General features: G+C 53.3%; 305 protein-coding genes across 305 annotated transcripts; 144 read left to right on the plus strand and 161 right to left on the minus strand.

The window, feature by feature from the left end:
- Nucleotides 1-12,935: 12,935 nt before the first annotated feature.
- AB675_320 (uncharacterized protein) lies at nt 12,936-13,739 on the minus strand (the record flags this gene model as incomplete). Its single annotated transcript, XM_018143241.1, has 2 exons — nt 12,936-13,032; nt 13,693-13,739. 2 exons carry the CDS (start codon nt 13,737-13,739, stop codon nt 12,936-12,938), a joined length of 144 nt encoding a protein of 47 aa, XP_018005687.1.
- A 5,454-nt stretch (nt 13,740-19,193) lies between these two features.
- AB675_322 (uncharacterized protein) lies at nt 19,194-20,040 on the minus strand (the record flags this gene model as incomplete). The annotated part of the gene is made up of 2 exons (XM_018143261.1): nt 19,194-19,691; nt 19,744-20,040. 2 exons carry the CDS (start codon nt 20,038-20,040, stop codon nt 19,194-19,196), a joined length of 795 nt encoding a protein of 264 aa, XP_018005876.1.
- A 1,488-nt stretch (nt 20,041-21,528) lies between these two features.
- Nucleotides 21,529-22,945, plus strand: AB675_323 (Alpha-galactosidase; the record flags this gene model as incomplete). Its single annotated transcript, XM_018143272.1, has 3 exons — nt 21,529-21,904; nt 21,950-22,171; nt 22,215-22,945. 3 exons carry the CDS (start codon nt 21,529-21,531, stop codon nt 22,943-22,945), a joined length of 1,329 nt encoding a protein of 442 aa, XP_018005972.1.
- Nucleotides 22,946-23,537: 592 nt separating this feature from the next.
- Nucleotides 23,538-24,368, minus strand: AB675_324 (Endo-1,4-beta-xylanase G; the record flags this gene model as incomplete). The annotated part of the gene is made up of 3 exons (XM_018143282.1): nt 23,538-23,943; nt 23,992-24,084; nt 24,172-24,368. The coding sequence occupies 3 exons, from the start codon at nt 24,366-24,368 to the stop codon at nt 23,538-23,540; spliced, it is 696 nt and encodes a 231-aa protein (XP_018006061.1).
- A 1,626-nt stretch (nt 24,369-25,994) lies between these two features.
- On the minus strand, nt 25,995-26,679 carry AB675_325 (Nuclear movement protein nudC; the record flags this gene model as incomplete). The annotated part of the gene is made up of 3 exons (XM_018143293.1): nt 25,995-26,158; nt 26,208-26,394; nt 26,443-26,679. 3 exons carry the CDS (start codon nt 26,677-26,679, stop codon nt 25,995-25,997), a joined length of 588 nt encoding a protein of 195 aa, XP_018005421.1.
- Nucleotides 26,680-27,184: 505 nt separating this feature from the next.
- Nucleotides 27,185-28,247, minus strand: AB675_326 (uncharacterized protein; the record flags this gene model as incomplete). The annotated part of the gene is made up of 3 exons (XM_018143304.1): nt 27,185-27,874; nt 27,922-28,128; nt 28,236-28,247. The coding sequence occupies 3 exons, from the start codon at nt 28,245-28,247 to the stop codon at nt 27,185-27,187; spliced, it is 909 nt and encodes a 302-aa protein (XP_018005476.1).
- A 768-nt stretch (nt 28,248-29,015) lies between these two features.
- On the plus strand, nt 29,016-29,972 carry AB675_327 (putative 37S ribosomal protein S26A, mitochondrial; the record flags this gene model as incomplete). The annotated part of the gene is made up of 1 exon (XM_018143315.1): nt 29,016-29,972. One exon carries the CDS (start codon nt 29,016-29,018, stop codon nt 29,970-29,972), a length of 957 nt encoding a protein of 318 aa, XP_018005703.1.
- A 184-nt stretch (nt 29,973-30,156) lies between these two features.
- Nucleotides 30,157-31,977, minus strand: AB675_328 (Pre-mRNA-processing factor 17; the record flags this gene model as incomplete). The annotated part of the gene is made up of 2 exons (XM_018143326.1): nt 30,157-31,809; nt 31,864-31,977. 2 exons carry the CDS (start codon nt 31,975-31,977, stop codon nt 30,157-30,159), a joined length of 1,767 nt encoding a protein of 588 aa, XP_018005780.1.
- Nucleotides 31,978-32,554: 577 nt separating this feature from the next.
- Nucleotides 32,555-33,119, minus strand: AB675_329 (ER-derived vesicles protein ERV14; the record flags this gene model as incomplete). Its single annotated transcript, XM_018143337.1, has 4 exons — nt 32,555-32,647; nt 32,697-32,763; nt 32,812-32,967; nt 33,019-33,119. The coding sequence occupies 4 exons, from the start codon at nt 33,117-33,119 to the stop codon at nt 32,555-32,557; spliced, it is 417 nt and encodes a 138-aa protein (XP_018005889.1).
- Nucleotides 33,120-36,452: 3,333 nt separating this feature from the next.
- Nucleotides 36,453-37,526, minus strand: AB675_330 (uncharacterized protein; the record flags this gene model as incomplete). Its single annotated transcript, XM_018143349.1, has 1 exon — nt 36,453-37,526. The coding sequence occupies one exon, from the start codon at nt 37,524-37,526 to the stop codon at nt 36,453-36,455; it is 1,074 nt and encodes a 357-aa protein (XP_018005932.1).
- Nucleotides 37,527-39,141: 1,615 nt separating this feature from the next.
- AB675_331 (uncharacterized protein) lies at nt 39,142-40,626 on the minus strand (the record flags this gene model as incomplete). The annotated part of the gene is made up of 1 exon (XM_018143360.1): nt 39,142-40,626. The coding sequence occupies one exon, from the start codon at nt 40,624-40,626 to the stop codon at nt 39,142-39,144; it is 1,485 nt and encodes a 494-aa protein (XP_018005834.1).
- A 695-nt stretch (nt 40,627-41,321) lies between these two features.
- On the minus strand, nt 41,322-42,356 carry AB675_332 (putative methyltransferase-like protein; the record flags this gene model as incomplete). The annotated part of the gene is made up of 1 exon (XM_018143371.1): nt 41,322-42,356. The coding sequence occupies one exon, from the start codon at nt 42,354-42,356 to the stop codon at nt 41,322-41,324; it is 1,035 nt and encodes a 344-aa protein (XP_018005748.1).
- Nucleotides 42,357-42,604: 248 nt separating this feature from the next.
- On the plus strand, nt 42,605-43,240 carry AB675_333 (putative THOC5 family protein; the record flags this gene model as incomplete). The annotated part of the gene is made up of 1 exon (XM_018143382.1): nt 42,605-43,240. One exon carries the CDS (start codon nt 42,605-42,607, stop codon nt 43,238-43,240), a length of 636 nt encoding a protein of 211 aa, XP_018005649.1.
- An 859-nt stretch (nt 43,241-44,099) lies between these two features.
- On the plus strand, nt 44,100-44,708 carry AB675_334 (uncharacterized protein; the record flags this gene model as incomplete). The annotated part of the gene is made up of 1 exon (XM_018143393.1): nt 44,100-44,708. The coding sequence occupies one exon, from the start codon at nt 44,100-44,102 to the stop codon at nt 44,706-44,708; it is 609 nt and encodes a 202-aa protein (XP_018005471.1).
- Nucleotides 44,709-46,207: 1,499 nt separating this feature from the next.
- Nucleotides 46,208-47,479, plus strand: AB675_335 (RNA exonuclease 3; the record flags this gene model as incomplete). The annotated part of the gene is made up of 4 exons (XM_018143404.1): nt 46,208-46,285; nt 46,389-46,518; nt 46,569-46,762; nt 46,817-47,479. The coding sequence occupies 4 exons, from the start codon at nt 46,208-46,210 to the stop codon at nt 47,477-47,479; spliced, it is 1,065 nt and encodes a 354-aa protein (XP_018005466.1).
- Nucleotides 47,480-47,987: 508 nt separating this feature from the next.
- On the minus strand, nt 47,988-49,694 carry AB675_336 (putative transporter; the record flags this gene model as incomplete). The annotated part of the gene is made up of 5 exons (XM_018143415.1): nt 47,988-48,074; nt 48,336-48,894; nt 48,986-49,410; nt 49,481-49,623; nt 49,676-49,694. The coding sequence occupies 5 exons, from the start codon at nt 49,692-49,694 to the stop codon at nt 47,988-47,990; spliced, it is 1,233 nt and encodes a 410-aa protein (XP_018006016.1).
- A 958-nt stretch (nt 49,695-50,652) lies between these two features.
- Nucleotides 50,653-51,411, minus strand: AB675_337 (uncharacterized protein; the record flags this gene model as incomplete). Its single annotated transcript, XM_018143426.1, has 1 exon — nt 50,653-51,411. One exon carries the CDS (start codon nt 51,409-51,411, stop codon nt 50,653-50,655), a length of 759 nt encoding a protein of 252 aa, XP_018005921.1.
- A 977-nt stretch (nt 51,412-52,388) lies between these two features.
- Nucleotides 52,389-54,995, plus strand: AB675_338 (uncharacterized protein; the record flags this gene model as incomplete). The annotated part of the gene is made up of 1 exon (XM_018143436.1): nt 52,389-54,995. One exon carries the CDS (start codon nt 52,389-52,391, stop codon nt 54,993-54,995), a length of 2,607 nt encoding a protein of 868 aa, XP_018005837.1.
- Nucleotides 54,996-56,271: 1,276 nt separating this feature from the next.
- On the minus strand, nt 56,272-56,876 carry AB675_339 (uncharacterized protein; the record flags this gene model as incomplete). Its single annotated transcript, XM_018143447.1, has 2 exons — nt 56,272-56,610; nt 56,715-56,876. 2 exons carry the CDS (start codon nt 56,874-56,876, stop codon nt 56,272-56,274), a joined length of 501 nt encoding a protein of 166 aa, XP_018005732.1.
- Nucleotides 56,877-57,716: 840 nt separating this feature from the next.
- AB675_340 (uncharacterized protein) lies at nt 57,717-59,310 on the minus strand (the record flags this gene model as incomplete). Its single annotated transcript, XM_018143459.1, has 3 exons — nt 57,717-58,748; nt 58,796-58,952; nt 59,000-59,310. The coding sequence occupies 3 exons, from the start codon at nt 59,308-59,310 to the stop codon at nt 57,717-57,719; spliced, it is 1,500 nt and encodes a 499-aa protein (XP_018005468.1).
- Nucleotides 59,311-60,938: 1,628 nt separating this feature from the next.
- On the minus strand, nt 60,939-62,000 carry AB675_341 (uncharacterized protein; the record flags this gene model as incomplete). The annotated part of the gene is made up of 1 exon (XM_018143469.1): nt 60,939-62,000. One exon carries the CDS (start codon nt 61,998-62,000, stop codon nt 60,939-60,941), a length of 1,062 nt encoding a protein of 353 aa, XP_018005562.1.
- A 1,051-nt stretch (nt 62,001-63,051) lies between these two features.
- Nucleotides 63,052-64,942, plus strand: AB675_342 (Bifunctional purine biosynthesis protein ADE17; the record flags this gene model as incomplete). The annotated part of the gene is made up of 4 exons (XM_018143479.1): nt 63,052-63,070; nt 63,121-63,247; nt 63,300-64,153; nt 64,224-64,942. The coding sequence occupies 4 exons, from the start codon at nt 63,052-63,054 to the stop codon at nt 64,940-64,942; spliced, it is 1,719 nt and encodes a 572-aa protein (XP_018005924.1).
- Nucleotides 64,943-66,015: 1,073 nt separating this feature from the next.
- On the plus strand, nt 66,016-68,121 carry AB675_343 (putative urea active transporter 1; the record flags this gene model as incomplete). The annotated part of the gene is made up of 4 exons (XM_018143490.1): nt 66,016-66,091; nt 66,152-67,231; nt 67,286-67,763; nt 67,818-68,121. The coding sequence occupies 4 exons, from the start codon at nt 66,016-66,018 to the stop codon at nt 68,119-68,121; spliced, it is 1,938 nt and encodes a 645-aa protein (XP_018006017.1).
- Nucleotides 68,122-68,462: 341 nt separating this feature from the next.
- AB675_344 (Protein farnesyltransferase/geranylgeranyltransferase type-1 subunit alpha) lies at nt 68,463-69,818 on the minus strand (the record flags this gene model as incomplete). The annotated part of the gene is made up of 2 exons (XM_018143500.1): nt 68,463-69,213; nt 69,340-69,818. 2 exons carry the CDS (start codon nt 69,816-69,818, stop codon nt 68,463-68,465), a joined length of 1,230 nt encoding a protein of 409 aa, XP_018005735.1.
- A 561-nt stretch (nt 69,819-70,379) lies between these two features.
- AB675_345 (Mevalonate kinase) lies at nt 70,380-71,795 on the minus strand (the record flags this gene model as incomplete). The annotated part of the gene is made up of 1 exon (XM_018143511.1): nt 70,380-71,795. The coding sequence occupies one exon, from the start codon at nt 71,793-71,795 to the stop codon at nt 70,380-70,382; it is 1,416 nt and encodes a 471-aa protein (XP_018005838.1).
- Nucleotides 71,796-72,501: 706 nt separating this feature from the next.
- Nucleotides 72,502-73,488, minus strand: AB675_346 (Upstream activation factor subunit spp27; the record flags this gene model as incomplete). The annotated part of the gene is made up of 3 exons (XM_018143521.1): nt 72,502-72,690; nt 72,738-73,241; nt 73,294-73,488. The coding sequence occupies 3 exons, from the start codon at nt 73,486-73,488 to the stop codon at nt 72,502-72,504; spliced, it is 888 nt and encodes a 295-aa protein (XP_018005548.1).
- Nucleotides 73,489-74,081: 593 nt separating this feature from the next.
- On the plus strand, nt 74,082-76,472 carry AB675_347 (Eukaryotic translation initiation factor 3 subunit B; the record flags this gene model as incomplete). The annotated part of the gene is made up of 4 exons (XM_018143532.1): nt 74,082-74,204; nt 74,257-74,402; nt 74,450-75,989; nt 76,041-76,472. 4 exons carry the CDS (start codon nt 74,082-74,084, stop codon nt 76,470-76,472), a joined length of 2,241 nt encoding a protein of 746 aa, XP_018005655.1.
- Nucleotides 76,473-76,939: 467 nt separating this feature from the next.
- AB675_348 (Presequence translocated-associated motor subunit pam17, mitochondrial) lies at nt 76,940-77,674 on the minus strand (the record flags this gene model as incomplete). The annotated part of the gene is made up of 1 exon (XM_018143543.1): nt 76,940-77,674. The coding sequence occupies one exon, from the start codon at nt 77,672-77,674 to the stop codon at nt 76,940-76,942; it is 735 nt and encodes a 244-aa protein (XP_018005461.1).
- An 824-nt stretch (nt 77,675-78,498) lies between these two features.
- On the plus strand, nt 78,499-81,240 carry AB675_349 (uncharacterized protein; the record flags this gene model as incomplete). Its single annotated transcript, XM_018143554.1, has 4 exons — nt 78,499-78,566; nt 78,620-78,646; nt 78,705-80,011; nt 80,057-81,240. 4 exons carry the CDS (start codon nt 78,499-78,501, stop codon nt 81,238-81,240), a joined length of 2,586 nt encoding a protein of 861 aa, XP_018005558.1.
- A 556-nt stretch (nt 81,241-81,796) lies between these two features.
- AB675_350 (uncharacterized protein) lies at nt 81,797-82,522 on the minus strand (the record flags this gene model as incomplete). The annotated part of the gene is made up of 1 exon (XM_018143566.1): nt 81,797-82,522. One exon carries the CDS (start codon nt 82,520-82,522, stop codon nt 81,797-81,799), a length of 726 nt encoding a protein of 241 aa, XP_018005525.1.
- Nucleotides 82,523-82,637: 115 nt separating this feature from the next.
- AB675_351 (uncharacterized protein) lies at nt 82,638-82,905 on the minus strand (the record flags this gene model as incomplete). Its single annotated transcript, XM_018143577.1, has 2 exons — nt 82,638-82,829; nt 82,876-82,905. The coding sequence occupies 2 exons, from the start codon at nt 82,903-82,905 to the stop codon at nt 82,638-82,640; spliced, it is 222 nt and encodes a 73-aa protein (XP_018005811.1).
- Nucleotides 82,906-84,255: 1,350 nt separating this feature from the next.
- On the plus strand, nt 84,256-86,676 carry AB675_352 (putative serine/threonine-protein kinase iksA; the record flags this gene model as incomplete). The annotated part of the gene is made up of 3 exons (XM_018143588.1): nt 84,256-84,335; nt 84,384-86,032; nt 86,093-86,676. 3 exons carry the CDS (start codon nt 84,256-84,258, stop codon nt 86,674-86,676), a joined length of 2,313 nt encoding a protein of 770 aa, XP_018005805.1.
- A 135-nt stretch (nt 86,677-86,811) lies between these two features.
- Nucleotides 86,812-88,812, minus strand: AB675_353 (putative MFS-type transporter; the record flags this gene model as incomplete). Its single annotated transcript, XM_018143599.1, has 7 exons — nt 86,812-87,034; nt 87,087-87,146; nt 87,209-87,488; nt 87,535-88,049; nt 88,198-88,589; nt 88,639-88,703; nt 88,749-88,812. 7 exons carry the CDS (start codon nt 88,810-88,812, stop codon nt 86,812-86,814), a joined length of 1,599 nt encoding a protein of 532 aa, XP_018005365.1.
- A 1,071-nt stretch (nt 88,813-89,883) lies between these two features.
- Nucleotides 89,884-91,407, plus strand: AB675_354 (uncharacterized protein; the record flags this gene model as incomplete). The annotated part of the gene is made up of 1 exon (XM_018143609.1): nt 89,884-91,407. The coding sequence occupies one exon, from the start codon at nt 89,884-89,886 to the stop codon at nt 91,405-91,407; it is 1,524 nt and encodes a 507-aa protein (XP_018005896.1).
- Nucleotides 91,408-91,658: 251 nt separating this feature from the next.
- On the minus strand, nt 91,659-92,249 carry AB675_355 (uncharacterized protein; the record flags this gene model as incomplete). Its single annotated transcript, XM_018143620.1, has 1 exon — nt 91,659-92,249. The coding sequence occupies one exon, from the start codon at nt 92,247-92,249 to the stop codon at nt 91,659-91,661; it is 591 nt and encodes a 196-aa protein (XP_018005440.1).
- Nucleotides 92,250-93,176: 927 nt separating this feature from the next.
- AB675_356 (uncharacterized protein) lies at nt 93,177-102,493 on the minus strand (the record flags this gene model as incomplete). The annotated part of the gene is made up of 4 exons (XM_018143631.1): nt 93,177-100,898; nt 100,964-102,238; nt 102,289-102,378; nt 102,425-102,493. The coding sequence occupies 4 exons, from the start codon at nt 102,491-102,493 to the stop codon at nt 93,177-93,179; spliced, it is 9,156 nt and encodes a 3,051-aa protein (XP_018005354.1).
- A 2,338-nt stretch (nt 102,494-104,831) lies between these two features.
- On the minus strand, nt 104,832-107,126 carry AB675_357 (uncharacterized protein; the record flags this gene model as incomplete). Its single annotated transcript, XM_018143642.1, has 2 exons — nt 104,832-105,261; nt 105,313-107,126. The coding sequence occupies 2 exons, from the start codon at nt 107,124-107,126 to the stop codon at nt 104,832-104,834; spliced, it is 2,244 nt and encodes a 747-aa protein (XP_018005616.1).
- Nucleotides 107,127-108,733: 1,607 nt separating this feature from the next.
- On the plus strand, nt 108,734-109,735 carry AB675_358 (uncharacterized protein; the record flags this gene model as incomplete). Its single annotated transcript, XM_018143653.1, has 1 exon — nt 108,734-109,735. One exon carries the CDS (start codon nt 108,734-108,736, stop codon nt 109,733-109,735), a length of 1,002 nt encoding a protein of 333 aa, XP_018005611.1.
- Nucleotides 109,736-112,840: 3,105 nt separating this feature from the next.
- Nucleotides 112,841-115,061, minus strand: AB675_359 (uncharacterized protein; the record flags this gene model as incomplete). The annotated part of the gene is made up of 3 exons (XM_018143664.1): nt 112,841-113,175; nt 113,296-113,461; nt 114,528-115,061. The coding sequence occupies 3 exons, from the start codon at nt 115,059-115,061 to the stop codon at nt 112,841-112,843; spliced, it is 1,035 nt and encodes a 344-aa protein (XP_018005851.1).
- Nucleotides 115,062-115,778: 717 nt separating this feature from the next.
- Nucleotides 115,779-117,020, plus strand: AB675_360 (UDP-glucose 4-epimerase; the record flags this gene model as incomplete). The annotated part of the gene is made up of 1 exon (XM_018143676.1): nt 115,779-117,020. One exon carries the CDS (start codon nt 115,779-115,781, stop codon nt 117,018-117,020), a length of 1,242 nt encoding a protein of 413 aa, XP_018005884.1.
- Nucleotides 117,021-118,184: 1,164 nt separating this feature from the next.
- Nucleotides 118,185-119,897, minus strand: AB675_361 (putative metabolite transport protein GIT1; the record flags this gene model as incomplete). Its single annotated transcript, XM_018143687.1, has 1 exon — nt 118,185-119,897. The coding sequence occupies one exon, from the start codon at nt 119,895-119,897 to the stop codon at nt 118,185-118,187; it is 1,713 nt and encodes a 570-aa protein (XP_018005983.1).
- Nucleotides 119,898-121,190: 1,293 nt separating this feature from the next.
- AB675_362 (putative nitronate monooxygenase) lies at nt 121,191-122,320 on the minus strand (the record flags this gene model as incomplete). Its single annotated transcript, XM_018143698.1, has 2 exons — nt 121,191-122,072; nt 122,108-122,320. 2 exons carry the CDS (start codon nt 122,318-122,320, stop codon nt 121,191-121,193), a joined length of 1,095 nt encoding a protein of 364 aa, XP_018006071.1.
- A 715-nt stretch (nt 122,321-123,035) lies between these two features.
- AB675_363 (Alpha-taxilin) lies at nt 123,036-124,558 on the minus strand (the record flags this gene model as incomplete). Its single annotated transcript, XM_018143708.1, has 3 exons — nt 123,036-123,569; nt 123,648-123,891; nt 123,939-124,558. 3 exons carry the CDS (start codon nt 124,556-124,558, stop codon nt 123,036-123,038), a joined length of 1,398 nt encoding a protein of 465 aa, XP_018005431.1.
- Nucleotides 124,559-125,143: 585 nt separating this feature from the next.
- AB675_364 (Mitochondrial presequence protease) lies at nt 125,144-128,260 on the plus strand (the record flags this gene model as incomplete). The annotated part of the gene is made up of 1 exon (XM_018143719.1): nt 125,144-128,260. One exon carries the CDS (start codon nt 125,144-125,146, stop codon nt 128,258-128,260), a length of 3,117 nt encoding a protein of 1,038 aa, XP_018005518.1.
- Nucleotides 128,261-142,288: 14,028 nt separating this feature from the next.
- AB675_365 (Zinc-type alcohol dehydrogenase-like protein) lies at nt 142,289-143,722 on the minus strand (the record flags this gene model as incomplete). The annotated part of the gene is made up of 5 exons (XM_018143730.1): nt 142,289-142,404; nt 142,466-142,535; nt 142,600-142,980; nt 143,055-143,643; nt 143,697-143,722. 5 exons carry the CDS (start codon nt 143,720-143,722, stop codon nt 142,289-142,291), a joined length of 1,182 nt encoding a protein of 393 aa, XP_018005606.1.
- A 1,101-nt stretch (nt 143,723-144,823) lies between these two features.
- Nucleotides 144,824-145,579, minus strand: AB675_366 (GTP-binding protein ypt5; the record flags this gene model as incomplete). Its single annotated transcript, XM_018143741.1, has 3 exons — nt 144,824-145,168; nt 145,218-145,436; nt 145,490-145,579. The coding sequence occupies 3 exons, from the start codon at nt 145,577-145,579 to the stop codon at nt 144,824-144,826; spliced, it is 654 nt and encodes a 217-aa protein (XP_018005701.1).
- Nucleotides 145,580-146,042: 463 nt separating this feature from the next.
- AB675_367 (Phosphoinositide phosphatase SAC1) lies at nt 146,043-148,160 on the plus strand (the record flags this gene model as incomplete). The annotated part of the gene is made up of 1 exon (XM_018143752.1): nt 146,043-148,160. One exon carries the CDS (start codon nt 146,043-146,045, stop codon nt 148,158-148,160), a length of 2,118 nt encoding a protein of 705 aa, XP_018005799.1.
- Nucleotides 148,161-148,845: 685 nt separating this feature from the next.
- AB675_368 (uncharacterized protein) lies at nt 148,846-149,508 on the plus strand (the record flags this gene model as incomplete). The annotated part of the gene is made up of 1 exon (XM_018143763.1): nt 148,846-149,508. The coding sequence occupies one exon, from the start codon at nt 148,846-148,848 to the stop codon at nt 149,506-149,508; it is 663 nt and encodes a 220-aa protein (XP_018005782.1).
- Nucleotides 149,509-149,657: 149 nt separating this feature from the next.
- Nucleotides 149,658-150,249, minus strand: AB675_369 (uncharacterized protein; the record flags this gene model as incomplete). The annotated part of the gene is made up of 2 exons (XM_018143774.1): nt 149,658-150,032; nt 150,088-150,249. The coding sequence occupies 2 exons, from the start codon at nt 150,247-150,249 to the stop codon at nt 149,658-149,660; spliced, it is 537 nt and encodes a 178-aa protein (XP_018005891.1).
- A 1,021-nt stretch (nt 150,250-151,270) lies between these two features.
- Nucleotides 151,271-153,241, plus strand: AB675_370 (uncharacterized protein; the record flags this gene model as incomplete). Its single annotated transcript, XM_018143785.1, has 1 exon — nt 151,271-153,241. One exon carries the CDS (start codon nt 151,271-151,273, stop codon nt 153,239-153,241), a length of 1,971 nt encoding a protein of 656 aa, XP_018006038.1.
- An 815-nt stretch (nt 153,242-154,056) lies between these two features.
- AB675_371 (uncharacterized protein) lies at nt 154,057-156,140 on the plus strand (the record flags this gene model as incomplete). Its single annotated transcript, XM_018143796.1, has 2 exons — nt 154,057-154,892; nt 154,982-156,140. The coding sequence occupies 2 exons, from the start codon at nt 154,057-154,059 to the stop codon at nt 156,138-156,140; spliced, it is 1,995 nt and encodes a 664-aa protein (XP_018005583.1).
- Nucleotides 156,141-156,302: 162 nt separating this feature from the next.
- Nucleotides 156,303-156,851, minus strand: AB675_372 (uncharacterized protein; the record flags this gene model as incomplete). Its single annotated transcript, XM_018143807.1, has 1 exon — nt 156,303-156,851. The coding sequence occupies one exon, from the start codon at nt 156,849-156,851 to the stop codon at nt 156,303-156,305; it is 549 nt and encodes a 182-aa protein (XP_018005859.1).
- Nucleotides 156,852-157,832: 981 nt separating this feature from the next.
- Nucleotides 157,833-158,807, plus strand: AB675_373 (uncharacterized protein; the record flags this gene model as incomplete). The annotated part of the gene is made up of 1 exon (XM_018143817.1): nt 157,833-158,807. One exon carries the CDS (start codon nt 157,833-157,835, stop codon nt 158,805-158,807), a length of 975 nt encoding a protein of 324 aa, XP_018005408.1.
- Nucleotides 158,808-158,951: 144 nt separating this feature from the next.
- Nucleotides 158,952-160,162, minus strand: AB675_374 (uncharacterized protein; the record flags this gene model as incomplete). The annotated part of the gene is made up of 2 exons (XM_018143828.1): nt 158,952-159,602; nt 159,713-160,162. 2 exons carry the CDS (start codon nt 160,160-160,162, stop codon nt 158,952-158,954), a joined length of 1,101 nt encoding a protein of 366 aa, XP_018005672.1.
- Nucleotides 160,163-161,092: 930 nt separating this feature from the next.
- On the plus strand, nt 161,093-163,872 carry AB675_375 (uncharacterized protein; the record flags this gene model as incomplete). The annotated part of the gene is made up of 2 exons (XM_018143838.1): nt 161,093-162,440; nt 162,494-163,872. 2 exons carry the CDS (start codon nt 161,093-161,095, stop codon nt 163,870-163,872), a joined length of 2,727 nt encoding a protein of 908 aa, XP_018005956.1.
- Nucleotides 163,873-164,722: 850 nt separating this feature from the next.
- AB675_376 (uncharacterized protein) lies at nt 164,723-165,268 on the minus strand (the record flags this gene model as incomplete). Its single annotated transcript, XM_018143849.1, has 1 exon — nt 164,723-165,268. The coding sequence occupies one exon, from the start codon at nt 165,266-165,268 to the stop codon at nt 164,723-164,725; it is 546 nt and encodes a 181-aa protein (XP_018005494.1).
- Nucleotides 165,269-166,408: 1,140 nt separating this feature from the next.
- On the plus strand, nt 166,409-167,119 carry AB675_377 (uncharacterized protein; the record flags this gene model as incomplete). The annotated part of the gene is made up of 1 exon (XM_018143860.1): nt 166,409-167,119. One exon carries the CDS (start codon nt 166,409-166,411, stop codon nt 167,117-167,119), a length of 711 nt encoding a protein of 236 aa, XP_018005769.1.
- An 8,331-nt stretch (nt 167,120-175,450) lies between these two features.
- AB675_378 (Maleamate amidohydrolase) lies at nt 175,451-176,320 on the minus strand (the record flags this gene model as incomplete). Its single annotated transcript, XM_018143871.1, has 4 exons — nt 175,451-175,588; nt 175,634-175,732; nt 175,802-175,951; nt 176,036-176,320. The coding sequence occupies 4 exons, from the start codon at nt 176,318-176,320 to the stop codon at nt 175,451-175,453; spliced, it is 672 nt and encodes a 223-aa protein (XP_018006023.1).
- An 843-nt stretch (nt 176,321-177,163) lies between these two features.
- Nucleotides 177,164-178,878, minus strand: AB675_379 (Alpha,alpha-trehalose-phosphate synthase [UDP-forming] 2; the record flags this gene model as incomplete). Its single annotated transcript, XM_018143882.1, has 3 exons — nt 177,164-177,938; nt 177,993-178,362; nt 178,416-178,878. The coding sequence occupies 3 exons, from the start codon at nt 178,876-178,878 to the stop codon at nt 177,164-177,166; spliced, it is 1,608 nt and encodes a 535-aa protein (XP_018005499.1).
- A 1,367-nt stretch (nt 178,879-180,245) lies between these two features.
- AB675_380 (uncharacterized protein) lies at nt 180,246-181,552 on the plus strand (the record flags this gene model as incomplete). Its single annotated transcript, XM_018143893.1, has 3 exons — nt 180,246-180,310; nt 180,369-181,038; nt 181,103-181,552. 3 exons carry the CDS (start codon nt 180,246-180,248, stop codon nt 181,550-181,552), a joined length of 1,185 nt encoding a protein of 394 aa, XP_018005894.1.
- Nucleotides 181,553-181,933: 381 nt separating this feature from the next.
- On the minus strand, nt 181,934-185,991 carry AB675_381 (S-adenosylmethionine mitochondrial carrier protein; the record flags this gene model as incomplete). The annotated part of the gene is made up of 4 exons (XM_018143904.1): nt 181,934-182,827; nt 183,596-185,585; nt 185,637-185,817; nt 185,892-185,991. The coding sequence occupies 4 exons, from the start codon at nt 185,989-185,991 to the stop codon at nt 181,934-181,936; spliced, it is 3,165 nt and encodes a 1,054-aa protein (XP_018005600.1).
- Nucleotides 185,992-186,802: 811 nt separating this feature from the next.
- Nucleotides 186,803-188,059, plus strand: AB675_382 (uncharacterized protein; the record flags this gene model as incomplete). The annotated part of the gene is made up of 1 exon (XM_018143915.1): nt 186,803-188,059. The coding sequence occupies one exon, from the start codon at nt 186,803-186,805 to the stop codon at nt 188,057-188,059; it is 1,257 nt and encodes a 418-aa protein (XP_018005709.1).
- Nucleotides 188,060-191,067: 3,008 nt separating this feature from the next.
- Nucleotides 191,068-192,646, plus strand: AB675_383 (uncharacterized protein; the record flags this gene model as incomplete). Its single annotated transcript, XM_018143926.1, has 5 exons — nt 191,068-191,168; nt 191,219-191,288; nt 191,337-191,585; nt 191,635-191,768; nt 191,971-192,646. 5 exons carry the CDS (start codon nt 191,068-191,070, stop codon nt 192,644-192,646), a joined length of 1,230 nt encoding a protein of 409 aa, XP_018005424.1.
- A 1,292-nt stretch (nt 192,647-193,938) lies between these two features.
- AB675_384 (uncharacterized protein) lies at nt 193,939-194,329 on the plus strand (the record flags this gene model as incomplete). Its single annotated transcript, XM_018143937.1, has 2 exons — nt 193,939-194,028; nt 194,093-194,329. The coding sequence occupies 2 exons, from the start codon at nt 193,939-193,941 to the stop codon at nt 194,327-194,329; spliced, it is 327 nt and encodes a 108-aa protein (XP_018005433.1).
- Nucleotides 194,330-195,289: 960 nt separating this feature from the next.
- AB675_385 (uncharacterized protein) lies at nt 195,290-196,108 on the plus strand (the record flags this gene model as incomplete). The annotated part of the gene is made up of 1 exon (XM_018143948.1): nt 195,290-196,108. The coding sequence occupies one exon, from the start codon at nt 195,290-195,292 to the stop codon at nt 196,106-196,108; it is 819 nt and encodes a 272-aa protein (XP_018005526.1).
- A 131-nt stretch (nt 196,109-196,239) lies between these two features.
- AB675_386 (uncharacterized protein) lies at nt 196,240-197,801 on the minus strand (the record flags this gene model as incomplete). The annotated part of the gene is made up of 2 exons (XM_018143959.1): nt 196,240-196,685; nt 196,736-197,801. 2 exons carry the CDS (start codon nt 197,799-197,801, stop codon nt 196,240-196,242), a joined length of 1,512 nt encoding a protein of 503 aa, XP_018005352.1.
- Nucleotides 197,802-198,342: 541 nt separating this feature from the next.
- Nucleotides 198,343-201,748, plus strand: AB675_387 (Kinesin-like protein bimC; the record flags this gene model as incomplete). The annotated part of the gene is made up of 2 exons (XM_018143970.1): nt 198,343-200,829; nt 200,876-201,748. The coding sequence occupies 2 exons, from the start codon at nt 198,343-198,345 to the stop codon at nt 201,746-201,748; spliced, it is 3,360 nt and encodes a 1,119-aa protein (XP_018005790.1).
- Nucleotides 201,749-202,371: 623 nt separating this feature from the next.
- Nucleotides 202,372-203,621, plus strand: AB675_388 (uncharacterized protein; the record flags this gene model as incomplete). Its single annotated transcript, XM_018143981.1, has 4 exons — nt 202,372-202,425; nt 202,522-202,938; nt 203,030-203,116; nt 203,325-203,621. The coding sequence occupies 4 exons, from the start codon at nt 202,372-202,374 to the stop codon at nt 203,619-203,621; spliced, it is 855 nt and encodes a 284-aa protein (XP_018005792.1).
- Nucleotides 203,622-204,379: 758 nt separating this feature from the next.
- AB675_389 (Mannosyl-oligosaccharide 1,2-alpha-mannosidase) lies at nt 204,380-206,869 on the plus strand (the record flags this gene model as incomplete). The annotated part of the gene is made up of 1 exon (XM_018143992.1): nt 204,380-206,869. The coding sequence occupies one exon, from the start codon at nt 204,380-204,382 to the stop codon at nt 206,867-206,869; it is 2,490 nt and encodes an 829-aa protein (XP_018005898.1).
- An 86-nt stretch (nt 206,870-206,955) lies between these two features.
- Nucleotides 206,956-210,132, minus strand: AB675_390 (Isoleucine--tRNA ligase; the record flags this gene model as incomplete). The annotated part of the gene is made up of 1 exon (XM_018144004.1): nt 206,956-210,132. The coding sequence occupies one exon, from the start codon at nt 210,130-210,132 to the stop codon at nt 206,956-206,958; it is 3,177 nt and encodes a 1,058-aa protein (XP_018006056.1).
- A 1,418-nt stretch (nt 210,133-211,550) lies between these two features.
- Nucleotides 211,551-212,654, plus strand: AB675_391 (uncharacterized protein; the record flags this gene model as incomplete). Its single annotated transcript, XM_018144015.1, has 2 exons — nt 211,551-212,453; nt 212,511-212,654. 2 exons carry the CDS (start codon nt 211,551-211,553, stop codon nt 212,652-212,654), a joined length of 1,047 nt encoding a protein of 348 aa, XP_018005953.1.
- A 735-nt stretch (nt 212,655-213,389) lies between these two features.
- Nucleotides 213,390-214,484, minus strand: AB675_392 (Opsin-1; the record flags this gene model as incomplete). Its single annotated transcript, XM_018144026.1, has 5 exons — nt 213,390-213,404; nt 213,459-213,516; nt 213,565-214,187; nt 214,241-214,307; nt 214,354-214,484. 5 exons carry the CDS (start codon nt 214,482-214,484, stop codon nt 213,390-213,392), a joined length of 894 nt encoding a protein of 297 aa, XP_018005506.1.
- A 3,560-nt stretch (nt 214,485-218,044) lies between these two features.
- AB675_393 (Tyrosine-protein phosphatase 1) lies at nt 218,045-219,845 on the plus strand (the record flags this gene model as incomplete). Its single annotated transcript, XM_018144037.1, has 2 exons — nt 218,045-218,240; nt 218,287-219,845. The coding sequence occupies 2 exons, from the start codon at nt 218,045-218,047 to the stop codon at nt 219,843-219,845; spliced, it is 1,755 nt and encodes a 584-aa protein (XP_018005402.1).
- Nucleotides 219,846-223,097: 3,252 nt separating this feature from the next.
- On the minus strand, nt 223,098-225,288 carry AB675_394 (MICOS complex subunit mic60; the record flags this gene model as incomplete). The annotated part of the gene is made up of 3 exons (XM_018144047.1): nt 223,098-223,793; nt 223,841-225,163; nt 225,211-225,288. 3 exons carry the CDS (start codon nt 225,286-225,288, stop codon nt 223,098-223,100), a joined length of 2,097 nt encoding a protein of 698 aa, XP_018005966.1.
- Nucleotides 225,289-225,601: 313 nt separating this feature from the next.
- AB675_395 (Pescadillo-like protein) lies at nt 225,602-227,719 on the minus strand (the record flags this gene model as incomplete). Its single annotated transcript, XM_018144058.1, has 1 exon — nt 225,602-227,719. The coding sequence occupies one exon, from the start codon at nt 227,717-227,719 to the stop codon at nt 225,602-225,604; it is 2,118 nt and encodes a 705-aa protein (XP_018005575.1).
- Nucleotides 227,720-227,859: 140 nt separating this feature from the next.
- AB675_396 (Phosphatidylinositol glycan anchor biosynthesis class U protein) lies at nt 227,860-229,129 on the plus strand (the record flags this gene model as incomplete). Its single annotated transcript, XM_018144069.1, has 2 exons — nt 227,860-228,841; nt 228,891-229,129. The coding sequence occupies 2 exons, from the start codon at nt 227,860-227,862 to the stop codon at nt 229,127-229,129; spliced, it is 1,221 nt and encodes a 406-aa protein (XP_018005771.1).
- A 49-nt stretch (nt 229,130-229,178) lies between these two features.
- On the minus strand, nt 229,179-229,838 carry AB675_397 (putative N-acetyltransferase; the record flags this gene model as incomplete). The annotated part of the gene is made up of 1 exon (XM_018144080.1): nt 229,179-229,838. One exon carries the CDS (start codon nt 229,836-229,838, stop codon nt 229,179-229,181), a length of 660 nt encoding a protein of 219 aa, XP_018006062.1.
- A 2,545-nt stretch (nt 229,839-232,383) lies between these two features.
- On the minus strand, nt 232,384-234,648 carry AB675_398 (uncharacterized protein; the record flags this gene model as incomplete). Its single annotated transcript, XM_018144091.1, has 1 exon — nt 232,384-234,648. One exon carries the CDS (start codon nt 234,646-234,648, stop codon nt 232,384-232,386), a length of 2,265 nt encoding a protein of 754 aa, XP_018005958.1.
- Nucleotides 234,649-235,553: 905 nt separating this feature from the next.
- AB675_399 (uncharacterized protein) lies at nt 235,554-238,184 on the minus strand (the record flags this gene model as incomplete). The annotated part of the gene is made up of 4 exons (XM_018144102.1): nt 235,554-236,745; nt 236,802-237,670; nt 237,721-238,032; nt 238,173-238,184. 4 exons carry the CDS (start codon nt 238,182-238,184, stop codon nt 235,554-235,556), a joined length of 2,385 nt encoding a protein of 794 aa, XP_018005509.1.
- An 838-nt stretch (nt 238,185-239,022) lies between these two features.
- On the plus strand, nt 239,023-240,821 carry AB675_400 (putative sterigmatocystin biosynthesis monooxygenase stcW; the record flags this gene model as incomplete). Its single annotated transcript, XM_018144115.1, has 3 exons — nt 239,023-239,239; nt 239,293-239,651; nt 239,712-240,821. The coding sequence occupies 3 exons, from the start codon at nt 239,023-239,025 to the stop codon at nt 240,819-240,821; spliced, it is 1,686 nt and encodes a 561-aa protein (XP_018005393.1).
- Nucleotides 240,822-241,428: 607 nt separating this feature from the next.
- On the minus strand, nt 241,429-242,564 carry AB675_401 (2-amino-3-carboxymuconate-6-semialdehyde decarboxylase; the record flags this gene model as incomplete). The annotated part of the gene is made up of 2 exons (XM_018144126.1): nt 241,429-241,592; nt 241,715-242,564. The coding sequence occupies 2 exons, from the start codon at nt 242,562-242,564 to the stop codon at nt 241,429-241,431; spliced, it is 1,014 nt and encodes a 337-aa protein (XP_018006021.1).
- A 512-nt stretch (nt 242,565-243,076) lies between these two features.
- Nucleotides 243,077-244,748, plus strand: AB675_402 (O-methylsterigmatocystin oxido; the record flags this gene model as incomplete). Its single annotated transcript, XM_018144137.1, has 3 exons — nt 243,077-243,310; nt 243,359-244,552; nt 244,614-244,748. The coding sequence occupies 3 exons, from the start codon at nt 243,077-243,079 to the stop codon at nt 244,746-244,748; spliced, it is 1,563 nt and encodes a 520-aa protein (XP_018005667.1).
- Nucleotides 244,749-245,535: 787 nt separating this feature from the next.
- AB675_403 (Phenol 2-monooxygenase) lies at nt 245,536-247,742 on the plus strand (the record flags this gene model as incomplete). Its single annotated transcript, XM_018144148.1, has 6 exons — nt 245,536-245,582; nt 245,637-245,823; nt 245,890-246,331; nt 246,393-246,628; nt 246,686-246,749; nt 246,856-247,742. The coding sequence occupies 6 exons, from the start codon at nt 245,536-245,538 to the stop codon at nt 247,740-247,742; spliced, it is 1,863 nt and encodes a 620-aa protein (XP_018005565.1).
- A 1,296-nt stretch (nt 247,743-249,038) lies between these two features.
- Nucleotides 249,039-249,632, minus strand: AB675_404 (Respiratory supercomplex factor 1, mitochondrial; the record flags this gene model as incomplete). Its single annotated transcript, XM_018144159.1, has 1 exon — nt 249,039-249,632. The coding sequence occupies one exon, from the start codon at nt 249,630-249,632 to the stop codon at nt 249,039-249,041; it is 594 nt and encodes a 197-aa protein (XP_018005759.1).
- A 725-nt stretch (nt 249,633-250,357) lies between these two features.
- Nucleotides 250,358-252,138, minus strand: AB675_405 (O-methylsterigmatocystin oxido; the record flags this gene model as incomplete). Its single annotated transcript, XM_018144170.1, has 3 exons — nt 250,358-250,850; nt 250,910-251,292; nt 251,341-252,138. 3 exons carry the CDS (start codon nt 252,136-252,138, stop codon nt 250,358-250,360), a joined length of 1,674 nt encoding a protein of 557 aa, XP_018005656.1.
- A 1,098-nt stretch (nt 252,139-253,236) lies between these two features.
- On the plus strand, nt 253,237-254,922 carry AB675_406 (Threonine dehydratase, mitochondrial; the record flags this gene model as incomplete). The annotated part of the gene is made up of 1 exon (XM_018144181.1): nt 253,237-254,922. The coding sequence occupies one exon, from the start codon at nt 253,237-253,239 to the stop codon at nt 254,920-254,922; it is 1,686 nt and encodes a 561-aa protein (XP_018005940.1).
- A 304-nt stretch (nt 254,923-255,226) lies between these two features.
- On the plus strand, nt 255,227-256,804 carry AB675_407 (uncharacterized protein; the record flags this gene model as incomplete). Its single annotated transcript, XM_018144192.1, has 1 exon — nt 255,227-256,804. The coding sequence occupies one exon, from the start codon at nt 255,227-255,229 to the stop codon at nt 256,802-256,804; it is 1,578 nt and encodes a 525-aa protein (XP_018005840.1).
- Nucleotides 256,805-257,560: 756 nt separating this feature from the next.
- AB675_408 (DNA mismatch repair protein msh6) lies at nt 257,561-261,320 on the minus strand (the record flags this gene model as incomplete). Its single annotated transcript, XM_018144203.1, has 3 exons — nt 257,561-258,026; nt 258,065-260,690; nt 260,738-261,320. 3 exons carry the CDS (start codon nt 261,318-261,320, stop codon nt 257,561-257,563), a joined length of 3,675 nt encoding a protein of 1,224 aa, XP_018005493.1.
- A 485-nt stretch (nt 261,321-261,805) lies between these two features.
- AB675_409 (Tyrosine--tRNA ligase, mitochondrial) lies at nt 261,806-263,775 on the minus strand (the record flags this gene model as incomplete). Its single annotated transcript, XM_018144214.1, has 3 exons — nt 261,806-262,738; nt 262,790-263,606; nt 263,663-263,775. 3 exons carry the CDS (start codon nt 263,773-263,775, stop codon nt 261,806-261,808), a joined length of 1,863 nt encoding a protein of 620 aa, XP_018005615.1.
- Nucleotides 263,776-264,426: 651 nt separating this feature from the next.
- AB675_410 (uncharacterized protein) lies at nt 264,427-266,783 on the plus strand (the record flags this gene model as incomplete). The annotated part of the gene is made up of 3 exons (XM_018144225.1): nt 264,427-264,490; nt 264,625-264,872; nt 264,933-266,783. 3 exons carry the CDS (start codon nt 264,427-264,429, stop codon nt 266,781-266,783), a joined length of 2,163 nt encoding a protein of 720 aa, XP_018006066.1.
- An 80-nt stretch (nt 266,784-266,863) lies between these two features.
- Nucleotides 266,864-268,069, minus strand: AB675_411 (uncharacterized protein; the record flags this gene model as incomplete). The annotated part of the gene is made up of 1 exon (XM_018144235.1): nt 266,864-268,069. The coding sequence occupies one exon, from the start codon at nt 268,067-268,069 to the stop codon at nt 266,864-266,866; it is 1,206 nt and encodes a 401-aa protein (XP_018005772.1).
- Nucleotides 268,070-268,313: 244 nt separating this feature from the next.
- On the plus strand, nt 268,314-269,450 carry AB675_412 (Glutaminyl-peptide cyclotransferase; the record flags this gene model as incomplete). Its single annotated transcript, XM_018144245.1, has 1 exon — nt 268,314-269,450. One exon carries the CDS (start codon nt 268,314-268,316, stop codon nt 269,448-269,450), a length of 1,137 nt encoding a protein of 378 aa, XP_018005777.1.
- Nucleotides 269,451-269,508: 58 nt separating this feature from the next.
- Nucleotides 269,509-271,671, minus strand: AB675_413 (putative MFS-type transporter YusP; the record flags this gene model as incomplete). The annotated part of the gene is made up of 3 exons (XM_018144256.1): nt 269,509-270,873; nt 270,920-271,317; nt 271,380-271,671. The coding sequence occupies 3 exons, from the start codon at nt 271,669-271,671 to the stop codon at nt 269,509-269,511; spliced, it is 2,055 nt and encodes a 684-aa protein (XP_018005503.1).
- A 564-nt stretch (nt 271,672-272,235) lies between these two features.
- AB675_414 (D-malate dehydrogenase [decarboxylating]) lies at nt 272,236-273,384 on the minus strand (the record flags this gene model as incomplete). The annotated part of the gene is made up of 1 exon (XM_018144266.1): nt 272,236-273,384. One exon carries the CDS (start codon nt 273,382-273,384, stop codon nt 272,236-272,238), a length of 1,149 nt encoding a protein of 382 aa, XP_018005590.1.
- Nucleotides 273,385-274,277: 893 nt separating this feature from the next.
- AB675_415 (DNA excision repair protein ckn1) lies at nt 274,278-275,306 on the plus strand (the record flags this gene model as incomplete). Its single annotated transcript, XM_018144277.1, has 1 exon — nt 274,278-275,306. One exon carries the CDS (start codon nt 274,278-274,280, stop codon nt 275,304-275,306), a length of 1,029 nt encoding a protein of 342 aa, XP_018006047.1.
- A 74-nt stretch (nt 275,307-275,380) lies between these two features.
- Nucleotides 275,381-277,482, minus strand: AB675_416 (Restriction of telomere capping protein 5; the record flags this gene model as incomplete). The annotated part of the gene is made up of 3 exons (XM_018144288.1): nt 275,381-276,665; nt 276,718-277,366; nt 277,413-277,482. The coding sequence occupies 3 exons, from the start codon at nt 277,480-277,482 to the stop codon at nt 275,381-275,383; spliced, it is 2,004 nt and encodes a 667-aa protein (XP_018005412.1).
- A 522-nt stretch (nt 277,483-278,004) lies between these two features.
- Nucleotides 278,005-278,888, minus strand: AB675_417 (26 kDa secreted antigen; the record flags this gene model as incomplete). Its single annotated transcript, XM_018144299.1, has 2 exons — nt 278,005-278,687; nt 278,732-278,888. 2 exons carry the CDS (start codon nt 278,886-278,888, stop codon nt 278,005-278,007), a joined length of 840 nt encoding a protein of 279 aa, XP_018005870.1.
- A 283-nt stretch (nt 278,889-279,171) lies between these two features.
- On the minus strand, nt 279,172-279,987 carry AB675_418 (Autophagy protein 5; the record flags this gene model as incomplete). The annotated part of the gene is made up of 1 exon (XM_018144310.1): nt 279,172-279,987. The coding sequence occupies one exon, from the start codon at nt 279,985-279,987 to the stop codon at nt 279,172-279,174; it is 816 nt and encodes a 271-aa protein (XP_018006068.1).
- Nucleotides 279,988-282,746: 2,759 nt separating this feature from the next.
- AB675_419 (uncharacterized protein) lies at nt 282,747-284,543 on the plus strand (the record flags this gene model as incomplete). Its single annotated transcript, XM_018144321.1, has 1 exon — nt 282,747-284,543. The coding sequence occupies one exon, from the start codon at nt 282,747-282,749 to the stop codon at nt 284,541-284,543; it is 1,797 nt and encodes a 598-aa protein (XP_018005774.1).
- Nucleotides 284,544-288,130: 3,587 nt separating this feature from the next.
- On the plus strand, nt 288,131-290,496 carry AB675_420 (uncharacterized protein; the record flags this gene model as incomplete). The annotated part of the gene is made up of 2 exons (XM_018144333.1): nt 288,131-289,728; nt 289,803-290,496. 2 exons carry the CDS (start codon nt 288,131-288,133, stop codon nt 290,494-290,496), a joined length of 2,292 nt encoding a protein of 763 aa, XP_018005902.1.
- Nucleotides 290,497-293,112: 2,616 nt separating this feature from the next.
- AB675_421 (uncharacterized protein) lies at nt 293,113-294,336 on the minus strand (the record flags this gene model as incomplete). Its single annotated transcript, XM_018144344.1, has 2 exons — nt 293,113-294,058; nt 294,149-294,336. The coding sequence occupies 2 exons, from the start codon at nt 294,334-294,336 to the stop codon at nt 293,113-293,115; spliced, it is 1,134 nt and encodes a 377-aa protein (XP_018005802.1).
- A 1,699-nt stretch (nt 294,337-296,035) lies between these two features.
- On the minus strand, nt 296,036-297,337 carry AB675_422 (Sterol-4-alpha-carboxylate 3-dehydrogenase, decarboxylating; the record flags this gene model as incomplete). Its single annotated transcript, XM_018144354.1, has 5 exons — nt 296,036-296,092; nt 296,140-296,343; nt 296,396-296,561; nt 296,620-296,798; nt 296,858-297,337. 5 exons carry the CDS (start codon nt 297,335-297,337, stop codon nt 296,036-296,038), a joined length of 1,086 nt encoding a protein of 361 aa, XP_018005717.1.
- A 2,971-nt stretch (nt 297,338-300,308) lies between these two features.
- On the plus strand, nt 300,309-301,034 carry AB675_423 (uncharacterized protein; the record flags this gene model as incomplete). Its single annotated transcript, XM_018144365.1, has 1 exon — nt 300,309-301,034. One exon carries the CDS (start codon nt 300,309-300,311, stop codon nt 301,032-301,034), a length of 726 nt encoding a protein of 241 aa, XP_018005609.1.
- A 4,728-nt stretch (nt 301,035-305,762) lies between these two features.
- AB675_424 (uncharacterized protein) lies at nt 305,763-306,597 on the plus strand (the record flags this gene model as incomplete). The annotated part of the gene is made up of 3 exons (XM_018144376.1): nt 305,763-305,861; nt 305,918-306,466; nt 306,526-306,597. The coding sequence occupies 3 exons, from the start codon at nt 305,763-305,765 to the stop codon at nt 306,595-306,597; spliced, it is 720 nt and encodes a 239-aa protein (XP_018005781.1).
- A 515-nt stretch (nt 306,598-307,112) lies between these two features.
- AB675_425 (Elongation factor G, mitochondrial) lies at nt 307,113-309,571 on the plus strand (the record flags this gene model as incomplete). The annotated part of the gene is made up of 2 exons (XM_018144387.1): nt 307,113-309,053; nt 309,143-309,571. 2 exons carry the CDS (start codon nt 307,113-307,115, stop codon nt 309,569-309,571), a joined length of 2,370 nt encoding a protein of 789 aa, XP_018005434.1.
- Nucleotides 309,572-310,997: 1,426 nt separating this feature from the next.
- On the plus strand, nt 310,998-313,691 carry AB675_426 (Beta-1,2-xylosyltransferase 1; the record flags this gene model as incomplete). Its single annotated transcript, XM_018144398.1, has 3 exons — nt 310,998-311,315; nt 311,365-311,817; nt 311,868-313,691. The coding sequence occupies 3 exons, from the start codon at nt 310,998-311,000 to the stop codon at nt 313,689-313,691; spliced, it is 2,595 nt and encodes an 864-aa protein (XP_018005363.1).
- Nucleotides 313,692-314,140: 449 nt separating this feature from the next.
- AB675_427 (uncharacterized protein) lies at nt 314,141-315,508 on the plus strand (the record flags this gene model as incomplete). Its single annotated transcript, XM_018144408.1, has 2 exons — nt 314,141-314,254; nt 314,312-315,508. The coding sequence occupies 2 exons, from the start codon at nt 314,141-314,143 to the stop codon at nt 315,506-315,508; spliced, it is 1,311 nt and encodes a 436-aa protein (XP_018005982.1).
- Nucleotides 315,509-317,496: 1,988 nt separating this feature from the next.
- On the minus strand, nt 317,497-320,882 carry AB675_428 (uncharacterized protein; the record flags this gene model as incomplete). Its single annotated transcript, XM_018144419.1, has 2 exons — nt 317,497-320,212; nt 320,293-320,882. 2 exons carry the CDS (start codon nt 320,880-320,882, stop codon nt 317,497-317,499), a joined length of 3,306 nt encoding a protein of 1,101 aa, XP_018005806.1.
- A 592-nt stretch (nt 320,883-321,474) lies between these two features.
- AB675_429 (uncharacterized protein) lies at nt 321,475-323,001 on the minus strand (the record flags this gene model as incomplete). The annotated part of the gene is made up of 1 exon (XM_018144430.1): nt 321,475-323,001. The coding sequence occupies one exon, from the start codon at nt 322,999-323,001 to the stop codon at nt 321,475-321,477; it is 1,527 nt and encodes a 508-aa protein (XP_018005707.1).
- Nucleotides 323,002-323,934: 933 nt separating this feature from the next.
- AB675_430 (uncharacterized protein) lies at nt 323,935-324,979 on the minus strand (the record flags this gene model as incomplete). Its single annotated transcript, XM_018144440.1, has 4 exons — nt 323,935-324,312; nt 324,369-324,646; nt 324,704-324,874; nt 324,934-324,979. 4 exons carry the CDS (start codon nt 324,977-324,979, stop codon nt 323,935-323,937), a joined length of 873 nt encoding a protein of 290 aa, XP_018005359.1.
- A 1,455-nt stretch (nt 324,980-326,434) lies between these two features.
- AB675_431 (uncharacterized protein) lies at nt 326,435-329,055 on the minus strand (the record flags this gene model as incomplete). Its single annotated transcript, XM_018144449.1, has 2 exons — nt 326,435-326,993; nt 327,032-329,055. 2 exons carry the CDS (start codon nt 329,053-329,055, stop codon nt 326,435-326,437), a joined length of 2,583 nt encoding a protein of 860 aa, XP_018005452.1.
- Nucleotides 329,056-329,759: 704 nt separating this feature from the next.
- Nucleotides 329,760-330,860, minus strand: AB675_432 (Mesaconyl-C(4)-CoA hydratase; the record flags this gene model as incomplete). Its single annotated transcript, XM_018144459.1, has 1 exon — nt 329,760-330,860. One exon carries the CDS (start codon nt 330,858-330,860, stop codon nt 329,760-329,762), a length of 1,101 nt encoding a protein of 366 aa, XP_018005925.1.
- Nucleotides 330,861-332,228: 1,368 nt separating this feature from the next.
- AB675_433 (G1/S-specific cyclin CCN1) lies at nt 332,229-333,431 on the minus strand (the record flags this gene model as incomplete). The annotated part of the gene is made up of 1 exon (XM_018144470.1): nt 332,229-333,431. One exon carries the CDS (start codon nt 333,429-333,431, stop codon nt 332,229-332,231), a length of 1,203 nt encoding a protein of 400 aa, XP_018005637.1.
- Nucleotides 333,432-339,248: 5,817 nt separating this feature from the next.
- AB675_434 (uncharacterized protein) lies at nt 339,249-340,211 on the minus strand (the record flags this gene model as incomplete). The annotated part of the gene is made up of 1 exon (XM_018144481.1): nt 339,249-340,211. The coding sequence occupies one exon, from the start codon at nt 340,209-340,211 to the stop codon at nt 339,249-339,251; it is 963 nt and encodes a 320-aa protein (XP_018005381.1).
- Nucleotides 340,212-343,002: 2,791 nt separating this feature from the next.
- Nucleotides 343,003-343,929, minus strand: AB675_435 (Mannose-P-dolichol utilization defect-like protein; the record flags this gene model as incomplete). The annotated part of the gene is made up of 1 exon (XM_018144492.1): nt 343,003-343,929. One exon carries the CDS (start codon nt 343,927-343,929, stop codon nt 343,003-343,005), a length of 927 nt encoding a protein of 308 aa, XP_018005824.1.
- Nucleotides 343,930-344,342: 413 nt separating this feature from the next.
- Nucleotides 344,343-346,387, minus strand: AB675_436 (Aspartate--tRNA ligase, mitochondrial; the record flags this gene model as incomplete). Its single annotated transcript, XM_018144502.1, has 2 exons — nt 344,343-344,847; nt 344,904-346,387. 2 exons carry the CDS (start codon nt 346,385-346,387, stop codon nt 344,343-344,345), a joined length of 1,989 nt encoding a protein of 662 aa, XP_018005551.1.
- An 842-nt stretch (nt 346,388-347,229) lies between these two features.
- AB675_437 (Capreomycidine synthase) lies at nt 347,230-348,450 on the minus strand (the record flags this gene model as incomplete). The annotated part of the gene is made up of 1 exon (XM_018144513.1): nt 347,230-348,450. The coding sequence occupies one exon, from the start codon at nt 348,448-348,450 to the stop codon at nt 347,230-347,232; it is 1,221 nt and encodes a 406-aa protein (XP_018006002.1).
- Nucleotides 348,451-349,073: 623 nt separating this feature from the next.
- AB675_438 (putative ATP-dependent permease) lies at nt 349,074-350,945 on the plus strand (the record flags this gene model as incomplete). The annotated part of the gene is made up of 1 exon (XM_018144524.1): nt 349,074-350,945. The coding sequence occupies one exon, from the start codon at nt 349,074-349,076 to the stop codon at nt 350,943-350,945; it is 1,872 nt and encodes a 623-aa protein (XP_018005643.1).
- A 20-nt stretch (nt 350,946-350,965) lies between these two features.
- On the plus strand, nt 350,966-352,415 carry AB675_439 (putative ATP-dependent permease; the record flags this gene model as incomplete). The annotated part of the gene is made up of 2 exons (XM_018144535.1): nt 350,966-352,123; nt 352,179-352,415. The coding sequence occupies 2 exons, from the start codon at nt 350,966-350,968 to the stop codon at nt 352,413-352,415; spliced, it is 1,395 nt and encodes a 464-aa protein (XP_018005373.1).
- Nucleotides 352,416-353,316: 901 nt separating this feature from the next.
- On the plus strand, nt 353,317-354,514 carry AB675_440 (uncharacterized protein; the record flags this gene model as incomplete). The annotated part of the gene is made up of 2 exons (XM_018144547.1): nt 353,317-354,024; nt 354,110-354,514. The coding sequence occupies 2 exons, from the start codon at nt 353,317-353,319 to the stop codon at nt 354,512-354,514; spliced, it is 1,113 nt and encodes a 370-aa protein (XP_018005617.1).
- A 1,740-nt stretch (nt 354,515-356,254) lies between these two features.
- Nucleotides 356,255-357,262, plus strand: AB675_441 (uncharacterized protein; the record flags this gene model as incomplete). The annotated part of the gene is made up of 1 exon (XM_018144558.1): nt 356,255-357,262. The coding sequence occupies one exon, from the start codon at nt 356,255-356,257 to the stop codon at nt 357,260-357,262; it is 1,008 nt and encodes a 335-aa protein (XP_018005914.1).
- Nucleotides 357,263-358,746: 1,484 nt separating this feature from the next.
- On the plus strand, nt 358,747-359,846 carry AB675_442 (Sphingoid long-chain base transporter RSB1; the record flags this gene model as incomplete). Its single annotated transcript, XM_018144568.1, has 4 exons — nt 358,747-359,141; nt 359,198-359,366; nt 359,422-359,666; nt 359,723-359,846. 4 exons carry the CDS (start codon nt 358,747-358,749, stop codon nt 359,844-359,846), a joined length of 933 nt encoding a protein of 310 aa, XP_018006003.1.
- A 539-nt stretch (nt 359,847-360,385) lies between these two features.
- Nucleotides 360,386-362,566, minus strand: AB675_443 (uncharacterized protein; the record flags this gene model as incomplete). Its single annotated transcript, XM_018144578.1, has 2 exons — nt 360,386-362,190; nt 362,419-362,566. The coding sequence occupies 2 exons, from the start codon at nt 362,564-362,566 to the stop codon at nt 360,386-360,388; spliced, it is 1,953 nt and encodes a 650-aa protein (XP_018005451.1).
- A 1,647-nt stretch (nt 362,567-364,213) lies between these two features.
- Nucleotides 364,214-364,834, minus strand: AB675_444 (uncharacterized protein; the record flags this gene model as incomplete). Its single annotated transcript, XM_018144589.1, has 1 exon — nt 364,214-364,834. The coding sequence occupies one exon, from the start codon at nt 364,832-364,834 to the stop codon at nt 364,214-364,216; it is 621 nt and encodes a 206-aa protein (XP_018005366.1).
- A 731-nt stretch (nt 364,835-365,565) lies between these two features.
- Nucleotides 365,566-366,972, plus strand: AB675_445 (uncharacterized protein; the record flags this gene model as incomplete). Its single annotated transcript, XM_018144600.1, has 2 exons — nt 365,566-365,637; nt 365,689-366,972. 2 exons carry the CDS (start codon nt 365,566-365,568, stop codon nt 366,970-366,972), a joined length of 1,356 nt encoding a protein of 451 aa, XP_018005635.1.
- Nucleotides 366,973-367,262: 290 nt separating this feature from the next.
- Nucleotides 367,263-369,124, plus strand: AB675_446 (Amidase; the record flags this gene model as incomplete). The annotated part of the gene is made up of 3 exons (XM_018144611.1): nt 367,263-367,294; nt 367,391-368,157; nt 368,202-369,124. The coding sequence occupies 3 exons, from the start codon at nt 367,263-367,265 to the stop codon at nt 369,122-369,124; spliced, it is 1,722 nt and encodes a 573-aa protein (XP_018005846.1).
- Nucleotides 369,125-370,578: 1,454 nt separating this feature from the next.
- AB675_447 (uncharacterized protein) lies at nt 370,579-372,657 on the plus strand (the record flags this gene model as incomplete). Its single annotated transcript, XM_018144622.1, has 1 exon — nt 370,579-372,657. The coding sequence occupies one exon, from the start codon at nt 370,579-370,581 to the stop codon at nt 372,655-372,657; it is 2,079 nt and encodes a 692-aa protein (XP_018005825.1).
- A 914-nt stretch (nt 372,658-373,571) lies between these two features.
- AB675_448 (Pdp3-interacting factor 1) lies at nt 373,572-374,618 on the minus strand (the record flags this gene model as incomplete). Its single annotated transcript, XM_018144630.1, has 2 exons — nt 373,572-374,458; nt 374,510-374,618. The coding sequence occupies 2 exons, from the start codon at nt 374,616-374,618 to the stop codon at nt 373,572-373,574; spliced, it is 996 nt and encodes a 331-aa protein (XP_018005625.1).
- A 2,156-nt stretch (nt 374,619-376,774) lies between these two features.
- On the plus strand, nt 376,775-377,266 carry AB675_449 (uncharacterized protein; the record flags this gene model as incomplete). The annotated part of the gene is made up of 2 exons (XM_018144640.1): nt 376,775-377,011; nt 377,069-377,266. 2 exons carry the CDS (start codon nt 376,775-376,777, stop codon nt 377,264-377,266), a joined length of 435 nt encoding a protein of 144 aa, XP_018005918.1.
- An 826-nt stretch (nt 377,267-378,092) lies between these two features.
- AB675_450 (uncharacterized protein) lies at nt 378,093-379,960 on the minus strand (the record flags this gene model as incomplete). Its single annotated transcript, XM_018144652.1, has 2 exons — nt 378,093-379,090; nt 379,714-379,960. 2 exons carry the CDS (start codon nt 379,958-379,960, stop codon nt 378,093-378,095), a joined length of 1,245 nt encoding a protein of 414 aa, XP_018005563.1.
- A 1,481-nt stretch (nt 379,961-381,441) lies between these two features.
- AB675_451 (putative transporter) lies at nt 381,442-383,214 on the plus strand (the record flags this gene model as incomplete). The annotated part of the gene is made up of 3 exons (XM_018144663.1): nt 381,442-381,706; nt 381,824-383,036; nt 383,094-383,214. The coding sequence occupies 3 exons, from the start codon at nt 381,442-381,444 to the stop codon at nt 383,212-383,214; spliced, it is 1,599 nt and encodes a 532-aa protein (XP_018005569.1).
- A 209-nt stretch (nt 383,215-383,423) lies between these two features.
- On the minus strand, nt 383,424-385,190 carry AB675_452 (Gamma-glutamyltranspeptidase 2; the record flags this gene model as incomplete). The annotated part of the gene is made up of 2 exons (XM_018144674.1): nt 383,424-384,950; nt 384,999-385,190. 2 exons carry the CDS (start codon nt 385,188-385,190, stop codon nt 383,424-383,426), a joined length of 1,719 nt encoding a protein of 572 aa, XP_018006046.1.
- A 1,031-nt stretch (nt 385,191-386,221) lies between these two features.
- Nucleotides 386,222-386,998, plus strand: AB675_453 (Acyl-protein thioesterase 1; the record flags this gene model as incomplete). Its single annotated transcript, XM_018144685.1, has 1 exon — nt 386,222-386,998. The coding sequence occupies one exon, from the start codon at nt 386,222-386,224 to the stop codon at nt 386,996-386,998; it is 777 nt and encodes a 258-aa protein (XP_018005676.1).
- A 940-nt stretch (nt 386,999-387,938) lies between these two features.
- On the minus strand, nt 387,939-388,907 carry AB675_454 (uncharacterized protein; the record flags this gene model as incomplete). Its single annotated transcript, XM_018144696.1, has 1 exon — nt 387,939-388,907. One exon carries the CDS (start codon nt 388,905-388,907, stop codon nt 387,939-387,941), a length of 969 nt encoding a protein of 322 aa, XP_018005934.1.
- Nucleotides 388,908-389,662: 755 nt separating this feature from the next.
- AB675_455 (uncharacterized protein) lies at nt 389,663-391,829 on the minus strand (the record flags this gene model as incomplete). Its single annotated transcript, XM_018144707.1, has 3 exons — nt 389,663-390,738; nt 390,788-391,073; nt 391,710-391,829. The coding sequence occupies 3 exons, from the start codon at nt 391,827-391,829 to the stop codon at nt 389,663-389,665; spliced, it is 1,482 nt and encodes a 493-aa protein (XP_018006031.1).
- Nucleotides 391,830-392,214: 385 nt separating this feature from the next.
- Nucleotides 392,215-393,038, plus strand: AB675_456 (Protein FMP32, mitochondrial; the record flags this gene model as incomplete). Its single annotated transcript, XM_018144717.1, has 2 exons — nt 392,215-392,386; nt 392,437-393,038. The coding sequence occupies 2 exons, from the start codon at nt 392,215-392,217 to the stop codon at nt 393,036-393,038; spliced, it is 774 nt and encodes a 257-aa protein (XP_018005750.1).
- A 391-nt stretch (nt 393,039-393,429) lies between these two features.
- On the plus strand, nt 393,430-394,452 carry AB675_457 (Reticulon-4-interacting protein 1, mitochondrial; the record flags this gene model as incomplete). The annotated part of the gene is made up of 1 exon (XM_018144728.1): nt 393,430-394,452. One exon carries the CDS (start codon nt 393,430-393,432, stop codon nt 394,450-394,452), a length of 1,023 nt encoding a protein of 340 aa, XP_018005852.1.
- Nucleotides 394,453-394,853: 401 nt separating this feature from the next.
- AB675_458 (putative mRNA-splicing protein ubp10) lies at nt 394,854-396,596 on the plus strand (the record flags this gene model as incomplete). Its single annotated transcript, XM_018144738.1, has 1 exon — nt 394,854-396,596. The coding sequence occupies one exon, from the start codon at nt 394,854-394,856 to the stop codon at nt 396,594-396,596; it is 1,743 nt and encodes a 580-aa protein (XP_018005473.1).
- Nucleotides 396,597-397,393: 797 nt separating this feature from the next.
- Nucleotides 397,394-398,656, plus strand: AB675_459 (putative exopolyphosphatase; the record flags this gene model as incomplete). Its single annotated transcript, XM_018144749.1, has 1 exon — nt 397,394-398,656. One exon carries the CDS (start codon nt 397,394-397,396, stop codon nt 398,654-398,656), a length of 1,263 nt encoding a protein of 420 aa, XP_018005567.1.
- Nucleotides 398,657-399,087: 431 nt separating this feature from the next.
- AB675_460 (Cytochrome c oxidase-assembly factor cox-23, mitochondrial) lies at nt 399,088-399,411 on the plus strand (the record flags this gene model as incomplete). The annotated part of the gene is made up of 1 exon (XM_018144761.1): nt 399,088-399,411. One exon carries the CDS (start codon nt 399,088-399,090, stop codon nt 399,409-399,411), a length of 324 nt encoding a protein of 107 aa, XP_018005407.1.
- Nucleotides 399,412-400,120: 709 nt separating this feature from the next.
- On the plus strand, nt 400,121-401,394 carry AB675_461 (uncharacterized protein; the record flags this gene model as incomplete). Its single annotated transcript, XM_018144772.1, has 2 exons — nt 400,121-400,574; nt 400,622-401,394. The coding sequence occupies 2 exons, from the start codon at nt 400,121-400,123 to the stop codon at nt 401,392-401,394; spliced, it is 1,227 nt and encodes a 408-aa protein (XP_018005685.1).
- An 876-nt stretch (nt 401,395-402,270) lies between these two features.
- On the plus strand, nt 402,271-403,065 carry AB675_462 (uncharacterized protein; the record flags this gene model as incomplete). Its single annotated transcript, XM_018144783.1, has 1 exon — nt 402,271-403,065. One exon carries the CDS (start codon nt 402,271-402,273, stop codon nt 403,063-403,065), a length of 795 nt encoding a protein of 264 aa, XP_018005955.1.
- A 627-nt stretch (nt 403,066-403,692) lies between these two features.
- Nucleotides 403,693-406,783, plus strand: AB675_463 (uncharacterized protein; the record flags this gene model as incomplete). Its single annotated transcript, XM_018144793.1, has 5 exons — nt 403,693-403,824; nt 403,878-404,156; nt 404,231-404,775; nt 404,823-406,137; nt 406,181-406,783. The coding sequence occupies 5 exons, from the start codon at nt 403,693-403,695 to the stop codon at nt 406,781-406,783; spliced, it is 2,874 nt and encodes a 957-aa protein (XP_018005511.1).
- A 1,965-nt stretch (nt 406,784-408,748) lies between these two features.
- Nucleotides 408,749-409,581, plus strand: AB675_464 (uncharacterized protein; the record flags this gene model as incomplete). The annotated part of the gene is made up of 3 exons (XM_018144804.1): nt 408,749-408,791; nt 408,860-408,944; nt 408,996-409,581. 3 exons carry the CDS (start codon nt 408,749-408,751, stop codon nt 409,579-409,581), a joined length of 714 nt encoding a protein of 237 aa, XP_018005678.1.
- A 1,424-nt stretch (nt 409,582-411,005) lies between these two features.
- Nucleotides 411,006-412,466, minus strand: AB675_465 (uncharacterized protein; the record flags this gene model as incomplete). Its single annotated transcript, XM_018144813.1, has 2 exons — nt 411,006-411,659; nt 411,747-412,466. 2 exons carry the CDS (start codon nt 412,464-412,466, stop codon nt 411,006-411,008), a joined length of 1,374 nt encoding a protein of 457 aa, XP_018006057.1.
- A 576-nt stretch (nt 412,467-413,042) lies between these two features.
- AB675_466 (uncharacterized protein) lies at nt 413,043-413,591 on the plus strand (the record flags this gene model as incomplete). The annotated part of the gene is made up of 1 exon (XM_018144824.1): nt 413,043-413,591. One exon carries the CDS (start codon nt 413,043-413,045, stop codon nt 413,589-413,591), a length of 549 nt encoding a protein of 182 aa, XP_018005500.1.
- Nucleotides 413,592-416,359: 2,768 nt separating this feature from the next.
- Nucleotides 416,360-418,183, plus strand: AB675_467 (Transcriptional regulator CRZ1; the record flags this gene model as incomplete). Its single annotated transcript, XM_018144835.1, has 1 exon — nt 416,360-418,183. One exon carries the CDS (start codon nt 416,360-416,362, stop codon nt 418,181-418,183), a length of 1,824 nt encoding a protein of 607 aa, XP_018005775.1.
- A 1,696-nt stretch (nt 418,184-419,879) lies between these two features.
- Nucleotides 419,880-422,594, minus strand: AB675_468 (Sensor histidine kinase RcsC; the record flags this gene model as incomplete). The annotated part of the gene is made up of 1 exon (XM_018144846.1): nt 419,880-422,594. The coding sequence occupies one exon, from the start codon at nt 422,592-422,594 to the stop codon at nt 419,880-419,882; it is 2,715 nt and encodes a 904-aa protein (XP_018006043.1).
- Nucleotides 422,595-424,700: 2,106 nt separating this feature from the next.
- AB675_469 (Calcium-transporting ATPase sarcoplasmic/endoplasmic reticulum type) lies at nt 424,701-427,817 on the minus strand (the record flags this gene model as incomplete). Its single annotated transcript, XM_018144857.1, has 2 exons — nt 424,701-427,648; nt 427,700-427,817. 2 exons carry the CDS (start codon nt 427,815-427,817, stop codon nt 424,701-424,703), a joined length of 3,066 nt encoding a protein of 1,021 aa, XP_018005587.1.
- Nucleotides 427,818-429,316: 1,499 nt separating this feature from the next.
- On the plus strand, nt 429,317-431,087 carry AB675_470 (uncharacterized protein; the record flags this gene model as incomplete). Its single annotated transcript, XM_018144869.1, has 2 exons — nt 429,317-429,373; nt 429,522-431,087. The coding sequence occupies 2 exons, from the start codon at nt 429,317-429,319 to the stop codon at nt 431,085-431,087; spliced, it is 1,623 nt and encodes a 540-aa protein (XP_018005544.1).
- Nucleotides 431,088-433,861: 2,774 nt separating this feature from the next.
- AB675_472 (uncharacterized protein) lies at nt 433,862-434,233 on the plus strand (the record flags this gene model as incomplete). The annotated part of the gene is made up of 1 exon (XM_018144888.1): nt 433,862-434,233. One exon carries the CDS (start codon nt 433,862-433,864, stop codon nt 434,231-434,233), a length of 372 nt encoding a protein of 123 aa, XP_018005728.1.
- Nucleotides 434,234-434,785: 552 nt separating this feature from the next.
- Nucleotides 434,786-436,493, plus strand: AB675_473 (putative MFS-type transporter; the record flags this gene model as incomplete). The annotated part of the gene is made up of 2 exons (XM_018144899.1): nt 434,786-434,962; nt 435,009-436,493. 2 exons carry the CDS (start codon nt 434,786-434,788, stop codon nt 436,491-436,493), a joined length of 1,662 nt encoding a protein of 553 aa, XP_018005442.1.
- A 947-nt stretch (nt 436,494-437,440) lies between these two features.
- AB675_474 (putative isochorismatase family protein) lies at nt 437,441-438,136 on the plus strand (the record flags this gene model as incomplete). Its single annotated transcript, XM_018144910.1, has 1 exon — nt 437,441-438,136. One exon carries the CDS (start codon nt 437,441-437,443, stop codon nt 438,134-438,136), a length of 696 nt encoding a protein of 231 aa, XP_018005917.1.
- Nucleotides 438,137-440,134: 1,998 nt separating this feature from the next.
- Nucleotides 440,135-442,412, plus strand: AB675_475 (uncharacterized protein; the record flags this gene model as incomplete). Its single annotated transcript, XM_018144920.1, has 2 exons — nt 440,135-440,690; nt 440,746-442,412. The coding sequence occupies 2 exons, from the start codon at nt 440,135-440,137 to the stop codon at nt 442,410-442,412; spliced, it is 2,223 nt and encodes a 740-aa protein (XP_018005622.1).
- Nucleotides 442,413-443,384: 972 nt separating this feature from the next.
- Nucleotides 443,385-444,632, minus strand: AB675_476 (Serine/threonine-protein kinase KIN28; the record flags this gene model as incomplete). The annotated part of the gene is made up of 1 exon (XM_018144931.1): nt 443,385-444,632. One exon carries the CDS (start codon nt 444,630-444,632, stop codon nt 443,385-443,387), a length of 1,248 nt encoding a protein of 415 aa, XP_018005456.1.
- Nucleotides 444,633-444,882: 250 nt separating this feature from the next.
- Nucleotides 444,883-445,867, plus strand: AB675_477 (uncharacterized protein; the record flags this gene model as incomplete). Its single annotated transcript, XM_018144942.1, has 2 exons — nt 444,883-444,981; nt 445,019-445,867. The coding sequence occupies 2 exons, from the start codon at nt 444,883-444,885 to the stop codon at nt 445,865-445,867; spliced, it is 948 nt and encodes a 315-aa protein (XP_018005908.1).
- An 856-nt stretch (nt 445,868-446,723) lies between these two features.
- AB675_478 (uncharacterized protein) lies at nt 446,724-447,161 on the minus strand (the record flags this gene model as incomplete). Its single annotated transcript, XM_018144953.1, has 1 exon — nt 446,724-447,161. One exon carries the CDS (start codon nt 447,159-447,161, stop codon nt 446,724-446,726), a length of 438 nt encoding a protein of 145 aa, XP_018005641.1.
- A 1,148-nt stretch (nt 447,162-448,309) lies between these two features.
- AB675_479 (uncharacterized protein) lies at nt 448,310-450,161 on the minus strand (the record flags this gene model as incomplete). The annotated part of the gene is made up of 4 exons (XM_018144964.1): nt 448,310-448,900; nt 448,948-449,433; nt 449,487-449,547; nt 449,596-450,161. The coding sequence occupies 4 exons, from the start codon at nt 450,159-450,161 to the stop codon at nt 448,310-448,312; spliced, it is 1,704 nt and encodes a 567-aa protein (XP_018005370.1).
- A 732-nt stretch (nt 450,162-450,893) lies between these two features.
- Nucleotides 450,894-454,742, minus strand: AB675_480 (GTPase-activating protein BEM3; the record flags this gene model as incomplete). The annotated part of the gene is made up of 1 exon (XM_018144974.1): nt 450,894-454,742. The coding sequence occupies one exon, from the start codon at nt 454,740-454,742 to the stop codon at nt 450,894-450,896; it is 3,849 nt and encodes a 1,282-aa protein (XP_018005915.1).
- An 824-nt stretch (nt 454,743-455,566) lies between these two features.
- On the minus strand, nt 455,567-456,265 carry AB675_481 (uncharacterized protein; the record flags this gene model as incomplete). Its single annotated transcript, XM_018144984.1, has 1 exon — nt 455,567-456,265. The coding sequence occupies one exon, from the start codon at nt 456,263-456,265 to the stop codon at nt 455,567-455,569; it is 699 nt and encodes a 232-aa protein (XP_018005813.1).
- Nucleotides 456,266-456,997: 732 nt separating this feature from the next.
- AB675_482 (Metal tolerance protein 9) lies at nt 456,998-458,410 on the plus strand (the record flags this gene model as incomplete). Its single annotated transcript, XM_018144992.1, has 3 exons — nt 456,998-458,144; nt 458,188-458,322; nt 458,370-458,410. The coding sequence occupies 3 exons, from the start codon at nt 456,998-457,000 to the stop codon at nt 458,408-458,410; spliced, it is 1,323 nt and encodes a 440-aa protein (XP_018005376.1).
- Nucleotides 458,411-458,873: 463 nt separating this feature from the next.
- Nucleotides 458,874-459,925, plus strand: AB675_483 (tRNA (guanine-N(7)-)-methyltransferase; the record flags this gene model as incomplete). The annotated part of the gene is made up of 2 exons (XM_018145002.1): nt 458,874-459,025; nt 459,076-459,925. 2 exons carry the CDS (start codon nt 458,874-458,876, stop codon nt 459,923-459,925), a joined length of 1,002 nt encoding a protein of 333 aa, XP_018005993.1.
- A 2,001-nt stretch (nt 459,926-461,926) lies between these two features.
- AB675_484 (Choline transport protein) lies at nt 461,927-463,951 on the minus strand (the record flags this gene model as incomplete). Its single annotated transcript, XM_018145013.1, has 6 exons — nt 461,927-462,250; nt 462,304-462,406; nt 462,453-462,643; nt 462,694-462,953; nt 463,085-463,721; nt 463,787-463,951. The coding sequence occupies 6 exons, from the start codon at nt 463,949-463,951 to the stop codon at nt 461,927-461,929; spliced, it is 1,680 nt and encodes a 559-aa protein (XP_018005540.1).
- A 1,853-nt stretch (nt 463,952-465,804) lies between these two features.
- Nucleotides 465,805-467,176, plus strand: AB675_485 (uncharacterized protein; the record flags this gene model as incomplete). Its single annotated transcript, XM_018145024.1, has 3 exons — nt 465,805-466,337; nt 466,434-466,606; nt 466,689-467,176. The coding sequence occupies 3 exons, from the start codon at nt 465,805-465,807 to the stop codon at nt 467,174-467,176; spliced, it is 1,194 nt and encodes a 397-aa protein (XP_018005441.1).
- A 346-nt stretch (nt 467,177-467,522) lies between these two features.
- Nucleotides 467,523-470,406, minus strand: AB675_486 (putative transcriptional regulatory protein; the record flags this gene model as incomplete). Its single annotated transcript, XM_018145035.1, has 3 exons — nt 467,523-469,564; nt 469,725-470,243; nt 470,295-470,406. The coding sequence occupies 3 exons, from the start codon at nt 470,404-470,406 to the stop codon at nt 467,523-467,525; spliced, it is 2,673 nt and encodes an 890-aa protein (XP_018005725.1).
- Nucleotides 470,407-472,120: 1,714 nt separating this feature from the next.
- On the minus strand, nt 472,121-473,645 carry AB675_487 (Amine oxidase [flavin-containing]; the record flags this gene model as incomplete). The annotated part of the gene is made up of 2 exons (XM_018145046.1): nt 472,121-473,215; nt 473,325-473,645. 2 exons carry the CDS (start codon nt 473,643-473,645, stop codon nt 472,121-472,123), a joined length of 1,416 nt encoding a protein of 471 aa, XP_018005618.1.
- Nucleotides 473,646-475,902: 2,257 nt separating this feature from the next.
- AB675_488 (Ras guanine nucleotide exchange factor A) lies at nt 475,903-479,217 on the plus strand (the record flags this gene model as incomplete). The annotated part of the gene is made up of 1 exon (XM_018145057.1): nt 475,903-479,217. One exon carries the CDS (start codon nt 475,903-475,905, stop codon nt 479,215-479,217), a length of 3,315 nt encoding a protein of 1,104 aa, XP_018005614.1.
- A 1,431-nt stretch (nt 479,218-480,648) lies between these two features.
- On the plus strand, nt 480,649-481,554 carry AB675_489 (Protein PRY2; the record flags this gene model as incomplete). The annotated part of the gene is made up of 1 exon (XM_018145068.1): nt 480,649-481,554. The coding sequence occupies one exon, from the start codon at nt 480,649-480,651 to the stop codon at nt 481,552-481,554; it is 906 nt and encodes a 301-aa protein (XP_018005911.1).
- A 463-nt stretch (nt 481,555-482,017) lies between these two features.
- Nucleotides 482,018-482,728, minus strand: AB675_490 (Phosphoribosylglycinamide formyltransferase; the record flags this gene model as incomplete). The annotated part of the gene is made up of 1 exon (XM_018145080.1): nt 482,018-482,728. One exon carries the CDS (start codon nt 482,726-482,728, stop codon nt 482,018-482,020), a length of 711 nt encoding a protein of 236 aa, XP_018005651.1.
- Nucleotides 482,729-483,548: 820 nt separating this feature from the next.
- AB675_491 (putative 4-coumarate--CoA ligase 1) lies at nt 483,549-485,294 on the minus strand (the record flags this gene model as incomplete). Its single annotated transcript, XM_018145091.1, has 1 exon — nt 483,549-485,294. One exon carries the CDS (start codon nt 485,292-485,294, stop codon nt 483,549-483,551), a length of 1,746 nt encoding a protein of 581 aa, XP_018005469.1.
- A 743-nt stretch (nt 485,295-486,037) lies between these two features.
- AB675_492 (Vegetative incompatibility protein HET-E-1) lies at nt 486,038-487,711 on the plus strand (the record flags this gene model as incomplete). The annotated part of the gene is made up of 1 exon (XM_018145102.1): nt 486,038-487,711. The coding sequence occupies one exon, from the start codon at nt 486,038-486,040 to the stop codon at nt 487,709-487,711; it is 1,674 nt and encodes a 557-aa protein (XP_018005564.1).
- Nucleotides 487,712-487,864: 153 nt separating this feature from the next.
- Nucleotides 487,865-492,034, minus strand: AB675_493 (Lactose permease; the record flags this gene model as incomplete). Its single annotated transcript, XM_018145113.1, has 8 exons — nt 487,865-488,318; nt 488,382-488,406; nt 489,816-490,124; nt 490,298-490,359; nt 490,405-490,775; nt 490,824-491,528; nt 491,780-491,793; nt 491,842-492,034. 8 exons carry the CDS (start codon nt 492,032-492,034, stop codon nt 487,865-487,867), a joined length of 2,133 nt encoding a protein of 710 aa, XP_018006014.1.
- A 3,783-nt stretch (nt 492,035-495,817) lies between these two features.
- On the plus strand, nt 495,818-496,462 carry AB675_494 (uncharacterized protein; the record flags this gene model as incomplete). Its single annotated transcript, XM_018145123.1, has 1 exon — nt 495,818-496,462. One exon carries the CDS (start codon nt 495,818-495,820, stop codon nt 496,460-496,462), a length of 645 nt encoding a protein of 214 aa, XP_018005388.1.
- Nucleotides 496,463-497,967: 1,505 nt separating this feature from the next.
- On the minus strand, nt 497,968-498,981 carry AB675_495 (uncharacterized protein; the record flags this gene model as incomplete). Its single annotated transcript, XM_018145134.1, has 2 exons — nt 497,968-498,158; nt 498,366-498,981. The coding sequence occupies 2 exons, from the start codon at nt 498,979-498,981 to the stop codon at nt 497,968-497,970; spliced, it is 807 nt and encodes a 268-aa protein (XP_018005836.1).
- A 1,068-nt stretch (nt 498,982-500,049) lies between these two features.
- Nucleotides 500,050-501,830, minus strand: AB675_496 (uncharacterized protein; the record flags this gene model as incomplete). Its single annotated transcript, XM_018145145.1, has 2 exons — nt 500,050-501,565; nt 501,628-501,830. 2 exons carry the CDS (start codon nt 501,828-501,830, stop codon nt 500,050-500,052), a joined length of 1,719 nt encoding a protein of 572 aa, XP_018005936.1.
- A 35-nt stretch (nt 501,831-501,865) lies between these two features.
- On the plus strand, nt 501,866-502,971 carry AB675_497 (putative proteasome subunit beta type-4; the record flags this gene model as incomplete). Its single annotated transcript, XM_018145156.1, has 3 exons — nt 501,866-501,885; nt 502,245-502,652; nt 502,770-502,971. The coding sequence occupies 3 exons, from the start codon at nt 501,866-501,868 to the stop codon at nt 502,969-502,971; spliced, it is 630 nt and encodes a 209-aa protein (XP_018005803.1).
- Nucleotides 502,972-503,798: 827 nt separating this feature from the next.
- On the minus strand, nt 503,799-505,025 carry AB675_498 (uncharacterized protein; the record flags this gene model as incomplete). The annotated part of the gene is made up of 2 exons (XM_018145167.1): nt 503,799-504,489; nt 504,823-505,025. The coding sequence occupies 2 exons, from the start codon at nt 505,023-505,025 to the stop codon at nt 503,799-503,801; spliced, it is 894 nt and encodes a 297-aa protein (XP_018005753.1).
- Nucleotides 505,026-505,731: 706 nt separating this feature from the next.
- AB675_499 (Pre-mRNA-splicing factor spp2) lies at nt 505,732-507,089 on the plus strand (the record flags this gene model as incomplete). Its single annotated transcript, XM_018145176.1, has 2 exons — nt 505,732-506,090; nt 506,162-507,089. 2 exons carry the CDS (start codon nt 505,732-505,734, stop codon nt 507,087-507,089), a joined length of 1,287 nt encoding a protein of 428 aa, XP_018005474.1.
- A 618-nt stretch (nt 507,090-507,707) lies between these two features.
- AB675_500 (putative U3 small nucleolar RNA-associated protein 13) lies at nt 507,708-510,470 on the minus strand (the record flags this gene model as incomplete). The annotated part of the gene is made up of 1 exon (XM_018145189.1): nt 507,708-510,470. The coding sequence occupies one exon, from the start codon at nt 510,468-510,470 to the stop codon at nt 507,708-507,710; it is 2,763 nt and encodes a 920-aa protein (XP_018005699.1).
- A 370-nt stretch (nt 510,471-510,840) lies between these two features.
- AB675_501 (uncharacterized protein) lies at nt 510,841-512,889 on the plus strand (the record flags this gene model as incomplete). The annotated part of the gene is made up of 3 exons (XM_018145200.1): nt 510,841-511,248; nt 511,294-511,544; nt 511,590-512,889. The coding sequence occupies 3 exons, from the start codon at nt 510,841-510,843 to the stop codon at nt 512,887-512,889; spliced, it is 1,959 nt and encodes a 652-aa protein (XP_018006054.1).
- Nucleotides 512,890-513,296: 407 nt separating this feature from the next.
- On the minus strand, nt 513,297-514,595 carry AB675_502 (putative carboxypeptidase; the record flags this gene model as incomplete). The annotated part of the gene is made up of 1 exon (XM_018145209.1): nt 513,297-514,595. One exon carries the CDS (start codon nt 514,593-514,595, stop codon nt 513,297-513,299), a length of 1,299 nt encoding a protein of 432 aa, XP_018005401.1.
- Nucleotides 514,596-514,907: 312 nt separating this feature from the next.
- Nucleotides 514,908-515,555, plus strand: AB675_503 (60S ribosomal protein L36; the record flags this gene model as incomplete). Its single annotated transcript, XM_018145220.1, has 3 exons — nt 514,908-514,964; nt 515,134-515,316; nt 515,475-515,555. The coding sequence occupies 3 exons, from the start codon at nt 514,908-514,910 to the stop codon at nt 515,553-515,555; spliced, it is 321 nt and encodes a 106-aa protein (XP_018005505.1).
- A 503-nt stretch (nt 515,556-516,058) lies between these two features.
- On the minus strand, nt 516,059-517,618 carry AB675_504 (Tether containing UBX domain for GLUT4; the record flags this gene model as incomplete). Its single annotated transcript, XM_018145231.1, has 1 exon — nt 516,059-517,618. One exon carries the CDS (start codon nt 517,616-517,618, stop codon nt 516,059-516,061), a length of 1,560 nt encoding a protein of 519 aa, XP_018005581.1.
- Nucleotides 517,619-518,088: 470 nt separating this feature from the next.
- Nucleotides 518,089-518,832, plus strand: AB675_505 (Proteasome subunit beta type-3; the record flags this gene model as incomplete). The annotated part of the gene is made up of 2 exons (XM_018145241.1): nt 518,089-518,631; nt 518,689-518,832. 2 exons carry the CDS (start codon nt 518,089-518,091, stop codon nt 518,830-518,832), a joined length of 687 nt encoding a protein of 228 aa, XP_018005681.1.
- Nucleotides 518,833-521,135: 2,303 nt separating this feature from the next.
- AB675_506 (Metal tolerance protein 7) lies at nt 521,136-522,980 on the minus strand (the record flags this gene model as incomplete). The annotated part of the gene is made up of 1 exon (XM_018145252.1): nt 521,136-522,980. One exon carries the CDS (start codon nt 522,978-522,980, stop codon nt 521,136-521,138), a length of 1,845 nt encoding a protein of 614 aa, XP_018005767.1.
- Nucleotides 522,981-525,115: 2,135 nt separating this feature from the next.
- Nucleotides 525,116-527,794, plus strand: AB675_507 (Nitrate [NADPH]; the record flags this gene model as incomplete). The annotated part of the gene is made up of 2 exons (XM_018145262.1): nt 525,116-525,847; nt 525,908-527,794. 2 exons carry the CDS (start codon nt 525,116-525,118, stop codon nt 527,792-527,794), a joined length of 2,619 nt encoding a protein of 872 aa, XP_018005874.1.
- A 1,228-nt stretch (nt 527,795-529,022) lies between these two features.
- Nucleotides 529,023-530,645, plus strand: AB675_508 (Nitrate transporter; the record flags this gene model as incomplete). The annotated part of the gene is made up of 3 exons (XM_018145273.1): nt 529,023-529,171; nt 529,226-530,030; nt 530,085-530,645. The coding sequence occupies 3 exons, from the start codon at nt 529,023-529,025 to the stop codon at nt 530,643-530,645; spliced, it is 1,515 nt and encodes a 504-aa protein (XP_018005865.1).
- Nucleotides 530,646-532,424: 1,779 nt separating this feature from the next.
- AB675_509 (Beta-glucuronidase) lies at nt 532,425-534,236 on the minus strand (the record flags this gene model as incomplete). Its single annotated transcript, XM_018145284.1, has 1 exon — nt 532,425-534,236. The coding sequence occupies one exon, from the start codon at nt 534,234-534,236 to the stop codon at nt 532,425-532,427; it is 1,812 nt and encodes a 603-aa protein (XP_018005960.1).
- Nucleotides 534,237-540,166: 5,930 nt separating this feature from the next.
- AB675_510 (uncharacterized protein) lies at nt 540,167-540,838 on the minus strand (the record flags this gene model as incomplete). The annotated part of the gene is made up of 1 exon (XM_018145296.1): nt 540,167-540,838. The coding sequence occupies one exon, from the start codon at nt 540,836-540,838 to the stop codon at nt 540,167-540,169; it is 672 nt and encodes a 223-aa protein (XP_018005589.1).
- A 1,214-nt stretch (nt 540,839-542,052) lies between these two features.
- Nucleotides 542,053-543,225, plus strand: AB675_511 (uncharacterized protein; the record flags this gene model as incomplete). Its single annotated transcript, XM_018145307.1, has 4 exons — nt 542,053-542,063; nt 542,115-542,402; nt 542,455-542,724; nt 542,784-543,225. 4 exons carry the CDS (start codon nt 542,053-542,055, stop codon nt 543,223-543,225), a joined length of 1,011 nt encoding a protein of 336 aa, XP_018005657.1.
- Nucleotides 543,226-543,659: 434 nt separating this feature from the next.
- On the minus strand, nt 543,660-545,525 carry AB675_512 (Acyl-CoA synthetase family member 3, mitochondrial; the record flags this gene model as incomplete). The annotated part of the gene is made up of 1 exon (XM_018145317.1): nt 543,660-545,525. One exon carries the CDS (start codon nt 545,523-545,525, stop codon nt 543,660-543,662), a length of 1,866 nt encoding a protein of 621 aa, XP_018005959.1.
- A 356-nt stretch (nt 545,526-545,881) lies between these two features.
- Nucleotides 545,882-546,211, plus strand: AB675_513 (UV-induced protein uvi31; the record flags this gene model as incomplete). The annotated part of the gene is made up of 1 exon (XM_018145328.1): nt 545,882-546,211. One exon carries the CDS (start codon nt 545,882-545,884, stop codon nt 546,209-546,211), a length of 330 nt encoding a protein of 109 aa, XP_018005478.1.
- A 4,545-nt stretch (nt 546,212-550,756) lies between these two features.
- AB675_515 (Nicotinate phosphoribosyltransferase) lies at nt 550,757-552,115 on the minus strand (the record flags this gene model as incomplete). Its single annotated transcript, XM_018145348.1, has 1 exon — nt 550,757-552,115. One exon carries the CDS (start codon nt 552,113-552,115, stop codon nt 550,757-550,759), a length of 1,359 nt encoding a protein of 452 aa, XP_018006024.1.
- Nucleotides 552,116-552,699: 584 nt separating this feature from the next.
- On the minus strand, nt 552,700-553,976 carry AB675_516 (putative glycosidase crf1; the record flags this gene model as incomplete). The annotated part of the gene is made up of 2 exons (XM_018145359.1): nt 552,700-553,120; nt 553,168-553,976. The coding sequence occupies 2 exons, from the start codon at nt 553,974-553,976 to the stop codon at nt 552,700-552,702; spliced, it is 1,230 nt and encodes a 409-aa protein (XP_018005554.1).
- A 1,548-nt stretch (nt 553,977-555,524) lies between these two features.
- Nucleotides 555,525-556,572, plus strand: AB675_517 (Zinc-binding alcohol dehydrogenase domain-containing protein cipB; the record flags this gene model as incomplete). The annotated part of the gene is made up of 2 exons (XM_018145370.1): nt 555,525-556,256; nt 556,315-556,572. 2 exons carry the CDS (start codon nt 555,525-555,527, stop codon nt 556,570-556,572), a joined length of 990 nt encoding a protein of 329 aa, XP_018005843.1.
- Nucleotides 556,573-556,920: 348 nt separating this feature from the next.
- Nucleotides 556,921-557,994, minus strand: AB675_518 (uncharacterized protein; the record flags this gene model as incomplete). The annotated part of the gene is made up of 1 exon (XM_018145381.1): nt 556,921-557,994. The coding sequence occupies one exon, from the start codon at nt 557,992-557,994 to the stop codon at nt 556,921-556,923; it is 1,074 nt and encodes a 357-aa protein (XP_018006011.1).
- A 963-nt stretch (nt 557,995-558,957) lies between these two features.
- On the minus strand, nt 558,958-560,084 carry AB675_519 (uncharacterized protein; the record flags this gene model as incomplete). Its single annotated transcript, XM_018145392.1, has 2 exons — nt 558,958-559,133; nt 559,229-560,084. 2 exons carry the CDS (start codon nt 560,082-560,084, stop codon nt 558,958-558,960), a joined length of 1,032 nt encoding a protein of 343 aa, XP_018005561.1.
- An 871-nt stretch (nt 560,085-560,955) lies between these two features.
- AB675_520 (37S ribosomal protein S23, mitochondrial) lies at nt 560,956-562,481 on the minus strand (the record flags this gene model as incomplete). Its single annotated transcript, XM_018145404.1, has 2 exons — nt 560,956-561,827; nt 561,878-562,481. The coding sequence occupies 2 exons, from the start codon at nt 562,479-562,481 to the stop codon at nt 560,956-560,958; spliced, it is 1,476 nt and encodes a 491-aa protein (XP_018005534.1).
- Nucleotides 562,482-562,828: 347 nt separating this feature from the next.
- AB675_521 (Ribosome biogenesis regulatory-like protein) lies at nt 562,829-563,497 on the plus strand (the record flags this gene model as incomplete). The annotated part of the gene is made up of 1 exon (XM_018145414.1): nt 562,829-563,497. The coding sequence occupies one exon, from the start codon at nt 562,829-562,831 to the stop codon at nt 563,495-563,497; it is 669 nt and encodes a 222-aa protein (XP_018005634.1).
- Nucleotides 563,498-564,505: 1,008 nt separating this feature from the next.
- AB675_522 (putative Rho-type GTPase-activating protein 2) lies at nt 564,506-566,734 on the minus strand (the record flags this gene model as incomplete). Its single annotated transcript, XM_018145425.1, has 2 exons — nt 564,506-565,532; nt 565,578-566,734. 2 exons carry the CDS (start codon nt 566,732-566,734, stop codon nt 564,506-564,508), a joined length of 2,184 nt encoding a protein of 727 aa, XP_018005991.1.
- A 1,827-nt stretch (nt 566,735-568,561) lies between these two features.
- AB675_523 (Geranylgeranyl transferase type-2 subunit beta) lies at nt 568,562-569,578 on the plus strand (the record flags this gene model as incomplete). Its single annotated transcript, XM_018145436.1, has 2 exons — nt 568,562-568,666; nt 568,724-569,578. The coding sequence occupies 2 exons, from the start codon at nt 568,562-568,564 to the stop codon at nt 569,576-569,578; spliced, it is 960 nt and encodes a 319-aa protein (XP_018005372.1).
- A 664-nt stretch (nt 569,579-570,242) lies between these two features.
- AB675_524 (uncharacterized protein) lies at nt 570,243-571,791 on the plus strand (the record flags this gene model as incomplete). The annotated part of the gene is made up of 3 exons (XM_018145447.1): nt 570,243-570,649; nt 570,697-571,151; nt 571,217-571,791. 3 exons carry the CDS (start codon nt 570,243-570,245, stop codon nt 571,789-571,791), a joined length of 1,437 nt encoding a protein of 478 aa, XP_018005810.1.
- Nucleotides 571,792-572,840: 1,049 nt separating this feature from the next.
- Nucleotides 572,841-575,409, minus strand: AB675_525 (DNA replication licensing factor mcm7; the record flags this gene model as incomplete). The annotated part of the gene is made up of 3 exons (XM_018145458.1): nt 572,841-572,918; nt 573,017-574,462; nt 574,507-575,409. The coding sequence occupies 3 exons, from the start codon at nt 575,407-575,409 to the stop codon at nt 572,841-572,843; spliced, it is 2,427 nt and encodes an 808-aa protein (XP_018005912.1).
- A 365-nt stretch (nt 575,410-575,774) lies between these two features.
- On the plus strand, nt 575,775-579,530 carry AB675_526 (Peroxisome biosynthesis protein PAS1; the record flags this gene model as incomplete). The annotated part of the gene is made up of 1 exon (XM_018145469.1): nt 575,775-579,530. The coding sequence occupies one exon, from the start codon at nt 575,775-575,777 to the stop codon at nt 579,528-579,530; it is 3,756 nt and encodes a 1,251-aa protein (XP_018005613.1).
- Nucleotides 579,531-579,790: 260 nt separating this feature from the next.
- Nucleotides 579,791-581,158, minus strand: AB675_527 (uncharacterized protein; the record flags this gene model as incomplete). The annotated part of the gene is made up of 1 exon (XM_018145480.1): nt 579,791-581,158. The coding sequence occupies one exon, from the start codon at nt 581,156-581,158 to the stop codon at nt 579,791-579,793; it is 1,368 nt and encodes a 455-aa protein (XP_018005723.1).
- A 606-nt stretch (nt 581,159-581,764) lies between these two features.
- AB675_528 (Serine-type carboxypeptidase F) lies at nt 581,765-583,548 on the plus strand (the record flags this gene model as incomplete). Its single annotated transcript, XM_018145491.1, has 3 exons — nt 581,765-581,933; nt 582,008-582,215; nt 582,309-583,548. 3 exons carry the CDS (start codon nt 581,765-581,767, stop codon nt 583,546-583,548), a joined length of 1,617 nt encoding a protein of 538 aa, XP_018005530.1.
- Nucleotides 583,549-584,165: 617 nt separating this feature from the next.
- On the minus strand, nt 584,166-588,401 carry AB675_529 (uncharacterized protein; the record flags this gene model as incomplete). The annotated part of the gene is made up of 1 exon (XM_018145502.1): nt 584,166-588,401. The coding sequence occupies one exon, from the start codon at nt 588,399-588,401 to the stop codon at nt 584,166-584,168; it is 4,236 nt and encodes a 1,411-aa protein (XP_018005627.1).
- Nucleotides 588,402-589,146: 745 nt separating this feature from the next.
- Nucleotides 589,147-589,894, minus strand: AB675_530 (uncharacterized protein; the record flags this gene model as incomplete). Its single annotated transcript, XM_018145514.1, has 3 exons — nt 589,147-589,545; nt 589,593-589,669; nt 589,720-589,894. The coding sequence occupies 3 exons, from the start codon at nt 589,892-589,894 to the stop codon at nt 589,147-589,149; spliced, it is 651 nt and encodes a 216-aa protein (XP_018005593.1).
- A 1,281-nt stretch (nt 589,895-591,175) lies between these two features.
- Nucleotides 591,176-591,886, plus strand: AB675_531 (uncharacterized protein; the record flags this gene model as incomplete). Its single annotated transcript, XM_018145525.1, has 1 exon — nt 591,176-591,886. The coding sequence occupies one exon, from the start codon at nt 591,176-591,178 to the stop codon at nt 591,884-591,886; it is 711 nt and encodes a 236-aa protein (XP_018005888.1).
- Nucleotides 591,887-592,803: 917 nt separating this feature from the next.
- On the minus strand, nt 592,804-596,508 carry AB675_532 (uncharacterized protein; the record flags this gene model as incomplete). Its single annotated transcript, XM_018145536.1, has 3 exons — nt 592,804-596,040; nt 596,114-596,239; nt 596,314-596,508. The coding sequence occupies 3 exons, from the start codon at nt 596,506-596,508 to the stop codon at nt 592,804-592,806; spliced, it is 3,558 nt and encodes a 1,185-aa protein (XP_018005882.1).
- A 444-nt stretch (nt 596,509-596,952) lies between these two features.
- Nucleotides 596,953-597,789, plus strand: AB675_533 (uncharacterized protein; the record flags this gene model as incomplete). The annotated part of the gene is made up of 1 exon (XM_018145546.1): nt 596,953-597,789. The coding sequence occupies one exon, from the start codon at nt 596,953-596,955 to the stop codon at nt 597,787-597,789; it is 837 nt and encodes a 278-aa protein (XP_018005430.1).
- Nucleotides 597,790-598,283: 494 nt separating this feature from the next.
- Nucleotides 598,284-599,803, minus strand: AB675_534 (uncharacterized protein; the record flags this gene model as incomplete). The annotated part of the gene is made up of 5 exons (XM_018145556.1): nt 598,284-599,018; nt 599,092-599,183; nt 599,312-599,421; nt 599,473-599,528; nt 599,582-599,803. The coding sequence occupies 5 exons, from the start codon at nt 599,801-599,803 to the stop codon at nt 598,284-598,286; spliced, it is 1,215 nt and encodes a 404-aa protein (XP_018005968.1).
- A 2,093-nt stretch (nt 599,804-601,896) lies between these two features.
- Nucleotides 601,897-603,262, plus strand: AB675_535 (uncharacterized protein; the record flags this gene model as incomplete). The annotated part of the gene is made up of 3 exons (XM_018145566.1): nt 601,897-602,108; nt 602,160-602,421; nt 602,513-603,262. 3 exons carry the CDS (start codon nt 601,897-601,899, stop codon nt 603,260-603,262), a joined length of 1,224 nt encoding a protein of 407 aa, XP_018005519.1.
- A 1,187-nt stretch (nt 603,263-604,449) lies between these two features.
- Nucleotides 604,450-605,472, plus strand: AB675_536 (uncharacterized protein; the record flags this gene model as incomplete). The annotated part of the gene is made up of 2 exons (XM_018145576.1): nt 604,450-604,908; nt 604,963-605,472. The coding sequence occupies 2 exons, from the start codon at nt 604,450-604,452 to the stop codon at nt 605,470-605,472; spliced, it is 969 nt and encodes a 322-aa protein (XP_018005414.1).
- A 722-nt stretch (nt 605,473-606,194) lies between these two features.
- Nucleotides 606,195-607,434, plus strand: AB675_537 (putative oxido; the record flags this gene model as incomplete). The annotated part of the gene is made up of 3 exons (XM_018145586.1): nt 606,195-606,583; nt 606,717-607,056; nt 607,138-607,434. 3 exons carry the CDS (start codon nt 606,195-606,197, stop codon nt 607,432-607,434), a joined length of 1,026 nt encoding a protein of 341 aa, XP_018005351.1.
- Nucleotides 607,435-607,940: 506 nt separating this feature from the next.
- AB675_538 (uncharacterized protein) lies at nt 607,941-608,835 on the plus strand (the record flags this gene model as incomplete). The annotated part of the gene is made up of 2 exons (XM_018145596.1): nt 607,941-608,477; nt 608,560-608,835. 2 exons carry the CDS (start codon nt 607,941-607,943, stop codon nt 608,833-608,835), a joined length of 813 nt encoding a protein of 270 aa, XP_018005696.1.
- A 473-nt stretch (nt 608,836-609,308) lies between these two features.
- On the plus strand, nt 609,309-610,214 carry AB675_539 (Eukaryotic translation initiation factor 2 subunit gamma; the record flags this gene model as incomplete). Its single annotated transcript, XM_018145607.1, has 2 exons — nt 609,309-609,838; nt 609,923-610,214. 2 exons carry the CDS (start codon nt 609,309-609,311, stop codon nt 610,212-610,214), a joined length of 822 nt encoding a protein of 273 aa, XP_018005978.1.
- A 26-nt stretch (nt 610,215-610,240) lies between these two features.
- AB675_540 (Eukaryotic translation initiation factor 2 subunit gamma) lies at nt 610,241-610,939 on the plus strand (the record flags this gene model as incomplete). The annotated part of the gene is made up of 1 exon (XM_018145619.1): nt 610,241-610,939. One exon carries the CDS (start codon nt 610,241-610,243, stop codon nt 610,937-610,939), a length of 699 nt encoding a protein of 232 aa, XP_018005760.1.
- Nucleotides 610,940-612,727: 1,788 nt separating this feature from the next.
- Nucleotides 612,728-615,371, minus strand: AB675_541 (uncharacterized protein; the record flags this gene model as incomplete). The annotated part of the gene is made up of 3 exons (XM_018145629.1): nt 612,728-613,378; nt 613,486-615,148; nt 615,196-615,371. The coding sequence occupies 3 exons, from the start codon at nt 615,369-615,371 to the stop codon at nt 612,728-612,730; spliced, it is 2,490 nt and encodes an 829-aa protein (XP_018005868.1).
- A 460-nt stretch (nt 615,372-615,831) lies between these two features.
- AB675_542 (uncharacterized protein) lies at nt 615,832-617,533 on the minus strand (the record flags this gene model as incomplete). Its single annotated transcript, XM_018145640.1, has 6 exons — nt 615,832-616,675; nt 616,722-616,844; nt 616,891-617,009; nt 617,054-617,224; nt 617,274-617,409; nt 617,463-617,533. The coding sequence occupies 6 exons, from the start codon at nt 617,531-617,533 to the stop codon at nt 615,832-615,834; spliced, it is 1,464 nt and encodes a 487-aa protein (XP_018005941.1).
- Nucleotides 617,534-617,961: 428 nt separating this feature from the next.
- On the minus strand, nt 617,962-619,821 carry AB675_543 (Peptidyl-prolyl cis-trans isomerase cyp15; the record flags this gene model as incomplete). Its single annotated transcript, XM_018145651.1, has 1 exon — nt 617,962-619,821. One exon carries the CDS (start codon nt 619,819-619,821, stop codon nt 617,962-617,964), a length of 1,860 nt encoding a protein of 619 aa, XP_018006045.1.
- Nucleotides 619,822-620,296: 475 nt separating this feature from the next.
- Nucleotides 620,297-621,877, plus strand: AB675_544 (putative T-complex protein 1 subunit beta; the record flags this gene model as incomplete). Its single annotated transcript, XM_018145661.1, has 1 exon — nt 620,297-621,877. One exon carries the CDS (start codon nt 620,297-620,299, stop codon nt 621,875-621,877), a length of 1,581 nt encoding a protein of 526 aa, XP_018005397.1.
- Nucleotides 621,878-622,494: 617 nt separating this feature from the next.
- On the minus strand, nt 622,495-624,227 carry AB675_545 (Versicolorin B desaturase; the record flags this gene model as incomplete). The annotated part of the gene is made up of 3 exons (XM_018145671.1): nt 622,495-622,669; nt 622,719-623,430; nt 623,561-624,227. The coding sequence occupies 3 exons, from the start codon at nt 624,225-624,227 to the stop codon at nt 622,495-622,497; spliced, it is 1,554 nt and encodes a 517-aa protein (XP_018005502.1).
- Nucleotides 624,228-625,296: 1,069 nt separating this feature from the next.
- On the plus strand, nt 625,297-627,324 carry AB675_546 (uncharacterized protein; the record flags this gene model as incomplete). The annotated part of the gene is made up of 1 exon (XM_018145682.1): nt 625,297-627,324. One exon carries the CDS (start codon nt 625,297-625,299, stop codon nt 627,322-627,324), a length of 2,028 nt encoding a protein of 675 aa, XP_018005671.1.
- A 610-nt stretch (nt 627,325-627,934) lies between these two features.
- Nucleotides 627,935-628,949, minus strand: AB675_547 (putative oxido; the record flags this gene model as incomplete). The annotated part of the gene is made up of 3 exons (XM_018145692.1): nt 627,935-628,359; nt 628,437-628,606; nt 628,696-628,949. 3 exons carry the CDS (start codon nt 628,947-628,949, stop codon nt 627,935-627,937), a joined length of 849 nt encoding a protein of 282 aa, XP_018005768.1.
- A 341-nt stretch (nt 628,950-629,290) lies between these two features.
- AB675_548 (Serine/threonine-protein kinase/endoribonuclease IRE1) lies at nt 629,291-633,169 on the minus strand (the record flags this gene model as incomplete). The annotated part of the gene is made up of 1 exon (XM_018145702.1): nt 629,291-633,169. One exon carries the CDS (start codon nt 633,167-633,169, stop codon nt 629,291-629,293), a length of 3,879 nt encoding a protein of 1,292 aa, XP_018005863.1.
- Nucleotides 633,170-633,726: 557 nt separating this feature from the next.
- AB675_549 (uncharacterized protein) lies at nt 633,727-635,467 on the minus strand (the record flags this gene model as incomplete). Its single annotated transcript, XM_018145713.1, has 3 exons — nt 633,727-635,217; nt 635,275-635,397; nt 635,447-635,467. The coding sequence occupies 3 exons, from the start codon at nt 635,465-635,467 to the stop codon at nt 633,727-633,729; spliced, it is 1,635 nt and encodes a 544-aa protein (XP_018005957.1).
- A 496-nt stretch (nt 635,468-635,963) lies between these two features.
- Nucleotides 635,964-636,605, plus strand: AB675_550 (uncharacterized protein; the record flags this gene model as incomplete). The annotated part of the gene is made up of 1 exon (XM_018145725.1): nt 635,964-636,605. The coding sequence occupies one exon, from the start codon at nt 635,964-635,966 to the stop codon at nt 636,603-636,605; it is 642 nt and encodes a 213-aa protein (XP_018005997.1).
- Nucleotides 636,606-636,848: 243 nt separating this feature from the next.
- AB675_551 (uncharacterized protein) lies at nt 636,849-637,707 on the minus strand (the record flags this gene model as incomplete). Its single annotated transcript, XM_018145736.1, has 2 exons — nt 636,849-636,902; nt 636,964-637,707. 2 exons carry the CDS (start codon nt 637,705-637,707, stop codon nt 636,849-636,851), a joined length of 798 nt encoding a protein of 265 aa, XP_018005903.1.
- Nucleotides 637,708-638,189: 482 nt separating this feature from the next.
- Nucleotides 638,190-638,657, plus strand: AB675_552 (uncharacterized protein; the record flags this gene model as incomplete). Its single annotated transcript, XM_018145747.1, has 1 exon — nt 638,190-638,657. One exon carries the CDS (start codon nt 638,190-638,192, stop codon nt 638,655-638,657), a length of 468 nt encoding a protein of 155 aa, XP_018005821.1.
- Nucleotides 638,658-638,772: 115 nt separating this feature from the next.
- AB675_553 (ABC transporter B family member 6) lies at nt 638,773-643,144 on the plus strand (the record flags this gene model as incomplete). The annotated part of the gene is made up of 6 exons (XM_018145758.1): nt 638,773-639,212; nt 639,262-639,668; nt 639,714-639,970; nt 640,021-640,663; nt 640,714-641,771; nt 641,822-643,144. 6 exons carry the CDS (start codon nt 638,773-638,775, stop codon nt 643,142-643,144), a joined length of 4,128 nt encoding a protein of 1,375 aa, XP_018005718.1.
- A 464-nt stretch (nt 643,145-643,608) lies between these two features.
- On the minus strand, nt 643,609-644,103 carry AB675_554 (uncharacterized protein; the record flags this gene model as incomplete). Its single annotated transcript, XM_018145769.1, has 2 exons — nt 643,609-643,953; nt 644,005-644,103. 2 exons carry the CDS (start codon nt 644,101-644,103, stop codon nt 643,609-643,611), a joined length of 444 nt encoding a protein of 147 aa, XP_018005537.1.
- A 978-nt stretch (nt 644,104-645,081) lies between these two features.
- Nucleotides 645,082-646,035, minus strand: AB675_555 (uncharacterized protein; the record flags this gene model as incomplete). Its single annotated transcript, XM_018145780.1, has 1 exon — nt 645,082-646,035. The coding sequence occupies one exon, from the start codon at nt 646,033-646,035 to the stop codon at nt 645,082-645,084; it is 954 nt and encodes a 317-aa protein (XP_018005814.1).
- Nucleotides 646,036-647,276: 1,241 nt separating this feature from the next.
- AB675_556 (Protein RTA1) lies at nt 647,277-648,374 on the minus strand (the record flags this gene model as incomplete). The annotated part of the gene is made up of 3 exons (XM_018145791.1): nt 647,277-647,644; nt 647,826-648,161; nt 648,212-648,374. The coding sequence occupies 3 exons, from the start codon at nt 648,372-648,374 to the stop codon at nt 647,277-647,279; spliced, it is 867 nt and encodes a 288-aa protein (XP_018005368.1).
- Nucleotides 648,375-649,701: 1,327 nt separating this feature from the next.
- Nucleotides 649,702-651,792, plus strand: AB675_557 (Ino eighty subunit 1; the record flags this gene model as incomplete). Its single annotated transcript, XM_018145802.1, has 1 exon — nt 649,702-651,792. One exon carries the CDS (start codon nt 649,702-649,704, stop codon nt 651,790-651,792), a length of 2,091 nt encoding a protein of 696 aa, XP_018005987.1.
- A 424-nt stretch (nt 651,793-652,216) lies between these two features.
- AB675_558 (uncharacterized protein) lies at nt 652,217-654,375 on the plus strand (the record flags this gene model as incomplete). Its single annotated transcript, XM_018145813.1, has 3 exons — nt 652,217-652,387; nt 652,543-652,639; nt 653,387-654,375. The coding sequence occupies 3 exons, from the start codon at nt 652,217-652,219 to the stop codon at nt 654,373-654,375; spliced, it is 1,257 nt and encodes a 418-aa protein (XP_018005906.1).
- A 1,604-nt stretch (nt 654,376-655,979) lies between these two features.
- On the minus strand, nt 655,980-656,699 carry AB675_559 (uncharacterized protein; the record flags this gene model as incomplete). Its single annotated transcript, XM_018145824.1, has 2 exons — nt 655,980-656,068; nt 656,117-656,699. 2 exons carry the CDS (start codon nt 656,697-656,699, stop codon nt 655,980-655,982), a joined length of 672 nt encoding a protein of 223 aa, XP_018005807.1.
- A 430-nt stretch (nt 656,700-657,129) lies between these two features.
- AB675_560 (uncharacterized protein) lies at nt 657,130-659,031 on the minus strand (the record flags this gene model as incomplete). Its single annotated transcript, XM_018145836.1, has 1 exon — nt 657,130-659,031. The coding sequence occupies one exon, from the start codon at nt 659,029-659,031 to the stop codon at nt 657,130-657,132; it is 1,902 nt and encodes a 633-aa protein (XP_018005423.1).
- Nucleotides 659,032-659,806: 775 nt separating this feature from the next.
- AB675_561 (uncharacterized protein) lies at nt 659,807-660,481 on the minus strand (the record flags this gene model as incomplete). Its single annotated transcript, XM_018145847.1, has 3 exons — nt 659,807-659,998; nt 660,083-660,233; nt 660,288-660,481. The coding sequence occupies 3 exons, from the start codon at nt 660,479-660,481 to the stop codon at nt 659,807-659,809; spliced, it is 537 nt and encodes a 178-aa protein (XP_018005776.1).
- A 288-nt stretch (nt 660,482-660,769) lies between these two features.
- On the minus strand, nt 660,770-661,915 carry AB675_562 (uncharacterized protein; the record flags this gene model as incomplete). The annotated part of the gene is made up of 1 exon (XM_018145858.1): nt 660,770-661,915. One exon carries the CDS (start codon nt 661,913-661,915, stop codon nt 660,770-660,772), a length of 1,146 nt encoding a protein of 381 aa, XP_018005886.1.
- A 740-nt stretch (nt 661,916-662,655) lies between these two features.
- Nucleotides 662,656-664,197, minus strand: AB675_563 (putative sterigmatocystin biosynthesis monooxygenase stcF; the record flags this gene model as incomplete). Its single annotated transcript, XM_018145869.1, has 2 exons — nt 662,656-664,074; nt 664,120-664,197. 2 exons carry the CDS (start codon nt 664,195-664,197, stop codon nt 662,656-662,658), a joined length of 1,497 nt encoding a protein of 498 aa, XP_018005591.1.
- A 2,453-nt stretch (nt 664,198-666,650) lies between these two features.
- Nucleotides 666,651-667,112, minus strand: AB675_564 (uncharacterized protein; the record flags this gene model as incomplete). The annotated part of the gene is made up of 1 exon (XM_018145880.1): nt 666,651-667,112. One exon carries the CDS (start codon nt 667,110-667,112, stop codon nt 666,651-666,653), a length of 462 nt encoding a protein of 153 aa, XP_018005789.1.
- Nucleotides 667,113-669,262: 2,150 nt separating this feature from the next.
- Nucleotides 669,263-678,241, minus strand: AB675_565 (Proteasome component ECM29; the record flags this gene model as incomplete). The annotated part of the gene is made up of 6 exons (XM_018145890.1): nt 669,263-670,183; nt 670,231-670,407; nt 670,455-670,975; nt 673,063-673,256; nt 673,330-677,372; nt 677,420-678,241. The coding sequence occupies 6 exons, from the start codon at nt 678,239-678,241 to the stop codon at nt 669,263-669,265; spliced, it is 6,678 nt and encodes a 2,225-aa protein (XP_018005513.1).
- A 1,191-nt stretch (nt 678,242-679,432) lies between these two features.
- AB675_566 (40S ribosomal protein S28) lies at nt 679,433-679,754 on the minus strand (the record flags this gene model as incomplete). Its single annotated transcript, XM_018145901.1, has 3 exons — nt 679,433-679,494; nt 679,550-679,633; nt 679,694-679,754. The coding sequence occupies 3 exons, from the start codon at nt 679,752-679,754 to the stop codon at nt 679,433-679,435; spliced, it is 207 nt and encodes a 68-aa protein (XP_018005645.1).
- Nucleotides 679,755-680,216: 462 nt separating this feature from the next.
- On the plus strand, nt 680,217-681,179 carry AB675_567 (ATP phosphoribosyltransferase; the record flags this gene model as incomplete). Its single annotated transcript, XM_018145912.1, has 1 exon — nt 680,217-681,179. One exon carries the CDS (start codon nt 680,217-680,219, stop codon nt 681,177-681,179), a length of 963 nt encoding a protein of 320 aa, XP_018006012.1.
- A 1,592-nt stretch (nt 681,180-682,771) lies between these two features.
- Nucleotides 682,772-683,119, plus strand: AB675_568 (uncharacterized protein; the record flags this gene model as incomplete). The annotated part of the gene is made up of 1 exon (XM_018145923.1): nt 682,772-683,119. The coding sequence occupies one exon, from the start codon at nt 682,772-682,774 to the stop codon at nt 683,117-683,119; it is 348 nt and encodes a 115-aa protein (XP_018005348.1).
- A 139-nt stretch (nt 683,120-683,258) lies between these two features.
- AB675_569 (rRNA-processing protein FCF1) lies at nt 683,259-683,896 on the minus strand (the record flags this gene model as incomplete). Its single annotated transcript, XM_018145934.1, has 2 exons — nt 683,259-683,703; nt 683,757-683,896. The coding sequence occupies 2 exons, from the start codon at nt 683,894-683,896 to the stop codon at nt 683,259-683,261; spliced, it is 585 nt and encodes a 194-aa protein (XP_018005779.1).
- A 481-nt stretch (nt 683,897-684,377) lies between these two features.
- AB675_570 (uncharacterized protein) lies at nt 684,378-684,884 on the plus strand (the record flags this gene model as incomplete). Its single annotated transcript, XM_018145946.1, has 1 exon — nt 684,378-684,884. One exon carries the CDS (start codon nt 684,378-684,380, stop codon nt 684,882-684,884), a length of 507 nt encoding a protein of 168 aa, XP_018005498.1.
- Nucleotides 684,885-685,857: 973 nt separating this feature from the next.
- On the plus strand, nt 685,858-686,102 carry AB675_571 (uncharacterized protein; the record flags this gene model as incomplete). Its single annotated transcript, XM_018145956.1, has 2 exons — nt 685,858-685,962; nt 686,016-686,102. 2 exons carry the CDS (start codon nt 685,858-685,860, stop codon nt 686,100-686,102), a joined length of 192 nt encoding a protein of 63 aa, XP_018005690.1.
- A 579-nt stretch (nt 686,103-686,681) lies between these two features.
- AB675_572 (Protein ATP11, mitochondrial) lies at nt 686,682-687,830 on the plus strand (the record flags this gene model as incomplete). Its single annotated transcript, XM_018145966.1, has 1 exon — nt 686,682-687,830. One exon carries the CDS (start codon nt 686,682-686,684, stop codon nt 687,828-687,830), a length of 1,149 nt encoding a protein of 382 aa, XP_018005677.1.
- A 23-nt stretch (nt 687,831-687,853) lies between these two features.
- On the minus strand, nt 687,854-688,822 carry AB675_573 (Protein bem46; the record flags this gene model as incomplete). The annotated part of the gene is made up of 1 exon (XM_018145977.1): nt 687,854-688,822. The coding sequence occupies one exon, from the start codon at nt 688,820-688,822 to the stop codon at nt 687,854-687,856; it is 969 nt and encodes a 322-aa protein (XP_018005668.1).
- A 499-nt stretch (nt 688,823-689,321) lies between these two features.
- On the plus strand, nt 689,322-690,063 carry AB675_574 (Proteasome subunit beta type-1; the record flags this gene model as incomplete). The annotated part of the gene is made up of 2 exons (XM_018145988.1): nt 689,322-689,695; nt 689,742-690,063. The coding sequence occupies 2 exons, from the start codon at nt 689,322-689,324 to the stop codon at nt 690,061-690,063; spliced, it is 696 nt and encodes a 231-aa protein (XP_018005952.1).
- Nucleotides 690,064-691,111: 1,048 nt separating this feature from the next.
- Nucleotides 691,112-692,518, plus strand: AB675_575 (PHO85 cyclin-6; the record flags this gene model as incomplete). Its single annotated transcript, XM_018145999.1, has 1 exon — nt 691,112-692,518. The coding sequence occupies one exon, from the start codon at nt 691,112-691,114 to the stop codon at nt 692,516-692,518; it is 1,407 nt and encodes a 468-aa protein (XP_018005857.1).
- Nucleotides 692,519-694,184: 1,666 nt separating this feature from the next.
- AB675_576 (uncharacterized protein) lies at nt 694,185-695,271 on the minus strand (the record flags this gene model as incomplete). Its single annotated transcript, XM_018146008.1, has 2 exons — nt 694,185-694,484; nt 694,546-695,271. The coding sequence occupies 2 exons, from the start codon at nt 695,269-695,271 to the stop codon at nt 694,185-694,187; spliced, it is 1,026 nt and encodes a 341-aa protein (XP_018005406.1).
- Nucleotides 695,272-696,292: 1,021 nt separating this feature from the next.
- Nucleotides 696,293-701,641, minus strand: AB675_577 (uncharacterized protein; the record flags this gene model as incomplete). The annotated part of the gene is made up of 4 exons (XM_018146018.1): nt 696,293-697,371; nt 697,423-697,477; nt 698,516-698,599; nt 698,669-701,641. 4 exons carry the CDS (start codon nt 701,639-701,641, stop codon nt 696,293-696,295), a joined length of 4,191 nt encoding a protein of 1,396 aa, XP_018006037.1.
- Nucleotides 701,642-702,837: 1,196 nt separating this feature from the next.
- AB675_578 (uncharacterized protein) lies at nt 702,838-703,546 on the minus strand (the record flags this gene model as incomplete). The annotated part of the gene is made up of 3 exons (XM_018146027.1): nt 702,838-703,088; nt 703,314-703,347; nt 703,406-703,546. The coding sequence occupies 3 exons, from the start codon at nt 703,544-703,546 to the stop codon at nt 702,838-702,840; spliced, it is 426 nt and encodes a 141-aa protein (XP_018005496.1).
- A 1,144-nt stretch (nt 703,547-704,690) lies between these two features.
- Nucleotides 704,691-705,780, plus strand: AB675_579 (Retinol dehydrogenase 12; the record flags this gene model as incomplete). The annotated part of the gene is made up of 2 exons (XM_018146036.1): nt 704,691-704,837; nt 704,884-705,780. The coding sequence occupies 2 exons, from the start codon at nt 704,691-704,693 to the stop codon at nt 705,778-705,780; spliced, it is 1,044 nt and encodes a 347-aa protein (XP_018005392.1).
- Nucleotides 705,781-706,574: 794 nt separating this feature from the next.
- On the minus strand, nt 706,575-708,414 carry AB675_580 (Baeyer-Villiger monooxygenase; the record flags this gene model as incomplete). Its single annotated transcript, XM_018146048.1, has 3 exons — nt 706,575-706,694; nt 706,755-707,415; nt 707,492-708,414. 3 exons carry the CDS (start codon nt 708,412-708,414, stop codon nt 706,575-706,577), a joined length of 1,704 nt encoding a protein of 567 aa, XP_018005652.1.
- A 1,097-nt stretch (nt 708,415-709,511) lies between these two features.
- On the plus strand, nt 709,512-711,199 carry AB675_581 (Caffeine resistance protein 5; the record flags this gene model as incomplete). Its single annotated transcript, XM_018146059.1, has 2 exons — nt 709,512-710,957; nt 711,047-711,199. 2 exons carry the CDS (start codon nt 709,512-709,514, stop codon nt 711,197-711,199), a joined length of 1,599 nt encoding a protein of 532 aa, XP_018005377.1.
- Nucleotides 711,200-711,695: 496 nt separating this feature from the next.
- On the minus strand, nt 711,696-712,712 carry AB675_582 (uncharacterized protein; the record flags this gene model as incomplete). Its single annotated transcript, XM_018146070.1, has 4 exons — nt 711,696-711,935; nt 711,988-712,275; nt 712,323-712,521; nt 712,567-712,712. The coding sequence occupies 4 exons, from the start codon at nt 712,710-712,712 to the stop codon at nt 711,696-711,698; spliced, it is 873 nt and encodes a 290-aa protein (XP_018005835.1).
- A 1,652-nt stretch (nt 712,713-714,364) lies between these two features.
- On the plus strand, nt 714,365-717,453 carry AB675_583 (uncharacterized protein; the record flags this gene model as incomplete). Its single annotated transcript, XM_018146081.1, has 2 exons — nt 714,365-717,075; nt 717,150-717,453. The coding sequence occupies 2 exons, from the start codon at nt 714,365-714,367 to the stop codon at nt 717,451-717,453; spliced, it is 3,015 nt and encodes a 1,004-aa protein (XP_018005543.1).
- An 898-nt stretch (nt 717,454-718,351) lies between these two features.
- On the plus strand, nt 718,352-719,946 carry AB675_584 (uncharacterized protein; the record flags this gene model as incomplete). Its single annotated transcript, XM_018146092.1, has 2 exons — nt 718,352-719,275; nt 719,311-719,946. The coding sequence occupies 2 exons, from the start codon at nt 718,352-718,354 to the stop codon at nt 719,944-719,946; spliced, it is 1,560 nt and encodes a 519-aa protein (XP_018006015.1).
- A 704-nt stretch (nt 719,947-720,650) lies between these two features.
- Nucleotides 720,651-721,654, minus strand: AB675_585 (Glucose-6-phosphate 1-epimerase; the record flags this gene model as incomplete). The annotated part of the gene is made up of 2 exons (XM_018146103.1): nt 720,651-721,031; nt 721,088-721,654. The coding sequence occupies 2 exons, from the start codon at nt 721,652-721,654 to the stop codon at nt 720,651-720,653; spliced, it is 948 nt and encodes a 315-aa protein (XP_018005733.1).
- A 450-nt stretch (nt 721,655-722,104) lies between these two features.
- AB675_586 (uncharacterized protein) lies at nt 722,105-722,761 on the plus strand (the record flags this gene model as incomplete). Its single annotated transcript, XM_018146114.1, has 1 exon — nt 722,105-722,761. One exon carries the CDS (start codon nt 722,105-722,107, stop codon nt 722,759-722,761), a length of 657 nt encoding a protein of 218 aa, XP_018005470.1.
- Nucleotides 722,762-722,988: 227 nt separating this feature from the next.
- Nucleotides 722,989-724,061, plus strand: AB675_587 (uncharacterized protein; the record flags this gene model as incomplete). Its single annotated transcript, XM_018146125.1, has 2 exons — nt 722,989-723,113; nt 723,167-724,061. The coding sequence occupies 2 exons, from the start codon at nt 722,989-722,991 to the stop codon at nt 724,059-724,061; spliced, it is 1,020 nt and encodes a 339-aa protein (XP_018005920.1).
- A 729-nt stretch (nt 724,062-724,790) lies between these two features.
- AB675_588 (Telomere length regulator protein rif1) lies at nt 724,791-728,510 on the minus strand (the record flags this gene model as incomplete). The annotated part of the gene is made up of 1 exon (XM_018146136.1): nt 724,791-728,510. One exon carries the CDS (start codon nt 728,508-728,510, stop codon nt 724,791-724,793), a length of 3,720 nt encoding a protein of 1,239 aa, XP_018005740.1.
- A 170-nt stretch (nt 728,511-728,680) lies between these two features.
- AB675_589 (uncharacterized protein) lies at nt 728,681-729,427 on the minus strand (the record flags this gene model as incomplete). The annotated part of the gene is made up of 1 exon (XM_018146147.1): nt 728,681-729,427. The coding sequence occupies one exon, from the start codon at nt 729,425-729,427 to the stop codon at nt 728,681-728,683; it is 747 nt and encodes a 248-aa protein (XP_018005458.1).
- Nucleotides 729,428-729,823: 396 nt separating this feature from the next.
- On the plus strand, nt 729,824-731,191 carry AB675_590 (Synembryn-like protein C3E7.04c; the record flags this gene model as incomplete). The annotated part of the gene is made up of 1 exon (XM_018146159.1): nt 729,824-731,191. One exon carries the CDS (start codon nt 729,824-729,826, stop codon nt 731,189-731,191), a length of 1,368 nt encoding a protein of 455 aa, XP_018005808.1.
- Nucleotides 731,192-732,233: 1,042 nt separating this feature from the next.
- On the plus strand, nt 732,234-734,279 carry AB675_591 (E3 ubiquitin-protein ligase hel2; the record flags this gene model as incomplete). The annotated part of the gene is made up of 1 exon (XM_018146169.1): nt 732,234-734,279. The coding sequence occupies one exon, from the start codon at nt 732,234-732,236 to the stop codon at nt 734,277-734,279; it is 2,046 nt and encodes a 681-aa protein (XP_018005708.1).
- A 509-nt stretch (nt 734,280-734,788) lies between these two features.
- Nucleotides 734,789-737,180, minus strand: AB675_592 (uncharacterized protein; the record flags this gene model as incomplete). Its single annotated transcript, XM_018146179.1, has 3 exons — nt 734,789-734,865; nt 735,002-736,706; nt 736,764-737,180. 3 exons carry the CDS (start codon nt 737,178-737,180, stop codon nt 734,789-734,791), a joined length of 2,199 nt encoding a protein of 732 aa, XP_018005612.1.
- Nucleotides 737,181-738,162: 982 nt separating this feature from the next.
- AB675_593 (putative transporter) lies at nt 738,163-740,380 on the plus strand (the record flags this gene model as incomplete). Its single annotated transcript, XM_018146190.1, has 8 exons — nt 738,163-738,680; nt 738,771-738,875; nt 739,033-739,311; nt 739,358-739,456; nt 739,586-739,635; nt 739,684-739,817; nt 739,966-740,055; nt 740,144-740,380. The coding sequence occupies 8 exons, from the start codon at nt 738,163-738,165 to the stop codon at nt 740,378-740,380; spliced, it is 1,512 nt and encodes a 503-aa protein (XP_018005758.1).
- Nucleotides 740,381-740,767: 387 nt separating this feature from the next.
- On the minus strand, nt 740,768-741,709 carry AB675_594 (uncharacterized protein; the record flags this gene model as incomplete). Its single annotated transcript, XM_018146201.1, has 1 exon — nt 740,768-741,709. One exon carries the CDS (start codon nt 741,707-741,709, stop codon nt 740,768-740,770), a length of 942 nt encoding a protein of 313 aa, XP_018005439.1.
- A 1,879-nt stretch (nt 741,710-743,588) lies between these two features.
- AB675_595 (uncharacterized protein) lies at nt 743,589-744,539 on the minus strand (the record flags this gene model as incomplete). The annotated part of the gene is made up of 1 exon (XM_018146212.1): nt 743,589-744,539. One exon carries the CDS (start codon nt 744,537-744,539, stop codon nt 743,589-743,591), a length of 951 nt encoding a protein of 316 aa, XP_018005353.1.
- A 179-nt stretch (nt 744,540-744,718) lies between these two features.
- On the minus strand, nt 744,719-745,249 carry AB675_596 (uncharacterized protein; the record flags this gene model as incomplete). Its single annotated transcript, XM_018146223.1, has 1 exon — nt 744,719-745,249. The coding sequence occupies one exon, from the start codon at nt 745,247-745,249 to the stop codon at nt 744,719-744,721; it is 531 nt and encodes a 176-aa protein (XP_018005990.1).
- A 1,005-nt stretch (nt 745,250-746,254) lies between these two features.
- Nucleotides 746,255-748,350, minus strand: AB675_597 (uncharacterized protein; the record flags this gene model as incomplete). The annotated part of the gene is made up of 2 exons (XM_018146234.1): nt 746,255-747,055; nt 747,106-748,350. The coding sequence occupies 2 exons, from the start codon at nt 748,348-748,350 to the stop codon at nt 746,255-746,257; spliced, it is 2,046 nt and encodes a 681-aa protein (XP_018005895.1).
- Nucleotides 748,351-751,366: 3,016 nt separating this feature from the next.
- Nucleotides 751,367-752,355, minus strand: AB675_598 (uncharacterized protein; the record flags this gene model as incomplete). The annotated part of the gene is made up of 3 exons (XM_018146245.1): nt 751,367-751,509; nt 751,562-752,211; nt 752,258-752,355. 3 exons carry the CDS (start codon nt 752,353-752,355, stop codon nt 751,367-751,369), a joined length of 891 nt encoding a protein of 296 aa, XP_018005809.1.
- A 263-nt stretch (nt 752,356-752,618) lies between these two features.
- Nucleotides 752,619-753,326, plus strand: AB675_599 (Ribosomal RNA-processing protein 17; the record flags this gene model as incomplete). Its single annotated transcript, XM_018146256.1, has 1 exon — nt 752,619-753,326. The coding sequence occupies one exon, from the start codon at nt 752,619-752,621 to the stop codon at nt 753,324-753,326; it is 708 nt and encodes a 235-aa protein (XP_018005965.1).
- Nucleotides 753,327-753,548: 222 nt separating this feature from the next.
- Nucleotides 753,549-754,098, minus strand: AB675_600 (Tropomyosin-2; the record flags this gene model as incomplete). Its single annotated transcript, XM_018146269.1, has 2 exons — nt 753,549-753,711; nt 753,761-754,098. The coding sequence occupies 2 exons, from the start codon at nt 754,096-754,098 to the stop codon at nt 753,549-753,551; spliced, it is 501 nt and encodes a 166-aa protein (XP_018005897.1).
- Nucleotides 754,099-755,112: 1,014 nt separating this feature from the next.
- Nucleotides 755,113-756,093, plus strand: AB675_601 (uncharacterized protein; the record flags this gene model as incomplete). The annotated part of the gene is made up of 1 exon (XM_018146280.1): nt 755,113-756,093. One exon carries the CDS (start codon nt 755,113-755,115, stop codon nt 756,091-756,093), a length of 981 nt encoding a protein of 326 aa, XP_018005795.1.
- Nucleotides 756,094-756,397: 304 nt separating this feature from the next.
- On the minus strand, nt 756,398-757,540 carry AB675_602 (putative branched-chain-amino-acid aminotransferase TOXF; the record flags this gene model as incomplete). Its single annotated transcript, XM_018146291.1, has 3 exons — nt 756,398-757,008; nt 757,040-757,280; nt 757,352-757,540. 3 exons carry the CDS (start codon nt 757,538-757,540, stop codon nt 756,398-756,400), a joined length of 1,041 nt encoding a protein of 346 aa, XP_018005710.1.
- A 1,027-nt stretch (nt 757,541-758,567) lies between these two features.
- Nucleotides 758,568-759,110, minus strand: AB675_603 (uncharacterized protein; the record flags this gene model as incomplete). Its single annotated transcript, XM_018146302.1, has 1 exon — nt 758,568-759,110. The coding sequence occupies one exon, from the start codon at nt 759,108-759,110 to the stop codon at nt 758,568-758,570; it is 543 nt and encodes a 180-aa protein (XP_018005603.1).
- Nucleotides 759,111-759,429: 319 nt separating this feature from the next.
- AB675_604 (FAD-linked sulfhydryl oxidase ERV2) lies at nt 759,430-760,074 on the plus strand (the record flags this gene model as incomplete). Its single annotated transcript, XM_018146313.1, has 1 exon — nt 759,430-760,074. One exon carries the CDS (start codon nt 759,430-759,432, stop codon nt 760,072-760,074), a length of 645 nt encoding a protein of 214 aa, XP_018005524.1.
- A 1,570-nt stretch (nt 760,075-761,644) lies between these two features.
- Nucleotides 761,645-763,090, plus strand: AB675_605 (5-methylthioadenosine/S-adenosylhomocysteine deaminase; the record flags this gene model as incomplete). The annotated part of the gene is made up of 1 exon (XM_018146323.1): nt 761,645-763,090. The coding sequence occupies one exon, from the start codon at nt 761,645-761,647 to the stop codon at nt 763,088-763,090; it is 1,446 nt and encodes a 481-aa protein (XP_018005432.1).
- A 1,112-nt stretch (nt 763,091-764,202) lies between these two features.
- Nucleotides 764,203-765,854, plus strand: AB675_606 (uncharacterized protein; the record flags this gene model as incomplete). The annotated part of the gene is made up of 4 exons (XM_018146333.1): nt 764,203-764,303; nt 764,744-765,275; nt 765,328-765,534; nt 765,591-765,854. The coding sequence occupies 4 exons, from the start codon at nt 764,203-764,205 to the stop codon at nt 765,852-765,854; spliced, it is 1,104 nt and encodes a 367-aa protein (XP_018005355.1).
- A 242-nt stretch (nt 765,855-766,096) lies between these two features.
- Nucleotides 766,097-766,675, minus strand: AB675_607 (uncharacterized protein; the record flags this gene model as incomplete). The annotated part of the gene is made up of 1 exon (XM_018146342.1): nt 766,097-766,675. The coding sequence occupies one exon, from the start codon at nt 766,673-766,675 to the stop codon at nt 766,097-766,099; it is 579 nt and encodes a 192-aa protein (XP_018005535.1).
- A 1,602-nt stretch (nt 766,676-768,277) lies between these two features.
- Nucleotides 768,278-769,665, minus strand: AB675_608 (Fumarylacetoacetase; the record flags this gene model as incomplete). Its single annotated transcript, XM_018146353.1, has 3 exons — nt 768,278-768,642; nt 768,694-769,195; nt 769,249-769,665. The coding sequence occupies 3 exons, from the start codon at nt 769,663-769,665 to the stop codon at nt 768,278-768,280; spliced, it is 1,284 nt and encodes a 427-aa protein (XP_018005988.1).
- Nucleotides 769,666-770,078: 413 nt separating this feature from the next.
- AB675_609 (putative MFS-type transporter) lies at nt 770,079-771,970 on the plus strand (the record flags this gene model as incomplete). Its single annotated transcript, XM_018146364.1, has 7 exons — nt 770,079-770,196; nt 770,249-770,319; nt 770,376-771,064; nt 771,117-771,303; nt 771,352-771,618; nt 771,688-771,810; nt 771,863-771,970. 7 exons carry the CDS (start codon nt 770,079-770,081, stop codon nt 771,968-771,970), a joined length of 1,563 nt encoding a protein of 520 aa, XP_018005893.1.
- Nucleotides 771,971-772,271: 301 nt separating this feature from the next.
- AB675_610 (uncharacterized protein) lies at nt 772,272-773,063 on the plus strand (the record flags this gene model as incomplete). The annotated part of the gene is made up of 1 exon (XM_018146374.1): nt 772,272-773,063. The coding sequence occupies one exon, from the start codon at nt 772,272-772,274 to the stop codon at nt 773,061-773,063; it is 792 nt and encodes a 263-aa protein (XP_018005730.1).
- Nucleotides 773,064-773,257: 194 nt separating this feature from the next.
- On the minus strand, nt 773,258-773,818 carry AB675_611 (uncharacterized protein; the record flags this gene model as incomplete). The annotated part of the gene is made up of 1 exon (XM_018146385.1): nt 773,258-773,818. One exon carries the CDS (start codon nt 773,816-773,818, stop codon nt 773,258-773,260), a length of 561 nt encoding a protein of 186 aa, XP_018005446.1.
- Nucleotides 773,819-774,653: 835 nt separating this feature from the next.
- Nucleotides 774,654-778,284, plus strand: AB675_612 (uncharacterized protein; the record flags this gene model as incomplete). The annotated part of the gene is made up of 5 exons (XM_018146396.1): nt 774,654-775,129; nt 775,176-775,380; nt 775,427-775,773; nt 776,602-776,943; nt 777,009-778,284. The coding sequence occupies 5 exons, from the start codon at nt 774,654-774,656 to the stop codon at nt 778,282-778,284; spliced, it is 2,646 nt and encodes an 881-aa protein (XP_018006007.1).
- Nucleotides 778,285-778,827: 543 nt separating this feature from the next.
- Nucleotides 778,828-780,026, plus strand: AB675_613 (uncharacterized protein; the record flags this gene model as incomplete). The annotated part of the gene is made up of 2 exons (XM_018146407.1): nt 778,828-779,728; nt 779,800-780,026. 2 exons carry the CDS (start codon nt 778,828-778,830, stop codon nt 780,024-780,026), a joined length of 1,128 nt encoding a protein of 375 aa, XP_018005629.1.
- Nucleotides 780,027-781,821: 1,795 nt separating this feature from the next.
- On the plus strand, nt 781,822-783,011 carry AB675_614 (uncharacterized protein; the record flags this gene model as incomplete). The annotated part of the gene is made up of 2 exons (XM_018146418.1): nt 781,822-782,000; nt 782,198-783,011. The coding sequence occupies 2 exons, from the start codon at nt 781,822-781,824 to the stop codon at nt 783,009-783,011; spliced, it is 993 nt and encodes a 330-aa protein (XP_018005462.1).
- Nucleotides 783,012-783,167: 156 nt separating this feature from the next.
- On the minus strand, nt 783,168-786,071 carry AB675_615 (uncharacterized protein; the record flags this gene model as incomplete). The annotated part of the gene is made up of 5 exons (XM_018146429.1): nt 783,168-784,853; nt 784,938-785,042; nt 785,090-785,130; nt 785,178-785,496; nt 785,541-786,071. The coding sequence occupies 5 exons, from the start codon at nt 786,069-786,071 to the stop codon at nt 783,168-783,170; spliced, it is 2,682 nt and encodes an 893-aa protein (XP_018005913.1).
- A 273-nt stretch (nt 786,072-786,344) lies between these two features.
- AB675_616 (Ribosome assembly protein 4) lies at nt 786,345-788,311 on the plus strand (the record flags this gene model as incomplete). The annotated part of the gene is made up of 2 exons (XM_018146440.1): nt 786,345-787,901; nt 787,976-788,311. 2 exons carry the CDS (start codon nt 786,345-786,347, stop codon nt 788,309-788,311), a joined length of 1,893 nt encoding a protein of 630 aa, XP_018005647.1.
- Nucleotides 788,312-789,063: 752 nt separating this feature from the next.
- On the minus strand, nt 789,064-790,442 carry AB675_617 (uncharacterized protein; the record flags this gene model as incomplete). Its single annotated transcript, XM_018146451.1, has 4 exons — nt 789,064-789,167; nt 789,290-789,823; nt 789,871-790,116; nt 790,166-790,442. 4 exons carry the CDS (start codon nt 790,440-790,442, stop codon nt 789,064-789,066), a joined length of 1,161 nt encoding a protein of 386 aa, XP_018005374.1.
- A 615-nt stretch (nt 790,443-791,057) lies between these two features.
- On the minus strand, nt 791,058-791,864 carry AB675_618 (uncharacterized protein; the record flags this gene model as incomplete). The annotated part of the gene is made up of 1 exon (XM_018146462.1): nt 791,058-791,864. One exon carries the CDS (start codon nt 791,862-791,864, stop codon nt 791,058-791,060), a length of 807 nt encoding a protein of 268 aa, XP_018005736.1.
- Nucleotides 791,865-792,532: 668 nt separating this feature from the next.
- Nucleotides 792,533-793,678, minus strand: AB675_619 (uncharacterized protein; the record flags this gene model as incomplete). The annotated part of the gene is made up of 1 exon (XM_018146473.1): nt 792,533-793,678. The coding sequence occupies one exon, from the start codon at nt 793,676-793,678 to the stop codon at nt 792,533-792,535; it is 1,146 nt and encodes a 381-aa protein (XP_018005450.1).
- A 989-nt stretch (nt 793,679-794,667) lies between these two features.
- AB675_620 (uncharacterized protein) lies at nt 794,668-798,344 on the plus strand (the record flags this gene model as incomplete). The annotated part of the gene is made up of 3 exons (XM_018146485.1): nt 794,668-797,096; nt 797,146-797,758; nt 797,805-798,344. The coding sequence occupies 3 exons, from the start codon at nt 794,668-794,670 to the stop codon at nt 798,342-798,344; spliced, it is 3,582 nt and encodes a 1,193-aa protein (XP_018005482.1).
- Nucleotides 798,345-800,434: 2,090 nt separating this feature from the next.
- On the minus strand, nt 800,435-801,798 carry AB675_621 (Fumarate hydratase, mitochondrial; the record flags this gene model as incomplete). Its single annotated transcript, XM_018146496.1, has 2 exons — nt 800,435-800,897; nt 800,951-801,798. The coding sequence occupies 2 exons, from the start codon at nt 801,796-801,798 to the stop codon at nt 800,435-800,437; spliced, it is 1,311 nt and encodes a 436-aa protein (XP_018005691.1).
- Nucleotides 801,799-803,605: 1,807 nt separating this feature from the next.
- Nucleotides 803,606-805,545, minus strand: AB675_622 (putative polyol transporter 6; the record flags this gene model as incomplete). Its single annotated transcript, XM_018146506.1, has 5 exons — nt 803,606-804,307; nt 804,366-804,392; nt 804,450-804,677; nt 804,726-805,299; nt 805,493-805,545. 5 exons carry the CDS (start codon nt 805,543-805,545, stop codon nt 803,606-803,608), a joined length of 1,584 nt encoding a protein of 527 aa, XP_018005660.1.
- A 1,119-nt stretch (nt 805,546-806,664) lies between these two features.
- AB675_623 (ATP-dependent DNA helicase srs2) lies at nt 806,665-809,736 on the plus strand (the record flags this gene model as incomplete). Its single annotated transcript, XM_018146517.1, has 1 exon — nt 806,665-809,736. The coding sequence occupies one exon, from the start codon at nt 806,665-806,667 to the stop codon at nt 809,734-809,736; it is 3,072 nt and encodes a 1,023-aa protein (XP_018005559.1).
- Nucleotides 809,737-811,257: 1,521 nt separating this feature from the next.
- Nucleotides 811,258-812,295, minus strand: AB675_624 (Acetate permease A; the record flags this gene model as incomplete). Its single annotated transcript, XM_018146528.1, has 3 exons — nt 811,258-811,584; nt 811,655-811,823; nt 811,880-812,295. 3 exons carry the CDS (start codon nt 812,293-812,295, stop codon nt 811,258-811,260), a joined length of 912 nt encoding a protein of 303 aa, XP_018005849.1.
- A 2,320-nt stretch (nt 812,296-814,615) lies between these two features.
- On the plus strand, nt 814,616-816,744 carry AB675_625 (uncharacterized protein; the record flags this gene model as incomplete). Its single annotated transcript, XM_018146537.1, has 2 exons — nt 814,616-815,350; nt 815,434-816,744. The coding sequence occupies 2 exons, from the start codon at nt 814,616-814,618 to the stop codon at nt 816,742-816,744; spliced, it is 2,046 nt and encodes a 681-aa protein (XP_018005747.1).
- Nucleotides 816,745-820,086: 3,342 nt separating this feature from the next.
- Nucleotides 820,087-821,445, plus strand: AB675_626 (Protein png1; the record flags this gene model as incomplete). The annotated part of the gene is made up of 2 exons (XM_018146548.1): nt 820,087-821,002; nt 821,057-821,445. 2 exons carry the CDS (start codon nt 820,087-820,089, stop codon nt 821,443-821,445), a joined length of 1,305 nt encoding a protein of 434 aa, XP_018006027.1.
- Nucleotides 821,446-823,371: 1,926 nt separating this feature from the next.
- AB675_627 (U3 small nucleolar RNA-associated protein 4) lies at nt 823,372-826,086 on the minus strand (the record flags this gene model as incomplete). The annotated part of the gene is made up of 1 exon (XM_018146559.1): nt 823,372-826,086. The coding sequence occupies one exon, from the start codon at nt 826,084-826,086 to the stop codon at nt 823,372-823,374; it is 2,715 nt and encodes a 904-aa protein (XP_018005931.1).
- Between the last annotated feature and the right edge of the window lie 1,792 nt (nt 826,087-827,878).

Genomic DNA, 827,878 nt, shown 5'->3' on the forward strand with positions numbered 1-827,878 from the left:
TCTATGTTAAGTAAAGACTTTGTCTATAAACATATAGGCCAGATTGACTGCCTTTACTGTTCTAAGGAATGATATAAAGTAAGCCTACTTTATTAGTTGTTTTATCACCACTATAATGCTATTGTATTCTATGCCTATGAGGGGATCTAGAGAATACAGTAGATCAGTAATAAAGTTAATCACTATTGACAACTATGATTTATCTGGTATTGCTGGGGATATAAGCAGTCTATAAGGTTTATGTCTAGAGTGCTTGGTTTTGGTGTATGTCTTGTAATCCTTGATATAGGCCTCTATATCCTTCCACAGTCCAGGCCAGGGGTTAAAGTCTCTAGTAATGAGTTTAATTGTTTTACTGATTCCCTAGTGTCCTGTAGTCTTTAAATCATGTTATTCCTAGATCACACTCTATTTTTATTTATCTATAAGGCTAATATCCATTAGCACAAGTATATTAGTCATTGGTTTCCAGTAGACTAGTAATCTATTATTAAGCTTGAGTATCAATACAGGTTCAGGCTTGCTCCTGGCCTTATAGTCTAGTCTTTAGCTTAAGGTATCCACATATCTGTTCTTAGTGCCTTGGACATGGGTTATCTTGAACTAGTAAGTTAAGAGTAGTTCAGATCACCTGACTTGCTATCAATTCAGCTCCTTCATAGTGGTCTAATAGAGTAAGTTCTTGTGATCCGTCAGGATCTAGATAGGGTACTTAGTCTCCTATAGATATACTCTCTATGTTTTCAAGGATTCCACTATTACCAGTAGCTCCTTATATGTTATAGTTGAGCTCTGGTCCTGTTATCTTGTGGGAGAAATATGTGATGGTCTGTGGCTTGCCTTAGTCATCCTTTTGTATTAAGCAGCCGCTAATTATATAGTTGAATATATCTGTCTCTAGCATTGCTTTGTGTTCTGGGTTGAATAGTGTGATAATAGGTGTGGTGGTTAGCTATTGAATAATGCTATTAAAGACTTCCTTGCACTTGTCAGTCCAGATGAACAGAACCTCTTTCTTGGTCAGGTTTGTTAATGGTGCTATGATCTTTGAAAATCCTTTGATGAACTGTCTATAGTAGTTGGTCAGGCCTAGGAAGGATTGTATATCCTTGATATTTGTTAGTGTGGGCCATTACTGTAGTAGCTTGATTTTCTTTAGGTCTGGTTCCAGTTCTTGATCAGAAATAATGTAGCCCAGGAACACTACTTATTGCTTATGAAATTTGCACTTGCTGAGTTTTATAGGGAGCTTCTTTTCCCTAAGCCGCTGAAGGACCTTTTTGATATGAACTGTATATTCCTTTATAGTTTTTGAGAAGATGATGATATTGTCAAGATATGCTATACAGAAAATATCAAGGTATTCTTTCAGGGTTTTGTTAATCAATGCTTGGAAGGTGGCAGGAGTGTTGGTTAACCTGAAGGGTATTACGAGGTACTTGTAAAGGCCCTAATATGTATTAAATGCTGTCTTCTATTCCTTACCTTTAGCTATCCTGTTTCTATTGAAGGTATCCCTTATATCTAGGGTGGTGTAGAACTTTATATTAAGTAGTTAATCCTGTGACTTATTAATATAAGGTAGAGGGTGTCTCTATTTAATGGTGATTGTATTGGTTGGTTAGAAATTGATATATAGCTGGGGTTTACTATCTTTCTTGATTGTAAAGACAACTCCATGTGTAATTAGTAATATGGATTTATGTATAAACCTCTTCTTAAGTTTCTTCTTTATATACTCCTGGAGGAAGGTCTCCTCTTCTTAGGTATATCTTCAGGGCTTAGTATAGTGCGTTAGCTTCTTACTCTCTTTAATAGGTATTGTATGGTCCTATGGTTAATATTTAAGTAGGGCAGCATCCTCTATAGATTCTTTAAATATATTCTTGAAATCTTTATATACTGAAGGTATATCTACTGAGGCTATTTCAGCTAGGACCCTATCTTGTGGTTACACCTATATTGCCTTTATAAAGGGTACCTTTAGAGATGATTAGTCTCCTATTGTCCTGTGACTGTAATTCAGGAATTTAAGCATTCATTTTGTTTAGTTGATTACTAGATTATGCTATATAAGCCATTCTATTTCTAGCACTATATCATATTTAAGTTTGACTATATTGAGTGATAGTAACTCTTTGTGATTGTTGATTTATAGTCATATATTGTGGAGTTCGTTATATATCTAGCTGTTATTGTAGTTAGCTGGCATTCTATCTACTATAGTTAGTGGATATGGCTATTCTTTAGGCTGTATTTAGTCTTTAAGTTTATTGGCCAAGATAGTTCTTGTATAGCTTCTATTGGCTTCTGAATCTAGTATCACCTTAATTAGAAGGTCATTCAACTTGGCTGTGAGGACTATATAAGTTGAATAGTGTTCTAATAGGATTATATCCAGATTTCTTGGTTGAGGTGTATGAGTAGGGTGGATATGCCTTATGTATTCACTCCCTATTTATTTTTTAAGAAGTGTATATGTGGGTATAGTGCCCATCTATATTTCTTATTAGTGTATGTATCTCCTTTCTAGATCATATTCTTGATGTATAAAGGTGTGATGTGTATATTTAGGTAGTGGGGGTTAATATTGTACAGATATTAATAGGATATGAGAAATAGAGGGTAGTTGTTATTACTGCATTAGAAGTATTTCAAAATATAGTTTTTCTTGTCTCTATAGTTAATAATGTTGTTAATAACACTATAGCCTTTAACTATTATACTGAGTAACTTCTCTTTATTTGTTAATAGAATAAGCCTCTACTTCCTTCTTTCTAGAAGCTGTCTTTAGAGTCTCTTGAGGAGTTAGAGTATTATGGGCTCCTTGGGTTCTTCTAATAGTGAGTAGTGGATATGAAGGTCCTCCTTAGCCATATATTCCTTATCCAGGCAGAGTTTCAATATAAAGTTTTATATGTCTCTCTTTTTATGTACCTTAGGGTTGAACACTATATAGATATGTTGTCTGTTGATTTCATAATGTCTATTGCACTGGAGTTGCTTCCAGTAGTTTATGACAACCTGAAGGCACTGTAGTGTTATCTTGATAACTATAAAGGGTGACTATTAGCTAACCCTGTTATATTCAAGGGCTTCAGGGATGTTATCTTCTTTATTACTTATATTAGTGCCTGATTTATCTTTATCTATAGTACTAGCTAAGGTCTTGGAGGCCTCTATTAGTATAGAGTTTGGTATTTCAATATTAGGTTCTTCAGTATTTATCATGTTTAGTGTGAAGGATTCCTGGGTCTTCTTATATTAAAGCTTAGGAGCTTTAGGGTACTATCCTGTGGTATCCTTGTTGGATTTGTGTATAAGGCACAAGTCTTTGTGGCATACTATCCATAATAATGTGTCGTGGTCTTCTTGAGCATTCTATCAGACAGCTAGTTTCCAGGCGATAGCCCAAAACTAATCTAGCTCATTCTTAGTGGTATCCTCTTTATGCCTGATATCCTTAAGTCCACATTGTAGTGTGTAGAGGCTCATTTCTATAAGCTCGGGTCTTCTAGCTTGGTGAGAGGTATACTTATCTCCCTGGATCTTGTTAGATCTCTTCTATACTGTATTCTTATTTCTCTAGGAACTAAGGTCACTCACTGACTCAGTGGCGCTTATAATAGTGTTGGCCTTTTTTCCTATTATACTGGCTGATTCATTGTTTATTATCTATAGCTCTTTAGTGGGGCCACTTTGGCACTCTCTTACCTAGTGTCTAGATTTTCTATAATTAAAGTATAGGTTATCTCTTTATTGTTTCTCCTGTTTATGTTTGCTTAATGGCTTGTCATAGCAGTGCCCCTTGAATGGTGGGCTGGTCTACATAGTGTTAAGGTCCATTAGAGTATAGCCCCTGTGGTCAGTATTTCCTTGTTGACTGCCTCGGAATCCTCCTCCTCTTGACACAAAACATCCTCTGCTACTTTCTATCTAGAGCTTATATAAACAGTTGTCTATCTTGATTACTATATTTATCATCCCTTGATAGTTCTTAGGAAGGGGAGGTATTATTTGAGAATGGACTTCTGCTTTCAGGCCCTGGTAGAATAAGTTGTGAAGGGTGTTATTAGTCTCACCCTTGTCCCAGCCTAGGTATGAGGCCACTTGCTAAAACAAGGAGTAGTACTGAGTTACTAATCTAGTCTATTTAAGCTGGTAGATCTATTGAGCTGCTGCATGTTTGTTATTGGATTCTTTGAATATAGTCTTGATTTCTTTCTTAAATTCAGAGAATGAGTTAATTAGTAGCTTGGTCTTGGCCTTAGTCTAACCACTATTAGTGAAATGGTCAGTGAGGTAAGGCTTAAACCATGTGAAAGCACTTCTCTTAAGGTGAGTTAATACAAAGATCACCTTAGCTTGGTTGTTAGGGAATTAGCTAACCTCTAGAGTGAAGGCTATATAGAGTTAGACTAGGAAGGCTTGGAGTTTAGCTTGATCTCCATGATAGAGATTAATTCTCTCCTTACTCTTAAGGTTTATTCTAAATAGACTATTGTGGGTGGTTGTTATACTAGATATACTTGGGGTAGGTCAGTGGGTTATAGTGCTTCTGATAGATCTAGTAGGAGATAAGGCTTGAACACTAGGTATAAGTGTTGTATACTGTTGCAAGGGTAGTCAAAGTGTTATGAACTGCTCTGAATGTCAGGTTTAACTGGGTTTAGTAGCTAAGGATGTAGGATAGGGTTATGTGCTAGGCTAGAGTAAACGATAGAATAGTAATTGGAACTATTTGTATACACTAAGAGTAGTATTATAGTGAGCTAGGTATACTTACTGGTTAATAAAGTTGACTACAAGAGTCCTATCTAAAGTTGGGATAGGACGTCTCTCTATATAGTGCTGTATAGCTATGGGTTCCATGTTACTATACTTCTATACTGAATGGTAGTAAGGTACTATAGTGCCAAGACTTCCTTTCCTGGAAGTTATGTGACACAGTGGTATCTTTGGAAAACCTTTTGGACTTGGAATTCCTTGTACCTGGGCGGCTGCTCTGCGGCCTGGATCGTAATAGTAAGCTGGTCCCGCAATCGACGCAGGTATCCATCTCGTTTGTGTGTCAGAGACGATGATGTGTCGAACGGGTGCATGCTAATCTCTAGGGATGGTGGGCGTGGTGAGGGAAGGGGAATAGGAAAGACAGAAGACGTGGAGCTGTGCGAGTAGTGCTTCAGATGGCCACGGGCGAGGAGGGCGCGGAGCTTAAGGAACAGAAAGTGGATGAGAAAAGAAGCATTGGGAGAATCAGGAACAAACAGAGCTGGGTGAGATGGTGGACGGGAACAGAACGGATAAGCCGAAGCCAGGCTCTGTCTTGCGATCGATCTTATGGACTGTGTGAGTCTGCTGGCTCGAATCTGAGCCTGGTGTCGTTTCAGGGCTTTTAGAGCAGGAAGGCTGCTATCTCAACAGCCAGACCAGGTCGCGTAGTTCTTTGTAGGGCAAGGACCAACTGGTGAAGGCATGTTTGATTTCGTGGCGAGGCAGCGTTGTTGACACTTGAGTGAGAGATGGCGAGACGGGCGGACATCAAGAAAACGCACAGAACCCATTGAAATTTCCGGGCACGACGAGAAAGATCTTGGGTAGAGGTTGTAGCTTGTAGCTTGTGACACCTCCACACGCACATAAATTGATCGGTTCCAGATCTGTGTTACGATCTAGCCGCAGAGTGGCCGCCCAGGTACAAGGAATTCCAAGTCCGGAAGGTTTTCCAAAGATACTACTGTGTCACGTGACTTCCAGGAAAGGAAGTCTTGGCACTATAGTACCTTGCTACCATTCAGCATAGAAGCATAGTAACATGGAACCCATAGCTATACAGCACTATATAGAGGGATGTCCCGTCCCGACTTTAGATAGGACTCTTATAGTCAACTTTGTTAACTAGTAAGTATACCTAGCTCACTACAATACTACTCTTAGTATATACAAATAGTTCCAATTGCTATTCTATTGTTTACTCTGGCCTAGTGTATAACCCTGTCCTGTATCCTTAGCTACTAAACCCAGTTAAATCTGATGTTCAGAGCGGTTTATAACACTTTGACTACCCTTGCAACAGTGTATAACACTTATATCTAGTGTTTAAGCTCTATCTCCTACTAGATCTACTAGGAGCACTGTAACCCACTAACCTACCCTAAGTATGTCTAGTATAATAACCACCTATAATAGTCCATTTAGAATAAATCTTGAGGGTAAGGAGAGGATTAATCTTTATTATAGAGATTAAGCTAAACTCCAAGCCTTCCTAGTCTAACTCTGTATAGCCTTTGCTCTAGGGGTTAGCTGATTCCCTAACAACCAAGCTAAGGTGATCTTTATATCAACTCACCTTAAGGGAAGTGCTTTTGTATAGTTTAAGCCTTATCTCACTAACTATTTCACTAATAGTGGTCAGGCTAAGGTTAAGACCAAGCTGCTAATTAACTCATTCTCTGAATTTAAGAAAGAAATCAAGACTATATTTAGAGAATCTAATGATGAATATATGGCAGCTTAACAGATCTATTAGCTTAAATAGACTGGATTAGTGACTCAGTACTACTTCTTATTCTAGTAAGTGGTCTCATACCTAGGCTGGGACAAGGGTGAGGCTAATGACACCCTTTGTGACTTATTCTACTAGGGCCTGAAAGCGGAAGTCTGTTCTTAAATGATGCCTCTTCTTCCTAAGAACTATTAAGGGATGGTGGATATAGTAATCAAGATAGACAACTGTTTGTATAAGCTCTGAATGGAAAGTAGTGGAGGATGTTTTGTGCCAAGAGGAGGAGGATTTCAAGGTGGTTAATAAGGAAATACTGACTATGGGAGCTATACTCTAATGGATCTTAACACTATATAGGTCAGCCCACTATTCAAGGGGCGCCACTGTGGCAAGCTATTGAGTAAACATAAACAGGAGAAATGATGAAGAGATAACCTGTGCTTCAATTGTGGAAAATTTAGACACTAGGCGAGAGAGTGCTAAAGTGGCCCTACTGAAGAGCTGTAGATGATGAACAATGAATCAGCTGGTATGATAGGAAAAAAGGTCAACACTATTATGAGTGCTACTGAGTCAGTGGGTGACCTTGGTTCCTAGGGGAACAAGGATACAGCATAGAAGGGATCTAACAAGATTCAGGGAGATAAGTATACCTCTCACTAAGCTGGAAGACCCGAGCTTGTGGAAATAAGCCTCTATACACTACAATATGGACTTGAGGATATTAGGCGCAAAGAGGATACTACTGAGGATAAGCTAGATTGGTTTTGGGTCATTGTCTGGGAACTAGCTGTCTAATGGAATGCTCAAGAAGACCACAATGTGTTATCATGGATAGCATGCCACGAAGACTTGTGCCTCACACACAAATCTAACAAGGATGCTATGGGATAGTACCCTAAAGCTCCTAAGCTTTAATATAAGAAGGCCTAGGAATTCTTTATACTGAATATAATGAATACTGAAGAATCTGATATTGAAATACTGAACTCTGTATCAATAGAGGTCTCTGAGACCTTAGCTGGTACTATGGATAAAGATGAATCAGGCACTGATATGAGTGATGAAGAAGATGATGTCCCTGAAGCCCTTGAATATAATGAGGTTAGCTAACAGTCACTCTTTATAGTTGTCAAGATGACACTATAGTGCCTTCAGGTTATTATAAACCGCTGGAAGTGACTCTAGTGTGATGGATGTTGTGGAATTAATAGACAACATGTCTATATAGTGTTTAACTCTAAGGCACATGAAAAGAGAGATATACAAAACTTTATATTGAAACTCTGTCTGGACAAGGAATATATGGTTAAGGAGGACCTTTATATTCACTGCTCGCTATTAGAAGAATCTGAGGAGCCCACAATACTCCAACTCCCTAAGGGACTTTAAAGATAGCTTCTAGAAAGAAGGGAGTAGGGGCTTATTCTGTTAATAAACAAAGAGAAGTCACTTAGTATGATGGTTGAAGGCTATGGTGTTATTGATAATGTTGTTGACTATAGGGGCGAGAAAAACTATATTTCGGAATACTTCTAATGTGGTAATAATGACTGCTCTCTGTTTCTTGCATCCTATTGATATCTATACAATGTTGATCCCCACTACCTGGATATACATATCACACTTTTATATATTAAGAATATAATCTAGGGAGGAGATATATACACTAATGAGAAATGTAGATGGGTGCCATACTTATATATACACTTCTTAAAAAATGAATAGGGAGTGGATACATGAGGTATGTCTACCCTGCTTATATGTCTTAACTAAGGAATCTGGATATGATCCTATTGGAACACTGTTTAACTTATATAGTTCTTACAGCCAAGTTGAATGACCTTCTAATTAAGGTGATACTGGATTTAGGAGTCAATAGAAGCTATACAGGAACTATCTTGGTTAATAAACTTAAAGACTAAATATGGCCTAAAGAATAGCTGTATTTACTAACTATAATAGATAGAATACCAGCTGACTATAATAATGGCTAGATATGTAATGAACTCCACAATATATGACTATAAATTAATGATTACGAAGAGTTACTATTGCTTGATATAGTTAAACTTAAATATGATATAGTGCTAGGAATAGAATGGCTTACATAGTATAATCTAGTAATTGACTGGATAAAATAAACGCTTGAATTCCTGAATTGTAGTTATAGGATGATAGGAGACTGATCATCTCTAAAGGTACCCTTTGCAAAGGTAATATAGGTGTGACCACGAGGTAGGGTCCTAGCTGAAATGGTCTCAGTGGATATACCTTTAGTATATAAAGATTTCGAGGATGTGTTTAAAGAATCTATAGGGGATGCTGCTCTATCTGAATATTAACTATAGGATTATATAATACCTATTGAAGAGAGCAAGAAGCTAATACACTATGCTAAGCCCTGAAGATATACCCAAGAAGAGGAGACCTTCCTCTAGGAGTATGTGAAGAAGGAACTTGAGAAGGGGTTTATACACAAATTCATGTCACTAATTGTGTATAGAGTTGTCTTTACAACTAAGAAAGATAGTAAACCCTGGTTATATATCGATTTCTGATCAACTAATGTAATCACTATTAAATAGAGACACCCTCTACCTTGTATTAATAAGTTGTAGGATTAACTACTTGGTATGAAGTTCTACATCACTCTAGATATAAGGGACATCTTTAATAGAAACAGGATAGCTAAAGGTGAGGAATGGAAGACAGTGTTTAATATATGTTAGGGCCTTTATGAGTACCTTGTAATGCTCTTTGGGTTAACTAATGCTCCTGCCACCTTTTAAGTATTGATTAACAAAACCCTGAAAGGATATCTTGATGTTTTCTGTATGGTATATCTTGACAATATTATTATCTTCTTGAAAACTATGAAGGAATATATGGTTCATGTTAAAAAGGTCCTTTAGTGGCTTAGGGAAAAGAAGCTCCCTATAAAACTCAGTAAGTGTGAATTTCATAAGCAATAAGTAGTGTTCCTGGGCTATATTGTTTCTGATTAAGGACTGGAACTAGACCTAAAGAAAATTAAGCCACTACAGCAATAGCTTATACTGACAAATGTCAAGGATATATAATCCTTCCTAGGCCTGGCTAACTACTATAGATGGTTTATTAAAGGATTTTTAAAGATCATGGCACTATTAACAAACCTGACTAAGAAAGAGGTTCTGTTTATCTAGACTGATAAGTGTAAGGAAGCCTTTAATGGCATTATTCAATGGCTAATCACTGTATCTATTATTACACTATTTGATCTAGAATGCGAAGTGACACTAGAGACAGATGTGTCTGACTATATAATTAGTGGCTGCTTAATATAAAAGGATGACTAAGGTAAGCTATAGACTGTTATATATTTCTCTCACAAGATGATAGGACTAGAGCTTAACTATAATATATATAATAAGGAGCTACTGGTGATAGTGGAATCCTTAAAAATATAGAGAGTATATCTATAGGGGACTAAGTACCCTATCTAGATTCTGATAGATCATAAGAACTTACTCTATTAGACCACTACAAAGGAGCTGAATTGATAGCAAGTCAGGTGGTCTGAACTACTCTTGACTTACTGGTTCAAGATAACTCATATCTAAGACACTAAGAACAGATATGTGAATACCTTAAGCTGAAGACTAGACTACAAGGCTAGGAGCAAGTCTAAACCTATATTGATACTCAAGCTTAATAATAGATCACTAGTCTACTAGAAACTGATGACTAATATGCTTGTGCTGATAGATATCAGCCTTATAGATAAACAAAAACAGAGTGTGATCTAGGAATGACATGATTTAAAGACTATAGGATACTAGGGGATTAGCAAAACAATTGAACTCATTACTAGAGACTTTAATCCCTGGCCTGGACTGTAGAAGGATGTAGAGGCCTATATCAAGGATTACAAGATATACGCCAAAATCAAGCACTCTAGATATAAACCTTATGGACTGCTTATATCCCTAGCAATACTAGATGAATCATAGTTGTTAATAGTGATTGACTTTATCACTGATCTATTATATTCTTTAGATCCCCTCACAGGTATAGAATATGATAGTATTATAGTGGTGATGGAATAACTAACAAAGTGGGCTTACTTTATACTGTTCCTTAGAATAGTAAAGGTAGTTGATCTAGTCTATATGTTTATAGACAAAGTCTTTGCTTGATATAGAATGCTCAAGGAAATCATCTTGGATAGAGATAAGCTATTTATATCAACCTTCTGGTAATCACTTATGGACCTATTAGGTATCAAGTATAAGCTATTAATAGCATTTCACCTATAGATAGATAGGTAGATAGAAAGAACCAACTAGGTGCTTGAATAATATCTATAATACTATTTGAATTACGAATAAACTAATTGGGTTAAGCTACTCCCTACAGTACAGTTTGTCTATAATAATAGCGCTACCTAGACTGGAATCTCTCCTTTCTTTGCAAACTATAGGAAACACTTAAACTTGGATTATAACCCTAAAGGTATTAAACTAGTAGCGGATAAAGCGCAAGTAATGATATCTTGTATAAAAGAACTATACTAAATCTTACAAAAACACTTAGAAGAAATAACTATGAAAACAATAAAGTACACAAACAAGAAAAGGACTGAGGGACCAGCCCTGAAAGAGGGAGGGATGGTTTACCTGCTAAGAAAAAACATCAAAATAAAACGACTCAGCGGCAAGCTAGATTACACAAAACTGGGACTCTACTAAATTAAGAAGAAATATAGGCTAGTCATGTTCAAACTGGAGCTCCCAAAGTATATGAGAATCCACAATACCTTTTATATCTCCCTCTTAGAGCTAGCCCTAAACAATACACAACAATCAGACAAACTTATCCTGATCACACTAGAAGCACAAGAAGTATAACACAACAAAATAGAAGTTAATCAGATTATTAGCTATAAATTTATTAACAATGTTCTCTACTACTTAGTACACTGGAAAGACAGTCAGTATAATAACAATATCTAGGAACTCTAGAGCAAGCTTATGACTGGCTTAATTAAGTTATATTATTAATATCACTAGTCCCTAAGGGATCTCTAGACCACTAGATAGAATCAGAATTATTAGTATAATAATAGGAGGCCAGTATAGTATTAATAGTAGGACTGTACACTAGCGGACTTCTTAGAGCTACTGAACTATCCTGGGGAAGCTCCTTAAACACTCCTAACACTATTATTTCTTGCTGAATTATTCTGCTAGATATATTTAATAGGTAGGTGAGCCACTCCTTTGTCTTTAGACCTTCCTCTTCTATCTCTACTAGTGTCTAGTGTATTTAGGTAATTGCCCGCTCCTTTTCTAGCAGAATAGTCTCTGCCTCTTTCTTTTATTCCCTGACTTTTTGAAACTCCTCTAAGGAAAAAGTCCTATCACAATCTCTCTAATACCACAGACACTTGGCATACTTCTTTGATTGCTCGCAATTATAATAACATAACAATCCTGTGTTTACACAACTTATATAGATAACTATTACTAGATTATTAGGATCCTCTAAAAGTGTGTTAGCAATACTGTTCAGACATTCATGTTCTGTTTAATATGTGGCTTAAGGAATGTGGTGTTTAGTGATACAAAAGGGTGTCTATATAGTGAGCTATAGGAAAGGAAGAAGAGAACTTGGCCCTTTAGGCTGGGAGATAACCTATCTTAAGTACTTGCATGGACACAAGAATAATAGGAGGGGGAAAGTGTTACAATCTAGGCTGTAGAGCAGCCGCCTAGGTACAAGGAATTCCAAGTCTAGAAGGTTTTCTAAAGATACCACTGTGTTATATAACTTCTAGGAAAGGAAGTCTTGGCACTATGGTACCTTGCTACCATTCAGTATGGAAGTATGGTAATATGGAACCCACAGCTATACAGCACTATATAGAGGGACATCCCGTCCCGACTTTAGATAGGACTCTTGTAGTCAACTTCGTTAACTAGTGAGTATACCCAGCTCGCTACAACACTGCTCTTAGTGTATACGAATAGTTCCAATTGCTATTCTATCGTTTACTCTGGCCTAGCGCATAACCCTGTCCTGCATCCTCAGCTGCTAAACCCAGTTGAACCCGACGTTCAGAGCGGTTCATAACAATCTGAAGGGCGGTCGAACGAGGGGACTCTGCTGAAGTCTACGGACAATGACGTGCCGACAGCGTAATGTGAAAGTGACGGTCATTACAGCAGCATGTAGGCCTCGAAACTTGTTTTGTGTGGAGTCGCGAGCTCCATTGTCATCCACTAGACCAAGGAATGCCCCATCGAAAGTTGTTGCCTGGTGCAACTTAACTTTGGCGCAAGCAGGCTTTCCTCAATGCAGCCCCAATGCCCCTTTCGCGCCATTCTAGCTCTGATGCGGCCCTTCCACGCGCGGACCCTGCCGCACGAAGTCTGCTGTCAAGCTTTCAATCTGGTTGGTAACCGCCACCATGCTGAACGTTTCCCGTCATGGTCTCTTCGTCGACGTCGTCGTCCTCTGCTGCAAGACCAACGACGACCTGCCTTCGGTGCCTCTGTCAACCATCAATGCCGTCGAGATTATACTAAAGGTGTTTATATCATCCTTGTGTAGAAATTTGTGTATCAATTCGACAACCCGATGTATTCTCCTTCACACATTTGACATTGTGGCTGATCGGCAAAGCGTGCTAACAAGCGGATACGAGTTCGAGTCTCGTTGATGTCCATCTTTTTTGCTTTTTGCTATCGACACCTGCTGATGATACTTGTGCTGGATGACTAGCGTCGCTCATCACGGCAAAGAGGCGAGGTTCAGTAGATAGATAGATGCATCTTCGTTACTCAAGTAGACGCTGCCTGAAGAGTGCCGTCCGACAGGGTAGCGGACATCGCATTTTTCGACGGCTGACCCTTTTCCGGGCACACTCTGCAATGGCGACGATCAGGTGTTCTGCTGCGTAGAAAACGTCCCTACTTGGTGTTTGGCTAGCTAATGTCACGTTGTTCACGACTCGTCTCGCACCAATCCTTGCCATTCTGCTGAGAGTCGACGAACAGATAGCGCCGGAACCACGACAGAGCGTTCTTCGACATGGAAGACCTGGCTGGCCGATAGTGAGGAAGGGTCTGTGTGCATACTGCATCGGGGATGTGACCGCCCTTGAGAGTCACAAAGCGATGGCGTCTAGAAAGGAAACGGACATGCTGTCACGCTGAGCAATAACGATATACAGCTTGAAGCCCGCCATGGCCAAGCGCATCTTTACACTCCACGCTAAGCGATTGATTTCAGGACTCGACACCTCTCCTGGTACTTGACTTTTGTCCTTGATTGCTGTCCGGGGTCTTGGGAGTTAAGCGCCGAACTCAAGTACAAAAGCTCAAAGCTAATAACCGTCTGTCCATAGCCCGAGATGACCAGAGGCATCCCACCCGTCCAGACACTCAAGCAACGCAGGGAAAGCTAGGAACAGGCAAGCAACGGCTTCACCAGCGCGGTGTTCAAATCATATTGAGGTTCTTCTCCCTGGGCGTGTCCATGCAGCCCATGACTTGGCTTTCACAGACCATTGAATGCAGCCCTCCTTCGTTCGTGGACTACACACTGCGTGTTCAAGCTCATGCTCCTCGATCTGCTCGTGTCTTTGATGAAAGGTCCATGCATGGAACTCGGTAGCCAAGCGATTCTGCTTGTCTCAGGCGCCTCTCGTGCGATGCTTGGGCCGCAACACCTAGGATAGAAGGACAAGCATATGTTGTGGCTGCCCATGCCTGCGGCTCCTCAGACAAACATCCTGGGAAGGTCGTCGGGGGGCCAGACCCCGTGGTCGCTGCACAAGACGCTCAGCTGGTGATCTAGCCCTGCCGCTCGTCTGCCGACGGTCGTCGTGTTCAACTCGACTACAAGAAGCCATGAAAAGGCTGGCCGGATTTGATGTAGGAAGTCACGTCCGTCTCTTGATGTTAGCCTGGCCGTCGTGTTATACGCCAGCAACCGACGCTAGAGCGGCCCGCCACCAAGCTTGTCCTTGGTGCAGCTCGAACTAATATCGCTGGGACCATACTGCGGGCCGAGAACACCACATTTGTGCTCGAGCGGGTCTGCTGACAGGATTCGAGACACTGTCGCGTGGTATTCAGAGGCAAACAGTTGATCAGCAGGCCTTGAGGGGTTTTGAGACGGCTCAGTCAATGGCGGCCTCGAAGCCGATCCTTGTGACTGCGGCGGCGGCGAGCTCAGATAACTCGAATTTAGGCAACAACCCGCCGTAAAGCAGGACAGTTGGCCAGATGATGATGCGCATGTAGCTACATCAGTCTGCGGCGGAGGGAGGCAAACCCAGGCTCAGCTAGCCGCAACTTCAAGTGTCCACTTCGATGTGATAGCTATCCGCAAATAGTAATTCTTCCCCACAATCTCGACCATTCATATGAAGCATGAGCGCCAGTTTCACAATGAAAATTCCACCTGCGGCTGATTCTGCACGCCAAGATACGTTCGAAAAGACTCCAGGTGATCTAGATATGATCAGAGCCGAGGACCCAGGTCAACATGTCCCTGAGGCGCAAAGATATTCGGTCAGGGCCGATGACTCGAAATTGATGAGAGACCGGGTACCAGCGTGAGACACAGGAGGGACGAGGCGACCTCTCTGACACGGCGACCATAGGGTCGTCGACGCGGTCTTGATCTTGCAGCAGCAGTAGCACCAAGGCTCTGCTGTAGTCTTTGGCAAAGCAAACTATGCGGTCGCCTCTTCTGTTGCAACTTGAAGACTGATGCCGTCGATTACGGATGGGCTGGTCAGAAATCCGAGCCTTTCCACTCACAGATGGAGGGAGCCATCTACGAACTCGGAAGCCGCTGCGAAGACGAAAAGCGAGAACGAACATCTTTCGGACCGAATACGAAGCTGGTGTGCCCTCAAGACAAGTGCACTGGCGAGAAGGACGAGTACGCGAAGCCTGAACCAGTTGCAAAGACAATCAGAGGAGAACAGGCATCCTCGGGCCTTGTATGCTCGCCGTCACCACCAGTCTGCTGGGCATAATCATCTCGTGATGAATCGATCTCGGCGGCATCAACGACCATCGCGGCGGCTGAGAACCGCGCTCAGTCAATATGCGGGAGGCAAACGCTCTTAAAACTTCGATCGCTGTGAAAAGACGCCGCTTTTGGCTTTGCGGACGTCACGAACTGACGAGTAGCCTAGGTCGTAAGACGGGCTGCCACCCATCGCCGTCCGCAAGCGCTGACCGTGCCATCAGTCCACAGAGACACCCGTTCCAGCCTCTGCTGGCTCTGCGTGCTGTGTGCGCGGCAAGAGACGTGTGAAGAGAGCTCAGAAAGGTTCCGTTATGTGTGACGCATGACGAAAGCGGACGATGACCAACGTGAACGCGACTTTTTGAAGGCTAACGCAGGCGAGGCCGGTTGGTAGTCAAGGTGGGACGAGACCGGTCGACGATGGAAGTCATAGGAGAGACTGGACTGAGCCGATACGTGGGCGATCAACGACATGCCTGTGCATGTTGTTCCTTCAGCCGTGCACCAGATCTTGCGACCGGTAGAGCCGTTGGTAGCATCCGGCGGCCTTCCCAACGCTCGAGACTAGCAGTCAATCCACGTCACGAATGCCTATACTCGCCTTTGCTCTAGACGCTATACTAGCACATCCGCTTGTCTTTAAGAGCTGCCCCGAGGTGATGCGATACTTGAAGACTGTGACCATCAGTTGAGGCAACTCTCATGATATGTTCTGCGAATATGACAGACCTCCAAATAGTCGTCCAAAAGAGCTGTTTTAGTGAAGAAGCTGTCCCCGCGGAGGTTGGGCCGCGCCGAAGCTGATAGCTAGATCGGGAAGTTCAGCAAGAAGCCTCCCGTAGAGCCCCCGGGTTTTGTGGTCGGGGAGGCAAGTGTAAAAAGATCGATTATAGTGCCTTCGAAGGAGCAATCAACCGGTCTGAGATCGGTCTGTGGCTTCATCAGCGAGTAAGTTCAGGCGAATGCACATGGCTTCCACATGAGCGCCCGGGCCGTTGTACCGTATTGATCATATCTGAGGCCTCCGTGGTAAATTGTCAGGTCGGTACAGCCAGTCAGGGGCAATGATAGGACGAGGAGCCAGAGATGAGCGGTTCCTCCAGCTCGTGACCCGAGTTTGGACAATCTCTACAGCGCCCTCCCTGGCCAGATTGTCTCGATATGTTTCTGCCAGTGTGTGAAGTTTAAGAGAAGCTCATCTCGAACCACAGACTTGAACGGCGAGAAAGGCCTTCAGCGCCCTCCCTACCTAGAAGTCTAGAATAGCAGCTCGGATACCGAAATGTAAAACTGCCATTTGTGTGCATAGCCTGGATGTCTGCCAGCGTAGTGGCACCAGAGAGCCTCTTGCTGATACTTCCTGTCCACATGACCCCTCCAGGGCTTGAGGCAACGATCTGCCGCTGGAGCAGCTCGCACCAATGCACTGGCACTGATACTATAACCTGCTTTGGCCTAAGTACCCAAGTAATTTTCTCAGGTCCGACCAGTTCAACCAGTCCCCACCACCTACAATCCCTCAAACGTATGCAGCGCAGCATAGGCCGTAGACGCCGCGCTCTGTGGATTCTGCCCGGTGATCAATCGATTCTCCTTCACGTGGTAGTCATCCCATACGCCTGCTCCTCGAACATCTGCGACGGTCAGTCAGCGCTCGGCCTCAGGAAGATGCACTCACACTTCGCTCCCAGCTGCTCAGCCCAGTCGTCGACCAGTGGACGATCCCAGGAGTTGAGGAATTTCATAACGTCCATCGTGTACTCCGCCTCACGTGTGAAGCCAGTGATGCTCTTCCCGTGAATGATAGACTTGCCAGTCTCCTTGTCAATGATGCCCGGGAAAATTGCTGGACCGTGGCAAACGGCAGCCACAACGCCTCCTCGATTCCACACGTCACTGGCGATCTTCTGTAGTCCTTTGGCAGATGGGAAATCGTAGAGCTAAGACAATCAGATAAGTTGGAACAGCGTGGGAGGATCTACCGCAGCGTGACCAGCACTGGCGAAGAACAGACCGTACTCGCTGGGGTCGAGAGTGTCCGGAGTTGGCATGTTGTCGAGCTTCTTGCGGAACTCGCTGTTCAAATCTTCGTATATCGCCTTGTCCTCGCCGTTGAGGAAGTCTTCCGTCAGACTGAGGGTGTCCGGTGTGTATTTGCCAGTCTCAGAGGAGAGATCGACCTCGAATCCAGCTTTTCGGAGGACTAGAAAGGGATGAAGGCCCTCAGTGATAAAGAAACCGGTCGGATCGCCATTGTGAAGGGGCTTGGTGGCTGCTGTGACAGCTATGAGGGCTTTGCGTGGGAGAGACATTGTCGTGGACTGAGTATCAGGAGCCTTGTTCGTTCGATGAGGGTGAGCTACCGCGTCAAAGGCCTTCTTCACTGTATGCATTTGGAGGCGTTCCTGGCTGGCACAGACACGGCTAACGCGATGTTTTGTAGCTAAAGAAGCGGTCGAAGACGCTCAGAGAACCTCAGTGAAGTCGTGTAGCATGATTAAGCAGTTTGACTCGGGTACACAATGCTAGCGCTATTAGGTATGTGTCGATCCTATTTGGGAAGGGTTCCTCGTCCTGAGAGTGGTCGAACGAAATAAGCATTGTTTGGCGAGTCTTGGTTCCAACGGCTTCGCTGCTCAAATGAGACTAGGCGCCAGTGAAGTAGCAAAGAATCGATCGGAGAGAACCGGCTTTGGGCCTCTTTGCGAGAATGACAAAGTAAATAGGTCCGCAGTGACGACTTAGCTTAGGATCGAAAGAGAACTTGCCACAAGGTCTAGGGAAAGCTCAAGTCTGCGCTATCATAGCGTGCCCGTGTTGGAAGTAACAAGGATTGCTGTGATACCGTTTAGTCAGCGAAGCTTTCTCCACCCGCTTGGGTCTAGTGGACAGGTCGCTTGATCCATGAATCAGGGGCGCTTAACTTCGCGACGTGGGACTCACCCACCGACGCCTCTAGTGGGGCCACGACGTGGCATTGCCTCCAGACAAAGAAGCAGACTGAAAAGGTTGGTTCGAGCAATCCCCACTGCGATGTTGTCTGATAGTTGCTGAGAACTTTCCACGTTCTCGGAAGCGTGAAGGACATCGGGCCTAGAGATCGCTACGTCGTGGCTGGCAACGGCCCCCCGAAGTGTGTGCATACACTGACTTCGCCTTCGGCTGATATAAAGACGCTGCCCTGCATCACTCGACCCGATCAGCGCTGGTTCGCGAGAGCCTTGCTGGTCATATACACGACCAACGCGCCGCTCCGGTGAACCCGTTGTGAGTGCCTCCGTTATTCCAGGGCCTCGGCCACCATAGCCCCAGGGGAGCAACAGCAACACCTGTCTCCGGGAGAGAAGTTCATTTGACGTCGATAGCTCTGTGAAAACTTCCTTTCTCCATGGCAAACGCGGACATGCTGTCAGAGACGCAGAAGCTGAGAAAGTTCTCTCATCCTGGTTGTCTGCCCTTCGGTGACGACATCCCTTCGCCCGAAAGCCGTCTACATCTAGTAGGGGAACGCCGGAGTGGATGAGCGTCGGACATTCAGGAGTTCGTACTTCACGGACTGGACCGGTGAACCATCTCTTGATCTCTTGAGCCACTGATTGACTAGAAGACCTGCTTGCCCCGCTGAGAAACGCAACTCCGAATCACCATGGCGCTTCTATTGCATTTCCTGTCGATATGGGCTCTGCGGCAACTCATATCTGTGGCGGCCTCCTGACTCCACGACCGATGTGGCAGCATCAGCAGACTTCAGGTACCCATTAGCGCCGCTTCCTAGCCCTGCCGATGTGTACTTCCGCTTCTTCCGTCTCATAAACAGGTAGACGATGCCCAGCAGGGGCGCAACGACAGCCATCGTGGCTCCTACCCCGATTCCGACACTTGCGCCGACAGAAAGTCCCGTCGATGTGGTGTCTGCAACGGCAGAAGTTGGTGTGGGAATTGCGGTAGACGTAGCAAGCATCGTAGGTACTGGCACAGTCGAGACGACTCCAGCGACTGAGATCGTTGCAGGCACGATTGAGGCTATCGGTCGCTCGACGACCAAGTTGTCGTCGTCGCTGGTATCGCAGCAGTCGTTCGTGCTCGAACTTTTGCGGCAGCAATAATTGCCGGTCTCGCTACAATAGCCCAGTTGTGCATTGCCCTCCCCATCCTGTGTAAACCATACGTTAGCCTCGGTGCAGCAGCATCATTATTCTACGCACGACGGAACACCCTCGCGCTTGAAAGTACCGTCTGAACGGTGCACACTCCTCGGCGGACCACGTCGGATCACTGCAGCTTTCGATCCAATATGTCTGGCCGTCGAGGCTCCCTACATCGTTGCCGAAGTTCGAGCACAGTCCATTGGGCAAGCACCAGTCAACACTCCTGTTCGGATTTTCCTCTATGTTGCGACAACACATGGAGGATGCGCTCGTGGGATCGCATGGCGTATAGGTCCGCAATTGGGCTAGGTGAGGGGCGCTGCCCTTATAGCAAACCTGCGTAAAGTTCGACATGATCGTGGGCGACGAGCAGTTGGCATGGGCGACGATGAATTGCTGCAGACTGTCCAAGATACATTACACTAGAATATAAGATCGACGGGGACATGCCATATCCCATACTGGACGATAGTATACGAGGATGGTTCTGGCAATTGGGCTCCCTCAGCTGATTCGCTCGCAAGGAACATTGGCAGGGATCTTCGAATTAGCAGCAAGGCGTTTCAGGGATAGCCCCGGGCCTCGAAATAGCCTGCGAGCCTGCATCAGGGACAGTCGGCTCTCTGGCTCTGATCTCTGTTCCAATGTATCGCATTGTCTGGACATAGAGTCGTCGAGCTTCTCGCGAAGAGAAAGCTTTGGAAGTCGTAAGATCTGAAGTCTGAGCGTGATGCAGATAGCTCAGCGCGTGCCTGCCAATGCTTCAATGACGTCTGCAGCAGCATCAGCGGCGCCGGCAGTCTGATTTGAAACTTGGGAAACCTACCGCTTTCATATTTGATCCCTGGGCTCAGTGACATACCATCTGTCGGTTCTCTGCCGTTGCGCCACCTTGGTCGTGGTCTGAATCATGCGTTTCGCAAGGTTGAGAAAGTCCGAATCCGTGTGAGACAAATACACGATGGCTCGACGAGCGACTTTGGTCATCATGTCTTGCGATCAGTCCTGAACAACGCAAGTTCAAGCATACTCTCAGGATGTTCGGAACCCGAAGGTACCTGTTCTCTTCCCGAATCCGCGAACAGGCGTTGTGTATGTTGATGCAGCTTTGGGGAACTCACAGCCCTCATCGCCACCATGCTCTGAATGGTGGACTCCATCAGTACGCTGACCAAATACGCCGCAGCCCGTTTTCGCCCTCAAGGCCGAAGAGCATAGTGAGGTCAGTCTAGCTCGTGCACGGCCTGGGTTGACTGCTCCGTTCACCGACTGTAGCGGCGATGAGCCTGAGATAGTCCTGGGCGACACTCATCGCCGACTTCCAAGCCCTCGACATCTGACTTTCTGCCCTGGAGTGCTCCTAGCCCGTGCCGCAAAACCGTGAGAATAAGTGCGATGGGACAGAAAACTGCTGAAGAAGCTAATGCGGCTGAAGCTGTACATTCAAGTTCGACGACTTGCATGTGGCGGCGAAGCGCGATCGGGGCGGTCCAGGTTCCGCCGTGGTCTACGGCCGGCTGCACGAGACTCGACTGGCTTTCGAACAGCCCTCTACAAAGTCAGTGTACAGGGAGTCTTCACCGTTGTACGCGTTCGTGACCATGGACTTCCGCTTGTGGGCGTTCAATACGCGTCATCGCGATTCTGAACTGCGGGGAAACTCCACTCCATTAACCTTTGAAGGCAGGTACCGGCACTGTGACCACCAGGAAGCCAATGCGACCACACAATGACATCGTCGAAAATTCTTCTGGTAAGCTTTCGATAAAATGCAATGGAGCGTGACCATGACTGCAACTCGTTGTGCTCAGACCGTCTCCGAGTCCTTGGATTTCCATCACCATGCTCAACATGCGGACTAATTCTGGCGTCCTCGCTTGTCTGACACTACCATTGATAGCTTCTTCACAGTCAATAACCCCGTCAATCTCATACAATGGCAACGCAAACACGCCTCAGATGGGCTGGGACACGTACAATGCTTACGGGTTGGACTATAACGAGACCATCGTTCGCACCAACGCACAGCGACTCACCAATCTCGGTTTTCGAGATCTAGGCTACCGGGTTGTCATTTTTGACGATGCCATGACTGAGAGGCAGCGTGCTGAGAACGGTAGTCTGGTCGCGAACGCGGAAAAGTTCCCATCAGGTCTAGCAACATTAGTGGACGAGCTTCACTCCGACGGACTGCTCTTCGGAGTCTACTCATCTGCAGGTAGGTCAGAGAGAGCTCGGCTGTGACGAGACTGACATCTGCCAGGGAAGTACACATGCGGGAAGTACCCGGGCAGTTTGGGCTACGAAAAGACCGACGCCGACTGGTGGTCGAGCCTAGGCGCGGACTACCTCAAGTACGACAATTGCTACAATGAAGGCCTGTCCGGCACGCCAAAGCTCAGCCAGGACCGCTACGCTGTCATGTCGAACGCCTTGAACACTTCAAACAGCAACTTCACCTACAGCCTGTGCAATTGGGGAGACGGTAAGCCACTGTCCTTCATATAACGCTCTGCTGATCGTCCTAGACAAACCCTGGGAATGGGCTTCCACCATCGCAAACTCCGCCCGCATCTCCGGTGACATCTACGACTCGTTCCTCGTTCCAAGCACGTCATGCCCCTGTGGGCCCGACGAATACTACTGCGAGCTGCCTGGCTACGGTTGCTCCGTCCTCAATATTCTTGGCAAAGCAAGCTACATCACCTCGAAGAATCAACCCGGCTACTGGAACGATCTGGACATGCTCGAGGTGGGCAACGGCGGGATGACTACAGCGGAGTATCGCACGCACATGACAATGTGGGCGGCGATCAAGAGTCCGCTGATCATGGGAAACAAGCTGGACCAATTGAGCGTCGCGGACTATCAGATCCTTACAAATCCGGCTATTTTGGCTCTGAGCCAGGACCCTGTTGGAAGCGCAGCACAGCGAAGGGTCGTCAAACAGGTAGAGCCGAAGGACGAGTATGGCTTCGGTGAGGTGCAGATCTGGAGCGGCCAATTGTACGGCGGCGACTACGTAGTCATCTTCCTGAACGCTGCAAACGACACGCAGGACGTCGAGGTACCACTATGGCAGGTCTTCGGCTTGATCACTGCAACACAAGCCGAAGAAGACTGGGCAACGTACGATTTGTGGGCCGAAAACGTAACCATCAGCGCAGGCGTGGCCAGCATGGTGCTGAATGGGACGATGGACCTCTCCAGCAGCTCCACGAATGGCACACTCCAGGCTACTACAACGCCACCGAGATGAGCTGGGAAGCTGGGATAATGGCCAATGATACCAGACTACTCGGATCATACGAAGGAATGGTGAGCGCAGGTGGTACAGTGCAGGCGTCTGTCGATGCCCATGATGTCAAAGCATGGAGGTTTAGGAGTATGGGAAAGGGCGCTTCGAGAAAGAGGGATGAGCTGTGAGGTCAGAGGCGAACCATGCGGTACCCCTCAGTCGTTCCTGCTGGCGGAGCTCGCACACGCCCCTGCCGGATAAAATGTCCAGCTGATCGCCCTGAATGCGTTAAACAAAAGCGAATGGCCCTGCTTGCCAAGCACAAGCGGAGGAAACTGCCAAGCAAGAGCGTAACGCTCTAGCACTTCCAGCTTTCGTCAAGGACTGGACGGCCAGCAGAGGGTGTTGAATAGACATTCATTCATGCGGGTAAAATGCAGCTGCTATGCTAAAAGGGAGTTTCGTGGTTGCCCAAACGAGTGGCGCCCGAAGGGCGTAATGGCCGAGGTCAGAAAGAAAATGTGGCGACCCCTTTTCCTTGCGTCCACACCATGACTTCGTCTGCTTCTTGACGAGTCCATCCAGACAGTCAACTTGACGGTACACTCTGCGCTTACCTCGTCTGCACGTAGATATCTGAGCTTCCACTGCTCTGATACCCCTCAGTCGCAACGATCTGATAGTAATGCGTCCCCAAATTCAACCCATTGCGGGCCCAAGCATTGAAGTGATTCTGCATAGTCACCGAACCACCAACACGCTTGCCCTGGCGAACGGACCAGTACTGCTGAAAGGTCCTAGTCCCGTCGATAGACGGCTGGTTGGTGCGGGTGGAAACATAGACGTTGTAAGTGCCACCGTCAGTGGTGAAGCTACCCTTGTACTGGGCGCCCTGGGACGGGTTGTATGTGCCGTAGGATTCAATGACATAGTATTCGACCAGAGGGTTGCGTGTCCAGCCGTAGATGGCGAGGTAGCCGTTTCCGGAGGGGTTGAAGGCGCCGCCATAGTTGATGGTGCTGGACGTGATGAGTGAGAGCTGTACCTGAGTTGGGACAGTGACTTACCGGCCATTGCCTGGGTTCCAGCCTTTGCCGCCGACGAAGTTACCGGTGTTGCGCCAGTTTACTGTATAGCGCGAGCCTTCGAGTAGGTTGAACCTGAGGCATTGTCAGCCGGTGGTACCATCTCAAGGGCTCCGAACGTGACGGCAAGCGCCGTCCGCCGGTCGATCTGGGGCGACTTACGTAGCAGAGCCACCACCATCAGTCCACCACGAGTAGAAGTAGCCGTTATGGGTACCGACCGAGTTGGCTGTTGACTGGCGCTTCTCGAGAGCCTCGGTGGAATTGCCCTCATCTCGCTCATGAAGGAAGTCGAATGGGTAAGCCATGACGCCAGTAAAGGCCGTCAAGGCGACGAGGAGGGACTTGAGAGAAACCATACTGGCTGTGTCTGGGACTGATTGAAGGCTGGACCTGTTGACTGAGGCGGCTGGTGAACAGAGTGACCGTCGAGCGTTCCGGTCGAGTCTTATGTAGTCGTGAGACCATCATGATTGAGCCTGAAAATCAGGACAACGACATGGGCAAGCATGAGCAATGGTGCAGTAAACGACCAGGCTATTATCTGGGCCAATCTGCCATCGATGCCAAGACCAAAGCATGTTGTCTCAGGGAAAGTCAGCGGAACCAACGCTTGGCATTCGAGGATTGCCGCCAAGGACACAGGCGAAGTCGGCAGCCCTGCAGGATGTCTGTGCTGTTGACCTCGCCAATCAGCCGGATAAAAGCAAAGACTGGACAGAATTGCGACTTGAAAGGTTCCTTGATTTTACCGACAAGGTCGCCTTGTCTTGGCATTAGTCCCTTCATTCACTCTGAAACACGAGGGTGGTCCAGGGTCGAACAGGCAATTGCATGTAATCCGAAGTAAACACCAGGTCACTCATACTGGACCATGATGGGATGCGCTCCGAGCCAGCATATCTGGACTCCGGACGGGAGAGCTCAGTCACGTCCTATGGGTGTGGATGCAGTGGTGGATTGGGAGGATATGAGCGATTCCATACTTAGTTACCAAGATCGAATGGTCAGCTGCTCAGGCCCGAACCGGTATCGACGCAAGCGATACATGGTCTGCCGTGTCAGTTGAATGAATACATTGATTTCGAGCAGCGCAGTCGTGTTCCTGCCTTGGCAGTGTGAAAAATTACCAATCGGCGCATTTCGCAAAACATGTCCCAGCCGGCACATGGAGGGCCCAATGGGAAACATTCATCGATCAGCTGAAAAGACCCATTGACCAGTGGTGGCCGGATCGCAAAGGGACGGGCAGTTGCGAGAGATTCTGATGGATCGCAGAAACTCTGACTGGGATGGCCTGGGCTTCTGGGGTGCATCGGCCCTGCAGCTGCAGGCAGGGGTTCATCATATCGGCTAAATTGAATATCAGGTATAAGTCTTCGGACTCGAAGTCTTCACCATGCTAAGCCCGCCGCCGAGAATGATTCCAGGACGAGTTCTGGACCGAATGCGAATCTGTCGTCAGCCAAGTTCGCAGCCCTGTGCTTACATAGTGTCCTCGTGCGTCCATACACCGACAAGTTTGAACAGCTCCGGATGATATTGGATGGCGCCATCTCATTGTTTGTTGCTTCACACCACCTCGGAAGACAACCTCGGTCAGTCGCGATATCAGCTTGTCGCAAAGTAGAAAGCCTCTCCAGATCGGCCGAATATTCGTATACGATGGTGTAGGACCATTCCTTGGCAGCGGATAAATTCTGCGATGGCGTGTCCGCCCATGTCGTCGACAGCTTTGGACTATTGCAGTACGAGAGTCTGGCCATGCTGACGGGTGCCTTATGTTCAGAATGTGGAATTGGACAGACCTCTGCAATTGCAGAGGAGCCTGCACGTGCACGTCGCCGTAGGCCGAGTTCGTGGTATCTGCGGTGTGCTGAGAGAGCCATTTCAAAGATCGATAGCAGAGCTTTTCGAGTCTCGTGGACTACTTCGCTTTGGTCAGGCTCAGAGCTTTAGCCGTTGTATTTCGTCCCCGCTTCCATTCAACCAATCTTAGCGTTCGAAAAGTCCATCTCCGGATGTTGCTGCATGAATTTCGACAACATGTCTTGCTTCTTCTGCTCGTCGCTGGTCGGCTTGCCTTGACGCTTCATCTCCTGATCGTACATCATCTTCTCCACCATGCCTCTGGTCTCACCATCGAGGTCTGGATCTCGTCAGTCGTGGCTGGCATGTCGGATGTTTGCCAGACTTACCACTCAGCTTCGAATTCTCTGGCGTGATCTTCGTAGTGTCGAGTTTGGGCGCGGAAGTCACAATATGTGCCCACCAATTCGATCCAGGTGCTTTCGCAAGGGTAATATTGATGTCTTTGGTATTATTTGGGCCAGAGATCAGAGTCCACGTGCTGTCGTCGACCAGTATTGAGTGCGGAAAGTCTCCCTATGTCGCCGTCAGTGTCTAGTACTCTCCGCGAGTGGGGATACATACATCGATGATGGAGTCTTGCCCTTTGATCGCAACCTTGATGTGTGTCTTCTTCAACTCGACGATCAAATCCCTTGACTTCAGGTTCCCGGGAATGGGCACGCTGACTTCAGCCTCGGTCAGTGTCTGAGTCCACTTGTACGGCAATGTGGCTTGTTCCTCCTCTTCACGTTTGCGGTCCTCGGCATCTTTCTTACGTCGCTCCTCCGCTGACGGCGATTGATCACGAGATTCTGACATGGCTGAGAAGCGTGTCTGTTCGTATCAATGAGCGCCTGCTAGGTATGTCAGTGTAGCGTGGCCGGCGTTGATAGTCTAGGAAAGCGCCGGTCACATTTGCAGGATCACAGGTGAAGTCGAGGAAATGGCGCGCCGGTCTTTGCTGGCCGCCCTACGGCGCCTCGTTGAGCAGCCACAGTCCTTTGAGGTGGTAGTCCTCGACGGGCAGTACTTCCGCCAGGCAGGGAGCCTATACATAAAAGAATTGATCACCATATGCTTCATTACTATCGATGCTGAACGTACAACGCTTGCTAAAGTCAATTGATGCAATTGAATATCCGCAACTACCGCTTCCCACTCCCTTTTCCCTTGTACTGCTCAGGGATCTTGGGCACAGGAAAGTGATTCCCCGAATCCGGAATACCACAATGCTCCATCAAAGCCGTGAAAGACGTATCCCTCTTGCTTGGATCAGGATCGTACCGCTGATGCGACGTTGTCGAGTGCTCAGGACCAGATCCTTCTAGTTCAGAAATAGCGAAACTAGTCCGACGAGACTGGTCGTAGATGGAGCTTGCAGGTCTTGTCGGCCTCGTCGAAGGCTCTGTGGGCGCTGGATTGTCGTAGCGCGGGACAACATCAGCCTCAGAGGTGATACGAATGGACTCGTCAATTGGCGATCATTGGCGGGCAGATTAGTTCGCAACGGTGAGACTGTCGCGCTGGGGTGTTGTCCGAAGTTCGGAGGCGAGTAGATGCGGATGCTCTCCATTGTCGCAGTCCGATCCTTGTCAGCTACCGGAGTTGGAGTCGCTGGCGTGATGGGTCGAACAGCGCCTCCGTGAGGCTCTGGCGGTGTTGGCATTTTCCAGTTGTTTGGCCCGTTCTCCTTGCTGTTGAACACCGAGTCAGGCACTCGGTTGAAGTCTGATCGCCCACCCCGGGCGTTGATGGGCTCCGAGATCATCGGTCGCTTCTCCGTACGCGGTGTACTCTGAGCGCTGCCACTCCCGCTCTTGATTCGACCAGTAGAAATCATCCATCCCACCACAATCAAGGCGCCTACAAAGAGACCAGGCGCAAAGCCCGCGAGGAACACGCTCGCCGGGAAAGGATTCGGCTTATCATCACTATCGGGTGTGGGCGTGGCTTTCGCAGGTGAATTTGTCGCAGTGGCAGTTCCCTTGGCTGTGCTAGTGCTGATGAAGTCGAGCTAGCAGTCGCAGAGGTAGTCCCTTGAGCACCGGGGAAGTCGCCAACAAATTTGGCCCTATCCTTCTGGATAGTACACGCGCCCTCGTTGTTGCCATCGCTCTTTTGCGAGCAGGTGTAGCCGAAAGGACAACATGTCGTACCGCAGTTGGGAAGATCCGCATCTGTCTTTGTGGTGAAGACTTCGGTGTCAGGATTCTTGGACGGGTCCTGCTTCTTCGCGTCACACTCGACCGTTCGTATTGTGGAGCAATCCTGTCCAGTCGGACAGCAAAGAGCGGATGTCGTGTTGTCGAGTGAAACGCAGGTTGAACTTGAAGAGCATTTCCAGTTGTCTGGAAGCCCGTTGTCGACGTCCTTACACACCGCGGCATCTCTGCGATCGAAGTAATGGTAAGACAAATCAAAAGGTGAGTCGGAGGGCCGCGCGAACGCCCGAAGTGCTAAAAGCGCGCACGTCAATAGTATCTGCTGTGGTCTCATCGGATGTGTATGTGTAGAGAGCTGTTAGCGAGGTGAGGATGAGGCACTTTTAATTGTTCGTTCGCGTTGTTGCGCGACGGTCTTGGTCGTCGAGTCAGAGCGTCGAGGGTTAAACAAAGAACAAAGACAGCTTGACTACCATCGCTTTGTTCGTGCGGCCAAAAATGGCACGCATCTGTCCGTCGACCATCAGAGCTCACCTTTGTTAAGCGCAGAGCACAACATGGCTCCAACGATGGGCAAGTCGCGCCGAAGGTAGCTTGCGAACCCATAGCCAGTCAATCGTAGAGATGGCAAGCTGATCGCCGCTGAAAGATGCGTATGTACCGTTACATCTGTTCGTCATCTGACGCAAAGCGATAGGCGTGTATGAGCCTCAAATGTAGGACAGGAAGACATTTTGGGATTGTGGCAGTGATCGTTTCATCGAGTAAGTGGCAGTCGTAGCTTGATTCGATGGTCGTTGATCCGGATCTTCAGCGGCAACAACGAGGCTGAACAAGGCTGCGGATTTTCATCTCCGAAAATGGACATCTGAGAATCATCCATGACCAGACCGACCTCCACGGCATCGCGAAACACCACTGCGCCCGCGATCTGATGGTTGTCCGGCTCAGTAAGCAGTCGCAGAGCCTTCTACGGGCCGTAAGTCGACCAACATGCGTACGTCATTCTCCAAGAAGTCCATGAACCTGCCCAGACTTACATCTTCACAGCTCGCTCGACATAGCAGAAATCGAGACCTGCACTCAGTGCCACCATTGGGGACCCCCAAAGACGCCATATTCACTCGCTACGGCGTCCCCGGCCTCTTCTCAAAAGAGACATACCAAGAAACATGGCAACAATACCAAACCCACCTCCTAAACTTCGTCAACAACGAAGTCCGGGGCACAACATCTGAAACCCTCAGCATGAAGACCCTCCACGAACACACCTCCCGAGATCGATCAAAAGCCGAACTCTACAACCACGCCGCCCAAGCACACCACAACCACTTTTTTTTCAGCGGCCTCTCCGCAGCCGCAAAGCCCGCGGAGCCGTCCACCACGCTCCGCGGCGAGATTGAACAATGGTTCGAGTCAGTCGATCACCTGGGCGACGAGATCTCCCACATGGCCATGTCGATGTTCGGAAACGGCTACGTCTGGGTCCTCTGCGCGAACGACGAGGAGAAGATGTGGCGCGTCATGTGCACCTACAATGCAGGCTCTCCATTACCCAACGCTCACACCAAACCGCATGTCGATTCAAGGCAGCTTTTCTCTCGCGGATTTACATCAGGGCGAATCGAGCAGGCAGAGTATCGAGCCGGGTCCTTCGGTAACTACTCGGGCCAGATAAACCGTCACTTCGATGCCTTCATCGGCACACCAGTATTGTGTCTGAAGGTCTGGGAGCATCAGTACATGCGAGACTATGGTCTGGCCGGCAAAGAACAGTATATCAGCAATTGGTGGAAGCGCGTGGACTGGAATGAAGTGCAAAATAGATTCAACGTAAGCTCCGACATTACGGTGGATTATAAGTCTGCGCCGCCACCGTCACGGAGCGCGCAGGTAGAAAAGATGAATGAAGGCATGCGAAATGCTTTCCGGAGAGCAGATGGGCCATGATGCTGGTGGTGTGTGGAAAATGCGGAGGAAAGCGACGGTAAGACTACCCCAGGGCTTTCTGTACAATAAAGCATCGACTGTTCATGTACACCACAAGTCTTGCATTGCGTCCCTTGTGACCTGAGCCGACTTTTGTTGCTGATCTGAACCTCACTACGGCAAGACATCGGTGGACAGTACTCGTTCAGTCCCAATACCTGACCAACCCATCTCTCCCACCAGTCGCGACCTTACTACTCTCCTGCTCATTCCACACAACACACGTAACCGGCTCTCCAACTCTCGCCTCATCACCACATTTCCCCTTGCCCGTCCCACCAAACTTCCCCTCCGTAGCCAAAAACTTATGCCACATCTTGCCCGTCTTCCAGTCCCAAAAGCACACATAACCACCACTATCGCCCGATGCTATCATCCCCCCATCCGGACTGATCGCCACATCCACCGCCAACCCAGCTGTATTCATGCCTCTGAACCCCTTCTTGCGGTTTTGCCTGAACTTGTCGCCCGCCGCATACACCACGATCTGGTTATCACCCGACTGGTACGCCACATACTTCCCGCTCGGATGTACGCATGCTCGTGTAAGCGCGAACATTTCTGGGTCGGCGATGAACTTTATCGGCACTGGAATGCCGAATTCCCAGGCGCGGAGGGATTTGTCGTCGGATGTGCTCATGAATCGCCTTCCCTCATCGACAAAGACAAGAGTGTTGATAGCACCCAAATGGTGATCGTACTCCTGCGTGAGCTCGCCAGACCGAATATCAAACGACACGATCTTCTTGTCCGACATGCCAGCAAGGAACTCGTTGCCTTCGGGGTGGAAGACGACGCAGTGCGGCGTCTTGCCTGTTGTGAAGCGGGATATGCATTTGCCGGTCTCGGTGTCCCAAAGCTTCATCTGACGGTCAAAACTAGCAGAGAGGAATGAAGTACCAGAGGGCGTGAAGTTGGCATCGGTGATAGCTTTGTTGTGTCCGTGGAAGGAGCGGAGGAGGCTGCGATCGTGGTATGCGTCCCAGAGGGCGAGCTTGTTGTCTGCTGAGGCAGACAGTAGGAGATGTGATGACTTCGGAATGAAGCGCAATGCTGTGATGGGTTTGGTGTGGTATTTGTAGGTGTGTATTAGTCGCTTCGGGTGATAGTTCTGGATTGAGCCTGGCTCTTTGCTCAGATCGATGTCGAGGTCTTGTGGGACGTGCATGTACGTCCGGCCTAGGTAGTCTCGTTCTGATGCGCCGTAGAACTCTGTGGTCTCGGTCATGGATGTGTCTGCACCGTAGCCGGTGGCTTCTTTCGCAGGTGCTGGCATCGGTGTGGGCACGATACCCTCCTCAGCCCATTCCTCGTCTGAGGCAAGCTCGCGATCGGCGTCCAGCTCTGCTTGCTCGTATGCGACATCATCACTTTGGTATCTCGCCCATGGCCCGATGTATGCACCTTCACCATCGACGATACTTGCGTCGCCTCGCTTCTGTCGCTTCGCCCTTAGCGCAGCATTCGCGGCTTTTGATGATCCCAGCTGGACCACATCCTTCCCGCCATATCTCGTGACCGCTGCCTGGTTGCCCACGAATGCGCCATTCTGTGATGGATCTTGCGTATAGCCTAGACTCTGGAATGTGCGATGCTGTGTCCGAAAAGTTGACTCTGACATGGCTGTCTCCTCTGCGTTGCCCGTGAGGACGTTCTTGCGCTTCAGCGCATTGCCGTTTGTGGTTTTGAAGGGATTGGCTGGGCCTTGTGTCGGTCTCGCCAAATTGTCGTACGACACATTGTAAGCCAGGGCATTACTCGTTGGGTTCGCCAACATCAATTCCATTTGTGAACTGGTCTGTGAACTGTTAGTATCGCGATTGACGTGTGCCTGGCTGATGAGGGACCAAACCTCTACTGAGATCTCCGGCGCTGTCTGTACTGACGAGACTGGCCCAGCTGGTGATGGCTGAGCGGCGCCCTCATCGTCGCTCGAGTCGTAGCTTGCGCCCAAGAGGGTCGCCATCGTCTGAGCTGCGCCGCGCGGGATTATGGAACGATTGTGTGAGGAGTGTACACTTTGGCAGGCCGCTACACAGAAATGGAAATTATTGCTCCGCGAAGGTTGAGATGGAGAAGCAGCCAATCAGAGCGCAGATGCCGCCAGATGGCCGGAAGCATGTGATGGAGGTTCTGGTGAAGTCTCAAACGATGTCTATGGTATACTTGGTACTAGTGGTACCCTCAACGACTCTATAGATCACTCACGTGCTATGCTAGCGTCCGCTCCCACTCCCGAGGTGTGTTGCTTACGTTGGCCGATACCTCTCTACATACATTTCTTCCCGAATCCGTGTCAGCACCACATGTGCCAACATGCTCTCTGCCAACCGCTGCGACTGAGAGTAGCTTCGCGCGATGCCTCTCTAGTCTAAGCCTCCGATCTACCAGATGGTTGCCAACGCTTCTGATTCTCCAGTCACCCAAGGTCCGCAACGTGATCAGTTGAAAGGAAGTCTTGATGGCCACCTTTTCAATCAAGCTTTCGCTCATAGTCATTGCCAGTTCTTTCTCTTGACGTTGATGGTCGCATGTTCGACTTCCTAGGTCGACTCATCGCGAATGAGTGCCACAATCATGCTGTACAGGTAAAAGAAGAACATGATCAGATGAAACCCAAGCTTGATGAATGATTCCTGTTCGTGTCAGCAAAGATGTCCCGCCCTGCGTCCTTGATAACCGCACCTTCTTATGCACGTTCAGCTTTCGGAAGATCTCGGTAGCGTCAAGTAAATGCTGGTTCTCTATAATTCTGGAATGTTGTTAGCGCGACCGCAATTCCCTATGATATTGCACTCACTTTTTGGCATTGAATGCTAGCAGCGGCAGGTTCAGAACAAGCGCGAGCCAGTATCCATTAATCAAGAACAAGAACGTCAGGAAAGCGTGTACAGCGGCTTCTGGGACAATGTATGTGTTGAGACGGTTGCAGAGGTCAATCGGGTTGATGTAGTCGCTACGTCATATTAGCAATTTGTTGATATGGCCTGCAGATGCGACGACTGACCATTCCAAGTCGCTGTACATGATGGTGAAGAAGACCTGGAGAAAGAGGTTGACAGCATTGATGAGTACCGCGAGCAGGTATAACCATGCTTCGCCCGACATCTTGAGATCTTGCTAGGCCACTTCCAGGCCGTTTGTTGTTGGGAGCTCTTGAGACAGCGAGTCGTATGGTTTCGATTGAGGACGTTGGGATAGGATGACGTTCTCGGGCCGCAAGTGTGCGCAGCACTGCTCTACCAAAAAGCGTTCAGCTAAGGAGTCGTCGGTGACTGGGTTGTTGAGTGAAGCAGGCGGAAATCTTGGCTAGGAAGATAGCGTGGTGGGAGGATGTGGGTAGGCAGGCTAGATTGGCTGGACCAGATCAGTGCGGTTGCAGATGAGTGTTGTTGTGCAGTGTGGTTCTGATCACTTCCGTCCAAGATTGCTCGTTAAGGAGAAAGCTGTCACAGTGCACAAGTCGCAGAATCGCATGAGGCAGGCCAGGCAAGCCCGCAAATTCGCAGCCGCGGTGGTGGGATTGATGTCGTTTCCCAATCGAGACGAGAGCTATATCCGGCAGGTGTGATTCGGATACTAGGTAGGGTTGGGCGAAAAGGTCCCTTGAGTCCCTTCAACGTCATGGCACGTCCTTCCGCAAAGTTGTTTCTATTCTCAAGCCAAGATCGATCGTCATCTTACACTTTCTTCAACGAAGTGCCGCATTCCGCGATTAGGGGATCGGAATGGTACGATGTACGATCTGCAATTGAGTGCGCGAAATACCAGATGCTTTTCGTTATTCTCTATCTCCCAATGCATAACTGTAAATGAAGGTCTAGATGCTACCTCGTGTCAACTTACCACCCTTCCAACTCCATGCTTGATGCTTTGTTTCAATCAATTTAGGTTCAAGACCGAGGCCAGAATCCGTCAGTGAACCGTACCGGTGCACCACAATCATGCGGCGCCGCCATCGTGAGGTGGTATTTCCGAGTGTCCGCGATGGATGTAAGTTGATTGCGCAGCACAGTGTTAGTGATCGCTGCGAGCCCATGCCGTTGAGCAACCATTGTTCTCAGAGCATCAGCGTGTATCTCAACCTCGTTTTCTTGGCCAAAGTCTGAGGTGTATGCCACCAATAAGAGTACTGCCTGAATGTTCGCATCAGACGATGCATGGCCCGGATCCCGCAAGCGATTCCAGAGTAGATTCGTTCCTCTGCCAAAGTAGCGCTGCGCGGATTGCAGAGCCTGCTCTGCAAATGCTCGCTGTCGAGTCCGGCTTGCGGACGTGGCGTAGACATAGGCTAGCAGCAGTTGAGTACATGCTTCATCGGTCCGGATAAAGGCTATGATGAGTTGCTGCATTGGATCGTTCAGGATGCCTTCACAAGTATTCTGCAGGTAATTTCGAATAGCGACCTCGTCCTCCGCTGAGACTTGTAAGTGAGGAGATAGCGATCGACTCCCTGGCGCCGACCATGCGGGGAGCTCTGTATTGATACCCGGACCAGTCTCTGACCCTTGCGTGGAACCAGTGGTGCCAATCGCAGGAGTCGAGCCACCTTCCCTTGTGGGCGAAGTACCTGGTGGTTCAGACACCGGTCGTCTGCCCCATTCAAGATAACGTGGCTGCGTGCCCCTTCTCAACGATCTCAGGCGGGCCTCCCGTCGCTGAGCTGCAGAGTGATATGCTGTGTGGCGTTGAATCGCACTTTTGATGTTCGGGTCTTGACTGTCAACGAACTCGATAATGTTGCCTGGCCCTTGCGGTCTCCGGGAGGACCCTGACCCCCTCGAAGATCCCCTACTCGACGTCCTCGATACCTGTCCGGACGTCGGGCTGCCCTCTCGTGACTTCTCGTCACCCGATGACATCGATCCAATCGTCGTGGTTCAATAGTCGTTGTTGGGTCATCTGAGCCCGCCCTGAGTAATGAGTGTTGGTGCCTCGCGAGCAGATGACCTGTGATACACGCAGCAGATTTCGGCGCCGTTAGATGCACAAGGTCGGTCTAATTAGTAGTAAGCAGATTCCCAAAACAGATGAAGAGGACTTGTGAGAGAATGCTCGAATGGATGTTCCGTCCCGGCTAGTCGTCACACTGCATGGCATATAAGTAGAAAGTACTAGTGCTAGCGAGACAATAGAATGCAACCACCAAGGGCATCGGATCGTCCAAGGCTTGTTATGATATGCATTGACAGCCATAATGCTTGGACTTAGTCATGAATGACCTCGCGACATATGTGTGAGTATGTCACCAAGAGATCTGCAAGGTGCGCATGCCTCGTGGCCTGGATGAGAGAAATAGTTCCCTAATCCACCGTGCTGGACGCGCATGCAGATCATGACCTGAGATGTCTTGGTGTCCAGACCTTGTAGTCAGACCGCGAGGCTGCCGAGGCAACAACATGGCTAGCTGAGTGCGTTTGAACCCTACAGATTGAGGCAGTAAGTAATCTGTTGTAATTGCGTGCGGATACGCGGCATGCCGCATGCATGTTCTAGACGACGAAGTGCTCGGCGTCGGGCCATAGGGGGCATGCTTGGCCCGGGTCGGTGGTAGGAATGGCACCTGGTGCACATCGAAGTTTGGATGGTATTTCCGATGCTACGAACGGCATAGGGTCGAGTGGACATTGATGGTGCGACCATGATAGTGGAAGCGCCATTAAGTTAACAGGTTACGTAGCGCAAAGGCCGAAGGGCATTCCGAATGCCGCTCGTCGGCCAGCGGAAAGGCCGTCCGGACCCTTGGTACCACTCCACCTATTAAACATCGAAGTTCTGGAAACAAGGCCAGGGTCCTGGAAGCGATTTCTAGAATCTCCTCAAACTGCAAGATGTTTACCACGATTAGCATAAGGTTCGAGAAGTGTAGATATCTACATGTAGCTATTCCAGTCTACATTAGCCAAGCCTGTCGCAAAGCCCTCCCTGCTGCACTGGCTAAGCGTGTCGACGTACCTATTCGATCCGTCCATTCCACTGGCCGAACCGTTGCGAGACAGACTCCAATGCATGACTCCCTGACTTGGTAATAGCAGACAAGGCCGTCGGCCGCAAGAATCTTTCGTAGATACTCAGATTCATTACCTATGGCAACTCGAAACGCGGGCGTTGTGCGATGCAAGCAGTCGTGCGAGGCGTGCCAGAACGATTGCGTGGAGCTAATCTTCCCGAAGACGATCCCCCGTGAGATTTCGGATGGAATCGCGCGCTTTGCAGCGGAAGATCGACAATCGCGTACATTTCGATCTGGACATTCGTACGTAGTACTCTGAAGCTTTCGTCATCTGTCTAATCAGCCGCTGAATGCAACAACCGCGGCATGAACTACTGCGATTGAGCTTCGATTATCAACGCAGAGTCCGCCCGGGCGTTCTCGGAGGACAGAAGACCATCACAATGTGCATGGCTGACGAACCCGAGAACTCGGTCTTGGCGCATGATTTATACTCTTATCGTTAATCCTACCGTAGCTGCTGGTTCTCGTAGCAAGTCAATGACCTTGCTACGATCACGACCGCTGACATGGCGCTTGCACAAGAAGGCAACAATTGCGCGGATCTCAGCGCTACATCTCTCAACGATCCACCACTGTCCAATACCATGCATCAGATGCAGCCAATGCACCAGTATGAGTAGCGCGGGTGTCTCGCGCTGCAGCAACAGCTCACGAAATGCGGGCGTAGTTCGGCCAACGAAAGCAATCATCTGATTGAAGTGCTCGGGACCAATAGGTCGAAAGGAACGACACCAGATCAGGGTCTCGACATTGGTGGAGTAGTCGTTGCTTCCGCCGGATGATGAACTCGTGATGCCGCACACTTCCGCCAATCTCACCTCGACAGAATCCAGAGGGTTGATGGGCAGGACTGCGCCGGACAACCAACCGTCCAGATCGACCTCGTCTTCCACGTCCACCCTTCGCATGATTGGCAGCCAGAAGCTCTCGTTCAACCAGGGTGCCATCGCCCCGATGAGGCCTTTAAATCCTGCCTCTATGCCCAGCCACTTGAGTGCATCCTCTCTCTCCGTCCGATCATCTCGCCATACGAAGGAGAGTCCTGCTGGATCTCCATCGGTGTGCTGGTAGTCGCGGTAGGAAAATTGATGCATACTGACCAGCATCAACGTCGATAGCAGCTGATCCATATTCTCGCGCGTAACATTGCTTCGTTTCGTTGCTATGAGACTGCATGATTTGTCAGAACCGGAAAGCTCTGCTCTGAAGCCGTCGAATGCTTGCGCCCAATAGTAGCACTCAGCTACCTTCAACCGACTCTTTGATGCAACAAGCTCTGGTGGCATAAGGTAGCGGAGGTGAGCTGCAGCAAGCCCGAGCAACGCGTTCATCAGGAAAGGAGTCTGTACAGCAGCAGTGACAACAGCAGACCCATGGACAGCCTGACTGGCCGGACTACCGCACGTCATCGCCGTAGTTGTGTAGAAATGATGCAGGATTGTCTCCGGACTGAAGTCGTGACATTCGGAGACCTTCCTTACCGGCAGAGTTGATGGCATGATACTGCGAGATTCAGAATTCAACGACCTGGTTGTGAAAGATGAAGGCGTTGAGACTTCGCTCACGACCAAAGCGCCGGAATCACCAGGCGTCACGCTGATCGCTCGAGCACTGATCGCGCCGCCGGAGACATTAAAATCGCATTGGATGCCGTGGTTCTTGCATTTCAGGCACCCTCCTGGCGTCTCATCGCAACGAACGTGCCTACCCTTACAGTTTCGACAACCAAAGCGCGACTTTGTGTGAGACCGTCGTGGTCGAAAGCTTTGCTCCTTACCGCCATCTGCCTCCCGCTTGACATGCTGCGTTCTCGCCGGTTTGGACTTCTTGGGTATTCTGAAAACATTCTGAAGGGCTTGCTGCTCTTCATGATGGTGCATAGCTCCGCCGGGATGCTCATTTGTAAGCGTTGCAGTCCGAGTCCAGGCGTTTTGCTGTGACAACGACCATTGTGCTTTTGTAAGTCATTGCAGACTGGGACTCGAACGCGCGACCAGAGTCCACCTTGACGGCCTGAGACGCAATCGTGAGTTTGTTGTCGTTGAAATGAACCATGTCATGACGCATGCCAAGACATAAACCTGGCGCCACAGTACAATTCTGTTTCCCTCTACTTCAAGACCTCAACTTAACAATCATTAGATATTGCTGGCTACCGATTTCTCTTCGCAATCGACCACAGGGTGTGGAGAACAAGCCTTCCCGTCCGCTCAGGCAATTTAAGCCACACGCCGAACGGTTAGTAGTTAAGTGGGTGACCATTAGCGAATTCCGTTTGTTGATTGTTTTTGAATTTTTTCGGAGGGGACAGATATCTGACTTGCTCTTGGCCTTACTACCGCAACTACCCAACAGGTCGGCGCTATGGTTGCCTCGAATATTAACGAAAGCTCAAGCTGTGAGGCGGTAGAATCGCATGACTGGGCTCCTGCCTGCTGTTGTGGCCGGTCTGGTCGCGGTTTCTAGAGAAGGCTCCAGACACAGCTCATGTGATGGCGTACTCCCCATCAGGCTCACTATTCCAGACCCGCGACATGCCTCGATCCTCGGCCGTGGCGTTACTCTCAAGCGCAATGTGCACAACTTCAGATTTCCAGACCGACGCGAATCAGATCTTCGGGCATTCGTACGGCCCGATCAATTGCGATCCCCGCATGGTGCCCTCCCGAGAGGACGACTCAAGCGCCACACCATGCATTGGAGCTTTCGAGAATCTGTAGACATGCCGCGGGTAACGTCGGCACGAGCGTCGTGTGCGTGATATACGGACGGTCCGTAGTGCTTGAACTTTGCTCCGGCTCATCTCATCCGAAAGATAAGGTTGCGGCTATCGCGGATGTGGTGAACAACGATCGTTGTTATAGATGGGTTGAATGGTCTTTACAGTCCGTTACATTTACATATGTAAGGTATGTAAGGTATGTGAGTAAGCTAGTGCAGTCCCGAACGCTCGGGGCGCCACTGCCGCATCCTGGGGCTTCGGCACAGGAGGGAGTCTCCTTTGCTGGCGTGAGGTGACGCACGATGTGTGAGCTCGGCGCGCTGACTCATGCCAATGCCATCTCGAATACGTTTTAGTGAATCGACTGAGCAAATCGGCCGTAGTCGTTGTATTCATCCCACGCAGCAGCCATCCTCCATCCTCCTCGCGAACGCGCCTTGAAAGAAGCTCTGCATAGCGTTGTAATGAAATAGTATTCCGCCAAGTACAGCGACATGCCATATGTTGTGACTCGTGCCAGCATAGTCGAACTTGCCCGGCCACCACTTCTCGGGTACCTGCGACGCATATATCAACGCTCCTGTCAGATACACCATGACGCTTTTCGTGATAGGTGCATAGAAGTAAAAAGTCCACTCCGGACCTCTGGTATAGTTGAGCTGGATGACGGGAGCAAAACCAGTCGCAGCAAGCGTGACATAGAAGAGCACTCGAAACCAGGCCATGTCGTTGCGGTTGAAGCTTTCCCTCCATGGTAGGATGGATCCGGCGATGCCCAGGACGATCGTCAAAGACATGTAGACGGCCCTAGACACGGGCTCGCAGTAGAAGGCTGTCCACTCTGTCGAGAGGATGGACGCTGCAACCAGAAGGGCAATGCCTGAGTAGTCAACACAGGCGAAACGCTCAAGGACACATTTATCCGCAATGCTGTTCATCGTGTGCCACATAGTGCTGCAAATGAGGCACTTGGAAGCGGCTATGAAGAAGCCTGCGGCGATGAGGATATCCCACTTCGTGGAGAGCGGGTATATCGCTGTTGAGGGGTAAAGGTAGAAGGCTATTCCCAGCACGACGAAGAAGCCGAGAAGGTGAGACCAGATATTGATGGTCTCGTTACTCGGTCGGAACATGCTCACTATGCAGTCGATCGACGTCTCGTTGAAGCGATAGCCCCGCAGGATGTGTGGATTGCCACGCCACGGTATCGGCAAGTCATCGTAGTGAATGAGCCGTGTTTGACGTGCTTGAGAGAGTGCGTGTGCTATCGAGTCCGCCAGAAGGTCACGGGCATGCTTCGCTTTGTCATAGCCTTCCTCGAAGATCTCCCTGGTTGCAGCAACGAATTGAAGTCCATTGCGGCCGGCGTGTGTCCGTGATTCCAGTTCTGATAGATATGACTCCATTGTCCGTACATATGCTTGTGCTTTCTGCTCGAACGTTTCCCTTGTCGGCATGAGTTCAGTGTATTTGGTCTCGAGCGTTTCCACCAAGATTCCTGCCCTGTGCTTCGCCACACCCCACAAGAGATCACTGGAAGGAAATAAAGCGCACGAATCTCGTACATCTCGCAGAGCATTATACCCTCGTTCAAGCTGAGCATCTAGCTGGAATCGACTGTCCAGGCTGTAGCGCTCCAACCGATCTAGTCTCTTCTTCAGCTCATTGAGAAATAGATCTACCCGAACATATATCGCATCCGCGTTGCATAGGCTGGTCGACCGAGGTCTAAATGTGTCGTAGGAGTGACGTCGCCTGGATTGAGGACGACTACGGTGCAGCAGCGCCGATCTTTCGCCAATCTCTCGCGATGTGCTCGATGCTCGGTTGGAAGAGGATGGCACCTCAAGGGAGGTCGTGGTCGTGGCGCAAGCCATGTTTCTACGGTCGGACTCGGCGCATGCGGCAGAAATGTTGGGAGCTTCGCCAGAGTTCGTTCGTGCGTAGTGTCGCAGTCGTGCCCAAGCCGCAAAGGTGTGTACTCTTGTCAAGTGATTCGCTCCTCAACTGCAGTTTGTCGTTGAAGTTCGTGAAGGCGAGGATGCTGATGTGAAAGACCGTGGGCGCGCTGGCAGAAAGTGACAAGGAACGACAACGAGGACGCAGAGCTGTTCGAATGCAGGGCGTTGTATTAGTTCATTAGTAAATGGCTATAAGTGGTGTTGGCGACTTCTTGGGAGGTGGAAGAGACGGCAATGAGCAATCAATCATCCTCAATAATCTGCGAGAAGGAAGCGAGGTTGGGGCGCCCCGAGGCTTAGCCCCTGCCAAACCACCGTCATCATCTTAATGACGATCTAATTTTGACTTCGCGACCTTTTCCCATCACCTCGTGATCAGCCTCGGACTCAGTATTGGATGTCAACGAAGAATGCGGCCGAAAGAATTGTTGTGATACCAGTGCTTTGCGCTTCGAGCGCATGTGCGCCGCAACCTGCAGATAAATGCATGTGCCCAGACACGTGCGATACGACTATTTAGATAGCCACAGACCTATCAGCTTGCCACGGGGTAGCGCATGGCGCAAGCAGGGATCTTCTCTGCGGCGGAATCACCCGCAAGCCACTACTCATCAATTCTCGGCTTTTTGAAAGCGCCCTTGTATCCAACACCGAAACATCTTGATCCTCCGCTGTCGATTGACAATCAGTCGACGGTCAACATCGAGGTCGAGAATTGCGAACGACTCGCCCCAAATGTCTTTCAACTGGTCCGTCTCAAAGAAATAGACCCGCGTACCATCTCCGCGCACGTAAAAGTTATCTTCCATCCATCGCCCGGCTTTGAAGCGGACCTGAGCAAGGTCTCCTCGGCCATAGTCTCTGAACAGCACGTACCCACCTGGCTTCAATACTCGAGCGACGTTCTGTACAGCCTTCTGCCATTGCTGAGGACTCAGTGCAGAGAAGATGAAGATCATGACCACCACATCGCAGCTTTCTTCCGTCAGACCTTCGGGAAGGCCGTCGCCTGCAACATCCCACACTTCCGCCCTGACCTTGCCCACTTTAGCCTGGATGACCTCTGCATTGCGCATCGTTTCTACTGCCTTCTTGCTGAAATCGGCTGCAACGACTTCGAGTTCGGAATTCTCATTGAGCCTCATGATTGGAAAGGCTGTGTTGCCTGCTCCGGCTCCCACCTCCAGCAGCACCTTCTTCCCAGCGTTGGCTCGAGTGATGTCGTTGAGCACGGGAAACTCCTGCACAAGCCACTTCCGGTCCTTGAAGAAAGTACTGGTCTTTTGCTTGTAGAATAAATCCCACCACTTCTCCGGCTGGGAGTTAAACCTGTCCTTGTCGTAGTCAGAGACTGGGGCGGCCTTCTGCTTAGCATATTGAGACTCGCAGTATTCATAGTGCTCGTCGTCGGGCGTCACATGGTCCCAGGCATTGTACTCGAAGATGTCGTCGGTCTCCTTCAAATACCTTTGTCCAAATTGAAACGGATCTGTTCGCTTTGCATTTGTGGCTGGATCGTGTGATAAGTGTGCCGGCACTGCTAGATCGCCTTCATGTGAAGGCGTGTCCTTGATACTCAGCGTCTCAATTTCAATGACTTTTCCATGGGCGCCAACTTCGCCGCCTCCTCCTCTGTCTGGTGCCATGATTTGGGTCGTATGCAGAAACAGAAGAGACTCTTGCAATGAAGACACATTTATTCTCCAAGCCCACAATGATTGGTGGGGATTGTGGGGAGACCGGATGACTGTAAATGTAATAGTCGACTGAGGCACTCCTGAGCTTACCGCCAACAATCCTCTTACCTCCTGTAGTAGCAGCGATCGGTTGCAATATTCCCTTCAACCCACTTTGAGACTCCGATAAACCAGTGGCGACCGTCCTACCGCCCGTCATGGCTGTCGATACCGTTGTTGTCGATCCATCTCTGCAACCACTTTTGAAAACCACCAACGCGGCACTGGCGCAGACACAAGCCATACTGGACTGGATTGAGGACAACGCCACCTCCTCCGAGCCGCTCGCCGATCTACAGCATGAGCTAGCGAAGAAGCAGAAGCTCCTTCACGTCTACCTGGCCAAGCTTCGTGGACTACACAGACAGTCGGTATTCGGCGTACGCACCACCAAACAACAGACCGCAGAAGCACGACAAGACCTTGATCGATTGCTGCTCCAGCTGCAAAATCTATACTACGAGCAAAAACATCTGCTGGGGGAGATTAGCGCCTGCGAGGACTATGATCACTCATACATGCGACTGCCGCTGATATCACACGATGAATACTTAGCGCTCTTTCCAGACCAAGCAGGACTGTCAGACGAGGAGCTGATGCCTCGGAGGATAGAGCACGAGAAGCAAGAGCGAGAGAAGATGGAGGAGGAGAGGCTAAGGCTAGTCAAGATCAAGGATGAGCTACTGAAGGAGAACACACGGAGGAAAGACGAGCTAAAGAAGATGGATGAGAAGCTGGAGGCCATGATCGATGGTATGCTGCCATTGCAAGAGGCTCTTGCGAAGGACCTCTAGATGGATGGTCCAAGTTCTGGGCAACTGTAACATGAACGATGCTGCCCAGACCTGTGGCTATCCGATCGCAATGACGAAATGCTTTCTCAGGGGCTGCGGCTTCGTCTACACGACTCCAGAACGCGGAGAGCTTCAGCCAGGTCAACGACGATTCATCGGGATGGACTCAACTCTGGGCTCCTTGGACGCCCGGCTGTTGACGGGGAACATTACCCTCAAGCAACCACTCCTCCAAGCCGTTCAGTGGCCGCACGGATGCGCTGACAGCAGAGCGCTGCTTCGATCATCGATCGGGCTTTGTTGAGACAGGTTGGACAAGCAGAGCCTGGGCTGGTGGTTGAGCAATAAGCGTGCAATCAGCTGCTTTGCACTATGAAACGAGAAGAAGTCACTTGCAGCTCCTCTACCCTGTCGCTACGGTGCTCGGGCTCCAGAAGTTGTCATTGGACACGTCCTCTCTCTCACCTGTAGCTGTAGCGTATAAACGAGAGGGGATGAATTGGCTCGCAGACCGTTGAACCCGTCCGTAAATGTTGGCATTGATCCAGCGACAGCATCTTCAATGACCGCGTCTGGGACCTCCCGAGGCTGAACCTTGAACCTCCGGGCCGACTGGGCGGCCATACGGCCCCGCGCTACCCCAGAAGCAGTTTAGTAGGGCATCATCTTGAAACGTGGATGCCTGGTACACAATCGTCAGTGTCCAACGACATCCCCTCTTCCATCTCTTTCGCAGAGAATCACGATCGTTTACCTGATCAGTCGCTGTCCTCGCTGGGATCTGGTGTGCATGTATCCCTCGGGTTAAACTTCGATGTAGCTGGGCACAACTGTCTTTGTCCTCATTTAGTCCAGCACAATGTTCTGCTGCGGCAGGTCGTCGCTCGCCGAGGTCAGGTCAGAAAAAGCACACGCAACACAAGAGGCTGAAGCCCGCCATGCACGTGTCGCATCAGTGCTCAGTCCGCCGCCACGAGCCTACGTGGCAGATCGACCTCTGTCGTGCGTCGAAGATCGAGAGGCTCCTCCGCCCTACTGTGCAGCACAGTCGCCACCCAATCCATACTCTAGCCCGTCCGGTATGAACTACCAGCAGAAAGACGAGAAGCAGGCGTTGGCCGCGGCTACTGAATCGACCACAACCCAAACTTCTAGTACAGCCCATCAGCTACTTTCACCTCGTGATAATTTTGCATTCTCGGATACTTCATCGATCATCTCGATACCTTCGACCCAAGTGACTGGTCTCGATTCTGTCTACACAGGTCGATATGTTCGCCGGCACAGCAACGATCGGATGAGTGACGACTACAGCACACGGCCTCCATCCTACTACGCGAGATCCATCGATAGACGCAGCTCGGTCTCTAGCACCGCCACGGCTGCCCGTTTTGTGCTCCATCCGGTGATGAGGGAGGAATGGCTGGATAGCCTAGACTCACAATCCCGGAACATGCATGACACTTGAAGCGTTCCTGATAGCATCCCTCCCGCCATAAACAACCTCGCTCGATGAGCATTGTGCATGGCGTGCCCAAGTCGGGCCATCCGTGTACGAAGATCATGCTGGGCCAAGAAGGCGATGCTCAACGGCCGACGGGCTCTTTGACCTTCACCAGACCACTACAAGAAGGCGGTTGTGCAGTAGGCCTTCAGCTTGGCTCGCACGTCATTGGAATATCAGGCACGATGAAGTGGGACTGTCGACGTAGGGTATAACAATCAACATCCAGACTCAACAGTACGGAGTGACACATCTCTGGGGAATGTCTTCAGCCTCGTCTTCCACATCTGGACTTCCTGCCTTGCAGAAGGCCTGGAGCAACAGGGGACTGACCTCCTATTGTGCACGTTGCACACCGGCTCAAGCATTCCCTCCGCAGCAGGCTATCATCATCTATCAGTGGTCCGGCTCTCCTCCTCTCGAGAACGGATCGCGCCCGCCCCGCCCGGACAGTGAAATCGACCTGTCGTGCATCGTGACAGACACAACGAGGGCGCTCGGCGAAATCTGCTCGAGCGATCGCTTTGCTGAAATTCCGATGTGTGAATTGTGCGAGTTACGGTCGGTGGGGACCAGGCTGTGGCCGTGTGGCAATGTCTATGGCACGCGCAGTATGCCCCGGCTTCGATGTCTGTATTCAAGCATGGAAATGGCCCTCCAAAAATTTCAGCCATTCAGCAACCGATGACCTGCCGTATGCTGTAGCGGAAGCTGTCATAGACCCAAAACCTCGAAGGAGGTCGCGCTCAGTGGGGTCGAGGTGCGCCAGCTATATTAATATTCGCGACGCCTGGGTGATTTCGGTGCAGTTGCATCAGTCAAGTTCTCATTTGGTGTGCCAACAAGATTCGCGAAGAGCTGTTCCTAAGACGTCCGTCGATTTGGATATAAACATATATAATTCATTTTCCGTCGCCTACTGCCATGCAGTCACGAGTCTTGCGTCCATCTCACGAAGTTATGCAATATCACCTGTATCTCTATGGTTGGTTTTGAACACAATATGCTCAGCAAATATGCTCAGCTGAATGGCGACGTCGGTCCTTGCAGCCGATTCTTAACCATGGCGCTCTTCCATTCTCTTCATTCTGATCAGACATGGGAAAGCGTCGCTGATCATCGAGCGATCCATGGTGCTTCCGCACCTGAGCAAATACCACGTCCCTACCGTGGAGCACCTGTGGGACGAGTGGCAGCGTCCAGTGGCGAGCCTGTACCTCGTCGTTGCTTACGCAGCCGAGGCACCCAAAATTATTCGCTCATGACTTCCAGAAAGACAGTCAATTGAGGAGCGTTGCCGGCGAGTTCACTTGTCTGCTTGCATTATCGATCGATATCATTACATCACAGTTATCCTGCTATCGCGAAGTTCACCTGCAGTGGTTGATGTTACGCAATGACTTCCATCGCTGCCCTCGCGGCATGTGAAGAGTGTCATGCATATACAGGTCAAGTCGACGACAATGCCTCCGAAAAGACGCAACAACCCTCGTCGGCGATCCTCTGCTCGCCCACCAACCAGAGTCTGTGAGGACCCATTCGTACGTACGGGTTGTTACAGTTCCTTCGCAAGTAGTCTTCCGTGTCAGTTGAACGAAGCTTCTTGCCCATGATGCGCCGCCCCCCTGGTCGTCTATTGCGCAGACTCCAGCCAACGTTGAGAAGCTCCGCCTGCTCTGCAACAGCGAGAAGGAGAGAAAGCAGGAAGGCTACATACTCAACAACCTCGATGACCGAGAGATGTCTTACAAATCCAGGTGCACGGCCTGCCACCGTGAGTGGGTCCGGGGACGATCACGGGTCTGAGAAGCTAAGCATACCTAGGCCGTCGTCAGAAGAACAGACGATCAACCAAGAAGAAGAAGAGCAAGTCAGGCTCGGGTCCCACACGCATCCCACTAAGCACAGAAGAGACCAGCCCACCAGCCCCTGAAGCTGGACAACCCGTCCCCGTCGCTGTTCCAGCTCCAGCACCCATTTGTCATTATCATGTCGGCAAAGTGCTGCCAAACACGAAGGTATGCATTCACACATCGTGCGTCATAGCGGGCCTACTGAGATGCCACCAACAGGTCTGGTCATGTTGCCACCAAGACGCCAGCACCAAAGGCTGCATCGCCAGAGAAGCGCACGATTATGAAAGCCAGCACGACCCAGCCCTGCGCGCGAATTGGCAGTACCACCGCACTCCGTTATCTTCAGCTCCGTTACCAAGCCACCGAGCAGCCATAGCCATCGACGCAGAAATGGGCACCGCGGTCAACGGCGACCTCGAGCTCATTCGCATCACACTGATCGACTTCTTCACCACCGACATCCTCCTCGATAGCCTCGTATTGCCCTCCGCCAAGCTGCAGAGCTACAACACTGTCTATTCTGGCATCACTGCAGAGGACATGGAGCAAGCAATTGCGGTTGGGAACTGCCTCTTCGGTCGAGATGCAGCACGGGAAGCCGTGTTCGAGTTCTTGAGTCCGGAGACTATCGTCGTGGCGCACGGCGGGAATTGTGATCTGAGTGCGTTGAGAATCATTCACGAGAACGTGATTGACACGTTGATTCTGGAGGGATACCATGGGGCGAAGAAGACGCTAGGGGGAAGAACGTTGAAGAATCTGGTGAAGTTGAGTAGGGGTATCGAGATTCAGTGTGGAGTGGGCCATGATAGTTTGGAAGATGCAATGGGGGCGAGGGAGTTGGTGAGCGTTTTCGTGGATATGATTCCGGATGAGTAGGAGCGAGCGTTGAGGTTAAGGGATGAGAGCTGTGGGGGATGGTGCTCTGCGCTGGTACGGAACGGAGAGGGAACGCTTGAAGTCAATCTACCCAGTATACATGGCCATGCTCAGAGCTGATCCGTTCTGGATCTCACAGGTTGCATAGAGCTGTACCTCACGAAACGCGCGTTGCTTTCAGCCAACCTGGGAGACCCTCACCGTGGGAATGGTTTATTGACGTGCAGGTGTGTCAATGTTCGTAGTCATTGACCTACGATCCTTAGTTCGATTTTTCGAGTACGTTTATGTCACTGACTCCTCGGACAGTGACGCACAACCTTTGTGCATAGAAGTTACCGGTCTGCTATTATTTCCGATGGACCTCCAATGCGCACCTTGCATGTATCCAGCGGTCACTCTTCCACTGTAGCTGTTTGAGAGCTTCCGCTCTCCATGATGCCGTTCTCGGCTAGTTGGACCTTGTCCTCGACCTGACAAGCTGCGAGTATCCAAGATCCTCCACTGCCTACAACATGTACCTGTAGTGTGGGCTCATGTCGCCCAGCTCCGTCTCTTCATACTGACCCATCCCAACGGTCTGAGTCTTCTCCCTCTGGCGGTTCTGCAACCAGCAGGACGCACCGTATGCAATGCAACTCGCAGCACTCAAGCAAATGAAAGCGATCGAAATGCTGTAGCCCATGTGGTAGGTTGGAGCGTCTTTGGCTTGGAAGGAGTACGTAGCGATGATTCCACCGATATTGCCAAATCCGATGATCCAGCCGCTGCCCACTGCGCGCCTGTGATGCCCTCCCAGATTCATGGTGAACCAGCAGACGATGATCGGCATAGCGGAGTAGGTGCCGGACGTGACCAGGAAGAGGGCGCCGTACATCGCGCTGCGGTCGTGGTGGATGTTGAGCAGCATCGCGAAGCCTGTGATTGAAATGATGATCGGGAAGATGGTGAATGCGAATCGATGCCGCAGAAAGTCAGAGCAGGTCGCGACCAGCATGCTGAAGACGAAAGCCACGGCCCAAGGCGGGACAGAGAAGAGCTGAGTCTGGATGGGGGAGTAGCCGTAACTACGGATGATGTTTGGCGAGAAGTATGCATAAGAATATGCAGGGACAATGAGGCCGAAGTACATCAAGCCACCAAGGAAGATCTTGTAATCCTTGAAGCAATTGAGCACATCTCGACCCGTGATGCGGCGCTCGATTGCGGACTTGCCCTGGTCCTGGGCGAGGCGATGTTTGATGAACGCACGCTCGTCATCGTTCAGCCACTTGGCGTCCTCCGGAAAGTCGGGAATGGCGAAGAACCATGCGAAGGATATAAGGCATGTCAGTACGCCCTCCAGGATAAAGATCCATCTCCAGCCGTTGTAGCCTCGAAGCCCATCCATCTTTCCGATTGCTGAAGCCAGTAGGCTATTGATCCTGTTAGCATGAACATGTATTGGGAGGATCCAGAGTGGAGTGATCAGTCTCTCCCCTGATCCAGAGTCATAAAAAAACGTACCCGCCAAAGGCTCCAGCCAACGTTGTCGAGGCGAAGAAGAAAGTATAACGCTTTTGTGCTTCTTTCCGGGTATACCACATCGATATCAGGTAAAAGCATCCGGGGAACATGCCAGCTTCGGTGACTCCCAGGAAGAACCTCGTGACAAGGAGACCTCCATAGTTGACGACCAGACCCTGGCAGATTGTGACGAGGCCGAACCCGAACATGCAAAGTGAGAGCCACACATGGGGCTTTAGCCGCTTCAAGATGATGTTCGAGGGGATCTCAAACAAAATATATGGCACGAAAAAAATTACAAGAGCTGTATTGTACTCCAGTCCTCCGAGCTTGAGGTCTTCACGCAGCTTGAAAATTGATGCGTTGCCGATGTTGGTGCGGTCCAAGAAGGCCATAAGATACAGCACGGACAGAACCGGAATCACCTGTGTACGTGTCAGTGTTTGCCACCGTTGGACTCGAGTTGACCACCAGGAATCAAGCTCTGCTACTTACACGAATGTCGATTTTGGTCATGAGCTTGCGCTCGTTGACGTTGGAAGGAACAGCTGTCTCAGCGTCCGTGAAGCTTGCAGGATGGGCCAGGTCTGGATCATAGACGTGGTTGTTTCCACCCTTCTCATGCTCCTGGTCTTTGCCTGCAGTCGTCGTAAGTTATGAAACCCATCCCGTTGACCTCACATTGCTTACCATCGATATTGAACCGCATGATGCTGTTGTGCCCAAAAGAACTGGGAGTGCGCCAATGGGACAGACACGAATGCGATAGGTCAGTGACTCCCAAAGTCGGCCGCAGTTGACCAGCTCTGATGACATAGAGTGAGGATTTCGATCATATTTACCGGCCAGTCGGCCGACGGCCGTGTGTGGTGGGCGGCAAGCATTGGCAATATTGAGTTGAGGTCCGCCCACTTGTCGCACAGGAGATCTTGCCTTTTCGGGCTTGAGTCGATTGCCCGTCCCGCACCTGCTCAGAGAAAACTTGTATGCCAAGGACCTCGGAGGAGGGTTAGCGGGAGGCAAACGTTTCTGAGCCAATGGCGGCGAAGTTCATCGTCTGGCTTGCCAGGATCAATCCGTAGATGAATGTGGGGAGATTTTGCCATTGCATCTGCAGGATCCGATTTCCCAATGTATGCAATACATGGGGTACTGGAATCTGACAGCAACCTGCGCACACCCGTGAACGGAGCCAGCGCTGCTGACGTAATTATAGTAGCACGGCTAAAAGCGAGCTCGAATGAAGTCCGTCACAGTCCGTGAATGAAAAAAGCGAAACGAACAGCACTTGCAGAGACTCGCGTGCAGAGCCTCAACATGGACGGAAAATACCAGGTGCACGAACAACTTGAAGGACTGAACTTACATCCAGAGGGGCCGCTGCAGGGATTGTCTGCGCCCAGAGTGTCGGCCCAAGCCTATGCATACGATCAAGTAAAAAAACAATGCTGTGCATAGGCCCGCAGCATCGAACCTACCCGGCTTATGACACCAGAGTGATGGCATAAGTACCCTGAAGACTCAGCAATGTCACAAGAGGACTTCGCCATGAACGGCCACGGCTTTCCGACAAGGTCTGAACTCCGGTCGAGAGCATCGTCTAGGTAGATGAATGACACATGCTGCAAGATGGTCTAGCGATTTGAGCTCGACCTCTCTGGGAAGCACTAGTCAAAGGTGAGACGCGCAATGCGACCTTTCTCACCCGAAGCCCAGCAGACGTCATTGGTTGGACATTCAATAGTGTCGTAGGACCCATTGTCGAAGTTCATCCAGGTCTTCCCACCATCTCGGGTAATATCCGATCCAGAAGGGCCAACAGCGATGGCAATATCACAGCGCCCTGGTCTCCAGGCTGCTCCTGATCTGTAACCACTCGGGAAGACAGTAGACGCCTGCCATGTCACTCCACCGTCTTTCGACCACGCTGCATTGCCCATAGTGCCGTTCGGCACCAGGTAATCACCCCCAACAGCGATCCCATGTTCAGCTTCTTGAGATACCACCGAGTACACGCCCGCCGATTGGCCTCCTGCCACCGGCGTGTCTGTCACATTCCAAGTTTCACCGTCATCAGAACTCCGAAAGACGCGGCCGGGGTCCACACCGCCAGATGCAGTATAATACTTCCCGCCAGGCGAGGAAGTAAGACACGTGCCGCTAGCAGCGAAGGCAAACTCGCTCGTGAGGGCAGTCGGCATGCCAGCCGGGTCGACAAGCGCCCAGTTCGTACCACCGTCCACGGTCTTGATCAGTCTAAACTTTCCTTCGACCGGGTCGCTGAGTGCGAGACCGACCAGACGCGACTCAAAGGCCATGCAGTCGTAGAAGGCCAGCTCGTCCTCATTCTGGAAGCCAAGCGTCCATGTTGCGCCGGCATCGGAGGTGACGTAGATTCTGGAGGCATTCCCGTTGCCGATCGACATGACAACAGCTTCAGACTCAGAGAACGCCGAGATGTCGCGGAGTTCGACGTCGGGCGCCAGACTGAAGACTGATGACCACGTTTGACCAGCATTGGTTGTCCTGAGAACGGTGCTATTGGTGCCAGCAACCCAGGCAACTGTGTCCGAGACTGCGGACAGACCACGGTAGCGTTGATCAGTCGAGCTGGGTAAAAGCGTCCAGGTTGGAAGAGTGCAGACGAGGCAGGTGAGGCCGCAGCAGCAATGGCGAGGCTACACGCAAGCAGGGCTGAGGGAAGGATGGAGTGCATGGTTCTAATAGTTCGTCGTCTAAATGCCATGTGTGGCATGCCATTCGTAGGCTGTAATGTCGTGCCCGTGGTATGATACCTACCATGCGAGGTAGAGTAGACTTGCAGCCGATGAGAAAGGGCGCATTGTGACTGCCATGGTTCAACAGCGGAGCTTTAATGACCGATGGCAGGCACGAACTGCGATATCGAGGGACGAGTTCTGCGGGATCCGTACGACCATACTGCTCAGACCCAGCAATTTCTCGGGTTGCGCGAGACGCGCACTGTAACTTAGCGAGAATTGGATGAACTACGCTGCAGGCTTGCACGAAAGGCAGGAAGATGTCTGCTACGGGGGCAGAGCCCACCCAGAGCCCATAGAAAGTTAAACCCGGCGTGCCCGGGCAGCTTGAGTGACTGCTAAGCGGGGCCTAGACCTGGCATCGGCGTAAGAGTGGAGATCTTGGCGTCCAGACTTCAACGTGACTTCACTTCATACTCGTTTGTTTGAGTACCTTTTGCTCGAAAGGCTTTCCCTCATGTAAATGACAGTTCATCGCACCTTCATTTATACCCGGCGCAACTTGATGAAGCGTTGATGTAGCTGTTACGGATCCCCGATTTCTGGGTTTGACGCTGGAAATTGAGCTCTCAGAGAGCCAGCTGTCCATCCCTGATTCTTGAACATTTATCAATACAGTCGTGATGTCTTCGCAAGCATCAAGCGAAGCCAGCCAGCCTCAACTTGCACACGGCGAATCCGTTGCTCTTCAGGTCAACAAACAGACTCCCGTGAGGGCGAATCATGCGACCTTTGAGAGCATGCTTACCGCACGTGTTCGAATAGCACCAGATTACGCCCCCTACAAAGGCCCCGCCATATCTACGCCCAGCAAAACGCCTGTGACTGTCAAAACATCTTCCACAACGCCCGTAGCGAAGAAGAGGCCGGCATCTAATGCACTCACCTTCGTATCAGTTGGAGTCGACACCAGCTCCCCCGGTAATCCCCCAAAGCGACTCAAGACTCAGGAGACGAGATTCTCACCCTCGACGACAAAGTACACGAATAAGAGAGCTGTCTTCAACCAAGCTCGCCCGCCCAAGAACGCCGACGAGATCAATCATGATATCTGGACGACCATTCTATCATTTTCTCATCCTAGATTTTTAATCCGTGCCAAGACGGTTAGCAAAGCCTGGTATAACATACTCGAGCGAGAGTCTATCTGGCGACATAGTCGACTCCTGCACTTTGACGAAAACGTCCCGGAATGTCCCGATGGTATTACAGAGCAGCAGTACGCAGACTTGTTGTGTGGTAGGGGTTGCCAAAGTGCTTCGTGTCCTCGCGAGAAGACAACTGCTGTATGTTGGGCACTTCTGGTCAGGCTTTGTCCGGATTGTCTTCAAGCAAAGACTATCAGGCTTCAAGACCTGCCACAGACTCGTCGTTACACGTGTGGACCTGCGGGAATTGGTGCGACCGTCTCGCAGCCTCTGGAAGATGCTTTGCCGATGCTCTTCAGCTCAACATCACACCGGACTGAGCTCCGAGAAGTCCGATCAAACAATGCCGGACAACTATCTTACGCTGATCTTTCACGGATAGGTACTTATCGCTTCTCGAGATCCGCCTACAATGCACTGGAAGCCGAGTATCTTGCAATGCAATCCCAGCTGAATGATCAGGGCATGTTGGACTGGTTCAAGAAGAAGCAAGAGCCGACCTTGAAGAACATGAGTGAAAGAGCAAAGATTGCAACTTGGGCACAACGTGCACCATCTCCTAACTCCGGTGTCCTCAGGCAACGTGCAGAGTTCTTCATTGCGAAGGCCGAGGAGCTCGACCCGCCAATGGCGGAAAGCACCTTAAAGTGCTTCACAGCATACAGGAATGCTTTGACGTCCCGCAATGCCCCTACTGATCGAGCATGGGAGATTCTACGGAGCAAGATCGAGCCATTGCGACCAAGAGCCGAAGCCCTTGACAAAGCAGCGAGGAAGACGCCTCCACCAGCTGATGCTGACACGCAATGGAATCTCTTGAAACGTCACAGAATTGGCTATCCTGATCCGAGGCCCCTGCCTGTAGTTCCAGAGCAGCAGGCAGTACTAAGTCTTGCGAGACCGATATTTCAACGACATATGCATATGAAGGTCGCAGATGCCGATTTGCTGCTCACCACCCTGAAAGCAGTCTATCACGAGTATCAGAAACTAGAGCAAAAGCCGAGGGGTACCAACTTCGACGGACGAGTTGGTGAGTATCGATTGAGTCTTGACGACGCGCGCATGATCGTGGACCACGTCATTGCTAGAGAGCTCTCTCCTCGCTCGAGTCGTGGTGTCGCTGTACTCGACAAACTTAGATGTGGAGCCTGCGTAAACAGCAAATCCCGTGACAAGCACTACAATTTTGAGAAGCTCTTCGAGCATTTGCTCGGCGTCCACGGCCAAACAGTCGGACCTGAGGAAGACGAGTCGCAGCAATTTTGGCGTTATGCGCTTGCCGATCGTCCGCATCACACGACCAGCTGGAACAGAGTCGGACAATTTCCGTGGTACACTGTGGAGTGGCCAGCAGCACTGCCCATTTTTGACGAGAATCCCAGGATCAATGACTTGCCACCATCGGGGTCTAGTGCACCGGTCCCGAAGTCTGCATTCGAAGGCCGAAAGGCGACGATGGACGGCGCTTCTACAGGTCTCACATTTGTCGACTTCTTCAAGTACGCTGCACAGAAGCTACATGGCCTTCGAATGCCAGGACCTGCTTTGACGAAGATAGCACTACAATTCGCAATCAATATGAGCGCTGAACGCCAACTTGAACTGCCCAATTTGAGAGCATTTCTGGAGGCAGTTCCGGAAATTCAAAGACTCAATCCGTCCATGGACTTCAAGTTCAACTGCGGTGCCTGCACAAGAACAAGCAACGGCAAGGGATCGTCCAGATACGTAGCTAACAAAATACCGTACGAGGCACTCGCTATTCATTGGTCTCGAAGACATGAGATCGCTTGGTCTCCAGTCCGTCGACGAAGAGGAGCCGAACAGAATTCGAGCCTTGACGGCGATCATGTTGACGGCCACGATGTTCGGCATTGGACTGAAGATTTCTGGCAGCTTCCATCAAATGTCCAGATAGCTGAGGAGATCGCAGCTTGTGATGCCAAGCTTGCAGAGAGGAAGCGGGACCTCGAGAACATCGGAAAGAATGCGAGAAGGATGTCGAAGCTCAAGTCGGGTGTTGTTCTTGCGACAAGACCAGCAAGCGAGGTATTCGATGAGCTCTTCGTCAAACTCTGATTCAGCGGCATAGCGATCTGTATGGGACCGTATCTGGCTATCATATGCATCCTTAAACTGCACGAGACCACATGAAGGGGGCTCTCGCAGTCGCAGAGCTGAATTTGCTACTATAAGAGCGACTCTGGTGGCGCAGACAAAATCACGAAGCTGGTGTGGTGGAGGCCTCAGACGAAGTTGGAAAGTGGTTGGCTGTTTCGTCTATTGGTAATGCAAAGCTCTCATAGACGGCTCAGATCCATCGGAATCGCCTTTGGCGAGCAGGCTCACCTGTCTCAAGTCCTTGGGGGACTTTGTGCTCAGTGCGCGCTTAAGGATTCTCTAAGATTCATGAAGTATGAGTATAATCAGCAACGACCGCAATGCATTTTTGTCATATCTTTCGTGAGATTGGTCGTGAAGCAATGCACTCTCGAACTGCCTTTGCCCAGCAGGAGAGGCTTACGGAATGTCCAAGATCGATGCTGGTGGACGATTCCTTCCAGATGCTGGACAACCTCGTCGAGACTCTTGAATCGTGAGCGGTATGGCCTAAGTTACGAACATACGTACGCACTGCATCAAGATGGCCTTCGACGTCAAGTTTGAGGTAGGCTGAATACTATTAATAGTGTATGTGAACGTTAAAACCATCTTTCTGCATTCATGGCTTGAACTCTGCTCACTTATTCAATGGTGTGCTACATGCGGAGCTGGCTGTCCAATTCGTAGAACGCCGCGTACCTCGAAACGACCCCCAGTCACCGTTGTCGTCATGATGTTCCTCGATATGCGTCTGCGTCGACGTTCGGCGCCACGCCCCAACAGCGTCCGTTTTGCAGACCCTGTTCAGCGGTGCGCGACTGCAGTCTGTCTGTAACGGCTCCATAGCGTCGATGCAGCGAATGCCGTGTGTGGACTAGAACCATGAGCCTGCGACATCAAGCTGTGCGCTCTGTAGAGGGTTGCATCGGAGTGTTTGCCTAATCCCGTATTGCTGACGCCTCAAAGGCTGAATGCGTCATCGGAAGGGCCGGATATGAGCCTGAGCGAGCTAGATCACAATGGGCGAAATGCCACATGATCCTCGGGTTTTGTGATCAATCGCGCTGGACGAATGTGTCGCACTTTGCCTTCCAGCTTCTCAGCGGTGCGTGCGAAGTTGCTGGTGACAAAGGCTCGAACGCCACGATACGCCATGTGATCGCGTTGGCTTCGGGCGTCTTAGGGGCGTTGATGTTCCTTTCTTGCGTGCTAACGTGTTCGCTTCTGTAGCCAGATTTCTGCATAGCTATGTTTAGTCCAGCCCGACAAAGTAGTCTCTCGACTTACAGAACGAAGCAATGGGTCCAGTCCGAGTCGTAGTCCTCCCAGCTCCATTGACAGGCTCAAGCATCTTCTTCACTTCGGCGCTGTTTCCCATCATCGAGAGATAGTCGAGCTCAGTGGTACCGAAGGACATACGTCGGAAAGTGGCGGACGGCATCTTCGCTAGTGAGTCAATAACGAACTGGTGAAACTTTTCTATGTTGAAGGGTGGGACGATGTTCTTCTTCTGGAGAGATGTTAAGGCAGCATCAATCCAGTAGTCGTGGGACGTGTCGAACGGCACCTCTCTGAGGGCTTGGTGATGTCTCTGAGGAGATTGGTGTGTTTTGTCGTGGCAATGTGAATCTTGAGGATTGACTGTCGCGTGTACGAGAAAATTGGGACAGGCTCCGCGTTCTCAGGCGTATATACCACAGAGTATGGTTTTCGGATGTTGACCCATTTGTTGACTGCCGACTCGACCTGTAGCGCCCAGTCATGATTTGCGAATGCGTTCTGGGAGTCGAAGCTGCAGTCGCTGCCTGCAGTTGTAGGCTCCTGCGACGAAAAGGCGAGAACAGAGATAGTACTCATGGTCAGTCGAATTGGCGACTCTCACAGTAGTTCGGGCAGAAAGCAGTCAACTTCGAGGTTTGCACAGGATACGGGATGGGGCATGGATTTCATATTGAGTGTGGCAGTCATGAGGTGTGGAGGCCTTTCAGCCTTCACCGTGGTCAGGTGTCATGTAAGCAATTCCTCCTTCCTCACCACAGCCGCATCTGAGACGTGTTGAATGTAGAGTCATCCCGCACAGCTCCGGTTGGATGAGAAACACATAGAGGCTGATGAAAGAGCCTGGAACCGCGTCAGACCGTGATGAAATAATGAGTAATGCGACGTGATTCCAGATTTTGACCGGAAGCATGGAAGAGAGCGGATGTGAACTCTGACGCATCGACTCGACTTCGTAGACGCACTCAGCCTCGTGTAGCCTCATCACGAACAGATCTTGATTGGTCGCTGCGGTCGCTGCCCTGCATGGCTTGCGAGGAGCTAAGAGGTGTTTCAGCTGCCGTTCCCCCGACGGTCTCATATCTACTCATCATGCTGCAGTCGAGCTTGTCGACAACTTTCCACGATGCAGACGACCAGATATCTAATTTCGTCAAACGATCTCACCAACAGAGCAGGCCAACGAACCCCGCGCTCAGCAAAGTTTCATCAGACCAGCACAGTTTCACTAAAAGTCGTCTGAGGAAATCAGGATCATGTCTTGATTGGCGATCATTTGATTCTGTGTGAGTACATAAGAATGCCGACTACACGCCAGGCCTCTGATGGAGGCTACTCAGTGGCAGCACGAAGAAAGGAAATCGTCGATATCGGACGATGTGGTCCACACGTCCTCAATTACAAACAGCCCATGCCCTTTCAATATGCCTGACCATGTTGTTGGTGCCTGTTGAAGCCCTCATACTGACCCGGAATGGCAACCTGTTCGTACACCTGTTCTCCTGGTGCGGCCTCTACGTGCTCGTTCCTCCGCTCTTGTGGCGGTGGAGAGACGGACACCGGAGGTGGTGATGCCGATGTCACAGGCTCAAACCCGTCCTGCTCGTGCTTTGGTGTTTGCTGACTCCTGGAAGGCGGTGCCTGCAGTTTGAAAGGCGTTGAAGGTGTCGGATTGTAGCTTGGATACTGCGTGGGTGAGTCATGATCCTCAACGTTCTTGTGTATCGAAGGGAAGCCTGGTGTTCTCGGCGTGTTGACATCCTGGAACTTCTCAGCCCGTGGCGTGTTGATGAAGCCAGGGGTGTTTGGTGCACTCTGGCTACGCAGTTGAGCGAGGTACAGATCAGTGCGTGCACGATCGCGGGCGTCCATGCTCTTTCGGAGCTTGTTCTTTGACCAGAAGCGGTAGAAGACGACCGCGTAGATGGCCACAACTATCACTTCGACGATGATCTCGATGATACAGCAGATCAGACTCCAGTCCTGCAGGCGGCAGACGAGCGCATAATGGACATCTTGTTCGAAAAGCTGTCGTCGCTTGTTGTCCTTGCACGACCATCCCCAGAGGTCTTGACCACCGCCGGACGATTTGGTACCTTGGAGAATGCCGGCGCCGACGATCCACATGACGATGCTGAAAACGAACCAACCAAGAGCAAACATCGTGTAATACACAGCCACCTTCTCGGCTCGCTTGTGGCCGCCTCTGCAGTAGGCGGCGATCACAACAATCGCGAAGAGCAGAGAGATGCAGGCGATCGTCAGCACAACGATCTGAGGCCAGATTGGTGTCTTTGGTGCCCACGCCGGAAGGTTGTTTCGTGGCGGCAGTGCTTTTGTCGCATGAAAGATGGTAAGTACTGTGCTGAGCATGGCGAGAACGATCAGTGAGCATGAGAAGTTGACACCTCGGAGAACCATCTTGGCCATTCGAACTCGAGTCTTGATTTTCTGGATAATTGTCAGCTATTGGAAGCACACTGGGGCGAATCGCTTACGAGATCTCTGGCTTGCTCCTTGTCGGTCTTCTCCTCTTGCTTCTCCAGATCCATCTCCTCCTTGAAGGTCGGACTCAATGGGTTCAGCAACCGTCCGCCAGTGCCGGGCGTCTTGAGCGCCGATTGAGTGGTTGGTTGCCATTGTTGTCTGATCGCACTGTCGCGAATTGCTCTCTTGGCTGACTCTCAGAAATATAGCCAAACCCAACATCAGAAGGTTTGGGCGCTTCGTCCGCCATGACGGGGTCAGCGAAAGGCGATCTGCCTTCGCCAGGCCCAGTGGCTGGTGAGAGAACGGATGTCGCTTCGGCAAATCGCGTTCTTCTTGGCGATTTCAGCGAAGCAGTCGACGAAGAGCTCGAATCAGTGCGAATCGAACGAGTAACGATTTTCTTGTCCTGTTTGTCGGCAGTTGGATGGAAGCCGACAGAGCGCGTCCTGCTTGGAGCGTCGGTGAGGTCGATGGGCGACACAGGTTCGTAGCCTGGTGAAAAATTTGGCGAAATGGGTGCCATCAAGTGCTTATGACCAGAATCTGTCGCGGGTGGGGGGCCTCGTTTCTGGGCTGATGAGCTGGTCGGCGATTCTTACGTGAGGGGTTGCTTGCAGTTAAGCGAGCACACCCATGTACCGGTTCGTGCAATGCTACACGGACCGATATGTCGTCGTTGACAGGTAACAGAGTCCAGCTCGTTCGTTATAATTGATGTATATGAAATAGCGATCTCGTTACACTACCAGCTGTTCGACGGTAAGCGTAGGAGCGTCGTCGGCGTTGACTTGGGTGGACTGCAGCAGTCTCGAGTCAGAAAGTGCACATCACGAGCCACGAAGTCGCTCGCCGAAGACTCACCCTTGAGTATATCGCTGGTCTTCTGTAGAGCCCAGAGACTATAGAAGGCGTAGCAAGAAGCGCCTTGGGGCCGCTGAAGCGGTCCGTTGACTTTCGGATTTCGAAAGTATACTTGGAGGAGCGGGACGAGGCGCAGAGAACTGAAGTGAGATCTCTGCGAAGCCTGCGCAAGTCTTCTCGTGATTATAGCAACGTTGAAGGGATCGAGGGACGTCTAAAGAGCACCAAGCATGAACGAAGTTGCAGAGTCATCGGAAGAGCACATTTGGCAGTATGTATGAACTTCTATCGCTATCTGATTCAGAAGCATATTGGATTTCCCCGTTGGAATTGCGGGCGCTTGAGGCGGCGGTCAGCAACCAGGCCTCTGTGGCGATTGGAGGCTATGCATAAGAAATGACCGGGGTTGGTGAGGTGGAGAGATGTGATTGAACCTCACTGGCCGTGGGGTCAGCATGTCAGATGGGCTTCTAGCGTCCATTGGCCACCGGCCATCGTCGAAGCGCCCAAGATAGCAGCTATTATGCATCACAAGCCCTGCAGATGGAAGATGATCAGGGCCTCTCGACTTTCCTCTGCATGTCGCCTGCAGCGGCTTCGTTATTGGTCGGACGGACTGATGGCGCGTCCAGCGAAATCGTGCTCGGAGGAGTCGAGGCCCTGGCTATCTTGTCAAGCGGCTCTCCCAAACGCCTGCGGAACGTGTGGTTCCCGTCGCGTTGGCATGGACGAGCTGGGACAGATTAGCATGGTCAAAGCCTCATCGCCGCGAAGACATGCTGAAACTTGAGTATATAATATGGTGATATGCTAAAGACTACGTACGCTGCGTGGAATGCTGAAATGTAGGGTGTGAGCGGGCAGCGCGGGACGATGGGCCGTAGCCGAAGCCTGGCGTTCCCCAAAGTGCAACCATGCGAGGCTTATTTTTAGGTGCGATCAGCAGCTGATGAGATGATCCGCATGAGTTTTCTGGAGTCTGCAGGGCCTTGCCGAGGTCAGGAAGACGGTAGCGTTCTGCACTTTGGCGATTTGCTGAGGCTCAGCGTCGTTGAGATCGCTGTACCTTGGTCACCATACTTCACGTGATGCCCAAACCAGCCTTTTCACCCACCATAGTAGCGATATCGTTTTTGCGATGCAAAAGCTGCATGTCCGGAAATAATCGGCAAAACATCATTAGCGGCAATAGACAACGAGCAGAACCCGTAGCTGGTGACGTGCCCAACGATGGCAGCCGGAGATTCTGAGTACCAGATGACTGTCCCTTGAACGATACATGCGCCCATCTCACTTCGCACATTGCACAAACGTGATCCCAACGGCTCTAAGATCAATTCGCTCGTACCCAGCCAATCCCTTCGTGCGATACGCTGCTTTCGAGGACACTACAGCGGGAGCACCCTTGGAATTGATCGGATGCCGCTTCGATCGAGCGGTGTCAAGCACTGGTTGTTTGATCACCAAGACCTTCTTCGCCTTTGGAATCTGGAGAGCTCTAATCTCCATTTCCTCGATTGCTTGCAGCGCCTCCCGAACATCCCTTTCTTCGCGACCCTCAGGGGTCATCATTTCGTTCTCTAGTCTGCGCGCAGCCAGCGCCAAACGTGTGTCGTTGAACATGTGATGCCGCAACGTGAGTCGCACTAGATGGAGGCCGTTGCCTTTCACAACCATCAGCGGTTGGGTCCAGTCCTCATTATTTCCGAGTGTGGTTGGCCAAGTCGCCAATCTGAGGTCAAGGTTCAGAGACTGAAGTCCAACGAGCGTCGTAGCTATCCGGGAGCATGTCCTTTGCCACTTGAGGTCTTTCTTGTCTTTCCAATGCTTGTTCTTCGTCAGTCTGGGCTCCCCATACCCCGCGAAGCTCAGACTTATGGATCTGATACACTTCAACCCAGCAGCCGCTGCGCCGTTGAGGAACTTGTTGATGGCTGCTAGGCTTTCGAAGCATGGCGTTGTTTTGGAGTAGAAGATCTTGGTCGCTTCTTCGGAGATTGCACGACATGACCTGATCAGTCCGAGCGGATCTGCTTCTTCATCATCTATTGAGAGTATTCTTCCGCTCAGTCGGTACCGCGATAGCTTTGCTGATGGATGTAGCTTGCGACGCTTGTGAAGATCTCGTTGCGGATGGTCGGCGATCACCAGAACATGACTGCTGGGAATGACCAGATCGTAGACTTTGTTTCGAAGCTCTCCGGGAATCGAGAGGAACGGGAAACCGAGAAGTGTGTCAGCTGGGCCGTCGTGACCAACGGGCGAAGTCGTGCGAGGACTCTGATGCCTGTCGGTGTACTTGATCGTTTGAGCTGGGGATCGAGACGACGAACCTCGTGAGTGCTCGCACATATTGTCGCCGTCATACGTTGTCTGACTCCAGGGTTCGTCTCGGAGCATGAACGACATCAATTTCAGATGGTGTACCAGACAAGTTCGCGTCCCACAAGGCCAGATGCCTGGACTATTGAAGCAGTGAATCAGGCCTGACGAGTATTATCAGATGGCTGAGTCGCTCACAGGAAGGCGGAAGAACGTCTCAGATCAAATCGAGTCCAGTGATTCGCAGGCGTCATTGACTAAGAAGAGCATTCCTGGCCGGTGCTCTCAAGCGTTACGAAAAGAACGAAATACGAGTCTTGAATCAGCGCAGTTGCTCAATCGCAGCCGACTCATGCAATAGGATTCATGGACATTGAGGATCAATTGATGGCTGGCGACGAAAAGAAGCGGTAGTCAATACTGAGGCTGTTTCCTCGGTCCAACTTACATGTACCTGACCTGTAACTGAGCGAGCCTTCCGAGTCCTCCAACATCCGCATCCGAACTTCGGCGCCAAGGCCCAGGTGATCGCAAAGCGAAGCCTCGATCAGTGAGTACTCAACTCGCACAAGTGGCATGCCTGCGCTATAGCTTATGGGCAGGTACCTAGGTATGTAGCTGCTTCGTTGTCAGCTTCCCCTGGATGGCATTGTTACCCCATTGCATTTTTGTAGACAGAAGATGTGTCGTGGCGGACGGTGCAAGATCAGCATCCCAGTCCAATGTTTTGTTGCGGACGACCTTTTGCATTCTGTGAGAACACCGTGCCAAGTTGTTCAGCTACAGGTAGTTACCTAGCAATTGATCCATCGATGAGATCTTCCAACCCTGGACGCGAAGAGCGACTATGCCACATTGTTGCTAGTGTCGGATTACATATCCGCTGCCGGTACTCGCTCGCACTTCGAACTTTTTGCGATCGATGAAGGTGGTGCGGGTGGTAGGAATTATTTCGGTGCTCTACCATTTCCTCACTAAATTTGCGACGACAGTAGCAGGTCTAGGACGAGCCTTTCGTCAACTTTTGAACCTCTCGAGCAAACAACGTCGCGGCTTTGGTGACTTCAACGGATCTGCCAATATGGCATCTCAGCGGACGGGTAAGTCTCTCATTGGCGATGAAGTTACACCTTGTGCTCATGTGATCAAGCGATATTGTCCGTATATGACAAGACAGGTCTGCTAGATCTTGCAAAAGGCCTCATCAAGCACGATGTACGGCTACTTGCATCTGGAGGCACTGCTAAGCTGATTAGAGAAGCTGGCTTCAAAGTCGAGTTAGTTGGAATTTTCCGAAGTCGAGCATGCGCAATACTGAAGTGTTTACAGAGATGTGTCGGCGATCACACACGCCCCAGAGATGCTCTCGGGTCGCGTGAAGACTCTACACCCTGCCGTCCACGCTGGAATCTTGGCACGGAACCTCGAATCGGACGAGAAAGACCTCGCTGATCAGAACATCAACAAGGTCGACTTTGTGGTTTGCAATCTCTATCCCTTCAAGGATACGGTGGCGAAGATCAATGTCACTGTACCCGAGGCTGTCGAGGAGATTGACATTGGAGGTGTGACTCTGCTCAGAGCTGCTGCCAAGAACCACGCGAGGGTTACAATTCTGAGCGACCCGAATGATTACCCAACCTTCCTTCAGCAACTCGAGAAGGGTGACATCACAGAGCAACAAAGGCAATCGTACTCCTTGAAGGCATTCGAGCACACAGCAGATTACGATGCGGCCATTTCTGACTTCTTTCGCAAGCAATACGCTGGGAACGGCAAGCAGTATATGTCACTACGATACGGTGCCAACCCACACCAAAAGCCTGCTGCCGCGTACACCAAGGAAAATGACCTGCCATACACCGTGCTTGGGGGATCTCCTGGCTACATTAATCTCCTGGACTGCCTTAACGCCTGGCCCCTTGTGAAAGAGCTCAAAGAGGCTCTCGGCTTGCCCGCTGCTGCATCATTCAAACATGTCTCACCAGCAGGCGCTGCTATAGCTGTGCCTCTGGATGACACCGAACGGAAGGTATTCATGGTAGACGATATCGCAGGCATCGCGGAGTCGCCTCTAGCTCAGGCGTACGCTCGTGCTCGAGGAGCAGATCGCATGTCAAGCTTCGGTGATGTGATCGCTCTATCTGACAAGGTGGATGTGCCGACGGCCAAAATCATCTCTCGTGAGGTATCGGATGGTGTCATTGCTCCCGACTATGAGCCGAAGCACTCGAGATATTGAAGAAAAAGAAGGGAGGGAAGTATCTGGTGCTGAAGATGGCCGAAGACTACGTTCCGGACGCCCAGGAGACACGCTCAGTCTATGGCGTTCAACTTACACAACGCCGGAACGATGTCAAGATCAGCCTAAGGAGACTTTTTCATCGGTCGTCGTGCCAAAAGACTCCAAAGCACTCTCTGCAGATGCTCAGCGTGATCTCACCGTGGCGACGATCGCTGTGAAATACACCCAATCCAACTCAGTCTGTTATGCGTTCAAGGGCCAGACCATCGGTATCGGGGCTGGACAGCAAAGTCGCATTCATTGCACCCGTCTCGCAGGAGATAAGGCCGACAACTGGTACATGAGATTCCATCCAAGAGCTCTAGACATCAAATGGAAGAAGGGCGTCAAACGACCAGAGAAGTCCAACGCGATCGATATGCTCTGTTCTGGCCAAGTGCCACCTCGATCCGAGTTCGAGAAGGAGGACTACGAGCGAAACTTCGACGACGTGCCTGCCCCCTTTACGGAAGATGAGCGACGGGAATGGTTGAGTGGTCTGCAGGGCGTTGCGGTCAGCAGCGATGCATTCTTCCCATTCGTCGACAATGTTTACAGGGCAGCCCGGTCGGGCGTCAGCTATATTGCGGCTCCCACTGGCAGCCAGAACGATGGTGCCGTGTTCGAGACGGCCGAGAAACTAGGGATCACTTTCGTGGAACAAAGCACTAGGCTGTTCCATCACTGAGGCTTACATCGCGCTTGGATCTTCTCGAAACTAGTTGCTCTGGCGAGCTCATGGTTGGCGACCGTCTCGTGTACAGTCGCTTCAAGTGCATATTCGCAAGATAAGCGTGCGCCGACTGTCGAGCGAGATGCAGTTGCCGGCAGGTCTAGATCTCACGAATGTCGACTTAAGCACATTCCAAGACGAGCTGAGCATGTCAATTAAGACTACAACAGGGCTGCAGGGTCGCGACAAGCCAAAAGGCATGCTTCGTGTCCCTGCTTATCGCGCACGAGATCTTGCACCATCGTGTCTTAACCACTGCTCGTCGGGCTTCGGCGCTGTACTCCGCGGGGGATTTCTTTAGGCTTTGATAAGGGTCATCTTGGCGCTCGGCTGCGAAGAAAATCACATGCTTGGCCTGCACGAACTTATCCGCCTTCTTTAATAATGTGCAACTACTTTCATGACACAGAGACATTGCTCTTGCATACCCTTATCTTCGCCAATGGTTAATGCATCAGTATTGGAGCCCTCCACAGCTCAAGCTGATCCCCAACCCCCGCCTCATGCGGCTCAAATGATCTGATTCGCTCTTGCCTGCATTGATAACGAACTGTACTGTGTACCTGTTGATCTCCCACGCAGCTAAGGTTGGTCCCGACCGCAGTTTCATAGTCGTGCGACACCAATGATGGGCTGGAGATAAGGCTGCTTCGAAGCTACCCTTGCTGTGCTTTTGTGGTCGACATGCCACTTCCGCAAACACGAGCCCATAGTTCAAGCGGGTGCCGATATCGTCACGCGAACGAAACACAATTGCCGTCCTCCGTGTGAACGAGGGTACATATACATGCCAGCGAGCTGATCCTCTAGGACTGCCAATTCTAGCGCGCTTCCACATACCCGGGACGTGACTTCGTTGATCATCGTTGCGAAAATTTCATTTGCTAACATACTGCGACGAAACAATGGCAGAAGTCTCAAGGTAGAGCCGCCTCTCTCTCAGGCCACAGGATATGGCCTCATTCTTGGCCTCGGCTTCGCCTTTGCGCTGGGCATGATAGGCACAACATGGGCTTTGAAGCGATACCATGGCGAAGTGCAGACGTCTGAGGCATTCTCGACGGCCAATCGCACGGTCAAATCAGGCTTGTGGCATCAGCCGTGGTCAGTTCTTGTTAGTATCACTTCCTTCAGCCCTCAGGCGCGTCTGACCGAAGGATATAGGGACGTGGGCGGCGACGTTGCTACAGTCGTCAGGCATTGCGTACAGATATGGAATCTCGGGTCCATTCTGGTACGCGTCAGGAGCTACCGTTCAGATCATTCTGTTCGCCACTCTTGCCATTGAGCTTAAGCGCAAAGCTCCCAACGCGCACACATTCCTGGAGGTTGTCAAGGCGCGATATGGAACGGTCACTCATATCGTATTCTTGATCTTCGGCCTGATGACCAACATCCTTGTGACTGCTATGCTTCTGACTGGAGGCTCTGCCGTGGTTGAATCTTTGACCGGCGTCCCTACCGTGGCCGGCAATTTCCTTCTACCCGTGGGCGTGGTCCTGTACACTATGTTCGGAGGCATCAAGGCCACCTTCTTGACAGATTATGTTCACACCGTGATCATCCTTGTGATCATCTTCATGTTCGCCTTCAGCGCATACGCAACCAACGAGAACCTTGGCTCCCCTGGGAAGGTATGGGAACTTCTCGTCCAAGCAGGAAAGGACCACCCTGTCGACGGCAACAAGGACGGAAGCTACCTGACCATGCAAAGCCGGGAAGGCGCGATCTTCTTTGTCATCAACATTGTGGGCAACTTTGGAACCGTGTTCCTCGACAACGGCTACTACAACAAAGCGATCGCAGCATCGCCAGTTGACGCCCTGCCCGGCTATATCATGGGCGGTCTCTCCTGGTTCGCGATCCCATGGCTCGCCGCAACGACTATGGGCATGGCGGCTCTCTCGCTGGAGAGCAACCCCGTGTTCCCAACATACCCAGGACGCATTCCTGACCATGAAGTATCTGCTGGTCTTGTGCTTCCACATGCCGCGACTGCACTGCTCGGCAAGGGTGGTGCTGCCGCGAGTGTGCTCCTCATTTTCATGGCCGTCACTTCTGCTTCGTCGGCGGAACTGATTGCAGTCTCGAGCATCTTCACCTACGACGTGTACAAGAACTACATCAATCCTGCTGCTACTGGACGATTCCTCATTCGCATGTCTCACGTGGCCTGCGTGTGCTACGCAGTCATCATGGCCGCCTTCGCCACAGGTCTCTTCTATGCAGGTATCGGAATGGGATGTGAGTACAAGACTTCATCTGAGCAACCTAGTAACAATAGCTAACCTGCGACAGACATCTACCTCATGATGGGCTGCATCATCTCCTCCGCTGTGATCCCCGCCACTCTGACACTCACCTGGTCCGGCCAAAACTGGATCGCAGCTGCTGGATCGCCCGTCCTTGGTCTCATCTGCGCCCTCATTGCATGGTTGGTGACAGCCAAGAGGGAATGCGGTGCCCTTGACGTTGCCTGCACCGGCTCCAACTACCCCATGTTGGCAGGCAATGTGACAGCACTACTCAGTCCATTGATCTTCATCCCAGTCCTCACCTTCGCCTTCGGACAGCAGAAATACGACTGGCTCTCAATGGCTGCCATCAACCAGGGCGACGACAGCGACATTGCAGCGAAGCTCGGCGTGGACGTCGAGCAAATTCGTGGCCAGGCGATTACGACCGAGGTTCTCCTTGACGAGACAGAGCAGAAGCATCTGAAGAGGTCGGCAATCATTGCCAGGAGCATGACTGTTTTCATGACACTTGCCTTGTTGTATGTTGGATCATCACCCCTGCCCCTTCTGACACAGACTAACCAAGCGTGCAGGGTTCTCTGGCCCATGCCAATGTACGGAAGCGGCTACATCTTCAGCAAGAAGTTCTTCACCGGCTGGGTCGTCGTCGGCATCATGTGGCTGTTCTTCAGCTCGTTCTGTGTCGGCCTGTTCCCTCTCTGGCAAGGTCGCAAGACCGCCGTGCACACCATCAAGTCCATCATCATGGACTTGACCGGCAAGAAGCGCCCCCAGCAGGCGCTACACGGCGAGAGCCAGACGCCCCCTGCAGAAGCCTCCGACTCTGAGAAGAGTGGCGGTGTCGAGGGCGTCAGTGAGATGCCTAAGAAGGAGTGATCTACACCTCGCGATCCGGACAGTCGTGCTCTCTTGAACGGGTACCTCGCCGGAGCATCCTGAGATCAGCGACAGCCTTCCGACCGGACACAGCGATAGAGAAGACTAAGTTTTGCCAGAGATGGGCATGGACCAGCCCCGGAGGTCAAGTTCGGACGGCTTGTGCTGGATGAACTAGACCTTTAGCTAGAAGAGGAGAGATGAGATATACCCCGAGTTGTTTGCAAGAGTCATCCACGCTTAGGACTCTCGAATCCTTAGGCGAAGCCTTTGAGCCGCATCAATTCCAATTTTGCTTCTGTCGCTGCCCAATGATGCGCATGCAGTAGCCAATCGATTCCCTAGATACTCTTCATCCGGTGATTCCAATAATTCTTCCTGATGATGTCCCACTTGTTCCCCAACGCCCTCAGACAAGCCCTCGCCTTCTCCTTTCCCTCTTCCGTTCCTTCCTCTGCGTAAATGATACTCAACCAATCAATAGCATGACTGCTCCTCACTCCATCACCTTCATAGTCCAGAGGACCCTCATCCTCGATTCTGTCCTCACCACCCCAAGTATCCACACCCGGATTCCGCTTCGGCCGCACGAAACTCTCACAGAACTCCCTCTCCGTCCCCGTCCCCCTCCCCGCCCGCTTCAACACCCCCCTCAAATAGTTCCACGGACTAGCATTCTGCGGCGCGGCCTCAATCCAGCCCCTCGTGAAACTCAATTCTCGCTGCAACACGACCTCATCCACCTCCCCCAGCATCTTGTGTTCCAACAACTCCTTCCGCACCCTACTCTTCGCCTCCCCTTCCGGCTTCTCCAACTCCGCTAATTCTTCATGTCCGAACACGACGAAGTATCGGTGGGACCAGGCGGAGTTGTTGCGGCAGTCTTCGTTGATGAGCGCTTCGAGGGAGAGAAGTTCGGGGGAGGGGTCGGTAAGGAGGGTGGTATGGTAGCGGCGACAGAGCCATTGGCGGTAGGTCCAGACGTGGTAGTTTTTTGCGTCGAAGGAGAGGATGTGGGTTAGGAAGGGGATTTCGGTTTCGGGGAGGGGGAGGTGGGTGGGGAGAAGGGTGAGGAGGGATTGCCGGTGGTGCCTGGCTTCTCGTCAGTGGACGATCTTCACATATGCTTGTGCACTTGATGTCGTGGTAGGAGCATATGGATTGCTGGTATACAGCAGACCAAGCTGACCCGAACAGAAAAGAAAATCCAAAACATACCAAATTTGATAGTTCTTCAAATTCCGCTCACTCCTCCTCTCCAGCCACTCCAACTCCCTATTGACACCCTCCACGACCTTCCCCTCATCCTCCGCCCCCTCAAACACCAACGTCGCCCCTTTCGCATCCACGCCCCATAGCTGCCTCAAGCACTTCATCCGGTACAGCCACACTGTATAATGTGCCGGGTTCTGCTCGATGATGTCCTCCGTCAGCGCCAGACAGCGTTCTGAGAATTCGTTGTCTGCCATCACGGCCCGGAGGTAGGACATGGCTTCGAGGTAGCGTTGGGAGTAGGCGATTGTGGCGAGGGCTGGTGCTGGTGGGGGAGGCTCAGGCTGTCCTGGTTCGAGCGGTGGTTGGGGGCCGCCTTCGATGAGCGGGATGGGTATGACATCGGCCCAATCGGCGGAAACGGCATAGAAGGGGTCTCGTGACTTGGCTTTGGGGCGGAGGTGGTCGTAGGTGTAGGGCGCCATGGTGGGCAGAGGTATTTCAAAGGTACTGCGCTCAGCGCAGAATGCGCGTGCCTGTGGGCCGGTGTTTGCTGTGTGATGAGCCGGGTAGGTGTGCTACTAGATGGAGTCCGTGGCCATTCGTGTTCTCGTGCTGTGCCTGAACACTAATGGTAGCGGAAGTGGGGTAGTGCAATGGCTTGGGCAGTCAGATCACGGCATGTATGAGGTACGTCGCTGCTGAGGTTTTCCTGGAGGACACCGGAGTTGTGATCGCAAAACTAGACGGTTTAACTTTTTGGAAAGGGTCGAAGGACATTGGTGGTCCGAGCGGATGAGTGAAGCATGGCGGACTCTGGACGGGAGGGCGGAAATCTTGGCGCGTCTATTATGAGCTTTTGATGATCAAAGTATCATCTAAATTGGCGAAGATGTGCGAACTATGATACATGACCAGTATATGGTACCTTACATAAAATGGCGATTGTACAAGCTTTTGAGAGCTTGCGCTCGCTGAACTCGACTCTAAAATGCAGCAACCCTTGACTCCAACGCTGAAACAGAGTACCGCTCCCACAATGCATTTCAAAGATGGAAGAACTTCCACTCGGACCGCTTCTCGCGAATGCCAACACCGACCAAAGTCTCGAGTGCCTCTTCGTCCTCTGCCATCAGGAACTTATGCTGGTCGATTTCTTCGCCACCTTTCTCGGTTGAGCCATTACGTAGAACAGCAGGATAGAGGATGCCAACTCCATCGCCTCCCAGCGTGGTCTTATATTGCTCAAATCCTGCCTTGGCGAACGATTCGTTTAGGCTGTCTAGCTGTGCTCGGCTCACGTCAGGCTTAAGCAGCGTGATGGCACAGCCGCCACCACCGGCACCCGTCAATTTTGTCCATCCAACATCAGCGTAGTCTACCAGTTCTCGAATGTGCTCCAGTTTGGGATGTGAGACTCCAAGTGATACCAAAAGCCCATGGTTGATCCTGAAAAGGTCTCCCAAATGTTCGATGTTGCTCTCGGACTTGTTGTCAAAGTCTTCGGATGTGATGAGGTTGTAGGCTGACATGGTCACTTTGTCGATGCTGTCAAGAGCTTGCTCCGCCACATCTGGGTATTTCTTCTTGAGGTGGCCGACTTTTGCCACCTCAGTCGCCGTTGATCTAGGTTGCTTGGTATTGATCAGGAGTAATGGTAGCTCCGGGAAGTCCTTCAAGGGTGTAGCTCTTGGTGGCTTGGTGTAGTCCACTCGCTTGAATAGAACGGCCTTGCCTCGCGTTGATACTGTGTTATCGACCCCGCTGGGGTTCCCGTGTATACACATCTCTCCGACAAATGCCCACTTGTTGATTCTGTCAAGCTGTGTGTCCACCTCTTCTTCCGGCTGGTCTTGATGAGGCCCTGCCAGGACATGTATCTGTTTCAACAGTGCCGCGCTGAAGCAGACACATATACTGGCGCTCGAACCGAGACCTGCGCCTATGGGTAGTGTGGATCGTAGCGTATAGATGCAAGCGTGTGATGATGGGCTTCCCAAGCACATGAACAGGTACAGAAATGCAGAGGCAGCTGCCTGTTGTACCTTGCGCTTCTCTTGAGACTCGGACGGGGAAACTTCGTCGATGAAGGGCTGTATGGCTTTCACGATTGACTCGTCCAGAGATGTCACCAAGTCATAGTATTTGGGCTTTCGCGCTTTTCCAGTCGTGAAGATGTCCCAGGGCAGCTCATCGATATCCCAGGTGTGATCGAGCCCAACGTCCGGGAACACCAGCTGCACTGTTCGATGCGATTTCGACCGACTCGTGACCAGTAGGTATGTCCTTAGGGAGACCGCAGCTGCCATCGCGGCCTTGCCATGGACGACTGCGTGCTCGCCGAACACAATGACCTTGCCCGGCGCTGAGACCATGAATGCGGGTGCCATGACGGACGATTCCTTGCGCGAGCTCCCGTTGAGGCCAGGACGGCCATTGGCATGTCCATTGACGCCATTCATGGTGGTGCGCGACACCATCTGTTGGCAGGGTCGGCAGAACGGAATGTTGAGGAGCTGGCACGGACAATGAAATTGAGTTGAGCCCGCGGGAGGGACGTCACCTGCACGGCGGTGCTATAAGCACCGTTCCTACCAGAAAAAAAGTTGCCCTCGTGGCTGCACTTTGTAAGAGGGCCAATCGACGCAGCCAAATCATTGCTTGTCACTGGACTACTGCAAGGGCAAGAAAGCGCCCCCATCGATCAACCATGCGATCGGGTACACCCTATCGCTATCCGAGTGGGCTCATTGCAAATCGTTGGAGGCTATCATTCCTGCTTACATGCCGTCTGCATCAGAAAGACACACGCTCGATATGCATACAAGAGCTTGAACAGCCGGGAAAGATCAATTGACCATGGTCATCTGTTAATTCATTTAGTTGAAGTATTGTCTTAGGTGTAAAGCCCTTAAATATTTCCTTGTTCCGCTCCCGGATAGATATACTTTGGCTGGGTCATTGATCTCAGCTCTTTCTGGACCGACTCAGAAATATAGCATTTCTCATAGAACTCGTTATGTGCTTCCCAGGCCAGTCGTGCTACAGCATGTAGTCCAGCGTTCTAGGTGACCAATTGCCACCTCTCCCAATCTATGCGCCTCGCTAAGCTCAACTTTTGTAGTGAAGTTCGACCAGATCGTGCGGGATCACGAGGCCTTTCCAGAATTACGATTCCTCGATGGCGTACATTTGCTCACTGGCCAATTTCGTCATGGTGAACATGTGAACTCGATCCTGTTTGAAAACGCTGCGCATCGGCTCATCACATTGAATGTACCGTTTGTCGGCAGGATCTTGGAGATTGTTGCCTTTGATATGTTTCCACAGTCTCTTGGTGACTTCAGGTCGAGAGAGCTACGAGTGTTAGCATGTTCCTTGTCTGGGCCTTGCGCATGGCTTACCTGGGAGTCACCGAGCAGTGCCGCAAGAGGCGCCGACAGATTCAACGGTTTGTGAAAGCCGGTGTTCTTCTTAGGCTTCTCCACGCCATCGACATCCGAGTCATCGCTGCCAACTGTCTTTGCTGACTTCTTCTTGGGAGTCCGCTTCTTCTTGCTTACAGCGGTCTTGCGACTGTTGCCGCCACGTGTAGGCCGTGCCATCTGGTCCTCTTCTGCTTGCAGTCTGGCGGCCAGAGTAGCATCGTCCTCGGGGCTGGCCTTCCTCTTCTTTTTGGGCGGCGCAGTGTCTACGACGTCCGAGAGGGACTCGCTCGTAGCGGCGCGCTTGATGGCGGAACTTGCGGACGTCGAGGGCGCTGCTGATTCCTCCTTGTACTTGTGAACACCATTGCCGTTGACAGCAGGTGCCGCATCGGTCTCGACTGAAGGTAGAGCTTCCTCGGCATCTTTGAGCTTGGCTGCGACCACTTCGAACCTTTCGCGGACGAGCTCAGCGATGGATGTCTAAACGTGTAAGCAAAGGTGCAGGCGTATTGTGGTGACACCATTCCCATACCTTGTGCGGAGTGATATCGTACTGAACTTTGGACTGTATGGCATGTCGGACTTGCTTGACTGAGACAGTATTCAAATCCGCGCCTTCGAGTGTCTCATCAATGATGGCAACATATTGCGTCCGTACTTCTGGTGGGACTGCCCGACGTAAGCTATTACACTTTGGAGCCTCGGGTCTGAAGCACTCACGAGACATCTTGACCTGCGCTATGGAAGGGTGTTCGGCATGCGGAAGCAAGTGAGGCGGCGGATAATTGCGTCTGCCGAGCGGAGGTTGCTAGGATTATCGCATTCCCTGGCGTGACGAGTCGCAGTGGTAATGGAAAGCGAAGTCGGGATGATAGGCGAAGGGCAAGGGCGTGCATACACAAACGTGTCACGCTCTTCAGTCAAGTATAGATGAGATATAAGTGAATGGAACCAGCATGCGGGCTAGCTTGACATGCGACTGACAGAAACAAAGGATTGGATGCAAGTCAGAAGCAAGCGCTCAGATTTCAGAGGAACCGTCTAGCATACCTCACAGGATAGGACAGGCCGAGCACGTACTCCCGGCGGGCTTTGGCGGCTCATGCTACTAGTGAAATGCATTTAGGCGATCGCGACCGTCCCGACCAAGTCGGAAATCTTGGCAGCCACAGTCACGTGTCTTCCCCACTGCAAGAGTTTCAACTCGAAGTTGACTCAACCATGATGGCGACAGGCCAGGTGTATTCTTTTCTTTTAGAACTCCTGTCTTTTAGTCACAAGCATAATACTACACGGTCGCATTGACAGCACGCCGCAAATATGGCTCCCAGTTTCGACCAACTATCAGACCACGATCTTCAAGAAGAGGAAGATGAGATCGATTTCAGCGATCTGCAACAACGATACGATGTGCGCCTTGAGGAGGGCCTCGAGACATTCATTGTACGTCTGCACCATCGACTTCCACTCGCACCAGAAGCGCTGACAAGCACAGGTCATTGACGGCCTCCCCGTGGTCAACAGCGAACAGAAGCCCAAACTCGTGAAATTCCTCATGAAAAGACTGGCCTCCGCCGGACGCATAAAAGATGGTGAAGAGTCGGTATATATGCCAATGAACGAACAAGGCGTCTCTGAAGGGTTCGTACTGCACCAGACATCAGCAACGCCACTGACAGATCCGACAGATTCGCGTTCGTCGAGTATCAAACCCCCGAGCAGGCAACCTCTGCTATCAAGCAACTTCACGGCACAGCGCTCGACAAGAAACACACTCTTTCCGTAAACAAGTTGACGGACATCGAAAAATACGGCCGCGAAGGCAAGATCGACGACGAGTATGTCGCGCCCGAAATTCCAGAGTTCACAGAACGAGAGCACCTTCGGTGGTGGCTTGCCGACCCAAATGCCCGAGACCAATTCGTCATGTTCCGCGGCGATAATGTCGGCGTCTACTGGAACAACAAGAAAGACAACCCCGAAACGATAGTAGACCGCAAGCACTGGACTCAGCTATTCGTCAGATGGTCGCCACAAGGCACATATCTCGCTTCGATGCATCAACAGGGCGTCCAGATCTGGGCAGGCCAGTCTTTCAGCAGAGTCCGCCAGTTCCCACATCCCTTCGTCAGCTTGATGGAGTTCTCGCCCAACGAGAATTACCTCACCACCTGGTCAAAAGATCCGATTGTTGTTGACCCGGAGGGCAAAGGTCCGTTGACCATCGATGAGGAAGGAAAGCACATCGTTATATGGGACGTCAAGACGGGTAAACCACTTCGATCATTCGTTGCATACGATCTGCCCGTGCCTCCTCCGCTCGGAGACGCTCCGCCCCTGAAGGCAAAGCCACAATGGCCTGCCTTCAAATGGTCGGCGGACGAGAAATACGTGGCACGTATGAAGCCCGGCGAGTCAATCTCGGTCTACGAACTCCCACGAATGAATTTATTAGACAAGACCTCCATCAAGATCGAAGGCATTCAAGAATTCGAGTGGGCGCCAGCCACCGTGCAGCGAGATGGTCCCAAAGTCTACGAGCAGCTGCTCTCATACTGGACTCCTGAACTCGGGTCAAATCCTGCTAAGGTCGGCCTGATGTCGATTCCCAGCAAAGAGATTGTCCGCACACGCAACTTGTTCAACGTCACAGAAGCCCGTCTACACTGGCAATCGGATGCTAAATTCATCTGCGTCAAGGTGGACCGACACTCCAAATCCAAGAAATCACTGGCCACGAATCTGGAAATCTTCCGCATCAAAGAGAAGGGCGTGCCTGTTGAGGTTGTTGACAGTCTCAAGGATACAGTCATCAACTTTGCATGGGAACCTAAAGGCGACCGCTTTGTTCTAATCACCGCTGGAGAAGCTGTACCAGGCTCAAACGTGCTTCCCAAGACTGCCGTTTCCTTCTTCGCCCCTGAGAAGACCAAAGGCAACATTACTGGCCCATTCAAACTCGTCAAGACATTCGACAAGAAGAACAGCAACGGTATCTACTGGTCTCCCAAAGGTCGATTCGTCGTTGTCGCCACCGTAAGCGTTCAACAACACTCCGATATCGACTTCTACGATCTCGACTACGAAGGTGATAAGCCTGATGACCAGAAAGACATGGCTTCGAATCTCATGCTCATCAACACCGAAGACCACTACGGCATGACCGACGTTGAGTGGGATCCCACCGGTCGCTATGTGGTCACCAGTGCCAGCATGTGGACACACCAGGTTCGTCTATCCTTCTGCTAACAACATGTAGCATGCTAACGTGAACTACAGATGGAGAACGGCTACCGCATGTGGACATTTTCTGGCACAATGCTCGCGGAGCAGCCCACCGAGAAATTCAAGCAGCTCCACTGGCGCCCACGCCCGCCCACCCTTCTGTCCAAAGACGAACAGCGTAACGTCCGCCGCAATCTACGCGAATACAGCCGTGAATTCGACGAGGTCGACCGAGAGATGGAGGAGAGCGCCGACCAGGCTGTCGTAGACGCAAGAAGACGTCTATACGCCGAATGGTTCAGCTACTTGCGATCAGCCCGGGAAGAGGTCGCAGAGGAGCGTGAGGATCTTGGCATTCCGGATCCGGAGCAAGAGCAGATGAAGCGGGTGAGAACGAAGAGCGGTGACGGGACTCAGGCGGATGAGCAGGTCATTGAGGAGGTTGTGGATGAAGTACTAGAGGAGACCGAGGAGGTTGTTGGCTAGTTTCCAGTGAAACGGATGATGCGACGAACGGCTGTCTGGTTTTCGACACCATGGAGAGTGTGATAAGTCCTCCTGCGTTAGGGGTCAGTGTCAAAAAGGTGCACGGTGAGGCGATTTCGAGGATATTGCAACGATTCACGATGTCTGGAGACGAGCCATATGCTCATGAGGTCGATCGTTAGAATTCAATGCAGACGTCTGATTGCATAACAAACCATGCTTCGTTTGCCTCGCGCCTGTGTGCACTTCCTTGTCACAGATTCTGACCTGGAAGAAAGCCTTGACCCTGCTGAAATTTTGTGGATTCATCTCCTTTTCCCAGTAGCAGTACGAGAGTCGTTCTGATTATACACTGTGCATTCGCTGCAAAATCTCGTGGTACATCGAAGCGGGGAGGTATCGGAGTCCTGTTCATCGTTGTTATCCTTCAGACCACTTCAATAGTGGCCCTGTCACGATGCTTCCGTTTAAGCACCGCCGAAACTCCCACTCCGCTTCCGATTGAATGCCCGCTGATCTTTCAACCACCTCCTGTACCCCTGCACACTCCCAATCTTTTCGCCGTAGAAGTCCGGCACAGGATTGTTGGTGCTGGCACCCGCTGGGTTCACTCTATGCCTCTTTATCCGCTCGAAGAAAGCCCTCTCTTTGCTTGTGAACTCTGCCAATCCCTTTCTGTGCATTATTCTCCACAAGCCATTGCCGAATATTGGACCCAACAGCCAACCCGTCAGCATGGCGGCAGTCATGGCGATGCCGGTGCTGATGATCGGATCCATGGGAATGAGCTTGACGACATAGTCGGACTGGTCAGGGTAGACTGTCAAGAAATAGAACGTGCCGGCCGTGGTCGATACGAGGCCAATGAGGGAGGATGTGAGTGAGTAGTAGCGTCGAGATGTGCGCAGTCTGAAGAATGTGTTCCAGTCTAGCGCTTGTGAGTGTGCTGCTGGTCTGTCTGTGTGTGATAAGATTGGACTGGCTGTGGTAGTGGCATGGCGCTTCTGTCGCGGTGTATTCTGCAGCGACTTCCTTGTGTTCAGCGACAGACTGTATGTGCTCTTGGACCGCGCTTGCGACAGCCTGACTGAGGCAGCCGGAGACCTTGAAATGGCAGTCGCAAACGACCGCGATGTGACTGCGGGTGCTGTGTGCTGGCAAGCGAGCCGTAAGCCGACCTGGGTCGGAACGGCTGTCAGCATGGCTTGGAGACAGAACGCGAAGAGGAAAAGGGAATGTTCTCCTCTCAAAGATCGATAATGGTCAAACGAAGTTATCTCGCATGTGGTCAAGCAAAGCACGGTTCGAGTTTGAGGTGTAGTCTCGCAGGGTACGCTGGAACTGCTGCCCCTAAACTGGTTCAGGCTTAGCTGGGGAGTCGCTTCTTTCTGGGATTCTGGAAGCCCTGGAAGGCAGCAGCAACGCCCGATACGAGAAAAGATGGGGGGCTAACAGTGCAGATCACAGACGAGTCAATATACTTTGATTAATCACTCGACCATCAGCACCTTTCGAGCTTAGAAACCTCCATTGAGTGAAGGAATCATGCCTGTAGTTCATTATGCGAAGCAGACTATCTCTCAAAGCAGCAGAAAAGTCAGTTGGACGGTGAGCTGACTGGCTGAAGGGTCGTGCTGACATTCGGGAAAATACCTTGAAGAGCGCGCGAGGATATCGAGAATAGCGCCTTTTTGAGCCCACCAGCTAACCCAAGCTGCAGCCGGCTAAGGGCCTAATGAATGAGCATCTCACCCCCATCCACCCCTCCCAGCCGTCCAATCGTACCCTCGACCTGCAGGGCTGTCAACTTGCGGTACTCATTTGGGTGGTCGAGACTCGCATCCCCTCAACTCGATTCCTCCAGCCGCAACTACCTGCAGCAGAGCGCTTTCTTTTCTGGCAAATGCCCTGACGTCTACACATATGACACAACAGTGATCTCACAGTACTTGGGACACCACAGCGACAGCATACATACTCTTTGCATCGATGCTGCTCCTTCTGCGGTAGCCCACTGGCCGTTTCGATGCCGCGCCCGAGGAAACCCGAGCTGGAGGGAAAAGAGGTGAAGAAACGGTCGCGAAATGGTTGCTGGTATGCGGAACACGCGGGAAGTCAGAGACATAGTAGCTAACAAAGGACTTCAGGCCGTGCAAGTCGCGCAAGGTGAAATGGTAAGTGTCTTGTCTCGTCGCATTCTTCTTCCGAGCGTTGCTGATCGACCGACTCAAGTGGGGAAGAGAAGCCGGCATGCATGAACTGCCAACGGCAAGGCGAAACATGCGACTACAGCATCAGACTCAATTGGGACGGTCGCACGAAAGCGAAGAAAGAGGACGGAAAGCCTGGCACCCAAATGATATCCTTCTCGCCTTCACCATCGGCCATGTCCAAACGAGGTCCTCCGAGTCCTGAACTGAATGGCCATATGGGCCTCGCGGGCTTGTCGCCCATGCCGTCAGCACACAGTCCTATGCCGGCCATGCTACAACCAGCACCTCTGCAAGAGTCTGCGATGCCTCCGATGCCATTGTATGCGAACAACCTCGTCCTACCGACTCCCGAATACCAGCCGCCCGTTCAGCCGAGTCCTCCGATCCTGAGGAACCCGTCGTGGGGCGAGAGTCGCAGTAATGGCACATTTCAGGCCACCGGCTCGATACAGCAGCAATTGAGGAACTCGCCCTATCCATCACCACAAGAGAGCGGCTTTGGCAGTCCCGGATTGAATGCAGCGATGTACAATCCCGCCTACTCGAGTCAGATGCCGCCGCCTATGACCTCGAATCCATACGCTCTCGGGGAGTCGGTAGGATCACCATTCAATCCTGCGAAGCGAGTTCGCTTGTCACCACAGACCGATGTCTTCGGCCCTAATCTTGGACCGCCACGACAGCATTTCGACAGTCTGAACGCGCCTTCCTTCTTCCCACCATCCTACAGCCTTAACAATCCTCTTACGCCTGCCGCATCATCGGCTTCAATCTCACAAGACAATGACGACCGCCGCATCTCCGTGAGCTCGCTACTTTCAGACGATCCTGGCCCGCCCAGCATGAGCAGCAAGCGGCCGTCGAACAGCACTGACCAGTCGAACCAGTCAGCACCAACTTCAGAACCCGCCGCCATCCCCAGGCGAGGATCGCTTCATCAGCGCATGATCTCGTACTCCGAGACCGAGACATATGGCCATGACAGAGGCGCTCCGGACTTCGACATACCTCGCAACAACGACACAAACGCCATCTCCGACAGCACTCCCTCAGAGCATAGCGAGTTCAGCTCGTGGTTGGAAACGGAGTTCGAAGAGCCCGGCTTTGGTTTCGGCACTGCAAGTAGAGAGACTGTGTTCGCCAGCGGCGGCTACTATGCCAATCCTGTGCCCATTAAGATACCACGAAAGCTGGAGCCTTTGCCGCAGACCTTGTCCGAGAACCCAATGAACTTGCTCTACTTCCACCACTTTCTCAACCACACCGCTAGGATATTGGTTCCTCATGACTGTCCGGAGAACCCATTCAAGACCATTCTACCCAAGAGTAAGTTGCTGCGCATCGTCCGGTGTCATTGCTAACCTCACCTAGTGGCTGTCGAAAATCCGAATCTGCTCAATCTCATGTTGGCCTATTCAGCATCACACCGAGCCAGACTGCTCAACCATCCAGAGCCAGCGAATAGAATCGCCATATGGGTCCACGACGTCTTCCCAGCACTTCGACACACCCTTGAAAATCCCACCAACGACGAAGTCGGCAATGCCAATCTGGCGACAGCGATTATGCTCGCCTCCCTCGAGATTATTTCACCATCCAGCTTCGGCGTCTCCATTCCTTGGCAGAAACACCTGGGCATAGCTCGCGATATCATCCGCGCCCGTGGCGGTCCTCACTCAGTCTCCCGCAAAGACCCCGTCATGTACTTCCTGACCCGCTGGTTAGCCTATCTCGACGTCCTCGGCTCCCTCTCCGGCCGCCGTAACGACGAGCCTTTATTCGCTGGCAACTACTGGTCCAGCTCACACGACGACGGCGCCTCCGCCAAGGAACTCTCCCTCGATGACGACGAAGAGGGCGATGACGAAGATGACTACACCATCGACTGCCTCCTAGGCTTCACGACCCGCTGCGTCTCTATCCTCGCCCAAATCGCGCTGCTTGCTCGCGAGTGTGAAGCCGACCGCATCGACCCACAGACAAGTAAAATCAACACCGAATGGCGGCCAGGGCCAGAGATTCTGAAGCGAGCGGATAAGTTACGCCGCGATTTGGACCACGCGCGCACGCACGAGCAGAAACAGTGCGCGCATCATAGTCCACAGCTGTCGAAAGCGCAGCTAAATAACTATGCTCTGAGCCATGCGCCGCCGGAGAGGAGGTACAGCTATGTGCACATGACGGACCAGGATGCGGAGGAGTCCTTAGCTACTAACTCAGCATTCCACTGGGCCGGTATGATCCATTTGTTGCGGAGAGTGCATAATCTGCCCAGGTCGGATCCGCAGGTTCAAGACGCGGTACACGAGATCGTCAAGGTACTATCACGAATAAGAGAGCGCGGCTCAGCAGAAGCATGTCTCCTCTTCCCAACGTTCACGGCAGGCGTGGAGGCGGAAAGCGAAGTCGATCGCGCGGAAGTACTGGCGCGGATCAAAGGTGCGGAAGGTCTGGGAATGTGTCAGGTCAATCGGGCGCGGAAGATCATGGAGCAGGTGTGGCGGAGTGGGGAGAGTTGGGAGATGTTTGCGCAAGCCGGGGAGTTCTTTGGCTGATCGGGATGAAAGGTCCGGACCTTTTCGAAGGCGCTGTGTGGCATGAGGTTTTAAAGCCGCAGCATGCTTATACGGCGAAATGTGTTCGAGACAAGAGATGGAGGCGAGGATGTTCGCTTCCGAGGGAAGCGCAAGGACAGGTTGATGGACGGGAGCCATTCTTCATTGGTCATCACGAGGCAGGATCTAGCGTTCATGGTTGCGATCTTCAAATGCCATTTCTGTGGCATGTGCGCGAGCCTGTGTCTACATCAACTACTTGCTGCAGTATCCCGCATCTTCTGCGGTAGGTGCTGTAGTCTCTTCGGGCTACGGTGGTACCATATTCTGGAGCCATTCATGCTATTGCTGATGTGTCGCCTTTTGCTCGGTCTTGTTGTGGTGGATGTCGAAGCGCGGAGTGTGGCACTCGTGCCTCTCAATGCACTCCTTGTGGGATCGGGTATGGATTGCCGCTCTGAGGTTGGCGCCAAGTGCGGCTCGGTTCTGGCTTAGTGCATGAACGATCATCGCCCATGGTTAATTCAGTTGTCATCTTTAGAGGAGGCCAGAACCGTCACTCCAGACCCTGCTTGTTCCATTCCAGAGACATGAACTGTTCGTTCGTGTAGTCGAGGAATCGCTGATCGAGCGGGACCTCCTCTGGATGACCAACGGCGCTGATGATGTCGTTGAAGTTCATCTTGGGGGAGATGTGGTCAGGGTAATTGCTCTCGAACTCGTAGTCTTCACGGAAGAGCCGTTCGAGGTTCTTCCTGGTCGAGAAAACGATGCGCTGAGAAATTCCTTCTTCTTGGATGCCCATGTCTGCTTCAGGCATGTAGCCTATGTCACTGTGCTTCGACCAGTTGCCGGCAGGGCGATAGAGGCCGATGATCGTGGGATAGGTGGCTACGCAGTTGAGGCCAAAGGTCCGGTCGGCGCAGGCGTAGTTCATGCCCCAGTCGACGGGATTGTTGAATGGTTGCAAGCTCATTCGGTACAATAGTTTGCGGGCACCTCTCTGAGAAATGGCGTAGGATCCGGTGCAGACGCCGGCCATGGCAGGGTATATCATGCGCGTGGAGTTGCCTAGTTCTGAGCCGTTCTCCTCCCATCGAGACATCTTCGGGTTGCCGATGTGTTCGCGGGTGCTAGGTGGCTCGACCATGGGGTCGTTGGAGATGACATATCGTCGGGTCGTCCAGGGAGCGGGTGCCGAGCGCAGTGGCCGATCCAGAGGAGGTCCCAGTCGTCGCCGTACGGTGAGTGAGTTCGAGCATTGGTCTCTCCCGTGCTCCATCTCGTCCCTTTAGCCAGCTCGATCATCTGAGCCCGTATGCCTACATCCCAATCGACATCGTCCTCGAAGACCAGGGTTGATGAGACGTCTCTTCTGATCATGTCCTGCCAGACGTTCAGGTGGGCTCGCCAGCAGCTAGAGTCTTCGGCTCCTGTTGCATGGTGTGCGGGAGAGCTTTGGCGGAAATTGTATCACCGACCACACCGTCTGTGATGTTGTAGTCGATCCCAGTAACGCTGGCCATCACCGCAAAGGCGTCTCGCTTATCAATGCGCTCGGGCATGGAGACCACTTGGATCTCCTGGTACTGAGCTGTTGTTAGTGAGTCCGTTGATCGTGAGATATGCACTCACCCCTAGAGTCGCGTTCAGTATGTCGACCATGTTGGGAGTCGCCAATGGTGCACCAAGGTGCGCTCCGTAGAGGCGCGATCTTTGAGCCGCGAGATGCCATGTCGTAGGCAGTATGGAAGGAGAATTCCATGCTATCGAATGTCCTAGCTGATGCGATGTCAAAAGCACAAGCACTATCGCGAAGACCGTCGCGGTGATCAGCACAGGCCACAAGCGCGCCATAGTTGATGGCCGCGATGTCGCGCTGTAATTATTGTCTGGCGCATCGAAGAACCTTGTGTTGTGCGCCTCTCAGATTCTTTTGGCAAGAGGGATCAAGTCGAGGTTGCCGACTCGGAGAACAAAGGAAATGTCTGGAATATAGGAAGGTGCTTTGTGCTGGACGTCTGTGTCATTTGACAAAGTCGGTCCAATGCTTTCCGGCAGTCCTGTCACTTTTCCATCTGCAGCTGTCGAGGTTCGAGACCTCCTGCACCGATCAGTGGCATTCCCTTGCTTCTCAGCAGGACTACCGAACGGTAGAATTGGCTCCTGGACGTGTTACGCATGAACCCACCAGGTTAACAAGAGAGACGTCGGCTTTGTCTCGCCCAAAGTTTATCTATTGTGGCGGTTGAGTTTAGATATCGGCTGTCAAATTTCTTGGGCTTGATTTACCCCTGAGCATCACTTGCTGACACCTCGTGTACAAGCACTGAGGACCTGCCATGGTCGCAAGTCATGCCTATAGTCATAGATAGGACGTCTCTTAGCAGTGTTCGACGCTGCTGTCAAGCTCCTGAATGCAAGGAAAACTCCGTCATTTGCATCGAAAACAAACAGGCCCAAGTACGGCTTCCCTTGCTTTTGCCCCAAATCTAGACTCGCTTTATCGTTGCTTCAACTTGGACTACATTGATGATTGTTTAGTGTCCGGTCATATAGGATGTACGCGACAAAGTACAACCACATTTCGTATCTGTATCTTGCACCTGGTGCACGAACAGAAATACTGAACTGGCATTCCTTCAGACCGGATGACAAACATCCTCGAAGGAGATATGGCCAATCAGACACCATGTGCGAAACTCCACTTCTCCGCCTTCTCCCACAAGGCAACCACGACCTTCACGCGTTTCTCTTGACTGCCGTACACGCCCTGTTCCAGTCCGGCTCAAGCCGCCGCGCATTCGACGTCCATCGCTCTTGCACGGCTTTCATGGGCCGGGTATGTCTCGTATCATGATGTCGATCTTCGCGCAATTTTTGCTACCAGTCCATCAATCGTTACGAGGACGCAAACACCGAATTTCGTAGGTGGATGAGTCGCGTTGGTGATCCTTTGGGTCCGAACTTCCTGTGTGCAGCGCTGGGCTCATATCAAGCGGATGACGCACCAACATGTCCGACTCCGAGCGGGAAGAAGTCTCTGGGTCTGGACTGTCGATAATTCCGTACGACAACAACAGAGACCTTGCTTTGTGAGTATTTGCCGTCAAAGCCAAGTATCAGATACTAACGGGCGACAGACGCCATGCTGACACGGTCGTATACTTTGATCCTCGTACAAATGTTCCAACCTTGTTCCGTGATCGAGGCACCCACGATCTTGAACGTCGCTCGAACAAGGACGACCATTGTCCTACCTGCAATCGTCCCTGGCACGAGGCTGGCAACCTCGCCGGATCAGCCGGGCCGCCGACAGCAGTGGATGAGCCCAATTTCATTACGAGCGACTATTTCCAGAGACTGGCGCTGAGTCTTCCGGGTTCTGCCGAGCCCTCTGCGCCACCCTCTCCCCGAAGACGACTAGCACAGCCCGTCATCAACGGTCCTCGGACCAGGTCGCGACTTGCATCTCCAGCCGCCGACCGGGCTGCCACCCCTCCACCAAATGCCGAGTTTGTGGGTAGCTCACCAGCGCCACCCAGTGCAGCAAATGGAATCTCAGAGGCAGCCTTCGCTCCTCAGTACTTTCAGAAGTTCTTCACCGTGGAGCGAGAACTTGGCAGAGGAGGGCGGGGCGTCGTACTCTTGGTCAAGCATATCCTTGACGGCGTTCACCTTGGTCGTTTTGCTTGCAAGCGTGTACCTATCGGTGATGATCACGGCTGGCTGGAGAAGGTGTTGGTCGAAGTCCAGGCCTTGACTCAGTTGTCTCATCAGAATCTGGTGTCGTACCGACATGTCTGGCTAGAGGACTTCAAAATCAACGCCTTCAGTCCATCGGTCCCATGTGCATTCATCTTGCAGCAATATTGCAACGGAGGTGATCTGCACAATTATGTCTGTAGCGATGCTCAGACGGTGCCCTCCACTCAACAGCTGAAAGAACGAATTCGTCGTCACTCACGTGGCGAAACCGACATGCCTCTAAACACAGCTACTGGACCGAAGAAGTTACACTTCGATGAAATATACTCATTCTTCCGGGACATTACTGCTGGCTTACGATTTCTGCATCACCATAGTTTCGTGCATCGAGATCTCAAGCCATCCAACTGCCTCCTTCACACTGTTGCCGATGAGACACGAGTCTTGGTGTCAGACTTCGGAGAGGTGCAATATGAAAATGCAGCCCGTAAGTCGACTGGGGCGACTGGCACTATCAGCTACTGTGCCCCGGAAGTGCTGCAGCGCGCGTCCCCAGATGGATCGTACGGCAACTTTACCTTCAAAAGCGATATCTTCAGTCTGGGAATGATCTTGCACTTCATGTGTTTTGCAGACCTGCCCTACGCATCTGCAGATGTACTTTTCGAGGAGAGAGAAGATGTCGACAAGCTTCGCGCCGAGATCTCAGCTTGGGCGGGGTTTGACGAGCGCAAGAAACAGCGGCCCGATCTGCCCGGAGAGCTCTATCCCTTCCTCAAACGCTTACTAAGTATTGATCCTCAGTTCAGACCTACGGCCGAAGAAGTCGATCGGGGCGTGAGCACCGGTAGGTTGAGCGATCTGATGCCAGAGCTGAGCCGGAGACGAGGCAGCGTGCCTATGGAGGAGCTGACACCGGGCAGACGTATCCAGAAGCTGGACACTCCGAAGGAGGGCAACTCGCCGCAGAGACCTCCCTCGGATGGGAAAGCTGGACCTGGCCTGCTCCTGCGCCCAAATCGGCCCCTGGCCACTAATCGCCCGCGGTCACAGGAGAGAACGAATCCCGCCTCTCGACTGTCTCGTGAGACAGCTATTGACGATGACGATGACGCTTATGATGACGATGACGCTGGCGCGGAAGAGCATAGAGGCAGGACACAGCGAGACGGGACAGCACGGCGATCACCCCGAGGCTTCCACGTGTCAAATGCCGCAAATCTCGACTCGTCACTCATACTACGTCCACGACAGCGTCAGACCACTGCTCAATCCATGCCGACATCTCCCGTCACAGAGCAACCTCCACCATCGCTACATAGTCCGGTGCTTGAGAGGAAACCTCAGCTCCTGCTTCCGCCCGCACCACGGCAGTCGTCAAGGAGGGATCGAATCGCGGCCTTCGCCACTCGACCCGTAGACACGCCACTCGTCCGCAGCTTGATTCTACTAGCCAAGGTCTTCAGTGTGCTACATCCCTGCCTGAGCATATCAGGCGGTGGTCTCAACACTGCTGCTATCTATCCATTGATCGTGCTCGCTGTGACCGAGTTCTCGCTTCCGTCACCACCAAGGGTGCACACGAGCATGCTATTTGCATTTGTGCATGGCGTTGCTCTGACGATGGCGCTACGGTGGGGTCTTCTATGCAGTCCTTCGTCCAGTATTTGGACCTGGAGCCGGAGAAATGGCGTGGACGAGCTGTGGAATGCTGGGCACGACGGCTAAAGAAAGCATGTACCAACAGCGAGTGGCCGAAAAGTGATTGTTTCCTCGACTATGAAAATCCAGGTGGATTCCCTGTCTGTAGCTCATACCAGCCTCACTACACACCATCCTTTCTCCTCATTTCCTGCATCATGCTCACAGAAATGTCCGACTAGTAGGCTGCCGCTCCGCCATCTCCTTATACTTCTCCGCAGTCCTCACCCGAAACGCCTTACCCCACTTTAACAGACCAAGTGGCAGCAAAAGCACAGCGAAGAGGATACACGCTGTCAAGATGTGCAGATTCTGAATCCCCATGCCGTTGACCCAGGGCGTCAGGACGAAGAGGACTATCACGCTGAAGACGTTGCGGCAGAAACTGTTGTGGTTGTCAGCGGTGAAGGGTTGTGCATTGGACGGAGGTGGCTCACATAATGCCCACAAGCGCATCTCCAACGATATCCTGGTAGCAGTCTGTGGTATAGGCAAGTCTATAGTCAAGTATCAGTCTCGGAAGCCGTGCACAACTCAGACTAGATATGGAAACACTTACGCGATATCCGTAGCAACCACGAACCCAAAGCCCCAAAGCGCATAGGCGATCGCAAGAATAATCCAGTGATCGCCCCGTGCGAGTCCGATTCCGAACATCAAGATGCCAGCCGGGATGAACAGCGCAGCGGGCAGAGCAAGCCAGAGACGCATCTCAGGCTCGAAGATACCCTTGTTGCGCTTCGAAAGCCATTTGGCAGAGTAGTCATTCAACCACCCACCGATGAAGAAGCCAAAAATCGAGCCGATGAATGGCGGCAAATTCATCAGCCCAACACCATCTGGTCCGAAGTTGTAAGGTGGCAGGACCAGGTATGTGGCTTGGACGGAGGTCATGATTGCGAAGGTCGCAAGGATGAGCGTATGTGAGTGCAGTATAGGTCACGGCTGGGAAGGTGAAGAGGACGATGATCGGTTGGTAGAAGTGGTGCAGGATTGGGCCTTCGGTTTTGGTCACGAGGGCGAGACGTTCCTTGTATGTTCTCATTGGGATCGTGGTGTCGATGAAGGAGACTGTGCGCTCGACTGAGCCAGATTCGGCCTCCTTGAGGTCTTGCGGCTGCTTGGAAGCGTCGGGTCCGTCTAACGAGGCGTTTCGAGCTCCCTGGGTGATCGGGACGTCGGTCGGGTGGCGGCCAACGAAGGTAGGCTTGTACTTGGTCTCCTCGTAGAAGCATATTACGGCGATGAGATTGAGACCGATGAATATGGTGCACCACCACCACATCCATCGCCATCCTTGGCTGTCTGCGACGTAGCCGCTGGCGACAGGGCCGAGGAATGCACCTGTTGTGGTGAAGACGAGGTACCAGCCGTTCATTGTGGCGTGCTGGTGGACGAAACTGCGAATCTGATTAGCCTTGTCTCGGGAAAAGGGCGTATGATAGAAGGCAGGATTGTAAGGTTGATGCGAGCAGCTTCTCTGTCAACCCGAGACATATGCTCGGGTAGTCTTCAATGCAACGCTCGTTTCCGGACACAAGTTCTTACAAGATATCGGCAATGGTGATCTGGACGATCGTCTCCGAAATGGCGCCACCTAGACCTGAAAGGATGTTGGCCCCGATCAGCGAGCCTCCTGCGACGTTCGTCGAGCCGTCAACCTTGGCCTGCCAGATGCAGCTGAAGAACTGCACGAGGACGCTGAAGATGTACAGAGGTCGACGGCCGTACTTGTGGACGAACGGGATGAAGAAGATGCAACCGATGGCCAGGCCGCCGTAGTTGACCGCAGCGGATGCGTTGAGGATATCGATGGAGAGGTTGTATTCCTCGATGATGGGACCCCATGCTGTGAAGCCGATGTCAAGTTGGACGAAGGTCCATAGGACGTAGTAGCAGACGAGGCCGTAGTTGACGATTTTTCTCTTCTTTGACCAGTTCTGGGCATTTCGTTAGTTGGGCATCGTTGTCGCGGTGTCGCGTACTCACAAGGGGGTCATTCGGATCGGACGACGGCGGTGGTTGGAGGACTAGCTGGTCCTTTGCCCGAGCCACTGTGTTTGTTAGCAGAAACTAGCGATGAGTCGTTGTGGACGCACAGTCTTCCAGAACCACCGTTCCTGGGGCGAACTGATAGCCGCTCTCATCTGTGTAAGTAGCCATTTTGTGAGATCAAACGTGCATTCACGTCTGTTGGGTCCGCGAAAGTGCAAGTTGGGCTTGAAACATTTGTGGAGATGGAAGCATATACATATACTACAGGCCGAGCACGGAGTCGATGAAGCGATCGCACCAACATCCTTGAGGCCGGCCGGAACATAAAGTGTACGTTGCTGCCGTCTTATCAGTGGTGAGGAGTCGCGAACCTTAGTAGGGAAGGAAAGAGTCGAGATCGTCCGGCTTAGCGCGGATTGGTCTAACAGCAGCTCTTTCCGCGAAGACCACGTTCTCGAGGCAGTAAGGTTCCGCCAAAAGCATTTTAATCTGGGGAAATGTGCATTTCAGAAGACGGCCTGCGGGATTGGAATATGAGTTGTACGAGCTCGTGAATAGATAAGAGGACTCATTCGAGGTCAACACGACCCGGCACGGTCGCCATGAGCCAAGCCCAATGTAGAGTGTATCAAGATCACCTCATGAGGAAGAGGCACCAGAATGCGCCGGTATGGTCCCTGTTCCGACGGCGATTTACGTTTGTAGCCGGCATGTTAAGCTCTCGGGTCGCTTTGTATGTCGTTGATAAGGACGATTAAGAGCGGCTCTGAAGGACTTGTCCGACTGCCATTGCTGCCCCTCGTCCTCCAATTTCGGGGCACCGCATTGACTTGCCCTTTTGGGTGCCCATACATCGACCACGCGTTTTGTTCTATGATTCAGTCATCTCAGCGTGTCCATGAATTCATCTGGTGGTGATCGGGCTTTCGGACTTTTCTGTGTCCTTTCTTTCAGGTAGGTCGACGGGCTCGTCAGGAGTGTGCGCTGTGGCGGGGCGCTTCGGGTCAAGTCAGCTAGGGGCGCCGTGCAGTGTACGACCCGTCACACGACTCCATCTGCGGTTTCTGTTCCGGTGCCTCAACACATAAGATGCACTCTGCCAGTCCGTTGGTCACTTGACGGTTATCCGGCATTTCATGCAACACGGTTCAAAGACAGATACATGATAGAACTGATACAGTGCTTTCCGCTCGGCACTTGCAGCAACTAACCTACAGGTACTCAGCAACAGCAACAAGCATGGAAGCAGTGCCACAGCCCATGATCAACGACTTACTCGGTCAGATCAGTGCCGATCCTCAGCTTCCACGTCCAAATCCAACATCAGCGTTCTGGCAACTGCCTCCACATCCTACCATCTCTCAAGTCCAATCAAGTTCACTACCCCAGTCGGCCGACTATGTAATCATCGGCAGTGGCATCACAGCCTGTAGTGTTGCTGCGCACCTCCTCACCAATCCCGACTTTCCCAAGTCCGCCCATGTTACAGTCCTTGAAGCTCGTACCCTGTGCTCTGGAGCCACAGGAAGGAACGGGGGCGCCTTGACCTCCTGGGTTCCACTCGCCTTCACCGACCTAATCGCCCAATATGGCCAGGAGGAAGCCATCAAGATCGGCAGATATGCATTCCGAACTCTTTCCAAGATGCATGACCTTGGAAATTCAAGACCAGAATTCAAGGATGCCAGTGAAGTGCGCCGGTTACGGGACGTGCTAGCATTCGTCGACGCGGAAGCGTTCGAGGGTGCCAAGCTCTCGTTCCAGAAGTACGAGGATCTCATCGGCAAGGAATACTCGCTGAACTCCGAGGTCTTGACCGCTCAAGAGACACACGAGCATTACAACATGACAAACGTTGCCGGAGCGCTGCTGGTAGACTGTGGCGCGTACTGGCCCTACCGATTGATCACAGCCCTCTGGGCCGACCTACTTAAGACCTACTCCAAACAACTGAGCATCGAAACCAACACCCCAGCACAATCTGTCACATTCGATCCCAACACTAGCACATATACAATTACCACTCCCAATGGCACCATCACCACACCCAATGTCATCCACGCCACAAACGGCTACACAGGCCATCTTCTCCCCGCCCTCCGCGGCAAGATTCATCCCCTTCGCGGCACCATGTCTACCCAACACCCACCCCTAGGCTTCGGCCACTACGGCACCGAGCGAGCGTGGTCCATTTCGCACGCGCCCCGCTATGATACGGAAACTAAGCAGTTCGAGGCAGGGCTATACTACGCGAACCAGAATCCAAAGTCGCAGGACGTGTTCATTGGCGGCGAGAAAGTCTTGCTCACGGAGATCTTCGTCACTGATGATACAGAGGTTCGAGAAGAAGCGAGGCGGAACATCGAAGGCATCCTACCGAGATATTTCGATAAGAAGGGATTGACGAAGGAGAAGCAGGAGCAGGAGCCGGAAATCCGGAAGGTGTGGTCCGGGATCATGGGCTTTACAAGCGATGGTATGCCGCTTGTTGGCAAAGTGCCTCATACAATCAGCCAACGGAAGCCCGACAGCGATGAGATAGGCAGTGGAGGCGAATGGATTGCGGCAGGCTTCAACGGGTACGGCATGCCGCAGTGTTGGTCGGTGGGCGAGGCAGTCGCGAAGATGATTCTCGGCAAGTACGAGACGGAGGTGAAGGATTGGCTGCCAGATGCTTGTTTGATTACAGAGAAGAGGTTGGCAAAGATGTCGGCTGAGGCGAGTCTAGCGCACTTAACTGGCATCAAGGTGAGGAGGTGTTGATTCAAAGAGATACGTCGATTTTGGAAAGTCATCATCATTCCATCTTTTGTTACTCGTCAGTGTATGATCTCAGTATTCCGGTCACCTGTGAACTGTTTCCGTCTGACTTCCAACGAGCCTGAGACCGCCAAATGTTCTACGGCCGTTGCTGTATGTTCTGGAGGAGCAACAAGCCAGCACGTTCAACCTGACTCCTTGTGCTTGACAGTCACGAGCCCTAACACGATCATCTGGCACGCCCCAATATCTTCTCAGATCTTCCCAATCTTCGGCGCAATAAACAGTGCCCTGCCCGTCGCCATAACCTTCGCTCCTTCCCCTTCCACGGTCCCACACACCCACGCTTTCCTCCCCTCAAGCTTCTCCAACCAGCCCCTCACAAGCACCACTCCCGGCGTATCAACCGGGGCCTTATAATCCACTGTCATGGTCGCCGTTGCCGGCGCCGTAGCACCGCTCTCTACGGCTGCCGTCCTTCCCAGCACATGGTCCAGCAGCAGGGCCGAGAAGCCGCCGTGTGCACGGCCGAGCTTTCCGTCTACGCCGCGGCCTAAGGAGACGAGCATGCATTGCTCGACAGGCTGAGTTGTTGGTGACGATATGGTCGCGCTAGACGATGATGTTGTTGGGTCGGCGATCGGGACAGGTCGCGTGAACATGAACTGGGCGCGGATCGCATCTGGGGAGTTTGCTGCGAGGGTTTCTGAGAACAGGGAGTTGGATACGCCTGGTGAGGGCTTCGATTGTGGGTGGCCAGGTGGGTTGGTAAGGGGACGCGTGTCGGGCTGTGAGAGGAGTTCTCGGATCCAGGAGACGTCGAAGTCGGGGTGGTTGTCTGCCATAATCGATACGTTCACCTGGATACCCTCCTTGACTGTGGTGAAAGGGCGTGCGGCGATGAAGATGCAGGCCCCAGGAGCTGACTGACGAGGAGAAAGGGAGAAAGGACGGCTCAAGATCGTCGATGACAGTGGCAGTGGTAAGATTTGCTACTCTCTGTGGCAGAGACAAATTTTGTGCTCCACGCCGTTGGACACAATATCGTAGCGGCCTGCTGATACTGTGTCTAAAAGGGTATCGTTAAGCCTGTGCAGTGTTGCTTGCACGGCGAGCGCGCTCAAGCCAGCTACAGCGTGAATTCACACTATGGTCAGGAGAGAGATGACGCCTGGCTCGGCCAACCCGCTGGACGAGTCCGTAAACGCTGACAGCGAGAGATGTCGGAGAATCGAGGATGACGGGAAGTGGTTCGATCTTGCCGAGGTTCGTGGGCCAGTCGCGCCCCCAAAATAAGGCGGCCAAACAAGGCAGCGTCTACAGACTCATGCACGATGCATGCAATCGTGGCAAGTACAACGTACACGTTGATGGCGTGCAGGTAGGAAGGTCGACATGTCAACCTGATCGGACGGGAGATACTGCGCATATACGTCTCGACTGCTCCAATTTTCTACAGTGATACCTCAGCACGAATATTTGTGTCAGCATCATATCAAGATTTCTGGGCGAAGAGCCCGCTAACTGCTCTATCGAGACCAAAATCTGCCTCCTATATAAGCCTGATCGATGAGATGGCTCTGCCGCCAGTGTCCCAATATGCCCATCATAAATCTCCTGCCGCGTCTGCTTTTACTATTAACCATATCCATGCATCATATCATGTCCCTTGAACGCCCCTTGAACCCCACGCTATGCACATTTCAGGTCCCTCAACAAAAGAATATGCAGTACAATGCTTGTCTCCCAGCAACGTCCTTCTGGTCGTTAAATCAGAAGTATTCACCACCTACTCCCCCCATGCTACCATTCCTCCCACCTTTCCCTAACGGACTCGGGGCACCAGGTAAAGGGCTGCGACTCCTCAGCCTCCCCTGTCGACTCCCTGCAGCCGGCGGCGGAGCCGCCAAACTCAGTGCACTAGCACTTCTCGAACCGGGCGTAATAGCGGTCGGACTCTCCGATCCGTCACCACCCAGCAGGAATGTATTTGCTGTCGGGCTCAAGCCAGGACTTTTCGGAGCGGCATATCCTGCTCCGCCCCAGCTGTTGGTCGTGGGACTGGCGTGGCCGCTACCGCCACTACTAGCACGAACATCTCTCAAACTCCAGCTGCCGCTGCCTTTACCGGGTCTTGGTCGACGACCGTGTCCTGGTTGGAAACTGTCACGGCTATGTGATCGGATACTTGCTGCTGGTGTGGAGCGATTGCTCGATAGATTTCGGTAATGCGAATCACGCTTGATATGGGCTGGCGCTTCTGCGTGCAGAATGGAGTTCGGATTTTCTAGCGCGGCAGCGACGTTCGGGTTGACGATGCTCACGTCGCTGTTCCGGTACCTGTGATTTGCGCGCTCGTAGGGAACGGAGAGGTCGTAGGCTGCCCCGCCCTGGTCTGCCGCACGGCTGTGCCGACCTGTCAGGGTTGCAGCATCGCTGTCGCCCATCGACGCCAGAGTGGCCAAAGTAGGATGCTGACTGAGGCTGGTCGAAGTGTGAGCCCTGGGTAGAGCAGTAATGTGCTGATCGACTATGTGTTTTCCGTTGCTCTTGCCGATGCTGCTCTTGTCAGAATGGCTGCGACCATTGCCCGGTCTTCCGGAAGGCAAGAACCGAGATGACATTTCGAGGTCTTCTGAAGTCGACGACATGTGCGATAGCTTGGAGCTTGGCCGTGTGGACATCTTCGATTCTCGTCCATTGTATATCGACGCGCTGATCAGGCCGCTGTCTTCCATCATCATGGTCGCGGGACTTCCGCCGAGCGATTGACGGTCTCCAGGTGTAAGATTCATGCTTGGTCGCGCTGATCGAGGAATGATATCGTCGTTGATAGGAGCATTGAGCTGCAGGGCAAGTGAGATATCTGCCGGGTCATCCGATATGGTCGCGGTCTCACGGACCTCTTGCATCCGGCGAGACTTGCCAATCCACAGCATCTGCTCGTGCTCGCGCAAGTACCGATCGCCGGAGAATGATTTCTGTACAATGTTCCGCGTCATCAGACCAAGCTTGCGGCGATTCTCCTTCTTCTCATACATGCGCGCTGTGATCCATTCAACGTCCTGCGGCGTGGGAGCAAATGGCATTTCCGTGACCTTGCCTGGCTCATCGTCGGCATACTTGCTCCACTCGTCGAGCATAGCAAGCATCTTGATCTGAGCTCGAGCCAGTGCACGAGCATCGTTAGGCGCAACGACTGCACTGTACCTCGAGAAGTCATCTGGGTCGCTGAGCACACGTAATGAGGCTCCAACGTCCGTGCATACGACTGGTGCACCTGTCAAGGCAGCTTCTCCGAGGGCGAGTGGTAGGCCTTCTGACAGTGAAGAGTTCAGGAACAGCCATGTCTGCTCCAGGACAGACATCGGATCAGCAGTTCCGGCAAGCTTGACTTGGCTGCGGAGACCCTTCGAGGCAAGCAGCTCCTGGCACTCATTCGAATAAATTGGTGCTTTCTCAATGCTGCCGTATACATCGAGCTGGTAGTCGCGGAAGCCCCATTCGTTCACGATGATGTCAGCTGCCAAGATAGCAGTCTTCAGATCCTTCGCAAACCACAAGTGTGACAACATGGTGACAGTCGGCTTCTGGGTCTTGATTTCCTTGACAGGCTTGAACTTCTCCGAGTCTGTGATGCCGTTGACGATAGGCGAGATCTTGCGCTTGAATGAATTGCGATGTTCGATGGTGCCTTGACACGTGCCGATCTCGACTTCCCATCCAGGGTTAAAGAAGTCGGCGCAAGGCAGAATGGTGTCGGCATTGTGCAGAATGAGTACACTCGTGAGTCTCATCAGACCAAGCAAGGAGTTGCGCACGAATGGAGGCAGTTTGCAAAGTGCCGAGGACAAGCACATATTGGTTTCTCGCCACGCAACGGCATGATCCCAGATCTGAAGCTGACACTTGCGCTTGATCTTGCAGACGATTCCATAGGCTGCGGAAACGGAGTGATGCGATGCTTGGAAGATCGCTGGAATCTTGTCTGGCACCTGAATGGAGAAGACGAAGAGGTATCTCAACCAGAGCTCCAGAGCAGTCTCGAAGTGACCAAGGGTAGGTAGCTCCGTTTCGAGTAGCTCGTCCATTCCACGAGCATTGGACATGTCTTCGAGCCACAGCGAGCGCCATGCGTCTTTGCTGACATCACTTTTCCATACATCACCCCAGTGACGCTTGTTCTCGAAGTAATCATGCAAATTGACCAAGGCGCGGGTCGCTTGTTGCAGATCGGCGTGGGACAAAGTCACCGCTCGAGCTCCGCGCACCAATGCTGACATGATGGGCACGAAGTTGAGCTTGATCTCTGCAGCAGTCGAGCTGGACTGGAGCATGTCGACTTGCGAGTCCAGTCGATTCTTGAAAAGGCCGTGGGTTGGGGTCAGGAAGTCAAGGCCCCACAGGGGAATGACCTTGAGCGACAGCACATTCTGCTCGGTCTGATGCTTGGGGATGCCGAAGTCAGTCGCACTCTCAGCTACCATGTGCCACTTGATGGTCTCCAGATTGTTGATCATGTCTCGTCGACAAGCTGAGACACCGCCGCCTTCGTTGGGCCATGTTCCGTTGTCGGCAGCAAGAACATGGAGTGTCTCATTGGTGTCCTTGCCGACGTCTTTAGCTGTCGTGTGCATGATCGTGTCGCCTCCAGATCCGAAGCTAATCAAATCGCCTAGCTTGTAAGCGATAGGAGTCCAGCCAGCGATGTCGTCGGCCATGTCGACGCTGGATCTGACCACATCGGCATTCTCAGCAAGGTATCTTTTGGCGTCGCGCAAGTTGCCTGCATCCCGAAGTCGCCAATACTTCTTCAACACCGGGTCTTTGCGGATAAGCTTTTCGTCGAGCCAACGGATGACAACGCCATCAAGATCCCGACCGTTCTTCCAGGCCTTCCAAAGACGACTCCGCGCCATAGAAGTCGATATGGGCACACGATGTGTTGCGAGCCCGAGCATCCTTGTGATCGCATTGGTGTTCCAAGCTGAAGTGTTGAGCAGAGGATCGTCATCTGCAAAGCGAGTATGCGACGGCTTCTTAAGCACACTAAGCCAGTCATGCTCTATGAGAGGTGGCGTTGGCACTCTCGAACCATTAAGATACGTTGTGATCGTGGGATGCATCTGATGGTCGTACTTCCAAGAACTTTCGAAGACATCAGGACCCTGAACAAAAGTCGCCTTGGTGACTTTGGTATTGGGAATCCAACGATTCTTCTTTTCCGAGCGCCTCGTGGGTGGTGCACACCACGAAACGTTGGCGCTGAGATGTGCGAGTACAAATTCGCCCATCAGGAGTTCGTCGAGCGTGGTCGCGCCTTTCCGATAGCGCAGTCGGAAATGTGTCAGGTTTTCGCCTGTCATGTAAGATCCCGATTCGACCAGGCCTTGGTTGTTGTAGACAACATTCTCAAGCTCACGCTTGCCGCGAACACAGCGACGTGACTCTGGGAGAGCCCGAAGCACGGCATTCCGCAATTTGCCTTTGGGCGCCTGTTCGTAGTCGTATTCAAAGAGATTGATGCTGCTACCATTCTCAAACTCCTCTCTCGATTGAAGCTTTCGTTGCTGAGAGTACGTGTTGATGGCGACAAGCAAGCCTTGGTTCGATGGTTCGGACTTCAGGTCACCCTTGTAGACGTGGAGCTTGAAACCTTTTTCGAAGGAGCGGCGGAAGCCGGTGAATATGCCCTTGGAGCTTTGGATCACGATTCTTGACCTTTTGTGCGAGACGGTCATACCTTTGGACTCTTTCATCAGTCGCTTGACATCAGGCCGATCGTGGTAAAGGAAGAAGGCAAGGCCAATGTCCTGCGCGAACTTCGAGTACCGCCATAGAGCTGTGAGGAGGAAGCCGACGACCATTTTGAAGATTCTGTTCTTGTTCCGCATGGCATGATCGAACTCTCGGTGCCATTCCATGTCCGCGACCAGTGCCAAGGTCATATACTTGATGGCGAGGCCAAGATGGTGATACAGATAGCTGAGCGGCTTCTTGACTTGTGACCAGATCGTATCCATCACAATCTCTGGCATTGGGACCATGCCGGCCTCTTGACCAGCGAAGATGACTGGGTGTGATTCGCGATCTAACTCGAGGAGAGTTGCCGCGGATTCAGCGCCAAGGTCGCATCGGGCTATGTGAGTCGGATAGGTGTTCTCCTCAGTGCAACCCAGTAAGTAACGCAGTTTTCGCTCCTCGGAGGTCGAGAGCTCGTAGGATCCGCCAACTGCTCGCGAGAGAAACCATTTCCGCACCGCATGTGGCAGCTTTTCCCATCGAAGATCACAATCAATGCCGAGACAGTATTGTCGAAGAACCTCTTTCCGAGCCCAAGTTATTACACGACTTCGGTCTTGCTCATCTGCGAGCATCATTCGCATTGTCAGGGGTACGCTAGAACTGACAAGCTGAGGGACAAGACAGGCGTGATGAGTCGGTATGTGAAAGTAGGAGTTTGCGACTTCCCACAGAAGAAGCTCTGCGATGACTTGGCAATTTCCTCGCATGTTAAAGGTGCCATCGTGAGCTCGCCGGACTCCGACGATGAGCTGCGTCCTCTCCGCATAGCGTGCAGTCACAGCTTGGATATCACCAGTCATTTTGTCGAGTGCTAAAAGATCAATTTCGATCTGGCCTGACTCGAAGGCTTGTATGGCAACGTCCAGCATCTCTTCGCAGTCCGGAAAGGCATTAGTCAAGTAGTCGGAAACTGGTGATGCAGATCTGAGCAGCGCAGTGACCTCATTGCCAGGGTATTGCATCGGTCGAATGCGATAGAGATCATCGGCTGGGAGCTGCTTGAGCTTCTCGAACATCGACAGTAGCTCAGGCTGTGACCAGTGTGGATCGTCCCAAGGCTTGATGTAGGCGAAGTAGAGCGCGTCTTCATGGATCTTTGGCAAAGGCTTCTCGGGCATACCGATCTTGGCGGACCAGAGGCAGAGAATGGCAGCGGTCCAAGTCGCTGTACCCAATGAAATGACGCCGCCATAGATAAAGTCACGGACAACGATCTTCAGTATTACTCCCACGACCAGTCCGACCGCAACGGAGATCAGTAGAGGCCGTAGCGCGTATTGTCCTGCGAAGATCTTGGTGTATTGGTACCATAGAAGCCCAGTGTAGGAGAAGACGTATGCTAAGAACATGACTGTTCCCTCCGTTGTGGCTTGCAACATGTACACGACGCTGGCAGTGAAAGCCAGAGCCCAGCAATGCCATGACAGGAAGCGAAAAAGAGTCCTTCTGTACATCCTTCGGCGAAGACGAATGTGATCTTTCTGCTGTTGTCGAAGCTCTGCGCTGTTGCGTACGCCTTTCGGCTCAGATATGTCGACGGCGCCATGGAGTTCTTGTGCTTTAACGTCAATGAGTACAGCACCAATAAGATAGTAGGCTAAAGAGAACCCGACGGAAACCCTGAGAGGTCCGTCCAGCCATCCAGGCAAAAAGCCGATGTTCCTCACACCAGTGACGAGTTCGACCCACTTGTCCATGAGCGCAACCAGGAAGTAGAGGATACCGCAACCAACTTCGTCACCTGCTTGCCGCCAGTGCATGAAAGCGTTGTGTAGTCTGATGCCCTTTTGCAGTTCGACCAAGGTATTCAGCGCGACCTTCACCTGAATGTTCCAGCCTGAGCTGAAAGGGATTGGCCGGGGAACATCGGCATATCTATTGTACCAGTCCAATAGAAAATTGGTTCGGACATGATCTCGAGCCAAGCCACAAACGAGGTCATCTTGCGTAGCTTTGGCGAAGAACGACTTATTTTGCTCCCGATGTACATCGATCAGAAGGGCTTCTCTACAGACCTTGAGTGCTGCAGGATCTGACATCGCATCGAGAACTGAGGAGTCGCCTCCAGCCTTCTGTTGGGTATACCATTTGCGGACCTCGGTATCGTTGGTCTGATTGATGCCTTGGTACCATGTGACCCATTGCGAGGACACCCGCCTGAGGGCCAGTGTGAGTGCGCCGATCAGCAGGTAGAACACCGCCAGATAAACGTAGATGTCGTTATGGCTCCAGGGAGTAATGATGGGCGACAGTAGTAGAATCGGTATACAAGCCAGTATGTATGCTCTGCCCGAGAGGAAAGATGATCCAGGCATTTGGAAACTGGCAATCGCGGCGAAGAGAATGAGGTACCCAGTGAAAGCGATCAGGTAGAGAAAGAATACAATCGCAGGACCTGGACCCTGTACACCAGCGATAATGACGAATCCGAGCAAGGCGCCAGCGACCGTAAATGCGATGCCAGCGATCAATCGCGTGAGCACAAACACATTCATTGCTGAGAACGCCATGCTGACCAGGTAGTAGGATCCTCCAACGGCGATCCACGTGCCTGTAGCTCCAGCCAACAGCAGAGATATCATAAGGGCGTTCGTTGCGCTCCGCATTTCGTCTTCTCCCATGAATGTCGAAAGATACAGTCCGCGTCCGATGGTGCTCAACAGCGCGATGTCGACAAGAGCAGGAACAGCGAACACACTCAGAAAGCCGAATCTCTGAAACTGTGGCAGCGGCTTCGGCTGTCCGTCAGGGTCGACGTCGATGCCTGCTCCACCGTAGGCGGTAGCAAATTCGGGGGCACCGTTGTTCCATTTGGGAGGCTGTTTCTCCTTGTATACTGTGCGGAAGCGGTCAGATAGCAACCGTCCGAAAGTGTTCGGCGAGACATCGAAGTAGACTTCGCACCTGGAGCCAAGCGCGAACGACTCGGCAAAAACAGCCGCTTGGTCGGATTGATCGTTAAGCAATGGGTTACGGTCCGTGACTTCAAGATACACTTCGTCAAATGCAGCCTTTCGTGCGGCGCAAAAGGTTGCGAGTCCGAGAATATCGGCTCTGGCATCAATTTCATCCGTCTTCAGGATGGTGTGCAGCGCTGTCGTGAACGCTTTGATGTCGGCATCTTTCCTTCTCCGAAGACTCGAAAGAAACCATTGCTGGAGCCTGACAAAGAACCTCGCCGCATCGAGCATGTCCGGGTGTGCTATTGCTTGCTTTTCATACTGATCAAATCGGGCCATCAAGAGCTGCGTTTCTGATACCTTGCCTTCCATGTATCCGACAGAATCAACCTCATTCAGCTGTTGGTGTGTTGGTGCATCCAGGAGCTGCTTGCGAACCCAATTTGCGAGGCGAGTCATTGTCTCATGAGACCGACCAGACGCCACGAGCTGTTGTAGCAGCAGTATCCGCTCTTCCGGCGTCAGCATATCGATGTCCTGCGCCATCCGTCGCGAAAGACCGCTTTCCTTGTGAGTGTCCTTGCACCAATCGGCAAACTTCAGCTCAATATCGAAGCAGGTCTCTCGAGGCAAGCCTTCGTTCGATAGAAAAGCATGAAGAACGGTGCTGGAAAGACCTTGAGCATCTCGTGAGATGAACATCTCGGTGCCATCAGCATCATCATGTATGACAGCCAGAAGCGTGCGCTTGACCCATATTGGAAGCCTGGGCTTAGACCCAGATGAATTCTGACAAGGCCAGCTGTGGCAGTTGTAGAAAGCTCCTTCACAGCGTCAATGACACCGGCCGGTACCTTCTCCAGCTGCGCTAGGTATTTGTCGTGGAACTTGCGATACAGCACGCCAAGATTAGTCACCTTCTGCTGATCGATCGGATGCAGTAGACCCAGATTGCGAAGCCGGAGCTGCTCCTGCAAGACTTCTGCATACGCCAATGGTGTGACATCGAATCCGAGGGGCACACATCCTAGATTGTCACCATCGAGAGACACAACTGATGCAGACCGAATACTCTCGGATCCGTCTGAGACATCAGACGCCTTCGGCTCCTCAACAGGCTCTTGGTACAGGAATGAACCACTTCGAGACGGAGCGGGAGTCGAATAGTCGATTGCAGACCTCAAGGAAGCTGCCTCAGGGACTGCCGCTGATATTGATCTCCATGCCTCTTCAATTGTCGTAGTTGAGGTACGTGTTACTGTATCGTTGGACCGCCATGCTGTGTGAGCATCGATAACGTTATCTTCTTTTAGCCATTCAAACGCGCCCATGGGCTCTACGTCGGGTCTTTCCACACTCGGGTCGGCCTCTGCAGAGGCACAACCAATCCAGGTGACCACGGAATAAAACCCACACCATTGTATCGCACGTTTGACGATCGCGTTTGAACAGACAACTCCATCATTGTAAGATTCCCACGCTAGCGCGCTGAAGTCACGAATACACGACTCTTTCACGATGGCTCTGATAGTTGGCTGCAGATGTGTCATGTCAAAGTAATCGCGGTGTTGGCCGTTCGGAAGAATTGCGGCATTTCGGATAACGATTCCAGAGATCTTGGCGTGCTGAAGGACGGTGACGTCTTCGAGGAATGTCGGCGGCTTTGCTTCCAGATATAATAGGAGCCCAGCAGATGCTACGAAGTCAGCGAGGGCGAAAAGATGTTTCCGAGGTAATTGAGTCTCCCAATTTGCCAGTAGCAAGCCGTGAAAAGAGGATGGACCAAAAATGCGCGCGACGACATCAGCCAGTGCTTCGACAACGGCGTCGGGATTTTGTTTGCCGGAAACGAGACTGTCCACGTCCAATCTGCCGATCCAGCAGTGCTTGCCGGGGAAAGTACGAATGAGACTGTCCGCTCCTCGGAAGGGATCGAGGATCGCGAGTTCCGAGCGATCCAGCAAAGCTGCTTGGGAAGGCGTGACCTTCGAGCCAGCGTGTCCCAGAAACACGTTGAAAGACGTGACTTTCGGGACAGCAATTAAAGATCGGGATGAGAGCTTCTCGGCGATGTTGTCGAGACGGTTCAGTGTCTTGCTGGAGACTTCCAGCGGTCGTGCCGAACGCTTCTATTCGCTGTCAGCGCCGATTCGGGATGCTAGAAACGAGTGGTAAGTACCTTCACCAACCTGAGCAGTCGCAATATTAGTGAGTATGTGACATATGAAATGCCGATTGCGACTGAACCAGCGACGATGCCGAGCAAAACCTTTCGAGCCGTTAGCCCTGCTCGAAGATCGTTCAACCTGACATACCCAGGAGTACCAATGGTCCTTCAATTGATCCCAGTGTAGGACGACCGGTTCAAGAATCCGGTCCTCCATACCGGCAGTGTTCTGAACGTTCCCCCGCACAGACTGTCTGGTTGTGGGAAAAGGTGGTGTCGTCCTCAAGTCCGTTGAGACATGTCAGTCTTGCACCGTCGGTATGGCCTAGTCCGATGTTCAAATCCAAGCAAGCTGTGAACACTTCATCCAAGCGTAGTGAGAAGGGAATAAGTACAGCTCCGACAATAAGGCACGGTCGCTGCAGGGGAGTGATCGGGGGTCAAAGATCTGCAGGGGCCTCCACAACAATCTGATATTCGTATACTCAGGCCGTGCTTTCAATATCTGCACCGAAAAGGGTAACGAATGGCTGGGGTTTGAACTGATGTATGAAACGGGAAGGAGAAGGCTCGACAATGAGCTGGTATAGAACTAATCAAAGGTACACGAACAACAGCAACGCTTCTGATGCAAAAGGACGGGATGCAGCACTGCACGGGAGCATCTCACGCCAAGTGTGAAGTATGCAGAGGTATGCACAGGCCGACTCGCTGGGCCGATGTAATTCCTAAGCAAGCAGAAGTGCTGCGGTAGCATCCTCCCAGGCGTCCACTGACTGATGCTGGAACATATTCGAGACAGTTCTATCGGGTGCGGGAGAACAGCCGCAAGCCCGAATTAGCATCTGCTCCTCATCTATGGGTCTATGGAAGCAAGAAATTTTCCAGTTAGCGCTATAGGGGCACAAGCGCTGAGAAGCAGTGGTACGGCACACAGAACTTGCTGCTGTGGAATAAGACAAGGGGTTACGAGGTGGACCGGGGAAGCTCTGGCACTACAGATGTCAACTCGGTAGACAAGGATGTGAGTGCCATGCCGCTCGTTACCCATTGGTGCTTTTCATTTGCCGCATGGCAGGGCTGCTGGCCGGCCGAAGACGCTCACAGCGCGAAACGAGGCGACGGAGTCGCTCATGAAAGCTACGTCGAAGGTGGAAACCATCTCGACCATTTGGAGGTGGAAACTTTTTGCCCGCCGAAGAAGTCAGATGAAAGTGCATCTTGGCAGAACAAGCGCTAATCGGGCTATTTGTAATGACGGTCAGACAGTCTCGGCCGTGTGTCCAGGAAATACCGAGTACGGCACTGACACCAGGGCTCCAGCGCAGCAAGATGGGGTTCAAGGCAGCCAAGCTGTGGCGCCTCCGCGTTAACCGACTTGGTCAGCGGGGATAGCCCCCGTCTGCCATGGCACATCACTGCTGTCAAACCGACCCATCAAAACTCGGACAACCCCTTCAGGCATGTCAAAGTGAGACAAATGCGTGCTTGCGATGTACCTAAGAATGCACCAGATTGCCACGTTGCTTAGCTCTTGGTGGGCGGATGCTTGCCAACAGTGTCACAAGCGAGAGGCGAAGCTAGTCCAGTTCGCACTATCACGACAAGGTGAGTCAGGAGAGGCGCTTGGATGTGTCACAAAAATGCCCTCATCGGTCGGTCTCGCAAAGTACAAACAAGAAGTAAAATTTTCACCCTATGGCCAACAAGAATTGTCCAAGATGTCTGGATGAATGTCTTCACAAGAAATCAGCCTCTCGTATTCCCTAAGCCTCCCGTGTGTGCTAGCGAGCAAAACTACCTTCCGAACGCAGATCCGGGTGCTGTACCTGACGATCCCCAGTTTTGGCTGTGTTGCGTTACGCGTTTTGCCGGATGACTGTACCGCGCAACAAAGTCCTTGTTGCCATATGTCTTGTTGCAATTTCTCTTGCGAAGCGGAGCGCTGCAACAGGCTCAACTTGACGCCGCCAAGGATCAGTCTATAGAGTGCTAACAGGCAAAAGGATTTTGCATGCGAGGCGCAGGCCCGGAGGATGCGTCCGGGTTGCCTGAAATTTTCTCATCAGCCACTCCCAATAGTGAGGTACTGCTTACATACGCGCACTTGCTCCAAGGAGCAAATAGGGTAATCGTTCTATACGAATGAGGTTATACGACACGCCCTGGCTTCCGAGCAGGTTTCTGATCAGGACGAGCAATAACAGTCACCGGCGCGCAATGAGCGCATTGACCGCAATCTTAGCACAGTACGGCCTCTAAGCGAGTCGAACTACTGCATTGCTGCGGCAGGATTGTGCGGAGAAATGACACCCAAGAGAACGCACTCCTGCGACGGGAATACACACCTGCACATCGTTAAGTACAGTCCATGAGAGAAGGAAAGTTGATATATTAGACACCCTGTTAGGAAGCAAATGGCTTTTGACTATGCAATGTACCCTGACTACCTGCGCTGTCAACTCTCCCCGGGCAAGGAGGAGCGAACAGCCTATGCATAAGAACCCTGACAAACTTGTTTTTCGTGCATCGTCACCTTGGCGCCCAATGTATGCTTAGACAGTAATGGGCGTAGTGAACGTGAAGGTCTGGGCCGAGCCCGAGAGCGTGACCCAGTAGGTCTGGGGATCAGATCCAACCTGTTCAAGGCGAGCGCTTGAGGCTCCCGACACGGGCGCTGGGACTGTGACCGGAATGGGGACCGAGCAGCTGTTGCTGGTCGCTGAGACTGTGAGACCAGTGATGGTAGATCCACTCTTGGCCCAGGTCAGCTTAGGGACACAGCCGTCGCGGGTTTGACGGTCAAGGAATGCCTGAGCGAGATCCGATTGCTTGACAGTAATCATTGGCCAGTTCACAAGACGAGTAAACTCTGCAACGACGATCTCAACCCACGCCTGGAAGATCGAGATCTGGCGAGAGACGCCGTTGACTGGGATGGCAGCAAGGCCTTGGGAGCGGAGGTTGGCTTGATGGAACATGTATCTGTATGATGCGTTAGTCACGTCTAGTAACAGCAGGCACAAGATCTCTTACCCCTCATGGTAGAGACCAAAGAGATGGCGCATGGTATCCTTGCGCTCCTGGTCGAGCAGAGCAGTGAAGTCACCAACGCCAGCAGAGGTCTCGATCCACTCTCGGGTAGTGCAATCAGCAGTATCGCAGTTGTAGTAGATGCGTGTAGCCCAGCGAGGGATGACATTGAATCCATCATATCCGTCAGCCGCGACGGTGGTCTTGTACGGCCACATAGGGTTCTGGGAGTTTCGAAGGAGGGGCCTGGTGTTGTCTCCAACACAGTTCGTCAGACCGGCATCCTTCCACGCCCTGAGTACGTCTCCGTTGTGAAGACCAGTGATTGCGGGAGGGATCAGACCGTTGGCTGAGAATCTGCCACCAGTGAGGCCAATCTGCTGCAGCCAAGCTTGGTTGAACTGGATTTCCTTAAGTGCATCACTGTAGGTAGCATTGTTGAGTTCGTAGTGAGTATATGTGTGAGACAGGTGCATGAACTTGTCACGATTGTTGGCATTACTGAACCATACCCAGAGAGCATCCTTTCTGTTACATGTGGTTGTGTAGGTATACGTCGTGGGAGTGTTGGGCCACGCGTTGGTGCCGCTGCCCAGTGGCTTCTGGAACTCAAGAGCAGTGTCGGCACGCTCCTCAGTGTAGACAGGTCCTGTGCCGCAATCGGTCAGAACTTCACCGCCCTGAGTAGCAGCATCAATGGCGCCGTTTCCATTGTACCCGATCTCTGGCAGATAGAAGGACCCAGCGTTCATCTTAGACTGGATAGTCGACACCCAATTCGCGACGTTCGTCATGTCGTTGCTGTTGACACGATAAGCAGGCGATGTTGGTTGGTTCAAACCGTTGTAGATGTCCGTTGCCAGCATCATGTCATCGATCTGGGTGTTGAGATTGACACGACGGAACCCTGTGTACAGGCCTCGGGTCATCCAAGTGATGTAGGCGTGCTGAACGAAGTTGCTGGTCGGGTTCCAATCTGTCGCTTGGGGCAGGAAGAAAACCATCTGCTGTCTTCCAGCGAAGTTGTTGATGACGCCAGCAGTTGAAACTTGGAAGCCGCCACCTGCGGCAAATTGCGCGATCTCAGTGGTTGTCGTCGTATCGGTGATCGTGGCAGGGTAGTGGTAGAGACCTGCAGTCGAGACACCGGCGCCAGTCTTGATGCCTGCTTGAGGGAACGCAGCGACGTTGGAGAACGAGAAGAGCTGCTCAGTCGATGCGTCGCAGCAGCCACCGAGGGCAGTGGCACCGTAAAGGGGACCAGGGTACACTCCATACTGAACCATGCGTACGCCATACATGGTCTGATAATCATACATTTGCTGCCACTGACCAGCAGTCAGGGCTGAGGAGAAATTGCCATTGCCGTAGTCGTAAGACACCTGTTCGGCCACGATGATGCCACCAAAGTTGCCACCAGCAGTGGTGTTCAGGGTAGGCAGAGCGACACCAGCCTGCGGAACCTGCAGGATCTGGAAGGGTATGCCATAGCCGTTCAAGCCAGATGAGGCAACTTGTGCGCCGTACGCGTCCCTGGCAATGACCAAGACCGTGGAGTCAACATTGCCGTTGAAAATAGCGGCATTGACAGAAGGAGTTGCAGAAGCGGACGATGTCGAAGAGCTCGAGCTAGCGACAGTGACCGTGGTGGTTGTCGTAGGACGAACAGTCGTCGTGGTCCGGACAGCGCTCGTGGTTCGGGTTGTAGTCGTCCGGGTGGTGGTGGTCCGGGTAGTGGTCGTGCGTGGGCGTTGAGCTTGGGCAGTTGCTATAACTCCCAGCACGCTGGTGATCCAGCCAAGAATTGGGCCGGGCATTTTGACGGGACCAAATTGGGTTTCTAAAGCGAGTGACTAGAATATGTGAATGATCTCGACTCGAGGTCGGTAACGAGTGACTGGAAAAACGAACGAATGAATGCAAACAGGTCAACGAATGACTGAGAAGGGGAAGTAACGAATGTAGACGACACGATGGTCGATGAGCTTGCCAGAGCAAAGGAAGGAAGGAAGAACAACCACCTTATGAAGACATGATGTCGCGAATGGTGAACTCCATTTCGGATCAGCCACGATGGCAGACCCGACTGATGCTGAGACAGGAGGCATTTCGGTCCTGGTCAGCATATTCGAGACCCAGTCTTTGCAGAAAATATTGGCATCTCGCACTTAGGTCACTCGAATATCGACCATCTCGACCAGGTCTTCAGGCCACATGAACAGAAAGCAATTTCCCATGCCGTAACAATACGGTGCCCCTTTTCCCTTTCAGAGGCGGTCGAGAAGGCGACGCGCAAGGAGAAGCCATCGAAGTCAGACAATAGGAACCCACAAGGCTGACCGAGTAGGTGGGTTTCGGACAGAGGCCAGGTTGATGCAATTAGAGGCTTAGATGAATCGTGTGAAAATTTGATTCGCGGGTAAAGAGCCGCTGGAGTGGTTGTTGGAGGTGACGGGGTGTCAAGAGCAGACTGAAGTGGGTTGACATCGGCTATGAATTAGTCAAACAATAGCAGCCAAGAGGAACAGTGGTCTATGATCGAGGCGCGAGGCGTCAACAAAATCTGGGAAACTTTAAATCATGAAAGCTTGGCGATACGTCTCGTCGTACACGCCGGTTGAATCCGTGTAACGCTGTAAAATTGAGGGCTATTCTGGGCGGCTGCCTTGAAGCCCCCTGTCCACGCTCTTTACGAGAGTCACGTTCAAGGCGGGACTCAGAATTCTACGCTCGGGTCTTCGATGCACTCAGCGGGCCTCCAGGAAGCACAGGCGGCAGACGTGCTCCCTGAATGACTCACAGAAACAACCTGTAGGCGGTTGAGTGTAAGCAGCAATCACCGAATGCGGATGCTCATCAATTCAGGAGCTTGCAGTCTGTCAACGTCAGGCTGCCACGCAGACAGCACATCTCTCTTGTTGTTGTCGTTGTTGTTGATTTACTGAGCAACAGTGCCTGTGCTTGAGATCTGGGCCTCCGTCGGAAGGCAGCGCGCCAGATTGGGAAGCTAAGCCATTTCCGCCGCGCACCTCGGTGCATGTTTCAGCACTTTGGCATCACCACAGCCACGACTTCGCCAGATCCGACCATATATTCATTGACTGCTCCAGTTCCCCTTGATCAAAGCGCTGTGAAGTTGTTGACAGATGTGAAACCGATCAACGCCCTGCATCTATACCAGATTCCAAGAAAACTCGGCGTGCAGCAATAGATTGTCCCCAGATTAAGGAGTTCGTGAGTACGTCGAGCCCCGCTTCGCAACGGCTTCTCACTCGCACTTCACAGTCCAGACAGCAAGGCTCCGTCTAGGCACGCAGCCAAAGCAAGTCGAGGCCGGTTTCAAGGACCCAGCCCCTTCCGTCAGTACATTCCGCATTCAAGTAGTGTTGCTGGGCTACGAAGTACCTCGAGTATTATATATACAATGGCGAGCGACGAAAAATCGATGTTGCCGTCACACTCGGCAGAGCCAAGTTCTCGCAAGGTGAAGCGAAGGAGAGTCATCATTGTCGGTTCAGTCATGGGAGTCATCGCCATCGCGCTGGCCGTTGGCCTTGGTGTTGGACTTACTGTAGGCAGGCCTACACACAGACGCCCTCCACCGGCACCCTCATCTACACCCACGACTATTGGCAGTGGCGGCTCTCAAGGCTCGGCCTCAATATGGAAACCAACCGCTGGGTTGAGCTGGGACTACGATATTCTTGGACCGGTCAAGTCGACTAACGCGAACGGGGTGGTGGTGCACGACATCGATCTTTGGGACAACGAAGCAAGCACTGTCATCGCACTCAAGTCTCAGAAGGTGGAGAATCAAGACGTCAAAGTCATATGCTACTTCTCTGCCGGCACAAGTGAGGATTGGCGGGACGACGACAATCAGTTCACCGACTCCGACAAAGGATCTTCATTGCCCGACTGGCCTGGAGAGCGATGGCTCAAGACAAGCAGTCCTACCGTACGCAAAGTCATGGAATCGAGGCTAGATCAGGCGGTGCAGAAGGGCTGCAACGCTGTGGATCCAGACAACGTCGACGGCTTTGATAACGACAATGGACTGGGCCTGACCAAAGAAGATGCCATCGATTATGTGACCTTCCTGGCAAATGCCGCACATAGCCGGAATCTCGCCGTTGGACTGAAGAATGCTGGATCTATCATCCCAGAGGTTCTCAACCTTGTCGACTTCAGCGTCAACGAGGAGTGCTTGCAATACGATGAATGCGAGAGCTTCGCGCCGTTCATTCAGCAGAACAAGCCAGTCTTCCACGTCGAGTACCCCAAAGGCGGCGACGTCAGCAACACCGTCAATGTGGCCAGCTCAGAGCTCAACGGCATCTGCGATGACAGCACTGCGAAAGGCTTCTCTACGATCGTCAAGAACATCAATCTCGATACCTTCCTTCAAGAGTGTCCGGCATCATGATCGCGTCACCTTGGCCATTTGGCAAATTTCTTCTCACACCAACTTCTGTGTCTTTGGTGTGACGGTCATCTCGATCCTACGTGATGGATGACTGTTTCAAAAGGGGGTGCGCTCGTAAGCGCTTACATAGCTCAAACAGCAATGAACAAATATTCTACCCCATACCTATAGCTACTCCGTCTTTTGATATCCATGTTGGTCGCTTCCGGGTTAATATTATGGCTCGGAAAGGCACTGCTGACCCAGACCGCACATGGCACCGAGAAACACGGAGAGTAAGTACATCACAGCCCGCCATAGTATCGAAACTGCCGTAGGTATGGCGGCGGACATGGCTGATGACAGCGTATGACCTATGCTGGAACGATCCCTCCGTGGCAACCACGACTGTGCTATTGCCCACTTGCATTGGGGCTTCTGTGCCTTGCCTGCGCAGGTGTGCAAGTGCAACGGACGACTTAGAGCTCTTTGCAATAGGATGTTGCAGGACAGTCTATTCTGCATTCCGAACTTCGCACGCACGCCAACCCAATACTTCGGGCCCTTCGGCATTCCTTGCAGCTGTGTCTGGGAAGTGTTCTCCTGGATAACCAAGGACAGCGATCGAAACCAAGTCCATATCTTCGTGCGTCCCGGGAGACTCCGATGGATCTGTATAGGAGATGCAGGAAAACATACGCAACGATGCATTACAAGAGATGGTGTATACTGGAACACTTGTGGACTTCGGTATGCTGCAGAGTTCCGGTAGAGTGCTTTGAGCTAACGTACCCTACAGCACCTAAACGAAATCCAGTACGCACGTCACGCTCGTGCATGACTCCCGCAGTAATGATTCAATGCAATAATTGCAGCGCACAGAGACGACAGAAAAACTTTTGGCAGGTAATGCAGCGGACCCGGCGACAATAATGATGTCGTCGACTGGCCGCGCAAATTCTTTTGGGCTGGAAAACAAGGCGTCAAGAAGATATCGTGGAGATTTCAAACTTTGTCGCGTAGAATTTTCGAAGTTCTCGCGTTCAAGAGAAAATCACGAAAAATACCCGCGCTGTACAAGCCACGTCAGGTCCGCAGGTCTGTAGGATCCAAAGTTATTGGCAGCGTTCCAGGCTAGGTACACGTATCTGGCCACAGTATTTATGGTAAAGTATGCCAGCACCCGTCTACATACTGGTTCACTTGCGGCCTGCGGCGGGTCACGGGCATCGTACAACGCCTACCACAGACCGTCCACGAGAACTGCTCTGCGTTTCACGGGTACTCCGAGTCGACTCCGATCTCCGGATCAGGTCAAAGACAGTGGAGATTACCACACGACGAAAACTCTCGGAGGACGTTCCTTGGGCATGGTTTTGACGTACAACACCATGATCCCCGTCGATCACGCAAGTTGCAAGGCGGGGCAGCTTCCTCTGTCTCACAGACAGCTGCCATCCTCCCACCAACGCCATGACTTCCGTCAAAGGTCTCATGCAGCCTTTGGCATATGCACGCCCACCGCCGTTATTGCGTTGCACAGAACCGGTCTGACAATTGACAGCTTTGCTCAATCAAGGCAATTAATCGAATGTCTCATCAGATCCGTTGAATTTATGCAAGCGAGATTCCAAGCCCGGCCCTACGACACGCTGTCGGGTGGATTATTGATCAGTCGATCGCCAGGTCTGAGAAGCCAGACCAGGTACTCCGCATAACCTGATTTGTGCACACCGGAACCGGCAATCACTTTGATCACTGCATCGTGCCTGCTAAATGATTGATCCCATAGGCGACGCAGGAAGCTGCTCCATCACGCCTCGAAAGGCTTTTTCACACCACTGAGTCAGACACGTGCACAACAATAGTACTTCACATCGAAAACTTCAATATTGCCGGCAGCTAGGCAAACAAGACTTTGATGATCAATACAGCATCGCTCCCGTCCATACGGTCTTCAAAGCCGAAGTCCACTTCTCCTTGTCAAAAGGTTTCATCGACAACCACCAGCCACACCGAGAGGCTACCCCATCCATTTGACGCGCAGGCGCCCAGAAGATTCCCCTGTTTCAAAATCACTAGGTACCTATAGGAACTCCGCGGCATCGAACATACAGGCGAAACCCTAAAGCCAATATTACGGTATGAGAAACTCTCCTGCGACGTCGCCGAGCCGGGCCTTTCCAAGGTTCCTCGTCAGATTCTCTCAGCCTTACAAAAAATACCAGGCTACCTGACTCAAGTGCTTGGGCTGCCCCAGATTGATGCCCGCGCCACACCTTAAAACCTGCACCTTTGTACGTACAGCGAAAATTCTGCCACAGCATGCCCACTACACTGCCAACACAACATGTCCAGGACTCCAGCTGAGATCGAGTTCCACGTACATCTAATCTGCGGATCTGTCCATCTCGACAAAAATCTTGTCATCAGTTCCACAAGAGCGGTGGAGGACATCATAATGCCAATTTTCGTCCAGCATGGCAAACATTTCGCCCCACCGAGCAAAATCCCCATAAGGCAATAAGGAAACAGTAAAGACTCCGTTGGAGTCAGCAGTAACGTACGAAACAGGCTCCAGGTATCAATGGTGTCCGGTCTGTACGCTCTGGGGCCTCTCCGAAACAACGATGATCGATGCTCCGACCGGTGTACAGTAAGCCAGGCGTAGCTTGCTTGCGAGGTAGGTGTTGCTTCTGACATGGTATTGCCACTCCTTGCGAGGAAAGCGCAAACGTGGCGGTACGACAACCTGCCGTCGCTTGCGAGTCTCGAGATTGCTTCTAGCATCCTTCCATAAGGAACAACATAGTCCAGGGACTAGGGCAAGATCTCAGCCAGATCGTTGTCTGCGAGAGGTGCCCCTTGGTTCAGCATAGACTCGCTGATGATGATGGGATTTCGATGCGAGATGCGGAAGTATCTCGCAACAACACGGAGAGTGCATGTTTGCTACCGAGATCGCTTCTTGCAATAACATATTTATGAGTCTAACTATAGTCCTAAGCTGACCCGACGCTACGGTCAGGAAAGAGCTGTAACGGAAAGAGAAGTCCCAGAAACAGACATTATTCCAGGCAGACATCGCCTCGCCAGGACCGACACAGGTCTTCCACCATTATACCATTACTCATCTGCATCATCATCTGCCACAGTGCCACTCCCAATAACGCCAGCCCATTCCCTCCAACCTCTTGAGAACGTCTCATAGAAGCCGCTCGACAGCTCGGTGATGAAGACTGTCCCAGCTACCTCGGTCGCGTTGCGAACGAGATCTCGTACCAGCTCTGCTCGGACTTCTTGGCTAGCAATTGTGGCATTGCTCCCAGGCACTAGTGGATGTTGTGCTGCTGTGAGGTTTGTGGCGGCGTCGATGTCAGGTAGGGGCACGGAGTGAATGACCACTGCGCGGCGGAGGCGTTCTTGTTTTGCTGCATCTGTGTCTGTGTCATTGCATTCATCTGCTTGCATTCGTTAGTCTCTTGGACAGCAAGGAGCATGTCCATGAGCGCAGACGACAATTTGGCCGCCCCTCCAAAGACACGTAAGGAAGGTAGGATGGAGCGTTTTCGCAAACTTACCTTCAGCCTCGTCGTTACCTGCTGAGGCAACAGTCCCATTCGGCAGCGCCAGGACCCCCTGAGCCAAGCGCTGCAAGAACACTGCATAGGTGTCCTCAAAGACCACAGTCAGGTCTGCCAGCTCTCGTATTGCCGGCGGAGGCATGCATCCTGGATTGTGTATGATCTGTTCATTTTCGGGTCAGTGTCCTTGCAGCAGGAATGCATTCAATCAATTTCAGCTCGCTTGGGAGAATGAACAGCATCAAGGTGGAAGTGAGGCAGATCCAGGAAGGGAGATTGAATGCAAGGCGGTATACGAGGCAAGCAAGGTCCGCATATGTGACTTCCTCCATCGACGCCTTTGGCAGTCCGAATGGCGTGATGTTCCTGACTGGGAGCGACCTCGGAGTAGGAATCATGAAGCAGTAGCCTGACAAGCCAACGGCCAAGTCATCGGCGTGTCGGGCACCGGTGAGGCATTGTCGTGATCCTGCCGTCCGAGCACGTTCTCTGTCATGTTGACAGTCAACCTGACAGGCGCATATGCATGCTCCTCATCACCCTTGTGGCTTGTCCATGCACGGCTGCCCAAAGCAGTCTTTGCAACGCTTGTCGCCCTTCTGAACAGGAAGCCGGTCGTCGTTCCAGAACGGGAGGGGGAAATTGTCGACAGCACCGTTCCTGAAGGAGCTCGTGTCTGCAAAGATGTGATAGTGTCGAAAACACGAGTCACGACGGAATAGTTCTTTACCGGCAGCGTTGTGCCGACGGCGGTTCCATGGATGTTTAGCGAAAGAGCCAGGAACAACAGGCGTTCCAATAATTCGGAGCGCTTGAGGTCGGGGCACCTTGCGGCTCGGTTGGCTGTATTGCTGTAGCGAATGGTTGCATTCGCCTTGCATGCCCGTTGAGAAGGATCCCGCCAACTTTTGCAAGAAGTTGGTCGGCGGCTCCCGATGACCAACTTGACGCTGTCAGGTAGATTTGCTGTGCTGTTGCTTCTGTCATCCGTACGGCGGTGAGATGCTCTCTCATAAGGTGGAGTGAATGAGCCGCAAGCTGACTGAGAGTCTGCCTGTTGGGATTTGGAGCGTTGCGATGCGACGAAAATGCATTGTTGGACGCCCCGGCAGTGGACATCGCTTCCGGGGCATTCATGCAAGGACCAGGGGCAACATAGCTCGATACCGTATACGAGCAATACAAACCAGACCGAAAAATTCAAAACCGAAAGAAAAATTGTAACTTACCAACGGGTATTTTTGACCAGGGGCAGCCGCCTTCTTCTTGGCGCCAAAATGGCTCTCGACCAGGGTCTTGAGCGTGCCAAGGAACTTCTTTTCGTGGTCTCCCGCATCAATAGGCGTTTCGTCCACAAACACTCCATCAATACCAATTGGCACTGAGACATTTTGATCCTGGTGCTGTGGCGCCTGCTTCGTGTCATGCTGAGTCTGGAGATTCATCTGATCATGATGATGATGATGCCAATGTTGCGGCCAGGCGGCATAGATCTCCACATCCTTGCAGACCTCGTCAAGATCGCGAGTCGCCCAAACCACGTTCACGTAGCCGTAGACGACGACATTTGGGTGAGACCGTAATTTCGGAATCTCACGACAATAGTTGCTGTCCGGAAGTGGTGTTGCGCCTGGGCCGTTGTGTGGATTGATGACCACTTGAAATTGTGTTGTAGGATTTGCTTCGATGACTTCGTAGAGTGGGTTCCAGGCGCCGAGGAGGGGGTAAATGTATAGCGGTACTAGTATTGCCGAGCTGGGCATGGCTGCTGGTGGTCGCAAGCTTGTGAAAGGCACAAGTGAGGGTGGTGGCTGGTTTCCTGGGGGAGTGCAAGCAAGCAGTTCGTTTGTGAGGAAGTGCTAGTCGCACAGCAGGCGTCCGAACCTTGACCGGGAGATCGCGACAGAGGACTAGAAAAGCAGGTCCAAGATCTGGTATATTCTTGGCGCTAATTCCGTAAAACGAGCGTAATGCAAAAGTCTCACAAACAATTGTTGCGCCCAGGCCTTGTCTTCCGTTCGGGTAACACCATGTGGTCATGGCGCCGTACTTGAAATAGTCAAAGTGTGGATCTCCTCATCAAACACTCCATCTTGTAGCATTGTAATACCCGGTGTCAAGGCGAGACCTGACGTCCGAAGCATTGAGGGTACTCTTACCCCCTAAGCATTGAGGCGCTGTCTTAGCATATTCATTCCTGCGCTGAAGCGCCTGAATCACACGAAATTGTTTTGCGGGCCTCGTCGTGCGCAAATTGTGCCATCCCGTTCGATGGCACAGGCCGTCACCTTTGTAATATTGTGTGTCTGGGTCCTTGACATAAACAACATCGCCGACCATCCCACTGGCTCGCTTGGGTATATAGGCATATGCTTTGCCTTGGTAGGTTCGTACTAGTCACTCGTTAATAGATCAACATCTTGTTTCCCAGCGCTTGCAGACAGCAACAAAGTTTCCTTGTGTTTGTTATGTCCTCAGCTATGTCCTCAACATACACGTCGAGAGCGGCCTCGCCATCAGCCTCATACCCAGGCACACCAGCCACAGAACGCTCAGTGCTCTTCGACAATGTCGACCTACCTCAGTACATTCTCGTCACAGGCGGCCTGGGCTTCATTGGATCACATACCGCGGCTGAGCTTCTCAAGTCCGGATACAATGTGTTGATTGTCGACAATTGCATGAACTCACATCGACGCGTCTTTGACCGGATAGTTCAGATCGCAGACAACCACTATGCCGACTCACCACAAAAAAGACCAGATGTCAAGCTGTTCGATATCAGCTACCAGGACATTCCGGCAATGCAGAACCTTCTGGACCAATACACCAGCTGGTCATTGTCCGGAGATCGGCAGAGCTCGATCATCGGCGTTATCCATTTTGCTGCCCTCAAGGCCGTAGAGGAGAGCATCCGCATGCCTCTGAAGTACTACCGCAACAACATCAACGGTCTGATCGACTTCCTCAGCCTGCTGGACGAGTACAACGTCAAGAAGTTCATCTTCTCGTCATCGGCCACCGTATACGGCACTGTTGCTGACCGAGGTCTGCCTGTCCGCGAAGAGAGCTGTGTACACAAGCCCACGTTGTACCAGGACAAGGACTCGGAGCAGTTGGCCGAGCAAGGTTGCACAGGCCTCACCAATCCTTACGGTCGCACAAAGTTCTTTGGCGAGGCTATCCTTGCCGATCTCGCAGCGTCAGATCCATCTTGGACAATCCTGGCCCTGCGGTACTTCAACCCTATCGGCTGTGACGAGTCTGGTCTCATTGGCGAGGATCCAAAAGGCGTCCCATCGAATCTTCTGCCGGTCGTGACGAAGGTCATGACTGGCGAGTATGCTGAGCTCAAGGTCTTCGGCGATGACTGGAACACGCCCGACGGCACAGCTATCAGAGACTTCATCCACGTCACTGATCTGGCACGAGGACACATCGCCGCCCTCTCAACGGCTCAGGGCGAGTGCCTGAAGGAGAACTTCCGCACGTTCAACCTCGGTACAGGCACTGGCTATTCTGTCGAGCAAGTCGCCTCAACCATGGAGACAGTCTCAGGCCGTCCAGTCAACCGACGAAAGGTCGAGCGTCGTGCGGGCGATGTCGGCACATGTGTCGCTGTCGCTGATCGTGCTCGGGTAGAGCTCGGTTGGGAAACTCAGAAGTCGCTGAACGATGCATGCCGCGACATCTGCAACTTCCTTGAGCTCAACAAATCGTGACGACCCCTTTGCAGCCATTCATCTCATTGTTAGGAGTTTCGGAGGAACAAGCGGCATAGCTTTCGGTGCTGGGGAAAAGAAAAGGTTCGATACCCAAGTCAGTATCGAACGACTCAGAACCAGTCTGAGATGATCCTATCCGGATCTGCATTCGATAGACTATTAATTGCTAATAAATTAAAGTCGATGCATATCAAAATCTGCGGAGTTTTGCTGTCGTGTTTTACACGTGTACGCCGTCGACTGAAGTTGTGTTGACAGCTGTCTGCTACCTCGTGTCGATTGCTGGGCACTTGGCGTCGCCGCCGCCAAGTCTTGAGGTTAAGGTAAAGTGCTGATTTTCTATTACAGCAGCCATGATCAGTGAGGAAAGGATAAAGAAGCCTTTCATTGGTTTGGCTTATCTCATGTTCGCATCCACCGCGATTTTGCACATGACTGACACCAACTTACCACGCCGTCGAGTTGCAGCACGAAGAAATCGACGTTGACTTAAGGTGCTGATCGTTCAGAGCAGCGACAGCCGCCGGCAACAACACGGACCCGGCGGCCTCCATGGTTTTTGGTTACCCCAAGGATCGAACCATTCGCGTCTTCCCACGCGATCGCGGAGCGGCGACGCGGGTTGGCCACTCTGATGGGTCGCCGCAGCCAAGTTTTGACGTCGATTCAAGGTGCTGATCATGCACATGGCGACCACGATCAGCGAACACGCCAGATCTCAAGATCTCGTATGGTTTTGTAACGTCTTGAGGGTCGGATCCCGCCCGCTTGCTCGCCGCACATTACGAAGGACGTCGTCAACTCAACACGTTATTGGCTCGTTGCGCCGAATATTGATGTTGAGATAAGGTGCTGATGATCGTGTCAAACGGCGACCACACGTCAAACCCATGCCAGATTTCATAACCTTGCATGAGCGCTTTGGGATGACATTGTTCGCATCTTGCTACGCGAGTGTAGGCATGATGAAGCGGAAGTGATGAAGTCACTCGACTAACTAGAAGGAATTCGGAGCTCAGCGAGCTGTACATAAAGGTCACGTGACTTATGGTCGCCTCGTAAGATTTCTGGGGGTTGAGGGAGCACATCAACCAGCACAATACAGCACGCAACTACGAATTGATCTACTTCCACACTTCTTGTTCCGCCCGCTGACAAACCTTACGTATCTCTCCGCTCGAACTGAAAGCCACCATCGCCAATACCCACAACATCGTCGACCCGCCCCTTCAGGTCGTCCTCTCCCATCAAGCCCTTCCACCCTTTCTCGATCAGATACCCCCTAAATCTCTCGTCCTCGATCGCCAAATCATCGCCCGTCAGATTCGGCACAAAGAACCACGTGACCACCATCCCTACGACGCCTACTATTGCAGCGATAATGAACGTCCACTTAAGCCCCAGATTATTCTGTATCGGCAGGAACACTTGTGTCCCAACAGCAGCCCCAGTCTTTCCCATCGCAGCGGATATGCCGTAGCAAGTTCCTCGCACTGCGGTGGCGTAGCTCTCGCTCGCGACCAGGCCGACCATGTTTCCCGGCCCGAAATTCCCCATCGTGAGCAACAACCCATACAGCACGACAAACAGCGGCGTGATCTTCGAGATCCGGTCGTATAGCAGACCAATGATCAGGCCGAAGACCAAGTAGCCGCCGAAGCCGATCAGCATAATCGTCTTGCGACTGAGGAGGCCGACGCAGAAGGCACCGATGATCACTCCCGGGAGACCGAGTGCGCCGAGTAAGAGCTGCCACTCCGCTGTTCCCTTGATGTCGCCCTTGGGAACAATATTCGCGATGATGCCCCCACTGAACACCGCGTTGGGTATTGTGACGAAGTCGAAGAGGAACCATGCGCCGCAGGTGCCGATTAGGCTTTTCCAGTAGTACCGCAACACGAGTGCGTACGGGGTGACTTGTTTCCGAATAGCGCCCCGGCGGTAGAGGGCCGAGTTGAGCATTTTGACGCGCCAGTAGAAGATGGAAACGGGAAAGATGATGCCAATGCCGAAGCAGACGCGCCAGATGGTGGAGGGGTGGGTGCTGCCGGCGGCGGACAAGACGATGAGGAAGATGGAGGAGGCGAGCGGGACGCCGAAGGTCAGGGGGAGGTTGGTCACGAGGATGAAGATCGTGCCGCGGGATTTGAGGGCATACGCGTTGGCAGATTCGGAGGCGGAGGTTGAGGAGGCGGGGTCTATGGTTGAAGAAGTGGTGTTAGTGGGGAGTATGGAAATGAGGTGTTTCTTGTTGGGAACAGGGAAGGACGGAGGTGTCATTGTGCGGCCGATCATGGATAGTGAAGACTTACATTCGCCGCCAGTCCCATAACCTGTCACACCGCGTCCAATGGTCAACATCCAAAACATGCCACCAATGGTCACACCGTGGGCGGCGGTGCAAATGATCAGTCCAACGATGATCATGCTGCTCGTGAGAATAATGGCAGTTTTCCGGCCAAGATAATCGCACGTGAGACCGATGGTGATCTGCCCGATGATCTCTCCGACCAACAGGGCATTCGACACCCTCGTGCTGACATCCGACGTGTACTCCCTGGCATATTCTTGCCGGAGAACCACATTGATCAGCGTCATAAGACTGTTTGCATAGCCGTCTGAGATCAGCGCACAGCCGGCGCATAGGATGGTAAACAGGTCGGACAGACGTTGGCGGCGTGAGGACACACGTCGAGAGGGAGCGGTAGGATCATCCTCCGGGATGTCGTTGCTGTCGCGAGTGTCAAGAACATGCTTGCCGTCAACGATCTCAAGTGAGTTGGCACCAAGGGCGTGGGTGTCTGCGGCGGTGGGCATGTCGGGTGGACTGTTATCAGAGGAGGCCCCAAGTAGAGGCTCGCTGGACTCTGACATGGTGGGCGACTCCAACGGCCCTGGGGTGCAGACATATATTTCGTCAGAGTGAGCGGCATCACACATGTGGTTCGAGGTTAGTACTCGACTCCGCGGTGTTGGTTCGCTGCACTGACGATCCCAAACTTTAAAGTAGAGTCTTGGACGTCATTTCTGTGCCGTCCTTCTGTTAGGGTTGTGATGGTTCCTTTACTGTACCTCATTGGCAGCAGTCTCTGAAGAGGGATAGAGGCAGGTTCTGTCTGGATCGTTGGACTGGCATGTTTGTTATCCTCGAAACGGTGCTTTGGTTGTTTCATTAGGTTTAGATCTGATCTCGCTGGGTCCGGGGAGACTTTTGCGTGCGAAGCTTTATGCCAGGATACGTTGTGGACGGTTGTCTGGAAAAGGCTCGTGTGCCTGCTTTACCCTTGGCATTGAGCATAGCTGGAGATGAACACTACGCTTTCAGTAAGAGTGCTTGGGATTGAGTATGACTGTCGATGGATGAACGTGACGTGTGACTTTCGATTTGGGGTCACGGAGAGACGTGAGTTGTCATCCGGCTTGGGTTACGGACCCGTCGTCAGTCTGATCAACCTGCCAGTCGTCTTGAAAATGTCATTTCGTGCTGTGAAGAAGGTCCTGATGAAGTGGGCATACTGCTTACGCTCTTGTCCAACTCTTCCAACGAAAGCCGACCTTCAGTCTGTCTTCCACCGGACCTACTACCCGAGACACGTACAACTGGCGATCATGTCAAGCGTGCTCTTTTCGACCTCTACTCGGCCCACACAGCGGCTTTGTGCAGACACTTTATGTCGCAGCCTCCCCTCAGTCAAAGCGCCAGGGACCCGGAGACCCTCATTGGGTGCGTGCAACGGACAACTCGTACTAGGAGCAGAGGCTTATGTCGGGTTAGGTAGGTCTGCGAGGTTTGAGAACGATGGATGGGGTAGACTTCAGGTGGAAAGATTTTGATGATGGTTGATGGTCATCTGATTTGATGGGTTGATGGTATGATGGATATAGGACCGAGTGCAGAAGCAATTGTTGCCTCGAGAAGAATAAATATTGCGGCGCCGCTCCTGCCTCCTCATCCAACGGAAGGTTGGAAGGCGCCAGACGCGTCGAATGACTCGTCACTGCCAGTATGTTCAGAGCCAGGTCTCTGGCAGGAGCGTCCTGCCTAGCGGCCACTCTTGCTTTCAGCACGCTTCGAATCAACATTTCGCCATTACGGCTATATCCACGCAGCCCACACTGTCCAGACACCCATATCGCACCCCTCTCCCTCCGTGCCCAGCTATTCACTCACAATCGACTCCGCCCTCCATCGAGTAGATATGACTGACCCAGCTTTATTTGTTGCACCGCCTCCTTCACCATCCCCTCAACGATGTCCTTCGCGGGCTTGATTTCCCCAATAACAGCCGCAACCTGCCCCATCAAAAACGGCATATCCACATCCTCAACATCATTCTCAATATCCGCCATCATAGGAACGACACCCTTATCCGTCAACTCTTTGATTTTCGCCGGCTGAGCCTCCCACTTCTTGATATAGTCATTTGCCTTGACCCGCAGCGGCCGCCCTGAGACGACGAGTGTTCGTAAAGTATCGGTGAAGTCAGCGCTCACAACGCCCTCCTTGTGCTGCTGCGAGCACCCGGCTTCAGTGCTCGCGACGAAGCGCGTGCCAACCCAGACGCCGACGGCGCCTTGCATCAGTGATGAGGCGAGGCTGCGGCCGTCGTTAATGCCGCCTGCTGCTACGACGAGGGCGGGCTCGCCTGTCAGGGGGGATTTGTATTTGCGGGCGACGTCGCACACGGCGGGGATGAGGATGCTGTTAGCGATGTCGCCTGTATGCCCTCCACCCTCACCGCCTTGGGCGCAGACGATGTCGACGCCGGCTTTCAGGGCTTTTTCGGCGTGTTTGGGCGCGCCGACCATGTTCATTACGTAGATGCCTGCTTCGTGGAGGCGCTTAATCACATGTGGAGGTGGGACGCCGACGGCGGAAATGAAGATTTTTGCGCCGGAGTTTATGGTCACGGTGATGAGGTCGTCGAGCTGGCCGTGGGTGTAGTCATGGTTTGTCTTGCGGGCGGAGCCGCCGACTTGCGGGAGGGCCAGGTCGACGCCGAAGGGGGCGTTCTTGTCGTCGAGGTTGGACTTGAGTTCGTCGATGATCTGTGGTCTGTATGTTAGCGGTCACGGCCACAGACGGCGCGGAGGGTGTGCGGAGATATGAGGCCATGTACTTCTTGTAGCTGCTTAGGTGTATATCCCAAACCTCCAATTGTGCCGATGCCGCCGGCGTTCGTGACTGCGGCAGCAAGGGGCCCGCCAGATGTTCGTGCCATGCCGGCCAGCATGATGGGGTATTTGATGCCGAGCAGCTTGCATAGTGGCGTGTTGAGGGCGGGTGGTGATGACATGGCTGCGGCTGTCTGGGAGTGTTCTATGTATGTGGTAGTAGGTGTTACGAGTCAAGATGCGCTGTGAGGACGGTACCAAGCGTAGGGAAGTACGTAGCAATGGGTTGTTGTTGTTCCAAACCTGTGGGGAAGATACTCGATTGTTTTATCTGACTGATTTGTTAACCGAGGCCAGATGCCTCGGTATCGCTACCCAAGCGATGTACTCAGGGTGGGAGTGCGCTGACTCGCCGGTGCAGCTATCATCGCGTGTCTTGTGTCATTGTACTGATGAGACATGCAATGGCAACGAACTCATCGACACATCGACAAAGGATGGTTAGTGTGAGGTCCGAGAGTTGAAGGACGATCAAGGAAAGAAGAGAGATTTTGGGTGGGGGGCTTCCCTGCCAAGACTCCGCTCGCGGTTCGACTGGGAAGGCGCATCGAGGGGAAGGAGCACCTGGCCATCTGTCGTTGGTGCAAAGCGTCGATCCAGATCGGGAGCGAGCACGATGGTATCGTGTGACGGGACATCTTCAGAGCGACAAAGCTCATCACCACGGAGCCTGCACTGCAGTGGTGGCGGCTGGCCAGCGGGTCACAAGCGTAAATATAATCATCTGATTCATCGGCATAGTTTGGCTCACAACGCAGTGACCGATCACGACAGGGACTCAAGCAGAGTCAAGAAAGTCTCGATTGTGGTATCATTTGATGTGTTTCGAGGACCGCGTCAATGCTTACTTCCAACACCATTGGTGATGTTGGGAGCGTTTGCCATCACTCCCTTCGAGGCAAGCTCGGGAGGAGGAACCGGCCCAAAGACTGGCGGTTCAGGTTGCTTAGCCTGCGTATTGCTCATGGACTGCTGTTGCTGCTGAGCCAGCAGCTCGGCCTCATGCGCAGCAAGCTCGTCTTCATCTTCATCATACTCCAGGTCATCATCCACATCATCCATGTACTCGCTTTCTGATTCCTCGTCATCGTCGTGTAGCTGTTGGGAGTCCGGCGGGAGCGAGCGGCCTTGCTCTTGCATACTCTTGATGATATTCCGCATTTTCATGTCTTGTCGGCGTAATTGTTGGATTTCTTCTTTGTCCTGGCCTCGTTCCTCCGCCATTTCGAGAATGTTTCGGTCTTTCTGGTCTTGCTTCCTGGTCAAAGTCTGATTTTCCTTCTCCAGTCGTTTGGTCTTCTTGGACATCTCCTCCATTTCTTTGCGGAAAGTGAGGAAGAGCTCGTTGCTGTTGTTGAGGGTGTCTTCGACCTGCTGTTGAGTGAGTAATCTATGCTTCAGCATGTATCTTCGAAAGTGGCGGGAGGAGAAAGGGAGGGGAAGGCTTACCTGTTTGAACTTTTCGACGTAGATGTTGAGCTGGGAGCGGAGCTCGGCCTCAGTGTGGGAGAAGGTGTTAACTTGGTTGGTGAGGGTCCGACAGCGGGCGGCCTCCGCGTCAGCTCTGCGGCGTTCGACCTCGAGTTTAGCGCCGACGTGGGAGATCTCGGCGTCTCGGTGGCGGAGAATTGTCTTGAAGTGCATCTCGCGGAGCTCGGCTTGGTCGAAGAGGACTTTGAGGCGGTTCTTGAGTCTGGGGGTTGTTAGTGGCTGAAGATGGGCCGCATAAGAGGGACGTACACTTGATCCACGGTCAGATGCAGATTCTCCGGATGCGTCGTGCCCTTTGAGTTCATCACCTCCTGTACATCGTAAAGCATCGAATCCAGCCGCTCGTTAATCGTCTCCCTCGCCGCCTTCTCGGATACCTCGAGCCGCTTGTTCTCGTCCTTCATCTTCTTGTTTTCCTTTGTGAGTTCCCGACACAACTTCTCCAGCTTGTCCTTCATGGTAGCAGTCTTGTTCCCCTCGGACTTTGACTTATCGAGCTCCTTCTGCTGCTGATCTGATTTCTTCTTGATCTTCGCAAACTCCCGCTCCGTCTTCTTCATATCGGCCAACAACTCTTCATACTTTTTCTGAACCATATCGCTCCTCTGCATGGGTTCCTTGACAGTATTCAGTAGTTCATTGAGATCTCGGGTGGCTTTCTTGACCTCGCGATCGACTTCGGCCTGCTGGGTCTTTTCTCCGGCTCGCTCCTGCTCCAGTTGGGAGAGTCGCGCTTGCACCAGCTTTGCATTTTCCTCCGCACTTGGCTCCTTCTTCTTGGCTTTGGCTTTTCGGGCGGCAGTGGCGGCCGGCGGAGGGAGGTCGTGTGAGTCTGAAGTTGGTATATTTTGGGCGGCGGCAGTCGCCATGTTGCTAGAGTGGTGGTGACACGACAGTCGCTATCCGCTTGTGCATGGCATGTATGACTCCAAGCTCCGGCTGTGTAGTTGCGGCCGTCGATATGCTGATTGTAGCTCTTTGCGGCTGAGGCAAGCGTCTTTTGTAATGGGCGAAATCTTCGTCGAACTTGTCGCGATTTGGCTGGGAAAGGAGTGCTTGTGTCCAATGTGTTGTCAAACGCTACGCAGGTCGATACCGAACGCTTTAGAATACTCTGCAGCGACGGTGTGGTGGAATAGCGAAGCAAGACAGGGCTAGATGTCGGGATCAAAGACGGCGTCAGAGAAGCACTCCGCGCCAAGGATCTATCTCGGCCGTTTTATCCATTTCGTCAACGCCTCTTCAGTCATCATCATTCTGGCCTTACATTGCAACTCATCAACTCGAACACAGACACGCAGCGGCTGTAGCATCTTTGGACGATCCTGGACGACACATACAGTGCTCTCTGCCATCAGCACAACATCCTGCCAGGTTGAATCGCAGTCGAAGTTACGCCATATCCAAATATACATTGCGCACGCGAGCTCGCCTTATAAGTCGCCGAGAAGGGCATGTTGAGGCATGGCGGGAGGCGGAGCTATCAAAAGACTCTATATGGACTCGCGACAGCGGATAGAGGGCGTACCGCGGCGTCCAGACGGCGGTATGCTTCGGTAGCAGAAGGCTTGAGGCCGGGCCAGCAGCTGCATGGCTTTACTCTACAAGATATCAAGCATGTGCCTGAGTTGCATCTGACGGCGTTCAAGCTTGAACATGACAAGACCGGTGCCCAATATCTACACGTCGACAGAGACGACAAGAACAATGTCTTCGCCGTCAACTTCAAGACAAACCCAATTGATAGGACCGGCCTGCCACACATCCTGGAGCACGTCACATTATGTGGCAGCGAGAAGTACCCTGTTCGAGATCCCTTCTTCAAGATGATGCCGCGCTCGCTCGCCAACTTCATGAATGCCTTCACGTCATCCGATTACACCTCATATCCTTTTGCCACCACAAATGCAAAGGACTACCGCAATCTGTCCGAAGTCTACCTGGACGCCACATTCCGCCCGTTACTTAAGCGTACCGATTTCCTCCAGGAAGGATGGCGACTTGGACCAGAGGATCCTCGTGCTAAGGCCACCGCAGACAACGTCATCTTCAAGGGCGTCGTGTACAACGAGATGAAGGGACAGATGTCCGACGCCAGCTACTTGTTCTACGTCCGCTTTCGAGAACACCTCTTCCCTTCTCTGGAAAACTCCGGCGGTGATCCAGAGAAGATGACCGATCTCAGCTACGAGAGTCTCGTCAAGTTCTCCCGACAGAACTATCATCCGAGTAATGCAAAGCTCTTCTCATACGGCAACTTCCCGCTAGCGCCGCGACTGGAGACCGCAGATGGCGTACTCTCAAAGTTCGACAAAAGGCAAGCCACCCAAGAGGTCAAGCCACCCATCGATCTGAGCCAAGGCCCTCTTCATTTCAAGACTGTCGGTCCGTTGGACTCTATGCAGCCTACCGATCGTCAAGTCAAAGCCTCGATCACGTGGCTTGGCTGTGAACCTGCCGACATCGTCGAGTCGTTCGCCATCAGCATCATGTCCTCACTGTTGATGAATGGCTATGGCTCGCCACTGTATCAAGGTCTGATCGAGTCTGGTCTGGGCACGAACTTCAGCCCAAATACTGGCTATGATTCGGCCGCCAAAGTTGGCACTCTGACTATCGGACTCGACGGTATGAGCGCAGAAGACGCCTCGAGCTTGAAGGATCGCATTCAGACGACACTCCGAGAAAAGGCTCATGAAGCCTTTGCGCCTCACAAGATCGAGGGCTATATGCATCAACTGGAGCTTGCTCTCAAACACAAAACCGCTGGCTTTGGCATGAGCTTGCTTGAGAAGACTGTCCCAAGTTGGTTCAACGGCGTCGACCCCTTCAAATCTTTGACCTGGAATGAAGTGGTCGACTCTTTTAAGCAGAGGCTACAGCAGGAAGGCTACCTGTATAGCCTCGTCGAGAAATACTTGTTAAATGACAAGTGTATGTCTTTCATGATGGCTCCGCAAGAAACATACAACGCAGATCTAATTGCCCGCGAAGAGCTTCGCAGGCAGAGCATTCTACAGGAACTGGTGTTTGATTCCAGTAATCCAGAAGCAGCATTGTTGAAACTTGGACAACAGGAGCTTAAGCTTCTGAACGAACAAGAGACTGCTCAATCCAGCAATATCGAGACACTGCCTACTTTGCGCGTTAGCGATATACCTCGCACCACCGAAAGCAAACCACGATATCACGCCAGTATAGGCAAGGTTGACACACTTTGGCGGGAGACATCCACAAACGGTATTACATACTTCTCGGCAAAGCATGTTCTCCGCAACGTAGCAGACGAGCTACGACTGCTGTTTCCACTCTTCAGCGAATCTCTGATGAGACTCGGTACAAAGCACAAATCGGTTGGAGACATCGAAGCGGAAATCCTGCTTCGCACAGGAGGCATCTCGATATCACCCTTCGCCAGTCCAGACCCCCACGAGGACGATCTGGTCCATGAAGGCTTCTCACTCGATGGCTATGCTCTCGATCACAATGTGCCTGCAATGTTCGACCTCATGCGAAGCGTGCTCCTGGAGGTGGACTTCGATAGCCCGACGGCCAAGAAAGCCATTCAGGAACTGCTGGAGTCCAAAACTTCGGGAGCGCTTGACGGCGTGGCCGAGTCTGGCAACTCCTTTGCCGTAACAAGTGCCGCATCAGCATTGTCACGGCGTGGCATCTTGCAAGATCAGCTCTCCGGTCTGACTCAGATCGAAGCCACTGCCCAAATGCTTGAGCAGTCACGAGCTGATCCGGCCTCACTTGAGACAGTTATCGACAAGCTCAAGAAGATCCAATCCATTGCCATATCGAACACGGCCGACCTCAGTCTACGCGTCGTTTGCGAACCAACAGCAGTGTCTGTGAATACTCGACACATCGAGAGCTTCCTATCTCAGCTGCCCTCGTCGCCTTTGCCGCTATCATCTATCGTCGGCTCGAACACATTCCTGTCGAGACGAGCATTCTTTGACCTTCCATTTCAAGTCTCATATGCTGGAACATGTCTCAAGACCGTCCCGTATTCATCACCAGATAAGGCGCCCCTCATGATACTTGGTCAGCTCTTGACGCACAACTTCATGCATCCAGAAATACGCGAGAAAGGCGGTGCCTACGGCGGCTCTGCTTCAGCAAGTCCCATCAGCTCACTCTTCACCATGTCCTCCTACCGCGACCCGAACCCTCGGAACACACTTAGTGTCTTCGAGCGTGCTGGCTCGTATGCTCGAGACAAGGCCTGGACATCTCGTGAGCTCGAAGAGAGCAAGCTGGGTCTCTTTCAACACATCGACGCACCCACGAGTGTGAGTGGTGATGGCAGCAAGGAGTTCGTGTTCGGCATCACTGAAGAAATGGAACAACGGACTCGAGAGCGGTTACTGGATACCACAAAGGACGATATACAGCGAGTTGCCCAACAGTATCTTGTGGATCTGCCAGCTGATCAACGCTCGATTTGTCTACTGGGCGAACAGAAGGAGTGGATCGGTCAAGATCCGAAGCCGTGGCAAGTTCGGCATCTGAGGATGGCTGCTGACGACGCTGACGACGCCGACGAGGGCGTCTCTGTTTGAGGCCTCGAGCGAGATCGGTTCCGGACCAGTGTTTCACCACCATTCCTCGTCACGATGAAAGTTGTATAACACCACCCAGCTTCAACATGATACCCACCATTGAATAGATTTGTCCTTCACCCAAAGTCTTGCCTTCCTCTTGCATTTTCATGCAGCACTTCCACTCCATTCCTTCCATTCACCACTACGATCAGCAAGCAACAGCGCGACTGGAACAGAACCACGTCTGAGATCTCACTGTCTTCCATAACCTCAGATCACAAGTCAACCCCGCGCAAGAACAAGCGGCTGTCGTGACTGCCCTGGTATCACAAACCTGGCTCTCTTTTGAGTGTGCAGTGTTCGTGGTGTCGGCGGGAACGACGAGCTGATGACTACACACCTATTTCAGACCTGCGGTGCATCCGAGATTGGTGGGATTGCGGGCTAGAGGTGTGCGTACATTTCCCGGATTCTCGTGAGCGCTGATAACTAATGAGGCGATGGGCGCTTACCACGATGCGAAAGCGGCCGTGGTCGAGGGAGGATATTAGGTGAGTGCAATGCCTTGCTTGAGCTCCTGCTGTCAAGTGTTCTCCGGTAGGTCCAATCTCGCGCTTCATCCCATCTGAACGCACCGTCTGCACCGCTCGCCTTTCCTGCCACTTCCCATACTCATTTCACGCCGCGGAACCTGATCCGCCGCTGCACGTCTTCAACTTCGGACAACGAAGGCCCGTCACAACTTCGAAGACCCTGAATTGTCCTTGCACTTCTCGCAGTTGCATCTACCGAAATCCTGCTGCCTAGTTTTCTTCGCCTTTTCCTTTGTCTCCCAGAGATCTAGACTCGCCGTCGTCCTGCACGTCTCGTCGTTGCCCTTCTTGGACCCTGAATCCGTCGTGCAGTCCTCGTCAGCGTCGAAATTTCTTTGTTTGGACCCTGCGATGGACAGGCCTGGCCGTTGGCGTGAGTCATTGAGGATAGTGGGGCGGACTGATCGGGCGGAGCGGAATGGGGTGGCGAAGAAGGATAAGTACGTGGCTTGCCCTCGCTCGTCAGGCTCAATCCTGGCCATCATCAATCACTTTCCTTTGTCGTCATGGGTATGGATCTTTGGTCTTCTACCTTGGTCATGGGTCATGGGTCATGGTATTGTGCTATGGTCCATGGGCTTTGGTCCTTTGCCATATGCTTTATGCCTTATGCCTTATAGCTCTTACCTTATGCCTTGGTCTCGGGCCTCTTGTATTCTTTCTGACTTACGAGTCTTCTTCATGCTCGCTCTATCCCATCGGGACGATGAAGGCTTTCTGACTCACGAGTCTTCTTCATGCTCGCTCTATCCCATCGGGACTATGAAGGTCAGCAGATAGGCACGCGGGTGTGGAAAAGTTTTCCACTTCTCTATCAATGCTTGCTAGCATACGTACGGGGCTGCCGTCTCTGGACTCCTCACTCCACCTCTCCGACGCGTCTGCTCCAAAATCTCCATGGATGCGTACAGGAGCCTTTTGAATCGTCGCCACAAGTCAGGGCATCAAGCTGTTCACGCTTGCTATTGTCGGGTGTGATGAGTAAGGGAACTATCACGCGCAACATCTGTCCTACTGCTGACGAGAGTAACCCACGTCGGTGCTCTTTGCGCCGCCCTATCCATACGACTTCTGCGCCTCCGACTTCTTCACCAAGGTCAGGAACCAGCTTCGCCGTCACGTTATGAGATATCTATCTTTGAAGGTCACAAACGGCTGCCTGGTCCTGGTCTACCAGACCCATGCACGGATACGATCATGGAGCATCTCTACGCCGGCTTCCGGCTTCGTCTGTTGCGCTTCTATTCATATCTTTCAATCCTCCTGTTCGATACGGCTGCCGCACTGTCTGGAGAAATGCGGCACGACTTGCTGCTGCGAAAGGCTTTTTTGCAGCCAATTCACGGTTTCCGTGTCCCGAAATCATCACCAGAATACGCACGTCGATGTTGCATTTGCAACGTTTGTCCGGTCGTGGTGGCGCCATGGGCTACAAACACCTCTTTCCGCACGGGCCTACTACGCTGCGTGATTTTTACGCAGGCTGCGGCGCTGTCTCCTGAGACTTCGGGAGCGAGGTACGCCAATGATCAGTTGAAGTACTTCACCGCTGGCTTGGTGCTTGGGTCGAAAGAATACAGACTACGCGAATCACACGTCCGGCGCCTCTTGTGTCGATTGTAAGGTCAATCCAGTTTGGGAGCAGCATACAGTGCTGTTAACGACCGGAACCGACTTCCATTCATGCATCCTACCAGGTAGCCAGCCCAAATCCGATCCTTCTACACGAATTGATGCAAGAACAACGACAAACTCTCTCACGGCTGGGTCACCTCTTTCTGGTATCGACGTGTCGCTACGGGTCTGGACATGTCACACAAGCAATACTTGGATCGACATGCATCTGGAGCAGAGCTGCTGAAGAGCTGCTTAGTTCATCGATACGCGGGCTGCCTGGCCTTCTCTCTACCACTTCTGGGCTGCGGCTATGCACGCTCTCACTCCATCGTCGGCTTGGTGCTTGGGCCGTCCGTACCTGAGATCCACGCCTCTTCCCGTCGACAACGTCTTCGCAACGATTACGCGTCTTGCTGCCTCGACTTATGCAGCTTCGTCAACCATAGAGCCGTCCCATACTCGTTCCTCTAAGGCTCTGGACATATCTGATGTGCATTATTTTTAGACAAGACGCTGGTGCGAAGCTGGTTACCAGTCATGGGTCAACACACGAGGCTGACTCACCTTGGAAAAAAGAGCATTACGTTCTGGTTGCCATATCGTGCGGAGTGCGAGGCACGACCTGCTGCGACAACAGATCAGCAGGCTACTTTGTATGTCAAGCGCTTCACTCGCGTCCTGTCTGCTCGTTCCGCTCTGAGTGACAACACTGCGAGCGCTTGTGTGAATACACTTCTGATGCGGACCTGCGCACGAAACGCAAGTTCGGGTACGCGGGCTGCGTCGCCTTGGTCGATGTATGCCCGCCATGGCTGTCTTTCTGTGCGGACTTGGCTGGCATTGGCCTTACTACGAGAACCATTCAGAAGCTTGCGTATGCGCCTGCGCCTTCGCTCCTCGTCCCGCTCCAGTCATCAGCATGTTCCACGAACATCATTCTGCTCAATGCACGCCTGGTGCGGAGCTGCGACTCGTTTCAAGTTTATCACGCGAGCTGCTTCGCATTGATAGAAGTGTACCCGTCATAGCTGGCAAACCTAGCGGAAAAGCTTGCACGACTTGCTGCGGCAACATGCGTAGTTCCACTATCCAGTACAGCGCACGCCTCCCGTCCGCTCGGGGTGCGGACATATGAGCATGGCTTGCATCTACCGGGGTCCATCAGTCTAGCATGGTTGACCGTCTCCCTTGCTCGGTGTCATCATACCTCTTCTCGTCACGTTGCGACGTCGACAATCAACTCTACTACCGGTGGTCTCTCGGTGTCGTCATGGCTGAGCCCTCAGCCAGCAAAGTGGAACTTACCTGGTTTGGAGCTTCAACATCGCATGTCAAGCCTGCGCGGGCTCTCTCACCGTGGTCGATTCGTACCAATCATGCTGCCTATACGTCTACAACGACATTTGCAACGACTTGCTGCGCCGACAGATCAGCTTTGGCGAAAACACCTCGTCCCTGGGCTCGTCGCTCTGCTCGGGTCCTGCATAGGCGGTAGACGCATGGACGTGATGACTGCACACCTGGTTCGGAGCTGCTCATCAGACCCAAGCAGTCCACGCGGGCTGCCTCGCCTGGTTCAGTCCTGGGCCGTCATGGCTGCCGGTGGAGATCACAAAGGTCGCACGATTTGCTGCGACAACGGACCAGCTTCGTTATGCGGCCCTCCTTTCGTTTCTTCGACACGCTCCGGGTCTGGACGTGTTGTACAAGCATCAATTCGACGACGATACACCTGAGCAGAAAATGGCTACCATGCAACAGCCCCACCTCACGCGGGCTGCTTCGGCTAATCCAATCATGGGCGGTCGCGGTTGCCGGTCCATCCTTACGAAGATGGGACGACTTGCTGCAGCAACAGGTCAGCTTGTACGTACGCTTTGTTGCTTGGCTTGGCGTGACGCTCGGTGCTGGACAAAGGTACAAGCATCATTTGCTTACATATACACCTGGTCTGAAGCTGGTCATCCAGAGTCAAGATCACGTCCCGCGGGCTGCTTCGCCCGAATCAATCTTGGTTAGTCACGGCTGGCGGTGCGTCCTGCACCGTGTGGCACGACTTGCTGCGACAACGGCCAGATTTCGTACGCTGTGCCGCTTGGCATCTCGTTCCGGCTCGGGCCTGAGTGTGGTGTACAAGCGCTGTTCGCGTTCCTGCTCATCTCGAGCGGAAGCATCTTTCAAATCAATGACACGAGGGATACCGCGCCTGGTTCAATTTTGATAATCGTAACTAACGACCGGCCCAGGATACGCGGCACGACTTGCTAGCTGTGAGTATACGCCCGTATCCTTACCGGGCTCCTCGTGCCCCTTCGGTTCTCAATATGCTGTACAAGCAATGCTTGCGAGCATGATCGATCCCGCACGGAGTCTACTCAAACAGCACTGGCCAGTAAGACAAGGTTCCTTCACATGCTTAGCACGCTCGAATTAGGCGAGAACGCATGTCAGATCTTGGAACGAGCTGCAATATACAGTCTACGGTTCGTTACCAGTTGTTCCGCCACAGAAATCTCCCGTTCCAAGATTGTTGACCCACGCCGGCTGCCGCGCCTGGTCCAAAATCAGCACCATCAAGACCGACGGTCCGGCCTGGATACGTGGCAGGACTTGCTGCGCCAACAGATCAACTAAATCTTCACCCCTTCCCGCTCCTCGCCGGTGGTGGCTCTGGCCATGCTGTACAAGCATTGATACCATCAGGATATGGCTGGTGCGGAGCTGCACAGTGTGGTTTTGGGCTTACGAGGGCTGCCGCTCGGGTTGGATTTCACGGGCACGGCTGCTGGTTCGTTCTGCTGGGCATGCAGGACTTGCTGCGACGTCAGTCAAGTCTTGGGGCTAAACGCCTCGCTTCTTGGCTCCTCATCCCGTTCTGGATCTACAAGCAGCAGATGCGTTACCCCTTGCCTGGCGGGGACTGTTGCTGAAAGGGTCATTGCGCCTCTCTCCTTCCGATCTTCACACTGTCGCCAATCACCTGTGCAGAGATCCACACGTCATACGTAACTGGCCAAACGTTCACCTCGATCTACCGAAAGAGCTGCCAATCTGTGTTCAGGTAGCGTGTCGTGCTTTAAATCAGGCCATTGGCATCAGTCCTCAGCTGCCCCGGGCCTTGACCAATGTCGACGCACTAGTCAAAATGCATAGCAGAGATACTCAGCTTTAAGCTGCTCGTCACTCTTCTTGTTCGTGTCACGCGGACTGCCGCGCCTAGCTCGATGAATGCCGATCGCTGGATGTCGTATCTTCCAAACTACGCACGACTTGCCGCGATAACAGACAAGTTCACAGGTGCGCTACGACTATTCCCTGCTCGTCACGCCCCGGGTCTGAACATGCTGCAGGAGCATCTTGGCCAACAGTCATACGTCCGGCGCGGAGCCTGGTGTCTGAAATTGTAACAGCTCACGAGGGCTACCTCGCCTGATTCCAGGTAAGGACATGCCTGCGCGTCCACCTTGGTCGCTTGGCATGACCTGCGGCAACAGCGGATTCGCTTGGAAATACGACGCAGCCCTTGGGCCCTCGTTGTACTCGGACTACGAGCATTGTTCGCATCTGTATTCAATCGTCGCAGAGCTTGACCGAAGTTGCAAACAGACCCACTCGGGCCGCTGCGGCCGGATGCATATGTTCCATGGCTCCAAATCCGTCGTGCCTTACACGGACGATTTGCTGCGGCAAGCTATCACTATAGGATCACGCCTTGTTCCTTCTCTACTCGTCCCGGTCTAGATCTGGGCTTGCTATATCAAAAGCTCTGACCCGGAGCTCGGCTCTCATAATCCACTCATGCGGGCTGCCTCGCTTGGGAAAACGTCATACCGGTCATGGTTGCCGGTCTGTTCTGCTGCATACGCGGCGAGACTTGCTGCGAAACCAGGTGCAATGGCTCACACGCCTCTTCGTCGCTTGGTTCTTGTTCCGCTCATGGTCTGGACTTGCTGCATAAGCATCGCTGCGAACTTTGCACATGGCGTGGGGTCTGCCACCAAATCGACATCTGTTTCCAACGACCTGCCGCGGCTTCGTCCGCCTGTCAATCAGGCCCATGCTGTACCCAATTGTACGAGCAATAATTGAATCTCTCACGATTCTATGCCCTCAAAGTATCCGGCCTGTAGATTTTAATGCTGGTCGCAGTACTCAGATCCCACCGACCGTTGTTCAGGGTATGACTTTCACCGCCTTCTTCCTCACTACCTGCGATCAAGAGGATGTTGATTGCCCTGCCCGATCTATCAGTAACGACATGGAAATGCAACTTTTGAAAACGCTACTACCGTTGTTCGAGAGGTCGCGTGGTGCTGCCTGGACGACCACAGCGCATTCAGCACTGGAGAGGATCTTCATCAAATACGTCGCTGGCGGATAATCTGCTTTCAGACTAATCCATGGCTACAGGTCCATCATACCATATGCATACGACCTGCTGCGTAACCCGGATCAGCTCGGTCATACGCCTTGTCTTGGCTCCGCGTTCCGCTCCGGCACTCGATACGCCATACGATCCCTACCTGTGTTGGTTTTCGCCTGGTGTGGGGCTTCGACGTCCAACTTCAATGGAAGTACACGGGCTGCCTCGCCTTCACCGAGGGTAGAGGCTGCGTACGGAGCACATGCACGCACTCACTCCATGACTGCCGTGGTGCCTGTGTCGACCTCCGTAAAGATGGTGAAGTACTGAGTGCCTCTTCCGGTCGGCGTTGAGGTTAACCCACGCTGAACGGCTCACGAGGGCTGCTTCGCCTTGACCAATGCTCAGATTTGGGTACGGGAGATATGCACGCACTCGCTCCATGATTGCCGTGGTGCTTGATTCAACGACTCACAATGGCATCTCTTACGGTCCGGGTCTGGACATGCCGTATAAGGCTCGCGTTCATCGAAGCCCGGTACGAGGGCTGCCTCGCCTGGGAGGTCCGACCTGTATCGCGACTACCTACTTGTCAGATTCATCGCGGAGGGCTACTGTGTGGCTGCTCGTCCCGTCTCATCTGCGGCGTCGTTGTGACAATCAAGGCCCAATCGTTACCGTCTCTTTCATGGGAAAGGGCATCCTAGCCCGTCGTTACGCGTGCGTCCTCAACCGGGTCAACTTGGCTCCTGGTGTGCTTATGCACGCACTCACTCCATTATTATGGTGGTGTTCGCTTTTAGGGACGCTTCACGACGATGCAGGAGTGCCCTCGAAGTACTCCCCACGATGACGGGGCCACTGTAAAGCGGTATAACAGTCGCGACTGGCTATGAACACATACGTTGCGTTCTCTCCGTGTCTACGGTGACACGAATGACTCTGAAAGAAATCGAAGTCGCTGACGTTAGATAATCAGATCGAGTTATCTCGTGCTGGGTAAGAACTTCCGCAGGAGACGCAAACGATACGTTCGGCGAGACATTCAATACTCTCGTCATCGTACGGATTCCCTGCTGGAGGACTCATTACTTCGATCCTGGGGAGCACTACAACTGTCCTACGGCCTTTGGCGTTCTAGCAACGTGCATACGAGCGGCTTCGCCTGAGACCCAAATCAGAAGCTGGCACGGGCCGTGTACACGTTCTCTCTCTATCGTTGGCGTGGTGTTTGGGGCGACGCTTCTTCTCTACTCATGAGGTATCATTACGTGTTCCCGACGACATTGAGGTTAATTTCACGGTGTTCACGTATCGCTCGAGCTCGCCTGTACAGCACTTTACGGTGGCGGGCTCTCCCACTGATCCTGTACCTCGATACGAGTCCGCCTGGGACCATTCACCAATCGAATTGCTGTGACGGCATATGCAGCGTTCTCAGGCCTCATACATGGAAAGACCTCTGAAGGAAGCTGGAACCGCTGTCGTAGAGGTATCAGACCTACGCAATCTCGCGCCAGTCGGAACTTCCGCAGTACACAGAAGTTTGTGTGCTGGTAGAATTTCGCGATCGACATCATACGGAGTCGTTATTGGAGAGACCATCACGCCGGTTCCTGTCTCTCGTCCCGCTCCAGATGACGGTGCTGACCTATTCCGCTGCCTCGGACTCATTTCATCTGTGTCAAAATGACCACGTCGGCCATGAACGAGGCTCGAATCCAACCGCACGAACAATTTCAGTGGGAATGTGTCAGAACATGTTCAATGTTTAACGCGAAGCTTGGAGCTATATCTCCCGCTCGGACTGAAGACAGCGCTAAACTATGCGCTCAATATTTCACGCGAGCTGCCTTGCCCTGGTCCATGCAAGAGATGTGCACACAGAGGCCTCACGCGGGCTGCCTTGCTATATGTCCTTGCAACCTATGGGGCCGTATACACAAATTGACTCCATGATCGCCGTGGTTCTGGGTCGACAATCCACAGTACCAATGCAGAGGTCTACGCCTGTCTTCCGCCCAACGACGAGCAGGACACATCTCGAAAGTCCCAACCGCAAAGTATCGCTGGCCACTTCACCCACAAGGGAAGGTAGCTCGACTCCTGCTATTCGCACCACTCGGTCCACGCAGGAATCAGAAAATTCTCCAGGTATCAACACGACGTTTGGGACGGCTGGGACAGCTGACAGAACAAGCGGAACGATCTGATAGAAAATATCAGCACGCTATGGCTCCGCATTAAGGAATGTGCTCCACCTTGAAAGCAGTATCACGTCGGTCCATGAAGAGCTTGTTGAGACCTCTGCTGGTAGTCACGAACAGACATTGCAAGCTCTAACAACCGTCGTTATGGCGAAAATTACGGCCCTTGACACCAAGAGCATCATGCTACAACGGCTGCGAAATATGCTCTGTTTGCATTTTGAAGAGCGTGTCTTCGCATTCTTTCAATGAAGAAGAAGTCGTCGCAGATATTCTTGAAGCTGGCCTATCTCATCACTACGCACAGCTTGCGCGAATTGTTAGACAATGCAGTACATCAAACGACACCCTATGCCTCCTTGGTGGTATCGAAGCGGCCGAGGCCGTCGGTCTCACTTATGGAGTCAAGACTTGACGAACACACTCGACGCTTCGTGTATGTACGGACGTACACGGTCAACCGGCGAGAATCTCAGCCAATCCGACCTGACTGCGCATCACAGTTGAGGAGGGGACATATGGGGCTTCGATCCACTGGTACAGTGACCTATGCTCGCCCCTCCCAGGGTCATCATGACCTCAGAATAACGAGGAGCGTCAAGAAGGTAGCTTTGACGCGGGCTGCCTGGCCTTGGTCAACGCACCGGGATGCTGTTGTGGCGGTCGCACGTGGGCTGCCTTGCGCTATGTCATGCGTTTTCAAGGGGCATATGCAGGCATCCATTGTGTGATCGTCTTAGTAATTGGGCGGGAAGGAACAAACCTAGAGGTTGTCCCCATTCTTCAAATGATCCTACGGACTCTTCGGGCTTGAGGCAACACGGCTACCGATTCCTAGACTGGTAGCGCGCTATTGCTGCGACACTCCTACTGGCAGATTCGTTGGCTCCTTACCCCAACCAGGCTAGTAGGCATCACAGTCATGCTACGGGCTTCGGGCTTCTAGCAGCACCATATGCGAGCTGCGTCAGCCTGGGCCATACACATCACGTCTGCGGGGCGCATGCACGTGCTCACTTCGAGGTCGCCGAAGTACTTAGTTCGACAGTTCACAACGGCTCGCCAAGCGCTCGAGGTGCATTCCTTACAGTCATGAGGCTGGTCCAACTCGACTGCACATTGAAACTTGCTGCAACGACGTATCCAGCATTCTGCGAGATAAAGTACGACAAGATGACTCTAAGGCAAGCTGGGATCGCTGTACTCGTCGACGAGATCAAACCTACACGACCTGTTTGCTGCTCGTACACGTCATCTGGTGCCTGCCGGCACCGAGCAAAGCTTCCGTGTTCGGTTGGAAGCTCGGTGAGACAATCGAAAAGCCGAACCAGCTCGGCTTCGAGAGCGAAACGGGAAGATCGCGAGATGCATGACGAAGAACGAGGTACCGCTGTGGCTGTGTACGATACACGACATTCACAGCCACTTCGCGGAACGCTGGCCGGGCGTAAGGCCTGTAACGGTACCACACCAGTATACCAAACCATCAGTAGCGTTTGAGTACGGGGTCGGAACTTTCGCAGTACACAAAAGTTCGTGGGGGGGAAGAACTTCACCATCAACACTACGGAAATGCCTATGGGAGGACGCTTCACGGCGATCTGTTGGTTTCTGCTCCACCCGGGGCTATGAGGAACCACGCTCAAGCATATACGAGTCTCCGTTTTTGTTCCAGCAACACCGCAAGGACTGGCCCCGGAAGTCTTACATCCACTTCATCAGGAGCTGCCACCGGTCAGATATACTCTTTACCATCCCAGTCTTTCACTGTACGCTCTTTTCACGCCTGGCTATGAAGAGCAGATTCCAAACCGACCTGTCACGTATGATGGCCTAGACTTGGACTGCTGACGAACCACACTGGTCTAACCACACGGTTCTGCCATGGTCCACGGTCGACTGGACGGGACTCTGCTCTCATACCGCCTATCACTAAGATGGTACGGGCAATTGGGGCCTGACGGCGGAAGAATACGCAGAATCTCTCCAATACGCCGGGCGCGAGTCCTTGCCGACCTCGCAGCCAGCGAGACTCGTCTTGCAACCTGCCATCTACTCACGGGTGAGTTGTTGGGTCCAGATAATCTCATTCTCGTCCACGACGAGAAGATGTTTACGGACGCGAACGGCTCGAAGCAGACGATGTATGCCCTATGCGGTGCTCGCTTCAAAAAGACCAGTTAGGCGAACTGCCTCGCCTTCTCCGGGAATCACACGCCAGAGAACTCGAACGGAGCTGCGATGCATCACGAAAATCCGCCGTACAGGACTTCCCTAGGCTGACATTCAAGGTGCCAAAGAAGACGCTAGCGCTAGAGCTATAAACGAGGCTTCGGCCGCTCTTGCGGCCAAGAGGGAGGACTTATGGCTCTGTGACGTCCTCTGGCTTCTCTGGACCCAAGTACTCAGTTCCTCACGCGCTGGCGAACCATTCAGTGATGCAGAAGGTACCGTTGTTGTTCATTTCAGACGGAGTCGCTCATCTGATGGAGGTACTTGCAAGCCTGTATGTACAGGCCCTTATGCGCGGGTTTGGTCTGTGGCCATGCTGTGGTCTGGCGTGTCAGCCGACGCAATTGGACAAGGATTGAGCGATGAGGCTGGAAGCTCAGAACGTGTCTGGTCCCGGCACGTGCTCAGACCAGAAATGGGACCCTCACGCTGGCCGCCTTGCCTTTGGATACAGCGTACTCGAAGGCGAGTATGCACGCTCTCACTCTGGGACCGTGGAGATGGTTGCACGGCTGGGCTGCGAGAAGCTGTAGTCCTTCAAGTCTGCTGCGCGCTACATTGCCACGTCCAGTAAGCAAGACTCGCGTTGGCGGCGAAGTTGATTCGGACGGCGAAGTGTATACCGCCGATTCAGGAGACGTCATCTGGTGGGAGGTCACAAGTGGTTGCCTGTGTGTCCGAACGCGCTTGACGCGCTCACGACTAGAACCTGCCACAATGTGTTCGTCTTCCTCAGCCGGTCCAGTGGCATGTTGTCTGCACGCTGGGACCGCTGGAGGAGTTGTGAGACGGGCTGTTGTCTAGTTGACCCAATAACACTTTTTCGCAGACAAGTCCCTATTGAAATCCTCCGAGATGCCGTCTTCTGGAAGGATCCCCGGCGTCGAGCGGCGACTGCGCCGCATTCAGACCAGATCACTCCCCAAACGACCGCCAACGTCATTCACTAGGCACTTTTGTGGTTTCGCTGCCCTCTTCGATACTGCAAAGACAGAAGTATTCGTCTTCATGCTCGGCACCTTCCGCAAAGCGGCAGAAACGTAAGCACAATGGCATCAGCAGGGCGCGTGCGGTCTTCGTGACGAGATGCACAGACTTCGTATCGCGAAACCGAATCATTGGTACCATAGGTCGTTGTTCGTGCTCAGCCAGATGACGTGGTGGCCTGCCACCATTACATTTCTCAACCGAGGCTGCTTCGAGAACTTTACGATGGGATACCATGTGTATATATACATTGTTGATCGACAACGTCTTGTCATTTTTGGGTCCAACGGAACAAGGCCACGACTAGGCCACAATGACGCTATGCTGGGCGAGCTGTGCCTTCAGGCAGGAATGGCATCCCCGGGACTCTGGAAGCTCGACATCAAAATCTCGCAACAGTATTCGGGCTCTATGCGCCGGGATAGCACGTTTACGGTGAAGGACTGCAGACCGATGACAGTACAGCTGCTCCGCTGCACACGCTCATGCACGGCCAAGACCTTCCGCACCTCGCGGTCCGCCGGTGACCGCGCTGTATGGGAGCTCGGCTCAGTCTCAATTCCTATGTCTCCTAGATCTCCGACCCCGAGCTCAAACCAATTTTTTGGCCACGCATGCTGGTGTGCTTCGGGTTTGGATGTCCCACGACTTTCACCTCGCCGCAGAGTACTTGAGGCCAATGACTTCAAGGAGATGCTACGGTCTGCGCTCTGCTTTGGTCTATCTTAAAGCTACGTTGGGTGGCGGCGTTGTGAAAGGGACGACTATGTCACCTGTCGACGGGATCAAACGACGGCTCTGAGTTGAGTTCCAAAAATAACCCACCCGCCAATGGCTGAGAGCACAGCTAGAGTCGGTGACCGCTGAACAGCTATTTGCTCCCTTCGGAGACTTGCGGGCACAACACAACGGCACAATTGATCAAGACATAGCAGCTCGATGGACCAGGAGGCTGATCCCGCCGCCAACGCAAGCAATTGCGGAAGCAACGAAGAAAAGGGCCCTACGTACCTCGCACAATGTGGTCTAACCATGTCGGTCTCCTTGCAATACCGACACCAGAGTTGGCATGACTTAGATAAATTCAATGGTTGCTGCTCGTATCAGCAGACTGTGGTGGAAAAGTTCAATGGTGGTAACGCTTGAGTATCACTACAGGAATTATCACGTGGGTTCGGTTAATCGACAACATCGAGCTACGGTGGCTGGTTCCCGAACAAGACGAAAAGAAATGAACTTTTGTGCTTCGTGTCCTTGTTTCCTGGCCTTTGAGGAAGCTATCTTAGGGGAATATGCGACGGAGACTGGGTCTCTGGTTTATACTGATGGTTCCCATGATCGTGGGGTCTGCTTGAAGCAGAATGAGTACCTCGACAAGTACTATTTCACCTGCCGTTCCGTGAGGCGTTTCGAAACGCAAGATCGGTCGGGCTGATATTGTTCGCGTCGAGCATGTTTCTGGTCCAGTCAACTACAAAGTCTCGTAACCCCGAGCATCACGTCGCTCCTCAAGAAGTCACGTTCCCGTCTCTGCTACGACAATACGAGACGCACTTCCAGTCAAAGACTCCGCGTTCCTCGGTTTATACACTTCCCACGGTAACTGGTTCCCTCTTGGGCGACGAAGTGTGTATATCCGATAGAGACGACAGTAAAGCGCCTTCCCTTGAGCCATGAGACCTCGCGAACAATCAGGGCTAAGCACGAGTGAGTAGTCTATTCATCGAATGAGTGAGAAATCAAGTATCTGAGGTCATGAGTTTCGTCTCTGGGGCTACTCGAGTACATGGGGCTGAGAAGGGCAAACGGCTGTTGTTCCCTTGTGATTAAGTGAGATCTACTCTTCTCTTCCCTCTCCCCTGGAAACTCTCCTTGACCAATCCGATCTTGTCAACAAACCAGGCTCGGTACCAAGTATTTGATGAATTCGGTTTTTGCGATGTTGAGATTGGTACAAGAGCTCCCCCTTTTCGGGAACAACGTATAGGACTAATGAACGCACCACAACACATAGCAAGGATGGAATCGACCATGACGGCCCCGTTACTCATAACGGCTGGTTCAACTCGCGGCCATAGGGCGTAACCATGATCGACTTCAATCCTCCTGGTACCTTTTGGTGGAACTGCATGTCAAACTCCTGTGGGATGTTCTCAAAGTCATCTAGAAGAAATGGCCATTAGCACCATCTAATCCCAGGTCGGATATGGAACATCCTGCTTACCGACGTTCGTGAACACGAATGAAGGATCATATTTCCCTTCCTTGACCAGATCCAAGAGGTACGGATAGTACTACAATGAATGATATCAGCTGACTGCGTCTTAGCATCAAGAGGGACATGACCGATATACATACCTTCTGCGCCATGAGCTGTCCACCACGCAGGGTAATCGTCTTCTCCATCAACATGCCAATAGGGAACATGTTTGTATGAAAGAAAAAGTCTCCGATCAACGCCACATTCCCACCTTTCCGTGTCGCCTTGATCACCTCGCTGATGGTGTCCGTACTATCCCCTTCCAGTCCAGTCGCCCGCATAAGCTTATGCGTGACCGAGTTCGTGGCGCGGAACCCGCTTGCTTCAATCCCGCGGTCTAGCCCGCGCGGCTCGACTGACAGGATGTACTCATCGGGCTTGACTTTCGACGCGTCTACAGGAATCATGCCGTGTGACTCGGCGATCTTCAAACGCTGGGGGTCCTTGTCCACCGCATAGACTTTCTTCGCGCCACGGACCTCTTTGGAGAGTTTTTGGATCGAGAGCCCGATGGGCCCGCAGCCCCAGACGCCGACGACGTCGCCGCACTCACCTCGGCGAGCTCGACACCGTGCCAGGCGGTGTCGGTGACGTCGGCGAGGGCGAGCGCTTTCTTGGCGGGCATGTCCTCGGGACAGTGGAGGAGTACGATGTCGGCGTTGGGGACGCGGCAGAACTCGGCCTGGTTGCCTGAATAGCCACCTGTGAGATGGGAGTAGCCAAAGATGCCGGATAGGCGGTGGCCGTACAGATCGCTCATGGCCTTTGACGGGTTGGTTGTGTCACACAGTGAGTACTGCTGGTTCTGGCAGTAAAAGCATTCACCGCATGCGATGACAGGCAGGATGATGGCGCGGTCACCAGCCTTAAAGTTCTGGACCTCGGGGCCAACTTCCTCGATGTACCCGATCGCCTCGTGGCCGAGGATGTCCCCTGGTTGCATCGCCATGTTCATCTCACCTCCGTACATATGCAGGTCAGAGCCGCAGATGCAACAATGCGTTATGCGGACAATGGCGTCTTTAGGGGCGGTGATGGTGGGTTTGGGAACCTCGTTGATCTTGACGGATTTGGTGCCTGTCCACTGAGCCGCTTTCATCTTCTCTGTTGGGTGTGGCTTGTACTCTGTCGTATAGACTGGACTGCGCTGCTATCAATACAGGGACGGGAGTGCGGAGCTAAGGGGGGATCTGACGCTGGGACCTTCGTTGAATCTGCCATTGTGGTGAGATGGGAATGATTTCGAGAGGCGGTTTGTCGTAAACTAGACTTGCGTTCTTGATTCTTGAGAGCTCAACGCTTCACACGAGTGTCGTGAGGAAGAGTAGCATGTTCGTGACATATGTAGTACAATTCATGGAATGCTTTTCCGGCAGCATCTTCCGTCACGATGATTCGACACAATTAAGGAATTGTAGTTCCCAAGTGATGAACATACCAGCTTCTGCATGTCGACGGCTGTAAAAACCGCGGAAGTAAGTCCCCGGCGGAGAGAGAAGCAGCTATGTCACAGTCTTTCAGGGTCGTAGACGGCAGGACGGGTTGAAATGGCATTCAGACTTCAAAGTCCTTGGCAGCCCATGTAGATAGGGCAAGCGGTCGATGCAGTGCATACACGAAACTCTGTGGATTAACCTTCGGAATTCGGCTCGTGGCTCAAGCACAGGACGGTGAGACGTGCATTAGGCGCCAAGATCCATGCACACGTCTAGCAGACTTCTGCTTGGTAGAAGGCTGTTCCATGTTCGGTGATTGTGCTATGCATGAGCTATAACATGTATCGCAGATCAAGTATAAGTTCATCTCACCTCTGCATGCCGGCTACGTAACACGAAACAGTCTGTACCACGACTGTCGGCCGAGCCAACCAAGCTTCGTGCGGCTCAAAACCCAAGACGCGTTCATGCCTTTGCGGGCTACTGCATCATGATTATGGCGGTGGGCAGCACGACCTAGCCGGCAGCCAACAATCAAAAGAGAGATAGTTGACGATCCAAGAGAAAATGGCCGATGTTCGACAGGTCAGTAGTCGGTATGGAGAATGTAAATGTCCGCTTTCAAGACTTCTAATCATTAATGCTTGTGAAGGCTATAGACCGTCAGTCTGTCTCCGCCCTCATCAGGACGATACCAGTGTTAGTAGATCCGAGACATGGAGCCGGCCACCGCCTCCTTCTTCGTCGCCGTTGCCAGCACATGACTCCCCTTCGATCACCAGCGACTCCAGGATATCCTGCCCCAAGTGACGCCTGCTGGAAATGATATGACATAGAAAGACGGTCCCGCAGAATGCTTCGATCTGCCGCGATACTTTCCCCGTACTCAGCATTGACAGCCACCAGCGCCTTGTTGAGTAGCCTCCGGCCGCAGATCGACACCTGGCCGGGTATTTGCCCGCAAATTCCGTGGTCCGGCTTGGTCAAGAGGCAATTTCTTTGCGATCGCCGTGAAGAGTTCCTTCACGTTAGTGGATGTCTTGGCGGAGGTTTCGAAGAACAGGAGTCCGGCTTCTTTGGCATACGCCTCGGCGTCGGCGGTCTGGATCGCGCGCTTATCGGGGTTGTCGTTGACCATATCGATCTTGTTGCCGGCCAGAGCGATGACGATGTTCTCGCTAGCCTGGCGCTGGAGTTCTTTGACCCATGACTTCGCCTTGTCTAGTGAGGACTGTGTATGTTAGTCGCCGAGTTCGTCGACCTGGAGTTGGGAACCTTACTGCTTGTGTGATATCGTAGACAACGACGGCGCAATTGGCGTTTCGGTAGTACATGGGGGCCAATGATTTATATCTCTCTTGCCCAGCTGTATCCCAGATTTCGAACTTGACGGTCGTGGTGTCATCGAGCGCGATCGTCTGGGTAAGGAAGGCAGCGCCGATTGTGGACTCCCGGTAGTCGTCGAATTGGTCCTTGACGAACCGTAAGACTAACGAGCTCTGCGGCAAGAATCAGCATGCAACAAAGAATCCAGCAGGAGAGAAGAGCGCACCTTTCCTACGGCCGATTCACCCAAGAGAACAAGCTTGAATTGTGCGAAGCGACCGCCTGGGCCCGCGCGACCTGCCGGACGAGCAGCCATACTGAGGACGGGATCGCGGATGCCTTGGAAAGTTTCGGGGGAGCGTGTTCGGTCTGCAGTAGTGGCGCTCTGTGTGGCCTTGGGTCTTTCGGAGGGCCGCCAAATGGAAGAATGATCAACTTGGGCTCAGCGACACGACTGATGATAGGGTTGGACAAGCTGGGTGGTGTCTGTGGTGAGCAGTGATAGATAGCGTGTAGTTGATGGAGGGTGGATGCATCGGGTCACGTTGAGACGCAATGCCAAGAAATGACGCAGCTGCTTCGCCGCAGCCAGGAAGACCACATGTGAGATAATCATGGAATCACTCTTTCACCATCTTCACCGAGTGCTTTCGTCTTTGTAGACTTCCTTGATGCAGAGGACACAGTAGCGGGTGTTCAGGCGTCATTCTAGATATCTGAGCCCTTTGCGGCATGGTTTGAGCATCACCAATCACTATCACTCACCAAGCACCGCCAGCATGGCTACTCTGCCCTTCCGGGACATCAATGTCCACGCCTCAGCGTCGCACTATGCTTTCACATCACCATCCACACCCTCAGCACCGACGCTGGTCATTGAGCGACCGTCAGGCGACATCAGACTCAACAATGGCGCTCTGCTCGGTAGCAAGCGAGTCTCCAGCATCGCAGGTATCTTGGGCATTATCAAGCTGAAACTCGACAAGTACATTATTGTCATCACCAAGGCGCAGACTATGGGGAGACTTCGAGGCCATATGCTGTACAAAGTTGTTGCCACAGAGTTCTTGTCACTCCGAGAACGACCAGTCCACGATCCAGACGAGGACAAGTACATTGCCTACCTGAAGACTCAGTTGACCGGACCGATGTTCTTCTCTTACTCACTCGATGTGACCAACAGCTTTCAGCGGCAGGCACAGTCAAATCTGTCAGACCCACTTTGGAAGCGCTGCGATGACCGATTCTTCTGGAACCGCTTTATTCAGACCGATCTCATCGACTTTCGGATGGGCGAGGGCGGCAGCATGAAGAGCGGTCCACACCTCGGAGTCGACCCATATATTCTGCCTGTCATGTTCGGAATGTTGCGCGTCACTCCAGCTAAAGTCAAGGGTACCCCGTTCACCTTTGCCCTTATCACAAGACGCTCTAGGTACAGAGGTGGTACCCGATACTTCTCGCGAGGCATCGACGCGGATGGCCATGTCTCCAACTTCAACGAGACAGAACAGATTGTCATCTTGAACGATCCGACAGGCGCACCTACCGGATACGCCAGCAGTCAAGCTGCGCAGAACGGCAAGATTGGCGTCGGATCTACCAACGAAACTCAGATCATGTCGTACGTGCAAACCAGAGGTAGTGTGCCGGTCTTCTGGGCGGAGATCAACGACCTGCATTACACACCAAAGTTACAGATCAGAGGAGTCGAATCTGCCGTAGAAGCAGCACGGAAACATTTCAACGAACAGGTTCGTCTATACGGCGAGAATTATCTTGTCAACCTGGTCAATCAGCGTGGTCGGGAAGAGCGTGTCAAGAAGGCATACGAGCAGATGGTTCGCATCCTTGTCAGCTCACCTGACGAAACTTCCGAGTCCGACAGTCGGACGAATGAGAAGATGACGAATATCGAGGGCTCTGGCAACCAGCGAATGGACCGCTTACACTATGTCTATTTTGACTTCCACAACGAGACGAAGGGTCTCAAATGGCACCGAGCCGAACTGCTGCTGGATGAGTTGATTGATGGTCTTCGAAAAGGACAGTACTTCAAGGGCGCTGAGATGCCTGGTGACAGCACAGGCGCCCTGGACACACGACTGAGCCAAAGCTCTGTTGTTCGGACAAATTGCATGGATTGTCTGGACCGAACGAACGTCGTTCAGTCTATGCTTGGACGATGGGCGATCAGCCAGCAACTTACAGATGCGGGCATTCTTAACCCTGGAGAGCGTGCTGGCGATGACCGTGAATTTGAAACATTGTTCCGGAACATGTGGGCGGACAATGCGGATGTGGTCTCAAACTCCTACTCCGGTACGGGTGCCCTGAAGACCGACTTCACACGAACAGGCAATCGAACACGAGCTGGTATGGCTCAAGACCTCAACAACTCCATCACAAGATATGTCAAAAACAACTTCCTGGACGGACCACGCCAAGATGGTTTTGACCTGTTTCTGGGCACCTACTTGCCATCAACATCTGGTGTTGGCTCATCGCTCACCTTCGCTGACCGCCGACCACTTCTGATTCAAGCAGTACCATATGTGCTCGCTGGATCACTCTTCTTCGTTTTCATATCCATGCTCACCCGACGAGCGCCAGAATCTACAGTTTGGCCCCTCCGACTGTTCATACTCATATGCGTTGTCATCGCAGGGTGGGCTCTGCAGTTCATTGTTGCGAACGGTATGCTATATGTCAACTGGCCGAAGCTCAACACACCTCAATTCGCAGCGGAAGGGTATTCGGACGCTTTAGCACGAGCGCACAAAGATAAGATCGTCGGCCAATTCATCACAAGTCCGAAAGATCACGATCGCAGAGCGAGGAAACTGAGCACAAGCAATGTAGGATTTATGGAGGAGGGCAAGAAGAGGATAGAATAAATCAGACAGCAGGCTACTTTGTGACTACTAGAGAATAGAATAATGACATCGATCCAACTCATCGTCAGCACTGCGAATGTTCACGGCAGGTAGCTTCATCCGTTGTTGCATTCATCAAATTTGACGCTGTAGCTGGTCTTGGCGCGTTGGACTTTGAACCTTGCGTGCTCCGATCATCATCATCATCAACTTTCACTTCCACATCACACAAGTCACCCTCGACTGAACACAATTCGTTTCTCGTTCATTGAATGTCCGTCTCAGAGACTTGTGCTTTTCATTTCATCCGTGTTCATGTATCAATAACACAGCTTGTTTACGCGTCACCGTCTCAGATATTTGTCTTTTTCATTCCATTTGTGGTCGTGTATCAATATTACAGCTTGTCTACGCATTATTTCATCGGCTCCACAATCTTTTGATCACTCATATCACCATGCTACGACGAATACCATGGCGCACGTTGCGTCATATTCAGCCTCGGCGATGTTGCAGGCTATTCAGTAGTGGACCATCTCGAGCGGAAGAGACGCACGACCTCTTTCCTGGAAGGTCGCTCGACGCCCGGGATCGCACATCGTCCGGCAAACCTACTCGGCGCCGCTACGCGCCTCGAGTTGAAAATTGGCGCGAGGAACCATGCTATGTCCTAACTCTACGCGTGTCCGACGGGCTCCAAGCTACAATGGACGCCTGGCGCAAGAAGTACTTCCCTGAGCATCTCAACAAGCTGCCCGCCCATCTCATGCTCTTTCACAGCCTACCTCAGGTCCATCTCTCAGGCAAGATCATCCCGTCCCTCAACGATGTTGCCAGCAACCAGGCGCCGTACAGTATAAGAACTGGATGGCCGTTCAAGTTGAAAACCACAGGAGTCGCTGTGAAATGTCACCACCATCCGCGAAGAACGGACTCGGATAGGACCGGTATGCGCTCGGCAACCGGAGATATCCATGAAAAGCTCAAGGCGGACTGGTTCGATTTCTTGAGTGATCAGGATCGGGGCAATATCCGACTGCACTGGACTGTCATAAACAAAGAGCCACGGCAGGAGGTTGTCGAGGAGGCACTCACGGAGCTGAAGAGATGGGACGCGGCACGAGAGGGCCGAAGCCATCTTGTTTCAAAGCGCCCGTTTGTACAAGAGAAAACTTTTCCGGACTTGCCGGACGGGAGAGGTACATATACTGGGACTGCTTTGGGTTTGACACTTTGGCGATACGTCCAGGGGAACTGGGTCGAGCCTAAGAATTTTGATTTCACCGGTGAGGACATACTGCCGGAGTCTGTCGACAAGGTCCGGAAAACTCCATTCAAGAGAGCCTTGGTGCGGAAGCTGCAATTGTAGAAAGCACCTGTTACTAGCTCCGGCGCCGTGGAAGGCTAAACACACAGCCTCCCGCTTCATCGACCCAACGCAACAATCCAGCCGTCCTGGACACAAAAAGGTTGCGGATGAAACAACTCAGCTGTCCATAAAATCGCCCGCAGTCCATCTTACGTTCTGCTGATCAAGAACAAACAGCCCTGGAACACGGCAGTTGATCCCGTGACCGCCACAAATACATTCAAACCTGTCTCAAGACCATAAAGTACGCCACAGACAACACCGACGACCATTGCAGCTGCCATGATGCATGCCATCATTGTGAAGCTTCCGCGATTGCTGAAGCTGGTGCTTATTGCGAGCATTCTCTCGGGCGGAGACTGGTTTGCGAACCGACACACGAACGGGTAGAGCTCTACGAACGGCTTTGATGCTAGACTGAGGTTCTGGTCGTGTAGAACGGCGGTCAGGAACGGATCCACGTCAAATCTCTGGAAGTAGACCGTCTGGAAAGCCGCCGAGGTCTCCAGATCAGGTGCGAATGTCTGCGATAGTCGTCAGATTATGGTCTTGGCTTCAGTCAAGAAGGTGCGAACTTACCGAAGCTGCGTCAACCGTGCCGACCACGACTTCTCGGCTTGTGAGGATCAAGCAGAGCTTAAAGAGGACGTTCCAGGCGAGCCGTTGGGGCAGATAAAGTTTCATCAGACGCGCAAGTAAGCATGGTGACGTCTCTGTCGACGCGACCTGGGTCGTGGCCATGTCGCCACTGAGGGTCCTGGTCCTGTTGAATATCACTCTGACGTTGGCTATATCGAGTGATTGCATGTTTGACGCAGGTGTCCGATGTTATCTGATGGCTGGTCTGCGGTTGAGAAGTGTTATGAGACTGCATTTTGCCTGACACGGTTCGCATGAGCTTTATATCACGCGCAAAGCTAGCGATGGAATCATCGGACTATACAAAGCGTGCCATACTTGCCAGCTCACGATCTTGTGTCGCATTATCCACATTTGTGTGTGTGTGTCTTCCTTACGCTGACTCGCTACTGCCAGGAAGACGGCCTACATCACAGCTGTCTGACGCCTCGAGGCTAACTTACAACTGTGAATTGCGGCGTGGAAGATAGCGACACACATGACGCAAGCGCGGTGGCTTTCGAAAGGGTCTAGGCTCGGTGTCAAGTATTTCCGATCCGACGAGGCAATTCTGGGACGTTGGGCTGGGTTATACACAACTGTGGATTACGCTGGAACGTCCACAGTGCCAGGCTTCCACGATAACCTCGTGACCTTTAAAGACCGCCAGAGACCGAGAGCTCCTCACATTTACTCTGAGGATGTATCCGACCGCGAACGACATCAGAGGGACTTCATCAGCGAGGATCCTCCCACTCCGTTTCAAATTGTCACCCAGAGATTCGAAGGAAGCTGGTAGAGCTTGTTCGTTGTAGCCGGAATATAATGCAGGGCTCTGAGGGAGACAGTCGATTGACAGGTCCGACAGCTGTCGCCAATCAGGCCAGGCTCGAGGCTGAGGGAGAAAAGCTGCCAACCTCGAACAGCGACAATGCTAAGCAATTTGTAACCATGCTGGACGAGTACAATGCGCTTCAAGAGCAGACCAAGTTGGAAAATATGGCAATGCAGAAGGTAACTTTACACCCTTTTCACCGTGCGAAGCCTACGCAAGGACTCTGGTCACACGGGAGACAGAACTTAGCTAATGACTGGGGGCCTTGTGATTGTGTAGGCTTCAGCGTTCTGGAATCCTTTGGAAACTATGTCTGTCGCCGGGCGCAAAGCCCAAAACAACGCTGCTCAGCGTGCGTTTCGTGAGCACAAAGAGCAGCACATCACGGACCTGGAGACAGAGATTGATGAGCTTAGGAAAGCAGGTGAAGCCGCAGGTCAGGACAATGCGTTGCTTAAGGATCAATTGGAACGTCAAGTGGAACGCTTGCGAGTTGAATTGGGGGGAGAACATCGAATGCGAGAATATCGGATGCGTTTAGCATCCACCAGTCAAGGGGAACACTTCGCCAGGGAAAGTGACAGCACACATAAGAGAGCTGCCAACTCTTCCGACGACTTCCAATCTGAGAAAGTCAGTCCACTTCCTCAAAGCAAAGCTGCAGCACGGTCCGTTGGTCAACTCCGCCCAAGCAGTGCCATACAGGCGCCCAATGTGGGAATCAAGCCTAGCTCTGGCCGAGCCAAGCGAGTTGGGCCACTGACGCAAGAAGAGCGCCGTATGGCAAACAAAGTTCGTGACATTGGGGCGTGCTTGCGATGCCAGCGTCTGAGGGAGAGGTGCACAGACTCGAGACCATGCTTGGGGTGTTACAATGCGAAAGAGAAGTGCATAGACAGGACGCTACCGAGGGTATACTGGGGCGCATCAGGCTTCACCCAGCTTGGTGGAGAATTGGACTCTACTTTATTGGACAACAATGCAGTTTTCAACGACGGTGCACAACTCGCCTGCCGGCCCAAATCTGCAGAAAATCGGGCTTCCTCTTCAGATGAATCTATCTCGTCGGAATGGACCCAGTACGATGGGTTGACAGATCCCACGGCTGCTCGAATAGCCTACGTGGCTGGCAAAGTCATCGCCTCCGCGTTTGCAAGCGTTGCCACCCGCTATGGCGCTCAACAAAGCCAGGCAACTGGCGGATCCTGCGCTTCGGGACAGCCCAGAGGTGGGAAGAAGCAGCCTCAGCCAGCTTCGAAAAGGAAGAGCACTCAGAGCCGCGATGATGATTCGGAGGCATCAAATGACGATGGGTCCCCCAAAAAGCGAAAGACAGACCAGAAACGGCGCCAAGAAAGCTCAGCGCCGCCCTTGTTGGCCTGCCCATTTCACAAATTTGACTGCAAGTACTTTGGACCTGATTCGGATGATGAGAAGTACCACGCCTGCGCCAAAGTCCGCTTTACGAACGTGGCTGGGCTCAAACAGCACATGCAGCGAAACCATTGCCTGCCCAAATACTACTGCGTCAACTGCTGTGAAGCCTTCCCTGCAGAGTCACAGTTACATGCGCATATCAGACCACCACGATGTGAGACTTTGGATCCACCACTTTATCCAGATCGAATCACAGCTCAGCTCAGCGAGGCCCTCAGACTCGATGAAAGAGAACCCAAGAACCAGGATTCAAGCCATTACTGGCGCCATGCCTACGATGTCCTCTTTCCGGGAGCTGCTGCGTTGGTGTCTGTGAGTCCGAACTATGAAGGCCCGGACAAAGAGCACACGCTACGCTTCATACGATTTGCTAAAGCCGCGAGGTCCATTATCTTGGCCCGAATAGTACAGGAAGAACAGCGCCTCAACCCGTACGACGGATTGCACACTTCAACGGACAGAATGTCGGAAGAGATCGACTCGATAGTTCTCGACTGGTACTGGAACCACGTGGCTCCCTCAGGCTTGGTTCTCGGTGAATGCATTGGAAGCCATCTCAATCTTATCACGACTGTTCAGGTTCCAGAGGAATACTGGCAAGCGCACTTTATTGGGAGTATCGATTGGGGTGACTTCGACAATGAGGTCAGGAACGAAGTGAGCACTGAGCTCATCAATCAAATTACCGATGAACTCGGCCATGGTTTTGCCGATGGACTCAGTGATGAACTCGACAATGAAGTCGGTGACGGTCCCTGCAATGCCGAATCACAGACAGTGCCTGATGTGGAAAGAAGGATTGTGTCCGATGCCGAGTCAGAAGGCTCTGGTCTTTTGGTGTAGGCGTGATGTGCCAGGCGAAGCGGGCCCACCGATTGATTCCTCTACTGAGTCTTGCAGTTCGCATCCGAGCACCCAGTGGGCGTCTTTGCTGAGGATTAGATGTCAAGCCATGGGAGCGTTCTGTTTTCGATGGTCGATGTTCAACAGGTAGTCAAAGCAAGCAACTGTGGATCCGAGTATGGCGGCTAACGCGTGCCAGTGTAGCTTCCCTATGGCCGATCAAGTACATTTGCCACCTCTGTACAGCTACCGTCAGTGCAGGCGCAACGAAATGGCTTGCACCGGACCAGTGCCTTCCTGAATTGTTGGAGCTGCCTGAGACTTTGGATGTGTTCGGTCAGCGCATTCAGGTCTCCTTCCCTCGACGTGTCCTACCAATATAGGTATTGCGTCGTCGATTTGAAAGCACTTGGTTATGACATGCAGCCACGAATCACGTTACGTGAGGTAGCTTGCAGTGGCAGAGCCTCCGGAACGCACTTCGTATTCTTTGCGTAGAAGAGCAAGCCACACTTGCCGCCACGTGATCTGATTGGCCTGACCCGGAGATCTGGATGAAGGTCTATGCATAAACCTGCAGCCGAGACCTTTATTCACCAGAGGCTAGACCGCGTCGCGGGACATTTGTAGACGAGGTCTCCCAGGTCATGTCGCTGTCCTCGACGATCACCATGGCCTGTGCGGCAAGGTCATCGCACGCACCGGGCGAGGTCGCGATGCTTGGCTTCTGCGGATTTTGACTGACCAACAAGTTCTGCTCTATCACCTGAAGCGATGTGCTGAGCATTTACGGTAGTTGTCGTGTCCTCGCCATCATGGACTCCAGACGAGGCTCAATAGCAATCCCATCGGGGTACAAACGCAGGAAGTCGTCTGCCGCCAACGCACGCTATGCCCGACAGGCTTCTTTGTCGTTGCAGCTTGAGCAGGGCCGACTAGCTGAGCGGTATCCGCGTATGACTGACGCCTCCTCGCCAACGCTGTTTGACAACTACGTGATAGGGCAGAAAATCGAGGGCGGTCCTCCTTTGAAAAGAGCAACGACCGATCTTGGCCCTCTGGAAGAGCACCACTCTGAGCATCGTCCTCAAAAGGTCAATTTGGGAAGCAATCATCCAGGTGACCGATGGAGCGCAAGACGTGCAACGGAGTCGCAAAACATCGTCCGCGTGCCAGGAGCATTTGAAAAGCCTTTTGAGGAGCCCGACCTTGACATGTTGAAGCCGGATCCAGAGCGACAACATTCCACCAAAGCGACAAAGCTTCTGGGGGGTCGCGATGCAGAGCTCGCTCAGATCGAGCTACAGCGAGTCGTGTCAGAAGCCAAGCAAAGTCAGAACGTCTTCACCAGGATATATCGACAACTTCTGGGCAAGGACGTGCTTCGTTATGGAGTTGCGAATGGACTAGGCTTTGCTGCAACTCTCCCGACTGCTCACGCAAGTGCAGTGCTACACCACGTCAATGGTCCGCCCGAAGAGTCTAGCCGATTGTATGTGCTTGAATACAGATACGAAAATCAGGTTCTGGCTAGTTCAACACTCAAGCCGTTCGATCGAGCAGGAAGTCTGAAAGCGTATCTGAATACCACGAAGGCTGCGTGCGACCTTCGAGTCATGTACTCCTGCAACAACGAAGAGGCCGTCAACATGTTGGTTCGAGACTTTGGAATCAACAGTGCGGGCGTTGAGAGCAATGAGAAAAGCTACTCAGCTGGATGCAAATGACCACAACGTCTAGACGGGCCGCTGGCAAGGCTGTCAAGTGGCGGCCCTCGTATGACGCAGGTAGAAACCTCATCTGCAGCGCGTTCGGGCTGGATTTCGGCAAAATACTCGCCGTGGCTCCTTCAGCACAGAACAAGCGCAGGCCAGCGGCCGGAGTCCAGCTCACCGAAAGCAGCCATCGTCAACGAGTGGCTGTGTATATGCAGAGAACGGCCACAACAGTCACTGCAGCAGGCGCGCGAGCATTTCGTTTGGCACCCACAGCAGCAGCTAATGACTCTCTGCCGGCCTTTGCATCATGTCCCACGATACTCATAGCAAGGTATTCCGGCACAAACACCAATGACGTGCTGAGCATGGCAGCTGCTCTATTGTCACTGGACAACATCAGCGCTCCGGATCTGTCCACCGCAATCATCAAAGTGACTCAGGATATCGTGCTGCAAATCACCGAAGGCATCCAACGCCTATGGCATCAACAGGTTCACCTCCTCCACGAACCTCATGCCGAATTAGAGGACCACATCTTCTCCCAGCCCTCAGATCCTAGCCGTGCTCGCGAGATTTGGGCGATGTCTCAACGCTTGCACGAGATCCTGAAACTCCTCAACCGCCACACTAGCCTGATCGAGGATGTGCAGGATGACTTCCGAACCTTCGCAGAGCGCTTCGACTCCGAAGATGATGACGACGAGTGGCTGGACCCGACCCTCGCTACCCTCACCGACCTTTCCGAAGCGATCGACGTTGACTACGTCCAGCCGATGGATCGCATGATGGACTTGATGTACAAATCCGTGACGATCCGAGACTCCCGCCAGTCGCTGGAGTTAAATGCTTCGCTATGGCGATTGAGCTGGATCACGTTCATCTTCCTACCTCTAACGGCACTGAGCGGGTTCTTCGGGATGAATGTCGATACGTTCAACAAAGGAGATCCTAGTATCAAGTGGTATTTTGTTGCCGCTGCACCGTTGTTGGTCCTGGTGGTGGCGTTCTGGTTCAGTGTGAGGACGTTCGCCCCGGCCAGTAAGAGGGCGGACATGGCGATGGAGATTGCGGCTGAGCAAAGTGAGAGGGTAGACGACGGCGCCGACGGTGCTTGGTCGAGCTTTGGCAGCTGGCGGTCGAAGGGAAGCATGCGTGGAGCAGACAGCGAAGGGGGTAGTTGATGACGCATTGGGATATGTACCCATACACGGATTACGAAACGGCTGCGCGAGCGCGAGGACGCATACACGACTTGAACGACTTCACGAGATAGAACAACGACCACATGGGTGAGATATCCACTGTCTGAACGCTCCTTGACATCTATAATTCCTTCTAGATCCTCAGTCCCCACCCTGCACCAAGGTCGTTGCCCTCCCCAAAACCTTGACCAAATGCTGCGTCGCCTCCCCGTCCAGAAACTCCCACACCCGCTCAATCTTGCCTCCGCCATCCTGTTCCGGGCTGCTGTCGAAGAAGAACGTGAAATGCCACTCGTTCCGAACATCTACTCTGCCAGCTTTGCTGTCCGCGTTCCTTCCACTTAGCAGTTGAGCACCTTCTTTGTCTTCTGCGAGTAGGGCTCTGGTCCGCTCACTCAACACGATCCCCCCATCGCAGCGCACGCTGACCATTGCTTTCCCATCCTGTGTCACGCTCTCGATGACTTCCAGCGGCTCCACAGGGAAGGAGGCGAGGATGCCGCTGGAGTACATCTCGCCCAGGCGGGAGACCTGCTGGTCGCGGGTCTGGGGTGGGAAGCCCAATGAGGTGGGGAACATGGTCCAGACACATTTCTCATGGAGGAGAACGACCAGCGTCTGGGAGTCGAGAGCGCGGAAGGTTGAGATTAGGGTGAGGGCTTTGGCGCGAGGTGTGTTTTGGGTTGCCATCTTTTTAAGCGAAGCTGGGAAACCTAGGGATGATCTGTTCTGATGAGTCTGGTTGTTGCGGTTGATCTGGTTGTTGTGCTTTCGATATGGGTCGCTGACTTGTGTGCGACTTCTGATGCGTTATGCTCAAAGACGGGGCGGTGACCATGTATCGAGATGTTTCGATGCCGTGAAGACATGGCTGGTTGATGGCAGACACGACCTACATATATATACGCGTACGAGGTGAGTACCCGGTGTCCATGCTACATCGCCACCTACCTTACCCTACACGTGCACGCGCACACACCTACCTCACTTGCTCAACTCATACTCGAGGTTGCGCACATCGAACATTACCTCATCCCTCAATCTGAACGATATCGAATCAGTCTTTCGGACACGAACCTAAAATTCCACGGCCTTTAGCCAAACCCCGCAGCCAGAGTAGACCCCTGGAACAACATCAATCCGGCGCAAAGTATGTACCTATGCACCTGTTGTACGACACCGATTCCGATAGTCCGGGGAATAGTTGTACCCTGCGGCGTCGGTCGTTGAGCGTGCGAGCCTCGCTGATCTGTCAATCTGAAAAATGAGCTGATGCGCGAAGGGGGACTGGAATAAGGTCTTTGGGTCGGCTTTAGCGGCGTACACTACCATTAGACGGTGTCTCGTTGATCCGGCCACGATCAGCAACGAATCTCGACATGTTGCAATGTGAACACAGACGAGGCATCATCTTGTGGTAATGACGGAGAAGATGAGCCTGAACCATGTGCGGGCAGGTCTCCTTCCTGATTGGGACTTCTATCTGTTTCACGCAACCCTGCGACCTGACGACAGGGCTGCATCGGAGCCTTGTCATCCCAGAAGAGCAACTGAAGCGAGGACTTTTCGACGACGACTGCAAGTGTCGAGCTTCATCCTTGAGCGTTCTACATGTCTGTTGCTGCACCTGCTAGACACGCGTCGTAATCTGTGGTCTTGCAGGCAGTCGCGATGGAGGCTCTACCTCACACCATCTGCCGCAGCTGCCGCACACGCCTCTCCCGCAGCACCACCACATCGACCTCTCGCAGCTTCTCCTCGACCACAACTAAACATGCCATACCCCCAGAGTCACCCAATTACATCGACGTTCCTCAATCCTTCCAACCAACATATATCCCTCCACAACGTCAGAAGGGCTTCATCCCTACTCCCCGCGACATCTTCCCACGAAACCGCCCCTCAAAGGGCTCCCCCGAATTCATCACCCGCCTCACGACTCCTCGCCAGCAAGATGTCTCACTCTCCGATGCATCCACATTACCTCCCACAGTATTATACAAACAGAAGATGGCCGACCTCCGCAAATCCCACCTCGCCACCTCTCTAACCTCACTTGCGCAACGCAAAGCCAGTGCTCTACGAAAAATGGACACCCGCGCCCAATACAAACAATCCCAATCCCAACGCCTACGCACCCAGCGCCCGCGCTCCGACGAACGCCTCACCAACCCTTCCGTCCCCTCCTCCCTCCTTGCGCCCATCCACCACCCCACCACAGCCGAAGCACTCGCTCTCCACGCCCAGAAAGCAGCTAATGTGGCTGAACATGCTCGAAAGCGTTTGAGCGCGCGGACTGATGCTTTGCACACGCTTTATATCAATAGTCGACACTTCATTACCAACGAAAACCAACTCCGCGACCTGGTAACCAAAGAATTCGAGCGCAAGGATTTCCAGGGCATCCCCGGGTTCCCGACGAAGAGCTACTGGGATGGGCTGGGTCCGCCGGATGGGATCAAAGAGATGGTGGACGGACAGTATGTGAATGTGCGGTCGGAAGGAAGTGGCATGGGAGATCTTATGAAAAAGATTACAGAGGGAAAGACTTCGGGAGGCTTGAGCGAGAAGGAGCGGAAGTATAGACGGGATCAGGAGAGGATGAAGCGGGTTGCCGAGAAACTCAGTGGTGGTGCTATGGGCTAGTTCGGGGGCGGAGGGAGTTTTGCACAGCAGTTCTGGTGGCTAGAGATCGGTGGGTTCTAGTTCAGTGAGAATATGTAGAAGAATTTGTATTGTATACTATCACAGTTTACCATGCCCAGGTTCATCCCCTAATTACTACCAGTCCTACCGCACAGCTCTTACACCCAGCCCAACACTCCCCGTCTCAAAAACCTCCACCATCCCAGCCCCCAACGCATCCTCCAGCACCCACTCGAATCTCACCCCACAGAACTTCTTCCACTTCTTCGTCCTTCCGGGCAGGATGTCGCTAAACACGCCTCTTGTGTTCCGGCCTTGAGTCCAGCTGCTAGCACCCTCGCTTGAGTCAATCGCGCCGTCCCAGCGCTCCTTTAGAAGCGACATTGGTGCTTCGCTGTACGGGGATTGAGATAGGAGACTAAGAAGGTGGGTGCGTGAAGAGTGCAGGAGGCGGATGTATGAGCCGATTCCTGGGAGGGAGAGCATCAACTGCGGTCCCATAGCAGGGGTGGAGGAAGTGGAGATGGAATCAGAACGGGCACCAGTCCCACCGAGGTTCTCGAACGCGGCTTCCCCTCCCACAGCGGAGAGGCTGCCAGAAGACGCGCGGGCGATGGCGGCTGTGGATACGATTGCGGAGCGCGTTATCTGGTTGGGGGAAGTGGAGGCGTTGAGATATGCGGATGCGGAGACCAGGAAGCCGGCCCGAGTGAGGACTGTGATGTGGCCTTGTGGAATGGATGCTGATGGAACAAAGAAAATCGCACGCGGAGTTGCTTGAAGGAGGGCGACGAACTGTTTGACCACATGTCGAGGAACGTCGGATGCGTGTAGGGCGGCCACAAGGGAGGAGGTCAGGATGAGGAAGTCGGAGATGCCGCTGATGTCGTTGCTCGGCCGAGGACTTTGATCTTGCGGATCGTGCCGGCGGTGATGAGGTCGTCGATCTGGCGTTCGATTTTAGATGACGCGGCGAGGAGAGAATGGACGTGGGCAAGAGAGACGATGGGCGGGGTGGCCTTTTGATAATTAAGGACTTCGGCGATGCGGGTGCTGTTCATCCCGGCCCGTTCGGGAATCGTGCTGAACATGGTAGTCGTCGCATGGTTGATGGCGCTGGGGACGTCGGTCACGGTGGGGTTGGGAATCACCGATTGCCTTGTACTAGTGGCCACGAGCCTTGGTTGGTCTGCCTTGTCTGAATCGTCATCCTTGAGCGCGTCCGCGAGGGATTTGGTACGCTGTATTGATGGCTTGGTTCGCTGGGAAGTGGAGAATGGGGTGGTCGAATGGCGGCGGAGAGGAGCTGCAGATCCTGGTTTCCGGATTCGTGATGATGCCAGGTACGAAGGCATGCGCTGTTCGGACTATGGTTTCACGACGGTATCTTGTGGCGTATGTGTTGTAGAAAAGAAGATGCAGCTTAGCGAGTCTGTTGATGTTCCCGACGTTGTGGTGGCGATGTTGCCTGATTTAACGCCCGACGCAGACGTCTAGGAAATAGGGAGCTTCGGAGCCCTTAAGGGCCAAACATGATCCGTTCTGGGCACTGCCGTAGGACGAACTTCAACCCCGAATTATTTTGATTTCCGGTTCACTTCCTTCCTATTTCTTGCCTCACAGACGCTGCCATGTGCAACATCAACCCAGCTCGGAAATGTCGTAGACGCTGGACGCGGAAAAGGTACCCGGATCCTGTTCTTGCCAGCTTTTCGACGATGACGGAAGCTCGGTACCAGACCTTGTCTCGGCCACAGGACAACATTACCTGCCACTCAGGAAGGAGCGCGATATCCGCATCCAACTATTCGTGTCCCGCGTCGCATACCTGTCAAGAGGTTTGCCCCTGTTTGCTATTGCCAATGTCCAACTTCCCAGGTCGGACTTATTCGTTACTCGCTCGCATGTCTCTTTCTTTCATCATTATGTCGTTAATGTATATAGCTTCAGCCGATCGGTCCCGATCCCCATGGTTCGATTCTAACCTCGATGGAGGTAACTCAGTGAAAATGACAACGCCACATGAACTGAAGTGGCAAGTTGAGGATGTCAAGGAAGACATCACGTGAAATGTGCCCAGTGACTGCCTTTTCTTGCAAGTGCAGGAACTCAACAAGGCAGGAGCGCCTGTTTGCCTTGTGCCTGCCATTCCTGCTACATTTGATGTGAACGCCTACAAATTCCGATGGAGGCCTCCCTGACCTCTCGATCATCAACAACTCCGCACTCTTTGTCTCATTCATCGACAACATAGCGTTCAAGCACTCCCCAGCACTACATACATCATGACGCTGTTCATTGTGTCGCTATTCTTACCCTACACCGTCAATTTCAGCTCCAAGTATGCCAGCGCGGCAGCTTCACAGCAGACCACACCACCAGAGTCGGACGTCACCACACCAGCCGTTGGCAGACATGATCCAGAAGACAACCCATTCAGCATCTGGCAGGCAGCTCGAAGCATGCCCAAGACTCCCGGTGCCACAACCAGTCTCGAGAATATCTTCCAGCCACACGTCGATCGGTCATTGAGCTCAAACTTGTCCTTCAAGCTGAGAAAGCTATCGTTATCGGCCAATACCTCTGCGTCGAACCTCTCTACCAAGTCAATGCTGCGAGACCCTCATCTGATGCCTCTGCACTCACCTGCAGACGTTAATGCATTGTACCGGAATCAACCCATGTCTAAAGCTCTAGCAGCTCCGCCTCACGACGTACGACATTACAACACCCAGGCAGCCAATGTCTTCAATACAGAATTAGCTAGAGCTCCGAGGCAGATCCAGTCCAGAGTTTCCAGCAACGAGAAGTACACTGAAGATAATTACACTATCGAGCATGCTGGTCAAGGCAACGGTGGACTCTATCACGTCATCGATGCTGTCAGTGACGCCGGTATTCTGGGCGACAAAAGCTGGATCGGTCTACTTGGCATGCCTACGGACTCTCTGGACGATAATCTCAAGTCAGTCATTGCAGAGAATTTGCAAGACGAGCATCATTGCCTGCCAGTCTATGTCCCAGATGGAGACTTCGATGGACACTACGAGCACTTCTGCAAGACCATTCTGTGGCCCATATTCCACTACCAGATTCCTGATCACCCGAAGAGCAAGGCATATCTCGATCATTCATGGATCTACTATGTCAAGGTCAACCAAGCTTTTGCGAGTCGAATCATCAAGAACTACAAGAAGGGAGACACCATCTGGATTCACGACTATCATCTGATGTTGCTGCCTCAGATGCTGAGAGACAAGCTACCCGATGCCAAGATCGGCTTCTTTATGCACACAGCCTTTCCTTCGTCAGAGGTGTTCCGTGTGTTGGCTACCCGAGTCGAGCTCTGCGAAGGCTTACTTGGCACCAACATGATTGGCTTCCAAATCGACGAATACGCTCAGCACTTCCTGCAGACATGCAGCCGCATTTTGAATGTCGAGGCCAATGCTGATGGCGTCTTCCTCGAGGATGGCCGTTTTGTTCACGTTGTCACAACACCCATCGGCATCAACCCAAAGAACCTGGACAAGATGCGAGCTTTGCCTGAAGTCACTGACTGGACCACTCAGATCGCCGAACGCTATGCGGGAAAGCGGATTATAGTCTCTAGGGACAAGCTCGAATCGATTCGTGCATACGCCAGAAAATGTTGTCATACGAGCTGTTCCTAAAACGCTATCCAGACTTCGCCAAAGACACTGTCCTGATCCAGATTGCTACCTCGGGTTGTGAGGACAACGACATCGCCGCCAAGGTCGCCGACGTCGTCACAAGAATCAACGGCACGTGGTCCACTTTGGCCCATCAACCAGTTGTCTACTTGCGACAAGACATCGATCACTCACAGTATCTTGCTCTGCTGGGAGTCGCCGAATGTTTGCTGGTGACTTGTCTGCGAGAAGGAATGAATCTGGCCGTTCACGAGTACATTTATTGTCAAGACGGCAGACTGACTAACAGAAAGTACAATTCTGTCGTGCTCAGCGAGTTCACCGGATCAGCTTCTTTGTTTGGCAAGAACGCTCTGCTGGTCAATCCCTGGCATCACCGAGCCTGTGCTGATGCTATCAAGCAGGCACTGACGATGTGCGATGCCGATAAAAAGACGCGCTGGGACAACATGTACGATGTTGTCATGAAACAAGACGGCACAAAATGGTTCAATGTCTCAATGCAGCAGCTTGACCATGCTTGGACTCATCACTCCGATCGTGATGTCGCCAAGGTTCCTCGGCTCTCCGTTCCCGACCTCGTCTTGCGATACGGCAACTCCAAGCGTCGTCTAATCATACTCGACTATGAGGGCACTTTGGTCTCGTCTACCACGCAGAAGATCATGTTTCCACCCCCAAAGCGGCTCACCGACATCCTCGACGATCTCATGGAAGACCCGAAGAATACAGTCTATGTCATGAGCTCACGCATGCCGGAAGAACTCGAGCAGCTGTTCAAGCTCGTGCCAGGCATCGGGCTTATCGCCGAGGACGGTGCTTTCATCCGGGAAGCTGGCGCAGCTGACGAATGGCTCGAGCTTGCCGATCTTGACCATGTGTCCAAGTGGAAGGAGGGCATCAGAGACATGCTCAAGTACTCAACCGACCGAGTTGAGGGCTCACTTATCCAAGAACGCCATTCATCCCTTGTGTTTGACTATACCGACGCGGACGACATGGTCTCTGCAGTCAAGCACGCCGCCGAATGTGCCAATCACATCAATGAAGCCTGCGCCAACCAACAGGTCCAAGCTCTTCCGATTGACAACGGCATTAGTGTGTCTGGTAGCGACCTGAACAAGTCGACTGCTGCTGCCATGATCGATGAGAATTTGCGCAAGCAGTCAGTCGACGAGGGCGAGCCCGACCTGGATTTCTTATTGGTCATCGGAGACTCTCGTGAAGATGAGTATGTGTTTGAGTGGGCTCAGGAACAGAAGAATCAGGGAATCGTCGAGAACGTGTTTACTGTGACGTTGGGGAGTCGAAATACGTCAGCGGGTGCTACGTTGACCCAGGGCGTGACTGGTGTGGTGAGTGCGCTGAAGAAGCTGGCTGCCACTGCTTGAGCATTCTTACTACAGGGGACCGCAAAGAGAGAGTGTCACGGTATGGGATCCGAGCGTTGCAGCGTCCTGGAGTCGCCACTATAGACTAGACGAGCAGTCCATAGCGTGATACTCCAGTAGAGAAAGACATCGTTATAGATCTGCAATCCCGGTTGCCTTGTTCTCCCGGAACAGTTTAGTGCCTTCTCCAGGTTTGCCTTTCGCTTCCAAGGTTTGCCGACTCCAATTTTGAGCTTGAGCGTTTGGAAGACGACACATGGCTTTGCATAGGTTCTATAATCATAGATAGCAGCATGACACAACTTCCTAGCTTCGCAGCTACACGCGATTGGCAAGCTCGACCGAGAAGACGAGTGGCAGTTAGGTGACACGCATGCTGCACGATGCGAATAGCTTTGCGAACTCACCCTCCCAGCAACTGTGCACGTATTCATCAAGAATGACTACTGATGCCGTCTGACAGCGCGGTCAACCGGGACATAGATCACGAGGAGAGGGTTTTTGGAAGCCGCTCGCGAGATTGCGAGATCTCGTTCGAGATGGTTTTGTCTATTTGTTCTTTGGTAGGTTTCGCTTGATGCTATGGTACCATTCGCCCTTGGTCGTCTTGCTCGAATCCATGGATGTCTGTGCAAAGTCTATTGCTTGTCTTCATGGTTGACACCGATGTTAGGTGCCGCTTGCATTTCGCTCCTTCATACACTTCTGCTCGTTATCGCTCAGCTGCCGTCACTGCCTCTGCTCGCGAGGTCTTCATCATGTCTAAGGAAACGATACTCTGGGTCGGTTAGTCTCGTTCCGACGTCGCACTGGAACATTAGAACTTACCGAGGACACATTCTTCGAGTATTCAGAAGGGGTACATGACGTGGTGCTTGCTCAGAAGGCCGATCGTTCTGATGTACTTGTCGTGCGCAGCTTCTGCCATGAAGTATAGCTCAACTTGGAAGCTGCATCTGGCGATGAGGTCGGCCATGATTCTGTCCTTCGGTAGGAGCGCGCTGACGACTTCACAGCAGATTTCGATGATTCTGTACATCTCCTTCTTGGCTTCTCGTGCTAGGCTGTTGATGAGCTTGATAAGTTGCATCGTCTTCGGAGAATCATGGATCGTCCGGTCGAATATGCGACTCATACTAGTGTCGTAGACTTGATTGGGGGCCCACGGTTTGAGGACACTGTGAGTCTCGAACAGGCGATTGACGTGCTTGTCCAGCTCCGATTCTGTCAGCGGAGTTGGCGGAGTGTAGTCCATGTCAGCGATCATCTGAGCGCGCACCATGTGGAGCGTCATCAGAGCTTCCTCTTTGGAGCAAGCATTTTCGAGGTTTCGGACAGCTGGTTCAATCTTGATGCGCTTTGCAGGAGGCGTCTCTGTGGTGCTGGGAGTAGGCATGAGGGCAGCTAGTGTACAAGGCTTTGGAGTGACAGAGGTACGGTGAGTTGAAAGGGTTTGAAAGGTGCAAAGAGTACTCAGAGGTGGTGAGTGATTTTCAACATGAAGGGACAAGCAAAGCGAACGTGCTCCACAATTTCACAAGGCAGCCACGACCAAACGACCAAACGTGACTGTAACAGTCTCATTTTGGAAGGTGAGCCCGGATTAATCCTGCACTTTCACAAAAGCAACACCACAAATCCGGCCTGGCCACTATTCTAGCAGTTCATGCTAAGGTCATTTTCTACGATTCATCCTTCCACACCTGCCCATTCCGATATCTATCCTCTCGCCGAGTCTCGCTCTGGTGACCGAAGACCAGACGAGACTTCTCACCAGAGCCTGGCGGAATGCTCTGAGTCTACGAGCAAGTCTACCTCGAGTCTCCACCCGGCGGTCCAATACTGACATGAGCTGTGCGCAGGCCTCAAGCATCAAAGCCGGCAGATGCATGTCTTGGAAAATATTCACAAGCACTACCAGAGCTATCTTGGAAGCCCACAAAGATCACAGTGAATCATCTCGGGTGCAACATTGAGACAGTCTCACACGACAGCCAACACCAAACAAAGAAAACTCTTGGCAGCGGTCCTACTGCCTTAGCTTTGTGGTGCCCGTCAGCACGATAAATCATAACTATTGGGCCAGAACCGTTCTTCTTCGGCAAGAAACACTTCTCAACTCTTCCAGCTCCTACAGTATTTGAACCACTTGACTAAACACCAAAGCCGAACCACCTCGTCAATTCTCACTACTCCTCGACAGCATCTTGCAGCCTCACCTACCACCAACTCGCCCAATATGCCACATCAAACCCTCGTCCAAGCTCTCAAGGTCGACCCTCCGAAACGACACGCATGCCTCGGACGACACGGCGAGGACTTGCGTGCAGCTTGTACTCGAGCAGTCCCTCTTCATGACCGAAGAACTGCGCAAGCCCTGCTCCAGCAAGCGTCCACACACCGACTTTCGAGAGGTATCACCACACAAGACTTGCGGGAACCGGCCAGACTACTACTCTGTGATAGACATCGCAATGGCCCTGGCAATCAGGTCGATGCTCTCATCGCTAGATTGCGCCGTCGTTTACCCATCAACATGCTTCCTCCTAACGACCCACTGCGTCAGCCTCAGTACATCAATGCCCGTCCGGTACCTGCGAACCAGGAGGTCCCGCCAGTCGCGCCGCCTCTGCAGCAAGGCCTGGATCATGCTGCCGTCGAGCCTGCTGGTGCTGAGAATGGCGGTCCTGATCCCGCTGTTGCCGAGCCTGCTGTCGCCGAGCCTACTATCGCCGAGCATGCTGACGGTGTGGATACTGACGACGAATTTTTCGTCGTAGAAGTGCAGCCGAACACTCACATCGAGGACGGACCAGACCTGCCTCATGAAGCATTGCCGATGGTAGTCGGTGCTGCAGAGCCACGACCAATCGCAACGGCCTCGATCACTTCATCAGCTATCGCTTGGGCTGCCGCGTACTTGCCTACGAGATTGAGGTCAACTGCAACAGCGATCCCATGGCTAGGAGCAGCAACCCCAGCAGCCGCGCAAGGAATTGCCGCGCAAGATGCTGCAGCGCAGCCACGCCCCATACATCCACCTCTCGTCCAAGGTCAACAAGAGTGTCCTATCTGCTACGAGGACATGTCACAGGCCAGAGATCATGTCCGGCGTTGGCCGCGATGCCACCATGAGTTCCATCGACGATGCATAGCCGAGTGGATGGATACACAGGAAATGGCAGGACAAGAGATGAGTTGTCCCTATTGCAGAACCAGATGGGAACTTGTCGCTGGCGATTTCTAGATGGAGCAAGAGAAATGCTGGGAAGGTGATGCCTGGCTGGACAGGCGTGAATGACTGTGGTAGAAGTTGTTCAGTGGTATGATCATGATCCGGAGGGTCATGCCTTAGGACGAGCAGTCTACCAGCAGAAGATGTGCAGGCCGACCCGCTACAAACAGAGCAAGGTGGAAGGCAGAAGAGGAGAGTACGAAGCTTTCCCAACCAATCCTATTGAACTCCCATCACTTCTCTTGTTTGGGTTTGCCCTTGCCGAAGTAAGACTCTGTATCATCGCTGGGTTGTATCCGACTCTGTACCGTACGTTGATGATGTTCCATGACCGACTCTCGAAGTCTAGAACCCCATTGGTGACCATATCGTTCAATGCCACGGCCAGAGCGGATCGTTGCCAAGTGATATAACATCGTAAGCCATGCCGGCGTAGAAAGAACTGTCGAAGCAGGAGACTCCGAGACCTTCCCGACCGGTTAGTTAGTCAATCAGCTAGGGAAGGTTCTGGTGCCTTACAAGAGAATGATGACGAGCGGGAACAGGACACCAACTTTGTCACCTCCGACAGCGCCTCCGCTAACCAGCCAGAAGACAGCGATTAGAAATTTCCGGCTCAGGAGTGACCAATCGTTGCGAAGGGGTCGATTAGCTCGCAGCCAAGTGAGAAATGTGAAGGACAAGCAACTCCAAACCGAGCCGGTCACCAGCAGCCTATACTGCCGGACATGAGAGTCTGTGACGGCTAAAGCCCACGCACAGAGAGTGGTCTCTACACCGGCGAGGAGCGCTCCTATCACGTAAATGATGAGGCTGATCGAATAGCGCATCTTGACAGAGTGGGAGTGGGGTCGCGAAAGTGGGTGTGGTAGGTGGTGTAAAAACCGTTCGCATGCCTTTTCCTGTGATCTGAAGAGGTCAAATTGCACGTTCTGTAAGTGTGCTGCACAGGTGGCCAAGCATTGTTCTATCACTTTACGTCGATTCCGTGGGATCCTTGCTTTTCATTCTCGTGAGAAACTCCGCCGGCAGACGATCGTCGACAGTCTGAGCGTGGCATTCGGGGTGGACGTCTCCCATCTGCCGTGAGCTTGTTGATCAACGTCGCCATACACACCATCGTGGTACACCATTCTGGGATGACCGTGTATCGTGAACCACCTCCGTACTATAATTTCCACGAAGCTGCCAAGACAGCTGCGTCAAACGGCTGAATGATCGTACCAGCTGAAAGAGTTGCCGGCTGCGGAGAATTGTTTTGCGCCAGACATTGCAACGGGCGTGAGGAAGAACCGACGTGGTTATGCCTATGCAGTCAAATGGTCCGAAATGCAACACCAGCAGAACACCTCTCGTGCGTTCCAGCAGACCCGAGAAGATGGATGTTGTGCCAATTCTGACTCCCGAATAGAAGTGTTGTCAAGAACCAGTCCTTAAAGTATTGCAGCACAGCGGGCTCGTCAAGGACCGTACTGATGACTCGAGGCCCGAGGGATCGTACAAGAGTAGGGAGAGGTAGGTCCATGCAGCAGAGTAGACCAGCAGCTCTGATTGCGTAGCCATCTGCTCTGGCTTCTTGAATGAGAGCTGCCATTCGATTCGAACTCCAAACTTTGTGATGTCTGGAACGAAATTGAGCGCCCTTCAAGGATCTTTTGCATCGTCAGCAGAGCCGCCGTGTACAGTCTTGTCGTCGTAGTCCCAGAGAACAGCATATACCTGTTCGGAAGGAGAAAACTTGATTGTAGAAGTCCCTCCGCTTCAGGCAGGCAGTGCCATTTTGGCTCCGTATGCGCGCCTCGTCTTTGCTTTGCGGTCGGATGCCATCTCCGTAAGCTGAGTTCCCAGGAAATCAACATTGCCATTGACTGTCGGTCGTGAGGATCGTCGTAGAACCGAAGTGACTTTCATATAAGGCCTAGCTACATATATTACAACCGCCGTGCGAGTCATCATTTTGCTTCATCTCATCAGCTGGGCGGATAATACTCCCAGCCTGACCGACTGCTGCGCAGCTGTAGATCGACTGACAATTGGTAAGTGGTGACCCCTAGGGACGCGGAAGGTAACTGAAATCTCTTGCTATTTGTACTTGTTGCTTTCGAGATGCTGCTCCGATGAAATCTCCCCGTGGACCGGCTTGTCTTTCTGAGCAGGTGCTTTGGTGTTGGATGGATGCCGACCCGAAGTCTCGCCGTAAGTCCTCCACATCATCTCGACGAGGTTGTAAAGCGAGAAACATGTAATTCGCAGATAACCATGGCCAATCTCCAGATAGAAGCAAGGTCCAACAACCCAAGGCGCTACGGCCACCAGTGCAGGCTCGAGGATGGCGTATGCTGGCATATCGATACTGCTCTTCCAGCGTCAGACAAGGAGTATCAAAGACGCGGACAAATTCATCAGGGATGATGGCACGCCATTGATATGAGTGGTGATCTCAACACGTATGTCTCCTACGTAGCCACGCGTATGTTCCTGCATACAGATAGCTTGCCGTGCACCAAGTTGTCTTTGATGGCCGCGCCATAACAAACGGCTTGCCTCACCAACTCCGTGGAGATAGGCATTGACCTTCTGAGTAGAATTCACGGCACCGGTACGCCTGATTCGAACTGCTCGGGTCGTGGCTTTCCAGGTTGGCCTCGAAGTCAGTGTTAAGCTGGGTGAGCAGTAGCTCGGCTGGTCTTCACTTGGTACCACGGGCTGATATGTCTGCCGTAAGATTGACAAAGGGTGTGTTGCCCTGTGTAGTCGAAAGGGCAGCACAGTATTGAAGTGATTCATCCATTAAAAGTCCTTTGAGTTTAGCCCAGTCGGCCTCGTCGTGACATTGCTTGTCGTTTCTGCCCAGATCGATTGAAGCTATGTAAGCAGATGTAGATCTGAGTTAAAAACCAATTGTCGTCAATATCGATACGATCAATTCGACTCTCAGCCATGTGCTTAGCCAGCGGTGTGGCAACATCGCTAGCAACAGCTGTCTCGAACTTGGCGTCTCTCTCACGTTTACGGGTTTCCTCTTCAGCATGTCTTTTCGGTCTCTAGGTTCGCCTGCTGCTTCTCATACTGCTCCACGAGAAAATTTTCGCGTAGTGATACAGTGTATCTGGGATCGAATTGCCGCCGCGAGTGAATTCATGCTCAAATATCAAGTAGAAGCATAGATCAACAAGCAGGGGAAACTCGCCAGAACCAGAAAGGACCGTAGGACTCCAGCAAGTCATTGCTCAGGCTGCATGGCTTCACTCACATGGAGGTCCCCTCGAAAGAACCCAATCGGTGCGTTTTCAGCTTTCAAAGAACCCTTGAGCGCGTAAAGATAGCCGAAGTCGTCTTCATCTGTCGAGACGTCCCATTCGGTCCCGCGCATACCGCTTGATCTCATGGTCCTTCCACCCAGGCCAGCTCCTATCTGAGTAGTCTTGCTGGAGGAAATCGTGTGGTGAAGCTGTGACCAGCCTGTGTCGCATTCAGTCTAGAGTTTGGGAGACACAAAATGCTCGGCGTACAGAACAATTGAGCCAAGGTTTAGCACCCTGAGCAATATGTCCTTCATCCAGGTATCCTTTGCGTAGATCTCCAGTCTCTGTAGTTCGCTCACATGCGGGAGGCGCGCGACGTCGCCCTACACACTGGCCTCGAGATCGTACATGCGCTCAAGTGCGAGCCTCCTCGGGGCATTCTTCGTATGTTGTATGTTCGAATCGCCAGAGCAAAGCCTGGTTCTTGTCCACGTCCACCGACGCAAGGACATAACCCACAGCTCGTGATCTTTCTACGATCGGGCGACTGTCGACATAACGGTGTCTCCGAAGCTCTCAGTGCCAGGCACGCAGCCTACGGCCGCAAGGCCGTACCAGCTTTGTAATGTGCCTTTCCCAAATGCCAGACGCGCTACGTGGACGTCGGAGAAATCGTTGATGGCCCGAGATACTTGTAGCATCGTCGAACATCGGACTCATGACCGTCGACTCTCGCTGGCATGAAACAACGGTTGCAAACAGCTGAACTGAAATGCAGACAGCCTGGCTTTGGCATTGGCGCCACTGCGTCGGTCGCTTACGACTGCAGACCGTCAATCGGCAGCCCGTGTGCTGGTTCCATTGGTACTTCCGGCCAGAGCTCAGCAGCAAAGCCAGAATGCACGGTAGAAGAGCCCTCCTGGTTCTCGCCGTCAGCAAAGTCCACGAATCCCATGCCGGTCGTTTTGTGCCATTTTGGAACCAAGACCCTCACGCGCTCTAGCTCAGGAGCCCGCAACATATCGTACAGTCTTGTTTTCGAAGCATAGCGATACGATATGCGATCTAGAGGGCAGAGTCAAGCTCAAGCTCACTCGGGACTCATGCAACATCCCGAGGGGATGAACTCGTGTCATTCTCATCAGAAGAGCACAGGCCACCGCGTGCTCAGCACCATCGGGTCTTCGAAGCCCAGGGCACTTTCGATGTCCCATGTATATGAGCTCGCGTAAAGCTATGGCGTCTGATAGCTGCTGTCGAGCTGAGTCCGGCAACAACGGCGGCTCGCAGTAGGACTTGGTGAGTTCTTGGCCCCGTGCGGCTGCCCTATTTTGAATATGTCGCGCTAGATAGCCTGGGTTGTGGTCCTGGACACCATTCTGTTTGTCACCCCGTTGGCCTTGAGATAGAAGGCCAGTTGTTGTTCCGTGAACATGTCGCTCGGATCGTTTCAGTACGGACCTGCTCAGAAGAACCAGCTGGCATCTGGAACCTCCCAAATACTTCCCAGCGTCGATTTCACTATTGACAAATCGCGTCAGTCGGTTCTCCGTGACAATTGCTGTGAACACGGCCCCTAATCCACAGCGTGAAAGGCTGTTGGGTTATAGCCGTCTTGGACGGTGCTATCAACGAGCAGCCAAGTGTAATGGCTCGGCAGATGGCCAGAACGGTACACTTGATGGAATCGAGCGGAAAGCGAACGGGCTCCGTAGCGTGTACATTTCGATCGCAGCAGCGGCAGCAGGAGCCTCAGGTTGACTTCAAGAGAGAGCCTGGTCCTCGCACTCTCTATCAATCTCCCATAGAAAGTCATCAAGCTCATTATCAGTGAGTTGCTGAGGTAAACTCCGTGCGGTCTCTTTCTTCAGTGCGAGCAGGTCAGAAGAATCGACTGACGTCGTCGTATTCGCATCGAGAGGAGCCAATGCTCTGCGCTTGTGTGGTGGTGAGCCTACAGATTGTTCACCTCGGTCGTAGCGAGGTGTGAGACGCATTGTTAGAAATCGTCTCAACCATAGTTGGCAGCACTGCGTGACGGGGATTTGAGGTTCTGGAAGATGTAAAGTAGCCAGGAGCTCGTGCCTGCCCATTCTGTCTAATACCCGCGTCAAATGTGTCCGTTTGAAGGCTTACTGGAGCCGTGATTCGTAGGAATTCGTGATGCACGATGTCGAGGACTGACAAGAGTGGCTTGGCGAGGTCCAGCGAGACTCTCGTAGCCCGCCTCGTGATGTAGTGTTCCTTGGACGATGTTGGTCTTGGTCCGGCTGCTCAAGCGAGATGAGGGCAGAGCGTAAACGGATTTCGTGATAGATATTCTTTTTCGCCACCGTGGAGTATAGCCACCGATGTGCTCACATCTTCTCCGAGCAGTTAGACATAACGTCACACCAGCGCCAATGCAAGCGTCAGATCTGCTTCAGACATACGGTTGAACAATCGGTTTGATGTTCCTCCTCAATGATTCGTTACAGAACGTAACATGGTGCTGAATGTGGGCGGAACAGCCCAGCGGTGACAGCCATGAACACGAACAGCAGCCCAGGGATCGCACCGACAGCCATGACGAAGAAACGGGTGCCACCGGGGTTCCATGTCGAGGTTTAGAATCGCCATGATGTTAACGAAAGCCCTTTGGCCGTCGCAATTATGTTTTGGCAGCAGCCAACGCATGAGCCTCTTCCACGACCGACGACCCAAACTTTCTCTGTAAGCAACATTCGTGCCCCAAGGTGTTTGACAAATAGATCCAGCAAAGAAACTATCACCTTCTCACTTCTCTTAGGGAGCCTGGTGTCCATGATTTGAACTCCGTTGACGTAGCTTGACTGTGGTTCGAATCTCATGGAACACCAGCGGGACTCCGCGCTGAGTGGTATGAGGTGTGCATCGAGATGATACCTCTTTGGCCAGCACGACCTTTAAGTCGTTCAGCCGCTATCCAGGAGATAAAGTCCCCAGGCGTAACGGAGACGGCCAGAATTGAGAGCCAGAGCGGACACCGTGGGAAGTGGCTTGCGTATCCCTGCTGCGAAAGTGTAGCGGAGACACCACTTACAAGTGCGGTAAGACCAATGGCGTCTGAAATAGCCCACGCGCGACGCGTGTGTATTGACCATGGGCTTGGCCTCTCCCACTTCGCCAATGAATGAACTAGAGGTGGAAACCCGGCGCTCGTCTCGAGTTTCGCTTCAGTCTCTCGCTCGATGTAGAGCGCACCGTCGGCGCTGTTCCAAGCACGAACTCTGCGCCATTACCACCGACGTTTCCTGACCACTGCAGGACTGCGAGTGCGTACCAGATTGAGAACAAGGTCCCGACTCGTGCCCCAGATGTGCCAACGAGATTACGTCAGCCGTCTCGCAGATAGAGGTGCTGTTTGAGCACAGGAGATGGACCAGGAACTCATTATAGCTAGAAGTCCCAGCACGGCCGTCGTCGCCAACACCACGGCGACCACCGACTCGTAGGATGCTCTTGATTGGCCTTGCGCAGAACCAACACAGGGGGGGCCAGCGTAAGTCTCGTCAATGCCGATGCGGAATCTGTGTTGGCTCGTAAGTATGACTCTATATTTGGTGTGGCAGCAGGTTTACATATTGACTCCACCTTCTGTCATGCCGACACCACGACCGCCAAGGCGTGAGTTGTTACACACACCAGGCAGCATAAGCCGTGCTGCTCAAAAATTCACGACTTGGCCTCGCACCCAGACCTGTGATAGCTCATAGGGACGGGTGAGACCTAGTGTAGAAGCAAACGCTGAATTTAACGTGCCACAGCGAGCTGATCTTGCTGACAGAACAGGACAAAAGACAAGCTCGGCAGGCGTACCCGGAGAATGAATGCGCCAACGCAGGGCTGGCCAGGTACAATGCCAGATCCACGTTGTGCGCAAGGCAGCCATGTCCCCACCATGGGAGACACGCCGTGGAGAACAGAGCAGAGCAGAAGAGCCTCTGCGTGCGTGGCCGTCGATAATGATCCCGCGAATTCCATGCGGAGGGGTCCTGAGTGGCCGTGATATCGAAGTATTCGTGAGCTTGTAAATTGCGGTGAGGTCTTGAGAAGCGGTCAAGCTATGTTCGTAGAGATCGTACCGTACGACCCCAGTTGTTGTGTTCCGAAGGACGCACAGCATGACCTTGATCGAGATGTCGACGACGGCACACACGACCGTAGGATAGATATATATAACATGTGAGAGGCATCAAAGATAGAAGACAAGCACCAAGCCTTGAGGGATGGAAGACAAGTATCAATTCTCGAAGACTATGGGCCAAGGCCCAATACCCATCAAAGGACTGGGTCGGTGGATGAGGAGGGAAACCTGTCCCGAGGCGGGAGCAAGCCACATACTTATCCTTCTTCTCCCCACTACTCCCCACCCGGCCAGGCCTCTGAAGGTGGGCGCAGCACAGCTTGACTGACAACGTTTGCAGCAGCTGGACCCTGAATATGGAGGTCAAGTCGGTTTGGTCATCACGAAAGTGCGATGATGATGCCTCCAGCATTGGGATCGACAGCACGCGAACAAAGAAATCGCTGTGAAGAAGGCGAAACGGCGTCGACAGGGTCCGATGAGTCATGCAGAGCACAAAGAAACTCAGCACTCGGTCGTGAGCACGAGCTAGGCAGCAGCCATAGAGCATGTGGATGGATGCCGGTGCACAGAGAGTCAGCACTGCAGCCTGCGAGTTCTCGATGACTTACCTGGAAGAATCTGGGTGAACAAATCTGGTGCAGTCACAGGAGTCTGTCAAAGGGCCGGGCTGGCGGAACTCGATAAAAGTGACCACACTGATGACCTTCACAGTTGTTTATCGATTCGAAGACCGCTGTGGAAGGAAGACCAGCTGGTGACGGTGGGGTCCATCGACCGACGAAGTGATGCCACGAGGTTGACACGGCTGTTGCCTAGAGACTCTGGTTGAGTCGCTTCGACGAATCATGGGTATAGAAGCAGGCATCAGGACCGTCAATTGCTGTTCGTCGAACTGCAATCGTTGCTCACTGACCGGCAGTTGGCCGCACCGTGGCAAACAACAGCTTCAGACAACCGTAGGCTGCTCTGGCGGAGTCAATAATGCCATCCTCATTTCGTGCCCCACCCAGCCCTCAGCTTCTCCACCGCCTCCTCTTCACTCACCGCATCACCGTTCTTCGCATTCATGTCAAACATATTCGCATCGTGAATCGCCGCCGTCCTGTCACCACACGCCGATCCCACAATCTGTCACGTAAGCAAAGCTTCCCGTTTCCCGGGATCTTGACTCACCATCGGTCTATACCCATGCTGCATGGCATCCAACACCGTTGCCCGAATGCACCCACTCGTACTCACGCCGCAGATTACAAGAGTGTCGACGCCCAGCACCTATTCACTGATCAGCACTCGCACCTCTCGAAGTGGCCCTCCCCCTTCTGCTTGGACGGGCGCACTCACAGTCAGATTTGTCCCCAATGTCGTCCCCCAGAATCCACTCGGATACTTCTTCGTCACCACCACCTCCCCATCCGCCGGCACCAACCCCTCAACCCACGCCTCCAGCCCTCTCTCATCCCCAACCTGCCACACACTCAACGCCTTTGCCTTCTACTACCGCTGTCAGAGACGACACGCACCAAAGAGGACCACAAGCGAGAACCGAATCCGGCTTCCGAGTAAAACAGCACCCACCTTATAAAACAACCCGGCATCACTCATATCCTTACTTGTGTACTCAACCCGCGTCCACAACACCGGCACTCCACCTTTCCGTGCCGCCGCAAGCAATTTCCGCATGCTCTCCGGCGAAGCATTGCCCGCTGGATTAGATGTGATATCTAAGGGGCTGCCGGGAGTCCAGTAAGCGGTGCAGACGTCGATCAATAAGAGGGCGGGACGGGAGCCCCAGCCTATCCGGTTGGAGAAGCCGGAGGAGTAGTAAGAGGCGTGGGATGGGTTGTCTTCTAAAGAGGCCATGGCGGTATCCTGGGCGGTGTTCTGCTAGAGTGCGGGATGTCGAGGGACGTCAAGCTAAAGACGTCTTCGTTTCCATCTACATCTTCGCTATCGCATTCAAAACGGCCTACCCTTCACAGAGAAGAGCGATCGGAGGGTGAGGTGGAGATAAAGCTTGTGGGGTATTTGTGGCCAACGGAGCTTCGAAGAACCTTAGGCTTGCCGGGCAGCTTGGCGCGAAGGTCACGGTGCTTGTGTCTGATCACGTGACAGAGCCTCAACTCCTCACATCGCCTTGGCTACCACTCCACGACTCACAACGACTTGCAATAGCCAGCTTCGCATCTAGGCTTGTGTTCGCCTTCACCCGACTAGCGCCGCTTTTGTCAGTCGTCATCGATGCCGCGTTCTCACTGCGCCTGATTCCCAAAGGTTTGAAAGCTCTAAAGATCGTTCAAGTGGTAGAATTCTGCCCCCGAGTGTTGAGTCAGCGCCGGGCCCGCGTGTCAATCTGAGAACTCCGATTCGAAGTCCCCTAGTGACATTGGACGTACCAAGTAGCTCACTACAATATGCACAATTGTCCCCGCACCATTGCCGCCGAATCTATGCAGCAACCAAAGATGCCCCTTCAGGAATCGAATCAAGGCCGTGCCCGCTTTCAGCTCCAGTACTACGTTCAACCCAAGGTTGTAGGTGCACAGCGACTCGATCGATCTCGTGCAAACAGCGACGCGTAAACTGCATGTTTCGACTCAGACGAAGCCATCTCCTTCAGATCAGCAACAAAGGAGCGTCCCCATGCCGCGCTGTCACAATCATATGGTCAGCCACTTTTCTCGCTGCGCGCTAGACAGATCGAACTCACCTGGTATTCTGCACCACAAATTTGCGATTCTGCTCATGTCTTGACGCTCTCTCAGACTCGCTCATCGTGAGTGCCTTGGTCAGAGCGTCGACCATATCATCCAGGCACCAAGGGTTGAACTGTACGCTGCCGGCAAGCTGCTCTGCGGCGCCGGCGAATTTTGAAAGCACCAGCACACCCTTGCGCTCGTGCTCCTGCTGTGAGGCGACGTATTCGGATGCCACGAGATTCATGCCGTCACGTGTCGATGCGACGAGACATATATCGGCAGCGTTGTATAAAGTCACGAGCTCGTTGAAGGGCACGTTCGAATGTAGTAATGTGACTGGCTGGTAACCATCGCTACCTGAGAAGATGATGTGAGTCAGCAAGTCGTGATACGTTGCCGAGACACTCTTACCGTACTGCCGATTGGCTTCGTCTGCAAGTCTATTCAGGGTACTGAAGAGCTCCTGATTTTCTCCAATGTCTTGACGACTCGGTACCACAACTTGTATCAGGACTAGCCTTCCGATCCACTCAGGTTGTTGGGACAGTAGCTGGGTGAGGGCTTCAATCTTCCTTGGCAGACCCTTGATATAGTCCAGCCGGTCAATACCAAGCAAAACCCTTTTGTCTTTGTATGTGTCTCGTAATGAATCGGACAGCCTCCGGAGCTCAGGTTTCGCGAGCTCTCTTGTGAAACTATCAGGGTCGATACCGATAGGGCTCACTTTGACATGAACGCTTCTTTTTCCGAGGAACACTTTGCTGTGACTGATCTTGTGACCCCTGTCCAGATATCAGTCAGCCGACTCGCTGTTGTGGACAACCTGAACTACTCACAAAATGCTCGTACATGTCGCCTTAAAGTTTTTGGCGTAACTTGCGGTATGGAAGCCAATCATGTCGCTCCCAAGAACTCCAGCTAGAAGTTCCTTGCATGTCGGAAGGATCTTAAAATGATCGCCGGCTGGGAATGGAGTGTGCAGGAAGAACCCGATGGTGATCTTTTTGTTGAACAAGAGGCCATGCTTGCGCAGCATTTCAGGCACCAACATGAGGTGGTAGTCGTGGACCCAGACGACATCTCCATCTACGCAGTCTGCTGCAAGTCGATCGGCGAAAATTTGGTTAACCCTTTGGTAGGCCTCCCAATCGCCGCGATTGTAACTAAAGCAGCCCTCGTAATGAAACAGTGGCCAGAGCGTCGAGTCTGGAGATTGAGGCGTTAGCTAAGGGCCAAAAGTTGTGGAACATCTTACATACTGCAAAATCCATTATAATGCAGGTCTGCTAAGTCATCATCCAGCGGAATAGCAACGGCATGGTGTTGCTCCTTCAGAACGCTTCTCAGGTCCTGGAGCTCCTCTTCTGGCACAGGGAGGCCAGGCCATCCGTACCAGCTGAAGGAGGCTCCTTTGTCGATGCCACTGAGTCCAGTCACAAGACCACCTGATGGCTTGTCGAGTCGGTAACTTCCCTCGGCAGTGCGCTTGACGCTGACGGGCATGCGATTGGAGACCACAAGAAGGCCTGGGTCTCTCACTAGCTGCTTTGGGTTTGCTGTTGGCTGTGGTGTCGGGGGAGGGGCAACTGTTCCGTGTAACTTCATGGTCTTCTGGTTGAACGGATTGGGTGGTAAGGTAATTCGGCCATGCTGGAAAGACAGTTGGTCCAAGCCATGCAAGTGGGATGCGACTGCTGGTTGTAGTATCGTCTGGGTGGTCATATTGAGTAAGTATGGTAGTAGAGGGTGAGGCAGGTTTGATCCGAGGTCAAAGATGAACGGTATGTGCAAGAACAAGCTTATAGGGTTTCTCGTGTCCCGATCTCACATGCCCATGACAGATTCCAACGGTCTTTGATCCGAACGAGGCCCGCCGATGGCTCACTTTTCCGCTGGATGAGATAATTGACATGTTGAGAGCGTTGTCCCTTAGCGTACAACTATACGGCGCTGATGTGTTATCAACCCACTAAGGTCGCCTGAACCCCGAGGACAAGCTACCACACCTGGTCCGCATGCAGGACAGGCATCGAACGATCCCGTGCAGGCTCGTGGTAGACAGTACACATCTCAGTGAGAGATTGCCAACCTTCGTGGCCTGCACGTGGTAAATAGATCCATTTCTGAGAGATTTCAGTCGGGCTTCCAAGGTTGTCAAAGAAGGACGCCTTGCAGTAGTTTCGAGAGCACACATTTGGCGAGTCTCACAGAAGCCCGCGGAGCCTACCTAGGCGTGAAGGACAAAGTCCTCGGACAAGGCTCGGCAGAACGGGAAATTCAGCGATGGGGAGGTAGTTGAGTATCCCGTTCGAATGAACATGCAGGAACGGGACGGAATAGAAGGCCCGCACGCGGGTTTGATGGCCGGAGCGCTAGCCCGCAAATCCGGGCGGAGTCTCTGGGATTCGAGGGTTGCGGATCTGCTGCGGGACATTGGCCGGGCAGGAGAGCGATTGTCAAGCCGTCCGAGGAGTGGATCCCAAGGTTCCGAGGGCTCGGACACACTCAGACGCGCAACATGTCCAGACATGAACGCAAGGACATGAGCATATCATCAACATGGAAGAGATCGTCCAATTGCATCATTGCTGTTCGTTAGATTGCCCATTCGAGGCGCAACTTTGCTTACAGCTTCTACAATATGCTTTCTACGATGCTCACTTTGTACAGTAAGAATTCTGGCGTGCATCAGCCGTGTTCGATATGCGGTACACTGACCAGGATATCCACCCCAAAGATGCGAGGCTTGGAGTCCCCTTTGTATCTGATCCGTGGATGGAAGAAGTGAGGGGATGTATGAGTATTGGGCCATAAAAAGGAGCATCTTCGTTGCTTTTGGGACACCCGTGATCGAAGCTCGACACCGGTCTGAGAACATCGAAACAACTATCACCCATTATTGTTATTCATAGCCATGGCCCGACACGAAAGTGACAGTCACGTAAGCAAGAGCGGCCGTGTCCCTGGAGCTTGCAATTACTGTCGATTGAGGAAGACAAAGGTAATTGCATGACCTCCAACCGAGTCATGCAGCCAGATGAGGCTGACCTTGACCCTACCTCTAGTGCGACAGACTGCATCCGTGTACTATGTGCACGCAGAATGGCGTCCAATGCACTGTTCGAGCCAAACGTTTGCCGCCACTTAAGCTGCAGTATGTCTACGCAAGCTAGTCGGTCTCCTTGAGGAAGCCGTTACTCACATGTTTCAAGGCAAACCAACGACACGCTTTCCAAGGCAGTCCACGCACTCTACGAGATGTACAAGCCCTGTACTGTTGGGAGTTATACCGACGTCACGACGGAAACCATCCTTCAGCGCCTAGGCTTGAGCGAGCAAACAAGTCCGGAAGGAGGGTTCGTGTCCACCCAGCAAGACATGGAATGCACCACCGGTCTAGAGACCTCCCTAGCGAGGGCTCCAGAACCGTCGACGAGCGACTTTGAGGTGGATGCGAATGGGATGCACGTCGATCTTACGCGTCCTTCGATGAGCTTGAGTAGCGGGACCTCCTCTTCACCATGTACAGACCAATACCGAAGCAGTTCTGCCATGACACCTACACGAATGTCTTTCAGCACGGAAAGCTCATGGGATTCTGTCGCCACAACATCCAGTGCAAACAATATCGAGGCATCTATGTCGTCACTTACCTGTCTGCAAAAGAGTCCTCTTCTGTACAGTCCTGGCTCTGTGAAGATCGACTCAGCCATACATAACGACTTCGACCTGTTCTTTGGGCCCGTGGCGGGACGAATACCTGCCGGGTCACTCACAGCGATCGAGGACGAGTTTGGTTTCGACCCACCAACTTGGCGTTCGGCGCCTGGAGCAGGAAGTCGGGTCACCTCAACAAGCGTCTGCGCCGACATGGGAAGCTACGTTGAGCCCCGCGACTTGCAGAGCTTTTGCGCAAGCCCGCCGCCATTGACAACGACGTCCACAGACTCCGCAGACTCTATGGACACCGCGATGTCGCCGTACAGAGAATCCGCAGGACGTTGCGCAAAATGCACAGCCCACCGCGCAGCCATCTCCACGAACTCTGCCCAATCCTCGACGCCGACCAGGCCGCCCGCGCAATGCCTCACGGCTAGACCGGGACAAACCTGCAAGCGAGGCTGATAAACGAGAGATTTTGTTGGAGAAGAACCGGCTAGCAGCGTCGAAGTGCCGCGAAAAGAAAAAGGCAGAGGTGGACGCACTGAAAGATGCATCGGCGGCTTCAAAGGAGGAGAATAGCCTCCTGAAGAAACAGGCGACGGAGCTGCGAGAAGAGATCCTGCATCTGCGTGAGGAACTTTTCGCGCATGTAGTCTGTGTCGAGTACTGTGAGCAAGAGAAGTGGCGAGTTGCCTTGGGGGCGACAGGCCGTGAAAGCATTTTGGCTAGTTAAGGTGTTGGGGGCAAACATGTGCACCTAGTTTGGCTGTTTGGGTGGATCATCCATGACGGTCTCTGGATTTTGGTGTTGGAGGTGTTTGCCGTAGCTGGGCCCGGTATCGCAGAGAAACCGATTGAGAAAGCCGTGTCGTGTACTGAGGGAATAATCCCCAAGGAAACCTCCTCTTGGCCTTGGAGGTCTTAGTACCTGATGTAAGTATTGAAAAGTCATGTACTTAAGTATTTCTAAGCTGATGTTTCGTGCAGGTGCTCGGATAAGGTTCGTGACCTCAACTCACGAATACCATGATGTTCCACAAACGCACGTCCTTCTGCATTGTTCCGGTACAAACGACCTGCTCTCTCGAGTCCGAGGTACGAGGCAGTTTCCCCATCAGCCGGCTAGGTAAGATCGAGCTCCTTCGTAGAAGCCCATGTAAAGTCCGTTACCGACAATCGTCAACACCGCCCGCACGAGACCACCGCGAAAGAGACCTGTCACGCCTTCATGCCTGAGAATCAATGCACCGGTCTCGAATCCACTTCTGCGACTCATTCCTCCCTTTCCAAAACTGTTAGTCTCTGGGGCATGGATGCTTGTTTCGTTTCCCGCGCCCGCTTCAAGCATCATCCTTGTCTTGACCACATCGAATGGTGTCGTAGCCCAAGCGGCGGCGCAGCCTGCAATACCGGCACTTACCGCCGATATCTGTGCTCGCTCAAGAGTAGCAGCACTGGCGGACCTGCCTTCGTCAAATCGAGAACGCCACGCTGTCAATCTCGCCTTGATCTGCTCGTACGCGGGAAATTGCAGTACTGCGAATGGAAGATCTCGAGCTGCGAGCGCGGTATAGCCCCTCCATAGTGCTGCAGGATGCTCCAGCAGCTGTCTCAACGCCCCCAAGGTCGGAGAAACTCCACTTGACCTCCGTGTCTCGTGCGCTAACATCTGCGCGTTCTGTTTGATGACCTCGGCGGGAGCCACGACGGCAGAGGTCAAGAGCTGGGCGACTCCACTGCTAGTCGCATGAACCACTGGCCCAGATAACCAGGTGTCGTTGAGAGCATATTTGAGGCCTTCATAGGTCGTGAAGAAGACGCCGGAGGATGGCACAGCTATGAGAGCAACTGTGCCGACGCCTTGATAGAGTCCACGAAAAAGAGACCTGTTCGAAATAGCTGCCGTGCTTCGGAAGACTTCGCGGTATGCCGGTGACTGTACTCTTGTCTTCAATGTGTCGAGGGGGAATACGAGCAAGTTGATGCTGAATCCGGCGAAGGCTCCTGCCTGTGTTCCAAATTAGTCTGAACCGCACGCGACGAGCATTTGCGAGTCTCGGGCCACAAACAAACCAGATATTCCGGCCGTCATTCGGGGACATTTGTCCTTGCCACCAGGTCGTGTGTCCAGCGAGTGGTCTCTGGTCGGTGTACAGGCGCCAGGCAAGGAAAGAATGTAGTATTCCGTTGACGGGATTGTGCCCGGAATGGCAGACCTTTAAGAGCACCATGACATCGGAGAAGAACCGACTGTCATCAGATGCTGTAGCGCTGCAAAATCACCGTAGCGAGGATGTCTGCTTACTGGCTCCGGCTTCCCTATCAAAAGGACTGGTCTTCCGGTCCTCCTTTCGTCAGAATTACATAACATGGTCAAATATTGGATCACCACAGTCTGAAATCAAGATTCGTCTCGTTCACCATGCGCTGCGCACAGGCACCGTTCCGCCGCTACAGGAGCGCAAGAGTAAAGAATTTTGATAATCCTTCGATCTCATCTTTGGCTATTCGATGAAAAATATGGTGTTTGGAAGATGATCACAGTATCATGGAGTTATACATGTGCTCATCGACTCTTAGCTTTCCACTGGACCTATTCTAATCTCGTACATTGGGTGCTCTATCTCAGGTCCATATCTCTCTTTATCGCCAGAACAGCCAAACTCCACAATTGGATGATATCACTTTCCGCAACGCCCGCAACACCAGGAGGAGCTGCCATGCTGCCCAGTGGCGTCTGTACATATTCCCCATTCCTGTATACCCAGCTCCATACCTCGTCTGTAAGGAAATCTTCGCTTTCTTCGAGCACATCCCACAGCCTATTGTATGCATCTCTAACGTTTCCGTACACGACCGAATCGTGACAAAAGTCTGGCTTGAGGTGCAAGTCGTCCTTCACAGAGCATCGACCTAATTGCCGTTCCAGGCCTCTCACCATCGCGACGAGCTGCCAACTCCACACAACGGTCCCGTGGTACGCGGAATTGGTGAAGTTCTGCCTCACAACCTCGTTTTCTGAGAACGCTGGGTTCGCGACGACGAGGCCCACCGACGTCATGAGGCCAGCGGGAAAAGGTCTCAATATCGACAGCGCGGTTGCGTTGAGGTAGTTGGTCAACCGTGCTTGATTTGTGCCGTTCAAGTAGAAGATGCGGCAGCATGCGTCGGTGTTCATCACTGGAACGACATCAAGACCGTTGTTGCCTTGTAGAGCGAGTGCATGATACGACACATCTGCATCAATGAGCTCGGCATGTGAAGGGCCGTCGTAGAAAGAACTGGTGCTGACGAACGTCTCCAACCGTTCGCGAGCGGTTGATTGCGGAACGACAACTTTGAAAAATTCCAAGGTCTTGTCCTCCCAGACTTGAGCATACTGTGCCGCGAGCATGGTCCATTCTCGCTCGTATTCGCCGAAGATTCTTGTACCGAATACCCTCGCCAGGGATTCGATAGAGCGTAAGGCTGAAGGAGCGAGTGCGACATTTACGTCGAAAGGTATTCGTCCCCCGCCAATACCGTAGACCGAGTCTCGCCACACACCGGTCTCGTGGCCATCTTTGAGGTGAATAAGATTCTCTCGCGTCTGACCGCCAGGAGCAGCGAAGGGAGCAGTCTCGCGCATTATTTTCGTGACGAGCAAGATGAACAAGTCGCCCCAACTGAGGCCTTTGTTATCTGGGTCGACGCTACCGGCAGGAGTGGCAAGCAGGGCTTCCAGACGTTCCATCCCAGCTCCTGATTCTACAAAGTAGGCGTGCATCAGGATCGGAACAAAGTAATCTGTGTCGACCATGCTGTAGTCGCATCGATACGCCGTAGAGGCATGACCATCTTGTAGATTCATATAAGTGGCATAGTCACCGATGGTTTCCTCGTGACACGCGCTGCCGTCGGCACGATTGATTCTTTCCAACACGGACCCAATGACTGCTTCGATAGCTTCGTTGGTCAAAGCCGGGAGCAGGATCAGCGTCGATATCATGTCGTCCCGTCCAAAGTAAGTGAGAAATCTCCACGCACCCGCCAAAATTTTCTCCGAGTACGACAGAAACGATAGTGCCTTGGCCTCGTGTGGGCGTTGCTCGACGAGATCCTTGTCTCTTAACACTTCTCCCAGATCCAGTTGATTGAGCTGCGGATAGTTGTAAAAAGCGGATAAGAGATATTCTCCTGCTTCGAGAACGATTTTGTTGGCGTCGACAAGTATACTGCCCGAGCCGTGCGGTCTCAATGTCGTGGTTGTTGTGGTACTGTTATCAAGCCAGAGTCGCGATATGGAGACCCCATCGTCCCCAAGCGTTTTAATTTGTATCCCTTCCTGTAGTACAGGGTGCAGTAAGCTTGGGCCTTCCGTGAAGTCGCGGATCGCCCGAATGGACCCCAATATTGATAGTGACACCACAGCCGTAGAGTTCAAATGAAGAACGCCTTCAATTCCTACGTAGGGGATATCGTCTCCCTCGATGTACACGGGACCAAGAGGAGACCCAATAGTGGAATTGACGAGCTTGATCGCCAAGGTTCCGTTGACTCCATTCTCTGGTTTGAAGAACAAACAGGCGCCACTATTTCCCGCTGGCCAAGCGACAATAACTCGTGGACCTATGACTTGAAGATCATTGCCTGCCGAGGGACTGGTGAGAATCATCTGAGCAGCAACATTGCAGTCCGAGTAGAAGTAGTTATCGTATGGCGCGCTGCTAAGATGGAGCTCGGTTGATTGTAGCTTTGATTTCTGTATTTGCTTCCCCGATGCATCGCTGTTCGCATGAGTAGGGGCATACAACAACTTCAGAAAGGTTGTGACCTACGTAAGGTTTCCTGTAATGGTCCATTGTTCTTCGCAAGCAAGCATTGATCCTTCGCTGCTAATAGACCCTCTCAAGCGATCAGTCTGAGTTGTGACCTTCCGGTAGGAGGCTTGCAACTGTATGACTGCGAATCCATGGTCTGACAGCCACAGTCGAATGCCAATGATGGCAAGCAGAGGAACTGCAATAACGAGCAGTAGATTCAGAGATCGAAGCATCGGTCTATGTCTATGTCACAAGAGGATCAACTCCTACCAGAGAAGTCTTGTGTGAGCCTAACATTGCTGTATTTGAATGTGACATGAAGATGTAATGTTGGATTGCGGAAAGGAGGTGTTTTCCGCCTGATTGACATAATCGTATGCCAATTGGGTTGGCCATACAAGCCGCACATATTGGTCATACTCAAATAATGAAGTCGTCAGGCTCGCGATATCATGATCGGCTACTATTCTGTCGTCGGAATATCAACAAGTGCTGCGGCCATGGAGAGTTTCGTCACATCGCAAACGCTGACATCTGCCAAGTCCTCTCCATGACCTCAGAACTAGCGTATACGAGGGCGAATTGTCATTGGATGACCAACCGAAAGGTCAATGATATAGGATGAACTCATTTAGCGCCACTGCTGGAGTAGCATGGGCCTCTACGTAGCCAATTGTTATACTAAGGTTCCCGCGACTAGTAGCTGACGGCCCACGTGTTCCAAGATTCCCGAGGAAGAACGTCCGCGGAAAGCTTCTCTTAATGCGCGCTGCAGAAGTGTCCTAGATCTCGCCCTCAAGCTCGCAAAGACCTAGGATGTCAGTTAGAGCCTCGGCCTTTTGCACCACTCGCGCGTACAGTGATCGTCTCCTCCCCGGCTATTCTGACAAGCAGCTGTGGGCCACAGTCGGGATATCGCTTCGGCGCAGCCAGGGTCGCGCGAGTGTTCCAGAGCAATCACATGAAGCCTCCGGGCACTTCTTCCGGGCATGAATCGACCATGACTGCTTACCGCCGCTCAAGTGAATGCTGAGGCCCGTGCAGAGTCGCAAAGCTCGGCAGTACAAAAGGATGACCACACGCTATTTTTCAGATACTGACCTTCTTCAGCGACATACCGACATTGAAAAGCACAACACCATCCGGAAATCGGTACAGCTAACCCAAAGGCACAATCAATCATGCGTATAGCAATAGTCGCACCTCTTTTCGAACTTGTTCCACCACGCCAGTATGGAGGAACTGAACGAGTGGTCTATTTCATGGTCGAAGAACTGGTTCGCCTTGGCCATACTGTCACACTGTATGCCGCACGTGGAAGTCAAACTTCTGGCCAATTGATAGAATGTTGGGACGGAACATTTAGGGAGCAAGGAATCGGCTGCTCTGTAGAAGAGACCCGAGAGCCGTACACGGCTCAGATCAAACTGGCCATGTCTGGTATTGTCAGCCACGATGTCGTACATATCCATCACGCCGTCGCTGATTATCATCCTCTGGTTCTGGAGTCACTTCGCGACATCCCAGTGGTATGGACTGATCACAACTCTGTGCACGATCAAGACAAGCCCAGAATCTTCGATTCACTTGCGAAGCTCGATATTGGCCTGACTGCTTTGTCAGCCTCGCATAGAGGCACAGTTCCTGATGCAAACTGGCTGGCAACAATTCACCATGGCCTTCCAAAAAGTTTGTTGACGCCCAAAGAGACGGCTCCCTCCTATCTCGCCTTCCTTGGCCGTATATCTCCCGAGAAGGGGATCACAGCCGCGGTTAGAATAGCGAAAGCAGCGGCCCTCGAACTCAAGGTTGCAGCCAAGCTTGACAAAGTCGATCAGTCATTCTACGACGAGGAGGTCCAGCCGCTCTTTGCTGCGTCTCGGGTAGACTGGATCGGCGAGATCTGCGACGGGGCGAAAGCTGATTTCCTCAGTGCTGCCATCGCTCTCATCTTTCCTATCCAGTGGTTGGAACCATTCGGCCTGGTCATGATTGAAGCCATGGCTTGTGGCTGTCCGGTCGTAGCTTTTGGGGTCGGATCTGTTCCAGAAGTTCTTGAAAATGGCGTGACAGGCTTTGTTGTGGACACGGAGGAAGAGGCAGTCCAAGCTCTGCGACGTATCAGGAGCCTCGACCGACAACGTATAAGGCAGAGCTTCGAGCAAAGGTTCACCTCCACCACGATGGCGAAGAAGTACGTGAAAGTCTATGAGCGTATCATCCAGGAAGCGAATACTCGTCGAATTGCACAGGAGACGACAACATCCAGCCATGCTCAAGCGGCCATGCTTCGCAAGCACTCTGAATATGCTGTCATGGACAGTCTGTACTCCGAGTTGCTGGACTCATTCCCTCTCCCACCAGTTCAACAAGCTCCAGCACCTCTGAAGGCTGCGTCAGTTTGGCCGCATATCTCAGCGATGCCAGTCAGTGCATGATCTGACGTTATCTCAGCGATGCCAGTCAGTGCATGATCTGACGTTAGGAGTCAGTCCTGCTGAATCTCGCCGATAGCTGAATGGTCACTGATTTTCCAATTGTTGTCTTAGCATGGTCCTAGTCACACATGATCAAGATGTGGTCAATATTGCCACCAGTCACTGACTGTACTCCTGTACGCTCTGTGAAGCTAGAACAGTGAATTTGCCGAGCAGACACATTCAAGCAACCCATTGCAGACCCCCCTGGCCCGCAGACGACTTTTGCCATGTGTGAGGATCACGGCACCGCGCAGCTGAGAGTGGCAATCAGTGAGCTATTGCAGCATCGGTAGCCTATGCTGCTCTACGACCCGATCGCGGCATTTGCTATTACACATGTGAAGCTAATCAAAGCCTTGCATTGCGCAGTGGTGGAGGCCGTTACCATTACTGGGTTCAAACCAGGGAGCAAGAAGTGCATCCACATGTACAGATTCGTGAACAGTGTGAACTGCACATACCGTAACATCCACCGTCGCGGAGAGCATTCCAAAAATGTAGAACCTGAACTTCCAGCTGAAAGTCAGTGGAGTGATGGGAGAGCTCCGGACCATATGTAGCAGGTTGTCCAAACACCCTTGGAACGGATCATCACATCCATGCTGATCCCAGCGCCTGGAACATCAATCGCTAGACCTTGGTGGGGACGCTGCAAGGTTCGCAACCCTTCAGGCGACGAGTTAGAGGCATTGGAGAAGACGCTCGTTACTTGACCGTATCGCTCGCCTGATAGGATGCTAGTCTTCCAGACGATCACCAAATCTCAGAACGATGCCCCCCTCTCATGTGATCCTCATGCAATGCGACTGGCTCCCGATTCCCATCAGCGTTATCATGGGAAGGTGAAGCGCTGAGTGATTAAGATTTCTTGTTCTGTCCTGCACAGTGTGTCCGGAGATGAGGCATCACGACTGGATTATCCAGTTCCCTGAAACCAGGTCAATTAGTTGACCCGAGTGTAGGGACGCATTTTGCTGGCCATCAAATGCGCTCTGAGGCTCGACTTGGGAGCATCGGCCGATCTCACCACGCGGTTTGGCAATATACTTCCAAGTTGTCATGGATTGCAAAGGTATGTCATCGACATGCATGCGTGCCAGTAAAGCTTATGCTGCAAGATACAAGACTCGGTCCCTCAGTGGCGAGGAGGCTCCGTGAAGGCGCTAGGCCATTTTGAGACTAGCTTAAACTGGTCCTGCAGATCAGTCACCGTAGTCGCTGCTCTACACGTGGTACCACCTCCATAGCCTACGATACAGCTTACAGCCCTACCATTACTGATCCATGGACAGCGAGGAGGCTCAGCCTCGTAAAAGAAACCTTTGTACCACAAAACTTTCACCAAAGTTCGCGGCAGCCCCCGCCCTGATGACAGCCAAAGCTTCGGACGCCTTTTTGCCAGTGCGAACCTCGAACCTGGTTCAGTACGGGCTTTAACTTCAACGGCGTACATCTTTCTTCTCGCCTTATACGACGAAGACGGGATCCGTGAACTCAGGATTGCGGATGCAACAGCCAAGGGCGGCACGCTGTGACTGTGTACGAGGCCGCCGGTACAGTCTTCCATTACCCTTCATTTGTCGCAGCTACCCTACCCTGATGGTAAGCGACATCTGTCTGCAGTGGGAATTCTCAGGCTCGCTCCTCGGACATGCTCAGTATCAGGGTCCGCCCTTTTAGTTACCTTCGCGACTTAATGATGGCCTCTGGGCAACCTGTGCATGGCCTCGAGGCAACTGATATTCATGGCTGTGATCTTCGCGATCTTGTGGTGGTCAGTCACACAATTGACGATCACGTATCACAACTTATTCAAATCAACATCGAACACTCATGAGCACAGTGAGCGCTAAACGACAGGCCGGCAGACCCTCGCAGACATGTGATACTTGCAAGTACAGACATCAAAAATGCAGCGGCACAAAACCTACATGTCAACACTGCGCTCTACGAGGCATCGCCTGCCACTATTCCGATACACCAGCGCGTAGGATCGACACAACCGCTCTTCAAAGAGACGCTGCCTCCAGCTTGCGAGCCAGTGCGACTCCGACTTCATCCGTTCCGGTGCAACACAGGGCCAACTCTCCTACGAGTCCTTCGACCGACTACAGCCTAGTGAATGAGATCCTGCTGGCAGGCCTGGTACTTACTTCATGTCTGTACTTGTGGTTCCGAGATTAATTTGTGACCCAGCGAGATCTGGGATTGCCATCTGCACAACAAAAGGATCTCAGCCACAGTCTTACTGATCGAATTATCACACGGTTGCACTCGTCGACACCCTTCCCTCCACAGCCGCAGGCACCGACACCGAGCCATGGAGCCGAACTCAAGTCTACGTCGGCGCAACATCTTGTGGAAGTCCTCGGTCAAATCTGGGCCATTGAGCCTGATGACGGATCAAGCTCCTTGCCAGGGGCTACGCGCCAAAGCACAGACGACAACCTTGCAATCCTGTCTCCCACAACCAGAAACACAGCATTGCTTGAAGAGAACGTCAAGACCCTGGTACCTTCACATGCGACGGCCGCTGCATGGATGTCGTACTTTCACTCAGGGCCGAATAAATTATTCCGAATCTGTTCGCCGACAGACAGTCTTCGTCTTTTGGAGTCACACTATAGTCCAGGACAGTCCGTCAGTCGGATAGATGAATGTCTGATTACGTGGCAGCTCACGTGCGGAGCATTGTTCTATCCCGATATCGACGAGAAACTCCACAAAGTGCTCTATAAGTCTGCGAGGATACAGACTGTAGCCTGCATCGAAAGTAATGGAGGCTCGCTGCTGTGGATTGTACTTACCCTGCTGATGGAGTGTGTATATCTCATCAATCCGAAGCCCCGAAATTGCTGGGTAATTCTCGGTAAGAAATTCGCAAATGTGCAGGACTTTCTCGTTCCTGGAGTTGCACCAAGGTCAACTGACATTTTCACGTAGGACAGGCAATCAGAATCGCTCAGATGCATCGTATTGATCTAGCAAAAGAGCAAGCCCCGCAACTGACCAATGACGAGTACTCCCGCTGGCGGGACGTCTGGAGGGCAATGATCTTCCTCGATACGTGAGTTCACCTCACAGTAACGACAGCAGTCCCTTGACTGACCATCTCAGCTGGCTTGCAATGATACTGGGCAGAACAACACAGATCACCACGGAAACTAGTCACGATCCTTGGATTACGGTATTAGCCTCTCTCATGAATGGCCCCTCGTGCTAACTTCTAAATCAGCACATTCGAAGTGAGCTTCGTCAGCCAGAGGAAGACATTGCTGTCAATATGGCTAGATTGGCCGTCGTTGTTGGCGACTACATACAAGAGGCTCAGCTTTCCTCAGCTGCAGGTTCTCCTGTATACGAACGTCATCTACAGGCCCTCGAGGAATGGTCCTCAGCGTTGCCGCAAAGTCTTCGTGTTTTCATCGAAGATATCGACAATGTGCAGCAATTAGACCTTCCTGACGACGACGAGTACTCATCGGTCAGTCGGAAACAGCTACAGGAAGTTCACCATATACTGATTAATCTAGCTTTACTTAGAGGCATTCTATTTCTCTTCGGTTCTGCTTGTAACCAGACCTCTCTTGGTCGAAATGGTAACGACATGGCGAGGACAGGACGACGCCTCGATTCCTCACAGGATTCGATTTTTGGCGCAGACTTGGTACGTCATATAACAAGCGAAGCTCATTGCAACCTGCTTACGCTTCCTGCCAATTTTCAGTGCAGATTCGGCAGTGCAGATCGCTCATTTGTCTGCCAAAATGGTGCGCCGAGGTTACATATGCCAGAAGTCATGGCTGATAACGTGAGGCCGTCAATCTTCCATGAAATCTCTATCATCATCCTAGCTGACATCTTAACAGTACGCTCAACCTTTATGCTTCTCTGACGCTTGCCTTGAACCTATCTGTCAGGCGCACTGAAGGTAGGTGGAGTTTGACCTATACGCAACAAGAAAGCCGCAGGCAGCTTGAAATTAATGCCCTGGACCTTTCGATGGGTGTTCTCGCATATTGTGCAGAGCAAGATGTCTTCTCTGCAGGACATCTCAGAACTGTAAACAAGTTCAGAACTGTACTCGAAACTCAACAAAGGTCTGAGCCAGCATTCGTGGGAACAACACTGCCCACATTGGGGTTCGACGCAACACCACCGACTTCGTTCTCAACAGGCGCATCCTACCACGAGTCAACAGGGTCTGATCAGATGTCAACTTCTTCGGTAGGGTTCGCAGCACAGCCATACTCCAACACGGTGATGCAACTGGATCTTCTTTCGCCGGTAGTTGCACAGTACTCGTCTTTGTACCATACTATATCGTCCACGGGCCGCAGCGACTCACAAAGCACAAACTACTCGAATCCGTCCGACTGGATGGCGGCAGGACCGTCATCGTCAGATGGCCAAAACGCGGCCTCAATGGTGGATTATTTTGCCAGCCCAACGCAGACTACAAAACAGCACTATCACCCTTTTCTTCAGGACTTTTATCATTACGAAGAGCTGTATTCGCAGGGACACGCTGTGCCGTACAACTAAAGGTCCAGATAGCATGGCCCTCTGCGGGCCGCTACATTCATTTGCATATTTACGTACCGTGCCCGTCGTTTTACAAAGGACTCAAGATCTGGTGTCAACCCCAAAAAGCAAAGCAGAGGACAGAAGGAAACCGCTTCACAGCAAGGGAACGGGAAGGAGAGGGGGACGACTCATCACCAACGACAGCCGCATAGGTAGATGGTTTTGCCGGCTTGCCAAAGTCCCGGATAATACTCAGATTCCCCGTCGACTATGTCAGAAATTTTAGTGAGCTGAAGTGTTCACGAAGTCGACCTTTGACCGCACTCGGCAATTCTCAAGTGTGGACCGTGCAGAGAGTGGCCTGAACCGGCAGCAAAGGAATGGAGTCCGACAGTCAGGTGTGCACCCTGCCCGCTGTGACTTTTGTCCTTTCGCAGGCAGGGTCTGTAAACCTTCAACGCAAATCCATCGAGGGATATAATGTACTCCAGCCCAACTTTCCATGTGTATTACTATAGTGAGGCGTAAATATGCCTCGCATCTGAGCTCCACTCGGCATCCTCGACGCATGTGACAAGACACACTTAAGTATTGAAGGTGGTTTGACAGGACGCTACTGTATGCCAGGAACACAACAAGCGAGCAATGCGCACCAAATTGGCATACTTAGTATACGAAATGATAACCGGGGCTTGCCGGCCACACGTGGATGTTTTCCGGCGGATCGGCGATGTCTCTTGGTCACTCACAAGCCAGACAGTCCCGCCGGAAGTGCATAAAGTACGCCTGGCTTCACGAGGGGTCGGACATGATCCGAATAAGTGTAGAAGAACGACAGCGAGTACGACCCAAGATTCTCGTGGCGCCAAGGCATAAACCAGTGAGGAGAGCAGGCACCCCTGTGCTCGAGCGTGCGGTGGTGGTGCCACCATCGCAGCATGCTACCGCGTCGTCGATCCAGATGTCTTCGTGGGCATGCCATCCCGTCGGGTCGCCAGAGCGCTCATTGTGCATCATCTGACGATTCAAGCAAAAGAACGCTTTCCGACCACGCCGCGCAGACGTTCCCCCACTATGCCTGATATGACATCAGATCGCGAGGGGAAATGACGAGCAATTGTCTCATGATACGGACCAGGGTCTGGGTCCCGTAACACTATGACAAACACCGTTGAAGACTACCGGAAAAGCGTTCCGTACATCGACAGACCTTCAAGTATGTTCGAGGACATGTCGGTCGCCGTAACTAAAGTGTTTTCTGGTGCAGATAGACCGTTCACCAGAGCAACGAAATTTTTACCCAACCCAACATGCCTCGTGGAGCAGAGTACGATGACGGAGTGCCCCGGTCCGACAATGCTATTGAAAATGGCGAGAACAAAGTACACGGCGCAGGAAAGGTAAATTGCAATACCCCGACACTCGTGAGTCCTCGAAAAGGCGTACTGACATATAATCTACTAGACCACGGATGAGGCCAGCATCGAACGCGCAAACAAGACTGCAGCTATGCCCGATCTGAGCGAGGTTAAGGATGGAGTCGCCAGCGGGGGAACAGCTCCAGGTCATCAAGATGGACATGGCCATGAGGCGCCGCGGACTTCTGGTGAGAAGAAAGGCACGTTCCCTAACAACAATTATGGAAAAGCAGGGCCGCATCCGGTAGATGAAGTGCAGAATATCCCTGCGGTTCGCAGATGAAGGGGTAGTCTGGATACGTAGCAGGGAATCGTCTATGTGCAGGGACAAAGCTACCTCTTGTTTGACAGCCGAGATGATCTCCCTGTATGGTACCTCGATATAGGTGGCAGGATTCTCTGTCGCTTGTATAGTCGCCTTACCACACTATCCGATCGCTGGTGTTGCACGTACACTTGTGGCCGTTGATTTCAGAAAGCGGATCTCCGATCGACGACCATGTTCTGCACTTTTGCGAATACGTTGCCAACGCTCTTCTGGAACAATCCAGTGTACTTGCTTCGTGACACCAGTCGAGGAGATATACCGTCAACCATCCGACCTGGGCACGACCCTGCCTGATGCCGTCCCTCATCTTCAGCGGTCGAGAATGGGCTCCCGGATACACTAACCGCGTTTCTACATGCTTATTTTGCACCACCAACCTCTGTGCAGGGTTGAACTCTAGGTCGGTCATGATGATGGCCTGCTAGACGAGAGGCCAGTAGACTCAGGAACGAGAGAAGCCGACGATTGCACCTTCTACTACGTCGTCTTTGATATGATTGTAACCATATCTGGTCTTCCTGCCAGAGCAAAGAGCGATCGGAGGGTCGAGGTGATTAGGCTCGTGGGGGCGATGTTCATTGCCGGCTTGGCGACGTCACAGTGGGGGAACTTTTGGTAGACCCGCTTTATTTTCTCGAAAATGACAAACTGCGTCGACCACACACGCTGTCGTGTATAGCCTATTCAACAATGCCCAGCTAGAGGACCAGTGCCTTGACGGCGTCTCAATCACTCTGAGATAGACTGATTCCGTCCCGCTAGGCTAAGGTCAACCGCCTGCGCTACCGGCCGCTCGTCCAGACTTCGCCCACATCCACCTCCCGTCACTTGCCTGAGACGCAACGATTCGTTCCCTTTCCCCTGAGCTCCCTCCTTTGAGTGCTCGGCCGGAGCCCAGTGCTCGCTCTGGTCGCCATGTCCCGCCCCGAAGACCTCCTCCCGCCCGACCTCTTCTACAACGACACCGAGTCCACAAAATACACGACCTCCTCTCGCATCCAGCGCATCCAGTCGGACATGACGCACCGCGCTCTCGAACTCCTCCACCTGGACCGCCCTTCACTCATTCTCGACGTTGGCTGTGGCTCCGGCCTCTCAGGAGAGATCCTGAGCGAGGAAGGTCATACCTGGATTGGCATGGACATCAGTCCCAGCATGCTAGCTGTTGCATTGGAGAGGGATGAAGTCAACGGCGATCTGCTGCTGGGCGATATGGGACAGGGCTTGCCTTTCCGCCCCGGCAGCTTCGACGCCGCCATCTCCATCTCAGCTATCCAATGGCTGTGTAACGCCGAGAGCAGCGACGACCGGCCCGAAGCGAGACTAAAGAGATTCTTTGATGGGTTGTATGCGTGTTTGAAGAGGGGTGGGAGGGCGGTGTGCCAGTTTTATCCGAAGAACGAGGTGCAGAGGAAGATGATAAGCGCCGCCGCTGTCAAAGCTGGCTTCGGCGCGGGCATACTAGAAGACGACGGCGGGACCAAAAACGTCAAGACCTACTTAGTACTCAGCGTTGGCGGAGGTGATATCACGCAAGCGGTTAACGGACTGGACGACGTTGACATCGAGGACGGACGGAATGTTCGGCAAGCGATGAACGGCAAGGGGATTGGCACGCCCAAGAAAGGCAGCAAGGAGTGGATCATGCAGAGGAAGGAGAAGATGAAGCACAAAGGCAAGGTCGTCAAGACCGACTCGAAGTACACTGGCAGGAAGAGGAGGGTGGCATTCTGAGCTCGGAGTCCGCAGAGGCTGCCATCCGCTGCATGTATGCAGAGGAACCCGATGGTATCATTGAAGCTGTTCAAAATATCGCCGAACTGCCGCATCTCGAACATCATCAAAGATTTATGACGACGAACTCATCAATACAAAGTGAGACAGCTCACGGCGTCATTCTTGAGGACTTCGAAGAGCATGCCCGGGAACCCGAACAATTCAGTCGTGTCGCTCACCATTTCCTGATCTCGAGGCTGGCCAGCGCTCGTCTGCTCCTTGCCTTCCTCCTCAAAGCCACCCAGGATCTCGATCGACGAATCAGGGCTCGAGTCGCCCCATCCGCGATTCAGCACCATGCCACGCTGCTGTTGCGCTTCTTCTTCCGCACTGCCATATGTGCTGTGCCATACACGTCGCAGTGTGGAAGATATGTCGGAGAATGGCGTCTCTGATGTTGGATCCTGGGGCTGCGAGTTTGGATTGGGCAGACGAATGGCCCATCTGAGGCGACGGTGGCGGTTGAAGTTGTAAGAGGAGGGAATGTTACCGTGGAGTATAATTTTTGTCACCACCAGGCTTGACGAGTCCATCGCTCCGGAGGATGGCATCTGCGCCACATCCGAGGTAGGGAAGGCAGGTGACTGATGCGCCGAGGGATAAGAAATGAGCGCATCGAAGCGTGGTGGAAGTAGTTGTAGAAGCATTCAGCCGTCCAAGCAGGCTGGGCATCGTCTTCATCGCGCCGAATTCCAGATATGCTCGAAGCGTCAGAGTCTCCGCTGTAGCTCCGGACTGATGAGCGGCTGGCGTTGTCGATTGGTTCGAGGTTCGGGGAAATGTTTGAGCTGCGACGGCGTCCGCTGTGTGGTTGAGCGGTGGCATGGATGGAGATCCTGCTGTCGTCCTTGCGGTAGATTGCGTCTGGTGGACCGAACTCTGCGACGAGATCTTGTGGGGTGGTTTCGTTGAGTTGGACGGTTGTGACGTGCCCGTTCAGACGCAGGAACTCTAGCTGGCCGCCGCCGCGGAGGTGGACGATTGAGATCTCTGGTGGGGACGTCTCTGTAGAGGAGTCGATGATCTGGGATGCCTCGACCAGTGATGTTGAGGCTCCGAAAAGCGATGATCGTGCCTCCGGCCAAGATGAGCCTTCGAAGATCGCCATTGACGTTGCTGGTCCAGTCGCGGACGACGATAGCATTGAAACAAAATCTGCTTTGTCCGACCATGATTTGTGGTCGATGGGAAACAAGAATGCCAGTCCTGGATATGACAGAGTGTATGTGCCGCGACGGTGACCAGTCTCGGGTGGCGTGTACTCGCCTTTGTAGGCTGGACCGAAGAGGCGGTTGTAGATATGCCTGAACGATGGCCGTGCCTGGGCTGGGTCTGGTGCTTGGCCGTCTTCCATGGGGCGCGCGTGTTTAACGAGGTCAGTGTTCTTATATGCTAGTGAGTTCTTTGAGAAGTCGAGGACTTCTACGAGTCGTAGTCGCTGGTCTGGTCCGTCGAATCTGAGTCGTAGTCCATTTGCTGGCAGAGTGAGGATGATTGGTTGTGTGGTGGGATGGGATGAAGAGTGGGACAGATCGATGTTGGGGTAGTCCTGTGGGTGGGATTTGATCTTCGAGATGACTGTATGTAGCGACAACCCAAGTGTCATCCATCCTAGGCCACGGCCTGGGACGATAGGCACAGCAGCCGCCATGGCGAGGTCTATGGTGTGCCTCACTCAGCCGATTCCGCGCACGTGAGTCAAGCTTATACTCCTGTGTGCGATCGACATCAGCAGCCCCAGGCGACTGCTCTCATGGCGTCTTTGGGATTGCGTTGACTGATCAATATATGCAACGGTTGCCTTGTCCATAGCAAACGCCAGGTGATCATGCCGCCGGATGACCGACTCGGACGCTGAAGCCTAGTCACATGACCATGTCGAAAGCGGAGTCATGCCCGTTGGCCGGGCAGCCGCGCCGGCCACCGCGATGTTTACTACCAAAACTTTCTTGGGCCGACCAGCAGCCGAAAGGCAACCCATGCCTACCCAGTCCTCGGATCAGGCGCATCCTTGCATATTGACGTTTCGACCGCACGTCTTATTTCTTCAGCGGCCCCTCACACATGCAGATGCTCGACAGCAACACTCATCAACATCACCCGGCAGGATGAGTAACAGATCAGGCGTCGCAGCGCGCCAAACAATGATGCGCAGTGGCAGTATGCGCCCTCCAGCAAGACCTGCCTCCGCGATGCAGCCCTCAAGGCGAGCTGCCTCGCCCGCCGACTCCAACACATCCGTACTGTCCGGCGCAAAACGGAAAGAACGCGACTTTGACCATGACGAAGGCGAGGAGACTAACATTCACGTCGTTGTCCGGTGTCGCGGTCGAAGCGACCGAGAGGTCAAGGAGAACAGCGGCGTCGTCGTGTCGACGAGTGGTGTCAAGGGCACGAATGTTGATCTGTCCATGGGTCCGAATGCCATCAGCAACAAGACATACCATTTCGATAAGGTCTTCTCACCAGCAGCGGACCAGACGATCGTCTTTGAAGACACTGTCGCGCCGATACTGAGCGAGATGATGGCTGGCTTCAACTGTACCATCTTTGCGTATGGACAGACTGGCACAGGCAAAACATACACCATGACGGGAGACATGACGGACACATTAGGTTTGCTATCTGATGAAGCCGGCATCATTCCTCGAACACTGTACTCGCTGTTCCGACGATTAGAGGCCGAAGAGATTGAATGCTCGGTCAAGTGTTCCTTCATTGAGCTGTACAACGAAGAATTACGAGATCTGCTCTCAGCCGACGACAGCGTCAAGCTCAAGATTTATGACGATGCGAACAAGAAAAGTCACAGCGCGACGATCGTACAAGGCATGGAGGAGTCTCATATTAAGAGTGCCTCTGCGGGCATCAAGCTCTTACAGAAGGGCAGCTATCGGCGACAAGTTGCGGCCACGAAATGCAACGATCTCAGCTCTCGAAGCCACACTGTCTTCACCATTACCACATACATCAAGAAAGTCAACGAAGTCGGCGAGGATTTCATCTGCTCGGGGAAGCTGAACCTGGTTGATCTGGCAGGAAGCGAAAATATACAGCGCAGCGGTGCGGAAAACAAGCGTGCTGCCGAAGCTGGCCTGATCAACAAAAGCTTGCTAACACTTGGCCGTGTAATTAATGCGCTGGTCGACAAAAGCTCACATATTCCATATCGAGAATCGAAGCTCACTCGATTACTGCAAGACTCGCTTGGTGGTCGGACGAAAACATGTATTATCGCAACTGTTTCGCCTGCGAAAAGCAATCTGGAAGAGACCATCTCGACGCTAGACTATGCTTTCCGAGCCAAGAATATCCGAAACAAGCCTCAGATTAACTCAATGATCTCGAAGAAGACCTTGCTGAAGGAGTTCACGGCCGAGATCGAGAAGCTGAAGAGTGAGCTGATTGCGACACGGCAACGAAATGGCGTCTACCTCTCCAATGAGCAGTACGAGGACATTACAGTCGAAAGCGAGTCGAGAAGAATCTTAAGCGAGGAGCAGAAGGCGCGAATCGAAACGATGGAGACAAGCTTGCGGAACAAAGTACAAGAGCTGTACAATTTGACAGAGTCCTTCACGCATCTGAAGCGGGACAACGAGACCACAAAATCCATACTCAACAGCACAAAAGATGTTCTCTTCAAGACAGAAGCCGTTGTGAGCAATACAAAGGAAAATCTGGAGGACGAGACAGCACTCCGGAAGGCACACCAAGAGACGGAGGGCCGACTAAAAAGTGTCGGCAATCAGCTTCTATCTGTGGTTAGCCGATCTGTTACTGATCTGGACGCGGTCCACTCCAAGCTACGACGAAGATCACAGCTGCATAACGAGAATCGACAGCTATGGCAAAGCTCGACAGAAAGTGTCACAGGCATGACATCTGCCATCGAGGACCGACTCGAAGTCTTCCAGAGCGAACATCAAGAGCTCGTCACGAAATCTACCAGCCGGTTACAGAAGTTTCTTGACGATGAACGCGCAAAGGTCGAGGCTTGCAAGGACATGGTCTCCACAAAGGTCGCAGACATGCAGAGAACCAAGTCAGCCGTCGAATCTCAGTCTGCGTCGTCCAAGGACGACATGCACAACGTGCTGGAGGAGATCAAGGTGCTACGAGATGAAGTGAAGGACCGCGTTGGCGAAGGACTGAAAGGCTTGAACAATGCTGCAGCTAAGATCTCCGGTGAAGTCATCGAGGAGCTGGAGCAGTTCCACACGCAGCTTCACACTTCGTACAGCTCGCTCGGCAAGGACTTCAAGACTCTCTTCGAAGACATGACTACTCGGCTTGCCAGTCAGCGTGAAGAGAATGATCGTTTACGCACGGCGTTGCAGGAAGCCCACCATCGCAACATCGAGTCACAACGAGCCGCGACTGCACAGCTTGAGGCTTCACTCGAAGAAGAACGCCGCGCATCCGAGCAGTCTAGACAAACATTGAAGGACCAGATTTGTGGTCTCATCGATGCATCAGCAGTGAGGCAAGATGAGCGGATAGCCAGCACTTTGAGTCGAACACAGCGGTCACTAGGCCAGGCTTCCAACACACTCGAGCTGGCTGAGAAGGAGTATGCTGAGGGAATGAACGAATGGCTGCAACGTGAGCAAGCTCTTCTCGACAAGGTGACTGGCTCGAGGGATGAACTGAAGGGCAGGATGAAGAAGGACTGGACTGTAAGTTGATCACCCATTTCTAACGACCACCACTGACGCTCCCCAGGCCATTGGCGCAAAGAACACAGCCATCCAAGTCTCAACTAAAGCCGTCCACGGCGAAGCAGTCAAGATCGTCGACGCGCAAATCGCCGAAATGACCGTGCAGATGTCCGCTCTCGACGAATTCGTCACACGGGCACGCACCCAAAACGAGCAATCCCACCAGCAACACCTCGACAGCATGCGGCAATATCACACCGAAGTCACACAACTCCAGTCCGATGTCACCTCCTCCATCGAACAACGTACTAGCGGCCTCCAAACATACCACGCCGAGACCATAGCCAACACCACCTCCCTCTCCGAAACAGTCACCACATTCAGCGCCGAAGCCGAGGAAGCCCTCAAAACCATGCGCACGCACGTCCAGGAAACCTCTTTGACCGACTACACACCCACGGGCCAGACACCTCAAAAACGCGACTGGTCCTACCCAAAAGAGCTTCCCTCAACCGCACCACACACCACCGTCATCGCCCGTTCGCGTGGACTCCCTGACCCCATCGTACCCGAGTCGAAAACACCTGGCCGGTCGCCTAGAAAGTCACCGCGCAAGGCATCGCCCACTAAGCTGACACGCAGCAGCCCTACAAAGGGCAAGGTCTACACTGACGCCGCAGATGGGGAGTTGACACGAGCGATAAGTTTGGAGAATATGACGGAGCCGATTGGTCTTAAGGAGATCAATATGAACATTGTCGCGGGAGTGGAAGAGGGAAGCAAGACGATCAGCTTCAGTAAGAGTATTGGGCCCGGAGGAGGGCAAGCTCCAGTGCTGAAGAAGGCGAAGATCACTAGGAGTCGGACTGCGGCGGAGAGGGGGAATCGTACGGTGGGTGTGACTGGGGGCGAGTGGTTGGGACGGTCGTATTCGTGAGCGCTACAAGAGTTGGCCTTGGTGTTGTAGAGATGTTCTCTAAAGCATGGCAAGACGTGCCATCGTAGAACATGGAGGCTGCGAAGAGCTTCTTGCATGAATCATGCTGATCTGATCTGGGACTTAGCATACTCAGCGAATGTACAGTTTTGGAATGCTGATCACGACTTCCGCTTGGCTCCCGATGCCTTGTACTCTCAAATGCATGATCGAACAGATTCCGCAACAGCGCTTTGCTAGACACGTACGCGCCATTGGCCTCCCTGCATGCGGCGCGGTTGTCGTTGTCTGGATGCATGTACTGATACCGATGCAAGTGAATCCTCGGTGCCGAGCGGCTGCCGAGGTTGCCTTTTTTTCTCGTTGCCTTCTTCCTCTTCCTTCCACTTCACTTGATTCATGTGCCCTCTGGATCACACTCGTTGTGTTGGTTTGAGCGGCTGAATGAGAACACTCTCCAAACATGATAAATACACAGAGCACCTCATCTTGAGGCTTAGCCCGGAGCTGACTACGTGGACAAGCATCGTGTGTTTGAACACCTCCAGCTTGCCGTCACAGTTATATTCCTCCAAGACACCATTGCTCAGCAAGCACAACACTAGCCCACAATCTCACCAAACATGCCGCCAAGAATAATAACTCTCCGCCACGCGCAGGGCGAGCACAATGTCGACGTAAGCCCGCTTGCACTCCATGACCTTCCACAATATCCTTACCTGCACCCAGTCGCCGTTAGGAGCGTTCAGCTAATGTCCGTCCACCGGTAACAGAACAAGTTCTGGATTCGCGATGCCAAACTCACCCCCACTGGCCTCTCCGAATGTGCAGAAGTAGCACGCACGTTCCCATTCCACGCAGATGTGGATCTGGTCGTGTCCAGCCCGCTTCGACGCACGATTCAGACAACTGTGCATTCGCTGTTCCCGATTCTACGGCGTCAGGGATCCGATGGGACGCGAAAGAAGGTTCCCTTCATCCTTCATCCTGCAGCACAGGAAGTCAGTGGTCGGGCGTGTAATTTGGGGAGTGAGAGGGCGCAGTTGGAGAGTGTGATGAGAGGGTGGTTTTCAGGTGCTGGCAAGGACGGAGACGAGACTGAGAATACAGAGCGGATTTGGAATCGATGTGGGTTGGGAGAGCCTGGGAGGGTTGATTTTGGGCTGGTTGGGGAGGGATGGTGTGATAAGGTGAGCTTTTTGACCTGCGACTACTGAGTGCGAGAGCATCCGGCTGTGCATCTGGTAGGGAAGATGCGCTAATTAGATGGTGTGTGAGCAGACAGGATTCTCCTCGCCAGACCCGAAAGCCGTGGAGGAGCGGGCTGCGAGTCTGAGGAGGTGGCTGTATCAGCGGCCGGAGAAGTTGGTGAGTTGTTCCTCTGACTACAGCTTTGACGACTGCCTGCCTGCCTGCCTGCCCTGGACCTGCTCATTTCGTGTCATTCCCGATCATTGTTTTCTACATAGTACTTGAGCTGCGGCGCAGGGGTCGCCCTCCTCTGTCTTCACAGCGCCACTGTCCCGATTCCCTCACTTCCCCTCAGTCCAACTGGTCACATCAATAACTATCTTAGATCGTCCTAGTAACGCACGGCGCCTTCCTGCACTACTTCACGCAATCCTGGGAAGGCATCAGTGCTGAACGAGGCAGTGCGTTCAAGAACTGTGAGTGGAGGGAGTACAACTTCTCGGATGATTCGAGCAGCGAAGCGGCACGAATTGTTGAGACGGATGCGTCACGAAAGAGGAGAGGGGTCACTGCGGATGGTCAACAAGAAGGTGATGGGTCGGGTGAGACGTCGAGGGAGATCGAAGGTGGAGTTGCTGTGAGGGAGAAAGGTGGCGTTTGGCGGGTTAGGAGCTCGCTTTGACCTAGCAGGCCTATGCGCAGGACGAGTCTTGAATGCATGAGATGGAGGAGAGCGTTGACATGGTGCATATGCCTGGAGCCATGGACGGCATGCATTTGCTGGCGCCGCAGATCACTTGCAGCCACAAGCGGTCGCACAGACACGAATAGAGCATAGACTGCTGGGAGCATGAGGATAGATCAAAATAGACATTCAGCCGGCCACATACGACACAGCAGGCTCACCCAGAGTAGGTAGTTGCGACTAAGGAATGCCGCTCTTCCGTTCTTGCTCATTCGCTCCTCGACATTCGAGGTCAGTCTCCCCTTGTCAGGAGCCTCACTGATGGGCGGAGTAACGCGGAATGCTGATCGTAGACAGCGCCACGAGTACGGCAGCGTATATCATAGCCGAAAGCAGACCTTCTATCTCTCCAGTGGCGTCGAATTGTTGATAAAGACGTAACGAAGTAGGAGGAGGTTCAGGAGGAAAAGCCTTGGCGTGGCGGAGACGATCCCCGGAATCGTGTTTGTCCGCTCCGACGTCGAGTCGCGTGCAGCAACGACGAGGTCATGACTCGTGTCGACAGTCTCTTGATCAGTGATTCAGAGACCACATACAGCTCACGTCGCTCGCACATGACCGTTCGAGCACCACATCTGTCGCCCGTCTCTAGGTAGACCACATTCCTCCGAAATTTCAAAGATGCGGACATAAGTCGCCAACAGGGAATCCTCCCCCCTGCAGTGCCATCCCAGGATGGTCTCGACCTCGCAACGATGTCCCACCGAACAAACGGGCACGCGAAGGGGTCGATGTCACATCGCATCACCAACATCCTGAGCGATGACTACGAGGAGCTACCCATGTATAAAGACAAACCACACTATCCTCCCTCGCGGCGGAAAAAGATGTACCAGCGTCGGGGTCCCCAGGTAGCAATCGCACTGCTCCTTCTCTCGTTCCTATACTACACCGGCTACCTCCCATCCGGCCGCTCGCCTCGGCCGCCGCATACACACCACCATTACCACCATGGCACGCCCTCGAAAGATCCTGCACTATGGGCCGCCCGAGCAGACGAGGTCCGCTCAGTCTTCAAGACCACATGGGCCGGCTACGAGAAATACGCGTGGGGTCTCGACGAATACCACCCAATCTCCAAGTCCGGCCGCAACATGGTCGAAGGCGGCATGGGCTGGATCATCGTCGACGCCCTTGACACCGCCATCCTTATGAACCTCACCACCGAGGTCAGCCGCGCACGCGAGTGGATCCGCACAAGTCTGCACTACACCGCCGACCACGACGTCAATACGTTCGAAACCACCATCCGCATGTTGGGTGGCTTATTGAGTGCGCACTGGCTGAGCACTACATACCCACACCTCGCGCCACAAACCGATGATGATGTGCTGCAGCCCGGCGAGGATCTGTACATCGAAAAAGCAACACACCTCGCCGACCGCCTACTCGGCGCCTTCGACACACCCAGCGGCATCCCTCTGGCTTCCATCAACCTCAACACCTCCCTCGGCATTCCTGCCGGCGACGGCCTCAGCTCCACCGCTGAAGCCGCCACTCTACAGCTGGAATTCAAGCACCTCAGCAAAATCACCGGCGAATCCGTCTACTGGGAGACGTCCGAGAAAGTCATCAAAGTCATCGACGATTTACAGCCTGAGGGCGGGCTGGTGCCTATTTTCATGAGTCCGCAGACGGGGACGTTTCGCGGGCAGAATATCCGGTTGGGGAGTCGAGGGGATTCGTACTATGAGTATTTGTTGAAGCAGTGGTTGCAGTTTCGGGGTTCGGAGCCGGTCTACCGTGAGATGTGGGACGAAGTCTTAGATGGGATCAAGCGGTATCTGGTGACGTGGACTAAGCACGGGAACATGACGATTATTGGGGAGCGCCAGAATGGGTTGAATCACGAGCTGACGCCCAAGATGGATCACCTGGTTGCTTTCATGCCCGGGACGATTGCACTGGGTTTGACTAATGGGACGACGGTGGAAGAAGCGAAGCAGAAAGGCATGTGGACGAGACATCAAGAAGCAGATCTGGCGTTCGCGAAAGAGCTGATGAAGAGCTTCTGGGCGATGTATAAGGGCACCGCCACCGGACTAGCCCCCGAAATCGCCTACTTCCACGTGGATAGCCCGCCGAGGCAATGGTCCTTCGAAGAAGGCTGGACATTACCTCAAAGTAACACCGATGACTTCGATGATGTCGCCGAAAGCACTTCTTCCAGCGCCACAACATCCACTTCGGCCCACGACCACGATCATGATCACGACACCAACTCTCACCCATGGAAGCAGGATCTCGACCTACACACCCAAGACCTACATAACCTCCTCCGCCCCGAAACAGTCGAATCCCTCTTCTACATGTACCACATCACCCAAGACCCCATCTACCGCGAGTGGGGCTACGAAATGTTCCAGTCCTTCGTCGAACACGCTGCCGTGCGCGACGATATCACAGGGGAAGTCTACGCCTACGCTTCGCTCGACACCGTCGATTCTCTGGACAGCAACGGTAAAATCAGAGACCGGGACAGGAGGGACAACATGGAGAGTTTCTGGCCTGCCGAGACGCTGAAATATTTCTTCCTGCTGTTCAGTGAACTTGGCGGTGAGGGCGTGGCGGCAGCTTCTTCTGGTTCAGTCGTTAGCGGAAAAGCGAGCAGCAGCAATGTAATGCCGTTCAGGCTAGAGGATGTGGTCTTCAACACGGAAGCACATCCCCTTCCCCGCTTCGACATCTCCACCAGCACAATATGGAAGACGGGGTGGCAGCGCAAACCACGCACAGCATCCCCAGCAGCAGCAGCTCCTGGCGCGACTGGCGAAGAGCAGGTCCCTGTAGGCCTCGGCGTGCCTTCCTCGCCGATCGACGCCGCTGTTGTCGCGGATGGGATCCGGAAGAAATTGGCTGATAGTAAGGACTCATTCGAGATCAAGCACGGCAAAATTGGGCTGGATGATAAGGTCCTGGACGAGCGTGCGGCGGCGTCGGAGGCGTTGGGGAGGCACCAGGAAGCCTTGGCGGCGACAGCGACTGTGGCAGCTACGATGGCAGCTGGGGACGCGGAGTGGGAGGATAAATCTTGGACTGATGGGAGAGATGTAGATCACCCAATGGGGACGCCTCATGAGGGCGAGCCAAAGAAGGTCGAGGTACAAAGGGGAGGCAAAACGGAACGAGGTGGTGGAACGGGGCAGAAGGAAGGTGAGAAGATCGCTGACCGCGACGCTATATAATCCGTCGCAACACATAGACACTGTACAATACTGTGGAGATGAGCTCTACTATACATGGCTGGCCCGGCCCCTCAAAGTCGGTGTCGTCAGCCCTCCCTGAAATGTTGTACAACGTCGACGCACCGTGCGCATAGCGGCACATCCTCCAGCAGGTCTCCTTGCCCCTCCGCACGAGTCACCCGCTCTCCACACTTGCCCTCAGGTTCAAGCTCAGGCGAGGAAACCAAATACCGCCAACACCTAGCACACTTCCCGGCCCCCGCCTCCTGCACAACCACCACAGCCTCAACTTCCGGAAAACACCCAATCTTCCGCGTCACCCTCCAGCCCACAGTCTTGCCTCCCTCGAGCTCAACCGATCTGCAACTACCATCCTCATCGTCCTCCTCTGCATCCTGCATCTCTTTTAGCCAGTTGTTCCAGGAGCTTGGATTCTTGTCGTCCTCCTGAAAGTCAGGACGGTCCGCTATGACGATCCGCACATCGCTCACAACTAGTAGTTCCCGCCACGCGTCTACAATGACTTCTTTGATCAATTCAGCGAAATCACATCTCTCAGGAGGTTTAACGTAGATGACCACATCAGACGCCAGGCTCTGCCCCAATTTCTTCTGATTCCTCGCAACCTCTTGCGCCGCTTTCGTCGTGGAATTTATCAGGTTGAGTGTTGACCACAGCTCCGCACTGCTAGCACCCGGCTTCCATTGCTCAAGCTTCGCCTCCAAATTTGAACGAGTGCGGCGGAGTGGGTGCCTTTCCGCATCGGCTTTGACCGCAGCCGAGGAGTGCTCCCATGTCTCCTCCACTAGGAGCGGCAACACCGGCGCGAGCAGCTCTTGTAAGGAGGCAAAGATGTCGTAGAGGGTAGTGACCGCGCTCTTCCGGCGTGGCGAGTTGACTGCGTCGCAATAGATGATGTCCTTGACGCTCTCGAGGTAGAGTCCGGATAAGTCGGTGGCGACGAATTTGTTGATGAGGGCGATGCCGCGGTGGAATTCGTATTTGTCGTATGCGGATCGAACTTGCTCAATGGTACTGAACAGGCGATGGTGCATTAGCTGGTCGAGTTGGGCGAGGTCCTTGAAGGGAAGAAGGCCGGCAGTTGGGTCGAAGTCGGGGCCAAGCATGCCGAGGAGGACTTTGAACGTAACGCGTAGCTTGTCTAGAGCAGAGTGGGTGGATTTGACGACTTTGTCGCTAATTGTGACATCTTTTGTGAAGTCAGTCGATGCGACCCATAGGCGGAGTGCGTCTGGACCAAGAGAGTGGTTCTCGCGGGATTTCTTCTTGGTTGATGGTGGGGACGGCGGGACCGCTGCGGATGTTGCAAGCCCAGTGATGATTTCGTCGGGTGAGACAACATTTCCAAGCGACTTCGACATCTTCTTGCCATGTGCATCGAGTGTAAAGCCGTGTGTAAGCAATGTTTCGAAAGGCGCCGACATTAGATCCGTGGTAATTCCGCTTGCTTTCTGGGCTGCGACAGCGGTGAGGAGACTAGATTGAAACCAGCCACGATGTTGATCAGTGCCTTCAAGATAAACGTCTGCGACAGGTTGCTGCTGACTACCAGCAGCGTCGCTGCCTGCCGTCATGAATTTCCAGCTTGTTCCGCTATCGAACCAGACGTCCATTGTATCGGTGCCACGGACGTAGTCAGAAGGCTCGAGACCTTCGGGCAGCCAGGCCGGCTCATCTGGACCATCGGCCCACCAAGCGTTGGTACCTCGCTCATCCATGACCCTGATAACATGATCCACGGTGCTGGCACTGAGAACGGCTTCGCCAGTCTCGCGATGGTAGAATGCTGGAATAGGTACGCCCCACGAGCGTTGTCTCGAAATGCACCATTCTGTCCGGCTTTCAACAAAGCTGCGTAGTCTCGACTTGCCACTCTCTGGAATGAAACGAACGTTTCCCAGTGCAGCAAGTGCATCGCTACGGATCGAGGACAGATCAGCGAACCATTGGGCGGTCGCCCGAATCATGATCGGCTCTTTCGTGCGCCAGTCAATTGGGTATTTGTGCTGATAGCTAGCGTGGTGAACCAGGGCGTTAGACTCCCGAAGCAGGTCGAGCACAGCCTTGTTACCCTCGGTAGAGGCCTGAAGGCCAGCGAGAAGGTCCGGCTTCTCCGGCGTAGCTGTAGCGTCGAACCGACCTAGATCACCGACAGGTGCTCTGACAACAACTCTTCCTGCCGAGATGTGGTCGGAAAGCGCGAGATAGTCATCCATACCATGACCTGGAGCGCAATGAACGAGACCTGTCCCACTGTCCGCCGAGACAAAATCGGCGTGGACGATGGGACGATTCAGTGAGAATGGTCGGAATGCTGAATGGCCGTGGTAGGAGCTTTCGAGCAACTCTGCTGGGTCGAACACTTTTTCGAAAGAGAGATCTTCACCGATTGCTTTCTCGACTGCTTCCTTCCGGGCTTCCGCAATAACAAGCCTTCCGTGCCTAGCTGATTTTACGACGCAATATGCCAGGTCCCTGTGAACCGCGATAGCCTGGTTGGCAGGTAACGTCCAGGGCGTGGTGGTCCAGATAAGTGCATGCAATGGGCCATCGCCAGGTTTTGAATTGTCCAGCTGAAACTTGACGTAGGCCGCCGTGCTGACGTGGTCCTCCTTGTACTCGAGTTCCGCCTCTGCCAGCGCGGTCCCCGAACTCGGGCTCCAATACACAGGCTTGTGCTTTCTGTAGATCAAACCCTTCTCGACCATGTCTCGAAACACCTGGAGCTGCCGCAATTCGAACGATTTGTCCATCGTCTTCCAATGGCCCTCCCAGTCCGCCATGACACCCCAAGCCTTGAAGCCCTTCATCTGCTTTTCGACCGCTTTCAATGCAAAGTTCCGTGCCGCCTTGCGGATGGCAACCGGGTCTTTACCTTCTCCACGCTGCCAGCCATGCTTCTCGAGCGCTTTCAGCTCTATAGGTAGACCGTGACAGTCCCATCCGGGCACGTAGTCTATCTTGTTCCCCTGGGACAGTTTTGTACGGCATATTATGTCCTTGAGGATCTTGTTTAGGGCATGGCCTACGTGGAGGTCACCGTTGGCGTACGGCGGCCCATCATGGAGTGTGAAGGTTGGTGAGGTAGTACGTGCCTGGCGCTGCCAGGCATACAGGTCATCTGTGCATCGTGGGAGGTACTTGGCGATGTCTTGCGGCGGAGCGCGCGCTGGGAATGTGGAGACCGGTAGGCGAAGTGTTGACTTCAGGAACTTTGCTGCCTGTTTTGCGGCCTCGGTCATGACCTGAGGGTCATCGGAGACAGCGCGAAGGCCTAGGAGGATTGAAAATCGTTAGAAAGCGGGAGTCGGAATGAGTACTCTCGTGTATGCCGGTCAACTTTCTTCGTGGTTGCTGGAAGGAACGACTCAAGCATTTCTCCAAGTTGACGTTTTTCGAATCAGTATGATAAGGCAATCACAAATTCAGGCAACCACGACCTTTGTTTCTGTTCAAGGTTGCAGCTTGTAGGTGCGTGGTACGCCGTGTGTTCAGCGATCGCTCGGAGCTGCCAGTCCGACAGCTTGATGTTCGTCCGATGTGAAGAAGGACGTCGGCTTTTGCGGAGAGCGGTCTCATAGAATGTTGTGAACCGTCATTCCGACCTCCACCGAACCTACTACTCGATCCCCTTCAACCTGCAGATCATGAAGCATGCTCTTTTCGACCTCTACTCGGCCCACACAGCGGCCTTTTGCAGACACTTTTCATGAACAGACACTCATACAGGTTGCATCAGGCGACGACTTATGACCACGAGAGGAGATATCATATTCGGAACATGTGTCGCAGCCTCCCCTCAGTCAGAGTATCAGGGACACAAAGACCATCGTCAGGTGCGTGCAGCGGACGGAAATACTGGGAGTAGAGGCTTATGTCGGATCAGGTAGGGACTGCGAGGTTTGAGAACGGTGGGTGGGTCGGCCTTCAGGTAGGAATGATGTCGTCTTATGGCGTGGTCCTGCTCTTGTGACACAGGTATGTTGTTGATTCTCGACGTTCGGCTACGAGGGAACTGGAGCTGGAGTGTTCGTCATTGTCTGGATCGTCTTCGTAGGTAGCTGAGGTGGACAGTCCTCTGGAGGTATGGAAACTCGTGGGAAGCCAGCCAGCGTCGGCTGTGAAGCAATAGCAAATACACACATACAGCACAGGAGATGGCTGGTGGCCACACGAACTAAGCCTGAGGAGAGTACTCGAATGATGAAGAGAACGATGCAGGACTACACGAAGCTACAGCAAAATTGGCAGTAAGAGAAGGAGCCATGGTGATGCGTAGAGAAGGTACATCAGCGGACTGAGAAGGAGCCATGGCACCTAGTGCGCAGAGAATTGGAAGGCGCGTCTCTGGACTAGGAAGGCACACAGCGTGGTACCCCGAAATTCGCACAGTCGCGGTTGCCTTATTTGACCTCAAATTTTGGCATTTCAACTGCAAGTCGTTCGTTTAATCTTCACATTCTATCCATCTCTGTGTTCCTGATCGAGGGCCCCTTCTCAATTGGTCTACCACGTCCTTTTTCATCGACAGACTCTCGCAATCCATCTCAACCAGCACTTGTGCATCGCTGTTGATTTGCATCACCGAGAATCGGGCAAAACTTTCCAACCTGAGCAAATTAGCCATCATCGCCGTCATCACTTCATCTCGTTGATCACCATGCATCGTCTCGACACCATCCCGGCGGAGATCCGTCGCAACATCTACGAGCAGTATCTAGCGTGTGGAGAGGTCAGCTATCATGTAGTGTTCTTGGACGCAGATTACAACAGAAACAGTCGACCTGACCCTCAGTTCACGGTAGGGGAGGGCTACAACAGATCGACGTGGGGCGCTGGGATCTTGGGCGTGTCTCGACTTATCCGCGAAGAGTTGATACCTGTCATATGCAGCGAGCGACCTCTGGAGCTCGGCCGTGAGCAGGTTCATATTGCTGGAATCGGAGTGATAGTAGAGTCTCCTCGGCAGATTCCAAAGCAGGCTCTACCACGGCTGTATGCCTGCGTCCCCAAAGATTGGCAGAAGCACATACAAGGGCTATCGATCGTCGATGATCGTATGCTACCCTCTCTGACACCAGAATTTCACAGCAGTCTGCCACAGCTCCAGTACTTTGATACAAACAAGACATTCGAACTTCCAGATGGCTTCAGAGAACTACCGTCTGCGCTGCTCGAGAACTTCACGGCATCTGCCTTCAATGCTGGAGACTATACCCCTTTGTTGGTGGATCGTTGTTTGGATGTGCTCCGGGAGTTCCTGCTTCAGACGCCAATCTACGCTACAAAGTCCAGGCCGGTGGAAATCAGAGCGGATATCCTGATCGGAACGTTTCACATCAGTCGACCCGAGCGAGACGATGCTGTAGCAAACGATGCTGGCGAAGGAGACTCTGACAGCGAAGGAGACTCTGACGGCGAAGTAGGTCGGATGGCGGCGATGCCTTTGACGGCTCAGGGAAACTTGGACGACGAAGAACATTCCGCAACTGAGCCAGAGAACCCATACGGCTGGCCATACCCACTGGCTGATCCCGGCGACGAACACTTGGGCAATATCTTGGTACGTTTGAGACTCCCCCAGCCCACCCCATGGTCCTCCACTGACCTCTATCATTAGCGTTGTCACATCACATTGCCTGCCCATGCCGAATTCGCTGCGCGTCACTGTAACATCTCTTGGGATGAGGAGTACCAGAAGGCCGAACGCTACTACCTGGCAGAGAAGGACAATGAGAAGCTCATCTGGAAGGTTGAAGGATGATGCTATTTGAGCGTAGTCACATGAGAGAAGAAGAACTCGAATGCCAGGCGCAGCCTGAGGACACCTGCCATATAATGTACCAGAGATGGTCAAAGAGACCGAAGTTCTGCGGAAGACATGCGAGACAGCATTTATATTCCGTCGCCAAGAGACGAGGAGGGTGCGCAGGCAACGATCTAGAGTCGTACCACGCACGTACGCGTAACAAGAGTACCACTCATTAGCTAAAGCAAAATAGGTTGAGAAAACCATGATAAGTAAAGAGAGAGGCATTCATGATTGCTATCCTGGCTGATTGACTATCTGATTTTACACAAAAACGCCACGTGCATGCGACTAAATACGAGGTGTCTAAGAACACCGGTTCGATGCACAGACTGCTGCCTTTCGGTTGTGTCTCTCTTCATTCATCTTGCAAAGTACCAGCTCAAAGTCAGGCCTTTTTATCCTTCAGCTCATCCAACTAATTACGTTCTTGGGGTCGTGAGGCTCGATGATCGTGTTGGGGTAGTTTGATGGTGTGGAGATAGTGTGATCGATATCGTTTGGGACGTTAGAGTTGGGTTGGGAGTATTGTTGGTGTTGTCCTCGTTGGCAGACTGCATTCTCGATCGAGGTGTTGTTCGTTCTCGTCCCCATGTTCATTACTTGGATTTGTGTTCCGACAATCGCGTAAAGCGCTTAGCACGGCAGGTTGGCAGATCTCGGACGATTGTCGTGGCGTCGAATCGTGATTTAGTCATCGCCAACCTGTGTGATTGTCAGTATGACGGAACGCGTTTATGCTTCATCGTCGTCACCCACCCGGAGGGTGCCCTGGCTACCGAAGCCGTTGGACCAGAAGCCTTCGAGCGATGGGGAGCTTCAGGTTGTTAGTGAATGTCCTTGTCAAGTCTGAGATTTTGCTTACGTGGATGACATGCTGTCGTGGGTGAACAGGAGCCAGAAGCCGAAGACTGGCTTGGCAAGGACATCGAGAACAGCATAGGAGATGATCTCAGCATCAAGACCGACCAGGCGGCCACCATCAGCGATACCCCAGATGATTGGGTAGACAGTCCAGAGGATCAAGGTGAACCCGGCAATTGCACCGTAGAAAGCCTTGGTCTTGCTGTCCTTGCTCGCAACAGTAGAGCGACCATTGACGGCAAGCTGGTAAACGACGACAAGGTAGGCAATGCAAGCCCACGCGTACCAGCCCCACTTCTGGCCATCACCCTTGCCGTAAGCAGCGAAGAGACCAGTGAGCACCATGATCACATCAGCAACGATGGCGACCAGAATGTTGGCGCCGCTGAGACCAGCCATAAGAGCGAGATCCATGAGCAGGAGTGGGGTGGTGACACTCCAGTCAACGTAACGTGCCCAGTAGACCTCACGGTAGATGATCTGCTCGGTATCTGGGACGTGCTTGTGGCTCTCAGTTATGACGGTCTTGTTGAGGCTGATGCCATCACCGCTGGCCATGGCAAAGTAGGACAGGAAGGCAAAGGTGGTGATGAAGGCGGTCAGGATGTGGAACAGGCGTTTTTGCTGGGACAGGAATTAGCTTTGGAAGGCTCGAGGAAGCTCCGGGAGCTACGTACCACTGGCTGACGGAAGGCCATGCCATAGAAGGCCAGCGATGACAGGGCCATGATGATGCAAACGGCCCTGAGAGAGTCAGTGAAGCTCGCTGAAGCTGTTCCGAGCTCCTTACCATAGTGTACGGTTACCAACATCACCAGCCGTCTGGTAGATGGGGTCGGCACCTGGGATGACAGTGGGAATGGGTGCTACCGTAGAGGTGGCCTTCTTGAGAGCCTCAACCATGCCTGGCTCGACAATCATGATTGCGGTATGGAGATATGTCTGGTTAAATTATGTTCAAGAGATATATGCACAACGACGAGAGTGAACGAGCAGTGGTAGAGAGGAGGAAGAGTACTCGAAATTCAAGGCAGCAGTATAACGAAAAGCTAGGTACCTGAGGCAGGAGCTCTTCTCAGACAGTGACGTTGCTGCGGAGAGAGGGGGGCCACAATTCTGGTAAGGTAAGCTGCGGGAAAGTCACAAGTCACTGCTCGTCTCACAAAATTTGGGCGCCAGCAAGCTCCTTGGTCAGCTATGTTGGCGCTAAACCAAGCTACAGATGAAGGCTCCTTTCTGTCAATCGCTGGCTTGTCATGCAGCACGTTGCTATGGTATTTCGGTGGAGTGTGGCTGATGTTGACCTTGAATTCATGCTCCCCGCAACTGGCGCGGCGGCATCATGACGAGATGGATTTTGCCTCCGACCAATCATCACGTCCAGTCTCATCCCGTTCTGTCTCCACTGGCATCCGGGCTGATTGATTTTTATCCATTATCCTCGATCGTTAGGCCATCGGACTGCACCACGGCCTGAAAGCCTGCACAGAATCAAGCAGGCCTCTAAAGGTCTAACCGACATGAGTTCAAGTGTGAAGTACCTGATACATTGGCACATGCTATCATGCAAGCTTGAGGTCGCCCGATGGAACAGAAGCAATGTGCGGTGACGGCGGTCCGGGAAAGTACCTGGTACCTGTCCAGAAGTGAGCTAAGTTCGTGGCATTGCAGAGCGATACAGCGCGGTCTCAACGGCGAAGAGCAGCATCAGTGTGTACATTCGAAGACTCCGATGCTAAGTCTTGAAGCAACAAGATCTTCGAACACGAGCTTACACACGAAGTCAGATGCCATTCTGCCTTGGGTGCTCGCTTCAAGCCGGGGCCATGCACATGCATACCCCGCAAAGCAGATCCCAAAATGTTCATACAGATCCTTGTCTTGGTGGTGCTTCTACTGAGATCTAAAAATGCATATCATCTCTAGACGAGGCTTTTGAGGACCTCATGACCAGCCGATCTAGACCTCGTTGCACGCTGATGTCCCCATCGAGGACTTTCGGGCGCACTCCGGGTTGAGCTCGTCGTACAATGACTCGAACCGCCATGTATGATCGGTCACTGTGAATCACGTCCAGGCTCAGAGAAGACAGCATTCGCATGGCGCTCATTACTATGCGATGAGCGTAAGACGAAATATAGGAGGACAATGGACGTCCTGACTCATCAACACGGCGGTCGAGTGAACACCGCTTTGAGACTGGGAGCATCAACAATATGAGCTAGGGTGAGATGCTGAGCGACAGTAAGTTGGATCTGTAACTGTGCCTGAATTCGTGTCTCGTCCAGCTCCCGCAGAGATCAATCTTCGGACGAAATGAGGGTCAAAACTCATGGGAGAGGTGGGTAATGGCCTAATCTGCGTCCGTGGTGTCACGGTGAGCATGAGGAGCCAGTCAAGGGCTAGAGCAGAGCGAAGTGTCGCTTATTGAACTTCATGTAGATGAAGAGGGCACTCCGTTTCAGGTTTGATATGTGACCTGACGTGGTCTCCATGACGGCTGTGAAGCTGCCCGGAGTCAGACGTGAATAGACAAACGATTTGTGTATGACTGCTGCTCGATCGCACAATGGCGTCGCTGCGGATGTCAATATTGTCTCTCACCACGTCTGTGGTTGCCGATGACGGCATTGAAGTGGCATCTTCAGCCATTTGAAGGTGAAGTGCGAATGGTCGTCTCGAACCCTCTTCTGCTCCACCATACAGCAAGGTTGAGGTATCCCAGAACAACCCAGTGCACCGCAAACAATTGCCTCAGGAAAGCCATGCTCAAGACCGATACGCTCATCTGAGCCTTTGCGTACTGACGGACGTCAACTCCAGGATGCATAGTTCCTCTTCGTAACGTCGTTCTTGTTCCTTCCACGCTTTCCAAAGAACTTCTTTCCAAGAACGACATGATGGCGAAGGAGCGCATCGAGATGACCAGCGGCAGTGACACGACTCAGACTGCTGCCAGGTTCTGGACGGAGAGCAGACCCACTGTTGAGGTCAGGAGTGCTATCGCATGGCCGAGAAGCTGGCACAGGTTGATCCTGTGAATGTCCGAGAACGTATCGGGCCGCGTTGTAGGCTCCTGTGGCCGAGTATCTGCTCATTTTTCCAGTCGACTGGCTCTCAACTGGTGGCTGAGATCAGCCATAACCGGCGCCCGCTTCCAAAATCGCAGCGAGCGAGCGGAAGGATATCTTTAAGCCGTAGGTGGGCCGTAGTCAGGGTTTCCCTCGCTGTGGCGCTTTTGGTTCCGGCTTGTGCCCGCTCTTCAGCTCTTCCCAGAAGAACTTGAAAAATCGGCCGACGCCTCCATTGCCCGCGAACTCCTCACCCTCGATCTGGGTGGGATTATGATATTCGGGGGCTTTACCATGCTGTAGCGTATGGACTCTCTTATGAACTTGCTGTACTGATCGTGTGAACACGGGCGATCTCAAGAGAGCGTCGATGAGCTTGCGCTGGATCTCGTCAGCGATGTCCACGAATTCTCGGGCAATTCAAGCCTACCTCAAAAATCGCGAACCAAGACATCGTATCAGCCGGTTCACGCGAGCGTCCTGAGTAATCAATGCTTCCTACCTGTGCTGCTTTGGCAGTCTAGACTCGTACTACCAAGTTATATGACATATAACTCGGTCCAGCATCACTCATAACGAGGACACTGGAATCACTACGTGGCCTTGACTAGAGATGCGGTGGCGTGGTTGAGGTCGGACTCGCCGGAGGATAGCCCGAGGCTGAATTTCAGCCTCGCCGGCCGTTCTCCGCCACGACTTATCAGGAACGCGAGGAGCAGCGACGACCATTAACGTCAACAAATAAAACATCGAAATCCGTGAGCCTTCGAACGATTTCTGTGCTCCTGCTTGTGTCAGAGAAAGACCGGGTGCAATCACGTTGGCAAACCTTGGCTCTCTTCTTCACTTTCTCGCTTTGGCTTATTTAAGCATCACTGATCTACCCACATCGGCAATACGGACATAGCTCGCTAAGTCTCTCATCACGCGAACGGCATTGACGATCGTTGCTCGAGTTCTCCACTACATCGAAGCCTCGTCTCCGCATACTAGAAGACCGCTTGCTGTTTCGAAAACGCATTGGCTAACATCCCGATACCCCTTCTTGGCTCCTACACCCCTCGGCCTGTTCCAAGACGACCGTCTCACGCTTCTTCTCTGACAGAGGCTCCGGCGCCGGGATCTCAGAGGTGATACTGGCACTCTGGTTTCATCAAAGTAGTACTCATCTGTAGATAGCAATCTGAAGATCCGCCTCGTCCACCACCACCAGCCCGCAAACCAACTATCTTCCAGCGGTTTCATATACATTCACACGGCAAGAAACAGAAGCCGAAACCACCAACGCTGCACATCGAGCGGCCAGTGACTTCATCATCATTGCCTGTGGTAGCTACCAGCAGTCGAGCGTCTAGCCAGACCAGGATAAAGACCAGCCATTCCACTGATGTAGCCGAGATCACTGCCAGCATGCCACAGAGCCTTGATCTGGGCTCAGATCTGAAGGAGAGAAAGCGGCCAAGGGACCACAGTAGAGACAGCAGAAGGGCCAGTGGGAAGTCCGGCACCGCAAAAGCCAACACGAACCACCAAGCACCGACTGTGGATGAAGCTGCAATGAGACGGTCACTTCGGATGCCTGCTTACTTGAGCAAGTCGAAATCAGGTGAGTGTAGTCCACAGCCATGGACACTGATCTGACCCTAGGTCAGAAATATCAGAGGCTTTCCTTGACCTGGAATGGAAGCAACGATATCGGGTCGCAGGTGCCTTACAAGATGCGGACTCACCTTTCAAGCTCGATAAATCTGCTAAGGTGACGCAGCGAAATCGCTATGGCAACATACAGCCCTGGGCAGACTCACGAATACAGCTACGAACGCCCATCGGAGGATCGGACTATATCAATGCCTCTCCAATCAGACTGCAGTCAATATCCCGACGTGCGATCAAGCAGCTGAAGCGGACATCATCGACAGCTAGCGCTTCTTCAATCAAAACAGGCGGCGAATACAGCTATATCGCCACGCAAGGTCCCAAAGACGGCCAGTTCTCCCACTTCTGGCACATGGTCATGCAGGAGAGCATCGGTGACACCGGAGTGATCATTATGCTTACGCCATGCTACGAAGGCAACAAAGAGAAATGTGCCCAATACTTTCCCTTTGACAAGGCTCGTCCGATCGTACTCGCCCCTGAGCAACGGAATGCAAGCAATAGTGATGTCGTGACTGCTATCCGAGAAGATGGTGACCTCTTCCTGAATTCTCCTTATCGCACAACTGGTTCTAACCTTTTTCGTTCAGACCCTCAAATCCCGACGGACGGTAACACGACGGAGACAAATCACGTCCCACTGCCCGACATGACCGAAGCAGGCACGGTCGAACTGCTGTCGTCTACCTACGATGCTGAGATAGGCTGCGTGGTACGAACGCTCAAGCTTACCATCGGCAGCCAAGAGAAGACTGTGATCCACTACCTCTACGAGCACTGGCCCGATTTCGGCAAGCCAGAAGCCGAAGAACGGGCAGCCCTCTTGCGTCTCATGAAGAAGAGTAAGGAGGACGCAGGCGAAAGTCCGCGAGTAGTGCACTGCAGCGCTGGCGTTGGCAGGACAGGCACGTTCGTGGCACTCGACTTCCTGACCGCCGAACTTAGCGCTGGACGACTCGCAAGCCGTACTGAAGATCCGACAGAAAGAGACGCCACCACCTCGGACTCCAAAGTAACCAATAACACGACGGCTGAGCAAGGCACCGGCAAGCCCAACGACCCGCCCACGGACAATACCACATACGGCAAATCCGGCATCGCCCGCTCCAAGATTACGACCCCTGAGCTCAAACAAGGAGAGGGAACAAGCATCACTGGAGACCTCATCCACGACACAGTCGACGCCCTCCGCCAGCAGCGCATGATGATGGTCATGAATGAAGTCCAGTACAGCCTGCTCTACGAAGTCGTCCGGGACGCATTCCTGGACATGTATGCTGAGAAGGCTACAGGCGCTGTTGTAGTGCCCGGGACAGACGATGGCGATAGGACTGCCAAAGCTGCTAAGAAGAGTGCTGGGAGTCAAGGAGATGGAGAAGAGATGGTGCTTTCGCCGTCGTCGCCTATACGGAGTCAGGACGGAGAGGTTGATTCGGATGCTGATACTGAGATCGCGGGGATGACGCCGCGTCCGGAGGACGTCAAGGGAGAGCATGATCCGTACGCCGAGGTGGCGCCGGAGAGGATCAGGCAGAATTTGGGTTTGAAGGGATGATGGCGACCATTGTTTGGTCTGCAGTTGTTTGATTTTAGGCATTGGGAGGGTCATATTTGAACTCAGCACGGCGTAGCTGGACGTCGTTTGGCATTTGCAGGGCATACGTTGGGTAGCGGCGGGGCGCAGGATCAATCTTCAGAGACGAAGCGTAGGAGCGCACGGCAATACTGCATGGTACTCCCGAAGCAACTCACGTATTGCCGTCTCTTTTGCAGGGTTTTGATTTCTGTTCTGTGGTCTACCACGGAGCTCATCCACCCTGTTCCTGAAGCTCTGCATCGTCCAAGCACGCGTGGCTTACCGCGGCAGTGCGTTCTGGCAAAAAACGCACGGTCGGGGATGTCTTTTCCGCCTCATCTGCGGCAGGTTCACATTGACTCCAGAAACTGGAAGCCTGTTGCCTGACCGGGACTTCTATCTGTTCCGCGACGAAAAACCAGACCATGGTCCAGAATCTGACGAAGCGCTTCGCCGACGAGGTTTCTAGCCATGCCAGTCAACATGTGCTGCACGATCTTCAGCCACTGTTTTCGAACACAAGCGGCGTGTCTGTTGCATCTCATGCTCCGAATGCAACGTGGTCAGAGGCTACGCGACCTTCCAAAGATGTGGTCCTGGTCGTGGCTTGGGGCATAGTCGTGGCTGTCTTGTTGCTTAGGCGAGGGTTGTACACAGACGCTCGTAAGGCTTTAGTAAAGCGAGATGAGATGGTCCTTCCCACAGAGCCCTTCCACCACGGGGCCTCCCGTGTACATACTATACATTTATTCAGATGGCTTCGGTACCTACCAAAAAAAAGAGACTGCCTTCTTTGCAGGTTTGGCGCATGGAGCAGTTCGATCCTTCATTCTTAGGCTGCTAGCACAGCACCCTTGCCTTCGAACCAGCCAGTCAGGCGGGCAGTGATGGTGTTCCGTAGTGGCAAGTTGGTGTAGAGGCCGTTGCATCCGACAGATTCGTTGTACCACGAGACGAGATCACCCAGATGGTGGTCAGCAATGTGCTCGTGGGCTGCTTGCTTGAATGCCCCAAACTTGACAACGGCTATGGCCCCGAGGCCAGAACGACATTGTAGCAGAGCGAGGCGCACTCCGATAGTTGCAGCGGGCATATAAAGGCGACGCGGCGAGCTTATATCCACTGATCAGATCTTCTTTGATGTGCTTGGCCATAGAGTTCTTGCGAACAAGCTCGACAATATCATCATCAGCAAGCCCGTCAATAGTACTACGTTAAGCATTCACATGTGAAAGGCAACCATTATCCACCTCGAAGGCGAAGCCAAAGCAGAGGCGATTAACGATATGAAGATCATCTGAGTCGTCTCTCCGATCGTCTGTCGTAGGGCCAAGCTTCAGTAGTCGAGGCTTGAAAGGATTCTGACAAGTTGGATAAGGCCATTCGATCTGGACGTGAGAGAGCTGTTTATGTGTAACTCAGTGGAGGAGCGCCGTAGAAGGACAATCTACTAAGACATGTCCACGTGGCCAAGATGACGATGGGAAACTGCCACGCGGACAGCGTATCAGCCGTCCAATTTCAAGGGGACGCGGAAGTAGTATTCGTTGTCGGCTAGGGGTTCGCCTTCGTCAGCCTGCACAAAAATCTTGCCGGACTGATTATGCGTGACTCTAGGCACTTGTCGTTCTGCGGTAGGAGTTGCTCACTTCTAGTAGCGAATAATCCGCGTGATAGAACCACGAAAAAAGCGTACGAGAACATTAAAAACGCTATGCTGGTAAGGTGAGCGCAGGTGCGATGCGTCACGAAGAGCTTGAGCATCTGTTGCGTCTTCATATCGGATATGGACCATCGCGAACTGATTTCGCCGAAATGGAGACCAGCGCGAGACCTCCCGTGTGCACTTCTCAGTGATGGGCCTCGGTCCTCTGCCCTGCGCAGATGGTGCTTGCCCGTCGGTTAGAATTTTCTCGATACCGTCAGATTCCATCTCGATCAGCAGGCTTTTGACGAGTTTCTGTCGGACAGCCTCCACTCCAGACGGTACTGCACCCATGAACAGGAAGCATAGCTTGGACGCGAACATGACCTCTTCGGAGAGTGTAAAACGCCGCAGCGGAGCGTGTCTTTTGGCCATCGGGGCAGTCATCGACATCAACAACCCGATGTGTGTCAGTTCGTGGCCTTTGGTAACAAGGAACTCGTTTCCATGAAGTCGTTGTGGCCACGAACATAGTCTTTACATTTGGGCCACCGGACCACCTCGGCGGAGAGCCTCATTCAATGCGCTATGACTTGGTCATATGCTTTGATGGCTCTGAGCAGATTTGTCCCTTCACCCCTGTCAACGACAACATGCGTTTTCCTGATCTTTGTCGAGACTGTGGATGCGCTCGTTTGTATAGCAGCAGAAGTTTATATCGTCGTAGTTGCATGATTTCATCGTCAACATCGCATTGCTTGCCACCAACCATATTTGTGGCTATGCACCAAGTGACCACGCGTGCCGAGGCCAAAGAGTTGTTTACAACAAAGCCCGAAAGACGGGCTTGTCGAACACAAATCTGAACAGCGCCTCCTGAAGAGCGCATTCATGACTTCGAGCCCGAGGGTCGCTCACTGCTCCGTCTCGTAGTGGTCCTCGTGGCTCATATTTTGGTAATGGTGATAGATGATAGAACGTATCAGATAGTGTGGAGTGGTCAAGGAGCTAAACATAATGTCTTCTCTGGCTCGCCGATCGCCTGCCTGCTCAAGAACAAGCGGTACATTGGTGTGATCGAAGGTGACTCTGTTCCTGCGGAGTTCATTCCACGACTGGTCGAGCTGCATCAGGAGGGGAAGTTTCCGGTGGAGAAGTTGTGGAAGGTGTTCCCCGTGGAGAGGATGGAGGAGGCATTGGGGGAGATGCATGAAGGGACGGCTATCAAGGCTGTGTTGCAGTGGTTCTGAAGTATGTGCGGAACTGAGGTCATCTCCCTGGCTTGGAGTTTCATGCCGTAGTGCAATGTCGTCCTAGATGATGTCGACCCCGGATACGGTAAAGGCGAGGAAGGGGCCCTTGAATAACAATGCAAGGTCAATTCGTCTATCTCGCTGAGCACTAATCTTCGCTCGAACACGAAAGTCCGGTGGCGTCGAGCCTCGGACCCTGCCACGAGGATCTGCTCCTTCACCTTGAGCTTTTGTTCCCAGGCTTCTCCGATCCCTTTGTATGTACGTACAATACATGAGAAGGCCTCACAGCCATTCTCAAGCTCCCCATGCCACACCGTGATAACAGCGCAACTACTCCACCCTCAGACACTGCAGCCGCGCCTCCGCCTCCACCACATCCAACGCTTGCCTGACTTCCAGCACCTTCCTCATATCCTGCAGCAAATCTTTACTGAGAACTTTACTCCACCCCTGCAACCCATTCAGCTCCCGCGCCGCCCCATCAATATTGCCCTCTTCCAACATACTCTCCGTCCTCGTGAGTATACTCTCCACATCATTGCCCTGCGGCTGGCCCCGTTTCTTGAACATGACATTACTCAGCAAAAAGCTCGCTGCATGGGACGCCAGCCCTGCATCCTCGGGAAGGAGGGCGGCTTTGCGCACTTCGGACGCGACGCGGCGGAAGCGGTCGATCAGTTGGGGCTGAGAGGGTATACCGCGTTGGTACGCGGACGGGTTGATGGAGGCGATAGCGGCGTCGACTAGGGCGTCGCCGTTTGCGACGAGTTTTAGGGCGGCCATTTCGCGGACGAACGGTTTGGGTGTGGATTCGCTATAGGAACTGGAGGCGAGGGCAGCGCGGACGCTGTCGACTGCGACTTGCAGTTTCTGGGTAGCGAGGTTCGAGTCGATGACCCCATTCCAGTCGGACGTCAGTTGCGTGAGGCTGTCGACGTTGGTGGAGAGGTCGGTGAGTTTGGAGAGGCGGCCGCCACGTTCCTGCTCGACGAGGGATTGAATTTCGGAGGCAAAGGCCTTTTTGAGCTCGATGGCTTGTTCGGCGAGGCGATTTTGGTTTGTTGCTCCGCGACGGCGGTGCTGCGCTCGACTTCGTTCTTGAGGCGGTCTTCGTAGAGTTGAGATATACGGGCGCGTTCGGATTCAAACTCTTCGCGGAATTTGGCTTCGTCTTCGCGTTGGGTGGTTTCGATGCGTTGGAGGAGTTGCTTGGCGCCTTCGTCAAATTCGGCGTGGGCTTGTTTGATGCGTTCTTCAGCGGCTTTTCGCTCGGCGTCGCGGAGTTCGGTAATTTTGGCAGCTACTGCTGTGAGAGACTCTTTGGCTTTGGTCATGGGGGCTGACAATTTGTTGGCTGTGTCCTTGGTGTCGGCGTTGACTACTGTGATGAGGTCGTTCAGGATCTTGACGAGATCTTGGACTACCGGCTCTTCGGCGTTGGGGACCTTCAGTGGGGAAATCTGCTCGACTGGAGCGAAAGCTGGTGGGCGAGGATCTGCCTTTGGCGATGGTGTGGCGGGACTAGGATGTGTAGCTTCTGTGCCGGCGGGCGCTGCTGTTGGCTTTTCTGCTGGCTTCTCGATTGTCTTTGCCTGGACTGGCTTTGGCTCGACCTTTGTGTCGCCTTTGGGAGCATTCAAGCTCTCCGTCGGCCTGGCTGTGTTCTTCTCCTTAGCTGCATCGGTTGCCTTCTTCACATCTCTGTGAGTAGCTGCATTTGGGTCTGGCGATGTGGGACCGTTCTTGTCCACAGCACTCATGTGTCGGCCTCGCTGACTGACGTCGGAAGTCTTGCTATCGTCCTCTTCGACAGTCTTCCATGACAGACCAGACCTATAGGGTATCTTCACCGTATCCTTGCTGTCGGTAGCTGTTGTCCGCCGGGACTTGGCGATTGCTGAGCTGGCATTTGGGAAACGTTTCTGGAAAGATCGCTCTTGGAAGAACAGGACTGCTTCTTCGCCAAATGGCACGTATTCGGTGAAGAAGTCGTGGAAGTTGTCGGATCGTAGTGCGTAGAATACTGCTCCGCCGTATCCTAGGGCGCTTAAGGCAATAAGCCAGAGGAGGAACCGTGTCCGGCGGAAGCGTTTCTTTGGTGCTGGTGGTGGAGGTGGAGGCGGTGTCGAGGAGGCAGGAGGCGGCGGAGGAGGACTTGTTGTGCCTGTCGAAGTAGGAGGCGCGGTCTGTATTTTCGAAACGTCGGCTTGAGCCGCTGGCAACTTGTTCTGTACCGGCACTGGCGTGGTCGAGGAAGGAGTTGCGGGTGTAGCTGGAAATGGGGCAGGATTTCCGGGTCCTCCTGGGCCAGTCGCGACTCCGACTGACGTCCTCTCGGCCTTGAAGTTTGGGTCTGAGCTCAGAAGTGTGTCGTTGCGCTCAGCAAAGTATCTCCGCTGTGCAAGGTCAGTCGGGCACGTGTAGGGAGGAAAAGGTGGCCTACCTGGGTCAGGCTTGGCCTCAACAGCTGTCTTCGAGCCGTATGGCGCGCAAGCCGTAAGGCCATATGTTGCGCGACCATCTCGAAGCTGCTACTTTGCCTCGTCAAGCTTAGAGGAACGCGAACGCAGTGCTGGCAGCTGTGCGAAATTCCGCTGCGCAAGAAGCTCAGATGTTGGAGCTCGTCGGATTTGTTTTCCGCGGCAGTCGGAACACTAAGACGAATTTGACGCAGTACAGGTCAACCGGCGAGACGAAGCACCCATATTTGAATCGAGCACACACAGAAAAGATAGGAGTAACGCTTCACGAGCAATGGTGGAAAGGTCGACTCGTAGTGAAAGAGCAAGCAGATCTCGATTAGTCTGGCTTTAAATTGTGACTGTCTAGCGGCTCTACTGGCTTCTCTCGAGCTTTCTCCTCTTCTTTCGCAAAGCAGCGGCCTCCGCGTCTTTCTTCTCGTTGCCAAACTGCATCTTTTCAAAGAGTTTCCGCTTCTTGTTACTCATCATCATCTTCCGTCGCTCAATCTCCTCGTCTTCCTTGGTCTGCTTCGATTGGCGCTCCTTCTTTGCTTTCTCCTTGCGCTCCTGCTCCGGATTGAGTTTCTTTGCATTGATCGCAAGTCCTGCCGCTTCAGCAGCCAACTCCCTCTGGTGCAAGGCCTCCTCATCGTCGATATCTTCGGCCTCGTCCTCGAAACCTTCGAAACCGTCCAGATCGTTGTACCCATCTTCCTCACCACCTGAGTCGGCTTCGTTATCACTTGCTGCCACGTCCATGTCGCCTGCGTCGACCTCACTGTCCTCCTCGCTATTGGCGGCCCCTTCAAGTTCTGCAGCAACCTGCTCCTCGACTTCCTCATCCTCGGCTTCGACCTCGGAGTCGTCGTCTGCTTCACCTTCGGCTTCCTGCTCCTCGAGTGTTGCGCGTGGGTCGTATTGGCCCTTGGTCGGCTTCACCCATGGACTTAAATGGGGAGGCAGAGTAGCACCAGGTGCGTAGGTATCGGTTCTCTGTAGCTCGCCTTCGTTGACACAGTCCCATACCCACTGTGGTTGCACGTAGATGCGACCTGGCATGATGTACCCAGGCTTCACTTTCTGGAGCTGCTCAGCATTCGTAGTAGCACCATTGTGTTGAGCTGGCAGCGGGTCTGCAAAGGCAGGGCGATCGACAATCTGATGTGTAATTCTCGGATCAGTTTCATCTTGTGTGAAGGCGCCGTCGCCGAGAACTGCGTCCCATCCGACTCGTTTGCACCCAAAAGCCCGCAGCAGGAATTCAATTGAATGGCGTGGTGCTTCACGTGAGATGTAGACTGTCAAGTTGGCGAATAACGATGCCGCTTGATTCCCGCTCAGGCTCGGCTGTGCCAGAACATCACCTTGGGGAGCGACGACCTCGAATTTATCAATCGCATCCGTCTCCGCAGTTTCTTGGGGCTCATCAGCAATAGATTCTTCCTCTGTGGGCGCGGCTTCTTGTGCGGCCGCAGCCAGTTCAATCTGTGCTTGAAGTGCTGCAGAATTGTCTTCGGTATGACCATTTGTTAGCTGCTTCTGGTCGGAATCGTTTGCGATCTCCTTCCCATTACTGCGACCTTGCAACGTGAAAGCAGCTAATTCGGCTCCTCGGTCGTCACTGGTGGTGTCAAACTTGGGAGGGTAGACCAAGCCTATTGTAGTGTACAGTCTGTAGTTGACAAATCCCAGGAGAGTGCAGTAGAACTCAACAAAAGTGCTCATTATCCGATAGTCGACCTCGGCGCTTGCCTGCTGTACAAAGCGGTATGGCACCACCCACATGATGTCCTGACCTTGTATTGTGACTTGGTAGTATATGCCTTTTATCGACAGAAACGACTTCCGTAGCGAATGAGAGGTGATTACGTAGTGCTCGAATTCGTGGCATAACCGTTGACAGCGCGCGATGACTCTGGGAGGTACGGTGCTTGTGGACGGCAGGTTAGCGAAGAGGAATAAGAGCGCCAACGCATCGTCGAGGTCTCGCAGTGCGTCGACGAATGTTGGATATCTCTCTCGGACAATGTGGTCGAGTTTGATCTTGGGCTTCTGTGTCTTCTCCAGTCGTGCTGCGTCTTGGACTTCATTGCGACCTAATGACTTTGCGATCTTCTTGGAGAGTGCTTTCTGGTCGCGGAATTTGGCTAAGAGGGGCTCGTGAAGCAGATATCGGATGTCTTTGGTGTAGTAGAATGTTGTTGAATGTGAAGCGGACTTGCTGGCTTTCTTGAGATTTCGTGGTTCTCGAGGATATATGCCCTTGAAAATGCACAACCGTCGGAAGTCAGGTAGGGAAATCTGCAGCTTGCGCACCGCCTGAGTGCGTGTGATGAAGTTCTTCGCCGCCCCGGCCTGCCCCTTCTTCTTGATCTTTGCCATTGTGATGGGCGAATGTTGGTGTATGGTGAAGTAGTTGAAGCAGTATGCGATGTTCTTCGATTTGGAGGCGGGCAACTTCTTCAACTTTTTTTGGAGCCCGGACGGCATGTGGAGCCGCCAAGATTTCGAGGTCAGATCCCGGCCTCGACTTCCCCTTGAACACTTCATGCCACGACAGTCACGGTCAGGACCGAATGTGAAGCGCGACAATGATCGACCGTATACACCAGTAGCTACTGGGTGAAACGATGCCGATGGAGCTCAATGCAAAAGTGCTCGGGTTCTTCGCGGGCGCCGCGGCTCTTCGACTGGGCGTCTTTCTCCTGTTCCCAGACTTAGCGGACGTTCTTAGCAGTCAGGTCGAGTTGTCCACGCCAGTATCGAGCTTCAAGACACTGAAAGAAGGGCTATTCTTGTACGATCGAGGTGTCTCCCCGTACGATGGAGGAGTCTTCCACCAGGCTCCCTTACTGCTACCGATCTTCAGCTTGTTCCCTTCTTCGCTTTTATTCACTATCCTGGATCTCTGGAGCGCTTTTCAACTCGGTCACTTGGCCCATGACTTGCAACTATCATCGCCGCGATTCAAGCGCCTAGATGGATCAGTCATTGCTGCGGCTTATCTTTTCAACCCGTTCACCGTCATGTCATGTCTTGGTCGATCTACCACCGTGCTTGGAAATGCTGCAATTGTACAGGCAGTGCTGAGCGCTCAGCAGGGTGACGCACTGCAGTCGATTTTTGCATTGGCACTCGCTGCGTATCAGACGATGTATCCAGCATTACTACTTCCGCCAATCGTCCTGTTCATGGCACATTCAACGGGCGGAAAATCTTTGTCGGTCACGCTGTGGGCAAACTGTGTCGGATGTTTCACAGCTGCGCTCCTCATCTTGATTATAAGCACGGTTTTCATTACTGGCAACATTTCGGAGTTCGTCAAGTCATGCTACGGCTTTCAATTGACTGTCCCTGATCTGACACCAAACATTGGACTCTGGTGGTATTTCTTCATCGAAATGTTCGACCCTTTCAGATCATTCTTCATCGGCGTCTTCTGGCTGCACATGGCATGCTACACTGGCGGCATGACCCTGCGACTACAGAAGGAACCACTCTTCGTCATCACCAGCCTGCTCGGGTTGTTTGCGATTTTCAAACCATACCCCAATATAGCCGATGTTGCTCTTTTCCTTGGCTTCTTGCCCATGTATCAACATATAATACCATGTGAGTCAATGCAATGCCCATCCTTGTGGCGGAGAACTGACGTCGGCAGTGACGCGCTATACTTTCATTGCCGGTGCGATCATTATGTACTCGGCATTGCTGGGACCTGCGTTTCACTATCTGTGGATCTATGCTGGATCTGGAAACGCAAATTTCTTCTATGCCATCACCCTTGTATGGAGCCTGGGTTTGACCATTTTGGTCGGAGATACACTTTTCGCTGTTCTGCGAGACGAGTGGGAGGTCGAAAGGCCTGAGATGAAAGGCAAGGTCGTGCGACGAATCTAGTAGCTGCTCAGACGAACCAGACGGAACACCCTCACGCTGCACTCCGGACTCAATCACCTTCAGCTTTAATGCGCTTCGAAAGGATGGTATAGGTCGGCTCCTTTAACACACCTCCGCGCAGTCGTCTCGCAGGCGGCGAGAACTCGTCCACAGAGTACTCAAGCTTGAGGTACCAGTCCGTCGCCCGAGCATTCGACTTGAACACAGTCAGCATGGCCTTCTCGAGGCCGACATTGGAACCTAATGCTGCGATCACCTCCATCAGCAGCCTGCCAAAGCCTTTGCCTTGAGACGCCGGCGCGAAGTGGATCTCATAGACGTAGACCACCTCATACCCATCCTCATATGTGATCATGAAGGACACGAAGCCCGCCAACTCGGAAGCCGGTAACGACTGGACTGCTCCAGGTGGCCCAAAAAGGAGTATATATCTCATCTCAGGCAACTTCATCTCCCGTCGCTTTTTCGACCTTGACCAGCCCGTCTCGGAGTTCCGGTAGTCTTCCGCACTAGTCAGCTCGACCAGATCGAGACATGCATTGAGCTGCTCCGCTGAAAGACTTTCGGCATCAGCAGTCGCGATTTCAAGATCCGCTGCTTGGGCCTTCTCGGAAAAAGCCTTCCACGCGGGCTCGGGACAGTACTGTTGGAAGAGGTCTCGAATATCGAGCTTGTTCGCTGCCTCGACGCGCTTCTCGGACTTCTTCATCGTCTGCAAGATCTTACGCGTTACGCGTCCCTCTCGAATAGCGCTTTCGGAAATTCGCAACACTCACAGACTTGCAAGAAGCTCAATGCTCGAAGTCGCGATGGAAGATCGCGTGTCCGATGGCTCCACCAACTGGCCTTGGCGAAACTCTAAATTTATTGGTCGGGGTGTCCTTTCACTGTCTGGCTAATTGTTCAAAGTCACTGCTACTAAGACATTGTACAGATGACAGTACAGACAGCACTCAGAGCGAAAGGAGACTTCTACGAACCGCCGTGTGCTGGAATACCGCGTACCACAAGGCAAGGACTGACTAGAGGGAAGAGAAATGCTAGATTGCGTTTTCTGGCTGACACTAGAGCACAACAACTGATGCGATTGCCCCGGCACATGTACCTTTTCTCTGACCATGCCTCTCCATACAACTTTGCTTCTTGTGGCCATGCAGAGACACACGCCCTAGCGCACCCGACCAGCCCACTCCCATCAGATGAAGTCTCAGACCTCTTATAAGCACTGATTCCCGCGGGGACCCCTACACTCACCACTCGTGAAGCTGTCTGGCAGCGGCTCTTCCATGCATCCCTGTCCCCCGCGCTCCTCTCGCGCGGTCTCCATCAGCATGTGTACATGTCGTAGGTAACTACCTGACTTGATCCGACCAGTCCACTCCCAAACACCGCAACACAGAGCAAGAAAAGAAAGGAGACTCACGCCATACCACTCCCACAAGACCCTGCTCAGGCTCTCCCCACAATTGACCACTCCGTTTGGACTCACGCCCTCCCACGCCATGACGCCTCCCTTCGAGCTCCTCTCCCCATTTCCTTGCCCATTGATTTCCTGTCCAGCTGCCCGAGGAGCACGCTTACAGCTCGGCAGACCCACGCAATCCTCTACAAAAGCATCAGTATACCCCAACGGACAACAGGCGTAGAAGACGTGGTTGGAGCATCGCTTGGAGGCATATGACATAAGGGTGTCGGTTGGGTTGCAGATGGTTCGTTGTCTTGTTCTGTAGTGGTCATGTGTATTGACAGTGGAGGTCTTGATGGCTATTGAGAGGAAGAGAAGGACAGGAATGAGCATCAAGAGGCCTGTTGAGACGATGAAAGGGATTGGGCGCATTGCTGTTGTCGTCGTCGGCCGTTCCTGCTGCTGTTGTCTCGCCCTTAGACTACGATTTCTGGCATCAAGCCAGGTTGTTATCTTTATATATCTGGGATTAAAGGCCACTGTGGTTGGAGCAAACGTTAGCAGTGATCGCTTGCTTTCCCTCATTCCCTTCCGAATCAATTCCATGACTTACAGAACATGCTTCGGTCGTCGACGACGATCAGCCAGCCTCGCTTCATTAGTGCATTACGCAAGCCTCTTGAATGCTCGACTATTGTTCAGAGGCAAAGGGCGCACGATAAGCAGAGGCCGTCGATGAATCGGAACGGAAGCATGAAATGGATTCGGCCTTTACTTGCTCAGTAGATGGAGCGGTTGTCGACGACCTGTCGAATGCTTGTCTTGACTGGCTGCCATGCTCGCTTACCTGGTTGACTTGGCCTGAGGCGGTGCAATGGGTGTTGCCCACAACGCGAGAACAACGGCGCGATGTTGTGAGAAGTCTGGACCCTGGTGTGTATGCTATACCAGTGACAGTTGGTCGTGGTCCCGTCGTGGTCCCATGCAACGGGCCAGTCTTCTGGTGCTGCAGCAAGACAACAAGGTTGTCAAGCCTGACGTCGATGGAGATGCATCGGTAACGTCCTGACGTCGGAAGCCTCTCCATTCGATAGCTTCCTTCCCATCCACAGACTTGCCTTCGTACTCTAATACACTTTGAAAGATGATCTGTGCTGGCATGTCTGGTTTCGTACAAACTCTCCGTTAGTCTGCCGGCAGGTTCGTTGGCATTGTGCAAGCACTGCGGGTCACGTATTCGAATTACGAAGCATCCGCGTCGTCTGCATTGCAGTCGTCTGCCAGGAGCCGCAGTCGTCGATCACCAATGTCCACTAGCGCGAGGCAGCATCTGGAAACTGTGCTTCTGCATCGAAGCCATGGAAGCTTCGATCGAGCCCCATACGTGAGCAGACGTACACCAAATCTCGGCCGATACAGAGGGCCAGACGTTTTTAGCACAACACGTCTCGCGCGAGACCTGTAAAGTACCATAGCAATGCCACAGACTACATCGAGAATAATGAGTGTTGAAGTCATCGCCAAGTCTCGCGTGTAGGACATACGAAGTCCCTGCTTTCCGGGCTTCGTGTTGAACCCCGGAATTTCGTTTTCTATGCCCTTTGGGGCAGATTCTTGAATAAGGGGCGCTAGACAAAGGGCCATGGAGAGTGTTATGATATCGGCTGTGAATACTTCTGGGATTCAGTAACATGAAGATCAATAGCGTTCAATCATCAGATTCGTTACGAAATCAGCGCCGATCAGGCGACGTGGCTTAGCATCAACACCAAGCTTCTAACTCGAGGAACTTCGACTCGACCAAGCAAACGCTGCATTCCTAGTGGAAATGAACTTCTCACCGAACTTCTCATTTCTCACTAATAGCACTTCCCATACTCACAACTTGCGACCTCCTCTTCGTAGTAGCAGGCCTGACCCGCTCGTTCCCAGCATCGCCGAAGGTCATGATCTGCGATCTCCGCTTCGTAGAAGTCGAGTTTGGACCTCCTGGCGAGCCAGGAACTGAGCCAGGAGATTGCGGGACTGCACTGCTGCTACTCGCATCATCGTGGTGCTCGACATCGACCAGACCGTACAGCACACTTCGGTGGCCGACTTTCGCGAGCAGATCGTCCATGTTGGCGAAGCTGACTGGGCTATGTATAGCAGGGCTGGGTGGATTTGACTGATTTGTTGATTGCACTGATATTGGCGCAGGTCGTGGCGCTCGCTTCTCCTGCGACGTACGTGGAACCGTGGGACTCGGAGCCGCCGTTAGAGAGGCGTCGGGTCTGGGTGAGCTGGCAGGCATGGTCGACAAAATTGGTGCGCCAAACGCTCCCGCGACCTCGATCGGGCCGAGTGAGACATCGCGACCCAGTGTACCGTATCGCCAGAACAGCGACGCGGTTGTGATGACACATAACAGAGTCATGCCAACCCCGAGACCCAGGAAAAGGAAGTGAGTCTGGAAGAAGGTGACGTCGCTGACCTGCATAGTGCCATCCATTGATCTGAAGTTTGTCGTACTGTTCGAAGCAACTCCTTGAATGATCAGTGGTTGACTTGTGTTGGAGACTTGATAGGTTTTGGGTTGTGGGACCAGGAAATTAGCAGTCGAGTTCGAGCCAGCAGTCGTTGGAAACGGCACCGATTCCTGATCGATCAAACCAGTCGCAGTCAAGAAAGCGAGTTGGTTGATACTGGCCACTATCGTGCTGAGCGAATCATCGCGGAAGGAGCAGTCGCAAGAACCCATGTTGGGCGGGCCATACATCATGGTCTGCGCGAGCACACCTGTCTGACTGAGCGACCACGCTTCCTTTCCTTGGTAAGAGATGGTCGCTGTGGAGGTCAACGCTATGTGGAGGGCGTTGGCTACGCCTCCAAGGTAAGTGATCCCGTTGAGCTTGCCGGTCTCGTCTGGATACAAGTAGGACAGAACCTCGAAACCTTCTGCTTGTTTCAGGTTGTATGAGTATGGCTGATTGTTCTGATTCGAGATCATGACGTCGTGTCCCCCTGGGGTTTCGGTCGCCAGGCTTCCCAAAGAGACACCGTTGGTGACGTGAGGATTGGTGAAATTGGTGATCATAAGAGGATATCGGACTAGGGCTGGCCTGAGCTTGCACTGAACAGTGGTGACGGTACCTTGACAGGTCTCACCACTTGGATTGAAGGGATCCTTGGACTGGAAGTACTGTAGGTCAAGGTTGATAACACTTTGATTGGAGTGAGTTCCGTCGGCAAAGTCCACGGTGAAGGAGGTATTGAAGATTGGGATATTCGACCAGGCGGTAGTATTGCCGCGACCGCCAGCAGCATTAAAGGCCTCAATCGGAGCGACAGCGATGTCTGTCACGTTGCGATCTTCAGTACAGTCAATTTCGAATCCGATGGCATCGATATATGCATAGCAGACACCATCACACTCCTGGAAGTATCGGTTGTAGCCCTGAAAGAAGCCATTGCTTGTCTGCCATGTATTGACGACCGATGTATACTCGTCGCCGATCATAAAGCATTCACATGTCGTCTGAGCTGCGAATCCCTCTGCCACGACATAGCCTGTCGATGGGAATGCCGTAGCCGCGACTCCCTGCATAGAGACTAGTTGTGGAGTGTCCTGACCAACGTACGTCGACGTCGCCCGCTGATAGAGTATACTGTCGACAACGGAGATCTTTGCGACCAGGACGGCGAGGCCGATTACATCCAGTCGGAACAAGTTCCTGAAGATTGGAAGGGTTGTGACCGAATAGCTCCAGGAGTTATGCAGCTGCGAGACCGTAGCCCCTTCCATTGCTTTTATCCACCAAGCTACTGGAATACCTCTGGACATGGCTGTCAATAGACAGATGTTGCCTATGGCGTTGAGAATGGAAACAGCCACATTCGGCGCCAATATCGACGGCCATCTTGCGCATGATCGGTTGTTGGAAAAGTAAAGAACCAGAGCACAACCGATCGCTGTGCAGACAACGCCCAAAAGACATGCGGCGCCAACGTAAGGAAATTGCTTAGCGTAGCCAGGTTGCCAGTGTAGATGATTGACTGTGTCGCCGGAGCCATTCTGGCCCTTCTCATCGACAGTCAACTCCTTGACTTCAGTCTTCTGCTGCGGTTTACCCATGATTGCGACAGGTAGAGGTTTGTCACAGCAGATTGAGGGTGAAGCATATGAAGTCAAGAAAGCAAGTTCTTGCTGAGGGTGGCTCGTGCGCAAAGGGCGGCAGCACGACTGCAGAGAGCCGCATTTTCGCTATCGCGGCTGCTTTCCATGTTACCTGCATGCGACAGCCAGCCACTGTTGGCCGACCAGAGCATCAAATGTACCAACATTGGCTGGATTGGTCAATCCAAACTCTCAACCGTATTAGCCAAGCCTAGAACGTGGTCGCCCCGAACCCTTGCCTCGGGACCAACCTATAGCGGCGCAGATAGTAATTCAGAAAGAAAACTCACAACTTTTCAGCTGAAGGCTGTGCCGTGTTGACCGCATGATACACATTCAGGCGAGGTTGTCAACTTCGTCTTTAGACGTACGAGCATGCGTGTAGCACGACTGCCGTACGATTTGGGACTGCAGTGGCTTTCGCGTGCCAGTGATGATCGCCCATTCCGTCCGGGGCGAAACTTTAATTTTCCCAATGGGTCCGCGCAGATCTCCAGGGAATGCTCAAAAGCTGGACTTGCACCGACTCAATCAGTCTGCCAATAATAATTAAGAAAGGATGATAACACAGCGCTGCTCGAGATGTCCCAATGACATCTGTCAAAGGATTCAGGGGTCGTGATGTTCATGTTCGGAGTTTCTCAGGAAGGTTATATCGCTTCATACACCAACAGCTCTGCGCCGGTTCCGAGTTTTCGGTTCAGAGAAGATCAGAGATGGTCCTCATAAAAGTGACCCTTCTGACTTGTCCACGTGCCGATTCCAGCAAAAAGAGCTGCTGAGCCTGACCACTCCTCAATGCCATATGAAACTCTCGTCGAGCGACTCTGCATCGAAGTCAAATGGTATTGTACTTAGCCAGCTCATGTCAATACCAAGCGAGTCGTCGAAGGATGTTGGGCCGCAGTACCAAAGTCGCCGTCTGTCGGAGCCGCTGGAGGAGGGCATTGGAATTCGTCCTGCTGATACATCTGCTGGGTATGAGATTGTGATACATCCCGCGGAGTGAAAGCAAATGCCGAGAAGCTAACATCGCCGCTGCGGCCGTAGACATTGCCGAATGAACCGAGACCCTGGATCGCTGGCGGTTGACTCAAGCGATCTACTCTGTTCGCTATGTTCGTGGTGTCGTTGAGTGAGGAGGGTCTGTCAACAGGCATAGACGGCCCGGTCTGCGTTTCTGGTCTCCAAGATGTCGTCGTTGCCTGTGGGCCGCCCATGCTGAGAAGCGGAAATGCCTGGCCAGACAACCGAAGTAGCAGCTTGATGCATCGGAGTGCCGTTCGGTTGCCATGCTGGAAAGACTGCAGTAGCTCTATACACTTCGACCATGCGGCTTCTGAGTCTGTCAGGCAAGAGAAAAGGTTTCGCTGAAGCAATAGGACCATGCCGCAATTATAGAGATAGAAAATGGTGTACCACGATTCTGGCAGTGCCTCGCTGTTAGTCCGTGCAGCCCACGCAAGCGTGGAAACCAGCTTGATGGCTGCATCTGTACACATTTTACATGTCTTCTGGATGATAGCGTCGTTCAGCCCGGAAGAGGTTGATAGCCAATCAGTTTGAGAAGTGTCTCGGTGCCGTGCAATGCTTGAGTAGTATAGTAGCAGCGGCCGATATGCGACGATTTGACTGTACAGGAACCGTGCACGTAGTACCACAGCCTGTCTATCCACAGAATGGGTCGCAGACGTCCCTTCTGTCGTCTGCATGTCCATAGCTGGCAGTGCTAAAGGCGGAGGCAGCCCTTTCTCCCATTGTCTTAAGGCAGCTCCGAAATCGATAAGCTTCTGGCAGAGACCCGAAGGTAGATCGACGTCCGACGAAAGCACTGCAGACTGGTCGGAGTCTGAAGTGCTTGTTGGAAAATCGGAGCTGTCGAGAAATTGAGTAAAGTCACTTAGGTGTTCGGCCAATTTCAAGGACTTCACCATGAACATTACGATGTGTCTATCATGAGACGGGTCGTCCGATAGTCTTTGCATGTACAGCTTCCGGAGGCCTTTACTGATGGGAGGAATAGAAGGTGGCCGTCCATAGATCAGCGACAAAGTGCTGTAGTAACAATTTAGCGACTAATTGATCTTCACATGGACGAGCTGGCGACTCACCGATCCATCACGACGCAGCCTGCCCAGGTCTGCGCACGAACAGAGAGCAATTTGAGACGTGCTGGATCCTGAGATTTGTTGGTGACGGCGCAATGGAGGCCCAAAGCTTGTGACATTCTGATAGCAATCGCACTCAGATTCCATGAGGCTGACGTCAATTCCTCGGTACTCTGCATGTAGACGCTCATGTAAAGCACAGCTTGGATGAAGCGCGTGCGAGGGCGGTTGAATATATCGAAGTCCCGTTCAAGCAGTTCCTTACAGCGTCTCCAGTAGAATTGAGCACGTTCCGCCTGTGTCGTAGTATGTTTCGACGTACCGGACAGGCAGCCCAGAGCGTACATGATGTTCAATAGGACGTGGAAGCGTCGGGACTCTGGTATGCCGTCTCCGTGTACACGAACTCGGTGTTGACCTGAGTCTTCACAGTAACCAGAGTCGCCATAATTAGCTGCAGCCATCGGAGCGCGGACATCGTTGTGCGAAGTGGGAGTCCAAAGTTCGCAGTATGATTCGTCGAAGTCACTGCGGTTCAAGAAGGGGTAGAGCGGGTATGTTCTTGTCCAAAAGCTTGCAAGCATCGACTCTGACTCGCCTCGTGTGGGAATTGCGTATTCTTCGATGAGCTTTGGGCCGTGAAGATCACGGTGGGAATCATGCCGACGTTTCGGCTTTGGTAGATCAGATGAGCGTGCGTCCTGCTGAACACCGGCGTCGGCCTCGGACAGGATTTGGTGAACCTGTTTGACAAAGTTCACCGTGCTGGAAGTTCCGAAGTAGATGGTCCGCTCTGTTTCGGGAGGACTGCCACACGATGGCGCAAGCCGCGTAATCGCGCCCAAGCCATCTATGTGATCGTCCACGATCGCCTGTTGATGTGTGTCAATGGTCCGCGAGCCAACAGTAGCAGTATACGCACCGATAGATTGTCCAAGGACGAGCCTACCCGGCGTCTAACATGGTCAGGCTCCGGTCTGGACCTGCCCATCTGGGGACTGTTCCCATTGTCGGCAGCGCCGGGATGTGCAATATCGGACATATCAGGAGAGATGTAAGCATGTCGCTCGTCAGACGGGGGACAAGGTGCCGGCAGAGAGCCATCAGCCCCTGGCGAGGGCTCGCCGGCTTGTGATGGCGATTCATCGCTGCCGACCGGACTGTTGATGGCCTCATCGTCCGACTCAGGATGTCGCCCCTCCAAAACAGCAAGCCTCTTCTCAAGCACTTCGATCTGTCTGCGAGGTGACAATTTCCAGTGTCAGTTATTGCCCGTAGAAATGTTGCAAAAACGAAGACATGGCAGGGCACTTGAGCAGGCACCACTGGCCGGCGACCCGCAGTGACCTCACCCAAGGTGGACCCCAGTCTCACATACTTGGACATCGCAGCTTTGCGCGAGGGTGTCTTCTTGTACACACACTCTGCGCGAGGTGTTCGCCTCGAACAGGTGCCGCAGATTGGTTTTGCACCATCGCACTTGCGCTTACTACCCCGGCAGCTCTCGCAAGCTTGCTGCCCTTTCTTCCTGCCTTGCAATTTGCTTGCCACGCGGCGTTCTGAGGGTTGCGACTGCTCCATACCATTGAAGCGTCGGTATCAACACGGTAGGGCAGAATTGTGCTGAGAAGATGTGCGGCCCGCCGTCGAGCCATACCGAGTCACATCTCGCTACTTGTATTCTCGCAGCGTCCCCTTCCCCGCCTGTCACTTTCACCTATCTCCACATTCGCCTCCGCAACTAGCATCAAAATGTTACCCCGTGGGGATAGTCGAGCAGCGCTACCGAGGAGGTTGACGAGCCACAAGCCAATGCGCCTATTTCGCTGACTATCTAAGTACGCATTCCCAGTAGTCGCGTTAAGACTCATTCGCGGCCTGCTTGAAACAGTGGAGAACAGGTTGAGATTCGATCCTAGATCGGTGCTTGGCGTTGCGGTATGCGGGCGAATTCATACCGCAGAGGTTGATAGCGGTTATGAACAGTCCGCACAGCGCTCACAGTTGTGCGAAACATGACGCTGTGTAGCACAGCACATCGCTATTGCCGCGAGTTGAAGGTCCGCCGTTCACCTAGGCGTCTCACAATACTACAGCATGCAGATGGGACCAGTAGACGAACACATGACCTCTCGGTCTGGGGATGAAAAGGGGCAGCATGGCCGGTTTGGAAGATCCACTCTGACAGCAGTCCTACGACCTGGCGAGGTTGCATATCAGCAAAATGACCGTGATGAACGGCACCGGGTCTCTCCCAGGAGCGCATGCCCTCGACAATGCGAGACCTCTCAAGGTCATTGTCATCGGCGCAGGCATATCGGGCATCTTGAACGGCATCAAACTTCCACGGGCAGTTCAGAACCTCGACCTTGTCATATACGACAAGAACGAAGGTCTTGGCGGCACTTGGCTGGAGAACAGATACCCAGGGGTAGCATGTGGTATGCATGGTACTGTGGTCATCGATGACTTGATGCTGAATCTTGAATCACAGACATACCCTCCCACGCATATCAACTTTCGTGGGACTTCAATCACGCGTGGTCGACATTCTACGCGTCAGGCTCTGAGATCCTTCGTTACTGGCAGCGTGTGGCAGAGAAATACAATGTGCTCAAGTACATGCGGTTCTCTCACAAGGTGCTCAAGGCGAGCTGGGACGATGCTACGGCCAAGTGGAGGGTCATTGTCCAGGATACAGACAACGGGGGTCAGAAGACGGACGAGGCGGATGTGTTGATCAGTGCGGTTGGCATACTGAATCAATGGGATTGGCCCTCAATCCCGGGTCTGCAGGATTTCAAGGGCAAATTGATGCATAGTGCAGCTTGGGACCCAAATTTTCAGATTGAGGTACGTTGACCACTGCTTTCGATGCCGCCACACCTGGACTGACCGAAGTCTTTCGATCAGGACAAAGTTGTTGCTGTCATTGGTGCTGGTTCCAGCGGCATCCAGATTGTCCCCAACATCAGACCAAAAGTGCGCCAGTTGCACCACTACGTTCGAGGTCGGACATGGATCGCGACGCCTATGGGCTTGGATCAGATTATCAAGCGAGGCGTCGAAGGAGAGAACTTTGACTACGAGGCTGATGAGATCAAAGGGTGGCAAGACAATCGGGAGTCCTACCTCGACTACAGGAAAGCCATTGAGAAGTCCGTTCAAAGTGGATCTCAAGTGGTGCTACGTGGATCAGAGGTTCAAGCCATGGCGAGGCAGATCTTCTCCGACCTCATGGCGAAACGACTGTCCAAGAAGCCGGAGCTGCTGCAACACTTCTTGCCTTCCTTCTCACCGCTGTGCAAGCGGATCACACCCGGCCCGGGATACCTTGAGGCGCTTACAGAGGACAATGTCGAGGTCATCGTTGACCCGATCGAGAGAGTCAATGAGACCGGCATCGTGACCAAATGTGGCAAGCAGCGTGATGTCGACGCCATCATCTGCGCCACCGGCTTCAACACCCATTTCGACTCTCTGCCAATCTACGGCCGCACTGGTGCACAGCTTTTCGCAGAGAACGCGGCTGGTCCGAGAACGGCGAACTACCTAGGCCTAGCGGTGAACGACTTTGCCAACATGTTCATGCTCTTAGGTCCCAACTCTGGCCTAGGACACGGAAACCTGCTCATAACCATAGAGCGGTTTGTGGACTATACAGCGCAAGCACTGCAGAAGATGCAGCTCGAAAATATCCGCACAATGCAGCCATCCGTCCGCTCAGTGAAGAACTTTACCGCCTTCTGCGATACGTATTTTCAACGTACCGTTTACAGCGAGGAGTGTTCCTCGTGGTACAAGACCGACGGCAGGATCACAGGCCTATGGCCTGGGTCGAGTTTGCATGCGGTGAAGGCGCTCGAGAAGCCGAGATGGGAAGACTGGGAGTACACTTATCATGATGACGATGAGATGGGCTGGTTGGGCGATGGATCGGCGAGAGCAGATTGGGATGCTGATGCGGATAAGGGCTATTACTTGACATCGCTTGAGGGTATTACTGACGATCGTCTGATGTGATCTGAGAAGCTCTTCGACGAGGAGATGTTAGGGATCTGTTGTTTCACAGCTGCTGGAGCCAGCGCCAGGAGAATGCCTAGGTACTGTGCTGTCTTGCTTTTCTTCTGACCAATTGCTAGCAATTGTCTTCGTACATGTACGTCCACGCATCAGAAACATCACCAATGGGACGGAACAGACTCTGACAAGAAGAATGATGCTCGATCCAATCAGCAGCGTCAGAACGCTTCTTCTCACACTAAATGATCCTTTATATCTGCTGTTGTTTACATATTTGAATGATCGCCATTGACATTTCGGACTGTGTGGGAATTTGAGGATCTCAACTTTGCAATGCCAGCCCCACCTGGTAGCAGTGGACGCTGACCTGGTATGGCAATGGCGTTTGACGGTGCTTTCCATTGAACTAAGAGGAGAGGAAGAGCCCAATGGCATGACACCTACTTATACCATTTCTGACAGCGTAAAGACCCGAGGGCAACCGAGGCGATCACTTCACTGTCTCAGACAGGCGGCATCACTATTCTTTGCACGTTTCGGAATCACTGGTTGCACTGCTGTCATTCACCTAAGCCTACGGCCACTGAACAGCATTGCGACGCTCTCGTCAAGCTGGTCCACTGTCCAGCTCAGGGAACTTCTTCGCGAGCCCAGGAAACAATTTGAACGCATTTCTCCATCCGATCTTCTCGCGGTCCTGATCAGTGAACCCATCATACTTAGCGAACCTCCCCTGAATCCACGGTACAAGCGGCCCAGGCACATAAGGATCTATAGAAGCAGCGTTAGTCTCGTGCAGGGCGATGGTATCATCTCGAGATGTGTTATGCAGAGAGCATCAGAGAGAAGGTCGGACAGGAGGAGAGCGATCAACAAATCAGACGAGGACTCACAATCCGATCCAGTCAACAATCGATCCGCACCAACAAATTCTTTCAGAGCGGCGAACTGTGGATTTCCCAATGTGACAGCTGTGTCGTAGTAGTATGTCTGAAGCTCGGCGTAAGACTCGTTGAAGTTTCTCCCTCCCTGGAACGGCAAAGTGGTCTGCACAGCTAGTCGGTCTGCGAGGAAAGGAAGAGCACCACCACCGTGCGAGAAAATCAAGTTGATATTTGGATACCGCCGACGGGTCTGCGTGAAGAGCAGGTTCGCTATGGCGCGTGTCGTGTCGAACGTATACTCGATCACAGGCAAAGACATTCCGGGAAGCGCAGGAGACTGTGGCGGACCAGCTGGGTGAACGAAGGCGGTCGCTCCACGGCGGTCGAGTTCTTCCATGATAGGATCGAGGCTGGGGTCTCCAAGGTAGGCGCCGTTGACGTTCGTGTAGAGACCGATTCCTTCAAAGTGAAGCTCGTCGAGGCAATATTTGATTTCTGCGAGTGAAGCCTCAGTGTCTGGCAGAGGGAGGATGCCAAAGGCGCCTAGCTGCTGAGGATACTCCTTCGCCCAGGTGCTCATCTGGTCGTTGAGCCGACGCGCCAGAGATGCTGCTTGATAATTGCCTTTCAGGAAGCTCACTCCCGGTGCTGTAATGCTGAGAATGGAGTAGTTGTAAGCGTCTGCGATGCGCTCTTGGAGGTAGGAATCGATTGTGAAGTTTGGTGTGCGAAACCCGTCCACGAATACGTCCCCGGTACTGGTTGCATTGTAACCTGCTGCAACAAGGGCTTCTTTGTAGAAGTCAGGAATGGGATGCGTGTGGACGTCCACTTGGAAGATGTTGCTGGCTTTCGTCATAGTGGTGAAAAGCACCGCGAGACAAAGGATCCTGAGGGCGGAGGAGGACTTCGACATGTTCACAAGCCTTTCCGCGTAGGAGCCACATAATTTAAGATGGTGATTAGACCTCGAGACCTGTATTATTAGTGCCACGGATTGATGTCGAGACGATGTCAACACCCAGTGTCGTGCATGCGGCTTGGTCAGCGTTGAGTGAGGTGTTCTCGTGTTTCCCCATGGTGCACCCCGACTTTGCGGGCCAGTCAGTCCTGCGGACCAAAACTTCCGCATCTCATGATTTCGAGCCTTCCGCAGCGGGCAACAGAACAACGCTCTGAGAATAGCCCGCAGATTTTCTATGCCTTCGGCTCCAACACAGTGGCTATGCGGTAGCTCACCTCATCGTTGTTGATGGACTCGCCACACACAAGTAGGAACCGCCATCTCAGAGCACGCCGCCAAGTGCCCTCCAGCAGCTCGTACCTTTCCTCATACTCTGTCCTCAGTGCTGCAGGTACCATAGAGCAACGATGACCAACATCTCGATTTCGTCAGCACTTCAGCCCGTCTTCCGAATGAGCTTTTCCGAGGCCGCTTTGATTCTCTTCCTGGGAGTCTTCTTTCTGTTCGTAGCCCTCTTTCGGCTACTACGACCAGTCGATCGAAGGCCTCCGCCAACAGGCAAGAAATGGAGACTTCCACCTGGTCCCCGTGGCTATCCACTGATTGGGAATTTGTTGCTGTATGGACAAGGGGAAGCAGCTGTATGCTAATCCACGAGGATGGGAGAACAGACACTGATATATCTGCAGGGACACCAGATCGCCAGATATGGAGAGATGACGACCACTCACCTTGGCTCGAAGCTGTGGGTGGTCTTGAACAGCAATCGACTGGTCTCAGAGCTGTATGGTCGTAAGGGCAGCGTCACGAATGGGAGACCACGATACCCGATGGTGAATGAGCTGATCAGTCAGGGACGAAGATCCGTACTGCTTCCAGCGGACGGATGGACTGAGCGCCGACGGGTGATGCACCAACTGCTCAGTGGATCAGCTCTCAACAAGTACCAGGAGTATCAGAATACCGAGAGCATCACACTGCTTGCATCGTATTCAGAAAGACCAAAAGATTGGTTCCTCCACAACCGGACATACTCAAACTCGGTTATTCACCGCATTACATTCGGAGAGCGGCCTGGAGCAGGAGCAGATGTCGACAAAGTGGCCGAAGCACAATTCTACTTCCTGATGAACGCCCCACCTTACAATTTCTGGGATTGTTTCCCTGACTTAGCGAAGCTGCCACTGGCCCTGCAATGGTGGCGTGGAAAGTACGATCAGATGGGAAAAGCAACCCACGAGGCATACAGTGCGTACTGGAAGCCTCTCAAGGAGAACATCGAGCTTGGGAAGGCGCCACAATCGTTTGCCAGAGATTTGGTTTTCAACGAAGGCAAATTCTCTGGAGGCGAAGATGACAAGATGTTCCTTGCTATGCAGCTGGTTGAAGCAGGCAGCGACACAACCAGATTGACAACGAACATTTTCATACTCGCTGCCGTCACAAATCCGGATAAGTTCCTGAAGGCAAGGCAGCAGCTCGATGAAGTCTGTGGGAGCCATGCCGAGCGCCTTCCTGAGTTCTCGGACGAGAAGAACTTACCATACATCAACGCTTTCGCCAAAGAAATGCTGCGCTGGCGTCGTATCTTTGACTGGACACCGGAGCACATGCTCACTGAAGACTTGGAATTTGAAGGGTACTTCTTCCCGAAGGGCACGAATTTCGTTATCAATCATGCCGCCATCGCCAACGATCCTGCTTCGTACGAAGACCCGAAGGAGTTCCAACCCGAGAGATGGCTAGATGGGCGGGAAGCGGAGATCTGGGAGGGCAGCTGGCAGTTTGGACATGGGCGACGACTGTGTGTAGGATATCGACTGGCACAAAAAAGTATTTTCATCAATCTTGCGCGGTTGATCTACTGTTTCGATTTCAAAGCGGTAAGTAAACCAGACATCATGACGCGTCAGAAGTATCTGGATTGTACTGACCGGTATGCAGAGGGAGCCTTTTGACGACCGCAACATCAATCACTTCACGTCGAATGAGCCTTTCCCCATCGAGGTCACTCTTAGGGGTGAGAAGTTCGGGAGCTTAATCCAGAGGGCAGCTCAGCAGCAGCCAGGGGAGGAGTAAACGCTCGGTGAAGGAGAAAATCTTTGGCTGCAATGTAGAAGGATCGACGCGACATTCGCCGCTATCTAAAGTCACGTAGTGAGGAAGCTGAAGTTGCCGCTGTGCGGTACACCAGGTTGGTCAAATGGTCTCAGGTTCAGGATTGTTTTGGACCTGAAGTCGAAGACGCGTTCTGGTCACGTGCAACAGTCAGTGCTTGGCAATGTCCTACGTCAGTTACCTGAGTTCCCTGCATCCCTCCTTTCTCTCTCGCGCTCCGCTTCCCATCCCTTAGCGAAGTAATGGCATGCGTTCATCCACATCAATTTCAATCATTTGGATGAGCCTCTGCAACAATGTCTTCCCTCGTAGCAATGTGGCGTAACAAGCTCCCAACAGTCATCCGTATAGTGACTCCGAGTAAGTCCAGGAGTCCGAGCTTTCTCGGGTGCGGTATGTGCTAAACCGCAACTCAAAGAGATGTATACCCGCGGCTGTGGATACCTCGCACGGCTTTTGTAGACGTCGGCGAGACTGCTACTGAGCTAATCACCCAGTGACTGATGGTCGGATCATGCGATGACTCTCGCGCTGCGGCCCCAGCAGTGTCTTCGGATCATGCGTCGACTCTCGGCGTGCGCTGATTACCCATTGTCTTTGGGTCCTGCGTCAAATCTTGGCCTGCGGCAGCCTTCATGGCTGGACGGACTTGGTGCTTGTGCTGAAATGGACGTTGTACCTCTAGATTGGCAGCAATCTGGCTCTACAGCGTTTCATTCTAGGTACAGACACAGCTCATACCGACGACATGCCACAGGATGTCGATCTTGTCATCGTCGGCGCAGGGCCAGCGGGGTAAGTCGAGTGATACCTGAACATCAGAAACACCGAATTGAACGTCCGACCTAGGCTAATGGCAGCCATGTGGGCAGCCGTCTACCAACTCAAGACCATCATCATCGACAAACGCGAGTCAAGAATCGTCAACGGTCACGCCGACGGCTTGCAGTCGCGCACGCTCGAGATCCTACACAGCTTCGGCTTTGGTGATCAGATCTACAAAGAAGCTAGTTTGATGCAAGAAGTCTGCTTTTGGGTATGTTTGGATAGTCAGGTCGTTAGGTCGTTTGCAGCGTGACAGCACTGACTCATGCTTCCCAAGAATCCCGATAGCTATGGGGTCATTCGACGCACTGACCGAATACCGGACACTATCCCTGGTACCAGTCGGTTTCAACAGAGCGTCCTTCATCAGGGCAGGATCGAGAACTATCTCTTTGACTTCATAGAGCGTACCAGCAGCGAAGTCTCGGTGATGCGACCTGCAAAGCCACTGACGATCGATGTCGATGAGTCTGCGATAGAATCCGAGGATGCTTACCCGATTTCCGTTCGCGTTGAGTGTCTTTCTCACAATCAGCCCAATGGTACCAGCTCTGCACAGGAAAACGCTGAGGTAGGGGAAAATGAGATCAGATGCAAGTACCTGATAGGTTGCGACGGAGCACACTCCTGGGTTGGCAGACAAATTGGTCTTGTTATGGAAGGCGAGCAGACTGCATCTATCTGGGGTGTAATGGACGTCGTTCCCATTACTGACTTTCGTAAGGCAGCATTCTCTTTCCATTGTGATGGTGGGACTTATGCTAACTCAGACCCCTCAAGCGGACATTAGGATGCGATGTGCTGTCCACAGTGCCAACTCTGGCTCAATTATGATCATTCCGCGTGAACGTGGCTTGGTCAGACTGTACATTCAGCTAACTGACATTCGTCCGGCACGAGGAGAGAGATTCGACAAGTCGATGGGAAGCCCATCACTCATCTTCGACGCGGCAAAGAAGATTCTCCAGCCGTACAGTCTTAGCTACGACTATCTTGAGTGGTGGACGATTTATCAGGTCAGTGCTGCCGTTTCTGCCTACGATGGGGCCTCTCCCGGCTGACCATCTACGCAGATTGGTCAGAGAGTAGGAAATACCTACGCCAAGTTTGATCGCATATTCTTAGCCGGAGATGCAGGTAAGGAATTATAAGCATTGCAACAAACACCATGGCGATAGAATCCTGGCCAGGGGACTACCCTCATGTCCCTGTTACTGTGGCTCTTACTAACACTTTGATGCAGTGCACACCCACTCACCCAAAGCCGGCCAAGGTATGAACGTGAGCATGCACGACACCTACAATATAGGCTGGAAATTGGGTGCTGTCTTGAACAAAACGGCCCAACGATCCATTCTGAAAACCTACGAATCAGAAAGAAGGCCAATTGCTCAGCAACTGATCGAGTTTGATACTAAGTTCTCCTACATGTTCTCCGGCCGACCAGCCAAAGACCTTGCGGATGAAGCGGGCATCTCGATGGAAGACTTCAAGGCGACTTTTCAAAAGGGCAACGATTTCACCTCCGGACTTTCCGTGCGGTATGGCGCCTGTAAGATTGTGGCCCAGGAGCATCACAAGTCCGCTTCTGCAGATCCAGCTATTCCGAAGAGTGTGCTGCAATTAGGATCGCGCTTACCATCCTTCCAGGTGGTATGTCAATGTGACGCCACACCGATACAGCTGGGAGACGTCCTGAAGTCCGACGGATCATGGCGACTACTAGTCTTCCCTGGAGATCTCAGACATGAAGCCTCAATGCAGCGATTGAAGAACTTAGGGGAAAGGCTTGATCGAAGCTCACCCTGCGGCTTTCCATTCTTGACCGAAAATTGTGTCCAGCCAATATTGATCCACGCATCACCTCGACGAGAGATCGAACTTTTTGACTTGCCAAAGGCATTCTACTGTGGTTCTGCAGCTGGAAATGGAGGCTTCGATTACTACCGCATCTTTGCGGATGATGAGAGCTATCATCAAGGTCATGGACATGCGTATGAGAATTATGGCGTTGATAAGGAACGCGGCTTGGTGGTGCTAGTCCGGCCTGACCAATATACTAGCTGGATGGGAGGTCTCGAGGACCTTGCTGAGGCGGAGAGGCTGCTTTCAGGGATCCTTAGAAGATGACGGGACGCCACTGCTCATAGCCAAATCCCTCGTTGTACCTTCACCTTGTTTGATAGCTACATAGACATGGTTATGTCACTTCCTCAATTCAGCTGCAGGTTCAAGCTATCTAGACCCTGATCTCCAGCTAGCGACAGCCTGGTTGACGTGATCTGCGTGGAGTGCCAGAGAGACCGGTTGACCAGAGTCTACCTCGATAAACATTGTTAGTGGTGCTGCGGGCGAGACCATACCCATGACATCGATTACCTAGGTGAGGGAAGGCCTAACACGTGTGCCAGATGGGCTGGTATTAGATGTTGATTGGTGCCCGACCCTTTTGAGAGCGTTCATTTGTAGCCAATTTCATGCCTAAGGTTGGGCTACTCCAGGGCAAGGCATGCCTAAAGCCTAAGTGCCTACGCAGCTGACTGGCTCACACGAGTGAGACCGGATGACGAGAGTGACATCTCGGGCCTTTCTTCGACGTCAAGTCTCGAATCCGGGGTTGGCCTCGATCTCGATCTCAAGATGTTACGTACCTAGTCCGCATCATTCACCATTACGCCTACTTCTTCAGACGCAAGGAGATCTGACCATTCGACTGACTGATTCCGGCTCATCACCTGCTTCATCTTCGCTCTCAAGCAGGCGACAGGTCGCTGGGCATCCTACAAGCAGGTCATCAGCGCATCACTACCCTGACTGTAACCCACGAAGGTTGCCACATGCACCCGGCGTGTGGGCGAACGACATTGAAGCTTCCTCTTGCACGAGTCTATCCGTCGCAGAGATCCAGGCGCGTCTTTAGTCTGCATCGCCAACTGAGCTCAGACTCAGCGCCAGCAACCACAGCCTCCCAGAAGCGTTCGCAGCCAAGGACTAGAGCGCCGCGTCTTTCCCTCGAACACTTTCTCATCCGTCAGCGCGTGATTGGCCTCTACCGAACGATCTTTCGAGCTCTACGTGCGCTCCCCAAGGGCTCGGGTCAGCGTACAGAGCTAGGTGCCTACGCAAGAGGCGAGTTCGAGAAGCATCGGGAGGTGACGGATGTGGGGAAGATCAGGTATCTGGTCAGTACTGGCAAGACCGAGTTCGATAGCATGAGGAGGTACTTGGACGAGATGGGAGGTCGATGACAGGGTCGTGGAGGCCATTTAAGACTACAAGGTCCGAGCACGGCGAGCATGTCTCATGCCTCGTCTGAGACTGGCGCTCGATAGAACTTTTGTACAAAATCTATCAACAACAAAGTAATCGGAACGCCTCAACCAACAACGGTCCTGACAGACCGCCAGACTCACGGTCAAGGATACCTCATGCTCTCCTCCACGCCCTGGCCGTCCTCTCAACCCATCCTTCCCTCCGCCACACCTCCCTCATACTCTTCGCAGGAGCCACCGGCGGCCCAACCGCCGCATCAACCTTCTTCCCCCTACTCTGCCTCTCAATCCGTTCCCTCCATTCCCGATCCTCCCGATCTCTAGCCTCCAACTCCGCCAACCACTTCTCCTTCTTCTCCAACTGCCGCTTCTCCTCCTCCACCCCCTCAAACTTCTTCCTTTGCATCCTCTCATCCTTGTAGAAGAAACTCCCCGCCACGATCGCCGCTAGCGTGAACCCCTGAGCGTATATTCTGGCCCGAAACATCTTGTTGGTGCGCGTTGGGTTGCCCACGCGGATGGATTTGGAGGCTTGGTAGAGGGCATAGCAGGTCGCGAGGCAGCCGAGGGGAATCAAGGGTTCTTGGCGGATCTTGCGGAAGAGTTTTTGGGAGCGGGATTCTTCGAAGAACTGATCGCCGAGTGAGGAGGGGAGGGAGCCGCCCGTTGTGAGAGGTGACTGGGGTGGTTCGACGGGCGTTGGAGGGGCGGAGGCCGGCGCAGCGGCGGATGCGGGTTGTTTCGACATGGCTGGGCTGTTGTCTAGGTCGTTTCGGTCGGGTACGTGCTCATGTGCGGGACAGCAGGTGTGTAGTTGTGCCTGGAAACAGTCCGCTCGGGTGGTATAACAAGGTCGCGAGTGGTGACGTTCTCGCACACGTGAAGAAGTTCTGATATGAATAGGGCCTCAGAACTGCTCGGGTTGAGTCTGTGTGAAGTTGGAAGGGGTGGCAGTGCTGCCTGTTGTCCGCGACAGCTCCAGATAAGTCTCCCGTTGAGCAGCAGTGTATTTCCGTCTGTGAGGAAGTTCGAGATGTCACCGCAAGCTTGTCTGCAATGGAGAATCAAAGTTGGAGTAACGATTCAGGCATACTCAAGACCGGATGACAAGGGTGGCACTTCACACAAAACGGAGGCAGCAGATCTCTCCTAACAGATAGTAAGTAGTAACAGGGCACACTATATAGCATTCGAAAGCTCTGCCACGGCACATCTCTGCTGTGCTACCGGACGTGTCCACTGTTGTTCGTGCCACGTTCGGAAGTACAACCAGGTCTGGGTAGGCTTACAGATTTGTAAGTAAATATACTGGTGGAAGCCGAAGACGACTTCGATTTGAAGCATGAGAGGAAGGTGCCGCTGTACGTTCATGCGCTCGTGGCACAGGGCAGGACTCCCTAGATATCAATCCAGACCTGCACTGGCAGTGACAATGCCCACGATGTCCGGTGTGCGAAGCCTAGACACAGCTCGTCAAACCTCACCCATCACAGCATCCTTGGTCGGCTCATACGTGGAGAACGCCATGCCCTCGGGCACCTTCTGCCACTGCCCGGTGCTTGGATCCAACAACGTCTCCTCACTTTCCTTCCAAGCCTGCCTGATCATCTCTTCCTTTTCCACGCTCCTCGGTCTGATAACGCAGTCGAACTTCTCAGGCAGCACGAACAAGCCTTGCGTAAGTCGCTCAACGTCCGGCGTGATCTCCTTGCCGGTGTCCGGGTCAATTGCTTTGCGGAAATTGAATGCCCAGAGGAGCCGTGAGATCGCGAGGAATAGAGAGCGTTCCGCAATGTGCATGCCCTGGCAGACACGGCGGCCGGAGCCGAATATAAAGGAGCGGGTGTGGAGGGTGCCGGGATCGGAGGACATGACGGACTCGAAGATCGTGAGCTTGTCGCTCAGGAATCTGGTTGGGTCGAACATGCGTGGATTAGGAAACTTCGCAGGGTTCATGTGGATTGTCCTGAAAATCCATGAGCGCCTGGTCGTCAGGGGCTGAGCAAGGGCAAGGCCGCGACTTACCAGACATTGGTGATGACTGTGCTGTCTTTGGGGATTCGATAGCCCATGTATTGGTCCTCTTGTATGTTGGAGTGAGGCACGCCGAGAATGTTTGTAGGCATCCATCTCAAAGTCTCTTTGACGCAACCCCGTACGAGTGGTAGATTCGCATAATCTTCCATGTCTGGCATACGGCTTGAGCCGACGACCCTATCAATCTCGTCTTGGACTTGCTTCTGCACATCTTGAAAGACTGTCATCGCCTGAATGAACGCGATGAGCTCCGATGCTGTGGTGTCGGACCCTGCCTCGAGAAGAGAGCCACTCGTGTAACCAGCCAAGTCATCAGAAAACCAATCTTTCTCCTTCTGCTGAGCATTGACCAAATCGACACAGAAGCATGGCTTTTGACCGTATGTCAGCACATGCATTTCTCGTGGGAGACCGCTTACCATTGTTGTACCAGCCTGAATGCCAGCCTTGGCCTTAAGCCAATGGCCGACGTATAATTCCTTCTCCTTCTTGTGCAATCGTTTGGCATATCGGTGATTAGGCACAAGAAAGTCAGGCAGACTCTGTAACACTGGGAAGAGATCCAAGAGCTGCGATGCTGCGTTGCCAGCCACCTCAGCCCAGTGCTCGAACCCTGTGAAAAGCTGCTGCAGTTTCGGATCATTTATGCTCAGTGTGCGAAATCCGAACACCATTTGAGTTGTCAAGGAATTGGTATAGCGTCGGATATGGTTTGCAAATTCTTTTGGCTGCTCCAACATACCCAGCAGCATGAACTTGTTCTCGAGGTCTTGATACGGAACATAGGTAACAGCAGCCTTGATATTGAGGATGTTGTGAATCATCTTGTGTATGAGTCGCCAGCGTCCAGAGTACGGCATCAAAAGCATTCTCAATCCACCACTAGCGATGTCCATACCGACGTACATATCGGGACGAGAGGAGTAAATGTTACTGCGCTTGTCGAGAAGGTCTTTCACGGCAGTATCAGAAGAGAGAACGATAAATGTCCTGGTCCCGAGCATCAAGGAGTAAATTGGACCATATTCTTGAGCCCACTTCGAGAACTGACGGTGGCCGTCCTTCGAAGGCATCAGATGCAAATTGCCAAGTATCGGGATCGTAGGTGGTCCTGGTGGGATTCCCGGCGGTCGTCTGCCAACCTGCAGAAGTCTGTAAAGCCCTACTATCGCGACCACAACGGCAGCAATGCCGACCGCGGATTGAGTCATAGCCATGGCGAGTGCGAGAAGAACTCCGACAACAGGCACGCTTTTCGTCCGAGCAGGAAGAATGTATATCGAAATCGCAGTAGTCGCACTGAAAACCAAGGCGAACAACAGGTCTTTGCTTTATAATACGCTGGTCTGAGGCTAGGACCAGGTTGCTGATCGAAAACGCTCATTTCGACACGGACTACCTTTCGGTATCAACGTGGACTTGCGCGTGTGGACGACTCCCCTGCCTGCACATCTTCACATCCAGGTCTCATTCGTCAGACGACTTAAACATACCATAGCAGATAGTAACGTTGGCCTTGATTTGAGTCGCTTAGTACATCTCTGCATACCGGTTAATGTCCATTCGCGGGGAAAATTTCGAGGCTGCAAGACAACATCAGGACTTTGATTTAATATCAAGCAGAAGTCGACCCTCTATCGCAGCATATAGCTGGAATGAGGCATCTCATAGCAGTAAGCTGATGAAGGCAACGGGCGTGGGAGTTCTCCACGACGCCACAACAGCTTCCTAAAGGGTTCTCACGCCGTCAGGCTTGACGCCTTGTTTCAGTGAGCACGGCGGAGGCAGCAAGAGCCTACCTAAGTGCGCTTAACATGCTGCATAAGCGAGAGGATGAGGGGCAAAACCCGGGTAGTACGAACCCACGCTCTTCATTCCCAATCAACTTGATCGTTATGGTGTCGAGCTGCGGGCAACGGACGTGATGGTAGCAATTCTGTGACCAGTTGATCCGAACGGCGCATACCTGGCACTCGCGTGAGGCTTGGATGTCCTGCCTGCCTCACAGACACGCGTTGATCTGTAGATCGCATACACCGAATCCAGCATTTCAGACAGCATGTACTCCGGCCAGCGTGCTGTTGGATGGGGCAATGCCTACGACCAGCCCTTAAGCAATGATTTCATGGATTTGATGATTGTGGAAGAAGACGGAGGTAGATTTGTTCTTTGCTAGTGATGTTTGCTTCAACGCGTCTGCGGGGAAATGCTTCTCCGATTTCCGGCCTCTCGTATCAAAAGTTCAACAAAGTCGACAACCGCAGATGCGGTGACAGCTCTTCCAGCGTCTTTCAGACAGCTTCTGAGCTTCCAGCATGGCGCAAGTCGAATCGCCGCGCGTCAATGGCGCTCACACACCCAAGCGATCGAGTTTAGTCCTCACCGAGTATGCCGCAACACCTACACCTCCACACGAGCGAACAGCCGTGCCAAAGTTCGATGTACCTCACGATCTGCTCCTGCCAACAGGCTACCCGGACTATCTGAGGCTCATCCTGAGCTCAAGAGTGTACGATGTCGTAGAAGAGACACCTCTGAGTCATGCAGTCAACCTCTCGAACCGTCTGGAGTGCAAAGTATGGCTGAAACGGGAAGATCTATTGCCTGTCTTCAGCTTCAAGTTGCGTGGCGCATACAACAGAATGGCACATCTGCCAAGAGAAGACGCATGGAAGGGCGTCATTGCTGTCTCGGCTGGCAATCATGCTCAGGGTGTCGCATACTCGGCTAGACATTTAAAGATGCCGGCGACCATTGTGATGCCCGAGGGCACGCCAGCGATCAAGCATAGGAACGTTAGCAGACTCGGTGGCAACGTGGTGCTGCATGGGCCCGACTTTGATTCAGCAAAAGCTCACGGAGCCGACCTGCAGAAGCAGCATGGACTCATCAATATCCCTCCGTTCGACGACCCGTATGTGATTGCTGGTCAAGGCACTATAGGAGCTGAACTGTTGAGGCAAGCGTCGCTACAGAACCTGAGAGCTATCTTCTGCTGTGTGGGTGGTGGAGGTCTCATAGCTGGCATCGGCGTCTATGTGAAGCGGATAGCACCACATATCAAGATCATCGGTGTCGAAGCAAGTGATGCAAATGCGATGGTGCAGAGTCTTGCAGCCGGCAAGCGAGTCATGCTCAAGGATGTGGGTCTGTTTGCCGACGGAGCTGCAGTGAAGTTCGTAGGAGAGGAGACATTCAGGATATGTCAGGAGGTGGTTGACGAAGTCATCCAGGTCAGCACAGACGAGATCTGTGCCGCTATCAAGGACGTCTTCGAGGATACGAGATCGATACTGGAACCCGCAGGAGCCTTATCCCTCGCAGGGCTGAAGAAGTGGGTTGTACAAAATCCCTCAGCAGACGTCAATCGAGAACTGGTCGCAATTGCCAGCGGTGCAAACATGAATTTTGACCGATTGAAGTTTGTTAGTGAACGAGCTAGTATCGGTGAGGGCAAAGAGGCTCTGCTATCGGTCGACATCCCCGAGAAGCCAGGCTCCTTCGTGAACCTGGTCGAGGCAGTTCTACCACAAGCTGTGACAGAATTCAACTACAGATATTCCACCTCCAGCCAAGCAAATGTGCTCATGGGTATCTCAGTCACCTCAGCAACCACCCGAGCTGAGGAGCTCGAGTCGCTGTTCACGAGACTGCAACGAGATGGTATGACTGCAGAAGACATCTCCAACAACGAATTGGCCAAGCAGCACATCCGATATTTCGTGGGAGGCAGATCTACAGCGACGGACGAGCGCGTGTTCATGTTCACATTCCCCGAGCGTCCCGGAGCTCTATTCAGATTTCTTCGTACTCTTCGGCCAGGACAGAACATCTCTGCTTTCCAGTATCGAAATGTGGGCGGCGACATTGGCAACATCCTGGTGGCAATACAGTGTCCTGACTCGGAAAGAGAAGAATTGAATTCCTTCTTGAAGGAGGTCGGATATCCTTACACCGAATGTACGGATGACAGGATGTACAAGAAGTTTCTCAGAGCGTGATGATATGATACCCACAAGGCGGCGTTCGAGTAAGCTAGACTGGGAGGACCTCAGGGTCGGGCTCAGACCGGCGAAGTGATAGACTAGATAGCACTTCGATCTTTTCGACTTCAATCTGTCACAAGTGGACATGCTTTTTGATGAATGGTTGCCCATGCGCGCTGCCTCGTGAGACAAGGCAACGCGGCCTTGGCATTTGTAGATGTAAACTCTTTCGTCAAACCCAACGACTTTGTCTGCACAGTAGCGGCGCCGGTTCGTAAGCAACTCTTCACATGATGCAAGTCGCTCCTCTGAAACAGCAATGTCGGCAACTCACTCGTTGGAGGACATCGATATTCCGAGCTCCCCACCACTCCCACGGGGTGAAAGCAGTCAGGCAAGGTTTCGACCTCGCTCACAGGATACATACGCGACACGAGTCAATCGATATCATGGTCCAGCCTCGACATGGCTGACATACACCAAAGAAGAACGCGCCATTGTCGAGTCACTAGATGACGAGCATGCACAGGACCTCAGTCTCCATCTGCTCAATGCTCATGGGCTCCAGCAGCGGGCAAGTGATCCCGACGGGGCCCAACAAACAACAAGGAAGGGCATGCAACCGGGTCAGGTAGGAGCAGACCCAGAGGACGATCATTCGGTCTGGCGACCTCACAGACGATGGACCGCGTGGCCACTGCCGCCCGAGCAAGTACCCCGAGACACCGAAATTTCTCAGAGCGGGTACGGCAGCGTTTCAGCCCCGGATCATCGTCCAAGCGCCTGGCTAGAGGAGCAGCTTTTTGCACATGTCACCAAAGTAGCTCGTCGACGATGGGAGGCACGCACATGGGCAGTCACCGCCGAGGCCGCTGGGAAGGGCGCGAACAGTGGAAAAAAGCGCGTTTCGCCGCCGAGGTCAACGTCACGATCAAACACCAATGCCGCAAGCGATCACAAGTCGACATCCAAGGCCACCACTCCAGCAGCCGCGACCGACGTTACGGAGACTTGGAGCTCTGACTCCGAGCTCGGCGAAGGCATGATCACATCACAAGTCTACCTAGCCGACTCAGATGAAGAGGCACCCAACACTAGCAAAGCTGGGGGCCATCACTCAGACGACAGCGAAGACGAGGACATGACTCCCGTCCCGATCGCAGACGACGAAGTCGCCAAAAAGCTACTGCTCCCCAGTATCCGACATACCATGAGCCGATTTGACGATCTACTACTCGCCTTGCACAAGGCACGAAAGAGCTACTCAACGGGCCTACCACGCCATAACGGCGACTACGACACAGAAGACGCCGAGACCACTGCCACGGACACATCGCGACCACGCAAGCGGCGGCGTACGCGGTCAAGATCGAGATCTCGCTTCCGCGATAGTGCGCCGCCAGCCAATCAAGCAAACCCAGCCGAGCCACCCAAGAGAGCCCTAGGACTCCGCGACTGGAGCGACATAGTCGGCATGGCCGCCATAATCGGCTGGGACACCGACGTCGTCGGCCGAGTCAGCGAAAAGTGTGCGAACCTGTTCAACGAGAACATGACTTTTCGCACATTCCACGAGCCAAACGAAACCAGCAAGGGACCCACATGGGAGGAGACGTTCGCATCCACAACTCTCGCCGGCACAGACCCAGCCCAAGAAGATGAAGGTCGATCACCCTACCAGCTACCGTCAAACGCATCCGGTACGGCGCATCTTGCAAACTCTGCCACGGAGACAAGACGAAATGTGAACCCGACCCCGATCCCAACTCGAACTCAACCTCCTGCCTTCGCTGCAAATCTCAATATGCAACCTGCTCGGGCATCGACATCCAGATCATCGGCCTTGAGTGTCCTCACGCACACTGCAAGCGCCATAGAAAGTCCTTCCAGAAATTGAGTCACCTACGCCGCCACATCCAGGAAGTACACAACACCAGAAAAATGTTCCTGCCAGAGTCGTCACCGCATTTTCCTTCGTCGGAGGGCGAGGGCTACACCACAGGGGGAAGTGGCGCAGGGGACTACTTCTGCCCCGTGAAGGACTGTCCACGACACCACGAAAAAGGGTTCAATAGAGGTACAAGGCTATATGAACATATTCGCGGGATGCACCCGGAGGTGGATGTCGAAGAGGTGAAGCGGTTGGAGACATTGAGGCGGGGAGAGAAGCGAGGGAGAGCGAGGTGGAAATCACAGCAAGGGACGGACAGGGGTGGTGAGGTTGTGGCGGGCACTGCAAAGCACAGCCTTGGCCGAAGCCGCACAACGGCATCGACGAGGGGCAGGACGGGTGACAGCAGCTCGAGCAGTGATAGCAGCGACAGTGAATACGAGTCAGAGGAAGAGGACGAGTCATAGTCGTCAAGCTGAACCGACGGGCTGGAATCTAGGATAGTACATCTGTTCCGGCCTCAATGTAATCCATCGGCCTCTCATCTGGCAGCTCGCCGCCATTCGCTTCGCTTCGCTTTGCTGCAACCCGACAGATATTGATACAGGAATCGAAACATATATTGTGCTTTTCCGTCACCCACACACCGTCTCGAAATCTGGCTCCCGCTTTTCGCCGTGGCGCGATCTTTTCGTCTGCGGTCCCCGCGCCGCGCACCTCGAGATGTCGCATGCCTCGACACACAGTCCTGGCTTGGGCAGCTCACAGCCGGTCAATAGCGCCCATCAACCCTTTCAGCAGACGCTCCTGCTCCTCAGCGTTCATAGCTCCCTCTTCATCATCGCCATCTCGCATGATAGCCGCCATGTCACTGACAACCCCCAACGGCACCTCACCAACGACCATCTTTTCTCCCACTGCTCCATCAGTATCGACCTTCACTTTCTTCCCCATCAGCTTCTGTCCCAACCGACTCGTCGTCTCCCACGCCTCCGCCGTCTCCTCCGCCCGCGCAATCACCCGTCTCGGGATCCCACACATACCCGCACAATGCATGCCAAAGCTGCCCTCACTGACCCCTTCCTCCAGCTTGTATAGAAATGTAACCCTCTTCTCCTCTTCATCCACCAAGATTTTCATCCGCTTCGTCACCACTTCCTTGCTGTATGCAAATTCGGCAGCTAGACTGTGATAATGCGTGGCGAAGAAACCCAAGCACCCAACTTGGCTGGCGAGGTGATGCAGCACGGCCTGCGCGACCGCGACGCGTCGTGCGAAGATGTGCCGCGGCCCAACTCGTCTAGAATCACGAGGCTGCGGGAGGTGGCTTCAGTAAGGATCTTTTTAGTCTCGGCGAGTTCAACGAAAAAGGTCGACTGATTGGCAAAGATGTGATCTTGGGCGCCCAAACGAGACATGATGCGGTCGACGGGTGTGAGGCGGGCTGAGGTGCAGGGGAGGTAGCAGCCGACTTGGGCCATGATGGTTGCGATGCAGGTCATGCGGAGGACAGTGGACTTGCCGGCTGCGTTGGCGCCCGTCAGCAGCGTCATGTTGGTAGTGTTGCCGCCGAGAACGATGTCGTTGGGGATGAAATCGTCGACATTATCGATGATGCAGGGGTGGCGGAGGTCGATAAGTTCCATGACCGAGCGTTCGTCCTCGACAAATTCAGGGCGGCAGGATGGCTGACCGAGACTTTGTGAAGCCTTTGCTAGCGAGATGAGGCAGTCGAGCTGAGCAATAATCCGAGTCGATGCAAGCCAGATCTCGTAGTGCTCGGCGAATCGTTCGCAGAAGCGGTCCTTGACCTGCCCAACGATCTGAGCGTGCGTTTCCTGAGCCTCCTGCAGCTTTCGAACAAGAACCTTAAGCTCAGGAAAATAGTAGCGCTTGACTGCCTGTGTGGCTGACATTTGGTCCCAGTGTTTCGGCACCTTGATCTTAACTGGTACCTCGAGTTGATAGATCTCCTTGCCTACATCTCTGTAGTGAATCGATTTGGAGCCAAGGTCCTTCCTCTGTTTCTCAAGTATGTTATTCAGCTTCTTCTGTATCTCTTCGATGTAGTCTTGAGACTCATCGAAATCTGGCTCGATGCCGCGCTCTGGCACCAAGACGCCGTGGTCTCGGGCCTTTTTGCGATCAAAGGCAGTCGACCAGTACTCGAGCCGAGGGCCGAGCTCTGGCATTGCAGAAATGAGTTGTTCAATGACGCCTTCACCATTCTTGCCACCGCCGGAGTCCTTCAGGAGTGACATCGTATGATCAATCTGCTCGAACCCGTCAAGCACTCGAACAAAATCCTCAGCGCTCAACTTTTTGGCATGTACCCTGGAGATCAAACGCTCTAGATCAGGCATCTTGGTCATCTGGGAGGTGAAGCGATCTGTGACCTTGGTGTCAGCATTGAGTGAATCGACCGCATCCAGTCGGGCATTGATCTTCGTGATGTCCATCAGTGGATGAGAAACCCATTGCTTGAGCATGCGCTTGCCGAAGGGTGTTATGCAACGGTTTAGCAGCTGAAACAAGGTACCGTCAACACCACCATCGAAAGTGTTGTTGAAGATCTCGAGATTGATGAGAGTCTGACCGTCGAGAACAAGGGTCGAAGCTTTCCTTATAGGATCGTAGCGGACGAAGTTACCAACAGTGATCTGATCCTTTTCGATCTTCAGAAGTCGCAGGTAGTGGATGAGTGCACCAAGTGAAGACATCAAAAGATCTTGGTCTTTCGCCTCCTCAAGAGCAGCTGGCCATGCGTCTGTGAAGTAGTCGTTGGCTTCGATTTCCTTGGCAGTGATGTGAGCTTCCCAGAATTCCTTGCCTGGCTTCAAGTAGTTCCAGATGGTAGTCGGTCCTGTGTTGTTCTTCAGGATTCGCATGGCCTTGACGGACACACAGCCTTTCTCCATAAGCAGCTCTTGAGGCCGTGTTTGAGCTATGAAGGTCTCAAACTTGGTCAGACTTGCGTCGTCGATCCATTGAGCAATGTGGAACTGGCTCGTCGAAGTGTCGACAAACGAGATGCCAAATGCTGGCAAGTCGTTGATCTCTGACTCTTTGATAGCCACACAGAACGTGGACATATCACTTTGAAGCATTGTGCCATCAACTAGCGTTCCGGCAGTCAAAACGCACGCGAGCTCACGCTTGATGACTTTGTCGGTCTTCTTCTGAACTTTCGGCTTAGGCTTCTCGTCGTCGCGCTCTCGCATCTCCTTACCTAATGCTGTCTCTTGCTGATCGACACGAGCAATTTTGTAGCCTTTTGCCACGAATTGAGCAGCCCAGTGGTCCAGACTCGACTCAGGCACGCCCACCATTCTCATGTTGACTCGATCAGTGAGCTTGAGATCGAAGAGTTGGTGACCGATGGTGGCGTCTTTCTCGTACAGCTCGTAGAACTTGCCCTTCTTGAAGAACACAATCGTGTCCCACCATTTCTGCTTGATCTCCCAGTATTGTGTCTCGAACGCAGAGAAGTCTCTCCAAGCGTTCGGTGGGATATACAGAGTCCTTGGGTCGTAGTCTGGAGAGCCAGGTTTGTTCCTATCGATATCCATGATGTCCGCGAGCCAAGCATGCCGTTTCTCAGGTTCAGAACGAGCCTTCTGCTTCCTATCCTGATCGGATTTCTTCGAGGGCAGATTGACCGGCCTTGCTCGGAGCGGCTGTGGATTGTCCGGGTCGTAGGCCCACTGAGCTGCCGTCGATGCCTCGAGGTCCATGTCAACATCCTCTTCGTCATCGCTTTTGATCTTAGGCACAGTGAGATGCGTTGATGAGCCCTCGGACTTTGCTCCTTTCCCAGACTTGCTGGCTTTCTTACGCTTGGCTGGTTTCACATCGTCGTCGGACTCGTCAGGAACAACGAAATCGTCGATATCTGCTCAAGATCAATACCTCGTCAATAGACCGTATCTTAGACCTTACCATCATCATCGTCCTCCGCAGCGTCATCTGCTTGCTCGTAGACATCCTCGTCCGCACTCTCGGACACCTTCCTCCGCTTCACAGGCGGCTGCTTCTCGTCTCGCGCTCTAGCTCTAGGTCTCGGTTTGAAAACGTCATCGTCACTATCGTCGCTCTCAACATAGTTGATCTTCTTCTTTGCCTTGCGGGAAGGTGTGATCTGCCCAAGGATCGCCTGCTCCGTGTCATTGGCTCCATTAGTCTGCGCCTCGTCAGCTGAGACTGGAGAGGGCAGGCCAACTTTGGCAACGGCGGAGCAGCTTGCCTGCACTGTGACGGACTCTTCGACTTCGTCTTCTTCAGGGACGACTGCGTCACTGCTTGGCTGAGGCGTGAGCTGAGATCCTCGTACAGGTGCGGCGTACTTGTTGCTGAGATTCTTGCGAGGTGAGCTGCGTTCTGGCAGACTCCTCTGAGTCGAGGGACCGGTAGACGGTGTTTTCGAAAAGAAGCCGAGCAGCGTCTTCTGTCCACTCCCAGAGGCACCTTTCTTCAAAGGTGGTGGCCCTGGAGTGCTGATTGCTGCAGCTTTCTTGGGCGGCATGGTGAACGCAACGACTGCTCCAATCAGCTCGCAGATGAGAAGAAAGTGAGGCGTGAAAAACGGTGGGCGTCAATATCGAGGTGCAACCTTCGAACTTTTGGATCCCCAAAACGCGTGACGCGGTCCAAAATGCAGGGCGCGTCCCTGCCGAAGGTGTTCCTTCCTTCCCCACACTCCTTGCGGCTCCGAGTCATCGGTGAGCCCTGGAGTCCTTCGGTGCGACTCGACAGTACTACCACATCTACGTTCACCTGGGCCTGCTACGGTGGTCTTGATTCAGTCCTGAGCATAGGATGCGGCTTCTATCCGAGGCACCTACTATATCCCTTGTCTATATGGTCCCACTAAGATCCAACCTCGCACTCGTCAAATGCTATTAGCTATACACTGTTGTGACACTATCTACACTCCCATTCGCCTGATCTTCTATGCATGTCACCCTTGTTGCGACCGGACCGGTCCCGCATGGCGACCTCCTCGAAAGATCACGCCCGATCGTCCTCTCCCGGGCTCCCCCAGCGCCTTGATCGCAGCTTCAGGCGTACTGGCAACTTGCCCGTGTCTCGCAAGAACTGTTCAACTTTTTGACGTTTCCTACCGCCTGTTCCTGGAGATCCGACACCAGTCCACCCTTCCTGGTCTGGTGTCCGCTCAATGCTGGTCAGATCTGTGCTGCGTCTGCGTTGATCATCTTTCGGATTCGCTGGAGATAGATGTGCCTGCTCGTCTTTAAGTGCTGCTGCTGTACCGTCGAATCCTGGGCATTTCAGGCCCCGTGCGATGAATTCGGCATCCGGTATGATCTCGATGACCTTGATCCGCCATTTGCCACTTCGCAGTACGAAGAGACGCTCGTCAATCACGAAATGCTTCCACGCGTCGTAGAGCGGGCTTGTGATCGGGACGTACGCCAGAGAGTCGCCAGGACCAGTCTCCTCACCTTTGGCTTCTTTGCGGCCTGCAATATATGCGCCTTTTGCATTGATCAAGCGCTGAGCCTCGCTCTTGGATTGAGCGAAACCTGCTGACCAAAGGACGTTCGACATTGGCCGGCCAATGACCGCAGACCGTGGGAGCACCATCTTTGTCCTTCCGTACTTCTCAATATCTTGAGGTGGCCCATTTGTGCTCACCGATGGGTGCGGCTCGATCTTCGCTTGTCTCTGCTCAGACTGCTCTACCAGCTGGGCCATCGTCATGTTCTTGTTGAATAAGTTTCGATGTTGACTTTCTGCAACCTGGGACGCTTCAAGACCATGGATCAACTCGACAAATTCCTTGGCAAGTTTGTGTTGTGCAACTCGTTTCGACTCGTTCTGCCGGTGTTCGACCATGACAGCTTCGATCTCTGGGATCGGCAGGAAGGTGAACATCTTCAGATACTTTTCGACGTCGGCGTCTGCTGTACGAAGCCAGAACTTTGGACATGTCAGCCATGATCATCTTGCACAGGAACATTCCACTCTCACCTGATAGAGGTCAAAATGACTCGTCATGTCTTCATTGAGCCAAACAGCGTTACCTGCGCTCTTGCCGAATTTCTCACCACTCGTTGTGGTCAACAGCGGCGTTGTAAATCCCATGGGCCACTCCGTCACGTCATCCTGATTGCGCTCTGGTTCCTCTTTGAACAGCTTATCCATCTTCTCCATCCAAGGGACATCTTTCTTCGCCGTCAATTTGACCGCTTCCGCGCCCTGAAGAATGTTGCCGAATTGATCTGCACCACCAATCTGGACCTGCGTACCGGTCTTGAACATCTGCCACCAGTCCCATCCTTGCATAAGTGGATAGGCAAATTCAGCAAAGCTCATGCCGTCACCGTGTTCGAGTCGGTTCTTGACACTATCCCGTCCAAGCATGGGACCTATGCGGACATACCGTCCCATTGTGATCAGCATCTCGCGCCAGGTCAACTTCTCGTACCAGCGCGAGTTATTGACCAGAGATCTTCGCCATGCCCACTCGTGCGTCCAACCCCTCCGCCCCGCATAGCGTTCCATCAGCTCCCCAAACCGCTTGAGCTGTGTGTGCATGATCGCAACATTTGCACTATGCTCGAGCTTCCCCATGGTGGGTCGAGCGCTAAGCCTACCTTCTGGGTCTCCGATCCTGCCAGTCGCGCCTCCGAGAAGAAAAGTTACGCTGTAGCCGTGGACATACATCCAGGAGAGTGCCATAAACGGGATCATGTGGCCGACATGTAGACTGGGGGCAGTCGGGTCGACACCGCAGTAGACACCCACCCGGCGGGAGTCGAGTAGCTTCTTCAGATCTTCACGCGTACTGCCGTAGATTAACTTCGATCACGGATAGAACGTACTGTAGGGATCAGAACTTACCCAACGATCTGATGCAAGAGTCCCCGTTCCTCCAAGACATCGACGACACTTTTCTTCAGGCCATTTTTGATATCCTTGCGACGCTTCTGCCAATCGGCCTCCGCTGCCTTCATATTCTGGAGGTGATTTCTGGTGATCCATCTCCGTTGCTGATGCACATTTGCGACGCCTGGCTGATCTCGCCTCCACCTGAGACGGCCAAATTCTGGTGTCCTGATCGTCGAACCCGATGCCACAGGGTCAGACGCAGACCTTCGAGACCGTTCAACACAACTCGGACAGATCCATGCCCCGGGTCGACTCCGAGCACTCCTGAACGCGGACTGCTGCAGCAACATCAAAAGACCAGAAAGTGATAAACGCGCAATACAGTACAAGAAACGAAATGAAGAGCTAGTGGGCCAAAAGAACGTGATGTACTATGACGATGCAGAGATTCAAGCAATGGAAAACAACTTTCGTCTGAACTTGAAGGTTCAGATAGATCCACTTTTGAATAGCTCAGCCTTGCGCCTCTCGACGAGGCTTCCTACTTGAAATCACCAATGCCCAAGTGTTCATCTCATCCATGCGAGTTTGTGCAGCCATTCTGATTCTTACCAAATAGTCGGTTTGCGCACTAAGCAGCATTGAATCGCTAAGACCGTGAGCCAGCGTTGCGCAAATTCCGACACTGCGCGTTGTGATGAACTCGCCTCGTTCTGGTTCTTGCTTTGCTTACGTACTAATCGCGCTCTTGCCACTGTTCAGTATTGAGTCCAGCCATGGCTCCTGCCGGAGATGATAGTCTCAAACCAATGCGAAGGGGCACGCGCTCATGTCGCGAATGTGAGTACTTTTCATTGCGTTTCGTGATCCTCATCATGACTTCTCAGGTCGCCGGCGGAAGATAAAGTGCACGTGGACCTCAGCATCGGCCACGATTTGCAACGAGTGCACGAAGTATACTCGGCAATGCATAGCGCAAGGCTACATCATAGACCCAGCAAGGGTTGCAAAGTCGGATTCGTTGTTGAAGGTCAAAGTCAAGCGAATTGAGTCAATGGTCGAAAGGCTAGCAAAGATTCAAAGCGAGCAAGCAATTATTGCCCAACGAGACGAGAATGGCTGTTCCTTTGAGCGCGTGCAAAACAGTCTCGTGGACGGCACGGAGCTTACAGAGCATGCGAGCACAGCCAGTCCGCTTTTCAGGTTGTTCAATAACGAGGTTGTAAGTCCAATATTCTGCGATGGGCGATGCTCTGGTGCAAGAAGAGCTAACAAGTACAAGATCACGCGAAGCGACATAGCGGACGGTCCACAAGTGGAGACTACTACGACGATACACTTTGCGGATAAGGACATGTCAGACCTCGATAAGTTGAAGTCGACTATTGCGCACGACCCTGATATTCTAGACGTCGTCGATGTAGCATGTGAATGGTGGATCTCATGGCGAGACCAGCAGTGGGTGCTTCGCGCTGGGGGAGTTGACCCAACAGTCCGATCCTTCGTTCAAGAGCGACTCGAATCGAGTGACCCTGTGGTATATGCGACGGGCTTGATCTGCATCGCGATGTCACTTCACCGGATACGTCCCGGTATCGATGATATCACCCTCACACTATCAGCCTCGCCACTACAATTATACGACAGGATCGTCACTGCGATCGATCAAGTCGTCCTCAGCCGTCAACACAAAGGACAGGCAGGCATACTCCTCGCTCTTCAACGCGCCAAAACACATGCCGAGGGTGACCAGCTTCGTAAGTCCTGGCTTCGGACTCGCCACGCCATCCTCCTGTCTCAACACCTGAACTTCGAGAACGAATCGACCGCCCCGACCGATGACTTGATCTACCGACAACGCTGGGTCGGTGGCATATATGAGCTTGATCACTTCATGTCCCTTATCCTCGGCTTCCCACACGCTCGTGACAAGTCCTTTACCGATATTCTCGCGAAGGAGACACTGTTCGATCCCGAAATGAACATCGACACCAAGATGCGCGCCCTCCGCCGCATCACAGCCGTCGCCGCAGGCAAAATCAACGAGCAGAACGCGCAAGGTCAGACCTCGGACCCCAGCTTCACCTGTGCCATGGCCACGGAAATGGCTTCCTGTGCGGCTGCGATGCCCAACGAATGGTGGGACGCCGACGAACACGTCAAAAGCCCTAGTCAACTAGCTCACGAGCACTTGATGGCCCAGATGTGGTTTTGGGAAATCCAAGCTTTCTTGCATCTCCCGCACATGCTACAAGCTGACAGCGAGTGGGAGTACCAGAGCTCTTCTCGAAACCTGTGTCTGCAGGGCTGTAGGGAGATGCTGAAGGTTTTCTGTCTGCTTCGTGGCACGCCTGGCCTGTCGGTATACATCTGCAGCTGCGAAGATTTTCAAGGCGTCGTCACGGCCGCAATGCTGCTCATCGGCATCCTGTTGGGGATCACGCATGGCGTATACCCAAGCATCGTATCACTGGACGAGGACTTCGCCGTCTTGGACAATGTCAAGGACATCTTTCGATACCGAAGCACCGGACAGGGAGGGAGCATCAGTCGCCAGGGTCTGAAGGTCGTGGAGACTTTAGAAAGTTTCCTGACCGATAGCGACCAGTCTGCCGAGCCACATCAGCAACCACAATCCCGTTCAATTATCCTACCATACTTTGGTCTCATCCGCATCGAGTCGAAGATACCACCACTGCCAAAGGCCAACCGACAAACAGATCTTAAGGCGCCCGAAGCCTATAAAGATGGCAGCGCTGTAGACGCCCAGTCCATCGACCTCTACCACTCGATCTTTCCCGACACGCAGTCCCACGAGCCCTCGCCACCCTCCACGAGCGAATTGTCTGCGTCAGCAGGCAGCCACAACTTCAGCGACGATACCCTCGTCGAACCTGTCATGCCTACGTTCACAGACGCAACAAAGCCGACGCCCAGTTGGGACAACGACAGTATGCTCCCACCCATCAACTTCTATGACGCGGACCCAAGTATCACAACTTTTAATGTGGCTGACGACGTCACGGATACGTGGGACCACTTTCTGTACGGTAGCGAGCTGAACCAGGACTGGGAGGTGCCTAATTGGCAAGATGTGTTCGAGGAGTGGAATGGGACGACTTTGGGGAGCTAGCTAGATATCGTGGATAGGTCACTCAGGTAGCATCACCATGATCGTGTCCTCCCAGTGCCACTGCAGCTCGCTCATCAACATCAGCTTCGCCATCTCCCCACCGCACTGACCTCAATGCCCGTCAGCCGCTTATACACCACTTCCCACAAACCCGGGATAGTGTCTCTTGCGGCTCTCCCAGCCGCTGTCTTGGGCCGCACGAAGAACTCTGTCAGGGAGGGCTTCCAGATTGAGGATTCTGACTTTAGACGCGGCGTCATGGGGATGGTGAAGTTGACGGGTCTGCTGAAGGCGTTACGAAGGTTTGTGATCCAGTTGGTGCGGCCAGTGGATGAAGCCGTGGGATTGGGCAATTTTGATGTGAGTGTGCGTGTGGCACTGGTTGCGCTTGGCCTGCTGGCCCCCAATACGGACCCAGAGGTAGCTGGTGCTGCAGCGGCAGCACCAGCGGGCCGAATCTCCGCCAACTTGACTTCCATAGAGCCTGGAATGCCCGTCCAGCGCAGAAAGCGCAGCTGCAGACTCGCGTCCTTGGGCAGATTACGAGCGTATGTCATGGCGGCCGTGGGGCTCCTTCGAGCCTTCTCACTCAAATTCAGGAAGATCTCCGTCACAATGCTTCTAGTCAGGTGGTTCAACATAAAGACCGGTACGGCAGAGATGACCCATATCAGCGGCAGCGTATACAGCGGCACCTGACTCGTAGAAGTCTCCGACGTGATATCGAGATAGTACGCGGGTATCCAGACCGCAGTGAAGAACAGAAAAACGCCTATGGACACAACGCGGCTGAAGATCATGAACCCGACCGTCGCTCGCGGCAAGTTGTAGATGAGCAGGTGGTTTTTGAATACTCGTTCTGCTTTGGGCTGCGGAGGGTGTCGTGTCAAGTGCTCAATGTGCAGGCGCTGCATAGGCGAGAGCTTCACGCCGGGAGCGATCTCCGCTTTCGGGAGCACTTTGGTTGGGATGGTCACCGCGGACCCAGTATCGAGAGATGTGCGGCGTGGATCGGCGGGCATGAGGTCCGTGGAGGTGCTTGTGCCCTCGGAGGAGCCGCTCGAGAAGGCATCGTCGCGGTGTGGCTGCTTGGCTGGTGAAACGAGCTGTGCCGGCGTGCTGAGCTTGGTTCTTGGGCTTGGTTTCGAGGTGCTCTTGTGCGGAGGAAGTCGTGCTAGCAAGGATGTTGTTGTGCTGTAGGGGCGTAAGCGTGTGGCAGCATGTTGGCGCGCGGAGCAGCGGAACGCGGCGCGGACTTCGAGGATCAGGAAGGTGGGTGGTGACATTGAGAGGCTGGCTGCTGCTGCCTTTTTACCCGCAACTCGTCTCATGGGCAGAGCAGAAGTCCAAAGATGCGATCGACGTCGCGTGGCCGATTCAGGAATGTTAGCCGACACCGCCGAGTCGAAGAGATGTCAATGTCCTGCCGATTTGAAACTGATCTATACTTGCAAGTGGTGTATGAGATCAGCATTTGCTGTCGTTTTGCTGGCGTATCGATGTCGAGACCACGGCTGAAATTTTCATAGCATGAGGTTGTCGCGGTATTGCACCGGCCTATGGCTGGCGTGCACCGCCCTGGCATACTCGACCCTCTCGGACGACACCCTCAAGAACGGCCTTCCCCACCCGCAAAAGAGCGACTTCGATATACACACCGGCTCTATTCTCGCGCCCATACTGATTCCTCGCGTGCCGGGCACCGAGGGCTCTCTCAAAGTTCTAAACCATTTTGTGCAGTACTTCCGGAAAGAGCTGCCAGACTGGACTATAACATTTCAGAATTCGACGTCCAAGACACCGGTACATGGGGACAAAGAGGTGCCTTTCGTCAACTTCATTGCCACGAGAGATCCACCGTGGACCAGGCCGGGCAATGTCGCCCGCTTGAACCTGGTGGCACACTACGACTCGCTGATCAAGCCGGAGGGCTTCATCGGTGCGATCGACTCGGCCGCACCATGTGCGATGATCATGCATGCCGTCAAGGCGATCGATGCTGCGCTGACCAAGAAATGGACTTCGATGCAAACAGACGACTTCGACTTGGATTTCGAGGAGCCCAGAGGAATTCAAGTCTTGTTCTTGGACGGTGAAGAGGCATTCCAGCGTTGGACAGACACAGACAGCATATACGGCGCGAGATCACTCGCTGCGGAGTGGGACACCAAGAGGCACCCTGCTATGAGCACCTTCAAGAGCTACCTAGACGACATCGAGCTCTTCGTCCTGCTCGATCTACTCGGCTCGGCAGAGAATCCCTCCATTCCCTCCTGGCAGCACACCTCGCACTGGTCCTACGTCCACATGGCCAAGCTGGAGCAAAAACTGCGAGGCCTGGGCTTGTTCAAAAGCACCACCGGCGCACCCTGGCTGCCGGACGCGGACAAGTCAGAGACCTCGAGCTTCAGGAGCTACGTCATGCAGGACGACCATATTCCATTCATCGCCAGAGGCGTGCATGTCCTGCACCTCATACCTGGCCAGTTTCCGAGAGTCTGGCATAAGATGGACGACAACGGCGACAACCTTGATATCCCGACGGTCGAAGATTGGGCGCTGTTGACAGCTGCGTTTGCAGCGGAATACATGGAGCTGGATGGCTTCTTCGACCCTGCTGCCCATGCGAAAAGAGACGATGTATTGACTAGCAAGACGGAGTTATGACAATGATAGCGCCTGGGAAGGCTCATGAATTCACTTTGGCGGCGGATCCTCTTCGTATCTATACACCGCCTCTATTTCCACGCGTCTTCTCCCTCTCAGCCAGCCTCCGCGGCTTCAGCGACTCAATCGAGCCTTCTTCATTATCAACTCGCACCCCCCTCCGTCGATAAGGCTCGTCTTCCGCCGGACCAGGCCTTCTCTCCTGCCTGACCCTACCCCGCGCGATGGCCCAAATATACACCCCGGCCAGCACATCCGGCAGACCATCACGTTCAATGACCGTCCTATGACGAGCCCCCTCAGCACGTTTCGAATCGCCGGCTTCGCTGAGCACCTTCCCGCCGTTTACGACACCGTCCTCAAATTCAGCGCCACCCTCCTCACGCCCTACCTCCCGCTCGAGTGAACTGCTGTTCCTTGCATTCTCCCTCTTACTGATCCAGACATTCCCCAGCCCCAAATTCGCCAGCAAACTCAACCCTAAGAACGGCAACACACTCACAAAAGCCCACATCACAGCGTCCGCCCCGGCTGCTCGGACCACCCTCTGCACCTCCTCGCTCTGCTCGTTCAGCGCGTCCAGCGAGGCCGTGTTGTGCATATCGAAGCCTCCGTCGCCTCCCACACTGTCAAAGACTTTAGCCATCTTGTTCTGAAACACCGCCCCCATGACAGTCAACGCCAGAGTTCCCCCGAAGGGATGCGCGAAGCGAGCAATGCTATACACCGGCGCCAGCCGATTCCTGAACATCCCCGCCAGGTGCAGCCCCTCCGGCATGAACCGACACCCCGTCCCGAATCCAGCCACCGCCATCATCCCATTGACCAGCGTCCGATCCGCGCGCTTGACGGCGTACGTCAGCGCCGCCATCCCGCTTGTTTCGATGACGGTGCCCACGATCAGCGGGAAGAATGTCTGGCGGGGGTAGACGTTGCAGGCGAACATCGCCCAGTATATGCCTAGGCCGAGGCCAGGGACGTAGTAGAGCAACTGCAGGCCGGCTTCGCCGCTGGGTTTGCCTTCGACGAGGGTGAAGTAGATCCCGATAAAGTAGAATGCGGCGTAGATGGCGGTGCCGGTGGCGGCGGCGAGGATGCAGATTAGGGTGATGTCTTTGTCTGTCAAAAGGTCGAAGGGGATCATGGGGACAGTGCGTGGCAAGGACTTGGAGAGGAGGCCGTTGGGCTCGAGGGCGCGTTCCCAGAGGACGAAGGCGATGCATAGAAGGAAGCCGATGACCAAGGGCGCGATGACGCCAGCGGAGGACCACGGATACGAGGAACCACCCCAAGCGGTGCCCAAGATGATCAGGCCAACGCCAGCGATAAAGAGGGTGGCACCGCCGATGTCGAGGGTTGCGCAGCCGGACGCGAGCGCAGAGAGATTTGGGACCAAGACTTGGTTTTGAGAGAGCGGTCGTGCCTGGCTTGAGATCGTAGCGGAGGAAGACAAACGAAATCATGGATACGCCGCCCATGCCAGCACACAACGCAAACACGTACCGCCAGTTGGCTTGCGTGAGGTATCCTCCAATGACGGGCCCGGTGGAGTAAGCGATGCCGTTGAGGAACTGGAAGATGCTGGTGATCTTGGCTTGTTCTTTCAGGGAAACCTGATCGGCGAGGATGATCATCGAGACGTTGCTCATGCCCGCGCACCCAACGCCTTGGAGGGCACGGCCAAGGAGAAGGATACCCCAGGCGGGCGCAGCTGCGCAGAGGATGCTGCCGATAGTGAGGGTGACCATTGAGAATTGCAGGGCGACATAGCGCCCGAAGATGTCGGCGAGTTGGCCGTAAATGGGGATGAAGGCGCAGGAGGTTAGGGTGAAGGCTGTGACGATCCAGTTCAGTTCGTTAAACTTGTCTGTGGAGTTGGTGGTCAGCAGTCGATCAAGCAAGGACCGATTATGCAAGATGGATGCATACTGAAATGTGAGGCTATGGCTGGGAGAGCAGTGGCCACCACGGTCAAGTCGAGGCTGGACACGAAAAAGCCCGGAAGGAGGAGGAGGAGCAGCTTCCATCTGTACTTCCGTGCGGCACTCTTCTCGGCGATGCAGATTTCGCATTTGCTGGTGGTGGTGGCTTCGGTCGCGGATCGGTGTGAACATGATCGTCCCTTGTGAGTTGACTTCTCACGCTGTTCAATGGGCTCTGACTTGTCCTTGTTGAGTTGTCTCTTGATGGCATGATAGGTCCATGTTACGGGACCTTGCATGTCGAAAGAAAACTTTCCGGTGGTAGATTCTGCCTATCGACGACCTTTTCTAGACGTTGCAGAAGGTCTACGTGATCCAGTCGTTCAATCAAGTGGGCGCCGATATCTGCGCGATGCAATGTATTGAAGAACCTCGAGAATGCAATGCCAACCCTTCCGCTGCATAGCGGGCAGGGAGGTCTTTGCATATATATATCTGGTACATCGTGAAAATTGCCGAAAGCGAAAACGGATCACATCATTGCTCAAGAAACTGGGTGGATTCGGCCTTGCGGTTTCGCGAAGTAACCACGGCGTAGGTATCGGCTGCTACCTACTTACCTGTGATATTCATGCCACATGCTAGGCTCGTGGTATAGATCCCTTTTCGGCAACCCCTTTCGAGCCCCCTTTTCGGACATATTCGCGAGTCACGTGAGTGGGTATGTCTCAAGTTTCTTGGTCCTGCTGTCACCAGGCAGACACGTGAAACAGAGCTTGAGTACAAAGACCAATGCCATTTCGCGGACGATAGCCTCAGGGCCATGTTCAACTCAACTTTGTGATACATAGGACATGCGCGCATTATGCCGTCGGTCTGTATAGTCCCATTCTCTCTTCTCGCCGAACCTTTTGATCACTTCTTCTCCCCGGCCTTGATGATCTCTTCCTCAATCGCCTCCCAAACCCCTCCGTCGTGCCTTTCCCGCCCATATCCGCCGTGAGCACCTGCTCATCCCCCTTAGCTAACACTCGCTCAATCGCCGTCAGCATCCCCTTCGCCGCATCTATAAAACCGAAATGCTCCAGCATCATCTGCCCAGCCCAGATCATCCCCACCGGATTAGCAATGCCCTGACCAGCAATATCCGGCGCTGAGCCGTGTACGGGCTCGAACAAGCTCGGGTGCTCGCCCGAAGGATTGATGTTTCCTGATGGCGCGATGCCGATTGTGCCCGTGCATGCAGGGCCTAGATCGGAGAGGATATCGCCGAAGAGGTTGCTGCCAACGATGACGTCGAATTTCTCGGGCTTCAGCACGAAGAGGGCGGTCAGGATGTCGATGTGGAACTTGTCGACGTTGACGTCGGAATATGAAGGAGCCATGGCAGCGACCCGCTCGTCCCAGTAGGGCATGGTGATGGAGATGCCATTGGACTTTGTGGCAGAGGTGAGATGCTTCTTGGGCCGGCGCTGGGCGAGGTCGAATGCATATTTCAGGACGCGGTCGATCCCAGTGCGGGTCATGACCGTCTCTTGGATTACGGTCTCGCGATCGGTGCCTTCGAAGATGCGCCCGCCAATGGACGAGTACTCTCCCTCAGTATTCTCGCGGACGACCCAGAAATCGATGTCGCCAGGCTGCTTGTTAGCGAGAGGGCATTTGACGCCAGGCATGAGACGGCATGGGCGGAGATTGATGTATTGGTCGAAAGACCGTCGGAATTTCAGGAGTGAGCCCCATAACGAGACGTGGTCAGGTACTAGCGAAGGCATGCCCACGGCACCGAAATAGATAGCATCGAATTTGGAAAGTGTCTCCTGCCAGTCGGGAGGCATCATATCGCCATGTTTCTGGTAGTAGTCGCAGGATGCGAAATCGAAATGTGTGAATTCGAGGGAGAGGTTGTAGACTCTGGCTGCTGCTTCCAGTGATCTAAGTCCCCATGGCATGACCTCTACGCCAATGCCATCTCCGGGTATGACTGCGATCTTGAGCACTTTGCCTGCCATTCTGATACTGCTAGATTATGGTAACGTGTCACAAGAATGCTGCTGTTAGTATCAGAAGAAGAAGAGAGATGAATATGCGAGAAGCGCTGTATATGGGTTTTCAAGATCGACTGTAAAACGTTCTACCGGACCTGTCCAGCAGCGAATGAGAATGCGTATGGACTTAGCTTGTTCCGAGGGGAAAGCGACTTCGGATCAGAGGGAGTGAAGACATGTTCTCGAAGTAAAAATAACGAGAGGAATGAGGGTTGTGAGCATAAGAAACAGCGACTATGTGTGTCGAGCGGGGCACTGGTCGATTTTAAGGCAAATACGCACATCTGACGTCACAGGCATCCCGTCTTGGTGCCTTCCTTCGTGCTGATTCTCTCTGGTGCTTCAGGTTTACTGGTCAAGGCAGTGTCTACTCAAGTCCCGGAGCACTATCGCGGCTGCCAGTCACTCGCTCCCGGAACAAGTCGTCTGCGATGCAGTCGCATGAACACATCCCACCTGCATCTCGGGCATAGGCTCGGTGCTGTTTCCTCTCCCGCCCTTCAGAGGTATACAACGAGTCTACGATTTATGATCTCCAACATGACGAGCGTACAACCTTCTCTCTGGCTCGTCTCGTTGGAGATGTTCCAGCCTCTGCGAATGTAGCACACAACAATGGTGTCAATGCTCTCGCCCTGCGAGCAGACATTCTCGCCACTGGCGGAGCGGACGCCTGCATTCGGCTATGGGATTTATCGAAGGGCAACCCGCCAACCTCACAGACCGCCACTTACCATCCGCTCGCTACGCTCACTCGTGGCTCGCACGGTCATGTAAACGCGCTGACGTCGGTCTCTATCTACCCTTTTGATCCGATACCTTCGACGCTTCTGAGCACGTCCTACGACAACAGCGTAATGCTCACGTCCATCACTCCGACATCCCTTCAGCCAGTCCACTCGTTCAATCTCGACCATGCCGTCCATACTCACGCGATCTCTCCCATACCCAGTACTTCCCCTCTCGTGGCCGCCGGCACTTCTCACCCGACGATCAGACTGCTGGATCTGCGCTCCGGCCTAGCGACCCACTCACTCGCGGGACACAACGGCGCCGTGTATGCTCTGGCCTGGTCGCCAATCGACGAACATATACTCGCTTCCGGCGCCACCGATGGCCGAGTCTTCTTCTTCGACATACGCCGCGCCAACGCCGTCTTTGCATCCCTTGACCTCGACGACGCCATCGGCGTATCCCTCAAGGACCGCAACCGCTTGGGCGGGAGGACAGGCGAGCTTCTCAATTTCTCAGCACAGGCTCATTCTGGACCTGTGACCAGTGTGCAATGGACGTCTCATCCACACGACAAGATCGTCACCGCAGGCCATGATCAACGAATCCGAGTCTGGGACGCGGCCAGTGGGAGAAACGAGCTCGTTCACTTTGGGCCGCGGCTGAAGAATGCGCGTATGGGCAATTTTGGGCCTCTGCTAGCTTCCGCTGGGTACTGTAGTAAGCCCGTCAATGAAGTCCTCCTTTGGGCAAATGATGATTCGAAAGGCGACATCAGCGTGTTTGGGCTAAGAGAAGGCGATGTGAGGGGCACGAAGCAGACGGGTGGCGTGCTCAAGGGTAGGGTTGCGAAAGAAAGTGAAGGAGATCGGTTGAGGGGTAGAGGAAGGATCAATGCTATGGTCTGGAGGGAGGGCGACGACAGTCAGGCGAAGAATGGGCTCGAGATGTTGTCGGCGCATGGTGATGGGACTGTGGGAGTTTGGCGAGTCCCGGAGCTTGATGGATCAGTAGACGTAGGTGTAGGTGTATTGAAGGCAGCCAACGGCGAGGAGGACGTGAATGCGGATGAGGAGGATGATGAGAGGCCGAAGAAGAAGCGAAAGAAGCAAGACTTCAATGCCCTGGTCGAAGGATTGACCAAAATGAAATGATGTGAGCGTTTGATGCCGACCGAAGCCACGATCGCGGGTCCCTCCTCCTCCATATCTGTCCTGCCTTACAGTGCTCACCCCATACTCCCACCACTCCTCCCCTGCCCACTCCCGTTGCCCACCAAACCCGCCATCTCCAGCAAATGCCTCGCTCCATCCTTATCACCACCGAAATTGATCGCTCTCCGCCTTTCTGCCTCTTTCTCCTCCCACTCCAGCCTCTTCCGCTGCTTCTCCACCTCGCTTTCTTTTACCCCGTCCTCATCATCTTCATTCCCAGAATCGAAAGTGACGCCCCAAACCTCGATCCCCTCAACCTCAAAGTCGATCCTTCGCGGCCACGGCGCTTTCGTCTCGCCGCCGCTGGCTGCCGACGACGAAGAAGCGCCCTGCGCCTCGACTAGACCGGGGTCACACACGAAGCCGCCGCCGGAGCCGTTCTCGAGGTCATGCACGAATGTGCCCTCGCTGAGATCAGTGTCGATGATGACGCTTGCGGCGCCGGGGATCGGTGGATTTGGCGCCCCGGTGCGTGGCTGCGGCGGGATGATGCATCCTAGCGCTATGCCCGTGCGAGCGTTGAAGTAGGAGTAGGGCTGTTGTGGGCGTAGGGTGGAGGGGAAGATGCTGTGGCGTGGTGATAGAAGAGTGAGCGTGGCTAGTGGTGGGGACTCGCCTGATGATTCTGAGGTGAGGATAGTGGGTGCGTCGTGCTTGTGCGTGCTGTCGATCCACGGGTGGGGGAGGTATGCGGTGAAGATGAGGGGCGTGGATTGTGGGAAGGATGAGGAGGTCGAGGTGCCAGAGATGACGATTAGAGTTGGTGCTGTCCATGACATGACGTAGCGGGAGAAGGAGGATAGTGAGGTGCCTTGAGATGAGGTGCTGAAGATCTGGTGGAAGCGGGCGTGTGAGCTGTAGATGTTCGTTGGACTGGACGAGGTGTTCTGGGCGAGGTGCATAGACATGGATAGCTGGGAAAGGCGGGTGTCTGTCAAAATCTGTGAGCTGGACTTGTCGTCTGGCGGCTGAATGGGTGAACGTCGTCTGTGAGACAGTAGATCTGCTGCAGCTGAGACAGCGCCTCTGTGTTTCGAGAGGTCGATGTTTCTGCTGAAGAGGAAGTGCTCGAACAGATGGTTTAGAGGCTCGAAGAGATCGGGCATTGTAGTGGAGAGCACTTTGACGAAGTTCGAGTATCGTATGCCTTTGAGTAAAGGGTCGGGATCGAAAGCTTCAATGATGGCGTTGGCAGCATCTTCGAGGGCTTCCACCTTCGTTCCATCTAGTCCATCACCATACTCGGAGAGATTGCTCTGTGCGCGAATGCCACCGAACAGAAGCAGGAGCATTAGCAACCTTTGCTAGATCAGTATACAGTACAGGGTCCGGAGCTGGAGCAGATGCATACCTCCGAAAATTATCAGTGGGAATGATAGCATGATTCATCTTCCGATCGATCGTCTTGATCTGATCTTGCTTGAACACCTCAATTGCATCGAGAGAGTCTAGTGCGGCCAGCGCTAGGTCGTCATCATCCTCTTCCTCTCCATCATTGGCCGGCTCATCAATCGCGAAGCCGGCCTGAGCGCGCTTCCCAGCAGCGGCTTCCTCTTCGAGCATCTCATCTGGCTTCTGTTCGTCGATTATAGCTTGCATATTCGGCTTCTCGGACGGTGATGCAACGCTGGCTCTACGATCGAACACGGCTAGACTCCGGAAGAGCAATTTCGCCTTGTCACGATTGCCCCTCTTCAGGATTCTCTTGTAGCGGCCTGTCATGATAGTAATGACCTTGATCATGGCTTCCCTGGTGAGGATACATGGTGCAAGCATCGGAAATGGGAACGCTCCAAGGTAGCTGCACATCTGAAAGATGACTGGGCTCGCCCGCAGTGGCTCCGGTAGAGCAAGAAAGCGAGCGAGGGTGTCCTCCTTCCAATACTCGACATCACCTTGATGCTCGGCCAATGATTTGAAGTTGTCCTTGTAGTGTGCAATCTCTAGGTGGCTGTAGCACCTCGTTGCGAATCGCAGAGCCAACTCATGGCTGAGCTGCTCTTCGGTTGCGTTAGTCGGACTATTAAGCAGGGACACAGGGCGTACCTATGGGCACTTGGCGGAGTGGCTCTGCTGGCTGACCTTGTCCCAGCGCATCGAAGATCTTTCTGAGCATAGCTTAGGATCGTATACTCAAGCGATATTGATCGTGGAAATTCGGGTCTTCATGATACCAGATGAATTGTGGACAATTGGGGAGTACATGTTGAACATCGTCAAGGATATAAATACGAGACACATGTGTCAGCTGCCAAGCCAAGCACAGATCTCAATGTATCGGAGGCGGTCTACATTCGCCGACTGGTGATATGCAACAGAACTCGCAGATATTCGGCAAGGGCGATCCAGAGGGCACCGCATGCTAGTGAGAATCTACGTGTCGTTGGCTGCTCTTCCCGTGTCCGCGCGATTGAACCCGGGACAGTGGATCTTAGCGTCGTTCTCTGGTCTACATCTTTGAGTTCCCTCCAGATAGCTGAGAACTCCTTGTGGGAATGGGTGTTCTTCTGTTCATGGACAGGTGACTCTTCAGTAAGAGTGCAGCTGTCATCAGGTCATTACTCTTGTCAGGTCGTGAGGGCTTAGTATTTTGAATTATGAAGATCTGAGTATGATTGAGTCTGCGACGCACGCCACCTCAAGCCATCCACATCCCCGCTCCAACAGCTGCAAGTGCCAGGCCTAACAAAAGGTCTCGCAAGCTGCCCTTGGTCAACGTGCTCGCTTCGCTTGCTGTTTCCGATGGTGCTGGAGCGGACTCAGTCGCTGAAGCTTCACCACCAGTAGTGGCGTCGCTGGGCGAATTGTTGCTGGCTGTGCTCGATGCCGAACCTGTCGTCGATGCGGTTACGGTAGGCGACTCGGTTGGGCCTACTCCGACAGTCCCGGTCATGGTCGCGGCGGATGAGGTCTCTGCTTCGGTGCCGTTGAGAACTCTTAAGTAGTTTCCGGCCAGCGGTTGACCAAGTCCAACGGCTGCCCCAAAGGCAGTCAGGTTGAACCCCACACGTGTCGAAAGGATTGAAGTGTACTCAGATGGGATGCTGAAATTGAGAGGCTGGTCGTAGAGAATGAAACTGTAGCGGTGAGGGCCCGACCCGCCGGGTGGTGTGGGAGGCCTATACTCGGCGCCTTGTATGGTCGAGTTGGCTGCTGTGAGGGTCGCATTACTCCCAGACCGTTGTAGCGACGGCTGGAGCCAGTGAAGTAGAGTCACAGTGGTCCCGTTGCGAGGCACATCCTGGTCAACCATGAACAACAGGTAGGTTCCATTTGAAGCCTCAGACTCAGGGAGGGTTACGGTCGGTGCCTCGAGGACATCTGTACAAATTAGGCCTGCTCTCTATACGGAGTGAATAGCAAACCATCTCTTGGAAGGAGTACTCCTGGAGGCGTGACCGCTGTGTTAGACGCCTCGTAGGTTACTGGCAAATTGTTCTGGACTTGGACTACAAATTGAGGAGCAGTCTGACTGACCACCAACGCCGGTAGCAGCGACAGTATGATGTAGCTGTGTTGCATTTTGCCAGTGTCTGTTGCGACGAAATGTACCACAGCGATCTTGGAAACAGATCTGTGTGACTGTGTTGAGAGAGACAAACAATAACTTGTAGAGGGTCTGAACGAAAAGTGAAGCAGCTAGGCGGACAGTCTTCAGACGTGAGCTGCTTCAGCTTGTCGATGACGATATCCGGTACTTGGCAGGCCTCGGCACTGAAGTGGTACAAGCCGCCCGCATTTTCTTGGCGCCGCATTTCCTCATTCGATCCTGATGGGATATCAATTCGTGTTGAGACCAGAAAAGTCAGCCGTTCACTGCAATGACGAGGTGTAACCATCCATCGGCGTAGCAAGCCCATCTAGCCAGCTCATCCAGGTTCGCGGTCAATGGCAAATGAGCACCATGAAGAATCGGCCTGGCAATCAACGGCGTGCGTCTTGATGGGAAAAGACTGGGTATGAGAGTGTGCAAGGCACTACCCAACGTTTGCGGCTGACCCTGGCCTGTGTTCCTGGCCTGTGCAACTGAAGTAATGGACTGTGTGGACGCCCATGGGGCAACTTGAGCCTGCAGGACTTTCATTTGAGCTGTCTCTTCGCCCTCTGTCGACGATGGTAAATAAATCCTCAAAGGAATGTTTCTCAAGTGCGTGCTTGATGGCATGAGGATTTGATACACCCTAGAGAAGGTAGCCAGATCATTGTCCTGCGTCGAAGACCAGAGTGCTCTGCTGTCGGCGGCTGATAGGCTCATAATCGGCTTCGCGGTTCCGGATCTTACAAAGTCCGCCTCTTTGACAGCATTGATGAAGAAGTCATGCATCCTAATTGGATCAGGGCTGATGGCGTTGACGGTGGCACTGGCCGCATCCGGCGTGTAGTGAAGTGTCAGTCTGAAAGGCGTTAGGGCGGCATCCGGATGGTCGGAATCTGTGTCACGCACAGACAACAGGTAAAGGTCGTACAGCAGGCCCAATGGTAGGTGCCACTTCAGAGGAACGCCGTCGTGTGTTAGGTAGCCAGAGTCTGCGGGAATGGATTCCGGATCCTCGATGAGATAGGGGGCAAAAAAGCATGCAATCTTGACAGCAGGAGCGGGATGTAAGAAACTCTCGGCCATGCTACCTTAGAAAAGACAGGCGTCAGATCCGAGACCTAAGCTGAGATGCTGAAGCACACTTACAAGGTACGGGTCTGCTTTATCGTAGATGCGACACTCTGCAGCTGCTAGTCGTATTTCCAGCGGCAGTCGTGCTGCCCAGACATGCTGTTGTATTGTGCTGAGGCTTTGGTCCATTGCTGGACGCTGTCGATCTAGAGGCGCCAATGGTGATCATGCTTTGATGGACCAGGCTTGTCACAGTTGCAATGCGCTCCAGGAATTCCCGCTTCGGAAGGGTGTGAAAATCCCGTTGTCAGGCCTCGACCGGAGCGACAGGCGGCCCGTGATGCACGAACAGTTTCGGCGTTTCTCGAGACACGGCCACAGAAAATGCTTTAGCGCTCAAGCGCACCGTGTATTGACCAGGCAGCCTAGTTGTTAGCATCAAGGAACACTGTGCCAGGATTACTAGTGCGATGTTATCGACCACTGCCATGAGGAGGAAAGAAGAAGGGACTGTGTCTTGGCGCCGATCTGCGATCGGGATCGGCTTGCCTGTTGGCAACTTCCGTTACACAAGCGAGAAGTACCGTTGAGCGTGGACCGTGCACGGAGCGCTCTAGTAGTTGGTGGCTGATTCAAGTATCGACCTTGTCTTCAGAGCTTACGATTCATTTGAGCACTTTTGCTTCGATACGACAAGGTCGCAGCTGATGATGCGTCTTGGTTTTCACCACGAGAAGCACAAGAAAGACTGGTGGTGTCGACCGACCCAAGCAACAGGCTCGATCCCTTACACTGCGGCCTGCAAGGCACGCATGTAATGTAGGACCCGCATGCCATTCAGTCTCATGGCGAACGGGATTTCTGCCGATTCGTTTCAATGTTGTTTTCGGGGGAATGACTGTACTCCATGAAAACGTGTCACTACAAAGTGCGTCGGGGCGGGTTCCATCTATCAATTCCAAGGTTTGCATATGCGTCGATGTTGTAGCATCGCAATGGCAACGAGCAGACTGCGTATAGAACCAAGGTGCAGCAGAGAAGAACATGGATTGCCCCTTGGCCCTTTGCACGTTAGGCCTGAATAGCGAAATAAAAGGGATATTCTAAAATGAAAACGAGGGTGTCTAGCCTGAGCGGCGACTCCGCTGGCTGTGCTATAAGGGACGGGATTGCGTCGAGCCGAGAAGTTCCTGGTATGACATGCTGATCGACTAGTCTTGTTAGAGAGAATCTGCAAGTCTCCGCATCTTTCTCAAACGCACTGCCAATTTGCTGCACATGCGTGGCGTTCGCGGCATAGGAAACTGGAGTTTGACAACCTCGCGGACAACTGACCCACATGTTCAACAACCAGGCCCTGTCGCTTGTCAACGTCCGACATCCCCGTTTCACCGTCGAGGAATAGCACAATGTTGACGATCCTCTGCGCTCATCTCGGCACCGCCGCGAATAAGTCAAGTAAGCTATCACTTTTCGTGAAGGAGTTGCCTTCTTCAGCCGTGACCCTAGCTTCAGGCGAGCTGCAGTACGACGAACGGGTCAGACTCGAACAACAAATCACGATCTTATAATTACCAGACTTCGCTGCATGCTTTGATCTCAGCGGCACGCGACGCGACCCTCTTCCGTGGACTCCACGCGGGGCCACTGTCCAGTGTAATTGAGGACTAGTGTCAGTCTATTCCCTCGAACAAGCCCCGTAGAACCACACCATCACTACCACCGGCACCTCGCGATAGGCACGGCTAGACCCGCCTTGGATAGCACGTCCGTCCGGTATGTCGTCAAAGAGCGATCCTTGATGACCGGCAAGGATGCTGCGCCAATCACTCCCTGGTCTTACCGCCTCGATCAGCCCGGCTTGCCTTGTAACATACTAGCTTTGCCGCCCAGGAAGACGAACAGGTCTAAATTCTTTGTACACAGAAGCTGTTCAGAGTTTACGGCACTCTAATAAACTCAAGGTCGATTAATTCTCAAACTGCTCGATCTACGCCTGGGCCTGCATCAGTGATTCATTGACTGTTCTCTATGCTTGTCGCGCTGAGTCTTGACCTGGCCTACCCAGCTGGCTTGCTGTACAAGCGAAACTATTCGTCTTTCGCACGCTGGTGCATGTGGCAGTGGATCCACTTCATTGTTCTGTTCTAGTCATCTGCAGCATCACTTATTCGGCCAGGCTCACTGTTTCCAGCTTTTTCTCACGCTTCTGAGTTCCAGCGACCATCTTTCATCGTTATTCCTTTGCATCAATTACGAGCGTTTGCTCGACGACAAGCAGCACGTTCAGTTTGACTACCGCATATCCAAACGTTCTACAGCGAGTCGCTCGTTAGCTTGCAGATCCGGAACGATCCCTGACGTCTGACATCCTTTGCGCTCCGCTCACCAACTCTAAGGAGCCATACATAGATGTCGTAGTCGTCCTTTTGCAGCAGCGTACCGCGCCGTCTGACAACTCACTTCCTTGGGCACGATTATTGAGCCGCTCAAATCCTGTCTTTAGCCCGAATGAAGTTCCTGGCCACGATCCACCGCATAACCTCAAAACCCACCACTAATCCACTGGACCAAAATTTCACTCTGCGACACTGGCAACTGTCAAATTGAACAGCATTCTAACCACATCGAATCGAACTGTTGGAACATTTTCCCGGATCTACTAAGCTCTCCGGCATTTTGGGTCGAGCTGCGCAATTATGGTCGCATAAAGCAGGGACGCTGTGCTTGTCCTTTGCCTGTGTAACCTTCATGGCCATCTCCAACTCAACATGATCAATTGGTCCAAGTTTGCTGATCCACATAACAACGAATCGGCTCACTTCAGCGACCTCATATATCCTCCTGATCAGACGAACGTCCGGGCCGTTGGCACTTTCGACCACGTTGGCCGTCTGTTGAATAGTGATTTGCTTGGCAACGCTGGGGATCGTCGCTTTGCCATCAGTCAGGACTCGGCAATCCGCCACTCTTACGACTTCTACACCAGTAAACTGGATCAAATACAGGGAGCAATCGATACGCTCGATCGGTACATTGAAGCGCATGGTCCTGTAGGGTGCGACGCTACCATGTCGGCACCTCCCACGGACTACATCAGGCGCGATGTAGTAGGCATGGGGCCTGTGCCAGCCGTCCTCGACAGGTTACCCGACTTTCGGATCTCGCCAGCACCAATACTTCGACCAGCTGCGATGCAGTCTCCAGCTTATACCAGTCTCGCCTCACCATCGACAGCAAGCACCGTCGGAAGCCAGAGGTCTAGTCATATTTCAAGAGCTTCAACGAGCTTGACCAGCATTAGCTCAACTCGTGTATCGATTGCAGATCTGTTGAACGCGCCGCCTGAGGCAAAAACGCCGGCAGAAGATGTCCTCTCTCCAGATCTTTCACACTCCTCAATGACCTCTCATCGGCCATCTCAAGCACTTGTTGATTCAACGCTGGACAACATCCGATCAGCTCGTGGCATCATACGCCCTCACTCTGGCGAATCACGCGAGAAGCGACTTTCTAGTCTGCCAGTAGTCAGTCACCACGACGCTGACCGCTCTCCAGTGCTCAAGGGTCGTTCTTTCAGAGCAGCGCGGATGCGCAGATATTCAAAAACACGCGAACGGAAGGAAGCTATGTCGGACCCGCTCCCTGTTGCTGTGCTTGATCGGGTTCCAAAGCCCTCAACACTGATACACACCCAAGTTGACGGGCGTAGCAATACAGATCTGGGCCAATGGTACGATGGCATGCCGAGACGACGATCACCCTCGCACGACGCAAACGCACCATCGAGATCTCAGCAGGCGCTGTTGATGGCTGGTCAGATTTCTGGAGCAGATGACCGTGACACGCAATCAGATGCCGGACCTGTTCGCGGACGGCGTCACTCACCAATGTCCTCCCGTGGGCTGACAATAGACGTCGACTTGAGCTCAGACCCCAGTGCAGATGCTTATGCATATAACCTCGAAAAGGGCGATGTCAACCCCTCGAGGCACACAGCGTATGGTTATATAGCCGGAGACGCACGTCCTAGTTTCACAAGCATCTATGGAACGGGTGCAGCTGCTGCGCGGCAAAAGCTCCGTGGACGACCGCGAGAGCGTAGCAAGGGTTCATCAGGGAAGAGCGGATCAAGACAAACGGCGCGAGATACTCGAAAGAATGCCGAGACAGATGACTCGTACTTGCCTTCAAGCAGTCCCGCAGACGATTCTGGTCCTTCGAAAGAGAGCGCCCTCGAACGCTCTGCAGGTGTCAAGCGCTCACGGTCAGTCGCATCGTCACCCGACCTCCGTGCGGACCGCAAGCTGCTTAGCGCAGAGCTCGTCAAGCGCTGGACTCAGACGACAGTGCCCGAATCCTCGGCAGACCATCCGTCACCACTAGACGAACTACTACGAGATCCTGAAAGCGATCACGCCTCTCGCCACAAGAGGAGGAAGGTCAACCCGAAATCTGGTCTGACCTCCAGTGCAGGCTTCGAGGATCTGGATGACAGGGAAAGGGCGGAGCTGGCTGCTGCCCAAGCATTAGTGGCCAAATGGCATACACCGTCCTCGTCCTCATGAACGACGTTATTTCGCCATCCATTTATGCTATGATTTGAATTACAGCGAGACCAAGGTTTGGATATATCTTTAATGCGAGCAAGCAGGCGGTTTAGCAGCGGAGCAAGGCAACTTTGCAACTTCACGAACTATGGAATGTATGTACTGAAAGGGAGGAAAAATCCAGAGGAGAACAACAGCATCCTTATGCATCTCAGACAACAGAGCGGTGAGATTAATTTCGGGCAAAATCTTTACTCTGGCATTTCGTGGCTGAGAAGGGCGACGAAGCCCGCCCGACTGTGCGGATACCCAGCGACTTCAGGAGACGCGATGGTATGGGCTGGTGACTGTTTCACCAGATACATAGCACTGGCGGGATCACCTCTCTACCCGCCAGGTACTCAGAATGTCTCAACTTCGCCCATGCAATTGTTTTCGACTAGTAGCTAGTTTCCGTAGAGCTTTGACGGGACGAAGCCACGTCTGAAGCCGAGACGCTCGTCTACGGCACTTCCCAGCACCACTAGCAGCTCGTTGACAGCTTGACAGCCTGCAGAAACCACGAGGCTATCCTTGCCAAACCTGTTCCTGCTGATGTTCAGAGATCTACGTCTTGGCGCAGGTCAAGTGCGAACTAATGGTCTTAGGAATGATGGGGATGCTGCCGTCGATCCCGAAGGGCCGTAGAATGCACGTCGGGTCAATCGTCCAAACTTCAACCACGTGAATGATGGTCAGCTTCTGCGTCAGTGTCTCGACGATCCCTTTACTGCTTATTTGGCTTTTCTTGCGAGGGGCTATCATTTGCGCCTTCATGCCTGTCGATGGCAGTACACTAGCAGTAAAGTCGACAGCCAACCGCCCTCTTCTTGCTGGCCCGTGGCTACCGAAGGTCATGAAGGATAGATGGCAATTGCTTCTGCAAAGATACTATGATTGTTCAAGGACCACGTCTGTACATGTTGCCGGTGCTCTGAGACAGGCGAGCTCCCGAAATCCCAATTTGGAAACCCCATACCAAAGACGTTCTCGCTTCTTTCAAGCCAGGGTAGGCATCAGCAACACGAGGTGTTCAACGCTTTTCGGTCCTGACGCTTCTGCCAGCGCGCCAGTATCAGTGATATTGCATTCGGCCGAACTCTCCGGTGCGAATGAAGATCAAAGTGAGAAGTGTCCGATTGTTCAGAACCTGCGTTAACGAGCATGCGCAGCGCCATTCTGGTAAGGGGCGAGACGGGTCATCACGATAACCAAGCGAACTTAGCGAAACGTATCGACGACTGAAGTCTGAAGTCGCATGCCTGTCATGAATCATGAAATGTTCTTGAAGCTACATATTCAACCTTGGAAGAATAATATCCGGCAATTAATCTTCACTCATCAGATCGTTCATTGTGATGCTGGTTGGCACTGAGCAACCATGCACAGGCCAGGATCCCCAGAGACCGCTCGGGCGCTTGCAGGGGACGTCAGACCAGATCTGCAGGGCTGGCGACTTCCGCGATGCCCCTGTAAGCCTTGTTTAGCCGAGAAGAGGGTGCAGATCGTCAGGACCACAGGCCAAGACACGGGCTCGACGGGTCGTAACTCCCCATGCCGCCTGCCGCCTGCGAGTGCTTAATGTTCCGGGGCTAGATCGTGATCAACTCAACATTAATCGCAACCACGTCTGCCCCTGAGCTGGCGTCTTACATATCTGCTCTTCTCGTTCAAAAGCTTTCAACACACGGAACAACGATACAAACATGCGCTGCGGGCCGCTACCACTACCTAGGTACCATTTGTAAACCCGCTCGCAATGTGACAGTGTCTTCGGCACGCCTTGACAGCAGCTTAGGCGTCTCGCTGTCTGAGTTCACATTTCGCGAGTCACAAGGCTATGAACTACTGGACCTGCCGTGCGTCTAACTAGACTCGTGCTACTGGGATAGCCCTAGAGCTGCTGCAAGTGCAATGGACGGCAAATTCGAAGCAAGTGCAATGCATACACCATGGCAAAGCTTACTTTAGCGAAAATCCGTAGCTATCAGCTCACCTGCCTACGAAATGTGTGAGTACTACTCCGGTGGTCAGTCTGATTCCAAAGAAGACTATCTCAAACTCAATCTCGCTGGTGTGACGATCGGGCCTGGCGCCAGATCCTTTTCGATGCGGCATCTGGTCACGACACAGCCTCAAGAACCGTCCAGGAGGCCTGTCGTTCGAGTCGTCAAGTCTGACGAATATAGACGGAAACTGAATTCCGGCCCAAGCTCTGGACTTCGGACAGATCTAACAGCCATCCTGCATGATCTTGGTGCGAGATCGATCTGACAGGCAAGCATCTCCCTAGGGCATTTGGTGGCGCCGTGCTAGCGTCCGCAGCTGGTCCATCGTTCACCGCCTGCAGACTATGCGCCGTTGCTGATGTTATTGATACGCTCGCAATGGTGGCAAGGGCATAAGCACCAACATGAACGTGCCGCAAATACAACTCCGTTGCCACAAGTTGCTTGAAGCCATGATACCCATCCATCGTCGGACTATAGCACCAAACGGTGGATAAATCAATCTTCCGACACTCACAAGACCGCCAGCCAGCAGGTACGAGATCTCAAAACACTTTCGGAACTTGACTAGTGTCGATTTAGATCGATGGTTCGTCCGGTACTGTGACGTGGCTACGAACTTGGACTGTGAATGTATTCGGTACCCGACTCATGCTGGATACGTTAGCGGTGCGGACAGCGCTGAAATGTCTCGGTGACCAAATAAGCCCGTGGGAGGGGCATCCGACTGGAATTGGCGGCTCAAGAAAGCACACTAGGAATCCTCTCCGCTGGTTTCGGGTGGGTGGTGTCGAATCGTGTCGAGTCGAGTCGAGCTGCCGTCTTCGTCTTCGTCGTCCTCCATCGCCGGAAGGCTTGTCTCCATGCGCATACCGGGATCTCACAAAGACGATCGTTGTGATGTCTTGCGACGAGCTTTCGAGACACTATCGACCTGGCCGCCGAGGAGCTTGTAATTGACCAGCATCAATGATGTTTAGGCTTCCGGTGCGCTTCCAGGACGATCATGCCGTCGACGGAAGTCTGATCTGACCATGTGCATCACGCGTCCAGCGCTTTGTAACTGGAAAGCATGGACTGTTGTAAGCATAAGCAGAGGTACTGACAACATCACTACGGTCAGGACCGCCAGTTTGAGCCGAGCCTGAGACCCTTCTCAGTGAGTACGAAGGGGTCAGTTGGCGCTACACTGGCGACGCTTCAGAGCACTATCATACGCAGTGACAATCCGAGAGCAGATTGATGTTGCCGTTGTGTCATCGCGCAATGGCGACCTGGCCTCGAGACTTCCGGTGGTCGCCTCTGGAGAGTCCCCCGTTTGCAACTGGACAGGACAGTTGTTGCCTCGTCAGGCAAATTCACTCCTAGAAGTCACTGTATGGCCCCACTTTCCACTCTTTGCTCGCACAGCATTGCGACTTCTCTCTGAAAGCTTTCTACCGTTTTTTGTTCAATCCTCCCACCCCCTGTCAAAGCTTCTTCGTCGTCAGGATCCTGTATTTCCTTCCAACACAATCTGATCGAGGCGTCGAAGGCTTCCCTGCAGCAACAAGCAAGATGGCCGCTGAGTTCGGTCACGCATATCTTGCGACGCTCCAAGCGGACCGGGACAAGCTTGTTCAGCGCGCTGACACACTACGCCAGTGGCTTGCCGACTCCATCGGCATCGATCACCTGGACAGTACACTTGCTAGCTCACTTGCTCGGATCGAGAGCGAGGTTCTGATTCTCGAAGACCGCATCCTCGCACACAGCACTGCCATCGCACACTTCGAGAATGAGACTTTCCTCGAGAGTCTTGAGCTCGAAGAAAGTCTCGCCGCACGAGATCATCGACTTGCAAGAATGACCAGCGAGGACCGTAATGACACCCGAGCTCTGACCGCAACCTTAGCCCTGGACACACACTTCGTCCAAGAATACCAGCACCATATGTATGGAGTCAGCGTTCCTCCCATCAACTATGCAGGCTCCGACTCCACCGCCGTCGAGCCGTCACAGGATGGCGGTCAACGATCAGACCGTGTCACAACATGGGTCACAGACGTCATCGAGCAGGATGACAATGTTGCTGAATCCGAGACCTCGGATGAATCCTGCGACATAAGCTGGCCGACAAGCGCTCGACCAGGTTGTCATCAGCCCGAACTGTCGGGACCGAAGTCAGAAGGAACGCACAAGTCAAAGCGCTGGCCTCCGTCGCCCTTCGTGGAAGATGAAGTGCTGGAAATGGCGAGGGAAGACCGCTCAGATGTCTGTGAGACACGATACAACGATGATCTTGCCACTGCGGAGAGTCGTGGGTCAGTCGATCAGTACCCTTTGATCCTGGATGTCAACGAGAAAGGCACCGAGCAAGAGCCAGGAAAGACGTCCACGGCGGATATGCCACGGAAACAAGTGCCCAGCGGCACAGACAAGTGCAATGGTCAGCATGATACCCGCTTCATAGTGAGGCTTGCCGGCGTAGTAATCCCATCGGCATGTGACCACGCAGGAGATGCAGCTTGCGTGTATTGCAAGCCCTCGCAGCCCTCAATCGTGGACAAGCTTTTGCGGATCGATTTAGCAGGTCAAGCACGGACGAAGAAGAACAGCTCCGCCAACGAGGACTACATCGAGGACCCGAACAGTCCAGAGACGTTGAAGAGCGAGCAAGATCGGGAAGATGGACAAGTCTGCGCAAGCTGCTATGATCCACGAGCAAGATACAGTCCGGTAAAGCTTCTATGCTCTCACTGGTATTGCGACGTGTGTATCAAGTACATTGTGCAAAATGCTCTTGAAGGCGGGCATCGAGCTCAGTGCTGTCGGCAGGAGATATCCGTCGAAAACATCAAGTCAATTCTTCCTGCCACATTGGTGAAGAAGTACAAGAATTGGCTAATGGAGGCCTCCTACACCCGTCCAGTCTTCTGCGCCGACTCTTGTGATGGTAGAGTCCTTGGCGAGCAATCGGAGCAGAAAAAGAATATGTTGTGTTCCACTTGTGGGAAAGGGACATGCATGCACTGTCGAAAGAGACAGCACGAAGGTATTTGCCAGATCGACGAGCCAGATGAAGACTTGAAAGCTGCGGCGGCTGCCAACGGTTGGAACACTTGCCCAGGTTGTTCTGCGCTGATCGAGCTTACCCATGGATGTTATCACATGACGTGAGTACTCCATCCTTGTGAAGATCATCAGCTAACGGGTACAGGTGCCGTTGTAGCACTGAGTTCTGCTACAGATGTGGCAACTTGTGGAAGACCTGCGAGTGTCCGATGTTCGACGAGGCAATGCTGTTAGATCGTACCCTGCGCGAAGTGGTCTGGCTCGAAGCGCAGGCACACCGCGTCCACAACCGTGAATTGACTGTTGAGGAGCAGCGAGAGCTCTTCGAAAGCGTGATGGAACGGCAGCGCGCTCGACTGCTGGACTGCACTCATCGTCGTCTCCGCAGAGACGATCACAGCCACTATCACATCGTCGAGACGACGGGAAGGCCACCTATGTGCGACTCCTGCGCCTACGATGCACCGAGGTATCTCATGCGCAACTGCGGCTGTGGACTCGAGGTTTGCCTCTGGTGCAGCTACGTCATCCTGAACAATCAAGGCTCTCTGACCGGTCTTCGCGGTCTTCGCAAGGAATTCTTCTCGAGGCAATACGTCAAGGATGCTCGCCCTGCCGAGCGGGAACGAATGTGGCGACGGACCAAAGAGAAGCGATATGAGCTTCGGCTCCAGAGAGCTCGAACCCTCGCTCAGAACAACCCTATTCAGGTGCAGTTGAGCAGCAACCTTACTCCTGTGCAAGTTCGAGTCATCCGTGAGCGCCTACAACAACAGCAAGCACTCCAGCACCAGTATCTCGCCCAAATGGACATGGATGCTGACCTCGTTGCCGAATGGACGAGACGGTTTGCCCAGCCTGCTACATGAACAATGGCGGCTGTGATGGCTATGCTACTAGATGTCACATCAACGATGCTATCCAACCTGGTCATCCGAGTCCTGGTGTCCAGGTCACTGGTGCGTGGAACCCGCTGCATAGATGATAGTTGTTCAAAGACGGAGGAGGGTCTGAGGGAATTTTTATCTGCTATGCAAGAACTCATGCACAAGGAATGATGCGTGCAAAGGAGTGGCGAGTGCAGGTGAGACAGCAACGGAGGTGAATGCATAGCTTGTCCGAAGACCGGCGGAATGGGAGGTTTCAGCATCGGAACATGTCCAATGTCCTTAGCATAGTCGAGAGGCTTGACATCATTGCAGGTCGACTCGAGCAAGGAGGCTTGCAAGCTCGATGAAGCAATTGATGGCTCATTTCTAACGCCAGGCAATTTCACGATACGGTGACTATGACTATGGATGTTTCAATGCACCGACGAGAGATCTCCTGGGCAGACTGCCTCGACTCCGCTTACCGTTGTGCTTTCAAGATTCATACGTCACGCAGTGGAATTCGTGGATAGGGCCCTGGTCGTGCCAGTTCTTTGTTCGGGCTTCCAGTATATTCCACTTATCTCAACGTCTGGACGTATCCTCCGCGAACCAGGCGACAGCTATATGAGTCACAGCCTCTGGGGCCAAAGGTTGTGTGACCGGTCGGTCCTGAGTCTTAAGAACGAATATCATTTAAGGGTGGCCCTATGTGGCACGAAGGCCAACTATACGAATGTAGGTGACTACCTCGACGAGGGCGTCCACCGTCAGCTCGATGTCCAAATGTATAAAGGCGACCGCCGTCGCACCTACTAATGCACAGACAGTAACATCGAAGCTTTGCAAAAACCGCAGCCATGGTGGGCGCAAACAAGGACGGGTCTGGCATCGTCCAAACACGCTGGTCATTCAGCAACGAAGAAGACCACTTCGAAGTCACCGACGCCGCTACCTGTTCCGCCATTCGGCGGCATAAAGGGCTCTGGCAACGCGCGTGAGCACTGTGAGGAGACTCTGCATGAGTTCACCTGAGCCAAGGATATCTGAATGCCATCGGGTAGGGGCAACGTGCCGCAATGGAGAGCTGTGAACGACTGCGTCGCGCGTTAGATGCGTTGCTCAGCGCCAGCTAGGTCGAATCCTGTTGAGGTGGTTCTACCTGCTGTAACGATCTTTACGACGTATTTATGGCTCTTGTCCTGGGTCCAGGCCATCGCGTTGCGTTAGTGCTGCAACCGACCACACAGAAGAGGAAGAGCCGGTAACGAACGGGTGCAGCCCGGATGACCCACGGCTGGCTCTACACAAGGCCGGTTGACTAGGACTCATGCGTCACCGGTTGACGCGGAGCTCCTGGTAACACCGGTTGACATCACTCTAGCTGACCAGCGCCCAATTTCAGAGGCTTGTACCGGTGTCTAGTCGCAGACTCATGGCCTCCCACAACGACAACACGTCTTCGAACATGCTCCGGGGCAGGCGGACCCATTGATACTGCCTCTGGACCATATGAAGTAAGTTTCGTCACAGCCTCATGTAATGAGACCGCTCACTTCGCTTCATCTGAGATGCGACATATTGCGTCACAAGCGAGTACGGTAAGCAAAGCCTAGATCTCTAAGTCCGCACTGAACAGACTACGATGCCATCGTGCTGGCGTACGACTATGTCATTGAGTATGGACCGGTAGTTGTTTTCATGCTATATGAGGTGTCCGAGTGAGAAGAGCGTAAGTACATCTATGGCTCCAGTCTTCGACATGCACACTGCTGCGGTAGGCCGGCGATGACGATCCTTGTATGGACCGGTAGCGGACCTTCAGCGATACACTCTTCAATATTCTGCCACAGCAGCGCTCGCGAAAAAGCTTTCTGGAGAGTGCTATTGACACTGCGTCTGGGCCTGGACCCCAAGAGTGAGGCGTCGAGGGGTCTCTCTCGAATGTGTGCCCAAGAGATCGTCATGTCCGAGATCTGCGATGCAGCTGTCAACTGGGCATCAAGACGCAGAGGATGAATATGGTGCGAGCATACACGCCGCGGTAAAGCGCGAATGGCTCTTGCCTTCGGCAGTTGCAGTCAAGGTCGGCAGGAGCGATCGGGGCAAGGAAATGGTAAATAGGCATGGAAGCAGAATGGTCCCAGTACTTCCGAGCTTCGCCAGATGGTAGAGCCAGCCGCTATAACTCTCGAAGCAGATGTGGATTCAGCGATGCGAAGACATGGAGTAGCCCACAGAGAGAAAAGTCATATTGACTGGGCAAGTGTTGGATGCAGAAACTGAATCCCAATCAGTATGGTCGGCGCTTCTAGAGCGCCACATCGTATGCTATGTACCTTATGCGATTTCGTCAGTGGGTATTATTTCGCTTCCTTCCATTATCTAAGCCCACGCTCCTCATTATGTCCGATTTGGACAATGCAGTTGTCTCCGATGCGCCCGCTGTATATGCTCCACGTCTATTAGTCCCTGGTCATGAACCTCATTATGTGTGCCTAGAATACTCGGGCGTCAGGCGCAGCATACTCGAGTCTGTTGTGTCCACAGAAAGATATCCCATCAAGACCGTGAGGTTGTGCGGTCGTCATTGATACTTTGATGGTCTCGAGTGTCCTATTGGAATCGAGCTCTTGCGCGTCTCTCCAGTATTATCGATTCAGTGTTGGTGTAAAGGCTATCCAGCTGCTCCATGGCCTGAGAGTCCATTAAGATCTTTGCAACCTGCGTACCCGAACTGACAAGCTGCAAGATGTATCTGTCGTCCTTCGGTGTTCTGTTCTGTTGGTCTCTGTTCTGCCTAGCGGCAATAGAGTTCTCTAGTGTGGTGACAAATTGCTTGATCTGGTTGTCGAACAAGACCCGCGCCGGAATCCGTCGTTTTGTCGCGAGTCGCTTCAAGAGATACGCCCACTCAGTCCACTCGCGGTCATTGGGCGCACGCACTCGTGGCTTGTCTCGCTCGAGAGGGATCGGAAATTGGTACTTTGCGACGAAGTGAAACGCACAATGCGACAGAATGTCATTGACGTGCTGCACGATCTCGTCCTGTTCCTGAGAGTTGAGGTTGACTGGAAGCGTGGGCAGGTCTTGTGATCGAGATACCTCGGACTGAGGAAGTGGAAGAGGAAGTAGTTGTGATGGACCGTCGAATTCGTCCTGATTGAATGGCCGCCGCCTAGTATGGAAGCGTGCAGCAGATCCTCGACTCATATCTGTGCTTCTGCGGTTCGCGTTGTCGTCGTAGTCGCCATAGCTCCCGTTGCCTGGGGAGTCGGACCGAGCGCCGTAGATCTCCTGACTCTGGCGGCGTAGTGAGTCATCAATGCTTGATCGAGGCATGTCGGCCTGTGCAAAGGCGGCAGGTTCATTCGAAAACATGCTCGAGGTGGAAGCGTATGACAGAGGGCGACGGCCGTCAGGAACTGAACGTGGTAGTCCGCGAGTGGCAGACTGAAGGTCGAATGGCATACGAGCCCGGAGACGCTCTTGGTGATCTGATGGTGACATGCGTCCTGTTGAAGAGGCGAAAGGATCATAAGAAGCGGGCCAGTTCGAGAATCTGTGCAAAACAAGCAACCGTGTCAGTCACACGATGCCCATTATTGCCAGGTTTCACGGCATGCATCAGCCGAGGAGTTGGGCATCATACCTGGGCGGACCTAACAAGGCTGGGCTTTCAGTGGATTGTGTTTGGGCTTCCATTTGGTGGGTTTGTCCATCGATTTGTGGCATTGCCGATTTTAGCTCGGCGAAATCGTAAGGATATGAGTATCTGGATTCGAATGGTAGAGAGTACTTGGACTGAATTCCGTTGGCGGTTGATGGAAGCATCAACATGGTTGCTAACCGCAGGAATGCTCTTCGTCGATGTGAATGGCGAGAACACTTCGTCGAAAGATGATGGGCGAACGAGGATTTAAGGCCAGTCGCCTGGCAATATCGGGGCCAGTTCTTGCCAGCAAAGCCGTGTTCTGTGACATGGTAGACCAAGAGACGACGGATCGAATCATCAGATATTGCAGGGATATCCACGTGGAAAAGCATGCCCGTTGCGTCGGTGCCTGCCAGACGTAGTTCTGGAAAGAAGTTTCACAATCCCCGGAACCCAGTACTAGCGTCTGACCGAGTCCCACTCATTGCAGGGGCTGAAACCGCCATCCTGCTTGTGGACCTGAATTTGCCGTGGATGACGAGTTGGACCGAAGACGAAAAGAGCGGTCCGCCGTCATGCCGAGTCAACTTCGACGTCTATACAAGAAGCGAGATGAGCATTCGACTTCCAGAAGGCAGCAGCCAAAGCACACGAGTCGCGCATATGGCAAGGAATCCCCGGCTATCTTAAGCGTCGAGAGGTCTTTGCGCGCAGGCGTTGAAGCCCAAAGACTGTTGTCGATCATTGAAGTCGACTCTGCTAAGTGCGCAGTATTGTATGGAAGGTACAATGCAGAGCATGCTGATCACGAGGTGTTTGGAGATGAGGCAATGCGCAATCATGGCTGCCCGACTTCGCTCCCAGTCCGTTTCGTGGATCTTTGAGATGGGACACTTTCCATCAAATAAGCTTGGACGTCCATTCTACACTGCCACAATGATGTCGTTGGGATTCGATTCGAGTCATCGCGTGTTGTGTGGAGGATGTCTGGAGCGACAGACACCGAATGTGGAAATGGAAGTAGTGAAGCAGAGTTAGCAGTGTCTCGCCTCACCTTTTCTCGAGATCCCACGCGACACTGCTCCACCAGGTTGAATACGCATCGTACGCCTGGCATCCTGGAGAAAGTCGACCCGACGTAAGCAGCGTAATTCTATAAGCAAGAACAGGCTAGAAATAAGCTTTGACAACGTCGTTGATTCCAATGGGTTTGCCCTGTCGTACCTGTCAAATCTTTCAGGTACACGATCAGCATTTCAGGTGGCTGCGCGCGGCGTCTTACACCACTGGCGCTGTCGACGAGTGATAAATAGCCCACTCAAGTCTAGCTTCAAGACATGACCCCGCTCGTGCCCAAAATGTGAACCATCGATCCTTGTTCGGGCATCATAACAAGCTCGGTGGCCCCAGAGCAGTGAAATTGAAGGCGGTTTGTAGTTAGTGCACCGTCAGCGTGCGCTTGCCAGAAACAAAAGTCCATTAAAAGGGGCTTTCTCGGAAACAGTTGCAGAACGATGAGTGTGCCACTAGAAGGACACTAGAACATCTGGCACATCACAAGAGGCGTGCTCATGCGAGCCAACACGCCAAGACGGGCTGCAGGGGAGCGCGCCAACAACGAAACATGCTCGAATCGACCTTTTGTTTGAAGATTGGAATGCTCTGAATGTTTCGAATGACAACACGTGCAATGCGCGAGATCAGGATCATAGTACAGCATGGAAAGCAATTTCCCTCAGCGCACTGCCTGCCTATCCGGATGTCATCGTCCATGGATCATCGTCAGTTCTGCAACAACTGCCGACACCAGATAGCCGATCTCGCCTGCTTCACGAGATCGATATGCTGGGGCATGCAGCGGTCGCTCTATGTTGTGCTCCCATTTCAGCGCTTCGCTGTCTCTTTAGCAGCAGCAGCAGATCTCAGACGATCCGCATACTCCTGAACATGACATCAGTAACACCCACTGAAGCCCGGCGAAGACTCACTTTACAACTCCGTTTGAGACCGTCTTCAAGACTCACCCTCGCTTCATAGCCAAGTATCCTCCTGGCTTTCTCCCCACTTGCATACCTTACCGCCGTGGCATCAAGTACGCTGCCTCGACTGATGGTTGTTGCGGTACCACTTAGCCACGTCCAAGCTTCAGAGAGCATGCCAACTATCATGCCGAGACTTGCAGGTATTTCCAGCTGTGGAACACGGATTCAGTGACCCCAAAGAGATAATTCGGAATTCATTTACCTCGAATGGTGGATAGTGATCAAATTCTTTCCAGACCGCCAGACTGAACTCGCGGAAGGTAGTGGGCTCGTTATTCTGGATGAAGAATGCTTCACCATGCGCGGATCTCGTCGTAAGTAGGTTCCTCACAGCAAGTGCATGGGCATACGCCACATTTCCAACGTACCTAGATTGCGATTCGTGTCAGTTGCGTACACGAGACAGAGCACCCCAGGGCGGCTTACACGGTGTCCCAAAGATTGTTGCCCTCACCCAGCCGAAAAGGCGTCTCGAACTTGGCAATGCAGGCATGGACAGATGGTACCAGTACATACTCGCCCTCCCCGAAGGTGACAGCTGGTCGAAGGATGCAAGTCGCCATCTCTGCCGAGTCCGCTGCGAAGACCAGCCGCTCTGCCTCGACCTAAGTTGCGACACGCGTCAGTCATTTACACATCACTGTCTCCTCCAGGGGAATCCTACCTTTGATTCACCATACATGAGACTTTTAGTCGAGACAGGATACTCCTCGTTGATGTTGGCATAGTAGCCGCGTAACGCGTCTGTGACAACACAGCAAGAGCTCGTGAAGACAAATGCTTCGCAACCAGCTTCTTTGGCGGCGGCCAGCATCACTTTCGTACCATCGATATTGACGTGGCGGAGGTGCTTCTCTATCCTCCGACTATATCGGTCATGAAGGAGCGTGGTAATGCCGGCTGTGTGGACAACGGCATGAGGCCGGATCAAGGCCAGTATTTTCTTGACCTCTTCTTCTGCAGTGATGTCGACAGCAAAGTACTCCTCGACGTCGTGTGATGGCGTCAATGGCGATTTCAGGTCAAGTACAAAAATTCGACAGTCATCGTACTGTTCGCGCAATGCAGCAATGATGTGGCCCCCATAAAACCCATTACCACCCGTGAGGACGATGCGAGGGCACTCCGCTTCCTTGGAAGGCATTGAGTCGCGAGAGGCATTCCTGTGATCACATAGTGTTCAATAGATATTGATGACACGACTACCTATAAAAGTGAAGATGTAATGAAGCGTCGTAATGTCAGCAGCTTTCTGTGATTGGCTGGGTTTCCCTGGAGCCGGACGCATGACTTTTGAAGCCATTGGTTCATCGGTGCCGTGTCCAGACTGGCAATGTTCGATTTTGCACCGCGTTGCAGTGACTGGTTTGTTGCAATGAGCTGACATTGTCTCCTGTTCAAACTCCTGCTATGCTATGCAATGCACGCTGTGTAGCCTCCGCTTTTGTACATGAATTATACAACCCCGGCCGTGGTATCAATATGCTCCTGACTATCGTACCCGACATAACAGCTGACCCCCGATTTTCCGCTCCACGCACTCCCGCGCTTCTAATATACCTTGGTCGGTGCTCACGTAGAGGCATTCCCCAGGCCGAGTCAGTCCTCGCACGTAACCGCTCGTTTTCCCTAGAACGAGCTTTTTTAACCCCTCGACGTCCATCCATATCCTTCTTGTAGGCTTGCTGATCATCTGCATCTTCTCCAGTACAGGCTCGCTGTTCCAGTATTTCATGCCCAGCCATAATCTTCGACTTGCGATATTTTCTGGTGTGACTTTTTGGGTCTCAAAGCCCTCGGTGTTCGATGATGGTATGCTTAGCAGATGGTGCGCAGGGGGCGGTCTTGGACCAGCCCGGACTACGGTTGAGATGAAGCCAGAGTTCTGCAATGCAAGCATGAGCTTTAGGTGTAGTTTCGAATCGGGTATTGAGGTGAGACCCAGTCGAGCTTTTGACACGTTCTGCAGGTGAGAGCAAACATGTGACAGGTTGACGAGAGACATATTAAGGGCGAGGCCGTCTGCTACCGAGCATCCATAGGATATAGCTTAGATGGTGTCGATTCCAGAATGGAGGTGAAGGAGACTCAGGGCGCGAGCTGCGCTACTGCTTCTCTCGAACTCGTGGCGTCGTAGGCCTCCGTGCTCAGCAGCTGTACGAGTCCGGTCCGATAGGCGACGAGACCTTCGAGGATGAGATGATGGTCAGGACAGTGAATGATCGTTCTCTATCTGCCTCCATTCGCCGCAACTGCTCGCGAAATATCTTTGGACTTCGACCCAAAAGTTTGAGCTCCACAGCCGGAGCCGGAGAAAGTTGGCACCCATATCAACCCTAACCCTTAACCAGTCGCGGTCGTGTGCTCCGAGTCTCTGCCTTTTGGAGCTTCTCGCCTCTCACTCATGGCACCCGGCAGTCCACTTCATATTGCAGCTAATCCAAGCTGAAGATCGAATCTAAGGTCAATAACACCTCAATTCTGGATCAGGAAACACAGTTCACAGGCCTAGTGCGACGGCACTTCAGCTGCTACAGCGTCTGTGATGGCGACGGATGACTGAAAAGCCCGTGCGTGCAAGCTAGTTCTTGAGAGATTGGCTACCTACAGTCTCCGTCGCATGGTTTCCAGCCATAGAGGTAGGGGAATCAATAGTCTGTCTACCTGAGGGCTCCTGGACTTGACCAAAGACCAGTCTGTCATCCTGAGACCCCCATCCCCAAAAGCCGTCTCAACAGGGAATGACCTGCTGCCCTACATAGGACTCAGTCCTGCCACTGCAACGCGTCGCCATCATCAGACTGCGGCGTGCACAGCCGGCGGCTTCAGCCAATCCTCTAACAACCCGAGCCACAGATCTGGTTATGTTTGGTGCTCAGTGTTTGGGGTAGACATATTGAGAGTTACAACTATGCTGCTGTAGAGTCCAGACTACAACCGTCCTGGCGGAACGTGTTCACTGAGCTGTTCCCCGTCGTTCTTGCAAGCACTTTCAATATGGCGTAACGCTGTTATCGAGAGGACGAGTCATTGACCAAGCCGGGTCTGTCCATTAATCTGGAACCACGTTACTGACTATCAGACCCCGGGCTCAGCACATTGCCAGTCTTCTATGATAATTGGCTGACGAGACCTTATGGGTCGTGTGGTATGTTACCGCGCGGCGACAGCAGTCGCATTTCGTGATCGAGTAGACCACTAGAGTTGCGTCATAGCAGCGTACTGCGAGTACACAGCGCTTCGGGCTGATTAGATCTGTTGCATACACAATGGAATGTCAAAACGACCTGCTGGTCAGCGGCAAAGAGCAGTACAAAAGAGTTCGAGGATCAGGCTCTCTCTTACGAGCAGAGCCTCTTCTCGAGCACGATCACGCCACTGACTCGTGTTGCTGCCCACATACTTTCTAGCAGCACACCCTCTACTACACATTTAAGCATCGCCCAATACGAAATACCCAAAGAAGAGCTGTATACCAATCGCCAAGCCTGGAAGCGATTCACCTACGCTGAGCTTTGTGGAGAGCAACATCGGTTTTCCTGCAACCTTTCCTCAACCCTGCTTGAAGCTTCGAGTCAGCCCGAGGGTACTTTGACAGCGTTGCTTACCCTGCGGCTCTTTGGACGCAGCGCAAGTCCTTGCAGGGGACGAATCACACTTCACGAGATCTTGCCAATCAGAACACGCCAAGGTAGTTTGGGCGTCTAAATTCCCCTTTCGCGCTGCTTTTACGTGGGTGGACCACCTCAGCTCGTCCATCCATACCAACTCTCCTGTCCGAGTCGGCCATTCAGAATCCCCCTCCACTCGACTTCTTTCACTTCTCTCTACGCGCCAAAGCCATCCATTCAACAGCTTCTGTAAAGCTACCTGTGTTTGTCATACCCGCCGCATTCTGAGCTGGCCTCAGAGCGAACAAGCATCTTCGTCGCTTACGCACCTTTGCGCTCACCAGAAATAGATCTGTCGCCCGACAATCTCACGCCCAGGATTCTCTTCTCTACGGCCTTGCTTCCTCGGACCACCGCCCATCTCCTCTCGCGGGCGCCGTCACTCTCTCCTCACCCAATCTAACGTCGGTGTTGTGGACGAGTCGTTCGTTTGTCGTCGACATCATGCCTGCCGCCGTTGGTACGAAGCCGGTCCTGCCACCGCTGCAAACACCGAAGACGGCCTCTTTTCCATCCGAGATCGTCGAGACACCGGTCTCAGCATGTATCTCTGCGCTCGTGAAGCAGGAGCAGAGCTTGCAGACTCCAATCACACCTCCTGCAGCATACACGGATTTCCTCAAGGCACTTACGCCCGTGCTGGCTAGCCCTCCACCAAGTGCGTTGTCCCGATCAGTATCAGATGAGTCTACATCAAGTCGGTGCAGCGTTACTTCAATGCCCACCAATACAATCCCAGAGCCTGTCGCTGCAGAAGACAGAAAGCCGCCGCGTAGTGCTGGCTCTCTACCACCTACCCCATTTCGAAGATCATCATCTGGACTCAGAAGACTCAAAATACCACAATCGCCAGCGTACTCTCCAAGTACGTGCGGGCCTTCTCCACGAACAGGAGTCAGTAGCATGCCACACGGAAGCGCCATCTTTTCACCTTTCTCGCCGGCTGACTGGAGTCTCGACAGCTCCTCCCGCAGATTCTGCGACACCCCGGCAAGTGCCTGCAGCAATCCGGTGAGTGTGCGCTCCGTTGTTACGAGAACCGTCACATATAAACGCTCCCCACCTTTGGACCCAGCACCCAGAGGCAAGCGAAGGAAAATATCGGAAGAGGCAGGCGAAATGCCACCGCCTTCCACTCCGACCGTGACAGCCCCTACTGTGGTTGTCTAAGCGCTCTATTACACCATTACGACCTTATGCTCACTACGATCTGCTTGATGCAGACTTCACAGCAACGACGCAAGCAGCTTTTCCACGTCTGTGACGTGTGCCCAAAAGTTTCATTCTTCAGAAACTCGAAAAGCTTGCTGGAATAATATTGAATGGAGGTCACCTTTGCGCGGCGCTTTGGTGTTTTTCAGGAAAGGACAGCTCCTTACTGTGTTCTGCCATGCGCAGAAGCGTACGTTGCGTCCTATGCGGTGGCACAATACAGAATCTAGCCACGTAACGACTCAGACTCTACAATTGATCAGGAATGCGTCGCTTCGGTCGGCGGCGGATGGCGGAAATGGGCTCCCATGAGTCCTCAGCCTAGGCGAGGCACGAGGGAGACTTCACCAGGGCCAGGATGGAGGTTAGGAGATTCAGATACCCTCTACCAATCGATAAATGTTCGCCAAATAAGCTGTGTCATGGTTGGTAGACTTTCTGCCGGATAGCCAACGACAGTCGTCCACGTCAGATGCACATGCATACTATGCAGATCACTTATGCACGCATGGTCTTGGCAAGCTATGAAAGCTGCCTGCCATCTGTGCTGGTTCAGCAAGACGTGGGCGGCTGCCCCTCTACCTTGTCAAACATACAGTCTAGTCAATGTGTCCTTCTACCTGTCCTGTGGGCATATAATCATCCATGGGCAGGCGCTTTGCGTGGGAACGATCCCATGCATAGCTCACTGCTTATAGCTCATCAATTCACGGTGTCACGATGGTGACAACCAGAACAACGGTCTCGGCGGCCTTTATTTGACCTCTTCAACTTCAGGCTTCAGTGAGAACTGGAGAGGCGGGAGCTGTCTGGTCCGTTGCATTGTTGCCCCTCCATGACTATAGGCGAGCAGCAGTTGTTCATTGGACGAATGTTGCTGCTTTTGCTGTTTGCAAAGCCGTTAACCGCCTCGAGCTAGCGCTGTAGAGCACCTGCACCAAGCAACGATCCGGCGTCCCAGATCTTTGGTAACCACGAGAAATCACGTTGATAATCCCAGTCTAGCGCTACGTAGGCGGACAAGAATGAGTTCCCGCAACGAATGACAAGTCCAGGCAGCGATCTGAGCTAACCGGTGTGGTTCGGCTTTCAAGAGCCGGGCGCTTAGAAGTGGCAGCGGCATTATCCAAAAGTCCCCAATTTCTGGAACGGATCTGGGACAATTTTCTTTGCGTCAGCTCAGGGTTTCTATTCATAGCGACAAGAATCTCAGCCAATTAAAGCCTCTGAAGATCTCTGCCCGGCGCTTAATGAGACGAACCAGAGGAGATCTGCTGCTCTCATACACAGTAGCATGATAGCGTCAGCCCCTCTGACCTCATTTCCCCAGCATTGCTCGTCATTGAATTGCCGAGTCGCAGATGCATCTGTCGCCTTCTTGATAAGTACGCACACGAAGATTACTTATACTCACACATTGCGATCAACGATCAGCAATTGGACTCCGAAAAGTCAAGACGCAGAGGACAGTGCCAAGCTACGCCCCCACAGCAAAGTCGTCGTGCCCGGGAAAACGAAATCGTCTGACAGCCTGTGAAGTCCTTTGCATTGCACTGCTATGGATGTAAATATGTCAATCATCCACACTGTGTAACGCAGACATCATACCTGCCGCGGCTCAAGCCAAGCGACCGCATCATCACTGGTTGTCGACCTCTCAGGCTGCTTGGTACGTCTATCGTGATGATAACCCACAGCCACGAACGAAGGCATGTAGAGCTGAGCTTGTATCTACCGGCTTGCCTCGCACTATCTCTGCTCTGCCAAAGTATCCCCAGCAAGTACTTCGCCATCAACCTTCCGGCAGGAGCATCGGCAGTGCCGGTACCAGACGTCATGTAGTCACTCGCACCTGCCGTGCATCGCAACTTCCCTGCAGCGCAAAGTCGATGGGCAGTTGCCTACGTTTTGTGTAAGCGTTCGACCCGCATGGTGCTGCGGTTCCTCAGCGCTGTGCGTTCCGTCTTGGTGTCGCTGCGGTGGTCCGACACGCATGTGCGTTGGCGGTTGGATCTGGTCGTCGTCCTTGAGTGTGCCACTCCTTGACGTTGTCTCCTGATCGGCGAGCATGCACACCGGGCGTCCAAGCTCAGCTTTCCAGGCACGGCAACGTCATTTCGGTTGTTCACAGATTTCCGGAGCTCGCCGCTCATCCAGTCACGGCCATCACTTGGAGGGCGAACATCAACCGTGTTACGACTTCCTGCCGAAGTGCGTGAAGATGACAAAGACGTCGGAATGGTCACGCGATTTCTCTTCGGACCTCCATGAGATGCTGTAACTCAGATGACCATAATCCAACAGTCGAGTAATAATTCCAGTCGCAAAGTTGCCGAAACTGGCGACTCTTCATCTCCGTTTGCCGTTCCGCTCGGCACAGCGCTCACAGTGAGGATATCTGACGTATGTCCACTCCGTCGAAAGGGTCTTGTCTGCATGTCCAGGTACGTTCCTCCGTTTCTCGCATGGACGATCCACCTCTCTCTGCGGATTTATCTTCTTGAGATTCGATGGCATGTGCTGCGATCTCAGGGGTGACTTGATGTCCCTCCACGCGCAAGATTCGCAGCCGTAATAAGTCAGATGTACTTCGCACATCTTGCTCTTCGAAGAGGCGGAAGAGCTTGTGGAACGGTTGTGTTGGAGTGTCGTACCCTGGGTTGACTACCGATCCGTCAGGAGTCATTGCAGCGCGGCATTTCTCTTTATACGCGGAGCACTTTAATAAGTCGCAAGTACTCAAGACTCGACCTCTGGGGCTCTTTCGACAGTACAACGGCCTCCATGCCACATCACAGTACACAAGTAACGTCGCATGGAGGCATTTCGGCGACCCGAGATTGCTTGCAGGGCACGAGCTCCGCCGGACAGGGGTGGTTCGAAATGGAGCCAGTCGCTACATTCTTGAAACATGCCAGGGTTGATAAGAAGTCTCACTGCCACGAGGTCATACTGCTGCAGCAATGTGTCAGCAGTCGCCATCATTGCTTGACTTATGCCTTGCGCACAAGGTCCAACACGTCTGCCGTCCTCAGCGACAACGCGCTGACCAGACAGGGCATACTCGGGCAACACTGGCCTCACAGCAACACAGACTGCAACCAATCTGCTGGATGACATTCGGCTACGAAGTGGAACCACGCAGAGTGATAGACGGCGTTGACATCATACTGGAAATTTGTTCTAGAAGGATGTGCAGGTTTCCACAAACGCTCGCCAAAGATCGAATGTCTCCTAACCACGTTACCACGAGGTTTATCCTAGATGCACGGCGCACCGTGCCCAGGACCGAATTTCAACCCTTTTCCTAGCAGGTCGAATTCGAGTTTCGACCGCCACTTTTGCAGCGTTTCGATGATGCCTAGAGGCTTTGCTCGAGACCAGCACTGCGAAGTTGCTCAGGACCGTTGAATGTCCACGCGCCTGGGACAAGGGACAAAATTTACGTTTTCTTCAATCCAAGGAAATTTTGTTGCAGCGTGGGGGCGGTCTCCATATTCAAAGTTCAGGACCATACCGCATTGTGTCGTGGTGCCGGCACTTTTTGAACTGAGCGACACCAAAAAGGAGTCCTGTTTCTATAACCAGAATTCTAGTCCTGAACGTGTTATTCTTTGGAGGGATACCTGGCTTGCAGTCCAGAGAAGCAAGCATGCTGCGACTGCTCGCATGGGCGACTTTTGAAGTCTGCCTGACTGGAAATCTAATTCCACGACACGTCACGAGGGGGCCCTCGAGCATTCACATCCTGAGTCAGTAAACGGCATCTGCAGAAATCAGCAATACTTTCGAAGTTTCGAGACTTTGGTACGCTTCGGGTCTGATCCCAGTCGTTGCATCATCGGCTGGCTAAATATACCATGCAAGGTAAGTCCGGGCCGACAAGCGAGCCAGCATTCTCTTCAAGCGAGTCGGAGATGAAATAGTCGTAAGTGCTCACTCTTGCTGATATCTGAACGACCGAACACGACACTGCTTTGTCCCTATAAGCGCTGCGCAGAGTTGCTGAAAGTACCATACCTGTACCGTTGGGGAGCGGGCATGCTAAGAACACCCACCGAGACAACAAGTTCTCGACAAGTGCCTGCCACATCACTCATCCATGGCTGCCATTCATCACCAGATCGCCAGCCGTGTGACCGTCTACGGAAACCATCACGGCGCTGGGCGAGACGAGCATGACAAATCCGCCCAGGGGGACTGTACATGGCTTGGTCAAAGGTCAATGCCCCTTTTCACCTACCAGAAACAGCCAGCTCATACGGGCAAATTATATCATGATGAACGTGCTTCATCGAGCAGTCAACGAAGCTATTCCTGATCATCTGAATCTTACATGGCGGCGCATTGGATTTGCTTTCTTCAATCTGCGCAGGAAGCCTTGTTCGCGCGACAGAGCTCGCCGTACTGACTCCTGCGCACTCAGTAGGTTGCAACGAGGTAAGCCGCAGAGATGCGCATGGGCATGGCGAACGTCAGGACGAACAACATGGCGCAGTGCGGGCCGAAGAACAGGTGGGTCATTATTCTCGACTTCACTGCAGGTCAGTGAATACATGCATGGCTGCCTCGAAAACGTGACCCAGTCGTCGACCATTCCGTGACTACAGCTGCATTGAGGCGTATCGTTAGATTCAACACCTCCAGCAACGTTTCTAGCACCCACAAGGCACATCGAAATCGAGTATGGAACAAGTGCGTCCCGAGGAGGGCGCCAAGGTTGAAGAAGCCAGAGTTCATGACTGCCGCGCAACGCTTCCTACACGCCTAAACTTATCGGCTAATGTCAGCCACGGCAAGGTCCTCCAGCATGAGCACAATGAAAGCTGACTAGCTAGCAGATCATCAATATAAGCACTTCGGACCATCAGGGTGGCCTCCCGAGCTCGATAGAGAGAGTCTTCAAGGCCGGCTTCGCTGCCTACATTTACAACAGCATCGCTCACCCGCGCGATCAGATTGCCTTGACGCTTACCTGTCGAGCCATAGCTCGGGCTATCGCAACAGACAAATCACTCACTCTCGCATCGGGCACAACACATGTCCACAACAACACCAGGCAATATGTCTATGGCAAAGAACATCTCCTGTATGACCTCAAGAAATGGCATCTCATACCGGGCGGTCTCCAGTTGTGCTCGGCCTGCTGGAAGTATCTACCGAGAGACCGCATCTGGAAGACTAAGGACGGGAAGCGGCAGCTGCGAGAGTTGCGAATGGTGGACTGGACGTGGGCCATAATGATGTGGAAGGAGGAGGTGAGGCATGTCAAGAATTGGACGAGGACTTGTCCGACGTGTGCTATTCCGGACGAGTGGTGGGCTAGTGACAATGGTGAAGACCACGGGGAGGATGATGGAGAGGCCAGGTTCTGTCAGGCTTGGGGAGAGGTGAGTGATTCTGTCTGGCAACGTCGAATGAGAGACAGTATTGACACTCGTCATTGTAGGGTGTTGCGGAAAGAGTCATGGTTGTGCAGAAGTACAAGAAGCGGAAGCGGGAGGCTGATGATGTAGAGTAGCGAATGAGTGCGATTAAACATGTCGAGGTAGTAGACACGTTGTGGTCACCATTCGGACGAGAGTCTCTGCATCAGATGCTGTCAAATAGGAGCAGACAAGGATATTCTTGTCATCCGGTCTTCGGAAGGGGCTCAGACGTCGTACCCGCGCAACTCAATATGTGCCCGGATCGAGACTCTACTCTTAGCGGTTCACCGAGAGCACTCGCTCCTCCTCCTCAAGTCCCTTGTATCCAGCTTTTCGCGTGCTTCCATCAGCTTTTAGTAGACCTGTGAAGTGTCCACCGGTCTGCCGAGAACGTCTGAGGCAGCACTACGGTGCTCAGGCGTACCCACAAATGCAGGTTGGCAATCCGCGGGAACTTTTTTTCGGAAGCGATGCTGCTCATGGCGAGAACGCGCGAAGTAGACCGACATCTTGCACTTGGCTTGAGTGCAGAGACTGGGAGGGAACGAGAGCTCCCGAAGTCTCCTTACATTCGTTTCGCGTTCTTTGCTTCGGCAAGTCCGACAACATGAGTGTTTCGTCGGCGCTCAGGTCGCCATCTTCTGTAGCCCTGAAGCGGACGGTCTTCACAGTGTCGACCGGTCGGAGCTCGCCCAATTCGCTGTGTGGAAGATGTGCCTCGACTTTTGCGATCGTGAACGGCGAGCAGACAGCTCAACGACGGAAACACATCGCCAATACAAGATCATCTAGCGTGCTGGACCGACGATGGCGCATTACAGCGCAGTTCGGCCGTCAACCACGGAGAGGTGCGGCCACAGCTGCAGCGGCTATCCTAGAAGAAGCTGCAGAGCCAGAAACGTTGACCAATGAATCCATCATTGACAACATGTCATCGGAAGAATGGCAGCGGCTGTCCAAAGTACGCAACATTGGCATCGCAGCACACATCGACTCCGGCAAGACGACTGCCACAGAACGCGTTCTCTTCTACACCGGTCGAATAAAATCGATACACGAGGTGCGAGGCAAAGACTCGGTCGGGGCAAAGATGGACTCCATGGAGTTGGAGCGAGAGAAGGGCATCACCATTCAGTCTGCAGCTACATTTTGCGATTGGGTGAAGAAGAATCCTGAAGGGCAAGACGAGAAATACCACATCAATCTGATTGATACTCCAGGCCATATCGATTTCACGATCGAGGTTGAAAGAGCATTGCGAGTGCTGGACGGCGCAGTCATGATCTTGTGTGCTGTCAGTGGTGTGCAGAGTCAGACAATCACCGTGGATCGGCAGATGAGACGGTACAACGTGCCGCGAGTGACTTTCATCAACAAGATGGACCGCATGGGTGCGAATCCTTGGAAGCCGATTGATCAGATCAATGCGAAATTGAAGATCGCCGCCGCCGCCATGCAGGTGCCGGTCGGAGTGGAGGAGAACTTCCATGGTGTCGTGGATCTGGTCACAATGAAGACTATGTACGCGGAAGGTGGCAGAGGAGAGATCATTGTCACCAAAGACGAGATCCCTGCGGAAGTGCAAGATCTGGTCAGGGAGAAGCGAGCGAAGCTCATCGAAACGGTCGCAGATGTGGATGATGAGATTGCCGAACTGTTCTTGGAAGAGAAGGAACCATCTGTCGAACAATTGAAAGCAGCAATTCGGCGAGCGACGTGCTCGTTGAAGTTCACGCCTGTCTTCATGGGTTCAGCACTGGCAGACAAATTCATTCAGCCTATGTTGGACGGCGTCTGTGACTACCTCCCCAATCCTTCAGAAGTATCGAACACAGCACTCGACCGACGGCAAGCCGAAGCACCTGTCAAGCTGGTTCCATACGGATCTTTGCCGTTTGTTGGTCTGGCTTTCAAGCTCGAAGAGTCCAACTTCGGTCAGCTCACATACATTCGTGTGTATCAGGGCAAGATCAAGAAGGGCAGCTATCTCTACAATGCCCGAAACGACAAGCGTGTCAAGATCCCCAGAATCGTGAGAATGCACTCGGATGAAATGGAGGAAGTCAACGAGGTCGGTGCTGGTGAGATCTGTGCCGTATTCGGCGTCGAGTGCGCTTCAGGAGACACCTTCACAGACGGTCAGCTTGGTTATACCATGACGAGTATGTTTGTGCCGGAGCCTGTCATTTCGCTTTCGATCAAACCCAAGAACAATAAGGAACTTCCGGCATTCTCCAAGGCCATCGCACGATTTCAGCGCGAAGACCCTACATTCCGAGTCCATTTCGATGGCGAGTCCGAGCAGACCATCATTTCTGGCATGGGCGAACTCCATCTCGAAGTTTATGTTGAGCGAATGCGAAGAGAATACCGTGTGGACTGCGAGACTGGTCAACCACAAGTCGCCTATCGGGAGACCATCACCAAACATGCTGACTTTGATCACCTGCTAAAGAAACAGACGGGCGGTGCTGGTGACTATGCTCGCGTGCAGGGATTCATGGAGCCCAAGGGTGATTTAGATGGCAACGTCTTCGAAGAGCAAGTCGTTGGGATGGCCATTGACGAGAAATTCCTCTTTGCCTGCGACAAAGGCTTCCAACTGTCCTGTGAAAAGGGTCCTCTGATCGGCACAAGGTCCTCGGCACATCAATGGTCATCAACGACGGCGCAACTCACATGACGGATTCCTCCGAAATGGCCTTCAAGATTGCCACTCAGCAAGCCTTCCGCAAAGCATTCATGGAAGCTGGACCAGTGGTTTTAGAGCCAATCATGAAGGTCGTGACCACAGCGCCGACGGAATTTCAGGGTAACGTGGTCGGACTGTTGCAGAAACGTAACGCGGTCATCACCGACTCGGAAACAGAAGTTGAGGATTTTACGTGCTATGCAGATGTCAGTCTGCATGGTATGTTTGGGTTCAGTAGCACTCTGAGAGCTGCGACCCAAGGCAAGGGCGAGTTCAGCATGGAATTCAGCCATTATGCGCAGGCGCTGCCGCAATTTCAGAAAGAGCTGGTTGCGAAATACCAGAAGGAGCGGTTGGCGAAACAGAAGAAATGAGTGGGAAGGAGGAGTGTGCCTTCCGCCAGATGCGTCGGTGATGCGGAAACTGCGATAGAGCATTGTACACAAGATCTTCTAATCATTAGACTATTAAGCAGCTTGTATCAGCAGAATGCAACAACTCTTTGTATACCACATCCATCGCACCTCCTTATCTGATCGCGGGGTGTGCGGTATGCCAGCCCCAAGAACCGGGCTGCCGGGCTCTCGCTCTCCAAATCGCACCAGTTTAGGGATGGTCGCACTCATGCTGCAGCAACTTGCCTACTAGTTTCGAGAGATTCAAAGTCAGTCCCGACATCATCAGCGAAGCCACAACTACGAGTCCCTCCATGTTACGGAGACGCGCAGCGGGGCGAGTTCGCGACAGTATTGTTCCTCGCGGCTTGAACACTCACATCCCTGGATTCGAGCTTGCAGCGCTGAGTCACAGTAGGATGATTACAGAGTTCTCCGGCTAGACCACGGCTGAAGACCCAAAAGCAACGCCTTACAGAAGACCTGCAAGGACTGACAATACTAATAACCAACAGCGTGTCAGCAACGAACAATCCAAGTCGCATTGTCAGACAATTGAAGGCTTGCGTGAACCAACAGCAAAGCATGTCCTACCTGAGCTGTGATGGTGCCCTACCTTACACAGGAGGGTGTCCTGCCTACCCGCGGTTCTGGAACGACAGCGATTTAAACTTCTCCGTAGGAATTTGTCTGTTCTCACAACCTCAGCTTGAGCGCGTTTTGATGGCGTTTCCCACGGCTGGACCTGATTACTGCTGGCTTAGCCGTCAGATGAATTGCGCCGCAGCGCAAGCTATTCTTGCGAGACATACCACGCTCTGTCCACTGAGAGGTGCGACTGTATCGACAAATTCGTATGCATCTCATGGGGCCGCAAGCTGCCGTCGGATACTAGCCACTCGGGACGCGGATGAGGTGTGCACCATAATGATTCGGACGAACAGGCACTCGCGAAACAGATGAACCCAGTTTGGAACTTCTCAGGTAAGACGAAACGGGCATTTGCATATGCATCCGGCTGCAAAGTTTCTGGCCCATGGTTCGGCCTTGGTCCCTGCGAGCATCTTGATCAGGTACCAGAGGAGAAATAACTCTGTTGGCCTTGCTAAAGTTCACTCATTCCAGCTGCATTGCGGGCACTCTCCTCTCAACTATCCCTTCTACCAGGCGTTGTGGCGACGCGGTCTTTTGCAGCTGCAGAAAGCGTATGCTGAGTCCGGCCAGCACACAATAAACGACAATTTCACTGACGCTTCTGACGAACAATCACCATCGATCAACATGTCCATGGTCTCATGAATCGACTGGAATAGCACCATTTCGAGCACGACGGCCCTAGCGGCACAGTGAGACCTGTCATTCATGTCGATAGTACCGTTCTTTTGACTCAAGGTCGAAACTTGTGATGCAGCTTACTCCAGTCGTTACCGCCACTGCTGGCGTTGTTGCTTTTGTGGGCGATTTCTATCTCAGTGACCGAACTGATCACAGCTTGAATCAGCGAAAGTGGGCGGAATGGAATGTCTGGGGCATCTTGTCGCTAGCATGTCTGCTACGAAGCCGCCGAAAACGAGCCGATGACGTCGACCTACTGGAAAAGGACATACAAGATAGTCCTGCCACGGTGTGGACAGAAGGCATATCGCTGGCTCTGGCAGCCTTCCTTGTCTGCCCACAGTACATACAGCTTTGGGTTGGAAGGTCAAGCGTACAATTCGCCTTCGTGAGTACCACGGCAAATGTATGTCTGGACAATGCTGACCGGTGAACAGCCACTAACAGCGCTCATATTATTACTGCTCAAAGTTCGGCAGAGTCGACCGTCGCAGCCACAACAACCGTGGCATGCACGCCTGATTGGCGTTTTCGACGATGTCCCCTCAGCTGCCCTCTTCCTCATAGGATGTGCCCTTACCACAGCGGGCTTCATATGGAAACAGGACTCCTGGCACACTGCGGAAGGTCTGGGTATCGCGTTTGTGCTGGCCCTTGCGAAAGCGTGCACATTGTTCGCCATCGATACCAAGTCCGGAACTAGTGAGGACTACCAGCTTCTATCTGCTACGCAGCATCTGAAGCTCGTCCAGTCAATCTCCACTAAGGCGTTCGTGCTTTCAACGATCTACCTTGCCCTTTTCACAGTCAGGATGCCTTACATGCTTGATGCGGTGGCAGTGGGATTGGTAGTGACGCGACTCCTCGAGGTGTGCACAATGTTCTGTCTGGTAGGTCGTTGCGATATCCGCCCGATGAGAATGATGCTAACGCTCTTTAGTGCTTCAATGGCGCGTCCCTCACCGCAGCAGCGATCGTGGCACCGGCAGCTGCCATTGCAAGCACCCTTATGGCCGCCGATCAACAGAGCCAGGACTTGTTTGTTCTTGTCACAACCCTTTCGATTGCCGCATTCGTCGCGACGATACCAAAATTATCCGTGCAGAGCCGATTATACTTCGTCCTGATCCCCATGCTGATGGGGGTCATAATGTATGCCTGGAACAGCCCTCTTCACGGAAACGCCCCTCTTCACGGAAACGCCGAAATCGCTGTTCCGAATTCGGTGCATCCAATCGTGCGGTTAGCGGCACACAACCAGAAAGAATTCGAGACACGTCTGGCTCACCAGTCGACGACCGTGGATATGGCGGCGGCCGAGTACAAACGCAGATATGGCCGAGCACCACCTGCGGGGTTCGACAGGTGGTTCGAGATCGCCAAGGACAACGATTTCGAATTCATCGACGAATTCGATGTCATTATGGAAACGCTGGAGCCGTTCTGGGGCATCAGTCCTACATCTCTTCGAACACGTGTGGACTCTGTCGAAATGAGAGAGGCTATGATAGATGTCGTCGTCAACAGCTCCGGTTTGACGTACAGTCCCGAGCATCACTACGCCGGGATGCTGCAGAGATGGGCGGATCCAGAGATCTGGGGAGATATTCTCCCGGACACGAAATTTGTGATGAGCGCATTCGACGAGCCTCGTGTTGTTGCACCCTACGATGCCGTCGACCGGGCTGTGGCATTAGCGCACGGGAAGACGATCACCGACAAGAATGGGGCAACCACCAAGTACTTGGAGACCAAGAATGACATATCGTGGGTCAATGTCAGATGGCAGGGCACTTTCGAGTCGATACTGTCTTCCTGTCACGTCAGTTCGCCGGCACGAAGCGACAGCCCGCAGAACGGCACAGATGACCAGCCGCTGCCGTTTGTGAGCAATGTGACGGCGGAAATGGACATCTGTGGGAGCACAAATCTTCTCTCCAGTCATGGCATGCTCCGAGCACCGGCCACGATGATCATCACCCACTCGCTGGCGCCGATTTTCAGCCAGTGCAAGGGAAGCGTGTTCAGCGATATTCTTTACCCAAGCCCGTACTACGGTGGTGACTCGCAGTACCATGATGAGGACGACATGGCGTGGGACGACAAACTCGACCGACTATACTGGGCTGGCTCGTCCACAGGCGGCTACCACACAGCTGAGAATTGGAAGGAACTTCATCGCACACGACTGGCAATTCTGACCGAGCCTGGATCCCGAGCGCCTGTTCAGTTACTGGAGCAGAACGATCAAGGCGACTGGCAGCCGCATGAGACAACGTATGCCGAGCTTGAGGACCTCTTTTACACGCGGATCACAAACGTGGTTCAGTGCGCCGATGACGCCTGCGAAGCAATGACAGAGCGCTTCGCCCCACGCGGCGAGCCCGGAGCTGCACCACTAGGCAGCAAGTACGCGTTGGACATCGATGGCAACGCGTACTCAGGCCGGTACTACAAGCTGCTCAAGTCGAACAGTGCGGTGATCAAGCACACGAGTTTCGTGGAGTGGCACGACAGGCGGCTGCAGCCGTGGGTGCACTATATCCCGCTGAGCGCTGGGGCGGAGGAGTTGGGGGAGATGATAAGATTCTTGGTGCACGATGAAGAGGGTAGGGAAATTGGGAGGAGGATTGCTCAACAAGGAAGGGATTGGGCGCGGAGGACGCTCAGGCCGAAGGATCTGGAGATTGTGTTTGTTCGGGTATTGTTGGAGTATGCGAGGATTATGAGTGATGAGAGGGATAGTTTGGGGTATAGTTTGTAGACAATCCTCGCTGCACGTCCCATAGAAAGAGACATGATTCTGCTGAAGATATGAAAGGACGATCTGGGCATGTGTCCTTCCCAAATTCGGCAAATTTTAGCTTCTATCTGTCCATCCTGAGCGCATGAAACATGAAATCGGCGTTCCCGGGCGCAATTTCGCTGCGCCAGCTGTTACGAGCAGTGCAATGTATTGGTTATGTGCCGGCCCCGCGATTTTGTTAGGGGCAACTTGGGGCAAGCCATGTGTATCGCAGGACAGTGAGGCGGTAAATTCGTGCACAATTGTGGCGACATTCTAGCATTTTGGCGGGATTCTCGAACCTCGGCTGCTGCGGATATGTTTTCCAGGGTCATATGCTGATTCAAAAACCGATGACACCCGCGTCACTTTGGCCTCTTCTCACTGTCGTCCCATTGAATAATTATTGCCCAAGCATACCCGCCGCCATGACCGACGCGCTCTGTGGGCCGTCAAATGCCCTACGCTCCTTCCAGAAACACACACAAGTTGATCGGACGTTACAGCAAGATCGCCTCGTTGGTCGGCAATCGCCTTCTCAGGTACGTACAGTCTTCGCATTCACGTCGTAACTGAATTGCTGAAGGGTCTGTCTGCAGGGCTTCCGCTCTCATGATCCTCGAACAGGCGCTATCGACGCCGATTTCCACGCCTTCGAACATGCGCCAACAAATCCATTCCAGTTCGAACAGCAGCCGTTGCAACCTGCCCCGCCACATTTCGCCCAGCCCAATCCTGTAGCAGCACCAGCATGGGCAGCAGACTTCCAACGTCTACAGATATCGAACTCGCCCAGTCCGATACCTGTCCAGCAGTTTCGCACTGAGGCACCGCTAGTCAGATCACAGGTCAATGGTGGGATCAATGGGTGGCATAATGAATTCATGCAGCATCATGGCAAGGGCAAACAGGTCGCGGTCCCCCAGCATTATAGCCAGGCCGAGCCAATGTACAGTCCACAGCCTATGTACTCGACAGGTATGCAACCATATAGCACGTTCCAGCAGCAGCCATTGTCAGATGTGGCAATGGCACCACCCGTGCAGAACGACCAGGCGATCACCGCTTCTTTCGACGCTGCATTTGAAGAAGCCATGCGGGAGATGGAGATCATTCAGCAAGAAGAGCATCAGCACGCACAACCTCAAGAGGGAGAAAACCAACCACAGGAGCAACAACAACAAATTCGAATAGGCTCTGACGCGATAGACTACACCGAACAGAAATCCCGCACGCCCGAACAAGCAAGTCAAGACGCCAACGACCTCGCTCGCACCGCCGGCGAGCTCTTGAACCTCGTCAGTCATGACACAAGCGACAAGTTTCGCAACAGCGCTTTCCTAGGTCTCATGCGACAGCTGCGCGATCGGGAAGTCGAGGTGCAAAACAACGACTTGCAGAATACGTCCACGGGTATGAGCTCAGCTGGAACGGCATTTACGCCAGTAGATACACCAATGTCGCAAGTCACCGCACACCCTCCGCCTGTGCAAGAGCACCAGACCAGCAATAAATTCGACTTTCCAGACCTCAACAACGTCTACGCACCCAGCCAAGCAGACCTCGACACACCCGACTTCCCACAGTCCTCCTGGCAGCCACAACCGCAGCCGCACCGTAACGCAAGCGATGCTGACGCCATGTACAGCGCTAGCTCTGATCCATATCCTTCTGGCATCAGCGGCGACCTGCACCCGGGCGGTAAATGGTACCCGGAGCAGAAGTCGCCACGTCAGGGCCGGGCAGAGCCAGTGGTCAGCTGGCTTCCTGGCACTGGTAGCCAAGGACAGGCGTGACTAGATGATCAGCATGATGATGGGAACTGGATGCGGGAGCATTGGATGGAGACTTTCAATGAGTTCTAGATCCAACCTTCCCCATCCTTGGATGGCATACGAAATGGTTGCAGCATCTACACAGCTAGTCCTGGAAACATGACAGCTGGACCTCGCAAGCCCAACAGACGAGCATACGCTGCTACGCACGATGTGAGCCAGTATTAGCCAGCGGCACCGATAGACCAAAAGAAATTGGCCAAAAGTTTGGCCATGACGCACACACAACCTTAGAAGAGTGAACATTACTTGCTCCGCAAGGAAGGCGCAATGAGCAGCGGGAAGCCGCGATGAACATACAAGAAGGCGCCACAGTGCCAGTAGAAGTCGCAAGGCACGACCGGTGAGCGAGGAAGGCACGGGAAATCAGTGAGGAAGGCACGATCAGTGGGAGTCGGAAGGCACGACCAGTTAGCGATGAAGGCACGACCAGTGATCAGGTTTTGCACGCGATTAAAGTGAGAAGGCATGACGATGATTTGGACAGCACGAGCATGGCAGTAGTTCTGGGAAGGCGCGACGATAGAATGAGAAAGCACGGTCGTGTATAGGTAAGGTATGGCCATGAGGAGGGAAGTCGCGACCATCGTCACGCCATCAGCCGCCTTCCCGGTCCATAGTCGTGCCTTCTCGAATCGTCGTCATCCTCCTCCTCCTCCACCTCCTCCTCCTCCTCCTCCTCATCATCATCATCACACCTTCCCGCTACGACTACACCGCTGCGACTTTCCATGCGTAGGTCCATCGCTCCTTCCCATGTCAACAGGCCGTTGCGCCTTCTGACGCGACTGTCGTGCCTTCCCGAACTGCTCTTACGTTCGTGCCTTCCACAGCACTAGTGTCAGGCGCCTTCCGTGAATGTTCTCACACAATCGCGCCTTCTCGACCGGATACATCCACATACCCGTCAACGGGGGCAGGCGCAAACATGGAGTGGGAAGGTGCGATGCTGAGAACAATTTAGGGAAGGTACGACCGTGCCGCCGACTTGGGGAAGTCGCGACGCTAAGAGTAATTGAGGGCAGGCACGACCGTGGGACTGACATGGGAAGGCGCGACGCTCAGGACGACTGACGGAAGGAACCACCGTGAGACTGGCTCGGGAAGGCACGATCGTGACGTGGGAAGGCGCGATGACGCTGGTTGGAAATGGTAGGCGCGATAGCGTAGGCGGAAGTGGGAAAACGCGAAGATGAGAAAGACTGTGGGAAGGCACGGTCGTGGAAATGATTCTGGGAAGGTGCGATGCGGCTGTTGCCACCGGAAGATGCTGACTTGAGAAGGAGCGATGAGGTTCGGGACATAGGAAGGCTGAGAAGGAGCGATGAGGTTCGGGACATAGGAAGGCGCTTTGGTGTTGACGTGGGGAAGGTGCGATGACAGGCGTCGATTAAGAAGCAGCGATAATGCTGGCGGGGTGGCCAGGCACGACTATTCAATGAGAAGGCGCGATGCTGCTGCGGAAGATGCGCCTCAATCGGAAGTCATGACCACACACAGGGAAGGCACGACATGAGCGTGATTTGGGAAGGCACAATGGAGATAGTGAAGGAAGGCGCGACCATGATCTGGGACAAGGCGACGGTATAGCCAACTTGGGAATGTTCGACTGTACAGTTGCCATCGGAAGGCGCGATGACGCTGATGAAGAGGAAAGGCACGACTGTGACGATTTAAGCAGTAGCCGGTCTGCTCAGAGCGAGTTGGTGACAACTTGTCAATCAGCCGCATATAAAAGTCGAGAAAGCCGTAGATGTCTAGTGCCAGCCAATCACTATTGAAAAGCCGGATTGTGACCTTCTCTGGTGACCTCCTGAAACCATACTCGGGAGTCCTCTGCGCGTCTGCATACGAAGGGCGGCGTATCCATCACCCTTGCCATGCACTCAGACTCACTCGCCTAAGGAGCTTCCAGGGCACTGCTCCTCCGAAGTAACGTCGCCTCGAAATTAGTCCTCGTCATCCCTCATCGTCCAGAAGACGAACGGGCCGCGGTCGAGGTCCTTGTTGTGGACTGCCGAGTCAGCAGCAACAGCCGCAGCAGCAAACCCGACGTCCTCCGCATCCTCGATGTAATCTCCAAGGACAGCCCCAGGTGTGGCAGGCGGTGTCGCAAAAGAGCTCTCGGTAGCGGCGTTGCTCGGTCCAGCACTTGCGACGCCAAAAGTAGCGGCGTGAGCAGAACCAGTATCAGCAGTACCCTCTCCTTGACCGCCTTGCTGCCAGTAATCGAAGCCCTTGCCGCGAGCCCGATCCATCCCATCAGGAACACCCGCACCAGCGAAGTCAACCTCCCCTCCAATACTATGTACTTCCTCACTCAGGCCGTCTGCACCTATGCGCCACCAGCGGCCCAGCATGACATTGCCACCGGGACAGATAGCGCCTTCATACGCATAAGCGTAGTCGATGTCTTCCCAGCTGATCTGTCCGTCGGGGTGGAGATTGAGCTCGAGGTATTCGAGAAGGCCAGGTGTCCAGACTTCGCTTGACGTGAGGGCAGTCAGAGATGAGCCCGAGACCGCTGCATCAGAACCGCTCCTTCCATTCGCAGCAGACGCAACCGACGCCTCTCTCTTCCTCCTGTTCGCCTCGTCCGCAGCAACAATTTCAGCCTCCTTCCTAGTCACCAGACCGTGGAGATGTTTGGTCAAAAGTTTGACGACTTTGTCGTTGATCTGAGAGTCATTGTCTGCTGCTGATTCTGGGGCACCTCCCGTGGCGGCATTGATTGTTGCAGCATTTGCGGCAGCATTCGCTGCAGCCACGTTGCCGTTCGCAAGCCCTGCCATGATCCCGGCCACTGCATCATTATCCATTTGCGCACTGATACTGACGCCAAAGGAATTGCCGTACTCTTCGAAGCAGTGCTCGAGCTGCTGCACGGCCTGAGCGAGCGACGGCATGTAGAAGACGAGAACGACACGATGGAATCCAGGTACCGGCATTGGTGGGACCATTCTCGATAATGGCTTAGATCTCTTCGTGGTCGAAACGAAAGGATCGTCCATTACACTGCCATCTCCTGTTGTTGCGGCTCCGTCAGGGTGCTGCCATGGGAGAGGATGAACGACTCCTCGTACACGCATGGATAGATATCGATGCTTAAGGGACAGAATGTCCTTGTCTTGGATTGATCCTGCCTTTCGATTGTCAGCGTCGCCGCCCTCGCGGGAGGCTTGGTCATTGTCGCCGCTTGGGAGACTGGAGCTAGAGATATTCGCGTTCGCTAAGGATGACATGACGGGACGAAGGCTTCCTCCAGGGGGACATTTTCCCGCCTTTCTACCCCGATCGTCTCCAACATCCGCCCCATTCGCCTTCCTGATCTCTGCGTTGATGTCCATAAAGGGAGCAATGCCCTTCACAAACCATGTCTTGCCGTAGCCCTGAGTTTCGAGTTCTTGGGCTTCCGCAGGTGATGGGACGGTATGCTTGAAGATCGGAATATCTGCGAATGTTTGGGGCCATAGAGTCGTTGCTTCGCCCTTCCGCTTAATACCTTTAATCGTTTTCTGCTGGTTTCCAATTCCAGGCTGCAAAAATTCTGCCGCGCGTTGATCAGTGCTCCCCCGATCAAGGTAGACGACCTCGGTATTGCTGGACGAGAAGCGAAGATCGAGCGTGAGCGGATCGATGTGCGACCAATTTGCAGCGTCAGTCTGCTCATCGACGAAGCCGGTGAGAGCAAGTTTGAGGTTGCTACTATTCGGCCATGGTCTCATCGTGCTGTAGAATCCACACCACTTTCTCTTTGGTGGCATTTCCCGGGCAATAAGAGTGGGTTCAGGCTGCCTGGACGTATCGATGTGGGATTTTGTACCCGAGAGTGCTCGGTAGGTCGCAGCTGGAGCAGGAAGTAACGACTTTGCCCATGCTTTCGGTATATGATCAAGATCCGCCAACTTCTGCACAGCGTGAGAGTATGTGTTCTCCTCGATATCGCCACGCAGCGGTTGAGCCATCATATCGGTAATCATGTGGCGATGCCAAAAGTTCCGGATATGTAGCAGCGTATGTGTATCTAGACGATACTTCCTAGTGGCCTTTGGGACCGGCAGATTGGGAAAGAGCTTGGAAGGCTTCGCAGCAGGCTCATCAGGTAAGCGGGCATACAACGTGCCAAAAGAAGCATTCCAATTGTAGACTCTGGAAATGTCGTAGTCGTCTCGGTAGAATGTGGTAACTTTGGCCATCTTGTATGCTGGTGACAAGAGCAAGTAGCTGAACGTAAGCTGAAGGGCATCGAAGACGCGGTGAGGATCGCCGAAAGGCTTCTGATTCGAGGGATGGCAGTTGTTGAATAATGCGGTAGACAGGAACTCGCGCATCCATCTTGAGTCCGCATTCTGGAGAAGAGCTAGATTCTTCGAGGTCGCAGGAGGCTTTTCCCATGGGTTGCGTGGATTGAATGCTTCGAGAACCATGTCAAGGAGGATCGTGAGTTGCGGCTCAAGTCGTGGGTCGGTGCCATCTTTGAAGTTGATGAAGCTCTCAAGAACAAGAGAGCGCTCTTTGTAAGCTGCGCAAAACTGATTCGTGTTGTCGATCAACGGGTGATCGAACTTGTTTAGGAATCGCGACGACCAGACAGACGAGTTCTGTGGATGAATAGTCTCGCTAAACCGATTGCTGGCTGCAGAGAGGTTGACGAGGTCCAGGTCACTTGGGAGGATGGCTGCTATGCGCTGTATCATCTGTCGGTAGCGTCAGCATGTATACTTCGTGGTGATAATGGCACTTACTTCGGCAGGAGCTTCTCAAAGGGCGAGCAGTCCAGGTCTTCCATCTTGACCACCTGCATGTTGGGATCGTGCTGAAGGACCAGTTTCTCGATGTCACCCTCAAGATCAGAATCCTCGTCCCATGGCTGAAATTCTAGCTTCCTACGCTTTCCGCCTCTGAAGACAGGAGTGGGCTGCTTGCGTTTACGACTCGACAAGGCAGGTATGAAGAATGGCGAGGCCGACTTGCGCTTTGTCCTATTCATCTTGATCGGACCATCGTCACTGTCATCGGCATCGGATTCTTGATAGGAGCTCATGATGCGCTTTGCAGATCGCAATGACGGTCCAGCAGGTGATGCAAGTCGTGTCCCGACCTTTCCTCTGCCTTCTGCGGTCTGCACAGTATCGTCATCACTCCCATTGGCGTCGGACTCCTGGTAGAACCCTTGCGTCCGCCTTGCAAGCCGTGAAGGTGTGACTCGACTAGTGAGACGTCCTGTGTTCGAGAACTCTTGCGAGGATGTGGCCATTGACGTGGATTTGGACCTGTCGCCATCGTAATTATCCATCGACGCGGCATCGCTCAATTCTGACTCGTCGTCGATCATATTGAGATGAGCGTCGGAACCATCGAAGGGTGTGGAACAGGCGACAATGGCATCGATCGGTAGGCTCAAAGCTTCGGAGAAGAAGTTTGTGATGGTGAGTGCAATGGAAAAGAACAGACGAGATGTTTTGTTCGATTTTAAGGTATGAAAGATGAGACGCAACGCTGAGTAGATGAATTCTGGAGATTTGCTGTCACGTAGGAAAGGGAAGCACAGGAATTCACTACTTGCCTCATCATTCACTGTTTGTTGCTGCTGCAGTAATTACCTTGGGCTCTCTCATTGTGCTTGCCAGAAGTGTGTCCTTTTGATCTACCGCAGCTGACGAGCAAGTGCATGCCTGCCTAGCATTAGTCCACGAAGACATGCGACATTCTCTCTGGCTGGATATCGTGTAGCGATTTTTTCGAGTGCTATGTTCCTCTTCTGCTGTAGCTGACGTGCTGATCTCTGTCATCAGCTCCTGCGTGGCGTGAACGATGTGGTGACTGGCTCAAATTCGCTCGAGGTAGGCGAGGCTGATGACCTTACTTTTCCATCTTTTAGCATATAGGATACGGCAATCCTGTAACCATGTTTACTGCCGAGCAGCCTATGCCAAAATCACCAGGACAAGAGGAACAGCCATCATCCACCATGTCGAGACACCGAACTGCCCACAACCGTTCCCACTGGGCGTCGACGAACTGCTACCACCACTCGAAGTCCCACTCGGACTTGAAGTCTGCGAGGCTGTCGACCCAGCCGGCGCGCCAGAGGCAGTCGGTCCACCATTGCCACCTTCCACCTTCTTGATCATGTAAATCTCACCCGTTGAGTCACTGCTCATGAAGATTCTTCCTTGGTGGTCAATCGCCAGTGCGACCGGGCGGAAACAGTTTGCATCGCACCTGGAGATGTCCTCGTTGAAGAAGACATCCTTCGCTGCAGTCGTGCTGGTCTCGCTATCCAATGGCATACCACCCTCGCTGAAGTCCACCAACGACAATTTATAGCCTACTGGATCAGGACTGTTCCAACTACCATGGAAGCTGATCCACCCCTGCTTGCCTGTATCATTGAACTTGAGGTCCAGCGGCGCCATGTGGCTCTCAAATACCAGTCGGCTTCGTGTCTGCTCAGCACAATATTCATCAGTCCTGTTCCCGCCAAGCGCAGTGCTGCTGTCGATGGCGAACTGCGTGCCAACAGTCAAATTGCCGTTCTGAGGCAGCTCACTGACGTCCCAAGCCGAGAAACACCACGGATACCCGAAGTTGCTCCCCTGCTCAAGCGTCTCGGTCCCGTTCAGGTATCCCAAGAAGTTCATCTCCTCTCCTGGGTTGTGGTCGTGCACGTCAACCCCATACCGACTCAATTGATCCGCAGAATTCTCAACGCCCCAGATACCACCAGAGTTCGGGTGCTCTGCGACCCCTACCTCATTCCGGAGACCCCAACCCAATAACGTGCCCGTACTCGGGTAGTCGTACGCCTGCGCGTTGTTGGTGTTGTTCCCGAGCTCGAAGGCCTTAACCGAGCTGCTTCCGCTGTCCTTCCTCGTTGCCACCTCATCCAGGTTTCCCATGCTGCCAAAGCTCACCACTAGGTGACCAGCCTGCCCCTCTTTCCTCGTCAACAACAACGTCCTGGTAGAATGCCCTCCACCACCCATCCCATCCACCACCGTCCGACTGTCCCCAGCCGCCGCGGTCCCCGCCTGCGCATCATACTGCCACGCCAGCACCTCCTGGTTCGTACTCGCATACAACACCCCGCCCTCTCGATCAATCTCGATGCCATGATTCAATGCCGGCCCCTGCTCAGTCACATACTCCCTCGACTGCTCGACCACACAGTCCCCATCCTCCCGATATGTATAAGCTCGCACCCGGCCAGCGCCTCGCTCGACCACGAGCAAGCGGCCTTCGGAGTCGAATGTGATGCCACGAGGGTCTTGTAGGCCCGAGGAGACGACTTGCCAGCTGTAACCGGGCGCGGTGGCGGGGCGAACGGAGCCGGAGGGTGCGGGACCGCAGGTGCCCGTTGAGGATTGGGCGAGTATGCTTGTAGGGAAGAAGAGGCTTGCTGCCAGAGAGAAGAGAAGACCTCTGGAGGCGGCAATGCTGTGTCGGCCCATTTTGGGTGGCAGCGGAGGTGCTGCTGGATCGTGCTGCATAACGTGAGACGATGTGGGCGGAGCGATAGCTGCTGTGGCCCGTCGGGATGTGCTGCTGTACACAGGTGGCGAGTAGCAGGTAGACAGATAATACACAGCGCTTGGATGTCCACTTCCTATTCTTCTGATAGCAGCACACACGCAACAAAACAGGAGCGGCAAATGGACGACTTTTGAGAAGCACAAGCAACAGCGATGATGAAATCAAATACCACGGAGAGAGCGACGACAAGAACACCAAGACGCGCTTGACACCTACAGTATGGACATTCGTGCCGCACCTGCCGCAGGAGACGCCATCTTGGAAGGGTCCGCGCTCGCCACCTGCCTCCGCCAGCGGTAGGAGCAAGTTGCCGGTTTGCTTGATTTTGGGGATCGTCGTTCTTGGAGAATGCTGAGAGCTACCGACTACGTCACCACTGAGATGCTGCTCGCGTCCTTACCGGACCGGTTGACAGGCTCCAGAGACGGGGTCACCATCCGTATCTCAGCAACAGGGTTCTGTTCCGCACAGTTGCCAGGACGAGTCTTGTATGCAGATGATGGTCTTGGTGCAGCAAGATCCTCAGACGGTCGAGGGTCGGACATGGCAAGGACTGCCAGGTTTGCCGGAGAGCATAATTCGACTCGCGCAACGTCGAATATAGTTGCTTCTGCCCTCCAAATGTGCTCTGTTACATATTGTACTTCCGATGACTGTGCACAGGAGAACGAGGTCAATGGTCAAAACACGGATCATCGTTACCAAGCTAAACTCATGTCAAATTACGTACGCCAGGTGCTGCTGTTCTCGGTCTGTTGGGGTATCAAGCAATCGATTCGGCATCAGGTGTGTCGCGTGTGCTCGCTCTTCTGCTCCAAACTTCCACTCTCGTCCAACATGGCTCTTGAGTCTCAGACTTTCTGGTCAGGAGCGACGCCATCGGCCTCGTGGTCAACAGCACCATTGCGACCACTGGTATGGCTGGTGGACTTGGTGACCTCGTCGTAGAAATTTGTGTGACCGTGACCATGACTACCATTTGCCCCAGCTCCGCTCGTACTGCTGCCACCAGCGACACTGCTGCTTGTGATCTCGTCCTCATCCGCCATACGACTCTGGATCGGGGCCAGGCCGTTTCCTCCCGCATAGCCAGAGTGAGCTCCTTGTGCGGCTTTGGTAGCTGCTGGATCGATTGCAGATGATCGGCGACGCTCGGTCGCTGCGCTTGCTACAGCTGCCGCACCGCCCTGATCGGACACAGATTGTCGGTTTCCACGCCCAGAGACAAGCTGTCGAGTGGTCAGCCACATTGAGCTCATTGCTCGCCCAGGAATTGATGACATACCTGGAAGGGATCACTGCTGAAGTTGACAGCACTCATCTTCCGCTCACGAACAGCGAAATCTTCCGCAGGCGTGTTGTAAGTCTCGCCAACACCGGCGGTGTGCACACCAGCCACCGACTTCCGACTGTAGTACGGATCATCTGATGGGTGGAACCCGGAGCTTGCGCTCTTGCCAAATTTTCGAATGTCTACACCGTTGACAGACATTTTGCGCTCGCGATTGTCGTATTCTTCTTCTGCGCTCAATCCGGTGTCGCCGACGCCTTCGAGATGGTGCTCTGTCACGTGAGTCAGCGTATATGATTCAGAGCGGCATAGACCGTGATGCTACTAACTGTCGACCGACTTGCGTCCATAGTACGGATCATCCGATGGGTGCCAGCCAGAACTCGACTTCTTGCCGAATTTGCGAATGTCTACTCCATCGACAGACATCTTGCGCTCGCGGTTGTCGTATTCCTCTTCCTTCGAAAGACCGGTGAGGCCGACATCGCGGATAAACTCATCTGTACGAAGCGCATCAGCGGACCAAGAGCTTGTGAGTGGCTGCGTTGTGATTGCTCACCAGGGACTGGCTTCCGGTTGTAGAACGGATCGTCTGCCTTCGGCATCGCGAGTGACGACTTGGTCCGAGGACCGTGCTATACAAGTTCTGAGCTGAGGGTTCTGCGCTGCTGAAATGACTAGATCCTATATCGCACGCTTTTCAGCACGAAAAGAAGAGACACTGCTATGTCAAGCGAACAGTCAGTAGGCGGAGCAGGGCTGCACAGGAAAGTGTATATATAGTCGTATCGTTTGCAGGTCATGAGCTGCTCACTCTTTAAGGATACGATAGCCCATCTCAAGCCCACAAGATCGGTTACTGGAGCTTACATATCTCCGCAGAACCGCCCAGAGTCATGACTTGACATGGAGGGGAGGGGCTGTCAGGTGTCGGTGGCTTTTAACTTCGATCAACCATTGACTGCAAGCATAGAACGCTAAGGAATTGTAGCGAGCGGTCCAGGTGGTCGGGAGCTTCGTATCGTGCTCCGCACAGCAAGCCCAGAACAGGCGAGCGACTCTTCGAACCCGAGAAGAGTCGTCAAGGTCACGCATTCCCTGCATGGTGAGCAAAGCTTTTCGCTTGTCGTTCGCCAGAGACCTACACGGCGCACGCAAATGCTTTTGAGGCGAGCGCTGGTCCCTGGCCTGTTGAAGCTCATTTCTAGGCCGTAGGCATTGCTAAGCAAGCTCTGTAATGCATCAAGAAGCTCTCTCAAGCTCAAAGATCGTCGCCTGGAGCTCCCTTCTCCATCTTTCCTCCCCCAGCTTTCAAAAATTGGCGACGAGGCTAGCCTCCTTCAGGCTTGCCTTTAGGCTCTAATGACGTCGGCGTACTTGGAGCGGAAGAACGCAAGATCGTTGATATCGAAGCTAATTTGGGAGTGGTCTTACAACGATTTCGGCGGTACCATCGTGTCGTTGAAGCTGCATCATGACAATCTCAGTCCGTTCGAGAGTGCACACTGCGCAAATTGGGCGATCAGTTTCGCCGAGTGTGCATTTCGGCTGGATGTTCTGTATAGGCACAGAGCACGCCCGCGCGGCCAAAGCCGAGGCGAAGATGGGGTGACCAATCGGGCCGACTGGGCTTCAAGATGAGATCGCTGGTGTTGAAATGCTATGATGAGTCGTGGCAATTTGAGGTTGTCGTGGCTTGATGATGTTTCAAGTATGCAAGTGTGCAGTTCGACTGATACAGGTGAAGATCGGTACGGTCTGCGTCGCGCCTCTGAATGACTGTAACAGAAGGACAATGTCTGCGACTTCCCTCTGTGATCGGGTCATGGACAGATTCTGGGCGGAGCATCAAGAACAGCCTGTCATCATCACAGGTCTCAATTATTATCTTTAGCGCTCTTCTCAGCGAAGTGGCGTCGCTTGGGGTATATGTACACAGCAAAGAAATTCCATCATCCATAAATTCCCACGTCTGGCCCTGTGCATCCAGATCTTACGCCATAAGTGCAACGAATATGAAGTATCCGACATGTCTTCGTAACCACCACATGGGCTTAACATCAGTGTCCATTCGAGCCCCCAACGACACCACTTCCAACGCCTAGGCCGACCAGGTGCCCGGGCCCCGGATCACCAGCACCACTCACCACGCCGGCTTCTTTCCCAACAACAGCTGCAAGACCACCATATCCTTCCCTTTGTAGCCTTTCAACCAACAACCTACCCTTCTCTTTTTTCTTAACTCTGATCTTCTCCTCCAAGTCCTCCACCTGGTCTCTGAGCATTTTCCTGCTGTCTTCTAGACCCAACTCAATAAAATCCTGTTCATACTTCTTCAAGTGGTTCGCTTGGAGCTCCAGTTCCTTGATCGAGGCATCCAGTATTGCTGTCGGCGACTTCGTGTCCGGGTGTATGGATTCTCTGAGAAGGGCTAGGGTTGAGGAATGCGGTGGCCCGCCTTGCGGTGACGGTAGTGGGAATGGTGTGTTGGGCATGGTGTTGACACCGTTTGCGGCAGCGTTGCTCATGCCATAGCTCGATTGACGCACCATTCCCATGCCGCCGTTGTTGATGATAGGTGGCAGAGTATTTGCACGATCACCCTGTGACTGACCAATGCTTGAGCCTAGCGAGCCAAGGCGAGGAGAGATGCTGACCCTCGAGCTGCGATCATCTGGTGGCTGATCATCATGCTGCCGTCGGCGATGCTCTTGACACCGGGTAACAGGGTTGGTCGAATTGCCGAGTATGTATCTATGCCTTCCAGATACTTGGCATGGCTAGACATGTCCGGCTCAGGCGTCGGCAGCTCCATTTTGCGCATCGGCGTTGCAGGACTGGTCATCGACGAAGATGCAACCAGAGGCCGCTTGCGTCCAGCTAGCTGACTGACTCCAGAAAGATGACCATTCTCGGAGTGATGCGACTCTCGCCTGCCTCGCTTCTGATCGAACACATTATCGGCAAAGCCGACGTTCTTGCCCCGCGGATCTGCAGCTTTGACCCTCCGCTTGCTGGCGGGCTTCTCGCTCTTCACATATGCAGTACCGAAATGACAACATCGACAATTGCACAGCTCCTTGCATTTCGGGCACGTCCATAGGCCGCTATGCCGGATCACATCTCCGGGGTTGATGTCGAAATGCCGAAACAGACCTCGGTAGCAGAAGAACGCTGTACATTTGTCGCAGCGTCGTCCCTTCCACTCGGGATGGTCTATCCGACACAGGTGGCACAAGCGTGACGTCTGCGACTGCCTTGCGAGCATAAGATCGTTTACCGCTGTACCCAGGGTTTTCTTGCCTGTCTCTTGAACATGCTCCTCGGGCTGGAAGCCCAGAATCTCTCGCGCTCGATTGAGGATTCTCGTACATTGCTCGGGAGGCACAATCTCCGCCCAAGCGTAAGCGTGCGATTGCTCACACGATCGGCCATTGAGATAGCACAAAAGACATAGATCAAAATCAGTGCACTGCGTGCATCTCACATGCCGGTTCCAAATAGCCGTGCTACAGAAATTGCAGGTCGCGATAACCGTGGGCTGTAGCGTAACTACGCTGATCGGTGTAGCCACTGGAGAGTCGATGTGTTCATCGTGCACCATCTGCTTAAATAATCTTGACAGCAATGGCAGGTCCGGAGGAAGAGCCAGTGCCTGTTCAGAACGCAGATTCTGGTCGTCCTGTAGAAGCGACATCATCGCGCACGCCAAACTCAGGTTCGTCCTGGCCAGATCTGGATGGCACAGCCTGTTAAAGCTAGGCTGGACATTCTGAAAGCCCACCTCGAGTGACAGCGGATGCAGGATGTTCCAAACCATTTTCGTGCACAAGGTGCTTGGATTCCAGATCTGGTGTGCTGTTGCAGGTGGGAACAAGACCAAGTCGCCCACCTTTTGGTTGTATGCATACAGTGGAAAGTCGACCTTGAGCATCTCGTCCGTACTCAAGTTGTACCAGTCCAGGTGTGGACTCACTCCTTTCGCCGAGAGAAAAGCGTCGTACTTCTTCTGAGAGTCGAAGTCTGTGCCTATGCAAACGACCGGCCTCTCATCGTCTGCCACCTCAACCAAAAGATTCAATGCCACGGTGCTTGAAAAGCATCTGTGGAAACCACTGCTGCTCCCCTCTGACCCAACATATGCCATCATCACCTCACTGCGCGCACATGGCGGCAGCCATTGGAAAAGATCCAGTCTTCCACTCCACTGCACCTCTGTCGGCAGCACCTCCTCGCACTGGTCCAGCCATTCTCTCGGACAAGGCAGATCCCTCGCATATAGATTTTGGAACTCCTGAAGATTCTGTCGCGCACTGTCCGCAAACTTCCTCAACGTGAACGACAAGTCCCTGCCCGTACTGCAATTCCGTATAGGTATATTCTTCTTTGTGCTCAACTCGATCAGCCTCTCGATCCCAAATCCTGGCTGCTGGCCATCACTAGGATTGCCCTTCGGCCACGAATCAAGCTTGTCAAAGTCGGAGATCACGAAAGGCTGCCCCGTCTGCAACCGGTTTTGCAGCCAGTGTGAGAAGGGGAGTGGGAGGCCCTCGACATCGACTTCGCGTTGGATATCGAGAATGCTGAATCTCGGAAACTGCACAAAAGGTTTGCCGAGGTGCAACAATAGCTCCGCAGAAGCGTCTGGCGCGACGGTGAGGGAAGGAGTGGGAGGGATCATGCTGACGAGGCAGCGGGTCTCCCTACATGGTTTGCAAGTCGCATCTCTTGCTGTGTGTGAGGTTGTGAGGTGCGTATGCGAATTGATGCGATTGCGAGATTGAAGAGTCTGCGGAAGTTGGGGCACCCGCGGTATGATGAAATGTGGATTAGTTCGCTGCTTGGCTTGGGCGGGGCCCCCAAATTCGATCTTTCAGGGCTTCGTCCAGGAAGCTCGGGATGCTCAACAAACCCCAACCTGAATCTCGCCGGTCAAGGGACTGGATTAGCTCTTTGTATCTAGCAGCGTTGCAGAAAGGACGCCGCCCCACTCCCAGCATCTACTCTTGATCCCGAGGAGGTCCCAGATGCCATGTAAGCAGCATCAGGAAAAGAGGCAACGGCTGCAAGATCTTTTGCCGAAGAAGAGCCAAAATAGATGCTAGTCTAGTGCTCGCATCGCATCGATCAATCGCGTAACCAGGAGACAAGCCTATAGGCGGACGGAGATGCCACCGCTCTCTCAATGTGGCCACCGGGCTCGTGAAAGGGGAGCAGGAGATAGAGAAGAGGGAGGCAATGCAACCCGTGTGAATCAGACGCAATCTCAACAATTGCGCAGAGTAGTGTTACAGCGCTGTGCACTGCTTGATTAGCAGGAGTTGCTGGCAAGCTTGTGCACAGGCACTAGAAATGCACACAAACAGATCTCATCTCTCGTCATCCTCATCCTTGCCAAGTGGATACAGTGCCCTTCATGCATTTGGTGCCGTCGTTAGACCGCACTTCAACCTGCGCATCAGTATGCTGGCCTAGAGTTCCGGCATCCAGTAGCACCCTGTATGGTTCCCCTGCGTAGACAGGACTGGTTGCGCGATAGTCAACCTTGCGGGGATATATGATCTCGTCTCTGGTCTTGCCTAATCCTTGCTTGACACTCTCGTCCCGCCACAAATCGAGCATGGCGATCAGGTTTAGTGGCCCGTGCACAACGATATTGCGATGCCCTTCAACTTCGGTCGCCCACGGCTTATCGTAGTGGATGCGGTGACCGTTGAATGTCAAGGCTGACATACGGAACAGCTGCAGCTCGTCCCGGTTATATTCTCGAACGATTTTACCCTGATCTCGTTCGTCAAGTTCTGCTTGAGAGAGTTCCGTTGGTTTCTTTGGGCTAGTCGCCGGTTTGGATGGATCCAATGCCTCTCGGAAGACCCAGTTGCGACGGTCGATTAGGCATAGATTGCCCTTGCTGTCGTGGTACTCCTTTTCAACTCCCACGACTAACATAGCGTTGCCATCCTTCATCACCTTGGGCACACAACTTAAGAGCTTGGTCGTTTCTGTGACAGTATCGCCGACCTGCAGGAAGTGGTTTTGTGCGCTGGCAGGATCCGCCCCTGGCCACTCCACGGACCCCCCAGCCCACATGCGCCGTAAATGGTGCATCCGGTTGAACGACGCATCCGTGCCATCTAACCCGAGAATGCCCGGGAGCTGTGCAGGTGTGAAATAAATCCAGTGATACGCAGGTGGAATTGGTGTTCCTTGAGCAGGTTCGGCTTCTTCGAGACTTTTAGCCAACAATGATGAACCCGGCCAGAGATGGGGTCGGTCCAGTGTCAAAGAAAACAGTCGAAGTTGATTTGCATCAAGCAGCTGCTTGCGCGAAAAGGTCTTGCCATTTGCGAATTTGGACAAAAAACTGTCCGCTACAGCCTGAGGATCGGTTTGCTGTAACTTTGCTGCTGACGAGAATCTGCTTCTTAGGATTATAGGGGCATTGCTGATCTTATACGCTGGTCGTACAGCTCGTACACACTTCATTGTATTGGGACTCTTGGTAGCGTTACCCTGAGTGATATGCTCGAGAAAACGCGCAAGGCCGGTACCCATGCAGCAATGACTTGGATTAAGTAGGCAGAGTGGTCGTCATAAGCATTTGCATCACGATTCTCGAGCAACGAAAGCGCGAAGGGACTGGACAAGCGTCTTGAACTTGAATCAGTCGACTTCCAGCTCCGAGGCAACTCCCCGGACTCTTCCCCAACTCGTCTCCGAGAATCGGCACTGTCTGTTTCGAGCTGCTCCATTTCGAGAACTGATCTCGGAGAGATCCAAGAAGCGTCTCGAGGTTCGCTGAACTTCCGAAGCCACTGTTTGGCAAGGTTGAGGCACATTGATATGTTCTGATGCGGTGACGAGCCCTCTTCACGTGCATGTGTTCACGATACGCACAAGGAAAAGCCAGGAAATGCGGGTACAAGTGGCTAGGTAGTGAACCTCTCAACTCGCAGGCATGTAACTGATGAGGCACACTCTCCTCGAGGATTCGGTGACGAATTCTGATCGAGGACGTCTGCAAAGTCCGCGAGATAGGCGACCACTCGTGAGTGATTTCCACTCGGAATGCGATACAAGCTTAACACGACTCACGCCACTAGCAGAAGAACCGTGCTTTGAATTTAGTGATTCCAGCTTAGCGCATGGCGGTGACCAAAGCGTGTTCTCGGCGCTGCAGGGAGACGAAGAGGAAATGAGGTATGTGTGAGGCGATGTCAAAAACTTCGTCACCGCGAATGAAGCACGTGATCACCCAAGTGCCACTGCCAGCGAGGTTGGCAAGATGAGCCAGCAACGTCTTCGACTGCTTTGGTGGTAAAGTTTTGTACCATTGTAGATTTGGTTGATCAGATGATACATCTGACCGCTATCTAGAATACACCCCGAGCAACCTATACCGGCAACCGCTGTGACGAGATCATGCTCCACGTCTTGCATGTGGCACAGCTCTCTGCCATGCTCTTTCGCTGTTCTGTCCTGCTCGCACGCTGGAACAATCAACACTTTGAATTGCTCGCAGCCCATCCTCGCATTCCGTCTAGAATAGAAATAGTAGATTTCCTCCACGCCGATATCAGTCAATTTTGTGGGAACGGGTCTTTGCTCAGACAACCTCTTTCATATGTAGAGCCATCCTCGGGCTCCATGTGCACAGGCGAGCGGATAAATCGACATACTTTTTGGAATTAGATTCGGATTTCGCTCCATCTTAAATTAACGACTGTCGCTTGCGATGCATCTAAATCAGATAGACATGAATAGAAATTCCGATGATACAGGGGTATCGAAGCGGTATTGTTGAGAGGCCACTCCAGTGACCGTGTGTCGTCCAGCGATCAACGAGCTTTTGGCCTAGTACGCTCCAAAATTCCACTGCGAGCCGTTGTGGTACTGTGGAAGACCAGTGAACTCAAATTGTTGTGGACCTGTGGGTGTGGGCGTTGGGGGCATGAAAGCGTGTTTTGGCACTCCCTCGTCAGGCGTGATTGGGGGAGTGTAGAGACCGTGAGCAGAAACAGCGGTCACCTGGTTCTTCTGTGGGGTAGAGAAAGCATTGAAGTAGCCAGTGCTGTTCCCCTTCGAGAAGGCGGGAGGTGTCAGATCGTACACTGGTGTCGGTGGTGCCCTTGCCATCATTGCTTTGTGCATGACGTAGGATGATACCACCGAAGAGACGTTGAAGTGTCTTGCTGAGGAATATTTGCGAGAGAGAATGTTGGACGGCTCGCCCAGCTTTGCAGACAAATCAGCGAAGATTGTCCTGTCGTACTGATGTGCCCAATCCACTTGTCGGATCTGTGGCCTTCGGTAGATGTCTCGGGCAAGGGCCAGCGCGGACAGAGCGAGGGACGACGAATGTCTAGACACGAATTCGCGGTGGTATAGAGCGATCTCGAGGATATACAGTGTCAGACTCTCCACTTCTGGGTCGGGTACAGAGTCCTTCATGGCCATCTTAAGAAAGGCGTCGGCGGTGGGATGACCAATGCTCCAGCCCAGAGTCGAGAGCACGTGCCACTCCATCTGAAGAAACATGTCATCGTCGTAAAGCGAACAGCACATCGACTTCAATTCCTTGATCGTGGGCACCTTCTCCTTCTTGTCTCCGTATTTGGCTGCGATCAGTAGAGCTGCACAGCCAACAAGTTGGTAGTGACGCTTGTACACTACACGCTTCGAGCAGTATCGGTCGAGTAAGTTGATAGTCAAGAACAGTGTTTCGGGAAGTAGTTGGAAGGCGGAATGAGCCTCGACAAGGAAGTCGAGTAGGTATGGCCGCATGAACCACTGTATCTCAGTCTGGATGTCGATAGAGTCAACGTCAGGTAAACTCTCTGCATCCATGCGAAGCATGTGCTCCAGCATGTCTTGTCCATACTCGTCGGAGTCTTGTCGGGATAGTTCCTTAGCGAGTATTGATTGGCGTTGACGAGAAACTTCTCTTGCGTGCTCCTGCTGCTTCGCTCGTGAATGTGCTTCGATGATATCCGCAGACTCTCCACTCTCATAGCCGCTGTCGTTGGATCCGAACGAGGTTACTCTTGTGAAAGACATCTTGTTGTCGAGTGGTTTGTGTTGTATATTGGTGATGAGCTTGGCAAGGGTCGAAGGAGCGTTCGATTTAAAGGGCGACGGACTTTGAATGAATGACTGTCGTTGGACGGTGTGTTGTCAAATGAGTGTGTCTTGAATGAGTGACTAGTGTGGTGATGTAGATCTGGAGGTGGCCAGGTCCTGGATTAATGAAACGGCGTGCGAGTGACTAAATTATGGATCAGCTCATGGTCGAAATGGGATCGCAAAGGCACGTACCTGCCGTACAGGGGGAAGAATGGAACGACGTCAGAGAGTTTGAGGAGATGGGATCAGCTCATCTGGGCCGGAGAATGACCAGGACGAGGGTTGGGGAGATGAAGGTCGAGTGAACGCCTCCACTTCGATAGAGCTCGGATTCAGGGCGAAGAATGCAAGCTTATTAGCTGCACCGACACCTCGGAATATTTGAGCTCTGGACGATGAGAATCAGCCACCATAGGAAATTGCAAGACTGCTGGAACGCTTACTATTCTGGAGCACAATATACTCGTACAGGAGTGAATATTGTGTTAGGCCAGGTGGTATATTACCAATCGTGAGCACTGAGCCTGATGAGAGCTAAGATTCTGGCGTCGAGGGATTCTGATAAGACGGGCTGTTAGTCGATTGCTTGCACTTGTGCAGGATGGCCTCTTGAGTGAGGGAATGGGTCAAATTATAGAGTTCTGTGGACGTCTTGCGAAGTGGTATGCCCAGTGCTTATTATCACGAAGAGGTTGGCGGGGAGTCGTGAATGACAGCAGTCGACGACATCCTTGCAGAGTCAAAGTGGCCGGAGCTCAGCGATGAGCGTGCTTGTAATTCACTGAAAAGGCGTTGAGGATCCACGGTAGGCGTCTATGCTTAAAGGCTGGATCTTAACCCCTTGATACCCTGTTGAAGTCGAGCTTGTTCAAAATTCGTCCTATTCGTCCAGCCGTCATCTTCTCCAGTATTTTGTGCCTTTGCTCGCATGCCTTCATCTCCTCTTCCACATCTCGACCACCGAAGGAGTCAAGGGCACGAGGATATCGAGCTATTAGGTACGTGCAGTTGCCAGGGAGCATATTCGAACCGTGCAGCAGATCGTGGAGTGGTCGTCAAGATCGTTCCGGCGAAGTCGAGTCCAGTCCAGCATGGTGAAGAAGTTACGTGACTGAGAGGAAGATTGGCTCTTACCTAGCAAAATTCTCTGGCACAGCAGCAACAAGGAGCAGGCAGACAGCTAACCGGAGAGCCTGCAAAGAGAGATGACGTGTTGCTTGAAGACAGAAAATATTACAGATCTCGCTCAGACAGATTCGACGGTATAAGGCTCGAATGGCAGAGGACGGTTGAAGGAGGAGAGGTCGTGACCGTCGAAGGTAACCTTTATCCCGATAGGATTGGCAGTTCACCTTGGCTAGGACAACGACTGGAGGAGAGGATCAGATAGAGGAAGACCTGGGATGAGGGTCTTCTCGGCGGGTTGAAGAAGTGGTCAAGAGGGGATAAGGAGAGGATGATGGGTATAGGTAGGATGTGAAGATGAGCAGATGGTGGGAAGCATGGTAGGCCAGGCGAGCACAGCTGCTTGCTGGAGTCCTGCTGGCAGCAGGTCAGGAAGGAGCGGTTGATTGGCGTAACTGCCAAGTGCAGGGGTTAGCCGAAAGACAAACAGGCAAGACCCCAGTCCCGGTATTGAGATGGTTCTTTTGGATTGCCTGGTTCCCAATCTTCTAGGTACGCCTCGACGCCTGTCATGCCCATATCAGGGTTTCATCTGCACGACGCTTCTGCTACGATTATTGTTCACCTTCAGATATCTTGAGGCAGACATTCCACCACATCGCTGGTCATCTTGTGCAATCTGCTACACATGCAGCATGCTCCAGGAACGAAGTCCCGATTGCAGCTCAAACCTGCAGTCTGGAGACCTCTGACCGAAGATGGTTTCGCTGGCGGGCAACTCGCAGCCCACCAACGGGTCAGTGGTGACCTCAATTCGCACACTTTCCCCTTCGGCTTACCTCAGGTACGCTCTACTTTTATTTACGCTTTTTCACGCATGGGTACCTGGCCCTACCGAAAAGCGCGTTCTTCGCGTTCGATTGGATCTGGTGCTTGTCGAGTCCCTGTTTTTGCTACAGACTATGCTACCTCTGCCGCCTCTCGAGCCCTTGACTCGTTATCAGCATGACGGCGCCCCTCGCACTGTGGAGAGCTGGAACATCGGCATCAAACCTAACACTCAGCGTTCTCCCAGCCATTTCGATATCAGATTGTGCGTGTCGAGCACGTCACACGAGCCATGTAACGAATCAGTCGTACAGGTGCAGCTGGCCCTTAGCTAACCTCCGGTCCGCAGGATGCAGATCTGTGCTCTTGGCTCCAGGCTCGTATCAGAACGTTCAGGCGATGCAGGCTTGCACAGGCCTGGTAGTCACAGGCCTGAGCACTGGGCACCTGCAGAGTAGCTCGGTCAATACAGAACTGACAGCTGCAGTCATGTCGTTTGATCTAAGCTGACAGCAGTCTTCACAATTTCACCAGCCTAGAGTGCAATCGAACGGGACAAACGACTATATGGTCGAGCTTGGTGTGACCGTGCTTCTAGAACGCAGCCAGCATACAAGCCATCGTCGACTACAGGCACATGTTGCAATAGCTGTATGTTTCAACATCAGGGCACCAGAATGACGAGCCGATGGTTCGCGTGGAAAATGATGCCATTGGAGCATGCCCTTGCCCCGGAAATCTGTCTGTGAGACACCGACAGATCTGCAGGAGTTGCTTTTTGCCCATCACCTATTCGGATTTGACCCTGTGTGCCCCGAATTTAGTCAATTACGAGGGTCTACCGAAGCGTATAGAACTTCTTCGAGATGTCCATATGCGTCTATCCAGAACGTTTCGAAGACTATCGTCTGCAGCTTCTGTCTGGCCGGTGTGTAACGCAGACGTGTAACGACACACCGACAAGTCAGAACAACAGCCAGGATGGATGGCTCGTAGAGGGATCTCACGTGAATTCAAGTTCGGCCATGGCCTTCTTGGGCTGATGTGGCCCACCAACGAGTCTCAGCCTCTGCCTTGAGCCGAGATCACGCTGAGGAGCAAGTCGCGTCTGCACGCGTTTTTGGTTTAATTGCTGGCGCCGAACGTGCTTTGCCCTGAGATATCAATCTCCACCGGCCCTGCTCCGCGCCTGTTCTGGCTCGTCTTGTTGTGGCGGAAGCTTTTGCCTATCGTTTGATGGTGCATTTATTTCATTGCACCAGCTCATATGGTTCGCGCTCGTGCTTCCCACAGTCGATGACACAATAACCTCTGTGTTGGCAACCTGCTGGACGCGAGTCGGCAACGGACATCCGCCAAAGAAGGACAAAGTTTTTCCCAGTTCCTTAGGTATCTCCAACAAATCTGCGGGCTACTCTTGCGCCAGGAGTTGCCCTGCTGCAGGATGTGGCTGGAGACAGAGAACTAGAGGCGCAGAAACTTCGACACACGACTTCTTTCTCCGCTCTCACGATCAAGATATGAAGTCGGTATAGGTGACGATGTAGCACATGCCAGCTCCACTGACTATCAGAGAGCATCATTAGCAGCAGCAAGACCACTGCAGACTACGGCAGCAAAAAAACTCCTTGCAGCAAATGTAGCTGACATCCGCCACTACCGCCAATTCTCCTGAGATCTTAGCCACAACAAAGATCCAGCATTACTCCGCCGTCCGGCAGGGCATGCAGCATCGCTTGCTGTTTCCATTGTTCGTTTCTGCAGCTATGATATCAAGGCACATGCAGCCGAATTCAAGGTCGCGATGTCCCGCCCCGCCTGCTATCTCCACCACTCGGTCGCGTTTGACAGTTGAGGGGCCTTGACGCGTCCGCAATCCTAAACAATGACTTGACAAGTGTTTCCAACAATCAACGTCGAAGAAAACTGCTGGACCGGAGATGTCGACGTCAATATCGGCTTGACGTCCGCTTGTCTCCACGCCGGAACTCTGACGCCTAGGGTCGGCGACTACGAATGGGTCAAGAAAATTTGAGTAATCTTGAGTTTGCCTTTATCAATCCCTCGACACAGTCGGGGCGGCCCTTGAGGGAAGTATACTGCTTAACACAGAGGCTCATGCGAACATTGTCCTGGCCCATTACTGTAACGACAATTGAAGTACAACTACTAGTCATGATGTCTGGTCACTTGTGGCCAGCCGAGCACCGCCGCCGAGACCAAGCGCAGGCCATATCTGTGACTTGATCGTGGACGTTCGGACCCTCGACGCTCTATCCATTATCTCCCATCCCTAGTCCGCCCTTATCTCGTCTGGGCGAGACATTGATGATCCAGACACTCCTTGGGAGCGATGCGGAAGGCTCAATCCAGGTAAGAAGGAACCAGAATGCCACAGCCATGGTCCGGCCATTCCATGTAAGCTCGACGAGGATTCCTGCCAGTCTATGCCCCACATACTATGTCTGAGCGAGATGCTCACCAGGCCATATGACGATGCGACAGTATGCGTAATGTCGACTGCTGTACAACATTCACAGGCTCACATTATTAGTGACGACTTCTGTGTTCCACTGTACCAAGCAAGAATCCACGCGTCTGAGCAGGCACAGGTTTCGAAAGGACCTTCCATTGTTCCCGTCCCATCCCTCCGTCTTGAGCCAGATTAACATGTATTGCCAATCGTTGCGTTGGGCTTCACGTGCCCAGCACGTCGTTCTCAGCTGTTGGAGGCTGCCATGACCGAGGCTCTACTAGTTCCATGTGTCGGAATTGAGTGTGATCAACGACCGCCAGGGCAGTACGGGCTACTGCAGATGAAGATCTCACTGCCATTGCTGGCTGAGCTGGTGAAGGGCTCCATTTGGACGAAGAAGTCGGTTGTTTGGAGAGTAATAACTGCCCAGGTGGATTTGTGCCTCGATACAGTGGATCTTGTTACAGGATAAGTGCGTCTCTTCCTGACTTTGTGCTGCGTTCAAGTAACGTATTGGAGCTTTGCTTCAACAGATACTTCGGAGTGAGGGCAGGTGCCCTATATATACACATATTCATCTTACGAAGAAGGTAGGCAGAAGGCGAGGGCGATTTCGACGTCCAGGCCACCCTTCGCTCACATATTCCGTATACGGCAATCACCAACGAAGCAAAACTCTCACAAAAGACCATCCAGTCAGCGTTGAGGCATTTGCTCATCTTCGCTGCGAGCACGACTTACAATTTCATCATGTTAGCGACGCGACAGAACACTTTGCTGGCTACACGCCCTGTCATCATGTCGGCGCTCTTGCGTAGGCCCAGACTGGAGCACTATCAACGCGTATGCCATTACGACCATGCGTATGCCGCTACGACGATCTGCACGCCGTTATCACTGTGCAGCTATGCGTTACACTAAGCGATTCCACTGGACAATGAACGTTAGGAAAAGAAAGAGGCAAAGTTTACCCGGCAAGTACAAGTTCGAGCATCTGGAGGGTTGGTATTCGCATTTATATTGCTTCCCGGCAATTCACGCAGTAAACATTGATGTTGTACATGTTCTCGATTCTGCGTGCTACGACAGCTTGTTCCTTCCCAACTAGAAGCTCTATCACCACCAATTCAGATTCACCACCCATAGCGGCTTTCTCAGAGCTCGCAACCCCGCCATCCGTCAGTCTATATTGTCATCCCTAAATGTTTTCGCTCCGTATGATGTACCTCCCTTACAAGACTTGTAACTTTAGGGCGACGTGTATCCTCGTACTCAACGAACACGTAATGAGCCGTGAGATGCGCGGTCTTCGTAAGGTCGTCTCACCAGACAAGGATGAAACCGCAGGACTTCTTCAGGAAGAGCTGCTGCTTGTCTGCGACCATGGTCATCGTCTTCTTCATTCTCGCAGTGGATTTGATGACTCGATCAGTGCCGATGATTTGATGGAGCATCGGAAACGGCTTCTGCTCGGAGATGCCACGCTTATGTTGATTGATGGAGCCGTGTAGAATCTTGTGCATGGCCTGTAGCTGTGATGATGGACGCGTTGCCGGGTGTCGACGACCTTTATTGTTCTTCTTGCCTGTGGGTTCAGGGCGTGCAGACTCAGTGCGCTTGTTGCTGTCAGCACATGGACCACCATCGTCATCTCGTGGACCGTCACCACCACCATCTGCCGCCGGCCGACGTGATGGACCGTGTAAGCCAACGCCGATGGTGCAAGACATGATGGCTGCATAGCCCTGAGATCGCTCTCTCTTCACCAATGAAATCCCGTTATGGGTCGGCTGGGTCCTATGCTGGAATATCCAAATCATGTTTCCGGAATGATAGCGGGACAAACGATCTCCTTCTGGCTCCAGGTAGATTCGTGGGCGATTGTCGTCTTCGACGAAGATCCCCAGGCGCAGATCGAAACCTTCTGGAGCATTCCACAGGTAGAATATGTGTGCTAGGTCGGCAGGCTTGTAATCTTCACCGTCAGCGGCGACAGCAGATGTCTCAATATTGGTAACGTTATGGTCCGCTCCTCTCGGGCTGATGACTGTGCTTGCAACCTGTTTGAGGGCGTCCACGTCCGGTTGCTGATAGTGTTTGAACTGTGCATTGTGGCTCATGGCGGTGATGATTGCATTGAGACCAGTGCCCGGGGATTGGAGCCAGTAGTCTTCGCTGCCATTGGGGTACTCCTGGTTGAAAAGACACCGAGCGTGGGCTGCGGCATCATGGACGCCCGAACGAGCATCTGCAGTCTGCTGTTGCTGGATGCGCTTGTCAGGCATGACGGTGGTGTTCGATAAGCAAGATGATTGGACCAAGTTGCGAAAGGCGAGCACGGATGTCAACTATGACGAGATGGGGCGTGCTTAATTGACGTTGCTGATGAGCCTTCTGGTGCTGGGTATGAGAAGTTGTCGTGAAGTGGAATTGTGTGTTGAGTGTGCATTGGGGAATTCTCAAGATCCAGGAAACAAAAGCTGTTCTCTTATAACGTCGAGCGCCATGGTGTAGAGACGATACAGGCATGCAAATCTGCTGCTAGACATCTTGACCATGTTTGGACATGTCTTAGGGAAACGCCTGCAAAACTCACTGTCGACACCTTGTCTGAATGCACACCTGGGCAGGCTGTAGACTCGGATAGAGACCGATGTTGCAGTCCTCCGAGACATGAAACAAAGAAAGCACAAGTCGAGACCATTTTCCAGCCAGAATGCCCGCGACATGGCTCAGACTGGCAGCGATTCATCTGTCCTGGACTCAAGGCTGGTTCGTTTAGATGGCTCCTCAACAGAACCGGAAAGTAGACAATGTCGCGGACGTGACGGAACGTGTGCGTGAGGCCATGCTGGAACATCTGAGATGCCTGGTGACTGAGTGCGCGCAATGTCTATGCTTTTCCGAGACTATGTCTGCGATAGTAGATTCTGGATGGCGCAGGCAACATCGTCTTCATTCCGCCTGTCCGTTGAGTAACCAGAAGGAATCACCAGAGGCCAGACATCGATGTCTGTGGCGATAGAGTAGATTCACTCCAAGCAGTTCCCAAGAATTTTGGACCTGTTCTTCACAAAGGTTTCAGAACATCAGGCTGAGGCGTAGCCGATGTAGCGAACAACGTTTTGATGCTCACTTACTAGGCACTTCGTGTATCCCCCAGGATGTGGTGACCGGCCACGGCTTCGCGCAGACCCTCACGACCAAGTCTGGATTCCCAAACCAGCAGCACCAACACCATCCCTACCCGACACTCTTGCCGCAAGCTGCCTCCTTTCCAGCAACGGCGACCTGCCTCTCGACCGGTCCCGCAAATCTGGAGTGCTCTTCTGCGAACTCAATACTCCCAGATAGGGTGAATTCATACCCGGACTGACCACTCTCTTACGATTCGCGTGCCTCTCATTCCTCGCCGCCAGCCTATTTAACCGCCACTCATTCGTGTCCGGATTAACAACCGCACACTTCGGACACAACAGCTCCGTTGTATCCGCATGTCTCAATGCCGTAGCCGTGCTGTTCTGTCCATCTGCGATGCACCAGCGCTCAATCCAATATCGTAGCCAGCCATCCTCGCGTCTCAGTCGCCAGATTTCTGCAACGCGCCCAACAGACTCGCGCGTGTATTTCTCCGAGACGTGGCGCCAATGGTTTGAATCTATAGAGCGGAATCGCCCGCAGTCAGGACAGTAGCGTAGTGACAACGGGATCCAGCCGCGACTTAGACGACGAAAGAAGTGCTCGAGGCGGTAGACGCTTGGTGGCTCGCTAATGATGTAGTCGAGATGTTCGTTCTTCTCGGAGAACAGTAGTAGTTTGCGGCAGCTCAGGGCGAGAGTTGAACGATCGAGGACATCGAGTTGGTCAAAGATGAGGTCCAGAACCTGGGTCGGCAGGCGGAGCAGCCGCGATGTCTGTCGATTTTGGGGTTCAGTAGGACTTGACGAAATCTGTCTGCTGGTTAGTGGTCGTCGTAGGGCATAAGTAGCGAGGACACAAACCGGTGCAGGTACTTTCATGAACGAACGAAACATGGTCTTGTTGTCAACGGTGAGCACATTCTTCGAAGTCCAGAAGACGAGGTCTAGCGATAGCTGGGAGCTATAAGCCCACGAGACAAGGATACAGGAAGAGATCTCGCTAATGCTTCAGGTTCGGTCTCCTGGTCAATCGCTGAAGCCGGGATCGATTTCAGCCTACCTTCGTGGAAACTTACATTACCATCAATCACGGGCAATATTGCAGCAGCGAAGCCGCGTACGCTGTGCACGCTGTGGGCTCATGTTCGAAGACATCTCGATGTCGATCAATTGAGATTGAATGGTCTTCAAGAGGAGCATTTTCTGGTAGCATCGCCTGCTCGCTCTCCGGCAGGATGGATCCTAGCTCTTAGCTTGGTATTAATGGAGGCCGCCGGCACTTTTCAAGTATCCGCAGAGGATCTCAGAAGGACCAGTGTGGAAAGAAGTGTATGAGCAGGGAGGAGCGGAGACCGGGTCAGCTGCCGTTGATTCATCGTGTCAGCTTCAACACTGGTCGTGTCAATTGCTCAGAGGTATTGTATTCGTGTGATGACAATGGCGTTGTTCCCCATATGATGCTCTCCAGAGCGCTGTTCGACTCCGAACGTCTGGGGCGTCTGAAACAGTGGCAGCAGTAGCTCAAGTAGCGAACAGACCATCGAAGTCTGAAGAACACCCACAGGGATGTGGGGTGTCTGCAACAAGCCCCTGGAACCCAGGCGTTTTCTGCTCCCACGAGCGATGGAGTCTTCCACAGTCGTTCAATTCTCGGAAAGCACTCGACAAATTATTGGAGATATGGGCCTACGTAGTAGAAATGAGATGAGCTGAGGAAGAGATTCTGTATGCTTCGTGCCCACCTAGATGAGATCCAAATTGCGTGTGACCGCATGGCGTCAGAGTGACTGGCAGCAACGGCAGTGACGGCCTGTTACCGGAGCATATGTAGGCAAGTGGATGCGATCTGTATCTAAGAGGCAACTGCCATTGTTATGAAATCGAAAGACTCATCGTCCGGAGCTCACGGGCTACTGAGTTGCGCAACTCGCGGCTGTCAACCACGTCTTCTTCCGCTGGTAGGCCGAGCAGGCGACGAGCCTGTTGCAGTGCCCAGACCTTTGATTTTCTCCTCCGTAGCCATCCCTGCGGTCCCCTTTTGAAGGACAGCCTGCTTCTTGACTCCAACCTCCTTGCCATGTCCAGCTGTAGTAGGACTATTCCAGTAGTACACCATCTGCGCCGCCAACACAGCATTCAGCGTGAAGCCCGCAATGAAGCCATACAAAATCAACTTATCGTCCACCTCCTGCAGCGTAGTGAAGATTCGGCTCAGACTCCCAGCTAGATAGTTGAAGACCGCGAATGCCGATAGCTGACCAGTACCGCCTTGCTGCCACACAGTGTAGATTTGCGGCAGCTTGCTTGCGATGCTCAGCAATCCTCCACCGGCCTGCAGACTGGTCATCTGGCTCTGACTGACAATGTCGGTCCCCAGCAGCGCATACACCGCGCTTCCCACTGCAGCCACAAACGCGCCCGCCTGAGTAGCTTTGCCCGAGTACCACAGGATCAACACGCTGATAATGACATCTTGCACAAGAATCAGCGACACCTCGCCATACGTGCTGAACGGAAAGCCGCTGCGCACGTTGTACGCTAGATTGATCAGGAAACTTGCGGTCTCAAGGACGTAGCTGGGGAACGAAAGTCCTTCAGCGGACTGCGAGCGCGCGAGTTTGATGATCTGTGGGATCTTGACTACCGAGGCGGCGGTGATGATCGCGATTCCGAGCGCTTTCGAGATGGCTAGCGAGAGGCATTCTGGGTGGGTGAGGACATCGAGGTTGAGGACAAGGGTTCTATGGCAGGTTGCGCCTAAAAGGGTCGAGAGAGCATTCTGGGCGGGCGCCGGAAGATTCGTGGTGATAGGAAGGATAACAGGCTGGAGAGGATTGAGGACGAGTTTCTGTAATTGCTCCATAGTGTAGACAGAGCAAGAGCTTGAGGTCGCAGTGTGTGCGGACGTTTATGCAAAGGTAGGGAGGATTCAAGGGTTGTAAGGACATCGACTAACCGCGCACCTAGGTACGACGCGAAATCCTTGGCACGATATTCAGGTGAAGCACACATCAATAAAGCGCTCAGCCTCAAAGTGAAAGCACATGTGCACCGTCACCACAATACACAATCCGATTTCCACGGCAGCTTACAGTCAACAGGATGAGCAAAAACAACTACTTCCTGGAAGAAGCGCAACGCGTGATTTGTACTGAAGTGATCCGTTCTTTTCCTTGCTCAACATTGAGGGCTTCAATAGAAGCAACTTTTATACATGGTACAGCAATGCCTGCAATTCTTGCATGCTTAGTTAATGCGGGGTATCATCTATGTTCTTCATGCCTTTTGAGAGATCTTGATGTCTGAGCCTGCTGTAGGCTCCGCTGTCACTTCTGTTGCTGAAGAGTCTGGCGCAACAGAGAGATGGTAGGTCTCCAGCTGCTCCCTCGTCATGGGCGATGGTGATCCAACGAACCGGTCCTCACCGCTACCGCTCTTCGGGAATGCGATAACATCTCGAATGGTAGCCGTCCTGGTCAGTATTGTCATCAGGCGATCGAAACCAAAGGCGAATCCAGTATGAGGCGGACAGCCATCACCCAGTGCCTTCAGAAGATGGCTAAACTCGTTGATTTTTCCTTCCGGCAGCTTGAGAATGTCGCGAAGAATATATTCTTGCGCACTGGCTTGGTGAATACGCCTTGAGCCACCTCCAACCTCGATGCCATTGATGACAAGATCGAAATGATCGCCAACGACGTCCAACGGGGCGGTTGCAAGTTTGTCGAGATCCTGACCCGGAACTGGCGACGTGAATGGATGATGTGTGGAGCACAGGCCGCTTGGAGACTCATCACCATCCGACGCGGCGTGAATAGCGGGAAATTGTCTACCCACAAAGGAGCGATGATATTTTTGTCGACTTCGTGAACATCGGCTGCTATTGCAGCATGGAAAAGATCTTTCCGTAGATCTCCCAATATAGTTGAGCCGCCACGCACGCGGGCATTTGGCCTGCTTTGGAGTACCAGAATGTCGCCAGCCCTGAGATGCAACGCCTCAACGAATTTCTCCGCAGCCTCGTGGCCGAACGCCGCTAGGCCCTCAAGTGGTTTCCGAGGATTTATGACCGCTATGCCAGGCATCCCGTCTGGATTCTGGCTGTATCTCAGACCTGCGGGTGAATCCATAAAGTCACGGATAAATTCCTCCGAAACTTCTGGTCCACCAGTGCCTTTGGCGGCTCTCGGGTGCTTCAGACGCAGGGCGAAGGCCTCCACGATAGGCTCTTGCAAAGAAGTCATCATACCCTTCAGACTTTGCGGTATCCAGTCTTCGACTCTGTGGATTGTGCCCTTTATTCTCAAGTCTGGTTTGTCACTGCCATGATAGCACATAGCCTCATCATAGGATAGGGATGGTATGTTGTGCGTCGGCTTACCCAACAACGGCAATCGGTCTTCATTATCGGTCCTGTTTGTTTTGCGAGCGTTGCCTTTGGCTGCATCTTTGTGCTTGATGGTTCTCGGGTTTCCATTGGTGTCGTCGCTGATCCCTTCGTCAGTGCTATCGTCTCGTCCCTCCCCATCTGCGTACGGGCGGCGTATGGGAGGGTGGTCCAGTGGCCAGGTAAGGTTCCAGCTCTCGGCGATTCTGTTGATAAGTACCGTGATGACGTTTCGCACCTGGGCCGGACCGCTAAAGGCCATCTCAAGGTCCAATTGTGTGAATTCGGGCTGCCTGTCGCTTCGAAGATCTTCGTCGCGGAAGCACTTTGCGAATTGGAAGTACCTCACGACGCCAGATGCCATAAGTAACTGCTTGTATTGCTGAGGACTTTGTGGCAAAGCATAAGCCATGCCTTTGGATCTGGTCGGTACAATGAATTCTCTGGCGCCCTCTGATGTGGACTTGAAAAGCAACGGGGTCTCTATCTCGTCAAATCCGAGAACAAATAAGACCTTTCTGAAGAGCGCCAAAGCTCGGGATCGTTGACGCAGGTTATCGCGCAGTCTGTGGTCAGTTCTGAAATGCAGATGTCTCTGCTCGGGGCCAAAATCAAAGCCATGCTTCGCGACCAGGCCTTGTGGCACTGTGTTCAACGGCTGGAACTGCTCAACGACAAGTTCGTAGTCATTGATGTATTCGACCTGCCCAACATATGGATCAGGTACCGCAACCTTCTGGACCTTCTGAGGATATTTGCGTTGCCTGAGATACCCAGCGAGCGATACAGGTGTATGCGGACGGATGTTGCTCAGTTCTTTCATTCGCTCGGTGTGCTTTTGGTCTTGTGAGAGTGGCGACCCTGTACCGTTGTCGTCGGGCTCGGGAGAAGACTCAGTCCCCGGCTCGAACACTGCCTGGATGGAGTAGCTCATCAAAGGGTCGACGACGGTGCAGAAGCTGACGCTTTCTGAACCACGTCGTACCGATGTTACGTAGCCTGGAAAGTGGTATAGCCTGTTGTGCGGCGGTGGGCCCTTTTCGAATCGCTGATGCTTCTGGGCCCCAAGCGCGTGCCAGCCCGTGTATCCGCGCACATTGTGTATTTTTCGTTGAGTATCCCACGCGAGCTCTTCAAGGCTGGCTCTTCCCTCATCATGTGCCGACAAACGAGCTGTGCGCGTGGTGAATGTTGCGCGGTGAACCGCCAGGTGTGGACGATCTATGAGGCAACATGTCCGACAGCGTCGGGTCCCGAGCGATGCGACGAGCTTCCTGGGCCTCAAGGACCGGTGCATAACAGACGAAGTGGGCTAGATGACTGAGCCGTATGGCAGGCACGCTGATGCTCAACCTGCACATATATTTGAAGCTTAGCGACGACCATTGTCGATCTGGCCGTGTTGTCCACCGTAGCCCGCATCGCTGCCAAAAATTATAACCAACAGTCTCTGGATCTCGTCTTCTCTTCCTTCCCTCATCCTTCCAAGTTTTGAACAAGTGAGTTGGCCCATTCCCGTGTCTCGCGAAGCAACATGTACTGACAGATTTCCGCAGATGATGAAAGCCTAGTGTGTAGCGGATGAATCATTCCGCCTTGTGGCAGCCGTCCAAATCCTCCCCATTTCTGGGGCTCAAGCGATCTGGCGTCTGGCACGGGGATGTGAAGCATGATATCTGCGTTCGGCACAACCCATCTTGTTACTTCTACGAACGCGATGAAAGGCATCTCTGATCCACTTCACTTGGAAGCGATATTTTGTTGCTCGACATTGAATCACTTGGCCGCAACAGCTACGTCGGCGAATTCATCCTCCATGAACTTTGCCAAGGCAGCGAGTCCTGCTTTGACTTGTTTGGGATCAAGTCCTACTCCGGTGCGTACATAGCCTTTGAAGTGTTCTCCATCTCCAAAGCACTTGCTGCCAGGAATGAGGCAGACCCCAGCTTTCTCCTGCAGCGCCAAACAGAATTTGGCATCATCGACCGGCTTGCCCATCTTGTGGAATCTGACCATCGCGGTTGTTCCTGCCACCGGCTTCACCCACGAGCATGCCCATGCGTGCTCATCAATGAAATTCTGCCAAGCCTCGACGTTCTGCTTGCAGTACTGGATGTTCCGTGCCAGCAAGGCGTGGATACAACGTTCGCTCAATGCCTCTGCCGCAACCGCTTCGTTCAATTGCGAGACAGTCGTTGTTGTATAGTAGCGCATCTTGAAGCATTCTGCAATGATATGGGGATCGCGCGAAACGATCCACCCGGCTCGTATGCCTGGCAGTCCATATGCTTTGGACATGGTACCAGACACCACGACCTTTTTATAGCCCATGTTCACTGCAGAATTAGGGAAGTCATCGTCCGACGGCAAAATCCCGTGGAACAGTGGTCGAAAAGCTTCGTCGCAGAAAACGATTATGCCCTTTTCTTGAGCAAGTTCAATGATCTCCTCGAGCTGAGATTTCGGGATGATTGTCCCGCTCGGGTTATTTGGTACGTTGATGATGATCATCCTTGTATTGTCTTTGATCATGGTCTTCAGCTCCTCGATGTCCAATTTCCACTTCTTCGATGGGTCGGTCTTCCAGAGAGAGACCTCGACGCCCTGCGAGCGGGGAACATCATACAGCTGTTGGTAGGTCGGATATTGGCAGACTACATGATCGCCGGGCCCGAGCAGAGCGGTGAGAACAATGTTGTTCGCGTCGATACCGGCATTGCATGTAAGGATGTCATCTCTTGTCACGCCTTGTGAGCGGGCAGAGTATAGAGCAGCTAAGTTGTCTCTCAATTGATGACCGCCTCTCATAGGACTGTTGTAGTTTAAATTGATTAGATTGAAGTCGAGCGCTTCTCGTGTCTTCTCGCTATGTTCCGAGATTTCGATGAGATCCTTTATGGACAGTGTCGCGGAGGCAGTCCCAGCAAGGTCGTGCGGGGCATCATGAGCATGGTCGTCGAACCATGCCGCGACCTCGAAGGGAGGTATCTTGACCATGATGGCACGCTAGACAGTCTAGAAAGATGCGAGATGGCTGTGTGGTTTGTGGCAGCTACAATGTCATGTTCGGCTGACGCATTTTCGAACGTGGAGTTCACCTCAGCATCGACTTACCTAAGTAGTCAGCGGTCGAAGGAGAGTTAATAGTCATTAAAAAAATTGTACCGAATTATGCGTGTAGAGCCGTGTCCGGAAGGGCGCGTCCTTCAAGTATAGCTGCTCGGAAGCTGTACATCAGATACGATGTTTATCGTATCGAGCTTTTCTATGGTCGACTGATCTCGCCGTCATTGATCGCGAAGGCAGCGGCCATGCCGTTGGTTTGCCCACGGGATGTGCTCCCGAAATGCTGCGGAGTTCAACTTCCAAGCCGTGGCAACCCCATTTGGGGCTTCCAGTGGTCAGATGCAAGAGCTCCCCACCACTGCAGCACTGCGACCATCACCTTAACCTGCTGCCTACTTGAAAGCGGACTATTGTATTGATTGAGTCTGCTGTGCACGTCTGACACTCAAAGCTTGCGGCTCTCTCACACATTTTTCAAGAGGTCTTGCTGGCCAGCAGGCTCATCTTCTCATGCGGTCAAATACAGCTTCTTGATCTCCTCCCAACCTCCTACCATGCATCGTCTCCTCTTGCTTCTCCTCCTCGGTGCCGGCTTCTGCGGTGTGGCAACGGCGTTCAGTAACGGCACGAGTCCCGCTTCGCTCCAGGCACCGCTATATGGCATATTCGATGATCGACCCGACGGATGTCCACCTTGTCCGCGCTGCTTCGACTGCCACTACGAAGAATTTAAGTGTTTACAATACGGCAACTGCAGCAGCACTAATGGAAAGTGTGCTTGTCCACCTGGCTTCGGCGGAGAGGACTGCGCCGAGCCACTATGCGGTGCGCTTGCCGATGGCAAGAACAGATCACCTCGAGAGGGCGACAAATGCGATTGCAAGGACGGCTGGGAGGGTGTCAATTGTAATGTCTGCACCGAGAACCGCGCCTGTGACGCGCTGATGCCGCTGGGCACTGGCGGCGTCTGCTACAAGCAGGGTGTCGTGGTTCATGAGAACTTCCAGATGTGCAACGTCACCAACAAGGCCATCCTCGACCAGATCGATCCGCGGACTGCAGAGGTTACCTTTTCCTGCAACGATGACTCCCGCACCTGCAACTTTCAATTCTGGGTCAATGAGAAGGAGTCGTTCTACTGCGCACTGGACACTTGTCAGTGGTCGGTACAGGACACGGATCTCAAGAATGTTACAAAATATGAGTGCGAGAACATCAAGTGCTCATGCGTCCCAGGTCGCTTCCTTTGTGGTGAAGATGGCTCTGTTGATATTGGCGAGTTCCTTGAAGAAAGCATTGCGGGACCGGCATCTCTCATTCAGCAGCATACATATGCCGGCAGCTCCAGGGACGGCAGCAGATTCGAAGAGCCCGCTATGAACGACCTCATCTCGCAGATCTTTGGTGATGAGTACATCGCACTTGCCTGTAGATCGGGTGAGTGTCTGTACGAGAGTGAGGTCCCTGGATACACTCGACCGATCAAGGAGATCAACAGCCCATTGATTGCCAGCATCATCGCCGGTTGTGCCCTGTTGGTCATCGCTATTGTGCTTATTTCGTGGTATTTCGCCCGAAGAGCTGCCTACAAGAAATGGGGTGCTATCCGACTCGGCGAAGGCATGGAAGACGATGCGGCACGCCTGATGGTCGACCACAAGCCTATGGCGCTGCAGTTTGAAGATGTCTCCTACAACTTGAAGGGAAAGCAAATCCTGACAGGTATCTCTGGAATTGCTCAGCCTGGGCAGATCATGGCCATCATGGGCGCGTCGGGTGCTGGAAAATCCACATTTCTGGATATTCTGGCACGCAAGAACAAGCGTGGACATGTCATGGGCTCGATGTTCATCAACGGAGAGAAGGCTCTTGACAATGAGTATCGCAACGTCGTCGGCTACGTTGATCAAGAAGATACGCTGATGCCCACGCTCACTGTACATGAAACCATTCTGACCAGTGCTCTGCTGAGATTGCCTGCAGACATGGGCTTGCTCGTCAAGCAGCAGCGTGCAATAGAGGTCATGCAGCAGCTTGGCATCTATCACATCAAGGATCAGATGATTGGCTCCGAAGAAGGCAAAGGGCGTGGTATCTCTGGCGGCGAGAAGAGGCGCGTTGGCATTGCTTGCGAGCTTGTCACATCGCCCTCGATTCTCTTCTTGGACGAACCCACCAGCGGGCTCGATGCTTACAATGCCTTCAACGTTGTGGAGTGCCTCGTCACTTTGGCGAAGACCTACAACCGGACGGTCATCTTCACTATACACCAACCGAGGTCGAACATTGTCGCACTGTTCGACCAATTGATTCTGCTGGCCAAGGGTCGAACTGTTTATTCGGGGCCGTTCTCAACGTGCCAGGCCTACTTCGATTCGATAGCTACACATGTCCGCCAGGCTTCAACATCGCAGACTATCTCGTAGACTTGACGATGCACGCAAGCATGCCACGATCGCCAGTACTCGAGCAGGGCCAGCCAGATTTTAGCGAGCGCGATATCACTGGTGATGGCATGAGGACCGAGTCAAGTAGCACTCGGGCAGTCAAATCCGTCGCCAGTATTTCCAATGTCAGCATGGACACACCGTCAATCCGACCTAAGGGCACCAGACGCATATCCCTGAAACAGAAGCAGGATCGCGCTTTGTTCACGCGAAAGAAATCCATTGACAATGATCAAACACCTCCCACGCCCAGAACCGATGATGAGGACAATGATGGCTTGCTGCCCTCTAACAGAAGTGCACGAAGCTGGTTGCGCTTAGCCAAACGCGACAGTACAAATCCGCCCCAGATCATGGAAGACCCAGATAATCTGCCGGCCGACGCCAACACCGACCTGGACATCTTGGTCTCGAGTTTCAAGTCGTCCGATGTTGCGCAGTCTATCCACAACGAGATCATGACCTCACTACACAGTGCTTCCTCTGCTAACGGCCAAGCAACGGACGAGAACTTCCAGCCTGTGACTGGATCGATCAAGGGCTTCATGCGCATTTCGTGGCCGCGCCAGTTCTTGATTTTGTCACGGCGGACATGGCGCAATCTGTACCGGAATCCCATGCTCATGTTGACGCACTATGCAGTGGCCATTCTGCTGGCAGTCCTATCAGGATGGCTATTTTACGGTCTCTCAGACGACATTGGAGGCTTTCAGAATCGGTTAGGACTCTTCTTCTTCCTGCTGGCACTCTTCGGCTTCAGCACCCTCACGTCGCTCAACACATTCAGCTCTGAGCGTGCCATCTTCGTCCGCGAGCGGGCAAACGGCTACTACTCTCCTATCACTTACTTCGCTGCGAAAGTCATCTTTGACATGGTTCCGCTGCGTCTGATTCCTCCGATCATCATGGGCATGATCGTCTATCCCATGTCTGGCCTGTTGCCGAAATGGGGCACCTTCTTCACGTTTATATTGATTCTGGTCCTCTTCAACCTCGCTGCGGCGGCGATCTGCCTCTTCATCGGCATCGTGTTCCGCGACACAGCTGTCGCGAACCTGATCGGCAGCTTGGTGATGCTGTTTAGTCTGCTGTTTGCTGGACTGTTGCTGAATCTCAACCACGATACGGTTCAAGCTGCTGCGCAGTGGTTGCAGATGGTAAGTTTTCCGCCCCTCAGTTGCCATGAAAGGTACCTAATGACGTTCACTACAGCTGTCAATTTTCCACTACGGCTACGAGGGCCTCATTGTCAACGAAGTTGCCAAGCTGCGCCTCAAAGACCACCGCTATGGCCTCGACATCGAAGTCCCAGGAGCCTCAATCCTGTCGGCCTTCGGCTTCGACAACCTGGCGATGTGGAGTGACGTGATTGGACTTGGTGTGTTTGGTGGTGCGTTCATCATCATTGCGTACATAGCGATGCATTTCTTGTTGGTCGAGAAGCGGTAATGTGTTGTGGTGCTGAGATGTATACATATTCTGGGAGTTGATGGGTGGCTGAGGGCTGTATATACTGCATTTTGTACAGGCGAGGGCTTCATACATCGGAAGACCGGACTAAGCGTGTGTAAGAGTTCTCTTTGCGCTTTCTGGACCCAATTCGCTGAAATGACTTGCCGCGGGCCGGTACGCATCTTTGCAACAAGTTTCTGCGACTTCAGAACATGGGGCTGGCATGACGATCACGTTAGTGACCTGCAGCTACGGACCAGGGTCAATCGCCACGGCGGCAGGCATGCAGCATTAGCAGCTCAGTGTCTTAGACGTCGGCATAGACCTGAAGGACGTCTGCTATCGCCACTGACGCGGACTCCCCAACATTCGCACTCACCAGCCTAAGCAATTGACGCCTTTGGATATGTTGAGTGATATGCAAGATCGCCGAGGCAGTGCGAACAAATGAAGTCACACATCTGATCACCATCTCGCACAGGATTACCTGGCTACACGTACGGATATGGTGCTAGCGCGTCCGCCAGTACGCTCTACAATGTTCTCCAACTTGGGGAACATTTAGACTTTGTCGTCGTCATTGGACGCGGCACTGCCGATGTCGTCCATAGGTCGGACCAAAGCCGAGAAGCCACTGGCATGCTGCCGATTTGTGATGGGATGTTAAAGATATGAAGCACATCCTAAGTTCCAGGCCTCCTGATAGCCATTACTAATACGCATGGACCCGATCGAAAGCATCCCCCAGCAGAGGACTATAGATTGCGAGGCATAGGTGAAGCTTGAACTTTAGGACAAACACTTGTTGCATAACACGGACGACTCACACGGAGGAAGGGCTTCACTAAGTATACTGCGCGGTAGGCTCGAGAGCAGGACAACTCATTAGAGCCAAAAGATGCCGCCCTCGATACTCCTCACCGGCGCCTCTGGCTACCTTGGCGGCACCATCCTCTCGCAGCTACTCAATCCCCACGGCACCAAAGCAATCCTTTCTCGGTCAGCCTACAACAAGATCTACTGCCTTGTTCGCAACGATGTTCAGGCTGACTCGCTGAACAAGTGGGTGGCGGCCTCGTCGAAGGCCGGGAAACACCAAGACGGCGGTGGCATCGAGCCAATCATGTTCGACTATCTCAATATCGATGAGGCAGAACGAACGCTGCGCGAGAAAGGTATCAGTGTGGTGTTCTATTTGATCGATGCGTTCTCGGACAAGGGCCAGAGACCATTGATCGAGGCCCTGGGAAAGGTCAAGTCGTTGGTCGGTGGCGATGTGCATTTTCTGCATACGACCGGAGCGAAGATCTTCTCATCGCATACCGGCACACCAATAGATCGGCCGTTGCATGACGACGATCCGGAACTGTATGAAATCCAGAAGAAGTCGAAGGCGCCGTTGGACAAGATGCAGGTGCCCGTGGACACAAACAACACGGTGATCGAGCTTTGCGAGAAGTATGGCGTGAAGTCATATATCTTTGCGCCGTGCATTGTTTATGGGCGAGGAGAAGGCTTCGGAAACCCGATCTCGATCCAGACCAAGGCGATCGTACAGTGCGCGAAAGCTTTGAGGCGGGTATATGCTGTTGACGAGGGAGAGCCGGTAAGTGTCCTCTGACTGTGCTTGGCAGTCTTCCCCTTGCTTCTTCGAGTGTAGTCTGAGACCGATCACTAATGTTGTCAAATAGTCATGGCCAGTTTGCCACGTGGTAGACACCGCGAGTCTCTACCTATTCATCCTCTCCGCGATCCTCTCCGGTTCCAATCTACCATCAGGAAAACAAGGCTATTATCTCGCGTCCCCTGGCGTCGTGAAATGGATCGACCTCTATCGGTCCATGGCCAAACATCTCCTCAAAGCTGGAGTCATCGATACGGATGAGGTTGTTCTCGCCGACGAGAAGATCCTCGAGGAGATGGCGAAGGCGTTGCAGTGCGAGCCGAGTTTTGTGGGCGTGCAAGTGGGTGGCATGTGTACGTTCCAGGCGCGTAACGGGCAGAAGATTGGATGGGCTCCGGAGTTCAAAGCAAAGCATGCGTTAGCGGAGGGGGCCGAGGAAGAGGTCAAGTTGCTATTGGCGAACATGAAGTGATTGTGTCCAAGCGGCCTCTCCTGAGAACAAAAGTACAAACCATGGTAGAATCTGGCTGATCGAAGGAGTTGAGCATCGTGATCAGCCTTGGCCAGGAGGCTGCAGTACCCAGGTAGGCAAGTACTGCGCAGCCGGCGCTTCGAATAGAATTTCTGGGCAGCTACAGGAAGCATCAGTACGGACTTACCGAAAGATGTCGTGGCATAGTACTGCTTCTGATCAGGAGGATTTGGGTGACGCTACTGGTGCCGTTGGGATAGGCGTATCAGGCGCTTAGCCACATCCGTTCTAATATTGGTTGGCAGTCAACGTGCGAAGGCATGCGAGGCCGGGCAAAGTTTCTGGTACCACGAAATGCTCTGATGCTCGTTAATGCTCGAACGAACAAGAGTCGTGCTACAGCGTACCTACCTAGGTAGGTAGGTAGCTTGATTCGGTAGCCAAGATGCGCTGTGTGGGGGACTTTGGTCTGAAATAGGGGTCCATAACGGCCGTAGGGCGCGAGAATCGACGGGGTGGTGGCCTATAAACGTCACGTCTTCAACGTCGATCGACAGCTAGGCAACAAGGTTGTGCCAAGCTGCGCCTCATCTAAGGCATACGAACAACCTTCCTCGTAGTCTAGCATTTCCGATGTACTTGTATTCGACCCTCGTGAATCGATTTTGACGCGCTGAACCAGATCGTGGCAGTGATGTCGAGACCGAGCGAACCAAGATGTCGGAGCCATTGTCCTTGGAGGACAGCGGAGATCGTTTTTAACGACAGGTTTCCCGCGGTAACATGGCCGCCTGGGAGCGGCTCTGTTGGATCGATATATAGACACGAGATGCCGCAGTCATCATGGCCAGCCCAACGCTCATAGTTCCAGTCGCAGGAGGCAGCAAACAGCAGTAACAAAGCAGTCGTCAATGCGAGTCATCACTTCAAGTACATTCAGCTAAAAGTAATGGTTAATCATGGCGCATCGAAAGGATGTCTGGTTTGCCGAACCAGGCGCATTAAATGCGATCTCGGGCGCCCATCATGCCGCAATTGTTTGAAAAGGAAAATAGCATGCCCTGGTGTACGCCAAATGCAGTTTCGCGACGTTGCCTTCGATCAGGACGGTCGCTCACAGCAATCCATTCCCATCGAACCTGCCGATACCAGATCCCGAAGCTGTCTCCTGCGCTCAAATTATGAAGGCTCTACGGCTGGTACTTCGCGGATAGCTGGTGAGTGCAGCAGTGCTAGCTATCAAGAACCGCTTGGATCCTCCGTCTCTGCAAGTGCGCCTCTGATGGTCACAGCACAGGTGATGCAGGCCGAACGCAGGATGCACTTGTTACAGGCACGAGAGTCAATGCTCTCCGTACGATCATCAAACCTCACTTTCCCTGCCATGGTCCCGAGCAACGTTCTAGAGGGATTTACAGCCACCAATGCTATCGAGCTCGACTCCATCCTTTCTTAGACCACACTACCAGAGAATTGCTTGATCACTCCTACCGAGTCTACTGGCCAGGCTTTCGCCCCGGTGGTCACACAGTCAATGGCTCGTGGCTAATGAATATTCTGGAGCACCCCTACGTGTTTCACAGTCTGATGTGGGCTGCGGCACTGCACATGAACGCGCTACGGCAGGAAGGTAGAATCGACAGATCCTCACTCATGCACCAACAGCGTGCTGTACAGCTTTTATCGCGCGAAATCGATGAGAAGGGTGATCTTGACGAGAATTGGCATCTGATAGCGATCATGGCTCTTGGAACACCCGAAAGCATTGTGGCATCCCCGCCGAAGGCCACGCATTCTTTCACGCCACCTCTGCAGGATCTCTTATGGCTCAACGTCTACAGTCGTCGTCCACTCCTTGATGCGCACTGGAAGGCGCTTCTATACGTGGTAGAGTCCAGAGGCGGCCAGGATCTGCCCAGTATGGAATTTCACAACTACCAAATCCACGTGGCAGACGCGATTCAGGCATCGCTGAAGTTGAGCGCCCCGTCACTGCCGCTTTGTCAGAGGTATCGAGAGCTGCGGAAGATTGAGAACAGGCACAATGCTTTTGGTGTTGCGGGCATCGAAATCTCTTTCGAGGCTTTTGGCAAATCCATATCACTGCCAGAATGCGCCTTGTCACCAAACGTCATTGAGGCTCTGGTCGATCTATACGCATACACCACCCTGCTCGATCAATACTGTCGGGAAGCACACGACGACCACAACCTCGCCAGATTGGGGCTGCATCGTGTGTTGGTCCAACTGCAACTAATGTCCGCTCTCTTCCCTACAGAAAACGGTGACCTGGACCAGCCATCATCGGATAATCGCCTGGGCGCAGTCATCAAGAGTGCTGCGCTTTTATTCGCTCTGGCAGTGACGTTTCCAGTGAGCAATCCGGAGCCAGTGCAGATAGTCGTTGGGCGCCTCAAAGCCGCATTGGAGAACGTGGGAATTAAGGCATCAACCAGCGACTCTCACCAGGATATCTACACCTGGGCTTGTATACTTGGAGCTCTTGGTGCTTCGGACGTGCCTCAGAAGGAGTGGTTCGCATCTCAACTCGCCAACCAGGAGTTCGAGCGAAGTCGGAGAACAGCTGGGCTCTCTCAGTGCTCATCTTGGGATGAGATATACCAAGTACTCGCCCGATTTTTGTGGCTGGATCTGGCATGTAACACAGCAGCTCATAAGGTCTGGCTGCAAGTACAGGAGATGGTGACAATTCGGCTGAACCAGTCGAGAATTCTGGAGACTACGTGACGGCAAGCAGCTGCGTATGACACAGACCATAGCATATAAGACCACAGACGCCAGGGGATTATTCGCCGAGAGCTCAAACACCAGATCCATTTACGATCCTCATCTTGTCGACCAGAGTCAATGTCGCAAACTCATCGACTATTCGAGCGTAACGACAGCCTTTCCTAGGTCAAGTGGGTATACACATGTAGTAGTCGCCATGCATTAGCCAGCAAGACTGCTGCCGGCCTGATGCTTTGACAGGTGACTAGCCAATCGCCAGTCGACTGTATGTTGTACCTGAGTATCTGTGTCTGTCGGGTCTGTGAGCATATTCGTACATCGTACGCACGATTTATCTCCACCGCCATTGATGTACAGTGCTCAAACTTAATCAGGACCGCTTTGCGAATCTCAGACCCGCCCACCAATGGACTGATCTCGCTTAGGCCATGGAGCGGACGGTGGTCTTGGCAGATGTTAGCATAATTGTCGCCTTATCGCCCTGAGACCTCGTTGTCTTTGGGACCGGTCTTCCCAATTTTCACCTGGTCTACAGGATACGAGTAAGGCCCCTTGACACACGCGTGCGTAGCAGATTGGCTTCCTGAACCGTGGATGGCGTTGAGACAGCTAGAGGGACAAATTGTGGAACCGTTCAGTATGAGCTTGCCTATGCTGAGTTTTGCTTGTGTAGCGCTTCGCTGATGCGGGTAGTGTGCATGGACTCGTTGGCATTGGTTGTGGTCCTTCGAGCGGATATGGATTGAGAGGCAGCAGTAACGGCACAGACATCAAGCATGTTGTATTTGCTCCGAACACCTTGCTCGCTCGGGGATCTCACAAGTGCTGCAGACATCATGATGATGTTCCCATCCGGACAGGCGTGTCTCGTGTAACACCTGCTTGTGGGCTCGCCGCACCGTAGCACGGGGCGCCCGATCAAGGAGCCAGTGAACGCCTTCCTTGCCTACGCCGGAGCCATCGGGCGAGATGGCCACCGATCTAAGACCAGCAATCTAACCAATCGATCCCGTGTTCGAGAATGCATCTCGGAGATAGCATCTAGATCTCGTGAGCGATAGTGCTCTGTAAATGTTTGGCCCCAAAAGGCACCGACTTTTGACTTAGTAACGTGCTTTTCTTGGGCCCTTTTGCGAAGGTTTAATATATGGAGACTAGTCGAGCCAGATAGCGCCTTAGATTGTCCAAGTCATTGAGTGTACTGTAGTCGTGGGTTGAGATTCGAGGAGATTGATGTTGATACGCATCAGTCTAAGTTCTGGCGCTTAATGTCGGTGTTTTCGCCTATACGACAATTCCCATGTTCGGTCGATCGTGCATGTCAGACTCGACCATATCAACCGAGTACTTAGGATGGGTAGGCCCCCTAGGGCACAGGTTCCTGTCCGCCCTTCCATTGAGGAGCTCTTTGCACCGTACTATACCTTTGGGCCCCGTCGGTTCCGCGCCAATCTGACGTTCAGCCACCAGAAGTCACAACTATGTCGGTCTCCAGGATCAACGATACCCTGTATTATACCAATGGGGCCGGCGCTGTATACATTGCCAATGGCGACGATGCCAACTGCACCGTCTCTACCTGTCCTCTCGAGTTGTCCACGTACGGTTATCGGCCGTCCTTGGGAGCCAGCGGTGCACTCATCGCGCTTTACGCTATCTGTCTGATAGTCCAACTCGGGCTCGGCATCCGCTATCGGTCGTGGTGGTTTATGGGCTGTATGATCCTTGGCTGTTTCTGCGAGATTATCGGATATGTTGGGAGGATCCTGTACTGGAAGAACCCCTGGGACGACGCCGGGTTCATCATGCAGATTGTGCTCATCACGATTGGACCAGTATTCTTTTCAGGTGCCATTTATGTTCTGCTGTCTCGACTGTGAGTCGACCTACCTCTAAGAGCCGCGCAACAATCTGCTGACAGGGCGCCCGAAGAGTCATTCATTTTGGCAAGCACTATTCTCGGCTCGCACCGAAGTGGTACATCTGGATTTTCATCGTCTCCGATGTCATCTCCCTGGCCTTACAGGCTGCTGGTGGCGCCAAATCGGCTTCCTCGAACGGCGGGGACGAGTCCGGTGTCAACATTGCTCTCGCCGGTCTCGTAAGTCTTCCCTGCAGATACTGTAAGCATTGAAATCCGCTGACAGGGGTTCCAGGCGCTGCAAGTTGCTACACTAGTATTGTTCTCACTGTTGGTAATCGACTTCGCGATCCGGAGCCGATCTGTCTGGCGTGGAGCTGCGTTGACAGGGCGAATCAAGATCTTCTGCCTTGCGCTTGCTGCAGCACTCATCTTCATCATGATTCGATGCTCTTACCGTGTCTATGAGCTGAGTGAGGGCTACTCGAGAGACAGTGAAGCCTTGCGAGATGAGCCACTTTTCATCGCCCTCGAGTCAGTGTACGTATACGCCCATCTTACGGAACGAAGGCTCGTCCCACTGATTATCTTGACAGCATGGTGGTATGCGCTGCTTATTGTTTGATCCCTGCCCATCCAGGGTTTGCGTTCAAGGGAGATCAGTCCTCTGCTTCTGCTGTGGAGAAAAGCGAGGATCTAACAGAGCCTGTCTCGAAATAGCGGGTTGCGTCTGCGTACAGTCCTGGCAGGCCTGCGACGAGGCTGTCAAAAATACTGGCACCACAATCACAGAGGTGCGACTAAGGTATTGGTGCTGTTATCGTTGTCGTGGATGTGATCCATGATGCTGTCGGCCAGATGGCACTGTACAGGAGGGTACTGATGTTGCTGATTGCAACTGTTGGCAGATGTCGAGACTGAGCGAAATGAGCAGGACCGAAATGGAGTTTATATGTTTGTGTTAAGGATCTCTTTCAATTGGTCGTAAACGATTCTTTTGACGCCCTTGACTTGGCATGCTTTACCGTGGGCCTTAGCCCGGACCGGTTGACATGTCCCCGGCCGAGGGACGAGCAAATATATTACTGCAAGCGATCCGACTCACACTTTGGCTGCCAACGAGGTGGGAGCCCAGCACAAGTAAGTACGTATAATATGATGATGAAAGAGTCGGTTCATGCCGACCTTTATGGTTTCAATTGAGTGTCATGTCATCAAACACCGCTGTTAGCTGATGAGACGCTGAATATCGCTGCGCACTAGACAACGCTTCCCTCACTGCTGTCTCCTCTCGCGTGATTGCTTGTCTTCAGTACCACCGGCTCGCCTCTAGTCCCACCGGCGCTGTTCCTCCTCTCGACTGTATTGTTCCACCACCAGACCAATGCGTTGTCCAGGACGATAACCACGAAGAACGTTAGCATAACGACTGGAATAGCCCATGGGCCGTAGAAGAACGCGTCCGACGACGACTGAGGCCCGAAGTATGGTCCGAGTGCCATCAAGGTGAGTCCGCTGCCAAAGAACGCGCGTACCCCGATGCTGCCCCATTCGCCACGGGTTTTCTTGGTCTTGCCGAACCAAAACAGAATTGCCAGGATGATGAGGAATACGCCAGCCGCGATCGGGAAGTATTCGTAGACTGTGACGAAGATGTTGTAGATTGCACTGTTCTCATTGACAGACTCGTCAAACTCGGCATCGGCAGCGCTTTCATTCGAGGCGGCACTGCCCTGGCTATTGCTGCGCTCAGGTGCTTCGATCTGGAAACTGGAAAAGAACGCATTCTCGACGCCGATAAAGATCTCGTAAATGACGTTGCTGGCGTTGCCAACCCAATCAGGAGAGTCGAATTTCAGCTCGGGATCTGTGATCATTTCGAACCCCTCGGTTGTGTTGTAATTCATGTACTCGTCAAGTGTTCCGGGCTTGAAGTACGTGGAGATAGTCTCGATCGACTTGTTCATGTATTCGACCACGGCCTCGGCGGATTCGAACTTGGCGAAATCGTAATTATTGTTGTCGTCGACTGGCAAGAAAATGTTCTCATACGCCCACCACTTGTCATCAATCTGACAGATGATATTCCATATGATCAATGCAGTTGAGCCTTCCACGGTAAGAAGTATTGCAACGTGAAGCGGGAAGTGCAGGAGTGCCCAGACTTGTTGACGGATTGTCCCGAATCGGTCGTTCTCGATTTGATCGAAGTAGAGAACCCAGATAAAGTAGATGAGCAGCACTGCTGAGATGATGATACCGATATCGCGAGATGAGATAGCGCTGCTGTTCTGAATGATCTTGCTAACGGACTTGGTCATACCAATAATGCCCTCGCCCATGATGATAAGCGTGAGGAGTCCAATGCGTTCGACCAGATGGGTGTGCTTGAAAGAGACGATTCGCCAGATGCAGGAAATCACTATGACCGAGAATGCCTCGAAGACGGCGACGACGTAGTAAGCGACGTAGGTGTACTCGCCGGAATGTTGGATGGGAAAACTATCGCCGGCAAGGCCCTCCTTGAAGCCCCAGAAGGTGCCAAGGTAGATAAACGCAGCGACCAGAAGCGTGGCCATCGTGGCAAGTATTGGTATATGCGTGCGTCGGTACTCCTTGACGTACCAAAGAACCAGACCATACTGCGCCACAAGTGCAAGGCGTGAGACCATGAGGATGAGAGCAAGCGCCTTAAAAGCCTTGAGATTTTCGCCTACATCGGCTGTGTCATAGATAGCTCCTGTGATGGCAAAGCCCGTCATCACACCAAATGAGACAGCCTTGCACAGACGGTTCAGGGCCGAGTCAGTCGCGAAGCGAACGTCGAAGAGCGAGGTCTGTAGCCATGTGAACCATAAGATCGTGAAGAAACCAACATAGTTCTTGAGACTTTTCGCGTCGGTGATCTCGTGATTGGCAGTGAACGTCGCAAGATTGGCAACAAAGAAGAGATCGTAGAAGAGCTCGACCGTACTCGACTCATGATGGTGCTTGAAATGGGGTGTATCGGGGTCATGTTGGTGGTGGAAGTGGAGACCGTGGTGCTGTCCATCGGTGTGTTTGCCTGCTTATTGTCAGAGAATGAGCTAAGGTGTTCATGATGACCAACACAGTCCAGCACGCGAGAACTGAAACATGGGCTGAGCTCCATCTTGTCACCCTAGCATGGTCGACAAGGCGACACAGACTCTTGGTGAACAGTCCTGAAGGTCTCGTGACATGATAGACCCTGTCTGTACAAGTGCGCTCCATAGTCCAGCTCAACATGAAATCCAACGTAGAAAGTACGCACCTTCAGTCTGAGTCGGTGGAGTCTCTGTCCCTTGGCTACCTGGGATTTTCTCGAGCGGCGAAGCAACCCAAGGTGTGTGCTTGCGGAGAGTGTAGTACTCTGTCGGTTCAGAGACCGAGCCTCTGCTGATGATATGCGAAAGCTTCATGCCGGCAGACGCTTTTGAGTCGCAAATTCGAGACCACTATCTTCGTGTAATGCAGAGCTAATAACGACGACGACCAGGCAGTATGAAGCTGGGACATTCTGGCATTTGTATCTCACAGATGATCTGCCACCCGTTGGTACGTTTGGCCTTCGGAAGGCAAGGTCTGTCTGGCGGCACGTTCCAGATTGTGTAGCGTGCATCCTTCGGCTTTTGGGAGCCTCCACTCAACACGAGTCCAGCACAAGACAAATCCAATGGTAGTGCAAGCAGTCAGGCACAGAGTTTCACAGCAAGGACCTTCTGAATTGCCTTATGAGGTAGTGGACTGTGCACATCAGAGTTAATTCGTCGAAGCTGGTGTGGCGTGAATCCTTCAGGATCGGGGTCCAAAGTTAGATGCGACTAGGCCGCCCACCAAGCATTTCTATTGGGATCACGAGGCACGCAATCCTACTCAAGCAATGCTTTGCTGTTGATCAAAAATAGCTTAAATTGACAGAGTTCCTCTTGTCGATTTTCGAGCATTAGAAGACCGCGAAGGTAAAGTGCTGTTTCATTGTGATTTGAGGTGTAGCACAGTATACAGTCTACCAGCCTACACTTGGTCAGCATTATTTGATGACGTGGTCACGTGCTATGAAAAGAATTCAGACTGGTCTTGGCTGGAGCGTACCGTATCTGTGAGCAAGGATTCCAAGGTTACGAGAAATGAAAACCTGCGGCCCCGGGACTGAGGCACTAGCCGCACCACTGACCAAGTTGGGAGATATTGGACTTGCACAATGCTCTTGCCACAGGCGCGCTGTGCTGTAGGAAGCAGGGTGGTCATCACTTTAACAATCGCTGTTGCCCGTCCTTCGATGGAGCACCTTGTTTCACCGATATTTGTCCTCTCTTGCCCGGTGCTTTATTGAGTGCGGGCAGCTGCAACATGGCCGCCCTCGTAAATACTAGCCAAACCGCCATTCTCACGACGTTCACTCGTCTCTGCCAAGTCGGCCGCTGAATTGCTTTGTTTGACCGTGAGAGGTTCTTTACATCCAAGGTCGTGGCTGAAGTGACCACTTCCCGTGTTTCAAGCTTGCTGGGTCCTTCAGTACGTTGAGAGGCAAGTCACCCAAGCTTCTGGATCTGCGCCCGAGCTGCTTGCGGGTTCTGATTGCGAGCTCTTTCATTCAATTTGGCGGAATTGGACGTTGTGACGGTGTTGCTGGCGCAAGGTGGCCGCGACTCCGCTAGCTACTTCCGTGTCTTGATGCGCAAGGACTTTCGCTCGCCCGTTGTGGAGAATCGATTCTTTCACGAGATATCTTAGTTGCGATGGTACCTCGACACGCGCACCTGGGGCTTTTATCGCGAAGTTCTCAGCATTACAAAGCTCCAATTGCCACAAAAAGAACTGACGTGTACTTACGGGTCCAGCTGGTGTTACTGCCGTCTTCGCAAGACGTTCAGATACTTGGCTCAGGCGAGCTGAGGAGCTTCCAAGAGCGACGTGTTGATGTCTAACTTGGGTCTGCCAAGCGAGTCGTGAAGCCCGAGTCAACGCGAGTCACGCAACGCTGTTTGAGTCGTAGTGAGGCCGCCTGCGATAGCTGTGTGTGGGATAATGACCGTAGATATTGATTTCGGTAGACAATTGCGCAGTCACAGCCAATTCCATGTCACATCGACTCTGCCAAGATCCGGATCTGCCAGCTGCTTGAAGACTGACAAACTCACATCAATGTCCTTCGGTGCGCAGCCTGTACATCGATCGACTACTGTAAGATCGACGCTCCTCTCCCCGCTGCCTTCCTTCACTCGTTTTGCACGTATCTTCCTGCCGCAGAGCGGGTTCTGGTTGGGATCTGAGCCCGTTTGAGCGGCATCGTAGAGTGAGTGCGCCACTGCAACAATGTTCTGGGACGAGCTCGAGGTGACGCCACAGGATCCGAGGCCTGGATCGTAGTACGTGAGCTCGCCCGAGAATGGACCTCCATTGCCGCCAGGGAGCGGAAGATTCTGGGTTTTAGATCGCGTCCCCAGTCCTATAGCGAGCCCCAGAATGAGAGCAAGAACAACAACGACACCAAAAACGACCAGTACACGTAGACGCTTGCTCATGAAGGACCATCGGGTACGTATTCGAGAGACGAGAGTCGGGCTGTGCCTGGGTAAAGACCGTAGCGGCGGTGGGTCATATCGAGAAGGTGTTGTCGCGACAGGCTTCCGCGCGATTGTATGCTTTCTTGCGGGCGGCTCTTTGGGCTCATAAGACGGGCCCATTGTACTTTTCGTCATGCGTGGTGCGATCGCGTTGTTAGGGAGCGTTGCGCTCGTTGTAAAGAACAATCTACATCATGCAGTGACCCCTCAAAGTGGCATACGCGTCGTGCAGGTAGCAGTGCGCGTGCTACTCTCTCAAAATTTCATGGTCCTTACGTCTGAAGCTCTGAGCCCGCGGTAGGAAAGATTGCCATGGTGCACGAGTCATGGAAACCCTCCCTCCCTGTTCGTCATGCGAGTCAGTGAAGCAACAGACACGGTTTGGCGGGTCAAGATGAATTCGCTCCTTCTTTGACCACACGCGAGGCAGCACGATTACAGCAGACATGCAGTCGTGCGCGCTGCGTAATGAACGCCGCACACTGTCCATTAAACTACTGTTTCAACATTCTTTCGGTGTCTCGCGCCCGGCACTGGTCGAAGGCGACTCAACCGTATTGCGTCCAAGCTTAGCTATGCACCAGGCAGCAAGGCAGATTCATCGCAGACAGCATCAGCTGATGAGATGTTTGCGGCCCCTTGCAGCAGGTCAGAAACGGCGTTCGATATGCCACAGGGTAACGTCTTCCAAAATTTGTATGCCATCTATAAAATTGTCCCTGGCTGTGTTCATTGCTTCGTGTCATCAGATGTGTACTTACACTAGGAACATCCCAAGTCATTGATCACATCTTCAACGAGCATCTACCATCCGGCTTTTGAGCGGGACTTGGTGAAGTGTCGATATCAACATGTTTTACGCCGACCCGGCGGGACTCTTTGCGTTATATATCCTCGGTCTGATTCTGTGGAATGTATGGAAGGTACATCACGCCGCTACAGCGACATTATTCGCGTTACTTATCATTATTCAGAATTTGCGGTTGGTACATGCCCGCCGCCGCCGCAACCTTCATCGATTGATCATGCTGCCAAAAGGAGAGCCAGCAGAATGGAAGGTCAATTCATCTCCAAATGAATTCACCTCGTCCGATCTGCGTGTTTTAGACGAAGACTTACAGACAAAAGCGAGAGCGATAAATTCATTCTTCGCAGATACGCCCGCAAGGAAAAATTTGAGCACCGAGACACTAGCCGAGCTTGCGGACTGTGATGGCTGGCAAACCATACAGGAAGATCGACGACAGAAGCTACATGTTCTACCCAAGACTACGTTCATCTTTCCATTGCGACTTGGCGTGGAGGATCTGAAGCGCTACTACCAAGCAAGGACTGGTGGCCGGCACGGTCAGCATTCGATGAGCAACGATTCAAGCGGCAGACCTGCGGATCTATGGAGCTTCGCAGACAATCCTGTATTACTGTGCTTGTTTCTCTCGGCCATGATCGAACCAGTAATCAGCGTCTTGCTTGTACAATCACGATGTCATATAACCCACGCTACCTCGATCGGCATCCGGAACACCCACGAACTGCGAGATCCGAACCTCGCTAGGGGACTGGTCGACCATGTCCTGGGTCTGTCCTCCGTGGCAGCAACTGTCACGGCTGCATTTAACCGGTTGTATAGAGTGGTCGAGAAAGGAATTGAGATTGATGTTGATCTCAGCATATGGGTGACTCGAGCAGGGGAAACCGGAAAGGGCACCGAAGTCTTTCGGCAAACTCATACCATCCTCACCAGGGTCGACTGGAAAGGCTGTCAAATGCAGACATCGTACGCCTCTAACAAGCGCGCCGAAGTAGGCTGGTTCAAGGGAGGTGTGTATCTGGCCTGGCTCACAGTGGACAATCGTTCTGATTGGGGCGATTTGTATCGCGACTATGAATGTTTTCGACGAGCCGGGCTTTCATCAGCGTACGGTAATCACATTCTTGCGCGAGCTGTTCATGCCATAAGGACTGCCTTTCCTGAAGATAGACCAGCTGAATCTACCGAAAAAGTTGATAGAGTAGAGGTTGTCTTTCATCAACAGATGCCCGTCAATTGGCTCGGAACGACCTTGGACCCAGCAGTTATGGAACTCGCGTGGTGCGATCCAAGCTCGCGCCTGACACACTTGAATATTCGACGCGAGATCACAGAAGACGGACAGAGAATGCGCTACCAAATACTCGACCCAAAAGGCAACCTCTGTATTGAAGCGTTTCTCGACAGTGCGCATACCGAGAAATGCGGCTCGGCGATGACCGGGTGAACAGAGGTCATGCTCAGGGCGTATGAGTCGTTGCGATATGCTTTAGCTTTCCTCCGAACTCGTGGTCCAGCGGAGAAGTACGACATTGCTCCCAATTAGGCGGATATCAGCGTACCCGACGTCGCTTGACATATCCCACCTTCGTGATCGACTGGACGAAAGTTCAACAAATCGCACGCACGTTCTTGCCGGCTCAGACGCGGAGGTCTCGTAGAGAAATCGAGATCTGTAGAGGCTTCCAGCTTACTTGTCGTCCGCCTTCCCGACCTACCATACGTCGCTGACTTAAGATGTCGATTGTGTCTCTCGCTGGTGACAGCAAGTCAGTACAACTTCCTTCCTGAGCATGCCATTACTCATCGCACGACACGCCCACCAGTTGCGTGTGCTCGGGCGCTGACAGATCTCCAACCCACAGGTCTTCCGCCACACTTGATGTGCTTCACGATGTTGCTGCCAAGAACAACGTCACGATAACATCCCCGACATCACAAGAGGCATACCTTGCCGTCCTACAAGCCGCCGACGTGACAGCTCAAGCCGTCCAGGACCTGCCAGACTACATTGATCCACGACTTATACCCGTGCCTACCATCAATGGAGCCGCCTCAACTTCACAATCTGATGCTGCTCAGACGCGACAGTACCACAAGCCCGACCCTTCGACCAACACACACAATGCCTGGCGACTCATTACGGAGCTGCGAGCAACCAATCCAACAAGCCGATTGCTGGAAGGAAAGACCATCGCGGTTAAGGACAACATGTCCGTGGGCGGGATTCCTTACACCTGTGGCATGTTCACCGATACAATGGCTTCTGCCGTCAACGGCGAGTACCCGATCTCTTCCATCGATTCTAGCGTCGCGAAACGGGTCCTGGAAGCAGGTGGGACCATCACTGGGATCACCACCTGCGAGAATTACTCCCTCACACCCTTGAGCTACACTTCCGCCAATGGCGCCGTACACAACCCCTACCTACGAAACTTCAATACCGGCGGCAGCACTTCGGGCGGCGCATGCGCCTTGTCGCTGCGCGCCGCACGCGAGCGCGGTGTTACTGGTCTAGAAAATGCTGGTCCTGACGTAGACATGCAGATTGGCGGAGATCAGGCAGGCTCGATCCGGATGCCGAGCAGCTTCACTGGAGTGTATGGCCTGAAGCAACGCATGGACTGGTGCCGTATACAGGCTGTGCCGGATTGCATCCGATGATCGATCATGCAGGGCCGATGGCACAGAATGTTGATGATGTAGCACTGCTGTTGACTGCGTTGGCTGGGTATGATGGTCTGGACGGGCGGCAAGGGGCCGAGTGTCCGTTGCGCGAGAACGTGCTGCAGTATCATGAAGAGCTGGCGAAGTTCGCGGAAGGCAAGGATAAAAGTCAGGTTGGAAAGGGCATGAAAGTTGGCATCATCACAGAATCACTATCGATCCCTGGTACAGTTCCGGAAGTGGCACGTGTTGTCGAGGACGCTGCGATGAAGCACTTCGCCGCAGCGGGTGCCCAGGTTGAGCGAGTCTCTGTTCCCATGCACCTTCTGGGTCCCGCAATCTGGACAGCGGCGAGCAGGAACCACATGGCGAGTCTCACCGCGCAAGGCAAGGTGCCTGACATACTCACGCACAATCTGCCTCATTTCGCCCCTAAGTGGCCACTGGACCAGGAAATGTTTGAACTCCTCAGTCGCTATAATCCCGCTGTCATCAACATCATCTTCTCACAAACATTCCTGACCGAGAAATATGGTCCTGAAGTGCAGGGCAAAGCGCATCGGCACGTCTTCCAGCTTCGGGCGGCCTACGACAAGGCGCTTGAAGAGTATGATATCCTCGTTACACCAACTGGCGTGTCGGTAGCGCCACCACACCCAGATCTGAGGAAAGAAGAGGAAGGAGGGAGCAGCGTCATGGATAAAATGAAGCTTGCCGTCGGAAGCACTAATAATACTTGTCCGTTCAATGCGACGGGTCATCCAGGCCTGAGTGTGCCTTGTGGGTGGGGCATGAGCGAGGGAGGCAGAGGGTGGTTGCCAGTTGGTATGCAAATCATTGGAAAGAGATGGAAAGACTTGGATGTCTTGAAGGCAGCAAAGGTGTTTGAAGCTGGTGGTGGAGGCTTGGGGAAATGGCCTGGACCAGTTTGAGCTTATCGCGTGAGACGTCCGCCCATGAAGTCAGCATCTCACAGTAACAACATAGCTCTGGGGAGTTAGGAAAGGAGCTGTAGATATGGTAAAGTGAGGCAGGCCCTAGCAAAGACCCTGATGAGAAATGCACCTATGAGCGGAGACAGCAAGCGGTGAAACGGTCTAAGACCGGCAGTCGTGTACCATGTGACCCACTCTTATAGTGCATGTGCCGTTTGCTTGTCGGTCTGATGCAGGAACGGAACTTGAGGAGTGTGACCTGTCAGTCGATTGGTTGATACCGCCAGTTTGGGTCAAAAGCTGGTCGGAAACGCTGCCACTTGGCAAGCTCGTACAAGGTTGTTGCCTGTTTCCTGGCCAGTCGCCGCGAGGCTTTGAGGAGAAGGAGGGACGACCCGAAGCACTATATGTATGTAGTGGCATGGCAATTGCCTGCTTTGAAAGCCATACCTGTCCCGGATATATTGGCACGCGAGTGGTTGTCAAAGATGTCCGCAATCATTTAGCCACGGTCGATGCATCGCTTGAGCGGCGGAATTGCCGGCGAGCGTTTGTTTGGCAAGCCTTCCGCTGTTTGGAGGGAACTTGAAGTGAAAGACGTGTACGTGTTAGCAGATGCTAAGTTGTGTACCAGCCGAATCACTGTGTGGTAAGCTGACTTTCGGTCATTCCCGTGTAGCTGACCGCGGGTCCCGCAGAATCTGGTCAGGAGCTGCACGAGACATTTATGAAATCAGCCCCATCGAGCATAGACAACAGCTCCGCTCCGGTAGGAGACAAAGTCACGGTGTATAACTACCTCAGACTGCCCCTGAAAGAGACATCTACCCCGAGGCCCTGTATCAATGGCTGAATTGACAGCTGCGAGAGGACTTACTCTGCTCATGTTTTGCCTGCAAGGTGAATCGGCACTCAAGCTTCAGTGCCTGTGGTCATGATGGCGTGTCATGACGTCTTCAGAACCATAGTCGCGATTTTAGGTGAGCCAGATGGTCGAGGACCTATTCTTCAAACGTCGTCAGATATTTCATGATGGAGATCTGATGCGAAGCGACGATGCTTTGCGAAGACCTGTGCTTTGGCCCCCAGTCTTCCCTGGCGCCTGCGAGCATTGGGGATCGCGCCCACACGATCAACTGCTCATGTCGCAACAGACCAACATGGGACAAAGCTCATCAACGCTGAAGCCGCGTATACTTATGAAAACAGCTTCGGAATGCTTGGTGAGTTCTCGAGCCGCTCGCCTTGAATCCAGTAGCCGGCAGCTCAAGGCGTTTCTCAAGGCTTCATCGGAGAGCTCCACCTCCATCATCCGACTACCCCGAAAGAGGCTGCAGTACCTGACCACTAACCAGTGCGGATGCGTTGGCTACTCTGACTGTCTGCACCATGGCAGACCTCTCTGCTTCTCAGTGCGAACAGTTCCACGCTCTTAGGCAAACACAACGAACATGCTGGATGAAGTACACGAACAAGTTGTGATTTTGCGACGGGCTTTTGTTAGCTACGACACTCTTATCACTTTTGCTGGGATCGCCATCGATAACGCGGGGAAGTTGCAGACGCGCTGGGAAGGAATCTCCGCTAAGGACATCGTTCACCTCCTCCCAAAGGCTTCCCTTCACCGACCAATTCACCAAGATCAGCAACCTCTCCTTGCTTTCGATGCCATAAGATGGATGGTCACCCTAGCCTACCAGGGCTCTTCAGACGGCTCGTACCCTTCCTTGCATGCACATGCCTGCGCCGTGCTCACTGAATCGCTCGCCCTGGAGCAGGGTCACTTCCGTCGACTCGTACGCTTCGAGTACATCTACTCGCAGCAAGACGCATGCACATCAAGCAGCAGAAGCCAAGACGAATGCCTTAAACTCATCTGGAGCATCGAGCAGGAGGAATCAAACGGGCCAACCCGTTTGGCGAAGGCAAACCCGCGGGTACCTTCTACTCTACTGCTGTCCAGCGATGTGCTGCGATGTCTGACCTCGTCCACTACGAGCGGTGCTTGCAAAGCAGGCAAGAAGAGCACTGGACCCACGAGACGTCAGCACAAGCCGTCATTAAGCGGTGCTACCGGATTCGGTGTGTTCAGCTTCTTGCCGAGGCAGGTGAAAGGCAAGCCTCGAGCTAGAATAAAGGTTGGCAAAGAGAAGTCAGAAGGCGAGATAACAGACTTCTTCGACTGCTGGTGCAAGAAGTACGATCCTGCGTCGCATGAGAATGGCGAACGGATGAGATGGCAATATCTTCGTGCATTGAAGCGTTCTAGTCATTTCAAGCAACATTATCTGGACGGCGATATTCCCTACACACTCTGGCGACGAGTCTTCGACTTTCACATTAATGAGACCCAGGGCCAAGCTGCGGAGATAACAGCATGGCAAGCTTGTTGCGTTATTCTCTACTCGCATCTGGTTGATCGACAGAACGATCTGAACCCGTGGCTAGGCGAACCTCTTCTACCAGGTGGTGAAGATCCTCAACAAGTCCGACCTCTGGGTGGGCCTCACTTATCTAATCCGTCTGCCCATGAAGACTTGTTCGTTGCAACTGCCGGCACAGACGATGGTGCAGGGACGACCACGGATGACAATTCTGAGCTGCAAGTCGATAACGACTCGGGCAATCAAACAACGCCTGCCGTCACGAGTGGAACTCCGTTGATTATGCCATGGCATACGCTGATTCCAGCCGACTTTCATGACGGACAGGTCTCTGATCAAGCGCCTACACTTCATTCCTACCCACCAGCCGAACCACACAACGACAGGAGCTCACACCTGCCGCTGTTCGGAATTGTCGTGTCAGTCGATCCCGCCATGCTATCTGTAAAAGATCAGGCCGACGTGCTTCCGCGCGAAAGCTCTGGATCTTACTGTGCAGACGGTGACTGGGTAGTTGCTCCTCCCGATTCGCCTTCACTCCATACTCTTGGGCCACGCCCTGGTGAGCCGCTCATCAATGCCGATAGTCATCTGCCAGGACCGAGTAATTTCCCGCCAGGGCCACATATTTTCACCGACGAGACTGTGTTCGACCCACGACGCTATATATCCCCGTCTTTTTCGACACCGACGCGGAACATCCTACCTTCTTCGGATCCGGGTCTCACAGACGATAGGAGCTATTTTTCTGAATTAGGGCAACATCAAGGCAATGTTCAGTCGCCCACCACGCCTGGCACGTTGCATTCATATGACGATTCATTCCAGAATGAGTTCGGTCCTTACGATCCTCCTGCGTTCTATCGGGCTCGTGGCACTACGGGGCACCAGAATCAGGATCTGAACGCTATCGGCCTGCTCCGCATTCCTGAGGTCCTGGAGCCTGACAGCATTGGCGGCGATGACGCTGAGAAGTCGCTTTTCGACGACGACTTCGACTTGAACGACTTCATGCACAATCTGGCCAGTTCAGAAGTTCATCATGTTCTCAGTAATGTGGCCAAGAAGCTTTCTACCGATAGCAGTACCACATCAGCAAGCACAGTGATTGACCAGAAGGGCAAAGGCAAGGCTGATGAGACCTGAGAACATGAATGTTTCGGAGCCCCTGTGTACTTTCAATCGCACCCTATGTCAGCTCCTACCTTTCGTCTGGTCCGAGAAAGCGGATGTCTCCAGATACCGTTTCCCACGTCGATTCGGTGTTGGTCACACGGTCGCCCGCAAGGGCAGTTTCTTACTACATATCATCCTCTTCAATGGCATCCGCCTTGATGAGCTCATTCAATGACCAAAATGCACGATTAACGACATAATCCTTCCAAGCTACGACGAAATGCTTCTCAGGTCGTCAAAACCACTCCCACCCGAGTTTCCTGTCAGCAGATGAACGACACTCGGCATGACATCGAGGGTCTCCCAAGCATCCTGAATCCCAGCGCCGGAGTGTTTGCGTGTAGAGTGGTCTAAGTCATGATACATTCGTTTCGCAGACGACTTATGTGCTGTATGACCGCCTTCCAGTTGCCAAATTCCGGGCGAACAGTTTTACATGTATCCCATCATTTGTTCTGAACCTTCGGTATAAACCTGTATGAAATAATTACATAGCCACGATTTCACACATTCGATACGTTTAAGTCATCTTGTTGGTGCTCGCAGCAGCGTTGTGCGAATCCGCCGTTGTTCGTGCTGCGCGTGTCACATGCGCGCTCCTACAGCACCTTGAAACGTAATCCGTTTTTGACTACGATGATCAATGCGTGTGCAAAACAGCTGTGTCTATACATCTATGTCTAGCTCTGGTCTAGTCCATCAAACTTTCGGAGATCTGTTGTCCAGTCTGTCTGCGTCGTCCTCTTGCTGGTGCATCTATGCTAATTATCCAAAGTCGCCTGCGTTTCATGTCCATTGATGTATAGTATCGCCAAATGAGCCGCTTCAGTAACGCCAATCGCTTCACGACTGAATCCCAAACAATGACTGGCTGTGAAATTCCCTCAAGCAGTCGGCGCCGCAACGCGAGCATTCTGCACCACCTCCTCCGGCTTCTCGACTTTCTCCGTGAAGGCCTCAGGCCAGATGAATGCCTTCTCCTCCTTACTCGGGCTGAAGACACTGAAGATTGGTACAGCAGCCTTACTGCTAACACGACGCCACATATTGGCTCTGGGATTGAACTTGGCGGGCAGACCCTTGCCTTGTGTGCGCTGCTGGTCGATCTTGGCAAGCTTGATGACTTCCTTTTGGATGTCCGCGAAAGTGTCGAAGGGAATGTAATCGAGCTTGTTTTCTATGCAATACTCCTCGAGCTTGAGACCGCGGCGGGCAAAGAGCACATCAGACTCCCGTGCGGCAGGCAGATCAGAGACACCGTCGCCGATGAAGATGATCTGTGGAATGGTGCCGTTTTCCGACTCGAGCGCTGCGGTGGACTTGTAGTCCTGCAGCGACTGAGCCTTGTCGTGGCCGAGTTCCGTCTCGGGATGAAGCCATCCGGCTGACCACTTGTTGTCTTCCGAGATGTGGGCGTCGTTGGCGACGATTTGGATATGTGAGGACATTTCCTCCCCAATGAAGTGGTCGAGAACTTTGCGAAGAACTGGTTTCAGGCCAGCGGAGATGACATTGAAAGGAATCGAATTGTTAACGCAGAACTCGTGGAAGGTAGCAAAGTCCGGGTCGATCTCAAGTGCTGTCTTCATCACATCGAAGACAGAATCGAATGGGACATCAAGCGAGGAATATAGCTCGTCTGAGACTTCTTTGAAGCTGCGTGTACCAGACTCGAGCTCGTGGGCCAATTCAGCACGTCGTGAAGGCCCGCAGCCGAAGTTGTCGAACAGCTGGTGCCCGGTATCTTGCAGAAAAATCGTGCCATCGAAGTCTATGGGCATGTTCAGGGCTACGTTCTTTCATGAGGGTCTATACCACCTACCTGAAAAGCATATTATCTTTCTCTTCGTGCCGAGATTGGCAGTGTCGACTCGATGTAGACCAGGTCTCTTCGCCTCGACCGGAGGGGGAGTGAGCGCTATAGGAGCCATGCTGGGCCTGGAAGCCGTTCAACTGTGCTAGATTAGAGCCGAGAGAGGCGGTCGGGAAGTACACAGAAGAAATGAGATGCAATTTTGCTCATTTACAGTAGCATGCAACGCTGTATATGTGCCCCGCGGAAGGCCGAGTGAACGGCAGGTACATGCTAGCGCGATCAGCAGGGGAAAGCAGCAACAATCAGTCCATTTCAATCCAGCCAGGGCCAGCTACACGTGGGGAGTCCGAGAGATCGATCCTGGAAGCAAAAGCCGATCGGGACGCCACAGCATCGGTGGCACAGTGCAGTAAGCGCATGAAAGCGGATAGTATTGAGCTGCAGTAGCTGAGCCTGGAACGAGACAAAGCGCGAATGTTGAGGCGGTCAGATAACGATGAGGGAGTGAGTGGATATCGAAAATCTCGCATGCGGCAAGAAAGTCGAGAAAAACATGTGCTGCGAAAGCGCTTGGCAGGGCGGAAGAAATGTCCGCTGAATTATGACGATTGTCTTCGTCCCCAGCTTGTTTGCAGCTGACACCAGCTACGACGACGACCTGTTCCCGTCACTTCCAGCTTCGCATTGGCATGTTTCCGACTGATCAAGTCGCTGCTGTTTGCCGCGATGGCGGCGAAATCATGATCCTGGAGCTCACCCATGCATGTATGCAGGTACGCACTGCTTGTAATAGGGCCAGGATCCTCCGGCTTCTCAACGAACGCGATGGCCACGCTGGAGCGATGTGACACAGCAGGATCAAAATGAGGTATTGCAAATGACGATCTGTATGTTCCGATATCCATGATGCCATGCTCTAACGAAGCATTCATGGTGCGTCGAGAAGTGCGCAAGCGTGACAACAGATACCTCCGAGGCTCTTCAGGTGGCGACCTTATCGATTCCATTCTGTCGTAGAGGACGAGATGGCCTAGACATGCATAGACTGGGATCCGACTAACCTTATCAGCACCCAATCGTGTGCTCAAATATCGAGCATCTGCGGCAGCGATAGCGACCGGCGCGAAGACGGAGCATCAACAACCGTTCATCCTCTTCCTGAGGATAGTCCTGAAGATAGTCCTGGAGATGCGCTGTCGGTGCATCATGAGCTAGGCTCTGCAGGAACGTCAATTCGATGGTGAAGTGATGCTGCTGTGACGCTCATTGCTGGGGGCCTGTCTGGCTAGGGCTTCGAGCCTCTAGGTATCAACGGATTCGTGGACTGGCCCACAGTGATGCCCTAAGAGTCGTCCCAGTCGCACAGGTCATTGCGGATTGTGCTCGGACTTGTTATGACAATCGTAGGCGGTACTATCACGTGTCTCTGAGCCGTATGTGTGCACATCTTGTGATGGCAGAAACCAATCCGTGTTGGCATCTGCGGGCATGAACTCCTACAAGATATAGACTTAGGTGAAAGCCATCGAGTGGTGCAGAAAAGCTTGGCTGTGCCGACTCAAAGACAACTGTGGTATTCTGTAAGAGTGCAGCACCATCGTCATGAACGTCCCAAACAACTTAGAACGCATCTCATGGGCGAGCACAGCCTCCTTCCAGCAAACTGTGTAGCCCGAAAACGCTCTTGGCAATCGTATGCCAAGGCGGCGATTTTCCTCCCTTGACGATGACCTGAACCTGGGCGGAACAGTCGACGAGGTGTCATCTGTTCTACGCGAAGCAACATTGGACTTGTCGCACTGCTTGTATATGTACCAAGCCCACCTTATAGAGAGCGCGAAAAACCTGATCTCAATGTAGACAAAAGCCCAGAGCGACAAGAACTCATTGCGCAAGCTTCCTAAGGACAAGAAACTCCCACTGCTTGGCAATGCTTCCGACTGGGGCTCAAGGGACTCAACTCTCGTGATGGATCTCCCGCGGTCACCATTTTGACCAATGAGCCTTCCCAAGAAAAGCTGTGCATGTCCAATTCCCCTCTACTGAGCCTCTCCGCTTTACAGCCTCAACTGTATCTCTAAATGAGTTGCGCTCTTTTCTAGCGTGCCGAGCAATGATGTGGCGCGAGGTAAGTCGTTGACCACATTCCCACTTTGTGTGGACATATGAGGTACAATTTTGCTCTTCCCTTGATACTCATACAAATTCAACACGTCCATCGCTTCGAAGATCTTCGTGTCAACCGACCTACATACCACATTTGACAGCAGCATGCCCGACCTTGAACTCTTCATTATCTACAACAACAGCACCTCCTTCCTCGGCAAACTTGGCTATGGCTTCCGCCGTTTAAGCACCACCGCCGAGCACTCCTCCGCCTGTGCCGCCTCTGACTTGACGCATGGCGGCTCATTAGACTCGGAGGACGAGAAGCCAGAGTGGCAAGCTGCGAAGAAATTGATTCCCGGCACAGTTCAACAGCTTCATTACGACCACGTCCCAGCTGACGTATGCCAACCCTTTATCCACCGTGAAGCCTCTCCAAGCACTGACACATTTACTTAGCTGAAGAAATACGTTGAGAAGAGTCATTACGACTACCCCTGCATTGTGGGTAGAGGCTCGGACGGTCGTTACCGACATTTGATGGACGAGAGCGACATCAACCCGGTATCTGACGACACAAACAAGTTCTTGAAGGTCTTGGAAGCCAAGGTCAAGCAGGCGGGTCTCCCATGGACTTCGATAAAGGCTCCTGCTTGATGAGCGGGTAGTGCTTTTTTAGTGGGAAGTCTTGACAGCATCTAGCTTACGACGGCGTTCAGTGGGATAGCAATGAATTGAAATCAAATTCGGGAAGCGAACTTGAAGTAGACTTTGTCAACTAGAGGTTGCCTTGAGTATCCAAGTCTACCTTATCCATCATCTTTGCCCAGAGCTCATAGCCAATTCTCGAACGCGTCCTTGAATAGTGGTTTGCTTGTATCCAAAGCAGTCCCGAACCCTGACGAACCAAGCCTGGTCAGTACAGTCACGCTCGGTCGTCCATGGACACACTGAAAAGGTAGAATGCATTTCGAGAGGTCTTTCAGTAGTATCTCGCACTGTTTTATGTCCAACACATCGTTGAACATGATCGCGCTTCTGCAAGCTCTGGAGTTGATCATTTCGATCAGTCCACCTGGGCAAACCGCGATCTGATCAAGAAGCGATGCCTTCGGTCTTGTCGCGAAACGAAGCCTCGTATCGTGCTCTGCCCAGACCTCTTCTCGGATGAGGTCAATCAGTACCTTGGGCTCCTGTCTGCAGCGCTCAGCGATCAGCTGTGGCAAATGCGTGATACGGAGTACAGTCTCAGAGATCTGACTCCGCTGATACAGTATACCCCATCGGCTGAAACGTTGCCGAGCAGACTCTAGCAACTCAAGCTCCCTGTTGTCGATGTCGATATGAATGGGTTTAGCCAGAGGTACAGTCTGGGCAGCGCACAGCTCGCGATATAGCTGTTCGACCTTGACTCGTTCATCCGCAGCATGCTGATCAACCAGCACGACGAGAGCTCCTGTGGGCGCTTCCTCTCGCATCATTGCTAAGATGAATTTCTGGTCGACTTGGCGTAAGACCCGAGCTTGGCAAGATCCTGCGCGACCATGTCCTCGTCGACCCACTGTTGGTCTGCCAAGAGTTGGGGAGGGGCTTCTTCGCCATCGAATGTAATTGTATCGAGTACATTGTGCGTCCGCGAGGCAAACGTCTGCGAGGGCCATTTCTTCAACCTCTGCGCCAGCGCTTTGCGATCAATTGCTGGCTGTTGCCACCGCCTATGGCTCTTCCTGGGCTCATGATCACAGCACTCGTGCTCGGACTCGCTTACTTGAACATCATGGCCCAACGTATCAACGACAAAGCTATTGTCATTGTACCTGACCAGTTTTCCAGTCTTCGGGTTGGTCCAGCAGACAGTATCGCTAGCAGCCTGTCCTTCCAAACCTGGTGACTGAGAAGTTGCCTTTGCGCCATCATCTGTGGATGCGGAGCATACGAATAGGTCCTCGTCTAGTTCGATGTCGGCCAGAAGAAGTTCAACATCAGCCTCGAACACGTTGGTCTTGCTTGGTCGCATATCACGCACGAACGGCAACCCATCGGCCAGACCTATGTCTGAAGTTGGGAACGCACTTTTAGTCCTCTTGAATGAATCAAAAAGCTCCGCTTTGACCTTGTCCGGGCTTTCCCTTGCCAACGACTGCGACACATCTTGAACGATTGTCGGTCTTCTTCGTCCGAGAGATCTCTTCAGCAGCAGCCCCAATAATGCAATAATCTGCTGCATCTCGCTGCCATTATCAAAAGACAAATTATTTTGCAAGGCGTCGGAAGCCGCTTGATCATCGTGACGGTCGATTCTGAGATAGAAGGCCGACCATCGATCGACGCGCTCGGATGAGCTTTGTCGCTGCTTCGTACCTGGGTGACGCGCAAACCGTTCCCGAGGAAGCTCGGCCCATTTCGCGTCTTCCACCACGGTATCGTTCTCGAAGCCAGAAGTTTCAAAGATATCATTGATCAGGTCAAAGAACGCTTTGCCTGGACCATCAGCATGAACGGGCGTCCGACCAAAAGTGATAAATTGACATTGCCTTGAGGGTAAAGGCTCGTGAGAAATGCCAAACGGATGAAGACTCTGCCAGCTTTGGCTGAGGCTATCCTCCAGCTCGAGACATCTGAGGCTTGGAAGAAACCGGTCTGGGTCAGTATATGATGAATCCAACCGCTCGTGAAATACTGTCGCGGACGTTGCAGTACATCTGGTTTGTGACGGTAGCTCAGGGACTTTCCGCGAACCTCCAGATAGATTGCAACAGAGCTGGACCCAGCTAAGACATAAGCAGTGATTCTTCGTTGAAGCAGGAGGAACTGCCTATCGATTTCTCCAGCGTTACTGCATGCCAGCGCTTGAGCTTTGAAACGGACTGGAAAGTTACCGAACAGATTATGCACTACGACTTGCGTGCCTGAAGATTGACAATCGCCCCCAGCGTCTGACGAGGCAGGTCCAGAGGACAGTCGCTTTCCGTAGCATAGCGTCAATCTGTGCGCGCGCTGATCTCTTTGACTAGACGTGATCGAAAGCAATGAAAGCGCCGCGATCGATGCCAGAGCTTGTCCATGCTTGCCATAACAGCCGGCTTCGCTGCTCCGGGACGTACAATGCTCTTGAGCCAAAAAGCTGCCTGGTTGATATTCGGTGGCTTCAATGCCATCTCCGTCGTCTGTCACACTACAGTAGCCTTTCTCGAAATCAATCTGGACGCGAACGACGCGTGCATTGGCGTCAAGGGAGTTGCGAAACAAGTGCTCGGCGACGTCAAGTAGAGACCTGATCTCGATAGTGGACGTGATCTGTGATCGAACGTGGTCTGGAAGGGGCTGTATCGAGGACGCCACGGACGACATTATATCTTGTCGCACAACGCGGGCCGCCGAGCTGCCAGTTATCCAAGATGGCGTCCCGGTGGCGGAGGATGAGAGTGGAAAAGGTGATCCTTGAAACCGTTACCTGTACTCAGGGCGGCCGCCACTCCTTCCTTTCGCACAACGATAGCTCCTGCCGACAACAACTGAACATTCTGCGCCGATGCAGTGCAGCTTGGGCTGCGCTTGCCAGTTGCCCAAGTCGAGATATGTCACCTAGCAGTTCACTTGATGTGGACAAAACTCGAGCCCTCAGAACGACCTGGACCGAAGCCGAACACAACTGTGGCCGGTAACGCGTCAAAATGAGTCCTGTGATACGGTGACACAACTCTACAACAGCGACGCGAGTCACGCTGGCGAGCGTAGATGCCAAACATCTCATCAAGCTTAACGCTGACGAAGCACTTCGGACAGGCCACGGAAGCGTTTGAAAGCAGAATTATGCCTAAGATGGCATTCACAGCATTGACCCCATCTGCCCTGCCCATGTCGAAACGGCTATTTCCGCGCCCCGGAATCAGATCAGATCAGATGTATTGGCATGCTTACTATCAGGTCCATGAGCTTAAGCTGACGTTGGTCGACTCAAGTCAACAACTTGCGGTATGATCACGGCGTGTACTTCACACGATCGAGCTCTAGGAGCGGGCATTTGTTAGACACAAGGCTATTCTCATGAATGACCACTGTTTGAAGCTCGATGTCCGGGTTCGGGGCCGAGTCCCTGACCATGTGGGGCTCGTTGCGACTCAGAAATGAGCCGCCCAGCACAAGCCAATTGTGCAGGTGCACAACCGCACAAACCAGACAGTCGGCAAGTACCCTCCCCTTCGAGCTGATTGTTAGCCCGGAATTAAGCTAAATGCGGTTGTCTTTGATGCCATCTACGCGTTGAGACGAATGCAACGATGTGATTTCAGTCGCATCGTTAGTCCCTGAAGAAGCGCACTCTGACAACTTCGACACTCGTCGAAATACAGCTTTTGCTGATAGCGAGAGCAGTGGTCCTAAGCAATTACGAACCCCCAGAATCCCGGATGTCCCCTTTCCCCAGGCACTGCAGGTCTTGCTCTAGAGGTCAGCGAATCGAAACAAAGTGCTTGCATCAACTCGGCACGCCCACAGCCGAACAAACTTCGCAGGTGGGGAATCGCGTATACTATACTATAGCAAGCGGGCATCAACCTCTCCTTTGTGACGACCACGACTTCTCGACATTTCTTCGTTCAGTATACATCAGCAGTCTGTGGTGACCCTGGAACAGCTGATCCTCACCTTGACGATATTCACCGCGTTCCTGATATCCGACAACGGGACTGGCAAGCCCTGCTACTGCTGGTAAGGTAAATCGGCCTTTATTTGCAGCCGTATTGTCCGGCCAAGATTTCGGACGAAAGACTGCAACTCAATCAATACTGTCACAGACACCCGGACAGCCTGGTCACCACGAGCGCTGCACAATGGCAGCCAAGGTCACGTCGACTGTCGCTTCCGACGAGAAGCAGCTCGAGCAATCGCTGTCAGAAGAATCGAAGTCAGAAAGCTCTCGAATGGAGCAGCGCGAATCTCAGACAGGACACAACAATGACGTCGAGGCTGGCTCACAGCCGGATACGCTGACTGAAGCCGACAAAGAGGCCGCCGCCGAGCCTTCATCAGATCCGAATATCGTTACTTGGGACGGGACCGACGACCCAAATCGACCTCATAACTGGACCAAGAAAAGTAAGTACGCAAACGGACATGTGCAGGAACTAGAAGGAAGTTGATAACCTTTGGACCCATGCTCCATTGCCGTACACCAAGTTCATCTGCATGATAGTCTGCTGACGTCTCGCGCAGAGAAATGGGGCAATATGGCGATGGTCTCTTCCATTTGTTTCCTCACGCCGCTCGCTTCATCAATGGTTGCTCCGGGCGTGCCGCTCGTCATGCGCGAATTCAATACCAATGATGAAATGATCGGCTCATTCATTGTTTCCATCTACATCCTGGGATACGCGATAGGACCACTAGTGATCGCTCCTATGTCAGAGGTCTATGGCCGATTGCCTGTATACCACGTCAACAACGTTCTCTTCGTCATCTGGACCATGGCGTGCGCTCTATCTCCGAATGTTGGAGCGCTTCTGGTCTTCCGACTGTTTGCTGGTCTCGCTGGCTCCTGTCCGATCACAATAGGCGGAGGTTCGATAGCGGACACTTTCAACCAGGAAGAGCGAGGAGGCGCCATGGCCCTCTTTGCACTAGGACCACTCTTCGGCCCTGTGATTGGCCCTGTAGTTGGAGGGTTCTTGTCTGAAGCCGCTGGCTGGCGCTGGGTGTTCTGGCTCATTACAATTGCAGCAGGAGTATTGACAACGGCAGCGTTCTTCCTTATGCGAGAAACATATGAGCCCGTGCTGCTGGAACGCCGAACCGCCCGCCTGCGCAAGGAAACAAACAATCCCGATCTCCGATCGAAGCTTGCGACCGATCTCACCAAGAAAGAATATTTCATTCGCGCGATCGTGCGTCCGACGAAGATGCTATTCCTCAGCCCAACCATCCTAATCTTCTCTGTCTACATGGCTATCGTCTACGGCTACTTATACCTCTTGTTCACCACATTCACCCTCGTCTTCGAAGGTGTCTACCACTTCTCCCAGGGCACCGTCGGCCTGACCTTCTTGGGTGTCGGCGTAGGATCGCTGCTTGGTCTGGGCGTCTTCGGCAGCATGTCTGACAAGCTAGTCAAGCGGATGACTGCTAAGCACGGAGGTGTCATGAAGCCCGAATATCGTCTGCCGCCACTCATACCCGCAAGCTTCTTACTACCAATTGGATTGTTCTGGTATGGCTGGTCCGCGGAGAAACATGCGCATTGGATCGTGCCGATCATAGGCACAGCAATTTTTGGACTGAGCACTATTGCCATGTTCATGTGTATCCAGACTTACTTTGTCGACTCATTCACCGTGTATGCTGCCAGCGCTATCGCCGCTAACACGGTGCTGCGAAGCTTGGTAGGTGCTTTTCTGCCGCTTGCCGGACCGAAGATGTATAGTACACTTGGGTAAGTAATCGCCATTGAAATTTTAAAGGCCAGAGCACAAAACTAACGAACGAGCAGTCTCGGGTGGGGCAACTCTGTCCTTGGCTTCATAGCCATTACTATGATTCCAGTGACCGTTCTCTTCTACTGGAAGGGCGAGTACATCAGGACACATCCTCGATTTCAGGTCAATTTCTAAGCGAGCTTCTCTCAGCAAGCTGGAGGCGTCAGATAAACATAACTCTTTCTTAGCGCCGCTGAACGGCAGCAGCAGCATCAGCATCAGCATCAGTATTTATCACAGCGCGGCGTCAATCAAGGGGATTACTTGATTAGGAAACTCGAAAGCGAAAATCGGACATGAGATTAGCACCTCCATCTAGATATCATATAAAATCAACTCAAAATTTATACAGCGAATCCGCCCGAGTTCTTCTGCCTAGGCTCGCCCGCCGCCTCAAAAGTCCCATTCGGCAGCACTCTGATCCCCTGAGCCCCACTCTGTCCCGGCGCGACCCAGGTCACATTGTGTCCCAAGCTCTTCATGAAAGCCACTGTCTCATTATTGTAAGCATATTCAAAAGTGACCTGATTGGGCGTCAGCTGATCGTGCAGTCGCGGCTGAAGCAAGGCCTCCGGCGCCGTCATGTTCTGATCTAGTACATGCAGAAGATTCTGTATCGTTGCGGTAATGATTCGTGAGCCGCCAGCTGCACCGATGACGAAGTAGAGGGTGTTGTTAGAAGCGTGTTCGACGATGATGGGTGTGATAGATGACAAGGGGCGTTTTCCTGGGCGGACATAGTTCGCTGGGGAGGGCACGTAGCCGAAAGCATTGGAGCTGCCTGGTATGGAGAAGTCGTTCATTTCGTTGTTCATGATCACGCCTGTTTCGGGAACCATGAGATTGGACCCGAAGAGAAGGTTGACGGTTGTTGTGAGGGTAATCGCCATGCCCGATGCGTCTGCTGTGGTAACGTGGCTAGTGCCTGGGGTTTCCAGCGATTCCAGACCGTCAGGATCGTAGTACGATACATTGAAGGACTGCTTGTCGGAAATTCTGCCGCGCACTTCTGAGGCGTATGCACTCGAAATCATCTCAGATTGATAGCGAGTCAGATTCGCGACGAAGTCTGGATCGCCGAGATCGGCTCGCGCTCCATAGGCAAAGCGCATGGCTTCGTCGGTGTGGTGTGTGCTTAGGTTGAGAGAGCCATCACTTGCAAAAGGTGGGTATCCTTCTAGGATCTTCATAACGCTGAGAGCCACAGCACCCGATGATGGTGCATCGGAGGCGAAGAGATTGTAACCGCGATACGTGATGTTGATGGCCGGCGCAACAATCGCCGAGTAGTTGGCCAAGTCCTCCATAGTCATGGTGCCATTTTCTGCCTGGAGCGCTTGAATCATCGCCTCTGCCATAACCCCAGTGTAGAAGACGTCAGCGCCATCATCAGCGATCTTCTGGAGAGTATCGCCATATCGCTTCCTTGTGATTGTGTCGTTCAGCTGGACCAGTGTTCCATTTGGCGCAAAGTCGATTGCCCATGTTGGAACCTCGGAGAGGAAATTGGGAATATTGGCTGAGGCGTTCGCCGACGCCATGTAGCGAACCAGATCATCGTTGACAGTCCAACCTTCGCGAGCAACCTTAATGGCTGGCGCCATGACTTCTGCCCATGGCAGCACACCGTAGTTCTCGTGCAAATACTCCAGACCTCTAAGCTCTCCAGGTACGCCGCTGGCCAGGCCCCCGAATATGGAAGCGTCCGTATTGTTCGTATACATGTCTTCGTATGCTGCAGCTGGTGCTGTTTCTCGGAAGTCGATCTGCTCATACGTGCCATTTGGCAGGCGGACTGTCATAAACCCACCGCCACCTATGCCTGAGTGGTACATGCCAACGACTCCTATGCAAAAGACAGTGCCAACAAGCTTGGCGTATCAGTGGCTGCTCTCGTCTCACTGGCAAGCATCACTTACAGCATCAGCAGCGTTTCCACCTGCTTTGAGCAAGTCTATGCCAATATTGCTACAGATCTCGCTCTCGCTTGCGACAGCTCCGAGATGGTCGGGCTCTTGCCTATACTGCATAGCTGGCAGGGCCATGGGCTTGGCCCCGGCTTGCACCACGAGTGGCGACACCGCAAGGGCGATTTTCAGAAGGAACGCCATTGCAAGTGCATGCGCCAGCAAGCCCGAGAACGGGTAGAGTGAACGAGGACACCTTTGCATATTTCCAGCAACCAGCCACCCTACCTCTAGCTCTATTCCAGGCACAGGTCCTACACCCACGAGCTCCCAAGCCCGTTCCTGGTGCGACCCCGTCGGGGCTTTACAACTTGATTCGCAGATCTTGGTTGGATAAACAAGCTCGTCAAGCGACTTCACGGTTAGCACGCGAGCTTGACGTACAGAATGACGTCTAGAAGCGGGGTACTTTGTGGTAGATCACCGTATTCGCTTTAGGGGTTGAGAAGGACCGTTGAATTGCCAGTTGTGGGTGACAAGAGAAACGCAAGATGTGAGGGCGAAGGCGTGATCGCAGACGACAGACAAGCCATCGGGGATCGGCTTCCAACTTTGCTGCGGCGGGCACTTTTCCGACGCAACATGATTGCCGTTCATCTATTTGCAGTGTGTCATGGTAGGGCGATTCCATTGATAAGGAACGCGATATTGGAGGATGATCGACAAGAAAGCCGAGGCAAGCAAGTCCAACCTATAGAAGCTTTTGCGCCCTTGGCGGATATGGGCGCGGGGCTTGAAAGGCGATCGATAAGAGATAACACCGCAGAAAACGAATGAGGACGTTGCAAGCTTGATTCGCTGCCACGTTTCTGTCGTTCCCATTGAAGGACGACGGTGGTGACGCGCGAGCCCAAGGTGCTTGGTCCAGGACGCTTCGCAGATTGATATGGTACAGAATCGACGACAAGACTAGAAAGCGTTCAAAGAGACTGGATTGCCGAAATCCGGGCTGCCTTCTTCCCCGCAAAGCTGATGACATGCAGCAATCGAGGCGTCTTGCTTTGCGTTGCTTTCGTCCGGCGCTGTATGTGGTACCGATACCGCCAGTCTCATGTAAGGTAGGCTTGCAGCCCGCATGATCGCGTCTCTATTGTGTTCTCGATGATGTCCAGGTTCTTCTAGAGGAGATCTTGTAACCCGTTGAAACGCAGAGGGCGTACCACCTAAACTCCGCCATGACCGACCACGATCACCCACCACCGCACGTCCTCGACCCTCAAGATCAGTCCGCCGGTCGCCCAGCTTCCTTGATCTTCCTGCATGGCTATGGAGACGATGCCGAGGGCCTGCCACAAGGTCTCGCCCAACAGTTCCAGTTCTACAAGAAACTGCCCTATCTGCGATGGGTGCTGCCCAATGCTCCATTCAACCGCGAGACCATGAATCGCGCGTGGTATTTACCGAAAGCCCTGCCCAACCCGCTGAAACCTCGTGTGCCTGGCGAGGCCGACGAAAGTACACTGGTGGAAGCGGCAGAGCATGACGATGCAGACGACGAGCAAGGAATACTCGCAAGCTGTCGAGTTGTAGACGAGCTGGTACAGGCGGAAATAGATCGAGGTGTCGAGCCTGGCAGAATCGTGGTCGGCGGCTTCAGTCAGGGCTGTGCGGTTAGTCTGGTGTGGGGTTTGACGGGGCAACAGAGGGAGAACGTTTGTGGGACGTGTTGTCTGAGCGGGTACTTTCCGCTGGCGAGCAGAATTGCTGATCTGAGGGATGAGGCAAACATTGCGAGGGATGACAAGGGCGACGGTATGCAGTGGTTCTATATTCATGGCAACAAGGACGTACTTGTGCCAACAAGGCTGTTCACGCAAGGGAAGGAGGAGCTGTGTAAGTGGATTGACGAGCAAAATCTGGAAGAGCATCTGTATGACGGGATGGGCCACAGCACGAACAACAAGTTGCTTCGAGATCTCTTGGGTTTTCTGAGTCGGGTAGTGCCGCCGTGAGCGTTACTCATCAATTAGATGACCGGAGGAAGAACATAGAGCATATTGTTTCAATTACTACTCATTCATGATAGAATGTCTCAGCAGAAAAGATTGGTGCCAGCTCGTCATAGTTGCGCGGCTTCCATGCGCTTGCAATGCTCGCTGGATTCGTCATTCGTCACTCATCAGTCGTTGGGCAGCGCACACGCAAATCCTTAGCCGCCTTCCATCAGGCGCTTTCACAATGCTTCTATCGGCGGAGAGATAGCGTTTGTAGCCTTGTCCTTAGCGTGGGCAGGTCTATTATCTCGAGTCAGGAACAATGTTTCCACGTGCAATCAATCATGGGTATACTCACAGCGCCGCAGGAATTGCACTTCTTGCCCGCGCTGATAGTCGCACCGCACTTGGGGCAGCCATTGTGGGACATAGTGATTGAGCTGGAGGCTTTTGGAGGATGTTTAGAGGAGCTTTGTGCGCGCGATAGTTGGATGTGCGACTTGAACAGTTGTCCGTGGCAACTGTAGGGTGTAGATGGGAGGGTGAGATTGATACTCTTAGGCGACCGCCTCACCTTCAAGTTGAGCAGTGACCGGGTCCGCACTTGGCGTGGGGTTGTCCGTCTGCAGCAATCACGATGCACATGCATTGGACGACAACCCTTCTAGCATTTCGCTCTCTGACTTGAATTGCTGCACTTCATATGGTATTTCGGCATCTTGCTCGCGTCCTTCCACGATCCCACAGGCGACGCCGTGGTCTCATGCTGCCCATGGTTGTCTACAAGCTAACTCTCCATCGTCCGTTTGGCCTTCATTCACGTGCTTAATGGCTGGGACTGTCTCGTCCATCTGGCACGCATCGTGCTGCTCGATCTGAGCCATGAGCTCCACTAACCTCTCTGTCCATCCCACTCTTGGATCTCAACAAAAGCCAGGAGAAGGCTGGTAGATCCGAATCAGTCCAGATCCCTCAGTATCAATCCCCAGCCCTTTTCGGTACGAGCAAGGGCGGCCTCGAATTGATGCAAGAACATTCGAGAGTTCCACAGGAACTTCCCAACATCAGCTTGGGCGACTGAGTCTGCATAGAATGACTCCAAAAGATCCCAGAGCTGATCCATTGCCTGGGTATCTATGGACTCTGACCGAATCGAAGCCGGGTCCCTGCGGCGAATCCTAGGCCGATCGTTGCAGGTTGAAGGAAGCTTCGACACGACGGAGTTTGCACTGCTCTTTGGCATGCCCGCAAACTCCTGCCCGCTGTAGTTCTCCGCGAGAACCACCAGCCACTGTCTTATCGCAACGTTCTTGTCGGCTGGGGCGATGGTTTGGCCAACATTTTCGGCCGGCTTGTCTACAAGAAGTGCATTGACGCTGCCCGCAGGTGCCAAGCCTATGGCCGCCGCTTGGTGACGCTTTGGTAGACCCTCGGTCCTTTGAGTAGATCCGCTGTCACTTTTATTGTCAGAGAAGGCGTTGTCGCTTGCCACACGTTTCCGCTTCCGCCGACCATGCGTCACGGTCCTACAACGACGTTCTGTGGTCATCGTCAGCAATGCTAGTTTACTAACCCTGTGGAAGAGAGATTGACCTTGTGTAGCGCGGCGTTTCGTGGGTTTGCGCAATATCGAGGGGACATTGTCGTCGTTGTGACGCCGGCGACCGCGGATGCGAAGGGCTGGAGTCTGGCCCAACTCACCATCACAGATAGGCTGTTTGCCAGGTGTGGGATCGTGCTCAGAGGTGTCGTCTTTGCCAGAGCCGCTATATCTGCCACCGTCGTCGACTATGCGCAAGCTACGCTCCCGGATCTCGGCGTTGATTGAGGTCGCCTCTGCTGTTGAAGTCGGCAGCGTTATGCCCGCAATGGCTGCAAGCTTGTCTTTTGGCACTCTTAACACGACCATCTGTGTTTTGCTTGCCATGTTGTCAGCACAGTCGATGGAGCTGAGGAAGAACCCCTTTCATGAGTGGGGTCGAATATTAGGTTCAACAAAGACTGGTTGAAGCGGGAGAACAGTGTCATTCGTTTCGAGTCCATTGCGGTCGTTTAGCGTAACTTGGATCTCCCGTGTAGGCGTCAGAAGCGCATGCAGTCGCTGCTCCATGGGTGCAGCGGCAGACCCGGCTGGGAAGTTCGACGAACAAGCTAAGGATGAACCGTACCCGCAGGATTTCGCACAAGCAATGCCGGCTAGCAGCGAGTCGAAGTTGCTCTTACTTCATTTTCGACCAGATGTGCTCAAACAAGTCGACTCATTTCCGCCGGAATCCTTCCTGGACAGGTCAGGCGGTTCAGGAGTCCTTAGACTCACAGGGCAACCACAAGGCGCTAGGTGAAAGGAAAGATACGATCTGTGGGACAAGGCATGTTACTTCACTTTCTAATCCTCAAATCTGTTTTGTGGTGTGCTCTTTGTCCAGTGCCGACAAAGCGGGCTTCTCTCAGTCCTCTCCATACTGGAAACATCGATTCTACCCATCGTAGTTCTAGAATATTGCTTGTCTCTCTGCAGGAGACGTGTTTCCTTCCAAAATTTGCGCGTCGTCAGTGACCTTTGGTCACCCGTGGGTGGCCGGTGTGCATGCGAGCTGTGCGTAATGTATTGTCTGCAGTTGCGTTCAGTACTCGGCGAATTCGATCCTTGCGAGTCTTCCCGGACCGCCCATGGACATTTGATCAAACCAAGCTAACATTCACGGTGAGTCCCTGGTGTCTGTGCATACTGAGAATCTCGCCTGCGATGCGCATCATCCTCCAGTAGTGCTTCTCGACTTCCGTCGACAATCTATCGAAGTCCTCGTGAACAGGTTTCATGATGCGAAAATCCGCAAACCACATGAGGCCCCGCTTGACAGCAATGTTGAGCACTGACCGCTCGAGATCCTCTCTGGTCAGGAGGGGATAGGCGGTCAAGGCATTGTTCCAAAACATCTCCGGGTCTCCGCACTGACTCCAAGTTGAATTGCGAACGGTAGCTCCGTCTGCGTCGAGGAAGTTGATCTTGATGACTTCTGTCCGCATCTCGGTCTGCTTGGGTACGGATGCAGGGACTGCCACACTACCACCGCTGCTCTTGCGGGCATCTGCGGCAGCAGTCTGGTTGTGCGGTGGTGAAGAAGCGGAGGGACTTATCGAGCCGATGATGGGATTCGCGCTAGTAGTTTCCACAGAAACAGTCTCGCCCGGCGTTGTTGGGGCGAGTGTTGAGGGCCACCTTCCGGGTCTGTCGGTGATGAGGTGGGACGAGCCTTGCAGAAAGATCGGTCGCGCAAAAGCAGTGTTGAGTTCTTCGATGGATGCTGAGTCCACCGAAGCGCTGTCGAGACCAATACAAGCAACCTTGTGCGGTGGACAGTGCATAGTGTCTGCTAAGCTGGCCTTGCGCTTCGTTGCGTTAGGACGAGGACTTGAGGACTCTGGCGGGCCTGTGACGACCGGGTGCTGAATAGCGGCGTGCGCCCGACGATTCACGACATTGACGTTTTGTGGGTTGTGATGTTGCGCTGACGAGCTTTCAGCGATAGCCTTGTCAACGTCGTTGCTGGATGAGTCGAACAGCTGCGCGAAGCTTGGTAAGCGAGTTTCCCGCCGCTGTGGAAGCGCTGGCACCGCAGCACTTGCGCCTTTTTCGTGGGTATGTTGGCTGGGCGTGCTTTTCTTAAACAATGGATTCTTGGGCGGCGGGAAGAACAAAGGTGGTGACCGTAACGCGCTGGGTCTGGTTCCAGGCTCATTGTTGATGCGAGGTTGGTCTGAATCATGTCAGCTATGTCAAAGGGTCATCGAGGTAACGAGCGATACCTTCGTCGGACTCACGCTTCACATTGATACAGCCTGATGCTTCTGCGTAGTGGTACGCGGAAGAAGTGCCACGGTCAGGGAGGTTGTAGATTTCTGCTTCTTGGTCTGGAAGCTTCGATGTAGAGCGGAAAGCAGCATAGTAGCGACACCTGATCCGATGTGAACGTATAAGCAACGCTGCTTCAAATTTGCTAGAGCCGCTTGTCTCCTCAACGAGGATGAAGCCTTGACCACGCCCTTCAATGTTGAGTTGCGATGCAGGTAGATATTTTGCCACGAGTCGCTCCTGAGTGGTTGCGCAGGTGAATTAGAAAGGCTGGGCCTGGCCGTCATGCATGAAGCTGGGCGAGAAGAGCATTCTGTCTAGCAGTTCAGCGTTGTCGCTAGCCTCGCGCAAGGCATCACCCAGCGCTGGATAAGCTTCGAGTTCCATCGCGGGAGATGTCAGCGTCGGCTAGTGCTGTCACACTCAGTGAGAACAAGTCAAGCATTCGAAGGATTCTTACTTCTGTTTCGACAGGGCTCTGCGGCTCTATGTCGCCGCCAGGGGACGATGTTGACACTATGTTTGAAGGACCGGCACCGCAGGTTGATCGTCAGACTTTCATAGCCAGCTCTTGCGAAGGAACAAGGCAGAGGACTGCCAATCACGAAAATTGGAAAGGTATGAGAGGCTGTGCACAATTCACTTCCAGACTTCAAGTCCGTTCCAAGTTGAGCACAGTGTTTGCCTTGAGAATGACATGCTCTAGCGCCTTTTGGCTTGGCAAAGACCTTAAGGAAGCCGCGATAGAAACGGTGGGTCTGGCCTGATAGACTCTGTGTGATGATGGTACGCGAAGCTCAGCTCAGCTCCCATTTGACAGTCCGTACAACATCTGCGTGTGGTTTCGATACCACACTGTACACAGTGTACACCGACCTGGAAGTGGGCGGTCCAGGCGCTCAAGCAGACTCCTACCAAGAGCAGCCGATGCTTCGTAAACCTCATCTTGGTACCCAACATACTATACTGAGTGGCCACGGGCTTCTGCGTGTCCATGATACATGTGCCACCGCCAGAGAGCTGTGAACGATCATTCCGAGCCTGTTGCCCCTAATGCATGATAATCTAAATCAAAGCGCCGTGAGCCCGTAGATTGTCCCGCGAGCCGCTCTACAGATCGCGCGAGGTTGAATACGGCGAGGCAAACCCTCTACCCGGAGTCCGAGTCAACCAGAAGGAGTTTGAGCTCCTCTTGGTCAACGTGAGGTTGATGCCAAGCTGGTCACGTGGAGACTGAGCATCGGAGAAATCCGGCCTCACATCACGAGCAAGGTACGGCTGATGAGGGACACTGCAGGTTTCAGGCCTCAGCGTTGCCTTTTGACCTCAGTGCCATCACACCATTCTACGCTTCATACAATCCAAATCCGTACAGAGCAACATGGCGAAGCCACGCCCGTTGACAGAGATACCTCGATTCCTCCTACCTCGTCTTTCCTGGACAAGTGCCACGACCCAGATCAATCCTCCACAAAGACATGCGCTACGAGCAATCACGCAGGGTAGTAGCATAGCGCAGACTAGACCGTTCAGCAGCGGACAAATTGCGCAAAGTATACCTCGCAGCATTCGACAAAGTACAACACCGCACTCCAAGCCGCAGACGCAACAACGGCGACCGCAGCTACAACTTCTGGGCGAGACGCTATCCGACATAATGGTGTCTATGTTGCGGCGAGTAGAAATGCGCGACGAGCGTTCTCGACGACAATTGTTCGAAAGAAAGACCACCACTTTGACACGCTCAAATTTGTGCAACGACTCCGTGGCGAGGGCTTCTCGGAGGAACAAGCCGTGGCTATGATGCGCGTGCTGAACGATGTTATAGAAGAATCGATCCAGAACCTCACACGCACAATGGTGTTGAAAGAGGACGCCGAACGCAGCACGTATACACAGAAGGTCGACTTTGCGAAATTGCGCAGTGAACTCTCCAATGCCGACAGCACAGAAGCCCAGCTTACCAGATCAAGCCATGAGCGATTGACAAGTGATCTGGCCAAGCTGAACTCCAGGCTTCGAGACGAGATTGGACGCACTCAAGCTAGCGTTCGGCTGGATCTCAATCTGGAGAAAGGGAGAATCAGAGAAGAGGCAAGCACTCAAGAGAACCGAATTAAGGAAACAGAGGCTCGAATTGAACAGGAAGTAGCCAGCTTGCGGGAGCGTATTGAGCTGTCAAGTTCTCTACGGTGCAGTGGTTGATGTAAGTGTTTCTATTTGCCTTCGAACGATTGCTGATCAACGCGACAGGGGCGTATGTACCGGTACAGCCGCTCTGATATTGGGCGCCTGGCGTCTTCTGATGTAGACTACTTGGGCACACGCTTCGAAGCGTCATCACCAATCCGGCAACCTCTGGTCAACATGTCTCACGGTTGGTGTACGAACCGCCGACATCGGTTGAATTTGAGCGCGGTCCAATCTCGTCTTGGCAGCGGTTCTGCTCATCCGGTGTATACGTCACTGCTCCGCAATGTACCTAAATTACTAGTAACATTTAGTGCAAGCATCAAGATTCGCGGAGGGAACCTCGGCAGACTCATCAAGCAACAAGGCGAATTCACACGATAACCGGCTACTCAAGCAGCACAAGATGGCAAACAGCAAGGTGCGATCATGGATCTACACCAAAGCGGGCTATCCGCAGACACTGCACTTGGGCGAGACGGAACTCCCGGCAGCACCTGCTTCCGGGCACATCCTAGTAGAGGTGAAGGCCACCGCATTGAATCCCGTGGATATCCAGTTGATGAACGTGCCTCTCAACTCTTTGCCAGGCCTCAATGCACCAAAAATTCCAAGTCGTGACTTCTCCGGCATTGTCCTTGCTGCAGCATCAGACAGTGGGTATGCAAAAGGAGACGAGGTTATGGGCATCTCCATGGATTTCAAAACCACAGGCTTCCTGACACAGGTTGCGAGCGTCGATGTGAAAACATCCTGTATCATCCCAAAGCCTGAACATATGGACTGGAAGCAAGCAGCAAGTCTGCCGCTGGTCTGGCTCACAGCAAGGACTTCAATCGAAAAGGCAGTGCCCTATATGAAGGCAGCGACTGCGTCCGACAATCGCATTGTGGTACTCGGGGGCAGCTCAAGCACAGGTCTGTACACAGTACGGATTGCACACGAGAGAGGCTGGAGGGTGCTGTCCTCGTGTTCCGGTCGGAATGTGGAATTCGTGAAAGGATTGGGGGCCGACGAGGTGGTGGACTACACCACATCGCCTACTGCTGTCGTTGATGCAGTCAGGAGGTTCCAGCCAAATGCGATCATCGACTGTGTGGGAGGCACGGACTGCATTGGTCTTGCGCCGCAGTATGTCACTATCGTTGGTGACAAAACAAGCAGAGCGACCATTGGCGGCAGTGCGTTGTATTACACACATCCGAAGATGTATCTTAGGTGGTTGTTCGGCTACCTTGGCCTCGGAAACTCGTACGAGTGCATCATTCTTGATGCGAAGAAAGAATATCTGGAGGAGTGCGCGAAGCTGAAAGGGGACGACGAAATTATCATCGACAGCACCTTCGACTTCGGCCGAGCGAAAGAGGCATTCGAGAGGATGGACACGGGTCGAGCCAGGGGCAAAGTCGTCGTGGAGCTCCACGGGTAGAGCCTGGCAGTCTTCTAAGGCAAGAACGAGCCAGATCAAAGATATGCTAATGTTGTACTACGACCGGCACTTTTCTCATACAACGACTGACCTAGTCCTTCAAAGTAGCAGGCAGTAATGTCGCGGCTCCCAAATTCGTGCAGCTGTGGTTCATTCCTCCCGTCATATGCGCTCTGATCTCCTTTCATTCGATTACTCCTGACGACCTTGTAGTTTGCCCGAATCGAAGAACGTCAGTAGAGCAATGACTCCAGTCCGAAGTATTGTCTTCAATTATGCCACAGTGATACCCGTGTTTCTGCCTTCTCCCCACATCTCCAACTTTTGCCTGCACGCAACAAATATTTGGTAACCGTCGCAGTTCTTTACGGTCGCTCATGCGCATGGCTCGAGCGTAAAGTATGGCCAAGCGAAGATCAGAAGAGCCACTAGACTCTGTTGCGATCGCGTCGCCAGCTAATAAGAAGGCGAGGGTGGAAGAAGTTGTCGACGAGGCACTCCCCATTCCTCCACCACCTCCGCCAGACTACGAGACCACGCAGGGCCACAGCGCTGAAAACGAGGATGCTGACACCGACGAGGATGAGGGGACCGGTGGTGAAGACGTCGCTGGCGGCGCGGCTCTCCGACAGAATGCGCCGCTCGAGGGTTACAGCGACCTGTACCTCGACACAATCAACCGATCAGTACTGGACTTCGACTTCGAAAAGTTATGCTCGGTGACACTGTCCAACATCAACGTGTATGCATGTTTAGTCTGCGGCAAATACTTCCAAGGACGAGGTCCGAAGTCACATGCATACTTCCACGCGCTCGAAGTTGACCATCATGTCTACATCAATATGGAGACGAAGAAGGTCTATGTCCTGCCGGAAGGCTACGAGGTGCACAACAAGAGTTTAGAGGACATCAAGTACGTCGTGGACCCAAAATTCGACGAAGAGGAGGTCCGAAAACTGGACAAGGTGCCCAAGGAAGCTGTTGAGCTGTCCAACAAAAGGTACCGGCCAGGATACATTGGTATGAACAACATAAAAGCGAACGACTACCTGAACGTCGTCGTACAAGCGCTCTCACACGTCGCGCCCTTGCGAAACTTCTTTCTGCTAAACAAATTTTCACCAACATCACCGCAACTACCGGTCAGGTTCAGCACGATGGTACGGAAGATATGGAATCCAAAAGCATTCAGAAATCATGTCTCCCCACATGAACTACTACAGGAGATTGCCTTACGGTCATCAAAGAAGTTCACACTCACACAACAATCAGACCCGGTCGAATTCCTGTCCTGGTTCCTGAACAACCTTCATCTCACATTAGGCGGGTCCAAGACGAAGCCGATGTCCTCGATAATACAACTGGCATTCCAAGGGAAGCTACGGCTCGAATCGCAGGCCATCACAGCAAAATCGGATGCTACAGGCGATCGATTGCGATTCGAGGAGTCCTCCAACATCTCCATCAACACCACTCCATACATGATCTTGACACTAGATCTGCCACCCACGCCGCTCTTCAGAGACGCGGTAGAGGACAAGAACATCATCCCACATGTTCCGTTGACATCTTTGCTGCAGAAGTACAACGGGATACAAGCGTCCGAGCGACAGGCACATCGCGTCCGCCATCGATTATTGCACCCACTTCCGCCGTTCCTAATGTTCCACATAAAGCGCTTCAGCATCAACAAATTCGTGTCGGAGCGGAATCCCACGATTGTGACGTTTCCGTCTCCCATCGGGCTGGATATGTCGCCTTTCGTCGAGCCGAATCCGTCCATCTATCCTCCAGGAGAGCCTATATACTACGAGCTGGTGGCGAATATCATCCTCGACACGATCAATGTCGCGACTGGAGGAGGTGAGGATTCGAATGCTGCGGATGCTGCGAACAAGGCGGTGGGTGGTGAAGGCGACAAAGTCGCGTGGAAGGTCCAACTTCGGGATAAGGCTGTAGCCAACTCACAGCGGAGTGACCTGCCGGAGTGGGTAGAGATTCAGGATCTGTTTGTCGAACGAGCTGAGGCGGAGACATTATTCACTCGAGAAGGGTATCTGATGATCTGGGAGAGGAGGAAGGAGAAGTCGAAAGGTGCGAATGGCACGACGAATGGAGTGGGCAATGGAAAGGCGAGGGCATAGAAGTATGTGTGTCTGGGTAACCGATATCAGCGGGAGGGCAGTGGACTTCGTTACGACGTCTTGCTGCGCATAATTCATCAATGACATGAATTGGGGCGGGTTACGAAAAAGAGTAGCTTTCAATGAGATGTCTAGTAAGTCAGCCTGTGGCTATGAATATATTCCCGGATGAAACTCAGGCTGTGGATCAAGGGTCGATCGTCCGCCCAATTGCGGGATGCACAGCGGCGCTGTGCTCTATCGTGTCTGTTGATGATCAGGTGAAGAAGAACCTTACAAAGGACCACAGCCCCACAGAACCTTTTTTCGTCAATATTCAGACTCGATGGTCCTTGAGTAGGCGTTTACAGCGTCGCCAGTTGAATCACGGTCATCCGGTCTCAAAAGAATCTACCTGGTCAACCGGTCTTGCGTGAGACTAGTCGTAACCATGTCATCCGGTCTCGTACAAAGCCTACATTCCCAGGCCAAGCTCTGTCCTGAAACAGGCTTCGTCGACGTGAAACAAACGTCACTACGCCATATTGACTCTCTTTCCGCTCTATCCATGCATTCCATAGGTCATCGTCGCTCTTTACAGTTCCAGCGGCCCTCAGTCATTTATCTCGTCGCTCCCTCCAGAGCGGCTGTCGGCCTTTATTGTGAACGATCGCGAAGCTTTTGAGCTGGACCGCCTGAACAGCCTAGTCGCCAGAGCCGCGATGCTGCGGTCAAGTATCATTTGGAGTGGCATACTGCTCCCAATGACGTATGCAGCAAGTCTGCCAGATCAAGCCGTCCTCAGGCCATCCCCGGTCATGCCATTCAATGGCATAGAAACCGGGGTTGGACATTTCAGTGAATGGAGCCGGGCAACTAAGAAGGAGTTCTTAATTGACTGGGAAGCAGGACGAGCTTCGGAATGGATATTCGTCCAAGGCAACGAAGGCGGCGACCTTGACAGCATGACCGCGGCACTGACTTGGGCTTATCATCTGGAGCACTCTACAATGAACACATCGAACCCCAAGAAAGCCATTGCTCTGCTACAGACCCCTACGGATGCACTGGATCTCCGGCCGGAGAACAAGCTAGCTCTTGACAAGTCGCAGATGAGTACGGGACATAGCGACCTCCTGACCCTTGATGAGCTTCCGGAGGACCCAGAGAACTTGGCCCGCGAGATCCAAGGCATCATACTGGTCGACCATCCAGCTCCCGTGAGGAAGTGGCGTGACGCCCCTATTCTCTCGATCTTCGATCACCACGTCGATAGCGGCGCGGGCCCAGATGCCAAGCCACGTATCTTCGAAAAAGTGGCAAGCTGCACGACCATCGTAGCCCGTCAAATGCTCGACGAGCTTGAAGCCCTACCAGAGGAGTATCACATGCCGCATGAGCTCCTCGAGCTGATCTTGGGTGCCATCGCCATTGACTCGAAGGGCTTGGAAGAAGGCACAGACGAGGACGTCAAGACGGCGAAAAGGATTTTCAAGCGCAGCAACTGGCGGGACCGCGATTTCGATCACCAAATCGAGAAGCTCACCAAGGAGCTAAAGGACGCCAAGAAGGACCTTGATGCAATGACTGTGCGCGACCTTCTTCGCAGAGACTTCAAGAGTGATTTGGTCGACACGCCATCACCTCGTACACCGACTGTGAACGTTGGATTTGCTTCGATTCCATTCTCTCTTGACGAGCAGATCAAAAAGACGGAATTTGGGGCTCTATTCGACTGGTTTGCCATCGAAGCAGCTTGGACTGCGCAGATTGGCATCGACATCAGCGTTGCGTTGAATAAGCACAAGATCAAGGACAAGGATGGGAAGAAGAAGAAGGTTCGAGAGATCGTTCTCAATGTGCGCAGCGATGTGCGGATTGATGAAGAACAGGCTGATGATCTGTTCCGTACCGTCTACAAAGCTATTGAGGAAAGTAAGGAGCTCAATGTCAACTTGAAAAAATGGCACCGGGCGGATGAGCTTGGGAAGAGACAGATGGTGTGGACGCATGAGAATGAAGATGCAGGGAGGAAGATCGTTCGGCCGATCATTGAAAAGGCTGTGATGGCGTGGAAGTAGATCAACAGAAGACATCTTTCCTATCGGGTTATCGGCATGAAGTATGTGTTGTATGTTCTCGCGAAACGAGGTCCTGTGCCTCAGCGTGCTCAGTCACTGTCGTGTCAGCCGGTTTGCGCTAGACGTCATCCGGTGACAGATGAACCATGATTACCCGGTCTTGTGAAGTGTCAGCTGTCATCCGGCGTCTCCAGGAGCTTCTCCAACTTCTTGTCCGCATCAACGACTTTCGATGAGCAATTGATGATGAACTGTGCCGACGTCTGTACACATCTCACACCAGACGACGGTCCTTCATGAAAGAAGTCTAGTCCTTTTTCAATCCCTTCCAGCAGCCCATCAATAAACCCCCGTCGCTCTCAAAGCCACCGAACAACACCAGTCCTCCAACACTGCCACCACCCCATCTACCAAAACACACCCCACAGAACATGGCGTCCCAAATCGACGCGAAAACAGCCCGCCTCCCCGTCTCCCGCCCGGACAACCACAGCAACCCGGACGACCCCAAACAGGCCTGGAACGCCGACAGCGCGTCGAAGTTCAACAACAAGAGCCACTCAAAGTACTACGACCCGTGCCAGGACTTTGCGAACAAGAGCATACGGTGTTTGCACCGGAACGGTGGGGATAAGGATATGTGTCAGGATTACTTTCAGGCGTATCGGGATTGCAAGAAGGAGTGGACTACGAGGAGGCGGTTTGGGGTTTTGAGGGAGGCTGGGACGGAGACAGAGGAGGGGAAGGACGGTTGATGGAGGTGGTGCGGGTTCTGTGTGAGCTTCTAGAAGAGGTGTCTGTGTGTGAGATCGGCGATGGTCATGGTTTGGGCGTGTTCGGTGTGCCTGGGGCCTTCGCTTGGGCTGGTGGTCGTTGCTGTATGTGACTGCTGCATGAACACCACAGGACAACGAGGCTTTCGGTCGCCGCTCGTTGACGGCTTGCAGATGATTCGCTCGCGACTGAACTTCGAAAGATCCGAGTGTGATGCGCAATGGTACAGGAGACCAGGGCATGGGCAGGCACTATACTCACCGAAGCCGGAGAACGCTCGCAATGGTCGTCGAAGCTAGTTCACAGGACACTCGAAATCTGTAACGAGCACCATGTACTGCCCAAACAGGATGTGGTAAGGACGAGCCAGTCGATGTTGTGGGACGAGTGCTTCTCAACTATGCTGGACGCAAATTCCGCCAGCGACAACAACAACCTCTGCGAGCAGATCACTTTGCTCTCAAAGTCACCTGAGCTGCAAGCAGACGAAGTGAAGTGATGGATTCGTTGCCTTGCCAATGTGGAGCCGATGGGCAAACAAACGGAGGCGCACAATTTACGATATTCAATACGAACCACATCTTCTGCTCCTCGATCGCACATCTCCTCTTCCCTTGCAACTCTCGACATTCGCACGAAAGTGTCGTCGACCCGCAGGTTTTCACCACTTACCCCGGCAAGTGAAAAACCATGGCGGCGAATGCTGAGGACAGCGATCACTCGGTCTGCGTCAAATGCGGCTCAACTTCAACTTTGCACTGCTCGGCATGTGAATACGACGAAGAGCGAGGATGTCAAGCTAAAACCCGGTACTGTAGCAAGAGCTGTCAAGCAGCCGACTGGGTGGAACACAAAACCAAATGTCTTCGAATCCGGCGAGTCAACAACCTCTACAGAAGTGTCAAGTCCGTTCAGAGCGTCTTCTATGGCTTCCGCAAAGCTTTCTTCGACATTGCTATCAAAAACATTACAATAACTCCGGAAAAGATCGTCATCCGCGAAGGCGCCTACGGCTCAAATATCACACTCCCATTCCCCGACGAGCTGATTCCTGACCCAAGGGATCAAGAAGCTGTGCTCGCTCATTTCGCTTGTGATGATGCGGTTGGCTGGATGCATCATTTCCTAGAGAAGCTGCTTGAAGGTAGGTCATGTTCTTCTACTTTGTAGCACTGCGCTTACTTACAATAGGCACATATCAAAGCATCAGAGAACTCAAGATCGACTTCAAAAATTGCACTCGTAGGATCGAGATGCCTGATAGAGGCTCTCCTCCTGAGGTCATGGTACATGGTTTCCCGCAACCCCCACAGCTCAAGAATCCCCATGTGGTCCTCAAAGTCACCGTCAGAGGAGGCCCAGTGTACGCCGTCGACATCGCAGGCGCGCAATTTGGTGTCCACGACCCGGTCTTGGGGTGGGACACTTACGCTGACTGCTACATCCAATCTGTCGCTTTCCAGGAGAATTTTGGTCACAAGAGAGGAAAATTGAGAGGCCCGCGAGACAAAATACAGCTGCTCACTAGTGATCCTGTCTCAGACGCTATTCTCGGCAATCAGCGCATGGTGGTCGATGATATGGAGATAAGATTCGACACCTGGCTCAGCAAGCACAATTATTCTGTGGCGAAGATGCTGAAGATGCGGAAGGAGGACCAGATGAAAGCGTTGAAAGACATGGCCGACACTCTCATCGGCGGAATGCAGAATTTTGCGGAGAAAGCATCGACAGCAAAGGACTTTGTTGTCGCCGTGGAGCAACGTTCTGGACGCCAAGCTTACCCAGGAAGTCATGTCACATATGTCTTCGGAAATGGTGGTCGACGATCCCTGGACGAATTGAGAAAGGAAGGTCGCAAGGGGCAATGGCAGAAAATACCATTGAAGGACAAAGAGTTTGAGGGCTTTGAGGTGCTGCGCAATCCCAATGACGGGGTGATCGTGCTGAATGTTGATTTCTGAACACGGAGACTTGCAAGTGCCTAAGAAGTCAAGATAGAGTCGCGAAGCTGCAGCTGGGCAGACAGTTGGATGAGCACAGCGTCAACGCATGAGATCTGACACGACGTCGGATGGAACACTGGACCGTCAAGCGCATTGACAGACAGACCTGGTCAGACTTTTGACTATTAAGACCCTGGCGTTGGAGACTTTAGACTGCGTCCGCAGGTGGACCAAGGTCTAGTTATGTCCATTAGGACAGGTGATCTTTCGGCTGTCGAAAGGGACGGCAATTGTGATGGAATCTGTCTGTAAAGGCAGTGATTGCACTTGAAGAAAGACGACCGAACGTCATTTGCCCCAGTGGTCTCCCTGTGCTGTGAAAATGAGTGCGGCATTCTCAAGTGGTCTCTTTGCAATTGACGCCTCTAAAACCAAAAGCTATTCAGCGCAACTGCTCCGCGCCGATCCCAGCACCACACATCGAGTTGATCACGAGCATGTATGATGGTTGAAGTATGTCCCTGGAATCACGACGTGCGAACATCATTCCAAGGTTGGACCACAGTGGAAACAGTGAACTTGTCCTAGGCCACTCGACTAAGCCTCCGAGCTTTGTTGGCACCTCGTTTTCCTTTGTTCCATGCTGAATCCTCGAGAGCTTGACATCTACGGGAAGCACTCTACCGACCAGGTCAAAGTCGATGTCGAAGGTCTTTGTTCTCTGCCAATAATAGGACGCAAGAGCTCGGTCGGCAGCCCATTGTTGTGCGCACGTCCCACCCACTCTGACCATAAATGACAATCCGTGTACATACATGATGTCTGCGAAACGGAAACAGGTGAATTCGTTCGCCGATTCTCGTATCACAGCTCATCACACACAAATCCGACCAGATGCTAACCCTTCCCACCGCCTACCGGCTACTCACCTTGGTGAGCCTGACATACAGCTCCCCAACGCAAGCCTCGACGAACGTGATCCCTTATATGCCCCAAGACTACACCTACCGCGGCGGCGTCAAAGATCCTAAGAGCGGTCTCGACCTCAACCCAACCGTTATGATCCCTCGCTATAACGAAGACAAATGGCTTAACTTTTGCGCACGGTATGACAATAACTTGAGCGGCTTCTGGATTGCCGGCAACAAGGCATCCGCAAATACCACATGCTACCAGGACAAGAACGTCTTGTCAGAAGACCCAACGACTAAACCAGCTGGCGTCAAGGTCTGGCCCAAGAGCTCTGCGCCTGGTCGCGGGCCCTGCGTGCAGCTTTTGACTGATAACCACGCTCTTGCGAATGAACGCGCGGGTTGGTGGCCTGGCCGAAACGTCAACTGTGTGCTCTTCTGGACAAACAACTGTGTCTATGACTACAAAAGTGACAGTGGGACCTACTTGCCCAACTCACCCGCAACAGTCCTACCGCCGCCGGGCATGGCGGTGTTTGAGGCAGGGCCCTGGCAGGACTCAACCCTGAATTCCATGTGGTTCAAGGACCCATTCAGTAAGAATGACCGAAAGACCGCATCGGGTCCTTCGAGCTATAAGTGCTATATCAGGGGCCAGACTTTTGATGGTAATAACAAGGACAGTCCAGTGGGATGGGGAATCAAGCCGGATGACAAGAGTCCTCCGCCCGGGGCGAATGCAAGGAACTTGCACTTTGGTGGGGAGGGAGACCGGTAAATAGGTGAGTGATCGGTAGGAGACGTTCAGACTCCGGTGGGTCATTCCAGCATGGCGAAAGGCGGAAAATCGAACGGAGGTATGCATGGACCAGATCATCATAGCTCGGTGAACATTGGTAGAGCTTGCACCGGGAGTAGTTTCAGCAATGGGGCCATCGACCAACATATTGACGGGTTCTAGGTTAGGAGGACGCTGAAGATTTAACGGTAGTTCGCTGGTACAGGAGGGATTTTGAGTTGAGCTGCATCTGAGCGTTAGCGGTCAGGAATGATCTATCGTGATCGTTCCAGCCAGGGAGGGCGCTGGGAACTGAGGATGCCTGTATGCCCTTGCCGTTGATCTAGCAATGATCTTACTCGAAGGAAAGAGCCATCCAAACTGTTGACTGACTCCTCAGAGGTCTCCCTGTTGTGCAGGCGGCCAGAAGATGTACGAAAGATTCATCGTGTCGCATCGTTAAATCCCTGGTCAGGAAGGACGCATGCACTTGCCGTTGACCAAGTAAAAGTCGTGTCATCCGGTCTTGAGTACCTACTATAAATCTGCATCTCCAACTGATCATTCTCCAAAGGCCACCCCGCAATACTTATTTCTTTGGACAAGTATCTCATTCTTCTACATCTTATGGCCGATACGAGTGTCACGGAGCGGCGGCTCCGGTCTATTGAGGACTTTCTTTCCGCCGGTAAGCTGCCACAAGCTCTCAAAGAGTGTCAGAAATGGGAGAAGAAAGGCGAGAAGTCGGATAGATTTCTGGTGAAGAGACCTCTCCATCGAGCAGACAGGGTGTACTGACAGCGGAATGACAGGCTCTCAAAGGCGCCGTACTGCTTCAGCACCAGGATCCCAATCACTATCTGAAAGGCGGAGAAGAATTACGGCAATTGTGCTACCGTGTCCCGCCAGTCACCAACCTCGATGCAATCACGACAATAAAGAAGGCCCTGAAGGCTAAAGGGCTCGAAGAGTATGGCAGCAGGGACCTATACAAAAGGGCGGCAAATGCCTCGAAGACGGCCGACACGACGCTACTCATGGCATGGCTACATGACTGCACATCTGAAGGAAGATATCAAGATGCCAACACGGTGTGTTACAATCACGAGATGTGCCAACAGGCCCTGTGCGGGTATATCAGAAGCTAACGTGAGCTTCTTGGCAGGCTGTCGCGGCTCTACGCAAAGCTTTTCCTAGCGAGCGAAAGTACTACTTCTGGACTATCCTCATGAACTTCTTGACACAGAAGGACACTAAAACGGCAGAGAAGGACCGAGAAACATATGGCAAGCTTGCCTATGCGTTAGTGAGCAAATCAGCTCAGTCCATGACAGCTGAACAGGTACGAACCCAGACTCGAAAAGAAACCGCACTCACAGACGCATTTCAGGCACAAGCGAATACGCAAGCCATCACTACACCAGAAGAGTTGTCGTTGCTGGTCGAAATCTATATAGCGAATGGACATGCGTTCGAAGCCGCGAAGCTCTTGTGGTTCATTTGGGGCGCGAAAACACACATTGTCCGCGATAAGGACCCAGATCTGGTCACGGCTCTTCTTTTCGACGCCTATCATGCCTCTGAGGAATGGTCAGAAGCGGTCGGTGTATGCCAGAACCTGCTGGATCTCAAACAAAAAGCCTGCAAAGATCCCGACGACCGGATCTGGAATCTCCTCGTGGAAGCTGCGGAGAAAGGCGCTTCACCAACGTAGGTACTTAGCCCCTCCCTATTGCACGATGCTGAAAGACACCAAGGCAACAGAATGCGATACAAACGCTACAATCTCACACGTTGAGGAGCGGGCCTAATCGGTCAGCTCTCGTTGCGGCAATGCGGGCATCGCAGATGCAGACCCAGAAGCTGTGCGAGACCTACTACAACGCGCACAAGACCAGGCCTTTCGCTTTTCAGGACCTTTATCCAGCCTTGAGTGCACTACCACCTGCCCAGCGCGAGAGCTTCCTACGATACGTCGAGGACGATGTTCGAGCTGGAGGGGGGTTGACCGAGCGGACACTCGTGCTCAAAGTCAAGAGGCTGACACGGAGTCCTTCACCAGCTCACCACCTTGAGCACGCAGCGCAAGCGTTGAAGCTCTATGGTGATGCCATCAGAGGAGATCCCGAAGAAGCCACAGCTAAAGAGCTCCCGGAGCTCGCGCTTCTCGCGGCCATCTCACTCGTCAATTGTGCTCACGCGTGCTGTTCACCAAACATCCTATATCGCGCTCTCGCGCTGGCTCATCTGACGTACAAGAAGTACAAAGAATACTTCCCAAACACCTTACTGCTCATAGAGCTGTGCCGCCATTTCGGATTCTTCAGCCTCGCGATGTCCACATACGCTGGGCTGTCTGTTAAAAACCTACAGCTCGAGACTGTATCACATCATCTTTTCACGCGCATCTCTACACTACACCCCCATAAGCCAACCGGACTCTCTACAAGTGCCGACGGTCCAGAGGGCGAGACGTTGCTGGCTCCTTTCGACGCGGTCAAGTCCGCATGGAGATTGAACGTCAGAGTTGAGGAAGGGTTGGCCGACAGCATCAAGAAGGGGTTGCGCGAAGGCGCCTACACTAATATTGTAAATGCCGCTGCCACCCGAGCATCGGTAAATACGTCGATTGGAACTGCAATCTACCTCATCGAAGAGCGGAGGCTTGTTCGTATGACAGACTGCGGCAATCCTGAGGTTGTACACCTCAGTCAATTCCGTTCCCTCGAGGACTTGCGCGATCTAAGAGACTTCTCTATTGTGCCAGCGAATTCTGCCGAAGACCGAGCTTCATGGGACAAGCTCAGCTGTGGACCGGTCCCTGGAAAACAGTGGCTGGCTGTAATGTACTTCTGTGAGAACCTTCGGTCTTATCTACGGCAGGGTTCGGGTACAGCTGGCACTGGATCTGCGATGCTCGAAAAAGCTCATGGTTGGGCTGTCAAAACATCCGAGAAACCGTCGCACGAATCCGAGTTGACAACGCAGGAGCAGAAGATGGAGAGGCTAACGCACTCCATATACAACATTATCACTGGCGAATACACTCCCACTAAAGCAAAAGAGCTTGCAGTCTGGCCGGCTAACCTTGAGGCGACTTGCGAGCTTATATTAGAGATTCTTCGAGGCTGGCTGGCTACACTTGTACCAACACTCACCCTGGTCATGGTTCAGCTTCCGGGCGCCATGGTCGGTTCTGCACGGCTGTTACACAGCCTACGAAGCGGCCAGCCTGGTCCTGACGTTTGCCAATTGGGTCGATCGATCAAGAGCTGGTCTAGCGAAGGGCTATGAGATTCAACGTAAGCTGAAGTCGAAGGGCGCTGCGGAAGCGAAGCAAATGGCCGAGGACTTGAAATCATTCGCAGCAAAATTGCCCGATGAGCCCATGATGGTCAAACTTCGCCAGGCAGCGCACGAGCTCGCAGACACTGTCAAGCTGCAGACTCGCGAAGAAGAGCACCGACGGTCGCAGTGGAGTTTGCTCGACTGGTTCATCGACATCGTCAGAGGCACCCAGCCGTCTCGTACAGCAGAATCGATCGCCTCGCTGCCGCCACGCGACGAGGAGTTCGAAACGGCATTTGAGTCTTTCCTTGACTTGATGGGCGGCGACACGGCCCTAGAACTTGCGGTCGGTGAGTGGCTGGAGAGTATAGATGACTCCCTGGCTGGAGTGATGGCGGTAGATGTTGAGCGGGGAACGGGTTTGGCATAGAATAGAGGCGCGAATGGTCATTTGGAAAAGAAGTCATAAGGGCCGCCCGGTGGGAAAGGGCATGCATAACGACATTTGATACCCCCTGCTGCGTTGCATTCGTTTGGTGGGATCATTGATCTCCTACAGAGTCCTCCCCAGCCAGTAAACCACATAGAATGATTTGAACCGATTGACGTTCACATCACGCCCAAGCGACGCTCGAAGTATGATCAAGGGACGATCCAGGGACGATCAAGAGACGCACAAGCGACGCTGAAGAAACGATAAAGTGACACTTCAGTGACGCTCTGGTCATACTCATCTCGACTTCATCAGCTCGCTCAATGGAACGATGTCAGACATCCAACGCCCTCCCTGGCCGGAAAGCCATGGTGAATTATGTTGTAGTAAGTGACGCTCCAGTGACATCCATCTTCAGCCATTAATATGGCCCGCGAAACGTTGTCAGACCTTCAGAGTCCTCCCTGACCACGAAAACCACGATGGCTCGTTGGTACGAAATGACCTCCAAGTGAGCTTCATCGCATTCCACCGACGCGATCAGGGCAATAATGTCGGACCTTTAGCGCCCACCCCGGCCTAGTAGGATACCCGTGACGAGCATGACTCATGCTTCAGAACACGGCGCAAATATAGCCATGCTCCGAGTCGATGCCGTCTTTTTGGAAGAGAATTTTGACACTGGCTCAAATGGGCTCTGTGAATGAGTCCACACGCTTGGGGCGGCGTCCTGTATCGAGCTAGCCGACGTGACTCATTGTTCCCGAACATCGCCGTCATGGTGTATTTTGCATCTACTTAACGCCGCGTACGCTTTTGGAGGGCATATGCCGCCATCAGAAGATAGCTCGCAGGGCATCTGTCCGTCTGCGGCATTTCTCACAGTCAATATCGGACTTTGGAGCTCATATGGAGATGGGCACGGCGCTGATAGAACTGACGATTGCCTCCAAAAGGCCGTGCGAACCGCAGGGGACTGGGTCGGAAGCTCAGGTTTCTCTGCTGTGACAGGGGGTTTCGACGTGGGCGCTGTAGATGGGTGGGCTGTATGTCCATAGCTTGAATCACTGTCGGACCTCTGGCGCTCCCTTCTCCTGCGGACATAGACGCAAACAAAGGTGACGAATACCAGGCTGATACTCAGTACTGGGCCGATCACAGCGCCTGAGATAGCACCTTTAGACAGTGGAATTCCGTGAGATTCCGCAGGAGTGGTTGTGGGAGGGTCGATCAGACTCGTGGCACTTGCATCAGCGTGTATATCGCTAGTCGTGGTGTAGGCATGGTTTTGCATGAATGAAATGATACCTGAGGTGAAGGTTGTGACGGATACTGTTTGTCTCTCCATAGTGGAAGTGGCCCCATGACAAGCAGGTGCAAGGGGACTGGTTGTGTAATCCTCTGGGACTCCCCCAAAGTTGAGACGCTTGTCGACATATGCATGCAGAGTGTGATCCTCTTGACGACCCGAATCGGCGTAATAGTCGCCGAAGTCATTGATCCAGAAGTAGATTGTCACACCATCAAGTACTTCGCAGGGAACTTCCCAAAGGATGAGGTCCAGAGTGTAGTTACTGGAAGAGCTGCGAACTCCTGAGTGGACCCGTGAGCAGGTGTCCAGTGATACCAGAGCTCTCAGCAACAGTATATGTTAATGGTACTCACCATGAAAGACCTCCCATGAATTGGTGCTGCGATCGTCTCTCGCAAGGATAGCCCACTGTTGAACCATGTCAGTGAATAGGGGCTTTGCAAGCGGCTTGAGCATACGTAGGCGTCACTCCTCCCTGTCCCTTCAAAGTCCCAAGACACGTTCAGATAACCACCGACCGCCTTGCCAGACACGTTGAGAGTCTGTGCATTGATAAAGGGCCAGAAAACCGCAAGGAGGGAAGGCAGGTCTTGAGGATACGGACGAGCTGTCTCACCTTGGAGACCAGTATGCTCCAACCTTTAGCGTAGATGGAGACCATCGACGGCCAACGTACGACGTCGGCAGACCAAAGTAAGCATCAGCCAAAACGTCCACGATAGACAGCGAACTGATGAACATCAGACCAACGTCCTTCGCAGCTCCAGCAGTCTTGATCGACCAGCAGGGACGCTGCTTTGTTCAATGTCACCCAAATCCCGTGCTCCTCGACGTCGGGGATCAGAGGTCAGTAACGCCATGCTTGAGTACTGTCAGATGTGCAACTGACAGTAGTAGCCCTGCTCCCTGGTCCGTCAATCTATCCAGTGGGAACGCCCTGAGCGGACTTGTCCCAAAGGGCTCGCCATTGAACTTTGTGGAAAGGCCCCTGACGGAAGTCGCAGCCTACGATGTCCACACATGGGCCTCTACTGATGGCCACGGCCGATCTGTTACGCTACCGCTGTCCAACTCGACCTTCAGTGGCCAAGAGTTTGGACCGGCCGGCTTCCAGCAGCAAGGATTTCTGACTCAAGAACCCGCAAGTGCCGACGTACTACGATCTGCGGACCATGGCGGATCCAGCAAGTGTGATGACGACGCCGCCAATCTTGTCTTTGACTTCAACTGCGCGTTCTGTCTCGCTGATCACAAGGTCACGACAGATGGGGGTCACCTAACCCAGCGCGATCGTTACTTCTTCCGTGCTCTGCCAGGCTGCGGCCAGGCGGTCAAGGGCAGTGACAATGTAGGACCCCGTCTCTATGTCGCGCACCACAACGAAGAGGATTACTCCCAATTCCGCTGCAAATCCCCGGGCTGTAAAGGGTGGTGTGTATCAAACACCCAGACCCTCAACCTACCAGCAAGCCTGATCCCCTGAGAGAAGAGGCGTACCAGTGCGCGAGCTTCACCTGCAGCGGCCGGCAGGGGCACCGCAACTACATCTGCCGATTCTGTGGCAGTGCATGGGAGAATCCGATGCTTAAGCGCGGCCACGAGAGTGTCTGCTCCTCGTGGAAGCGTGTCAGGCCTAGACCGCCTCGAGCCTGATCCCAGAAACTTCGCAGATGGACCCGCAGTGGGACGCCCTCAGGTTGACTCTTCCATAGCGTAGATTTAGCGAATGCATTAGTCTGTGCTCGTATAGACGACGCTTCACGACTAGTGACTCGGCATACAAGTTGTCTTATGATCGAATAGCCCTCCTTAGCCAGAAGTTGCAAGACGGACACTTCCATCTACCTACCTGAGTGCTTCCTAACAAGGCTCATTCCATAATTACCCGCGCGATCAGCAATGACATGTCAGAGGTTTAGCGCCCTCCTCAAGGTGCCGAATCAGAGAAACAAACCAGCTCTGAAACGCCCAGTCGGCGCTTAAACGACACGTTTTGCCTATCAATGAGACTGCCAGCCCCCGAAGCCTGACAGGAGTAATGCGGTATGTCAACGCGGTCTGGCCTTGCAGTACGCGTCCATGGCCTGTGGTAACGCAGCATGGCATAAGGAGCAATGCCCTTGCCTACCATTTTCAGAGCAGTGCAATGTACGATTTGCGTCTCTTCCACGCCTGATGCCTTGAACGCAAGATTAGAAACGCAGCTGGACATCAAGGCCGAGCTTCGTTATTCTTGCCGGTCTGCTTTGGTCACATAGTGATTCGACAGTCTTGTTTCTAACCTCCTGGTCTTTCATCATCAGGAGCTTTGAGATCGGACTCTGCCAGAAGGCGGACCTCGTCCAGCACAGGGCGCTCTCGGAAGATCGACCAGAGCATTTCTGCCTAAGTCGTGGCTCATCCGAACTGCCTAGGAGCATTGTCGAATCCGACACAACCTCTTCGGAACCACAGCGCTACTCTTCCTGCGCTGTCCCCGACTGCCCTCCGACAGTGGAACGTGACGACAGCTTAGTTGCCCAGCGATTAAGCCGCACCATCAGCAGGAAGGTGTTTCGCAGCGGCAGTGCGACGCCCACGACCGGACGGGCGTCATGTGTATCAAAAGTCTGATTTCTCGGTCGAGTAGGAGGCCTAGCCCTTCGAGCGCAGAGGCGTACCAGCTCACACAGTTCACCAGCGGCCACGGACAAGAGGAATGCCCGTACGTGTGCCGCTTCTGCGGCGATTCGTATGCAACTCCAAAGTTCCAGCGTGTCCACGAAAGGCTCTGTCCTCGCCGGAGTCGGTGAGATGATCGATATTGCCGGCGCCAGGAAAAATGATTCGCTTTATAAAAGTGAACGGATTTCGAGGGTCACATTCGCGGTACATGTCTTGGTTCCCATTCGGCAGCCAGCCCTCGTCTCAGCCCAGGGCTTGGCTCCATGCAGGCGCCTTCGTCCCATGCGGATCGAAGAAAGCAAGGTAGTAGATCGCAGCCGTAGCAAAATTCACAAGGCCAAATGTCATCATCGGTCCTCGGAGCGGATGATGCTTCTTGACGTGTAATTCGATCCAGTTGAACATGTAGATGAAAGGCCCACCTATGCCCTTGAACAGCCGCCAGGCCAGTATCAATATCCATTTTGATATCCAAAACACGACCCTGAAGAACATCTGGCTGGGAGTCAGTTCTGATACTGGGACGTCCCTCTCAACCTCTTCCGGGGCAACGAGGTCGGCCTGTTCGGTGACCGCTTCGCTGGTTGTATCAGCCGCTGCAGAAGGACCTCGTTCCGCAGCAACAGGTGCGGTGGGGCTCAGTTCTATCGAGTTATCGGACTCGTTCGACCGACGTCCAGAAGAGCACCGGGCGTGCACGGCTTGCCCAACAGATTGCAAAGCCCAAGCGACCAGGTAGCATACGATGGTTAGAGTGGCGGTCACAGTGATGGTGCCTGGAACCCTGTCAGATGACTGTTGTTGTTTGGCTCGTGCCCTGCCGCTCGATCGAAGTAAATCATTGAAACACAGATGATTGGTGCATACGAGGAGCTGTAGCGCAGGCAGCGGTGGAATCTGAAGCGAGTAAGTCAGCGTTTTGTGGAAGCAAGCAATAGATTTCTCCTGTGACAGAGCAGGATCTTCACAGAGAACGGTACTTACAGGAGATCTTTTGCCAACAACTATGAAAGCTGTGTTTTGCAGTGTGTATGCGAGGTACACAATACTGCCAGTGTCAACTATCCATTGAAAGGCATTCTGGACATCTTGCGGCGCATCAAACCCTATCAAGTCCTTGTGGTGATGGAAGACCATGATAATGCCGATAACATGACCGACAAACACGATAAGACCCAATAGTGATGCTCGGGCCTTAGGCGAGAAGAGGCCGAGGACAGGCTCTTCAGGACCTTTCAGGTTCGAGGCAAAGTCACGTAGTCGCTCGTCGTGGGAATCTAGCATGAGTGAGCAGACCAGACTGACGGTAGACGACAGCAAGAAAGCCGCCACGATGGCTTGGGTGATTGGGATGCCTCGAGCGCTGAGGATTTTGAGCGACTGCGGCAGCACTCCTAGAAGGTAGAGTGCCAGCCGGGTCAGCACCCCATGCTTGCTGGATTTGTGCTCAATAGATGAGGCGTCAGAACGGGGGCGGAATAACAGATAGATATCAACGGCTGAGTCGGCCAGGCAGATGAATGGCGAGGATCGGTGTGGCGATAAGGAGCCCTCGAATGCCGTCGAATTCCAGAAGTAGCTGTTGAAGGATGGCTGTAGCATGCAATGTGTTACAACAGCGGCCAGAGCCCACAGAATGGACCAACAGGAGAGCTCTGGTGGTATTGATGTGACTGCAGCATTGTCGAGACTGCGTGGGACCATCTTTGAGCGCTGGTCTGGGAGGTGTCTCTGTTGAGACTGAACAGCGTCGTCGTGCTCTGATCATACAGCAGTCTTCGAATTCATTTCCCTGGGCAGTTTGAGGTCATATTCGTCCTCTCCACTGCATCCTGTCTCGGTCGAGAAACCTGGACAGTGATGAATGAAGACGCCCCATGTACACAGCCACAGCCGCGCCTCTCGCTTGACCAAGATCCTACAAGTCTCTAAGTGGAGAAGATCAGGAGGGCGAGCAAATGAAGGCGTGACCGGTGCAAACCGACTGTGTTCCACACGGTGAGCATTTTGCGGTAATGGAGCCTCAAAGAGAGATCGTGCTCCGGAGCTAGAGTTGATCATGAATCTCGGGGTTGGGGTAAGGAATTGCTTGATGTAAGCAAATGTGTACAACTATATATTTGCACTAGCCTACCTCTACCTCGAGACACATCGCCTTTCTCACAACACAATAACAAACGCTCAGCTATAGCACATCATACGCTCAACAGCCCATCTAGCCGCGACGTCAGTCCCAATCAGCCATCGCGTAGCTTACTACACGGGAGACTTTCCAACGCAATGGCCTCTCAACCCACAACGCCCCGCGCCACCGCCCTCGCGCTCCTAGAAACATTCAAGACCCTCGATTACAACACCCTCATCTCTCTCATCCACCCCGACGCCGTGTGGACCATGCACCCCGCGTCCCTCGGCTTCCCGCCTCAGTCCCGGGACAGCCAAGGCCAGCGCCTCGCCCATATGTTCGAGAGTGGGATTCTGGACTCATTCCCCGTCAACCCACTGGAGGTTATCGAGAGTGTGACTAAGGATGAGAAGAGTGGAAATGAGAAGGCGTTGGTGACGGTGCATGCTGAAGGTGAGGTAGTTCTGAGCGAAAAGGTCAAAGGATTGTTGGAGGGTGATGAGGAGGGGAAAACGTTGTTGAGGCAAGCTCGGGAAAATGGCGGGTTGAAGAACGAGTACCTATTTGTGATCACTTTCGAAGGGAGCGCGGAGGATGGTGGAGGTAAGATTGAGAGGGTGCAGGAGTGGTTGGATGCGGAGAAGACGAGGGTGTTGATGGGTGTTCTGAAGACATCGACGGCGCTGCTTCAGAGCGGAAAATAAGGGCCAGACGAAGTCTCAAGATGTTGTGGATTGTACATGTTCATGGTCTTCGAGCTTACCTGAGCAAAGGCTTGATGCCACGGTCGATTCTTGCGGTCGCCTTGGAAGGATCAAGCGAGTATTGAATATCTGTCGCCGTTAGCACAAGTATTCTAACACTAACTCATGCTCGTGGTCCCATCAGCATCGGTAAGAAGGCCCTGTTGGATGTAACAGGAAAGCATTGCCAGCGCGTCTTTCGGGACACTAATGTTCGTCTCGAGGATTTCGGTCAACTTGACGACGCGCAAGAAATCTTTGCCGCCGCTGTGATTGACGCGTTGGCAACCAGGATCTACAACGCGACGTCTTGCCAGCCATCTCTTCCACCGGAACCCATCCTACCTGTGGTTGGCTACGCAAGTTGCTTCCGCTGTAGCGCGAAGATCTGCTTGTAGTGCCAGGGTACTGACGTCTCGAACTCCATCGACTGCCGGCTCCAAGTGGCAGGCAGTGGGCTGATGCCCGGCAAGCTCTCGAGCTTTGTGGATTGATCGTCAGGGTTTTGAGGAGAAGAAATGCCAAGTCCGAAATTTGGAACAGTTCTCAGATGTGTTGTGAGTGCCACGATTGGCTGCAACAGAAGTCCGGCGGTCGATCAGACGAATTCTCGGCGCGAGCCCGCTGCCCGAGTTTATCTCGCAGTTCATCAAGCTTCGCGGTCGATCGATTCTAGATGTCGGAAGATGAGCTGGGACGCTGGTCAAGACTTCGAAGGGGCAGACTCGTAGATCATGAGTCGGCCGGATGTTAGACTGCTCGAGCTTCTGGTTCTCGTGCTGGTGGCAACAAGGTCGAAATTCGATGTGTGAGCTCGGAGCATTATTTAGTAGCGGCAGTTGTGGCGTCGGCTCCGCATCGATGATGCTCCTAGCACCAGGTCGGATCGTCAAAGCGGCCACAACTTGGAAGAAATCATTGAATAATGGAGAACTACAAATCCCCAAGTACTGAGCCTCAACGTACGATTATGGGCAAACAGACAACACTGCTTGTTCCCGGTCATGGTCAAGGTCAAGAAAACCATCCGACATTGCTGCGTAAGGTACCCGATCGCACAACTCTGGTGGTCACAGCCACGAAGTCAAAAACCGAGATGACGGACGATATTGGTACATGAGAAGGTATATCGACTATCGAGTACCTACCGATTCGGGGAGGCCGTCTCTTGGCTTTAGTACTTTGGCACGATGCATATTTTGGGGCAGTAGTAGGCGATGAGACAGATTGGTTATGCAGCTTATGTTCACCTGCGGTGTGGACAATGATTGTTGCACGCTGGCCTACTGTCGCAAGGCAGCCTCGATCTCAACGAGCGCAAGAACCCGGCGCGTTGGGCCCGACTTCGTGCTCATAAGGACATTGACGTAAAGCTAGCCACATCACGCTCAACCGGTGCCTGGAGGCAGTGGCTTGAAAGAGCTGAGGTCTGATTCTCGATCGACGAATGAACTCAGGCTGTCGGCTTGCTTGCATCTGACAGGTTCATGGGCGAGAGTCTGGTGGCTTGACTGTCTCTCCACCCAGAGCGTTCTACGGCACTACGTATGCTAGCGAACGACTCGACGTAGAATATTGGGCGTTGTCTTAGATTGTTGTTTCGATCGCATGTGAGCTGAGATCAAAGCGAATAACGGCGTGGAGTGTCCCTTGCGCGAAGCGAGCGACAGCACCCCAAAAGGGCCTAGAATAGCTGATGCGATGACGCTGATCGTGGCGCTTTGAGGAGCTGCTCCCAGCCTAATCCTTGTTCAAGCGTTGCTCGAATACGGAGGCCTGTGGCGTCACAGCGGGAGTGAATATCGGGGAGGGCGTTGTTGTTAGGCTTCCTAGTTGCAGGCCTTTGCGTTTACCCTGGGCACCGGTAGTGACTACTATACCTCCAGTCTCTTTCTTAGCAGCATCGTGGAGGGTTTTTTTCTCTCAACTCCTCACGTCTGACCTGTGACTATTCATCTTCGTTGTCACATCGGCGTCGACGCGGTTCTCGCATAACACTGTGACAACACATCACGCATCATCGAGATTTCATCGCTACTCGATCAAATCGAGCACTTTACGATCCCGAGACCTGAGAGGCCGCCCGACGAGCCACCCTTGCGCCACAGCACCCTCTCCCGAGTCCCGTCCATCAACCACAGTTCAAAACCAAGTTCCAGCAGTGCCCACATCGTCACTTTCGCCTCCAAAATAAAACCCAGTCTGTCACTTGGGCCACAGGCTCAGCCTCAGCACTTCACAAGCCACTGTTTCTCTTCCTTCCTATCCTGCTGGTCCTCGATACAACACCTTTCACCGTACGCCGTATACACCTCTCGAGCTCACCGTCGCCATCGCCGTATACTACACCTCCAACAGTCTTGCGCCCGAAGCAATTGCCCTTTCTTCGACAGCCGGTCTTCGTCGACGCACCCCGATTTCCCTCGTCCCAACAGCATATCACGTCACTATCGATTGTAGGATTTCTCCCACGCGTGCGCTGCACTGTCGCAAAGCATCGGACCGGCCCACGAGGCGCCGCGAGACCACATCCAGCCGTGACATTGCCTACGACTTGGACGATTACCTGAAAATCATTCAGCAACATTTATGAGCGTACGTGCGATGCCCAACGTTCTGTTCATCCCGCTGCCTCGGTCGGATTCGCTGTCGCATGCAACATGCCCCAATTCTTGCGCTATACTAACAACTCACAGTACAACCTTCCCTAAGATTGCCAATGATAGTTGATGGCTGAGATCAGCCCGTCGTTCGCCGCTCCTGAAGCAGCTGCAAACCCCGACCCGGCGTTGCTCAAAACACCAACTCAGAAGGTGGCCCGTAGCGGTAGCTCCGAGGCGGAGGACACCCGTCCGGGGAAGAAGCGCAAGCTCATGCCACCTCTTATGACTGCTGCTGCCGCGCAGGAAGAGATTAGGAACCAGACCAAGCCCACCCCACCATCGACTGAGACAAGTCCAAACCCTGCCGTACAAGCCCTCAATGCCTTACTCGGTAACCAACCGGAGATGTCGAGGGCGACTGGTCCACAGACACCAAACCCTGCGACAACAGTCAGCGCCCCGATGGCTGAAGTAGCCGCAAATCTCACACAGACTCCCGGTGCGCCAGCCGACACCAACACAGCAGCTGAGGGCATCACACAGACCAGTCCCGTCAGCATGTCCAGCCTGGCAACCCTCGAGAGCTTGCCTGGACCGTCAGGCATGACCACAACGGTGGGGAGTCCATTGCCCATGGACGAAACAGCAAGACACGCTTCTGCTGGAGGCGACGTGTCCATGTCGCCCGAAGATGGCAATAAGGCATTCACGTTCCCGCCGCCTCTGCTACAGCCAGGGAGTGACGCAGCTCGAAGAGGAATGAGTCTGCCAGGCTCAAATACGCGGCAAGGTACAAGATCCCCATCCAGCAAAAAGCACAAATGCCCATACTGTGCCACCGAGTTCACTCGTCACCATAACCTGAAGAGTCATCTATTGACGCACAGTCAAGAGAAACCATACGTCTGCTCGACGTGTCAATCCCGTTTCCGACGTTTGCACGATCTCAAGCGCCATACGAAGCTCCATACTGGTGAGAGAAATCACATCTGCCCGAAATGCGGTCGGAAGTTTGCCAGAGGCGATGCACTTGCTCGCCACAATAAAGGGCCGGGTGGGTGTGCCGGACGCAGAGCCAGCATCGACAGTTTTGGCGGTGACGACGACATGGAAGGCGGCGATGAATCTATGGACATGACCATGTACGGCGAGCCAGAAGCCATGGACGAGGACGGGAATGGCATGCCCGGTCCTCCCAGCATTCGAAGACAGGCGCCATCTGGAGACGATACATTTGACGATCCAGATCACGGCAATCGCTTGCCGAGTACATACCCACCCATCCAAGGTCGTCCACCAGGTGGAATTGCCAGTGGCAGCTATGGCCGACATGGCGGCTATGGTGCCACGGGAACGAATTCATCGGGCTCTGGACCATCAAACCCGAGTCTAGGATTTCAAGCTCCTGGGTCCGGGTCTGGTACATCACGGCATGGTGGACCCGGTGGTATTTTCGCCCAAAATCCACTGACAGAAAGTCCCAAGCCGTTGTCACCTGGTGTTAGTCAAAGGAACTCGCTTGGTGGTCCATCGGACCGGAATCGTTCTCCAAGCATGAGTCAGTTCCCACAACCATCGTCATACCCTCGAAGTGGTGCAGGGTCAGGGTCGTCGTCCTTAAATGTCAATGTCTCTGCTAGCAGCACTTTGCCACCACCGATGCCAGATCCTCGTTTCACCCTTGCAAGCCAAGGCACTCCAACTCATCCTCCAACTCAGCCGACCGGTCCTCCCAATCACATGGCCAGTGGTCCGCTGTCATCCCACAGCAACAGTCTGTCTAGTCACGGCCTGTCCGGCCACGGAAGTGGAGAAGCTTATCCGGATAAGGACCGCCTATGGGCTGTCATCAAGAACCTTGAAAATCGTGTTAACAGCATGCAAGGCGAAATCGACTCACTCAGGTCACAATTGGCGGTAGCTACTGGTCAGCAGCCTCGCACTAACTAGGAGAGCCAGTCAGGCACAAACAGTGCTCCGCCTCCGAGGCACTCGCTCACGGCGCTTGTTGAGGAGGACCTCGTGGCTGTACAGTCTACATTCATCGAACAATACCTTTTCAAAATCAATCGTTTCCTTTCAGCATAGCATCTGCATCTTCATCGATACCCCTCATCAAGTTGGCTCGGCAAATTTCACTTGTCCACGACAACGTGGACTTTCATTCGTTTAACTCGGCGTTACACTCGTTCACAGGGTCTCAGAATTGGCAAGGAGGCCACCAGCACGGCATCAGAAGCAAAAGAGTACTGTACATCAGAAAACATTGCACTACAGCTACAGTTTCGTTCCAGCCTTGCTTCGATGTGACTCACAGCCACCAGCACCAGCGGCGATCTGACTCTATGATGATCTCACAGCTGCGTCGGCTTATGGTCCGAAGAGTACAGGCACCCAACAGAGATGCGAAACCAGCACATATCACAGCACACAGAGATGATTATTATGGGAAACAGCCGACATGTGGCATGCAAAAAGGATGGGAGCCGTGAAAGGCTGGCATGAGATACCATTATCCATAGTTGGGGAGGGCAATACTAGGATATTGATAATATGTACCATTATGGAAAAGAGAATGGCATGGTTGTACAAATCTGAGGTCGATCTCTCTTTCCCGTTCTCCCTCTGCCTCCTGCTCTCCATCTCTCTGTCTCCTCTTCCATTCCCTCTATCTTGCTTCCCCCTTCCTCTATCTCACTCATTCATTCCCTCTATCTCCCTCTCTCCTTTGATCTGTCTCAACTCCCCTTCCGACTCCGTCTCACGTACGTGACAGGCAGGTACAGGCGTAGCCTAAGTAAATACCGATAAACAATGCCGAACACGACTGAACACTGCTCAAAGCTGCTAAACACCACTTGGCAGCTTTCCATTGATTCAAGACTCGCGACCTGGCTGGCTCAGATTATCAATCCACATTGCTGAGCTGGCGGATACTATCCAACGCGACGACGATCGATCATGAAGAACGTGCTGGGGACTTGGGTATGTAGCTTCACTGCGAAATTGCTCGAAAGCGTGGGCGGTCCATGACAAAAGCAACTGCGGCTGACCTAGCCTGCTGCTGAGGAGAGCGTGTCTGAGTAGATGCTGTTGCTGTCGAACGACCGTGCGGACCTGTGACCGGGAGTATCTGTCCACGCAGCTCCGACAGGGTCTTGTCATCCGGTCTCGCACGGGCATTACCTGGGCCGGTTGACAAGTCGGGCGACCAAGGAAGGAGCTGTTGGGATGGAGCGCACCTGCCGCTGACAGTGCAGTCAAGGAGCATCAATGGAAAGAAGCGAACGCTGGCGTGCTCCTCCTGCTGTTGCCTGTTTAGCAGATGTGGTCGTCCAAGGAAGGTGCGGTTGTGATGGCGATGTTGTCACCCGGTCTCAGTCGAGCTCTATTCCAGGCCGGATGATCTCGTAGGACAATCGCGGGAGGTATTCGTCATGCAGTTTCTGATGAGAATCAGCGGTTGCGGTGTGCTCCTGCATGGCACGTTGATGCGCTTACAGAAAGAAGGCTTTGTGAGTCAGTCATGATAAGTCAACAAGACAAGCTTCATTATGGTTCGAGCGACTCAACGAATATGTCTGCTTCTCTTCTCGTAGCCATCAGTCATTTAGCTCCATAGGATCGCAACACCATGGTTGTTCTTTCACTCTCTAACACAGAATTCCACGATCAGCTTCTCCAGATCTCTAATCCTGTACGGCTTGGTCATGAAGCCCTCCATGCCCGTCCTCGTCGCCCTCTCAATCGCCTGCTCCGTCACGTCTGCCGAGACAGCCAGGATCGTAGGTAGCGTCAAATCGTTACATCCCGTTGTCGAGGACGAGCCATCTTCCTCAACCGGGGACCCAGGGCCATACATCCGCATAATCTCCTCGGCAGCCTGGTAGCCATCCATTTCAGGCATCCACAGATCCATCAAAACCACGTCCACAGGCTTAAGATTTGCTTTCACCGGCCGCTCCTTCGATCTCGTTCTTCCCGAATCAGACATCCGCCGCTCCCTAGACGATTGTCGGGACTGGCGGATCTCGTGCATGATCCGGACTGCCTCCTTTCCGTCAAATGCCTCGTAGACATCCTTGTAGCCGAGCTTGCCAAGCATGTTTACCAGGAGCTTGCGGTTGATCTTGTTGTCTTCCGCAACTAAAAAGGTCAGGGGGTGCTTTGTTGCCAGCTTCTTGTCATAACTATCTCGCATGACTGCGGGAGAGAGGCGCCTTGTCTTTCCTGCCGGAATAGTCTCTGGCCCGGTTGTGTTCTCCTTGCCTGCTGTTCTGGGCCTCAGTGGCGAAGAAGCCTTTCGACTAGTAGGATTGAGGTTAAAGATGGCATTTGGCGATCTCGGCGTCGCTCTCGGCGTGGCGCTCGCCGTGTTCCTGAAGACACTTCTCGACGGGTCCGGTGTGTTGTTGACTGGCGTTCCGCTTCGACTTGTTGCCGCGCCCGGCTCGAGAGGAACGCGGATCTCGAAGTCGGAGCCTTTGTTCGGTCCGTCGAGTTCGGACCTAGTCAGGCTCACATCGCCACCCAGCCGTCGTGCAAGTCCCCTAGCAACCATCAGACCCAGTCCCAATCCTTCTCTTGCCCGGGTCGTTGAGCTATCTTCGCGCGAAAATGGTCGGAACAGGCGTGGTTGAAAGTCCAATGGAATGCCATCGCCCTGATCGCAGACGTTAATGAGCAGATACTTCTGACTAGTCGACAGCTTGACATGTAAGGTGACCTTTCCTTCATTGGTGAACTTGAACGCGTTCAGAAAGATCTCGTATACCAGCTTAGCTAGATCCCGTTCGTCGACCAGAAATGACTCTGGCACTTGTGGATCGACCGTCCATTCGATATCTTTTTGTGAAGTATGACCGTTCGACGACCGACTTCGGACCTCTATCCGTTCTCCCAGGTCTATCGGTTCACTGATCGCCGAGTCGGGTCTTCCTCCAACTCTTAGCGCGTCGTTGATGACCACTGGTAGCAATAGCCGTATAGAGGTTTGCCGAAGTCCTGGAGTTGGATATCCTTCCACGTCACTACTCGGTGTCATCACTGGCGTTTCACGTACCGTGGCAGTCGGCAGCGTGTCTGGGGTCAGAAGTGAAGGTGACGAAAATGGAGCTCGTGTTGGGCTGTTGGTGGTGCGTGGCGAAATCTGTCGTGGTGCATCGACAGCACGAATCTTGTTGGGCGGACCAAATTGCCAGCTATTTTCTGCGCTTCGGCGACGTTTATGAGTTCCGCACTGGATATCGTTGCCTTCGATGACTCTCGCAGGCTTGTAGTCAAAGTATGCCGTTCCCGCCACTGCTGGAGAATCTGTATCTTGCAAAGGAGTATCCGGTATCTGCATGTTCATATCGTAAGCATGGACAACATTGTCAGCAGCTTCGACGGCGCGCTTCGCGCTGTCTTGGACAGTCTCGATGTTGTCCCTCAAGGACTGGAACACGCCACGTATCTTGCTGTTCGCAGATCCTTCGACCTGTTCCTGGACCGAGGCATGCATGATATCCAGCATTCCCACGACACCATGCATTGGTGTCCGAAGTTCGTGCGAGAGGCTCTTAGCGTATGGCTTGAGCGATTGTTGCGCATTGACGACCTCTTGTGGAATGACTGCAGCGGGTACCGACTCGGGCGGAGTCATGGTCTGAGCCGCTTTCTTCACAAAGCTTTGACCAGAAACAAGACGGTCGATGACCATATCCTCCAGTGAATGCAGGATCATCTCCAGAAACGCCCAGGACAGGGTCTTCTTCGCGAGACCAGCCTGATGCCACAGAACCCCAAAATGGGCGAAGCATTTGCCCTCATGGAACAATGGAACGGCAATGTATGCCTCTGCGGCGAATGGCATAGGGTTCGGATTATTGGTAATGAATTCGTTAAGTCGGTCCGGAATGATGAAGACCTTGTCATGCTTCATATGCGCACAAGGACTGGCATATGCTTTGTATTGAACGTCATTGTGCATGCCTGATATGCCTTCTCCGTTGTTGTAGTACCAGGCCACACCCATCAGGCACGCTCCAGGTTCGCCAATCGGAGGCATTTCCACAGCGACATCGTGGTCAGAGGCGAGAATTCGTTTCGCAACGAATCCGAATTGAGCGTCAGCAATGTCGGTCAAGCCATCCATCAATTTGCTCCAAAATACTTCGGTCTTGCACGCCTTGAGGGATGCCTTCAGCCGCATCAGCTTTTCCGCTGCGTCATTTTCGGCTGCTGGGAAGAGCCTTTGTATGGATGGTCCAAATGCTGGATCACCGGCGTGTATAGTCACACCAGGCTGTGAACTCGATATGCATAGCGTTGACCGCGCTATAGGCGGCTTGTCGACTTCCGCCAGAGGTTTTGTTGTCATCTCTACGGTTCATAGAGTTCAGGCCCAGTGTTACCAACGTGAACGTTCCCGTAGGATCATTTCGGATTTTTCCTTTCCTCCAGAGTTGACACAGGTGTCTACAGATGTTGTTCGTGACCGGGAGTGGAAGTACGCGCCTCGTGGACGACGACACTCGCAACGTGGGAGAGACGAAAACGTGGATCGGTCTGCTGAAAGAGTGGTAGGTTTGAACGGAAGTTCAAGACGGATATCGGGCGCAGATTGATAATGCGGTGTTGGGTTTTACGCTGCGCAAACAGTGGGACAAGCTGAGTTCTGAGTTTCGCGTCGGGCCTGTATGAAGATGCGGTATGCCAGAATGTCGCTCTATCAGGTTACATCCAAGGGTAAATTGCAGAGCTGTCAGAATAACGTAAGGGCAGACGTGCAACGCAAAAGCCCAAGCGTCGAAGAAAGACGGAAGAGTTGTGGAGGAGGCCCAAGCACAGCGGTCTCTGCTTGACTTGACGAATGCTCGAGTCGGCGCTGACGAAGATGACTTTTCCGGACTTTACGCACTGGCTACTTGAAAGGACCAAGATGTTGTCACAAGAGTATACTAATGTGGCAGTAGGCAAGATTCTCAGATTGAGGTCTAATTCGCGCTCGGCGTTCGCTGTTATTAGGAAGTCTGGTGGAGAGTCGCAAGGAGAACAGCGTTAAGAACACCACAGGCTGAATAGTTGGCCTCAGTAGTGGCACGTCAGAGGAGTCGTGAGGCGGACGGCAAGTTGCCGGCAGGTGCGAAAGAGGCGTTCGAGATTAGAAAAGAGGCGTTCTTTCGCAATGCCAAAATTACGAAGTCTTCGGTGTAGTATTACTCACACTCCGGCCAGAAGACTTCATCTAGCACGATCGCTCCTGCTACGGCCCTGCAACTATCTGTGGTCAAGCACGATCAAGCCCGCCTGATAGTACCTGCTGTGTCTTCCACGACAGCAGGCGCGATTATCGACATGACCGCCGTTCTCTAGCTTGCTTGTTCGTGCTCACAAGTCTACCCCTGCTTCCTTTCCAAGACCCTCCCCTGTCTAAGATCGGATGGCGTTTGTTCTGGAACGCGGTCTGTGGATCTGATCTCGTAGATCATACCCTCCACAGTCGGAGCTTTGGCCACTGACACCGAGGCGGGTGGACTAGCTGCATGTCTGCCTCGCATTGGCAAATGCACAAGAAGCCATTCTGCAACACGATGTAAGATTTATGCATCGGCCATCCCAGCAAGCATGCAGTTCTCTGCTTCGCCGGCAATGAATGGACTGTGCCTACAGTGGGGGACACGGGGGCCGGGGCCCGTTGTAGGTTGAAGCACGGCAGCCGAAGATCTGACTGTCGCACAGATTCCCAAGTCGAGTCAGCGCAGCAAACAGCCTGTCATTCATCGTGCAGCAAGCCGACGGAAAGAGGGTTTGCAGTTTGTGTGCACGCGGTTCTAAGTATCCGGAAAACGTGCTCACGTTGGTGGTTGATCGTTTCCCACGCGGTGACTGTGTAGGGGGGTCGCTCCTGCCACGAGGAATGGATCGTCCGCGGATGCAGATCCCCCATCTTGCACGCGAAATTTCACCTAGCTGCCTTCATCGTGCTGCTTGAAAGCACGACGACATGGTCTCGACGACACAGGCGCTCGCAGTGATTACCAAGCCTCCCAGGCCACTTCTTTACTTTGGATGCGCCATGGCGGTCTCTTCGAGCTTCTAGACCGTTGGACGTTGATATCATCCTGCAGCTTCGCGGGAGTCGGCACCGCCAGCTGCAAGCCACGCTGAACTATAGGGTGGGTATCCTCGCCGTTGTAAAAATTCCGCATGCATCAAAGTTCTGTTACGAGAACGCAAGGTTGTATTGCGGCGGATCTCGCTGCTCCCGCTGTAGGCGCAACTGCCGCGATAACATGAGAGTCTAGTGTCACTGGCATCGTCGACGGCAGGAGCGTTCAAAGAAGAAAGGACACAAGCTGGGATGCAATGATATCGAACGTCGCTTGGTACTTTTCTATCTATGCTACTGGTACAGGAATCTATCCAAATGCCGCTTCTCATGCTCTCGTAAATGCATCAGACGAACCATCTATGTGATATCTCTCTAGTTGGCCTTGACCTTTCCATTTGCATGGTGACCATTGCCTCTGCTGTGGCCATAGACGTCTTGTGAATGAGCAGGCGCTGCAGGTCTCATGAAGAACGCTCGCTCGACAGCTTTCAGTGCCTCATCGATGAGGATGACAGGGAAGCTGATCCAGACGACAGCAAACCATTCCGCCTTGTTCAGTGGATCGATGTTGAAGATCCCTTGAAGGAATGGCTGATACAAAATAAGAAAATGGAGCGCCATTGACAGACAAATGGCGTAGATCAGCTTCATGTTCTTCCACAGCGGCATGGTCAACAATGACTCTGATGATGACAGAGCATTCATGGCATTGAACATCTCGATGACGACCAGGATGCTCAACGACATTGTCGAAGCCGCTCGGTTCTCATACGCTGCTGTTGCGAACATGGAGCACTCAACGTCCTTGAATAGTGGATTCGTCGGTCCGCAACGGTGGAAATTACGCAACTGACCGAAGCTGAGTTGAGGTCCTTCGTTGTAGAACATGAACCACCAGACGTAGCCAAACACTGTGGCAGCACCAACGTAGGTACCCACGATGAGGTATCGGATAAAGAGCCAGCCTCCGACCAAAGGCTCGTCGCGCTTCCGTGGGGCTCTTCTCATCACATCGTGATCGGCGGGGTTGAACGAAAGAGCTGTGGCTGGCAGACCATCCGTGACCAGGTTGACCCAAAGCAATTGCACTGGCACGAGTGCCTCCGGCAAGCCAAGCGCTGCCGTTAGGAAGATGGACACGACCTCACCGATGTTCGACGAGATAAGGTAGCGGATGAATTGCTGCGTGTTCGAGTAGATCGTCCGGCCCTCTTCTACTGCCAGTTCAATCGTCGCGAAGTTGTCGTCTGCAAGAACCATGTCGGCGGCCAATTTGGCCACGTCTGTGCCAGTACCCATTGCGACACCAATGTCAGCTTTCTTGAGGGCAGGAGCGTCGTTGACGCCATCGCCAGTCATGGCCACGACTTCGTTGGAGTCTTGGAGTAGGTCGACGAGCTTGGACTTGTGGGATGGCTCGACACGGGAGAACAACGAAGCGCTCTTTGCGGCTTGCAACTTCTGCGCCTCGGTCAAATCATCAAATTGACGGCCAGTGTAGGATTTGCCAGTCAGATCCTCGTCCTGTCCAAAGACGCCAATCTGACGACAAATCGTCTCAGCTGTGAGTTGATTGTCGCCAGTAATGACGATGACACGGATGCCAGCATTCTTGCACTTGCGGATAGCCTCGGCGACTTCAGGACGTGGAGGATCGATCATGCCGACAAGCCCGATGAATGTCATGTTTTGCTCCAGTTTTGCGTAGTCTTGGGTGCTCTTCGCCGTCTTCAACAAAGGATTGTCGCCAATATCATCAACGCGAGCGAGTCCAATAACTCTGAGGCCTCGTCGAGCATATAGGTCGATTTCTTGTTGAAGCAGGGCTTGGTGCTTCTTCGTCATCGCCACTTTTTTGCCATTTGACCCAACAAGAGTATGAGTACAACGCTCAATGATGGATTCCGGAGCACCCTTGGCCAACAATCTCGGGGTACCACTCCCAACAAGGACCGACATGCTCTTGCGATCACGCGAGAATTCATATGTCGCTTGCACCGGAATCTGTTCTTCGTACCACTGGCTAGCATAGTGTACACGGGCGTCAGAAAGCAATTGATCGCGGCGCTTGTTGATAGCTTCGTCAGCCGTGCCTATCTTCTCAACCAGAACACGAAGAGCGCCCTCAGTTGGCTCTCCTACGTTTGAGAAGAGCTTGGACTTTGGATCATATGCCAGCCGTGCTTCATTGCACAATGCAAGAACCTCGGCCATCTGCCTGATGGTGGCTGAAGACACGGCAATATTTTCAATCTCCTTGCCATTTCGAGACAACTTCCCATCTGGACTGAAAGTCGTGCCCTCGACCTGCAACTCATCGAAGTCGGTGCCAGCCTCGTTTAGATGGACAACCTTTTGGACGCTCATCTGGTTTGTGGTCAACGTGCCAGTCTTGTCTGAGCAGATGACGCTGCAGCTGCCCAGAGTCTCGACTGAAGGCAGACTTCGAACAATTGCGTTCTTCGCGGCCATCCTTCGCGTACCCAGAGCCAAACAAGTTGTGATAACCACTGCCAGACCTTCGGGAATAGCAGCAACACCGAGAGAGACGGCAATCTTGAGATAGTAGATAGCACCCTTCGTCCAGCTGCCGCCGTGAGATGGATCGTTGAAATGCTGAATGTTGATCAACCATACTAAAATGCAAATACCAGTAATAACCTTGGCAAGTGTGTCGCCGAAGTCATCGAGCTTCTCCTTCAGCGGCGTAGGCTCTGAGATCTGAGCTGTGATGCTCTCGTGGATGTCTCCGATGGCAGTCTTGCTTCCAGTGAGGACTACCACAGCCGTTGCGTTACCGACCACTACCGTAGTACCAGAGAAGAGCATGTTAGTCTGGTCTTGCTTTACAGCTTGTGCATCTTGGATCGCTCGGCAGTCTTTTTCAACCGATTCGCTTTCGCCGGTCAGGATGGCCTGGTCCACAGAGAAGGCATTGCTCTGGATGGAGAGTAGCCGGCAGTCTGCTGGTATGCGATCCCCAATCGCTACTTTGACAATATCGCCCGGCACAAGATCATCGGCCTTGATCTCTGCAACTCGGCCATCTCTCACAACCTTGGCCTTGTTGGCCGAATACTCCTGCAAAGCGGCGATAGCTTTCTCAGCACTGCTTTCTTGGGTGACCCCCACCACCGCATTCAGGATAAGGATCGTGAGGATGACCACAGGATCGACGAATGCGGTCCAGTCGTCAGAGTCTTCGAAGAGCGCAAGGACAAACGAAATGGCGGCGGAGCCGAGGAGGATTATGACTAGTTGATCCTTGAATTGCTCGAGGACTAGTTGCCATAGAGGCGTAGGGGGCTCTTCGGGTATCGCTGAGGCACCCGTTAGCAAGGTTGCCCTGCTGGCATGACACTTCTACTCACAATTGCTGCCGTACCGCCTGCGGTTCTCCTCAACTCTCGGTGCAGTCAAGCCCTTCTCTTCTGCGATATCAAAGTGCTTGAGCACCTCTTTAGGCTCTTGGACGTAGGATTGGTCCATGTTTGCAGCCCTTGGCGCAAGGAGCGTGGAGAAGCACGTTCAAGTACAAGGAAATGGACAAGGAGAATTGACAGGAATGTGGGAGCAGGAGGCCATGCGCGGCGTCGTCTTATGATGCCAAAGCCGACGTTTCGAGAAATATGAGAAAAGGTGAGGGACACTTTCCGCTAGATCCTTCCACCTGAAGGTGAACGACGTGTCCTCTACTTTTTTTGACCGACGCCGCCCTTGGCGGTCTCCGATTCGAGAAGCGTCGTCACCGGTGCATTCAGGTACCGCAGAGATCTGGAAACTTTCATCGAGTTTGGCCAGACTGACACGATATCTGATGCAAGAGTGAAGAGTCTATCTCCTATTTATGGACTGGTCTTCCTGCTGTTCTCTTAGCGACTACTTGGCATCTTCCACTACACAGTGATCATGACTATAGCCAGCACTGGCAGTGCAACTGGCTCATCGCTGCCTGGCAGCATGAACATGATAGCCAGACGACTTTGCAGCGCACTTCAACGCTGACAGCCACCTACGTTCAGATAGACTGGTTCGAATAGCGACTTAGCAGAGGCAAGCCGATATGCTGTTCGTTTGCCAGCCAGACTGCCAGACTGCCAGGGTCACTCTTTACCCAATACGCCGGCTCAAGCAACGATAGGTAAGGCTGGAATGATCTGAGCGAAGAGAGGGCTCCAGGTATCGTCCAGGCTCACCACATAATGGACTAATGAGCAGCGCTGCATCAGGATTCGTGACATGTCGGCAGGGTTCGGCTTCAATCACAGTCCACACACCACGACGGCGTTCCCACGCACTGTTCGCGGGCTACTCCGTCAAGCAGCGGAGTATGAGCTTGCTTTCCGCGCAGCTCGATTCGCCGGTCTAGAGCCATTAATGTGCGGAAGCAATTGCCACACAAACAATTGAGATGCGACGGAGGTCGGCAGAACGGTACACAGAGACAGATTCTGAGTCCTTGAGCGTTCCCATAACAGTGAGGATGGACTTGCATGAGTGGCAAAACCGCATTCTGCGTGACAGAACTCGACAGAGCTGCACCAGAAGTGGTGAGTGGTCACATCGCTTGATGCTAACATGTCTCCAGGCACCACGGACACACTCTCATATATGTATAGCGCCACATTTCTCGGTAGCTTGATGGATCATACTGCGGTAGGCGCTTAAGGACGGCTCGGACGCTGGTTCCGAGCAAAAGGCCCTGCAGCATGGCGGTTCAATGCATCTTTGACAGGAATTGACAGCTACAAACCCCAAGAAACCCTCGATCTAGGTTTCTTGGCTCGGGTTTTAGACTCCAGCTGCTACAAGATGGTTCAGCATATCTACTTGATTCGAACACCTGATTGTCGGTAGGGTACTCCGAGAAAAAGGTGGCCGACACGCTCAACAGGTCACTTCGTACTTCAGCATAAGCGAGACGAGCAGTCAAGGATGTGGTGGATTGTGAAGCGTGTAAATGTTGCGAGGGTAATACGACAGAGACAATGGTTTACTTTGGACCGAGCAAGGGCTGTCAACTCTGCCGCAAGAGACGTGTGAAGGTGAGTAAGCTGCCCGTCAAATGTCAGAATACATACTGAAATTGAGTCGTGCGATGAACGACGACCAATCTGCGGCGGTTGCTCGAAACGGAACGTGCAGCATCCTTGTCACTATCGAAATGACCTAACGCAACGCACTGGGAACCAGAAACATCGAGAATGGGAAATCGCTGTTTTGAATTTCAACGACGATGAAAGTCGCGGAATCACGTTCAACGACGACGCGAGTCGCGGTCTGACTCTCAACGATAAAGCAGATCGCTTTCTGGTCGATTACTGGGACTATGGAAGTATATACCCTAGCTTCCAACAGCAAAGCGTGGACAGCGACTTTGAATCGCTATCCTACTTCTTCACCAACTGCTTGAGCCCCCCACGCGAAGTACACACACACCTTTTCGTCGAGTCTTGTTTTCCTCTCTACGCTTCGTCTCCTCCGGACTCGCCACTACGGCATGCCACCTTAGCTGTGGCTACAGTCTGTCTCGAATTCAAGCGGACATGGAGACCACACACGGTGGCTGCTCAGAGACACTGGGCGAAGGCAGTTTCCACCACAAGGAATGCCATCTTGAATCCTGTACTCGCTCGCAGTGACGAAATTCTGGCCGCGATCTTCATGCTGGACTTCTATGAAGGTCTGGTTCGCCGCTATGTGAAACTAAACAGCAATGCGGAGATCCATCAGAGAGCCGCGATGGCGGTCGTGAGTGCACGTGGTCTACCTGATCCGACAAGCGAGTCATCACAGCGGCTGTTCAGTGCGCTCAGGACAAAGCATGTCATGTTACATTTCCAGACTGGTAGGCGCGTTGCTGACTTTCACGAAATGCTCTTCGACGCTCACCGGTGGCCGATATCGAGACTGGACTCAGTCATAGCAGACATGGCCAATCTAAGCGCGGATATCAGGGAGTATGGCTTCGGCGACTCCAAGTATGGCGGCACTTACCATCAACGCTGTGTCGAAATCATTGCACAACTACGAGCATGGCGCCAGTCGATTCCGCGATCATGGGAGGCATGCGCCATCGACCAGCATCAGCTGCACCCAACGATCACTGCAGCCGGCATATACGAGGGTCTCTGTGACGTGTACAGCACGCACACGGTAGCTCAGATGATGAATTTTTGGCGCGTTCTGAGCTTGACAGCACTTCGGCTACTCAGTCAGCTGGGGCCCGCCTCGCAGGCTCCGAGCATCACAACCGAGATCCAGGTAATTGTCGATGAGATTTGCGCCAGCGTGCCCTTTCATCTGGGCAATCGGATGACCTACCACACGGAAAATACATCGCTTCACTACCCTATCGTACCTCCCTGGCTAGCCTTTCAGACAGCGTATGTCGACGCTGCAGGTCAGCCAACAACTCCAACAGCCACGGACCACATCAGAAACGCTATTTTCAAGGGAGCCTGGTTGATCCTCACCCCGCTCTGCACACTGATGGACTTCAGTCGGCCGCCAGTAGGACACGGCGCGTCGTTGCTTCCGCCAATCAAGCTGCGTGCGGGTCAATTAGAGTGGATAGAAGCGCAGTGCCGGCGCGCGCATCTGGTTACTGCTGTGCCCTGGCCGTATGGTAGCGCGCCGCTCGTCAGTATCGTAGGGAGCTTATCGACAACACCGACCTGGGGAAGTGTCGTCGTGGCACCTACATCGGCACAGGAGAGCACAAGTGATGGCTATGAGGGTTCCGATGGGGAGGAGTGAGCGGGTGGTGGTCGTTTCGCCGCGGCTTCACAGAATTATATGTGGAATCTCGTTTTGAACAGCATTGCGTATGCTAGCGCAGCTGGGGAGTCCTCTACAGATGTCACGTGCAGTCTTGAGAAAAGCTCGAGTCTTTCGGACCAGTGCTGCCTGAATATCCGGATGGTTCAGCCGGCGTCGAGTTTGGGGGCGCAGCAAACTTCACTGCTGGGCTCACTTTCATGGACAAACAGACAATAACGTATGCACTGAGATCAGGACTGAGATCTTGCAAGATCAAACACACTGCAAGATCAAACATACTGTAGGGGCAATTAGGCGGTGACATATACGCAGTGAATGACCAAGTCTTCCTTCATGCAAACAGAGGATCAATCAGAAACTTGAATAATCTGAAACACCCAGCACTGCAATCACACTGAAACTGCGTATATAGTGTTTACACTCACCCGTAGCGTGCCCGACTTTGCCAGGCTTAGTAGAACCTTGGCGGCCAGTGTCTCAGGTCGCTGTGTGTCTCCTCCTCGACCATCAGCCTGCTGCCAACACACCCCGAATCTCTTCCATCGACTGTTTATTCTTTACGATCGCTATTCTCGTCCTGTCATCGCCCAATCTTACAACCTCTTCACAATGTCTTCCGACGTAAGTTGATTCTCGTTCTGCGATTGAGGGGTTTTCCCGGGTGGGCTGTTGACCGCAGCATGAGACCATGTGATAAGGACGAATCGCTAACATTCTACCTTCTACAGCGCGAAAGGTAACAGCTCGACCGCAAGCGATGCGATCGGTACTAACAGCAATGTCAGCAAAACTTTCCTCGCCCGGCTCTGCGAGCAGGCCGAACGCTACGATGAGATGGTCAACTACATGAAAGAAGTTGCCAACGTACGCCCTGAAGCCTATTCCTCACACCCATGTGCGACTGCTAATAAGACATGCAGATCGGTGGTGAACTGACCGTCGACGAGCGTAATTTGCTGTCCGTCGCCTACAAGAACGTTGTTGGCACTCGTCGTGCCAGCTGGCGTATCATCTCCTCGATCGAGCAGAAGGAGGAGTCAAAGGGCTCTGACAAGCACGTCGGAACCATCCGCGATTACCGCCAGAAGATCGAGACCGAACTCGAGAAAGTCTGTCAGGATGTCCTCGACGTTCTCGACCAAGCCCTGATCCCCAAGGCCGAGTCCGGCGAGTCCAAGGTCTTCTACCACAAGATGTATGCCAACAATATCTTCATTCGAGTCATGCTCTGACGAGACTACAGGAAGGGTGACTACCACCGCTACCTTGCCGAGTTCGCCTCTGGTGAGAAGCGCAAGACTGCCGCTACTGCCGCGCATGAGGCTTACAAGGTAAATCTGACCCCGAAAATGCCGCACGTGAATGCTCACCATTCTATAGAACGCCACCGATGTTGCTCAGACCGAGCTCACCCCTACCCACCCCATCCGTCTTGGCTTGGCCCTCAACTTCTCCGTCTTCTACTACGAGATTCTCAACTCACCCGACCGTGCGTGCCATCTGGCCAAGCAAGCTTTCGATGATGCCATCGCAGAGCTCGATTCTCTGTCCGAAGAGTCATACCGCGACAGCACACTGATCATGCAGCTCCTCAGAGACAACCTCACCCTCTGGACGTCGTCCGACACTGGCGATGCTGAGGCTGCTGGTGCTTCTGGTGAAGCCCCTAAGGAGGAGAAGACTGCTGAGGCTCCTGCAGCTGCTGAGGGTGCCGCTGAGACCAAGACCGATGCTCCCGCTGCTCCTGCTTCCTAGACCCAACGAAGCCACGTCTATGCCTCGACCTGATGATCGGTGCCACTGTCGAGGTGCAGACTTGGCCCAACACGAACGGGACGACTACAAATTCGGCGCCAGTCTGTCAGAGACCTCTTTTCGGGCAGGATCTAGCGAAGGGCCAGTAGATACCATGCGAGCGTGCGAGACGGTGGAATAGATACCTTGTCCTTGTCCTTCACACTTTGGCTTAAGCAACAAGCCAGATGAAGGAACTTTTTCAAATTTCTCCTACTACGATGATACCACACAGCCTAGGCTTTTTGGTCAACGAGGAATGGAGTTTAGCAAGCGACCATCAATCAATACCGGTTCACTCATTTGTCTGCTGTGCTTTGCTCGTTCCAAAGGCCCCGACTGTGCCTCAGGAGATGCCTTGGATGTAAAGCCGAAGACTGCAGAGTCGCGTGCTTTGCACTGAGTAGAAATGCTCGCTTCTAACTTCTCTAACGTTCAACTCAATCTTCGGAACTCTTTTCCGGCACTCCCGCTCCGAACTCTTTTTCATCACATTTTTGGCTCTTCCCAAACGATGTCGTCGTGATGTCAACCATAACTCATCTGGGCCGTAGGTGCCTTCCTGCCCCGGGTGCCTGACATGCTCCTGCTGGTTGGTCTGAGTTCTCTGCAAGATGATATCAGAGCGGCTTCGTTTTCCATTCTTCTCATGCTACTACTAACACCCACTGCATTCTAGGACTTTGCTTAAAACTCGAGCAGCCTACGTCCTAACAACTACACAGAGTCTACCACTATTCACTTCCTCAACCATTGAACACTCCATTGAACACTCCATTGAAGCCTTTCAAATCCACAGAGTCTCTCCGAGCCTCTCGACTCAGGTTACAAACAATCAGTCCTTGTCTACGAAGCCAACTGAGAACCGCAATCAGCGGCCTTGAGCACTTCTTCCTCCCTCGTCCCAAGTGACTCCAAACTCGAAGAACCTTCAGTCGCTACCGCCATCTCACAAAATGGCTCTCCGCGAGCACTTCCCCAAAATCTTTGTCGGAGTGGTTGGTGCCATCGGCGTGGCAACCTACATGGGCACACGTCCGCCCAAGCCGGTCGGCACGCCTTCTGCCAACCCACTCAAGACGCCTGGCGTGGCCAACATCGAGGGAGCGTATCAGAAAGGCGGAGCTACCTCGACCCACACCAAGGCTTACGGCGGCACGACCTTGGGTCAGAAAGACGATGTGATGAAGGAGAATAGTGCAACGGCGAGACCTAAGGGTATGGATTTCGAGGGAGCTGGTGACGAGCAGAGGCGGCATGGAAGTGAGAAGGGCAAGCCGGGAGAAGCGTTTACTGGCATGAATTATGGCACCAGTAAAGGCAAGTGAGTGTAGGGGAGGATCCTGAACCCATCTCAGTTTTCTCGGTTCGGCGAGCGTCAAAGCGCCCGGAGGAGCTGGTCGAGACGGTACTTTGGCATAGCATTTCTCGTGACACGGTCGACGTATCGATAGCTTCCGCGTCAAGCTAGATGTCAGCGCAGGCGTCCAATGGCTTACAGCGTGGACTGTATGGGACATTCAGCTTTAGCAAACATCAAAAGTCCGATTAGCCATGCATCATTCTATCAATCACGTCAATGCTTGAGCTTCAATACACATATTCGTAGCTGCAGTCGAGTTCTTGACATGTCGAGGTCGCTTCGGTTTGGCGATGGCCGGCAGTGGGACGGTTGCTCCACTTAAAATGCAGGTGTTCAGCCCGCCACTGGCATCGACTGCCCGACCGCGCGGCACGACTCTCGAACAATCGCAGCACTCGCCGTCGCTGTCGCTGTGGGCGTCCTGTGTTCTTGCGTCCTGTTTTCTTGCGCTACGGCGCTACTCATGCGTCGAGGGACTTGTGTATGACCTCGCATCACCTTCACGACGAAGATCACCATGGCCTGGGGCATACTTGAACCAAAGCACATGGAATACGTGCCGGGCACGGTCAATGTCTACGAGGAAGCGCAGAGGAATGCTGAACTGCTCGAGTCGGGACGGCACCTCAAGAGGACAGAAGATGGAAAGAAAGTCTTGATTCCACAGCCTACAGGCGACCCAAATGATCCTCTGGTAGGTCGCACCAAGTAGTGAGACTCTCGAGACTAAGATGCACCAGAACTGGCCACTCTGGCAGCGCGACGCCATCTTGGGCATCCTTTGCTTCGTGTCTGTGATCGCAACAGTCGCCTCGCCTCTGCTTGCCGCCAACTCGACGACTCTGGCGATCCTGTTTCAAGTGACCTTCCAGGATGCAGCACTCTTGACCGCATACCACCTCGCAGGAGTCTGTGTCGGAGGCGTGATCTGCGTACCATCGGCGCGGATATGGGGCAAGCGTCACCTCTTCCTCCTCGGTTCGCTGCTCATGGTCGCTTCATCGGCCTGGGGCGGCTCTACGCACAAGGACTACAACTACGCCTCATTGCTCTGGGCCCGAGTCTTCCAGGGTGTAGCGCTTGCTCCTTTCGAAGCCCTGGTCAACGCCTGCGTGGGCGACTTGTACTATGTTCACGAGAGAGGTGTCAGGATGGCAGTCACAAACACCTGCCTCTTCGGCGGCGCCTTCCTGACACCAGTCTTTGTAGGCATGATCTCATACAACCGCCATCTCGGCTGGCAGTGGACCTTCTACCTCATGGCGATCTTCATGGCGGCAGGCTTCTTCCTGCTTCTCTTCTTCGTCCCGGAGACAGCATATCGCCGACCTGGACATCTCGACCTGGACTTGATGTCCGAGAACTCTTCCGGCATAGTCTCTCCCAGCAAGCGATCTAGCCAAGAGAGCGAAGCAGAGAAACGCATCCACCAGATGACTATCACCGAGCCCACGCAGCGACCCCGCGCATCCCTGGTACAACGCATGCTTCCCTTCAACGGACGGAAAACCGACGAGAAGTTCTTCCTCCTCTTCTTCCGTCCCTTCCCACTCTTCCTTCACCCTGCCATCGCCTGGGCCTGCCTCATCCAAGGCGTCATCATTGGCTGGACAGTCATGGTCGGCGTTATCCTCAGTCTTGTCTTCCTCGGTCCACCACTCTTCTTCAGCGAGCGCGAGGCTGGATACTTGTACACCGCCGCCTTCATCGGCAGCATCCTCGGCCTCATCCTCGCTGGCGCCTACAGCGAGCTCGTCACGAATTTCATGATCCGCATCAACAAGGGCGTCTACGAGCCCGAATTTCGCATCTTTCTTGTCATCCCCACCCTTATCTTCTCCGCCATCGGCCTCTACGGCTTCGGCATCACGGCTGCGAACGTCAAGCGCTATGGCTGGCTTGTCCCGGATGTCTTTCTAGCATTCATCATCATGAGTATGGTTATGGGTGCTATCGCGTCGGCACAGTACCTTGTGGATGCGCACAGGGACATCGCGGTCGAGGCGTTCACGAATCTGATCATATTCAAGAACATTTTCAGCTTTGTGCTGGCGTATTTTGCCTACAGCTGGGTGTTCAAGAGTGGGATCAATGAAATTTTCATTGCGTTCGGGAGCATTGAAGTTGCGATATGTTTGTTAAGTGTGCCGATGTATGTGTTTGGGAAGCGGAACAGGGCATATTTCCATAAGCATGACATAGTGAAGATGGCAAGGTTGAAGTGAGGCAGGACGCAGCGGACACGAGTGCTGGACGGTATACAGAATAGTAATGTGACGATTTTGACGGCAGACACCACCTGATCTCGCGTTTTCGCTCCTGCTCAGTGCTCCCTGTCACGCTTTGGAGCTATGCATAGCCTTTCATGGCTCGATCCATCGTGCACATACCGAATGCTGGTAGACAACGCGATTCATCTGTGTATCTGGTTGTCGTAGTGTTCGTCCAGGAATCGTGTGATGCTTTCGATAGCTTCCCGTAGCTCCTCTGTAGTATACAGGCTTGTCAAATGACTGATCATCACCCGCGGGTAGAACCAGAAAGGTTCGTCGGGACATGCAAAGGTGGCTTCATCGGTCAACTGGCTCTACATTGAGGGGACCGTCATCCGGCTCCAGATAAAGCTTCTAGTCATCCGGCCTTGCATAAGTCATGCATCGCAACTTCCCCTCCCACCACTTCAGAACAGATCGCATTCTCCGACTTTGCTACTTCTCGACACCCTCCGACAATGGCGACTACTTAATGACGTCGTTTGCGCCTTCTCCCCGCGCTATCGAGTCCTGCTCAACAATGGAATCTGCGGAAGCAGACATTCAGGTCATGGCACGCGTTTCTCCGCTGGGACGCCCTTGTCCCGCAGGAGAATACAAATGTCTGCGTATTCGGCAAAGCTAGTCGTCGCTTCGAACCTGGATACAATCAGGAAGGTAAACAATTCACAGCGGCATTATCGTGGTATAAGATGTAAGCAGCAGTATTGGCACTTTGATCGAAGAGTGTCATGAGTATGTATACGCACGTGAATACAGTGGCTCAATTGCTGTGGGTATTTTTGACTCAAATAACCAGCAATCGGACCAAGTCTTGGGACGACCAACCTTGAAATCAATTGTCCAACAAACAGAGTCGGGTTGGAAGACCTTTCCCTAGACACCGTCAGCTTCCAAATATGCCGCAAGAACCAGCAGCAGCAGCGACGACAGCATCTTCACCCTTCTACCAGCGAGCATTTCCCCTCCTCCCCGCCTCCACTACAAAAACAGCCCTTCTTCTAGTCGACATTCAGATCGGTCTCAACACACACGACACGCCTTACTACGGCCGTGAGCGCTCCAACCCAGCCTTTGAAACCAACATCTCCGCTCTACTCGCCGCCGTCCGAGCATTCAACGCTAGATCGCCCTCGACCTCGATCACGGTCATTCACGTCTACCATCGCTCCTCCCGTTCGGAATCACCTTTGTACCCTGGCAAAGCCAGTGCGAAGATCATGCCCTGTGCCGCGCCTGAGGGCGACGAGGCCGTAATCGCCAAAACAGCAACCAGCGCGCTCGTCGGAACAGAGCTAGAAGCGAAGATTCGCGAAGCAGGCACCCAGCAGCTCCTGATTTGCGGCATCGCCACCGACCATTGCGTGAGCACTACCGTGCGTGCGGCTGCGGACCTGGAGGTCTGTGTCGACGCCGGCGGGGAAAGCAAGACCACGAGAGACGGGGTTTGGATCGTGGATGACTGTTCGGCTTGTTTTGACAATCACGGGAGCTTCGACGCGGAGGTGGTGCACAAGGTCAATGTGGAGAGTCTGAGAGGGGAGTTCTGTGAGGTTACGCTTGGTGAGGAGGTGAAGAAGGTGATGCTCGCTTGACACTTGGTACGGGGAGGCTGGCTCGGCGTTGTGAGGACGAGTGTCGCTGGACTGATCGGGAAGGGATGTTCGATAGATGACGCTTGTCGAGACAGAGACGGGCGAGTCAAGTAGTCCACCGTCAACGAAGGCTACGGTCCGGAGTGAAGGCGATGTTGTAAGCCACGGAAAGGCTCAGATTGTTTGCGTGAGAATGCGCTTTGAATTGATGGCGATGATGGAGCCGACTCGCTCAAGTTAGATCAAGGTGCACAGGGCGTCAAGTCCTGAATGGACGGGGTTGTTCCTGAGAGACTGCATCGTACATACCCAGGAATAGAAGTACTCACTGTTGACTCACCTAGGGAGGTTTGCATCGTACTTGGCTTTCAAAACTCGGGAACAAGAGCCATGAAGAATTGGACTCCGGAGCACCCGCTGACTGTCGGTCCGCCACCATGCCAACATGCAACCGAGCTATGAATGCATCTCAACTTCCGTCATCATACTAAGGACAGTGGCCATTGCTGTCACGGCTTTAAGAAGCGCCATAACGAGCACAACCCATGCGCTGCTGTTCATAAGAAGCAACAAATCACCTGAACGACCTCGCACGGACTTCAAGTTCATCTAACCTGTGATTCATTTCGATGTCCCACTGTCGATATGCCCATTCACCTCGAGATGTCAGGCAGTGCAGCAGCCAAAGTCTGAGTCCTGCTAAGGACAGTGAATAACTCCTGGCCGAGCGCATGCCTGATCGCTCCGCGCTGGACCGCATTGAAGAGGTATAAGTAGTCGTCTCACTCTCAACATCACCTTCCTCTCTTCCATCCAGCAATGAGAGGACGAGGTCATTGCCATGCCAAGATAGCGTCTGCCGCTACTTGATGGGGCGAGCTGGAGTTCTCCGAGCTGTTCAGATTCCAACCGATCACAATGCGATTGTACCAGGAAGCACGGACGCAACCGGCAGCCCAGCAGCTTGTTCGAACTCCTTCTCAGCGAGAGTTCACGGGTCGCAACAAGCGTGGCAGTCGGGCTACACAGCTCGTGCTCAAAGGACATTGAAGGAATTCAACGGCACGATCAGCCTTTCCGCACGTGTTTCAAGCCCTGGATGAACTGCAGTCTGCCGTTGACCTTACACGTTGACTGGTATTGTCGACCTGCTTTGGCCCCAAGCTGCCCACGAAAGTCCCGCGTGGCAAATGAGAAACCCTCATTGTCATAACAGAAGCCTTATGATGTTTGATCCTCGTGGCGGCGCAGCACAATCATCACAGCAATCTGCGAGATTGCCCAGCTGATGCAAATTACAAGGCTCCGCTGCTGATCCTGCGGTTTACGGGCTAGACTTCATCTGGTTTGATTGCTTTCGGGCGATTCGTTGGATTTTATTCTCCTGAAGTTTGCTTGGCTTCTGCTTGCCCGGGTTGTGCTTGGGGCGTTTTTTCGGCTCGAGTTCAGTGCTGTTTTTAGCGTGCAATGCCGGTCTTTTCTCCTTTCCCCGATATCATTCTTTAAGGTTTGACAAGGGGGCTAGAGTCTCTTTGAGATCTCTTTGGATGTCGAGAGGATGGAATGTTGTTGTCGTGGACGATGACTTCTTCTTGAAGGTCACTCGTCGACAGTGAGACATCATCGGAGGTGGTGACGACAGCGACGCGGAAGACGCCACAAGGGACTTTATCTGGATTCCTGACCCACGTGCTGCTTGATTTACCGACAATGTGTAGCTTCAGCGCGTACAATCGCTGAAGGTTAAGGGAACGTCGACAGCGAACAGAACACTCGAGTAACCACCTGAAGCAATCCTGAGGAGTTAATGTAGGACAAGTTGGGATCTGGTCTGGATCTGGAGCCGAGACAGAACGAAGGAGGTACTTGTGACTACATACGAGACAAGTACATCATCATATCAGCCCTATGGCCACAACGACAATTCTCCAGCAGCCTACCCCTTTGAGCGGGCTGCCTGCTCTGAACACGAATACTACACAGCATGCAATTAGCATGATGAATACACCGAATTCGGCACCATCAACAACGCCATCCTCATCATCAGTCACAACCTCCGCCACAGGAGGTATCGGTTTGGAACAGTCATCGTTATGTCTGGTCTGCAAAGCCCTCTTTGATGGCTTAGCACCACGGAATGAGTATGGAGAAGTGCATCACTACGGCCTAGAGGCACTCTTCACATCGGCATCGAGGGGTTGCCATCTATGCTTGACGGTCTCACAGTCGATAGATCCAGAGTCATTCAAATCATTCCAAGCACGGCTCCTGAGGGACAACAAAGTGGAGAGCTGGGGCTTTGCAGCCGTCAGCCCGATTGCAAGGGACCAAGCGAGGATAAGGTTTAGGTATCTGAGGACCCAGCGATCTGACGATGAGGTGTTCGAAGGCATGAGCACTTCGGAGAAGCGGAAGACAAGAATGAACATGACTTCGCCTGGAACCAGTATGGACTTCAAGACGCTCAGTGACACCAGTGGCAGCAGTGAGAGTGGTAGGGCAAGACGTGAGCAGATGCCGATCTTAGTGGAGCTGATTCTGATGAACCCCAAGTGTGAGTCCATGATATGTCTCGAGCTTTGTTGATGCAGCAGCTGACGCACAAGTAGATGCAGTAGAGCCTGGTGTTCGCCGGATAGGTCTCGAGTCCATCCATACCGGCTCAACCGAATCATTCGACATCGCACGCAAGTGGATCGACGAGTGCATGTTCAACCACATGAAATGCTCCGTCACCGAAGGCGCCGGTCCCATCTGGAAGCCTACTCATCTACTCGACGTGTCTGTCAAAGGTCCGAAAGGCGCACAGGGTATCAAGCTCGTCGATGCCATGTTCCTGGACGAGTTCACCGAGTATGTGACGCTAAGCCATGTTTGGGGCAGGTCGAAAGCCATTCGATTACACAAGGGTACGTTGAAGGCTCTGCGTCAAGGAGTCGCGGCTTCATCTCTGCCCAAAACATTCGCGGAAGCCGCGATGGTGGCAGACAAGCTTGGCTATCGCTATCTTTGGATAGATGCGCTTTGCATCATGCACGACAACGAGCAAGCTGTTCTGAAGGAGATCTCGCAAATGGATAAGATCTACTCCTCGGCCTCGCTCAATATCGCTGCTACCTCGTCTCGCGATGATACAGGCGGCCTGATCTACCCACGTAACGTCAAGGCCCTGCAACCTTGCGTTGTGGATGTCAACGGTGTGGGCGTTGCCAATGGCATGTACAAGATCTTACGGTCGACGGTGTGGCACGACCTAGTCGATACGTCACCACTAGGCAAACGAGCCTGGTGCTTTCCAGAACGCTGCCTCGCCAAAAGGACATTACACTTCACTCGGACGGAACTTATGTGGGAGTGCCAGCAAATGTGCTGCAGCGAAGTATTTCCGAAAGGTCTACCAGCAACAATGTCTGCTCCCGCCGGCCAAGACGGGGTCGAGTTCTTCAACAAGCGCACACACCACCAACGCCACGGCAACTGGCACCAACTCGTCAAGCTCTACTCACGTGGCCGCATGAGCTACACCTCCGACAAGCTGCTCGCGGTAGCCAGCCTTGCTCGCCAGTACATGGTGCGCAACCGCCTTCGAGAAGCAGACTACATCTGCGGCCTGTGGAGACCACAACTCCCAGCCGCATTACTCTGGAGGACAGACAAGGGCAAACGCCCCGTGAAGTACCGCGCACCGACGTGGTCATGGGCAAGTATCGAGGGCGACATCGTCTATCCGGAGAACCCAGCCCAAGGCCCCGTTGCGGCGTCGAAAGAGACCTGCCTCGAGATCATATCGACCGAGCTGGCGCACAAAGCAAACGATGTCTTCGGACAGTGCGAGTCCGCTCGCTTGAAAGTCCGTGGCTTCATGGCTCGTGGCCTTCTGCCTCGAACGCGCGACTACTGGGGCCAGACGCCCTGTGAGATCCAGTGTAAGCAGGCAACGCTCGAGCTTGAATCCGCATGGTTCGACGAAGACCTGCCCAAGCTATCCGATCCAAGCGCAGGCGTAGGTATGATCGAGCACTTGCAGATCTACCTACTCCCGGTAGTCGACGTGATGGATCGCGTGGAGGGACTGCTGCTGTGCTCGAATATCAAAAGAGGAGAGTTCAGGAGGATAGGGCAGTTTGAAATCAGTAGGTATGACCAGACGAATTGGGACAAGTTCAGGGCCGTGATGAAGGGCGATCCAGACATGGGGAACTTTGAGGAAAGGTTGGATCATACTAATGGGTATTGGTTCGCGAGTGATTATACTTATGGGATCACGCTGGTTTAGAGCGCTTTGACGCAGAAAGACGAAACGTTTGACTGAACAGGGAGCGGTTAGGAATCATCCGCCGCGTTGCCAAACGATGAGATGCCACGCAGAGGAGCTGTGCACTGCACCCCAGCAGCCCGACAGACGATCGCGAGACACAAGAAAGGGACGAACCCCCGCAGAGACCAACGGAGATCATGGCCAAATGCGCAGCACCGGTATAAATCACGCTAAACAATCCAAGATGACAATCGATCCGATCATCACAGCGATGAGCTCCATGGCAGCTGATGAAAACCGCTAGGAAGTCTCTGCCACTACCTTCAGACATACGACTCAATATGCTCGACACAAGACCACAGCCAAGGTCTTGAGCAGAAGATTGGTCAAATTTAGAGAGTCATCTGACTTCAAAACTCCCGAGCAAACCTAGACAACGGCACAATAAGCCTCTCACTTACCAATGAGTGTACGGACCAAAGATTCGGACCTTCCCAATGGCTTTTGCTGCCTCGGGCAGACGATTTGCATCGTAAAGGGCAGGAACGGAAGACCGAGCGCTGGTCGGAAGCAGAGACTTCCCTGGATTGAGTGGACGATGGGACGACGGAAGAAGCTGCGGACAGGGCAAGTGAGGGCCCGCAATTGGCAAGGCGGAAGACTTATGAGGTGTTGACGAAATGCGTAATGTTGGCTGCATGAATAGGAGTGACAGCACAGCGTAATGAACGGTCTGAAAGATGTCTGGCTTTTGATTGAGGCTGGACTTTAAGATGTCTGCAGAACGTTTCGTAGACCATGTCGACCACACTGCTCACGTGCGAAGCATTATCACTGTACTTCTGTGCCACTCATACCTCAAGAACACATTGTTCTTGGTCAATGACGCTGAGGATTCTGGGAGTCCACCCTTCCCAGGACGTCGAATCGAGGAGCCCCAGGGTTATTATTTGTCGCTTCCAAATATGAGCTCCAGGAGTATGCCCTCTTCTAATTGAACAGTTTCCTCGCCACACCCTTATACTTATCCTCCCCGCCGACCTGCCCTGGCTTCTGCACCTCCGACGCCGCCATTGCCTCGATCCCACCACCGCCCTTCCTTGGCAGTTTGTGCGTCTCGGTAGGTCTCGGCTCCGAGGTGAAGTAGCTGTGCTGTAACGCCTGCTTCGCAGTGGCTCGCTTGAGCGGATTCAGCGGCATCAACGCCATGAGGAAATCTACAGCGCTGGAGCCGGCGGTGGGGAGCATCTTCATGAAGTGTGACTTGTCGCGCAAGGGCTGTTGGGTTTTTGGTTCAAACCAATCTTTCAGTTTGCTCACTCCTGGCCAGTTGTCTTCGTTGGGAGTGCCGATACGTTTGCATATGGCTTCGATTTGGCCGAGGGTACCGGCTGACGTGTCCAAATCTTTCTCATCAACTTCAGCAATCATGAAGGGTTTGCGGCCGATGAGCTCGGCGAACACGCAACCTATCGACCACATGTCGACGGCGCCGGAGTAGTGGTGGGCGCCGAACAGGAGTTCGAGCGGGCGGTACCACAGCGTGATGACATTGGGGGTCATGCGCGTGCCAGGCTCGGCGAAGGAGCGGGCGAGGCCGAAGTCAGCAATACGTATGGAGCCGTCGTTGGCGATGAGAATGTTGTTGAGTTTTATGTCCCGGTGGAGGACAAAGTGAGAGTGGCAGAAGTAGATGCCACGGCAGAGCATGGCCATCCAGGCTTTGATGTCTGCGTTGGTGTAGGGAATAGCGGAGCGGTAGAACTCCTCGAGGTTGCCGTTCGGACAGTGCTCTAGAACCATGCTGACGTTCTGGTCTTTGGTGCTGAATATGTCGTACATCTGGATGAGTGAGGGATGGCCTGAGAGCTCCTGGAGGTATTTGATTTCTCGGATGGTGTCGACGTTGAGACCAAGGTCCATGTCGCCGTCGCCAGTGATGAACTTGAACTTCTTGATGGCGACCAGGAACTTGGGGTCGGATCGCAGATGACCTTCGTAGACTGTGGCATATGTGCCAGAGCCTAAGAATTTGCCTTTCACATATTTGTTGCCGATGGCTTCGTTACGCTGCTCGGCCAGATCAACATCCAATTTCCGCCGTTTTGAGGGCGGCTCTGTGATGGTCTTAGCCATTGACTTACGCATGGCCAGTGTCGATGTCCGAGAAGGTGATCCAATGTTCAAATTGGATGGGGACCGCGGCATGAGCGGCGAGACCGCGCTTCTGGGCTCCATGATGTACGAGGCGCCTGGACCACTTCACTCGAGCTTGGGCCAGCCTTCACCGTGGCGCTGTCACTGCCGCCATAGTGCTCCGGTGAGTAAGACCTGGCGCCGACAAGGATACAGACGCACCGTGGCCAAACTCAGAGTGTGACATCCGCGACCCCGTCAGTGAATAGATGAGAATCGACACTACGTGAGGCGTGACCCCTTCAGGCTCGCCAGGGTTGCCTTCTTCGGCCCTAACCCTAACAATTTCATTATGGCCAATTTGCGAGACTTCGAGTTGTGTCAAGCTTCACGTACACAATTCGAAGCACACAGCAATCAAGCGCAAGGAGTCAATTTCAGCAGCGTGGTGGTACCTGCGAGCCTGCTTCTGCTTCCCTGCTGCATAGCCGCTCGCGGTCGGCTCGACCACCCTAGAGGATGGCAGCCTCATTCCCCGGCGAGCCATTTCCTCTCGAAATCCCTTTGTCTGCGCATCATGCCTCAGCCGAACCTCCATCCGCTATCAAAGTATCGACCCCTCGCCTGTCGTTCCACGCAAGTTTCAGTTCGATGCACCGCCGTCCACGAAAGGCATAATACCTGCACCAACACCATGGGTGCCCGATGTACTCACCTTCCTCAAGCTCATCGGCCGAGAAATGTCACAGCACGCCTCTAAGTTCGCTTCATGGGACGAGATGTTCACCCTTACTTCCTCACAGCTCAAAGCGAAAGGCCTCGAACAGGCACGAGCACGAAAATACTTCTTACGATGGCGAGAAAAGTTCCAGCGGAATGAATGGGGCATTGGCGGCGATTTCACGCATGTCAAGGACGGGGTGGCAGAGTTGAGGGTCTGTGAAGTGCCGGAGATACCGAGACCAGCGGTCGAGCCGAAGCCCGGTGCAGACTCAGCGACTTCTCCGCCCAGAATTGCAGCCTCGACGACAAAGACACCTGGATTGACACGTCTGATCCTCAACGTCCCGGCAGGCGCAGCGACATACGTTTTAGGCGAAGGACAGAAACCAACAGATCTCAGGAAGCCTGCTGGATTCAAGCTTAAAGAAGGACACATCATCACAGGACGCTACACGAAGCCATTAGCGGGCACGAATGGGGCGGCTGTGACGGTCACGCTAACAGAGGGGATGTGGGAGGACAAGCGCGGCGTGAAGAAGTTTGGCGGTGAGAGGAGGAGAGCAGAGACACTGTTCAAGATGCGCGTGGCTGAGAGAAAGAAGACAAATCGGTAGGCGGTACTCTAAAGACCTGGACACTCGCTCGCACCGAGTACAATCTTGAATGGCATGTAGCGCGGAAGGGGTCTATTTGGATCGGACCGTGTCGTCGTTTCAGCGGAATGGAGACTTGTTGGGAAAAGGCCATGAATTGGGTCCGGGCATCCGTGTGAAAAGGTGTCAAACAGTGTATTATAGGGTTTCTGGATCAGTGCACTGTCCATATCAATGTCGAATGGAAGTCCGTTGTCATCGGTCGATGGGCCTCAGGCTTGCCATGGTAAGGCTGAAAGATGCCAAGTACAGAGTCTTCGCTGTGGACAATCAAGGAACAATCGGTTGACAAGCAATATAAGTGTGTGGCAACCGTCCTAAATCTGCATCGCTCGGGCTCTCCTTCCGCATAGTACAAATGGATCCGCTTGCCGCCTTCCTCGAGTTCTCAGGACTTGACCTTTCGTTTCCAAAACGCCCGCACACTTCTTGTTCACCACAGAAATTGCGGCTTGCTGCTGCTGCTGCCTATAATTCAGCATTGGGACCCGGAGGAATGTTCCCCAGTGGGCAGCTACTTTGCTGTAGCGTTGAGCCCCACGGCGGGACTGCAGAATGCTGCTATCGTTGCACGAACCCACTGAATCCTTACGACAACATGCTCTGCGGCCGAGCTGAAGTCCTGCCCAGATTGCGGCTTTGAGACTCGGTACTCGCCAGTGTCCGTACTATGTACGTAAGGTCCGCTCCGGTCTTCGTGAATGTGTCGATAAGAGTGCTGTCAGCATGGGTCGATCTGTGTAAACCGGGCAAGTGATGTTGGCTTCCGCTGGACGCATCAACGTTGAGAAGTCGAGTTTCATCGAGCTCGACTCCTTCACACCAGATGGCTCGGCAGCAGAAAATTCCCAACACCCTCCTTGACCGGATACTCGAACCCACAGTTCCCACAAACCAGCTTCCCGTCCATGATATTCGTCTCCAGCAACAACCTGTGCAACTTCTTCAGTATCTCTTCCTCGTTCTCTTGCCCACCTGACTCTCCCTCACCAGTATCATCACTCGTCGTCAAGCGCTCGACCAAACCCTCAAAAACCTCCCTTGCTGGCAACAGCGCGCCCAGACTCAGACTATCCGTGATAAGCACCAGCGCATCGTAGTGAACGCGGGGCAGGATATTGAGGATAAATTCCGGGCTGAAATCGACAGGCGTGGACGAGAGTGTAACACCTTGCGGGTTGAGTGGGAAAGAGGCCGGAGAGGTCTTGCATGCCTTGACGGCGCAGGTCAGGAAGTTGGTCGTGAGGATCTTCATGGTGGTGGTAGTCGTGGCCTTTGCCAACGGGCCGGTTGACCTGTCAGTGTCGTTCGGGTTACTGGTTTCGCTACCGCAGACAGGACGATGGTGTTACGATTGCAGGACTGGATGAGTCCATGAGGCATGCACACGTCCACCTGGCCAACCTGCAACAGTCCCCGTTGTCCTTGGTCGTGTCAATTTCAACACCCAAACCACAAAAGTACCATCGTAAATTCCCGTTCCCGTCGATCAGCAAAACCCCGCAAGGCTACTCTGCAGCCTCGTTCACCTTCCCCGAAATAAATCTTCTCCGAACCTCCCAGACGCTCCTGTTCTTCTCTTTACACTTCATGTTTTTAACAAAAAAACAGATTACGAACGCATTAATCAACCTCCAACACCTCCTGGGCCTTGTTGTTCAGCGGTCATGGGTCTGGCGGGTCATATTTGGCGATCAGACCGAATCTTCGAGGCACTTTTATAAGGCTTTCCCAGCGATCTCAATGGCGGGTTGAGTCACCTGCGTGTCAGACATTTCTCTTTCCTCTTTCTCTCCCTTTTCAATGAAATACTGCGACAGGAAACGCTGCCGACACGGACTTCATTTGCGTGGTCGCGAGCCAGAGAAAGTATTGGCTGGACGCACAGAGGTGACGGAATGCCATGTGATGTGATGGCTACCGCTGGGGAACGATATCAGCAGTGCTCTTCGAGCAGTCCAGGTAGGTCTTCGCCGGCCTCGATCGCATCACGCTTTCTTCCTTATCACTCTGCCTCGTCTTATTCCACAGCATCTTTGAAATCCACAACTCGGAGAGCAGTCCGGCCCAATCACTCAATGGCCCAGTTGCTCACTTGATTCATCAAGTTGCCTATCCGAATCGCAAAATCGTTGGAAGATCAGGCCCTTCTTTCGGGGAGGGATGGCTCTAGACAAGCCTTCATCCCCTTCCACCCTGCTGCTGTATATATCTTCCTTTCTATGGAGTAGCAGGACTATAATTGGGATGTACATCATCCGACACACGATCAAGACGATGTTCTGGTTCGAGTAATTTCGTTGAGTTGGGCATGCTGTCTTCGAAGCCCACCTCGGTGGATAATGATATCTACTTTCTCAGGCTACTTCCTTCAGCTCATGTTGAGCCACACCGGGAAGGCCTTCAGCATGTCTTGAATGCCAAGGTTCCTCCACGCCTCCATTTCTTGCCCCGGAGTCCGAGGCCAATGGCCAGTACGAACGCCGCAGCCGTGATGCTCGCTTCAATGAGGAAGACTCCTTCTGACCCTTGTGCATTGACCCAGTTGAGCTGAAAGTAGCCAACAATAAAGCCGCCCAGGGTCCTGGCGAAATTTAGCCACGCGGCGCACTCTCCACTGGCTTCCGGATATGCATCGATCAGATATGCTCCGACGGCCGTCGTTGTGATGACCGTCGTGCAGGTATGTAACGTCCAGCCAACAGCTAGGATCCAGTAAGACTCGTGATCCTCCAGGGTCGAGCCGATCAGGACGAAGCCCAACACTTTGAAGGGGGTGATGAAGCACAGAATCAGCAATCGATCTTCGGGCTCGGTCTTCCCATTGTAATGGCGGGCTTGGTGGGCTCCCAGTAGGTCAAACAGAAAGTGGCCTGCGGCAAGGCCCAGCAGAGCGCCAACGACTGGGGCGGCATAGATGGCCGCGAGTGCGCGGTAGTTGAAGTTGTACGTGGGAATGATGAGGGCGGAGATCGTGGTGTTGTTCGCGATGGTCTGGACGACGTTAGTTAATGATCGTTGTGATGAAAGATCGTGCTTACCCAAGCGAAGTCGAAGAGATAGAAGATGCAGACCAAGAGAACAGGAAGTCTGCTGATGGTCTTGACCAGGCGAGTACCAGACTCGAGGAAGGTATTGGTTGTCCAATGGTCTCGGCACTGTTCCACGCCGATCAATCTCATGAGTCGACTTTTGCGCTGCGGTGCGTTGTCAGCATGTAGATGGCGCGGGTAGAATGTCTCCTCTCCGACGGCCACGGTAGTCACAACTCCAAGCATGATGATACCGAAGCACAACCACATTCCAACTCTCCAGCCTGTGACGCTCAGGATGGCCGCCATAAATTGCGGTCCCAAGAACGGTGACAGAATAATAGCCGTGGACCAGATATTGATCTTGCGCGGGTGCTCATGGAAAAACCAGACGTCGTTGATCCACATGAGGCCTCCTGCTGTTGCGGCAACACAGAAGAAGCCGTTGATAATCCGAGCTGCCATGTAGGACTCAAAGGACTTGGCTGCTGCGGCCTATGCAGCAGTGCTCGCAGATAGCAGTCCGAACCAAAAGAGAACGGGCAGACGACCAATCCAGCGGAAAGCCAAACAGCTACAAGGCCACCGACACCAAGCATGAACGTGTTGCTTCATTCATATCGTCAGCAAGGTTCAGAACAACAGGACAGGACTCACCCAGCTGTAGCATGATTGACCTTGTCGGGGCTGATCTGCCATTCCTCAGCCTGAGCCACTATAGCACTGGTTCCGGTAGCAGCAGCGTAGTCCGCAGTGAATGCATTCACGACCAACATGACCAGAATGGCCATCTTCTGCGTCCTTGGCCAGTTCAATGGGTCATCTCGAGAGTCGGTTGGCTGTGGAATGAGCACTTTCTTGCCATCTTTCGTCTTCTTAACCACAACTTCAGGATGCAGACCGTGCTTGAGACGGTAGGCTGCTTCATCCAGCACGTAGACGCCGGACTCAACGTTACGCTCGAGGTCCGTGGCGAAGGGGACGATATTGGTCGCGGCATCCTTCCTTTCTTCCTCACTGGTCTTGTACTGTTCTTCTTCTCGAGTGGCGGTGTTGTCCTTGTTTTGCTCCACAGGCGGCACAGGGGTGATCCTGTCCTCGTCTGCCTCTTGACTGTACTTGGAAGCTTCTGTCGGTGGGTAGCGTGACGATGATGTTGGCATTGCCGGAACCACGGCCTCGTTGGACGAGGCAAAGGGGTGCGGCCAAGTGTTGTCAGCCATGTCAGTAGCTATGCTAGGCCAAGGTGTGGTATGCGGATGGCTTGAACCATACATGTATAAGTGCCTAAGCTCTGGAGAATGCCAATCTCTGATAAAGCAAGATAGAGCTATCGCTGTCGGGTATGTGTACGTTCCTGTGTGATGTGGAGAGTAGAAGGAGGAGACGAGCAAGACAAACTTTAGTAGAAGTGAAGCCGCTAGGAGTGGTTGCGCCTTCCTGACTGCACTGCGTACCTTCCGCTTCGTGGAGCACCTACCTCTCAACCATGCTTCGGCACTGTGGGAAGGCGCATAGTGCAGTGAAGTCGCTCTCGGAAGGTAGTCACGCCTGGTCATCAGGCCTTCCAGATCCCGACGGTAGTGCTGTGGAAGTTCCACTTGTGAACACAAAACGAAGAAACACGAACAGTTCAACGAGGAAATTAAATTAGAGATTCCATCAACCATGACTAGTCATCCGGCCCAGGCGGACAACCTTGCTAACAAACACAAAGTAGGTAGCCCAACACTCAACTGTCTCTTTTACATACATAATATCGCTTGCTCGCTCGCTCATGCAAAGGAAATATCGATAAGAAAGAAAATAAAATCCTGGTCCTCAATGTCAATAGGTGATGCTGATCGGCCTGCTCGTCTCGTCGGAGAGCATTCGTGATGCCGTCAAAATCTTCCTGTCTTCGTCCCAAGGTCGTGTCGTTCTTCGATCGTTCATGCTGTCCAATTTGATCCTGATCAGAACAAGCCTATCATGGCGCTTTCGCGACGCTTCTGCTTGGCGCTCGCAATGTTGCTGTCTGGCTCGACTACACGATAGCCTCCATATTGCTGCTGCTGCTGCGGATTCGGAGGTAGTGGTTGAGGCGGCGGCGGGTACATTGGCTGCGGAGGTGCATGTTGCTGGGGATCTGAAACATAGCCTCCTCTTTCATACGATTGTGATCGGTCCAATCCTGGATGGCTCAACTGCTGCTCGTAGGCTGGCCGTGTCTGTGCTTGCAACGTAGCATTCTGAGCAAAAGCATTGTGATTCGAGGCCGCCGAGTCAGCGAAGGTCTGCTGATGTGGCGATCGGGCGGCGCTTTGATGTTGCTCATCAGGAGAAACGGAAGCATAAGCCGGTTCGTCCTGAGTCGGGTTTTGCTGAAAGATGGCAGCGAAATCTGTAAGGAACATCGAGAACACCGGTGCTGGAATATTCAAAGTTGGGGCAAATACGATGCCGACGTTCTTCACGGTCATCTTGTTGCGATCCTGGTTCTGCACAACCTCAAGCAGATACTCGGACAGTGCTCGTAACAGCACAAAGTTGACGCCTGGAAGACGATGAACCAAAACGTTAAAGGCAGAAATCTTCTCCTGTTTGGACGTAAGCTCCAGAACCTTTAGGAATTGAGGATGTAGGTCACGAGTCAATATCGTTGCTGGCAACTCGCGTAGGTAAGACTTGAACAAAGAAGCGACGGCGTGAACATCGTAGCACTCCTCATCGCCCAGCAAATCGACATCCCCTTCCGTGTTGAAGCGCTCCTTGAGGTTCCGGATCACAATGTTTGAGCCACTCAATCGGAATAGTCCTTCTTCGTTGGCAGCCTTCTTGCCACGTAAGTACTCAATACAGCGATATACCACGGCTGGCAGCTGAACGTCGACGTCCTCTGGCGGACAGTACTCGACCGCTTCGACGAGACTCAATCCGAACACTGGACGAACATAGCCACCGCGTGCTTTGGCTGACGGTGGAGGATATGGACTTCGCTGCTCGTTAAGTGGCTCGTGTGATGACTTCCGGAAGAAATTTCGGATCTTCGATTGCGGTTGTCCCATCGCGCTTTGGCGATTGCCGGATCGCGGGTTGCCAGGAATGCCCAAAGTTGCGCCTGGAGCTGAACGTCCATGGTTGTCGTAGACGCCCGAGTCCAGTGGCGGAGTTACGCTGCTCGTTGGTGAATCACTGCCGCTGTTTGCAGGACCTAGCGTGGGGCTGCTGGCCTTGTTGCTGTCAGAGTGTGCATCGGGATGTCCAGCATTGCGTAGAAGTGCACGAGGGTTTGCACTTGCGTCGCCACCAGAAGTCGCAGGCCTCGAAGGGTCTTCAATGTAGTGTAACAGTGATGCGACCCACTCATCTCGCTCGGTGTCATTTTCGGCGCACAGCACATGCCTAACGTAGCTGTTCGAATCTTTGCGCTTGGGTTCCAGAATGAGGAAGGCATGTCGATACTGACCCTCACTCTCTGGATCTTCGGGACTGGTAGCATCATTTGATGTCTGCCGCCCGATGCGAGCGTTCAGTAGCTTTATGGTGCCCAGATGTGCGCCGCCAGGAGCCTCGAAGTAACGGAAATCCGTGCTATCGAGGACGAAGTATCTAGACTTCCACCCACCAAAATTCTTGCCTTTCTTGGTCAGGTAGCCGTCTCGTCTATGCCCACCAGGCGATGCCTTGACTAAGCTTTCTTGAGCTTTGCTGCTGGTTGGAGGCTCTGCAGTAGAGTCTAGAACATCACTCGACAGAAACCTGCATATGATGATGGCCGATTGCTCATCAATGTGCGTATCTAAGAGCTCGTCGAAGTATTGATCAATTGCAGATCGGCGCGCATCCAGAGTCGCAGGCGAGTGGCCAGCAAACAGCTTACGATCGGGTAGCTTGGGAGCTTCAGGGCACCTGGGCCGAATTTGCTGATCCAGATGAGGCATTGCTCCAGGTACTTTTTCAATTCGCCACAACTCCCTGCTGTTCGACCTAGAAATAATGGCCAATGTGAACACTGATGTATCCTCTTGTGGCTTCAGGCCCAACATAGAGAATCGAGATGGCTTAAGACGCGAAGAGGCGACTCGTATTTGAATGGATGGCAGAGCGTTTGGCGGAAGAAGCAGATCCGGAAATTGTGGATCAATCAGACTACGATTGACTGAGTGGACATCACCAGACACTGTAAGATGTGGCCCGCTTACAGCCGCGTTCAGCGATTCTGTGCGTTGTGGAGTAGTCGCGCTGGCAGCTGGTGGCTCTGATATCACAATTTGTGTCCCTGCTGGCATCGGAATAGCAGCCTTCGGCGCGCGCGGCGACAGCGGGAACCCGCCATTCCGTGGTGACATCGGTAGTGAATTGAGGGACGATTGTGCCTCAGGTGAAGCGAGCCGTTCACCTTGCATCGGCCGAGGACTCGCCGGAAGACCAGGACTTCGCAATGGAGGTGACAGCATGTTACCCTCGTTGACGACGAGGATTTGTGGTGGACCAACAGAATCTTCTGAATCGCGTTCGGCTGCCCTGGGCAACGTTGTGAAGTCTGCAGCAGGGAGTAATGTTGACGCTGAATTACTTGATGACAGAGCAGGGCGCTTGTCCTTCGTTGACCGATCACGCGCATCTTCTTGCTGCAGCTGCTGCATTGCCATCAGTTCTCTGTCCCGATCGTCTTGTTCCCTTGTCTTCCTGCGACCTCTCTCATGGTTGTGTGGCTCGTTCGACTCTGAGTCCGAGACTGCTTGCTCGGCAGCCAACGCCGCAATGGCAGTATCCTCTTTTGAACTGCGCAAGTCGAGAGGCTTCGGGGCTATCTGCCGCTTAGCCGAAAACGACACGGGACTTGCTGTGATGGGCGTGGCATCGGTTACAGAAAATTGTGGTACCGCTAGATCAGTCGCAAGTGCGGGCGCTTGTGGTTTGCTCAGTGTCCGTTGAGTACCAGGCCCTCGTGAAGTAGCATGTTGTGCTATATTTGTGTGCAACGGCGAAGGCATCATGCCCACTTCGGTCGGCGAACGCGGGCCTCTTGAAGAAGCTGATTGAGATCGGTTATCTTGTGCTTCACTGGGCTCGGTCATTTGAATAGGCAGCTCATCAGATGGAGGTGTCCTTGGCGGCGAGTGACTCTGAGAGACATGTCGATCGATGGGTTGGGTATTTTGTACCACTGTCAGCTCTTTTGCTTTCTTGCGATACCGATCTCTTTCTTTGCTGACGCGTTCGAGATCCTTGTTGAGGCCTAGGAGCAATGTTCGCTGCTTATCAACCAGTTTCCACAGCTGAGCATTTTGTGAGGCTGCGTTGGCCTTATCCCGCAGCAAGTGCTGTACAAGATTTTCTGCAGACCCTGCTGTCGCTATGAGGTTCCTGATCTCTGCTATAGACGGCTCCTTTGCGTCGTTCAGTTTCTGCGCAGCGGCATTGTTCGACAGCGAAGAGATTGCTGAGTCGATTGACGAGGTTCTGGGCATGTTCGCTGCTGCAAGTTGCGAAGCAGACTGGTCTGTGATCGAAGACGTGGTGCCGTCAGTGTCAGGAGGCTCCCCGGACCTTGTCTTGGAGACGTTGATATCCTCTGGCGCGCCTCTTGTGGTCTTGCCCGTCGATTGCCTTCCGCTGTTTGTAGGGGCAGCCATTGGTGCTCGTGCCTGCTGAACGTCCGCCTCCTTTCGGACTTGCTGCGCATCCGGCCGCGCGGTGGGAAACGTCGGCAGGGTGGGCGATCGTGAAGAAGCCGTCTTGGATCCGAGGAAGTCACGAGGAATGAGTTGAGGATGCGCAGCATGACCAGCATTACTACGCAGCGGTATCCTGTCCATGATTGATGCTGGAGCCGAAGCTCAGGTGGCGGCGTGTCAACTATACAGCCAATAGCGCGTTGAGCTCATGCTGGACGCCTACTGTTTGAAGAAGTGAGGGGGATGCTGGCGAGGAGTGATGGCACGAGCGAGAACGTGAAACTGATCTTTAAGCGCTATGGATGGGATGTAGTAGCAGATCATGGGTGTGATTGATTGAAACAGTAGTGGAGTCTTTCCGTCGACTTCAAGATACGAGCAGCACCCTTCTCAGCTCGAACTTCCCGACCTGAAGAACCATAGATGCATCTGACCACATCTCTACTTATGCCATTGTACCGCATCAAAGATGGAGCCCAGCCGCCATGATTAGGAAGTCCAATACTTTTTGCAGCTTTACAAGAAAGTGCTTCAAGCCGTGCTCGTTGAACAGGCCCAAACGAGAACACACAAGGACGATCCCCCCGGGCCCGGAGATCAGGGCCTAGTTCGCTGTTTTATGGAGGCGAGAATGACGAGATGCTTGAGGTAAAGCCCCTAATAAGCTTGACCTCTGAATTTATTGCGGGCACGCGCTGCGCTTCGTTGGCGTTGTTTCGTCTGGGCTTTCTGCAGGAACCCGCATCCCCTAACTTATATTTTTCGGAGAAGCGGTGAAGGTGAGGAGATTTGCTTCTTCCTGACAACGGCTAGATCTGTATTGACAGCCACAACAGCTCGAGCAAGATCTGTTGCCTCCCAGGGCCTGCGGTATTACTGTTGCAGTAGTCATCACTAGACATCATGACTGATTGGCTGGACACAAGCAGATGCGCGCATGCGAGTGCATGAAACACACAAGATGTTCAAGTGCCTGCCGTTCTTCGGAAGGCATCAGGCGTTGACGCCTTACTCGAATTTGCTGGACTTGAAGCCGCGGCGAATTCGATAGTGCGCTTACCCGCTGCCATGGCCTGCTTCTTGCGGGCAGCCTCTCGGTCGCGCAAGCTCTGTTGGCTTCGTGCCAATTCCTCTTTATAGCCATACGCAGGTAGAGACTGGGGGTCCCAAACAGACAATGGCAGTGTCGAAGCATACTGTGCGCTACTATCCAGTCCGTTTTTCTCCAGGAGAGTTGCGAACAGCGCAGGATTGCGGAAGCTGCTCTTCTTTGCCAAATCTTCGTTGAAATGAAGCCCCTGTGCCTTGAGCGCGAGAAAGTTCTTGAATCGAGTCTCCGTTGCGGGATCTGGCGACCCTGGAGGCGATGGAGGTATTTCGGTAACTGGATGTGCTGCTTGTGTCAAATGTCTGATCAGGTCTTGTTCAGATATTTCCTCCGGAAGGTTGTCGAGACCATTGTCGAAGGATTCCAGCGCCTGTGTGGGCATCATCGGTCCGATCAACGATAAGCTGCTTTCATTTTGCGCGCTTGCTGCCGGCTGGTCAACGCTGGACACAACTTCCTTCGCATCATGCTTGGGTTGAACAGCACTTCCGCTAGTGGACGGTGCGGCGGGTGCATCTTCGTCGCTGCTGCTATCGTAGGCAACAAGACCATTCATGTTGCGTCGATAGCGAATATAGAGTCATCCGTAAGATCATGGCATCGATTGACTAAGTGCCGTGTATAGTCTGGAGGAATGAACCTTAGTATTTGTTAAGTGAAGCAGCGACCGGTCAAACGTGGGGTCGATTGAAATTCACGTTAGGCGAACTACACCACAGACGCAATTGGTACAGAGTGCTTTTCGACACATTGGCTTCACATGGTGCTTTGACTACCTAGGTACTGCGCCCAGAAATGCCTGCAGGACAGGCGCTGTTTAGCGCTGATCTTAGCTGGTCTTGCGGCGAAGTACCTGACGGCCAAGCCTGAGCGCACAGCCTAAGGCTTCGCTTCATCTCTCCGAAAGTGTATCTCCGATTCTTGTTCTCGTACATTACTTTGTGGCACTCAGCGACATAGGACGCGACAGACGCGTCAAAAGTCTTGTAGAAGAGCGCTTTGTGCCTCCAATGATACTCTGAGGAAGCTCGATCGCGACGGGTGCGGAATGACGACCCGAAACGCCTCCGAGCCATAGCCGGGACTTCGGACAGTCGGCTCGCGTGGAGCAGTGCGTCATTGACTTTGCAGCTGGCTTTCCTGGTTTTTGGTGCCTTGGAAATGCTGCAGTAATCTGCTGGGCTTCAAAAGAACGCGCGTTTGCTGTAGCAAAGCTTAGGTTTGTAGAGGTAGTGTTAGGCGTAGACGAAGCAAGACATCCATTTCTTTCATCACTGACTGCGCAGATATGGTCGGCAAACGAGCTTTCGAACGGCCGAAAACTCCACGCGAGCACATTGACGAGTTCAGCAACAAAGGAGACGTTGAGTCGGGGCCGCGGACCACAGGGAAGAGACGCTTCCCGAAGTTCAAAGATGCCGTCGACTTCGCCATGGCCGAGCGGACGCAGGGCGTGCTCAAGAAGCAGCTCGTTGCGGGCATTGATCGAGAGTGCTTCGAGGAGTATCGAATGAGTGACGAGAAGTTGAAAGAAATAAAAGACAAGAAGGTCCGTGCTTTTTACGAGGAGCAAAACGCCCGCCTCGATGATTGGCTCGAGGTCGACACCGTGGTCAAGGCCATGGCTGGAGAAGTCATGGACTCCATGAATCCCGATGCGGACCATGATGGTGTGCGGGAAAGAGGTGGAGGCCTTCAGAACGTTGAAGAGAGGATAGACGAGCTTCTGCCGGATCGGGTGCAGGAAGATCGAAGAAAGGCTGCGAAGATGGCGCGGTGGGCCATCAACATCAACGTCATTGCGAACATCATCCTCTTAGCAGCCAAAGGAGCGGCTGCCCTGAAATCGACATCGTTGTCTTTGATCGCATCGTTGTTGGACTCTGCTCTGGATCTTCTGTGCACTGTCATCGTGTGGACCACAAACAGACTAGTCTCGTGGCGTTTGGACTCGTTAGCAAGGCGTTTCCCAGTTGGCAGGCAACGGCTGGAACCACTAGGAATTCTCGTCTTCTCCATCATCATGGTCATATCGTTCCTCCAAATCTTGCAAGAGTCGGTCACGAAACTGCTGCCAAGCGGCGATCATTCGTCCGCTACTCTTCCTGCAGTCGCAATTGGAGCCATGGCAGGCACAGTCGTGGTGAAGGGCATTATTGGTATCGGCTGTTATCGCATCAAGACGACGCAAGTTCAGGCGCTCTTCCAGGACTGCAAGACGGATGTGTACTTCAACACGTTGTCCCTGCTTTTCCCACTTATTGGCAAGCAGGCTGGAGTTTGGTGGCTAGATCCTCTCGGTGCCGCTTTACTGTCTTTGTACATCATCTATGACTGGGCGGATACTTGCTTGGAGAACGTCACTCGTCTTTGCGGATCAGCTGCCGAGAAGGAGTTGGATAAGAAATTGACGTACCTGCTATCGATTTGCGCCGGTGGTCAAGGGATTCAAGTCAATAAAGGCATATCATGCCGGAGATGGTGTTTGGGTCGAGTATGACGTTCTGCTCGACGAGAAGTCACCGTTACGGCGGACGCACGATATCTCGGAGACGTTGCAGTACTGTGCGGAAGCGCTCGAGGAGGTGGATCGCTGCTTCGTTTCCATGGACTGTAAGTGCTCTTTCATTCTTGAATGTACTCGCGCTAACATCCTGCAGACTCCGCCGAGAATCCGGTGGGTCATTCAGCAGGAGCCTGATGATGGGTTACGCATAGTTCCAAGAATCTTCTGGCGCCGATATCTTTGATTTTGTTGCTGAAAAATGTGCTACATTAAAGCGAAGGCGTTAGATATGTATAGTCATGCTGGAAACATATCCGGTACTAGTGATGTAAGAATTTATAGGTATCTAAGTTGAGCCAATAACCGGATCTCGACTCCTGCAACTCTTTCGCCAACAATGCAGAAAAATCAATGCAAGTCCTGCGCCAGCTGACTTCATGGCGCCCGCTCCGTAGGAATTCCGCGACGAAGGTCTGGACTAATAGTGAAGAACAAGACCGGTTGACAACTTGAAGCAAGGCAAACTGCCAAGCCCGCATATAAACCTCCTCGACTCGCCATGTGCTTCAGCATTGCCTGCTGCTGATCAATGTTATGCCGTCATCGCCCTCGACTCCCCAGTACTCACTCATATAACACTCTCCTCATTAGATACACCATGACTGGCCCAGCGAACAAACGCCAAAAGCGCGAAGAATACCGCAAGACACAGTTTGCAGCACAAAATGGAGGAAAGCTAGCACTTCCGAAAAAGAAGTTCTACCGCCAACGAGCCCACGCGAACCCCTTTTCAGATCACAACTTGAAATAGTAGGACAGCCCTCCTCAGAGTCACGGCTAGCTATTGACATCTTGCACAGTCCGACATGTCCAGAAGAAATGGACTGGTCAATACACTACCCAGCGTTCTTCCCATCTGCCAAGAGTTCCAACCCAGCAGACGAACCTTCAAATCGGCCCGTCCTTGACACCTCAACTCCATCCAGGCCAGAAAACCAATCCGCGCAACTCACGCCAACAGCACCACACCCCACAATAGCCGACGTAGGCTGTGGCTTCGGCGGCCTGCTCATCGCTCTCGCCCCTCTGTTTCCCAACTCCCTTATCCTCGGCCTCGAACTCCGCCACCAAGTCCTCTCGTACGTCCACTCACGGATCACCGCTCTACGCTCACAGAACCCGCTTCGACCTCAACCAGAGTCCTCATCGTCACCACAAACAGAAACTCCAACCAACGGCACCGCCCCAGAAGCCAACCCCATGACCACAACACATTACGCCAACATCTCCGCCCTTCGCACCAACACGATGAAGTTCCTCCCCCAGCTCCTCCCACGCGCCTCTCTTACACATCTCTTTCTATGCTTTCCGGACCCGCACTTCAAAGCACGTAAGCACAAAGCCCGCATCGTCTCCGCCCAGCTCAACGCCGAGTACGCGTATTTCCTCAAACCAGGCGTGGGGAAGATCTACACGATCACGGATGTGGAGGAGTTACATGGGTGGATCGTGCGGCATTTTGAGGGACACGAAGCTGGGGAGGTGAAGGAATTGTTTGAGCGGGTGGGTGAGGAAGAGCTGGAGGGCGATGAGTGTGTTAGGGTAATGAGGGAGGAGACGGAAGAGGGGAAGAAGGTCACACGCAATGGCGGGAGGAAGTTTGTGGGGGTATGGCGGAGGAAGAAGGATCCGGATTGGGAGGATGAGTGAACGAAGGCGTTACGGATATCAAGGACAGGCGACAGCTGGGCGGCAAGGACTAATCGTGAACTCCCTTGTCTACTCCCAAGCCTTCCTGCTTCCCTCTCTTGAAGCACTGGTAAGACTTGGGACCAGGTACCATACCGTCTCCATTGACACCCGTCCACTCCTTGAACCGTCCACTGCTCGTTTGCCACCATCCTTCCTCCAAAGCATCCAGACCAGGTGGTTGCATTATGACGCTGGGCAGCTGTATCCAGCCTTTACCTGGAACATTTCCCCGGTAGCGACATCGATCGTCGAAGAATAGTACACAGTTAATATCCTTGCCAGGCCACATGCCCATCCTCGTATAGCCGCGAACGTCCAGAGGCAGGGAAATGCACGGTCCCCAAATGCCAGGTCGGCCGTCAGTATCGGTCCATGTGGTCACTCCGACACCATCTTTCGTTTTGAGATCGGTGGAAAAGACGTCCCGGTCAGAGTGACACCGGTTGATTGTTGATAAGGGCCCATCCTCCCGAAAGCCGTTCTCAAAGCGTGGGCCATCGCGACGACTACAGTAATTGAATACGCTGCCCTCATTGGCTGCGGGTGGCGCGATCTGGCCGTAGACCTTCGAAGGAGTTGTTACGTAGATCTTCGAAGGTTTGGTTGGGTTTGCTGGTGTATAATATGTTGCTTCATTCCGTTTGTTCAAGTCCAAGGAGGACTCTGTCAGGGTTTCCGATGATTCGTTTAATGCCAAGCTCAACGACGCTGCTGATGGCAGAGCATGCGTGTCAGCGGCCAAGTGCATCAAAGCACGGACGCAAAACCACCAATGAGACTTTAATAACATTATGTGTATGTTCTGGACCGATAGAAAGGGTGTGAGGGGATAACTATGTGACCCTATAATAGTTGATGTCGACCCTGCCCAGAGCGTTAGCACTTGTTCGAAAGGCAACAAAGAGAGCAACTAATTCTGACCCTACACAGAGGGCAAAGACAATGCTGTCAACTCACCTTTGTCCTTGGTAGCTGAGCCATAGTCAATCGTGCCGATCCAGCAAAGAGAGGGCCCACCCCCAGAATTGTGCGGCTTGCATGAGGCCGTTGATCAGGTTGTTCTGTCGGACCTCTTAGCAATGCTATGTAAGGGCTTGGACGGAACATACACAGCATTTTTGCGAACCGTAACCAATGGCCCAAGCGGTTGAGGACAGGACGAAGACAATGGCTGAGCAGGTGGCTATTGTTACATACAAAGGGAAGAATGCCAGTCGAAGATGAGACGCGAAGAATCTGAACACCACGTCACGAAGTCGTACAGGTTCGTGTGGCATGTTCATGGTGCTTCGCAATGATTATGAGATGTGAATGTAAGGCGTGTAATTTGTATGGCTAAACGGAGCGAGGCTGGGCCAACCGATGTATGCCGGCGACTTAGGAAGGACTCTGGCTGTTTTTCGCTGGGGATCAGAGCTCCTCGATCGCACGTCCGCGGACCAGTGCAACAAGCTCTATGATCCACCCAAAGCCACAGTAAAGTGTGCCAATGGTCCAGACTGAGAGAGCGATGGGTGCGACGACCATGCAGCACGCAATACCGAAAAGGATCCAGAGTACCACAGACTCGAAATATTGACGAAATGGCATGACTGAGAGATTTCTGACGTGTAGCGGTCCGACAGGAACCGAAGCCTTCGATGAGGTCTGCAGGATCAGTCTGTGCTGAGATGAAATGTGGGATGGTTGAATCTGAAGACGTCAAATGTGTGTGATTGGTATGACTGATGGATTGTGGGCAAGACATGAGAATGGTGAAGGACTTCGTCTGGTCGATCGTTCTTGCATTCGCACGGGACCAATCAGGTGCAAAGGCAGGAGCGGTAGCAAAGTGTCAGTGGAAGGCGTGAATCTTGGAAAGTGCGATGCACACAGCAAAACCCTAGCCAGGTGAGCATGGTACCGCAAGCCGGTCAGTTTACCAATATGGTCAGATTAGAGACAGCCGTGCGTGTATCCTTACACGGCCTTCTTCCCGGCGCTCTCGCCATCTAACTCGGCTCTATCCTTGACATTGGCATCGCTCCCGCCATTAGTGTCGGCTCTACTGTCGCCAACAGCCAATCCAAGTCCTTCGCTGGGAGCACCGGCGGCGGCCATAGCCTCGGGGTCAATGTAGGGTCCATGAAAGTTCTTCCTACCATCAATAAACCACTGAACAGTCGAAACGATGATGACGATGGCGAACGCTACAATGCAGTAGTTCATGTTGGTGCCGGTCACTGGCAGGAACGGAGGGAAGACAAACAGAACCGTAGTCAGAAGCGCGAACGCAATTCCAACCTGATGAATATGTTAGATTGTGTGGAACAGAAACGACTAGGCTCTTAACGTACCAAGTTGCAAGTCCATCCTATAGGTCCAGACAGCACAAACGGTCGTGACTCAGGGAGCATCCTCCTTCCTCGCAAACAGTTGATCGACGGAGGTATGGCATAACTAGCCAGAAATCAGCCTTGATCAATGCCCAGACGGACAAGCTTACGTGATTCCCAGAGCAACAACACTTGCGGACACGATGGCGTTGAAAGCGCTACTGCTGCCCAGGAAAATGCATCCGAAGATGACGACGAGCACGTTAGTCAGAATGAGTGCATTGAGTGGCACATCAAGGCCAGTGTGTACCTTCGCGAAGAACTTGCTGAAGGGCAATCCGCCATCTCTCGCGAAGGCGTACTACAATTGTTAGCGTGCCTTCTCCGGCGTCTCACATCGCGCGGACATACCGTCATACGACTGCTGGTGGTCATGATCGAGGTCTCTGCGAAGAGAACGCAAGCCAATGGAAAGATGAGTAGACACACTGCGCCCGCTTGGTTATTCGTTGCATCGTAGAAGATCTGCAGCAGCGGTCCTGCGGTGCTGGTGAGGACTGTGTCGAGATCCTTGAGCACGAACAACAGAACCGAAAGAAAGACGAAGCCGGTAAAGACACCTATTGCAACACAATAGATCATGATCTTTGGGCCTTCGACAGTCGGACTTGCTGTTCACAATGCTGTTAGTAAATTTCCCATCAGCCTTTTTACGAGGATCGAGCACAGGCAGCAAAATAAGAGTGCAGCAGCAGCTGCAGACACATCGAAAAAATCGCGTTGGGAACGAGAGGACACTCACGAATCTCTTCGATCATGTGCGCAACAGCGTCGAATCCAGTCAAGCCGAAAACGCCTTGCAAAAGGCCCAGCAGCCATGCGAACCCGTCCGGCCACCCAGTCTCGTTAATGAAGTCGCTGTACACAAAGCTCCCTGACTGGTAATTCGGACTTGAGCATGCCAACAACGTGATACAAATTACCACGAAACCTGCGATACTCCAGATGAAGGCCGTCTGCGTGATCATGGGAAGTAGCCTGGTCCCAAACGCGTTCACCAGAAATGCCACAAAAGTGTAAGCGAGGTATATCAAGAACTGCTGCCACGGATGGCTGGTATAGCTGTCGTCGAAGAAGCTGATGGCCCCAATGATGAGCTGGCTGCCTAAGAGGCCGCCTGTACACGACAGAGCTACCCATCCGGCAACGTTAACCCAGCCAGTGACCCAGGAGACGATGGGAACCCAACGTTTCGGCGTAACGATAGCTGCCCAGTGGTACTGTCCTGCAGATGTGGGAAAGGCGGAGATGAACTCGGCGAGCGATGCTGCAAGGGCCAAGTTGCCAACTCCTGCCGTGATCAAGCCCCAAATGACGCTCGACGGGCCACCTGATGGAAGCGCAAGCGTCAGCGACGCAGCGAGCGCGGTCCACGAGTTCTGTGAAGAGCAAGCACATCAGCATGATGGCGGTCGACGATGCTTGCTAGCAGGAAGATGCCTACCAGAATGGCGAAAGCCAAACCAAGCATAGAAATAAAGCTGAAATTCCGCTGCAGCTCCTGCTTGTGGCCTAATGTCGCCAACTGCGCTGCATCGTCGGCGACAGAGGTGCGACGCCGCTGACGGCCTTCGCCGTTGGTGCTGCCACTGATCGAAGGGCGCTTCATCGTGGCGACGGATGAATCGGATGAAGCACCTATCTGTGTTCAAGCAGTGCAAGCAACAGAGCGCCCTGCTCTGATTTTCAAGCTCGCAGTGAATAGACAGGGAAGAACAGCAACGACGTATTGTCGCTTATGTTTGAGAGTTGTGACAAACGCGTCGTCATCTTCAATCCGCCCTTCAGGGATGTCGAGCTTGAACGCAGATCTGCGTTCCCGGGACGGTTCACCTAGGTATTGATGACTGTACATGCGATCGTGGATTGGATGAGGTCACAAGGAGCTATTCCGCCGGGAGATAATCATAAGAGGTGGTTCCTAACCCCGCTACCACGGGTGTGGTGATTGCTTATGCCAAATCTAGGCACTGATGTAGCAGGTACAGGCGTTATCCGAGGCTTGATTCTGGCCTTATTTCAGTTGCTGCTGGGCGCGTCTCCTTGACGATCTTCGACTCATCGCACACTTTGGACAAATGGCGAAGCTCTGAACGCATAATAAGTCCTGTGAAATCCTCGTTCAGCACAATCCCTACTGTCGGTGGTCAGGAGATCTTCGGACATCTGCCGTATTCTTCGCAAAATCGCCTGTCGGCAGTATGTTGCCCGGAAACAGTATACGCTGACGCACGGAGGGTTTCCTGCGCAGTAGCAACGCCGCAGACTAAGCTCGAAGCGAGCAGAATGTCTTCACGCCGAACTTACGCTGTCACTCGGTGTGTCTGAAATGCAACTTGCTCTGGGTGTCATAACAAATGAGTGGCTGGACGAGAATCGACATCTGGCTCGCGGGGGACGGACACCCGCTACGGAGGGCCAGGGCCCACCCCCAAGCTGTCTTGGCTGTGGGAGCAGAAGCCGGGCGTTTCTCCGACTCTCGATTCTGTTGATTTGCGGCATAACTGGCAGTTGTCAGATCTCTACAGAGCCCTCCCTGGCTCGGGTCTCTGGAGATGTGTTTCCTAGAATTTAATGCTTGAATGAGGCTGGCTCGTCTCAAACTCACAGAGTCGAGTAGCCCAAAGAATGCTACACCTTCGGCGCCCTCCTGGACCTGAAATTCTATGATGAGCAGCATCCCGGCCTATCAGCTTAAGAAAGGCCTCTGACGCGCCCAGTAATCGTGTCCGCAGCCTGGCACCTGACGTGCCGCGTCGACGACTTCGCCAGTCATTCAATTTGTAACCACACAGAGACTGCGACCATCTTCGCTACGACGAAGCTGACTGTTTCCGTCACTGACTGCACAGGGACACGATACTCACAGTCACAGGACTGACCACGGTCCAAAACCGTGAATCCACCGAGGTCGGGGATGTCGAACGATACTGTTGACGGTAAGGCCCTGCGTGCGTGTGAAAAAGCATTGCGGTTGACCAGCCTTCAAGTCTCGCAGCTGATCTGCAGCGCGCTTGTCTTACGGCTGATCGCTTCCAGGTCGTGATCAATTAGCCGGTCGTGGTGAACGAGCACGGTCTAGTACCTCGTTGCTGCTGACCACGCACATCAAATGCCGGTGGAATTTTGACGTCACTCCACCAGCATGGTAACATCGTCGTCTGGGGTAGCTGTCGGCCTTTGAGGCTGGGGACCTCGCATGCCGGCTAAATTGATCCCCGCATTGATTGACAAAATACGAAAGAGGTAACGAGCTCTTCTGGATAATTGCTGACTTGTAGCTTGAGTTGTTGCTACGCAGGTTTTCCCACTATCTCGATGTGGCGGGGCTATGGTCAAAACCCGGATGAAAGAGACTCGATGAGCGCAATATAAGAGCCGGCCATGGACTCTTCCGAGAGAAGTATCAACGCCGGGAGCAAAGTAACCCATCTCACGCAGTAAGTACGACGACCATCCAATATGGTCCGCACATCTTCGGTGGTCGCGGTCTTTGCGCACTCTGTAGTAGCCAGTGCACAGTCTTACTCCAACCCGCCAGAACCATGGGGCTTCTTCGTGAACAACACCATCTACCAACCCACAGGTAATCAGTCTGTCACGTACCCACGGTTCACTGAACTCCAGGATGGTACCATCTTGGCCACAACATCCTTCACTGGTCCCGTTCCACCATACTTCCCCGTCTTCGAGAGCAAGGACGGAGGCGCAAGTTGGGAATACATCAGCGACCTGACAGATCAGGTCAACGGCTGGGGCATGAGCGCGCAGCCCGCCCTGTCCGAGTTACTTGAAGACGTTGGTGGCTTCAAAGCCGGCACAATCCTCGGTGCAGGCAACAGCTGGAACAGGAACGGCACCAGGAACGGCACGCATATCGATCTTTACGCAAGTGAAGACAGAGGTCGGACGTGGCAGTTCGTGAGCAACGTTGCTTCAGGAGGTCCTCCAAACACCACGAATGGAGCTACTCCGATCTGGGAGCCATGGATCCAGTAAGTGCCTCATTACCTTGGCCTACTACCTCACACAGGCAGTTTTGCCCCGCCATTTGTACCGTCGAGCTGACCATTCGTGTTTTCCCACCTTAGAAACTACAAAGGCGCAATCTCAGTGCATTACTCCGACCAAAGAGATCCTCTTCACGGCCAGAAGCTCGCCCACCAAGTGTCCTACGACCTTCAGACTTGGGGTCCAGTCGTGGACGACGTCGCCATCGCGGAATACATGGCACGCCCCGGCATGACCGTCATCGCCTATATCCGTAAGTCCTGTCCTCAACCGTAATACCGCAATCTCCTGCGCATTCATTGACAGTCTGAAACTGACGCATTTCTTCGTTCCAGCACCCATCGCAAAATATATCCTAGTCCACGAATTCCCAGTCGGCAATTCCTCCTCCTACGGCTCACACTACCCTGTATACTACGTCCTCGCGGATGACCCGTGGTCCTTCCGCCTCCATGAGCACCAGCCCATTGTCGTGCAGACCGCCAACGGCAGTTCCAAAGCGCCTAACGCGTCACCATATGTGGTCTGGTCGCCCTACGGCGGCGAGCTGGGAACCATTGTCGTCTCCGATGCGGACAGTTCATCTGTCTACACGAATCGCTGCGGTGGGTGTCTTGATGGGTGGAAGGAGTATGCAACGCCAGCGGGCGCGGTGTATAGTCGCGCGATCCACATTCTCGGGGACTATCCGGATCACTTGATGATCTTTGGTGGGGAGGTGTATGATGATTTCGGCCTACATAAGTTGGTGCCCTTCAGTGCGACGGTGGTGGACCTGGGTGTGATCATGGGAGATAAGAAGGGTGGGTGGAGCGATAATTGAGGAATAGAAGATGTCAAATAGTCAGTCACAGAGTTCTCCGTGGCCAGCAAACCTCCGCACGTCAGCTGCAAGTCCATAACGCCCAAGTGACGGCAGTCGAAGGCGAATTTAGCTAGTTGTGACGCTCAATCGAGGGACATTGAACCACAGATGGAGGGCGAATGAGAGCTAGCTGTGCCGCTCAATCAAGAATTGTCGAATTATCAAGCATTATTTGGTCGTTGTTCCGACGACAGAATGAGCTCAAGTCGCACGTACTTATCCATATCCGCTTCTGCAACGGTTCTAGTCTCGGAGCTCGGCTGCTTTGCGAAAGGCTGCCCACGTGAGAGTCCTCAGCCAACTTTCAGGCACGATAGTATTCGTGCTCATCATCACCACCATGCTCATGCCGCCGATGCTCATGGGTCAGCTCGCGGTGCTGCTCGCCCCATCGTTCATCGCGAGGGTCTCGTGCCGGCGCTTGCTGGGCGGCCTCCGTTGCACGAGATCGCTCTCGTTCTACCTCCCACGCCCTCATCTCGTTCTCACTTTGGCGCGGTGGTGGCAGATGAGGGTAGCTTTGTGCCTGCGTCAGCGAGCCACCGCCTCGAGCGTCCCTCTCCATCTCCCTACGTTCACGCTCCTCTCGTCTTTCCTCTTTCCTCTGCTCACGCCGCCTCTTCTCTTTCTGCTCCAGGATCTCGACCACCCAATTAATTGCTTCGTCCTTGTCGTGCTTCGAAAACCCCACGAGCCTATCTTCCAGCGTTTGTTCGCTTTCCTCTTCTTCCTCCTCTTCTGCCCATCCACATCTCCCTAGCTTCTTACGCCACTCGAAGACGACGCCATCGGGCACATCTCTGTCAACGTTACAGAACGGCTTGATAGTCGCGCCTTTTCCAATGCGTACTCCACCGATAATGAAACAACCACCACCAACAATCACTTCCGTTTCTATGATCACAGGTTTGGCAACCATCTCGGTGTTAGCGCCATCGCGTGCGACGCGCTCGAGACACGGACTGCTCGTTTCTATTCGCGTTCCTGTACCAATAACACAACGCGCGCCAATCTCCACGACTGCTGAATCGTCAATAAACACATCTCGTCGTATATAACAGCTCTCCATCAGTCGCAAGTTATAGCCATACGAGCATTGGAATCCGGTGTCAACAACAACACCATAGGTGAGGATCCCTTTCTGGGGGATCACATGTGGACCGGACGATGGATCTGCTGTGGGATCCACAATCGCGATAAGCGCGTCGTTCGCATTGGTGAAGCGTGACGGCGAACGGCCGCTTTCACTGCCAAAAGCTGAGGAGCCAGTAACAGAAGCATGAGCCGCGCGAGCTTGGGCGTTCAGGGGTTTCTCTTTCAGTTTGTTGTTGAAGCGCTCGCAGGCAGCTTCACAGCGTTGTCTTTCGGCCATGAGGTAGTTGTCAAGGGCATTATAAGGCGCGCCACGCAGCATACGAGACTTTGCGATCTCGTACTGGGCAGTAGGCAGAAACTGCGAGGTTGGAGGAGGAGGAAGAATAGGAGGAAGAGAACCGCTGCCCGACGACGTCCCAGCACTTGCGTTGAAGGCGGCGTTGATCGGTGAGGGCTCGGGTATCGGCGGATGAGACGTGTGTGCAGGGCTGTTGAGAGATGACATGCCAGACGGTGGAGCTGGGTGGTAGGTAGACGCGTGGCGGCCATGACGAGAGACTGGTGCGGAAGCAGGCGGCGTATGACGATACTCAGAAGCTCCACCAGACGACATATGAGACGGAGCATAGGACGGCTGTCGGGAGTGGGGTGCGGGCTGGTGAACGTGTCCGGCAGGTGGCGGTGGCGGTGATATGTTGGGGTTGGCAGAGTGATGGCTAGCTGCTGTAGTCGGTGGAGGTGGTGGTTGACCCTGTTGCGCCATGGCTGCGAGAGGTGGCAAGGTTGTTGATGGTGGTCTTGACGATGCTGGTCGCATGTCTTGGGCAGGAGACGAAATAGCAGTATGTTCTCCGCGCTGGAGTCGGTGCGGTGGAGGCAGATGTCCGTTTGTATATCCATTTGTATATCCGTTTGTTGACGAGGAGGGCCTTGGACCATGTTGTGGCCATAGCGGTTGCTGATCCAGACCCGCGGCCGGACCATGGTCGTGCTGTCCGTTTGACACACCATCAGTCGCGTGTGGCATTGATCTTGGTTGGTAATTTTGCTGGGTTACAGCTCCCCTCGCGCTCGACCCTGCTCCGTTCCAGGTCCGGCCGACCATGTTTGGAAGACCAGTGTCAGCGACATCTGTCGGTGGTGCACTTTTGGATACTAGCGGCACCGGGATTTTTTGGGCAAGAGACCGACCATTGTAGCCCTTGGGAGCGTAACCTTCGCAGGTGTTGCCAGATTTTGCGCAATTCTCGCCTGGCAGCATGTCAATATCATGTCCATTGAACACTGTTGGGCAGTAGAGGTGGGCATGACGCAAAAGAGAGGCCGTTTCGACGGGCAGAGAATTTGACTTGACGCGACACAGAGGTTGATCTGACCCAATGAAGAGAGTGACTTGACGAGTGTGACTTACAGAATGGCTTAGCTTCATCGCATTTTTTCTTCCGTCTTCGACAAGTCTTGCAGCCATCCTTGGTTCTACGAGAAAAGTTTCGCTTCCTTTTCCCTGTACCATTTGGCTCATGACGATAGGTAGACTCCGCGGCGTCGTCCTCTACATCCCAGTCCTCGTCTGCGTGAACTGCACCGGGTGTATCTGGTGTGGGAGGACTGTTCCCTGGCCCCACACGCGTCCATATACTAGTGTCAGTCTGGATTGAGGTGGTCGAGGCCGGAGTAACGATATGACCCGGGCCTGGCCCTCTCGTCATCGAAGTGCTTGAGGCCGGAATGGCGACATGGCCTGGCCCTTGCTCTCTTTGAGTCCATGCCAGTGGCCGCTGTGGCGAATTGTGTTCAAGATGATCGCTGTCAGATCGTTTGCGCTTGTGTGCAGTGGTGCTATTCACATGCTCATTGAGAACAACTTTCTCCTGCAGTGCAATTGGCGGCGATGGGGTTGGCGGCGATGACCTCGAGCTTGCCACGCTACCTGGAAATGGTCAGTGGCTTGCTGTCGAACGGATAGGGCCTTTGATGCTACCTCGAGATTCTCGATCACTGTCATCATCTACCACGGAGTCGGGACTGGGCCTGGACACTACTATTTGGTCGCGTTGGGCCTCCGCAGGTACGCTCGCACCGACGGTCTCCATGGCTTGACTGTGATGTTTGATGACTTCGTCGCGAGTCACAAGCAGCCAGATAATGTAGTCGAACCGTCATCGGTCAGGGGATAAACTGACGTAGCCGACTTTATTGGATCGAGACGAGCCTATACGAAATCAGACAAGTCCGCATTCATCTGAAGCAGTCCTGATGTTGACGAGCCAGGCCCGACCAGTAGACTCGTTCAGGCACCAGCCGGCGGCAAATGGCAAGGTCGGTAGAGAGTGAAATGAGTCGAAACGTTTCATGAACCGCTGAATGGCGTAAGACTGTAGCGATGACGAGCATAAGGGGTAGCGAGTATTCGAGGTGAAAACTGATTGAAAGGCGAGGCTTTCATTCGCTAGATGGGAGTTATTGATCAGGACTTCGAGCGCGAAGAAACCATATGATGGTAGTGTGAATGGGTGCCTCGATATCGTCACCGGCAATCTTTTGGGGTACCACACTACAATCGTAGCCGCGCGGATAAGATGCTGCGGATAACGATTTGGCAGGAGTGACAACAGCAGGAAGGATTTGAAGACTCAAGCAAATCCCGCAAGTGCACTGACGATGCTGCGCTATGACGGATTCGAAGAACGGAGAAGGAGTGAAGGCGATGATAAGAAGAGGTGGGCTGCCTGCCCAGCCCTGGAGAGTCCTCAGCGCGAGGGAGATGTGAAGGTGCCCATCCTGGTGCAGCAGTACATTAGTTGAAAGCAGGAAGGAGCGAACGGTGCTTGATTCGATTCGAGGTGGCCTTCAATGGTTGGTCCAGAAAATATCTTGGTGCTGTTACAGGTTGTGGTTGGTAGAAGAGTAAGATGAACGAGACATTCGCGCCTACGGTCGGCAGATGCAACAAATGAGCGTTAACTGGAGGCACCAGGAATGTGCAGCGAGCTGGAGGCGGGCATCTGCAACCCTCTACATCCGCTACGCGATGTCAGAAGCCTTGGAATTCTGCATGTCTTAGAAATTTCTATACAATCGCGCGCTAACAAATAGCAACTACAGTAAGCGCTGCCGCGCAATATGCGCGTCTAATGACTGGATTGTTTAGTGGGCTAGTAGAGGAGTTGTCTACACAGCAGGCTGTTGAACACTGCGCAGTTGCCTGCAACCACTAAAACTTGTTCAGGCGTTATACGCACAGTCTAGAATGTGTCAACTTCGTAGGTAGGTATCTCGATCTTTGACACGACATGGGCGTCCAGTAGGTGCAAATCAGTCGTCGTAAGCGAACCCTCGTAAAAAGTACCAACGTGCTCAGATCACCCACACAGTAGAGCAGCAGTCTCGTAGTAAGCACCACCTCGTCGAGAGCGTACAGGGCTCTTCGTGAAGTTCTAATATGTTCCTGGATCGCAACTAATAAGCCCATCTCTCGACTCTGGCGTGCGACAATGGCAAGAAATTTGCACACTTGTCGAACGATCTGTGCTTATCGCACGCACACTGTCGCATTTCAGCAACGGACACCAAAGCCATGCCGTATGCGACTCGAAACGCTCATGTTCATCTCACCAGCTTATATGCTGCACGGTCCTCAGAAGACAAGTATCTGGGAGGACGCTGCTGAGATCAAGGCTTCGACCACTGGCGCTGAGGCTCGACTAGATGGTCATGGGTCGATCCTCGGCGATGCGATGTATATTTTCCTGCGTCGCCGACATTGCTGATCAGGCACACCTATGACCAATACAGTCCCCTCCACTGCTAACGCTTCAGATCCGCCAACACCTCCCTCGCGCCCCTCGCTCCACTCCTCACCGCGCCCTCCATATACCCTCTCCACACATCACTCGTCTCCGTGCCCACAAAGTGCACATTCCCTGCAGCTTGTGCCAAAACTTCCGCACCGCCCTCCGACTCGATCGCAGACCACACTCCCGGAGCGAGGCAAGGGCTCGGACAGCCGTAACCATTCCAGTGCTCGTTCCGCCATTCGAAGTCAATCACTTCCACAACTTCTGACTTGAGTCTCGCGAGGTCGCCGGACAAGAAAGCGTCTGCAGCTTGGCGGAAGAGTGCTTCCTCGCGTTCAGGTTTGGGTAGAGCGGACCAGGCGCGCCCTGGGTTGCCGGCGACGAAGAATGTGAGGACATGTTTATCATCGAGAGGAGACGAGGTGTCTCGTACGACAGCAGCTGGATGAAGATCGCTGAATGACTGTATGAGGCCGCAGTTGGGTATTCCTGTTGTGTGTGCCCAAAAGCACGTCTTAAACACGATCATGACCTTCTGATAGAAGCCATAACGGAAAGAGTCGATCAAGAGGCGCTTTGCTGGCGACAAGGGTGGCGTGAAGGTTATGTGCTTGAGCGCTGGTCCAGGGACGGAAGTAATGACTTTGCGAGCAAGCAGAGGCATGTCAGGTGTATTCTGCGTGGTGACGAGTACATGACCGTCACCTTGCTGCGTGATTGAGTCGACCGGGCTGGACAAGCGGACCGTGCCTGCTGGCAGCATGTTTTTCAATCCCTCTGAGAACGATTGAGTACCAGTGCGAATCCGCAAATGTTGTCCGCCGCCTTTTTGATCAGACCGCATCTGCAGGAGGCCTCCACCGCATTTGCAATAGTTCAAAAAAAGAAGAGCGGAGACGTCTTCTGGCTCCTGACCTACCATGGCACGAGTCCAGATGCTGGCAATAGAAAGCGCAAGCGGGCTGGCTCCGAGAGACTGAACGTAAGCGGCAAAGGTTATACTGTCGAGGTGAGTGGAAGTAGGCCTGGCAGCAGATAGCTTCTGGCAATCGGCCTCGACAGTATCACGAATATGAGCGAGGTGGGTTGTTGTCTCATCGTCGAACTGCCATACAAGTCAATTGGCAACCCCAAACCAGAGTAAGGTGGTCATGCGTGAAGTGACGACGAGAACAGCACTGTGATTTGCATCGTTCTGACACATCAGCACTTACTGGAGGTAGTTTCCCGTACGGAAATGGCTTTGCGCTCCCATCATGATCAAGCAGTACAGCATTACCCGTTGTATTCTGCTCTATTAGCTCAAGCTTCAGCTCCTCCGCAAGCGCGAACATTTGACTCTGATTTGTGTCATTGATCCACGCAGCACCGAGGTCGACGATGCCCTTGTCCAATTTGTGAGTGTACGTGCGACCTCCCACTCGAGCTCTTGCTTCAAGCACAACACAAGAGTATCCAGCCTTCGTGACTTCTCTCGCAGCGGTCAACCCTGCGAGACCAGCGCCGATGATGACAACGTCGATTGATTCGGGCATGGTAGCTTGCTCTGTAGAATGGGACTGGTCTCCAGATTTGTAATAGTGCACAGCAATCGCAAAGAAGGAATTGCTTCCTAACGATTCAAGTATTGCCTGACCTCGGCGAAGCCTCTACCTTCTGGGACGGACATGTCCTCCTTCCCTACTGTAGTTTATGGAGTTCCCCGAATTCGCGGACTGTTGTTCTCACGAACCATTCACTGCCGCTTGTCATCACATGAGAAGACGCTTCGGGAGGCGTTTGGTCTGAGGCCGTCGGCAGCGTTGATCTTGCGCCATGAAAGGCGCTTAGGATAATTGCGAAGCACTGTCTCGTCAACTTGTCATCCTTCATGTGAATCACGTCCCGAAGTTTGGGTCCGGCCCCGAGTTCACAAGCCCTACGAACTGGTTCCAAGAACAGCTCAAGATCGATGTTGCTTCTGCCAGTGTCATCCCAGAACTGCTGGCGCGTGCTTTCAGGGGTTCTCGATATGGCCTACGCGTTTCTGCAGACATGGATGGTCATCTATGATGGAGACGCGGGACAGTGGTGTCGATCTGAAGAAAAATTTGCGATTCGAGGTAAATGTCCGAAATACAAGGGACATGCGCCGGCCCCGGCCCCCAATTTCACGTCAAGAAATTATGATAGAGAAGGAACAGGGGGCCGGACAGCAGCGCATTGATAGCAAAGAGGTGATCGTCGCGTGATACGAAGCTGTAGTACGAACAATAGAAGCGCTTTGATGCAGGAGATGGAGAGGTGACGAAAGCACCCGCGTGAGTGGAAATTTGATATGAATGCCATTGTGCTGTGATTGGTGATGGACGAGGCGACTGGGGTGCGTTTCAGAATTTTGGGATGATATGGAAATTCGATGTTGGACCCGGACTACAATATGCTTCTGAGGGCTATCATTATTGCTATTATTACGCCTGTGACAGAAGGTTGATCAGCGTGGCAGAGAAAAGGTTTCAAGAACGCGAGGCGACAGTCGCGACTGCAGCGACGCGTCGAGAAGTTCAGGTTGAGACGATTGTACAGTAGTTGAAGCATTTCGAGAAGCAGCTGTACTACGAGTGCCGAACAGTGCAGCAACGTGCATGTTCGGCGGGCGATCAGTCCCGAGAAATGGAGCATAGGCCTGGAACCATGGACATATGAGGCATCGTCTCATGGGAACAAGATCAACCGGCAGGGGTTCAGCATCTTCCCCGAGGTGACCAGGGGGCTAAGGGTTTCCATATCTCGACAGATGCGCCATTCACAGTCTGAGATGAACTCGCCGTTGAATTAAGCGAACAGTCAACACACTGGGATTGTGAGAGATTCGGGCGCAGCAGAGGCACGGCGTCATCAGGTCACCAGCAGGTGCCGTTCCTCGTAGCAGTCGAGATAGAGGTTGAACAATGCAGATAGATGTCATAGTGGTCGAGGTGGATTTTATTACTCCGAAATGAGTGCTGAAAGCAGTAATGCAGCTCCAGGTGAACACGAGAGACAAGGCAACAAGCACAGGCTGCACAGCCCGAAAAGACGGTAGTGCCACGAGTGGTAGAGTTAGCGGCAGTAGCAGAGGTTATCAAATCGCTTGAGCCGTGTCGCTGGTGTGCCAGCTAAGCCTTGAGCTCGAACTCTTCTGGAACTGTGCTTCTACTTTCACTTTTTGCAGTGATTCCACTCTTCCACATCCACATCAACCCTGCATTCCCTTTCCAGGTCTCCCTCACACCTCGCCGTCGCCCTGCCCGAACACCACCTGCAACCTCTAACACCGTCGACATATATTCTGCACCTTTGTCGATCACCAGTCATAGTCTATAATCGGCCCTTGCTGTTTTTCTGCGCAACTCACCCTAGTCACTCCTTCGGAGCTATTCGAGAGCCCGGTCCATCTAGCCTGGTATTGTTGGTCCTTGCGTCCAAGCCACTATTTTGACCCAATCGTTGAGTTGACTGCAACGACTTCGAGTCGCCCTCCCAGGCCTCCCTTGCGGCCCATCCTTCAGTCTTCAGCAAGGACACGAACATCAGAGCTGGAGTTGCAAGGGCGAAAAGTCTGGGGGAGCCATCCAATGGTATGCCACTCGACCTCTCTTCATGCCGCGCAGAACTCTGCCTGCATTCCGATTCAAATGCGGCGTCTGTCGCTTGCCATACACACAAACACTAACCCACCTTGTGACCAGCAGACAGAGCTCTCGAGGCCTTGAATCTGCTACCTCGACATGACTTCCGCCTACCTCAATTGAGAAATACTCGCAAACGACTATGCAGTCAGATACCTCTGTCGACATATCAGTTGCTCCGCTGCGCATCCGCAAGTTGGGTGACACAAGACATCCCCGCCAGCATGCAGAGCCGCCGATCGATCCGCCCACCCGGCCGCCGCGATTCCACAACTACCTGAGAGCTGCATATCCATTCCAGCCTACCTCATCGCCGTCGCCGTCGACCGTCACACTACCTCTCAACTCAGGCGATATTCTCCTCATACATTCGATACATACTAATGGATGGGCCGATGGAACATTACTGGAGACGGGCGAGCGAGGGTGGCTGCCAACCAACTATTGCGAGGCGTACGACTATGCCGCCATGCGCCCTCTGTTACGCGCCTTGACCGAGTTTTGGGACATAATGCGATCGAACAATGCTACTGGGTCAGCCATCTTCCAGAACAAGGACTACATGCGTGGTCTTGTAGCTGGTGTGCGGTATTTGCTGGAGAAATGTGATTGCTTGACAAGGGAGTCTGCCAATGTGCGCAAACACGACGGTATTCGGCGGATGCGGAAAGGCCTTTTATCTGATCTATCTTTGCTTGTGAAGTCCGGAAAGCAACTCCAGACACTGTCGCCTGAAAGTGAAGCTCTCATCGACACTTACCTGGACGATCTGCTGCTCCAAGCTTTCAAGATAGTGACCCGCGCCGTCAAGTTCTTCGACATCTGGGGTGAAGAAATTGCCTTCTCTCGCAGTCTATCTGGTCTGGATGATCTTGGAGCTGAGAGTACGAGACTCGCTTCGCCTTCACCTCTGTCGCAGCTCTCGTCAGCCGCGATCAATCGACGCTCGTACCTCGCAAATCAGTCACTTCAGCAGTCTCCCAGACCACAGAGCAAACGCAACTCTACAACGCATCGCCTCAGCTACGCATCCAAGGCAGAGCGCCTGCATCTAGCTTCCGACCGTCTCAATAAGTCCTACGATGCATTCCTGGGAGTTCTGGCGTCTTTCTTGGGTTCTCACATGCAGTCAAGATCATCCTCGGAACTTCTCCTCACTACACAACAAGCCGTGAAGTCGTGTCGGCAGCTGCTGTCAATCGTCGAACTCGTCATTGAAAGAAATCCCGACTCCTCAGAAACACTGAACCAATCTAAGGATTCCATGTACGATGCCATAACCGAGCTCGTTCTGTCCGCCAAGCAAGTGTTTCTGCCCTTGCATAATCAGGACGACGAGCTGGTCTATCGACCGGACGAGAACAGGCGACTCGTCCACGCTGCGACAAATTGTGTGAGCGGGGCTGGTCGTTGTGTGGCTCGAACGAGATCGGTACTCGAAGAGGCCGGCGACTTCGAACTCGACCCTTCACTGCTAGATCGTGCAAGCTCCGAATCAAGCAAGCAGCAGTCACCTACTCGGAGCACATTTCCCGCCTCAGGAACCGTTCAGGGTCTACAGATCGCCGGAGTGACGGCGGACATTGACTCAGCACAAGCCCAGCAAACACTCCCCTGGCTGAATATTCCTGGTGAAGAAGAACAAGCTCGCGGTGACTCACCATCTACAATTAATTCAAGCGTGCCACCAACGCCAGCAGATGAGCAACTCGTCGTTCCGATGATGCCGTCTTCGAGTTCACAAACGACTCTTCATTCGCCCATTCAGCATGACCGTCCTTTGTCGAACGAGTTTGCCATCCCAGTTGGCCACTTACGACACAAATCACTAATCAGAAGCATGAAGACGTCGAGTAAGAGCGCTTCGGAGTCGTCGCAGAACACGAATGAACACAGCGATATGTCGACAGCTACGACCGCAGTCATGTCTTCGCAAGCCAGCAGCTTGGGCCCATTCTCATCGCAAGAGTCTCTGGTCAAGAGTAATGCTCCCGAAGACGAAGCTGAAGCAGTCCTGCTCGAGAAGACTTATGCTCACGAACTAATGTATAATCGCGATGGACAGCTTGTCGGCGGCACCCTACATGCTTTGGTGGAGCGACTCACCGCGCATGACAGCACACCTGACGCATTGTTTGTCTCGACAGTGTACCTCACCTTCAGATTGTTTGCAAAGCCAGCCGATTTCGTGGCTGCATTGGTCTGGCGATTCCGGTACGCTGGCGATTCTCAACGATTAGCTGGCCCAGTCAGACTGCGTGTTTACAATGCACTCAAAGGCTGGCTCGAGACTCACTGGCGACATGACTGTGATGACAGCGCACTTCCGGCAATCATCGCTTTTGCCAGAGAAGACGTCGCGCCAGTGCTACCAACTGCGAGCAAGCGACTGGTAGAGCTATCCGATATTGTCGCTTCAACGCATGCTCCCGCTCTTCCACGCGTGCAGTCTGCTATGGGCAGAACCAGTACTTCGACGTCGTCCTACATCAACCCGGCAACGCCAATGCCAAACCCTGTCATTTCGAAAAGTCAACTGACGGCTCTTCGCACGTGGAAGATGGGCGGCGCAGGTGTCACTATACTCGATTTCGACCCGCTGGAGCTGGCCCGCCAAATCACGCTCAAGACTTCTGGGTTGTTCTGCTCGATACTGCCTGAAGAGCTGCTGGCGAATGAATGGATGAAGACATCAAACTCCCTGGCAGTCAATGTCCGAGCACTTTCGAGGTTATCCACAGATATCTCGAACCTCGTATCAGAGTCAGTGCTTCAGCTTGAGGATGTCAAGAAGCGTGCAACCATCATCAAGCAATGGATTAAGATCGCAAACAAGTGTGCTGAGCTGAACAACTACGAGTCTCTATTTGCGATCGTTGCCGCCCTCAATTCGACCAACATCACGCGCATGCTCAAGACCTGGGATCAGGTATCACAGAAGACCAAGAACACACTTGAAGAGCTACGGAAGATCACAAATTTCGAACGGAACTTCTCAGCTTTTCGTGATCGGCTTCAGAACTTGGTCCCTCCGTGCATACCGTACGTTGGCATGTACCTGACTGATCTGACCTTCGTCGACCACGGCAACGCCGCCACAAGACAGCTCAATGCGGCTAATGGTCCTATTGAGGTCATCAATCTCGACAAGCACATGCGAACGGCCAAGCTCATCTCTGATCTCCAGCGCTTTCAGATACCTTATCGCTTCCAAGAAGTGAGCGAGCTCCAAACATGGATGCAGGATCGCCTCATTCAAGTCCGCAGCAACGACGAGAAGAACTACCAGAACCACTATAGGCGAAGCTTGGTGTTGGAACCACGAGAGCAGATGCCAAAAGCAAGTCCAAATCCCGAAGCCGGCAGTGCTAGGGACAAATTTGATCTGCTCGCTTGGACTCACCTGAGCGGACTGAATAAGAACAAGTCAGGTCCGGCAGTGGTCACGGCTCAATAGGGGCCCTCTATACTGCGCCAGATGGGGAAGCCTCTTCGCGATCGCTTCAGGACGCTCAGAAAATCCAGCAGTGTAGAGAAGCTGCCTACTGGAGAGTCGACTGAAGGTCGAAGAAGACGCCCCCAGAGCGCGTACATGGATCGATATACAGAATGGGGTGGGATGGTGAGCAACGCCGCAGCTAACGATGATAATGGTGCTGCAGCCACACCTACGACGACGACGACGAAACGTTTCTCATTGCTCTCGCTACAAAGCAACCGATAGGCTTGGGAGATAGCGTCTTTGCTCGAAAGTCTCTCTTCGCACGGCAGGACAGGAAAGGAGGACGGAGTTGCTGAGAAATGCTTTGGCCAGGCGACTGGCCTTCACTAACTATATGATACCCTCTTTGCTTACTACAAGCCTCAACTACGGTGAGGCAGAACGGATCAGGACAGGAAAAGGGCGTTTTGGACAGAGCGGCGGGCATTACACCTTGCACAATGAGAGCATGTGGTATTAATGTGTATTTGATTGTGAGTACAGCAAGTATTGAGATACCCAATAGCTATGTGGTGGCCGCGATATGCCCCTAAATGACACGTTTCACTGTGCAATCGAAACGACTGCCGCTGCCGCTTGAGATCATTCTGTGTATGTAATACTTCCGAACCCTCACAGCACACTGCAGTGATTGAGGTAAAGGAGACACCCATGCAGAAGAAACCGGGACTCGGAAACCCTTGCATCCCTGCATCCCGAGCTCGCCTGAACCAGGCTCGTCGCCTTGTTTTAGCCGAACCGTGCATGACGTTGTTGGCTTACGAAGTTACGAGGAGGACTACGCAGGTACCTTGAACAAACCACATATACATCCTTCTCGTTGCATTCTCGGGCTGTGATTTGGCCTTGATCTACAGACAGAGTGCTTAATGATATGATGAAGCATTGAAAGACATTGTTGCGCAGCAGGAAGCGATCGATTGTATCTGTCTTTATCGCCATCTATTTTTTGGGAACAAGGGCGCGCGCCACGCAATAAGGCCCAGTCAGCCGGTCTTCGCGGTAGAGGCTGACGACCACTCGTTCACCAGGCATTACGCGGTTTATGGAACAGCATAGCAGTACGATCAATTTATCGCTTTTCGCATTTACGACAGCAGTAATTCAGGAGGCTTTCGGTGGATTCGAAGTATTTGGCGCATTTGATGCATTGCATGTGATAGCAGCAAATGTAATTTCAGCGCACGGCTAGGTACTGTGTGGTAATCTTACAGGCTCACGAGGTTGTACTGCGAGAAGGGCACGAGAAGCATAGTGAAGGATACGCTGACAGGACGATCCCGGTCAGGAGCGTGTTCAAGAAACGTGCTTCTCATATAACCCAGCCACTGGAGCACGATTGGCCCATAGTTCCTACCACAACAGCCCGCCGCCAGCAAGGCAATCATGCAAGGTCGACACCGGCGGCAGAACGTCTGCGCCGTCGCTGCAACCAGGAGCAGGCACAGGAGCAACTTGCTTCTTCTCCAACTACTCCTCTTCACAACACCCCAACCAGCACTTGCCCAGGACGTCTCTACCAGCATCGTCACAGAAACAATCTCCCTCCCAGCCTCCTCAACCGTCACGCAAACCTTCACCGCCCCCGTTGCCTCTTCCACCTCCTCAGACCTAAGTGACACTTACACCGACCCAACCCTCTTCCACAACACCCTCCTCAACACCACAAACTTCTACCGCTACCTGCATTCCGCCCCCTTCCTCACCTACAACACCTCCCTCGCCACCTTCGCCCAATCCTACTCCACCAAGTGCATCTGGGCGCACAACCCCGAACTCGGCTCGCTCAACTACGGCGAGAACCTCGCGCGGGGGTACGCCAACCTCACAGCGGGCATCGACGCGTGGTACAACGAGGTCACCGAATTCGACTACGATTTCGACAAGGACGACCCGACGGGGTTCACTGAGGCGACGGGGCATTTCACGCAGTTGGTGTGGCGGGATACGGTGAGTGTGGGCTGTGGGTGGACGGATTGTGGCGGGGAGAACGGGGTGGATGGGGTGATTGTGGTGTGTGATTATTATCCGGCGGGGAATGTGTTGATGAATGGGGGTGCGGATGGGGGAAAGGCGTTGTTTGTGAGTAATGTGTTGCCGGAGAGGAGTGGTGGGGCGGAGGGGTGGCAGGCGGTGGAAGCAGATGCGATCAAAGGCGTGAGGAACGAGACTGGGGATGCCAGTGGCGGAGGCGATGAGCAGGGGAATAATGCGGTGAGTAGAAGGACTGGGCTGGGCATCGTGATGGTTGGCGCATTTGTAGTGAGTGCTGTTGCGGCTTGGGGCTTGTGAGGCGTCTGCTACTAGTTGTGACGAAGATTCGAGAACGTGAATGGTATAGCAAAAGACGTTTCAATGTTGAGATCTTTTGGCGCAGAAAACGATCTGTTATGCCTTGAACTTCGTGACGGAAAGTGCTACCGCTCCAGGTGCATTGACGTCCGGGATTTCTGCATTTATATTCCTTGGCCTTCGCCTTACCTCAAGCCGGTTGACAAAGCATAGCTCGAAGTCCCCCGGATGGAATTTTCGTTCGAGGCAGGCTACATGCCCAATGAAGAGGTTTCACCAGTGCTTGCTCTAAGTGCCAATACTGGGCGGACTGTATGCTTGTCGCTGGGCAAGTCCCATATAGTCTTCGAGTACGCTTGGATTTCGTGTCTCCGTCATTCGACATGTCCAAAATGTGTTGTGTAATACAAAGGAGAGGCTGCTCCCCTTCTACACAAACATCGTCCTCACAAACAGCTAGTGATCACGACGCACTCTCCCGCCGGCCCTTCTCCAGCACCGCCAACTCCCGTTTCGTCCCCTCCACGATGACTTCCCATTCCACCCGATGTATTCGTTCCTCTAGATCACTTAGTGCCTCCCCTTTGATACACGTCACTTCTCGCACCACCACTGGCTCTCCCATATCGACCTCGCCAATCACATGATGTATCATTACGCCAGTGCCCGCTATCTCACCCTTCTGAAACGCTTCATGCGCTCGTTGGATAGCGTTTGCGCCATTAAATTTCCCTGGCAGGGCAGGGTGGAGGTTTATGATAGGCACAGAGGCCGTTTGCAGGGCCGCTATAAAGGGGTTGGACAGGATGTGCATCCACCCAGCGCAGACTATAAGGTCCGGACAGGGGATGTGTGTCAGGATTATCTGCGCGAGATCGGCGTCGTATTGCTCACGGGCTTTCTGGGTGCCGGCTTTGTCCTGAGGCTGTTTTGATTTGTAGGCGACGAGATTGTGGTATGTAGTAGGAATCCGTGCTTCTTTGGCGCGCGTGAGTCCGTATGCGGATTTGCGGTTGGAGATGACATGCGTGATACGGGCATTGGAGAGTGAGGAGCCGGGCTTACAGGCGTCGATGAGCGCTTGTAGATTCGTGCCGGAGCCGGAGATCAGGACGGTGATGTTGAAGACGGTCGAGTTGGAGTATTTGCGGGTTTGGTCAGAGGGCTGCGACATGGTGTAGCGGGTGGTTCGTGAGGCTCGAGAGGTGGTGGGAGACAGTGGCTGCATAGGGACGTGAACTGTCTGGTGGTCTACTTTGTGGTATGAGCGGTGGCTGTCGAGCATGCTTTGAATCTGCTTGAGAGGGCCTGAGGGACTGACAACGTGCTAGGAAGGACCTTGTAGCAGTCGAGCAGGTTCGCAGGTTCAAGCATGTGTCTTTTGTAGTGTATGCGGGGGATTTTCAATGCCCGGCGTCCGGACTGGATTTGGCAGGGTGAAACGTCGCTTAGTAGGTATTATGTCTCAAGCACCCAAAAGTGGTACAGGCTGCTGGCAACCGGAGCTTGGGAGATATGACAGCATGTTATAGATAAGGTGGACGAGCTGCTGTTCGCAACAGCAAGACTGAGATCTTGCAAAAGTGCGCGTACCTGTCCAACTTTGATCCCAGGTGGGGAGACTTCTGAGGCGGCTGCAGCCGGGGAACCGGGCGGCTGCAGATCTCGAGCTGCATTGCATTGCAGCGTGCTAGCACAAAAGCCATCTCGATATGACGTTGCGGTGAGGGTTTGCATGCAGGTGAGCACCGGCAGATGATGCGTATCTATTGCCCCGAAATCGTTCGGAATTGTACCTCCTAGGACGTGCTCTGGACCATCTGCATAAGCTGTACATAGGATTTGATATATATATTGGGAGGACTGGCGCTGGCAGACGCGCTTGAAGGCAGACCGGGTGACGAGCTAGGCACAACATCACGCCGGATGACACCCCTGGCAGCCGTTCCGAAGCGCTCAATATCGCCGCGTGATACAGTATCCTGGTTTGCAGATTACAGCTTGGCCTTCAAGTTGCCTTCTTCCAACTCCTTGAACTCCTTCTTCGCTTGCTCTTTGAGCACACGTCTGAGAATCTTCCCGGAGACTGACTTCGGTATGGCGTCCACGAATCTGACGCTTCCTCTGAGCTTCTTGTGGTTGGCCACCTTCGCATTCAACCACTTGATGATCTTCTCGTCATCACCCTTCTGCACAGCGTCAGGCCCACCTTTTCGTACAACATACGCTCTCGGGACTTCTGTGCCAAGCTCCTTGCTCTCGACGCCAACAACGGCAACGTCGTCAATGAGCTCGTGGTCCGCTAGATAGCCTTCGAGTTCAGCTGGCGGGACCTGAAAGCCCTTGTACTTGATCAGTTCCTTGACTCGGTCAGTGATCCACAGGTCGCCGTTCTTGTCGATATGGCCGACATCTCCCGTCCGGAACCATCCCTCTGCATCTACACACTCGCTCGTTGCCTTCTCGTTGTTGTGATATCTCCGAAATACATTTGGACCTTTGACGTATAGCTCGCCTGTCTCACCAAGGCCAACTTCCTTTGGCTTCGAGCCATCGCTTCCCTCCTCAGATCCGACCTCGCATAGTTTTGATAGCAGATTTGGGACCATTCTACCAGTGCTGCCAACACTCTTGTCCCAGTCGATCCAGCGCTGCTGGAAAATGGTAGGACTTGTCTCGCTCAGTCCATACCCTTGCTTTACACGGACACCTTTGCGTTTGTAGACAGCTTCAACAAGTTCTCTCGTCAAAGGTGCTGCGCCTGAGTTGGTCATCCTCAAGCTGCTTAGGTCGTATTTCTCCACCGCTGGGTGCTTGCAGAGAAGCAAGACCATTGGTGGAACGATATATGAGAATGTGACCTTCTGGTCTTGGATGAGCCGGCAGAATTTCTCTATCTCGAACCGAGTCAGTACCAAAGTTTCGATACCTGTGAATAGTGGAAGATGGATCAACACGTTCAGTCCATAGATGTGAAAGAACGGCAGACAAGCCAGGATGACATCGCCCCGGCCGCGAGGCGCATCCGGAATGCCAGGGCAACTCGCCGTGCCATCCCAGCTCATGTTCCCACCCTCAGTGGCTTGGATCTGCTGGAGATTACTTGTCATGTTGAAGTGCGTGAGCTCGACGCCTTTGGGTTTGCCAGTAGTGCCCGACGAGTACACGAGGAAAGCCAGGTCGTCCTTGGGGTCGATCTTTGGCCTGGTGTCTTTCGCGCCTGGATTGCTTGCATCCGAGATGATCTCCTGCCAGTGCTTTGCTCCGCCTTTGCCATCCCTTTGGCTACCAAGAACTAGGATGTGTGACTCATCGATGCCAACTTTCGTGCATGCCTCTCGAACAGTGTCGAGCACAGAAGCGTGCGCAACCACGACCTTTGCCTTACTGTCTCTGAGCTGGTATGCAAATTCGTCCACGGTGTAGCCCGGGTTCGCTGGGCTCACAACGCCTCCAGCCCATAGTGTACCGAAGACGACGATCGGTGTCTCGACATCGTTGGGCGCAAATATGGCCAAAGTATCCGACTTGCCGAACTGGAATTGTGACTGCAGCGCCCGCCCGAATGAGCTCGCTGCATCGCGAACTTGTGCGAAGGTGAGTGTATTGGTTAAAAGGTTGTCTGCGTCTCGAAAGATCACTTTGCTGTCGGGCCAAGCCTGAGCTGGGTTGTGGAAGATGAAGTCGTAGATCGGCTTGACCTGGAGATCGACATTTGGATACTTTGATTCGATGGGCATCGTGGGAAGCTGCTATGGAGTCTGAGAAGTCGCAGCTTGGCAGGCCAGCTTGAGGCAGTTGCGATTGTCGAAGCTCTAAGACGTCCGGCGAAGTTCCGAGCAGCGTTGTACAGACTCCTTAGTCATATATGCAATGTGTTTACCAATCGCGCGGTCGTCAATTTCCTTCTGTGAACTCGATGTTGTATGAAGCTGGCGTGCCTGAAGCAGCACCCTTTAACTTCATGATGTATGCTAAACCCAGCCCCGGATCTCGGCCAGCGGCGGAACGAGCAGGCATACGCCGTCATGTAGCGTGATTCGCGAAACCAATCACGATCCTTAGTATCAATGAACCGAGGTTCCTTGGCATCAGACCCGTCACTGCCACCTCGTATTCTCCTTCTGTAACTCCGCGTCATCGGAGTTTGTAGGGAGAGATGGTAGAGTCTCGGGCGGGTTGGCCGATGCAAGAAGATGACATCGCCGTCGTCGCATACTCGCACATACGTGGTAAAACAGGAACATAAGTCTCGAAGATAAGTATGGCCCTGGCGCGATTCGAGGCGAGTCTCCCAAGCGGACAGGGATGTGACGCCACAGCACGACTGGCTAAGTTGCCCTGCCAGCCTCAGCCTGATGACGGCAACACGTCGGACAGCACCTCGCTACTGTCTGGCTGAAGAGTTGCGATACCACAAGTGGACACAGAAGAAGTTGTGACCATGCCATGCATATAACGAGCCAGTGTGAGCCCCCTGACCATGTGGCTTATCAACACGACAACCCTTCGCATTCGAGAATTCACAGGTGACGAGATTCCCCTGTACGCTATCCTATCCCATACGTGGGGCGATCAAGAAGTCACGTTTCGCGACATCGCGTCTCTCTACCATGATGCTACCTCAAAGCAAGGCTGGCAGAAAATCTGCGAAACATGCCGCTTGGCCAGGGAACATGGCTTATCGTATGCATGGATCGATACTGTCTCGATCGACAAGTCGAGCAGTTCGGAGCTGAGCGAAGCAGTAAACAGCATGTTTGCCTGGTACAGCAACGCAGATGTATGCTTTGCGTGGCTCGAAGACTTACAGCCTGGGTCGACAGACCTATCTTCATGTAGATGGTTTACTCGTGGCTGGACCCTGCAAGAGTTGATCGCTCCACACAAGACGCTCTTCTTCAATCGCGATTGGGAAGCAATAGGATCGAAAGAAGACCTTACTCCGAGTATAGGCGAGGCCACCAACATCCCGTTAGAAGTCATATCTGGAACAGCTTCGTTCCTGGAATATTCTGTGGCAGCGAGGATGTCATGGGCAGCGAAGCGAAAGACTCGTCGCACCGAAGACGCAGCGTACTGTCTCCTAGGACTTTTTGACGTCCACATGCCACTCATCTACGGCGAGGGACTGTATGCCTTTCGCAGACTACAGGAGGAGATCATCAAGCGCGATAACGACCTGACCATTTTCGCTTGGGATCCAGAAGAGGAATTTGGACCGCAAGTGTTCTTGCCAATGCTCGCACCCACACCAGCTTGCTTTTCTGAGGGTGCTAACATCACTGTGTCTGGGTTCGACTTCCTGCAGTTTTCGATTACCAATAAAGGCCTGCTTTTCTCTGCCGGGCTGCTCCTAGATCTCAACCAAAGAGTACAGGACGGCGACGTATACTGGACGTGGACAATACGTTTGGGCTACGACTACCACGATAACGATGAATGCTCTGTACGAGTCTCACTGAGCCAGATTGGCCCAGGAATTTTCGCTCGAGACGGACGCTTCAGGCTTGCACGGGATCAAGAGTCTGACACCGTCCAATCTGATGTCGTCGTCGAGCGTCTGGAGACGACGTCGGATTTCTTCGTTCTTTCTGGCTTAGAGGATTCTAAGATATGGGACCTGTATCGCCGATATCGATCTCGCGTCGTGCATTTGCCGGAAGAACAGCCCTTGGACGACTTCTTATGGCTGGATATGGAGCCACAAAGCCTTTGGGAGCGTAACGACCGTGTGTTCCTGAAGCCTTCATTGCGGTTCTGGAGTCAACATCCTATACCTCTCGCGGCGCGTTTCGTTACCGGCATTAATGGAGCAGTGCAAATGGTGGTTATTTGCAGCTACACCGAAACCCGCAAGCTCAAATTGACGCTACTAGTCGAGGACGATAAGACTGCTGAGGGCATCAATTGGCTGTTTGACTCGCTCAACACGGCTCCAGAATCGACAAGTATGGGGGAGCTCCAGGATCGTATGCCTGAGTTCGCTTCGATGGACAACAGCACGGAGATTATACACGGTCGGTGGAAGACGACTGTGTCTGCTTCGCTAAGCCTGGAGTGTGTTCGGTTCATGTCTGACATATTCTGTGTTAAGCTTGAGTCACAGAGGACTGCCCATCAATCCTTGAGCGATAATTATGGCGAGGCGTTCTGAGAAGTCGTTCGGAGCCGTGGAAGGCGCGTCATGTATCCTGGAAGATGCTCTTCATGTGCTGACATTCACGAAGTCCTCGGTGACCATCACTTTCTGTGGACGCTGTTGCCCGATGACTCGATGGCAACGGTTTAGCATACACCCGGACTCGTGCTATGGTGGCGCAGAATGCTGCGAATGGATCGAGTCCCCGTCTCCCTGTTGCCCCAGAGGATTCGGCTTCCGACCAGTCTCAGTACCTGTTGCCCCAGGTTTTCCCTTGCCGTCGCCTTCCTTTGGATCCGGAAACGGGTCATCAGTAGGCAGCCATCGCTTCAGATCGCCAAGCGTAACCCAGAGATCTGGATAATTTGCAGCTGCCTCAGCAAGTGCCTGGTTGTACTGCTTAATAATACCAGCCGCGACTGCCCGCGCCTGTTCCGGGGTCAAACCATGTAGCTCGTGGGATTTGTCGTCGATCTTGTTGCGTACTCCGCGGAGGGCGTTTCGGAATTGACGTGCACGATTGGGCTGGTTCCTCGATTTAAAGTACGTCAAGAGACCTGCAATGACAGTGCTGGCGGCGCCGAGGTAGATCACTGCAGTCTGGGCACTTGCGGTCTTGGTGCTGTGATGTGTAGAAAGTGTGTAAGCGTAACGTTCGGCGCATAGCGAGCTCGAATACACCTACGCTCCAAGTGCGGTCAATGCTGCTCCTATGACTATTTGTGCCCAGAGCAAACCATTCGCTAGCGTCGCGACGAACCAGTACTGCACGGTGCTAGTCGTTCATCTTAGGCGGGTCATCTCAAACCAAGTGCGTGAAAGAGTCTCACTGCCATCGGTATTCCTTGCGAACTCGCTCATCGAAGGAAGTGTTTCCCTGCTCTGAATTTCGAAAACGGTCAACCCTGACGCCTACCTGACAACACAAGAGTCCATACTCACCAGTACCAAGAGCGGATCGATAAGCCTGCTCTGTCTCTGAATACTCGTGCTTATGCCTTTTGAGGACCAGAGCTTTTGGCATAGCGTTTGTTGGAGACCGAACGCGTCAAATAATACATGTATAGATCAGCGTGTTCCGTCGCTGTACTGCTGTGGCTCTCAAAGGCGATGAATAATACCTAGGTAGTAGGCAGTATTTGATCGAGGTGGTCCAGAATGCATCTAAGACCAAATGGCTGTACTGGTGGGAGCCCCCAGAACAGAAATAAATGTTCGACTTCATTGCACCGCGTTACCGCGTAACCGCGTTACCTGAGCAGCGTTGTCAACATTTCAACGTGCATGACGGCTTTCGCTAGCGTGAGGTTTCCCTCGCTGAGTGGCTTTCGGGCTTTCAGCTCAAGCACTTTAGTGTTCAGCTTGGCTTTCGTATCCGCGGGCTTGATTGCCACGCGGCACTTCGAACTTGGGACTCGGCGAAGGAAAGACTGGCTGTCCTGTGATGCCAGATGAGAATCTCGGGACCATTGATGACTAGCTCGATGACCGACAGAAGCAGCGATGTGTGAAGAGAAAGAATGATGGTAAGGTGATTGCTCTTTCCCCGAAATCTGTCTTAGCTGGGCGCCCAAGAGACGAATAATATATATGTACATCTGTCACAATTTTCGGCCAACAAACCACTCCAATTGCCACACACTGGCAAACATCTTCCTTGGTCTAGTGGTCATGATTTCCGCTTGTCATTCGCTGAAGAGTAATAACGAGCGCGGGAGACCGGGGTTCGATTCCCCGAGGGAGAGTCATACTGACTGATCATTTCTTTTCGATTTTTGGATGACCGCTGAGCGCCTGGCGATGGGAACCTTGGAACGGCATGCAGCTTACATTCTGTCTTGGGGTTTGCAAGTAGCGCCTGCATTTAGATGGGTCCTGGCATCTGCGGTAGGTACGACCACGGGAGTCGGGAGTCTTGCCGACAAGCAGAATTGGCATGGTCATGGGCTAATGTTACAGCAATGGCTTCGGGACTATTATACATGGAGACAGCGACGTTTTTATCGTATTATTGCTCGGCAGATAAAGCAGTCCAGACAACGTACGGCCATATGCCATCGTCAGTACCCACATACCGTTTTCGGATCATCGCTAGTTGTCATTGCGACTTGCTACTTACTTGCTGTCCACTGACCAGTCTGCACTCGCTTGACTTCCGTCATAGTGATAGCCTTCTTGTCCTCAATCTCAGTCGCAGTGCCCTCCTCGGCCATAACACCCTTCTGCTGCGCATGTGTCAACCCAACCACATCAGCCTCCTCTCCATCAAAGTACCTGGCAATCTCTTCCATCGGCACGTAGCGAGTCTCAACCACGAAGAAGTAGACAAACCAGATCTCGAAGCCCAGGAAGACACAATACACAATGTAGTACTTCCACGCAAGGTCTGCAAGGGCAATCGGATTGACGAACTGGTTGAAGAAGACGCCTGCGAACATCATTAGCTTCGTTTCAGGAAATGGGTACACGGTTGAAGACTGATTTGAAAGCTTATGAAGAGCAGTTCTTTGTTCGTCCGAGACATGCTCTCCTCGGCAGCGTTCAGCGTTCAATGTAAAGCTCATTTCCGGGTACCATCTGGACTGTCCGAGAGCGACTTACAGACCATTGTGGCGAAGCCGCCAACCACCGCGGCTTTAGCGCGGAGACCGTAAGGCATGATTCTGGCAATCGTTAGCGATGCCATTCAGCATCAGAGGCGCACTTACTCAGTGGTGTAGGTGAGGGGCATTCCGGTCTTCAAGTTGTAGCAGAAGTTGTACATGTAAATGACAGCAACGCTGGCGCGACCGAGATGAATGTTTTTGCCACCTGTTGGCTGACCAGCGTAGGTCGCGCTGCAAATTGTAAGGATGCAAAGGAACAAAGTCATGCCGAGAGTGGACGCCATGAGGATTGGCCGACGTCCGGCACGGTCGATGAAGAACGCGATGACCAAGTTGACAAGGAGCGACATGGTCTTTGATCCTCCGTTGATGCCGAGCTGCTGGTTAGGAGTCTTGATTCCGACACCATCAAGCACGATCTTCAAGTAGTATGCCAGAATTCCGTTCCCAGACCATTGTCCGAAGACGGCGATCTATCGCAGCAGTCAGTACGATCTAGATTGGCAGATATGTAGACTCACCGCAATGACCAGAGCAATACGATGACGATTGCCTTTGGTCTTCAGGAAGTCGAGCCACGCGGAGTTGCGCTGAAACTCTTTGTCCATGGCGAGAGCGGTCTTGATCTCAGTATATTCGAGCTGAACAAATGGATCATGCTCATCGCCTTCTCCGTGATATTTGGCAAGAATTTTGAGCGCCATGTCGTGGTTATCCTTGGCCATATAGAAGCGCGGAGACTCCGGGATCCAGTAAATCACGCACAGGACCACAATCGTCGCCCAGCATTGAAGAAGCGAGGGCGTTCTCCACGCCCAATTGTTCTGAATTTTGAGTGTGCCGAAGGTGACCCAGGAAGCCACAAAAGAGCCGACGGCGTACGAACATCCCATGAAAGTCGTGATGATTGCACGATCCTGAGGGTGTGCGATCTCGGCGCAAAGGAGTGGTCCTGCAGTGGTCGACAGTACCATTCCCAGACCCAGGATAATGCGTCCAGCCCAGAACATGCCGTAGTTGAGCGCACCAGCCTGAAGACCAGCCCCGAGAATGATGATCAACGAGCCAATGATGACAGTGAGCTTACGTCCGAGGCGATCGCAGCTGTATGGGACGATTGGAAAGCCTGCAATTGAGCCCAGGGACATCGCAGATCCAAAGAGACCTAGTGCTTGTCCTGTGGGATGGCCGAAGTACTCCTGCCAAAGTGGAAGAGATTGCAGAGACTGTTTATCGCCAGTATTGGTCAGTCTTAATCAGCATGTTGGGAAACTGTGGGCAACGATGAAGGGGAGGGCGTGCGGAAGTTAGACATCTGTGGACTGAACGTCAACGGATTGTGGGGAAGGTTGGAAAGACCTGTCCAGCAGAACAGAAAGATAGACGGCTCCAATGCCTGAGACAAGTATCTCCGTTTTCCAGACCAGACTTCTTGCTGTATGTCTACCGGTTCAGGTCTGCGAAAAGGGGGACATACATTCATCATTGAGCCTGCCGGAGTCAGCACGAAGCACGCTCATTACTGCAGGTGAGGCTTACCATCAAACCCATTGGCGATATTGACGAAGATGAGAATAATGCAGTAGAAGTACAGCTTCCTCAATTTGGGCTTCTTCGTCCACTCCACTCGAGGGTGTGCCTGCCCAGCGAAGAAGAAGTGACCCTTTGGGGGCTTCTGCAGTCGCTGCGAGGCATCAGCCTTCAACCTGGTCGGCCCAAGGCGAAAACCCATGGCGATGGTCGAAGTTGTTGCTGAGCTATGTCCTCGGGGCGAATTGACCGTCTTACTGAGCAGTGTCCTCGGGGCGAATTGACCGTCAGACTGATGTTTAAGGAAAGACCTGAGCACGAGGTATCGTTTCCTCAGCATATATATCGCGTGGCCGAGGCCCATTCACATTCTCCCTGCATTTAGCCAGATTGTTGATTGGCCAAGGTCTTGGAAAGGTGGCCTCCATACCTGTGGTCGCGTTGTCTTTTTCCTCTTCCTTGGGTACTACCTCAGAGCCAAGTCGGCAAGAGAGCGACGGTCCAGTGCAGAAGGTCAAATGTGGGGAAACTGACTGCTCTCCGCAATCTATAAGTCAGGGCAGACAGGGATCTCTCCAGCATCCCCACAACCAAATGGGGTCAGTTGCCGGTGTGGGATTGGTGTTACACGCGACAAGAACTGTCGGCTTCTGGGCGAGTCAGTTGCTGTACGGTTCTTGAATTAACGCTTATCAGTTGAGCAATCCTAACATCTTGGCTATGATTCAGGCTGATTGTTTCCGATATCTACCGCGGTTGTCCAATTCGAACCAGTTCCGGAGGGAAGACCAATAACCAGCGCCCATAGAAATGTCTTGCGGCAGACACGCGCTACAGCAAGCTTCATCCGTCGCGTTAATCCAGTGCTGGCTAAAAAAAGGAGCGGAAAACATCCTGGACTCGAGATTTCAGCGACGACAGGTTGCGAGTTTCGTCTGCTTCGAGCTTGAAAAGATGCTGAGCACACTTGATAAGCGTCCACCCACGGGAGAAGCAGAATCGAATAAGCGAACTGAGCTTGAGAACGTCGCGTGGTGCTGTAACATCACAAACGTGGCTGCTCTCTGGAGCACACCAAGCACCGCTAGGTGACAATGTACGAGTGCTTCACCGAATCCAGGATTTGCGACTCGATGCGAGGTGGCCTCAAAAGCAACAAATTCTGGACAGTAGCGACAGACGTCCTGCTGGAGGTCAATACAGCGAATCAGATGGTTGTAGCGCACATGCGAAATGTGTCGACCAGCGTGATCACAGACGTGAAAAGGAAAAGCTGGAGACACCATATAGAGAGCGTAGTCGCGCCGGACGACGGATCCTTACTTCCGATGCTCGCTTTTCCTGTGTACTCCAGGTTCTAAAGGCAGAACCTTGAAGTGTTGGCCTTATCGGGTCGTGCATTTCACAGTTGAGGCTAAGTACGGTAGCTGAAACCTGCTGGTCAACAGGCGCGGTCCCAGCAAGTTTGATGTGAACCAGTGGTGTCCAGGAGGGGCGCTATGTGCTTGGAACCTCGACGGATGGCACGATGTCCGATGCTTCAAAGATCATCGTTGCTGCCACCTTGTCGACTTCTTGCATTCGATTTCGGTGTCATTGATACTGGAAGTCCAATGCTTATTTCGCCGCGAATGGCGTGGCATCCTTGGAGGGTGACCGCGCTTGCAGTTGGAGCTGCTGACGTCGTCTTTTCTATTCGACTGACGTGACGGCAGGTTCAGATGAAGTAGGTCCGTTGTTGTTGCGAATACGACAAATTTGCAGATTACTTATTACCACTGGCAGAGCTGGGTTCTGTCGGGATGGATTTCACTTACGTCACTCACGACAGGTGGAGAAATGATCTCACGCGACGCGTCTCTTCAACGTGCCCAGGAACGAGCACCAGAGACCCAGCTCGCGCGATCAGCTCTCCTCGCGTCCAAGTCATCCCTAGACTGGCATCGTCTCTTTGTCCGCCGGCGCCAGTATCGCCTCTGGCTTCACGATGCAATCCAACTCCTGGCCAGAGAGTGCGTTGAGTCCAATCGCCGCAGCCGCTCAGGCCCGGCTTCACGGCACAGGTGAAACAGAGACCAGGTCTGCTGCCACAAGCAGTCTTCTCGACCGGATCGCATCTGAGAATGGTGGTGAGACGCGAGAAGGAAGCACTGTGAGAATTCCTCGGATTTTTTGTAGCCGCAGTAGTAGGTGCAAGAGTATTGGGCGCACATGGTGGTTGGAAGTGTTTGGTCGTGGATGGATGTGTCGAATCGTGGATTGATGCTAGTGGCGGATGGTTGTGATTGTGCGGGAGGACTAGGTGGAGATGTGTGGTGAGGTCTGAGTTTGGTTTACTTAGGTAAGAACCCGAATCAGTCAATGTATCTCGGGGAGGTGATGGATTTGTCCCAACTTACATGTCAGAGCCACTCAGGGATTTGATAAGGTATGCAGAGTCGAGAAAGAGTGGACGGGTGTCTCGATACTTATGTACTTCAGGGGTGCCTTCGAGAGCTTCACGGTCACACAACTTGCTATCAACTATTCACATGCCAGCCAGTCCTCAAAAACGGACACCTGAGTGAAGCCATGGACCACATGAGCTTCTAGGGTGCTGGTCGGGCACTGCGTCAATCTCCAGAGGGCAAGATATTTACGAAATGTTCAACGATATACATACGAAGGGACCTCGAGACAACGGACCGGTATGCGAAGCTTCAGTGGAGATAAGTATATTCAGAAGCTGTAACGCTTCAAGGCTCGTCGACTCCGGCCAGTGCAGTACTAATATGGAAGAAGTGGCCCTCTGCAATTGCGGAGAGTGTCGTATGGTTGCGGCCCATCTCGCATCACTCCGGCCGTTCTCAAAACAACGCTGGATGCTCCGACCTGACACAGAAACAGAAACGCGCCATCGCTATGCCAAGTTGCTCTCGAGCATCTCAGCTACGACTTAGGTTTCTTTCTTAGCGTTACGTTGTTGTCTACCTCAGGCTCGCAGTTGGCGCACTGGTAATCCAACTGGTCCGGCGCAAGCTTCGTCAACGATGTGCATTTGGTAGCCGTGCCGTCTCGGTCTTTACACGGCTTCCATTTGCCCTTGACTTTGCATCCGCAGGAGTACTCGTAGTAGTACTGATAGCACATTGTGGAGGGAGTTTTCTATCGTTCCAGTGGTAGCTTTGAGTGGAAGTGGGTCCCGTACAGGTATTGTAGGCTCTGGATCTGCAGTGAGATGTATGGTCAGCGCCTCAGTACTTGATCATGATGGACAGATTGAGCATGTGTCATAGTGTGTACGCTGGACTCACACTTGCAACCGATCTGACTTGGATGGAGCGATGGGAATGTGTTCTTGGTGAGCCACTCATGCTGTGTGGTGGAAAGCAGCGATGCTATATACCACATACCCACCCCACCTATCAAACGTCGCCATGTGCCGTGACTCAAGGCGGTACAACGCCTGCGACTGACCAACGCTGGCAGGCATTTTGGTGGTCGATTTTTTTGTTGACGACTGCGCTGCCGTTCTCATAGGCCTGGATTGATTGTCGTTCTGAAAGGAGTCGCTCAGGCGGAGGCGAGGCGTTCGCAAGATCGCACGAAATATGATGATGGATCATTGAGTTGAGCCGTAATTGAGCGGCTCTCACTGTGTGCTTCGACCTGTCACCGGAAGAACTTGATTGGTTGATCCATGACAGAAAACCGTTAAGGCCTAGCCTCGGTCGCTTCCACGTTTCAACAAACAGCCGATTGGTCCCTCTTGCTTCGGTATCGAAGCCTGGTCGAAGCATACTTGAGTACCTCAGCCTTCTCACTGCAGGTGTGATTTTTGTAGTGCCCTTCGCTCGCCAGCACAACATCGTGCCACCAGCAGATCTGGACCGCGCTCTTTCTGTTGAGCGCTCACCTCCGACGCAGCCGTCTGTAACCTGAGGCCTCTTTCGACAATTAGGCAGCACGTCTCCTGTCGTCCGCAGCCTTAGTATTGATACTCAACATGTCGACCACTTTGGTACTCGGCACCAAAAACCCAAACGTCCGTCTCCTCGAGTGTCTCACCACTATGGATGAGGATGACACAAAGGACAGTGACTATCGCTGCGTCGTTGATGGTCACCATGTCAAATATGTGACCACAGCACCAGGCATATTCTGCGATGAGCCAGAGGGTGATCGGAACTATGGGCCCACTTTGCTCAGCAGACTTCTTCCAACTTTTCCTGGCGGAGATTGGAACCAAGGTCGTGTAGCCAAAGATCCTTCGACAGGCGACATATCCTTCGTAACAACAGAAAAAGTGACGTTTCCTAGCGTCAAGAATGTCTGGCATCCGTTGCTCCTAAATGAGTTGGACTTCACAGAGCAGGAATACCTACACCCAGGCGTTCACATCGCAACACACCCCGATTTGAATGAAGGCGGGCCGGTAGTGATCAAAGTCGCAAATTGGCCGTGGGAGGTCGGATCGAATGAGATCGAGACAACTGCCTATCAATGGATCAATGGCCACGGTATCGGACCAAGATTTCTTGGTCACGTTACCGAGGGCAAGAAAGGACGAGTGGTGGCTTCGCCCTCGAATATGTGCAAGGTGCGAGACATGCGGGACCCGACGACTTTGAGAGCTGCAAGAAAGTTTTAGGACGTCTGCACGAGCTTGGGATCAAACTCCGTGATATCAACAAACACAACTTCCTCGCTCGAGACGGACACGACACTGTGCTGGTAGACTTCGAATTCGCAAAGCAGAACTGTCCAGCCGAAGAACTCGAGGAAGAAATGAATCGTCTCAAGGGCAGCCTGGAAAACCCTAGCACCCGCGGCGGAATGAGAATATACCCAGCAGGGGAAACCCCCCCAGGATCACACGAGGCCGACTAGTGTGTTCGGCTATGGAGCAGTGGGTATCTGACACAACAACCAACACTCGCAACGGTCCGTCGCCGAATCGAACAGCAAACTTGTTAGTGGTCAATGACTGGGACAGAGCCGTCAGTGCGCTCGACAAAAAGCTCACAGGCCGACATGGGACGGTTCGTGATGGGCGATAGCACGCCGGTGCCAATTTCTCGCAAGTGCACAACCGAGACAGACGCTGCTCCTGCTGCCAGATTGCTCCAATGCCAGCTCGAAGAAAGGACGGAAAGCGCAATCGGCATCGGCTTTCTATCAAGCACAGAACCCTCCTTCTCTGGCATTGATACCAGTCGCTCCTGCACCAAACGCGGTGCTGTCGATGGAGCCGACAAAGCGTCCGCAGGGTAGCGAAGACTAGAAGAAGTGGGCCGTGTATTTTGAGTTCAGTGCACCATCACAAGGAATGCTGTCAAGTACGAGCTTCCCACATGCCGAAGAATGCGGCGAAAGCAACAAAACACGCCTGCCCTGCCAAACTTCCCAATCTCAATCGCTGCGGAAGTTACCCCTGAACAGATCACCACAGCAGGAGCGGTTCACACGAAAACAACGAGATGTTACGAAGGACCAAAATCATAAGCCCCTCAAGACTTGATTTGTGACTGAACAAATAAATGCATTGGCTGACTTGACTTGACTTGACTGACTGACTTGGCTGAACACGCGCGCTTGGATGGTTGTAGACATGATTTCGAGGGGTTCAACCCGCCCCTGTTTCCCTGATCCCGACCAGCGTCCCCTTTTCTATGAGCCTCGGGAGAGAAACAGGCTGAAAAAACACCACTCCGACGGGGCCCCTGCGTGTAGAATCGAATGTTGATAGATGAGTGCTGTTGTAAGGAAATGTGTTGCAACCGATGCATGCGACCCATAGACTTCTCTGCTTGTCTCGTATATTGTGTGTCATCCCCAGAAGTGATGGCGTCGCCCCCGGTTGCATAGGGTGAGTAGACGAATAGAGCGAGAGGCACGTTCATAGGGCGCCTCTGCGGTACGCGTCACTCCGTCTCTCCTTTTCTCTGCTGCTGGTGCTCTCCTTGGTTGTGGTTGTTCGTATGGTCATGTTCGTGATGCGGATCCTGGATGTGGGTGTGCGGAAGATCTCAGATGATGGCGGATGCGTGGCCGAAGTGTCGATAGTGTTGATATGAATGTGGGTGGTGTGAAGGCTGTTATGTATATGGCGATACGTGAAAGACAATGCTTCGCAGATGAACAGGCGCATCAAACTCATAGTGTGATGGCGAGCACACCGACAACGATGGCGAACACTGATGAAACAGCAACCGCAGCCTTGGAGCCGGCGCCCTTGTAGTCTCCGACGGGTGACTTGCCGGTGCCGGATGGTGCTGCGCCTGAGCCTGACCAGCCTGCGCTGGGGGCAGCTGACTCGGCATCGACTGGCTTGCTGGGAGCGCCACCTGCAGGTGGTGCACCGCCGTTCCAGGCACCACCGCTTGAAGCGGCAGCATCAGGAGCGACAGGCTTGCCACCGCCCATAGCGTTACCACCATTGCCACCGGCACCACCAGCACCGCCGTTACCGCCCATAGCACCAGGACCCTTAGCATCACCACCATTGCCGCCGGCACCGCCAGCACCACCATTGCCTCCCTTGGCACCGGCACCTTCAGCATCGCCACCGTTGCCGCCAGCACCGCCAGCACCGCCAGCACCACCTTGTGCCCAGTAGGCATCAGGGCCAGCAGGCTTACCACCTGAAGGTGCCCATGGACCCATGCTGGGTGTGACTGTTGCATAGGCTCCGGTGCTGCAAGGCACGGTCGCAGTATACGTGGTTGGGCTGCCACCTGGACCGCACATGTCGCACGTGTGCAGGGTCGTGGTGAAGTCTGGGTGGATGTAGCCTGATGAGTGCGCAGTGCATGGGCACTCCTCGGTGATAGTGTAAGTAGCACCGCACATGCCTGGGCCAGCACTGCAAGGTGCTGGGTACACAGTGGCGTACTCGTGCAGCTCGGTGATCTTGCCATCAGACCCGGTGAAAGTCCAGTCGAGGATGGTAGAGATGTAGCCACCCTGAGGGATGCTTGTCGGCGCGGCGGTGATGGTCGGGGTAGGTGTCACATTGCAAGATGCGCCTGGGCAGTAAGTGATGGTGGATGGCAGCGTGACCGTCACGGTACTCGCTGTCGGGCACACAGAGTAGGTGGTGGTGGTGGTGCTCTGGGCGGCCGCACCTGCAGCGAAGGCCGCCACAGGGATGGCAGCGCGTTTGACCATTGTATCGAGATTTCGAGGCAGAGGTTGTTTGGTGAGATTGGGAGGAAGGGGAGGAGTGAACCCGAAGGTGTCGAAGAAACGAAGGACGGCGTCCAAAGGAGCGACTGGGCACTAAGGCAACGAATGTAACGAGACTCCGGAACGTGAAGAGCTGGTCGGAGGAGAGCCTGGCAACCTAATGGTATGAGTGAACTTACCTGCCTTTTTATGGCGGCCGTGCGAGGTTATGGACCCACATTGCAGCCGCGAGGAATGCTAGAGAACCACAACAACAAACCAGCTCTTTGGAGACCTTCCAGTAAGAATGCGAAGAAATCGCGACGTTGAGAATGACAGTAAGCTTTTCCACAGCTTCTAGCAGATTGGCAGGATTTCCTCGTCCGTGTGAGTGGCCCAGACGATTCTCCGGGTACATCAGATTGGTCGAAGCTGGATGCCTATGCCATCTTGCAGCAAGATGAATTGCTGACCGTCGGCTTGCGGACTCTTGTAGCTTTCTGGAGGTTCCATTGTCTCCCTTTGAAGCTCAAGGCCGGCCAGTCAGGCGAACCAGGCGGATAGCACTTAGCTAACCCAGCATCTGCGAGGCCGCTGTCAAAGTGTCGAACACCTGCTTAATGCTATTTGACTTCAATTGCCTCGACAATGTCACGAAGTGCATGCCAGTCAACATCGTCTGAAGTGTGAGGCCGTCACCGTGGGTTGCTCGAGGGAACCTCGACAGCATAACCCGTGCAATGGATTCCCACAGCCATCGTCACGCTTCTTGAACGGCTTGATGAGATGCTCTGCCACAGAGTAGCAGAGTCGGCAACTTTGGAGAGGTATAAAGCTGAATCTGATCAATTCGAAGACACCTTGTACTTGCTGTCATTCGGTGCGATGAACTGGCAGGAGGTGAGGCGAAACCGGCAACGACGCGCTGACGCGCTCATCGGAGCTAACCGCAAATGGAGTAGTTCGGAATTCGGGCAGCAGCCAGCGGAGATCATCAGCATGACAGCATCGTAACTTGATTTCACGCACAATTGTCTTGTCAAGGTGAAGATAGAACTGCGCTATCATCGCTTAAGTCAAAGCCGTTGCTAACGGCACCTCAAACACCACGGCGCCATTTCTGCCACCTTCGAACTTGGCTTGCCTTCCGAGGCGTAATTCTTTGCCAGTCCCAGCCACTATGCACAATCCTTGAGTCTCTCCTTCCCTTGTGACACCGAAAGCATCTTTCAGCTCTTTGCGTCGCTCAAATATTGCTAGTCCATTGATGACGCCGCGTATGGGGCCTCTTTCCACGACCCTCGCTGCACTACCGTTGAGCAGCGACCCCTCGCTCTCAATGTCGGCGGTGTGGCCGTTAGTCCCATTGTATGCAGCCTCGTTCTCCGATCCGACTACTCCTAATGACAGGAGGGATCTTTTATCGTCACTCAGCTTCCATACTCGGATCCAGCCATCCCAGCTGCCACTCAATATGACGTCGGTGCCAGGTAAAGCCACTAAGGCTGTTATGGCTCTCGGACGAGGTCTTCGTCGGTCGTGCTTCTTCAGCCTCTCGATGACCTTTGGATCCGATTCGCTTGTATTCTCTTCGAAGGGCGGTATCTCGTCGACACCATGTGCTGTTTCCACCGTGAACACAGCCTTTTTCCTATGCTGACTCCAGAGAGTGATTGCCCCTGAGTCGGAGCCAGTAACAAAATGCTGCGGTGGGAGGGCCGCCACACAGTCGAGACTTCCGGTATGGTATGTTGCTTTCATCGAACTGTCGCCAAGAAATTTGAGCTGCGTCTCGTCCACGACTTTCCACAGTCTTGCACTTCGATCTCTGGCTCCGACTGAGACACACTGGTCTACTGTCATTGCAGAGATTGCTGTGACATGGTCTTGGTGACCGAACAAGGTCTCGACATATGCCAGAGACTCTTCTCCGGCCAAGCTGTACGATTTGATGCTTCGATCTGCACTTGCGGAGAACAACTGCTGGCCCATCCCAGCCTGAGAGTGAGACGGCGAGAATGACAATCCGAGGACGGCGTCTCGATGGACGGTAAAGGTCTTTAGCGGTCGAAGATCCTCCGCTGCCCACACAATCATCATACGATCCTGCCCTCCCGTGACCACGAACTTGCCGTCGGGTGAGGCGGCCACAGCCACTATGGGACCCGTGTGACCATGCTGCTGCTTCTCTGATGCTCTGATTTTGACACCTCTGACGTATGCGACTTGCTCCGGGCGCGTCTTACCGACATGCGGCTTCTTGCCTGGTCTCCCGGTGTCTTTACTCGAGTCAATCGGGTTTCGTAGTCTCCACTTGACCAGCGTCTTGTCTTTGCTCACAGTGTAGGCGTAAGGTTGACATACGGCGACGGCGGTCGTAGATTGCGTGTCGGCCCTGAATGCGCACTGCCTGGCTTTCCGGAAATCCAGCTTTGAGCAAATAAGTCTGAACTGCCGGCCCTTTGCTTCGTCCACATCTTCCTTCAGCCGCGCCGCAATGAGGTCATTGTCCAAGTCTTTTGCATCGAAGCCGACCTCCTGCACTTCCTCTCGTATATTGTCCAGGTACCGCTGTGCCAACCTCACTCTGCGTTCGCCGGCAGTTTCGCCCTCTTCAGAACTCGCCTCGCTCTCTGACACACTGCCCACGTCTCTGCGACATCCTCTGAATCGCTGCCGGATATTGACTCGTCTCGCTCCTGCTCCTCCTTCGCCTGTCGTGGCCGCTCATCTGATCTCACCGTGCCTCGAGGTTTTCGCTCGACGTCTCGCCGCTTGGCTGGCTTGCCCGAACGATCGTCTATCCGTTTCCGCTTTCGCTGAGACGCCGGCGCTGTGAAGAAAGACGACATCTTCAATCCTATGTATAAGCGAACCCCTCGCTACTATGTTGAAGCCATGCTGGGCGTATGTCGCTACTCCAGCAGAAGCGGCGGAAAATCGACGTTGAACATTCTACAAAAATTTCTCCAAATCGCTACTCCCGGAAATAGACGTCTCTAAATCCCGGCGACAGGCAGATTGACCGCGTACTGCATCGCTGCTGCTGCTGAGGACTCGCAATCTACACATACATTCGCACCCCCCAAACCAACGGAGAACACCCTCAACCGACCGAGCCCACCCCTCAGGAGACACTCGCTCGTAGTCTGTCACGCAGCCCTCGCACTCGACAACCCTCTGAGCACAAACTCAGCTCGATATGTAAGTCACGACAAACCACCAGCTCCCAGTAGTCCAGTACGGTCCACTGACACCCGCTCCAGGGAAGTCCTCCTCGGCCTCACCGGCCGCGACTTCACGCTCATCGCGGCCTCCAAAGCCGCCATGCGCGGTGCCACGATCCTCAAATCCTCCGACGACAAGACCCGCGCCCTCAACAAGAACAACCTTATGGCCTTCTCTGGTGAAGCCGGCGACACGATCCAATTCGCAGAGTTCATCCAAGCCAACGTCGCACTGTACTCGATGCGGAACGAGGTCGATTTGGGCCCCGCGGAGGTGGCGGCGTTTGTGAGGGGAGAGCTGGCGAAGAGTTTGAGGTCACGGCATCCGTACACGGTTAATTTGTTGTTGGGGGGCGTGGATCCGATCAGCAAGGAGCCGAGTCTGTATTGGGTTGATTATCTGGCGAGTAGTGCGCGGGTGCCGTATGCTGCGCATGGTTATGCTCAGTAAGTGTCACTCATCAGCCGCGAAGATGAAATTACGCTCGCAAAGTCACGCAAAACTGCACGGCAAAGAGCCAGCACAACCATGAAAGCAAGCGAACTAACGGGATTTTCGTACAGGTACTACTGCCTCTCAATCCTCGACAAGCATCACCACCCAGACATCTCCTTCGACCAAGGCATGAAGATCCTGCGCATGTGCACAGACGAGTTGCAGCGACGGTTACCCATAGACTTCAAGGGCATGACGGTCAAAGTGGTCAAGAAGGACGGCGTGCAGGAGATCGAGTACGATACCAGCAAGCAGGTCTTGAGCGCTTGAGAAGGGTTGTCGAGTGCCGTGCATTAGGATTATCAGAGTATGAGTGTGAGACTCGCGCGATCAATCGATGCACAGGCCTGGGACGCTGAGCAGAAGCGTCGGATTGTATCATAAGCCCCAAGAGGGCAATGAGATTCAAGGAAGATGGACTACCTAGCATAGCGGAGGCGTTCTGCTGGTGCTTCTCGATACACAATCTAAAATGGTGCCATGAATTTCAACACGTCGCCCTCTCCTGTTTAACAATCGTCATGCTGGCAGGCAACCAAGGAAGTAGCAAAAGCGGCATCAATTGCATCTGTAGCTCTTGCGTAGATGTCCGATGGCAGGAGATGAGAGAGTGACAGGTTGGTCTCGCTGGACCGGAACATATATTTCTTGTCATCCGGTCTTTCAAAGTAACACGTTCCACAAACTCGAACCACAAACTCGGACCACAAACTCGGACCAAGGCAAGCTGCTGCTGCACTGCCATCCTATTGTGCATAAAGGGGTATCATATCGTGTCTACGTAATCTGCTTGGCCTTATGCCGCGCTGCTACCTGTTCGAACAGTTTGCTCTCGCTGCTCATCAGCGGAGAAAAACGCTTCCTTCTCGCTGTCTAGTCTTTTGTGTCCACATCAGATCGGGCTCTCAGTGCCGCTTGTAGCACTTCCACGGTGAGTCTATCCCAGTCCAGAGCTCCAAGAACACGATAGCGCTCCGTACATATGCATGGTTCCGATGCTTGCGCCATTACTGCCTTTGCAGTATGTCCAAACCACGCTCTCCGCGTAGTCCGACTCTAGTAAACCCTGGCAGCCGTCCTCCGCGGACTTGACTCCGTCAGATCAACAACAGGATATAGTCCACATTTGACCTTGCCGCTCCTCCTTGGTAGTTGCCTCTCCGAGCGGGCGGTCTCGCGATCGGCTCTGCGCTCGAGCTGGCCCGACGCATTCTATTGTATCGATGCTGCTGGAGACGCTGGTAACGCGCACTGGATGCTTGGGGTGGTTGGAGGGTCGCCGTGTCATCTGAGTCTTCGTCTTCGCTGTCGATGTCATTGTCTTCGGAGATGGAGCCTGCAGGGGAGGAGTGATCTGCGGCTGACTCCGATTCCACCTCGGAGAACTGCGGAGCTGGAGAATCCTCCCTCTCCGTATCTTCTCCTTCTCCATCTTCATCGTCGCTGTCGATAACGACTCGTCGGGCACGCGTATGGTTGGCGAGGGGCGGAGAGATCTCGCGGACCGAGGACCCGTCACTGTCATAATTCGTTTGTTGCTCGGATTCACTACCGTTGGGCGAGTGAGGATATGGGTATGATTGGAAGGATTGCATAGAGACCTCACTTTCGCTGTCGTAATTGATCGGATAGGCTCGTGGAGCTGCACGAACGACATGGCCGCTCTCGTATCCGTCTGACTCTGTGTCTACGTGGTCGCCGGAGAAATGATCGTAATGGTGTCGGTCTTCCACCGGAATCGACGCGTCGGAGTCGGAGGCGTTGGTAATGCTGACAGAAGAAAGCCGTCTAAAGTGTCTAGCACGCGCACTGTGATGGTCGTCTTCTTCATCGTAGTCCTCGTTACGGTCAATGAAATCGTCCATCTCGCTGTCATGCTCATCATCCTCATCGATGTCCTCGTCATCCTCCTCGTCCTCAGAGTCCGCGTGTCTTAGCCGGGTGTTCCATCGTGCGGGCATTCCCGATATGCTGTTTACACTACCTTCGTCATCGAAGTGGTCGCCAAACTCCGAATCGTAGTCTATCTCGTCGCTGAAGATACTCCGATTATCGGCTGCGAGCTGACAGTCCTCGTTTGTACACGACCCTGCGACAATCTCGTGGGCGCAAAATGGGCACCTTAGGATTCCATTGTCTTCGTAGTCTCGAATGAACTGCGGACGACCCAATGGGCCAACAGGAAGCCGTCGTGAGAAAATGCCCTGAAATAAGCCGCGACCAGCTCGGTCTTTTGCCAGTGACTTAGCCTCTTCTGCTTTCGCAGCTTCGTGCTCTTTCACCGTCTCATCTTCAGGCAGCAGCTCGGCTCGATTGCAGAACATATTAACCAGATCACGTAGGGTGTAATTCGGACATGGCTCGGTCGTGATGAGTGTTCGACAGTCAGGACAATTCTTGTTTCTCTGGCGCTGATGGTTGCCTCCGATCCAACTTGATAGACACGAGTAGCAGTGTGTATGCCCGCATGAAAGCGTAAAGGGTTCGTAGAGCGGCTTGAGGCAGATCTTGCAATGTACTAGCGACCGCATGTCTTCGATGTGCTTCTGAAATGTGCCCAGAAGGGCGGCGTCTGGTGTCGCCATCGTCCCAGGTGGTCGCCGGACGAAAGGTGGGCACTCCTGGTGATCGCGGAAGTGAGGTCGTAGGTTGAGGCTGAGTAAATCTGGACAGGGCGTGGAGTGAGCGTGATTTCGTCCTCCGATTCTGATGAGGGGCAGGAGGACCTCGAGAACACGTAAAGCACTCGTTGGCAGTCCGTGCGATAGGTTGAGAATCGAGCGAGAGGTACTGCTCACCTCCTCGCGAAGCGTGGTATGTTTCTAAGGACGAGGGAAGTAGAGGCAAACGCGTTGAAGGTCGAGGAACTTCTGTCGTTCAATGAGGCGGCAAGTACCACTAATGAAATAAGCTTATCGATACAGTCGGGATGGCCTTGGCATTCGTCAATGTTGCCTAGAACTTTTTTCATGTTGACAACGTGTTAATTCTGTCCACTAGCACAATGGAAGATCGGTAGCACGCGTAATCATGTCCAAAGCCATTTCCTTCGGCTTTGGAAAGTCCAAGGGTGGGACTGCGCCTGCAAAGGCATCGTTGCTTCCTCCGCCGTCGAACAAGTCCAAGAGCAGCCTCCTACGCGCCAACGACTCGGACAATGAAGATGAGGTTGAGCCGAAGCACGAGTCAGTCGCTGGGTTTTCCTCCGACGGTGTAATACTCAGCAAGCCGACACAACCAAAGAATGTGAAAATCATAGCGAACTCTGGGAATGGTGACTGGCGAAATCGAGGACGAACGGGTCAACAGCCAGCGGAGGCACAATCTGCACAGAATGGAGCGACAGTCCTGGTCGAAAAAGATGAAGTCAGTACCGCGAGCGGTCTCCAGTACGCGAGCAAGACCGAGGAGACTTGGTTGCAGGAAGGCAATGGCTTGGAAAAGCAATCTAATGGCGCAGAGCTCCCAAGCTTCTGACAGAAGACGAAATAGCGATCGCCGCACTGACCGGAGACCGCCCGAAGAGTAACGCTGTAATCACAACGGGTGGTAATGCTCGCCTCACAGGACAGGACGAGACTGCTGACTTCAGATACGACGTCGCCTCGAGACCCGAATCAAGCACTTTGGAAGAGTATGCTGCAATGCCAGTGGAAGAGTTTGGAATGGCCATGCTTCGTGGTATGGGCCAGAAGCGCAAGGCTGCTGGACAAGTCATCAATCTAGACGGCAACACAGCGGAACCGCCTCAGAAGTTTCGCAAGAGCAATGGCTTCTTAGGCATAGGAGCCAAAGGTGGTCCTGGCGCTGATATCGGAATTGGTGCTTGGGGTAAGGCGGACATGCGCAAGAACAACAAGGGACAAGGCTTATACATGCCATTGCTGCGAGTGAACAATGCCACAGGCGAGCAGATCACACAGGAAGAACTAGAAAGGCGGCAACGAGACGCAAAGACACAGAAGGGTTCAGATGACTGGCGAGACCGCCGAGATCGGAACTTGCAGAGGAGTGGTAGAGATAAGGACGACTCGCGGCGGAACGGCGATCAGAAAGCCATCACGAACGGCGACGACCATGAATCGTCGAAACACAGCAGTTCCTCACGACGCGACCGCGATCGGGACGGCCGAGACGATGAGGACTACGACAAATCGCGTTCGCGACGGCACAGAAGTCGCTCAAGAGATCGACACCGGCGAAGAAGGGACGACAGCGATGATGAACGCGACTCGAGACCGAGGGACAAGCACAGGGACAGAGACAGAGATCGATATCGGGACGACGATCGCTACGACTCGAGCTCATCGCATCGCAGTGGGCGACGCGAGCGGGACAGAGACCGCGACAGGGACAGGGACCGTGATCGAGATCGAGATCGAAGATAGTACTTGCTGGACTCCCAGGACAGATTTTGTAGACACAAACCTGAGAAATCTTGGTCAATGGACCACATTGCAAGTTCGATCCAGAATCCATACTTCAACTGGTGTGCGCAGAGCCCAGATCACAGCAGCTGACCACTGGCAGATGAAACTACCAGCAGGATGAGCTCTGACTGTCGCCTGCCCATGGATAGTCGTTATGCATTGTTGGTACAGTGTCTCCAAACCAGGTGCGATCCGGGGGACTACCAAAAAACAGATGGAAGTCCCAAAAAGGAAGGAACTTCACCATTTCGAACATGGCATTTCAACCTGATCGCAATATTACTTTCATCTGACTTCAACGTCATTTGTACCTGAACCTCCTGACCTGACCTCATCCTGATGTCGAGATAACAAGGTAGCAGCTGACACCTCATGCGATCGATGGAAGTCTCAAAGAGGAAGACCTGTTGCCTGTATCTCTGCTGTCATTGTACACAGAGCAGTGCAGTGATCCCTCAGCGTATTGGCTGCTTATGATGTGGTAAGCACTCCTTCAGGTGCAGTACAATATTACAGCGTGGCTCGGATATCTGCTCCACCACACAATTGAAGGACCGTACTCGCCTCCCTCACACCTCAAGTCATAACCATATCCCCTCCATTCGCCCCTCCCACCCCGTGCCCGTTCACCCCATTCGTCCCCGCCACCTCCCCCATCTCCCTCAACGTATACTCCAGCAAATAACTCTCGTCCACCAACTCCTCCAACCTCTTATAATGCCTGTCCGTGTACACCTCCAACGCCCTCAACAGCTCCCTCACACCCTTCAATCTCCTATCCCTCGCCATCTCCAAGAAGAAGTCCGCATCATAGCTCCGCAGCACCACCCCTAGCACCCTCTGCGCAACCGGACTCGTTCGCGCGTTCGTGTTCCAGTCTCTCACCCGCTCTAGCAGCTGATACACCTGGTGGGCGTCTAGACTAGAGAGAACATCGTCAACGGCGCTGACGCCCATTATGGTGCCTTGCTCTTGTTGGGTAGTGGGGAGGGCAATGACGTCCTGGAACACACGCAGGAGGCGGCCGGGGTGGTTGAGTGCGAGGGATAGAGTAATGACCTCGCGGTAGTTTTTGGCATGAATATGGTTCTGGAGGAGCTGGTCTTGCTCGATGCGCTCTGTGGCGCGCTGAGTGGCGATGGTGGTGGTTTGGGTTGTGGTGTCCCGCCAGAAGGTCAGGGTTGCGTCGGCTGCGCCGGATATCAGGGGGAAGGGTGGCGTGCTGGCAAATGACGTTGAACTTGTGGAAGAGGTGGCTATGGGGCTGGCGAGCGCCCATACGCGGTCACTATGATTATCAAGAGTCGTGAGGAGGTGATCGGAGTCTGAGGCCGCGTAAGGATCCCATAGCTTGATGAGTGTGTCGGCTGACGCGGAAGCGATGTAAGGTTGGTTCTTCGGTCGGGCGTGGCGGGAGTGTGCAGCTTCGTCGTTGTCTTCGTTGGAGTACGGTGTCTGAGGAAGCCAGATCACCTTAAGAACCGAATTACTGTGGCCTTCGAGGGTGAGCAGGCAGGTGTATGTCGAGAGCGACCAGACTTTGACAGTCTTGTCACCAGAACCGCTTAGCAGAAGACCTCGAGATGAGCTTGAGCCGCCCTCAGAGAGACTGATTGCTGCCGCGCCTGCCGGCGAGAACTTCACTGACCATACTCCCCGCTTGTGACCACGAAGTATGCCGGTGACCGAGCCGTCCTCGAGTGACCAGACCTTGATTGTTCGATCTTGCGACGCCGAAGCAAACAATGGCGCGCTTGGTGACGAATCGATTGCATTAATATCCTTCTCGTGCGCTACTCTTGTGAAGATTGCTCTTGCGCCAGCTTGGACCTCGCTTCCGATGAGCGAAGGCTTGAGCTTCGACAGATCCCATCGCTTGATAGTCTTGTCCGTTGAGCCTGTGATCATGAAGGCTGGGAAGTAATTGAGCGGATCGTTTGCAGCTTTGCCGACGGGTGCGCTCTTTGGTAGCGAGACAGCGCCAATGGACTCAGCATGGCCTTCAAATATTGCTGCGCACTCATATGACGATCTTGCGGGATCTAGTCTCCATAGCCGAGCAGTGTTGTCTTTTGCTCCAGTGACGAGCCAATGGCCTGACCAGTCTACGTCTAGACAAATGATGATATCCTTGTGGCCTTCAAGGGAGCCCACATCGCTACCAAATGCGTTGTGGACATCGTCTCCTTGTATTGACAACATTTTGACGCTTTCGGTGTTGATTGCCAAGGCCATCACTGTTCTTTCTGGACCTACGCAGGCCATGTCGATGACCTCGTCGAGGTTGGCGGTCTTCCTCCGCACGATAGGTAATGACTTTAGCGTCTCGACTTTGTCTGTTTGAGCTAAGGAGGACATTGAATGGAACTTCAGCGTTTGATCTTGGTGGATCGTCATGATTAGTAACTCTGCTGTCAGCGCCACAGCTGCCACGATAGCCTCAGTCTCTAGACCAGCTTCCTTGCGCTTGGTCACTTCTGAACCACTGATTAGGTCCCATATTCTCAATTGACCATTCTCGCCGGCGCCATAGCAATATCGACCTTCCAATACAATGCCAGCGGCTTCCAATACTTCGAAAGTTGGGATGATTCTTCGTTGTGACCATGTTTGGGTGTCCCACAGTATGATCGTTTTGTCTCTACTCGCCGAGAGTAGCAAATTGTTCTTCGTTGAAGAGTCCAGTGATCTAATGACACTAGCATGTGCTTCTAACGAGACGAAGCTCTTCGATGTTGCCAAGTTCCATATTTTCAGGTCGCCCTCTTCGCTGGCAGTGGCTAGTACAGTTGCAGGTCCAGCGGATCCGTTAGCAACCACCTTCTTGTTTTTCTTCTCAGGTACTCGTGCTTGGAAGAAGTGCAAAGCAGACACAACACCACCATGTGCATGCAAATTGTGTGTCGCATATCCACCTCGTAGGTCCCATATCTTCACAGTGCCGTCAGCGCCACCGGTAGCAAGCAGAACCGATGCTGAGTCGATTGCAGATGACACAACTGGCGTATTGTGTGGTTTGAGCGTCCTTGATAGTATCGCAGTGGCGACAGTCGCTTCTTCGTTCACATCCAGTGAGAAGATCCGCATGCTCAGTGACCGGGAGCAGATCGCCAAGTATGCTCCATTCGGAGCCAGACACAGGCTCGTGACAGCCTCGCCATCGCCCTCTATTCGACATATTGACCGGCTGCTGGTAGTGTTGACTATCAAGACATCCTCCTCGACGATTGTCGCGATGATCGATCCTGTCGCATTCGCAGAAATATCTCCACCAGTATAGATTGGTTCTATCGTCCGGGCCGCTTCGTATGTGGTCTGAACCTGCTGCTTTGTCGCCATCTCCGCCGCTAGACGTGGTTAAATCATTCCGTCGACATAATGAGGTGTTTCAATTGATGCGCCGTTAAGAGAGCCCAACGTGTCGGCCAGACGTCCAGCATTGAAGGCAATTGAATATTTTCGCGAAAAAGTTGTCACCAGGAAACAAGCGGGTTTAAGTCTCGACGCCTTCCGGCTTGCACTGGCTCACGCTCTGATTGGTCGCGCCTTCACGTCTACCCATCAGAACGCCCTCGCGCCTGCCCGCTCGAAGACCTCCAGCTCTTGCCGAAGCCCATTTTTGGGCCCGTGTGACCTAGCAGAGGTAACAGCAGTCCGGACAAAATGTATCTCACATGCATGCGTGTCCAACAACCACACGAGAGCCAACATGACGCGTCTCAGCAGTTTCGAGCGAACAGCATTGGGGAGGTCTGCCTTCGAGCAGCCCCTTCGCGATCAGAATGGCGACTTCATTGTCAATCCACATGCATTCGACACGAACGCTCCGGGATACGTTCAGCAATTCAATGATAGTGGTCGTCCGATCAACCCAGAATCGACTCGGGATGAGCGACGACTCAGACGCGCCCAGAACGAGATTCTGCAAGTCGTTGGCGTCACGAGATCCAGACATGCACTTGAGCAACAGCGACTAAGGTCGGACAAGCCTTCCGAGGCTGAGATGATTGAGTTGTTGGAGGATGAGAACTCGATAGGGTCGCTGATGAGGACGGTGTGGACAATCCCAATGGACCTCAGCGTATGGTGGCTAGTGTCTCATCGCTATCGTTTGCTTGTGAGTCTCCTAGGAAGACTCACATCGTCCACTAACGTATGTCAGACATACAGGAACTATCCGGTCACGGGTGGACTGAGTCCAACGCTACGTCGAGAGGCTCGCGTATTCGGCAACCCTGCAGTATTCGGCGCTGGGTTGTTCTACTACATGATCGCAGATGAGTTGGAGATGCTGAGATCGCGTTACATGATCTCGAGACGCCTGTCGAACGGGCGAGTTGTACTCGATGAAGACAGCGGAGACGTCTTGTCATACCGTAGGCAGGACTGGTGGTCAGACTACCGCAACCATCTGTAAGTCGTTTCTAGCTCTCCGAGCACAGCACTGATTTTGGTCAGTTTGGACCTCGCCTTGTACGGCTTGGAGTGGCCTCTGCGGACGTTTGCAACTCTTCAGCGTTTGCATTTGCTCCCGTTCAGCAGCAGCCTGTCTCAGAGTCACACATTGGCGTTTCTGGCCACAGGTCTCACACAAGCGCCAGCACTCAAAAACGATTCATCGTGGGACGACTACATGTCTGCCTTTGTCGAACTCGCCGTCTCTCCTTTCTTCATTAGCTATGTTGGCGAGATGGTGCGAGGAAGTCTGCACAGCTCGATTCGTACTTTGATACAATCATTCGTGTCGCTTCGCGGCCGATCAGATGACATATCCTTGAAGGCAGCTCGAGATGAAGTCCTGCCATTCGAGGCGATCCCAATATGGAATTCGTTTTCGATTGAACCAATTTACGAGGGCGTCACCTTCATCGAAAGACTTCAATATGCATTCCCTTTCATTTCAGCGGTGGTTGGACGTCTTGGTAACACAGACGGCGGCCTGCTCACAGAGCTTAGACAGTCAGAAGCAACGCGGCAGCAGGAGAGGAGCCACAGTACTCACGCAGCCGCCGACGATGCGTCTACAGCGACACCAGATCCAGCTGATCTCTTCGAGCGAGCTGACCACGAAGACGGAGTACGCTCGCCGCGACCTGGTCTCGCCCACGAGCCTTTCAGCAACAATAACACGGAGCTGCACGCCCTGCTCGAGCCTGCAGAATTCCCCGAATCGAGATTCATTCCACTACCGCTTGCCGGAGAGTCTCCACCGTTGCCACCGCTAGGCATATCACGAGCCCCAACCCTCGAGCAAGCAGCGAGCGCCCCCAACCAGCCAGTACTACGGCCAGTACGACGACCTACCGAGTTGGACGACAATATCTCCTCGATAGCACAAGCGCTGCAGCAGGAGACGAGACCGCGGCGCCACGGTCTCAATCACGCAACACGCGCAGCGAGGACGTCGCCACGCGCCTCACTAGATGGTAGCTCTGTCGATGACCACCGTGTGAGAAGCGGCCACATGACGCGGTCACCACGGAGGTCGCCACCTGGTTCTGTAAATGGCTCTGTTGATGACTACAGTGCGGGAATGGTCAGACGCACTTCGCTGAGCACTTTTCCAGGTGATGCAGTAGCACACTATGGTGCTGTGTTCATCACGTCGCTTATCATGCTGCCGTTCGATGTCTACTATACCCGACGACTCGCCAGGGCATGGCTTTCGTTCGGACGGGCTGGCGCAGACTTGCGGGGTGGGCAGTCGCACCGTCGCAACCGGTCCTGGGTGGCTTGCGCGGCATGTCGATTGGATTGATCGGTGAAGTTGGCCTCACGTATGGGCTGGAGATCATCTTCAGGCAGTGTGTTCTCATGCTGAGCATAAAAGTCACTGCTGAAATTGGGAAGAGATGGTTCATGTGGGGAGAAGTCTAATGGCCGAGAGCGTCGTCCCTGCCGAATGGTAAATGCGCAGTATGGGCTGGGAGGTCGTCAAAGGTGCCGCTGGGAAATTCAGCCCCATGCGCTCGATGACGTTCGATGCCGGAGCTGTTGGAGCTGAGTACTCTTCTTCCATCAACGCGTCGGCTCAAAATCTGGCCAACACTTGCACTATACGAAAGGATACGCCGAGGAAGAACATTCGCAGAGGTCAATGCACTATACACCACAGCTACGCTGTCCTGATACAGCGCCACCCGAGAATAAATACATCTCGTGCACTCACAGCTTCAGCACATGCTTCACCAACCGCTCATACCCTTCAACCGCCTCCTCCATATCGCCCACGGTCAGACCCTCGTTCGCACCATGCGCCACCAGAATACTCCCCGGCCCATACAGATACCTCTTCACCCCCTTCCCAACCTCCAAATTCGGCACATCAGTTCCGTAGTTCACCGTAATCTCCTCAAAACCATCCACGCCCGCATCCAGCACCACTGGCGCATACCCCTGCTGGAACTCTAACTCCAGTAGCCCCTCCGGATCCGCTCCACTGATCGCGTTCCGCACGATGCGCCTGACCTCATCCGGCGTCCCACCCGCCAGCCGGAACGCGACCTCAGCATGCGCGTACTCTGGCACGACATTAGCGGCGACTCCGCCCTCAATCCGCCCTACATTGACAGTCGACCTGCCGAACTTCTTGGAGCGTGGCAAGCCGCCCTTGCGAGGTGGGATATCGCCCAACTTATCCAACACCATCAACGCCGGCAAGATCATACTATTTGCACTCCGCCCGAGCCAGGGATACCCACTATGCGCGGCCTTGCCGTGCGCATAGACACGCAGCATCAGTATACCCTTGTGGCCAGCGGCGAGTTTCAGCTCGGTCGGCTCGCCGAAGAGGACTGCCCTGAGATCCTTCGAGGTAGCTTCGTAGAGGTCCGAGTTGGAGAACGACTTCATCCCATCTCCGGTGGTTTCTTCGCCGACGACGAAGAGGAGCGCTAGGTCGGCTGGGCTAATGTTGAGGTCTGGGTTGGAGAGCAGGGAGAACACAGCGGCGATTTGCGTCGCGACGCAGGCTTTGTCGTCCACTGTGCCGCGGCCGGAGATGAGGATGTCCTTCCTCGATCCATGTTTAGGAGCGGAGAGCGAGTAGTTGAAATGCGGCGGCACGGTGTCGATGTGTGAGGAGAGGATGACCTTGGGACGGCTTTGAAATATGTCGGAGCCACCGGAGGAGGCATCCTTGTGGCCAGAGAACTTGCTGGCGTCGGGGACGGCGTAGAGGTTGAAGCGACCGTCCGAGTAGTTGCCGACAGACTGCTTGACGACCGTGAAATTGTGGGCTTCTAGGAAGGAGACGAGGAGGTGGCCTACGGCGTTTTCGTTTCCCGTGACGGAAGATACTTCGCAGAGGGCGCGATGCAGGGTAAGGACTGGGGAGCTAGATATTACGTTGGAGAGCTTGTCTTCGGTGCTGTGGGGATTGAGGGCATGCTGGAGGTTATCTGGGAACGTCCAGGAAGCAACGAGAGGAAGCAGCGCGACGGCTGCTGCAGTGGCGATCCTCATGATTTCTTACCTTCGCAGCAGGTAGGACGAGAACAGAGGAAGGCATGACTGGCTGACCTTGCTCTTACCTCGCAACGATGTCACTTCCGTAGCGTCGAGGTCGTTGAACTCCGATTCTCCAATTCGAAGTAGACTGAAGCTAGAAGCTCTTGTCACTCACCGTAGTTCAATCTTGGCGTATCTCGCACAATTTTTCGCCAAGACCGAGTGCGACTGCGGGCTAACCTCAGATCTTTGACTCTCGACTGCGACGACTTCCTGTCAGCGAATAACACCCCTAGACTCACCTCGTCGACACACGAAATCGTCGAGATGGCAGTGGAGCGTCAGCAGAAGTCCGGCATTGCCGTCGGTATCAACAAGGGTCACGTACGTTCTCCCAACTCATCCGCAATCACGATTTCCCAAGACGATGGATGCTGTCTGCTACGAGAGCGGTTGTGGACGGCAGGCTTCGTCAATCCGCCCACCAGACCGCCTTCCCTCTACCGACTCAGCAGTTCTCAAGTCGAAAGCAGGGTACTAATGATTCGAACAGAAAGTCACAGTAATCCAGCCACCAGTCCGAGTCAGCCGCAAGAAGGGCCAGCTCTCAAAGCGCACCGCTTTCGTACGAGACATTGTCCGCGAGGTCGCCGGTCTCGCCCCATATGAGCGACGAGTCATTGAATTGTTGAGGAACTCGAAAGACAAGCGTGCGCGCAAGCTGGCGAAGAAGAGAGTACGTTCACCCACATCCAGTTCTGATGTTCCTGTGCGAGAAGGGCACCTTCCGGGTCATTGATGAGCGTCGGAGTGTCTAAAGAGAAGGGCATTGTCCTGCAGATTTTGTATGGGATTTTCCGAAGAATTGACATGCTAACACGTGGTTCCCTACAGCTCGGCACACTCACCCGCTCGAAGAGAAAGGTCGATGAGCTTCAGCGTGTGATCGCTGAGTCGCGTCGTGCTGGTCATTAAATGGTTTTCTCTGCGTGGAGAAATGGCAGTTGAGACGGGCTACGATATCATATCACATGCAATCTTCGACTTCCGAACGGTACATGCTTCGACCCATGACATGGACGAGCAACTCATAGTGGCACATCAGCGCGGAAATCGACACAGAAGCGAACGAAAGCCACGTCTTCGTTCCCGAAACATTCCCAACGGACATGCCGGGAGATAGCAGATATGAATTGCCCGTGCACGAGCTTCGGCTACTTCGGCAGGTGCAGCACGGTGGGTCCATCAATGTGATCGAAGCTATGGAAGCGAATGGCGAAAATCAGTTCTGCAAATGAAATCAGATGATCCAAATGCTCTGAGCGACACAATTTTGTGTTGCTCTTGAATTTCTGGTTCTCACATTCGACGCCGTGGAGCGTCTACGCTAACATTATGTCTTGCTAGTGACTGATACCAAGTCCACCACAAAATGCTCTGCATCTGCTTTTCTAACGCTATCAAGGCTGAACGAGTTCCTACTTCTTCCCAAACTTCAGCCACTTGGGCATCTTCTTTGGCCCGGTACCACTGCTCTCGGCTTCGTCGTCTTTATCGTCCTTTCCGATATTGACCTTGATTCCCTTCTCCTCCGGCACATCACCCTTCGGCTGCTCCGGAGCCTTGAGATCCTGCGCCGTAGCACGCAGCTCCGCCCTCAGCACACTCTTGGCCGCCCTCGCTTCTGCACTCACGGCATTCTCGTCCCACGCAAACTGCAGCATCTCCCTCCCTCTCAACTTTAGATCTTGGATCAGCCGCTTATTGTTGTCCGGTATGATCATGATATTCTTCCTCCCCGCACCCGCCGCTCCAGCGCCAGGTATCCTCAAGGTGAATGGCTCGTTGCGAAATTGCGGGTCTAAGTACTCGTCCCGAACGGTCGAGTAGACTGTACTGCCGATGTCGGCCTGGCCGTACTTGGAGACAGAGTAGCTCTGATCGGGGTATCTGATCTTGATCTCGACTTCTTTTATGGTGGCGAGGATCTCGGCTTCTTCTTTTGCTTGCGCGGCTAGTTCTGCGTCGGTTTTCAGTCGCCGGTTGCGGCCTGCTTCGTTGAGCATCTTTTGGTGTGCTTGGGCGTGTTCGACTGTGGGTGTGAAGTCTGATTCGTTGTCTTGAGTTAAGGCGGAGGAAGGCACTGTGCCTGTTGGAGGTTTGTAGATTGACACGGGCCGTGTCGTTAAGGAAGGTTCTGGCTGTGCGTCATTGGGAGGTGGTGGATCAGCTGGATCCGTGCTTTCTGATGCGGTTGTGGCAGGAATCTCGGATGTTTCTGTGCCAGTCATCGTGGTATCTGGGGGCCGATCGTCCTGTACACCATCTCCGGCATTCGCCTGGGCCGTGGCAGGCGTAGATTCTGCTGCTGGGGTGGGCCTTGCCGACACATCGCCTTCACCTTCCTCTATTGAGTCAAAGTATGCTTGTATCTCTTGTATCGCATCCTCCAAGGGCTGCTGAGTAGGTCTGAAGGTCAATCGAATAAGGACACTGCCCGAGTTGTGACCGAATTGAGCCAAAGTCTTCTGAAGATCTGTGAAGGATGAGACCTCCCTGTCCATAACGCGAAGGACCGGCTGTTCGTACAACAATCGCCCTGCACCACTCGTGCCGGATGGAACACTTCGTTGTGTGAAGTTCCGGGTCATAGAAATCGGTGTGCCAGCGATGCCTGCCTCGAACTTCCTCAGGAGCATCCATAGCGTGGTGTTGCTGGGGAACTTGTCTGTGAGCCGTCCGTTCGGCGTTGGCACGGCCTGGGCCTCTGTCTCAGGCAGCTGTAGAGCCACCGACACGACGCCGGTAGACTTGGACAATTGAACCAATTCTAGCTTCGCGCCAGACACGAGGCCGGACAATCTGAATGCTTGTGATAAATCGACTGTTCTGTTCTTGTGCTTCAGGCCGAAGTTGTCTGCGTTGTATCCCAGTTTACGGCATGCTTCCTGCAGGACTTCGTTCATGTATTTGCTGGGCGTTGTCTTGATCGTGGCGCGTCTGGCAGACGAGTCTATCACCACCACATTCGACGCCATGGCTGTGAGTTGCGGGGCAGTGATGGATGGTCGAGTGCTGTCGTTTGAGCGAGGGACTAGGCAGTCAAGGGGCCCCCAGAAGTCGGATCATATGAAATGAACGTGAGAATGCCCTAGAAAAGAATAGAATGCTAGATGACTACTCGCTGGTCAAGGTTGTTGCCTCCGTGATAAATCGCATGTAGCAAACCAAAGTCGAGTAAGGCAACGCGAAGGGCTGCGTCATAGGTTCGGGGGCACGCTTGACGCCTGTTCGGAGACGCTTAATTTATCATCGCAAGAACGCGTACCGACTCGCTGCCTTTTTGGCATCTCCAAATCGAGCAACGCTGCAGGTAAAGACCATTGATTGCTTCCATCTCGCATCCACGACCTCCTACGTGCAGTTCCATCGAGCGCGCATCGCTTGGGCCATTCGACGGGGCTCATCCCTCTCCTCTACTGTGGGAACATAGAAACCTTGTCGGCGCATGGTAAGCTCATCACAGCCGACCCCGTCACCACCCACCACCAAACAAGCTAACACGCTCTCCCATCAGTCCTCCCCCTTCGACATCAACGGCGGCGCCTGCGTCGCCATGGTCGGCAAAGACTGCGTCGCCATCGCCTGCGACCTGCGCCTCGGCATGCAAGCCCTGACCGTGTCCAACAACTTCCCCAAGATCTTCACCTACGGTCCCTCCGTCTATCTCGGCCTCACCGGTCTAGCCACCGACGTCCAAACCGTCTCCGACACCTTCCGCTACAAAGTCAACATGTACCGATTGCGAGAAGAGAGGGATATTTCACCGCAAACGCTGGCGAATCTGGTGAGCTCGAGCTTGTACGAGAAGAGATTTGGGCCGTGGTTTGTCAGTCCCGTGCTGGCGGGTATCAACCATACGACGGGGAAGCCGTTCATTTGTGGTTTTGATAGTATTGGGTGCATTGATTTCGCAAAGGATTTCATTGTGGGTGGGACGGCGAGTGATCAGTTGTTTGGTACTTGTGAGGGGTTGTGGGAGCCTGACTTGGTATGTGCTTTCAATCAGAGAGATGGCATGGCGGCGTCGTACTGACTACGTGACCAGGAACCAGATCAACTCTTCGAGACCATCTCACAAGCACTGCTCAATGCCGTCGATCGAGACGCTTTGTCAGGCTGGGGCGCACACGTGTACATCATCGAGAAGGACAAGGTCACCAAGCGGTTACTCAAGGGCAGGCAGGATTAAGGGACCAATGCACAGTCACAGCGTTCTTCGAAGGGGCTCAAGCGGCGTCTGGAGATATTTGGTCGCTGCGTGGGCGATGAAAATGCATTTGCAAGGCGTATCATTTCAGGCCAAGAAATCCGAACGATGTTCAAAACCTCAACTCGCGCTGGCGAAGAGCCTCTCTTCCGACCTATGAAGCCTGTCGTGGACTGCGAAAGGCACATCATACATCGGTGTTAGCTTGCAGCCGCAACGCCAGAGCTCGACGTATCACAAGCTTCCCACTCACGGGGGAGGTGTCGCGCTCTGTACGGCCATCGCATTTCCCGGGACATGTCTCGATTGCTAGAGACAGCCTTAGCTACAAGCAACGCGCTGCTTTCGCATCGCCCACACAGCCAGGTCGCGAGGTGATCAGGTAGTGCTGTAGTGTTTGAGAGAAACCCACAGCATGGGCCAGAAGTCATCATGCAGACAGACATCATTGCTTCGATCTCTACGTCTAATTCCTCTACATGTACAATCTCGGACCCTGTCACTGGACGAAGTTTCTCTCCTAGCCAACCCGCGTGGCAGAAGCAGCTTTTCCAGGCACACCATGCCGCCAAAGAGGCTGCTCTCGAGAAATTACCTGCCCTAAAGTATCCTACACTGCCCGCGCCGGCTCCTAGGCCAGTCTCTAGCACACGGTCATAGTTGTGCCTCCACGTTTCGCGCGTGAGCCTCTTAACCTGCCTAGTGTTCCCAGCGTGTACGTCTAGTCGTGCCCAGTGTAGTATACATGACTCGGGATTGCCACTCATCTGTCAGCCGGTCTTGAAAACATTCTTGTTGTATATCGGTTGTGTCCTGCTGTGGGGCTGTCCTGTCACTTGGCCTCTATGGAAACCGACTTCATCGCTCGTTCGGTCATTCCTCACTCTTAGCAACGTGAAAAATACGTGGAAGCGGAGTCTCGTCATCCGGTCTCACGTAGAACTAGTCCAAGCCGGTTGACGGTACAAGCAGTCATTGAAGGTGCTGTGTGAAGCACCTGCCGCTCATGGATTCGTCGAGGGATGTCGGTGGGAAGTAGCGAGTCGCTGTGCGCTCTTCTTCCTGTTGCCTACTCGGTGGATGGGCAAGGAAGGCGCAAGTCTGGTATAGACTGGTCATCCGGTCTCGTGCAACGCGCGATCGAACCGGTTGACACCGCAAGCAATCGCGGAAGGCACTCAGTCAGGCACCTGCCGCCCATGGTGGTATCAGACAGTGAAAGAGGAAGGGGTGATCGATGTGTGCTCCTGCTGTCGCTACTTACCCGAAGCATTGGAAAGGCAGTCGCGTCCAGAGCTTTGGTCAGACCGGTCGACACAGCCTAGGTGTAAATTCAACCGGTGTGGCATGAGACCCCTTTCCGCTGGGAGATGGACCGGAACTACACCTGCTCCTCATACTGTAACATTGTGCCGGGGCGGCTTGTACAACGCAGCGGCATAGACTAAGACATGACAACGTACCCTGCACCCGAGCTTTACATCCATCAGTGGCCAGCGCTTAACGTTCCGTTGCTATGGCTAAAGAAAAAGGGACAATCCAACTGCCAGCATTTCACCAGGAATCGTGTGCGTGCAAGCAACCGAGTCGCGGCAAGTCTTTGCTGCAGTTTCCCGGAAGACACTGTTCTAGGGCGCTCCGCGGAACTCGTCTTGTACCATGGATAGTGAGCAGAGCAGCACAGTCATTTGGCCAGCTTGTTTTCGTCTTGTCCTTATGCTCACACTTGACGTACGCAAACACGAAACCGGTAAATGTCGCGGACCATGGAATTGTTCTTGCTTGACCGTGATTGTGCTCTAGTTAACGCATCGCTCGAGCACGATACGCAACTCGTCGTCCGCTCAGTGACCCTGGACACGTTTTTCTGTGCGACTATCACTTGATCTGTGAATGACCGTGCCAAATTCGAGCTTCCGCTCCCGAGCACCAGTCAAGCAAAGCAGATCAAGTGGCTAATACGTATCACTGCGGTTATGCGATGGCTATTCGCGCATAAGGACAGTGTGGGATGGCAGTCGCTTGCCTTCAGCTACATAAAGCGGCCCCTCGGTTTGCGCCTTATGCATCCGTGCTGCATTGCGCCTGTTTTGAGAGAGGAACTTCTGAACAATTGTGCCACAATGCGAAGGTCTTACTACGATGTGCAGCAATCACCACATGGCAGTCATCTGTGCGAATACAGATCGTAGCAATACCTCCGGAGGCTGAAAGTTGAAGTGAATGTACATAATATTCATTACACTCAAGTCTGCCTCAACCACTCCCTCCTACCGCACACCCGTCTACTCTCCCTGCTGATTCATATGACTCGGCAGATTCCAGTCCGCATAGTCCGCGTGCACGAACGCGCGATCTACCGTCGGCACGCTCTCCAGCACATACTGCAGGCTCTCGCCCAGATCATGACTGTCCCTCAGATTCGTCTCAGCGTCCAGCACAATGTCCACCTCGACGTTCAGTTTGTCGCCTGCATGATACGCCTGCAGTCCCTGGATATACCTGATCGTCTTGGCGAATCGCATCGTCAAGTACAGCAGCACATTTCGCTGATCGGCCGTTGCGGCTGCGCCACATAGGTTGCGAACGTGTTCGGATGAGGTCTTGGACCAGTTGAAGATAACGTAGCCGCTCAGTAGCAGACCGCCGAGGGCGTCCATCCACCAGATGCGGGCGTAGAAACCGATCAATGGGAATATGATTGAGAAGGTGTTGAAGACCATGTCAGTCAAGGCGTCCTGCGCAAGGGCCTGCACCGAGCTGTTCTTTACTAGGCGGCACCAGAAGTAGCAAAAGCCTTTAATTAGGACTGTGGACAGCATAATGATAATGGACGGCAGGGACAGCTCGACGATGGTGTGGTCTCCACTAACCAAGCGATTCAAGCATTCGAGCCCGACCTGGACAAAAGAAGTGATCATAATAATGCTAAAGACGAGCACGCCGACAGGCTCGAGGCGTCGTCGACCGATCGGGTAAGCGTACTGATCTTGGTGTGAAACGAGCTTCGTGGTTATCCAGACGATGGCAGTGGACAGGAAGTCGAGCGCCGCGTCGACTAAGCTGGCTAGCACGGAAAGGGAATCGGTCAGTACTATGACGGCGATCTTGCCTGCTAGTAACAAAGCGTTGGCGACCAGGTTGATGTAGATAGCGACCGTGACAACAGGATCGTTGGCATCGACGCCTTCGTCTTCGACGAGCAACTCGATGTCGATATTATCTTCGAGCAGCTTGTCGGTCTCGGCTGCGGCCTCAGCATCGTCCTCTGTTTCCTTGAAATTAGTCAACAGTGGACTCGTCTCACTGGGTTCCGGCAGCTTGTACAGATTCTTCGGCGTTCTCTTCACCTTTGGCTTTAGTGCATCTGTAGGACTGCCCATCGAGCTGGGCCCGGTCTCGGTCGGTGTGCCTGTGCCATAACTCATCGTTGAAACCGTTCCTGCCGTGACAGGTGTCGGTACCTCCTCCGCGATGGTCGCCATATCATGCTTATACTGGCTCAGCGCGCTCCCGTGCTGCTGCGAGTACTCCTGGATCAAGTCATGCGGCAGACTCGAGTCCAGCAGCTTATCGATATAGATGTAGTGGCTGATCAAGTAATTGCACCGCTCATAATAGGCGCGTAATGGCTTGCTCATCTCCTTCAGCTCCTCTTCCGACTTGAAATACTTGCGCCAGCGATACCGAGGATTGCTGTTACCAATCAACCGCATGCTGCGCATTTGTGGTGTGTTGAGAATTTCGGGCCCCAAGCTCATCCGCCTCGGGTCGCGATCGCCCGATATGACACTTGTGGCCGTCATGCGGCGTGTTCGCGAAGGTGAGATGGGCGGGCCAGTGTCGTCCTCATGGACTGGCTCTTGTCCCGTCTCTTCGTCATCGGTGCTGTGGAAGGAGTTGCGACGTAATCTGGCGAGCTCTGGCTTGCGGTTCAGTGTGAAGAGTGAGGTGCTCGAGCGGTTTTGAATCAGCGAAGGTAGCCGCTGGCCTCGTGTCGAGATGGTGATCTGGTCATCGTTCAGTGGGACGAAGCCACTCAATCCACCGAGTCGATAATGCTTGTGAGGTGTTTGCGATAATTCTGGAGGCGGTTCCGTCATAAAAGAGTGTGGGCCCGGTCGCTCCATTGCTCAAGCTGCTGCTGCTAGGATAGCTGTTGTCCGCAAAAAGTCGCCTTGCTGACGGAGCTTAGCTATGGCAGTGGCATGGTGGCTGGCAGAGGGCGACTAGATCCGAAGCTATCGCGGAATATACCAAGGACGCACAAGCAGTGATGAGCCAGCTGGCATGCATCTAGTATTAGAAAATGGAACGAGCGCTCAGCCGCGCCGGTAGGACCCTTGGCTTTAGCGAAGAATGGCCCCCAACGACCCCACGAAAGCTCACGAACCACTACGCTGGCACGCCTGCATTAGCGCAAACACGAAGATCGTCCCAAAAGTCCCAACTACCGACAGGCAAGTTCAACAGCACGTATTGGATTTTTCAATCCTCTCAATAGTATGCCTGGTACCCCTGGTACCCGAAAAGAATATCCCGTCTACGAAGATGTCATTCCAGCGTTCGTCACTGATTGTTGCGCGCATCGCTGGACGGCCAGTGAGTGCCCTTGGAGGGCTGCATGCCCCAGGGGTTGCGGGAGGTAGAATCGTTACCGATGACATTGGCTGGATCATGGGAACTGCTGGGGCCCGCTCAGACGTCAACATGCGAGTTGCGTGAGGTTTAGTCCGCCAGTCGCTACTGGGATGTGATCAACGCTCTTGCTCACGATGACCGTTACATACAACTCAGGAGGGCGAATTGATGTCTTGTCACGTCAGCTGTTCAACGGCACCTCAGGTAGTGGGAGCGGATGGCTGATGATGAGAGCTGTAGAATATTTCTTGAATTTGAGCAGCTTCCCCAGGACGGGGTCAGAACTTGGACTTTGAGATGCTAAGTTGAACAAGCCTGCTGACCGGTCTGAGTACTATGATGGTTGTTCGGATAACAGTCCTCGAGTTCGTCACGCTGAAAGGACTTCCTTAAGTCGATTTTGATATGTGCTAATGTGTCTCCTCGCCGATGATCACCACGTTGTACACTTGCCTCTTCGTGTCGAGCGCCACGAGCTTCTTCAAGATGCCAGTGCGATGCAGACATACTACTCACCTTCCAGTGACGTCGATGTGTGTTCGTGCCTTGCCACTCTTCTCATCTTGGCCCTTCGGGCTTGTGCTCCTCGTCATTCGCCTTGCTCTCTCCACTATTCAGTATGCGCCGCTCCTTCTTCGCATTGGCCTCGCGCCATTCTGATACCTTGATGCCACAACCTCACCTAGGTACCTTTTCCCCTTCATTTCGCTCTTGCATGCGTCTCGTTCTTGCCATTTACGCTCACGCCACGACCACTCTCAGGCGCCAGATTTGATGGTCCATTCATTTTCCGATATTAGGCCGTGTTCGCACACTGTGTCGGCATCCATCATGTTCAGACTGTCGATGCATGTAGAGGTAATGACAAATGACCGAGGACACTTCTACTTGAGACAGAAGACACGACTGTCGCGCATGCATACCTTCAGCCTATAGCCAGTAAAGACACAGCCGTCATCGTCCAGAGCAAATATGCTCGGCTTATGTTTCCAGTACGTTGATGTTGTCGACAACAGCCCGGTCTCGACCGCCTGTCCCGAGGAGATGTAGTGGCGCCCACGCCTTTATATGCTTCTCCGAATGCTTCTCCGATTCTACGGGTGTGGGTGCCGTGGAGGCATACTTAGACGACTCTTATACCGCGGAGCTCCATCCTTCTTCAACCCTCTTATCTCAGCATGATAAGGCCAATTGTATGCGTTATGAGAGGTCGTATTGAGGTGCTGATAAGGTCGCAGGTGTCTCCTGGGAGCTTGAACTCTTACCACCAGTCTCGGCATCCACTGTGCATCGAGAGTTTGCACTTAGAGCATCTCCGCGGGCCCGCCATGGCGGTAGCAGAGCATGCGATTCTTCGCATCGACGAAGCGCGGCGACGGTCCGGCCTTCGATCGAGTACAGTATGATCGAACAAGCGGGTGCTTCTGCAGGAGCCCGTCGAGTAACCCTTGTGCTATGTACTGAGGCATGTACAGTGTGTGACGACATTGTCGCTTCTCATACTCTTGGCTCCATCTGAACATTGATGCGCTGACTTTAGGCACACCTTCAATGGAAGTCCCTCTTGCACATTACTAGGAATATCATTAGCAGCATCTGTCCTGCCTCAGTTATCTAGCCGACCATGACTCTTGAAATTCCGACAGATCTGCCACCAACGCCACCGGACTCCACACACAGTGATACAGAAGACAAGCTTGAAGCACAACCAGAATCACTTACGCTTCTTCCTGCCATACCATCAAGCAGTCCGCCCACGAATGTTCTTGAGCCCGACAAGAAGACTCCAGACTCATGGCTGCCGCGTGACCCACGGCTGATCCGACTGACTGGAGTGCATCCCTTCAATGTTGAAGCACCTCTGACAGATCTATTCGCGCAAGGCTTTCTAACTAGTCCGGAACTGTTCTATGTCCGCAACCATGGCTATGTGCCTCAAGTTCACGATGCCGACATGTTGGACTGGGAGTTCTCGGTGGAAGGCATGGTCGAGCACCCTTTCACGCTCAAATTGCGTGACCTGCTCGCGGAGTACGAGCAACGGACATTCCCCATAACTCTGGTCTGTGCCGGCAACCGTCGTAAGGAGCAGAATGTTGTACGGAAGACCAAAGGCTTTTCGTGGGGCGCCGCAGGTGTATCAACAGCATTATTCACTGGTGTCATGATGGCAGATCTGCTTGAGCGAGCAAAGCCTCGACGGGGCGGCCGATATGTTTGCATGGAGGGCGCGGATGAGCTGCCTAATGGCTGCTATGGGACTAATGTAAAGTTAAAGCATGCGCTGGACCGTGAAAAAGGCATGATGATTGCACACGCGATGAATGGCGAAGTTTTGCGGCCTGATCATGGCAAGGTGAGTGGCAATATCCATTTCTAACCTGAGTCAGCAAGCACAAATACTGACTCTGGGCAGCCACTCAGAGCCGTCATACCTGGCCAAATAGGAGGACGCTCGGTCAAGTGGCTCAAGAAGCTTATAGTGACGCCAGAACCCAGCGACAACTGGTATCATATCTGGGACAATCGTGTCCTCCCAACAATGGTTTCGCCCGAGGAGTCTGCAAACAAACCTGCCTGGTGGCAAGATGAGCGCTATGCTATCTACGATCTGAGCACAAATTCGGCCATTGCGGACCCTGCACATGAACAAACCATAACATCAGACGGCTCGATCGAAAGCTACGCAGTGCGAGGCTATGCCTACGGAGGCGGCGGACGAAGAGTCACACGAGTCGAGATCACCCTGAACAAAGGTCGGACGTGGCAGCTTGCCGAAATTGACTACGCCGAAGACCGCTACCGAGAAGCTTCTCCGCAGTCGTTATGTGGTGGCACGCTTGATATGGAAGGGTACGAGCCTAGTTTCTGTTGGTGCTTCTGGAAGATTGACCTCCCAATATCGGATCTATCCGCCGCGAACGATATCATTGTGCGAGCAATGGATGACAGCATGAATATCCAACCGCGTGATATGTACTGGAGCGTCCTGGGCATGATGAACAATCCCTGGTATCGGGTGGCAATACATATGGATGGCGATTCACTACGCTTCGAGCATCCGACACAACCTGCACTCATGCCTGGCGGCTGGATGGAGCGGGTGAAAAAGGCTGGCGGGGATCTCACAAATGGTCAATGGGGCGAACAAAGTCCGGGCGTTGAGCCAACTGAAGTGGCTCCTGAGCCTGAGTCGCAGGTCAAGATGACTAGTGATGATGTGAAAGACATAATCAGCATTGACGATGTCCGCAAGCACGACAAGGAAGAAGCCCCGTGGTTTATTATTGATGGCGAAGTATATGATGGCACGGCATTCCTTAAGGACCACCCTGGTGGCGGCTCGAGCATCATTAACGCTGCTGGCATGGACGCCAGTGAAGAGTTCCTAGCCATTCACAGTGAGGTCGCGAGAGGCATGATGCCTAAGTACCACATCGGCACTCTGGACGAAACTGGCAAAGCAGCGCTGAAGCTTGAGCCTGAAGAATCAAAGTCCTCTGAGATCCGTCCTACATTCCTGGAGCCAAAGCTATGGCACAAGGCAGTCCTGCACTCAAAGAAGACGGTCTCGTGGGATACAAGAGTGTTCACATTCAAGCTGCAGGACGAAAACCAACCACTTGGCTTGCCGGTGGGCCAGCACCTGTTCATTCGTCTTCGAGATCCAGCTACCCGAGATGCTATCATAAGGAGCTATACGCCTATATCACATCCCGCGAAGAATGGCTTTGTGGATGTGCTGGTGAAAGTTTACTTCGATGAGCCCGGACGAAAAGGCGGCAAGATGAGCCAGGCACTTGACTCCATACCCATTGGTCACTTCGCAGAGTTTAAGGGACCTATCGGCAAAATGGAGTATCGTGGCAAAGGCGTCGCCGCTGTCAACGGTGACGAGCGTAAGGTGGACCGGTTCATCATGATATGCGCAGGCAGTGGCATCACACCAATCTATATGGTCTTGCGCGCGGTTGTTGAAGATCCCGAAGACACGACACAGTGTATTGTCATTGATGGCAACAGAAAACTGGAAGACATCCTGATCAAGGAAGATCTCGATGTCTATGCCCAAGATGCCAATGGTCGATGTCAGATCACACACACACTGACTGACGCTCCCGAGAATTGGCAGAATCGACGGGGGCGCATTAATGCTACGCTGATCAAGGAAGTTGCTGGTGATCACACTCGGGATGGGAAGAAAACAATGGTGCTTATATGCGGGCCAGAAGGCTTCGAGAAAGGCGTTCGAACTGCGCTGCTCGAGAACGGGTATACCGACGACGAGCTTCTGTTCTTCTGAGAATCAAGTCTCTCTTCATCGGTCACACAATATTTTTACATTGTGAATGTTTCCGCACTTTCAAGCAGCATTCTGCCGCGAGCCAAGTATCACCTTGCCAGGCACATCAACTACGACGAGTTGTCCTCCTTTTCGTGACGTGGTTGTCACACGACGTCGAGATCTTCTGCCCCAGACGTTCATAGACGGCGAGCCACAACATATATGGAGTGTCGTACGTGGTGCGGCTGCAACAATGGCGAACCAGTGAGCGCCCAGAACCTTATCTACACCCCAGGAGGGTCCTCATCACAGACGCCATCTACCCATTCAGGCTCTTTCGACCTGCACAGTCCGTATTACAGTCCTGACTTCATGCCCTGCCTGTAAGGACCCGTGTGCATGGCTTGAGCTCATCACTACGAAGTGCATCTACATGGCCGGACTTCTTGTCCGAACTTGAGGACTTCAAGAAACCTTAAGACTTCTCGCCAAGACTAGCTTATCTTTCGAACGCTAGACTGAACCACTCCTACGCAGATTTGTTATCATCCTCCACACCTAAAGCCGTGGAGAAGACGATCACGTCCTTGACGCATGCCACAGTGCTTTGTTTCATGCCCCTTGACGACACAGTGTTGAAAATGCAAATACCTCATTCGCCGGAGAAGATCCGACCTCTCTAAAGACAATCACTGGCCCAGGTACGGCATACCTCGTCCTGATAAGGCAATTCACCCATACTGGGCTATGATAAGACACCTCTTCACTCTCCAGGGAACTCTGACATCTCCGGTCAACTCGATCTGGACCGATCGACGTACTTTCACGAGCCGTGCCTAGATCTGGCGTGGAACGCCTTTTCCCTTTCTTCCAGGTGCGCCTAGATATGCTGCTGGCATATAGGCGTGCAGAAGTGCTTATCAGGCTCGACGTCCAAGCCTTCGTCTACATCGTTCTCTCGACAGCGGATCTCTGATCGCTAACGCCCTCCGCATTGTGTGACGACACTTCAGCGGAGAAGCAGGAGAAACCGCATCCGTAGAGATGTGGCTGCGATAAGCGATGTCTGGACCTCAGCACTTTTGTTTGAACTGTGGTATATGAGGTCGATGTCATTGCTGTTATGCAGTGTCACTCAGCTTCACGCCGGTTCTTGACGACCCTGAACGTTCAAGGAAGTATACTGCTGTGATTTCCACTGATCATACCTACACAATATTAACTTCATACACCAACCTCAGGCAAGATGTTCTCGCCATCGACGCTATGGAAGTCGCCCGAGCTCAATCCAATCAACAATAAGGCCAGGACTATACCGTTGCTAAATATTGCAAACGTCCATGGACGAGTATTCTTCTTCTCTTGGCTAGGTTTCTTCATTGCTTTCTGGTCCTGGTAAGTGCAGCATTGAACACCGCTATCGATCGACGTGAAGACTGACATGGCCAGGTATGCCTTCCCACCGCTCCTCAAGAGCGTCATCGCCACGGATCTCAAGCTCTCGCAACCACAAGTTTTGACTTCGAACATCATCGCTCTTCTTGCGACACTCCTTGTGCGATTGGTCGCTGGACCATGCTGTGATGCATTCGGTCCCCGTAAGACTTTTGCCGGATGCTTGTTGATTGGCGCCATTCCGACATTCCTCGCCGGTACCATCCAGAACTTCGGAGGGCTCTGCGCGATTCGATTCTTCGTTGGCATTCTCGGTGGCAGCTTCGTGCCCTGCCAAGTGTGGACGACCGCCTTCTACGACAAGAACATCGTCGGCACGGCGAACTCGCTGACTGGAGGTTTCGGCAACTCTGGTGGTGGCGTGACATACTTCGTGATGCCGGCGGTGTACAACTCGCTGCGCTCTCAAGGTCTCAGCTCGGACAAAGCATGGCGCGTATCCTTCGTGGTCCCCGGTATCCTCATCGTCAGTGTGGCAATCGCTCTGCTGGTGTTTACTCCCGATACGCCGACCGGCAAGTGGAAGGACAGGGAAGTTGCTGTGCAGCGCGGCATCGGGTCGATTTCAGGGCAGGGTGCTCCAGTGGCTGCGGATAGCGACACTGAGAAGGGCTCCAGCGGCAACATCACTCCCCCGAACGAGGACAAGAAGGATCTTGCCCCCGCGCCACTCAAGCAAGACACCCAGGTCGGCGAGCAGTACAACATCAGCGAACATCAGCAGGAGGTGATCATGAAGCCGACATGGAAAGAGGCAATGAAGGTCGTCCGATCGCCACAGACTCTGGTCCTTGGCGCTGTAAGTGCAGTCACCGTTCCCTTCCTGACCCATCAGCTAACATACGGTCCACAGTGCTACGCCTCCTCATTCGGTGCTGAGCTTGCAGTCAACAGCATCCTTGGCTCTTACTTCAAGAAGAACAACCCTCACCTCACCCTGCAAGGCTCTGGCAATTGGGCAGCCATGTTCGGTCTCATGAACGTTGTGTTCCGCCCACTCGGTGGCGCAGTGGCAGACTTCGCCTACAAGAAGACTCACTCCCTTTGGGCGAAGAAGATTCTGCTGCACAGCTACTGTCTCCTCGCTGGTGTGTTCCTCATCGCCACTGGTCTCACCGACAGGCACAACGATCTCGGCTGGATGGTCGGTCTGTTGTGCATTGGCTTCGCTTTCTTCGATGAGGGTGCCAACGGCCTCAATTTCGCTCTGGTGCCTCACGTCCACCCTTACGCCAACGGTATCGTGTCTGGTGTCACTGGCGCGTGCGGCAACTTGGGTGGTATCATCTTCGCGATCGTCTACAGATACGGTGGTGACTACCATAGGGCTACCTGGATCATTGGTGTCATCATGGTCGCTTTGCAGGTGTTGACGTTCTGGATCAAGCCAGTGCCAGCTCACAGAGCTATCTGAGAGCTCAGGATATCACATGGTTGTTAGACCATAACCCTTCGATAGAAAAGTTGGCAAAGTGTTAGTTGGTAGCGACAGGTGCTTTAGTATAGGATACCCATGCCATCAATATCTTCAGCAGAACAGATGTCGTCCACTTGTGCCCATGCCCTCGCCCTGTGCCTATAAACTATCAGTAGATGCGTAGGCAGATGTGGGACATCCAGTTTCACAAAAGACATCGTCCATCATGTCATACACGACACCCTCAGACAATAGCCATCGAGATTGCGCAGAGGTCACGCGAGCTCAACCTCACTTCTTATCTATCTACGCTTTCTCATACAATACCCAAGCTTCGCGAAGAACTTGACAATGACACGATAGCTAACGCTGCTAGCGATCCTTGCCCTACATCTCTCCAGCGTGGAAGCACAGGTTGTAGCACCTGTACTCCATGTGCTTGCTCTGAGACGCGTGCCTCAGATATCGCTCCGCTCGATCTGTTTGTTGACCGTGAAACTCTTTCTCTGCGATGAAAGCCAAGCGAAGATGCACCGCGTGACCGTTGCAGTGTTTGTCATCCGGTCTCACGAGAGACTCGCCCAGACCGGTTGACGATGTCATGCTGAGGCGTTAGTGGCCTCCAAGACAGACCTGCCGTTCAACGTACTGCCTGCCAGGCAGCCTTGATCGTGGTCGCATCCATGGGCTCGTCTTGTCATCGCCCGCCCCGAATGCATGAGGGAGAGGAGATAGTTTCAAAGCAGCACGTCAGCCGGTCTCCCGTAGATTTCGCCTGCGCCGGTTGACAAGGCAAGCAATCGTGGAAGGTGCTCGGCGGAGGCGCCTGCCGCTGTTGGACCCATCATGGGAAACATACACGAGAAGGAGCGATCTTCGCGTGCTCCTGCTCCTGCTGCTCCTTGACAAGGTTGTAGAGGAAGTCACGCTTCAAAGCTGTGACATGTCAACCGGTCTTGCACAGATCTTGATCAGACCGGATGACAAGACGTGCTGGAGATACTCGGAAGATCTGCGTTCGCGAAGTCGTCAAGCAATGTTCATGCTAATGAGGAGTGGCAGTGTGTATCTGCCCTCCTATTATTGCCAGAAACTCGTAAGGGAAATGAGAGGATGGACCCGAAGTCGTCGCCGCAGAAAGAGATGATGTCTTCCGGTCTTGCGAATATATTTCCATGAGGATGGCGGTTCGGACGGCACAGGCATACGGCACAGGCATACGCCCGCAACTGTGCATCCATGCTACTTGTCATGATCCTGTATCCGATGGAGCACCGCATCGGTAGCTAACGCTCAGACACGATATAGCGGGGCGGGCCTTGGTGATGAAGGAACTTGGGAAGGCTGCTCACCGAAAACAGTAACATGGACCATTGCACATACGTTGTCCTATGCGCTTTCTCCAGACTGGATGGCGTGTCAATTCCTCTCGAACAGCGATGGCAGCAAAGCAGCACATTGAGCTTTGGACTCATCCAATTGTGTGAAACGTGTGAATGAAAGTATTGTGTTATGTCGTCGTATTGCACGACGAGCAAATTACACAGGTCATTTCCCCATACTGGATGATCTCGAGATATCCTCTATCCACATTCTATACCTCAGAATCTCCATCTTTTTCGCCTATATACAGGCCCTTTCCAGTCTATGTCGTAAACTCCTGGTCTTTGCCAAACGCCAAACTATGCCTGTACAGGTCTTATCCTGCTCATTATCCCAAACATGTTCATGTCATCACATCCCGGACCGGACGTCAAGTTACTTCCTCGCCATTCCTCAAGCCAACTGAAGAACAACCCCAATCGACAATGCTATTATCGAGGCACCCAGTAATGAAGACGCTGATCGCACGCCAGCATTGTTCGCGTTCTTAGCGTTCGTACTGTTGCTGCCGCTGTTGGAGGCAGCTGTCCCTTGACCGGTCTTAATCCCAGGGTTCAACGCCTCGGGTCTCGACCGGGACAGACTGCTGCAAGCATCGGCGTTGTACGCTCGTTGACCTACAGGGCCACCGAGATTGACAACAACGGCTGAAGAGTCTCTGACTGGTACGTTCAGCGAGCCGTCGCTCTGGATGTCTAGCGTATATTCAGTCTCGTCGACAACTTTCGGCGTGCCGTCTCCGTTCTCCTCATAGCTGATGCCGTTCCAGGTCGTTCCCGAGCTGGCATCAGCGCCTCCTGGATTTGTCAAATAAGCCAGATGCACAGTCTGACCACCAAGTGATCTGTCGAAGGACAACTGGAAGGTCATGTTCTGGAAGTTTCCTTGGGATCCGTTGACTGGTCGCGAGTTGATCAAGACCACCGATGCCAAATCGTCGTTTTGGTAAACATCGTACATGGCCAAACGTCCCGCATAATCGCCTGTTGCATCGAAGTCCACCGATCCACCAACGCGTGCCTGGCAGGTAGGGCCGATGATCTGGTCGAAAGCCGCGAACGAGTAGTAATTGGGTCGAACGAACGGAGCGTTGCCGTACATCTCGATCGGTTGCCATGCACTTGCGTTGCTGTTATCCGTCATGTGCATGCCAACCATCGTGATGTTCATAGCCGCAGTGTACAGAAAGAAATTAAGGTTCCATAGTGCTGCTGCGTAGACGTCCGTGATCTCATGCAGTCCGATTGGCCCGACTATTCCCATCTCTCGAAGTGCATACGCAAAAGGTGTCTGGTCAGCTTGGGCGATCTGCGTCTCCCAAGCCTTGAATTGGTTGTTGGTGGTCCGCAGATCTGTGAATTGGGAAACAGTCAACGGGTAGGTCGATACGCCGATGTAGTAGTAGTAATCATGTTGATTCCATTGGGCCACCAGAGGCGTTTGCGTGCCATTAGCATCGGCGTCAATGTTGAAATTCGCCAATTGAACGATCTCGAACGAGGTCCCGATAGTTGATGCGGTTGCTGCTGGCTCGAAGAAGTTGGCGCCAATGCCTCTCGGTTTCAGGACCTGGTCGTAAACGGCTTGTGCACGGTCCAGCCATTGTTCTGTATAGACATTGCCTCCCCATGACCCTGTCCGGAAGCCGTTCTGCAGGTATAGGTCGGGCTCGTTGCCAATTTCGAACGAGACGATCACAGGATTCGACAACCGCTCCATTGCCTGTGTGGCCATAGTCACGATCTGGTCGATGTAGTCAGGTTCTGTGTATGCCAAGTTCAAGCCGAACGTTATGGGTGTTCCTGCAGGAAACCGGTCCAGTGTTTCAAAATATCTGGGGCCGATGATCATATGATCAGTGGGAAATGCGCCCTGGCCTACTGGATTTGGATTGTTCAACCAATACCATCCATCCATGCTCGCGTCCCATTTGAAGTAGTCCTGCGTGTTCCCACCCAACCGAATATGCGGTGGCACACCGGTGTAGTCTATCAGGTTCTGAAGCAAATTATTCGTGAGCTCGTTCGGTTGCGCGCCGCCTGTGAAGGAGAAGAGGTTCGAAGGTTCTATGCCGAAGCCCGCAAAGGATGGGCTTATGATCTGGGACACGCCCTGGGCGGGTCTCGCAGGTGGCGCATGTTGTACGGTCTGTGCAGCGACAACGGATATTAACGATAGCGTGGCGAGTGACCCAATCACTGCCATTGCAGCGACGAGGAAATCCAAATAGCTCCCAAAGTTGTATATGTAAGTGTATCTGCGGTGAACTTCGAAGGCGAAACCGCGCCTGGGCTTCGACGATTGCGCCGGTCACTCTTGCACGATAAGGTAGCGACAGTAGTGGCTGTGTTGACACAAGCTGGAAGTAGCAGTCTATAAACAATAGGAAACTGCGTAGGCGATGGCAGTAGCGAAGGACTTGTCAAGCAGCGAAAGACTCGTATAACGTACAGAGTACCTTGAGTACCTACAGACTTGGTTTTTGTAATTTTGTTGGCGACAAGCTGTCCAGATCCATGGCAGCCGCCGCAGGCATACGCAATGGTTTCTGCATCATGGTGGGAGTAGCCGCAGTCAAGATCGGACTCGGCGGCATATGTGGAGAGCGTCCAGCTAGAAACTATGCTGCAACCAGTTAGAGATGTCGATATATCGAAATTGCGTGTGACCGCATCCCAGCCCAAGTTATCAGAAAGTATGATCTCTCGCTCACACTCAGCTTCTTCCAGCTATCCGGGATAAAGACATCTGGTCGTAGTGATGGGTTTTTGAGGTGATTTCGAGACAAGTGCTTCCATAATTGGTCCCGCGATAATGAAACATATGCGAATGCAGGGTTTGGTGAGACCGAGCGCTGGGAATTTGAGAATTTGCGATCACCGATTCCGCGAGGCTGGCCACTCGGTAGTGGAGCACGTGTCTTGCGTGTTGGCTTGATGCCATATTCAAGACCTTGGGCGGACATTGGCGCCAACAAGTCGTGATGATATGGGCGTCATAGAGACTTCCAAGGCATAGCATTTCCGTCTGGGATTCTTGGACTGCAAGCGAAGAAGTGAACCATTACCGGAGTGCATCTCCGATTAAAAAGTGCTTACTGCGAATCAGTCCGCGATGTTTCACCGCATGCTTTCATATGTTCGAATTGTGGCTAGAGACTCGGATAGCCGAGCTACTTCTTTGGTAAGTGCATAGAAAGTTCATCTCGTATTTGTTCCGGACTTCTGCATTAAATGCCAATATGGTGCCGTGCAATACCAAGATCCGAACTTCCGGAACATTCATGAGAAAGGTGTTGACCAAGCCGTGACATTCATGTCATCTGGATGTCAGCGCAAGCGATCCTCGCCCAAAGAGATCTCACGGGATGCCTACACTGCCATAGGTTATAATGCATGTCTGCCTGCCAACGCATCAATGGTAATGCAAAGTACCCACGGTCGAAAGGACCGCTTGAGCTGCTGCCATAGTGCTCTGCAATCCTTGTATTTAGGAGAGCGAAGTAGTAATCAACGCTTGATCTGTTTCGTGCGGACTCACCAGAATGGATTGGTTGATAGACGCGTAGGCACACGTAGGCACGAGTCTGCTTAGCCTCGATTGCATGCTTCCTTCTGATATGCCTATTGGCTGGGGTGGCATATCTTTCTGCCTTGCACCTTGCAGGAACTTTGTCAGCTGTTTTTCTGGAAGCTGGGGATGAGCAAGAGGGGTAGAAGCTGCATGCGTGCCGAACTCTCGTCTTCTTCGCCCAAGAGGGCATATCGGCTCATTGCAGAGGAGTGTTCATGTTAGTCTGGGACCGGTTCGACCGGTTGACGAAGGATCGATCAATAACGACTGGAGTTGAGGAACCGCTTACAGGAAGGCAGAGGACTGGACTGAGGCTTTGTGTGGCACAAAGAGATATATTCAACTATGTAAATTCAAATTCTCGAGGGACATAATAATCCCGAGCTCATGGACGTTCGTTCCATTAAAAGGCTGCTAAGATTGTTGATACAAAGACACCGATGTCGTGTGTGCATGGGTAGATGCAACACGATCCAGGCGAAGCAAGCCAGCTCCTCCACCGAAACGTGCATATGTCGAAGAATTTCGTACAAGGGGGTATCCAAAGCGTAAACAAGGTGGTGTAGTGTACAGACTTGTTGTGGTGTGTTGGTGGTACATCGATCTCCCGTGGCGGGAACCGTGCGGAATGATGTGAAGGTGAAGGATGAGACCGGGTGCTCCGTTCGCGAAATGGTATGAATGCCGAAATGATAGATGCTCGGTAGTTGGAAAAGCGCAATTAGGTAGGTATGAGAGTATCACGCCGAATAGGCGCAAGTCCAGGACAATCTGGGATGGACTTTTTGAGGACGGCAAAGCGATAAGAGCCTGATGTTTTGGGACGCAGCTCGGTAGGGTAAGCGTAGTGTATACGCGAGCACGAGCCTGCGAGATGCGTATCATCTGCAGTGCAGGTCTGCCATGTCATCGATTCTGCAGTCCCTTGCTCGACGCTACTGGCTAGCGAATAGCGGTTGCGAATTGGTGTGTTTGCCTAGAGCAAGCCGGGCGTTGCAGTGCGGCTATATTGGTACAGTGCTTCATGGTAGCAGGCGACTGGGGTGTCGAGGCGGAGAGATACAGGTCCGCCGTTCGCTCTGCTCATGAGCGCCGCTTTGGGAGTGCCGGTAAAGGTCTTGATGGGGGGGGACCCGGGCAAGGAGGGTACTTTGATCCGGAAGGCATTGTGGTAGATGTTGAGGGTGACGTATCTCAGTGAGGTCAGGCTGCGGCGAGATGGCAACCTGGTTAAAGGTGGTGTTCTGGTAGTGGTGGTGGTGGCAGACGACGATTGTTGAGCAATGTCTAGAAGATGTTTATGGTTGTCGTGTATATTAGTGGCGTGAAAGTATTACTTGCTGGGAGAAGTCAATGAGTAGGCAGGGCTGGGAAGGCAGACGAGGATATATTTATTTCTCACTTTCTCGGCAACCGCGGTGACGAGAGCACAAAGACTCATCTCACTCAGATGGATCCCTAATCCCCCTGGTGGAGCCTGGCTTGTCAGGTAGCGACGTGGCCGCTGAGGCAGCCCTGAGGCGTGTTTGAGGAAGGGGGAGGGATGGTGCCTGAATTAGCTTAGACAACCACGACAAGGGAGTGCCTGGAACTCCACCTGAAAATCCCAGCTGATCGGGTCGCAGCTGCAAACAGACGCAGGCAAAAGGAGGAAATTGTCCAGCAACTCAACTGTTTCCAGGGATCCCCGGTCGAGCCTTCCAGACCGCCCATTCCGTCCGCCCTTACAAAGTAGAAAGTGCATGTTCACAGGCACGAATTTCGGCCTTAACGCAGACCACCATCAACTTTTGGTGGTCGATTTCTACAGCTGCGCCCATGATTGAACCTTCTGCCCATGCAATCAAGAAGGTTTGCAGACACACGTTTTCTCCGGATGCTCGTGGAAGCCTCTGCAGCTCCTTACATTACGAGGCAAAACCTTTTGCTCGAAGCATGTCCGGCCATCCGAAACCTGCTCTTTTTTCTAAAAGTGGTCTCAGGCATATTTAATCAAGACAGACGACACGTAGCCAGCCGCCTTGATCGGCATGCGCTGCGTTGGCTCCTCCCCGGCTTATTACTTGTACGACGTCAGCATGGAAGCATGGTGACCCCGTGATGATGGCAGATGTTACGCCGTGTAGACCGACTGGATTATCCATGTAGATGTGCACCGAGAACGGGTAACTCAGTACATGTGGAGGGCTGCTATTCGCTAAGCGGTGACAATCTGGTTATTAATGTATGGACGGTGCCTGCGGATCAACCCACGCTATTGCTGCCCCTCTCAAATATTGACTCAGCACACTCCCGAGCCAGGCACGCAACTCGTGATCAGAAGAGCAAGATGGTGTGACGGCTTTGGATCGGCTACACCGGTCAGGCTTGTTGATGTCTGCGAACCACGGAACTTCTGCTAAAATCCTGCTTGATAGCTGTGTCGTGCCTGAAGCGACTCCCACCATTGGGCGTCAATACGAACACTAGTTCAATCGTTGAGGTCCCATGACCTGACTTCGGCTCGTCTGGAGGACATCTGATTTGCAAGGAAACGGGTTGAGCTCTTCTCAACTCCCGCACTTGCACAAGCGCATTCATGGACCAAGCGGGAATGTACGTACTGGGCGACGAGCTGCCACGTTTTGCTGCAAGGTCTTTGGTTTGCACCATGCAGGAGCGTTTGTCGGCGCCTGATTCGGCTGGTAGCAAACTCTGAACAGTTGGACGAGGGATGCGCCGCATGACCGGAAGTCTTGTCCATGCCCAAGTACTGGCTCACCACTCGTGTGCGCCCGTGGGAAAGCCGTTAAGCTGAAGCATAACCAACTTTTGATCGTTAGCTCTCATATGATCGAGATCTCGCACAAGAATGCCATCGCTTTGGCGGAAGCGCCTGCCTGAACATGCTAAAGCTCGGGCAAGGAAGTGCAGGCACACCCACACACACAAGACAAGTCATGACGATTGCAGAAGCCACAATCCATGCCGAATAATTCGCAGCAGAGCCAACGAAGTTTCCCAATTCTCACTATCATAGATGATGTTCAGACGATCCAGGAACCGTCAGTCTCACCATACAAACCTCAGGCTATTTGGGACAATCCCATTTCCAATGTGGCGAACTGTAGACAGAATCGGTCATTGTACCTGAAGATCACGAACATCTGTGGACCGCATGCTCGCATGCAGCTCGCATCGACTCATCATCCTAACTTTTGAAACATGAAACACCCCCTGAACCGCCCCACGGCGGCGTTTATTCGTACCCGAAGCTGATGTCACGATCGAGGGGCAACGTTTTCTGAAGAAGTTTCTTCATGGACCATGTTGCCAGTGCACGAGATGTCTTGGTAGCTTCCGTGATGTTGAAAAGATCAGTAAAACTCAGCATGCCTCACTTACTGTGTGATACCGACGGTCGGCGTTGGCCCGCGAAACATCTGCATACGAGAAGCTAGTGATCGATCCAGAAAACGGTTGGAAGAGACCTTGGTCTTGCATGTAGAATGCCCAGGTCTACCCGCTCTTGTGGCTGTTAGTCTCGCTGTCGCCGACTCTGCAGGTTGTGTTCGACATTAGCGCGTGTGCCCGAGTAGAGAGGCGCACCGTCAAGAGCGATAGTCTGCTCAGCCAGCCTTGCTTACGATAGTTCACCCAGGTAGGGTTATCTTCGGTGCATGCGGCTCAAGGTGGCGGCCAAAGAAGACCGCCACAATTTGCAGGTCGGCCTCCAGAATTGAGGCTGAGCCGCGCGGTTGGAGTTGCAACAGCGATGTAGGCGAACATGGCTACGGTGTAGCACCATCAGCTTCGTGCTTCGGAGCTGTCACGCTTCAGAAATCTGTGGCAGCTCGATGCACTCGCAGTCTCGAAACGACCATCGCACCTTTTGCTGACTGTCAGCATTGCGCGTTTCAGTGTTTCAGCAAGCGGTGACGAAATCTCGGCAAATGCGACTAAATAGTATGCAAGCACCGCGTGCTTTTGACACCGAGTCAGTAAGCGTCGATCATGTTGCTCTGGCAGCGGAATCTCAACAGGCAGTAGACATCGTAGCTGTGTAGAACACGTACTTGGCTGCAATTACAAGGTTACGACGACCAGTACGGAACATTTTGTGAGCTTCCGAACTTCTGAGCTGAAAAAGGATCGAGATTGAAGCAATCTTGGCCTGGAGGTCGAAGGCTTCTAGAAGGTCGGGCTAATGCAAGGGGTTCCATGCGCTCTCCCTGCGTCAGAAATTGACTGACCACGTGGAAATGGGCGGCTGAAAGCCCCAGACCCACCTGTCGGCGCGGGATACGAGCACTGGCGCTGGCTATTGCTCGTTACCATACCTGTTCGTCCTTTCGCAGATCAGAAGACCTCCTTTTATCGAGAATCTTCGGCGCGTGGCTGAAATGTCGAGTATTTGCGTGGACTTGCGTTGCAGTAGTGCGCCTCACGTACCGAACAGGCTGTGGCATAGCGCTTTGCGTCCGAAACGGATATGGCTCTGCTCTAGTGAGAAGACTCTGGAAGCGAGCCCGGCGGGCCATTCCGCATCCATTCTACGACTTCCTTCCAGAGAGCGGCGCATTTCAGTCCTCCAGCTGTTCCCGCTGTGTAGCAATCCATTCTTCCATCAATGCTTGCCCATGCGCCTCGCCCTTGCTGGAGGTCTTCTTCCCAGGACCGCCTTTTCGCTCTACCATGAGAACCAGGACAAAACCCCAGATGTTGAAGCCATCGTAGGTGGTGGTAAATGCTAGCTTCTTCTTATCATCGCGTGCAACCGCCGAAGCAGCTGAGGGGACAGACTCTTCGTTGTCGGAGTCATTCGTCGCCATAGGGATATCAGCCAATCGTCCGTCATCATCGTCACTTTCGTCGGCAATTGTAACGGGTGCTCGATCAGCATCTAGCATCTTGCTGCTGTTGCTCTTGATCGGCTCACGGTCCTCGAAGGTCTTATTCTTAATCATAAGAGCGTGCCGAGTGGTCGCTTCCGTCAGGAAGACTGCCACTTGGAAATCGTCTTTAACAATGACATCTTTTATGCTCTTCTTTTTCTTGCCCTTGCTCTTGACTCTCTCATTCTCTTCCCGCAGCTTGGGAAGCACATACGGCTTCACCGCCTCGAAAATACGATTCAGCGCCGGATCTTGTGGATTCAACAGCCAGCGATCGCGATCTGCGTGGTTCTCGAGGAAAATGCGGCACTCGAGTACTGAGTGGCGGCTGATGCGCAGGTAGCGGCGGATTGGCGCCATCTTCGTGTGGTGTTCACCGACCCATATTCGAATCTTTGGCGATCCAGGATGCTATCAAGACCGACAATTTTGGAAGCTGAACCACTGACTGCGATTGATTGTGTTCGATGAGCATCATCACGTTGCGGCGGGGGTGTGACTTCATCGCCTGTAGGGTCTTGCAATGATTGGGTTTGCCTGGGTCCACACAAAAGCCCCTTAGCGGTGTGAAGCCTTAACCTCACGTCTTCACACTTCACGCGCTCTTCTTTGTTAGTATATGTATGAATGTTTGCTGCACAGCGAGCTCCTATAGAGAAGGCCTGTGCTAGCACAAGACGCGTCTCTCATCCATAAATGCTAGTATAATGGCGTCTGCAGGCAGCAGATCTGGCCACAACACTTCCTTCCTTCTTCCCTCCCCATGAAGAAGAATACACATCTGTCTGTCGCGAAGCGCCTCGATGTAAGACTACTATCGTTACCACCATACTCACTGCCATCGCGAGACATACTCGAGTAGGTTTCTCGCCAACATGGCCGCCGTTACCCAGCCTTTGGGAGAACATGGTGGTTTTCGACGCACCTGCCTGCTCGCCTGGGTGTAAAGCTTGGCATAGAAACACAAAGACGTACCTTTATGCATGGACACGGGATGCTGATGTACGCCATCAATCCTCGGGCAGATGTCTGTTCATAATCGAAGAGACAGCCTGTGATCTCGACGAATGCCAGCAATAGCGACTGAGGACCAGCCAGGCCCATAGTCACGAAGTGGTAAAGTCTCAGTCGATGGACCCCAATGGTCGATATATTTGATATCATAACTTGCTGGACTAGTGCACAAAGCAGTGACACCATTTACCCTGGGCATCTGGAGAGTGTTCTTGTGTGGAAGTGCCATGGTCTGGGTTTGGTCTGCTGCTGTTGTGGCCCGTTACTGAGCACTCAAGCAAACCTGACAGGGACGTTATCTGGCTGTGATTGAGCAGAGAACCCTCTGGATCCCCCAACCTCATGTTTCCCAGCAACGGCAAGGCCAAGACAAGTTTCTGCCTGCGTATTCACTTTGCGCACTTTCTGTTGCGAAGAAATTTGAGCTGCTCTCGGGGTTCCCACCTAACAGTCGCACTAAGAACGTCCTCACAGTGCGGCGTACCGGGCATCCCAGGACAAGACAACCTGTCAGAGCATAGCCATCCTCAAGCGCTCTAGCGACGGAACGAAGCAACAAGATGGGCCTCATGTAAGTCCGCTGCGCTCTTTTGGTCAGAGACTCGAAATCCTGACTTCTCAGCACACACGACACGCACAAGCTGGGAGAATCCAAGCCAATCGAGCATTTCCGACCGCGCTTGTTTAAGGAGCTCGATCGCAAGCAGTCTATTCTCAAGCTCGATCTCTTCTGGTCCATTTCCATGAAGGAGAACGGTCTCAATCCTCGTGCGAAATTCCTCTTGCCCGAAGACGACTCCGACCACGATGATCCTGCTGGGGACGACCACATCTTTCCTATCCACGAGCTCGAACCTCTGGTTTCTTTCCGCAACCTCAAGGTCCTGCAGCTATGTGGCATGATGCAGAGGTACGTCTAGCCTGCCAAAATCCTCCCTGTACCCCTGACTAACTCCCTCCAGCTACCAACCCGTAATCTGGCGCGTCGTCTGGGCCAATCCAAACCTAGAAGTCCTCACACTTGAGATGTCGCTCCCTCCCCTCTTCAACACCAACACCAACCATCCAAACCGCGTCATCGACAGCAACTGGACCATCTTCCCAAGCATCACCCCTCGCCCCAGCATGTCTTCGGACATCTCTCCCGCTCTCACCAACGACGACGACCTCGAGCCCGCCTACCTCGGCAACCAAGGCAGCGGCCGCCTCGACCCCTCCTTCGGCTCCGGCGAGTACCTCGACGACCTGGCCATCAAGAACGCCCTGGCTCCGCCGCTGCCACCAACGACAGCGCGCTCCCGTCATACCACCGTTTCCTCTCCATTGCGGAGCTCAACCTCATGAACTTCGTCGTCGACGGCATCCCTTTCGTCAACTGGTTCGACCCGAGCAAGCTGCGTCGCGTCTCGTTCCGTGGTTGCTGTGTCGATGCAGGTTTCTACTTGCATCCCAGCATGAAGCACACCGTCTCCCTCCTCCCGCCTGTCCCTGCCGCTGCCAACAACGTCGGCGTTGCGCTTCGCGTTCCGGTGGGAGGATTGCTTGCTGCTCGCGCCATCACGCCCATCTATACGGGTACGAAGCTGGTGGAGCTGAAGGGTGGGCGCGTGATTCCTGCTCGTGTTGTTCTGGAGAAGGAGGAGAAGAAAGAGAGCAAGTTTCGTGTGGTTCGGGAGGCCCTGAAGGGCAAATTGGCGCGTCGTCCGGCTTCTTCTACGGGCAGTTGTATGTGAATGTGGCCGCCAGGCGGGCTCTGTGGGCTTTTTTCTGAAATAGCGTAGGCGCTGATGGAGTAGATATCGAAATCACATTCTGCATTCTCATGATTGTTTTCAGAGCTGCATGTCACGTTGATCCGAGGCCATTTGACCTCACTCGTGCTTCCCCTGTAGCTTCCATGATGCTCGTCGAGAGCTTCGATGGACGTAAGAGTAGCCGTCAGCCGAGTCTCACATCCAGCGCCAGGCGTAGGACACAGTGAAGATGCACAGTGCATATAGCCATTGGGTCTTCTAGGGGCACTGAGAGCTTGTACTATAGGCTAGTAGTGAATTAGCATATCCATCGAGCTGAGATTTACCTATACTCTATGCAATCCCAACAAGAGACAGCCTGCCCAAATGCACCACCTCGAAACGCCAAACTATGCTTTCCCCCCTTAGGCCCTTCACGACGCCTCCGGAAAGACCTCCTTAACCAGACTCTTCTTATTGACCTTGCCCATCGCATTCCTGGGAATGCCATCCACAACCCTCAACTCCATCGGCACCTTATAATTTGCCAATCTGTCTTTCAAGGCCCGCCTCATGTCCAAGGCAGCCCAGGCTTTCCCGCCCTTTCCTGCAGTCTTGCCGGTCTCGCTCAAGACTACAATGGCGGCGACCTTCTGGCCCCACTGTTCGTTCTGTATTCCCACGACGGCTGCTTCCGCTACCTCCGGTAGTGATAGGAGCTCACGCTCGACTTCGAGAGCAGACACCTTCTCGCCGCCCGTTTTGATTATGTCGACGGACTTACGGCCGCGGATGAAATACATTGGCCCCTGGGCCCACTTCTGATCGCTTTTGCCGGCTCCTGTTGGGCCGGGTTGGCGGATTGCGACGTCGCCTGTTTTGAACCACTTCCCCAACCCATCTCCATCGTCGTCGACAAATTCCGAGGCTGTGGCGGCGGGGTTGCGGAAGTATTCTCTGAAGATGGTTGGGCCGCGGAGTTGGATTTCGCCTTCGCGCTGTTTCCCATCTGGGGCTTGCTCTTGCCCGGGCTGGATGACTTCGTTGGTCTCTGTGTCTACCAGGCGGACCTGCACCGAGGGGAGGGGCCAGCCCACGCTACCGTCGACGCGATCCTCGTATGCTAAACCGCAGGATAATGCCATGCCCACCTCCGTCATCCCGTAGCGCTCCAACAAGACGTTCCCGCCGCTGAGGTCCGTCCACGCCTGCTTCGTAGGTGTGGGCAGTGCGGCGCTGCCGGAGATGTTGACGCGCATATGTTCGGGCGAGATGGCGGTCTTGACGGCTGTTTGCATTCCGGCGTCTAGCTGAGGGAAGGAGGCGAGGAGGCGGTTGTAGATTGTAGGCACGACTGTGAGGAAGGTTACGGGCCGCTTGTCGGAGGGTACGTCTGGGAGGAAAGGTAGCGCGAGGCGTTTAAACACCGTATCCGCGTTGAAAGGGTAGGCGAACTCGATTGTCGAGCCGGCGATCAAGGGCGTGAAGAGTGCGTTGATCGTGCCGTGGATGTGGTGCAGCGGAAGGACGTGCAGGAGGAGGTCGGACGGTGCGTACCGCCATGCTTCGATCAGAGACTGTGCTTGCGCGGTGATGTTGTCCACGGAGAGCACGACGCCCTTGGGCCGGTTCGTGGTGCCGGATGTGTACAGCATGAACCCTGCGTCTTGTAGTGAGCGGTCCTCAAACTTGACATTCTCTGCACTCGTTGCGCCCGTCTCGATCTTGCTTAGGATCTCCAGCTTGGGCGTATGTGACATCTTCTCATCCTCTCTCCCGCTCCGCAGCACATCCTCCGCCTTCTCTTGAAACTTCTCCGTTGACAAGACTAGCGCTGCCTCACTGTTCTCGAGGATATACCTCAGCTCCGAGCTTGGATGTGTGAACGCCAGCGGCAGTGCGATAGCATTGTGTGCCAATATGCTCAGAAAGGTGACCACGTAGTCGTAGCCGTTCTCTGCCAGGAACGCTATCCTCTCGCCCCTTAACGACTTCCCACCAGTGATGGCGGTAAGATTATCTTTCGCAGCAGCGACATCGTGCAGCAGGCTTCCGTAGCTAAACGAGCGGTCGGACGAGCTGTGCACTATCGCCAGTGATGCTGGATCATGTTTAGCGATCGCATTGAAGATCGGCGTGCGAGGCAGCGTTGATGCCATGCGGATGTGGGTGCGGTAGGGACCGTGTCGGTGGAATGGCCTCAAGGTATATTGCTCGTGTGCTCCCAGACCGTGATGAATGATGACGTCCTTCAAAGTTGTCCTCCTCTTCACACCGGAAAGAATGAAAGAAAGTCGCATGTCAGCGAGGCCAACATTGTTTCCCTGACCGCCTTCTGGGCCACTGGGACCCCGAATGAGGCCCTAGACGCTCAATTCCGCAGATGTTGAGATTTGACCTCGATCGAGGCGGATCTGACAATTGGATTTCTTGGAGTTCTTCTAGATCCTCAGGGCAAAAAGTTCACGATCGGCATCTCCAAATGAACGGGGCGGCAGTTGAAATGTCTCCGGGTGGCACACCGACCCATATTGTCCTCCCAACAATATCGAGAAGACCTAAGCCTTGTCCGATATTCACGAAACATCAGTCGAGCCACGATCCGATGCGTCGGGCGCTACTGTCTCGCCCGCTACGTGCCCTCCCGACGCGCACCATGGCCACGTCCACAACACCAATAGCGGACACCATCCGACAGAAGCTCACCTCGGCACTCAACCCGACTATACTGGAGATCCGGAATGACTCACATCTCCATTCACACCACAAGGCTATGCAAGGCGTCACATCCAAGGAGACACACTTCGCGCTGAATGTTGTATCGGAGGAATTCAAGGGCAAGATGCAGCCCGCCAGGCATCGGGTTGTGTATGGATTGTTGATGGAGGAGCTCGAGCGCGAGGGAGGGATTCACGCGCTGCAGCTGAGGACGAAGACGCCCGAGGAAGAGGAGAAACTGAAAGCTAAGGCTACTGCTGCGGAGTGATTGATCAAGTCACCGGCTTTGCTTGATTGATGGTGTACTGCAATGTACAATGACGATGTTCAGATCGAGCACGATGGGTCCAGGCGGTATGGCCGGCAGGCTTGACTCCGCGATTTCTGGCCAGCAGCGGCTCTCGGGTCTTGCGTTCACACAGGCATGCGACCCCACAAGAGCCTCATCGGGGCGGCGACAGTCCTCAGCGCTGAGCAGTGGACGGCCATGCCGAGCTCAAACAGCCTGTCTGCCTTAGTCGGATGCATCCATCACATTCGATGAAGCAGGGCCTCGGGCAAGAGGCATTCACAGAGACAGGCGCAGTTGTCAGTATCAAGGGTCTGGGCTCGACGCTCAAGCTTCGGTACTTTCCACGGAGGAGGTGCCCAGATCATGCTATTAGGACGGTACCCGGGCTCAGAAGAGGTTGTCCGCCAGGCACTGGACAGTGCCACCAGCAGGCTGTGGTGATCATGAATTACGTGGGGCGCCTGCTCCATCTCCGAACTAGGTGATTACGGCCAGATTTCAAACAGTGTATAACGGGGATTATTATGGGCAGTAGGCTATCAGTTTCTAGACCAGACCAAGGGAAGAAACCCAAAACGCCTTTTCCTTCAGAGACCCATGCTAACCTCGCGCACAACACGACTCTGCTGGCCGTCTGGGCGAGGGCGACAAAGAGAACTGTACATCTTTCTTTCGCGGTTTCGAGAACTTTTCCAAGGGCATGCTTCCCAGAGCAAGGTGTAGAATGCTTCATCAGACCTTTCATGATGTGTTGTTGTGTCTGCGATTGCCTGCCCTTCTTTCTCTCTAGGATGCCCCTCCAGCAGAAGGGAATCTTGTTTCGATAAGGTTTTACGTGTATGTAGATGGCGGTGTGCTCACCATCTCCCTGTTCCAGGACCAAGGCAAGATCTCCCAGTAGCTGCCAAGCCTCCCTTCTGCAAAGGTCACCTGCTCTTGTTTTGCTGCTTGAGTCGAAGAAGAGTCGAGCGCACAGGCATAGTGTATGAACTTGATCGGGTACGCGTTCGTACGCAGGAAATGTCGGAGTGGTCGGTGGAATGCGCTAATAGCATCAACTGCGCATATCCCAAAGTTCGAATCTGTATGGCCTGCTAAAACATCGCTCTTGAAACACACACAACAACACTCTGCACGTCACCAAATCGGCGGGCGTAGCTGTGCACCTGTAATCGCCAAGAAGCCCAACCAGAAGTGTAGACAAAGGAAAGGTTAGAAACCGTCTGGTATGAGAGTTAGATCTGATATGTCCTCAAGGCAGACACACATCCGCCGGCTTTTCATGCTGTTACGCTTGATGGCCTGGATCGAATCGACACATTCGCCGGCTTTTCAGGCTGGTGCGCTTGATGGCCTGGATCGAACTTCGACGTCCCGGCGGAGGTCTACTTACGTCCGAAGACAACGCCAAGGACAACCGCCAGAATGATAATAATAAGCACTACGCGTAGATAGTCAGTGACCGAGCCTCAGCCAACGGGAGTGCTTGCGCAGAGCCAAACTCACAGACAATGCCAGCGCACCACCACTTCTTGCGGCGTGCAGCACGCGCTTTCACGACTGCACCATCAAGCTCGGTGTTTGCTTTGGCCACGTGATCGTTGACTTCCTCGCCGCGCTGTTCGATTTGCATGACTGCCGGTTCTTGCTGAATGACTTGAGCCTCGAGATCTTGGTACAGTTGCGCGAGTGTTATCATGTCCTGTTCGATCTTCTGAATGGCTTGGTGTCGTTGTCGCACGTTGTTCGAGATGCTCTGGGCCTGGCCGCGGCGGTCAGAGTTAATGAGCTGCGCGTGGTATTAGTAGACGAATCTCGTCCTCGATAAGGGGCTCATCCATACCGCCTGGCTGAAAATCTGCTGATTGCCTGAATCCTCAATGGCTTCCCGCACCTCGGCATCGCTGGCATCTGGCCGCACGATGCGGTACTCACGAGCGCTCCGCTCATTAAGCTTCTTGCGGTGATCACTGTCTGCCTGCTGGAACTTATTGATCATCGTCTTGATGCGACGGTCGACCTTGCCGACTTGAGGTGCGTTGCGGGGATTGCCTGACTCGGGATCTTGTTTGAGTCTCCTGATACGAGCAACTAAGCCTTGATATGTTTCCATAATCTCGGATGACAGACGGTTGACTTCTGGCTGAACTTGTGAGCCAGAGTCATCTTCGGCGCGTCGGTGCATGAGCTTGAGGCGTTCGAGGTCCTGCTCGAGTTGATCGATAGCGCGATCGATGCTGCGAGTCTCGTTGAGCAGGCGATTGGGATCGTTGCCGTTCATGTTTGACATCTCTGGAGAGCTCGTCAGCTCGCGACAACAAGGTTGAGCTTAGGACTTACCATAGCCGCCACTAGGTTGCTGATTGAGAGCCTGTCGCTCAGGATCATCGTAGTTGCTGCTGCCCTGTTGTTGAATGCCCGGTCGGCCATAGCCGCCTTGCTGTTGTCCTCCGCGCTGGTCATATGGATTGCCAGAGTCTCCGTATGGACTTGGGTTCTGGCCATAGGGATTGTATGAGCCGTAGCCACCTTGCTGTCCACCTTGATTGTACTGTGATCATGTGTGTCAGCGCGCGGACTCGTCGGCTTAGAGAGCTTGTGAAACGCGGACAGCGGAAGCAAGGGGACGGGGCAGCATACACTCATTTTCGCTGAATAGACTGGTAGAAGAAGACAATGGAAAAAGAGGTGCGACTGTAAGAAAACAGAAAGGAAGCAATGTTTAGTCGGCGATGTGATTGCGGTAATGAAGAGTGCAATGGTATAGAATAATTGAAGGGGCCTAAGCAGAAGCACTCGTACTGCCGGCGGCTGAGTGATCTTTCCCTCTCTTCTCAAACTTGAGCCAGCACCGGCCAAGCCCCCAATTGTTCTAGCGTCTCGTCGAACTATTTGCTGCTAGTCGCAAGTTCCATCGACAACGAGCTCAAGCGTCTATAAAACTGTCTGAACAGGCAAATGTTTCATCGAATCTTCTACACGGGCAAGCATAATCATTCCATTTTTGAGGTTTCGTCCCCAATTGACTGGAAGGCACCGACATTCTCGAAGCCGCCCAGAACCGCGGCTTAGCCCCTTCATGCACGACTTATTCCCTAGTACAGCCCAACTCTACAGCGCACTCGCCACGGGTTTATTTTTGGTCAGCACCTGTTCGCTGCTCAATGTCACGCTTCTGTTACGCGCATAAGGAAGGCCGATGAGTTCTTTTACCAGTCAATGACCGCACACTGCATCCAGCCGACCCGTACCGTGCGACGCCGGAGTTTTGAACAGTTGATTGATTGACTGGCACGACCCTTTGTGCCCTCTAAGCTGAATCTAACCTCGGGGATCTCGTGTCCTTAGATCAATCAGGCAAACCCTGGATCATTTTAAGCGTAACATCCAAGCTCGTTGTCTGCTCGCTTTGCGGTGCTCGCAATCTTGCCCAACCCTGCAAGTTCCACAGGAGGTCCAAGGCCAGTAATCCACAGGTGATGGTCTCCGGGGACCTCGCGACCGCCGTTGACATCTATCACAAACTGGCGCCTGCCCTCAAAACAGTGCCTGTTGTGCCAGAGCAACTGCAAGAGCTCGGTCTTTGACAGCGCAATCGTCGTGCGCCTGACGATCCACGCCGATGGCCGGTCGCTGCCGTCCGTTCATACTACCATCCTACGGGAAGTAACAGCAGGCACAGATCTGCCAAATTGCATTACGACAACGGCATATCAAGCTTCAGGATCTGACCCCAAGTCGGCCTTTTCCATGTCCTCAGCACAGTACAACGTGATGACAAAGCTCGAAACTTTGTCGCCCATTTCGCAGCATTACAGCCGAATATAACCAGTTCCTGTGATGCAGGACTTGCTGACTGTGTGCGCTGAACTTTGCGTGTAATAGTAAAGACGAATGTTCAGTACTACCACAGAGCATTTGCAGAATCACCAATTATTGGTGTCAGCGCTACCCGAGGTCAATCGCGAAATTCGATCTTCGTTAGCATGGGTTGTCCTCCTCCACTCATCGTGCGAAATCCTCAGGCTCGTCGTCGTTTTGTTGCTGCGTTGCTTCTGTAGAACTGGCTTAACGGACCTCACGATGGCAGACATTGCAGATCGCCTCAGGCTCCAGTGCAATCGAAGTCGTCGCCTGCTTCGAACATCATCGACAAGCTGACCAAAGTCCTTGTCGGGCCCACAGTCTGATGACCCTCGAAATTGTGGTGCCACCGTGCAAGGCTGCAACATTAATTTTCCGGGATGCCTTCCAGGATGTTTCAGCCTGGCCATCAGACCAAAGGTCCATCGTGTCGCACTGAACACTCAATAGACCAGCAACTCCCTAGCACGAAGCTCGACGTCGGCCTGTTCGAATAGCCCGGCCATCGCCCGCGCTTGGTCGCGGTACGCCGCCCTGGACTTCACTCCAAGCACATGTCTGAACCACGATCGATGGCAGATACATCGCTTCGTTGCAAGCATTTTCTGCATCATTGTATGTGCTCTCTGCGTGTCGCTGACGGCTCATCGTCAAAGCTCACCACCTCGAGTTCTCCTCAACACCCTCCCAGCCTCCCTCGGTGTATCCTAGCTGGTCTTTTACCCGCTTCACAGCACTCGCATCGCCGGTATTCTTCCCAGCATTATCCGATATCTTCACCGCCGGCTGTCCGCCCGCCTTTGACAACTTGATGACAATGTTCAGCGGCTTCGACTTCGTCTCCGGACTGCTCTTGTGTGTGTAGTCGTTAGTGAAGAAAGTCCCCACCCCGAACGATGGCACAAAGCCATGCTGCTCGGCGACCTTTTTGTACTCGAAGCACAAATCCACATTCAGTGAGTCTGAGAAGACAATCGTCCGCTTCGGGAAGCCATGCGCCTCGTAGAACTCCGCAGCCAGCTTGACATACTCTTTCGGATCTCCAGAGTCCTGGCGGATGCCAGTGTACACCTCCGCGAACGATGGCTGCTGTACAGCCTCCTTCGCAGCATCATATGCAGCCGAAGACCGTCTCCTCGCCTGTATCGGCTTCTTGAACGCCTTAAAGAAATTCGGCGTCCCAAAAGTGTCTGTCAGCGCCACACCCAGGACACCCTTACCAAAGCACTGCATCCAGAACCGCAGTCCTTGCTCGTTCGCCGTCTCATAGTTGTCCGTGATTGCCGCAATGCCCATGTACCACTCATGCGCCACCGTGCCGATCGGGTTTATGCCACTCTCCATCGCCATGTACACATTACTCGTCCCGCTGAGCGTCCCGGTTCCCGGTCCAGAAACGTCCTTACTCGCGCGAACCAATCCTCTGACCACCCGTCTCTGTGTCTCGAAATCCCTCCTCCGCCTCGTCCCAAAATCCGAAAAACTACACCCGCCCTTCAACAACTTCACCCCCTTCTCATACGCCTTCTCCTCCTGCCCCTCATACCCCCAATCCGTATCCACAAACCGAAAAAACGCCTCACTCGTCAACGCCAACAGCGGAATCTCATACAATATCGTCTCAACCCACAACCCTGCCACCTCGATCCCCAAATCCCCATACCCCTCCTCATCCACCCCTTCAAACCTCAACCGCACCTGCTCCCGCGGCCTTAACCGAAAATTCTGCAAGAACCCAAGATACTCATCCCCAAAGTACGGACAGTGCTTCCTCAGAAACCCCAGTTCACGGTAGCTAAGCGTAATATCCGCCAACTTCGCAATTTGTGTTTCCAGCCAAGCGAACGCGGCGCGGTTGAGGCGCATGGACGGGGTGCGATTCGTGAAGGCGTAGGCGACTTCGATGGAGGGGAAAAATTTGAGGACTGCGCATTGCATGGTGAGTTTGTAGAGGTCGGTGTCGAGGAAGGAGAAGACGCCTTCGGGGTGGCTGCCGTTGGAGGGTGGGGAGGCCATGGTGTGACGGTTTGGCAGGCAGTAAGTTGGCAGGGCGGGGGATGGGAGGATTATGACAGAGAGAAAAGCGCGGCGCGCGCAGAAGAACGGTCTTATACCATGGATCAGGCTGTGTCACCTTTGCGACTGAGGATGAAGGGGTACCAAACGGAAAAGACAGATGGTCGTACGGAAAAGGATTGAAGTGGTGGTCATGTCACTTCAAGTTCACGTCACTTGAAGCGTCTGACTGCTTTCTCCAACCCAAACAAAAGCACCCCGCATTCAATACATGTCAAATCGTCGGGTGCTCGCTCGAAAGGCACTCACTGAGACGATCAACACCTGGATAGGACTTCATGAAAGTAGCAAACGCTCTCGTTAAATTGGGAAGATATCGTGCGCTGTGACAGCTTACAGTAGATCTACAACCATTTCACCACCCTCCTCGCAGTTGGCCTGTTGCCTCCCTCCCTTGGATCGACTACTGCATAGCCAATACTTTGCCCTCAGAAACGTGACATACCGAGATCTTCCTATGGCGTCGCGATACCGGAGCAGCCGTGAAGCTGGACTGAGTCTCCAGCATTTTGCTGCGTCCTTGATCAGTACCGCTGATAACCTCCCTGTTGGTAGCCGCCCATCAACGGACTGGCGCCACCGTTGACAGGCGTTCGTGGAGGCTGGATGTAGGCTCCAATGTTGCCAACGTGACCGGCAGGTACTGCGTATGTCTGAGCCTGCGCCAACTTCTCACTCCGCTGTCTTGCCATGTCGGCGCGATATGCCATCAACTCAGACTGGTTCTTCTCGAACTTGGCATCCTCGATGAGGCGTTCGTGCTTTCCAAGACGGCGTTGCTTGAAGCAGCAGAAGATGAAGACGGCGGCGCCGAGACCAAGAACACCGCAGACTGACGCGATGATGGCGATCTTGGCGGTTTGCGACAGGCCGTTCCACTTCTGTTGTACCGATTGAGTGGTCGATTGGCTGTTTTCTCCATCGAGCTTGATAGCCTTGGCGTCACTGTAGATTGTTAGCTTTGACAAAAAGAAGGAGAGTATAGAGCTTACGTCTTGAGCTGGATCGACTGCCAGTCGCCTGTGCGATCACCCCAGACATACTCGGTAGCATTGCTGGCATCAGACACACGGACTGACTTGACAACCATGTCAAAGGGCACCTTGCTGTAATCGATCTCGCCTCCAGCCCAGTCTCGAGTGCCCTCGCTGGCAGAGTCACCACCAGGCCAGATACCAAGACGGACATCGGATGGGGTCTGAGGATAGTTCTTGCCGCCGTTGGCGTCTTCGTACTTGAGTGTACGAATGACCTTGCCATCGATGTAGAAGTCCAATTTTTCCTTCGACCAATCGAGTGTGTAGTTGTGGAAGTCTTCTTGTGTATCGGGACCAGTGACCTCGTGCCAAGCAGCCCGGTCGAATGAGGTTGTGTTACCTTTGCCGAAATAGTTTGTCTGCACGTATGTCGAGTTCCCACCGATCCATTCCCAATCTACCTCATCCAGATCATCAGACTGCAGCACGATGGATGACACGATACCCTGACCTGGAGCAGCCTTCATGATGACCTCGACCTGCCCGAAGAAGATGTAGAATCTTGTCTTTACAAGAGGCTGTTCGCCTTTCGCGCCTATCCGGAAAGTTGCGCCATCGTCTTTGTAGTCAATCGCGCCAGTAGTGACGTTCCATACGTCTTTGCTCATCATGTTCTGGGTGAAGTCGATCGTGTAATTGTCGACGCCCAGCGCCTGATTGGGTGGGCAATTCCCGACCTTTGTCGGGTCGCAGTCAGAGAATGTCTGAGCCAACGCTGAGCCGGCCAGTGCCAACAAAGGCAAGGCTGTCGTTAGGAGGTGCATTGTGTCGTGTGTGATTGAAATTTGGACTGTAGAACGCGCAAGGGAGAGGAAACGAAGAGAGCGTCTGTCAAATGACGCTTCTTGGGGCCGTGCACAATTGAATTCAACGAAGAATGTGGAGGATGTTGATGAGTTGCTGGACAAATTCTAAAAGCAGAGTGTTTGAGATAAAGACTGGCAGCCGCTATCCAGAGCGACGAGGTGAATGACTGACGATGGCGGGAGCCGGAAGGAGCGACGATGACCTGTAGAAGGTATGAAGGGAGCAAGAAGGGAGCACATACGGCGGCAGTAAGGTCGACGGTAAGGTCTTTTCGCGACGGCGCATCGTGCAGGGGGTGCCTCGATGAAACGACGCAGGTCCGACCAGGTTGAGATTGCGGCGCATTTCGCTGTCCCCATTGGTTTCTTTGTTCCTAAAACCCTCCACCAAGTAGCCAAGCCGAAAAGATCGCTCAGGGGCAAGCCAACCGCGTCAAAGCTCGGCGCCCTCAGCCTCCTCCAAGCTTGCTGCGAAAAGCCGATATCCGTTGTCACCAAATCATTGCATCATATGCCAGAGCACCATTGCAACGCTGCCGTTCGCTGGACTATGAATCGATGAGTCTCATCAGTCGGCTCGTCGATTGTGCGTTGGCGCTGTGCTGAAAGCCATGTCCGTGCTCGAAGTGTGCTTGGGCGCCCCCGCTCAGGAGAAAGGACGGCGAAAGAGGCATTGACATGCCCCTAATAAGTCGCCCAGCTGCCTCGCGATGCTTGCCAGAGCGGAAGCAGACAGCTGCATCAGCGGTGCCTGCAAAAGTTGCAACACGCGATCCATCAAGGCACTCGTTGTCGAGTCAGGCAGATATATAACAATCGAGAATGGCCATGTTTGTCTGCGCCTGGACGATGCGATGCGTTTCCAAGGGCATCTCCGGCGCAGGTGCTTGCTTCGGCTGCCTTAGGTAAGCACTTCAGTACGGCAAATTCGGGCAGCAACACCAAGACCACATGCGTCATGTACGATTCCATATCACACCCATGAGTGCCGTCGCCACCTCTGCCGTTCGAGTCTGCGTTGTTTGCTATCGTGATGCGAAGGCATTGCAAATGGCCAGCTGGCGCCTAAGAGCACGGCTCGATTCGGTGCCTGTACGGAAGATAAACTTCGAGTCGAGTCGATCTATCAGTCTGCTTCTGGTTAGTTTGCGAAGTCCAGGCTGCTGACAATTGTGATGTCGAAGCAACGTCGACCGTAACGTCGGCTGTCAATGATGGTTGACAAACACAGATGCTCTGAGCACGATCATTGGATGGGTCGCTAAAAATGCAACGAGCGTCACCTCGCCGGCTTTGAGAATTGGAGTATGCCGCATGACGGAGGATCCGAATATCCCTGTATACCGGAATACCGTGCCTGGCGTTCAGTGAACATATCGGCTCTGGTAAGTACGAACTATAAGAACCCCTCTACCCGCTCGTCAGGGCCCTGGATACCAGGAGCACTCCATCAATTCTATCGAGAACTCAGCAATTCCACCGTCTCACCAACCCCACGTACACATCATGACGACAAGGACGAATGAAGCAGTATGGTACGCCTCAAAGGGCGACCACGGAACCGTAGGTCCTGCACCACTGCACCATCCCGGACCAGGCCAGCTCCTTATCGAGAACAAAGCCGTTGCCATCAATCCTGCCGACTGGAAGCTTCGCGATGAAGGATGGTACATCGAAAGCTGGCCCGCTTGCTTTGGTTTCGACGTAGCAGGAGACATCGTCGAGATAGGCTCAGACAACGGCACGAACGAGCAATCCCCATTCCACATCGGCCAGCGCGTCATCGCTCACGCACTGTTCCTCTGGACCAAAGACTACGCCCACTCCGGCTTCCAGAAATACACCATCGTCCCGGCCAGCGCCACCGCGCCTTTGCCCGACAATGTCACCTTCGCCGCGGGCTCAGCGCTTCCACTGTCCATCGACACAGCCGTCCATGGCCTCTATGACCCTGAGTTCCTTGCGCTACCACTCCCAACATCGACAACGAAGCAAAATTCTTTGAACAAAACAATCTTAGTCTGGGGCGGCGCCAGCAGCGTCGGCGCATCCACAATCCAACTTGCCGCCGCCTCCGGCCTGACCATAATCTCCACCTCCTCCCCCCGAAACTTCGCTTTCGTCAAATCGCTCGGTGCAAGCCACGTCCTCGACTACACCTCCCCAGCCATCATCCCCGACCTCATCTCCCTCATCCAACAATCCGGCACCCACTTCGTCGCGCCTACGATGCAATTGGTACGCCTCAACCGCCTCCACAGTTTCCCAAATCGTCTCGCAACTCGGCGGCGGCAAGGTCGCCTCCGCGCTGGAAACAGCCGAAGCGCCCAACGTCACGAGCAGCATGGTGTTGGCGCCAAAGGCGGTGCTGCCGCCAAATGAAGATATAGCGAAAGCGATCTGGCGAGATTACCTGCCGGAAGCGTTGAGGAGTGGGACATTTGTGCCGAGCCCGCCGGCGCGGGTCGTGGGCCATGGGTTGGAAAGTGTGCCGGGAGCGGTGGAGGAGATGAAGCGGGGGGTCAGTGCGGAGAAGTTGGTTGTCACGCTGTGAGCAGCGAGTACTTCGGGGGAGCGTGTTCAAGAGATCAGGAGCGGATGCATTACAGTACAGCCCAGTACAGTGAGGCAGGCGAGCAAGCAGCACCGCAATCAGAAGCCCGTTTCGATTGACGAGCTTCACTATCTATGGCTGAAATTGCGTAGCTCGAAGAAGATAAAGTGTATATATGCCAGAAGAAATGATTACTATAGAAAAGAACAACAATTGCAAGCAGCTCCAACCATGGTCGTCCTCAACATTCCTTCGTGCTCATGCCAACGTTTTCTTTCAATTCCTTCTTTCACCTAGCCGCGCCTGCTCTCGCCTTTCATGCTGACATCCAGATATAGGGTGCCTTTCCTACTGAGGGCACCACTCCCCACCCTTCGTGACCGTCACAGTCGGGACAGCAGGCGCGGGAGGTGGCTTCGCAGTCACCGTCACCGTCTCCGCCGGCGCAACAGGCTTCCCCGATACCCACGACGGCTTCGCTGTCACCGTCACCGTCTTCGTCTCAGTCTTCTGCGGTCCCGGAACAACCACAGTCACGGTAACGGGCGCTGGCGGCGGAGGAGGCGGCGCAGGCGTAGCTTCAGGTACGGATACAGTGATGTAAGTGTTGGTGACGGTCTTTGTGAGGGTTTCCGTGATGAGCGTCACGGTGGGCGCGCCGGGCTTGGGTGGCTGGCCTGGCTGCGTGGGGAGGGGGACCCAGTGCGTGATGACAGTAGTTAGAGTTTCAGTGACGGTTTTGGTAATTGGCGCAGGTGGGGGCTTGGGCGGGCCGGGAGGACCTGGTGGCGGAGGAGGGGCGGGAGCACCGGCAGGCGGCTTGGGAGGTCCAGCTGGTGGTGGAGGGGGCGCTTCATGGCCTGGCGTGGATGGGCCTGGAGGAGCACCGTGTGGTGGCTTAGGAGGTCCTGACGGTGGGAAGGGTGGTGGCGGAGGGTGCCCTCCGGTTGGGAAGGGAGGCTTTGCAGTCGTGGTGGTCGTGGTCGTTGCGGTTGTAGTAGCTGCCAGAGACTGGGTGGTCGTGGTGCTGGTGGTGCTAGCCGTGGTAGTCGCGCTCTTGGTTGTGGTCGTGGTCCAGTCCGGCCAGTGAAAGATAGCAGAGGACGACGCCGTAGTGCTTGAGGTCGTGGCGATTGTCGTGGTGCTAGACGTAGTGGTCTTTAGGACGGGTGGAGGAACAACAACGTCTCCATCAGGCTTCGGCGGCGCTGGCACGTGAGGCGGACCACTGGTGCTAGTTGGGCCGGGGCCCGCGGTGCTGCTGGTAGTGGGCAGCTGAGGCTTCGGAGAATCGACAAGGCCAGGTCCTGGGGGCTTTGGTGGACCAGGGAGAGTCGGCGGGCCCTGAGCATCGATAGGGCTCGCGAGAACGCCGTTGGCCAAGGCCAAGGCTAGGAGGGAGGTGATCTTCTGGAAGTGCATTATTGCTGCTGGAATTAGGTCATGGGTAAATATCTATGCGAAGGGGCCCTGTTTGGTTTGAGTGAGGAGTCCAAGGAAGTCAAAAGAGTGTGGCGAGACCGAAATCTCAGTGCTGAACGAGTGACGGCGGAGGAAGAAGAAAACGTCTTGCTAGATCAGTCGGGACATGAACAATTCATGGCGATACTTATACCATGCTTTGCACCGCTATGTGCAAGGAGATTACAGCTCCGGACTGGGGCGGCCCTTCAGGCATGTCGTAACACACGGGGTCAACGCCACACATCTTCAGATAGCGCTCTGGGTCACATCAGTTGATGTTCCTGGCCACGACTTCGTATTCAGCAATGCCAAGGAATTGCATGAACAGTGTCTTCAAGACATTCCGCCTTGCTGCCTTAGGTCTGCGGCCAACAGTACACCTGATCGCAATTTCAGGATCTTAGAATCGCAATCGCAGTCGTAATCCTCTGTGTCGTCGCAAGTCAGCGGAGGGCAAGCCCCGCGGGCGCAGACGTCGCAATACGATCGGCAACCGGATGGGAAGCGGAGCGCCGGTTCCGAGTTGGGTCTGACGACCTCCGCGATCAGGGCATGTCGTTGAATGTGGTGGAACGCGATGCTGAGATATTCTTGCGTCACGACATAGTACACAGAATGATGAAATGGACCATGGGATGTGAGATTGGAGCTCGCGATTGCTTATGTATCTTCCACTATGCATTGTCAATGAGTCTCAATAGTGCCATGTCACAGATCACCAGCTGCAGAAGTCAGCCTTCTGTTCTCCTTTCACCTTACCTGAGAAGTCCGACTGCCTTGGGACTCGTTGCCATACTCGCGTTATGTGCTTGACGCAGTCCTGTGGCCCAATATAACCCAACCTACCCAGATACACTTCCAAAACTTTCAAGCCCTTGCGACCCGTGGGCCGAACTCCTCTCCCATCCCACATAATGCCGCTTAGAAAACGGCCAGAGCGTTCGGCGGGCTTCCGACACCCCCAGGCACGTTCAGTGGGACAGAAGTCAGTAAGAAGCTGTAGCGGCCCAGTTCCTTGCACTTCGCACCCAGTGCTTTCAGATCCCACAGCTCGCCGATGTTGAGGCCGAAGAGTGACAGGAAATACTGGTGCAGGACTGTAGTCCATAGTGGTTAGCAAGGAAGCTTGTGAGGGAAAGAGACCACGGAAAACGTAGGCCAGGAAAGTTATCAGGAGAGGAAGCCCACTCACCAAGCTCATCGATTGTCCCATCACTTCCATCCGGCCGCTTCGGCGGCAGCGCCTCAAACGCAATAGCGTCCCCCGCGACGGCAGAGAAGTGATGATTCCAGAACCATTTGGCGCTCTGCTCTGTCCCCTCAACGCCGACAGCCTTGTGCGTGCCCAGCTTCTCTTCCTGCTCCTTGGCAGAGATCCCACCAAGATCCTCCGTGAAGCCAGATCGCACGATGAGGATGTCGCCGTGCTTGAACTCGACACCTTGATGCTTCGCCACGTCTTCCAGTTCCTTGATAGTGATGCGGTGGTCTTCGAAGCAGTTGTACTTGATGCCCTTTTCCTGGGCGTATGCACGATAGTCGAGGAGCACGCCGCGGCCCACTAAGCCGCCACGACTGTGCCAGTGGTTGAGCGTTGGGAGGGATTGATCCTTGTCCTCCTTGCCGAATTCCTGGGTCAAGGTCTCGACGCTTGGTCGACAGCCATTGTAGCCCGTCCCGCTGGGCTGGTGGTGGAAGTGCACGAGGGAGTCCCACTGCGAGGAGCATTGGGTATTGAACTCGACCTCGTCATCGAAGCCATGCAGGGAGAAAGGTCCCTCCTTGAAAGACAAGACCTTGTGGACTAAGCCTTTGCGTGCAAAGCCCGGCGTGTTGATGGCGCCGATAGGCCAGTTGAGGCTCACGGAGACGCCGTCGCGGCACTCTTTGTAGGCCTCCTTCACCACAGCTGGGGTGAGGTAGTTCAAGCAGCCGAGGTGATCCTTCTTGCCATCGCGGTCGAATTGTCCCCAGGCACAGCCCTGTGGCATGTCCTTGACAGAGGGAAGGGAGTCGAAATCGGGGAGCTTGCTGAAGTCGGTAGCCATAATGGTGATTGTACAGTAATTTGTTGCTGATGATCAGATCTGTTGTGTTGTGAGCGTGGCAGCGAGCTATGATGAAGGACTTTCAGTCAGGAGCTCTGAGCAGGAAAACGGGCAGTTTTGGAAAAGGAGGGGTGTAGAATGAGGTCAACTGAAGCATATTGGCCGTCGAGCATGTACCTCGGAGGAACTGCTCGTGAGCCTTTTGCATGTACTTGTCACTGGTCCAGCCCAGGTATCGGATGAACGCGCGAACGCGGGGAAGCGATGAGGTCAATCGAGTCGGAATGAACGATGTTTCTCCATGCTCGTACCGTGGGAACCCTCTTGTCTTGTTTACAATCCAAATCAGGGGGGGTTTGCCGTCACTGCGGAATCGTGGAGTTATCGCGTACCTTACCTATTGAACTCAGCGCAAGACGGTGACTGAAGGTGCTGTTCGAGCCATCACAGTGACACCGGGCGCTTCGTCGCAGGTCATCTCGTCGAGTCAAAGAGCTTACACTTCCGCTCGGATGCCCTCAGCAGATCAACGACGGTGAGGCAGCTCCTTCTAGATCGGACAATTACAAGCAGGTACGTAGGAAGAGTGAGTCGTCGTTTGAGGCCGGCTTCCCAACAGGGGCTGCTTACTCTTGGCATTGAAGCCCCCATACCGACCCGAGACCATGTCCAACGCTCTCGCCTCAAGGTATGGCGCATACTGGTTGGCAGGTATGGCGCCGGTAGAGGCAGATGTTTGACGGCCTTTGTCCGAGTTGAGACAATGTTGAGATACAGCATTTCAGCTACGACCACAATATAATCTATCTGCACTCTGTATCTTACATCCGATCCCTCACACTCTTCGGCTTATGCTCGCCTTGCCCCATCCTTATACCTCATCTGTGCCAAAGAAAGTCACCGACTTCTCCGGATCGATACGCGCCCTTGCACTCAATCGACACAGCTCGCCCACGTTTCCCTGTCCACTCAGCGCCCACTTCTCCGCTACATTCGCGCTGGTAATGTTCTCCTTGAGTATCCCACTCAAGACGTAGTATTCCATCAATGAAGCTGCTTCCTGCTTGGAGACGCCATCGAGGTTCATGACCTTAGTGTTTGCGGCTGGGTCGAGTAGCGACAAGGGTTTAGGATCGAGGTACTGGTAAGGCCGCGGCAATGGGAAGCCCTCGTCGGCCGGTTGCATGCCAGCATTCAGAGCAACGATTTGCCAAGTAAGCACATTGAATGCTGGCACATCGGGGTTGTTGCTGGCGGACCGTGCTCCGAGGATCATGCCGCCATACGGGAGGGAGGCCTTGGACGAGAAGAGCAGGTCCAGGAAGGAGCGGATGATGGTGAACTGGTGAGCGTGGATGGGTTTGAGAGAGGCGTCGCGGTATTTGGTCAGGCCCATCCAGTGGTCGAGATTGTCTACCGTCATCAAGATTGGCGGCCGGCAGGCGTCGCTGGGCTTGGTGAGTTCGTCCATGACGAAGTTGTAGATGGTAATGGCGTGTTGTGGTGTGAGCGTAGCCTGTCTGCAGATGCCAGCGAGGGTCTTGAGGTCTTTTGCTTCACCGGACGCGAACTTGATGACCTCGTTGATGTCTTTCGTTGGCTCGAGCTTGGTGAGAACGTCTGCGTTAGTGGCGGCCATGCGGGCGAGTATCCCCTCGGCAAGTGTCCTTTGATCGTACATCTGCTCTTCCGAGTCGGTCGTGGCTGGCGAGTACGCAAAGTGGTCAATCACGAACTCTTGAGCTGCAACAACCATCAGTCATGTCTTCCCACAAACACAGCTTACTACTCACCATCGGGGACGCTGATAACAATCCACCCCTTCATGACCGCCATAGCCATCGCCTGCGTCAACAACACACTCTTGCCGCTGATCCTCGGACCCGTCACCATTATCCTGTCCGTCCCCGTCTTCTCCCCATGTGTCACGATCAACTTTCCTAGCTCCACAGTCTCCTTCCTGATCAAGGTCGCCGGCCTCCTAAACAGCTTATAGTTCTGCGTCCGCTGAAAGGCTTTGGCGCTACGCAGCTTATCAATCGTGGCATCGTCAAACGCCAGGATCTTGCCGATGCTAGACTCGTTGGTACAATTCTGCAGGCCGAGGTATTGTAGATCGGCGACTTCGAGGGCGTTGGTGTTTGCGAGGACGATTCTTCTGCGGTGTTGTTGGCGTTCCCCTACAGGTGGAGGACGTTTTCGTTCTCGCTTCGATCTGGGTGCGACTTTGGGTGCGAGGTTGCGGTACACTATCTTGACTTTGGCGGGCATGGGCCGCGGAGCTGTGGTGTGGAAGGCGGATGATTGTATGGTGCTACCAACGGCAGCGGAGGATACAGCACGCGAGGGCGCGAGCTGCAGGCGGGCGAAGCATCGCGTGCACATGGACACGGACATGGCGGGTGGTGGAAAGAGCGCTCGGCGCGCGAAAGGTCTAGGCGATGGTTATATGGCCAGCATCATTGACTACTGTATCTAGATCAAGTACTGCAGCTTCCTCGAGTAGACATCAGTCGGGAGGTCGAACAATTTCGCGTGCCGCTTTTACGATTCCTCTCGAGCAATCTTATCGATAAGGCTTTTTGCTAGAGCAGCGAGCCAAAAAGTTTCGTGAGCAACTGAACCACTTCGACATTCAGGTCCACCTCTGCAGAGCTGATGAACCACTGCTCTCCCTTCTCTACTCTGCATACCACTTCGACCGAACTATTCAGACCACCCATCGCGCACAAAAGCCAGCCACCATGCCAGACACAGCCATGGCCGAAGCGTCCACCACCCTCCTCTCATCCCAAGTCTCGAAACCCACACCCTACACATTCACACCATCCTACCTCACAACCACCGACCCGAACCCTTTACCCGCCACATCCCAACTTCTGTCACTTCCCCGACCCGATCTCGAATCCACCCTCCTACAGACTGCTCGCGACGGCGCCCAATCCCTGTTAACCCACCTCCTCACGACCCCCACAGTTACAATCACCAGCACGCCCTCCTCTCTTCTCATGCAGCTCCCGCCGACGCCGACTGGCCCACTCCTCCCACGGCGCCTCCCGCTCCCCAAGCCCAAACCACCCACCAAATGGGAGACCTTCGCCAAGAAAAAGGGCATCGGGAAATTCGGCGGCAGCCTCAAGGGCGGCGCAGCGCTGGACGAGAGGAAGAAGAACCTCTTCTACGACGAGGCAAGCGGGGAGTGGGTCAAGAAATGGGGGTACAAGGGGAAGAATATGCAGAAGGAGGGGGAGTGGCTTGTTGAGCTGCCAGATGGTGATGGAAAGAAAGGTGCACAGAAGAATGGTGGGGAAGAGAAGAGCGTGCGGACAGAGCCGAAGCGTGAACGTATGGAGCGGGTGAGGCGGCAGTTGAGGAAGGAGAGGAATAATGCGAGGCGGGCGGCGGGGCGGTGATGAGAGGATGGATGATGATGTGGGTCGGATTTATGAATGCAATGATTGTAGGAGTTGGCCGGCCATCAGTACACACGCCAAAAAGACTTTCTGCCCAAGAGCGGGCTACCACCTTCGAACGAGAAGGAAGCACACGATCAAGCTCGTGCAAGGATCCGCAGACGAGAAAGACCATACCAGGTCTAGATTCACACCGCACAAGCCCGAGACGTCCAACAGAGCATGATCTCATCAGCAGTGCTACGAGATGCGGATGGACGAAGGTGTCCTGTTCGCAGCACACTACACTCACGATCCTGCAAGGCTGCAGAGACTCGGTGCATCAGTATCGGTGCGCGGCCGGCGCAAGACGGAAGCGCCTTGGGAAGCTGGGTGCTGAGCGACGGGTCTAGCATCAGTAACAGGGGCCGCACGAAACATGTACCTCCCGCATCCCTAATGCCGCAGGTGTAGGCATCAAACGAAGACGGCAGGGACACGATGGGAGTCTACACAGTCCAGCAGCTTGGCGAGCTGATGGTCGAGAAAGGGCTGTCTCAGTCGACAGCTGGGATTGAGGGATGGCACAAGGTCTCAATCTGATTCCTTGATCCTGATCTCGTTTTCATCTTCATTCTTAATCTCATGCTCATGCTTGTCACCAACCGTATGCAAGAATGATGATGCTGGCTCTTCCTTCTGATGCCATCTACCATAGCTGCTGCTCCGCATACTAGTCTCTACCACTAAATCCCTACTATGCTCTTGCTCGAAACTTCCAAATGGGTATACTCCTAATCGTACATTGCTGTTGGTCGCCAACACCAAACAGCCAACCTTGCTAATTCAATTTTCTTCTTCCGCTTCTGTTCTTTCGTAGTTCTCAAGTCGCGAGTCGTCATATCTGTTGTTGAAAGATCCAAATTGGTGGCGACCCTCCTCGCCACCTGCTCTGTAACAGCCAATTTGGTAGCCAAGCATCTTATCAATCGCAACAGAAAGGCGCCTCTGTCGTCGTAGTCATGGTCATCACATCCGAATCGGACTCAAGCTCCCAACCTCTGGCAGCTTGTCCGGCGCGGGCACCCTTTGCGTATCAACATGTGGCTCCGGCGTCGAAAGCACTCTCGGGACGTTCGGGGCGCTCTGGTTGGGTGTGTGTGAACTGGGTCCAGATGCTTTCCTGGCGACCGTTGTCGTTGTAGTGGTCTCGTTCTGAGAGAGGCTACGACCCTTGTGACCCTTCGATTTTGAGTTCGATTTTCGAAGACCCGTAGGCTTAGAGATTAGATCGTGAGAAGATCGCGTCGTTGGAGAGGTAACCCCAAGACCAACATTGTTAGGCGATTGTGGTATGTCAGGAAGGGCATGCTGGTCTCTCTGATTTTGCTGTGTCTGTATCGGCTGGTGTTGTGGCTGTTGATGATGGATATTGTGCTGCTGATTCTGCTGGATGTGGTTGGGCTGGATCTGACTGCTGCCGCTGGAGCTTACAGCCCTATCGTCGACAGCAAGGTCCTCGCTCTCATTGATAGACCCTTCCCTCTCCCAGCGGTACTCGTCTTCGAGGTATTCTTTCTCGGTCCAGCAGCCTTGCCAGCATTGTTTCCACTCATTGACGAGGAACTGGAAGCAGAACGCGTCGATCTTGAGACATGGCTGAAAGCAGATGCAGAGATTGCGATAGTCCATCTTGTTTTTGTCGGAGAAACTGGTGAGGAGGCTGAGATGGCAAGTGATGGCAAACAGGAGGTAGTAGTTGAAAGGCGGCAGTTTCGAAAGCTCATCTTTGAACAGCTGAGGGACTTCTGTAGCGCCTGCGCATTGCTGAGCCACCTTGTTCTGTACAGCTTTTGGCAAGATCTCGTCTGGCAACTCGCGAAGCCATGCCTTGAACATGGATCCAATTGTGTTAATATCGTGAAGGTCAGGTTCTTCGAACAGATTCACGTCGAACGGCTCGTGATCGAAGCGCCTTTGCCAGAACTTGACGTCCTTGCCGCTGCCGGGTACTCTGTACAAGCCCTCCTCTTCGCAGCCGTTCATGTTTAGGTAGCTGGATATGTTAGATCAATTGCGATGGGGATCGGAATCCACTTACTCTATACACCTCCACGGCAACGCCGGCATCCAGAATTCAGTCTTGTCTCTTGACAGCTCTAGCCTTCTAGCTATCCGGGTCCGTCGGGTTTGCTTCACCAGCGGCAGGTTGATGGTGGACATAATGTGCTCCTCGGGAGGGGGTGGTTCTCGATCGTTGCTGCTGCCGCTCCTCGTGATCTTGCCAAACAGGCCCTTACCGGCCTTGCCTAACCGATCTCCAACACCTTTGCCTGTCCGGCCAATGTCAGACAGTAGACTGCCACCCTGGAAAGAATGGGAAGGAGGCATATGTTGGCCCGGTTTGCTGGCCTCCTTCCTCTGTGACCTTTCGTTCTGCATGATACGATCAGCTGATCTGTTGCGCGCAGAGTTGTTTTCCGATGACGCAAAAGCACGCGCTCGATGGTCGGACTTGATAGGCGCAGTCTTCGGCGGAGGCTCAATGTCGTCCGGCACGTTGCCGTTTGTTTCAACCTGAAGCATGGTGGGAGAAGCTTTCTGTTTGAGACTCTCTTCCCCTCTTAATGTCTTAGTCCGTGTCAACATGCCTCCTAACTTAGATTTGTTCTTCGGCTTTGTCCTGTCTGGTATTGATGCCACCTCTTGATCACCAACGGCTTTGTTTGGGTCCTGGCTTTGCGAGGGCTGAGATGTACCATTGAAGCGCGGTAGTTCTGGCGTCGACCCCTGTCTTCGGACTGAGTGCAGCGAGCGGTCCTTCGAACTCGCCCTGCTTCTGGCGCTGGCCTTCTCGGTAGCGTCTGGAAGACTTGTCTCGGACACGTGGAGTTTGTGGGACGATTTGGATGCCATGAGGTTGGAAAAGAAGTTCTTGGAGGTATCTCTGCCATGTTTGGGTGTCGACTGGTTAGTAGGCGATGGAGGTAACTCCGGCATAGCTGTTATTCGTGGCGAAGTATGGCCATTGCTGGGCTGTGTCTTCTTCTCGCTGGCGGGCGCGGCAACTTTGGGCGGTTCCATCACGGCAGGGAGAGCTGGTGACCGCAGGCGAGGAGAAGTAGGAGCTGATCTAGGCGTGCTTGAGCCGTTCGATCGAGGACTCAAACCGCCAGACAGGAAGCCATCGTCAAGCTCGCTGACATTCCGTATGGAAGCAGACAAATTGAGATTGGGCAGATCGGTAGGTTTTGGCATCCTGCGGGTTGCCGTAGGTATTGTTGCTCAAACGCACAGACAACCCGAGCGGGCGGCTCCCTCTTATTTTCCCGACCGCGGAATGTCAACTTCTGTACAACCTCTTGGAACAACAAATCCGTTGGCAGGCGTCTGGCGTCTTCCTTCTTCGGGACGTGCCTTCTGTGAGGGGCACGGGCGGAACGGCAGGGCGTCGATGTATTGGTGTGAGTGCGGATTTGGATTGACCGGCGACAGATGTATTGGATGTAGGTGCTGTCATGCGGCGCGTATAGAGGAATGGGTAGGTATAGGGACAACAATGAGGTCGCAAGATCCTGTGACAAACTCGAGACGAGGTCAAGCGTTGGGCCAACCTCGCTTGACTTTGCTCAGGATCGCAGTAGCAGCCTTGCCAGCGCTTTGAAGTTTGGGGGCTAGGCTCGGCCACTATGGTGCGCTCCTAAGTCACAGGATGATTGTGAGCATAGTACTATGTCGACGTGGAAGCCACGGCCATTTCTGAGAGGGCGAGTGTAGGTGTAGCAGGAACAGGCGCGGTGAGGGGCCCGAAGCGGGTGCGACTGCTGTTCGAGTCCGAACTAGTCACGGGAGTGATGGTCAGGGAGGACGAGGGAGGGACCAGCCTTGGTCCTTGAATGATGGAGATCTGCACCTGGCAATGCAGGATCAACTTAAGCGTGGTTGGCAGGAGGTTCGACAGGTAGTACAGCTCGAGCCTCACCAGGGCGGTGTGTTGGAAAGGGAATGGTCACTAGGAACTCGTGGTGTTACTGGCGGCTAAGGAGCACTTCCCCCACTGCAAGTCAGATACTAGTAGAAGATGACAGCGAACTGGCGGTAAAGTAATGAGAATTGGCGTTGTGGCAGCTGTCAAACCACGAAGAAGGAGTGGTCGATGTGTCTTAGGAGGAGGAGTAGATACCAAGGAGTTGCTGTACCTGAGTGGATCGCCCCTCAAGGTTCAGAATGAACCGGGGGCGACAGGTACAGACAGGCCTGTGAGAACGGGCAGCATTGTGCCTATTATTTCAATGTACCTGGCAATTACGTGTATCTACTCAATCACTGAAGATCTGACAGATCTGAGCCGTCCTGGCAACAGGGAAAAGGACATTCGGAAGATCATACATGCCGCATTGTGCGGTACAGAAGACGCAATGAAGGACTATCGAAGAGCGGTCCTCCTGAGTGCGTGGATTGTTTCTAAAACAAGTTGCACCTTGCCGTACGCTGATGCGAACAGTCGAATTGCCACGACATCTGTGCTAGCTCTCGACTTACTGCAGCTCTTAGTGCGCGGGCAGGTCAGCATCCAGTCCATACGGCTTCTGGACTTATGCCGCCCTAAATTGATGGAGAGAACTGATGCTGGAGGCCAGCGACTGCGTGGGAAATCTTCTCAAACTTGGGCACACTTGTAGCTAGCCAAGATCTGGGCTATACCTGTCCCTTATAGCAGTGATGATCAACGACCAGGACAACGTGCAGAGTCTTAGAACAGCATCCGTAGGTGGCGTACGTATCGCTTATGCAAGCGTTCTCGTACTGCGCTACGATTGCCGAGACCTTTACAGTGAGGACATTGCTAAGGACACGAAGTTCGGCACTTGAAGTAGAGGACTGTTTCAGGTGAGTTTAATTGTGTGTCGTGCATGCCAAGAGCTACAGGGGGCGTTGACCAGGAACACGCGGGTCTAGAGTCAAACTCTTCCACTGTCCTTCCGAAGGCAGCCATTAGTCACCGCCATCGAAAAGGCCTCCGTCATTCTGTCCGGGCATCTTGCGGTGACAACGACCGAAGCACTGTCCGACTGAGTAGCAACGATGTCGCTAGTCTCAGGACCTGGTCGAGGTGGCGGACAGAAGCTGCCTGATGAGTTGACGTTGGTGGTCGACAAACATGTCCGATACATCCAAACGCTCGATACTGTGCGTCCAACGCGTGCCTGTAAGTCATGTCGCAAGTACTGATGTTTGATCTTGCAGCGAAAAGATGAAATCCAGTACTGGCTCACTGAACACCTCCGACTGAATGGTGTCTACTGGGGCTTGATAGCATTACATCTGTTGGGTCATCCGGACGCGCTGCCTCGTGAGGACACGATCAAATTTGTCCTGTCATGCCAGAACACTGATGGCGGCTTCGGCGCCGCTCCAAAGCACGACTCACACATGCTCTATACCACCAGCGCCGTGCAAATATTAGCCACCGTTGGCGCTCTGGACTCGCTGGACAGCTCTGGCGGCCGTATCAGGGTTGGCAACTTCATCGCACAGCTCCAACATGAGTCGGGTACATTTGCGGGCGATCGATGGGGCGAGAAGGATACTCGTTTCTTGCACTGCGCCTTCATCGCGCTCTCGATCTTGGACCTCATGCATCTGGTGGACGTAGCAAAAGCAGTCGACCATATTCAGCTTTGCAGCAATCTCGACGGAGCCTTCGGTACCTCTCCTGGAGCAGAATCACACTCTGGGCAAGTGTTCACCTGTGTCGGGGCACTTTCAATAGCACGCAGACTTGACTTAGTGAACTTTGACCGGCTTGGAGCATGGCTCAGTGAGCGACAACTGCCAAACGGTGGACTGAATGGCCGGCCTGAGAAGTTGGAAGACGTGTGTTACAGTTGGTGGGTGTTAAGCAGTCTGGCTATGATCAAACGGCTGCACTGGATTGATGGTGCCAAGCTCAGCAATTTCATTCTCCGGTGTCAAGATTCTGATCACGGTGGCATGTCCGATCGACCTGGTGACATGGTTGATGTGTTTCATACCGTCTTTGGGGTGGCTGGCTTGAGTCTTCTTGGACATCCTGGGTTGGTCTCGGTAGATCCTGTCTAGTAAGTTCACATCCCCAAGTTCTTGCAAACTAATTAACCCAAAGCCAGCTGCATGCCCAAGCATGTCACAGAAGCCCTTCCATACAATCGTGCACGAGTAGCGACTTGATCCTGCAAATCGATTGTCACCTCTTGCGATCTAATAACCCACTCGACATTCTGCTGAGAGTTGGGATACAAGGCAAGAGAATAGCAAAATCCTATTTGACTATTTCTACTTATCATGCTACGAAGTCTCGCTCGTATGCACTGAAGAACAAATGGTCATTGCGAGACAAGAGGTACGATACATAATTGGATTGATGTTGCTGTATCTGCGTTTGCCGGCACGTCCCTTGCGCTTGCTGCACTAGACCAAGTCGCCGCTGCCTCATTGGCCAGCACGTGATGGTCGCCACTTCCCACTCAACGACCTTCCACTTCACCAGTTCCCTTACCTCTCATCTTTGCAGTCTCTCCCATCTCTTCGTCATTACCTTCCGTTCGGTCTCATCTCATTTCCTTGCCTTCGGGCATCCTTGTCTCCTTCTCTGTTCGGTCCTTTCCTTCTGTACCTTGGGAGCGTCATGTACGATCGTCTTGTCTGTTGAAGCAATCGTCGTCTCTTCTTAGACCACTTCCTTCCTTCCACAATTGGTGCAGAGTCAAGCCGTCACCTTCTCGACATGTCTCAACCCCTGCTTACTTGCAAGATCTGCGTCAAGAAGCCCAAGTTCAGCGATGTGTCCCACCTTCTCACACACGTCGGCTCTAAAGGTCACCTGGCTCAGTTACACAAATTGCAGGTGAAGAGTCATCAGGACATTGCACCAGCAATAGAGCTTGCTGAGTACAATCAATGGTTTCAAGAGCATGGATTGGGACAGCTACTGTCCGAGAGACTGCAGAACAAGGAGCAAAAGCAAGCAAGACGAGGTGTCAAGAACGAGGCAGCCGTTAAGGCCGAGCATGACTCAGAAGATCCCTTCAGCTTCCCGGTCCAACAGCCTGCTCGACGTCGTGGACCCGGCAGACCCAAGAAGTCGGCTCAGCGGAAGACTTCTGTTGTCAGTGCTGCCGAGTCCAGTGTCTAGTAAGCACGAAGCAGTCTACTCTGGACGTTCACTGACGAGATACTAGCACATCCGCTGTCACTGACTATCCGCTCACGCCTCTGCGACACTCGTCCCCTCAGCTGTACACAGATGCTCCTGTCAGCTCGCCTCCCTTCAAAATTGATCCCGCTCTCGGTGATGCTGCTGGCGGCAAGGCCAATACCAACACCAAGCTCAAAGGCAAGATCTGGCCTGGCATGGCTTTGTTTGACGCCGCCAGTCCTGAGGAGGCTCGGAAAAGAAATCAGAAGAAAGATGCCTCTGTTGTCAAGAGAATGGAGAGACTGTCCCAGCTGGTCGAGCCTGCTGAGGTCACGTACTCTGCTGAGTGGTCACCGCGCAAGAATCGTCACATTGATGATCTTGACGATGCCAGCAGCCTGATCGAGGGAGAGTCGCCATTGATGATCAAGCCCAAACCAAAGCCGAAACGCAAGGCTCTTGGATCACTCCCAGCGAACGTCCGTGGACCCAGCAAGCGTAAGTTGAAAGCATCGCCATTGCACAAGAAGCTCGCCGTCAAAGTCATGCCCGCAATGTCTCAGCGTTGCCTGAGCTGCCGCCTCTCAAGCAAGCGAGACGTCGGCATCCATCGGCCTATTCGGCTCAGGACGAAGAGGATGACGTGGACAGTGACAACCTAGGACTGCCCCAGTTGCCAGGCTACAATGGCTTGGAGGATAGTCCTAGCAACATTGGCGGACGTGGCCTCGGGCGTGCCTCGCTTTCACAAGCGTACGATCGCCCCGCTCCACGTCTTTCTTTCCAAACACCTGCTTGGCTTCAACCACAAAACCAGCCGCACAACCCGCTCTTCTTGGATAGCCATGCCACTCAGGTCGACTGTGGCAATGCGGCAGCGACTCTACAGCATATTGATGGCAGCAAGCACACTAATCGTATTCAATCAGTCGACCATGGTCACCTCAACCCACTGGCATGGCCATCACCACGAGGAGCCGCCTTCGACACGAGTCACTCTCCTATCTCGTCGTTCGGTCCGTTCTCCGGTTTCGTCTCTGCTATGGGTCTACCAGATCCATTCGTTCCAGTCAAGAATCCACTGGCCGATGCCTTCGCTCGTTTCAACGAAGGACACAGCGGTCAACTGAGGGTCTGATCGTCGGTGTACGAACCCAGCACTTGCCATCACTGCGCGAGCCCTGTGCACACGACACACACGCTTTCACTGTTGTCTACCGTTTCTTTCGAGAACTTTCCTTTCAATCTGACCCATTGTGCTATGAGATACACTACGGCATGCTATCGACGGAAAGAGCATACATGATGTCCTTCGCTTTTTGTTTTGCTTTTGGTCGTGGAGGGAGGATCTGGACGAGAAACACATATCACAGCAGACTGGACGTAGTCATATACAAAGAGGAAGCAGCGCTGGACGAAGATCTGTATCACAATAATGACCGCGGGAAGCATAAAGCTTTTTCGAGCTGTATAGCAGGAAAGGCATCATAACGTGTAGAGCTTGACCAGATAGACACATCTGTAGTAGAAGCATTCTATTCATACAAGCAGACTTCTTTTGATGCTTTAGCTCAATCAAGCAGAAATCGCAGTGACACCAGCACCGCTGAAAAGTGTATGGCACATGTGAATACAGTCCGGGAGGGCAAATGTAGAGTGAGAGCTCTTTTCGTGCATCGCGCCCCCGGCGAGGTGTAGGCTTACCAGTGTCTCGTCCAGCGATTCCACAAGCACCAGTCCACCCCTTCTCAATGAAGAATGAGCGGGAAGTGATGAGGTTCAGTGATAAGTTAGCTCACTCTTTTCGAAGGAAGTTGCCATGCTGAAGTGACGCTTCATAGAGAGTAGGAACCGCGCTATAGCGGGTGACGACCGGACAGCATGGACGGACCAGGGGCGAGCCTGGACTCCCTCAGCTTCGTCCGGGCGTCGTCCGAGAGTGTAGCTCGAGCAGCTATTAGTATGGTGTAGGCGGTTTGCCAGGGGTCAGCGAGGTGGGATGGAAATGTGGACTTGGTCGTGTGAACAGGTCAGCTTTTCGTACAAGCAGTCTTCCATTGATGCCCTAGCTGCATCAAGCAGGGTACACAGTGACCCCAGCACTGCTCAAACGTGTATGAGACTCCTCGACGCCAGGCAATGCAACAAGCATGTAGAACACATCTCTAATCCGACGGTCACCAGCATTCACTCATCGTCATCCTCATCGCTGTCACCAGCCTCGACCCACACCAATCTCGTGCCATTGTTCGCGCGTTGCCAGACCTGTTCAATACATGTCAGTAAGTTTTCCATCAGGTCCCGCCTGCAGCGCACTAAAAGGCAAGCACAAACGATGGGGAAAGAAAGGCAAGAAAACTCACATCCAAAAGCTCATACTCCTCCACGACCCTCTCAAACTCCTCCTCCCTAAACCCCTTCCCCAACACCAACTCCCTCACCCTCCGCATATCCATCTCTCCCTTCCCGCTTCCCCGCCCACCCACGGCCGCCGCACCCGAGCTCCACATCGCCCGCACCGCCTCATAAATCCTGCTGCTCACGCTCATATCCCCATTCTTATTCCTCTGGTCCGCGTATAAACTCGCCTTACTCACATCCACCAGCCGCAATGCCTCATCGACGTCCTCGTTCACGACTTCACTGGCGAAGCGTAGGCGCGCGAGGGCTTGCGAGAGACGCATTAGGCCCAGGAGGGTGCGTAAGCTGACGTGGGTGAATTGTTTCTTTGGGTTCGCAGAGCTCTCTGCGTGCTTCTGTTGCTGGCGGAGGCGGACGTAGGCGCCGGTGAGGTACTGGGAGACGGAGGCGGGGATGGTGGGGCGGTAGGTGCGGGCTAGGGCAATGTATTGGCGGACTTCGTGGGGGGAGAAGGTTGGTGTTGGGGATTCTTGTGATGAGGGGTTAGGTGTGTTGATGGTCGGGGCAGCGGTCGGGTCAGCGGAGTTGGTCATGTGCACGTGGCAGACATGCGCGGCGAGTTCCTCGTCGGCTTCGCGGGAGGGCGTGTCGAGGATGAGGAAGAGGATGTCGAAGCGGGAGAGGAGGGCGGCGGGGAGATTGATGTTCTCCACGGGGGAGATGCGTGGGTTGTAGCGGCCGTACAGGGGGTTGGCGGCTGCGAGGATGGAAGTTCGTGCGTTGAGAGTGGTGGTGATGCCTGCTTTGCTGATGGAGATGGTCTGCTGCTCCATGACCTCGTGGATGGCGGTGCGGTCGCCGTCGTCCATTTTGTCGAACTCGTCGATGCAGCAGATGCCGTTGTCGGCGAGGACGAGCGCGCCGCCCTCGAGGACCATTTCGTCGGTGACGGGGTCGCGCATGACGGCTGCGGTGAGACCGACGCCGGAAGAGCCCCGGCCGGTGGTGTAGACGCCGCGAGGGGCGACTTTGGTGATGTATTTGAGCAGTTGAGATTTGGCGACACCCGGGTCGCCCATGAGGCAGATGTTGATGTCGCCGCGGATGCGCATGCCGTCGCCCATGGTCTTGGTGACGCCGCCGATCAGGAGTAGGAGGAGTGCTTTCTTGACGTCGAGGTGGCCGTAGATCTCGGGCGCTATGCTGCGTGCGAGGTACTCGTAGAGGTGGCCGGAGGCTTTGTGCGACTCGATGCGAGATATGACGCGGCGGTCGAGCTTCAGATCTTGGTAGGCTTTCTTGTGCTGAGTGATGTGTTGGGCTTCGAGGTAGGTGTCGGTTAGCAGACCGGCGCGAATGGCACGGAAGCCTGTGTATGGTGTGGGGAGGAATATGCCGGCGATATCTACCACATCGCCAGGATTGACTTGACGGGTCAGGGCACTCCCCTGCGCATGGATAGTCAGGTTCGAGGAATATGTCCGACTGGGACCTGGTCGGCCATCTCTTGGATCTTGATCTCCTGAAAAGGCAGAAATTTAGAGGCTCGGGTCGAGGGGTTGAGGACGCCCTTTGTGTTGTTGGCCGTGCAGTCGGGCGAGGGGCAGATCTGCATGGGTGTGAATTGTTTAGTGTTGATAGGCTGGAAGACTTCGCTGCCGCATGAATCGCAGGTGTATGCTTGAATCCGCAGGGCGGGCTTCACATCTGATACGCGCGTAGTGATTCCTCGGACGGTGATGAGGTGTCCAAGATGCTCACCCCGGACTTGTCGGACGGCAAGAGTCTTGTGCTTGTCTTTGGCCGAGGGTGTGAGGGGCTTGAAGTTGAGGGTATATCGCCGAGTGAGCTCGGGAGGAAATGTTGAGACGGGCAGAATGGCCTCGGCGTCGTTCTGGGCGGCTTGCGAAGTGGTCTCGTTGCGCTTCTGGCGTTGAGATAGGATGACATCGAGGACGTCGTCTTTGAACGAAACATCTTTGGTGGGTTTAGGCATGAGCCTGTCGACTGCTTCTGAGAATAAGTCGACGTAGTGCTTGGTATTGCCCAGTACCGAGTCGACTAGCTTGAGGTTCGAGTCTGTGCCTAGCGATATCTCAAATTCCTTCAAGTCGTCCAGCTCGATAGTGAGGTTCTGGCGCTCCCTTTCTGCGATTTCTTGTAGCATTTCCATGTACTTCCGCTTCGTACCTTGCTGTCTGTTGTCTGGCGCAGCGCCGTTTGCGACATCGTCCATGAAGTCATACTCGTCGTCACCCTCGAGACTGAGGCCATTGATCGCTTCGGCGGCTTCCTCTGATGCAGTCTTCGTTGTCTCAAATTTGTCAATAAAGGCGGTGAAGGCATCCAGTTGTGCGGCATAGTCGACCGGCGCTTTGTACTGCAGGAGCGCCATGTTGATGACGCGCTGAGGCTGTGAGATCTGTCGTAGGTGCGAATGTGGAAGCAGGGTACAAAGTGCGACCGCAAACCCTAGGAGATCGTCGCCGGGCTTGGAAACGCGTCGTCGCGTAGCTGAGCGCGTTCGCGGAATGCCAAGCTACTTTAGCCCAAATCAGAAGAGCCAGGTGAGGTGGGCTTTGGACATATCTGAGACCGGATGATAAGGCGTCTTTATCCGAGCCGAGGTCGGTTGTGGCGATGAGCTTCGTTCTCACCCTTCTGAAGTCGCAGCATCGAAACATTAGCAATTCATATCAGGAGCGCAACAGCGATTAGGAGAGGGGTAGGAGTGGTTTGGAGGTGCTGTTAACAGGAAAGATGGCGCCTTCAGCACGGGCAGAAGTCGCATTTGTCTCTTTACAGAACTGCCTGGTCAATCTACCACCAAACCTGATCGCTCTGATCGATGCATCCAACATCCCAGCCCAGAATGTCATCATCGAGATACAGTACCAGACCCCAACTTTGTCTGCCACAGCGGTCTCTAGCGGAGGCACCGGCTTCCAAAGGTCCGTCTACGTGGGCTGGACAGGCTATGCCAGCCGGACACGTCCAGCGTCGGTCATCAATGCTGATCGGAGAGGCACGCGTGAGCTTGAGGTGCCTATGGTCGAGATCGACAGCATCTTTGGAGCCAAGGTCGGTCTGAGCGAGGCCCGAAAGGTTGGGTTATTGGTTCATCTGGATCCTCCACTGGCTCATACCATCAACATCGAACCTCTTACGCCAGCGGACTGGGAGATAATCGAATTGCATGCAAACTTCTTGGAACTAAATCTGCTTTCACAAATTCGAGCACTACCTAATCCTAGCTTCTCGGCGAAAGGTGTACCATCATCGGAAGCAAATCATCCGCTTACACTTCATCTTTCGCCAACACATACGGCAAACATCAAAGTGACAACAATTGTCCCTCCACAACCGAGCTCAATTGCGTTCACGAAGATTGCGCCAGATGCCGAAGTGATTGTTGCACCGAAGACACGTGCGAGCTCTGTCAGAAATCCTCGCGAGCAGGCCCGCAGTGTGACCAGCCGGAGGAGTGGCAAAAGTGGCGCCAGTACTACACAGAGCGCAAATGGGCGGCGCTCGTCGAACTTCAAAACAGCTTTGTTCCTCCGTGCTGTGGATCGTCACGTCGGATCTGCATTCTTTCCGGCTGAGGACCAAGACGTCAATACTGGACTCAAATTATGGCTGCCCCAAGAGCACTTCGCGTCAGAAGCCATGAAAGGAGCCAAGTATGCGAGCATCACAATCGTCAAGCCCAATGGCTTGCGTGCAGATTTGGAGAAGTCTCAGCTTGAGCGACTGAAAGAAGAGGAGGCGAGTGATGTTGGAAGGCCAGCAACGAGATTGGTAGCAGAGGTTCATCTGTGGAGCAATCCAGTGGATACCCACCACGCCGGCCTGTCATCTACCCTTTCCTCGTTGCTCGGTGTCAAGAGTGCAGTTGGCAACATCATCCGAATAGAGCCAGCATTCCGGCCGCTCCACCACTCCTCAGTTCAGGCGCTTACGCTGTTTCCATTCGCCCTGGAGGGTGCCCAAAAAAGAGAAGAGTTGAGATTCGGGGGCGATTCAAAGGCAGCGAAAGCGGCGACCCTCGACAAGCTTCGTATAGCACAGGACGGACCGCATGGACTGCTATCGGGACCTATCACAGATGGCATGATCCTGCCAGCAAGCGGCGAACCTAGCTCGTTGACTTACTTTCCCGGTGGCATCCTCCGCATACAGCAGAAGGGTCAGCCAGAATCCGATCAGGCAAACGCGCTTGTATGGGCAATTGGACAAGAGCAGAAAGACATCAGCGATGTCAGGTCAGAAGTTCCACGCCCGATCGAGCTGACTGCTCTCTTCCCTTCGTTCGCGCAGAATATCCCGGAGAAGAACACGCCTTTGATCGGCGTCGACAATGTTATCAAGCAGTCCATGGCAAATCTGACCTTGTGCTCGTCGGTTCTACTGACAGGCGCGATTGGCTCTGGTAAGACGAGCATATCCTACAATCTTGCTCGACAACTGCGGGAGGACTTCCTGTTCAACGTCACATACTTCTCATGCGCACAGTTGGTGACAGATGAAACTCGGGTATCAGCTATTCGCGAAACCCTGAAGCGACTCTTCATGTCCGCATCGTGGTGCGCGCGTCTCGGAGGGCAAGCACTTGTCGTGCTCGACGATCTCGACAAGATCTGCCCGGCCGAGACAGAGATGCAGACTCTGAGCAACGACAACGAGCGCAGTCGGCAAACAAGTGAGGTGCTTTGCGGTCTCATACGACAGTATTGTACATTCCAGTCAGGTGTCACGTTACTCGCTACGGCTCAGTCCAAGGACAGTGTCCATAGCCTGTTCATCAGCGGACACGTGGTTGGCGAAATTGTCAATATCAAAGCGCCGACGAAGGAAATTCGTCGCGATGTGCTCTACAGATTGACCGCTGATGAGGCGCGGCAGAGCAACGGGAATCACGCTGGACATTCTCGGAACACAAGCAATTCCCAGAGCATGTCAGAGCACTCCTGGATGGACCCATCCATGCCATCGAGCAGGCCCGGTTCGGCAGGATCCTCCGATCGTGATGGCTTTCGGATCTCTCCACAATTAGATCTACTCGACGTTGCAGGCAAGACAGACGGGTACATGCCCGCCGATCTAGTCTTACTTGTCAGTCGTGCGAGAGACGCGTGTCTGACCCGATCGATCCTTGCTGATCCCGAGAATAGCTCATCAGAATTGACACTGACGAGGAGCGACTTCGATGCCGCACTGAAGAACTTCACACCCACGTCTCTTCGCAACGTTACTCTCACAACGTCATCTACGACCTTCGCCTCTATTGGCGGGCTTCACGCCACACGGAAGACACTGCTAGAAACCTTGATGTATCCCACAAAATATGCACCCATCTTCGCAAAGTCCCCTCTCCGACTCCGATCCGGTCTGCTGCTGTACGGCTATCCCGGCTGCGGCAAAACGCTCCTCGCCTCCGCCGTCGCAGGCGAATGCAACCTCAACTTCATCAGCGTCAAAGGCCCAGAGATCCTGAACAAGTACATCGGTGCTTCCGAAAAGTCCGTTCGCGATCTCTTCGAGCGCGCGCAAGCCGCCAAGCCGTGCGTCCTCTTCTTCGACGAGTTCGACTCCATCGCTCCTAAAAGAGGCCACGATTCCACTGGCGTCACCGACCGCGTCGTGAATCAGATGCTAACGCAGATGGACGGTGCCGAAGGTCTCGATGGCGTGTACGTCCTGGCGGCAACATCGCGACCGGACCTCATTGATCCAGCACTGCTCCGTCCAGGTCGTCTCGACAAGTCTCTACTGTGCGATATGCCCACCATGGAAGATCGGCTCGACATACTGCAAGCCGTCTCGAAGACGCTACACCTCAAAGCCGATGTTGAGAATCGGTTACTCACCATCGCCGAGCGCACCGAAGGTTTCACAGGTGCCGACCTGCAAGCACTGGTTTACAACGCGCATCTCGAAGCGATCCACGATCTACTAGGCGACAAGTCAAGCAGTAGCCACCAGAGCAAAGCCAATGGCACGTTACCAAACGGCACCTCATCTTCTTCAACCAGGAAAAGTGCTTCCGCCCGGAAAGGTTCCAGAGATAGCAACAGCAGCAAGATTCCCGAATTCACCCAGTTCCTCTTCGACCCAGCCGCCGACGCCGACGCGCGAAACGGCGTGGTCAGCTCCAGCAGCTCTGCAGCCAAGAAATCCCTCCTCGAGACTAATGCCGCTATAGCATCTAAGCTCGAGGAGCTGAAGCTCCTGCGGAAACGCGAGCGCGCTGCTGCCAGAGGCGACTTCTCGTTCTTCTCGTCGCAGGCTCAGTCACAGGGAGGGGATGAAGACGGTGTGGATAAGGGAGAAGCGAAAGTGATGATCGAGTGGAAGCATATCGAGCGAAGTCTAAAGACAACGAGGAGCAGTATAAGTCGAGACGAGATTGGGCGGTTGAGGGTGATTTACAGGGAGTTTGTGGTTGGGAGGAAAGGGGATATGCCTGGTGGAGAGCCGAGTATGGAGATTGGGGGCCGGAGTACTCTCATGTGAGCGAGCAATAGACACCGAGCCCATCAGGTCGGAAAGCACTGGGTCCTTGAATACTGTAGAACGCAAGACGCCTGTGGAAGACTGTTGATGGCCTCATCACGTTGCAATTATATTCCCACCAATGGATCTAGGCAGACCGGTCCACCAAATTGTGAGGAATAATGCTCAGATTTGTCCAGCTTCGTGTACACCGCACCAGCATGATCTTTCTTGTGGAATCCCTGCGATACGTGGGTATAATCTTCCCGCAAAAAGCATCGCTATTCAAACTTCGCCAACGCCTTTTCCACATCCTCCTCATCAACGCCCCTGATCCACTTCATGAAGTAGCTCACATCCTTCGGCAGCTGTCCCGGTAGGGCCAACTTCTGCATCCACATCGGTAGGTTCCCCTTTGCGTCGGACGCAGTGCTCATGATCCATTCGACTTCCTCCTCTTCCTCAGCCACCGCCGCCGCACCATCACTCGTAGCCGTCGCAGCAGAGGTCTTCGCTCTCAGCGTACAGGTCTCCACGGCCGCATACAACCCCTGCACCACAGGCCGTTTCTGCTTCTCGTCCTTGCCCTCCTTCATATTCCGGTAGCTGGCATAGAACGACGCCTTCACCTTCTCCAGCACAACGGGCACAGTGACGACGACGAATTTCTGCTTCTCGCCCCTCTCCCACCTTCGCAGCCCACTGACCGTACCCGGCCTTGTGGAAACATCGTTGCTTGTCCCTCCACCCTCAGCAGCAGGACCCGCCATTCCCTGCTCGGGCACCACCCTCCCGCCCACAACGCACACTCCAAAGCATCGTGGGCCCAATATCCCGGGCAGGTCGTGACACATCTCCCACACACTCGCGCTTACATCCATCCATCCTTCGCGTCGTAAGCCGCCCTCCTCGGCGAGCTTGCGGATTTGGCCATCCCAGTTGAGGATGGGGTGCGCGTCAAAGAGGTTCGGGGTAAAGGCCTGTTCGTTTTTGGAGTGCTCGTTGAGTAAGCCGAAGAGAAATTCCTCAGGAGCTGAGCCAGGGGAGAGTTTGGAGGAGTGCGAGGTGTGGATTGAGCGGCGGGTATACCAGTGTTCGTCCGCGATGGAGGTGGGTTTGGGGCGCTGAATCCTGGAGCGGGAAGTTGGCGCAGTTGTTGAGGAGACGGAGGCACTGCGGGAGTTAGGCTGTTGGGTGTTGGTCGGGATGGCAAGGTGGTTCTGGTCGGAGGTGGATGGAGCGGTTGTCGTGTCCTTGCCTTTGCCGGAGACGGACGGGGTGGCGCTTGCTCGTCGGGATGAAGGGCGATTTGCTGCATCGTTGGTGTTGTGCCAGGTGACTCTACTTCCGATAGTCGATTTGCTTATTGATTGCAAGAGCACGTCGACGTCTGCGTCCGAGCCATCGGCCTTTTTGGTCGTGGTGTGCTTGAAGTGGTTCGCGATTTCGGACTTGGAGAGGAAGGCCAGGCCATCGTTGAGGAGAGTGGTGACGAAGGGTAGAAGGTCTGGCTGAGTTGATTGCTCGCCGTCTTTCACTTTGGGCAGGCTCTTGGCTAAGTCCGGATGTGGTGGTAGATCGCTGACATTGAGTGGAGTCAGTCGAAGAAGCGGTGACAGGCCGGGCGGGTAGTTCCAAGTCGTCGCCATGTTCGCGATGTGTACTTTGTCTTGTCTCACGAGCACCGGCGTTGACTATGACATTATATCAGATTTATTCCTCAACGTGGCATTTCGATCGTCGACGGTTCCGAGTCTGACCACTTCTGTTCCGGTGCTTCCTGATTTGTTCGGTCATCATCAAGCAATCAAGTTGCCTCGTCATGATTCTACCTAGCCTCGGATAGGCTTAGCTCAGGACGCGTGTCGCCCTGCCGAGAGAAATACGAGATCGAATGTTGGTCGAATCTGATCTCTACCCGCTCTGACACATGTCGTCTGCGAGACATGCGTGCTTCTACGCCGTCAGCCGTACGACCAAAACGACCGACTTGCCTCGACGAGCTGCTGCTGTGGTCGGTCATGCCGATCGTCGGGGTGGGCGATGAGATAGGTGTCACGGTGCCGGCCGCTGTGCGAAAGTTTGTGGAGAGTTTGGGTGGGTGACAAAGTCAGCTCTTCCTATCTCGGTAGGCAGCTCGGCATAAAGACACCTTGCTTGCCAGCAGGGCTTCCGTAGCCTGATGATGCTTTCGACCCAGCGATTGGAGCTGTGAGAGCTCTTTCTTTGCCTGTTGACTTCCGGCACTCACGAAAATGCAACGCCTGCCTGTATTTCTGTGGCTAGCATACCTGTCTACCGGCGTGCTTGGCAAGAACTTCCACCAGCATAACCTGCAGAAGAGGAGTAGACATGTCGAGCGAAGAGCCTCCGTTTCGTCGAACGACACAAGCTCATTCAGATACTACAGCAACTCGACCGAGCGTAAGTGCCTAGAAGCCGACTGTAAGCGGTTGATTTGACCGACGATAGCATACCGAGTTGAATCACTGCCCGAGGTCCCTTTCGACATCGGCGAGATGTACGCTGGCTGATCTCGATCGACAACGGGTCAACGGACTCCTTGTTCTTCATCTTCCAGCCCACCATTGGCGAGCCCGTGGACGAGATCACCATCTACCTCAATGGCGGGCCTGGCTGGAGCTCATTTGAGTCGTTCTTCCAGGAGATCGGGAGGTTCACGTGGCAGCCGGGAACTATGCCCCGGTAGGGAATCCGTACTCATGGGTGAACGAGACGAACATACTCTGGTGAGTTCCTGAATTCCCTCGAGTGAGCATAGCACTCACCCACACATAGGGTCGACCAACCGATCGGTACAGGCTACTCACCGGGGAAACCGACCGCGACCACCCTCGAACAGACCAGCACGGACTTCGTCAACTTCTTCCAAAACTTCGAAAAGACCTTCGGCATCAGCGACTACAAAATCTACGTCACCGGCGAATCCTACGCCGGCCGCTACATTCCTTACATCGCCTCAGCCATGCTCGACAAGAACGACACCACCCTCTTCAACGTATCCGGCGCACTGCTCTATGACCCCTGCATCGGCAACTGGGACTTTACGCAACAAGAAGTCCCCGTCGTCCCCTTCGTGCGCGAGAACAACAACGTCATGGGCTTCAACGAATCATTCCTGTCGCACCTCGAAACCCTCCACGAATCCTGTGGCTACGCAGACATCATCTCGACCTACCTCACTTACCCACCGCCAGGGAACCAGCCTGCCGTATTCTTCAACTCCTCCTCGCCCTCCAACTCCTCTTGCGCGCTTTGGGAGGCCCTCGATCACAGCGCATTCGCGTACAACCCGTGTTTCGACGTCTACGACGTCACCGCACAATGTCCCCTGTTGTGGGACGTCCTCGGACACCGCACTCAATTCGACTATATACCCGAAGGAACAATTCCCTACCCAAATCGAAGCGACGTCAAAGCCGCACTGCATGTCCCAGAGGACACCAACTGGTACCTAGATCAGCACTTCAACGTATACGTCGCCGACGACGGCAGTGGCGGGCCCGAGATGGCAGGCGAGACGAGTCTGGACCCAATTCAGTACACTTTGCCGCGGGTCATCGAGGCGACGAATCGCGTCCTGGTCTCAAATGGGGATCTGGACATGATCATCTTGACCAACGGAACTCTGCTCGCGATCCAGAATATGGTATGGACTCCCCCCCCAAGACACCCGCTCATCCAAGCCAAGCCATCCCACGTCCAACCCCTTCCTACTGCCGCCTCCTTACTAACACCACAAAACCCACAGACATGGAATGACAACCTCGGCTTCCAATCCGCACCCAACCAGTCCCTAGTGATTCAAACGCCCGACCTCGAATACGAAGCAGTATTCGCCGCCTCACACCAAAAGGGCCGCGACTTGCAACCCCAGGGAACAGTCGGCCAATGGCATTACGAGCGTGGACTGATGTGGGTGCAGAGCTACCAGGGTACGCACACGCAGCCGGAGAGCCAGCCGCGGGCGGCGCTCGAGCATCTGCGTTGGGTGTTGGGAAGAGTTGACAGTTTCTGATACGAGTGGGAAGGGCGTAATGAGGATCCCGCAAGCCGGGGTTCCCAGTGTGGGAGCAGCTAAGGGGCGGTTCTTGAGGTGTTCGGATACTGGCAAGCCGTGGACACAAGCACTGGCCACCCTACAAGTTGTCCCGAGGTGACGAGGCCTGGAAGCTGCTCGGTACAGACTTGTGGGTCCGGGAGGGTGCTGAAGGCCTGACATCCTCTCACGTATCAAGCAGGTGGGATTGAGCTGAGGCTCACTTGAGCGGTGAAGACTAGGAAAGACAATTCGAAGACCACTGTCCAGAGAGGACGCTCTGGAACTTCACCGCGAGTTACGCAAAAGTCCCAGCTCTTGCTCACAGAGGCTTGCCTCGGCTGGTAACTTTGTCTCCCCGTGCAGAAAGGGTGCAGGCTGGGTGCGATAAGGGCAATAGTGTTGATCACGGCTTTGACAGCGCGACTGATCTAGTCAGCCGGCCTGAAGAGACTCCTTCAGGGTATCATTGCTCTTCGACATCCCCCCAGAGGAGGTTTCCTGGCTTCTGAGTCTCGTCGACAAGTCTCTGTAGTATGATGCAGGTCCCGACGTCATCGGACTATTCCCGGTGACGAGGAGCACGCTCTGCAGACTCAATCATTGGAAGCAGCTCTGCTCTCAGCAGCTTCAGCTCTCAAGAACCGCCCAATCTCACCACCAGCGCCTTCCTCGTCCGCAGGCTTGTCATTAGCACTATGCATGACTCGTTCCTTCCTCCTCGTCTTCCCGAACAGACACTGCCACAGATCACCCTTGTCGACGAACTCGCCGCCGGTCTTGCCTGTCGTCAACAATTTCTTCATATCGGCATCTTGCAGTTCCAGGCTATTAGCCGCATCGATCAGATTCTCACCCAACTTTGGTGTCGCAGCTCCCGAAGAATCCAAGCTCCCATCAGCTTTTGCCTTGCCGACTTTCTTGACATTGCGCTTGATGTGTTCGAGCCGCTTTGCCACGCTTAAGTTGTAGATACTCTCCTCAACGGTACCGCCAATAATATACATCCACACTGTCGTCGCCTGGTGCTGACCGATACGGTGGACTCGTGCTATAGCTTGTAGCTCAACTGCTGTAGCCAGCAGCGGCTCGCAAAGCAAGACATGAGAAGCACAGACCAGGTTGAGGCCAGCCGATTGATTCTTGGCGTGCAGCAGAAAGCATTCTATGCCTGGCTCGGTCTTGAAATTATGGATCCCTTTGGGTTGTTCAAAGCTCGTATGGTGAATATTGTGTTGCCGGAAAGCTCTCGAGAGCACGTCAAGGAAGTCGCGGTACTGGCTGAAGATGACAGACTTGGTACCATAATCGTGTTCGCGAAGCCAGATGATGTGTCGACATATGGTATCAATTTTGGACCCGAAGGACGCGGCGCCTGTAAGATCGGTGTTCTTGATCTCGTTCAGCGTCGCAGTGCTGACGTCTGAGTAAATTGAACGATTGAGACCGGCATCGAGGCCTGCGGTCGAGTTCCTCGAGGTCGACGAGGACGCAGGTGACTCGGGCTGCACGGTCATCTCAGCCGGCTTATACGTTATGTCATGGAAGTCGTTGAGACGCAAGTGGCGCTTGCATACGGGACAATTCCTGCGTTCCTTCCACCATAGCTGAATGCAATCCTTGCAGAACTGGTGTCCACACACAGTAAGAGTGCCGATTTCAAACTCTGTCTGACAAATGGTACAGATGCGAGGTGTGGACTTGGTCGACTCATCCTTCAGATGCAGCAGGTAGCGGCGCTTTGACATGGAGGTCGAGATCTTGATGCTTGCTCTCTGCTCGCCAGCCAGGGTATCGTTGAATTTTGCTTCTTCGAGTGGCTGTCCAATCCTTTCCTCCTCATAGGGCGCAACAGCATCAGAGATCTTCTGCAGTGCAGCGTAGTAACCGAGGCGACTGTTCATGGTATCAGTGAAGAGGGTCACTTCCTGTTCAAGATGTGGTAGGGCTTTGGACATATTTGACGCGACTTTCTGGACGTCCTCCAGAAGACGTTCAGCGATGTGGCGCTCGGCGCGGGCACGATCTGAGGAGTGCTCCGGCAACTGCGCGATAAGGGCCCTGATCTCCGCTACCAGCCCGCGGAGCGAGCCGTGCTTTTCGGTGTCGATGCGGACCATAAGGCGTTCGGCGAGGGCCTTGATCATGAGGTCAGGAGCAGGACCCTCGCCCTCCCTAGCATGGCGTAGGAAGCCCTTGACCTCATGGGTTATCAGCATATTTTGGAGCCCCGTCAATGCTTCATTTCGATCAGCGAATAATATGCGTAGGGCTTCGACATATACGTAGAGCTCATCCTGGTGCTTGGTACTGGCCTCATACTCGTCGCCTTGAAGTTCAATGCCGGTGTCGTCGTCGATCAGCGTGCCTTTCAAAAAGTCGACCATCTTAGACCGTACGGTCTGATAGTGCTTGCTTTGTTCGTTTAGGGCTTCGCAAAGTCTGTAGAACTTGTTGAACAACGTTCGAGTTTCGATGCCAGAGTACTCCCCATGCGGTACGATTTCCTGGAGAGCGGCAGGTAAAGGTGCGTTTGCTTTGTCGCTCACAGCCTGGATGAGCGGATTCGCTTTCTTCAGTACTTCTACCAGTAATTGACCGCGGATACGTTTCGCGATATCGTACCCTTCGGTCTCGCGTTTCTCAAGTGCATGGAATTCCTCGCTCTCCGGTTCGACATTGGCCGTATCAGATTTCAGTTGGAAGTATGCCGTTGCTGCGAAGAAGATGCAGATATGCTGAACCTCAAGAGCCGATCTCAATCTCTGTCGATGCGCGAGGAGCGCGGAATCGCTCTCGTCTTCTTCGTCTTTGTCGGCATGATCGCTATTTTCTGCTTGCTTCTGCTGTACTGCTTTCGCTGCTTCGTATAGCTTCTGTTCGTTGTTTAATCGCTGCTGACATTCGTTCACGATACTGGTGGCCTCGTCGTATGCAGCATTCCACAGTCCTAGCGCCTCTTTCGGGCGCTTGGCGTTCTCAAGCATCTGACCTCGGCGTATCTTTGACATCAACACAGCGCGCTGTTCAGTGTGCAAAGTGCCGTCAACTTGATCAATCATCACATCAAGCACCTGGCCTACCGTCCGTAGGGGTCCACCTCCGCGGCCAAGGGCTCTTCGATTTCGGGCGCCAACCTCGGGATGCAGACAGGTTTGCCTTAGTCGGGAGAGCCACCGACGCATTTCTTCGACTATTCTGGGATCTTCGGGATCCCAATCGTCTGATCGCGGGGAGCCATCAGCTCGGAGACCGACTGCGTTACACATCTCATCAAACAAATTATCATAGTGCTGTTCCTCAATAGCTGTGAAAGGCAATGAGACGATATTTCTGCTTTGTGGTGGAAGTGTCAACTCTCCTCGAATCAGGTCCTTGGTGTGACGGATTGCAATAGTCCCGATCATAGATTTGAACAATGGCCGATGGTAGCTGATAAGACGATCCCAAAGTCGAGCTGACCAGCCCCATGGCTGAAAGTTGAGGAACAGCATAAGTCCAAACAGATCTTTGTGCCCTTGGCGAAGAGGCGTGCCCGTTACAGCCCAGGCTATCTCTCTAGGAAGTTGTCTAGCTACCGTCGCTGCATTGGAAACGCCACTTTCTACCATTTGCGCTTCATCGAGACAAACACGCCACCATGAAATTTCGGTAAGTGGGCTTTTGGGTGTCTCGTAGACCTGTTGATGCCTTCGAGATCTATCAGGCTTCGCGTTGACATGGTGTATCTCGCGGGAGAGTGTATTGTAGCTGCAAAGGACGATATCGCCCTCGGCCAGTGTGTCAACATGGTCTTGGAAGCTCGTTTTCTTGCCCCTGGCAGTGGCAATACCTTCATAGGCGACAACATTGAGTGTTGAGTGCATCGCAATTTCCTCTCTCCATTGGTCGAGTAGTGTCACCGGAGTGACGATCAGAGTTGCTGCTGACTTGCGAGGTTGTCCAGCCTTCGATTTCACTTCCATGTCTGGCCGTGGATGAGAGCACACGGTGGCTATCACCGCCAAAGTCTTGCCGAGACCCATCTCTTCTGCTAGTATACCACCTCGAGGCGGTGCAAATGCTTCCGCCACGGCACCAAGATTTGTCGACACCACGCCCAGAGTGTGGTTGACGTATATTGGTTGCATGTCAGCGTCCGTGGAATCTAAGAAGCCTTGTGAAAGGGTGGCTGCTGGGACTGTAGCAACCTCTTTCTGCAACATCCACCGCAGAGTCCGGCGTTGGAACGGGTAGAGAGTTGCGAGGCAACGGTTGATCTTCCGTTTCGGCACATTCGCGTCGGTAGGAGGTACGTGAAGGTTATCGTAGAAGTCGCGAGGATGCCAGTCTTCAAGGGCTGGCGGTGGACTGCCTCTGTATTTCGGCACATAGCGACTGAGAATATCCATTGCATTGTCGCTGGGTTTGTCCCACAGAGAGGTAGTGTTGCACCAGAGTAGCTCGACTTGTAGGACAAGTTCATCGTCCTGTTTCGACAGTGATGCACTGTGACAAGCTTGTAACAACTGCGTATCGACGTTCGATATCGCTGAAGGCAGCGACTGCGCATCTTTCAACAACTTGTACCCTCTTTTGGCGGAGGGACCAGACAGTATCACTTTTCCAGTTTTAGGGGTCTTCCGACGCTTGACATAGACGACGACGCCGTCGTTGCCTTCAATCTCGACGTCTCGGACGACGAGACCAGTGTCCAGCGGCAGGCTGTCATAGTCGGCATCAGCCACCGGCCGCGCATGAAATCGTTGGCGAACTAGTGGAACATGCGTGGCAACAGTAGCCTCAGACGACCGAGCTATCTTGCGCCTCTTGGAGGGAGGGGAGTCGTCCATATTCGAGGACAGACTCGGGCAATGCTCGATGTGTGTGTGCGCTAAGGCTGTTCAGGGCGGGCACGGTCCGACCTTTCAGCGCGGGACGGACGAGCGCCTACCCACAGAGACCAAGTGCTCCGACGCATAGAGAAGAAGCGCTGAACTGTAGAGAATATCGAAAGCGTTGAGCAGGAGCGCAAACTGGGATTTCAAGGGGAAGTCGCAGGGGGGATAGTTAGAGCAGGCAACAGAACAGGCAGAGAGAGATATGGGAGCGGATGTTCGAGGTGAATATCACACTAGCGTCAGTGAAGACCGCCGCATGGGCCAGGGTCGCCCGGAGATAACGCGTCTCCAAACCAAACCTCAATAATATTCCCCGCGTCGTGCGGGGATGACATGTGCATACAAGGAAAATAGTTGCAGCCCGCCTGGCTGCAAAATGCAAAGGCGGAGGAAGGTAGACAGTGTTGGGTTCGAATTGAAGGAGAGCTCGAGTTCTCAAGTGATCTCATTCCTGATGCTTCTATCGACATACTATGCAATGTGCTGAATGCCCGCTCAAGAACAACCATTAGTGAGACCATTACTGCTTCCATTCATAGACGCCCGTGCCAAATGATTTCATAGCAATAAAGGCAATCCAAAATTCGTCCTCCGTTGCTCATTCATCTTCGTGACGCATGCTCAGAAGTCTGTGGGGTATCATCATCTTCTGGTTGTGTCTGCCTTCCGTGTTTTGTGCTACCATACTTCTGGTCTCTCAGACGAACAGCTTGAAAGCCACACCAAGCAGTACGGCAAACAGACCAGTCGACAACTCGTGGACGTTGGCAACAGCTGCACCCGAAGAGCCACTAGCCGAAGCCGATGCAGAGCTGCTGGCTGCTGTAGCAGAGCCTGACTCAGACGCCGAGCTGGAAGTCTGGGACGCAGTGGCAGATTGACTTGCTGCAGTCTGAGATAGAGCTTCGGCTGTGGCATTGCGTTCACCACACTGCTCGTTGGCTGTGCAGTTGGCTTGTGCTTGAGCATCATCCGGGTTGTTGTTGATACATTGGATGTAAGTCTGCTGGCAGATGTAGAATGGGAGCGTGAAAGCGAACGAGGTGACGTCGGGCGCGGTGCCGTTCGGGCAGACACAAGAGTAGGTCAAGTTGGTCTGCAATCTGGTCAGCTCTCTGTAACGGCAACAGCTGAGTTGCCTACCTCATAACAATAGTTTTGGGCTGCAGCACCACCGCAGATCTGAGGGCAGGTGTCGAGCTGGGCTTTGCACCAATCAACTAGACTTTGTCAGTATGATCTAGCAGAGCAGAGAGTACAGAACACATACATCTGACCGAGTCATTAATTGGGGCAGGATTGAAGGCTGCGGTTGCGATCGGAGGCATGGCCTGCGATGCTGTGGTAGTGGCATCCACTGATGAGGCACTGTATGTGGAGACTGTCTCTTGCGCGATGGCGACTGTGGCCGTGGCCATCAGACCAACGAGAACCTTGACGAGCATGTCGGCGGTTGTGTGAGAGTAAGAACTATTGAGATCAGTGGTCTGAATGCAGAACTGGTATATGTTGTGCAGAAAGATGCAGGCCTCGCCAGTGAGTCTTGGGAGATAATTTGGAAGACGATCACAATTGGAAGGAGCAAACGAGTTGAAACAACAATTGAAGGCAGGACCAACCTCTTGTTTGTCAGAAGCTGCCTAGAAGTGACAGTCGCGGCACGAGCAATCAAGCGACGATGAGGAAGTAAGTGGCGGGCAGGTCAAGAGCTCTTGTGAATGAGGGCTGGGACGACGTGGGAAGTCCAAGCTCTTATGAGTTCTTTTCCAACTTATCATTTTCGACCTAGCCAGCGTCTCGACAGTCGCCAAAGAGGCAACGACGGCAAGTCTACCGCAGGCTAAGCCGGTACAGTGCTGCTATCTGGCTTGATTCTACGCTAGCTCATACTCGAGTCCGTGATGCAGCAAGATCTGAGACCTACACCCAACTCCGATTCGATGACGAGTTCCATTCCAGAGGTCCACTTTATGCACGTCCCAGTTTATTCTGCATGTACCATATCTTTGCTCAACCAAAAGCTTGCGCAATCCTTTGCGGTCTTTTGCAACACGTAACATCTTCAGATATGGACGCTTGGAACGAGGCGAGAAGATGGTACTGCCAACGCGAAGAGCAATCTCATATCCCTAGCTCGGGTGGCTTGCCATCTGAAGCGCGCTGTTGCTAGTGCAACCAAGGCCAAGCGGCTTATTACCCGTCAGCGCCGTGAGTCCGTGACCGAAAAAGCGTGTTGACTGGCTGTGCTCTGAGCATCTGTTGAGTTATTGATACACATGGGACAAAAGGCCTGTGTCTAGAACCACTGCACCGCGGACATGTCACCCACTGCATGAGGGGCACGCTGCACGAGGGAGCCATCATCATCATCTTTCGTGTTTGCCATGCAAGGATCTTCCAAGAGACCCTGGAGCTCCAGGCTATCTCGTAGCCTAGACTTGAATGGGTTGCTGATAGGCACACCCAGCCACAGCGCCACGAGCACCTCCACAGATCAGAATTTGGGGAATCTTCGAGCCGAGGCTCAGGTCCCAGTCCATGACATCGGTTGCGGGTGGGATGAAAATGAGCACTGCTTGATCATCAGTGATACTAGCAAACTTCTCAGTGCACAGCAAACACGACGAGTCTGTATGAAGTCACGATAGCACGAGACCTCCGACGGTAGCGCCAGGCCAAACTCATACACCGCCCAGCGGGCTCATCTACACGCTACAACCCTCAACATGGCCGATTCGACGACCAAGGAAACCACTACCATCGCTGCCGAAGGCAACAACTTCATGCAAAACTTCATCGCCGAGCACAAAGTCCCACGCGAAGCCCACCAATACTTCACTCGCCCCGACTCCTGGCTAACACCGTACATCACGTCCCCATCCTACGACCCCATACCAACGTTCTCCCGCGTCCTTAAACGTACAGGCGAAGATTACTTCTTCTCGCGCACCGTCGCAACGCCGCAGACTATCCCACACCTGATTTCATTACAGCGAAAAGCATGGCATTTACCAGAAGAAACACCGAAAGGTCAGAGCATACCATACTTTGATGGGGATAATCGAGCCAAAGTCGCCGCCCCCGCAGAACCAGACACACTCTTCCTTCTGGCGCTCGCGCGACCTGGGCTGGATGGCCATCCCCATGTGATTCATGGCGGTATGAGTTGCGCGATATTAGACGAGATGATGGGTCTGTGTATCATGCTGCATCATCAGCATATTTCCGGGCCTCGAGACAGTCTCTTCACAGCAAACCTGAACGTCAGCTATAAGGCGCCCGTGCCAACGCCAAGCGATGTTCTGGTGAAAGCCTGGCTTGTGGCACGGCAAGGCAGGAAGTGGTACAGTATAGGGCAGATCACAGATCGGGATGGCAATGTACTTGCGGAAGGGAAGGGGATCTGGGTCATGACAAAGAGGCAGGGGAAAATATGAGGACACTGTGCATCAAGCGGAGATAATGCGATGCTGGCTGCTCATGCTAGGACCTTATCGAGTCCAGCCTGGGGCATGGGCACAGCTGGAGGCTTTTGTGACGAGAGGGACCACAACATTGTTTGTTGTCCGCCAGATGTGCGCTTGTCGCTTTCAGAGCCTAGGGTGAGACTTTTACACCCCAGCGCTCTTATCTGTCCGATGGGTACACGCGGTGGTGAGAGTGAGCCACTCTCGACTTCGTCACTGCGGCCCTGTCGTTTAGGCGAACGGCCATCACCAGATTCGTGTAGTAAAGAGATAGACGTTGGCATATAGCTCCGCGCCGCCGTCGCGCAGGCGTCTGTATAGAATCATGAATCAGTTGACAAGCAGGTATCTGCCCCAACTTCATGGTACATGCTAGTGCTTTTTGAGTGCCCGTGATTGTGAATATATTTTCATACAGCTAACGGTGATCACGGTTGCGTTTTTGATGCCTTGCCATTGTAATAAGCCTCGATGTAGTGACCAACCGGGCAAATAGAAAAGCCTATCAGGCATACACGACAAGGAAAGCCAGCTTTGTCGTGGTTCCTGTCATCAGTCCAGTCACCCTGTCTCGCAAAAAGTCAGTAGCAAGTTCGTGTCATCCGGTCGCACGAAAGACATTCCACAGGAAAGTCATCCGGCGTCCCTAATGACCGAATCAGTCATCCGGTTTTGCAGAATGCCCCATGATCTAGTCAACCGGTCTTGTTGAGCCGGGTTGGCAGAAACACCACCTGTCGTTGCATGGCGATGCTTCGCTTGCAATGCATCAGTGTTGTTATGAGTTTCCATAGCCCTGGACCGGTATGCACCAGATCATGGCATTCGAAACACTTTGAGTCTTCAGCCTTAGCTCGTTGTATCCATATACACTGCCCAGCCACACCTCAAGCAGCATTCGTAGCATCGACCCGTGGCGGCTGATACAGCCAAGCACCGTATAAGCAAAACGCACCCCAATGATAAGTGGACGACGTGGAGCTCTCGCCACGAATAGTCAACACAGCCGCCTGCAGAGCCACGGCGAGATTGACCATAACCTCCATGTTGTCTCCTGGAGATGGCAACAGCTGATCGTAGAATGCGTCGGAAAACTCACGGCCAGCATGACTGGGAATCGGCCATAATGCGCCAATAACGGAGGCGGCCCCAGCGCACAGGTAACCGGTAATCAAGCCAAGTGGTTCGTCTCCTTCGGTCTGGAAAGCCTGAGAAGCAGAATCACAAGCGATGAGAACGACTAGAGGAGAGCGCCTGAGATTGATCTTGAAGAGCTCCTCGACCGTCAGGCTTGAAGTAAATGGTCCTGTGCCTGTCAGAAGGTATTCTTCGACGTCAAGCCTGTCCAAAGCCTGTTGTACCGACGAAAGAGCGTCTTCAGATCCAGGAGCCGTTGCGGAAGGCATCGATGCGGCCAAGCTAGGTACTTTGTCGTCCGGAACTGCGGCATGGAAAGTGATGGACTGCTGCAGTACGTTGTCTGCACTGAAGACACAGTGCAGATGGTGATGGATCAAGCTGGCCTCGCTGACCTTTGCCATGTATGTCTCTTTGCTTGCGGCGCGATGAGTAAAGCTTTGTCCTGCTGTCTTGCTTGCGAGACGTTCGCTTTGCTCGTAGATCAGATCTGCCTCGCGACCCTGGTCGAAGACTGCAAAGAACAACGGCTTACCGAATTTGCCGGCCGCACTATTCGCGCGAGCCGCGCACACTTTGGCAATTGGGAGGCTGTGGACGTACACGACTGGGTTTCTCTTGATCAGAGGGGCCCCTGTGGTTGGGTCGATGCAAAGCGCATGCAGAGGAAGTGTGGAAAGGATGGTTGTTGGAGAGAGTAAGAGTAGATCGCCTTCTCGGCTCATCCGCAGTAGAGGAGATATAAGTGGGTCAAGCACACGCATTGGTTTGCTTCGATTCCGTAGGCTGTCACGCTCCAGACACTCCCTTCGCTGGTCTGGCGTAGAAAAGTGTTCCGTGGTCCATTCCTTCACGGCTGACACTGTAATTGACAGTTGACACATCTCGCACGTAGTCTCGGGCGCGCTGGCATTAGCAGTCACCAGGAATAAGATATTGTCTCTGGTTATCCAGTCGACGAAGACAACGGCGCGCTCGTTGCCAGATGCGTCTGGTTCACTCAGAAGGCGTAGATCTGAGATGTCAGTGACGCCTCCGTCTCGGAGACTTGCGAAGTTGTTGTAGACCTCATTTTCGCGAGCCTTTCGTTCACAGTCCTCCACACGTTGAAAGATGTAGGCTTTCTCGTTCACCGCAGCTTCCTCGAACGCAAACCGTAAGCGCTCGAGCTCCTCCAATAGTTGTGGCATGGCAGGATCATCCTTCAGTGCTTCCCTGACTACGGAAGGGACTATGATGCCCAAACCGAGCATCTCGCTTAGACTCCGGGCTTTACGTTTTTGGCTCCACACCAACAGTTCTTTAGACATGCCCGAAAGGCTGTTGATGGCTATGGCCCAGCGGTACAGGTCCTGAAGGTGTTTTGTTGCCGAGTACGTCTGTTTATGCAGCAGAGCGTCAAGACTTCCGAGAATGGACAGCTCTCGACGTTGACGATCCGCAATTAATTCGAAGTGGCGGAGACTGTTCATCACACCTTCAACAGGGATCTTCACCAGGTCCCAAGCTTCGACATGGAGCCTTGCATGTGAGTGGCTTACTTCGAGAGCCATCTGCCACGACCCAGCAGCTTGCAACAAATCGAGAGCCTGTCCAATATTTGCTTCCGCGGCGACAAGTTGGTCTACCTGTCTCTGTAGATTGCTTGACTTCTGATATATTTGCTGATGGAGGAGGCCACGGAATTGATATTTAAGCGCTCTGTGAAACTGCATGTCTTGCCGATCGTACGCCGCGATCAGCCTAGTACAGATATCCAAAGCCGTGAGTTCTAAAGTGTTGTCGCATCGGGTTTTGCCCTTGAACAACAATTGGGTGATGAGCAACTCGTCACAGTTGCCCTCATACATCAGGCGTTCATGGACGGGGCACTGGCCTGTCAGCACCTTGACTTTGTCGATAGTACTGCGGCCAGCCAGGTCAATTGTCTCAAAGTCATCTTTTGAGTGCCTGGCAGTCTCGAACTGGAGGCCTGCAATAAGTATAAGCTTTTCGCAAGCCAAGCTGATTTCGCCTTGCTCGATGTCGGATTCAGCGATCGGAAGTAAAAAGTCCACCAGATGCTGACAATCAACAATACGGTCCTGCGAGTTCTGCCGAATCAAGGACTGTCGAGCAACAGCGAGTTGATAGGCTGCTTCCGAGCGAGCCTTCAAATTCTGTGTATGGCACATCTCATAAAGCTCTTCACTGATTTTCACGCCCTGCTCGTTACTACCACGCATCGTCAGCGCCAATGACCAGACGCGACCGGCAAGGTAGGCCATCGTCCAGTACTGAAGAGACTTGCACTCAGAGTATAGATTCCGACCAAGTTGCAGGACTGTGGCATGATGTCCAGTGCCCGCGTTGAGAGCAGCGAGTAGTTGCAATTCTAGAAGCAAACCTTCTGTCTTGAGCCCAGTCTCTTTGCAAATATTGTGGAAGCATTCCTGGAGATTAATGTAGAGGCCGTATTTGCCCCGCTTGAATGCGAGGGTCAAGGGCGATATGGCGGATTGCAGCGCTCCTATCGGATAGTCGATCATAACATTCTCCTCGATGATGCGCACAAGCGCCTGCAGGGGATCACTCGCCTCTTCATAACTGTGCTGTAGACGTAGTCTCTGTACCTCAAGTCGACCAAATGCGTGCCCAGACTCTGCGAAAGCGGCGTCGGCCTTACACAGGCATTCAATTAGAGCTTGTTGCGAATCGATTTCTGCTCTTCTTTTGGCCAACTCGAGACTGAACGATCCATACAAGGAGGGCGTCAAGTCTGGCTCCGACAGCAGATCCTCTAGCCAACTCACTGCGTCTTGCTTGGTCTTGGAACTCAGATATGGCGCGGACAATGCCCAAATGTCATAAAAGCGACCTAGGGCCCGGAGATGAGGCATGAGAGCGTCGAGGCGTTTGCGGATATCTGGTAAGCAATCACTATGCTCTTTGCACGTCAAAGTCTGCTTGACAATTGCAATCTTGTCTAGATGACCTCGCATCTCGATCTGTGTAATGCCATGTCATCATCTCTCTGCTGCAACGAATCAAACTTTCCACGACGAAAGCGATGTGACTAACCTGGCCCTCGTCGAACTCAGCGACAGTCAAGTCTTTGATCGCTTCTTCAGCGCGTGCAAGCACCGACTCGTACTCCAGCGTTTTGCCGCAGCCCACAATGTCGATATAGGCAAGGTGGACGTCCAGCTTAAGTAGCAGGGAAGAGTCGAGGTGCGCGTGGTTCGCGCCCGGCTCTCGATGAGAATCTTCCGGGCACGGACAGGATAGCCTTGAGTCATGAGCACGCGAGCCTTGCCGCGGTCAATAGAGATGGCTTCGGTCGCTGAAGGATCAGCTCGTTCAGCAAACGAGGAGAGCATAGAAAGTGCCTCGTTGAAGCGCCCAAGTAGTAAAAGCTCGCGACTGTCGGCCAGGGCCGTTCGAAAGCCAGTCCGCTCCGTGGCAGCCCCAAACATAGCGATGTCTTGCAGAGATATCGATTTGCTTCAAGTGGCTGAGAACGATGGTAATTTCAAAAAAACGAGTCAAGTCATCAGGCAGCCGACTCGTAGGATCAGACTGATCGTCGCAAGATGCGGCTGGGGAGGGTCGAAAGACAGGCAAAGAGCGTGACGACCACGCGGTCAGCGAAAAGTGTGCCGAATGGACAGGCACGTGCCATAGGTGTCGATGGCCCCAATGATAACCGTACGCTCTGCGCGTTCCAGCCTTAGACCGCAAATAACAGCAACAGGCTGTCGCACGATACCCAGACTCGCCGTCGAAAGACACATCAGGCTGAGACTGAAGCACTCACGTGACTGACATGCGGCACAGGTCACCGCCCCGTATCTGTCTCAACCCCGCGCGAGGAGCCTTCTTACAAGTTTGACCAAAATGCATCCAGGAACCTGACGAATATGACACAGGAACAGTGCCTGGACTCGTTTGCTGAAAGGACGCGAGCCTTCCAGATCGATGACTCGCAGGAGGAGCTCGGTCATGGTAACCATATCAATTATGGACCAGAGGCGTACAACAAGCCCAAGATCTATCAACGTGATCTTGGACAGCTCTCGGTCATCGGTAGCCTGAAGCGTGTAAAGTATGGGACCTGGCATCAAGAGCCAGCATGCCTCATTTCGATGAAGTTCCAGTTCCAAAATGGCAACGCCCGGACTCTGCGTTTGACGAAAGCAGACATTCAGATCGAGTTCACATCGCGGCCAGTAAGTACACCAGATGCAGATCCAAAGCTGCTGGAATATGGACCGAAATATCTCCAGTCGAACGGGACGATAGAGAATCGCACTTGGAACTATGTTGCGACGCTGTCTGCGAATGCGACACTTGGTTCCGCGGAGGTCGGACCACAATTGGAGTTGGGCGCAGGAGGGTCTTTTTCGAAGAACTTCGCAGCTGAGGTCGAGGTGGATGATTGGGGAAACGGCAACCATCAACGCCCTAATTGTCTCAGGGTCTGGATGAGGGAAGATAAAAAGCAAGAATCGGGGATTCCTCAGGAGCTGCACCTAACGGCCATCGTGAGCTCTTCGGGGGCCATGCAGGCCACAGTGCAGGTTCGCGCCAACAACATCTTTCACTTGTTGGCGTGGCCGTGGTCTGCGCGCGATCCCGTACTCTTGCAACCAGGGGTAGAATATGGAGATAAGATTCGTGATGTGGACTTTGACTTTTCAGCGTTGACTTCGGATGAGTGGCGGCGGATGGTGACACCCGACCTTGAAAGCAGGTAAGTCAGGCTCTTCTGCGCCTATTCGGAACGCGTCCGCTAATTTTATGATGCAGACCGCGCGCAGTGATAAAGTCGACCACTTGACGCATCAAGATAGTCATCACACAGTCGTAGGAAGCGCTCTGTACAGCATGACGAAAGTCCACCACGTCAGCAAGGAATGCGATTTCACGCTACTCCAGCGCCCGTCGGCCAAGAAGTGTACTTGCTATCTCCGTTGACAAGCGAACAAGACTTCGACACAGGTGTTTCATGGTAGTCTCAACCAACCCTTGGCTAATCATTACATCGAAGGTCCATGACCTGTGGCATTTTGGAGCTTCTAAATCATGTATGTACACCATATACAATGGGCCCCAATTCCGAACCCGTAAGGAAAGCTGTGATCAGTCGCTTTGCTCTGTTGTACACGGACACTTTCTCACATATTTTGGCCTGCTTCTCCAAAGTCCATAACAGTCCAAGGCGTCATCAGCAAGTCATCGTCGTGTGGGGTCACTGATCCCAAGCGTACCCACCCCTCCCAGACCTTCTGTTGCCTGGTCCCTTGCTTGTCGGCGTAGCATCCACCCTCGTGACCGTTGTGACAACATCCTTCTGGATGACGCCCAAAGCGATGTCTTTCTGTCCGTGATGAGGCAGCACTAGATCCCGCTGACTGTTCGCCCCATCAAAGTCATCTGAAATGTCGTCCGCGTCCGCTCCGCTGCGACTCCGCTCCATCACTTTGATGTTCTGAAAACCTTTGGCAGACTGATTGTGTCCTCCATGCCCACTGGACTGTATGCCATATCCGTACTTGTTGTTCCGACTGCCACCCAGGTACGTTGAATCCAACAATTTCTTGAAAAGTGGTTTTAGCGCTGGGAATGACCCAGCCATGATACCCGTATTCAGCTCAGCGACGAACCAGATGCACAACCCGTTGCTGTCCCACAGGAAGTCACCTGCCTTGCCGTAGTTGACAATGGTGGGGATGCGAAGGATGCCTGCCAGGCAGACGAAGATACCGAGAGATAGAATGCCCATGACGGCGAACTTGGTGCGCTTGTTCATGTTCAGGCCCCACAGCATTGGGATGGGGATGACGACGGCGAAGATGAAGTCGGTGAGGATGTTGAGGGCTGCGTGGGTGAAGGCGAGGGCTTGGGAGGTCTTGGGCGTGTAGCATTTACGGGGGATGCTCGGGTTCCACATCATGCGAATGTCTTCGCATTGGGTGAAGAGGGTCTGTTCCGGCATGGGCAGTCAGTAAGGGTGCGGTTCAGGGCCAGGATATGGACGGGTAGGTTGGTGAACGTACCGTGAAGCAGCCAACAGTGTAGATGGTCATGAAGACCATGATGCCAATGATTGGCCATCTGAAGCGCTTTTGTGTTGCGATACGTAAGAGCGCTGTTCGGGAAGGGATGTGTCAGCGACATGCCGTGGAAAGAGTGGACGATGAGACGGTGTTGTTGGGAGTTCGAGGGTCGGGCTTTGCTCCTGGACCATTCCTTGAATGAACAACTCTGACAACTTACCAAATCCTACGGAGAGCTTGACGAAGGCAACTCCCCACATCAGAAAAGGTTGCGAGAGGAAATTCAGCTTCATTCCAATCATGTAGGTGCTTGGGTCAACGTCGCCGATACTGTAGTGCTGTCAGTGCTTGCTGCTTCCGGTATGCTCTGACTTGACTCACTGTTCTCCTTGGCCGTAATATGTTGACACGACAACGAACGTTGATGCTGTGATGGACTGATCGAAGCATTAGAAGCGGCGATGCTACAGGCCTATCTGTGTTGGCTTACCACTGCCATGGCCACTGCCATGAGCCAGTCGTCCCAGCCCAGCGATCTCACTAGGAAGCTTCGTACGTAGAATCTTATTGCTACAATCACCAGCGCGATGATCGTGACGGCCAGCGTCGTGGCCGCGATATGGGTGCTCTCGTTCTCGTCAGGATTCGACACCGGGGGCGGCATGCCGCCAGGCGGTGCTTGTCGACGCCAGAATTCAGACAATGCAGACATGCTGTGCGGTTGTGTTGCCGGTGTATGCGGTGTCCACGTTGTGATCTGCGATATTCGACCTGAAGAGAGGAAGACGGATCTCGCGAGCGCACGATCGGCCCCGTGGGTTATGTATAAGCGAATGCTTCGAGGGTTTCGAGTTCCTCACTGCCGGAACTGCTCAATAGACGGCAGTGCTGGGCGTTGGGTGCTCTCTTGTCTCAATAATCACGATCGCTCCGGTCAAGCGATCGCAGTAGCTCGACCTGCACGAGGTGACATTGTTACACTAGTTGAGATGAAGTAAGCCTGACCGGGAGAAGGGTTTCCTGGGTTCAGACACAAAATGATAGAAAGCCTGTCAACGTAGTGCTTGTTCTAGTAGTTAGCTACATCGGCATTCTTCAACCGCACGATTCTATGGAGAACCTGGTCAATCCTAGGATTGCACCATGCTTTGACAGCCGCACCGTTGCTCTGGGATCGACATGGCTTGCAGGCTTGGTACCTGGTAGATTTGAGGGACTTTGCAACGATCGCTATGACTCTGCCAAACCCAGGGGTTGGTACGGGACCTCGGAGTATTCTTCACCACATGCTGACTGAAGACTTGTCTGGCCTTCGCTTAACGTGCATCTTCTGCTGCGATGTTGTTGCATTTCGCGAGGATGGACCCGCTTAGTTGTTGGAGCAAGGCACCAGGCAAGCTCGGCAAGCCCAAAGTCGTAGATGGGTTATACCCGCGGCACACTTTAGCCACCTCGTCGGTGGTACTATTTATCCTATGCAGGCACGATCGCTCTCCCGATGACCCGCGTGGCGAATGAGTTGCTGCGAACAGTGAAGAAACTCGTGACTTTTGCCGCATTATGCATGGCCGGGTTGCAAATTGTGCCTAAGAATGGTCGCTTCCAAGACCCCTAGCTGCTGCATTAGTGCGCAATCTCATTGCCTCCTGCCGTTTGGGGCCAGGTACTCTGTGACTCCGGCCCTCCTTGAACACCTGGGAAGCTGAACTAGCTGCTGAAGCGTCTTGGGTTTCGAGTTGCATCATGCAGGTACCTTGATGTTCAAAGAGCCTACAGCGTAAGTGGCACTCGATGACAGCGGGTTGGAAAGGTTGTTGTTGGTCCCTGAAAAGTCCGGCTCCTGTCAATCCTGGTTGATGCCTGAAAGCTCGAGCACGCCAAGCGCCGGGGGTGCCTTCCCGTCGCTACGAAGATTGATTCAGCAGATCCCTGCCCAAAAACGTTACATCAATCGTGTTCTGCCAAGACTATTCGCGAAGGTCAGCGAAGAAGCTTGCTCCTCGTGTCTTGCTGGGGATGTCGCGAGAGCTGCAGGAACCGACGAACACGAAGGCCAACAGCAGCTTGATAAGTCTTTTGTGCTTCGCAACCATCTACCCGAAGCTCTTTCAAATCATTTGGGACACTATCGCTGACGGGCTGCAGGTGGTCTGCAGTCTAGAAAGCGATATAATTGAGAGCGAGATTCATCATACCACATTGCAATCTCGATTCGAAATCAGGGAATCTGTAAAGAGAGCATTCTCGCTGAAACCGACACTGTCTGCTCTCGATAGTCATGCCACGAGGTCTTGAGTCATGCATCTTAACCCTTTCAATCAAAGACGAGTCTCGCTTCGGGTGAAAGCGCGAACGTGGATCAACACACGGGTCTCGGAGACAAGACACAAGAATTCTAGCGCATGAAGCAGTTCATCTAGCGTCGACACTAGTCTGCTGTCCTGATGCTGCGGACATGCGCCGTTCTGCAGTTTCACACGCAGCAAGCATGCCCGTCCCCTAATCCATGTGAGAATCAACTTTCCACCCCAACTCTCCTACTGTCATTAGTGCTTCGAAGACCCCTACGCGAGCTCAATAGATTGACATAGTTTGAAGGGCTCGCCCACGGCAATTCTACCTACCGAAAAGTGCCCTTAATCAACGTGGCAAATATAGTACCCGTTGTCGGAAGTGCCGAGCTCCTCGTGGTAGATATAACTACCAGATCCCTCTTACCAGGTCTAGACACCTGCATACAAACGACACCTCCTGTTCCTCGGCTGTTGTATACTTGTGTTTCAGCCAACGCAGCCACAGCTCATCATGAAGCTCTCTTCAGTTCTCCTTGGCGCACTACTGGCCGTTGAGGCCTCGTGTGCAGCCACACCTCGGGCAGATGACTACAGCCAGCTACAAGATCTCGCGAAGCAAGCTGAGGACATCGCGAAAGCTCAGTTGCAAGCTGCATCGTCTAAGCGGGCACCAGCGCCCCCTGGTAAATGCACATTGCAGAACCTCCAAATCCGGCGAGAATGGTAAGCAGAACTCTGGCATCATGTAGTGCTCGGTGACTGACTCGTCGACAGGAGCACACTATCCAAGGAGGACAGGAAGGCGTACACAGATGCTTGCAACTGCCTAGCCAAGAAACCGGCGAAGACGCCCGCTGGTGTTTCTTCAGGCGCTAAGTCGAGATGGGATGACTTCACTGCTACCCACATCGCGCAAACTCCCACAATTCACTTCACCGGCAGCTTTCTGACATGGCATCGATGGTTCACCTGGAATATGGAGCAGGCTCTTCGCAATGAATGCGGCTACAAGGGTCCGATGCCCTACTGGGACTGGGTACGTATATCTATGAACCTGTATTGGGCGAGACATCGGTCTTCCGGTTCTGGTTCTTCCCTTTACATGTTCGGTCTAACAAGTGCAACAGGCTCAGACAGCGAATACCGGACTTACCAAGCATCCATTGTTCGATGGCTCAGCGTATTCTATGAGCGGTGATGGTGCCAAGGTCCAACAGACCGGCGACATTGTTCTCTCGCAGCCCTCACTACCAGATATTCACCTGCCAACCGCAAACGGCGGTGGCTGTGTCACGTCAGGCCCTTTTAAGGACTGGAAGGTCAACTTGGGCCCTCAACAGCTGTCCGTGCCGGGTGGCGCGATCGTCGGGCCCCCATCTGGAAACCCTCTCGATTACAACCCACGTTGTCTGAAGCGTGATCTAACCGACTGGGTCAACAGACGGTACGCCAACGCCAGCTCTGTCATTGATACCATCAGGCGCAATTCTATTTACGAGTTCCAAGGTCGCATGCAAGGAAATCTCCCTTTGGCGGAGACGGGCGGTCAACCAGACATCGGCATCCACGGTGGTCCTCACTACGCTTTGGGAGGTGACCCAGGTCGTGATGTCGGTGTTTCATCGTCAGACCCTGCGTTCTTCCTGCACCATGGCATGATTGATCGAGCATACTGGATCTGGCAGATGCTCGACTACTACCCAAGAACCTACGGCGACAACGCCATCAACGGCACCGGAACGTTCTTGAATATGCCGCCTTCGGCACCCCAGACCCTCGACACCGTTCTCTCACAGCAGTACGTCACTGATCAATCCTTCAAGATCAGGGACCTTGTCTCAACGACAGCTGGTCCTTTCTGCTACATCTATCTGTAGATGATTTTCGCCAGCATTCTTACATTAGCGCCATTCATTTGTCATACAATAGGGACCCGGTACAGGTGGCATCATGAAGCATTTAGAAACGGTCTTACACATTCTTCAAACGCCGAGATGAACAGGCTCAAAAATTCAGTACACTTACACATTAACACGACTCAATGTCGCTAATATAATGTTTGCTCTACTTCTCGTGAGACACCAAATGTATCAGCTTTAATGACTTCCCCTGATTTAGAACACTGACAAATAACATGCTTCAGTCGAGACAGCTTTACAGCAAGAATTGCTGCTGAATCTGCGATGATTCATGAGCATGTATTATTATTGCTGATGAGACCTGCATCAAGCAATGCTCGAGGCACTGTGGTATGCAACCAGCGCTTGTACGCCTCAAAAGCACTGACCACCACATAAAATTCTTCCAGACTAGGAGCAAGCGTGAACGACCATTGCTCGAGACAGTCTGCTTCATGGGACTATGCCTGCGCAGCTAATGCCTACAGCAAGCCTGTCACGCCGGACAGCGCAAACGAGGACAGCAATGTTACCCTTTGGCTGCCTGACGCGACTCGACAGCTGTAAGTCCCGAGACCGCATACACGATTCGGCGCGTTTTCATGCCGCTACCGACACATCATGTCGTTGTTGTGGGCGAAATGAAGCGCCAAAGATCGGCGGCCGCCATATTTCAAAGCACTTTGGCGGGTGTCCCGTGACTATGAGTAAGCCGCCGAGAAAATCTCCCACTTGGCTGGCATTGAGGTCACAATAAGCCTTCATCTGAGTTCTGACTTCAGTCGCTTAACTTTGCTGCATCTGATTACAGCATTATGAGACGTATGTTGCGTGTCTTTCTGGAGCACGACACAGCCATGCGATGCAGGGGCTCGGGCGGCGGTCGGCTCAACAGAGACCTTCCTTACCAATTCGTCCGAGTCCTGGAGACGCTCTTGACTATCTAGGTAGGATGCAGTTGTCAATAGACGAAGAACCTGGAGTTGCGAGTTGGTACAGACTCTGTTTACCGACGCGTAGTGCTTGAGAGGCACCTTCCAGCTTCCACACGATGCCTATATAAGGCTTGAGGAGCCTCCGGATGCCTTTCTCGGTGATCATCAGCGACCCGTCGGACCGTGAGAATACACAAGTCACAGCCTGCTGCTGCTTGCCTCGACCACATGATGTCTACTAACCAGATCCAAAACGTCGCCATTATTGGCGGGACAGGTCAAGTCGGCTCACGTATCCTGTCCTCCCTCCTGACCGTAAAGCGCTTCAACATTACGGCAGTCTCACGCTCTGACTCCCAAGCCGCTTTCCCAGAGAACGTGAAGGTCGTCAAAGGCGACTACAACTCCGACACCTTCCTCGAGCAAGCCTTGGTTGGCATCGAAGCCCTGATCATTACCCTAGCAGTCACGGCGCCGAAGGACCTGGAGAAGCGGATCATCGATGCTGCCATCAAAGCTGGTGTCACCTGGATCATTCCCAATGGATTCGTCAGTGACGGCGCGCATCCGCACATGGGCGGCAAGATCACCGTCAATGCCCACAAAGCGGTATTGAGGAGGCAGATCGAGCAGAGTGGGAACGGGAAGACTAAGTGGATCAGTATCGTAAATGGTCCTTGGTATGACTTCGTGAGTTACCAGGACTGGGCCGTCGATTTATCTGCTAACATACCTAAAATGCAGTCGTTGAAGAACCTCGCCTTCAGCATCGACCCCGTCAACCGCAAGGCGACGTTGTATGATGACGGCAAGGTCAAGTTCAATACCACTACGTGGCACATGGTGGGTGCTGGCGTCGCAGCATTGCTTTCATTGCCAGTGTCTGGCCATTCACCAACCCTCTCCGACTATGCCAACAAATTCGTGTACTTGTCCTCCTTCCACATTGGTCAGCGAGACATCCTAGATGCAGCCCAAGCCGCAACTGGGACTACCGAGAAGGACTGGACTATTGAGCAGAAGGACGCGCAATCGTACACGGATGATGGCTTTGCGAAGATGAGTCGTGGAGACATTTCTGGCATTGTGCCTATGATCTATGGAAGTCACTTCATAGAGGGACTGGGTGGGAGCTATGAGGGAAAGAAGCAGACACTGAACAATGTTGTGGGAGGGCTGCCGAAGGAGGACATCGTGGAGGTGACGAAAAGGCTCATTGCTGAGATGGAGGCTACGAAGAGCTCAGCGTCCTGAGATGCAGAAATCGTGGAGGAGGCCTTCAAGTCATCTTGAGAAGTCATAGTACTGCAAGTCATGCCCGAACAAGCAATGGACACCACGATGCAGTTTTGTTCACGAGCTTGCTGACTCCTCGCAACCCATAGCTTGCCAGCCAGAACAGTCTGCAAGTAGTAGTCGATTCGAGTTTAATGGATGCGTCCAACAATGCAATATCGCAATCAGTTCGTCCGCGCTCGCCCGGGCAAGAATATGGAGCACCTAGCTCAAGCTTTTCTAAGCGACCCCGACGCCTTTTTCCAAGCCCTCCCCAATCCTCAACATCATGCAAGGGCCCGGAAATAGGCGGCAACACGTCCGAATATACAATTTTGATTGACTTTGATTCGCTTGGAGCATTGGCACTCCACCATGAACCTCATTCAATGCATTAAGCTACGGCCACCGAGGCAGGAGCAGTGACGATGGAACGTGGCTGCCTTGTGCTAGAGACACTGTAACAACATCGCTGACAGCCGAACAAGAGACACGAGTTCGACCCAGTCTAGGGAAAGCCGCGTACGAGAAATACCCAAGCTAGGCAATAGCAATGACCTCACTACCTAGGTATAAAATCGACATGTGCTCCTGCCATATCAAAAGGGAGCGATAGCTGTTGAGACAACCTCACATTTCTTAACTCAGCAGTCTCGACTATTCATACCACGAAATCGACCTCGCTCTGAACACAACCCATCATGGCACTCTCGTACATCTGGTACATCCTGCGCAATGGCCTCGGCCAGCAATTCTTTGTGCCACCCGCACCACTAACAGAGAGGAACTTACCGGACCAGACCGACCGCGTGTTTATGATTACTGGAGGCTACGCAGGTGTCGGGCAAGAAGTGGTCTCCATCCTGTATGGCGCAAATGGTACCGTTTGGATTGTTGGACGCTCTGAATCAAAGGCTTCAGCCGCGATTGACAGAATCACTGCTCAGCACCCGCAATCCTCGGGCAAACTCCACTTTCTGAAGGTCGACCTTTCGGACCTCACGACCATCAAGCCAGCGGTCGAGGACTTCCACCGGAGGAATGAGTCTGGCAAGCTTCATTGGTTGAACAACAATGCTGGGGTAATGACGTGAGTCCTTCCGCGACAGAAGCACTTGCTTGATTGAGCTTCTCAATCACACCTTCATCGTCGAGTTCGCGAAGTAGCCAACTCTTGTTGTCTGCCTGATTTGCCGTGGACCTACTGACCGTTTCGTGAATAGTCCACCGCCCAATTCGACCGGCGCCCAGGGTCTTGACCTCCAGTACGTGACCAACATCTACGCCCCATTCCTCCTCACAAAGTTGCTGCTGCCGACACTTCGCGAGACTGCCAAAACCGAGAAGTCTGCGCCGGGCACGGTCAGAGTCAGCTGGGCTGGCAGCAGTGCTTCATTCATGAGCAGACCACACGCCGGTCTTGCATGGACACCCGACAACAAAGACCTTGTCTATGCCATCGACAATCCGCAGATGGCGTATGCGATTAGCAAGGCTGCCAACTTCTATCTCGGAAGCGAGTTTGGTCATAGGTATGGTAATGACGATGGCGTGCTGCACGACGTAAGTCCCCCTTGCCCAGACCTCAACACACACGTCGATGACAGGTGGCGGGCCAGAGCAAATTCGACTAACCACGCACAGAGCTACAATCCAGGCAACCTCCGAAGCGAACTCCAACGTCATCTGTCCGGCTTACCTCAACGACTCATTTATGCTCTGGTGCACCCACCTATACAAGGCGCCTATACAGAGCTATACTGCGGCCTCTCACCAGAGCTTACCCTGCCCAATGATCAAGGCGCCTGGGTCGTGCCTTGGGGCCGGAAGAGCGATATGCGGCCAGATATGCTGGCCGAGGCGAAGCGAGCAGGCGAGAAGGACAGTGTTGGATGTAAACTCTGGGAATGGTGTGAGAGTGTTACGAGAGAGTATGCATGAGGGTCTTGTGGCGGTTGATGTATAGTAGGCTCGCGACTTGAAATACTCTGGCAGACCAGGAATCGGTGGGCGTGTTCGAAGTATTGGAATGCGCAGTGATGGCGCTGAGGTACGATTTGTGCAGATTGGGCGTAAGAATTGTGAGGCCAAGATGCGTGCAGAGTGATGACAACAGATAGCGTGCCGCTCCAGCGTGGTCTCAAAGGACGATCTAGCAGGCTGCTCAACGAATTTCGTGCCGTGGTTGTCTCGGGCCGCGGTCCAGGCAAGGCAATCACATCGTTTGCGATCACACGTTGTGACATGACAAGTATGTTCTTCGAGTCTATAGTACACAGCGCAACGATTACTGAATCTTGCAGGCCCCCTGCACGCATCGGAGCACGGCCAAGAAAAAGCTCGTATTCGTTCAATTCATACCGTGGGGCGGGGTATACTATACTTATGGTACTCGCTTCGCCAGCTGGACTCGCAGAGGGGAATTGGACAGGACACACCGGAAGGACATGGAGCACAAGGGGGACACATACGTGTTAACGCGCGAGACTCACAGCTCTATCAGACTGACGGCCCAGCACTTCCTGTGGCAACGGGAACTAGGCTGGAACCTACATCCAACGATCGCGAAGCACCTGCAAGACGCAGGCACTGGAGCATCAGTTGCAGAGATCGCTTGCGGGAATGGCCTATGGATGGTAGAGGAGTCCGCAAACCATCCCAGAGCACATTTTACTGGCTTCGATATCTCCGACGCCTTTTTCCCGCGCCAAGAGAACTGGCCCTCGAATGTCCAATTCGAGAAGTTGGACGCAGCAGCTGCAGCTGTGCCCGAGAGACTGCAAGGCGGATTTGACGTCGTGCATTGTCGGTTAATGCTGGGTGCAATCCGAGATGGCAACGCAGATCCATGGATCGAGACTTTCCTTGCCCTTCTCAAGCCGGGCGGATATCTGCAGTGGGACGAGCTTCATGGGGTTCGTCAGTGGACGTCTTCAAATGGCGCGGCTGATCCAAAGTGGAACACATTCGGTACCAGCATGATGGTAAGTCGATCTCCAAGAGCTCAGGTATAATGCGGGTTTGATGTGCCAAGTGCTTGCGCATAGCATGCTAAGCGTGTCCCAGAAGAAGAGAGTACCAGATTCCAGCTTCGAGTGGATAGCAGCACGGTCGGAGACCTTGGCGCGACATGGAATGGTCGACATTTCTCAGATCAATGTAGACAAGCCGAGTCCAGCTTTGCGAAAACACTGGACGGACAACGAGTTTGCGATAATGGAGGACATGGCTACTTCAATGAGACTGGGAGAGGAAGTCTTGCAGGAGCTTGCAGACGGCAAGAAGCAGGGATTTGACTGGTTCTCACCACTGAGGGTGGTCATTGCAAGGAAGGCACCGTAAAGGAACGTAGGGCTTGGGATTAGCGGTTGACAGAAGGCGCGCTCGGGAGTCCGCTGGTGACGTGCAAAGTTTCAAGAACTAGTGAAGCTCGTGACAGACACGACTCCATCGTAGTAGACACAAGTTTGCATGACTAAACTCACAAGCACTCCAGGGAGGCCGCTGTGCGGCGTATGTCGAAAGGAAGCAAACAGGAGGCTCGAAAGCAGGAGCCGAATGCATAAATCTTGGCGTTCAGCGGAGCTAAGTTCTTCCATCCGGGCAAGTGCGGGCGATTTTCGAGTGAGTCAATGTGAGTCGCAACCACTGTGAAAAGAAGTTGTGCACTTTGCTTTCGTCCTTCATTCTTGAACAATAACCACAGAGTCCGCCCCAGACCCGTTTCTGGAGATCAAGACACAATTACAATAAGCTCACCGTTATCTCGCTTTTGCGCGCCAAATCTACAGAACTTTCCCCACCAGGAGCCCGCCATGGCCACAAACGGCGACCTACCCAGCGACGATGAATTCTCGCAACCCGGGAGTCCTCCCGGAGAGCACCTCGATGAGACCGAGCAGGCAGAAGACACAAACCAACCCCTGAAGTCCTCCTTGAAGGCCAATACTGGCTCAGCAGCCATCCCAGAGCCCGCCGTGACGAGACCGCCACTACCAGAACAGCCCGACCCGAAAGATCTCGATATTAGCTCGCTCACGCCCCTAACAGACTACATCATCGCTCGACAAGCAACGATAAACATCGGTACGATCGGCCATGTCGCTCACGGCAAGTCAACAGTCGTAAAAGCCATTTCCGGCGTCCAGACTGTCCGATTCAAGAACGAATTGGAGCGAAACATCACCATCAAATTGGGTTATGCGAACGCGAAGATCTACAAATGTGACAGCCCGGAGTGCCCTAGACCTACGTGTTACCGCTCGTTCAAGTCAGAGAAAGAGGTTGACCCGCCTTGCGAACGCGATGGCTGCACAGGCACATATCGCTTGCTTCGCCATGTTTCGTAAGTATTTGCCCGACAGAGCCCGCCCTGGGGCGTAAAAATATGTATCTTTGTGTCTGTGGCTAATATGTTTTCCTGCTCCAGCTTCGTCGACTGCCCCGGTCACGATATTCTCATGAGCACCATGCTGTCTGGCGCTGCGGTCATGGACGCCGCCCTGCTCCTCATCGCCGGCAACGAAACCTGCCCCCAACCCCAGACCTCTGAGCACTTAGCGGCCATCGAGATCATGAAGCTGAACCACATCATCATCCTCCAGAACAAAGTCGACTTGATGAAAGAAGACAACGCCGCCACCCACCACGAATCCATCCTCAAATTCATCAAAGGCACCGTCGCCGACGGCAGCCTATCATTCCCATCTCCGCCCAACTAAAGTACAACATCGATGCTATCAACGAGATGCTCGTCACCCAAATCCCCGTCCCACCCCGCAACTTCTCTACCGCGCCACACATGATCATTATTCGCTCTTTCGACGTCAACAAGCCCGGCGCCGAGATCGAGGACCTCAAGGGTGGTGTCGCTGGTGGCTCTATCCTCACGGGTGTTCTCAAACTCGGCGACGAGATCGAGATCCGTCCCGGCATCATCACCCGCTCCGAATCCGGCCAAACAGTCTGCCGACCCATTCTCTCCCGGGTGGTCTCCCTCTACACCGAACACAACGACCTCAAATTCGCTGTTCCGGGTGGCCTCATCGGTGTCGGCACCCGCGTGGACCCCACTCTATGCCGTGCCGACCGCCTCGTCGGCCACGTCCTGGGCCTGAAAGGCCAACTACCCGAGATCTACATCGAGATCGAAGTGAACTACTTCCTCCTTCGGCGCCTTTTGGGAGTCAAAACCGCAGACGGCAAGCAAGCCAAGGTCGCGAAACTTGCCAAGAACGAAGTCCTCATGGTGAACATCGGCAGCACGGCTACGGGCGCAAAGGTTATGGGTGTCAAGGCGGACGCTGCGAAGTTGACGCTTACGACTCCGGCATGTACGGCTATTGGTGAGAAGATCGCCTTGTCGAGAAGGATCGAGAAGCACTGGCGCCTGATTGGCTGGGCAAACATCGTGGCGGGTAACACGGTCGAGCCGGATATGTCCTAGGAGGACTCTGTAGGTTCGAATTCTGAGACGACCTCTGGCGGACACGGGGCGGCCTCTGAAATGGAAAGACTGGAGGGAGATGAACTTCGAGCATTGATAGAGGCTCTAGGTTTCCTTTGGGTGGGAGGCCTCTGATGCGAAAATGTTGAAGTTGACGAACATGAGCATTTTCATTCAGGTCAGCATGCATCGGTACCCAGGGAGGCCGCTGTGCCTGCATGATAGGAAGTAGCAGTAGTGCTAAATGACACTGGAGTGAGAGACCAACGACGAGCCTTCCTATTGAAAGCACATCATCTTCATTTCACGTGCAACTCACCTATAGCCCTTCTTCGTGATGGATTGAGACTTGCTCTTGCCTTCTCCTAGCACGATGCCGATATGCCTTTGGAACTACTGGGTGCCTCCTTAAGTATGTATCACGAAATTCAGAACGTCTGTCTTGGCGTTGTACAAAAACCAGTTGAACGACAGGCAGTGTGAGGGAGGTGGAATTGCCGCTCTGGACGTTTAGCCGAAGCCAGAGGAACAGCGCTGTGAGCACTGGGAACAATGGCTGGCGGCTTATTGAGAAGGGCCAGAGAATTGCAGCAGCTTGAGTTGTATGATCAGGTGGGCAAAAAGAGCGAAGAATGGCAGTGAAGGTATGCATATTGCTCCTCCCACTATACTGTCGAGCATCAGCGATGCACTGCATCGTGAAGCATACGCACAGCGTGTGGCAGGTAGCATTGTTGGCAGGGAGAAAGTGACCGAAAATCAATTGAACAGGATCGACTGAAGAGAGGGAAAACATAGCGGCGCAAACCAGGCATCATATGTTGGACGAGCATTAGACACAACTCGGAGTGCAATTCTGGGAGGAGACGACAGCGACAGGATGAAGAGGGCACAATTTGAGATCAGCAAGTCTTATTGAAGTTCTACTCAGCCTGAGTCAGCAGTGATCGGTGCCATAACTTGAAGCTGCTTTGCCCATCTTGTGCAGTCGTCCTTCTGACGAGGTTAGAGTGCTCGAGAGCTGACCTTCGAAATCCATCTTTGCCTGCACTTGCCGCGCTGCTCAAGGTACGCAATAATTGTCTCCGGCTCGATAGTGTCGTTGCAGAGCATCGAGCCGAGCGAACGCCCTCTTACATGTCTTACATACATGACGCTTCTCTCCACTGTGTTTCAACTTGTGCCGTAAGAGGTGACTATTGTCGACAAACGCTGCGCCGCAATCGCCGCACACAAATGGCTTCTCACCAGTATGTCTTCGCTTGTGGATCTCAAGTTGACTCGCAGTGGCAAAGCCTGATCGACAGTCTTTACATTTATGCGGCCAGTCGCCTGTATGCGTTGGGATATGGCATTCCAGCTCACTGGCTGTGTGGAAAGCCTTTTGACAATACGAGCAGACATAAGGCTTCCGCCCAGTGTGTCTTTGCAGGTGTATCTTGAGATTCCCTTTCGTGGTCAGTCTCAGAGGACACAGTGGGCACGGGAGTAGACCATTTTTATCATATTCGGCAGTTGCTGTCGCATTTTGAGCATCGGACTGGACCGACGACGGCGCCGTTCGTGACGGTAACAATGACTGTACTGCTGACAAGACCGCTCTTGCAAGCGATATTCGAGCTTCAGGCTCCACCGACGGCGGCACAACTGTTGGTGGTGACGACAACTGTTTCGGTATTGGTAGCTTGATCTTCTGCCAGATGTTGGAATAGAGAGGCTCTTGTTGTTCAGCCATGTCTCATCGTTAATCGATGGACCAGCCCGCGATGACGGATGGCCCGCTGATTGTTATTCATCGTCACTGCTACTGTCAAGCTCAGGAGTGACAGTTCGGACCGTATGATCCAGTTGCAATGGTACACCGCCACCCTTCTTCTTCTTGGAAGCTTTCTTCTTCTTCTTGTCATCGTCGCTGTCACCGTCTGAGGAAGAGCTGCTCTCGCCGTCGGATGAGGACGAGCTATCCGAGGAGCTCGCTGCAGGCTTAGCCTGTTTCTTCGCCGGAACAGCTTTGGGCGCGGGGCTGTTGGCTGGGCTGCCATTCGCAGAGTTCAACTTCTGGCGTAGCTTCTGAAGCTGGGTCAGAGGTTTCTCCTGCTCCTTTGCGGGTGCTGTGGCAGCAGCAGCCGGCGTAACTTTCTTCGTGGGATTTGAGACCTTCTCGGCCTTGATTGCATTTACGCCTGATGCAGGAGACTCGCTTCTCGAGGTCTTCTTGCTGCTCTTGCTAGACGAGCTTTGGGTGGTGACCACGGATGATGAGCTGTCGGAAGACTTCTTCTTGCTCAATTCAGGCTTCTTTGCAGTATTCTTGGAAGATGGTGGCGGCATTGTCTTTTTCTCTTCATCCTTGGACTTCTTCACCACTGCGGAACCCTTCGCTTTGGAAGTTGGCTTCGAGGTGGACGTCTCGGAAGCTTTCTTAGGTGCCGGCTTCTTCTGCTCGGTCTCAGATTCCTCAGAAGACTCTCGTCGTCGTCGCTTCCATCAGAGGATGCATCGGACTCGCTGCCTGACGACTCATGACCGTTAGTAGGCGCAAGCACCTTTTTGACCACTTCGGGAGCCTTCTCAACGACCTTCTTAACAGACTTGGCGGCTGACTTGACAGCTGAGGGCGCTTTCTTTGTGAGCTCAGGAGAAGCTTCCTTCTTGATATTCATCGCGGGCGTTTCCTTCGACTCCTGCGCAGCTGGTGTAGGTTCCTTCTTCTTGTGTGATTTGGTCGACTTGGGCGGCTGAGGTGTAGCTTCGTGCTTAGCGCGTAGCTGGAGGTATTGCTCTTCGGTCATACCGTTCGGCACAATGTATGCAGACCGGACGACAGTCGCAGGAGTCTTTGGGTCTTTGGGCGGATCCGCTTTGACCTTGTCGACCACTTTTGATGCAGCATCCTTGGCCGCAACTTTGGCATCTTGTATCTTCTCTGCAAGATTCTTGAGCTTGGTAGGTTTTTGGACCTGATCGGTGTTGCTGTCGCTGGCTACACCAGCGCTTGAGGTCGGACGCGAGGTCGATGCAGAGCTTGAAGCTTTGTCCCTCTTCGCCTTCCTCTTTTGCTGATTTCTGGTCATTTCAGACAATGGTTTCTTCACCAGAGCATTTTTGACACCCTCCGCCAGCGAGCCACTCTTTGCATTGTCCCAAAGGTTCTGTGAGAGCTGCTCACCAGGACTATCAAGCTCAGAAACAACACCCGATGTGCGACCAGAGGTTGAAGGTGGCAAGTCAAGCTTGTTCTTGGCCTTCTTCTCAGGTGCGGCAACCTTCTGCTTCTTGTTGCCGGCAGCATTGGTCTGGGGAGCATCGTCGGTCGACTGCTCAGGTTTTCGCTTCTTGTTGTCTGCAGCTTTCGTGGTACTCTTGTCCGATGCATCGGAGGCAGATTGAGTCTTTCGGATTTTGGGAACATCGAGCGGTGCTGGCTCTGAGGTCTCATCGTCACTCGTCGCATCTTCACCGTCGCTACCATCGCTCTCGTCCGACGAAGCACTCACACCATTAGTCAGCGACAGACCACCATCCTGGCGTGGCTTTACAGGTGAAGGTGAGAGCGGCAGTTGTGCTTCTCGCGCATCGGACTTATGTGGCGACATCTGCGAATCCTCGATATCTGACTCTGGCGGAGCGTACAAATCTTTTCGTGAGGACGACTTGAACTTGTCGGCTGTTGAGGAGCTGACCCCGTTTGGTAGTAGACTGCCGGAAGGTGTACGTGGGAATTGCGACTTCTTGAATGACGTCGCCTCAGAATGTGCATTCAAGTTGTCCTGTGACTCCGCAGCGTCGTCAAAGACATCGTCATCCTCCTCATCACGTTCAGTCTGTCGTATCAGCTCAGGCGAGCGCTCGATCGTAGGTACAGGCTCTTCTTGCGTCTCAGGAATCTCAAGGAGCTTCGACCGCTTATCCGACGACTGCTCAGAAGCCTCAACATTGCTGTAGGTGCGCTTGCCCAAAGTCGAAGTCGTATCTGTGAATCTCGGTGGAGTGGGACGAGGTCGATTCTGGTAGTGAGGAAGTGACAAGTCGAGGACTGAATCATGTCGCAACGTTTGACCTGGTTCGTGTACAACAATGAAGACAGCTTCTTGATCATAGCCGTCACTGGCAGCCTTGCCTTCGTCTAACAGCACATCGGAGACCAGCTGCTCGGGATCGAGGTCGCAGTCTTCTCGGTCTTTTATACTCTTAACCTGACCCAGTTGTCTTATACTGTATTAGCGATGCAGTCGCGTGGGAGAAGCTCAACTTACTGCTTGTACATGCGCTTGTAAGTCCGCGACACTTCCTGAGCCAGTGTACCTACATGCCATGCCTCCGGGTTACTGACGATCACGATGAACTTGCGACCGACGGCTTGAGTCGAGGTTGACGATTTCGCATACTCGCTTTCGGCAAGGACGTGCGCTTTGACCTTGAGTCTGACCATTGTCGCGGTCGCGGTCGCGCATGCGCTCAGCGCGCTTGGAGCTGCTAGGAAGGCGCAGTAAAGAAACAAAGTCGCGGCTTAGCTGCAGAGGGACGTGGAGGTGGAGTTCAAGTTCGCGTCGAGTCGCGGAAAATAAATCCCAGAATTTATTTGTTTGGGGGAGAAAAAGGGTGCGGGGTACTCCCCGAGGCTGCGCGGTAGGGAGCAAGCCTAACCAGACTACACCTACAATGAATTGATGCTCGACACCTTTGTACTCGATGTTACGAATTGAGTGTCGTTGATAGATTGTGCTAGGTGCCTGCGTAGGTAGTATCTCACGATGACCATTGTATGACGCTTTGCCAAACCCAAGTCATTCTAACGCCCTACTGTGGAGGCTTTCGCATGTTTACCTGCGCCCTTTCCTACCTTTCCAGCAACTTCTTTCGCGAAGATCCATTGCAGTTGCTGGCACCCTTTAGAAGCGGCCTTGAAGCGCCTGTTGAAGACGCGCCTGCTGACTAGGAAGCTCGCCGCGGTAGCCAGGATGAGTCTCGTTAAATGGCTGCTCGGGCCATTCTGGATCGTATGGATCGCCGAATTCAACGCCTGACGAGCTGTTGTTCGCCGCGAAGTTGAGCAGAAGATTGCGGTCCAGCGCACTCAAGGAGGTTGACTCGAGATCTGCGGCCAGCTTGCAATTCGAGCCACAGTTGATCTGTCCTCCATTACCGGGTCCTCCACTGACCACGACATTGGCCTGACACGGCTCTACAGTCTTCAGAGTGTGGCGACCCTTGACACCGAACCGGGTGTGTCCGTGAGCCCACATCTCCTTCAAGCAGTTGAAGTTGATCAGTCCAGCAGCCGCGGCAACCTCTGCTTGGCTGACCACGCAAGAGTCGTGCCAGTCCTGAAGGTACTCGACCTGGATTTGACAACCGCGGTACCAATCGAAGCTGAGAATTTCGCCGTTGCGCTTGATGGGCAGAGGTTTGCTGGGGTCTTTTAGGAGCGCACCCATCGCATAGCTGCAGTGGATGACATCGGCATCCCGGATGCGTTTATTTGGTTCAGACTGTGTGCCAAAGCAGGTAAGACCTTTGTCGTCCGGGCCATAAGAGCCACCCTCGAATTGCTGGTTAATGTTCGGGTTCTGCCAAACCTTGATCCAACCACTGTAGTCATTGTCATTGAGGGCAGCACCGGTATCCATCGCATATTGATATCGTGGCGACTGCTGTTCGCGTGGAAGCCGCTCGCCGCCCATATTGGTGTACACAAAGACAGTGTGACCTCGGACGAACGGTTCACCTACGTCTCTGTTCTGTGTTAGCACAGCTCGGCATGACATCTTCTTGGACTTACTGAGCGAACCACCAGAAGCCGCTTCGATCGCCGTAGTTGCTTCGCTCCACCACACAGTTGTTGCCTTTGTTCATACGATCTCGGTCGCAATTCGGGAATGGTTTGGCGTGGGAATAAGTACCACTACTGTGATTAGTTTTGGATCCATGACAGAGTTCGATCGACCTACCAGACTTCCTTGTTCATTGGAAGGAAGGTGAAGTATCCGTACTGCCCATCATCGAGCTCGATGTCCATGTGGTCGACTTTTGCCAGGCCACGACTAGCATGAGACAGACCACCAGAGACCTGAATGATCAGTATCGGTACTCATAATGATCGCGTTAACTTACGTCTCGAGCCAGCACGCCGAAAGGAAGATCCGGCAAAGCAATCGGCTCCGTCCAATCCAAGCCGAAGCGCATCCACTGCGAGCTGCCATACTGTCTCCAGCCAGCGCCGAAAGTGCCGCCGAGGGGGTACTCGCCAGAATATGTGAAGCTTGTGCGGATCTGACAGAAGGACTGATTCGGATGTTAGTGGTGGTTGCAGTCAATCTGGTTGAATGCTCACCTTGCATGGATGGGCGGTGCGCGCCTCCTCAGGCAGCTGAGAGTCTTTGTAGTCACAGTAGTCGCCGACCATGCTGCGTCTGGGAGGACACTCGCCCCCGCCATACTCGTGATTGACATCAGGGGTGCAGCCTTCCCTAGGCCAGTCGTCAGCATTATTCTCATCAGCATTACAATCGGACCAACATACCAGTCGCAGCAATCTGCTAGAGCCAACGCCACAAACCCAGCAAGGGCGACGAAGACTTTGAGGAGCAACATGACTGCTCCCACAGCAGTCTTTGGATGGAAGAGAATGCCGTCCAAGGCGATGCTTCGAACACTGTGTGGGTTGTAAGGTGGAAGAAAAGAATAACGAGGTCGGTGGGGAAAGAGGGATTGATATAGACACTAAAAGGCAGTGCACAAGGCTGTAGCGTCACGTTTCACACTTCACGTGGGCAATAAATTTGGGCAGCGCTGTCACGGTTGCCTGAGGAAGTGAAGATTTGAAGCAAAAGAGGAAGGAGACCCAGACAGGCAAGAGACACTTCACCTGATCCTTACCTGGCGTTCACGGTGAAGTGCTAGTGACAGAAGCGACCAGTCCTCGGAGAGCGTTGATTGTCGAATGCTGTGGCAGGCCCGGCTGTATCGACCACTTCGGCCAGGCAACCTTTAGGTATGTATTACCTTATGTATTCATAAGATCACGCGTCAATCGTGATCGACAACAGCTTCACATCCACCTCCGGCTTCTCCTTTGTCACCTTCGTGTTCTCGATCGCATGCACCACATCCATTCCCTTCGTCACAGACCCAAATATGGTATGCTTCCCATCTAACCATGGTGTCTTCTCCGTTGTAATGAAGAACTGGCTAGCATTAGTCCCAGGCCCAGCATTAGCCATACTCAAACGATATGGCTTGTCGTGCTTCAGATCCGATATCTCATCCGCAAAGTCCTTGCCCCAAATGCTTTCGCCTCCTGTTCCGTCTCCAAGAGGGTCGCCGCCCTGGATCATGAACTTCCGAATGACACGGTGGAAGATGGTGTTGTTGTAGTAGCCAGTACGCGCATGTGTCACGAAGTTCTCTACTGCTAGTGGAGCCCTCTCAGGAAACAGCCGCAAGAAGATATCGCCCATCGATGTATGCAGCACTGCTCCAGTTCCGGTCTGGACTATCTTCTCCTGTTCTGCTTTCTGCTTGACGGCGGTTTTCGGCTTCTCATTATACACATCTCGGGTCGTTTTCGACGCGTCCTCGTCATTGGTGAAACTGTAGAACCTGACTTTCCCGTACCCTGTCGCAAACAAAATCGGATCACGCTCTTGTGATTCCTCGAGCAGTGGATTAGCCGACGCAGCCATTGCGATGGTCGTCAACTCTTTCTTCTGTGGAGCGCCCTGGTACAGAGCTAGATTCAATGCCCGAAATGGCTCGTCCTTGCCATAGATACGCATGACTCGATTTGTGAGAGTATTGACAACTTTGATGCCATGCAGTGCACCGTAAAGGAGAAAGTTGCCGGATTCATCAAAGATTAGGTTAGCTCTAAATCGAACAGAGGAGGACTCCAATGCTTGTTCCGTGGCCATCCTTCGCCCGAACTCGACGCTTTCCAGCTTCACTGCTCCTGTCCCAGCTTGTTGCATCGTTGTCAGGGTCTCGGTTGACTCATCGTAAGAACGAATTAGCTTTGCTGAAGCAAAGTCAAAAAGACGAATCTTGCGATCTGGGAACGATATCGTGGCAAGCTGATGTCCTGATGGCGTGACAGCTAGAGCCGTGGGTGTTGTCTTGGCCTTCTTGAAGTCGAACAAGTTGGTCTGAGCCTTCATCGAATAGACGTTATCTGGCTTCTCATAGCTTCCACCTGGCTGCCAATATTCTACCATGCCACTTGCGTCCGCTGAGACCACACAGTCATAGGCTGGATTGTACACCATGGCAGTGACGTCTCCCCTGTGCACCGAGGTAACGCTGTGAATGGGCTTGGAATCATTACCTCGCCCATCATAGATGTGGATGTTCTTGCCCACCGCAGCTGCCAGAAGCGGCGAGGCGCCAGATCGATGGACCCAACATAGACGCTGAGCTGCTTCCTCGAGGATGAATATTGCGAGCAGATCCACATTGGCAACATCGTAGAGCTTGATGGTTCTGTCCTCAACGTCTCCAGACGTGGCAAACAGGGCTCCATCTGTACTGACCGCAGAGTCCAGGATCTGGCCTTCGTGCGCCGAGTACTCCTTTGCGAATTCAATACCTGAAGCAGCCTTCTTCCAGAACTTGACTCTACCGTCAACAGAGGTCGTGATGACAAAGTCTGCAGGAGAGGGCGCTACAGTGACGGTCGATAACTGTTCCCTGTGCATCAGACTTTTGGAGTACCGGACGCCTTTCGGCAAAGCATTCATGTAGAGCGACTCGTATGCCAGCTTCCGCTTCTTCTTGGGAGCGGTGGTGCTGGGTAAAGCCGGTGCTGGTCCGAAGTCGTCGTCCGAGGAGTCGCTGCCGTCGTCCTGGGGAGAGCGCGACCTCTTGAGACCACCATTCTCCGCCATGCTCGATCCAGCGGCAAGTCTTGGCTGGAAATGGTCTGTTCGCAAATTCAAGAGAGATTGAGTGCCTGATACATCGGAGTATGATGAACAGCAGGACCAGAATTGTCAGCTGCACGTTTTTAACCAGGAATGACCGGCTGGAGAAGAGAGGCGTGTCTCTAGCGAGTATACACAAAGTTGCAGCGTCAAAATCGGACGAGTGGTGGTCAGACGCGAGGCGTGCAAATTAGCGTAATTTGGAGGAGCTACTAGAATAAATTCGAGGCAGATGCGGCCGCGGACCAGATGAAAGTGCCGCAAAGGCAGGTCACCTTCCCAATTCGGTCGACTCCAAAACTACGGTGGTACCCCACTAGGCGGCCAAAAAACGTCCACCGAGCCTGCAGTGTGAGAGAGCCACGAGGAATAATTTCGAAGGAGTGCAGCCAGCTCCTTCCTCTCCTCCACGCAGCCTACCCTCTCCTCCCCCGAAAACATGGCTACCCAGATCTTTGCCGACGATGTGCAAGAAGAGAAAGGCGAGAATGCTCGCCTGTCAGCCTTTGTCGGCGCCATTGCTGTCGGCGACCTGGTCAAATCAACGCTGGGCCCCAAAGGCATGGACAAGATCCTCCAGTCAGCATCAACAGGCGAAATTGTGGTCACAAACGACGGCGCAACCATATTAAAGTCGATAGCACTCGACAATGCTGCCGCCAAAGTATTAGTCAACATCTCCAAAGTCCAGGACGACGAGGTGGGTGATGGCACAACGTCAGTCACTGTCCTCGCCGCCGAGCTCCTTCGCGAAGCCGAGCAATTAGTTGCAAAGAAGATCCATCCTCAGACAATCATTGACGGCTACCGTCTTGCGTCACACGCCGCCCTCAAAGCCCTCGAATCTATAGCCACAGACAACTCAAAAGACCCAAAAGCCCTCAAGAAAGACCTCCAGGCTATCGCTCGTACAACCCTCTCAAGTAAAGTCCTTGCTCAAGACCGCGATCAGTTCTCCGCGCTGGCCACCGAAGCCATCCTCCGACTAAGAGGCAGCACCGACCTCAACCACATCCAGATCATCAAGAAGCCTGGCGGCAAGCTGTCAGACTCATACCTTGACGAGGGCTTCATCCTCGATAAGCGGATCTCGACTGGCTCCCCAAAGCATCTCAAAGACGCCAAGATCATGATCGCCAACACTTCAATGGACACAGACAAAGTCAAAATCTTTGGTGCACGCGTCAAGGTCGACTCAACATCAAAATTAGCTGAGCTGGAAAAGGCAGAACGAGAAAAGATGCGCGAGAAGGTCAACCGGATCAAGGCGCACGGCATCAACTGCTTCATCAATCGACAGCTGATCTACAACTGGCCCGAACAACTCTTCGCTGAGGCAGGCATCATGTCGATCGAGCACGCCGATTTCGACGGCATTGAGCGACTTGCATTAGTGACTGGCGGCGAGATTGCTTCCACCTTCGAACATCCAGACCTTGTCAAGCTCGGCTCATGTACCGAGATCTCCGAAGTTATCATCGGAGAAGACACCCTGATCAAGTTTTCCGGAGTTGCAGCTGGCCAAGCCTGCACAATCGTCCTCCGTGGTGCCACAGAACAACTACTCGACGAGGCCGAGCGCTCATTACACGATGCCTTGGCTGTCCTCTCACAGACCGTCAAGGACCCACGGACAACCCTAGGAGGCGGCTGCGCGGAAATGGTCATGTCCCACGCCGTCGAAGACGTCGCCCGCGAAACACCTGGCAAGAAGCGGATCGCAGTCGACTCGTTCGCGACAGCGCTACGCCAGCTACCAACCATTCTTGCTGACAACGCTGGCCTTGACTCATCAGCACTGGTCTCAGAGCTACGGACAGCGATCAACTCAGGCGAGAAGAACTCTGGCCTCGATCTACTCACTCCGGGCGGCGGCATCACAGATATGCGGGAGTTGGGCGTGGTGGAAAGCTATAAGCTGAAACGTGCGGTGGTCAGCTCGGCGAGCGAGGCGGCAGAACTACTCCTGAGAGTGGATAACATCATACGATCTGCGCCCAGGAGACGAGACCGGATGTGAGGCTGCTGGCAAATCTGCCTATCTCTTGGAGTTTCAGCGCAGGCTCTGATGTCAGACATCATCATCAGAAGTCGCCTGTCAGGACGAGACTCATACACCCAGGGACAGTACATAAACTGGACGGGACATCGGCGGCTTCTGTGGTAGGACCCGTACCTGTGGGTCGCGAAAGTTGACAGCCCCGCGGCGAGCTCTCGCTGCGTCTGGCGCATCGAGCTTTCGAATCGACGCACGAACACGGGCCTCAGACACTTCCGGCACCGCTCACACTCCGCCGAAGCAATTCGGTGGCTCTGGACGCTACAGAACAGATCACGAGGTCCACATAGAGGTCGCTCCGTGAGGCTACAAGGCGTGTGTCTATGCCAGCGTCCTTGGTAGTGAAGGCAAATGCGCTGTACCGCGGCAAGCGACATCAGAGAATAGAAGCCACGTCGATACATAGAGGTCCTCATTAGACGAGGCAAGTATCGCAAAAAGTTGATACCCCATTGAACAACATTCTTGCCTCCTTACGCGCGCACGAAATGTACGCCGACGCCTCTGAATTGCACCGGCGCTATGTGAAGATATATGCAATTCTTTCATCTCAGACCTTTCCAATCATACCCAGTAGCTCATGCCACACTGCCACGAAACTCATTTGACGCCACCCTCTCCTTCAAGCGCACCCAGATAGGATCTTTCTGCCAGAAAATCCAAGTAGGCTGATCAATGAAATTGCGCTTCGGCTTTTCTTCACCACCACCCTCCTTTTCATCCACAGCCTCAACGTCAAAAGCCCATACCAGCCTCGCCAAAATCAGCCTCATCTCAACCCAGGCAAGCTTGTACCCCAGACAGTGATGCTACCGAGGCCAAAGGGATGGTGAATCTCTCAGGTGACATGTCTGATTTATCCATGTCTGGGCCTGACGAGGCTGAGAATGTGTCGGCTGTGGTGGACGTGAGGAAGCGCTCCGGCCGGAACTCACGCGGGTCAGCGTAGTTCAGGGGCGAATGGTTGGCGGGAAGTTGGTTGAACGCAACATGGGTTCCTTCTGGCACGAAGCGCTCGCACACATACGCGCCACCCTTCGGCACGACCCTGGGAACACCATACGGCACCGACGGATGCAACCGTTGGCCCTCGGAGATGACGGCAGTCAAGTACTCAAGTTTCTGCACTGCAGCCGGCGTGATCTGCTCCTCCTGATGAAACGCCTGCCTCACTTCATTCTCCAGCCTCTTCATCGCCCTCGGCGTCCTCAACAAAGCATGTAAGATTCCAGCAAGTGCAGTCGAAACGGTTTCACTGCCCGCGAAAATAAGCACAAACATGTTTGTTTCGATCTCTTTGATACTAATAGCTTGCTTGTCTTTCCCGCTCTCTATCGCTGTCTGTTGAGTCTGGACTGCTGCATCTATAAAGTCGGCACGCCGTCCTCCTTCGCCTGCCTCAAGCTTCTGTTGGACTTTTTCCGCAACGAGTTTGCGGTGGTACAGAACGCGGTCGAGGGCTTTCGCTGGCATAAGGTATTTGAGTAGAAGATTAAATGGGTATCGAGTGAGACCTAGGTGATTCAGGCGACCAGAATGCCAACTCCTAGAAATCAGGATATAGTCAGTTGTTCAATAGTAGGCACAAATACATCAAGCCATGAACTGGCCTCTGTCGACGTGTTTTCGACCAAAGTTGCTCACCTTTGCCAAAACCGATACTGATGTCTACCCACGGATGAGCCTTCCCAGCAGCAACTGAACCAAAGGTCTCCCCAAACGAAAGCTGGCCGCTGATGTCAAATGTTACGAGATTGAGCCAGTCGACGATATTGACCAGTACACCATCCCTACTCCGCCGCTTGAGCTGCTCGATGAGGCCCGAGATGTTCGCTGTCAGGATAGGCATCTGCGATTGAAGCGCTTTATCCGTGAATGCTGGCATGAACGCCCTGCGATGTCGAGCGTGGTCGTCCTCATTATGATTCATCACGTTGGCAGGATCACCAGGCACCAATGGCTTGAACCAGACCGAATTCTTCTCCAGCATCTTGCCTGTGGAGCCATCGCTCGTCCGAGTATGTGTGAGGTAGATGTCCTTCCATGCGCGCGCGTCGATGTAGCTCAGTTCATTGGGCGCAATGCGGACGATACAGCCATACTGCTCGTGAATGCGGATCAGGTCGGCGTGCAGGCGTCCCTTCTGTAGCGATATCGCCCATGGCAAGCGACTCGCATGCCAGAGTCTGGGACCTGGATATGCTGACAGAGGATGGAGAGGCGAGACGTTGTACAGAAGGCGGCAGACGGGAAGAAATATAGTGACTGCTGTTAGCACGGCCGCGTAGAAAGCGAGTTCGGAGCTGGCCATTGTGAGTCAAGACGTGCGCTTGGTGTCCTCATCAGAGCTCTAGCGAGAGTGTGCATGGAAGGTCCGTCCTCATCGTGCCCGGGAGGACGTCCATCGTTGAGTTTGACGCACATGTCCAGGCTCTAATAAAGCATTGATTGACAGCAAAAGTTGACGCCGTAGGTCTCGGTCAGCCTCTGACAATGGTCCATGCTCACCGGGCCTCCTCGCGAATCGCAGTCTAGAGTTGATGTAATCGGTGAACTTACACGGCGGCGGTACGAGTCGGATTGCGAAAGACACGAGCTTTAAGTTCTCAAGCTCCATCCTGCTCTCACCGAATGGACTTCAGCCGACATTTGGCAGCTGTTGTGTCACCCATAACACGAGGTTCGGGCAGCCGCGCAGTGGGCGATGTCAGCTGTAGTGTGGAAGCCATCATGGATACGCGACGCAGTCATCGCTGTACAAACACGTCGCGCGTGGTTGCTCGAACCTGTGTGAGCCTGATATCGGTTCAGCGTAAGAGTATGCCTTGCTGGGAACATTTGAAGGAAGAACAAACCGTGACGCCCCTCTACCAAGCTGCTTGGCATACCCAAAGTTCCCCCGGATCTATCCTTGCTCGCTTTGCGGCTTCTGCCTGCCACTCCTCGCCCGCCTCGATCGTGAGATGGTCCAAAATTCCTGACCTTTGTCAAGGCCCGTCAGGTGGGATGTTCCACTGGCATGCCCAACATTTGGTGCAATGCTCTGCAGAAGTCCTCCAGCACTTGTCGTGACAGTGATCGGGCAATTCAGCTTCGCACACGATTGCCATCACATCAGGGACATATTTTGGGTCATGCTTCCTGAACCCTCGCCCCAAACCTCATGCGAAGCTCCTATCGGGCATCATCATTGAGCATCGGTTGAATGCGTAATTGAAGTGCTGCTTCACTGACAGAACAGCAATCAACCTGCACCCGGACACGATCAGCATGAGCTGCATATTGCCCGGTCGTCAGTTTAAACGCTGCAGGCGATGAGCGACTTCAATCGGAATGAAGGAAGTCTAGCTCCTGGAAAGCTCTGTGGGAGGTGTGAAGCCATGAATCTCGACCACATATTTGAACATCCCGAAGAACTATCTACCGATGGCACGCCGATCGCAGATGTACCAGGGTTTCAGACTCCCGAAGATGCAGCTTGTGGGCTGTGTCGTCTCTTTACTGCCCTGCAATTTGAATCCCAGGCCGACGGTGTTGTCAGATCGGGTTGGTTTTCATCAGGAGCGCATCTCAGAGCCTTCACTTGCCTCACGAAACGAGGCTTGTCGCCGACAAGAGCACGCCTTTCTCAAAACCCGAACATTGTCCTCAGCATCTGGCCTGGGTCTGGAGCAGAAGACTATTCATGGGACGGCATCTTCCGTACCCTCCTTAGCAACAGTGTTGTCACGAGGAGGAAGTTGCGTGAGCCCGATACCTATAGTCCGTGGACGTTTACAGCGCGTCTGATCAAGCCTAAGGTCGACTACGACCTGCTGAGAGAGTGGATCCACCTTTGCCGCAGTCATCATACCTTTAATTGCGAATTCAACACCGCTCAACGGGTGTCCGGACTGAAAGTCATCGATTGCGATGCCCGAAAGATCGTGCGACTTCCACATGGTCGGGATTACGTTGCGTTGAGTTATGTATGGGGACAAACAGTTGGCTCGAAGCCGGAGCACAACCATCAATCAAACGCTGCTGGCACTGCGAACGCTTTGCCTGCACTTGTTGAGGACGCAATTAGTGTGGTGAAGAACCTCGGCCTCAATTACCTCTGGGTGGACAAATACTGTATTGACCAGAGCAATCCGGATGAATTAGCTCACGTGGTTGCGCAGATGGACAAAGTCTACGAACAGGCAACATTTACTATTGCAGCTGCGAGCTCTGAAAGTGCTGACCAAGGATTGCCAGGCGTCAGTAACATCGCAAGGGAGGTGCAGCCTGCGGCTCTGGTTGGAGATAACGTATACATTTCGTCTCTTCCCGAATTGTCAACTGCCCTTGAGTCATGCAAATGGATGACTCGTGGATGGACGTATCAGGAATTCATCTTGTCTCGCCGTTGTCTTGTGTTCACGAAGCTGCAGGTTTACTTTGTCTGTCGAGAAGGATCTCGGTGCGAAGCAGTCCAAGGAACCTTATCCGCCGTGCCTGGCACAGCAGAGGACAAAACAATAATCAGCACACAGTTTCTAGGTAACAATGCAGACGTGTCACCCGGATGGAACGCCGTTGTTGGGCAGTATACTGCTCGTGCTTTGACGTATGAGCAGGATTCCCTCAACGCCTGTCGTGGAGTACTGGCGAGAAGCACATACCGAACGTACTGGGGAGTGCCTATTATACAGGAGCTACGATCAGATGCAGTACAGATGGCCGTCGATGTCGAGACGGGACTCGCGTTGGGATTGTGTTGGAGGGGTCCGAACGATTGGAGCCCGTCATACGACCGGGGTCACGCACATTGGTTGGAGCCGAAATGGACGTTGTTTGACAAAGTCAGCCCATGGTTTGGTCGCCGTGTAGGATTTCCAAGCTGGTCATGGGCGGGCTGGAGCGGCACAGCTGTGTTTCCGCTACTAGCTCGGTCGTTGGATTGGCGTCTGATAGACGGCGATAAACCTGCATTCTGGTTGGAGGGACAGGACGACGGTAAGCCCCAGACATCATTCGAGATCGCGTTCCATGACACCCAGCATTCGAAGATTATGCCTGAGACCTCACCATATCTATGGTTGAACGCGACTGTCGTGCGCTGTCGTATCGGATGCAAACCTCCTGGCTTTGAGATCCTTCATCCAGATCCTGACATTACTAGAAAATTCGAGATCAACTGGGCCGCTGTTGAGATTTGTAAAGGCCTCTGGCAAGATCCGGCTTTCCAGGAACGCCTCAAGGCGGAAATTTGGGATGGAATTTTGCTTTTCACCATTCAATATGAAATTCAAGACTATCAACGACACTGCATCATGCTCATCGACCAGAAAGACGACCATTATGAAAGAATAGGAATCGCTTGGTTAAAAGCCATTGATCTACCAGACCTTCCGACTTCCAGGAAATGGATTCGCTTAGGCTGAATACATCGCCTGCGTCCGTCCGACCGGACTGCAACATCATAAGTACGACAGGCGACGTGTGTCCGCCCATGACTTTGTAGTCGTGGCAGAACTCCTAGCTTTCGCCTGTTCTCACGTCGTCTACTGCAGATGGTGCACGTTAGTACGGGTTTCGTGTCGCAGCGCAGTATAACGGCTACAGGCTATGTGCAAGGTGCCCACATTCGTGGTCAGATGCTGAAGCGTACACCTAGTCTCAATATTAAGTAGTGTGCAGGGTATGTACCGAAGCTGAGCCAGGATTGGGCCAAGAAGGCATCGTCCTCGACTTTCGACAGTGGTAAGGTCAACGCAGATATTCCACGACTTGGCAAATCGGATTATCAGCACATCCGAGGGATATAATTTTGGAAGTTGAGGTGTGGAAGACCGTTTGGAAGACGTTGCGCGTTGCTAAAGCTACTGTGAGAGGTCGTCATCGTGCATTGACAATGAGTCTACTCACTTTCACTGACTGCAGCGACTACAAGTACCACTGCTACGTCCTCATGGCTCAGGCTGCAGACAATGCACAAGAACAGTCAAAAGGTTCCTGCAACCTGCGTGAAGACCTCTCGGGCATCTGTTCAGCTCAACTTGGTGCTTTGTAGCCCTCGACATCTGTACTATTACTCCATCCCTCAAACTTCTTCACGTTCTCTCGATACCCGTCAAGCTTATCATTGATGCGCTTGTAGGCATCTGTGCCCACGATACACCGCATCGGCGGATCGTCCATGACCGCCAGGTCATAGAACACCTTTGCGGCCTTGGCGGGATCACCAGCCTGAGTACCATGTCGCTCTCCCATAGTCTTTCTGGCGTTCAGATGGTCGTATGCCTTGTGATCGATCTCGCCAAAGTCCATAGACCGACCCGCCCAATCGGTCCTGAACCCGCCAGGCTCGATGCACGTGAACTTGATGCCCCATTCCGGCTTGACCTCCTTTGATATCGCCTCGGTGAAGCCCTCCACAGCCCATTTGCTGGCACAGTAGATGCTGAATGTCGGTACACCTGTATTAACGTAGACTTAGCATATCCCCTCCATGCGAAACAAACATTGCATCCATGAAATGACTCAAGAAACATACCAACCTGCCCCCCAATCGAAGTGACCTGCTGAATAACCCCCCCAGTCTTAAGATCTCGCATCGTCTCCATCGCTTTCCTCGTCACATCCAACAGCCCAAAGAAATTAATCTCCATTTGTTGCCGGATCTGCTGTTCGGAAAGTGTCTCAAAGGGACCACTGAGTCCATACCTGCACCATATCGTAAGTATTCAGCGTTTACCCCCGATCAAAGCCATCCATCTAGTAGTCCATCGTGGAAAAAATGGGAAATTACTCACCCCGCGTTATTAACAACCACATCGACACGCTTGAACTTCTTCACCGCAGCGTCAAAAGCCTTGTGAATCGAGTCCTTCTTAGTAACGTCAAGGTCGACCAGTAGGCTGTTGGAATCGTTGGCATCAGGAAAGGATAATTTAGAGCTGTTTCGTGCGGTTGCGACAACGTAGTCGCCCTTCTGCAGCACGACCTTGACGAGCTCCTCGCCGAAGCCGGTGGAGGTGCCTGTGATGAGGAAGACTTTTGGTGCCATTGCTGGTGTTTTCCGTCTGTCGGTCTGCGGAGTGCAGAAGGGGTTGAGGGATGATTTTTTCGATCAATGGACGTTGGGTTGTGTCGGATATACCTTATCACCACATATCAGATACAGGTCTTTACGTCAGGACCCATGAACTTTGAGACGGACGATGGATACTCATATGCCCCACGCTGATGCAAGCGTGTTGTCGGTATGGCCCTATCTTTAAACACAAACCAACCTAATCGTACATGGTATATTTTCAACTGAGCACTACCACCTGTTCTTCCTACAAGACAACACAGCCCTGCACACAAACACAGCTCCGCTCGACCATTTGTTCATCAGCCAGTACCTCAGAAGAACCTCGCCAACCCCAGCACATCAACCAGCTCCTTCTCCTTGACCATCCCATAGCATTCACACAACAACTTCGGGAACTGCCGTGCCCAGTAATCATAGTACCCCTTCGTAAACTCCGGCCCCGTGACTTTATTCTTCTGTTCATCATCCACCTTGTCCAGCCCTGGCAACGGCAACCGATCATTCAAATTCGCAGTGCTAATGACAACTGGATTGCCGATCTGAAGCCCAACCCTACTCCCCGACATGTGCACCGGCTTCGCTCTCCCGTAGCTGATGATCTGCAACCTGACCTCCTCCGGAAGGTCGAGCCAGTGAGCCTTCTTGTTCCGGAAAGCTCGCAACAGGTCCACCATCTTAGTCCCAGTGTACTTGCGTTGCTTTCCCATCTCTGTCAGAAAGTTCTTTGGCAGCTTCTTCAGCCAGTCTTTTCCCTCTCCAATCACAGCTGGACCCAACGCCTCGAGCATGTCAAGCTTGCGCAGACATTCCTGCTCTTCGGGAGTACGTCTCCTTGTCGTGTCCCAGATCTTGTCGACGCCTTTCTTCTCCTGCTCAAAACAGTCGGAGACATCGCAGAGGAAGTCGATCTTGGTGTCGTACGCCCAGAAGTATGGATGACGGAGGATTGCTTCGGCATCAGGCCGCTCGTGAGGGTCCTGTGCAATCATCTGGTTGACCAGATTCTGTGCTTCGTAATGGAAGTCGTGGAGTCTGAGGCCGGAGGTGTCGTACTTGTCGAGCTGGATGTTATGATCTCGAGCGAAACGGGCGCCGCCTACGTCGAAGGGGTGGCTGCCTTGCGTGATAATGTAGAAGTAGAGGCAGCCGAGTGAGAAGATGTCAATTGCCTTTGTGGCGCGGCGAGTGGTGCGCTCGGTGCTGCTGTTTGGATCCGTCCCTGACCCAGCAGTGTGGGTCGACTCATTCTCAATGCCATTCGGGAAGCCATTAGCTTGACCGTAGGCTGTCAGAAGTTCAGGTGCACGCCAGCCAGTGGTACCTGCGGCAGTGACATTGGCGGTCTGTGCATAAGTTGACTCGGGACCGTCTGAGAGAGCCTTCACGAGGCCGAAGTCTGATACGACGAAGCGCAGTTGTGGCGGGCCGGAGGCTGGTCGTGCTGTGTTGAGAGGCTTCACAAGAACGTTTTGTGGCTTGATGTCTCGGTGAACAAGCTTCAGTTGGTGCAGGTATAGGACACCTTTCGTAATTTGCAGTAAGCAGTCCTTGATGTCGTAGCCTTCAGATGGGCTGATCAACCCCGGAAAGCGATCCGGCCTCTCCACAAATTGGTCGAGAGACGTGGTGTATCGGTCCAAAGCGATGTAGTTGAAGTCGCGAGATTCTTCCCTGCCGATGAAGCGAACGACATTCTCATGCTCGTTATGGTTCAGCAGAGTCTTGATCTCGCTCAAGATGACCTTCGAGTGTTGTTTCAACAGTCTTTTCACGGCGACCGGTCGTTCGTCGTAGGTGCCAGCGAAGACACTAGTTCCGTTACTGCCTGTGCCTAAGCAATTCGCTGGGCCTGTGTCGAATTTCAATTTGCCAACCTTGATGGTAGTGCCCCTCGCGATCTCCTTGACGAGCTTGGGTTTCGCGGTGACTTCTCTGATACGCCCCTGACCAAGTGCTCCGTCTTCGTCTTGGGTCAACTGCTTCTTCTTGTTCTTGTTTCTGCCTCTGCCACCCCGTTTGCCGCGCTTTGTCTTTCTCTTCTGCTGGGATTCACCAGTCACGGGTGTTTCGTCCTCGGCGTCACTGTTCTCTTCGGGCTCCGATTCGTCGTTCGAATCATCGTCACTGTCGTTGTCGTCTGGTTCAACAACGGAAGGGGTTTCGGAACGATCTTCACTCGTTACGTGATTCTCATCGAGCTGAGGTTGGGAAATTTCTTCACGTTCATCTTCGGCCGGCGCGCCGTTCTTTGGAGGCTCGACACGGGCAAGGACTTCTGGTCGGTGTTCAACTGGTCTGATGTCCTCGGTTGGCTTTGTTGTAGACAGCTCGTCCGCAAGAGCTAAAGTCGCGAGACTAGTGGTCACAGGCTCGATCGTTTCGGTTGCCGTGTCCGTCAGCGACGGTGCTTCAATCATAGTTTCGGCTTTGGAAAGCAGCTCAACATGTGACTCGATTGTTGAGTCTTGCTTGGAGCTTGTCGTCTCAACGTGGACTGACTGGTCGGACGGCATAGCAAGTGTGATCTTCCCTTCCGGGCTCCCGATAAGAGAATGATAGAAGCTCTTGCCAGCTGGTGTCAAAATCCCGCCACCAATGATACATAGGAGTAAAATAAAGACTACTTGGCTCATCGCTGGTTTCTGGCTGTCGGTTGAGTGCTGTGAAGAGTCTGCTGCAGATTTCGGAGAGCCATTCAGTGCCTTCCCAGGCTCGACTATGATCTCTCTGGAAGGCGCATCGATCGTCGGTGGCATGTATGAATCGCTCCTGCCTCTGTCAAGCGTGCGCAATCCGACAATGTCGTTTGCTTTTAACGAGAAGTCAAGTGGGTAGACGGTTGGGTCTGTGTTGATACGGGCCTGGCTGGCGCCCAAAGTTACTCCAGGGTACGAACTCTCCGACAATGCATACCACATGTCATCGGCAGTCTTGTTGACAAAGACCTGACCGAGTCTGTAGCTGTCGTCGTTCCAAGTTCGAGTGAGCGCGGAAGGCGCAGAATTCATTGGACGAGTGAGCATGACGAGGTCTGTGTCCCTGGGATCAATTGGTCGAAATACGTCGAAGATCTGTGCTGTGGGAGATCCGAGCTTGTCATGCCACAGAGGCTTTTCATCCTCGAATGCGATGACCCTGCCGTTGTATGTGGGCTGAATGTAGAGCGAATCCTGAGGCCGGGTATGCTGAGCCTGCAGATCACCATCGGCCCCGTTTGGAATCCATTCTGCATACCGGATCGTACAGATCTCCTGACCTAAGTCCTTGTTCTCAATACGGATTGTGTACTGGATGCGGCCCAGATTGATGAAGTCTCGCTCAAAGTTCGCATCACCATTGAGTTCCAAGCCTTGCACTCGACGACACTGTCGCTCAGATTTGGGCAGGCTTGGACTGGGATATTCCTTAATGATCTGTCCAGTCGGCCCGTGTACAATCAGAGTGGACGTCTCCTGAGCGGCAGTGATGACAATGGGTGGGTTGCCCATAACGTACGGCGACCGAGCAGCAGCGTCTTTAACTGAAAGATGCAGCCGTTGCAAACCCATAGCGGGGTCTTTGTGTTGCACAAAGAGTGCACCGTCCCTAGTTGGTTCGAGAATGAAAATGTAGTCTTGTTCGCATTCCTCCCCATCCTCCCCGGTCTGATTGCAGGGATAGATTGTCTCGATCATCGGTGCTCCATTCCTCCAGTCCAAAGTCCACATGTCCTTGCCAGTCTTGCGGTGCTTAGCCTGCAATCTGCCATCTATAGTCGCAACAAGGACCATATCTGCAGCTTCCCAATCTTGCAATGACCTCGCGGGAGAAATCGCGGAGAGACCGACGGCGGACTCTAAGGGGTCAGTGACTGGTGCTCGGACGACACTCGCTTGCTGGAGTGCTGGAGCCAAGGCATTCTGGATATGGTATGTAGCTTCATCATCTTCTTTGGTACTTCGAAACTTAGGCGAGGGTATGTCATGTCTGAGGCGTGGTATTTCAGAAGGTCTGCTGCCTGTCTGGTGCTTCCGGTACTGTTGCTCCTGAGAAGTATGCGTGGACGCTGTGAGAGCGCTGTTCACCGGATTTTTGTATTCAATTTCCTGTTGACTAGCGCTGGCCAGCAGCAGCATTAGGCACAACAGCGTCTTCGTGCTGAACCATCCTGATCCACCTCGACCGGGAGGCCGATGCAGATCGGGTGGCATATTCGTCGACTGATCGTGAGCATGCGTAAGTTGAGAATCAGGTAACCACTGTGAATTTTTGAGGTTGAGTCGATAGAAAGGAGGTTGAGGTGAGACGAAGCAAGGGTCGACTTCAGCGTTCCTTGCGACGCGTGGGGCTCTGATGACCGCCAATAACGTTGTGTTTTTCACATCCTGGGTGCTGACTGCAGCTAAACTCGGGAGGGATTCGGCAGTGCTAGTGGCTGGAGTCCCTGGTGCGTCACCCCAGAACCAGACCCTTGACATTCGAGGCATACCGCTACCCACCATGCGATATATGGTCAAGCTACGAATATGAGACAACAGAATACTGAAAACATACCACGCCATGATGGAGGAATAGTGTATCTGACAGATCAAGCAAAAGCGCCGGAAGCCCCTGTTTTGAATCGAGATGAGTGGATGCAAAGAGTACCTTGAGCATGTAGGCAGTCGTACAGCTGGGGTACCACTGCACACTGCATCTACATGAGCACCTGGGTACCTGTATCTAAGAGGTCTCATAGGAGCCCTAGCTGGTCAGCTGGAAGACCTCCTCAGTCACCCATAAGTCCTCCCCAAAACACAACAACCTCTCCCCTCTCGTTCTTTCTCAACCTAAGTCCTCTCCACAGATCCTCTTCCTTCGGAGCACGCTCACTCCCGCGATGGTCACCCTGCTTGTGCCACCGCTTGAGCGCCTTATGAACGCTGTATCCCTTCTCACTCTCCCCTATCCTGGGAATGTTCCCCAAGAAAGCCTCGCACTGACGCTTCTGCTTCTCTTCCGCACCGAACACCACAACGTCACCATTGCCGTTCCGCCCTGCATCGCCATCCGAGTCTGACCCAGACTCATCGTGCTGTTTGTGGTATTCAATCGTCTTCTGCCGCCGCTGGGGTGACTCGCTTGATCCTTTCCGGTGTGGTCGCGTATTATCTGACGAGGTGCCGTTGTGTCGATGGACTTTATGTTTCTTGCGCTCACGCTTCTCGCCTGAAACTTCGCGCAACTCTGGTCGAGCGTAGTGATCTGACGAGCTGGCCCGGCGCCTGGTCTTGACGTTCTGCAGATCTTGCGCTTGCGATGGGAGCATCAAAGCGCCGCCGACCATGGACAGCGCTTTCGCCGCTCGGCCTTTCAATGATATGCCTAGTCCAGAGTCGTCCTTCTTTTCTTGCCTCTCTTTCGTATGCTTGCTGCGCTTCAGTGGACTAGGTGGATCTTCTGTGTGGCGCGATTTTCGACGCTCATCTGCTTTCCGGTTCCGCTTCTCGTTGTCCGAATCAGGTTGGGGATAGAAGCCGCTATCGTCTGTGATCATGCGCTGCAGACCGCCGGTGAGACCCGAATGTGCAATGCCGGGCGTGTCCACGATAGTGACATGAGTGTCTGTCCCGCCCATAGACACATCTCCTTCTCCGTCGGCCGCGGACCCTCTCTTTCTCTTCTTCTCACTGCCGCTGTTGGTGCGGCTGTGAGCTGGGGTGATGACTGCCTTGCCATCCAATTTCATTCGTGCCGCCTTAGCTGCTGGTGTCATGAAATCAAGCGACAAATAGCTGCCGTTCACGTCCTGCATCGTCTTTGGATTGATGGCTTCCGAGCCGTACGAGAACCCATTCTGCGCATAGTCATCATTATGCAACTGATCTTCACTGTTGCGGTGCCCATTCCGACTAGAAGATCTACTGTCGTTGAACAGTGGTGGCGCATTGGTCTTCATTGACATCTCTTTAGCCTCGCGATCTTTTGCGGTCGAAAACATTATCTTCGGGGTATTGGGCTGGTCATCGTCTACCATATAGTCGAATACGCTGTCTCGAGGGTTGTCGCGTGTTGAAGGACTTTCGCGCACCGCTGGCGGCGGTGTCGGTACAGGCGGAGGATTCTCGTTCTCGATCTCATCTTCGACATATGCTCGGCGCGGGACGATCGCATTGCTGTCAGTCGGCTCAAGGATACTGACTGACTTGCGCTTGTTCTGTTTGGCGTTCTTGTCTTTGTATACCGTTTTCTCGTACTTCTGGGCTTCCGAAACGCATGACTGTAACCAGCGTGAGCCTACTGCCGCCAACGTCGTGAATCATAGCCTTGTACGTACTGTATGACCGCGATAGTCCGTGCCATAGAACGTCGTTGAACAGTCGAGACATGTGAAGACTGCCCCGCGGCATTGGTTACGGTGAGGGTCTAGTTTCTGCTTCTTCAGTGTATCTCCGCAGTTCTGGCTACCATCAGTAATGTTTCGAGAGCCTAGCGCGCGAGGCACTTACTTCGCATGAGAATGAAACCATTTTGGAGACCAATGCGCCCTTCGGTGTGGATTGGTGAAAATGTTGCAGTGCTCATTTGCTGAAATGCAGTTGTTGGGCAGCAACCTGTCAAAGAGTGGACGACGCCAGCGTTGCGTCTTTAAAGGAGTGCCGGACGGGCGTCAGCAGACAACGATAGGAATCAAGGAGCGTGATGTTGGCGGTCGAATAGGAAACGTTGGCCCCTCGCTCACTTCAAGTTGCAGAATCAACACGGCTTGGCGCGTGTTTTGGCGCCAAAGTGTTTATGTCGGATTTCTGCTGTTGGCTGACTGATAATAATGTCGACCTCCTTTGCAGAAGCCTCGCATATCTGGTCAAAGTAACGCGGAAGGGCGCGTGCCTGCATATCAAAGGCGCAAAAGTATGACGGTTTATTGTATATGTTTGCCTATATCTAGATCTGTTTGGTAAGTCGCAATCGGTTGCATCATCTGTGTAACACAACCTGCATCTGGCCCAGCGTCGTTTCACAACGATGTCCTCGCCCATGGAAGACAACGTGCCACGGAGCCCTCTGTGCCAACAAGCTTTCGCTCTCGCCACAGAGACGTTTGCCTCCCGAGGTCAAGCGTTGCTCAATCACTCTTTGAGAGTCTTCCTGTTTGCAAAATGGCTGGCGGAGAAGGAATCAAGCCCATTGGTCCACGATCCCCATCAACTGGATCTGCTGTTTGTGACGTGCATCTGCCACGACTTTGGGGCCACGAATGCGTACGATGGCCACGAAAGATTTGAGGTGTGCGGCGCTGACGCAGCTGTGCGATTTCTGCAGTCGCAGCAGACGAGTGACGTGGATTGCCACAAGGCCTGGACTGGAATTGCGCTGCATACCTCACCGGGCATTGCGGAGCGTATTGACCCTTTCACTCGGCTTGTCAGGCTCGGAGTCTTGATCGACTTTAGGCAGAAGACCCGAGATGAGTTTGACGCCAACGACTACTACGAGAAAGTGATAAGTGAGATTCCACGTCTGGAGATTGAGAAGCAACTCGGCGACGCAGTTGTTGCTCAGGCACTGAAGCAAAGGGACAAAGCACCACCAGCATCATGGGCAGGAGTCTTGCTGCGCTCGCATCTGGAAGATCCTACTTGGTCAGGTGTGAACAAAGCATTCTGATGGATTGGAAGCTATAGTTGCAACTTCCGACCAATTGCTCCGAAGCAAAGTGATGTACAGAAGAGAATGCTTGCAAGCCACATGTATACGCCAACTTGCTCAGAAGCTACTGACTGGTGAATATCGGGTATCGGAACGAAATTCGGCTGCATCAGTGAGAGGACAATCGTCCCCAAGACCGCCAGAGATGTTGAAAAGGCGAAACCTGGCGTCGATCTGTCGATCAAGTACCAGAGGACTGGATTAGCCAGTGCTAAAGTCGATGACAACTGCAAAGTCGATGACCAAGGCAGTCTCCTCTGTAGAAATGTCAGTGCTCCTTTATCGACGTTAACTCCCAAGTACTCGGTCAACTCACCACAGCGAATGCAATGCCCACGAAAGCCCCAACACTCCTGACTGCCGAGTACCACATGGGTCCAAGCGTCTCTCGGTCGTCATCGGAACTGGATGAGACAGTCCGTTTGTGGCCGGAAGGCTTATGTTCGGACTCGAGTATTTCCTCGCTCAGCCACTTGTCCACGAGAGGCAGGCCATTGCCCACGAGTATTCCAAACAAGCCCCAAGAGAAGTGATAATAGCCGGTGATCTTCTCTGTTCCAGGAACCGGTACTGGCGTGATCTGCTGTGTTTGGTGCAAATGCGTGACTATTGCTCCAAAGCCAGCGCCAAAGGCAAAGAGAAGTACAGTCTGTAGAGCCAGAGGTACCACGTAGCCTCTGAAGCCAGTCCTCCTTGATTTTGCTCGGCCCGCATTTTGTGGTTTGTTGCGAGCATCGGACCAAGTGATCTGTGGCTCTTCGGGTAGATTGCCGTCAATACTCCTGCGTTTACTGGGTGTCTGCGCGCCTGTGCCCCATGGTGTTGAGCCTTCCTGGCCACCAGATTCTGAAGTGCCTGAATATATGCCGAAGAGGGTACTCGAGGTCAGGTTCAGTATTGATCTTGTCTTCTGAGGGCTGAGATCAGACCGTCTGTTATCGTTGAGTAGCTCTGGGTGGTGCTCCTCCGCGGGTGTTGGCGGGTAAGATGAGTCGGCAGAGGCAGGTGTGAGTTCGAATGTTCGTCGCTCGAAAGGCCGTCTGGGAATTGGCATCTCCATCTTGTGAGGTATCCGGCTTCAATCTTGTTCTTGCAATTTCGAATAGAGTAGGCTTGAGACGCAAATGAGGGACTTAAGGAGCGAGAGTGTTGCTATACGATCGATGATGGGCGGCGGGCGCCTATAGGGATATGGTCATGGCATGTGAAGGTGGATGAGAGTGGGAAGAAACACGAGACTCGGACTGCAATGTTGTCACATCGAGTCAAGAATCTCCAATTCTCGGGCGGCAGTTAGGCGAGGAAATAATTCTACGGCCCCGCCCACAGCTAGCAACGCCAAGACCAAACTGTATCAGACGGGAAAACGACAAAAAGTTCGATGGCTTTCGAAGTGGCCATCGAAAAGCTCGAGTGGCTAATATCGACGCCTATAAAGTTGGAATTGATTCGCACGCCACCTCGCGGTACGAGACACTATCAGACGACGCAAACTCTTGACAGGACCTCATCTCGCACAATCCCGTCACATCACTATTCAACATGGCATCAAGCGTCCCATTCGATGCCGAGCATGCTGGCAACAATGAAGAAATGGAACAACAGTTTGCTGTGACGGCTGTCCGCCAACTGACGGTCTACTGGTCGCTCCTGGAGAAGATGCCAGGGTCCAAACTCAGGCTCACTCGACTTGATGACGAAATTTTTGATCATCTTAAGAAAGACTTTCCAGACTTTGACCCGGCAGCAGAGATCAATGAAGATGACATGAAAAGCAAAGACGGCAAAGAGCGCTGGCGAAAGTTCTGTATGGTCTATGCCGACGGCGAGAAGAAGGTGGACGACTACAACTTTGGCACCATGTTAAGACGGAGTGCCAAAACTGAGTATGGCGAGAAGGAGACCATTTTTGCTGCTAGGATGCAGTTTTATGCCATCGAAATCGCAAGAAATCGGGAAGGTCTGAACGACTGGATTTATGAGAACGCACAGGCCGACGCGAAGAAATGAGCACAGACCCCAACTGCAACTTCGACATCGTTCGACAAATCGATTTGGCCAACCAAGACGGCACACTCTGACGTACGACCCCCAAGGTCTCGAGTAAAGCCTTTGAACATGCGGCATGCCCCAGGTTGAACAACAGTCGAGGACTGGACAGGGAGCACAGCACTTCCAGTGGCTAGCAATATTCGGCTTCACCAAAGGACGCGACCTGCCGATCCTCTTCATAGCGATACTGTCGGCAGCATGTTCCTCAGCTCTCGGTCCTGTGATGGCTGTCTACACAGGCAAGTTCGCTGACGCTGTAGCTCAATTCGGAGGAGGCTTGATCGACTCCAGGGCATTGCGCGAACGCACAACTCCTGTGGTGAATGCTTTTGTTGTCATTGGGTGTCTAACACTCATATTGTATGGTCTGATGTATTCGTCCTGGTCAATGTTCGGAGAGCAACAAGCGAGAAGGGTTCGAGAAGAGCTGTTCAAAACCTTACTAGAGAAGGATTTGAATTGGTTCCAGGAGCGTGAGGACGGTGTTGCGTCGCTCCTCACCCGACTACAGACGTAAGCTGTCGCCGAGATAGAAAGGAGCGCTCCTGCTGATCGAGCACAGCCAGATCCGCGAATTGCAGCAAGGACTTTCTCAGCCACTTGCATTCGTCTTGCACGGTATCACCGAGGGATTTGTTGCATTTGGTCTTTCACTGTACTACAACTGGAAGCTCACTTTGGTGGTGCTCAGTGGCATGCCCGCCGCTGGACTTATGCTCAGATTCACATCGGGTCGCATACAACGTCACATTCAAACGCAACATGCTTCTCTGGCTCGAGCAAGCACATCTATCAACTTCGCTACAGTAAACATCTCCCTTGTCAAATGTTTCAACACAGGTTCGCAGGAGTCTTCCAATTATGCAGCTGCAATCAAATCTGCAGCGCTCTTTGCGCTCAGACAGTCTCGATTGGCAGCCGCTCAAATGGCGATGCTGGCGGTGGTATTGATGGTCATGTTCATGATAGGTATGTTGTTGCAAGGGCTTGGACTTCAGTGACTGAGATCGTCAGGGTTTTGGTACGGTGGTAAAATGGTCCATGACGGTGACAGCATGGCCGGCAAGGTCATCACCGGAATGTGGACAGCATTCATGGCACTAAATGCCTTCCAAAGCGCTGCACCGCACATTTTGAGTCTTGCCAAAGGGCATGCGGCAGCAGTAGCTCTGCGAGATCTGATGAGAGTTGTAGAGCGGGGACAGCGGACCTCCAGCAAGGTGGACGGCATCGTGCCTAAGTTGTGTGAAGGAAAAATCGAATTGCAAAAGGTAGGTAAAATCCGACTTTCGGAGGAGCTCTGCCAATGTTCTGAACCCAGGTCTCCTTCTCGTATTCGACTCAGCCTGATCATTTGGTGCTTCGGGCGTTATCCGTTACATTCGAACCTGGGAGGTTAACCTTCATCGTCGGTAAATCTGGCTCTGGCAAGAGCACCATAAGTAATCTGCTCACAAGATTTCATGCTCCGATCTCAGGGTCATTATTAATTGACGGACACGATATTTACGATCTGGACCTTACCTGGCTCCGCAACAACATCACACTAGTGCAGCAGCAATCCTTTCTCTTCAACGAAACTGTTTTTCGCAATATTGCGCTCGGACACCGGCGGCATGAGCAGGTGACGTCTAGTCAAGCACTGGAATGTGCTCGCCATGCTTGCCTGGAGGACACAATATCAGCACTGCCCTACGGCATCTACACGAAAGTTGGGGCCGGAGGCAAGGCACTTTCGGGAGGGCAGATCCAAAGAGTGGCTCTCGCAAGAGCTAGACTGAGGAACACGCCCATCCTGATTCTAGACGAATCCACCAGTGCTCTGGACAGCACAACGAGAAAGATCGTCATGGAACACATACGTGCGTGGCGGGCCGGCATGACTACAATCGTCATCACGCACGATACAGACCTTATTGAGAAGGACGACTACGTTGTGCTCATGGAGGAGGGCAAAGTCACACGTAGTGCACGCGCGATGCTGTTCTACGCTCAAACGAACCCGAGTCCACAGCTTCCGATGCTAGTCCGAGACTGCCAGAAGTCGATCCAAGCTCGGAGAAGGCAAAGAACGACCACATTCGGCCTGCAGGGCTGAAATGGACCAAAGAGGCCATCACACGGCGTGCTTCATTCGAAAAACGACTTGATGATCTGAGTAGTGGCTCGTACCTCACCTCACCAAAGGCCATGCGTAATGCTTCTCGCATGACTCTGTTGATGGCGGGCAACACCTCTGCGGCGAGAGCTTCAATGCATGCCGCGTCCAATGCTCGGCTTCCGGCACTGGCTGCAAAGGCTAGGCCTGAGCCAGTCGATCCAGTACCAAATTCATCTCCGACTGCGTCAACGACGGAGGGGAGTATTGAACTGCAGCAAGTCCCGACACTGAGCAGTAAGACAGCCAGAATAGCCTCTTTAGCTGCCAATAAGGACATAGCACTTCCTTCACCGAGATTGCTTGAGAATGGCCCTCGAAGTATCCGCGCAAGATTCGGTGGTGGTAACTACCACAAACTCGATGACGATCAGGACAAGACGCAATTCTCCCTCCAGAGAATCTTCGCGACCGTCCTCCCCACCCTGGATCGTCGAAAACGTACCTGGCTTGTTCTTGGTGCACTAGCGTGCTGCTGTCGCGCCGCCCTCCCATCACTACTTGCATACAGCCTGTCCAAAATCTTCGAAACGTATTACATGGTCAGCGACTACGAATCCAAAGCACTCAGGTGGTGTTTGGTTGTGCTCACAACTGCAGTTCTCGATGGCTGTCTACTTTTCACCGGCACGTACCTCCTGGACATCGCAGCCCGCCACTGGGCAGACCGCTTACGAACAACGGCCGCGCATCGCATCCTCCAGCAACCAAAAGCATGGTTCGAAGAAGACGCAAACTCCACAGTCTATCTCACATCCGTGCTCGACCGCAACGCGGAGGAGATGCGTGGCCTGGTCGCCCGACACGCGACATCAGTGCTCAACGTCATCATCATGCTCCTCGTCGCCGTGATCTGGTCCTTTGTGCTTTCCTGGAAACTCACCCTTGTCGGCGTCGGCGCCACGCCTATCATAGTCGGCCTCGTCAAAGCATGAGTTTAACGTCAGGAAGTTGGGAATCCAAGATCAACGCTGCCAACGATGCTCTTGGCGCAGTTTTTCCCGAGACATTCACTGACATCCGCACCGTTCGTTCTCTTACACTGGAAGGCTACTTCCACAAGAAGTACGCCAGTGCTACCATCGCATTGTTCGCTCAGGGTCGCCGGCGCGCAATGTACATGGGCTTACTGTTCGGGATCTGCGAGAGCTCAATCCACTTCCTGATGGCCGTGCTCATGTGGTATTCTGTGCGACTGGCGTCGAGCTACGAAGTCAGCGCCACGCAGATCTTCACCTCCATGTCGCTCATGTTCCTCACGTCTACACAAGCGGGTCTAGCGCTGTCACTCATTCCGATGATCGCTATTGCGACGGAATCTGCCACAAGAGTCATTCGATTGGCGCAGCTGAAGGTACCCAAGGAGACACTCGATCGGCCAGAGTCGGCAGCGACCATCCCTCAACCGAATCCACAGCCACGTAGCCAGACACCAGCACAACGCTTCGCAATCTCATTCAATAACCTCACCTTCCACTACCCCACCCGCCCACACACTCCCATCCTACGTAACCTGACCCTCAACATCCCAGCCGGCACCATCACAGCCATAGTCGGCCCATCCGGCAGCGGCAAATCAACCCTCGCCTCCCTCCTCTTCAACCTCTACCCTACCTCCGACGGAACCATCACCCTACTGTCCCGTCCTCTGTCCTCAATTCCCGCATCCGAGTTGAGCGCCTTAGTGACCCTAGTCCCACAACACCCAACCCTACTCCCCCACGCCACAATCGCCGAAAACATAACGTACGGCCTCTCCCCCAACGCCCACCTCACCTCTCTTCCCAACGTCCACCTCGTAGCCCAACAAGCCGCGATCCACGACTTCATCACCTCCCTCCCGCAAGGCTACGACACGGTGATCAGCGACGGGGCTAACAGCGGTTGCGCGGGTGGCGGTGGAATGGGGCTGAGTGGTGGGCAGAGGCAGAGGATCGCGATTGCAAGGGCGTTGGTTAGGGAAAGTAGAATGCTGGTGTTGGATGAGGTCACAAGTGGGTTGGACGGGGAGAGTGCGCGGGAGGTTAGGGAGGGGTTGAGGGCTGTTTTGCGTGGCGATGGCACGGTCAGGGGTGATGAAGTCAAGGGCAAAGGTAAGGGGAAAGCCAGAGAGAACCCGGAGGGCGGTACGACAATACTGATGATTACGCACGACATCGAGACGATGAAGTGGGCGGATCGCGTGGTGATGATGGAAGAGGGCTGCGTCGTGGAGGACGGAACGTACGAAGAGTTGATTAGAATACCGGGAGGGAGATTTAGGGCGATGATGAGTTTGGAAGGGTGACAAGCTGGCGGTGCGGTATGCTGGTAAGAAAAAGGGGGATTCAGAGTGGATGATAGATCGGATCCTCGCTGGGCTTTCGGAGGAGTTTCATTTCCGTCTCGTCGTTGTCTGTCTAGGCCTTTCGTCTGCTCAATTTCGTGCCTCTCAGTCCCCCAAGGATGCGGTCTTGTTCGGCTGTACGGAGTCTTGCGAGCCTTTAGGCCTTCTGCTGCGATCGATGCCTTGTTCTGCTCGCCCGCCGTTGGTCTAGCTACCCAGATAGTTGATCTTGATTCAAAGCTCAGACCAAGCAATCTGGCCCTCCTTGGCCGAACTGCTCCGGCTCAAGTGCTCCGGACCCAGACATCAGGGCATTGGCATGTCATTCTCCGACACGTGCATTTGTTCAGAATCAACAACGTCAATTCCGAAGCTCCTTGCGAGTGCTGTTGTCGAGTCGTGTGCACTTCAACTTCACCATCAACTTAGGCCTCATCGCCGCTTTCTTTTGCTCTGCCTTCTCCGACACTGGGCTTCCACAAGTCTCCATTCTTCCGAATCATGATGAAGCGCGGGTTCTGGCGGTACCTCTCCCACATCATCAAGTCGCTCTCCAGGGCTTCATCGTGCTTGCGCTTCGATTCTTCGATGGCACAACGAGCCTCGAGGTCCAGCTCCCGCAGCTCTTCCGGCTCGAGTCTGCGGAGGCGCAGATTCCGACGATAATTCTCCCACACCTCCAAGTCGGCCTGAAGAGCTTTATTGTGCGTCCACTTATCGCCTTCGACGCCATCACGAATGAAGTCATCCAGACGAGCCTGTGCGTCCGTCTAATTTGCCGTCAGAATCGAGGGTTTCGATTCTCCATGCATGGGACTTACTTTGGTAGATCGAGGAGCTTCGACACTATCACGGGCTGGACCGAGTACGTGACCGGCGCCTTGGAAATTAGACTTGCTATCGTTCGTAAGGGGAGCCATATTTGGTAGTGGCAGGCAACGAATCGAAAGAGTGGACAAGATCAGTAGGACGAAAGATTGAAAGAGATCAACGGTGGGATCTGTCGTAGATATAATCAAATGGCGAGCATTCACTGACACTTCCTGCATGCATTCACTCCGTCATTCACTTCTGCCACCTTGATATCGTATCTGAACAGGCCACCTACCTCTTGCGAAGGTTTACTGTCTTCTCAGCGATACTGACCTTGTCCTCTGAGGGTCGACTGTCAGATAGAATCAAGCTTGGTCCGAGGCGCCCAATCGTCTACCTGAAATTGAAGTGACGCGATGATTGCTAATGCGACGCAACGGCTCATCGACGTTTTCGTCACTGTCAAAGTATCATTCTGACCATTGCGACTTCGCCCGGAGCAAGGGCTATGCAGACTTGCAAGTTTATTGGCCCAGCAATGTGTGTGTCGTATTTCACTATAGGCGATTCTGTTGATTCCCGGATACAGCCGAAATCGAGGCCTTCGATCTTATAATGGACAGACCGAAGTGTTCGATTGGAAGGTGGCCTTCCCTTCTGGGCAGACCATTCGAAGTGAAGTGAAGATTAGTGAAGCTGCCTGAGTGACCAAGATACCACCATGAGGAAAGGCCTGGGGATTTATTGGGACATGTCCAACTTCTATCTGTCCCGAGCGAGCAGGATAAACGTTGTCGATTTTCGGTATGTTTCCTGGACGCTGGACAGATAGAAGTACCAATGGGGTAGGTGGCTTGCCCGTTGAGGCCGATGTGTTGAGATGAGCTGATGTGATGGATGCTGAAGTGGAAGGCCTCCTTCCCGTCTGAGGGTCTCAGTGCGAGTCGTCACGCTGGCAGCCCAGAAGCGCAGCCAAGTTGCCTAGGTGATTGAATCCCCGCTAAAAGCCAAGGCCAATTGGCCAGCATCTGCCGCCACATGAGAAGGTTCAGCAGCAGTAAGTCGTTGTATGTGGGATCTTCACTTCAGCCACCTAACGATCGATCAGCGCCTGGTTGCACGACGACACCGGTCGTCATCCGCACAGCGTCGTTATTGGCCGTGTCAAGTCGATTCTGCGCCATTGCATGGACGAGGTCCGCAGCCAACGCGCTCGGCAAAAAGGGCACCACAGCGTCGTGCAGCAATTTGTCCCACCCTTCGATCCACCAATGTGAGCCAGCAGACACAAGTAAACTTGCCATGTACGCGATCATGCATAGAGCACAAGGATTGCGCTCATCCATGAGTTCCAGTGCCCGTTCGGGAACTCGTCCAGGCCAACTCAATAAAACCCCAACAGATGTTGCTTGACTTGTGCCCACACCGGAGCGCAGAAGAAAGTGCTCTGCCGCTATCGCTTGAAGGTGCTCCAGCGCTTGTATGAGCGCCGTCGCATCCTCTTCAGGCAACTCGCTGGTGGACATCATGGTCTTGAGCGAAGCAAGAAATTGGTTCTCTGGTCCGTGCTCTGGCTTCTCCACGAATGTCGCTCCGAAGATGATAGGTGCTAGCTCAGCTTTTTGCACCACCTCCCAAGCGTTTCTTAGGACTGCACCAACTCCTCGTACCAGACGAATGCATTTAACAAACTCCTCAATAGAGTCCTTGGGCTGCTCGACGACGGCCAAGCCGAAATTCTGGACCACAAGTAGCGACGAGAAAGCAAAGAGGGCCGATTGTAATTTCTCATCCGAATTGGGATCACCAGTGGCAATGAGTTGCCGGAAGGCCGTGAGCCCGGCTTCCATGTGCACTGCTGATTCGAGAAACCACTCGTGGCTGGACTCGTCCTGCGCTAGTCGTAGTGCCGAGACTGAGAGAACGGCGCGCAGCAGGAATGGGTACTCCAGTCCCATCTTAACGACTGTATGTGACCAGATGCCGAATCTCGGAGAAGTAGACGATTCTTGGGTAGTCGTGATCAACGTGTTTGCCATGTAGCTGTGCAGCAGTGTAAGCTCGCGAATGGGAAGACCGAGAGGGTCGTGAGCGGTCGCTGGACGAGGACTCGAGGTGGTCGACAGGACTGACGCGGTGGTGGGCAGGCCATTGTTGCTGGCTGGCGAGGTTTCATGGCTCACTGCCTCGGGAGCGCCATCTGGCCAAGTGCACTTCCTTGACAATCGTATACAATTGAAGCAGTTTGGCCGCTGCTCGTCGCACTGTGAAGGTACTTTGTAAGCGACTGACGCTTGACAGACTTAAGCTGAAGTCTTGGGACTGGACCTGGCATGACAACGTGCAATATACCAGGCGAATGAGTCCCACCCATCGGGACACCTCGCGGTATCGACAGTTGTACAACGGGAACAAGATGGCTGCTGAGATCGGATGAGAGGTCATCCTACCTTGTTATGTGCCTTCTTACATGCCAAACAGCCTCTTCGAGACTTCTTGTGACTTTTGCGTTTCATGGTCAGGAAGGAGCCATCGCCAGCATGGATCTGGAGGGAGTCGTGACTCTGATCAATGTTCCATGCTTGGTAAAGTCCGCTTTTTGCACAGCTGCTTTGGCCCAGATCAAGTGCTCACTCGGTAAAGAGCAGCGACAGCTGTATACAGTAGAGTAGTACATCAAGAGCCCGAGACGTTGAGGCGCTCTTCCAAGGTTGCAAACAAACTCAAAACTCCTCTCCGCAGAAGAAATCTGTGTACATCACTGACTGCCACGTCTGCACCAACAATACCAACGACAAAACCCCAAATTCACAGATAGAGTTCGGCAAGCATCTGTCTCTAAGCGCCAAATGATGTGTCTGCCTGGAATAAATGGCATACTATCCGATCCGGAGCGAGGTACCTAGGCGTGGGTACTTATGATCCAGACTCTTGAGATCATCGGCGCCCGGACTTTGCATTAGCAGATCAGAAGTCCTCATTAGGAAGGAGACCTTACGTTTGGCCCAGTGACCACGCAGCAGGACTTCATGGAATTGGCTGGACCTTCAATTGTTTGTACATATTGCTAGTTTCATCAGTCGGCGGCGTTCGACTGATACTTCGCTTTCTATTCTATGATGTTTTCCAAATAATACCACGGCTGTCGATTAATGCTCAAGGCTTGCCATTTTCACGAAGGCCGCCCTCAACCTGACATATGCTTCCGTACGCCGTTCCTGCTTCGCTAAATCGGATTCAAGCATCTCACGAGCCATGACCTCGTCCATACCCAGGCCGCTCAGACCAAGCCAGCTCTGCTGTCACTCTCTTTCGACGGCAGTCTCTCCGAGTCTCGCATCGGTATGACATTCGCATTGCCCCGGCCGGCGTGAATTCTTGATGGATGGTAGAACAGAAATATGGCCATACAAAGGGCCATCAGGACCGCATCAAAAACATAAAGATAGAGCTCGTGACGCAGCAGATATCCAGCATTACCTTGCAGGTACTCAACCACTCGGAAGACGCTTCGAACCAGGATGAGAATGCTGACGGCGTAGAGCATGTATAGAAGGTGTTGCCATGGGAATCTGTTCTCGGTAGACAGTGTAGTGGGGTGTCGTCGTATACGTCGGTTGAACACCAAGGAGGTGGCCGTGAATACTCCTAGATGGGTGGGTTAGCAATGCCACCAAGTCATGATAAGCGCTGTGTTCGGAACGCGCATTGCAAGTACAGTCAAGCTTTGTGGGCAAGAGCCGGGCAGTCTCCCCAGCTGAATTGTCAGAATTCCTTCAGCGCCCTCCCTGACTAGGACTTCTCAACGGCAACAGATTGGTGGACTCACCGAAGAAGACAATCTGCATGAAGAGACCAACGATAATGATCTTCTCTCCAGTATGCATACCCGATAGACTGCCTGAAGCTTGTATGCCCCCACCGGCCATCTGAGTAAGGAACGACAATACGTCACCGCAAACGAAGAGCCGCGTCTGCCACCGGGCGGGCACCAGGGATAGCCTCTCCGCATCCAAGGCTGAGATGATTCGTCCCAAGACCATGTAAACCGAGGCAGCGTAGAGGGCGGGACCGAGCAGTATGAGGAGTGATTGTATGATAAACGGGCCAAGCGCCTCCTTATCAAAATGCGATAGACAGCGGCCAATGTATCCGATGAACTCGACTGCAGCAACAGATCAGATTCGCCCATATCAGGAGGGCCTTGACACTTACACAAGCCTCCAATAATGAAAGGTATGCAGAACCACGTCTTACTTCGTGCCATGCGCCATATATGACCGATAGTCAGAAGAGCGAAGACGACGCATGCTACCAGGGCTGCTGGGAGAGATGGCACGTATCGATACAATTCGTAGACATCGCCATCGTCAGCCATGCTGTCGTAGCTCAGTGGTATATCGAGTCCGAGAACGAGCTAGGGGAAGTGATCTTTCGAGGCAGAACACCGTGGCGGGTCTAAAGATTTGTGTACAAAGTTCTGCTGCTGCTACGCTTCTTCGCGGCGGGCTGAGGGACGTGTGTCTGTAAGGTTATGCGCTGAGGGACTTGTGTATGTCAGGTTATGCGCTTAACAGTGTACCGGAGAAGGAGCCAGGGAGGGCTCTGCGGCCGTGGGCAAGTTCGATAAGTTGTCAGTGGGAGTGCTATATGCTGCTGCCAATGCAATGGATTGTCATTGAGAAGCTGCTACCCTGCGATCGCAATTGTCGGCTCTTATATCAACAATTAAATGCAACATCATGCCAAGGCTGTAAGAGCGTATTCGAGGGGATGATCTCGACTAAATCCAACTAGCCAATGACAGAGCAGTAGCAGCGGCTGCGCCTACCGTTCATGAATACGCGTATTCGATTTCACGCTTTGAGTGCCTCTTGCAAAGTTTGTGGACGAGCGTTGCGGCTTCCATAATGAAAAGTTATGTTGCTGCCTGCGGACATGCATGGTACGGCTTGACACTCTTGGGACTTCGCTATCGTTCCAGGCAGACGAAGCACTGAATCAGAATTAGCGACACAAATTTTGCTCGGCATATAGGTGACTGCTGCGGTCAGCCCATGGAAAGATGGTCCGAGAGCCGCTGGACAAAGCCATACAGGCAGATACCCGTCATCAGATGCATGAAGGGGTGCCCAGAGAGTCTTGTGCAGCCACAATGACATGTAGAGGCCCACCTCGCGGCGCAAATAATGTGAGTATAGCTGAGTTGAAGTGAGGGAGCAGTAGGCAAGGACCTGGGAGCTGTGTCGCTGGGGAATAATGAAACACCGCGATCTACGGTGTACTGCAAGACCAGTCGCGAAAGATGATTGCAGGCTACGCGACTGCATCTCCAAATAAATGAATGAACGAAGTGATGGACTCCTAGCTGAGCGCATACAGCCTCCTTCTTCGAACTTATCTGACTTCGACAGTGTGCTTGCGCCCACACGTCGACGATCATGATACTCATCGATCATTGCCCACGCTCCACATAGCGAGCGACATCCTCGATGGAATCTCCCCCAGGATCCTCCCCACCCCGGTCTACCCCCGGCGACACTTTCGACGAGGACGCAAGACACGCAGCCACCCAAGCAGTTTCAGTCGAGAGCCTTCATCCAGACCCAGGACAGTCGAGCACTCCAAAGAAAGCACCGCCCAGAAACAGACGTAAGAATCCAGCTACTAAGAGCAGAGGTCCTTCACACCTGAGTGAGTCAGCGATGGACGGCACAGAAGATGAGGAGACTGCCACAGAGCGGACCGGTGGGAAGCAGAATGGATCAAGCAAAGATGCGCTGGACACAGAAGTCGCCTCCAAAGACACCACTGTTGGCTCCGTCTACTCGGGCGCGAAGATCAGACACATCAAGAAGGAGGACGGCACACCATTATGGCGGAAAGAGATCCAGTATGAGTTTCTGCGGCTGGTCGTTGAAGACAAGACTCCTGCTTTCACACGCTTCAGCGACAAGAAGCCGGGATGCAACTTCGCCGACATCTACATCGATTGTCTCGTCCACAGCACAAAGACAAGCAAAGTTCTGAAGGACCGACTGCTGAAAGATCGTGAGGCTGGTGAGAATATGGCTATGATCTGCCTCTTGGTCAATGTGGGCCGGATGAACACCACACTGAATTTCTTCCCGGAGATGCGTGCTCAATTACGAACCTACCACTCAATACCATCTCTCCAGGCGTATGCATCACAGAAAGACTACAAATCGTTGCAAGATGCCCCTCGCCTCAAGAGCATCCTCAAAGGCGCCAGCGAGGACGACAACGGTCAGCCCAAGGCCATGCAAGCCCTTGAGGAAGACCCACCACCAGCACGGACTAATGCAGTCAACTGTATTTTCATACTGTCTAACTTCGCCACCAGAATCAGCGATGCTCACCTTGCCGACAAAGTTGACTGGTTCGATCTGGCTATGCGACCTACCATATCTTCTAAAAGCCGAGCTCGGGCATTCTTGTGGATCATGTGGTGGTATCTTGAGGCAGAGCATACTGCGAAATCAGCTCTAGAGAATCCTTTTGGTCCGGGCCAGTATCACCCTTCAGACGATCCGAGTCTTCCGGGCGCGTTTCCCTGCATCACACCACCTCTGGAGTTCATCACCGAAGAAGAAGGCGACAAAGAGAATGAAGACCCACCCATCGAGAAAGAGTTCGCCGAGACTATGACCAAAAAACGAAAAGAGATCATGGACAGTGTTGCCAACGAGCCTACTTTGACCATGGCAGATCCAAACAACCCTGTCCCGGAGAACAAATCAGTCAAGAGGCTCAGAACCAAGAAGAGCTTGCCGGCCTCCGTCGATGAAGACAGCACTATCATGTCGGACGTCGACTCAAGAGCGAGTCCCGGACTAGGTCGAAGTCCAGCTCCGCCCGAGCTCCTAGCAGGGAGTGCCTTTCAGGCTGACAGTCTGGATGACGACTTTGAGCAGCACGAGCCACATCCAGGAAAGGGCCGCTACAAGCGAGTTCGCGGGAAGAACACACCATCGCGTGCAAAACCTGCCACGGCTGTGCAAAATCCCAGCAGAAGACGTGCCGGTACACCAGACACGAGATCGACACCACAGCCACCCCCTGGCGGTCATGTCATCATGAGCCAATATGGGGTACCCCGGACAGAGCCCCTTGGCATTCCATCCAAACCTAGAGCACGTACTGGCTATCAACGAGAGCTAGAGGATCACAAACAGAAACGCGTTGAATGGGCGTTGCGTAGAAGACGAAAGAATATGCTCGCCAGCCCTATTTTCAACCAGGACACTAGACTGATTCTGCGTACCGCCAGACGAGTCCAAAACCTCGAGCCGACCTACGACTCGGAGGAGGAAGTCGATCGTGCCACAAAAACACCAGCTATAGGCGGGCTGACTCACCGAACCCCGGGCGGACTCGACAGGCCTTTTCGCGCGCCTCCTGGCTTCGATATCAATAAGTACGATGCTGAGGACTGGGGCGGAGAAGCTGAAAGCTGGCTGAAAGCAACTACGAGAATGCGGCGAAGACTAGATGTTTGGGATGGTGATCGAGATGTCCGCATTCGTCGGGACATTCTCAATCACAATGTTACGGCAAAGCATATGCCTTACAAAGTGCCGGGTTCGGCCGCTGCGCCGGCTCAACGTGCAAATCCACGATCGAAGCAGGAGATGGACGCACAAATCGAGGAGGACCTGCTTGCAGAGAGGAGCGATAATGATGAGGACATGGCGGATGAGAATACCCCGATGATGGATGAGGATGCCGACGGGCTGGATGGTGATCTTGAGGACAGCGATGTTCCCATGGATTGAAGGGTCATGAGAGTCAGGGATGGCAAAGAGGATTTTCTGAGGACGCATTGCTGTAACGTAGTCGTGCTATCCGGTACAGTTGCTTGACTCCTCAGCGCAAAGACACGATACCCGGAAGTACTTTGTCTCTCCAAAATGCTGATGCACAAACACATCCTTGCATTCCTTTACCCGTCGTTTATGAACTCCCGTCAGGCCGCCAAGACCCGTTCCCAACCCGAGACGACCTCCATCTTCGTGTAATTCTACACGATGACCACTTGACCCTCTCCCACTACCCACCCTTTCAGATCTCTCGTAGCTCCCTTCAGCTACTGTGCACATGCCAAGCCCGGATCCTGAGTCTTCACCTCTCCTCCGGAGCCCGCAATCATCCGACTCGCCGAACAACACTACCAGCGACGGCACTGACAGCACCGACACAATGACGACCAATGTCCAGGGTGCACCCTTTCCCAGATCGCCTTACTTCAAGGTGGCCGCTGTGTACGGCGCCACGGCAGTCATGCTGGGCGCGTTTGGCGCGCATGGCCTGAAGAAGCGCATTGCTGACCCGGCGAGACTGGCGAATTGGGGCACGGCGGCGCAATATCAGGTCCGTTCTCATAGATTTCTTGCATTCGGCCTCTGCAATCAGTGCCTTTGGGGGCTGAATTACCCGAACTATGTGTTGTTTGCAGGGAATTTTGCCCTCACGTCTCTTTGGATGTAAGTACAAGACCGGATGACTAACGATTTCGAACACAACAGCTAGCACACGCCATCACGCTCCTCGTAACATCGTCCATCGCCGCACCCGCAACCGATTCATCCAAGTACAACCTATCGAACTCGCTGTTCACGGCCGGTATGACGATGTTCAGTGGGAGTATCTACTTGTTGGCGCTGAACCCAACGACTTTTCGGTTTCTGGGCCCGGTCACGCCTTTGGGAGGACTTTGCTTGATTGGAGGATGGTTTGCGCTCTTAAGAGGGTGAACGACGATTTGGAGGTCTAGCGAACAGTGACTACTGATACACTGGCCGGCTCAGCGATCGAACACAATGAAAGTACCTAGTCAGCATTGTGAGCAGCAGGTGTGGGGAGGCCCTCAACATCTGCAGGGCCACCGCTCACGATTCCTGATACCAACTCAGCTAAGAGCCGTACAATATATACTCAGTCTATTCTCACACATGCCCAGAAAGATCTGCAGCCTGTGAGAAAATGTACGCCTCCTCACCAACCCTTGCACGGCACCCATCCTGTCTCACTACAGGACAGATTCAAGCGTGTTCCCCTGCCTAGTACTGCGAGAACGAGTCTGCAGTCTCCAAGATTCACAGCAGAGCAAGCTTCTTCCGACTACATCTCGACTCCAACAACAGAAGACCACTCGAAAGCCATGCCCACTCAAGCAGTCAGGTTCGTCAGGTTTGTTTCAGCCATCCACACTGGTGCTCGACCGTTGATTGAGTGTTAGGGTCGTGAAGGAGTAGCAGGACATGGTGCAAGGGTGCTCTCAGCATTCTGGCCTGGTGCTCAGCGCATCTTTACATTTTCCTACTCCAGTATGCACGCTAACATCATGGTCCTCTCGATACTCAAGACCAGGTGCGGCGTATACGACGACTCTCCACTCACTCAAGCAGAATCACCTTAAACGTGTCTCTGTCACAGCTCAGTGGAGTTGCACTTTTGCATCCGACGACAGAACCTATGTCCGCTGTGCTGTGCAGATTGACCAGCAGCTCATTGACCTTGATGTCGCACTAGAAGGAGATCTCTGTGCTGTGGATCGTAACCTGCGTGACCGTTGGATCGCGCTGGTCCACCTGGTTGGACAGAAGATGACGCAGCGAATGGCTGACCAGTACCCATCCTTCTTCATGCCTTTCGCAGTCAATAAGGACAGACATACAGCTGATTCCCATGTACAGGTTCTCGACCTGAACATCCAGTGCAAGGTTTTCATGCTGGTCTCTTTGTATGAAAGGCCATCAACTTCTGATATTAAAGTTATGGTCCACGATCTTGAACTCGAGCTTGTCGGGCATGTTCCACGGCTCCGACCAGACGCAAAGGACCGCTGGCTCTTTTCAGCGCCATGGCAATACCAGTACTTACCAGGCGAGCCACTCTTTCGGCCAGATGGACTCATTAATGACACAATCATTCAGAAAATACTCACCCCTTTGATCAAACCCCAGATCGCTCTCCGGGGTGCAGTGGATGAGTATCCGTCTCTACAGCCTTTCAGTGAGAAGGATGACGTGCGCATTGAAGGACTTCCGAGGATCGTGGGAGGTCGGGCCTTTGTCATCTGGATTCGAAGATCTTCGTCACAGACCGCGGGTGTGGCAAGTATTGAACGTCAACTCTGGACTACACTGAGGAACTTTCCTCGCGAGCTGCTGCCTCTCAGAGACTCCAACACCATCACCGTCGTCATCGAGAAATTCTCATCGATCAAACACCTGTGGAATGACCATCAGATGCACATAAAAGTTGCTCACGAGCTCGAACACTCAGCACGCACCTCTGTAATTTCTCCGCCTCGGCGGATCGAATCGCACGCCGACCAGCTGGCTATGACGATCTGAATCGTTGGATTGAGCAGCACCATGTTTGCTGAATGTTCCGGGCTTTGGGACCACAGCCGGAGCTCGCTTTCATGGAGGAGGAGGAGGAGTTCGAAGATCGACTTACTGCGGGAGGACAATGATATATTGTTGATAGCGCTGCCTCGATGCGACAGCGCTTAGCAAGCAGTATGGATCTAGCGAGCACACTGCCGACGAATGTACGAAATGTGGCAGTGGTTGATCGAACTTGCAATGCTGCTCCTGATGACCCGACTCTTGCGGCACTACGAAAGGTTCTTGACTGTGCGTTTGAGTGGTGCGGCATTGGCCGCGTCATTGGAATGGCAAGGGCGTCGCCGCCAAGCAGGCTCCGACTTCGAGTCCTGGGCATTTTTACCACGGAAGGCTGTTGATCGTTTCCGGGTCAGGGAGGGCTCTGCGAGTCTGATGTTAGTTCGCTGATCGAGCAGCTGATTTTAAATGAGCCTCATTTGAGCGTCAGTCTGAAGGAAATCTCGTTGCAGACTTTCCGACCAGGGAGCACGCTGCCAGAAAGCGCAGCCTCCCAAGAAGATGTGTTGCGGGAATGCTCACGACTTCTTGTCGCAGCTTCCCAAGTGAAAGACCATCAAGCTGGCCCGCCGTGGGAACCTGGTCCGTCGGCTACCGCCCAGCAAGCTCGAAAGCAGTGTACTATTGTAGGACGCATGAAAGAGGGCGCAAGCTATCGGCGCCATTGCCGTGCCCATTACAAGGTGTACATGGCTGAGAGGGCCGCAGGGATCACATGTGATAATCCAAGATGTGACAAGGCACGGACGAGGCCTATGGCGATCTGTTCACTGGCCTGCTTCGTTCATTGCACCAACAAGCTGAGGTTGTGTGCCACGAATGGATGCAAAACGGTAATTCCGCCTGGGTATGGGCCGCCAATGTCCAAGACATGGCACTCCAATGAACGATTCAGACGTCCTGCTACGAGAATATCACCTCGAAGGTAGCAAGGGAAGATAGGTAGATACAGAGTGTTCGTTGGAAGAAGCTGTTTCACCTCTCTCGTCCGGAGAATAACATTCAAGCTCCAAAGTTGCATGTGTTGCAACCTCGGAGGTCGAACATCGTGGCCCAACAACCTGGGGACCGATCCTCCGGGCCCCGGACAGCCGGATGCAGGCTACATCGACACGCCGGCAAGGCAACGAGGCGGATAAGAATGCATGCAGTAAGGCACTGTGTGGAGTCCTGTATGAACCAAAAGGTAGAGAGCGGCCGGAACGAGCGAGTGTCTTGGCGCTGCGGTACCTATCAACCCGCACGAGTAGTGAGAAGCCATTGGATGTGTAATGCGGTCCAAATTGACCTTCTCGATTTGCAGAGTTATGCGAGTGCTGAAGCACCCCTCCACGGTCTCGAACAAGTCGACTTGTGCACGAGGTAGCGCCACTGATGAACAGCTTCAGAAGCGCTCCATGACTTCATCTGTGTCCTTGACGTCGTGTTATCGTTCTAATATGCCTGTCATTGCGCCTCTACCGTCATGGCTTCCCTGCCCTTGCCTAGACTGTGTCCTTATACTATGTCGACAGCTCAAGTCGGCGACCGAAGGCTCCTCATGTTCCACGTCACAGGCGTGTGGATGAACTTGTGTCGCCGGAGTCCCTCGACTGCTCAGGAATTTTGTCCTTTTCGACCACGGTCTCGGGTTTGTTCTCTATGATGCGTTAGGCACTGGTGGAATTGACGACGTCGGTTTACGTACCTGCGTTCTCGCCGCACATACCTCTCAGGTACAATTTATGGCTTCCAGGCCACATGTAGTCATCGAAAACCTCGCAGCACCTCTTCTTCATCGCTTCGACCTTCTCCTTTGTGTCTCTATTCGATACGTGCAAAGACAACCAGAAGAGCGAGACTGCTGCGAATGCTATTTGTGTCCTTTTTTGGAAGGCCTCTATCTCCTCACGGCAGGCTTCAAGTCTTGCAATGAGTTTCTTGAAGTGAGGTGTATGCTCGTCTGAAGTGCCCAGCGGCGGTGAGAACGCAGAATCGATGGCGGCGAACTTGAGTTCATCCTGGAATTCCTCTAAAGAAAGAGAGTTGCCATCGGGAATTCCTAGCAGCTCCGACGCAATCTTCTTGACTTCGGCCACCTGATCCGTGATCGATCTTATGGAAGGAGGTTGACTGCCGTAGGGAGACTGAAGAGGAGGATGGAGAGCAGCGAATCTTTCCTGGAGCTCCGTGACAGAGAGATTGTTGTCATGCGGAACTCCTAGCGCATGTGAGGCGACCTTCTTGAAATCGGCCATCGACTCGGCGTGCGTCGTGATTCCGTCGTCCATGATCGACGACGTCGATTGCCAGGATGGGATTGACTGCACTGGGAAGTCACGAATGCATGTTGAGGTGACCCGGAGGATGGTTTGTCTCGTTGAAAAGTAATGTGATTCTGGAGAGTGCATTTTGGCAGCAAGTATTGACTTTTCTGTTCGGTAAGTGAAGACCATGAGAGTGTATAGCCAAGTGACGGCATTCAGCGGAGGTTACCATCCGACAGATATACAGTACCTTTCCTCATGCTTCAATTCCTTCTGTCTTACATTTCACCCATTGGTTGATCCTCCTGTCATAATAGCATATGCCGCCGGATAGATCGCAACGGACAGCAGAACCGTGGCGGTCGATCGCAAGGACGCCGCTTTACTCGTGAACATCTTCAAGTCCTCCGGCACAGACCGCGCAAGGCCGGAGTTCTTGGAGCGGCTTCTTGGATCATATGACGGTGATTCCAAGGTCTTGGTCCTTTGCAGCGTCCCAAAATTCTCCTCTCATGATGCCTTGAATATAGGCTTCTCCCACAAGTATAAACTTGCTGCCGCCAAGTCCATCACTGGCGTCAACTCGCCGCAAGATGAATGGCACTCCAGCCCCTTTCAGTACGCAGCACACATCGCCTTGACGCAGAGTACGGTGTGCTACCCCATAGTAGCCCTGTTCTGTGCAGAACAATCGACGATTGTCAAGTGCTCGTCTCTGATTGTCGATCAAGCGGTGGACTTCATGATTTAAGAATCCGTCGGCTGCAGCTGATGTCTTTCCACTAACAAAAGCTTTGTAAGCATTCCACACTGTAAGGTGATGCTCCACGTCGTTTTCTGCTGGCGACTCATCGACGGACCGACCTGCGATGGTTACGAGGCTGAAGGCACATTCGCGCGCTCTCTGATCGGCGCCGTAGATCGATCGCTGCGCACTGCCTTCGTGTTGCGCAAGTTCATGCCACAAACACTGAATAGGCTGCTCCTTCAACTGTTCTTCCACAACAATGTCGGCAGACAGATGCGGTGACGACGCCCATGATACTGTATCTAGGACAATGCCACGCAGATGAAGTGATTGAGTCTCCCCGTCATAGCGACATACAAAGCGTGAGCCATCCAGATTGCCGGCACGATACCACATGCCCGGGTAGCCGAGCCAGTAGACACGAAATTGCTCGTTCCAGCGCGGTACCCATGATGGACGTCCTCCTTTCAAGGACGGCGATTCTATTGTGTGGTCAATGCATGAGAGCAGTGTCCATGGATGAGAGTCTGTCTCTAGCACACGTAACGCGGTCTCCAGGTAGATCTGATCTACAGACTTCTCATAGTCTGGCACCAGTAAGTTGTCCGAGGCTGCAGCATCTGCGCTGGGATGGCTGAGAAAGGCGTAGATATGGTCTCGTGCGTCTGTCGCTCTGTAGTACCGACCGTTGTTCAGTGTGCTTATGAAGCTAATACCACTCTCTGAGCGAGGGAATGATCTAGTGTAAGGCAACTCGTCCCGCCAAGTCGTTGAGTTCCTGTAAGCACTCCACAGATCCTCGAAAGTGTCCCATATTAAGCCAGAGTTCAGGATGCCGGTATGCGCACGTATGTCAGGCCGCAAGGCTATCAGCAACATGAGCTCGACCAGGCAGGACCAAGGCATCGTCGCTAATCCCCACTGAATAATGGCAGTCTTCGCAAGTCCAGTCTCGCTCAGTGTCCATGTTCTCTCGAAATATGGATTCTGCATCAGCTTGCTGACCGGTGTCCATGAATCAGTACCAGACGCAATAGGCGCGTTTTTAGTTGGTAGTGGCGGAACATCCTCGATGCTACCATGTTGATTGACCATCAGGTCCAACGTGCGGGTCGTGCTTTGAATCAAGCCGAAGCACTCAGCTGCTTCCTCTTCGCTGTCCATACCCAGCCAGACCACAACACGCTCAGCAGCAGCATATATCTGACCCATCTGAGCGACCTGCAAGCTCTTCTCTTCACTGTCCGACTGGTTAATAGAAAGTGCATCGGCCCATAGAATTCGGGCACGGTCACTGTAGCGCAGGTGCTTCAGTGCTGCAGCGAGGTTTGAGCCGATCGACTTCGGCCTGCCGTTGCAATGTATGATTGCACTGCTATTTGTGTCGTCCTCGCCCCAGACGTAAGAAAGCGCCTCATACTGCAGCGCCTTGTCATCGATCTGCTGCACGTGTATATCGCAAGACAGTATATCAGAGTCGGCATGAAGCTTGACGACCCGAATCCAACCCTGTGGTGGGATCACGCTGTAGCTGTATGTCGGCGACAAAGCCGTCATGTCGCTCACTTCATTCGGCGGATTGTCAGAAGCTGACAGACCAGCACTCATATCTGGAGGCTGAGGCGGAAGAAACTTCATCGGGGTGGTTGCGCAAAGAGTGTTTTGATGGTGCGCCTCTGCCCGCTGAAACGCTCGTCGTCATCCGCTTATCTCGCGTCAATTCGGTCTAAGCTACTAGATGCAGGGATGGGGCTCTCTCGTCGCAGAACCTCACACAGGACACAAGCCACATCTGCATGCTATATTCGGAAACAGGCAGATAGCAAGTGAACACGAAGTACCACAGCGGCTGGTCAAGCCACTCAGGCTCGGACTCATGTCAATCCTTGCTTGTGATGTGCAATGAACACCTGATCCCTCGTCGAGTCGACAGGATCATCGTTAATGGCGAGAGTGTTTGATGAAACTCACCTGAATTTCTGTTCAAAGATACTAAGTAGGCCTAAATTGTGCAAAAGTCGCAAGGCTATCGCCATGTGCACAAGCATCGCGGGCTGGCGGACTTCGACACTACAGCGCGATGCATAAAAGCCACGTTGGCACTATTCCGCGGATCGCTACGTACCGTCGAGTATCAGCATAGACGTGGCAAGAAGACTCGAGAATTCGAGAAATTGGTGCAAATAAGGTAGATACGCGAGGGGCGGCGATGACGACAGTGTGGACCGTCGCGGCATCGCAACGCCTACTAGTAGACTTATTATTCTCCTTTACATTCGCGCCACATCCCGCAGAAGTGTCTTCGTCGTCACCTTGGTGACACGTCTGAGGCACTTCATGATGATACGCATCGTCCGGGCCAAGAAAGCCCTCCTCAACTTTCTCAGGGGAGAAATATAGGCGCATCCTGTTGTTTGGTAGGATCCTCACACACACATTGATAGCTCTTCCACTCAACAGGGTCCTTGACCTTGCCTTTTGTCAACTCGGAAACGAACTTGTCGATGTCGGTCGCACCAGGCCATGCCACGCCGATCAAACGCTTGCCTCCGACTAGCCCGTCTGCCGTCTCAAGCTAGGGACCATCAGCTTCCACTTCATATGCGACACGCGCGCAAAATGCAATCAGGCTATGAGCTGCTAGATTACATGAACTTACCAGATTGCACCTGACTCCCGCATCGGGTCCGAAGGAGAGAAAAGGCGAGTCGAACTTGATGAATTCGTCCTTGCCTTTTGTCGCCCAATTGGTCCATCTGCAACCATCACCCTGGGGGCCTCTGCAGAATCCGGTATTCGAGCACATGTAGCTAGGTCAACGTCAACGTCTTCTTTCAAGCCCCTGGAACTCGAGTCGTACTGACACGCCCCAATAGCCCTCTTTGAATGGAGGCTTCTGTACGCCCTCCAAGTTCGGACATTGAAGTGCGGCCCGATCGAGAAGTTGAGGTTCGGCGCCTGAGTTCTGATATGCAGGCAATGAAAGAGCCGTACAAAACAACCTCAGAAGTATCACGAGCCGACGGCTAGCGGAAATGGACTTGAGGGAATACGACATGGCCTTGAACTAGCGGCGTGTCTTTTGCAGGCCGTGTCATGAGGGCCTTCAAGTACGTGGACCAAACAAGAGAACCCGTTTGCGCAGATGAACGATCGGTAAGCCTTCGTTCAGTATCCGATTGACGCTAGCTCAAGCGGAAAGCGATGAGTGAAGCACAAGAAGGCGCTGATGACTGGTGTGAAGGGAACGAGCGACCAGTAAAGCCCTTGACTTCCGTGGAATGCCAGGATCGGAAGTCACCAGACAGCCTATCGACTTTGGACTGGCAAGAACGACTTTCGAGCCTTAAGCTTTGGCTGGCACGAGGCAAGTGCCCTGACCATCTGAAGCATGCTCCGACGCATAATCAAAAGCCTCCTTCCACTGTTCTAAGCTGAATTCCTTCACAGCTGCAGCTCCAGCACGACCACCGAGGCTCAGATTGCCTGCCTCGACCAAACGAAGGAATTTTGGCACGTCCTCCCTCTCATACATCCACTTGCCTTTTAGCTGTAGATTCCAATGCATCACACGGTGGTATGGGATCTTGACATCCTCACTTCTCTGGCCGCCCATAAGGCTGATCCGTCCCGAGTGCCGGAGCGACATGATAGCGGCCTTGAAGTACGTTGCATTGGTCGCAGCATCGGGACTGATGTCGTAAAATGCGTCGATTGGCCGGGTACCTGCGGCAGCCTTGAGCGCAGTCATTTCCTCCTCCAGATTGCCGGTGATGGGAACAGTCAACAGACGATCAGCAGGATATTGCTCACTGAACTTTTCCCGCAACTGCGCCAGGACCCTAGCGTTCCGGCCCATAGCGATGACTCTTGCACCCATAGCAAGCGCGAGCTGAACCGCACCTGTGCCGAACGAACCTGTTGCTGGCGCGACGACGACTGTCTCGCCTGGTGCCAAGTTGATGTCGATCAGTCCGCCCCAAGGCACAAGCAATCTGGTCATACTCAGGAGATCGGGGATCTTGTACCCAAGCTCGCCCATCAGCCTCGCCTCGTCTAAGGCGAATACATTCTCCAGTGGGGCTTTGACGTACTCCGCGTATGTGCCGTCAGCCCAATGCTGCATAAGCTTTCTGCTTCCCTCGGTGAAGCCGCTGATGATGGCACTCAGGAACACATGAGAAGAATCGTCCCGGGAGCGGACCGTAATGTCGAACAACACCAGTTGACCTTTTTGGAGCTTCGTCGAGTCCGGGCCGACTGCATGGATGCGGCCAATGGCGCTGCTGCCAGTGGTCAATGGGGTGACATAGGGATATTTGCGTGTCCCATCGTAGACGTCTCTTGTATACGATATGACACCAGCTGCGAGAACCTCCAGGACGGCAGAGCCAGGCTCAGCGGTGGGAATGGCTACCTCTTCGACCACGAGGGGTTCGTACTGCCTGTGTTGGCGAAGGGCTTTCATTGTGGTGGTCGTCGTAGAGGTCATGTTGTCTCAAAGCTCTTTGTTTATCGATGCACCTATCTACAACGCTTTCTGTTTCTTCGTTGACAACAGTCACTCTTCGTCTTCCTGCCGGCCATCTTATATCGTCGTTTCGACTTGTTGACCATCATGATTACGGTGGTTGTGTCGGACTTAAAAATCAACTCTGACGGACTTCTCGACTCTTTAAGTCCATCATTCTTCACCTCGTGTTTGAATGCAGCGTCAAAAGCTAGGATGTCGAAGGAGGCTATACTGTATACGTCGAAACAGGTTTAGCTTCTATTGCCTTTGGCATTGAGCCTCGGTAGCGATCGTCATCGAGCTTTCAGCGGCGTATGGGAGGCCTTGAGTCGGACCCTATTTGCACCGCCTCGAGGCATGATTTCTGTGTACTACCTACACTGGTCGCACGATGAATAGCTCTTCATCCAGAACTAGATGCATACTGAGCACGGATCCGAGTGGACAGCATTTGCGCCCACCGCATTCCAGCCGCGTGCCCTTGCCATGGACAAGTCCGCGCCTGATGTACACATCGTGCGTCGGCATTTTCTCTTCGGCGCCGAGTCACAGAAGGTCAAGAGGACGGCGTAAGTGAGCAAAGAGACTTGCTGTCATGCAGCTGTCCTCACAGTATGTCCTCACAGGTGACCACGATGAACGAAGGGCCGTCTCGACGACCCAGTCGAGTCACCATTTAGCTCCCGAATTTTCCTCTGCCAACGACTAACAAGGATTCCCTATCGAATACTGGTCAACTTCACCATTAACGGCTTCTTGACGGCAACAAGACCAAAGATCTTGACGTCCATCCAGTCCGCCTCGTTAGGATTGTCCAATGCCATATCGAAATACCAAATCATGTTGGCCAAGATTAATCTCAACTGAGCGTTGGCCAATTGCTGTCCAACACAATTTCTGGGGCCAACATTGAATGGCTGTATGACTCCCTTCAGGTCGTCTTTGTGATCAGCTCCACCTGGCAGCCAGCGCTCGGGAACGAACGACTCGGCGTCCTTCCACGCGCCTGGATATCGACCTGCCACCCAGTGGTAAACCCCGACATGGGTACCAGCAGGGACGTGCTCACCTGCTATGACTTTACCGCCCTTGTTCACAGTGCGGCGGGTAGTCTCCGGTCCAGCTGGCCACAATCGCAGCCCTTCGGAGATGCAAGCGTTCTGATACTTAAGCGCATTGACTCTTGCCAGGGTGATATCATCGGCACTATTGAAAGTTGATCGCACCTCTTCTTGCAAGATTTTGAGTTCCCGTGGGTTTCGGAGCAGAAGATAGGTCAGTCCAAGCAGTGAAATGGCAACCGTATCAGTTCCGGCGAGTACAAAGTCGGAAAAGACTCTGAAGGCGCGATCCGAGGTGAGGCCCTTTTCTGTATTCATGTCCATCGTGAGGTACCCGAAGGCATCGGTCCCATCACCAATTCGCCCCTTGTCTTCTATCAGCTTGTCCCATCGTTTCTTCGCCTTCTGCTCAAACACTGCGTACTCCGGCATAGCCTTTCTTTTGACGAGGAAGTTGCGAAGAAAGAAGTTCTTGCTGAATGCTGTGCCGATCGCAAGTCCGGCCAGCTGTTTGTGATTCTCAGGCTGCTCTGGGATTGCTTCACCCTTTGCAACGGCGCCGAAACTCTCCTTGCTCATGAAATGGCCGATGATATCGGATGTGACAGCCTGGTACCATGGTGTTAGATCGAAGGCAGAGTCTGGCTGTTCTTTGAGTCGTTTGACGAAGAATGCAATATTCGACAGCATCACATCTTCCCTCTGGTTGACGCCTCGGTCGCTCATAAGCGGAGACAGCTTTTTGCGCTTCATCTGGTGGACAGCATCGTCTGGTTGGCCGAACACACCTGGTGACCTCAGAACTGGCATGGCTTTCTTGAGCTGTTCCTCTCCCCTAGCTGATTTGTAGATGTCGTTCCACGCGTCCTCATTGACGTACGAGATCTCATTTGGTGCAACGCGTACAATTGGGCCATACTGCTTGTGCAGCTCCAGCACCCGATGAACCCATTCTCCACGAACGACTAGTCTGATCTGTACGAGATTGGTGAGGGCGAAGAGCTTCGGGCCTTTGTATTTGGCGAGTGGGTGAAGGTAGAGACGATATATCGCTCCGGCTACAACAAATGTGACTACCTGTGGTCATTAGCATGGAAGTGCTGGTGTCAATATGCGATCTACCTGTGCGAACAAAAGCAAGAGGAGTCGCCAGACTGACAGACCGGCCAGCAAAGCTGGTAGCGATGGTAAGCTTTCCATGGGCAGGAGTAATAAGCCTACCTCTATACCTCTAGACTCACGGGGGGCCTCCCCAGATATCTATATACCCAGTGTCAACGTCTCACTTCCTTTGCGAAACCTAATTCGCATGTTGCGCCATTCCGAACATAGAGATCAACCATCGCGTACAACGATAGTAATGGATTGTGCGTAGAAGATGAGATGCCAAACGAAAACGACCTCTGGACCTCACCATACCATGCACGTCAAGCAAAGGCGATTACCTGATCGATTCAGGCGTGCCCTTCGTCTTCGCAAGATGTTCGAGGACCCGAGCCTATCGCTGCAGCGCTGGGCGCCCAGGCTTAGGGCGTATGGAGATGCCTTATCTCAGCAACGCCTTCCAAGATTTTCTCGCCTCTAAACGTCGTACCAACGCACTTAGCTACCCACGTTATGATCTGTGGAGGCCACCGCTTCTGTGGCACGCTAAGAAAGGGCCTGTAAGATGGCCTCGTACACACAAGTGCTTTCCTCTTTCAGCGACTGCAAGCCTGCAAGGTGGATGGCTCGGCGGATCGCCCACTTTTCCCGTGAGTTGAAACTTCGCGGCTATCAACCTGAGTTTCGAAGGAAGCAGACTTAATGTCCTACGAATGGCCTTAGCAAATCATGTATTTCAAAGCATCAGCACCTAACAGCATCAACTAGCTAGGTATGGCGATATCTCTCCAACTCAGGGATCGTGAGTTCTCCGCTGCTGCGCACAGTGAGATGCATCCTCTTGTCCTCACAAGAACAATGCTAGCCGTGCCACCATCGTTCCAGCTTAGTCCCGCGAGCACCGCATTCAGCTATCATACTCACCGACTATCTCAACACGATACCATAGCACCCAGAAGGATGTTCAGTCCTCGTCGAGTTGCTCAAGGCAATCACATTGCCACACCTAGCGAGAAACAGACGCTTCAGCTGCTGGTTTCGCGCCAGAGACTTCATCGTCTTCCCTACTGGCAGCTTCGTGATTCTTCACTCTCTTTGCTTGGGCCTCGTCATCCATCAACAGAGGCCATCGAATGAGTGTGTCGGACTCACTTCATGGATGCGGATGAAACCTGGCCCGGATGGTCTGTGATAAGAGTTAAGTGAGCATGATGCCTCTTCGTGGTCGCCATAGATGAATTGTAGTCGTACACATACAAGCTCGGTCTGTTACTCGTACCCCTTGATCGTTCTCCCCGACATACAATGCGACCAGGAGAGCCTACCACCCACGATGAGTGTACAAACTCATGCCACTAGATCGGAGGTGGCACGGACGCTGATGAAATGCTTGCTGACCACTTATGAGCCAGTCCGGACGTCTGTAGAGGCTCAGGCCAGCTAGTCTGCCCGAGATCGCAGAGTGAGTCGGAGGACGAGGGCAATGTAATCCAGAGGAAGAAGGCAACATGGGGTTTAGGTTGGAACGGTGGAAGGCACGTCATGCGGACTTTGCCATTTCTGGTAGAGACTTGGCGGAAGGACAGCATTTTCGCTTCACAAATCCTCAAAAACGATTCCCTGATTCAAAAACATCTCTTCGACAGTCCTGGGCAGCCTCAAAAAAACAAAAAAAACGGTTTGCGTCTCTTTGATAAAGCGTGTCATCCTTAGTGCAGGGGCCATGCTAATCTTCTCTGTATCGTTTCAAATTGACCAAATGGACCGAAGTCCAACTTGCCAAGAAGCAAATTGCAAAATATATACCTCAAATTTTGCAGGTCCACTTTTAGGCTCCCGTCAGTCACTCACTCACTCGGGGTCATCGCCTAAAATGGTCTCGGCGCGGGCCCGAGCCCGCCAAGATAGCCCCCGTGACTTTGGCTACTTAAGTACGCTTGCCACGTCCGTCCAGCGGCTTCTTGCCGTACTTCATTCCTTCACATCTCCAGAAGGCGCAAAGCCTTGTGGCATATCCAAGCTGCCCAGGCATTTTCGTCTGATTCATTCCAGTAAGCGCTCATGACAAGATGTGGACTCTTGCTGTGTGCATAGCGTCAACAGCCGGGACACCACCGGCAACAATGCCGTGTTTCTCCTCGCAATCTCTGATGGCTCACATGTGTCGACGAGGTCTAATTCAATATGTCAATTTGAAACGATACAGAAAAGACTAGCATGGCCTCTGCACTAAGGATGACACGCTTTATCAAAGAGACGCCCTATCGGGCGTCATTGCACACAGAATATTTCTGGATCTGATCGGCATCCTGCACTGACTTCTCTTTGGGCAGTAGGGCACGACGAAGAGGCTCGAGCCAGTAGATTGCGACACGGCTTGCTATGTCGTGCAGCCCTGCCCACATATCGCCCAGGTGAGATCGCACGCTGGAGGACTGGCCGCACTCCCATGGCTATGGAGCAGAGAGGCAAGTTTAAGTGGATCAAAGATTAAGACTATGTTTACTTCAAACACTCTCCACGAGCCAAACATCCATCTGCAGCACCTCTCAGGCCGGATTTGGCGCAGGAACACTGTAGAGGTATACTGGGACGCAGGAACAGGCCAAGTTCGTAGCGTTGTTAGTGATGGCGAAGAGCTGCGGAACGTCGTAACTCGCTGTGCAGATGGCCCAGCCAAAGAAGCCTGTGCTGTTCCAGTACAGCCCATTACCACCGAAAAAGTAACCATCGGTGTCAGGAGGGTTGCTGCCGCCGATAGTGACGGGCGATGTGCTGGAATAGAAATCGGGCACGACCACATCCATGTACCACGGGCCGTATTGATTGCCCGTAAAAGTGAAGCCGACCTGGTAACCGTCGTCTGTTGCATTTGCAGCAGGTGGCAGGAGGTTGGCTGTCATGGCATACGAGGCATTGGTAGATGCGGCAGCGATGCCGGAACCGGCTCCAGTGTGATGAGAGTAGATGTAACTGCCATTGTACGCGCTGCCACCGGCCACGGTGTACATATCGATGGCTTGTAGAGAGAAATTTGACGTCAAAGGCTGGGTCGACCGAGCATCAAGAGGAATCTACGGCGGCGCTGGCAGCAGTCGCGGCGATGAGGAGGGACTTCGAGATATGCATCTTTAAAGTTGTGATGGCGATTGGATGTAGCGAGTCTTCTGGGTTTTTGCGAATGCTTGGAAACAAAGGTAGCCGGGGATGATGGTCACTGGTGGTGCGACTGTGCTTCAAGGGCCGGCTCTTGATCGACTCACCAGTGCAACAGCCCGTGGTATATAGCCATGAAACATTCAAAGGCAATGTCACAATGTACTTGGGATGTGGCTGAGGCTGAATGGATAGTGGTGTGTGGTGTTCTATGGATAGCCGGTATGGTTGCAAGGATAGCGCCCGCTAGGCTGCAACAGGGAACTCAACGCCTGAATTTGGGCTTCGCGGCGAAGCTTGATTCGACTTTCCGCTCTAGGCGCAAGGTAGACGCAGCGGCAGCCAGTCGTAGGATTTGACGCCTTAGAAAAGGATGTGGCTCGACTCCCCATAGATTGCGCAAGCACTTCAAATACAACCCAAGGCGCAAAGCACAGCCTTCAGCCCGTACCTTCGATGGTCATGTCGTTGACCATCTCCGTTGCACTCACTCATCCATGCTACGGTATTGACAACATGGCAGTCAGCGTGAGAAGCATAAGTATCGACTGCCTCTCACCTCGATGGTCTGTCTGTTCATCACAACAATCTGCATTACATCAAGAGCAAGCATCTTCACAGAGCTACCAGTCACCCTTTCAACACCAACTCAACCTCACCTAGCATAAAACATACCACCCACCACAATGGCTCAAGGCTTCCCTAACAGCTTCAATATCGACTCGGGCAACTCTAACAGCCCCTACGCCGCAGGGGCATGGATTGAGCCCTGGCTCCTTAAGCACTCCACATTCTACCGCAAGCATCTCACTCGCAATGGACGCCAAGAATCAAAGTCGTCCTGTCGTGCTGGTGTTATCGATGCAGAGATTCAGTCGAGGAAGTACTCTACAGCTGCTATAGAGGGAAAGAACAGTGAGGATAGCATTGCTGCTGGAGATGTGCCTGAGGAGTAGACTTTTTGGCTGCTTTGAGGGTCGAGGAAGTGTATAAATATACCTAGCGCATTACTTAGTCTATCTGTGGGTAATGGGATACCTGGCAATGTCGATTAATCGTCACGGGTGTCATCAGACCATCTGGTCAATTTCGATTTCCACGTCCACGTTTTGATCCATCCGAAACTCATGTATTGTGGTGTGCACCAGACGTCCACAGCCCAGAAGTTTGTTGATGTAAATACTTGCAGATGTCGTCTAAGGCTTGCGCAGTAGTGCTGGGCACGCGTCCGGCACAAAGCTGCTGGACGACTTGAAGCATGCTCTCTGTATCGCGTCGAGTTTCTCCCATACACAAGCAGGCCTATATCGTGATCTTGCCCGCCGATGCCCAGGTACTCAAGCCCTCCATCGTCACCATTGCTCGTATAGACTCCCGAGGTCTTGCGTTACCAGTCTTGGCAGGCAGGATATTCAACAACCCTCGACCAGTAGCTCACATCCTTCACACTCATACTGCTCGCACGTGAGAATACAAAATAGCTATCTAAATCATCTCATGTGGTTGGATTGTCCCGCCGTTCTACCTATAGCACAGCCGACACCGCACAACTGCGACTGCATTTATGTTTCCCCGAACTCCATGTCCGACTCGGCTATCTGTGCGGGTGAGGTCGATCGTCCTAACCCGCAATGGTAGTCAGATCTGGGGTAATGCTGCATGCACCGCGGACCGATTGAAGCTAAGGACTTGTCGTCCACCGCTCTTTGGCTCTTCTCGTCCACTCGCTCGCTTTTCATGCACGGGGCTGTGTACACCTGCATGTATAGCCGAAAGGTTGTCACCTCATCCTCACCGAAGATTGCCGCGTGAACTCAGCAATGTTCCCGTGTCTACCTAGGTAGTCATGGACAAGCCTCCCTTCATAGGGACAGTTGTTGCTGTAATGGATGCTCCGTATCCACACGAGACTGCTCGTGGATGTCGTGCTAGGCTGGGTATAGCTACTTCGAAAAACGCTCATCGCTTCCACAATTCCCCTCCCATTGTACCATAGCAGTGGTACTCACAATCCAAAATTGACAATCATGATCTGCTCCCTCTGAAGCACATCCAACCAGTCGATGTCCAAACTCTGGCCTGTAGACATGAATCGCTCATTCTGCGCCTCGTAAATCCTCTCCATGGCCCTGCGTGTGACTGCCGTGTTTCGGCCGATGCTCGGTTTCTCCATCCGTTCAAGCAGATCCGCAGCCAGCATCTTCTGCGATCCTTCCGCGCTAGCCATGCCTGCGATAAAAATTGGGAATGCGAGAAAGCGCGCGTCCATCCGACCCCGATCAAGCATGCGGGTTGAATTATTGAGAATCTGGGTCGCGGCCACGGCGACTTCGGTGTCGTAGTCTGGCGAGGTTTCGAGACGCTGATGTCGCCACATCGATGTATGCGAGAAGATGATGCATGCCCGGTAGAGCATTTGAGCGTGTTCGAAGAGTTGTCGCGATCGTGGAGGTAATCGTTCGGTGTGTTGTGCGACGTAGCCGATGGAAGGTGCCGCCCACAGTTCCCTCAAGCTCTCTTGCAGTTCGTATACCTGTGCCTGCCGGATGCGTACATCACCCATAGTGTTGGGCAGTCTCAGCTCACGAGCCAGCAGAGCAAGCCGCATCGCAAGTGTTGTGACTTCGCAGTCCAATTGCAGAATCACTGGCAAAGTCTCGAGCTCGTTGCCGTATACCACGCTTGACCCGTCCGCTCCTAGTGGATACAGATGATAACTCGGCGGCGGCACCAAGTCACTCCTCAACATCGCGCCCACAAATTCTCCCGTCCCAGCCCCAGAGAACAGTGCCTCCAAATCAATCACACAAAGCCACCAAACCATGTAGGGGTATCTTTCACTGTCATAAATCTGACGCCGTAGATTCGATATCTGTAAAAGTGTTGAAAAGTGTTGCATCCAGTGCGATTCCGCTGCTGTTACGATCTGGTCGAAAGTTAGCAACAGCGCTGAAAATGCTAGTGCTCCCTCACCTCATGGATTAAAAGAAGAAAATGTGTAAGAAATGAAGCATCAGAAATTAGGTCCTCGGTGCTTTTGACAGCATCCTTCATGAGCGTGACTGCCCGTTGATATTCCTGGAGAGCATCAACGCGGTCATTGTCGGTGCCGTAGCTGAATGCTGCCACTGCCTTCATCGCATGTTGCATCTGCATTTCGTCAGCAAAGCGTCGGGCCTACATCGACAATGACATACTGGTGGATAAAAGTGCATTTCATCCTCGAAGATCGCGACGCTCGGCCTCCCACTCTGTTCAGCATCCACCAACACGAGTTGTCGCCAACAAAATTGCTTGAAACGTTCGACATATCTGTCCTCCACGACCGTGTCATCATCCTCGACCTTGAATCGTGGCAGTGTCGGACTGCATGGATCTCGAGAAGTGACGCGACGGGCGACGTCTTCGAAACGTGGCAGGATGACAGTGTTTGGATCGTGAAAGCCCTTCTCACTTTCGCGCCCAAGGCTGCTGGCTAGGCTGGTTGTCAACGAGCCCCTCCTTAGCGGCGACAGATGTTCTTTCTTGATGTCTGGGTCGTCGCTGTACTCTGGCAGGTGCATGAAGCTGTCTGGATTGACAAGTACATGATAGGTACCAGGCGTGGCCTTCTCCGCTTTCCTTTCCCTGTCCTCATCTGTTGTGAGTTGTGCGAAAGGTGGAAGGTCGTCGAGCTGGCCTGATCCTTGACTGGTCTCGGTGGGTGCCGGCGAGGTAGCTGTACTCCCGTCAGCAGTGTCGACATGCATCTCCCATCATATACATACAGTCCCATACTGAGCTGCCAACAATAGATACCTCTTGCATGCGCTCTACTACCCTCTGAGTGTCATCGCGAAACGCTAACCTCGGGCTGTAGTCGCAAATATGTCCCAGACGGAAACATTGTCCACAGTTGGGTCTCTTTTCGTCACACTTCACTTTCCTGGTCCGGCAAGTCCAACAACCAGTCCTTGATCTCGGAGGTAATCTGGCACGATGAGGTACGCCCACAGGCGCACCCTTGCTGGAGCTGGCTGAGGAGGAGTGGTCGTCCTTCGGCGCGATGATAGGCAAGCGTAGTGGTCCTTTCCTGGAGGCGTCACCTCGCTTTTCTTCGGTCATAACCAGGGTTATTGACATCTGCTAAGCAGTCCTGTGGAAGGAGCCGTCGCAGCCGGGTGGAAGTCGGCGTAAGGTATACAATGCATGTGGTAGTAGGGTCCATGCACGGGCACATGCCATCCGCGCATAAGCGCTGGCACGGCCGGCAGATATTAGAAGTTCCAGGCTGGTACAGTAGGACCGAGTGACAGATAGAAGAAAACAAAACACTGGAGCGCAGCCTCAAGGTGGAAATAGAATCCAGGTGAAGGGGTACATGAGTACTTGTTCCAGATCTATTCGCGTAATTACTTACTATATGCGTGAGGGAGATGACGGGTCCGGACCCTCACCACTTTTGATATGCATCATACGAGCAGGCCCCATGTGCTTGACCAAATAAGAGGTAGAGCGGGAGTGGGACAAGCGTGACAAGACAAGCATCAGCCTTTGGCTACTGCGCGGGAGATGCTCGTGGTTGAACCAAAGAAGTCAGTTCACGATGGGTGGTCGAGATCAGAATTGAGCATCAGGATCCCGTCCCTCACCGGATCGCAACAACTTTTCTGCGACATTTTCCGTGACAACGAATCAGAGCGCGAGCTTCTGAAGGAAGCCGCCGAAGGTCACGCCGAGCCCCTCCGTCGGCAAGCGCCACGCGAGACTGCCCGAAATCCCTCACTGGTCAGAACGATCTCTCTGCAAGGCATTGATGACATCCACGCGGTCTGCAGTGTGTTTTTTGATTCAGTGGTACCACAATGGAGACTTTCAGTTGGGTATGGTCTTCACGGCGCTCATTCGACCGCAGCGGATCGAGTCAGAAGCCTTAAGTCGCGCCGTAGACACCACTGTATGCCCACTTCTTGGCCTCGGAGACGGTTTCCATGTCATACGTTATGCGCTTCGCCCAATTTAGCAGTTTCAGCAGAACGCACCACATGGCGCCTGCATGGCGTCGAATAAACCCCGGTCGCTCAGATCTTGCAGAACCTGCCAACTTCGAAACATGATCATGATAGGGCAGGACTGACCCCCCATGCTGCACGGTGACGCCCTCGCCTACCTATCCAGGCTGTGGACACAAGTACCGGGTGTTTTTCACATTGATTCTACGGTGACCAGGCCTATACACTGTGGGTCACTAGACCCGGGCGGGTGATGAAGGCCTTGCATTATATCACTGATCAAATGCGTGAGTTGAGACGAGCCTCACTCGAGCTTGAAAGACTAGGAAACATATATCGAGAAATCCCCCCAGGGAGGGCGCTGCAGGAATGTTGACAAGTGCAAGGTTTTCTCTTGCTCCCATCTGCCACCCTTTGCCGAACAAGCTGTGGACGCTTCACAGATTATGATTTCTATCTAGCCGTCACCGCAACACTAGGATGAGCTCTGAACGCATTTGCTGATGCACTCCAAAGTCACAGATACTTATTGTTGACTTCCACTGCATGAGTGATCTCATCTCGTAGCAGTTTCGACCGCTCAGACTTCAGCCACGCGTCAAAGATCGACGCTAGCAGTGCACGCGAGTCGTTGCTGACGACTGAAGAACCCACTAAGGCTGAAGCGAGTTCGGTTCGCGCCTTGCGGGCGGATTCAGTCGGCGTGGTGGACAGATCGTGCTCAGTAGCGCCAAGATGATCTGATGGGTAAAGGCCTCAAACGAGATTTCGCGATTTGCGCCATTTTCATTCGCTCCCGTCTGGTTCCGCCCACTGTCCGAGGAGAACTTCAGGACAAACGAGGCTGCATTTTCGCAAAGAGCGGTGTCGAGCGCTGGGATTTTCTGCGCGTGGAGCTTGTTCAAGATCGAAATGGCTTGATCCAGAACCTTTCCGGCGTCTTGGGTTTGGAGAGTACCGAACATGCATGAGGCGATTGCTTCGAGTGTCTTATCGACTGTTTTGCTTCTGTTCAGTCCGTTAGCGGTAACCGCAACCATTTGAGATTGCGACTTGCCTGGTTTTCTTGTCCTCCACTGACTCGCCGTCCACGTCCATGGCGTCCACATTTGTCAACTCTTCTATCATGTCTTGCAGCAGCGGTATGACTTGCACCGCAAGGCTGGCATCGCGTCGATTCTTAGCAAATTCGCCGAGTGCCACAACTGCATGCGGTCGATAAGTCTCGTTCTGGCGCTTCGCTTCACGTATAGCAATCTTAGCCATCTGGTCAACAGCCTTACTGCCCGGCCACATATCAACGAACTTCGGGAACGCCGAAACCACCTTTTCTTTACCCTCCCAAGTCTTCCCGCTGAGCGCTTCTTCCAGCATGGGCCAGATCAACTTTGCTTCAGCCTCGTTCAATTTGCTTTGAGGAGCAAGTGAGTCTACCAGATCTGCCACTGCAAAGCAGCAAGCGTGGCGGATCGGCCAAAGAGGTGATTTGATGTGCGTCATGATCAATGCAGATATCTCCTGCAAGTACAATTGCACGGCTCTAGAGCCGCCAATGTTATCCTTCCATGGTGGATCAAAGCGTTCTCGAACCTCTTCATCCGTGTCGTTACGGCCTATGAAAGCAAAGGGCAAGAAGGTCGATACATACTTATTAAAGATATCATTCGAGGTCTTCGAGATAGATTGCAAGATCTCTCCTGCGACAGATCGGTGTGACAATTCTTGCGACTCAAAGTACAGTTTTTGAGCATGTTTGCTTGTAGCTCGGACCTCTTTCTCCGAAGCAAGTCGCATGAGGTAGCCGAGAGATGTACTGAAAGCGACACTTATCGTTGCGTTCCGATCAATCACATGTTTGCGGTGCAATTGCGCAAATTTGTCTGCATAGGGTCGAAAAGCGGTAGGATGGCGCACAACAAGCGTGACGATGACTCTGCTAAGTCCGACACGAGAAGGCAGACCTATGGCAGACTTGAAGGAAGCCTCCAGTCGGCGCATAGCATCGTCCATGGGTGACACAGTCGACTCAACACCATCCATATGGTCGGTCGCATCATCAGCCGCTGGAACAGGCGCCGCCATTGTTAAGCTCTCCAGACACCGGTCGATCGCTTCAGTGACTGGAGACGCATTGACGCTCGAAACCCGCATCTTATCGAGCTTCTCTGCAGTAAGGCCATATTTATCGGCGTTGAGATGAAGGTAGTTGATGCTCTCGTGTTCCAGAGTGCTCAAGGAGTTGACAAGGGTTTCCAGTATTGTTGGCGCGAAAGACTGCAAAGATCTCGGTGGACTCTTCTTGACGACCTCCAGCAGAGTGACAGTCGCGTATTGCTGAACCTCCTGTGCTTGGCCGCCTTCCATCTGCTTGAGGAGGAATGGCATAGCGTGATTGAGAAGTGTGGTGGCTCGTTTCGTGTTGCCTTGGCCGACCTCTAGATTTCGAACAAGCATGTTCGTCAAGGTCCGACAGAGCTTCATCGCGGCCACTCTGACAGTCTCCTTCACATCGTCCAGAACCTTGAAGGCTACCTTCCAGATCTCGTCCAGGTATCCTTCGAGTTTCTCAATGTCTCTGCCAGACACCAGGTCTGCTATAGCGGCGCAGCTCGCCTCACGAGCTCGCCACTCTTTCCCAGCCAGTACACTTTTCAGTAAGTCGTCCATAATGAGGCCAAAATTTTCATTGATCACAGCCGAAGGGTCTTTCACCAGAGCCCGCCAGATCTCGTTCATCGACCTCTGGACATTTGGATTGGGATCGAATCGGTAGCGGAAGAGCTTGGGGTAGAACTTCTTGTTCTCCGAAAGATAGGTAGAATCTGCCAGGACATTGCTGAGTCCAAACTTGCCGAAGGCGGCTCTGCTCGACCAGATGGCATTGTTGGATGCTAAGTTCATGAATCGATAGACCAAGCTGGGGTCACCCATCTCGGTGGCAAGACTGACGATGTCTTTGTAAGTTGAGACAGATTGCCCACCTTCTGTGGGTAAGGCGCCGGCCTCGAAGAGCTGCGTATCCGCGGTGACTGTCCCAGACATTTTCGCGCCAGTCCCAGTAAAGGACTGAACAAGATCTCGAACTAGATCATCTCGCAAGCTTTTGTCTCCCTTCTCATACACGATGCCGAGCCCTCTGGACCCAGCTTCTTGTGTGATCTCGTCACGATCGTTCAAGAGACGTGCAAAGGCAACCTGACATTCAGTCAACCGGGAAGTGACGCTGGGTAGATCTCCACAGAACTGGACAATGCTTAGCAGCCATATTGCAGCGGCCTTCTTCAACGTGGGTTTCGTGGTCCTGGTATGCTCGAGTACCTTACCCAGCAGATGCTCCTGAAGGTCTGGCCTCGCGCCCCAAGAAGGCACATCTGCTCTCACATCTAGCTCCGTCATAGTAGAATTTGACTGAAAGCCAGCCACTGCAACAGCCAATGCCTCTCCGAGAGCGAAATGGAATTCGGCTTGTTTGACCTCATGCAAGGCGAGGACACGTTCGAGAAGTGGCGATACCGCGTCCGTACCTGCCACACCTGACTTGTAGTTGATGAGGCGGCCAAGCGCTGTTGCGGCTTGCTCATTCTGCTTTTTGCACTCTTTGATCAATGCGTCATCGACCTCGTCCGGCGACAGTTTGAGTTCTTCCGTGGGCTGCACACACAACGCCAGCTGCCCTAGACAAACGATCGCCGCACTCTTCATGGGCAAATCCGTCGCCTGCAACAGGATATCTCGGAGAAGCTTGTTGAGCATAGCCAGAACTTCCAAATCTGGCGTAGAACCGCTCCGGAGACCCCGTCGAGTAATGACAAAAGTGATCAGCAGTACTTGTCCGCGTATTTTGACTGCCTCGAGCCCGACGGCCTTCTGCCACCCTACGCAGCTCTCGAGTGCTGCTTTGAGATGCTCAACCGAAGTCGCTGGGGGATCGAGCATTCCCAGGACTCGAGCCGCAGAGTACTGTGTCTGTAGATTCACCAAGTCTTGTTGCAGGATACCGACCGTACTGGGCCCGATGACTTTCAACGCAGCCTCACTAGTCAAGCTGAGTAGCTGGATAGCTGTTTCCGCCATCCTAACATCGGACATTGCGCCTTTCTGCAAGACTGAGTTCAACAACGGTACAAGATTGTCTGCCTGCAGTTCGTCAAGATATTCGCGAATGGCGCTCCGAGCCACAGCATTGTTTGAAATGACAGCATCGACCTGGGCGTCCCAGTCCTTCGCGTCGTCGAGGCCAGCCTCGGTCTCCTGCAATGCTTCATGGACCAGGATGTTGCGGCAGAATATCGCCGCCTGTCGAGACGCAGTGCGGCCAAGATCTGGAGTCGTGCTCGCCCCAGTGCCGTAAAAGACATTTATCAGATCGCGAAAAGCTGGATACTGCATCTTGGTGGCATCGCCGGAAATGAAAGTCTGATTGGACCGATGCCAATGTGGATCGAGGCCTCGGGCACCCTCGTCCGCAAGTTCTTTTCTCTCGCTCGAGTCAAAGGCTCGTACATCTATTTGACGGGCAACGGCGTCGTGGAATGGCAAGCATTTGTTTGCGAACCGCACTGCAACGTACTTGGCGCTGTTGACACTTGGATAATGGTACACAGGATCGCTGTCGCCAAGCTGTGCTGACGTGTTCCACAACAGCAGATCTCGAAGTGATTTTAGGAAGGTCTCGTCATTAGAGCGGATGAGATTCATGATCCGACCGAGGGCTTCTTCTATGCTGCTTCGAACGTCGCGTGATTCGTCGCAGCGCAAAGATGTGAAGAGCCAGGTGATTACAGAGATTGCATCTCCGGACGCCACTAAAGAGCCAGCCAGCAAGCCGATGCTCTCATAAGCTCTCGCACGAAGCTCGACCTCCATATGAGACTGATCTTGGGGAGTTGGCCAGCCTTGTTCCTCGATGTAATTCTTGAGAAGCTGCAGTGTTCTAACCTCTATAGTTGCCATATTCGGTCCCATCCTCACTGCCCATGTCAAGAAGGAGAACAGAGCTGCTCGGAGCTTGGCCGCCTCTAGCCCTGTCGCTGAAGACTTTAACTGCTGCTCGATGATACTGTAGATTTTCTCGGCTTGCTCGGTTGCCTTCTGACTTCGTGCCAGCATTGTAAGAATCTTGGTCTGCAGTTTCGGTCTTGCACGATCGTATAGGCTGTAAGTAGTCGTACAGATCCTTCCGACTCGAGATCGAAATGGCATTGCTTGAACATAGTATCAGCTGTGTTGGCAGCAGCGAGATTCGCATCGACTGTCATGATTGTGGCGGGCAGTAAGCGTTCTTCGTCATTGAATATGGACGTGAACACAAAGTTCGCCAGAGAAGGAACGACAGCGCTGCGTTGGCGATATTGCTTTTCGAACACAGCTCGAAAATTCTCGTCCAACGCTTGCAGAGTCTGACTAATTTTCGGATCGTATATGAGGAAGTCGGACAAAGTTTGGGCGAGGAGTCCAGACTGCATCGAAGACAACTCATACGACTCCTTGAGTGCGAGGTCCTCCTTGCTGCCACGCTCAGGCGGTTTCCAACCTCGCAAGCCATCCAGAAGAAAGTCGAAAGCTATGGACCAGAGCTTTAGACTAGTTGCGTTGGCTGTACTCAGATCTTGTGGAATGGCAAACTTGAGGATTTCCGGCAGTAGTCGCAACGCATCCTCAGTCTTGACTCGTGATACGCCCTGTTGAATGAAGACCAGACTGAATTGGCGAACGAAAGGTGAGTCCGAGCTTTGCAGGTTTTTGAAAAGCCCAGGCAGTGGCAGCTGGATGCCATGGCTGATCTTTAGTCTTTGGCTAACATACTGACAGACCTTGATGGTCAAATTGCGGTTCCTCTCGGTCTCTGATGCCAGCTTCAGGATGAGGGCGGGTAGAAATTTCTGTATGATGTCTTGAAATTGCTCATCGTTTTTGGCGCCCCCGATCCGTAATTCGAGTTTCTCAATAAGCTGATACTCGCGTACCGGATCAGGCGGCACACTTGAGGCCATTGGCGTCTAGCGAGCGCTGTACAGCTGCTCAATATGATGGATGAGGAGAATCAAAGTATGCAACGATCTATGCTGCAATTTCGCTCATTAGTCGAGGCATTGCATGAGCTTGGTCATATCATCGGAAGGACACCACGAACACCCTAGAAAGAGCGCGAGTATGCCAATAAAGACAAGTGCTTCATGTCGGCAGTCACCTGAACAAGAAAAGGCTCTAGATGAGTTGATCCAACCAGGCAGATGGCGATGGCGTCGCGTGGCAATCGACGCCTCCCAAGATGCCTCATGCCAAGCATCTAGAAGGCGTCCAAGATTAGTCAGCGTTAAAGATATTGTGTCGGCACAAGCCACGAAGTACGATTGAACTGCTCATGCCAACTCAGCCAGCCAGAGCAGACTGATATGGTGTCGAAGCCATTTTACATGTGTTTGCTCTACGTGAGTCCCATTCAAAGCGACAAGACCTGCATCGGGCTCCATATACATACCAGCAACGTGTAGTACGACGATCACGATGCATGTAATGAAAGTAGTTGGCATATGTACACAGGTGTAGTGCATGCTTAGGCTAAAGCAGCCAAAGTCGATGGGAGGTAGTGATGGCGAATGTGTGGAGTGACTGAGCGGTGTAGCTATGCTCTCGTGAATGTATGCCGTGGCTTCTTGCTGGTGACTGCTTACAGTGATTGTGGATCTGTCAATGTGCTCTGGTCATTGCGCTGCAGTGTAGAGAAGGATTCAAGTCAGCAAGGTCAATGGAACGATCCAGAACCGTCTTGTTATTCAGTATGTGCGGCTCCGAGGGACAAATTCGTCGGTAGCTCGCGCATGTCGGCAAAAGTCGCTGTTGGACCACAGACGGGATCGATGGAGTGACTCGGGGTTTTCATGGCAGCAGGGGCGTTGTTGCCACATCGAAGCTATCGCTCAATTGTGGTTCAATAGGTCAATGGATTCATATGAATTCGGCTTCGCTGAATCTTGTGCCCTTACTTTTCACCCTCAGCCTCTTAGCTGCCATGACGTGCCTTTCGAAATGTCGCAGCAGACGTCGGGGGCATGGCGTTGCAATTGGGCTCCTTAAAGATCTCGCCGATCAAACCCGAACACCGCGAGCTGTCGAAGGCCGCCGTGACCGTTGTGTCCTCATGCTCAACATGTGAATCGTATTTCGCCTTGCTTCCCAAGCACTTATCGCAATCTCCTAGCTTCTCTCTCGGACTCGAGTAGGCATAGAATATCATCCACTTTGACTAGAGCAACCAAATCAGTATTTTGGCTCGATCGCAAAATATTTTGTCAACCCACCAGGACCCTTCACGTTTCGAATGATGCTTCGGCTTGTGTCGTCCATGAATTCGACTCTGACCTGGGTAACACCACCTCGCGAGCCTGTATTGCAACACAATCAGTGTCATGTTGTCTCTCCTCTTCAGTGTACAGCGCGCATACCTGTTCGGCCGAGGACTCTGGTGACCTTCACGAGCTTGACGGGGACCTTTCCGGCATCCATATTGGCGGACGATGTCGATCAACTAGCGGGTGATGGGTTCGGATGGAGAGACAGGCGAGTTTGTTCGTGGATCGGTCGTGATAATTGTCAATCTGTAGACGTGTGATGGATGCGCTGCGATGCGGGACGAACTGGGTGTGCGGGCAAGAATTTCTCTTGGCGAACTTTTCGATGTCACGTGTTCGGGGCAGTATCGGCTATGCCAAGAGGTTTGCTTGCTGTCCTGCTCGGAATCAACCGAGCAATCTTTGCTCCAGTAAGGTGAGTTCATTTCTACTCGTGGCACAGGGTAATCAAAATTTTGACTGACATCTAGGACAGACGTCCTAGAACAGCTTTCGTCCTCCAAACATCGCCAAACACCTGGACGTGCCTACAAACTCAACACTGTAGACCAGGGACTATAGACTTCGAACAGCCACTGTTTCCGCAACACGCCGAAGCAACCAACGAGAGTGTACCATGGAGGGTCTTGTGAAAGACCTTCCAGACCGGCTGCTGTTCGCCGTACCCAAAAAGGGTCGTTTACAGCAAGCCACACTGGACCTCCTATCCGGCAGTGACATCCAATTCCGCCGCGAGGCTCGTCTGGACATTGCTCTCGTCAAAAACCACCCTATGGCCCTAGTATTTCTTCCGGCAGCGGACATACCGACATTTGTTGGCGAGGGCAAGGTGGACTTGGGCATCACTGGACTCGACCAGGTGGCTGAGCATGATGCACATCTACCACTGGGCCAACAGTCAGGCGTGGAGCAGATCATGGACCTTGGTTTTGGCAGGTGCAAATTACAAGTACAAGTACCAGAGAACGGCAGTATACAGGAAGTAAAGGATCTCGTTGGGAAGAACATCGCTACATCATTCACTGGTCTCGCAGAGGACTACTTCGCCCGTCTGGAAGGGAAGGGATCACGAAAAGAATCGGTCAACGGCACAATGTCACCTGTGCCCAAACTCAAAACCAACATCCGATCTCTCGGAGGCAGTGTCGAGGCAGCCTGTGCGTTAGGTGTCGCCGATGGCATCGTGGACTTGGTCGAATCCGGGGAGACGATGCGCGCTGCCAAGTTGAAAGCAATTGACACAGTCGTGGAGTCCTCCGCAGTACTGATCAAGGCAAGGAAAGTGTCGGACCAAAGACTAGTCGATGTCGTTGCAGCTCGAATCCGTGGTGTAATTACAGCTCAGCGATATGTGCTCTGTATATACAATGCACCACGAGCGAAGATGGACCAGATGTCGAAGATTACGCCCGGCAGGACCGCGCCGACTGTGCAAGCTCTGGAGCAGGAAGGTTGGGTTGCGATAAGCGTGATGGTGGAGAAGTCGAAGATAGCGACCGTTATGGACGACCTTGCGGCGGCTGGCGCCACAGATATCTTGGTGACGGCGATCGCAAACTCAAGAGCGGCGGGCTCGTGAGGCTCTGGTGGAAACATCGTTTAGCAGACTTTTTAGCCCCCCACATCTTGGTAATCGAAGCCTGGGCTATTCACGACATCCGATCCCTTCCACTAGAGATACTTCACAAGCGGCATGCCATCCGAGAAGTACATATCGAGAGGTTTATCCGACTTGCGAACTCAAGGCGCGCCTGTCCTTGCCTGTACTTGCAGATCAGATTCATGCTCGATCAAACTCGTTGTTGCAAGACAGCAGGAGATACTCCGGCCCAGCGAGTTGACCAGACTGGATGCCACGGACGGCACTTCCCTCAAGAGCTGATATCTGGTCGATTCGTGAGCCATTCACAATCAGTCAAATCCGCGAACAGATTTGGACACAGTTCGATTTACTTCTGCTTCGGCTTTCCGCACACTTTATCAGCAACGGCTGGCTGACCCGGATTGCCCAGGAAGGAACCTGCCCTCAGCACTTTGCTCCTGCCTAACAAGAACCTTGACATCCTCCTGCCCGCGTGACGCAGCTGCCTTCAGACTCACATCCGCACCTTCCTTGCATTCGCCTGATCATGGTAGAGTAGGCGCGTTGACGGGACGGTCTCTATCTGCGGCCCGGGGTCGAGATGCGTCCAGAGTAGGGTGCTTGCACCCTTTCTCTTGAGATCTTACTCTGGACGCATCTCGACCCGCAGATAGAGACCGTCCCTTCAACGCGTGCTTAGAACCAAATGTAGATGAGACCTTCAAGATAGCATAGCAGGTTTCCTGCCTGCTATTCAAGAACATACAGACGTGTCAATGGTCCTGCTGCATTGCTCGCCTTTCGCTTCGCCTATCGTCGACGTTCTGAACGGTTCAAGGACTTCCAACTGCACGCACATTCGGGATCAAAAGCTCACCAGGCATCGACTGAAGTCAATCTTCACCCCGTGACATCTCGGTGTCCTTTCCGAACGGCATCCGCGAGATAGAAAATGCAAGCACTAAATAGCACAGCAGGCTGCCAGTGGAAGTGCAATATACGCGTATAGGCATTCCACGGCGTCGTGCTCGCGTTTTCGGCGTCCAGATCCCTGTAGGGGGCTGAGTCATCCCAAGCAGTGCATCACAGCCCGCTGCCCCATCGATGATCGACGTATGCAGCACAGCACATCAGAAGCTGGATATGATGATGCCTGAACTTGGCTTTGCTATTTTCGACGTTGATGCAAAAGCTATGGTCGATCAAGTTAAGCTACGATTTGCGAGAGCTTTGTAGACAGGCTCTGGTGATTATGAATATATATGTCCATTACTGCTGGGTGGTGGCACGGACACAATCAATACAACTGACAGCAACTGACCTATATCACAACACTTGCGCATTGTCGACGAACTCCGAGACTCGAGCGACCAAGGTCTGGCCATTACACCGAGGGAACAAAGAGCAAAACATAGCTTGAACACAGACCTCAAGTTTCTCTGATTGATCTGCTGTCTTCGACAATAGCGCCTTATCCCACCGAAGGCGAAGCATCGCCGTTCCTCAAGACAGCCATCGTCTGCTTCGCTCCGGCAAGTCAAACCTCAGCCGTAGAGCCCTTCCGACGCTCTCCTCACATGTCTCACATAATGTCAACCAAAGCCTCAACACAAACCATCACAACCGCCTCGCCGGAATCCCTCATCTCGCGCCTCATAATCGGACCAGTCCTCTTCATCTCTTTCTTGGTCTCCCTCTTCCTCGTCGACAAGAAGATCTACACCAGCATCTTCGGCTCCGACAGCAAGCAGGGAGGCTACTACCACTCCCACCAACGGAAATTGGCCAAGTCGGAAATGGACCAAGCATTCCAGCAGAAGAACCGCGTTATTGCTGGGCTGTGTATGGCGAGTGGTGTTGCTGTTGCGGTAGTGCTGTGGGGCATTGGCGCTGCATGGATGTATCTTGGGCGGCGTGCTGGTGGCGTTGCTGTTTGAGTCCTTGTATCTGCCGTTGCTTGCCATTCGATGTGGAAACGGCCTTCGGCGATTGCTAGCGATGTCCCAGCGCCATGCCTTTTGGTCTGGCCAAAACTTCTTCCTCTGATAGCGTTCAAAATCCTCTTCACCGATTTCTTCACTTCTCCGGCGCATCAGGCAGCCTCTCAATCACATACTTTCCCCTTGCGACCGACATGATCGGCACACCCGGCACCTTCCTGACCCTCCGCTTCAAATCCCGATCATTCGTAGCCACAATATAGATCTTATGTCTCATCACCCGGTCCACGATACAGTCATCAGCATACGTGCCCTTGTGCCCGCACTTCAGCCGTTCCCAGCGCTCATCCCTCGCTATACGCAGCGCGATCCGGTACTTGGGCCCGAGTTTCTCGAGTTCGCCCATGACGCAGTCGGTGATGATGGGGATGCACTTGGCGTAGAGGCAGTCCATCATGGTCGGCAGCATCTCGAGTTTCTTCTGGACTGTGTGGGAGAGGAAGTTGGTGTCGACGAGAACGTTGTAGGGCGGTACAAGGGCAGTATTGTATTGGAAGAAGAGGGCGGAGGACATCTGTGGGCTGGGAGACTGTCAGTGAGTAACTCGGCGGTATATAGAGATGTGGTAGCATACACTTCTCTAATCACATCGTCGTCTTTCTTCTTGTTAGCCAACTCTGCGCCTTTTTGCTGGTTCTGCTTCAGGCGGGCATCTTTCTGGCCGATGATGCGTTTCACGGTCGCGAACTTGCGCGTCTTCTTCTGGACGCCCATCTCGACGGTCTGCGACGTCTCCCAATGCGCTCTAGTCGATGCTGGTAGAAAGTCACATCAAGGCGAAGTGGGTGCATTTATTTTATTTGAGCCTCCCGAAAATGCGGGCAGTGAATTGGCCATATCTCCAAATCGCTCCTCCGGCGGCCGGAGCTGACCTTCCGCGCTCTCAGGTCGAACCACCGTATTTGACGCCTAAAGAAAGAGTTTGCCTGAGACAAACAAGCCCCGAGTTCTCGATTGGGCTCGGCTCACGCCCAAGCCCCTTCGCCTTCGCTACCCCATCTTTCCTCATCACATCCTTCAATAATCCCTGCCTGATCTCACATCTCCTTTGTTAAGCCTTCAATTGAACGACCACACGCATTGGTGTCACCACAACTCCTCACGCTCGCTCGACACCAGCTCTCGGGTTACGCACCCAATCTCCCTCGACACCCCCCACCCCCTCTTAAGCCGTCACCACACAACAACCACAACTATGTCAGATTCCGACCCAACAGTCTCCCTCCGCCCCAGCGGCAGTCAAGCAGCGCCCACCCTCACCGGTGTCTTCAGCTACCCGCCTCCCTCCGTCCCACCCGTCGCCAACGCACCCTACATGCAATCCTCCCGCCTGCCCGAGAACTTCGTCTTCATCGTCGTCGGCGCCGCCCTGGGATTCATCATCCTCATGATCTTCGTCTGGCGCTTGATGTCGTCCTGGGCCATGAATCGCAATTCCAAGAAGGTCGCCGCCACAGCTGGCGGTACGGCCATGAACTATACTCCTCTGCCGGACATGAAGAAGCACAGCAATAACGGACCTGCTGCGGCGCAATCAGGGCACGACATGGCAGACCTGAGCAAGCTGCCGAGGAGCTTTTCGAGCGTGCCGAGCTTGTTCTTCAGCCCGACGGCGGAAGCGGCGAGGCAGAGTCAGCGGCCGCCGAGTAGGCATTTGCCGGCGGGACATTATAGGGACGTGTCGGATCCGCCGAGACGGTAGTATCGTCAGGAGGAGGGTTTCGGGCATCACAGGAGGAGTGTGTCGTATGGCAACTTGTACGATGGGCGGAGTATGTCGTTCCAGCATAACCGGAACAAGTCATTCAACTCGACTATGAGCTTAAGGTGGGATCGGCCTCGCACTGGAAACAGCCACAATGATATGAGGAGCAACAGTATGCGGTCGGCTGCGTCAGAACAACTGCTTTCGTTGCCGATGGAAGTACCGGCGTCGGCGGTCTACGAGTTGCAACGAATCTGGCGGCCGGAAGAAGTCAGACTACGAGACGAGGCACATAGGCGTGCTGAGGTGGATTCGATGCATGGCAGGACCCGGAAAGGCATAAACGAAGTGCATCAGACGGACCAAGTTTAATGGCGATAGAGGGAGAAGGCTGCATTAAGGGCATTCGGAAAAATTGCATCAGCGAGGGCGTTCAATTACAGGCGGATCTTGAAGGTGAACTTACAACAGAGCAAGCCGGACTTCAGGCGGCGAGCATTGGGCGGATGGCGTCTTCAGCTTTTGAGACTGGCTGACGGGGATCTGATTTTCGAAAGCGAGTTCCATAAGGCTCATTCATTTGCATTTCCGCAGAGGACTTCAGGACGACCTCATTGGCTTCATTTTGCTCTGCACCAGCACCACCACATGCACTGATCTTACTACTAACTGCGACCACACTGACCCAGCAGCGAACGCAAGTAGAAATCGGACTAATCTCAGACGACAGTGAGCGTTGAAGTCCTGCTCGGTGGTCCGCTCGTTGCAAGTACTTGAGTGAATACATTGGTAGGACAGTGAATGCTCATTGTCCAGGTATATATCCAACACATCCTACCCTCCATCTCCTTCAACCTTTCCTACCACTCAATCGATTTGTCAACCCTTCCAAGTTCTCTGCTTTCCCATCCAGGTACCAATCACTCGATACCTCAACCCGTCCAAGTTGCACCCGCCGCCAATAGCAGTCATGGCACCACCTGCGGAGAATCGTCAGTCTGGTTCAGCCTTCCAAGGCGGCGGTCATGTTCTCGGTCAAGCCTCTGGTGGAGTTCAAGCCGATCGATCTACCAATGTAAGTCTGATGCATCTGGAATCGACATCCTCGATTCTGATGGCATTGCATAGGAAGTGAGTGACGGCCAAGGGGCTGAACAGAGGTCGGAGAGGGCAAAGCAAGGCAACGACGAGTCTGAGGTGACAGCAAAGCATTGAGCGCACTCAATGCGACAGATGCACTCGAAGGACGCTTCTGAATCGTTGCTGTTGATTTTGTGTCGAGAGGATTTGAGACACCTCCGGTTGCAACAAGCATCTGGACACCATCTATGGCTTGAGCTAATACTGTCTGAGGTGCGAGGCTCACCGATAGCCCGGAGGGAGGGTTGGGACGTAGGGATGAAATCTTTAAGAACATGCTCTTCGCGTGATACCCGTTGTGTGAAGGTGATGACTTGCTGCCTCGTCTGTGACTTTCGCTTGCTAAAGACGGAACATCTCCAAGCGGTGACCAATCGGAGTGTCTCCAGCTTCTCTCGATTCGAATCGATGAACTGCGTCTGCGTCTGTCTACCTACACATTGCATCCACTCATAGACAGAACTAACTACGTCTCCATCCTCATCGCTGCCCACCTGGTCTATATCCTCACCCGAACTCGACCGCCGTTCGTCTGTACGCTCCCAATACCGGCAGCGAGTCCTTGCGCCGCAGCACCTCAGCAGCTCGCACGACACGACTACAGTACGACTGAGCCACCCCGCAGGCCCTCAATCCCTACCACATCCCTACAAGATGCCACCGCCACCGCGATTGCTGGTCCAACCAGCCTCAACAGCAGCAGCAGCGTCCGTCCGCCTCCCCGCGCGCCGTACAACCACAATCGCCCCTCTCCCAGCGCACATCTCGCAACGCCTCTCTCTCCGCCCGCAGCGCCGCCACGCCCGTGTACACGACGTGCGCTTCGTCACGACGCAACAGACCTCGTCGGCCGCCATCACAGAAAAGTACCGCGCGAAGCTACAAGATAAGGCGCGGGCAGAGGGACTCGAGTCGATCTCAGAGCTGAAGGAGGTCTACAAGGAGAAGATCAGTGATGTCAGGAGAAAAGCCGCTACGATTGGACCGCCGATTGGAGCTGGTGGTTCTAAAGATGCAGGGACAGTAACAGGGACGGGATTGCAGCATCCACCGCCGCCTCCGCCGACACCGCAGCCACACCAAGCTCAAGGCAAAGGCTCGCCAACGCACAAAGTCCCTGACACAGGCATCAAGCCTTTGTCCTCATACCTCGACCTCGAGAAGATCGCCAGTCTGCCCGCAAAAGAGATTGAGCTTATCTGGAGGCTGCGCCACGCCTCCGACCCGAACTCCCTCACAGCCGTAATCCCGCTATCAACATACAACAGGATGCTCGCATCTGCCCAGAAACATCCACAATTTATCCTACCACTTCCACGACCCGCGTCCGACGATGGTTCGGGAGATATCCAGCAGGCGGCGGATGGTTTTGCGGGCAAGGATGTGAAGCGCACGACCGCCGACGTGCATTTTCTGCAGTGGGCGTGGCATGCGCCTTCGGTGGCGCCTACACCGGGACAGCGGACGGCGAATACGCATACCTCTACAGTAATCTTCACACATCTGGCGGCATTTAAGCTGCATGGGGAACATGCGCAGCCGCATACGACCATTACACACCATCTGGATTTGGCGGACAGCCACGAGCTGGTCTTGCTCAATGGTGGAGTTGTGAATGGGCGAGGAGTGAGTGCGGAGGAAGCGCGGTGGCTGTTGATGTGCCTGCAAAAGTTCTATGATGTCGAGGGTCATGGTGGTGGCATGGGCAAGGACAAGAGGCAGGAACTGATGCGGAAGTTCAGTACCGGCGATACGACGTTTAGTCTGGAGGAGTTGCTTGACGAAGCCGAGCGAGTTTCGTGATTCGATCCATCCGCGAGGTGAGATCAGCTCCAGAGCTCGGATTTGGGCACATGAGTCTCGGCTGGTCCGTTCTTGACGCCACGGAAGCCATCGAGGACGTCTTGCACAAGGAAGGTCCAGATGGCGTCGAAATAGCCTGGCTCGGCCACTGTCGAGTTATGGTCGCCGTTGGGAAACTCTTTCCAGGCCTTTCGCGAAGGACAAGTTTCGAATAGGGTCTTCATCATGACTGGAGGCACTATCTCGTCGCGGAGACCCGAGAGGAAGAGGAAGGGAATCTTCTTGTTGGTGACCTCCGCCAAAGTCTCGTCAGTACCCCATTTCTGGTGGCACCAACTTGCGATGAACCTGGCGGGCGGCATGACGATGGGAATGAGTTTGCGGATTGAGGTGAACGTGTTCTCGAGGATCACTCCAGCAATGTCACCGGCATTCTGGTTGGCCTGGACCAGCTTGACTGCCACAGCACCACCGAGACTCTGGCCGTAGATGACAATCTTGGTCTTGCTCAACTCGTCGTGGTTGCGGACATAGTCGAGCGCGGTCTGTCCGTCGATCGTCAAGCCCTCTTCGCTGGGCGAGCCGGTTGACAGCCCGTAGCCACGGTATTCTACCATGAAGACATGGCACCCCAAACTTTCAGCCAGAACCTTGCCGATCGGCAGTCTGTGGCCTATATTGCCTGCATTGCCGTGAAACGTCAGTAGCGTTATGTTCTTCTGCAACTGGCCGTTCTCGTTTGGCCTCAGCAAGTATGCATGTAGAGTCTCGCCGTCGGGTGTTGGGAATTGGATAGAGTCGGCGTTGTCAATCTTGAGTTGCTCTGGGCGTGGAACTTCGGTACGAGCACCAGGTGGAAGGTTTGCAGGGTAGATGAGTGCATTTTGCTTGAAGTATAGGAGGCTACTGCCAACAGCGGCCAGGCCAGAGGATGCAAGAACTGGGATGCGTAGGTAGGATAGCAGCGAGGCTGCTCCCCAGCCGGCACTCATCGTGTTGAAAGCAGAAGTGAAAACGAGTGCAACACAGGCAGTAGTGATGAGATCAATGGGTGTCCCAAGAGGGCGATCAGGAATAATATGGCTGCGACATGAGATCGCCGAGCCCGTGAACAAGACAAAATTGATCGAGCGCTGGCCGAGTACCTTATGTCAGGAAGTAGCCACGGTGTTGTGAACAACTCGTTGGTTCTACTAGTAGTATTCAAATCGCTGGCATGAATGATATCAGTGGTGCGGTGTTGGCACATGTGACTCGCCGTAGCAAATCGCCTTGGGGTTGAAGTCGCGTCTTCTCGGTGCCTTTGGTCTACACTTCAATGGTATCGAGACCTTTCCACTTCCACACCTGTCGACACCCTCAACCGTCCTCCACCGTCATCCACCGACTGCGCCTATCCGTACCGTTCAATCACAAGCTCTCCGTAGTTCACACTATTCCCACCAGACGTCTACAGCCTACTTGAGCGGGTTCCGGAACTCATCAAGCAAGATGCTCACGGGGAATGCGACAGGCATGCTGGGGGAGGATGGCATACACGTGGATATGAACCACCTCAAATCTGGCGAGGTCAACCTGGGAACGTCGATTATGGCCATCAACTTCAAGGACGGTGTGATATTAGGAGCCGATAGCCGAACTACCACAGGCGCATACATTGCCAACCGAGTCACAGACAAGCTCACACAAGTACATGACACAATATGGTGCTGTCGATCAGGCTCGGCTGCAGACACTCAAGCAGTGGCGGATATCGTGCAATACCACCTGGCTATGTATGGCATCACAAACGAGGGAGGACCTACTACACAGACAGCTGCGGCTCTGTTCCAAGAGCTGTGCTACGAGAACAAGGATCAGCTCAGGTGAGCACTACACGGTCCTCGCTAAAGACGTTACTGACAAGGACAGCGCCGGCATGATCATTGCAGGATGGGACAAACGCCACGGCGGTTCCGTCTACTCGATACCTCTCGGCGGCTCCCTACACAAACAGAAGTATGCCATCGGTGGCTCGGGCTCAACATACATCTACGGCTACTGTGATGCGCACTGGCAGGAGAACATGACCGAGGAGGAAGGCATCAAGTTCGTGAAGGGCTCTCTTGCAGAGGCAATCAAATGGGACGGCAGTTCAGGTGGTGTCATTCGAATGGTGGTGTTGACGAACAGAGGTGCTGTGAGACATCTCTATCTCCCAGACACAGGCTACTCGGGGCCCGGTGTACAATGAGTAGCAAGGCAAAGCCAAAGGTAGTGATGGCAGTCGTTCCTCAAATATGCGTGGAGGCAAGCGCAACACGGACAAACCCCAAAGGCGTACACGGGTCGGGCAGTGTTCGCGGTGCATTTCGGGCATCATGGACAGGGCGTAGCTATGTAAGCGTGCATCGATGCATTAACAGCCATGCCGGTACTTGCGTCTGGAAGGTGTTGGACATGGTCAAAGCCAAAGATTTTAATCTTTTATGCGCAAGCAAGCCGAGCAGGGGGGCCGCTGAGGGTACGAGGGTTCCGGGTGGTCGTGGCTGCCTCGTGCTTAATTTTGGCGGGCATTTGGGAGGAGCGATGACGCCTGAGGCTTCGCCCGACGCCTAGGAAGGAGCCAATAGGGAGACTTGCCTTACTCCCAGATCTCTCTGTGATGGAACTGCGATTCTCGAGATTTGGTCTCAACACAACCGACACCAACCAAGATATTCATTGTCCATGATACTATCCATTCCCCTCCTTCTAGCATTGTAGCGTCACTCATTTCTTTGGTATCTTTGCTGCTTGTTTCTAGTCGCTCTTAGAAAGAGATGTCACCGGTAAGCCAACTCCCATCTCTGTCTCTGTCACCTCTCTAGCCGCCCGCAATCGCCGCACATGTCAAGGTTCCTGGCTTGAACCCACCGCTTCTTCCATTGCGAAACCCCACAGCGACCTTGGGTCTGCCCTTCCGACGGCAAGCCCAGGAGCAACTCCAGAGTACCTTCAGTGGCGGCGTATGCGATAGCAACGACAAGGCCATCGCATCGCTGGTACCGGAGAGCTCACTAATTCCCGCACTTGCGGTCCAGCTGCTGCTCCACCGGCGCAGTCGCCGGCGGTCTCGACGTTGTACTTGCAGACACATAACCTCGAATGCCCAATCGCTACTGTACTTTCCGAAGCTGCAAGCACGTCTGTCATCATACTGACAAGATCCCTCCTACCAGACTGCCACAGTTGAACGCTGAAGGATGGGAACGCGGGTAATCACCCAAACCTCATCGGACAGCCTAACATATCCCTACAACATGGTGGAACGAGACCACCATGACGGATCCAGCGTTGCGGTGCCAACGCAAGCTTCGCACGACGATTCGCACTCGGCCGCCAGAGTCTCAGACCATGATGCAAGAGAAGCCCCACCACCGAGCCCCTCTATGAGACCTACAGAGGACAACGCAAGAGACGATGCAGTCCGGGCGAACTATGCCGCCCATGCGAACCAGCAGCGGTATCATCCAGCGAACAATCCGCAGAATCGGGGTTATGATCAAGCAGGATTTCCCCTGACGAGCCAGCCCTCAGGCCTGGCACAATCTTCACCCAATTCTCCCAGACTCCAGCCTACACATCCGTCAATGAGATCACTGGCAGACTCAGCTGCTACCTCTCCCAGCAGGATACGAGTGCGCGATTTAAACCACATACAGAGTTTTGCCAGCGAAGAATACCTTGCACGGCCTCGGCTACATCAGAGGACAGGGAGCAATATATCGGACTCCGGACGACAGTACGAGATAAGCTCTATGCCGGTCACCGACATCATCGAAATGGTGGCAGGCCTTCTGACGAAGATAACGCACACCAATGACCGCAACCACGACCACATCAACCGACCCATACCTCTTCCAGAAGATCAGGCCAACATGAGCCCACAAATGACCAGTGTTCTGGCCTTCCATGGCAAAAATGTACCAAGCATAACGATTTTGAGCTACCTGAGCCGGATACATAAGTACTGTCCGACAACGTACGAGGTCTTCCTCAGTCTGTTGGTGTATTTCGACCGGATGACCGAGGTTGTCAATAAGAACCTGCTCATGCAGTCGCAATCACAGCGACGGGACCCTAACGCTTCGGAAGCATCTCTACCGAGCATGACGACCGGCGAGTCCACGCTGTCACTCGAAGGCCATGATCCAGCTCCGACGCCACCACAGTCCGGATCGCCTAACCCGCACGAACCTTCCACGCCCACAGAGGCACCTCCATCCCCACCGATGGAGGCCACCTTGGCAGAAGCCGGCAATTTCTTCGTTGTAGACAGCTTCAATATTCACAGGCTGGTCATTGCCGGAGTCACTTGCGCCAGCAAGTTCTTCAGCGACGTTTTCTACACCAACTCAAGATATGCTAAGGCAAGTGCAACACGAAGCAGAGTAATTCCTACTGACATATCGCAGGTCGGGGGTCTGCCCCTAGTCGAGCTCAACCATCTCGAACTGCAATTTTTGATACTCAACAATTTTCGTCTGAGCGTGCCCGTGGAGGAATTGGAAGCATACGGCACAATGTTAGTCGAGTTTTACGCCCGCGAACATGTGGCACAGCAACAAGCCGCGGATCGAGCGCACTCGGCCCACAATCTGTCTGGCACGGACTCGGGGGTGTATATGCGAGACAATCGATCGACGATTCGGGCGACCCCAGCATAGACTGCTCCGGCACGAGATACAACAATCATCACGTTATTTGACATATTGGAATTGGCATGGCGTTTCACGGCGGTGTTACATAGACTTACCAGAGGTGATCATCGGCCACAAGTTTGTTTCGACAGACAATCAGAGATCACGATACGAGATGATGACAACTTCGCAGCTTCAACGACTAGCGTAGCGCTCCCCCGGAAGCGGAAGCGCTCCGAAGGAAATTCAAGTGCAGCCCTTTCTCGGAAGCGGAAGCGCTATGGACGAAGCTCAAACGAGGGGCTTGGAGAGCACTGTAGAGAGGATGGAGATGGTCAGTCTGATAACCGTGGAGAAGCACCTTCGACATGTCCGACTTGCTCAAAAGTTGCATGTAAAGGCAAGCACGTTCTTCGCAACCGGGAGGAGCGCGATGACGAAGACCCGGACGACCACCGACAGGAAGAAGCGTCCCGGATAGAAGATCAGCCTCAGCATATCTCTCAAAATTCCCGTGTAGAAGGCCAGACACGACCCTGCAACGCAACATGCTGGCGAAACTACAGGCCATGCAGGATCTGTGGGCGGAGCAGCTTCTACGAAGACCACGGCGACTGGGTTGCCGTAGAACTACTACGCAGTCCTAACGTACACCGGGCCTGGCCACGGCTGCGTGAGTACTGGCTGCTCAGTGAGCTGTGGGATTTGCATTGCGCTCGCCGCGTTACTAGACCGCAGGCAGTTGCACTTGCCAGGGAAGCGCTCACTGGGTGGCGACGTGGAAGAAGAATGAGGGGTTACCGGACGACGGCCGGAGGCAGGCTGCACAGTTTTATATGGTAGGCATAGATTTTGCACGTCAGAGAGGCTCATTCATGAATGAACGGCCGAATGGCTAAGGGTCAACGAAGCGAAGAGCGTGTCTCTGGGGTTGTGTGGCATATCCTGTCACACATGTGCATAGAACGGCGAACTTTGATGTGGGAATCTGGGAATTGGAGTGAATAAATACATCGTTGCCACTGCTGATGAACAATCCCTTGCCGGCGCTTCAAAGCACTCGCCTTGCGTGAGAGCTTGCGAAGATTTTCTCCTCGTCTTTCCGACAGAATCGAGTCACCTTTGCTGTGGCCGTGGATTCTAATGGCGCTCAACACAGAGGCACGTCTACGTCAACGCTGCCGCACTTCGAGGGCTTTACCAAGCTCACTCGAGGCCCACAGGTCGCTCATTGACGTCGCACTCACAGCTGTTTACACTCTGGCATCTTCTAGAAGTGGCCCCTAAAGGCCTCTGTAAGATACACACAGTGGCTCGCTCCTAATGTCCGCCTTCATCTGTCTCTCTGCCGCTTAAAAATTGCCTCCTCGAAGGCAATGCCCTCTTAAGGAAAAGCATGCAGTGAAGCTGGTCCGAGGCCACGAAGCCATTCAGGGCGATGAAGCTGAGGTATGCCAGTAAGTGAGAGCGACGTCAAAAGACCGTGACGAGTCGTCGAAAATGCATACTTTGGTTCGTAGCTACATGTATTAGACGTGACATTGGTGGAGCTTTGTAGGAAATATATACTCACGAAAGATGCTATTATCAACCAGAAATATTGACCAGAAATTGATAAAAACAAAAGATAACACCAGAAGGCCTCTCCCTCCACGAAGGCCTGATACATGTGGCACACACCCTCAGCCCACACTCAAATGGTAACCCCATCCCCCTTCGGCTGCCCCTTCTTCGGAATAACATTCCCCTTGTACGTCTTGCTCCCAATAATCGGCGCCTTGCTGACCTGCTTCTTCACCGTTGTCACCACAAACTGCGGCTGGCTGCTCCAACAACTATTCAACGCGTTGTCGCTCGCCCACGTGCTCAGCGCCTTCTCGTACGCACTCATATCCGTGTAGAGTGCATATCCAGGATGGCTGAGCACGGCGCCGTACGGCGCGCCCGAGCTCTTGCGACGGGACCCAGTACTGGCGGCGCTGGTGGTTTTGGTCTATGCGCGCCGATTCCTGGGCGGAGAGAGCGGCGGAGCGCCGGGCTTGTGCTGAAGCGACGGCGCGATTTTGAGGCATGTAGGGGGCCGCGGTTTTGGCCAGGTCGTAGAGGCGCGCGCGGTAGGCGTGGTGCTCGGCGCGTGGGGCTAGGGGGTTGGGGGGCAGGAGGAGCTTTATGGAGCGCTTCCATTGGGGCTGGCCGGGGTAGTCCTTATCGTCGCAGCCCGCCATGTTCGGGATCCAGATGAGGCGGCGGTCGAGGGAGGCGGCTGGGGTGGGGAGGGGGGATGCGGACGGGTCGTTGTTGTCCGGGACGTCGTTGCCGATGGAGGCTGCCGCAGCGCGGATGGGCGCGGCGACGGCGTTGATGATGGATAGTGCGTGGGCTTCTTCTTCTTCTTGACTGAGGCCGCCGGCGTAGTGGTGGCTGACGTCGGATTTGGGAGTTGCGGAGGGCAGGCCGTGCGTGAGGGAGGGTTTGCTGGCTTGGGTGGAGGGCCGGAGGCCGAAATTGTGGTCGTCGAACTCGTAGGAGAGGAGTTGCTCGAGGTTCATGCCGATGACGGAGGAGGTCGGCCAGTAGTTGTTGTCGTCGTCGTCGTCTTCGGTCTCGGTGGGAGCAACTTCAGGCTGTGTGTCAGCAGCGTTCTCGCTGACGGTGATGATGGTGACGGCGGTCTTGGAGATGACTTCGACGGCGTCGTCGGAAGCCGAGCCCGAGTACTGCATTTGGGAAGCCTCCACAGGGTTTGCTAGCGTGGAGAGGGGAAAGTACAGCACGGCCATGATGGCCATTCTGCTGAGGTGAGACATGGTCAGAAACAATGTGATTCGGTTAGATCGGCTGGTAAGATAGTAAGCTGTCTCTGTTCGTGTTGTCAAATGAGCGTATGCCCATGCAGGCGCAAGTGATCGTGTAGTGCTTCTGGGCAACAGCAATCGATGTGAGATATCGCCTGCGATGTCAGTGATGAGCGAGTCACGGAAAGAAGGACAATAAGACTTCGACGACTCCATAGGGTCGCTTGTCGTGCCCTCACAAAGGCACACAAGGACCATTTGCGCAGAATATCGCGTTTGGACATGTCGACTGCGGCGAGAGTGCATCTCGTCTCCTCTTCCTGCCAATCGTGAGCGTTCACCCAACAAGCGCATGACAATGAATCGCAAAGCAGAAGAAAGTAGAATGGCTCGGTCGTGGTCGGGACGTTGGCGCTATGCTCGAAATCGACTTGAATAAGAGTTCGGAACAAAGGAATAGGGCAACCAGAAGGCAACCAGGCGTCCGGGCTTTCTGGTTGTGAGATTCCCGCTGCGAAACACAGGACACAACCATCTCGTCGTTCACAGATGTTGCTCAAAGGTCGTGGTCGTCCATTGCATTAGTGAGTATGTATCTCATTCGGTATCGGCTGCCAATTGTACATAGCCGTTCTTGCCGAAATGTGCACCTTCCTGACCCGAATCTTTGTCTACCAGACTCCAGCCTGAAATTCCTGGAAATTTTCCAAATCCGGTGGAGGCCGCCTGAAGATTCGTGTGTCGCGTGTTGATGATGGAGGTTGTCCAGTGATCAGTGCTGCAGGACTGGATCAGTTTTCATCGGATTCGAATTGTTCATGAGCTGACCTTGCCTGCTACGGCATCTCTCGTCAAACTGCTGTGTAGCGTGCAGCTTTTGACGACTGGTACTCTGCGAGTTGCCGCAGGTCGCAGTATCCTGTCTTGCTGCCACCGTGTTTGGCTCTGAATAATCTGCTCGGCGCATTGCCAGACCAGATCTAGCATGTCGTCAGTAGGCACGTGCTCAACTATGTCCATTGACGCCATTGGTCTTCGATCCAATCTTTTCTCGTCTCGCCTTGACCGCCTCAGCAAGTTCTTGCAGAACCTTCTCGGTATCTTCCCACCCAATGCATGCATCTGTGATGCTAACGCCATACTTCAGACCCGCTTTGCCCTCAGCAGGTACTTTTTGTGCACCTTCGTTAATGTGGCTCTCAATCATGACACCCATAATTGCCTCTTCGCCATTCCTGATCTGTCCTGCCAGATCTGCCACCACTTTTGGCTGATTTCTGTGATCTTTGAGACTGTTTCCATGGCTGCAGTCAACCATGAGCCGATCTGACAGGCCTTTGGCCCTCAACTTCTCCTTGGCTGACTTTATCGATTTTGCATCGTAGTTCGTACCAGATGTTCCGCCGCGAAGAATAACGAAACAGTCCTCATTGCCTACCGTGCCGACAATAGCGACGACGCCGGGCTTCGTGACGGAGAGAAAGTGATGTGGATGCTTGACCGCGCCAATGGCATCAATCGCCACACCTAGACTGCCATCTGTACCATTCTTGAAGCCGACTGGGAAGGACAGACCGGATGCCAGTTCGCGGTGAAGCTGTGACTCGGTGGTTCTAGCACCAATCGCGCCGATTGATAGCAGATCTGCTAGGAACTGAGGAGAGATCGTGTCCAGCATCTCGCTCGCAATTGGCATACCCCGCGAAGTCAGGTCAACAAAGAGCTGGCGGGAAATGCGCAATCCCTTGTTTATGAGGAAACTTCCGTCGATTTCTGGGTCATTGATCAGGCCCTTCCACCCAACCGTAGTCCGCGGCTTCTCAAGGTAGGATCGCATCACAATTAACAGCTCATTCTTGTGCAGTTCTTTCAGCTTGAGCAGCCGATCGCAATAGTCGAGTGCAGACACAGGGTCGTGTATCGAGCAGGGACCGATGATGACGAGGAGCCGATGCTGAGGATCGGTGTTTTGGACAATTGAAACGCCCTCGTTGCGGCCCGAGAGTACGGTGGCTTTCGATTGTTCGCTCTGTGGGATTTCATGTTGAAGGAGATCTGGTGGGGTGAGAGGATTGTAGCCCTTGACTGGTGCATGAGGTCAGCCAGTATACAGAGTATCTCGAGAATGAGACTTACTTCGCCAGTCTTCTGACGACTCTTTGTCGCCTACACTTTTGTTCTGTATGAAGAACTGGCACTGTGGTCAGCTTGATGACGGTAATTGGTTACAGGAACTTTTACTGACAGACATGCTCGTGGCGTTGGTGAAGTGTGAGGTGTGATCTGCGCAGCGCTCGAAGTTCGCGACAGTAAAAGATCGTTCGTATGTCGGGACACCTTGAGTGCAAAGTCAGACAGACAGTCATAAAAAGTCGTGGCCCGCCGGCGGCATCGTAACCAAAATATTTTTGGCGTTGGTTTGCCCGCCTTTTCCCTGCATAAAATTTGCGGGGCTGTCATTGGTGGCTACGTCAGGGGTATATATTGGCGACGAGTCGAGCGAGTCTGGCCGGAACTCGACCTCATCCACGCATCCTGCCTCTCATCACCTCATATGCCCAACGCTGGGTATACAGCAAGGTCTTGGCCGAGTATAGGCGATTGTGTAGCAATCGCTCTGACGAGTCGCTCGTGCAGGCATCAGTCAGTGCTGCGGGATTGGTGGACTCTTGGGCCTCGATTGAGCTTTACGGAGTCTTGGAGTGCAGCAGACGCGAATGACGCGCTATTCTGTTCTGACCACCGCTTGTCTTCGAGCGCACATGGTCGACCAAAACGTCAGCCTGTGTTGAGCTCCTCGAGCTACTGAAGTGCGGCATAGGTAAGTGACTTCTGAGACAGGCCCGAGCTCCGTTGGAATCACGGAGAGCGGTAATGGTGAACCAACTCTGGTCGATGCCATCACAAGACGAAATGCTTTCGAGCTTTAGAAGAAGGCACGACGGACGAGAAGACATAAGGTTAGCCTGCGATAGTGGCTTCTAACATCTAGTCCAACGAGCATATGCGATGCCTATTCACCCCCATCCACGATACCCTGGCGCAGATGGCACAGTCTACGGAACCTGATCGGCACATTTGCCCTAGCCTGACGACAGACATGCGAGCATCGAACATTCCATCATGCGTCGGAGGCATCTTCGTCACTTTCGTTATCGTCATGTTCGCCTTCCTCGTCATCCTCGTCGTCCTCGTCGTCCTCATCTTCGTCGTCCTGCTCATCGTCGACCTTCAGCCCATAGTCGTCCTGGAACCACGCGAGATCATGCACTTCCGGTTTGAAGCCCTTCGACTCTAATCCGGCCTTGATGTTCTGCAGCACATAGACATTAGCGCGTTACCTCGGACTCACGCACCCGCAAAGGACATCAATTGAACTCACCTCAACACCGGGCGTACTACAAGTAACAACCACATCCGCCTTGCCAGCCTCGAACACTGGCATAACCATCTCTCTCAAACACGTCCTCACTTCTTCCTCGGTCACCTTCTTGACCTTCCTAAGTATTTCGCCATCCCAACTCTTGCCCAGTCCCCTTATCACTTCCTTCACGAATCCGCTCAAGGCTGCCATCCCTAGCGTTGCCTGCTCATTTGCCATCTCCATCACAATCGAACTCACTGCGCCCTCCAGCATCAACTCGTCGAATGCCGCACTGCCATCCGCCAGGCCCAATACAACCTTTCGCGCTGCGTCAAAAGCTTTGAATGCATCCGGCGAGCGATAGACTTCTAAGCTCACAAAGCCGCCTTCGAGGTCGTAGTTGGTGTTGACGCCGTACGCCAGACCAATACCTCGAACGGCAACCCATAGTGGGCCCTCGACGGCGTTAAGGTACGCTTGCGCGACCATAAGAGCGGGGAGACGCGGGTCTGTCCAGCCAGATATACCGCGAGTGCAGGCGAAGAGAAAGGAAGAATCGATAGCAGGAATAGGCACGACGTAAGCTAAGCTGCCTGGATGCGTGCCGGCGTCGGAGAGGCGGGTGAGGCGACTACCCAGCGGAGCGAGGGGAGAGGGCTCGTCCAAAGCGGAGAGAAGTGTCTGAAAGGAGGACACCGGGTTGGGAAGGCGGTCGAGGTCGCTAACGATGACGAAGCGAAGGTTGGCGAAAGTGATGAAGTGGGTGCGTAGGGACTGCAAGAGATGTACAACTCGATCGGGATCGCTGTCTAGAAGATGTTTGATGCGTTTGAGGTAGAGAGCTTGCACGAGCGTTGAGCGCGCCCGGCTGATGGATTTGGAGGACAGGTGCGTCATGTTGTGCACAGCGGTCATCATGTCATTGCCGTCGCGCTTGGAATCCGGGATGTCGGCTAGTAGGCGAGAGACGATTGACTTGAGACGCGAGACATCGAATATGGAGTGCCAGAGCAGCTCTTGAACCCAGTTGATGGCGGTGCTGTATTTCTCGATCTCGACTTGCAGAGTGACGCGAATGCACTCAATGTTGCCGAGAGCACTAGCAGAATTCATCGAGTAGCCAACAGTGTCGCGCTCGAGCTCGACGACGATCTGATCGAATGGTATGGTGGTGCCATTGCGATCGACGGGGAGGTTGGTGAACGCTTCCATGAAGATTGCAAGGAGTGGGCGAAGTTCAATGGCTAACGTTTCCGTTGAGATCAGAAGATGTAGGCGTACGAAGTTGGACGGGATATGCTCGAAGTTGATGAACAGCGGACACTTGTCGCCGCCATCTGCCTCGACCAGCTTCTGGTATCTGTTGTTTGGCTTTCCCGCCTCAAGCGCTGGACCGACTCGTGCAGAGCTTGTTTCAACAAAGTGTATTGATTCGGTGGGTGGCACTTTGAAGCTCGCGAGGAGCTCCTTTGGAATCTCTTTGTCGTTCTCTTTCTTGGCTTGCTCGAGCTTCTCCGCCATCTTCTTGAGACCATCGGGTCCTAGCTCTTCTTTCCGCTTCTCAACACGAGCTTTGTCATCCTCAGTGATTCTCTTTGACATCTTCGCAGAGGGCTTTCCCAGGAGTGAGACATAGTGCGCCTTGACAAAGTACTTGGTGATGAATTCCTTCCAATCCTGCTCGGTCCACTTCGTCAGAGTATGCGTGTACTGAGTCAGGGACCCTAGGTGCTCAAGAGTCGAGCCATCACGTCTGCCGAATAAGTAGTCCGCGATGATACTGTCCGAGAGGGCAGCTGTCTGTGACTCTGTTGTGTACTTCGATGACCGCACTTGTCGCTCGATGCAATCTGTCATGAAAGGCATGTCTAAAGGCGCAGCCATTGCTTCTTCCAAGACCGTGTGGAACCGCTTCTCAGCGTCGGCAAGCTTCGCAGTCTCGACTCCGGACATGCTGAAAGCGATCTCTGTCTTTGGTCGGTTTTCCAGTGTGAAGAAGACACTACTAGCCCACTGCTCTCTTTCAACCAAATTATTGTCCAGGACGGCTGCAGGAGATCCGCAGAGGTATTGAAGCACGACCGACAGGGCAGCCGATTGAACAACGTCCGCGGTATCCGGACCGAGATAGCGGATATCGACTTGACCAAACTCCTCGTCCTCCTCCGGGAACTCAACTTCTTCAATGACGGATTCTGTAAGTGTGACAGCCTGTTTTGAATCAATCCAGGGGCGCTTGAACGGCTTGTCTGGTGCAGGAATATCGTCCATGATTGTCGACTCGAAGTCATCTAGGATCTTCAACATCTCTTTATGGTCGACTTCACCGTACATGACCAAGCACATGTTCTTAGGCTGATACATGTCCCTGTGGAATTCACGTATTCGTTCTGGTGTCAATACTCGTAGTTGCTCCATCATGCCTCCCGTCTCGTAGCGGAAGCCGACCTCTTTTGGATATATCAGACGCTTTCCTCGAAGCTCGACCAATTCTGAGGGCGTGTTTTGGACACCTTGCATCTCCGAATAGACAACTCCGGCGTCGTTGCCTTCGCCGTCGATGTGGTAGACCTCCGTCACGCAGCCAGCATCAGTCAGAAGTGGGACCACCAGATGATCAAGATACACTGGCAGAATCTGCGCAAAGCCAGCCCATCCTGCCGACTCGAGGGTGTAAGCGGTGTGGTCGGTCGCTGTCCACGCGTTTATGTTGGAGTAAGCTCTCGTCCCGAGCTTGTCCAGGAAGCCTTTGTACTTGTAGCTTCTTGAGCCCATGTAGCATAAATGTTCGAGAGTGTGAGGTGCACCGCTATCGTCATGAATTTCCGTAGCCAGGACGAAGTAGCCGTAGACTTTGGGTCCAACTTGATCGACTACAACGATGCGCATGCCAGTTCGTTCGGACTCATACTGCGTGATGGTGTTTGGTGAAAACGTCGAGTCGAATTGCTGTAGCCGCCGGAAGCGTGGCTCTACATCGATCGACCCCATCGCGCTGAAACTGTGTTCCTCCCGCGGCGATATCTTTGATAAGATGTGGGAAGTGTGGGTCCAGCTAGCTCCTCGCTGATGCAGTCGATCGCGACAGAATCGTGTGTGAATGTCGAAGTAAGTTTAGCAGGAAAAGAGTCCTCAACCGTGCAGCTTTTGTGTGTCAACTAGTGAAGACGGAATATATATGTGGCCAAGGCTTCGTCGTTTGCAGCCAACGATGTGTGGCGGTCACTCTCCCGTCTCAACTCAAACGACGCGTGGACCTTCTACTCGCACTATTCTGTGCAAAGCCCTTGCTTGAGGTAGCGTCGATGTGTTCGAGTAGATGTAGACGGCTCGACTAGCGAGATAAAGTACCGTCAACTGCTCAGTCTCAGATGACGTCGGTGTTAGGATGACAGCAAGCCCACACAGCCACTCTGCGTTTGACCTCTAGTCTGGTCGATCGATGCCACAAGCACGCCGCCAGAACCCTTTACGTCGATGTACTGGAGAGAACATTGAAGATGATTTCTGTCTGATGTCCAAATTTAGATGGAGTCGACGATCGGACGGTGGAGCCCGCTCGAAGTCCTCCCAGAATCTCATGATCACAATGCTGCCGGCTCCAAACGGACGTCTCAGAGGGCTTTGTTCCTAAGGACGTCGACGACTGGATATATTTTACATTCGTTCGACGACCGGCCGTCTGAGATCGTCGGGAGCACAGCAGCAGTTCGTGAAGACGTTGTTGGGCTACTACCGAGGCACCTCCCACCAACTCTGCCAAAGACCCATTTTGGCGGGTACGCTTTAAAACAACTACCACAGGTAGGCACTTCCGAAATACTACATGAAACTGTCCGATCCAACTTAATTGCATGGCCCGCCGCAGCAAGTCTTGCGGTTCGCATACCCCAGTCTAGCAGAATTAAGAGGTAAGATGTGTGCCGCAAGCTTCAGCAGCGCGAGCCTCCTCAGCAATTCGCCATGCAGATCGACAGCACCATATCGCTAGTGTATAAGAAGGTGTTCTGCGAGGTGAACAGATCACATGCTTCGACCGCTAGAGCAAAATCGCTGACAGTCTAATTCGTTGACGAGATAGGCGCTTTTGGCCGTGAGCATACAGCTGACATCGCCGCGGTTCAACATGGCATAGCTTATTAGTGAACGTGGTCCAATCTCATGCATGGACTATGCTGTCTTTGGGTCTATTCATACTGTGTAGAGTCATCGCGACCAGACCATGAGTACAGGGTAACCTGCTCAAACACAAAGAGAAGGAAGATGACGAAGGTAACGATGCTGAACGTGACGGCAAGCTTCGCATCGGTGTTCCACCAAGTAGTCCCGGGTAAATTGGAGCCAGTCGAGCTCCATATCAAGATGAACATGCCACCGAGCATTGCCAAAACACTAAGTGTCAAGAAGACTGCGCTCAGTTGCCAGGTGATGACTTGGGCTTGCCGAGGCATTAGTCTGCCACTTCGTGGGTGACGCTTGTTCCTCGTGAGCAAACGGCGGATGCTTGTGTTGGGACGTATATGGCATGACAGGCGATGCAGCCGGATGGACTGTTGAGCGGCCGTGAGAACTGAAGCAAGGGCAAGGATGATGCCACAGAACTAGCAAGCCCGAACTGTCCAGGGACTGCGAGCGCCGTCCGGTAGGACTGAAGGCCAAGAACCCGTCGATGTCAGGACGCCAGCTAGCAGAGCACCCTGTTGCGAGCGGTCAACGGAAAGGGCGACAGCAAAGATGAAAGCGAAAAGCACTTACGACAATACCGATGAAGTTGAGCTCTTCTAGTTTGTTGTTCTTCCACCTCTGGGTCAGCTCATCGCGCTTGTCATCGGTGTCGGCATTGAGGAGCGCCTCGATCGGATCATATGTGGTGGTGGTGCGGAATAAGGACGACATCGAGTAAGCGCCTGTGATCTGGCAAGAGACCAAGAATGGTCTGCGAATTTGGACCAAATTCACTGCACGATTCGACTGTGGTTAGTCTGGGACCGTTGCTGCGAATTTGGTGTGCTTGAACGATGCCGACGATGGCTGACCTCAAATCTCATAGCAGGTCGTGACATTCGCGAGAGAGCGAACCTGGTGTACAGTACCTGGAGAAGGCACTGGCCATGGCTTCTTGATTTCCTCCCCTCAAGCAGCAACGTCACTGAACTCTCCTTGACCTCGGGCGGTAGGAAGTACTTAAATGCCAAGCCAGACGAATACATAGCTTAAAGACGGGAACGCGAAGCTCGCACCTCGTCGCTGGCTCGTTGCTCATACTCAATCAGACACATGCCAGCATATATCAATAATCCACGGTCGCCGTCCATTGCCGCCCCGAGAGAGGCATGATTTCGTCCGACAAGTACCTACTCTGCTTCGCGAATAGGGTCAGTTCGGTCACCGCACACCTTCCGGCGTTTGCTCGGACACTCAAAGTCGCAGGCGCTCAGCTAGGGACCAGGATTATGGTGCCATTCCGTGACTATTGTTTGGGGCTTGATGATTTCGTGGCTCAGCAGAAAGTATTCAAAACATCACTGGATCCAGCGTCCGAATGAAACGCAACATAGTGAGACTTGCGATGTTCTCTAGACGTGAGCTAGCGAAAGCTGTTCGGCTCAAAATAGGTACATCGTGCAGATTCGGCATTCGCACATTAGCCCTGTCAGCGTCATCTCGAACCTTCGCATAGTGAGCATGCTTTAGGTAACAATTGTTGCTTATCTCCTGACGATTCATTTATCTCCCTATGCATGGCATGCATACATACCTCATACCTCCTGCCAGGTGCTAACTCCTGCAAGGTAGCCGCGTACCGCCTAGCCAACGTCCGACGTGGAACCATGGCTCTGAATTTTTGATGATCTCAAGGAACGTAGGTGGTGGCTATCGTCCGCGACGGGCGACTTAGAGTGTATACACGCATGTCCAGATCAGAAATCCGACATCTCCCAACATATATATAAAGATACTTGGTCACCGTGGTGAAGATGGCGGCCAATTTCATCCATCCTGGCTTTTTCAGATCGGCCAAACCCGCCAAACAATCGCCATGACGAAGACTACGAGCACACAATTCAATGCAGATACTGAAGCTCTGGAAGTCGCCAAGGCTTTCGCTGCCTCGATTCATGGCAAGAACATTCTCATCACGGGCGTGAATCGACAGGGAATTGGCTTTGCGACTGCACAGGCATTTGTATGTGACACGATCGGCCTTGGGATCGGTGACTGATATCATACAGGCATCGCAATCGCCACAGAGCATCACCATCACAGGTCGCTCGCAGACCAAGATGCAGGAGAGCCTGGACGCACTACGCAAGGAATACCCGAACGTAGCCTACGCCAGCATTGAAATGGACTTGTCGAGCCAGAAGTCCGTCCAGACGGCCGCTGACCAGGTGCTCAAATCGGACAAGGCCATCGGCATCCTGGTCAATAATGCCGGAGTAATGCTCATTCCTGAACGCCAACTTAGCGAGGACGGCATCGAAATGCATTTCGCCACCAACCACATCGGTCATTTCCTGTTCACAAACCTCATCGTTCCCAAGCTCAGCAAGGGCGCTCGTGTCGTCAACCTGTCTTCTTCCTCTCCAACGCAAGCAGGTGTGCGCTTCAGCGACATCAATTTCGACAAGACCAACAACACTCTCCCTGCAGAGGAGCAGCCACAGTACGAGCCACTGAAGCATTGGGGCGTGACCGATCCCGAGCAGAAGTCGTACATTCCTCGGGAAGCATACAATCAAAGCAAAGTTAGCAACCTCCTCTTCTCCATCGGTTTCAACAAGCGTTTCCACCAACGTGGCATCACCAGCTTCGCCGTCAATCCCGGCGTCATCCAGACAGAGTTGCAGCGGCACATGCCTCCGGAGATGTTCGCTAGCCTGCAAAACGCGGTCAAAAACGGTCTATTCAAGGTGAAGACGCAAGCCACCGGCGCAGCGACCACTCTCGTGGCAGCAACGGATCCTGCGCTGGGTGCCCCGGAGGCGAACGACGGAAAGGAGAACTATGGCGTATATTTGAGTGATTGCCAGATCAGCACTGGCGCATTGGCGAAGGCGGAATCGAATGAGAATGCGGATCGTTTGTGGAACTTGTCTGAGCGGCTCGTTGGGCAGAGCTTTGCTTGATCGTGTAAGCCGGCGTTGAATGCTGTGCCCTGAGAGATGAGATGAGACAGTTAAACTAAGCACCATTCACATTTGCTTGTGAATTGGCCAAGTCGCATTCACTCAACTTCGTCAAGTGTAAGATGGAGTACAACCTTCTTTGACACATAAGTATTGCAAGTCTCATTTTCTGATCTAACAATTCGATATCAGAGACATCAGCGAGACATTTCGAGCTCGTTGGCGCATTGGCTAGCGCGCCAGGCTCATAACCTGGAGGCACCTGGATCGATACCAGGACGAGCTACCATATCTCCTGACTTGAGACCAAGTCCACCTCTCTTTTTGCTCTTTGGACGATTTACCTGGCCTGGTAGTTGGGAGGTTTGGCAAATGTTGCGTGTGCCAAGACGTGGAAAGCGAAGGGTAAGGAGGTGAAGATATATGAGTCACTTGGATTGGGAGATTGCCCAGGACTTACTTAATCCAGCAAATGGTCGTCTGTTGATGCAGCTTTCCAACTCGAGGCCGCGATGATACCTTGTACATGCAGCAGGATCGACTCGGGAGGACAGACATGCCTTCTCCTGGTTGCCGTCGTCCGGCTTGAGTAAATACCCCGTGTTTCTCAAGACATCATATCCTTTCCCCGTCAAACCGATACAAATTAATCGCCGTCAGACGAAGGCTGTGCGAACCCTATCCGTGATCGTGGTCCAATGATGTTCGACATGGTGCCATATAAATCGCATATCAGGAGCAGAAGCGTCTTTCGTTACATTTTGCCTCCCCAGGCTATGCCACATGTCCTGTGATTAGCTGAGTACAAACCCTTCAAAGCCATTCTCGACAGCACCATTGATCGTCTCCAGGTACTTCGGTATGCCACCCGCATAGTTGAGAGGTTCTCGTGGCTTTCCGGGAATGTTTGCACCCTACATAAGACATTCAGCATCTGTCCCAATGAAGTCAGAGGTCAGCATTAGAACACATACCATATACCACGAGTCGACCTCATTCCTCAGCGTAAAGCTATGCAGATGATTTATGGTCTTCTTCCACTCCAACTCCGCTTCTCTGGTCGCATCAATGCGTGTCTTCTTAGCCTCCCGCATTCTCCTCATGACATCAACGCACCAGTCTCCTTGAGGCTCCGTGATCGATGGCCCATTCGCGTACGCCGTCGGCGCTTGTGGTCCATACAAGAAGAAGAAGTTCGGAAACCCAGAGACAGTAAGACCATACGCCGTATATGTGCCATCCTTCCATTTCTCACGTAGAGGCGCACCCCCCACGCCGATCGGGTTGATATCCTTAAGCCCACCAGTGAACGAGTCGAACCCAGTAGCGATGGCAATCACGTCGAATTGGTGTAGCTTCCCATCGGCAGTGACGATACCTTCCCGTACAACATGGTCGATCGGATTCTGCCGGATATTGATGATCGAGACATGGGGCTTGTTCATCTGCTCGTAGAAGTCCTGCTCGAGCGAAAGTCGCTTGCCGCCGAATGGATGTGGTGGCTCAAGCGGCGCAAGGGTATCTCGCTTCTCTGCGTCGGTGATCCTCTCCCGGATCTTGCGGGCCCAGAAGTCGTATACTACCCGGTTAGCTTTGGGGTCCATGAGCATGTCGCCATAGTTATTTGCTAGAAGCCTGCATCGAGGAGGGGACTGTCAGCACTCGATACTTTCACATCACAGACCGATGTGGCCGTGAAAATCTTGCATACCTGAAGCCCCCCATATCCCAAAGCTTTTGCAAGAATGCTTCCTGCTCTTCCCGGGTATGGTCAAAAGTCTTGATATCTTTCTGCGCCTCGTATAAGAAGCCGGCGTATGTCTTGTTTCGATCGGCAAATATCTCTGGTAGTCTCTCTATATCCTTCTTGGCCTTCTCTGGGTCGATGCTAGCTTGACGCATAGGACAACAAAGGTTTGGTGTGCGTTGAAAGACTGTGAGCTGAGCTGCATCTCTTGCCGTTGTCTGGGCTATCTGAATGCCGGTCGCACCTGTACCGACCACGGCTACCCGCTTGCCCTTGACGTCCATACCCTCGGATGGCCAGAAAGAGGAGTGACATATCGTCCCTTGGAATTCCTCCAACCCGGGCCAGTCTGGAAAGTGGCGCTTTGCTGCAAAGCCTGTGCAGCACAAGAAGAAACGACATGATATCTGCCTGCCAGTGTCACATTCGATCAACCACCTATCAGCAGTCTCATCAAACTTTGCCCCAACGACTTTAGTCTGAAATATGACATCTTTCTTGATGTCCAGAATCTCATCCACATGGTCAAAGTATCTCCTCAGTTCCACATGATCCGGGTATTCCTGGCTCCAGGTCCAGCCCCGATAGACCTCTGGCAGTGAGTACTGATAGATGGGGTACTGTGAGTCCACTCGTGCGCCAGGGTAGCTGTTCCAATGCCAGATGCCACCGAGGCCAGTGCCAGCTTCCACGATCTTCACGCTGAAACCCTCTTGACGAAGGCGATGGAGCAGGTAGCAGCCAGCGAAGCCGGCACCGACGACAAGTGCGTCTAACTCCAGGGGCAGGTCCCTCGATCCATTACCGTGGCCATTCGCTTCTGTATGGGCACCGTTGGCATGATCTCCGTTCGTGCGCAGACGGCCCTGTCCTAGATCTCGCTGCATAGTAGTTGAATAAAGCTGTCTGGCGAGGTTAGACGAGCCCGCGCAGGCAGGATGAGTAGGATCAGTCAAATACAGGAGGGGTTCATCATATCGCGAAAAGGCCCTCCTACGCGTAGATACGCGGGAGGCTATCCGAGGTCAATCATGATAACCGAGTGCATTTGCGGGGGAGATAGCTGCATCGGATTACCTCTCCGGGAGCATCTATAGAGTGTGGAAGGAGCATTTTCACCAGGTTTAGGCAGTGCCTGGAAGTGGGCGTCGTAGTACCAGCTCACAGAGGACTTGGAAGCGACCTCGGGATACATCGTGGTAAGTACTTTAGTATTAAGCACGGAGTCCGTGGTTGCAACACTGACGCCTTAGGCGAGAGCTTTGGGCGGGCCCGGGTGAGGCTCGTCACAAGGAAGGCGGCCTGTGTCGTGTCCGTGTTCCTTGCCCTGAGACCGGCAGCTGCTGTCACGGGTCAGCTCGACCATCAGGTAAGCCAGCATAAGTCAATGGCGGAACGTCGGCAGAAATTCGCTGTAAAGTCCTCCCTACCGACATGTTGCATCCTCTGAACCTCGCGCTCAGCGAGACGCGTTGAGGAGCACTCACAGAAGTTCCGGAAGACATGCCCGTCCGTCGTGGAGTTAGTGACGATCGACAGGGCTCGCGTCTATTCGAAGCCGAAAGGTCGATGCCGTAGGTGGCTTCCGTCCGTCCTAACCTCGGATATGCCCGCCGTGAAGAAGACGTACACATTATCGTTTCTCCAGCACAACGAGTTTTCGCCGTTGTTGTGGTCATGCTTGGGCAGTTCGCGTACTGAATATAGAGCACAGCGCGAGTCCACTCAAACAGAGCGCTCGAAGCTTCATCAATGCCGACGGTCTCACGAGGCGTCCGTCTGAATACGCTTGCTATTACTAAGAAGTAGAAGAGATTTTAGCAATTCGACGGACAGTTCACCGAACTCGTCAATGAGCCTTTGACTCATATCCAACATACATTCCTTTATACAGCATTCGATACTTGCTGTGCTCCGTCCAGCAGTACACTGAAGCATTCGATGGACGTCTGACCCTGAAACCGAAACAGGCAACCTGGCGACCATGTCTGGCAATCTGAACGATCCCGTTAGGCGGACGAGGCGAGACAGTGCGAGCCTATCGAGTCAGGCCTCCGGCGACGTCGAAGTACCTATAAAGGATCTGGACCACAAAGACATAGACGCCGATCGGGAACCTCCTTACAGTAGCGACGTCAGATATGAGTACCTCGAGTTCGAGACCGCTCTGCCAGCGTATGCGACCACGCATATTCACGCCGATGCTCCACAACCGCCAAATCTCAGGAATTACGAGTCGCCGTTCAGCTGGTCAAGCTCACGCAAGACTGTCGTTCTGATTCTATGCACGTTCGCCACGTTCTGTGCCGCCTACAGTGCTGGGACGTACTCCATGGCAAAGGAGCCACTGATGGCGAAATGGGGCATCGGCACAGTAGCATTCAATGTGGGAGTAACGACCTGGTGTCTGGGCTTTGGAATTGCTCCCATGTTCCTGGCACCGTTTTCGGAGATCAATGGACGGAAACCCGTCTTCATCATTTCCTGTGTTGTCTTCGTTGCTGCACAGATTGGTTGTGCCCTAACCGACAGCTTCGCTGGCATGCTGGTCGCACGTTTCTTCGTAGGTGGATCTGCATCGACATTCTCGACCATCATAGGGGGTGTATTGGCCGACATCTATCACAAAGAGGACCGTAATACGCCCATGGCTATCTACTCGGGCGGCGCTCTCGCTGGTACAGGCATGGGTCCATTCCTGTCTGGCTTCATCATCGGTCGAGTCTCGTGGCGCTGGGTGTTCTACCATCAATTGTTTCTCGACGGTATCCTCCTAGCCGCAATGTTCTTCTTCTTGAAAGAAACTCGAGGGTCAGTCTTACTCTCGCGGCGCGCCAAGGCACTCAACACATACTTCGAAGCACTCGAAAAGTCCGAACACTTCCCTCCACCCACAGAAAAGCCCACTTCCGACACCTACCAGCCCACCCACCTAATCCGCTACCGCGTCCTCGCCGACGAGCAACGCTCCTCGATCCAACGAATGATCTACCTCTCGACCACAACTCCGTTCAAGCTCCTCTCCACAGAACCAGTCGTCTTCTTCTTCTCGCTCTGGGCAGCCTTCGCCTGGGCCACCCTCTACCTCACGCTTCCCGCCATTCCTCTCGTTTTCACCGCCCGCCATAATTTCGACGTCCAGGAGAACGGCTGCGTCTTCATTTCCCTGACCGTCGGCGCCATCGTTGGCGCCCTGCTGTCCATCTACCAAGAAAAGGCCGCCCGCAAGTGGTGGCCGCACCTCCTCGAGCAACCCGAGGGCCGCCTGTACTTCGCCTGCCTAGAAAGCGCCCTCCTCCCAATCGGCCTCTTCTGGTTCGGCGCCACCTCCTCAAGCCACATCCACTGGATCTCCCCCGTCATTGCACTCGGCGTGGCGCAAGTTGGAATCTTCAGCATCTACCTCGCCGTCTTCAACTATCTCGCGGATGTATATCATGCTACGCGAGCAGCGCCTTGGCGGGACAGAGTTTCTGTCGGAATATGGGCGCGGCGGCGTTTCCGCTGTTCACGGTGCAGATGTTCAATGGGTTGGGATTTTTGGGAGCGAGTTGCTTGCTGGGCGGGGTGGGCGCGCTGTTGACGTTGGTGCCGTGGGTGTTGGTGTTTAATGGGGAGAGGATCAGGAGGAGGAGTAAGATTGCAAGGGAGATAATGGAAGGGCCTGGATGAGGGGACTGAGGTCACGACATCGCATATCGTAGGCAACCTATCGATACCTATTTTAGACTTGACATTTGAACTTCATTCCATGACAGCTGACTTGCGTGCTATCCTGACCTCGCTGCACAACACACCGGAAGCTCCGCGGTCGCACCCAGGCCAGATCAGACCCAGCACAGGCGTTGTTTTCTGGATGACAGCGGCTCAAATGTCTTCCTATGGGCAGCAGCTGTTCAGCGTGGGAGCAGACGCACGCTGCTGCGCAGTGGAACAGCCTTGGCCAGAGGTGAGCTGCACGAATCTGCGGAGAGACCAGGCCACCTCACAGGATCAGAGTACGTCGCAATCGGTGCTGGCAGACAGTCGGCGGATCTCTTCCTCCGCTTCGTCGGCTTTGACGCGCTCATGAGTCCTGCATCGCCACGGCTTCTGTGGAACCATTTAACGTGCGCTTTGGTCGGCTTCTGAGCAGCCCAGTAGGGAAGTGATCCACTGCTTGTTATCCTCAACGCAGGCCTGCTAGGCGACGATCTTGTACTTCTGTCAAGGCACGGCTGCCGCTGATGTATGCTACAATTCCCACGGCTGCAAGTGCTGGCAGCGTCTGAAACAGATTCCAGACCGTATAGTACAGAAAAAATATGCCCTCAATGCCGACGATCGAGCCAAAGAAGAGAGCATGCGAGACAGGTGCGTCTGACAGTGCTTTGGACAGGTGGTTGAGGTTTCCGCCGACTTGTAGCCACTGCAAGACTATCAGTCTCTGTTGCATTGTTGGAGCTCTGGAGAAGACTTACCAAGCCAAGTAGCACCGGGAGTGTAGCCGCAGCAGCAACAGTGAAGAATGCTACGATGACGAAGTTTGGACTCTTGGGATCGGAGCGGAAGATGTGGTGTATTTCTGGCAGCTTGCCGTACCGCAGGGGCTTCTCGGTTGAGCCAGTCGTGGCCGTAGGGTCGGCCTTGACGCCCACGGAGAATGCGCGCTCATAGTAGCCATCAGCGTCGCCGGTCGAGGCAAGGATCAAGTAGGCTGAGAGGACAGTGTCTTTGCGAAGGAATTGAAGCGGGAGGTCTCTGTGGGACTAGGATCGATGAGTGTCTGCCACCGTAGCCTGGCGAGGGGGCTTACCAGGTCGATTTTGCCCTTTCCTGACTCCTTGGTGCTCAGAGGATATGTAACATCGAGATCCGTTGCAGGATCCCGTAGGAGAAGAGATGCTTGCTGTGGACGCTTCGAAGTCTTGCCTTCCTTTGTTGTGAGGACGACCTTCAGAGTATCGCTTGCACCGAGGACGAACGGCTTCGTGAGTGGGCTTTTAGGGCTCAGACTACATCGTCAGTCCTGTCAGAACTTGCGAACAGCAGTGTCCTACTTCTCTTTCGATCCGCTCCCGACACCGCTACCCTTGCCTTGGACCGAAACGGTAGCATCGCTGAACGTCCAGCTTGAGGCTCCTAGAACGGCTTGGCTGACCCCGAGGAGGCTCACGGCGTGAACAAGAGCGTTTGAAATCCTCATGTTGGCTGCTGGCGGCATGAAGCCATAGTCGTAAAGACACTGTCTGAACCTGGGGGATCGATGTTTTCCAAAGAGGCAGCTTAGCCGAGATCTTGGCGAACGTTCTTGCAGCCTCGCCGACCCCTGGATGTCCGGTCCATCCTTTGAGCACCAATTATCGAAATTTTTGGTAGGTGCTAGTCGTTCCTTTTGTGCTTTCAAAAGCAGTCCTCGGAAAATCTCTAATGCTTTGCGAAGTTAGCAGAGCCTGTTAGGAGACTAATTGGCACAGATTAATGGACGTCCATTCAGCAACAGGTAAAACGAGAGAAGAAGCACAAGCACCTGTACCTAGATGTTCAGCGCTTGGCGCATAGAGGAGCTGCACAAATAGTGATTACTCGCATTCATCATGCGAACTTGCACGTCTCTGCGTTTCATTAAAAGTATAAAGGCTTCCTCGTTGGTACCTGGATGTGCAAGATGGCGCTCCTTAGGGTGCTTATGGCGGCAGACACTTGATATCAGGTCCTGGGAGGAGGACTGGCGCGACCACAAAGAGGGTGACCATCGTTCAGAGGCAGCTATTGATATATGTGTTGTTGCGTAGGTAAATCTGCGCGCATAGTACGTTGTCGATGGCACAGCCTACGCATTCGGACTGGGCCAAGGTGCAGCAGCGCCCAACAGTGGTTGCGGCTTCTAGATACCGATCATTTGCGACACTGGTGAGTGAGCATGCTGCAGGCATCGCTGGACCGTTGCTAAATACTCCAGTAGTATCTGTGCTCGTCGGGCTCCGGATATGAGAATGTCGCAAGATATGGCACGAGCAAGACCTCAATGAAAACCTAGAAGCTCGTAGAGGCTGGCCCGATTGGCAACGTTCAGGCCGAGTCTTGCCCTCTCCATACCATTGCTGCTGGAGCAGCTGTGTCTTCTCATTGATTGGTGCTACCACATAGTCATGTATTTGGTACCTATATCCTGCGTAGACTGTTGAGAAGAATACGTGGTTTGTCGGTGACGCCCACAGCTTGCAGCGAAGAGCATAATTAAGTAACTCCCTACTCTGCACGCATATACGAATTCAGTCCCTCGTGCCCGTTGTAGACTCCATATGGCATTATTTCCAACTACGTTGAGCGACGGTGACTTCGTTGCAAGGCATCTGCTCGGCGCGCACCTTGTGTGTCGCAAGGTATGGCAAGACCGGGTCGTCCTTGCCAAGGCCGCCTGAAGCGGATGAGACACTGCTTTTCTGACAGAGGACGACACTTCATCAACTTATTCATCCGACCGTCACACTTCACCAGGTCAACCCTACACGGCATTGCCACTCATCAAGACGGCTAAGCGGGCTTTCAAGTCCATCTGCATTCTTCATTGGCATCATATGCTACTTGAACTGCCGTGCCACCGGGACGTTCCTTCTGCAACTTCGGTGGTACCAACTTCAATATTATCTTTCGCGACGCGAAGGGCTCTCTTATCATCCATCTTTTTGTGCCGTTGACAGATAGAGTCTACGTGCATCTACACGTTCGAACGCCACATCCATCGACCACGCCTAGGACGTAGTGCCTGGCTCCTGTCCTCCAGGACCGTGGAGCGCCCAAAACTTGGTAACTCTTGTCCAGTATCGATAGGCGTGGCCCATACCACTAGCAATCATGCCTCGTACCTCTTCAGTCTCTACGGCATCGCTTGAGACGACCTCGCGTCGCTCATCTGGGAGAGCTCGCAAACCAACCGCTAAACTCGAGGCGCTTGCTGGCACTCACTCCAATGGTACCGGACAAATCGGGCCCAGATACTTGAATGGAGACTCTCAAAGTCCGAGCATCCCGACACAATCAGACATCCCGATCTCGGACTCACTGCAAACGACTTCATTGCTTGAAGAAGAGACCAGCCATTTGCCCACCCCAAAGATCTCAGCCAGTCCACCTCCCAGCATGAAAGGGCCGGAAGCTATGCCAATCGAGCCGACTGTTGAGGACACATCTACTGTCGAGGCTGCTAAGCGAGAATCTCGTCGATTCCGAAAGCCTACTAAGAGAGCTCTTGAGGCCGAAGAGAGCATGCCTGTCGCTAAGCGGCAGCGTCGTAGCAACAGCACGCAAAGTTCTTCTGGGTCGAGAGCATCAGCAACGCCTTCAGACGTCCATGCAGTCCCAACATCTCGAAAGCAGTCAAAGAGCCCTACACCGAAGCGAACTTCTAGAGCTCGATCTACGAAAGTGAGTATCTTGCCGAATGACAGCATGGCCAGGACGGAAGTTCAAGTAGCGGAAGACACGCTAGACGTGCCAAATGGCGACAATCGTGCTGACGAGGAGAGGGATTCGTCGACTTCGCAACAAAGCGTTCCATCACCGACGAAGAGTCGACGTCGCATCTCACGTCCAGTTACTACGACGGTTCCGAACGTAGAATCCGGCCCTCAAGACCGATCAAACTCACGGCCGGCACGGAAGACTACCTCCGCAGCACGGAAGGAAGCTCCGTCTGCACAATCGACGGACAACAACTCGATGTCGGCTATAGTCCATCCTAGCACGGCTAAGGACCTGGTCGTGGCTTCTCCAGTGCATTCCGAGCAAGATCTCGGAAATGGCGTAGCTTCAACGCCAACACGTTCGAGACGATCGCTCCATCAGCAGGATACAGATACAGCTCTTACTGCTGCAGCAGACTTGCCTGCAGATCAGGCAATGAGCAGTGCGAACCATCGACCCAAAAGATCTGTCACCAAGCCTGAGTCCTACGCTCCGACACCCATCAGTCCAGAGAGTGACGATGGGGCTGAGGGCACGCAGAGCAGCTCTGCTCGTCGCAGCAAGAGGGTTGGCAGTGGCTCGACGAATACCACTCCCAGCCGGAAACGATCGGCACCTGACTCTATCGAGAGCATAGATGGAGAACCCAAGCCTGAGGATCCACCAAAGCAGTCTCTGAAGATCATCCTGACAATTCCTCGCCTCAAAGGGAAGTCGTTACGCCAGCCGTCCAAGTTGCGCTTCTCCGTTAGTGCTCAGGAAGCTGCCGAGGAGTCAGAAGCGGAAATCCCTCCAGCCGTTCAGGGACCACCACAAAAGCGAGTCAAGGTAGATCAGAAGACAAGAAAGAGTCCTCTACAACAGCATAGGGATTTCCCACAGAAAGCTGCCAATCCTGGCAAGGCATCGAAAGCTCCAGCGCAGGCTCTGCCCAGCACCGCTGGAAAGCCGGAGAAGCTCTCTCGTCGGGCTCAAGCCAAAGCTGAGGCACGAAAGATGGGTGAGTTCCGACATGCGGCTTTGCCGACCACTCAAAACTCTCACGAATACCCTGGAACGCCCATGTACCAATCATTCTATGCGCCTAGTGTTAGACTGATGTCACCTGCCATGAGTTGCAACCTGCTCTGTCTGGATCCTTCGGCCCGGATTCTGGCCTTCGCACAGATTGCTGCTGAGTCAAAGGAGTCCGACGAAGACGAGTCATCTGTTGATGGGCAGGCTTCTCAACTGTATGAAAAATGGCTCGAGAAAGGCCGACCTCGATTCTGCGTTTGCGGCAGTGCATCGCATGATCATGCACACCACAATGGCCAACAGAACTCCAGTGAGCAAGACTCGCCACGAGGAGAATCAGCAGGAGCTGGGGCTGGTCTTCCGACAGAGAATGAGGATGTGGCTGCTGTCATGCCAAAAGCGGCCGTACTACCCATCGCTGTTCCTCCTGTCAATTCGATCATGCCTAAAGCGCAAGGTCGAAGAGTGTCAGCTCTGTACAATGTCTTGACCAGCGGCTCGTCCTCCGGCGGTTCTGGCAGCAGCAGTGCCATCAACCACAGTCACAGCCATTCTCCCGTAAGTCATTCGCCAGGTCTTGACTCGTATTCAGGCATGCGAGAGCTGCCACGACAGAGCATGGAGGCGCAAAACGGCGAGCGATCATACGAGGAGCGAATGCGCTGGGATCAGCAGATGCTGGACCGTATTCGAAAAGAGGCCAGAGATCTCGGCATTGCCGTGACCGTCGGCATGACATACAACGAGATCAGAACACGCATCGAGGCGAAGCGTGAATCAGCCGGACTGCCCGCCATCCCGACCACTTTGTCGTACGTACAGGGCTCAGCCAACGGCACCGTCGCACAGTCTTCGGGGCATCCTGTTGAGGTAGAAGACTCAGACGATGGCATCGACGACCAAGTGGCCAACCCCGCAACAGCGTGGCAAGCGCCAGAGGACGACGATGACCCATTGCTGGCAATCATTGGCGATGTCCAGCGAGATGCAAAAAGTGCACGAAAAGCAAATGATAAGACTCGACCTGATTTGCTGAAGAACAATCTACAGAATGGATTCCATGCTATGAACGGCGTAAATGGGCAGTCCGTGGCGTCCGAAGCTATCAGAACTTGCCGAAAAAGCGAGGAAGAGCGATCACTGTCAGTGACGACGACAGTGACATTCCCAGTGATGGAGCGCCACCAAAGAAGAGACGAGCAGCTCTCAACGGCACTACCGTCAACGGGTTGGGATCTAAGATATTCCTGTCCTCTGGCAAGCGTGCAGCTCACGTTGGTGCCCCGAGTGTCCCCGGTCTTGGTGGAGGGCCTACGGCTCGGGGTGGTGGCCTTACGAACGGCATTACGCAACAGGAAAGCGAGCAGCGGAGGATCGAGCAACAGAGGTGGGGACAACTGAGCTATGATCAACAGAGAAGCGAGAGGACGCGTTATGAGTATTTGGATAGTCTATCACGGTGAGAGGCCAGTGGTAGAGATCCGATCCAACATCTGATGAGCTTTCATGGGACGAGGCGTATGCCAAAGTAGAGGGATAGGAGGAGACGCTCATGCGACCTCCCCGATTGCGGTCTTCTGAACGCTCATGGCACAACGCATACCATTTCTGGTTGAGGAAGCCGATGGCGACAGCAGAATTGAGGGCGAAATTGCTCCCTTTCTGGACATTCCTTCACGCAGAGCAGATATCGGTGGACAGGGTTAGTCAACATGCTAAATCTTGGAAAGGGCTGCTTGATATGGCAGACCAGTCAGCCGAGTCTTCCTGAGCCTTGTCAACTCATCGTGACTTCCGATATGCTACATTGGCTACAGCGATGGAATAGGAGGATTCGGGGTCCCCCAACGGCTGCAGAAGGTTACCTTTCTTTATAGAGGAAGTAACAATATCGATAGGTAGATATGTACTCGCAGATATCGATAATCATTAATACTCATGACCACTGAACGGCGCCTGAGCCGTGCCCAGATCATAGCAAGGGATCTAAATCAGTACTGACCGCCTACTATGCACGTACCGGCGGTCCTTCGCAGATCTAGCCGTGTTGACCCCTGGCGCTAGCACATCAATCCTTCTGACCCCTGAGGATGGTCGCTCCAGAGGCCGCGATGCCTAAGGTGGCCGGCTCTTGCACCCAGAGCTTGTGAATTTGCCTTGCCGCCTTCCTTCCATTATTCCAGACATGCCGGGCTTATTTCCGTTGCGGGGGAATCCCTGGAGTGGAGACCTAGAAAGCCAGCCGAAATTAGCAGAGACAAAATACTCGCGTTTCAAGACGCGTCGATATTCGAAAACCAAAAATTGTCGTTGCCTCATTCATCCTGTCAATAACCACAGCATTATCGGGTCGCAACAACAATGGCGGACACAGTGCAGAAGAAGCGACCAGGACGGCCAAAGAAGACCGTGGTAGAGGACGGCGTGGTATTGGTCAATCAACCCACGGACACGACCATGTCCGTGCAGAAAACGTCAGGTGTGCGCAAGGCAACCACGGCTGCACTGACCAGGCCTGCCGTCGTGGAAGAGATTCCACCGTCGCCAGCAAAGAAGCCGAGAGCGATACCAACGACGAGCAAGGTTGTCGTTGGGGTCAAAGATGCTGGCAAGAAGGCCACTACGAAAGCGGAAACCACAACAACAACGACGAAGCGCGCCAAGAAGTCCATATTGAGTGATGATTCGGTGATCGAGCCGGCAACCCAGGTCGTGTCAAAGTCGACGACAACGACTGCTGCATCAAAGCCGGCTGCCAAAGCCACAACGAGCAGGACGACGAAAGCTGCAGCTGCTTCTCCGACCACGGTGAAGTCAACCTCGGAAAAATCTGCATCAACAACGACATTAACTACGCCCGCCAAACATGCCTCCAAGCTTGTAGAAAAACCTACGACATCGTCAATAACACCACCAACACAACCTGCAGCATCTTCAACGACACCTACTGCCGAAGCAATGCCGGATGATTCTGAGCCCATATCGCCTCCCGCCAAGCCATCAGCGGGAGCACCAGCATCGCCACCCGCACAAGCACAAGCACAAGCACAATCCAAAGCACAAGTATCCTCGCCATTCCTGTCCTCTTTCCTCAATGACCCAGAGCCCCCACCCTCGGCGGGTACCAGCATCTCCTTCGAAGAGGAGCGCGAGCTCCGCAAGAACGAGACTCCGCCACCCCACTCAGCCAAGCTCGCGCCGCAGCGGCTGCCCGAACGAGAGCTGAGGCAGCAGCTGTGTCTTCTTTCGGATCTCCAGCGCTGGAGAACCCTGTCGCCGGCGGCAGTAATCCAGCCCAAGACCAGATCGACACGATGCAGCGGATACGGGCGTATGGAGCGCAGAGTTTCGCGAGATTGCGGGCAGCAGAGCAAGCAGTGGGAGAGCCGACCGCTGAGGCGATGGGTACGGAAGCTCAAATTGCACCTGCATCAATTGTCGACGCACCGTCAACGGCAGCTGCTGCAGCACTTGTACAAGCACCAGTTCGACCTGAACCAGCAAATCCGCCCATACAAGCAGCACAAGCAACCGCACCAATAGCTTCTTCACCACCATCACAACCTGCACCAAACAGGCACCCACCACGAGTGTCTGCTCCCTCATCATCGTTGCCTGCCCGAAAACCAGTCCTGCCATCCTCTTCGAGTCTGCCCAGAGCCGGCCCTGTATACACTCCATCGCCACCGCCGAAACGCCCGACCGAGCTCCCACTCGCGGAACTCAAGAAGAACCCGGAATTTCGCCGGCTCTCCCGGAAATGGCTGGGTCTGATGGTAGGAATCCCGGTGCTGGTATTTACGAGTACGGAGATGTGGAACAGATATGTGGGGTTGCGGGCGGAGCGGACTGCAGGGGAGGCAAAGAAGTTGGGTGGGACCTGGGAGGAGTTGAGGAGGCGGAGTGAGGCACGAGGAAACGATAGTGGTGGCGGGATCGTCAATGGTGGTGTATGATTCGGGCGAAGCAAATGTGTGGGCGTCGTTTGCGCGGACGGATACACGAGGATACGAATTGTTGAACCTCTGCCATACATCTCACTCCGCACCACCGCTCTGCAGTCTGGCACGAGAAAACCTGGTTTGCTCGTTGCTACATACGAATATTTGGCTTCTGGGATAGTAGCACGAACCATGAAGTTGGACCGGAAGAGGATCGGCCCTGAATGCGAGACGGGGACGAGCTAATGCGAACAAGAAATAAATGCATGCGAGCAATCAATTGCGACGAAGAGCGGTGCCTAAGGTAGAGAAGAAGAATAGAGATGAGAAAGCAGGACAATCTCGACTTCAAGGCGTCAGAGTGGTAATGGTTCTGGTCTGTCATTTGTCTTCATCTTGCGCTTCTTTGCCTGCTCGTCAGGCTTGGATCTAGCCGGGGCTGCCTTGTGGCCATTGACGGCAGAGATGTGTCGAAGCCTGCTTGCGACCGACGCGGCAACGATGATATGGGGCCGCGTTCCTTGGGTCGCCATCGTCCCGGCCGTAGGTGAGATTCATCAGCGGCCCCCTGGCGTTCATACGCACCGGAGTGTCGGTCGTGTCCAGCAATGCTCGGGCTTTCTGCGACGGATGTTGTGCCTGCTTCGCCCTAAAAGCATGCTCGTGAATGCCTGCCTCCCCCTGCCTGCTCTGGAAGGGTTTGGTCAGATCGTCGTCTCTCACAGCTTACTCTCATACGTAGCACTGCCCTCCCACGCGTCTCCACCCTCCAGCTTTGTCCAGCTATTGACACTGCCTGGCTCAATACACAAATATCGCTTCCATCCATCCTTGGGCTCAAAGTCACCCATGCCCTTGATCTTTTCCTCCCAACCATTCCACACCGTCGTCTGGGGAAGCGATTCTCTCGTCATAACGAAGCTCGGCTTGCCGGCCTCGTTGACTGTGATCTTGCTATCGGATGGGTTGGGAGTGTAGACTCGATCGGTCTCGCCGCTGCAGACGAGGTTGTTGGAGGATTCGGTGAAGGGGTGGGCGCCGCGGACTTTGTCGATGTAGTTAGCTGAGGCGAGGCCAGAGATGCTGGTCTTTGTGATGTCCTGTACATTTTGGTCAGATTCATGTCACGGACAGGGTGAGAAGGGACAAGAGTTACCTTGACTGCAAGATAGGTGTGGAACAAGCACTGGAACTCGAAAGCCTCAGCACCCTTGTTCTGCACATGCAACGCACACTTCAAGCTGCCCTTGCCCAGCGTGACACTGTACACCAGCCCGAAGTCCTGCGGCCACTTCTTCCTCGTCGCCTCATCTAGCATACCACTGCTCAGGCCAAAGTCCAACTTGACACTATCATCAGCCTTCTTGCCCGTGCTCTCCGTACTGCTCTTCCCCAAGAACTCCCAGAAGTTATTCCGTGCAAAGCCATGCTGAGGCAGCTGACCCGTAGCGTGATCTTTTGGTGGTGGACCGAACACAGGGAATACTAGAGGGATGCCTCCACGGATGGGCTTGGAGCCGTCGAGAGCGGCGGCGGAGGACAGGAAGAGCTTTTCGGCGCCGTTGGCGGTCTTCCAGGAGGTGACGGTGGCGCCGTAGAGGTAGACGGTGACGCTGTCGCCGGAGGGGAGTCGGGCGGTGAGGACGTTGTCTGTGAGGTCGACGGAGGGCTGTTGGAAGCTGGGGGAGGAGGGGATTGGTGCTGGGCGGTTCTTGCGCTCCATTGTGGCGGCAATGAAATGTCTGAATGTGAATGTGTGAGGGAGAGGTTGGTGCTTGCGTACGGCTAGAACGCAAGATGCTAACGAATGCTTTGTGAAAGAAGACAGACTTGACTTGACGGTCAAGGACGTTGGCTAGCGGGGCACGTCCCAAACAATCGATGTCGAAGCCACCACATGAAACATCTCGAAACGAAAACGTGGTGGGCTGCGGACCCCTAGCGAATTACATCATTCACGCCTAAGCCCGCCTAAGGTTAGTGGCTGCTCGGCTCGTTGGTCCCTGAAAACTTACCCGGAGCTTAAGCTACGAGATTTTCGGAGAAAATATCCTTCTGAGGTCCGGGAGTACTGATATCATCACGTCTGCTCGTGTCGGATACCTAAAGAAGCATTTCCTCGTGCTGGCAGCCCTAGATTCTCGAGGCCCAGTCCCGGTAGCTTCACCAAAAGATGGGCAATTCATCCTCCAAGACCGCCTCGCGCGCTGCCGCAGCCGCGAAGCGCTCATACCCATCCACCGCGGCCTCCACAACTACACCCCGAGCACCGCTACAATCCTCACCAGCAGCAGCAGCAGCACAAGTGCATCCGTCTCCCGCCACACACCCACCCTCCACTGAGAAATCTCAAATTGTCGAACTCGACGCCCGAGACCCTGACTTCGCCTCCTCCCTCTCCCGTGCCGGCCGCGCCCAAAGAGTCCCACAACCACCATCCCCAACCTCAAATGCCGCACAACCCCAGTCCGCTTTTCCGACTTCCGCCCAGCCTCCGCACCTCCAACAAGCGCCCTCAGGTCAGCACATCTTCCCCACCAGGAGCGATATGCAGGGTGGTGCCGGTATCAGCAGTAGCAGCACAAATCCAGCACTCCAGATCGTGGCCGCGAAGGAGAGAACGGCAAGGCAGTGGGCGGCGGAGCAAGACAGCATCGGGCGGAAAGGGTTTGAGGGACGGACGCTGCTCGCCGCGAAGGACTGGAAGGAGGCCTTTCGATTGAGGGAGGAGGGTGGACTGGCGGATCAGGAGGTGGAGAAGGCGATGCGATTGAAGAGAGGCGTCTTGAGTGGCGTGCCAATGGGAGTGGTGGGTAACGTTCAGGCGTAGATGAACCACCCGACACAAAGGATGCTATCTACTGGCGGTTTGGGCTGGATGTGAGCTGAAGGACAGCACATCGTCTGGTCATCAATGGTGCTTTCTTGAAAGAATTGAGCCACAGGCATGGGCTCCACACTAAAGCACTATATGAAGTCAGCGCCGTCTTGCGTCTTGGTTTCTCTCTCTGGCGTAGTGCATCTCTGGAAATCGGTTATCTTACCGTCACCGAGGCGATGGCCAGCCAGGAGTCTTCCTCCACCTCCGCAGCCTTGGTTGTGGCAGCTCAGACGCCCAATGATCCTACCGATACCAGCGCTCGAGAATTGATAGGTGGAAGCGAACGAGATCGTGCTTTAAGGTTGGAAGAACACACTGTCGGTTTCACAGACCCATGAGCTAATCCTCCGTCAGAATACTCCAGCATGGCCACTACTCGGACCTCATCATAAACTGCCAGGGGCACACTTTCAGAGTTCACAAGTTTATTCTCATCACCAAAGGTGGCGACTTCTTCGAAAGAGCGATCTGTGGCGGTTTCTCTGAAACCGATAAGTCCAAGATTGACCTTCCGGAAGACGATCCTGGTGTCATTGCTCGAGCACTTCATTACATCTACACCGGCGGATACGAATCATTTGACCACACACAAGGCCCACAGCTATCACTTACGGACCTCAGCTCTAGTCAAGACCAGGAAAACGAGCTTTCCATCAGCCAGGCCGATAATCTAAATTGGATCGCCTCCAAATTCGCGCCGGAAGTGCATCGACTACTCATACACGTCCACATGTTTGCTATTGCTTGCAAATTGGGCAACCCTGCTCTCAAAGAGCATGCTCGGAAGGCCTTCTTGATCGGCGTCACTCTAGTGATGAAGCGAACTCACTGTCTTGAATTCTTTCCTCACATCGAGATCATATTCTCCACCGTCTATGAGACAACATCTGCACACGAGCGCGACCTTCGCAATGTCTGCCTGCAGGAAGCCATGGTAGAGTTGCATGTATGCAAGACCACGGATCAGATGTGCAAGAAGTCAAGACTTCGGAAGATGATTGAGGGCCTCCCCGACCTGGCTGTGGATGTCTCAACCCACTATTTGAGGCAAAGAGGCCTTGGTATCATGTCTGAGTGCCGGGATTGCAAGAGACAGAATTGGTGGTTTGGGGGCATCTGCGCATGTGGATATTGGCATAAGTATTGTGATGAGCCCGATTGCGTCGCCGCAGCGGAAGCTTTGACGCAGTGCACTCGCTGCGGTGCCAAAGGAACCGGAAGAATCGACATGAAGAGTAAGCTTGGTTGACGACCTGGGGACAGCTTCGGATTTCGTCAGGCTATCTGATGAACTGTCGTGACTGAGACTTGGTCTGTGATGCTTCTAGTTTACGACTCTGACCGAGCCTGGGGCGCTCGTTTATGTGTCGCAATAGACAGCCACGATTTTGACATCCGTCGCGAGCGTCTTGGTAGCCAATGCATGCAACATGTCCAGTGGCCGGAGACTTCATCATTGGTGAAGAAGTGCGAGATGAGACGTGTTGCATGTATATCCAAACCATGATCAGTCACTGACATCAAGTATGTACTTAGCCATTCACTTATGAGCTCTGCCGTTACTGAGAGGACGCCAAAACTTGTGAGTTCAAGTCCGGACTCCTCTGATGGAACATTGAAGATAACATCGAGCGTGTATGGGAATGGCCTCGGCGGCTCGAGGGATCCTCGTCGTTTCGCGGGTCGCTTCGTTCACACCTCACGCCGGTTGACAAGATGCGAAAGGCACAGTCGGGCCGGCTCTTATCACGCCGGTGACTTGAGACTACTATTACCCCTACTTCCGTTCTATCATAGTATGCTCAGCAATCACGGGATTTTGACTGCGTGCCTCATTGCAGCAAACGCTGCATCTATCTCGGTTACCTGCGTCTACGTCTGCATAAGAGCACTCGCTTGTAGATCACTCGTTCTACTCATGCCAACCCGCCTGCTCTTTGCCAGCGCCTCCGCGGTCAACACATTGCGTCCCTCGTTCCTACGACTGACCGCCTGCCGCTGCTCCTCTCAGCTGCGCCTGGAAGCGGATTTGGAAGCATAGCTCGTCGACAGCCCTCAGATCGAGCGAACCTGCCGGAGCATTCTTCACGGCGTCAAGCGTCTTCTGAAGCGACTCCAAGACGTTGATTGGCTGAGGCGCCGGGGTGGACACGTCTGTCGCAGTTGTGGCCTCATTGTCGGCGCGCATCTGTTCCTCAGCCGGATGCTCCGTCTCGCCACTCGCTTGCACCTCGGGCTGAAGGTGTGGAGGATCCTCCAGCTCTTGAGAGTAGATTGACCGCCGACTCCGACGAGTACCTTCCGAAGCTGGCTGTTGACTTGCTTGCGACGATGGTGGTGTCTTCTTGCGCCGAAGACTGCTTGCGCTGACTCTTGCTGGCCTTCCACGCTTCCTCACGATCGTGTCCTGCGACTCAGGTGCATCAACAAACATATCTCCATCAGCATCCGCCTCAGGCTCAGGGCCTGGCTCAGGTGAGCTCGATGGTACTATGACCTCGATTACGTCCGACCCATCGCTTTCGTTCCCGTCGGCCACCTTGGTACCTTCCTCCGCTTCTGTCTTGATAAATGATTCTTGGCTTTCCCTGCTTGACGCTGACTGTGTCTCTTGGGTCTTCCTCTTCTTGCTGCGAGACCAGTTCTTTTTCGAAGAGCTCTTTCTTTTGCGGCTTGAGGTCCCTCCTTGAGAGGTCTGCGAAAGTCCAAGAGGTATGGCTAGCTCAAGGCGGCTGTTTTCGTAGGGTACAGGACTGTCATTGAGGCCCTCCAGCACTACAGACCAGTCAAGATCGTTGGACAGCTGAGATGCGCTCATCTGCTGCAGGACGCTGTCGATCCTGCTGGACTGCCGTTGAGGCGTTGTGAGAACAGCTCCACTGCTAGCATTCTTTGGATTCTGACCCTGGGAACGATCTTTTACTGTTTCTGGCGCGACAATGTCCCTCGGGACCTCTCCAGTGGCTTCATCATCGCTGACTGCTTCCACCTCAGGAACTGTGGCTGCTTCGACTGCAGCCACGGCTTCCTTGAACGTAGCAACGGCGATGACGGCTTGTGCACCAAGGTCGGTCTTTGGACTGACCGCCACGTGAGCCATTTGCTTGTGCCTCGGAGTCTCCGCTATTCCCGACTCAGATTCAGGCACCTCTGGTGTATCCCTGGACTGTGCACGGTGGTGTGGCTGTTCGTCAACGTCCATCTTGTGCCCCTCAGCTTCATACATTTCGGCGTTCTCGTCGACAAGGGGCGTTTCCGTCCCACGAACGACCTCAGAAGAATCGACATCGTGGGTGTCAAATGGACTGTCGATCGCATGGTCAACAATGGCTTCCAAGAGTGGACTCCTGTTGCCTGCGATCTCGTCAGGCTTCGAGACCGCCTCCTCGGGCTGTACTGTTAGCATGGCAGACCGCGCAGTTGTGTGGTGGTTGCTGTCCTGCTCGAGGTTCCTGGCTGGTAGAACTGCGTGCTGGTTTGATGATTCGTTGTGTGCTTGGTGGCCATGCATCGATGGTGGTGAGGATGGTATCTCAACTTCGGCTATGTTGCGGGCATATCGGGATTTTGGGGTCGGCGAAGGCTGTATCTCAAGCTCATCACCTTGATCAGGCAGGGGCGGCGTGCTCGGACGTCCTGCCAACCCAGCGGCTTTGCGAGCCAGACCACAATCCCTCGATTCGGATGGTGCTCGGCTTGCCGGTCTTGGACTCGAACGCAGATCTGCGAACACGACAACAGGCCCGGATCGCTGCTTATCGCGAACCTCACGCTGATGCTCTGTCAAGTGCTGAGAATCCACTTCCGCGGGTGGTGATGAATCGATCGGCACAAATGCGACTTGAGAATCCGCGTGTCGTGGTTTGGCTCGGGTCGTTGCGCTGCTGATCTTCTTCAGGTCCTTGGCCGGTTCTTGCTCGACGGTAGCAACGATCTCTTTTTCTGCCGCACCCTCCAGCAGGGGCTCCTGCTTCCCTCTCAGCTCTTGGATAGGCATAGAGTCCTGCGTTTCATAGGATGGAATGCTGTCACGCACCTCCGTCCAGCTGTCCATGCAGCCTGGCGGCATGCGAAGCTCCACATATGGTCGGAGACGCTGTAGTGCGTCCGTTAACAGCGGCCCGATGTGCAGGTCATCGCAGCCGCCAAACTTATTGTTCCAAAGATCTGACACCGAACTCACAATCGTTCTGTGAACCGACCCGAAGGCAGCTGCGAACACAGCATCGAGCTTCTCAACGTTTGGGGGCCCGACACTACCCAGAGCTCTCGTCAAAATCTGCGCAAGTCGGTTCGCTGCAGACGATGGTTGAGCACGGGACTCATCTCGAACGTTAAGGGCTAATGATGCGGCCAACCTGGACAGGCCATCTTCGGCATATTCAGGCATCAACAGACTCAAGCCCTTGCACAGCAGATCTGCAGAGTATATGCTATTGACATGAGCGCCGATCAGCACGGCATTGAGCACTTCTAGCAGGCGTAATACACTATCAACGTGCTGCTTCGGAGCCCCTGTTGAGCCGATTGTTGGTGTGCTTCGCTGCATCTCAGCAATTAGCGCATACAGAACTGGAGTGGACTGCGCCTTTGAATCAGCTTCTAGCACCTCGAGGATAGCCGAAACATGTAGCTCAGCCGTGGTGGTCCGATAGAGACTCGATAGGACTTCGTGGACCAGAATTGTTTGATCGCCATCAGTATCTCCATCCTGCTTGAACGAGTCTGTAGACAGCTTGTCGACAAAGTCAAGTATTGCAGCGATCGATGTGCGAGATTCTGTAGTCATCTTGATCTCCTTGACGCTGGCACTTCGAACGGACTTGACAAAGGAGCGCCACGCTTTTGAGACATATGCTTGGTCCACCGAGTCCGCACGGCCCCATGAACAGTGCTTGAAGAGGGCAGCGAACAACTTCGTGATTGGCACGGCTCTGCTTCTGACCCATTTGCAGTCAAGTGTAGGCAGTTCATCCGGGTCCATGAGACGATTTTCGTGCGCGCGATTCTCGGTCCACAACTTTTGCGTTGGTTTCCAGTTCCAGAACAAGGACATCAGGATTCGACAGGCCATATCTGCATTTGAGGCGTTGAGCAGGAACGACGTCCGCATGACCTTCACGATGTACTCGTCCCATAGCTTGTTCAAACGTTGAGGTGCAACAGTCGGTCTCATGGCATAGTACAGCAGATTGCAGTACGTTGACGTTGCTGCTGAGGACGTAATCTTGGCTTTGGTGTCGTGTGGGTTCCGTTCAAGCTGAGCAATGACGGGTTTCGCCAGCAGCGCTGTGAGTTTCTCATTCGAGCCTTCGTGGGGTCGAGCAACGTAAATGAATCGATTCCAAGCAAGATTAGCCTGTGTTCGCAGAGTCGGGTCGCTGCCATTGAAGCATAACTGGATCAGCTGCAGCCAGCTTGTCAAACCTGACCAAGAGACTATGCTGACAGACGATGAGTTGCACAACAATATGATTACAGCCCACATCTGAGGTACAGAGTCCAATTGGTCTCGGTTCTTGACCAGTTTCGTTAGCTTCGCGCAGACGTGCGATCCCTTGGTGTGCTTTTCATCGTGAGGGCTATCCAGAACGCTTTTGACTGCTCCAGCGATGGACTGCGACGGTGGAAAGCACTGGCAAGCCTTCCTACCGAGTGCCAGGGCTTTGTTTCTAGTATCGGCAATCGTTGAGATCATTGCGGAGAGCATGTGATCTATCCATATGGCAGCTTTTGACTTCATCACTCCCTTCGCCTGTTCGAGAAGTCGTGAGTAGACCAGTAAACGCTCGGACACCACACCATTCCCTGTTATATATTCTGACAGAGTGCTTAAGCCTTCCATGAGACGAGTTGCCCGGCTCTGGGTTAGGAGACTGTGGCGGAATTCCTGCGTGGCCAGAAAATGAAGATAGTGGACGATGACTGCTTTGGGTGCTCGATGCTCGACGATTGTGGATATGGCTCGGTCGAGTGCAAAGAGTCTGAAGTGTCACTCAGATGGGGTGAGAAATCTGAGTTCCAGACCAGTATGACGAGAACCTTCAGAGCCGACGTGACCAGATTGATATCGGAAGGCTGGTAGTCAGATCTGTCTAGCACAGTGAGATGCTGCTTCATTGCCTTGGTGATCAGATGCAATTGACTCCGCAGAACAGTCTGCTCTGGTAAATCATCGTAGGCTTTGACCGCAGCCGTGAGGGTTTGGTACGCATCGACGCACTCGACGTGATCATTCCTGATCAGTTGTTGGACGATTGACTCCATGGCTTCTGCTACCGACTGTGGCTCGTCCGACGGCCCGTCTTGGCCACCTCTTGACCCATTCTCCTGGACATTTGCCTTCAGTATTGATTTGTGTGACGCAGCACATTCGCGGGACGGAGGAAGGACTCGGACTTCCGTGTCGACCACGCCGTCCACGATTTTGACAGGATGATGTTCATTTGCCCAGGGTGAGAAATTCACCTTCTTTCTCAGACCGAGACTGGAAGGAGGGCCTGTCGATGCGGGCGAGTCATCTGGAGTGCTCGTTGGTGGGATCGAGAAAGCAGCCACTCGCTCCTTCCGAGACGAGGTTCCGGGTGGTGAGAGTGGGAGTGCCACGACAGACATGGTTATGTTGCTGGTCGCAGCTTATGCATTCTTTGTGTGCTGCAGATGGGAAGGCATGAGCCAGCATGCAACAAACGCCGAACACGCAGAAAACATGCAAGAATCGCTATGCTGAGGGCAGAATGTCATATATCAAGTAGAGGCCTCTAGCATTCATCAAGTCAATCGCGACTCCTCCGCACGCGCGACGACGCGTGAAAGTCAATCTCGAGCTAGGCCCAATTCTCTCTAATTGATGGGGCCTGGGCTGAAAGCCGCCTGGCCGCGTTTCTGTTTCTTGTACACTCCTCTGATGTTTCAATATCATCGACCACCACACCGGTCCTCATCGTACGGGAAACGCGAAGATTAAAGTATGAGTCCTACATCTCGCTCACTCATTCCAACGACGAGAACATGCAGACCGCCCAATCAAAGGGTGGTTCCGCGGTGAAAGCACTTCTCGCGGCGCTCAAGAATGATCATGAGCAGAAGACGTTGACCGATGACCAACGCGAGCAGACACTGGCCGAGCTTAAGGCTCTCGGCCGCGATGTGAACAGTATCAAAGGCATCTATGACGGGCAGACAGTCTCGCTCTTCCTGCATTACGGCCTGGGAGCCTTTCCGAAGGCCGTGCAGCGTGAAGCTCTACGATGCTTGGCAAATGCACTGATCTTGGTCCCATCCACACAGGATGCGCTTGCGAAGAGTGCCAGGCTTCCGTCGGTCGCCGACTACTACGATACGCCTGAAGACGACGATGAGTTTCTAGGTGCCAGGATCTTGTTTCTAATGACTTACAATGCGTCGGCGAATATGGCGCAGATTGTAAAAGACAATGGTCTAGCCGGCAAGGTCTGTTCCCAGCTGCGGCGTCATGAGTCGATGAGTGAGTCTCTTGTGGGTGCAGGCATGACATCGATGGCTCTGTCAGAGACGCTGAAATTGATCTTCAACATTGTCAATCTTGTTCCTCAATGCAGCCAGAGCTTTACAGTGGCAGTACCTGTGCTGTACGCAATGCTTGAGAAGGCGCAGGTCCCGAATCCACCTTTGCAGCCACCCCTGACCTATCTGCTCAATGCGATAGCTTGCATTGATGCTGGCGAAGGCGAAGATGCTACAATCGCTGCTTCCAGATACTTGCCAGACGTGGGCATCCTGCCAGCCGCTGTTGACAAGTTAGTCTCGATACTGGACAAGGCTTTGGTTTCGTACACCGCGTCACAGCTGGACACTCAGCTCATCTCGTTGCTCACTATTCTCCGCCGAGTCAACGCATTAGCAGGTCAGAGTATGCGAACGAAGCTGAAACAAAGTCTACTTCCTAGCGACAACGAACGCGATCTTCCGCTGGGGCAGTCATCGACGTTGGCGTCACGTCTACTGAAGCTCGTCACAGGTCCTGGCTTGACCCATCTTCCAGAAGCTGTCTCATCCTTACTTTTCGAGCTTTCCGACAAAGACGCCCACAAGTATGTCCAGAACGTCGGGTATGGCTATGCTGCAGGCTACCTGATGACACATAAGATTCCGATCCCAGAAAACGCGAAGGGTGCGAGTCCCGGGTCGACGCCGATCAACCCGGTGACCGGTCAGCGCCTCGACAAAGAACCAGACATTCCTCAGCCCAAAATGAGTAAGGAGGAGAAGGAGCGCGAGGCAGAAAGGCTGTTCGTTCTATTCGAGAGACTCAAGGCTACAGGAGTCATGGATGTCAAGAATCCTGTGGAGCAGGCAAGAGACGAGGGCCGGCTACAGGAAGCCTCAGACTCCGAATAGAGCCTTGGTCGCTCATGGACTGATGTCGAGGAGACAGCGGATGCATTCGCGGGCGAGACTCTGCTAGAACTCAGGGAAGCCTCTGTCGTAGCAGGAGCTCTTCATCAGGTCGCATGCAGCGAAGTCAAACACGAAGAGAGAGCAGGCAGTTGGATGTATATTGGCTCACTTTGCCACCAATGCTTACCAAATTCGTAGAAAGCAAAAGATGCCCCCACCAAACTCCATGTTTTGTTCTCTAGCTTCAAGTGACCGAAGCATATACTCTGACGCACGGAGGACACCCGTAGTAGAGTCACCTTGCACTGAGAATAGATCAGTCAACAGTGGTGACTCACGAAAGAAGTAGGCGTACCTGCCAAGACGGCGGAACTTTGGTCGCTCACGACGTCACTTGCCGATCTGAACAAATTCGACTGCGTACAAAGAAAGTCTGAGGGACTTGACCCAAAGCACCCTTCCAACACAGCTCACTTGAATCCTAACGCCGTGGTCCCATAGGAGCTCGTCTGCACTTCGACACCGTAACATACAAACCTCGAGAACAGAACTCTGGTCAGCGCATGGAAGTGTCAGGTTTGATCGGACCACCCCACCAGATCCGTTGGTTACGTCAAACACAATCACACCGCAGCTGGTTCTGACGCTGGAAGACCCAAATACCCCGACGCACCTCTCAAATAACCATATGGAGCCAACGGGAGACTCAGCACCACAAAGTCCACGCGGTCGTGGACGAGGCCGAGGACGAGGGCCGCGGGGATCAGGAAGCAGAGGGCGAGGAAGAGGTGGTCACAGAGGACCTCCTCCAGAAACACCCGCAGACCAGAGCTCTGGAAGACCGCCTGGGGCAGCTTCGGTAGCACGCCTGACCGATGCTGCCCCCACAGAAAAAGGCACTCCTGCGCCCAACGACGCAGAGACAGCACCAGCAGATGGACAGCCAGACGACGCAGAGGTATGCTTCATCTGCGCCAGTCCCATTGAGCACACGGCTATCAATCCCTGCAATCACCAGACCTGTCATATCTGTGCTCTACGCATGAGAGCTCTCTACAAGTCGAGAGCATGCCCCCATTGCCGCACAGAGGCACCATTTACGATCTTCACGGACAGTACCGAGAAGCCATTCCAGGATTTCAAAGACAGCGACTTCGTCAAGATAGACGAGAACCTTGGGATCAAATTTGAGAAGCAGTCGATCGTGGAGGACACAATCCTCCTGCTACGATACAACTGCCCTGATCAAACATGCGACATGGCGTGCCACTCCTGGCCGCACCTCACGAAACACGTCAGAGGGAAGCACGGCAAGCTCATGTGTGATCTCTGTATACGCCATAAGAAGGTCTTTGCTCACGAACATGAGATGTTCACATTTGCCGAACTGCGGAGACACGAGACTCGGGGTGACGACAAGCCCGGCGCAGTTGATCAGACTGGCTTCAAGGGACATCCTGAATGTGGCTTCTGCAAAGAACGCTTCTATGGTGACGACGAACTCTACACGCACTGTCGTGAGAAGCACGAGCGATGCCACATCTGCGATCGACGGAATGGCGGACGGAATCCACAATACTACCTCAACTATCAGGAGCTCGAGAAGCACTTTGCGTCCGATCATTTCGTCTGTCTCGACCCTGAGTGTCAAGCAAATAAGACCAACGTCTTCGAGTCAGAGATGGATCTGAAGGCACACCAGCTGTCTGAGCATGCTGGTTCGCAGTCCAAGGATGTGAGACGAGACGCCCGCATGGTCAATTTGTCCAGCTTCGACAACGTGCGGACACCTTATCAACCTGAACGGAATCGCCGAGGTGGCGGCGGGCGGGGACGAGATCCCAACGCCGAGCCACTACCAGTGTCCAGCGCTCAGCCAATGACTCGAGCAGAACTTGCCTACCAGCGAGTAATGGCTATTCAAACCAGCCAGACAGTCGCACCACGCACTTTCGGTGGCCAGTTGACCCAGTCTGCGCCAACACCTCGTCCACAGCCCACCCAACAGCAGACTCGTCCACAGCCAACACCACAAGACCTACCAGCACTAGACACGCTCACCATCGACCCCTCGACAGCCACACCAGCCGACCGAGCCCGCACCCTCCGCCACGCCACCGTAACCGAACGAGCCTCCAATCTCCTCGGCAACGACGCCACAAAACTCTCCCAATTCCGCACCAACGTCTCCTCCTACCGCACTTCAGCCATCTCCGCCGCTGACCTGATCGACGCCTTCTTCTCCCTCTTCGACTGCAGCGCCAACGAGCTCGGCATCCTGATTCGCGAGCTCGCAGACCTGTACGAGAATGAAGCCAAAAAGACTGACCTACTCTCAGCGTGGAGCAGCTGGCGGAGCATCAACGAGGACTACCCCTCACTACCGCTCCCACAAGGTGCGGCCGAAGCAGACAACCCGAACGGTGGCCTGGGCGTCAACGTCGGCAGCGGGAGACGTGTACTGAAGCTAAAGTCCAGCACAGCACAATCCTCCCGGTCATCACAAGCGCGTCAAGCGTCCTGGAGCGGCATCTCCAGCGCCGCGGCACCCCGCCAACGCGGCGTCCCAGGCCTCAACCCTGTCGGTGGCGATGCCTTCCCCTCTTTACCAACATCAACCCGCAGCGCAGCCAAACCACATACCTTCAACTGGGCCAACACGTCCTCATCGACCGCCTCCGCTCGACCCACAACATCCACCCCGACCCCATCAACAACAGGGTCCCGAACAAACACCAAACCAGGCCCAGCACCAGTCCGCACGGCCGACGCCTTCCCCTCCCTGCCAACCTCCACAAAACCCCTGAACACGATGATCTCCGGCTTCAATACGCGCGGCTATGTCCGCTCGACGAATTCTTCTGCCAGGAACTCCGGGACGAGCACGCCTGCGGCTATGAATAGTGTGTGGGGCAAAGGCCCGACGCCGGCGCAGGCGGCTGCTGCTGTTAGCGATGCTTTCGCTGGTGGAGCTGTCAATGGCGGAGTGGCGCAAGGGGACGTTGGTGGTGGTGGTGTAGTGCAAGGGAAAGCCAAGGGCAAGGGCAAGGGCAGGGCGAAGGGTGAGACGCTTTATCATTTTGGCTGAAAGATCTGCTCTACGACCTGGAGAATGCTGCTATCGGCAGGCTTCTAGGAGCGCTGTGAGGACGCGTCAGTTGCGATTGAAAGGTAAATGAATGGTGGATTGCACGAGCCGGGTGCTTGACTTACCCAAACGAGGCAATGGTCAAAGTGAAGTTCTAGGATGTATACCTAGTTATACAGGGACACGAACACGACCACGATCACGAGCACGAGCGCGAGCACAGCATAGTAAAGCAAAGCACGATAGCCAGCATGCGAATAGCCCGCCATTGTTGGCTGGAGCTTACGTTGTCCATGAAGCGATTGAATCATTTGTCTGTCTTAGACTTTCTCTATCTCTATGCGGTGTGGCTATTGATCATCGTGAGTCCTACTTATTGCATTGAGCACGTTGAGCAAGCCATTGTGGTCTCAGCATTGGAGCTAACCACTCCACCCATCTATGCTCGCCTCAAATTGCGCCGGCCACGCACAGCACTCCACACGTATTGTGTCTGTCGTTGATGATGCTCATTCCGTTGCTGGCTGAGACGTGGGTTCCGGACCCCAGAGATCCTTCAAGGCGACCTCGTCGAGACCACGCCCATCTGTGCACAATGTCAGTGTTGATCTCTGCCAATGAGAGGACAAGTGCAAACAAACATTTAAAAGTACACGGCTTGACGCCCAAACAATGACAACAGACGATTGGCCATCAAGTATACGCAAATGGATATGGCTCACCACAGTAGTCGTGATCGAAGTCGAATTCAGCGCCAGCGAAGAGAGGATCCCGTACGAGATGACGATAGGCGTTAGTAGCTGCCGCGACGCTGGTGAATTCGACCATCGGAAAGTGATCGAAAGTGTACCTAATCTCAACGATCTGATTCTTGTAGGTAGCCAATTTGACTGGGAGCGAGTTCACGGCTTGTTCGCTGACCTTGTCGATCATCAAGATGCGCGTGTAGGCGTCTTCGAAGACTTCTCGATCCAGTTGGTTGTTCTTGGGATAGGTAGGTGTGAGGACTTGCCAGACCCGCACAGGGTATCCTTTGATCTTAATGCCGTAGTCGCGGGCAAAGTTGGCGGTAGTGCTTGCACCAAGCTCGGTGTTGAAGACAAGACGAGCAGTCTTGTGCTCGGATTCGCGACCGACGGCAGGGACAAGTTCAACCTTCTCCAGTGATCCACCATAGATGTGTTCCAGAACGTCCTGATACGTAGCATCCTTTGGGATGTAATCAACCATGACAGTGCGGAAGATGTTCTTGTCGTTATCGCCATACTCCATGAAGCGGACAGGGTGCTTCCAGAAGACATCGAGGGAAGGGTTGCGCTGATAGGGCTGCGAATTGAATCCGACAGTCCAGTCGCGCTCGTCGTCGAAGATCGGGTTCTCTTTGGTCACTTTCCAATGAATGGACAGGCTGAGCGGAGCAGCGACTTTGACAGTAACAGGACCGCTGCTCTTTGGGGATGGATCGGGTAGAGCCGTCATTTCCGTCTGCTCCTGCGGAACAGGTGCAGCCTTCCTCTTAGGAGTGTACGTGTTGAGGAACGCAGCAGGAAGCTTTGGCATCTCGTTGTCGGCGGACCATAGCTTGTCGGTGGACAATAGTTTGCCAGCCGCCTTTGCCATGGTAGATTGGCTTGGGGTCGACACAGGCTCAGCAGCAAGTGTGTTGCTCACATCGGCCTGCAACTGTGACACTGTCTTCGGCTTCTGAGGAGAGACGTGAATCAATTCGTCAGCATTCTGCTCGTTGTCGACAGTAATATTGACAGAAGTCGAGCTCACAGAGGAAGTCTCGTCGACAGAGAAGTGCTTGCGCAGAGCTCTACTCAGGTTTGCAGTCTGCGGATTGCTTGAGCTTCGTGTGTCGAGAAGATTGAGGTCGAAGATACGGGAGTGGTCTGACCCTGGACTGACTTGCTTGACAAGAGGCGAGGCTTGATCGTAGTCGAAGCTGGGGTCGGAACCGCGCAGGTCATTGGGAAGGTTCTTCGTAGCGGTCTCAAGGCCGGTGCTCATCGCTGCAGTGTTCACATTGCCATTCATCGAGCCGCTTTTGTCACTGTGGCCTGCCAAATGAGCTGCCTCACGATCTTCAAGTTCCTTGATCTTCTTTTCGTTGTGCTTGACAATGGCTGACAGCGCTTTGATCGTGGCTGCAAGGCTCTTGTTGTCAGAGACTACCGTCTTGAACTGAATCTCGAGAGTGTGGAGTTTGGCTAGGACATTGTCCACTTGCTCGAGAGCCTCTTCGTGCGCTTGTTGCTCGGCTTGAAGAGCCCGACAGAGACTGCTATTGAAGAGTCTGTAGTTATCCTCGTGTTCACGACCGGAGTCTGATGAGGCCGTACTCGGATCGAAGGCACTGGCTTCGGGATTCATTGCCGATCTCAGGAGGTGTGAACGAGGTTGAGAAGGGTAGAAAGGAGGATACTGGGACGAGGTCAATTAACTAGTCTCAGGTATTTTCTGCAGTAGTGAATGACTTACATTGGCTTGGTGAACGTAGTGAAGACGCTCAGGACTGTTGCAATTCAAGGATGAGCGCGACTCAACAACGTCCATTTTGACTCCTGTGTCCTCAGTGCCTGAACTTATGTAGTCATTGATGAATCTGGGGCTTGCGTGAGAGAGAGGCCCGTAGGGCGACCCTTTCGTCCTATCAAACCTATTATTCTTCTTGCGAGGATACTCGTTGTCCCATGCGACGCCCTCCAGAGCCGGTTGCTGTTCGAGACGTGCTCTAAGCTTGGCTTGTGCTTGCCACAGCATCGGCGTTTCTCCGAAGATATTGTTGCGTTGCTCATGCTCAATATCAACAGGTGTGAACTTGAAGCTACCGAGCTGGCCTTGAGTTAGGTCCTGCCGCTCCATCGACGGATATTTGGGTGAGATGAGTGTGCCCATGGCTAATACACTGGCTTGAGACGATGTGATGCAGCTGGATCAATGCAGTGATTGTTCTGTGCGAGCGATGTGTAGATGCGTTTCAATCTAAATTTGATGAGAGAAGAGATCGTTGCCGACCACAGCGAGTGCTTGATTTGGCAGGAACGCCTGCCTATGACTTCCTTCTGATCACGTACCTACCTGCCTACCTTCCAAAGCTGCATCTACCTAGATGGTCTGCTGATGCTGTCGTCGTTGCTCACTCATTCCGGCAAAGTCGCGCCTGCCGACTTACCCACTCCGCGTCCATCTCATCCATCGTCGTTCCTCGTGGCCTGCCTATTGCGCCGCCTTTAAATCTCGAGCTAACATAATTCCAGGATATGAAGCGTCACCAGCCACAGAGCCACGACACAGATAACGATGACAACACTGGATTGCTGACAGCTGGAGGCCTTCTCAATTATCGAGTATCAAGAAAATCTGGGTATCTGATCTATGAAGCAACCCAGCCCGGACACGACGTCTCGTGTTACTTTAAGTCAGTGGCTGACCCCCCCTTTCCCGGCAAAGCTTGCCGCCGAAGCTTGGGCTTCTTGATTAATGATTGCCTTGGCGGACAGGGGCCATCTCCAACTCCCGCCATCAGCACTTGAGTAGGCAGATAAAGACTTGTCCCTCACTGGTCGCTTCTTCCACTACTCCGTCAGAAACGATGCGCATCCGGCAGGTGGTTATGATTACCCCAGTCTGGAGCAATGGCATTTGCTGCTGGCGCGTCTGCTGACTGGCGCCCAGTTTCACTCCCCGCGTCACTGCCGTCTAGTGTGTCCGCGAATACCGGTGTCAATGGCCGTGCCACCGAGTCCGTGTCTTTAAGTGATGACGAAGAACCTCGGAAATGCTCGTCCTGCAAGCGAGCTCTGCCCTCATAAATTGCTGACCTCTACTCACTCGCATGTGCTCGCTCTCCAGCAACGTTTTGTCAACCATAATCGCGATGGACAAGCCCACCACTACACAAGATTCTAGCAGCGACCAATCGCCTTCTGACCACGAGAAGAACTTGGACCAGAGGCCTCCCGATGGCATCGCACAGCTCAACGAAGAGGTCCCTGATCCGGATGCAGGACTGAGCGAAGAGGAGCGCAAGAAACTCGACAGAGCTCTGTTATGGAAACTCGATGTCAGACTCATCCCATGGCTTTGCCTGCTCTATCTTATCAGTTTCTTGGATCGAACGAATATCGGCAACGCAAAGATCGAAGGACTCCAACAGGATCTCAAGATGTCCAACAACCAGTACAACAACACGTTGACAATATTCTTCATTTCATATGCTCTCTCAGAACCATTGACCCAGATTCTCCTCAAGAAGTTCCGACCTAGCATTTTTCTACCGGTCACGATGATACTATGGGGTATTTGCATGACGACTATGGGCTTGGTCCACGATTATGGCGGACTGCTCACAGTACGCTTCTTTCTTGGCCTTACTGAGGCAGGTCTGTTTCCTGGGTACGTATTCCCAAGCCCCTGGATCGGGCGAGACAGCAGTCTCCCGATGATGGTCCCCCCCATCCATGTGCATTCTGACAGATACACCAGGGTCAACTACTTTCTATCTTGCTGGTATAAGCGATCCGAGTTCGGCATACGCGCTGCGATCTTCTTCTCAGCCGCAGCGCTTGCCGGATCGTTCGGTGGTCTCCTGTAAGAAATTTTAGGATGCGAATTCCGAGTGTCAAGAGGGCCTGGAGGCTCAGAGTCCGCCCTGATGTCCTCATCTCGTATTCCTGTTGCATAAATCCCTCCAACTCAGTTCCTCACTTCTCACTAATATCCCAACTCAAGCTGACTTCGATTCCAGTGCAGCGGCGATCGCCAATATGGACGGAGTCGGAGGCAAACCCGGCTGGGCATGGATCTTCATTCTCGAGGGACTGGCTACAATAGTGATCGCGTTCCTCTCTTTTTGGATGGTTCACGACTTCCCCGACGAGGCAACCTTCTTGACCGAGGACGACCGCCGCCGCGTTATCCGCCGTCTGAAGCTCGACCAGCAGTCGTCTGCTGAGCACGAAGAATTTAAGCTGGACTATCTGTGGGCGTCTCTGCGTGACTGGAAGACTTATACTGGGATGGTGATGTGCGTTAGTCGTTCCCCTGCCGGCTCTTGGACTGACAGAGACTAGCTACATGGGCTGTGATGGCGCTTTGTATGCGTTTTCGCTCTTTCTTCCCACCATCATTCAACAGATGGGTTACAAAAATACGCATGCTCAACTACTGAGGTACGTAATGCAGATGCCCGGGTACGGGGGCTTAGCAGGTCGTTGCTAGGCATGCAGTCTGAGCCACTCGTTCGAATTTTCCGTGAGGATAACTAACAACGCATAGTGTACCGCCTTACGCGGTCGCAGCTGTCGCAACAATCACAGTAGCTACATCGCTGATCGCACTGGCAAAAGAGGTGAGACCATGGTTTATGAGCTTCTGCACCCATGCTGACAGGGCATAGGCTACTGCAACATGTTCATGTCCCTGTTTGGCATCATTGGCTTTGCCATGTTGCTCGGCTCTGGCGACCCGCACGTGCAATACGCAGGCACTTTTCTCGGAGCCATGGGCATCTATCCGTGCATTCCCAATACCGTAAGTCTCCCTGCCAGGTGCGTTTCTACATCGGATGAGGACCACTACTATCCATGTGACGGAGTACATGTCTTGGATTTTCAGACTCCTGCATTCCTGCTTCGAAGCATTCACCACATGCCCGACACAACGCTAACGAAATGTCCAGATCTCCTGGACCGCCAACAACGTCGAAGGTGTCTACAAGCGCGGTATCAGCTTGGGATTTGTCATTGGATGGGGCAATCTCAACGGCATAGTATGTTCCCTTAGATCCTAGATTGGGCGAGACACCACTTTTCACATCTCGGTACACCGGTACACAGTGTCTCTAACAGGTGTGCTAGGTTTCCTCCAACATCTATCGTGCCGAAGACAAGCCTCGATTCAAGCCAGGACATTCAGTCGTGCTTGCCTATGAGGCTCTCTGGCTGCTTGGCGGCAGTATCCTCCAACATCTGCTCTTGAGGCGCGAGAACGCTAAGAGACTGGCCGGGAAGAGGAACAGCTGGGTTGAGGGAAAGACTGAGGCCGAAATCGACAAGTTGGGTGACAAGAGGCCTGACTTCCTTTACACTCTTTGAGAATAGGCACCAGAAATTACTGTGGAGGACTTCAGACCAGCAGGGGACAAGCTGTAGTCGATGGGTGCCCCAGCAGAGGTGATGGGATGGAGCTGGCAGAATAAACAGGGAGACGACGCGTGTATGATGATTGAGGCAGCCGAAGTGAGTGTCTCAGACGACCAGGATCCATGCATCCATGCTAGCACGCGCTATACATTCGTTCTTCAAGAGATAATCTGAAATGATCTCTTCGATCCTGCGTATGCCATCGCTAGTCACAGACTCGTAGCTGCCTCGTCTCACACCGTGCGCGCACCGAGGGCAAGAGCTGCCATTTCCCTCCCACATCTACTGTGCTGTACTTGTTCGAAAGGCGAGATCAAGTACTTTCCGCTCCCGCTCCGTTCAGAACCACACCCTTACCGACCACTCCATCCACCGAAACCCACTAGGCATACTCGCCTGCCCACCCGCAACCCCCTTCCCATCCTCCGCCTGCAGCCCTTCATGCCGCTCATGCATCTTGTGCACCTCGACCCTGATCTCCTTCACCACGTCCCTGAACTCCTCCTCTCTGACCACTGACTCCCACAGCTTCCGCCAACTAGCTTCATTATGCCGGAAGGACTTCAGCTCCGGGTTGTCCCTGCGCTGCGACTCTTGGGCTTCGACGTAGCCGACTTGCTTGCCTAGGATGAGGCAGCCCTCGTCCTCTTGTCGTCCTTGCTTCCGTAACAAGCGCAGACACTGCGCCGCAACCACCAACTGCTGGTCCCAAGAGAATAAATGGAAGAATGCCGTTGCATGAATGATATCCACTTTCCCGCCCGACCCCTTCAACAGAGGATTGCTGCTCGGGTCCTCGTCGAAGATGTCCATCGGGCAGAAGAACTGTGTGTCCCTGGGGAACCGCTCTGCATCGTTGAACAACTTATACCCTGCATCAATGTACGCGGGGATGATGTCGGCACCGTAGCAGTGCAGGGGCGGGGCGCCGTCGTAGATGAGCTTCCGCATATCCTGGCTGAGGCAGGTTCCTAGGTCCAGAAAGATTTGTGGCGGCGAAGAAGTGCTGGTCATGCGCGGGAGGACGTCAGTCTTATACAAGCAGTGGGTAGCCAAGTCCAGCGTCAGGAAGCGGAAGCGCCCGATGCAAGGATACGGGTTAGATTTGTACACCGGATCGCGGACGGCGAGGACGTGGTCGATCTGGGTCTGGTGGTTGGGCCCGGGTGGGACGTGGGCGTAGTGCTCGAGGAGGTCGGACATGGCGGGGGGTATGCTGTTGAGGTGGGGAATGTAGACCTCCCAGGTGCGGCCTGTGGAGGAGGTGTCGGTTTGCGACATGGTGAGGATGTTGGGTCCAATGCGTTGTCCTGGGGCGTGCTGCGAGTTGCTGGATCTTTCAGAGAGTATATCCCGGCGAGCAGATGGCAAGACCAGTAGAAGTCGTATCCGTGGCGTTTCTGCTGTGAAGCGATGCTACAGTGAGGCAGTCGGACGACCAGCGGCGATATGCCAACGGGTTTAAGTAGTTTAGATTGTAGGTATTACGACGCTCTGTTGCAATGCCGTCATAGCTGTCGGCCGTCCGTTGTCGGTTCGATGTCGGAGCTCCTACATGGTATTGGCCACGATCAATGGCATGATGTTAGAAGATCCTTTTCAGGTCTGGTCCGCGAGGTGTATCTTAGCGTGGCCGGCGCGAAAGCGGCCGGGGTGCAGGAGAGCGTAGTCGGGGATGCACTAGCCCGCCGAGCTTGAAGCGTTACCATACCTGGGGCACTTCCAATTGAGGAAGCGGTGTGATATCTGCGCAAGCAATAGTGCATGTCAACGCGCAGTCGTACTCAAATATCGATTCGAGCAGTGATACATTGGAAGCTACCGTAGCTTACCAGCCATGTCGAGTGATACAAGGAATAGATAGCGTCTAGACTGATGTACGTCGATATTTACGCCGAAGATACCAAGTATCACCCAGGCAAAGGGTGCGATCATGCTCGATGATACACAGAACAATCGAGAGACTGGAATGCTCATGCATTGTGGTTCCTACTCTGCACTCAAGCATTGATATGTGGGCAACTTGTGCCACCCAGCCCAACACAACCGCTGCTGTAGAGCAGCCTCTAATGCTCATCAATTCGATCGAGGATAGGGAATCAATGTCCTCGGCTCCTCAACGCTGTCAGACGACTGAGCCGTGAGCCGCTCCTCAGATACCGGCAGGCATAGCCAGATCCCTCCTCAGTTCTGGGACGTAGACTGAGTTGACTCCCTGCTTCTTGTCCAAACATTCATACTCAGCCTGTTCGTGGGGCGTCAGTTCAGTCACTGGCCGCCACCTGACTTGCATTCGCCCAGGGCTCTTGAAAGGCAGAGCGGCTAAGCATCACTTACTTCGCTCGGCTTGCGTGGCGATTTGCAGTATATGCGACCTCCATAAACCTGAAGCTCGATGGTTAGCGCTGAGCATACTCGACTTATCAGACTTCGGGACGGTGTAGATGTCTTAACGGAGAGCATCCATACCGATATAGAAGGCTGATCAACAACGGATGGGGTGTGTATGTGGAAGGACGTACTCTGCTCAGAGCCTTGTTACCCCAGATTGCATTCATCCAGTGCTCCAGTCGTCTTGGATCAACATACCCGTCTTGTTTGAAGATGTAGAATATCCCACTTGCTGGCCATTGAACACGCTGGACGCCCACTGGCCACTCATGGTAAGGAAGAGAGACTTGAGATGCCATTTACAGAGCGCTGAGCGACTTTGATAGAGATGGTGAGAGAGGCCTTTGATGCTTTTCAAGTCACAAAGTTCGGACGGACAGTATGTATGAAAGACTTCCAGACCTCACAGTGTTTCATATGTAGCGACGCGCCGGGCTGTGCTCGAGGCGATCTGCGCAGTCAGGCGCTGTGCATGCAGGCAGCGGCCGAGCTTTCGAACGTCCAATGAACGTCTGCTGGCTCACCTGCGTGTCCTGCTTTGATTGGATGATCTAGCAGATCACGAGATGGGTCTTCTGCCTGGAATCAACCTTGGGCACCACAGGAAGCGCAAGTACTTGGTCAAACGCTGTCTAAAAGGGATTTAGACGTTACAATGTATGTCCTGCCAATAAGTGTGGCGGGCGCCGAAGGTAACTCTTGGTATTCTACCTAGGCGTCGCGAAGTGCGCTGGGCCCTGCAATTGTAGCAGCTTCTTGATTGCATCGTCTATGGTAAGGTGGTATAATCTGCGCTGCCAAAAGTGTCTGTTCGAACAGCATGCGGAGCATGAACGGTCATCAGTGGGTGTCGAGGCACTGCCTCGGTTTTGCGAAACCTCTTCGGCCACCAGGGTGGATACAGTTTGTCCGCCTTGAAGTCAGACCACACCTTCCACACGTACAATGTTACCACAGTCAACGGCAGAGTCGTGACCAGCAAGAGCCACCAATCATCTGTGACGTAGATTGAGTCGGAAGAAGGTGATATGCCAACAAATGAAGTTGAGAAAAAGTTCGACACCACTGTCAGGGGTAAATATACCAAAGTCAAGATAGTCAGCACCGTGATTTTGGCCGAGTCTTGTGCATTGGTCTTTGCCATGTCGCGCATGTCCTGATTGAGCAACCGCATCGTCTGATTTTCACGTCTCGATTCTTCACCGAGACGCTGTAAAATGTAGCCATTGTGCAGCTCAAGGAAGCTAGCAACAATACTGGTGATCGCTCGAAGTTTTGCTTGGACATGTTCTGTACGCAGCAAGTCGATATCCAAATCTCTGATCAAGTTTTCGAAGGCGACAGCCAGGCGTTCATGGTCCTCCAGCATGCCTTCACCGAAGAATTCTCTGCTCTTGTAGCAGGTATCCCTATAGTAACTGAGATCGCTCCGCGTGGCTTGAATTGCAAGGCGAGATGAGAGAAGTTTGGTCTCTAGCGACAACAGCGCCTTTCGTTTCATCGGATTGGCGAGCGGCAGTGGCCCAGTGTCATCAGGCGACATACCTTCGATTTCTACTTCATGCTGCGCGACTTCGGCTGCAAAGTCTGCGAGAAAGAATCTCCACTTCTTCACTGCGATGCTGAATAGAGCATAGACAACGCGATATGGCGGTGCTGTTTTGGCGTAATCTTCACTGCTCCAAAGATCAATCAATGTCTGCTCGCTGTCTCGGGACATAGAGAGTAGTATCCAATCAGTGGCTTGACTCCGTGGGTGATACGAGCAGTAGATAGCTGACTGCCTTGAAGACCATTTGTCAGTCGGTGACTTTGCGAACTCATTCTCGTTGAGGCCTACGTAGCGAATACCACACATCAGGACCAAGTGATCCTCTTGTGCATTGGAGTCTGTGGCTCTTATGCACTTAGCCGGAGGAAGGCCATTTCCAGTTCGGTGTCGGTATTGTACTCGGGATCTCTTTTACCCATGAACAATATCTGGTCTCGGAATTGGGGAGCCGCATCAAGGCCGTCGAGGATGGCATTGAAGAGGGCATCAGTCACAGCCAAGGGTCTGCTCGAGTTCCTCTTGCGGATGAAGAAAGCTCGCAGACCATTCGCATGTTGCAGATACTGATCGATATCCGCACCCGTCGAGATATCCACGAATACCACTTTGGGACCGTCGTTGGGTTTTTGAGCATCTTCTGTGAGGTTTCGCACGCTTCGTACCCCGGGCGGCGTGGAAGCACACCCATACGCTCCACTTATGGGAGGTTGATCTTGCTTGCCATCTCCATCGTGCTGTCTCTTCACAGCTCTCACCAGAGGCTGTACGGTATGCTCTTGAATGAAGAGGCCATCGATCCGCCGATCGAGATGTTCACGCGCCGACTCGGCACGGTCATACAGCTTGCGCAAGCCTTTGACTTCGGAGGCAATAGACATGCCGTTGACGGAAGCATGTCGCTACGGAGTGGCAGGCAACATGCCCAGCTGAGGCTGGCGCTCTGGAGAAGTTTGAGCAGATCAACATGGTCTGAACTGCGCTGCCACTACTCAGACCATGGCACAACAGGTTACATGGCAAGGTGCAGCACTGGCAGGCGCAACCACTGCAAGCTAACAGCGCCAAGGAACGCCACATTGCGGAACCACCTAGTTCGCCTTGTCGACGCCTCGCCCTCATCACACAACAATAGTTTAGAAACTTTGCCAACTTCAGATACAGAATCCTCAAGTACAGGAAAGGCTCGCATTGTATGCAACTACACCGAGGCCGTCGACGCCCGACGGCCTTGATTATCGGCACGATATCACTCTGCTCTCATGTGACCCTCGCTCCTCAACTTCTATACTCCGACGGACGCATTGTCTGCCTGGGTGAAGCCGCAGGGTCCATGTCCGCTGCAGTCTGGTACGAAGGCGACTCGAGAGGGTCCTCGTCGTCATCAGATTGAGTGATGGATATTGTTGGTGCGAGAAGCGCTGGTGACGATTCAGCGCGCTGATGGCGACCGTGGGGGCCTTGTTGCCAAGTTTCAGAGCTACTGGAAAACTGGCCTTCACTTTGGAATTGCTCTCTGACTCGCGACGAGACTGAAAGCCGTCGTGATCCTTCTCGAGGAGTGTTCAAAGCCTCGGACACAGCTAGGTTCGTAGGTGATCCTCCTACGCCGCTGCGGGACGAATTTCTTGAGTGGTAAAAGCTGTTGGATGGAGCTCGAACAATCCGGCGTCTCTCTCCGTCTGATCTTTCATCTAACTCCTTGTAATGGTTCGGGTTCTGATTCACCTCATCATGAAGCTCGGTGAGTTTCGTGAGAACGCTGGTAGCGTTGGGTCGAATCTCCTGTTCCCTCCCCTTCCCGTTCTTGGCCGTTACGAGGGACAACATATGCGTCACAAGCTCTAGCAGGTCGTGGAAGACTCCCCATTGGCGCGTCACAATCTCTAGAAATTTGAGTCGTTCCACCACAGCTGGTCGGAGCTCGATGTCTCCTGTAGTGGGATCTTTGAACCAGAATGCTTGATGCTCCCGGATTCCACGCCGTCCATCCAACGCGCGTAGCCAAAGGTCCCGACCGAATGCTCCTCCTCGTAAAAGATCCAAACCAGAACTTCGAGGATTATGCAACCAAACGCCCAGATATCGTACGGTCGTGAGCGGCCGCCAATCCCAGAAATCTCTTGGTCTGGAGCCCCGTACTCCATATCGACGCCGCTAGGGTCGGCAGAGTTATCGTCGCGATGCATTCTACTATCTTGTCCGGAGACTATCGTAGATATTCGAGCCGTGCCGAAGTCATTGATTTTCCAGCTTTCGCCCGAATAGTCATTCTCGGTCTGTTGGCCATATACAAGGATATTCGCTGGTTTCAAGTCATGGTGATAGCCACTTAGCTTCTGGAGGTTGGCAGGTGTATTGACTGCCAGATTCTCATCGGCACCGGTGACGATTACCTTTAGCATATGGATCGACTGAATTCCACTTGCTATGTTCTGCAGTTGTTTCAGAATGTGAAGACAGAATGCTGGCGTGCGGTAAAGTTTTCTTTCGCCGTCCAGATAGCTTGCGAGATTGCGATTTGCCAAGGGCATCAGCATGTAGAATTCCTCGTTTTGCTGCCAACTCGCAAGCGGTACTACTATTGAGGGATTGTTAAGCCTTGCCAGCTGAGTAAGAACACGACTTTCTTCGTCGAAGTTACGAATGCGGACGTGGTTCTGGAAGATCTTCAAGGCGAACTTGTTCTGCGTATATTTGGTCAGAGTGTGACGGATGGTTGTCTCTTGAAACTTACCTCCTCAAAGCTGTGATACTCAGGATGAATCTCAACTTCATAAACAACGCCATAGCCGCCGACACCATCCTTGACCATTTTAGCCGCCATGAATGGTACAACCACGTCAGGCTTCACGTAGAAGTAGTTGCCTTCTGTTGACACCTTTTCAAACAAACCTGGAAGATCGTCGTGGCGACTTGCCCTCACGCTCGTTTCTGGACTCATTAGTGCAAAGTCAAGCACTGTGAGCATCCTCTGGTGCTGTGGAAAGCCATGGAACGTAACGGCATCCTGAACCCATTCATGTCGAGCCATCAGGGTTTTCTTGTCCAATGGTAGGTCCGAGTCTGAAATCTTGCTCTTTACGAAATGGAAGATACACTCAGGTTTGCCAGCCAAGATACAACAAGCCAGGAGGTGTATCCCGTTGTCCACAACGTGTTTGATGCATTCTCTGATGTCGCTCTCCAGGTACGAAGGTGGCATCGGTAACTCCCGAATGATTTTCTCGATGATGCGCCTGGGAAAAAGGCTTCGTGCCTTTGTGCGCGGCAGGAATGGGTCTTCTTCCCAGTCGTTGTCTTCCTTCTTCGTGGAAATTATGACGGCTTTCACTCCCTCTGTGGACTGCAGGACTGCGTCACAAGCACGTAACGATACAGATGCCGAGGGATCATTCGGAAGATATGCCAGTACCGACCTGTTGTATTCCAATCGTGTCTTCAATTGAATCCCCGATATGCCATGCGTGAGACAATGATTGGCAACCATCATGGCAAAATGCCGGTCCCATTGCGCCGGTGTCGATGTGATGTCCGTCTCCAGGAGGTCTTGCGGCTCATGCAGTCCCGACCTCTTAAAGACATCTATGTGCGCGCGCCTTCTAATACGATGCCGCGCTTGTAGACTGGTCTTTCCATAGTGTTTGATGAGCAGGCTTTGCGCCGCGGACTGCACCTTCGCATACTGCCCAGATTCGGTCCACGCAATTTGAGTCGATGCTTGTCCTGGTACAGATTCGCCATCGAAAGCGACCTCCACAACGCACTCGATGAAAGTGGCGAACGGTAACTGTTGATGCTCAGTCGCGATTGCTATAGGATTTTCTGACTCTTCAGAAGTTGGTATGCTGTGCAAAGAACCGTTCGGGGTGGTAGCGTCTCCTGGAGGGCTGAGTAGTTGCGAATCCGTATCACTTCTAATGCTGCCAAAGCACCATGCCGATGATAAAAGCCTCCATGGTCTAAGCCGTGCATGTTTCATGGCCACCCAGAGGACGTGTCGATACTAACGTCCAACAACACTTACAGGAAGTATCGCATAGCGATGTGCACATCATCTCGGACTGCTGTTTCCATTAACACCATGCCGAGTGAGGCTCAAAAGTTGATGCTCGTTTCGATCAAATGAGCTGGACTGTCAGATGCACGCCTGCTTCACTCCTACTGGTTCTCCTGGGCTTTGCGCCGCCGCAAACGATGAGACTTATGCGCAAAGACCTACTAGTGAAAGATGGCTTTGCCGAGGCGCACTTGCCATCCTGGTCCGGTATGCAGCTAATGCTCACTTAGTGACAGGCTCGTGCCGCTCACGCGAGCCATGCCATAAGTGACCACAGGTTCCTCGTAATGTATGCATATGTTCGTCCGGCATGAAAGTGTGCCAAAATCCGATTATGTCGCAGGGGACAGAAGAACGAAGTTCTTGCTTCAGGTTCAGCTGCTGTCGTGTCGTCCAGCGTCCCAGGACCAAGAGCTCAGAGGCGTCAGGCTTGTTGAGAGACCACTAGAACCAGCTGGCCAGCTCATGTACGCTGCACTAAGGGCGACTGCTGTCGGTTCGTGAATGCAGAGCCTGACTGTAGGCATCGAGACTCAGGCTCGTCTAGGCGACTGTTTAGAGACATATGTTCCACCTTCGGTCGTATTGCCATGCGCCGACGAGACCAGATAGGCGAATGTCGCAATAGATTCGCATTGAGAGTCAATCGAACCGAGCCATTGTTATGTCATTGGCGGAGACTGACAGTCGATATCTGTATTCATCCAATCACACTGATCTGCCCAAATCACCGCTCAGCGTGCCCATTTCACCGTTCAATATGGTCGAATTCACCATGCAAAATGTATGCTAGGACGCAAGCCAGGCTGATCGAGGCGGCAAGACCAGGGAGTGATTGGCCTAGCATCCTTGCTGGTCGTCAAGGATCGCTCTTTGACGATGGGATGGTCTTTCACGCCCGGCCCTCAAGAAGGTCATGACTCGCCCCATGACTCGAGGTCACGACTCATGTGCTACATTCAGCATGCTAGATAGGCGCCTGCGGCCTGTCCATTGTGAAAAATGTGGGATGTTGGCATCATGAGTACTTCTGCCGCTCCGGGCTCGCGTGACTGTCGGTGATCCCATTGGAGTGGATGAGCCGGCCCAGAATACGGGGCACTGCCACCGCCTGGCAACCGGGACTTCTAGCCGATGGTAATTGGTCACACCTGCAAAAGTCCGTGACAATCTGGGTCACACAGTTTGGGCAGTTCGCAGTGGCGCTCAGATGCTGATTTAACAAAGGGAGTCAGTCATACGAGGTCGGTGTCTGGGCCGGGGCTGAATTAGCTGCTATTTGACACAAAGCTTGACAGGGTGACAGCAGGCCACATTGCTGGACTCAAAACACGGGTGGTCGGGCACAGACGGCTGAATAGTATATCTTGTCTCAAAGTTCCAGCCCTTGTCCACACTTGCAACCTCTTTCATATTTTTGCGCTTCGAAAACATCATCATAGTAGAATCTGGACAGTCAAGTCCCTGTGATTTCTCGTCGTGTACTGTTCGAAATCAATTCTGAGTAAATTACCTCAGGCGGCATGAAAGAAAGCGCGCGCGCTGCTTCCAAAAGCCGCAGAAATGCGGACGGGACGGTCGACTACGTGTTGTCAGACCGATCCGTCAACGAGCCGAAGCTCGAAGCCCGACTCAGAGGAATATATGGCCAGCACAGCGAGCATCAGTGCACTGTGGAGGAGGGTGGAATGCTGCACATCAAAGGCGCGCCGAACTTTCTCAGTCTTGTAAATGAGCTCCTCTCTTCGAATGATCCATGCTGACACGTTCGCAGAAGGAGCTGTTGAGCCTACGTTTATAGCGACGCCAGAAATACATAGCCTTGGAATTCTGTTGGAGAGTGATTGCTGGGTGCGATGGTGCTGGGCCATCATGTCACGATTCGGTGTCCGTCGATGCACGGAGGCAGTGGGCAGCTTGCTCGCCTGCCGCGCTGGATTTGCGAATGTGGCGTAAGTTTGTTGGGCGACGAGGTCGCAAGACCTGCCGGAGAGCGACTATGTGGATGGTGCTGAATTCAACATGGACGAGATGCGTGCCCTGCCATTCAATTTCAACAACCTGATGTGTGGCGGCTCGAAATCAGGTATACGTGATCTGGACATGGTATACCCAGGCTGCCGAGCCAGGAGAACCCGCAAAGTTTTGAGGCTGAGTCAGAGGCGACTGGTGGCGATGGTGAATTTTTAGGCTCCCAAAGTCGTAATCTCGAAGCGCAGACAAGTCACACCTCGTCGGTCGAAAAGTGTTTGCTCGTGCTGTTGCATTCATGTTTATCGCGCCGTTGTTGGAATAATGTTTAAAGATTCGTATGCCAAGATCTTTACCGGAGCACACAGAATATCTGCCTCAGGCATACAATACTGGAGACAGGTTGAGATACCTTCTGAGGAAGTTCGATGCGATGTTTGAGCAGAAGCCGAAGTCGACTCCGCTGTTGCCTCATCCTTAAGACCACTACGGCCTCATCTCGTCAGGACGAGTTATGGCCATGCCGATATCTGATCTGCCAGAATCACACCCATGTGCCTCCTCCATGTCGACGAGAACGATGTCGCAGTACTTAGCCACGAAAGGGTGGTACTGAAACAGGTCAAAATCGAGTGTTCGGAGGCTTTGTACGTCAAGGCCTTGCTCGTTGTTTAGGGCATGTGCTTCCGCTTTTGGTTTGTTTCTGAAGATTGGTGACCCCTAGATTAGTTGGACGATGAGGTCGTGAAGGGATGATTAATGGTGGGGTCCGTCTCGACGATGTTGAGCATGATACCTGGTCATAGTAGAAAGAGTGCATCGGAGATGGCTGCACGCAGGACAGATGAATTTGACCGAAGTCCACGCATACTGTAGCTTGGACAAGCCACGTTTCTCAGCTATAGATCTTTAGTAAAGCTACAAATCGTAATAAACCCACCCATTTGCCCATCACTCACAACGAGGCTTATTGCGCCTTGCTCTTGTTGGCGAGCTGCCCCTGTTCCTTGTCGAAAGCCCCGTAGGTAACACTGAGACTTGACAATGCTGAAATGCCGACATACAGGATCGATAGCAGGATAAAGCCTACGAGAAGGCCTTGGAAGATGCCTGTGCCGCTTTGTTAGTGTTCCTGTGCATAATTTACCAAAGATGTGCTTACCCGGCGTGAAGAATTGATACCGCTCGAACAAAGCCCCATCCACCAGAGTTGTATTGCCGCTAGAAGAATTGCTTGCTCTTGGGCTCAGATCCCGCTTCAAGTCAATGTGAAGCATCTCCTGTGCTTCCGAATCCATGACATAGCCGCCAGCCGGCTCCGCATCCTTCTTGCCTTGACTGGGAGAGGTGGTGTACAGGACCGTATAGTCGCTTGAAGGAAGCATATCTAGAATGGCAGCCAGGAGCGCATCGTTGTCACCCAAGGCTTCCGATGCCGTAGAGCTAGCTGGTGCTGGCATTGTGACGTGAAGAGCTTTTGGAAACGAGGCATAGGCTGGTATCGACCCTGCGGTCGCATCCACAACCACCACATCGAGCTTGCAGTTTGATTGCAGTGACCTCCGCCATTGCTCTGTATCGATCTCGCCGACTACGTCAGGTATTGAAACGCTCGAGCGAACTCCATGTGAGCCCTTCGACGAAAGGCGCTGTGCTAACGTTGGTGTTGTCTTCTTCGATGAGTAGTCTCTTGCTGTAACGCCAGGCTGGCTGACGATGATGTAGTGGTCTGAAGGACATAGTGATAGTGTTCGAGAGATCTCTGATGTGATAGCTGCTGCGCTGGACAGCTTTGGGGCGGAGTTGAGAAGACTGGTCTGATCAGCTTGCGACTATCTAGATCATGAATGATACATACTCGGAGGTCGAGAACATGAAGAAAGGTGATGTGTCGACGTAGCCATAGGCGGACTGGCTGGCCGCGAGCGCCAGCGCGGCGACTTGCAGTGATCGCATGGCAGCAGCTATGTGTGAGGTGTCGCAGCGGAGATGCTCGAACCGTAGACGGTTAGACATCGATTAAGTTGACGGCCTTCTATGACGCTCGGAGCCGGTGATTCTTTGACCCAAGACCGGTTGACTGCCCGGCGAGCCTCGTCGATCTACTGCACGAGGCTGTCTACTTCACATTTTCGATTGAGAAATATTCCTGGAGAGTTCAACAAGCCTGAGGACGTGGGTCACGTCGAGCAGTGTCAGAGATAGCCAGAATCGCCATAATGCCGCCACCAAACAAGAAGCGGCGTATAACACCTCTACCCAAATCTAAAGGCCCCCAACCAGAAGAAATCACTTTCAACCTAGATGCACGACAAGATTATTTAACAGGTTTCCACAGACGCAAAGTACAGCGCACAAAAGCAGCGCAGGAAGCAGCAGAGCGTCGCGCAAAGGATGAGAAACGCCAGCATCGTCAGAAGCTACGTGAGGAGCGGAAGCGGGAGTTGGAGGAGCGAGTCAGGATGGTGGATGCAACATTCAAGCCTCCAATCAAGGAAGTGTCGGAGGGAGGAAGCGACGAGAGTGAGAACGACAGTGAGGATGGCGATGATGTGGTAGTGACAGAGGCCGTGCTGGAGAAGGTCGATCATGAGGCAGAGTACGTTGACGAGGACAAGTACACGAGTGTTGTGGTGGAGGAAGTGGCTGTGGATCGAGACGGCTTTGTTCATGGAGACGATGCCGTATCGGACGATGAAGTCGAAGCTCAAACTGTAGTTGAGCAGTCCAAAGCGATCAAGAAGACTGGAGATGCAGGCTCCAAAGGCAAGCGGAAGTGGACTATTGAGAAGCCGAAAGACGCAGCAGCCAAGGCGAAGAAGAAACGCAAGAAGTTTCGATATGAAAGTAAAGCTGAGCGGAAGATCGAAAGGGGAAAGCAGCGGGCAAAGAACAGCAAGCAAGCCAAGGCTCGTCGAGAAAAATAGGCCGATGTGTCAATGGTTGTTCTCATTCTCTGACTTGCCCAGATGTGACATGGCTCTCACAGTCCAATTGCATGCTCATGGTATCGCTCTTTGGTATCGTAGTCTATGCGCTCGCCAATAACGGTATCAGCGGGGAGTCCTCCAGGACAGATCGACAGTCGTCGTTCGTCACGACTGGTTGGGGTCGCTGTCAAGGCTGTAGCAAACCGCTTCGTGACGAGACTAGAGAGAGCCCATGCTCTGCTCAAGTTCTTGCAGCTCTTTCTGGAGGGTCTGGTGCTTCTTCGCCATCTCCTCGTACTTGGCCTCCCACTCGTCTCTCTCAGACTCAAGAGCCTGGACCTTGCGCTCGTAGTGGCCAGCCTTGACATCGGTCTGACGTAGCCTATGGATAATCAGAACATACTCTATCAAAGTATCTCACTTCAACGTACTTCTCATTGGTCTCACGTAGTGTCTGGTCGGCCTTCTCGTTCTCATCCTCAAGGACTTGCACTCGTCGGGTCAAGGAGTCGTGCTGTGCGGCCTGGGACGCGGAACCCTCATTCTCCTTCTTCAGATCCTTGTGAGTGTTCTCGAGCTTCTCAACTTCTGACTCGAGAAGCTGGTTGCGGTGTGTGAGGGATGTGATCTCTTGTTCTTTTGTGAGGTTGTCCTGCTCAAGATCTTTGACCTTTTGCTTGAGCTCCTCGGCTTTGGCGGCGTTCTCGTCCGCCTCGAGACGGAGCGAGTTCATTTTCTGGACGAACTTAGCCTGGGTACCGGAAGCCATGGTGGATGGTTTGAGTGGTTGTTGAGAGAGTGTGGATTGTAGGGAATGATCGCGATGGTAGTGATGCCGAAGAGTTGCACAACGCAAGACTTGAGAGGCGGTTTATATTCGTCGCTTTTTGGCAAGTGCGCAATTGGCGAAGTCGTGACTGCCACTGTTTGGGTGATGCCTGCCTGGGCAACGAAAACGGCGGGGAAGGGAAGTGCAAGTGACGGGCAGGTGCAGGTGCCGGTGCAGAGCGACGTACCTCCTTAATGCGATCCATGATGTCTAGCTGTTGAGATCTCGATATTTGTCAAACAAAGAATACAAGACCAGGACGATAATGAAGGTAAAGAACAAGGTCAGCAGTCAATTGTGTATCTAAAGGACGGATGAGGTCGAAGTGGGATGAACACACGCACACCGCAGACTTGGATGTTCTTTCAGGGTCCCCTCTGTGGCTGCAAGCGGTGGGGGAGCCGCTAGGCACTGTTTCAGGTAAGCACGGACCCCAGCAACGCCCAGACGAGTTGGTTTTCTGCCCTCGCGGATCACACTTTGTGCCTAAGCCCAGCCCCTGAGGTCGATCTTCACCGCCGCGGCCGCGATTGGTCACTGACGATAGAGCTAGTCTCGTTCGAGCAGATCGTAAACATTGAATTGATGCTTTACTCAACGACCATCCCTTCTGCTGGCAGTCCTTTAGCAACACGACTCACGCAGTAACGACATTTCTTGTAACATCAACAGTCCGCAGCAGCATCATATCGCATCGACAATGCTGGCGTCACGCGATCAAGAAAACCGGGTCCATGCCCAACAGACTACAGCGGCGAACAAACCTCTCAACCAAGGGATCCGTAGCTACAACCAAAGACGCCAGGCCCGGTCAAGACGCCCTTCCGACGAACGCTCAACGATGAGAATAGACCGCTTACACAAAAAGGGAAGACAACAGTCCTCAGGGACGGATCAAGTAAGCTGGACAACAATGCCTTCGTCACTCCTGCACCGAATCGAGCACCTCTGGGCATGAAGACGACGAACGCCCGCGGCCAGGCTTTCAAGACACCTCTTCCTCAGCAGACAGCCAAGCCAGAGAAGACGTTGAAGAAGGCCTCGACCGGCAGGCGTTCAGCCAAATCGAAGATTGTGGTTGCGCCAACAGAGCCCGTAAATGCGGATGTGTTGAAGGAACTCGAGGAGCAAGACGATGAACCAGATTTCGGATACGCCCCGCCACCTGTTGCCGACCTTCCTGACCCACCGATAGACTTTGGCTACGATGACACTTTCCCGCAATTTCAAGGCAAAAACTTCTTCAATGGATATGGAGAGATCTACTGCACATCACCAACGGATGACAATGGCGTTTCACTTCGGCAGAAGAAATTGGCGAGACAGCAGAAGCTCAAAGAAGAGATGGAGGCAAAAGCTTCCGAGCCCATAGTGTTTCCAAAGCTACCCACAGATGAGGAGCTGGACGCAGAAGTCGATCAGATGCTTGCGGCCGGGCCAAAGTCGCGACTGGACACAGCCAAAGCCAGATCAGCCGCTTCGGTCCTGTCAGAGCCTGGGATCAGGCTTCCTTCGGCTGCGTTGAAAGGCACAAAGGCCTCTGATCAGAAGCGGAAACCACTCAGCAACATCACCACATCGTCTCCAGCGCCATCTTCAGTATCGAAGAACACCATTGGATTCCCGAAGGCTAGGAAGGCACCTTCAATTCTTCCCGCGGCGGATCAAATACGCCAGAAGAAAGTGGCTTCCAAGCCCATTCCGATTGAGCAATCTTCAATCCACCCGAGAGACTTCGTCCAGCTCTATGGTCAACCACCGATCGGAAGTAGTATGTGGGATCGCTTGAAACAATATGAGCTTCTGGAAGAGCAAGACATCGCCAACGGAGTTTCAGACACGCTATTTGACACCGACTTTCTTGGAGCCGAGGAGCCAGATCTCGCTTTGAAAGACGATGGGGTGGTTTTTCAGCTAAATACGCCGGAAGACTGAGTGCGAGTCCTTACGTCCTCGCAAACTGGGGACTTTTACGACACTTATCGATACCCTTTTCCTACTGGTTTGAGAAATTATTACACGGATGGGCACCTGAGAGCGGATCGATCAGGACTCGGGATTCGATCAGAGAACAAGCTCTAGCGCCTGGTTTTTGTATCAATACGGCAAGCCGCCGACCAACCACCACGATATAGATACCTAGCAATACCAAAGCTCGCTTTCAGCACTCGCCACGCAGCCCTTCGCAACCCCAGCAACCTCACAGCCTAAACAGCTCCGCCCTCCCCATAGCCTCGTCCTAAGGAAGCTGATCCACACCGTTCGTTGTTCCATTCATCACCTTCCCGTTCTGCTCCCCACCAAATCCCTCTGGCGCCTCAGTCACTGTATGGCACCACTTGAACTTATCCCCCACTTTCCCCATCTGCATCCCCTTCAACGTCCGCAACAACTCCTCACACACCTTCCCCGGATCGCCCGCCTCGTTCACCGGATACTCAAACTTATCACCCGTACTCTTCATCGTAATGCTCTTGATCGGCACCAGACTCGCCGCCGTGCCGCATGCCATCACTTCCTGGAAGTCCTTGAGTTCGTCGTACGGTATCCGTCGTCGCTCGACTTTGTATCCGAAGACATCCCGCGCGATTTGGCATGCTGATTCTGAGGTTACGGACTTGATCACGTTCTTTGAGTCGGGGACTACGATTGTGGTTTTGTCGCCATTGACTTTGACGCCCAGGAATCCAGAAGTGGAAAACTCATCGATCTCGCTTCGAGTCTTGCTGTCCAGATGTAGCGTGATGCCAAAGCCGGCATTGCGTGCTTTCTCGGAGTGTCGTAGTACGGGAGCATAGTTCCCGCCGATCTTCGCGCTGCCTGTTCCCTCAGGTGCGGCGCGGTCGAAGTCTTCGAGGATGAGCGCATCGACGGCGTGCACCCGTGTAGACGCCCGTGGGCATGACGAATACGCAGAAGGTGTACTCGTCCGGCGGATTCAGGCCTAGTTGGGCGGAGCTCCCGAAGAGGAGAGGCCGGATGTACATCGCTGCGCCGGTTTCGTGGGGCGGGACGTACTCTGCGTTGAGCGCCACGGCCAGGTTGACGGCCTCGGTGAACAACTCTGGGGGGACGGGAGGGGCGGAGATGTATTCAGCGGAGTGTGCCATGCGTAGAGCGTTCTGGTCCGGGCGGAAGATGGAGATGGAGCCGTCAGGACGGCGGAAGCTTTCATGCCTTCGTAGCATTGCACGCCGTAGTTGAGGCCGGGGGCCATGCCGTGGATGGAGAGGTGGGGTGAGGTGATGAATTGAGGGGCGGACCATTGGGCTGAGCCGGAGTGGGTGAATTTGCATTCGATGTGGCCATTGACTTCGCGGACTTTGAAGCCCACGTTGGACCAGTCTATGGTTGAGACTGGGGGCGGTGGGAATTTGGCCATGGTGGGTGGGTGATTGAAGCGATGCACGGGTTGGGTTCTGGCTGCAAGTGTGGGAGCAGGGTAGAGTCGTGTGAGCAGTCGACAGCGTATAGAAATAGTGCCAAGAATCTTCGCTCAGGAAAGAGCAGGCACGATGGAAGCGGCGTTATAAGTAGAGTTTCTCGTCGGAAAGAATAAGACAGGACGAACAACAACGATATTCTCCTGTTTGACTCCCTTTGATGTGCGTCACAATGGTATACTTGACTCGGCTGACGTTTAGAAGAACTTTTTGTGCGCTCTTCCATTTGCCTTACTCACGGGTCGCCGAGATCGGATCCTCTGGCGGCTTCAGCCAATGCCAGCATTGGATCCGCTGACTAGGCAAACGCCCTTCCTGTCAGTTCATTCATCCTCTGTTTCTAGCCACCATCACTTTCGTACCACATCATACGTTTCCCGGCATTTCTGTGGGCTGTGGACACGGTTCGAAGCAGTGCTGACAACAAGATCGGGAAGGATCGCTCCACGTCAGCATCTTACTCCTGTACCTTCCTCGGCGAGGTGCAGACTGGCAACCTCGACGAGAAGTCGTGAGCGTTTCTACAAAGTCGGCGCCTTGGGGAGCGCTGGCTCCGATAGCGCCCTCCCTGGCCAAAAAGTCCGGAGCGGACCATTTCTACGAAGTGACGCCTAAGTAAGGATTTTTCCAAAACGCCTACTCAGCCAGCGACCTGTTATCGGGCCGTCAGTGCCCTCCCTGACCCGTAAACGATCAACATTCTAACGTGCCAAAAATGCCTCTTCATGCGGTAAGATAGAATCGGGCGTGCTTCTGCGGACAGATGACCGGAGAAGTGTACACACTGGTAGTAGTATCTCATGCAGACTGCAATCGCATGGTACGGTAGAACTCTTGGGTGACGAGTCTCTGATTGCGTGGGGACAATTGCGCCCGTCTACGCCATCTCCTCGTACGCGCCGAAAATTCGAGCCCCACGTCATCGGGCGACACGTCTTTGGGAAGCGGGCGAACAGTAAGCTCTACCTATCTGGTACCACCTCCTTCTCCATCTCTTGGTATCTCCAACATAATGGTTTTCATGTCGCCAACAGGGAGTAGAGGCATAGAAGGTTCGTAGATGCCATGAAACATCATGTAACGTACAAGCGATGGATCCGATCCCCAACGTCTGAGTTGCTGTGCAAGATCTCGAGCAGGCGCCTGTCCCAGAGGGTCCTTGAGGTAGATTCCGCCTGTGATACTATTGAAAGACAGCCGCGGCACCCGCACCTCAATTGAGCCGACACGGTCAAGCAGATTGTCCGAAGTCCAGCTGTTGATACGGCTCACCTGGGAAACGAAATGACTGAGCGTGTTGAGATGCGTGCCCCATAAATACAAGTCTAGCTTAGTCGGCAACAGCGGGAGATTCTCTTGGTAAAGTTGCCGGCAGATAACCAAAAGCTCCACGTTAGGGTTGTCCATTCGATAGTACCTTGGGAAATAGTAATCAATGTGTCGAATTATGACGAGCTGGAATATCATCGATCGAACCTCAGTAGGCAGCGTCAGCATGGTGAGGGCCATCCCTGCAATTTGTGTGCAGCGAACACGGTCTGTGGACACCCGTGGTCTGCGGACGGGCAAGCCGAACGCGGCGCGAGCCTGATTGTAAAGCTGAGCTCGCCTCGATGTAATTTCAGGTCTTCGACAGTCAAGGCATCGCCAGTCGAACATTACAGCCTGAGGCTTGAAGGGATAGGCACACGTGATCAGGCGCCCGTCCAAGTTGGCAAAGTGGAGAAGACCACCGCGCAGCAATAAGCACTGCATATCGTGCCTCGAACGCACTGTCCATCCTTTGTACCTTTCACTCTCCCCCAAAGGGAGGCGAGAGACCGCCAGAATGCCTCGTCCACCGCCGCCAGGCATCATATTGGTGACAGCCGTGCTCTTGTTCCTCACATTCATAATGTGGATCAGCCTTCAGGACAGGACTGAAGACCGCCTGTCCGCGGCGCCCGCCCCATTACCGAAATGGATGCAGAAGGGACAGGGAAAGCAGCCGGAGGTTCCGACGATAGTCCCAGAAGTGCAGACTGGCCACGCAATAATGAGCCATCTAGGCAACGAGACGTTGAAAGAGGAGCTGGGACGGGCAGCATGGAAGTTATTCCACACTACGATGGCTAGATTTCCGGACAAGCCTACACAGGACGAGAGCGATGCGCTGAAGAGCTACATCCACCTGTTTGCGAGACTATATCCATGCGGCGAATGCGCAACACATTTCCAAGGCATCCTTGAACAGTTCCCACCGCAAACGTCCTCGAGGTCTGCGGCTGCTGTTTGGGCATGCCATGTGCACAACGAGGTCAACAAGAGCAAGAACAAGGACATCTTCGACTGCAGTCAGATCGGTGACTTCTATGACTGCGGATGTGCAGATGACGAGAAGGAGGCGATGTCGAAGGCAGGAGAGGACAGTCACGAGGTAGCAAAGACGGGCAAGATTGGTATTGAAAGAGAAGGACCAACACGCGGCGGGTGAAACAATTTTGATTTCGAAGGAGTCACTGTAAAGACTCGCAATGATTATCCATGATCCGACCCTCGATCCGGGCATCATAATCCTCCAGTCGGACTGCCTGGAAGGCATCTGCAAACGACTTCTCGTCACAACACGGACTGGTCTTCTTCAGCCGCAGGAACTTGGGGAAGAACTTGTCGATCGGACTTCGTTCTGTGCGTGGGCTGGAAGGCTGTTCCCACAGACTTGCCCTCCGTGGCAGTTCTGTAGTCAAAGGCGATAGTGTTGGCACGCCTGTGAGCGGTGACTTAGGTTCCGACGACCCAGACAGGAAAGGGTCTAGTGTTCGAAAGCCGATATCGACGAAGCACCGAGTCGGAATGTACCAGACATCATCGAAAGCAGTCGGTCTGGGACGCGAGCTCTGCGCCTTGCGGAGACGATCGAGAGCGCATCGTCGGCATTCGCTGTCAATGAATTTGCTGACGTCTCGGATGCGGCACATTGACCGGCCTTTTGATTGCTGGCAGAGCTGATTGCGGAACCTGTGTGTAGCAGGGTGGCCGCAGCAGAAATAGTATTGGACCGTCATGCACATCGTGCCTGTCTGTCGTAGGCTACACAGGTGTGGTGTTATGCCTCGCTCTGCAGCGAGTCGAGTCATCAAGTATGCTAGCCACGTGCTGTCCAGGCTCTTGGGTCGACAAAGGTACTCAAACGAGTCCTTTGTCTGCACCGTTAGCTATTCTGGACAGCTGCTCAAACAAAGGTTCCTCAACATGCTGGCCTCGGGATCTAGGCTTTCTTGACGCACAGGCCACCTGTGCCTAAGATCTGGAACGAGCTACATCATGTGCGGCTCCTTGAGCTATTCTGATGCCTATACGTTCCTGGTAGATATCGCTAGCCGGCTTATCATTGGGGAAGCCAGCGAGGGCAACATCATAAGTGAAAGGAGCCCTCGCTCGGGAGTGGCTGGATCAGAGTGCCCTCCATATGTTTGGTTCGCATTTCCTCCCAGAGCTATGTGGTCTATTCGGCACATGGGGAACTCTGTGACTGTGGGAGCGCAGATGGATATAGCGGGCTAAGATAATAAGGGACGAGGAACTGAGGCAGGAGGGAGGGACGCAGTACGGCCGTCATCGTCACGTGATAGTGGGCCTGGTCCGAGTCCACACGAAGATTGAAGGCGGGCTCGTGAACTCGTGTTGGGTCGCTCGCTTCCTGCCCGTTTCCCTTCTCGACATTTCCTCATTCAATCTGGCCGTCGGCTCGTCTCCAGATTGCGGGCGAATCCTCTTGCTCGTGCTCATGATCAGCTCTGGAGTTCATTATTCGTCCGATTCTGGCGGGCTTCTGCTAACATTGCGTAAAAAAATCCATTGGTGAAGTGATCGGAGAATCCATGATCGGGAAATGGAGACGAGACAAGTGCAAGAGCAAGTACAAATGTGCCTAGGTATGTTTAAGTGTGTCCGCATTCGTAGGTGCTCAAATATGTTATAAGCATCAGCAGCGAGCTCTGGCCCTGTCCCTATAGTCTCAAAGAAGAGGCAGGTCGGCAAACACGCTTCCTCTTAACGCCAGAATGAATAGCTCGTACCTGATCAAGAATGCGACAGTCGTGTCGATCGACCCAACAATCGGCATCCAGGAAAATTGCGATGTCTTCATTCACAACGGGACCATTGAAGCAGTTCAGCAGGGAATAAAAGCACCAGAAGGCGTCGACGTTATTGACGGTAGCAACTGTATCGTCTCTCCAGGATTCGTGGACACCCATAGACACACCTGGCAAACACAACTTCGCACTGTATGCTGCGACCATGTCCTGACAGACTATGTCCTAGCCATCCGAAACAAGTACGGCTCATGCTATACGGCGAGAGATGCATACTTGGGCAACTACGGCGGCGCTCTCGAATCCATCGACAATGGCATCACGTTCTTGATCGATCACTCTCACATCATGAACTCGCCCGAGCACGCGGACGCAGCAGTCAACGGTCTGAAGGACTCGAAGATACGGGGAGTATTCTGCTATGGTTTGTTCAAGAATCCGCCGTGGAATGGATCGACCCTGGACTATGAGAAGGAGGTGAATACACCGAATTGGAGGTTCGACGATGCTCGGCGGGTCAGAGACGTACACTTCAAGTCCAACGAACCTCACGATGTTCTCCGATTCGGCTTCGCGCCTGCTGAGCTCGAGCGCTGCACTTACGAGGAAGCCATCCAGGAAATTGAGCACGGACGATCCCTAGGCAGTGCTGTCATAACTGGCCACATTGCGATGGGTAAGTACGATACGAAGCACCACCTCGTACGGCATTTCAACGAGAAGCAGATCCTTAAGAATGATCTCCTTTTCAGTCATGGCGCCAGTCTCGCGAGTGATGAGTTGGATGCCATCCATGCCTCTGGCGCAGCCATTTCGGTGACGCCTGATACGGAGATGCAGATGGGAATGGGCCATCCCGTCGCTTTCAAGGCGCGAGACCACGGCTGTACAGCCAGTTTGGGTGTCGACATTGTGTCCAACAATCCGGCCGATATGTTCCAACAGATGCGCCTTGTTCTGCAAGCTCAACGTCACCTGGAGAACGAAGCTCAGGATAAGCCACTCTCACAAGTGGCAAGGCGGTGTTATGATGTCCTCGAGATGGCGACACAGGGCGGAGCAACAGCAGTCGGACTAGGAGAAATCATTGGCAGCATTACACCTGGCAAGCGGGCAGATCTCCTCATCACGAAATGCGATTCTCTCAGGTTGTCCGGCGTGCCCGACCCCGTGGCAGCAATTGTCATGTATGCGAACGGCTCGGATATCGACACTGTATTCATTGATGGTGTAGTTGTCAAAAGCGGAGGCAGATTGACTGGTGTGGACATGCCAAAGGTCCTGAAGGATCTGCGGGATTCTGCTGAGGGCATCATGGAACGGTCCAAACGTGCTCCCGTCCACGAGGTTGAGGCAGCAGCAGCCGCACTAATGCGTGGCGAGCAGTACGGTGGCGTGAAATACTCGATTTGATCAACGTCTCGCAGAAAAGCTTCTCAGCGGCATGAGATAGTGAATGTCTCGACTTCCAGGGGAGCAGACCTGGCGGCGGTGTACCTCCACGGCTGGAACGCGCATACAGGCAAACTGTGTCGGAGATGTCTCTGAAAGGCGCGCTCTTGTTCACTGCAGCGCAGACACTTAAGGTTCCAACTTCATCCTTGTACATGTGGACGTGAGTTTAACGCTGTTTGTACTCGCTGTTTCCGTAGAGAGCTCAACACGTGAAGCTCAACGGCTGAATCTGTGGTAGCAAAAATTAGCATGATGCTCCGAATCCCCGGTTGATGCGTCCCCGCATCCCCCATGTCCCAGTTCTCCAGTCCCCTTTTTCCGATCGGGATTCGGGATTCTTCTTCATCATAACACAAGCGTGAGCATGAGCTTCTGAATTGCCCCTGCTGATTCTCGGTCATGGCCTTTGCCGGTCGCAGAAGCTGAGTTTCTGAGCAGGCATGCAGATTGGATCAGGACGCCCCCGGAAAGCATGTAACAAGTGCAAGAGTCACAAGGTAGTACCCCCACTCCACGCCGCGTATGGTCTATTGTGCTGATACCCGGCAAAGGTCCGTTGTTCTGGCGAGCACCCTGTCTGCCAGCGATGTGAGAAATACAACCACAAGTGTGACTGGGTTGAGCCGAGGCCGACTGTCAAGGGGGGAAGAGCTCGCCGGTCTGACACTGCCACAAACGTCGGACTTCCGCCGTTTCTCACGCCTCCGCATAGAACGCCGCCTCAGATTGCTCACGGGTTACCATTCATAGACGTTCTGCAGCAACCACAGAAGGCGACCCAGCAGAGTCGAAATTCTGAGCAGTATCCCTTGGGTGTTCCGCACGCGTTACTGCTAAGTCTGGTCGATACCTACTACTCCTGTGTGTACAATGCTTCATTGCTCCTCCACAAAGCTACATTCCTGGCTGCGTTAGCCGCGGGTTCTGCGTGCAGCCATGTCGTCTTGAGTGTTTGTGCGTTCGCAGCCAGGTAAGTAGTCATCGACGTCGAGAACTGTCCACGTCAGTTCATGGTTGTCAGATTCCATCAAGATGCGAATGGGAACTTGAGTTTGAAGGACCACGGTTTCATGGCCGACTGGGCGGAGCGGGCGGCAGAGCAGGTCCTGAAGGAGGTTGAAAGACCACATGAAGACAACATCGTCACCTTCATGAACCTTGCGTTGCTCTGGTACGCCGAGGGTTCGTGGCGGAGATCATATATTCACAAGGGTAACTTCCACCCAGCCCGTACAACAACCGACGCTGAGTCCAACGAAATGCAGGCAATGCAGCGCTAACAGCACATCTTCTCGGATGTGGCGTTGACAAAGCAGGCAGAGAACATCTCTGGACATCGGAGATGTCTCGTCGTCGCTACTGGGCTTGCTTCCTGATGTCGTGCCACTCGTCAGACACTGCCGGTGTGTTTGCCCCGTTCGAGCGCACAAAGGTTCTCACCCTGCCATCCCGCGAGGAAGATGTCCAGAGACAGGTTGTTAGCCTGCCGCGTGTGTCGCTCGATACTGGTGGCACGAACGATGGCATTTACTGCGAGATGGTGAGAGTCGTGACACTATGGGAAGCTATTGCAGCACTTCTTTGCGAGCTTCACCGCTAATACGTCTCTAGGTCGGATGTCAGTCGACATCTGAGGTCACCTCAGAACAGTGTTGATGGCAGAATCTCCTCTCTGTATGAGCTGGATGCAAGACTGTCGAAATGGAGATCGCAATTGTCGAGCTCATTGCACATAAATCCCACGACGCTTCAGGAGATCTCGCGTCAGGCACTACCGAAGTTGTTACTCATCCACACCGTGTACAACCAATGTTTGATGGCGCTCCATGCATCTGTGGTACCTCTGTTCTCCTGGAGCGCAGCAGAAACGCACAGTCTATCCGCCACGCAGGTTTCGGCACAGGTCGCTTTCGATCATGCTTGCGCAGCTTCGACCTTGTTTGAGGCTGTGCTCAACACGGTACAAGACTTTGGCACCCTCCCGAGCTTTATCGGCTACGCAGCATATTGCGGGTGTGCAATCCTGATACCATTTCTGTGGTGCACGAATCAAGATGTGAGAGATCGAGCAAAGGCTATGGTCAGGACCAATGCAGCAGTGATTCACGCAATGGCCAAGTACTGGGCTTTCACGTCCCTCTCGGTGGGTTGCCTTCTCAGCATAAGCAAAAGCAATGGCTGACAATGATCTGTAGGAAAAGTATGTCCGCTACCTGTACCGCATGCATGCGGAGAACCCCAAGCGACTGGAGAACGAGCCCAAGTTCATCGACCCAGTCAACCTCACCGAGTTTCGAGGGAACGCGCGAAAGGTAAGGGATACGATCCTGGGCTTCAACGCCATCCTATTCTCCAGCGACGGTGTGTATGCCAATCCTGGAGAAGAGGTGATGGATATCGGGGTCGACGACCACAACCGCGCCCCGGATCCCGACTCAGCCGCGCGCCTAACGAGCAGATCACCGCTGTTGCCGATTCAGCAAATGCTGCGGACTCCGTGCATGTTCCTCCTGGATATGACCAAAGCCAACGCCACGTGGAGAACACCGAAAGTAACCTATGGAGCGGGCAATTTGGGCAGTACAACCGCGACAACTTTAACACTTTTCTCTATCCCGAGATGCTTGATGAATTCGACTTCGGTCATTTCGACGCTGCTTCGATGAGCTTGGATTTCCTTGACATGGACAGTGGAGCAGTGGTGGACTGGGAGAATGCATAGCTTGACAGACTGAAATCATAAACCTTTGCCAAGAGCAATGTCCCCTACCCGGTTGGGCAGAAGAATCTAGTAGTGCTTCTAGCGTGCACAGCTAGAGCTCCAAGGTTCTACGGAAGGACACGCGCCTGAGAGACTCGGTGAAAGACGTGACCCGACGTGAGAAATTGCGCAGCCACATCCTGAGGAGCCGACCTCGAGTTCCGCGCACATCTAATCCGAAGGGCAGCCTACCCTCCATCAGATCAATTCTGATCATTTCCGCTCCGAGGAATGTCCTCCGAGCTCCCCAAATCCTCCTTCAGCCTCTCTCCACCGACCTCCATAGGCTGACAATCCTGCAAAACAAACAACATCCTCGTCCACTTCTGCTCACTCGGGTTCCTCCAAGCATGCATCGTCCCCCTCTGTATCGCAATGTCCCCCTTCTGCAGCCGCGTCACGCTCCCATCGTCGAGCTCCATGTCGATTTCCCCCTCCAAGACAATACCAAAGTCCAAGCTCTGCGTGCGGTGCATCAGTGGCGTGCTGCCAGTGCTCGTCGGTCCAAAGTCAACAATCCGACAGACCGTACCGTTGGGGTTGACGAGGCCCAGCGTGCCTTTTGCCGTGATCGCTTCGTGTGCCTTGACATCGGCAAGGTTGTTGAGGTCGGCAGGGAACGTGTTGGTGTAGACGACGTTGAACCCGACGCTGTTGTTGCGATACCAGGACCAGTCGTTTTTGTGAGAAGAATGGACGATGGCTTTGCCTTCGGCGTTGTGCGCAGTCACATGGATCGTTGGGTCGGTCAGGCTGGAGGGTAGAGCCTGGGCGCCTGCCATTGTGGTCGTTATGACTATGCTGTCTTTGTTGCGTGTGATTGGGAACTGGGGGATCGTCACCTGGGAGCAGAGACTGAGCTCTTTCCTTCGAGATTAACAGCGTGAGTTTTGCTGTTCTGACCTACCAATATGATGATGAACAAACTAACGACTTCCACGAATTACCTGGACGGATTGTGCAGCAAGTGGGAGAAGGGAACACAGAGCTTCGAGAGCGACGTCTACTTGTTTTCCTGTGCCGAGTCGATCACTGCTATGGTCAGGAACTCCTCCGCTGCGTGGGGCGCATTGCCTGGATTCCTACGTCTGAACATTTGTCCGATCGGCATTTGCACGGAATATGACAGACCTTGGTAGTTTGCCGGTCGTCGTTGAACCTTACACCTCGCCTGAAAGTTGATTGGATCGCCCGAAACCATGGCTTGTGCAGACTGCAGCCCAGGGATATTGTAATTCAGAACCAAGACCAAGAACACTGGGCAGAGTCTTCCATTATGACTCTCGTCATCCGGTCTCGTGTAAGGTTGCCTATCATCCGGCTTGCTTATCGCCTCGACAACCGGTCTTACCCACGTGGATGGTCGTGCTTCTACAATGCTGTCTGTCCTCACTTTCCTGTTCCCTCTCCACCATGAACTTCGCCCAGCGGTCATGCCTAGAAACCAGCGCTCCTGCCAGCGGTTGTGGCTGTGCCTCGCGGGAAATCCTTCCGCCAGTCACTCCTGCCGTAGAACGTGTCCAGGGAGGCAGGTGCAATGACCGTCGAACGCTCCTGCTGCTGTGCAACTAGAGAGGCCAGTGCGGATGCCCGTGGACGCTCCTGCCGCAGAGAGCTGCTAAAGTGCAGGTGCGAAAGACGCTAGCTAATCGCTCCTGCAACACTGCCAGTAGATGTCAGGTATGACAAGCGCGAATTCCTTGGCTGGACGCTCCTGCCACAGGAAAGTACATGGAGAGGCAGGCGCAGAGTCGGATCAGCCAGTGGCTCCTGCCCTGCTGCAGAATGAGTCTTGCAAGGCAAGTGCGAATGCTGTCAGTCAACCGCTCCTGCCGAAGAAGAGGAATCTGGACAGGCAGACGCGAATGACGTCCACTAGTCGGTCCTGCCGTGCCACAGTACGTGACTAAGAAGGCAGGCGCATATGCCCTCAATTGATCGCTCCTGCCTTGCTGCAGAAAGTGGCTACCAAGGCAGGTGCGTTCGTCGTCAGCTGGACGGTCCTGCTGCACGAAGTGTCCAGAGGGGAAGGCGCGAAGGCTTTCAGCTGAACGCTCCTGCCAAATAGATTGTCTGGACAGAGCGGGCGCGAATGTCATCCGGTCCGTGGGAATGCTGTAGACTTCCAGTCAACCGGTTTCCAATTGAGCTCAACACAGACCGGTTGACTCGGAATCTGTCCACTTTTCGTGGGCGTCGATGGCTTCTTCTGCCACCGGCGACAAGAACCTGGATTACGACTCGAGATATCTGGGCCCCTCTGAAACGCTCCAAGCACAATTCCGCTGCAAATTGAATGGAGTAAAGCCAATGCTGTCTTGGCAGGCTGTTGAGGTACCGAGTCTTCAACGTTCGAAAGTCAATGGATTCAAGCATTTCCAAGGTCAAGGATTGTTCGCCGGCACGATCTGACCTCTGAAAGGGCCAAAGGAGACGTCTCCGAGAGCGCCCTTGGTCCTCGCTTGAAACTCGACCACATCACCATCATTGAGGAACAGCCGCTTGGTTTTCCGTCCATCACCACCACTCTGACTGAGACCCTCCATTTCATGATACCGCTGTCCATTCCAGCTTGATTCCAAGAAGCACCCAAGCTCTTCCCTAGTCGGCCCAGACAATGTACCTGTTGCTATGAGGTCCCCAGGCCTCATGGGGCAGCCTCCAAGGGTGTGATGGGCAAGCATTTGAGCGAACGAGAATATTCCGAACTTGGTGTTGCACGTGGTTAGTGCAAAGGCGCCAGATGCATCTGACGAGATCAGTCAACCGCGTTCAATACTCTGGGAGTGGGCAAGCTTACCCTCAAGCGTGACCTCAATGGGTATGTCGAATGCCGACTTCCTGTCTTTCTCATTAAGATACGGCAGCAGCTTCTGTTCGTCTGGCTGCAGTGGCCGAGTACGCACAGACTCGAGAGCCTCCAATGGCACAATCCAAGATGAGATGGTCGTGCCAAAGTTCTTCCCGTTAAATGGACCCAGCGGAGCTGACTCTTGCATCTGAATATCTCTCGACGACCAGTCATTCATCAATACCACCCCAAAAATGTGCTCTTCGGCGTCTGCGACTTGGATCGAGGATCCCATCTCGTTGCCACGGCCAACAAAGGCAGCAAATTCTACCTCAAAATCGAGCTTCTCGCTGGGCCCAGCCTTGTTGCCGCTGTCGGTCACAAATTGACCTTTTGGACGTCTGATCGGAGTACCTGATACAACTATTGACGACGCCCGTCCATGGTAGCCGATGGGCTGGTCGTAGAAGTTCTTGGCAAGCTTGCTGCCAGGCCTAATGATCTCTGTACACTGCGTGATACTGGTATCAGTGAGTGTCGGCGATAGCTTTTCCCTCGACTTACATTCTGTGCGTGATATAGACCGACAAAGAAGTCCGTGTAGTCGCCAATACTCATTGGGACGTGCATTGTTGCTTCTGCCACTGGGATACAAACTTTGTTTCGTCGACCTGGATTGTCGCGTAGTTCCGAAGGCAGATCCGAGTCTTGCGCCAGCAGTCTCTGCAACTTGTGTCTGAGCCTGCGATGAGCATCCTTCCCCTGAGCGGCAAACGCGTTCAAAACGGGCTCGAGAAGCGTTCTTGTGTCGAATTGAAGATCGTCGAGCATACCCTCTTCGCTCATCGCCCTCATGTCGAGAATCTGGTCACCGACAGCTACGCCTATGCGCTTGTCTAAGACGGCGGTACTGAAAACACCATAGGGCAGATTCTGGAGGGAGAAGCCCGACTCTGCCGCACCAGGAATCCAGGACGCCATTGTTTGTACGGCGTTGAAGTGATCTCCTCACTCGCCTTCGCTGAAAGTGTTTCTGGAGATAGTGGAGGTAAAGAGGTCTGGACGCCAGGAAGAGAAGTATACGTCGGGGTTTGTAAGTTAGCCAGCGGCCTCATTGTCTGGAGTCAGTGTTGATGGGTCTAGTCAGATAATTCGTTAAGCGGCTCCCACATGATCGGGAAATTGAGGCGCTCGATCGGCAAATGCAGTGGTAGACAGGCAGGCGAAGGACCATACTCAGTCTGGGCCTGGATTTCGAGAACTATGGAGCCATGGAGACCCCGTACTCGGATCGAGAGCCAAGAGAATGGAGAAGATCGACCTATTTGATACCTGGAATTTCCACATCCATGGCACGGTCCATACTCCGGTAGTCGTTCCCAATCACTGACACCATGGAAACCAAGATCGCCGAGAAGCCCTCCCAGCGGGACTTGCATGTTGAGGAGCCAGACAGAGCGCAACTCTCGGGTGCTGGCCATGGTATAGTCGGGCAAGCTCACCTATTCCAGGGTATGTCATTCCAGCAACAACGCGCAAGATTGTGGCTGACCTGTGTCTCAAGAGGACGGCAGCGGTAACGTGACGGCAAAACTCTTGCTGCCTCGTCCGTCTCACGACCCCAATGATCCCTTGGTAAGCTTGTCTTACTGCCTCTCGCTGTGTTGCAACTGACGCGTCTTGACTCTCAGACCTGGTCAACAGGACGGAAGCATCTGGTCTTCTCCACCGTCCTCCTCTTCGTCCTCTTGTCCAACTACATAACCGCCTCGCTCGCCCCTATCCTGTTTCCTATCGTCAAGCATTTTGATGTCGACCTCGCAAAGGGCAGTTATCTGATCACATTCAACATCCTCTTCCTAGGAATTGGGAACTGTTTCTGGGTTCCTCTGAGCCTGAAGATCGGCAAACGCCCTGTCTTGCTTCTTTGCTCTGGAATCTTCTTTGCCTCCAGCATCTGGTCAGCGGTCGCAAGATCCTGGGGTTCGCTACTCGGTGCTCGCATTGTTCAGGGGTTCGGTGCGAGTGCTTCGGAGGCTTTGGGTCCGGCTATGGTTGCGGACTTGTACTTTTTGCACGAGCGGGGTACCAAGGTAGGGCTATACACGTTTGCTATAGGCGGTGGAAGTGCATTAGGTGGCGTGTTCGCAGGGTTGGTCGCAAATGCTAATCCGAATTGGCGATGGGTGTTCGGAATGAACGCCATCTTGACTGGTTTTGCCTTCATTTGCACGATCCTCTTCTGTGCCGAGACCAACTTCAAACGGCCAGCCGATATTGACAACACGGAAGGCTTGCCGGCAGATCAGCTGAAGGAAATTTGCAACGGTGCAAAGCGGAGCTGGCATTCGTCTCTGAATGTCACGTCTTGGTATGACCGGTGAGTTGAAGATGTCTCAGAGCGACACAGCGCAGCGGCTGACATGCCTCAGTGAAACATCGATATGGTGGCTTTGGTGGCGACCGTTCCTAACGCTCCAGTATCCCGCTGTCATCTGGGGCTCCTTGACGTACGGAGTTTGTCTTGGCTGGGTGGTCCTCCAACAGACTGCCAATGCAGGAGTCTTCCCAATGCAGTACCATTTCAGCGAGCTTGCTGTTGGGAACATCTATGTCGCTGTAAGTCCGATGTCCACAAGAAAGCCTTGCATGCTCACGTCGCGGCAGAACCTGGTCTGTGCCGCAATTGGCTGTCTCGCTGGGGGACCTCTGACGGATTATCTGATCGACGCCCTGGCAAAGCGCAGGGGAGGACTATTTAAGCCAGAATACCGGTTGTGGCTTCTGATTCCCCCCTTCCTGTTTGGGCCCATTGGTCTCATGCTTTGGGGCTGTGGTGTGGGAAACAACATGCCTTCGATGGTGCCAATTGTCGGTACGGGTATCACTTACGCTGTGCTGTGTGCCGTGCCCGCAATAGGCGTAACATACGTGGTAAGATGCCTTCGATCTCTGCTCAGTCTTGTGTTCTGGACCCAGTGGTGGGGCTAACAAGAACTTCAGGTAGACGCATATCGCCCGCTGGCCGGAGAAACCCTGACAATCTTGACGGCAAGCAAGAACACTTTCGCGTTCGCACTGAGCTTCGCCGTGATTCCCTGGGTAAACAAAGATGGCTACATCAAAGTGAGTTGATTAATGACTTTACCGAATTGTAGAGCCTAATGTTGTCGCACAGGTTGCTGGATACAACGTCCTTATTGAAGGACTAGCTTTTCTGACGACCATACCGATGTATATCTATGGAGAACGCATTCGTGCATGGACAAGCAGATTCACAGTGTAATCGAGCTGCCAGGAAAGCTGCTGAGGGTTCGGAGCCGATGGATGCGGTCGCGAGACCGGCAGAAATCCACGCGGCCTCGTTGCTAGATTGAGCCTAGAAAATCACGCCTAGCTGCCGAGTGAGGAGGCAACCAGCTCATGACGTCGAGCTTACTTTTTCCCGGAATTCATGAACTCTCCGTTTTCCTAACTACCAGCTACCTTGATGGAACATTGCGTCTTTTCCTTACCGTTCATTTGCATATTGGATCATTCTTTCCGTATCGCATAATTGAGAATATCCAGCGCCAACATAGCGCACCATGGCACGCCCCGCCTCCTCCCCCAAAGCACAAACCCACTCAACTTCAATCGAAACCATCTCCCCAATCCGCCGACCACAAGCCACCCTCAGCCAACTCGAAAAGCACCATCCCCTCCAACGCCTCCGCTCCCCCTCACGCACAATCTCTCTCATCGTCCACACCCTCGGCCTCATCTCCTTCGCCAACTCCTTCTACTGGCTCGAAACGCACCCGAACCACATCAACAGCTCCTATGGCTGGCACTTTCAATACTTGACCATCATCGGCCTGCTACTTGCAACATTGACTTTTCTCTTCGGCCTCCTCGCCGATCTGACGCTATCTCGTACCTTCTTCCGCCTCAAAAACATCCTAAGCGTCTGCTCCGCACCCATGGAAGTACTAATCTCTCTCCTCTACTGGGGCCTGCGCGCCATCAACCCTGAACTCGTCGTGCCGAAGGAGTTGGAACTTCCTCTCGCTCCCGACTTGGGCTTCCACGCTATCCCCAGCATCGCCCTGGTCATCGATCTGTTATTGCTGAGTCCGCCCTGGACGATCACTGCCTTGCCGAGTTTCGGGCTGAGTGTGAGCATTGCAATGGGATATTGGTGGTGGATCGAGAGGTGTTATGAGAGGAATGGGTTCTATCCGTATCCCATCTTTGATATGGTGCCGTGGGCGGGAAGGGTGGGATTGTTTGTGGGGAGTGCGGTTGTGATGGCGACGAACACGGCTGTGTTGGGATGGGTGTACGGGGTTGTAAATGGGAGGATCGGTGGGAGGGGAAAGGGCGGGAAGGGGTTGTGACGGTGAAAGACTAGAGCACGGGGCATGGGATCGCGCTAGCAAACAATTGCTCATGTGATATGGCTACGTGCTTGGATATAGTTGTGCTGAGACAGGTGTCGCGTGTTTGTCAACCGGTCTTGTCTAGAGTCGATTATATGCTGCAGCTACTCGCTTGTAGTCACCCGGTCTCGAATAAGTCCGGGTGTCCGCGATCAGCCGCGTGAGAAATTTGTGGTGAGCACCTGGTCCTTCTTCGGTCCTCTGACCTCGTGAACTGTCTTCCATGACTGTATACGTTCATCTAGATCAGTGCTGAACTCATATGCCGTCGAGTAAAAGTCGTCCACGCAGAGATGCCCTCCACTTCCTTGAATCAAGGATGGTTCATTTGTTCCTTCGGTGACAGAGATATGAATATCATGGAAGAGGTAATCAGTAGCCTCTGATCCAGGCTTTGTAAACCAGACACTGATCTTTCCATCCTTGCTATCCTCGCTTTTGCTCAGTTTCCAAACGTATTTCTTCGAGAACGGCACTTTGATCATGGATGGCAGCTGGAACTCGCCTTGCTCGTGATAAAGCATCTCGGCTTCCGCTACCTGCAACTTGCCATTGGCATCTAAGACAGGCGAAGACTGTCTCGATGTGAATGTGGCAGTGCCAAGGCATTTCCCATTTGGTTCATTTACGTTTGCGCTTTCGAGATCCCGACTCAACGTCCACGTGCCAGCAAGGGAGTCAAACAGGACTTTAGGGCTGGTCACACGAGACATGTTGACAGCACGCAACACCGAGTGGGACTTTGTTGCACATAGAATCGTGTGCCTGCAGACAGCTGTCCACAGCATACACCACTGTGGTTGATGTGAGATGTTGTTCAGTGTCGAGTTCGATAGAATGCTCATTTCCATCTGCAGAATCCCATCTCGATGTCGTGGAGCGACGGGGTGCCCCTCATTGGTGCCGTTCTTATCCGAGGTTCCCGTCTGTGCATTTCTGTACCCTATTTTCAGTAGAGTTCGTGCCCGCAGATGAGCTCCGGGGTGTAGTGGAATGCTGACATCCAATCCACAGTCTGAGCATGTCGCAATTTCGGTGATATGCTTCTGCAAACGCACAGCTGTCAGACGTCAGTCTGCGCTCTTTGACACGTTACTGGCATGTTTCGAACTGGACTAAACAAGCCCGATGGGTAAGGGATGAGCATGACATCGAGATGGGGGTTGGGTCACGGCCAGTGTTCAGAGAGCGTCATGTCGAGCCGAGTATCTTCTTGCTTAATTGCTTGCAGTAGGGTTGTTGATTGGCGCCCCGTCAGACGACCACCGTCCACCCCACTCCAACAGGGCCCTCCGCTGCTAATTGAGTTCGCTACCGTTGGTTCCCCTACTTTGGCAAGGTTCAGTTATGTAGCTGATTGTCCCTCCGGCTCTTCGGTTGCTTCTTCTCTTCGCGTCATGCCACCGCAGCATGCCTCAACACACTCGTTATTCATGACCTCACACCCGTATCGCAGCCGCCAGCGCTGCGACGTCCAAGAGACCGCTGAGCGATCGCAAACCACGATAGACTTCTCGACGCGACCAATTCCTTTACACAACCGCGAAGATGCGGTTCCTCCGCACCATAATCACCCTCTCACTGGCTCTTCCTCTCGTCGCTGCGCAAAACTTCGTCCCGACGGGCGCCAACGGACAATTTCCGGCGTGCGCCGCCTCGTGCGCGGTACTTGAACAGACGCAAAGCACTTGTTTGACACAAACAGGCCAGCAGACGACTGGCTTGGCCGCAGAGAACTGCTTTTGTCAATCGGCGGCACTACAAGGTCTATATAGCACACCAGATGCCCTGTGTGTCGCAGAATGCCCCTCATCTACTGATCGCGCTGGACTACGGACATGGTTCATGAGTTTCTGCGCGCAGGTTGGCCAAGGTGTTGACCCGAATGCCCAAACCACCTCGGCTACACCCACAGCGACGGCCACGGACTCGACAGGGACAAGTACACCCACTGCAATCGATGCGGGAAGCAGCTCTGGCAGCAATTCCACAACTCAGAGCGCGTCTAACGGCAACGAGTCATGGTAAGTTCCTCACGCGATCAACAATTCCTGGGCTGACATTCAACAGGATATCGGGTCACTGGCAATGGATTGTGATGATTATTGCTTTGGCCATTGGACTTGGACTACTGGCGGCACTGCTGATCTTTCTCAAGAAGCGCCACCGGCGCAAGGTGAACGAGCGCCGGGCACAAATGGGAGGTTTCCCAACCGAACGTGAGAAAGCTGCTGGGGCAAGAGCTGCCACACCAGATCTCTGGGGTCCGCATCAGGTAGGTGACCATCAAGCGAAGCATGTGCCGAGACTGACTTCGACAGCATATGCACGCCTCGAAAGGCTGGGAATACCAGGAGGGCGCGGGGCCTGGAGTGATGGCAGCAGGCGCAGTGCCAGGATCTCGTTCCGAAAAGGCCGACCGAGCAGGCCGTACTGAACGAAAACGTTCTCGCCGACGGTCTCTCAAACCTGGATCGAGGACCAGGGACTCAATGACAGAAATCACAGATGTTCAACGCCCACCAGCCTCAAGAGGACAAAGCTCCAAGGGAAAGCGTGTAGACGCGGACGCAATCGAAGTCCAGAGGAATCCTAGTCAAAGCAGAAGCAGGAGTCGCAAGCCTCCGAGAGGCGCCAAATACGACTTTGATAGGGATGTTGAGAACCAGTAGGTGATAGAGTCGCGACACGACGGCCAAGTATCCCGTCGGGCCATTCTTATCCATTACGGAATGGATCACCATCACTATCAGTGCCGAACATTGTACAACGCTTGGAAATGCTTTGGACTATGGTGTATATACAGGGCGCATGGGACCAAGCTTGACGCAAGCTGCTTTCACTCATGCTATGGACGCAGATGTTTATGTGGTTTGAATCAACCGACTTTCAATCCAGGCCGTGTCGGCTCCTTCCTGGCGTGCGGATATTTCTATCGATACATTTCACATGTACAGCACCCTCCGCAAACACCACTTAGGCATGGGTCGAGGTTCAACAGGTGAGAGCGACCAACAACAGAAACAACTCGTCTCTTCGTGTGACCAGGGCCGGATCTCCTACCAGACGCTCTCAGATGCAGCTCACTCGAGTCTCTGAGATCAAAATTTATCATTCACCAACAACGAACGATGCATTCACTGCTGTCGGTGACCAATCTGCTCCAAATCTAACGACTATATCTACCCCTTCCCATCCCATCTTTTTCTTACACTCCTTCTTATTACACGACAACCTTTTGCAGATTCTCCTACGATCTATGCGAGGATTCAATGGTCCCACAGGGGCTATATGAACTCGTCCGAACATCTTTCGATAGCTCTGCCAGTCACAGATCTTTCTTACCTTTTCTGACCGTCGATCAGACGTCTCTTCGTCCCTGATTGTTGAGCAAGAACGGTTCTTCAACCAAAATCATTGCGTTCGACTACGCAGGTATCTCAATTCTCGCTAGTTGGCAGGTAGGCCACCTCAACATTTCTGACATCGACTGAAGAAAAGAAGCTGATCTGGAGTTGAGTCCAGCCGTCTTCAAACGTACTGTACGCAAGATGGTCAATTGGCAAGACGACGATTTCGTCCCTTCCATCAAGGCTACGCATCATGCCCTCGAAAAGCCTGAGCTTGGCCCGATCTTAGTGACTGGTCAGCGGCGAGCCCTGATCGGGTGGACGCATCAGCGTAACAACGCTAGCGGCTACAATGACCGGCAGAGTCAGATCTGGGGCTGGGTCACAGCCAGCAATTCTTTTCACGTCTATATTTCCGAGGACAATCGCGGCGAGGTTCGAGGCATGAGGTATGATACTGGTCATACGAACTTCAGCAGAATTCGGATGTAAGTCTCAAAATCGACAGGGTTCATTATCCACTTGTCAAAAGCAATGCTTAACACTGGCACAGGTTCCATCCATATTGGTGTCAAGGTGGCATTCCCAGAGATCTCTACGGCCGAGACAAAGAACGAGTCAGAGCACTCTATCGACAGCTGATCGAGTCAGCCATCGATGATGCGACGAACAACGATACCGATGAAGACCAATCCGATGGCGATGATGCCGATGATGCCGATAATGGCTCTGCAGACCAAGCTCGCGATCAGCGTCGTGAGGCACGCCGTCAGCGCGCGTGGGAGCGTCAGCAATCCAAGAGACAGGCTGAGGCGTACAAACATCAGACCGGCGAAGGAAATCGTGTGTCTCGAGAAGAGCGTATCAGGTTGGAGGTTGAGAATCGCAAGCGTCAGCAGCGCGAGGCCGACGAAGCTTACAACAATCGCAACCAGAATCGCATATCAAAGAAGAAGCAGTACACGAATCGACGACGTCGAAACCAAGCAGGTCCTTCTACCACTCGAGCCAATCTCACTCGCAAACGCAACACCAGTACTGATCGGCATCGTCAAAGCTCATCTCCAATCGCCACACCGTCCTCATCTTCGTCCTCACCTAGACCGCGTCCAGTCCTGAAAACTCACCAAACCATCGAAGTCAATTCCGACGACGACGATTATGACTTCAGCGAGAACGAAGCCCCTGGCCCAAGCGGATCTGCACCTCAGAGCTCCGGCTTTGACTTCGAAATCAACGAAAGTGATCACGAAGATCTGGCTCATGAAAACGTCAGCGGCAATGGAGCTGTGAATACTTCTGGCAACGATGCGCCTCTTGATGCAGAGGACCAACGACTGTTCGAGAACTTGCACAATTTCACTCTCAACCAGGATGCTCGTCCGAACACCAACGATGACGGCGGTCTCTTCATTCCCGAATCACCTCCTAAAACGCCTGAGAGAGATCTAGATGCGTTCACTGACGGAGGACGTTCCCCAGTGCCAGTGGAAGATATGGAAGACGTCATGAATGAGGTTGAAGATGCTCCAGCGGCCAACAGTGCCAGCAATTCAGAGGAGAACAACGCAGTCAAAGTTGAGCAAGACGTGAAGCCCGATCGCACTACCTTGGATCATGCATTCAACATTGACATCGATCCATTCAACGACACCGAAGATCTCGATTTCAACTTGCTGGACGAGGATGAAGACATATACATTCTCCGTGAGCAGCCTGCGAGGGCGAGGGAGGAAGGACATGGGGAGGATATCTTTGGGAAGTGGCTTCGGCGCATGAAACCAATCAGAGGTGAGGGTACTGAGGATGATCCGATGGAGTTCGATTGAGGATTCGATTCCAGCACAAGCTGATTTATAAGGGTTCGACACGAGAAACGGCTCTCCTGAGCTTGTCTTGCTGTTGACTCTTGAACTTCACGAGATCAGAGGCATCCGATGGAGATACAAGGCTTGAGCAGAGGTGAGGCAGGAAATGCTGCGGAAAATGCTGGACCAACGTCATATCGACGCATAGAAGGCAGAATTTGCTGAGAACTGGACAAAGGATCTCAGAAAGACATCCGAGACGTGGAGATTGGGACTGGAAAAGGAGCAGAATGCTGAAGTGCTGAAATTGAGCACAGATCAAGTTGTCATGGGAAGACGCTCGAGCCATCTGCGAATCAGATAGTATCTCTGCAATCCCTTCCGACTTCGCCAGATAGCTGAACTACACAGCAGAAGTCCAGATGAGTCGTTGATCAGAGTGGTTGCAGCTGAAGCTCTTCTCAGGTATCTGGACAATCTCAGTTGATGACTCAAAGCAGTCGTACCAAGTTGAGCTCGTCAAGTGCAAACCTTTCTTTCCACGTCTGGCCGGTCTCGCACGCTATGCCAGAACTCCGCCTACGTCCCAAACCCTCCACCCCAGCCAACGGCAACGAATCCTCCCAATCTCGCGAGCACTCACCTTCGCCGTCCGACACATCTACCTCCAGCTCTCCAAGCAGGAATAAGCCCAAACCTCGAGCTGTCGACACGTCACGAAGAGGCAAACATGCGACCGGCACAGAAGCCACCTCAGCAATCTCACCAGAAGTAGGAAGAACGCCTCGCTCACCATTCGGGGCATGGACTGGCTCACCAAAGACTCCTATCATGCCTGCTTGGTCGCGACAGGCGGCGGTACATATGCAATGGCTGCTCGCGCTGTGTGTCGTCCTTCTGCTCGGTTTCTTGGGTCTGGCAGTGGCGGACGTGTACGGATGGAGATTTCATGTGCCTTTTCTAGGCTCGACGCGTGCCGGACTCGAGCCGATCTGGCGCGGAGAAGAAGAGAAGATGACGCATCACATACGGGTGACACCACTAGGGGCGCCGGCGTCCGCGTACTCGACTGCGCTGCCGTATCCTTCAGAGGCTATAGTTCAAGGGCCGGTGATCTTCGAGAAATTCGTGCCGGCATTTCCTTGGGTCCCACTGGCCGTGTATGACTCAGCTGCGTTCCAGGATCCTGGCGAGGCTGGGGACCAAGTGTGGCTTCAGATGCTACCAGAGGGCAATGGACTGGTGAAGGTGTCTCAGCCGAGACGGTACGGGCTGCCGCTGAGCCAGCCTTGGAGAGCGAAGTATGGGGGAAAGAATTGGGGGACTTCTGAGGATGGGTACGATGAGGAAGCAGAAGTGTTTGAGGTGGCGGTCGTACGGGAGCTGGAGTGCTTGTTGATGGTGAGGGCAATTCTCAGTAATGAGATGGTGGCCGGGCCGGAGGTGTGGCGGTGTTTGGATCATTGTGAGTTGCTTTTCTCTTCCTCACCTTTCATTCATGTGATTTTGATAGGGTGACTGACTCTGCGGACACAGTGCGACAAGCCATCCTCTGCCACGCAGATACCACGCTCGAGCGAGTCGGGAAGAAGCAGGCAGATATGGGCAGCGCGAGGAAACATAGTCCGGATGGTAGTCCTGGGTCAGCGCCGGAAGATGTGCCAATGCCTGATCTGGATGCGAGTGTTGGAAGCGTAAGGCAATGCAAGAATTGGGAAAAGATCAAGGAGTGGTTGGAGACGCATCGTGCTGATCAGGAGTGAGATGGTCTCTTATGGGATGAGGGTAGAGAGCCCGAAGGCTCTTGAAATATATTTCTAGCAAGACCGGATGACTGGAAAGGTCTACGGCAGGCCGAGTGACTCGATTCCTTTCACCCCCACAAGTCGTACCTGACTTGTCGTACCTGACTTTCTTGAAACGGAGGCACACAATTCAAGTTGTCGCTGCAGCGTCTCAGCATAGCGTCTATAAGTGGCAAGAGCAAGCCGCGTCACTGTAGGGATGCGGGCTCCGGGGCATTGCTGCAATTTATCAACCATAGGGCCTGCAGGTTGGCTGCCACTGGCGAACTCTCAATCGTACCTTCTTCGATGACATTACCTCACTTGCACAACATAACGATTTTCTCTAGCTTGTCGGACTTACCTTTCTTTTCGTCCTCGGAACTATGCTTGCACTTACGATGCCGCTGTCAACGCCTTCCTGCGTGACAACCACGCGGGCTGTTGGATGCAGCTTTCAGTCCATCATCATCATGAACGATCTCGTTGCAACGCTCGTGTGAACCTGGAGTCCCACACCAGCACTATGGTTGTGCCCACAAGTGTTCTAGGCCAAGGCGTGGATCATGACTGAAGTCCTCCAGAACGCTGTAAACATGGGTTTGAGTTTCATCAGATTCTTGGCCGTAGCAGCCGGCGCGAGTCTTCACTACCAGGCCACGCACCATTCATGAACTTCAAGTCATCTAGCTATGATGGAATTGCGCAAACCTCCGGAGGACAGGAGGCATCTATCTTGTTGGCTAGCCGGTACGCAAACCCGTCTCTTCTTTGTTTGAACTGCAATGAACACAACAATAACACAGTACAGGCAACAATGAAGCTCATTCGTAAAGGCTATTTCGAGGACCTGGGACATAGTTCAACGTCGACAAAGGCCTTGCACTGGGTGATTAGGCATCGAATTCTGCCTCGTGGAAATGCAATTATCCACAATAGCCACTTACACAGCTAAAACTAAGTCTAAGTAGTAGCGAATGAGATCTGAGATCGGACACAGCAGAAAATGGAAGACACCCTATACGACGAAGCTACAATTGATTGGCGGAAAGCCATCGACAAGCAGGCAAGACTTGACATAGCTGATGGCACCCTCCAACCAGGCAAGAGGTGGTACACTTGGAATGAAAGAATATCGAACACCCCTTTGCCTGGATGTCATGTCAGGTTAAGCGATGTTCCTGAACTGGCTCTTCCTGTTGGGTTGAGAAACTTGCACGGTACCTGCTACATTATCACAGCATATACTGTGCTTCTCAATTTGCCCCTGTTTGTAGGACTTGTCCTCAAGCACGAGTGCGAGAAAAGCTGCATAGTATGTCTGGTCCGAGAGTTCGCTTTGGCATACCACAGTGACCGCAGGACAACACGCGAGGTAGAACGAACGGCAAGAGCTCTGCAGGAACATTGCGAGATCTCCTTCTGGGGCCCACGTGCGAGATCACAACCCCGGCAAACTGTCCTTTTGGATGCAGGCGGCAACGAGACCGAATACCTCGAGCTACTCCTCATTCACGTACGACAGAGCTTGAGCAGCGACTTCCAGGCCTTGCAAGAATTCGACCAGTTGTTCTCGACCGAGCTACGAGTTGTGCAACAGTGCCCCTCTTGCGACCGCACCTACGAGGAAGGATTTCGAAGATACGTCCTGATGTCTTATGAGCGGACGCCATCGGAACCAGAAGCGATCGTTCGTTACATCAGAAAACAAGTTTTGTACAACGCTGAGTGCAAAAAGGAGGCTAAACCGTGGTGTCGTCCCTGCGATGTCACCATGACCCAATCGATCAGCGTCATGAATCTACCCGTCTACCTGTTGAGCAACTTTGAAACTAGAGACAATCTTAAGTTCAGAGACTTTGTCGAAGAGCTGACCCTCAATACTGTGGACGGAGAAGCCGGCTATGAGTTGCACAATGTCGCATGGGCCGAGCTGAAGCACGTCTCAGCCTTGTGAGATCATGGGATGACGTCTACGGCCGCTACCACATCTGGCGCGTTAACAATGAGTTGGCCACTTATCTGTCAGACACCTGGGATGGTGCTGCGCGGACTTTGGAGGTAGCTGCTGGTGAGCAGCCGTCACTACTGGTCTATGTGCAAGTTTCGACTGCTAGAAATATGCTGGACAAGCTAACAGGGATCTCCAGCGTTACTAAGTCCTTCCCTGAACAATCCCTGTGGAAGTCAAACAGGTGGGGAGAGAGCGGAGACACTGATATAATTTTCCGAAATGACCCTGACATGGACGACGTCGGCGATGAGCAGCTATCAAAGGAGGATGAGTCCCTTCAGTGGAAAGTCAGCCTGCTCCGAAGCAGATTCAAGGACCTTTCGACGCAAGACCTTCTTCGAGTCCTCAAGCGTTGTAATGGGAACGTGCAGGCCACCGTGGACTCGTTGTCCCTGCAGAACATACATGGTGTCTCACTGGATGACTTGCCGGAAATATACCAGCAACAGGCTCTGGAACTCCACACAAGATTTCCATGGGCTTGTCTCGGCGAGATTTACCGCCTCCTTCACGACCACCCTCTGGACGTGGGCTACGTTGGGGAGATCCTACGAAGGCGCCCAGTTGTAAACCTCGGCTTCGTCGAGAATTCGGATCACAACAATCAGTTCGCAACTCGTATCTCGATAAGAGACCACATCACCTTCATGGGCGATGGCGAGCTGGCGGCGGTATCCGAAAAGGTCGCTAGTGGCACCATATGCTTCCGCGTTGGCGAACAACAACATCTCGGCGACTTTACTACCATCCTTCGACCAGTCGATCAATCTAGCACAAGCAAAACAGACGCTCCAGCGGCCACGAGTCAGAGGAAGAAGGCACCAGGCAAGTTTGATCCTCCAAGTCTACACGCAGACGCCTGTCGGTGGAACGATTACAAACGCATGCTTGACGAAGGAACACGATTCGAAGAGCAAAAGTCAACATTCCTGATTCCACTCCCACACTGATGCTGTAAGAACGAGTGCATGTGGATGCCACCCATATGTGAGATGTGAGGAATGTCGGGGTCGCAAATGGTAAGTGAGGTTTTTGCGGTAGGTGCTTTCATTTGTCCGTCCAGTTCTGGTTCTGTTGCTTGACGTGCACTGGTAGATGCGTGTTAATCAATACTTTCGCTCTCTCTTGATTCCTTCGAATTCCTCTCTCTTGATCTCAACGAATCCTTGCTCACTCGAGGTGCTATCCCCATCATGTTGCTGAGAGCCAGCGTCCGTGATGCCATCCGTGTTCGTAGAGACTGCGACGTGTTCGTCTCCAGCACTCTCCATATCATAGTCTCCATCAACAGACTCGGTATGCTCAGTGAACGCGTCCTCACGAGCCCCAACATCCTGCTCATCACTATTCAAAGCCTCCATCCTCACCAGAAACTCCTCCTGTAGCTTCTTGAGCCACGCTTTGAGCTCAGCGCCCTTGAGTCCACCCTCCCGCGCCAATATCAGCTGCTCTCGTAAGCTCAGCATCAGCCTTCTGCGCCGCGGCATGGCCATGACGCGCGGCTCGTCTTTCTTAGCTGCATTCTGCTCGTTCAGCTCTTCGCTGACCAGGGTGGCGACTTCGATCACTCTTTCTGGTAGGTTGATCGCACGTGCCAGCGCGAGGCCGTAATACTGATTCGACGGCGGGATAGGCCCGTCGGAGACTTTGTACGTCATCTTCATGCGCGTCGTGGTCGGGTCGTCGTCTGTGGTGGAAAAATTGACACTGAGATGCAGATTGACCACACCTGCTCGTTCAGAGAGGATGCGTGGGAGGTCGCGGAAGTGTGTGACAAACCACACGAAGGCTTTGCTTTCGATTAGTGCTTCTGCGATTGCAATAGCAATAGCTAGGCCGTCCGTCGTGGAGGTTCCGCGGCCGAGCTCGTCGACGATGACGAGGCTGTGCGGCTCGATGTTGCGCAGGATGTGTGCGATGTCGCGCATTTCGGCGGCGAAGGTGCTGACGTTTGCCTCGACGGCTGAATCGGTGGAGATGCGGGCGAAGAGCTGGCGGAAGATTGGAAAGGAGGCGTACGTGGCGGGCACGAAGCTGCCGGCTTGAGCCATGACCGACTGTAGAGCGATAGAGCGGATATAAGTGGACTTGCCTGACATGTTGCAGCCGGTGATGATTTGGAAGCGGTTTTGCTGGGTGGCGTAGACGTCGTTGGGGATCCATTTATGGGTATGTGCTTGGGCCTTCTCGCGGATAGGGTGGCGGCCGGCTTTGATCGCGAGAGCTTGAGTGAGCTCGGGCTTGACGTAGTCTTGTGTTGTGGCTAGTTGAGCAAAGCCAGTAAGCATGTCGAGGAGGCCAATGGCTTCCGATATCTTGAAGAGAGGGTGAATCCGAGATCTGACGGCTTCAATCAGCTCTTGGATAGATCGGTCGCTCATGCTTATAACTTCGTTATGTGCGTCCTTGATCTTTTGGTTCATCTTCATTAGGTCGAGGGTTTGGCATTCGATGACACGTTTGCGCCGTACTACGTTGACGAAGATGTCGGGAATGGGTCGTTCGTCGAACTCGGATGCTGGGATGTGCAAGTAGTAATGACGTGCCGGATCGAATTTGAGGTCGATGCAGAGTTGATGTTCTTCGCCGAGTTCTGTCGTCATGTCATGGACGTCTTGATTGATCTCCTTGTACGTAGTACGCGCCACATCGAGAAAGCCATTGACGCCGACTCGGATCGCGAACACGCGCTGATTGCGGAGCTCTGCAGGCTGCGTGACGAAACTCACGTCGTCGTTCAGGGCGTATTTGACGAGGTCTTCAACTTCGCTGTAGTTCTCGGCGGCACAGAGCTGATGGTCAGTATGAGCTGCTGCGATTGAGGTGTACCTACTTGGCGGATGTTGCACAGGGCACTGCTAGTCGCTCCTGCTAACGCCTGCCATAGTGCTAACGGCGTCGACGAAAACCTTGAGCATCAGGACATGGTTGACGGACTGCTCCATGTACTCGAAGTTGAGCTTCGTGGGCAACCGGACAAGCTGCAGCGGTCAACATTGAAGCAAGCTTGAGGCATCGAATTGCTTACCGCGGACAGGCATCGATCTGTGTCGACCAGAACGCCCAAAGCTGTGCGGTGTGAGTATCTGCATTCGGGTCATTGTATGTTTGCTTACCATCTTGGGTCGCTGCGAACATTTCCTGCTTCATACACAGTTCACTCACCGCATCGTATCTCTCATTGATGGTCGAAGCATCGGTGGAGGGCTGTAAGATGTTTCTTCGAAGCGTTCGTTCTCCCATCCTTGTCAAAGTCTCCTTCATGAGGCCAAAAAGGGAATTCCGACTTTTCGTGTGCTGCAAGTTCTGGATGAGCTCCATAGAGGCTATTGTTGACAGATCGACCATCATGGAGCCTTCTGACGATTCAAAGCGGATGCGGAGGGTCTGTGGGGCGAATGTCACACTCATCGCCATCTCGGCGAAGCTCATGGCCTATATTATATTAGCAAGGCGCGAGTAGCCAGGAAAGTACCAACAGCAGCAAAGCAGCACGTCGCAAAGTAATTACCGCCAGCCGAGACCTTCAGAGACTCGAGATCGTCGGGCCATGCAAGGCGAGTGATGTATTCATGACCCTGACCATCAGCCCAGTACTTCCGGTGTAGACCTGTGAGCACGATCTCATTGTCATCACCTTTCAAGTTCTCTGCGATGATCGACACCAAGCTCGAGTCGCTAGCAGTAGACGCGTAAAGTATGTCAGACGGAGCAAAGACGGAAATTTTGTGACAGGTTCGAGCATAGGTTTGTGTATCAGCGAATTGGCAAAGAACAGCTTCAGAAGTGGTCAGATTGATGAAAGAAAGGCCAACGGTAGGACATAATCCGCGAGATTCGCTAATGGCACAAATAATGTCGTTGTCATCATACCCTGTCGAGGTTGCTGCTGTTCGAGGCCTCGATCGGCTAGTCCTGGGACGCGATGAAGTTGTACGTGTGATCTCCTTGCCATACGACGTGCTAGTGGTCGTATCGCCGATTGTGATGGCCTTCATAAGACTGGTCATGCTGACTTGACCGCATTGGGTCAACGACGTGTCAAGTAGTGGTTGATGGAAGTCAGGATTGAATGTGAAGTTTGGAGAATGCGAGGTAAATGCGAAAAGAGGTTGAAGTCATCCGGTCTTGATTAATGTCTCTTGTCAACCGGCCATAAGAGAGATCTGCGCGGTGATATCAAAGATTTGGAGATCACTGACTCCCCGCGGCCGACATTTTTTTGATGCCGGTTGTCTCGAACATGAGTTACGACTCGACCACCAGATGATGCTGCAGATACAATGGCAACGGTAGCGCCTCCTCCTAGCAAGCGCCAGAAGCTTGCCGCGATCGAGAAAATAGAGAGAGCAGAGGAGGAAGCCAAGCTACCAGATAACCCAGGCAATGTTCGCATACAATTCATCGACCAGAGCACCGGGCAGTCGACTGGTCCCGCAGTGTCTGTGCCAATCAAAGGCGCTACAGTCAAAGGCCTCGAGGCTCTACTCAACACACTACAGAACAATGACTCCTCATCTGCCTCATCATATCGCTTCTTCTTCCGTTCCCGAAATGACACCGCTAGTGACTGCGACGTCCTCGACATCCAATCCGACATATACACCTCAGTGCTCAAGCCCGGCTACAGATCGGCGGAAGAGACCATCGCCCTCCAATATGCTCCGCAAGCAGTGTTCAGGGTCAAGGCAGTTACACGATGTTCGGCCTCAATATCAGGCCACGGCGAGGCCATTCTAGCCACTGCCTTCTCCCCGGAAGGCGCATCACGAGTTGCAACGGGCAGTGGTGACTGCACAGCCCGAATATGGGACACGGACACTGGCACACCCGTTCACACGCTCAAGGGTCACACCAGCTGGGTCCTCGCGGCATCATGGTCGCCAGACGGGAAGATTCTCGCCACGGGCAGCATGGACAACACTATCCGGTTATGGGACCCCAAAACCGGTGAAGCGCTCGGCGGTCCCCTCAAAGGTCATACGAAGTGGATCACTAGCCTCGCCTGGGAGCCATATCACACTCAACAGAAAGGCAAACCACGACTGGCATCCGCCTCGAAAGACGGCACCATTCGAATCTGGGACGTACCTCTACGACGAATAGAGCAGACCCTCTCCGGCCACAAATCCTCTGTGACCTGTGTCCGCTGGGGCGGCCTTCACCGCATATACAGCGCCTCACAGGACAAGACTATCAAGATCTGGAATACCCGCTCCTGGAATTGCCTGCACACACTGACTTCCCATGTCCATTGGGTCAATCACCTTGCCCTATCCACGGATTTCACTCTCCGAACCGCCTACCACGACCACACGGGCAAATCACCCGAGCCGCTCGACGAGCGAATAGTGAAAGCCAAGAAACGCTACGAGGACGCCGCCCGAGATGCAGGGCGCATCACTGAACGCCTAATATCTGCATCAGACGACAACACAATCTTCCTCTGGGACCCATCCGCCTTCGATCCGAACTCCAACGCCACCCCAAAACCCCTAGCCCGTCTCATCGGGCACCAGAGACAAGTCCTACACGTCTCCTTCTCACCAGACGGAGCGTACATCGCATCCGCATCCTTCGACAACAGCGTCAAGCTATGGGCCGCACGAGACGGCAAATTCATCACTACGCTTCGAGGACACGTCGGTGCTGTGTACATGGTAGCGTGGTCAGCGGACAGCAGGCTGCTCGCGAGTGCAAGCAAAGACACGACCGTAAAGGTGTGGGATGTCAAGACAGGGAAGCTGAAGGAAGATCTGCCTGGACACAAGGACGAGGTGTTTGCACTGGACTGGAGCGGAGATGGGAAGTGTGTGATTAGTGGTGGGAAGGACAAGATGGTACGGTTGTGGAAGCATTGATCTCAGATTCAACAAAAAGTTGTTCGGTGACATGATACCCCGTTGATAGAAAGATCGGAAGTGACGATGGCCCCACCGGCTTCTATTTCTTACCTTTCTGCCTTCTTGATGGTACCATTGCCGACTCTGGCATGGCTCAAATTCGCTTGTCCAGCAGGGTCAGCAATCAAAACAAGCCACTGAAAGAAATACCATACAACAGCCCAATCGCGATATACTCGAAACAAATGGTCAACAACAAGATCAGGCAGACGACCAGCAAGTGGCCGGCCGTAAGAAGGCTACCATCTGCAGCATTCGCAGTAGAATATGTAAGTGTCTTCAACGGTCTGCTGCGCTCCAACGAAGCGTCTGAGGAGAAGGACGAAGTCGCAGCGGACGAGAACTGAGTTCGGGACGCTCCGGCACAGTGCTGCTCCTCGTGAAGAGTAGGCAGCGATGCTCGCTGCGGAAGGCAAGGGTAGCCCTCTACGGCAGTCGAGATCTGGCCAGGTCGAAGTCGCGATGGGTCTGAGCTGCTGAAGACTGGTGACGAGCAGCTGTCCTCTGACGGCTGTAGCGTCACAGCAGGTGCGATTGGCTTGACATGTAGCGGAAGTTTTGATGGCGGGCTTACGATCGGAATCGTGCTTGCCGTGTCTAGCAGTGGATCATTGCAAATGCTGCAGGAGCAAATATATCGGCCACGTTCACTGCGGGAAGAATGCTTACCTGGTCGGGAATTGTGGGCGGCTCGCAAAGCGGCGGAGTCCTGCTTCTCGAGCAGGAGCAATCGCTCCCGATGGAATCTGCGGGTGCGAGCTTCTGTCTCAAGCACCCACAGATCTATTCGTGCACTTTTCAGATGATCTGCTTGATCTGTCATGACTTTTATTGGCGATGTATCCAGGCATGTATGCAGGTCAGGTGCCTTCATCCAGAACAGTTTACCCATGGACAGTCTCTTCAATAAATAGGAGGTCCTTTGTTGTCGACGTTGAAAGCAGTCGACAACAATTAAAGTCTTGTTGAGACTACAAAGCTTTTCTCCATCGACGCCCAAGTAGTTCTTTGTCCAACCTGCAAATGCGCATCATGCTCGCTAAACGCTCCAAGGAAATTGCTCTGCCGTTACGGTGGTACCTGGGATATTTACAGACATTCACTGGCTTTTGAAATGGCCCGAATGTCGTTGCTCGTCGACATATGGCTGGTAACTTGGTCCAGCGCCCTCTGCGCCGCCGAAATACTGTTCGTGCAGAGCGTCTAATGCAATGGTTAGCTTTAGCACAAGACGGCAGCAATGGAAGGCGAAGCCGGGGACCCTCCGCGAAGCCGCATGACCTTTCGAAGACCATACAGCCTGCCAGGGTCGGTTTGAGACTTACGGTCTTGCACCTGATGATCTCCCGGCCCAACATCGTCGCGCTGAAAACTCGTTCGCAGCGGCGTGCCGTCCTCTCCGCCCACTGCTGTCCCTGGCGGATAGTGCTGATGCCCACTCCACCTGTTCAGAGCGGGCGAAGGCTCCCTTCCTCCAGAAGCAAATTTTGTCATCTCTCGCGGAGGCTCTCCTTCTCCCCAGCCCATCTTTCCTGATACCGGACTGTAAAGGCCAGGACTCTCCTGTGCTTCACGCACTTTGTCCATCCGCCCAGAAGCTGCCATTGCCTGCCTCCTCCGCCTCGTGGTGATCCAGCAGCACCAGCAACCTGCAGTGAGAATTATGAGGCCGCCAACTATGGGTAGCGCAATCGCAATAGCCAGGTTTGTCCCATGCAGACCGCCGCCTCCTCCTGTGTTGGCAGATGGTGGTGCTGGGCCAGCAATCAGGGTCTCATTGAAGATCGCACTCATGTCAGGAAAGAATGGTTGTCCGGGGACCGGAGGCTGGCGGCATTCGATGTGTAGTGCTTGCATGACTGAGTAATATGAGTATCGGGGCTTAAGCGCTTGGGTTTGTACTCACAATTCGCTACGAAGATCTGCTCTGGGATCAAGCTGTAGCAAAATGCGCAATTGTTGATCGCTAGATCGCCGAAAGCCCCAGCATTGCAGAAGTCAATGCCAGGATCTGCATTCCTGGTATCATTGGTGATCTGGTAGGACACCGAGTCGTTCAACGGTTGGCAAGTGACTTGACATGGACTCGAGACCGAGACGCGCTCGACTGGGACGCCGAACATACATGACGATAACGTGTAGCGGAGCGCAACTGGGTCTGCGTCAGTAGAAAGAGATATACGTCACAGAAGAATACGAACATAGTCCCCATTCCACATCAGACTGATTTTTGGCGGTGTCAACGGCGGTGCTGTTCAGCAAGCAGCCAACGCAGCTCTGCAGGCGCTGCCCACCGTCTGTGCTTCTGTATTGCGCATCTAGACACACTGCATCCTCCGAAAGTGTACCTTCTCGACATTGAGGTTCGCAGGGAGAGTTCTGGACATATTGATAGGCAGTGGTAAGGTTCAGGAAGTACAAAATGGCAATAAGGCTGCGCAGACCCGCGGTCGCATGGAGGCCGCGCTGTCGGGCCATGTCATCACTGCTGTGGTGTCGTAGGGTCGCAGTATTGGCAGAGCAATCAGTCTGAATCAGAAGCTATCCGTCGCGCAGTCTGCGCAATGCTTATGACGGTGCCAGAGCTGTTCTGTGCTCGAGTTTGTTGCAAGGGAAACCTCTATGGATGCCTTATCCAGGACTTTCTGTTGTAGTGGATAGGGACGGAGTCGCGAAGACAGACAGTAACGTCTGCCGTCCACTTGGCGATGCATAACGCTTGAGAGACGACATCGCTGAATGACGAGCGATTGGACACAGCATGGTGAGCAGGGTGTGATGAACACGGGCGCTTACAGAAGAGCCCGAGACGATCATTGGGCGCTCTCTCCAAACGCCACTCCCCGCTAGCACTGCAGGAGCAAAAGTGAACGTCAACTCCACCAAAAAGTCTGGGACAGCCGGAGCTAGGTAAGCACGTCTAGAAGCTTTTTACTCTGTTTGTGCCTGGAAGTCAGCACCAGACTCATAAACGATTGCAACATCCGTGGTCGCATACAGGCGAGCCGCGGAGTGCCTCGATGATCTATAAGCGAGAATATATATTGGATTTATGCGCACATGGTCCAGGTCTTCGCGCTCCGTCACGGCGCTTCAACCCTTCAAGAACGATATCACAATGCGTTCAAATTCAGCCGCCTGGTGCATCGGTGGAATATGGCCAGTGTCTTTCATCAGGACATACCGCGAGCCAGAAATTCTCTGATGAACATCGATCAAGATTTCCTGGGGCCCGATTGCTTCGTCGTTCTCGCCCGCCAGTATCATCACCGCGGTCTTATCGGTCTTGATGTTCCCAAGCTCGGAGGTATAGTCGTAGTTCATGATAGCCTCAGCACAAGCGGCGTATCCTAAGAAGGACACACTCATGGTATGTTGGAGTGATTCTCTCTTGACCTCAGGCGGACACGGATCAGGAAACCAGCGCTCGACTGTTGCTCTTGCTAGCGGCTCGACACCTTGCTCTCTGAACATCTTCATTCGATCCTTCCACTTGATCTTCGACTCCTCCAGACTTGTCATGCCCGGGGCATCGCAACTGACGATGTACGACAATTGTTCCGGATACATCAACCCATATCGAAGAGCGATGACTCCGCCTATTGAGCAGCCGATGAAGCCGTACGGTCGCTTGCCAGGAATTGTGCGTTGAACCATTTCATTGATATACCGGCAGAAGTCGTCGATGTGAATTCGGCCCACGCGATCTGCTACTGGAACGCTTGTCTGCCCATGACCGATGTGATCGTATCGCAATGTACTGAATCCTGCGGCGTTAAGGGCTTCCACTGTCGAGTCCCACATGTGTAGATTTGACATCAGTGCATGACAGAGGATGATCAGAGGTTGGCTAGCATCGCCCTCGTGAAGGACGTTGAAGGTGAAGCCGTCGATGTCCATGTCGCTGGTCATATGCTCGACTCGTATGAGACAAAGATGCAAGACGCTTGGGCTTTATGTCTGCACGTTTCTCGCCTCATCATGAAAACGAGCAGGTTGTCAAACCATGACGTGCGTATGTTGTATATATCTTCGCTCATTACCCTTACCCCAATTGGAGTACATGATGCTGGTCGGCACTTACGTGATCGCATCGAGAGTTTGTGGTAGACTGCCGACATGAGTACGTCTGGTTATTGCGACCACACTGGCAGACCCGTCCGAGAGCGGCATGATGCCTGCCATATTCAGCTTCTGTCAGTCTTTGCAGCCAAAATGCCTACCGTAGAAGGAGCATCTACCGTAAATCTACCGTGCCGCGAAATAACGGCTAATTTCCGTTAACGGTCAAGAATTGTTGACAGTCAACTCCGACTTGACGATAAAGGCCGCCTAATGGTTATCACAGTCGCGGAGCAGATAAAAGTGCTCGATCCGGCAAGTCACCTACCACAAATGGCTGAATTCACATGTCTGACCAACGACTCGGACAGCGGTCGTGAGGTTGTAGGACATTGTCAGGCCATGACCCCTTCAGTGAGAGTACTTGGTGAGACATGAACCCGGAAGCCTCGGTCGTTGTCGGCGTCATATGGACTCATCCTCAGCAGATCTATTCTGCACGCATACTACACATCTGGCCAAAACCCAGCCTCAATTCCTAGAATGTGCTCCCAGACAGCCTTGAATACCTCTACTCGCCGCCAGCCCTCCTCTCGGATGCTCAGCTCATCCATTACATCAGCAATCTCTTCGACAAAGACTTCAAACTCCCGACTCGTCCAATTTGGGATGAATGCCTCGCGCAGAGCACCCCCATCCAGGTCTTTCCGAGGCTGTATTACTAACTCGGGTGCGTCATGGATCTCTCGCTCTGACACGGGCGTCAGCGGTCCAGCATGTGTTGGGTCATTTGAGCAATGACTCGATCCGCCGCTCTTGATAGTCGTTGCACTGACGGCAGACTGTGGCGTGGGTGGTTCGATATTGAATCGTGGATCTTCACTGTTCTGACCTGCCGGACCACGATAAGGCTCTGGCTCCTGTCCCGGTAGCTCGCTCACTCGCCGCCACTGAAGCGATTCGACCTGAGCTACCGGTGACACGATTCCCGGCATAGGCGCAGCACGATCTGGGTTAGTCGAACGCTCTTCCGGCCAAAAGCTTTTTGCGTACTTCCATGCGTGAAGATAGCAAGTCTCTGTTGCCCAGAGAACGACCAAGCCTTCTAGCAGACTCATGCTCGGGTCGGAGCCAAAAGCGCGAAAGAGGCCTTCATACTGCTTAGTGGCTGAAAGTGGCTCGAATGGTGTTCCTGGCTTCCGACTTTGATCTAATTGCAGGTTGTACTTGCGCGAAGTCTCGTCGAACAGATCGAGTTCGCGATTGATGTTGTCCAGACAAGAGGTAAGCAATTTGAGGATGCGCCAGCGAAGTGAGGCGCCCTTGTCTCGGACGTGTGTGTGCGGCAGATGTATTCGAGCTATTAATGCTCCTATGAAGTTGACGTACGCCTGTGCGTAGACGCGATCCTGGCTGAGCCAGCGACTGAGAGTTTGCGTCGTTATCTGACCCAAGCCAGCCTGGCGAAGGAACGGGTGCTGCGTTGCCGACTGGAATGCGATAGGAGCGTAGTCAAGTAGAAGCTTACTGAGAGGCGTATGTTGAGGATGAAGTGGTTGATTGGAATGGGCTGGAGGCATGGAAATTGTCGATATTGACATAGGCCTGGAATCAGGACGGTGGGAAGGTGGTGGCGAGGATCGGTACGACATAGTGGCAACAGCCAAGGGCTACGGGGCGACGTGAAGACACTCGTGCGATTGCTGTCTGTTTGTCCGGAACACTCCGTCCACGGCGTAGTTACAGCTTTGAGTCTTGGCCCCAGCTTCTGATGTCTTGTTCATTTAGAGCGCTCGTGCCCGAGCTTGCCCATGCTGACGGGCTGATTGATGGATTCGTTTACTCACGTCCCTATATGTCCAGGCGACAAGGTTCCCGGACGGAACAACCAGTGTTTGAGGGAATAATCGATTCCTGTGTCCAGTGCTATGTGCAAGATGGTCAACACCACGAACTCAGCTGCCTCGTTGTTTGCCTTGTTCCCGGCTGTCAATCAGGTCCTAGCGCGGCACGGGCCTCAGCAAGCTTCTCGTGGGTGCTATTTCGAGTAAGTCTACGCTTGCAATATCCGCGACGCGTCACTGCTGTCCTGCTCAAGCTTCGTCAAAGCAGTGCGTGGTGTCAATTCAGAGCTACTTTCGTTGCGGCTTCGAATTTCGACGCAGATCAGCCCAGCGCTAAGAGCAAGCCTTTGACTGGGATTCACCTCGCTTGCGCCTCTTTCAGAGCCAATAGGAGATGTTATTGGCAACTCTCCGAGGCTCCCATGGCCAAGGGCGGTTACGAGGCATCCAGTACAGGATTGCCGCCAACTCCAGTGCCCCGCAGGACCCTCGAACCAAGAGGGGATGTGCCCAACTGCGATGGTACGCACCGCGGTGCATAGGCGACGAAGCCTTGCAACACCGGCTCGTCGAGCTCTCTGCTATCAAGGCTGTTGATTGAGTTCGTCCTCCGGCGGCTGCTACGAGATCGCCATGTTCGGAGATCGATAAAGTTGCTTCCTGCCAGAATTGCCCAAGAAGTGTCGATTCACCGCTTGTGTAGCACATCTACGTCAGCCTGCCGCGCTCGCTCTCACACTACCTGCGCCGTACCCAGACGACCGTTTTGCCACCCTGCGACACCTGGAATTGTCAAGATGAGTGCCGGCGGCCATTCCGGGCGGCCTGGAGACGAGATGTTCATGGGCCAGCAGCGGCACAATGATCAGGACTCGCCAACTATTGTCGAACCTTTGCGCATAAGCAAGAGACACTCTGGTGCCTCTCAGATATCAAACGCGAGTCAGCAATTTCCTCCGCCGCAGCAACAGCAAACCACAAGTCAGACGCAATATCCTATGCCAGCGCTGCCCTACCCGGGCGGTCGCAAAACGACGTCACCTCCACCAGTCAACGGAGCAAATGCACCGTATCCATATCCAGATGTGAGGGCCATCGCTTCTCCCGAACAGCGCACTGGTAGCGCGAACTCGATGGACTACAAAAGGCGGGCCGGCTCTACAAGTTCGCAGGACATCGCGGGCTATCCTAAACCTGGGTCGTCGTCAATAGCAGAACGCAGAGGGACGTCAGGTCCGAAGCCGCTGCCCGAGTCGCCAGGGCCCGAGGCTCCTGACAAGGACATGTTTCAGCGGCCTCTGCAAAGGAATGATGGGCCAGTCACCGCTCCTCTGCCAGCCGCAGCGCAGCAGTTCTTCCCACCACCGACAGTGGACTACAACAAGTTGAGAGCGAGAGATCCTGGCGCAGTGAACAGGATCAGCTCTACTGCTTCTACATCTACAACGCGCGCCACAAGGGGCTCACCTCCACCACCTGAGACTCCAATCACTGGTCCTGGCGCAGTAGGTCAGCCGTTCCAGGGTGCACGGCCTCAGACCGACATAGAGGCGAGATATGCTGCATCTGGCATTGCTGGCACCAATACTCTCAACAGCTTGCAGGCTCAAAGTCTAGCATCACAACAACGACAGGCCCAATATGCTGCGCAGCAAGCACCAGCGAGACCTTGGACGCCGACTGAGCAACCCGGCAGCACCAGCCATCCCGCGCCTATGATTTATCAAGGAGACAGCGCTGTTGGCCAGTCGCCCCCACAACAGCCCGCTCAGTCCGTGACAGCCCAGTCAGTCACTTCTCCTACGAGAGTGAATCCACTCGAAAGCGAGATCGGACGACTGTCAGTACATGACGAGCCGCCACCTGCATATTCGCAAGTCGGAGGGCAAGGAAATCGCTATCCAGCCGACAAGCAGAGGAGAGGTACCGGAGCAGGCGGAGGCACCGCTGGTGTAGCGGCTGCAGCGGCGGCCGCCACTACAGCAACATTGGCTCAGCGGAGGACGAGCGGAGTCAGTCAGGAGGATCATCCAGCTTTTGCCAACGATCCTCGGCAACAACCAGCTCCTCAAAGCTTATCCAACGGCGCAACTCCTGTGCAGCAATTTGCAACCCAGCAACGACAGCCCTCTTTCAGGCAGCAAGCTCAACCACAGCAGATACCACAACCTCACACCCCCTCATCACATCCGCCAGCCTCGCCCCCACCATTGCCCGAAGGATGGATTGCCCACCTGGATCCCAACTCTGGTCAATACTACTACATTCACCTGCCGACACAATCGACGCAGTGGGAGTTCCCGAAAGGACCCACACCCCTGAACCTCAATGACACGCCACTCTCGCCCACAGGAAACGTGTATCCAAATCCATTAGCTTCACCAGGTCTCACATTCGCTTCTGGCAAGCCCCTTGCCTCGCCAGGTCTGCCAATGACGCCTGGCTATGATCAGACGGGATCTCTGTCTAATCCTGCCAACTTCACAGGTCCGCCTCCAGCCAGTGGTGTCGAGCTATACAAAGTGAACGCCACAAATGGAGTATATTTTGGTCCATATTTGCGATATACCAACATGGACCTCGAACGAGGGCTCTGGCTTGGATCAATCATGCTAGTAACGGATGCGCCGCAGCCGCCGAGTATACACATCCATCAGAGCGCCGATCTGTCGCCCAATCCCAGACAGCTGAAAGCTCTCAACATCGCAACTCATCAAAGGTGGACGTTTTACAAGTACGAAGTCGATCTCCGGATGGACGACAACGGTCCTGCGAAATGGACGTACGCTATCACCTCACATCTGGGATGCACACGGTACGAGTTCCTCGTGGCAGGCAGGCACGATACAAATTGGCGCTTCATTGCTACCTCAGGTAACGACTTCACCTTAAATGTCACGACTAATGAACGCAATCGGTTGGGCGGCGTCGGCTTCCTGTGGAAAGACATAATGCAGAAACACGCCGAATGCGGCGGTTTTCACGTCCAGCTCGGTCTCGGTAGCCAGATTTATGCAGACCGGCTGTGGAAAGAGATCCCTTCACTGAAGCAATGGCTTGCCATGAGCGGTAAGGAGAACAGGAAAAATGCTCCCTGGACAGCAGCACACGAAGAGGATGTGCAACATGCTTACTTCCATTACTACACCAGTCACTTTGATCAGCCGCATTTGCGTGAGGCGTTTGCTCAGATTCCACATGTCTTGACGATTGACGACCACGATATGTAAGTAGATGTCAGACAGCCGTCCACTTCGTGTACTAACAGTCCACAGCTTCGACGGCTTTGGGTCTTACCCCGAGTATATGCAGTTCAGCAATATGTTCAAGAACATTGGGCGCATCGGCATTGAGATGTATCTTCTCTTCCAGCACCACACCACCCTCGAAATCCTCCGGAACGTCAGCGACGACACCGATCTGTTCACCATTACCGGCACGGGCTGGCACTTCGTCAAGTTCTTGGGTCCGGCTCTTGCAATTGTAGCACCAGATACACGCAGCGAGCGAAACCCCAACCAGGTCATGGCGGGACCAACTTACCAGGGCCTGTTCCCGAAGATTGCAATGCTGCCGAACAGCGTGCAGCATTGTATAATGATGATCCCAGTACCGGTCGTGTATCCCAGACTGGAGGCAGCGGAGCAGTTTGCCAACTCAGTTGCAACGGGGAAAAAGGCTGTTACTGGAGCGTATAACATGCTTGGAAAGGTGACTGCCGGCGTCGCGGGCGTTGTCGGCGCGAAAGGTGCAGTGGGCTCCGGCTTCGATACTGTGAAGCGTGCTGTAGGCAAGTCCGGGCTGATGGGCGGCATTCTGTCTCCTTTTGGCGATATCGATGTGCTCGACGAGCTGAAAGACCAATGGACCCACGACTCAAAGGCAGGTGTCATCAGTCCAACCATCTTAGCAGTCCACTGACATGCCCTCACAGGACCTCGAACGCACCTACCTCATCCGCACTCTCCAAGGAATCTCAAAATCCCGCTCAATCCGTTTCACCTTTATGTCCGGCGCCGTCAACACCTGCGGCGCCGGCCTCGTCCACGATCCCTCGCACCCGTCCGACCACAAAACAATGTATCAACTCATCTCCTCCAGCGTCGTCAACACGCCGCCGCCATCCTACGTCCTCAAACTTCTTAACAACAATAAGCCACTGTATATACCCGCGAATGGCACGCGATCGACGCCGAGTGTTCCGACAGACACGAAAGAGGACATGATGGAGCTGTTCGCGCACGATGTCACTGGCCAGCCGAGTGCGAATCGGAAATTGATGCCTCGGAGGAACTATGTCGCGGTGGTGGCGTACGATCCGGAGCAGGTGAATGGCACGTTTGGGAGGACCGATATGCGTGGTGGAGGCAGGTTGAGTCTTGCAGCGGACTTCCTGGTGCAGGGAGAAGGGGCTTACGGGAGCGTGGTCAAGTTCGGCCCAGTGGTCGTGCCGAGTCTGCAATATGGGAGCTGATACATTGGAGATATCATGAGTTGGAGTGATAGAAGCGGGACCGTTGATTATATGAGGATCTGTCTATCTGGTGTGGTCGGTGACGGCCAATGAGTACTGACGGATAGAAAGATGATCCATTCAGCACAGTTCTCACCGTCCCTCAACGCAGACCGTATCGAGGCTCGCAGGCCATGCGCTCGAAGACCTCCGGACACTCCGTCCAAGGAACTGCTCACCCGTCGTTCTTGGCCGCGACGAATTCGCTGAGCACAAGGGCCACATAACTATGGTGCTTGTCTCCACCTTATGCCGGCTTTGCAACAGATCGCGATTCCACATCACTTCCCTGGCTACCGGCAAGCCTGTCCGCCAACTCCCCTCAACACCAGGTGGCCCTGCGCTGCATTAATCTAACTTCAGGCACGAGCATCTGGCCGCTTCATCACACCCGTCTCTGGATCGCGCTTCATCTCATCCGTGCCTGGCTTCACCGTATGACTGAAACAGAAACCATTGAAGTCGAGTGAAGTCTTTTTCACCGGATCGCATCTGACGTTCGTGTGCAGGCGCATGATGCATTGGTCGAATTGCTCGGGCTTCTTGCAGCCACAAGAGTATTTGCGATAGTACTGGGTGCACATGGTGGATAAGTGATGTATTATTTGGTATGTGGTCGTGAGCCTGCGAGACGATCAGGGGTGAGGGGTATGTGGTGTTAGGTCTGAATGTACTCCAGGATTTTGGTCAGTGTGTCTCTCGAAAGGTCTCGGTTCTAGTCCAACTTACTCGGACAACGGACCGAATGAATATGTGTAGTTGAGGGGATGCAGACTAACATCTCGACGCATATATATCTACCAGTACTATCACTCGTGCAGCTTCCACGCGCTTACACGAGGGACTTCACATCAGTCACTGGTCACTCAGGTCTCATCAGTGAATGCATTCACAGAGAGAGAGAGAGATAATGGAGCGCCACGCGAAGATACTTTGACTACGTTGAGGCCTTGGAAGGAGTCATCCATGGGTCGCGCCAAACTATGTACTACTTACGGCCGCTTTAATATACCAAGTCGCCTTCATTGCAAGCTAGCAGCAGAGCGCCCTCCCTGTGGTGCGACTGCCAGCCATCTTGCCTAAGTACCTTCTCGAGCAAGTCCTCGGTCTGGCGCCTAGATCTTCAGGCGTTCCTGTCGAAAAGTGCTCTCAGGACACGAGACCCGCCGACCGACGACAGTCTTCACTCCTCCGCTCACCCGCAATGTGGTCACTGCGACAAGACGTGTTTCCTACGCGCACTTGTGCTTGTGGCCTTCAACGAGTTCAGCAAGGCAGTTCGCACAGAACGTCTTCGCCTCGGTGAGCTCGCGCTTCAACTCTTCGCCTGGTGGTGGCTTCTCCGTACATGTGAGACAGATATCAGGTTTGGAGCCACATGATTCCTTCTCGACCGGATCGCATCTGAGATTCGTGGTGAGGCGCCAGAAGCACTGTGAGAATTCCTCGGGCTTCTCACAGCCGCAGTAGTAGGTGCGGTAGTATTGGGTGCACATGGTGGATAGATGTCAGGCGTTTGGTGGCGTATCGTCGTGGGCTTGCAGGAGGATTGAGCAAAGGGCAGCTGGCGATGGTTGAGTCTGGGTCAAGATTATGGGTCAGTAGATGTGTCTTGAAGAGACGATAGGACGTTTTCACTTACTTCGTCAAGCCACGAAAGGATTAAGAAAGGTACATAGGTAAAGAAAGTCGACAAAAAGTTTACGGATGTCTCGATACTTATGTATGCTAGGGAGCCCTTTGGACAGCTTCTACAAGTGTACAAGTCGGTACACAAGTTCACTTGCCGATCCCTTCTCGAAGATGGACATCTACTGGGTGACTTCACTCCTGGACTGTTGAAGTCCTTTGGTCGCTAGTCAACACCGGGCAATCCGTCAGCCTCATAAGAACAGGCATCCACGAGGTATTCAGTAAGATACGAAGGCAAGAACACTGGAGCGCTCCGCAAGGAACGAGTCCTAATAAGTACAGTAAGAGGCCGTGGCTTCGAGAGTCTTCTGGATTCTGCCCCTAGGCAATGATAATGATACCAAAGTTGTGGCGCCAAGTCACGTCTGGACTTGCATCGTCTGCTTGTCCGCCGGCGCCAGCATTGTCTCTGGCCTCACGATGCGATCAAACTCCTGGCCCGAGAGTGCTTTGAGCTCAATCGCTGCAGCCCTCAGCGTCAGACCTTCCTTATGGGCATGCTTCGCCACACGACCAGCCATGTCATACCCTAACGTCCCACTCAAACATGTCACTAGCATGAGATTGTTGTCCATGAGCTCCTTGATGCGCTTCTCATCTGCTCTCAAGCCCTCCAAACAGTTCTGCCTGAATGCGTTCATACCGTCGCTCAGCAAGCGGACTGAGTGTAAGAAGCTGGAGATCAGCAGTGGCTTGAACGCGTTCAATTGAAACTGGCCACTCAAGCCACCAACCGTAATGCCGGTATGGTTTGCGACCACTCTCGCGCAGATCATCGTGAGACTTTCGCACTGCGTTGGGTTGACTTTGCCAGGCATATAACTGCTCAATTAGTCAAGGAGGCCTTCAGGCAGCTGGCATTTCAGAGAGCTTACCTAGAGCCAGGCTCGTTTTCTGGCAGTAGCAGTTCGCCCAATCCACATCTTGGGCCACTGCCTTCAAACCGGATATCCTGCGCAATTTTGAAAAGGCTGGCAGCAAGAGTGTTCAACGCTCCACTTGCATAGACGATGGCATCATTCGCGCTGATCGCCTCGAATTTGTTCTTGGCCACCACAAACTTACTCCCAGTCCTACGGCTGACCTCCTCGCAGAATTGTACATCAAATCCTTTGAACACGTTCAGACCAGTTCCCACGGCCGTCCCACCCATAGCCAGATACCTCAAACCCTCCAAGCTTTGGAGCACCCTTTCCATTCCCAATTCCAACTGCGCCGCAAATCCACTGAACTCTTGCCCAAGACTCAACGGTACCGCATCCTGTAAATGCGTGCGTCCAACTTTGATCAGCCCCAGCTTCTCGAACTCCTCACTCTTCCTCACCATCGCTTTCCACAGCCGCTCCAAGCTCGGGACCAACCGGCCCTCAACCTCACGCACCGCCGCAATATGCATTGCTGTCGCTGTCCCGTCATTTGATGAACCACTCCGATTGACATGATCATTTGGATGCACCGGCTTCTTCGTCCCCCTTTCCTTCTCTCCTAGAATCTCGTTCGCACGGTTCGAGATTACCTCGTTGGTATTCATGTTAGTCTGCGTTCCGCTTCCAGTCTGCCAGATGGACAAGGGAAAGTGGTCAATCAGAGTCAAATCTGCGACTTCGGAGGCCGCCTGCTCGATGGCGCGGGCGAGCTGCGGCTCCAGGACGCCGTTGGCAGCATTGACGGTCGCGGCGGCTGCTTTGAGGTGGCCGAAAGCCGAGATCAGAGCTGGAGGCATGATGTCTGTGGGGAGATTGATCGGAAAGTTCTGGAGGGAGCTGAAGCAGCTTCTTGTAAGCTCATGGTCTGCAATAGTCTGATCAGAGGGGTGAGCTACCGTTGGGTCTGTGCACCCCAGTATCTGTCCGCTGGGACCTGTTGGTGGTCAGTTGGTCGGGTCCTGAGGTCTTTGAGCAGCCAAGTCTATACTTCTATCGAGCCCATGGCATCAGTCTCTGTCCTTGTCTGGGTCGACGTAAAGGTCAACAGTCATTTCTGCACAGGCGCAGCCATTGACGCTTACTCCGATTGACGCTGCCATGCTGGCGGGCAATATCGCTGTAGTCAGTCAAGTCGGGTGCTCTCTATGACGACTAGGTTGTGCTGTGGCTTCAAGTTATACCTGGGTGCCCGCTCTAGTCAAGTTCTGGAGGCAGACTTCCTCACACGCCACGTGCAGAGGCTCTTTCACCTCTGGTACATCTATACCTAGGTATCCAACGTACTACATGCATCTCCAAATACTCGGACGAATGTACCTCGGAATGGAGGCCGATGCTCGGAGTGACGTCAACCTATCAACTGGTGACAAGTAATCGCATCGAGCACCTAGGTAGGAAGGACATATCGCCATCGCAGTCGCTCTTGGTCGCAACAACGGCGCAACGTTGACGCCTTAGCATGGCCAGAGCGAAAACGAGCAAGGAGACGATCCCCAGGGAACACTGGACCTGTCTGGGTCATCAAATCATCCACATGCCGCAAGCGATGAGTATAAGAGAAGCTCTAGGAGTCATTTCAAAGCGAAGTAGGGCCAATGACCTTTGGACGCCCAAGTGGTGGTATCCAGATCCAGCAGGAGACCTACCATTCTTGTCATCTATCGGATTTTTGCCATGAGTACCTTCAAAGGCTCCGTCGCCGCTATAACGACAAACTGTGGGAAGGAAGGAAAGTTGGGGACACGAGTCTCACGCCGCTCTTGCTTGATACCGCCTTGCATGCCGTCTGCATGCGGTAGGAGACCTTCCATCTACGTCTTTTGTCAGTTTTACGCCTAGAGTACCTTGGATTCTTAGTGCACACGAATATGCTGCTGCTTCGATCATCCTGGCGTACTGTGTCCGGAGGTCGCCGGCAATATCAATCGCTGCCCTAGAGCCCCCGGATGCGGTAGGAGAACTTCTGGTTTCGTCTTCTGTCCGGGTTTCCTTGTGAGTACCTTACAACCCAAATGCACACGAACACCTTCCCTTTGAATGTCCTGCCATAGGGTCAAGCTCGCCCTAGTGGACACTCTGCGTCGTGACTGCGGCGTTTCTACTGCCACCTAAAAGCAGCAGGAGGTCTCAAGCTTCCACTTCTGTCTTGCCTCGAATTTCAGTCACGAGCATTTTACGATTATGGTTCATGATTCGGGACGCACAGAGCATCTTGTTCGTGTATCAAAGGCTGATGGAGTTGTCGTGCTGGTCGACGAGTATGGTGGTTGATGTCAAGCACACCGGATGAGACGCCTTCTTCAGGCGCAAACCGATCATCTTTGCCTGAACTTAACATGTACCTTAGGTAGGTTGGCCACGTTGTCATTTCAAGAGCTTGGCTACGTAGGTACCGAGGCAATAATCGGCACAATTTATTCGGATTCTGGACTTTACTTATGATGAGAATCATGTGAGTAATCATTCGAGCATTGTCCTCATCATGACACTCTCAGAATCGTGATAAGATTGTCGCCGAGCGGTGTTGCAATCCCTTCTATGTCTATTTGTCCGGATCTATGTTGCGTACGCTTGCATATGGTGATCATCGCAGGAGTAGCTGACTTACGATCCGACCACATGCCCATTCGTCGCCTTCTCCACGTCGCTGCCCTCCTCATGCTTGGTGATAGCCTTGTCTGCATCAGGCTCCGCCCGCTCCATCTCGTGTGTACCTGGCCTGAAGTGGATGTCTCTAGAGTAGACAGCCACGTCGTCCATATCACCAAACAAAGCAGCCATCTCCTCCAATGGGATGCCCTTCGTCTCAGGTAGGAAATACCATGTCCACCAGAAACCTAGGAAAGTGACAATGATGAACACCAACCAGTATTTCCACCCGATGGTCTCGAAAGCAAGCTGTGCCACCTGAAGATAGACCAGATCCGTCAGAGAAATTGTGGCGATGCTGAGGGCAATACCCTTGGTGCGAACATGGTTGGGAAAGAGCTCGGAGTAGAATACAACGCCAGCCACATCAATGCCGACAGAATAGAAGGCAAGGAACAGGTACGCAAATGCCACGCCCGCACGAAGACCGGCTGTGTTGTTGCTGTTGGTTTCGGCGAAGGATGCAGACATGGCTGCTTCGAGGATCAGTGAGATGCAGCATCCTCCGACTCCGATGAGAAGTAGGGGTTTGCGGCCAGTGCGGTCCATAACCAGCGCGCCGATAGCGTTAAAAACCACGCCGACGCTGATCCAGCCGCATTGGAAGATCAGTTGGTATTCGGTGTCGTAGCCAAGGTTGGCATATATGGTTGGACCCTGTACGATCAATATCAGATTTGTGGCCACCAAGGCGGGCTCTGTACACGGCACTTACATAGTTGTTCCAGACTAAGACGCCACTCTTTTTGCAAGTCAGCATATACAGCAATGCCGAGGTGTGATGGGCTGTTCAGCTTACACTTTGACCAATGAAAGCAAATGTCATTGCAAGCATGCAGCGCTTGCGATACGAAGGCTTCCGAAACAGCTCCAGCCAGCTTGGGTCGAGCTTGCGATCGATGTCTGCTTGAGCTGCCATTTGATAGAACTCCGCCTCCGCAAAGTCGTTATTTGGATCAGATTTCAGCTTGTGCAGCCTCAAGGTGATCGCTTTTGCCTCGTCCACACGGCCGTGCATCAGCAGATACTACACATCTATTAGTGCAAGGTCCGGGAAATCTTGAGAAATGCTCACCCTTGGACTCTCGGGCACCAAGAAACAGATCCCGATCATCATCAATGGCCAAATCAGTGCGATGCCTAGAGGAGTACGCCACTGGGACACAGGATCGTTCGTGTAGAAGAATGCCAGTCCCATGTATGAGGCCAGCCCATATCCGAGCGCTATGTTGATGCCGTTCAAGCCAACCATAAGCCCGCGAAGATCTGGCGGCGCGAGCTCGGCGGAGTATGCAGGTGTGACAGACAGAAAGCCCCATGATCCCGCTCCAGCGAATATTCGCCCTACGATGAACATGCTGATGTTGCGTGCGCCGACCAGTAGAGCTCCGCCGAATAATGACAGAATCGCACACCAGATGAGCCCAGCTTTCCTCCCCCACTTGTCACAGACCCAGCTCGCAATGAAGACATTGATGGTTGCGCCGGCTTGAAACACGCCGCTGCAGGCTCCAATGAGAGACGAGCTGTTGGCTGTGTATTCGCCGGCAGCATCAATAAGACCCATGTACGCCAGAAAAGGAGGCTGCGCAAGGGTCACGCCAATGATTGATGCTGGATAGCCGAATGCGATCTGTCCCAGGGAGACGCTATTGGAGCTTGGTTAGCAGAGTACATTTTGGAGACTTAGTTTGATGTAAGCAGGGCCTTGTGGGAGCGCCCTCAACGCCTGAAAACGCTGTGATCTTGGGTCGCAATGCAGCATGCGAGACTGCTTCCAATCATAACCATAACCATGACCATAGCAAATTCGTGTAATGCATGTCGTTGGAATAAACTCACAGGAAGCAGACCCAGAGGTTGTAGCCAGAAAAATGCCACCTATTAGAAGCCATTGTGCCGTCCTTGCCGTGGTGTCAAAGTCTTAAGTCGGTTCGAAAAGCAATCACACGCACACCTCCCGCAGTCGTATACACTCTCTGCAATGCGGTGGCGTGCAGTATATGAAGTCTCGGCAGTACCATTCGCTTAGATCTGGGGGAGGGGGTCCCGAGGGCCTCGGCAGCTGCACTCAGATATCAAGATAGCCGGATGGGATGTGTCCATTGTGGATGGAGTCCTAGCAGAGGACTGCCCGTGCTGAGTCAAAGATCCCCGTCACGAAGTCAGTGCTAGCGCAATGATACGTTGCCGTGACGTGTCAGGATCAGCGCGAGATATACCTGATCTCCAACACAACGTCACCCACCATGGGGAGGAGCAGTATGCCCTGCGTGCCGGCATCGCCAGCAGCGTGTAAGCTCCTGAGGCTCTACTTGTGCTGGTCAGGAAGGCTTGACTCGTCGAAGATCCGATGCTTCGTAGGGTTCTCGGAAGATGGCCCTGCAGAATTCGGTGAACCCGGCCGATCAGATAGTGAATCGGACTAGGCGTGCTCGCGATATTGCCAGGGCACGCTACAGACACTATATTCAAAGTCCTCAGACATGACGACTAGGACGTTTTAAGTCCAGGCAAGGTCTCGTCAGACTTCCTGGAGAAGCTCGACTGTGCTCATAGGAGTCTCTACATTGCTAGACCACGAGTTTCGAATAAAGCCCCGAGTCACGTGCTCACGCGATAAGCTTGGCGTTCCAGAGACTCGGCCTCCAGAAATCTCGCGTCCTACACGTTTGCTTCTTCCCTCCTTCAAGCTAACCCATAGGTCTCACGTTCACTCCCTGCAATACAGGTTGAGTTTTCGTGGCGAGGTACTCCCTGCACTGCGGTCCGAGTCCTTGCAGCGATTCTCCTCGAAATTCGAGTCGAGTCTCGCGCCGACCACTCCCCGCAACGCGGGTTGAGTGCGTTGGGCTCTTGCGTCTACGGGCGTATTATAAAGATATTCTCAACAACTTCACACTACAACGCTGTGTGTGAGTTCAACCCGCCGAGGCCAGCTTCCGGACCTCGAGCGTACCGTATGCAGGGTCGCAGGCGTAGTCGAGTCGATCCGAGACCACGGAAGCGCCAGGATGGAGGCCTCGCTACTGGCCGGACTCAATCCTGCACAGCGAGCTGCAGTCACCTCAAAGGTACCTGTCCTGCAAGTACTCGCCCCACCTGGGTCCGGCAAGACTAAGACCTTGACTTCCCGAGTTGCTCATCTGCTAGCACATCGAGACTACAATCCTCAGAATGTCATATGCTGTACCTTCACGATCAAGGCGAGCCGTGAGATGCGAGAACGGCTACGCGCTCTCGTCGGGGAACAGCTAGAGTCAAAGCTCATACTGGGAACATTCCATTCAGTATGCCGACGATACCTAGCAGCGTACGGAACCAAGATAGGTATAGCCAAAGGCTTTGGCATTGCCGACTCGTCCGACAGCAAAAGCATAGTCAAGAGAATCATCAAGGAGCACGATATCAAGCTCGAACCTCAAACAGCCAGATCTAAGATATCCTGGAACAAGGCCCGGTTCCGCACTGTCGCCTCCCTTGAGGCAGAATTGGCCAAGAGTAAAGAGCCAGCACAGAGCAAGCAAGATATGATTACGGTCTTTCGCGAATACGAGGACGAGCTCAAGAACAACAACTTGCTGGACTACGACGATCTGCTCCTTCGGTGTGTCGACCTATTACGAGCTCAGCCAACATGTGTCGCAAACGTCGAGGCTCTCCTCATCGACGAATTTCAAGATACGAACATTGTGCAGTATGAGCTCATGAAGCTGTTCGCTTCTGCTCGCAATCATATCACTATTGTTGGTGATCCCGACCAAAGCATCTATGGCTTTCGCTCGGCAGAGATCGAAAACCTGAAAAGAATGCAGGCTTACTACCGAGATGCGGTAGTCATCAATCTCGAGGAGAACTATAGATCTGGTGGAGCAATTCTGAAGCTGGCACAGGACGTTATCGATCAAGATACAGCACGACCTGACAAGAAACTGAAGTCAACACACTGCCACGGTGCGCTACCCGTGTTGAGGAGGCTACCGAACTCATTTGAGGAGGGCTTGTGGATTGCAAGCGAAGTCAAACGCATCATCGCTTCTACTGGTGGCTTGATCGGTCACGCCGATATTGCTGTGCTTATTCGGTCAGGTTATCTATCTTCGAGAGTTGAAAAAGCCTTCACGAATGCCGGCATACCTTATCGAATGGTTGGTGGAACACGTTTCTTTGATCGTGCCGAAATCAGGTTGATTGTCGACTATTTACGGACGATCAGCCATCCGGACAACAATGCAGCTTTCCTGGCAATCATCAACGTGCCATCGCGGAAGATTGGCGAGAAAGCGATCGAGTCGCTTGCCAAGCTCAGTGAAGAGCATAAGCTGCCGATCTTTCGCGTTGTACAGAAGGTACTTGCAGGTAGCCTAGTGCCAGAGAAGAAGCTCTCGAAGCCCTCGGAGCAGGACCTGTCGCGACTGATAAGCATAATCAACAAGGCACGCGACAAGATGGAGGATATGCAGCCTGCTCAAGTTCCTAGCCGGCTAATCGAGTACGTGGTCGAGGTCCTGCATCTGCAGGCCTACCTCCAGAAGAAATACAAGGACGACTACGAAGACCGCATTGAGAACGTTCAGGAGCTGATTGCTTATGCCTCCGATATGACGGTCATGTCAACGACCGAAACTCTGCCGACTGTTGAAGGGATCGCGCAAGAGCAAATCGATCAGTGTCAAGAGGCTCTCGACCAATTTCTAGCCAACATCGTACTTTCTTCCGAGGTCGAGCAAGACGACAAGGACGACCCAAAGCCCCGTGTTACAATCTCAACCATACACAGCGCCAAGGGCCTGGAGTGGCCTGTGGTTTTCATTCCTTCGGTGTATGATGGGTCGATACCGCATTCTCGTGCCGAAGATACGGATGAAGAGCGGCGACTTTTGTATGTTGCTATTACTCGAGCGCAGGCTTTACTCAACATCTCGTTTCCCCTGATCGGCTCGCGAGATCAAGGGTTGAACGCTCACGATCTGACACCATTCCTGCCAGAGTCACTGCATTACCGGACGGCAAACAAAGCACCACTGTTCACGGACAGCATTATTGCAGACATTGCACGTATACTGCGGCGTGAGACGCCTTCTCCAGCGGATATTGCACAGGGTGTGACATCTATCAGCAACTCCGAGTCACTGGAGGACGATCGATGGCCTCTCGATGGCAGGCCAGCTCTTGGACCTGAACAAGACATCATGACAGGAGGCTGGATTGTTGGGGCAGGCAGGTTGCAGCCTGCGGACAGCAGCTTCCAATCTACACAGGGTATCGCTAGTTACCAGACAACCATGACAAGCTCAAGGAGTTTCTCTACCAGCAATACATCGATGAATGCAGGCTTCACAACAGCCGGCCAACAGATGCGTTCAATCAATACCATGCATCAGGGTCATACGCTGCAAGATAGCCCAGCACCGCCAGCGCCAGCAACTAATGCTCCGAGAGGCATACAGAGCTTCTTCTCTCGTCGGCCCAGCGCTGCAGAAGCTGCGCGACAGGCTTGGAGCGCACGACCAAGTCAGTCTGCACCTGTGAGCGCCTCTAAGGGAGGAGGCCGGTCAGGTACACAACCCCAGTCTCTCTCGCAATCGGTGTCGAATTTGCCAACCATGCCCTCAATTAGCGATCGACACGGAACCTCAGACCCGCAACAGCTGCTCCCACACTTGAGCAATCATCGTCTTCCAGCCTTCAACGCAATGGGTCGAGCTGCCGCTCCTGGCCGTGTGCTCACGGGCCAGACAGGCTCAGTGGGTGTCAAGCGGCCCCGACCGCTTCCATTAGAAGAGCTCAGCCCGAACCGTTCAAAGCGAGTGTACCACTTTCTCTCAAGCAGCCCAACTCAAGAGCTATTCGATGAAAATGGAGAAGTTACAATCGGAACGAAAGAAGATTTTGACACAGCTATGAAAGTAGGCAAGCAGAACACGCCATCATGCGGAACAAATTCACACCCGGGTGGCAGCACTAAAGATTCCGGTACTGAGCGAGGAGGACCTGCACTTCAGAGACCACCTGTCGACCCTAGGAAGAGGCAGTTGGGAGTGCGAGGCTCTTTTGTGCCGTGGAATGAGCGAAAGCGCAAGTAGTGATGGTTGACACTGGGTCAAATATGATGGAACGATTTTTACGAGGCGATGATGAGAATATGGCAAGGCTTACAATGCGAGGTTTCGATGCCGGCGCAAGCATCGACAGCCATATTTATGTACTATATGTATCGATAGCGAGACTGCTTCGGTCACGGGCGTCCGTTGACCGAAGCCGACTGGGAATCTCTCGGGCATCTTTAGACCAATATTATGCAAATGATATAAATACCCCCGGGAGCATGTGAGCCCCCGGGCGTGCTTTAAAGCAATGTCTAGATGGCCGGTGGCCCGAGTCGTGCCAATCGAGTCCAAGTCGCGTCAAGCGGCGTTGCTTAATGGCGATCCGTGCTACATGGCGCAACGGCTTCCAGATATCTCAGACGGCGTCTTGTAGCTAGCAAGTCAGTCGGTCCCAGCAAGTGCCTAATGCTCTTGTCAACCGGTCTGTTGAGTGTTCTCCAAGCGTTGTCAGCGGGTCTATGTCAAGTCTCTTCGCACTGGCGGCAGGGCGTGCTGCCGTCGCTGACTATTTTCAGAGCACCTTCATGCTTGCAATAGGCTTTTGAAGGTTCTCTTGACTCGACAGGCACCACCCCGTGCCGATCTTGACCTCCCCGACAAGATCGACAGGCATCGAGATTATGATCTGCAACACTACCGGATGAAGCGGATATGCTCACGTACCGCGGAGAAGCGCTACACCCATTGATCCGGAGAGCGTCGCCAGCAGCAAATACAATGTACTCGTGTCATAGCTCATAGCTACAGCTAATGCATTGACGAATTCCAAAAATGTATGTCGTGGCCAGTCTGCGCGGTATGGAGGTGGTTGAGGGTGGGTTCCATTGTTGTTGCTGCGAACTTGTCACGAAATCGGCCCCGTCGTGTTGAGGTGCAGGTACTGTTTCAAGTTATAGTTCTGCAGGTTGCTGAGCTCAGAGTCTTCCCAGCCGTCACGGATCACCGCGAAAGTGTGAGTTTATTTTGCTGCCTCGAGGCTGCCCTAACCGGACGAATATAAAGCGGCATCAGGAGTTCCATGCTGTGCTTACCCTAAGGCTTCTCGCCCGTGTCGTACCAGCATCAGCTCGGTTGTGTGAGCGTGAACGGCAATAGTTGTACGTGTAGAGGGTGAGAATCCTTCAATCATACTGCCAAAAGGGGCATACAGTGATATCAATGTAGAGTGATTAGTAGTCGGGGTGATGGAATGGCGAGCGCGGTATATCGACAGTAATCATCGTAAGATGATATTGATGAGTTATATATTAATACTTGGGTCTGGGGTATACAGTTGGTAGAGATGCTGCTGTCGGGCGCATTCTGGTATCATAGAGCCCCGGCCATTTGTTTCCATAAGCATGCGGCTCCAAAAACTCTCTGCTGCTTCCCGTCTGAAATGTGATTCGCAGACGCGAGCCGTTGAAACTCTCGGGGTCGCATCACAACCACATCCTGGGAACTGGTCGCCTTCGCAGCGTGATCTGCCACATCGACCATGACTAGGGAGCCCAGACTTTAAGCCTGGTGCTCGCCCTTAGTCTTGCGTCCTCTCCTCTGTCGCCCAGTCTCACTCCACGGGAAGTGCACCACGGGAATGATGAAGAAGCTGTTGCTCGTATCCGCGATACCGGCCAGTGCATTATACCACGCAGCAAACGCAGCCAGGATACCGAAGGCGCCGCCGGCACGGATGCAGCCCGTGTTGGGTGCCCCACCCGAGTTCTGGAGATAGCCGATGCCCAGAAGCAAGAATGCCATGTCGAGGGTGAAGAAGAGGAAGAAGAACGCGACGGTAGATTTGAGGGTGCAGATCAGGAGGACGAAAGTGAAGATGAACCAGCCCTGCCGTTAATGATCAGTGATCAAAAAGCAACGCGACAAGGCAGCGAGTGCTGGGTGTTGAAGAACTTACCATCAGGTACAAGCCAAGATTGTTGAGCAAGCCAGATGCGCCTTCGGCTGTTTCGAGAGTTGACTCGATCTCGAAGCCGCCTGGAGTGAGAATGATGGCGAAGGAGATCCAGAAGCCTCCGTACGAAGAAAGAGCGGTGGCACCAAATGTGTTCCCGACAGCCATCTCCCTGGAAGGATGGTCAGTCTTGCAATTTTGGCACCTACAGGTGATGAGGAGACGTACCACATGCCAGCAAGCAACTGGACAAGCCCGCCGTACCCGAACGCAAGCGAGATGATAATCGTTGGCGAGCTGAGGCCCAATGTGCCAAGGTTGATGAGCGACAAGACGAACGTCGTGAGCGCGAAAGCGGACAGGCCGAGAGGCGCAGGGTTGGCGAATTTGCGACCTTCAACGGGCTTATACAGACCAGGCTGAAATTCACCACCAAAGGCTGGAAGCATCGACTCGGCTTGAGACTTCAAATGTGCGAGAGGTCCGTAACCGAAGCGTGCGGCATGCACGGCAGCATTGCGCTCGTCGGCAGTCATGTGCGTAGTGGCTTTCTCGAGTTCGGCGGAGGTATTACCATTGGTCGGGGAGCTATGTAAGTTCCTGTCACCGTTCGTCGCAGTGTCGGCTGAAGAGGTGGTAGCCATCTTGAAGATGTGGTCAAGAGTTGTTGCGAGTAGATCGGGTTTCTGCTGACAATTATAGCTAACCAAACGCGATCAAAGAGGCGCAAACAACCAACAAAACTGTACCAGCAGAAAGATCAAAGGCAGAGAGATCCAGAGCAGCTGTCAGGGAGTATTTGTACGGCACAAGTGGTCCGTTCGATGACGACCCATTATTGCTTGACAAATGCCGAAGGGGATGGTCACCTGGATCTTCGCAGACTAGAGGTACGAGTTGATGCGGAATATTGCATCATGAATGGTTAGTCTATGGGGAGTGTTGTGGAGGTATACCTCCTCCTTTTTCGCGGGCTTACGGGGAGGTGGCGAATGGGAGATGTCATCCATTCACCGCAGATCAGCCAACATCTTGGTGCTTACCGCTTGTGGACGTCGACTCGATCCCGGAGGTCGTTGTGCATGTCATCCTGGCCTGGTTCAACGCTCCGTTGCGAGAGAAGCTTTGCGCCTCAAAGGTTGGATAAAATCAAAATTCGACGACTGCCGACAGCATGTTGATGTATCGATTTTGGTCTGGTAAGTCTGATCGCAAGCCTGGACTGACCGTGAGAGGGCGATTCGGTGACCCGGAAAACGCATTGGTGAGCATGACGCATGGAAGTCTCGGATGCAAATTTCATCAGCCAAGGGGCTGCCAATTGTCTGGGGATCTTTTAAAGCGGGGAATTCGTGTTTTCCTCCGCTTTTACCTGAGGTCTCACGCGTTTGGCCACATCAAGCACTCTTGTTTTTGGCAAATGCGCAGGAGCTGTTCTTCGTGTTCTCAATAATGAGTGCCGGAATGCCAGTGTTACAGACCTCTTCGTTGCTGCCACCTTCTGAAGGGCTGATGGTCTGACGTATTGCCAAGTCTGCTAAAGGGCTTATTGATTAACCTTAATTACAGCTACAGTCACTTCAGATTGCAAGCTCTTCGATGCAGTCATCACTGGTTCGCTTAGGACAGGTGGGAAGGCCAGGTGGTGTTTGTATATCTCCGAGGGCGCTTCCTTCCTGCTCCTGAGAAATGAAAGTCCTGTCGTTCTATAATTCTCACGACTTTGCAATCGACGTTTCTGCGCAAGCGCTCCGTCTCGATCGATATGAGCTGTTTCCGGATGGCGCCGCTACAAAGCAGATATGCAAAGGAACGCAGTACGAGGTACTCCTGATTTGTCAGACTGCACTGTTTGGTGCTCTCCAGAGCTCGGAGGTTGCAGCGTCCGAAATTCCCAAGCGACCTGCTTTTCGAGTCCTAGTGTCGTGTTGACTGCGTCTAGCATGATGAACCCTGACACTAGGTGGCAGCAATGTCGTCTCATTAGGCCATGAACGCCACCATTGCTTCTTTGCAGACAAGCTATTAGCCTGTCTGGATAAAAGTACGCCGTCGCATTTCCTCTGCATAGCTGCATGGCGCCTGCAGAGCGTTGTGCGAAGATTCGTCCAGTGATCTCGAGGACGAATTTCCAATGTGCTGATGCCGCCATCTTTAGCGCGGACGACATGGACCACTGTTGAATCGTTTCACAATATTTTGTTCGAGCCTTGACGTCCACCACGAACGAAATGCGCATTTCTCTATCCATAGGCGCACAGCCACGGACAGGACCTTGACCAGCATCGATTCATTCTGGAAATCGCAGGCAGATCTCGGCGGGCCTCAGTGGCGCGTCCTCAGGAGGCACGATGTCTTCGCTCGTCAATCCTGGTTGCCAATCTACATCACTCGACCTGCTATTGTTGAAGGTCATCACAGTCGCGATCCAAAGTATTGTCTGTAGCCGGCCAGTCCCCTGCGTCGCACTCGAAGTAAAGTGACCCAGCATTGGCTCGGAGCTAACACTCCATGATCATTGTGTGATTCAAGTAGGTCAAATGTATGGTGGGAGGTATTCGCAGCACAAAGCAATAGTCAAGTGATCAATTGTGTAAGTGCTTTGCTTTCTGATATTCAAGTCAAACAGGCAATTGGTTGATTGAAGCTGGCCATATAATTATATGGTTGAATTGACCACTTAACGCAATGACAACATTCAATATAGATATTGTTCAAATGGCATGCACACACTGCATGAACTGGTTGGAGGTCACTTACCAAGACCACGGCTTCACGGAGACCAGATCACTTCACACTTCGGCTGGCAGCTATCTTCACAGCAGCAATAATGATCACTTGAGAGTGTTGGCTTCACTTGAAGGACTTCACAAGGCAAACAGAGCAAGATAAAGACGCCACTTGTTTCCGCTCGCCGTTCAGTCTCTTTCACGACTGCGCACTGCTCCCTACTGGCTAGCAAACATGCCTACCATCAGGGAGATTCAGGACAACATTCGGGCTACAGGCTGGCAGCCTGGGCAGCCTGCTCCTCCTCCACCTCCTCCTCCTCCACCACCTCCTCGCGCTCCTGGACAGCCGCTCACAGTCCAGGAGCGATTCCGCTTTCTAAGGAATTTTGGGTTTCCAGCACCACGCTTTCCAGCACCACAACCACCAGCCACAAATGCTGCTGTTGCTACTGGGGCAACAGAAACTGCAACCGCTTCCTCCTCTTCCTCCTCTTCCACCCCACAGGCTGCAGTCACAGCAAACACAACACTGCCAGAAGGCTCCACGTCTAATGCTCCACAGCAAGCAGTTGATAATTTGCCTGCACAAAACCAACCTCAGACCTCTCCTCAACCGCGACCCACTTCCACTTTCCTCCAGTCTGTCCTCTTCGGAAGCAACGAGCAAGCAGCCGCACCGACGATGTCCTCCTCTTCTTCTTCTTCCAGTCAATCTTTCAGTCAGTCAGACGAGGAGCCGCCGCGACCAGAGATCCCGATTCATGACTACGTACACGGCGAATCATCTGAGCGCTACTTTCAGAATCAGCGCGATCCTTTTTACGCGAGTCAGAGACCGCAACTCCCACAGCCTGGCCACCCAATCGCTTTCCAAGATGGTCTCAATCAAAGCCGACGCCAGATTGAGCGCGACATTGTCAACGAGATGGTCCTCGACGAAGAGGTGTTGAACCCGCTTGACCTCAACGTGCCTCCGACGATCGGCATTCAGCTTCGACATCCACAATCAACATCCAAGACCTACTCTTCTACCACACAATGCGCCCGGAGACTCTACCATCACTCGTCGAAAAGATGCAAGCCGCACTTCGCGAGTCTCAGGAGGCCGCCCAAGCCTCCGAACCAGGCATTCCCTTGGCACCATTCCCTCCCAACCTCCTCCAGATTCCGAACCCGCATCTCACGACCTTCAGAGTCCCCGGCTTCAACATTCCTGTCTTCCTCGCCCAACACTCTACAATCCAAGACCGCCAACGCGCCCTCTTCCTCTTCTACGCCACACCGGCCGGCCAACGCCACTTCCGCAACCTCATATCACACAACCTCGTCTCAATACGCTCCGCCCTCCACTGCGTCTCCCATAATCTCAAAGCCCTCGATGCACAAGCCAATTCCGTCGCCGGCACATGGGGCCTCGAGCTCCTCCTCGACCCAGAAAAAGGGCAAGAAATCAACGCCGCCCACGCTGCCGCTGCAGCTGCACCAAGAACTTCCCGACGCGCTCAAGCTCCGAGCCCTTCGCCTCACAATCGCATTCACCGCGGCATCGCCGTGCCCCGCTTCGAAACACCCGACCCCAATGCTTCGCGCTCCAGCTTCGGCTTCAACTTCCCCGACCCACCTCCCAACACAGATCCCGTTGTTCGTGCTGCCAACAAGGCTTTCATCCACGCCTCCTTTGCGCGCATGGAGCAGGGCATGAGCGACGCGTTCTTCTGGAAGGGGGTGTTGCTGCTGGAGACGCGGATGTCTGAGGCCATGCTTGCACGCTTGGAGTGTGCTGGGGAGTGCACTGGGATCCTGGCGCAGGTGTACAGCGGCCAGCTGAGTATTGAGGGGGGCTTTGACGGCATCTGGGGAACCGGAGCGTCAAATCTTGGTGGCTCTGCTGCTTCTGGTTCTGGCTCTGCTGCGGGTCTCTCTGAGGAGGCTGTGGCGGCGAAGGAAAAGCTTGTTGCTGCGGGGAAGCGATGGGAGATGCTTGGAGAGGTGGTGCGCGCGTGTTGGGGAGCTGCGGCTGCGCGATTGGGTGGTGCGTTTGCTGCTGCTGATGTTGCGGCTCGTGCTTCGGTTCTTGCTGCCACTGATGGCAGCGGCGATGCTGTGGTGAAGGTGGAGGACGAGAGCGAGGAGGGACAGGGGCATGAAGAAGGAGAAGACGAAGACGGCAGAGTCGACGAGGACGCTGAAGGTAGAGATGGAGACGAAGTGAGCGCTGGTGTTGCGGGAGAAGAAGCGGCAACAGAAGGCTGGAGATGTCTACGTGCTAGACACGCCGGTGAGCTGTGGGATGTGGTGGAAGACGCGAGGGAGTTGGGTATGAACATGGTCGAGGATGCGAAGTGGTGGGACGGGGAGTAGGAACGAGTGGTGCATGCTTGAGACTGCGCACTAGCTATTGATTTTGACTGTTGGAGTACTGGACATGAGGAGTCCTCTGAGGAGTTCCTTCTGGAGCTTATGATTCTTGGTTCGTAGCATAGCATAGGCAGCATAGCATAGCGTGGACTAGCAGAACAGGTCATGCGCAAGCCATGCTCGCGTCCCGCGCAGAATCTCCGGCGCGGAGGGCACCCTGCCCTTCGCACCTGTTCACCACCACCATTCTAGCCACCTCATAGCTCAATCGCAATTAGCAGTACACTGGTGCAATATAAAGCTCCTGATAGCCAGACTTTTATCGAATTGAGTGCCGCAATTCGCATTATTCGTCAACCTGAACTCCGACCAGAAAATGCCGTCGCAATTGTTGCCTTCGAAGACATAAAGTCGCATGTTCTTGCCGAAGAAGTATGGATCAACGTGGTGGACATGCACCGAGTACCCTTTCCTGTATTCCGCCAGGTCGAAGCAGGTGTCGACTTGGGATTGGCCGATCGCTTGGTTTTCGCAGCCCACGCTGCATTTGTCGTCGCTGCAAAGTTGGAATTGCATGGTGTCGTAGGCGCTTGCCGTGGAGCAGGAAATGATGGTTGCGGCGACAAGGGCCCGAAAGACGTGAAGATTAAGCAGCATCATTGGACGAAGTCCTCGCGCTGCGTGGTAACCGCTGGTGTCGTTGATGGATATGAGACTCTCAAGATACACAACGTTTTGATTTTGAGAGGGAAAAGTACCTTCTGCCACGACGCTGGCGGATTGATCTCTTCAGATATAGGAAACTCTGCTGGCTGCGCAAATACCATGACCCACGACATCTTTCTGAGGAGTTGTTTGTACTTGAGTTGGCCAGCGTAACATTCGAATCACAAGTGCTTAGGTCAGCTAACACAACGTTGATGCCAGACATCCTTTTCAAGTTGTACACACAACTGTCTCTATCGCACGTTCCTGAGCTCTACCAGATTGTCCTTGGCACAAATCAGTGCACTTGATATACCAGGACAGTTCCGAGCGCCCTCTAGGCGAGCTTAGCGTCAGGCACTCTTTCCTACCTAGGTATTTTTTAGTGAGCACTTGCGGTGCTTGCTCGGGCCACGACCGAGATAAGACGCTGGTATTGACTCCAAGCACCGGCGCCGTTGTGGCTAGCTAGCCGAACGCCAACCATCTGCTGGCAATTTGCGCAACGCGATTGCCTCACCGTCGCAGAACCTCCGACATCTAAGACATACATCGAGCACCACTACCCAAGGCTTCGGGGTGGAGAGCTGAGGCCGAAAGTTCGACCATCTCGACCTGCTATACCAGTACTGACCGGTACAGAGCTCTGACTTGTGTCAAAGTCACTGTGTCGAGTATTTGTGTGAAGAATTTAAAAGAGACAGCCGTAAGCTGTGGCACATCTTTCGATGGCATGAACAACCCAATCCGCCTAGCGGACTGGAATTGCCGCGAGAACTCGACCTGTATTGCAGGGAGTTCATCGCTACGAAGACTCACCCGCATAGCGAGGAGTAATCGTCATGACCTACAGGTCAGCTTGAGGAAGAGGAAGCGTTCTTGAAAGCTCTTGCGAAACTTGGAATGCCGAGCGCCAAGACTAGATTTATGAATTATGTCAGCCGGTCACGTGTCCTTGGTTTGAGCCGCGTGTCCGCGGACTTGGCAAGAGTAAGCAGCTGCGTCTTGGTTCTCTCAACACCGTCATCGCATCTGACCTGTCTGGGTCATCAATCCCTTCCTAAACAAAGGCCGCCTGAACACACTGCCAAAGTAGAGGAAGTCCCCTCCATTCAGCTCATTCGCAGGCAATGTCTTCGGAAGCTAGCCGTGCCGTTGATATGCGTCAGGGGGTGCGCAAACTCAGAAACTTGTCGTGTCGCAGGGTGACGAATCACCACCGAGCTGACATTGATCGACGAGCCTGATCACCTGGCATTGCGTGAACTTGTGGCAAGGAGCGGTCTTGGCTCTCGTGAACGCGTCGCAGCAACACGAGCTTCTCGAAGACTTGGGTTTCATACGAAATGAGCAAATGTTGGTGTCTGTTGCAACGCTCGTGGCTGTTCAGAGTTGTTGCACTTGGCAGACAAATGGATGATTGCGTATGAATCGCAAGGTTTGCCCGCTGCTGAAACTCCGCGCGTCAGGACTCGGAAGTCTGTACGCCACTTTAGGGTTGTTGTGCATATGCTTTGTTGAAGCATGAGAGCTGTACGCTCATAGCTGCCCATAGCATGAGGTCTGCATTGCCTGCGTGAGGCAGGTGTACAGCAAGCATTATGCAAGGCTCGAGCTCCCGGCATGCGATGCCGAACGCAAGCCTTTCAGTAGAGCTTGACGGTCGACAAGAAACATCCCTCTTGGCTTGGCGAAGCCGAGATTGGTCTGCTACGACGTGCACGCGATCCACCGCAACCCGTTCGGGGACAAACGGGTCTTAGCACTAATACAAGTGCACAGTCAGGGAGGACTTCGAAGAGGGAAGGAGAACAAGCACAACATCAGTGCCAAGACGGTCTAGGTATGAAGGGGTTGTCAACTCGTTAGGTGGCAGTGAGCAACTCGCCGGACAAGCAAATGGGCGTCAGGGCCTCGTAATGCTTGGGTGAGGAGAGTGTGAGCCACGTGTGGTCTTAAATCTCATGATTGTGTAAGTCGAGGCAATAGCGATAACGAATGGCTGAAAACGCAGCGACGCACACCATGTAAATGGAAGACAATGCCATAGTCAGCAAGGAATCATGCTACAAGCGACGACAATGTGGCAGCAGTCAGATAATCTTGTGATATTTGCGATGAAGCCGTGTAGAGTAAAGACGTGCAATGAGGAAACAGAAGAGGAAGCTTCGTCAGCGAATCCAGCCGACGACGCGCGGCACCCATCTTGCACCATCTCTCACCTGTGCAGGGCGGACCCCATAGGTTTTTGCACCTGGGCAGGTTGAAGTGGAATCGCCCCAACTCCTAGGCCCTACAGCGCATTCTCGCCGGCTCGTCCACGCAAGCACACACGCATTCTTCTCTTGCCTTCTCGTAGCTGCCTTCTCTGTTAACTTCAATACACAAGCTCGACCCTCAGGAAATATCTCGACGTCAAAAAGCGACAGCGACAGTATACCATCCCTATACATCCCGTAAAAGCCCTCAGCGCTCTGGAAACCGTGGCGAAGGCTCGGGCGGTGTTGGCTCTGGTGAGGCGCAGCCACTGAAGAGAGGCTGCCCACCTACTACCACTTACCTCACACGCTCGATCTCGTTGGATCCCAGACCTCTCTGCACACACACCACCTATTCGCACCACACACATCACACAGCATTATGGCGGCCCGACCGCAGAGTCTGGACGAGCAATTCGACTTCGACGCCAACGATCTGTCCGCGCAATTCGAGAACCTCCTTCGAACAAGGCGACTGAATGAACTGGAAGAGCAGTCACGACCCCGATCACAATCACCCAGATCTAGCGTCCGCTCCTCAACACAGTCACACCTTTCAACCTTCTCGCGAGAATCAGTGTTGTCCTCTCCACGAACGTCGACAGGCTCGCAGCCGCCGCATTATAATGTATCTAGAAATTACCCGATCATTCCTCGGCCGCCATCCGATGCTGCATCGCTCAAGTTCCGCAACTTCCTCATAACAATGTCTATCACGCCCACCAAGTACGAAAACCCAGGTCTGCTAGACGATGCCCTCACACATGTACCCCTCGACCGGATATATCAGGAGGCAGACGAGGAACACAATATCATGAAAGGCATTGCCGCCTCAATGGGCGAGAACGCGAGGCCTGAGTGGAGCTACCAGGACTGCGTGATCCGTATGCTGCTGAGATGGTTCAAGCGATCATTCTTCACATTTGTGCATAATCCTCCATGTTCAGTATGCCACGGCGCGACTGTAACAGCAGGCTCGACCCCTCCCACGCCCGACGAGCAAGCACGTGGTGCTTCGCGTGTCGAACTCTACCGATGTCAAAATGGCACATGCGGTGCTTACGAGCGCTTTCCACGATATACTGATGTATGGGCTCTTCTCGAGACCCGCAGAGGTCGCGCCGGCGAATTTGCGAATTGTTTCGCTATGCTCTGCCGAGCAATGGGTACCCGCATTAGATGGGTTTGGAACAGCGAAGACCACGTCTGGGTTGAGGTATACTCAGAACACCAGCGGAGGTGGATTCATGTCGATCCCTGCGAAGAAGCATGGGACAACCCACGAATCTACACTGAAGGTATGTCACACCTTCAACTGCCTGCTTCCGTACATAACTAATCATGCTTTACAGGCTGGGGTCGCAAAATCGGTTACTGCGTTGCCTTCTCAATTGATGGCGCGACTGATGTTACTCGACGCTACGTCCGCAACCCGGCCCAACATGGTCTGAGTCGCACAAAGTGCCCCGAAGAGGTATTACTTTACATTATCCACGAAATCAGGAAACTTCGACGCGAAAATGTCGAGAAGTCGATCCGAACACGCCTCATGAAAGAGGACGAACGCGAGGACAGAGAACTGCAAGGCTTTGTCGCCCACAATCTGACACGCGAGATGATCTCGAGCATGCCAGGAGCTACTCACGTACCAAGTGGCGGCGATGTCGTCAAATCCATCGAAGAACGACAACGCGAATTGGAACAGCAACAGATGCTCTGGCGAAATCAGGAGAGCAGGTGACTAGGCAGTGACGTTTGGTAGAGCTGTTCAATCACAGCTTACCGTCGACAACCAAAACTATGCTCACAGTCCGCGCCAACCACTGTGAGAGGAGAAGAGATCGCAATTCACGATCCGCGCCAAAATTTCCCGGCACGGCGTGGGCAAAAGCCTGAACCTTACGTCGATCACGATTCGCCAAGACCAGGACAAACGGGCCTGAAGCTTTGCACAGCCACGCGCAATTGCGTTGGAAGCTTCCACGAGCAACGCAACGCAATCGTCATGCTTACTGAAAGAGGCCTCGTGGCCTGCCTCATTGAGCGAATGTGAAAGCATCACCTTGACATCGTCAACGGATGACAATGCCGCTGCCAAACGTGGAACATGTCAAGGTCGATCGACGACGCGGCTCAACGAATGATCTACATTGCATATGAACGGCTACGAGCATCATCGTGCACGTCGCTCTAAAGTGCTTAGGATTTGCAGTCGTCGTCATGGCCCATTGACTGAATATTGGATCCAAGGACTTCATTGTCGGGCCCACACTGAGCCAGACTTTGCGTCGCCGGGCGCATTGCTCACGGCGCATTGCTCACGGCGCATGGACACTGCTGTCGACGATAATGTCGTCAGCACCACAATTAATCATCTTCCGAGAAGAGAGGAAGGTTTTGTATACTACAACATCACGACTAGGCTTGGAACTCGTTTTACAGCACGGCGTCATCTGCATTAGGCATATCAAGGAAGAGAATCTCATGGAGTGAGAGGTTGTTGCATTCGGAGGCGGCACAGAGAGAGATCTGGACGAGTGAAGGAATGAGACCTGGTGCGGCGACCCAGGAGTACGAGAGCAAGATAGCCCGAATCTCAAAAGATCAATGAACCACAGCAGAACACGAACCATTCCCATCCATTCCCTATCGCTTGCGTTGCTTGCCTTTCTGTTCTTGTCAACGGTGAACCCTGTCCACGGGAGGTACAAAAGCTGTATCTGCGACATTTTAACCTCTACTTGAGCATCTTCCTCTCAGCACCTTCTTTACAGCACCTTCTCTGTAGCATCGTCCCTGTAGCACCTTCTCTACAGCATTTCCCGGCAGTACCTTCCCTGTAGCACCTTCCCTATGGCGCCATCCCCGCAGCGCCTTCCTGCAGCATCTTCATCACAGTACCTTCCCTGCGATTCCTTGCCCGGGATCACTTCCCTGCAATTCCTTCACTCCACTGACTTCCCCACAACAAAATTCAGTCATCCGGTCTGCTGAGAAGCCCTCGGAATATAATCCCATCAACAACCTTTGTCAATCGCCATGCCTACACGTGCAATCTATTTGAAGATGCCAACTTGAAGATGCGACAGACTCGTGCTCAATCGCAAAGTCTTACACAGTCCTGAGTCGCACGAGAGTCACGCGATTCGGGATGCTCGACGCACATGTTATTCAGATCTGATCGTGCTCACTCTGAGTATGGACTTTCCTAATCTCACAGAATGATCAATGTAAAGTCCAAGGCCCCGCCTGATCAGGCGAAGACTGTCTGCCAGGGCCAGGGTGTGCCACTGTTCGCGTACCTAATCCAACTAATCCTGTGTCGGGTCGGATGCGTTCTTCATTGCAGAGCGGAGCGGAGATATTTCTCCCGCGGGACCGATAAAAGTCCTCTTTTGGAAAAGCGACCTGCTGGTTAGATAGAGGAAGAGGATCTGTCCAAGGTATTTCATTTCCGTAACTACAGACCTGCCTGACGGGCATCCCTTCATAGGTACATGACAGGCTACACCACGCACACCATCTCAAACATCCCAATCCTGCCCACCATCAAACCTCGCCGACTGGGGCACGTCGTACATAGGCCGCTCGACAATCACGACCTCGAGTTTCTTCTCTGGCGGCTGCTGCGTGACATCGTCGTGCATATTTGTATCGCCATTAGTCATCACGTGGGTGTCGGCCTGGGTGGCAGATCGAGACCGTCAGAGTCATTCCCGAGCACGCCGATCCCGAAGATGGCGCGGTACCGGAAGGTGGCGTACTCTATCGGACCTTCTCCTTCGTTATCGCCGTTGCGGCCAGATCCTTTCCTGCCATCGTTCGTTCTGCTCGTTCCATTGGCCTCAACACCTTCGTCCCGCCTCATTTTGACGAGCGCACCAAGGGCTTCCTCTTCCCCAAATGCATCATCGTCTTCGGCAGGTGCCATCCTCCCTTCTAGATCCACTACTTCCAGCATGCCCTGCTCGCCTTTGTATTTGATGCCCGTGGGCGCCGCCAGTCCGCTGACGGGCCGCTTGCGGTGATTCAAGATGCGACTTCCTGCGCCAGTGCCTTTCGCTGCTGCTGCTGCTGTAATACGTTTTCGTTTCTTCTCGTTCGCTGTAGCAAGAACGCCCTCACCATAGTCTGAGGAAGTAGTTGGGACAGGGAAGTCGTGTGAAAGATCTAGCATATATACCCAGCTGCAGCCGTACATCCACAGCCTGTTGCCATGCAGGAACATATCCATAGCGCGGTCGCGTATGTTGCGGAAACGGATTGGTAAGAGGCTTGAAGGGTTCCGGCGGGACCAGTCGGACAGTTTGCCTGTGATGACGGACAGCTCGACGAGGGAATGGTCCGCTGTGAGAGCGAGGATGGTGGTGTTCGGTGTTGGGTGCTCGTTGGCTAATGGATGGGGGTTGTGACGGGTTGGGTGCAGAGCAATGTTGGTGGGCTGTTTAGGGGACTGAGGCGAGGTGTTGGGCGATGGTCCCGCCTGGCGGATACAAAGTGACAGGATGGATGAGTCGAGGCGTGGGAACGTGGCGGCCCGAGTCCACCGCTGGGCATGAATAGTGGGTGTGTCGTCGTCTTCGTCGTCGTCGGAATCGGAAGAAGAGGAGCCAGACGAGGATGAATTTGAAGATTTGTCGGTAGGTGCGTCCAATGTAGTCGATGTATCTTCGTGCCCTTCCAGCGTCCACGCAGTGATATGGCCAGATAGATCGCCAGTCACCAGCACACGCGAGTCTGCAGACATTTGAACGGTGCTGATCTGATTTATGTAGTTCCCGAAGCGCTCGTCATCGTCTTCGCTTGAGGTAGGTGACAAGCGCGCCATTTGTGCATGTATGGTGGGAGCCGACTTTGGATCAGACCCTGCCAGTAGCTTGACGACGATCACAGTGCTGTCAAAGCGCACTGCAAATAACCATCGGCCATCAGGTGATATGCCGACATGGCGAGCGCCATGGTCCTGTAGTGGCGTGGGCAGCTGCACGGACCGTGACCTTGCAATACTTATGCCATCGACCACAGACCTCCGCACCTGGAACAAGCGCACGGCTTTGGAAGTGGAAGCAATGATGTATCGGCCATCGCGCGACAGTTGTGCTGACTGGATGTGATGCTCATCTTTCAATCTGATCGTCGTCAGTAAGTCATAGTCGTCTCTTGCTAGCGATAATTCTCCATCGTCTTGCCGTGGAGGGACTTCGTAGATGTGAAGTTCGTTGCTCCACCATGTCAGCAGCAGCCGGTTTCTGGATGTCGACAGCTGCGGCTGTTGTGGCAGATGTGGAAGCGATCGATGATTCTCTGATTGCCAGTTCCTCATCGGCAACAGCATAGGCGAAGCGTCCATGCCACCTGACACGAGCACACTAAATCCTTGACTCTCGTAGCTTGCAGCACATTTGGTATCGTGGTCATGGTACCGTCGATGCATCGCCTCGGCCCATTTCCGCTTCTTTTGGCCGGGTTGCATGGGAATTGCCTGGTACGCCACGGTACGTCGATCTACGCCGACTGAGTATATCTGGTCTCCTTTGACATTTGATGTGATGTCAAGCACATCAGCCTGGTGAGACTTGAGTCGCTGAACCAGAGAGAAGTTGTTGGCGTCCCAGATCTTGAGCTCGCCAGACGAGTCTCCGGAAACAATGGTCCCATCCGACAGGCATTTGACAGACCAGACAACGCAGGTGCTTCCCTCTGAGGTCTTCCCGAGCGACATCTGACGGAGAACCTTCCTACTTCGAATATCGAGGACACGAATCAAGCCGTCCTCGTACCCTGCCACGACAGTGTTCCGATCTCGCCATGTGATGCTCAGGACTTTTGATTTCTTGGTCGACGCGGGGCACAGCAATTGCTGAGAGCGAAGCTCGCCATCAGTCGTTGAGAAGAGCACAATGTCGCCACTTTGACAGCCAGCGACCAGTAGCTGAGATGGTATGTCATCTGGAACTTGTTCACTCTTTGATGCCCTGTACGGCGGCTGAGCAGCAAAGCACCAAACCTCGCCGAAATTGCTGTCTGCCCGCCGAGCCTGACTCCCAGCTGACAATGAGCATTCTGAGATAATGCCGGCGCCGCTGCTGAACAGCCTCAGTCTTCCTGCCTTGATCGACCTCCGGTCTCCGTTGTCTTCAACTGTTATATCTTGTGTCCATGCTAGCTGATCTATCGAGGACCCGACGCTGCCTCGCAAGACCGATTCCTGACTCCATCGTCCATTGTCAGGATTCCACAGCTCAACATCACCATTCTCGCGCCCAACTGCCAGTCGAAGGTCTTTCGGGGCTTGTCTCGAAATGTCGGACTGGTGTGAGAACGCGACGGCGCTGATTGATGGTGGTGGATAGGGTACAAAGCGGCACCGATGTATGTCCATCGCTGATGGGCATGCTATGGTTTAGACATGCTGGCAGGTGCTGGCGAGAGAATGCCTCGTGTTGACATTGCAGGTGCATTGAGGAATCTTTTTCTAAATCCTTATCGATAAGAATTTTGCCGCGGTGGACCCGAAGCACTCGTTCCGCATTTTGCAGGTTACCCATCCAGGCACTCCCTGATCTGCCTCCATGACAACAGTACGAGAGTATTCAATGCTCAAATGGGCACGAGTACGGGCTTGCTGAAGGACGAGCTACATGCTTGGCCAGACGAATGTCTATAGCCCGTGCGGTCTTCCAGTGACTAGTCTCAGTACTCCAGACCTGCCGCTCTGCAAGCTGGTGCACAAGATTCAGAAATAGGTGCTTCGTAAGTCCAGGAGAGCTAAATGAGTTTATCACAACTTCAACTCATGAAAACGTCGAGATAAATCTATAACCAGCTTGCTTTAGGCAAGTCAGACTGCCTAAACAGAGCTTTGAGTGGCAGCAATCCTACCTTCATCGTTGCAGAGCATGGAGGTGCAATGCAACTTCACGCAACCACCGCCCAGCATAAGAGATCTGTGAATGACGGCGAGAGGACATCGCGAGGACCTGGGAAGGTGGCTAAGTGTTCCCTGGGTGCCACGTTACCATCACCACAAACACTGTGCAAGAGTGAAGCCGAGCTTTTCTTACAGGCGCCTACTTCCGACCGGCATCGTCGGGCTTTGCAGGGCCCTTCATCCTGGCAGGTACATGTGCATCACGGTGAGCAATGGTATTGATGAAGCTCGCCATACCCTTCCACGGTTTTGAGCGGCTGGGGCAACCTTCGCGACCAGAGATGGCCCCCGTCACCATGATCAGCCTCGATCTATCATCGTTCACTAGAGCTGCGAAAGCCAATTGCTTCGACAACATAAGTCCGCGCTTCTTGGGGAAGTCGGTGCCTCAGGCACAGCCAGGCGTGCGCTTCCTCACGCCATGCCCCACTTGAGATCTCACAGAGTAAATGATCGTGCATGGCAATGAAGAAATTACCAGACAGCCGGTCGAACCACTTCGACGTTCATAAGCAGAATTCCACTCTCGTTCGTCCCAGTCCAGGGGCCCTCTGGACGGCAATTGATAATTCGAGAGGGTACAGCACGATGCGGAAAACGCATTGAACCAGAAGGTTGCCTGGGTAGCCTCTGGCGCGAAGGTCGCTACGGCGCACCCACAAACTCGTAGTAAGTAGCTCTTCTCTCCCCGGACTGGGGCAATCTCGGTGTGTGCAGCTCCGCGACGGTGTTAACATTTCCTGGGCCACTGTGATCGGATGCAGTAATCATGCTCAATTCCTGATGGTCAGTCGTCAGTCAGCCTGAAATGAAACGGCACACTCTCGAATTTAGGCGCCTGCCGACGTTCCTGCGTGGCTCAGTGCTTGAAGCGAGGTCAGGTCTGGAATATACCACAGTCCAGGAGCCACGGCGGATGGTGTAGCGCGCGAGTCTGCGTACTCAAGAATAGCATAAAGGCAACGTAGAGGGGTTGCAAGACGCGAGTGATGAAATTGACAAGGAGTCAAATTGCTTAAATTGCCTGCTTGAAGTGCTTGACCGGTTCGGCTGTACAGAAGTAGCCCGTGCTCAAGCCAATCACAATAGGTCTCGGCTGCACTCTGGGAGTTCAACGGCGTCGTCACTAGGGGTATGGACGAACCGAACTGCGCACGACGGTGCCTGAAATCGGGAACTGTGCCTGGCTCGTGGGCAAAATTCGCTAGCATTTTGAGGTGCTGATTACGAGACATCAGGAGGC

This window comes from Cyphellophora attinorum (genome assembly GCF_001299255.1).
Source record: "Cyphellophora attinorum strain CBS 131958 chromosome Unknown Contig1, whole genome shotgun sequence".
In the NCBI taxonomy this organism is placed as follows: domain Eukaryota; kingdom Fungi; phylum Ascomycota; class Eurotiomycetes; order Chaetothyriales; family Cyphellophoraceae; genus Cyphellophora; species Cyphellophora attinorum.